Source organism: Hesperophylax consimilis, chromosome 1, assembly GCF_061612785.1.
Source record: "Hesperophylax consimilis isolate HC1 chromosome 1, BYU_Hcon_1.0, whole genome shotgun sequence".
Taxonomy (NCBI): Eukaryota; Metazoa; Arthropoda; class Insecta; order Trichoptera; family Limnephilidae; genus Hesperophylax; species Hesperophylax consimilis.
In genome coordinates this window covers 5,035,069-6,039,095 of record NC_142836.1, presented here as the reverse complement: position 1 = coordinate 6,039,095, position 1,004,027 = coordinate 5,035,069, and the positions used below count along the sequence as shown (strand labels likewise).

At 33.9% G+C, this 1,004,027-nt stretch overlaps 14 protein-coding genes and 12 non-coding genes across 43 annotated transcripts; 16 read left to right on the top strand and 10 right to left on the bottom strand.

Annotated features, from left to right (window-relative positions):
* Window positions 1-40,398: 40,398 nt before the first annotated feature.
* TRNAT-AGU (transfer RNA threonine (anticodon AGU)) lies at window positions 40,399-40,472 on the bottom strand. Its single transcript has one exon. It is a non-coding gene; the product is annotated as a tRNA-Thr (tRNA).
* A 28,229-nt stretch (window positions 40,473-68,701) lies between these two features.
* On the top strand, window positions 68,702-68,773 carry TRNAE-UUC (transfer RNA glutamic acid (anticodon UUC)). The gene has a single exon. It is a non-coding gene; the product is annotated as a tRNA-Glu (tRNA).
* A 17,429-nt stretch (window positions 68,774-86,202) lies between these two features.
* TRNAE-UUC (transfer RNA glutamic acid (anticodon UUC)) lies at window positions 86,203-86,274 on the bottom strand. Its single transcript has one exon. It is a non-coding gene; the product is annotated as a tRNA-Glu (tRNA).
* Window positions 86,275-86,584: 310 nt separating this feature from the next.
* On the bottom strand, window positions 86,585-86,658 carry TRNAT-AGU (transfer RNA threonine (anticodon AGU)). The gene has a single exon. It is a non-coding gene; the product is annotated as a tRNA-Thr (tRNA).
* Window positions 86,659-104,750: 18,092 nt separating this feature from the next.
* Window positions 104,751-732,531, top strand: RapGAP1 (Rap GTPase activating protein 1). Of its 4 annotated transcripts, XM_089641478.1 has the most exons (12): window positions 104,751-105,059; window positions 219,888-220,101; window positions 490,617-490,767; window positions 657,329-657,500; window positions 669,960-670,117; window positions 716,920-717,340; window positions 717,819-718,098; window positions 725,100-725,462; window positions 726,557-726,659; window positions 727,385-727,583; window positions 728,124-728,404; window positions 728,967-732,531. In XM_089641478.1, the coding sequence occupies exons 2-12, from the start codon at window positions 220,031-220,033 to the stop codon at window positions 729,099-729,101; spliced, it is 2,334 nt and encodes a 777-aa protein (XP_089497604.1). In that variant the 5' UTR covers window positions 104,751-105,059; window positions 219,888-220,030; the 3' UTR covers window positions 729,102-732,531. The 4 variants fall into 4 exon arrangements, with proteins under 4 accessions (XP_089497604.1, XP_089497656.1, XP_089497564.1 ...); XM_089641530.1 differs by lacking the exons at window positions 104,751-105,059; window positions 219,888-220,101 and adding an exon at window positions 431,153-431,408 and having other exon boundaries at window positions 728,139-728,404; XM_089641438.1 differs by lacking the exons at window positions 104,751-105,059; window positions 219,888-220,101 and adding an exon at window positions 431,153-431,408.
* On the top strand, window positions 119,529-119,601 carry TRNAK-CUU (transfer RNA lysine (anticodon CUU)). The gene has a single exon. It is a non-coding gene; the product is annotated as a tRNA-Lys (tRNA).
* Window positions 119,669-119,741, top strand: TRNAK-CUU (transfer RNA lysine (anticodon CUU)). The gene has a single exon. It is a non-coding gene; the product is annotated as a tRNA-Lys (tRNA).
* Window positions 119,809-119,882, top strand: TRNAK-CUU (transfer RNA lysine (anticodon CUU)). The gene has a single exon. It is a non-coding gene; the product is annotated as a tRNA-Lys (tRNA).
* Window positions 119,948-120,022, top strand: TRNAK-CUU (transfer RNA lysine (anticodon CUU)). The gene has a single exon. It is a non-coding gene; the product is annotated as a tRNA-Lys (tRNA).
* Window positions 120,088-120,160, top strand: TRNAK-CUU (transfer RNA lysine (anticodon CUU)). Its single transcript has one exon. It is a non-coding gene; the product is annotated as a tRNA-Lys (tRNA).
* Window positions 120,228-120,301, top strand: TRNAK-CUU (transfer RNA lysine (anticodon CUU)). Its single transcript has one exon. It is a non-coding gene; the product is annotated as a tRNA-Lys (tRNA).
* Window positions 120,367-120,439, top strand: TRNAK-CUU (transfer RNA lysine (anticodon CUU)). Its single transcript has one exon. It is a non-coding gene; the product is annotated as a tRNA-Lys (tRNA).
* Window positions 120,507-120,579, top strand: TRNAK-CUU (transfer RNA lysine (anticodon CUU)). Its single transcript has one exon. It is a non-coding gene; the product is annotated as a tRNA-Lys (tRNA).
* Window positions 732,532-740,850: 8,319 nt separating the features above from the next.
* Window positions 740,851-767,145, top strand: Tab2 (TAK1-associated binding protein 2). Of its 3 annotated transcripts, XM_089641210.1 has the most exons (6): window positions 740,851-740,997; window positions 741,213-742,619; window positions 749,330-749,542; window positions 756,903-757,058; window positions 766,881-766,928; window positions 767,017-767,128. In XM_089641210.1, exons 2-6 carry the CDS (start codon window positions 741,236-741,238, stop codon window positions 767,040-767,042), a joined length of 1,827 nt encoding a protein of 608 aa, XP_089497336.1. In that variant the 5' UTR covers window positions 740,851-740,997; window positions 741,213-741,235; the 3' UTR covers window positions 767,043-767,128. The 3 variants fall into 3 exon arrangements, with proteins under 3 accessions (XP_089497336.1, XP_089497470.1, XP_089497410.1); XM_089641344.1 differs by lacking the exon at window positions 766,881-766,928 and having other exon boundaries at window positions 767,017-767,145; XM_089641284.1 differs by lacking the exons at window positions 766,881-766,928; window positions 767,017-767,128 and adding an exon at window positions 763,548-764,783.
* Window positions 767,146-769,118: 1,973 nt separating this feature from the next.
* On the bottom strand, window positions 769,119-770,333 carry LOC149426174 (pre-mRNA-splicing factor Syf2). Its single transcript, XM_089635971.1, has one exon. The coding sequence runs from the start codon at window positions 770,132-770,134 to the stop codon at window positions 769,436-769,438; it is 699 nt and encodes a 232-aa protein (XP_089492097.1). The 5' UTR covers window positions 770,135-770,333; the 3' UTR covers window positions 769,119-769,435.
* Window positions 770,334-770,677: 344 nt separating this feature from the next.
* On the top strand, window positions 770,678-784,813 carry Prp6 (pre-mRNA processing factor 6). The gene is made up of 18 exons (XM_089635962.1): window positions 770,678-770,849; window positions 770,926-770,985; window positions 771,180-771,303; window positions 771,768-771,898; window positions 772,055-772,314; window positions 772,990-773,054; window positions 773,185-773,380; window positions 775,059-775,252; window positions 775,713-775,983; window positions 777,822-777,958; window positions 778,211-778,288; window positions 778,640-778,856; window positions 780,176-780,339; window positions 780,807-780,983; window positions 781,615-781,748; window positions 782,185-782,335; window positions 782,449-782,559; window positions 783,443-784,813. The coding sequence occupies exons 1-18, from the start codon at window positions 770,755-770,757 to the stop codon at window positions 783,665-783,667; spliced, it is 2,790 nt and encodes a 929-aa protein (XP_089492088.1). The 5' UTR covers window positions 770,678-770,754; the 3' UTR covers window positions 783,668-784,813.
* Window positions 784,814-785,585: 772 nt separating this feature from the next.
* On the top strand, window positions 785,586-810,017 carry LOC149426172 (brefeldin A-inhibited guanine nucleotide-exchange protein 3). The gene is made up of 23 exons (XM_089641085.1): window positions 785,586-785,884; window positions 785,971-786,104; window positions 786,914-787,033; window positions 789,075-789,249; window positions 790,247-790,376; window positions 790,470-790,649; window positions 790,763-790,858; window positions 791,326-791,556; window positions 791,687-791,914; window positions 792,168-792,223; window positions 794,490-794,791; window positions 797,671-797,838; window positions 798,237-798,420; window positions 798,563-798,683; window positions 799,916-800,111; window positions 800,199-800,340; window positions 801,130-801,376; window positions 802,074-802,170; window positions 802,293-802,460; window positions 802,622-802,843; window positions 804,556-804,729; window positions 804,850-807,501; window positions 808,507-810,017. The coding sequence occupies exons 1-23, from the start codon at window positions 785,800-785,802 to the stop codon at window positions 808,702-808,704; spliced, it is 6,306 nt and encodes a 2,101-aa protein (XP_089497211.1). The 5' UTR covers window positions 785,586-785,799; the 3' UTR covers window positions 808,705-810,017.
* A 153-nt stretch (window positions 810,018-810,170) lies between these two features.
* On the bottom strand, window positions 810,171-813,486 carry LOC149426171 (zinc finger protein 277). Its single transcript, XM_089635948.1, has 2 exons — window positions 813,147-813,486; window positions 810,171-813,064 (listed from the first exon to the last, which is right to left on the bottom strand). The coding sequence occupies exons 1-2, from the start codon at window positions 813,433-813,435 to the stop codon at window positions 811,986-811,988; spliced, it is 1,368 nt and encodes a 455-aa protein (XP_089492074.1). The 5' UTR covers window positions 813,436-813,486; the 3' UTR covers window positions 810,171-811,985.
* Window positions 813,487-818,066: 4,580 nt separating this feature from the next.
* LOC149426170 (uncharacterized) lies at window positions 818,067-820,018 on the bottom strand. Its single transcript, XM_089635937.1, has 2 exons — window positions 818,622-820,018; window positions 818,067-818,403 (listed from the first exon to the last, which is right to left on the bottom strand). Exons 1-2 carry the CDS (start codon window positions 819,851-819,853, stop codon window positions 818,184-818,186), a joined length of 1,452 nt encoding a protein of 483 aa, XP_089492063.1. The 5' UTR covers window positions 819,854-820,018; the 3' UTR covers window positions 818,067-818,183.
* Window positions 820,019-845,976: 25,958 nt separating this feature from the next.
* On the bottom strand, window positions 845,977-875,010 carry LOC149426169 (death-associated protein kinase dapk-1-like). Its single transcript, XM_089635925.1, has 19 exons — window positions 874,495-875,010; window positions 873,408-873,550; window positions 872,286-872,445; window positions 871,692-871,843; window positions 871,413-871,529; window positions 870,775-870,956; window positions 869,482-869,609; window positions 868,279-868,687; window positions 866,760-866,908; window positions 866,361-866,450; window positions 865,247-865,327; window positions 864,733-864,927; window positions 862,464-862,661; window positions 861,026-861,208; window positions 855,084-855,326; window positions 854,233-854,452; window positions 850,466-850,612; window positions 849,542-849,631; window positions 845,977-848,878 (listed from the first exon to the last, which is right to left on the bottom strand). Exons 1-19 carry the CDS (start codon window positions 874,522-874,524, stop codon window positions 848,664-848,666), a joined length of 3,132 nt encoding a protein of 1,043 aa, XP_089492051.1. The 5' UTR covers window positions 874,525-875,010; the 3' UTR covers window positions 845,977-848,663.
* A 3,727-nt stretch (window positions 875,011-878,737) lies between these two features.
* LOC149426168 (uncharacterized) lies at window positions 878,738-880,924 on the top strand. Its single transcript, XM_089640668.1, has 3 exons — window positions 878,738-879,040; window positions 879,567-879,707; window positions 880,317-880,924. The coding sequence occupies exons 1-3, from the start codon at window positions 878,919-878,921 to the stop codon at window positions 880,918-880,920; spliced, it is 867 nt and encodes a 288-aa protein (XP_089496794.1). The 5' UTR covers window positions 878,738-878,918; the 3' UTR covers window positions 880,921-880,924.
* Window positions 880,918-931,098, bottom strand: LOC149426167 (endoribonuclease rege-1-like). 3 transcript variants are annotated; one of them, XM_089639896.1, is made up of 4 exons: window positions 930,802-931,098; window positions 885,261-885,805; window positions 884,962-885,081; window positions 880,918-884,855 (listed from the first exon to the last, which is right to left on the bottom strand). In XM_089639896.1, the coding sequence occupies exons 1-4, from the start codon at window positions 930,823-930,825 to the stop codon at window positions 883,520-883,522; spliced, it is 2,025 nt and encodes a 674-aa protein (XP_089496022.1). In that variant the 5' UTR covers window positions 930,826-931,098; the 3' UTR covers window positions 880,918-883,519. The 3 variants fall into 3 exon arrangements, with proteins under 3 accessions (XP_089496022.1, XP_089496037.1, XP_089495970.1); XM_089639911.1 differs by lacking the exon at window positions 930,802-931,098 and adding an exon at window positions 887,637-888,121; XM_089639844.1 differs by lacking the exon at window positions 930,802-931,098 and adding an exon at window positions 886,936-887,609.
* Window positions 931,099-931,395: 297 nt separating this feature from the next.
* On the top strand, window positions 931,396-933,786 carry Lamtor3 (Late endosomal/lysosomal adaptor, MAPK and MTOR activator 3). The gene is made up of 3 exons (XM_089640768.1): window positions 931,396-931,601; window positions 931,798-931,990; window positions 933,649-933,786. The coding sequence occupies exons 1-3, from the start codon at window positions 931,558-931,560 to the stop codon at window positions 933,784-933,786; spliced, it is 375 nt and encodes a 124-aa protein (XP_089496894.1). The 5' UTR covers window positions 931,396-931,557.
* Window positions 933,787-933,880: 94 nt separating this feature from the next.
* Window positions 933,881-945,841, bottom strand: LOC149426165 (glyoxylate reductase/hydroxypyruvate reductase-like). Of its 10 annotated transcripts, none has more exons than XM_089639995.1 (8): window positions 945,690-945,841; window positions 938,243-938,485; window positions 938,007-938,155; window positions 937,589-937,778; window positions 935,949-936,112; window positions 935,692-935,856; window positions 934,994-935,119; window positions 933,881-934,021 (listed from the first exon to the last, which is right to left on the bottom strand). In XM_089639995.1, exons 2-8 carry the CDS (start codon window positions 938,311-938,313, stop codon window positions 933,903-933,905), a joined length of 984 nt encoding a protein of 327 aa, XP_089496121.1. In that variant the 5' UTR covers window positions 938,314-938,485; window positions 945,690-945,841; the 3' UTR covers window positions 933,881-933,902. The 10 variants fall into 10 exon arrangements, with proteins under 10 accessions (XP_089496121.1, XP_089496192.1, XP_089496332.1 ...); XM_089640066.1 differs by having other exon boundaries at window positions 938,243-938,455; window positions 945,690-945,840; XM_089640206.1 differs by having other exon boundaries at window positions 945,779-945,800.
* A 14,557-nt stretch (window positions 945,842-960,398) lies between these two features.
* On the top strand, window positions 960,399-965,826 carry LOC149426164 (cytochrome c-2). 2 transcript variants are annotated; one of them, XM_089640884.1, is made up of 4 exons: window positions 960,399-960,426; window positions 961,285-961,383; window positions 963,140-963,248; window positions 965,153-965,826. In XM_089640884.1, exons 2-4 carry the CDS (start codon window positions 961,312-961,314, stop codon window positions 965,296-965,298), a joined length of 327 nt encoding a protein of 108 aa, XP_089497010.1. In that variant the 5' UTR covers window positions 960,399-960,426; window positions 961,285-961,311; the 3' UTR covers window positions 965,299-965,826. The 2 variants fall into 2 exon arrangements, with proteins under 2 accessions (XP_089497010.1, XP_089497094.1); XM_089640968.1 differs by lacking the exon at window positions 960,399-960,426 and adding an exon at window positions 960,809-960,864.
* Window positions 965,827-967,953: 2,127 nt separating this feature from the next.
* Window positions 967,954-990,690, bottom strand: Polr1B (RNA polymerase I subunit Rpl135). The gene is made up of 18 exons (XM_089635912.1): window positions 990,551-990,690; window positions 990,141-990,473; window positions 988,931-989,170; window positions 987,201-987,373; window positions 985,405-985,654; window positions 985,036-985,191; window positions 983,981-984,150; window positions 983,682-983,890; window positions 982,193-982,389; window positions 977,389-977,542; window positions 975,956-976,046; window positions 973,431-973,626; window positions 971,773-971,987; window positions 970,549-970,687; window positions 970,105-970,311; window positions 969,814-970,017; window positions 968,968-969,132; window positions 967,954-968,209 (listed from the first exon to the last, which is right to left on the bottom strand). Exons 1-18 carry the CDS (start codon window positions 990,629-990,631, stop codon window positions 967,994-967,996), a joined length of 3,396 nt encoding a protein of 1,131 aa, XP_089492038.1. The 5' UTR covers window positions 990,632-990,690; the 3' UTR covers window positions 967,954-967,993.
* Window positions 990,691-1,004,027: the final 13,337 nt, after the last annotated feature.

Genomic DNA, 1,004,027 nt, shown 5'->3' with positions numbered 1-1,004,027 from the left:
GTCTGATTTTTTTAATGTTTTCAATAGTGTTATCATTCAAATTTATAAATACATTACAATTATAAACACGTTCTGCTGCATGATTATTAACAGGGGAGACAGCTGTTTCGTTTTCTAAAGGCATTATCAAACTGTAGCTAAGCCACTTAATAGATCATGTATTTATATTATTTCCATATACATAGGTACTTACAGTGAAAAACAAATTGCCTTTTTGATTTCCCTCTTGATTGAAATCAATAAAGGCATAGGTAATAAATAATGTGAGCAATTTATTTTTCGTTATAAGTAGGTACCTATTTATATGCAAATAATATGAATACGTCGTCTGCAAAATGGCTTCACCACAGTTTGATAATTTATTGCCACCACAGTTAAATAAACTGTTTTGAATATGTAAAATATAAAAATAAAATGGTTCGACGAATTAAACTTGAAACAACAAAACAAAATAAAATGATTCTTTCCAACCTTCCTCCCGTACTTTTCCCATCAATTCCCACTTCCCTCGGCACTACAATTTCCCCAATTATTTCCCCAACTCCACTCTGGACCCAACCTTTGGAAGAATGGGACTCAAATCTTATAAAAAAATCGACCAAAAGCCACGATAAGTCAGCCACTGGGACGCAGTGTAATGCGAAGAAATAAAAAGCCTTGTTGACATCAGAAGTATATCAGACTAGAAATTGCAACACGGAGATGTCGTCTCCCACCCGGCATGCCGCTTGAAGTCCCGAAAGCCCTTCTGGGCGGAAGGAGAGAGGCTCCTCCGATTACCTCTCACCCCAGAAGATAGGTGGAAACTTGAGTGGCAAACGGCCAACGTGGTAAAAGACCTCACCGAGAGACAGCTTGGGTTCTCTTAGCCTCGCAAAACCTGGTCCGCCATCAATAGGTTAAGGTGCTCCCATAGCCGCTGTGCCCACATGATGTACAGATGGGGCCAAGACGAAGTTTAATGCTAAATCACTATTTTGATTAATCTTTATAACGAATTGGTGTATATTATGAATACCAAAAAATATGATTTAGATAAATTGAAGGTTTTCCTATCGTTTCGCTTGAATATTAATTAATAATATTTATTATTTGTACGAATAGAGATATCCTCATGTGTAAACTGTATAGCTATGATTTTACTTTTACGTAAAATAAATAATATAATGAAATTTCCCAATGTGGGTTTGTTTTTAAACAAATCTACAGTTTCACTCAGAGATTGAGGATTTGCACACTTGACCTTCAAAGCGGGAGGAAGGTTACAGTCTACACGAGATTTCGAAAAATCACCATATCCCCCTTTCCCACCCAATTTTGGATGAAATTTTCTACAGTTTACATTTAAAATAAGAGGAAAATTACTGCCTATCTGATTGCAAAAACTCTCTGTGTAAAGTCCGGGCAACGCCGGGGACTTCAGCTAGTTGTGTATAAAAACATTCATGGGTGGTTCAAAATCCATCATCCGAATACTGCGTAATAATATTTGTTTTACATCAATATTATTATTGCCAGCCTTGCTAATATAATTGACGACTTATAAGAGTCTACTCAACAAACTAGAACCTAAATTAGCATCTCCATAATTATAATGACATGGCGTATGTATGTAGAGTACATTGTACACGTACACGGTTCTTGCAACGCATGGGGTAAAATGTTACATCGAAAACCATTCGGTTTGAATGTGACAATGTTCCTTCACGTATTTTTTTCCACGAGGTGCAATTACCACATTTAAATCTATAAACCCGGACAATAATGTATTTTTTTAAAGAAAGAAGGTAAGTCAAAGTATGTAAAATAAATATTCAAAAATCATCAACAGAAAACTTGAATATTTTCGTCAACGAGTTAAAAATAATCTATTTCCATCCGAAATAATGTGTTGTGTTGATGTGTCGTTTCTTGTCCTGTCCCCTCAATTTACATTGAATAGCTATGTTATATGTGTTATGTTATAGGTAGACAATTAGTACCGATGATATTATAGTGCTACAATGGTACAAACACCAACAGGGCCGGACCTGCAATATTTTTTAAATAAGCCAATACACTTGCCAACAGTGACATAAATAATAATGGTTTGCAAACTGACTATATTTTCTATACAACTTTCATTTACATTTTTTCGGTTCTGCTAATTTTGAGAAAGTTTTCACTGTCGTTTATAGAATTTCTTCCGGAAGGTTTATGTATTTAATACATGTATATTTTATTTAATGAAAGGAGAGAAAAGTCTAGCAACGCCGGGTGCACATCAGCTTGTAAATTAATAATACTTCTAGATATTTATTGTTATTTTGTTTAGTTGGTACAACTCCATTTATTTATATTTTTAATTTAAAGTAATTAATTAAAAAAATATTATTATAAAGTTCTATAAATTATTATAAGTTATATTATTGTGACAGCTGTTTCGGCATTCAAGGCCATTATCAAAATGCGGTTATGCCACATTCAGACGACCGCTGACTTCTCCAAGAAATAATTGTTTACGTCAGTGGAGATGCATTAACGCCAATTATTTTCAATCAAAGTTTATATTTTCCGTGTCAAAGATGTTTTTCCGCCATGTTGAATTTTGTTATTATGAAGTAACGTTTGCCGAAAGGTTCCGCTTCAATCGAAATACGGACAAATTGTTGAAATAACCCAAACTAAATACCTAATAAACTATTCTGTGCATGTTTTTCCATCTCCCACGACGTTATATAGTTTTTTCTTGTACCAATTAAGTAAATAAAAATGATTTTGGAATATTTAGTAGTACGTGGTGTCTGCAAACTTCAGGAGTCTTTTTATTTGTACGATGTTCAAAATGATATTTAAATATTTTCCGTAAAAACCGAATTACTTATAAAACCAATTGTGTGAGGCACTTAACATAAAAAAAATACAGTGTGTGGCAAGCCTACGCACGACGGAAGTGAAACTTTTAGTATTCTTCTCTCTCTCTTTTCATTTCATTCTCTCTTTTTTTTCTGTCTATTGACATATTTATAAGTAGCATGTCATAAAAAAAATAAAAGTTATAAAAATATGGGATTCAAACCCGGGTCCAGCATAACGAGTGTCGAACGCTCTGCCTCTAGACCGCGAGGAGGGGTATCTCGCGCGACGAGAACCGCGTATTCAACGTGTACTCCTCAATTGACTTGTCCCGCGCAAATTTTCGTTTTCAAACACGGCAAATGAATAATATCACATAACGTCTCGTTAACGCTTTATATGGGGTTGAATCGAAGATATATCGGCAGTGTGAAGTCATATCTGTCGTTTTTCAAAATATTTCCGTATATTTGTCCGTTTTGGAAAAGATCTATCGTGTTTTAACAGTCTCATACCCGTATGGAGTCTGAATTTAAAAAACATTTCTAAATTTTGAAAAACTCACTTACGGCTGTGTTTTTTAGTAAAAAAACTTGTCACGCACGTATGCGAGGGTAGTCGCGTTATCGGCCTTGATTAGTAATTTTAATGAACCGAAATAAAAATAATTAATCAAAATACCGAGCGACTCGCTCGATTTGTAAGCTATATTTCAACCAAAATATCATATAGTCAAAATATCTAAAAGTCGCAGCACGAGAGCATTTTATCACTTTTCCTCGTATTAAAAAAATCACAAAAAGAAAAAAAAATATAGTTAAAGCGGAGATCGAACCTCGGTTCTTCACGACGACAGTCGGGCGCTCTGCCTCTAGACCGCGAAGCTGAGTTTGGAGAGTGACCTAAACTAGGTATATAATATTAGCTAGGCTCCTATAGCGAAATGATCACGGTTTTTCGTGACGGCCATGAGTCGATTTTACCCCGGTCCTCGAAATTGCATGACGCGCGTAAAGAAGTTTCACTTCAAAAGTGTTGGTTTCCACCCCCCCTCTTTAATTTAGCTCAACATAATTGTTTTACAAAAACTTGAATACTATTTAAGTGAATAGCTATTCGTTACATACCCGGTTATTAATAATTTAATTATGGTTACTTCTAAAGATTCACTGTGTAGGTGCCAATAAAAAAAACTAGGAATCGAGGAAACATAATTTATACATTTTCTAGTACCCTTTAAAATAATCCGCCCGGTAACACTGCCCACCCGCACCGATGCTACGTTCGAGCCTGGCTGAGGCCGCGTTTGCCTTTCGTCGCAGGAACTCGCATAGAACACAAGAAGATATAGATAGACGAACAGAACAGCGGGCTGCCAATAATATTAATGATTGTGATAAGAGTGACTCACGCGCCCAACTTGGTGTCACACGGACACAACTTGCTAGTGTTGACAGAACCCGTGTCTAAGCGAGACATCCTTCGCTACCAATCATAATATCAATACATTATTATATTATTCGTGGTTCCGACCGGATCTCAATTTGTAATTCTAATTTTGCGCCGTTAGATTGGACTTACTGATTAGTTCTTACTAATTTCGATTGATATTTATGACATGTTCTTTTGAAGATCATGGGTCGTTTTTCGGTGTGCTTATTTAGTTTTGTTTTTAGATATTTGATTTTCGATTCGTTGAATTCGTAAATTTTTGCTTAGTAAATGTGAGAGTGTCTTCAGTGATCTAGGTGTTTTGATGTGTTTTTATAAATAAAATAATAATGAAATTGAAATAAACAAATAACGTAGATTGTTCGATGCGATCCTACTTGCCACTTGTACATTGTACATAAGAACTTTAATTTGTTAATAATTTGTTCGGAATTTCTTTAATATTGTAAACACAATTTGCAGAAAACAAAGTAGCTATCCGCGTCTGTCTTTTTGTTCTTCTAAACTATCCAATGGATTTGGACAGGATTTTCACTACCATTAAGAGAATTTCTTGAATTACATGCTATATTATATTTATAGAAAGTAGAGTTTTGTAAACAAGTCGTAAAAACATATTTTCGGGCGCTTACATTGCTAACGCGAGCTAAGCCTTATGAGATACATCAAAATAATTTACTACGGAATTGTATACCTTAAAAAGGTTCACAGAATAGTCAATTTTTTGTCAAGAATAATTCCCAACCGGCTACACGTCAGCTAGTATAAAGTAAAGCCGATATTCGCGTCTGTCTGTATGTGTGCTTAGCTCTTCTAAAGTACGAAACGGATTTTGATAAGGTTTTCACTATCATTTAGAAAATTTCTTCTGGAAGTTCTATGTATTACAATGTGTTGTATTTAAAATGGATGGCCACTAATAGTTTTTTTTTCACAATTGCAATTGACTGGAACCGTTCTGATTAGAAATAGTTTTCGAAACAATTTTGTTTTGCGTTAACAGTTTGTACTGACTTCACTCGAATTTCACCCGAACAAACGGAATAGAATATCGTGTCTTATATTGTAAGAGTAATTTTTATTGAATACCCACCTACTGTAAAGATCTTCAAACAGTTTCGTGGACCTGGAAATTCTAATCAGATAAGCTGTGGAATTTGCATGTCGCCAGAGCTCATAAATTCTCTTCTTCATAGTTTATATAAAAAAACTTAGGTATTTAATTATACTAGTATCCTGTAAAATATGGCGGCGCTTATTTATTCAAAACGTTTCTAGCGTTTACCAGAGAGAATTAACGGGAAATGGTGCCTTTCAAAATTGCCTAAATTTTCATTTCGTTACGAAAATAAATTTCTAAATAAAGTTACATACCCGAAAATGTGGGTGCCCGTATCATTATACACTAGTTAATGGATACTTTTAGAACAATTATTAATAGTTGTTCCAGTTAGCAGACGGAGCTTTATTCGGAAATAATATATCTACCTACTTAATTGAGTTATTTCTATAAATTACACTTTACAATTTGCAATTGATATATTACACTACACCTCTATACTCGGCGCAGTTTAACGTACTATTACTTTTTGTTGATGTTTTTATTCATTACATTTACAAACTGCGACAACTGTAATTTTGAGCCGGTTGTTTGTTCATTACTTTTACAAATTTTTGTACATGCTACCTCATTTGCTTATCAAAGCAGTCTATTTTCTTTTAAACGGAACTTTTTAACAAAAAATACGTCGATTAATCGTCGAATAATTATCTTCATCTTCCGAAGTTGGCTTTAATATTTTGTATGCCTGGTTTTATTTTTGTTTTAAATATATATTTCAAATATAAGTCCCACCCAAGTGTTGTGCATTCAATTCCACGGGTTGCTAAGCCCTCCATCACAACACAAGCAACACAAGCAACATTTTCCTCTTATTGTGGTGGTAGTAGGAGATTTTCAAATATTGTCAGATTATTCGTAACCCGGGAATGTTTGTCTATGTAAAAAAATGTATTTAATTTAATTAAATTGTATTAATTTTGTTGTACATTCAATTGAGTTTATTTAATTTGTTGTAAATCTAAATTAATTTGCAACAAATTAAATAAATTAAGTTTAATTGTATTAGAGTTCATTATATTGTATTTAATTCAATTAATTTGTTTTAAATTAAATCAAATTGTTTTAAATTAAATTAAATTGGTTTACATTAAAATAAATTGTTTAAAATTAAATTTAATTGTTTTAAAGTAAATTTAATTGTTTTAAATTAAATAGGTTAAAACTAAATTGAATTGATTTAAATTAAATTCAATTGTTTTAAATTAAATTCAATTGTTTGAAATTAAATTCAGTTGTTCGAAATTTAATTCAATTGTTTAAATTAAATTAAATTGTGTCAAGTTTAATTGGAATGTACAAGATTGTAAAAAAAATTGATCTTCATTCTATTTCAGGTAATTTTCTCTTACCCTTGAATGAAGGTTTTTAAATTTCTCAACTACTTATAGGGCAAAAAATTATTATAAGAATACTGTAAAACATTTCGACGGTAAGCCCTGGTGCTATGAAAGCTATATAATATTATGTTTTTCTAACAGATCAACCCAACTATTTTCTGCTAAAAATAATCCATATTATATTTTTACATACTTTAGTTTCCATATTTAAATCTAAAAACAACTAACAACCGTCACAAAACTAAGGTGAAACCAGAGAGTAAGAAATTGTGAATATAGGTAGGTACTTAATAAAGGCATAATAATAAGTTTATCAGTGCAATCGAACCAGTGTGCAGTTAGCGAAGACGCAAGCAAAAGTTAGCGAAGACCCTTCACGATGGACAGCAGCATCATATTCTGGCCAGGCGGCAGGGCGCGCAGTGTCAGTGTGGGTGCGGCCCCAGAGCTGACGGGGCGCTTCGAGCGGAAGGAATGTATTCCGTCCCCCAAGAGGCGCTCCTCCACGATGGACATTATTCAACGAAGGTAAAATCTTTAATTAAACTATCGGCAAAACAAACAGATACACAGTAGGATAATAAACAAATGGATAAAATAAAATTAATAAATAAAAATGATAATATAATAATAGCATGTATTCTTTTAATAATTTAAGGACCGCATTCCGAATTTCTATCGAATTATAATTATTTGAATTTGAAGATAATCTCTATACATTTGCCGAGGTGAAAACGTAATTGTGTGAAATTCGCGCGATAGAAAAAACACGAAGAGTAGGTAAGTTACTTACTAACATCAGGTTCTGTTATTTAACATGTTATAGGTATGATAATGTTCACAGTGTTTCTTTAACTGTTACTTGAGACAAGTCTTGACTTATTAAGTTTTTTCACATTACGCGCTTCATCTAACATTCGTAAGTGCATGTCTCCCTTTTGAACCATCTTCTTTTTCTTTTTGAACGCTTACTACCGGAGCCTTAAGTCATATGTATCCATTCAGTATCTAATTATTATAATAACTTATTGCCGAACACTCCTCTTTTTTTTCTCAGTATACTTTCAGTATATCCCTGGTGAAATACCACCATTCAGGGATGGTCCGATGCTCTATTACTTCAATGGTGAAAGGCAGAATAGAAACGCCGCTCGAAGTGACTTTAGCCGTTTTTGGTGATAAGATTGAATAGCCAGGCACTTGTCCACCTTTATCTTACCCATCTCCTACCCCTTCCCAGTCTTCCCACTACCTTCGGCTCAAAACATACCTCAATTGGGGATGCCATAATCTCACTGGCTCCAGACGGTTGGTCACATACATTCGTTTGTCGCTAGGGGCGCATTTGGTGATGAGTGATGAGGCATTTACACAACAAAGTATTTACATACTTTTCTTCGTTCCCCGACCGATTGGGAAAATTGGATGATAATATAATCCACCAACAACATTAAACTTCTTACGAAATCTCCAAAGAATGTAAGGTAATTTCATCTATCTACAGACATTAAGACGAGGGGTTGGGGTGGATGAGTCTCCCCTGACTGCCGGGGCACCCCGGCCACCCAGTCGCCAGTCTGTCGCCCTGTTCCACCCCACAGAGGAACTACGACCGCCCACCACCCCCAGCCCAACCTGTCTCCTCTATCGGCTAAATGTGGACTGTGGACAGTGGACGTATGCATTACTATGGAATGCTATTCTTGGGACAGATCTAGCTGATTGAATTCGCAGGCGAAAGCTGGCTTGTTGACAAATGAACATTAATTGATTTATCAAGGGATTGTTATCGAGCTGTCGTAATACTATTGTACATGATGGCGTAGTTTAGAGAGTACCTACATAATTTTTTTTCAAACACTACAATCATTATTATTACTACCAAGTATCGCCCGAGGATACATGCTTCTGTTTTCTCAGTATTTTCAAATTCATAGCTCACGTAGCGACCTGAAACTAATTTCGGTAAACTTTAAAATTCTGAAAAAAAATGTTCAAATTTCATGACGCCAGCTCAGCGTCCATGAATTATTGCTGTTTTAAAACAAAATAGCCACCCCGGGAACCATATATTGGATAATCAACACCTCTGCCATAGGTCATCCCAAGAGGTTCGTTACTTTTGGTCACTTAGTAGGGGTGCCCGGGTTAATGCCAATGTCTTGGCGGTGGATGCGTCTGCCCAACTACGCTTCGTCGAGATGAACCGGGTCGGGAGAGACTGGTTGAAGGAGACCCTTTTACCTCTCCAGCCGAATTCTCTGGACCCACCGTCTTGCACCACAGTGGGAGGGATGGATTCATTCCACCTTCACATACATTTTTTCTTCCCGTAACTTCCTTTCCTTAAAATGCCTGGTAAATTGTTCAATCTATATTACGATATGGTATTATTGGTTGGGGAGGAACATATAATAAAATTTTGAACCCACTTAAATAGTTGAAAGATTGGTAATCAAAGTAATTTTGAAAAAACCGTCCATATTTTCTACTGAAATTCTTTTTTTCAATTTTCAAAGTACCTACAGTAGACAAAATGTATCAAAAATATTCAATACTTCAAATTTACAAAGAAATACAGTCAAATACTCATAACTTGCAATTCAATACATCAGCAAGATGATTCCATTACATCAATCCAATGTGGAATGTGGAATACTCCACTGCCCAACATAAATACACAACCAGGGCAAAAAGCGAAAATATCCTGATTACTCCCAGTTTGAACACATCCTTTGGACAGAGAAATAATAAATTCCATGCTATAAAATTGTTCAATGCTCTACCAAATGAAACCAAAAAAATAAACGAAATGAGTATATTTAAAACAAAAATCAAAACATGGCTTAGAGATCAAAGTAATAATCAACTTACAAACATTATGAAGACAATGTAAAGACAATTCAAAACTAAATACAAAAATTTAAGAAAAACTACAGGCCGCCTCAGAACAGGAAACCCTAGTGAGGAGGACTGTGAAAAAAATACAAAAAATATACTTATATTATACTTTAAACCTACATAATGTACAAATTTTGCTATTGATATTAATAAAAAAAAAAAAAAAAAAAATCCCAAAATTTAACACTAAACTCATTAAAAATACCTATCTTTATCTAGGCATAATTTATTTTAATAACCTTCCGTTAAATTTAAAAAATATCGAAAATATTCAGGAATTTCACCTTAAATTAAAAAATTACCTTAAACTAGTCCAAAATACTTTCACAACTTACATCTAGAAGTAATATTGTTTAAATCTTGTGTTGTTTCTTAATAATTTATTTACCTTAATACTAACATATTTATATATATATATATATATATATATATATATATATATATATATAATTGAACTAGAATTCCCTCACCAAACACAAGAGCATTGTCTCTTTATGATGAGGAAAGGCTACTTTAATTTCTATTGTTTATATCCTGTTTACTTATATATGTAAAAAAATATTTTTTTCAAATATTAAATTGAAAAAAAAAAATGTTTTCTTAACCGCCGCACTTTAAATAGGCTCAGATTAAGGAAATTACACTTAGTTTCAACATAATTACTACAAGAAACAACTTTTTACGTAGGAAGAGATGGTAAAGATGAATTAAAATACGACGAATGAAATTATTCTCCTGTGTGGAGCCAACGTAAAAAAACACTCCGATAATTATATAAGAATTTATCTGGGTGTATTTTTTTATTATAAAGATTATGAAAATAACAATTTAAATTTTCTAACAGCGAACATAACGTTTTAGAAATGAAAAGCGTAAAGAGGAAAACGTCCAATTTGAAAATATTTTCGCGGCGGCAAAATGTCATGTTTATTCATACTTGCAGGGTTTGATTAAAATGATTTATACTTCGTAACTGGGGGTAAAGTTGCTGAAGTGTATATTGTGGTTACCCACTGCGGGAGTAATTGAACGCAAGAAGAGCACCTCTAAATAGATTATTATCTAAGCAAATGTTTTGTAAAATTTAGGTGGAGCTATTAAATTTACAAGCCAAAAATGTGTATATTCTTGGTATACCTTAAATTGTAAGTAATAGGCATTAAAATCGCTTGACAAAAGGAGTCTAGAAACGTTCCATTTCAAGCACAAAACTAGTTTTTATTTATTTTGTAAATAATTTTATAAGAAAGCAGAAAAGTTAATCAAGTGAAACTGTCACAGATAATCTTAACTATAATACTGTATTTTTTAAAGTTGTTTTCTTAACGAATTCATACATTTCGATTGAAAAAAAAATAAATTTTTTACTAGTTTACATTTATATTTTTTATTGAGTAATTTGTATTCTACTCAAGCGAAACGATAGGAAAACCTCCAATTTATCTAAAGCATATTTTTTGGTATTCATAATGTAAACCAATTCGTTATAAAAATAGTGATTTAGCATTAAGCTTCACATTAATCGCACTTTTAGTGAAGTTTTATCTAAGTTCACGCTGTACATAATTTATAAATTTTTTATTAATATTCAAATAATATTATCTATTTTCAAACATTAAATTAGTCTTACTGGGTACTTTGCCCGTGCTCCTATTTTACAAAAATCATCATTTTTACGGTAATGCAAAAAATAGGCAAATATTATAAGGCACGGTCGTATACAATGAAATGCTTATTATAATATTGTCTTTTTTGTTCTTTATTCCATCTAATTTTGTATCTGAAATAATTTTTTTGATCGAATGAAAGATTGTGGAATGCTTTTATTGCCTGGTATTTGTGGTGTCTAAAGCTTGTGTTTATCATCAGGTTTTTTTTGTACGCTTGTCTAACAGGTCTTTTAGCGATAGTTTGTGTTTGTTGAAATTTATTTTATTGGTCAAAATGTAGTTTAGTAGTGTATAGTACGTCAAATATATTGAATAAGCGAGACAAGAGTCCTTTCACATGCTCAGCAAATAACGGAGTTCAATAAATAAGAACCCACCCTCTGGGTATGATTGATTTTCAAGAACAATGTAACCCATCTCAACTGTATTTATCTTACGCCTTCTAGGTGAGGAATAACTTTGAAACATTGCCATTTAATTTAATTAACCTTTCGACGCTGAAATTACCTGATCCGAATGTCTAGTTGATTATATCGATCGAGTAGATAATTATTAAAGACATATTATTCCAACCTCTTGTAATTCTTGCCCTTAAAGTAACTTTGTCAATAAAGTTGGATTGCGGTACTGACGCCGTTCAGGGAAGGTAGACAAAGGTGGACGAGATTACAAACAAACCGTGCGATTTCAATTTGTAAGCCGATCCATGTTCAATCGCTTCTCGTTTCCGCCAGTACAGCGTACAGGACGTTTTCCAGGTAAATATAAATTAATCCCTTCGAATATCCACGGCTAACCACAATTCTGTTTCATCAATCTGAGGTTATCCGTTTTGATCAGAAATTTTGCTCGTTTTAGCGATAAACTTGTATTTTGGCGTTATGTAGGCTCTCGGTAAATTTAACCATTTTCCTGAAAGGAAAAATAATATTCTACTAGCGCAGTCCCGTGAAAAATAAGGCGATAATTATTATTTTTTCTAAATTTTCTGTTAAAATATTATATAATGGATAGGTGGGTAACTACTTTATCCCTCGTCTGAATCCTTCACACAACGAGTTAAAATGTTGAAAATTATACTATATTTCAAAGTAAATCCTAGTTCTAGAGTTCAATGAAAAACAGAAAATAATATTGTTTAAAAAATATACGCTATCTGCAAATTTAATTTTACTGCCTCTAAAACGTACAATTATTCACTACAGACAACATTTGAAGAGACCACGTTGCGTCAAAACATTAACCATAATTAAAAAAAATCAAATCTAGGCTACTACGAAATATATATATAAATAAATATTTTTTTTACTTCTTATATTATGTCAACAGTCATCTATACTAACATTCAATTACGCCTATTTGTTTCAGATCGCACTAATGGCACATTATTTATATACTTTTATAAAACTTCTTCTTTAAAACAAGCATTAGTAGCCTACATACCTTATTTTTATATCTGGTTTTAAATTTCCACTGATAATATATAACTGTAAAATTTTCTGATACTTTTTGTTTCCATTTAATTTATTATTTTCCTTTTCATAACTTAATTTTATATTATTAATATTTAAAGAAAATCTAAACCTTAATTATCTTAACGCCTAACTTATATGAACAATTTTTTAAAAGAGTTTTTTCTGAAAATTGCGAATATCGGAAGAAATGCCGTGGAACGCCCTTCAAATTGGGGAACGGTGTTTAGTCAATATAGCCACTTAAAAACCCATTACCCATTGGGAATATTTACTAAACTGTTTATCTACTAGCTACTCTCCCCTACTCAGTAACGTACGCGAATATTCGTCCGGGAAAAGGCGCTGGAGGGTTTTCGCTCCAGAATACTAAGTTCAAAAATAAAACACGGAAAATAAGCAAAATTTTATGAAAAATACTCCTCAATTTTCCTCGATAGAGCAGAAAAAGTCCCATAATAAAAAAAGTGAGATTGTAAAATAAGTTTTATATCTTTTTTTTTCGACTGATATCTTCGATTACATATCTGATGATGGACACTGTAACGCTGTCCGAAACGTTAGTTAAAGAAGATTCATTGATATTACGTATTAAATTAATTATTAAGGCAAGATATCCTGGGTTCGATGCCTAGTTGTGACTTTTATATTTTTATTTTTCTCTTTATTGATTTTCTTCTTCAATTAAATTAATTACTATTGTTTTTTCGTGGTTGTTGTTTTGTTGTTTTACGCACCTACCTATTGGTTTATGTTTACATTTTGCTGTACAGCGTTATTGGACGGTTGGTATTTATGCTTTGTTATTTCTTATGACGTTGTTTATGTTAACTCTCTGATGTGTAATTTAATAAAAAAAAACATTAACGAAAATTCAGTATAGTTAGCCCGTACGCTACTGCCGCAACTCCTAGTTTTAGCCCAGGCGTAGTTGATTTAATATTGCTATTTGGTTATGTCTAGTGCCAATTTGCATGGAATTACGCAGTATTACCTATGTCACCCACTTTATCACCGCTAATTTCCCAAGGTAAATAGATTACTCAGGTAATCGGGCGGCCCCATTCCTCCACCCTATCAGCCTGACGAAGGTTAAATGGAAAGGATTTCCTATGAATTAAACCAACAATATATTCTTTTAAAATTTCCTAAATGCCATAATTAATTTTCCTTAAGCTTAACACAATAAAGATCAACATCCATCACCGTCTTCTAAGAAACCCCGAAACTTTCCATATTTCTTTTAAAATAACCTACATAACTTTCTCCCAACTTGTGCAAATGTGTCGACTATATTGCCACTGTAGTGGCAAGATTTGTTGTATATTTAGGCATAACCGAGGGCGCGCATAAGGAGGAGGAGGTTTAGGGGGTTCAACCCTCCCCCCCATCGGTCTCAGTATTGCGTAGAAAAGAAAGGTAATATTACTCGTAGATTACATTCCTGGAAAACACAATACTATTATTTGCGCCATATCCTTCATCAATGTGATGTAAATAATAAGTTTTAGTAAGTATAGGTTCCAAAAACTTTCAAATAGATTTTATAACCCCCTCTTCTCTTCTGACCCCCCCATGGTCGAAGCCCCTATGTAAATGGTATAGTTACGTTACTGGCGATAACCCCCAGAACTTTACAGAACTTCTTGAATCTCTTGTTATAACTTGACTTCACTTGACTCAAAACAATACACTTGTTTTTTTGTTGGTTTTTGTTTTACATGTTTATTGTTTTTGTTTACATATTGTTATACGCCGTTATTTGATGGTCAGTATTTATTTTGTGTAATTTTTATGTTCGTCCGTCTGTTGTGTATATCATTCATTACCATAAATTGAATAAAATTAACAAAAAAATCTCGTAAAATTAGTAACATTTTATTGACATTCTTCTTTTTTCTGGTGCCATCCCCTAGCTGTGGTTACTATCTGAATAATTCATCCGATTACCCTCTTAACTTTGTAGGGTAAATTCTGTAACAACTCTGCAGAACTGCACTGGTACCAGGCACGTAGATTACGAAGCCATGAAGTAAGGCATATTCCATATAGCTATAAATATATCTTGGTATACATGATTTATTTCTTTATTGGTAACTAGAAATCTGTATCACCGTAAGATTTATTTATTTTGTTTTAATTGACTGGAGTTATACACATTTCACACAAAAAAATACATTTTAGAGTGTTGCATGAACCAGTGGATTACCACATAAGATTAAAATATTATAAAAAATAAAAATGAAGTGGAAATGATAGAAAAAGACAATTTAAAAAAAATAAAGTTTAAAAGTGTACAGGAGTAATGGGAAGTAGGTACTTTAACCAGTAATTCGTGACATTATTTGTAGTAAAAATTTAACATAAATTTTGGAATCCGGTGAATTTTTTTTTCAAAACAAAACAAAAAATATATTCTTACACATGTTGTCACAGGTCACTAAGCCTAATACCTAGCCATTAACCCCGATCCTTACTGTTTTAAGTTTAAAAAAAACATCATAAATGTCATCGGATTCCCAAATTACATTTACATGTTTTATTCCAAATAATGTCAGAAATCACTGGTTTAGGTAAGTTAAGTACGTCCCTTAACACCTTGTATAGATAGTTAGTGAAAAATTAAACTTTATATAAAAAGGTAATGAAAGCAAAATGATTAAAGAAAAACAAAATAAACTGAGAAAAACAACGTAACGGAAATGTGATGAATAACTGAAAATCTTAAAAACAGCAGGGTCTAGGGGTTCGTATTCAATGGTAAAGACAAAATCACAAATTCTAATTAAATTGTCGTTGGTTTTGAAATAAACTCGCAAATATATTAAATTTATTGATTTATCCACGCTATTCATTTTTAGTTAGTGATCAACAAAAAAGTTTTTTTTTCATAAGTTTTCTTAACCCATCAGGCCTCGGGCATAGTCACAAGATCTGAATGTTTCCGCTTTTTGATAAAATCCATATAAATGGAATGTTTCTGGATGTATCCGAAAATATAAAACAGTTTTTGAAAGCTGATTAAACACGCTTCCAAATTTTGTTATTAGAAATTAATATGTAATTTTTAAATATAATAAAATTTTAGTGAAAAAAAAATGTTTTAAAAATGGGTCACCTTACGTTTTTGTAACTAAATTACTGATAACAAAAAAAAATAAAAACACATACATTTTACTAGATGAATGTATTTTAAACTTTTACCTCAATGTTTTGGCGTTTCATGTAACAATAATTAATAAAAAATTACAGTTAATAAAATTGTTTTTCAAATTGCGGTCGGTAATTTTGGTTACATAGGGTGTACATTTTAATTATTCAAAGGTTAACTTTTAGATTTGAATAAAAAGCGTGATTTAACTTTGCTTAGATTTAGATTTGCGGATAACTCATCAAAATTACTATTCAACACAACTATAAAAAGTGTTATAAAGTTATGAAAAGTGTTGAAACAAAAACTAGGTTAAATAGTTACATATGTCACATCACTTTTAATGACTTTATATCACCTTTTAAAGGTGTGTTGAATTATCATTTTGAGGAGTTATCATGGAACCGTTTTCTCTATCTAACACCGCTTAGATTATGTTTCTCACATAGTAAGGCACACAAAATGAATTTTATGAGACCTGTTTGAGCTGTTTCCAAAAGCGAACAAATTAGGCTAAAATATTTTTTAAGACATTATTTTCAAATATGTGTGAGGAAATGATGTATGGGAATGGACAAATAATACAGTCAATAATATGTTTTTGCAAATAGCCCGGTTATCAACTTACCTTCAATGCACATTATTAAGAATTATCTGATAAAAAATAACACATAATAAAAGAATATAAAACACAAAATATTGCAACCAAATATTTAATGGTTCATGCTTTGTTTGTTCAAATAATATCGTTACGTTCGAAGAAAACCGAAATGGGATATTTTACGACAGTTTCTTTATCAGCATTCCTCTGATAACCTGCTCTACTTAAAGTTATTTTATAACTAATGGTTAAGAAACCAGTTAATATTGTTTAATCTTATCGTTCGAGATTAAAAGATCACCTTTAATGTCGTGGATGATTTAATCAAACTTTCGACTAATGATTTGACATACTAATATTCTCATAAACGACTGATATCTTCGTATGTATGAATGCGAGACCAATATAAAGGTTTGAATAAAATACAAAAAACGGAAATATGCAGTGGAATTTTTAAATCAACTTGAATGCAGTATGTAGAAATGAGATCCTGCCAATTTATTAGCTGGAATCAATCACTAATAATTATTATTAAAAGAACAACAAATATTATAAATATTACCTCCATATATAATAAACCGCTTTATTGCAGTAGTCAATCAATTTTAGAACTCCGTGCACTGGGATTGAATTATGAATAAAGGTAATTAAAAAATCAACTGGTTATTTACTATAATACGTCTATTTTCAATTTTCAACCTAGTTGAGCCATCTCTTGGTCTGGCTACCAGCCAATTTCAAAGTTTTTAAAAAAAATTTTTAACCTTCCTCACCAGATACTATAGTCCAGTGCTCCGCAACCGGTGTGCCGTGGCACACTGGTGTGCCGTGAGCCGGACACAGGTGTGCCGCGGTCAAATTCAATGTATTTGACACTTTACAATATTTCATTATGTATTTAATACACAATGACAAAATATTTTTCATAATATTGTCTATTTTTCATTGTCTGCAGATACTGTTAAAAGACGTATTCACAATATACTAGAAACACTGATTAGAAAACTGTTATTGGCTGAAAATTTTGCACTTCAGATCAACGAAACAACCGATATTAAAAATAAAGCACAGTTGATAGCTAGTGTAATTTTCGTTGACGAGGACTTTATTAAAGAACATTATTTATTTTGAAAGGAGGTTCCAGAGCGAACTACCGGTGAAGAATTTTTTCAAGTAATCGATGATTTCTTCAAAATATTTTTATTTATTTATTTATTTAATACATGTTACATTGTTTTGAAATTTACATAAAGTAGATATAATGAATCACCATACTAGGCGGCTGCCTGTTTCATGGTGACCAATTGAGTGTAATTACTTTGTATGAAATATGAAATCTAGTGTAAACATATGAAATTAGTAACTATAGATGAAGCTAAAATTTTGGAAAAATTGTAATAAAAAGTAGAAGATAGAAATTAGAAAGGAGAAAGAAGTAAATTAGCATTAGATTGTAAAAATGTGCATAATTATATATATAATTTTTAATATGTGTGCATGCAAGCACACATGTGTATATAGCAGCAGACATACCTATATACATATAACAACACATGTATACATACACCCATATGACGCATCCTCACGCATATAAACAATATATACACCTCTATCTGAGTACTTGGAATAGGCTACTAACACTATAACAATCACACATCAAAAAATCCCCGAGCGCTTTCCTGAAACTGTCGTATTTGGCTATTGATTTTATTTCTAACGTTAAATTATTGAATATTTTTGGAGCAAGAAAGTTAAATTGTCTTTGTGCCATTGAGGTTTTTATTGGGGGAATAGTATAATTGGATTTGTTGGAATATCTTGTATTATGGGTCGATTCACAAATATTTTTTTTCGTATGTTTGAATTTATAGTAGGAGGATATGTTTTTGACGTATAAGGATTTTATGTTGAGTACTTTGAAGTCGTTAAATAAGTCCTTCGTGGGGTGAATATAGTGTACTTTGTAAATAGTCCGCATTATCAATTTTTGAGCTTTAATTAATGGATCTAATATCGTGTTAGAGCATCCTCCCCAGACTACTATACCGTAAGATATAATTGATTGGCATAAAGAAAAGTATACCGTTTTTAGTGTATTTTTATTTAGAATATTTCGTAATGACCTGAAAATATATGCCAGTTTCCGTACACGGTTGTAACATTTATTACGTGATCTTCCCATCGTAGTTTATTGTCAATTATTACACCCAAATATTTAATGGAATCTACTCGTTCTAGTGGATTGCACAGACAACTAGAGTTATCTCTACAAGAATGTATTTTTAGTGTACGATTGATTGAAGGCTGACTCGGAATATTAAGACTAAACGTTATATATTTCGTTTTAGTTATGTTTAGGGTGAGTAGATTATCATCCAACCACTGTTTAATAATTTGCAATGTTAGATACGCTCTATGAAATGTTTCTTCCCATGTCTTACTTTTTAGTACTAGGGCAGTGTCATCGGCGAAAGTGATTATATTGCCATCAATAATAGATAGTTTACATAAGTCATTGATATAAATGAGAAAAAGTGTGGGACCGAGTACACTGCCCTGTGGCACACCAAAGTTGATGCTAGTTGAATGGGATGGTTTATGCGATGGTAGCTTAACACATTGCTTTCTGTCTGTGAGGTACGATTTGAACCAATCAAATGCCTTATTCTTTATTCCGATTTTTTTGAGCTTGGCTAGAAGGATTGGATGAGATACTGTATCAAATGCCTTAGCTAAATCCATAAATACTGCCAAACATTTATCACCTTTGTCTAAGGCTTGTGTTATATGTGATGTTAGTTCTAAAATAGCTGAATCTGTATTTAGTCCTTCTCTAAAGCCATACTGGTTTGACGAGAGTATGTTATATTTTGTAAGATGGTCGATAAGTCTTTTTTTTACTATTTTTTCAATAATTTTTGATAGTGATGATAATATAGAAATTGGTCTGTAGTTTGTTATGTCAGTAGGATTTCCGGACTTAAAAATTGGTTGAACTAGGGCAAGTTTGAGTTTGTTTGGGAATTCACCTTTAGTGAGACTGAGGTTAATGATATGTACTAATGGATGGATTATAAAGGGTTCAACTGTTTTTAGTATAGTTGAGGAAATTTTGTCATGATTGCACGAATGAGAGGGCTTTAATTGTCTAATAGTTTGAGAAATTTCATCGTAGTTGGTCGGGTTTAAGGTGAGTATATTATCTGTTTCACTGGCACATTGATTGATAATGTCGGCAAGGGCATTTTCATCGGTTGATGTCTTATTTAAAATCTTTGATGCTAGATTTTTACCGATATTGCAAAAGTATTCATTTATGTGATTGGTCACAGTGTCTGGATGGTCATTTAGGGAGGTGTCTTGGCCGTTGATGTTCAATTTATTGATTGGTTGTACTGGGTGATGAGTGTTAGATATTTCTTTGACGATATTCCAAATTTGTTTGTTATTATTACCGACTCTGGACAGTTTTTCTTTGTAGTAGTTTTCTTTTGTGGTTTTAATGATATTATTACATATATTTCTGTACTTTTTATAAAATATTTGGGCTTGGGCTGGATTATTGAGTAAGTTTTTGTGAAGCTTGTCCCGTTTTTTAATACAAAAAATTAGGCCATCTGTTATCCATGGTTTCAGTTTTTTATTTTTTGAATTATTCACATGGGATTCTTCAGTGACATCCTCAATATGTTGCAAGAGAGTTTCAGAGAAAGTATTAAAAGCAATGTCTACGTCTGTGGAGTTTAGAGTGGAGAGCCAATTTTCTAAAATAATTTTAGAAGTTAGTTTCTCGATATTAATGTGTTTCTTTTTTATATTACTACGTGACGTTTCGGTAGTGGGTTTATTATGCATAAAACCAATTGCTATTGAGAAATGGTCCGTTATGGTTGGTTGATATATAATTCCCTTTGCATTTTTTTTTTGATCGTAGAAATATGCGATCAATACATGAGTTACTAGTATCAGTTACTCTAGTAGGAGCATTAATATAAGAAATAAGCCCGTGTTGAGTCATGAGATTTTTATAGTCGAGTGTTTGTGATGCTTTTGGTTTAAGTAAATCTATGTTAATGTCACCGATCACCATTAGCTCTTCATTTAGTGTACAGTTAAATAAGGCCAAGTCTAAGGATTTAAGGAAGGATGAAATATTTTGGTGTGTAGCGTCGAGAAAAATCTAAATTAAATAATTAATAATAAACCACTCGACCTACTTAGTATCTACTCCCGAATTATGTACCTGCAGTCCAAACCGCAACGTAAACAACCTACGTACTACAAGACCTACTTGCCTACTCGCGACAATACTATCGCGCACTCAGTCTGGGATACTACGAGGACTCGCCAGAAGGTTCGAGTCTACGGCCTATGCATAATCGCCGCACTATCGAAGGTTCCCGAAACACGCAGTCTGTGCGAGTGCCTAGAATTTAGTTGCCATCCACCTACCTACTGCCGCCGTCGGCCGTGTAGTATAAATATGCCCGACGCAGCGAGTCAGTCAGTCAGTTAGTTATCTACCAGCCGTCAGTCTACGAGGCTCAACGAGTGATCAACCGCGCTCTTCTTACTAGCGCGAAGGACGTATACCCGGCTTCGCCCGTACCACCATGGACTCTATCGGGACATCATCTTAGCGCCTTGTCCAGATCGCCGTTCCTGGCAAGCGCTGCTCGAACTACAAGCGCCCTGGTTCCAGTGTCTCTGACCAGCGCTTCTTCCACGCTACCATGACCACCACGAGGACACGCTGCATCCTCACTGGTCACGCCGTTCCCGTTCAACCGCCTACAAGGTCCACCGCACCTTCGGCCGTCTCGTCAGCACTGGAGTGCCTGAAGACCTACGTTCTTCGCCAGTGCCTGACCTTCATCGAGTCCCGGTCACCAGCGCCCGGCGTCGACTCACTGACCCGCGCTTGACCTGCCATCATCAGCCAGCATCCGGTGTATTCTTCTGTCCTACATCATCTCCTCGTCACGGCAACTGACTCACCAATAAACACATGTGACCTTCACAACTTTCTTTCATTTCGTGCCCCACCTGATCCCCAGGGTTTTGCGCAGGAGCGCGTCTGGGTACTGAACGTAGGGTGACCCCTGGAATGACCGCGCAAGTCATCATTCCGCCGTCAGCGTTTGTAGCGTCGAGAAAAATCTAAATTAAATAATTAATAATAAACCGCTCGACCTACTTAGTATCTACTCCCGAATTATGTACCTGCAGTCCAAACCGCAACGTAAACAACTTACGTACTACAAGACCTACTTGTCTACTCGCGACAATACTATCGCGCACTCAGTCTGGGATACTACGAGAACTCGCCAGAAGGTTCGAGTCTACGGCCTATGCATAATCGCCGCTCTATCGAAGGTTCCCGAAACACGCAGTCTGTGCGAGTGCCTAGAATTTAGTTGCCATCCATCTACCTACTGCTACCGTCGGCCGTCTAGTATAAATAGGCCCGACGCAGCGAGCATATTATCAGTGTTCAGTAATTACTATCGTCAGCTGCACCTACCTGCGATTACTACGGCTTAGTAGCGCGCGCATTCATAGTATTTGTACATAACAAACGTGAAATATTGTGATTGTAAAATCAGCTGACAACTTATCAATAAACGTTATACCTGAGTGAGAGATCTTTTCATTTATACACCACGATAACTACAGGTGTTTAGGTGACCTGTATAGTGCAAGAATTGTGGTTTGGATGGTTTTTATTTTAAGGCAGTTGGCATTATCAATGAATAATTCAGAGATAATCGGGTCCATCTCAGATTTTACATAGACAATTACTCCATCTGACTGTGTCTTATTATTTTGTGTATTGAAAACTGTAAATCCTGTAATAATAATAATAATAATAATAATTGTTTATTCCAGAATGTGGGGAGGTTAGTGCAATCCCACACAATCCATAAAATATAACTACAATGTTATATACAGAGATACAATTAAGTACAAATAATTTAAAATGTAAGTTTGATAGAGCAAATAAAATATAAGAAAAAGTAAAAGGAACTATATAGAATGGAGAGTGTTAACATAAAACATTTAAATATCTTGTAAGCTTATCATCGGAGCGATAATTATGGGGGCCAATATTTTTCTCCAATGTTTTTCGATGCTCGATCCTGAGGTCTGGCGGGATTCGATGATGAGGATGTTTCTGGAGTTATTGATCCTTCCCCTCGTTCCGGCTACCCTGGATCTCATTAGGGCAGCAAAGCCGGGAACTCTTCCCTCCATGAACATCGAGGAGGCACTGCAGTGCCTTGGAAGTCCGAACATTATGCGGTAGGCATTATTGTATTGAATCCGAAGCCTTTCCATGGTTCGCTTTTTGAAATTGGCCCACAGCTCGCAAGTATACAAGGTAGTGCAGAAAGCTGAGAATAGCGTCCTTTTCACCTGCGGGCTGCAGAGTCGAAATCTTCTACTGAGCATGTTACTTTTTATGCTCAGTGCTCGCCTCTGCCTATCGATGTCGTCGTCATCCGTTAAGTTGTTGGTGATGATATGCCCTAAATATTTCGTTGTTTCTACTATTATGAGAGGTTCTCCATTTAAAAACGCTGGGGGAATCTTTTTTGGTCCTTCTCTGTATTTGACGACCAGCAGTGCTGTTTTTTTCGCGTTATATAACATGTTTGTTTCGAGTGCGTATTCTTCGCAGATCTTCAAGAGAATTCTTAGTCCCCTTATTGACGGTGCCATCAGCACCATATCGTCTGCGTAGCTCACGTTGTTGATGCATTCTCCTCCAATATGGCAGCCTACCCCAGCGTTATTTAACCTGTGAGTTAATTCATCCATATATATGTTGAACAGTACTGGGGACAAACAACCTCCTTGTCTGACCCCACTCTTTAAGAAAAAGGGTTCTGCGAAACCATCTTTCCATTTAACGAAGTTTTCTTGTTGACGGTGCCAAGTGTCGAGAATTCGTACTACTTTCCATGGTAGACCTCTTTCTTTTAGTTTGGTCCACAATAATGGATGGTAGACTCTGTCGAAGGCCTTACTAAGGTCCAGAAAGCATGCGTAAGTTGTTGTTTTTCTCTTCCTGTAGTATTCCAATGTCCGTTTTACGCAGAATATGGCTGAGTCCGTGGAGCATCCTGTTTTAAAACCCATCTGATTGTCTTTCGTTTTCGATTGGAGTCCGACTTGATCTAAGAGAACTCGTTCAAATATTTTGGCGGTGGCGGTGGCGATGGATATCGGTCTGTAATTTTCCTGTAAAGTTATGTCTGTCAGTTTAGATTTTACTATCGGTATTATGATTGTCTTTGTCATGTCTATGTGGTATTATGATTGTCTTTGTCATGTCATCAACCACTCTTTATGATATCGGTGAACAATGTTGCCAGTAGTTTCAGAATCGCTACCCCTGCATGTTTGACGTGTTCGGTACTTAAACCGTCATGTCCTGCTGATGTTCCGGATTTCATGTTTTTAATGGCGGTTTTCACCATGTTTGCAGTGACTATAGGGTCAATATCATCATAGGCATTCAAATGCGTTTCGTTTGAGGAGATGGTCGGCGTGGTAGTCACGAAATGTTTTTTGAAAATATTGGCGATTACTTCAGAATTCGTTTCTCCGTTTATGTTGCACGAGACTTTGGAACGCATGTTCAACATTTTATTAGATTTATTCCAAAATGATTTGAAGTCCCGATTGTCTAAGTCCGCTGCTATTTTATCCATCTGGAGTTGTGTCGAATTCCTTTGGCATTGTTTTAGAGCTGTTTTGAAAGCGGCACGCTTTGTCCTTCTATCCTCCGCTATGGGACCATTGTGCGGTCTCCCATTATCAATCCAGGTGAGCATTGCTTGTCTTGATTTTTCGTATTTGTCTGCAACAAATTCATTCCACCCACAGACTTGCTTATATTTTGGTGTAGTAGTATTTCTAAATATACAAGCGGCACTATATCGTAATGCTTGTACTATACATCCGTAGAGGTGTTTTATTTTGGCACGTTCAGGGTTGCCACCGTCCTCACGAAATGTATTTTTTGGTTTGATTTTAGCTAGATAAGTTTGCGAACATGAGTTATAAATTCCGATATCACGTCTATTTTTCGGATTCCATAATGCTGGATCCCTTAATGTAGATGAAAATACTTCCGATGTTACTATTCCATTCGTATTTAAAGTTAGTTCGAGGGGTCGGTGGTCAGTCCAATCAACATGGTAATGTATTTTCATCTCGATAATTTGTTTGTAAATATTTTTGTAACTAGACGGTGGTCTAACCACCTGGTAGTACTATGCGCGTCACTGACGTATGTGTAAGAATTCTCAGGTAAAATTTCGGTGTCGGCAAAAATGTATTCGAATTCTTGACAAAAAGATTTTAGCTCTATTCCAAAGAGTGAGTCGGGATTAGCGTTGAAGTCTCCGATAATAATTGAATTGATATAATCTTTGTCGTCAATGATCGTTTGTAAGGAGGCCAGGCAGTTGGTAAACTCCTCAAAGTTGTCAGTTAAGCAAGTCGGCATATAGATCGTGAAGATGGTTAAATTTTCAGTATTCAGACTCACCTCGATTCCGGCCATACGACAATTGTCCATCGGGATTGTGGTAACCCTTAAATTTTGCTTGTAAATTATTCCAACTCCGCCGTACGGCCTACCTAGCAGGGGACCGTTAGCTATATTGACGGCAGAGGTGCCCAAGCTATTGAAGTGAGGGTGAATATTTGACAAAAATTCAATCTCGGTTGGGAGTAGCCATGTTTCTTGGAGTAGTATAATGTCATATGATTCGCAGAGATCGTGAATAAATTTTTCGGAGCTACGGACCGATCTGCAATTAATCGAAATAATTCTTAATTTATCGGTTGTCATTTTGATCTTTGGTTGATGCACGCGATTCTATATATTTACGGAATACAATTCCTTCCGGCCATAGTTCTTCCACCAGGTATTTCGGTCCCTCAGTTGCTTTTACAGAAAGTTTAAAGGTGTTAAATGGCGTGGGACGGTAAGGCTTAATTTTTTCGATCTTAGTATTTTCGAAACCATTATCTACAAGGTAGGTCTTTACGTCGTCCTCGGTAGTTTCCAAGGTAAACCTTGAAATATAAATTGACGTAATTAAATCTGCCGACTTCAGTGTAGTTGAGGTTGCTTTTCCTCTCAAGTTGCGTTTGAGTTTTCTAGTTACTAATGTAAATCCTCTCTCATCTTCCGCAGGAGGCCGAGGCCGCGGGCCGTGGTCGCGCGATACCTGTTTATTATTTTGTTTTAAAGCATGTGCGAAGTTCATTCCCGGCTGCACTGGACTAATTGTAGTGTGTTCGTTCATTGTCTTTGTGTGTGTGGTTGACACTGCATTACTAGAACCAGTCGATAAGCAGGATGCGCCGCCCGTCGGTATTTGTTTACTATTTGGAAATCGTGGCTTACCCTCAGTTAAGTGGTTAATAATTACTTCCGAATTCCCAGTTAAGTCACTTTGTTTGTTTGTTTGGGACCTGAATATTTGCAATTTGCTCTCTTATTAGTGCCAGTTCTTGTTTTATGTCTTCATTTTTTGTGGTTGATGAATCTTTTAGTTCGGTTTTTATATGAGGTATTTCCGTTTTCAGTGCATTGAGTTCCTTAAGGAGTTTGGACACATCTATGCTGTCGAAGTTGATGGGAGGTAATTTATGCAATTGTTTAGCAGCGAATACTGGTAGCTTATCAGGATCGGTCTCCTTCAATGCTCTCAGGATGTCCTGGAGGTCTCAGCTGATTCTGCCATCTCCTTTCCGCAAAGTAAGTTTATCCGGAAGCTTTTCAAACAGGATAGTTTTCGCCTCCTTTATTTCCTCTTCGGAGTAAGTAGAGATGCATAATTGTGTAATTGCAATCTCATCCAGAGTGTCTGCCTTGTTTTGAATAAACGTAAGACACTCGTTTATAATTATATTACATGAGTTACACGACATAGCGATGCGATACGGTCTTCTGTCGCGACAATACTCAACTACTAATGTTTGTATCTAATCTACTAATGACAATACTAATGTTTTTGTGAGTGTAATTTGATTTGATCCAACATTCAGTTAAAATAATTATGTCAAAAATATTATTCAAATCGGCAAGTGTTACAAGTAGGTCATTATAGTTCTTATCAATGCTTCGAATGTTTGTTGAGAATATTTTTAATCGTTTATAGGGTTTTAGAATATTTATGCACTTTGAGGCATCATTGGTTTCAGTAGAAATCACGTTACCGTGGTTTTCTATTTGTAGATTAATATCAATCATTTCGTTTGACTAGTACCAGCTAATTGTATCACGAGCATGTATGAAGAGTATGGGTAAGTGTGATAAATAGATAAGAACAAGGTTAGTGAACAAATATGTAATTAGAACAGAGTTAGAGCATTTCCAGTAACTCAAGTTGTCAAGAACAACCGCAAATATTAATACTTGTGAGAAATATTCGTGTTAATAAAAGTGGTATTATTTGTTTATATGGTGAGAATATCGAAAAATAGGGTAAAACATTAGAATTTGTGACAGTAGTTATGTCAAAACTAGAGGAATCTGTTAAGGAAGGTATGAACACATTATTTTGGGTAAATACATTATTGATGGTGGTGTAAATCATATAAAAACATGTGAGTAGGACAATACGTATGGAATGATCTACTGTTTTCTTATAGAATATTAAAGAGGCTTTAGTTTTTACCAAAATTAATAAACTATGGTAAGAGTAATTACAAGATAGATTAGCAATTTTTGCAATAGTTATGCTGTTACAAGAAAGTACGAATATGTTAATTTGAATGGTTAATAAATGGAAAATAGTTGTATGGATCATACAAAAACATGCTAGGTGAAAAATATTTACAGAATGATCTATTTTTTTCTTAAATAATGTTAAAAAATAATGTGTTTGGATGATAAGAAGTAAAATATGGTAAAAATGTTAAACAACAATATTAGCAGTTATTACAAAAATTAGGTTCGTACAAGAGAAATCTACTAAAGAAGGTAAGAATACATTATTTTGAGTATTTAAATTGTTAAGAGTGATACGAGACAAATAAAAACTTGCAAGTAAAATAATATTTACGGAATGAACAAATTTTTGCTTAAAGGGTACTGAAAAAACTCAAGTTTCAAACAAAGGAGATAAAATATAGTAAGAATAGTAAGTAGCAAGATTAGCAATTATTACAATAATCGTTCTGTTACAAGATAAAAATACTAAAGACAGTAAGAAGGTCTCAGCAGTCTTGTCTCAGCAGAATACGCCCCGAAGCCGTCCAGGAGTGTTTATAATCGTTTTCTTTGGAAATTTTTTTTGTTTGCGAAAGTAGATATTTTCCTTTTTGTGTCAGGTGTTCGGACACATAAATACGTTTGGCTTCTTGTGACAGTCCTAGGTCCGCTGTGTTTAGTTTATTTGTGGTGGTCGCAGTGGATTTTTTATATGCTTTAATTTTAATTAGAAAATCATCACGTGATTTAATATTATTGAAAGACACTATTAATGATCTGGGATTCTTCTCGGACAGTTTCGATCCTAGCCTATATATTTTTGTAATTTCAGATTGTAAGGGTAGTGCGGTATCTCCATAGTTAATAATTTTTGATATTTTTTTAGTGTTTCAATATGATTTTCAGTGTTTGATTCTGGAATACCTCTTATATCGATATTGCATATTTGGTTAAGGTACTCCAGTCGGTCAATTTTGTCTTCTTGTTGGGATATGGTATTTTGTAGGATAGAATTATGCTTATTTAATTCCATCATATCAGTATTGACTGTTTTCTGTGATTTTTCAATATCAATTATGCGTTTTTTAAATTCATCGTGTTGTTCCGATATGAATTGTATGGATTTAATAATTTCTTGATTTTGTAAGATGATCGATTCATATTTTTGGGCATATGAGTCTAGTTTTTTTTCAACAAATTCCATTATAGCCGTTTTAAAATTGGATAGTTCATTAATAAATAATCCTGAAGTAAGAAGCCCATTGCCATCTGTGGTTGTAATTGATAAACTATCTGTGCCTTTTGGCTGGACGGGTGCAGTTTTTGGTGATTCACTCATCTGTTTACCTTGTTTGACGATAGATGGCTGTTCATCATTTAATAATAACATATCATTTTTTGTCGTCTGCTTCAGTTTATTTTTTGGATGTTGAATGCATTTTTTACACTTCCATTGTGTATTTCTTGCACTTCGACGGGAGGATTCCACAATTTCCGCACAGCCGAGATGATAATTGCTTTCACAGAGACAACAGCATACAAAGTCTGATGGGGTGTCAATATTTTTTTGACATATTATGCACTGAGTATTCATGTTGGATGTTGTTATAAGCGAAATCTACGTAAAAATGATTTTTAGATGATAACTTTCAATATAAGATGGTAATCACTTTAGTTGAAACTTGTTTACTTTATAACGGCAGAGTTTTTTTTTCCGAAAAGATTGACACTTGGTGACAGTTTTGTACTTGGGGTAAAAACAGTAAAAAACGCAACTCCGTGAGATAAGAATACACAGGTGTGATGCGCGATCCTCAATTTATTATAAATTAAAACTTTAAACTTAGTACACTATTTTTTGTTTGTTGATTTTGTATTTGTTTAATGTGGACATAGAGAGACGTCAACACTAGACTGGGTGGGTATGAAGTATATATAATATTAAATGGAGCAATTGCATTGCTGTTTGCACGGATGGCACTGCGGCAATGACGGGTAGTAAAAAGGGTTGTGTCTCTTGTGTAAAACAAAAAAATCCAACGTTACAATTTACACACTGCTGCATACATCGAGAAGCATTGATGGTCAAAAATTTACCGGAGGAACTTTTGAACACGATGAATGAATGCATTAAAATCGTAAACATAATTAAATCAAGAGCCCCAAACACGCGAATCTTTGGAATACTCTGTTCAGAAATGGGAGCCGAATATGAATCCTTATTGTTTTATACTGAAATTCGTCGGCTATCCCGAGGCAAAGTTTTGGCTAGATTGTTTGAGCTTCGTCACGAGGTGTGTGAGTTTCTTTTAAATCAAAATATGCCAACACTATATCAGCACCTCGATGATAATTACTGGATAGCCAAACTTGCACACATGGCTGATATATTCGAGCATTTGAATGAACTTTGGCAGAAAGAGTTGCAAAAAGGATGTTTGGAAATGTACCAAAGGCTCAACCATAGTACAATTGAAAACAAACAATTGACTGTGGATCTGACCCAACAACATTTAAGTATGCTTCAGCAGAAATTTGGTCAGTATTTTTATTCCATTAATACGGAACAATACGATTGGATTCGAAATCCTTTTGCAACTAATGCAATAAATTCTACGGAAGCACTGCCTCTGCAAATTCGAGGGGAATTTACAGATTTAAATAATGACATGACATTAAAACTTCACTTTTCCGAAGATCAGTTAGATGTTTTCTGGATTTACGTTAAAAAAGAATATCCTCACATTTCCGTCAAAGCATTCTTAACACTACTTCCATTTTCAACGACATATTTATGTGAGCAAAGTTTTTCAACGCTTGTATTAATTAAAAATGATAAGCGGTCTTGCTTAAAAGGTCTTGACCAAGAACTTCGGGTTGCGCTGTCAAAAATCGAGCCGATAAAACTTTTGTGTTCATTGAAACAAGCGCAGGTTAATTTAACAATTAATCGCTCATTAATTTATTATTATTTTATAATAATTATTAAGATTGCGTAAAAATAAATATGTTATATTTGGTTCCATGATAACTTAACACAGTGACAATTCAACACACCTTTAAAAAGTAATATAAAGTCATTAGAAACTATGAAAAAAAAAATTTAAACCTAACCTAATCTAACCTACTTAACCCAGTTATTAAAAATTTTCTTTCATCACTTTCCATGACTTTATATAACTTTTTAAAGATGTGATGAATTATCATTGTGATGATTAATCCGGTCACCGTTATATTTATATGTATGTATGTATACTTTTCAAATAAAAAACAAGAAATTATTGTAAAATTTGTGTATCAATTTAATATCTATATAGTTTAGCTTTTGGTGTGCCGCGGAATTCTAGGAAGAAATTTGGTGTGTCGTAAGGTGAGAAAAGGTTGCGGAGCACTGCTATAGTCAACACCGTAAATATATTTTTTATTTTTTTAATGATAAACTAATGTTTGCATTGTATGCATAAAACCTCGCCTTATAAACATTAGTTTATCTTAAAAAAATACATTTGAAAAGGTAAAATATTTCACCAAAAATGTAGATATAATATGTCTCGACGCCATCTAGTGGAAAATTTAGCACTAACAAAGCCTTTCCTACAAAAAATAAAGTTGGTTGTTTAAAGGTGAAAAAAATATAATAAGCAGTAATTGTTGATTGAGGTACTAGTACATATTGAATTATTTGGCGGGTTGGAAATTAGCCGAGTGATCCATAGCACCTGTCCGGACATCAGAAGGTACGGGTTCAATTCCCGTTGGTGGCATTTATTTTTACTAGAGAGATATTTTCAATTATTTGTTAACACCGTTAATATCTAAGCCAAATCCTAATACGAGAGTAGGTACCAACATTTAAAAAAAAATGTTTATCTAATTTCAGAAAAAATGCGTGTGTGTACATGAGTGCTACATCATGAGTGGTATTCAGTTTGATCGGATGTCGGGAAGTGGGTTGATTTCTACTGTCAAGATTCCAAAAAATTATTCCATAATAACAATATTTCCGCATTTCGTTATTGTATATTATCAAGGCAAATGCAGGTGCATGAAGAAGTGTTTCGATATGTTGGGAATTTAATTAAAGTTTATCAGGAACGGCATGCAATCCCGTTTATAACCGGATTACCAATTTGAAGAGATTTTTAATAAATGCCTACATAATTAAATTATGTAGAAACTTTTCTCAAGTTCAAGTTGAAAAATTACAATTTTACTATCCATGTGGCGTAGTTAATATTATTTCATTTCTTATTTTTCCTCTTTGACTCGTAAATATATTTTTATTCCCTCATAAGATTGCCTCCATTTCTGCACGGATCTCCATTTTATTGCCATGTAAATAAATAAACTGCCTTGCCATGTAAAAATAAATTATATGGCAAGAATTAATTAATGTGCCGTAATAATGTGCGATCAAATTTTCTCCGGTGCTATAAAAGGAGGATCGATTTTCCTATAAATAACATCCTTTATTTTCGCTAAATACCTAACCTAACCTAATTAATCCACGTGGTCATAAATAGTGATGGGATGGTAAACATCTTTTCTTTGATATAATTATATTTAGGTAATTTGGAACTTGGACTTTATTACGACGAAGGTACGTTGCAAGTCTTGGAGCAGAATTTACGCTTCTAAAGCCGGCCAAGTAATAGAAAAGACAAGGAGACACTGGTCCCACAACCACAAACGCAACGTATGTTATACATTTGAACAACTTGCAACCATAGAAATATATGAAAATTCTAAGAACATAAATGCTTTGGGAAAACACTTGTCAGACGCAACGCAATCCCATGCTCCTCCCCACATAACGCCAATCTGGTAAATATACCAAGTACCTAACTTAACTTACTTTGTTAAGGTATGTACTTCACGTAAGCTGTTGATTTTTGTCTTCCGACCCGGTGTTTATTAACCTTATCATGGTTACAAGACTTACAAGGCCAGCACCTTCATGTTCAGGTCCATGTTCATAATCTAATCATATTCAAGTTTAGGTTTAAGCACGACATGCCCGTCACGTCTTGGTCATGACAAGTCGTAATTTCTTGGAAAAGTTGAAACATGTCTGTAACTGTCAAATGTTACGTTTGAAAATATAGAAATATTCCTGTAAAAAGATATTTCCTTTTATAACAATGAATTTTTACGATTTTTAGTCAAAACATGAACCTACATTATTATTACACGATGTGACGACATACATTAAAAAATCCAAGTTGGTTACTCAAACCTTTCTGAATCGAATGGAATTTTATGTTGGTAAAGATTGCGGCATTTTTTAGGTAAAATCTGCAAAAACGTACTTATTGGTTTAAGCGTACTTAAAAATACTTGCCAAGTAAATAATATAGAATTTTGTGAAAGTACCAGAATTGCGTGGATAGTTAGCTACAATATACAGATGAATTGTGTGGGCTCGCAAAAACCTATTAGGTAGATTGGTTTATTTTTGTCTTTGTGAAGCTTTTCTGATTTCGTCGGCGTGTCGTCTGTTTTAATGTTGATCTAGGTTTGTTATCAGTGTAAAGGTTTTCTGGTTGCATCAGAAGTTGGCATATTTTGTGGATGTTCCATTGTTTTACGTATCTTTATGAAAGTTACTTTGAAACTGAGCATCTAGTTTTAGATTCTTCCGGTGGTCTTTTTATTTTTCTAAAGGTTTTTAGTGCATCCGATTTGGGTGTGTTTTATGGATGCTCCGATATGTATGTCTTCGTGAAGATTTCTTGGCTGCATCAAAGAGTGATCTGTGTTGTAGTTGTTCCTTTGTATCTTGTCTTTGAGAAGGCATCCTTTTTTATGTTTGTTACGGCGTGCGTCGTGTATTCAGTTTTGTTTTCCTTTTTCTGTTATATCCTAACGCCAATTAGGTGTGACATTATGAGAGTAATAATTTTATTGAAAAGTAGGTATATTTTTTTTAAACTCTGAGATAAACAACATACATGAAGAATCTGCAATTATTATGAATTTCCAACAATAGGTAAGTAATTTGTTAATGTCGACGTAGAAACTTTCACTACAAATTTGTTAATGGCAGATTTGTTAATTACAAATAAAATAATTCAATTTCAAAAAACTTTTCTCACTGCTAAAATAATTTTTTGAAATCCGCCAGAACGAAAGATTCGGCTTATTTGATTTGAAACGTTCGAAGTATGAAAATGTTCTTTGCGCTTTAATAATTCACATTCTTCCAAACTTTTCACTTTGTATTTTTACCTGCAAAAACCTTTTTCGTGTGAAAGGTCAATATGCAAATGAGATTTTGACACGAATCTCTGGAGCCGAGGAAGTGGTTTGAAAGGGTGGTAATGCGGTGAAGGTGGAACTGCGGAGTTAGAGGCATCAGGGGATGAGATAAGAATAGGGGTGAACGTGAAAGGGGCTTATAAATATAATACAGGTGGGTTTTATTAAATTCATTACTGCGAAAAAAGTATATAAGATACTATAATTTTCAGGAAAAATCCGCGCGAGTAAACGACAAAGAATATTTTGTTTTGGCCGTGTGACGTATTTGGCAAAATATTCGATAGAATCCTTATTTTTTCTCCATGACTGCAAAGATCGTGATTTATTGGAAATAAATTTTTAATTTGAGCTTTTGTTTCCAAGTAAATCGAGTTCAGAGATGGAATTTTTTATGTTAAATTTAAAATTTATTTTTTCATTTATGCATTTTAAAAATATATTGGAGTTCATGATACACACAATAAAAATAAATAAATAAAACATTTGTTAGGAGATGAAAATCAGCTGTTTAATATGCTTTAAAATGCGCCGAAACGTAGACCCAAAAAAAGAAAAAAATCGAATGCTCTGATCTAATAAATTAAATTTTTTCGAATGTCTGTTGATGACGATTCACCAGTTTTCCGTTTGTACGTCGAGTTTTCTAATCTGCTATTTCATAGATGGCGCTAAAAAGAATTCACAATGTGCTATTTAATAGATGACACTAAAAAGAATTCACAATTTGCTATTTCATAGATGGCGCTAAAAAGAATTCACAATTTGCTATTTCATAGATGGTGCTAAAAAGAATTCGTAATCTGTTACTTCATAGATGACGCTAAAAAGATTTCACAATTTGCTATTTCATAGATGGTGCTAAAAAGAATTCGTAATCTGTTACTTCATAGATGACGCTAAAAAGATTTCACAATTTGCTATTTCATAGATGGTGCTAAAAAGAATTCGTAATCTGTTACTTCATAGATGACGCTAAAAAGTATTCACAATTTGCTATTTCATAGATGGCGCTAAAAAGAATTCATAATTTTCTATTTCATAGTTGGCGCTAAGAAGAATTCATAATCTGCAATTTCATAGATGGCGCGAAAAATAATTCATTATCTGCAATTTCATAGATGGCGCTAAAAATAATTTATAATCTGCTATTTCATAGATGGCGCTAATTTAAGGGAAAACACTTTTTGTAAGATTTTATATATTTTAAATAAATAAATGTGTTTTTCTAATTGATATTGTTTCAGTTGAATAGTGTTTTTGTTTTTTCATTGTTGGTTCGTTTATTAGTGTGTTTCTTACGACGCATGCGAAACAACATAAGGTTCCTAATCATTTTTCTAATTGTCTTATTCGATAAACAAACATTTTCGATTGTCTGTACAGTATTTTTTACAAAAAAATATTTGTAAATTATTTATTTCATCTTTTAAATTGTATTGCTTTTGTTTAATTTTTATAGAGTTAATCTTGACTATAAGATAACCAACTCCTAAATATAAAAACGAAATTACGTAATTCTTGTCGTGTTGTGTTTTGTCTTGTTTATTTTCTCTACTTTTCTATCCCCTGTATTTGTAAGTATAATCTATTTTTTTTTTAATTTCTATTTTATTTCATTTTATTAACGCCTAGAAGGCTTTTACATATACATGTTATGGGTTTTGTTGTTCAGTAGCATTATAAAATATTTTAATTACATAGCATAATAAATTGAGTATGAACTTACATAACAATGTGTAGGGTTATTGTTATGGTGTTATTATTTTATAAACATAAGCAAGCAAAGTTTATTGTACAAAGTACGTCGGTTGAATATTTTACAGAACATAGGTTAAACTAATACATAAACTTGAGAAAAATATAACAGATATAGGTAGGTAGTTAAGTAGATACAATTCAAGTATATAGTTACGGTGTTATTGGAATTTGGACAATGAGTTCGATAAGTTTATATAAATATAGTGTAGTTACAAGAGTACAATAATGTAAGTAGGTAATACACACAAGACAAGTAAGTTTGTTATTATTATTATAAAGATAAACACTACAGTTTGTTGTAAACCATCTTTGTAATCATCAATCTTTATTTTGCCCGATTGGGAATTTTAAAAACAAAGCTTAGTTAATGAAACAATAAAATATGCGTTTGAAAAAAAATTATGAATCTGTTACAAACATTCTAGTATACTGTATTTTAGTTTGTATACTGATTGGTGATGATAAACATCAATTGAGCTATACTTATTACCGAGTATGTGAAGTCTTTGAATAGGTGAGTTTTGAAAATAATTGTTAGCAGATATGGGAACATTATATAGAGCGGTCTGTCGAGTGTCGCGCGTAGGTACACGGAGCGATATAAGACTCGTCAAATCAATGGCGTCCAGTCTGCCATTCGAAATTTTGAAAAGAGATACTAAGTCGCACACTGTGCGTCTCAATGATAAATCGGTTAAATTTAGTAAGTTCATGAGGAAAGTGTAATTAAGATATTCGTTTGGAATTCCTAATTTATAATTAATAAATCGCAGAAATTTATGTTGCACTCTTTCAATTTTTAATTGGTGAATCTTATAAAATGGAGACCAGATTGTTGAGTTATACTCTAGATTACTTCTAACTAAACCAGTGAATAGCAGTTTGAAGGAATTTATTAATTTAAAATCTTTCGCTGTCCTTAATATAAAACCCAAACATTTCATGGCCTTGTTGGTTATTTCGTTTATATGAGGAACAAATGTTAGTTGCCTGTCAAAAATAATACCAAGATCCTTAATATTCTCAACTCTTTTTAGGAAAATGTTGTTGATGCTATATTGATGCGTAAGTGGGATACCAATGTATCAGTGGATAAGTACCTTTTTATAAATTCCTTCCTTGGCTTTATTCTTATGTGTATTCATGTCTGTTTCCTTTTTAGTTTTTTCTTGTTTATTCTACTTGACCTCCCTTTATCTATTTTAGTACTGTTTTGTATGTGAAACTTATAATTTTGATTATTTTCCTATTTTCATACTGTTTCGTTTGTGAAAGTTATAATTTTGATACCAAAATACCAATGTAAAATTGTACCTGTGTAAGTTCCTCCCGTCCTACAATGAGTTTTGTAATTTGTCGGGATTGCTCTTGCAAGAAATATAAATAAAAAAGGTAAATTTGTGATTGTCGCTGTAATTCGTCTAAAAATATATAATTACATTTTAAAGAAAAATGACAATATTTGAGAGGCGAGAAGTAAATATTTTGACAAATCCTTTAATAGTAATTTTCTACATAAGCACAAGAAATAACTGTTATAAAATTACATTTCAGATTTACACAAACAAGGAAGGTTGGTTCTAAGATATAATAATATAATAAGCTGACAAACTACGTAAAACGTTGCCGCATAACATAAATAGTTTCACGAAAATAACAAGAGAAGTCCATCTAAAACCAACACAAAGATGTTACAACACACTCACAAATACTTGTTCTATATTCAAAAATGTAGATCGTTATATAACAAGAGAAGTCCATCTAAACCCAAAACAAAGATGTTACAACACACTCACAAATAATTGTTCTATATTCAAATATGTAGATCGTTAGCGAAATTGATAAAATCTATAAAATGTTTGGCGAAATTGACCATACATTTTCGAGAATTCTTTCTTAAACATGTGATTTCATTGACCTGTCCATAGAATAAAGAATAAAAACGGAAATGCTTACCATGTAGATTTGAATGCAAACCATTGTCGCCACTGACTTCGTACCTTTTGGTTCTAGCCCATGTAGCATGCGCTCTGTCTCTTACACTTACCTGACATCGTATATCGCCATCCCATTTGAATTCCATAATGATGGTGAATTACATTTCTGCTATGAAATGTAAGCAAAAACTGGTCATATTTTAGGATCTGGAATACGCTCACATGACATTTTGTATGTTCTTCTTTATTCTATAGTTTTAGCATACTTAGCACATATCTCTCTTACGCTTATTGACTTCGTATATCGCCATCCCATATAATCGAAGTGATAATTTCATAATTATGGTGTTAACGCCGAAGTTAACATTTGGCGTGAATTTATCTTGAGCGCCACCTGTTTTTTTTTTTGTTTGAGTAAGGGAAACAGGAAACCATTGATGGAATTTCAGGGTTTAAGTGGACAACGAGTGCTGGCATTCATAGGTTAGGTTATTGTAATAAGAAGATAAATTTATGAGTGTAAATTAGATAGATATAATTTAAAGATATGAGTCGCACAAAGTACAGAGAAGTGTTATACATCCTAATCTAGCTTTGGGCAAGAAGTTAATACGTTACTCGGGCATTTCAAGTCTTGAAGTTATTGCGAACTGCGCCTTCCAGGTACGATGTCATCTTGTCAAAATAATTATACCGCTCGGGCGAGCGATGGCTTCAAATGGATTCTCCTTGTGAATCCATTTCATCGGTAAGCAGGTAGCAATTATGAATATTATCTGAGGTTCCAGAATTAGCGGAGGGTAGGCAAATTTACATCTTACTTGAGGATTTGAAGTGTGGCTTTGTATTGCCAATCCATTGGTCTTATTAGAGTTATCCTCGCCGGGATATTTAGATTGCCATTTTAATCCATCTTCCTTTTGTATGTTGAAAATGGCGATCAGGCTGTGATCCGTCGTTTTTATGATTCCACGGTGCTCCAAGCCGTTGAACCAAAAGATAAAGAATGACCGCTTCCTTCCTTCCGATTCCAATCTTGCCACCTTGAAGAAAAGTGTTGCCAGGCGCATCCCACACAGTTCCTTTTATGTGGGGAAGGAGAAGTTCTTACTTTGTTACGATTATATACGTAACAATGGTGAAACCGAATGGTCAGACTTTTGGATCACGAAACACGCCCTCATCGCATTTTTCGTGATCCTATGGGTTTCTAGAGACCCACGAATATCTCTAAATTGGCGGTATCCGGTATCAGTTTTGTTTCATATCGGTACGGATCACACTTCTAGAGAGTTTCTGTTCGGTGGTTGGCGACCACAGAGCATAGCGAGACATTCGATTTTTCCTATAATTTATAACCTTCCTCACATTTTATTCCCCGATCGGTCGTAAAAGATAATTTAATAGGCATTACGCTGTACGCCTTAATTATTATGCTGCCGTCAAGTTGACTTGAGTTTTTCACTATTTAACTTGCTCAATTAATAACGATGTTTACGAAGGAAAATTCACCAGAGGGACAAGGGCTGCTAAAAGTGCTTGTGCTTGGTTTATCAATTTTACTACCGGGTTCTATCGACAAGAAATATTTACAATACAATCTTCTCATTCTGACACTCTTAACATTTGGAAAGATAATTACACATAAATGTCTAAAGGCTACTTAAATAGGAATTAAATACATTCACTTTTTCAGAAAAATCATTCAAGTTAGCCATTCTTCGTGTCACGTTGTGCTAGACCATCTGTTCTGCCGTATGGTATGGTATAAAAGTCATGGCGACGACTACTGCTACACTGCGCCTAATGCGTGCATACAATAAAATCAATATTGCGAAGCTGGAATTAAATTCAAACAAATTGATTTTTTTATAGTTATTAAATTGCGGCAGGTTTCAGAGTGGAAGATATTCTCAGTATCGCTCTGGTGAGAGACCGCCATTCAAAGTTGAAACGTTGCTTGAAATGGCTTTAGCCGTGTTTGATGACTAGACTTGAATAGCCAGGTACTTCTCCACCTGCCTCTTCTACATCTCATTCACCTACCCACTACCTTCAGTCTTACAACATACCCTAATTGGAACAATTGGGACTCTTGTGCGGTAGTCAGTAGTCACATAGTGTGTTTTTTGTATATACTAGCTGACTTGAACCCGGCGTTGCTCAAATTTTCTCTACTTTCTATAAATATAATATGCATTTATAATATATATAGGAACCTTCCAGAAAAAAGACAGTGAAAACCCTATCAAAATCCGTTTCATAGTTTAGAAGAACTAAGATCACAAACAGTCAGACGCTGACAGCGACTTTGTTTTTACTATTTACAGATTAGTGCAAGGAAGAATTGGATAGATGGATAATGAAAATGAAATCGTACCGAATAGTATAAATTTGGGTCGTGGTATTTGGTCGCTAGTAATAACAGCGGTTCCATGATACTCAACATAATGACAATTCAAAACACCTTTAAAAAGTTATATAAAGTCATTAAGCTGTTAAAGGCCAGAGCATAAAATTGCTAGTAAAAACCTAACGTTTTATTATCCCAAACGATGCTGATTTTGTTTTTCATACATTTTTCGAAGCATTAAGGTAAAAATAGCATCGCAAATTATTCTAATAAGGTGCATATTAGAATGCTCGTATGTTCTCCAGAGACCCATCGGTGTAGTGACGAAAAGCTAACATAAACCTATCAAATCTTTCATGACTTTATTTCACTTTTTAAAGGCGTGTTGAATTGTCATTTCATATTTTATCCCGTCAATAATCTAGCTTTAAAAAAACATATCTGCCAATTCTAGCTATCATATAATAATGATAATTAAGCTCTGTACAATTAAACCATAGAGCTTTAAATTATTTAAAAAAATAAAAATTCATGCACTTTGTCATGTTTCAGTGGAGGATTTTACAAAATATGTTGGTTTATTGAAAATGATTCTCATTAAATTTAGCATATATTTTAAATTGTGTATTAAAATAATCAAATTTATTTCTGAAATCCCCTAATATTTATACTAGTTCAAAACTGTGACTGTCAGTTAATAATAAAATGAAAAAAATATTTGACGACGTGATATCGTATGACGCAAGGCCCCGAGTTAATAATAAAATAAAATAAAAAAAATATTTGACGGCGTGATATCGTATGACGCAAGGCCCCGACGAGAGTCGAACTCGTGATCTCCTGTTTACTAGACAGGCGCTTTAACCAACTAAGCCACGGCGCCGGTGTTAGCGGTCACAACAAATCTAATCTAGTTTTCAAAAATACGACGTCGCGTCGCTAAAATAAAGTGAAATAAAGAAAAACGAATATTGATAATCTTTAGATCCGTTTGCAACGAAGGTTATCGAATGCCGCCATTGACTAAATACGACGCAATGAATGCCGCTAATTCTATTATAGATTTGTAGTGTTCGTCTGCGGTAATTCTCATTCATCCTTGTTTCGTTAAAAAATACTTGATTGCTAATGTTGTTGATAAGTTCAGAGTGTATGAAAATAGGGAATTCTCTTCACACCAAAAAAATCACTTATTATTAATTATTCACATGTAGAAACACTTCAGACACAAGATACATAGTTTTTATAATTTTCAAAAATCATTTATTAAAGTTATAATGACTTTAAAAACAGGCGCGAACGAAATATTTCAATGCAGCTAAAAACGCCCGGTGATTGATCAAGCGTTCAAGGGCGAACGATGACGTCACTGTTGACCGGCCTGAGTAGATCCTGCAAACCGATGGCGGCGGCGGCGGCAAAGGTGTGACGTAGCACTTGTGACGTAGCGGTCAAAATGGCGCATGACCGTTTTCAGAGCCGAAATAGCACGCAATTTTTAAAACAACTACAAAAAATTGAAAATGCATTTAAAAAAAAAGAAAAAAAAGAGGCACATAATAAAATAATTATCTTTATTGAAATAAATTATTTACACAATGCACGAGAATTCCCTATTATCATGTTTTTTTTTGTGCGAGGTGCCTTACTGAAAACATTATAATTATTTTATTTATTTCATATGTTTATGTGCTATTATTTAATAATAACACAGCATATAACATGACCTGACAAACATAAGAAATTAAAGAACTGCAAACTCATTACACCTGAACAAAATTTGTACAAAAACACACATCAGGAAGATAATTTATGAACAAGGATGGATTTGATGGAATACATGATTTAAATTAAATCCTCAGCACGGGATATCCCACTTAGAATATCATTTTATCTATTTGTTACAAAAAAATAAGATAATAAAACACTTATTTTAAGCAGTATGATAAGTTTTTCTAGTTACTTTAACTACTATTCCCTCCAAAATATATTTTTTTTTAATTCCACATTCCGTTTTATTTTATTTTAATATAATGTGTGTAAATGCTATTTATTCGATATTAGTTCCAAGCTAGGTATATTGTCTGCTCCAAAGAAACAAAGACTTAAGTTATGTGTTGAGAAATAATTATTCGTTATTAAAATAAATAAAATCAAACTGGCAGAGAACATTATAGATACTCATTTCTACTATTTTCACTGTTATTACAGATACTCATTTCTAATGTTTTCACTGTTAATATAGATACTCATTTCTAATGTTTTCACTGTTATTATAGATACTCATTTCTAATGTTTTCACTGTTAATATAGATACTCATTTCTAATGTTTTCACTGTTAATATAGATACTCATTTCTAATGTTTTCACTGTTATTATAGATACTCATTTTTACTGTTTTCACTGTTATTATAGATACTTATTTCTACTGTTTTCGCTGTTATTATAGATACTCATTTCTACTATTTTCACTGTTAATATATCATATTGTTTATAGTTTCTTTGATTTTTTTACATTATAGTACATATATACGGATTTTGGGGATTTTGGCAGATTTAGACCTATATTTTTAAAATTCTTATATTTTATGTAACATATTTTGTCAACTCTGATATTTTTTATGTAACCTGTATTTTGTTAACAATGATTTTTAAAAAAAAAATTTTATATGTAATCTGTATAACTAAAAAATAAAGATGTACATTATTATAGGTAAAAGCCCTATGGGCGTTTAAATAAATAATAAAAAAAAATATATATATTTAATTTCTTAAATTAATGAATTTAATTGGTTTATCATATATTCATTTAACAATTTATTTATTTATTTGTTAAGACATACACAGTACAATAAGATACAGTTAGATATTTTTAGTTATTACATAGTTGTAGTACCTATTACGTATGTCCATAAAATATCATTACGTAATTTCGCCTGAGAAGGAAGGAAGGAAGGAAGTGTGCGGATAGATAGTAATAAATGAATTGAAAACAAGAATTATGATAAGCTCACGAATGTAATTATTATATTATAAATAACTGTTTGATTCCAAAAGACAATAAAATAAAATATGTATGTATTTATAATTTTAACTGACATTACTTAACAACTTTCCGGCTCCCCTCTATTTATTTATTATTATTTATTGGATAATTTGTATAGCGCCGCTTTTATGAGATATCACCTCAGGGGCGCTTTACAGTTGATGCAGGTATTACAAAATATAAATATTACAAACATAAGTGAAATTAAGTTAAATGAAATGAAGTACATGAACAGGTGATGAAATTTAATTTCCGATTGACTCCCATTTTCGATTATTTGTTTTTTCGTTCTTCGTTCTATCCTTTTTTGTTATTTCATTGCCTTTTTTGGTTATCGTTTACAGTAGGTATTTCCTTCTCTCACATTACATTTTTTTTCTTCAGGTACTTATATATATTTTTTTTGCCCTCAGTACAATTTTTTTTAATCTATTTTTGAACTTCAATACATTTTCCCCGGTTTGAAATATGTTTCCAATAATAATGATATTATTATAATTGCTAATTATAATTCTGTAACCACTGGAGTGTGAGTAATTAGGTAACAATAAAAACATATATGCGTACTAAAATGATCACTATTTAGGCCATGTATTTATAGATGAAGCTATTACGTAGCAATAAAGCGCAGTTGGAATAAGATTCCCAAAATCTCACTTGAAAATTTATCGCTGTTATTATTATAATATTGTAAGTGTAGTTGTGTAAAAGAAATGGGGTTATTCGGAAAAACCGTGGCAGGGCGTCAGTTGTTTTCTTTTCGGGGGCAAGAAGGAAAACACATTTAGTCCATTTCCCCGAGGTATTGCTTGTAGGGTAAGCAACCATTATTAACTTACTTTCAACTTATATTATTATACAAAATTACATATTTCTGCTAATCGAAACACAACAATTATTGTTTGCCTCAAAACCGCTAGGGACACCTGGTGCTATATCTGTCACCAAATGATACGTCCTCACAAAACATGATCTATCTCTTTTTTATCATGGTCACATTTATGTAATGTTAACAGATTTAGTAAGATAGAACACAAAGCTCTGTTTTGTATTAAAAGTTTATCGTAGACGCTCCCCTATAATTTTAAATAATCCTGTAAAACCATAAAAAAACCGCCAAACGGTTCACCTCGTCGCTGTTTGTCAATTTCGAAATAATGGTTTTTATATAAAACGAAAAATTTATAATTTTAAACAGGTTTGTCTAAATTAAATGTGTTTTTTAGTTTTGTATAAAGACGTAATTATAGTTTACAAGAAAAAAATTATCGGTTTTATTTTCCATTAAATATTAATGGTGTTTGTGTTAAATTTTTTTGTTGCATTTGTTCGTTTGTGAAATCAAAATCTGGAAGTCTTTCATATGCCTACAAAAAGATTAGGTATTTCATTTTGAGATACTTTAAAAAACAACGAATCTATTTGAAATTGATTGTTATGTGGAAACACGTTAATATTTTGTATAGGCCTGAGGAATTAATAATAATACTTTGAAGAATAAATACTGAGATTTCAGCAGTCATGTTTTATTTTTATAAGTAGTTAGTATTTTTAAAGCAATTAGTAACTTTGTGGTGGAACATTATGTTTCCACCACTAATTGATAATTAGTTAGTATTTTCAAAGCAATTAGTTATTTTCTGGTTGAACATTATGTGTCCACTACTAATTGATAAGTAGTTAGTATTTTCACAGCAATTAGTTACTTTGTGGTGGAACATTATGTGTTCACCACTAATTTATAAGTAGTTAGTATTTCCAAAGAATGAGTTACTTTGTGGTGGAACATTATGTGTTCACCACTAATTTATAAGTAGTTAGTATTTCTAAATAATGAGTTACTTTGTGGTGGAACATTATGTGTCCACCACTAATTTATAAGTAGTTAGTATTTTCACAGCAATTAGTTACTTTGTGGTGGAACATTATGTGTCCACCACTAATTTATAAGTAGTTAGGATTTCCAAAGAATGAGTTACTTTGTGGTGGAACATTATGTGTTCACCACTAATTTATAAGTAGTTAGTATTTCCAAAGCAATTAGTTACTTTGTGGTGGAACATTATATGTTCACCACTAATTTATAAGTAGTTAGTATTTCCAAAGAATGAGTTACTTTGTGGTGGAACATTATGTGTCCACCACTAATTTATAAGTAGTTAGTATTTTCAAATATTGAGTTACTTTGTGGTGGAACATTAGGTGTTCACCACTAATTTATAAGTAGTTAGTATTTCCAAAGCAATTAGTTACTTTGTGGTGGAACATTATGTGTTATTTGGGGATCAATCACAAATTTTTTTGTTTTTTTTTTTCCTTAAAGGTTCTTGTGTTCTATAAAACTAGTATAGATAATTTACAATCGCTTTATATAATACACACTTTTAAATTCAAATTGATGTATTTAAATATAGGGAATGATCTTTTTAGTTGATTTATGTAATAATTATTAATTTGCTTGTTAAATTAATACAGTCCAGTCTAATATTTTCACTTCAGTTTTGATTACATTTCGAAATGTAGTAAATAGTCTCCGATATGTTAATTAAAACTTCTGAAAAAAATGCTCAAACGAGAAACTGATATAGAAGGTTAACTGCAAATCATCGGTAGTTTTAAAAAGTTATCCATCACCAGATAAACTTTAATGTGGCTTCCTTTATTACACTGTTACCATAGACGTTCAAATTAATAGATGAGCCAATCAGGGAAAAGCGGACAAACTAACTTGTGCGGGGCGCGGGAGGCGGTGTGATCGTCCTACTTTCGGTGATTTATAAAATAAATGCATCTGACAGTATATAGGAACTCGAATTGTAATATCACCATTCGATCGTCGAAAATAAAATCTACTGCCGAATTATTACTATTTTTTACAATAGTGCGCAAGTTGCTAAAAAACTTAACTGCACATTAAATCGGCTAAACAAAAGTTCAGGCATATTTTAAAAATTAATATTTTGTTACGCTATTTAGTTAGACACTTTTACAAATGTGTTACAATTTGTTTAAGGCGATGCACTACGTAGTAATTCAAAATCATGTGTTTTTGGTTTGAAAATTTGGTCGCAAAGAAATGTTTCAGATGCTTTAATTAAATAATGCGAGTAGAATATATCCTGGCCTTTGAAATAATCGAGTATTTTTACATAAGTCTTTTTATAAGCCCAGAAAAAAATAATGTATAAGGCCTATGAAAACTGTTTAAAGTTCAAAATATCATAGAATTAACTTTCAGGAACAGCGCTGCAAACATTTGCCTTACTTAGCGAACTCTACTTTTCTGCGCAGGGACTGGATATTTCAATGTCCGCTCTTCGGTGGTCAATGTACGACTAATGTCATAATTTATTCAAAACATTCTAGAAATCTCCTGGTGCCAAAAATGTGGTCATGTGGTTTGCCTCCAGCTCGTCAAAATAATACCCAGATTTCATGTTAGGGCAAGTCTATTAATTTGTATGTCTATTTTGTTCTTTGAGATCAGCAGCGATTGGTTAGTTAGAACAGGAAATTAAAAATATATTTATTTTTGAGAAGAAAAAAATAGCGGTGGAGGTAATAATAAATTTCTCCACTTTCTTATTTTTCTTACGCCCCATCTGTGAAATATCTGAAGTGTGATTTACAATGCTAGAAAAAATTTAATAGTTCCCACTTTCGGAATGAAATATCGCCTTGATGGTGCTTTAAGGAAGTAACTAAAGTCCTTTGAATAATAAAAATAATTGCCTTAAAATACTTTGCTCTAATTAATTGCTGATGGCGTAGATTAAACTAGGCTTTGTAAACTAAATGAACACTTGAATTTTTTTAAATTACAGGTGTCTCAAACTATCGTGTAAAAATATTGACTTTATGTCCGGGTTAAATCTTCCCCAGAGGAAAAACTAAACCCTTCCACACACTTTTCCACAAATGATCATCTAGTCAATCCAAATTATGCAAGTGCATTATATATGCATAATAAATACAAAATAATACAAGAACAACACGTCAAATCACCAGAGATTAAATTGGAAAATTATTCACCGACTCCAGATATTTTCATATCAGAGGGTTTGGCTCGGTAGAACTCCTAACTGGACCTATAAATCCTACTGATCCCGCAATATAAATATTTCAAAAAATCTTTCGTAATCCTACATGTATTTAAAATAACTGATTTTTGCATTTTTATATATAAATCCTTTGACAGATTTGAAATGATTTGAATGATTTGAATTTTGAACGAGAGAGCTAGGTATAATGCCAGTAGCCGAAATAACAAATGGTCATATTTTTATAGACTGAGAATGGCAAATTCTTTTAATCTCATTTCCCAAATCTGTATATTTTTTTATTTTTTCAGAAACAGATTACAATAATTTGGAATAACGACATCAATGATGTAAGTTTTTTTTTAAATGTTGTCATGTAAAACTATATTGGGTCTATTGTGACTAATCGTTCTGTCTGTTAGTATAGTTTTATCATAATATATTTTATAAAAATAAATTTGGTTTGTATTCATAATATGGTACTAATTTAATATTATTATCATTGCTGTCTCTATTTGGGAGGCCGGTATGAGTACCGCCGTCCCAGGAACCAATTATTCGATAGCCAACACCCCTGCTATAGGTCACCCCAAGTGGTTAGCAGGGGTGCTCGGGTTCATGGAATGAGATTTGTCTAGGTCTTGGCGGTGGAAGCGTTGTCCACCTGCTGCGTGGCGGGCCAAATCGGGAGATACTTTCGAGGATCCCACCACTTACCCGCCCCGGTATAGGTAACTTATGGTTACCCCTTCAGGGCACTAGCATGGACTCTAATTTTTTTTTCATGAACGACTCTACGACTCTAAATCGGGAGATACTGGTTGAGAGAGAGAGATGGATTCATACGTCCGTCATACTTTTTCCTTCCCAGACATTCCTCTTCTTTCTTTCCACAAAAAAATCCGCCATTTAGCATCCTCGAAGATGACATAGGCAAGGTTGGGTGAAGTTTTTTTCAGGACCTCCTGTGTGGAGCTATTGTAAAAAAAGAAGGATGAAAAATGGTAATAATAACTTGTAAAAATTAATGTGTCTTCTGACAACAAGGCAAATAAAAGTAAACATGGAATAGATTGCATATACCTTCCAACTTTTGTTTTTGTACGTGCATAATAGGTACCTGTGTTATATGCAAATAAATAAATAAGAATGAATGGATTTTTTTTAATAGAAATATACAGTTTTATTCCGAAATTAATGAAATTTCTTCACACTTGACCTTCAAAACAAGATGAAGGTCTTTGTCTACACGAGATTTCGAAAAACGACACACATCCCCTTTACCCATACCTTAAAGCAGGATTGTATACTTCTTGATGAAATTTCCACACTTGACGTTCAAAATAAATAAAAAAGTTTTTCTTTTAAATATTCAATATGTTTAATATTATTTTTCACGAGTAATAATAATTGAATGAATTAAGCAGAACTAGTTGAATAAACCGTTTTTTATAAATTGTATATATAAAAGAAAAAGGTAAAATTAAAATGGAGTTTTACAAAATAAACTTGATAAGAATAAACAGGGAAAAATTACTGTTTACGTCTAATTTTGAAAAACGCGGGACTTCAGGCAAGTACTAAATAAAATAAATCGTAGGTTACTAATTCTCTTCGTGTATTACTGTCCTCGTCCTAGTTCTAAGCGAATTGCGTGATACATTTTTAACTTAAACTAGACATTCATTGTTCGCACGAAATGAACTAATTTAAAAGTCAATTAATTGCTTACGAGGGCTCTTTGTTACGCCGATGCTAGACTTTTATTTATTTTTGTACCACTTTAAAAAACTGATACTATTTTGGTGCCATCATGAAATTTTCGAGAGGGTTGTTTAAAATAAAAAGAGGCTCGTGAAGGGACCCAATTTAGAAACGAGTTGAAAAGATATCCTTGAGACAGATTCTCGTGATATTTTTAAAATATAAAATAAATTTTTAGTTTAGTGTTTAAATGTGATTTAATGAACTAAACTAGTTTTCATACCCGGCTTCGCTCGTATTGCATTCACATATACGAGGGTGATCTGAAAAGTTTCCGACCTCAACGCAAAGATGGCGGTACTCGTCAATAAAAGTTCGTCTCGTATATCGCATCCATCAACACCTGACTACGGATGATGATTTTTGTTTATAATATCATCACTAGCTTAGTAGTTTTGCTGATCTGTTTGTGACAAGGGATCTTTTTTCCAGAACTTAGTTTATCAAAATTACTGGAGATCCGCAAAGAGTGCAAGTCTGATGTAGGCGTAAAGAGTAAGATTAATAAAGTGACGCTTAGATGGTTTGGGCTTGTAGAGCGAATGAGCGAGGGTGTAAGAAGAATATATGACGCAAATGCGAATGGTAGAAGTCGGGGACGCCCGAGGAAGACATGACAGGATCAAGTGAATCAGATATTTGAGTCGGGCCATGTCAAGAGTCAGAATAATAGAAGAGTATGTATCGACGTTGTATGAATGTGAATGAGGCAAGAAGTGTGTGCCAAGACCTAGTTGTTTGGCGGTCCGTCCTCTCTACCTACCCCTGGAAACGGTGAGTTGGTTAGTTAGTTAGTTTGTCTGATGCCGTGAAAATAATTGTATAATAAAAAAAACTAACTAAGGTTGACTGCGCGTCAGTCCTGCGTGAAATCTGGTAAAATAAAATTTTATTAAATTTAAGTATAGTTTTCAAAATTGGATTTGATGTGTGAAGAATTCAGACAAGCGATAAAGTGCCTACCAAAAATATAATATTTAAACAGGAAAATATTTTTTATATTTTTTTTTCAATTTATGTTTAAACAAATATAAAATGTCGTTAGTGAAGCAATTCAGTTACGTACAATAAAATATGTATATTTCTTAATATTCTCTTGTTAAAGCCTCGAAAAAGGACGTTAATAAATAAATAAGTAAATAAATAACTCGGTATAGGTACTATATTTCATATTCACCCGTGGCCTTGGTTTTATTACGATGTTAATTTTTGAATATCTTTGGTTTCTGTTGGTTTTTATGTACGTAACCATTATCAATATTTTCCCTTTAGTTATTTGTAAGGTTTTGTGAAATAATGTTAAAATAAATTAATTTTATTATATTCCCAGTTTCTTTAGTTCAATGTTAGTTTAGCGTATATTTTTGCTTAATTTGTTTGTCTTGGATGCTGTTGTTTGAGTTGTTATTGAAGTTTTATTTAATTTTTTGGATAGATTTTTTTGGGTATTTCATACTTTGGCATTTTTTCTTTGGGGGAAGGTTTTATTTAGGTTATTACTTAGTATATCTAAGTCTAATTCGAAGGGTTGTTATTTTTTGTTTGTCTAAGGCTTGGTATTTTTCCTTAGATTTGTTGTGTTTTTGTGGGTCATATTTCTCGTGGCTAGCATATTAAATATTATGTCGGACTATACTATGTCGTAAACAATATTTAGTCCGGATGATGTTAGGTAATGGACTATCAACTTTATTTTTCATAGATACTTAGTGTCTGGTAATGTCCCCCTGTTGTCGAGTGCTGCTGGTACCTACAAGACATATACAATATACACAGATGTTAGAAACTGTGGCTACCACAGTCGTGCATTTAATATAGTTAGCATGGTCCTCTAAACTGATTTCAAGTTCTCATAATTTAATATTTTTTTAAAACGACCACAACATTTGTCAAGTTTCGTATAATGTTCATAAAACTTGATACTAGAAAAACCTGTACAGGAATGTACTTGACAAATATGAACAAATGATTCCAAACATTATTTGGAGTTAAAAATATATATTTTTTCAAATTTAAACCAAAAAATTCTCTCACGTGTCGTCACTGGTCAATCAGCCAAGTAACCGCCCAACCCCCCTACATGTCCAATAACTACATTTTTTATGTTTTAGGTGATAAAAAGTAACCGGAGACTTAAATGTCTTTTACATTTTTACACCAATTAAGCCCTGGGAATGAAAAACAATCTGTATAAAAAAGGGGGCTCTATTTAATTATTTACAATGACGCGTAATTACACCAATTATTCGACCTACTCTGAGACCAGATGTTGTGTCTTCGCGTGTCATCTTGTGTATTATCCCCAAATTACATGATTTATTTTTATTCTGCTTACTACATTTAATTTTTTTATTTAATCAAATATAGTACAGTTTGTTAATGGCCTTGAACGCCGAAACAGCTGTCACAAGTAAAAATGAAAACTAAAATACTTGGTTCAATTTAAATATTAAAAAAATAATAATCTAACTAATCATTGTTCTAACTTAGCTAAACGCTCAGTTATTATCTTTCGCTATCCTGATTTTGCATGGCATCTCAGGAGTGCGCTTATTGTTATTCGCGTCGATTTCCATACAAAATCAGTACAAAGATAATAGAGCAAAAAATATTAATTTTCTTAATGGGTTTTAACCAAAGATATTAGAAGAACGAGATGTGCTATGAGCAGTTCGTACTGTGTGGAATTGTTTTGCCGAGTGTCGCCGGTTTTGTTCACCAATACTACTGCACACCTTCGCTTGCGCTAAGATATCCGCACTAATACATAGAACAGATTTCTGTGCGTACACGTCCCGATACCGTTCAAAGTACCCTAATTAGGTAGTACTCCGGCTACGGTCCGGCGGCCAACATAGCATATCTCGTTCTTCTAATATCTTTGGTTTTAACCCAAAATTGATACCTCTCTCTTAAATTGAGTTTTCTAGCCAATAATCCACCTGTCAGAACCAACCCCTTTGCGTTTCTCTCGCCTTCTCAAAACGGAGTTTAGTATAACAGCCACCCCTACAGACAGAAGGTTCCTGTTTTGCAAGAGTGGATTTCGTTAGTTCCTCGCTGGAACTCAATGATTTAGTTTAAACGCATTCAGGCGTATAAAAAGATTCGACGTCCCGACTTATTGACGTCGTAGTTGGCGATCATGCTTTCCACAAGATCGCTAGGCAATTTTTCTGCAGGCTAGATATATTTTAAGTAAACTGATACGTTTATGTCTTGATTATTGATGAACAAAACTCTATATTTAACAGAAATTGATAAGAGTTGTCAAGCCAGCAATGGCTTTAGTGACTTGGCTATAAAAAGATTACAGTTGTGTTTTGTGCCTGAATGGGCCTTAGTAATACGTTTAATTGAATTTCATTGCCCGGGTTGATATGGTGACGTTTGTCCACTTTTTGAATCTTGTTTAGGAGTTTTGTTATTAATTTGTGATAAATAAACTTCTAAAATATTGAATAATTAACCAAGATGTAAATATCTTGTATTCAGTTCACCCTGTCTGTAGCTAAACTCATCCATATAATTTTTAATATCCATAAATGCAAAAATTGCCTTCCTTATGTGCACATTCGCGTTTGCTTTCAAGCAAACTCAGGATGCGGAAAATTTAATCCCGTTGAAAGACTGCTTATGCGTGTGAGGTTTATTGACTGACCGTAGCAAAGTCCTGCTTCAACTCGACCGTTTAGCATTTCATCTGTCTGTAAAATTTACAAAGTTCGTATGAGCGTGGATCCTTCTACGTGCTGTCAAATCGGAAATTATCAATATTATGGTACCTACCTTCTTTTTACATTAGCTCCACACAGGAGGTCCTGAGGAAAATAATTTCCCTCAGGGACTATTTAATCTTTGGGGATGCTGTCTGGAGGATATTTTTAGGGAAAGGAAGGAGATGAAGTTCTGGGAAGGAAAAGGTATGAGGGGTGGGTAGGAATCTGTGGGTTAATGTGTCCCCAGGGCGACGGTACCCGTACCCGCCTGCCAAATTTGAACCCGCCTACCTACATTGAAAAACAATTAGAAAAATACATGGTTAACAATTAAATACTTAGGTATTTAGGTACTTACTTACAAATCTTATGATTTCAGAGGAAATTTTTATTTTGATTTATTAAATAAGAGAAAATCAGAAACATACTTTTTTGGACGCGAGTTCTACACTGTTGACATAACCACTGGTATAGATTTTGTAGTAACTACTTGATTCGTGTTATTTCCATGACCGTTCTCCATTGTCGAATGTCCACCGCTCATTATCACGTGTTTCCTACAAACAACATTTGCAGACAGCTTCCTGGCCTAATGAAAGCATCCTGCTCTGTCTCTCCGGAGGGGTCAGCCCCCAGCGTGACGTCACTACCGGAACAAATGGAAGCTGAATCCATTCTATAATAGCAATAGACTAGCGCAGATCCGTGAAAAATCAAGGGATAGTATTATTTAAATTTAGAAAAAGACAATTTAAATCATTTTCTGTAATAATAGCATATATTGGTAGCTACCTACTTTACAGCTTGTCCGATTTTTCAAATTTTGAAAATGGCACATAAATTTAGAGCGAATCCGAGTTAAAATTTTTATTGCGTTAGAGTTAGTTTGAAATTAGTATTTTACTAGCGCCGCCCCGTGAATACTCGCGGGATATTATAATTAATGTTTTGAAAAAAAAAAAAATCTATTAAAATATTACACCTATCATAGGTAGATACCTACTTTACCGCCTGTCTGAATTTTCACACAGTCAATTCCAATTTTTAAAATGACACGTAAATTCAAGGTAATTCCAATTTTCATAATTTATTGAACCTATTTATTCATTTTTTTAAAACATCCTTTCTCATATTTATTACATACAATGGCTTATTGATGATTATGGCCGTTTTGTAAATAAAAGTAAGAAAAAATATGACTCTTGAGCAAATCAAAGAAGTGGCAGACTTCAACCGAAGCTCATCCTTCGGCCTGTCCTGGAAAAAATATTTTTGTCATAGGAATGGGAACGACAAAATAAAACGGTGTAATTCGAAATCCGAAACTACAATTCTACAAATACGTCAAACTATCGAATGTTTCGAACATTATTCAACGTTGTTTCACAATATCCCATTCCATTCCGATTTCCTCCGGATTTTTTTTTTAATATTGTGATGCTATTTCATGCGTTATTTATTATTGGTTGTTATACTTTTAGCACCGAAGTACCTTTCCTCTAAAACATTTACGAATGATTTTTTTAACTCAACAATACTGTTTCTTGCAACAACTGCAGTTCATCTAATATCAAAAATGTTTTTTCAAAATTTAGAATTTACCCCAATTCCATGTTACTTGAGTGTCACATTTCCAAAAGAAAAACGGCTTCTACAAACTGTCTGAAATATTAAAATTCGGTAAAAGTCCTGAAATATTTCGAAACATTATTCGAATAAAAAATAATTTCTATGTGAGACAATTACGCACATCACTAATCAATTTATGAGAATATTTCAAACATGGAACATCTTTATAATAAAGCCGTTCCTGTTCTCCGAGAAGAGTGTCGAATAAATTAAAATTATTTAACACTAACATAAATTCCCACCGTTGCGTTGTAGTTACTTAGAAAATTACATTCTCCTGGCTTAAATCTGTAATTTATTTAAGCAGGGTCGCTCCTCCCCCACCTTCCCCATCGCAGTGTACAAAAGCTTTTAACTAAATAACAAATTATTTTAACAGTAGGAAATTATTTGCCGGAGTAACTTACTACTGATTTGAATAGACGGGACGAGGGAAAAAAATTACACATGTTGATGTTACTGTAAAAGTCCGAAAATTAGTAAAATTTACTACTTCGAGATGCTAGTTTTCGAATTATTTAGTTATGGCAGTCTACGAGTATTTACAATCGCAGGTGATTCTTTCCGAAGTTGAAGAAATTAATAAACATAGTAAACAAACATAAATATGAAAAAATCAACAAACATGAAGATGAAGAAATCCACAAACATAAAGATAAAGAAATCCACAAACATAGAGATGAAGAAATCAACAAACATGAAGATGAAGAAATCATGATGTAACACCAACACACCTACCGACAATCTGCTTTGTAACAGGAATCCCTAATAAGGGGGTCTGTGAATAAACTACATACTATGTATTTTAATAATATAAATAATAAAACGATTTAAATTAAAAAAAAGTTATAAGGTACCTACCTACTTATACAGATTTCTTTAAAGTTAGTATAAATAATAAGATGAAATTATAAAGCACGACAGAAAACACGTGCACTCGGTGTTCTATCTAAATTCTAAATGTTGATAAGGGATCAACCATTATGTGTATTGAGTATGTGCTTGCATTACGTGTTAACACTTTGTCTTTGTTCGCGTATGAAGGTCTCACGCACACATTAGGTAACGTAAATGGTTACAATACATTGATATATTTCGGTTGTGGGTCTGTCTGTAAGTGATTGTAACTCTGAAATAATATGATTTGTTTTGAATTTAAATGTCATTTTCAAAATCGGAACTGATTTTATCAAGAATTCAGACAAGCAATTAAGTACCTACATACCTGTAATACAATATTTTTTAGCAGAAGATTATTTATATTCTAAATTTGAAATGTGTATTTCTCTTGTTTAAATATTTTAGGGTTAATCTTGACAAGTAAAGCTAGATTTCTTGATTATGCAAGGGTCTGCGTTTTTAACATAACATGCAATAATGAACTCCAATGAAAACTATTATGAATTTAAAAAACAATTATATACTCATACATGTATATAAGTTTGTGTTATCTTAAAATAAAATTATATATATGTAAAAGTTTATAAATCGGCATTTAGAAACGAATAAGATATCAACACATTAAATCACACCGTTTGGTTGGTACGACTGAAACTGCTGATTCTGACCCATTCTGACACCACAACCATTGTACGTGAGTAATTTATCAGTGGTCTACAATGTCTTTTTCTTTCGTAGTAATGCAGGTTTTTAAACACTGGTAAATTGTCTATGAGGCGCGTTCATGGATTTGTTTTTGCACTATTATTAGTGACGAAATGCTAATATTTTACCTAGTGACTCCCATACAAAATACAACACCGGTTTAAAATGAAAGTAGACTAGTGACTGGTGACGTCCGTAGATTTGGTGCAATTTTGGGAGACCAGACAAATTAAAACTGGATTTCCTTTTTTTCAATCCTACAATAATTATAATATCACCCGCTATTTCACAGGTCTTCAAAAACAACGCTTTGTTTCAATCAGTTTCATTCAGTTCATAAAATAATAAAAAAAGTGGTTATGCGTTTTTATTTTAGAGTTTTCACAAACATTTCTATAAAAGCTATGGTTTACTAGTAAAACCGTAGGTTTACCGATTTTCGAGTTTTTACAGTAGTCTAATATATACTTAGAAATAGTTTTTTTTTAAAGCAAGGTAGGAAATTGAATTACGAGTATCGAGAGAATACGTAATAATTTGTCGGCGATCTTATCAAGCGCACTTGTGGTTGCACAGTGCGAAATATGGAAGTCGTTGTTACCGTGGCTCTGGTAAGTGTTTCTGTTTGTGTTGTTCGCTGTTGTTCGCTCCGTATAATGTCGAGAGTGCTGAAGCTATTGTTGTACCAAACAAAGAATATGGACTAAAAGTCAAAAGGCCGCAGAAAATGTTCAAAGGATCTCCGTGTGCTGATCGACGACCTAGGGCAGGGATGGCGTAGTAAATAAATTAATAGTTTTTTGGTACGCGAGTTATGTTCGTGGAACGAGATATTATGTTTTCGATGATGGCGAAGATCACGGTTATTATAATTCCAATTTTTAAAAAGGCAATTAAAATTATTTTCTGATAATGCAGGGATCACACGAGGACAGTACAATACTGTTATGCATATAATTATACCGCTTTCGAACTACGGTAGAATTGTTGTATTTTCCCATTTTTATGCCCTATTGACAGGACACTATTGTATTGTCTCGTGTATTGTCCTCGTGTGATCCCGGCATTAGTGTCTTTTTCAAAATTTCAAAAATGGAACTGTTGTCAAGAATGCAGACAAGCGATAAAGTACCTACCTATAATATAATATTTTAAGTGAAAATTATTTTAACTGCCATTTTCAAAATTGGAACTGATTCAATAATTCAGATATAATTTTTTAACTTTAAAACATTATCTGATCGAGAAAAAATATTGCAGCCGTAAATATTTTATGATAATATATGATATACGAGTATATTATGTTCCTTACGCAAACTTTCAGCTGCTCAAATTCTAAAATTATAATATCCCATGATTTTTCATAGTTCCGCGATAGTGCTCTTATATTCATATAAAACGTAAAATATGCAACTACTGTGCCTATTTACCTAAAATTTTAAATTGTTTTAAAAAAAAACATATTGTGGAAGATAATTTTTAACATAAATTCTTAACGAAATGTTTGGCATTGCTGACTTAGGGTCTGTGTTAGGGTTGAATGCAACGTTATTACATTATTATTGTTTTTTATTTATTAAAAACAATAATAATGTAATTAAAATAAATTAATTAACGCCATCTATGAACACGTAGAATCTAACGAGCGTCGCTTAACCTTAAGAATAAAGTACGATAGCACAAAAGAGAAGAACCGAAAAACCTACATCCATCTACAATTATTATGTAGATCTATGCTACATTGTTCAATTTATTTTTAAATTTGCATTTCAGGTTCGTGAAACTGAAATTTCCCCTTGACGTTGAATTATGTAATTGAGTTAATCCATTAATCATTTTTTTTTCTTAAAGAAAGTTCCTAACGTCATTAAATAAATAAGCATATCCAAGCATCCTGTGGGAATTTCCATTCAATAATTTGTACAAGAGGGCTTTTTTCTTAGCGTATTGCTAAGAAAAAGCCCTCTTGGAGGGCGTTACAAATCTTTCAAATTTTATCCTCATTAAGGCGGGGATAAAAACCAAGCGAGCTATAAATTTTCAGTTATATATTGTCTCCGTGGAATATTCAATTTTTTTTTTGAGTTTGGTGTTATGATTTAATACGCATTAAAGCGCGTTATTTATGAGTCAGTTCTGTGAACGTCCTATTCAAGTTCTGTTATTCTATAATTAAAGGCCAGTTACTTGAAAGAACTCAAATAATAAAATAAATTGAAAACAACTTTCACAGAACTTTAACTTGGAAATTTGAAGAATTGTTCAATTGAAACAACCCGTTCTTATTTTAAATATTAAAATTTTTATTCTTCTAAAAGTAAGATTGTGTGACACGAAATAGTAAAAAACGCAAAAAATCCTCTGCAAAGTAGCAGTTTATGGAGTTCCTCGAAGCACCTTATAAATATCGCTCTGCCTGCAATAATAACAACTGCGCTCCATAACACCGGCAACAAATAGTATTAAGTTTTTCCGGAACTCTCACTCGCCTTCGCAGACAACGGCACAGATGAAACAACAATATAATAGTGCTAGCGAAAATAATTACTTAGGGTGGGTTCTTTCACAGAATTTGAAAATATCATCAAATTTTAAAGTTAAAATTCAAGTTCTGTGAAAGCTCTATTCGAGTTCTACTATTATGTCAACATGAGCCGGTTGTTTCACAGAATTTTAATTTTCAAATTTGATGAATTGTTAATTCTGTGAAACACCCCGTTCTTAATTTTGCTTAAGCTTCTTAGAATTTTTTTCTGAATGTTAATGATGTTCCATTGGTACAAACGAAGCATCCCTTGCGAAGACATATTAATTTTTAACGCTGGACGAAATGAAAAATTAATAAAATAAAAACTTGGCCATTCGCTGAATAGCTGAGAAAAAGTTTTTACTTTTAAAAGTGATAAATTCTTTTCACTGGGGTAAGAAAAAAAACGTCAGAAATGGTTTGAAAAGCTTCATTAGACACTGGAAAGCTCCGTTAAAAGAGTCACACTTTGTGTGAAATCCACGAAGCTATGATTACTACTAACAGGATTCGTGGCTCCATGGCGAAACCCAACTTTTGTATTTGTTGGACTATTTAATAAGTACAGTTTTAACGCCCGGAGACATCATTAGACGCCATTCTGAGAAATGACAGAAATTATGTTAAAACAAGTATTAAATCAAAATGTTATTCTATTAATACGTATGCTTTGTTTTGATGGCTTCGTATAATTGAACGTTTTTATGAATTAGTATAAATTGTACGCCACTTTAAAGGGTGATATTTGCGTAAGGCTTTTGCGGTGGTTGCAACAAATTTTCAGAAAGGTTTGTTGGATGGTGAGGTTTGGGGGTGGGTAGCGAAGGCGGATAAAGGTGCGACAGGTGAATAGCGCCTGAGTAAGGACACTTCTTATGAGTAAAGTAATTTTGTGCGGTAATTATACGAGCAATAGTAGTTATCAAGATAATAAGATAGATCTGAAAAAAATTAACCTACAAATAGACCTTTGAAGCGCAAAGTCTACGATTTTAATTTATATAGTGTATATTCCAGGTCTAAAACAAACAATAAAATTCTTTTATTTCACGGCATATGGGTGATTTTGTACGCAGATAGAAATTGGAAGAAGGAAATTTTCCATTGTATCTGAAAAATTAAAGTTTTTTTCATTACGATTTTTTAAATGCTAATTTTATACGGCCGCTAAGTATATACAACAGCGGTCCATAAACTGATAGTAAGACAAGGTGGGTGAAAAAGTAGATAATAAGTATAACCCGAAAATAATTGGGCATTTACACCTGTATAAATACTCGTAAGTAATGAGAATGGTAGTGTAGCGTTCGATGTGTCAACACTGGAGACTTGCGTTGTGGGGAGGAGGTAGGCCAAGATCAAGAGCATGTTTCAGTGCTGGTTTTTTCTAGTGCATTCTGAAAATGATCCGTATCCAATGATTTCAAGTTTAAACTTTCAACGAAGGTGCATCAAATTTTGGCATGCTTCCCATTTCAAATGGAAAGCTACCAGTGTTGGATAATCGAACGCTACTATGCCATTCTCATGCCTTTATTAACATAGGTGTATGAACCTAAAATAAAACGACTTCAAAAGGATAAATTTCTTTGAGGTTGTCATTCAGTGGCGTCCAAGAGGAACTGAAAAATATGATAGGTTTAAATATTGAAGACAATATTAGTGATTTCTAAACGAAAATTTGAAACAGAAAAATCAGAAAAGGAAACGGTCACATCTGGGACTCGAACCCAGGACCCTTGTCTTTCCGGAACAGTGCTCTACCAACTGAGCTAATGGGACCCTATTCCCCTCGGTCACTTTTAACTGTATGTTCGAATAAGAACTACTAACATTTTCTTCATTTTTTCACCGCACATTTTTATTGGCAACTATCTTTATGTATGATCGCAAGATTCAACCCGAACTAAATGCAATCCAGACAGCGTCTTTTTAGATAAACCTATCTTATTTTTTATGTGCGACATCTGTTGACTTTTCTGCAAGTCTAGAATGAATATTTATTTTTCGGAATAACTTTATTGAGTAAAACCTCACTTGGTAGAGCACTCTACCGGAAAGACAAGGGTCCTGGGTTCGAGTCCCAGATGTGACCGTTTCCTTTTCTGATTTTTCTGTTTCAGATTTTCGTTTAGAAATCACTAATATTGTCTTCAATATTTAAATATTACAATTTGAAGTTTAACTCAATAAAGTTATTCCGAAAAATAAATATGATAGGTTTGTTTACCGAAAACAAGATGCGGTGGAAAGTAAGGAGATGAGAATCAGTAACGAAGTAAGCCAGCAACGAAGAGACAGAATTATTGACGACAGTAATCACATAGTCGCTGATAGTCTAGATAAAGACTGCAGTGAAAGTTTGCTGAACCTTGCACTAGGAACGCTGATGAAAAACAATTCACATACCATAACTTTTCATACGAAGGAATAACAGTGTCATTTTTATCGCACACTTTCACGTTTTGTTTCCTCAATAAAATATGTTGATAGCCGGCAATTCCAATATCACGGGATATAAGTCAACTAAAAAAGCTTTAATATTTAACAATTTCATTTAAGTCTTAGGATAATATAAAATTTTATAAAATATCGTTTTCTTGCACATATTAAATAACTGAAACCCATTCATGGAATTCGCACAACAGTTTTCCACGCCATAAAACGGAATTGCGTCAAATGAACTTCGATGTCATAAAATCGAAGCACGTAGAACCAGGATCCCGATTACTGGAAATTGCATTGGCATTTCTCATATCTCTTCGATCACAAAGTAACTGCCGTCATATAGTAATTTAATCTGCAAAATGCAATGCACAATTTTATAGCCTTAATGTATTGGATAAAATGCTACGTGCGCTATTTTGTATTTCACCGGCCTTTCTCGGCCTATCAAAATTTGACGCAAAACGAGCACTGACTCAAAACTGTATTCAAATGTGTAAAAAATGGCACATGATTTTGACTAAAACGGTGCCATCTAATAATAAATTTATTTATTTATATATTGTTTAAAAATTCAAATTAATATTTTACAAAAAGGCATATTATGGCGTGCGATCGCTCAAGACGTTTTGCAAACTTGGCATAATATGCCAAAAATCGCTCGAGTGGATATATACATGTGGATATTATGTCAAGTTTGCAAAACGTCCTGAGCGATCGCACATATACAGATATATATTTTTTAAGAAAGATGAACATTCCCAGGTTACGAATAACCTGACAATATTTGAAAATCTTCTGCTACACGGTATTGCTAATTTATTAAGAATCTCTTAAAATACTTGGTAATTTGGTTAAAAACTGGATTGTAGGCCTTAACGAATAAATTAACAGGTTTCTTGATAAACTTTTAGTAAATGACGAATGTATTATAACGATGTCGAACACGTATTCATGAAAATCATATTTTTTTCGCATTTCATCATTGTATATTATCAATTCAAATGCAGGAACATGAACACGTGTTCCGCTATATTAGGAATTTACTAAAAGTTTTTCAGGAAACGGCCTGCAAGCAATAATTTGAAGAGCTTCGCAATATTAAATTTTGAACCTTTGAACTCCACAGCAATCAAAAACAATTATATATTATAGGTAACTTAATGATGCCGTCTCAAGGGCTAATTATTTGACGGGAAGGCCCGAAAAAACTGTCCTATATACAATTAATTTCATTCTCTAATTTATTTTTCCCTATTGACTGCATATTTTTTTTATTTACTAATTGGTAGCAGCACAGTGCGTTGTACGGTTGTCGTGTGTACGAAAAGTACAAATTTTCTTATTATCATTTGTTTTCAACATATTCTGTAACGCACGTACAAAACATTTAAATCGTTTTACTAATACACTGAAATATTAATGTATTAGGCATGACAATAATTTTCCATAATTTATTATTGTTCGTGCTTCGCAGGCGTAATTCAGGCTATATTGTGCCAAGTTACAACTAACCCAATGATGTCTGAGACACGTAAGGAGTCGCGCAACAATTAGCAGACTTGTTTCGCAAAGTTCAATTCACCGGAAAGCTTTTAAAGTTAGTGTCTCTGAAACTAATTTATTAAATTGTGCTTTCTTAGACTCGGTTGTGGCACTTTGTGTACTGAGTGCTGTCATGTTCCCGGCCTAATCGTTTGTGTCTGTCTTTCTTGATTCTCTTCTGATTCACTTGCTACTTAGTTATAATATAAAATAAAACTATATTTTTCTATTTTAAAATACATCTATTGGAAATCAATCAGTTTTGTTTCTGACACACTCTCATAAAATTTTTCAAATCATTCGTTGTAGGCCTCTAGTCACTTTTTTAACAGGAAAACGAATAATTTTAAAATATTTTTAATAAAGTAACAATATTTCATATCACAAAGTTTTCTCCGTGTATGTATTAATTGATTATTGTAAATTATTTTACAACAATAGAAATTATTATTGTATCAATGGGCGCCCACTTCCGGTAGTGTGAAAATTTTCCCGCCAAAAGAGAAGCGAATCCAGTATGGAGGTCGGAAATCGCACCATCTGCGGCTTTTGTTTAATTTTGTGCTGGGCTAAACAAAACAACGCTTGGCAACCTTGAGGACGGAGAAAAAAGTTTTGTGACACACATCATATTGGTTGGTTTTATCAGTCTGAGTCATCTCTGAATGGAATTTTTGTCATACACGGAGAAAAATAAGTGTGAATGATGTATTAAATCCTGTTAAAAACCTGATTTGAAATCCATTTCCAAATAAAATATTAGTCCATTTAGATTACATCGGAATACGCATGTGCAGCGTCAAAATGCAAATGACAATATTAGATTTTTTATGAACACGTGTTCCGATATCCTAATAACATATTCGTGTTTACCAACAGTTCGTCAGAAAACTTGTCAACTCATTCGTTAAAGGTCTGCAGTTCCGTTTTTAACAGGAATAAGAATAATTTAACCAGATTTTTAATCAACTAGTAATATTTTATATCAGTACGTTTTCTCCGTGTATTTTTCATCACGTTTTCATAGTCGAGTTGGGGAGCCATTGCTGGGATAGGTTACCTCTAGGTGTCCCTATTTTCATAGTCGAGTTGGGAATCCATTGCTGGGATAAGGTTCCTCTAGGTGTCCCTACTTTCATAGTCGAGTTGGGAATCCATTGCTGGGATAAGGTTCCTCTAGGTGTCCCTACTTTCATAGTCGAATTGGGAATCCATTGCTGGGATAAGGTTCCTCTAGGTGTCCCTACTTTCATAGTCGAGTTGGGAATCCATTGCTGGGATAAGGTTCCTCTAGGTGTCCCTACTTTCATAGTCGAGTTGGGAATCCATTGCTCGGATAAGGTTCCTCTAGGTGTCCCTACTTTCATAGCCGAGTTGGGGATCTATCGCTGGGATAAGTTGCCTCTAGGTATCTCTATTTTGCGATACTTCAGTGGCTTCGGTCCGCGTAGGAATTTTTGTGTATTTTCATTTTATTTCTGTATTAAACTTCATATTTCCTACTTTGTTTGGGGCGACTATCACTACATACATAATTTATGTCAAGAATCATAAGAACACAATATCAAAATCTTCCCACTTTGTATTTTTCTAATTGTAATAGGATTTTTTGCCGAGAACCTACTCTCGAATAGTGAAGCTATTGTATCGACTGCGAACATGTAATTCGGAGAGGCGATTAAGTTCCTACCTATAGTAATATAGGTTCCATGATAACTCAACACAGTTACAATTCAATACACTTTTAAAAAGTGATATAAAGTCATTAGAAACGATGAAATTTTTTTTTAACCTAACCTAACGTAACCTAACCTAACCTAACCTACTTAACCCAGTTAATAAAGTTTTTGTTTCATCACTTTCCATGACTCTTTATAACTTTTTAAAGATGTTATGAATTATCATTGTGATGATTTATCCGGTCACCAGTAATATAATATAATTTTTGACAAAAAATATTTTCATATTCATTTTCAAAATTGGAACTGATTTATCAAGAATCCGTGATTTATAATTTATAACTATTACGTGATTTTTCACGGGTCTGTGCTAGTTTAAAAAAATAAATTATGGAAAAATTACATCCGATATCGTCTCCTTCCATTTCGATTATTTTTTCCTCGCATCACTGATCAATTGACTACACCTGCTTACTCGTTCGAGAATGGTATTCGAATGTACATACATATAAAGGCGCTCTAATAAGCTTTTGGGAGTCCTGTTTTCTAAGAATCCGGAAGATTATAAGATGATTATTAAGATAAATCCTCTTATAATCTTTTCCTTTGCCCTACTAATGGACTACCTACCAATTACCCTGTCAATTTATATTCTCCTTTATATCGCCAGAGCTAAGGCCTCCAAGGAACTAATTGTGTTTATTTCTAACTGATTGCAGGTGAGTGACGCGTTACATCATTAGTGGAGAAATATGGGAGCAGAGACCGGAGGCTGAAGGTAAGTGAGTAGGTACTTGTACGTAGTGATGTGCATAATAACTACTTTCCATAATCGAAACTATTAAATAATCGGATGATATTTCGATGAATAAGTGTTAATACTCGCATTAACACTTATTCTTCTTACTACTAATTGAATCTAATAAGTTGTCTTGATTACGCCCAAGGCTAGTTCTAGAAGACAAGTAGGTCCCTGGCGACACTATCCAGAACTTCATTTGGGTCTGGTAAGCCTGAAATATGGGGTAGAACTTTACGAGTTAATACGAATATAATATATTTACTTCGATGCAATTAATATCTACGAACACGTGAAAATAAACTAGATTAACGGCACCCTACACCAATAAAAAATACCTATGTGAATGAAAGTTAAAAAAATTGCAATAAAGACGTGAAACGGTGTTCGCGTTTGGTCCATTTGCTTAGGAATGACGAAAAAAATAATATTAAATTTATTGTGCTTACATATTCCCACCTTTGTCCTACTGTTTTCAGACGTAGACGGTGGAACTCTTTCGTGGTATCCAGATTGTATTACAAAAAAAGATTAATCGCTTTGCAATAATATGTTTGTTCTCATTATGAAACCATCGGATTACACCAGAAATACTCAACAGCCTTATAAATAAAATAAAAACACTTCCCTGGCGTTAAACGGTGTTTTCATTATACATTATATTAAGACTTTACGATTCGATTTGGTACCAATAAAAACAAAATTAAATCTGTTTTTTTTTTTTTTTTTAATTCGGAAACATCGGATTGCTAACATCTGACTACTCTATTATTTTTCCCACTAGATGAGGAGGGTGACAGTTTTTTTAATGTCTTCTGTAAATCTTAATAAATCGTGTTTTGTTCATAAAATTGTCCATGTACTACATACTATATTTGTATAATTCAAATATTTACAAATTATTTGGGTTATTTTTCGTGTAAATTTCATGAATGTGATGTTTTTTAAAACATAAATACATGTGTTTGTAAACACGTATTACATGAACTACTTTTTAAATTTTTATTGTACGAACGAATAAAAAGTGAAATGACAGCTTTCTTTCAAATTCCATAAATAAAAATACTACATTGTTTTTTCTCCAAAAATTCTTGACGTTTTGATTACAAACAAATTAAACCTTTTTTCATGTTTTAAATTAAAATATTGCTATTAATAAGTATTAAAATTTATTTAAAATATAAAAATCTATAAGGTCATTTTATATGGTTTGTAAAATGGTATTTTTGATTATATCTTCAAAAACTTTAAATCTTTAAATCATCTTGGAAAATTTCCGAAATTCGATGACAAATTATTATTATAAACAGTTTATACAACAGTTAAACCCTATCTTTGGCTGTATAAACAATGCATATCTTTCCATGAACTACTTTATGACTATTAAATATTTAAAGGTTTATGTTTATCGTTTCTATAAGTAAGGTTATTATTATTACGTACATGACTGTTTATCAACTGTATAAAATATTCACGACGTAGTGACGTTGTAGTGTTCATCCCGCCAGTGAACATTACCTTGCTATTGTGAATTCTAAAATTTTCCAGAGCCTACCGTTCTCGCAGGTAAATTACTTTCCCACCCACTGAACAGATAATACACACTAGAAATGACTTTCATGTAGATTAGAATTGGAACGAATGTCGTCAGTTTGGTTCTAGCCCATTTATTCTAGACATCGCGTATCGCCATCTCATTTGAATTTCATAAAGATCGTAAAACACAGTTTCGTATTTGAAATAAGGCTCGATTGGATAGGTTTTCGGATCACAAAACACGCCCACATCACATTTCTTGTGTCCATCTTTGTTCTGTATTGCCGCATTACCCAATAACTACATTCTGGTTACCTGATACCTAATAACACCCCGATCTATTAACAATTAACAGTATAAAGGACCTAATAATAATGTTTTGGGACATCTATGGACACTATTGTTTACAAATTTCAAAGACGATAATCAGGTAACGGTATACAAATAACCCATCACAATGTATCTATGTACGGGGTTCCATTTGATGGGATCTTATCTTCCTCTGCGTGGCCCGGCTTAATCCATCAGGACAAGGGTCTAAGGGAGGGGTGAATTATTCCACGGCACAGCCCTCACCCCCTACCACCCCCCTAGTTGCTCCCAGTCGCTCCCCGAAGGCAATTGAGTGATGAAAGCCTCCGCAAACTCCCCCCAGGCGTTGCTTAAGTCTTTAAGGGAAGGTTGGCAGAATGAAGCACCACTGAAACAAGACTTTCATCATGCTTAATTAAATTATATTATTATGGTTATTGATGGTAAACAATTAACATTGATATTGATTAGGTATGCGAGATTGATATTTTTCTTTTAAAATATTGACTGTAATTTTTCTTACTATCGCATACCCGTGAACAGTCCAGGGATATTATAATAAAGAAATTGAATGTAAAAATATCATAATAAAGAAATTGAACGTAAAAGCTTTAAAAAAATAATATAGATAATCAAATGCTGATTCTAAATAAATATTACTTTTAATATACATAAACACACTTAGAATTATAAAATCGTTATTAAACAATGATTAAGGCTCCGTAGTAAGCGTTCAAAAAGAAGAATAACATAGTTTTAAAGGGAGTATGAATATGTAAATGCTAATGTTAGATGGAGAGCGCACTTACATTAAAAAAAAGATAATAATTAAGGGAAAATTATGAATAAAACGTGACTCGTTTACAATACAGCAACAATCTCTTGACGTATTCCTATGTTGCCTTTAAAGATACACTGTGAATTATTTCATACCTATAACATATTAAATGACAGAAAAAAAAATTGTTTAAATAATTTTCGGAGATTGCTTTGCGATTTTTTTCTATGGAGGGAATTTCATATAATTACCGTTTCAACTTTACAAATGTATAGATATTATCTTTCAAAACAACGTATATTTTTAAGAGAATTTAAAAACTCAAGTGTTCAAGAGAAATAAATCGGTAGAAAATCGGACTTCTGTGGTTTACAAAATATTATTATATTGTGTTTTTTTAAATCTAAATTTAAATCTCTGATTTTATTTGTTTTCATACCGACCCGAGGGCGATTGACCGTAATGAGGTACGTATGACGTCACGCTAACCCTGTCAGATTTCGATCTTTTTGGCGAGCTTTAAAAAATACAAACGTAGAGAAAAGAAAACGACCAAAATTTGCAAAAAAAATACTTCTATTAAAGTCAGACTGTCTGGAATTGCTTATTGCTGGATTTGTGTTGATGAAAGTATTTGAAAAAAAAAATATATTTGCATCAGGATTTCAAAACATCATCAGACATTTACCTCTCGAATGATTACTATTAGTAAGTTTGAAAAATTACCATACCTATCAAAAATTTAAATAAATAAAGATTCAGATACAGGGTGCGGCAAAGCAGACATTGCAGTTTGGAGGGGCTATTAAAAAAATGGCGCAACTTACAGAAATGGGGTTTATTTTATTTTATTCGGTACATCATGCCGTCAAGTTCCGAAGATGACATCAGATAGATGATGGCCCCCAGCAGCAATACATTGATGAAGGCGATTTCTGAAGTTTAGCGGTAATTTCCTCCCGAATTCGATCCTAGAGTTCTTCCAATTCTTGGCCGATGTTTCCTTTAAAAAAATCTCAAATTACATCAGAATAGAGCGTACACGGAGAAAACTTATTGATAAAAAATATTGCAAATTTATAAAGAATCTTTTTTTTTTTTTTTTTTTTTATTTATTCACATTTAAACCCGCTAAACTACTTATGTAGTTTGTCAGCAGGGACATAGAGACAACATCTCTTCCAATTATTAGTAATCCAGTAAAAAACGGGCTAGCAGGCCTTTACCGAATGAATTAATAGGTTTCCTGATAAACTTTGGGTAAAATATCATTGTATTGTCACGATGTGGAAAAACGTGTTCATAAAAATCCCAACTTTTTCGCTTTTCGTCATTATAATTATCTAAATAAACGCAGCTGCATGAACACGTGTTCCGATATTATTACATTATGTGTATTTGAAGATGTTCTTGATAAATTAGCAAAACCCATTTTTCTCCGTTTACTATTAAAACATGTGATTAATTCGTGATGTTTACTTACCTCAATTGATTCTCCGCTGTACGTCTACGTTTTTGTAGTACGTGAAAAAGAAAATAATATTTTTTCTAATTTGTGTTTGTTTGACACATATAATATTTTCGGTCTTTATCGTCGTTTGATTATTTAATCAGCAATCATTATTTTTATTGCCGGTAATATCGTGTGAAGCGTTACAAATATAACATATTTCAATCTGCATACAATATCCCGTATGGTCTAGTGGCTAGGATAGCTGGCTTTCACCCAGCAGGCTCGGGTTCGATTCCCGGTACGGGAAAATCTACCATGGGTTTTTATTTTTTTAGATGTTAAAAACTTTAGTAAAAAACTCAAAATTGTGTGAATTTTTTAATGATAATATTTGTGATTTTTCCGTTTCGATTTATTTAAAAAAAAGATAACTAGTGCAAACTCGTGCAAAATAATTAGATATTATGTAAGTCAATCTAGTTAATTAGTAAATAACACTTTTTTTGAAAATGAAGAAAACGCAGACTCCTGAAAATCATGAAATCTGTCCTTACTATTCAAGATTATCCCTAGGCAGGTATTTAAGTACATACTTACGAATCTTATGAATAAAGAGGATATTTTGGTTTTGATTTTTTAATTAAGAGAAAATTAGAAACATACTTTTATGGACGCCAGGTCTATATACACTATTCTTAGAACTACTAGTTGTAAGACTTATCTTGCCTGTTTTAATGCGACTAATATTATGTATGGACTGAAGACTCAATGTATACGAGCTTATAGAGCTTCTCGTGCTCTACGTGACTGTTTAAACATATCGGATTAGCGATCGCCAACATATATGGAATCTACTCAATTGATACGTTAATTAGGTTTTCATACAAATTGTTGATACAACTTACTTCGTACTAAGATTTGACGGAACAATAATAATATAATTTATGTAGTTTTAATTAATTCTTCTTTGAGGTCCTATTCTGCCAAATCTCTCTCAGTACACGCAAACCAGAAGAAGTCTGAAAACTTTAACGCCTTGTCGAATATTCTTCAGTCTATTCTCAATAAGATCCGGGATCCGGATCCTTTTTTTATAGTATCTTACTGACATTCCGATGTTTTGGCTTAAATTGGCCACAAAATCGTTCTGAATCAAAAATGTTTATAACATGTAACTTTTTTTACAATATCCAAAGTACACACAATTATAACAATGTAAACAGTTAAATAAACAATTTAATATTTATTTATTTATTTTATTATAAGAACTTGTTGAACATTTATACATATTTGTGATAATTCATCCGCCATGCTAGGGATGTCCCTGTGTTATGGCGGGTGATGTTTACAGATTGGATTTATAAAATAAGTTAATTATCAGTTATAAAGTTATGGAAATTAGATTAAAATATAAGTTAATTAGATTATACAATTAAATTAAATAATAAGTAAGTAATAAAACTGTACAAATTAAATTAAATTAATAGTTATTAAATTATACAAATTTAATTGCATTACAAATATTAAAATCATGGTTTCTAAATGTATTTATAGTAATAAAAATAGTATTAAATATTAATAATAATTGATAATTAGTTGATAAAATTATAATATAATTTAATTTATGTACCAATTTTTATATATTGTGGTCTCCAATTGAACTTATCCATTTTGATATTAGTTTTTTAAATTTATGGGGTTGGGTTTCTTGGGGTTGGGTTTCATATTATTTATTTATTTATTTAATATCAACGGTATAAATATACCATAAACAATGATAACATGTCACAGTTAAATTCGTAGAAATATTTTTAAAAAAGAATTACAAATATATGTGGCATTTGAATGTGAAATGACATTAGAGAGTAAGTAAACAAGAGATACAAGTACATAAGTTTCTATAGTGCAAATAAGGTAGAATTATATTAAATTAATATTGATTGAAAAGATTTGATAGCATAGCCCTCTTGTACCTACCTTGCGTGCAGTTAAATAGATCTGCCACATCTGCGTATCTATTACTAACTTCATGCAACCTAGGTACAAGCGAGTGTTTGGAATACTCAGTCCTGATATTGTTGCATTTAAACAAAATTTTAGAACGAGTAGCTCTCGTGGGTATATGAAATTCAATGAGGTTAATTAAATCAGGACTGTCTATACTACCATTTACAATTTTGAACATAAATATTAAGTCGGATATAATTCTTCGATCTGAGAGTTTTAATAAATTTAGATTTTTCATCAAGTAATTATAATTTATATTTTCAATGGGAATACCGAGTTTAAAATTAATGTGTCTTAGGAATTTATGTTGAATTTTTTCGATTGAATCTGAATGTAATTTGTAGTGGGGGGACCAGATCGAGGAGTTATATTCGACTTGACTACGAACCAGGGATGTATACAAAATTTTTAATGTTGAAATATTCTTGAAACCTCTGGAATTTCGAAGAATGAAGCCTAGCATTTTCATTCCTTTATTATTAATATTATTTATATGCGATATAAAGTTTAATTTAGAGTCGAAAGTTATCCCCAGGTCATTAATTTCTTCAACAGAGGTAAGGATTGAGTTATTGAGTTTATATGAATGAATAATTGGTTGATTTATTCTGTAAAATTTAATTGAATAACACTTATTTATGTTCAGATGAAGTTTGTTAAGAGAACACCAATTAATTAACCTGTTCAAATTATTTTGTAGACAGATACAATCTTCAGCGCTTTTGATTATTTTAAATATTTTAAAATCATCTGCGAAAAGTAACGTATTAATATCTTCATCAAATATATTTACAATATCATTTATGAACAGTAAAAATAATATTGGGCCTAAATGAGACCCCTGTGGTACACCACTGGTAGCTATAAATTGATTGGAAATGAACAAATTGATTTTTACAAGTAAAACTCTATTAGTTAGATAGCTAGCAAACCATTCTAAAAGTTTTCCGTCAATACCGAGCTTACGTAGTTTGATCAGGAGAATTTTATGGCATACTTTGTCAAAGGCCTTGATAAAGTCCGTATATATGGAATCGACTTGAGTTCTGTTAGCTAATGCGTTTGATATATAGTTTTAATATAACGAGAGATTTGTCAGAGTTGTTCTACCTGACAAAAATCCGTGTTGATTCGGAACAATGAGATGGTTAATACATGGTGAAATTTTATGAAGTAATAGTTTTTCAAAAAGTTTAGGAATTACAGATAGCTTACATATTGGTCTATAGTTAGTAACATCACTTTTATTACCCTTTTTAAATATAGGAGTTAGATAACAACGTTTCCAAATATCAGGGAAGCACGCTGTGTCAAGGGATTGATTAAACGATAGAAAAATCTTCTCAGCCAGTGAAGTAATGCAATTTATCAGGATATTGGGATGTACATTATCAGGTCCAGCCTTTTTGTTTTTGTCTAAGGATTTGATTTTACTTATAACGTCGTTTATGTTGATGTGTATGGCAGGGATATGTATGCTCTCGTTAAGCGACGAAGGTGGTATATAATTGTCTGGGATATCTTCGTCATAGACGCTTTTAAAATAATCAGCAAAATAGTTAACTTTTACATTCATGTCAGTACTACTCTTTTCTTTGAAGTGAATTGAAAGGGGTAAACCTTGTTTGTTTTTTCTAAGAGAGTTAACGTGAGTGAAAAAGTTTTGTATATTAGAAGGTATAGAGTTTTCGATTCCATTTATATAATTGAAATATGAATTTCTTGATAGTTTTTTACATTGAGTTCTATAGTTGTGAAATATCTTGTAGTCGATAAGAGAGTTCGATTCTTTAAAGTTTTTGTGTGCAATTTTTTTACAGATATCTAGGTTAATTAGCTCGCCACTGAACCATTTTGGGAACTTCGCTTCCTTGAAGTGTGAAAGTGGTACAAAGCTTTCAATGGCCTTATTAATAATTTTGTAAAATAATTCAAGATTATAGTTAATAGTATTATTATGGTGAAGAAATGACCAGTCTTCATTTGCAAGATATTGATTCATGTTAGAATAGTCAGCTTTGGAGAAATTATAAGTTAGGTTAGGAAGAACAGTTGTGTCATCTGGTGAGTTATTAGTAGTGATGGTTATGATTAGGGCGGGGTGGTGGCAGTCTAGGGGGAGAAGCTCGTCAACTGATTTAGCAATATGGACTGAGGTATCACTGCAGAATACTAAATCCAGCAGCCGATTATTGGTATTGTAGACTTGATTGACTTGATGTAGAGAGAGTAAGTTCGTCATATCTATTATTTCGCGGGCATTTTCTGGTAGGCTTAAGTTGTTATAAGAGTCCTTATTCATCCAATCAATGCAAGGGGTATTATAGTCACCAAATAAAATTGTTCTGGCATTAGGGGATTTATTTTTAAAGGTTTCGAGGTCATCTATGTGGTTTCTGTAGACTGTGATATTGGATCCAGGAGGAATGTAGACACATCCCAGTAGAATTTTGCCTGATTTAGTTTTTAGTAAAACGAATACCTGTTCCACGTCCAGATGTTTACAAATTAATCGAGTAGATGGCAGTAATTTTGTAACGGATATAAGAACTCCTCCTCCTCTGGTTTTAGTACTAGTGGCTGGATTTCTGTCAAGGCGGTAGGTGTTGTAAGATGAAAATCCAAGTTCCTCGGTGTGAATATCAGGATCAAGCCAAGTATCGGTAAGAAGAAAAACTTCAATGTGTTGGAGTAGTGGAAGAGTAGTTTGTAGCTCTATGAGTTTGGTACGGCAGCTTCGGATATTTTGGCCGTATCCGATGATGTGTTTGAGTTTTTTGAAGTTGACCTTATTATTTTGGGCTTGTTATTCATATATTTTATTGTTAACCCAACTTCTCCTCCCTTTATCCGAGTTTCCAATTCTTGGCGGAGGTCCGACAAGAATTTTCGTTGGTTCGGTGTTTGGTCGGAAAAGATTTTAACAGTGGAGTTGGTCAGATAAAAGTTCTTTCTCCTGAGGATATTTATTGCTTCAGTGGAGTTCTTTAGAATAACCTTAACGGGCCTAGGTTTATCCGGCCTCACTGCTCCAAGGCGTAAAGTGTTGATAGAGTTAATTTCAATGTTACTATCAATCTTATTCAAGATATTTGTAATTTGTATTTTCTCATCTTGTATTTTTTCTATTTGGTTGAGCTTAGAGCTTTCAGGAATATTTATGATTATTAGATTATTTGCTCTTTTTTTCTTTCTTCGAGTTCGTCGGCTGCTTCACAAGTAGATACTAATGAGTTAGGTTTATTGGATAATGCTTTAAAAGCTGACAGCTCACCCTCGAGTGCTGCCATTTTGGCAGCCATTTGAGCAATGGTTCCGAGAATAGCATTTGTTTTTGGTACCATTTTTGCAATTTGATCTTTGTTTAATTTGCTTGTTGGGTCAATTATTAATTCAGTGAGGGCCTCAACCGCGTTTCTCGCCAGATTGATGAATCCTTGGAAATCCATTTTATTAACTTAATTTTTTTTTTTTTTTTTGAAAAATGGAGGATGGGTCAGCCTGTATTTAAGGTGGAGTGATTTGAAGTAGATACTAGGGACCCAGCCGCGCGGTAGTAGTTTGGGTGACAATAATACTTAATGTTTTGACTTTTAATTATATTGACAATGCTCACTCAGAAATGAATTTAGGAACCAGCAGGATTGCTCTCCGACTTCCTTAAACTTGCAGTCTCTCAATGACTCGTTAAATTGTTAGTTTCACTGTTTAAAAATACTGTAAAATATTAAATTGTGTTAAGCGTAAAATTGAGTGTGCTCTCCGTGTCACTATATAAGGTTAACTGAGTTTGATATTAGTTTTTAAATTTATGGGGTTGGGTTTCGGTTTTTAAGTTTTCAAGTTTTTAAGGTTAAATATTTTGGGAGCTAGGTACATGAAATGTCTTCGAGCTGACGTGGTATGTAGTGTAGGTACGTTGTAGTGTCGGTTGGTTATTGTTCTGGTGGTGTAATTGTGGTGTACGAGGGTTGAGATAATCAAAATAGTTAAAACAGGTATTTATAAAAATAAAAATGGCACAATTTAAATTCATCAAAACATATGAGACATTGAGATAATCAAAATAGTTAAAAAAGATGTATATACAAATTAAGATGGAATAATTTAAGTTCATCGACAAATAAGAGACATTGAGATAATCGAAAAAAATTAAAACAGATATTTATAAAAATAAAATGGAACAATTTGAATTCAACGAAAAATAAGAGACATTGAGATAATTGAAAAAATTAAAACAGGTATATATAAAAATATAATTCGTATAATTTAAATTCATCGAAGAATAAGAGACATTGAGATAAACAAAATAATTAAAGATGTGTATAAAAATAAAAATGGAACAATTTAAATTCATCGAAAAATAAGAGACACAATAATCAAAATAGTTAAAACAGATATCACGATTTAAAATAATAATACATAGGAAATGGCTGAAACAATTGTTATAATTATAGTTCATGCGACAGTTAAGAGAATTATAGAAGACTTTAGTTATTTGGAGAAGTAGAGTTATTAAAATTAATTGTATAATAATTACCAAGGGATGTAAGAAAATTAATAAATATACCACATTTAAGAGAATTAGCAAAATTAAAATTATTAAGAAAAGTGAAAAAAGTGCAAGAATAAAAATAATCACTAGGATAGACGGAATCAAGTGGTTTGAAATTAATTAGAATAGTTATATCCAATTTTTGAATAGCATTTGACACTTATTTTATTTTAACTTTTTGACACCAACAGTACATAAATCAAATGAGTTATTATAATAATTCATAAAGTCTTATAAGACAATTTTTTTTGTGACATATCTGTAAAGTGATTCTTCATATGTTGTGTCTGTATGTTGCTTCTGTGAAATGTTTTGTAAATGTTTTCTTCATACATTGTGTCTGCACATTGGTTTGGGTTGGTTATTTTTAATTTTGAATCTAATTTTTCTGTACAAAACTCTTTTTTTAATTTTTTTACTCTTCTATTTCAAAACTACCAATTGGCGATCCCTTAATGAGTTTAATAACTCATGGGAATACAACATCGTTTGTTGTATGTTTTAAAAAAATTATTAAGATAAGTTAAGTGAGGTAATTGATTTAAGTAAGATAATTTTATTTGATGATATGATAGGCTTAGGATTATCATGGTAATATAAGGAGTTAATTTAGTTTAACTATTTTATAATTTAAAACAATTGAATGTATCAATTGTTTTAAATTATAAAATAATTTCAACTAAATTAACTCCTTATTAACAGCAAGATGTAAAAAAATATTAAAATTCCAAAATCGTGGACGAAGTATATTCAAAATACCTACCCCTATCTAGTAATTTAAATTTAAAAGTTGTCGAAAACATTCAAAAGTTTACTAAAACTACTAAAAGGTTCTGTTAATATTTAAGTTCTGTGAAGCAACTGGCCTTTAATGATATCCATATTGCCCATCTTGATGCTCACCACTCTTCTAGACACAAGCGCCAGCTTCTATAGAAGAGGAACATTAAAAAAATCAAAAGCAGTGAAAACTAATTTTATGAATTATTTTAGTTAACATTATTGATTATACTCTGTAAATTGATTAATTATTTATTTAATAAAGTTTACCGATTAGTTAAAAAAAAGTTACAACTTGAATGAGACTTTCACAGAACTGTATTAAAATTATCGTTAAAATTTGTTAAATTGTTCAAATTCTGTGAAACACCCCATCCTAAGAGTTCAAATTTGTTATTATTTAAAAAAACCTTTTTTGTTTTCGGTAAATCTTGCATTTATCTCATATACATATTTTCGTGTAATCATTATCTACAATATTTTATTAATTTTATGACTTTAAAATTGAGCATGAAATCCTTCACCAAACACAAATGCCTTATCTCTTTATGGTGAGGAAAAGCTGTTATAATTTTTCTTTATCACCGTAACATGTAAAAATATTTCGCTAATTTTTTTGTAAAATAAAAACAAAATAAAAATATGGAAAGGATTGATCTGGATGGCTTATTTAAATATAATAACTAAGAATGTCATACTTATTATGTGATCATAATTGTATTCCCTCGTATTTCAATCAGCAGCATTCGATCGACTAGTTGTCTTCCAAACCGTTTTTTTTAACTGCCAAAGTTCTGAAACGGTTGTAAGAGTTTCGCAGATTTTGGGATAGCCGTTAAAAAAACGTGTTATTCATTGAGCTTAATGTCAAGAACTCCATTTCAATGTTAAGGCGAAGCTTAATGCTAAATCACTATTTTGATTAATCTTTATAACGAATCGGTGTACATTATGAAACCCCAAAAATATGCTTTAGTTAAATTGAAGGTTTTCCTATCGCTTTGCTTGAGCAGAATACAAATAAAAAATAAATTACTCAAAAAAAATATAAATGCAAACTACTAAAAATATATTTTTTCAATAGAAATGTATGAACGCATAGGGAAACCACTTTTTAAAAATACAGTTTTATAGCTAAGATTTTCTGTGACAGTTTCACTTGATTAACTTTTTTGCTTTCTTATAAAATTATTTACAAAATAAGTAAAAACCAGTTTTTTTGTTTGAAATCGAACGTTTCTAGACTCCGTTTATCAAGCGATTTTAATGTCTATTACGATATATGGTATACCAAGAATATACACATTTTTGGCTTGTAGCTTCCTCTTAAGTTTTTATTTTATGTATTATTCAACTAGCTGAAGCCCCGGTCATTGCACAGGCTTTGCAAAGAGTTTTTAAATATCAGTAGACAGACAAATACTCTTGTTTTCAAGATCAAGTCTGCAAAATTTCATAAACCTCGAAATAAAACTATAAATTTGTATAAATCCACTCACCCCGCCCGCCACAAACACACGGACTGCTCCCGTACCAATTTATTAAACTAAACCCCTTGTAATTCGTTGCTACAAAACGCACTTTTCTAATTTATTGCGTTATTTTGAAACAGTTTCAAATAACAGTTTATTTTGGGAAACCGAAACTAATTCGGGTATTTAAAAAAAATAACCGAAACGCCCATGCCTCGAATGCATTGATGTCTCACTGATTTCTAATGAAGACATCATTATAAACGGTAGAAATGAAACGTTCTTCATAACCACAAATGATAAAATAAATAAACATACTTGCGCACCTTTTACACGCAAGTTTATATAAACCCAACCAAAAAATCTTACGTAGTCGTGGCTAAATAACGGCTACAGGCAAACCGACAACTGATAAAATATAGCCTCGGTTTTGTTAGAGAGAAAACCTTGATAGGGGAACTACATTAACCTTTCAGTTCAACCTTTATCCAAATGTTTTATTTTAATTCTTTGAAGCGGAAATGTATGAAATCGATTAATAGACGAAAAATACTAATGTCTGTATATCCGCGTAGCTCATGTTCAATGAACTCAAATTTGCTTTGAATTTAAGTGTCACCATTTTCCAAATTGGAAATTATTGTATGAAGAATTCAGGCAAGCCATAAAGTACCAACCTATAATATAGTATTTACAGAAAATTGTTTTAATTTTAATTAACTTTAAGTTAGTAAATAGATAAATCTACGATAGTTAAGAGTTAATTTTTTTTTATTTCATTTTAATCTTATTCTTCGAATCTTGAACAACTGATTTTGGATAACTACACTTCATGTAAAAACAACAACAATGTTGAAAAATAAACTTGATTGATAATATTATATAAAGGTATATTAAACACGGTGTCCGGAAACTGGTTAATATACGATCTACGAATATTATGAAAGCACCCCTGAGGTGATATTTCACAAAAACAGCCCAGCGAAATTAGGCAAAAATCATATGACGATGACCGATAAATAACGATGACTGCGACTTAGAATCGTTATGAAAGGACTTTATTTGCGTACGACGTAAAATGTACTAGGTGTGACCTATTTACTCCATTATCTTGTGGTCAAACTCAGACCACTACAGCCGAAGTCGATACCATGACTTATTTAGAGTACCAAAAGGCAAAACCGACGTCCTGGCAAAGCATAGCATGACGAGGGGAGTGGTGCTGTTGAACGAACTAGCAAAGAATTTGGATGTAAATGACTGTTCTTTAAACGACCTAAAACAATTATTGAAGAGTCACTTACCCAAATGCTGATATGATGTAAAATTATACTGTTTGTAAAATTGTACTGTAACTGGAACGAATGTTCTGTTGTACAATAAAAAAAAAATTAAAAAAAATAAAAAAAATAAAAAAAAATAAAAAAAATAAAAAAAAATTAAAAAAATAAAAATAAAAATAAAAATAATAATAAATAACGTCAAAAACCACATGGCAGGTACCACTAAGAAATGAAATAACAAAATCCGAAATAAGTCTTCATTATACTCGTAAGTATATATCTACGATTTTTTCAATTTGAATGGTAATGGAATGAATCATACATAAGTCAACGATAGGGCCTGCTGGGCGCAATTGGAGGTGTCCGCTTCGGGAGCCGAATTGCCAAGACCAATGCGCTGATAACAAAATTCCTGACACATCGCACTTGAGATTATTTAGTATAAAAATGGCGCTACAGAAAAAAAACCATCCGAATATTATTTATCCCAATGAATCCTCTACCTAGGCGTCTACGGGTTTTGCTTAAGATACTGACCAGCAAGTTAAATCTCCAAGGGAAACATTCATTCGGCTAGTGATTCACGAGCGAAATAAGCCCGGTTTCTAATCTAATGTTTAGTAATAATGGTACACTATAATCTTAACCAACAGGTAGACAAATGAAAACATTAACTATTCACGTGCATAATAATTAATAGCTTGAGTTTTAATAAACGTAAACGATGCATAAGTAATACGATCATAATATATTAGATAAGATAGAATTTGCATTGGCGTAGCAATAGTTTGTACGACAACTGTAATACATTAAAAAAAAATAAAGAAAGAAAAACATTCCCGGGTTACGAATAACCTGACAATATTTTAAAATCTCTTACTACCACCACAGTAAGCTGAAACATTTGCTTGTCGTGCGGTAGTACTAACCAACCGAGGAATTGAACCCAACGCCAACATAGCCACTGGCCGGGCTAAGTAGATCGAAATATAATGTCCGGTGATTTTGATCTTTATCCACACATTTTTTTCTTCATTTGCAAGAGAGATCAAAAATCTTTTTAGATCCATTTATTTGATTTTCACGTTTGTTTTCGGTAATGAATGAAAGCAAATCTTGGAAGCGGGAATTAACCCACTTCCCGACATCCGATCAAGCTGAAACTCTGCAGATAGACTCGTTGTCGATGACAATGCGTTCTGTCAACGTTTGTGTGCAAACGTGGTATATACGCACTTCTATGAAATCAGATGACATTAAAGCCGTTTATACGCAATAGATGATGATCCTACCCAAAGATATTAGAAGAACGAGATATGCTATGTTGGCCGCCGGACCGTAGGCGGAGTACTACCTAATTAGGGTACTTTAAATACTATCGGGACGTGTACGCACAGAAATCTGTTCTATGTATTAGTGCGGATACCTTAGCGTAAGCGAAGGTGTGCAGTAGTATTGGTGAACAAAACCGGCGACACTGGGCAAAACAATTCCACACAGTATGAACTGCTCATAGCACATCTCGTTCTTCTAATATCTTTGATCCTACCCTACGGCGAGGTTGGTAGAGTAGTCAATTTCAGTACATGGGTAGGGAAGTTCAATCCTCAGTCAAACAATAAAAAAATATTTTGAAGTCATCAAAAAATAAATGTATTATAATAATTTTTTTATATATTGGAACATTATAGGACATCTAGGTTCTTAGAAAAGTAGTGCTCGGTCTGTTATGGTACGTATACATTTGCGAATTTAAACGTGAACCGAGCCACGAATTACGGGAAAGGAACGAAGCAACTGCGAGCGACGTTTCATGCCATTTGCGGTTGCTTCGTTCCTTTTCCTTAAGTTTTAGATCAGTTCGGCAGTTGGGCTTTCGTATGTATACGTAGCATAAAATATCAGAGAGAACATATGAAACGCATTCAAATTTAAATAGAAATACAGGGTGCGGCAAAACAGACAGTGTGAAAACGGTGCAATTTTGAAAGGCTATTAAAATTACAGAAATATGGTTAATTTTATACATTAAGTTCTGAAGATGACATTAGAAAGATGATATGATGTCACCTTGTCATATGACATCTTGACGGGTATAGCGACGATTCCCGATTTTCGAATTCGATCCTTGAGTTCTTTCAAGGTGTGAGGCCGATGCTTAAAACATTTTCTTTCAGGTAGCCCCCATAGGAATAAGTCGCAAATGCTCAAAGCAGGTGAGCGCGCGGGCTACACCACTTACCGCTCAGAGAGATGAGACGCGCTGGGAACATCTGTCGCAGTTAAGTCTTTGAAACTGGAGCAGTATGGGGCGTAGCATCGTCCTGTTGAAACCAGATGTCTCCAAAATCTGTTTCCGCCATTAGTTCTTCCAATTGAGGTTCAAAAGAATTTTCCAACATGGTAACATAACGTTGAGCGTCGACAGTCACGGTTCGTACATTCTCCTAAAAAGAATAAGTCTTAATCCCCCCAACATGATTGCCGGGTTCGCGAGTTTATAGCTATGCCACTGGTGCTGAGAGTTGTTGATGTGTATTTTTTTTATAATGATCCAGGATTATCGTTTAATTAATTTATTATGATTGGTGCGCCTCCGATGAAAAAAAATTATGTTGTATAAAAAGGGGAAATGATTTTGACATAGCAATAACGGATTACTTTGGAATCTTATCGTTTTGGCGTTTTATTGGGGCAATCAAAGGATTATTGAAGTGTTTTGAACTCTGAAATTCAAAGTGTTTTGAACGTCTGTGACCACACGATAACTATATTCTATAATTTTGTTAGGAGCCAGTAGTTAAAATTTATATAAGATATTAATATAATGTGGCACATTTTCAACAAAATGCTTCAAAGCATCTCTTTTTTAGAAATGTAGCCCCTTTATTAATCCCTCAGGCCTCTGGCACATTCTGTCAGAGGGTCAGAGTATTTCCGCTTTGTAATAAAATCCAAATAAATTGAATATTTCTGTACGTATCCGTAAACTAAAACCTATTTTTGAAAGGTGATGAAATACGATTTTCCAATGTAGTTATTAGAAATAAACATATTGTGTATTTTTGAAATATTCAAATTTTGAATTCAAACACAAAAAATACGTATTATTTTTAAGCATTAATTATTTAGAAAAAATAAATGCCGCCGGTGGGACTTGAACTTCTGATTAAAAAATCCCAATCAAACAAATCCATATTGAATTGGATCTGTACACTTGATAGATTTTGATTTTTATAAACTTGAAAAGTATTGAAATTTACGCGCTTTCGAAAACTGACACAGTCACCCGCACAAAGGTAAAATTCAAACTGATCTCTTCCCGTCAGTATCGCGATTAGGGCGAAACGCTTCGGGGTAATTATGCAACACTTAGGACGGGTTGTTTCGGAGAATCTGAACAATTCATCAAATTTCAACGTTCATTTTCAAGTACTGTGAAAGACTTTTTCAAGTTCTGTTTTTATTTCAGTTTTGTCAAGCAACTAGCCTACAATGATATAAAAACAGAACTTGAATAAGTCTTTCACAGAACCCGAAAATGAACGTTGAAATTTGATGAATTGTTCAAATTCTCCGAAACAACCCGTCCTTAATGAACTTCAAAACTAGCATACTTGCTTCATTGTAAAGAACATTTGATTTTCTGAATTTCAGCCAACGCGTTACATGAAGTCGCCCCAATGTGCGACGTAGCGCAATTGGTAGAGCATCTGACCGGCTATCCGAAGGCTGCTGGTTCAATTCCCGTCGGCGGCATGTATTCTTTCTCGGAATATTTTTTAAATTTATATAAGTGTTTCAAGCTAATAATTATTGCTTAAAAATACTGTTATCCTTTGTGTTATGCATAAAAAAACTTTGTCTTTCAATCATTACAAAGTAGTAAAAAACGGCTCACCTTAGGTATGTTTTTTCTATCTCAACTACAAATAACGAAAACAACACATATTTTATTAGACAAACGTTATTGTCATCTTCCTTTTTTGTCGTTTCATGTAAAAGTAATTAGTGAAAAATTCAAAAGTTTCATATTTTTTCTCAAATTGCAGTCAGAAATCTAGGTTTCATAGAGGTGTGTATTTTAATTGTTCTATGGTTAATTTTTAGATTTGAAAAAAAACCGTGGTGTTTTTTTTTCTTTCTAACGCCATTTAGATCATATTTCTCATGAGGGAGGCAACGATTTCTATGAGACCTTTACGAGCTGTTCCCAATAAATTTTCCAGAGTTTCTAACCAAATAAAAAGATTGTATTTATATACTTTATATTCGTACCTTTCGGGATAAGTTAATTATTTTCTACAAGTGCGTGGAGGTCTCGTGGGGCACATTTCCCCGAAAAGCTTCAAAGTTTGACGGTTCTTATATATAGGCGGGAAATTTAAATTTTAAGCCCCGTCTATGCGATATTCCCTTACGGACGCAATGATGGAAGGCCACATGAATTATTCAACGAGTAAACACTTCTCGTGACCTTTGCCCTTTGTGCCCTGTGCCCTGAGCCCTGTTCCCTGTACCCGGACCCGCAGTATATCAGCCTTACCTTTTTACTGCCATTTTAAACGGATACAATTAATTAAAAAGGCAAACACGCAAGATGATAATAACACCTGGTTCGCACAATCTGAAATCTTATGGTTTCACCGACTCTGACAAACAAAGACAGTTTTGATATTTTAAAATATTTACAACACCATAAAAAAGTTGTCAACTTTAATGTCTGAAGTAATACGTAGCTCGTAAACTAAAAAAATATAACTTTTTATGATCAAAGTTCATAACAAAATAAGCAACCTTGTAATCCAGTGGGTTTCCAAAAGCCCTTTGTATAAAAAAATCCGGTACCTACCTTGTTAAATATTATAAAAAGTCGTGCTTACAACATCGAGGTATACAGGGTGTATCGGCAAGTACCCGACAAACTTTAACCAGCTATTCCTCAGCACATTTGGAGTAAAAAATGTTATGGGCGCTTTGCTGTCCGGTAACATTTTTTTTCCATTAAAAACAAAAAAATAAATAAAAAATCCACACTCCGTCACTGTCATTTGCCTTGTTTCTCGTGTTCAACAGCTGTTATTAGCAAGTGTGTCAAAAAGTGTCCTCGCTCTTTCGTACAAACTAAATAATATTAGTTAAAAATGAGACGAATGGTGCCGTGCCATTTCGTTGTGATTGTAAAAGCGCGCCAACGTAGGTACGTACGTATATTATTCAACGAAACTCGAACACAATATTGCCAGACGGGTTTTCAAACTTTGACAAAGGATAAAACATTGGTGACATGTGGTGAAAATATGAATAGTAATTTTTTTATTAAAAAAAATGTTACCGGGCAGCAAAGTGCCCCTAACATTTTTTACTCCAAATGTGCTAATGAATAACTGGTTAAAGTTTGTCGGGTACGTGCCGAAACACCCTGTATAGATATTTAACACTGATATTGCAAGAATGTAGACTCTATTTATATATAACTCAATGGCTTACAATGTGTTTTGAATTATTTAAGAATTTATTATGAATTTTTTTTAAATGTAAATTAAATGCAAGTTGGACACACGGAGAAAACTTATTGATATAAAATATTGCTAATTTATTAAAAATCTATTCATTCAATTACTAGCAAACCCCAAATTTTAGTAAAAAAGGAATGTATTAAAAGTAATCATATTTTCGGAGACCGTCATTTGTCTACGTGCAGAAGCGTGTTTTTGGGTCCTATGGATCTTGAGCATTAAATTTCTATAAGCATTAAATGTGTGTATATATTATATTTCATTTTATGTACATATTTATATCTACTATATATGTTTTACAATAATGCCATTTATATGCATTTTACATAATATTATTATGATAAATTTTGACCCGGCTACACCGGGTACCCATGCGTCATGGATCTCCAATGTCGCAGTCGATGTTATTTTTTCTGTCATTTTTCGCAATGCTAATAAAAATAACGAGTTGTCTTTAAAACAGAACAAATTTTTGAATACCTAAATATTTACAAAAATATATTTTTTACATTAATCTCACACAGAAACCCTGAATGAAAATAATTTCTCTCAGGGCCTATGTAATATTTGGGGATGCTGTGTGGAGGGTCTGTTTAAGCAAAGGAAGGAGAGGAAATTGTATGGGAAGGAAAAGTTAGTATTGGTGGGTGGGAATCTACGGTCAATTTGTCCAGGAGTGACGGACATATGAATCCTCCCGCTGCGGTGCAAGACGATGGGTTGAGCGATACCAGCTGGATAGATCAGAGGGTCTCCCACAAGGTGACCTATGACAGCTGGTTATCCAATAAATGGTTCCAGGGGCGGTGGTACCCATACCCGCCTCCCAAATAGATAATAGGTAAATGATATACATATTATGTAGTTGGTCGATGACTAAAATAGTTCGCTTGAAGTTCAATCGCATATTGACGCAATTATATTTCTTTGGTGTTTTGGCAAAATTGTAGCTTATTTTCATGTATTCTTCGATGGACTTTGAATTAAAAAATGTTTTCCTGTTAACCTATGGCTAAATGTCAACGATAAAATATCAAAATAATATACTGTTAATTATATACAAATGGAAATAGCCATGTTGTATTTTATGTGATATAATCTATGTGATATTTTGCAAAGTACCTATGTATTATGTTCATAACCATTTCTATGGTTATGTTGGTTTCATGATAACTCTACCCAATGACAATTTAATATTTTGATGATTAACGTTAAACGCAACGCTCCTTGTATTCTACGTGTTCACAGATGGCGTTAGTTAATTAATTTTGTTTAAATACGCTTTTGCAAGGTATTGCTTTATAGTATTAAGACAAATTATTTGTTTGCGCCCTCATATACGCAATATGAATATGAATAAATAGTTTTGTCCATATAAAAACTCAATTCTATCGAGAAAGGCATACAAATACAATATTGGATTGAATCATCGGTAAAATATTGTATTTGTGTGCCTTTCTCGAAAACTATTGATTCATTCGGTCATAAATTACAGATTCTAAAGTAATTTTTGTAACATGCATCCTAACAGAATACTGAATAATAATAATAATAATAATGGCATTTATATGGCGTAGTTTATTGTCATTTCCCTTCAAGTGCGCTTTACTATAACAAACTTAAAACGGTAATTTAGTATTTGTGGTCATATTCTGAAAATTATTCTACTAAGTGGTCTTCATAAATTTACGTATTAAAAATGCAAACACTGACTCATAATAAATTTAGGTACATAATAATAATATAGAAAAAATAGCACACACTGATGTGATTTTCAAACATAAAATTTATCGTAAGTGTAATAATTACTTTAACCTATTTCTTTTGTTCAATAGATGTCGGTAAAGCAAATTAAAAATATATGTATATAAATAAATAATAAATTATTTTTCGGGATATAATATAATTAATAATAATAATAATTTATAAATGAATATTAATAATTTGTTAAATATTATATTTTTTATGCATGGGTTAATAAATATATGTATAAATAATAAGAGACAAAGTGCTCTTATTATTTTAATTTTCAAAGAAACAATATTTAGAAGTGTAAAATTGCTTTCAGAAGATTGGATAAAACATTTTTCTTTAGAAAACAAAAAAAACCATGGAGGATTTTCCCGTACCGGGAATCGAACCCGAGCCTGCTGGGTGAAAGCCAGCTATCCTAGCCACTAGACCATACGGGATATTGAGTAGAGAGTAGAAAATGTTATATTTATTATAAAGAGGTCGCTTTAAAAATTTATATATTAAAAAAAATCATATAAAAAATGTATTATGTATTTATTAACCATGTATATACAAATACGTTTTTATTGGTATAAACCACCACACAGTAATAAATGAACCAGATTATTATTTTGTGTTTAAATTTGATTTTCATGGGATGTTAAAAAAATATAGTAATTAATATTTTTTTAATAATATTGTTTTAAAGAATATTTCTAAAAAATAAAAAGAAAACAAAAAAAATACGGCGTGTTATCGTATGACACAAGGCCCCGACGAGAGTCGAACTCGTGATCTCCTGTTTACTAGACAGGCGCTTTAACCAACTAAGCCACGGCGCCGACGATGCCTGATGACGATATATTGTTATATATTTAAAAGTTATCTTATCCGAGTCTACGAAGTACGCGGTATTTGTATTTCCAACGGAAGTGTGTAAATAATCTGTTTATTCTCGTTTTACCAGAAGTTATTCAAACCAGAAAACTTCCGAAAACTTTCGCTAGGTGTAAAAAAGGCATAATATATGACGCAGTGATGAAGAAAAACATTTCGCTTGACATAGAGCTACAATAATGCATCAATGGACTGTTGTGCACTTTCATTGGATTTTATAATATACTTCCCAAAAGTTGCCAATTAGAAAATAACTTTTGTAGAACTTTTTAAAAGTAATAAAATTTTGAAATCATTCAAATCATACTTGATTTTGACATTATTTGGAGCACAGAATAGAAGAAACTCTTGTCACCGGTGACATTTTTGGTTGCTTTTTAAAAATAAAACATTAAAAAATAGTAGGTATTGGACTGTTAGAGTCGGCCTGGGTGGTCGGGCGGCTACTCGGCTGGGTAACAACAAATACAATTTTTTCATATGTTTTTCTAAAAAACAAACTAAAATGCACTAACCAAAAATGTCACCGAAAACCAAAATTACTTTAAATAATGTCAGAAATCACTGGTTGTAAGTCGGGTACGTCCCTAATACTCTATACATCTCTCTACGTGATTTTATAATTTGAAAATTTTGTTTACGAATATGTACTTATATTTTTTTACACAAAATAATATAGGTACCTACGTTCATAATATTCCATTGTCCTCCGGAATGGAGCGCGGCTACAAAATGACCACTGCCATCTGTGAACGGCAGTTGTTAACATACTTTTTCTTCACGCTAAATTTGAACAGTTTGATTTGAAATACCTAGTACATATTTTATTTATTATTTCAAATTAACACAAAATTACATTATTTATTAGGTATATCATCAAGATTCATCAGTACTATAAACCGATGAATTTAACCTAACTTTCATTTTTTTTTCAGCAAACATGAAATTATTTAGCTCACATTTTAACGTTTCCTTGAATGTATCACATATGCGGTGACCGGATAAATCATCATAAATCATCACAATGATAATTCATCACATCTTTAAAAGGTTATATAAAGTCATGGAAAGTGATGAAACAAAAACTTTATTAACTGGGTTAAGTAGGTTAGGTTAAAAAATATTTTTTTCATCGTTTCTAATGACTTAAATTATCCAATTAATTAATCCAAATTATATAAATTAATAATTTTTCTTTACTAATATTATATAAATACATAAAGTTTTTAGTTTTTTGATCGTGATTACACCTTTTTTTAGAAAACGCCCTTGCTAAAAAATCGAAATAATTTACAAACATAAAAAATGTATTTATATAATTTTTTAAGTAACTTTAATATACCATACCTAATATTTTAAAATGAATTCAATTGAAATAAATTAAAAACAATCGAACTTTTTCGACGGCAATATTATTTTACCATATTGTTTTTATCGTACTGTATTATAATTACCTACTATTTTTATTACATAACAGAAATTACAGGATAAAAATAAATAAATAATTACATTTAAGAAAGTAAAAACTAGTATAAGCTGAAAAAATTAAAAAAAGGAATACCTACGTAGAAAAATAAATGCTTTGGTCAAGTCACAATCTCATTTACTATTGCTGTTATGAAATGTATATGTAAGTGTATGTATTTGTGTATACATGTATGCATGTAGGTGCATACATGTACATTATTCTGTACTTATAGTTTTGTGTTCATCAATGTTGTGTTTGTCTGTAATTAGTGATAGTATCAACCAAGTTTAAATTGTGTAATTGAATTTCGAGAGCTTTGATATGAATCACTGTTGACAAACCTAAGAAGAAAAAAATAAAAAAATAATAATAATAATACTTCTCTTTTAATTCTTGTAACTTTTTTCTTATTATCTCAATATTTTTTTTGCAGCAACACCGATTGGTTAATTCACCGATTAATTGGCGAAGATGAGATGTAATCCAGTTATATAACTAACAACATGTACGCACTCTCACGCTACCTACTAACAGAGGATGCCTAGACATTGGGGGTTTAGAGTAATTTTTATAAAAAAGTAGCTTCCTTTATAAATAGAAATTTAGTGACTTCAGTGAAGGAGAAAACCATCTGTTTCCTTAGAACGCCTTGGAAAAGTGGTAGGCCACCTCCAATGTTTCATATTTTCATTAAGAATGTATTATTGGTATTTTGTTCAATAATTAATAAAACAATGATTTATACTAATGATGTACCGTATCTTTTCATTTTCCGTGTCTTCTTCTGTTTCATATTGTTATTGAAAATCCCTGATATTATTTTCAATAAGTTCATCCTAATTTAAACCTTTTGTAAACGTAACTGTATATTTATAGCTTTATTATTTACATTTTACGATTATGTTTTCAATAAGTAAAATATATCACCATTAATAAACAATTCACCCTATTATATACCTACATACCCTTCAACCATACGTAAACAAAAAAAAACATTAAATTTGCCTAGGTTGGGTTAGCCGTCATAACATTGCTAAACGCCGGTTGTGAAGTGACATTGTGACGTCAAAGTTGAAAATTAGCATCCGGTTGTCGAACTCGGCGCCTCTCTGGCTGCTGGCCAAAAAGCCTTCATCCCCCACTTCTCCAATCCTCCCCCACCCCTGTCACTACGCTGGGAGCATCAACCCCTAGATCCACCCATCCCAAGCGGCAAGCCACCCCTCTTAGGCTACTTCACAACCCTCTCGATGGTCTAGTGCCTGCCCTGAGAATTGGGTTAATTCGATGAGATCGATTTTGCAAAAATTGACAGGGTTAGAAAACCAGAATGGCTGAGCAGCGGTTAGCGGTGCCCTCCAAACTTTAAAGTGGTATTGTAGTCGAAATTAGAATTTTGCTGGCGAATCAAATTGACACGAAACGCTGGGAAGGAAATTCCGTCAATAAACCCCACGTTCAACCAAACCGCTTGCAATAATTAGTTGAAAGGGAATGATGTTAGACTGTCTTTTGGACAAGGATAAAGAGAGATAAAGCATCACATATCGACTGAAGAAAGGTAGAACCCTTTTAGCAACAAAATTATAAAGACGATTCGTGAAAGTTTATTTCACAATTCATTTGAAATACATTTCAATGATTTTTGCTCGTTTTGTCGCACTGGGAGTAATTGGCGTATCGAGACAAACGTATTTGTAAATAAATCATAGAATAAAGAATATTATCTATTCAGAGACATTACTTTATAGGTAAGTGGTAATATGTGTAAGTAGAGATAAAAAGAGAGATCGATTAGAAGTTAAGTTTTTAAATATTATTTTAAACAGTGGTTAAAATATATTCATTTTGTAATAATTTATAAATCGATATAAAAATTTCCATCCATTCAACGTCCATCTCTCGCACAGTACCCAATCTAATAATAGTCATTAACTAATGTGTTTTCCGATTTCCATAATAACGGATTTCCAACACTTTCCACTCTACTAAATTTAGTTTTCAAAGCCATTATTTTAATTATGTAACTAAGGCTATTATTGATAGGTACGTTTCACAGATGAAAAACATTGCTGATTGAAAAAAAAAACTAAAAACCAATATGCTTAGTGACGAACACTTTTGATTACAGTTTTCCAGATTTACTATTACAGAGTTTTACGGAAACCCGTTGGATGACAGCCCTGGCTCACGCCTCACGCAAAATAATATATTCCTACACGTGACCTGTCAGTTTTATGCGCGTTTAAATTTGTCAATACTAATACACTGATGAACCCGAATATTCAATATATTTTTGCCGAATGTGAACGTAAATAATATTAGGTATACTTAGAAAAATACTTTTGTGCACTTACAATAAATACTGCAAATAAATCGATAGCCCATTTTTCTTGGAATGTTATGGCTCGGAATTGTCTGAAATCTTCAAGCTTTGTAGTCGCCACGACTTTTTCAAGTACACACGGCAGAACAGACCTAGTTACTAGCAAAGTATAGCATGACAAGATGAAGGGTGCTATTGGATGAGATTTCTGAGACAGTAGATATACGACGGCATCCGTTGTCGAGCTGTAAGGCTCTCGGCTAGAAATCCAAAGTCGCAGGTTCAAATTCGATATTTTATTTTATGAATTTGTGCTATTTCACAATTTTTTAATTTAAAAATAATATTTGAATACTTGCGGTACGTTAGAGAGTGGAATATAGTCTTAGGAACGCCCTGGTTTAAGACCACTATTCAGAATCTAAACGTTGCTTGAAATAACTTTAGCCGTCTGTGATGACCAGATTTGAAAAGCTAGGTACTCCCCCACCATTAGCTTCCCCTCCCCACTACTTCCAGCCTCACAACATACCATCTGAGGATGCTATAGATTCTCACTGGCCCCAGACGGTTGGGACTCTTGTGTGGTATTACCATAAAAAAATGCTATATAATTAACCTAAAACTTTTTTTGGTAAACTTCTAAGATTGATGGCTACACACAATACGGTTTTTTTTTAAATAACTCTTTGATTCAACATATTTATGTACTATAAAAGCCAACTATTCACATCCGGGGGTACGGAAAATACTGCATTAAAAATAATACAATCATTTGAAATTAACTTTTGTATTGGAAAACCGCCATATTGATGTTTTACAATAATTTCCGTCCATATTCAAATTTTGGTATGTTGGTATTTCTGGAAAACAGGTTTTTAGTCAATTTTTAACTTAAAAATGAGTTAAAAAAATTGCTTAAAAACCTATTTTATATTAATACTAAATATCAGGAATATAAATATCGTCATGGCGCTCGTCCCATAAGAAACAAATTTTTCATTTTTTTCACTATTTCCACATCATTTTAAAATTTCCCAATTTAAAAAAAATAATTCTCCATAATTTTAAATGATGGCCTTGAAACATTGGAATTAAAAAATAAATAAATGTATGTACCTATATACAAAAATGCAGTATTTTCCACCACCCGGACGTAAACATTTGACTTTTATGGTAGTTAAGTTTAATCGAAGTGACATTTCAAAAAATTGCCCGTGGCCAGCAATTCTAAAGGATTACCTTTATTTATATAAACATCTTCTCAAATGCTAACATAAAATAAAATATTGCACTGTAAATTCCTAATAAATCTGTTGTAAAATGATATAAAAATTCTTTTACAACACTTTATAGGATTTTGATATATCGTATCGGCAGCTAAAGCGATTGCAAATTCGGAACAAACAATAAGCTGAAGTCTACAGATAAATGCAGATTTCGAAGTTCCTTGGCTCATAATACAAATTTAAAATACACGAAAATCAAGACTGGCATCATGTCCACCATTGGCAACAAATTCTCTTTTGGATGAAAAAAAACCTGTTAATTACATTATTAAAGTTATGTAAATAAGAATCGTCACATTATTAACTTTAATTACCGACTCTCATTAAATTATACATACTTTAGATCTGCGTCACCCTAATAAACATAAAATGACTCCTCAGCATTACCATATTAATCATTAAAATCTAAATAACTGTCATCAAACCCATTGGCTTTGTCATTTAAAACGTGCCAAGTATTATTTAGTGTTATAATTCCCGAATTAGAGAACCATCGCTGACACTGACCAGAAAATCTCTAGAAGTTTCATTTATATTTATTTACCGTATTGGAAAACTGATAACGATGTAAATTAACATTATTCCTTCAGGCCAATGAAATTGATTATTTGTTCCAGAAAGAATTTCGTTATCTGTATGATCAATTTCACTAAATGAAAATACCCTAATAATACCACCAAATTCTAACATTTTCCAAACATTCAGATGGCAACTTGCTAAACTATCGCCGCGCCTTGGTTTTCATTCAAATACTCTAAAGGATTTTATGTGAAATATATTCACTATTTTACGTTAATAAATTGTAGAAATTGATAGAAGTCGTAAAAAATGTAGTTAACGTATACCTAAAAAATATTTAAGCGATTATTAACTACTCTGTCTTTGATGGTTTTAACTATCCCGCAGCCAAGTGGTAGGTAGTACCCAAAAATTACAATCCTCTTTATATTAGCTTAAATACTAAATACATATCATTTTAGAATTTTACGTATTTCTGCGCAAATACATTAGTTACCATTAAGTATTGATTGAATAATTGGGATTTCTATAGTCTAAAAGTCCATAAGACAGAAAAATGCACGGGGTTGTCGGAAGACCCACTTGGTTACAGACGTTTTGTTTGGCATCTTGGATTATTATTTAATGTTCCTCTTCTATAGAAGCTGGCGCTTGTGTCTAGTAATACATATTTTTTTTCTTTAAAAAAAGACAAACATTCCCGGGTTACGAATAACCTGACAATATTTGAAAATCTCCTACTACCACCACAGTAAGCGGAAAATGTTGCTAGTGTTGTAATAGAGAACTTAGCCAGCCGAGGAATTGAACACACTTCGCCTGGGTGGAACCCAAACTCGATGTCAACTCAGCCACCCACCGGTCAAATCTTTTATTTATTTCAATATTCTATATTCATTAATTCAATTCAATTCCCACAATTGTAACTAACCTGTAAACGTTTTTGGCATAATGAAAAAAGTGTTCTTTTTTTTGTAATTATTACATACGAAAACTGCACACGGAACCTCCTTTTTGGGATATTTTTTTAATCAATATTGATCAAAATACAAATTAGAAGTCGCAAAACACTGTCACCAACTACTAAATAAATTCAATTTACCGTCGTTGAAATGAATGACAACGTCAATAAGCTAAACTAGCGCCTCTAATATAGGGTGCGGCAGAGAAGACGGACGGTTTTAAAAAAATCATAAAATCACAGACATAGGAATTAATAGACGAGAAGATAATGGCGAGGGGTAAAATCAACTGTTGAAGAACGAAGGGAGTAAGGCTGACTGTGATTCGTCAATAAATCAATCTGACAGTAAATAGGCATCTCGCATTATAATATCACCATTTAGTTCTTAAAAGTAAAATCTGCTTTTGAATGAATAGACATTTCTACATGGGAGCGCAAATTACTCGCCACGTTATGAACTAATTTGCGAAGTCCAAATTCGGCAAAGTAAGGCAGCTTCTATTTTCAGAGTCGTAGTTAGTTTCAGAGTATTTAGTTAAGACACTTTTACAAATGTCTCATAATTTACTTACCCCAGTAAACAACGATGAGCACACTTGAGAATCGCTACATTGTGATGTGATAGTATATGTTTCTAAAACTGATCCATATAATACGGTGTGAATAAGCTTAAAATATAGTAAAATAATGCTTACTTATGGAATGTAATACGAAAATTGGGTTTATTCTCTTTTTCACATCTATTTTTACAAGTTTTCATATCACAAGTCAACATTTTGCCGTGTAATTTCGTAAAATGAACCGATGATGCCTCGACCATAGTTCGCACAAGAATGATGACGTCACGTTTTCAAATTTCACTTGAGGCCATATGCGAGCCCAGCCGGATCAATGGAACCGGTATGGGGAGTGGGGATAATACGCTTTTAATCACTTAGGGCAGGTCTACTAATATTCATATGTCTATGCATAAAATAGTTAATTTTTACTCAAAAACAAATTTATTGATGGAATCAGGTTCGCGAGGAAATAACATTTGAGACAGTCAATTGTGGAAAATCACATCAGGCATGTGGTGGCCGAAATCGTTGATGCAGTGCTGGAGGCGTTCTTGGAAGTTCGCGTAGACTCTCTCCAATATCGCTCTATATCATCGGGGTGAAAGCGGAGATCCATATGCAAAATTCGCCTTACCGAACAATCACTGAGGCGAAGTGCAGCAGCATGCTTCTGGGCAGATCGAGTCGGACTGCGAAGTAAGGCTTGTCGAACGCGTTCAACATTTTCAGGAGTTCGACTCGGAGCTCCTCTTGGTCTTCTGTTCGCGCCCTTGAGGTGTTTTGTCTTCGCGGAGCTTCTCTTGGTCTTCTGTTCGCGCCCTTGAGGTGTTTTTGCACAAAAACGGCGCTATACAAGTCATCCAAGTATTATTATTATCAGTTCACCACGCCTGCGAAGTGATTCCACCCAACGAAGGATGGTGTTTCGAGAGGGAACAGCTCTATTCCGATGAATGTTGAAGTGGCGACGAAACTCACGCTGTACGACGATGACTGACTCATTATTTCGGACGAAACAATCATAGGCGAAAACGCGGTGCTCCACCGTCCACGGCTCCATGACGACAACTGGTAAAATAATGCTAGGAACTAACGAGTCAAGCGGCACCCCCCCCCCACCTCTCTCGTAGACGGAGGGGGAGAGTACTACCCATCTTAAAAACGACCGTCCTCTCTGCCGCACCCTGTATTAATAGTTTACTGGAATTGGACATATTATTAATTTTACAAGGCATTTTACTAAAAGTAAAAATTGAGCTTACTTAGGGCAAACAGACATGCCCGCAACGCACTTGCATCGGTTAATTATCTCTTCAGTGGTAGTCAGTGGTTTTCGAAGTAGGGTTCGCGAGATTTCAATAAATAAAAATATTTTATTTTATAAATTGAGGTTGCATGTGATTCAAATTTCTAATTACACTTGTCTGGTGACTATTAATTCCCAACTAGACATATAGTCTGTTCTAAGTTAAGTAAGGTAGAGTATAATTAATTTATGAAGGGAGTATATTTATAAAAAAGTAGTGGTTCAAGCGTACTACCTTGAGGTACACCAAAGTTATTCTCTATACAGACCGTTATTCACTAGCTGTGATCTAGCTGATATGAAACTCTTTAGCCAGTCATATTACAATATAGATTATATTTTTAACTTTATTGTTACAAGCAAACAATGGGTCCAATTTTCCAGAATAAGTAAGTCACAAACAGAAATTTAAAAAAATGTACCCAAGTAATTCAAATTAATGCGACGCGATGGGTGCACTTGTTTTTCTTGAATTAATTTATCGAACTTTGGCTCCGTTTTCGAGACACACTATGAGGTTGTCTTCCAATTTTAGTTTGTTTATGTGTTTAGTTTTTATCGCAAAAATGGACGAAAAGTGCGCTAGCGCAAAGTCTGATATTGATGAGAAGTGCACACCATTTAACATGTAAAATGGATGGGGGTCGCGCCTTTACAAAGTTTGAAAACTGCTGGCATAGAATATCACAAAGGTCGCGCTCTGATAGGTTGATTAAGAAGATTAGCCACCAGGCGCGCTGGGTCGGGGGGCGCAGCCCCTGATCTCTTTCAGGACCCGAACCCAAAGGGCTGATCCAGGATCCGGGGGGAGGCAGATGAAGACATAAACCCGTTTAAATCCCGGGACCGCATAATGACAGGGGCAGAGAGAAATTTCCACGGGATTCCGGGAACACTATACACCATTTAAATTGGCACAAACGTATGATTTGTTCTGACAGTTGCTAAGCGATTTTTGACGTAAATAATATTTAGTTACTTGCTAATCCGCACGCATTCTTTGTTTACCTGCCCTTGCAGATAAACAAATGGTGTACTTACATCATTGCTCTTTTGAGTCGGTATTATATACCTATATTGCATATTAGTCGGAAGTTCCTACTTCCATGTTCCTACATAACAGAATATTCAATGATTATTTGGAGTAGATACGTCTGTTTTGCACCAAATAACAAAATATTACGTCGAGGGTGCTTTGTTAACTAAAAAAAAAAACGTTTTTTTAATCAACCCGCAAAAAACTAGTTATTTAACTATAATAATCTTAGTTTTTTAACTATACTAATCTGTTTTAATATGTATTTTAAGACTTGAAATAAAAAAAAAATAGTTTGACTGAGTATTGTACCTTCCTACCCAGGAATCGGAGACGACATCTCTACCAATCACACCAAATGCCGATCGGGTGGGACCGATATTTATTTCGTATATTAACTACTGTAATGCCGTCCTATTTCAGAAAAATAGTATATTTCCGCGTGTGTGCGTGTGTAAGAAGTGGGATAATTTCCGATTCCAATATTTGCATTCATTCACTACCGAAAACAAAAGAAAAATTTATATATAGATGTCACTGAAGAAGAAGATAATACTAATAAATCTAAACAGAACAAGACACAGAAAAATAAAAAAAAGATAATGGTCACATTTAAGAATCGAACCTAGGTTACAATTTCATTAGAAACATTGTTTCCATTTAAAAAGATAGATTAAAAAAATATGTGGAAAATTTGTTGCAAGATGATATTGTTAATTCTGAATTTTAAATATGAGATCGACAAATATGACGTTTACTAGATAGGTCCCAATGGTCAAGTTGGTTAAGACGCCTGTCCCAGTAAGACGAGAGATCCTGGATTCGGTTCCTAGTTGTGACCTTTATTTTTTTTTCTTTTTTTTTACACTGTTTCGTGTTTCTTTTATATTTATTAGTATTATCTTCTTCTTCAATGATATATTACATTGATGGGTATAACCATCAGAATAAGTATCCAAGAAGATTTTTTTCCATAATAAAGTATCAAGTTCCTAACGTACCAAGCTGTCAACTTTTAACAATCTTTGTTAACACGCAGTCGCTTGTTAAATAATATGATTTGTTCTTTCATAAAGGGATAAATCCCTTGAACCTTTACACAGTATACACCGTTGCATTTAATTCGGAGTAACCTGCATCCAGAAAATTTGAAGACTTAAGTGTGATATCTTTGAATACTTCTCTCATTTTGTGAATACCGCAATTTCGATTGTGTGTCAAATAATGATGATCTGATATACACCCACATTGTTCATCACAATAAGGAAGTTGAGTGAAAAATATTTTGACTTGTAAAAAATATGTTCATGTAGATCAAAAAATATCGATTCTAAATATATAAATATATTTCTATATTATTATTCTTAGAATTAGTTAAACGTTCTTGAAAAAGCATTCAATAGCAATAGACTGTATACGCTCCACGATTGGTCGAAAGAATTCTGACGTCACATGTGTCGTGACTTGTACGTACAACGGATCACCTATGGTGCATCTCTTTCTATTACATGAGAGATGGTCGGTTTAGATGAGAGAGGTGTATAGGCCAAACGTTTATTTGGGTATGTCAAATATATGTACGTATTTGTTGTTATTATTACATGAAATGGATTTCTAAAGATACATATTCGTATAGTGCTTTATAATAATATGTTGTTTATTGCATAACTTAGAAGTTTTTATTATTATACATGTCACATAACATGTGATACAGTTCAGGCCGCCGGCCGCCCAGAAAAGTCTCACAGTGAACTGGGCTGCAAACCGTTATTTTACTTTTGGTCTTTACTTTTCTGCGCGGTGGTCCTGAATTCGCGCGGGGCACCTCAACAAATATCGACGGGAATACCGTACCGGGCGGGAAAAGCAAATATTCTAACTTAAAATATTAATTTAACTATGAAATTTTAATCAATTTTCTTTTTTTTAATAACATCAATTCTAATAGACGGTTAACATTGGTAAAAAAATTGCTGGAATTCCTTGTTGCAGAATTAAATTTTTTTCCATACAAAACGTGGTTTTCACAGTTCGAATGACGTCACACCCACACCCGCCTCTTACCGCTAGGATTCCGCTCGTTTTGGCGGGCTTGATAAAATTTAAAATTTGAGAATTAATTTAATTATGAAAACAAACTTAAAAAAAAAAATACCAGTATTTAAGTTTGAATGCGAACATTGATAAAAAAAATAAATAAATGGACTCAACTTCCTTATTGTAATGAGCAGTTTGGGTGTATAGCGGATATAAATGATAAAAAACAAATTGAATTATTTTGCAGGTACATTTCTTGGTGCGTTTAATGGATTAAAAAATAACCTTTCTTAAAATGATTGCCTATTTTCAGTGTCACATTAAAATACGACAGGCGAGGTTTTATATCTTTAAAAAATCTTAGATGAAACGTTTTAAGCATAATCCAACACGGTTCGAATACTCGAACGCACGCATTATAATGCTGTTCAAAATGTGAATAAAAGGAAATCCTGAGGGACTTTTTTTGGGTTCCCGGAATTCTAATATGATCTCTTAACCCTTCCGAACCATATGTGTATATTTGAAAATACATTGATTTAAGATTTTTTTCCTTCCTATCTGGAGCGAATATAAATTGGCGATTTTCTATTTTCAATGGCTGATATAACAGTAGATTTAAAAAAGCTTTAAATGACATTTTAAAAGTTCACAGCAGGTAAGAGCCGGACCCTGGGGAGGAAGATTCAATCCTCAGTCATAGCAAAAAAAAATCTGTTGATAAAATTTGATCATACTAAAAAAACTTTGCTTTTTACGGGATGATTGTAATCTTTTTTAGACCTGTAGGCCATGGACTGACAGGGTGACTATTGTATTGGATGCATCGACATATAAACCACTTCGTTCGTTGATGGTTGGAAGGCATAACACTGCAAAATGGAATAAGATATAAACAAGGAGGACTGAAGAAGGAAGACTTTACAGGAGACTGTAAAATCATTTAAAAATGAAGATTATCCAACTGATGACCTGGGGAGGATTGACGGAAGATGACTTTTGGAATCGTGACTGGTACAAGAGTAGTCCAGTGCAGAAGTCTGCAGGGTGATGATTGCTCCGATGTTAAGAGACAACACTAGAAGACGAAGAATTATATTATTTTTAAATTCGTGTACCAAAATAAAATAATCTACAGGGTTTTCCAAGAAGAGGTGTTATTTTGAATAGCCCGCTATTTCGGTAGATGTTACTTTTGAAGCTGTCATTTTTTGACATTTGACAAGCAGAAACTACACCATTAATAAAAATGGAACGATACACGCTTCGACAACGCATTGAAATTATTAAAATTCACTTGAGTGAATCAAATGCAAATCATCTTGAGTGATGAGGCACATTTCCACCTCGGTGGCTTCGTCAACAAGCAAAATTGTTGCATCTGGGGCTCGGAAAACCCAATAATTATTGTTGAAAAGTCTCTCTATCCTCAACGTGTGACTGTTTGGTGCGGTTTATGGTCCGGTGGAGTCATTGGACATTACTTTTTCGAAAACGAGGCTGGAGCGACAGTTACGGTGAATGGATTGCGCTATCGAGAGATGATTAATGATTTTTTATGGCCGGAATTGGATGGTATTGATCTGGACAACGTATACTTTCAACAAGACGGCGCTACGTGCCACAAAAGCAACGAGACCATTGATCTTTTACGATTGAATATCAAAATAACACCTCTTATTGGAAAACCCTGTACTTTTATTACTTCATCCATTGTACCGATAATTTCATTGAACTTCATTTGATCTTTTTCAAAAAATTCCACCTGCTATGTCAGTCTCGACAAAGTCCAGCATGGACCCATTTATAGAAGCTGTTTTAGTAATATTGGCTACATATATAGTATATTTTATCTTGCTTTTTCATAGCACTCGTTAAATGTTTGTCTCACGGGCTGGGGTTTGTCTGGGTCTTGGCGGCGGATGCGTCAGCCCAACTAATGCGTGTCAGGCTGGATCAGGAGACACTGGTTCAGAGAGAACCTTTGACTTCTCCAATAAGACTCTATCGACCCATCGTCCGCAGTGGGAGAAATGAATTCATACGTCCTTCACTCCTGGTCACACTGATCCCCAGGTACCTACGAGAAATTATTTTCTCCTAAGTGGAGCTAATGTATTAAAAAAAAACAGGAGACGGAAAGACAAAACATGTCTCTTTGTGTCGAGTTTTGTGTTGAGTTTTGTGAGTAAGTGAGTTACCAAGTTAAAACGCTAAAATCGGGAGTATTGATGCGTTAATTTAATAATACATCTCTAATAGTATTAAAAAAAAGTCGCTATCCGTGTCTGACTCTGTCTGCGTTCTTCCAAACTACGCTACAGATTATGATAGGGTTTTCACTATAATTTAAAGTTTTTCTTATATACATATTATATTTATAGAAAGTAGAGAAAAAATCGAGCAACAGCGGGTACATGTCAGCTAGTATATCTATCTATTTATCTATATAAATAAAAATGTTAATGCTCGTTTGTTCAAAATCTTAAATCTCCGAAAGTTCTTCACAGATTGCTTTGAAATTTTGACATACCATTGGATTCAAATACGCGTGTGTTTTTATATACCAATATTATATAGATGTCACATGAGACATCTATATACATCAGGATTTGTTTTAAAAACAAAGCCATCTGTTGGACGAAAAAGCAATACGCTGTTTCTCTGTCTACACACACGGCACCGACAGACTGAACCACGCGTGGCGGGGTACAGCTAGTTTTAAATATTTTATATTATGCACACAATATAGACAATTTATCTTTCAAGTGTAACTGAAGACACCTTTGTTTATTAATATGCTTTAGGTTACTATAGACACTGTTGCTATTGTGACTGCAGTAATTAAAATACAACATGCTTTTCCTTGTTGAACAGTTTTTTGTTCATAAATAAATAATACATTGGTGGAGTGCTCGTGAAAGCCATGACGATAAATTGATTTTGATAGATCTGCTATTTTGACGTCATAGGTGATAGATAGTACGAAGTGGGTGGTATAAATCCAATCGAAAATTAAATCCGAAATATTGTGACGTCATATGATTTTCTAACTATATCCACCATTGAAAAACTCTGAAAGTCTATGCAGTAAACTTTCAGAGTTTTTCATTGGTGTATAGTAAAATAAGTAGGCAACGAATGACAATTTTTCTGTATATATGTTACCTTATCTATGGTTTTTAGGACCAATTTGTTTCATACAAAAAGCCAGAAGTTATCGATCTAGTGAGTGGTTTATTTATGGTGCGACTTCCAACTTAAATTGGAAAAGAATCGTTCTGTTTATCAATAACCTACAAATTTTATACGTAAATACCTACATAAATACAATATTTACAAATATATGTACAATATCTGTGCTGATCGTTTTAAGGTCCAACATTGGTGTACCGGACATCAGGCGGATGGACATAATCATTAAAATAATTAAGGAAATGAATATTTGCTGTTATCATGCAATTAACGATGCCGAATCCTTTTTGAAGCTTATCACCGGACACGTATCATGTGTCAAATGGGATTTAACCGTAGTAATTAAAATTTAGTTATTTTTTTATTGGTTCCTTAATGCTCTCATGCATCCTGTTTAGAGATAAGAATATTTGATGTACATTAACACGTGTTCAATTCGAACTCAATAAATATGCAAACAACTGCCACAATCAGTCAGTTGTCCGACGACATTCGCAAGTTGTGTTTCTTTTCAAATCCTCACCTAAGGTACCCCCGAGAGGAAAACCGGCATTTACAGTCAATGTCACTGGCGTAGGTGTCCAGTACATTTATGGTCCTTCGAGCCGGATTTTCCTCAGATATCAAGAAACATGACACCGTCACTGCGCTCCTGGAAAGGCGCCGAAGCACCTGCTTCCAGGAGAGGATTAGTGCCGGCATCCGAAGACAGCGGCAACTCGCGCTCTACTCGGGAAATAGTTAGAGCACTACAAGAGGAAAATTGGCGCTTACAACGCCAATTAGAAGAAGTAAGAGTACTACAGGAGGAGAATTGGCGCTTACAACGCCAAATAGAAGAGGGTTGGCGCTTACAACGTCAACAAGAAGATGGGCGCCCACAGCGTCTACAAGAAGAGGAGACTGCACGGTATTTGGATGCACTGTTTGCAGATTTCCAGGGTGGCTGGAAGTCCATCCTCACAATATTGGCTGAGGATAACCTGCAGACTTTGTTCTCACCTCAGCAGATTACGCCAGATGGATCCACGGCTGTGATGGACATTCCACAGTTACCGTCATCTTCTGAGCAGATGCTTCATAAAAATGAAGAAAATGAAAATGCACAGGGTGCAACTCGCCAGGGTGGCTGGAAGTCCACCCTCACACTACTGCCTGAGGATATACCGGAGATACTGTTCTCGCCTCAGCATCCGTCAGAGGATTCAACGGCTGTGATAGAAAAGCCACAGCTACCGTTAACCTTTGTGCGGCATCTTCATAAAAATGAAGAATATATTGAAAAAACATTGTCGCTAAATAATGTTAGCGAAAAGAAACGACTCGCAAGGAAAGGGGTCGACAACCAGGCACATAATATGGCGCTGATGGAAAGTGAAATTAATTATGCTGCACTATCATCCGGAGGCGTATGGAGCCCCGGAAACACCATTCACGAGGACGATTCAAGATTTGTAAAAATAGTGAAATCTGTGAAAATTGTGACATCTTTGAAAATTGTGAAATTTATAAATCTGCCGAGTGATACTTATCAGCAAATTAATCCATGTGAAATCGGAACACTAGCGGCACAAGAAGTGTATCCACTAAAAATATTAATCGAACGACAGAATGGAGATGCCTTTGTTCCACAAGAAAAAAGTGAACAAACTGTTTATGTTAAGCCTATAACGGCGCCCGAAGACACAAGCCATGAAAAAATAAACAATAATAACATGATTGCGCACGCGGCAGTTGTGCCTACAATAAGTTTTGAAGAAGATGTTGAAGAAATCTTCCAAAATAAACAATGGAGAAAGTCAACTTGGTTCCTAGATACCGGACAAAGAATCGCCATTGCAGCGTAATTGAAATAAAGATTGGAATAAATAATAAGGAACCAGATAAGGTTCAGATAAACCCAATAAAAAGAGTCACATGAGAGACAGTAATAACAATAACACTGATTGACGAACTTGAACTACAAACGAAAGATTTGTTTATTATAAACAAATACCACACATGTAAACACTTGACATGTGGGTCACATAACCGAAGGCCGCCCGTTATTTAACAGGCGATTCGTTCATTCATTCTTCTGAAATATTTAGGACGATTACTCGATCATTTGATACCGTGAAGAAGATATGGATTTTTAATTGAAATTGAAGACAACATAGCAGTACCTCTCAACGACAGAAACTTCAACGAATATCTACACTTGGAAGATACCAACACACCTTCTGTGAAAACCTTAGTTCTTCAACCCCTTAAGAAGATACCTTGCTGTCCGAGAAGACTATTTGGTGAAAAATACTTTTTCACGTTGGGGGTGTACCGGACATCAGGCGGATGGACATAATCATTAAAATAATTAAGGAAATGAATATTTGCTGTTATCATGCAATTAACGATGCCGAATCCTTTTTGAAGCTTATCACCGGACACGTATCATGTGTCAAATGGGATTTAACCGTAGTAATTAAAATTTAGTTATTTTTTTATTGGTTCCTTAATGCTCTCATGCATCCTGTTTAGAGATAAGAATATTTGATGTACATTAACACGTGTTCAATTCGAACTCAATAAATATGCAAACAACTGCCACAATCAGTCAGTTGTCCGACGACATTCGCAAGTTGTGTTTCTTTGAAAATCCTTACCTAAGGTACCCCCGAGAGGAAAACCGGCATTTACAGTCAATGTCACTGGCGTAGGTGTCCAGTACAATTGGTAAAAAAACGTCAGTGGAGAAATACAACTCACCAAATATTTAATTTCTTCCACAAGTTGCGTTTTTGAAAACAAGACGAAGTTACAATTTATATTTATTTTTATTTCAGTCCTGTAGCACTAATCCTCCAATGTAGTATTATATATAAGTAGGTTAGAATGTTATTCTTAATAAAAAAAAGTAATACTTATCCGTGTGTATGTTTGTATGAATATTTCATCGCGATATTTAAACATCCTGCATCCCCCGGTTACGTTTTCCCGCCTCAAAATCGTGTTTCGTTTACGCGGCGTCGGAAAAATTGAAAAAGGAAATTGATATTCGCCGCGCATCTTTCGCTACCTCAAAATATACATACACCATACCCGACTAACCGTAGCTATCCCGAATAGTCCGTCCGCGGTACGTATCGCCATGTTTCGTATGGCCCGCTCGAATCGCTACGTTTTGTGGGTAGGCAATGTAGGTATATTATATTCTAGTCCGTTCGTATCTCCGGCAGTTCTGCCGCCGAGCGACAGGTCCCCCACGCGGCCGCCAGTCGAACTAAAGCCCCGAGCGCGGGAGCACGCGGCAAGATTCCAAATTGAAATTCAAATAATAATATTGTTCCGATTTCGAATATCTGTCAAACGTAGTATTTGCTGTCATTCGCTGTTGTAAAAGTTTATAATTAATCTTTTACGCTATTTGGGCGCAAAATTTCAGTGAATTTTAAAATAAGTGTTTAGAAATTTGTTTATGTATGAATAAAATAGATTCAATACATCATTATTATTGTATTTAATTTAAATCAACATTTTATGTGCGAATTAGAAACTTTTCGCATTTGTGACATATTTTTATTGTTTTGTGTTGTTTTATTTGTTATTTTTATGTGTAAGTGCTGCATTGTTGATTGATTTGTGAGTGAAGTTTGAAACACAACAGAAAGTAAGCAACACTATTTTATTACATGGTTATTTTACACCAATTTGTAAATTGATTTTGACTCCAGCGAAGAACAATGTGTATGTTTTTATGTCCATCGGTTACGTTCTACGCCTTTCTACAATAAATTACAGATTTTTTATTTTATTCTATTTTGTGTTTCCACTGACTAAATGTCAACAATTAAGTCCTATATTTTATATGGGTCATCTAGTTTATACGCCATATCGCTTGTACAGCATCTCTAAATTATATATATTTAAAAATCTCCTCATATTTCGGCAAATTTGAAATACTGATTCTTCTTAATAACAAAAGTATAACAAATTAGCGCAGACCTCAGAATTTTTGACACCTATCAAAAATTAAAACAAAAGAAATACACATTTAAAATACAAAATTATTAATTAATTAATGAAAATTAAAAAAAATTGTACCTTACAACTTTTCTGAAATGTTCCCAGAAACATTTCCAATTTTGAAAATCGAAGTAAATCCCAGTTTTAGATTTCATTGAACCGGAGTCACACAGAGACACACAACCGAATTTATTATTTAAAAAATAATAATTTCCCATTGGAGATATTACTTTTTGTATGGCTTAAAATGGTGGTAATTTTTATCTACAACTTCCGTTTTTAATGCTCATTTAAAAAAAATAACTTTTGGTTAAACTTAGTGACAATAATAAACCACTTTTTTCATCTACGATTATTGAAAATAGTGATATTTAATATTATTTTCGTAAATATTAATACACACTTCAAATCCTTTATATTTTACATAACATTGTGGAAGACAATTAAAGCGAGGTTCAGCAGGTAGGTACTGCCAACCTAAAAAATCACGACTACAAACGCAGGGTCCCTAGATCGATATTAGGCATTTAAGAAAATGTGAAAATAATTAATAATAGGGGTTTGTAAAAAATCAAACAAACCTCTAATTAGAATCACTCTCAAATTATGTAAATAAAAAAACACCGAGTGATATAAATACATTATACATCTCTAAATGGTATAAAATAAAGTCGCTATCCGGGTGTGTCTGTTTGTCCGCTGAGTTTATATAAACTACGCAACAAATTTTGATAGGGTTTCCACTATCATTTAGAGAATTTCTTCCGGAAGGTTTGTATATACAATCCATGCATATTATCACAGACATATGAATATATAGACTAGAAATTAAAGGTGAGGGGTAAAATCAACTGTTGAAGAACGAAGGGGGTAAAGCTGACTGTGATTCGTCAATAAATCAATCTGACAGTATATAGGCATCTCGCATTATAATATCACCATTTAGTTCTTAAAAGTAAAATCTGCTTTTGAATGAACAGACATTTTTACATGGGAGTGCAAATTACTCGCCACGTTATGAACAAATTTGCGAAGTCCAAATTCGGCAAAAAAAAATTTCTTCTATTTTCAGAGTCGAATATTTTGTTTACGTATTTAGTTAAGGCACTTTTATAAGTGTTCATAATTTACTTCCCAGTAACAACGATGCGCACACTTGAGAATCGCTACATTCGACCAATGTTGGCTCGATGTGATAGTATATGTTTCTACAACTGATTCATATTATACGACGTGAATAAGCTTAAAATGATGCTTACATATGGAATGTAATACGACAATTGGGTTTATTCTCTTTTTCACATATATTTTTACAAGTTTTCATATCACAAGCCACTATTTTGCCGTGTTATTTCATAAAATGCCTCGACCATAGCTCGACGCTAGTTCGAACAAGAATGATGACGTCACATTCTCAAGATTCACGGGAAGCCATACGCGAGCCCAGCCGGCTCCAAAGGAACCGGTATGGGGAGTGGGGAATAATACGCTTTTAATCACTTAGGGCAGGTCTACTAATATTCATATGTCTATGCATATTATATTATTATAGAAAGTAGAGAAAAATCTATGTTTTGTAATGAAGTCGTAAAAAATATTTTTTCGGAAGCTTACATTGCTAATGCTGGCTAAGCCTTATGAGATTCCTTAAAATAACGGTATTGTATATCTTAAAATTATTTACAGAAAAGTCCACGGCGGTATATGTCTATCTCCTAAGAATAACTCCGAGTAACGCCGGGTACACGTCAGCTAGTATTATTATAATCTCCAAATAGTATAAAACAAACTCGCTATCCGTGTCTGTGTGCGCTTAATTCTTCTAAACTACGCAGTGGATTTTGATAGGGTTTTTCACTATCATATAGAGAATTTCTTCCGAAACGTTTATATGTATATTTTACTCATCTTATTTTTATTGTAAATAGAGAAAAGTCGAGTAACGCCGGGTACACCTCAGCTAGTGAAATATAAATTTAAACAGCATCACAATGTCATGCCAAATATGAAGGATTTATATTTACAGTTTATTTTTATTTATTTTACCTGTGGTGTGCCAGGAAATTCCAAGCTCAATTTAATTCCAAAATCAAACGTCAAGTGTCCACTTAAATTTTTTTTGTGTCGCATTATAAGTATATGATAACAATTCTTCCAGATTTCGGTAGTTTATACAACTGTTGTTACTAATAATATTATTTTGTACAAGAAACCTGTAAATAAATAATGCTAAAAATAAAATTATTCATTATGACGTAAAAATTTTGACATCACTTTTCTTTGGTGAAATATTATAAAAATTACATCAAAATAATGTAGATAAAACTATCTTTCTGATGATACCTCAAATCTATTATTTCCACTATCAATTTATATAAAAAATAATGAAAGAAGACGCTTTGACACTAAAAACCCGGCACATATTTCGTTGGCATTCCACAGAAAAATTCTTTGTAAAAAATCTGAAAAGCTAGAAGTCATTCCGGTATTTGCTGCGTAAAGAACGAGAATAGCCCAAGCGATTGTGACCTTGTTCTTCATACAAATTCCTTATACATAAGGGTCAAAATAGCACATATATATATATATATATATTTTTTAATTCGTAGATAATGTAAGGCACTCACATATGCGGTAATAGGTATTAAATATCAATATTTTTAATAATCGTAAATGCAAGAAGTTGTTGTTTATTGTCATTAAGTTGAATCAAAGGTTTTTTTTTAAATCCGTATTACGAACGGTAGTTGAGTGAAATTTTAACAAAATGGGCTTTGAAAATAAATTCAGGTTTTAATTTCGAACCAAAATATTAACTTTGATTTGGGTCGAGATTCGTGGAATTCCTAATTTGTTAAGGCAAATAAAATTTATCGTTAAAAAATAAATCAAGACGAAATTATATTTTTATTGTTTCTTCCTTATTTTTTTATTGTTTTGTAACAAAATGATATATTTAAATGGTGTCAAAATCTTGAGGAAGCCTTTCAGTAGATTGAAATTAATTTATTTTATCTTGTTTATGTTTTATTGAAAAAAGTAATCATTATTTTTGCAATTTTCTCTAAAACATGATTAATACTCAAAATAATACGTACAACTCCCCTGTAATCAATACGGTAACATTATTGCTGCTGCAGCACTTGATAACATGATAACAATGATTCAATTGCAATGTTTATAACAACAGTCATTTTCCAACTATTTACATATTTTTAATACGATCGGTATCTTCCAAGAGGTAGGTTATTATTAAAATGTAACACTGTCGCTTTATGATGATAAAATTCAATAAAGATAAAATAAAAATACGTTAATATAAATCATAATATAATATATGATAGATAATTATTAATTCTATGATGATTCAATATCGTAGACTGAGAAGAGATGGGATGAGTACCAGAGCTATCACTCCAATTATTTTATAACCGGTTCGCTAGGCATTTTAGAGCTAAAAAGGTTTGATCTAACCAAAGGATTTTTACACCAGCACCCGTAGGCAAAATTCAATACTCCATTATCAAGAAAATTTGTAGCGAAAAACAGAGCTCCGTAGGTATTTAATTAATTGTATTCTATCTTTAAATAATTCAATGAAAAATTTCTTGACAGACAGAATGCTCATTCAAAAATTCGAACATTTTCTTGGTATTTTTTAATGAAAAAGTAATGTAAATAGGAACCTTTTTTTATTTAGAAAACGTGGGTGGGTACTTACTTACGAATCTCCATAATTATCTGTTGTATGATTATTTTTGATAATCTTCTATGACAGATATTTTTTTAATTCAATTTTTCGAATCAAATTAATTACTACAAAATATAACTGTTCGCGTCGCGTCGGGTACATGGTAAAAGGGGCATTATGATTCCATTCTTTGTTAATCAAAGTTTAAAAAAAATTATGCGTTTTGGCAGTTTTGCCATGTTTTTTTTCTTGTTATTTTTATTTCTTGTATTCGTGTCCCGTAAACCTAAAATTTTATATTATTTTTTAATGTTTAATGCACAAAAATTTTATGTATTTAAAAATATATGTTTAAATCATGACTTAAAGCTAGAAGTTTCCATGTCAAATGAGTGAATCGCCCAAGAATGAAGATTGTTTGTAGAGTCTTGACGTAAAACACGCTGAAACAATATTTTGATTTCGACATCACATTGGCTAATATTTCATGAACCCTTTCAACACCACACTTATTTCCACTTATAGACCATATTTTAAGCTTGATTATTTGAAAATATTTTGAACAATTATTTGAAATTTTTTGGTATTAAAATTTTTTTTTGCTCACTAATTTAGATTATTTTCTAATTTGATTTGTATTATTTTGAGGACCCAAAGGGATTTTTTTATTAGTACGAAAAAAACCTATCGCAAAACTTTAATTAAAAATTATATAATAATTTACCGAGTATATAAAAATAATAATAGATTCCAGTCCAAGCAAAACAGCCAAAACGGGATCTGTCATTTTATTTACAGTATTTGTTGCTGGAATAAAGGTTGCAACCATGCATAAAAAATAGACACCATGAGGAATATCCTTCACAAGCAATACGCAAAATACGGGGCAATTTGTTTGGCAAAATCAAGATATTTAATTTTTATGTTCACGTTTCTCAGAAGGAACTTTGGCATTGAAAGGGTTAATCTAGAATACCTGAAAAAGTATTAATTCCATTCAAATAAGGGACATTTTAGCATCGGTTTATCTTATTTGGTCGATGCGTTTTAGAGTAGGTACTTTCTTGTAACTAAATCAAATTTACAAAAACTGACGTAGGTATTTCTAGTATTAACCCTCAGAAATATTTTAACAAGAAGGGTAGGTACTTAACTGTACCTACACATATGATATCTTTTGTTTTGATTTGTCTAAATCTTTAAAGTTTTCTACCCCTTTAGGTACCAGCATAATTTAAGTTGACTTAGTTTGCCTTTCAAAGAATAAAACTTTTCATGTGTTTTCCTCAAGTTCTGGGTAACCTACATTACCAAGACCTAGAATTTATAACACTTATATATTTTGATAACTATTAAGGGCGTATATAAGGGAGGGTGGGGCTTAGGGGTTCAACCTTCTCCCCTCCATCGGCCTCAGTATTATGTAGGAAAATAAGTACTAGAAGATTGAATTCCTGAAAAATTGGACTGAAAACATAATAATAAGTTTTGGAAAGTAGTATAGGGGGTCGAACCCTCCACATGTGAATGCTATAGCTACGCCACTTACTAGAAGTGAATGAGTAAGTACCTACCTTAGACAAAGGGGAGCCATTTATGGTTTCGAGAAGTTGCGTAAAACTGTCAGGAATTATTAATTAACCCACGATGTCTAGGTAGGTACTCTCTATTTCTACGTTGATAGATTTTCAAAATAACGTGACCATTGTAGATAAAGGTCGGACTGAATGACGGCATTGGGTCGGTGTCTTGAATTTAAATATCAATTATTTTCTCTGTTAAAATTAATTGAATCTATCTGTAATTTTGCTATTTGTTTAGGACATTTAATTATTGGTTTATTACCTTTTTGAAGCAGTAACAGTCACTTTCAAGTGTTAAATATCGGTGACACCAACGCAGCTGGGTGTATCATTCAGCGGTATGCTTAAATTTAAGCCATCCCCGTGGTTTTACCTCCGCTAAGCATCGAACTGTCAGACTTACTAATAAACGTAGTTTGTCGCGAGTGAAAATTGTGATGCGCAGTAAAATGTTTAAAATCTTTGGTTTATACAATTCACGATGCTAAAGACAATTAATATATCGTACATTCACAGTAAGTGCAGTATCAAGTTTTATGTATAAATAAGGTAAATGAATAATGCTTCTTCTACTACTTCTTAAAATATTTATTTTAAATAATATCCCCATTACTAAGAATATATGATAACTAGGTACTACAAAAACCACTATTTTTATCGGGGAGATGGTAAAAGATACATTAACGTCCATTTGTTTCAATCAAAGTTTATAATTTTAGGTGTTAAAAGATTTTTTTCCTCCATGTTGGATTTCGTTAGTATGAAGTGAAGTTGGCCGAAAGTTCCGCCTTAAGCTTAATATACACAAATTATTTAAATAACCCAACTAAGAACCTGATAACATATTTTGTACATATTTTCCAAACTCCCTGTCGTAAGTAGTTGTTTCTTATACTAAGTAAGTTGAAACGAGCTGTTAATTTCAATAATCGATAAGCTGTCGGATTCCAGCAGCAATCCTAAAAGTCGTCATTTATTTCAGTAAATAGATATTTTAGGGATAACTACCATAATATGTACTCATTTCCCAGAAAACTAATGGAGGGAAATAATTATGCCAAGACAGTGGATATCTCTAATTTATCACTAATAAATACAAAATATTGTTACTGGTAAAAGTCTATTATATTATACTCGTATAAAAAGAAAGGAAAAAACTGTATAATTCTTACTATTCTTATGTAAAAGCCCCTAAAAAGGGAGTTAATAATAAATAAAATAATTTAGCAGAAAGAAAACATTACCAAAATATTTTGTGGAATGGAATTTAGTAATCCTTTCTAGTACCTTGCTCTGTTATGATTGATGATTGTAAAACAATTCGTGGCTTATACATACAGTTTGCGCAATTGAAAAAAAATTGAAAACTTTTCGATGTAAATTTTGGCGTTACCATTTCGATTAAGTTTAATTAATATTCTAAAATCGTGTTAATTAATTTCTATTTGCATATCAAAGTTACAAACAATCTAATTATTAGGTATACTAGTCCCAGAGAGAGGTCGTATATGACGTAATCTTTCTAGTATCTTCTGTCGTTTTCATTTTCATACAAGAACAAAACTGTGAGAATGAAGTGAATGAACGTCGATGACGTACGTACGACGTCTCTCTCGGACTTCCAGAGTATATGAACCATTTTTAAATGCTGTCACAATTAAGGAGAAATATTTAACGATTAGGTAATAATTATAATTTGATCAAAAATATTAGCGGAATCCAATAAATAATTTCATAGTGACAACTTTAGTGTTGTGCAATTATATTGGTCAGTTAAAATTTTTATCTGATTGTTAGTTTGTAGCAAGACGCAATAAAATTACATTTTTACTATCAATGTGAAATATGTAAACATACGACTTATACTATTGAATGTATTATAGATTTTAGTTATGTCAACGTAAATATATAAACATTAATGACAATGTAAATGTATAAAACATATGTAAACATACGACTTATACTATCTAATGTATTACAGATTTTATTAATGTAATGATATTTGTACGCAAACATAATTTGTTTACTCATTTGAAAATATATTTTTTTAGCTCTTGTCAGCCGAATGTTGGACATCTCCTTTTATTTCTTTCGCATTAGTCTGCTAACTCTTATTGTTATTATTTAAAAACTGGGACATTATTTCACGTTATTTTTTTAACTTACATTATCGGTTAAACGAGATGCAATGCTCTGATTATACGCATCGAGGCTTCCCCGTCTTCGACTTATTTCCGTGACTTCGGTTGAACCAATGATGTCAACCAACCTTCGCAGCCTCTGCTTCTTTTTTCCTAGATATTTCTTGGAGACTAACTGAATTTCTTCACTCTAGAATTGTCGATATATTTGTAGTTGGCATTCTGAGTAAATTCAACTGATGTTATTTTTTCATTTTTTAAATTTATTTTATAAATTAAAAAAAAATTACAATTTAGGTGATTACTAGACTTATGCCGGTATTATGGTAGTCGTACATGATTCATGTAAGAATAACAATAACGGAAAAATAAATTTTTATTGTAAAACAAAAAAAAATGCATATTATTGTAGTTTAATATTATAAATATTGTAAGCTACATAGACATACATGCGAAAGATACACAACAATTACCATTTATTGGATAATCAACACCTCTGCCATAGGTCACCCTAAGTGGTTCGCTACGTTTGGTGAATTAGCAGGAGTGTCCGGGATCATCAGGTGAGGTCTGTTCAGGATGCACCTGCCCACCACCTGTGTGGCGTGTCAGATGGGGAGAGGCTGGTTTGGGAAGATTCTTTGACCTCTCCAACTTGTCTCTTAACCCATTGCCTTGCGCCTCAGCGGGAGATATATATACAGGGTGTATCGGCACGTACCCGACAAACTTTAACCAGCTATTCCTTAGCATATTTGAAGTAAAAAATCTCATGTGCACTTTGCTGTCCGGTAACGTTTTTTTTAATAAAAAATTTACTATTCATAATTTCACCACATGTCACCACTGTTTTATCCTTTGTCAAAGTTTGAAAACCCATCTGGCAATATTTTATTCGAATTCCGTTGAATAATGTACGTGTGTACCTATATTGGCGCGCTTTTACAATCACAACGAAATGGCACGGCACCATTCGTCTCATTTTTAACTATTATTATTTAGTGTGTACGAAAGAGCGAAGACGCTTTTCGATATACTTGCTTATAACAGCTGTTGAACACGAAAAGCAATGCCAATGACAGTGATGTAGTGTGGAATTTTTTATTTTTTTATGTTTTTAATTGAAAAAAAAATGCTACCGGACAGCAAAGTGCCCATAACATTTTTTACTCCAAATGTGCTAAGGAATAGCTGGTTAAAGTTTGTCGGGTTAGTGCCGATACACCCTGTATATACGTCATTCCTGGACATACTGATCCCTAGATTCCTACCCACCTCTTTCCTTCCCAGAACTTATCTTATCCTTAAAAAGACCTCCCACAAAGCATACCTAAAGACGTCATAGGCCTCGAGGTAAATTATTTTCTTAAGGGCCTCCTGTTAATGTAAAAAATCTATAAAAGTGTATAAAAGATAAGGTTAGTTAGAATACAATAGTAATAATAGTAAGCTAAATGATGAAACGAATGCTCTTAGTGAAAATAGAATTATTCGAACCAGCTAAATGTATCCCTGGGAATTAATTACAAATAGTACCTACGAATCCAAGAGAATAGATAACAAAAGCTGGATTTAACCTATTCAATATATGTTAAGTATTCAGGAGTAAACGATCCAATTATAGAGAAGTAATTATGTTATAAGACGCAATCTAAATTTATCCTTTAGAAACACTGCCTATTTAGCATTATTGCCTAAACAGTCACGTTAAATTCTGTATTCGAGAAGCATAAGGATGGAACTCCATAACACGAAATTTTCAAGGGAGCCAAAAACATGTGTGTATTTAGCAAATCTCTCTTTATTTCCTCTCATATTTTAATTGATAATTGAAAAAATAACTATATTTTTTCAATTATCAAACAAAATTTTGGTGGAAATGAGAGATTAGCTAAAAACACATAGGTTTTCGGTATCTTGAACATTTCGTGTTTTGGAATTGCATCCTTATGCTTCTCGTGAACAGAATTTATCCTAGGTAAAAAGCAGATGTGTTCTAGTCACAGCGAGAGCTCGTAAGCATGTAATCGACAATCCTATCCTTCTTTTTCACACGTCTCTTTAGAAAACGAAAAAGATAGAAAATACAAGAATGATGACGTCGCGTACAATCTTTCGCTGGGACCAGTATAATAATATTGCCAGTTTACAATAAACAACGTGTGGACGTTGGCAAGTTAAAAATGGGTGTCAATAACATTTGTACCGTTTGTTTTCTGACCTGGCGCACATGCAAAGTGAAATGCCAATACCAAATATGCAGCACATCAAAGTAAAACGATCTTGATTGAAATGTAGACCAACTCGTTTGATTTACAAGTTTAAATTTAATTTGGTCAATTCACCATATTGACTACTTTCTAACAAACTCGCACGGGCTCTTTTTATCTCTCTGTTGCACATTATTACTGGGATATAATCATTCAATTTTTGTTTGTAATTGGAATGGTTTTGATTAGAATTTGAAACTGTATTATAATAGATTAACTTCTCGGGCTAATTTGTTTGGTTTTTGGAACAAATAGCAATTATCCGTAGAGTCAATTTGATCGCTTTTCGGAACAGCTCAGATGGTATCATAGAAATCGTTGTGTCTCCCTTACCGTGATACTTAGAAATATAAACTAAACGGTGTTAGAAAGAGAAAACACCAAGCTTTATATTCAAATAAAATAATTATGTATACCTCTATGAAACTAAATGTTCCGACCGCAATTTGAGAAAAATTTATGAAACTTTGTGATTTTTTTTTAATATATGTTTTTTTAGCAATTTTCTAGAACTTTTTCATGTTTGCTTTTAAATTCATATATTTCAAATATTATGTATTTATTTTAATTATAAAATTTGAAGGCGTATTCATCACCTTTCAAACACAGTTTTTATTTTTCGGGTACGTTCAAAAATTCACATGTATTTGAATTTTATTGTGAATCGGAAATACAAACAAATTCTTCGATTTACCGACAGTATCTTTTAGAAATAAAATGGTTAATATACGAGTATCAGAGGCTTGAAGGGTTAAAATAATAATTCTTTGCTTGTTGCAACAATTTTTGCCAGTGAGGTTATTTTTCAGACAGATAAGTTAAGTTGTTTTTGATGTAATAAAATAATGCGTTGTTGGGTAAGACTTGTTGGGATTTCGGGCACTGCAGGGTCGAGGGTCTGTTGTTAGAATCCATTAGCAGAACGATAAAAATGTAAATTCTCTTTAATATTAGCCACTAGCATACAAACGAGTGCGTTCCACAGATTGTGACAATTTTTGCTTTATAGATAGAGAAACAACAGCGCGTGTTGCTTATACGTCCAACAGATCGCGCTGTTTAAAAAAATCATTTTTTTACTGGTCACTAATGCAACACTTTTACAATAATGGTATTCGAATGCGACGTCGTGCTAAAATTTCAAGAACAACTTTCGGAGATTTATGATTTTCAACAAACTAACATTTACATTTTAATTTATATAGATAGATAAATAGTTTGATTTTAAATGGTTTAAAAAAATAAATGTTCAAAAAGGTTCTACAGTAAAAGAAAGTTATTTTTTTTACTTGGTCAATATTTACTTTGAACAAATTCAAGGTTATATTTTATACTATCAAATCAGCTTGTGTTTCGATTATTATATTGAATTTATCCAACAGAGACCTAAAGACTATTGTATTTTATTGCATTTGTCGAACGAAGACCTAAAGATGATTCTATTATATTGTTTTTATCCAACAGAGACCTAAAGACTATTATATTTTATTGCATTTGTCGAACGAAGACCTAAAGATGATTCTATTATATTGTATTTATTCAACAGAGACCTAAAGACTATTGTATTTTATTGCATTTGTCGAACGAAGACCTAAAGATGATTCTATTATATTGTATTTATCCAACAGAGACCTAAAGTTGATTCTATTATATTGTATTTACCCAACGGAGACCTAAAGATGGTTCTTTTATATTGTATTTATCCAACAGAGACCTAAAGATGATTCTATTATGTGGTATTTATCCAACAGAGAACTAAAGTTGATTCTGTTATATTGCATTTATCCAACAGAGACCCAAAGATGATTCTATTATATTGTATTTATCCAACAGAGACCCAGATATGATCCTTTTTAACTATTTCTATTTGAATTTCGATTTTGTTTTCTTGATTGAATAAATAAATAAATTAATTAATGAAAGGGAATCTCAAAAGTGGAAACTAACCCGATTCCCGACATCCGATCGAGCTAGAACTAGGCAGATAGACTCGTTGTCGATGACAATGCATTCTAAACACCTTTGGCGGCAATTACGCACATCCACGCGTACATATACGTATTTCGCTGAAATTCGATGACATTACATCAGTTATACGAAATAAATGTTCTACCCGTCCGGGATATGATGCAATTATTAGCGCGGTTGACTCCAGTCCGTGGGGAGGAAGGTTCAATCCTCAGTTAAACCATTTTTTTTATATTGTCCACCAACCGGCTCAAGAAATGGCATTTGAAAATAGATGTTTTATTGTAAAAAAACCTTGTTTTTACGGTTTGATTTTGAAAATTTTGCGTATTTTCAATCAACTTCCCTTTTTTCCAATTTTCCTAGAAACGCAATATGTTTTATAAAATTTTATGAACAAATCGTTTTAGTTGCAGGTATTAGAAATCAAACCCATAAATAAATTTATCAAAACTTTTGTAAAAATTAAAAATTTATTGCCATACAATATATATTGAAAATCATTTTTATACTGTTGTACCTTCAGGCTTTTCAAAAGGGTTTTCATTTTTTCTTCTAGAATTTTCTTTAAAGTTTTTATATAGTTTTTTACTTATTATTTCGTTGTATTTCACTAGCGTATTTAAATGAAAGACTTTTTGCCTAACATTAATAAATCATCTATTCTTCTGTGTCCGAAGGTAAAGTGCGCTAACTTCGGGAGGTGATTCTACATGACGGTAGAAGTAAAAAATATGAACAACTTTTTTCGAAATTCCAATGTTCGTTTTTCATAGAAGAATATTTATTATCACATACAAACAATTCAACTTTTTAATCTAAAAATTACGTTTTTTTTTCGAATTTCTAAAAGAGTTATTTTTCTTTTTTACTTCTGAAATCATGTAGAATCATCCCCAAATGTTGGCACATTTTACCTGCGGATACCCTCTTTAAAAATAATCGCCCTCGTTGTGATTTTACTCGAAAACGGCCCTAAACAAATTTTCTTATTATTATTAAATATATTTTTTATCAATGATCAATGGAGACGGACACATTGAACCGTATTTCCGAAAATGGAGTGGATGTGGAAGTATTATCGGGACTGATATGAAATCGGCGAAGTGTTGGCACCAAAGCGGACCACGTAAGATAGAATAATGCTTTCTCTTCCATAACCGAACAGTCACGCTACCACAGAGCGAGGAGAGCTGGGCAATTTACAACCAATATCTAAAGGTAAAATAAAGTAATGGATGTTGCCATGTTTCATAAGTTCACGGACATATCATAAGAATGCCATTTGAATTCTGATTGGAAAATCACCTCAAGGGCTCAAGTAAAACAACTTTGTTTTTTTACGTGTTGTTGTTATTATTTGTATTAATAATAATAATATTTTGATGATTTGCATAGCGCCATTTTTGTGTAAAATCACCTCAAGGGCGCTGTATAAATATATAATACATTTCTACAATGATCTATGTTATTACTAACTATATATCGAGATTATATACAGTACCATATTTACGATTACTAGGTCACTTAAGATTAACACTTAATTAACATAAACTTTTAAAATTTAGGACATAATTGGAAAATTGGATAAATTTGGACATTCTCTCAGGAATGGTATATTTAAATTAAGCGCATGGCAGCTTAAAAAGGTAAGTTTTTAGTTTAGACCTGAATTCTGTTGGACTTGTTATGATTCTTAGTTCCGGAGGGAGTTTATTCCGAGCCTCCGGCCCAGATGCTCCGAAAGCGCGATCACCAAACTTAGTATTTGGCTTTTGTTAATTAATTTAACAACTCACCAATGTTCGTCAAGAGTATTATTACAATTTATTTATCTCTTAATAATATATAAAAATTGATAATATGATAATACTATATTATAATAATTACGGTTCACAAGTTTATTTGAACTATAGAAACGAGGAGAGAGATACTGAGCTCGAAGGAAAGAAAAGTAAATATATGGAGAATTAGTAGTCATACATTTATATAAGCCGGTAGTCTCCGCTTGCATTATGTGGTTGGGTTCCATGATAACTCAACACAGTGAAAATTCAACAAACTTTTAAAAAGTGATATAAAGTCATTAGAAACGATGAAATTTTTTTAACCTAACCTAACCTACTTAACCCAGTTAATAAAGTTTTTTTTCATCACTTTCCATGACTTTATATATCTTTTTAAAGATGTGATGAACTATCATTGTGATGATTTATCCGGTCACCATTTCGTTGACTTCTGATTTTTTTTTGCAAAGCGATTATCCTAAAAAGGTAAGTACAACTGTTGGTAGGCAGAGAAGTTAATATATCCCAGGTACCATCTATAAGGTCTTAGAAATTGTTTTGACGATTTCTTCACCTCTATATAAATCCACAGAACTTTGGCAGTCAATAGTGTTAGATAATGCGTTTCCACGGAATCGAACCGCGTATAGAAATGTAATATATATTCAAGAATGCCCGGCTAGCTCAGTCGGTAGAGCATGAGACTCTTTATCTCAGGGTCGTGGGTTCGAGCCCCACGTTGGGTGCCAGTGTTAGATAATGCGTTTCCACGGAATCGAACCGCGTATAGAAATGTAATATATATTCAAGAATGCCAGGCTAGCTCAGTCGGTAGAGCATGAGACTCTTAATCTCAGGGTCGTGGGTTCGAGCCCCATGTTGGGCGCCAGTGTTAGATAATGCGTTTCCACGGAATCGAACCGCGTATAGAAATGTAATATATATTCAAGAATGCCCGGCTAGCTCAGTCGGTAGAGCATGAGACTCTTAATCTCAGGGTCGTGGGTTCGAGCCCCACGTTGGCGCCAGTGTTAGATAATGCGTTTCCACGGAATCGAACCGCGTATAGAAATGTAATATATATTCAAGAATGCCCGGCTAGCTCAGTCGGTAGAGCATGAGACTCTTTATCTCAGGGTCGTGGGTTCGAGCCCCACGTTGGTTGCCAGTGTTAGATAATGCGTTTCCACGGAATCGAACCGCGTATAGAAATGTAATATATATTCAAGAATGCCAGGCTAGCTCAGTCGGTAGAGCATGAGACTCTTAATCTCAGGGTCGTGGGTTCGAGCCCCATGTTGGGCGCCAGTGTTAGATAAGGCGTTTCCACGGAATCGAACCGCGTATAGAAATGTAATATATATTCAAGAATGCCCGGCTAGCTCAGTCGGTAGAGCATGAGACTCTTAATCTCAGGGTCGTGGGTTCGAGCCCCACGTTGGCGCCAGTGTTAGATAATGCGTTTCCACGGAATCGAACCGCGTATAGAAATGTAATATATATTCAAGAATGCCCGGCTAGCTCAGTCGGTAGAGCATGAGACTCTTAATCTCAGGGTCGTGGGTTCGAGCCCCACGTTGGGCGCCAGTGTTAGATAATGCGTTTCCACGGAATCGAACCGCGTATAGAAATGTAATATATATTCAAGAATGCCCGGCTAGCTCAGTCGGTAGAGCATGAGACTCTTAATCTCAGGGTCGTGGGTTCGAGCCCCACGTTGGGCGCCAGTGTTAGATAATGCGTTTCCACGGAATCGAACCGCGTATAGAAATGTAATATATATTCAAGAATACCTGGCTAGCTCAAGCAGGTACCGTGTTTTTAGTTCGTTTGAGTTAACGGCCCTCGCTATTAAATGTTTCTAGCTCGAATTAGAATATCGAACTCGCTGCACCAGCAGCTGGCATGTGCGTTCCATTCAACATCAACACGCACAGAGCAAAACATTTATTATTAATTAAAGATATTGTGATTATGAAAATTATGTTAAAATATATTTTAGAATGTAATGCAATATAACGATAGCTTGATTCATAGAGGAGGTTCTGAGTAACAACATTCAATATAACTTTTTATTTGGAACTTTTTTTGATACATACATAGATGAGATGTATTACTATGTGTACCATTGTACCCATACAAAGGTACACATAGTAATACATAAAGAGTGACAAAAGGCTTGGCCTTTGTTTCAGCCTGGTTTCGCAGTGCGGCCGGGCACTGTTATACTAAATTGTCTAGTTTGATTTGAGGTCACGGATTCAAAACAAATTTAATTTAATTTATATGAGTATATCATATTGTAACATTTTTTTATATATTGGTACATATAATGAATCTATACCTCGTTCCAAAGTGGAAGATACGTTCAGTATCATCCTGGTGAGAGACCATAATTCAGAATTGAAAGTTGCTTGAGAACGGCGTAGATATGTTTAGTGACTAGATCTGAATACTGAATAGCCAGGAACTTTCCAACCCCCTCTTCCCTGTCTCTAAATATGTGGACTACATACATTAGGAATGTAAATAAAATTTCTTTTGAAGACACTTCAATGAAATAAAATGTTATTGATTTCTTCTTAACAATTCCTTCTTACATGTTTTGGTTTTAGCTGAAACCAATTTTAATTTACTTCTTTTCGGTATTATGCACTTTTCTAAATACTCAGGATTTCAAATAGGCATGCAGCGATTATGTCGAGGATCAATTAATTCGGGTAGCATGCAAAAATTGTAAAAGCGTTTCAGCTGTTTAACCATATTAGTCTGCCAAAATTCGTCATCCCGTAAATTTTTCGATTTTTATTCCGAGTTCAATCCATACAACAAACATACAAATATCTTTTTTGTTCAATGAAATTGGCCCCGAACTTGCTAAAACCAGTCGTGAGATGTATTTACTAGCATTTCTCCATTTTTGTTAAGTTTCCAAAAGGTAATTTTTTTTTGATTATACTGCTTCATATATGAGCATGCTGCGAAAGGATATTTAATTTTAATCACGGTGTCTTCAGAAGAAATTCCATCTGGGGTCGCACCCATATACGGATACTCTTCATCTATGAAAAGACCACACTTTTCTATGGTAATGCTTCTTAGTCCTGCAAGCTCCTTCGGGACATTGTATTCATGTTTTTGTCCGTGTCGAATTGAAGGAATATTTGATAAGGATTGCTGATACAGTATATTTTTGACTAATGGAGCGCAACTGATATTTTGCCGCCGTTTGCACACTTTTCCAAACCACGATGCCGTAATCATATTGCGGCGCATCTCGATCCATTTTCCACTAGATGCTTGAAGTACTGTCGCCCTTTTAATTGCTTGCCTATCTTTGGCTATGGTAAAAAGCCTTTAAAAAAAATCATCTTTGGCTACATCATACGATGCTTGGTCCATATCAGGTTTTTCTGCATTGGAACCATAATGCTGATCTTTTGCTGGAGCGAGCTGCAGGGTTTTTCTTTTCTTTTTTTTACTTAATACTTGTTGATTATTTTTCTGCAATCTTTTTAAATCTAATTTCTCTATGAGTTTTCCGGGACTATTACCAGTTGCAAATTTATGCAAAGAATAGTGTGGACGATTGGTGTTGAACGCCACTACTGCTGCAGCGCACCTTCCACTATAGGACCGTTTTAGAAAATAGTTGATACGCTTTCCGCCAACAAATTTAGCCACATCATTATGATAACACTCCACATTTTTGCTGTCTACATCATGTATTAAACTTCGAGCATTAGATGCCAAAAGACAAACGTGCTGCATGATTCTGGACATTTTCAAGCTCGAAGTCATATTGGGTACGTAATTAGTGTCGCCAGTATCCCGTTTGCAAAAGTATGCCTGTTCCTTGCAAAGTGAGTGATCTCCAAATACATGTTTTGGACCATTCAATATATCCAAATAAAACTGTTTTATTTTTCCTCTTGACTACAATTCATAGCCTTCCGGTACGTTATTGAACAACGTACAGCCGTTGACACAATCTTCCTTAATGCTAAGGGAAACTTTGTATCTTCTGACAGTGATCTAAGTTTTTTGCAATAATTTCGAAGTAAGTGATTTCGGCATTCGATCTTTTCGACTGAAACATTTTTATACGATGTGTTTCTTTTATTTTATTGTAAGTGCTGGAATATTTTATATACTTTTATATTTTAAAAACATCAAATTGTTTATTACTTTATTTATTAGAAACCCGAAAAAAAGTTAACAATAAATTAATTCTTAATAATATCAAATTGTTTATTACCTAGAAACCCGAGAAAATGTTAAAAATATATTAATTCTTAATAATATCAAATTGTTTATTACCTAGAAACCCAAAAAAATGTTAACAATAAATTAATTCTTAATAATACCATTTGACACTACACAGCTTCGACGGAAACGCACAGATGAAACATAAAAAAGGCGACACACTATTATAGTCCCTACGCGCAACGCATAGAGTGGAATATTGTTGAAACGTCACACGGAAGTGTAATAATTACGCGGAATTCAGAACTTTGAAAAAAGATTGACACGACGGACCGTAGGAAGCGTGCATTCGCGGCCACCTCATAGAGCCGAATGAGTAGGAGAATTCTTAGATGTTCATTATATAGTATTTAACGAAAATAAATTGTTAGTAAAAACATATATCTCGACAGAAAAATGTATTTATGATAGCCTAGCGTGGCTACATTATCGATATTTTGACGATTAATAACTTAGATTGTCGTTTGAATCTGACAATTCACGATTCTCCATATAACGATTGAGATCGCTAGTAAGGAAGGCCCTTAAGAGAGATCAGACGCCTTCTAGAAGGGGACAAAACAAAGGGATTTCTGGAAATAAAACACTATTATTGTGGTGCTTTTAAATGCCTTCAATAAGACCTATATTACAGCACTGGAATCTACGCGTAGGAAAAGCTTAAATCTCTTGGTGGATGGTTAAAAGAATGAAAAAATTATGTTAAATTAATAAGAAGAAAGCAGAGGCAGAAATTAATAAAATAAAGCATGGAACGATACCGCAGGTAGTTTTGTAGACGTCCAGGGGGCAGGCAGTAGAAAAAATGAATCGAAATATACTAGTAATTAATTGACAAACACTGTTTAGCAAAGCAAGTCTCAAATTCAAAGCGGAGCACGTAACACCCTCTCGCAACCAGAGCTAAAATCCAAGCGAGCTCTACCCGCCTGGACTTAAGGGGACCCGCAGCTTCGCTCCGCCCCCCCCGGAAATGGTCACACCCACTTTACACGCAGCCACAGGGTGGCCATATGAAAGAATTTAAAAATACAAAGTACTTGATTTTAAGAAAATATTACGGGGTTGAATGTTTTAATTTTAAGAAAGTTCATTTCATAACAATAGCAAACATTGAAGGATAAGTAAAATTTGGTCATTGATTAGTATGATTACGTAGATGTAGAACATGACGCAGGTCCTGTTTTCCTTTTAAAATTTCAAAGGGATCTATGCGCCTTTAATATTTCTAATCGTTTTAAATTTTCCTCCGAGCATTCCTGTAAAACGCTAATTACAACCTTATTGTGTATTAAGTATTGATTTAGGTACTTTGTTTGATTGAAGTAATGTGATAATTTGTAAAAAATTTTATTTCAATAAAAATTAATCGCTTATTAGTATTCGGTTGGGTAAGTAAAATACAAGCATATATATGCTAAACCTTGTTAGAAGTTTGACCTAATTTGAGATTTTTACAGTTTAAGTATTATTTATTCGAGAAACATATTAATTTAACTAATATTATACTGAAATACCGGCTCTTAGATGATTATCGCGCGCACGGTATCACTTCTACGTACTTCACCACAATCTACACTTCCGCCTTGATGATGGATAATGTAACCCTCTCGAAAGTTGGCTAAAGATGGAAGAACACGGCGTGATGTCTCAATAATGTGTTACGAATATATAGAGCGCCTTCAATATTTGGACCGACTAAAACAAAAACGTTCGGAGTTGTTTAAAAAATAGCTTTCTCACCTGCTTTTCCCTTCTCTTAACTCTAATATTGATGTATAAACTGGCGAAGTCCCGTTTTAACTCATCCGTTTTGCATTTCTTCTATCTGTAAATTTGTTTGTGCGTGTCCTTTCCGTTTCAAGATAGTGGCCGTTTTATTGGTTCAATAATGATTATTTCTTCAAATGTGAAATGGTCGTAGACTTCATTAATCACATTTTTATAAATTCATACGGTACCTACCTGACTGAAGAAAGTTTGAAAAAAGAATTGTCGTTAAGATATTGACGTTTCTTTGAACAAATTTTATATTTCATTATTTGAAAATAAAAATGTTACATAAAATACTAGGTTTATAATTAAGTAGGTAAGTACCTATTTAAGTACCTACTTACAAATGTAATGATTTCGAAGGAAATTTTAGTTTTGATTTATTACATAAGCGAAAATTGTAAACTCACTTTTTTTTTAACGTGACGTCCACTGTTCACAAAACTATTAGTTTAAATGTTGTTGTGTCCGTTTTCCCCCTAGTGGTTAGCAGGCCCAGTCTCCCCTTTACAGCTCTGGGCACCCACTAGCGGCGCTGGCCACTGGCCCGTACAATATCCGCCATTCATGCACCGTTTATAGAAAAAAAGACCTCGATTAGTTGATTCGCATTATGACACCTGTTTCACGTAGCGCGAGACCAAGATGTCCGAGAAATTAAACACTGAGCACGTATTATTCTAAACAATCTATCTTAGGGCGTTCTTGAAACAACTCTCAAAATTGGCAGCACCATTTTGAATGGATTTTTCTGTAGTACATTTAGTAAATATCCAGAATCTGTATTTTTAAAACATTTCGTATCAGTTTAATTAAAATTTAGGAACAACTATTCTAGTCTCCGGAGAAAAAAATAACGCAGATAATTTAACGTATTTTGTTTACCCAATGTTTTGACGTATGATTGGGTTTTAGGCTAGTACTATTTTAATTTTATTTTTTAATCAAACCTAAACAAAAAAAATATTTTTTGTTAAATGAAGGAAAAAAAAACTCAACTTAAAACAATTTTTAATACATGTCACATCAAAAGTAATGATTAAAGAATAAAAAAGATGGTCGCCAAGTGAATTCAAAATACATTATTTTCCTTCTTCAGAGACTGATTTAGATGCTCGTCATTATAATTGAACTTGAAGTGTTTTTGAAGTATTTTTTTATGTAGCCAGCGATTCTAGATACATTTTTACCGCCGATTTTGTTATTTTTGCAGTCTGAAGCATGGAGTGAAGTTGTTTAAATTATTGTCACTTGCGTGTACCGTGATATAAATATATATATATTCTCACTTGCGTGTACCGTTGTATAAGTATATATTATCACTTGCGTGTAATTTTATATAAGTATATATTGTCACTTACGTGTAAAGTGATATAAGTATATATTATAACCTACGTGTACCGTGATATAAGTAGGTATATATTGTCACTTGCGTGTAACGTGATATATGTATAAATTCATCTATACTTTTACTTTCTTCAACATCGGTTAGAATTTTTTGGATTGCGATTGCATTCTTCTTATCTTTTTTCGTAAGTTTTTAAATTTTTAACATTCAATTGAAAAATAACTATTTCAGGTGACAAGTTATCCACATTTAAACATGGTATTTCCTCAGATATTTCTAGTTTTGCCGATTCTTGGAGGTTCTCGTCCATCCAAACCAAGGGGTTTTACTCTTTCAACCAAGGTCGCCACCTGATCTATTGGAATCTGAACGGTCAATTGTTAGTTGTGGATGTGCCTAGAATAATTCCACTTGAGTGTGGAGATTGTGGTGGTAATTTCGACTACCTTTGTCTTGCTCTTAACTCATTCATTAGTCTTTCCATCTCAAAAGGAGATACCTACACGGAAAAAATGAGTACGTCTTTTTAATCAAGATACTGTTAAAAATGTGACTGCATGAACATTTCCCTGTAAAATATTAGTCATTCAGAATATATCTGATCACGTGTTCACGTGTTCCGAATAAATATAATAGACGATAGATGTGAAGCTATTATTATTCTGAAGAACACGTGTTCCGACATCCTCATAACTCATAACATATTCGTGATTTAATGATAGTTTTTTATGAAATTTGTCAAATAATTTGTTATTGGCCTGCCGTCCCATTTTTAACAGGAAAACGAAAAATTTTACCAGATTTTTAATAAATAACAATATTTTATATCAGTGAGTTTTCTCTGTGTAGAACGGCTCAATTTGTGATGGCCATTTTTGTAACAACGGTAAAATATATTGAATGTCTATATGGTGGGCTGTACATTGCACGCATCGTTTAACCATTTCAAGCATTATTGAATAAGTATTTTGCTGCTATATTTTATTGTTTCATATTAGATTCCCTGATTTCTTATGGCTTTGAAGGTGAAATCACGCACTCCCACAGTTGGCGACATGGTTGAAATTCACGCCTAACACCGGCCGCCTGTTTTGACTCGTGGAAATAAAAACATCCCCAAAATGTTTTTTTTTTTTTTTTGTGAAATTTAAGCACAATAATATTAAAACGTTTTCCGACCATAATCAAAAGAACTTTATTTGCTACATTATACAATAAAACCTTATCCGAAATGGGTTTCGTAAGTAGGTGATTTTACTTAAAAATATTTTTTCGGCCTAATACTTTATTTTTTTGTATGCTTCAAAAAAGTCAAAGTGATTCGAAATTAAAGCAAATGCAAAGATATGTTCTACTCGCAGTATTTACGTGAGCATCTAAAATATTTGAATACTAAAAACACTCGATTTTGCATGATTCCCTTAACGAATGTGCTTGTGGCATTTGTTTCACCTGATAAAACACATTACAGGTGTTTTAAAGTTTCAAAGCGAAACATAACACAATAAAACAAAACTGTCAAAAATCGAATGTGTTTTAAATGCATTGTATTTACGTTTACGGTGAATAATAATCTACAGTTTATGCTTCGTTTTCTCTTTACTATAAAATCCTGATATTATTGGATTTAATACTGGTATTGCTACCTGTAAACATAAATATAGCCAATAAATAAACAAGCGAGAGATAAACTTGTTATTTTAGACAGGTAATAAATTTTTACTGTACATTCGAATTCCGTACCAATTGATGCCTTTTTATCAAATTTATGGCGGTATTGGAATTGTAGTGGAGAATGGGTATCAAGATCGGCCATTAATGCCAGATATGCCACGTGAACATTTGTTATTTTCAACATAGTATTTTAATTGGCTAGAAATAATATATGGTTTCATTCGATATTGTTCGACATAAAACAAAACATTCCAAAGCTTCCACAGATAACATTATTATGTAGGTACTCCTTCACTTCCTACCAACCAAACCCGGACAACGTGTTAACATAATACGCTACTTTCTACACGAGTTTACACGAGAAGGTATTTCAATAAGCAGACAAAAATCAATCTGCCTAATACGTAAAGAAGAATGTCCCGGTTTTATTCCGAGATTGATGACATTTTGCACACTTAACCTCCAAATTGGACGAAGGTCACAGGCTGCACGAGATTTCTAAAAAACCACCCCATCCACTTTTCCCACCCCTTAGAGCAGAATTTTGATTGGAATTCAGATGATGTAATAAAGTCAACAGCGTACAAAAAGTACAATGTAGGTATCACCGTATCTCTTGTAAAGCAACAACATTGTACAGTATATTTTCCACAATATCGTAAAAACCACAATTACCTTCCGTGACTTTAAAACTGCGTAAGCTTCGCAGCAAATTCTACGTGAAGTTGAACAAGTTTGTTCTAGATTTTGCATATATATTATGCTGATCCAGATGGACTGTGGTTGATTAATTAAACGAAATAACTGTCCCCCACTGTTGAATTTGGCAGCCACCTTTGTGTGTTAGTCAGTTTGATAGATTAGCTTATCTTAAAAGCACAGGCTTCAGGTAGGTATGCTGTTAGTTTTCTGCCGGTATTAGAATGGAAGATGATCCGAGTTTTTGAAACCTTCGGTACCGGTGCATAGTCGGGGAATACATGTACACGGTTGACATTTGAAAACAGATCGCTTCAACGACTCGTTCTTGAGTTCAACTGCTCGGCTATGGAACGATTGGCCGGCCTATGTATTTCATACTTCCTACAACATATATTTCTACAAGACCCATGTTCACTCCTTCCTCTTCTTTAAAAGATCCTCCACACAGAATCCCTAAATATGAGTCTGAACCCGAAAGAAATTATTTTCCTCAAGGCCTCCTCCCTGTGTGGAAGTTAATCTAAAAAAAGTCCAATCTAAGATCATACTTTGTTTATTTTTGTTTTTGTAGTAATTTGTAATCCTTTTTAAAACTCTTATGAAATAAGAGAGGTACAATAAGCCTCTTCGAATTGGTTCACAATGCTGTCACTCGCAGTTCACGGCTGTCAGGCCAAAATTGACAACCGTAAGAAATGTTTTCAATCCCCTTTACTTTAAATTCTTATTTTATTACTATTAAAATTATTTATTGAGAAGGCAGCATGCTGCTGATGTGCTCATATCAGATTTCACAATAAGTTTAACAAAAAATACACCAATAAATATTTGTATATATTTTTTTACATTTGATCCACATAGGAGGCTCTGAAGTAAAAAAAATCCCTCATGGTCTATGCTGTTTTTGGGGATGCTGTGTGGTGGGTATTTTTAGGTAAAGGAAGGAGAGAAAGTTCTGGGAAGAAAATGATATGAGGGGTGAATAGAAATCTCGGGGTCAATGTGTCCAGGAGAGACGGACGTATTAATCCATTTCTCCCAGTGTGGTGCAAGGCGATGGGTCGTGATTCCGGCTGGAGAGGTCAAAGGGTCTCCCTCAACCAGTCTCACCCAATACGGCCCGTCGCGCAGTTGATGGGTAAACGCATTTGCCGCCAATACCTAGACAAACCTCACCCCACGGACCCGACACCCCTGCTAAGTAACCAAATTCAGAATTCAAAAGTCCTTAATAATTGTTTCATTTAAAATAAAACAATAACGTAGTAAACACCACTTTTTTTTACTTAATGCCGACCGGATTTCAGTAGCTTCTTCAGGGCCATACAACACTTTTTTTAGCCAATAATAAATTTATTATCATCCAAACACATTCTTTCAACACAACTATTATTATTATTGGATAATAGTAAGTAAACAAATGTAATAAAAATTAAATATATGCTGTACAATGTGTTTATACTCGCCAATATACTAGGTTAGGTTTTTAGACTCATTTTTTAAAATAACTTTTAATAACCAAAGCGTTGCCATTTATTATCATGGAACCATTATTTTTTTAATATCTTTTAAAATTAATGTCATTATATTCATACTATCTCAGCTTTTCCATGTTAGTATACGCGTATATGCCTACACAATTTCCATTTTTGGAAAATTTTTTCACATTCCCCTTGAAAATATTTTAGAGGTAGATATAAAGTGAATATAAATTCTCAGATACGTATGTGACAAATTTGCATGAAATATTACGACGCACATGTGTGCGAAGTGCGAATGTACCAGATTGTACCTGCGACAAATATTCGTTGACATTTTAAAACTCTGAGAAAGTCTGGACGGATTGATTTATTCATATAAAAATGTTAAATCTTTCTCATGCGAAATGGTCTCTTTTTCGAGTTCTGACTGTAGACATGAATTCTTAAGCTATTTCTGTAGAATTTTGATAAAAGTATAACGCACCTTACAAAAAGATACTCCTTAATGGGATCAGAGTAGAATATTCTGTTGAATTTAAATAGAAAAGTTGTTTGAAATACTTACCCGGTAATCAGGCTCCCCAGTTTCGGCAGGTTGCGGATCCTATTAGAACTGCACTGAATAAATATACTTATTTTTTAAATTTCATAATATATACAGGATGTATCAGTTCGTGCCTGAAGGACTTTAACCAGCGATCCCTGGGCATATTTGGAGTAAAAATTAAGATTACATTTTGCTATCCGATGTATATCCGATGATATTTGTATTCGTCTGTAAGTTTCAGTTGAAATATGCTGTATCCAGTGGCAACGAATGTTTTTTATTACTGAAAAAACAAGTCATCCACGGAGAAAAAAAAGTATTACTAATTTATTGGTAATCCAGTTACAAACGTGATTGCAGTCCTTTAACGAATACGAGAGGTTTCCTGATGTTAGTTAGTTCCTTTTAGTACATTTCGAATACATTATCACGCTGTCGGAACAGTTCGTCAAAGTCGGTCAAGAATGCCCGCTACACTCATTGCCCGGCGGGATTGATAAGGTCCACAGGGCGAGGCCTAAAGCCCTAGTCTGTTCCCCTCTAATCCCCCATATACGAAAGAAGAAGACCATATATAATTCAATATTTAGAACCTTATAACTTCTAGTAAAATGTACTGTGAATGTCCAAATAAATAAAATTTAATAATTTGCATTGCGCCGTCGCGTCGTGTCGTTGTGAAAAATTACCTCAAGAGATGTTATATTTACAGTATATAGATATATGTATAAAATGCATTTATTATGTATATAATAAATGCATGTTATATTTACAGAAAGTAGAGAAAATTCGAGCAATGCCGGGTTACACGTCAGCTGGTTAAGAACGACCAAAAACTTTAATTCAGTACAACCCATAACTGTTAAACATGTCTCTAGTCAGAAGCTCTAGTCGTGTTTCTAATTCGAATACAACTCAGTAGTTTGGTCTCCCTCTTAAAAATCATTTTAATAACGTAGATAAATATAATTTTTTTAAAATTATATATCCCGCTGGAAATACTCTCAAAACTCATACATTAGAACACAGACAAAAATAAATTATTTAAAATACTCTAAATTAAACTGTTTCCAAGTCCTGCAACTTACAAACTTAAACATACCCACAAGAACAACAAGACACAATACTCTATTCCCCACAGTGTGCAGAAGCGCAACTACATTGCTAAATCTCCGATACAGAAGTTTCACACTATGGGAAATCAATACTTAAGTGATATTGATATGTTTTATGTTGACTTGGTGAATTTTTTGTATCATATTAAAAACCCTATTCTTGAACCTTTGGTTCTCAACCTTTTTGTTAACCTATCTGATCACTGTATCTTAATAATTAAAAAAAATTCTATCATGTGTGTATGTATTTTTTGCTTATGTCAAAATTATACCACTTATACCTATGTTAAAGGCCTACGGGCGTAAAATGAATAAAAAATAAGAACTAAATGTTTTCTACGGTTTACACATTGAAATAATTGTTTGAACCAATCCACTAACTTTTAACTACCTGTTTGACTTTCGTTATAAATTCACACCTCAAATTTGAATTTACTGTATTGACATTACGAGTGTCGAAAATGTACAGTAGCGGAAATGTTTTATTGCCTATTATGCGCTTTAATTCGTTGATATTTTACCCGTATGGGAGTATTCATATTGTATTATGACTTCAATAAATCGTAACCGTGCATTTTCGGACTGCGTGCATTTGCGAACGCCACATGTAAATAAAATTAAATACTGGGATGTGTGTTTGCCTATGAATTCTGTTTTCTATGGAATTACTCTATTACGATTCTACGAGCGTTTCACTTGTAATCGTGAATGCACTCACGTCGCCTTTAGTGGTGTTAGAAAATGATGGTACTGTCCGTCAAATAAGTGGTGGCTTCTGGAGTGTACTACAAAGGTATTCAATTCAATGAAAGTGTATAAAACCAGGGATTATTTCAATAATTTGCAGTGAAACAGTGGCGAGCTGTCGGCATTTTACAGTAGAACAATACTTACAAATACATTATAATTATGTAAGTGAGAACTGTTAGTGTTTGTCAGGAAAGATCGGTAATTTGTTGTGAAGTTGTGTATGTTAAGGTTAAATGTAACGTACGTTATAATCTTCACGTTCATAGATGGCGTTAATTTAATTATTTTATTTAAAACACTTTATGGAATTATTTGTTTGCGCTCGTACATACTCAATATAAAAATGAATAAATAGTTTTTTTCCGTAAAAAAACTCTAATATTTTAAGAAAGACATACAAATACAATGCTGTATCGGTGATTAAATCCAATTATTTTAAAGAATAACTTCCAATGTATTTTAATAAAATTATTAAATTAACGCCATCTACCAATGCTTAGATTATAATGTACGTATTTCAGAAAAAAATAAAACGCTCCTGTAAAAAATAGAAAAATCCCCATATTGTTGGTTCCATTTTTAAGATAGATATTAGGAATCCACAAGTTCTTAGGCCGACAGTATTTGGGCGGCGTAGAAGCTGCGCAACCACAGTAATATTATTTTATAGACCAGTCTCTTTCATTGCTCCCGATGCGCGATGCAGTTAGAAGGTAGCTCGGTATTTCCGACAGCGGGCCGGCATAAACTCATAAAGGAACTCTCACGAGAAAAGGGAATTTGTTCATATATTTTTTTATATCTGGAAATTCTCGGAAATTCAACGGATAAGGGACTGTTTCCGCGTTCATACGCTTTTTAATGTTTTCCCTCTTCTAATACGTGTTCCCGTTCTAATAATACAATACTGAATGGGCATTAATATTAATCGTAATCAAATGAACACTGTATAACTTCATAAGGGAATCTTATCTCATACTATACTATATTTTATGACTGTTCAGTTTAGGATTGTTGTAAACGGAAGTGGCGCCCTCTGTTATTTTCAAAAAGAACCGTTGAAGTTTTGCTAGTCTCATTAATTTGGTAAGTTGTTTCATATCTCCATTAAAGGATACCTTTCGAATTCGGCCTGTCGGTCGTTAATCGTATCAAATGCACAGGGTAACCCTACTTCCGCATGGAAACTGCGGCAGGAATATCGGCTGCCTTTGCTTCTGATTCAACCTCTTTTTATTCTGTCTCGCAAAGATACACCTGGTATTACTCTTTGTATTCGTATGACCATTTTTGTAACAAAGTTCTTAGCGGTAGTCCATGTTTCTATTCATAATGACATTAGCATGGGAAGATAATTTATCGGTGTTCATTTTACTTGAAGGGTTGGGGTTCGTTGAACAGGCTTGTCTCGGGGCAAGGAGATAACAAGAAGATTATGGCACATCTATGGAATAAGTTACCCATCGATGTAAAAATTTCCTTCACACACTTTGCTTTCACAACAACATTATTTCTTCTCCAATTGGATACAGTTAAATTATTTTTCGGTGTAAACGTTGTAACGTCATTCTGGAATAAATACATTATTATTTTTACTATTGCCTTCCAGCATTTCCCCGTCCTGCAGGTTTTTTTTATAAAAAAAGCCTTTTTGTTTCTCAACCTTATTACAAGTCTCAACCCAACCAGGCAACTTTTTATTTTATTTTTTTATTAGCGGTTGTAAGCATGTGAAGATATAAAATATGGGGTAGATAAGTATAAAAATGTTTGAAGAATAACAGTTTAAATTACAATAGTTGGTATACGATAGCTGAAAAAAATCGATGCTCTTATGAGTTTGAAATATACTCGTGTGTATTAGGGTTGATAATAAATTTCAGGTCAAGTAATAGGTATTATCAAGTTTTGCGTAGGAGTGTCTACGCTTACTGACCGCAATTGAAGAGCAAGGGAGGAGAACCCAAATTAAGACAACAGATCCGTAATGACTCCCACCACAAGTGTTTTCGTGTCTTGTGCACTTGCCAGCCAGTGATTGTTTTCTATGATTAGATTCTGTCGTGGACACGCTATTGAAGGAGGCATTATGGCTGTAATTTCTATGTTGGAATTGTTGTCATTTAGTTTCTATCTGGGCATGACGCGGTGTTTCTCAATTCAAAGGGGCGAACTAAGAAGATTGGAACATTATTTTGAGATCAATACTACGAGCAAGACCCATATATGTATTATTCAAAATGTTTTAAGATATTATGGCATATGGAATATAAATAACGGAATCGGTCCCGTATTATGACGTTCTTGTATTTTGGAAATTGTTATTACATCTTCAGCAGGTTATAAGAGTCGAATAATGAATGAATAACGAAATATCAAATTTATTACTAGAGAGAACCTCGTTTATAGTGGTATTTTAAACGATATGGTTTTTATATTCTATGAAGGCTTAATTTAAAATTTAATTAAAACTGATTTTTATTATGTCATTAATTGAAATTATTAATACCATTTATTAATGTGTTAATAATTTAATTTAATTAAAATTATATTCAACTTAAATTAATTTAATATGTATTAAGTTAATGACATTATAATTATCTAAAACCGTCCTGGTAGGGATCACCATTCAAAATAGAAAAGTTGCTTGACTCTACTTTATTTTGTAAACATGTAACTTCGTGATGTCATTTACGAATAAATTTAAATTACCGTTCAAACCCATTTTAAAACTTTTGTAAGTGGAAAGTGATTTAGATACACGATGTTTATCTTGGTAAAAAAAATTGTTTTGGCTATACAATCTTGTAATTGTTTAGGTAGACCTATTTTTATTTTATACCTGATTTTAAATTGAAGCTTTTTATAATAGCTGTAAAGAACTACTGTCATCTATGAGTCTTCTTCGGGTTTTGAACCCTGTCTGGGCTCGCTAAACTAACGATCTTTATAAACGCAAGTCCTCAGGAAAACCGCATACCTCCGTCATGACATGACGTGGGGACTAAGGAGCGCATTTTGAGCCGAAGGACTTAACAAAGAAGCAAACAAAAGATGAATAAGTTAGCAGACGAGATCGAGCGAAGGACACTGAGGAAGAAGGCACCGGGACAAAGGGCGAGAGAACAAAGCGTCGAGGAGGATTCTGTTTGTTAAGAAAATTAGACGAAAAGGAAGACAAATGCGAACTCCACTCCTTATGAAGTATTAATTCACGCGGAAAGCGTGAATTCTTGAATGTACTACTTTTTTGCATCCGCCTGTCGTGACGAGTTCATACAATGGTCATCTAATTATCTGGCAAGTTAAATTAATCACAAAAAAGAGATAAATCATTATTTTTTCAGTTACATGATTTATAAGTTAAATGATATTTCAAAGCTCTACAGCGCATGATGAAAATATTAAATATTGCCTGCTGAAAATACTAAGAGTAGACCTTAAAATTTCCGATAAGAAATCCGTTCATTGAACTTAATTAATTTTAATTAATCAATTAATTCTGTAGCCTGTTTTTCGTTAGTTCCCAAATAAAAAAATTATAATAAAATACTCGCAAACGTAAAGCTACGATTACAATGGAAAATTTCTATTTTTTTGGTAATTAGAATTGGAAGAAGGATATTTTATTAGATTATCATGAATAACCACCCTCCAAAGTTTAGCGGTATAAGTGTGTATATATACCGCTAAACTTTGGAGGGTGGTGTTATTCATGATAATGTAATAAAATATTGTTAGTTAGAATTGGAAGAAGGATATTTTATTAGATTATCATGAATAACCACCCTCCAAAGTTTAGCGGTATGAGTGTGTATATATACCGCTAAACTTTGGAGGGTGGTGTTATTCATGATAATGTAATAAAATATTGTTAGTTAGAATTGGAAGAAGGATATTTTATTAGATTATCATGAATAACCACCCTCCAAAGTTTAGCGGTATGAGTGTGTAAATATTGGTTAAATAACCTCACTGCTTTCGTGGTTCGTTTTTAAATAAGTATAAATAATATACACAACTGATATTATAAAAATAATGTTCGCGAAAACAGTAAGCAAAAAAATAGTCTTATACCTACCATCAAATCAAAGATAATCTTCCGTTTGTTTGGTGTAATCATTCATTCAAAATTCGAATCCCGTGTAATCATTCCAAAATGGCGAGACTGACAATTTAAAACGTTTCGTCATTCACGTATCAAGTCAGTATTCAAAGACAACGAGGAAGACAAGTTGTAGAACATCACGGTACATGCTTCTGCTGAAGTATTTTGTTTAACAAGTCGTGGTTTTGAATAACTCCCATTACAACATGTTCGGATGGCTCGATTAAATTATATGAAATTGGTATTGAATTGAAATAGAATGTTGTCCTGCTTTGTTGTCCTGCTCTCGTAGGAATAGGACTGCGTCTCGTAATCCTTATATTATAATATAGGGGTGTTTTTAAATACGTCTATTTGATTTTACGGCAATTAATTGATGCAAATCATGAAAACTGAAATTAACCCACTGAAGCTGAAACCCGTATAGACCCGTTTTCGATGACAATGGATATAACAGTGTGCAAGCTTTAATCCACTTAGCGCCGGTATTTCAGTACTACAATGAGTGAGAATCCATGTGGTTTTTGGCGTTTAGTTTTGGTGTAACCGTCAATCATGTATTGGATTGGTATATACGTTTTTCCATCGTGCTCATAGTATGTGAGTTTTGTGCTCAGTCTGCGGTATGTTTCCTTCTGATAAAATCAAATGATAAAGTCGCTGGTTCTTAAGGACATCTAGTGTCCTTTTAGTCATTGCGTACCCTCACTTTTATCCTATAATTGAACCGCGAAAAACATGTTTTGTTTAAGTACAAGGCGCGGAGACGCAGTTATCTTTACGTAAATTATACCGAGCTACGGTTAACTTTGACCGAGAACCTCTTCGAGTGTTAAGATTTCAAGAATCCAAGTTTTAGTTTGTTTGTCGCGTTTTTTCACATTAATTCTGAATTCTCAATGGCGATATAAACACTACAATATTTTAAGAAGTATTTTTTTGGGGATGTGGCAAAAGTTCGCCGTATCTAACGATGTCCTTTGCACGTAGTTTTTCAAGAAAAAAATTTGACAAAAGGAAACAAAACTTCATTTAAAAATAAGTGATGGGAATATTCGAAATATCCGTAATTTAATTAGATTTAGAATAAATTGATTTGACCTTTATTTTGAGCTTTAAAATTATACCACGTAATTTTTTTTTTGTTTAGCAAAAATAAGTACGAAAATTTAAAGTTAGAATTATTAATAGCGTTTTTAAAGCATTTCTATCTATTTTTTTCTATTATAAGCTCAACTTATACTCGAAGCAATTCGTTAATAATAAAATAAAATTCATTAATTTTATTTTTACACCACCAAATTCATATGTTTTATGCTCTTGGTTTCATAGACTTTGCTTTGGTCTGTACTAACTAGATAATACACAGAAATGCTTTACATGTGGTGAAGGCCTCCGTGATTGAGGGGTAAGATTCTCGACTAGCAGGCCGGAGGTCGCAGGTTCAAAACCCGACGAGCGTAAGTAAATTTCATTTGATTAATTAGTGTTATTTTCCAATGTATTCATTTTAAATAATGTATATTATATTTGTGGCACTTCCCAGTGTGGAAGATACTCTCAGTATCGCCCTGGTGTAAGACCACCATTCAGATTGAAACGTGGCTTTAAATAGCGTTGGCCGTTTTCCTTAACTGGATTTGAAAGGCCAGTTAGTTTTCCACCTTCCTCTTCCCCATTTCCCTTCCCACTATCTTCAGCCTCACAACAAACTTCAATTGGGGATGCCGTATTCTTACTGACTCATGGCGGTTGGAAGCAGTTGGGACTCGATATCACATATTTTATTTTATTTTAATTGAATAAATGGAAACCAACGTCACTACTGACTACGTACCTTTTGGTTCTAGTCCATTCACACTCGCTCTGTCTCTTACACTTGGCTGACATCGTATAACGTCATCCAATTGGATTGATGGATCTAATTAGATCGAAATTAAAATTTCGTAATAATGATATCAGTTCTACATACAATATGATTTTTTTATGCAAATAATGGTCAGAATTTTGGATCACGAAACACCCTCAAATCACAAGTGAATTCTAGTGTTTTTTTTTCAAAAAAAGACAAACATTCCCGGGTTACGAATAACCTAACAATATTTGAAAATCTCCTACTACAACTTGCTTGCGTTGTGATGGAGGACTTGACCAGCCTAAACATAAGTAAATAGTGTTGTAAAAACAAAATGTCCATGAGTTCTTACGTTTCTAATCTGAAACAAAAAAATGTGTTTGCTTTCTCTGAGAACATAATTAATTTAAATTGAATATGCCACCCAAGGCCGCACGCGAATTTTTCATGACAATATCAATGTTTTTTTGAAAAATTCAATGTTTTTTTGAAGTAGGTACTGCCACGCACGACGTCCCCTAATTTCCATACCGGTGTATCTGACATCGAGTACGTAAAAGTATTGCACGGTTCACGCTCCGGGCACGAGGCACGAATGCATTCACGCACGATCGGCACCGCCCGCCGCACGTCGCACGCACGAACGCGCACGCTTTGTTCTTACATCATTGCGCACGTTTCAAAGTAAGATTTACTCAGTTAATCTCAAGTGTTACATTAAAACAATTATTTCTGTTAAGTTAACCAAATCTTTTTTTACGGTTTGGTTATTTAATATATCGGTTGTTGACTAGTATTTCCTATTTTAAAAACGCTTCGGTTTTTGTTTTTACGCTTAGAAGCTAATTTTAAATTATCACAATTTACATCATAAGTGTTTCCTTTTTTCAATAGTGTCTACTATCATGTCTTTACTTTATTGCTGAGAGTTGGGCAGTGGTGCAGCGACATTATACCAGTCCCCTAAGAAAATATTTTAATCAGGCCTTCACTTACCGACGAATGTTCAAATTCAAATAAGAAGTTTTAGGAAACATAATTATAATCTATTAAGAGAAAACTCGTCGCAATTTGCTATTTTTCATATTTATTTCCTTATTTTGGTCGAGGGGCTTACTTGGTTGAGAGGTATGGCTCTCGACTATGAATTTGGAGGTCGTAACATCGAATCCAGGAGCGCAAGTAAATTTTATTTAATTGAATGGTAAATTTTATACGTTTATCCTGACGAAGAAAACGATTCTTTTCATTAAATAGTGGTCCATACAAATTTATTTATTACGCTTAAATTAAAACGACGCCACATGGTTGAATGTGCAATTAATGAAGAAGTAATTAAATTGTGTTGTTATCCACTTATTTCACACATTTTTATTTAAAGCAATATATATTTATTACAATAAATACTTAAAAAATTATAAATAATTTTTACCTGTTACACAGAATATTATACGAAAAATGATAATGGCTTTTCCTCACCGTAAAGAGACAAGGCTCTGGTGTTTGGTGTCATTTAGAATCGAAGCGATGCTTGAAATGGCATTAGCCATGTTTGGTGACCAAGCCTAAAGAGCCAGGTACTTCCTCACCTTCCACTTCACTTTCTCCCTCCTCCTTCCGCTTCCCATACCTATCGGTCTCGCAATTTACTCTAATTGTCGATGCCATAGATTCACTGGCTCCAATAGTTTCACTAACAGTGAACAGTTAGGACTTTTCTGTGGTATTCACATAAAAACAATATAAAATAAAGTATATGAGAATTTTAAAAATCTACACGTAAAAAACAACATTTTTTTACTACAATACAAATGACAGATTGAACCTTCCTACCCAGGAACTGGAGTAGGCAACTCTATCAACCGATTGGATAAGACCAACAATTATTGCGTATATTAACTGCTGGATGTTCGAGAAATACGTGTATGTGCGCGTGTGTGTGCGTGATTGCTTTGATTAGTTGATAGAATGTATTGTCATCGACAACAAGTCTATCTGGCAAGTTTCAGCTCGATAGAATGTCAGAATATGGGTTAATTTCCGATAGTTACATTCATTCACGAAAACAAAAGTGAAATTCGAATAGGCGCATTTAAAAAGAATTAAAAATATATCCTTTTGAGAGTTTGGTGACTTTATGGGCATTATCCGGATTAACTGATTCCCAAGCTGTCTGGCCGTTTGCTGCGCCACTTGTATTAGGTTTTATTTTACTTTTCTAGATTGGTAACGCAGTTCTGTTTAATTTTGTTTGATTTTATTTATTTGTTGTTTTTATTCATGAATAAAAACAACGGACAGCATGGTCAATGTTTTGCATTTAGATGGCTGTATTCGATCTGGTACAAAAAAAAATTACAGTTCGATCGTAATGCTATTTTCTGTTGAATTCCCAAAGCGAACTTTCGAACGTAGGAATTTCCATAGAAGGCTTCTACTCAATTGTATGTCCATACATTGTTGTAAATCACGGAGTGTAGAATATCCCCAGAGTAGCTAATAACGGCATGCCGCTGATGGCTCCGTTGTAACCTCTCTCTCTTTCTCATAAACACTACAGGTAACAAAAAGAGAGGTTACACAGAGTTCTCGGCGGCAGGACCGTAGGTATGAATTATGGTGAGGGGAATGTAGCAGGTGAGGGGGCGAGGTGAACGAATTCATCCAATAGTTTACTGGCAGTTTTTTTACTGCATACACTTTCAAAGAACCTTAGAATACAATGTCCCAAATTTTTTAAACATATTACCCAATATAATGTTAAAAATTTTGACTGAATAACTCGTCAAATGAAAATTGAATGCACTTTTAAAAAGTGATATAAAGTCGTAAAAAGTAACAACACTAGATTAAATAGATTGCGTTTAAATGAAGTTTTTTTCATCGTTTTATATCACTTTTTAAAGGTGTCTTAAATTGTCTTTGCGTTGAGTTATCGTGGAACTTTTTTTTTTGTAATTATCAGAAGGATGATTGATTTTTCACGTTGAAAAATTGTGAAAAAATTTTTTGTACCATATTTTTCGTCATATCATTCTATAAATATCTTAAATCTAGGCTTAAAATAGTCATAAAATTAAAAAATATATTTGTAACAACCCTTTGTCGAAATCCTTTCTGGTAGTTTAACGGCATTTAAAAAAGAAAAATAAATTGTTAGGCATAACCATTAAAAAAAAATTATAACTGACCATAGAAAAAATTTCACTTCTCAACAGTAGGAGAGCTGTCATTTTGAATGCATAACCATAGAAAATTAGTTAAGGAATAGTGCAGTACCGATCAGATATTTTATTTCATTCAGCTCTTTTTTTAAATATTTTACCTCTGCAAAAATACAAGTCGAAGTTAAGATTCGAAGTAATTCTGTCAACACTTATTTCATGATTAAAATCTACTTAATACAAGTTGGAAATATACGAAGAATAATGTTCATTAGTTAAAATCTATTAGTCTTATCATTTATTTTGTCTGCGTTGTCTAGACTGCATAAATTCATAACTATGTAATCACACTTTGTAAATATGATAAACTGTAATTACAAAAGTAGAGTTTAACTTGCTAATTTATCTTCGTTTTCTCACTTCGTAATATTCTAATAAGAAAACAGGTTTAGTAGCTTCTCTTTGTCAGAGATTTCCAAACTATTTTACATGGTATAATTTAAAAAAAATAATATTCTCTACGACAACCCGTCACTTTGGTTGGAGAAGATTTTAACTGATGAAAAATGACCTTTAAATGAAAAAACATTTCTTTAACCAAAATATCTTTCAGAGCCATCTGTGATGTACTTCCGTAGATAATTGTACGACGAAGTTCTAAGTTTATAAAGCTTCTGTTTATTTTAAAAGGTTCTAACAAAACTTTGAATCTTTTGCAATTGCCATTTTTTGTATCTGAAAGTTTATCGTTTTTATGAGGCGCAGTGTAGAACGTCAGTTTAGTTGGCTAGGGTTCTAACTTCGCTTACCATGTTCTGAGGTGTCAAAGCTCGCAGAGACGATTTATCGTAATCCGTTTAACATTTTCTCTTTTAAAGCAAAATATTGAATTAAATCGTGGCCCTATATTGAAATGTAGTTAAGTAGTAGAAATGTAACATATTATGCAATGAATTATTATTCCGTAGCCGGTTGTATATGGTTATGCTGTATGTATTATTATTGTATTATTATTGTATTATTACTGTATTATTATTATTATGGTTATGCTTAGTATATGGTTATGCTTAGTTATGCTTAGTTATGCTTAGTTATGCTGGTTATGGTTGCATGCTTAGGTTTTTCTAAAATGGTAAGTATACGTCCTATTGAAATAGTTTAATTTAAAATATGTTAAACCAAAATATTTTACACGAGATTCAATCTCAAATGAGAAATCGGTAAATAGATTATGAGAAATCGTCTTTGCAATCTTTGACACATCATTTATCAGAACAAGGTAAAGTGGTATTAGAACCCTGTTCAACTGTGGTGACGAAATGTAATCATTTTTGTAAAGTTCATATCAACAACACCAAACCTAAAATCTTCTAAGGCAATTACGTAGATCGTAATACTTTGGAGACTGCACTTTTTACTTTATAATCTCACCTACCTTATCCTCACATCATTTCATTCTTTAAACCGTGTTATAATGAACTGGTTTAAAAAAAGTTAAGGAATCAGTTTGGTACTTCACAAAATGCAGCCCGAGACATTTTGTAAATTAGATTTTGAAGGGAATTGAACCCGGTACCTAGGATAATAGACCGATGATCTAACCACTGTCCCACGCAGATAATAAATGACTATTGCTAATTTATTAAGAATCTCTTCAAATTATTGATAATGAATTATAAATGTATTAACAGGTTTCCTGATAAACTTTTAGTAAATTTCGAATATATTATCATGATGTCAGAACACGTGTATTTTTGCATTATAACGAAAATTCTTTGTATCATTATGAAATATTATCAAGGCAAATCGATAAAGCGTTCTTAAATTGTGGTTTTATTAATAAGACCTGTTATGTTAAAAATCAATTTCTCTCCCTGCCGCATGTCGAAAGTGAATCTATGCAATATTGACATAGACAATACAACTGGAAACTGATTTCAGAACTATCTTCTCGCCTGTGCTAAAAGCTACTGGAAATCAGTTTCTCTTGCTTTAAGAACCACTGATCTAAAGCGTTAGCAATTTAAGCGCATCCATCATTTAACCCATATAACGTTTTAGTACGTAGCTAGGATGTGTTCAATTTTCTCCTTCTTCTCGTACGGTACTTAGGTCGGGTGAAATCAAAGATATTAGAAGAACGAGATATGCTATGTTGGCCGCCGGACCGTAGCCAGAGTACTACCTAATTAGGGTACTTTGAATACTATCGGGACGTGTACGCACAGAAATCTGTTCTATGTATTAGTGCGGATACCTTAGCGTAAGCGAAGGTGTGCAGTAGTATTGGTGAACAAAACCGGCGACACTGGGCAAAACAATTCCACACAGTATGAACTGCTCATAGCACATCTCGTCCTTCTAATATCTTTGGGTGAAATAGTCAGGATTCCGGATCCGGGACGCTGCCCATCTATAAACCTGTCCGTAGTCGCGATATTACAAAAAAACCTGTCCTCTATATAAATAATAAAAAAAAAGAAAGACAAACATTCCCGGGTTAGGAATAATCTGACAATATTTGAAAACCTGCTACTACCACCACAGCAAGCGGCAAATATTGCTCGTGTTGTGATGAAGGACTTAGCCAGCCGAGGAATTGAACGCACAACGCCTGACCGGTGTGTGCGATAAATTAATGTGCTTAAACATAGTACCTCGGGAAACCAGTAGTACACAGAGAAAAATGAGTATTGCTAATTTACAAACAATCTCTTCAAACTATTGGTAATCCGGTCAAAAACCGGATTGCAGGCCTTTAACGATTGAAATAACAGATTTCCTGATAAAATTAAGCAATATACTAACACGTGATAACACATTCGCAACTTACCAAAAGTTTATTTAAGAGATTCTTAATAATTAAGCAATAATATTATTATATTTCTCCGTGTATGAAAAACAAAACGTCTCTTCCTAAAGGATAATGATATTTTATAGATATGGCCATAGATATCAATAATTGTTATACTAATAGTAATAATATAGTTATATACACCAATGTACAACATCAAAGCTTTTTGTACAGAGGATCAATGTAGACGCGATGAACATTGAGCACCATGGATCACAAATCAGATTCGAAGGGAACTCAATAAAGATAGCGAATAATATTACGAGTCATTTTTTTAATACGAATTCTGATCGACAAGGGCTACTTAATAGCGAAATTGGAAATGAACGCATTGGAAGGCGGAAGAGAACATTTTCGTGACGTTAAGTCACTGGTTATCATGAATCTCAGTTGTAAACCAGTTACATTTGTTATGCAATTAGCTGACGTGTACTCGGCTTTGCTGTGGGTCATCCTTCGTAGATAGATATATACCATCGCGGACTTTTCTGTAGGACTTTTTAAGGTATACAATTCCGTACTAGATTATGTTGATGTATCTCATAAGGTTTAGCCAGCGTTAACAATACAAGCGCCCCCGAGATTACAAAACATCGCCTTTTCTCTACTTTTTTGATGTTTTATGTAGATAAACTGAAGAAATTCTCTAAATAAAAGTGAAAACTCTATCCGTTACAAAATCCGTTACGTAGTTTAGAAGAACTAAGCGCACAAACAGACCGACACGGATACTATTTAGATATACAAATATTTTTACAGCGCCCTCGAGATGATTTATCACGAAAACAGCGCTACATAAATCAGCCAATTATTCTTATCAAGGGATGTGTTCAAGGTAAGCAAGAGCTGTTTCGGTTGGCCGAATACTTAAAATTACATGCTTGAAAGCCTCGGCCGTAGGCATCACCACGACTTATTCAAGATACCATACTGCAGAACCGATGTTCTAGTACAGCATAACATGAAAATGGGAGTAGTGCTGTTTAATGAATCTCTAAAACAGAAGATATATTAATATATTCATTAAATAACCATCAAACATTTTTGTATACCTACCTATTTTCCCAAATGGTAAGAATGTTAAAATAAGAAATCTTTGAATGTAAATGGACGATTAATCTGTCGTACAATAATTTAAATAATTTATTTATATAAATTTTGAAATGATGGCATGCTGATGCATTATTCTTTGAATAATAAGGTATTCTGCAAAGGAAGAACGCATATTTTTATTCGTATGTGTCATATTTCTTTCGCCTGAAAGAAAAATCTTCTCAATGTCCAATTTTCTTTCCATTATAATGGTGAGGTTATAGGTGGTTTTCAACTAACTTTTTTATTAAATTGGAATATTAGCAATACACCGTCTATCTATTAGATAAATCTAAGTCCCTTCCTAAGAATTTTCTCAAAATCTGCATGACCAAGAGGCTTAGCGAATTTCTGAAACGAAATTATGGATGGAACGAATGAAAATATGTGCCTATCGGTCCGCTTCCTAGTGGCCTTTTAATGTCAGCATTAACTGTACCTAGGAATTCAGTAGGAACTTGAGTATTCAGTCTGTACCTTCGCAGTTAGAATATGATTGACACTTTTCAGAATTTTATACATGAAAGAACGCAATAGGCATTACATGACAGTTTTCTGATCACAATAATATTTACTAGCACTGAACTTTCAAGAGCATTATCGAACTTTCCGGAACCTTCTAGACTCACCGACACACTCCGCCACTCAGTTTGGAACCTTATAGAACCTTCTTGAACTTTCTCCTTCCAGAACCTTCTAGAGAATTCGCGGCCTTCCCATAACAAAGCACATTTTCGTCACCCACTCCCACCCACGCTCAGCCACCCCCAAAAAACTCTTTTACTTTCGATGTGACACCAAGGGCTATCTACCGCCACAATCAGCGGTGGGTGGCAGTGGCTGGTTGTAAGGAAAATTAGGCTGGTAGGGAAACACGCGTTTCCTTTTATAATGTTTATTAGAAAAGATAAGAATCGATCCAACCATTTCCAGATATTTACCCGACAAAGTTAGAAGGAAGTACTCCAGTAAAAGTGTTTCTTCTCTCTTAATCTTCAAAAGAGACCTACAGTCTAAAGGAAAAGTTTTTGATGAGTGTGCATTTTTTACATTAACTCCACACAGGAGGCCCTGAGGAAAACAATTTCCCTCAAGGCCTGTGTCATCTTGGGGACGCTCTGTGGGTCTTTATGAGGAGAGAGAAGAGACCCATGTTGTAGGAGAGAGGAAACTCAGAGGCCCGAAAATCGTTTAAACGAGTCGTAGAAACGACCCGTTCTCTTGTAACTATTAAACTTGATCCCTTTTTAACTTTTTTTTTTTTTAATGTGTTTATTCAGTTTTTTTTATTTGTACATTATTTTCTCTTACAAAACTGATCAATCAGTTTAATTGTAAGAAATCTCTCACTTTTTCTATTTATTAGCTTATAACAATATATTTAATTTCAACTTGATATCTTGGTACCACAATATTAATTGTTTTTATGTTGGACGGAGGTAGAACGATCTAATTTTCGTTTTTATTTTTGAATGACATGTCTCATTTTTAATATCTTCTGGTAATGAGTTAAACAATTCCGGAATTTTATGTCTTTTTGTTCTATCTCCGTATACATTTTGCGATATTTTAATAATAAACATTTGTGCTTCTCTATGCCTAGTAGGGTAGTTATGGTTTACAGGTTTTTTGAATTCTGTATTCCAGAATTCATCTAGCGTTAGTTGGTAATCTATCCTACTATGTATAGAGAGCACATTACACAAAGAAAACATTTTTTTATAATCGCCTTCACATAATTGTATTTTTTTTTGCCTGATATCAATTTTAGGAAACGGATTTGTAATTGTTCTATTTTATTTAAGTACGTTTTATACGTTAATCCGTAACTATTTACTCCGTATCCTATAATTGATTCCGCTAATGCATTATATAGACAGTATAATATATTTTTATTGACAAAGTTTTTTAGGTGATAAAATTTCCCTAATATGGATCTTAATCTATTACATACATTTTCAATGTGATTTCACCAGTTAAAATTGACATCTATTGTAAGACCAAGGTATGTATATTGGTAAACTTTTTCTATGTTTGGGCATTTACATGGCAGAGATTGGTTTTTTGTGTGAAAACGATCAACTTAATCAGACAGATTGAGTCTTTGAAACATTAAATTCGACAAGGTTATTTTTACTCCTAGAGGAAACTCTCTTGAGACATACTTACACTGCAAAGATATAGGTGCAAAACATGAACACTTAATACTCAATGCAAACGCTATCCAAACATTGAAAGTATCGCAACTTAGAATGAGAGAATCATGCTAGGCAGTCTAGGCACTAGGCATCACGCGAATAGATCGGAAAGTATCAAATGAATAAGACAGAAAGTAGAATTGACCAAATTGTGTCAAAAAATTAGATGCAGCGGGCTGGACACATGGCTCCGAGGGTGGATACGTTTCCCTCACTAGCGGGCGGACAAGGGTTAAAAAAATAAATTGATCGAGCTAATAATTTGTAGGCAAAATTTTTGGAAGCAGACTTTGATTGTTCAAATCACGATACTGATTGAAAAGTACGTTACACATACCGTAACGAATATTCCACGTTATGTCAGCGGCTAGCCGTCAGAAGAGAGAGTTGTCATTATCATGTTTTGAGTTCTTCGACATTAAATACTTCTTAATTACGATGCGTAACGTAACCGCTATCAACACACCACACACTGTGTGAATCGCCAGATAAGAACACAGAGCACCCAACTAACAATTGGTTTTCTCGCGCGATTGACGAATATAAAACACATCTAAATAAATAAAAAATTCAATGAAATCGTTTTTTTACTTAGTTTATTTACTAGTAAAATTTCCTCTGAATTCATCAGATTTATAAGTAGGTAATTATTTTATGCAACATTTTTTTAAAATTTCAAACAAGGAACTACTCAAGTTTTTGTTCACTGCTGCGCTGACGGTCAGCAAGTTTATTTCCAATGCACTCTAAACGAAATCAACAGTCTCAAAACTCGTCACAGGACCATATTTAAGATTAGGTCCCCGGCTTTGACCGGGCTTTACGATTTTTCGAAATCAGACGTAGACAGCAATTCTCTTATTTTGAACGTCAAGTGTACACAATTCGATCAAGAAACGTCAGAATTCTGCTTTAAGGGGTGGGAGAAGGGGGAATTATGATTTTTAGAAATATCATGTAAACAGTCACTTTCCTCCTTGTTTGGAGGTCGAGTGTTCATCAATCTCGGTCAAGTTTAATCACTCTCGGAATGAAACTGTAGATTTGTATAAAAACAAAGTTACATCGCCCGCCACAGACACTCTTCTTTACATAAATATAGTTGCCCCGGCGTTACCCGGGCTTTACACAGAGTTTTTCGAAATCAGATGTAGACGGTGATCTTCTCAATGTTTTGAAACGTTATGAAGGTCAAGTGTGCAAAAATCTTGAAAAATTTTTCATAAATGTTGGAATAAAACTGTAAATTTGTATAAAAAAAAAAACAAAGCCACGCTGCCCGCTGCTAAACTCTTATTTACACAAATATATGCTAACCGAAGTCCCTGCCTTCCACAGACATAGGAATTAATAGACGAGAAGATAATGGCGAGGGGTAAAATCAACTGTTGAAGAACGAAGGGCGTAAGGCTGACTGTGATTCGTCAATAAATCAATCTGACAGTAAATAGGCATCTCGCATTATAATATCACCATTTACTTCTTAAAAGTAAAATCTGCTTTTGAATGAATAGACATTTTTACATGGGAGCGCAAATTATTCGCCACGTTATGAACAAATTTGCGAAGTCCAAATTCGGCAAAAAAATTCGGTTCTATTTTCAGAGTCGAATATTTCGTTTAAGTATTTAGTTAAGACACTTTTATAAATGTTCATAATTTACTTCCCAGCAACCAACCAGCTTTGTGTTTCGCGTCCAGACGTTTCTCGATGTGATAGTATATGTTTCTAAAACTGATCTATATTATACGATGTGAATATGCTTAAAATAAAGTAAAATAATGCTTATATATGGAATATAATACGACAATTGGGTTTATTCTCTTTTTCACATCTATTTTTACAAGTTTTCATAGTACAAGTCAACATTTTGCCGTGTTATTTCGTAAAATGAACCGACGATGCCTCGACCATAGTTCGCACAAGAATGATGACGTCACGTTTTCAAATTTCACTTGAGGCCATACGCGAGCCCAGCCGGCTCCAATGGAACCGGTATGGGGAGTGGGGATAATAAGCTTTTAATCACTTAGGGCAGGTCTACTAATATTCATATGTCTATGCTGCCTTCTATAGACACTACTATATATATATATATATATATATATATATATATATATATATATATATATATAAATATAAATATATATATATATATATATATATATTATATATATATATATTATAGTAGTCAGTCCCCGGACACCCTTATATATAATATATATATATATATATATATATATATAAGGGTGTCCGGGGGTAAAATGCATTAACTTCGGGAGGTGATTCTACATGATGGTAGAAGTAAAAAAGATAAATAAGTTACCCATACTAAAATATTTTCCATAGAAGACTATTTATTTTCCCATACAAACAATTCAACTTTTTTTACCTAAAAACAACCTTAAAACGTTGGAATTTCGAAAAAGTTATTTATCTTTTCTACTTTTAAAATCATGTAGAATCACCCCATGGAGTTTGTGCACTTTACCCTCGGATTCTCTGTATATAGATAGATAAACAATATTACTGACGCCAAACACTGTGCACAATAGGGCACGTATACATTTGCGAACCGAAACGCTAACCATACTACGAATTACGGGAAAGGAACGAATGGACTGCAAGCGGCGTTTCGCTCCATTTGCGGTTGCTTCGTTTCTTTCCCGTAAGTTGAGGTTTAGTTCTGCAGTTCGGCTCGCGTATGTATACGTAGTAATATAAAATCAAAGGAGCATATAGGTACACGAGTGCGAATACACGCAGACGAAAGCATGAATTCGCTTTATTGATTGGCACTTCTAAAACTAAACTTTCGTATAATTTCACGGTCTTTGTATTTGTTTAATTTTTTCTGGTTGGACTGGTTTCTCCCTACTATGGGTATTTTCAGACAGGTTTATTTTTAGCTTGAGCAATAATATGGTATAATCTGGGTCAGGGGTAGAATCATGACTTATTCTATATTATTATGAATAATTAGTAAGCCAGTCTTATGATTTTATTACGAGCAAATCGGGTTTTGTTTTTTATCAGTTGAAATAACTTAATAATATAATTAACAACAATTTATTTGTACTGTGCCGTTTTTTTTTTCAATATTTTTTTTTCATTATTTCATTAAAATCCCACTACGAATTTCAAAACCACAGTACCTACTGAAAAAATAATTCGTTATAATTAATCACCAAACAAGTACTTACCTTTACTGAAGATATACGATTGATAAATAATGAGCTCATTTAGTTTCATAACTTGAACACAGGGGATTTGTGCATTATTATTAATTATGGTATCAATAAATCTGTAATTTTAAAATTTATTTTTCAAATTGACACAAGTTTTCAATATATGTATAAATATATATATTTATGTGAATACCGCACAAGACTCTAAACGACTCCCAACCGTTTGGAGCCAGTGAAACTATTTAGAATGCATATCGTCACCTTAAAGCAATAGTGGGATATCTTCGAAAAATACACTTTTGAGATAAGTATGCAGTTCGATGTAAAATTTTGAGCTCTACATGATGCATTACTGGGATATTTTGTAAAAAAAAAATTGCCAGTGTTACAAGTAAAATCTCAGTATTGAAATGTTCGGTCACTCAGAGCAACACTGAGATATTGACGTGTCCCACTCTTGCTTTCAAAAGGTCGTTTAAAATACTGAAATAAATTTATTGTCTCACTGTAGCTCTATAGTTTTCAACAAGTTGGGTGATCTTGGAAGAAAAACATAAAGAAACTGAAGGTGAATACTGGTCAGGAGTATGTAGCAAAGTCAGGAAAGATACGCAGAGCAAAACAAATTAAGCCTGTACTGTGTACTAATTGTAAATACAAATGTTCTGAATCTGTTTTGGAAGTTGATCGATTAAAATATTTTAATATTTATGATTCCATGAATGCTAGCTAATAGTGGTTATTATTTTGAGAGAGATGGACATAACATACGTATGTGTAAGATTTTTTTATGGCAACCTTAGATATAAGCAATAATACCATAAGCACTGCATTAAAAAAGAAAACAGACAGCTTCCTGCAAAGGGATGATTTAGTTGATGGTGTTATGAATCACATCAACAGCTTTAGTAGAGTGGAATCGCACTATTGTCGTGCAGGATCAGCTTGGATCTCCAAATATCCAAAAGATGTACAATTTGTACAAATAGAAGTGTGTCTCGGTAGGTAATCTCTATGTTACACACTCTACATACAGGAAAATATTCAATACCAAATTCAATATATATATTTTTTTAAACCAAAAAAGAACCTTTGCGCATTTTGTGTATAATACAACTATAGTACTGCAAATGAGATATTAGAAAAAAATAATAATATTCTGAACACATTCAGAATGTAAAGCTATCTCGACAAGAAAAAGATAAAAACATTATCAAGACCATACTGATGATACTGTAGTTGCCATTTATGACTTTCAAGCTGTTATGTCGTTGCCAAATGGCAATATATCTATTTTTTATAAGAGCAAGTTAAACGTTATAACTTCTGTATTTACAATATCAAACACGACACGGCCATTGTTACATGCGGCATGAGGGTGTAGCTAAAAGATGCGCAGTTGAAATGTCTACCTGCGTGTACACATTTTTAAAAGACCTTTGACAAGGGAAACGGGAAGTGAACTTTTATTCTGATAACTGTGTGGCACAGAATAAAAACAATTTTATTTATTTTCTATGTACATGCATGCACTATGAACACTTGATATTCAAATCATTACCCATATATACCTAATTGTTGGGCACTCAGAGAACAAAGGAGACTCCATTCATTATTGAATAGACAGAGAAAAGGTCAGGGTTTTAAAAGAAGGCCTAATATTTATTCCAACGGAATTAGCGATGATCATAAAGTGTTCCAAGAAGAATGAACCTCGTTATAAGTTAACAGAAATGGAAACAACGGACTTCATTGACTGGAAGAAGGTATGTGAGAAGACTGGAAAAATGGATTGAAATTCTGGATGTTTATGGACAAAAATAAATGTATTTGGAATAAAGTTAAGATTTTACAGATCACTAAAGACGAACCGTCAGTTATCGAATACAAAAGCACCTACACCGAGGATCCATTTAATCAGAGTGTTAATGTGAGAGAGCGACTAAAGAATGTTCGGAATGAGAATAGCATAATTCTAGGACCAGCTTATACAGTTCCACCTACAATTCCACCGAATAAAAATCGTGATTTCTTATTTCTTTGCCAAAGTGGTGTTATACCAAAAAAACCTCATAATTTGTTTTGAATTAATTAATACTGCAAATACAGACTGCGATGTACAAGAAGAAAATAACGATGAAGGTTCATTGTAGGTTTCCAGGGAATCAACACATATTTGTTATATTTTTTTGTTCTTAAAGTTTTCTGTAAAAAAAATTACATACTTTTTATTCTAAAGGTTTTCTGTTATTATTGATACATACCTACTTTTTATTCTTGGTTTTCTGTTAATTTTGTTACATACTTTTATTCTTAAGGTTTTTCTGTTATTTTTGTTACATACATTATATCACGCTTCTCATAAATAAATTTATAAGCACAAATATATATTTTTTTCATTTTTATACCACCTTACTATCGTCAATTGTCGTGTTGACAAACTATAGGAGTGAGTGGGTGTGTACTGTTTAAAATGTATTTATGATTATAAACATCGTGGAAAAACATGCAGAAATAAGAATTATTAATTATTTTAAGCAATTATTAATTATTTTAAGCAATTATTAATTATTTTAAGCAATTATTAATTATTTTAAGCAATTATTAGCCTGAAACAGTCGTCCACATTGAAAAAATCTCGCGAGGAACAATTATTAATTCATTTATCCATCTAAACTCGTAATATTATTTTAATGCTACACTGAGATAATTTGAGATGATTACCAAACACTCCACGCAACAGTGAGATATTTCCAGATTTACGTATACTTTGTCAAAATTAGTATGAAAAAATTAATCATTTTTCTATTATTACAATTTTGTGTTGATGTTAAATAATTAACCTCTCTTATACCATATCATTAATCTGCAAGATTAGTTAATTTGATGCTGCTAGAGCTCACGCAAACCTAAAAGTCCTATTATCTCAGAACAGCATTTTTCAAGATATCCCACTGTTGCTTTAAGGTGACGATATATTTTCAATTTTTAGTCAAGGGTATGGAAAACTGGAAGCAGTCAATATGTTTTTGATTACAAGGATTTCTTATTTTTATTTCGTGAATAGTTAGATACCGCACAAGAGTTCCAACTAATCCCAAACCGTCTGGAGTCAGTGAGACTATGGCGTCCTCAATTGGGGTAGGTATGTTGTGAGTCTGAAGGTAGTGGGCAGGGGGAGAGGAAGTACCTCGATGTTCAGATCTGGGCATACCAAGCATTTTTTCGTTTCTGAAATAACTCGTTTTACTTGCGCACGCAGGAATTAGAATCCGTGACCTCCGGATTCGTAGCTGAGGATCTTAAATCTTAACCGCTCAACCACTGAAGTCGTCAAATGTAAGTTTTTCTAAATTTTTTCGTGTATAAACAGTTTGTGGAAGAACGTTTCATATGTAAAGACCTACCGGTATTTTTTTCCCCTTATTTCATCCGGGATCTCTAAGATCCGCATTAGCAAATCCCTACCTGCAATATCCTCCGTATCCTGCCTCACATACAATTCTCCTCCGAGATATCTAATGTACAGGTACCCCCGCTGTGCTGTGTATGATGTGCTGGGCTAATATGCATGTTCTGCCATGTGGTATGCGTATCAGATCGTGGTGCAACCCCTGGAAGTTGTTGTTTTAAATACGATAGATATCCCCGGAGCAATGTTGACGAATGTTGTAGGGCATGCAGAAGGGAAATGTAATGTCTTTTAAATAACGACTCTTAGATACCTTGTGTAAGTTAATTGTGGGAGACTTCAATGATATTATATACGGTTTGTCAAGATTACAAGGTTGTTTATTTACGATAAGAATTAAAAAACTACTGTTGTAGGACTTACATCCTTTTTTATTGAGACTCTCAAGTTATTCTGTCGAAAGCGGGTGCATAAGGAAGCCGCTTACCTACGGTCGGCTAGGTTCGGGAACTCGTCGGAACCATTCGGATTCTGGTGTGCGCGCGCATCGTCGCTCACCCTAGCGCTACCTAGTGTAGCGCTACACATTACAGGGAACAAAATGGATGGGAAGTACCTGACTATTCATATCTGGTCACTAAACACTTATGGCTATGCTGCGGTACCGAAAACATCTATCTTCCCGGGGAATGAACTAAGAGAACCTGATAACCACTTTACAGTCGCTCATTAACGTCCCCAACTATAAAATAACTTCTGTACTGAATTACACTAAACTTATACGAGAAATAATAAAAAGTCAAACCGACTCGAAACCACGAATAAAACCAATAATAATCCCAACCTTTTGGCGTCGGGCTGTAAACAAACATATCAGTTTATGGCTCGGTACGGGGTAGGTTTGGGGGAGGAGAAGTTACGTGGCCGCTCTACGATTTATAAGGGATGTTCTGAAGGAAAACCCCAGAAGAAAGTCTTCCAGAACTGCTCGCGGTGGATAAGGACGGTTAAGCCTCGTTCAGAAGTGGGTAAACTTTTCAGCGTTGATGATTTTTTAATGGTCGGAGTTAATCTCTTTTCTGTTTATGAAAATCAAGATCGGTTGTCATTTTTATTGTTAAAGAGGAAGGAAATAGTTATTATATATTTTTTTATAATATTATTATTAAATTTATAAAAAAACAGCAATTCATAAACAAATTCTGCTGTGTAAATATTATTACTACGCGAGACAGCTGTTTAATATTTAAATAGAATAATAATATTATTGATAATATAAAATAAAAACTAAATTAAAATGAGATTCTACAAATAAAACTTCATATTATGTATGTAACTTACATTTTGAGGACACAAATTTAACTTACAAATTTGTCAAATATTTTCGTTGGACAAGCTTTAGTAAGATATGTAGTTAGTTTTAGCTTCCATATTTCCTTGGATTTAAAGATGTCGCGGGTTAAAATCTCGGCGCGAGCAAATTATCTTTAAATGTCTTAGTAATTGAAAATCGCTAGAATTGCCTTTAGCTTTGTTTAATGTCCAGATGTAAATAGCTTGGTTTTTCACATTCTTTCCCGATCACGTTTACTTCAGCCTCCTCACAACGTTTACTCACAAATGTGGATTCCACAGTTCCACTATCACCTAAGTAGTTTGGGCTCCTGTACGGTAATACTATATGTTTTTAAAGTGCGGGGGATGTAGGAGGTTCCAGACTAGATACTCGCCCAATATAAGTGCTATTTTCCAATGAATAAATGAATCTTCTGAAAAACTGTAGATTGGTAAACAAATCAAATCTATGCCACCGTCGGCCCGCTACAGACACAAGTTCAATTAGAAGATCGCTAGCTGCATACGTCATCCACAACTAACTCCAATCGCTGCAGTTTAGCAATCACTTAGAAGCTTAATGCCAAATCACTATTTTCGATTAATCTTTATAACAAATTGGTGTACATTATGAATACCAAAAGATGCTTTAGATAAATTGAAGGTTTTCCTATCGCTTCCCTTGAGTAGAATACAAATAAAATTTTTAATTACTCAATAAAAAAATATAAATGTAAACTACCCAAAAACAAATTTTTTCAATAGAAATCTACGAACGCGTAAAAGAAACAACATAAAAAACAGTATGTAGCTAAGATTACGATCGCTCGTATCTGTGACAGTTTCCCCTGAATTCTCATGTAAAAAATATTTTTTGCTTTCTTATAAAATTATTTACAAAATAAATAAAAGCCACTTTTGTGCTTGAAATCGAGCGTTTCTAGACTCCGTGACGAAGCGATTTTAATGCCTATTACCTATTTTCGTGACAATATAAGGCATACCAAGAACGGTGACCGGATAAATAATTAAAATAATAATTCATCACATTTTTCAAAAGTTATATAAAGTCATGGAAAGTGATGAAACATTAACTTTATTAACTGGGTTAAGTAGGTTAGGTTAGGTTAGGTTAGGCTTAAATTTTTTTTTCATCGTTTCTAATGACTTTATATCACTTTTTAAAGGTGTGTTGAATTTTCGATGTGTTGATTTATCATGGAACCACCAAGAACATACACATTTTTTTATTGTAGTTCCTCTTAAACTGCTCTACAATACTTCAGCCAAATTTCACACATAAACAAAAAAAAAACAGAATGGCGTCGAAACACCCTTTGTCCGAATGAGGCTTTAGATGGTCTAGAATTGAAACGTTAAAAGGCAGAATGTTTAATGTATCTTGGCGCGAGTCTTCTTACACATAAAGACACACATTAAATCTATTTATAGATGAAGTATTTTTGTCGGGCCCCAAGTTCTTCCCGAAAACCTGGTATTTTACAAAACCGATATTTATTGCTACCAAAAAATCCCCGGAAAGACGTTATAACTAGCGATGCATATTCTGAAAATTGATGTCCGTAAAATGTAAAATGATATATTCTCTATACATCTGTTTATATGAAGCAAAGAAAAAACTCTGGAATGGTGAGCTCCGGCGTTATTAAATTTGCACTTTTTTCCCTCTCTGGAATATCCTGATCAATCCGATAATGTTTAGCCAAAATCAACGTTTTCATTTATGTCAATGTTTCCACAATGACCTATGGAGAAATATAATAAAAACTGTTAAAAATATTGTTTATTATTTATATTTTCAATTATTCAGAGAGCCTCCGTAGTCGTAGGGTAAGGTTCTCGACAAGCAAGCTGGAGGTCGCGAGTTCGAAATCCGCCCCGCGGAAGTAAAATTTATTTGATTATTTTGAGTTATTTCACAAATTACTCATTAAAATAATATACAGTATATATTCGGCACGTTCCAGAGTGGAAGATACTCTTAGTATCGCCCTGGTGTAAGACCACTATTCATAATTGAAACGTTGCTTGAAATGGCTTGTCAGAGTTTGGTAACCAGATCTCCCAGGTACTTCCCAATCTTCCTCTTCCCCATCTCCTTCCCCTTCTCACCACCTTCAGCCTCACAACGTACATTGAGGTTGCCATAGTCTAACTGGTTCCAGGCGGTTGGTAATATTGTGCGTTTTTACAATAAAATTGTAATTTTTTTTTTTTTAAATTCAGGAAAAAGTTTCAAAGTTTGGGCGAAACCAGGCGTCATAAAAGTAAAATGTTTATAAAATTGCCAATTTTTTTGATTCACCTTTAAATAAGGCAATGAGTAACTTCAATTAATGACTAAACAAAGGTTGCAGTGTGAGTACAATTGTGCAGAAATTACTTTTAGCACAAGCCGTGTTTGTGCAATATTATACCAATGAATGTACACACGTAATAAATATTTTTTTATATGAGAAAATAAATTCTCTCTTCTATGAGATGGTGGTATGACCTTATTTAGTTCGAAAAAATCTTGTCGCAAACATTGAACACAAAAAGTGTGAGAAATAGGAAAAGTTTGTGTAATTTATTTTTTGAACATCTGTTAGATCGTTAGCAGGGTTTATTATTATATTATAGCGTTGTAACGTGTCTTCAAAGGCTTATTTAATTATTCTTATTTTTAGCTACAAATAATCTTGTTATAAACGTAGAGTAGAAAAAATGTAATGAATGAGATAGGTCAGAAGTTAGTCATACAATTTATTTTTTGAATGAGATAGGTCAGAAGTTGGGCATACAATTGATGTAATGAATGAGATAGATCAGAAGTTGGGCATACAATTTATGTAAGGAATGAGATATGTGAGAAGTTGGGCTTTCAATTTATGTAAGGAATAGGTAGGTCAGAAGTTGGGCATACAATTGATGTAAGGAATAGGTAGGTCAGAAATTGGGCATACAATTTATGTATTGAATGAGAAAGGTCACAAGTCGGGCACACAATTTATGTATTGAATGAGAAAGGTCAGAAGTTGGGCATACAATTTATTGATATATAAGAAAAAAATCAGGAGTCTCGCAATAATTTCTCTTTAAAATGAGAGATTTTACTCGATATTAATCTGGTCCATGTAAGATGGGATTAATGAATATGCAGGAAATACATGATATGTTTGAACGCGCCATGCGGTTTACGGGTAATTTAACAAAATGAAAGTCTCGGCCGCAGCTTGTGCAAGAATTCTGCAAACGAATGCGTCCAAAGATTTGAAAGTGTATTGAATTTTTTCAAGGAAAGTTTTAGCAGATGAGATGAGATCATTGAGATCTGCACCAAAAACTACACAGCGATGGCTTGTAACAATCAACCTGCTACTGTTTACTATCATCTGTATTAACTAACCGGTAGATAATTAATACTTTTCCGCGGAAGTTTTGCAGAAAGTGGTGTTAGAATATTAATCGTTGGGTGTAGGTGTTTCGAGAAATCTTATCTGGTATTTTTTTCGCTTGTTGGCTGTTATCCTTCCTAAGGGTTGCCTAAATGGGTTTAAATCCTCGAAACAGCTGTCACACATCAAAATAGCTTGTGATGATTGGACCATCTGAAAAATTATTTATATTTTTATATTTTGGGCGCCTATATTAATGATAATTTTTTGCAAAATAAAAAACAAGAACAACAACACATCTGCCCTGATGATCAATGTAACAATACTAAGTGTCACAGTCAACACGTAAATTTTTGCTCCACACAAATTAATAATTATATTAAAATTAAGAGCTTAAAGTAGTGTTTTTCACCCACGAGTACTTTACCATAATCAAAAATTAACATTGTGTACCAACAGTTGCAGCTGCCTAACCGGTAATTCTTTATTATTAATTAAAATTTCAACTGTCACTGGATTCCATTAGACACACACATACAAAGCCGATTAGAAGGAAGAATACTAATACAATCAAAGTTTCGAAGAGTACAAGTGAAACGCCCACCCACTTCTCGCCATAGACAACGCATGAACAGGGTTGTCACTGCATCTTATATAAATTATTAATATACAAAATCCAATTGCAAGATGAGTACCACTGATGCACTATCATATATCAACAAGGCTAAGGAGGAAATTAGTGCTTTATATAGTAATATTACTGATCCGGCACTTAAACTAACTAAAGATCAGATGACTAAATTACTAAACAAACTTTCCAACCTCTCTGGCACCATGCTGGATGTTGGTGTCAAAGTTGGAATCCTCGAGGGACAGGTTAAGTCATATGAACACATGGTCTCCTCAAAATTGATAGAATCAACCTCACAACATGAATCTTCATATTTACCAAATTTAACAATGTGCGAAGCTGCTGACGAGCTCGAGGAGAGGAAAAAACGTTCGAAAAACATTATTATTTTCAACTTTCCTGAAAGCTTGGCCTGCTCTCAAATTGACAAAATTACAGATGACACGACAAAAATATCAAATACACTAACGGCCATAAACTCAACCATCACCAAGGCCAACATCACAACCTTTCGTCTGGGGATAAAAAAAACGGACAAACCCAGACCTCTAAAAGTGATGCTTGACAATCCCACCCAAGCCATTGATATTTTGCGAAAAAAAAATAGCATAACAGAGTACCCTGGCATTAAAATTTATTCCGACCAAACTCCAGCCCAAAGAAATTATCTCGCCAATTTACGATTAACCCTAGACCAAAGAACCCGAGACGGTGAAATAGGTCTCACAATCAAATATAAGAACAATAAACCTGTTATTGTAAATACAAAAAACTCCCCACGAAACTAACATTTTACTACCAAAATGTTAGAGGTTTGCGTACCAAGCTCAACACCCTAAGGTGTAATATTCCAACGATAAATAACGATGTGTACTGCCTAACAGAAACCTGGCTTCATGAAAATATATCTTCCCCTGAATTAGGCTTCACCAACTACGATGTTTACCGGCTGGATCGTGAAAATATTATTGGCGGCGGGGTTTTAATATCGATCAGAAAGATGTTCCATTCAAAACTATTAAAACTAAAAAATAAAAACATTGAACAAATAGCTATATTAGTGAAACTCAAAGCAACAAAAATAATAATTGTGTGTGTGTATATCCCCCCCCAAGTTAGTGCTGATGTGTATTGTAAACATTGTGATGAAATTGAATCTTTGAAATTGAAATATCCTGATGCAAAATTAATAATTTTTGGGGATTTTAATCTCCCAAATGTAAACTGGGTACAACCCACCGAGTCTTCAAATCCCATTTCTGCTAAAGCCCAATTAATCATTGATATCATCAACTTTCTCAACCTTAAACAATTAAATCATGTTAAAAATATAAATGACAGAATTCTTGACCTTGTCATATCAAACATAAATAATAGTAATGTCAGCGAATCGCGTGAATCAATAGTATCCATTGACTCTCATCATCCCCCTTTACAAGCGACCATTTATTTGGCACCCATTGAACTCCTTAGTCCCCAACCTCCCGTTCACGAACTAAACTACAAGAAAGACGATTATAATCAAGTGCGGTTATATCTTTCTTCGCTCAATTGGTCCCGCATTTTTATGTCTACAAACGTAGAAGAAGCAACAAATGTGTTCAACTCAAACCTTTATGATACTATTGAAAATTGCATACCAACTTCTATTGTAAAACGTAACGACTGTTACCCAAAATGGGTTAGTACTGAACTAAAAAAACTCATTCAATGTAAAAAAATTGCCCACATTAACTTTTTGACAATGTTTCCATCCCAATCTTGAAAAAAAAACTTCTAGGCCTTGGCCTTCCCCCCATGTTTGTTCAATCTATTATTAATCTATTTCTAGATAGAAAAATTTTCATTGAACTTCCAGATATTTTTCCTCAAAGTAGGTCTATTTGGAAGGGTTTACCACAGGGCGATGTATTGTCCCCCTTACTGTATAATATATACACATATGATATGCATGTCGCTATTCCCCCACAAGTAAAAGTTATTGAGTTCGCAGATGACATAGCTTTCTTCTTATCATCCAAAATCATCCCTCTCGCCGTCAAATATCTTAACGAAGCCATGAATGCCCTTTGCACATGGCTCACGTTAAATGGTCTTGAACTTTCAATCCAAAAGACTCAGTGTGTCACCTTCTCAAATCGCCATAAAAACCCCCCCGTTCAAATTTTATTTAAAAATTCTCCAATCCCCAACGCTTCTGAAGTAAAATTTTTGGGAGTAACATTTGATAGGAAACTTAAATGGTCTTCCCATATTAATAATTTAGTTACTAAATGCGAAAAAAATTTAAATATCATCAGATCATTATCTGGCGTTTGGTGGGGTGCTCACCCTACTTGCATTAAGTTGCTTTACAACGCACTTATTCGAAGCCATCTTGACTATGCCTGCCCACTTTTTAGTACTGCCTCAAAAAATGTACTTGATAAATTAGACAAAATTCAATCTAAATCTTTGCGAATTATAACTGGAGCGATGCAATCGTCACCCATCAATTCCCTTCAAGTAGAATGTTCTGATCCTCCTCTTTATTTAAGGCGTCAACTATTTGCTGACAAATTTGTTCTTAAATGTTTAAATTCTAAATGTCATCAGGTTATCCCCAGCGTCTCGTTGTTCATTCACTCAACTCATTCATCTACAATCAGAGCTTCAACTAAACCTCTTCCTGACATCTGTAAAAATTTTAAGTCTCTCTCAGAGCTTCACATTATCCAAAATGATCTACTTCCCTTATACAAATTAAAATATAGTCACATCACCCTATCCCCAACAATAATAGAAGGGATCGGAATCCTTAAAAGCCATTCCAATCTCCCGGCCCGAACTGTCAATAATATGTTCAATGACATTATTTCATCTAAATGGCCCAACTTTTCTCTTTTATTTACTGATGGATCCAAATCTCCCGACTCTCCTAACTGTGGTATAGGTATTAACGTTTACCACAATAATTCTAATGACAGAATATTTCATTCAATTTCAAATCAATTTTCAATATTTTCAGCCGAGTGCATTGCAATAATAGAATCTCTCAAATATATAATCAAAAATAATTTTGAACATTCCCTCGTTCTCTCTGACTCTCTCAGTTCCCTCCAAAAACTTAAATCCAGTCCTCTTCTTCATCCTGATGATCACTTTGTATGCCTTATTCGAGAGATGATAGCCTCCATTCAAAGCTCTGGTAAAACTGTAACTCTGATTTGGATTCCTGGACATGTTGGTATCATGGGTAATGATATTGCGGATGCCTTGGCAAAACAAGGAGCGTCCAACCCTGTTGTTACCCTCGTAAACCACATTCCCCTATCTGACATTTTTTCCATCATCAAAGATAGATCCCGCAATGTTTGGTCGGAGTATTGGCACATTGCTAGTCAATCCAAGGGAGCCTGCTATGCCTCAATACAAAGGACTATTCCATCAAAACCGTGGTTTCAGCAATTCCCTCATTTTTCAAAAAAAGAAATTTCTTCACTCATTCGAATGAGGATCGGACATTGTTCCGTTCCTTCCCATCTTTTTAAAATTCACGTTGTTGACTCCCCAGATTGTACATTCTGTGGTCTAGAAGTGGGAACTTTAGATCACATATTTTTTGGTTGTCCCTCTCTAAACAAATATCCTCTCTTCTATCAAGCCTTATCTAAAATTGCCTCCCCTCCATTCAACATCTCATCTCTTCTAAGTCTGAACTCGACTCCAATTTTCATTATAATTTTGAAATTTGCCAATTTAAATAAAATTAATATTTAAATTCACCTTTCATTTCTCAATAATTTTAAATGATGGCCAAGAACACCCTTGAAGGGTGAAAGCCAGAAATAATAAGAAAAAAAAAAAAAAAAAAAACTTTAAATCCGATAACTCCACTGACTGCTATAAAATTTTTTCTGTTTTACGAAATAAATGTAAAAGTCTATCTAAAAAATGCTATTCAGATTATATTACAGATGTAGAGCAGACTATCAAGTCAAATCCAAAACATTTTTGGAATTATGTGAATTCTCTTAAAGACAACAACGGCTGTCCTCGATCAATGTATTCAGGGCGAAAACATGCTGACAGTGATCAAGAAATAGTTGACCTCTTTGCTGATCATTTCTCAAGTGTTTATGAACAGAAAAATGATAATGTAACTATACCTGAATTTAAATACACCAATGTAACTGACATATCAACATGCCACATTTCTCTGGATGATGTTAATACAAAGATCAGATCTCTAGATTGTAAGAAGGGGTCAGGTTCTGACAAAATTCCACCGGTATTCATAAAGGAATGCGCTCAGTTTATAGCAGCTCCACTTCAACACATATTCAATCTGTCACTTCAAACTGGAATATATCCTGATCCTTGGAAACTTAATCACTTGACACCTGTATTTAAATCAGGTGATAAAAATTGTGTTTTAAATTATAGACCAATTTGCATACTGTCTACCACCCCGAAAATGTTTGAAAGTATTGTCTTAGATCAAATTGCTGTTAAGTTTAGGCATATTATTACTCCAGAACAGCATGGTTTTGTGACCGGTCGGTCTACCACAACCAATCTTCTATTGTATGAACACTATATCTGTGAAGCTTTCACGTCTCGTGCACAAGTAGATTCAATATATACTGACTTTTCAAAAGCCTTTGATAAGTTAAATATTAATATCCTTCTCGCGAAACTGCAAGCCCTTGGTATACATGGATCATTCCTAAAATGGTTGAATAGTTACCTCTGTAACCGCGAACTGATGGTAAAATTAAATAATAAAGTCTCATATAAATTTAAAGTAACATCTGGAGTTCCTCAAGGCTCTCATCTGGGCCCACTTCTCTTCGTACTGTTTATAAATGATTTATCTTTATGTTTCGAAAATGTCAAATTCATTCTATTTGCAGATGACCTAAAGCTTTTTAAGATTATAAAATGTTTAAATGATGCACTTATCCTTCAGCATAATATAGATAGACTTGCTAGCTGGTGTGAAATAAACAAATTATTCCTAAACGTAAAAAAGTGTTTCCACATGTGTTTTTACCGTTCACGGACTCCAATAACCATATCGTATTCAATTAACAATAATGAAATTGCATTAGTACCATTTATCAAAGACCTTGGTGTTATTTTTGACAGAAAACTTACCTTTGATCGTCACTGTGAAACAATTTCCAATAAGGCCATGCAAATTCTAGGTTTTGTAATGCGTAACACAAGGACTTTTCAAAACATTGAGTCAATTAAATTACTCTACTGCTCTCTTGTGAGATCGCACCTAGAATATGCATCTCCTGTATGGTCTCCGATTTATACCTGTAACTTACACCGCTTGGAGAAAGTACAAAGAAAATTTCTTCGATACGTTCAATTCAAATTGAGACAGCCTGTAATTGATATCTGCTATAATACATTAATGTCTGGTCTAAATCTACCACTTCTTTCTACCCGGCGAACTATTAATGACATTCTTATACTTTTTAAATTACTGAACAATCTCATAGACTGCCCTCAAATGTTAAGTGTTATAAATTTTCGTGTCCCTGTTAAATCAACTCGACTCCACCATCTTTTCCACAGTGACAATCATAGCACTAACTATTTGTATCATTCACCGTTGGCGCGTTTTCACCGCACTGCCAACACGTATACAGACCTTTTTGATATTTTCAAAACCTCACCGTCTTGCATCAAGGCAAAAATACTTGGTTATGAATGTAATTGATATGTTTGTGAAATGTTAAATGTCTGTTTGTACTGCATCATACTGACTGTTGTGTTCTTCTTTATGTGTAACATATATATGGTGTTCTATACATATACATTCCACATATATACATATATGTGAAATGTATATGTATAGCATCAATAAAAACTGCTTGTGGATGTATTATTTTAATGAAAAATGCTATTTCTAATTGTCAAGTCTCTGACAGCCCTGAACTGTGTACTTATAATCCCATGTTTCACATTACGGTAAAAGCCTTTTATGGCGTTTAATAAATAAATAAAAAAATAAATAAATAAGATGGACACTGCAATGCTGTCCGAAACATTGGCTAAAGAAGGAGTTAGCGCAACACGGCATAAAACCCCAAAAACAAATAACAAAAAAACAAGAACAACAGTTTAGTTCGAAAGTTGTCTTCAAAATAGAGTAGAAATATTCAAATCTGGATTTGTTTAAAAGAAGTCAATTGAAATAACTTTTAGAATCTCAAGGTCCATCCCGCAGTGCGGGTGTAGGTAGTACCCAAAAGTAGTATCCTCCTTATATTAGCTTAAATACACATCATTTTAGTATTTTACGCATTCCTGCGCAAATACATAAGTGACCAGTAATAATTGACTGAATAATTGGGATTTCTGTAGTTTACAAGCCCATAACACAAAAAAATCATGGGGTCGTCGGAAGACCCACTTATTTACAGACGTTTTGTTTGGCATCTTGGCCTGTTAAGAGTTAAGGAAAATTATCAAAACAGACAAGGAATGTAACAAATAATGAGTTAACTTTAGAAAAAAGTGGGTGTTTTTTCTTTATTATTAGTTTTTAGCACTTACATAGATTGCCATATTTACTTTCTTAATATATTAAAAAATTTCAAAATGATTATTAAACCATTAAGTAAGGGTCAATATCAAATACATTAATATTATAGGAGGAGTATTGTAGAACTCATTTGAAGAAAAAACAATGAAAAAAAAATAGAAATATCTTTTTTTTCTCTCTGAGAAATACTTGCACTTATTTTTATTTATTTGCCAACCTAATTCTATTGCCATCTATTTTCACCCAAAGTGATCCTTTTTCATGCAAATTCAATTGAATTTATCAAGGAAAACAAACGAGAGATTTACATATTTATCAGATTTATAAATACGAGAAACCTGATAGAATTTGTCCCGGGTTTTAAAATGTCTAAAGGCCTCTGTGGCTTGGAATGGCTGAAATAACACTCAGTTTTTTTATACAAAATAATTTGCAATTACTTTTAAATACTGATCTAATATTTCAAATTTGATTGGCGATTTTTTTTCATTAATTTATTTAATTAAGTCATACCTCACACGAAAACTTGCGGCTATAAAAAAATATAATAACTCCAGGGAAACCTTACTGCAACCCATTTGGGCGACGTTAAAAGTTGGTTTGATGAGGAAACTAAAGAAACCAGGATTAAATGGCAAAAAGTTTTCACAGAAACTTATTTAACGCCTTTTACCAGAACTTTTTTCTACTCCATTTGTTTTGACATACTCTGACATGTACCTAATAGGAGGAGGCCGCGGAACATGGTTTAACACTCATCAAAAATGAACCATCATTATTCTATTATATTTGTGTGATTTTTTTTCGTTCGTATTATATAGTATTTATTACTTTTTTTTATTATAGTCGCAAGTAGCAGAAATTCTGTCTTTTGACGCTGCTGCTAATACTTTTAAATAGTGAGCTCTGGTGTAATTACATCTGCACAGATTTTGATGACTGAAATTTTGAGATCAATTCAAATATTTCTAGTGAGGAACTTCATTTCCATCGAGAACTATAAAGCGTAGAAAAAACTAAGTGCCATATTATTATGAAGTTACTTATTTCTGAATACATTGTTTGGTAAGAAAAAATGTGTTGAAACTTGAAACGCGTAGAAAGTATTAAGTTTTAGTTTAGACATAAAATGATATTTCTGCTAGATTAGGTTCTGTCTCGTTCCATTCTAATCGTTTTTTTTATTTGTTTTCGAATCGCACAAATATATGTTTCCGACGTAGAAAAAAGTCATCAACCTCCCGGTCACTGGGCAATAAATACTTTGTACGCCAGTCCAATGAGGGATAGAAAGATGAAGTCGCAAGGTCCAGTACAAACATATTTTTATGGAGAACGTGTCTAGACTCACAATTCTAAAATAGATTGTATTAGCCACCGAGGTACTGGAGTTAGAGGAACCTGAGACATCAGAGGTGGGAGGTAGGGTCAAATTGAAAAAGCAAAATCTCGCGCGAATTTTTGATTAAATTATTACGTTTCCTCTCGGATTTGCGCCGAATTTTGAATGAAAAGAACACACCTAGAATTTATTTATTTTCCACGGAATTACCGCGGTAACTGGATTAACATGATTATGAAGCCTGATGAGATTTTAGATTCATGCGTAGGCGGGCTAAACACTTTACACGGATTTTGCGGGTAAATTAAATTAATTTTAAATTAAATAATTAATTACATTTTTACGATACTGAGAGCGTGTAGAAGACGGCTGTAGCTTAAAGCTTTACCTCGATTAAAATATCTACTTTAATTAAACGGCTCTAAAAAGACAGAAGCGAGTAAATAAGATTTACGAAATTTGTATGTAAAATATTTCTTGTCTTCTTAATTTTAGGTTAAATCTGTTTGTGTTTATTAAATACTTATTACTTTATATTTCCTTAGCTTAAAATCACTACATTGAAACCAAATGACTCTGGTTAACCTCCCAGAAGCTGGGCGAACTGTACAAATGTACACTGGAGGTTATCCACCGCTTACTTGCCCTGGTATAAGTAACAGATGGTTACTCCTTCAGAGTTCTCACAAGGACTCTAATTTTTTTTTGGTTAAACTAATCTACGTTTATTATAAAAATAATCTAGACCACCAATGTAACATAGTGGTTAGGCTGCAGGGTGCCTATAATATACACAAAAACACAATTAACAGTATTAAAATAAATATAATCAGGTAATCCGGCGTCGATCCGGGTCGATCTTTGTGTACGGACAAAACGATCGCCATGCACGTTCTCGATGGGACTGCCCGGAATGCCAGTGGACAGGTATAATACTCTCCGGTAAAATTTATAAATGTTTTTTATTGTTCTTCAAAGTACAGCCCCATTATACCGCAATTAAGCAGTTTGTCAACAGGATATTCATGTTCAATTGCAATATAACATATGGACATAATATCATTACTAATTAAAATACAACTTATATAATATTTGGCTAATTTATGTAGCGCCGTTTTCGTGAGAAATCACCTCAAGGGCGCTGATATATAATATTTATCACTAACCACTGCTATAATCAATAGTATTACTAATACAGAGTATCTCTGCTTAGTGGCCATGTTTTTTAAGCATAAATCTGAATCTCTTAGGTAATTCGCAATTTTTTATATTGCTTGGGGTAACATGTGGAATATTTTGGGCACATTGTATTCCAGGGTTCGCTGTAAATGTAGATTCATACAATGAAAACATGAATGTATATGATGTGTTTTCTTTTTCATTTTAATTCTTTTCTGTATAGATTTTAGCATTTATTTATTTTTATATACGCCTAAAAAGGCTTTTACATAGAAGTGATACATGATGCAGTGTACATAGGAGAATATCTGTATTATACAGGAGATACTGACAGTAAATAGATGTAATCCATTCTAAAGTAGGTATAAAATACACAATTGTAAAATTGTGATGACAAGTATATTGAGAAAATATTAAGAAATAATTAAAAAAAAGAAAACTAAACATGAAGCAATATTAGTAAAACGTAAGAGTAACATAAAGTAAAAAAGGAATTACAACAACACTACATATAAGGTAAAACATTAAAACTAATTTATTAAGTCAATAGTACCCCCATACTTGTTGCCCAGATCATGCATCCTATTGGTCAGTGAGTGTGTCTGAAAGTTGGTCGTGTATGTATTGCAGAAGAATATTATATTTTGTCTTGTATTCCTAGTCGGCACATGTAATTTAATAGTGGCAACGATGGCAGGACTATCAATTAGGTCGTTAATGACTCTGTGTAACACAACCAGGTCTGAAATAATTTTCCTCTTAGACAGTGTTATTAGATGCAATTGATTCATCAAACTGACATAATGAATGTAATCAGTGGGAATTCTGAGCTTAAAATTTACGTACTTAAGAAATTTGTGCTTAAGTATAGATGGCCTAGTCTTTAAGCAACTATTTCGTCCATTATTATTTTTAGGCTTATTTTATTTCAACTATACCTATACATATTTTAATACTGTTAAATGTACAAATGTACGTACAGATATACCGCAGATACTATAGCAGATAACTGCTGACCCTGTACAAAACGCGAGAGTGCCCCATTGCTGATTTTGACAGCTACCTCTGGTGAAAGCCCCAAAATACCTGAACAAACCCTTGATTCAGTGCAGGAACTGGCGGTCCATTTCATAGATTATCCTATCATGGATTGCAATCTTCCATGGCGCAGCACAGGCATCAGTTGGATATGCTGTTCTTATTCTACCGGTATTACAATAGAAAATACTCTGAGGAACTAGCGGCATTGATCCCTTCGGGATCGGGGCTTAGTTTGAAAACACGCCCAACATATGTAAACGGTTGACATTTGTCACATGAGAACGTGTCGTTTCTACGAACCGTTCTTGAGTTCAACAGCTCGACTGTAAAACGATTTGCCGGCCTCTTTGTTTCCTTCCTTCTACAACATGGGTCTCTTCAAGACCAACGTTCACTCCTTCCTCTACTCAAAAAGACCCTCCACATAGCTTCCCCAAAAAACTTATTTTTAAAAATCATTTTTGATTGACGAAAACGATTTTTTAAAATGACGAAAACAGTGAATAAAAAACACACTTTTTATCATGTACTATGGACTTTCCAGACATTTAAATAAGTTTTCCAGGAAAAAGTGTTGGATGTAAGGATTTCCTTATGAGTTTTGTTACCAAAATCCGCCTCGTTAACGAAGGTAGAAGATGCCTCGTTAAGAATAGTTGAGGCTATGAATTATAGTTACGGTTGTAACTTCAGTAGCAAGCAGAAGTTACAAGGGTAGTACCCGTTAAAGCTATAAAGCTTTAAAATTTAGAACCCTAAGCTCTTTCCATTCTCAGAAAAGGAGATATTAAATTTACAAAATTTCTGTTCAGTAATTCAGTGTTGCCAACGGATCTTGACCTAATATCGCCGTTTCTCATACATAAAGTAGCGTAAAGTAGCCGAATTTGCTGTTAGGTGGGACATGTTTAAAATTGATGTTTTTACGTGAAAATAAAAATTTCGTAAAAAAAAATAAACAAATTTCAAGAAAATATAAAATTTGTCCCCAGAAAAATAAATTTCATGGGGGGGGGGGCTAGAGAATTTCGGGACATGTTTAAAATTGATGTTTTTGAAGTAGCTTAATTGGCGACCAGTCGCCTTTTAGATTTTTTCGGCGCCGATTCTCGCTCTGAGTAGCCTAAATGGCGATATATCGCCCTTGTTGGGAAATCGAATACGGAAAACGTATGTATGCGGCCAGCCTTATACTATTGATTTTTGAAAAAAAAATTTGACAACCTCCATGGTAGACCGATAAGTTTTTTGACTAATAAATAGCTCAACTAAAATCACAGTTCAAGTTAAACATATTTATTTTGGTTACGTCCTCATAATGTGAACTTTAATTACCTTCTCATAAAGTGAAACTAAATCAAATATCCTTAAAAACAGAAGCTAATAAAAAAATGCGTTAAGAAAATGAAGATTATAATAGTAGCTCTCAGTCGAAATATGAAACAGTTAAAAATGACGTAAGTTGATATGGCCGAATTAGCTCAGTGTTCACAGCACTTTCCCGAAAAGGAACAGGTCTGAATCTTTTTCTGTTTCACGTTTTTCTTTTGTCTCTAATATTTGTTATCTTATAATAGCTGACGTGTACCTGTCGTTGCTGGGGGTTATATTTAGGAGATAAGTATTGTACTGTATATTTTCTCCATAAATAGTTAAGTAATAACATAGATCAGTATAAGTTTGTACAGCGCCCTTGAGGTGATTTTGCACAAAAACGGCGCTATACAAGTCATCCAATTATTATTATTATTTATTATTTATTATTTATTATTTATTATTTATTATTTATTATTTATTATTTATTATTTATTATTTATTATTTATTATTTATTATTTATTTTTTTATTATTTATTATTTATTATTTATTATTTATTATTTATTATTTATTATTTATTTTTTATTATTTATTATTTATTATTTATTATTTATTATTTATTATTTATTATTTATTATTTATTATTTATTATTTATTATTTATTATTTATTATTTATTATTTATTATTTATTATTTATTATTTATTATTTATTATTTATTATTTATTATTTATTATTTATTATTTATTATTTATTATTTATTATTTATTATTTATTATTTATTATTTATTATTTATAGACTTATATCATCACGGACATTTCTGTTGGAGTTTTCCAGATATACAATTCCTTTGGTCGGTGGCCGAGTTGACATCACGTTTGGGTCCCACCTAGGCGTAGTGTGTTCAATTCCTCGGCTGGCTAAGTCCTCCATCACAACACAAGCAACATTTTCAGCTTAATGTGGTGCTAGTAGGAGATTTTCAAATATTGTCAGGTTATTCGTAACCTGGGAATGTTTGTCTTTCTTTTTTAAAAAATAATAAAATAAATAAAATATATAATTTTTGTAAATCAACGTAAGCGCCGGAAAATATTTTTTTTACGACTTGTTTACAAAACATGGACATTTCTCTATTTTCTGTTGGTATACGTGTATTTTATATATAAACCTTTCAGAAGATTTTTTCTAAATGAAAGTAAAAACCCTATCAAAATCCGTTGGGTAGTTTAGAAGAACTAAGTTCACAGACAGACGCAGATAGCGACTTTGTTCTATAATATTTAGAGATGATTAAACCAACAAATTATAGTGGGTATACTCGTATTTGTGCCTCCTTACAGATTGAAACAGGTATATTGGAGGAATGATCACACTTGTGACAGATCACCATTCGGAATCTGAACGATGCTTGAAATGGCTTAGTTATGTTTAATAACCGTATTTAAATAGTTACAAACAGTCTTAACCTTTTCCTACACTATCTCTCTCCTCTCTGTAACTTTCTTCTGTCGCTCAATATCAAATGGGGATTGTAACCAGACAGTACGCTCTCTTTTGAACGGGACCATTTCGTTTTTCGGTACTCTATCCCGTTGTCCCCGAGTAGAGCCTCGGCACGCCAACATATCCAGTTTTCAGAAATGCGACATAAAATTAATGGTGGAATTAGTCCAAATCTTCAGAAACGATGATATCGATCATGCGAAATGTCGTAAAATTATTGAGTAAATTTTATGTCTGTCTGGCACCAATGCCGCCATATTGAGCAAGTTGTGAACGACGCTACGGTTGAAAGAACGCAACTGCATGTTCAGCAGTAATAGTTTAGCTAAATGCTAATTACTAAAGTGCATAATTTAAGAATTTCGCTTAAACAAAAAAATTGTTCTTCAAACAAAAAGTATAAACAAATATAACATCTCGACACGTGTATGCTAATTCGCATAGCTTTTTGAATAAACTTGGTGAATTATTATTTTTAAATAATCTTATACCTAAAAACCATCCCCCACCGGCAGTGTTCCGTTTTGGGTTAAAAAATAAATAAAAATAAAAATTCGGATACGTTTTTCCGAGACACTATCTAAGTTAAAAACCAATTCTTTGGAACTTTGTAATCATTCAAAAAGATAGCTGCTAAAATGGTAATAATTATTTGTAAAATAATATTGTTATTTCTGAATTTGTGATATGAGATCGACGAAAATGACGTATAATAATTGGGTTCTAATGGCTAAGTGGTTAGAGACGTTGTCTCGGCAAGACAGAGATCCTGGGTTCCATTACCTGTTGAGACTGTTACATTTTCTCTGTATCTTGTTCTGTTAAATGTTTCGTTTAGAGTTATTAGTATTTTCTTCAACGATAATAATTTGATTGGTTGTCTCGTTGTCTACCACTGCAACGCGACTGCGTAGTGCTGGTATTCCCGATCCGGCGATGATTTTAATTGCAGTGCAACGATTATGATTGAGACCCGAATGTTATTGTATTGTTAGATGGCTGGATGAATTAATGACAATGACCGTTACATCGGTGAAAGTTGGCGTATTCATTCATTCTATTGTTTGTGGCACACTTCATCATACCGTTGATGTACGACACCGGAAAAACACCAATAAATCTGTTTCGAATGCTGCGTTTTCAATGGAATGTACAAATACTACAATAGGTACTTACTAGTTTTATGTAGGTATATCAAGCGCGGATATAGATTAATTTTATACAACAATTGTTCAAAGTTTTATATACCGCCTGGTATATATTTCATTTACATTTATTTCGCTCAGAAAATGTTTTTGAATACCGCACAACATTCCCTTTATGATTGGTATAGTAGAAATCATAACATTCGGGTATGGGAACCGCCATCCCGGGAACCGTTTGTTGGATAATCAACACCTCTGCTATAGATTACCTTAAGTGGTTCGCTACCATAGAAGGGGTGCCCGGGTTCATGTGGTAAGGTTTGTCCTGGTCTGGGCAGTTTGTGCTTCTTGTCACCAGTTGCGTAGCTCGGATCAGGAGAGACCGGTTGAGGGATACCCTTTGACCTCTCCAGCTGAACTCTCTTCTGGCATCGCCTTGCACCGCAATGGGAGGGATGGATTCATATGCCCTTCACTCCTGGATACACTGTCCCTGATTCCTACCAACCCCTCATAATTTTTTCCTTCTCAGAACATCCCCTCCTTCCTTTCTTTAAAAATACCCTTTAGACACCATTAAATAATAGAACATAGACATCCAGGACCTCCTGCGTGGAGTAAATTAAAAAGAAAAACAATACAAGCCTATAATGAGAATGATGGGATGATGAATGACTGTTAAAATAATAATGATGTAGGTACTAAACCAAAGAATATAAAATTATGGGTGATAGCATAATTTTTATTTATAATAACCTACATAACAGCACCACTTTGAAAAGAGACGGATGCCCCTTTACCTACATATATCTTCTAGCCGCTTTTCTCGAGTCGCGAACGAATCCCCGCTGACTAGTTCTTCAGCGTCGAGCTTTAGAGTTGGCATCCCCTTTCGCTACTTCGGGAGGTAATCGGGGTGGAATTCGGCATTGAATAAGATCTAGTCTTCTTTTTATCCTAGATGATATTGCGACAAGCGTCAATATTTTATATAAGCGTAAGTATTTTATGCTTTAGTAGCGCACACGGAGAAAACTTACCGATATGAAATATTGCTAATTTACTCAAATATAAATTTTATTACTAATTAATTTTTAATTTTCTTATAAAATCATTTTTGTTGTTGTTGAGAGTTTTAATAAATGAAATAAAAACAATAATGATGGAGGAAAAATAGTAAAAACACATGTAAATCATGATATATTGAGTGTTTTTAACACAGTGCCCTTTGCTTACAAAGTCGTGTTCTCCAATTTTCGACCTGTTGGAATATCTGTCAAAAGTTCAAACAAAACATATGTCAAATGTAGAAGTATATTTTTTTAAACAATAAAAATTAAATATTTATATTTAGGCACGTCTGAACAATCAGTCCCTGTTTTGAAAATGAACCCGACAACAAAGGTCATTATGCAGGAATATATCACATCACGCATAACACGCTTATTATCACAGATATTAGAAATTTGTATGTTTGATGAGATTTATATAAAAATCTGTTCGTGTAAAATATTGTCCTTAGACGGGAAGAAAAAAACACCTCTGAGCACTGAAAGGTTGCTAGATAGGAATTTCATCATATTTAGTGATGTATGTTTAACAAAAAAAACCCTCAAAGACGGCAAAGAGCTTCCCATAAAAACACGTCAAAGTCTGTTAACGACCGACCTCCACTGTTTCTTGAGTTCCTTTTATATAACTTAATTTTGTTCGCGGAAGTTCATGAATATTATGCCAGAACAGAGAAAATGGGAAACTCAGTTCGTGTGTTGTGCACATATGAGTTGCCACCCATTTCCCTGCACCGTGGGTACTATGGGTAGCGTAATCCAAAAAATTATGTTAATTCAACAACGAACTTGGTCACGCGGCGGATTCTAATAATTCTACTCCAACTAGATGTGTGCCTTGTGAGAAAACAGGGCAGGAAAGATGAGCCTCCGGAAAAGTCATCAAACTCTGTGTGTGTAGTGTTTTATATATAGCAAAGAAAATATTACGTCCATTCAACTAACTTATATGACGGCATTTAAGAAATGGATTATGCCTGTAAGTTAATTGATTAGGTAGATGAGATGGAAACGCACGAATTTTAAGATAATGCTATTGATTAAAACATTTATTTAATTAGTTAGGGAAAGAGGTGTTGTTCGATTTTTGCTATCTCAGCAATCGAAATGATGTATAAAAACTTTTTGAATTGGCAATTTTTTTGCTCTTTGAAGAGGCATGACATTTTATTGTAGACTAACGGCCGTTGTTTCTAATCCTACTGATCAACTGTTGAACCGAAATTTTGGCTCAACATTCCTCAAATGCACAATTAAGCTCTTCCTAATGCAACTCTCCTATCAAGCTAGATGAACCAAACAACTGGATTAACCTCTGGCTCAGTAAAGGGTTAGTTGTTATGATGTTGTAAACACCATAATATTCATTTTTCCATTCTGCGTGAAGTTCTTGCTGCTTTTTGGTTTTTATTTTGTCCTAGTTTTATTTTAACAACGTCAACCATCGTCGTATTTGTATTAGTGCATTTTCGCGCTTTCGAAGCATTAGTAAAAGTAAAGCTAATGCTTTATTTTTAATGTATTTACATGCGTTTGTTAAAAATATATACTCGTAAATGTTGGTTTATGTATTAAGGTACTCAAAACAAACTATCTGTATTAATAATAAGTCAAATATTAACTCATCAATATTCATTTATCATTGAAAGATTTTACTTTGATGTCATTTTATTGTTTATGAAAGTGGGCGGGGCCACTTAAGATTATCATCGATAAAAATGTTTGGAAACAGGCGAATCGAGCGTTACTGAATAAATGGCTTGGCTGATTGGAGCCTCAGATTGATCGAGGTTGGAAACAACGGCCGTTAGTAATTGATAATAATTTCAAGCTAGTATGTTTCTATATCTGTTTGTGTTTGTACATAATAAGATAAAGCCTGTGGAAGTAACATTTGAACACCGCCCTTGAGGTGATTATTAACAAAAACGACCATTCACAAATTATACACTTATTAATATTTGTAGGCAAATAATGACACATATTATTTAGGCTAGAAAATGAAATTTATAACTTTTTTATGAAAAAGCTAGTTCACTTAAAAATAATATTTATTACTTCAAAATATTCCATCTATTTAGCTACTGGCCAATATATATTTACTATCTGTGTTTCCTCGCTCCTTCAACATGGGTCTCTTCAAGACACAGATTTGCAACTTTCTTTCCTCAAAAAGACCAATCATAAATATGACATAGGCCTTGAGAGAAATTAATTTCCTCAGGTCGTCCTGTGTGAAGTAAAAAAAAGTATTTTTAACTTTTTTTTCAGAAAGTAGATGCAAGAATACGTCAATCTCAAATCTTACATATTACCTATCTGATTTTTTGTAAGCAACCCAACTAATTTTATATTCCACTTCCCCATCTCATTTCCATCCCCACTACCTACAGCCTCAGAACATACCCCAATTGGGGATGCCATGGTCTCACCGACGGTTGGAGCAGTACTTTTGTGCGGTATTACGTAAAAAAATATATATTTAGTAAATATAATAGCATTTAACAAGAAATCATAGGAGAAATTATTGTTTACATTAGAATCTTTTTCCAAATAATCACAATTAAAAAAAATTTACCCTTACATTTTTAATTATTGTACAAATAACATGTGTCAATATTGATTGATTCTTTCTTAATCAAAGTAAATATAAGAAAAAACAGGAATTTATTTCACTACATACGAGACGTGTCGAACCAGTGTTTCAGATTGATTTCTTTGTGAAATAACAAGATTGCTAAGTAACGACTTCTATTGATTGATTGGCTGCCTGGTTATCTGATTGATTGGGGGAGGCATTGTGATACTATGCATGCACATTCCCGTAAAATTTCGATATTAGTCTTTGATTACATTCAAGCTATGGAAATCAAATGTTTTGACTAACTTTATGACTAAAGTGCTAATGAGACTGAATGTCGAAGGTTCATATAAAATACGAAATACGTAGATACTTCAAATTTATTAACATATCTATATAATATATTACTGAAATCGCTATTCACTCGAACGATTTTTGGCATATTATGGCAAATTTGCAAAACGTCTTGAACGATCATTTGCCATTGCATGCCGAATTTGGTGACCGGATAACTCATCAAAATGACAATTCAACACACCTATAAAAAGTGCTATAAATATATATATATATATATTTATAAAATATAATAGCAGTTTTGTTTCACCACTTTTCATTATAGGTGTGTTGAATTGTCATTTTGAGGAGTTATTATGGAACCGCCAAATGTATATAGAATCTAAATATACTGTGAAATATCTGTGAATACATTGGCTTTAAGCCGCAGTAAGCTGTTCATGTGTTTCTAAATTACTATTTTAATATAAAACCGAACAAAAGTCCCAACTGATCACAACCGTCTGGAGCCAGTTTGACTATGGCATCCCATAAAAGGGAATGTTGTGGGATTGAAGGTAATGGAGAGAGGGAGTAGATGGGAAGAGGAAGGTGGTGGATTATCTGGAAATTCAGATCTGGTCACCAAAGACGACTAAAGCCATTTAAAGCAACGGTTCAATTCTGAATGGTGGTCATACACCATTAACATTAAACGAATCGTGCTTAGTTAGTTCTGCTTGTGCTTAGCGCTAGATACTTGAATTTTGAAATTAAAATTATATGCCAGCTCAATTTAAGAAACTAAATGTTAGTGATATAATATGTACTTCTCGGTGAACAAAATGTTAGGTTCATTGCTATTTTCCATCGCTACCCACTAATATAAAATGAAGTGAACAAATGCATTATGAATTAAATCAATTAACGAATTAAATTAATCGATAAATTAAAGGAATCAATTAATTAAATGATTCAAAAATAAAATGTATTAATCAAATAAATGGATCAATGCATTAAATGAATCAATGAATTAAATGAATCAATGACTTAAATGAATCAATGAATTAAATGCATCAATGAATTAAATGATTCCATGAATTAAATGAATCAATGAATTAAATGAATCATTTAATTAAATTAATCAGATATTAAAATGAAAACAGCGACATATCATCAATTTACTAAAACATCTTCAATCAATAGTCATACCCACACTCAAAGATAAAATAATATTTCTTGTCGTTAAGTCACCCACAGAGATTAATGTTTTAAATTTATAATTGTAGGTTGCCATATAAATTATATACCTACCTATAAACGTTTTTGTAGCATCTTAGTAGGAGGTATACATTCATTTTGATTAAATATCAGTAGTTTAATATCTAATTAGGTATTCTATTCGTCCCCTATTTATTGTTCCTCACTTGACATTGAATTATTTTTTTAAATACATCTTTTTTTTCACGTTTGCCAAATAATTCGCCAAAAAGTCCCTAACTTTGTTTTCCACACCTTCCGGAAAAGACTCGAACACAAATAACTTATTTTTAGTTTTGCTTTATAAATAAATACCTAAAAGTACAACAATACCATGGTTTCTTATTGATTGCAACGAGAAATGTTATATTTATTTCTCACGGTATTACGATGAGTAGGTAGGTACTTAGTGTTAAAAAAAATACGCCAAAAGAAATATTAATTGCTTTCTTGGCATTTCAAATGTAAGTGATATAAATGTGACCGGATTTCCTGGACGATTTCTTTGGAATATATCTACCATCGTTTATAGTTCGAGACAATTAGCCCAAAAATGATTGTTAGTTAGATTAGGAGATGTTGTTACACCAGGTTTTCTAAAAAACTCAAATGAATGAAAATAAAATTGTACCTGATTTATCCAAGTTCGAGGGGTAAGGCTCTATCATGATATGTGATAATACATTATCATTATATGTGATAACGTATACGTGTTCTAACACGTGTTCCTACATCGTGATAATATATTTAATATTTCAGTTTCATACCAATGGCAGATAGAACCTTGTTGTTTGAAGGAAACGTGTTGTTGTACAGTAAAATAACATAGCGGAATGACGATGTGAACAGAATGTATAAACTATTATTATGAATAGCGATATCCACTTATTTGGATCACGTAATGAAACCTTGAACTTGTGAGGTGATTCGTCACCATTTCTCTGCTGCGGGGGCGGTATAGGAATCACCATTCCTCTACCGCCCCCGCAGTGTTTACAGCGAAATAGAGGTCAGCATTATTTGAGACAGAATCTGCATAGCAGTATTACCATAATGACTGTGGTAATGGGTATCATTCAACATCTAAACAGCATCATTTGTTAACCTGCATTCCACCTGGAATCTTAGAATTAAAACTTGTAGAGAATATATATTAGACATTTTAAGTGACCTTTCTCTTGTTTTTTTTTTAAATAAAAAACATACTTCTTTTTTATTTATCCCATTATTTTTACATTAGATACAAATATATATACATTTACAAAAATTACATACTAATAAAATATAATCTTAGTATTATTATATAAAAATTAGGTGTCACTGTGTTCGTACACGCTAATCTCCGAAACTGCATAACCGATTTCAATAAAATTTTGTAAATGTGTATGGCTAGTTCCAGCTTGAAATATTGGATAGTTTTGGACCCGATGGATATACAAAAAAAAAATTTTTTTTTCAACGAAATTTTTTTTTTCAGATTTTTATAAAAAAATACATAAAATCACAATTTTTAACTTCCCTACGTAGAAGGCGGTCTGTTGCAGGACAACGTCTTATATTATAAAATGCATTCCAAATAGTTTATTTACATTATGGTTTCTAATTTTAACATATAAAGGTTCAGCCTGCGTGTGTTATTAATGTCAGGAGTGTTTATAAATGTTTAAATAGTAGAAGAAGTCGGGAACGCCCGATGAATATTTAACGCAATATCTCTGCACTGTAATGAGATACGGAGTTGAATTAAAATCAATGTAATGTAGTTTTTTAACAATAACATTGTGGTATACAATAGTGAATGGTGAAAGAAGTCAGAGGCACCTGAGAAAGACATTAGCAATAGCGAAGCATTGCGGGAGATCAATAATAATAATAATAACATGGCATTTATATAACGCAGTTTAGTGTCATTTCACTTTAAGTGCGCTTCACTACTCGTATAATAAACTTAAAAAATGGTAATTCAGTATTAGTGGTTCTTAAAATTATTCCTACAGTGTGCCTTACCCAATACAGATCTAATATTATAACCACAGACATAGGAATTAATAGACGAGAAGATAATGGCGAGGGGTAAAATCAACTGTTGAAGAACGAAGGGGGTGAAGCTGACTGTGATTCGTCAATAAATCAATCTGACAGTAAATAGGCATCTCGCATTATAATATCACCATTTACTTCTTAAAAGTAAAATCTGCTTTTGAATGAATAGACATTTTTACATGGGAGCGCAAATTACTCGCCACGTTATGAACTAATTTGCGAAGTCCAAATTCGGCAAAGTAAATTTCTTCTGTTTGCAGAGTCGTAGTTAGTTTCAGAGTATTTAGTTAAGACACTTTTACAAATGTTTCATAATTTACTTACCCCAGTAAACAACGATGAGCACACTTGAGAATCGCTACATTGTGATGTGATAGTATATGTTTCTAAAACTGATCTATATAATACGGTGTGAATAAGCTTAAAATAAAGTAAAATAATGCTTATTTATGGAATGTAATACGACAATTGGGTTTATTCTCTTTTTCACATCTATTTTTACAAGTTTTCATATCACAAGTCAACATTTTGCCGTGTTATTTCGTAAAATGAACCGATGATGCCTCGACCATAGTTCGCACAAGAATGATGACGTCACGTTTTCAAATTTCACTTGAGGCCATACGCGAGCCCAGCCGGCTCCAATGGAACCGGTATGGGGAGTGGGGATAATACGCTTTTAATCACTTAGGGCAGGTCTACTAATATTCATATGTCTATGATTATAACACTAAATACACTGTTTATACAAAGTGATGACAAAACTTAGAATAACAATAATAGCAGGACAGGACAAAACAAGAATATTAAAACTAAAACATAATATAAAACAGGAGGCAGTTTGTGCTCAGAAATGAAAATTTTCTGAACAGACACTTTAAAAAAGTACAATAAGGAGACAACCGAAACCAAACAATTACCGGAAGTTTTAGAATATGGCTTATTATAAAATATTGAAAAGAAGTTAAAATTTATGAATGGTAAGATTTTTTAAATAATTTTGTTTTTAAAGCCCGTTTAAATTCAGTCAAATTCTGGAGATTAGTCAGAGCTGAGGGAAGTCTATTCTCCAGATAAGCGGGCCTGTTACACTAAAAGAACGATCATAGTAAACGGCTCGATTTGACCTAGAAAGTTCGATTAGACGATTACTAACATCTAGATCTGCTGACCTTAGAGTAAGCTGTCTATTGCTTAAGTTTTGTCGGATACATAGTTCCGATATATAGGCTGGCGCCATTCCTTGCAATGCTTTGAAGATCATTAACTAGTAATATATAAGCCAGACTGATTTTTAGAATATATAGAAACATTTCTTTCGAATTTCTACCGAAATTCGATATGCAGTCAATTAAATTGCAGAATCAACGAAAAGTGGTGAAAATTATGTGGGTGAAATAGTAAACTAACAATACTAATAATTATGTTTTAAAATATCAGGAAAATCTGAAAAAAAAAATTCTTAGATTTTCTTTCTAATTTAAAATAAATATATCAAAATATAAAAACATTAGTTTCGTTGATGTTGCGCGCAGAAGAGAAGACATTATTGAATAATGTCGGAAATCGAGAGACAGAGTCCCATTATTTTGACAGATTGCTACTGTGAGCAGAATACCGCACGCTTAGATTGGGCATTTCATTCCTAATACGGTTTGGTATTATGGCCCCCTCAACACGGTGGCAGGACGGTGAGAGAAGTGATCCGTACCTATCTTTATATTGTCAAGAACGCCCTCGTGTCTCGTTGATTGATTCATCAGTAGACAAATAGATACATATTACGATTGACTGATAGATCTCGTTCGCCTTTGATCATAAGAATCCAATGGCGCGGAAATAATTTATTGTCGTTTTAATCAGTTAGCTCTCTCGTGTCAACTTAATAGGTAGATAAATTCTTGATGCGAATCGTCTGTATTGCCAGTCGTATTCCGGAATAATACACGCTCAATCTATTAAAAATAATACCTTTATAAAAAATTATTCTTTCAAGTTTCTGGAGGCTTATATTTAAATGAAAGTCAGTTATAATATGCTATTTATTTGAGTATAATGACCCAAAAGATAAAGGGTTAACATAAAAAAATAATAAAGAAACAATATACAATAAATACCTACGTCCAATAACAGTGTATGTAGAGTATATGTAAGAATAAAGCAATAAGTAAAACAAAAACAACAACAACAAAAAGAGACTATAAAGTTTGTGTCAAGTGAAATGAAGTTCTGTCCGAAATCTTGCCAATAAAGCGGATGTTATAATAATAATAATAATTGGATAATTTGTAGAGCGCCGTTTTTGTGAAAAATCACCTCAAGGGCGCTGTACAATTTATTTCCTAGGATCTAAATTTGTTATTTAGACCAACTGTGCCAGCACGTGGTTCGTCGTTCAGGCATGTGTCTGCCGCCAATATAGCGCTGACATGTGTCTGCTGCCAATAAAGAGCGCCGACACAACATCCTCACATAGACAACAAACCTTGGCAGCACCGCTGTGACGCTCGACAAAGACAGAAGATGGAGACTCTGCTGCAAGAGTCCTAGGTAGCGAAGGAACTGTACCAGCTGCTGCAGGGAGAGAGACTACCCCGTCCACCAACTGTGCCAGCACGAGGCTCGTCATCCGCTCAGGCATGTGTCCGCCGCTAATATAGCGCTGACATGTGTCTGCTGCCAATAAAGAGCGCCGACACAACATCCTCACATAGATAACAGACCTTGGCAGCACCGCTGTGCAAAATCACCTCATCCTAGTCTACCCTAGTCTCTCCAGTCACCTCGCAGCCTTTCATGCCACCTAGTGCATCCTCTCGACCCTTTCAGACTCCTTCCTGGCTCCAATACCTAAATAAAATCCAGCAAAAAAAATAAAAAAAATAAAATTCTTTCTATTGTCGTGATCCGACGATTTCACACCTCTGTCTCAGACCCTTAGGGCTCGCTTATCGCGGGCTATCATAAGCAAAATCTTGAACCAAAGTCAAAGTGAAGTTTATGTGTGTCATCTGTAACAAAATACATAAACAAAAACAGAAAATAAAAACAAAAACTTTAAACAAAATATGGCTTATCTGTCCTCCAGGCAGACATCCTCGGTTGAAAAGGTCCCGTAAATCCCGACACCACTTGACACTTGAGTCAGGTATAAAATCTTCGACTGCACTGAGAATCTTTGTTCTAGGTTCACTTTCAAAATTTAATCGGTTTAAAATGCTATAATAATTGCAAATTCCGGCAAACGGTAGAAGTTACGCGCATTTCGTGAAATAAGAAGGTAAGCACTATATAAAACACGGATGCTGAACATTTTTCAGCGATCTCTTAACAAGGGAAACCTTCTGAAAGGATTAAACAAACTGGAGCGGTTAAAACACGTCCGCTCTTGTGAGATTGCGAAGTCGACATAATCGCCCAGAATATTGGGTGAAGGATAAGTTGATTCATGCGAAAGGAGTATGGAATGATTCGAGGTTTTTTTACTCTTGCGCAGAATTTCTTCGAAATCGGAATAAAACTGTTGATTTGTATTATTGCTGTTAAATCAGAAATTTTTTGGCTTATTTAGAAAAAATCTCTTTTTAAATTATGCTCTACTAACACTGAAGAATCAATTTAAAGACAAAAGAAAAAAACGCATTAAAAAAGTTACTAACTTTTTATATCCATCTAGAGTTTCTGTTAATTGTATATTTTCTGATGTCACTGTTTATAATTTACTGTATATGGTATATTTTATACCGTTGATATTAGAAAAAATAAATAATTGCACGCATATATTCTTATTATTATTTCAATGCGTACTTAGCACGGTTCATTTTACCATCCATAAGTACGCAGAGATGTTCGTTTAGTCCTCTTCTGACTCAAGCCACTCAAAAGTAATACCTTCGCATCTCAAAAGGGGTAGGCAGTAGATACCTCCTCACATGAGTGCTCTAAAATTAGCACAAATTTGTTTTAATATTCCTTTCATTGCATAACATTAGAATTTCCCGCTTGGGCGATCGGCTGAATTGTAAAGTGTGTATAGAGCACAGAATGTAAGGTGTACCTACTCGGTACAACCTTATTTACGACCCCTTTGATGTCGCAAACAAGCATGAAATAATATTTAAAGTTGGTAACGAGGGTATTCTCCACACGTGACCACTACGTCGGGAGACTAACGAAATCTGTCCTTCTGACTAAAGCCATTTCCAAAACAAGTAAACATGGACAAGAAAATAAAGATTTTTCACAGTTATCAACTAAATATTTATGTAAAGGGTGTCTCAGATTGTTTTTCGTTTGGGAAACTTCAAAAGAAAACACCATTATGGGTTTGAACTCGTATTAATTACTGTTAAATTACAGAGCAGTTTATACCGTAGAAAAACCACCATTCCCTTCTTCAGACTTATTTTGTCTTGAACTAACATTTTCATCTTGCATTGATTTTGTCTGTGATTCTTCGCATAAAAATATTGTTAAAAACATTCAAACTCTGCAGGTAATCTGATTTTGCATTTCTGGAGCTGAAAACGTGCGGATCTTGTGGAAATATCGATCGGAGCGAAAAAATCCCTTTTTTTTGGGATTGATGCATTGCTGTAAAAACCTGATAAAAAATAATTATCGATGGGGCTACATCTCAAGAAGTCCCAACTGCTCCCAACTATCTGCAGCCAGTGAGACTATGGCACCCCCAATTGGGGTATGTTATGAGGCTGAAGGTAGTGGGGAGGGGAATTCAGTAGAAAGAGGAAATGGGGGAGTCCCTGGCTCTGTTCACCAAAAAGCCATTTCAAGCAACCTTTCAATTATAAATGGTAGACTTACACCAGAACGATACTGAGAGCATCTTTCACTCTAGAATGAGGCGCAAATATACCATATAACATTTTAAATGAATAAATAACAAATAATATTAAAACACATACAAATCTTAAAATTAAAAAAATATATATCTGTCGATGGTTTAAAAATTTTCCATAAAGTTGACAAAATTTTCCGACACAAATGATTTCATAAAAAAAAGTAATTTAGTTTCAAAGATGAAAATTCGATAAAGTCACCCTGTTTTACGGTACACAATAAATGAAAAAAAACTCCCTTATAAAATTGTTTATGTAATCATGATTAAATTGCATTCCTTCCGTAAAGCACTCACGGGAGAGATGCATAATACGCGTGTTTGTACTCGTGCTGTGTATGCATGGCTCTGGTATTGCAGTTCCCTGAGGGCAATACTCATGATTCACCTTTTTCTCTTGTTTGCCCTTTCACTCTGAATTGTTGAATATTTGATGAAGTACTCGTTCAGTTCTATCTCTTGATGAAATACTCGTGCAGTTCTATGTGATGAAGTACTCGTGCAGTTCTATGTGATGAAGTACTCGACAGTTATATCTCTTCGAGGATGGTATACGACTTAAGATGATCATAATATAGTTTCACTTTTGTGAAAATTATGTGATTCAACACAAAAGCACGAGTACCTAGAGCCACTGGAATTATTACAACCCTGATTGGAGGAGTGTTGTGGCACACTTAAATGTTGAAAATTTTTTAAATATATTTTTTGTTTGCCATGCATTGGAGTGATTTGTCAATTTCCTTTCAGATTTTAATTTCAAATCACGCGATATTATAATTGTAGGATTCTTGAAGCTGAAAGTTTAGGTAAATAACACATTATAAAAACTAAAATAATTGCTGCAGAATGACCGAAAAAATATATTCACGAATTGACTTAATTTTAGGTAGGTTATTGCTTGCTTAAATTTTTGACATATCAGTTCCAATTTTGACAATAAAAATAATTTTAATTTATAATATTATACTTATTATAGTAGGTACTTTACCGCTTGTCCGAATTCTTGATAGTCATTTCCAATTTTGAAAATGACATCAATAATTAATAAGTAACGAATAATTCAAAACAAATTATTAGGATGTTTGATGGTATTTTTATTCGATTTAACGGGCTAATTATTTTCTTAACGTCTATTCTGCACAGTAGCCCAATTATCACCCAATTCTTTAATAGCAAGGATGCATGTTTTCACGGGTTGGTTGGGTTCACTATACTTCGCCTAACGCGTCCTGGTCACAGTTATGCACAATTTTATTTTTTATTTGGGATGTGGATTTGGGTACGTGCTCACCTGGTGCGTGGTGGACCGGATTCAGAGGGACTAGTTGAGGGAGACCCTTTGACCTCTCCAGCCGGACTATCTCGACCGTGAGAGGGCCGAATTCATACGTCCATCACTCCTGGACACATTTACCCCAGATTCCTTTCCACCCCTCATTCCTTTTTCCTTCCCAGAACTTCCTCTCCTTCCTTTCCCTAAAATAACTCTCCATACAGCATCCCCAAAGATGACATAAGCCCTGAGGGATTTTTTTTCCTCAAGGCCTCCTCTGTGGAGCTAATGTAAAAAATCTCTGAAAAGCTGTTTAAATAATAGCATTAAACTTTGCCCGGTTTAGATAGCTGATAGCAGTCGAGCGAGTTTTAACATTTTATATAGCAAGCTTTAATTAAAATTCATAAATTTAAGTTGGCCGAGTGATGAGAATACTTGAACAAAAGTGGTTTAAGAAAATTGCATGCATTTAAAAAATGTAACCACACTACATAATAAGCACCCTTGAGGTGATTTTGCACAATTTCGGCCCTATACAAACCATCCAAATATTAATTTTAATAAACCGACTGGGTGTGGAACTATGGCATTACTTTTGAGAAACAATTAAGGGGAATTTCGGAAAGTACCTGGAAAAAGTACCTGCATTGTTCTCTCAATGTCAACACTACATTATTTGTTTAAATTAGGAACTTTTGATTCCAAAACAGTCTATCAAAAAAGTGTTAGTGTGGGTGTTTACGACAGTGTATTTAAATGGTGAATTTTAATAGATTTTTTAAGCTTATTCGATCTCGTTTAAAAATTGAATAAAAAATTATTGAATACGATAAAGCCTTACCTTTAATTATTGTTTCTTGTGGAGACCACGTCGCATGTACCACCTCTTGAGTTCTTAGATTCTCACAATTTAATTAATTCAGTTTAATTCCATAATACAACAATCAATTTGATAAAGTGGCTGATTTTCAAAAGTAACGATTGATGAAAAGTGCAATCCTTTTTAAGCAACGACAATATTACAAAGTAGGTAGTATTTTATGATGTTTTCTTTCTTGGTAGGTAAGACTTTGAAGGAATGGGACTTTGGGATTTATAATACGTTCCAAAGCTGTATCAATATTGGTAGGTAAGACTTTGGTAAAATTTTGGTAGGTAAGACTTTGTAGGAATGGGGCCTTGGGATTTATAATACGTCCCAAAGCTGTATCAATATTGGTAGGTAAGACTTTGGTAAAATATTAATAGTAAAAACTTGGTAAGAAAGACTTTGGTAAAATATTGGTAGGTTAGACTTTGAAGGAATTGAATCTTGGGATTTATAGTACCTCCAAAAGCTGTATCAATATTAAACGTTGGGTATAATACCTACCTTTTTGTTTATACACACTTTTTAGAATTAATATCTCCTCTGCTGTTTCACCTGACTAGGTCACCAGAGACCTGTATTGTAAGGATGTAGCATATTTTATTTTTACCTTGCTGAAGATTATACAGAAGAAATGAAAACAAAATAAAAGTGTGTACATAAATATAAGGAACAAAAACACATAAAAGTATTTTTCTAATGAGATACCCATAAGTTAATTACAAGAAACGGTGCATTTTGATTTTTTCTGATATTTCTAAAAGACAAAATTAATCAAAAGTGATTAGGGTAAATTGCAAGCAGAACATAAATAACTAGGGAACATTTAAAAACAAAATATAAATATGTATCACTTCTTTCGAATGACGGTTTCTTTTTTTTGGTTTCCTTGCCTTCTTTGCATAATATATATCTTCTTTTCTAACTACCTATTACCTACAGATGAAAGTCCAGGGCGGCGTGGCTTTTTTTATACAAATCTATAGTTTTATTCCGAAATTGATTTTTTTTAACATTAGTTCCACACAGGAGGCCCTGAGGAAAAAATATTCCACAGGCCCTATGCCATCTTTGGGAATGCTGTGTGGAAAATATTTTTAGGGAAACGAAGGAAAGGATGTTTTGGGAAGAGAAAATGTGTGAGGGGCGCTTAGGAATCTGGGGATCAATGCGTCCAGGAAGGAGTGAGGGACGTTTGAATTCATCCCTCCCATTGCGGTCCAAGGCGATTGGTCGAGAGAGTCCTGCTGGAAATGGTAAAAAGATTTCCCTCAGCAAAATGCCGCCCACAACACAGTGGGAGGGCAAACGTATCCGCCGCCAAGACCTAGACAAACCTCACCCCACAAACCTGGACACCCCTGCTCACCAAACGTAGCAGACCACTTGGGTGACCTATGGCAGGGGTGTTGGTTATACAATAAATGGTTCCCGGGGCGGCGGTACCGATACCCACTTCCCAAATTTAGCATATTTGACCTTCTAAACAAGAGGAAAGTCTCTGCCCATACAAGATTTCTAAAAATCACCCAATCCCCTTTTCCCACCTCTTAAAGCAGAATTTTGATATTTTGACTAATGACATTTTGCACACTTGACGTTCAAAAAAAGGGGAAAATTACTGTCGACGAAAAACTCCGCTTAAGGCCCTGAACGTCAGGATTTATAATATATATAAATAATATTTTAATACCATTATCTTAAACTTTCCTTATAATAAGCATTCTCTTACTTAGAGCTGTTGACATCATTAGAAATCTAGTCATCGGAAGTATCTCGAGCATCAAACCGCCCACTGTTTAACATGTAAACTGTTAATAGTTAAACAGTAAGCGGTGGACATGTTTCAGCGCCTCGTCTGATTGATCTGCCCATCTCATTTTCCATTCGACAAACGATCATGAACGGTTAAGAGAGGCATTTTCTCTAACGCCAATCCTCGCTTATTAACACCTTTAAATGGAGTTCCGTGTTACTCGCTACGGGCTGCGGGTCATCATTTAATTATAATCACACACACTGCAACTCTGGCTCAGATGCTTCTGTGCATTTACTTGATTAAAATATTAATATTGATAGCTGTCCAGCATACTCTCGATGAATTATTGTATTTAGTATTAGATTCATGATGTACACATTGACGTATTACCACTTCTTTACCTCCACGCTCCCAACACTCTAACCTAACTACACGGAGAAAAATTACTGATAAAAAAGGCTAATTTATTAAGAATATCTTCAAATTAGTCGTAATTCGGTTATAAACGGGATTTCAGGCCCCTAACGAATTGGTAGGATTCCTGATAAACTTTTTGTAAAATACCAATGTATTTTCAGGATGTAGGATTACGTGTTCACAAAAATCCTTACATTTTCGTGTTTCGTCAAAATATATAATGAAGACAAACGCAAATGCATGAACAGGTGTTCTAATATTATTACGAATTTACTATAAATTTATCAGGAAATGGTCTACAATCCTATTTTTAACTGGATTAACAACAGTTTTTTAGAGATTCTTAATATACAGCAATTGTTCCTAACTAGTTCGAAAAACTTTCGATACTATCAAGTGTGTACAAATGCATTCAAACGTACACTCTGTTATAGAACTGTTAACATTGATTCTAACTGCATATTTTTATACACCTCGAGTTTTGAACATGCCAATGATTTTTGTTTTGTTTTGACCCAAATATTGACAGATAGATTTCCATATCCCTATCGTCATTCGTGTCGGGAACCAAATTTTTAAAGATTTTTTAAGATTTTTCTGCATTCCAGGTCAAATTAGCTTTCAATTTGCCGACACGTTCCATTCCATGTATATACTTCTTTGTGGAGAAACACACCTCACTTTCACGTGACTTCTTGAATCATTCATTAGCGAACTTAACCGTTGACAGGGGGATAAGCAAATATTCTTAATTAGATTGATTTTCACTAGCGTAAAATCCACCCCTAACTATTTTTTCAATGTAGATTTGAGATTTTCGGCGCCTAATATACTATCGTGATTAATTTTTGGTTTCTTATGCCTTGTTGCGCTTTTTTTTATTTAGCCAATGTTTCGGACAACGTTACAATGTCCTTTATCAGCGTAGATAATATAGATCGAGATAAAGTGTGTGTAGAAGTAATATCACGCGTTGCTGTCGTTCCATTTGGTGTGGTTTTCGGCGTTTAGTTTTGGTGTAGCCGTCTAATATTGAATACCAAGAACTATCAAAGCTTACACACCGTTCAATGTCGTCGCCATCGGCGACACGGTCAACACGGCATTACGTTTACGTCTAGGTATCCCCTATATTTTGAAATGATGCTTTACGTTATTTGAGATGATCTCTGACCTGAATTTTTGTAGCAAAGTTTATCACAACCTTACTATTTCACGTCTCCTACTCTTTCCCACTTATTTTAACCTACAACATTCCCCAATTTGGAGACGCCATAGTCCCAATAGCTTTGGGCAGTTTTTAGTATAATTTAACTCGTTTTTCACTGTGCGTGCTCTTTTGGACATGCAAGAAGGCAATTTAAATTATACCCTGTTCTCAAGCATGTAATTCCTTTCGACGTTAGGATATGTCCTGATATTTATAATTCCCTGCCATCTCGAGCCACGCACTTGTTATGAACGCATATTTCGAAAATAATTAATTGCCTTTTCTTTACTGACATAAAATATAGTTTTTGGTTCACTATACTAGATAGGTACTCATTATTTTTCTTTTTATCTATAAAAAAGATATTTATTTCTTAAAAAAATATAATAAAGCAATATAATTTTTTTTACTGTTAATTATTAATGTTTACTTTATGAACGTTTTAATTGCAATATTTTGAGAAATATTATCTAAATAGAAAAGCTCAAAAAATAATCTTATAGGAAGTTATCGAAGGGTATTTAGTGATAAACTACGCAACGGATTTTAATAAGGCTTTTACAATCATTTATAGAGTTTCTTCCAGAAGGTTTAACGACATATTATATTTATAGAAAATAGAGAAAAGTCGTGCAACGCCGGGTACCCGTCAGCTAGTTATTATTAAAAAAGATCGATCCTCAGAAATATGTCAAAATGTTAATTAATATAAATGTATAAGTTAATTATACATTTTGTTACTCATACTTTATATTAAGTTAGCACGTATTTAATGTTAAAGGAACTAAATTGGCTAACAGTGAAACAGATGCTAACCTTGAATGTGATGATATTTATACATTAAATAATAAATAAACCTTTTCCAAAATACTTATCAAACAAAATTATTTAAAATAAGGAAATTTACAGATATGAAATTAAACTAAAAAAGGTCAAAGTCAATACAAAAAAACTGTTTAAAATACAAAGAAGTGCAATATTATAACGCGCTGCCGGAAACTATAAAGTTTAACCAATTGATAGATTTAAGCTGGTTGTATAAGCCAATTGATAAATTCAAGTTGATTGTAGGAGCCAATGGACAGAGTCAATTGATAGCTGCAAGCTGGTTGTAGGAGCCAATTCATAGAGCCAATTGATAGATTCAAGCTAGTTGTAGGAACCAATTTATAGAGTCAATTGATTGATTCAAGCTAGTTGTAGGAACCAATTTATAGAGTCAATTGATTGATTCAAGCTGGATTGAATGAGCCATATTAATCAAAATAAAATGTAATAATAATAAGAATGTAATAATGTGTGTATGTAAGTTATAATAAATTGTACATTCGTGAACATGGATGTAAAAGTGACTAAAATAAAAGAAATAAGAACAAAAATAAAAATTTTCTGGTAAATGTCATTCGTGCAAAAGCTGGACTTTAATATAGCTTTTTTAGAGACTACAGCGTGGGTAGACTCTATTTACGCCAGAAAAGCTAATTTGAAAATAAATCTCTTCAGGGTAGAATACTATTCCAATCCACATCCATTTACAGTTTTCTAATTACATAAAAAAAACGTTTAAAAGAAGACGTTTTTCTGACACTACTGCAGTTTTTGTATGGTTTAACAGCTTAAAAGACAATTTTTTAACAAAATAAGTTTTTGTCTTGATTTTTATGGTAACACAAGAGTCCTAACCGCAGTAGTTAGTGGAATTTTGTCATCCTTTTGAACTCACTTGATTGAAGTGAAATCTTACTACTTATTGGATGTTATTATCCACATTTTCAGGGGACTGTTATCCTGTTATTATTTGTTTAAAAAACAAAGCCAGGCCAGCCGATCGCCCGCCAGGGACATACTTCTTTATGTATCGATTAAAATCATTTCAATCGGATTAAAAGTTATTTCTAACTTTCCACCTTTATGAAAGAAGTCACATTACATTCGAAATATTGGAAAGTGCCTCTCTGGACCAATTAACGTTTCTTTTTCAATATTTTTAGGAATTGAATCCTAAACCAACAATTCACTGAACAGATCTTTCCTCTAAAAATTTGCAACGAGGCTCATCAAAATACCATTCAGAATCATTATAAGGCGTGAAAATATAACGGAGTTGCTTAAAATTGTGTACCCCGCAGCGGAATGTACACAACAAACAACAAGGTATCTTGCTCCGTTAACCTCTTTTTGTTTAGAAGACTTGTTGGCTTTATACTTGACCTCAGAGTCGGTTTGGTTACAAAACGCCATTCCCGTTGCAAAACGACGCAAAGGTCAGAGGTCAATTCCCGCGTGGATACTGCTCTGTGCTCCGGGCCAGCTCTAATTCCGTAACACAAAGAAATCACTCAAATAATATATTGTGAAAATCTTTTTCTATGGTTCTTTCCTAGGAAATAATCCAGGATAATTGAATGTATAAAAATTAATGTAGTTCTACTATTCCCACAGACAGAAAATTCCTTTTCTCGTGTTTTGTGTTTGAGATAATATATGCAGGACGGCCTCTCGTGTGGTGGCATTTTTCTTATGTGCACGTGCCAAAAACTTCATATCACAAGTACATCCTGATTTTAAATTTCTAGGATCTTTTCATCGGTCTGCGAAGGATAGCTTATATTATATGGTATATTTTAAAGCTTTTGATGGTTCGGGAATAGTTTGCAATTTACTGTATTAATTAGGCTTGGAGGCATTTCAAACTCGAATCTGATTTAAAAAGGCAAGTTTTAAATTCATTCGTAATACTGGCTTGAATTAATTTCAATATGAGTTTTTTATAAAACTTTTTCAATTTCATTAAAAAGGTTTATTTCCTAAGGGAGCGGAATGTTCCCCTGGTACGGGGATATGATATTTAAATTCTAGATTTAGAAAAATATACAGGCGAACTATGGAAAAATGGTACCTACCTACTGTAAATGCAAGAATTCCATCTTCATAATTTGCATATTCCTTTTCTAATGGTTTTTTCCTAGCCATTTTTCGCATAGATATTGAATATTTTGTGGGTTTTTTTACGTTTTCCGAGAACATGATTCTCCCAGGAAAATAATTTCCCTTAGGGTCTATGTCATCTTTGGGAATGCAGTGTGAAGGGTTTTTTAAGGAAAGGAAGGAGAGGAATATCTGGGAAGGATAAAGGTACGAGGGGTTGGTAGGAATCTGGGCGGTCAGTGTCTGGCAGAGACGGGCGTTTGAATTCATCCCTTCCATTGAAGTGTGTCTGGGGTGACCAGCTGGACTTCTTTGCAAGGTAGTCTCTCCGATGGCATCCTGAACACATCTCCAAATCACTTCAACTGCTATGTACTGTAGGGTCGATGTAGTCAATCTTTTTTCGGAATCCTTAATCGAAATACGCAATCTCTCGTCGATAATATTTAATAAATCATTTGATTTATTTTGAACATACACCATTTTATAGGTGTACCTAATTTTCTTAAACTTCCTAATTATTAAATGTATTAGAGTTTTTGTCTTATTTGATATGTATAGAATATCTCAAAGTTACTATTACAGACCCAATTCAGTCTAGCCTTGTTCATAATATAATAATTTTCATAGATCTCTAAAAACTCGTTTGAAAGTATATCACATTACAAACTTAATATAATACACATATCCTGGACAAAATAGGTAATATTGAATTAAATGGTACAGCTCTAGAATGGATAATACCTACCTTTTCAAACGCTCTCAAGTGATACAAATCAATGGTGTAATTTTGTCGCAAGGTACAGTCCTGGGACCTTTACTGTTTATCATCTGTGTAAATAACATATTTATACAAAAACTAAACGGAAAAATAATACCTTATGCTGATGACAATGTGATAATAATTGAAGATACTGACGGGAATACTGTCTACCAAATACTGAGTGTAATACATTGAAAACCTGAGTAGTAAAGATTACTATGACCGACTATTATTCTATAAATAATATAAACTCGATGTCAGAATAACACAGCTATCAGTAGACGATTGACCAGGTCGTAATCAAGCTCCATAATTTAATCCGATTCATCAAAATATGGTCTACTTTTATATCATAAAGGCCAATCTAGTGCAACATCCATTAAATGGATTAATGTGTGCTTTACGCGGAGGTCTGTTCCAGAGGCAGCTTTTATAAGAAACAAAAGCTCTCCTAAACCACTTAAGAGTATCGCTGCATATTTAAGTGTAGCATTTGGTCGGTTGTTATAATACATTTAATAATGTTCTGCAAAGCTCTTAGCGGCGTGTAAATCCGGGATCTCGGATGCGAGTGCCAGGAGTACATGATATAGAAAGGGACTTGTTGAATACTTCTATGTTATATTTAATATTATATTATAAATAATACGCGTATGAACATGTGTTTGAACTATTTCAGAGTCATGTTAATACGTCTGGAAACATGACGTTGCAACCCTAATTTAAAAATAAGAAATATTTCACAGGAATATAAGAGTAACAAAACAAATATTATGTGAACTAGCCGTGTTCAAATACACATTTTTAGAAATTAGTGTACATTTTGGTTTGGGAGTGTAGAACGAATGAACGAAAAAAGGTATCTAAAGAGAACATATGACGCAAAATGTGAATGGTAAAAGAAGCCGGGGATGCCCAAGGAAGACATGGCATGATCAAGTGAAGCAGATACTTAAGTCGGCCATGTCATGAGTCAGAATAATAAAAGAGGAAGAATAAAATTCCAAGATACGACTAAATCTTTTTCTGTCTTTTCTGTTTCAAATTTTTCGTTTCAGAGTCGTTATTGATTGACTTCAACGAATAAATTATCGTGAATAAAATGGATGTGGTTCGCGTAAAACCGGCGAATATCCCAGCGTCCAGACATGTAAGCACGCCTGCATGTGGCAACATTATTTAGGTCATCCCAGAAGCCCTGCAGGGTCCCCCGCAGCTCGCAGCATCCAGCAACGAGCGGCTAGAGCGAGGAGTAGGGGGTAGCTAGTAGCTAGCAAGAACAGACCAGTCAATGCCCGCCTGATTTATACCACTCCACTACTCCAGCCGGCCGACCGCTCACAGGTCCCCTTGGAACAACAAGGGTCCATCTATCTGCATCAAAATTTTATTTTTTCATTCCTAAATCTAAAATATGTAAAAGTACGCAGATAATTATGCAACAAAGTTATATATAAACACTCTGTATTATTTATTTTTTAGGACAGCTAGATTTAATTTGCAAATTTAACGGGCGACTTAGTTGAACAAAGTCGCTGTTCAAGTCTGTCTGTTTCTGCGCTTAGTTCTACTAAACTATGCAACGGATTTTGACTAGGTTATCACCATCATTTAGAGATTTTCTTCCGGAAAGTTTATATGTATATATTATATTTATAGAGAGTAGAGAAAAGTCGAGCAACGCCGGTTAGACGTCAGGTAGTATGTAAATATTTTTGGCACAACAAAGTTTTATTTGGGTTTCACTTCGAGCTCATTCGCTTAAAACAACAAGAATTCACCATATTAATTTTGAAAAAAATAATATGGAGAACGCATTGGATTATCATTACGTTGAATCGGGTAGAAAATTTTAAAGAAAAAACATAGAAAGCCGTTGAGTTGACTTTAGCTGTTTGTCATAGAAATAACATAGAGGGTTATTGAACATAAAGATAATTCAATTAAAATATATTCTTCATACACACTTTCGTAAATAATGTCAAGTTTTAGTATTTTATATTAATACACGATGACGCTGTGCAAGTGCGTCCCATTGTTGAATTTGGTAGCCAACTCTTGTCTGGCGCCTCAAATACATGAAACACACTTGACTCTGCAGAAACGGGCAGTCCGTTTAATATATTCCCATATCTTAAGAAACGAATTGCAATTAAAATATAGTATATTATGCCATTTGTATATAACACTCTTACATTCATATATATTTTTTCTTATATTAGAAACTGCCGTATTATTGTAACATTATTCTTTCATCAATTTCATTGTTTCTAACTGACATATAATTATACAACTTACTAATGATATATTATATATATTCTGTAATTTTTTGATGAAATAAATAAATTTAAAAATAAAATTTAAAAAATCTTTGGATGCAACCAGATGCTGTCCTTGTTCTACCGTAGAACAAGGACAGTAGGGCGGAAGATGCCCTAGGAACTTGTATTATTGATCCGTTGTATTGTCGGTGCATAGTCGGGAAACACGCCAAATGCGCCCAACAAGTGCACTACACGGTCATTTGTCACATGAGAACGGGTCGCCTCTATGATTGAATGTGGAATGATTTGCCGGCTTCTGTGTTTCTTTACAACATGGTTGTCTTCAAAACCCATGTTCACTCCTTTCTATCACCAAAAAGACCCTCAACACGGCACATCCCCAAAGAGGGAAATTATTTTCCTCAGGGTGGAGTTAATTAATTAAAAAATAATTTAATTGGCAGATAGAACCCAACTATTATAAGGGAACGTTCTCAAGTCACGGCTCGAGGGATCACACACAGACCCCATTATTATCACGTGATCACTACTTCCAATCGTCGTCTTTCAGCCGGGCAAGGCGGCTCGCGAAGCCCTTCAGGAGAAGTGAGCTCGATTCGAATTGGTATACTTATACTGTAGATTTTTTTTATGTGAACACCATACAAGGGTCCAGCTTTGGCACAGGAGGCGGAAGGAAAATAATCGGATAAGTAGTGCTACATGCAAGCATTCTAAATTCCAGTGGAAAATCAATAGAAATGGTAATAAAGTTAACGTCGTAATTAAGCGTTTTAGTTGCATATTTGTTAAAATTAATATACGCGTAATTTTTCGTTTACAGTTGACATCATGTTGATTTTGATACATTTTATCCGAATGACAGTGGACAATGCTGCTAACCGTACACAGCATCTATCAATATGGCATCAATTTTAACGACAAAATCAAAACATTAATTAAAAAATTTAAATTTAAATGCATGTTTTCCATCTCCCCCGAGGTAAATAGTTGTTTCTTCTAGTAATTATGTTGAAAAGAGGTGATGTTTCAATAATTTAAAGACCCTGCCCACTGCATCGTACCATACCATGACCGTAACCGTATTGATACATGCACAAAATATTCTTTCTATGAGTGAATATGAAACAACGCCCACTAGACCGTTCCGTCACCGAACAACACCGTAGCGTGCCATGACAGGACCGTCAACAAATCCACGGCAAGAATATTTTGCCGGTGGCGATACGCTTCGTGCATATCTAAGTACTTACGGTACATACGGGCATAGAACACTGTCGATCCGTTGCAGTGGGCATAGTAATGCGTGTCGTGTTTCTTTTCGTGCCTGATACATTCATACCACGGTCATGGTATGCTCCGGTTATGTGGGCAGACTCATTTATGCATATTGGACGGGTTGTATGACAGAAATTGAACAATTCACCAAATTTCAAAGTTAATTTACAAGTTCTGTGAAAGTTCTATTCAAGTTCTGTTACCATTTCAGTTATGTGAAACAACTAGCCAATAATTATATAATAACAAAACTCGATTAGAACCTTTACAAAACCTGAAAATTAACTTTAAAATTTTATGAATTGTTCAAATTCTGTGAAAAACCGTCTCCTAAGAGTGAGGCGGATCAGTAAAATTTTACGCTCATCAGAATGATTCTGTGAGCATCTTTCACTCTAGGACGAAGCTAAAATAAATTATATTTATAAATTATTATATTTTAAATTATATTATTATATTATATTTTTAAAGTTGAATTTTTGCGGTAATAAATGTCTAAAACCTGTCTGATTTTTATTGGTATGATTTTTTGTTGACGCTTTCTTGAACAGTCTGTCATGGAAATTAATTAGAGTAATGTTTGTTATTTACCATTTTTATTTAAAATGCAGTTTTTTTAGCAACGCGTCATCGTCTCTGCATGTTAATTAAAACTGATGAAAAAGCGTGTAAGTCACGTCCATCATCAAACTCAAAGCCATTAAAATTGAATGAAACCAAATTAATAACCCCTATGATTGTCAGTAAAGATATTTATATTAAGTCGGTTTGGGCGTCATTTTTAAATACATCTATTTGAATTTCGATTTTGTTTTCGTGAATGAATGACTGCATATCTTGGAAGTGGAAATTAACCCATTTTCCAACATCCGACCGAGTTGAAAATCGACATTACACAAAGCTTCTAAAATATTTAATATCTGTAGTTATATTCGGTATTCTTTTTATTAATAAATAACTACGAAATTTGGCTGAAGCGGTTTTTAATAATACATCCAAAAACAATGAATAGACGTAGAAAATACAACAAAATGATTTACGAAAGGAAGGTTCGAGAATGTTCCGAAGCGCGTCACGTAGGCAAAATAATTCGATCTCGATGTCGCGGTTGCTGGTACTGTACTGACCATTTCGTTCACGTTGTCGCTTATCTAGATGGAAAATGAAATATTCTCGAACATTAAAGTTGCTACAGAAACAAATATTAAAAAAAAATAAAAGAAAACCCAAGAAGCTTGTTTGGAAACTTCTAGAATAACGTTCGAGTCAAGTAGTGGCGTACCACTACATATCCGTAAATTATTTGTTTATTTATATATTATGTTTATTTATATATTATATTTATTTATATTATATTTATTTATTGTTTATTAAATTATTTGTACTGCAAACAATGAAATATATTATAGTAATTTGTTTTTGGGGTGTTATTCCGTGTTGCGCTACCTGCTTCTTTAGCCAACGTTTCGGAAATCATTGCAGTGTCCATCATCAGGGCAGATTTTTTTATTTTTTTATTTTCTAGATTCTTATATTCCATGAAGTGGTGAATCATTTAAATTTACTGAATTTAAAGTTAATGTTCTTTATACAAATAGAACGGCGTCATATGCGCCTCACAATTTTTACCTCATATGGGTTTATTTAAATGTTACCTGGCTTTTATAGACTTAGAGGCCTTGTATTTTCTCGGTAGGGAAAAAATTTGTTACCTAAAAACCCTACTTAAATTGCATGTATTGTCATCCAGCATCAGCACCAGCGCCGACCTACAGCGGCCATATACTACATACGTGTCTGTTTGTGTTGTGTTGGGAATGGGAAGGGGAAATTTTGGCTGCGATCAGGGCAGATATGTAATCTGAGTTTGACGTGGAATGTGTGTTTATCTATGAAGATGCGAGACCGTGTTGCCAGCTCAGAATGAAATATATATTTAAAATTTTAGTGAGTACTACTGCTACGCTAGCTTGGGCAGTGTTGTAGAAAGTTGACTATATAAGTAAATATCACGCTATACAGCTACACGCTATAAATGATGGTAAAAGTAAAAAAAGATAAATAACTTTTTTATAAATTCCACTGTTTTTTTTTCTTATACAAAAATATATTTCCACATAAGAATATTATTTTTTCATACAAACAATTCAATATTTATTTGAAAAGTACTTAAATGCGTAAGAATGTCGAAAAAAATTAGTTTTTTTTTAGAAATAATAATTAAATTATATAATAAAATTATGGATGAAATGTATTTTTGTGTTTTTTTTTGTTAACAAAAACATAGATAATCAACAGGAATTGGGTTAGGTCGGCTGAGTTATCAGTTTCGTCATGGATTTTTTTTTCAAATTTTGAAGTAAAAACATCAACAAAGTCACTGGAGACTAAAATTTCATTTACATTTTTTTCTCATATAATGTCAGGAATCACTGAAGTCAAAAACGTCCCTTAACACCCTGTACAAAACTTTTCCTTACAATTTTAGTATAACGTCAAAATTTTCATCATATACTGCTGTTGTTTTTAACATGAAATCATGAATTCTTGTAAATTATTAAAATCAAATAATTTGTATATTAGCTTGCTCTAACCCTTTTTAGATGTAGTTACTCGTATATTAAAACTAGTGTATTATAACTTTAAAAAAATAATGGATGATTATTTTTGGTCAAACATAATACTTTAATATCAGCGCCGTTGGTGGGTTTCCATTACTTACTTTTGTTTAGTCTTTTACATTTACATATTATAGTTTTTATACGTGTTTAAAAAAAGGACTCACCTTTGTTAAAATTATGGAAAAAAATAAAAAGTTAAAAAGCATAAAAATAGTGAAAGACCTTCTTTTGAAATGAGCAATTTTTACAAAACAAAATAATTATTAGTGACGCTTTATAGATGATACCACACAAAGTTATAACAAAATTTATTATATGACGTACTCAAAAATTTTTTTTGAGCGAGTTGTTGTTTTCTGTACGTCATAATATAATATAATGTGGATCCATCTATTCATAACTTAACTACTTGTTAGTTTGAACAGCAACACCGTTGTCTTCAGGATACAAGAGCTTAGGAGATGAGCTCAGGTGCTAGTGTTTGGTTTACTCCTTATTTGGTTTAGGTAGACACTAGGTACAAGGATCAAGGCAGGTGGCTGTCGGGAGTCGGGACCCGTGAGATGTTTCCTAATGTGCTGCATGCGCAAGTGGAAACGTCTCTCCCAATAGACTCTGGCGTAAATAACGTTTTACATTCTCGAACAGGTGGATTCAATATGGACTCAGGTAGATTGATTTGTTATTTATTTATTTATTTATTTATTTATTTGGAAAAGTTGACAGCAAATCTGTAATTATATAATGATACAATAATAATATTAATAATTATGCCAATTATGAACTTTCCACTGATGAATAGTTAATGGTGTTACAATGGTGTACAATGGCATAGAGATGTTCTCTTAAATTAATTTCTTGTTTAGTTAGGAAATATTAAAAATATTAAAATAAAGGAGGGTGGGGGGGAGGAGGGGGAAATATAGGATAAGGATTAAGAGGCAAAGGACGGGAATATATAGGAATTGAACTAGTTTGAGTTTTGTTGATTATTGAGTTTTTGTTTTATGTCGCGTAAAGTCGAGTTAAATATGTCAATATGGTTATAATTTAAGTTAAAAAAGTGTGTGAATCTGTAGATAAATGAGTTTTGTTTGGAATTTGTCTTACAATGAGGGAGATTAAAAGTAAGCGACTGTCTGCTGTTGCGATTGGGAACATGGAATAATAGGCGTTGAAGAAGATCAGGACTATCGATTAAATTGTGTGTAATTTTGAATAACATTACCAAATCTGCTACATTTCTTCGGAAAGTTAACGTCTGTATATTGAAGAACTTTGCAGAGTCTTCATTACTGATATGAGATCGAAAAGAGCGGAAATTAAGGTACCTTAAAAATCTATTTTGAACACTTTCAATTCTATTTTTATGTATTGCATAGCCTGGGTTCCACACTTGTGATGCGTATTCAAGGATACTACGAGCGTATGAGAAATACAGTGTTTTGAAAGTAGCAATGTCTGTGAATTGTTTACAGGAACGGATTATGAAACCCAGCATAGAAGATGCGTTAGTGACTACGTGGTCAATATGTTTATTGAAATTCAGTTTACTATCAAGTATAACCCCAAGGTCCTTAATTTCTGATTTGGTAGATAAAGGTTGATGATTAATTGAGTATTCGTGTATAAATATGTTTTTGTTTCTAGTAAAGCGTACGATGAAGCATTTGGATATATTTAATTCCAGACAATGGGCATTAACATACGCGTTTAAACGTTGTAAATCCTTTTGCAGCTTGTGACAGTCTTCGATTGATTTTATAGGTGAGAAGATTTTCATGTCATCTGCATATAGGATGGTCTGCGAGTGTAAAAAGCAGTGACCAATATCATTGATATAGATATTAAATAGTAACGGTCCTAACAGGCTGCCTTGAGGAACTCCCGATGTTACAGCAACAGAGTCGGATTTAAATCCAGCAACCACTACTATTTGACTACGGTTGGAGATATAAGAAGAGAGCCAACGATAAAGATTGCCGTGAATACCAATCTTTAAAAGCTTGTTCAACAAGGTTGAATGATCGACCTTGTCAAACGCCTTACTATAGTCGGTATAGACAGTGTCCACTTGTATTCTGTTATCCAAATTATCCTGCAGGTACTCTGTGAAGGTTAAAAGATTTGTGGTTGTAGATTTACCACTAATGAAACCGTGTTGGGTCGTATTCAGGCTGGGCTTAAGAGCAGAATATAGTTGGTCAAAGACTATTTTTTCAAAAATTTTGTTAAATATACAAAGTTTGGAGATTGGCCTGTAGTTTTTAACGTCTGTTTTTTTGCCATTTTTGAAAATAGGAGACACATAAGCAGATTTCCATATAACAGGGACAGTGCAATCGGTTAGGGAACGATTGAAAATTAAAGAAAGGGGTAAGGCTAGATTGTGTGCACATTGTTTGATAAAGATTGAAGGTATTTCGTCAGGACCGGCACCTTTGCGAATATCAATTTCCTTAAGGTATTTTAAGACGATTTCTCGTGTCACCTCAATATTGCTTATATTGGATGTATGGTTCCCGACGTCAGTTGGATCAAGGGTAAGTGGATCGGAGGGTTTACTGAAAACTGAACTGAAATATTTTGAAAATAAATTTGCAATTTCCGTTCCATTATTGGCTTTCAGCTCTCCAAAATACATACATTTTGGGACACCTTGGGATGCGTTAGAAGATTTGACGTGGCTCCAGAAGTTTTTAGGGTTTGAGGAAATATTGTTTTCAATATTACTCAAGAAACGGGCTTTGCTTTTCCGACATAAGTCTTTGTGCCGTTTACGAAGCAGGGAAAATGCGTCATAGTCAGCCTGGTTCTTGTGTTTTTTATATTTGCTAAAGTATTTTGATTTTTCCTTAGTTACCTTAATAAGGGCAGCACTGTACCAAGGAGGATATTTCGAGTTCCACGAAAGTTTATGAGGAATATGAAGATTTATGAGGTATTTCAAAAACGTATAGAAACCGTCAAGCGCTGGTTCTATTTGAGAGGTAGAAAAAATGGAAGCCCAGTCAGCTTGTTCAAGGGCGAAATTAATTGAATCGTAGTCTCCACGATTATATAGAAAAACTTTTCTTTTCGCATTTGTCAATGAAGGAGTTTCCTGAAATGGCACACTAATGGATAGAGCTTTATGATGTTCATCTTCGGGAACTAGCGGGTCGTCATTAGATTCGACGGAGATTAGTAGATTTGACAGAATCAGATCTAGGATATGGCCGCTTGAGTTTAGTTCACCGTTATATTGAGAGAGGTTCAGAAAATGCATACAGTCTACGAAGTAATTACTAACGTGAGTAGAGTAATTACTAGCTGCATAGTGAGCAGATGGCGTAGTTTGGATCCATGAAATTTCAGGAAGATTAAAGTCACCTAAGATAATAAAAGAATCATTGGGGTTATTTGATACTACGTCTGATAACATGTTCAGGAAATTTTCGATTAAATATTGATGTTGAGTCCCTCCGGGGATGTACACGCAACATATATGGACCAAACTGTGAGGTGTAGTATTGGTGCGAATGGTGACCCAAATGTCTTCAGCACAAGAAGTCCATTCTGGTCTGGCGACGCTGATCAGCTCCTGTTTAATAGCTATCACTACACCACCGCCAAGACGCTGACCGGTGGAAGCGTAATCGCGGTCTCAACGATATACATAGTATCGAGGATCGAAAAGTTCTTCGTCTCTGATACCTTTGGTGAGCCATGATTCTGTGAGGGCAATTAAATCGTAATCGTTTGAAAAGGTATTTTGAAGGATCGTCGTAGTCTTGGTACGAAGACCTCTACAGTTCTGGTGATATATTGCTAAAGACATGGGGAGTATTCGAATAAATATTAGTGAGTAGGCGGTAAGTTATACATATAAATGATAACTTCAATAAGTGAGTTCGGTTATAGTGGTCATGCAGTTTTACAAAGTAAGTACATCTAACACAATAATTTCTTGGTATGGGTGCATAAAGTAGTTTAAAATAATAATGGTATAAAAATCTTGTAATACGCATCTCTGGTTATCCAATCTTGGGAGAAATTATTCGTGCGGATGGTTTGTGGCGCAACTTAACACGGCTTGTCACGTAGGAAGTAGGTTCAATAAATCTCTGCCATTCATTTAATTAGTGTGAACATAACATTAAAGAATTAAATGGCATATTCTATAGAAATCTAATGACTCAGTTTCCTTTTTTTTAATTTTACGACAAAGAATATAAGATTACATTACTAGACAAAAAGCTGCGCTGCTATTTACAATGCATCTATCTGATTTTTAAAGCGGAAAAAATGTCGAACCTTTGAACTCTGGGTTCACGCAATCGCACAATTTTAAATTAGAAATAAGTCAACGAAACTATTTTCTCATTGAAGACAATATTAGCGATTTTCAGACGAAAATTTAAAACAACATTCAGAGAAAGATTACCTTAGCCTTCTCGGTTCTCTGATCTAACCACTGAGCTAATTCGACCCTATTCTCTTCGGTCATAAGTAATAGTATTATACTTCGACTAGTAACTATTAACATTATCTTCAATAAATTTGATGTATTTATCAAAGACACTATCTAGATTGCATTTTTTCGGGAATAATCAATCACACATAAAGAAAGCAGCCAATAAAAATATTCTTTAAGAATATGAAGACAATGTTGGTAATTTTTAGTCGAACTATGGTACAGTTAAATATGACTGAAGAAAACAGGCTCGAAGTAGCTCAGTGGTTAGGGCAGAGCCCCGGCAAGGTTTTAGTCATTAAGTTATTCTAAAAAGAAACTATTTTCCATGACACAATTTTCAGAGCAATAACGCGCAACAATCCGTCATTTTCAATGATTTTTTAAAACTTCAATTTTTTACAGTTCAATATATTGATCTATTAATTTATTTAACTGTCAAAAATTACGACAAGACGCCATGTTTTTTGATTGTTTAAAGGATATTGAAAGGATGTTGAAACATATGAAACAAGTGGGAATTTATAAAAATAATAATCTGATTTCTGCTTTAAATATTTATGTTGATGAGGAAGATGCGGAAGTGCCCGATTACGTGGGAAGCGAAAGCTGAAATTTTTTACTAGACTAACCAGAGAAAAGTTCTTTCTATTAATGATAGCCGGAGGAAAGTTCTTTCTAGTAATGCTAGCTAGAGGAAAGTTCTTTCTAGTAATGCTAGCTAGAGGAACGTTCTTTCTAGTAATGCTAGCTAGAGGAAAGTTCTTTCTATGAATGCTAGTCAGAAGAAAGTTATTTCCCGCTGAACAACGTAAAGATACATAAACTAAATATTTAGATATTGCTTTTAATGTTGGAGAGAAATTAACGTGAAAGCTTTCAACATATAAAAATGCCTAAAAACGCCATCTGCCTAATCTCGACCTTTTCAAACACAACTCCACTTAATTAGCTCATTAAAATTTACGTAGCTGAAGTAAAAAAAATAGGTATGACCCGGTTGGGTGTCACAATGGTTTCATATAAAATGGCGAAGCGACCGTGTCTCTTAATGATTCATGTATTAGTTAGCAACAACATGTGTTATCAACACTCAGATATTAGTTATTACCAAAGATATTAGAAGTACGAGATATGCTATGTTGGCCGCCGGACCGTAGGCGAAGTACTACCTAATTAGGGTACTTTGAACGGTATCGGGACGTGTACGCACAGAAATCTGTTCTATGTATTAGTGCGGATACCTTAGCGTAAGCGAAGGTGTGCAGTAGTATTGGTGAACAAAACCGGCGACACTGGGCAAAACAATTCCACACAGTATAAACTACTCATAGCACATCTCGTTCTTCTAATATCTTTGGTTATTACCGTACGTTTTATGCCCATCGTCGCCCAGCAGGCAAATAAACCCTTTCCATTAAAATGCAAATTTTTCGTCTGCACTTGCAGTTTGTTTGTGGCTGGATTTTTTTTTTAAAGTCGTTGGGCGAAGGATTTACTAAAGATCTAGTCAATGTTTTCTTTGTTCAATAGTGAGCTTTTACTTATTGGTAGATACCTACTCTTTATTTTCTTATCCATATAACGTTTATTCACAATGAAGATCAGCATTATTTAACTTGTCTTAATGTCAAGTAAAAAATCAGTCATTTTAAGGCTCACTTTACACCTCTTTGAAATATGTCAAAAAAATCCAATTTTTATTGTCACACTTTTTTAAAATATACTGTTTTTTTAGAATATTTATGGTTTTCCTTACTCCCATCTTGCGGGCAAACGAAACGCACTGCTAATAACTGGAAATACTTAAACAAATCGGCAGACATGACTGCAAATTGCAGCCGCACGATTATCACGTCCATAATTAGGCGACAAATGGTGGACAATGGATCCAAAATGGCCACCGAATGGACAATAGAATTAGCTGATGCATTTTGTCACGCTTGTTTCTCTGTTTGTTCTTCCAAGGTTTAGGTCACTGGGATTTTAGGCCAATACAATAAACCTATTTACTATTTACATTATAATATATTCTTTATCTGGACGTTAAAACATTTGTTCCGTTAATAATGTCCTGTGAATGCACTTACAATTTTGAATGAAATAAAGCTGGCTGCTTAGTGTCTGTTTCTTACTTATTAATTTTACCGCTAAAGTTTAGTGGTCGAACGTTGGGATGAATTTTACTGTGGTACTACTGTTTTATGATTCCATATTTTGGCTGCCACAAACCCCATTGAAAGCTTCTATTTCTGTCGAATAACGGTGTGACATTCTACAAGCTTCTTTATTTGCACCCATTGTTTGATAGGTACTCGTAAATAAATTCCTGCCAATAGTCAATTTTTGTGCGATTCAACTTGAAAATTACCTATTATTATTGATAATGTATATATGTTAACGGAAATGTATGCAATCCGTCATTGTATTCATTTCCTAGGAAATGTATGTAGTTGCCAAAATCGCCCGGAAATGTGTGAAATAAATTGTATTAGACACATTTCCTAAATAGCAATCGGAAATGTAAAACATTAAAGATATCAATGGGTACGCGGGGTTAGCGGGGCAAGGGGAGGGTATTGCTTCGTCTGATCAGGATATCGCGCTCGTGTCGCGTAAACAGTCAGTGCGTACGCACGTCCAACCTAACCTAACCTAACCTAACCTAACTTAACCTAACCTAACCCAACCCAACCCAAAAGTTTTTTACTTTAATATTGTGACATTTATAATTACTTAAATAACAGACTGATTATTTACTAAATGAAAGTTTAACTTTATACGAATATAACAAATAAAACAACCTGTTTTATTACAGAAAGCATTATTTTTATACATTTCCTAATAGGATATTGCAATTATATATAATTCCTAGGAAATATATACATTTCCCAGGATATGTATGTATTAAATAATTTTTAAAACAATATTTTATACATTTCCTAAATAGCTTCGGAATTGAACACATTTCCTAGGAGTTGTATACAATTCCTAGGAGTTGTATACAATTCCTAAATATCATACATTTCCGGTAACATATACATTATCAATTCAGGAGGCGGGTATGGGTATCGCCGCTCGGGAATAATTTATTGGATAATCAACACCTCTGACAAGGCCACCCCAAGTGGATCGTTACGTTTGATGACTTAGCAGGGGTGCTCGGGTTCTTCGGGTGAAGTTGTTCAAGATGCGCCTGCTCACGAGCTGCGTGGCGTGCCAGATCGGAAGAGGCTGATTTGGGGAAACCCTTTGACCTCTCCAACTGGTTTCTCGACCCACACTGATCCTAACCACCCCTCATACCTTTTACCTTCCCAGAAATTCCACTCCTTCCTTTCCCTAAAAATACCCTCCACACAGCATCCCCAAAGATGACATAGGCCCTGAGGCAAATTATTTTCTTCAGAGCCTCCTGAGTAGGGTAAATGGTAAAAAAACATATGTCTAACAAATACTAAATCTGTTTCTTTGTCATATAATTTACCATCTTAGTTGTTGCGTTAACAATTCCTCTAAAATTTATGTGTACACAAATCTGCTTATAAAGGACACCGAGTCTCAAAAACTGCAGCGTTCATAATCAAATGGAAAATCATTATAAATATTAAGAAAAAAAATTATTGCGAAATAACTTATTGAGAAAACCTCAAATAGAAATATTTCATCCTTGAAGATAATATTAACAACTCTCAAACAAAAAATGTTTACGCGCATCTGATGCGACTGAATTTGGTTTTTCTGTTCGCATAAGTTTAATAAAACCGGTAACCTCCTAAATCATACACGTAAACCATAACATTACAAAGGCAATTGATACATTAATTAATACCATTTAACCAAGCGTAATTAACAAAAATTTACATACCTTTCTAGTTGAAAGTATAAACCCCTAATATAAAATAAGGCTAAGGCACCAGTTAATAGTACATATACCTATTTTTTCATTATTATTTTAATACTATGGTTATCATACAACTTATCAAAATGTTAATACTCATCCTAATTTGACTGTCCTAAAACGGGAATCCTCCTAGTTGGGCAGTCAAAACATTTCTTAAATAATGTATATAAATGTATAATCTTTTACTAAATAAAAAAAATAAATAATAATAACAAACACAACATTTTATGATTAGAACTTGCCCAACGCTATCCATACAAAACACATAATATCTGTAGTGTGATTGAATACAGTCCTGCTGAAGCATCTTCAATCTACATCTTTCATAAACTTGTTATTATTATAATCGACCACTTAAATAACATATAAATACTAAAGCGCATAGAGCACGGTGGTATATAAACCGAACACGGGTGATTACATCAAGCTGGGTATTATTCAATGGCGTAACATGTGCAAAGACCCTGGACCGCAGGGCGACAGCAATATCAATTCGTTTTTATGGTCTGAAAGCCGAAAACATCGATTTTGTTCAAATAATAAAGTTGAGTGAAAAATATTATGGCTTAAAAAATAAACGCTCATTCTGAATATCTAAGTTATATTATATTTCATTTTGTGCAGAATTAATAAATCGTCATTTAAAAACGATTAAAACCGTAAGAGACTGGTCGTGTAATTGGTCGGCGGGTTTTGACAGTACTTACACCGCTTAAAAATGATTAAAATGCGATGATTTCATACTGACCCGAGTGGATCTACCTTACTGTTAACCGACAAACCCGAGGTATGTATGACGTCATACGAACCCCGTCATATTTCGATCGTTTTGGCGAGCTTTGAAAGCATTTAATCTTTTTTTAACTTTGTGATAAAAAGTACTGGTATTTGAGTTAGAAGTTGAACATTCACTTTTTTTAAATTGACTGGAATCCCTTATTCCTCTTTTAAATTCCGCATGAAAAAACTGAGTTAAGTTATTCACTACAATCATATTTAATTTGATTTTTAGATAACACTATTTAAATACGGTTTTAGGTAAGCACATCCATTCCCTACGAGAATAACAACATCCTAAGCGATCGCCTATATGGATTTCGACTAAACCGGTCGTGTTTATCTGCTCGGTTATGTTACGCATTTTTGGGGGCGGTAATTAAAACGTTCTGGAGAAACTCAAACCGTCGGGTTGGATATCTCCAAAGCCCTTGAGAGGGTCTGCCACCAGGCGCTTGACGGTAAGTTACCATTGTATGGGATCCATCTAACCCTGCATAGTTGGATTGCGGACTTTCAAACCGTAGTTGGCGGCTGTTCTTCCTCTCCGCACCAAATGAACGCGGGGGTGCCAAAAGGATCTTCGTTGTCACCGACACTGTTTTTGTTGCACACCAGATCAGGTTGAATGTGCATCAACCAATTCATGGCTACGCTGACGACGGCACCGTTCACTAGGTTTTCTTTTTGACAAGCGCCCTTCCACTTATGACGTCTGAACCGCTCGAGAAGTTTTGAGACAGAAAGTTGATCACCACCTCGAGAAGGTTCATTTCGGGGGTAAGGCGAACCTGCTCGGCTTGGCGTCTCTTGCGTGTCTGATTTCAGTAAAGAGGGAGATCAATGACTTTCTGGTGCAAATTGATGGAAGCACCCTCCTCAATAAATACTCCATTGAGATGATTGGAGTAACTATGCTAGGATGCTGGATCCATAGGAGCCTGAATAAATCTTACTTCCGAAAAACTGGTCGTCTTGCATAGGGCTAGCAGATTCTTCAATAGAGAACAGCTATTAACCCTGCACAAATCTCAAGTAGTCCAACAATTGAATTTGGAAGCCACGTCTAGGCCGGAACCCCACAATACTTGATAAACTTACTTGACTCTGTGCAAAGGAGGGCGGTTCATCTGACTGATAATCCGTTGTCAAAAAACCGATTGCCATATCTGATGCACAGACGCAGTGTGGGCATGCTGAGTCTGTTATATAGTTATTTTAATAAGGCCTACTCTAAGGAGCTAGCAGCATTGATCCCCGATGCACCAGTGCACGAGCGTGAAACTTGACGGACATGAGCAGACTTCCGTTTACAGTTAATGTTAGCTTCATGAGAACGGGTCGTTTCTTCGACTCGTTTTTACTCGAACAAGCTACAGACATCTGTTTTTTCTCCTTCGTATAATCCGGGCCTCTTCAAGACTCGCATTAATAAATCCCTTCCTAGCGCCTACCTTAAACGCTGTCCAACCGGAAGGTGACATAGTTCCCCTGTTGCACAGATAGGGCCGCTAATGTGCGTGTGTGAAAAAATTAAAATTAAAAAATGACTATTACACAATTAAAATATTTTTTTGGTTTTATGTTCCGATGAACAACATCCCTTTGGGACATTCGCGGCTGCCCCGACGCGAGGCTATTTTGGTCGCCTATGGTCGCTACGCCACTGATCAACTCGGCTTCACCGGGAACCGGAATAATCAATGCGGATTTTTGATCCATTCAGTCGACTATCTTTTTTTGAACATAAAATAAAATAAATACGTATTGTTTGGTTTGACTCGGGATGAAAACTTCCTCCATTGGAACTGGAGTCAACCGCTCTAACAATTGAGCCAAATCCTGATTGGGTAGGAATGATATTAAATTCGTTTATTTACTGCTGTAATTTCATAGAAATTCGTATATTTTTATCCGCATGATTGCCACCAAAATTAATAGAATGCATTGTCAACGACAACGACTCTATCTGCCGAGTTTCAGCTCGATCAGATGTCGGAAAGTGGGTTAATTTCCACTTCCAAGATTTGCATTCTTTCATTCACGAAAACAAAATTGCATTTCTATATTGTTGTTTTAAAAAATTCGCGTTTTCCTGACGGTAAATTTCTCAACTTAATTGAATCGTGATGGAAATGCCAGTGGGAGATAAAAAATAGTTACGTTCACTTAAATAAATTCCGGATGGAAAAATGTTTGTAAATTTCAGTGTTACAAAGTGTATAATGCAGCTGCGAACTTTACAGAAACAGATTTTCTGCTTCATTTACCTCTGGGCTCTATGATACCGGCTTTGGAAAATAAATGGTAGTTCACAGGATAACTTTTCCAAGGATGCCTTCAAGGAACACTTTAACGAGTATTTATTTCCTCCTTGAAAAGAAGTCATTTCTATTTCTTGTCTCTTTTTTCGTGTTTGTTGATTTTACACTTCGGTGACACATGCCCTGATTTGTTCCTCGCGCATGGAACTCATTATTTTTTTAATAAATTAATAACCATGTTTGTAGTACATTAACACTATTGTTTGAGCACAGTGGTATATATTACGTGAACCATTGTGGCCGTGTGGCGTGCTTACGCATTGGCCCGCGGGTTCAGGTTCGGGCTCCGCTGAGCAGTTTGATGTCTTGTCCCGGGTTAAAGACCGACCATAGTTTGTGTAATGCCCCACAATCACTCATTATATTGTTACATGTATACACGACGGTGACGTAATAGGGTAAGCGGCGTTTCAAATATATTTACTTTGTCACTGAACTCTTGCAGAAAAAAAAATCACCCGGGCATTATGATAAGAAATGAGGATGATAAATACATTATTGTATTAATTCCTTATTTGCAGGACAGAAATAGGTTCATAATACGATACGCGAAGATATGTATTTTTTCTGGTTTATGCAGCGATCACCCTATTACATTACAATACTGTTTTGTCCCAGCTCCGGACACACTGTTCTAGTGTTAACAGTAGTTTGGAGGACAGTACAATGAACCAAGACACTGTCCCAGAGATAGACGGGCATCTCCGCAGGACAGTGGAAACGCGTTTTGACTAAGTTTTGAGATGCTGCGTACTCAGGATTCAATTTCCCAAGATTTGCAGGTCTACCGCTCTGGCGCCACTATTAGTGTCTCACAAGTATGTTCAATCCATAGCTTCAAGATATATTTTATAAAACATGGTAATTTGTAAAATTTTCAAATATTTTCATATCTATAGGATCCCCATTTTCCTTCAAACCTCAGCAATCCATATCCCACAAACATAATAATAATAATAATTCTTTATTCCAGGATGTGGGGAGGTGAGTGCAATCCCACACATCCCATGATAACTGTTTCTGTTAGGTACCTATTCCAATTTCGTCATCTCGACCCATACAATCAATATTCTATAGCTCAAGGAAATCGAAAATTCCTGTAACAATAAAATACTTTTTCCTTATTCTTGTAACCTAATTTTCTTGTTAGTCTAGCTTATCCAGCTAATCCATAGCTTCTAGTTATATTATGAAAACTCTTTCTGTTATTTCAATTCTATCTCAACCTATGTACAAATGGAACTATGATTGCTCTTAGGTTTAGCTTATAGAAAGCAAAATATAACTAGATTTTTCTCTATGACATTATTCAATATCGAAAATAATTACAAATAATTACAAAATGGAGCTCATTTTGTAATTTCCCTTGTTTCTCTGAGTTTTTACTTATCCGTGGATTTTAGATTTTATGCTTCTAGAATTTCGGTCTGTGGATTTTGATTGTCATGCATACGAATCCGCCTAGTCAGTGTGTTGTGTTACACTCTTATTTATGTATCAATAAATAATTACAAATACGGTTTAAAAGCACAAACAAGTGTTAGATTGCATGGCGTATTAAACAAACTGAAACTTTATCTAAATTCGAATCAGATTCATGAAAGCGCTATAGCCCCCTTTTTGGAATTCCACCATGCCTCGAGAGAGGGTTCGTTTTTAATAATTCAAAGGCTCGTAGCAATATGGACTTAATAGAGCTTATTTTTCCGATACTGGAATACGTAAGCATTAAAGTAAGTGATTGAATGTTAGTTGAAACCTTTTACAGTAAGTCGAAGCAGCCCTATAGAGTGATATTTTCATATCCGGGAAAGTACATTTGTAGCTGGAAGGTAGATTAAAAAAGGAGAGATACGAGTATATAATAAAAAAGATCTAAAAGGAAGCATTTGCTCGAGTCAGAGCTATAGTAGAACGCTTTGCGGCTGCGCAGGTACTAAAACTGCAATTAAGGGGTTGGGTAAAGAATTATTACATTGTAAGGTCGAAAAGCTCAATAAATAACATTTATTTCACGACTGCCTGTAAATTACGATCGCCATGAAAGAGTGGTAAGATTCTAAAAGTTTAATTATTAATACGTTTTGTAAATTTTACAAACACATATGAAAAAATTGCGCTTCGTTCCAGAGTTGGAAGATACTTTCAATGTTGTCATTCAGTATCGAAATGTGTTGCATTATTTTAATAATATTATATTTAGTAAACTAGCTGAAGCACCCAGCGTTGCTCTATTTTTACCATATTTTGCTGTAAAGGGGTGGGAAAAGGGGATGGTGGTAATTTTTTGAAATCTTATGTGGACAGTGACCTATTTTTAAGGTCAAGTGTGCAAAATTTCATCATTTCGAAATAAAAACTATGTATATATAAGGTGATTAGAGATGTACGTAAGAGACAATTAAATTTCTACGCATACGCTGAACTCGATGGACAGTATTCTTCAATACTACATTTAAATGTTAAAGAAGCTAAAAGGTAAGTTTTTAGATTCTCACGGCCAAAAGCATTTTTGTTGTTTGTTTTTGGGGTGTTATGCCGTGTTGCGCTAACTCCTTCTTTAGCCGACGTTTCGGACAGCGTTGCAGTGTCCATCATCAGGGCAGATCCGGTAGATCCGAAGATGTGTCGGATGAAACGTCGGCTAAAGAAGGAGTTAGCGCAACACGGCATAACACCCCAAAAACAAACAACAAAAAAAGAAGCTAAAAGTCTTTTTTTTGTTGGTTGTGTCTTAATGTTGTTGAGTGCTAATGTTAATAAAATTTTATGGCTAAATATTTTTTTTTTAAATGCCTCAGTCATACTTGATTATTATTAGCTGTGGTAAATCTGCAAATAATTTTATTCGAGGGTGTGTAAATTATTTATCAAAACATCAACTTTGGTATTTGCATAAGCTATTACAGTGAAATTCCGAGAAGGAAATTACTTTCTAAGTTTTCCAATTATTCACCGAAACCGCAGATATTATTTGTTTTAATTCTGAAACATTGTAATTTGAAGAATTTGAGATGAATTGCCTTTAGAATTGAACCATCCATTTGGCGAAAGCTTTCAGATTTGTTTCTTTGATTTATATTCCAGGTAATATTACTTCCCTTTCAATTGTGTTGATACGCAACGAACGTTGTGATTACCTGTTTTGATACAAATATTAACTTGTGACTTTGAAAATTTAACTTTGTTCTGTTTGATATTTTGAAAAGTTACTTATTATTATTTCTGAGGTTAGTACTAAAATGTGCTACTAAATAATCAATTTCATTTCGGGTGAACGTGAACCAATACAACAAAATACATCGTTATTAGGAATTCGATTCCTTGAAGACTTCCAATCCACAGCTTCCGAAAAATGTTCATGGACATCAGACTGAGGTTTATAGATGAGCTATATAAAGCTATTTTTTTGTGAAATTCAATTAACTATGTAATTACAACACACCTTTAAAAAGTGACATAGAGTCACTAAAAGTGATGCAACAAAAACTAGGTTTAATAGTTACCTATGTAACCTATTTAAACTAGTTTTTGCTTCATCACTTTTCATAACTTTATATCACGTTTCGAAGCTGTGTTGAATTGTCATTTTGATGACATACCCGGTCATCGATTTTATCTATGAGAAAACTTAAATCTCTTCACATCATTCGTATTCCTATCAAAAACGGGTCTGCAGGCCTTTAGCGAATGAATTGATAGGTTTCCTAATAAAAGATCAGTAAAACACGAATGTGTTATGGCGATGTCGGAAAACGTGTTCATAAAAATTCTAATATTTTCGCATTTCGTCATTATGAATTAACCAGGACAAACGCAGGTGCATGAACACGTGTTCGGATATATCATGAATGTACTAAAAGTTTATGAGGAAACGAATTTAACAGGATTTTCATAAATCAGCAATACTCATTTTTCTCCGTGTAGATTATAAATTGTTGTTATTGTTTGTACTATGATGTAAGTTACAAACTTGAAAGGTGACAAGGTAAAGACGCGGAACACAGCAGTCATACACTTTTATTGCACATTCACTATTATGATGTCTCATTCATACTCGGTTGTCTCTTTCATACAGTTAGAGTAATAAATTAGACACACGTTCCATTGACCATTACACACACTTGTAAAATAATTCTTACCTACCTACCCTAGAAAAAATTAACCTTATAATATTAGTTTTTGTTCTATCTTATTTATTTTTCGTAGTCTCAATAAAAGATTACAGCTGTACCTACACTAATAAATTAAATAGATTACAATCTTAAAACTGCCTTATTTTTTCAACGAATATTAAAAATATAAAGTTATTTAAATATGTATAATAATATTCAAATTCCTATGTTCAGACGAAAGCGTTATTTCTTGGAACAGCCAAAAGGAGATTCTTTGTTTGATATAAACAATGGCGCATTGTCGTCAACATTGGTAAGACTGATAAAGTATACACGATCCATCATATTGAATGGTCAATACCGTCAATATTGAATTGAAAATTTCATATTTTCTTACTATGTAAAAGAGCCGCACGCATAGACATATGAATATTAGTAGACCTGCCCTAAGTGATTAAAAGCGTATTATCCCCACTCCCCATACCGGTTCCATTGGAGCCGGCTGTGCTCGCGTATGGCCTCAAGTGAAATTTGAAAACGTGACGTCATCATTCTTGTGCGAACTATGGTCGAGGCATCATCGGTCCATTTTACGAAATAACACGGCAAAATGTTGACTTGTACTATGAAAACTTGTAAAAATAGATTTGAAAAAGAGAATAAACCCAATTGTCGTATTACATTCCATATATAAGCATTATTTTACTTTATTTTAAGCATATTCACATCGTATAATATAGATCAGTTTTAGAAACATATACTATCACATCGAGAAACGTCTGGACGCGAAACACAAAGCTGGTTGGTTGCTGGGAAGTAAATTATGAACATTTATAAAAGTGTCTTAACTAAATACTTAAACGAAATATTCGACTCTGAAAATAGAACCGAATTTTTTTGCCGAATTTGGACTTCGCAAATTTGTTCATAACGTGGCGAGTAATTTGCGCTCCCATGTAAAAATGTCTATTCATTCAAAAGCAGATTTTACTTTTAAGAAGTAAATGGTGATATTATAATGCGAGATGCCTATTTACTGTCAGATTGATTTATTGACGAATCACAGTCAGCCTTACTCCCTTCGTTCTTCAACAGTTGATTTTACCCCTCGCCATTATCTTCTCGTCTATTAATTCTTATGTCTGTGGCCGCACGAGTCCAACATGACAATTCTAGCGAACTCGTGTAATATGCCTGATGTTTTCATCAAATAATATTATGTGGGTCACTCTGAGATGGGTAATTTAATATCATATTACTAGCTGACGTGTACCCGGCGTTGGTGGGGGTTATTCTTATATAATAGGACATAGACATATACCAATGCGAACTTTTCTGTAGTCTGTAGATGTATTTCGTAAGGTTTAGCTAGCCTTAGCAATTAAGCGCCCGAAAATATATTTTTTCAACTTGATTACAAAACATCGACTTTTCTCTCACTTTGTATATTTATAATATGTATGTATTATATACATAAACCTTCCGGAAGAAATTCTCTAAATGATAAGGAAAATCCTATCAAAATCCGTTGCATAGTTTAGAAGAACTAAGCGCACAAACAGACATACTATTTAAAAATTAGCTTCAGTTGACAAAGTCGGTATGATAATCATAATGCACAAGCTATATGTTTGGCTTAACAGGACCTTAAAGTATCACTATGTTTCTAAATTTAAAAAAGGATCTTGAAATCGAAAAAAATGAGCATTTTAACAATAATAATAATGTTTTTAAAAATGATTTTTTTTTACTTAGGTCAACCCTTCCTAAGAGTTTTCAGGAAGAATAGACAAGGTTTAAATCAATTTTTATTATTTTTCATTTTGTATTTGAAAGGAAATGTACACTTCACACTGTTCACAGTTCACATTAATGTTGTATGAATTTTCTTCGAATTTGTCCATGAAAACCAATAGACACAAAGCTAAACTTGTTTGAAAAGAATATCACCTACTTACATAATTAAATCTTCATAAATACTGATTTCGGTTAAGCGTATTTTCTGCGTAACTCGCTTCAAAAACTACTTGCACTTAATTTTTCATTAAACTTTTATTAATAGTCAATTACAATTAGCGAGCTTCGTGTATTTCTTGATTTAAAAATTTTCTCTTCATCTCTTCACACACTTACTTACTATATAGTATTATTATGTACTCTCATACCTACACATTTTTCATCCCAGATTTGCTTTGAATTTAAGGGTCATTTTCAAAATTGAAGAATTCAGACAAGTGATAAAGTATATCCCTATTATATATATATATATTTTTTTATAGTTAATACCTCACAAGAGTCCCAACTGCTCCCGTCTGGAGCCAGTGAGACTATGGCATCCCCAATTGGGGGATGTTGTGAGGCTGAAGGTAAGTGGGGAAGGGAAAGAGGAAGGTGGGGAAGTACCTGGCTATTCAGATCTAGTCACTAAACACGGCTAAAGCCATTTGGAGCAACGTTTCAATTATGAATGGTGGTCTTACACCAGGGCGATACTGGTAGTATCTTCCACTCTGGAAGATACTACCAGTATCGCCCTACAACAGAAAATTATTTAATTGTCATTTTCAAAATTGATTTTTTACGTTTCTGCGCTAGTTCATTCGTAAGATCGGAGCATTCAGAATTAATTTAATTGACGTGTTTCGTAGAAAATTAACAATTTAATATTTTTTACTTTTTAAAATTTGCTTACAAAGTGCTTTCATTATAAAAAGCTGCGATCGGTTGGAATAATATAATAATAACCAATGTTAATAATAACATAAGTATTTTAGAAGTAAGTTTTAAGTGCACTTATTTTCGATTATCCACGCTTTGGCAGCAAAATTATGGAATCAACAAACACCCGCTTGGAATAAAATTAGTGTTGGTTTTTTGCCCATACGCTTATGGGCAAATTCTTTCGTGTGTTGTTCTTCGCTTGAGTCAAACAATCAAATAATCTTTCACAGTCTCCGATTATTGTTTTAATCTATAGCTCAATCTCGTTTGCCCGCAGGTTCTACAGATATCTGAACTTTGTCAGTTCACAACTTCGCGTCTTCAGTCTGTACAGAACAGAAAAATGTGAAGTCAGTGTTGTGTTGTTTTTTTTTATAGAAGTTTATTTAAAAGTTTTATCACCTCAAAGCAGAGCTTACAATGCTTAAGATTCAGATGCTGGAGCAGCTAGTCATGAATGAGAATCAGGAAGGGGAAGCAGATGATGAAGGGTAAGTTGAAACAACTTTTCAACACTTTCAACCGATTAATTTAACCGATTAAGGGCCAATCACAATCGGACCAAATCATATGTAATTTTGGTAAATTTACTGAATGTAGGGACACGGTAATTACGCACTTTTAATGAAAAAAAAACACTTTTTGTCAGTTAGATTGTTTATTGTTTCTTTACATTGTATCTTTTTACATTAGAATTTTTAACCTCTCTAGGACAAGCCTGTCTTGATGTTAATAATTTTACTAAATACTAAAAATAACACAAAGATTATATATTTAGAGAACAATATTGTTAAATTAACGTTTCTACGAATCAGGTACCTACATGGTACTTATTTGATTGCAAAAAAAATAATAAAATATTATTTTTTTTAAAGAGAAGAAAAAAAAAATTACATTGTAAAAGGAAAAGGATGAGAAAATATACATTTACGATATATTATGCCATAATTTAAAAGAATGAATAGAAAGAATAAGTTTTAAAGTTTCCAGAAATGTAATATATTGCATCTTAATGGTTTTTTTGTAAATGTCTTTTCTTCACGCTATGCTTTGACATATTAACTTTTAAAACGTTTTTTTTTATTAGTTTTAATTAATATAATTTTTTTTATTAAAACAAAACTAACAACATAATAAATAATTTTAGAATCATAGGTTTATATCTTGGTTTAAATAAGAGAAAAAAATCCAACCTTAAAACTTTGACATTAATAACAATGGACGTCATTCGATTTTATTTTTTTAACTAGATACCATAAAATACATTATTTCCTTTTCCAGAAAACCGAAATAGTTACTTCTCTTTATCATCGAACTACTCAAGTGTTTTAAAAATAAAATATGCGTAATAAGTGTACCCCCCTTTGATGTATATTTACCGTAATTTAAATGGTAACAAAAGCTCCTGGCAGATTCGTAGTTTATCTAGATTTAGAGTGGAAAACATTTAAGATTTTCTGATAAATTTATTTTCTCTTACATCGAGCAAACTCTATTGAAAATGCTGGTGAATTGTAAATCACTAATCTTTTCCATTATGTTAATAACGCACAAGAGTCCCAACTGCTCCCATCGAACATGTATTATACTGAGCATCCGCTTAGTTTTTGAATTTACAAACGGTGTCCGGAAACTAGTCCTATAGGCGGAGAAACTGGTGAATCTACATCACACCTGGAGTCGATTATTTAATGTTAATGTAAGGATTTTGAGCTATCGTTTTCGATTAAATCGAGTCTTATGATTTAGGTTATTTTTTGGGTTAAACTTGAAAAAAAAACCTTTAAACTATTTATTAGCTTTCTTTAAAAATGCGTCGAAGCGTGACTCAGCTCCAAAAGTTTTTTTAACCCTTTAGTTGCCGAAAAAAAAATTAAAAAACTTCTTTGAGTTCTCTATATGATGTAGTTTCCCGCTTATGCCACTGGTTTCCGGACACCATGTGCTGTGTTTAACTTTCTAATTCAAATGTCTTTTTCGATATATTGTACTGTAAATGTATGAAATTTAAATGTATTCCAGTTAAAAGCGGGACTGCAGGCGTTTATCGAAAGAATTGTCAAATTTCCTAAAATACTATCAGTGAAACACGATTGTGTTATGAGGATGTCGAAACACGTGTTCTTAAAAATTATAATATTTACGCATGTCGTCGTTATACTTATTAGGATAACCGCATCTGTAAGAACATGTGTTCCGATAAATTATAATTTTTACTGATATTTTGTTGGGGAATGACGTGCCATCACATTTTAAACAGGATTTTAATAAGCTGTAGGTATCTGCTCATTTTTTTGTATGTCTTAACGTACGTAATTTAATTGATAGAAAGCTACACAAATACCTTTGTAAAACTAATTAAATTAGGTTTTCCTTAAACAATCATAAATAAATCAATGTTTTTCATCAGGGAGCCGCCACGAAGTTGGATAACGTACATGAATGACGTGTATATTCTGCCATTTAGGTAGATATAAAATTTTGTAATCAATAATATTACACAGGTGGTGGTAAATACGTTCTCTTCTTACGAATATTTTCTATTTTCCTTCAATGGTGTGGGTTATATTACAGATTGATGTGACTGTTTATTCGTGATCCTACTATAGTTGCTAGATTTTAAAAATTATTTCTGAATTTTCATCTTTAAACTTGAAAATCAGGAAAAGAGTGTTGATGCTCTGGCGATGCTGGGTAGTAATATGAATAGTTGATATCGTGAACTATGAAACAATCACTTCTCGCCAGTGGTATTAACTATACAACTTTTCAACAGTAGAATCAACAATTTTTGAATAAAATAAATCTGTGTTCCGAAATTTCAAACACGCATACCGATTTTTTCCGTTGAAAATTAGCCTAAATTTCTCGGTAAAATGAAATCCATCACAAACACGAAGAGTCAGATTGGGCCGATAGCAAACTGTCTGTAAAGGTCATATAACTTTTCCAATCTGAGACATGGCTAATAGATAGAGCTCCGTCACTTCTCGGAAGGCTTCAGTTTGCTTTGCACGCCTTTACCTTCAGTTGTTCACGTGAGGCAAGTTCACACGGTTCAAATACCTGCCATTTTTCAAGTCGCTACTATAAATACCCCCACAAGGGAAGCTTTAACGCGCTTCTCAGTTTCAGGTTTATTACCGTGATTTATGGATAACGATTTGCTTCTGTAAAAAAGATTAAACTCTTCCTAAAAAGTTGGTGATGAATTATTGAGATAAACTGAGGAATAAAAGTTAGCGGAAGTAATGTAGGTATTCGAACTTCTAATATTTAGGTACCTACCGTGCCCAAAAAGCCGCATACAAAATAATAATAATAATAATTGGATGACTTGTATAGCACCGTTTTTGTGCAAAATCACCTCAAGGGCGCTGTACAAATTTATAATACATTTCTACAGTGATCTATGTTATTACTAACTATTTATGGAGATAATATACAGTACAATACTTACCTGGTAGGTCACTTGAGATTAACACTTAAAAAAATTAACTAATTGTATATTAGCGAAATTTAGATACAGGATTTAGGACATAATTGGAAAATTGAATATAACTGGACTTTCTCTCAGGAATGGTATTGTACTTTATTTAAAAATTGCTATTTTACTTAGTTTAAACGAGGTTTAACGAAAATATAGCAAAAGTTGGTTTTCATAATTTTTTATGTTGCGGGTTGTGAAATAGTAAACATTTTATGGGGTGATGTGCAGGAAATCCAAATTTGTTCCAAAGTGAAAAACGAAAATATCGAATACCACAATTATCCAGGTAATACGGGTTATTTTCAAAATAAAAAATTCAGTTTTCAACTTTAATATTTATTTATGATCGAAATTCATCTCTTCAGAAAGCCAAACTTTTTGAAGGGATGAGTTTCGAGTTTCGTTTTGAATGTATTTTATCCGTCTTAGTTCACGTGGTAGTCTATTTCAAACTTTAGGGTCGATAGCGTCTTCTCCGAATCTGGACTTCGTTTTGGTTCCTTTATCCTTTGTGATAGCTGACGAAGTTGCTGATTTAATGGTTGTCGTTATAAATCAGTGTTTAGGAATGCATACTTTAGATAAGTAAGACGAAGCCATTCCGTTATTTGCTTTGAAGAGCATCCAGAAAAGCTTTAAGGGTACACGTATCATACTTTTACCCTTAAACTGCCTCCCTAAGCACGAGTTATACTCAATTAGGAAGGTATTAATTACATTAACAGCTTAGAACTTGTTATTTTTTTGCATTGCTTATATGTCTTGCATTTTCGTTTTATAGCATTTTTTTCTTTTTATATAAACTAATCGTTGAATTTTTAACTAGGTGTCTAAAATGTACCGTTTTTCATCTTCTTTTAGTCACTATACACTTTATTAATTCTTCTCCAATAATATTAATCTAAATTTAACATTTCCTAAATCTGTCAATACCATGGCAATTAAATATTTTACTGTACATTCCTGTCACTTCCCTTGAACAGGTCACACCTAGTGAGGAAGGTAATGTAAAGCATACAATTAAATTATATGGATAATTATTACTTATGGTAACTTCTAAAAATAATGTTTATCTCTTTTTTTGTATGAAAATGTAAGAATTATATTTCAATAATAATAATAATAATTTTATTCCAGAATGTGGAGAGGTTAGTGCAATCCCACACGTCCCATATAGATATAGGTACATTTTTTGTATAATAGATATAATAAATTAACAAATGAGGACAACTATGCAGGGTGTGTGTGGTCTTGAGTGCACTTGGGCCCGGCGCTCACTCAGGAAGACGCGCTTGGTGCTGGTAGGCTGCGGTCACCAACGTTTTGGCGGAGGCCATTAGCCGCATCCTGGCTCCAGTGACCCGGTGTCTCATCAGGCCGGCATATCCATTCAGTCCTAGTTCCGTGAACATGGTCGACGTGCTGCTGTATCTTCGGTATCCAAATATTATTCTACAGGCGTCATTATATTGAATTCGGAGTCGTTCCATCGAGCAAGTTCGGTAGAGACACCATTTCTCACACGTATACAGGCCAGTACAATAAACGACTACAACTCAATAAACACCGATTTATCGGCATTGAAAAAAAAAGTTACTATCTACACGTTCATAGTTGGCGCTAATTTAATTATTTCACTTAAATACACTTTTTTGAAAGTTATGCTTTAATTTTTTATCTAGTCAAATTCAATTTCTTTTTAATCCAAAATTCTGCTGCATCCAGTACAAATGTCATTTGTTTGCGCCCGTACGTACTCAATATGAATAGACAGTTTGTCCGTTTACAAACTCAATTCTTTCAAGAAAGGCATATAAATTCAATATTGTGTCGGTGATTCAATCAAATAGTGTATTTGTATGCCTTTCTTGAAATAATTGGGTTTTTATAGGGACAAAACTTCATATTCATATTGCGTATATACGGGCGCAAACAAATAATTCGTCCTAATATTTTAAAGCATAACTTTTCAGAAACGTGTATTTAAGTGAAATAATTAAATTAGCGCCATCTACGAAAGAGCAGATTATGAATTCCTGAATTATTTCAGACTTAAGAGTAAATTTAAGCCAACTGGTCCCCTGGCTTCAAGCAACAACGCCTACCAAAGTACAGCTGGGGGATTTCTTGTAAAGTATAACAAAAACTATACAAATAAAAAATCATCCTGGTACATTACCAACTACTTTTTCCTTATGGGAATTGAAAAAAGTTTTGAAATAGAAGTAAGATTAAGGACGGGTTGTTTCGGAGAATTTGAACGTTCATATTACATCAAATTTCAAAGTTCATTTTCAAGTTCTGTGAAAGATTTTTTAAAGTTCTGTTTTTATTTACAGAGTGGAAGATACTACCAGTATCGCCCTGGTGTAAGACCACCATTCAGAATTGAAACGTTGCTCCAAATGGCTTTAGCCGTGTTTAGTGACTAGATCTGAATAGCCAGGTACTTCTCCACCTTCCTCTTTCCCTTCCCCACTTACCTTTAGCCTCATAACATCCCCCAATTGGGGATGCCATAGTCTCACTGGCTCCAGACGGGAGCAGTTGGGACTCTTGTGAGGTATTCACTATAAAAAAAAAAAATTTCAGTTCTGGCAAGCAACTAGCCTATAATGATATAATAACAGAACTTGAATAGGACTTTCACAGAACCCGAAAATGAACGTTGAAATTTGATGAATTGTTCAAATTCTCCGAAACAACCCCTCCTAAGTATGTAAATGAAATTATCGGATCAAAACCGAGCGCATATTAGTTTTAGATGATTTATCTTTGGACCTTTATCATTCAGCGTCCTTGAGGTGATTTCTCACGAAAGGGTGCTATATAAATTAGCTAAATATTATTCAACCATATTCAATGCCTACTGGAGGGGTCCCACCTCTTTCCCTACGACGGGATGTGGAAACTGATTATTTACCTCCTTCGTCGTACAACTAATATCGTAGACTCTAATTTTTTAATAAAACGAAGCGAATCCATACACTCCATTGTACCTGCATACAGCGTATGTTAGTACTTAGTATGTTAGTATAGATATGTACACTTAATTACCAATATCAGTACATAAATAAATAAAACAATTAACTCTTTACTGGCCAAGATGCCAAAAAAACGTCTGTAACCAAGTGGGTCTTCCGACAACCCCATGCATTTTTCTGTCTTATAGGCTTTTAAACTATAGAAATCCCAAATATTCAGTCAATTATTAATGGTAACTTATGTATTTGCGCAGAAATAAGTAAAATACTAAAATGATTCGTAAAGTATTTAAGCTAATATAAGGAGGATAGTAATTTTGGGTACTACTCACTCCCCCACTTGTCTGCGGGATAGTTAAGAAGATAGCTGGGGCAGTTTCCCTCCCTAAAACAGGGTAGCGAAAAATCAAACGCTTTCCCCACCGAGAGTTTTATGGAGAAATCTGAATTGAAGAAGAGGAGAGAAATGCCAAACTCAAATTCAAAGCTCAATTGAATAGGATACATATACAAAATAAATAATATTATTTGTAATTCTCAAGATTGATGTACGTGCTTACTGTTTGACGTGCATGATTGTATTATTTTAATTCACGGCAAAAATGCAAAAACGACATGAATGAATCTCACGAACAAAGGATTCAATTATGATGCTACATAAATATTGTATTAAAATGGTTTTGCTTACTGAGTAAATACCACCAATACACATTAGTTTTTGTTAGCAAGTAGACGCTCACAACTCCCAATATTCCTTTGTGAACAATCACTCCTAATATATCTCAATAGAAATCATAACAAAAGGCATTTTGTATGGCTTGAAATATATTATAATAATTAATTGACAACATGATTCAATCTGACCTCTCTGGGAAAAAAATGAATCTACTTGAGATTTATGTAAGATAAATACAATCAAATTCTCTTGAAATGTTATTTTGGCTCGAGGGTCAATGTAGCCTGCATAATTTTTGAACGAGGATTGAAATGACTAAGGACATCTCTCAACTAAATTAATTAAGGCCCGTCGAAAAATCGACTGTTTATTGAAGGTGTAGTTTCTGTCCGTTACTTTCCGTCATCTTTGGTCAGTTAACGATATTTGCGAGCACGGTCAGAATATGATTCCGACAGTCGGTATACAAAAGCCACTGCTTTTGGGGCGGCCTCTAATGTATCGGCTTTTTGTTCGTTATGAAAAATAACTTATTTATGAATGGAGGTGAACTAACGAAGCTCTTAGAATTGAAGAAAATCATATACACGATTCATAAACTTAATAATTTCATCTAAGACGCGATTAATCGATTTCGTTCCAGCTTGGTGAAAAAAAAGTTTTAGTTATGACTAAAGACTTCATTAACTAATTAATTTCTTTTTAGTGTCAAAAAGTACATGTGGACTGCCAATTTATATTAGAGTTATTATTTCAATTGGAAATTGACGATTTATTAGTATTTTTAAATTTTACGTGGCCATTTGACGTTTAGAAATGTCAATTAATAGACAGATGCGCCAGTGTTGCCAGCGTAGGTATATAGATTTCTTATTTATTGCATTATCAATATCGGTCTGGCTATCAACAGCGCGACCGTGCTCGGGAAATCGGTATAAAATCATCGGTAGTTACGCCTCGATCCGATAGTGTAAAGTTATCGATTTCACTGTGCTCGAGATGTCTTATTAATAGTTCAGTGCAGTTTCCCCATAATAAATTAAGAAGAGGCCTCTTCTGGTCATGTGGGGTATCTTAAAGTGCTTCGTCACATAGATACACGAAGTAATACACCGTTTTGTCGTTGGTGAAGCCAGAGTGTGGAGAGCTGATACGCTTTAGAACTGGTCCATTGAACCGATCAAACAATGTGTACAAAATCACTGAGCTTCGAGTGCCTCTTGAACATTTCTTTAGTATTTTTATCTTAACCATCTCTGAGACCTGTTGTTTAACAACGTCACTTTCAAGACTTCAATTCACCGCAACTCTTTGAAAACGAAACGTGACATTTTTAATTTTGGGGAATTTGCGATTCGTGCATTTTATCTGTGATGTACGCATTATGCGGTTGCTTTCTATTACAAAAACATAAAAATCAGATAATGTCATTTACAAAAACTGATTTTTTAATAACAATAATTTGATAATTTCTATAGCGCTGTTTTTGTGAAAAATCACCTCAAGGGCGCTGAAAGTAATTACAAAAAAAAAATTAATAACGGGGAGGCGGGTATAGATACCATCGCACGGGAACCATTTCATGGATATCCAACACCTCTGCTATAGGTCAAGCCAAGTGATTCGCTACGTTTAGTGACTTAGCAGGGTTCATCATGGGGTGAGGATTGTCTACGTCTTGGCGGCGGGTGCATCTGCCCACCTAATCTGTGGCGGGCCGGATTTAGAGAGACTGGTTGTGGAGATCTTTTTACCTATCCAGCAGGACTCTGTCGACCCATCGCCTTGTACCACAGTGAGAGGGATGAGTTCAAAGTCCGTCATTCCTGGACACACTGAAACTCAGACTCCTGCCCACCCCTCATACCTGTTTCCTTCCCAGATCTTCCCCTCCTCCTTTCCTTAAAAAAACCTCCACACGGCATCCCCCAAGATGACTTATTAAATTAAATCAAATTATTTTACTCAGGGCTGCGTGGATCTATTTTTTTTAAAAGATGAAAATCTGTGGTTTTTCAAAACCTGTGTGAAATTGCCTTCATGTAGTTGTTGTCTCTATTTTGACAACAAAAGTTACATTTTTAGTAATTAAACAACTACTTCAAAAAGATTATAATAGTTTCTCAGATTTCTATGTATTGTGTGCATCTTAGTCTACCTCCTAAATTTTAAAGTAGATAAATATAGTAACTTTAAATACAGAACTCACTTGTAAGACTATGGTTGCTCCACATTTAGATTTCTGCTCTACGATATTCTATTTGGCCTATCAAGGAAACATTAACTATATAGAAAATATTTAAAACTGAGCACGAGATGTAAGAGTATACTAAATATAGGCAAATATAAAAAAAATAATCAAATGAGAGAAGAGCTATAAAAAATTGGATTCGAATTAAAAAGAGATTGCTGTACTCGTATAATGTGTTAATTTTTATGCACAAACATTATGAAATTATGAAAAAAAGTATTAAATAAAAATATATATAATTATGAAACCAGTAATAAAAAAAACAGAGTCACAGAAAGAAATAAAAAAATTATGATGAAATGCCTGAAAGTCTGAAGAAAGAATGTATTTTAAAATAGTTGTTAAACTTACTGCTAAAATATAATTTTATAAATAACGAAATGTAACCATGTATGTATTACTTTACACACAAACATGTTAAGTAAACTAGCTCAATAAACAATATATATATATATTAGAGATACCGCTAGGTTGAAATATATGTGAACTGTTAATTTTTTGGTCTCCTTAGTTTGATGAACTTTGCAAATATATCCCTACCTCTACAGCTCTTGTAAAGAATCTCAAAAAATAATAAACGGAAATTCATCCCCTCCTCACCAGTGAACTGTACATTGATTATCATATACATCAGTAATAATTGCACTAATATAATATTGTTAATATTCCATGATATTTTTTTAGTTCCTTACTGTACGAAATAGTTTTACTCTCAATGGGTTGAATTTAAACAGTATTTAACTCTCAATGTTGAGTGTCCTATCAATGACCTATTTGCAGACTTTGTGCATAATTGGTAAACCTTAAAATTGTACTTCTTACCAGTATTTCTTACCTTCTAAGTCACAATATTTCTAAAATTAAGAATTTCATCAGCAGAATTTATCTACAAAAATAACATTGAAATTTAACAATTATTGGGGGTCATCACAGAAAATTATGTATATTTTTTAATTACCCTGTTATTTATTTGCATTTTTTTACTTCACTCATTTAATTTTTGTAGAACCTTGCTGTTTTGTTATAAATAAGTTTTTTTCTTCCATGTTTGTATTCTCACTCTTATTTCTATTCTATAATTTGTACGGTTACGGGTATCCTTTTTCTGTTCCATGTAATGTAACTGTCATTTGTCATAGTTCTCATGAGCCATGCCGACGCGACGGGGTTTGTACCGGTCACAAAATGCTTACGAGTTACGTTGGAACGAGTTGTTAGGTAAAACTGTGTCATTTTCAGTATTACAAGATGATGTATTATCATAAAAACTAATAAAAAATACCGAAGCTGCTGACAAAAATGCACTGTAATTTGTATAAATTGCTCCAGATTGATGAACGCCACAGAAACTCGAGATTATACAAATATAATATTATATTAGGTGACAAGGATTCTGTTGCGGGCATCTGTTCACCAGACGATGAGATGAAATAAAATCTCCCGCAAAGATGATGATGTGCTCACAACTCTTAGTTTGTCGTCTCGGTGTATTTATTTCCAACGATGATACAATAAATAATCATCTCATCATAATGGAAGTGACGAATATTCAAAAGAGCAAAGATCATTTTTTTTGTCTTCTTTATTGTCATTGAGTGAATAACATTGAATATATATCTAATTAAATGCATTATCTTTTATTATCGATATGTTGATATATACTTGATGTGAGCTGACTGATGCAAAGCGGTTTTGAAGGCAAAATACCCAACCAAACTACTTTAAAAAATATATATATAGGAAATATCTAGTACGGATGAGAGCTATTTTATTTATTTGTGCTTTAAATTGTAAAATAAAGGCCATTCAAGAATTCAAGATTTCATGATTTTAGAGCTAACTTTGGTAATTTTTTGTAACTTAATAATTATTAAAAAAAATAATCTTGACTAATTTTTTTTTGTCAAAAGTTTAATTTTTACACAACAGATAATTGGGTCGTTTTTAATTTAAATTTATGTCCATAAAATATATATTTTTTAATTTGATTTATTTAATATTTCGTCATATTTACAAAGCAGGTGGGGCGAAATAATATTTTTTTTATAATTATCAATAACTCACAATTGCCTAAGTTACCAATAAAAAAGCATGAAAAATTAAACTATTGAATGACCTGTATTTTATAATTTAAAATAAAATTACATAAGATATACGTAATAGATATTTTCTATCCCTCATTATTTAAAAAAAAATATGTATTTTGGCCTCAAACCCAAAAATAAGTTTTGTGTGAAAAATACCGAAAATTTGAAAAATACTACATAAAATAAATTAATTAAAATGAACATTAAAATTGTTTAAATGGGTCAGGTTACGCCAGCTTTTACGAAATCGGTTAGAACCATAGACATATGAATATTAGTAGACCTGCCCTAAGTGATTAAAAGCGTATTATCCCCACTCCCCATACCGGTTCCATTGGAGCCGGCTGTGCTCGCGTATGGCCTCAAGTGAAATTTGAAAACGTGACGTCATCATTCTTGTGCGAACTATGGTCGAGGCATCATCGGTTCATTTTACGAAATAACACGGCAAAATGTTGACTTGTACTATGAAAACTTGTAAAAATAGATTTGAAAAAGAGAATTAACCCAATTGTCGTATTACATTCCATATATAAGCATTATTTTACTTTATTTTAAGCATATTCACATCGTATAATATAGATCAGTTTAAGAAACATATACTATCACATCGAGAAACGTCTGGACGCGAAACACAAAGCTGGTTGGTTGCTGGGAAGTAAATTATGAACATTTATAAAAGTGTCTTAACTAAATACTTAAACGAAATATTCGACTCTGAAAATAGAACCAAATTTTTTTGCCGAATTTGGACTTCGCAAATTTGTTCATAACGTGGCGAGTAATTTGCGCTCCCATGTAAAAATGTCTATTCATTCAAAAGCAGATTTTACTTTTAAGAAGTAAATGGTGATATTATAATGCGAGATGCCTATTTACTGTCAGATTGATTTATTGACGAATCACAGTCAGCCTTACTCCCTTCGTTCTTCAACAGTTGATTTTACCCCTCGCCATTATCTTCTCGTGTATTAATTCCTATGTCTGTGGTTAGAACTTAATTTTCCATCGGTATTACAGTTTTTAGTTTCTTCTTATAATATATTTTGAAGTGGACCGAACCATTAGATTATGTAGTACTATTTGAACTGTTTCGATTCTGATGTAGCATAACCGTAAGACACAATAATCGTAATTTAATTGGTGATTCTCTGTACCATCCATTTAAATAATCGGCACTACAACCCTTTGAAATCCGGACTGCCTATACTCTAGATAATGCATTCACTCGTGCCGGTCTTATTTGTATTTAAGATAGCTAATGATTTTCTGTATGTATTTATTTGACTACATTTCTTTAAAAAATCGAATGATTTTTATGTTCTTAGTTAACCACACGGGCCCCGTAGTGCTATATGTATCACCAAATGAAACCTTCTCATAAAACTCCTTTTCTATTATGGATAGACATATATCACGTAAATACAGGGTTTTCCAATAAGAGATGTTATTTTGATATTCAATCGTAAAAGATCAATGGTTTCGTTGCTTGTGTGGCACGTAGCGCAGTTTTGTTGAAAGTAAACTTTGTCCAGATCAATACCATCCAATTCCGGCCATAAAAAATCATTAATCAACTCTCGATAGCGCAATCCATTCACCGTAACTGTTGCTCCAGCCTAATTATCGAAAAAGTGAGGTCCAATGACTCCGCCAGACCATAAACCGCACCAAACAGTCACACGTTGAGGATAGAGAGCCTTTCAACAATATCTCTTGGGTTTTCCGAGCCCCAGATGTGACAATTTTGCTTGTTGACGAGCCACCGAGGTGGAAATGGGCCTCATCACTCAAGATGATTTGCATTTGATTCACTCAAGTGAATTTTAATAATTTCAATGCGTCGTTGAAGCGTGTATCGTTCCATTTTTATTAATGACGTAGTTTTTACTTGTCAAATATCATAAAATGACAGCTTCAAAAGTATCATCTACCGAAATAGAGAGAGAATACCAAGCTTTATTTTTGTATTCAAAACTTTACCACAGACGCTCCCGTGTAATTTAAAATAATTATATAAAACGGAAAACCTCCGATAAGTTCACCCAGTCAAGGTTCGTCAATTTTTTTAGATTCGTTAAAAGTTAAGTGACGATATCTTTTAATTTAATATAAGTTGAAAAATGTTATCATGAAAAAAAACCAATGGTAAGCAATTTAAAAAACTTTAGCTATGTTTGCGTTCAAAATTTTAATATTTTAACTTCATGTGTCCGTTCGTAATATAAAAATCTTTCATCTGCTTTCAAGAACCGTATTTCATGTTGGCATACGTTCAAAAACAGCGAATCTATTTGAAATTGAATATCAATATAATAAAGCGGGAATATTTGATGTCATAATATTTTTTCTTCGAGGCTCGATGGGTAAAATAATTATCTTATCGCAAGCCTAATATTATGGTTCTCTACGAGTATTTAACATATTTTAAAAATGATTCCCAAATCATCGCTCGAGGCACAGCGCGCAGAGGGTAAATTTTCAAAGCAAGGATCAACAAGTGCTACATCTCCACGGTTACAGCATCATCCGGTATGAAAAATAAATTATTTTAAAGCCATAAAAGGGGTTAATAAATAAATAAACTATAAGTGCGTGCAAAAAATAAGGTTTAGGATTACAAATGTGAAATGCAAAAAAATAATTTATTTTAAAATGTTTCTATGAACAGAGGCGGCTTATGACCGAAATTACCAACAGTGCACTGCAAATTAATGAATGTGGTACTGCAATTCATTCTCTCCACTAGGTTACATGTGTAAAAGAATTAATAAATAATGTAATCAGAGTTCGTAAAATCACCTCGATAGACACGCAATTCATTGCTGAAAATCTCCCGAAACTGTTTAAATTAACTGCGCACAAGTGCCAATGTGAGAATGTAATAAAAAAACTAATAACGATAACATTATAATTTAGTATTGATGAAATCCAGACGCATTGGATTACGCACGACCAAAGTGGTGCAAAACTCAGTTGCCTTCAAGGCGCTTCGCGCCTGTGTCGATAGTGCACGGGAGTTTTATATCTACACTCATAGACATATGAATATTAGTAGACCTGCCCTAAGTGATTAAAAGCGTATTATCCCCACTCCCCATACCGGTTCCATTGGAGCCGGCTGTGCTCGCGTATGGCCATGACATAGTGAAATTTGAAAACGTGACGTCATCATTCTTGTGCGAACTATGCTCGAGGCATCATCGGTTCATTTTACGAAATAACACGGGAAAATGTTGACTTGTACTATGAAAACTTGTAAAAATAGATGTGAAAAAGAGAATAAACCCAATTGTCATATTACAATCTATATATAAGCATTATTTTACTTTATTTTAAGCATATTGAGAAACGTCTGGACGCGAAACACAAAGCTGGTTGGTTGCTGGGAAGTAAATTATGAACATTTATAAAAGTGTCTTAACTAAATACTTAAACGAAATATTCGACTCTGAAAATAGAACCGAATTTTTTTGCCGAATTTGGACTTCGCAAATTTGTTCATAACGTGGCGAGTAATTTGCGCTCCCATGTAAAAATGTCTATTCATTCAAAAGCAGATTTTACTTTTAAGAAGTAAATGGTGATATTATAATGCGAGATGCCTATTTACTGTCAGATTGATTTATTGACGAATCACAGTCAGCCTTACTCCCTTCGTTCTTCAACAGTTGATTTTACCCCTCGCCATTATCTTCTCGTCTATTAATTCCTATGTCTGTGTGCACAACGAAATATGTACGACCCGTTTGCGATGGCGCGGGACTATTGTACTCATGCTTTGTACTAGAAGATAGCTCAAATAATATCCTGGCGGGTATTATGATTGGAGCTTACTTTCGTATATCGATGACTGGTGTACAGATGTCGTTGTAAGTTACGTGAAGACTGAAGTGAATTTGTGCAATGCACAAATACACATACCAAGGAACCGCCTCTGATTATGTTTATTATATTTAAATTTATTTTTCAAGTCACATCTTAATTTCATTAAGCCGTAGAACATTGACAAATTGAAAAAATATAAGACAAGATGCCAAAAGATTGTTGAATCTCATGCGAAACTGGTTAGTACCTACTTAGTTATTATATGTGCGCATTATAATTCTGCACCTATACATTGTACCTACATTCAAATATTACTTCATAAGATTATGTAATTTTATTTTAATTTCTTTTGAACGAGTTTTTTGATGTTATTTTATAGCTGAGTATACCATAGATATATCCGTCGTAACCTTTCACTCTTTCTCACAAACGACGCAAGTATCAGAATGAGAGGTTACGAGGGAGCTCTCAGTGGCAAGACCATAAGAGCATTTATCTCCATTGAGTCGAGAGCGAGGCTGATTGCGAGCTATTTCTCCTCTAATAGCACCATTAACATTGAACAGAGTGTTCCACATATCTGATCGTTAGTTTGGTACTGCAGGTAATTCCTTTTAAATTATCCCTTTGTTTGAGGGATTGCGACACGCGAAATTGAGGTAAAGTGACTTACCTTTACCAAATTACAATGTACAATACTTTCGGAATAATTCGAGTGCGGTAAAGAGGCCATTGTTTTCTTACAAAGTCGTTTATCAGAAGTTAACGGCCATTTTTAATCGACCTACAATTATTGCAAGATTTATTTAATACAAAGTTTTTTCTTGCAATTTTGCCACTTTGTTACCGGTTCATTTTTAATAGTTAACACTCCAGGTAAGAAGTAAAGACAATTTTTCTAACCCGTCGGGTCAAGGCAATAATATGATATAACTTGTGGATCCGGCAATGCTTCGCTATTGCTAATATCTTTATCGGACGTCTCAATCTTCTTCCACCATTCACTAATGTATACCACAATGTTACTGTTAAAATACTACATTACATCGACTTTTAATTCGACTCGGTATCTCATTCCGGTGCAGAGATATTGTGATAAGTATTCCTCGGGCGTTCCCGACACTTTCTACGATTTAAACCACTCTCTAAGCACTCCTGGCACTAATAAGAACAAACTTTAAAATTTTCAGCGATATCTGTGGACTACTTTTCAAGTTTTGCGAGCACAAACAGTTAGTTACATAATCTGTTAGATTATAGATTTATTTTTAAATAACGTGTTATTATATTGCAAACTTTTAAATGTAAAGAGAAAGCTTGGTCTCTCTTGCTTAATCTGTTTATATCATACAGGGTGTATCGGCACGTACCCGACAAACTTTAACCAGCTATTCCTTAGCACATTTGGAGTAAAAAATGTTATGGGCACTTTGCTGTCCGGTAACATTTTTTTCAAATAAAAAAAATATTATTCATTTTTTCACCACATGTCACCAATGTTTTATCCTTTGTCAATGTTTGAAAACCAATCTGGCAATATTTTGTTCGAGTTTCGTTGACTAATGTACGTACGTACCTACGTTGGCCCTCTTTTGCAATCACAACGAAATGGCACGGCACCATTCGTCTCATTTTTAACTATTATTATTTAGTGTGTACAAAAGAGCGAGGACACTTTTTGACACACTTGCTAATAACAGCTGTTGAACACGAGATTCAATGCAAATGACAATGACGGAGTGTGGATTTTTTATTTATTTTTTGTTTTTAATGGAAAAAAAATGTTACCGGACAGCAAAGCGCTCATAACATTTTTTACTCCAAATGTGCTGAGGAATAGCTGGTTAAAGTTTGTCGGGTACTTGCCGATACACCCTGTATATCTAACAATAATACAAATAAGATTTTTATGTTGACCTGATGCATGTTAGTTTGTGACAGATATAGCAAAATTTGCACAAATACAGCACTAAGTGGCCCGAGTGCTTTTAAAAAGTTTATTACACATTATGCATAATTATATGAAAACTTTTATTCCAATATTATACAACACAATTTCTTAAACATTTGCTTTAAGATAACTGATTTATTTTCATACTCTACTCTTAAATATTATCGCCGTAGTGAAAACCTGCTATTCAAAATAGAAACGTTTCTTGAGATGGCTTAAACTGTGTTTAGTGACCAGATCTGAACAGCCCCACGCCCTTCCGCATCTCAACATACCCCGATTTATTGGGGACACCGTAGTCCCACTGGCCCCGTAGTTGGGACTATTGTGGGAAATTTATTAAAAAAAATAATTATGGACTGTATTCGGTTGTTTATTATATTAGTTCTAGTCTAATAATATGTTGGTAATAATACCAAGAGGCGTGTGGATATAAAATAATTTTTAAAATGATTTCTTTTCATTTAACGTAGTACAGATCTTTTACTCATCGAATGTATCCTTATAGTACGTTACTCAATTTTTCGTTTTTTTGTTGTTTTCCGTTAGATATCGTATATAATGGAATTCATTCGGATACGTCCCTTTTCCGCATTGTATTTTCTTATCTTGAAAATGATTCCTTTCTAATGAACGAAGAATAGATGCGATACCCTTTTTATGGTACAAAGGCTATTTTTGCATTAAATAGAAGTTTTATGGTAGAAAAATAAGTCATAAAAATGTTAGAATTAGTCGAATAAAGGGATATTTTTATAGCTGAAATTGTGTGAAATTGGAAAATTTGCCCTTTTACGAGTAGATTTTGTCTTTTGTTTCTATAACTCGTCCATTATTGACATTTTAACTATGTTTTTAATTTTAGTGTTTTGTTTTACGTCATGATTACTTTATCATCTTTTGTTCATTGTCTCATGATAAAAAGAATTTTACGAGATGAAAATAGTTAAATAGGAATACATAACATAACCTTGAGAAGATATAGCGCCATTGTAATTTTACACATTTACGGCGCTATACAAAAATAAAACATAAAATTAAATAATCAAGAGGAAAATTAATTTGGTCAAGTCAAACAATTATTAAAATATGGATTATGGACACGGGAAGGAAGAATATAGATAATATGTTGCAACCTAACAAAGATTAACTTTATGTTATGTTTTTCTTCTGTATGTTTTCCACTATACATTTTTCTTGCATTATTTAAATTTTTTTCTTCAATTATTTCGCTTTATAATTTACCTCTTGTATGTATTTAACGTACAGAAATATTTTAGAAAATAACGTACTAAACAAACTTTATAAATTTACAATTTATAATTAAAATAAATTACCATGTACAATTGTACAATATGACCTTAGAACGGGGTACCCCAGTAAGGTCATATTTTTTTCAACAAATATAAAGAAATTATTGAAGTAAAATAAAAAATAAATTAAAAAAACCCTTTTCCTCTCTGGATGTTGACACTAGTGCAAATATTTTTTAATGTAATAAGGATCAACGACTCTTATGTACCCACTTTTGCTTTTTTGATAAGATACTTCAGGAATTAGGTCCCTTAAAATCCTTAAAATTGCTTAGTTTGAACGCCATAAACACGTTCAGTACAAAAATTTGACAATTTCTTTTTAAAAAAGCAAACCGTACAGACGTAAAATATTTTCTTCTTGTACTGTTACAATTATGCCAATTTTATTTAATTCTCAGTGTCCATTTCGTTCAGTTTTGGTGGGGACGTTTCCTCTTAAGGAATTCCAGACCCACAGGGAAAAATGAGTATTGTTGATTTATTAAAGAAATATTTGTAATCCGGTTAAAAACGGGACTGCAGGCCGCTTTCTGGTAAACTCTTAGTAAATTGGTATAAAATCGGAACACGTATATTCATGCCCCTGCGTTTGTTTTAATAATATATAATGACGAAACGCGAAAATGTTGGAATTTTTATCGACACTCGTTACGACATTGTGACAATTCTTTGGTATTTTACTAATAGTTTATCAGGAAACCTATCAATTCATTCATTAATAGCCCGCAATCCCGATTTTAGCCGGATAACGAATAATTTGAAGAGACAGTAAGTTTTTTACGTGCAGTACAAACTACGCTATTTTCATGACAGCTGAGCTTAGTTCTAGAGTTTTTGCGGCTTCAGATTTTCGGCTTTTAAATTAGGAATAAGAGAGTTAGCTGAAACCATTTTTTTTACAGTTATGAATTACATTTTACATGGATTTGTTGAAACAGTTACTGTCCGATTACTTAATAAGTCTTCCATGTTTCCTTAAGTTTTTTAAATGGTGACGCTGAATATATGTCGTAATTCTGGAATGAAACGTTTCATATTGCTAAGAAAATGTTCGCCTCTCCGACATAAAAGTAATGTCTCATGTTTTATAGCTTGGAGCCTCGTCAAAGGAAGCACTGAGCGCAACCTGTGGCGGGGGTGGGGTGTGCTTTTATTTCTTTATTTCCCGGCAACTCCTACAACGGTGTTTTATTGCAACTGTGCCAATTTATAAATGTTCATTTAGTTTAACGCTGTAGATGCCAAAAAACAACTTGTTCGACTATTTGCTTAGCTAGTAAAGGTTTCTTTACAGGCTGAAGTATATTAACTGAACACTAAACCTTATTGTATAGATGTAAATTATCGCGTTGTTAATAATTAATCCCTTTAGTAAAGAGTAACACAACTGTAGGTGACTCTGTAAATAGGGTGACGTTGTCTTACTCCGCCTTTATCTTTGGCCTTCGTTCTTTGAAATATGTATTTGAACTTAATCTTAATCCCTTTGCAGCATTGTTATTTAGAATTGCTCAAAAATGTTGCAAATAAATTATAGGTATAAGTTATAAGGAGCCAAAGGGACTATCCCCAATCAAAGGTATTTAGTTAAGCCGAAAGTAGCAGGAAGATGAAGGAGATGGGAAGAGGAAGGTGTGAAAATAGGTACCTGGCTATTTTTAATCTGAAAACCAAATACGGCTACATTACGTCTGGTATTGGTAGTCTTAAACCAGAGCGGTCTTTCACTTGGGAACATGCCGCAAATCTACGTATTATTTTTAATGAATAAGTTGTGAAATAAAACAAATTAATCAAATAAAATTACTTGCGCACGCCGGGATTTGAACCCGCAACCTCTGGATTGCTAGTCGAGAGCCTTACCCTCAGACCACGGAGTCCTTCAACTGCTTCAATCGGATGTTTGCCTTTTTAAATTTCCCATCAAAGAAAGCGCTAGGCCGACAGTACATCTTAAAGTATACTTGACAAGTTACATAGTATACTTGAAGTAGAATTACGGCCCCTAGGCATAAAGCTCGACTGCACTTTAATTTAATAATAAAAGTCCAAGAGGAACACTTTTTTATTCTTTCCCACAACCCATCACGGTGGCCTCAGGGATTTTCTTCGCCGCTGAACTACAGTTGGGCTAATATTCATGTTATTTTTTTTATGACAACTTCAGCTTTTGGATTAATGACATTGTTCTCCAGACGGTAGTGTAGAAAACTAGCGGAATCTCTATGTTCATTCCTCCCTAATCTTCGTGTATTGAAAAATAGCGAGGATTCAGAGGATCGTAGGACTAGTCTTTACAATAATGTGTAAGATTCGAGGCGTTGACAGCAGGTGCTGTTTCTAGGTCCGCGTGAGGGTTGCATAGAGTTGCCATACATGGCTTGTGTACGGGACGGGAGAAGGGTGTACACAAATTAAAAAACCACACGCAAACCGTCGCCCCGGTCGCCCGTCACCCCTCACCCCGGCCTCCTATCTACTCGCTTATAGTCAGCACAGCTGCGGAAATAGGTTCGTTAGTAAAGATTTACTATTGTGCAGGTTTAAATGGGGACATTATAGGTTTTGCCGGGACCTTTCATGTTTCGTCGAGACTTCGGAACGTCGGGACGGATGGCAACCTTAAGGTTATGTGACTTTTAAACGAGCAAAAAATAAAATCCTACCATTGTAATGTTTAGACCTTCAAGGGAAACGACACGGAGAAAAATCATCCTGTTAAAATAGTGACAGCTTGCAAAGTTCCTGATATAATATTAGTCGTTCAGAATATATCGAAAACACTTGTTATTTTTAGAATTGGTATCATGACGGTATGCTTCAATATAAGTACGTCAGTATCAATATCAGTATTTAAACTCTTATTAAATTCTTCTCCACAGTCGGATCAGACGTAGCAAATAGTATGTTAGATAAAAACGGAAAGACAGAATATAACCTTGCAAATAATATATCGATTGAAAATCTTTGTTATGATCCATTTAATCTTACTCCTACCACAGAACAAAAAATCACTGAAATTATTTCATCACTCAAAAACACACATTCAACTGGAATCGACCATTTATCCACTAAATTCTGTATGTTTTCCACTATACATTTTTCTTGCATTATTTAAATTTTTTTCTTCAATTATTTCGCTTTATAATTTACCTCTTGTATGTATTTAACGTACAGAAATATTTTAGAAAATAACGTACTAAACAAACTTTATAAATTTACAATTTATAATTAAAATAAATTACCATGTACAATTGTACAATATGACCTTAGAACGGGGTACCCCAGTAAGGTCATATTTTTTTCAACAAATATAAAGAAATTATTGAAGTAAAATAAAAAATAAATTAAAAAAACCCTTTTCCTCTCTGGATGTTGACACTAGTGCAAATATTTTTTAATGTAATAAGGATCAACGACTCTTATGTACCCACTTTTGCTTTTTTGATAAGATACTTCAGGAATTAGGTCCCTTAAAATCCTTAAAATTGCTTAGTTTGAACGCCATAAACACGTTCAGTACAAAAATTTGACAATTTCTTTTTAAAAAAGCAAACCGTACAGACGTAAAATATTTTCTTCTTGTACTGTTACAATTATGCCAATTTTATTTAATTCTCAGTGTCCATTTCGTTCAGTTTTGGTGGGGACGTTTCCTCTTAAGGAATTCCAGACCCACAGGGAAAAATGAGTATTGTTGATTTATTAAAGAAATATTTGTAATCCGGTTAAAAACGGGACTGCAGGCCGCTTTCTGGTAAACTCTTAGTAAATTGGTATAAAATCGGAACACGTATATTCATGCCCCTGCGTTTGTTTTAATAATATATAATGACGAAACGCGAAAATGTTGGAATTTTTATCGACACTCGTTACGACATTGTGACAATTCTTTGGTATTTTACTAATAGTTTATCAGGAAACCTATCAATTCATTCATTAATAGCCCGCAATCCCGATTTTAGCCGGATAACGAATAATTTGAAGAGACAGTAAGTTTTTTACGTGCAGTACAAACTACGCTATTTTCATGACAGCTGAGCTTAGTTCTAGAGTTTTTGCGGCTTCAGATTTTCGGCTTTTAAATTAGGAATAAGAGAGTTAGCTGAAACCATTTTTTTTACAGTTATGAATTACATTTTACATGGATTTGTTGAAACAGTTACTGTCCGATTACTTAATAAGTCTTCCATGTTTCCTTAAGTTTTTTAAATGGTGACGCTGAATATATGTCGTAATTCTGGAATGAAACGTTTCATATTGCTAAGAAAATGTTCGCCTCTCCGACATAAAAGTAATGTCTCATGTTTTATAGCTTGGAGCCTCGTCAAAGGAAGCACTGAGCGCAACCTGTGGCGGGGGTGGGGTGTGCTTTTATTTCTTTATTTCCCGGCAACTCCTACAACGGTGTTTTATTGCAACTGTGCCAATTTATAAATGTTCATTTAGTTTAACGCTGTAGATGCCAAAAAACAACTTGTTCGACTATTTGCTTAGCTAGTAAAGGTTTCTTTACAGGCTGAAGTATATTAACTGAACACTAAACCTTATTGTATAGATGTAAATTATCGCGTTGTTAATAATTAATCCCTTTAGTAAAGAGTAACACAACTGTAGGTGACTCTGTAAATAGGGTGACGTTGTCTTACTCCGCCTTTATCTTTGGCCTTCGTTCTTTGAAATATGTATTTGAACTTAATCTTAATCCCTTTGCAGCATTGTTATTTAGAATTGCTCAAAAATGTTGCAAATAAATTATAGGTATAAGTTATAAGGAGCCAAAGGGACTATCCCCAATCAAAGGTATTTAGTTAAGCCGAAAGTAGCAGGAAGATGAAGGAGATGGGAAGAGGAAGGTGTGAAAATAGGTACCTGGCTATTTTTAATCTGAAAACCAAATACGGCTACATTACGTCTGGTATTGGTAGTCTTAAACCAGAGCGGTCTTTCACTTGGGAACATGCCGCAAATCTACGTATTATTTTTAATGAATAAGTTGTGAAATAAAACAAATTAATCAAATAAAATTACTTGCGCACGCCGGGATTTGAACCCGCAACCTCTGGATTGCTAGTCGAGAGCCTTACCCTCAGACCACGGAGTCCTTCAACTGCTTCAATCGGATGTTTGCCTTTTTAAATTTCCCATCAAAGAAAGCGCTAGGCCGACAGTACATCTTAAAGTATACTTGACAAGTTACATAGTATACTTGAAGTAGAATTACGGCCCCTAGGCATAAAGCTCGACTGCACTTTAATTTAATAATAAAAGTCCAAGAGGAACACTTTTTTATTCTTTCCCACAACCCATCACGGTGGCCTCAGGGATTTTCTTCGCCGCTGAACTACAGTTGGGCTAATATTCATGTTATTTTTTTTATGACAACTTCAGCTTTTGGATTAATGACATTGTTCTCCAGACGGTAGTGTAGAAAACTAGCGGAATCTCTATGTTCATTCCTCCCTAATCTTCGTGTATTGAAAAATAGCGAGGATTCAGAGGATCGTAGGACTAGTCTTTACAATAATGTGTAAGATTCGAGGCGTTGACAGCAGGTGCTGTTTCTAGGTCCGCGTGAGGGTTGCATAGAGTTGCCATACATGGCTTGTGTACGGGACGGGAGAAGGGTGTACACAAATTAAAAAACCACACGCAAACCGTCGCCCCGGTCGCCCGTCACCCCTCACCCCGGCCTCCTATCTACTCGCTTATAGTCAGCACAGCTGCGGAAATAGGTTCGTTAGTAAAGATTTACTATTGTGCAGGTTTAAATGGGGACATTATAGGTTTTGCCGGGACCTTTCATGTTTCGTCGAGACTTCGGAACGTCGGGACGGATGGCAACCTTAAGGTTATGTGACTTTTAAACGAGCAAAAAATAAAATCCTACCATTGTAATGTTTAGACCTTCAAGGGAAACGACACGGAGAAAAATCATCCTGTTAAAATAGTGACAGCTTGCAAAGTTCCTGATATAATATTAGTCGTTCAGAATATATCGAAAACACTTGTTATTTTTAGAATTGGTATCATGACGGTATGCTTCAATATAAGTACGTCAGTATCAATATCAGTATTTAAACTCTTATTAAATTCTTCTCCACAGTCGGATCAGACGTAGCAAATAGTATGTTAGATAAAAACGGAAAGACAGAATATAACCTTGCAAATAATATATCGATTGAAAATCTTTGTTATGATCCATTTAATCTTACTCCTACCACAGAACAAAAAATCACTGAAATTATTTCATCACTCAAAAACACACATTCAACTGGAATCGACCATTTATCCACTAAATTGATCAAACACCTCAAACCAATCATCACAAAGCCCCTTGAACATGTAATAAACCTAAGCTTTCAAACTGGCCTCTTCCCAAATTCTTTAAAACACTCAAAAATTATTCCTATCTATAAATCAGGGGACAGATCATAAGTGAAAAACTATAGACCAATATCCTTGCTGAGTCCGATATCAAAAATAATTGAAAAAAACGGTAAAACGAAGACTATACAAATTTCTTGAAGACAATAACATTCTTTCAGGAAATCAATATGGCTTCCGCAAAGGTCGTAGTGCCGCAGATGCAATTGCAAATTTTACAAAAGTAGTGTCTGATAACCTTGATAGAGGCCGCAAGCCCCTTTCTGTTTTCTTGGATCTAGCCAAAGCCTTTGATACTGTCTCTCACCGCATACTTTTGAAGAAACTCCTTCAGATAGGAATAAAAGGTACTCCCCTTAAATGGTTTGAGAACTATTTAACAAATAGATCGCAATCGTCTCTTATAAATTCTGCTAAAGAATATAGAAGTACAAGTTTACCAATCACGTACGGTGTCCCTCAAGGCAGTGTATTAGGCCCACTTCTCTTTCTAATATATATAAACACTTTATGTAACTTGGAAATTGATGGAACTATAATTTCTTTTGCTGATGATACGGTAATCATCTTTGAATCTGATAATTAGAACTCAACTATGGAAAAAGCAAATAAGGGCCTAAATAAAGTAAAACATTGGTTAGACGACAACCTTCTGACTCTTAATATTGACAAAACAAAATACTTGCTTTTCTCCATACGCAGAGTCACTACTCCTCAAAACTGTCCTAATCTTATCATTCACTCTCATGTCCACAAAACTATATTACCCCTACGCCTCTCCTCGATAATTGCTCATGCACCAACCTAAAAAAATCCGACCAAATTAAATATCTAGGGGTTTTTATAGATGATCAACTACGTTGGGAGGATCATGTCAATCTCACAACAAAAAGACTCCGCAAATTGTGCTATATATTTCTCTCTCTCAGATCAATCCTGAACCTTCAAACAATGAGATGCATATATTTTGCACTTTTCCAATCAATAGCTACATACGGTATCGTGGGATGGGGAGGCTGTGCAGCTTCAATTATTAATCCCATGATCTTAATTCAAAAACTGCTACTAAGGATTATATTAAAATGTCACCCATCTAACCCTTCAGACCCACTTTTAAAAAAATTCGCAATCCTAGACATTAAACAATTATACATTAAGACAATTCTTATACACATAAGGAAAAATGATTTAAAACTCAAAACTTAACACAATATTTGCACCCGCTACTCATCACACCAAAAATGTAAAATTCTTCCAACAAAAACAGCCTTCGCCCAGCGACAGTTCTCTTATATAGCGCCTAAAATGTTCAACTTACTGAGTATTGATATTAAGACATCGAAAACTGATGATCTTTATGCCATTAGTGTACAGAACTGGTTATTTGCTCAAGGAAGGAAATATTATAAAGAATGCCTTACAACTTAATAGTGTTCTTATTTTTCGATTAAAAATTTTATTTTTTTTAAAACACAAATAACATTGTTTACATCACTTTATTTCGATACAAAATCTCAACATGTTTCAAGAACCAAGTTCACTTCATCTGGAGCACAAGTATACTGATGAAGTGAAGCTCCTGATGAAGTGAACTTGGTTCATGAAACATGTTGAGATTTTGTATCGAAATAAAGTGATGTAAACAATGTTATTTGTGTTTTAATAAAAAATAAATAATGCCATCACAAAGTGAAAAGCAGTTAGAAGAAGTTTTCTTCGAAAAATCAAAAATTTTATCTCTAAATTTACTTTCAACAAAAACTTTATATTACGCTCGCGCTGATGCGATTATTTTTATTTTTATTTCTATTATCCCTAGCATTATCTATTATTTTTATTTGTATCTTATTTTTATTTTTATCTTTATGTTTACAAGATTCACCTACTCCAATTCCTTTCCTGTATGTGATCATGTACATAATATTATATATTCAGTATTGGTTATTTATGAAGGGAAAGAACTATTTTAAAGAATACCTGACATCATTAAATAAGTTCATTTGCTTAATTATTCTTTTTTTTTCATTTCAATTCTGTTTAAATTTCTTTTTAAAATAATTATTTAATTTATCTGTATTTTCATCGCTTTCTTATTTTCAGTTAAACCTATTTAACCTATACCTATTTTACAACTGAATTAATCATGTATTACATTTATATAATTATACACAAATTTCGACTACCATAATACGGACATGTGTCTAGTGTGGTAGTCGAAAAGCATGTAAAAAAACCTGTATCCAAATATATTTTTATGAAAAAGAAAAATATATATATATCAGTATTTGTATGTCCACATGTTCCGCCGTCAAAAACATTCGCTTTTGACTGATACTTTGTAACGAACTCGTTCTGTTCATTCTTTTAGGCCCGCAGTCCCATTTTTAGGAGAAAAACGAATAATTTGACCAGATTTTTAGTAAATTAACCGTAAGTTTTCTCAGTGTAGGGTATTGAATCATTATTTTTGATACTTCAGCTTACAAGAGAGATATTAGGAAAGGAACCCGCTTTATCCTCAATATTGTTCCGGGAACTAGTAGTCACTGCCCAGTCCAATAATGAAAAACTGATTTTTTTAGTAAGTTTTCTTATTTTTGGGTAATTTATTAGGTAATTTACATGTGTATATGAGAGAAATTAGGACCTGTCAGCACCTTGCAAGTTATAAGGTGCTAAATTGCAAAAACAGGAAATAATAACGAACGAGATAGATAATATCTCTGACACTTTTTGCCTATACACACGCAACAATGACGTTTCTTTTTATTCGCGTATTTACTCGAGTAACGTAAATTGGAAAGCGTAAGGCATGCGGATGCGAGTACACGTAGTATAGGTAAACGGAAAATTCAATCTTATTCCACGTTGTGCGTCTTTACAGCCAACGAATTTGCTAGTACGCTTTATAAAGGACAAAGGAAAGGTAAATTAGGGATCGGTTAGTGTTCGAATGAAGCAAAGGCCGGCCGGCATAGTCCAGTGGTAACGCATTGGACTGCCATTCCGAAGGTCGCGGGTTCGAACCCGGCGTGCGCAAATAAATTTTATTTGATTAATTTGTGTTATTTCACAATTAATTAATTAAAATAATGTATAGTATATTTGCGGCATGTTCCAGAGTGGAAGATACTACCAGTATCGCCCTGGTGTAAGACCACCATTCAGAATTGAAACGTTGCTCCAAATGGCTTTAGCCGTGTTTAGTGACTAGATCTGAATAGCCAGGTACTTCCCCACCTTCCTCTTTCCCTTCCCCACTTACCTTCAGCCTCACAACATCCCCCAATTGGGGATGCCATAGTCTCACTGGCTCCAGACGGGAGCAGTTGGGACTCTTGTGAGGTATTCACTATAAAAAATAAAAAAAGGCACCTTTTTGTGATGCCATAAATGAAATAACATTTCTTTCAAAATCTTCAAACTAGCATAGATCTACGCTCTCCAGTTCCATGACTGATTGGTTACAGGTGGAAACCAATCATCCAACGGCCTAGGTTCGGGAAAAAAAAAGTAATCGCTCCCAAATTAATTAGACGGGCTGACAACATAGTTACTGCTCGCTTCAGATTGCTGACAATCGGCAAGAATCGGTTATTTTGGATTTTGTGCTTAAAGCTATGCACCTCACGATTTGTGGGTAGATGGTGAAAAATTTAGGTATTTAGGCTTGGGTATCGATACATTCTTGAATCTGTTCATAGAAGGTCTAAGATTTAAAAAAAAACACTGTACAAAGCAACCTCTATTCGCAAAATAGCTGCGGGGAAGCGCACTTCTCAAGTGCTTTTCTTTATGAAACGTTTTTCAAGATTTACTCATTAATAACAATGTTTTATCAAACTTATCAAAGCAAAAAATAAAAGGTTTTCTTGACATCTAAATTAAGTGCCAATTATCAGGACTTGAGATCCTTATTCAAACTTGCTTCGTTGAAATGTTTAGCGATGAAAGTTGGAGAAAAAGTAGTCAATTTGGGAGGGAGGTATAGGTACCGCCGCCCCAGGAACCATTCATTAGACAACCAACACCTCTGCCGTAGGTCACCTCAAGTGGTTGGCTACGATTAGGGAGCAGGAGTGCCCAGGTTCATGGGGTGAGGTTTGTCCAGATCTTGGTGGCGGATGAAACGCGTGGCGGGCCAGATCGGCAGAGACCGGATGAGGTTGTCCAACCCACTCTCATACTGGTTTCATTTCCAGTTCTTCATATCTTTCTTTTGCGTAAAAATACCTTCCACACAGCATCCCCAAAGATGACGCAGGTTATGAGAGAAATCATTTTCTCCTAGGGGCCTCTTGTGCGAATTTGACATTAAAAGTACGACATAAATAATACTGCATTATTTGAAGTCAGTGATTGTTCAGACTTCAATCTGTTTTCCGTTTATCGGTACTACAGTCTTTCTTGGAGGAATTTTATCTGCTGGTCTCCAATTAAACAGGGTATTGCACGAACAGCAATTTGCTATCTTCGTTGCCTGCCAATCCTATTTAAGTTGTGCCATCCTCGGCCAGACATTATCAAACGGAATACTTAACCAAGAACTGAGAAAACAGCCATAAATCTTTTTGATAGATTACGAAATAATACAAAACTATTCTGCCGCTTATTCTAGTTCTATGAAACTAGAGATATATGTTGTAATTACATTAATGGTGCGCTTGATTCCGTACTCAGTCTATGTAATAACACTAAACATAATACCTAATATTACCTAACGTAGTTATTGCACAACTCCACAACGTGAACGCACCACATATTAAACGTGAATTCTATTGTCACTCATGTGTCAGTGTAACTAATGACCTCAAGAAATGTGCGCGACTAGTTGACCTCTATTTATTTTAAATCTAAGGGTTAGCCCTTCCATAGAAGTTGTTAAAAGTAAAAGTTTACACATCAATGAACTGCGACACATATTGGACAAAGAGAAATTAAAAACTGTCTATTTTGCCTTAGTCCAATTTCGACATAGTATGCTGGGGATCATGTCTAAAGTCCAATGTTGAACCACTAAATATTACTCAAAAATTGATCCTTAAAGTAATGTACAAAAAAAATCTGTTATCCATCCAACCTAGTTTATAATGAATGTAATGTTATGTGTATTAAACAGCTATATATCACTCAAATACTTTGTCGATTTTTTATCAATATTAAATTTGCTGAAAGAACACAACAAATGCAGACAACTAGAATTAGCTCTACATTGAACTTTGTGGCTGTACATAATAAAACTTTTTTGGTCAAAGAAATTATTTATATCAGGCACCACTTATGTTTAATATTCTTCCAAATCATATTAAGTCTACCAATTCCTTAGTTAAATTTAAAAATTTAATTAAGATTTTTGTATTGACAGACAATTGTCTTAATATTTTTTCAACCTTGTCCTTTCTTAAATAATAAGATTTTATATAAGTCCCATTTACTAAAAACTGAATGTCACCCCATCTGTCTTTAGTATCTAATTTGCTTCTTCTTTTGAATAATGATTAATGATTAGTTATGGTTCAAATATTGTTACAATATACTGTCAAATTACCCATCTGGTAACACATCTAATACTTATTTTTTCTTTAATTTTGAAATATTTTGTGTTTGTATGTAGAGTTACTTTATGTTTGTGATTACTCTTATGTTTGTGATTACTCTTATGTTTGCTTCACTATAATGTAAATTGTTAACCTCGATACAGGCTCAGTGCTAGTGAGGTTGATTTTTATGAGAAAAAAAGTGTTTTATGTATAGTGAGATGCAATAAATAAATTTATGTAAGTAATCTAGTTAGTTGAAAAATCACGAAATCTGACTTTACTTGTCAAGATTAACCCTAAGAAAATTTAAACAAAACAAATACCAATTTCAAATAAAAAATTAAATTTAATGATAAAAGATATCATTTATAGGTAGGTAATTTTTCGTTTTATCTGAATTTTTGACACATCCGTTCAAAATTTAAAAATAACTATAAAATTCTAGACAAATCCGAGTTCACTCAACCCCAGTTACAATCACTCAAAGTCATACCCACAACCGCAATTATTATGTTTTCTGATTAGCAACGCGACCCGTGAAAATTCCCGCGATATTATAATTCCAATTTTGAGAAGGACGATTGTGATTGTGAAAATAATTGTGTTCAAATATATTATACAGGGTGTAAATGGGGTAAAGTGAGCTAACTTCGGAAGGTGATCCTACATGATGGTAGAAGTAAAAAAGGAAAAAAAATCCCATAAAAACAAACAACCAACTTTTTTACATAAAAACTACCATAAAACATGGAACTTCGAATAAAAGTTATTTATATTAATTACTTCGAAAATAAAGTAGAATGACCCCCCGAAATTAGCACACTTTACTACTGGACACCCTGTATTACGGATAGGTGCCTAACGTATAGCTTATGTGAATTTTTCACATAGTCAGTTCCAAATTTTAAAATGACACTTAAATTCAAAGCAAATGCGAGCTCTAGAGTTCATTGAACCAGAGTTACAGACAGACCCTCAACCCACATTAGTATATTTCATTTGTAATGCTTTACTCCGATTTTAAGTATTTGTACATTATATCTGCTTCGGTTTTCAAAAATTCTTTGACTGGTCAAGAAAACATTAACAAAATATTTTTTTTAATTAAATTTATATTTAAATGGAAGTTAATACCTCCAATAACGTACAATTTTCTGCTAATTTATGTATGTTAGTGTTTCTAATAACAATAATGTTCTATTTGATATTTTGGGCCTAACTGATAAACTACAGAAAAATATCCTAAAAACACGGAATAATGTATGTAATATTTTGTAGCATCCATATTTAGGAGCTTAACGACAAAATGTGGATACCAGACAACATCACAATAGTAGGTCACCAGCAATAAAATCACTTCTCACAGTTTAGGAGCAGGTGTCTGAAGGTCGTGCTAAATGTCACAATTATTCTTATCTATACAAATACGGCCTTTTTAGATCGTTATTAAGACTGGCTTTTCATTTACAAAATAATAGCGATCCTTTGAGTCGAATTTACCATTAAAGAACTAACTAGTCACCACGCCGTTTCTCTGCGGAGGTAGGAAGAGAGGACTGACCGCCGAACAACTGGGTCTCGTCACACACTCCTTGCCTCGTTTAAATTCATACATAGTCTCATACAAACTATTCTGTTATTCCAACTCTTTACGTGGTTCACATGATCGTTCCACGTCTCCCTCGGCCGTCACAGACCTCTAAGACTTAGCTTAAAGACTTTTAAACGTATTCAATGACTGTAAAAATGACACATTTTCATTTGCACATTTTAAACAAAGAAGTTGAATGTTGACCTTATGTGTGTAAAGATGATTATCATTCGAAGATAAAATGCATTCCTTTGTCAACCATAAACCAGCATTCTTGCTTTATTTAATACAGAATTTGACATATGTATTTATTTCAAAATAAAACAAAGGGAAAAGCAATGGTGCTCAAAAAAGTTGTTTTTCCCACAACACCACGAGACAAATGCATAATTTATTTATTTTTTTCCGCAAGAAAAGTAAATGCAGCAGTGACCTTACTCGAAGATATCTTAAATAATAATTGATATTCGAAGGTATCTAAGATATATGAACTGTTCATTGTACAGTCTACTGTCTTAAGAATTTAAAAACTACAAAAATAAACTACCCTTGATTCCGATATCCCTATCTTAGATTCCATTACCCCACAAACAGTATGTCACGCTATACAGGTCTGGAGTCTAGATTCTAGAGGACGACAGAATGAATGTGTCAAGTAACTAATTAGCTCGGCTATCTGACTGAGCGTAACGGCTGCAACACACGATATCCCCGTAAGCTTGCTACAGACTGCAATGCGTGAAAATGTTTAATGCAGGCTTTATTTGCAACAAATTATTATTGCACCCATTGCAATAAAACGAGGAATTCTTGCAGTAATATCCCCGTGTCATGTTTTACCCGAGCAATAATTATTGTAACAAGAACGAAATCAATCACTGATTCTCCTAATGTAATATGAGAATCGATATATCAGCATGTATTTTTCACTCCATTGGTACCGATACCAATAGAAGTATCTTTTTTTTGTGTTAGATTATGAGCCTTCTAGTATCAGGTTTTATTCCCGTAAATTGGAAATATAAATAATAAAGTGTTGATATTTGGTTGTTCTTTCAATACCGTCCAACAGATGAGAGCGTGTAGATCTAAATTATTGTTATTCAGTTTATATAGTTTTAAGATATTTACATAGGTGGCGGTAGTTACGCCACATGACAGAGACAACATGTCGGCTGTACCCGAATTCTTACGAGTAAAGCCGATGCCCAGTTTGAGTTCCTTCCCTCGTTAGAATAACTCAGGAGACTTGGAGAACGGACGTATGTCCTGCTAGATATTCATTGTCATTATCTTACGATAATAAAGTAACTCGTAATCTTTGACGGACAAAAGTATTTGTTTATTATTGACAACTACCGATCTTAAAGTATATTCCATGTTAAGAAGGCAATTAAAAATATATCAGTGCATTATACATTTTTCTTCATAGATGCCATAGCCATCTTTAATAAGAAATAGTATTCACAAAAACTCTCAGTTATTTGGTTGATTAAACCAATTGTTTAAAAATCTATTCAAAAATTGCGTATTTTAGCCCCATTACGGTTTTTGTCATACTTAGAGGTGGCTATAAAAAGTGCGTGATTTAGTTATGGACCAATCAACAATACTACACTCTGCTATACATCCAGTGTTAACTAATATACATATTATTTGGAATAAAAAAAGAATTTTAATAATCTTTGCACTATATTACTTACGAAATAGATATAATTGCTACCCTCGTTTGTAGAAAAACTCCTTTGCTTGTAAAAAATAGGTACCGAACGTTTTACTTTCATTTGAATGGGAACTAAAACAAATTATATCGGAATAAATTTTTAACTAATTCAATGCTTGAATAAATTTGCGACAAAGCTACTCGTACTTAATTTAAGGCTTTAGTAAATTTTCACGTCGTTCTTTTCAAGACAAAATATTTTTTCAACGATTTCTTTCGATAATACTTTGGAATGCGAGCGCTTGTTCCAATGGTAAACCAGTCATTGTGCTCCTAACACAGCCAACTCTGCCATAAATGGCATCAAATGTTTCTTATCTGCCGACCAGCTATAATTTTTAAACATCTATGTGTTGTCGATCGACCACTTTTTGCTTCTCGATATTGACATTGATTGATTTGTGCGGAACGCGACAAGTGAAATAGAACTTGTTAAAAATTTACAAGATTACGCACGATCGGTAGACTCGTAATAGTAAGCAAAAAATACATTCAGTTAACCCGTTTTTATACTAAAGTATTATGACATAACTTTACTAGCAATTATGATTTTTTTTATCTTTGCTGTCTATGGTAGGCCGTTTTGAAAGTAGTTTATTCATTTTTTATTCAAATTATCACATGCTTATGCTTTTAGAGGTACACATATTATTCATAATATTCGTTCATCAATATCTGCATAACTTAAATGATTGTGACAATGGGGAACTAACCTGTCTAACCACCGGAAATATCAGGTTGGGGTCTTGCTATATTTAGCAAGTCAATAATTTTTTAATAATAAAAAATAATGAAAAAAATAAATTAAACATGTATATTCTTATTAAGTGCGTTTGATTCAATGTAATGAATTAGTTGGGTGATGTATCGTAATGGGTTAATTCCAAATAAAGCTAATTGAATAGAATATGTTGTTATATTATTGTTAAAAAGTGGTTTATGTAAGTGAGCTTTGACTGTTGTATTAACTGAATTATTATGTATCTGGGTGGTACATAGAACCTTGGTGTGGTTTCATGTGTGTTGGAAAAATGTCCTATAAAAAGCGTCTCCTTTGTAATTTGTTTTCCAGTGGCATAACTTCTTTTGATTTGTGCTTTCGTTTTCAAGTAAAAGTAAACAGAGTTAAATGATTTTTTTTAATTTTTAAAAAATCTTTCACTTTTCGAGATTGCTCACATGGATACTGGCACTCCAATTCCTAGTGAAGTTTTTGTATAAAAAAAAGCCATAATTTCTTTTAAATTTTTACTCCAAATAATGTCAGGAATCACTGGTTAAAGTAACCTCTCTTAGCCAGCCCCTTAACACCCTGTATATTATACAGTAGGTAGTCTTCTCTGTAACATGTATAACGGTTTTATGGAGACTGAAAAATATAATTATTATTTTTCAAATCTGCATTGTTATTTATCACAAAACTACAATTTGATTTTCTCTTGAATTCGTCGTATGCAACATGTAACATATGCTACATAAACAATAAAGCACAATTGCTCTTTGAACACGGCACATAACCTGTGTCCCTGTGTGATTGCTTGCTTGGCTTACTTCGCGCGAAGCGGAACTTTGAACGATTTCCTCAAACCAAGGCGTCAGCTCCGCTGAAAGGCTCCATCAAAAACACTCACATACGTCTGATACACAAGTCATTATTTCCTAAGTGAAAAGTGTCGAGTTTGCTGGAAATTTCCCCTATACCTACGCCTTAATGGCCAAACTTTCGTACCTTGCGAAGGTGAGAAGGTTGAATCTAGAAAGTTGCATAGTGTTCCGTTACAGCAGGTGGCTACTGGCAACAGCCAAGTGTAACCTTTGATGTCTTTGTCAAACTTCAATCGATAACCAAATGCTTTTTGTTTGCTGCTTCGAGAGCGATTTCACTAGACACTTTCTTTTACGACGATGTTTATGATAAAATTTCCTTCTATCGATCTGCCAAAGTGTTTAAATTTTATAGTGATTCCTTAATTACAAATCCGATCAAGACGAGCAGCGGCCACACAGAGTTAAATGAGTATTGATAATATACTAAAAAATGTCTTCAAATTATTGTTAATCCGGTTAAAATTTAATTTGGTTTAATTGCTTTAGTGAAAAAATTAGTAGGTTTCCTGATTACGACGTCGGAATACGTGTTCATATAAATGGTAACATTTTCGCATTTCATCAATATATATTATCAAGATAAACGCAAGTGCATGAACATGTATTCCTAAATATCAGGAATTTACCAAAAGTTTATCAAGAAGTGGCCCGCAGTCGCGTTTTTAACAGGATTACCAAAAATTTTAAGATATTCTTAATAAATTAGCAACACTCACCTTTCTCCGTGTTGTTGGAGATGTCGAAATTCAAAATTATTCGAAGATAGGCAAATTCTGAAAACACTACACCTGAGAAATTGGTAAGACTATTAAGTTCCAAATTAAGATGAAAATAACCATATCCGTGGCTTCACATGTAAAATAATTAGTAATTGTAAGGTACCCACCCGTCCCAAAAGCGCGTTTGATGCCCCACTAATTAAAATCTTTTTTTAACTCTCTTGGTTGAAAAACATATTATTTTTATAATTACGAAGATTTACTCACTAATATTATCAAAGTCGATTAAATTTATTTAAAAAAAAACATTGGATCTCTCTTGAAAGATTCCCAGTTCAACTTTCCAAATTCAATAAAAACATTAGATTAGCAAATTTAGAATCGTGTGAAAACAGCTGAATAAAAAGCACAAAACATTTTCAGCTGCCATCAGAAAGAAAATTCGAAAAGGGCAATTTGATTATTTTCCAGGGGAGTATTTTATCCGCTACAAATCTTAAACGGGAATCTATTCGGGAAAAAGTAAAATGTTCTTTTAGGCGTCGGATTTTTTTTTTGCTTCGAGCTATCAAGTGATAGTTTTACCTTTTCATCATAGATTTTCGAGTATACTTCTCAAGAGACAGATAGCTATTGATCCATAAATGGTTTTAGAATTCTAAGTATTGTTTTAGAAGAAGGTTATTTATTATTAAGTACCTCTGAAGAAAGAGCAAATTATTTAATCCTTTTTAACGTGAATCGTTCCTCATTATTTCTTATTTATTCCAATACAAAATTAAGTTAGTTTTACCTTTTGCCTAGCAGAAAAGGCAAAGGTATTGTGGATGGAATTCTTGTTAAAATAATAGATTCGTTGCAAAAGAACAAGGATATTGCGAAAAATCCCTGCTTTATTGTAATGAAGGCAAGTATTATAACAAAAATAACAGCGAAAGTTGCGCAGTCCTAAAATACTCTTCTACTGAATGAGGCTTCAAATGTTTATCAGAATCGTTTCCTCTTACCTTTTTACTGTCTGAAAATAACTCACTTAAAACACGCTAAAAAGATTTTTAAAGAATATATATTTTTGCACGCTCCAAAAGATACTATCTGTTTCTGAGTAAAATTCGCAACATTTATTTTCTAGACAGAAATCAATTTCTGTAGCAATAGAAATAATCTCATTGAATCTTTCGCAGAATTCTTTTCCTCTTCAGATATCGAAGACAACTCATTATGAACCATTTGATGAAGAACGATTCATGGATAAGGGCGAGATAATTTGATTAGAGATGCCCTGCCCCCGAATCCAGGGATAGGAGAGGCCTCTGGGAACTGGCAAAGGGTGGGTGAGGTTAGGAATACGAAGAATCGGACATGGATCACCAATTTCTGTGAGAATAAGGTGTAATTTGGCCAGACCTCTGGGACGTGTGTCGCAGTTTGGGCCTTGTTAGTGAAATAGTTTGTAAATTATTATAAGCAATAATTAGTTGCCTGTAATATCAATACAAATTGAAAATATCTCCCGAGTAAAAATAAATGCCGCCGATGGGAATTGAACCCTCGACCCACGTCGGTTTATTTCCAACCCGCCAAATAATTCAATATATACTAGTACCTCAATCAACAATTACTGCTTATTATATTTTTTCCACCTGTAAACAACCAACTTTATTTTTGTAGGAAAGGCTTTTTTAGTATTAAATTTCCAACTAGATGGCGTCGAGACATATTATATCTACATTTGTTGGTATTTTACCAATTTTTTTTAGCTTTATGATATTATTATTTGAATATCACTTTTGCACACTTTTGAGTAAAGATTTGGGATATCCTTTATGGCAAAAAGTGAAACAATTGAAATTTAAAACAAATCTAATCCAATAAATGTACCTGTATAGTGTGAACTTAGATTAAAGTTTGTGTGTTTTTATTTATTGTACATTTGATATAGAAAATTATAGGTTACAATAGTAGGCCAAATTATATAATATACCTATATGGATAATGGATACATGCACAGTGATATATCATAATAATATACAAGTACAATGTACGTTGAGGATAAGCTGCAATACATTATGAACTGGTCAACATTAGTTTTTTTTTAAATACGCCCGTTACAAGAAACTAATCATGTTTATAATCATTTAAACATAAACCGATTATATGGATTGAGATTTTCAGGGCCAAAAGAGTTATAGTGATTAATTTTTGGGGTATTATGCCGTGTTGCGCTACTTACTTATTTAGCCAACGTTTCGGCGAATATTACAGTGTCTATCATCAAAGCATGTGTATAGTATATCATTTGTCCTGATGGTGGACTCTGTAATGTTGTCCGAAACGTTAGCTTAATAAGGAGGTAGAGCAACACAGCGTAATACCCTAAAAACAAATTACTGTAATGATCGAATATATTTGACATTTTATTGTTTTCATTAATTTGTTTTGGTGTCGGTGTCTACAGCCTCTCTGGTAATAATTGAAAATTAATGTATGTAAATATAATAAATCATTATCTGTTGGGTTCAAATCCAGGCGTGCTCAAGTATAAATCTATTTGATAAACTTGTGTTATTTCACAATTTACAATGTACTTGAGGCACGATGAAGAGCGCCGCCCTGGTGAAAGACCACCATTCGAAATCGAAACGTTTCTTGAAAAGGCTTTGTTTGGTGAACAGATCTAAATAGCCAAGTACTTCTCCACATTCCTCTTCCCCGTCTCTTCCACTCCCCTTTACATTCAACCTTAGAACATACCCCAATTGGGGATGCCACAGTCTCCCTAGCTCTAGATGGTTGAGAGCAGTTGGTCCCTTGTGCGTTACCGATTCATTAAAATAACGAATCTTTCAAAATTTTAATGTCACTACTGCTCGGTAATCAAGAAACAAACTAACCAGACAAAACTAATTTCTTCAATGACACCAAAAAAACTCAAGACCTCATTTCTCTAGACTGACATTTTTTAATTTACACATCCATTCAAAAAAATGTTACATACTGGTTGACACTTGACGTTAACATTTCTTTCAGAGGTCGAAGAAAACTCGGAATAGCCCCTGCAGATGTACGTGGCGAGGGTCTGTACCCTCTGTCCTTTGCAGTGAAAGGGTAGTTCCCCTTTCAACATAGTTTTTGTTCAACAAGTCGGAAAATTGTACGTGATCTCATATCGCGAACTTTCCACGAAAATTTCGCAAATACCATCGTCGCACATATGGACGGCCAAAGTAAATTACGGGGCCAAAATAGGTAAAGCATTGTCTTCATAAATAATCATAAATACCTTTGGAACGTTCTATATAAACCAGTTTAAATTGTACAGCAAGAATTTATTTTGTGGACGCAACCCAATGTCTATTTCGCGCGGCCAATATTGCTAAATTGCGCCTGAATCATTATTAGCTATTTTCCCTAATCTAAAATCAGAAAGTTTTCTACATGGATATTGAAGCATCCGTTATGCACTTTAAGATGCAATTATTTTTATCATTACAGTTTTAACGTGATATAATGTATGTTTTATGAAACACTATTTTTGTTATATTATAATATTAATTTAGCTGGAGTTTTAAAAAAAGTTCCACCGATATCCATGACATTTTCTTAAACGAAAAAACATCTTATAAGTTATATACAAAAAACATCTTATAAGTTATTTAAAAAACATCATATAAGTTTTATAAAAAAACATCTTATAAGTTATATAAAAAACATCTTATAATATTTATTTGGCTAATTTATATAGCGCCGTTTTCGTGATAAATCACCTCAAGGGCGCTGTCTTATAATCTTATAAGTTATATAAAAAACATCTTATAAGTTATATAAAAGACATCTCATAAGTTATATAACAAAACATCTTATAAGTTATATAAAAAACGTTAAATGTATGTCCCCCTTTGTTAAATAGAGCGCATTCTTTTCAGGTATTGGCGACTCTATATATATAATATATATATATATATATATATATATATATATATATATATATAATGTTAAAAAGTGAACAGTTCTACGAGTTATCGTCACTTTACAGTTCAACCATAATTATACAGAAATAATTTTATATGAAATATTTAAGCAAAAAAAGCAACTGACCCCAACTAACCCTAATAAGGTATTTTTCTGATATATTTTCTTAGGTACTCTCTTCACAAGCATTTCATATCAGAATATTAAATTGAAAACATTTTTGACGTCGTAAATTAATAATTCGTCCTTGTGTGCGTCGATTAAATACGTTTCAAGGCCCAAACCATCGATACAGAGTATATGAGATTGTTTAACGGTTTGAAAAATGACCATTTAAATTAAAAATTCTAATTTTAAATAGAAAACAAGGTAATAATCGGAAAGAGGTTTTTAAAACCTTTTTCACGAAATGCAACAAATATATATTTTTGTATACTCAGACTAATCAGACGTGATATGTAAAGTTAGATTCTTGCCGGTAAATAAAGATAACGTAAGCTGGAGGTGCGTAAATGGAAAGGAACAAATTAAATCTTTATGTTCTGGTCCCGGCGTTGTTTGGGCTTTACGCAGTGTTTTTCGAAATCAGATGTATACAGTTATTTTTCCTCTTTTTTTGAACGTCAAGTCTGCAAAATTTGATAAAGAAGTATAAAAAAATCTGCAATAAGGGGCGCGAAAACGGTATGGAGTGATTTTTTTCGAAATCTTATATAGACGATCTTCCTCTTGTTTTGAAGGTCTAGTGTGTGAAATTTCATGAAAGGTGGAAGAAAACTGTAGATTTATACAAAATTCTCATCGCCAGCCCACATTGACACTCTTCTTTGTTATATATATCAGGTATGTATATTGGAATAATAAACATTACTCTTTGAACAACAAAAAAATTGATTCACTAGCTTTTCCGCGCAATCTCATTATTTATTTCGAAGTAGGGGAGGTCTCACATATTTAAAAAATATGTGTTGATGAGTAAAAGTAAAAAAAAAAAACGTATGGTCTAGAATTTAATTTATTTAAATTTCAGTAAATATCTGGTGGCTCATCTAGTAATAAGATTCCAATGGACACCTTTTCAGTTTAACTTACATACGTATGTGAATACCCTATCACTTTGAAAAGTTTTGAGCGAATTTCGGAATTAAATAAGTTTAAGATGTTTGAATCAATAAGAAATGTTAGGAAGAATTCGTGTGTAATATAAAATACATACAACTTCAAATTTAGAAATAGAAATTTAGCTAAAGCCTCGATAAATAATGTGCTTTTATGCACGATTCTTATTAGACCTGAAATGATTTCTGTTATCTTGTATGAACTTAATAATTATTGTGATACAAAGTGTAAAATACTACATTATCTGTAATATAAGATTTGTCACTTCGGTCGTTACTAATTAATACACGAAAATTTGGTTTACTTTTCTTTTGGAATAACTTAATGAGTAATAATAATACCTCAAATGGTAATCTTTAATTATTTAAGATAATATTAGCAATCTTGAAACGAAAATTTGAAACCGATAAATTGGAAAAATATACGGTCGCATCTAAGACTTGAAGCTGGTCTCAGTTGTTAGAGCAGCTCCCCGGAAAGGCGATGGTCTTGGGTTCAAGTTTTAGATGCGACCGTATTTTTATCTGAATTTTCTGTTTCAAAACTTAGTTTACTACTCCGATTAATAATAATAACCATTAATAATCTCAAAATAAGATTTCTTCCATCTGCCGTTCGCGCATGCGCTCGACTGCCTCTCATCCCTCTTCCACATATCAGATGTGGTCACTGATGCTTCGGGCTGCTCGTGAAACTTGATCACTTTGTCGCATCAGCAATTGGGAAAATTTCCTCAGTTTCTCCTGCCTACCACTTTCGAAGCAACCATAAGTTTCTTCTGGCTCAAGTTTAAGGGTTTTGCGAGAGATGTGTACAAAATATCTTTGGATTAGTTGTTGGTAGTGTTAAAACCAGTTTTGGATATATACAATATTTTTTTGTATAATAGATTAGTTTTGATGGAGTTAAGACTTCATTTATAGTTTGCCATCTGAATAAATATGATTTTTCGTGATACACCCACCAGTTTTATAAAGCACTGACTACCAAGACACCCCTTGAAAGACTAAAATTCCGAGTTTCACAAATCTTGCACTGTCACTACGCTAACAACTGCTTTCAGTCACCGACCACAAGTCGCTTGTGATACCCTATCGAACATCGTACGATGGGGGATTTGTATTTGCTTGCAATTTTCTGACTAGGCGTTCTGTTTATCTTGTTAATTATTCAATTATCTTAACAATGGTTCTTCATAAATTATGCAGTCATTTAGAGTACATCTCAATCCGTCACTTATCCACGCTTCGGAGAATTAGCATCGACGTTTGTGACGCAATGAACCGCGCCACCATCGAGCGGAACGTTTGAAGTAACTGCTATGGTTGTTGGCTGTTGAGGCGGTCAACGGTTCTTTCGTTTGCTGCAATTATTCATAAATCCGCGGAGGAAAATCAATTCTTGCTTCTCACACGCGTTACCAGTTTTCACTGGTCACGGTGTGGTAACTTGCAATGGATGATGCTAGTTTTCAAGATTTCGGAAAAGGCCATATGATTTCAATAAAGCTATAAACGTCTCTTTTCTTAATATTAAAAAAAGTATTTTGGTTTCAGTATATAATATACACAAACCATTTTTCAGAAAACACATTAAACGTAGTGATCAAAAACAAAGCAAAAGCGTGCAAGTGGAAAACTCACAATACAAGACAAAACAAATCCCTAGAGTGGCATTACAAACAACAACGTAGACATGTTATAATATCTTCAGCTTCTAATAATAGTTTGACTAGTCCATAGTTAGTAATAATATAGATAATTGTAGAAATGTATCATATATTTGTACAGCGCCGTTGAGGTGATATTGCACAAAAACGGCGTTACACAAATAATCTAATTTTTTTTTTAAGTTTCTTTTTTCATTGAATTGTTTGTTATTATTATTATTATAACATTTCCCGTAGATTCCGATGGCAGCATGTTACATTAGCGCCTCCTAGCGGCATGAGAGGCGAGCTTTAGTTTACTCTCATACATTTCAACGAAGTTTATGCGTGATTGTGAAAATAGTGTTATGAATCTTCTTTTTAACATCCTGCCACCAGTTAATATTAACTCGGACATGTTAATGTAAACGTAACTGCTAGTTTGCATCCAAATCCGTTACCGTTTAAACCACAATAATTACATGAGGTACTTTGAAAAGAAAAAATAATTCTAGTCCGAAGTGAAATACCGCCATCATTATAAGATGCTCGCTTACCACTGTAACACGTGTACATTATTATTATTATTATAGTATAAGTAACGGATGACCTAGTGAAGATGGCTTATGTCCACACCCAGCGCAAATTAAATATTAAACCAGTTTTATTGTTGACATCCATTAGCACAAAACACGGTCACATTACAAAATAAACATTATCATGTCATAACCAAATAAATTTAATGTGGAATTAACTAATTAAAAGATACACATAGCTTTTACCCAATTAATTTATTACCAGTTGAACCACCCGGTATGAGTTAAAATATACACATGATGTAATAAACAACCTCTCTCCATGGCTATAAATATATTGTTTTGTAAATTTTTCGTTTTATATAATCTTTTGTTTTGTATAAATTTTTTAATTCATATTCATTTCTCACAAATTTAATTTCCTTATTCCATATTATGCTGTCTCAGTAGAGGTAAAGTCACAAGGAGGAAATCCATAATTGGTTTTATTTTACTATATAATACTTATGTACAAACTGATTAAATGTAAACTGTCGATTTCCCGAAAATGAATAAATAAATACATAACATCTAAAAAAAATCCATTTGGGGTAATGGACCTATTTTTGTTGTTGTTGATATTTACTTACAGTGTATTCTTATATTGATTTTACTTCCATTCGAATTTTCAACCCATTTTACAAAAATCTCCTCACCAGATTGATTTTCCTATTCTTTGAGAGTGTATTTATGGATTCAACATTTTACGTCAAAGGTTTTACTTTTTTAATTAATATACTTTTCCATGTGTTCTCGTCCCTTCCTATTTATGATTTTCAAAATTACATTTCGTGTGTACGTCCTACCCTTTTCAGGATGTTTAAATTCTGGGTATTTCATGTACCTGGTAAATCATGTTTATCTGTAGAATTTTTTATTTATTGATAATAAGGTTCTCATCTTTCGCCGGTTTGAAGTCACTAGATGTTTTACACTAACCCCAGAAAGGAGGCCTTAGTGAAAATAATTTCCATCAGAGCCTATACTATATTTTGGGATGATTTGTGGAGGGTTTTTTTTTAAGGAAAGGTAGTTCTGAAAATGTAAAAGGTATGATAGTTGGGTAGGAATAAATCCCTCTCACTGCGGCGCAAGGCGAAGGATCGAGAGACTAGTTGGAAGGGTCAAACGTTCTCCACGAACCAGCCTTTCCCGATCTGGCACGCCACGCAGCTGGTGGGCAGGCGCACCCGGACACCCCTGCTAAATCTTCAAACGTAGCGAACCATTTATAATAGAGGTGTCTGTTATCCAATAAATGGTATCCGGGGCGGCGGTACCCAAACCCGTCTCTCAAATCGAGATGTTGGTATTGTTGTACATTATAATGTGCTCTGTGGAACGAGCGTCATCACTTCGGCTCGTGCACACTCGTTGGACACTGCGAACGCGTGTCCAGTAGAGGTGGGTCCTACGGTGGATCGTACTTTTCCTTACTGGGTACAATGAGTACAGGTACAAAGAAATACCAGGTAAAAATACCGGTGACAAAATACTCAAAAGTATGTAATACCGACCTGAGCATTGATTTAGAATTAAGTAATTTCTAAACTGCACTCACATAAATTCTGCCCACATATTCCCCACAAATTTTCTACGTAAGCGTTCGTATTTTATTCTAAATTTTTGTAAAACATAATTCCCACAAATATTTCAAGTCCATGGGAGGGGGTTGTTACAGAAATTCAGTGAAAAAATTTCCCCTCAAACAAAAATTCATATTTGATTCCCCACCATCATTTTTCCAAATCCATGGGGGGGTAGCTAGGGGTGCTCGGGTTCACGGGGAGAGGTTTGTCCAGGTCTGCATAACAGCTGCATTGTGTGCCGGATCGGGAGAGGAAGGTTATGGTATATCCTTCGACCTCTCCAGTTGGACTCTCTCAACCCATCACCTTGCACCACAGTGGGAGGAATGGATTTATAGTCCGTCACTCACGGACATACTAACCCTTTGACACCTACCCATCCCTCATACCTTTTTCCTTCCCAGAACTTCCTCTCCTTCCTTTCCTCAAAAATACCTTTCACACAACATCCCTAAAAATGACATAGGCTGACATATGACTGTGAAGCTAATGTAAAACAATAATATCAGACAATATTCCTCTTGTAATTTTGATTTCCCTCAAAATGTCTATTTGTCAAAGCTATTTTTTCTTTGCTTTGGTTTATTATGCAGTGAAAACCATTCAAATATTAAAGAATGTATATTAATTACGAAATTACGTTTCACAATACTGTTACAAAGTAGACTTCATTATGGCATGTTACAATATAGAATAGTTAATGACTTAACTTGTTTATATACAATCAATGACAGCCCTGAAATACTATATTTGATTTCTTTCCACTTACCCCGAAAACCAACATCGAGGCAATATCTACCGTTTTATTGTGACAACTCCAACCAGTGGCGGTTTTCTCTAAAGTGCGTTTGTGCGGCGAACCCCCATTAAAAAGATGAGAAAATAAAACAAACTTGTTTTATAATAATATAAGCACATTATAGATAGCACGCTATTAAAATTTCGCCTTCAAAACCCGCGCCACCGAAAAATACGATACATATTCCAAATTTTGTGCGAGTTGAAATCCGCGCCAAACTCTTCATACAAAAGAATTTTAGCCGGTACAGATCCCTATGACGGTGACATATACAAAATTTGGTCTTTCTTTGCAAAAGTAAGACAAATTGTGTGCGCCGAACACGCGTTATGTTATCACGTGACCTCCGAACATTGACGAATGTAACCGAAGAAACCCGAGAACTTCGCGGTCGACGTTTGACCTTTAGGGAAGCAAGTGTTATTTTTTATGTTATATTATGGTATTTAACTTTGTAGTCATTTTTGTACATATTTTTGTTTTCTTGTTTCTGCATTTCTCCAACCGTTTGCTTATGGCATTTGCAAATCTACTACCTATTGAAGTAGACTTAGTAAATTTATTTCGTGCCACCTTTATTTGTTTTTTTTAATGTTTTAAATATCTATTATATGTATATTCTACGAAATTATTCTTCTCGAAAAAACAATAATAATTAGCAACATACATTGAGTGCTATAAAAACATTAAACAATTTAATTCCTATAAAACTTTTCTCATTATCTAATATTTGTGTCTAGTGAAGTGATTTAAAAACAATAATATGTAGGTACCCCTCCCACTAACTTTATTTAAGTTGTGTGACTGCTGCCGTATTCGACTATTTGACGAAGGACAACAGTAAGTAAATTTTAATTAGATATGTTTATCTTCTCTTGAATTTCTGAACCCCCTGTTAAAAAGACCACGAACCGCCACTGACTCCAACACGGAATCACAATTGTATACTCCCGTTCGCCATGGACAGAATTTGGGTAGTGAATATAAGTATGTTGTTGATATATTTAATGTATTTAAAGCAGACCAACAAATCTAATTCAACAAACTGCCTAGCTCTGCTTCGACTATTCATTTAGTTATTTTTTTATATTGCATGGTTGAGTACAGGGTTTTCCAATAAGAGGTGTTATTTTGATATTCAATCGTAAAAGATCGATGGTTTCGTTGCTTGTGTGGCACGTAGCGCCGTCTTGTTGAAAGTAAACGTTGTCCAAATCAATACCATCCACTTTCGGCCATAAAAAATCATTAATCATCTCTCGATAGCACAATCCATTCACCGTAACTGTTGCTCCAGCCTCATTTTCGAAAAAGTAAGGTCCAATGACTCCGCGGACCATAAACCGCACCAAACAGTCACACGTTGAAGATAAAGAGGCTTTTTAATAATAACTCTTGGGTTTTCCGAGCCCCAGATGCGACAATTTTGCTTGTTGACGAAGCCACCGAGGTGGAAATGGGCCTCATCACTCAAGATGATTTGCATTTGATTCACTCAAGTGAATTTTAATAATTTCAATGCCTTGTTGAAGCGTGTATCATTCCATTTTTATTAATGGCGTAGTTTCTACTTGTCAAATGTCAAAAAATGATAGCTTCAAAAGTAACATCTACCGAAATAGCGGGCTATTCAAAATAACACCTCTTATTCGAAAACTTTGTATTTTGTTTTTGTTTTTGTGATGCTTATTTAGATGTTCTTTTTGTTAAAAAAATAATAAATATGTCAAACCCCAGCTGGGTGTGACCATTGCAATTTACAATGTCATGACTAATAACAAAATAAAGAAATTTAAAAAACCATTGAACTATATCAATATCATTGCAAGTTCAGTATTATGGCAATTTAAATTAGTTTTTAAGTCTTCTCTAGTCCAATTCTTAGATTGTTGCATAATTCAGAAACCGGGAATAAAGATTAATATTTGGAAGTTACATATTTTAAAATGACTGTTTTCAAGTACCTATCATAAATTATAAAAGAATAAAGTTTTCAAAAAATTCGAACAAAATCTTTAGCGTTGCTCCCATTTGTTTATGGCGGTTTTGTATTCTCTGGTACTTCTGTCGTAAATAACTGACTTTTAGCTTTTAAAAGTTTTGAGTTTAAGCACCCCATCAGAGAATAACTCTTAACGCATTACATTATAAAGAGTATTTCAAATCCTTCTTTCTTCTCTCCGTGTAGCCGTAGTCATTCAAAATGTTAATGAATATTTTTGTATTTATTTAAAGTAATCACGTTGTGCACTTTTTACTCAATTTCTATTTTATTTTCTACACGGAATATTTTTTAACGCCTTTAAAAGCTAACGATATTTGCAATAAAGGGTAGTCCGTCAGTGACTTGAGCAAAATTTAACAACCTACTGAAGGCGAAACAGGTCTTATTATTTTTAAACTAAAACATTATTATGTTGAAAATCAAAAGTCAACCACGATTATTAAGAAACAGAAAATTTATCAAAAAGTGGTTTCCATTTTTTTTAAAGTACTTTTTTCGCATGAAAAAATGGATCCTCGTAAGTTACAAAAGAAGGGAAGAGAAAAAGCTCGCATACCACTCCGTCGTACTTACAATCACGAGTAAAATAAACCAATAACGTTACAAAGGGCCACTAAATTACATAAAACTCATAGATAAATACCTACACGATATCGTTTTTTAAGTCTCGATTTGTAACTTTGAATAGAATAATTCTTTCGCTTCGTTTTTACAAGATAATGTTCGTATTGCCGTTGTGATAAACGCTATTTGGAATGGCTTTTTTATGTTTCATAACTATATCAGTTTAACTTTCATTTTCGATAAATCGGCGTTTATTGAAATTTTATTTCAACCCTTTTAGACCGTGTGTACATTTGGATATATATATTACAGACATTTTTCCTCACTATCTGGAGCGAATAAAAATTGACAGTTTTTTTTATTCAATTGCTTGTATAACTGGCGCGGTACACTATTTAAAAAAATACACTATTTAAAAAAAACAATACGAATATACACATTACTAACGTGTTTGAATCAGCTCCTGCTAAAATATTAAAAAAATAACGAATTTAAATAGATCCTGATCATAAGTAATACGTTACTCTAGTGCTAATTTAGTAACAGTGCAGTGAAAGTAGTGCATCACTCCACATACGTGTTGTGTCAACTCAAAACCTAAGTTTATTAAAAATAATCCGCCATTACCGCTATTAGGTACCTAATTCCACCGAGCGCGACTTACTACTCTAGTGTGACTGTGTGCGTGTCCGTACTAGCCGCTCAGCGCAAGTACTCACTCCTTCCCGCCGATACAAGTCTGGGCAGCTAAACCTATCTCGCCAGCTACTTTATCATGGACTCCTGCGATACATATGCATTCATCACATTAGCAAACAATATTATACGTGATTTAAATACGACCATCATGGATCCCACTAATAAATTTACTAAAGAACAAATGGGTAAATTAACGCCTCAACTCTCAGTGCTACTAGGCAATATTAGTTTGGTTTCCACAAAAGTTGGTTTTCTTGAAGGTGAATTGAATGCCTACAGGAACATTTCACCTAATCATTCCAAAAATTTATCAACTACCAACATCGAAACGGAACAACTAACAGGAATTTGCGAAACTTTGAATGAAATGGACGAGAGAAAATCGCGATCTAAAAATGTAATAATGTTCAATGTTCCTGAAAGCTCGGGTAATTCTCAAACTGCAACAATGAGTGAAGATCTGAATAATGTCAAGAATATTCTTAACAATGTTGATAATGTAGATACCTCGCTAATTAAGGTGTATCGATTGGGTAAGAAGGACACTAATAAAACACGCCCCATCAAGGTCGAACTGTCCGATAAATATCAAGCCAGAACTGTTCTACAGAAAAAAGGAATACCGTATGGAAATGTAATTATCAAGACCAAGAACGACTTAACAATGCTTCAACGGCAAGAAGTACAAAACTTGTGGAAGGAGCTGGAAGATCGAAAAAGCAAGGGAGAAAATAATTTAATTATCAAATATATCAACAATAGACCCAAAATTATAATAAATATACCAAAAAACTTATAACCGCGCCACGTTACATCTTCTACCAGAACGTCAGGGGACTTCGGACTAAACTCAGTGACTTTAGAACTAATGCACCCACCATCACACAGGACATCATCTTACTCTCTGAGACCTGGCTGGAACCATCGATATACTCAGCGGAGCTCGGTCTACCTAACCACAGTATCTACCGAGTTGACCGAAATCGGAACACCAGCTCCAAATCAAGAGGAGGAGGCGTCCTGATAGCAGTAAATAAAAAAATTTCATCGAAATTATTAAAAAACAAAAACAATGATGTTGAGCAAATTTTTGTAATGTTAAACGATAAATCCAAAAAAACTATCATCGGATGTGTATATATTCCACCAAATTCTAATATAATAATGTATAAAAATCACTGTGAAGATGTCGAGCTACTCAAATCTAACCACCCTAATCACAATATTATAATTTGCGGTGATTATAACCTACCTAATTGTAAATTTAATGATTTGGATTACTTACCATTAACGGCGTGCGAGAGAGAAATCTTAGACATGTCGAACTATTTAGGTCTATTTCAATGTAACAATGTGCTGAATTGTAGTAATCGGACACTTGATTTAATTTTTTCTACTGATGAGGGTATAAAAGTCTATGAGTCAGCCGAATCCTTTGACCCAATTGATAGTCACCACCCTCCACTTACAATACTAGTACCTATTACAATAGAGTGTGACCCTCTAATTAAAAATTGTAGTCGTAATTTCATTAATGCTAATTACCAGGACATTAATCATGCACTTAACAAAGTAAATTGGTCTGTTCTCAAGGAAGGTGATCTCAACTATAGCGTAGAACTATTTTACTCTCAACTGAATAGTATCATTTCCGACACAATTCCTCTAATTCATCATAAAGTACGAAAGTATCCGATATGGTTCAGCAAAGAATTAATTCAGTTAATTGTTATTAAAAAAGAAACACATAAAAAATATAAAGAACACAGAACAATTCCCAACTATACGGCATTCAACAATATTAGAAGAGATTGCAAAAAAATGACAAAAAGATGTTATAAAAATTACATTAATTCGGTTGAGAACACGATACTTCATGATGTAAAATACTTTTGGAAATACACAAAATCAATGAAAAACAATGATGCTGGTATTTCTGGTAATATACGTTACAGACAAAATAGCTCCAGTAAAATTTATGTAATTGTTAACATGTTTGCTGATTACTTTAAGGACGTGTATGAACCTGATATTCCAGATGACTTAATTCCTTACTTCAATTCGGATATAAATTTACACTTATCGCAAATACACATTGATATTGAAGACATTATAGTCTGTATTAAATCACTTGAACCCAAAACGAGCTCGGGACCTGATAAGATTCCTTCCATCTTACTTAAGAATTGTGTCCAAAGTTTATCTGTTCCGCTTAATATACTGTTCAACAAGTCACTCTCCACAGGACACTTTCCACAAATATGGAAACTTAGCTACCTAACTCCTGTATTTAAAAGTGGTGATAAATCCTTTGTTGAAAATTATCGGCCTATCTGTATTCAATCGTCTATACCTAAACTTTTTGAGAAATTGATTCTTAAGAAAATCAGCTTCTTTGTAAACTCTTGTATCGCAACTTGTCAACACGGCTTTATCTCCGGCAGATCAACTTTGACTAACCTAACATTATATGAAAATTTTATTTCCAATGCACTTGCCAACAAACAACAAGTTGATTCTATATATACCGACTTCAGTAAGGCGTTTGATAAGGTCTGTCATAAAATCCTCATTAATAAACTTTTGAAACTCGGCATTAATGGAAACCTTTTATCTTGGTTTAAGAGTTACCTACTTAGGCGTCAGTTAACTGTCTGTATTAATGATCACTTATCCTACATGTTCGAAGCTACCAGTGGCGTACCCCAGGGTTCGCATCTTGGTCCTTTACTTTTTAATTTATTCATTAACGACGTAACAAACATATTCACCCGTGTTCTCATTCTAATGTTCGCTGATGATATGAAGATATATAGAATTATTGACAATATCGAGGACTGTCTAACACTTCAATCTAATATTAATAGCTTTTACGATTGGTGTCTTAAAAACAAATTAACTCTTAATGTAAAAAAATGTCAACTTATGAGATTCCACAGAAAAAAAACCCATTTTTGTTCACCTACTTTCTCAATAATCACACCTTATTATCTGTGGATGAAATAAGAGACCTTGGTATAACATTTGACACTAAATTAACATTCATTAAACACATTAATAATATAACCAGTAAAGCAATGCAAATGTTAGGATTTGTCTTACGGATTTCAAAGGATTTAAAAAATTTAAAAACTGTCAAATTACTTTACACTTCACTTGTTAGAAGCCAACTAGAATTTAACACCACCATTTGGAGTCCTTACTACAGTGTACATGAGAATTCCCTTGAGCGAGTCCAACATAAATTTTTACGTTATATTAATTTTAAATTGGGAATATTCGTCGAAAACATTAATTACCCCTCTCTGTTACAATTATTGGGACTCGATACATTAAAAGAAAGAAGAATTTGTTTTGACCTATTTTATTTATTTAAAATCGTTACCAACCTGTTGAACTCCCCTGAACTTCTTTCGTTAATATGTTTCCATGTACCTAGTCGATCAGTTCGTTTCAAATTACCCTATCATTGCAACAATACAGGATCTAACGCTGAACTCAATTCCATAATAAATCGCCTACATGTACTTGGTAATAAATATGTTTTGGATGAATCTATAAACATTACTAGCTTAACCTCATACAAACACTATTTAATTAAAACTGTATGTCAGCGCTTCTCAGATTGATTATAATCAAATATAGTTTTAAAGTATTAATTTATCCGGGATTTATTGTATATGAATTGTTTATATATTTATATATATATATAAATATATAAACAATTGTTGTATTGTATTTATAATAACTATTTCTATTGTTCTCTTTTATGTATTTTATATTTATATTTTTTTTATCTATGTATATTCTGTATTAATATGTAAAACAAATGTTATTTTTTTGTAAAAGCCGCTATAATCGGCGTTAATAAATAATAAATAAATAAATAAATAGGTAATAGCTCATGTAGTGTCCATTTACATATTTTGAAAAATGATTTTTGAGTTTAATCTCAAGGGAATTTTTTCTCCCAAGTTTTCGTGATGTTAGTGCTAAAGATGTTTGGTAAAGTTGTCGAATTCCGCTTCATGCAAAGGCTCTTTAAAAAAAATCACCTGGTTTCATCTTAAATATCTAATTGAGACAACTATTTAAGTCGGGGGTTCAAGTAAAATATGCACAAAGAGTATTTAAGGTTGTAAGTTAGTTTTTTTTTTTAATTTATGCATATTTTTTAACCTTCAAACATAACTTTGTTAAAAAAAATGAAACTTTAATGCATCTTTCATCATCTCCCCCAAATTAAATAGGTTTTTTTTGTAGTAATTAAGTTGAAACCAAAGTCCTATTTATACATGTATTTTGAGTATTAAGCGTGAAGCGGAATTCGACTTTTTTGGGTATTTTTCAATGCTAAAATTTTTATGTTTTTTTTTTCAATTGAATAAAAGGTAATTTTTTTGTTATACAGTGTAGGATTTTTCATTTTATGTGAAACACGCCTTCTGAGACCTAATTTTCATTAAAATATAGTAGAAAAAAAACACAATTTTTTTCCACATAATCCTAACAATTGTCGCCAAGGATCAAATATGTTGTAGCACTGACAGATTTATTTCAGGTCTGAAGGCGTTAGCGTTGGCACTAGGTGTACCCTGTACTGATGTATTTACATTTCATTATATTATTTCATTAGATTGTATTATTATATTTTTTTAACTTCTATATTTGCTACCCTAGCTTGGGCCTTGTTGTGGCAAGTAGTCTACGACTTCATTTTTAGAACGATAAAAACAAAAATTAGCGCCATCTGTTTGACGTACGAACAACACGCGCTATTGTTTGCTCTATCTGCACAGACAGACTAACCCATAGAACGCGTGGTGGGGTACAGGTAGTTATTAATATAGGAATAATGTTGAATAAATAAACAAAATACAGGTAAACAAAATAAAGACCAAATAGGTCAAATTTTAAAAGCGTTTTACTATATCTAGTGATTTTAAATAATTAATTGAACGGTTAAATATCTAATTAATTTTAATAAAATAATTTTTTATAAAAATACTGATTTTACAAAATTAAAAGGAAACAATAAAGAATAAATTAAATTTACGCTGTGTGATAATTAATTATTTTAACATATTTTCAATGATGATCTCTAGTTTTTGTATTAGAATAAGTCTGTACACACCTTGGAATTAGAGATGGTAAAAACCATTAAAATTTTAGTAGGTGCCATAAAACTACTCATATGTTATATTATTTACTGTGGTTACATAAGGTTGTAGGTCATCGAGATAGCACATGGAGCAAACTACCCGAGGCTGTTTTATTTAATTTCCTATCCTTTGTACGAATGAAATCCCTGTCTAGAATTGATACAATATACAGAATACACAAGAAGTGCCTCTGAGGTATCAGAATAAAATATCTAGCAAAGTAAAATAGCACTGTGGAAAGTTTCATTGCGTACGTAATGAACTTTTGCTATCTTACGAAAGACTCATCTAGTATTCTCTAATTCAATTCGGCTCACTAAATAAATAACACATTCGTTTTACAGTGGGAATGTTTTCCGCTACCGGAAATTTATTCAGGGGTTCGGATTTAATGAGATTTTCCTAAGGGTAAATACATTCTTTGTATTTTAGCAGCTAGTGGTAACTATTCTATTTTCCCATTTCTCTGGGTTTTTGTGATATTTCGTTTTCAAGTAGCTTAAAGCTTGCAACCTTTTCAAATCTCTTTAGAATCATTAATTCTGAATGACACCGTCACATTACCAGTGATCTGCAGTGTCCGCTATTCCGGAAAAAAATATAGCCTTTTTTGACAACCATCTTTTGGGTGGAGAAATAAACCTATTTTAATGGTTACCCGGGCACAGAGTTTTTTTAAATCATATGAAAATAGTGATGTTCCTCTTGTTTGGAAGGTCAAGTGTGCAAAATTTCATAAACCTCAGAATAAAACTGTAGATTTGTATAAAAATCAAATACACGACGCTTGTCGCAGACAGTCTCCTTCATATAAATAGAGTATTTATATTAAAACGAAAGCAATATACCTAAGACGTTCCAACTTTACGTGTATATTCAGTTCAAAGAGACGTTGCTAGAATAAAATATCATTTTTTTTAATAATCTAATTTCCTTAAAATTTGCTCACGCGGAAAGCATTAAAAAGAAGCTGAGGTTGAAAGAAAATAATTTCGTATTTCAAGTCCAGAACCGCGTAGTTTTTTAAAACTTCCAGATGAGAGAATTTATCCTTTATCAATTGGAATTTCGCATTTCAGTCCAATGCAATGTTTCAATTTATTTTTTCCTACATTAATACATGTACCTACATGGGAATTGACTTTTTTTAAAGTTCACTTTAGTTAGTACCTATATACCTACCTATAGCACATTATTTAGTATTGTGGATTGCCACAACGCCAACGTCATGTATCTTTTATCAGGAGATTTTTCAATGTGGATGAGTGTTTCAGGATAATAATTATTGCTTATAAAATAATTGTTACCCTTTGTGCTATGCATAAAAAATCTTGTCTTAAACATTAGTTTAGGGGCCGTTCAAGTATTATGTAAGCACCATAGGGGGGCAGGGGGGTCTTTGATTTGCTTATTTTTGATGACATGGGGGGGGTTGGGGGGGTCGAGATAGTGATTACCTCAGCACTGCTCAGTGCTCAGCAGTAGTTTTTTTTTTTTTTAAACATTGGAAACCTTGAAAATCGAATGCATATTCGGGGATTCCCACAAATAATTAATACGTTTTACTCGCTTAAACAAAATACATTATCAGGAAAATGCATATAGGTACCAATTTTTACGTAAGCATGGGTGGGGGGGGGGTAAGAGCTTTGCTTACTTTTGGTGACAAGGGGAAAGAGGGGGTTAATAATTGTAATAAATCTGCCTACGGAATACTTGAACGGCCCCTTACCAAAAAAATTATGATTAATAAATATTTATTAATTGTCGATTTTAGCTAGTACCTAATTAATGTTTGCGCCGACTGATAGCAGCCGAGTCAAAATGAATGCGGCTATAGTCTAAAAATTTAAATATATTCCTTTGACTGTTACTGAATTTGGCTTTTGTGTGTTATTAGATCTGTTCAAATACGGATACTGCGGAACTGAAGTTAAAGGATACATTCCATTGTTCTTTTTGAACAATAAATATTTATGTTAATAATTAATTAAACTATTTATAAATAAACATAGTTTATTTGTTTAACCGCCATCACCAATGTTATATATATATCAATATACTAATAGCAATTTTGGTCGATTTTAGGCTTCTGAAAAAAATTGATTGGAAACACAAGATAATATTAATTACAATGAAATCCCTTTGAATTCCTTTCCTATAATTGTGTCGGTTATTGATAACTATAGTTATTTAGGACTTACATGATATTTAATGTTTTCTAATTATAGTGGCTTTAAACGCAGCATCTGTTTAATCTATTTATGGAAAGCCACCATGTTACTAAGCCACCTGCTTTTTAGAAAAGATATATTCAGCCCTAAAGCTTTGAATAAACTCCCACCTCAACTAAGGTGTATAAAAAACTCGACAGAATTCAGATGGAAAAATTTTAACTCGAAGTAAGAATATCTCTTGTTTCATAGAAGGTTCATAATAAATCCCATGTAAAATGTGTTCTAAATCAAAACAAATATTTATTTATAAATTAATTAAATATGTAGAGTCTTAACTCTTCAGGCCTCAGTCCGATTCTGTCAGAATTAATTCCAAATATATGGAATATTTATGAACGTATCTGAAAACTGTAAACTGTTTTTGAAAGGTGACTTATTTTTATAGACTTACTTAGTATTATAAACTTTAATGTCATTAATCATTAATAAAAAACATATTGCGGTCGGAATCTTTGGTTTCACAAAGGTGCAAATTTAAATTCTAATGTGGTTAATTACATGTAAAGCGTGATGATTATTCTTTTTAAACATTGTTTAGATCATATTTCTCACTGCAACACTAAGGAGATACAATGATTTCTGTGAGACCATATGAGTTGTCCCCAAAAGCGAACAAATTAACCTAAAGGGTTAAGTTATTTCTGCTTCCACCCATAACATTTTCTCCGTGCTTAAAAGTTCTAATTAAGGCGATGCACTACGTCATGTAATATTTCAAATTGAGCCGCTATCAATAACAACCCTTACGTAGATGGCGATAAGGTTTAAATTCCCGCTTAACACCATCGTCCTGTTTTGATTTATGCAAGAAAAAAACATGGCCAAAAAGTGACTTTTATTTTATTTTGTTTATTGTTTAGGCATAATTATTTAATTTTTTTTCGATCATTTTATAAATAACTTAATTTGCCATATTATACAATAAAATCTAAACCGAAAATGGGTTCGTAAGTAGCAGATTTTGAACTTTAAAGCAGTTTTCATAGGCCTTATGCATTATTTTTTTCTGGGCTTATCAAATGACTTATCTAAAAATACTCGTTTATTTCAAAGGCCAATATGTATTCTACTCGCAGTATTTAATTAAAGCATCTGAAACATTTCTAGGCGACCAAAATTTCAAACCAAAAACACATGACTTTGCATTACTACGTATGGCATCGACTTAAGGACACTTTTTCAGCCTTCTAGTTATACATAATATGCACAGATCAAAATATTTCTTACGTCTTGTTTTCTAAAATGTAGATCATCTTTAAAGTGTTAATACTAGTAATTTAATTCATCAAGTTTTGTGTCACAAATTTGAATTCTTTCCACAGTTAATATACATATATAAAGAGCATATGTATACATTTTTTTTTCAAAGTTTAATATTATAAAATTAAACAATATTTTTTACGGAGTGTTCGAAATGTTTGCGAATTAAAAGGCATCGTTAGACTTTAGGTCGGGTGATGCGGAGAGCAATGTTTGCGATCTAATCATTGGGTGACGAATCCAATTATTCCCGTCGGACGCAAACATTGAGTTCCTTAATTATTTATTTCCTGTATGGTTGCTGTGGCTGCTGTTTTTTTAGGTTAGTTCAGAGGCAGAGCGACACACTTCCAGGTTCGTAGGCAAGCAATAATATCTACATTGTACAACAGATCGAACACTCGTTTGTCTAGCAAATAATTATTTTTTCGTTCTTCGGAGTCTAGTTAATTGTAAAAAGAATGTTGGTAACTATTAGAACAAAATTATCCCAGATTTCAGTCAACCATAATAGTACCTCCAAACCTTGACAGAACATCTCTCAGAAACATACAGCATATAACGGGTTTTCCAAGAAGAGGTGTTATTTTGAATAGCCCGCTATTTCGGTAGATGTTACTTTTGAGGCTGTCATTTTTTAATATTTGATAAGTAGAAACTACGCCATTAATAAAAATGGAACGATACACGCTTCAACAACGCATTGAAGTTATTAAAATTCACTTGAGTGAATCAAATGCAAATCATCTTGAGTGATGAGGCCCATTTCCACCTCAGTGGCTTTGTCAAAAAACAAAATTGTCGCATCTGGGGCTCGGAAAACCCAAGAGTTATTGTTGAAAAGCCTCTCTATTCTCAACGTGTGACTGTTTGGTGTGTTAATGGTCCGGCGGAGTCATTGGGCCTTACTTTTTCGAAAATGAGGCTGGAGCAACAGTTACGGTGAATGGATTGCGCTATCGAGAGAAGATTAATGATTTTTTATGGCCGGAATTGGATGGTATTGATCTGGACAACGTTTGATTTCAACAAGAAGGCGCTACGTGCCACACAAGCAACAAAACCATTGATATTTTATGATTAAATATAAAATAACACCTCTTATTGGAAAACTCTGAACAATGCTGCCGTCAATAATGGAATCATAGTGTCGTCCCTCAAGGAGGATACTTTTATATTTTAGACGATATAATATCACTTTATCCAAAAAATACGATTGTTTGAGAACATTTGATTGTTGATGCCCTTTGTCACGTCTTCTTTGTATGTACCAAAAGTAATTCAATGACTGTTGCATTTTTTGTTTAGTTCGCCGACTAAAAAATATTGTTACGGAAGTGAGTTTTCAATTCCATGTAAAAATTGCATTCAATTTATATTTTCATTGTAATGTTCAACCTGCGCTTGATGCCAAGGCGTTATCTAACTGTTGGGTGTGAAATTCCTGCAGAACGTACACAAAACATTCAATCATGCGAGAGAGTGCAGGTTCCAGGGTGCACCGGCTTACCGCTTGCCACTGGCCTGCAGAGTATTGAATTACTGTGCAAATTCGATCAGAGGTGCAAGTTGGAAGGTGGAATTGAGAAATTATTGGGATTTCTGAAATTTACTTCCTTTTAGGTAAAGGGCGCTCGATACCAAATCACAAAATTTACACATTTTCCAAAAAGTGCAAAAAAATTACAAATTAAGACCTGAGCCATTATAATATCAATACCTACATTATTATGTTCGTCAGCATAATACTTAGGACGGGTTGTTTCAGAAAATTTGAACAATTCATCAAATTTCACAGTTAATTTTCAAGGAATTGGAAAGTTCTATTATTATTTCAGTTATTTAAAGCAACTGGCCCATGTTGATATAATAACAGAACTTCAATAGGACTTTCACAGAACTTGGAAATTAACTTTGAAATTTTATGAATTGTTCAAATTCTCTGAAACAACCCCTCTATTAGGACGAGTTACTTTCAAGGATTTGAACATTTCATCAAATTTTAAAGTTTATTTTCATGTTCTGTTCAGAACTTGAATAGAATGTTTATAGAACTTGAAAATTAACTTTAAAATTTGATGAATTGTTCAAATTTTGTGTATAATCACTGCTATACATCATCTATAAATGTATAACAGCTCAAATAAATGTGTCTACGCTTGGCTATGTTGTTAAAGTGTTACCGGTGACCGGATAAATCATCACAATGATAATTCATCACATCTTTAAAAAGTTAAACAAAGTCATGGAAAGTGATGAAACAAAAACTTTATTAACTGGGTTAAGTAGGTTAGATTAAAAAAAAAATTCATCGTTCCTAATGACTTTATATCACTTTTTAAAAGTGTGTTGAATTGTCACTGTGTTAAGTTATCATGGAACCATTGTATTAAAAAAAAGGATCAATCTCGTATAGATACTGTCTACTCCTCCTAGTGAGAAAGAATAGCAAAAACCTTTGTTTTGTGGAAGAAATAGAAAATGTTTATTCACATATTTTCGTTCGCTCTCGCACTAAAACTAATTTAAAGGAGTTTTTTAAAGTGTTTGCAAACAAGTACCGAACCTGTCAAACGACTGTTGAGCTATCTACAATACTCTCATTTCGTGACCAAATATTGACCGATTCCGAGTATTTCCTTCCACAATGGGGAAGCTTGAATATTTTATATATGGCATTATTCCGATGACTTTTCTGTGCCACCAGCCATTAGCAGAATACAGTTGTGACTGAATCTTGCTTCGATGCTTTTAAATTAATAATAAATTGGCTTTCGGAGATAATTGAATATCGATTTTGCTTCTTCTCGGGTAGGGAATGTAAATTGTATTTGATTAATGTGTTACTTAACAATTTATTAATTAAAAACAATATATAGTATACTTGCGGCACGTTCCAGAGTGGAAGATACTCTCAGTATCGCCCTGGTGTAAGACCACCATTCAGAATTGAACGCTGCTTGAAATGGCTTTAGCCGTGTTTGTTTACCAGTTCTGAATAGCCAGTTACTCCTTCACCTTCTTCTTCCCCATCTCCGTCCCCTCTTCATTACCTACAGCCTCACAGCATACCCCAATTGGGGATCCTATAGTCACACCGGCTCCAGACGGTTGGGACTATTGTGCGGTATTTACTTATAAAGGGTCATCATTTCTCCTAAATTTCATTTTTGGCTACTAAAACTAAAATAGATTAACTGTACTTTGTGCATAAATTGCCAACACCAGTGAAGGATGAACACAAATTTGAATACAGATTTCGTTAGTTCATTTTATGAAATTTATTTTGGTGTAACTCGGTAAACAGCATAATCTCGATGTAAATAATGCAAATGCACCTGCCGTTTTGGCAGATCCAAATCATAAATTCGGACTTGTTTATATTCGTTTTACGCTAAAGGGCATTTTAAAACAACATTTAAATAAATAAAAACATCTTGCACATTGTTTTTAGATTCTCACGGAAAAAACCTTTTTGTTGTTTGTTTTTGGGGTGTTATGCCGTGTTGCGCTAACACATCTATCACACATATATATCACACTTCTTCGGATCTACCGGATCTGCCCTGATGATGGACACTGCAACGCTGTCCGAAACGTCGGCTAAAGAAGGAGTTAGCGCAACACGGCATAACACCCCAAAAACAAACAACAAAAATCTTGCACATTATTGAAATCCCTTCAAACTTAAAACACAAAATATAACAATGAGATTGAACACTCGATGCAAGCGATCATAATCGTCATAATTATTTCATCAAAAATAGTAATTTCTGTAGTGTCTGTTATTGTAATTCTTGATTCAATAAACTCGGATTTGTTTTTCAAAATTCGAAAACTCTTTGAAGAATTCATAAAAAACGATAAAGTACACATGTGATACAATATTTTAACATACAATTATTTTCTTTGTAATTTTCAAAATTGGAACTTCTGTTTCAAGAATTCAGACAAGCAATAAAGTATCTACCTATAATATAATTTTTTTAACGATAAATTTTTTTTTGTATTCTTTTTTTTGAAATTCATATTTATTTTGTTTAATTTTCTTAGGATTAATCTTGACAAGTTTAGTAATTTCAGATTTTGTGATTTTTCAAGAAAATAAATTGTCAATCCTATCATTTTTATAATATGTGACAAAACTTGTTGTGCATCGAAGGTTTCGAACAAATGCCGTCGATTTGTCCTCGCGATAAATTATCAGGCCTTTTTATTAATATGATTATAATCGATTACAAATTTAGGAATAAAATAAATCACTACAATTTTTTTTGTCTTTACTTACCTTAGAAATAATAAAAAGAACATAATATTTTACATTATTTTCGAGTCCACAGTATAATTATTATTCTAATTCTCAAATAAGTTCCTTTTATCTTTCGTGGCGATGAAAATAAAGTGTTTCAAAATATGGATATTGGTAATATTTTTAACTGTTTAATAACCCAGTTAATTAATAATTTAAATTAGTGTTCCGTGCTCCGGATTTATGTAGGCAATGAAATGTGTGTTTATAGGCCAAAAGAAATCACAGTAATACATTTATTGCAATTCGATACAGAAGTAACGGTGGAATATTGTAAGAAATCTGTTTGCAATCGGATTTGATGAGATGTTTGACGATTAGAGGCGATCGGTAAATACTCGGCGCTAGATACTTTACTTGGATGTATGCGTACTAGTGATGGTCATAAATAAGACATTTATTTCGAAATGTTAAATTATTTTATTTCTCGAAACATTAAAGATTTGTTCTAATATTTACTTATTTATTCACACCTTGAAGGCTTTTACATGTACACATTGTTAAAGGTAAGTTGTTCAGGAGTAGATTATAAGTGTATAAACTGAGTATAATCGAAAAAAGCAGTTATATAGTTATCATGGAGATAACTTATATTAATACAAGTTATCATATTACTTGAGTCGGGCCATTTCAAGAGTCAGAATAATAGAAGAGTATGTATGAATGTGAATGAGGCAAGAGCTGTGTGCCAAGACCGAGTTGTTTGGCGGTCTGTCCTCTCTGCCTACCCCTGCTTGGAAATGGCATGATGGTTTGTTAATCAGTTAGTTACATATCGTAGAGAGTTTTATTGTACAAAGGAGTTCAATAATTGTATACAATAACAAGAGTACGAAATAAGTACTTAAGGTACTATGAAAGTAGTTGCAGAGCAATGTGTATATATTTTGTTGATAATTATAAAAATAAAAATGAACAGTTTGTATTTAGCAAACCTTTAGTACGCCAGATTGGGTGTTTTACAGAATACGTTTTTTTGCTTTGTAGTTTTAAAACGTAGACCCTCGTTAATGGTGAAAAACGATTTAAAAAATCCACGCTTGTGCTGTACGAAAAAAAAATTGGAGTTGTCGCTTTCGTGGTCATTCAAATGTCATTTTTTTATCGTAAAATCGTTTGTTTGCAAAATGTTTCGAAATAACATATTGATTTAAAAAATATATATATATAATGCCCATCACTAATGCGTACCGTAGTTTGAGGTGAATTTGACGCCTGCCTATATAAATAAGCCGACTATAAGTCGACCCAATCATTCGTAATCATATTTCAGATTAAATTTATGTCGTCGGATCCACCGTTCGGTCGTATTTTGAATTATTATTTTCCACATCAATCTGTTTAAAAATCAACCTAAAAAATCTTTCAAATCAATCAGTGATTTTACTTGAGCTTAATAATTTAAATTTAAGCAAGTCGGTTAGGTAGTTATAATATAAGTCCAATTTAAAATTAAATTTTAAATTGAACTCAATGAGGGGACTTCCTTGTTTATTCATTGAGTATCCTTTATTTTTTTAATATTCATTCACAAACCCAAAAAAATAGAACAGTTATATTTTCTGAAAAAAAGTCTAATTATTTTCAAAAATTTCAAGTTTTTCGTCACCTTTTATTCACACTTCGGGTATTTGCTTGATATCCAAAGATATCACACTTCGGGTATTTGCTAGGTATTCAAAGATATTACACTTCGGGTATTTGCTTGATATCCGAAGATATCACACTTCGGGTATTTGCTTGATATCCGAAGATATCACACTTTGGGTATTTGCTTGATATCCATAGATTTCATACTTTGGGTATTTGCTTGATATCCAAAGATATCAGACTTTGGGTATTTGCTTGATATCCAAAGATATCATACTTTGGGTATTTGCTTGATATCCATAGATATCACACTTCGGGTATTTGCTTGATATCCAAAGATATCACACTTCGGGTATTTGCTAGGTATTCAAAGATATTACACTTCGGGTATTCGCTTGATATCCAAAGATATCACACTTCGGGTATTTGCTTGATATCCAAAGATATCACACTTCAGGTATTTGCTTTATTTGATAGGTATTCAAAGATATTACACTTCGGGTATTCGCTTGATATCCAAAGATATCACACTTCGGGTATTTGCTTGATATCCAAAGATATCACACTTTGGGTATTTGCTTGATATCCATAGATATCACACTTCGGGTATTTGCTTGATATCCAAAGATATCACACTTCAGGTATTTGCTTTATATCCAAAGATATCATACTTTGGGTATTTGCTTGATATCCAAAGATATCATACTTTGGGTATTTGCTTGATATCCATAGATATCACACTTCTGGTATTTGCTTGATATCCAAAGATATCACACTTCAGGTATTTGCTTTATATCCAAAGATATCATACTTTGGGTATTTGCTTGATATCCAAAGATATCATACTTTGGGTATTTGCTTGATGTCCATAGATATCACACTTCGGGTATTTGCTTGATATCCGAAGATATCACACTTCAGGTATTTGCTTTATATCCAAAGATATCATACTTTGAGTATTTGCTTGATATCCAAAGATATCATACTTTTGTATTTGCTTGATATCCATAGATATCACACTCCGGGTATTCGCGTGATATCCATAGATTTCACACTTTGGGTATTTGCTTGATATCAAAAGATATCATACTTTGGGTATTTGCTTGATATCCAAAGATATCATACTTTGGGTATTTGCTTGATGTCCATAGATATCACACTTCGGGTATTTGCTTGATATCCGAAGATATCACACTTCAGGTATTTGCTTTATATCCAAAGATATCATACTTTGAGTATTTGCTTGATATCCAAAGATATCATACTTTTGTATTTGCTTGATATCCATAGATATCACACTCCGGGTATTCGCGTGATATCCATAGATTTCACACTTTGGGTATTTGCTTGATATCAAAAGATATCATACTTTGGGTATTTGCTTGATATCCATAGATATCACACTTCGGGTATTTGCTTGATATCCAAAGATATCATACCTTGGGTATTTGCTTGATATCCAAAGATATCACACTTTGGGTATTTGCTTTATATCCAAAGATATCATACTTTGGGTATTTGCTCGATATCCAAAGATATCATACTTTGGGTATTTGCTTGATATCCAAAGATATCACACTTCAGGTATTTGCTTGATATCCAAAGATATCATACTTTGGGTATTTGCTTGATATCCAAAGATATCATACTTTGGGTATTTGCTTGATATCCAAAGATATCACACTTTGGGTTGGGATGCGTAAAAAATGATATAATAAGAATCTACCACTCAAAATGGTGGTTTGAACATCGATTTATGGAAACTAAACAGATAACACTTTTACATTCAATAATAATTAACAAATTAATATAAAAAATTTGACTGTACATGGTTGATGCCCGATTGACATTTAAAATTGACTTTTTGTAAAGGAATTTTTAATTTTGTAGGAATCCTTTACCTGGGAATGATATTGGTTTATTTTGAAGTCTTGTTGGTTTCTTTAACATTCCATATAACTACAGTTTATAGATGCCACATATTTCACCGCACTGCAATATTGAACTTGAGATGTAATTTGCACGGCGAAATGACCTTTTCATGAGATTAATGAACCAAGCAAGTGGAATATTCACATAACTGTTTCAATATTAAACAATATTTATTATGTGTTTTATAATGTCCTAGAGAGCAACATCGATTTAATGTAAACATGATTTTCTGTCTATCGCATTTAAAAATACGTAACACGGCAATTTTTAGTGTATTTACTACAAAGAATATATACATATTCATAACTTCACAACCATATTTTGATTAGTTAGACTTTACTACTATCTTTCTTCATTTGCATCTATCTCCAACGTCGTAAAATTTTGTAGTCAAAGGAAATGGGAAGGGGGGTAGGTGTTAGCTAAAGTCTAGCAGTTTGTATCTGAATATTTGAATCTTGTAACAAAGAAATATTTTATACAATATAATGCTACAGACGGTTCATATTTGAGAAAACTTCACTAATAACACTTGCGAAAATCCTTGTCTGAAAACCTTTGCTTGATTGTGTTTTCTTTCGTGGCTTTTGATTTGATTCGTGGCGGTATAATTAATTACAAAATTCTCAAAATACAAAAAAGGCAACATTGGTTTTGATTGGAATTCGAATTTTGAATGGAAAGTGTGGAATTCAATAATTCCACACGAGAATTAGGCTGGGTGGATTAGGATTGATTGCATACATTTTGGATTTGTAATTTGTTTCATAGAAGTTCTGTAGAATTACAGGCTTCAATTTACTTTTATGGTTCCTATTAATAATTAAGTTTGTCATATATGATTTAAGATTTTCACGGCCAAAAGTATTTTTGTTATTTGTTTTTGGGGTGTTATGACGTGTTGCGATAACTCCTTCTTTAGCCAACGTTTCTGACAGCATTGCAGTGTCCATCATCAGGGAACACATCAGCCCTGATGATGGAAACTGCAATGCTGTCCGAAACTTTGGCTAAAGAAGGAGTTAGCGTAACACGGCATAACACCCCAAAAACAAATAACAAAAAAAAGTGTGTTATAGATTATTTGGTTTAAAATTTACGAATAAATTACACACAAAGTGCATCGAAACTAACATGCATATTGCTATGAACATTAGACAAAATAATCTATGACAAACTTAATCTTCTGGCATCTATAAACTTAAATGTAATGATTGCGAAGCGTTTTACATTGGTAAAACTTCAAGAAATGTTCAAACCCTGGTAGTTGAGCACAACATAGGTTTTTCTGAATTTGCAACACATTTAATAGATAAAGATCACTCATTTAATAAGCCTTCAGGTATAGATGTATTACATAGAAACGGGATAGGTCTACGCCTTAACAATTTAGAAGCACTTGAAATAAAAAAAATCCCTTAAAGTCAATAAAATCAATTTATTAAATAAACAATTAGATTTAACAAACAGCCCCATTTTAAATATATTTCCTTTCCCTGCACATATGTTTACCCCCTCTCTCTTACCTAAGTCTTCCACCCCCACCAAAGTTGATGTTCTCTCTCCCTCTTCCAGCTTAACTATAAGTACCCATACACCTCTGTAATTAATTTAATATGTTTTTATTGACCCTAATGAAGGTTGAACTGAAACCGGTTGGTTAGAAATATATACAATAAAGTGGTATTCAAACAAAGTTATTTTATTTTAATTATTATAAATCTGTATACCCACAAAATGTTTGATACAGGTGAAAAAATAAATATATTAATGATAGAATTAAAATTTTAAAAATAAAAGTCTTAAATTAATGTGTATCTCATAATCATACCGACCTATAATGGGTATGTCTGCTTTCGTATTATATATTTTTATCAGTATGCTTCCTTCGAGTAACTTGTACAATTAGTGCGACAATAAACAAATTAAATAGTTTACACACATTCTGTTATTATTCCCTTCCAGCGTTTTAGGGTCACACATATATGACCAGGCGTCTATATTTTTTAAAAGTATTTAAAAAAATTTCATACGGACATACGTAATTTTGTTGACGTTAAAAAGAGAAATAATAATTCTTTCCAGTTTGCCTCAAATATTTATACTGAATGCCATTAACAAAATCCTAAAAATAGCCAAAATGAATAATTCATATTGTGCGTCGCTACCTTAACAGTCGGCTTAACTTTATTATTTCTTATTTTTTATTATATGAACAAGATAAAAGGAAGTAACAGTTTTAACAAACAAAAATAATGTGTTTGTAATTTGATATTATTTTTTTTTATTATTTGGAAATAGTGAAGTTTATTTTAAATACGTACATCGCAAAGATAATTTTATCTAGTATTTTTTCCGGAAAATTAAAAAAAATTAGATGTATATAGCGCATTTCAAATACACAGAAAACATTGCAAACCGAACAAAAGTGTTGGAAGCACTGAAGAGTTAAGATAACTCACTAAATATCTACCAGACGTACCACACTAAAGTATTAGAAACTGGAACCAGCCCACGATAAATTGGCGCAGTTGAGATCACTACAGTAAGTATTGAAAACTATGGTATCCTATTGTATCTCTATGTGTATCCTGCAATTATTACAGCTTTGTTTCGCCGCAATTTCTAGTTCAAAGCAATAATTTTTAGCTTTCAAAGTTATTTCTATCATATGGTTTGTAGCTTTGAATTATCCTTATGAGAAATTATATCATCAGATATGAGCGCATCAGCAGAAAGCTGCCTAGTATTAATAAATAAGAAAAAGTATCATACTAATTATATATAAATGAAATACTTAGTTAATACCACTTTTAATCAATTAAGTTTCAAAGCCAATGGCTTCTTCGTCAGGATAGTGAAAAGCAACCTACTAATTAATTTACTGATTAAAAGCGGTCTAAACAAAGTATTTCATTTATATTTAATCAAATTGACGCCACAAAATAAATAGAAAAGTAAATTTTACAACTATTGAAGAAGAAATATCATATTTGACCGGTTGGTGACTGAGTTGACATAGCGTTTGGGTCCCACCCAGGCGTAGTGTGTTCAATTCCTCGGCTGGCTAAGTCCTCCATCACAACACAAGCAACATTTTCAGCTTACTGTGGTGGTAGTAGGAGATTTTCAAATATTGCCAGGTTATTCGTAACCCGGGAATGTTTGTCTTTCTTTTTAAAATTAAATATCAAAATAAAATTATATTGTTACATTTTTTATTGCTCAACAAGACAAATGAGTGCTTAAATTAATAATGTAATGAACTATGAGGGATTAAAAATATATAATGACGGATTAAAGGTAATAAGATTACCGGCGCGTATGTTCCTACCTTAAGTATATATAGAAACACGGTTATACCATTATCCTTCAGGTTAATTTTGATCGCTTTTGGGAATAACTCGTATGGTCTCACAGAAATCTTTGTGTCTTCCTTACTTTTATGATTTAAACGGTATTTTTTTTTTATTTTTTTTTTTTTTTATTTATTTCATTCAATATTAGGAAGTTGGGTATTAGGAAGAGAAAACACCACGCTTTATATTTAAATCTAGAAATTAAACACAGAATAATTAAAATTTGCACCTTTATGAAAGCAAATGTACCGACCGCAATTTGTAAAAAAACTTATTATTAATTATATTTGACATGACGTTGCATTAGAATACGCACGAGTATTATATAGTTGTCACCTGTGATAGGTTATAACTTGTTTTTTTGATAAACAGTGTCATTCGTGGGATAAACCTGCTTTTTTAAAAACAGCGCCATCTATTGGACAAACATGCTTTTCACACGCGCTAACAAGCGCTATTGTTACTCTATCTACACAGACAGACTGAGCCACAGAAACGCGTGGCGGGGTACACCTATAGACGCCGAGCAATGAAGAAATTGTATTTGGGTTCAGAGTTCATCCGATTTTCGTCAGTCAATTATCCCTTGGGATGAGGTGCTTCCAGCGCAGGTATTTTGGTGAGGAGGTGGTGTTGGGGAGGTTCTCTTGGGTTGGGAGGGTTTTGATCGATTATTCGGGATTACCATCTCGTCTTTGAGAGCCGAATTGCCATCGGGGAATTCCAGAAGTTAGTAAGTCATGCGATCCTGGCTTGCCTGGATTAAATTTTGAAGGTAGATTACTATACTAGGTATCATAGTTATTGTATTAAAAAATTTCTCACAGGGCTGGTTAAAATATATCTTCGACAAATAATTGCTTTTACTATCAGAATCACATTCTGGTTCATTACCAGTGTGTGAATCTAATGATGTCTTAGTTGACTGAGCTTTTTTCCCAAACAGACAGTTTTTATAGATTGTTCAGTTACTCTGATAGAAGCGTTGCCACCCATAACATATTGTGTTGCCTGAAAGTTGTTACTGACGCATATATCAGACGAGTATGATTTGATGTAGCATTGATTATTTCATAAAGTTGTTGGTCCTATATTTGTGAATTATGAATACCTAGTGTAATAAATAACGCTTTCCTGAAAATAGAAATAGCGTAGACCCTTGAAAAATCATGAAATCTGACTTTATTTGCCAAGATTAATTCTAAAAAAATTAAGCGAAACAAGTACACAATTCAAATACACAATATTCAAAAGCAAATATGTGTAAAATAAATTTTCCAATTTGGGAGGTATTTTTGAGAGCCTTTGCCCTCTCCAGCAGGCCCCTCTCGACCCATTGTCTTGCACTGTAGCGAAAGGGAAGCATACATACGTCCGTCACTCCTGGACATACTGACCCCTAGATTATTACCCACCCTTCATACGCTTTTCCTTCCCAGAACTTCCTCGCTTTCCTTTTCTTAAAAAGACCCTCCAAAAAGCATCCCCAAAAATGACATAGGCCTTGAGGCAAGATTATTTTCCTCTGAGTCTCCGGTATGGGGTTAATGTGAAATACAAAATAAAATAAAAAATCTGATTAAAAATATGATTTATGGTGATCTATTTTCTGAATTCTTGACACATCACTTTTAATATTGTTTTATAAGTAGATACTAATGACGCATTTTCAAAAAATCCCAGTTTATTGATCCGTAGTTACAATCGCAGACCGACCCACAAGCGAAATAAGCATTTTGATGATGATGGTGATTTATTCAAATTCAGGAATAGTTTTTATGTCCGGATCGGCATATTCTCTAACTTGGTTTATTTTCAAAGTCATTTCAACAATAATTAATCGCTGTCATTGTCTATTATTTGTTCCCTTCCGCAAATAACAACTACAACAACTTAATGCATCATTATGACAGCCACAGATAATCTCTATTCCATAAGTAAGCTTTTAGAGGTACATAAATCGATGCTAGCTAGAATTCTTTTCATAATATCTTTTAGATACAAAAACTAGATTTATTATTTTATGGAATATTGACAGTATATTTGCACGTTCTTGTTATAAGACAGAATGTAGTCTACCAATTTTCACCTTATTTAAAAAAAACATTACTGTGAAAGCGCAGTTTTTAGTCCGCGATTATAGTTCATTTATGTTTTTTGACTTCAGAAGTCTGTTTTTTTTGCCATAAAGAGCATCGTCTTTGTTGCCATGGCGATTAAGAGCCCAGAAAAGTCGTCTAGATATTTTGGTTCCATGATAACTGACAATTCAACACACCTTTAAAAAGTGACATAAAGTCATTAGAAACGATGAAAAAAAATTTAAACCTAGCCTAACCTAACCTACTTAACCCAGTTAATAAAGTTTTTGTTTCATCACTTTCCTTGAATTTATATAACTTTTTAAAGATGTGATGAATTATCATTTTGATGATTTATCCAGTCAGCACAATTTATATAGTTATTTTAATATCAAAAGTTTATGTTACAAGAATAAAAAAGAGAGAAGTAGATCAAACAAACAAGAGAAAAATAACCAAGGGGGGATATACATATAAGAAACTATTTTTTATAAACTTATAGGTAAAAATAAATTATGGATAGTTACAAATACAGGGAAAAGAAAAGGAGATAAAAAAAGATACAAGGCAAAACCAAACACGAGAAGAAAAAATATTTTTCAATAATTCATGTAATGTATTCCTAAATGTCTTAATAATCAATATTGTATTCACACAAACTCTATTAGTCGATAAAACACCTGCTTCAACACATCACTTTGAACTTTTTATTGTGATGATATTGAACTTCATATTGTTCTCGACAGCTAATGCACTGCATGGCTTACCTAGCTCATATGCTAATATCAAGGATATTAAAATCACAAAGTACTGTACTGATTTGAATTCTTTTCTCCTTTACCTAAAAAATGTATTATATTATTATGTCCACGTACCACCCAATTTCCAAGTTCTCGTTGAACCTTAAATTAAAAGCACACGTAGGTACGCTGCTCCCCCTGAAGTAGTTCCTAAATTCTCAACAGGTGGCGGTCCAATCGAAATGGCTCCTCGAGTGTGGTAATCCCCTCGGATTGCTCCGAAAAATACATAATAGGGCCTGAATAAAATTCCTGAATACAATAATACATTCCACTAAGGCCCGGGCTGGATTTTTCCCAAGCGGGCCGATTGTTTCGGCGTACCTCAGCAAATTTTCGCGGTGGAAAACGAAAGGCATTCGGATGGAATTCCAATGTGTATGATATGAGAAAATAATGACATGACTGGTCTAAATTGTGGAATTCTTGTGTTTGGACCGGGAGAGTTATGGTGTGAATCTGTTATCGGGACAGGATGGTAAAAACAAATAACGGTTTAATCATGAGCTTTTATAGTCTGTTGGCACGAACTGCTTTGTGACGTTTCTTTGGAAAAATTCTGCAATTCCTTATTTGAAAAACAAAATGGTAAATTAAATATATGGTCTATAAACTGGTGGTTATTAAAAGTACTTACCTACAAACCTTTTAATTTCAGAGGAAATTTTTGTTTTCATTTATTTACTAAGAAAAAATAAGAATCATTATTTTTTGGACGCGAGGTCTTTAAAAAAGGTCTTAACTTTTCACAGAACTACTAGTACAAAATAATCTAATGCTCATAAACGTATTAAATATGTCCCTTAGTACGCACGTAAATAAGACCTCCCACTTCAACACCTATTAACTCAACCATAAATTCGTAAAATTAAGTTAATTTTACCCCTAGGAAGGATTGTACCGAAACCGGTCCGTGTTAATATATAAAATTATAGTGGTTTAAATACAGTAAAACTCTTTCATTTAAATAAAAAATATGTTATTCATATCCATTGATGTATAGTCCGATCAACGCCGACCCTGTTCATATACAAATGGCTTGATTTGTATATGCCCCCGTTCTGGTTTTTGACTGACGTGTGATAGGTTAAGAATAAGATATGCGAATATTCCCCTCACTCCTTTACGTCAGAATAAATCTCTTACTCTCTTTTTCTGATGGTTTGTTAATAGCTTGAGATTTGATTTGTGATTTATTTCCAGAAAAATAAACGGCCGAAAGGATTTCTCTTCCACATTTCGTAGATTACAAACGTTGAATTGCCTTGTACTATTATTATGCGAATAAAAAATGGAATGCATGCTTAGGTACTATTGCTTAGAATACACCAATAACATTATAATTAAATTTATACGGGAGATATATAACAAAATAAAGATGTTTATTAAAAAAATATTATTTAGTTTTTAATTTCTCACGTGTATGGATTCAGTAATATGTGGCAACTATCTAAATAAATGTAATATTAATATTAATGAAGGACAAAATACCAAATGTAAAATCAATGTCCAGAGTTTTTACAGAATGTGTATCTGAAGTGACAAGCCAGATGACTACGATTTTATGTATCTGTTTGTAAATAATAAAATTAGATAGTGCCTAGGAACTTATCATAAATTGTACAGCGTCCTTGGAGTGATTTTTCACAAAAACGGCGCTTTACAAATTATCCAATTATTACTCTTATTATTATTACGTATAATCTTCACTTAGAACGGGTTATTTCAAAGAATTTTAACAATTCATCAAATTTCTAAGTTGATTTTCACGATCTGTGAAGGTTCTATCCAAGTCTTGTTCTCGATTAAATTCTTGCTCTCGATTGTTCTCGAAAAGTGCTCGATTATTTTAAAGCCCAAGATGTGTTCTACCCTCAGTATTTAATTGAAGCATCTATAATATTTCTAAGCTATTAATTTTTCTAACCAAAAACACGTGATTTTGCATTACTTTGCATTGCAATTTTTTTATGCAGTCACGTAGTTAAAATATGCACTACTAAAGTGTTAAATTAGTACAGCTTTATACTTACATAGAGGCTTATTAAGAATATCAGCTAACATAGCATACGAGTTACCATAGGTGTGTAATCTATTTATAACGGGATATTGTAGCCGGAAACCGTCGTATAATTGTTGCAATAACACTAACTAAGAAACATTGATCTAATGTGAGGAACATGAACGTGAATCAACAATAATATACATATATCAGGTTAATCCAACTAACAATTTACAATTTTATATAAAAATATAAGATTAGAATTTATTCTTCTGTCACATAACTTGAACAATTTCAATGACTGTAATAAAAAAATTATAATCTCTTAATTCTAAAGAAATTCAAAGTCTAAAACTCAAATTTTATAAATACTTTCAGCTTCTCAAATCCTACAACTATAATATCAATGATTTTTTTACGGGTTCGCGATAGTTACGATGGGTTGTTTCACAGAATTTGAACAATCTATCAAATTTCAACGTTCATTTTCTGGTTCTGTGAAAGTCCTATTCAAGTTCTGTTATTATATACTTATAAGCCAGTTACTTGAAAGAACTGAAATAATAACAGAACTTAAGTCTTATCTTTTCAAGTTCTGTTATTATTTCAGTTCTGTCAAGTAACTGGCTTATAATGATATAACAACAGAACTTGAAAAGATCTTTTACAGAACTTGAAATATAACTTTGAAATTTGGAGAATTGTTCAAATTCTCTGAAACAACCCGTCCTTAGTGAAATAAAATTTGAGTGTGATAATATCTATGAATGTGAGCTACCAACTGAAAACCGCACCCCTATGTAAGATACGAATGTTTCTTCGTACCCTCACACATTTACGAGTATGTGTAGAACTATATATTATGGTAAGTACGAGCGGATTTCAAAGTTTGCACGTTCGGAACTTATAAGTTTGAAACTTCTCTCCACCAGATTACCTTGCCAGATAAGAAGCTTACGGAAAAGTAGATTACTGTAATCGATAGATGAAACTTACTCGACTATTTTAAACTTAAAAATTATGTCAATAAATTATTAAAACTTCATCTAGAAATTATGTCAGAACGTATTACATTGTAATGAGTTTGTGTAAAGATTTGGGTCGTGGGTCAAAGGTTAGTAAAGTAGAGGCGAGATTAGATTAGATAAAAAAAATGGGTACAGGCTCCCATATTTATTTATTATAGTGTCCATCCATAAGGGTTTTTCATACTTTATTATGATTTAATAATATTATGATTTTAGTGTAACAGGAGTAAATTTAGCAAATCAAATTAATTGTTGAACCAATGAGTTGTATAGAATAGTAAAATTATGGTTAAGGCGATGCACTACGTCGTGTAATATTTTAAATTGAGCCGCTCTCAATAACAACCCTTACGTAGATGGCGATAAGGTTTAAATTCCCGCTTAACACCATCCGCCTGTTTTGATTTATGCAAGAAAAAAACATGGCCAAAAAGTGTCTTTTATTTTATTTTGTGGATGTGGAGGCATAAATATTTTTTTTTTATAAATAACTTAAGTTGCCACATTATACAATAAAATCATAAATGAACTTTAAAGCATTTTTGATAAGCCTTATACATTATTTTTTTCTGGGCTTATAAAAAGGCTTATCTAAAAAATACTCGATTATTTCAAAGGCGGAAATGTACTCTACTTGCACGCAGTATTTAATTAAAGCATCTGAAACATTTTTAGGCGGCCAAATTTTCCAACCAAAAACACATGATTTTGCATTACTACGTATGGCATTGCCTTAAGTTAGTAATTTTTTAAGAGTTATAGCCTTCTTGTGTATCCACATTGCGTGCAGTTGAACACATCTATTATTTCTGCGAAGTATTGCCAACTACATTTAATTTAGGTACAAGTGAGTTTCTAAATGACTGACTCCTAATATTACTTTACTATTTTCTTTTTAAGTATATATTTTTTTAATTTGCAACAAAAAAAAAAAAATTTCGGAACGATTAGAGGTGGTATATGGAAGGTAAACAGAAAGTAAATAGGGCTGTCTATAAAACAATTTTTTTTCTGAATTTTTACGGAGTTTTCATAATTTTAATTCTTTCCTCCAGTAATTGTAATTAATTTATGGTTTCAATATGTGTACAGAGTTTATAGAAATTATGTCTTGTAATATATGTTTGTCTACGTACAATTTTTGGTATACTTTGGGAAGCACATTTTCAGTCGAAACATGGCTAGTCCCAGCATGAGCTCGTACGGACGTCATCGACGTTCATTCTCTTCTTTCCCACGTTTGAATACGAAAAAGACACCTATATCAGTTTGTGTATGTAGTATATTTGATAAAATTCCGGAGTTGACCAATGAAGGACTACCCTCGCCTAGTTTCAGATTTCAGATTGCGTATCGAATTATATTGTTGAAGAAAGTACGGAATAGTTGTCGAGGTCGAACAACAACATTGACCATTCCCGAGAACTGACTCAAAGTTACGACACAGTGCTTGGTAGTTGTGAAGAATGTACATCGATACTCGAACATTGAAAACACATTAATCCTCAAAAGATCTCAAATTCAATAAAAATTGTTTTAGAAGAACACTCAACCATGTTGCTAAACTTTTATTTCCTCCTGTAACCTTTAATCCTAATACCTTCGATACCAGTTTGTTACGGCAACAACAGTTAGGTTTATATATTGTCCTGAATGATTTTGTGCTCCTTGGGAGAATGGTAATTAATATTGACTTTATGCATACTTTCAGCTCTCATTATCGTCCTGGAGATCGATAAAGCCCTGTGTCAATACTATATTGACTAAATTCGTCATCTATGGTCAGTTAGCAATATTTGCGAGCACGATCAACGGTTGCCAAGAAATATTCCGAATGACGATAAACAAATTTTAGCGTGGCCTCCGTTGCATCAGATAAGCATCGGTTACTTGTTAATATACACATATTTTTTTAACAATGTCGTTCGTTACGCAAATTTACTGGTTTATTAACGAATCGAGTTGGACTAACGAGGCTCTTAGAATTGAAAAAAATCGTATACGCGACAAGTTGAATCCGTTCAGGCCAATGTTGTTAATAAAGACCTCATTAACTAATGAACTCCCTTTTGTATGCATATTTAAGTTAGTATTTCAATTCACCATTACCAATATTAATATTTTAAACTGTATGGCGTTTGACGTTACGGGGTGTCAATTCATAGATAATGCCTCCAGTGCATGTCGATTATTGATTTATTTGCTGTATCAATATCGGTCTGTCTATTAATGGCGCGACCGTGCTCGGAAAATTGCTCGGTAGTTACACCTATAGATCCGGTATTGTAAAGTTATTGATTTCACTGTGCAGATGAAAGACCACTACGCAGAATAAAAACAAAACGTGAATTATATAGTGCCCCTTAGTAACCATATCTAAATAATCAGGTACCTCACATCTTCCTTGCCTTATCTTTCTATTCTCCTTTCCTTTTAATTTCTTGCCTCACAGCATTCCTCAAATGGGAAATGTTTTAACTCGACTGGCAAAGGGCAGTTTGAATTTCTTGTGCTCTAATTCGAATAAAAAATAAAGTTCTGTTTATTTTGTTTGTGAAAACTGTTGGCAATTATTAAGTGGCAAACTATAATAAACATGGTAGGAAAATGTGAAAAATAATAACGATAATAATAGCGAAGAAAATAATTAAATAGTATTTCGACGTAAGGTAAGAACTTTTTTTTTAATCCTTGCGGTAAATATATGTGTATGAAAATAAAAGGCAATAAGATTTGAAATCGCTGAATAGAAAATATGCACCAGAATTGCCTTTCATATTGTTTATTGTTTTTTTTTTACATGGTATCTGTTTACATTTCAATTTTTAACATCACTAGTGCACTACTAGCCTGTATTAATAATTTTATAAAGTAATAAAAAGAACACAAAAATAATATATAGTAAGATTGTTCTTAACAATATTGTTATTGTTACATTAATGTTTCTTATTATCTATTCTTAATAATGTGTACTTACTAAGCTCAAGGAAGCCAATTCATTATAATGTAGTAATCGTGTAAGGTGACCACGTGTTGATATTTGATTGGAAATAACATACTATTTATTTAAAAAAAAGGACAAGGATGAAGAAAAAATATATGCACAATATATTATGCCATTAATAAAGGAAAAAGATAAAAAATATATAGTTTTGAATAGAAACGAATGTCGCCTCTGACTTAGTACCTTTTGGTTCCAGCTCATTGAGCACTCTCTCCCTCTCTTTCTCTTACACTTGCGTGACATCGTATATATCGCCGTCTCACTTTATCGAAATGAATGTTCTAATTATAAAATTACAGAATTTATTTATTTATTTCTTTTTATATACCTTTACATATGAATAGTTAATAAAAATACGATAATTCGATATGTATTAGATATACAGTTTTTTTTTATACATAACTGAAAATAGCAAAATTTAGCAGAAAAATCCAGCTTTTTTCTCTATTTGCACGGAGAAAAGTGAGTATTGCTGATTTATTAAAATCCTGTTAAAAAGGTGACAGCAGGCTATTTCCTACTAAACTATTAGTACTTTCATAATATATCGGAACACGTGTTCATGCAGCTGCGTTGATCCTGTTATTATATAATGATGAAATATGAAAATATTAGAATTTGTATGATCACGTGTTCTGACATCACCATTACATATTCGTGTATTACTGATAGTTTATCAAGGCCTGCAGTCCCGTTTTTAACAGGAATACGAATAATTTAAAAATATTTCAAATATCAATTAGCAAAATTTTATATGAGTAACTTTTCTCAATGTGTTACGTGATAAATTGAATATGTCCACTGGCTAGGCATAATTATTACCTTGAAAGAATTAATAATTATTAATTACTGAATTTAAACAAAGAATGGTCACAATTTTAAATCACAAAACACGCCCACATCGCATTTCTTGTGTTTTTCTTATATGTTTGAAACGATGTTAGGTTAGAATCGAGATTACCTTAGGTACTGTTGATATTCTGTTTAACTAAATGACGGTTCATTTTGCAAAGGTCATGAGGCATAAGATATAAGGTCAGATGCTCTTCCGAATGCTTTTCGATGAGATACGCATCTTTCATTAAACAGCCGCCGGCTTAGGGGAGATTATAAATAGCTTGATCAATTCCTTGGTGTTTTATGCTATTGACTTGTTTTGTCGGAAACAGTTGATTTATTTAATTTTATTACATTAAGAATCATTTATACAGCATCTATAAGATTTCTTCAGTTATTTGATCATCTTTCTGGTAAAGCAGTAAAATTTTCGGCTCTTGATTCAGAATTCAATAAATACGCATGTTACCCAAGTACCTGTCCCTGTCTGACAGTGCGGAGTACCTACATTCAGTGACCAATTCATTTATACATGACCAGTCTGTTAAGACACCGGTACAGTGAAGATGTTCCTACAGTGCGTTTAATTCGAGTCTATTACGGAAGCTTGTGCAGTGATGACCAAGCAGTATCCCACAAGTCCTTAATATAGATCGAAAAGACCAAGGGTAAGTCAGAATCCTTTCCAATTCTAACTGTCAACCACAGCTACCCCAATATTTGCATCAAATTTAGATTACAGTCCACGATAAAAGCACTGACTGATTCGCATTTTCAAAACATTTCATAGTTTTCAGAAGTTAAAGACGTGTTTAACAGAAAACGATCAGTCCGCCTGAAAGTTTTCTGCTGACCAGAGAAATAAATAAGTTTAAACATAACGTAAACGCAAAAAAAAAATCAAACAAATTAAATTGGTTGTTTTTAGTACTATGTACAAACAAATGTCTTCAAAAGCAGTCGGCTGTTTTCTGAAAGCCGGAGAAGTTGTGTGTATTTCCGCTTCTCAGTAAAGTACAACTAATTGCGATATTTAAAGACATATCTCAAAACTAAAAACTGTTTTTCAAAAGATGATCAAATATGCTTTCAAATTTTATTATTAAAAATAAATATATAATTTTGCAATATTAAAGTTTTGAAATCAAACATAAAAAAGTTAAAAAATGGGTCACCTTAAGTTTTTTCGCTTAAGCACTGAACCAATATTACTGATCAACAAAATAAAAATATATCATTAGGCAAATTATTGAAAACTTTACTGCCACCTCAATTTTTGTCGTTTCATATAAGAATAATTCATTGAAAATTCACAAAGTTTCTTAAATTTTCTCAAATTGCGGTCGAAACCTTTGGTTTTATAGAGGTATATTTTAATTCTTACCTGGTTAACTTATATGTTTGAAAATAAAGCTTGGTGTTTTCTCTTTCTAACACGGTTTAGTTCATATTTCTAAGTGCGACGGTAAGGGAGACAATGATTTCCGTGAGACCATATGAGCTGTTGCGAAAAGCGAACAAATTGACCATACGGATAATAGCTGTTTATTCCTAAAACCGAACAAATTAGCCTGAGGAGTAAAGCAGAACGTAGTAAAAACGGTTACATGTTAAATCAACACATCGACAATTCAACACACATTTAAAAGTCAGTAGAAACGATGAAAAAAATAATTTTAAACCTAACCTAACCTAGGTAAGTTTTTAGATTCTCACGGCCAAAAGCATTTTTGTTGTTTGTTTTTGGGGTGCTCACATATTCGGATCTACCGGATCTGCCCTGATGATGGACACTGCAACGCTGTCCGAAACGTCGGCTAAAGAAGGAGTTAGCGCAACACGGCATAACACCCCAAAAACAAACAACAAAAATAACCTAACCTAACCTACTTAACCTAATTAATAAAGTTTGAGCACAATCAGTTTTTTTTGTTCTTCAGTTTGTAGACTGGCTGCTTTTTGTTGAGCGACGCTCAATAATTTATCCACAGGTGGGAGAATTTTAAATCTTCAGCACCTTACATGAATACTTCTTTATAAACGATTGGACTTAGCTCCCCTCATAGTGCGAACAATACAAATACACAGAATGTATAATTTTATCGCCAGTCGTCATTTCTGGTGTCTCAATTAGGTATCAATGCATAATACGTATACTTGCATATTAATGTAGCGGTGTGATTGTGTTCAATGCATTCCCAAATAACTGAACAAAGTATTGGTAGTTTAATATGTTGACGTGGGCACATTATAATCAGTTAATCGTGACCAAACTTAGACTTAGGTCCACATGTTATGAATGTAAATCAGGCTAAAATGCTAGTAAATACTTAACTTCCTGTAGCATTTTATCAGTGTTATTTGTTTCAGTTTATAAGATTCTTTGAAAACTGGAGCTATCACAGATTATACAGTATAATATATTTTCTAATTTTGGGTTAGGGGAATGAGACGCCAGGCGAAGATTTGTAAAAAGTTGCATCCGACGGTCAACAAACATTTTATTGCTATCTAAAATATATTTACTCTTCGTAATTCCAATCCTCTATTATTTAAAAACTGCTTATAAATTATATTATATTAACAAGTAATTAATAATTTGTATTATAATATTTTAAAATATTTTTTTGTTGGCAAATTAGACAGTTCTAGTAAATGTAATAATATCAATAAATATTATTAGTAATGCATTCTTTAATCATTTCTATAGCGAAGTTTTCTTGAAAAAATCACCTCAAGGGCGCTCTGCAATTTAATTAAATCATTTAGCCCTTACCCTATGATTTAGACTTATAATTTCGATTTATTACTAGTACCTAGTATTATAATGGAGGATAAAATTACAGATGTAAATCAGTCAATATGCATATTGACTTAAGTGTCATCTGAGTGCAAAATCGTATCTTCTCCATGCTTTTAAACTTTCTAATAAGAGTGTGTTTATCTATATGGACCTGCCAGGAAAATCTGTCAAAATTTTAAACGAAACAAATGCCCGTTTAAAATAAATACCTACTTTATCGCTTGTCTGAACAATCAGTTCAAATTATTAAAATGATACTCGAATTCAAAACAAATTTTAGTTAATTCTATTTTATTTTTCGTTTAGAACCTCTTCTATATCTATCTTTTCTATTTTTTTATCTCTTTTTACCGTCAAAGTACTCCAAGCCAAGAGTCGATTCCATTCTTTTTATTTGTCAGGTGCCATGCCCAATGGAGATATGACTTTGAGTTTATATATCTATGTAAAAATTTTACACGAGACAATGCCCTTAAATAAAGCCAGAATCTTAACGACGTAAGTAAAGAAGCCGTGCACAAAAATTAGCGACGCGCGGCCCTGGTGTATTGGACAAATCTGCGGTTGAATATTCCCTATCAAATCTCTAAAAATAAAGTGGGAGTCTTATCGACGTAAGTGATGAAGTTGTGTAAAAACAATATCCGTTAGTGCGGCCCGGCTCAATGGATGGACCTACGGTCGACTTTGCCCTAACAGGCCTGGAAAATCAATCTTTCCCGGGGGATTATTTTAATTATTTCTGATGAACATGTTGCTAAATTCTGAAACGTTTCTAAAGGGGTCCTTCGAGAAGTTACTAATTCTTCGTCTAAAAAAATAAAATCTGGTGCTTACCGCTAATTTCATAGTAGATAAACGTTTTATAAAATTTTCATTTAAAAACCGTTTTACACAAAATATTTTAATAGTAAGGACAAGTTTTTATTGATCTTAAATATAAATAACTTCCATCCGTAGGGATTCCTCTAGAAACATTTGAGACTTTAGTAATACGTTCATCAGAAATAATTAAAATTTGAACGTCGATCAAACCCACGTTATTAGTCTCATGTCGCCTTAATGTAGTACCATTTCTTTCGTCTGTGGTGATAATAATTGTTTGAATGTCTTGTATTTGCTTTCGCTAGATACACGAGCGTTTGAGAATGTATTTGCTAATCTCTGCCAGAATCTCTGCTTGCAAGGCAAACTGGCAAAGCAATTGTCACAGTGTTGAGTTATCGTTATCGTTGAGATCCCTTGAAATATAAAGTCAAACTGACTGAATCTATTATATGATGCGAAAATCATAGATACTTACTTTGACTGTTTTCAATGTTCTTATAAAATTCTCTAGTTTATTTTTTTCATTCGTTAATGTTTGTATTATTGTATGTACAATTGCTTACGTGACTAAATAATTAATGGAACTTAATTGTTTATCAAATGATATAATAAAAAACAAAAAAATATATAGTGAAACAAAAATTATTATCTGGCATTCTTATTTTGAGATATTATTTCTACTTTACAAAAGACAACCAGCTCTTTGCCGTTGTGATATTATATATACTGCATTTATAATTATTATGAAGTGAACTGTCCAAAGAAGCGGAGCTAGCAGTCCACAATGGAGTGCTGGTCCTTGGTGTACCAAGGTGTACTGGTACCTTGATGTACGGAAGTGTGATATGGATCTGGTAGAGAAAGGATGAAAGTAGACTGAATGCTGTAGAAATGAGATCCACGAGGCGTAAGTGTGGTTAAACCGTGTATGATCGTGTGAGTAATGTGGAGATCCGCAAAGAGTGCAAGGCTGATGTAAGTGTAATGAGTAAGATCAAGAAAGGAATGCTTAGATGGTTTGGGAATGTAGAGCGAATGACCGAAGAAAGGAGTGTAAGGAGAATATACGATGCAAATGTGAATGGTAGCAGAAGTCGGGGACGCCCGAGGAAGACATGGTACGACCAAGTGAATCAGATACTTGAGTCGGGCCATGTCAAGAGTCAGAATAATAGAAGAGTATGTATGAGACGTTGTATGAATGTGAATGAGGCAAGGAGTGTGTGCCAAGACCGAGTTCTTTGGCGGTCCGTCCTCTCTGCCTACCCCTGCGGAGAAACGGCGTGATGGTTAGTTAGTTATGAAGGGAACTGACGTGAAAGAGAAATAGCACAACTCTGCGCTATGCAAACGTTATATTATTATTTAATATTGTGATAGATTTCGGGTCAAGTCGCTTATCATGAATAAATGAACCGAAAATTGAAAGTTCAAAGCTCCCATCCACGGAAAATAACTCCAGTTCCACAGCATCCCACCATTCGATAGAAACGAACTACACAAATTACCATTTTATTGTTTTTAGGAAACTATCTGTAAATATCACATGTCTTCTATTGATTCAAAGTTAGTTATCTTTATTCAAAGATTTACTGGCCATCTTTTATCCGAGATATATAGGTCACGAAATCTGTAATGTCCAGTACCTGGAAAACGAGGTGACTCGATCGGGTGGGGGAGTGAGCGGTAAAACTTTCGACTAGCAAGCCGAAGGTCGCGGGTTCGAATCCCGGCGTGCGTAAGTAAATTTTATTTGATTCGTTTTGTTTTATATCACAATTTATTAATTAAAAAATAATACATAGGATACTTGCGGCACGTTCTAGAGTGGAAGGTACTCTCAGTATCGCCCTGGTGTAAGACAGCCATTTAGAATTGAAACGTTGCTTGAAATAGTTTAGCCGTGATAACTCCCTCACCTCCCTCTTCCCCATCTCCTTCCCCTCCCCACAACTTCCAGCCTCACAACATACCCCGATTGAGGATGCCATAGTCTCACTGACTCCAGACGATTGGGAGCAGTTGGTAGTCTTGTGCGGTATTCATATAAATAAGATTACATCATATAAAAAGATTAGATAAAAACTTTGTCGAAAACACTGTCAGAACGTTGAAAATCCCTATTATCATACCTTACCAGACTATTTGTCAATTTTAGATTGATTATCAATTAATAATATCAATATCCCCCATCGCTCGATGAATATAATAGCCCATACTGATAAAATTATGCAATTTACGTATATTTCGGGGAGATGGAAGTATGTAATTAATCATGTAAACGCCATATTTGACATTTGTTACTGCTAGCGCCTCGGTGTCTAAAAAGGTGTCTAATATATTCTGCGGCTTACCAAGGCAAAAGCGGCCGATACAGCCCGCTTAAATATGATCGAGGATCTAAGCAATTAATTCGAAACATTCGATTATTTCGCTAACTACATAATTATTGTATTTATCCATTCCAATAAATTTAAATTAAAACCATTATTGTATCGAATTTAAGTCTATTATGCCCATCGCTATTTGGTGTAAGTTCGTAATAGGATGGATCAAAATAGTGGGGCGGGTTGGAGAGGGTTGGGGCAACTCCCTAGGGATGTGACGAATCCGTAAGGATGGGGCAACTCTGTAGGGATGGGGTGGCTCCGTGGGGTGAGTTGTCTCCGTGGGTTAGTTTAAGTCTACGAGGTAAACAGCGCCGGGCTGGCTGGCGTTTGTTAGGGAACTATGGAACTGTGAGCCGTAGAGCCGGTGCAGCTTCGTACGATCTGTTTTACAAACTTTGCGCAATACTTACTCGTCCCTGTGTGCATTACCATTAATTCCCGATATTACTTCCACAAGAACTAAAGTGCAGTTTGGGAGGAGATTTTTAAAATTACTACTCTACTTGAATGAATTATATTAAATTGTTAACTTCGAATTTACTCATGAAAACAAAGGTAATAATGTTAATGTTTTTTTTTTACTTTTCTGATTTGGAAATACGTTTTTTTTAAATGTACTGTAGTTATCAAACATATGGAAGTTTCTGGGTAAAATTATACACATTCCATGAACTTTTAATTTTCTTAATTGGAACTATGGGAAAAATTCAGAAAAGTGATAATGTAGGTACCTACCTACTAAAATTTTTTTATGAATTAATTGATAATTCTATACTTAAAATGTGGCAAATTGACATCTTTCTAATTGATAATTCTATATTTGAATGTGATAAATTGACATCGATCTAATTGATAATTCTTTATTTGAAATGTGACAAATAGACACTCTCTAATTTGTCAACAAAGAGTTTCATCGTATTATAAAGAAAATTATCAATATTTGTTTGTGAAAGGCAGTGATCTTAAGACAAATATTTTATAAATGTTGTCAGCTTCACAAATCCCACAATTATAATATCCCGTGATTTTTCACGGCTCTGACAAAATGTCACTTTTCAGGAGAGCTAAAATAATGAATTATTTTCGTATTAGATCTAATGTGTATATTTAAAGATATAGGTATATTATATGAAATTCAGTTTTGTCATAATAATATTCTTATAAATAAAATAAACGATACTAGCGCCATTGTCGGTTAGTTGTCATTTTTTGTAAGGATAGATTGATCTGTTTGGTCGATTGTGTTATTTCCACTGGCGAACAGTTTCCTAGTAGAATCTACAGATGTCACTAATATATATATATATATGTTTATTTAATATTGATTACAATATCACCATTACACCATCATTTTAATTAGTGATAAATTATTATGAGAAAAATAATTTAACTTTATAAAATGCGATATAAATAATAAATCAATTATATACCCTCATTCCGTCTTGATAAATCAATTTTATGAATTTTTTGGTTTATTTATTCAAGATGTAATTAAAACCAAATTTAAATTATTACTAAAAAATTATTTTTTCTAAATTGATGAAGATTAAATGTACATATTAAATTAAAAAAATCTTCTTATTTATTATATAAAACTACAGTTCAACCAGGGTATAAAATTTAAATTTTTGTATTCAAATACGATTGAACAATATTCCAGATTCCAGTGACCAAAGCTTTCGCTATTGGCCGCAAGATGTCCATAAATTGATTATTCTGAATTATTATTGGCTTTGAATTTTCCATAAACCCAATTTCAAGCGTATAAACGAAGGCCTCCGCCGGGGAGATTGATGTTGAAGGGTTGTCCTCGCCCACAAAACTTCCATAATTTATTTTCCCTACCCTGGTTTTCCCCCCGTTTTTCTTTCCTTTACCTTGCGGAGTCCTTCTTCCGCACTCTTCAAACCGCTTTTCAGGGAAAAAAGGATTTTTTCATCGGGAAAGTTTTATTTTACCAGCCGTGGGATTAGGCCAGGCAAAACGTATAAATTCGATGCATACTTATTAATTTTCAGAAATTTAAACTTTTAATTAGTTCTCGTAATACAAATGTACTTCCTCGTATTTTCCTGGTCTCGGCTGTGTTGGGTGCAGTGTTCTCAGAAAACTGTATTTAATTTTTACTAAAAAATCTCTTTTTTATTTAATTCAAACATATTGTTTATTTACCTAGATTGTACATGATTGTCACATACGCTAGGAGTCAAAGATTAATTTGTATATCGGATAAGTTAGTCGAGATTCCTACATATTGCGAGTATTTATTTATTATAATTTTGACAGCTTTTCGAGAGGATGGTGAAAACTTTAAATTTTTAAAATATAAGAGTATGAAATTTCAGCAAAATAAAATTTCGATATTATCAAGGGTAGATTATTATTAATTGTACAGTGGAAAACTTAAAAATAAATGTACAATATTAAATTAAATTGTAAACAATTTCAACACGATATAATGTGGACTTTTTTTAGCAGTATTATCTAAACGCGACGCTCGCTATAATCTACGTGTGCATAGATGGCAATAATTAATTTATTTTATTAAAATACGCCTTTTGGATGGTACTGTTTTACAATAGACAAATTATTTGTTTGCGCTCGTACATACGCAAAATAAATATGTATAAATAGTTTCGTCCGTAAAAAAACTCAATTCTTTCACGAAAGGCATACAAATACTATATTGGATTGAATCATCGGTACAATTATTTTTTTTTGGTACAATATTTTTTTACATTTCAGAGTTATCCAGTAATCTTGGCCTTACCCGTGCTGAGGCCTTCATTTTATGATATAAAAATATTATCTACATAATACACTTAAAAAGAAAATAATACATTTAAAATATAATATTGTGTATTTGTGTATTGTACAATATTGTATTTCTAGGCCTTTCTCGAAAGAATCGTGTTTTTAAACGAACAAAACTATTTATTCATATTCATATTGCGTATATACGGGCGCAAACAAAAAAATTATCTTAATATTGTAAAGCAATACCTTGCAAAAAGCGTATTTTCATAAAATAAATTGATTAACGCCATCTATGAATACGTAGATTATAATGAGCGTCGATTTTAACCTTTAGAGTACATTCAAATTAGATTATGGCCTCGTATTATTATTAATTTGTTTTATGAGTGGCGTATGAGCTTCATTGGTGACGCCGTAAAACTTTCTGATTATCTTTGTATTTTTTGCCAACCATGGAATATTTCCCTGCTGATGTATTCAAAATTTGATTTCTTTGCAAGAAATTGATCAAGTTACCAAAAATATTACCGAGTTTATAATATTCACATAATCTAAACCGTGAAAGATTGAATAAAATGGCCATTTTTCATTAGCAACGTTTTTTTGTTTAAAAACTTTAAATCAGATTTCAACTATTTTATGTAAATTCTAAATACAAATAAACGTTTTTAGGGTTTTATTTAAAACGATGCTCAATTTTGAAGTATTAATTTTTTTGTTTTTCTTCAAAATTTGCCCCTAGCTGACAATAAAAGCTGTAACATATATAGGTTAACGGAAACCCATCGTGTTAAGTACATACACGGAGAAAAACAAGTATAGCTGATTTATAAAAAATCTCTTTAAATAATTGGTAATCTTGTAAAAAACGGGACTGTAGACTGCTTCCTGCTATATTCGTAATAACATTATTTTACTAAAGGTTTATCAGGATACCTACCAATTCATTCATTGATGTGTGATTCGTGTGAAATTTGAAGAGATTGTTAATAAATTAGCAATATTTTTTATCAGCAAGTTTTCTGTGTATTATTCAAACACTTTCCCCGTAAAGTTGCACTCTAATCCGGATTTGTTTTTTCTTGCCAATATAAATAGTATTTTTTATCTGCTGACTTTTTCCATATTTTAATGTGCTTTCTTTTCCAATTTTCCAGGTAAGTTCACCTGCTTTCTTTGAAGATCTATCCTTGACCCGGAATCCGACGACCAACCCACAAGGTACTTGGATATTGCAGAAGCCTTCATTCAAGCTTAGTAAGATATTTTACTATTTAGCCCTAGAAAACGTACAAGCATTTGCCATTATAATATAATTTAGGATTTTTATGAACACGTGTTTTACTAAAAGTTAATCAGGAAAACTATCAATTCATTCATTCATTAAGGGCCTGCAATCCCGTTTCTAACCGGATTTTGAATAGATTTGCCAGCCGCTGTGTTTCTTCTCTTAAAATCTACAACATGGGTCTCTGCGAGATTCATGTTCACTACTTCCTCTTCTCAAAAATGTGCTCCACACAGCATCCCCAAAGATGACATACGGCCCAACGGAAATTGTTTCGTGGAGTTAATGTAAAATATTTTTTTAAATCCTAAATTATTTTCAGAGCCTATTTTAAATTGAGAGCTTCGAAAAGCGTTCAAGATTTGCGAGGCTTCTTTTCTTATCCATTCTGAAATATATGTGGTTATTAGTTAAAACGTTATTAAAAAATAATGTAACAAAACGTTAGTTCGATAAAACACATGACATTTAATACTAATTATAACTTTTGCGACCCACACCGCAGAATAAAAGATAAAGTGAATTTTAAAAACTCCTATAACTTTGAAGTGGTCGAAGAGTTTGCCTACCTGGGCTCCATCATAACGCAGGACAACGAAGACCCAGTAGAAGTAAGAAAGCGCATCACAGCCGCTAACAACACTTACTTCGCGTTGCTGCCAGTGTTCAAATCCCGAAACGTCCATAGGAAAACCAAAATAACCCTGTACAAAACAATTATTAGAACGGTCTTGGCCTATGGATGTGAGGCGGGAACACTGACAGCAAAGTCTGCGGAACGGCTGGACACCTTCGAAAGAAAGGTACTTCGAAGAATCTTAGGAGCGGTGCGAGAGGGAGAGGCATGGAGAATCCGCCACAATAAGGAGCTATATGACATCTACCAAGCTCCCAGACTCTCTACTCATTTACGGCTCCAAAGACTAAGATGGGCCGGACATGTGCACCGAATGCCAAGCACACGTGTACCAAAGAAGGTTTTAACAGGACACCCGGGAGGCAAACGAAAGGCGGGCAGACCTAGGCTGAGATGGGAGGACGATGTCAGGAAAGATGCCAGAGGACTACTCCATGTTGCAGATTGGAAGACGACGGCCGAGGACAGAGGGCGGTGGAGGCTCATGTTAAAGGAGGCCAAGGCTCGAAATGGGCTGTAGCGCCATTGAAGAAGAAGAAGAATAACTTTTGCGACCAATAGACCACGTTAAAACTGATCAAACTATCAAATTGGCATGAATCAATATTTGTGTGTGGTTTAAGCTTGAATGACGAACGGATCAACTAAAGCAATCGTATTAACTTAAACCACTCGGGTGTAGACAAAAAAATATCGTACCATCAAATATTCCCTTATGACGTTCAATTTCAATCACGGTCAACTATACCAAAATGAAATAGTATTTTTGTAAACAGATGAAAAATTTTTGAGATTTTAATATTATAAACGGATACAATGATTTTTTTTAAATATATATATTTTTTAATTTTTAACGCTTACGTAGGTATCTACCGTTGTTGTTTTTAAATACACCATTTGAATTTCGTTTTGTTTTCGTGAATAAATTAATGCAAATTTTGGAAGTGAAATTAACCCATTTCTTGACTTCCAATCGAGCTAAGATTCGACAGATAGACTCATTGTCGATGACAATGCATTCTATCAACTTTTGGTGGCGATCACGTATGCACACGCGGACATATACGCATTTATCTGATAACGGATGACATTGCCGATGTTAATTTACGAAATAAATGTCGACCTTACCCAATTGGGATTTGGCTCAGTAGTTAGCGCGGTTGACTCCAGTCCCTGGGGAGGAAGGTTCAATCCTCAGTCAATCAATTTTTTTAAATATATGTTTTCATTGATCTATTAATACTAGTTGTTTTTAAATCGCTTAGGTACATATCGTACATTTTTTCTTGTAAAAATACATTTGGTTAGACCAAGGCTGCCCAACCTTTTTAGCAGTTGGGCGAAATTGACGATTTTGAATCACTGGCGGGCCACTGAATACCTGACGGTTCCTATTTCCATGGGGGGGGGGGGTTGTTAGAGAATTTCTATAAAACAAAATTCCCCACAAAAAAGAAATTCTAAATGAGTGCTCCCCACAAAATATTTGAAATCCATGGGGGGGGGGTTGTTACGGAACTTCGCAGAAAAAAAATTCCGCACACCCGAACATCATATGTGATACCCCACAGCAATTTTTCGAATTCCATGGGGGGGGGTGGCTACAGGATTCCATTTCGACGCAAAAAATATTATGGCGAAAACCGGTGTATTTTTGTTTCAAAAGTAAGCCTAAATAGCGATAAATCGCCGTCGGCAACACTGGTGACCACGCGCAGGCCCGCGACACTTTTTCAAATTGGCGGATTGGCGGGATTTTTGAAAATGTTTACGCGGGCCACTTGTAATTCGTTCGCGGGCCACATTGTGGCCCGCGGGCCTGGGGTTGGGCAGCCTTGGGTTAGACAAACGTAATATAAAGGTTGTTGTCACTTCAAATGAAAAACTCAAATCATATCGTAAAGCTGAAACCACTGGGCTGGAGCTCCACAATCATTGACTAAAAATACATCAATGCCCACAATACTTGATAAACCTACTTGATTCTGTGCAAACGAGGGAGGTCCATATGATTGACAAACGGTTGTTAACAGACCGATTTCCATCTCGTTGGCATGCTGAGTCAGTTCTATAGGTATTTTAATGGAGCCTGTTCTAAGAAGTTAGCAGCACTGATCCCCGATGTCTTTACAATCTACAGTCAGGTGCGCTCTTGTGACGTGTCACATAAAAAGGGTAATAGTCCTTATTGATTGAAATACGGCTTACGTCTACTGAAGTACGGAAGAAAAGAGTCCAACTTATAACTTGTAATATTTGAATGAATATCTTTGGGTTGATTTGCAGTTTAGTCACCTTACCGTTAATCGTCGTTTAGATCATATGACTAACCATGACATTAAGGGTGACAACGATTTCAGATTTCTGATTTCTGTTTTCTGACCATACGAGCCTGAGGGATTAATTATTTTGTAACCGAAATGTATATTTTGGTAGCTCGTGCAGTTTTGGTATTAAAGCATTAATTTGCGATTTGAACGGAATATTAATAAGAATGCTGACCTTTGATGGGCAACGTTATATTTCCACCTGCCATTTCTCTGAACAGCAGGTAGTTACAACTTATTAAGCATTTTTACATTCTACAAACACTCCGGAAAAGAAAACCGGATAGTGAAACTTTCGTAGTATGGGGTTGCTACCTGTCTGAATACATGTTAATTAATTATGAAGTGCACCTGAAATGCGCTGTGAAAACCGGTTTTTGTTTTGAATGATAAAGAATTTTAATTGTTTTCATTAATCGTAGATAATCAACAGTTGTGTTTGTACCTGCAATGTTCTTCTTTGTGTGAGAGCAAGTGATTGATCTCAATTATTCGCATAGTTCCAATTACAATATTTATTTTTAATATAACGATACAAGAGTGATATATCTGCAGAGCCGCAAACGGCTGGTCCATTCTGCAGTTAGAAAGCTTTTGCGCAATGATGCCATACCGCAATAATGAAAAAGGAGATACGAATAATTCTCCACAATTTTTTGAAATCCATTGCGGGGTGGGTGCTTAGCGAATTTCATTCAGAGAGAATTCCCCTCATCTTTGAAAATGTCTATAATTTGAAAATTTCGGTTTATTTTCTGTGGATACCTATGAATTAAATTCGGTAGATTTTTAATAATTTCGGTGGATTTATCAAAATTACGGTAGTTTTTCAAGAATTTCGGTAAATTTTCAAAAATTTCGGTTTATTTTCACAAATTTCGATAGACTTTGTACGAATATCGGTAGATTGAGGATTTTTGTCAAAATCGGTAGATCTATCTAGGTACGGCATTGCTGCTTGAGTGGACGCTGGCCTAGCGTTCTGAGGCACCCGGTAGGATTCGTCTATCTCCGTAAAACGAACTGGCACCATCTACCGGAATGCACTAAAACTACACTAAATATTGTATATTTATAATTAAGGTGTTTAGTAATGAATTATGATACATATAGTCAGTGTAATTAAGCGATTCAAACTCTCTAGGGGTGATATTTTACACACCAGTTTGTATTCCTCTAAATCACAACAACATTTATTGTTCATTTCTTGACTATCTCTTAATTATTAGTGCTAAAGAAGATTTGACCACGTAGACGCTAATTAAATAACGCTTTGAATAATCTAAACTCAATGTCAGTCACTTATCCCTTGATAACTATATTTTTTGTGAAAAAAACAATAACACGTGCTAATTTTATTTAATTCATTTTATAAGTCAAACCAAAACACTAAGGACGGAAGTTCTCTTATTATACCATTATAGGCTAGTTGCTTGACAGAACTAAAATAAAAACAGAACATGAAAAAATCTTTCACGGAACTTGAAAATGAACATTGAAATTTGATGAATTGATCAGTTCTGTCAAGCAACTAGCCTATAATGATATAATAACAGAACTTCAATAGAACTTTCACAGAACCCGAAAATTAACGTTGAAATTTGATAAATTATTCAAATTCTCCGAAACAACCCGTCCTAAGAAATAAGGGATATGAAAAAAAGTTATTGGTGGGTGGTTATGTGGGTAAAAACATTAAGGATGGAGTTGTTTCATAGAATTTGAATAATTCGTCATTTCAAAGTTCATTTTCAAGTTCTGTGAAGGTTTTATTCAAGTTCTGTTACTATTTCATATTTTGTTAAAAAAAACTGGCCAATTATGATATAATAACAAAACATGAATATAATCTTCACAGAACTGGAAAATCATCTTTAAAATATGGTAAATTGTTAAAAAAAACTTAATATTTTAAATATCTTCAGAGGTATGCGCACTGTAAATGTATGACAGTCTGAACTTATTATTAAATTCCAGACAAATTTTAGAGAACCACGGACCTATAAATTATAATCGCCCTTTTTATTTGTTAATGCCATTAATAATATGATGAGGTGGCTGATGATTGCGTGGAGGTTCCTAATTTACATCATGCCCACGTAAATTTTTATTTTTCTTGTGCAACGTTTACAAGCCATCGATACTTGCCCAGCACCGGATCAACCATAAAAAATCTTAAAGGCACAAATTTGTGAAATCTTTATTTTTGTTTATTTTTGCCATTTACTAACATAAAGCATAAATTATTTTTTTAATAATAAACTGATGTTTATAAGAAAATGTTTTTTATGCATAGCACAAAGGATAACAAATTATTATAAGCAATAATTAGTCGCCTGAAATATCCATACAAATTGAAAATAACTCCCGAGAAAAAATTTATCCGCCACGGGAATTGAACCCGCACCTTCTGATGCCCAGTCAGGTGCTCTGGACCACTGAGCTACGTCGGCTTATTCCCAACACGCCAAATAATTTAATATGTACTAGAACTTCGATAGACAGTTAATGCTTATTATTTTTTTTTCGGGAGATATTTTCAATTTGTATGGATATTTCAGACGACTAATTATTGATTATAATAATTTGATAAAGCATAAAATTATTACGTTTATTATAAGTTTATCTAATATCGTTCGCATAGTGTACGAGGGATGTGAATACACACAGCAGACCCCGATGAAAACTATTTCTCTCAGGGCCTGACATCTTTTGGGATGCCGTGTGGGGGTCTTTTTTAATGAAAGGAATGAGTGGAAGTTCTGGGAAGGTAAAATGTATGAGGGTTGGGTCGGAATCTGGGGATCAGTGTTTCCAGGAGTGATGGACATTTGAATATATCCCTCCACCAGAGACCAGTTGTAGAGGTCAAAGGATCTCCCCAAATTGAAAATGAATTCATTGACTAGGTTTTTAATAAATTAACAATACTCGTATTTCATATCAATAAGTTTTCTTCGTCTACGTTACTAATACGATTTTAGATTTTCACGGCCAAAAGAAAAATAACTGTCATTTATATAAAAATTATTAGTTCTGCGTCCATGGCAAAAAATACCAGTTTTATAAAAAAAAACGTAATACTGGGAGTGGGCATCAGGAAATTCGCCCCTATTTAGTCAAAACACAGAATTAGTTCCGCAAACGGATAAATTGCACATATTTCGCGTGTTTCGAGACTCTTAAATATCTCGAAACAGACCCTACAAAGGCCCAGCCCCGGGTCTGCAACGCCTGCCATCATCACGCCAATGGTTGTGTACAATATTTTTTCAGGTACCTACGTATAATCAAAACGCAGAAATAATCAATATTGATTAAAATCCTACTGTTATTAAAAATAAATAAAATTGATTGAGATATTAAAGACGTGGGAGTATTTTTATAACTCCATTCTAAAATTATAATTTCTGGTTTGAAAGGCTCAAAAATGATTGCACTCATTTAATTTACATATCTAATGTATTATCCGGAGTTTCGTTTACTTTTTAGTCAATTAAAATTACGTTACGTAATTAATGCATTAAAAAATTTAAGTGCAATGAATGCATTGAAAGTTTTTGATTTGATTGCTGTGTTGATTATAAATGTCTTTGAATATTTTAATGTGTATCTTTATGATAAAGGGTTACTCTTCATTTTAGATAATATGAAAGGATTTCAGTTAACGTTTTTGAGGGTAGGTAAAAGCTACAAAGCACAACCGAGATGCAGAATTTCTAAATAAATGGATATTTTTTAAACGCAAACTAACATAATATACTCATGAATATGATACTCTGTACACGGTGTCGGGAAACACGTAGTTCAAGCGTAAAACTGGTGAATCTCATTTGGAGTCGATTTTGTGGTATAACTTTTTGATTTGAGCTTTGGTTTTTGAGTAAATCGATTCCAAAGTTGGAATTTTGGAAAAAAATCGGTCTCTGGGGGGGTTAATATCAGCTGTTTGATGTCTTAAAATGCGTCTAAGCTTAGACCCGCCACCAAAAGTATTTTTAACCCTTCAAGAGTTGCTGAAAAAAAATTAAAGAATTTATTTTTTTAAATCGTTAAACCCAAATACCATTTTTTATAGATTCAACAGTTACAGGACACAGAGTAAAATATATTTTTTTCGGGATCGTCTGAATATCTAAATAGCTTTTTATTTATTTTTTGGACAATTTGTATAGCGCCGCTTTTGTGAGATATCACCTCAGGGGCGCTTTACAGTTGATGCAGATATTACAAAAAATATAAATATTTCAAAAGCAAAGTGAAGTTAAGTTAAGTAAAATGAAGTACAGGTGACACGAAGATAGAAGATGGAGACACTTACTTGCCATATAATTATTTTTTATATACATTAACCCTACAAAGGAGGCCCTGAGGAAAATAATTTCCTTTCTTTTAATAAGTCTTTTTTAAGGAAAGGAAACAGAGGAAGTTCTGGAGAGGTAAAAGATATGACGGTTTGGTAGGAATCTAGGAATCAGTGTATCCAAAAGTGAAGGACATGTAAATGTATCCCTCCCACTGCGACCAGTGGAAGAGGTCAAAGGGTTTCCCTAAACCAGCCTCTCTCGATCTGGCACACCACGCAGCTGGTAGGAAGACGCATCGAACATACCTGACCCGATGAATCCGGGCTCCCCAGTCAAATCATTTGATGTGACCTAAGGCGGAGGCGTTGGTTATCCAATAAATAGTTCCCCGACTCCCAACTTGCAAAATTCAAGTTCTCGATATTGGGAGTGAAATTGTTAATAAGATGTTCGATTTAGATATCCCTAAGCGCCATGCGAATAAAAATGAAATATTTCTATGTGTTAGATTCCTTGGCAAGTAGCCTTTTTATTTTGAAACTATGTGCACATTACTAAATCAAAGTTGTACGAGAATTTTCCCGGTGGATTTATGTCATACCCTTTTTTAATTTCTCTCACATCTGTTCCATTCCTCTTTGAGATACTAACAAATACATATACGGAACCCTCGTCTGTTAGTCTAAGCGTGAGTGGTAGTTTTTTTGTTTCACGTGATTCTAAAGTACAATGTGTTAAGAAGTAAATATTTATCATAATAATTTTCCCAGTGAAACATTGGTGGTAGTTATTGCGTTTCAATTTACAAGATTACACTTCTGATGAAAATACTGTTGTGCATAAGTTTTTTTTTAATCAATATTGTGTGGTTGTGAATCATGACCACAATTTATTAACGATTTTCCTTTGAAGATAAAGCGCTTTTGAATGTATACAATGTGAAATGTCACGATGTCGAATGAATTGCCTTTCTACAAGGATTTGATTTAATTTAGAAATACGCATTAATTGAGTTTTAAATATAGGTTCTTAAGTGAAGCTATACCCAGATAGTGATAAAAACATACTAGATAAACAATATAGGTAGTTAAAATGTTTCTATTACTAATTTATTATGAATCTCTTCAAATTATTGGTAATCCGGTTAAAAACTTAATTGCAGGCCTATTAACAGGTTTCCAGATATTTTTTTAGTAAGCTGAAAAGATATTACCACGATGTCGGAATATGTGCTCGAATCCCGTGTTTAAACACGTGTGCCGACATAGTTATAGTATACTCTCAGTTTACTAAAAGTTTATCTGGAAACATGTTCATTCATTCATAAAAGGCTTCCAATCCCGTTTTTAACCGTATATTCAATAATTTTAAGATATTCTTAATTAATTAGCAATGCTCATTTTATCCAGCATTATTTTTTTTCAAAATTTCGTAAGAAACAAGCACCTTTTTTTTTCAATATACGCGATCGATTGATATTTGTTTTTGCCTGTCGTATTTGTCGTAAAACCTTCAATTTATCTAAAGCATATTTTTTGGTAAAACAATTACACCAATGTACACCAATTCGTTATAAATAATAATCAAAATAGTGATTTGCCATTAAGCTTTACCATTCAAGTTCACAACCCACCACGAATAATGATTTGAAATATTGTGGTGCTAGACTAATGTTAACTACCCTGTATTCGAGGACCTTATATAAAGAAACACTCACACTGAAATTGGTTTTCTTCGTGTTCATTCATAATAAATGACGTGTAATAGGAAAGCCTTATCCTTACATTTGAAGGGTGTATTTAGGATAGTTAAAGGTGCCGACTACATCCGTTTGATAGACACGATCCTTCCGTTTCCCTAAAACACCAGTAATGTACCGCGAAATCCCCCAAAGAAATAAACATTCTGATCAAATATTTATTTTCGATCTTGCCGAAAATGCGAAAACATGAACAAATTGGGAATTCACATGACTTTACTTCTTACGTTTTTATTCAGAACTAAAATGATTAGTTCCGTACAGCGGCATCATAGGGAGATCCATGTCGAAATAATCGATGTAATTGAATAAATTAATATTAATCTTTCCAAAACAAAATATTCAAATATATATATATATTTTTTTGTTTAATCCATAGAACTGCATTTTTTTAAGTAATATAAATCAAATTTAATAATATTATTATTAAGTTCGGCGAGTATTTTGATTTTTATTATTGTTACAGCTGTTTCGGCTTTCAATGCCATTTTCAACTAATGATATGATTCTATGTTACCCCCTTGCAATTTAAATGTTATGATGTCTAAAATTATTTATTACCTGTTAAACCAATTTAATGATAAAATAATTATGACGATAGATTTCTTATTCTATGGGGTATTTTGAATTCTGTGTTCCACACATTAATTTAATCTTAATTTTTTTAATAATTACGTGATTGTTATTAACTTATTTAAATGTGTTATATTTTTTAGGTTTTGCGAACATACTTTTATGTGGGAATAAATAATTTTCCTTACTTTATTAATTAATGTTATACTAGGATCATTGGTTCATACATATAGAAAGAAAGGACCTTAGATTAAATTTACTTGAACAATTGGAAATCAATAAACGAGTTTTTATTATTTTGATTAACTTACGTTATTAATAATATATTATGCACTTTGTCAATCCAGACATAGCATACGGTATGATTGCTTGGGGAGGAGCAACAAACTCGGCTATCGGTCACATGGAAATCATACATAACACTATCTAAAAGGTTATACTTAAAAAACATAGAATGACTGACACAGACCAAATATTCAACATATTTGATGTACTAGATATACTCGTACACCAAATACAAGTAAAAAATACTACTAAAGTACAAACCTTTTGACCAAAAAACCCAATTTCAACTACCACAAACTAATATCAATATTTTGTTTAGATGAACGTACATACAAAACATAAAAACTCCGTCGATAAGCACAAGCTTTGGACAAAGACATCACAAATACCATGCAATAAAAGCATTCAACCATCTTACATTCAATACAAAAAATGAGTAATTAATTTAGAAGAATGATCATGAATAAGATAAGAATAAAAAATATACATATTATACACAACTGTACCAATAATTACGTATAGGTATATATATTGCTTAATTTTTATTAATGCCTTTACTATTTTAATTAAATTACTCTATTTTACTTTAATTCTTATTATTTCATTACGTTTTTTTAAGTTAATTTAATTTAAATACAGTCCATTTTATTGACATACATATTTTTTATCTTATAAAATTGTACAATGGGGGCCTCAGTACCAGCAAAACCTCCTTGTTCTATGTTTAGGTATATTCTAAAATGTTAAGTACACGTCCGTTCTAAAATGTTAAGTGCGTTAAATACTTTCCTTTAAAATATGTCAAACTAAAATACTTACACAAGATTCAACCTGAAAATCAGAAATCGGTTAATGAGAAATCGTCTTTGCAAACTTTGACACGTCGTATCTCAGAACAAGGTAGAGTGAAGTTAGAACCCTATCCAACCGAGATAACGATACATTATATAATTATATTATTAATAATTATACACATTTAAATTACACCTTTTATTATCTATAAATACACCTTTTCGGCATCATAATCACGGCGCTAAATCCCAGAGTGGGTAGTTGACCTCCTTCCCAAATGCTCATTGGCTCCGGTCTCTCTCCATTTGCCTCCAGGTGGTGATTTTTGCACTGTATTCGTTATATAGGTTATTTTAAAAACGGCGCTATAAAAATTATCCAAATATTATTATTATTGCCTCCAGTCGTCAGGCCTTCCCTTCCTGCCTTAGTTAGTCCTGGGTCGATCATCAAATACCAGTTTTTAACCCGATCATTTTCACCCATTCATTTTAACCGGATCACAAAACACCTTTGATCAATCGGGTTACTTTAAAAAAAAATCGATAGTTTTGTTAGGTAAGCTCTAGGCTCTACTTAGCGTATCAATTAAAAATATAAATATTTTTTAAAGTTATTTAATGCTTTAATTATAACAAAACATACAAACAGACATGTAAATACAGATGCAGTTTTGTCACCCTTTTTTAATAGGTAACCGTTCTCTAGTAGGTATTTTTTTAGTTTAACCAGAATTATTCCACGAAAGGACGAAAGACGAAACCATTGTCACATTTATATAAATACATCGTGCAGAATTACAAAAACATATATATATATATTAGGGTGTCCCAAAAAAAATAAAGTTGTTATTTTTGAACGCATACCCTCTAATTTTGTTTTAATAATGACAAAACACTTATAAAGAGCTTGTAGTAACTTGCTATTTTGTTAGTAAACGAAAATCACTCGTTCAGGCAAGATGTTGTTAGATTTACGCACTTCTAAAAAGAGTATATTTTAATAGGAGTCGCAAAACACCAAATATCGGGTTCTAAACTGCCATCTAATGGACAAGTTCTTGAAGTTTTGTTCTACAATATCCGGAAAGTGAATTTAACTGTCAATATATACCAAATATAGCCATAAATTGGTATTAAAAGCTGTGTTTGAAGTAAAAATCAGTCAAGTGACTACAAGCCCTGACATACCACTCTTCAAAAAATTTCGAGATAACTGTAAAAATGTTGATCCCGATAAAATTCAGTGCTACAGAGAAAATCTCACATTGTACCTAACCGCTTCCGAAATCGATGATTTGCTTGACTTTTACCGTACTGCACTGACAACAAAAATACTTGGAGATGACTATTGAGAGTTTTTAGAGCTCTGTTTGATAGTTTGAGGAGGAGATACAGCGAGAAAATTTAAGATTCGGCCTCCAGGTGCTCGATGGATGGCAAAGGCGCTTTATTCCTTGAAAATATCATTAATTTGTGCGCAATTTAAATTTACCGGTAAAGATAAGGCGGCACTTTTAGACGTTTGCACAGGCAATAATGTGTATGAACAGTCATAGTAACATCCTATGTCAAGCCATGGTTACAATGTATTATAGCAGTTAAAGCACCTTACCAGGACTTGTGCTTTTTGAAATCGATGAAGGCTTAAGAAAAAATTGATGAAAACATCTCAATGATAGCTTTATCACTGTTCAGTAAGCAGTTATGGTATTTGACCGATGAAGGATCTATTTTATCGCTGTTTGACGACGCTGTGGATCAAACAACTAAAATAAAAATGCTCGAAATATCAAAAAAAAAATTTATCAACCCATGACAAACGTTACATCCCATCGAAGGAAGATCTTGATGGAAAATTGTATGGTAAGTTTATTAAGTAGTTTAAATTATGTTTTGTATTGAGGTTTTTGTTCATATCATAATTTAGTGACTTTTGTTTCAGAGAAAAATATTTACGACTTCATTTCAGTCAACAGCAAGTATTGGTTTGATCGTCTGAAAACAGTTTTCTTAACGAATTCCCTACGATGTCGTCAAATAATGCTTCGTATCAAGAAGTCAGAAAGAAGGTGTCGCCGCTGAGGGTAGTGAATGATACAGCTGAAAGAACTGTTAAGTTAATGTAAGATTTTCATGGCTGCATCTCACGGTCGAAGAGGAACAGAAATATTTTTTGTTACGATGCGTTCAGGAACACCGGAAGATTTATCCTGACTGTAAAAAACAAATTATGAAGAAAAAATTTAATCAATAAACCATTTATAAATATAAAATACTACATAATTGAACATTTGTGCATTTTTAAATTTTATTTATCCGACAAAAATGAATGTTGAAAATCCTTCCATATTAACTCTGTACCATATGTTTGGCATCAAGTCGGCACGGGTTGCCGGTGTTTAATCAAAATAATATTTATTATATGAGTTATTGGGATCAAATGGAATAAAATAAGAGGGTATGCATATTTAAATTCATGAAAAAAAAATTCTTCCTTATGTCCTGGGACACCCTAATATATATATATATAGTATAAACTAACTTGATTGATGATTGAATGATTTTAACACAACAAGGCTACACCAAATTTTCGTTTGAGTTTTCAGTCGAGTTGGTAAATTAATATTGTTACGAAAAGTTTGTGTGTGCTTTTATATTTCAAGCTTATTTCAGTTTGGGCGAGAAATACAAAACTACTAGCTACAAAGGGTAGAAAAAAATACAATATACGAGATAAACTGGAAAAAATGAGTGCGGTTAGTTTTCAATTTGCGCTAACGTAATTGAAAATAAAGCAATCTCGCACGATACAAAATATAAAGAACAACCATTTACTCTCATTTCACGTCTACTTCTCTGCTAAGGAATAAATAGACTTCCTCGGAAAGTTCACCCAATTCGATCGTGTGAAGTAGTTATTGACTGTGCGAAGTGAAGTCCTGTTTTTAGTCTACCGTTTTACATTTCACCTGTCTGTAAATTTGTTTGTATGTTCCGTTTACATTTAAAGATGGTGGCCGTTTTAGTATTTTTATTTGTACTTTCTTATTCGCATTTTTTAAATATTATTCACGAAGAAAAAATAGTGTTGCTAATTTATTAAGAATCTCTTCAAATTATTGGTTATCCCGGATAAAATCGGGATTTCAATTAAAGGCCTATTAATTTTTCGCAGAGCAAAAACCGATTTCTTTCCGTGTGGTACCTATCTGCCTGAAGAATGTTGTCAAAAAGCTTGAAAAAAGGATTATCATTCAAATAGTGATGTTTCAGTTTTAGAATTTTTTTTTTTTTTTAAATTTGGTTTTAATTAAGTAGGTAGGCATTTAAGTAGGTACCTACTTACAAATCGTGTGATTTTAGAGAATATTTTGATTTTGATTTATTAAATAAGAGAAAAACAGTAACATAAATGTTTGGACGCGAGGTCTAATATTCACAGAACTATTATATTTCAAATATACTACTATATTCAACTATATTATTATCTATACTATATTCAACGAACTTCGAAGTAAAACTGTCATTATAAAGTACTGGACACGGTTAATTTAGCAAGGTCTTGAATTTCAAGGAAGAACCATTATTATTGTACAAAACTGCCTATAAACACCCCTTCCTCACATTTCGTAAGGGCTATTTTAATCGGTAGGGTTATTTTGCTGTAAAACCGTTTGAAAAAAAAATATTGCTAGCTTCATTTTAGAATTTAATCGTGTCCGATGAAATATAAATAAATAATAACACAGTCTTCTCACTGCTTTCTTTTCTTCATTTGTTTCGACAATTTTGAACCCCTGAAAATATAATTTTACCAGTTTATATTCAGAAATAATATATTCTAGGTTCCTGTAGGGCTTTAAAAGTCAGCCTGAAATAAACATTTGACATTCTGCCAACGAATTGTCAATCGAATATTTCGAAGCATTTCTCGAAATCCGCTCAATTTACTGCCAAATCTTTTTCTATTCGTGACAGGCTCGTTAGTTCTGTACAGAATATTTGACATTTAGGGAAAATATTTTAACGATTGGTTGACGTTTTACATTGGCCAAACGTTTTCTGAATATTTTAAACAGATTATGTGGTCCTATTTTACACTAGATTCATCTATTATTTCTTGTCTTAAAAATGCAATTACTGAATTTAACATACCTACTTTAGCTAGTATTTCAAGCCAATTTAAAAAATATGTTTTTGCATATGTTTAAAATCTATCACTCTGATGTTCGCAACAGAGTCAAATAAATACGTGAAACTAAGATTTTAAGTCAATAAGTTAATCGTAATATTGAAATGGGAATGCACCATGAATTAACAGTTTTATAAAAGAAATAACTATTCGTTATATGTTATATTTTACATTTGTTAGAAGTCAACTTGAGTATAATTCTCCAGTCTGGAACCCACATTACAATATTCATTTAGAAGTTTTTGAAATAATATACGATAAATTATTACGTTTTCTAAGTTTTAAAATGGGTTTCCAGCAATTTTTTCGAACTAAAACTCTGTTTTAAATTAAATGAATATGCTTAAGTTGTCGGACAAAAGGATTTTTTCTGACTTAGTATTTCGACATAAAATTCTAAATTATGCATTTGATAGTTCAGAATTTCTTGCATTGATAAGCTTTCGGGTTCCACTACGTAATACTAAAAGTCAGGGTCTATTTCAATGCAAAAATTCTACGACTAACTATTTATTCTTCATTGCCCAGAATTTTAATGGGGGAAATAATTATAACAAGTCAGTGGACATCTTTGATTTATCACTCAACAAAACACTCAACAAGACTGTTACAGAGGCAGTTTAGTTATGTATAATAAATATGTACTATATTAATATTAATTTTTTGATGTTCATAAATGAATAAATAAATAATTCTCAAATGGTAGAAAGTCGAAGCACGCTGTGAGATCCTCTGTAAAATAGTGATATTCGTTCTGTCCGACTGCAGTCGGAGTATTTCAGAGGACAGATGACCATATTCTATAACATTATTACCATCACCCTAAGAAAATAATTGGGTTTGTAGTAGTTGAACATAATTCATATTAAGGATCATTACACATTGTATTACGCCCAAGTTCTCGTTAAAATGTGAGACATTATAAGAAGTTCCAGATGTACGCATTTCCTGTCTTACCATCAAAGAAGTTTATTTCTTATTAATTTCAAACATTAGCAAAGTTCCCCTCCGTGAACTGGGGAGCAATAAAGGACATCCTTCTGTTCCCCATATTGCCCCAGAAGCTAATCAACTTTATTATGCTCTTGGTGATTTATCATGTATTATATTTATCGTCTTGGAAATTTTTTCAAGGATCGCGAGTTTTTTTAATTTATTCGACAGATGTAGCGTGGATTGTTTAATAACACTGTTATTTACGTTTATTTTTATAGCTGTTAATATTGTGAATTGGTCGATTGTTCAATGAAGCATTGGGCAATTGCTGGAACATAAACATCGACACACTTTTGGCACGGTAGAGCGCGTTAGGGGTAAGAAATGTTATATTTTCTTATGTCACAATTGATCGCCATTGTTGTGGCTTTATTTTTCAAGGCGCTTCTATTGTGTTTGTAGAAATGAAACAAAAATGTCGAAATAATGTATAAGAACCTTTGACGGCGTAAATGGTCAAGGGGTAGGCTCTCGACTAGAAAGCCGGAGGTTGCGGGTTCAAATCCCATCGTGGGCAAGTAAATTTTATTTGGTTAATTTGTGTTGTTTCACGATTTATTCATTAAAATAATATATCTAGTATATTTACGGAACTTTACAGAGTGGAAGACACTCTCAGTATGGTCTTGTGTAAGACACCGTTCAGAATTATAACTTTGCTTGACATGATATTGACCAGACCTGAATAGCCAGGTACATCCCCACCTCCTCTTTCCCATTGCTACCTCCTCACTACCTCCATCCTCACAACGTACCCCGATTGGGTATGCCACTATATCACTGGCTCCAGATATTTGGGATCCATTGGGAATCTTGTGCGGTTTCACATTATTTTTTTTTAAAATTATTCGAAGATTGCTTGTCTAGAAATGGTTTTAGCCTTATTTTGTGACCAGATCTGAATACTCAAGTAATTGGGCAAGTGGAGACCTTCCTCTTCCCCGTCTCCATCCCTTCTCCACAACCTTCCACCTCACCCCACTTGGGGGTGCCATAGTATCCCCACTGTCCTCGGCCATTAAATATGCCACAATTTGTGCGGTATTCACATAAAAATATAACAAATATGTTATGACCTCTACCTCTAATGCAACCTGACCATATCAGCATAGAGTTGATTGCCTTCAAGAACTTTAAACACCTACAAGTAGCGATTTGAGATTTTCACTCTTCCAAAAGTATTGTAGTGATTAGTATGGAATTGTTCCTGAAGTCCTGGGAAGACTCAATAAACACAAAGCACGCATAATTACAGTGGCGATTGAATTTCGTAAAAATCCCATTAATATAAATGAAGGCGATGGGGCTAATCTCAATAGTTCATGGCATCCGGTAATTGACGACAATACCAAAACTAAACACAGAAAACCATTTTAAATTATACTGTAATACCAGCTCTTAGAGGATTGGAGTTGACAACACGGTATCACAGACACCACAATCTTTACACATCTGCCCTGAACACTGTAATGCTTTCCGAAACGTTGGATGAAGAAGGAGGTAGAGCAACACGGCATAATACCCCAACAATAAATCACTATAAACCTACAAGTTCTTAACACTGACATTGCTGGACCCAGACCAAATGATCTTTTCAGCCGGAGATTTTGTACTAAGAACAAAAAAAATTAATTTGCATTTTTATTTACGTAAAAGGTTTTATTTTATAATCCCACAATTTTCCGTACAAATAAAAAGTCTGAAAATTAATTACTGTTTCAGGAAGAAGATTATCTACTTAAAAAGTTATTTTCATTCTACCGTGTTTTTGTTTTGAAAAAGAGTTGAGATCAGAAAATTCATCACACGCCTGGACCTATATTATCAAATGTTACAATAATCAGTTTATTATATTATGGAATTACGGTTAGAACATTGTCTCCTAACCGGTTGTCTTATGTTCGAATCCCGAATGTATTTAAAAAAAATATTTATACACGATATGAGTGAACCTAATAATAATGTATGTAAAATTTGTAAACAAATAAATAAGAACTTTGATTTCCTTTCAACTGTAGATGTGACACCGGTGTCCTCCATACTAAAATAAAAGGTTTTTTTAAAGCGATTTTATAACTTATGTAAAAAATAACTGTATGAAGAATAAGGTCAGAATCGCTTGCGCTAAATATTGCAATAGAATATACTTTTTATTTGATAAATGCAGCTTATCTGATGGCTTCTGAATAAATTATGTAATATTTTTCGGCGTGTAATTTTTTCTTAAGGTCACGGAGGCTCCACAGTAGGGTGGTTACAAGGAATAAGGTGAAAAAAATATTTTCGTCCTAATGCCGGCCTGACCCCCCTAATATTTGCCATTTGTCTAGAAAATAAGATTTGAAAAGTTTTAGCTCAATTGAATAATGTTAACCCGTGCCTCATCGAGATGAAATATGAAAAAACGATTTTTTGCAAAAAAAAAACTTAATTTAATCACTTTTGATCTAATTTTGTTTCCTTTGAACATTATACATTATTAAACAGTAAAATAAACAACATCATATTTAATAAAATAATATAATATATAATAAAACATAAAACAAACATTTTTTTCAACTTTATTAATGTTTTTAGGAATTGCAAGTCAATGGTTATTATCTGGTTTATAGTTATATGAAAGTGTGCGGGAGAGGTCAGAGGGCTTTAGTTTTACGTTTGCTTTTCAAACAGTGAACAAGTGAACATCCTGAACATTATTGAACAACGTTCTTCTAGTGAGTTTTTTCTTGTGAGGTTTGTGGGACTATGTCTTCTACAGCATTAACGAGCCATGCTCGTGCAGGTTCGAGTTCAAGGCAGAAAGAAATGGTGTATTTAATTGGCCACATGTCTCATCAAATCACTGGCAGTAAATTACCATCTAATTGTCAAGTTTTACGCAGCTTATTTTATAATATACGGCAAGTGAAATTGAACACCAGAGAAGCTACAGGACTTACAATACAGGAAGTTGTAATTTTTTGGGAGAAAGCTAAGATACCAACGTAGCGGTTTTGATTAGTTGTGGGGATGAAGAACAGTTGATAGGAGTTCCTCAGCTTGAAAATGGTACGGGAATTACTCAGGCAAAAGCTGTATTTTCAGCAGTTTAATAGTGGGGGGCAGTTGAGAAAATCCAGGCAATGTGTTTTGATACCACTGCGGTAAATATTGGTCGCTTCAATGGAACCTGCGTTTTGTGATTACAAAGAATTAATTCAACTTTCGTTGTGTTAGGACGTACTAACCCAAAAGATACTTTTTTCAAGGTTCCTGGAGCCATTCTTCACGCTAGATGGATGGCAAAGGACATTTATTTTATCAAAATATATCTTTTCAGGGATCAATTTACATTAACAAATTAAAAAAAAAAAGCTTTCACTGACATTTGTTTATTTTTAATAAACATTTATGTAAAAGCGTGGTTTAACGCCCCCAAACCCACATTGGCCCCGAACCAAGACCTACAATTTTTAAAATCTCTTGTAAAATATAGAGAAATCGATAAAGAACTTGTAGACAAGGCACTGTCTAAAATGATAAATCATCTGTGGTACCTCAATTCTGAGCAAGTCGCATTTTCTTTCTTCGATTAAAATTTAGAAAAAAGTGTCAAAACAAGCATGGCTGTAAAAAGTCTACAATTAATTCCAACTGAAGAACAAACATGTGATAGGGATGTGAAAGCAAAACTCAGTCTCCATCAAGTGGATAATTTATTGGACAAATATATCGATTTTTTTGTTTCTCATCAAACTCTAAATTTTTTCAAAAGATTTGGTGTGAAAATGCACATTATTTAAAAGCAAAAAAATAGTGAACGGTTTCAAGGTTGTCAATGACACAGCTGAAAGAGGGGTAAAATTAATCCAAGACTTCAATTCCTGTTTGACAAAAGACGAAGAACAACGACAGTTTCTGTTACAAGTTGTATCGGAATGTCGAAAAATTTTTCCTGACTCTTCAAAAGCCACGTTATCTAAGCCATTACCACCTTAATCTGATAATTAATTGTAAATGTAAATAATAATAATAACTTCTTTCTTTCATAATGCTTTCTTTTGTATATTTTAAATAATAAAACTGTGAACATTATTTCTTCTTGTTTTTTATACCTTTTTGCATTTCTTTTCTCGTAAATCCATCATTTTCAATTTGGATTGTGCTATATTTACTTTGAAAACAGTTTTAACTACACCCTTTTTTATGTACCAATTGAGAAAATAAATAAAGCAAAATCTGGACAGCACATGTAATTAAATCTTGCATTATTGTTAAGGATTTCATATTAAAAAAATTTTTTATAGAAAGTTAAACTTCAACCTTGATGAGGCACGGGTTAACCTTATCCAATTGAGCTGAAACTTCACCACTCTCATTTTTTAGCCAATTGGCAACTTTTAGGGGGGTCAAAAATTCCAACATTGATTTTTTGTAACCACCCTACTCCACAGTCAACAAATTGATCACTTATAGCGAGTTCAGACATTTAAATTTTAGTTGATCAACTCGACACTTGAAAGAATATTGACAAGAATTGTGAATCTTCTTTCAACAAAGTTGGTCAAATTTTTAGTTAGAAATCTTGTCGTTCAATAAAAGTTGATCAACAAAAATTGAAACGTCTGAACTGCTATAACACACGTAATAAATAAAATTAAAGTTAAACCATTCGTTGATGTATTCCTTTAAATGCATACTATTCATTGATGCGTGTCGAATACGCTTTAGTATTTAAACACCAATCACTGGTGCGTTTATAATCCCTCGGACTGGTAGAAGATATCGCATGACAGATGTTGTGTGTCGGTGACAAAATGGTATTAGGCCGCCTGAGCAATCATCGGTATCATCACTATTCTAGTCGCTGATTTATAAGTCGGTGTGATTGTACGCATGTAAATAAACATGTAAATACCGTGGTTTCTATATCACGCAAATCGTGGTTCATTGATGCGAAATAGATCCTGACCTCTGTTACCTGCCACGGATGGTTGAGCAACTGGATAACTCGTAATAGTTGGATCACGCTCTTTTGTTATTGGTAAATTGGCGGCCGTGTCTGACGCAATTATTACAGCACACTACAACGGTGTTTACTTTTTGTTTGGAAGAACTATAGTTTATGCAAAACTTATTGTCTACTCGGGCGATTTTTGTCATATTATGGCAAGTTTACAAAAACGTTTTGAGTGATCGCTTGGTGAAATCTAATTGTGGATTCATTGGCTTTAAACCGCAGCGAGCAGTTCAAATATTTCCATGGTAAAATTTTAAGAAATTATATACAACCAATCGTACGAGTGTTAGGGAATATTCAAAATTCAAAATAAATTTTATCGGTTAGTAGCTGAGTTTCAAGTGGTCTTTTTTTAAAACTTTACTCAAAACAGGCCTTGAGGAAAACAATTCCCCTCGGAACGTATGTCATCTTTGGGGATACTGTGTAGAAGGTCTTTTTGAGGAGAGAAAGGAGTGAACACCTGTGCCGAAGGGATCAATTTTCCAATAAAATACCGGAATAGAACATGAGTCTGTTTCCCACCCAGGCTTCGTGAGTTCGATTTCCCTGCTAATTAAGTCCTCCATCATCGCTCAAGAAACACGAGTTTTCAATTCAGTCAGGTCAATCGTAACCCGGGAATTTTTGTCTTTTTTTAAACCTTTCATCCATTTCTCGATAACAAGGTATTATGGGACTGCCACAAATAATTATTATATATTTATTTGTAATAAATTTATTTTTAACTGTTAATTTTCGTTTGGAGAGAAAGAGATTAAATCATTTTTACTTTCATTACAATAGAGCATATTTAGATGGATATATGAGATGGATAATTTTCTCTCGAGGCCATTTGTTCTAATAAAGAAATAAAATTAATAAATAAAGCCTAAGTGATTCATACAAAATTATTATACATGATAATAATAACAACATTATTTTACAATATTTGCTTGCATATTAGTTGTGACAAAAATACATCTAATTAAGAGATTGCATATATACACAACCAACGCACTCCACATATTACAACTCTTAGTAGCTTAGGGGTCTTTTACTATCAAGCTTTAATACCTGGAACGGAAGGGTAAACAAAGCAACGTCGATGGAGTTTCGTCTTTTCATTTCACACAACATTGACCGCGCGTGTTGAATGGCGTTTTCCACTCGTTCTGTTAAAGTTTACACCAAAATTTGAACTAGCTACAAACTTTCAGCAAAAGACGCATCGGTGTGGAAAAACCCAAGCTTCTGTATTCTAACTAAAATGCGTTATATCTTCGTTGCAATACATAAAATCATGGATATATAATCATTCATGGATTAATGACGGTTAGTCAGCTAAAATGGATATACGTTGGTCCTTTGTCTCCTTAGGTACTTTGAAAAAAAGAGTAATTTTTTTTTTGTGTATTCACTTTCAATATATCTTCTAAAAATATAAAGAAAATGTCCCGGTGTGGGTGTGTTTTTTAAACAAATCTACAGTATTCTTCTGAGATTGATGAAATTTTGCACACTTGATACTTCAAAACGGGAAGAAGGTCCCTCTCTGCAAACCCCCACCCTCCTTTGCACCAAAACAGAATTTTGATACTTCTTGATGAAATTTTGCACACTTGACCTTAAAATAAGAGGAAAATAATGACTTTCTACAGCTGATTTCTAAAAACACAATTTGAAGGCCAGGCAACTTCAGTTAGTAAGAACTTAAAGGAGAACAATCAATCATTTAGATTGAATAAAAAATATTTTTAGGTGGCGTCAAATTTTTTTTATAATTCCAATGGTATTGGAATGTACCTATGAATGAATTCGAATGAACCAAGAAGCCGTTATACACATTAACGATTTAAAAATAAAAAATTTAAAAACATTTTTTTCGACAAGTATTAAGACTTTTAGAGCCGGGTCTGTGCTTCGGCGCATCTTAAAATACAGCTGAAATTAACACCCACAACTTCTGGCATTTTTTGAAAATTTGGGTTAAAGATACCAATTTCTGACTCGATTTGCTTGAAAACGAAAAATCAAATTAAAAATAAACTTGTACCATCAAACTCGACAAAAATCACCAGTTTTCCACTTGCACTACCAGTTTTCAAACACAATGCATAAAAGACATTACAAGAGGCTATTTGTTTTTTTGTATTTGTAATTTGCTTTATGGTTTGACATTGTGTCTGACTTTGTACGATAACACTAATTTTGCTTTGCGGTTTTCATTTTTCTACGAAATGTCTAAATATTATTCCTCCAATTTCTTAACGTGCTATGAATTATATACCTAAACAACAATTTCAAATCGACACATTTATCGTTCGTAGACAATGTGAAGGTATTTTTTTAAACATAGCATTTTATTTTTGACGTAACAGCTGCAAATAAAGGTATAGGTTGATCCAATTATTTCCAGTTGCATTTTTAGCAAGTACAAGACAACATAAAAAGAAACATTTCTGTTTTGAATCAATCTCAAATTTGACCACTCCTTTGCACGCTTTTCGTTAAAATAATGTATTTTCTGCATCTGTCCCTTGCCCATTCGTACATTTAATTCAATCAGTCCCGGATGTACATTTGTGCAATTATTTAAACTTGTTACAAGCATTCTTGTTTCTTTACAAACAGTTTCAGCCACTCCAGGTGATAATATTACTGTGTCCACAAACATCCGTACCCTACATTATATTGTGTCCTTTCAATTATAGCCATACTCAATAAATATTTGAAGGGTAGCTGACCTATGATGCCCTTTTCTAAAAATGCATCGGATAATTATTATAGTGCGCCCTTAAATGCGACTATAATAATAGGTTCGATTCTCAAAAGACAGCGAGCCGTTAAGTGACCAATGCGTCTTGGATGATATGGTTAAAAATTCTTTCAACACTCGACATATGTTTTAAACTATCCAACTTATTGATGTATAAAGGCCCAACACATACACAGTATAATAAAACACAACTGCGATAATACGATATAATATGATATCGTGCTTTCTTCATGATTGAATGAACGAAGGCAAGTCTTTAAAGCGAAGTTTAACGTGAAATCACTTCTATCGATTAATCTTTACTACGAATCGGCTTACATTATAAATACCAAAAATATGCTTTAGATAAATTGAAGCTTATCCTATCGTTTGGCTTGAGAAGAATTATAATAAAATTGTTAATTGTTAAATTGTTACTAAAAATGTAACAAGAAACAATAAAAAAATAGAATTTTATGGCTCAGATTATCTGTGACAATTTCCCTTAAGTAACTTTTTTCTTTCTTATAAAATTATTCACAAAATCAATAAAATCCATTTTTTCACTAAACGAACCTTTTTGGACTCAGTTTTCCAAGCAATTTTGATGTTTATAAACTGTATTTGTGGTGATGTAAGGCACACTAAGAATATACACATGCTTAACGGCACTGCAAGGAAATGATCAATTCATTGTGCAAACGATTTATTGTGTTTTTTGAAACAGTTCTCCCTTTTGATGTCTAATACTGCAATTATTATCACAATCGAGCTGACGTTTGAAGTGCGTGAGCTTAAATTTCTGCACTTATTAAAAAGAGAACATTTTTGGTAGTTCGTTTTTCATGTTACTTTGAAATATTTGCTCCCTTTTCTTTTAAGCATTTATTTTCATTGATGTCAGGATGATTTATTGCACCGATCCAGGTAATAATGGGTGTCGGCCCCCCGGGGATATTACCGGTAATCCGTTAAACTGCGCCACCTCCAACCCTCGCGAGTTTGTTCCACTTCCGTCACACAGAGTGGTTACATGGGTACTGGGTAGGTACTGCATGGTATTTTGGCCCTGTCGCGCTAAATATGGTAGCTGGTACCATAATAAGAACATACCTGGTCCTTCTCGTCATACCGGTTCACGGTACAATGAGATACCCTTCAAATATAGGCTGATTGAAAAAGAATTATACCTACCTTTCAATCAATTATTTTAATCAGTTAAATAAATTTTCTTGCTTTTATCTTGAATCTAATATATAGTGGTTTCTTTATTGGTATATTTGAGAAAGACAAATTAATGCATCAAAAGAGACATGAAATTCATTGAAATTTGTAATTAATTAATTTATTTATTTATTGGACGATTTGTATAGCTCTGCTTTTGTAAGATATCATCACAGGGGTGCTTTAAAATTGATGCAGGTATTACAAAACATATAAATATTACAAAATAGAAGATGGAGACTCTGCATAAAGAATCCTAGGTGATAAAGAAACTGGACCAGCTGCTGCAGCGAGAGAGTCCACCGCGTCCACGAACAGTGGCAGCACAAGGTTCCATCCGTCCAGATATGTGTCTGATGCTAATAAAGCGCTGACACAATATCCTCACATAGATAAGAGACCTTCGCAGCACCGCTGCGACCTTCTTATGTATTATCCTTTTTGACCGTGTTCATTTCACCCACCCGAACCTAGCAATTCTTCAAGCAATTCTCTAGAATTATACAAGAAAATAATCAAATATAAGTTTTACTTTAAGTCGCTGTCAGTACACGACCCCACTGAGAGGCAGCAGCCTGGATTCTCATGCCTCGTAAACTCTTTTCCGCCATCAATAGTATACGGTTTTCCCACAGCCGCTATACCCACATGATGCAGAGGTGGGGTCTTAAAGAGTCGACGATGTGTGAATGTGGTGCGGTGTAGACCACCTAACATGTGGTCAGAGAATTCCCGCTGTATTCATTCCCCGGCGGGATTGATGAGGTCCTCAGGACAACGCCTGAGGCCCTACACTGGCTTACTGATCTAGATGGTCCACTCTCGAAAGAAGAAGTTATCAGTGTTGCAATCCAGTGCTTTGTTATCCCACACACTTACACAGCTTGTAACGTTGACCCCCGATAAATATAAAGGACAACTTATTATAAATATTGTAAAAAAAATACTGTATAAATATACTCATGTACTTAAATAATAATTTTGTACTTACTATGAAAAATAGTTATCCATCTATCTATAGGTTCCGTGCTAACTCAACACACTTTTAAAAAGTGATATAAAGTCATTAAAAACCCGATTTTTTTTTTAACCTAACCTAACCTACTTAACCCTGTTAATAAAGTTTTTGTTTCATCACTTTCCATGACTTTATATAACTTTTTAAAGATGTGATGAATTATCATTGTGATGATTTATCCGGTCACCCTCTCTATAATATCTACTAATATTATGTAAGTATCGATATTCTTTCTATGTAGATGTAAATAAGAGTTTCTGTGGCGAACAGTCACTTGGACAGGCGGGTAGAAAGGCAGATGGGCGAGCGGCGTGGCTTGATTTTATACAAATCTACAGTTTTATTACTATAATAATGAAATTTTGCACACTTGACATTCAAAACAAGAGGAAGGTCACTGTCAGTGTGAAATGTCTAAAAAAACACCCCCATCTCCTTTTCCCACCCCCTTAAAGCAGAATTTTTATGTTTCATAAATTTTATAAATCTGATTTCGAAAAATTCTGCATAAAGCCCGGGCAAGGCCGGGAACGTTAGCTTGTAAAATATATAATTTTTTTTTTAACTTTTATGAAACATGATGTTTTCAATCGAAGAAAGTGTTTGAATTTCTCATAACAATTAAAAGCTTTTTCGTGTATCCCTGTAGATGAACGTATTACCGATATGTAGTTATATGTATATATCTATTATATCGGGCACGTTCTCGGGCACCATAAAACCTAGTGACTCGTACGAGAATAATGGGGCTCGGATTGTCACCGCCACCCCACTGTCCCGCTGCAGGCCCGGAGCCAGAACGGGGACAATACAATCCGCTGATTAAAGTGGGCCTACCTGTGTCACACTTGCGACACATCAATGAACATCAAAAAAATTGTGAAGTAATTAGTGGATGATTCAATTTGGTACAAAAAAGTGTAAAGCACGGAAGAGTCGCATTGCCTCTAGGCAACTCACTTTGGCAATGCTGTGAGGCGGAAGTAAATGAGAGATTTGAAAGAAATAAAGGAAGAGGACTGTTTGGTTTTCTGATTGGGTTTAGATTTACTAACTCTATAAAGCTATGTCAAGCTTTTTCGATTCTGAATTCTGAATAGTGTTCTGGCATCAATGTGAAACAAGTACAAATAACTAAATGCAACATTTATTTATTTATTTTGAATTTCAAGCCAAGTTGGACTTTTATATGTTTATTTTTTTGCACAAAGAACATCTAAATTAGCATAACCTCACAAAACCAAAATACTCTACCATGCAAGTTCGAAAGTTAGTTAATTAGGAATAGTACGATAAATAAACGAAATAAGTCGAGAAGTGCCAGACATTTTGTTTAATAGATTTGTTGTATTGCTTGCCTATATAAATTCTACTAAAAATGTTTCTATTTTTATTTTTTTATTTTTTTATTTATAGAATACATGATAATACAATAATACATTTTCTTACATGTGATACATTAAATCACCACACTAGGCGACTGCCTGTCTCGTGGCGACCAATGGTATATAGTTAGTATGTGAGGTCTAGTGTTAACATATGAATTAAATATTTATACATGTTTAAAGTATGAAAGATTATATTAGAATGAATTATAATGGAAATAGAAAATATAAAAATGTTAAAGTAGAAAGCAGAAGACAAAAAAAGGAAAATAAAAAGAATAAAGAAGAAATAAAAATAAAAGAAAAACAAAAAAATAAAAAATTTAGAAGTCTAAGACATGCTATTATGCAGGAAAAGATCAAATACATAACTCTCTTTTCTGGTTGTGTAAGTGTACATGCATGTATGAGCGCGTAAATACGCGTGTACACGCATACATCCACACACACACTTATTCATATTTATAGATGCATACATATTCATACAAAGATATACAAATATATACAAATATATATGTATACATACATACATACACATATATATATGTATGCATACATACATACACACATATACACATGCCTACTTGTACATAGTTGTTTATTCCCTATATCACTCATTTTTTATGACAAAAATTGTTTTCTTATTTTTTTGTATGGTGATAATATTGAGCAATACAATATGAAATAAGACATTTTTTAAGGTTATTATGATAGAAGCAGAGGAATCTAGTTCGGAGTGTAAGAATTTATATTGAGTACACATATAATTATTATTGCTATGACTCATATAAAAAGTTGCCAGGAAAGTAGTGATAATTAGATTATATACTTGATTCTCAAAAGATATTAAAAGACTTGAGATTGGAATAAGGATGGTAGTAATTGTGTGTGTTTCAGAATGGTTTAGCTGTAAGATAAGATATTTAATACATATTTTAGTTGTTTTTATGATAGAGCTAGGAGAGCAATAATTAGAATAGTTAGTATATTGATGGAAATAGTTAAAGTAAAATTTAGTAGTTGAAGCGTCAAATATGTCAACAGCATCCTTATAATCATCACCCCAATTCTGTATACGACGAAAGGGAGTATACAATTGTGATTCCGTACTGGAGTTGTCGCCGTAACACGGTAGATATTGCCTCGATGTTAGTTTGCGAGGTATATGGAAAAAATTACAAACGATAAACAAGTTTAGTTTTAGTTAATTCTACATTCGGATAATTTTAATATATTTAGTTGACACAGTAGGTAATCACAATTGACACATTCCCTTATAATACCTATTCTGAAGTTAATATCTTAAGAACGTATTTTGAATTATTTCTATCGCGATTGCATGAATAGCATAATTTGGTTCCCACTTTGTTGAGTTTTATAATTTGTTCAATGTGAAATACTAGTTTCATTATATTTTGCAATTATTCTCCTTAGAGTTTTCGAGAGTTTTCTGGCACATTATGGCAAGTTTGCAAAAACGTTTTGAGCGATCGCTTCTCTAGTATTATAATTTGCCAAATTTATAGAACCTAAAAATATAGGATAGAGGGTGAAATCTATGTGGCTAATCTATTCATTGGCTTTAAACTGTAGTAAGTAGTTTCATATGTTTCCATATTAATATTTTATAGAATAAAGTAAATAATATGGTAAATGTACATGTATACAACCAATCGCTCTAGTGGATAAAAACCCGAATATTTAAAATAATGTTTGTAATAATATTTTAGTTATATATATATATATTTTTTTAATTTTTTTTTAATTATATTTATTCAAGAAAGTTTTTTACAATGTGTGATATACATATATATTTCACTAGTAATAAGATAAAATATATTATGATATGATTAATATTTATTATTTTTCAATGTTCTCCCATAATAAACAATTGCTTGTTTGTATGGGATGAGGTATTATTTGTTTAGTTTCTTAGATTATTATCATTTATTTATTAGGATTAAATAAATATTAAATATATATATTAGATTTATTAAATATATATATTAGATTTATTAAATATATATATATATTAGATTTATTAAATATATATATTAGGATTGTTCAATTTGGGAGGCGGGTATAGGTACCGCCGCCCCGGGTACCATTTGTAGGATAACCAACACCTCTGCCATGGGTCACCTTAAGTGGTTCGCTATGTTTGGTGACTTAGCAGGGTGTCCGGGTTCATTGGGTGAGGTTTTTCTAGGTCTTGGCGGCGGATGAATTTGCCCATCTATTGGGTGGCGAGCCGGATCGGGAGAAACTGGTTGAGGGCGACGTTTTAACCTCTTCAACCGTACTCTCTCGAACCATCATTTTGCACCGCAGTGGGAGGAATGGATCAATACGTCCGTCACTCCTGGACACTTGTGGCCCAGATTACTACCCACCTCTATTATCTTTTTCCTTCCCAGAACTTCTTCTCCTTCCTTTCCCTAAAACGACCCCCACACAGCATCCCCAAAGATGACATAGGCCCTGGGGGAAATTATTTTCCTCAGGGCCACCTCTGTGGAACTAATTGAAAAACATAAAAAATCATTAATTACACATAGAAATTAATGAAAACAATATATAACTACAACTATACCCGGCCTTGAAGAAGAAATGAGTAATACACAATAAATGTATACACAAATATATATAATATTTATTTTTCGGAATAACTTTATTGAGTAAAACCTCAAATTGTAATATTTAAATATTGAAGACAATATTAATGATTTCTAAACGAAAATCTGAAACAGAAAAATCAGAAAAGGAAACGGTCACATCTGGGACTCGAACCCAGGACCCTTGTCTTTCCGGGACAGTGCTCTACCGACTGAGCTAATGGGACCCTATTCCCCTCGGTCACTTTTAACTGTATCATACTTCGAATAAGAACCACTAACATTGTCTTCATTTTTTCACCGCACATTTTTATTGGCAACTATCTTTTTATGTATGATCGCAAGATTCAACCCGAACTAAATGCAATCTAGACAGCGTCTTTTTAGATAAACCTATCTTATTTTTTAATGTGCGACATCTGTTGACTTTTCTGCAAGTCTAGAATGAATATTTATTTTTCGGAATAACTTTATTGAGTAAAACCTCAAATTGTAATATTTATTCTTATTCGAAGTATGATACAGTTAAAAGTGACCGAGGGGAATAGGGTCCCATTAGCTCAGTCGGTAGAGCACTGTCCCGGAAAGACAAGGGTCCTGGGTTCGAGTCCCAGATGTGACCGTTTCCTTTTCTGATTTCTCTGTTTCAGATTTTCGTTTAGAAATCATTGATAATATTTAAATATATATAAACTTCTAAAAGGTTAAAATACCCATTGTTTAAAATAAAATCACAACATGAGTAGTTTCTTGATTATAAAATGATTGTCCCGATTCCACCCTGTCTTCCAATCGTATTTATCATTACTACAATGGGATCCAAAGCTTACTTGTCTAAAGAGAATTCGGTATCTTTATCGTGATGATAATTAGTTAGTTTTACCAATTTCAGGCGAGACCAGATGAATTTCACAGAGAATGACAATGGATAAATTTACCATCAAGAAATAAGCTTTAGACATACAAAAACAGATTTCCGAATAGTTATTTTTTTATTTCGCCTTAAAAAACTGCTTTTATTTATGCTGATAAAAAAAAATCTGTTTTGTACCCAAAGCAGTAAACTGAATTTAAACAATGTTAAAACCTTTTGGTGTCCAGCTTTGGACATAGATCTTCCTCAAATGTGTCCAGTTTTTTCGATTCCTTGCGATTCTCATCCGTTTAGGTCATCAGCCCTTATATTCTGTGGGTGACCTCTATTTCTCTTTCCCGATCGGAATAATAAGCGATACTTACTTATTTAAAATTAACTCAGCATTCATTTTCGGCATTTAAAGACTGAAATAACAATGGACGAATGAAATAGTAGATTTGTACAATCTAGTACCCTTAATTTTAACCCTATTTTATGGCCATATTATTTTTATAACAATTCGACAAATTCCGCTGATTTTACAATGAAAATCAATTGAATAACAAAAAAAATCATCATAAATTTTCTAGCAATAACCTAATAAAAGTGCTCCGCAAGGCCAGGATTTGGGCCTTCTAGTAATATTATTTATAAGCATCCAGTTATCACCGTCATTCCGTTTTATGGCGATCATCAAATAAATAATCGCCGCCATAAAGAGAATTCGTCAGGAAAGATCTATAATCAAAAGGTTTAACAGATGCTCTATGGTTATAAAGTTTACTTTATTTGATAGCATAGAAAAAATGTGGAGCTTTTATGACAGACATTTCATCAACGTGCAAAGGGCGAAAGTCCACAGAAGAATATTGATAATATATTTAATCGTTTTTTTTTGCTCGATTGTTTGAGTGTTTTCTAGAAGGGTGTCGCTGGAGTTGCTTTATTTCACGTGACAATGAGTTCGGTTTAGATTTTTTTCGGACGCCTTTGTGAAACTATATTATTGGGTGTGAATTATTGACATTTTTATATATTCTGCTCGATATGTGGAGCGGGTAAATTAAAGGGATCGATTTTGTGCAACTATTTATTATTGGGAAGGTATTGGGGTTATTGGGGGATAAACGTTGTGACAGATTTGAGAGGGGACATACTCTTGTTAAATGTGTTTCTTATACATGACTGGCGTTTGATCAAACTTCAGGATATATTGCTTTTTATGACACACTTCACCCGTCACTATAACTAAAATGTTCAATGAAAAAATGATCCAGAATATGACCTTGTCAAAAATTTTTAACAGCGTAATAATTTGAAGAAGCGCAAAATATTACCAACTCCATTTTTTTAAATTTTTTATTAAATCAAATATAATAATGTTATTAATTATTCCCCACTTTTCAGTATGTTTACAAAACCCAAACAATTTAATACATTTAAATAAGCTAATAGCAATCACGTATTAAACAATTAATAAACCATTACCATTTAATGTGGGGAAATCAAAGCACGCCACAGAATAGAGAATCTTTTGTCACAATTAACTTATCACTAAATCAGTTTATCTAGTAATAAATCATTTTAGATATCATAAAATGGAAGTTGGGCGGGGATAAATAGAATCATATTAATAAGTCATCTCAACTTGGCCTAAGACAATTTGAAAATGGTGATGAACGCCGAAACAGCTGTCACAATAATAAAAAACTAAAATACTTAACTTAACTTATGTAGCACAACTTTAAAATAACATAATTAAATTTTATTTACGTTAAATTAAAGAATGTGTATATACAGTACTTTGGAGTTTACAATTATCTTTATTACATGTATCTTGGTAGAAATTTTCTTCACCTCGGCTGGTAATTAAGTGTAGTTTGGTAAGTTATTTTAATCGTAGGTAAGATATCACGACAAAGAAAGCAAAGAAAAAATTATTTAATCCTACAAAAAATCTCTTGCATTTCATGGCATGCAAGGTTCATATTGCATTTTCAATTCCGCAAAATTAATCTGACAAATCATAATTACAAGCCTTGCGTTAAAAAAGTGCAATGAATAAATTAAATAAATTTATCATCTGTCATTAAAATGTCGCGATAAATCATAAATTATGCTAATTTAATTCGTCTTAGTCAGTAATTCCTAGTTTAAAAAACTCATCGGCAGTATCCTTAGTAGTAATTACTGAGAATAGAAAAAATATCCAATAACTCTTAAAATTGTCAATGTGATAATAAAAACATGTTTTAACAGGTTCGTTAAAAAGTGCAGCTGCGCCCCGGGCTGGCATTATCACCGCCCGTGCACTCCGTTTTTCCTAATTATTTATTTGCCATTAAACCATTAATATTTTCCCATTAAAATTGCAAAACAGCCATAGCTAAATGTACGCAACGCTTTAATGTCACAGTAAAAAGCATAATATCAGCATATTTGTGTAATTACTGCCTTGCGTGTTATCTTTATGTAGTTCAATTACTAAAATATCAGAAGTTTAAACATCAAAACACAATAAAGCTTACAGTATTACCGATATCCACACACTGAAGAAGAAGTGATTTCGAAAACGTGCAGGCAGGAAGCACATGTTTTCAATTAAAGAGTTTAAAAATTAAGGAGTTTGGATAGATAGTAACCATGTAATGGAAAAATGCTGTGACAAATTATTAATGATTAGAATTAAAGAGAGGCTTTCATCTGCACGTTTAAGGACTACAAGGATGACAACAACTATATCTCAAGATGTTGGAAATATAAATTATTGAAGAGGGTTATACTAATACTCGTAGTAGGTAAGTTATACGTGGTTTCCGGAAACCAGTGATACAAGAGAGAAACTGGTAAATCTACATCACATGTAGAATTTATTTTGTAGTACAACTTTTTCGATTTAAGCTTTTCTTTTTCGAGTAAATGAAGTCCGAAGTTGGAATTTTTTAAGTCGAATTTGAAAAAAATCGATCGTTTCGAGGTTAATAGCAGCTGTTGAATGTCTTTTGAAATGCGTCGAAGCGTAGACCCCAGTGTTGCCAACTCAACTACTTGCTAAATGCTAAAATGATGGGAAAAATATGCCAGAAATATGCTAAATTCCTTTAAAAAATTCCAAAAAAAAGGTAACATAAATTTAATTTGGAAATAAAATCAGTGAAATAATATATCAATATCTTCATCTTCTTCTTCTTCATTAACAGCAGCTGATGTGGAAGGCTGAGAGACGGAGTCGTAACTTTCTTTGGTCCCAATGCAGCGTAGTACTTCGTCAGGAACAGTGTAAGAATAACAGCACTTTCCTGCTCTCTTTAGGCCAAATCTCACGTACAAAATGGCATTCAGGGTTCTCACCGCCAAACGATTTCGGAGTTTTGTTTTGACCAGACTCATTTGGCTAAATACACGTTCAATGTCCGCATTTGAATGCGGCAATGGTAAAATAGACATTGCAAACTGACATAAATCACCGAAGGGGTTATTATTAGCTGCATCTTTATATTGCATGACTTCATTCCAAAACTCTACAGTGGAAGTCAAGGATTCCCATTTAATGTGAACTATGTTTCTCCCTTGATACACCAGTTTTTCAATCGATATCATTTTTGTTAGTTAAAAGATTGGTTTTTATTATTTTCTTGTTTCTGTAAAAATAAGTCAAATAAATATGCTATATGCTAAAAGCATAATAGTTATGCTAAACATGGAGTAATTATGCCAAATTTAGCATATAATATGCTAACTTGGCAACACTGGTAGACCCGGCTCCAAAAGTTGTCTTTTTTTAACTTTGGTGTTACCGAAAAAATACATCTTATGGGTTCTCTGTAATGTTGATTTACCAGTTACCCGCTAGTTTTCGGACTCCGTGTATACTATATAAGTAGTTAATCCCCACTAGAGTATGTAAATTGTCTGCAACCTGCAACTGTGTAATACAGAACAAGTGGAATTATGAGCGATAGGTCGCGTGCCTCCGCCATAAATATGTAAGTAGTTATGAAGTTTGAATAAATTCACTTCAAGGCAATTTATTAGATCACCCGATTGAAAGGGGTGTTTTCAGGGTCGTGCAAATCGCATATTATTTTTAATTTTGGTGTATTTATTGAAATAATTACTAGAATTGTTTTAGTATTTTTTTGTAAAGCTGTATGTGTGTACACATATACAACGCGAAATGGTGACGGAATCATTTACTCCAAAACATTTGTTGGGTCCACAGAAGTCCAGGATCCGCTGCTTATTGTGACTAGCGGAAATGGGACAGCAAGTTTATATGTTAACTGTGTTAGAATATTTTTATTATTTGTTTTTGGGGTGTTATGCCGTGTTGCGCTAACTTCTTCTTTAGCCAACGTTTCGGACAGCATTGCAGTGTCCATCATCAGGACAGATGTGTTATTTGAGGTTGTGGTGAAATGTGAGCTTATATATGAGGTTGTGATACCGTGTTGCCAGCTCCAACCCTCTGAGCTAACATTAACGTATCATTTTTTTTTATTTAAAGTGGTTTTCTTTCTCTCAATTGTGAAATAACTTTTAAGCCCAAACGAAACACGCTGTATTTAAGTTATGCATCTGTGCGAGTTTTGTTTTAAAGTTCTGAACAAAAAGCTTTAAACATTTTTGTGCAAAGGTAAGTATTTATGTGTCTGTAATTTCATTCTCAATTAAAGTTTTACTACCATGATGTCGTTATTTCTTTGTACCAGAATCTCACTCTCGAAGACGTCTCCATAACCTCCTTTACTATATAGCGAGCCGCACAAACTTGTTCATGAAACTCACCCGTGGAGAGAGCCACGTACTTCCTAAATGTAAATTTTTGATTTAAGTAATATGGACCCTTCTAGAACCTTTCTAGAATCTCAGAATCAATTCATCTATTGGCGGTGTAATCCCGTAAAATGTCAGAGAGGGCAGAGAGTTATACTTTGTTTTAATTCGCCATAATATCACAAGGGACAGCTGACCCCTGGCCCTGTATCCGATAAAGATGAACCGCAGAAACTACTTGAACTTTTATAACATGAAGACACGTATTTCTATATTTGCAAGAATCACTCATTGGGCCTGCCACACCCTTTGCCAACTACATATTTATGGCTTATTTCAGTTTAATAACTTTTCTTGAATAATTTTAAGACCGCTCTTAGGGTTTATTTATTTTTATTGAAATAAATCTACACACAGGTACTTATCTACATTGGGGATCTATTCATTATTAGTTTTGTAAAGAAAAACCCAGCTATGTTTAAAACCTTTTTATTTTTAGAATGATTATTAATTGATATAAACTTAATTACTTTGTTCTGAAAACCGTTAATGATAGTCCATAAAAAAATATCTAACAATCACTAGAACTAGTTTGGTGATTCCTCGTAATATGATCGTACATCGCTGGTTCTACGTCTCACTGTCATCAAGGTTGTCATCAGAACATTGTGGACTGAATTCCACAATTTCTACCACTACTTTTACTAGCGACTGCTGCATTCTGTCCCCCTTTAGCTTAATATAATATCGACCCTCGTGATTTTGTTAATTAAACTGATACGAATATCCGTAAAATTGTCGGACGTGGAGCGATCAGGTGATAAAAATAATTTTATTAGAAATATTGCGATAACTTCAGTCCCCGCGGCACGCGCTTCCGACGGGCGCAGACGCTCTTCGTGTATTATCCTTGAATGCCGATAATAATATTGGGTTAATTTGTATAGCGCTGTTTCTGTGAAGAAACTTGCCTCGTGCCATCCCCCAATACAGGTTTTTATGATAATTTAAAGGTGTTATGCCTTTTATTGTTATAATTAAATGCGGTAACGACTTATTGCGACTCGAGTTGGAATATCGATAATTTTAAAATGCCGTTAAATTGGGTTGAATGCAACGAATATTTCCGTAATTGATGGAATTTTTTTATTTAATTAATTTTAATTTTTCCTCCGAAATCATAACATTATTTGTAAATAAGCACATAAAATCCCACCTACTTAATTTAAAAACCATTTTTTATTTAAAAATTTCAAATAAAAAATTATGCATTTTGTCCAAATAATTATCACTCAATCTCAATGAAAATACTTTTTTCACACCTTCTTCAGGCAGTTACCATAATATTGAATAATTGCAAAACAGAAAATCCAAATAAACACGACGATTTCGCACTTGAAAAAATAATATTTATTGAACCATGAAAACGGCTGTCATCTTGAAACGGAAACGGAACGTACAAATAAATTTACGAACACATGAAATTCAAAACGCTCGACTTAAAACAGGACTTCATTACGCTCAGTCAAATAGCACTATCATCTTGAGCTATGAAGCTATAAAAAAACCCAATTTAACAGTCAAGCTAAGACAAGACGTCATTTTGATTGTTAAATATTTTTAATCCATATCACGGTGAGGCCGGTTAACTAGTGAATCTAGAAAATAGGATGAAAATGTCATCTACCCTCCCGGGTTTCTGAATTATGTCTGCTTCGGAGACAGATAAAGATGAATTATTGCCGTTATCGATAACGGTGATCGGCGACTCTATCAATGGAGATACCTGGAAGTACCCTAACATAACGTACCCATTAGGACCGGGGTCGGCAACATAAAATCTGCGTGCTAGTCCCGGATTACTGCACTGGACTAAATTTACCGACCGGCAACACCCAAATGAAATATACTTTTCAATACGTCGTATAATTTCGTCTGACGACAAAAGCAATAATATCCCGATTTAAAAAACAGCCTAATGCAGCAATGCTGTTTAATAATGAACATTTATTTTCTGCAACCGAACACTATTTTTTTTAATTAATAATTCCAATATTTTTTTACAAAAGTCGAAAAGAATGTAACTTTACTAGGGTACCCCGATCTAACGTCACACTATACATGGTTTTGTGTTTGAATTATCAGTTAGTTTTTTTTGTAAGTTTTAACGAACGTGTGCTGAATACCAGTGTTGCTGTCCTTAGCTATCTCTGCATAGAATAAAATAGATAACTAGAAGTGTCTTCCATCTAAATTTGAATGGATAGAAATGTTCCGCTATTTTAAAAAACCTTGGTTCTATACTATTTAACATGCGGTCTGTCTGTCTCACTTGCCTGAAATTGTATATCGTCATCCCATTTCAATTTCGTTATCATTTTAAATGCATAAACGGCTATAATGCCTTTTTATAAATAAACATATAATAGAGTACAAAAGTAAGAAAAAATCACGGTGAAACACAGCTTTCTATGGAAATATAGGTTCCGTTTATGCCTATAAAATTGGACCACGAAACACAGCGACAAGGCACTGCTTGTGTAATTCTTCATTCTATGTTCTGGCTATCTCTATTGGACATGTTTCATTGTTTCTTTCACATTTACATATACACCCATCAAGCATTTTTCTGGTATTTTTTTTATTGAATATAAACATTGTCAGAGGAAAAAATAATTATCTTTGTGACTCTTCTACTCGATTTAATAACTACCACCATGTCTTTTGATGTCCACATTCATTCAGACACAAAAGATTTCTACTCCTTTTGATGTTGAAGTGGACTTTGTTCCAGAAAATGTTAAAATGGATCTCATTGAACTGCAATGCATACATCTATTATGATCAAAGTTTCAAACACCGGGCGGGCGGTTTGATTAGATTTTTACAACAAATCTACAGTTTTATTCAGATATTAATCAAATTTGCAAACTTGACCTTCAAAACAAGATGGAGGTTACCGTCTACTTGAAGTTTCCGAAACCCGGACAACGCTAAAATCTTCATCTATCTATCTATTTATCTGATGGGGAGTATCGGTTGCGGACGGGCGGGCGGCCGATTAGGGTATAGTGATGAAAATTATTTTTTTTCATCGTTTGTAATGATTTTATATCACTTTTTAAAAGTGTGTTGAATTGTCACTGTGCTGAGTTATCATGGAACCCATATTTACATACATGTGTCTTAGTGATTGAATTACCTGTCGATTTATCGTATTTTCAACTCAAGTGATTGAAAAGATATAGAATTTTTTTTTCAACACAGTCGTTAAATCTTCGCGTCATGTGTTTTTAATTTTGAAATATTATGTTGTCTGTGTAAAACGATTTATCAAACTAATTAAAGGACGAATCTAGATTATTCCTCTCGATATAATAGTATACAGTGAACGTATTTCACTAACGTAACGAGTTCTTTGTGGTAAGTGCATTAAATATAGTAATTTAGTGCATTCAATTTTGACAGTTCACGAACCCAAATTCTATAACATATTTTTTCATTCAAAACTTTCGAACAGCTGTTAACAATTAAAATTAAGTCGTCTAATATATATTTGTATCTTTGACTTTTAAGTAGGTCACAGACAATATACAGAAGTAGAGAATATTAAATGTTGACCATAATGTACCATATACGGCAATTTTAAACGTTCAAAGTTTATAAAATTTACGATTTTTTTAAATATTTTTTTTTTAAACCTTAAATGTAGAATAAACAGTAAAATATATGTGAACCACTCGAGTGGTTAAGTAATCCTTTACTGAGGCTTAATGTGTTCAACATTGTTCGCTCAGTTGAGATTGGTGAAACAGCGCATAGCCGTTGTTTTTCTTAAGCAGTATAAGCGTTGCTTAAGTTTGAACATATAGTTTTGTAACCCAATGCAACCTTAATTTAAGTTTATTAAATTATTAATATACCTACTACCTACGTATATAAATATGTCTTTGGCGCAAAAACTATGAAAACAATGACTAAAAACTATGCCCCTGGAATACGAGACGAGAAAGGTTGCTTACCCCTATGCTAAGCGGCTCACAAACAATGGAAGCCAATAACGCTTAATACTCGCAGCTATAGTTGCAATAATAAACAATGCACCGTCCTACGCCAGACACCAGATGGAGATAGGACTTACTTACTTCAACATGAACGAAACTGTGATGTAATGCGACCTGACGCGAGCTGCAGCGGTCTATGTGCCATTTGGTCACGACGCTGCTGACATCTTTGGCCCGATCAGATAACACGCCAATTTGGACAATCGGCAACTTATAAGTAGGTACTTATATCAATTTGAATCTGATAGGAGCATATCGGATTTTGATCGATTTAGCAGTCATTGATTGCAATCAAATGGTCAATTTCTTAAACAGATTCTACTTAATAGGTACTTACTTCATTAAGATGGAAGATGTCTGCTAATGCAATAGCACGATAAAATGGTGTTTAGAAATAGTCGTAATTTAAAAATAGTTATTGAATACGTATATTATATTTATTTGCACCACTATATATCGTTTAAGGGTCTTTGCATCTGAAACTATTTTCAGACGCAACCGCAACTTCGTCAGGGCAGTATAACAACCAATAATTTAAAAAGCTAAATAATAATTAAACCAATTTTTATTTTTTTTATTTTTTATTATATTTATTTATTATATAAGTACATTTTTGTTTATTTGTTACAATATATGATCAAATATTTAAAGACTCCTCTTCCATAGAAGCATTAGCTTGTGGCTGGAAGAGGAGTGTACATTTTTTTATTACAATAAGTAAGTAATTAAAAATAAAATTATTTTAAACTTATTTGAAGTGAGTTATTCTTAAGATTAATTCAATTGGAAACATTTTTATTTTTTGTAAGTTTGTCTTTAAAATATTTTTTCACAGTGTTTATTATTTGGATGTTATCATTAATGTTTCTCATTTCTTCAGGTAGTCGATTGAAAAAAACTCTTGCTCGGTAAGTGTAATAATTTTGTGCAAAGGAAGTGTTTAATTTTGGGCATGGAAAAATATATTTAAGTCGAGTACGGTTTTCAGTTAGAAATTGATACTTGTCTTTTTCTTTTATGATTTGAATTAATGCATTTTTAGTATAAAGATCTTTAAATGAAGGCACTTGAAATTCTTCGAATAATCGATCCGTTGGGTAATCGGAAGGTTTTCGTAATATTATTTTAATTATTAACCTTTGTATCACTTCTATTGGAGTAAGGTTAGTTTTGTATGTGGATCCCCAACTAATGATACCATATTGTAGAGTTGATTGGACCAAGGCATAATATATTAAATATAGGTTTTTTAAAGACAAAAAATTTCTGATTCTTAAAAATACATATATCAGTTTTCTGATTTTTTTTACAATTTGACATATTTGTTCCTTCCAATTCAAATTTTTATCGATAATTACTCCTAGATATTTGATTGTGTTTGTTTTTTTTAGTATTGTGCAGTTTTGGAGACAGTAATTTTTATTATGTATTTTGGAATTGTCATGAATGATAATGTTAAAATTTTTAGGGATGTCTTTTGCGTGTATTGCAAATGGAATTACATATGTTTTATCGCTATTTAGTGATAGCAAATGAATGTCGAAGAAATTCTTAAGAGTATTTATGTCTTCAGTGGCTTTAAGTATTACGTTTTCCCAAGTTTTTTCGCTTATTATTAGAATCTTTAATTAATTACAATCTTTACATTCTTTCATTTTTTTTTCAAGTTTTCGGGACGTACGAACTGAACTAACAGTGCAAATCAATTGATGTAATTTTGTGATTCAATTAAGGTAGCTTATTTATTTAAATAAAATGGCACATGTGTCATTAACATACTATTAAGTTAAAAATAATAATAAAAATATAAATAAATTATAATAACTAAAAAGTTATTGTATAAGTACAAATAGTAAGAATAAAAATATTATTAATAACCAGCTGTACCCCGTCACGCGTTGCTGTTAGCCTTCTGTGCAGAAAGAGAAACAGTAGCGCTTTTTGCTTTTACGTCCAACAGAGGGTTTAACACAAAGTGGCCTCATACACACAAATACTTCATTTATGAAAACAGCACAATTACATGACCACCACACAAGACAACATAATAAATTATACACAAATTCAGCAAAGACAGAGTGTGGTAAAAGAAACATAGGCCATGAGGGGTGTACACATATATAATCTCCTTCCTGATAGCCTGACAACTGTAAATAGAATAAATATGTTTAAGAAAAAACTGTTTGCCCTCAAGATCAATGAGATAATTATTAATATATATATATTATTTTTTCATTCAATGTACACTTAAGTTAACAAAGCGAAATATGTATTTCTTTTAATTTAATAAATAACTAAAAAAAACACTGTTTTACAAACAAAAGTTTTTACTCGTCACAGGTGACATCTACAAAATATACAAAAAAGGGATATAAATAAACAGGCGTATTCGAACGCAACGTTGAATCGTAATTTCAAAGCAATCGGTGAAGAACTTTTCGGAGATTTAAGATTCTGAACAAACGAAGATTGATATTTCTATTTATATAGGAATATAGGTGATAGTAAATATTACCTAATAAAAATATAATGTGACAATAATAATACCTAATAGAATTATTTGCCGATGATGCCCAACTGTACAAACCCATAAACAACATTTATGAACCAATCGGCGTCTTATTAAAAAAATCTTTTTTTTACTAATTATGTAAAAAATTATTATGTAACGAATAATAAATGAGAAACGTAAATTAATCTCAATAAACAAAGTTGCCAGCTTAGAGTCTTCGAGTTGTTCCAATCGATACAAACTAATTCTGCATAGAAAGCTCCCAACACAGTTAAGTGCAGTAAGGTTGCTGGCTTAAAACTGGCTGGATTGATATTTACTGCATAATAATAATTGGATGACTTGTATAGCGCCGTTTCTGTGCAAAATCACCTCAAGGGCGCTGTACAAACTTATAATACATTTCTACAGTGATCTATGTTATTACTTCTATTTATGGAGATAATATACAGTACAATACTTACCTGGTAGGTCACTTGAGATTAACACTTAATTAACATTATCTAATTGTTTATTAGCGAAATTTAGATACAGGATTAAGGACATAATTGGAAAATTGAATATAACTGGACTTTCTCTTAGGAATGGTATATTTAAATTAAGGGTACGACAGCTTAAAAAGGTAAGTTTTTAGTTTTGACCTGAATTCTGTTGGACTTGTTATGGATCTTAGTTCCGGAGGGAGTTTATTCCAAGCCTTCGGCCCAGATACTCCGAAAGCGCGATCACCAAACTTAGTATTTGGCTTGCGCATATGTTTTATCAGTCTGCCTACAGCTGATGATGTTGCTGATCTAAGAGTTGACTTCCTCAGACCAGTGTTTTCCGGGACGCGTAGTTCAGAGATGTAGGGTGGGGCCATTTTATTGATGGATTTAAACACCATCCAGCACAGTTTGTACTGGATTCTTTCAGGGCACTTGAGCCAGTGAAGGTTAACCCATTAATTATGAATTATGTATTCCCTGTGCACTCTCTGAGCTCACATACATTACGACTATTAATTATTAATATTATCGATGTTAGTACACACGCTTCACTGGAAACATCAGGTACCTTTTAAATGTAAGTCCCAACGGCTTCCAACCGTATGGAGCCAATGAGACTAAGGCATTCCCAATTCCCAATAAGGGGTATGTTTTGAGGCTGAAGTTAATGGGAGGGGGTGGAGATGGGGGGAGAGGGACTTGGAAAGTATTTGGTTATTCATATCTAGTCACCGAACATGGCTAAAGCCATTTCAAGCAACCTTTCAATTCAGAATTGTAATCTTACACTAGTGTAATACTGGGAGTATCTTCCACTAGCGAAAGTACCGCAAATACAATATTCGGATGGTGTCGATAATCACCTTATCGAATTATATAATTTTATTTAAGCACCTTTCTACTATGGCAATATTAGAATATTAGAACTAATTTTCCTTAATTACATTCCTGTACATCTTTAACTAAATCCGTATTCTGCAGTTCTAAAAGTTCTTCCCTAATTTTGTAAAGGGTGGCGATTCTTTCCGTTGAGTTTATTTGTTTACTGATAATTTACCGATCGTCATTTTAAAACTATTTTCTGCACTTTCTAGTAATACAACACCCAAATCTGGTTGCGATCAATAAAACATCGTGTGAAAAATTCATATACCTTATATAAAAAAAAAATATTTTTTTCACATTGACTGTCATATGAAAATTCATTGCAGAAAACCTAAATAAGTATGTTAATGATAATTAAAAAAAGAATACCATTGACCGGATGAACTTTTGTCGATCGTGAAATTATTTCAAATTATACTAGAGCGTCTATAGTAAGCTTTTAAACGTAAAGAGAAATCTTGGTTATCTCTATTTCTAAATCTTTTTACAGTATTGTATATTTGACCATAATATAAAACGATATAGAAAGAGTTTTATTAGAACTTGTCATTTGGTGGCAGATACTATAAGTATTTCTACGTGCCCGGAGAGTTTTTAAATACGCTTGATATTATGTAATATATTCATAAAGTTCCTTGAAGTTTCTGTTAGCCAGGACTTTACATGGTCCGTTTTCTAATATCCTCATTTTCCTGTGTATACAATGTCCAACTCTGACAACCCTCCAAATTCCGATTATTCAGTCCAGTGCAACGCGAGTCCTGTCATCCGCCCACTCCACCCCCAGCCCTCCACAGATAACGAGGGGATGGGAGAGGGATGTAAAAATAGCGGTTATATCCTTCTATGTTACATGTTTACGTCTAGAGATGGAAGCGTCTTTGTCAATAAACACAGAGTTCTGATGCCACGGAATATGCCTGATGCAAAAGTCTCAAAGGATGGAAAGAAAAACTCACCGCAAAAAATGTTTTTCTAATTTTAACAACACAAAATTTTATGTCTGAGAGAAATTGGAAGCATTTTTGGATATAAATATAATGAGTGATAGCCGTGGCGGTATATTTTTTAAATTTATTTTATTTAGGAAACAAACAATATTTTATATATTTAGCATAAACAGCAATTATTTTCAATATTAGACCAATAATGTTCCATTAATTCTAGTCGTTGATTCAATATTTGAACCTATACAATATATTTATAAATGACAAAGAAATATAAATAATAAACATTTTAAGGAATTACAAAATGTTATAAAAACAATTAAAGACAATGAATAGTAATACAGTTTTCGCATAATTATAATAAATATAACAATAAAATAAAATAAGATGACATAATTATTTCACAACATAAAAAATCAAGTTAACAGTTTAGTAAGTTGCGTTTTATATGTTTTCAAGTTACACTTGAAAATGTCTACATCTCTGGAGGCATTGTGAGTTTTACAGATACGTCCTATTAAAGAGTTTTTAATAGGACGTATTATTAAAGAGCGCATCAGTGTGGTGTTCTAAATAAGTCGTTCGATCTGGTGTTGTGTTCAGGGTATCATAAATAAATTCAATCTGTAAAGTTCACCAGCCATAACACGGATACTTAATACACACAAACACTACTACCTTCCTATCCGGAAACCCGTCCTCAGGAATTGAGAGGTGTTGCGATGGGTTGTTTCAGGGAATTTGAACAATTCTTCAAATTTTCAAGCTTATTTTTTAGTTCTGAGAAATATTTTTTCAAGTTCTGTTATTCTGTATTTTTTAAATTCTGTCAGAATTTAAATACTAACAATACATACTAACTAATGACAGAATTTGAATAGGACTTTCACAGAACCCGAAAATGAACGTTTAAATTTAATGAATTGTTCAAATTATGTGAACCAAGAACCAACCCATTCAAACACTTCTCAACTACTAACGCAGTACTAACTTGTGGTTTTATTTCGATTCAACTACTATAAATTATTGTATGAATACAAAAAAAAGGTTTTGTATGTCTGTTTTATTATGTTATGTTGTACTTATTTATACTACGCCTTTAATATTATATCGTAAAGGTCCCGTTTATTATAGACGAATGGTCTCTCTCACCCATCAATATTATACCAAGCAAAATACGACATTCTTCTTGATGGCGTGTACATACGAGCTCTGCCTAGGACTACTATATAGTTGTGTAGTACCTTTATGTGATGTTTAAAAGTAAAAGTAGTATTTTCTAGACTGTAAGTTGTGTACTACAGGTATATTTTTAAAAATAAGATGATTTAAATGTGAAATGTCATCCATTTGATTCTAACATTTGAAATAGAAAACAACCTAAAGCAAACGAATACAAGACATAGCACAAATATTAGACCTCTCCACCGATTCCCGATAATAAATAATATTGCGTCCCAAAGCTCAGAATGAAAGTTTTGTGTGCTCAGTGATATTATGGTATGGTGGGGGGCATTATAGATTTACATGTCGCGTGGATTTGGGATTGGATTTATTTAAGGGTTTTGGAGCTTATGTAACTTCCGTTATATCGGAGTAATAGAATGTTTATTCAAACCTTCTACTTACCTAACTTGTTGATTATGCGAATATTAAACTAGTTAGGTAGGCACTCTTGACCAGTGATTGGGGTCTAGCGTAATAACGGATCGATCCTACACTTTTAAAGCTACAAGCGGCGTGCCCCAGGGCTCACATCTAGGACCCATTATTTTTAAAATATTTATAAATGACGTCACAAATGTATTTAAACGTGTCTTTATTTTGATTTTCGCAGATGATTTGAAAATTTACCGAATTATTGACAATATTAATGACTGCTTATTATTACAATCAAATCTCATCAGCTTTTCTGATTGGTGTATCCTAAATAAATTAACCCTTTATGTAAAAAAGTGTCAAGTCATGAGATTTTATTGGAAGAAGAACCCATTGATTTTTACACACTGTATGAACAATCAAGTCTTAGTATCTGTACCCGAAATAAAAGACCTGGGGATAATATTTGACACCGAATTAACATTTATCTCCCACATTAACAATATAACCACTAAAGCGATGCAAATATTGAGTTTCACATTAAGAACTCCAAAAGATTTCAAAAATTTAAAAATATTGTATTCATCCATTGTCAGAAGCTATTTAGAATTCAACTCAACCATTTGGAATCCATTTTACAATTTTCATGAAAAATCTATCGAGCGAATCCAACATAAATTTTTACGAAACATAAATTATAGATCAGGAATTCCTATAGAAAACATTAACTACACCTCACTGTTGAAAGTCATGGGCCTTGCCACATTAAAAGATAGAAGAATATGTTCTGATCTATTTTTTCTTTATAAAATTGTTAATAACATGTTTGACTCCCCTGAACTCCTTAGGCTGATTGAATTTCACGTGCCTAGTAGAACGGTTCGTCAGAAGTTACCTTACCATTGTAACATTGCAGGTACCAAAGCAAAAATAAATTCAGTAATGAACCGACTGCACAGTGCAGGGAATAAATATCACATGAACACCAACGGTACTGAATGTCCATCAGCCTTTAAAAACATTGTTATTAAATCTGTATGTCTATATTGATGGCTTTGTAATGTTTATAAATTTTGATTGTATCCAAATTTATATAAATGTGCATCATATAGTTTACTCTGTTTGTTGCTTTAAGTTAATACATATTTCTATATTTGGTACATATTTTATTGTTTATCTCTCTTACTCTCTGATAATATTAAATGTATTTTTAATTGTATCATATGTAAAAGCCCTAATTGGGCGTGTACACATAAACAAACAAATAGATAGGCGTAACTGCCGATGATCTTATACCGATTTCCAAAGCACGTTCGCACTATTGATATCCATACCGATGTTGATAACGCAATAAATCAGAGTTCTACATAAGTTGGCAACATTAGCGTATTTCTCTATGAAATGACATTCCTAAAAGTCAGACGTCTAAGTAAAAGTTAAAAATACTTATAAATTAACTATGTCGAATTTAAGTCGAAGCAGTCCGCATGTACCTTTTGTCAGTGAAAAGGGAGTTAGTTAGTTTATGAGATCTTTTGTTATGATCAACAACTTTTGTTTCTCCAATTTAGAACGGAATCAAGGCGTCGTATAGGATTTCTTTCAATTCTAAGAGCTTAGTTAGTTCACCTCCATTTATTAAAAAGCCATTAATTTTTAAAAGGGAACATCTTGGTCAGTGAGCCAGCCTAGAACCTCATAAATCCCGCAGGGTGATGAATGCAGCGGGCATTATTTGACCAAATGTTCGGTAGTCTGCACCGTACCGCATTCACACATTAAGCAAGTTAACTGATCCTGACTGATATCTCATCCGTCTTATCAAAATGTTACTAATCAGGAGGAAATTGTGTTATTATTTGGAGAAATTAATTAAGATATATTGTAACGGCATTGCATAAATTATTCGAATACCATTGTAACCTCTGTTTTATATACGTCCACAATCTGTTTCTTTAAGTGTTGCCAATTAAAACTCTAAAATTTAACACGTTTCTTACCCTCGCAGATAAGTAGATACGGCGAACCATCCACTATCGCAATTTAGTCACTGGCAATTGGCAATAAATTAGCTAGGTATGGCAACCCGACTCCGAGCGCGCGCCCTTTCCCTGACTGGCTGCAGAGTGCGCAAAAAACCCCGTCTGTCCGTCACCCGGTTTGGCACGCTCGCCGACAGTTGTCAAGTACCCATAGATAAAGGATGGTCTGGGCAACAGTTGATATAGCGATGGTGAACCATTGGTTGTTTATACGTTACGATTAAAAGGGTTGCTCACTTCACTAAAGTTTATTTGAAAAAAAAAAAAAGTCTTATAACTTTTTGACAATTCTTTGATCGTTGTTGCTCTTAATTCTGGTTAGGTTTACTTGAAAATATTAGAAATATTATCCAATTATTATTATCTAATAATAAGAGTTTAAAAGGTTCAAATTGGCACATTGTTTGACTGGAAACTCTATGACTATTTCAGCCCGCAACGTCTTTCTATCAAAAGCTATGAAGATTTAAAATATCCAAGTAATTCTCAAACAATAAGATTTTAGTAATTTACAAATTGTCCTTCTTCTTAAATGTTGTAATTTTCTCACATTTTCTTAAACAATTGTAGTTATCACACAATGTTCATTCGTTTTTCACTGTGTGACATTTAAAAAAAATAAACGTGCCTGATAATATTAGATTAAATTACAGGCAAAAAGTTTTCCATCCCTGTTTTAGCTGCTAGAAAAGTAATTATAAAAAGAAACAGTATTTTTAGCGTGTTACTCTGAAAGGCTTTCAGAAAAGGTCCTTGGTTTGTTCCCGCTTTTTGGACGTAAACCTGCCCTTCCCTGTTTGGTCAATATTACAGGGACAAAGGTTCTTAATTTGAAGTTGGACCTTGGCATTGATGACACGCGTTTAGAGTGTTGCCATATGCAGGATGTTTCTGCACGTACCCGAAGGATTTTAACCGGCGCTTCCGGGGCGTATTTGTAGTTAAAGACTTAGGGCGGCTTGCACCATAAGTTAAATTTGGTTTAAATATCATTTTAAACACATTATTTGATTTAAGTCGACTTGGCGTCTTGCACCACAAAATTTAATTGGTTAAATGCGTTTAAAGAACTGTCAAAGTTAAATACCCAAAATGGGCTGTTTAACCGAGTTAAACGTGTTTATCTCTACTCACAAAGCAGTGATGTCATTTTTTTAGTTTATCCCTTCGATTTCTGATTGTGGTTAAAATCTATCTCATGTTAATTTGTATTCACAATGAACATTTGGGATTTGTTTTCTCACGATAATGGAGAAATTATAAAATTATGGAAATTATAAATAAATTATACTTATATATATAAGTAGACCGTTTATAGTCAGAGAAGTAAACACAAGAACAAATTTATTTGAAACACTCAGTGCCAAGAAGTTTCAAAGAAGATTTCGTCTCAGTAAAGAAACGACATCATTATTAGTGCAAGAAATTGAACCTCAGTTAAAATTCAACACCAATAAAAACATCAGCGAGGTGCTCGTAACTTGGAGCTAACACTTCTTATCGAGGAGTACTTTGCAAGGTTGTAAACTTCTAATCATACCTACAGCATTCTTATAATACTTTAAAACAATATAATATGTAAAAGAAATAAAAAACAAAATTACTCGGATAATTGTTTTATTTTTAATTCCAACAGAAGCTCTTTTTGTCTTATTTCATCTTAGTCTATTTGTTTTAACTTTTTCTTCATAAAATAAATGAACACATTATTAAACCACACACACAATCACAAAATATTTTGACACTTCAAGTAAAATGAAACATCGTAGCTGTTTTATTTACGCGTTAATGGCGGTAACCACGCGGTAACTGTTTTACCGACGCGTTAATGACGTTTAACTAAAATCGCCACCCAACTGCGTGGGCAGGACACAACTAAACGCATTTAAGTTAAATGTATTTAAGGTCTTAAATTCGTTTAGTTAAATAAAATTTAAGATTAAATTTGCGATAGTTGGTGCAAGCCGCCCTTAAAGATGTCATTTTGACGTCCAATGATTTTTTTTTTTAAACTATTTTTACATCCCACGGCTTCACGTGATCCGTCGCGACGTGTGGCAGTGTAAACGGCAGCGACGCGTTTGTTATTGATTGAAATAAATATCATCGGACAGCAAAGACATCTACATTTTTTACTCCAAATATCCTCAGGAATCGTTGGTTAAAATCCTTAATTTAAAAAAATTTTGAATTTGTCAATTTTTTTTTTCATTTTGTATTGGTGCGTATTATTGGAGAAAGTTCATTTCAAATTAAAACTCTTACGATTATAATGTGTCACATTGTTGTTATTTACATCGAGGAATAAATTGTTATTTTTAACCCTTCCTTTGCAGGTGCTGTCAACACATATTTTAATATCTCTTTAAATAGTCTAAACACTGAGTTCATTTTTTAGGTTTCCATCAGCAATACATTTATGTATGAACGCAAAAGAAAAAATGTTTTGTCGAACAATCAGGAAAAAAATCGTTAACTAAACGTATGCCTGCGTGCGTTGATAACTTGCCGAGTGGTGAGGTATTGAGCGAGAGGGGTAGGGTTTCGCTCACCCAGCCATGATCTAGTAGTCGTAGTAGCCGGCGGTCAAGATGACAAAATTGTAACCTATAAACATTCTAACCTAAAATTCTACCTATAAACACGGTGTACATATTAAGCGACGCGTAAGGTCAGAACAGTGAAAAATTGACTTATTATCATGAAGTTTGTTTGGTTGAAACGGTCTTAAACCAGGCTCAAGGCCGGCTTTACCACACCAGCGTTTAACTGGGGTGTAAGAATCTAATTAGTTAGACGGAGTGTGTGCCTATACAGTGTACACAGCACCGGAGCCCGAGGGATTTTCTGGCAACGTAAGAAATAATAATATCAAAGAGAAATTGATTTATTGCATTTATTTAATGTTGGGGTAATTGTGCACTTGGAAGTAATGAGTTTAGGTAATATATTAATTTTTTAATTTTCGGGAAATCGACAGTTTACATTTATTTCAGTTGGTACATAAGTATTATGTAGCCAAAAAAAAACCAATTATGGATTTCCTCCTTGTGACTTTACCTTTACTGAGACAGCATAATAAGGAATAAGTAAATTTAATTTGTAAGAAAGGAATATGAATTCAAAAATTTATACAAAACAAAAGATTATGTAAAATGAAAAATTTACCAAACAAAACATTTAGCAATACATTTATAGCCATGGAGAGAGGTTGTTGATATAAATCAAATCATAATGGAAAGATAAACAATAGAGACATAACATTATTCACAAACCATCACAGAAATATTCTTTCGTGTACCTCTTGTATTTGGTAAGTTCGCAACTTAAAATATCTACCTTGGATAATACTCTATTGTAATTATCGCACAGTCTGTTAAGGCAAGAATTCTACTTAGTGTTCGTTTTCCAATGATACACTCTGAATAGGACAGAAGAGCGTTGAACGCGCAGATATATTACAGTTGCAATATAAATGTAATAAGTGAAAAATAAAAGACTAAACATATATTCATAATTGGTAGATAGATTTTATTACTAACCCAGTCACATCATTTCTTCATAGGGGTTTGAAGATCGGACGGACGGAAAGCCACACCACACTATTCTGGAAGACGCTTTTTGCGTTATCCACTATTATAAATAATCATTCAAACTTGCTGATCCACAAAATTTGTGTTGTAATATAGGCTTTAATATTAGAATTATCACATCCCGGTAAAGTTGATTTTATGTAATTATTATTATTTTTCGTTTTCTAAAGCATACTCAATAAAATATTAATATGAAAATTAACCAAATGTTGTCCAGAGTCTTTATATGTTATAGGTTCGGATATAGAGCGAGTGAAACATTTATAAATAAGCAAGTTATTCCATTACAGAATGACAACAGTTACATAACAATAAACGGATCACTATTCCGCGGTTCTCATTCCTGATTTTTTTTAAACTGCACCTTTCACAGTACTAGGTGCAGATGTTATCATTTCAAAATATTTTACTTTCAACGAATTCAAACAATGCTAAGAGTTAAAATTGAAAACGCATTAACATAAACACAATAAATCATTTCCGCACAGTGACACAGACGTCAGGATTTTGATTAATTCACTTTTGAAAATTTTCATACGCTCCAGTAATTCTTGTCACCGTTTTACAGCGACCTCCAACCTCTAGCGGGAGTTCCGTTGGACAGTTTATTCGGCAGTGTGACAAACACCCGAAGCAAGCCCTTAAAACATGCAACAATGGCTTTGAAAATAAATGACGCGAACTGAAAAATAATAAACTGGAATCGAACTGAAGGCGTTTGATTTACATGACAGACAGGCGTAACTCAACGGGTGCATTTAGGGGTGGTAGGCTTGTCAAGGGGTTGGGGGATGATCCATCAGCTACTTTTTTAAACAGAATCACAAAAAAACACTGTTACCAAGTAGCATTGTTGAAGTAATAATCTAATTATTGTATCCCTCTGATTTTCTTGCCGGAATGCTGGGGATAGAACGTCTAGACGTTAGGAGAAATATTACAATGGTGTTAGTGGCGCACAATCTGCTAAATGGGCACATTTGCAATCCAGATATTCTGGAACGAATTTCTTTTTATGTCCCTGATAATTTCATCAGAGCTAGACAGCACAGATTATTTATTTTTCCAAGGGGCAGGACCAACCTACCAATGATCATGCCTTTGGGGAGAATAACTACTTTGTTAAATCACATTTTTTCTCTGATTGACATTTTCAATTTGAACCAAAGAGAATTTAAGGCGGCAATAAGCATACTATTTAACAAATCTGGTTAATCAGATAGTATTGATGTACTTACCCATGCAAATAAATGTATGTACTTTCTTATTATAAACTGTAATTTATAAACTGTTATTTGTGAAATGTAAATGGATTATACTGTTTTTCACAATAAATCAATAAAATAAAAAATAAAATAAAAAATAAAAATAAAATAATTATATGCAGCTATAACTGACGAACAGTGAGCTCCGGTGTAGTGAAATTAGCATTTTTTTGTATGGACTTTCAAGATCTACCCAACTACCCATTTCATCTGGCGATTTCCGTGGTAAGCTTTTAAATATATTTCTATTCATAAAGAAAAAAATAGTGATGAAAAATACTGACAAAAATCAATATGTTTCAAATTTTTTTCAAGGGTTTTTAAGGATAAAGGCGACGTACGTTATAATCTACGTTTTCGTAGATGGCGTTAATTTAATTATTTTATGAAAATAAACTTTTTCCAAACTACGCTAATATTATGATGACTTATTTATTTAAAAATAGTTATGTTCGTATACAAACTCAACTCTTTCAGGTGATTTTGCACAAAAACGGCGCTATACAAATCGTCCAAATATTATTATTATTAAAGGCTAGAATAACAATATTGGATTGAATTGCCGATTTAATGTATGTAATGTATGTATGCCTTTCTTGAAAAGATTTCGTTTTCATATGGCTTTAAATAGATAAATTAAAGCGTTAATCCTTAATTTTTATTAAAACCCCATATTATCGAATAAAAACCAAAGAATTGCAACATATTTATAAAAATCTGTGGAAAAAAAACTAAACCAATCAGTCCATTAATTGTATTACTTTCGTTTATCTCCAAGCTTGAACTGTTTTGGACAGTTACACGAGTATAGCAACAAAAAAAGTGTCGTCTTTTTCATACAACAAAAATGGCTGATGCTCCTTTTAACAACGACAAAGTTAACTCGCATAATGAACCGTCAAAGACAAAATGGTCCAATTGTCAAAAATGCAACCAATGTTTTTTTACACAAAAAAATGACACCTAGAATATGGGGTGGCCCCGTTTTGCCGGCGCATCCGCGTGCAATGGAACAATAAACAAAAGGGCACACAACAATGCGGAAAAAATCAGAACATGACACTTTCTGTATTGTCAGTCTATCAAGGGCACTCTCGAAAAAGCATGTAAAAATCGTTTAATGCATTCACAATAGGGAAAAGGCGGACCCACTCGACGCAAAGGGTTGAACAGAAAGTTAGGACTATAAAAATTAATAGTAGGTACTCTTTAAGTACGTGGTTTCCTTGCAACAACTTCAAATAGATACGAAACTGTAGCAAAGTGTTTCGGTATCTTCAAAATCTCACAATCTTCCTCTTTCCCTTCTCATTCCCCCTTCCACTTTCCACCCCCTTCACCCTCATAACATAACATAATTGGGAATAGCATAGTCCCACTGACTACGGCAGTTGGGACTCTTTTGCCGTATTCGTATAAAATAATAATTTTTCATCTCATTTTTAACCTCTTAAAACAATTTTTTTGTTCTTCTTGATGACATTTTGCACACCTGACGTACAAAATTAGAGGAAAATTACATCGAATTTGTGAAGCACCGTGTTGGAAAAAAAATAATTATTTGTTTTATTCCTTGTGTACTATTTTTCCACTTTGCACTTCATTTTATTTTTATATTTTTTTGCACATTTATATGTTATTTGTCTTTAAAAAAAGTAAAAGCCCAGCTGGTCGTAAAAAATACAATAATTTAAAACAATCTATAAAGTAAGAAATTAATTGTCAAATATCAAAAAAACTTTCCCTGTCCGACTGGAAAATTCCTGTTTTAAGACAGTCAAGTTGACAACATTAGTAATTAATATTAGAATATTGCTGAAAACAAATATATGAAAAATTTACACCGATTTTACATTAAATTTGGGCTTTGTCAGGTCCTAGTTTTGTAATGTTGATCATTAAGATTTTGGGACTTGAAATACGGTATTCATTATTTATTTATTACAAAATGAAAGGGCTATAATTCTTGAAGCCGTGGCTATATAAAAAATATAACTCATTACCATTGTACCATCTTGAAGATTCTTCAGCCAAATTGTTCTTAGTTTACTAGCGCTTTTATTTTAACTTAAACTTATATTATCTTAACTGAGCCATTAGAGATTACCATCAGAGCTACCTAAAAAAAGTGCTTTGGAAATAAACACTTTCTGCACAGCTATTACACAACCAATTACTCGACGGCCGTAAAAGATTTCCGGTCAGTAAATTCAATTCAATAAAACGGAATGGAAGTCTCGACATAAAATTTTATATTTAATTATTATTTATATTTAGTGTCTACGCATGTATTATAAAAGCCGTCAGTAGAAAGCTTTATAAATCTATGACTTGTCCACTGGACAGGGCATTAGAATTGAAATGATTAAGATGCTGACCGACCAACAAAGAGGCTTTGTAAAATTAAGCTCACAAAATGGAGTATTGGAAACCCTAAACTTAGTTGGTTGGACATATTATTCTCTTTTCTCCGTTTAATTTCTGGCGTTTAGTTTTGGCCACATATACCTTCCTAACATGTTAACAGTTTTGTCGATTCTTTGGGGTAGTCAGTTCATTTAATCCGTGGGCAGCAATTACTTACGTTTCCCAACAAGGGAACTATTTGATGTTTGGTTGATTATGTTGGGTTTTCAGCAATCATCTTTTTTTATTGTTTTTTTTTTAATCAAATATTTAATCAATTTACAGAGTATAATCATTAATGTTAACTAAAATAATTCATAAAATTAGTTTTAACTGCTTTTGATTTTTAATGTTCCTCTTCTATAGAAGTTGGCGCTTGTGTCTAGAAGAGTGGTGACCATCAAGATGAAGAATATTTAGTGTTTGTAATAATGAATATTAAAATTTATAATTAATTAAAAATTAAGTTTCACAATTTTGGTATTTTTACATTGAACTTCTCTTTAATTGCTTTTAGTAGGTGTTTATCGTTTTCTATTGTTCTAATATTTTCCCTAAATATATGTAATGATGTTGAGCAAAAGTGGTGTTACATTTTTGTGTTGGAAATATATGTTTTTGACGAGTACGACTTTCAATTAAAAAGTTGTGATTTTGTTTTTCTTTTATTATTATATTATTATATTTTTTTGGACAAGATGGTTAAATTTTAAATTTTTTTTAAATTAGGTGTGTTGGGTAATCTCTTGGTTTTTTCAATATTATTTTTATAATTAGATGTTGTACAATTTCAACAGGGAGTAGATTTGATATCTATATATATTTAACGCACAATATTTGAGTCACACTTTTGATTCATCCCTATAAATGCACCTCTGTTTCTCTACCAGAGTCGAATTTGAATATTCATATAATGAAAAAATGTGGAGTTGGTTAACAATACAATATGACATTTAATAAATAGATTTAAAATGTAAAGCAATGGAAACAAGCAGGGGCGTTAGCGCTCATTATTTAGTGGGGTATTTTTTCATACAACCCCGCAATGTGCGAAAGGTTGTGGATGTTTTTAAAAACAAACCTCCTCTGGGTAGTGTTGCAGGCGGTCAGTTGTCATATTTGAATGTGATGTGTTGCTGATTGATGATAGGGATTATCTGTAAAGAATTAATTAATTGTCGTTATTTTGAATTACCCGTAAATAATGCAATATTATTTTATTTTATTTTTCACGTTTTTATATTTTAGTAGCGCAGACCCGTGAAAAATCATGGGAAAATATTTGTTTTAATATAATAATATTTCGTAGTTATATGCCTTTTTGAGCAATAAATAATAATAATAAATTTATTTCACATAAAAATCATACAATAAAACATGCGGAAACTTTCACTAGCTAACTAGGAATGGATCCTGTTTTAGGCCAGTCAAATTGACAAATTTAGTTCATATCATAATTTAGCACTTAATATAAAACAAAAACGGTAAAGTAAATAACAGCCAGATAGTAGTAATAAAATGACAGATCACCACAGGAGTTGTAAGGTAGAAAAAATGGGAAGGGTAGTTTATAAGTTTATAATATAGTTGGGTGATTAGAAAATAATCGATAGCATTGATAAATAAAGTATAGATTAATACAGAATAGACAATTGTGTTCAGAGGTGATAAATATGTGTTTTTGTTTTGTATTGACTTTAAAAAATTATGTATCAGTGTTTTGACAATAATGTACATATATATTTTTTATAATGAGATTATCTATTGATCAACATATCTTCACTTTTTACCCTCCCTAAATCAAGGAGCCAGTCGTTGACCAATTTGCGCAAAACATAAGAAGATATTAAATAATTTAGGTCCCAAGTACGAGAATTGCCGTTGCCCAAGGGACGTCGTGGTTTTTATTGGGACTATTGGATTATTCCTTGAAAGTCGGGTGTCGTGAAGGTGGTCGATGGAAGGGAAGTGCTGACGTTGTTTTTGTGCAAGTAATATAATCTTTCTAATATACAGTTGTCTAACATCGAGAATTTTTATTTCCGTGAATAATGCATCACTGGGGTACCTGAATGGTTTTTTGAGGATTCTTAGGAGTGATTTCTGTTCTTTAACCAGGGAGTCTAATATTGTTTCGGCACAGCCACCCCAACCTAGGAATGCATATTCGAGTAAAGAATTACACATGGAATAGTATATTGATTTCATATCTTTTACAGAGAGAATATTTCTGATGGTCATAAAAAGGTGGGTAAGTTTTCTGACTTTTGAGGCATTTGAGTTAATGTGTTCTTCCCATCTCAGATATTTGTCTATGTGTGTATAATAATAACCAAATGTAAAGATCCAATCATATTTCTGTGCTCTTGGCATTTTGCTCTTGTCGGCGGGTTCACGTTTAGAAGTTCATTTTATTTTATAAAATACCTAGCGCAACCCTTATGTTATAAATAATAAATTTGAAAAAGACAATAAAAAATAGGTAGGTACTTTTCGCTTGTCTGATTTTATTCAAAAGAACAGATCCAATTTTTGAAAATGGCAGTTACAATCAAAGCAAATCCGAGGTCTAGAGATCATTCAACCCGAGTTACAGACACGTAAACAAAATTGTATTTTTCATAGTGTTTTTAAAAAAATTTCATACTTTCCCCAATAACATATTTTAATAATGTCGTTTTCTTTGCTTTCAGGTAAGGGCTGGTTATTTGTCTCTCTCACGATGTTCACCAAGACGAAGGTCAGTATTTGACATTATAAATAATAATGAGGTCAGTATTTGAAAATATAAATATTATTATTATTATGAATTTCTTCTAAATTACGAGTGCATTATGCGTAATTTTTATAACATATGTATATTGAAAACATTTGTATCACCAAATCTGCTAAAAAAATATTGATTTCCCCAAATGAATTAAATATTATAAATTATGCTTTCCGTGAAAAAAAATGATAATTTATTATATTAACAAAAAAACATAAAATTGCATTAATTTAATTAACATTTTTACCAATCACTGACAAAATGCCTAGTAGAGTCCTAGGAAATTCCAAAGTACGAGTAGGTACCAATGGTACCTACACAATACAACGCATCTCGTTATAGGTCTTCAAAATATGTTTTATGTAAATGATTGCTGTGAGAAACCGGTTAGTTTTTTCGGTTGCAGTATTCCCTTTATTATTTCGGGCCTCCAGTGCACTTTGATTGATCGACAAGCGTGAATATTCCCGGAGAATAATATGAATTAATACAAATTTATTCAGAAATAATCACCCCTCCCGGCGACTCCTGTAAGATTTCGTGGTTTGATCATTTTTCACGTATTGTTAGTTTTGGTCCTTTGGGAGATGAGTTATCTCTCGATTGGTTATGATGACGTCATGGATGATGAGATATTATGGGGATTGACGGGGACAAAGGGAATTAATCAATGTTCCTTTTATTCGTCCTTTATTTGACGAAGTACTGAACAAGGTGTTGAAAATCCTTTATCAGATTTGGTTATGATAATGCTAGATTCAGCGTGTATGATGAAACGGTATAATATTTCAATCAAATCGATAAGCGGATTATCAACGCTTTAAAAATGATTTTATTAGCAGGTACCTACGTACGTTCAAATGATAGGATAAGCAATTCTTTGCGATGCTATTCCCAAGTAAATGTTATATTTCTACGGACGAACGTTAGAACAGTTCTCGATTGCACACATAATTAAAAATTAAAATTATTTGTTATTTGCTACTAGACCGTACGATTTAACTAATTTTTAATTTGGTCGTCAACCCGACATATATAACTACAGCAGTTTAACAGGACCTTGTTGTAAAGTTTAACATTTGAAAAAAGAAATACATTATTAAAACAAATGCTTTTATTAAAAATGATGTTCTTACGTACATGTCTTCAATTTCTAAGCACATTATATAGGACGTATTTAATATTGTATTATTATTTTATTATGATATCATAGTAGATACCCGGAATGCTGTAAATATTAATATCATTCATTAAATTTCATAGCTGCAATAAAGAAAATTAGTATATAGGCAGTCTGAAAACTAGTGGTACAATCGGGGAACTGGGCAATCTACATTACATAGAAAACCCGAACAAATATAGTTCTTAATTTTTTTAACTTTCTTCCATTTTTCAACAACTAAATGGTTAAAAAAACTTTCGGATTTTAATAATGAAAATTATTTTCTTTAATGCGTCGTCATTTACGGATTATTAACTAGTACCTAATACGTAATTGGTACAGACACAAGTTCATAGACAGGAAAGTGAATCAATTGTGCTTTAATTATTTCAACATCTCCTTTCTTTCTAGACTAGGTAGGGTACCAACCTTAAAAATAATTGACACATTTTAATTAGGTCAGCTAAATGTTCATAAACAAAGAGTTCCTACCCACTTTGTAATCTGATGTGAAACGGTATAAATATTTTATAATATCTAATAATTCACATCAATGCATGCGAATAACAACTGCATCCCTTGCGCTCACAGAAACCCCTCGCGTCAAGTGAGCGCTTTCAATGGGGCACCCCAGCGGGCCCCCTTGTGTTCTATGGAAGTACCTACCCATTCCCTGCTTAACCGTGACTTTAGTCGCGTAACAATACCTGCGCTTAGAGCACCTATTAATTAAGCGATTACGCCACTGAACACAATCTCTCTCTCAGGAGTATCTGAAACAAATAAATCAGCCAGGTAGAATTAACTAGACAGGTGCTTTGACATCACGGCTTAGTTTTTTTTTTAAATATGTAAAACGCCTGAAATTCAAGACGTCATTTTCAAAGAAGACGTAAAATATTAAATCATCTTAAGCATTCTATATAGAAACACATAAATATAGACCAATAAAAAATCTGCTTTTCTTTATTTTTCGTGTGCACACTGTTTCACTTGATTTCTATATTTTTAATAACTTACGTAATGTTTTGAAATTAAGTACAACTATTACGACTTAAAAAAAAATTATGACCGGCCCTTTTGGTGTAATATCATTTATAACTGTTCTAATAAATTACCTACCTGCACAGACAAACTGAGCCACTGCAACGCTTGGCGGGGTACAGCTATATATTAATCACCAATTATTTCCCTGCCTACAATCAAAGCGTTTGATTCACTCTTTATTATTATGCGTGTCTTTCTGAAATCTTCCGAGAATTCGTGGTCCTTCCAAAAAATCTGATTCCCCGATCTGTCTCATGTGAGCATTTTTGTTACCTGAATGCCCAATCTAGAGCAATATTTATCAATGCAATCGACAATAGATTTATATAGTTGACAGTAACATGAGTAATGATGATAAAGTGATGTATAATTTAACGGTTTTGTTTTATAAAACTCTGACAAATGTAAATATCTGATTGTTTTACTGACAAAATAACTTTTGAAAAGAAACACTTGTAAAGAACTAAGATTATTGAAACACACAGGTTATAATTTTATAATGAATGGTTGTCGTGCGTGCATAACGGGGAGTTACTAAGAATTAATAATAATGAAAGCTCTCATATGTTCTAGCAAACTTTAAACGGTAATAAATAATTACTGTGATTAATTATTCTATGGCATCGCTAAGACGATAATGCACGTTGCAAAATACAAGTATGTCCACGTCTATAGGGAGTCTCATTTTTAATTTAAACGTTACAATTACTATTTTAAATGGTACAATTTCGGTAATACAATAGTAACCTCTTAGTTACTATTATAGATTTCTTTAATTATTTGTTGATTTAAATAACTTTAAAAAATTCAGATGAGTTATGTTTTTTTCCCAAGGAAAATAATTTCCCCTCATTAGCCTTTTTCATCTTTGGGGATGCAGAGTGGTGGGTATTTTTACATAAAAATAGTAACATTAGTAATTAGTAATAATTGTGACATTACTTTGAAATAACAATTATTGTATCACTGATTTTAACTAACTATTTATATTCATTTCACGCGAATTTACTTCAAAATTATGTGTAGATATGTTTTAAAGCTAAGACAAAGAAATAATTTTAGTTTTAATATTTGGATGATTTTTATAGTGCCGTTTTTGTGCAAAATCACCTCATTGTTCATTTTGATTTATTTACAGGTCTTCTAAACAAAAAAAAACAAATACAAGATTGTCATATTTTTTTAATAAATAAACATTTTCGCTGTTTAATCGACACCCTGGACACCCGGTACATACATTAGAATTGTTTTCTAAAAAAAGACCTGATAATAAGTATAAATACATTTATACCTTTGTATTAAACCGTTAATCATTTTAATTTGATATTGTGGTAGGTACAGTAAAAATATTTAAAAAAAAACTTATGATTTATTATGTAAGATTGATTGTGCAACACATTTACAAAAAGTATTATAAAAATGATTTTTTACACAACCGGGTGTGTTGTTCATTGTTATGCCTATTCAAATAATACACTGCCTAGCAAAAACCACATTATTTTTTACGTAACTAAAAGCATAGACGTAAGTTGTAAGAAGCTTAATGGATAAGATAAATGTATAAAGGGACACAGGAAAGTCCTAGGCGTAGACCAATTTGCCATAGACATGCGATTGTTCAAGAAAGTAGATTTAGACAGGGATATTTGAGTAAAAATAGAAGACGTAAGAATGTGAATGAAGCATATAGTGTGTACTAGGTCAGAGTTGAGTAGAATTACCTCTGACTTCAATAATATGATTACCCTAAAAATTCTTTACTGTGCGTTGGTTCGCCCCAATCTTGAATATGCCTGCGTTATTTGGTCTCCATTCTAACTCTCACATTAATCATATCGAATCCGTACATCATTTGGAGGTCAGTACTAGAAACAGGCGAATTACTAATATGATTAACTTGAAGTAAAATTAAACCTTTCTTATGATTGACTCACCTGCTTTGTTGCAACCTATCCTTTATAATACCCCTTCCTAGACTCGAATAATGATTTGCTTTACCTCAATCAACAAATTATGGATACCAATCACCAATGTCCAAAATGGCCAGACTTGTCAACTCAAGTCAGGGCCTTGAATTTTTTGTGCAAGTCTTAATGATTATTGGCAGTCATTAAGCAAGTAATCCTAGAATCGATGTTGCAGAGAAGCACGCACTCCATAAAAACCTTGTTTCTTTCTTAATTTGAGATCATCGTTTTTTGTGCCTTAGTTTTGTCAAAGCTGTAATTTTGTTTTTAATCCTTTATTGTATCATTTCTCCTTGTAATATTAACTTCGTGTAATACGTAATGTGTGGTAATTTTACAGTAATTAACCCGTTAATAAATAAAAGTCTAAACCCTACAGTAAATGACGTGATGATTAGATAGATTGAGTTGATTTTCCTAAAAATATATCATAAGTTTTTTTGGTATTCATGTCATTAAATTATGCATTTTTACCCGCTTTAAAAACAGGGATGATAAATTTATTATTCACAGACTTCACAACATTCAACTTTAAACATTATTTATTTAAGTCGACAATCCGATATGTTCGTTTATTAGCATGTGAACCGTTCGCGCTTCACCAGACCGACAATGAGAATTTACTCACAAACGACGAATTCAATTTCTGATGATGCATACTAAATCGAAATTCGCCGCTTCGGTTGCTTTGAGGTTTCGGTTATGCCTAAATTGCTAACAAACCCCAAACTGTAGGTACTTGGTATACTGTATACCACGCGATGTTACTTTCATAGACATCCGAGAGGTAATTCAATTGAGAAAAGGATATTTTTAAGTTTTATGAAATGTAAATTTAAAAACAAGTTGAAAACAATTTGCACTCTAGAGAGGCTATTTTTAATTAAAATTACCTACGTTTTTTTTTTAAATTTTTACAGATAACTAGACAGAAAATAATTATATTAAAATTGGTGACCGGGTATCTATCTCATCAAAATGACAGTTCAACACACCTACAAAAAGTGTTATAAAGTCCTGAAAAGTGATGAAACAAAGACCAGGTTAAATAGGTTACATAGGTAACTAAATAGGTTAAATAACCTAGTGTTTGTTTCTTAACTTTTAGTGATTCTATATCACTTTTTAACGGTGTGTTTAGTTGTCATTTTGATGAATAACATGGAACCAATAAAACCATATTTTGCATTTTAAAAGTTTATTTGTTGTCAAAGGTTGATCAGTATTGTCCTTAATATATGTGAGGTAACATAACACAGTAATATATCGCAAGCAGGAATTATAGGACGCTTATGTTATTAGGTACTAGGTTCCTATTTCAAGGAAATAAATCATAATTAAATTAATTATATCACCGTTGCTGTTATGCTATAGTCATTAGAGGTCACAAGACGTAGTTATTATGGCGGTGAAGAAACATTCATGGTAAGTTTAGTACGAACATTTGGTGTACAGTTCGTGGTCTTAGCATTAAGGTGAAATAAACGTACACTGCTAACAGCAAGAATTTCTAAAATTTGGCAGCAGTACTTCGTGCTCTTTGAACTTTGATAGTCATTTGTATAAAACGACATTAAACTAGGCAAAGCTATTTGGGTTAAGAAACTGACAAACAAATTAACATACATAAATAGAAGCTCGGTTTTGTAAGGAACTAGATGAATAATTCTTTGTAGGCTAATTTGAATTTTTATTGATACTGTAATATAGTTCATTTTCAAACATTATAATATATGATAATGTGGACCTCACTAGGAGGTATTGAGGCCCCCGAAATAAGATCCCTGAGGCGTATGTGTGGTAAAACCATGTATGATCGTGTGAGAAATGTGGAGATCTGCAAAGAGTGCAAGGCTGATGTAAGCGTAATGAGTAAGATTAAGAAAGGAACGCTTAGATGGTTTGGGCATGTAGAGCGAATGGGCGAAGAAAGGAGTGTAAGGAGGATATAAAATGCGAATGGTAGCAGAAGTCGGGGACGCCCGAGGAATACATGGCACGATCAAGTGAATCAGATACTCGAGTTCAGGGCCATGTCAAGAGTCAGAATAATAGAAGAGTTTGTATGAAACGATGTATGAATGTGAACTAGGCAAGAAGTGTGTGCCAAGACCGAGTTGTTTTGCGGTCCGTCCTCTCTGCCTACCCCTGAGAGGAAACGGCGTGATGGTTAGTTAGTTAGTTAGTAATTAAAAGATAATATGAAATAATAAATTCAAATAAAATAAAATAAAACTGAGACGAAATAAAATAAAATACAACACTAAAGGCGGTAATGAATGAAAAATAAATGAAAAAATCGGCAAATATTATGAGATACGGCTGTACATAATGAAGTGTGTATTGTAATGGTGTTATAGTTGTTGTGGTGCATTACGTATATTCGTTAAAAACATGTGATATTGCCTTTTTGATCTTTGATCCATTTTGTTTCTGAAATGTTTTTGTTTCCCTCATTTTTTGTATCGAGTGATAGATTGTTGAAAACTTTTTTGCCTGGTATTTGTGGTTTCCTTGTCCAAAGCTTGTGTTTATTGTCGGAGTTTTTATGTTTTTTTTGTACGCTTGTCTAACTGATCTATTAATGATAATTTATGTTTCTTGAAATTTGTTTTTTTTTGTCACTAATGTCGTTTAGTGGTGTTTTATGTATATTTTGCGTACATCTATTAGGGGACACCCAGGCAAAGCGGATGTGTTAAGGGAGATATTAAATAAAACACACAATGTTTGCATATCATCAAACTTTATAAAGTGTAATGTTTGTCTACAAAAGTAAAATAAATGAAAAGATAATATTAGAATTATAAAAATAATGTCAATTTAAAAAACTCTTCGTAGGTATTGTTCACTCTGCCCGGGTACCCGGGCAAAGTGAACTTGGGCTCCGGGCAAAGAGAATTATTAATCACAATCGTAGTAGAAGTAAGAACCATATCCACTAAATGAGGTGCATGATTCGTGAGCCCAACTTTTACACTGGCTGCATTGAATCCAATCCTCTGTTAGTGGTTCAACATAATTTTTGTCACAATTAAGGCAAATCTTTTTTTTCAAACTTTTAGTCCGCTGGTAGATGGGCCAAGTTTTTTTTTCTTTATTATTTCATTTTTTCGAATGTTGGCTTCATTTTTGTCTTTTTGTATGTTTTTTATGGGATATTTATTACGCAATTGCACATCATCAATCAAAAAATTCATTCAGTCGGGCCAAGCGAATGGTCCGTCCGCTTTGCCCTATTCGCTTTGCCCAAGGCAGTCAAATAACATTTTGTTAAAAAATACAATGTGGTTTCTATATTTCTTAGTTAAAGTTTAGATAGGAAACAAGTAAATATTGGATGAAATAAACTAATCTTCACATTAAATTTAACTAAATAATAATAATCACAAATACCTTACCTTCGTTTATCGTATGAAAATTCTAAAAAAACGATTTTTATCAAAAGAAGCGTGCGTTCTTGCCAAACGAAAAATATTCACTGTCATGGCGTCGGTAGTGATGCGGTACACCGATTGTGAGAGTATTAGCGCGTTGTAGTGGTAAATTTCGGAAATATTCAATTCATCCGCTTTACCTGGTACATTCGCTTTGCCTGGGTCTCCCCTACATCATGTTGAATATTTTTTGTCAGTGTCCGTCATTGTTATTCTATCATATTTCTTTAAAATACCTGCATTTTATGTGTTACATTTATGTGAAATGTGTTGGTTTTGACAACGCTTTGGCCCTATTTTATAAGATATATTTGAAGTCATCACGGTTAGCAAGCTGCTCACATTAAATATAATATATTATAACGGTGTGAATATCCAATAAACGAATGTTCTATAACCACTGTTATTAGTTCAAATGACATTATTTTGGTTTGAAATAATGGCATAATCATTATTTACTTGTCAAAATAGTGACATTATCGACTGTGGGAACGTGAAATATAGTAATTTAATGTTCAACAGGTTAGCACTGTGCCCAAATTGCTCGGCGTATCGAGCAGTCCGTGCTATATGGGCTTATTAAAAGTCCATCAATGAATCGGTATAACGGAATAATTTAGGCAAGGTGTCGCGGGTTACGGTTGAAGGGGTTAACCAATGTCCTATTTCCTGATAAATATTAGAATATCATGCTACCTACCATGCAGCCATCAACGGTATTCAATTATAAAAGATTCCATATTTTTCATCGAAATTGCGTTGTAAATTTCGGATTAGATATATCCGAATTATCCACCGAAGTCCTTTATGAATAAGGTTTATTTAATTTGGATTTACGTTTGTTATTTATCGCAGAATTTCTTAATTTTTTAGCACGATATTGTGAGAAAGAAATCGACCATCGTTAATAATGTGCATTGTTATTAGTTTATTTACTTCCGTATTAATCTACATGAATTTTATTTATTTATTGCATCTCACTATACATAAAACACTTTTTTTTCACATAAAAATCAACCTCACTAGGACTAAGCTTGTATCGAGGTTAACAATTTACATATGAGTGAAGCAAACATAAGAGTATCACAAACATAACGTAATTTTACATAAAAACACAAAATATTTCAAAATTAAAGAAAAAATGAGTATTAGATGTGTTACCAGATGGGTAATTTGACAGTATATTGTAACAATATTTGAACCATAACTAATCATTATTCAATAGAAAAAGCAAAGTAGATAATAAAGACAGATAGGGTGACATTCAGTTTTTAGTAAATGGGACTTATATAAAATCTTATTATTTAAGAAAGGACAAGGATGAAAAAATATTAAGACAATCGTCTGTCAATACATAAACCTTAATTAACTTTTTAAATTTGACTAAGGAATTTGTAGTTAATATGATTTGGAAGAATATTAAACATAAGTGGTGCCTGATATAAATAATTTCTTTGACCAAAAGAAGTTTTAGTATGTACCGCCACAAAGTTCAATGTAGAGCTAATTCAAGTTTTACGCATTTGTTGTGTTCTTTCAGCAAATTTAATATTGATAAAAAATCGACAAAGTATTTCAGTGATATATAGCTGTTTTATGCACATAACATTACATTCCTTATAAAGTAGGTTGGATGGATAACAGATTTTTTTTTGAACATTACTTTAAGAATTGAACCACCGATTTAAATTAATCGAACTTCCGATTGAAATGAATAGATCGCCCCGTGCTCGTTTCAAGCGATTTGCACTGAATAGATTATTTTTTATTCTATGTGAATAGGCCACACAATGTTGATTTTCATCGTCATCGACATAGCAAATATGTATACAATACTACATTCTGGGATGAAGAGAAATCATTTTTAAAATCAACCGTAATACACTAACGGCTATACTAATAAACAACCATTAATTTATGGTAAACGGCGGTTTTTCAGTTGTGTAAAATTTAAAACACGTTTTTTTGTAACTTCCAAATTTGGTTCAAAGATATATCTTTCTACGAATAAGTGAATTATTTGATTTATATTAGAACATCAAACCTCACTCATTAGTCGAACATTACTCGAACATTTATAACCTTAAGCCGATTATAAAAGTGCAATTATCTCTTTTCAATCTGAACTTTATAAGTCATCTTAATAAATTACGCTTTAAATCAGTATTTATGATTACACAGCAAACTTTTAAAGTTATCTTAACTTTTTCTCTTTTATTTTCTCCAGCCAACAGTAGTTTATTAGTTTCGCCTCGGTGACCTGTCTATAGAAAGTTATAATTGGACCAAGTAAAAGGACGAGGTAATATTTACAGGATCATAAATTGACTTGATGGAACTATTAACAAGGCTCTAAGAGCTTTCGAACATTTCCCGTATGATTTATTTTATCAACATATTTACATATTTATTTTTTATATAATATATATATACATTAATGTGTGTGTATATATATGACAAGTACACTGCAATATCTACTTCAATAACTTCAGATAAAGTAATGTACCTACTACAAGTTTTGTTTTTCATATCATAATATTTAATAATTATTTTCTCACAATAAACACTTAGGACGGGTTGTTTCGGAGAATTTGAACAATTCATCAAATTTCGACGTTCATTTTCGGGTTCTGTGAAAGTCCTATTCAAGTTCTGTTATTATTAAATTATAGGCTAGTTGCTTGACAGAACTGAAATAATAACAGAACTTGAAAAAATCTTACACAGAACTTGAAAATTAACTTTGAAATTTGAAGAATTGTTCAAATTCTCCGAAACAACCCGTCCTTAACTTGACCTTTATATCGTCTGTAGCGGGTGACGTGGATTTGATTATTATAAAAATCTACAGTTTTATTCCGAGATTGATGAAATTTTGCACACTTGACCTTCCAAATGAGAGGAAGGTCACTATTTACATGAGATTTAGAAAAACCACCCTCATCCTATTTTCCCACCCCTCAAAATAGAGTTTTGAATTTAATTTAAATTAGAGAATATATAATGACGAAAAGCAAAATATTTTAATTTTTATGAACACGTGTTCTGATATCGCCATAACACATTCATGTTTTACTGATAGTTTATTAGGAAACCTGTCTATTCATTCGTTATAGGCCTGCAGTTCCGTTTTTAACCAGAATACGAACAATTTGAAGAGATTCTTAATGAGGTTTATTTTTTATCAGTAATTTTTCTTCGTGCAAGCCGGGTTTAGAACCCGAACTCAGTGTCCAGAGACAGTCAAGGATCTACTTCCACGGAGGTAAACACATAGAATGTTATGCATGAAATTTAAGTCTATTCTTTCGTTACAGGCCTGCAGTCCCGTTTTTAATCAGAATACGAACAAGTTGAAGAGATTCTTGATAAGTCAATTTTTTATCAGGAAGACTTCTTCGTGCACTCCGGGTTTAGAACTCGAACTCAGGGTCCAGAGACAGAGCCAGGGATCTTATTCCACGGAATTAACCAGATAGAATGTAATGCATGAAATTTAATTTTGGTATTGTGATTGTCAAACACACCAAGCGGCCATCTTGGCCAGCGTTAAATTACGCCCAAATCCACCATGGCCAAAAAAATCGAATGGTTGATGAAACAAGGTGCTTATTAAAGTGTTAACCACCTTTCATCGATAATTTAGAGCTTCATCACTCTAGTTAGACTATCCGGTGATTAAAAAGTTCATACAAATTACATGAACTGTTCACTTAGTTACCTAGATGCAAGTTTAGATACAGGACGTCGAAAATCAAAACAGAGGATTTCCGGACAAAAAATATATAGCATTATTTTATTATTAACTTATTCATATTACCGACGGAATGTCATTTTTTGTCGTTTGGTATTGGTTTTTTTAATATTAGCACTGCTTCTTCGTATATCGGTCAACCGAAGTGGGCAGTTTTTGCCGTACTTGTTGAGTGGAGGCATCAACAACAAAAAATGATTTGATTCACAGTGCATGTTTTTATTTGTACTCTTCTCAGGTTGAAATTTATTTATTGTTTAACGCCTTATTTAGATTATGTACATATAATTGAATAGTTACCAAATAAAGAGGTAGAAGATAGATTGCGAAAAAACTTTAAATCAAATGTAAGGGTAAGTATACATTTGCGAACCGAAACCCGAACCGTACCACGAATTACGGGAAAGGAACGAAGCAACTGTTAGCGGCGTTTCTCGCCATTTACGATTGCTTCGTTTCTTTCCCATAAGTTGAAGTTCAGTTCGGAAGTTCGGCTCGCGGATGTATACGTAGCATATTACCTCGGTAATTTCCTGTGTACTAAAAAAATATTGAAAATTGTTGGTGCCACAATTTTAGTGCTTTTCAATAATTTAAATAATTCTTTTGTGTTTTTTTCCTATTTAACTATAGGTTAATCCTCACAAATATTATTATTTTCCAAATTCGTAGAAAGCATATGAGATTTATTGTAGATTTTTTTTATCGTACGTCAGTTTTATCACCCATTTATAGTTTTTAGATTTTATCATAAAAAATGTAATATTTTTTAAGGTTGTTTAAAGACCAATTACGTACTAGTGGAAGATAATCTCGGTATCGCCCTGATGTAAGATCGCATTTCAGTATTGAAACCTCGCTTTAAATGGATTTAGCCTATTTGGTGACCAAATCTGAATAGCCAGGCACTTCCCCACTTTCCTCTTCCCGTCTCCTCTCTCTCCCCATCACTTTCAGCCTCACAACACACCTCAATAGGGGATGCAAAAGACTTATTGGTTCTGGATGGTTAGGAGCAGCTTTTGTGCAGTATTCACATAAGAAAAAAGAAAAAAATCTACTAATTTAGAAATTTAGAAATTTTATTGAATTCCTCTTGTAGAACTCCTCTTGTAGAAGATCCATTTTACCATTTGGTATCTTTAACAGGTTCCTGGCTTCGACTATGTATGGCCTAGACATTTGACGTTTGAGATTTGTAGTAATATTATTAGCCAAAACTGACTATCAGTAGAGAACCCTACCCACTGTATTACCCACTCCCGCAAACCACCTCTTTCTTGACATTGAGATTCAATGTTTTAAGCACGTTTTATTTATAAAAGTACGTTGAGCTATTTTAAAAATAATCGTTGTCTTTTTTATATAATTGAATTACAGGAGCACGTTACTTGTTCAAGGCTTATAATTATTTTATTAGAACAATTAAATCAGATTTCGTTCTGGTTTGTTGCGACGGGCGGCTCGTGGCTTGTGGCGTGACTTATGCCAGGAGAAGGAAGTGGTCCGACACAACACAGGAAGTGGCGACACAGTCCGTTGACAAACCGCTTACATCTTACATTATACCATCTAGACATATCATTACTGTTGGTGTACCCCTGATAGATCCTTGATAACTTCTCTCTCTTTTTCATAAACGAAGCTTGAAATAGAAAAGGAGGTTATAGCTATGGTCTCAGTAGCAGGAGCTTGTAGTTCAGAGATGGGGAACTAAGTGCGTCAAAGAATTTTTTTTTTTTTTTTTTTTTTTTTATTTTTTTTTTTTTTTATTTATAATAAATTTTTAAAGATACAGGTATATGCAGTCCCACAAAGCTGTCACACATGACGGCTTGTCTGTAGGTTCTACAAATAATATATATAAAACATTTTTAATTTTTAATACATGTATGAGTATTTTAATATTCTAAAATGTTTGGAATAAACACGCTTTTTGCACGCAGACAATGCAAGACACTGGTATACTACAGGGTTTTCCAATAAGAGGTGTTATTTTGAATAGCCCGCTATTTCGGTAGATGTTACTTTTGAGGCTGTCATTTTTTGACATTTGACAAGTAGAAACTACGCCATTAATAAAAATGGAACGATACACGCTTCAACAACGCATTTAAATTATTAAAATTCACTTGAGTGAATCAAATGCAAATCATCTTGAGTGATGAGGCCCATTTCCACCTCGGTGGCTTCGTCAACAAGCAAAATTTCTGCATCTGGGGCTCGGAAAACCCAAGAGTTATTGTTGAAAAGCCTCTCTATCCTCAACGTGTGACTGTTTGGTGCGGTTTATGGTCCGGTGGAGTCATTGGACCTTAATTTTTCGAAAATGAGGCTGGAGCAACAGGTACGGTGAATGGATTGCGCTATCGAGAGATGATTAATGATTTTTTATGGCTGATATTGTATGGTATTGATTTGGACAACGTTTACTTTCAACAAGATGGCGCTACGTGCCACACAAGCAACGAAACCATTGATCTATTACGATTGAATATCAAAATAACACCTCTTATTGGAAAACCCTATATAATAATAATAATAATATTTGTCTAATTTATATAGCGCCGTTTTCGTGAAAAATCACCGCTGGAAAATTGGCGCTGTACAAATATATCTATTAAATAACGAATACTAGAAGTACTGACTTAAAACTAGTGACTAACATCCAAGACTTATATCTAGTGACTTACGACTAAGGCCTATAACTACTATCTTAATGACGGTTCCATGCTAACTCAACACAGTGACTATTCAACACACTTTTAAAAAAGGAATATAAAGTCATTAAAAACGATGAATTTTTTTTAACCTAACCTAACCTACTTAACCCAGTTAATAAAGTTTTTATTTCATCACTTTCCATAACTTTTTAAAGATGTGATGAATTATCATTGTGATGATTTATCCGGTCACTCTTATTGAAATATGTATTTACAAATGTAGAAACATACGAGTAAAACTAACATTAACATAAATATTATGTACCTACTCACAGGTTCACATACATAGTTTGCTCTGCAAGTGGCCAAAAGAGGTAACAGAGAAGCCATGTTTTTGTTCTTGATTCGGCTGTCCAAATACTTAATAATTCGAAATCAGTCAAAGTAAGAAGTTACTGCTACCAACCGACTGGAGGCAATGAGACTATGTCATCCCCAAATTGGGCATGTTGTGAGGATGAAGGTAGCGGGGAGGGGAAGGAAATAAGGAAGAGGAAGGTGGGGAAGTACTCGGCTATTCAGATCTGGTCACTAAAACCGACCAAACCATTTCAAACAACGTTTCAATTCTGAATGGTGGTCTTACACCAGGGCGATACTGAGAGTATCTTCCACTATGGAACGTGCCGAAAATATACTATATATTATTTTAAAAGAGTTATTTGTGAAATATAATAAAATTTATTTGCGCACGCCGGGATTTGAACCCGCGACCTCCCGCTTGCTGGTCGAGAGCTTTACCCCTCGACCACGGAGGCCGTCAAAAATACATAAAATTCACGTAGTAGTAGATGAATAAAGGTCGGCGACAAAGCTATTTTCAAATAATTATTACAATTCAATCTTAGTCCGTGGTTCGCCAAAAATTGTTTGCGTGACACACAATACGTCACAGGCAAGGTTCACCATCCCTACTCTAGTCTATGGTCGTCCAATGGATAGGCGAAGTGGTTCTTCTAGACAAGACAAGGAATCCCGACACTATTATTTGTGCCATCGTCTTTTGTTAAGGTCGGATGCGCCGGGAAGAAAGTGCTACCCAATTATATTTTATCGCGAGCGATCTTATAAAAAATAATTTCAAATTTACATAGCGGTAGGTAACATACTTACTTATTCCCTTCACTTAGAAGAAGTCATTTAATTTTACTCCGTATGTATATTTATTGCAATTCATTCAAAGATTTCTAAAATAATCGTTTTAGGTCACTAAGATTTCCAAATTTAATTATTGTTAAAAAATCTTTTTTTTTTTTTACTAATAATTTATTTATTTTAATTTTATTTAAAATATTACGTATGGTAACAATGGTGACATGTATGTTCTAAAGTAAACATATAAGATAGTATAATAAAAATAAAAATTTAGCAATTAAAGTTACAAACTACAGATTGTAATTGTTCCACTGGAAATACTTAGTGTCTTATGCCTCTAGTATACGTTGACCCAAAGCATTGAGCAATGCCGTGCGATGGTCCGACGTGTACAACTGTACAGGACCACTTGGTACAGTATATTGGCTGTTGCACGCGTTGGCCGCCAACGTTGTTTTCGTACACTTTTTTAATGTTTTTTTTTTAAATTTATTTTTTTAAATACTTCCACTTATCGTCAACTGTCCCTCAGCCGGGTAACCGCCCAACCACTGACATCGACCCTAGCTGTCCTACTGATTTTCTATGTTTTAAGTCGAAGAAACAAAAAACACATCAAAAATGTTCCACTGGAAATACTTCAGTGTCTTATGCCCCTAGTATACGTTGACCCAAAGCATTGGGCAATGCTGTGCGATAGTCCGACGTGTACAGGACCACTTGGTACAGTATATTGACTGTTGCACGCGTTGGCCGCCAACGTTGTTTTCGACACAAACCAAAGGATCTTGGCGCAAACCCGCCAACAGCGATCACACGTTGAGGGTTGGCGCCAACATTGGCCAAATACATTGGGGCTTTAGCAGCTTACTTTAATTTAAGGATAATGCGGTCTCAGTAGAAATATAATTTTGTAAATTTATGAGATTATCACACTACGATAATTATTAATTATTACAAGTAATTGCGTTGCGATTACGAAATATATACGTAAGTAAAAGTTTATAGGTGGGCAAAAGATGATAATAATATTAAATGTTAATTATCTTTATAAAATTTATGGTGATGTGACCATTAAGTACGTACTGCCCTAAAAATCTTTTATTTTTTAATTGGCGACAAATAATAATTATTATTTTTTGGATTGAAGTTCCCAAAATACCCGGTCCTGCAGCTTTTCTTCTTTTTAATTACTTCCGAAGTGAGAATCAAAAGATACGAAATTAATTAACAGATAAGGGCGAGTTCTAAATCTACGTAAGGCTCCGGTGAACTATTGTTGGAGCCTTTGTTCTTCATGAATGAAATACGGGACCCTTATAACATACAACCCGTTGACATCCTGTGAGGATAACTGACTCAACTTTTAATTGCATAGTTAAATTATAGCATATTTTTCGTTACTTGCACTAACCCAAAACACTTTATGTGATCTTGATTTACAGTTAGAACGAATTATCATTTTATTTTGTATTTTCGCCCACAATAATTGAGTAATTATTATCACATTTTCAGTACTAAGTGTGACGAATTAAAATCAAATTTTCATTCGTTCATCTGTAGAAAGTGTCTAAAGTGCTTTGCAATAATACCGTTGTAATTTTTTTAACTAACCGTTTAAGATATCAAATAAATTATACGGCTGCAAAACAGTTAAACTAGCGTTTTCATCACTATTATTGATTTGCAGTTTGTTTACCTGATTCTTAAAATCAACCGATATAAAATATGAATGCATCTAGGCTAATTGTGTTTTAGAATAAAATGATTCATCACAAATATGCTGCTTTACAAAATATTATTTTGTTATGTAACCGGAATTTTGCGAAACTACCTTAAGCTTGCTTGAAATAGCTTAAAGGTACCTTTGAACAATCGAGCGTTTTTCGGCATACTATGGAAAGTTTACAAAAACGTTTTGAGCGACCGCTTGTCAAAATGTGTAAAATTTATAGAACTTAAAAATATGTGAAATCTAGTTGAATTCATTTGTTTTAAACCGCCCTAAGAAGCTCGTATGTTTCCATTATCATATTGTAAGGTATGAAATTAATATGGTAAATGTATGTACAGGATGTTAAGGCGATGCCATACGTAGTAATGCAAAATCATCTGTTTTTGGTTTGAAAATTTGGTCGTCTAGAAATGTTTCAGATGCTTTAATTACATACTGCGAGTAGAATACATCTTGGCCTTTGAAATAATCGAGTATGTAAGTCTTTTTATAAGCCCAGAAAAAAATAGTGTAAAGGGCTATGAAAACTGCTTTAAAGTTAAAAATCTCCTTCTTACGAACCCATTTTCGGTCATGATTTTATTTTATAATGTGGAAAATTAAGTTATTTATAAAATGATCGAAAAAAAAATTTATATTTATGCCTGAAAATCCACAAAATAAAATAAAAGGCAATTTTTGGCCATGTTTTTTTCTTGCATAAATCAAAACAGGCGGATTGTGTTAAGCGGGAATTTAAACCTTTTCACCATCTAAGGGTTGTTATTGATAGCGGGTCAATTTAAAATAATACACGACGTAGTACATCGCCTTAAGGGACATACTAAACTTACTTTAACCGGTGATTCCTGACATTATTTTTCTCTTATGACTTTTTAAAGTTTGTTTTTTTTAAATACTTCCACTTATCATCAACTGTCACTCAGCCGGGTAACCGCCCAACCACTGACATCGACCCTCGGTGTCCTACTGATTGTCTATGTTTTAAGTCGAAGAAACAAACACAAAACATCAAAAATTTCACCGGAGACCAAAATTTCATTTACATTTCTTACTCCAAATAATGTCGGGAATCACTGGTTAAAGTAAGTCAAGTACGTCCCCTAAGACCCTGTAAATACAACCAATCGCTCATATTATGTAGATTACACAAGCAAAAACTTGTATATTTGAATGGTTAAATATATCGCGAGCTGAGAAATGGTTAAATTTGTTGAATAAGCTGTTAAAATTACCTGAAGATCTAATTTTAGAAAATATATTTTATATACAACTAGTTCTGAAATAAAGTTTTCAACTCTATTATTTTTTTATGGAAATTACGACTTTCTACTAAGACGAGTTTTCAAATAAAAAATCAACTCGATTATTTCTATTTACTGAAATAAATTTATTTAACTATGATTACTAACATTGAACAACAACAATTTAAGAGTGCCTACTTATAACAAACAGAGAATCTCGGAGTAACTGGCCTACACTCTTTGCATTAATTTCGTGAGAACAAAAATTCCCAAGTGTTTCGGCCAGGTACTCGCTCTCCTCTCTAACAACTCGATGATGTACAGTCAATAACTCGGAGTATGCGTTGAACGGATTAATCTATGCATCTCTGCACCATCTATACAACTTATTCATAAGTTTTCGTTCCGTTCTCATAGTGAAGCGTTTCACAGCTTCGCGGACAATGGGCTATTTTTGGGGTTCCTTAGGAACTGGGTCGGGCAAGTTACTAATCCTGTTACAAAGGAATTCGTTTTGACCCCTAGAATGCGCAATGTGCATTGATTCCTCTCTCTCTGCAGACTTTCTTCTTGTGTGTGTGTCATTATCGGGGCATTAACCTTTATTATGGCCGAGCGGGCAAGTTCACCCCTTCTAGCCGGGGTCGCATCTAATAAACTAACAGTCGAACTATGTAACTAACGAAGCTACCGCAGGGCTCATTTCATCGGACTAGTAATTTGGTTCAAAAATAACATTTTACAGGCCCCTAGGTTTTTTTATAAATTCTGTTCGTCCGAAAAGTAAGAAACATTTAAATAAAAAAAAATATTTGAGTATATTTTAAGGAACTATCGTTCTAAAATGTTTGGTTTCATTTAAGTTCTAGAAATTGTCAGATGTATTTTTTCAATTATTTGTCGTCAACTAAATTGACATATTATTTGTATAGCAACGTTAGTCAATTTGAATAAAAATTATCATAAATAAAAAGCATTTTCTAAATTATTCATGGTTTTTGTGGAAAAAAAAATTGTAAAATTAACAATTTAAATCAATTATAATTAAACGTTACTTGTGATGAAAAAAAGTTTTCAAGAATGTTGTACATTATAATATATAATATGTGACCAGCAAAGGTAACCACATACATAATTGAATGCGGTACTTTAGTGTCTTGATGTTGTAATAGTCCAACCGACAACCCTAACATAGAGAAATAGGGGAGTCAATGGTGTAGCTTTAGCTAGCTCTAGGGCGCTGTTGAGAGTTGAGACTGCTAACTCTCACTTTACATTATTCCATTCTTCTCTTTGTGCGGCCAATTGACCAAGGAAAGATGTTAATTTGTCGCATTAAGGAACGCTCCTAGATTCGGATGAATGAATTAGGGTTTCTACGATATTTTTAACTAGATGATCTAAAGATGCTGGGGTCCAACGAACAATGGTTGTTTTGGAACGGACACCTGAATGGACAATGGACCTTTTTAACTATTCTTCTTTGTGTGAGTTGTGTATTTGTATTGTTAAGCTTTCCTATGATGATAAATCATGAGTTTTAATTATGATATTATAATCCTGGCAGAGTTTGACCCTTTGTGGTGTTGATAGTTAAACAAACGAAGGTCTTTAACGATTAAATGGTGTAACCAATTTGAATCTGGTATTATTTTTGCTGTATTTTCTCACGGTCTTCTTGTGGAATAAAGGATTTTTAATTATACAATGATGTGACTTTACAATTCAACATTATTTTTCTGTTACTCTTTTCTGAACAGATTCTGGAACAGAAAACGATTAGTTAATTAAAAGAGGAATAATCTCCCCTTATCTCCAAAAACTTTATTCGTGTTCACCATAATCACTTCGTGGTTTGACATTAGTGGTTTGAAACAAAGTTTTTGTTTCATTCAAACAATATTCAATTTCCTTTATCCGAACAAAGTGTGTTCCTATTACGGTTTTTCTACCTAGCTTATAGACATATAATATGTACATCAAATTGTTTTTTATGACAAGATTTAAAACAATTCTCCGTTGAACCTAATTTTCGTTGTCGGAACTTTTGAAATTATCAAGCAAGACGGTCTTTCACTCCAACATATTCAGGATAACAAAAAATCCCAGAAATGTCCAATCACGTTTCATGTTTCTCATTACAGAGCATCGCATAAGCGGACTCCATAAATATAAATTCATAGAACCTGACGCCCGATCAAAGTAAACATTAAATGCATCTTAGTCTATAAAACTGAATGCAGTTTTATCTTTGATCTTAGACTTGTTCATCTCACGCTTCTGTAACCGGTACAGGGTTAGTGGCTCAGTGTGAGAATCCAGAGTCTTCCATCTCCCATTCCGGTCTCGGAATAATAAGTAAGTACCTAGCCATAAAGCAAACCTGTTGCCTGATTTTATTTGACCCAATAATCGCGTACAATGGATGACACCGGCTAAACACAGCTCCTTTATTCGTCTCACTTCATTCCGCTTTGTGTGTCCCCTTTGTGTCAGCTTGGTTACCTGATGATGATGACCGCTCCGAGCTACGCAACCTGATTTTGGAGGTTTGCACTTGCGCACTGTGAGAGACTGCAACTTGCAACTCGAATGACAGGAATGCAGCTAACGAAAGTGCAAAGGAATGTATGAAGAATATTCAAGTTAACTTCTGAACGATACACACCAGATCAATCTTTAAACCTTCAGGCCTCTGGCATATTGACCGTTATAATTCTCAAATATGCTGTCAGAAAGTCGGAGAGCTTGTGTATTTAATAAAATCCAAATAAATGGGTTATTTCTGAACGTATCCGAAACTAAAAACTGTTAAAGATGACAAAATACGCTTTCCAATTTTATTATTAGAAAAAAACACATAATTTTAAATCAAATATATAAAAGATTTAAAAAATGGCCCATCTTACGTTTTTTCGTCTAAATACTGAAATAAAATTACTGATAATGAAAAAACATACTTTACTGTATGAATATATTATTGCCACCTGACTTTTGTGTCGTTCCCTATAAAAATAATTAATAAGAAATTCACAGAGTTTCATAAATTTGCGGTCGGAACCTTTGGTTGCATAGAAGTGTTCATTTTAATTCGTCTCTGTTTAACTTTTAGATTTGAATACAAAGCTTTACATTTTTTCTCTCTAACAGCGTTAAGATCATGTTTCTTACCATGAAAGTAAGGGAGAAACAATTTTTTTTATATGAGATCAAATGAGCTGTTCTGAAAAGCGAACAAATTGACTCTACGGGTAGTAGCTGTTTGTTCGCAAAACCGGACAAATTAGCCTTAGGGGTTAAAAGGCAGAAGCGAATCAATAACCTTCTATTTGTGCTAAAATAACGATTGCTAATAAATTAGAGGTATATGAGAATACAAATACCTATTGAAGAGATTCTTTGTCGTCAAGTTAAAATCGTTTTGTCTATTATGTCCAATTCCTGACTACGTATAAAAGAGAAAAGGAATTGAAAGACAGAGAAACCTCATGTTTTCTCTCTCATTAATCTGATCATCTTAATAGTAGCAATATATTTAAAAAAATGCTATCACAATATTATTTTCGTAATAAACTTGAATAAGGTATATTTAAAACTAAAATTAAAATGAGGATGTTGTTTTTCGTTTTCTGAAAAAGTTTCTAAAACTTTACCAAGTATTTCTTATTATTTAGTAACTAGTAGTTAGTACAAGCGAGAACCTAGTGAATCTACATCACATACAGAACCCTTTTTTTACTTTTGTATTTTTTTTAAGGATTAAAATATTTTTTTTTAAATTGTGACCGGGGTACGCTTCGACTTATTTAAAAAAACAATTGATATTAACCCCTAACGACCGAATTTTCAAATTTGAGATAATAGTTCCAAAATCGTGCCTCACTCAAAAATTATAGCTAAAATCAAAAAAGTTATTCCACAAAATCTACTCCGAATATGATATAAATTTACAAATTAACGTGAATATTTTGATGAACAGAACTTGAATATAACCTTCACGGAATTTGAAAATCAACAACAGAATTCGAACAAATTATGAAATTTGATGATTTGTTCAAATTCTCTGAAACAACCATCCTAACATTTGTACTAATGAATGGACTTATTTTTGTTTCCAGAATGATTGATTAATCAGTTGCATAACTAACAAGAATCCTGACTCGACCTATGCATTTACTTTCGTGACCCGCTGAGTCTATTTTAAACCGCATTGTTATCAAATGCATTTTCGAATGAAAGAACTCTGGGTTTTGTTTGCAATAACAACTGTCGATCACGGAAACAAATAATAATAGAAACACACGATAAATGCTTAAATCTATTCTAATACATATACTATCGATTACAATACATTTATAAGTAACTATTCGGATGAAATTTATAGATATTAGTTTTTTTTAACCCCTCTGGCTAATTTGTTCGGTTTTGCGAACAAACAACTATTATCCGTAGAGTCAATTTGTTAGCTTTTGGGAACATCTCATTATGATATCATAGAAATCGTTTTGTCTCCCTTAATGTCATAGTGAAAAATATAATCTAAACGGTGCTAGAAAGGGAATACCCTACACTTTATATTCAAATCTGGAAGTTAACTCTAGCAGATTTAACGTGCACTTCTAAACAATCAAAGTTTTCGGCTGCAATTCTCTTTCGGCTGCCGGCCTCTGTGTTTCCTCCCTCCTACAACATGGGTCTTGAAGAGACCCATGTTCACTCCTTCCTCTCTGCAAAAATACCTTCCACACAGCATCCCCAGAGATGACATTGGCCCTAAGGGAAATTATTTGTAAGTGGAGTAAGCAAATAATGTTTAAAAGAAATGAGAAAATTTATGAAAATTTGTGACTTTTTTATAAATTATTTTTATCTAAAACTATAATTAAAATGGAGATGATAGGAATGTTTATGAATTATTTATCTAATAAAAAGTGTATTTTTTTCGTTATTCGTAATTGTAAATCAGTGTTTAGACGAAAAAATGAAACGTGAGCCATTTTTAAAACTTTTTTCATATTTGCATTAAAAATATTAAGATTTCAAAATTATATAATTTTTCCAATAATGATTGTCGAAAAGAGTTTCGAGTTTTCGGATACGTTTAGAAATATTCAATTTATTTGAATTTCATTGCGCAGCGAAAATTCCCACGAATTTTCCGACCTTCTAACAGTGTCTTTAAGAACTATAATAGTCAATATGCCAGAGGCCTAAGGTGTTAATAGACTGTATATACACTTTATTTAAAGCTGAAGCTAAACATTTTCAGACATTTCCTTCTTCAGGGCAGATAGATATACTAAGCTATTATATTTTAACAATTTTTTTTATGGGTAAGGCCTACACAAATAAAAATCCTAGAAAGACGATCTTATCGCAAGATAAATAAAAATATTACTTTGACCAATAACTTCTCTCTAATCACTTAATTGTAACTTCAATGAAATAGCTTCACAATCATCTCTAGAATGTCTAAATACTTAAAACCACAAGGTATTTCACAAGAGCTACATAATAAATCAACAGTGGTGTCTTCTACTACTAAAATAACCTTAAGTAATCTTCACACGTCCATAAATAAAATGTGCGTTAACGATTTAATTATCTGATAATATCTAAATTATTGATGTCGGGTTACTGGTTTTGTAATAGTATAAAAATAAAGCTTTAAAGTACAAGATAAAAATCATCTTCTAAATTCCTACAAATAACAACCCAAAACACGTACATAGAACGGAGAACTAAGCAGCATTAAATTCAATAATACATTTTTAATGCAATTATTGCAACCGCTATGCAGTTCATGTTTACAAATCATTGTAGATGTAAACTAATCTAACAATACCTTTTTTTTAAATCTCATTAAAATGAAAATCTCGTAGGCATTTTGATGAAAGCTCTCAATAAAGCACGTTTGGAAAGGGTTCTGCCTTAAATGGTTTGCTATTTTATCATGTTGACCTATGTTAGGGGAAAGATTGTGCATTGGCTTATGCAATATATCCCGTAGAGATTGACCTATAAAGTTGCGTTCTCTTGCAGGATGTGCTTGATGCAAATTAAATGGACCTTCCTTTATGGGTTACAGCAGGGTCCTTTGTTGGGTCCTTCTTGCATGCAACCTGTTCTGGCAATCTTAATAACTTTGTTGGCAGATCGAAGGATTATTTTCCCACAGATTGCATGAACAGATGTATTTCGATGTATTAAACTGTTGAGGTGGACGCTGCGTAAATATAGGGTACTTGTGCGTGTAGTCTGTTGTTTACATCACGTAGTAGGTAATTTAAATTACAATAAGTGATCTTTAGTTGTTATTAAAGATTTATTGCAAAATATCAATAACAGAAGCGAAAACGCGATAAACCAAGACACAGAAGGTCAGGTTCGAATAAATTTAGCTCAGAAAGTAATAATCTTCGCAAGATTTTATCAGATTATTTATAATTTTTTTTTAATATAGTAACATAGCAGAATTTATCTTAAAATAATCCTGTCTCAATGATCAAGTGTAATTATTCAAGTACAGTTTTTTTAATAAAGCTAATTAACTAACTAACAAACCATCACAACGTTTCCTGGCAGGGGTAGGCAGAGATAACGGACCGCATACATCGTCTCATACATACTCTTCTATTATTCTGACTCTTGACATGACCCGATTCAAGTATCTGATTCAATGGATCGTGCCATGTATTTCTCGGGCGTCCCCGACTTCTGCTACCATTCCTAAATTAAGAAAGCTTAGTGTATCTAAAATAGTAACGCAGTTGGAAAAAATAAAAATCGGATTACCTAATGTTTTTTGCCAGGAGTCTCAATAATGAAAAGAGAAATATTTTTTTACTTTCTTTTCTTGATTTTTAACAAAATTTATAAATACTTGAAAAATATCTGCTCTATGGTACATAAATTCAAAAGTTAATTGATTTAACAAGGTTGTGATCAAAGGGAAATATCAAGCATACCTACTAATTTCGGTTGTGGGTCTGTCTGTGAATGATTGTATCTCGGGTTCAATGAACTTGGACTTTACGTGTCGATTTCAGAATTGAAACTGATTGTGTCAAGAATTCAGGCAAACGTCAAAGTACCTACCCACTATATAATTTTTAAACATATTTTTTAAAAATTATATGTGATCATCTTATTTTGATCATTCATCAGCAACTATTGTCTTGTTCTGATATGTTCTTTACATTAACTTTCTTCTTCGCAAATCCTAAAATTATAACATCCCGTGATTTTTTACGTGTCTGCGCTAGTTAGCATTTATTTATCATTCTTTAACACTGTTAGCAGTTATTAACCCCTACGATTTTACCCCTCTTGGTTGAAATATCTCTAAAAAAATCTACCTGTTTTACCCTTCTCAGATCCTTTTATAGAAATCATCACAATATCATTATCATTGACGCGCTCTAGCGAATGCTATGGAATACCAAAATCACTGGTAAATAAATTAATAAAATATCTAAATATTAATATTACAATTTGAGGTTTTACTCAATAAAGTTATTCCGAAAAATAAATAATAAAATATCGCTATATTATATTATACTTTAAACTTTATGCTGTATTCTTTATACCTTTTACTTTTTAACTTTATATTTATGTTAATGGCACATGTTGTGCCGTTTGTGTTGAAATAAATAAATAAAATAGAATACAAAGCTCAATGTCTATATATTTGTTGCTGCTTTGTCGAACAGCTGTGCTTTAAAATGTGGTAAACCATAAACCACATCCAATATTTATCAAACGACATAAATATTTTTATAAGAGAATATGATAAAGTAATTATGGTGAATATTTGTATCTCATTGTTTTGTCGTCAGTAATCAAGCATTTTTTTAAATGAAAAACCGCACAACAATTGCCATAGTCTCACTGCTAGCCATACTATAGCCAATTGGGGCATAAAGTGATGCTGGAGGTAGTGAGCAGGCAAGGAAACGGGAAAAAGGAAGGTGGAGAAGAACCTGGCTATTCAAATCTGATCACCGAACACGTCCAAAGTCTTCTCAAGCAATTTTTCAATTCTGAATGGTTGTCTTACACCAGAACGATACTGAGATTATCTTTCACTCGGAAATATATGTAAACATCGAGATATCCGATTCGAAATACATTTTTTATATTTAAAAATTACTGTACCTATTTACTATTTCGATTCTAAAACAGTAATAAGATCTATAGTGATTTATTTTTGGGGTATAATTCCGTGTTGCGCTAATTCTCATTTTTAGCCAACGTTTCGGATGGCATTACAGTGTCCATAAAGAAGAAGAAAACAAGACATAATACCTCAAAAATTAATCATCCTAGTACTTTTGGCCGTGAAAATTTCAAATCAGAACCAAGAATAAATTTACTCATTTTTGACACTTACTACGAGCATATTACCACTTTAAACTATGATTTTAAGGCGATGCACTACGTCGTGTAATATTTTAAATTGAGCTGCTATCAATAACAACCCTTACGTAGATGGCGATAAGGTTTAAATTCCCGCTTAACACCATCCGCCGGTTTTGATTTATGCAAGAAAAAAACATGGCCAAAAAGTGCCTTTTATTTTATTTTGTGGATGTTCAGGCATAAATATTTAATTTTTTTTCGATCTATTTATAAATAAATTAATTTTCCAAATTATACAATAAAATCATAACCGAAAATGGGTTCGTAAGTAGAAGATTTTGAACTTTAAATAGTTTTCATAGGACTTACACATTATTTTTTTCTGGGCTTATAAAAAGACTTATCTAAAAATACTCGATTATTTCAAAGGCCAAGATGTATTCTACTCGCAGTATTTAATTAAAGCATATGAAACATTTCTGACCAAATTTTCAAACCAAAAACACATGATTTTGCATTACTAAGTATGGCATCGCCTTAACACGGTTAAAGATAGCTAGTACCTATAAAATTATTACAGCTATCATAACTAACAAACCCATAATATATAAACAAAGTATTTTAAATGCAAGATAATGAACGGATGATGTTTATTACGTGGGCTATTTGAATAATGTCACTAATCGATTTCAGATTTAAATTCTAACACCAAAATGTATGTTTTTCTTGCATATTTGCCAATGAACTTTAATCTTTATGGACTGTGAACAAAGCAATTTTTAACGCAGCATTTCAGTAAAATACAAATTAAAGCTCTATTGTAAATAATTTAATATATTATCTAGGAGAAGGGTTGCCACTTTACAGTTCTGGATCGTCTTAGAAATAATTTTGACTTGTTGTTCTCTTGTTATCAAGTTAGTGATTTGCCACAATTCACTGTTTACCTTCGAAAGTATACAACGTTTTACAACACCTATTCCTAATTTTGACGTCAAATTTAATAAAAGACACCCAACAACTGTATAATAAGAAATCAACCCATAAATACAAAAAAAATTAAAAGTTTTTTTACTAGAATACATCTATTTTCATCAATAGATGTATTTTTAATGTATTTAAAAATACTTTTTTTTGGTTTAACTGCGGATTGAACCTTCCTCTCCAGGGACTAGATGCAACAACGCTAACACCTAATCCAAATCCTAATTGTATAGTACCTACCGACATTAATGTCCTATATTAACTGCTGTAAATTAAAAAAAAGTATTTCATACAATTTCAGAAAATACATGTGCGTGTATGAGTGTCACCAAATGCACGTTAATAAAATGCATTGTCATCGACAGCGATTCTGTCTGCCGAGTTTCAGCTCGATCATGGGTTAATTTCAACTTCATTAATTCATTCGATTAATAAAAAAAATCGGAATTAAAGTTAATACTTTATAAAAATAAATAAAAAAAATAAATAAAAATTAAATACTTCATAAAAATAAAAAAATAAATCCTGACAGTCTAATTTGCCTAAGAAGTATTACTCTGAAGTTTACACAACTCTCATTGATAGACGTGAAATTAATTAGACCCCAATACACTATTGTTAGAACTTACCCGCCAAGAATTTGACAACCTCTCAAATCGTAATTTTGTTTCTTCTTTTTTTGGCAACCCTATCCAGAAGGTATATAATACAATACAAATGTATTTGTGTGTCTGTATTTTTAATACGTACCTACCTATAATATGTGTATATGTTACAAATTAAAAGTATTTTTGATTGTATGTATTGTGAGATACTAATGTATTTTATTATGTCCCATGTTTCAATCTGTGGGTATAAGTTCAAGCCTTTGTGCCCCCGCCTTTATTTACGGTGTTTTATTGATCTAACATGGGTCTATCGAATATATCCCATTGATATATTTCATCCGACCCATCGCCAAGGGTTACTCGAGTTTATCTGCCTTATGAAAATAGATTTGAAATATTGAACGCCGATGCTGAGCGGAGTTTGTAGGTACTTGGTAGGTAACCCTACCCAATGTTTATTTCATAGACTTTTTTTATATTTTTTCTCCGACAGTCTGTTTTCTTTGATGATTAGAATTTTAAAAATACCGTCAACCAATTTTTAACGATAGAATAATTTTCTGGTTTTACTGTACTTTTTTATTATTGTTATCTGTGCATTGTACAGAAAATTGATTCGCCTTTTGATGCTTTACGCACTTAGTACTAACAATATTTTATTATATTTCATAAATAGGTAGATAGGGATGTATTTAATATAATTTTGCCTTGTTATTTGGGTTTTTGGCTTGTCCTTTCGATTGTCTTATTTACAATAAATTATCTTAAATCCTTTCGATCCATTGCAGGTAGTATGACCGGTCATTGGCTGAGATGGCATCGCGTCTGTTTTCCACCCAGACATCATGAGTTCAATAACTCGGCTGGTAAAGTCCTGCATCATGACACAAGCAACATATTCCGCTTAATGTAATGGTATAAGGAGATTTTCAAATATTGTCAGGTTATTCGTAACCCGAGAGTGATGGATTTCTTTAAGGCGATGCCATACGTAGTAATGCAAAATCATGTGTTTTTGGTTTGATAATTTGGTCGCCTAGAAATGTTTCAGATACTTTAATTAAATACTGCGAGTAGTATACATCTTGGCCTTTAAAAAAATCGAGTACTTTTTAGTCTTTTTATAAGCCCAGAAAAAAATAATGTATAAGTAACTGCTTTAAAGTTCAAAATCTCCTACTTAAGAACCCATTTTCGGTTACGATTTTATTGTATAATGTGGCAAATTAAGTTATCTATAAAATGATCGCAAAAAAAATTAAATATTTATGCCTGAACATCCACAAAATAAAAATAAAGGCACTTTTTGGCCATGTTTTTTCTTGCATAAATCAAAACAGGCGGATCGTGTTAAGCGGGAATTTAAACCTTATCGCCATCTACGTAAGGGTTGTTATTGATAGGGCTCATTGGAGGGGACCCACCCTTTCCCGACGGCTGTGTGAGGAAACTGATTGTTTAAGCTCCTTAGCCGCACACGTCAGGACTCTAATTTTTTTGTAAAAAGAAGCTAAATTTACTTGATAGGGCTCAATTTAAAATATTACACGACGTAGTGCATCGCCTTAAGAAAATGTATTAGATTGATTTAAATCATTTTCGAGAAATCGATTTCAAAGCCGAGAAATTATAATATAGGGTTTTGAATCCAAACTCAAAGTGGTCATCGTCACATATAAAGAAAAAGAAGAAAATGTTTTGTTTGAATTGTTGCATACCCATTTAAAGGGGGTTAGAGATTCTGAAGAAAATGAGGAGGAGGAAATAGATGATACACATAGATTTAGCCATTACAAGTTGGGTTTCGATTCTGATTCATATTTGAATATGTATTGGTTAGCCTGTCTGAAGAAAAGAAAAGCATATCTGGTTAATTGCAGGTTTTCTAACGCTTTCTGAGTTGTATAAAACGAGAAAGCAAAGTGGAAACGAATGAAACAGAACACAATGGATGGTAGATAAAAGAGAAAATAGTGGGAGGTGTTTAAGATGAATAATTATCCCGGTATAGATTCCAGAGACAGGAATCCAAAAAATGAAGACCTATTCAAGGGGAGTATAAATCAAGCGCTAATTGAGTGCGCTCCTGCTGCAAGGGAATCAGATTAGAATAGATATCATTACGAATCCATAATAAGAAATATACTGGCAATTGAAAATTCTGCATAATTATTGCTCTCCCAGTACTCGAATACTCGCACAGGCGCGTGAGAAAGAAAATTATGATTGATGATCTGGATTTAATTTTCATTAATTAATTTGCAGTGGTTAATTACCCTGATTTACTTAATTGAGACAAATCACGGAATAGCTGGAGAAATATTTTATATTGAATCTTTTCAAATAATTGACGATTTTTCAAAGTTTAGATTTATTAAGAAATTCGAATTTCTTGTCTACGGTTTTTGTTAAGGTGCTCTACGACATACCTACATAATATTTTTTGATAATTTTTGTTCACATTTGTTTTACATATTACTTATTATATATTTTTTTAATAATTACTTTGTTTATAAACACGAAATTGTATTTATTTAATTTTCTATAACCGACCGATTTCGCTTAGTCCAAGTATTTTCAGGGTATAATATTAAACTGTTCAATAAAAACAAATTATTTTTGGGGTATTATGCCTCGTTTCGTTATTTCCTTCTTAAGCCAATGTTTCGGACAGCATTACAGCACCATCAGGGCTAATATGATGAATGATACTGTAATTTTATTCAAAACGTTGGTTAAAGAATACCCAAAAATTAATCACTATAATAATTTTATCTTTGAAAATCTCAAAACATAACCATATTAATGTTTGTAGTATTTATTACTTTAAATATGCTTTTTGTTTAGTGATTGAAAAATAAAACACCATCAAAATATTGGATATCAATATTGTACCTTCGACACGATTAGGGTGCTTTCTATTAACAAAGGCCGATACGGTCCCCGCTGGCATTCAAATTATTCAAACCATATCAACTCGAAACAACTCTGAACAAAATTGGAGTTAGAACAAGTTTTCAGTTGCTCGCCGTTCGACAGAGGCGACGGTCGTGCGCGCGCAGTTTGTTCCTATCACCCTCCCTCCTCTCGTCCACACACACGCGTCGTAAAGAATATTATACACGAACAACCCCCATACGAAATTCAAAATTCACCCTGTTCCGAATTTGAAAGTTTCAAAGTGATATAGAAAATGAAAATGACGTTTTAAAGTTCCAAATTCAAAAACTTTTCGTGATTCGAAGTGTCAATCAAAATAATTAAAATTAAAAAAAACTGAATGCGACATTGAGGTTTTAATTTTGTCCTAAAAAAAAGTGATTTAGCAATTTTAAAAACAAAACACGATTTTCATTGAAGTTTGATTGTGCAATTTTTTAAACAAAAGTGACAATTGGAAGTTATAATATTGAAAAGTGACATTCTGGATATTTTGTATTCGCTTACAACGTCATTTGACTGGTAAACAAATACACAGTTATTTATTTAAATATTTTATTTTAAATGTTTTATTTTAAACGAGAACCATTATTTGGGTAAATATTTTTGGACAATGCATTTAACTTGTACCACATCAGATGCAATTTTTCGAATTCCCCTTTTTTTGACAGTTGTATGGCAATGTTATTTTGGAAGTCGGGTTTGAAATTGATATCTTTCATTTCAAATAGGAATCAATAATGGAGTCAAAATGATATCGTATTATTTGCATTGAGGGTTCGGAATGTACGTTGATTCATTGATTATCAGTTGTATCAGATAGACTTCTGCCTATTGATATATATATATTAAAATATACAATTTATTATCTTTTTTATCATTTATTCTTTCACCAACACCGAGCTGTCACAAAAATATTTATCGAAAAGATAAAAAAAAATGGCTTATATTGTTTTACTCGTGGAAGTTACAAATGGTGATTGTTTAGACCAGATCATGACCCGTGCAACTGTCAGTGTTTAAAAAAATATATTAATATATTATTATCGCTTTTGTTGGTTATCAATTATCACTATTCCACAGCAATATTGCGCACATGACCAAATGACCGTATTTATTTAGAATGGTTATTATACAATGAATGAATCATACATCATAGGTAGAAGAGATTGGGAGTATCTATTTTTTTTTACGAATTCAATATGATAAAATAAACGCTATGTTGAAGCAATCATCACACCAATATAGTAATTCATTTTAAAATGTTTTAATAATGTTTTTTAAATTAATTACTTTTTAAGCTTCACTACATATTAAAACGATTTGGATTATAACTGGTTTAATTTTAATTTTTTTTTTAAGAAATTAAAAAAAAAAAGTTGTTTAAAATGGCTTTAGCTGTCTACACTATGTACAGTGACTAAATCTGAGTTCCAGATACTTCTCTTGACCCCGATCCCCCCTCCCCCATTCTCCGGGCTTTCATAATATGGCTACCGAATGAAATAAATTGTCAGCGAATAATATACGTGGGTGTAATTTATGATGATTTCCTGGAATATTCATGATATTCAATGATTTGAACCTTTTAATCTTTCAAAGGTTTTCCTTATTCATTGATGTACATTCTCCATGTTTACCCTATTATTGTACAACACGCACAAGGTATATTTTTTTCGAAGAATAATTCTTCTAAAATAGGTTTTTATTTTGCGATGACATAATTAATGAATTACCTACTTTGTTCACGTCACCTTATTAAATACAAAATCTACATGTTTCAAGGTTATCTTCATCATGATGAGAAGTATACTAAAGTTATAGATTACTATTGGGAGAGGGGTTAGAGAACTTGGGGTGCAAAGCCAAATCCATAGACGAATTTATAAAGTGGAGGAGTAACATGGCTAAGTGGGAAAATGATTACGTATTTTTGTGATATCATATTAAGTATGTTTGTAACAGAACCGCGGGGGTTCAATATCAAACTAAAAAAATATATACAGATTCCTGTTCTGTATTTTAATAAGACATTATTTGATTTGAATTATTTTGGTTAAGTTATCGATGGAGCAAATTGTTCAATAAGTAATATGGTACACGGATACAGTAACACAATCAAGAAAATAAATATTCCATGAAATCCCTATGCGATAAACCTCCGTCCTCGTAAATCTCTCCATTGCACTGCACCTAGGACTCTTAGAATACACTACAATAGTGATTTAATTGCGCATAAGTCCAAGGCCCATAAAGCACTCGGCAATGTTCAGGTGTGTAGTGTGTAGGGAGCAGTAAATTAATAAAACACTGGTAATATTATGTCACCTATTGTGAGCTGCATACAAGTGTTAAGTAGTATCGTAGGCATGCGAGTTATGACTTAACCCTTCACCCCCTGGGAACGTTGTTTATGACTAATTATGTATCCATACTTTTACAGGAATTACTTTTGAAGGTTATACCGTCAATGTAAAATTTAATCATTGAAGAAGAAGATAATACTAATAAATCTAAACGATACATGAAACAGAACAAGACCCAGAAAATAAAAATAAAATAATACAAAAACGACGTAAAAAAAATCAGGACCTGATAAGACAGAGATCCTGGATTCGATTCCCAACTGCGACTGTTACATGTATAAAATTTTCTAATCTGTTTTATGTTTTGTTATGTAATGATTAAATATGTACGCGACTAAATGTGTATAATATCAGTTAGATAATTTTTATTATGTCATTTATTGTGGAGAACCACTTTAAAATTGCCGTTTAAAATGACCTACTGAACACATCAAAAGTTTAAATTGCAAAAAAGTGATAATATCTTTGTTATTTTGTCAAAATTTTGGGCTGATGTATTTTGCCCAAAGTGCTCTTCAATGTGAAGTTTAATTTTGTCTAATTTTGCTTTAAAACTTAAGCACATTTTACTGACTCTTGCTTAAAGTGTCATTTTGCTTAATTGTCCTTTTGATCGTAGAACTTTTACCATTAATTTAAAGTGGTAGTGGATTTTAACAAAAGTGGTTTTTGCGCAGAGTGTCAAGTGAGTAAAGTTAGTCAGTAGTTATATATCTTATCTAATACCACATTTCGTGAAACACTTGTCTTTTGTTAAATTCGTATTATAAAAGAACAAACAAGATCAATGTTTTTCAACTTGTCTCGGAACGCGTTGAACAGCGATGGTCAGTTCCGATAAAACAATGCTTATGAATGAATAATCCCGTTGTAAGTTTTATTTTTTGATTGAACATGTATTGTTTCGTTGGTTCTTAGAGCCGTTGCATTGATTTGAAACGCAATCAATTCCTAAAGGTGACCCCTAATGTTCCTGATATCCGGCAATTTATTTGCAGCTCACCTTTTTGAATACGAAATCGCTCCTCTGTCCATTGAATACATTATCTTTCAACAGAATGTTATTAGTATTACACTACCAAAAATCACGCAAGCTTTGGCACGAGTAATTCCGAATTGATAAATCAGTCTATTCACAAGATAAAAGGGGATATTTTTGTTAAATGTTTTTCCTATTTATTGAATAACCAACTCATCAACCATAGGTCACCCCAAGTGGTTCGCTACGTTTGGTGACTTAGCAGGGGTGTCCGGGTTCATCGAGAGAGGTTTTTCCGAGTATTGGCGACGAATGCATCTGCCCACCAGCTGTGTGGCAGGCTGGATCGGTAGGAACTGGTTGTGGGAGACCTCTCCAGCAGGAACATTCTTCTTGGAACATCGCCTTGCACTACAGTGGGAGGGATGGATTCATAAGTCCATCACTCCTGCTACACTAAACTCCAGATTCCTACCCACCCCTCGTATCTTTTACGCAGCATCCCCAAAAATGACATAGCTCTAAGGGGGATTATTTTCCTTAAGTGTTGAGTTAATGTAAAAAAAGACAACAGTTTGCTGTGTTTTAACGATTAAAATCAGTGTTTATCAGAGCACCTTCATTTGAAATATCAGTAAAACATACACAAAGATTCGACCTGTTTTAACGATTGCAATCTGTGCAGAGTCAACAGTTGTGTATTGTTTCACACCGTGGTTCACTTTTTCAAGTGCCTACTTCCGTTCCGTTCCGCTCGGATCCGCGACCTGCGTCCGCAGAGGGTTTGTGCGGCTGTCTTGCCTTAGCGCGGGCAATCTCAGGCACCGTGAACTGCTTCCCGCGCGTGCTCGGAGGGGCGCGGGCGTCCCCTGATTAATGTCCCAGCGAGCACTCAATACGGCAAGCACTCGATATAGCAAGCACTCAGTATAGCAAGCATTCCGAGAAGCAAGCAGCGCGAAATAATTGAAATCGTAATACCTACCTAAGCCTGAGGAAATCCATTCCGCGTGTGATCGGCACCTGTCTTCGGCGGGCACCTTCGCGCATTCAAACTGGAACCTTTTAAAAAATACATATTTATGAAGGTGTCGTCGGCCTAACTTCAACCTGCTAACCAGACAGTAGCCACTTATTTAGTTTCATGCTCGTAAAAAGCGGTTACTTTGTGGCTTGCCATATTAAGTTAAAATGGAACAAATACTTTTTTACAGTCACGAATGTTATCTTTATAGACTTGGGTTTGCTGCCCAACTTCGTTCGAGCTTTATCCAAAACTTATTTTATGGCGGTTAAATGGATAGTTTTTCCAAAATTTCATAGATAATGTTTGGAAATGTAATTGCTAGCTAAAATCAATATAGAAAAAGATGTACTTATTGCATGACGCCAAATCTTAACTTTCTACAGTTTTTACTTCTTCAGACTCGTATGAGATTAATAATCATCGATGTATTTTATACATGGTTGATAGCAATAAATAACCTGTCGACGAAGATATTTCTTGTTTAGAGCTGTAGTTAGTATACAGGGTGTATCAGCACGCACCCGAAAGACTTTCTAACCAACTATTCCTGAGCATACATGGAATTTAAAATGTAAATGTCATTTTGTTGTCCGATGATATTTATTTTTTCAATTAAAAGCTAAAAAATATATTTTTCCATCATGCAACGCCACTAGATACAACAGTACATCATACGCGCTTTGTCTCTTTCCTGCAGTACCATAATGAAGAGACAGAGCGCATATCACGTGATCCGTTGCGACGTGTGGTAGTGTGATCAGTGGCGGCGTGTGGTACGAAAATATTTTTTTGTTTGGAATAAAATACAATAGACAGTGAGAAGACCTCTACATTTTTAAAATAAACATCGTCAGGAATTAGTAAAAGTCTCTCCGGTACGTGCTGATACACTCTGTATAGAGTAATAAGTACACAGTGTTTGTTGCTGTCAGAACACTAGTAGGTACCTACTGTATTGTACCGCAGTGTCACATTATTATTTCAGTTAAATTTGTAAAAAAAACTTTTAATTTGCAATGAAATACAAAGATTGTTATATTATGGTTTGTTGGATTTACCACTATTATTATGTTATGTTCTGGGATAATTACAATGGACTCCGAGATAGTTTATTGGTAACTGCACACAGAGAATACGGACGCGTGTTTATTACTTGCGAGCCGGGATGTGAGAGAGAACGATCAATCTACTACATGATATTTTATACTCTTATAATATCTCTGTCTCGCTTTACACTGACGGAATCAAACACCTGCCTATTGTTATTGTCCCACAAAAATAATCAATTAATTACCCTATTTTTTCTTGGTTCTACAACAATTTCGAATGATCCGATTCACTCGGAACATTCCGCACTCTGTGTGCCTAATTTTAAGTGCGTATAAGTGAATTTCTCTCCTGACATCTGAACTCGTGCTTTTTTTCCATCTGACATTTGAACTGTTAGGAATTATTTCAATTGAATCATATCTTATCACAATAATCTTATCATGGTTTCAACACCGCATCTAATTCCCGTTAGAAATAGATGTTTTCTTTCTCAGTAAACACTCAAATACTATTATTTCGAACTGTACAATGTACATTCTCCGATTTTCTGATACTGAATAATTCCTCAATGAAGAAGTTGCAACTCTATACTTAGAATAAGCCTACTTTTCTGTTGTAGGTTAAAACCAGTGACACAATATCTGACAATGGTCTTTCGTCTTTTCTGATTGGTTTGGTTTTCCTTTTGTGTCGAATTCGATGGCCATCGCTTTGTTCGGAGATCAAAATTACCGTGTAAGAATTTCTAATCAAAATTCGAACCAGTTTTAACTGTAAAGGCTGCAAAACACCATGTTATAATATATCTGGTCCGCGATCTTGACCTAGGGTAAACATTCCACAGTAGGGTGGATCGCCATTGTATGGAATTTTTTTTTTTTAATAAATTAGTTTTCGCGGGGTGCGGAATAGATGCTCTAGGTACATACAATTAAGCATACAAAATATCAATTTAAAATTTTGATAGCAAGTACTGCCCCAAAGCAGTTGAATTATTTAAAATCTGGTAAAAAATTGTCCCTTTATAAAACAGTTTTGTGTCAATATTAATACTTTAATTTTTAATTTTACATTTCATAATGAATAAAAATTGCCGCGCCTTATTTAATAATATTAAAAAAATGTGATAATATTTATTTTCCCGCGGAAATTTGACAAATTGCCGAGTCCACTTTCTCGCGCCTTGCTCGCGCACCGCGCATCTTTAGATCAACCGTCCATATCTCGCAGTACAGTTTCAAGTTTTACTAACGTTGATCTTCCAACTGACCAACATTACTTTGCTTCATCTACTCATTTTTCTTATGTTATAAATCCAACAGACAGTGGACTATCTGTTGTATCCAGAACATTGGATCGATACAGTATTTCTGATCAAGCAGGTGCTGCCATCGTCTGCGCTACATTGCAAGATATTGGATTAGTGACAACAGATAATCTAACAAACGTGATCGATCGTAATAAGATTCGAAGTGCTCGTGCCAAAACTAGGACTACACTTACTGCCATCAACCAGCCCCATTTTGATTTGTGCATTTGCATATCGTTTGACGGTCAAAGGATAAAACATTAATCATGGAAGATGGACGCAGAAAAGTTGTGATAGAAGAACATATCAGTCTTTTGAAAGAACCTAGCTCACAATACATTGGCCACATGGGCGTTAAGTTCGGCGATGCTAAAACAATAGCTCACAAATTGTTTGCATATTTTGTGGCAAAATCCATTGATTTAGCGTGCATCGTGGCTATCGGATGTGACGGAACAGCAGTTAATAATGGAACTAAGTCTGGCATTATTCGACTTGTTGAAGGAAAACTCCATCGTCCACTTCAGTGGTTGGTCTGTCAGTTACATGCTAATGAATTAAGTTTGAGACACCTTTTCGAATACCTTGATGGAACGACAACAGGTCCTAGAAGCTTTAGCGGCCAACTAGGAAAGTTAAGAACTGTGAACATCTTCCTGTGATAGAATTTCAAGCAATAGAATGCAACTTACCTATGAACCTTACTTATGAAATTACAAAATCCCGTGACGACCTTAGCACAGACCAGCTTTATTTATTGGAAATGTGCCAAGCAATAGCCGAAGGACAATGTAATCAAAACTTAACGAAAAGAAACCCGGGTAAAATCTGTCATTCACGTTGGTTCAACAGCCAATACTATTCTCCGACTTTTCACATCAACCAAGAATCCGACAGAAACCAGGTGATATTGACTGAATTTATGCTAAGAGTGTATGCTCCGATGTGGTTTAAAATAAAAACACAGCCTTTAAGACAACCAAGAGCAGACTTCAACCGGCGAGACACCTCCACGAAACCATAAAATTGTCTCGTTACCTTCCAGAGCATTTGAAAAAGGTGGTAGATCCCGTAATTCAACGCAACGGGTATTTTGACCAATCGAAAATATACTTATTAGTATGTTAAACGACGAACGAAGACAGATTAGATAGTTGGCTCTCAGACGGATTCTAAGTATCCGAGAACGTTGGGGTTCTCTCCAATAAGAGTATTTAAGCTACCTACTTTTAATTTCAACACAGAAGACTATATTGACTTGATCTACTGGGAAAAAACATCAGAAGCATCTCTTACAAAACTGATATCTAGCGAGACAATAATTGATGCCATTGCAGACCACGAAATTATCGAATCCAACATTTTGTGTAAGTTCCGATTGATGCCCTGTCACACGCAAGCCACGGAAAGATGCATCAAAGTGGTAACGGCATCATGTTCTGCTGTTTGCGGCCCTGAAAGACGTGAAGGGTGTATACAAAATAAACTAGAATCTTGTCGTATAATGCCAGTATTGAATTCGAAGAAGGACTATAAAATACAATAACTTTTATGATTTTTTACTATATTTTTAAACAGTGTTTGTGATTTTTTTGTACAGCAATGGTACTTTTATTGTTTTTTGATTGGTAGATAATATTATTAGTAAATGAAAAGTTATTTTTTTATATTTTAACTACTTTTATTGAACAAAGATTAAACCCTTCTTTTTCTAGTTTCATTTTTTTAAATTTGAATCGACTTGGGGCAGTACTTGCACTCGAAATATCTTAATGCTGTCATAATGACTTTTAAAGGTATCCAGATAGAGCATCCATTCCACACCCCGCTGCTAAGAAAAACATAAAAACAAAAAATCGATCCACCCTATTCCACAGGCACTGGACGAAATTTGAGGCGAGTCTCAACTTATATCAGAGCAAAGCAAAGGGGGGATAACTAGGGCACTGAACCTGTGCGCTATATGGGAAAGGTGATAAAGGGGCACTTTTTGTTCTTTTGAATTAGACATTAAACTGAAAAGAAATACTTCTGAGCACTTGATTGAGTTGAGATGGGAGGGGCGTATTCTATTTATATATCATTATTGACCATTACGTTTTTAGAATAGGTAGAATGTATGCATTTTACAGTATAAAATGAGTGTTGTTATTGTTGCCTACGGCAGTTGTAAGTGTCACTATAAAAGTTGCCGGAAACCTCCTATCAATATAATGGGTCATCACCTCGTCCCGGTTCTGACATAGTCCGATATCAAAGTCTATTTGACGATGTTCGAAAGGTTCTCTTTGATCTTGCATCGTTCTTTCCAGTGATTCACAGGTCATTATGTATTCCAGATGAGGAAATAATTGGAAATTCGTCAGCTCGGTCACTTGGTGGGAATGTCACACTGAATACATTATGACTTCACTTTTTTAACGTTTCAAAGTTTAAGACCGCTTATTTATTGTATGATTGATTGTACGTTAAAGTTATAGAAATACCGGGGCTTTAAATGGCGGTTAACTTATAATCTTGCGTTGAAAAAACGGCCTTAAGAATTTGTCAATTAGTGTTGTCATTTTATAACTTGCGTTTAACTGAACATTGACCTAAGTTTTTTTTATAAAGTTTTAAGATGTTCGGTAGCTCTGATCTGATTACATTACAATTTCCACGACGATTCGTTTTACCTCGGGAAATTGCATTTGACGTTGTTCGTTTTTCTTATTACCTTTCCTTCTCAATTCACGGCAGGATGTCATATATAGGTAGATTCTAAACTTTTGAACGACATTTTTCGTTTTATTTAAAAATAACACGATTTCCATTCGCTTTCCTAACAGCGGTAGCTTTTGGATTGGCAATTGACTGATTCGAGAATCGCTATCTTGAAATTGTAAATTGAATGCCGATTTGTTCCAGAAAGAGTATACAACAAAGCTCAAAGGTCTCAAAGTTGCGGTTTGTTCAACGTGAGAGGTCGTCGGGTCCACGATGCACACTATTATTTTATATCCACAAGTAGGTGCTTACTTACAATAACATTTTTTTAAATTAGCCAATACTCGCATTGAAATCTTTTGTACGTTAAATTACTTTTTTACATAATTTTTGTTTTGATGATACAATCAATGTATATTTTCACACCATGTTGATTAGTTTAGTTCCACTTTGTTAAACATTATAAACAGATTTCATTTTTATTTATCTGACCTCGAAAAATACACAGAAATCTCACATATGTTCAGAATGGTACACTTCTCTTGTTTATTTTTTTATATATTTTTAATCTTAGTAAAATAGAATTTGATGATATTATTAACAGCGAAAATATAAATATAATCAATATTTATATTTCAAATATTAGCAATAGTAAAATTGTCATGTATTGCAATTTAACATAATAGTTATACTCATTGCACAAAATATCAACAATCAATGTAACGAGATCTTTTGTTACCTAATGAATAACATTGTAAATATATAAATGTCCATTTTGATTATTTAGAAAATATCAAAAAATAATTAGCATCATTTGTACATCATTGCGAGAGTAACGACTGTACGCAATCATTTATTGTTATCATGTTTTTATTCACTTAAGGCGACACAATATTCCAATAACTCACATTTTAACTACTTCTGATGAATTTAAGTTATTTACAGGACCTTACCATTAAAATATTTTATGTAAAACGGATTGAAAATTATTTTATTAAACTTTTGTCAACTATAAAATTAGCGGTAAGCACCAGATTTTATTTTTATAGACGAGGAATAAATAACTTCCTAATGGATCCCTCTAGAAACATTTGAAATGTTAGTAGTACGTTCATCAGAAATAATTAAAATAGACCCCATGAAAAGATCTATTTCCTAGGCTTGCTAGGGCAAAGTCAATCGTAGGTCCGTCCATTACGCCGGGCCGCGCGCCGATTATTCTTTTTACACGACTTCATCACTTATGTCGTTAACATTCCCACTTTATTTTAGAGATTTGATATGGCGAATTCAACTGCAGGTCTATGCAATACATCATGTCGCACGTCGCATATTTTTGTGCACAGCTGCTACACTTACGTCGTATTGTCTCGTCTTAAATTCAACATACCCACATTCCGAATTCATGTGAAATACCTGAAGTATTAACCAATGCTTTTAAGATTGATTATTTTTCACGATTATGTTTTTGGTAAAAGATTTATTACAAAAAAATGGAGCGGCTGAACAAATCTTACAAAAAATTGTAAAAGATACTTATGATAACAATTTCTAATATTTTTTATGAAAACACTTTTTATCTTACAAAGTTAGAAAGGCTAAACCAAAAGTTTCAAAACAAAAAACATAGAAAAAACTCAGTTTTAATATATGCACTTTTTTATTTATTTTTTCTGTTTCTTTTTGAGTTTGTTCATAAAAACGACTCTTAGTTCGAAAATAGAAATCCTTTATTATTCGGTATTCTTCTATGTAAATGTAGTTGGAACTATCGGCCTGTCAGCGTAGGAGTAGGAAGAATATAGAGAACGCCACACGACTTATCCTTCGAAGTAATATATTATTTTGTACCATCAATATGCATAGAAGTTCTGTCACACGATCCTCGATTATTTCCAGATCTCGATATAGGATTATAATTTTAGCTCGTAATTTAATTCTTGAATATTATTAAAACTCTGCCCGACTGTATGTATTGACTTGGATAAAATATTTTAATTTTATTCACGTAAAAAAGCGAATATTATATAAGTTTTATGAAAAAAGTTCGCGGAATTTTTTCAATATCTTCTTCATAAAAATCCAATGTCCACCCACCTACAAAACTCCCATTTTTATTTCTTTCAATTAAAATACATCAACACGTGCGAACCATTTTTTATGTATCAAGCTCTATAAACTTTTCATACAATTTTCTTTGTTATTCGTGGAAATCAGTGTATTTGTGATTCGAGGGGGAGCATTTAAAAAAATACTAAGATTCCATTATGACACGCTATCTAAATCTAGCGGGTATGGGAATGTGATACAGGAAATGAATTTAAATTTACCCATTTTCAAATTGGTTTATTTTTTCCCATTTACACCAAATTTCAAATCGGTAGTAGATCTCGGTAGTCGAATTAAATATCAAATCAAGTCTTGGATACTTCGATGTTTAAAGTCCATCATTCCGAATTACATCTGGCCTTAATGACTGCACTGATTGGATTCTGAGTTGTGAGTTTAGTTTATATCATTGTGATTACTTGAATTTACATACTGAGTTCGTAATTACACGACGAGTGTTTCGTTCACACTCCCGCGGGTCATAGAATAGATAAAAAATATTTTTAAAAAAACATGCAGTATCTTGGACGATGCTCGTGTTGCTTGGAGAATCTCATTTTTATAATCTTGTGTCTTCAAATTGCTCCACGTTTTCAATTTTTTAATAACGTACAGCGTACCGTACTTTCAAAAGTATCAATATAAAATGCAATGGTATAATGATTTAAGATCTCGCAATCCGAATTCCTACCGAATTTCAAATACTGAATATAATTCCCCTGAACACTAAGTTTTAAGAACATATGTTATTTTTAAGACAATCTCTATACATTTTTCGAGCTGAAAAAGTTATTATATGAAATTCCCTTTATAGATAAAAATTGCAAAGCACGTTATGTAACATTTTATATATAGGTATGAAAAAAATCAGTGTTTCTTTAAAGCTACTTTTATGAGATTTTGCTCTATTTTAAAAATAACTGCAGTATCTAGCAACACTGAACAGGCGGTTCGGAACTGCTCGGGAAGGCCGAGCCCTTCCGAACCGCTAGCTTGGTTGTAAATAGCATTTATCCTAATAAATCTGTAAAAGAACCATCAGAGTTTCAATCATCTAACGAGCCTAGAGCTTCAATATAAAGTTTAGTAAACACCAGAAACACTACAATAACATAATTAATAAATATTTGTAAAATTTATAAAAACTAAATACATTCAAACGTTAAAAAATAAATAATAATAGTCAATTTTATTGGAATAACTTTTCATGGCTATACCCATCAATGTAATATATCATTGAAGAAGAAGACAATATAAATAAAACTAAACGAAACTCGAAATAGAACAAGACAAAGAAAAATAAAAAGGTAACGATCTTAACTGGAAAAATTTGCTTAAGATAATGCTGTTAATTTTGAATTTGAAATATGAGATCGACAAAAATGGCGTAAAATAATTAGGTCCAAAAGGCCGAGTAGTTAGAAGCGTTGTCTCGGTAAGACAGAGATCCTGGGTTTGATTCACAGTTGAGACCGTTACCATTTTTTTTTATTTGTCTTGTTCTGTTTCGTGTTTCGTTTAGATTTATCAGTATTATCTTCTTCTTCGGTGATTAATTGTAATCGTGTTTTTCATATGAACGTGCTCCCTCTAACATTCGTATTTAAGTATCTCAATTTGAAACCATTTTCTTCTTCTTTGTGACCGCTTACTACGGAGTTTTAAGGATGTGATATGTGGTAATCACGTGGATAATAAATATTCGTTAGTAGACCACATTCAGAGATGTGCTTTATTTCAAATAAATCCATTTCAAATGGAAATGCAAAATGCAAAATGGGTATTTTCCATTTTGCATTTTAAATGCTTTTCTGAAAACCATTTTGCATTTTGCATTTTAAATGCTTTTTTCAATGCATTTTCCATTTTAAATGCTTGTTTGCAACATTCTTCCTACTATCTCCACTCATCTTTTTTTCATAAGACCCAAATATCAGTCGGTCCTCAACCTCGCTATGAGAGATAATTTACATTTGTCAAGTTGCTCCCTGGTAGGAGCCCTGGCAATTGAGTGATACCATTACAAAAAATACTGATTCAAATACTGAACATGGGGCCATGATGCTGTAATATTAAATGTTAGATAGCAGTTTCTATGTTTTTACGTTGGCAACATTAGTCCCGCGCAAATTTTTTTGTTGTTTCATAATCTGTAGTCGTGGTGTGGATTTACCATCATGTAATATGTTTGTTCTACATTGATGTCCATTATTAAATGACAAAATTGTTTAAAAATTCTATAATTATTTTAATTGTTTGACCTGAGAAACCATTTTGCATTTTCAATGCATTTTGAAAATAGGTGTTTTGCATTTTGCATTTGAAATGCTTTTCTAAAAACCATTTTGCATTTTGCATTTTCAAATGGAAAAGTTCTGACCCATTTCCATTTTGCATTTCAAATGGTTTTGGGTACCCATTTTGCACATCTCTGACCACATTGCAAAGTGTTAATGTCTCAGAACATCTCTAAGCTAGTTTAGGTAAGATATTATGTTGTTCATTAGCATAATGATGATAGTTGTGCCGGCTGACCGCACGTTGCGTACATTTACAGGTATTCCGCACGCTTTAGAGTATATGTTCCGGTAGACCGCACGTTATACTAACAGCGAAATAACAATAACTACGAATTAGCAAAGTACAAATTATTTTATTTCCACAGTTCCGAAACCCTCCAAAGTCTTGGAGAGTTCGAGTTTTACCTCGCATAGTTTTGCATCGTGTAATTTCAAAATTGATTATGTAAAGAATTCGGACAAGCGATATAGTAAAATTAGAATACACTACTACGTGATTTTCCACGGGTGTGCGCTAGTTAATAATAATTACCATGTAATTATTTACAATCTGCTTTCTCTAACCTGTTTCTGCTCTCAGTAACCTGTCGATAAGGGTGAAATAACAAATAACAACGATATTTCACGAGTCATTATACAATAATGAGCAGAAGAATTACAGTAATACAATCATGACAATTATTAAAGAAAAAATCAGCCCCCTAAGAACATTGTTTTTTTTACTCTATTTAATACATTACAAAATATTACATTTTTTTTAAAATGGCTTTTAAAATTAAAAAAAAATGGTTGACTGGTTGTTTCCAAGATTTACATTCATTTATTACCGAAAACAGTGAAATTCAAATACGTGTATTTAAAAAGGGTCAATATTGGAAATTTCCAGTTGAACTTTGGATTCGTTTCTAGAAACATAATATTATTAATTTCTGGTATCAAAAGATTTTATAAAGGTAATATTTTATTTCGATTAATCATGTTCAAAAAGGAGTATTAATCACTATCATTTTTTTTTTGTATTTTTAATAAATATGAAAAGAAAAATTCTTAAACAGTTTGACTTTGTCCTCTATTGATTTATTTTATTTTGATTTTATTATTATTTCCAGGCAGTAAATTGACCTTTAATAGTTTCACTACGTCATCGTTGGAGTAGAAATCCGGCGTTTCTCTCACTGACGCTCCTTCCTCTATGCGTCAAGGACACAACTGATTACGTTTATTAATTCAATTACTTTGCAATATTAATTGTTGTTTTACAGGCCGCTTAACGTAATTGCATTTATTTGCCGTAAATAAGAGCCAATTAGAGTGAGCAAATAATGAACGTAGTTATTTTTAATTCATTAATCAAACGTTAAATTCCTTTCGTTTAGTTGAAATTCACATTTTACAAAGTTTTTAAATTCATCAAAGTTAACACTTATAAATTTGGCTTATTACATCCTTATTACTTACAGTATATACTATTACACTTACAAAACTTACTGATATAAAATTATGCAATTTTTAAAAATCGGTTAAAATTATTCGCATTCCATATGCAATTGACAGGTTTCCTATAAAAACTGTCGGTAAAATACAAAATATATGTTATTAGGATATCGCAAAACGTGGTCATAAAAATTGTAATATTGTCGCATTTCGAAAGGTGCACCTGCTTGAACACGTGCTCCCATATATTCTGAATGGACTAATATTTTACTAGGAAATGGATTACAATCACGTTTTTAACATTAGTTTAATAAATTAGCTATACTCAATTTTCTCCGTTTACAATAATAGTGCAAATTGACGACAGAAAAACTGGAATTTGCTACACCTATAAGTAAATGATTATCTTTTTGCTATCAATTACATAAATAACAAGATTCGTGATTGTAAATAATCTTTTGTTATTATAAGCTAAATCCAAGTACCTTTTGTTATGTATTGACAAAATAATCTTTTCACGACGAAATAATCTTTTGTAGATTTGTTTGTCTCTTGTACAATTTTGTCCATTCCATTACAACTCAGCACAATGGCAATTCATCACACCTTTAAAAAGTGATACTAAGTCAATAAAAGCGATGAAAAAAAACTAACAAATAAACCTTACTTACGTAACCGATTTAATCTAGTTTTTGTTTCATCACTTTTCATGACTTTATATCACTTTTTAAAGGTGTGTTAAATTGTCATTTTGATAACTTATCAATTTTGTCATTGTAGGTGATTAGACACTTTGCCCCTTTCTCAATTGATGTGCAATTAATTACTTGCGCAAATCAACCACAGGATATTTGTGCGTTTATTCGTTTTACGTCATTCCTCATTACGGTAAATTAATGAGTTGTTTTCTGTGTGTTGCGTTCAGCTTAACTCATAACAATGATCGCAACTTTGAGCAGATTCATGAATACAGAATAATTGGTGCAAGCTGCTAAACCTCAGTTGGATTGCATTGAGATTAAATACGTCATTTTCTATTGATGTTTTTTTAATACGATGGTACAGTAGGAGACGCCGCAGGAAGATATTACACCATCAAATGCATCAGATTTATGAGCTGTATGTTAAGAATCGAGAAAGTTTTTGTGAATGAAACGAGGATTTTGTATCAAGACAGAGTTGTGTTTCATGCTCTCTGCTCACCCCTGCTTGACAAGCCGTTAGTTATTTAGTTGATATGTGACGTGCTTTTGAAGTGTGTATCCGTTGGCAAAAAACATATTGTAGATGAAAAATGTTTATATTTAATGTAGTTGTCATTGAAGACAATATTAACTACTCTCAAACGAAAATTGGACACAGAAAAATTAGAAAAAGATTATGTCGCATCTAGGAATTGAACCCAGGACTTGCCGGAGCTTTGTTAGTACTGTCTTCGATGATTAGAGTTTATTTTAAATTATTCGGAAAAAAAATTCTTCCTGAACTTGTAGAAAAGTCAATAGATGTCGCACATTAAAAATAAAAATGGATATATTTATCCAATACACTATACATATAGATTGCATTTAGTTCGGGAAGAATCTTGCATGAACAGATAATGATAGCAGCAAATAAAAATATGCGTTAAGAAAATGAATATGGTGTTGGTAGTTCTTATTCGAAGTATGATACAGTTAAATATGACCGACAGGAATAGATTCAATGATTTAATATTACAAATTAAGGTTTTACTCATTAATTGATTCCAAAAATAAGATTAATAGATCGTTTGACGTCTCGCCTTTCTTGTGTATTTTTCTGGTAAACTGTCTTTCTTCGTGTCTCTGTTGGCTGCGATACTAAATGTCCCCAGCGGGTTTGTGTTTATACCTATCGCTAAAAGAGAAAACTCCGGAAGAAACGGTTCTGTGATCTGTATTTCGTGCGTATCAAAACGGTTAGATTTCCTAGTCTTATTCACATCTAGATTGTCCGATTGGAATTATTAACCGACCTGGCATTGGTACAGAAAACACTAGGTGAATGATTCACCAGTGCGAATAAAATCGGATCAAGTAATCGGCTCATCGATTTGTTCTCCGCTCCGATGCATCATAATATTTTGATAAAACAAAAGATAATATTTAGAGCAACTGTTTTGAGAATTTACTCCGTTATCGTAAATTATGAAACCATTGTGAAGACATGATATTATTTACGTAAATCATAACCAAAAATGTTGCGAAAGTCGGAATAAATTTAACTACTAATTCTCGGTTCGGTGTTATTTTACTAACTAAGAAAACAACATGTTCACATTTCAAGCAGGCGAAAGTAGATCCCGTTTTAAAAATGGATTATATCTTTAAAAATAATGTAATATTCGATTTTTTTTTTGCATGGTGGTCACTATCCCCAAGTCTAAAAGTACTTTCTGTAGGTCAGTTTTGAGCCATTTAGTAATGTTTTATGTGTAAAAATGTATGTATTTTATTACATTAAAAAAAAATTGGGTTTTCACTTTCGCAGAAGTCATTACAAAAATAATAACGATTTCCGTATCTCCAGTGCCATAGTGTGAGATTTATTACCCATTCTACAGGTTTAGTATAGTTTCCTTTTGATTAAAATATTCTTCCACAAAAGAGACGAGCAGATAAGAAAATGGCAGACTTGTATCACATTGTTTATACATTTACATATTTATAGTTGGGACTCTGACAAAATGATTGGTTTGTAATATTTATATAGAATTTATCGGACAGCAACGCTTTTACAGCCATTCAAGTAGGACCGGCGTACAAGGTAGAACTACCCTTCCCGCCGGATTGGTGTCATTTTCGATGTGGTAAAGTCCAATCTTGTTTATTGTATAACAGCGATCAAGATATTCCTAGTGTGGTGATACTAGTTCCTACCATTGAGATACGTAGCTCAGATAGCCCCACCATGAGTCACGAGCGAGACAAATCGATTGGTTCAAACAATGCCTATCACCGTTAAAGCCCCGGCGAGCTGATGGACGTAATTGCCAGCGATGCTTTTTGTTATTCCGAGCCCTAAATCAGGCTGGCAGATTCATTCAACGATACGAACCGGTGACAATAATAATAATAAAGTGTCACTCGTATGCCGAAACCAATTTTCCTTAGTACAAAGCTCGTCCGGAAAACGTGGGATCGGGATTTTTATGTGGCAAGAGACAAGAATAGTTCTTTAAAAATTTATAAATTCTTACCTACACGTGTAACATTTTTAAAATATTTCAAATTGGGAACTATGTTCATAATTTGACCAATAAACGTCACTATTTCAATGAGAATTCTTTTTTCAAAAGTTTTAGCCAGTTAGGTAGATACTATAATGTTGAAAAAAATGCGAATAAGAAAGTCCAAATAAACACGACGATTTCACGTTTAAAAAATAATATTTTCTGAACCCTTAAAACAGCGGATGACGTACAAACAAATTTACAGACATACAAAACGCAAAACATGCGAGTTAAAACAGGACTTAGCTACCTACGCTCAGTCACTAAACCTAAATTTGTAAATCGCACATCAAATTCTTTTTAGTTTTAATTACTTATTTGACATTAAAATGTGAATATTTGTCCATATTCTTTGAAACACTTAAATAAATAGATTTGTTATCCCTGTGTTAGAGATTGATCTAATGTAATGTCTGTTTTAAATGTTCCCAGTAGTAAAAAAACGTATGTTTTAAGCGTTCTTCTTTCTCTGGAAAATACATTTCAATAACCTCTGCGTTAAACGACTCTATTTAACCCATTAAAAATTAACTTCAAACGTTTACATGTTGCCAACTAATTGCCAACCACCATCAAAATACCTGGACATAGCGGTATCCAGCACTTCATTATATTCACTATGCTAGCTTCGTTATCTAAGTCCATAAGACTAAATCTTAGATTTTTTTATTTTTTATTATTTGAATATAGATCATAGTTACATTAATACATACATTTTTTTGTAAAATATAATATTTAGGTACATAATTGCTCATGTATACCTTATCAGAAAAGAGGAGCTCTTGTGCCTGATAAGGGAGCCACGATTCTTACTTCAGTGATTCAATGTTATGTGTAAAATATAAATATAATATATCCATATATTTTTTTAATATAAGTTTTTTTTGAAAAAAAGTTTGATTTTATTGATTTGTTCTTGTTGGTTCATGATAGTTATTAATAGCATTCTATCAAACCATTAGTTTTGATCACCGATAAGAAGGCTTCATCTTCTTATAATATACTTGACATGGGCATTGTTTTCGCGAATTCAGTAAAAATTTAACTAATTCAATAACAATGAACATCATGTTCACAAATCCATTTTGGGTAAACGCCTTTAAGAGGATATACATAACAAGCGCCATAACAATAAAACACGTGTATTTTGAAAACATTATTGTTTCTTAAATATCTGCCCATTAAATTGTACTTCGTTAATAACCTAAGCAGAACAATGATATATTATCGAGTCATCGCAGCACCATCAATTAAAATGTATTGATCATTAGTTTATGCCGCTCAATTGACGAATTAGTCATATTAAACATTACAAATGTGCAATGATCGTATCTCTTGCACAGCGGGCAAATCGACATGGCAGACCCATGAACGGAAACCAATCTGTAATGTGCCATACAAAATTCATTGTCATAAAAAAATTATCGCCAAAGCATTCAGTTTTGCTTTAATTTTTATTGCTTGAATTGACTGTATAATTTAATATCTGGCACAAGTTTGTCATAATGAAATCTCCAATGAAGAGGCGTATTTTATCTACTACCGATTCACATAATTTGCATCATTTGTTTGTTGTACAAATCAACGTCAAACGAATGGAGAAATTAGATAAACTTATTTAGAGTTTTGTTTTTAGTTTCGCTCAACCGGTGAATTTTCCTGACTCTTTTGCATGGTTTACTGAGTTTGCTCGGTTCAAATTGCGCGAAGACCGCAGCGCGCTGTATTATAATATAATATTGTATTAAAGTTTAAGGAGATAAATGAGGATCGCAACGGAGCTGCCTATTCCACTGGCAGAATTGTAAGTAACAGAGATTAATTAATGTTTTTGATGAGTTGACGTTTCACCACGAACTCTTTCTTCGTGATTCTCTAGAAAAGGGAATTACAAAGGGTTCGGAGGCGGCCGCGTGATGCCACCATTAACAGGAGTTCAGGGCTAATATTATTATTTGTTCTTTTCACTGCCGCGCTAAACTTGTAAACTCTAAACCCCGAACGAATAAAATAACCCATTAATCGTTGCCTTTGATTTTCTTATTACATAATTAATTTCTTAATTAACAACTTCTGCTTTTGTGATAATTCCTCCAAAGGGTAAAACAACAAGCAGAATTTAAAAAAAACGCTCCTAAAATTTTGTACTTTTTTATCCTACGTGTAATTTGCTTTATCTGAAAGTTGGAACTGCTGCTTTGTGATAGTACCTGCAAAGGGTCAAAAGACTAGCAAAACTAAAAAATACGTTACTACATTGTTAACTCTTTTATCCTATGTATAATTTGCTTCAATTGAATGTTGGAACTGCTGCTAATTGTGCTAATACCTCCACAGGGTCAAAAAACCAGCAGAACTAAAATACGCGCTTCTAAATTTTTTACATTTTAATCCTATATATAATTTGCTTTATCTCAAAGTTTTAACTTTTCAGTATTTGTCTTAATTTTTATGCTTAACAGTTCTTTAACAAAATTTCAAAATCACAATTTTCTTGTTCTTTTTTGTCTTCATCTTTCTTTTAAAGTTGTATCAACCTACAGACAGTTTAAAGCGATTATAAATTACAAACTAAACAAATTTTTAAAATATTATTTTTTTAAAGGCTTATTAATTTTCTTTCTTTACTAAGCTCTCTTTTTACACCCGATTTGACATTTCATAATAACGAAGTGACGTGATTAGTTTTGGAATATCTGAAGCTCTAAGTCTCTGTAAACATAGTGTCACGCACGACACGTCCCAATCGTTTTATACATTTGACAGAAAGGAGCAACTTCCTGTTCCTAATCCGTATTTTTCAAAACAGTTTTGGTGGTGTGCCTCAGGGTCTGTCACCGAACACACGTTTTGTTGATTTTATAGTAGTATATTTTATTACTAGGTTATGATATCAACAACCTTTAAATAGCATGTAGTGGTATTGAGGATGTTCACATAAAATTACTATAGAAGGAATTCATGAAATGTGTTATCAAATTACAAACCCATATTTTCATGAGTAGATAAAGTTTATGTAACAAAATTAAAGTTATCAGTAAATTAACGCCACAGTTTTTTTTAAGTGATATTATTATAAATATACATTACCATTATATTCTGAGATTTATAATAATTATTCAATGATAAAGGCAGATTCAAAAGACATTTATCCACTCTAAACAACAGCTTCTATTCCATTAAAGAATAAGCATCGGAACAGTAATTTTATTACTTTTATTGCCACGAAGTCAAGCCCTGACGAAAACAGTAAAAATGTTGACTAAAAGATCCTTCTCCGGCTTAAATTTGACATCCTAGACCACAGATAAATTCAACAGTATTGCCAAGTTCGGAAAATTCTAACTAAATCCAGACGAAAGCCCACCTTTAACCTGCCTTAACTCCCAGAGTTTTTCTGATCCTTGTAGATTTGCAGTGCTACACATTTAGCCAGCATTGGTTCTCTTCCTCCTGGTCACGAGCCCATTACTATAGGATTCCCTGGTATCCTGGCTTCCCGGTATTGATTTGTTCCTCACGCATTCGAGAGTGCTTGTAATGAATTTATCGCCAGTTTCGTCGTGCACCACGTTCTTGTTACCACCGCCACCTACCTGTCGCTGTTCTCTGCTTTCCTAATACAGGTAACCTTTAACACCCCGCAATGGGCACAATTCCGGCCGTGCTACTTGCTCGCTTTAAAATTACATTTAAAAATACTGAAAATAATTGTTTCGATACGAAGTGGTCAGTGGACATGGCTGTAACAGGATTGGCTTGGTAGTACATAGTACCTATTCATGTTATTCGCTTATAATGTGCCGCATACACCTGCTTGGGCCTGTTTATCTGGGCATATTAATTTAACGATGACTCTTAACTTCAATAACAAGGTAGGTTTTAACGTATCTTTTGGGTACTTAAGGTACGGGCCGCCATTTAAAAGTTAGAAATTTAAACGGTCAATCAATTATTATACCAACTTATTTCTATGACGAGAAGTCAGTTAGTAGTCAATTATAGTCATTTTAAGAAAGTACTAAAACAAGAACCAAAATTCTACAAGTTAAACGACACTAACAAAACATTTGTCGTCTTTTAATATAACTGGAGATACAATATTTTTTTTTAAATATTTTTTATTCAAAACAAACAACTTCTTTTACCAATAATCTGAGAGTATTTCAATTCTCTCTATTTCCATCATTATAAGGGGAAAATGATGCTTGTTGAATGGTGGAGAACTAAGATTGGCTTGAAACCGCAACGCTTCATTGGTAAACCAACGCTTATGATACACTCAAACTTATGATTTTTCGTGCCCTTGGAACAACATGATTCCGTCTTATATTTTGGCAAAAATTGACTTTTTGTATCAAAATTCTTGCGTTTTATTATCTTTAAAACCCTATCTAAAATAGATCCAAGTTCTATGTAAGTTCGCAAATGCAACAAAATAATAATCCTACATTTATTCTTAGAACAATAATGGTTCATTTGCAATGTACCAGCAAGTTAGTTCTATCTACCATAGATAAAATATCTTTAGAGCTACATGCTTTCATTTGCGTTGTACTTAGTTGCTTATGCCCTTGGAGCATCAACGTATCATCTGCCATTTGCGTGAAACGAAACAATAAAAAAACTTTGCTTTGTGGCTAAGAGTTTAGCTGAAAGCAAGTTTATCCAAAGGCTCTTTATAGAGAAAAGATTTGGGTGTATTAGGAAAGGTTCTGTTATGTTAGGTCAGATCAACATCGTCCCCGTCATGAGCCATTATCTGGTTTCTTAAATTGATAATTGATGGGTAATCACTTATCCTGCTGGTTCCAAGATGACCTTGAACTTAAGCCTTCCAGGTCTCTCTTGGGTGCAACTGAATGATGACACTTACCCATGTCATCAATAATTGGTTAAATTACAAATGTTTTTGCGCGTACCTAATTAATACGTCTTTTTTATCACTTTCTTGCGTGGAATATAAATAAACATAATTGCTCGGGTTCCGAAAGCCATAACTAACAGCACAATAAGATGCAATTTCCCCGTATTTTCCCATAAAACACTGAAGTTATTTTACGGCGGAGGCTATAAAAGTAATAAAGAAGAATTGTGATTTAAAGTAGGTACCCTCCAGCCGCGGGTATCGCGAGCCAGATTCCCAGTGACGACGTTGCGTTGGTAGCTAGTACAGGGAAAACGTGTAATATACCATACGTTCATAGATAGTACGTTATTGTATTTATCATATTGTGTAGGGAAGAAAGTTAATTGTTTTGGTATTTAAAGCGCGGGAAAGTTTTCACTGTGAATTGCATTGAAAACTCATTTTCATAGAAATCGAAAGTTATAAATTGGGTCAAGAAAATGATGACAACTTGTTTATCTTTGATCTTCTGCACAATTTAGATTTATTTTGATTGTTTTGATCCACTTATGGGCTCAATAACTCTGGACGATGTACCAGCTTTCGTATTTGCTCCGTCCTACTAGATGTGTCTCTTTAACGTCTAGATTCATATTTTTTGTCTCTTATGCTGCGTATAACAAGACACATCGAACAGCATACCCGGATTTATATTACCAACCCCATAGGTATGTTGAAAAAAATCGTTAATCAGTTTTTTCCGCATCTGCATTTTTTGTAATTCAATCCGCAATAATTTATGTGTTGTTTAGTGTTTGAAACAGTCTATTGTTCCTTAAATGTGCATTCTCTTCAGCGCAGGCACTACATCGGCAATAAAAGAGCCTTTGATTTAGAATACAATGCACCCTCGGGTCTGAATGGCGATCGTAAAACATTACATTTATTACAAAAATAAAAATATTCAACACCCGTAAATAATAATATGCGTTCCATATTTCCCTGTTTATGAATTATAAAGTTTGGTGTACTGTTAATTCTCTTCTTAATTTGCAATGATCGGCAGATTTCAATAATTACGAGTAGGTTTATTATTGTGACATATTTACAATGCATGTCCATTCTGTACGAGGCTCTACGTTATTCTGTTGACTGGGGGTACTTCTACTGAGCTGCTCGCCTGAAGATCGGCTAGCATCAGCTTTACTGCTAACCATTCGGGTATGGCCGACATGTTGTCTCTGTCATCTGGCTTTACTGCTGCCACCTACGGAGAAATCTTAATGTTACATAAACTAAATATCAATAACTTAAATCTATACACTCTAACGAAATCTGTTGTGTTGTTTTGAAACTACAACTCTTTATCGACACTACATCAACTTTTAAATATCAGGTTTGTTTCAAATATTTACCATGATATTTTAAAGATGGTCTAAAGGTGTAGATTTATCTGATAACATTTAATTTTATTCGCATTATATTGCATTTATTGTAGAGATTCTACCTGGAAATGAGTTTTCATGGGAAATACAACAAAAAATCGGATATTTTTCCTAGTTTGTTTGGCATTTTTTTAAAATATCATTTTAAATTATCGCAGAAAGCAAACACTGTTTGGCTTAACAATATACAAATAAAAAAGTTCTTTGTTTAAAACCACGTTATTTATTTTGTCCACGTCGGCCGGATTCGGTTGATCTCAAGCTTCATCGGGAGAATTCTATTTCCCCGATATCCCTCGGAAGAAGAGTTAAAAAACAATCGTTACCCGGAAATTTCTTATTTGGGTCTTTTTGCGGATTTTCAGGTATGTGGCTACCCTGGTATACCTACATTATTTTGTACGCCGGGAAGATAACTAGATTTGGCATAATATCGTTGAATGCAACTGCATTTAAATGTATTAATTATTACATAGCCTTAGGGTAAGCGCAGTTTATTTCAAATGCATTTAAGCCTCGAATAGCACCTCATGCGGCTAAATGAAGTTATTTTCATATTTATTTTTTATTTTTCAAATTCAGCCGGGGTTCACACGCGGTAGTGGGTCATTATATTCACTTTTAATCGAGAATTTATTGGGTTTTAGTAGCTTTTCACTATATAAGCTATTTCATACGTGGTCTTATTTCCGTTTCACAAAAAGGTTTTGAATTGGACACATGTCATAAACATCGCATTACGGCCTTTTTTGCTTTGTTGCGTTTCTAGGTTAGGACTGTCACACGGTTTTCATTCCAAAATAATGCAAAATTCATGTTTCGCTTTTTTATATATGCCACATACAAAGTAATTTAAGTACTCTTACTCTTTTACTTACAATGTTTCTACTATGAAACGAAATTGTATAGTTTTCTCTTCTTCTCTAAGTTCAGGGTTTTCCAATAAGAGGTGTTATTTTGAATAGCCCGCTATTTCGGTAGATGTTACTTTTGAAGCTGTTATTTTTTGACATTTGATAAGTAGAAACTACGCCATTAATAAAGATGGAACGATAAACGCTTCAACAACACTTTGAAATTACTAAAATTCACTTGAGGGAATCAAATGCAAATCATCTTGAGTGATGAGGCCCATTTCCACCTCGGTGGCTTCGTCAACAAGCAAAATTGTCGCATCTGACGCTCGGAAAACCCAAGAGTTATTGTTAAAAAGCCTCTTTATTCTCAACGTCTGACTGTTTGGTGCGGTTTATGGTCCGGCGGAGTCGTTGAGGCTGGAGCAACAGTTACGGTGAATGGATTGCGCTATCGAGAGTTGATTAATGATTTTTTATGTTCGGAATTGGATGGTATTGATCTGGACAACGTTTACTTTCAACGAGACGGCGCTACGTGCCACACAAGCAACGAAACCATTGATATTTTACGATTGAATATCAAAATAACACCTCTTATTGGAAAACCCTGTATTATAAAACAAAGTCCCTATCCGCGTCTGTCTGTTTGTGCGCATAGTTCTTCTAAACTACGCAACTGCTTTTAATAGGGTTTTCACTATCATTTAGAGAATTTCTTCCGGATGGTTTATATGTATGATACGTGGATATTATATTTATAGAAAGTAGAGAAACGTCAATGTTTTGTAACCAAGTCGTAAAAAGAGTATTTTCGGGTGTTAACGCTGGCTAAATCTTATGAGATACATCAAAATAAAGTACTACGGAATTGTATATTTTAAAAAGGCCTACAGAAAACTCTGCGGTGGTATATGTTTATCTCCTAAGAATAATCCCCAGTAACGCCGTGTACACGCCAGTAGTTGTAACATAAAAGGAATAGTCAATAATTGTACACTACAGGATAAAATGAATTCTTCCAGTAAATTATTATCTATCCGTGTGATAAACTTATTTGCCATTACCAAGTCGGTATTGTACATTTCCATGGAATTCCAATATCTTGTAATAATAATTTTAAACACCATCTCAAATATGTTAACTGGAAGGTAACAGATTGTAAATATCTGCTTATCTATGTTTTTTGCACGGTAAGAATATTTGTAAAAGACACCGTGAATATTATTATCGAGGGAGAATTGCAGAAGGATACAAAAAATATTTTTAAAAAAAGCAACAAAAAACTTATATACATTTTTCTCATGTTATAACGTAACATCGTCATATTTTATTAATTACGTGCTAGAACAAATTCCTGATATCTGGTGATGGTTTTCAAATTCAGGTGCATTTCGTTAACTCACAAAGAATTTTAGTAGCCATATATCTCCCTACCCATTTGTATTGTAAAGTTTAATTTGTTGTTTTTCTTTTATTTATTCAATAATATTAATGTTAAATTTACAAAAGACTGAAAACAAGCTTTCCTGTGTAATTATTATAACGCGTGACAGGAGTTTTACTCTCTGAGGGCACCAAATATCAACGCACCAAGGTGCGTTGATATTTGGTAATCAAGGTCATTTTTGCCAAAATAAGGTGGTGTCTATTGTCTTGTTTATCTTATCTAAAGTTGTGTTTTTTCAAGGTTTGACATTAGTTTTAGCTGTATGGATTCTACTGGCTGTATTCTGTCTGTGCAGATAGAGAAACAATAGCGCGTGTTGCTTTTACGTCCAACAGATGTCGCTGTTTAAAAAAAACATTTCTTCAAATTTTGCAAATTCAATTTGTGGCACCATTTTATTAATGAAATAAATTAAAACACTTTGTTTTTACCACGATAATCTTTATTTAAAAAAAAATCGACATGTTTCGAGAACGATGTTCTCTTCATCAGGACATAAATTGTACTAAAACTAATTATCAAGTATAGAAAAAGGCGTGGGTAGAAATGAAAGTAAGGGGGGGAGAGAGGTGGAAAGAGGAGGAGCTTAGAAGATCAAAGACAAAACATTTAAAATGGAAATATGTTTAGGATAGGGTTATTCACAAAATTAATTTGATGATAATAAAATTGATCAAATCAAAATGATAATAATTAAATTAATTTTGTGAATAACCCTATCCCAACCATATTTCCATTGTAATTTTTGGTCTTTGATCTTCTAAGCTCCTCCTCTTTCCACCTCTCTTCCCCCCCAATCGAGAACATCGTTCTCGAAACATGTCGATTTAAAAAAAATAAAGATTATCGTGGTAAAAACAAAGTGTTTTAATTTATTTCATTAAAAAAAACCTGTTTTGAATCTAAATAATATAGGTATTCGAATGCAAAGTTGTGTCAAAATTTTGTGTCAAAATTGTGTCAAAGTTGTGTCAAAGTTGTGTCAAAGTTGTGTCCAAATTTTGTGTCAAAGTTGTGTCAAAGTTGTGTCAAAATTTCAAAGCATTCGGTGAAAAACTTCCGGAGAATTGAGATTTCGAATAAGTTATTATATAGATGTCACCTGTGACAGGTAAAAACAGGTGTTTTTTTTAAAGCACAGCCATCCCTTGAACGCAAAAGCAACACGCTCTATTGTTTCTCTATCTGCACAGACCGACTGAGCCGCAGCAACGCGTGGTAGGGGTACAGCTACTAATGTATAAAATTTTACAAGTTCCTCGTGTCATCAAAACTAAACTTGTCCTCTGTAAAGGCACCTTATAATTTCTTTTTTGTTTCTATTTTGGGTGATACGTTTAGTAATTGAAATACCTTTTGCAGTTTTAGTGATCATTAGAAATTTCAACTGGAGGTTATGTTCACGAAGAAGTTTAAAAGAGTTAATTATCCACGAGGAGAAGATTTATATTTTGTTTTACGAGGAACATCCTGGAGTGTCTTCGAGTACTGAGGTTCCACTACATCCTTCATGCCCACTGAGCCTTTTATTACTTTATAAGGATTATTAGAATGTTTATGTTGATACGACGGTATCGACTGCCTCCGTGGTCGAGGTGTAAGGCCCTCGTCTAACAATCTGGATGTCGCGGGCTCAAATCCTGGCGCGCGCATGGAAATTTTATTTGATTAATTCGTTTTGTTTCTCAAATTAGTCTTTAATTTATATAAAGTATATTTGCGGCACGTTCCAAAGTAGAAGATACTCTCAGTATCGCCCTGGTGTAAAACCACTATTCAGAATTGAAATGTTGCTTGAAATGGCTTTGGCCGTATTTGGTGACCAGATCTGAATAGCCAGGTACTTCCCCACCATCCTCTTTTCCCCATCTCCTTCCCCTCATCACTACCTTAAGCCTCACGGTTGGGACTCTTGCGGTTTCACATCAAAAATGGGAAAAAAAAATATTTTCGATTATAAATATTACATTCCGGTCTCGTTGGTGACTATTTGACATGTTTAGTAAGCTGAAGTGTTGAATGTAATTTTACAGTAAAATTCTCATTGTAACTGAAAGCTTTCAAATATCTCAAAATAAACTTATGATGAACTTTGTAAAGGAGACGGTTATTATTAATTAATTATTCAAAGATTTAAACGAGTAGGTACGATATTAAGGAATATTCAATAATATTTCGATAGATCATCAAACTGTTCCTAATTCAAGATTTGAACATTTTGCCTTTGACTTCAAGAAAAAGATGCTCCTAGGGGTACCATCAAATTTTGTTTATTATTTACATTGCACCGATTACACTTATAAGTTTGTAGATCTTATAAATTTGTAGAACAGACTTTACTTAAATAACTCAAAACGTTAAATAGTCGAATTTCCTCGAATAAAAAAACCTGTTATCTTTAATCACAGCATCATTAACAATCGACAACTCTTGAGACATTAATACAAATTGAAGACTTTGGCATCATTTTTCAATCAAACCTTTAATTTGTTAACCACACAACGGAAATCTCTAACAAGGGCTTAAAAATGTTGGGATTTATATCTTGATTAACTAGAAATTTCAACAATATCATGTGTGTTTTGTTACACATTACAATATTCATGTACAAGCTGTTGCAATAATACATTACAATAAAAATACAAATTTGCTATTGACCACTTTAATTTTATTTACACTCAAAGGTTTCGGAAGAACCCTTTCTTCATCAGGAGAATATTAAAAACTAATCTACGATAGAAAATATTGACAAAATTACACAAAAAAAAATTGGTGTTTGAGGGAGAGGTGAACAGAGTGGAAGGGGTAATTACGGGATTTCCAGGAAAACAGGGCGGTTAACTGGAAATATATCTAGAATAGCACTAAGAGGTACATTAATTTGGTTATTCATTATACTAGAGTTATTATTTAGGGATTTTCTGATTTCAAATGCTTCTAAATTATCTAATCAATTTTTTAACTACTCGCATTAGATACTTTACTATTTCCTAGTGTAAAATAGCGATCTATTGAGAGGCTTGCGAGCCGAAGCGTAGAATTAAAGCAATCACATAATTTTGTAGTTCTCTCCGGCCTCAGGCGTTTTGGGTCGATAATTGCATTTTGCATTCCGCCCCACGATGTCCCGGTTAAGCTACCCGGGAAGCAGAATTACACGGACCAACCGTTCTCCATTTCCCCGTGCACTTAACAAGCAATGCGTAGGTACTGTTTATGATAATTCAGACAGCCGCTGCATGTTGTATTGCATGGAAGAGTATAGATCCGAAACCGCTAACTATGAGGCGGAGTCCTTTAAATTATATTATACCACACAATAGACCTAATTTCCTGGAGTCAGTGGAACTATAGCTTTCTATCTTGGAGAATTTTTGCTGTTGAAGGAATTGCGGAGGGCAACCTGACCATTCAAACCTTTTCATTTTCATCATGTGAATACCGCACAAGATTCCCAACTTCTCCCAACCTTCTGGAGCCGGTGAGACTATAGCTTTACCAATAGAGGTATGTTGTTAAGCTGGTAGTGTGGGGAATTACCTGGATATTCAGATCTAGTCAACAAATACGGCTAAAACCATTTCAAGCCACGTTTCAATTGTGAGGTGGTCTTACACCAGTGCAATATTGAGAGTATCATCCAGTCTGGAACGTGCCGTACCTATATATATACTACGACATTACTTTCAATGAATTAATTGTGAAATAACACAAATTAATAAATAATCATTTAATTGCGCACGCTGGGATTTAAACCCGTGATTTCCGGATTGCTAGTCGAGAGCCTAATTATCCCTCCACCACGGAGGCCCAAAATGTGCCTAAATATGGTCACTATAACATGCCTAAAGTTAATTACCGCAATGTTTCGATTCTGAATTGTTGCCTCCCTCCAGAACGATTCTGGTACCTATCTTGCACTGTTTATTTCCTACAATAATTATTTAGCCATAATGATTTGAACCCGCGACCTCTGGGTACAAACCCAATGATGATCCATTGAGGTTATGTGGCTTTCATTGAGCGGCAATGTTAAAAATTTTCTTTACCATCCATAAACTTACTATTTTGAATGGTTACTGAACGTTACATTAGTTGAACCATTTGCACTCGTAAGACCATCACGAGGAGAATACAAACCCGACCCACAACTTGCAAGTCTGTGGTGCTACGCCAATGCACACTGTTCATTCAAATGCATTTACTTGAATTGGCGACGATATCGATAGCTGAAGATACCTACTTATACATGATGATTAAATTATATGAATAAAAATATGCTAGTGACTGAATGCTGTAGAAATGAGATCTTTAAGAAGTACTTGTAGTAAAACCATGTATGATCGAGTGAGAAATGTGGAGATCAGCAAAGAATGCAAGGCTGACGTAAACTGTAGGCAGAAAGGCCTGTGCTCTGATGTGGGCAACTAGGCGAATCTGCGGCAGAACGTGGGGTCTCAAACCTAAAATGATGCAATGGCTTTACACAGCCGTTGTAAAACCAAGGATCATGCACGCAGCCCTGGTCTGGTGGAGGAGAACAACACTGAAAACAGTGATGGTCACACTCAATCACATACAGGGACTTGCATGCAGAAGCATCACAGGAGCCATGAGAACCACTCCAATACTAGCCATGGGAGTGCTGCTGAACCTACCCCCACTAAACATAGAAATAGAGGGGGCGGCGATGGCGGCAGCCTACAGGTTACATTGCAATGGCCAATGGAGAGGAGAGTTGCCCAGAAACAGTCACACGGAGATAGGAATAAGACTGAGGGCAATTAGTCCGACGGCTGGGATGAAGCAGGACGGCAAGCAAGCCGAATACTTCTTCGGACAGCTGTTTAAAGTAACGTACCCCACAAGGGAGGAATGGGACTCGGTCCCAGGTCCAAACTCCAAACAGGAACTAATCTGGTTCACAGATGGGTCCAAGATGGAGGAAGGAACAGGGGCCGGGGTCTGTCTACAGGGATCTAAGAGGGAACTCAGTATACCTCTAGGAATGCACTGCACTGTGTTTCAAGCTGAGATGAAAGCCATCTTAGCCTGCGCACAGGAGAATATGAGTATCGGGTACAGAAATAAGAACATAAATATATGTTCAGATAGCCAGGCGGCCTTAATGGCACTGGAAAGTAACCGATGCGACTCCAGACTGGTGATGGAATGCAGGACTATCCTTATAGAACTGGCGACCATCAATAAAGTAACCCTGCTCTGGGTACCAGGACATAAGGGTATTGAGGGCAACGAGCGGGCTGACGAACTAGCAAGGAAAGGGGCAAAAGCACCACTTGCGGGATCCGAGCCGGCCGTAGGAGTAGCAGCTTGCCACACCAAACTACATATCAAGAGGTGGGTCAAATCCCAACACTGGAAGGAATGGAAGAAGGCACCCGGAATGAGGCAATCTAAAGTACTCATAAACGGACCGGACCCTAACCGAACCAGGCAACTACTCGATATGGACAGAAACTCACTGAGGGAACTGGTAGGACTATTAACGGGACACTGCCATCTCAGGAGACACATGCAACTGTTGGGAGTGGAAAACACCAACATCTGTAGGAAATGTGAAGAGGAGGAAGAGACTCCAATTCACCTATGGTGCCAATGTCCCGCTCTGCTGGGAATAAGGCTCAGATACCTGGGAAGACACAGTGTGGAACCAGAAGACATCGCCACATATCCAATGACAGCCCTGGTGAACTTCATTAAAGGGACCGGGTTACTGGCAAGGGAATGAGGTAAAATGGGAGATAGTACAATGGGCCTATGGCCTAAGTGCTCGCGGGGAACTTAAGTAAACCGCCTCCGACTTAAAAAAAAAAAAAAAAAAAAAAAGGCTGACGTAAGTATAATAAATAAGAATTGGACGCTCATATAGAGCGAACGAGCGAAGAAAATTGTGAAGGAAAATATATGAAACAAGTCAGGGACGCGCGAAGAAGACGTTGCATGATCAAGTTAACCAGATACTTGAGTCGGGACATGTCAATAGTCGGAATAATAGTAGAGTATATATATGAGTCGATGTGTAATGTGAATGAGGCAATGAGTGCGTGCCAAAACCGAGTCGTTTGGTGGTCCGTTCTCTCTGCCTACCCCTGCGGAGAAAAGGCGTGATGGTTAGTTGGTTAAAATAAGCAACTACTTGGCTCTGATCACGTCTAAATTCTGGGTCAGGTAGGTCTGGTTTAGATAATTTGAGCTAAACCTTTAAAAACCTTGTGCAAAATAAGATTAAAGCTAGGAGAGTAAAATATTTATTGTAAGACGCAGGTGACAGTGTATTAAAACTAGTTTTCTGATATACAAAGGTAGTAGCGTATGTTTCCAAGAATTCATTCAATAATGAATGACAAGCTTTCTCAGAATCAATGCAATAGTGTTATCAATAATGGTTCTCGTTTAAAATTGCGTGAAGCAATATAATTAGATTTATATTTTTTTCTGCTTTTTAGGTTAAATATAAAATAATAAAAAAAAACTATAAAAGTGAAATAATATATTATAACATCAAATTTAGAAATGATTTGTGTATTTATCATATATTTGTGTGCGTCATATGCTCGCATGTGTCAACATTGATATGAAGAAGTCAGGGAAAAGTCTCTGGAAAGAAGTGTTCTGCTCAAGAGTATCGGAAGTGCCACACCGCCCATCTTCGAGATAGTGCAAGATGAAATACTTCTCGTCTGGAGGAGGCGGCAAGGAGACTTACACACTTCTCACTGCAAGAAAACGTTACATGAAGAAATTGCTGTATGTATAACATTATTTTTATGTAAATCTAACACCTAATTTACTGTCGCCATGTTCATATCGAAAGTGCATAATCTGCCTGGAGATGACCATAGAAAACACACCAATGATACGAAAAGTTATTATGTCGTGTTGCGATTCCTCCATTAGCCAACGTTTCGGACATCATTAAAGTGTCCATCAAGGCAGATGTGATGGACACTACAGTGTTACAGAGTTACAACGTTAACGTTACAGCGTCCGAAGCGTTGGCTATTGAAGGAGGATCAGGGCAGATGTGATGAACACTTTACACGCGGTATAATAACCGAAAAAATAATCACGATAATACTTTTGGCTTTGAAAATTTCAAATTATAATAATCTCAAATCGTTAAATATCCCTCCAAGAATATATTTAAAACGAATCTGACATACTTTTTGATATTGTGTTTTGAAAAATATAGGATTCTTAAATTGCTACATTTCTGTTTGTTTAAACGCTAACGGCTTTTAGTAGGTACAGAAGCAATACATATCGTAACATAGCTTAGCTTCCGCAGGTAGAGTAAATTATTATAAAACAGAAATAATTCTTAAATTCCTTCACCAAACTCCTGAACCGAACATCCTTCTCTTAATTCTCGCATTTCTGTTTATCTTTCTGAGAATCATTCTAATGCTCCATGAACACAGAATCATAGATATATATTTTATTCACAGGAAGTATCGCATGTTAATTTTTATTGGCCATTTTTGGCTAAAATTATTCTTACTGAAACCTGTTCTTGTGGCAGTGTTGATTCGAATCAGATTTTTACACAGCCTTAATGGCTGGCGACTGTAATTATTTATGTAAATCCAGCCTATTTTATTCGATAATATGCATGACACATGACCGATTCTCGATAAACCATCGACGGGTGATGGGTAGCTATTGAATGTGGCAAATGATAAACTTAAAATAATTTTATCAATGAATAAAATTATCATTATCATCGATACTTATCAAAATATTTGGAAAATTAACGTGGCGACAACATTATAAGCGTATCTTTCATATTGTCCAAACGCCAGCCTTTTTAGTACCTTTCAGGAAGAACAGAATGTTGAAATGACACCTTATTTTTATTATTTGTAAATTTTAAGTTTAATGTTATCTTAAATTAATTCAGCAATCTTATCTTAATTTGTGGTATCCTTTAACACGCTAATTTTAAAAAAGTATTTAAGATTATTTCAAAACTTGTAAAATATATTCTTTTAATACTTTCATATTTTTTCTTGTCTTACTTACTTCTTGTTATTTATGACCATTGAAAACAGGTAGTTTTTATTTGTTTATTAATTCCTGGCTCAAGTCCCGTTGTCTCCTTCAAACCAGTGAACAATTATTAATGGGAATTTAATTAAACTTATTTAGATAGTTTTATATTTGATACGCTCAGTTAATAAATTTAACAAATCATTCCAAGTAATTATTCCTGCCCATAGGATGTTGGAGATATTTGAAAAATGTACATTTCAAATCTTCCTCTAATAGAACCGGCTATGTCTGGGCGCAACTGTTTGGGTACTGGAGTTTAATTTTGCAATTTATTTTTTTTTCAATACCATTCTTTTTTTAGTGAAGTTCCCCAATGCTTATCTTGATCTAGAATAGATGGGGATTATGTCATAAATTCTTTAATTCAACTCAGAACAAATAGCTGCATTTGTAAAAAAATATAATTTCCTGGTGTTACTTCGCTAATGATTTATGATGTTCGCGGCTAATAGTGTTGCGTTGGTTGCTTTTTTAGGCTATTGAGTCATGTTGTGGTCTGACTTAAGATGTTCACAACCAATTAATAGTCTTATGCTGGTAATTTTTTGGAGTAAGTATCGAGTCGTATTATAGATTTGAATTTTCGCTAATACAACACATTTAATTTTCGCTACCGTTCTTACATTGGTTATTGTTTGGTGTAATCGAGGTATAGTATGTATATGTTCACGATCAATTGAATTGTGTTAGGAGCGTATTGTCCAGTTATAGTTTAAGATTAAGAGGAAGCTACAAACCAAAAATGTGTATATTCTTGGTATACCTTATATCGTAGGTAATAGGCATTAAAATCGCTTGACAAACGGAGTCTAGAAACGTTCGATTTCAACCAAAAAACTAGTTTTTGCTTATTTTGTAAATAATTTTATAAGAAAGCAAAAAAGTTAATCAAGTGAAACTGTCACAGATAATTTTAGCTATAAATCTGTATTTTTTAAAGTTGTTTCCTTTATGCGTTCATACATATCTATTAAAAATATATATTTTTTAGTAGTTTGCATTTATATTTTTTATTGAGTAATTTATTTTTTTATTTGTATTCTACTCAAGCGAAGCGATAGGAAAAGCTTCAATTTAAATAAAGCATATTTTTTGGTTTTCATAATGTACACTGTTTCAATTCGTTATAAAGATTAATCAAAATAGTGATTTGGCATTAAGCTTCGCCTTAACAGTGAATATGATATTGTTTTCTTTGGGACATTAACTAATATCTAAGCAAATAATTGTTTCTTTAGCGTTTTATCGCACTTGAGTGACAAATGAACGCCGACGGTTACAATAATAGTAATAATAGAGTGTTAGACGGAGTCACATTACTTGATCCGTCTGCCGTGTAACTGCTAAGTGTCGATGGATGGCAATAGAGAATGTGGATAATGAAGCGGTATAATGGCCCGTAATCATTTCCTAATGTTCAATAACCAACGGCGGAATGATGTGAGAATTGGGACATATCGAGTGTGTGTAAAGTTGACATTAATATTGGTTATTTCAGGAACTGTAATACATACACCAATGCTTTGATATACTCCATGTACCGAATTAAATTGGATTTTCAGAACTTAGTCTTCTAAAAACATCAAGGACAGATGTGGGCGCCTGCTGATTATTATTATTGTACGACAGATTATTCATCTAATTACAGTACAACCTTTTCATTCTGACACTCTTGGAAGATAATTATATAAAAAAGTCTTAATACAATTTAAAAAGCAATTAAATACATCCACTGTTTCAGAAATTTCATTCAACAACACCTTTCCTTGTGTCATGCTATGCCGTGCTAGAACATCGGTTCTGTCATGTGGTATCTTAAACAAGTCGTGGCGACGATTACCGCTGAAGTTTTCAGGCACGTATAAGCCGTAGCATTCCATGATTAATGGGCTATCAATAGAGTAAGGACGGGTGGTTTTACAGAATTTGAACAATTCATCAAATTTCAAAGTTGATTTTAAAGTTCTGTGAAGGTTCTATTCAAGTTCATTAATCATTTCAGTTTTGATTAAAAATTGGCCAGTAATTATATAACAACAGAACTTGAAAATCAACTTTTAAATTTGATGCGTTATTCAAATTCTGCGAAACAATCCGTATTGCAAGATTTGCATAACGCCCGGCTTCCAGACTAAATCCATTTGTTGCTTCAACAAGTCTACATGGTACATGAACCTCGGATAAGTTCCATGCGTCCGCATATAGACGTTCCTGAAAATTTTCTGGATTGTTGTATTGCTCGTATAAATTTATTTTACCATTCACTTTACACTTTGCATTCTACGCACCGAGATAGGTCCACGTTCAAATTGTATGTTAAAAGCCATCATATGAATGACACCGACAAGTTACTTTCAGATCCCTTCGGCAGAAGAAAGACTAACTTGTGGAACTGTGGTAGCTATCCTACATGCCGCACCAAGCTTTTTCATACAACATATCGTAAGAGAAAAGACAAGTATCTTTATTTACTTGGTAACTATTCGTAGGTAGAACCACAGACAGTAGGCAACGCCAGCTGTTGTTTTTTCACGGATTCATGTTATGAATTGATAGAAGGCGTTCCAGCGGAATGCAAAATACTTCCTGAGTCACTTTACCACTTCGTGACCGGAGAGCTTTAAATTTGTTGATAATTGCGCGCCTCACAATGTTAATCTGTGAGTTTTGTCCGCAAACGCACGAGCCATTATTTTTCTATAATGTACTGTCACGTAAATTGCCATAATCACTGCTTTAACGTCTGTGACTTGGGATTTATTGAGGGTATTCTTTAACCATTTACTCGGGAATATTTTTTTATTTTATTTTATTTGGTACATTATTTTGTTACAATTTATGTTTTCCAGTAATGTAGGCCTCACTGGGTGGCTAGCCCGTGCTGAGGCCTTCATTTTATAATATGAAAATCTTATCTACATATTACATTTAAAGAGAAGATAGTAAATTTGAAAAGAAAATAATAAATTTAAAATTAAAAATAAAAATACATAATAATACATTTAAAATTAAAAAAATAATACAATGAAAATAATCTTGTGTGTTTGTGAGTGATGTGTGTTTATGTTGGTTTTGTGTGTTACGTGTAGGTTTTATTTTTATTTTATGCTATGACATTTTGGTAATATTGTCTTTTTTGTTGTTTAATCCATTTTGTAATTTTGTGTGTGAATTTATTTTTATTTTCCTCAATTTTAATTTCAATTTTTAGACTGTTGAAAGCTTTTATAGCATGGTATTGGTAGTGTCTTTGTCCAAATGTTGAATTTACTGTTGGAGTTTTAATGTTTTCTTTGTACGCTTGTCTAACTGGTCTGTTAGTGTTATTTTGTGTATGTTGAAATTTATTTTTTTTGTTAAAAATGTAGTTTAGTAGTGTTTTAACGTATAATTGGCGTATATCTAGTACGTCACAGCTGTTGAATATTTGGTCTGTATCGGTCAGTCTATGTTTTTTTAGTATTACCTTTAAGATCGTTTTCTGTGCGGTTTCTATGTAATTGATAGCCGAGTTTGTTGCTCCTCCCCAAGCAATAATTCCATATTCTATTATTGATTGGCAGAGTGCAAAATATATTGTTTTCAATTGTTTTATTTTATATATGTTTCTTATGTTAAGGAAAATGTGGATTGTTTTGAGAAGTTTATTTGTGATATGTTTGATGTGAGGTATCCATCTAAGGTTATGGTCAATTACGATTCCTAGATACTTTATTTGTTCTGTTTTTTCTAGAGGAGGGCAATCGCAGATGTTGGTGTTTAAACATTCGTGTATTTTTATGGTGTTTGTATTGTTTTTTGGCTGTCCCGTGCTATTTATACTGTATGTTGTGAATTTTGTCTTTGATATGTTAAGTGTAAGTATGTTTGAGTCTAGCCATGTTTTCACTTGCGAGATTCCCAAATTCGCTATGTTATATACATTATTCCAATCCTTAGATTTGAAAAGTAAAACTGTGTCATCAGCATAGCTAACTATTTCACCGTCTATTTTCATGCAATTAACATGGCCCACACGTTTAACAAATAATGTTAACCATTAACTTTTGTTTCGTATGTACGGAATACACATTTCTGTCCGATTTCCATTTAAGATACGAAAGAATCATTTAACTTGTGTAAAAAGGTAGGTACCAACAGATTTGACGTAACTTATATCAATTAACCTTTTCAAAACTTAACGCGTTTCATTTTACGAGTCGATTTCGACGTGCCCTACGTAGAGTCTAGTAATCTGATACTTGATTTAAATGTTTTTCGTAATTACGTAAGTCCTAATGTTTGAACTGTCAAGATAAGATACGTTCACACGGAGAGAAATAGAATTTTGCCCTCACAATAAATTAATATACCTTATTATTAAAAATTCAAATTAAGAATGTTTTATCGATTCTCTTTTATTATCATGACTATTCAAAGAATTTTCGTTGTAAAGCAAAAATATTCGGATTTTCTTGATAATATATTCGTAATTTATTAGAAGTTTATCAGGAAATCTATTAATTCATTCGTAAAGCCTGCAATCTCGTTTTTTACCGGAATTACCAATAATTTGAAGATTATTAATAAATTAATAATAATCACTTTTCTCCTTGCATTAAATGTAAATTGCCTTGTTTTTATACAAAATATTACTAGTATTCTTTATTCTCGTTCTCTCATTTAAAAATACATGCACAAACGTACACAGTGCACACCTACTGGAATATCTACTAATAAACATTGACTGAACGTTTGAACGTATTTCTCAATTGCATTACCTAATGTCTTGCAAAAAGATTTTTATAGCATTTTTTTAATTAAACGAAATTATTCGTCTTCCAGATACTATATGTTTTTATGTGAAACCGCACAAGAGTCCCAAATTCTCCCAACCGTCTAGAGCCAGTTGGACTATGGCATTCCCAATCGGGGTATGTTGGGAGGCTAAAGGTAGTGGTGAGGAGAAGGTGGGAATGTACCTGGCTATTCAGATCTGGTCACCAAACACAGCCAAAGCCATTTCAAGCAACGTTTCAATTCTGAATGGTGGTCTTACACCAGGGCGATTCTGAGAATATCTTCCACCTTGGAACGTGCAGCAATTAAACCTTAAATTATTAAACGAGTAAATTGTGAAATAACACAAAATTAATCAAATAAAATTTACTTGCATACGCCGGAATTTGAACTCCGGCTTGCTAGTCAAGAGCCTTACCACGGAGATATGAGAAATTATTGTCATTTCGAGCTTTCGATTAAATTTTTTTCATATTTTATCGAGATCGAATAAGGTTTCCTCCTATATTCTATGATATAGGGTTTCCTCCTATATTCTATGATATATGGTTTCCACCTATATTTTATGATATAGGGTTTCCACCTATATTCTGTGATATATGGTTTCCACCAATATTCTACGATATTGGGCTTCCACCTATATTGTATGATATATGGTTTCCACATTGATGAATATTCATAAACTTATTTTATAAATTCAAAGCCGAAGAAACGGAAAAGAACATGGTGTTACTGAGCTCTACGTGAACAAACTTCCGATTTTTCCCGACGTTATTGATTAGCTTTCAACTCGTGATTCAATAATTATTTGGTGGTGAAAATTCGCAAAATTTGTCAACCTTATCCTACGTATCATATTTCCCGCTAGGAGCTTTCTCGTTCCACGTGTGGAACTTAAAACATCAAAGGAGGTCCTTATTTTTATAAAATTGAAACCTCTTAGCTTCTTCACTCGTACTACGTACAAAAAACCTTCTCGCTTTTGTGTCCTATAAATAATTTTCTCAGAAATCTGTATCGTGTGTGCGCTGTCTGTGATTTTCAAACCCCATTATGAGGAACAGTGCATAAATATGAATACATTCATCGAGATGTAAATGTTACATTAGATGCCAATTATTAATGTAATGAACTCTTCGATTTATATTATGTACAACAAAAGACACTATCTTAATGACAGTGTACTCAATTTTATTAACAGTGGTAAACTAATCCGAAATAAAACACATTTAGATCCATCAATACCCTAGTCTTAATTTATGCATTTGAAGGGACGAAAATAGGTACCTGACAAATTTACACAGCTTTTTCTGACATAATACAATGTAAATAAAAAGAAAATTTGCGGTGAAATTTTGTTAGATTTTTTTAAAATTTTTCCATTTCGTTACTGGTCACTCGGCCGTGTACGCCTTAACCCTAACTGTTCAATACCTTATGTTTTTAGGTGATAAAAATAATGTAACCAAAGACTAATATATTATCTACAGTTGTTCTCCAAATAAACACATGAATTATTGGTTAAAGGGCCTACGTAAGTCAGGTACGTCTCTTTCAACAGGTATAAAGAAACATAGTTTAAATTTTTTTAGTGACGCTCGCAAAAGCTCCTTGTTTGAGTGCATTCCAACAAACTACGTATATCTCCAACCGGAGGCGGGTAGCGAGGTTTGAAAAAGTATGAAGTTTGTCAAACAATTAATTTTATTAATAATTTTCAATATTCTTCCACACGGCTTAAGTTTGCAAATTAATTTAAGTGGATTATTATACATATTATTGCACCAGACATCGATATTAATCTTTTAAGGCGATGCACTACGTCGTGTAATATTTTGAATCGAGCCGCTATCAATTACGTAGATGGCGATAAGGCTTAAATTCCCGCATCACACCATCCACCTGTTTTGATTTATGCAAGAAAAAAACATGGCCAAAAAGTGCCTTTTATTTTATTTTGTGGATGTTCAGGCATAAATATTTAAATGTTTTTTGATCATTTTATAAATAACTTAATTTTCCACATTATACAATAAATTCATAACCGAAAATGGGTTCGTAAGTAGGAGATTTTGAACTTTAAAGCAGTTTTCATAGGCTTATACATTATTTTTTTCTGGGCTTATAAAAAAACTTATCTAAAACATACTCGATTATTTCAAAGGCCAAGATGTATTCTACTCGCAGTATTTAATTAAAGCATCTGAAACATTTCTAGCCGACCAAATTTTCAAACCAAAAACGCATGATTTTAAATTACTACGTAGTGCATCGCCATAAATCGACTTCTGAGCTTACCGGCTCAGGAATAAAAGTGGAATGTATATTGTAAACCTTGCATAGTTCTGCGTATCATATTCTATGGAAATGAAACCGATCAAAAAACGGTTAGTATTCTTTTAACGCGACATTAAACGTCTGCTTAAGCTCTCATAGGAATGCACCCACAATCCACTGTCTATAAATATGTCTAGTTTCAAGGAGAAGAGCATACTCTACCTTAATTATTATAAAATACGTATAACATTATGATCGACTAAGTGTTTTGATACTGCTTGTTGGGTTTTAGTATTCGCGTGCACAATGGCGCAAGTCATGGAACAAGTTGACATTCTGGTCTGAATGGGTACTCGGAGGAATGAAAGAGATCCTGAAGGATGTAAATGGTGCATCTAGAATACCTTGAATTGTTATGGTTCCATTTCGTGCGGAAATAACAAGGTCTTGCGTGGGAAGTATGAAGACGTCGAACACACGTGATGGTGTAACTATTTCCGATGAAAAATGCACACGAGTATATGCGAGTAATGCCTTACAAGCTATGATTATACATTTACTCGACTAATAATTCTGATGAGATGATTTAAAAGGGTAAGTCAAAGCGGAATCTCGTCAATTTATCTTGTAAAGTTGTTCGTAAGAATGTGTTTTGCGTTTGATACACAACTTCTGGAACGCAATGTTTATAGTTAAATTCTCGCTTGGCATTTCTTTGATCGTGCAATGAACATTGTGAGTTAATCAATTTTAAATGAGAGCATAAATTGTTAATAATATGCCATTTGCTAGTGCGACTCATGTATTGATCTTCAATCCCGTGCAAAAAGGTCACTTTATTTTGATTAATATGTTATACTTATATCAAAATACTAGATCCTTTCTAACCCGAATATGAGAGTACAAAAGATTCAAGATTCAGATTGGTGGTAAAAAAAACACTCGACTTCTTTTTTGGCCATTGACAGAGTCTAAAAAGGTCCCTATTGTTGCAATGTGAACAATCGCAGACAGTTTTTAGTTGCATCATTGTCTCGAAAATGCCTCCGGGATGTTTATTTTCAATCCCCGTCTGAAAGCGGCTTATCACTAGTAAAAAAAACTTCATGGTATTCGATTTTACCACAATACACGACTAATCATTTTTATACGATGGCAGCTATTTTTTGTTAAACCAGCTGAAGACCATTATGAATTGTGTTCCATAAAACTCAACAATCAACACCACGACCCAGACTAACAATATAAATGTGTCAATAGGAAAAAACCTAACTGTAATACGTTTGTAAATCGTCGGTTAAGAGTGACAAGTGTCTAACTAAAATTTTTTACGCTATCCTTTGTGTTCTTAACAATATTCTTTATCATGGATCCTTCTTTTTTAACGATAAAGGACATTGTAAAGAACGCTTGACTGTTAGCATATTTGACAAAAACTCTAGCTGTTCTTAACCTACTATATAGTGGTTATATTTATTTTAAAAAAATTAACTATGTTTGGAATGAAGATTATTGCCACAATTTCATTTTTTTAATTTTTTATCTAACAATCCACACGTCACAATTTTAGAATGACAGTAAAATTGTTTTCTTCTCACATTACTTCGCCATGATTTATTGACTAGTTCTAAAGGTAGAGTATTTATGACTAGTCTTTGTTCGGCAGCTGAGCGACAAACTTGGAGCAGAACAGGTATTCTGAATTGTAATATTGTCATTATTCTTGTAATGTGCATCGTAGGAGAGTCGGCACATAATAAAATGCCAATAAGTTACAACAGTCGTCCACGTGAATAAAGACATCATTTTTTTAACCCCTGTAAACTGTCATGCCTCACTTTCCCCTCCCAATTAACCCTTCTCTGTAGAAACTGTGTTTATAACTTATAACCTTTGTTTGTTTTAGGATAATTTTTTTAAACCTAATTGCATTGCCTTTCTTCCCACATATTCGATTGTGTTACTAACGTACCTGTTCTGATTCGTATGAGGAAAATCATCTATAAATTAATACAAAATATGGACATAGGTTTTTAACGTTTCTCAGAAGATGATTTAGGTATAAACTTTACGAATGATGTGCATAGATAACGAGAGAAGCTATCTAAAAAGTTGAATATCTTTTTCTTTTTAAAATGCAAGAAGTGCCTTCCTTTTCTAGAGAACACGGTAAAAAGGTATTCATAAATAACTACTTTTTCCTCCCTAGAGCACCATTTTTGAACGAATACATTTGGATATCTAACATGGGTATAAAAAAAATAAGCAATCAAAGCAAAATCTGATGCATCGAATATCATATGGATATCAAGTAAACTTACATTTTCGTGGTGTTATCGTATTAAATTCTGCATGGATAAACTGAGAAATGATCAACAAATATTTACCGTGCTGACTAAAGATTATATGGTTTTAAAATTCCATCAAATAAGTTATGGGTAAATATCCAGATACGATAGATATCCTTAATACGCACTATTTATTTTTAAATAGCACTAATTACATTTTCAGTTTAATTACAATGAAAAACATCTATTTCAGTTTCCGGATAAGCAAAGTAATGTATTTATTTAGCTAGGACTGAATGCGGTTGGCGCTAACTTTTGTTAATTGTCCAAAGAAGTTTAGCTAGCAGTCCACAATGGAGTGCTGGTACCTTCCCTGATGTATGGCAGTGAAGCGTGAAATGGCAGGGCAAAGACGAAAGTAGACTAAATAATGAGATTAATGAGATCCCCGAGGCGCATGTGTGGTAAAACCATGTATGGTATTGTGAAAAATGTGGATATTAGCAAGGAATTCAAGGCTGACTTACTGATATAATAATATTTTACTAAAAATCTGGTCAAATTATTTATTTTCCTGTTAAAAATGGTGCTGGAGGCCTATAACGAATGATGTGAAAAATTTCATTACAAACTATAAGTAAAACACGTATATTTTATGAAGAACACGTATTCTGCAAAATATGCATGTGCGTGAACACGTGTTTATGTATATTATTTAATTGGGAAATGATCACGCAGTCACATTTTTAACAGTAGGTATCTTGATAAAAAAAGCCCTACTCATTTTTCTCCGTGTACAACAAGAATGTAAATAGTAGAGGAAGTCAGTTAGTTAGTTGAGTATGTCCATAATATCTGGATATTTACCAAGTTTTGTCCTGCAAAATTAAAAGATAATTTCGTATAATAATTGCTCTCTTAGTTTGCTGTCATAAACTAAGAGCAATTAAACATTAAAACTATTAAATCTAATGTGGGTAATCATTAACTGTCTCTCTACAAATATTAGGTAACTGTAATTTCACTTTTCACACTCAATGCTTCCATCACTTCCATATTGTGTTATGTGGACCCACTTAAAATGATTTTTATTTAGGTTTTGGTGTTGCAGTTTCTTCATGAACGTCTAATCAATCATTTCTCGTAATATTTTTTGTTGCTTTCTATATTCACATATGAAATATGTTGTAAAATGTATAAATTCATTGCACAATATGAATTATTACAGTTTCCTAATTGAAACTGTTCCACATAATAGTTTGTGTGTGAACTGGAAAAGTTTACTAACTTGTTGACAGTAAGTTGCTCTTATATATTCGTAAATTAAGTGGTACGTACGACATAATAATACATCACTTTCATCTTACTTCTTACCACACACTTACAAAGTATTTCTAAATAGATTTATTCCGTTTCATTTTCAATCGCTTTTATATTCTTTTGTAGAATTCTCTTCCATTTTTTTTCCTTCTTTATTTGCCTAATTTTTTTCACAAAAAAACTTCCCGTCTGAATTAATTCTTTAAAACTAGCTACGGGTTCTTTCAGGAGCTACGTTTTCTATCCAGAATTAATGAGTCTTGTAACGTTACAGTTTTTTTAATCATCAATCTTCTCCTGGAGATTCACGTTTATAAAAGTGAAGATAAAAGTTGACTGTGCCAACTTTCATTTAAAGTGTTAAGCTGGGTCTGCTGAGAGCAAAATGTTTTGTTTTTTCAAAAAAATTTCATAAATAATTATTTCCATCGGCCACGGAAAGCAAATTTTTTTCAATAGATGTTTAAAAAATAACCCAATTTGTGTGCAAGAGACCCGCCTATAATCAGATTTGATTCTCGGATACTTGAGTTTTTTAAATTTCCCCTGAAATGCCATCTATTACTCAGAATCCAAATCAGAAATTGCCAAGAATTTAGTCTCAAATCATTTGATCAAAATTAGACGTTTTGATTTAAAAAGCTTCCGTGGGAAAGTCTGAAGTTCGTCGTGGGAATAAAGAAGTAATTTTACAAATTAAGACATTTTAGACTAATTATTATGTAAGTTTTTGATATTGTTTTAGTACCAAAACATGTACGCGACCTAATATATACTTGATTTGACGTTTCCATGTAATTAACTTATTTTAGCATAACGGATAGTTTATTTTGTTGATTGAGATAACAAGACAAAAAAAACTTCAAAACGCACTTCTGAAAATATAATCTTTTGACGTTATTATTTTGAGACGTAAAAATTAGGCAAGGGCATTCTTGTAGATTGTATCGTTTTCCAGCAAATTAAATCACAGTCCACCAAATAATGAGCCTCGAGTTGCTCAATTACCTACGTAAAATAAGACGCAATTACGGTGTTAGAATTTAAAACGAGGATGTTATTTATACGTGACCATGTACGGTGGGTTCGTCAGATGGAAAAATGGCAGTTTTATGAAGTTTCTAAAAGATATGACAGCAAACTCTTATGTAACTGTTCTTTATCCCACAATTATTTACCTCACGTACTTACCTGCCATATCTAATCATTCATTGACGAGGAATATTATTATTCTCATGTTTCGAAATCTCACGATGACTTATTGGAAAATTACCTACGTACCTACTCGTTTGTGTATAATCTACAATATACGTTTTATAAATAGTGAACGCCGACTCAACTTCTTTCACTGTTTTTACAGTATTCTTTGAAGGAAAAGGCTAGAAGAGCCTAGAAGAGTCGATAAGATGCACGAATAAGTGAGAGGAAGCCAGAAGAAGCAAGAAAAACAGAAAAAAGCAAGAAAAGTTAAGAAGAGCCAAGAAGAAACAAGAAGAAGCAAGAGAGAGGGGAGAAGAGTCAAGTAAAACCGTGAAGAGCCAAAAAGAGCCTAGATGAGCAATGAAGAGGCGAAAAGATCCAAGAAAAAATAATATGAACCAAAAAGAGATAAGAAGAGACAAGGTGAGCAAAGAAAAACAAGAGAGGGTGAGAAGATACAAGAAGAGTCGAGGCGAGCCAAGAAGAGCCAAGAAGAACCATGAAAAAAAAGAAGAGCCAAAAAGAGGCAAGAAGGAGGAAGATATAAGAGGATAAAAAACAACATCATTCAATTCCTTTATTCCTGTCCATCCTAAATACCAATATTGGCTTATTAAGTTGTCATGCATACCGGTCGATTGAACTCCAACATCCTTCCTCTCCTCAGAGAACGTGTTCTAAGTACTAACAAATCACTGCCCCTGATGTACCAGTCTTACCGGGACATGAGTTCTCTTAGCTCTACATTCGTAACATATCGTATCCTTTTTACTGTAGTTTTTGAAGATTCATTTTTTTCATAAAGTCTGTGACAAAAAAATTTGTGATCGATGAAATACTATTTTTAATATGTTTATCAGTTGTTAGTCGGCAAATCAAAATAAATAGCGTTGTTCAATAAAAAAATACCAACAAAAAACAGGTTTGGATAAGAACTTTAAATGGTCGCGAAGACAGTTGGAAGGCTGCTAAAGTTAAGAAATATGATTATCTTTTTTAGTCGCTGGATTTAAGTTTTTTTCGTCATTTGTTTGCAGAGCTTTCCAACGCGCAACGAAGTTCGTGAAATTTTAAATTCAAATCAAGTTTTACGAGTATTTGCTCGGCGCCTTCCTTTCGCCCCTTTATTACTCCTCCTATTGTAACCACTTCCTTTCCTTCTATTTTCGTAAGATTAACGAAATAGACACAGTTTGATGGATTTTCGTGATATTGTCGGGTTTGATACTTTCTAAAGGGCACCCATTGCAAACAGGATAAATTGTGTTTCATTTAGAAGAAACCACAGCATAGTTTAAACACTACTTTCTAAAGGGCACCCATTGCAAACAGGATAAATTGTATTTCATTTAGAAGAAACCACAGCATAGCTTAAACACTACTTTCTAAAGGTCACCCATTCCAAACAAGATAAATTGTATTTCATTTAGAAGAAACCACAGCATAGCTTAAACACTACTTTCTAAAGGTCACCCATTCCAAACAAGATAAATTGTATTTCATTTAGAAGAAACCACAGCATAGCTTAAACACTACTTTCTAAAGGTCACCCATTCGAAACAGGATAAATTGTATTTCTTTTAGAAGAATTCACAGCATAGCTTAAATACTGAACACATCTACCAAAATGCCCATGAGAATCTTAAATCATACCTCTATTAAAACAAAATAAAATAAACCTTCGTGAAACGTTTAAAGGGGTTTAAAGAGATGATGGACTTTATCACAAGAATTTACTCCAAAAATATGTAAATTCGACGATAACTTCCAGTAACCCGCCCAATTAGTTTTCATTAATTTCTATATTTTGAATGATTTAAAATGTGTACCGTGTATACAGGGTAGACGTTTTAAACCGCGCATAAACAATGTTCAACCTGTACTTTGATGATGAAATATGAATTCATTACACAACGGTATGTGGTTTACAAACGATGTAAACTCCATTTTCCTCAAAAAACATTTTTCAAAGAACTGTCGGTTATTTTTAGTTCCGACATTCAGTGTATTATATAACAACTGATTTGGATTTAATTCAAAATAAACGGAATATTTCTGAACGTTTCCGAAAATTAAAAACTGTTTTTGGTGATGAAATACGCTTTCAAATTTAATTATTATAAATAAACACATGTTCTAATTTTGAATGCAAATATATATTTTTTAAATGATTCATTCACCTTACGTTTCTTCTAACTAAAATTACCGATGGGAAAAAAAAACACATGCATTTAATTAATAAAAAATCATATTTTTATTTTAATTGCCATAGGTACCTTTGGTATTAAACAGCGGCACATTTTAATTGTTACCTGGTTAAATTTTTGATTTGAATATAAAGCGTGGTGTTTTGTCTTTCTAACACCGTTTAGGTCATATTTCTCGCCATGGCAGTAAGTGAGACAAAACGATTTCCATGAGACCGTATGAGCTGTTGCCAAAAATTAATAAATTATCCTGAGTGGTAAAATACATCGAAAAGGCATCACGGGCACAATGGGTCCTTGCCTGCTTGGTCGCATTTATAAAAAACGCCCACTTTGTATTATCCAGTTATTATTTCTTAATAACCATATTATTCACAACTACAAAATATTGGCAGCAGCAATTGTCCGTGAAATGAACAATTCCTTTGCAAGATCGCCATGCTCTAATTTTGCATAATTTCCAGCCTAACAATGGTAGACTTACAGCTAATAAGAATCGAATTGCCTACCCACTTCAAACTATATTCATGGATCTTTTGATATGTCTGAACCTTGGTATTGTCTAGTAGTTTTCATGAACAATTGAGTTACCTTCATAAATTAATCATTTTTGACACGTTCACAATACTGCCAAACTATATTTTAAATAGCGTGACTGAAAAATGGTATTTATTTTAACAAAAAATATGGTGAATTTTTTTGTTTGACGTTCTTTGCAGTGGTAAGACATTTGATGTGTTTGTGGGAGCCCCGTATCGCGTGTGTAACACTTCGCCTTGGGGAGATCTGTGGACTGCCTCCCGTTCAACGTGTTTCAGCTCCGGACCGTTTCACAGGTGCTCATTTTATCTCCGATCGACCATTAAAACATACCCTAGGGGTCAAAAACTGTTATCTTCGAAAATTCCGAGCGATCAGATCAAGACTACGATACAATTCAAACTTCGTGATAAAAATTCCACTTTCATTTTTATCATACCGGCAAATCAATCTGAAACAAATCTATACTAATTATTACATCATAATATTATAATATCTTAAAGTTTGACCCGCTTGTATGTCCCGCTGAAAAACCGCTAGGTTAAAGGATAAAATATCTTTTAAGGAAAATTCGTTCATTGTCATCAGCTATTTGCATTGATGTATTATACTAGATTAGCCCTGTCTAGTTAAATTCATTTTAAAAATAACGCCACGTAGCGTATGTCACAAATATGGAGATGAACTTAACAACCCAACTCTGTTTAAACTCATTGTACAAGCATTCAAACTCGTAAGCGAAACCACGGAGAATTTGTTGTCAGAGGTGTTGTAATATGAACATAATTCAAATTTAAATATTTGGAACTCGGTTATTTTTGTGATTGAAAAAATGAACATGCCCAGCATATCTGAGAAGCAAAATAGACCAACAAAAGGTAAAACGCAATGCACAGTGCCCATTTCGCATTGCGTCATAATGCGTGGGCCTTTTCATAAATGTGCATGTGAACCAAACCAAAATTGTGTTGGGGTTATTTTTAAATGAATATGCCGTGTCTAGTCTTTAGTCTATGGCTATTTGGTTTTACACCCAGCTGGGCTTCTACATGAATGTAAACAAACAAACTTGTTGCCCAGATCATGCTTTCTGTTGGCGCGTGAGTGTGTCTGATTATTGGTTGTGTATGTATTGCAGAAAAATGTTAAATTTCGTATTGTGTTCCTAGTCGGTAAATGAAATTTAAGAGTGGTGACGATGGCAGGGCTGTCAAATAAGTTGTAATACAACCAGGTCTGACATAATTCTCTTGTCAGATAGCGTTATTAGATGCAATCGATTCATCAAACTTACACAATTAATGCACTCAATTGGAATTTTGAGATAAAAATGTATGAACCTATCTAAGAAATTTTTGCTGAACTCGTTCTATATTGTTAGAGTGAACTTTACACAAAAGGACCAAATAGATGAATTATGTTCCACTTGACTTCTAACATCCCTCATTCATAAGGAAGAATAGGTAACGATATCATGAAGTTTCCATTGGAAACATAAACTTAATTAACTTAGACTATTAATTAGATTAATTAGTTTAATTAGAATATTCATTTCAGATGTCGAAAATTTTAAATGTTAAATGCCTTTGCTGAAAAGACTATCTATATCATCATGCGCGAAGCATCTATTATAACATGTCTGTGCCACCTGGCAGATGTAAATAACTCAATAAAAATATCGATATAACATGGACCAACAGTCAACACGCGGGCGAGGCCGGGTACAAACGCTGGTTGTTTGTTTGTGATAAATCACATGTGACCTAATAAATAAATCTTAATATAATAAACTACCGTTACATAAAATTTTAAACATCTGTTTTATTTGTAATTTAAGCTTAATGAAGTTGTTGGCACCAATTTCGCGACAGGCCCGTTTTGCGTAACATTATTAGCTTTTGATATAAAGATGTCATAAGGATTGCAAATTTGCCCCATTAATGTAATCAATTATAGTTGCTGAAGGATAAATTAACAACTTACCTACGGGCTGAGATATCTACACTAGATATCTTGCTAATTGCTTGACATTATATTTATTCGTTTAATCTTTGAGATAACCTAACAATAGTTATACATTTTTGTAAATAAAATTGTACTTAGGCAGGTATAGAATATCATCCAAAAGAATATTTAAAAAAAAAGTAATTATTTTGTGCCATCTTTTCTGTTTCATCTTTTATAACTAACAAGTTTTTTTCAGATTTCCTTCATTTTTTACGTGTAAAAATGAACTTTTTCCGGAAAGCTTTATCGAAAGTTTTTTTTCAATTTTTCAAGTGAAAACTTTTGATCTGGAAAGTTGGAAATTCGGAATAAAATTCACGGTACCCAATCCTTTTGTATATTCGCAGCAAAGCAGAACTTTAAGGTTAAGATTGATTAATAATGTAATACCACAGGAAGCTCAATGTTTTTGGTTATAACTTGTTCTATATGACTTTATGAACCGTACTACGAGTATGTCTGTGGATTTGATCTATTTTAAAGCTGAACTTTAAAATATCTTTATAGTTTTGGTAAACAACATTAATCAATTGAAAGGGAGAAAAAGAAAAGAGAGAAAGAGAGAAAGAGAGGAAGAGAGAAAGATGGAATGAGAGAAAGAGGGAAAGAGAGAAAGAGAGGAAGTGTGAAACGAAAGAAAGAAGGAATGAGAGAAAGAGGTAAAAAGGGAATGAGAGAAAGAGAGAAAGACGGAAATAGAGAAAGAGAGAAAGATAGAAAGAAAGAAAGAAAGAAAGAAAGAAAGAGGTAAAGATAGAAAGAGAGAAAGATGGAAAGAGAGAAAGAGAGAAAAGGATTAAAAGAGGAAAAGAGAAAGAGAGAAAGATTAAAAATTGACGGAGAAAAGTACATAAAACAAAATTAAAAGAGGAAGAAGAGAATAACAGATAAGAGAAAATGAGAGAATAGGTGAAGAAATGCATTCAAGAGAGTGAATATTGTACGCGCAATATGACATTGCAAACGTTCACATTTTCAATATCTTTTAGCGAGAGGCTAAACGTTGCGTGACGCTTATCAAATGGTTTAATAATAAGTCTCACAAGTCGGTTGCGAAGATTTTGTCATTATCTCTAAAAGGCCTGTCCCGCCTGGCCTCTGGCTGGAAGACTGACGACCCGTGGGAATGGCGGCTAACACAGACAGGGAGCGGATAGGGATTATTAAGATAACACACAGAATTAACAATCGTAAACCATACTTTTTAATTATACACTTACTTTTTAAAACCTGTGAAAGATCACGGGAATCACCCATTCACTAGACTTGAAGTTACGATTTTAACCCTCCTTATCAACCCGAGCTATTATCCTTAGTTAAATTATTTAAAAAAAAACAATATTTTTATGCATTGCCCTCACCCGTCCTTTAGATAGACTTTGCATACGCTCTTTGGACGTTACTATATTCAATATTTTAGTGTCACTGCAGGTAACCATGCACTAGGCTGATTTTACTCTTCTAGGCAGGAACTACCAACGTCGTGATTTTGTAATTCGCCTTGCATGTTTAGATTGTTCTGTACAGTGCCGACAAGTTTATAATTAAAACACCAGGTATTATCTAAAATTGCATGTTTTCATACATATCAAGACCTTGACTTACTTTTTAAATAGATACCAAAACAACATTTTTCGGTGAGTGAAATGAAATTCGGTGAATTGATTGTTTTAATGTGAAACCGGATAAGAGCCCCAACTGCTCCCAACCGTTTAGAGCCAGTGAGACTATGGCATCCACAATTGGGGTATGTTGTGAGGCTGAATGTAAAGGGGAGGGAAAGGAGATGGGGAAAAGGAAGGTGGGAACTATTCAGATCTGGTCACCAAACACGTCCAAAGCAATTTCGTATTTGATATTTTTATACGCGGATAAAAAACACAGAGAAAAATGATTATTGCTAATTTATCAAAAGTTTATCAGGAAACCTTTAAATTTATTCGTTAATCTCCCAATCCCGTTTTAAACCGGATTACCAATAATTTGAGGTGAATTTTAATAAATTAGTAATGCTCAATTTTCTCCGTGTTATTACATTTATGGTTCGGTTTATTAGAATATAGAATTAAACATACGGTATCATTCATAAATCTTTTTTGTTTGTTTTTCTAAGCCCAATTATAACCGATTGTAATCTATGCTAATTTTATAAGCTTTCGTGTTAGGTTAACTCAAATAATTGAAACAAAGATCTTATTACGGTTCCTAATTAATCTACATAATGATTTTTTTACTTATCTAAATGGAACAATTTTCCCACAAGTCCGGTTAGTTTGTTTATCAGTTTCTCGCATTGCAATCACCCCCTCTGCCATTGGCGCAAAAAGCTGAATAATGATAAACAAAATTTTTATAATTACGGAGTATATATTATGATGGAATGGATTCATTATAATTATGACAGCGTTCATTTTAAACCTTTTTAACTCTATTAACTCTGAGATGTATTGTATGGACGTCAGAAGGAGAACATCTGTGCCATTCCAGACGCTTAATTACGAAACAAATGAAACATACAATTCTCCAATTAACCGTGCTCTTCGTACATACAATAAATTTTGTCTAAACTCTAACATCGATTTTTTCTGATTCACTGCCCAAATTTAAAAGGAGCACCATTTCAATGATATAAACTGTTCAATGTGGATACGTGTACACACACACTCTCACACACATACATATACACACCTACACACTAGACACGTCACCCGGTAATTACTAAATATGTATGCTAAGGTCCCACTTTCTTTTTTTTCTTTCGTTCACACAATCACAAGCTTTTCTTAATAGGAAGCTACAAGCCAAAAATGTGTATATTATTGGTATACCTTATACTGTAGGTAATAGGCATTAAAATCGCTTGACAAACGGAGTCCGGAAACGTTCGATTTCAAGCACAAAACTGGTTTTTATTTATTTCGTGAATAATTTTATAAGAAAGAAAAAAAGTTAGTCAAGTGAAACTGTCACAGATAATCTTAGCTATAATACTGTATTTTTTAAAGTTGTTTCTTTTATGCGTTCATATATATCTATTAAAAAAAAAATTGGTAGTTTACATTTATATTTTTTATTGAGTAATTTATTTTTTTATTTATATTCTACTCAAGCGAAACGATAAAAAAACCTTCAATTTATCTAAAGTATATTTTTTGGTATTCATAATGTACACCAATTCATTATAAAGATTAATCAAAATAGTGATTTGGTATTAAGCTTCGCCTCAAGTAAGTAAAAAGGACTAGCACTTACTATATTGGTGGGCATCTAGTCACACAACTAATTACAGAAGAAGCGGTTTCTTCTGTAATTAGTTGGGTGACTATTTTCTATCTACTTGGAAGCCTTTTATAATTATCTGAATAACTTTATGTGAAACCTCTTGACATCCATCTTTGAAAACCAATTCCCTAACCAAACCATTCCTTCCTCAAATGTGTTGTAGGAATTTTATTCTGTTCGAGCTACTTGAAGTGCAACGCGTAATTTCTACATAACAACCTTTCCCGTTTTCCGATCCATTTGGATAAATCGCTTCTAATCTTTAGAAAAATATAATCGCTTCATTAACGCATCTTTAGCAGTAAGCATTATTCGGATAAACACGTCCGCGATATTGGTGACCCCGACGTGATAAATCTCTTTGTAAAGTTTGTGTGTTGAATAAATCTAATCGTTAGAAAAATATAATCGCTTCATTTAAAACGCATCCTTGTCAGTCAGCATTATTTGTCTAAACACGTCCGCGATATTAAAATAAAGTTCCTATAGTGGTATACTGATAAAAGTCAACAAGTGAAAACGTGCTATTTTCCTCCTATTATCTCGAGAAAATGAAACAAATTCAAAATAATGAAGATGTTTCATTTAACAAAATTGCCTACGCAAATTTCACCACAATCTGTCCAGTTATTTAAATTAATGTTTTCCTCGTTTGGTCATCTTATTATCGTTTCAAATGGGTACACTCCACGACCAGCAAAGATTCATCGACCGCTTCCGTTGAATGCTGAATCAAACATAAAATATTAACCGATCAGCAACGTAAGCAGATATACACGATAAAATAACGATAGCAGTCAAGTACAATAAGCGTGTTTACACGTCAACGCGTGTCTCTCCATAGAAATCGTTCTTACTCCGTTATTATTTTAGTTACATCCCTCAAACAAAAACTAAAAGGTCGATTATAGATCAAGCTACACATCACTACCAAGTTGTCTATGGAAATACAAAACAGGAATCTGCTGACAGTCGCATAATTGACACAACATTTTTACCCGCGCAAAATGTCTGCCGGTAGCGCCGCGCGCTTCACATATTAAATTTTTATAAAATATTTTTATATGAAATGATAAAAAAATGAGGTGATAAAAGTATTTATTACACATATATACAATAGAATAAATATTTTTGTTTACATAATCTGTGATTTTAGTACCATTTTCACCTAAAAACATGACGTGAGTCATTTTTAACCTATTTTTAATGTTTGCGTTCTAAATTTTAATATTTAAAAATGCTAATATTTATTTGTAATATAATAATTTGAAAGCTTATTTTGTAACTTTTCTAAAACAGTTTTTACTATTCGGCTACGTTCAGAAATGTTTCATTTATAGAGCTTTAATTGTGAAGCGGTAATAACAAAAAGTTTTCGTAAAATGTCATTTCGTTAAAGACAGTTAAAGTGCTTACATGGCGATTTTCGGAGGGGTTAAGTGCGTACGCCTCCTTATTGCGGCTTCAATCTACGAGCCTTTAAAAAGGCAGTGATAGGTTTACGACCATTTTGCCGTAGAACTTAACCCGCAAATCCTTGCTTTATGATTTAATATTACTTTTCCACTGGTTTGATATTAGTTTCAAGTTATTAATGTTTCTTCAGGAGTAATAATTTTTTTATTATTTAGAAACGTAATGAACATAGATCAACTACTCAAGCTTAGGAACAAACTCATTAACTGTGGAATATTATTTTTGGTATTTAGTTGAGATCTTATTTACAAGCCTTTGATCTAGGTTTTAATAAACAATCCATCGGTTTTTACATTACAAATATTTCAAGATTACATCGAGCTACGGAGCTTTACAATATCAGTATACTTGTTAAAAATAAGTGAAAACATGTATTGAAGTTGTTTATTATTTGTTGTTACATTACCCACGTACCGTACAGGCGGTGCCTTTATGGATTCCGATAACTTACTCTTTTTATATACATTAATACTATGTAATTTTTTATTCAGAAATTGTGTAGGTAGGTACCTATATAACTTAAGTGTAACAAATAATTGGGGAAAAAATAAAGGAAAGAAAAAAAAGGAGTTAAAACTTGGGCGAGAACGTAGATTGAAACTAATATCAATCACTATCTGAAGTCCCCGGGGTCGCCCGGGTTTTACGCAGAGTTTTTAAAAATCGGATGTAGACAGTAATTTCCTCTTATTTTGAAGTATCAAAATTTTACCAAGGAGTATCAAAATTCTGCTATATGGGATGGGATTAGGGGATGAGGGATGGGGTAGTTCTTTGAAATCTTATGTGCAAAATTTCATCAATCTTGGAATAAAAACGTAGTTTTGTATAAAACAAAGCCACACCGCCCGTTTTCCACATACACTACTGTTTATTTACGTATATAGTTATATTGTTTATACTATTTGGGAGGCGGGTACGGGTACCGCCGCCCAGGGAACCATTTATTGGATAACCAACACTTCTGCCATAGGTCACCCCGAGTGAGTCGCTACGTTTGGTGATTTAGCAGGGGTGCCAGGGTTCATCGGGTGAGGTTAGTCCGTGTCATGGCAACTGATGCGTCTGCCCACCAACTTCAGGCCGGATCGAGAGAGACCGGTTGAGGGGTCCTTATGACCTCTCCAGCAGGACTCTCAGAACATTGCCTCGCACCGCAGTGGGAGGGATGCATTCATACATCCGACAATCCTGGTCACACTGACCCCCAGATTCCTACCCGACCTACATACCCTTTACCTTCCAGAACTTCCTCCCCTTTCTTTCCTATAAATATCCTCAGCACAGCATCCCCAAAGATTATATAGGGTAATTATTTTACTCAGGGTCTCCTGTGTTGAGCAAATTTAAAACAAAAAACTTACTTATTTATTCTCTCAGTTACATGTAAGTACGTGTCTTTGTTACTTACCGAGGTAATTTAGTAATCAACCAATTTATATTTTTTTTCTTTTGCTCTGTACATTATGGTCATCTTCATCATAATTTAGTCAAGGTCGGTAGTCATTTTATAACCGTTAGATTTTTTTGTAGAAATTGTATTTTTCAAGTTGAGATTAGCCGACTAAATCAACGGACAGTGTGTAACGATCCGTAAATTAACTTTTGGAAAGGTTAATTCGCTTCATCAGAAATACGAAAGCACTACCGTAAATGACCCACAAAGAATGGAAGTATTCGATAAATTTCCAGTTATGATGTTGAGTTCATCAAGTTTAATAAAGTTAGTGCGGTCAAACGATAATATAAATCTGTAGTGTACCTAAGTCTCTCTGTCTTTGTGTACCATTGCCAATAATATAAAAAAAGATTTTATGTTCTAAAAAATTCTCTGCTTCCAACAGTAAAGCAATTTTTTTTTAAATCGGTTTTGTGTTTAATTTAATTTAAAACAATATTAGTTTTTTTATGTCACACCACAAATTAATTGTTTTCTGCAAAAAACCTTATTTTAATAATTTTATATTAAATCAAGGAATTTTTTCCTAACTATTGAGCTTGCGCGATTATTACGAGTACACGGAGAAAAAATTTCGCTGCTAGGGCCCTTTGCCCTTTGGTGGCCTTTTTCGTAAAATTTGTCTCTTTGGACATTAACAATTATTCTCTTTGAAAATTATAGATGGCAGCATTTCAGTTTGTAGCTAGCATGAGGAGTATGTGCAAAACTGTTCTTGGTAACGCCTCACACGGCAGCTACGGGAAGCATGTACGGCAGACATTAGGGTAATACTACCAGAAGATTCGTGTCTATTTTTAATATTTTTGTTAAATACGCTGATTAAATATTAAGGTTTTCCGTTGCTAACATGCTAATAGACCTAATTTTAAATTCGAGAAAATACTCCAAAAAAGCCCGTAGCCAATTTTCTCTAGCTTGTCAATGTGTTTTACGTAAATAAAATATAACAATTCCTACATACTTGCACTCTTTCATGTTAGGCCATAAATTTAAATATTAACAGCATGAGCTGCCGTGATTTTGATGGCTTTAACTGTAATTTGATCTACCCATATTATAACACCGACCTCGAACCAAAACCCTGGCGTTTAAAATTGATAAATAATTCTTGTTTAAAGAATTTGTGTATGTTTATAGCAGGTAAGCATTAAAATGTTGTTACTTTCTTGTTTCACTTTGTCATTTTCCGCAGCTTATTTTTGTATATCTACTCATCAATGAAATATTATCACTAAACATCAATGACAGGATGCAAAAATTCAGGGCGTTCCGCAAGGGCGGGAGGCAGGGCCACTCTTAAAAACATAATCTATATATAATCTATAAAAAAATATTTCCTTGTTTGACCGGTACGCGTTCCTATATCTACCATTCATCCATTTTCCCTGAAAATGTCAAAGTTTGTTCTTATTAGTGCCAGGGGTGTTTAGAGAGTGGTATGAATGGTATAAGAAGTCGGGGACGATCGAGGAAGACATAACGAATAATCTCTGCACTAAAATGAGATACGAGTCGAATTAAAGTCGACGTAATGTAGTAACAATGTGGATATCATGATACTGCATGAAATGAATGGTGGAAAAAGTCGGGGATGCCCGAAAACGGAAATCATTTTTGGTAAAATGAGACATAAGTCATGAACGAAGAAAGAAGTGTAAGGAGAATGTATGAGTTGGAAGTGAATGGTTGAAGAGGTCGAAGACGCCTGATGAAGACAAGGCACGATCAAATTAAACAAATACTTTTTACAATACAATCATATTATTTCCACCTTAAAAATGCATCCAGTTATCAGGCACTCTAGAATTGACAACTTTAAACCATTTATAAGTTTCCAAGCAACGCCGGGTACACGTCAGCTAGTTATATATACTAGTAAGCCTGCAGGACAGGAGAGTCTGGAGACCTATGCACAGATGATTGAATGAAGTAAATTAACTTCACATTAAAAAAAAAATCATTTCCGATATCATTTTACAGGTGCTATCTCCAGTGAAATCTAAGCACAAACGACACGACTACAGTGTCGAAAACATAGTGATGGAATAGAAGCGTTATTTAATACACCTTACGAATTATTAATGATACGGCGTCTACGAAATCAAAAACCGACCAATTTGGTTGATACTCAATAGACGAACACCCACATTAAGATTTCAACTGATTTATCGCTCAAATCATAAAATGGCGGATTTGTATTTCCTATAATCTTACGCCGCTTTGATAAATATTTTTCCAAATTCACGAAACAAGATTTACGTTATAATTTTTTCTTTATACGTCAGTCGAAATTACATTCGTTAATGTATTATTACTGATGTATTATGTATCATTTCGATGACATGCTACCTGTATTTCGATGACATGACCAAGATTATCATATATTACGTTCGCATTTGAATAATTGTTTGACTTTAAAAAATTAAATAGGTGTATTTGAAGACACGATCGAGATCATTGGGTGCGGAGGCGAGAACTACTGTACGAAGTACCAAATACTTCAAAATTTTATTTTACATATCATTATAGAGAATTAATTATAGCTATCTTCTTTCCAATAAATTAGAATGAAGGATAAGTCAGTCGTGGGCGCTTTAAATGATCTATTCAAAAGCGTAATCTAAAACCCAGACAATTTATCGAAGAAAAATCATCACAGGGTATTATAGAAATAAAATAGTTCGATACTCTTCTGTTATCTTGTTAATTTAATCGAAATAATAATTTCAAGACTCTTGATGTAAAAAGAATATAGGCGATCATATGTTTGATCTACCTAAATCATACACCTAGAAAAGTGATCCTGTTAAAAAAGTGACAGCATGCCAACTTTCTGATAAAATATTAGTCATTCAGAATATATCGAGAACACGTGTTCTTTTATATCATATTTTATATCTATATCATGACAGAAAGCGACAATATCAGAATATGTATGAACACGTGTTCCGCTGTTCTCATAAAATATTCGCTTTTGACTGATACTTTGTTAGGAAGTCTTTCAATTCATTTTTTATACGCCTACAGTCCATTCATAATAAAAAAATTGACCAGCTTTTTAATAAATTAACGGTATTTCATATCAATAAGTTTTATTTACAAATTATTAGTAATCCGGTTAAAAAAAAATGGTTAATTCCTAATATATCGCAGCACGTGTTCATGCACCTGCATTTACCTTGATAATTTATAATGACGAAAGGCGAAAATATTAGAATTTTCATTAACAGAGTTCCGACATCGTGATAATACATATATGTCATTTACTAAAAGTTTAACAGGAAACCTGTTTATTTATTCGTTAGGACCTACAATCCCATTTTTAACAGGAATTCAAATAATTTGGAGAGATTATTTTTTCTTGTGTATTATTTCAAAATAATTCATTTAGAAAAAAATCTTTGTATATTTCAAAATTATATTATGTTAATTGACACAATTCATTCGGAATTTCGAAGAACACCACTCCACTATCAAGTTTTGCACAATATTATATTCAATATTCTATACGCGTAATTTTTTTTGCATACACGGTTTCAAATTTCGAACACGCCAAATTAATCATTGCCAGTCGACTGAATAATTTACACTCGGAGTGAACGCAACAAAAAGGATTTTTGTGTAGGGAGTTATGGTGCCTACCCAGTTAAATTTTGCAAAATCATTTCGTAGTTGCATTTGAGACCCGAACAGACAAAAATTATTGTCGTCTTCTGTATTTTGTTTGTGCGGCGTTGCGTGGTAGAATTCCATAAATCACCAATGTGTGCCTATTTCTGTTGTAACTGCATTTCATAGTCGTGATGTGTTAATTCGAGCTAATAATTACTATTGCCTGTTGCATTTTATTAAATAGTGTTTTTTTTTAACTTTACAAATTTATCAATATAATTATGTATTAACTCTTAATTATCTCTCTATGCGAAGTAGCACCAATTACCGACTCGGCCCTTGACACGTGTTCTTCCGCAGCGGTACAAGTGGATGATTTCTTTATCTAGCCGAATTCGAACTTGATTTTGAGAACATCTCACTATCTCTGCAATTGCGAAAATTCCAGGCGGTGCGTGGAGAAAAATGAATATTGCTAATTTATTGAGAATCTTTTAAAATTATTGGTAATCCGATTAAAAACAGGATAACAGGTCGTTTCCTGGTAAACTTTTAGTAAAGTCCTAATGTATCGGAACACGTGATCACGAACATGCATTTGACTTGATAATATGCTTATAATGAAGAAATGCGAAAATATTATGGTTTTTATGAGAACACGAGTTCCGACATCATAATAATGGTGACCGGATAACTCATCAAAATGACTATTCAACACACCTATAAAAAGTGTTATAAAGTTATGAAAAGTAATAATAATGTAACCTATTTAACTTAGTTTTTGTTTCATCGCTTTTAATGATTTTATATCACCTTTTAAAGGTGTGTTGAATTGTCATTTTGAGGAGTTATCATCGAACCCATAATATTTTTTTCATATTTTACTGAATGTTTAACAGTAAACCTATTAAATCATTATTTACAGGCCTGCAATTCCGTTTTTAACAGACTACCAATAATTTGAAGAGATTCTTAATAAATTAGCAATATTTCCCCTGTCTGTGCACTGCACAGGCAGGGACACTCTTGTGAGGTGTCACATTAAAAAAAAAAATTTAAAAAAATACTCATTTTTCTCCGTGCGTTCACACGAACATTTTTGTTTGATTATTTTCTCTCATCTTACCACGCTAAATATTATGTTTTAACCACCGTTCACCCTTTAAATAACATAATTTCCTCTCTTATCTTAACATTTCCATTATTAACATCCAAAATCTCGGTAACGCGTTATCCTTACCCGAATGAATCGACGCGTGAAATTAAGCCCGGCCTAAAAAGCAAAATCTCAGTAAGCATCAAAGCAGATGGGCACATTAATAATTATTACTGCTTAACCTTTTGAGCTGCCACTTGTGAAATGTGCATTAAAAAAACCCCCTCCATAATAAATAATTAAAAATTATTTGCCTAATAAACTGAAGGGTCCTATATGGCTTACATTGCATAAACACCCTTCGGTCAACAGACAGCACGCGCCGTACAAATACAGGAAACCGGTTAAACAAAATTATGAATTATGTTTCTTTTTTGTGAATTAACAGTGTCCATCCCGGATAATGAAAACCTCCCTGACGAAGCCCATTGTCACCCTTATAACGCATATTTCATATTTTGTATACTTTGCACCGTGTCATGTTTCCTTTTAATTATTTTTCATATTTATAAAACGTAAGCTAGGTGAATTGTCGGTAGAGCCATTTATTAAAATTACAACTGTATTCATCAAAATTTTTCGAAGGATTTCATTATTATTATTTAATCTCGCGCTATTTTCTACCAACCGGGCAAGGATTTTCTAAAAAAGGTATCCTATGTTTTATATTATTAAATCTGCTAGTAGTAACCTACCTAACAATATTTTTCTAAAGATTTCATTCGAAATTGATCAACAATATTTTATTTATACTACAGTTATAGACTGAATGCTGTAGAAATGAAATCCTTGAGGCGAATATGTGGTAAAACCAAATATGATCGTGTGAGAAATATGGAGATTCGCAAAGAGTGTTAGGCGTAAGCGTAATGAGTAAAATCAAGAAAGGGACGCTTAGATGATTTGGGCATGTAGAGCGAATGAGCGAAGAAATGAGTTGAAGGAGAATATATGACGCAAGAGTGAATAGTAGAAGAAGGCGGGGATACCCACAGAAGACATGGCACGATCTAGTGAATCAGATATTTGAGTCGGGCCATGTCAAGAGCCAGAATAATAGAATAGTATGTATCAGATATGAATGTGAATGAGGCAAGGAGCATATGCCAAGACCAAGTTGTTTGACGGTCCGTCCTCTCTGCCTACCTCTTCGGGAAATGGCGTGATGGTTAGTTAGTTAGTTAGTTACAAAAGTTTTTTCTTCTGCATGAATTTTTTTTTGGTTCACTAAAATGTCGCGAATAGAACATCCTTTGATCCTTTGAAGTTTCCAATCAAAACATCAAAATGTATTTATTGATTTATTTCAATCGTGGTCGTACGTCCCGAAGCACCTATTATATCAGACAACAAAACTACATAAACATCATCATCTACCTTTTATTTAAGGCTAGGTAGCTAGGTGTGATTTAACTAAGAACAATTTAATTTGTGATAATATATATGTATCAACATCTTTTCTGTTTTTTGGTAAAATTATACTAGCGGCGAAAACAAACTTAATTTTTTAATCAATTCTTGGGGCCGATTGTTTCACATAACTTGAACGATTCGTAAAATTTCGGAGATAATATTCAAGTCTTGTTATTATTATTATTAAAGTCCTGGGAAAACTACTGGCCCAAAATGAAAAATAACAGGACTTAACTGGAAAATATTTAGTGATAAAATTTTATGAATTGTTTAAGTTTCCATCCCATTGATATATCAATTAATTGGTCAATGACTGGACCTAATTTTGTTTAAATACTATAAGTAGCTCAATTTGAAAACTACCTTTAAATGCACATAATAAAAAAATAACAGCCATAAAATTCAAGTGTAATGGTTTTTATCAGATTTTAATTTATTATCTGTACACAAAGGTAAGTATGTACGCGTTTTTTTTTTCCTGTATGCTCCATTTGAATATTTTGATAATAGCAGATAATTTGAATACGGAATGCTGGGTGCGTAATCGAGGGGGACTCTCGGCCCTTTATGATTTTGAATTATATCAAATTAAACGTTGCACTTAGGTCCTCGTAGAAGATTTATGTTCCTGATAATGCTGCATTTAACAGCTTCAAGCTGCTTTCATTGTTTAAGAGAAAATATTTTTCTGGCCAGTAAATAGCTGCAGTGAAATCAAACGGACAATCTATTCAAACTAATATTTTTAAATTAAGAAAGGGCTAAAATTGGTGACGGAAATTTAAATATTTTTTAGAGTTGATAGAAAAATTTAGTTGAACGCAGCGTGAAGCCTTGGCGTGGGTCAGATGGTTTTCAGATTGATTTATTTATTAATGTTACTTATGGCAGCTGTAATCATTTTTATAGCCATCAAGCCTAGAAGGAACGGTAACATGGCCCCCCTTGCAGAGCAGGGCTCATATTGTATGAAATAAATTAAATTGTTTTCGGTGCGTTTTTTAGAATTTTAAATAATTCTGACGAATTCGTAACGATAATATGTATATATATTAGACCAATACCTACGGATGTAAGTGATTTATATTTAAGATTAATAAAACAGTACCTTACCATTAAAATATTTTATGTTCAAACGGTTTTAAAATTTTATAAAACTTTTTCAATTTTTTCGTTTTTTTCGATTTTACTTTTCTAAACGTTGAATTATTAACTTCCTGGGATATTCCTATAGAAACATCTGAGATTTTTGTAATATGTTTATCAGAAATAATTAAAACAAACCCCATAGAAAGATGAGGATTCTAGGCCTGCTAGGGTAAATTCGACCCTAGGTCCGCTCATTACGCCGGGCCGCGCGCCGAATATTTTTTGACACGACTTCATCACTTACGTCATTAAGATTCCCACATTATTTTAGAGATTTGCTGGGGCAGATTCAATTCATTCTGTCCAATACCCCAGGCCTGCGCGTCGCATGTTTTTGAACATGGCTTCTTCACATGGGTATCGTCCCGTCTTAAACGAAGAACTGAGTTTTATCATTTATTATCTGTTTGTCATAGATAACAAGGATTATATCAAAGATTATGATTCTCCGTAGGACTACCTGTATCGTAATGTCATCTGAAATCATAATGTTATATTAACCGATTACCTCATCCATTACCGTATTGTTTACTGTTTGTAGTTATAATGCTGGTTGAATATCAAGCACTCCCTATCATCGGTTCTATTGATGTAACCTCAATCAAATTTAAAATGTTCCGAATTATGCCCACAACCAATATCGTCAGTCATGCTCTGACTAATGCCCACAAACGTCGAGGATACCGCAGCGAGTGACCAAAATTTATGCTAATCTAGTATTATCGTATCTGTTGTTGCTCGTGTGACTGCTGACATTGTCTTCCTCACGAGAACGGTGTTTGTCGTAAAGCTGGAAGTCGATTGTGAGAATACAAAATAATATCGAAACATTTACCACATCTTACATGAGAGCAAGCATCAAAAAAAAAGTCTAATTTTATAGTTAAATGATTCGTCATGTTCAGTTCAGGTTTATCATAAATGGATAGCGATTCTTTTGAGTTTAAAATACTATTAGTTAGTTCTGGTTGTACCTCAGGAGAAACATGAACTTGTTAGGAGTGGAAATCCTAGAGTTGAAAAGAAGAAGAAGAAACTCCAGCAGCAATATCTAATGTCCATTGTTATATTTGACTAGCTGAAGTATTACCGGAGTTGCTAGGGTTACGAATGGTTCGGAGTAAAGTTTTGAGGTTGTGAAATCTAGTGTACCTCAAAACTGGGTGCATTTTTAAAGTGGAAATAATATTACTGTATTGTAATAATTTGTTTCACTTGATCGTGCCACGTCTTTCTCGGGCGTCCTCGACTTCTACCGTTCATTTCCAAGTCATACATTATTCTTACACCTCTTTCATTTATGTCTTCCTCATGCAGTGAAATCCACATTATTACCATCAAAATATTACATCAATCGACTTTAATTCTACTGCGAATCTCATTCCAGTGCAGGGATAGTGATTTAAGTCCTCCACGGGCGTCCCCGTTATTTTACAACTTTAAAAAAAACCACATTATATCGACTTTTATTCGTTTCCGTATCTCATTCTACTGCAGAGATAATGCGTTGTCTTGCTCAGGCGTCTCTGACTTCTAATACCATCCAAATTATTTTCTAAACACTCCTGGCACAAATAAGAACAAACTTTGAAATTTTCAGCCACATTTTCATAGTTCTATCTTCAAAACTGCCAATATCTGGTATAATTCACCTACCTACTGTGATATAAGAATAATTATGAATGATTAAAACCGTTAATATCATTCTTACCGGATTATTCCCCTTTATCACTTCTCAGTGAATCAAAATTAATGTTGGTACAGTGCGCGTACCTTTACACTGTAGTGTCAGATCTGGGCGTGAAACATAATGCAATATCGCACAGGTATAACGTTACAGAACCACGGAAAGATTCTGTGTGGATAAGAAGGTATCAATTATTGAAGGTCTCTACGAATAGAGCGGAAACGCCGCAGATATTGATCTATGCATTACGAATAATAATTATGTTGATTTGGTACTTTATATTTCGACCCCAAGATTCTATGAGAATCCAAATTGTCATAACAAAGCGGTAAATTTGTCTAATAATATTCAATAGAAAGATTTTATTTGTAAGGAATATTTTATATAAATCTTAAAACTTGTCCACAAAAGAACTCTTTTTGACGCGATGCAGTTTTTGCCGCTGAGCGATTTCGCGTTGTGGTTTTTTCTACACGGAAAAAAATTAGTATCGCTAATTTATTAAGAATTAAACGGCAGGGTGTTTTCTTATAAACTTTTAGTAAATTCTTAATAATATAGGAACGCGTGTTGATGCACGTGCGTTTTCTAGTATTGATAATGTATAATGACGAAATGCGAAAATGTTGACATTCTGAAAATACATTGGTATTTTATTAAAAGTTTATCTGGAAACCTATCAATTCATTCGTTAAAGGTCTGCTATCCCATTTTTAACTGGATTACGAATAATTTGAAGAGATTCTTAATAAATTAGCACTACTCACGTTTCTCCGTGTGCCCAGCGGTTTTGCATTGATTTTTTTCCAGACGGTCATAATAATGCAATTAATATATTTTTTAAAACGTTTACATTGTTTAATTCATACATTGTTAGAATGTGTGTGAGCACTTCCATTGATGTGATTAACAAAGTGCATTAAAGGATACTGATGGAGTTAAATGCAGATATAATCTGGGCATCGTTTTAGCTGAACAAGTGCGTCATCAGCACATTGCAAGCGCATTACATACATCAGTTTGAGTGACAGCCGAGCTGCAGGGAGCAATGTGAGATGTCCAATGATTTTTTATAGTTAAAAATAAACAGGAAATGGAAAAACATTTTTTTATTAGGTAAGAGCATCAACTCATCGGGTGTTTTTTTTAATTTTATTTTTTTTATAGTGAATACCTCACAAGAGTCCCAACTGCTCCCGTCTGGAGCCAGTGAGACTATGGCATCCCCAATTGGGGGATGTTGTGAGGCTGAAGGTAAGTGGGGAAAGGAAAGAGGAAGGTGGGGAAGTACCTGGCTATTCAGATCTAGTCACTAAACACGGCTAAAGCCATTTGGAGCACCGTTTCAATTCTGAATGGTGGTCTTACACCATGGCGATACTGGTAGTATTTTCCACTCTGGAACGTGCCGCAAATATACTATATATTATTTTAATTAATCAATTGTGAAATAATACAAATTAATCAAATAAAATTTATTTGCGCACGCCGGGTTCGAACCCGCGACCTTCGGAATGGCAGTCCAATGCGTTACCACTGGACTATGCCGGCCGTCAAATACATGCACGGCCGTTAATACACAGTGCCTTTTAATACACGATATATCGATAGCTGTGCCCTTTATGGCACAAAATGATGAGGACTAATAAAAATAATTTTACCTCCTTTTGTATTAAGGTTATTTAAGAAAACAAACAAGTTTTCTATTTTCATTTAAAATTTTACCATAGAAGCTTTGTATAATTCTATAATCTGACATCCGGTCAATCTTGCCAATTATTTAAATGCATAGTTAATGATAGAGTGGCAAGCACAAAAACCTTTTTTAAAACTAAATATGCTTTTTAGTTTCGCATAAAATGGTTAGTAAAGTTAACGAGAAAAAAACTAACGGTAAACGATTTTAAAAACTCTGTTTGCGTATATTTTTTTCATCTCGTAGATACTTTTGTAATGTTTAAATCGGAAAGAGTGTTTTATCTGCTTTGCAAATCAATATTTCATTTTATAAAATGTTCAAAGTCAGCGAATCTATTGGAAATAGAATGCCAACCGGTAATATGACGTCTCAAAATATCCGAAAGGTTAAAAGGTTCTTGGAATGGCGAATTAATTGGCGTTGTCTTCGACATTAGATATCAGTTCAATAGGTTTTGTTTTCAGTCGATCAGTAGGACTGGTAGGACTAAGGATTTCATCAGTTCAAATCCAAGTGATGAAATCCTCATCCATTGTGGTAATTTGTATCCTTTCATTCCAACTGATGGACTGATCACTTTGCAATGTCGAATGGTATGTGGGTCGCTTTATAATCGCTTCAGTTCCCTCGTGCGAACCACCATTCATAGGATTTGCGTTCATTCACTAAATTAACAATGAATGCAACAAAAGTGAAGCATATCAGGGATATTCAAACAAACTATATTATAAATATTGGCACAAAATGCACAAAAATACCAACCGCTCCCAAAAGTCCGTAGCCAGTGAAACTGTAGCATCCCCACATTATATATATAATATCACAATTATATGGATTTTCTCATATTCGTTGCTATGTGGTGTTTCTCACCCGAAATTCCAATGATTTGGTTATTACCAGTAGGTATAAAAATAGTGCCACGTGGGATTAAAAGTTTTTATATCTCAATTAGTCTTTTTACCATACACACAGAGAAAACTTACTGATGTAAAATTGTGTAATTTGGTAAAAATATTCGTTATAGTTTTCCTGTTAAAAACGGGACTGCAGGCCTTTTAAACTAATGAATTGACATAATTCGTAACAAAGTATCAGTTAAAAGCGAAGGTTTTATGAGGACGACGGAACACGTGTTCATACAAAGACTGATATTGTCGCATTCTTTTACGATATTTATTGGAAAAAGAATACGTGTTCTCGATATGCTCTGAATGACTAATATTTTATCAGGAAATTGGCGTGCTATCACTTTTTTTAACAGCATCATTTTTCTCCTTGCAGCTATTAGATTTTCCAGTCTTTCAAATAATTATGTAAGGAAACTACGTAGGTAATGTAATAAGATTTCAATAAATTATGTGAGGTAACTAGTATGTAGATAGTGTAATAAGATTTCAATAAATTCTTATATTTTACTAATTATTTCACTTACTTTTTCCGATAAATTATTAAATCTTTAACAACCTCTGGTCAAGGCAGAAAGCGCACATCCGCTGGCGCATGCGCCCCTTACGTATGGATTTGTATCTGGTTACATGTGCAATGTGCAGCAAGAATTCACTCATGTGCAACAGACATAACCACACAACACACTTGTTCATAGTCCTCAGTCCTCAGCGACAGTCCTTGCAGCTCGCATTAATGCGGGGAAATATTCCAGTTGAGAACCATACCAATATTATATGTTAAAGCACTAACTTGTACAATTATATCTCCCATGAAATGGAAGGGGAAAATAACATGCATGTTTCTTTACGTCAATTATAGATTGGTTAATAAATTCCATTTTTTGTATTATTGAAAAATCACAGGATAATTTGAATCTGAAGTCTTGATTCTTGAAAAATCAGTTCCATTTTTTTAAATAGGAAAACCTTATATTATCAATAAAGTACCTACGTACTTTATTGCTTGTCACATTAATAATAAGTAAATTTTTGAACCAGATTTCACGCAGAATTAACTAACCCGCAGCCCAGACAACGGATATTAGTCTATGAATATAACTCTGTTTTTATGTTCTGAACTGATCCGAGAGTTTTCAAAATAAGTTACATATACTTTAAAAAATTACTTAAATTAAAACCATGAAACACTCAAAATTTTTCTGCCTTTTCTATGATTTTAAATGTGGTTTTTTAAACGTACATTTTATAAAAATTACCACTTATAATGTTATTTGGGGCTGAAATTCATCTATTATATTATTGGCTTATGTCTGTCGTACGTACTTGCTCCGTGTTAACTACAAACGGAAGTGCTGCCACCTCTAATATTCAAAGAGCACCATTGAAGCTTTTCATGCAATTTTATCTACCCACGGTATCGGGTTTTTACTGTTATTATTATTAGTATGAAAATGCAATAAAGCCAACATTTTTCTAAAATAATAAAATAAGTTATCCCGTTGTAGCTATGCACATGCGGCAAATGTCAAGAATAGTGCGCAGAAAAGTTATTTTTCAAGTTGATTTTGTTAATAAATAATATGAGAGATTCATCTCCTTGCGCGAAAAGTGGCCGTGGGAGAACAAATCATCGTATCTCTTCCACGTACAAAGAAGAGGTCAGAGTACACGAAATAAATATAAAATTCCCGCTCTCCTACACGAAATCCTCTTCCAAGAATTCCCCTCGTTATTCTCGGAAAAAACTGTGAGAAGCCGTATTTTTTCTACAGCTACTTATTCTCAAGCTTGTTGCTTGTTGATTTACGCGATACAGTCCTGAGGTGGATATGGTGATTTATAAATTCTCACTTATTTGAATGCTTACGTTAGATTATGATAAAAGACCCGTCAGAGGTGTCTCACCAATTACGATGATCCATTGTATTATAATCGTTTTTCCTTTTTATTTGTTTGCAATAGTATTTATTCACACTTAAATTATTGTGTTTAGTGGAGATTATCATTCAGATTGAGATTGATTGCGTTTGTGTGTGGGATTTAATGCTAATGCGTTTGGCGTAAGGGTTTATACAATATCACTGAGATATTTAACAAGTTGCATAATTAAATTTTGAATGCTGGTAAAATAAAAGCTTTTTTATATCAATCATCTCCTACTGCTAGCCGCTATAGAGCTTATAGCATTAGAGATTTTCAAAGTTATATTTTATGCATTTTGATATTGGAATTTACTTTTTTATAAAAATAATAAACTGTTTTTTTTTAATTATAACATTATTGAATATATAAAAGAAAAACTTAAAACTAATCGATGATGTTCATAATGAATCGCTTGAATACAAAATGACCGAGATAGTCTAAGTATCCAGTCAAGCGAGTTAGGAAACAGTGTGATAACGTTGTCGATTTTCTCGACGTCCAAATCGACTTATTACTATCGATTAATTTCGAACATCATTAATTGATTGATCAAATGTTTCGGTAATGGAATGAGGCTAAACAAACCAGTTAAACGACAACAATCGTGGATTACATTCCATGCACGCTGCATGCTTTTGTGTTGATTCATTAAAAGTTATTTAAGCTTGCATGGTCTTATTAGTCTGCAAGCCGATTTGTGAGTCTCCTAAGAGTTACCACTAAATCCTCTCCGTCCTCTTTGACATCTGGTTTAACCCTTTGGAAGACCGGATAGAGGATACCATTGTATACATATTTTGAATACAGTTTTAAAGCAAAGAAAGCAGTAATTTTTTCTTCTATTTTGCCCCTTTTTTGAAAACGATGTGGTAAATAATCTCCTACAATTCGGTTACGACCTGTACATATTAATGGTATTGATAAAGATAGCAAGTACCTACTTTTAAAAGTTATTAAAAATACATTGCTTTTACAAAGAGATACTAAAAAGTTAAACAAATTACTCAATAAATGAAAGTATTTATCGATTTTTCGGACATTCTGGACAAATTTCCTTCAAAACACATAATTCTTGTTTTGATTCTAAATAATATCTATGATCTGTGGCTGCACATTTTTCATTTGTGTTAAGAATACTGCTTCAGAATGTTTGCAAATAATGAAAATGTAATAATGTGGTGGTTATTCTTCCACAGCTTTCCAAGGGGTTAAAGTCTAGTGACTTGAAGTTTCAAAGGATTTCGTAGTCTTTTCACCAATGACTCGCTTCCATCAAGATCTTGGATAATACGCTCAATGGTTTGAGCAAAAATAATAGTAGAAATACCTTCCCACGCGGAATCATATATTTGTCAGTCGCCCACTCCCCAAATTGATCAGGAGGTTGGTATTAGGTAGTAGAGCAGTAGTACTCTAAACTCTAAGCAAATAACCAGATTTGCCAAGAGTGTTGCTCCGCGTCGTAAATCCATTCAGTCTGCTCACTGTTCGCCTCAGCTCACGTAGGTACCGTACATTAATCTCGTTTCTTTACATTTGATTTACTTGTACATGACGTGGCACTCATGTTTAGAGTAAATTGAATCGGTCTTGCGGGAACCTGTTTAGTCTGACTGAATTCTTGATACATTATTTCGTTTATGCTAAATCGATCTCTGTTATGTCGTAGGAAATCAAGCAATCATATTGTTTACTGTCAATATTGATAAAAGGCCTAAAATATATTCGTCAATTGACTGGAAAACAATTCAATTTCGCTTATTTACGTAGTTGCACGAGTTTACAATAGAAATCATTAAAATTATTTATTATTGTTAGATTCATACCACTTAGATTTAGCTAATAGGCCTATTTATCAAAACTACTTATATTATTGTGTTTTAAACATTCGCGATGTTCTTTTAAGGATCTCCGAAGAAAATTGCACTACGATAGCATTCTAACGCGAAGGAGCCAAGGTCATCAGTCAATAGCTCTAAAGGTCACTGGCCACTTTCCTACGTGTTGCCTCCCTTTTCTAGCTCCAAAAATTACTAATTGAATAACCTCTCTCCATGAAAAAAAAAGATTGTGTGAATCTTGAAACATTACTATTAACTAAATGACGTGAAGAATAAATTCATGTTTTTTTTATTGCCACCGCTGCAGCCGAATAATGAATGTCTTAATATAGTTATGCATAATGCATTACCTTTTTTAATCAAGGCTGCCAATTAATCTCGCCGATACAAATCTAGTGGATAATAGCGCGATTGTTCGGTAAACACTCACTCGCCGATGGCCGGGCAATTATTCATATTGGCCGGTCCACAGGTCTGCGCACGAAGGACCAGGGAAGCAGGAGACAGGAGAAGGAGGGGCACCTCTGGACTATTGTAACGAGAGCCGGAAGGTCGGGAGTGCAATGGTAACAAAGACATCGTGAGAACAGTCGACAGCGAGTGAGGTCGGTCCGCGGGGACTAGGAAATGTACGTGGGTTACCGATTCACGTTAGTTGGCTCAAAAAGGTCACGGGTGGCAGGCAAATTTGTCTCAAGTTTTTTTTGTCTGATGTTACTCCTTACCGTTCTAACCAACAGCTGGGTTTATACATTTTCGTGTTTGTACTTTGCATTAACTAGCGATTTGTTTGAATGTGTTTTTTGCAAGAAATTATTCAATGTGACGTTTCTCTCACGATTGTTCATATACATGGCGGAAATTTTCGCATAAATATACCAGTCGTTAAAATAATCTAATTGCGTTCACCGTTTAGGGATAATTTCTGTAATATCAGCAATAATTTTCTCTCGTGAAAGCCCGTAAAACGCCCCTTAGGCAATATAATACATCACGACGACAGTGGTAGAGAATTAGTTGTTAATTATGACTGTCCTTTGACCTATCTACAACAAATTTTAAGAAAGTACGCTTCAGAACCCATAGCAAAATACGGTGACCTCTCTTGGCAACCAAATGACCAATGTGTTTATATTAAAATCCAAAATAAACTAATCCCCAAACAACTTCCCTCTGTCTGTGCTGAAGTTAAACACATCGTTACAATAAGTTAGGGCCTGTGCTAAACAATATCTTTCTATTTTAGATATTTTTTTAAACCATGTAAATTTTGCTAGAATTTCTGGAAACGGTTTAAACTTCGTAACTTTCTGAATCCCGGGCAATTACGATAAAATAAATAACACAATTATGACTTACAATACGTGCTTTGTGCGACTACTTCTGAAGGACCGTGGAAACAATGTACCTACCTGATAGTAATATGATTTTAGTTACCTACTAGTATGTAACCTATTTAACCTAGTTTTTGTTTCATCACTTTTCATGACTTTATTTTATTTTTTGGAGGTGTGTTGAATTGTCATTTTGATGACATACCCGGTCACCGATTTTGCATTAGGGCATGTCTACCTCTTCTGACGTCAGTGACCTACCTACTCGCTTTTGATTGATTTGCAGTTTTTGACTACCCAACAATTTGAAGTTTACCTTGCTACCTGTGAGCTGTGTGATGCCCCTATCCGGCAGTAATTTGTATTAATTTATCGATTCATTGAGAGATAAAGATGTTTTCACTTTTAATGTAATCACTCCGGCTGCTGCGGGGCCGAAATTTAGCATCTGATGCAATAATAAATCTTTACCTTTGCCGAGTTGAATAATTGGTCAACGAAATGACATCATTTGACCGTAGCGGGCTTGTTTTTTTACTTTGAATCTCTACCAAAGGTTAGCGCAAGGTTCATGAGATCGTGGGACGCTCATATTAGAAATAATGATTTATCTGGAACCTTTCCGATTCGGCTGTAAAAGGTTACTTCAAAATATCATTACGGAATTAAATGAATCGAATTGTATTGATTTGAAATAGATCGTGGCTTATGATTTTCATCCGATCGAATTAAATCTATTCGTAATGCAGGACGAAGGCCTTATCGTGATTATGTGAAATGATTGTTTGAAATATTTGCGAATTTTTCTATGTTTTCGTGCTACGATCCAGTGGATGCAATTTGCGAAATAACGGCGGTTACCGTTCGTCTACGTCCTACGACCCTGAAATCGAGTCCCGTAGTTGCTGGTTCTCAAAAATATCAGAATAGACCTGACACACGTTACTGGCTTAATTCATATTCATACATTTTGATTCATTTTATCGTCTTTTTGAGAGTTTGTGTTTTGGATATTAGGCAACATTACAACAAAAACATAGTAGCATACCTCGTCAAATATAGAAGCATACCTCGTCAAACACAGAACTGTATTTCACTTTGTCCAAACTAGATACAATTCGGCCCCTTAGAGTCAAAAAAACGTAACTCAATTTTTTATCGATTCTGAGTTACGGATGGTAAAATGAATTACTATTTTATATTTAAAAGATGTTCACAAGCACAAAATACCATCCTTTAACTAAATGAATTACTAAACTAAACAATACACTTCCTCTGGCCATTAGAACACAAATTACGCTGATCATATTGATTGGGTTTTTATTTTTAAATACATCTCTTTAAATTTCAGATTTGTCTTATGAATTCAAATCTTGGAAGCGGTAATTAACTCACTTCCCGACATCCAATAGAGCTGAAACTCGGCAAATAGACTCGTTGTCGATGATAGTGAATTCTATCAACTTTTGTTGTCAATCACATACACAAATCTGGCGAGCTCAGTAGCACGGTTGACTCCATTCTCTAGGAAGGGATTTTCAATCCTCTGCCAAATCACACAATTTTAAAATATATGTATTTTAGTAAGAAAACATGTGTTTTACGGTAATATTGTGTTGTAAACTGCGCCTGCTCTCAAAACAGGATTTCCTAGTGAGACCGGCACTATCTGAATAAAAAATAAAATTATAAAACAACATATCTTGAAAAGGATCTTCTAAAAAATTAACATGATATGAAACTCTTACAAAATGTACACATCCATTGATATCATCATATTTTAATGTTGGATGAATCATTCGCACTATTTACATCAATCCGTAACATTAGACAAGTCCTTACAAATTCATCGCTTACAATGCTCACCCCAAGTGAAATGAAATGAATGCGAGAGTTATTAAATCGTTTTTATACGAATAATTTATTCAAGTGTTACTGACGATGATTTCTTTTTGCTTTCCGCGCGTTAAAGGTAAAAAAGAAATACGCATCCTGTCAAGTGTGGAACTTGTTGGCGTGGCACTTTATTCCCATGAAATACAAATGTTTTTTTATTCATATCTCTCTCTTTATATTATTACGATATCTTTATTTGCTTTCTTCGTTTTAGTAACAGACGCAGCCGAGTGGAGGACGTTTAAAAAGGATCGGGTTATTGATGTTGTAAAAATGTAATGTGATAAAATCCTGTAACTTAGTGTGATAGAAACACGATATCGAACTATAAAACTTGACTCCTTGGTATTATTTATGGTTTTATATCCCCTTCATTTGTGTAAGCTTTTTTAACGCTAATAAAAAATAAAATTAATAATACAACACGTCTTAAATGTGCATGGGCATGGTAAATACACTTTGGCGTAATGACCTAAAAAACCGGTAGTTTACAAAAATCATCACATTTTTTCACACAAAATAACTGTTCCTTTTTAATAATAATGAAAATATACCCGGTATGACAAAAAATTAACGTGTCTTATAAATTTAGAGGTTGAGTAGTTTTGATCCTTGGCTACGAATCAGGATCGCAGGTCCGCGATCAACCGGCCTGCGTAGTAAAATTTTATTTGATTACGTAATTTTTATTAACTCTAAATAGTATAAAACAAATACACTATCAGCGTCTGTCTGTTTGTGCGCTTAGTTCTTCTAAACTATGCACCGGTGTTTGATAGCGTTTTCTCTATCACTTGAGAATTTCTTCCGGAAGGTTTAAATATATAATACATGGATATTATATTTATTGAACGTAGAGAAAAGTCTAGCAACTCAGGGTACACATCAGCTAGTTTAATATATTCCTGCAAGTAAATTTGAGACACGTTTCAGAGTGGTAGATGATTTCAGTATCGCCCTTGTAAAATACCACAATTTCACAATCGAAACGTTGCTTTCAATGGCTTTAGTCGTGTTTGGTGACAAGACCGAACAGCCAGGTACTTTCCCACCCGCCTCTTCCCCATCTCCTTCCGCTTACCACTACCTACAGCCTCGCAACACACTGGAATTGGGGATATCATGATATCATTGGCTCCAAACGGTTGAAAGCAGTTAGGACTCTTCTGCAGTACTCGCATAAAAAAATTATTAATTTTAATGTTTAGATAACTGACATTTTTCAGTAACACTAATAAATTTGATAGCCTCTTCTGGTCTGTCTGAGATAAATTTAATAAATAAATAAACACGAGTGATGCTGATAAAGAGAATAAAGAGACAAGCAGACAACACCGATGGCATATTATAAAGGCCTGACAGTTGAAAACGGTTGCCGAATCCGGTGTCACATCCGGATTTTTATCTAAAAAAATACACACTGTAACTTTATAATAACTCCTTAACCCCTTTACGTCTATAAATCCGAGAGGCTGTGATTTAAATATTATATTATAACTAAATGAATACCAAATTAAATAATTGTGGCTTCGGATGTTAAGGTGTGGCCTTTTCGTTAAGTAATTTGAATGTTATTAAAATTTGTTACATTGTCATTTCTATGAGATGTTTTTTGCTAATTAAAAAAGGTTCGTTTATGTCACTCGACACTCTAACTATTTTTTTACTTTTTTCGTTACGAATGCTTTGTATTTCTAGGCGTGTCCATAAATTACTTTTATGTAGCTAAATTATGTAACCACTGTTAAGAACAATAAAAACCTATTGCAACAATTACTGTTAGTATTCTTTGATACGCAATTATAAATTTAAAAAAAATTAATAATGTAATAAAATGAATAAAAAACGATATTTACGTATTTGCAGATGTCTCGGAATAACAATCCCTAAAAAGGTTCTGATTTGCGGGACAAAATGTCAATGCTGACAGAATACACAATATCATCTAAATATGAGCAAAGAATTAATAGAAATAACTTTTAAAGTGTTTATACTTCCATAGGTAGATTTTTAAATAAGTAGATTGCGCTAATAATGGTTGATTAAACTTTGTTTAACCTGCACTTGTGTGTGGTTCGTTTTATAATGCACTCTTAAATCGTTAAATAAACCTTGTTAGTCCTTACAGTAGGACATAAATGATTATTGATTTATTCATGTCAATAAATTTTCATAATTATTATCAATACCCCTATAGTCTGCGGTCTACCCAATGTTGACAAGAAACTAGTAAAAACGATCTGAATTAATAATAATACTGATAAGACAACGCATTGCAACGATATTTATAGCGTCGAATTGGCCAATTAAAATACTTTGTATGCACTGAACGTACAATTCCAAGATGGGAGATCTGTACCGATTTGGAAGGAAACTGAAGTCGTCGACTAACATCACACCCACAGCACACTTTCATCTGTTTATCTCTTCAGTGTTAAGGCTCCATAGTAAGCGTTCAAAAAGAAGAAGAAGATGGTTTGAAAGGGAGACATGTAAATACGAATGTTAGAGGGAGCGCGCTAATATTAAAAAAACTATTATAATTAAAACGCGTAAGCGAAAATATTTAATAAAGCACGACTTATTTAAATTAGAGCAACAATCTCTCGACAAATGTTTAAAGTTGCATTTAAAAAAACACTATGATTTTTTTTCTTTCCTATAACATGTTAAATAACAGAATAACTAATATTTATTGTTTCTGTGTTTAATTAGTAAAACTCATTTTTTTTTAAATTAATAAATATCAAATTTAATAATATAATTATTAAGTTCTGCAAGTATATTTTGATTTTTGATATTGTTACAGCTGTTTCGGCTTACAATGCCATTTTTAAAATGTGGTTATAATCACGTTTAGACGACTTATTTTTTATTCTATTCTATCCTCTCCCAATTTAAAATGATTTATTACCGATTAAACCAATTTAATGATAAAATAATTATGACATTAATTTGGGCTTTCTCAACCAGATTCAAAGAACATATTTTAATTAAATTTAAAAAAAAAATACTTGCTTACAATAATTTTCGGAGCAAACTTAAAGTGTCAGCTACACTACTCGCTTCGACGCTTCGACGAAGTCCTCGACGAAGTTAGCCGAAGTTCGAAGTGCGTGCCCACACACTCGTGCAACTTCGCGAGTAACGCTTCGAGTCCTTTGACTCGGGCGCATTTACCGACAACAATCGGAAGTCGGGCGAAGCGAAGCGAAGTTGCCCGAAGCGAAGTGAAGTTCGTGCCCACACTATCGTATTCGGTCAACTTCGATCAACTTCGCGAGTAGTGTAGCTGGAAAAGCCCAGCTACACTACTCGCGAAGTTTCGGGCAACTTCGCTTCGCTTCGCCCGACTTCCGATTGTTGTCGGTAAATGCGCCCGAGTCAAAGGACTCGAAGCGTTACTCGCGAATTTGCACGAGTGTGTGGGCACGCACTTCGAACTTCGGCTAACTTCGTCGAGGACTTCGTCGAAGCGTCGAAGCGAGTAGTGTAGCTGACACTTAACGATTTTTTTTTCTATCGAGGGAATTTTAAATAATTACCGTTTCGGCTATGCAAAATTTAAAGTTATTATTTTTAAAAAACACCTTTTTTGAGAGCATAAAACTTAAAGTGTTATAAATCCATAGAATTACTGAATGCAGGGCTATGAAAATTCTTCGCCTTGAAAATTTTTATTACAGATCATAAAAAAGTTATTATTAAAAATGTCTACATATAATGTTTTCATCACTGTCAACCAGTCCATTGCTGTATGGAAGTTTTCCCTGATGGATCTCATTGCAGTGACGTTATAAATATTAATTAAACTTCTTCATTCTTTCGCTCGCAATTATATATTTAATAAGGTGCATCTAACCAGGCGTGCGGGTAGTTGCATTGTTCCAATCCGTTACGTTGATATGAAAGCAAACATTAATCACATTTTTTTTATTTATCATTCTAATTTAAATATTTACACGTCTGCTAACCAGATTATGCACACAATTAAAGAATTCAAGGCTTTCTGCCGCTTTAATTTCATACTTGTTGTTCTGGATTTGCTAAGGCCATTGCGCTAATTCATTTTATAATGCCTGCAAAATTATTTAAAAATATATTTGAAATTTCTAGCAGAAAAACATTTTCAACTACCTGCCACAATTACCCGGTTAAAACCATGATAAGGTTGATAGCAGTTTTCTGACTTATGAACAACTTAGCAAATGCTTGTTATGTCCTACATTTTGCATAGTTTTCCGACCTATAACAGTCAAGTGGTCAATGTGAAGTAAATGTTTTGGATTGTATTAGCTACTCAAGTATCGACATTCACAATCGAAAACTTGCTGGAAATGGCATTGCCGTGAGATATGATTTGAGATTTTCACGGCCAAAAGTATGATCATGATAATTATTTGGGGTACTAAGTCGTAATTCGCTTTTTTGGTCAGCTTTATAGTGCCCATCATTAGAGAAGATGTCCATATTCAGGGCAATGCATCATCTGCCCTAGTCTAACTCCTTTAGCCAACGTTTCGGACAGCGTTGCAGTGTCAGGGTCAGATGTCTGTCATGACTCTAACGCTGTAAGAAACGTTGCCTAAAGAAGGAGGAATTGCAAAACGGCATAGTACCCTCAAAATTGACGATGATAATGTCAATAGCGGGTTTTGGTCATCAAAACTGGATAGCCCTTTTCCAACCTTCTTCCCCATGTCCTTATCCTTCCTACGTCCCTACTCCTCCCATCCTCTTAACATACCCGATGTGTAGATGCTATAGTCCCACTGGCTCTACGGTATCCACCTAGATAGTATAAATTTCTGAAATGGATATTTATGTGAGTACCTACCGCATACAAGTCACAACTGCTCCTAATCGTCTTGACCATGTGAGACCATGGCATGGCATTGTTATATGTATGAGGATAAAGGTAGTGAGGAGGGGAAGGAGACTGGAAATAGGAAGGTGTGGAAGTATCTCAGATCTGGTCACCAAACACGGCAAAAGCCATTTGAAGCAATGTTGGGATTCTGAATGGAGGTCCAGGGCCATAGTGAAGGTATGAAAATATCAACCACTCTGAAACGTGCCGCAAATGTACAACATATTATTTTCGATTAATAAAATGTGAAATAACACAAATTAGTCAAATAAAATATACTTGTGCACGACGGGATTTGAACCCCGGACCTTTACCAATAGTTAATAATGTCTATCGGAACGCATATTCGTGTTTATTCAATTATTTTTGCCACAACAGCATATATGGCGCGTTAGACGCGATACTTTGTGGTGCAAAACAATGCGGAGATTTAAAAAGAACAGATGTAATATTTGCTCGAAGCCGCCCAGTGTTTTGTTACGTAATAAATCCGAGACTTAGCTGCCTTCGATGTTTGTTTTGAGTCAACCCTAAAATAATATGACGTCACAATACCAACGTGAAATTACTGTAACAGACCCCACATTCCCGTACCGCTTGTCTAGGAAATCAATTTGCATACAATTTCGTGGTGATTATTTGGTTTTTAACATCCACAATGTTATCCGCAAGTTATTGTGTAAAGTTGGGATTATGCGGGGAACGTTACTGTGGTTACATTATGAAATTGCGTCCTAAACAAACAAAATAATAAAAACAATTATTGTATGCCTGTATACATACGTACATTGTAAGGGCTATCTACCTTGACCTTATATCGGCTTCTAAGGGTCCCGAACATTGGTCCCATACAAAATAAACTCTTTTTATAATTACTTTTTAGGCGGGTACAATTCGGCATTGTTACTTATTTACTCTTGTAATTCTATCCGAAATGGAGTCGTGCGTAAATTTGTGGTCTGAATTATTTTCTAATTTCGAACTAAGACACTTTTGTGTAAATATACACGGGATACATTGATGTATTTAGTCTATGACGGGATAGTATAGTTGTAAGTTTTGTGAAGCTGACATTTAAAGTAAAGATTTAATATAAAAAAATATTCACGAAAAAAATTTTACTGCTACAACTCTAATAACATTTTTCGTGAAGGTTTTTTCTTGATCGGTTAAGTTCATTATTAATTTCTTATCTGAATTCTTTACACATCTGATGTGAAAATGACAATTAAAATAATTTTCTCTTACACTATTATATTATAGGTAGGTACTTTATCACTTGTCTGAATTTAAGACACAATATGTTCCAATTTCAAAAATTAGTTTTTTATTTCTTGCTAGAGCAATCCCGATGAGTTGCAAGACTAATTTTAGGGCGGGATGAACTTATAATACATAATTTTACATTGGTATTTTGACACTTAAATTATAATTTTCATATACATTTAAAAAATAAAAAAGGGAGGTTAAGTAGGACAATCAAGAAAAAACAGGTATGTATATTATACACATAAGCATAAAGTCAAGGTAGGAATTTACAAAAAGTTATTTATCCACTAATACATTTTAAAAATGACATTTGAATTCAAATCAAATCTGAGTTATTTCAACCAGTATTATTATCATTCACATACAGACTCACAACCGAAATTAGTATGTTTGATGAGATAAATGATTCAACCTTATATGGAGGTCTCTGTGGTCATAATTATTTTGAAATTTCGCATTTAGTTACCTTTGTGTCAACATTTATAATAATTGTTCTCATTTACAAGTGTGGGTACCAATTTTAGTCAGCTTTATGTAAACATTTATAATTATTTTTCTTTGGTTTGTAGGATGGGCACCAAGGATGGAGGTCATTGTGGTTTTGATCCTTGTGACTAACGTTTGTTGAAACCACATCGTTTGGTGACGTATTTAGATCCGCTTTCTAGAATAATTAAGATGTGACCTCAACGCAGTGATGCATCGATTGTTTCTTTTGAGAGTACGATTATTCCGCCATTTGAGCAACGTCAATTACGCTTATTAATAAATAATTGTGCATTGAATCAACAATTTGATTTAAAAGTAAATACGAAATACCTACTTACCCACCATAAGACAACCTTTTTAATAGTATCTAGTCTTTTTGGACAAAATCAGATGCTTATAATAAGTGGGTACCATAAAATGCAAATTTATTTAAACCTTCAGGACTCATATTATAGGCATTATTCTCAGGACTCATATTATTTTCGGCATATTATAATATGATGTCAGAAAGTCGGAGAATTTGTGTGTATTTACGGTTTTTAATAAAATCCAAATAAATTTTATATTTCTCAACGATTGCGAAAACTATAAACAATTTTTGAAAAATGGTAAAATACGTTTTCAAGTTTTATTATTTAAAATAAACTCAATTGTTTTAAAAATGGTTCACCTCACTTTTTCGTCTAAAATCTGAACTAAAATTACTGATAATGTAAAAATATATATAACAGACAAATAATCATAAAAAACATTACTGCCACCTCACTTTGTTGTCGTTTCATATAAAAATTATTAATACAAATTTTTTAAATTTCACAAATATTTCTCAAATCGCTGTCCGAATCTTTAGTTTCATGAAGGTGTACATTTGAATTATTCTGTGGTTAACTTCTATCTATCTATTTATATTTATTTTATATATAAATAAAAATGTAAATGTTCGTTTGTTCAAAATATTAAATCTCAGAAAATTGTTCACCGATTGCTTTGAAATTTCGAAACAACGTTGCATTCGAATACGCGTATGTTTATTTGCCTAAATTTTATAGATGTCACCATTTAAATACATGTTCTTTTTTGAAAAACAGCACCATCTGTTGGATGCAACACCAAATTGTTTCTTACATTATTCTTCGTATTGTGACAGACTGAGCCACAGCAACGAGTTTCGCGATACATTTAAATATAAAGCTTGGTATTTTCTCTTTCTGAAACCGTTTAGTTTATATTTCTAACTATGACGGTAAGGGAAGCACAACGATTTCTAAGATACCATATGAGCTGTTCCGAAACGCGAACAAATTGACTCTACGGGTAATAACTGTTTGTTCCCAAAACCGAACAAATCAGTCTGAGGAGTTAATGTTATTTCTAGTTCAGTTATGTAACAAGTGCATTAAGTAGGTACCGCATTGTGTTCTGCGTTTTGCATCCAGATAATATGTCCATACTGTTTCATTACTTGATCCAGGAAGTTTTCGTTCATCTCAAGATAACTGACATTTGCTGTCCGTGCTCGCTATCAGCCGTCAATAATTATGTTGAGATGATTGATAGCCTGCGAGCGGTTAATTATTTAACTCTCTAATATTTCAGACGTTCATTGTGTTAACAAACCTTTGTTTTGCAACACCACTTTCTACGTGGGTTTCGGATCTCGGCGGAAAAACTACGTGTTATTTATTGTTCGTGCCGTCATAATGCGCATCTCATTTCTGGGTCAGTGGGAGAAACAATTGGTTTAGCTCGTTTATATAATGCAGCATCCCTATAAGGTGTTGCTAACGAGCATACATTTCTTTATCAGGAACAGATCTATTGAAAACGTGCTGTTTATTACCAGTATCATCCTTCTGAATGGGTGTCTGAGAATGCTAAAGTTTCAATGAAATCAGAAGTGAATTTAAAATTTGGGTCGCTTGGTTTTGACACATTATTGACCAATAATGATGTTTCAACATCGCCATTTCTAAACTGTGCAATAAGTAGCAAAAAATAACAAATTTGACAGTAATTCAACTGGAATAAATCTGAACGTTGCGCTTTTTCATCAAATAATTTGTCCATTCGGCTCCGGTTCGAAAATTACTAATTACAAAATAAATATAAAAATAAGTACACTACCTAAATCAAAAAACACTAAATCTAGTGTGGTTTGAGGTTCCATTTTTATTTTTTTTTATTTTTTTATTTATTTATTGAATAAATAGTTAATACATATCAACAAACAAGTCCTGCTAAGCCAATTGAATTGGCTTGTCAACAGGTGCTTAAAGTTTAGTTTCATATACATTTTATAAGGTATAATTTACATCTTATATCTACAGAATCAACAATTTTTTCATACAATTTTTCATACATATTAGAGTAAATATTTTTTTTCCGATAGCCAATTTTTCACCATATATTTAACCTTATTCATAGATTTACATTGCTTTATAGCGTCAGGTAATAAATTAAATATCTTCGGTATGTTGTATTCAAACGTTCTCTGTCCGTATTTATTATTAAATTTTGGAACTATTAACCCGTCATTGCGCGTGAATCTAGTACTGTATTTTATTATCATGATAACTCAACACAGTGACAATCCAACACACTTTTAAAAAGTGATATAAAGTCATTAGAAATGATGAAAAAAATAAAATTAAACCTAAACTAACCTAACCTACTTAACACAGTTAATAAAGTTTTTGGTTCATCACATTCCATGACTTTATATAACTTTTAAAGATGTGATGAATTATCATTGTGATGATTTATCCGGTCACCGTGGTTGGAACCTTGACTGGTGACCGGATAACTCATCAACATGATAATTTATCACATCTTTAAAAAGTTATATAAAGTCATGGAAAGTGATGAAACAAAAACTCTATTGACTGGGTTAATAAGGTTAGGTTGGGTTAGGTTAGGTTAGGTTAGGTTTAATTTTTTTTTCATCGTTTCTATTGACTTTATATCACTTTTTAAAAGTGTGTTGAATTGTCACTGTGTCGAGTTATCATGGAACCGGTTTGAATATATTATTATGTATTTATGGCACCTGGTGTTAGGTTGGAAATAGTACGACGCGTGCATCGGTAGCTTTCGGTAATATGTAGGTGAATGAATGAAGAGCTGTAGTGCCACGCGATGCTTACGAGGACCATTGGTCCACCTCGTAAGTCCTACGCTTTAAGGCTTGCTTTATGCGCGCAATGAATTGCTTAGGTATTGTCGTTATGTCAAATATACATAAATCAACGTAAGTCGAAACCTATTATCTGGATAATTGCGTTCCTGTTTTAATGTGAATACCACACAAGGATCCAACTTCCAGGTACCAGGGATGACACCCACTAGGTAACGTTGTGGCATTATAAGAAGGAAGATGTGAAGTGCAAAGAGAAAGCACGAAGAGACGGTTTGACGATATCTGGATATTTTAATCTTTTTTCAGGACGTACCTAAAGCATTTCCAGAATTTTTCGTGATTGTTTTGAATGGATTTGGAATAAAATAATGCAATTATTTTGATTTCTGTTCGCAAGTTTAAAATATTAAACAGCAAAAGCTTTAGAGTCGGTAAATATTCCAGTGGTCATCCTTTTATTTTGTATTCTTTTATCCATTTATACTTTAAACTGATAAAGTCCAATTGATTTCAATTGACTGGGTCACCCATGTTTTGAAAAACATTGGAGTAGCTATCGACCCCTGTATTTCTAATTCAATTTTGTGTTCCTATGAAATTGAAAAGATTTAATTGAGCGAAGTAATGGCCGAATGTAATCGTCTGCATGAAAATATGTGGATAGACGAGTGATTCTTGTGTTTAACAACTTCATATAAAAGATAAAAGCTTTCATAACGGTTTCCGTATATTTTACATTTCTATTTCGGTACAAGTAAAGCGTCGTTCACGTAAGTAGTCTTTCAACGCAGTGACATTTTCGCTATTGTGATTTTGTAAATTTTGTTGGAAATCTGACAGGAGTTCAATTCAAGCAGTTTTTTACCTAGGGGGAGATACTAAAACACTCTAGATGTTCAAGTGAGCCGTATACTGAGTATGCCACAAAGGACTGCCATGATTAAAACTACATTTTGATCATAATATTACTGTGTTTGAAGTAAACAAGTACGGAATTAGCTATGATAAACCTTCCATTGGTAATGCTAGCATAAGTGTAAACGTCGAGCGTTTATCTTAAATGACTGAGTGTTAGCGCGACAAAAGTCTCTCACCGAACATTTTACTCTTTTGCGAATGGGGCTTAAAGCTTTCATATCGAAATCGCTAGATTTGCCAGTCATTAATGATTTTTAAGATCACAAATGAAACGGTATCATTAAACGCACATGATTTCTTGTATCCAATCCACTCGCTGTTTCTCTTCTGGAAGTCATCCATTATTAAAATGTTCTTAATGCGTGCTCTCATCAAAAATTAATCATTCGTTTGATTCGATTTATAAATGTAATTCAGGTCGCAGACTAGATTTGTTTGTATTTACTTGATATTAATTAAAGTAAAAGTGGAGTACTAAGTGCAATTAAGCGTTGTAGGCATTACATTATGAATAAAAATGGAACGATTCGAATCAGAGCAGCGAATGATTAATGATTTGAAAGGCTTTTCAACAGATTATGGACAATGATTATGAATTATCGATTCAGTCAGTTAAAGGTGGGTCATTGCTAAAATAAACACGTGTGTAAAAATTTGTTTTTGTTGATTTGACGCCGAAACACGTGTTCATACTAATATTGATATTGACGTACAGATACATATTGACGCATTCCGTCGTGATATTTACTAGGAAAAGAACACGTGTTCTCGATATATTTTGAATGACTAATATTTTATCAGGAAATTGGCATGCTATCACTTTTTTCACAGGATCACCTTTCTCCGTGTAACTTATATTGAATCGAAAACTCCAGTTAGCTATTGGTGGGCCTGAAACGAATGAGTACCATGTTTTAGTTAATTCATGCCTTATTAATTATTATTGAAACGACTAACTATGGATCTTTGAAATCGAATTCAGATTCAATGAACACAACTCGAATTCTAACTTCATTTTAACAATATCCAGGTTGTAACGTCGATATTCAATAATAATTCAAAATCTCAATAAATCACGTGAATTATGTAGGTACGTTTGCTCATTACTGACTCTGCATGCGGCATAATGATTTGGAAAATCGAGCTTTCAACAATACTGTTCATTAGCGTACACGTAGCAACGCATTCAAAATTCAAAATTCAAAGCTCTGTTGCCGAAATTGTTCATGAATTTCAATTTTAAGTCACTTTATTGAAATCATTTTCAAAAATACAAAATTCGGTTCGATTGCCAATCAGAAGCTGCTGGTTCAATTCCCGTCGGCGGCATGTATTTTTTCTGTTTTAGGCTAATAAGTATCGCTTAAAAATAGTATATTTTAATTGGTTATATATTTTTTATCTTTTATTATTTCGCATAAATTTCACATTACAATGATTAATTTTCATCATCTCGACCACCATACCAAACTCAGGTATCGTACATAGGCTATTTTACTTGATATTCTTGATATTTATTGATTTTAAATTAATATTTTACTATTTTTTTCGTAATTTAACAAATACATCAGTCCCGAAACTTAAAATGTCCGACTCGTACGTACGCATAAGGAAATCATTTAATTGATTTCATATTCACTGACGCGAATATTAATCATTCCTTTCTCAAAATTAATACAACCCCGTTGCATATTTGAATTTAGAATACAGGGTGTATCGGCACGTACCCGACAAACTTTAACCAGCTATTCCTTAGCACATTTGGAGTAAAAAATGTTTTGGGCACTTTGCTGTCCGGTAAAATTTTTTTTAAATAAAAAAATTATTATTCATACTTTCACCACATGTCACCAATGTTTTATCCTTTGTCAAAGTTTGAAAACCCGTCTGGCAATATTTTGTTCGAGTTTCGTTGAATAATGTACGTACGTACCTACGTTGGCGCGCTTTTACAATCACAACGAAATGGCATGTCACCCTTCGTTTCATTTTTAACTATTATTATTATGTATACGAAAGAGCGAGAACACTTTTTGACACACTTGCTAATAACAGCTGTTAAACACGAAAAACAATTCAAATGACAGTGACGGAGTGTGGATTTTTTATTTATATTTTGTTTTTAATGGAAAAAAAGTGTTACCGGACAGCAAAGTGCCCATAAAATTTTTTACTCCAAATGTGCTAAGGAATAGCTGGTTAAAGTTTGTCGGGTACGTGCCGATACACCCTGTATAGTTGTGGGCCAGCGCCCAGTGCGCACGCGCGTGCATTGTCTGGCCTTCATCTATTCTCCGAGTGCGGTTTTATTGTGCAGCTATAATGCACAGAAGTGTTGTTTGCTGGTTTTTATAAAGTCGTATATTTTATATTCTCCATTCACAATGAATGCTTAGGAATCGAGTTGATTAGAGGTATTGTTAGCGCGGACGCACTTCGGTCCCGTAATGACCGAACACAAAAATATATTTATTAAAATAATGTTAGGGATGTAGAACATTTCTTTTATAATACAATGCAATTATTTGCGAAATTGTATGGTATAATCGAATTTGATCATGCTCGGTGACGTATTATTATTGTATTATATCTATTGTAATTCGCCAATTATGTTTTGCAAATGCGATTTTTGTGAGGGTGGTTTTATTAATGCCATGGTTCGGATTTATCAAACAAAAAATCGCACATTATAATCCCATTATGTTTAGCAATGTAATTATCACCCGGTTAGTTCAAATATAGTACTTCGTAGTTGGTACTCACTCAAGCTATTAAAACATATATAAAAAGTAAGAAGCGAATAATCCAGATGTACAAAATTCTTTAAAAGACGATGGTAGAAATATTGTTAAATACATCTATTTAGATTGCCATTTTGTTTTCGCAAATGAATTAATGCAAATCTTGAAAGTGGAAATTAACCCGAACTCCGACACCCGATCGAGCTGAAACTCGGCAGATACACTCGTTTTTGATGACAATGCATTCTATCAATTTTTGGTGGCAATCAAGCATACACATGTCGACATATATGCATTTTTCTGAAATTGGGTGACATTACAGCAGTCGGGATTTAGCACAGTTGTTAGCGCGGTTGACTCCAGTCTCTGGAGAGGAAGGTTCAATCCTCAGTTAAACAAAAAATAATGTATGTATGCATACAAAAATAAATAAATACATTTATTAATAAAAATGGATGTACCTATTATATGAAAAGATATTCCCTCTTATGTAACATGTAATACATTTTAGGAGATATCATTTGGCTTACTCCTGTGTATTTAGCAATGGACGACTGAAAAGGTATTTTTTACAGCATATATCTATGCAGATGATCTCTGTAGTATAAAATAGTTTGTAACCCCTACAATGACCAAAACTCATCACAAATCAAGGGTCATCCGTCACAGTGTGACTGACGGTGATTATAGCTATACAATCTCGTGGGTTCACCGCACAAAACTGGTTTGTGATAATGCGTCATAATTAAAAGGGAATTAAACCACGCGAAGGACCGGTTTCCATTGCACCAGATGCACTGCAGAATGGGTGCCCACCCAATCCCAGATACTAGATAAAGTATATTGCTTTCGCATTGTACACTTTATTGTACATTGACCATTTCTCTAGCTTGGTGCAAGATCAATTGTTCAACAGTGCATGTGACGTCACGCACATATGTCACTTTCATATCGCGAGTCCTGTCACGTGACCGCAGTTTCAGCCATGTAGTGCTGGGCGTAAACATTGTTAAATGATCGATTTTTCATTATCTATATTAATCGAATTCGATTTCGATTCTAATAAAAATCGATTAAACTTAATCCAAAATATTGTCTCAAAACAAATCTGACACCATGATGATGAGGAATTAGAACACGATTATAATAATGCAATATGGACCACTCCGGTATACTATCGTTTTATAAGTCAGAGTGACAGGATGTGGTTCTGATACAAAGGCAATCATATAGATAAGTAAGCTTAGACACCATAGAGTTATTACGGTAATACCAACGTAATAATGTCAACAAGTACTTAAACAATAATTACAGTACAAACAAAATCGAAATATACACGTGACGAGAAGCACAAATTTTGTTATCAATGTTTTTTTACTTCAAAAATGGATAAAAAGATTTAACGGTTTGACAGAGGCTTCGAAAACATATCTTACGCAAGAAACGATGGCTAGCAAAAGATCTTTTATTAAAAAAAATGATTTGATGTGATAATTTTTAAAAATAGGTAGGTACCTATTTTATTGTTTCGATCGGATATTTTGAGTGTCGATATTTTATGATTACCCCCATCACTAGCCTCGTTGCACGTTACGTCATCGCAACCGGAACGAAAATATGGTCGAAATATTCTTGCACGAGATGCAAAACGGCATTTTGAGTAGTCATTTAAAATGAACGTAGGAGCCTCCGCTGACTTTGATGGATCTGCGGTATCTACTTTCAATGGTACGTTTTAAGCAGGAGTTAACTGATCGCAGTTTTTTGCTGGTGGCGTGATAACGACTCAATTAATCATTTTTATGCCTTGTTAATTGCATTATTGTACCAGTTTATTGTTGTGTTGTGATTAATATTGCTAGTTTTGATGAAAGAATTGAACTGACGACGTCAGAGCGTACTGTTTGTATTATGATTTAGTAGTTTTGTAGGATGAACCTACCCTTATTATTATTTAAATTTCAATATTTTAAACAAAGACATATAACTTGATTATCTCAAGAATTTGACTTAGTAAGTTGATGGCTCTGAATGATGATTTTGAAACACTTATTCAATAATACTAACCATTCTTTTACGTTTTGCGCCTCTTTCTTTCGACGTCCGTTACCGTAATCATTGTAAGAATATGTTGACAGTTCTCACATAATATTAGAGTTACCTTTTGATAAGATTTTCACTAAAGCGGAGAACATCCAAGTATGATGGTGCACAAACCTTTTTTGTTTTTATGCACCCCATATATGTTAATGAACGCCGATAAAGGTAATCACGCAGAGTAGATGTTATTTGATGATGAGACCTTGTACGAATATTAGTAATACTTCAAATTAATCCAAGGAATTTTCAGTTCTTTTTTAGGAACACCAGCTCAAATTCATTCAAAGACAAACTGAAATGTTCTAATTCCATATTACTCTACATATATTGTGACTAAAATATCTAGATTTTAGTATTTCAAAAGCTTATAATCCCACTACCCAGCTGCTTTCTTGGATAGGTACCTGGGAATCCTCTGTTTCAATAATTCAAATTTGCTACCAATTTATGTATCATTTTTTAAATTGAAACTGATTGTGAAGAATTCACTTAAACGATAACCTACAAATTATTATAAGCAATAATTAGTCGCCTGAAATATCCATACAAATTGAAAATATCTCCCGAGTAAAAATAAATGCCGCTGACGGGAATTGAACTTGCACCTTCTGGTGTCCGGTCAGGTGCTCTGGACCACTGAGCTACGTCGGCTTATTCCCAACACGCCAAATAATTCAATATGTACTTGTATTTCAATGAACAATTACTGCTTATTATGATAATTTTTTATCCTTTGTGCTATGCATAAAAAATAGTTTATCTTTAAAAAAATGATAAACTGCAATGTAATTAATGTATTGAACAAAAAATTATTTTAATTTTATTTTTCAAAATTGGTTCTGATTTGTCAAGAATTCATACTATCACGTTTTTTTTTTTACGGAACTAATTATCTCTAATGTATTGTGTTTTGTAATTTTGCAGACGTCAGCACATGACGGCGGCGTGGGGTGGCGGCGGAGGCCCCACGGCCACGGAACGGCGCGCGCCCCATGAGCTGTTCGAGTTGTTGGAGCGCGTGCAGTGCTCCCGACTGGATGACCAGCGCTGCGTGCTGCCACCCTATTTCTCTCAGGTAAATGATTCCTCGATGATTCGTCAAAGATTCATTAATGATCCCCTATGGTGCCTTCTCCAATGCAACCCATTTAACTAACTTTAAATGTACACCGTAAACTTCAGAAAGTACTGTATTTAGATGAGGGATCTGAAATAAAATTTTGATTTTCTTTGCTTGTTACTATTTTATAGGAGAGAAGAAGTGAAAAATCCAGTCGGCGAGGCTTTTTATAATTTAACCAAGTAACACACATTTACAAGCTAATTGTAAACAATTGATAAAGCAAAACATCTGTTTTATCTGTTAGCCCTAGTTTTACCTCTGACCGCTAGGTGCTAGGCAGGAGCCTGTAAAGTAACTGGTACATTTTTAACACCATGTTAAAATGGATAGATTTTTTCCGTTGAATTGAAAGAATATGTAGCGTAAGTCCGTGTACATGCAAATAAATTGATATTGCTGATTTATTGAAATCCAGTTAAGAACGGGATAGCAGCCTGTTTCCTAATTAAATATTATTACTTTTCGAATATTTCAGAACACGTGTTCATCCATGCCTGTTAATATATAATGACGAAGTGCGAAAATATAATGATTTTTATGAACATTCGTTCCTTTTTTACTAAAAGTTTAACAAGAATCAATTGATTCATTTAGGGCCTGTAGTCCCAGTTTTAACAGGATAACGTTTAATTTTAAGAGATTTTTTAAAATCAATTAGCAATATTTTATGTCAGTAAGTTTTCTCCGTGTAGCGTCGAATTTTTCTCCAAATCGTCCAATTAACGTAAGTATTTACGTTTGATTGCAAATCATAAATAACCTTCTGAATTCTGAACACATACTCAAATGGAAGAACATACGAGTAAGTAGGTAGGTACCTCCATAGTTATCATAAAGCAGCGTTGATTCTCTTTCCCATTATTTCACCAAAACGTAGGAGTTGATACATAACATACAGATATTTTAATTATCGCGGACCACTTAAAACTATTTAAATCCTCCATAATTTATATAATTTCATTGTAACTGACATGATAACGTCATTAAATAATCGTGTATGAGGTGTTTTGACGAGAATAATAGATAATATATTTAAAATTGTGTGCAAATGTCATCACTTCATCATATTATTATATCATGAAGGTGGCTATTGTTAAATAACAGCAAAATGCCAAACAGCGTATTAGAGGAAACTTGATATTATTGGTGTGGGCTACAATAGATAAATGGAGGGACTCCTTTGTATGGAAATGTGTTGAAAAACTTAACCATCATTTAAGTAACTTGTTTTACATATTGCATAATTTTGTTCTTTCTTCATTTATTGTCTTTATAGTTTGGGCTTCCTAGTAAGTGTTCATAAAGAAGAAAAAGATGGTTTGAAAGGGTTGTGTAAATTCGAATGTAAGAGGGAGCGCACAAATATTAAAAAAAGGTTGTAATTCTGCGGAAATTGTTAAAATAATTAATTAAACACAACTCGTTTAAAATGAAGTAAGAATCTCTCGACAAATGTCTCGACAAGTAGCATTTAAAGATAAACCGATGTTTTCTTCATACCTATGGCATGTTAAATAATAGTACAAAATGTGTTTTACTTTGCGTTTTTTTTCTATCGTGGGAATTTATTGTGAATAAAAACTGTGAAAAAAAAAATCATGGGAAATATTTTATATTTTGGTACAAATTCAGAATGCGGTCCTTAATTTGTGCTTCTTATTTTGTTTGCGTAATATCCTACTGGAATTTTAATTAAATTGATAATATCTTTATTTTATTGTTATATTGCCAACGCTTTGATCACACTCTAGCAACCATCCTACGACGCTGAAATCAATTAGTTTATAGGTTTCGGAAGCCTCAAAAACTCTGTATGGCTCTGTTTGAAATTTGCAATTTTCTACCTAGATGGATAACCTGCCTGTAAATTAGTAATAAATGATAAAACATTATGACAATATGCTATGGGAGTCGAATATACAAGGTATCCGGAAACTCGTAGTGCAAACGGTAAACTGATGAATCTACATAACGTTTGGAGTCGATTTTCTGGTATAGCTTTTTAATTTGAGCTTTCGAGTAAATCGAGACTGATATTGCAATTTTTAGGTCGAGTTTTTTTTAAATTGTTGCCATGGGGTTAATATAAGTTGTTTAATGTATTTTAAACACTTCGAAGTTTAGACACACCCGGCTTTACAATTTTTTTACTAATTTTACCACTTTGGAAAATTTTAAAATCTTTTTTTTCTCTCAATGTTGTGCTGTATAGATGTCAGGATTGTCATGAATGTCAGGATTGTCATGGTTCTAAAAAGCTCTAAAAAATTATCGTTATCATTTGAAGAGCTTTATTCAAAAAAATTTCAATCACATCGTCAAATATTTTTATATTGGTAATTTAGGAATTAGGAATGTTGTCAATACGGTAGGTATATTTCTGAAGCCTTAGGCCTTAGGTTACTACTGCTATTGACAGAAGTTTGAACCTACGATTACCATTTAAACAACCATAAAGCTTTATTGACACCGTATCCTTATCGTGGCCACCACAAAGCTTGCTCTTTGATTAGTAAATTACGTCCAACATCAAAATTAACTGCAGTTGTTTAGGCCTTTTCGATTGAATCAAACTTCTGTGAAGGTATTAATATTCTAATGGAACGCCAAATATTACAATAATGTGATCCGTTAATTTTTACCGCTTCCTAAAAAAATTCAAAGGCATGTTATCGAACTCCATCTGTGAACAGAAGTCAACAATAAAATGATGGTGGTTCAATTAAAAAATATCAGAAACATATACGACTTTTTTTAAATCCACTTTTTATGTAAATGTTTTACGACCATCGATATAACACGCGCTAGACGGGCACTCCACTTCTATAAAAGTTCGTAAGTAATAGAATGAAAGAAGTAATCTAATTATTTCTTCTTTGTATTGAATTTTTATTTTTTTATTACTTTGATAGAGCAATCAAGCCACGAATTATGGGAAAGGAACGAAGCAACTGCAAGTGGCATTTCGCGCCATTTGTAGTTGCTTTGTTCCTTTCCCATAAGTTGAGGTTCAGTTCAGCAGTTCGGCTCGCGTAGGTATGTATACGTAGCATTAGGATGGGAGGAACTTGCAGAAGTGTTAGGTAAGAGATTGTATTGATTACCACTCATTGTAATTAAGTATAATAATTGCATGATTTATTCAGTGGCAATACTTTCTCAGAAATATTAGATGTGTTGAACTGCACGGAATTTAGTTACAAGAAAGCTATAATAACAAACCTTATTAATAAATATTAATGTTAGCTTTTATTATTATTTTGCATGTTCTATTATATAATTTCTTTTAAATTTTATTTCTTTGATAATGTTCCACTAAATAATTGTATTTATAATAATTATAAATTATATATATACATATATATCACAAACAATATACATAAAAAAGAACAAACAGGGAAATACAGGGAAAATAAAAGCCGAGAAAAAAGTAAACAAGACAAGACTAATTACACATGTTTTTTAATATTAAGTAGGTAGGTACTCTAATTTAATGTTACCAGAAACCTAACATTTGTTTGAAGGAAATTACTACGACATGTACATAATTATTTAATTAGACAAAAATATACAGTTCGTACATATAGTGGAAATCTTATAACGTGCCTTTTTTCTCTTTTATGGTGTATAATAAAAGTTAGTACTGTACTGTCTTGAAATGTTCTTGATGATGAATAAAAAAGAAAAAAACAATTTCATATTCAATGATGACTAAAGATTTACTTATCCTAAATTCATTGCTGTTTTTTTTATAACAACGACGTAATGAACATTCACATTGCGGCAGAGTGTTGTGTCAATTTCCTTTGAAATACAAATTAAATAGATACTTGATTAAATTGGATACATACAGGTTCTGTCAACGCTGGACGAGTTAATTCGTGATGCTTTAAATTTAATCAAATATATAATATCACTGTCATCGTTGAATACCAATCTAGCATGTATTTTAACAGTGACCCGGCCATAATTGCGCTACATAGCAAGCATTCCATTTCAATGCCTCTGGTCTTCTTGAAGTTGTTTCTGTAACATGTAATTATTAAATTGTCAAACAAATCGGCCACTGCCCGGTTCCTGGATAACCTTGTTTTATACAATAAAGACTGTTAACCCATTAATGCCCACAACTATTTTTGACTCTAATTTGAATGAAACTTTGGGAACTTGCTCACTATTTTTATACAAGCTAAGTAATTTCTGGAATTTTCTTTTTTTAGATCGGTTCCTTAAATAATCAATGGGTCGTAAACGACCCAGTGGGCATATTAAGTATACAATTCATTTTTTTAAATCTTTATTACAATGTGAAACATATGTTACAATATCAATTCCTTACATTACAATAATTATTAATTAAGTAATTATTACTTCTTATTCATATAGGTTTTAAATCTAACTTGAAATTATTTACTTTTGATGAAAAAGCACAAAACATTTATCGTGAAGAGCAACAGTGCATTTTATGCAGACCTTCGTAGTCTTGCTTGCACAAACTGCGCATCTTCTTCGAGCCTGCTTGGTAATAATAAGATGTGCTGCTTTGTGTGTTCTGACAGCAACGGGCACACTAAATGCACCGCTCACCGGCCGAGATGGTCCCGAAGCGGCAGGTCGAACACCATCTGATAATATTATTACTCCAGCGTCTGGACGGTGTAGGCCCTGTGATTGGTCAAATTCAAATTGTGTTTAAATAAGACTTTAAAGATTAAGACACGATTTCATACTGAAATAGAATCGCCACATGTAATACGATATTTCTTAAAAAATATCGTTTCTGCTCATACAATTTTTGGATAATATCGAAGAAAATATGTCTTAGAAAGTTCATAATCCATTGGATTAATTAGATTACAGTGAAAATTATCCACAATTACGTGATTACGTTTGACGTTTGACGAAAAAAGAACGCGTTAATTCAATATGGCCGATACCCGATACGCATCGTGGCTATAGGTGGCCGACAGAGCGCCCCTCTGGCGGTGAAGAAACGAATCAAATGACTGGCGCGTATATTTAAATATGCAAAATTATTTGAACATCAAGCGTTTAATAATAAGATTTCTTCTGGAAGTTTAGTTCAACTTTGCAATGGCATTTTTCATTATTATTTATAATTTTTTTTTGCTTATTAATTACATCTGATTTTATATTGACATGTTTTCTAATTTCTAAAATTTCTAAATTATTTATTTGCGATGCTTTAATCCTGAGTGAAGTATTTTAAGACCTGAATTTTTATCGAAAGTGTGATTCAAAAGATGATTTGCAAACTCATATTCACTATTTCCATTTAGAACCCTGAGATGTTTTTTAGTTCTGACTTCAAAGTTTCTATTGGTTCTACCTTTGTAAAATAAATTACAATCCAGCCCAATTGAGTTTATAAACTCCTGATTTTTTTGTTTGATTTTCGCAATCTTTATTATTAAGAATATATTTATTCATTCTGTTATTAGTGTAAAACGCCGGTTGAATAGTACCAGGAATGTTTATATATATATAATTTTAGAAGTGTCGTTATCCACAAACAGAATTCTACGCCATTGTTTATTTATATCTTAAGAACTAGGGTAAAAATACCGTTTGAAGATAATATGTTTAATTATTTTATTTAGTATTTCAACTATCAATTTATTAGAATAACCGTTATTAAATTTTATTCGTCTTATGAATATATTGTTTTATGGTTATATGCAAAAAAAAAATTCAGGTCTTAAAATACTTCACACAGGATATAAAGCATCACAAATAAATAATTTCGAAATTTTAGAAATAAGAGAACATGTTTATAAAAGTAGATGTAATTAACAAGAATTTTTTTTTATAAACTCTCTTTTAAATATTTTCCCACTTAACTGGTCTTTCATATTGTAATTCCTAATTCTTATAAACCCAGCCTACTCTTACCCCTCCCCCCTCCTTCCACTTCTTTTTTCCAATTGTAATCTATATTTAATTTTTGACTTCGGTGTATACTTCGTTCATGAAACATGTATTGGTTGTATATAATAAAGTGAAGTTAAAACAGTTATTTGTTTTTTAATAAAATAAAGTTTAATCGGATAACATTATTTTATCTATTTCCATTGTATATCAATGCATACGTACATAATAAAATGTAAACATTATATTTATTTATTAATTGGACAATTTGCATGGCGCCGCTTTTGTGAGATATCACCTCAGGGGCGCTATATTGTAATAATCTACCTTTATATATAGATTTTTACTCTCCTGATGAAGGTGTATATATAATCTAACTTTAAACTTTATTAGATACAGTAACAGTTTTAGGTAAAGAATTACCACCAGTTGGAGTAAAATTCACACCTTTTAATTAAACCGACTGCTAATCACATTGCACAATTACCCTCCTTTTATCCATAAACACGGGTACAATTAATCAATATGTAATAATGTATTATTTCAGTCAACTTTGTTGTAACTATCTTTAATTGTTGTGACAAACTATACGATATTGATTCAACTTATAGACATTGACGGTTGTAACACATATTTAAGCACTGCAAGTCTCCTATGAGCAAATTATATTAGGTACCATAACAGTTAATATCAGTTGTAGACATGTAGTCAATAATAGTGTTTCATTTGAAATAATCCATCACAAATACGTAAAATTTCATTTATTCAAACAACTGTCATTCTTATTATGCCTAAATTGAGCATGTTATTATTCATTAACTCCTTCCTGTTCCGTGTTTTAACAATATATACTCACCCTCTCTCTGTGAATGACCTAATATCTATCTATTAAATGTAAATGTTGTTAGTATCACTTAAACTAAGCGCAGCCCAACCAAGTGTCGCCCGCAGGGCCTAGCAGCAAAAACCCGCGGAGCGGGTTTTTAACTGCTAGTACTTCATGATTAGGCATCGTGCGACTGCTCGCCGAAAACCCAAATTGTCCAGTTTTTGACCACACGCCCTTGAATGCAGCCAAGGATTGTTCATACAGACATCGAAAAGCCACATGATAATTGGCATGTACCATTTCTTACCACGCATCCCAATGCGGTACTTCGCGACGCTGTTATCCATTTGGTCTACTCCTCCCATGAATCTCCCATGAATACATGGAAAAAATGTGCGGTTGAAGCACTTCAACTTTCTTCTTCTCTTTTGCGCTGTAACGCAGTGCTTTTTTCAGTGGATGAACACCCGTCTAGTTGGACATGACCGTCACAACAGCGTTATCCTTCCACTTGCAAGCTATTATATTGTTGACTTTGTCAAGTTTATAATCATAGGTGCCCCTTTCGGCTTTCTTCATGTCTGTAGATTCAGTAAGTGGACATCTTTCGGTTCTATTGTCTCTCACGGTACCAATACCAAAGAAACAGATTTCACCCAGCTTTGTAATAAGTTTAGCTGATGTGAAAAAATTATCAAAATATAGTGAAAAATTTGAATTTTTAATGAATTTTTCAATGTATTTGCAAAATTTAGAACCACAGATTCCCCAAGACCCATCTCTGGAACCCTCAAGCCATCACGCCCTTGATATAAATCAACTTGGAGGCAATACCCAAGTCTATGGGCCAAAACCCATCCTTTGAATCCAAAACGGATTGGTTTCCCACGGATAAATTGTTTGCATCCGTGACGCCCAAAGTACGGAATCATAGACTCGTCTATGGATACCTCCGCCTCGATAGGAGCATATTTCAGAAAATTATCGTTCAGTTCATTCAGCAATGGCCTTATTTTGCCGAATTTGTCACCTTCCGGTAATTGATTATTATCCGCAACGTGCAAATATCGAAAGATCTCTTCGAAGCGATTGCGGCGCATTGCACCCGAAACTAAAACGTTGTGCACGTCGTCTTGTGACTCCCAGAACATTCTTCGGCGTGGGAGCGGCACATATCCGCTTACAAAAAGAATGCCCATAAATGTGTACATGTCATCAACAGATAACTAAAAGGATGGTGAATTCTTAGAAACTGCATAATTGACGGAATGTTTTACAATATTGGTAACAACATTTGTATCCATGAAGAATTCAAAAAAATCGGCTGGGTGACTGTCTTAATTCAGTAGGCTGTTGACAAGTTGCTCAGGCTCTAACCTGCCGTTATTGCGGTTTTGCGGGAAATCTCCATCTACCCATTTCCGTTGATCAGGTTGAGCACCTCCCTTCGCCACTCGTTTTCTTCCACCATGAATAACGGTGAACGTTTTTGTCCCATTATTATCAGTTGATACACTGTTGGTAACAGTCGCGACAGCTAGAGGTGGTATTACACTTTCATTATCATTCGATACGCCACCATCATCTAAGACTATTTCTGCCTCAGCCATTAGTTGTTTCCGGCTTAGTCGGTTCGGATAATCACAGTCGTCTTCATCTCCCGAATCTCCGTCAGTTTCTGGCCCATCATCGTCGGGCGGAGTGAGGTATACATCAAAGGAGTTTGCTTGGATGTCATCTAAGGTGTCTAGCTCCTCCAATATCTCCAGTGCCGTGAGAGTCCTTCTTGACCTATTCGGAATACATATATTAGTTAGTGACTCATAAAGAAGACAAAATAATAAACAGTGAAAAGTTAGGTTATGGATGAAAAGAACACATATATGCCTACTGGGTCGTTTTCGACCCAGATGATTTTTGACCATGTATAAATAAAATCCTAGCAAAGATTGAAGACTTTCAATTATTCTGAATTGTATGTACATATTATGTGAGTGATTTAAAAATGCAAAACGCTTCATTATCATATATACAGTAATTAGTACTTACATGTTTATCTTAGGATGACAACTCGCAAAACTGACAGCAGTCAACGGTAGTTAGAAACTTTCACTTGGTGACCACAGATGTCACTGCAGTATCAAATTTGTTATTGCTTTTGCAGAAGTACCAACCAAGAAATAATTTAAGAGGATAACAAAAAAAATTGAATAAATAATAAAAAGTAGAGAGCAGCTGAAAGTGGTAGGGTCGTTTTCGACCCTGTGGGGATTAATGGGTTAATGCTAGAAGTGCCTATGTCAGTTTTTGGTAATTTGATTTAGGTACCAGAAAATGCTATAAAAAATCTTTTTTTTTAACTTTGAAACTAAATTGTATACTAAATTGATTAAATTTTGACCTTTATAATGTAAAATTCAATATATTATTTTTGTGTTTAAAATCAGCGAAATTAGAAAATTTAGAATTAAGTCTAAGTACCTACCTTCCTACTCAACTACTCGTATATCCCACGGTACAATTTCACTGAACACTTACCGCATTTCAAATTTCACATTTGGAACGTTATGAATAAGAAATTCGAACACCGTTGAAAGCAATCAACTATGATAATGGCGCCAAATCGTTCAGGTGTTCGAAATTTAAATAATATCCATCTAAAAATGCACGTGTAATAAAACCCACGCACACATTCAACTCATCTCCCAACACTAATGCACGATGACGGAATAATTGAGACTTACATTTTGTACGATTCAATATAAAATTTTGGATACGGAAGCTTTTTTAGTAGTAATAAACTTCACGATAGCTCGTAAATTTAACCAATCATTGCTGAACGTGCTGCAAGATATTGATGTTTCGTAATAATCGTAAACAATCAAATATTTATGATTTTCGATAAAACATGTCCCCAACTGCTAACATCCCAAACGATGCCGAATGAAAATATAATACTGGTTATTTTTACATTCAGAAAACAATAAGATTTTTATTTGGAAAGACACTGTGCAGATGCGATGTTGTATATATAATTTAAAAATGGATTACTGACTGCCCCGACAGAATTCAATTGAAAGTTCCTACGCGGCACATGTGTTAATTCAATCATCTTATAAGACTGTGTTCAAAATATCATAAAAACATTATTTTTTATGTAGATATCTTCAATTGTGATTTAGGTGATTCTACGGGATGGAAGAAGTAAAAAAAGTTTTATTAATTTAAAATGTCGTTGTTTTTTTCAATACAAAAATATTTTTCCATGGAAGAATATTATTTTTTCTATACAAACAATACAACCTTTTTACGTAAAATGTTGGAATTTCCACTACATGACTTTTTTCGAATTTCATACATTTTGACATATTTTTTAGGTAAAAAAAGTTATTTTTTTGTATGGAAAAATAAATATTCTTCTATGGAAAAATATTTAAGTATGACAAAAAAAGTTGGAATCGGACACCCTGTATAATATCTACTATATACTATATGGTTTAGTTCTTAAATATATAATGTGTTAGTATAACGATGAAATCTATTGTAAATTGCACATGTATAGACCAACCATTTCTAAACATATTGTAAACTTGATTTACCCTAAAATAAAATAATTAAAAACTTAACTCTTACAATGTTTTTTTGCGTCAACTGTTTGAAAGGTTAAAAGTCTCGCGAAATTATGTAATTTTTTTGGACATAAATTAATCATTCAAAATGAAAACTTATATGGAAGTTCTGCAAAATAATACATAAAAGCCGTCAATATAAGATAATGAGATATAAAAAGTCCCGGCTCGTTAGTGTTATAAGAAGTTATATTGTTGTTTCAGGAATTTTGCTCATAAATTACTCAGGATTATCAGTAGCTTGTTTTGAAACGTTTTTGCCATGTATTTGGATGCATAAACACTTCTGCAGCGCTAAATCCAATGTTAAAACAGGTGAAAAAAAACATCAGTTTATTTAACAATATCGATAATTTATTATTATAGCTTTGTATGTTAAAGGTGATACTCATCGACGTGCAATACTTACTCAGGCCTGAGATGAAGCATACAACTACATCGTTAAACTAGTGTACAATCTACTTAATTCAGGTTATCGAGACATGGCAGAAAAAGATTTTTTTTTTTTTTTTTTTTTAAAAGAAAGACAAACATTCCCAGGTTACGAATAACCCAACAATGTTTGAAAATCTCCTACTACCACCACTAACTATTAACTGATAACTCCATTAATCTTAAGTTCAGCGATTAGGGAGTTGGCAGTGCCTGGTACATATTTTTTTTGATATCTCCTTTCAAAATTGATTTTTCGTACATATTTTGCATAATTGAAAGTTATCGATCAAAGGTCAAAGTTCTTGGACAATCAATCAACCTATAAAAATGACTTGCGTTTTTAATAAATTATGGTCCGAACTGTATAATAAGTCAGTTATTATTTCGTAATGTTAATCCTATTCAGTGTTTGTTTTTTGCGTCTTAATATGTCTATGTTATGTGCTTACTACAAATATTTATATAAAATTTATCTACCTATGAAGGTAGGTCAATTCTTTCTTATCTCTTTCTCATTGAATGTTGGTTAAGTAAGGTCACTTCTTTTGTGGTTAGTGATAAAGATAAATCAATTTTATCAGAGTCGGTTGAATGCTCAATGTCAGGAATGCACTATTCATACAAATAGATTATTTAAGATAACCTCTGTGGTTTGGAGAATTTTTTTCCCATAACCACACATGTTAAGTTCATACCTTTATCATCAAACATAAAACTCACTTCGTCAATTTGATTCTTCGAACCAGAATTTCAAATGTATCATTGTCATCAAATGACAAGTCAGTGCCATTTTTTTTTTATTTTGACATTCTAAAGGTCCCCGTTAAATGCCGATTCTAGGTGCGTTTCTGCTTTCTATCAAATTGTAATAAGCTGACAAGCCTAAAACCCTTTAATTATTAGGAGACCAAATTTGTTCCCAAACATCATACGAATTTGGGTTCCTGATATTTAAAGGGTTAACAACGTGATAGTTGCCCTCTTCTGTTGATCACAATTTGTTCAAAAGCTGAAAAGTACTTAGAATCGGCAAACCTTACAACGTGATAGTTGCCCTCTTCTGTTGATCACAATTTGTTCAAATGCTGAAAAGTACTTAGAATCGGCAAACCTTTTAACTGTCAAAAAAAAAAACAAAATATCGCTGAATGGAAAATTTGATGACAATGTTACACTTGAATTTCTGCGAAAAGCTTAGCCTATTCTACCGGTCGGTTTTCATTTAATATTGTCATTTGTTTTTAATAGTTTTCTTCGAGATTTATTGACTGATCGTAGCGAAGTCCTGTTTGAACTCGACCGTTTTATATTTCGTCTGTCTGTAAATTTGTTTTAGTTTTTGTGGCCGTGTTGAATAGTACATTTTTTATTCCGCCAAACTTCGCATGAGCGTTACGAGCTATCAAATGTAGTCATAATTACGCGAGGTCCACCTTCACAGAACTGCTAGTTATTAATTTACCAACCATCGTCGAACAGCTTCGTCCAACCACCAAATTATATTCACGCATTACAATAATCATTATATTTGAGATCTTCTACATCTGAACATTTGCTCATTTGCCTGTTAAACATGCGTAAAAAATGTGGGCAAACCGTAATAGAAGCCGTTCCAATTGTCCTTCATGAGAGTATCAAAGTACGCAGAAAATTTAATACATAGAATATTCGCTACACATGCTTGACAACAATAGATAGAGGGCGTCTCATTAATCCGATACGTTTTGCAAATCTTCCATTCTAATGGAGAATTTATAATAACTGACTGGCTCGTTACTCATTACGCGGGATCTATTTATTGATACAAGCTTTGAAGCTTTGTTGTTATCCACGCATGATTGCATCGCTCTAAATCTTACAATATGGAATATCAAAGATTTACAATAACATGTGGGCAAAGGAACTTCATTTACTTAACACATTCACGGACACAACTTCTATTAACACCGTGTTAGAGGAGATGTGACGTTCAATAGACGTTCTATTGACACCGTTTTAGAGGAGATGTGACATGACCCAACGTCTATTGACGCCATTTTAGAGAATATGTTATGTGACACAACTGCTATTGAAACCATTTTAGTGAATATGTGATGTAACACAAAGTCTATTGACGTCATTTTAGAGGAGGTGTGATATGACACAACATCATTTAACGCCATTATAGAGAATATATGATATTGTGGAGAATCACTTATCAACCTTTTAAGTTAATTTTTAGATGTGTAATCCCTAATCGCAGAGACCTGAACGGCGTAAAGATAACCATAGATCATTCCGATTCTAATAGCCGTTCTGAATAGTCCTGTCATACGTTTGTCATTCTCCACATTAAAGCCTTTCGAGTTTAATCTAAAATTGTAATCTGTTAAAATAAAATTATCCTTCTGAAATATAATCGTATTTATTGGAGTCAAAATATACATGGACGGTGACGTTATTTGCAGCACAGGTAAGCATTAAATACACGACATCACGTCGGGGTCACCATTTATGGAAGGTTATGATGTCTGCAAATAACGTCACCGTCCATGTATATTTTGACTCCAATAAATACGATTATATTTCAGAAGGATAATTTTATTTTAACAGATTACAATTTTAGATTAAACTCGAAAGGCTTTAATGTGGAGAATGACAAACGTATGACAGGACTATTCAGAACGGCTATTAGAATCGGAATGATCTATGGTTATCTTTACGCCGTTCAGGTCTCTGCGATTAGGGATTACACATCTAAAAATTAACTTAAAAGGTTGATAAGTGATTCTCCACAATATGATACAACGTCTATTGACAGAGTTTTAGATGTGATATGACACAACGTGCATAATATACCTACGTCTATTAGTCAGGGACGCTACACGACACAGCGGACAGGGAAGTCATGTTTGCATTGTCCTGTCGTTTTGTGTCATAACGCGAACACTTCTATACTTGATAGATTGTGTCAAACCCAAGCTTTACATTTTTTATTATTGATTTTCATCGACTTCTTAGAACACATGTGCCAACGTGTCGTATCACGAACCTCTGTTTTCCGGAATTTTCCGGCAAGTGTCCGTCAATGAGGCGAGACAATGAGATTGCACTACCCCAACCAGAAGTACCTACTCCTGCCCCTGTGTGACCTGTTCGCCGGGACCATGTATTTTTAGACATAAGAACTCCTGATTTGAGAATGAGAAGGGGATTAGGTTTTAATCACCCGAGATCGCAGCAACCAAATGTCAATATTGGAATGCAGTATTATAGAGATGAACGTTGTTGATGATAACTGTACTTAACCTAACTGGACCTAACCTAGTCGTAGTTTTTTTAAGAGTCCTGTTTCTGACGAATTTATTGTCTTTTAGTCCTTTCCATTCATGATATACGCACATTCTGCTGGTCCTCAGATTTCTTTATAGTCCCTTGCTGTTTCCTTCCATTCTCCTTATGGGCCTAATGCTTTAAAGCAGTACCTTCTAATATCACTTACGTAAGTCTCTCTACCCAGCTTGTACCTACTGATTTACTCACCGAGAGATATTAATTTAAACAAGAATTCCACACTTATCTACGAGAATCAGCTCTTATCTTTTTTTAGGAATTCCATACTTAAATTATTACTGAACGCGCAATATGCGCACACGCTATTGTATATCGTATTATTATTACAACCAGTTCGCGCAGTCTAATTTGCCTGAACGGTGCAAACTTGATAATGGCCATTCGCGGCAAACCAATAACATTAATTGGCCCGTGGCAGCTAATTTCACGTCAGACTTTGTTCACAGTGTTATATTATTGTTCAGCCTTGCCGTGTTTAATATTCACGCTATTAATTACATTAAAAAATTCTCTAATGCATTATGCATAACAGACACTTATTTTTATTTCATACGTGAACGTAATCTGAAATCTAGGGGTCAGTTTATAATGTAAGTGGGTAAGTATCTTAAGAATATCTTAACTTGTAGTTGGTTGTACCATAAAAACACCATTATTATATTTTGAATGTAAAAAAATAAATACTGGTTAGCCGCCTACAGTGAGCATCGTAAAGTATATTATCGCGAAGCTAGAGAAGGTTCAGAATTTTGCACGAATTTTGGAGCTTTGTTATCCTGTATAAAATATGGTTTAGCTGCAACTGCTGTTGTAGTCCGCCTAAATTAAATGTTAAATTTGTTGTCTCGATCAAGTTACGCGTCAGTTTATTTAATTTAATATTCATATGAAAATGCACTTCACTTTATACATACAAAGAGAGCCTTGCACAAGTACAGGTTTTACTTTTAAAACAATTAGGTATCTTATTTGGTTCATTTTTTCTAAATAAATTGATAATTTGTGCTTCTCAAGTCCAGGTGTCACATAAAAAAACTCATGAAAAATTTCTTTCTAATTTTATAAAAATTTATTATCAAATGAAGGCATACGATTAAAAAAGAGCAAAAATTTATTATCAAATGAAAATATTCTTAAGTTTTATTATATTTTCCATCTAAATAAGCATTTTTCATAATAAAAATTATTACTGCAAATAAATACAGAACTATTACTTCGAAAAATTATTATATTTGGCATAGAATTTTTGGACATGATTTTTCACAGTTAAAATAAATATACTTACAAGTGACGAAACGACAAGCTAGAATGATATTGAGATATGTTAAATTTCTTGCCAAGCGAATAACATATATTTTAATAACTAGGAGCATTTTTTACGGTTTAAAATGCGATAAAATCTAGGCAAGTTCGGTGAGCTACTAGCAAATCCACGGTGGATGTATTGGCACACTAGGGGTTAAGTAGTAGGTACGGAAATAACAAATTAAAATGTTAGTTCATTTAAAAGTCTCATTAACATGCATTTATTAAAGCTTTTGATGTAGGTACATACTATAAATATTGATTATTCTATTTTATTGGAATAATCAATACAATGAATTGTAGGTTATATCCATCAATGTAATAGATCTTTGAAGAAGAAGATAATACTAATAATCCTCTTATAAATAAAAATCAAATATGTTTATCCGAGACACTATCTAGGTTACAAACCAATTATTTAGAACTTTTTAATCATTAAAAATCATAGCTGCCAAAAATATGGGACAAATTGCTTGCATGATAATATTGTTAATTCTGAATTTGAATTATGAGTTCGACACAAACGACTCAATAGGTCCCAATAGTCCAGTGGTTAAAGACGTTGTCCCGGTAAGGCAGAGATCCTGGGTTCTTTTCCCAATTGAAACCATTATATTTTTATTTTTCTGTATCTTGTTCTGTATCACGTTTCGTTTACATTTATTAATATTTTCTTCTTCTTAGTTTTTATAATTTACGATGTTGATTAAACTGTTAGTCGATGATTTAAATTTCCAAGTCATTGTTCAGTTAACTGTGGCCTTTCTGCCACTCATTTAAGATCTGAAATTGTTTTAGCAACACCTTTCATTAGACGTTATTTCATATTGCGATATAATTAGTTTTACATTTCCTGTAATAGTGACTTTATGGGTTGGATAATTTTAATAAGTCGAGTTATGAACAAATATAGTACAAACATTGCTTACAGGAATGCGGTAAGATAATGTTAGGTAGGTACCTATTTATGTGTAAATATAATTCTGCGATAAAAAAGGACCAACAAGTCCAATAATGAAACACTTTATAGTAAGATTTGTCAATATTGTGTTTGTACAATTTAATGGAATGTACAAATTAATCAATTGATTGATTTGTTTGATTTGCTGTTTATTCGAATTCGATACGAATCACACGTCGCCTTATTTAGCAATTTGGTTTTAAGTCGTAACGAAAATTATTAAGAATAACGCAGACCCGTGAAAAATTACGGTATAGTCTGAATTTTTTGACGAATAAGTTTCAATTTTTAAAATACCTACATTGAAGTTAAGCAGGACACACGCACAACCGAAATCCAAATTAGAGTGATTAACATTACAGTGATGTCCTGTTTTAAGCATTACATTGTTATAATTATTGCTTTTGGTAGTGTGTTGAAAACACCCCCATCCTTTTAAATGACTTCAATGAATCGATTTGTTTTCAACTTGTTTGTGAATATTTATATTTATTTGTTACCTGGTTTTCACCTACGAAATTAAGAAATAAACAAATAGAAAGAGGATCTTGCTTGGTAGTGGTATACTATATCAAAGGTACCCTCGATACTATCGGTGAGCACAAACACATTCAAAGGTGCGCTCTTTGAAATGATTTGCCTGTAAGTACTTGTTCTCACAATATCATTACGGCCTACTTACGTAATGGATATCGACGCATAATAAAGAAAATGTAATGTATTTAATTGTAGGCTACATCAGCCAGTGGGAGAGGGGCGGTTCCCTCATTGATTGATGTCACTCGCCTTATAGTCCCAAAGTACTCGGTTCGGGTCCGTAATCAGGCAATTTGCATTAAACACAGATCTAGAGTTAATTGCATTTTTCACAGAAACGCTTAATGATTCAATTAAATCCAAAATTTTATTTTTTCTGCTTGTATTCTGTTGGCTCAACTAATTTTCTAAATAAATAATAACACCGGACAGATTATTACATCAATAAAAATTAGAGCTAATGTTTAATTGAACAAGCCAATAACAATTATCATTTTTATTATGTATATTCAATGGCGTAGCAAATGTCTTAGCTCTCTGGGTTGTTGCCAAGAACATTCTAGTGCTCAACATATAAGTAGGTGCAAATTAATCGATCTGAAAAAACTACGACAACACTCAACCCTTTTGACATGTATAGAACTTGGTTATACTGTACGGAGAAAAAATATTGCTAATTTATTGAGAATTTCTTCAAATTATTCGTTATCCGATTAAAAAACACGAAACAATGAATTGATAGGTTTCCTGATAAACTTTTAGTAAAATACCAATGAATAGTCACGATGTCGGAACACGCGTTCATTCAAATCATTTTCGCATTTCGTCATTATATATTATTAAGACAAACGCAGGTGCATGAACACGTGTTACAAATTTACTAAAAGTTTATAAGGAAGCGGCGTCCCGTTTTTAACCGGATTACCTATTTTTTAAATACATCATTAATACTTATATTTCTCCGTGCGCGTTTTTTAATTGGCGTAGTAAAGCTTGAATTTCTGAAAGTCCTTCCACTAAATAGTGAAGATTTAGATAAATATCATTATTTTCAAAGCGATTCGAAGAAATTTAAAGTTTGACTGTGAATACGTGAAAAAATCATTAACCTGAAGGGATAAGGTCGCAACGCCACTGATCATTTATAATCATCCTACGTCCAAGTTGTGTGGGTTTGAAGCATCTTCCAAACTTTAAAAGACTATTTTACCTTCTGCAAGTGTCGCTTTGAAATCTGATCTGAGAAGTGCATCTATAAAAATGTTTACCCTTTTCTAGCATCGACCAAAGCTTGATTTTAATGTTAGTTAAATGTAAATCCTATTCCTACAATTAGTTGCGTAGGATCGTAGGCTAATCAACTAAATCTGGCTTATTGACTGTTCATTTCAAAATGCAAATATGTATTTCCTTTTAATTAGTTAATATTATCTACGCAGCCTTCTAATCCTAATCAATATTTTGTCATTAACCGTAAAATTTATAGTTTATATCATCCATTGACATTGCATAAACTATGTAGGTTTGTTTAATGAAACGTTAATTCACAAATAAACAAATGCTGACAATATGTTTAGTGGAAACTAGACTTCAGCTTCAAACTAACAGCTTCATTACTGGACCTCTAGGAGTGAAATAATGTGGTGATATATGGATATACATATTTTCCGTTCACAACCAAACCAAACCAAAATCCAACCAAATTTGAATTAACCGTGAAAACTTTCTTTGGCATTTGATACTCCTATCCATTTACGTTTACCAAGATATCGCCTATACTCGTTAATGAGTAGCGTCATAATCTGAACATAAATGAATGAAAGGTTTCATCCTTGAAGTAATAATAATTAAATAATTTATACTGTACCATTTTTTATGCAAAAATCACCTCAAGGTAGCATCCCATTATGCACCCCCCTGAAGGGTTCTAAATTATGTTTGTCTCCCCCCGATCCCCCCCCGGAAACGGCGAATAATTTAGTTGCCTCCGGGGGCGACAAATAAATTGGTGTCTTCCTTCCGAAGACGAAATTCGAAACAATCCAACTAACTTTCGAAGGGTCCCATTTTTTGAAAGATTTTTCGATTTCTGGTCGGTTAATAAAATAAAATGCTCCATTGAAATGCTTGGAGTAAGTTATCTCAGAGCAGCTCAAGAATCATGGCTCCTTCTGAGTCAATTTTGCATCCAAGATACTGGGCGTCTTGTATAGGGCTAGCAGTATTGACCATCTGCTAACCCGGTACAAATCTCAAGTACGTCCAACAATTGCATTTGGGAGCCACCTCTGGACTGGATCCTCAAATATCCGATAAACTTTCTTGATTTAAAAATTAGGGCTGTTCGTCTGATCAATCCTTTGTTAACAGGTAATCCACCCTTAACGCGCACACCCAATGTTGGCTGTCCTACAGGTATTTTAACGGATTCATCTCTTCAAGATCTGCATTAATAAATCCTTTCTACAGCCCCTCAACCTGCACTAACTAATCACTTTCTAACCCGCCTTACAACGCCACCCAACAGGGTGGCGATATAGAGTCGCTGTTTTAGCTAGGTAGAGTATAACCATTCTAGTTTTCTTCTATCTATGGTATATCACATTACCAGATTGACAATAATTATTATGGCGTGTCATGTTCTGAATGTTAATCTCGCCTACTAGTTGCCGCCGCTGTACCGCGGATGTTGTGGGAGCTGCGCCTGATCATGAATAATATTGAAAGGAACAAACCTCTCGATGTTTTCTTCTGTCAAACATTTCCCAAGTACCTTCGTCACTTGTCGGTCGTGTCCGTGTTAAAGACGGTTGTACCTCGCGTTGACAGATATCAATTTACTATTCAAATCTTGATGGATGAATACGGACTTCGATGGAAAACCATTTTTCAAATAATGCCATTCAATTGATACTTATACACTTTTACTAGAGATCGTTAATGGGATGCATATCAATGTACTTATGTAAGCCCCGCATTCCGAATATCTACAGATTTATAACATATTCCAATTGAACACATTTTTAAGTTCCTAAAAACATTCATGTTATTTTTAAAGATAATGTCTATACATTTGGAGAGCCGTAACGGTAATTATATGAAATTCAATCGATTATTAAAAACACGTTTAGTGCTGTTATTTGATATGTTGTACATATGAAAAAATTCACAGTGCATCTTTAAGAGCAAATTAGACATTTGTTGAGAGATTTTTGCTCTATTTTAAACTAGTCGTGTTTTATTAAATATTTTCACTTAATTACATTCGTATTTACATATCTCCCTTTCAAACCATCTTCTTCTTCTTTTTGAATGCTTACCTCGGAGCCTTAAGATATATTATAAAATTAAAAGAGGATAAAAGTAAATCTCTATGAGTTTCTGGACGACCGTTCTAAATCATTTATATGTATTTGTCTTGGCATTGTAGTAAACACTTTTTTTAATATACATATCTACGTACTTACAAATTTTTTGAGGGTTGCTTTTTAATGATCATGCATGACAGAAAACAAATGCTTTTAGCGTTTTTCCCAAGAGTTCCCAAGAGTACCTATACCTGTCTTACTTAGTACTTGTCTAGTACTATGGTTCAATGAGTTTTATAACTCGGGTTTGTTTTGAATTTAAGTGTCATTTGTGAGTGGATGATACTCTCAGTATCACCCTTGTGAAAGATCACCATTGATTGCAATAAATTGTTTTAGCCGTGTTTGGTGACCAGATTTGAATAGCCAGGTACTCCCTTACCTTCCTCTTCACCTCTCCACTACCTTCAGCCTCACAAAATACCCCAATTGGGGAAGCCATAGACTCAATGGCTCCAGACGGTTGAGAGCAGTTGGGACTCTTGTGCGGTTTCATATTTAAAAAAATTAAAACTGAAAAATTTTGATAAGCGATAAAGTAGTCAATTACTTTAATTTGTCTTTTAAAATCGGAATTATAATACACCGTGATTTTTCATAAAAATAATAGCATAGATAACTTATTTCTCGTTCAATATTCTAATGCTTATAATTTGGTAATATTAATTAATAATTTTTTTTATCGTGGGTACTATTTATAATGTCTCATAAATCTTTCACTCTGGACATTTTTATTATATTATTCCATTATTATTTAGATTTTATCGAAATTCCTCCGTGCAATATCAGTTAATGCTACTTTGTATTAATTCCAGGAATATGAATTCCGTTGTATGATAAGACGTTGTATGATTATTTGTTGGTCATTTCTGTAATTCCTTAATGAAGCGATATGCCGCCATACTGTCCGCTATCAGCTATCCGCAGCTTAGCTGAATACTATCGTATAGTCGCGATAAAGGCTGCGAACCGCGGACCTACTGCTTGCTACTTGTTTATTAGAGGCTTATCTTAATAAAGCACCCGGTGCCGTGATTTCATTCCTTGGCAGGAGTCGGCAAACAACGGTACGCGAGCCACTGCTAAATTAATTTTATGTATGAGATTTACTATGATTTTCCAATAGCAATTAGATACACAACTTCTTACCATATATAGATTAAAACAAGAAATTAAAAATATATATTAATAAACATTATTTATACGCGTGGATTTTTGGAGTTACTAACCGGTTTCGCCCAAGCTTCAAAACTTTTAAATATTAGTTTTATTATTGAACAATTGAAAAAATTACGTGGGAAGTCGAAAATGGTAAGTTTACTGAGAAACTACAGACATAAAAAATCGATAGTTTTGGCTGCTTCAGAAACCAACCGAAATCTGCATCACAGACACTATTAATATGCTAAAATTTAGAATAGCTTTTTTGTTCAAAGGTAGGTAATATTTGTACTATGTACATATTAACAAAGTAATTTACGTGACGGAGCACAATTATATGTATGATTAACTAACTAACAATCACACCGTTTCACCGCAGTGGTAGGGAGAGGACATTACGCTTACATCAGCCTTGCAATCGCCGCATTTCGATTAAACGATATGTTAACATACACGCACATCTCAGAGAACTCATTTCTTCAGCACTCGGTCTACTTTCTTCCTTGTTCTGCCAGTTCCATGCCTCACTGCCAGCAGTGTAGGTGCAAGACTGCATTTGTAAAAAAAATATCATGTACATAATCTCGTCCTTTGATGATGTGTGCAAAAGTGAAATATATTATTTTCATATTTTCCAAAAAAATATATACAATAATTGTAATGATCTTCCTTTATTGTGTGTGTAAGGGATCGACTTCATTATTATTGATATCAATTTCGCACGTAGTTCCGTTGATTTGAACTTATTTATTTATTATAACGATACAATAGTGAAATTACTCGGGCACTACGATCTCCCAACCTATTCAACCTATGACATTAAAATCTACTGAGCGCTGTCGGGCAGTCAAGTGGCCATTCGCCCAGCGTTCGGAAGCATTCGGGTATCTCCGTAATGGACGCCATCTTGCGAAATGTCCGAATACTACAATAATGTAACGTGACTGTCAGTTCCACACCAAAGAGTGTGTACCTATATTAAGTTCCGTGTTCCACACCCATCCATATCTCACTGCCATTCATCATGGTAGGATTGTGGACAGTTATCGCTTTATTTGTATTATAATTTGCTTCTCAAATTCAGAACAGATTTTTTTTTATGAAAAGTTTTTATATCCCTTTTTCTAAGACAACTTCATAAGAAGCAATTAAACCTCCCTGGCTACAGATGGTATCTGCTGAACCGACGATTGATTATACCATTAATGCCCATACTTTCCGCTTGAGAAAGTGAAAACGTCATATTATTTTCTTTATCTCAAACAAATAATCATATAGTATATGAATGTGTAAGAATTTCGTGAGAATACACTATCCTGTGGAAGGAATATTAGGTTGCTTTGTGGTTACTAACCCAGGAAATTAATACGCAGATTTAATATCCGTCTGTTAGTTGAAATAAAACGTAGGGAATCTATTCCAGTCGAAATTAGTGATTTGTTGGTTCTCTCTCGTTCTCTCTACATAATGTCATAAAAAATACTGATTTCGGTTGTGGGTCTGTCCGTGTAACTCTGGTTCAATGAACTCAGATTTGCCCTGAATTTAAGTTTCATTTTAAAATTGGAACTGATTATGTCAAAGATATTAGAAGAATGAGATATGCTATGTTGGCCGCCGGACCGTAGCCGGAGTACTACCTAATTAGGGTACTTTGAACGGTATCGGGACGTGTACGCACAGAAATCTGTTCTATGTATTAGTGCGGATACCTTAGCGTAAGCGAAGGTGTGCAGTAGTATTGGTGAACAAAACCGGCGACACTCGGCAAAACAATTCCACTCAGTACGAACTGCTCATAGCACATCTCGTTCTTCTAATATCTTTGGATTATGTTAAGAATTCAGACAAGCGATAACGTTCCTACCGGACCCGCGAAAAATATTTTAACTGTCGTTTTCAAAATTTGAACTGAATAGTCGAGAATTCAGACTATCCCGCGATTTTTCGCGGGTTTGTGTTAACATTATATATTCTTCTTATTTCATACCGTAGTTATTTTCCGACCGTGATTTTAACATTTTTTTTATTCTTGATCAAATGAAAATATTGAAAAAAAAAATTATTCGTATTATTTTGTGTTAAATGGGTTTTTTAAAGTTCTAGAGTACACGATGGTATGAAAATAATGTGAAAATTTCATAGCGGCAGAGCTCACCGTTCGGGAGATTTTGCTACTTCAGCAAACAAATTTTCTACTAGCTGCTTTTGTCGTGACATTTTCTGCTTTATACAAAAAAAACTGTGAAAAAATCACCTGTATTACAGCATTTTTGTTTAGTGATCTTTCAATCCTTGACATTGGTGATTTTTTTACCATCGCCAAGGTGATTTGCGTCTTCAACCACTGTCTAATATTTGCATTAAATTTCTATACAATTCATTAAAAATAATATATATTTGCTATGAATTTCAATGGCTTTGTTACAACATTTAATTAGAGATGTTTATTTTCACGCTGCTTCTCAGTAAATTTAAACAAAAGTCCACCAAAGGTATTGCACCAATAAAGCAAAAAGAACAGTCCCGGTAATAAACTATGTTACTCCGTATAATAGTTTTCTTAATAATTGAGAGGTGGTCTCGCCGGGTTTTATTCTGATAAATGGGATGGCTGTTGGTTACAGTGTTCTGGTACCTACTGTGACTTCATGAAGTGTATACTTCTATGTGTACGTACCTAGTAAACACTTGTTCTTCTTCGTTAAGTTTTAGTACTTCTCCGATTTGTTTCAGTACTTCGCTGTTGATAATTAGTACCTACTTCCTCGTTGAGAATTAGCACTTCTCCGTGAATTATCAGTAATTGGCTGTTAAGTATTAGTCCTTCTCCGCTAAGTATTGAAAGTTATCAGTTAAGTATTAAAACTTATAACTCATTAGCATGAACTAACGCAGACCCGTCAAAAATTACGGGATGTTGTAATTATAACATTTTTGAAGCTGAAAGTTTATGTAAAGGAGAATTGCCGCAGAATGACCAAGAAAAAATAATATTCTCAACAACTACATATTTAATAACAATGTTTTAAGTGATTTTTTTTATTGATCAGTAATGTAACAATAAATTATGTATGAATTCTTGCACATGAGTTACAATTTTGAAAATATTATATTATATGCAGGTCGGTAGGTACTTTATCGCTTGCCTGAATTCTTGACACAATCTGTTTCAATTTTGAAAATGACCCTTAAATTCATTTCTTTTTACATTACAAATCCTCAGGGTCCGTGTCATCTTTGGGGATACTGTGTGGAGGGTCTTTTTAGGGAAAGGAAGGATGGGAAGTTCTGGGAAGGAAAATTTAATAGGGGTGGGTAAGAATCTGGATGCTTAATGCCAAATCACTATTTTGATTCATCTTTATAACGAATCGGTGTACGTTATGAATACCAAAAAATATGCTTTAGATAAATTGAATGTTTTCCTATCGTTTCGCTTGAGTAGAATACAAATAAAAAAATAAATTACTCAATAAAAATATAAATGTAAACTACTAAAAAATATTTTTTTCAATAGAAATGTATGAACGCATAAAGAAAACAACTTTTGAAAAATACGGTATTATAGCTAAGATCATCTGTAACAGTTTCACTTGATAAACTTTTTTGCTTTCTTATAAAATTATTTACAAAATAAATAAAAAACAGTTTTGTGCTTGAAATCGAACGTTTCTAGACTCCGTTTGTCAAGCGATTTTAATGCCTACTACCTACGATATACCAAGAATACACACCTTTTTGGCTTGTAGCTTCCTCTTAATGTGTCCTATAGTGACAGACATGTGAATCCATCCCTCCCAAGGCGGTGCAAGGTGATGGGTTGAGAGAGGCCGACTGCAGAGATACAATATTACAGACAGACTCACTATCGAATTAGTACTTTTGATAATGATAATAATTGTAACTAGCGGCACTAAGCACCTGCGGGCGGCACTAAGTTGGGCTTCGCCCAGTTTAAGTGATACTAACAACAGTTACATTTAATAGGTAGATATTAGGGCATTCACAGAGAGACTGTGAGTATATATTGTTAAAACAAGGAACAGGAAGGAGTTAATGCGTAATAAAATGTTCAATTTAGGCATGATAAAAATGACAGTTGTTTGGGTGAAACTTTGCCTCTCCCGAATAATTGCCTAAATGGCTAAAGGTAAATTAATAATTACCTTAATTATTATATAAATATATATACATGGCAAAATGATTGTTCTATTATGTATATAAGAACATCTCAGATTAGACATTTTTTGTCTAATTTTACAATCAACGAAGCGTTTCTAGTTTCCGATTGTGTTTCATGTTTTTTTATTGAGTTGGCAGTGCCTACATTTCCTACAAACAAAAGCGTATTATGCGCAAACTTCATATCGTTTTCTGTCAAAATGGTGCGAAATTATTATTTACGTGAATAATATTAAATATCAATATTTTAAAAAATCGTAAATGCAAAGAGTTGTTGTTTATTGTCATTAAATGCGTATTAAAACGGTAGTTTTACGTAAATAATTACCGTTGCTTGAATATATGAAATTGTACGTATTTGTATATCGCTCTTATGCGCTCTGTCAGCCAATAGGGAACTACTCCAGATTTGAATTCGACCAATCAGAGGGCCGAAACCGTCCAGACGCTAGCGTAATAATACTATCAGATAGTATTTTTGTACTTCTACGTTAAGTATTCAACTTTATTATTTGAGAATTATAGTACTTAGTACCCATGTATTAGTTTCATTACTTATTTTATTCGTTACGTATTAGTACCTCATAAGCCTAGATATCTCATCGAGTGCAAGTCTGACTTATTCAGGATATGAGCTGAGGCCGAACGAAAGTCATTACGGCATCTACTTTAACATCGCTTGGGTGAATGTTATAACTTTAAAATGATACTGCAAAAAACCATTCTGCCTTTGCGTGAGTGCTTTAATTTTATGAGCAACTTTAAATACTATTATTCGTCCGATTTGCTCCATCAGTTTCCTCTATACGTTTTGATAATAATATTTGACTAAATTATATAGCGCCGTTTTCGTGAAAAATCACCTTATGGGCGATATATTGATGAACTGTTTTCTTTGTTTCAGGTATGTGAACAATTAACAATATGAAATATAATTGTCTGCTCATCTACATTGCAGTAAGTACCGGTGCCTTCCACTCTTTACTTAACCTTTATTACAATTGTCTGCTCATCTACATTGCAGTAAGTACCAGTGCCTACCACTCTTTACTTAACATTTAATACAATTGTCTGCTCATCTACATTGCAGTAAGTACCAGTGCCTACCATTCTTTACTTAACATTTAATACAATTGTCTGCTCATCTACATTGCAGTAAGTACCAGTGCCTACCACTCTTTACTTAACCTTTATTACAATTGTCTGCTCATCTACATTGCAGTAAGTACCAGTGCCTACCACTCTTTACTTAACCTTAAATACAATTGTATGCTAATCTACCTTGCAGCAAGTACCAGTGCGTACCACTGTAACCTTTAATTTTAAAATGTTAAATGTTTACATCTGTCAGTTTGGTCATGCCTTGCACCTGTCTTTAAACGTTACGGTAACACTTGACATTAAGACAACACAACTGTAATATCAACGTTCTTTCTGAGGAGTAAAATAAAATAAGAACCATTAAGGTTCACATTAAATGACGTAGATTTTTCAATTCCTTTCTTTCAGGCTCTACTGTCAAAAAGCCAAAAAGCCAAAACCATTAAAATCTCGCGATAATCCTGACAAGGAAATTGCTATTTAAATGTTTTCCTTGAAGATTCGAGAGTATTCGTGAAAAAATCTGTTCCGAAAAATGGAGTGGAAATTTCATTACCACTCAAAGAGAAATCTTAATTTTTTAAATAATTTCATAGGCATATGTACATACAGATAATTATTCATCTAGGAAATTAATAAGACTTGGGATTACAAGGCGTTCACCGAGGTGGAATCATTTACAAAACACACTGATTATTTCCGTAAAACGAACTAATAACTGGGTATAAACTTCTGACTCTCTTATTGTTCAAATTTTAATTCGTGATTATACGGATAACAATTAATTAAGGTTATGTAATAAATTGTGCCCATTTAAAATCATCCCTACCAAGGAAGCAGTTCGCTTTGCAATCTCTCCCGTTTATAACTCTCACGGGCGTAATTTCACGTCTGTTTAACGAGAATTTTATATTTGTTGGTAAATAACGCATAAATAAACCTTTCGTCATACCCCAGGGGATTGCCAACAGTAGATTGGTAACTTCATATCTTGTTGGTTCATTAAATCTTTACGATTAAACGCGGCAAAAGGATGCCGACGCTAATTATAAATGTTGGGAACATCTAATATACTTGGACATCGTAATATTAGCAGTGGATAGGCACCTAATTGGATGTTCAATTCCAAATCCGGACATTTTCTGCATTTTGCTGTCAAAATTGTATGTTTCGACGTTAAACGCTCCGGAATTCATTATTATCTACATAAGGCTTTTAAAACCCAATGATATCATAGAAAGGTATATAATCACTACGTAATATATTCAATATTGTGATGTAAGTATTTTGCCGAATGATCAAAACATAATGCGATCCGTTTTCCATTTCATAAATCCCAGCTAAAGCGCTGCAGTTATCGAATTTAATTTCAATTTCCTTTTAGTTTATGTGGGCAGTGGGTTAATAATAAGGCTTTAGTTTCTTAGTATTCCAATGAAGAAGAAAATCATAAAAAATGTTATCCTTTACATTACATCTCAAACGAACGATCAAATAAGACCAAATTGTAAAATTTCTTACAATTATTATTGCTTTCTTTTTGCGAACTTCCACTCGACTCTCGTGTACATGTAAATAAGGCGATTTATCGAAGCATACAACGTTTGTCTTCTTCTACACAGACTGTTTTCCTACGGATTGGATACATCCTATAATGATGAACTAATGCGCCTTGCAAAAATAACGATGCTCGCTTTACTTCAATAATGACATTCTTTTGATGTATTTCTTACAGCGTGCAGCCTCCTTGATCACGACCGTACTGTGACGTCTGTGACCATAAGAAGATCAGCTTCGGACTTTTTACTGAGCTTTAATTAACCATAAGACGTGGGATATTGTCATCTCCACGCTTTGGTATACCAATTAGATGGCGTTCGACTTTACTAGTCTGGCATAGTTAAACGAATAAAAACTTACGTAACATAAAAATACAAGTTATGCAAAACAATATTGGGGTTTATTGATTAAATCTCCATTTTAACTCCCGGATATTTGGTCAATAAATCTTAGAAGGATATAAACACGTTGAATAAAAAAATGTCGAAAGAAATGTCAGCGTCCCAATAAAATGAATAGGTAGGTACTGTCGGCCGCTTTTGAAAGCTTGGTTATATATAAATATATACAACAAATTCGCTTTCTAATGTTCATTCGATCGCAATAAATCAGGTCTAAACTGGTCCATAAATAATGGTAAATCATGCAGCTAGTTCGCGTATTAGTATATTAGCAAATAGGATCATTAGTGTTTTATGTGCTCTGCGGCCGCATATATCATCTCATCGTGATTTGCAATACCGGCAAAGGACCACGCCAAAAAATATTCACCTCCTGAATGCGAGTAAGCGGGAAGCGAATGCAAACTGCATAATGCCATGGTCCATTGTCTCCGATATGTTATATTCCCCTTATGTTATATCTGTTGTAATCCGGCCACAATAATAATAATACAATGATAATTCGACACGCCCAGGGTTGGTAGAATGTAATGCGTACATTTATTCATCTCAATTAATGATACAAAACTCAGGGTCTTCCAATTCGCTATTCGGAAAATTGTTAATATTTATTATTCAACATTATACTTTTTACCGAGGAAATAAAAATAAATCTCATACAATAACAGCAGCACTTACATTATTTTACAAGATAACACTTTTCAGATACATTCATCGGTTGTATTATGTACATTATTTATCTTTATTATTACTTCCTAGTTTACTGTAGCGGTGTTTCTATAATATATTATATATAAGCACTGTGCAATGCTTCGTAAAAAGCATTATTTATGCTAGATAAATTCGTATCATGGACGAATTTCACGTTCACAGAGCATTGAGATATGAATATTATTTCCAAACAACAAAGATTTTCTTTCATAACTTTCTAAGAATATCGTATTTCTTAATACAAAAGCCTTTTTATATTTTACAACTTATTCAATAAAGTATTTCATCTCATACTCTTTTTATTTCAATTTATATTGAATAAATAGTTTTTCCCTTTCAGTGACATAGGATTTCACCTAGTTTCATATGGAATACGCAATCTCTCATGCAGATCTATTCATCGGTCCATCAATAAGTAATCGGCTCCCTTAGCGCCCTTTGTCGATAGGCCAGACCCTAATTCACAAACTATTGCGGTGAAGCCGATGAAGCAATCATCGCCCTATCGATCCATAATCAACCATCTGCCCATCATAACTCGTGCCGCAAAAGAACTCGGAGCGAAAAAAAATTGCAATACAAACAATGACCAACCCGGATCGCAGAAAGGAGAGTAGGCATTGCACTAGCAATAATTCAGAGTAGCAATAATTCCGGATAGGACCGGGTACTTACTGCGGACAATGGGGAGAACCGCTATCAAAAACGTATTAGCAATTTACGCACGGCGATCCTTCTCGTCTCCTGGTGAGCGGATCTGTAAAAAAAATGGCAGCATCTGCCGGAATATGTCTTTTTTATCTCTCATTTCGCTCGTGGACCGGGTGATTGATCTATCTACAAAACGTTGTTGTCGCGATAACGTCGATACACCTATCGATTATATCGATTGATCGATTTTATCAGAAATGTCGATTCATAATCCCCCTTGATGCGTTCTCGTCTGGAGCTAGCAATGCGCATTCTGAATAGTCTCCATTCATTCGTGGTTATTTTGATCAATTTTAGCATGCACCGCTGCACGTTTGAGCGAAATATTATCACTCGTTTTTTTATAGTGAAATAATATTAACTTGCAATTAATTGCGCCTACAATACAAAGCAATGATTATTATATTCAAACAAAATTCAATAAATTGTTAAAACGCTGTTATAATATTGTGTTTCGACTTGATTTCTAAAATATTTTTACCCTTTGTTTAAATTCGTGTTTTGAAGTTCGTTTTGATTTCTAAATTCCTATTTAGTTATGTGCTAAGCAACTAGCAGTGATTAAAGAACAAAAAAGACAATATTACCAAAATTTCATAGCATAAAATAAAATAAAAATAAAACCTACACGTAACACACAAAACCAATATAAACACCCATCACTCACAAACACACAAGATTATTTTCAATGTAAGTACTATTTTTTAATTTGAAATATATTATTATGTTTTAAATGTATAATTTTTCTCTTTAAATGTATTATGTAGATTATATTTTCATATTATAAAATGAAGGCCTCAGCACGGGCAAGCCACCCAATGAGGCCTACATTACTGGAAAACTTGAATAGTGAAAAATATTGTACCTAATAAAATAAAATATGTATTTTTTGATAAATTATTTAAAAAAACAGTAGTCCGTTTATGCCTCTAAAGTAATGTGATATCTACATTTAAGAGAAGTCAATTTGCTTGTAATTTAATATTTCTTCGATATCCAAAATTTACGCTCTGCGAACATCTTAGAATGAAATAATATTTATATTTTCATATTTTTACGGTAGTAAAAATGTTAATTATTTCACGGTTAATGTATGTTATTTTTGTCTTAAAATTACAAAATATTATGTTGTTACAGTACCTACATAAAATCGATTGATTCCAGATATTCATCCATTGCAATTCATATGGAACCTTTTCAAAGCCTGTTTATAGATAATAACAGACTATTAAAACTTTGGGTGACAGATACAGTTTAGTAGTGTTTAAACGTAACACGTAATAGTTAAAAATATTAACTATAACTTATATGGCATTGTTTTCGTTATACTGGACAACGTCGATAACATCCGTCGTAACAGCCATTGTTTTCTACGACATTTTTTTTATTTTTTTTATAGTGAATACCTCACAAGAGTCCCAACTGCTCCCGTCTGGAGCCAGTGAGACTATGGCATCCCCAATTGGGGGATGTTGTGAGGCTGAAGGTAAGTGGGGAAGGGAAAGAGGAAGGTGGGGAAGTGGGGAAGTACCTGGTTATTCATAATGATGAATAATTACATAATGACGTAGCCACTTGGAACCGTTTTGGACTTAAGGTTTTAGATCGTTTTTCAATTTGATAATTATGAAACCATATAAATATTTATAAAAAATTGGTACGATTATCAGAATTACAAAAATAAACTTTGCTTTCCGTATTTTGAACGGTACCTATGCATAGTTTGTGAAAATATCCCATTGCATTTAATACTGGTATTTTACGCGAAAGTCTATCTTTTTACGATCTCATTACTAGTTTATCGGAGTAGATGGAGTTGGTAGATAGATAAATCTGAGTGGTGCCGTAACGAAAGTTTTTTTCTCAACTGCTAATTATTGCAATAATAAAAGCGATACTAAACCTGGATCAGGATTCAGACAATATAACAGCTTTATTGCCAGCGAGATATTAAACCAAAATCAATGCTGTGAATGAAGGAAGTCTCATTAAAGACCAGTATAAATCATTATTAATAAGTTTAACGTAAATCTTAGATATATTTATTAATAGCTTTACAAAGCAAACATCTCCTATTTGAGTAGAGATCTTATTGTATGAAGCATTTAAAACGCACGCCCGTGATGTAATTTGAACATATTTTTGTCTCGGGAATTTCTTGTTCAACACGACTATGCAATCGTCAACTCATTCTCATCATGAGCTATAAAATATTCATTCAACTGTCAAATTTTAAGGTCATTTTGTTCAAAAGATAACATTATATTACATACTTTTGCGTATCAAGTGATTTTTATATCTCGAATCAAGACAGTTCAACATTCCGACTTTTTCATATTACAGCCCAAATATTAGTAATGGACTCCGTAGATAGGAATTTATTTATTTATTTATTTATTTATTAAACGCCATAAAAGGCTTTTACAGTAATGTGAAACATGGGATTATAAGTACACAGTTCAGGGCTGTAAGAGACTTGACAATTAGAAATAGCATTTTTCATTAAAATAATACATCCACAAGCAGTTTTTATTGATGCTATACATATACATTTCACATATATGTATATATGTGGAATGTATATGTATAGAACACCATATATATGTTACACATAAAGAAGAACACAACAGTCAGTATGATGCAGTACAAACAGACATTTAACATTTCACAAACATATCAATTACATTCATAACCAAGTATTTTTGCCTATGATAACTACAGTTATAATTTCATTTATACTGTTGCGCAAAGCGCATGATTCTCTAAGGAAATTTTCGTGATATCAAAGAGCTAACGAAATCTTTGACATAGAAAATCACAACACAAGATTGGCATACCGAGTTCCAACTTCCAACATCGACGACCGGACACCAGTTGAACCCCAAACTCTTGATAATAATACATAATCAGATTTTGAACCTTTATAACGTGAAGTTTAGTGAAGTCTCCTAGTTTTTTTTCCTTGATCGGAACATAAAACGCAATTTTTTTTGCATCTTGTCTCGTTTTTTACAGCAAATTATATTTCAAAGCACCATAACAGCCCACGACGGAATGACAACGTTACAAATTGCATGACGCCACAGCTTAACGTTAAAAAAATCACTATTTTAATAAAGTGGGGCTAATCTAACGATGTCTATACCGTTGGCGATGTTTGGATGATTGTAGAATACAGCATCGTCACTCCCCGCTGATGAATAATGGACGATCCATCTTCTCTGCCGATCCACTCGGTCCATTGTCCGACCAATCTATCGTCGGATCGGGCACTTCAGATCATTTGTTTTGTTATGACTTATGACTTCTTTCGCCGTCTCGTTAGGAGTACTACCGTGATCGTCTACCCAGATAGGCCCGGTATATCAGTCGGTTTGTATCCTCGCTATATGCCACATTCCTCACTCAAATTTAAGCGGGCTAAATCGGCCGCTTAAACATTGGTAAGCCCCAGAATAGTTCCTAGTTTAGACGGAGATGCGCTAGCAGTAAAACGTGTCAAATGTGACGTTTACGTGATTAATTACGTACTTGCACATCACCGAAATATAGGTAAATTGCATATTTTATTAGTATGGATTATTATTCGTCAAGCGATGAGGGATGTCGATATTATTAATTGGTAATCTAAAATAGGCAAATACTCTTAAGTAAATTATTACAAGAGTATTTTCCTATTTTACTAGTCAGAACAGTGTTTTCAGCGGTTTGTTCGTCATAATTCATTGCCTAATAAAATAATTTGTTCATCAATAGTTCATTGACTCCAGCAAAACAAATATGATAATATTCCAAATTCAATCAGCACCATGCTGATTGAAGTGGGGATCTTTATAAAGAAATCAACTCCTAAATTAATGCCGCATAAAACATTAGACATTTTGAAAGCTCTCGATCTGCCGATGACAGTAGATATACCACTTACGTAGAGAGTAATTTCGTTTGACATAGAAAATTAAAGCACATTTCTCTATTAAAATCATAGACAATATGTGTAATATTACTGATATCAAGGCTTCCGACTTATACACGTATGTTTCAAGCCGCGCTAAGCTCGACATTCCAACCGAGCCGAGCTTTAAATCAACCGATATACCGGCCCATAGTCTTCTTTCTTCCACTTGGCGGGGAGATATTTTAATTGCCAACTGGATATAGGTACTTATAGATAGATCGTAGATTATCCTTCGATAACATACGCACAAGCAAACATCAAAGGATAAATTAAAGATGAGCAATTAATTCAAAAAGAAATATTCAATGTCATTCGTGAGATTAACATTCCATTTCAATGCACGACATTTTACCTTGGACCTAGGTCTGCCGTGTAATTACAAAATTACTTTTTTTTTAAACCATTGGTTTCTTCGTCAGGATAATGTAAAAATAATAATAATGTAATATAAATCCTCTTATGGACTATATTTATTGATTATTCACCCTTCATCATTTAAGCTGGTTACGACATCAACGACACCTATGATTAACTAGAGTGACTTAACGCATTTAGATTTGGAAGCTCTGGATGGTTTGAAACTCGGCTAGAAGCTTCTAAAAAGCTTCGCTATTAAATCAATAGAGTTGAACATGTTAGTCGGTTTTTGAACCGGTAAAATATTTCAAACACAACTTACTATTATAATCAATAGGTGGCTCAGCGGGGTTGTTTGTATTGTATTGTTTGCGTTATATTTTGGTGTTATTGGTTTCTGTCGCTAGATGTCAATATAATAATATTTTTAGAAAAGCGCGAGTCCTGTTTTTATTAATTTGTCACTACTATTTATTTGATTTATGAGAAAAATGTCTGCATACAGCGTTTCTATTTTTTTTTTTGTACTAACAGTTACGAAAAATTTTCCAGTGTTTTTTTATTAGTTATTGATTTTGAACCCTGAGGGCCCGTTCCCACTTCCGTTTTCAAATCGGAGGCGGGTCCCGTTTTCAAAACGGACGGCCAATGGCCCTGTTCACACTACCGTTTTAAAAACGGACCATACTCTACGAAAAAAAATAATTGTCGATTCACCAAAAACATGTTATTTGCTCATTATTCAGTAATGGTGCGCAATGGACGACGATGAAGCTCTTGTTGTCATGTGGTACTTATTAAATAGAAGGAAAAAAGTGAAAAGAAAATTTTGAGTACACCCAATCATAGCCGAATGATTTTCTGTAGGAATTTTCCAAGTGTTAATTGGTGAGTTAAGAAGTGATGAACTAAAGTTCTTTAATTATTTTAGAATAATAATGAATGGATTATTTATATAGCGCCGTTTTCACCATGAAAAATCACCTCAAGGGCGCTTAATGGCTTAAGAGAATGTCTATCACTTCCTTTAACCATCTACTGGAATGAGTTTCAGAGAGCTTAACATATCAAAATACAAAATTGAGAAAGTGCATTTGTCCTGAAGAAAGGCTATCGATATTTTAAAGTAAGAAAACAATAAACACTCAAATATTTTTTATTATGTGTTTATTTAACTAATACGCTCTTCCGTGCATCTCATTAAAGCTTTAAAATTTAAAAAAAAGTAAACTTAAATAAAATAACATAAAAATTTTGATGTACAAAAGTTGTGTACACCAAGTGTTTTGTTTTTATTTAGTTAAAGATAAAATATTACCATACTCTTTCTTCGACCAGTGGTATTAAATTTTCGGGATTTATTTCCTTATCCATTATTGTAGTTTTGATTTATTTACTTAACAAAATAACCAAATACAAGCACGCAGTGTGCCTGCTTCCTTGCGACAGGGAGCGGGCGGGGAGGGGTCGGGGTTTGGCGGGGACTCTGCCGGAACGACTGGACGGCAAGTGTGAACAGCTCCATACAACACTATGAGCGAGCGTGTGCCGACACGATTTGAAAACGGACGCGCTGCGTAGGCGAGCCATCCGACAAAAAATGTCGGATCCGTTTTCAAATCGTGTCGGACAAGTGTGAACAGCTCCATACATCCACTACAGCCACTAGGGCATCCGATTTTAAAACGGGACCCGCCCCCGATTTGAAAACGGAAGTGGGAACGGGCCCTAAGACGATTAGGTGGCCTGGAAACGGTGTGTTGCTTATTTTAATTGATTTAGTAACTGAATACTAATTAAAATAACAATATCAACCAACAAGAAGGTAGTCAGTAATTTCTAGGCGTGCCGTAACTCATTAAGCCCCAATTAAACATAAATAATAAAAACATATTGATGAATATGTAACATGATCACTCGTGGGTTGGCGTTATATAACCTAGATCTCTGAACCCTGACACAAATCATAAGTCTTGCGGTTGCAGTGTAACTTGTAATTATTAGGTAGATACTTATTGTAAACCACCATTGTTATGATTTTTCTAGAAAAATAATACACTATGAACGCCCGAGTGATCATTATGCTGCTAGGTTCTGTACTTTTAATACCTGCGTCTGCCTCAGCGGGATCAAATGTCAAAGACATGCAAAAAATCTATTGTATGATTTGCTGAATTGTTGAAATATATTACCTAACCTTATGAAGTTAAATCAAATTGTGAAGCTTAGATAACACAAGAATTCAACAGTTCTTACTCAGGTGTCACCTACCAAAAACCTCGAAGATTACACCTAGTAAATTCTTTTAATGCCAACTTATTATTATTTTTTTTTTTTTTTTTTATTTATTATTTTAATATACATCATATGGGTTACATTAATACATACATATTTTGCAAAATATAATATTAAGGTTCATATATGGTCATGTATACCTTATCAGAAAAGAGGAGCTCTTGTGCCTGATAAGGGAGCCACGATTCTTACTTAGATTCATAATTCATAGTGAGATATAATAATAATAATATAATAATATATATTATAATAATAATATATATATATATTTTTATTTTTGTTTAATATAAGTTTTTTTGGAAAAAAAGTTTGATTTTATTTATTTGTTCTTGTTGGTTCGTAATACAGCGCAATTCGGAAGGGAGATTATTGTAGTTTTTTATGGCTTGGTAAATATAATGGTTTTGCATTTGAGTTGTTTTAAAGATTGGCGTAATAAATTGATTTCCATTTCTCATGAGTTTATAAAATTCTTGATATTCTGTGTTATTTTTTTCTTTACACATTTTTATAATGGAAGTTTGCTTAAATATATCATCAATATTTGGTACTGGAAACAATTTAAAAAGCAATTTTGTTGGGAAAATAGAGTTTTTTTTAAGTATTACTTTTATAATAATTTTTTGCGAGACTTTTACTGAGTTTAGGTTGTTTTTATAAGATCCTCCCCAACCTATGATTCCGTAAATAAGCAGGGAGTGGACAAGAGCATAATATACATTTTTTAGTATTTTCACATTTAAAATATTTCTTAACCTAACAAATATATATATACATTTCCTTATTCTCTTTACTAACTCCCTAATATGGCTTTTCCATTTCAGATTTTCATCGATGATCACACCAAGATATTTGATTTCAGAAGAAGAGTTGATTACAGTACACATAGGATTAAGTAGTTGACAGTTGATATTGTCACAATTTTCATCATGGATTATGATATTTACATCGTGTTTAGGTATTTTTTGTAGTGAAAATAATACATATGTTGTTTTTTTAGCATTAAGTGTGAGTAGGTTATTATCAAACCATGATTTTAAGATATTAATACATTCATTTGCAAGTTTGTTAACTAGTTCCCATGTTTGACCTTTTATTAATAAAACAGTATCATCAGCATAAGAGATTAATTCACCTTTGATTTTCTGTTGGAAAATGTCATTTACATACATTAAAAATAGTAATGGTCCGAGGACCGTGCCTTGAGGAATGCCAAATGTACTTGTTAGTGGTGTACTAAAAGTTTGGTTTAATTTTACAATTTGAGGTCTCTCTGTTAAGTAGCTTTCTATCCATTTAAGGGCTAAGTGGTCAATGCCATTTTGTTTTAATTTTAATATAAGTTTTTCATGGGAAATGCTGTCAAATGCTTTCTTTAAGTCAATAAAAATTCCTATACATTTATTTGATTTGTCCAGGGTACTCTGAATACTAGATGAAATTTTTGCAATGGCATCTTGGGTACTTTTTCCCTCTGTGAAACCGAATTGATTTTCATTTATAATTTTGTTTTTATTTAAGAATGCAGTTAGTCTTTTTTTAGCAATTTTTTCAAAAATTTTCGATATATTAGATAAGAGTGAAATGGGTCTATAATTAGAAATGTCCTCCGGGCTACCGGACTTAAATATTGGAGAGATTATGGTTTTCTTATACGTGCTCGGGAAAACTCCTGTCTTAAAGCTATTGTTTATAATATGAGAGATTGGTGTAGAAACATAATTTTTAATGATTTTTAGTGTTTTTACGGTGAGACCGTCAAATCCCGGAGCAGAACCACCTCGCATTTTTGATATAATTTGTACAATTTCAGACGGATTGGTTGGTTCGAAGAGTTCAAGTTTAGTTTCTATATTCGGAATATTTTCAATATACATATTATTTATTTTTTTCACGGTAATTTTTTCTGCTAGACTCTTTCCTATATTTGCAAAGAAATCATTAAAAGCGTTTGCTCCTTTTTTAGGTTCTTCAATACAGTTAATTATGTTATTGTTTTGTATTACACTCTTAATAGTATTACTTTTGGTTTTTTGTTTATTTTCCATGATTTCATTGATTATATTCCAAACTTTCTTACTGTCATTTTCAGAATCATCAAGTTTGTTTTTATAATAAATTTCTTTCGTGTTTTTTATGAGCGTGGTTAATTTATTTTTGTATTCTCTAAAATGAACATTTAATTTAATGTCTAGTGGTTTTTTTTTTGTTTCTTTATAAAGCCATTCTTTGTGTCTTATGGACACAACAAGCCCATGTGTTATCCACGGTTTGATTTTACGAAATTTTGCTGTATTTCCTTTTGGAATAATTTGTTTTGAATCATTTATAAAGTTTGTTAATCTATTTTCAAATATTTTACAGCACTCGTTGACGTTTTCACTTCGGAGAATATCTAACCATAATTCCGATGACAATTTATTTTTCAAAGATTCGATATTAACAATAGATATTTCTTTCTTATTAGCAGTTTGTCCGCAATGTTGGTTTATCGCCTGAGGTATTATTGAATTGTAATGTAGCAAAGTCATGTAATGGTCGGTAATTGAGGTTTTTATAATTCCCGAGCTTAAATTATTTATATCCTTGATAAATTGTCATCGTTGGCATTTAATTCGATGGATGACAATATCAACTTTACGTATTCATAAAAAACATTTATGTTCTTTGTGGCTTGCCATAATTACAATATAAACACATAAATTTGTTTATAGTCATGATAACATTGTTTTCGCTTACATATTAATCTTACAACAATCGTAAAGTAAAACCATATTTGCCAGATTTCCGAAACGTAGTAATGTATCCAATGAGACTGTCATTTCAAATACACTTTTAGTAAAAATGTCCTCATGCAAAATATAAATAAATAATCGGCGTCTATACTTTCTGTTGAACCCTTTAGAGTCGTTCCGCCTTTCATATAATTTATGAATTTATTTAATATCAACGGTATAGATATATCATTGACGATATTTCCACATTACAGTTAAAATAACAATTAAATGTGGTATTAAACCTCACCCCATGAACCCGGCACCCCTGCTAAGTAACCAAACGTAACGATCCATATTCCCATATGGAGACTTATGGCAGAGATGTACGACATTATTATTTCTAAGGTAATCTTTCTAGTGTTCCTTTCATAGACATATGAATATTAGTAGACCTGCCCTAAGTGATTAAAAGCGTATTATCCCCACTCCCCATACCGGTTCCATTGGAGCCGGCTGTGCTCGCGTATGGCCTCAAGTGAAATTTGAAAACGTGACGTCATCATTCTTGTGCGAACTATGGTCGAGGCATCATCGGTTCATTTTACGAAATAACACGGCAAAATGTTGACTTGTACTATGAAAACTTGTAAAAATAGATGTGAAAAAGAGAATAAACCCAATTGTCGTATTACATTCCATATATAAGCATTATTTTACTTTATTTTAAGCATATTCACATCGTATAATATAGATCAGTTTTAGAAACATATACTATCACATCGAGAAACGTCTGGACGCGAAACACAAAGCTGGTTGGTTGCTGGGAAGTAAATTATGAACATTTATAAAAGTGTCTTAACTAAATACTTAAACGAAATATTCGACTCTGAAAATAGAACCGAATTTTTTTGCCGAATTTGGACTTCGCAAATTTGTTCATAACGTGGCGAGTAATTTGCGCTCCCATGTAAAAATGTCTATTCATTCAAAAGCAGATTTTACTTTTAAGAAGTAAATGGTGATATTATAATGCGAGATGCCTATTTACTGTCAGATTGATTTATTGACGAATCACAGTCAGCCTTACGCCCTTCGTTCTTCAACAGTTGATTTTACCCCTCGCCATTATCTTCTCGTCTAATAATTCCTATGTCTGTGGTTCCTTTAATTGACTGAGTGCAGTGAAGTTCTGTTTTGACACTTTGCATTCTGTATGTAATTTGTTTGTTTGTTACGTGTCCGGTCGATCCTGTCAAAAGGTAGCCGTGTTTGATAGTACATTTTTATTCCGTCAGAGCGCATGAGCGTTACGACTGTTGTGAACTGTCAAGTTGGAGTAGGTAGTCAACAATAGTAGTACAAGTAAAAGCCCCAATGGGGCGTGAATAATTAAATAAGTATATTACGCGAATTGTGCTGTTCACAGAACTGCTAAACGTAAAGAAACCTTTTACGCTTTGGTCTATGAGGTGATACTTTTCTCCAGCCACCTTGATAACAATGAATGGTGTGTTCATCCGAATTTACACCAAACTAATCTCACGAAGTTAGCTTACAGATAAATTAGTTTAATTAGTTGCATACATTGTTTGGTCATGTTTCTGTCTTTCTTAATTTGTTTGTGATACAAATCTCAACTTTCACTTGTTAATCTGGTTACTTAGGAGTGTATTAGTATATTATTCTACGAGTGACCTTAAATAATATCATTTTTCATAATGATCTGTCAAACGAACAAAAGGTTAATTTATACACAATGCAGATTAATCTCAGATTTACATCCATAATTAGCGATGGTATCAGCTTAATGTGTTATATGATTATGATCGACAAAAAACATGGTTTGTACATATATCTGTGGTAGTGACATACTTTCTTATACAAATCAACATTTATAATGTTTACTTATGACTTCTTGCCAATTTTAATCCATACCAAATGTCATTCATCCACATCCTACGTTATTTTCTGCTGTTATTTTAATTATGCCTGTGACAGACCACGCTATATTTTCTTAACCTGGCCTATTTCAGAGTATCGCTCGCCATATATTCCCATTGGTAGTCTATGGCTAGCGTTATGCTAAAATAGACCAAGCCATCCATTTAGTATTTTCGTCCAATTGTGTATCACTGGGTTTCCAACAAAAAAATCACTGTCTGGTCAAATTTTATCATAAAATTATCCTTGATGAATTTTATTTATTTATTAAGCACTATTAGATATATAGTATATACACCATTCCTGAGAGAATGTCCAGTTATATCCAATTTTTCAATTATTTCTTAAATTCTGTATCTAAATTTCGCTAATAAACAATTAGTTAATGTTAATTAAGTGTTAATCTCAAGTGACCTACCAGGTAAGTATTGTAAATAAAAATAATAATAATTGGATGACTTGTATAGCGCCTTTTTTGTGCAAAATCACCTCAAGGGCGCTGTACAAACTTATAATACATTTCTACAGTGATCTATGTTATAACTTAACTATTTATGGAGAAAATATACAGTACAACTGTATTGTACTGTATATTATCTTCATATATAGTTAGTAATAACATAGATCATTGTAGAAATGTATTATAAATTTGTACAGCGCCCTTGAGGTGATTTTGCACAAAAACGGCGATAGCGATTTGTATAGACAAATCATCCAATTATTATTATTATTTTATTCAAAGTCCTCCTAGGGATTCCTGTTCCGAGAACTGTAGGTTGTTGGGTCGGAGATAATTAATCTTTTTTACGATTTCCTCATCTTCGTGTTTGTTGATTTCCTCATCTTCAAGGGGCTGTATTTAAATTGCTATATTGCATGTTGTTTGTGTGGTAATAAATGAACTAGTCAACAATCATCATCTAGATCAGTGCTCCGCAACCGGTGTGCCGTGGCACACTGGTGTGCCGTGAGCCGGTCACAGGTGTGCCGCGGTCAAATTCAATGTATTTGACATTTTACAATATTTCATTTTGTATTTAATACACAATGACAAAATATTTTTCATAATATTGTCTATTTTTCATTGTCTGCAGATACTGTTAAAAGACGTATTCACAATATATTAGAAACACTGATTAGAAAACTATTATTGGCTGAAAAATTTGCGCTTCAGATCAACGAAACAACCGATATTAAAAATAAAGCACAGTTGATAGCTATTGTACTTTTCGTTGACGAGGACTTTATTAAAGAACATTATTTATTTTGTAAGTAGGTTTCAGAGTGAAATACCGGTGAAGAATTTTTTCAAGTAACCGATGATTTCAAGTAACCGATGATTTGAGCAATTGCATTGCTGTTTGCACAAGTGGCGCTGCAGCAATGACGGGTAATAAAAAGGGTTTTGTCTCTTGTGTAAAACAAAAAAATCCAACGTTACAATTTACACACTGCTGCATACACCGAGAAGCATTGATGGTCAAAAATTTACCGGAGGAACTTTTGAACACGATGAATGAATGCATTAAAATCGTAAAAACAATTAAATCAAGAGCCCTAAACTCGCGAATCTTTGAAATACTCTGTGCAGAAATGGGAGCCAAATATGAATCCTTATTGTTTTATACTGAAATTCGTTGGCTATCCCGAGGCAAAGTTTTGGCTAGATTGTTTGAGCTTCGTCACGAGGTGTGTGAGTTTCTTTTAAATCAAAATATGCCCAAACTATATCAGCACCTCGATGACAATTACTGGATAGCCAAACTTGCATACATACATGGCTGATATATTCGAGCATTTGAATGAACTTTATAACGAACTTCGGCAGAAAGAGTTAGTACCAAAGTTAGCCCAAAGGATCAAGGTTAGTACAATTGAAAACTGTGGATCTGGCCCAATGCTTCATCAGAAATTTGGTCAATATTTTCATTCCATTAATACGGAATAATACGATTGGATTCGAAATCCTTTTGCAACCAATGCAATAAATTCTACGGAAGCACTGCCTCTGCAAATTTGAGTGGAATTTACCGATTTAAATAATGACATCACATTAAAACTTCACTTCTCCGAAGATCAATTAGATGTTTTCTGGATTTACGTTAAAAAAGAATATCCTCACATTTCCGCCAAAGCATTCTTAACACTACTTCCATTTTCAACGACGTATTTATGTGAGCAAAGTTTTTCAACGCTTGTATTAATTAAAAATGATAAGCGGTCATGCTTCAAAGGTCTTGACCAAGAACTTCGGGTTGCGCTGTCGCAAAACTTTTGTGTTCATTGAAACAAGCGCAGGTTAATTTAACAATTAATCGCTCATTAATTTATTATTATTTTATAATAATTGTTAAGATTGCGTAAAAATAAATATGTTATATTTATATGTATGTATGTATACTTTACAAATAAAAAACAAGAAATTATTGTAAAATTTGTGTATCAATTTAATATCTATATATTTTAGCTATTGGTGTGCCGCGGAATTCTAGGAAGAAATTTGGTGTGTCGTAGGTGAGAAAAGGTTGCGGAGCACTGATCTAGATCACCAACTGCGACCTAAGAATGAGCTACTTTTTTATGTGCATTTATTTATCTTTTATCACAAATATTCCAACACCAACTGATGACACTTTGCAAATAATGCTTGAGGTCAAAAAGTTACCAATATTTTTATAAGAAAAAGCTCTTCTCTTCCTAATACGAATGAACAGGACGCAATAAGGCCATTTTTTAAATATCTTCAGATGGTGACAGACAGTATATAATGCACAGACGAAATGGAGGCATGCTGGGTCTGTTTCACAGGTATTTCAATAGAGCCTGCTTGAAGAGGCTAGCAGCATTGATCCCTTGTGCACTAACGATGGACACGAGTGGTTATCATGTAGCCAACATCGCAGCTGATCTTGTCCTAATGAGAACGGGTCGTTTCATCAACTCAGTCGGCTCGCATGTGGAACGAGCTACCGGCATCTAATCTTCCTCCTTCATACAATCTAAATCCCTTCCTACAGCCCCTACTTTAACACGCCTTACAAAGCTGCCCAACCGGGTGGCGATATAGTTCCCCTACTGTACAAACCCACGGACTGGGGCGCTTTCGTTAGTTAGTTGTAACATTAATAGGAAGCTACAAGCCAAAAATCTGTATATTCTTGGTATACCTTAGAGTGTAGGTAATAGGCATTAAAATCCCTTGACAAACGGAGTCTAGAATCGTTCGATTTCAAGCACAAAACTGTTTTTTATTTATTTTGTAAATAATTTTAAAAGAAAGCAAAAAGTTAATCAATTGAAACTGTCACAGATAATCTTGGCTATAATACTATTTTTTTCAAGTTGTTTCCTTTACGCGTTCATACATTTCTATTGAAAAAAATAGTAGTTTACGTTTATATTTTTTATTAAGTAATTTATTTTTTTATTTGTATTCTACTCAAGCGAAACGATAGGAAAACCTTCAATTTATCTAAATCAAATTTTTTAGTATTCATAATGTACACCAATTCGTTATAAAGATTTATCAAAATAGTGGTTAGAAGTAAGCTTCGCCTTAAAAAAATATATTTTGTCTCTGTTTTTTTTCCTCGCGTGCCGGAAGAACACCAGTGTTGTCAGGTCGCCGGCTATTGTTTTTTATTTGACGGCAAGCAACACTGCGTAAGTATTCGTATAATTCCACCCAATCTCGCGGTCATCTTCATTACACCGTGTGAAAGATCCCATGGCCGTAATAAAAGGGTGGACTTAATCTATGGGAGAAATTTCTCGGCCCGTGGTCGATTGTCAATGCTACATAAAATACCTACCTACGGACTTCACGAGACTTGTAATCAACTCCACTGTCCGCATCGTTAAATTTACCACAATACCTGAATCGGGGAATGATTTTGAAATAATTTTATCTACCTGTGGAAACTCCTTTATTCCGTGCGTATTTGTAAACGGAGAAAAATGACTGATATTGAATATTGTTTTTTTTTTTAAATCTTCAAATTATTTGTAATCCGGTTAAAAACGGGATTGCGGGCCCTTAGTAAATGAATTAATAGGTTTCCTAATAAACTTTTTGCAAAATACGAATAAATTATCACGATGTCGGAAAACGCGTTCATAAAAATCATAATATTTCTGCATTTTGTCAGCAGTTGTGTGAACGCGTGTTCCGATATGTTTATTTAGGAATTTACTAAAAGTTTATCAGAAAACCCGTTTGTAACCGGATTATCAATAATTTGAAGAGATTTTTAATAAATTAGCAATACTCATTGTCTCCGTGTATGCGTGAATTTAGATCGTGTTCATTCCTTTTTTTGTTTATATTTTGTCTTATAAATTTGATGCTTTTTAAATAAATATAGCCTTTCGCTTTTGTTTGCTTGTTTTAGTTTGTTTCATCTAAAGTCATTTCTTAGTATGTAGTTTAACATAATAAGATGTTTTCTAAATTTATATAGTACCCATTTTATTTAGAAAATAATTACCCTATATAATTGTATATTGGACGAGTAATTAGGTGTACCTACCTACTTATCATTATGATTTTGTAAGTAATAGGGACCCCGGCGCCGAACCGAACCTAAATTCAGATATACATAAATACATTTTTAACTTTGTGTGCGTTGCAAGAAGTTTATAAAAGGTAACTAATTAAATTTTATTTTCATATTTGTTTACACGCCTTTTTCTCACCATTAGACATCTCCATTGTTGCGAGCATAAATTATGCGAAGTCGGTTATTTCGAAATGAACCCATTCGAAATATTTTTATTGCTCCAAATTCCTCCATCACTGCGGACTAATAACCTGGCACCTTCCATTCTTCACTCATATCTAAGATAGTCAGTATAGGCCCTAGACCTAGAGTTATGCAACGCAGAACAACTGAAATATCTCATAACTCACGGCTCATTTAAACAATGTGTCTCATTATGATGAACTAATTTCGAAAGAATGGGCGGTTGAAGAAATATATCTGAGATGAAATGTTGCCTACTTCTGCGTATTAATGACATGTGGAAATAGTTTTCCAGAGCCTCTACGCGTGAATTAGATTGCTTTTTGATGGAAAACTTTTATTTGATTTTGTTGGCATGAAAGCAGCATCAGGATTATGCCTTCGTGCGACTTCTTGGATTCTATTCAGCGTGTCATCATTAAATGGCATTCTTCATAATCGATACCCTAAGTTTCGAACCTGATTGATTCTTGATATGAAGATCTGTGGAGGCAGAGTACCGGGAAGTCGGATTGGATGAACAAGTACCTCAATGAACAGGCTGGTGCGTGCTGCAGATGACAGGAAGGATTCCAGATTGCTAGTTGCCAGAGTTAGGCAGTTCTTGAAGGGAGAAACCAATATTTTCACTACCCACACCATTACAATACTTACCTTTACCTTCTGTAAACATATATTAATGTAATGCATGTGTGTTTAGGAGAGTCAGTCACCTTTGATAATATCCTTTGGAGTCTTCGCAGTTGATAAGAATCGTACAGTACACCACTCCCCATTCCGAAACCATCGTACTTGTTATCGCCGTGTTTACTGGCGGAACGTAAAAGCTTTGGGGAAGGAATGCATTAGAGTCGATAACTTTATCTACATAACAGCTTACAACTATCAACGGTCGAGAACTCTTCACGGAATGATGACTTTATGAGGGTTCTTATTGTCTGTGTAGTATTAAATAATAACAGAACAACGCTGCTGTTTCATGCGTTATCGTCAAATTAATACGTTCCCCTGTTTCTTATCTACTTTAATGGGTAAATATTTATGCTGTCATGTAACGATCAAAATAATGTCCTTGCAGTTTTATCACGACGATGAAACAAAATTAAGGTAAGGTAATTCATTACAATCTAGATAAGAGTAAAAAATAAATAGAAAGTTCGTGATATTGTAGTACCAGCCGTATCTTTCAACTGACAATCCAACTTTGCATATTTCAGTTGCCGAATTAGCAAGTTCGATGATTGAGCTCAATGCATAATTTGTTCGCATTTCATGCACTTGGAACCAGAGCAAATCTTCGTACAGTTGAAACTAAAAAATATATTTTTTAAATGATTTATTTATTATATACCTAAATCAAATCCTAACCAAAGATAATAGAATATAAGTTTCTAACAATGAAGGTATTCTGTATTAGGTAGGTACTACAAACGTTTATAAAGGCTTTTTACACAAAACAATATAATATGATAATCTAATTTCGGCATGTGCCGTTGATGGGTAGATTTAAGGAAGGTAGCTTCTCTCCGATGATAAATAAAAATCCTTGATTTTTACCCATTATTTTTACATTGGCAAAAATCTTTTTTTGTATATACAGGGTTTTCCAATAAGAGGTGTTATTTTGATTTTCAATCGTAAAAGATCAATGGTTTCGTTGCTTGTGTGGCACGTAGCACCGTCTTGTTGAAAGTAAACGCTGTCCAGATCAATAACATCCAATTCCGGCTATAAAAAATCATTAATCATCTCTCGATAGCGCAATCCATTCACCGTAACTGTTGCTCCAGCCTCATTTTCGAAAAAGTAAGGTCCAATGACTCCGCCGGACCATAAACTGCACCAAACAGTCACACGTTGAGGATAGAGTGGCTTTTTAACAATAACTCTTGGGTTTTACGAGCCCCAGATGCGACAATTTTGCTTGTCGATGAAGCCACCGAGGTGGAAATGGGCCTCATCACTCAAGATGATTTGCATTTGATTCACTCAAGTGAATTTTAATAATTTAAATGCGTTGTTGAAGCGTGTATCGTTCCATTTTTATTAATGGCGTAGTTTCTACTTGTCAAATGTCAAAAAATGACACCTTCAAAAGTAACATCTTCCGAAATAGCGGGCTATTCAAAATAACACCCCTTATTGGAAAACCCTGTACATAAATACTAGGAAATAATAATCGCTGCTTGTGTGTGGGTATCCAAATTTAAGTATGTAATAGGATTAATTATTATGTCTTCTCACCCATTTTCTCTATTTTTCTTCCTGTCTGTTGTGAACATAAGCCTGTTAGAATTATATTATCGTCCTTGGTTGGCATGTTTAAAATGCCTTTGATAATAGGAAGGTACCACTTATTTGTTTGTTAATTTAGCTGGCTGGTAGATGGGCGAACTACATCAATTAGTAGAATAACAATATCCCGGTCAGTAAAGGTTCTTCTCGGGAATCGGTAGATGAATATTATATAATGATTAAATGCATTTGATGTTGTAAATTACCTCCAGAAACCATTAATAACCTCATTAATCCCCGGGCATTCGCTCTTAATCAGAGATTGCGCCGGGTGACTGGGGAAGGATCCAAGATAAAGCTGGCACGTTACAGGTACAAGGCATAAGGTAGGCACTGTAGGCAGTAAGTTGGCAGTAGGCACTGAGGTCCCGGTTCCCCTTGTATTGTTCCCGCGTACGGTTCCCGCCACGCTCCGTCCGGCACCCGCCACTTCCGCCTCCCACTTCCTGTGCATAATGTAAGGGAATCCCCCCAAGCGTTAAATGTATACCTTACCACTCTACCTTATATTCTATACTCACCGTCCTTAATTCTATCATTAGAGAAGGTGACCATGACTACACAACGAAATGGGACCCATTACACTGTAAATATTCCCACTACCAATAGATTTTCTGGTGTCCATTTAATTTATATCTACCTACCTACGGATTTATAGGAAACTTCATCAATCCCGTATTATATACAGTGCTATTGTCGAAAATAGCGATTGCTCAAAATGGCTTGCGTGAAAGTCCAGGTCCGGCCCAGAGCCAAACGGCGCCTGCCGCTAGTAAAAACCTCTAGGGCACTGTATTATATATTAGGCATTACAGCGCCCTTGAGGTGATTTAGCACAAAAACGGCGCTATAAAAATCATCCAAATATTATTATTATTATTATTATCAGCGTCTCAGCTCGTTGGTGTCTTTGCAAGTCATTGCAGTCACAGTACACAGGGCCGGGCCTATCTGAGTCACGGAAAGAGTATAAAAGAAAAAATTCACTAAGGAAGATTTTTTAATGAACGAAGAACATGATAGAATGACCGTTATATAATATATATTTAACACCCTTATTCAAAGGTATAAAACTACACCCGAAGCGACAAAGGATAATGCATTTAACAGATCGATGAAATCTTTTCATGTGTTTATTTATCGTAAAATTTGGGAACAAAGCGTTACTAACGTATTGGACCCGCTTTATTGGAATGCACTACAAAACTAATCAAATATCGCATCCAAATAAGTCTCAAATAATTTATTGACAGGCGGCCAGATGTGACATTGAAATGTAATATTTCTTTCAAATTAGTGTTAATATAATGCTTCCCTTGAATTAATTGTTGAATAACAGAATTAGATTAAATAAACCGCGCCAAGAATAAATGAAGAACCTTCACCCCAATAACGCTTGCGATAGCAGAACAGGTGACCGTTGCAACCTTTTTACCCCCTGGAACTTCTGCAACCCGCGGCCACCAAATTACATTACTCTTGAATTAAAATTACTTTGAAACAAAAGTAATGCAATGTTGTTTTTTCTGACGATGAATCGATCTAATTATAATTATTCATCCATCGTTAATATTTTTTAATAAGATTATATGGCACCTTTTGCTTACGTTCACAGTTTGCATTAAATTGCAACTCCGTGCACGTTTAACATAGAAACCCGGAAGCAGGAAAAAAAATTGAAATATATCGCTCATTTAGTATTGTATTGATTCAGTTTAAAACCAACACAGTTACCAACACACATCAATCATTGACATTGCGTTTTCTTGGTTTCAATGACTACTAATTCACATTAATAAGCAATTAATACCGATCTGACATTGTCCTAATTATTATTGCTTTGTTGTTTATCAAATATAATTAATACACTTGAGACGGTACTTGTACTTCCTGGAGTTGGGCCACTAATTGGACAGGTACCTACCTTCCTATATATCTATTATTAGAATTAAATGCTAAAAATTAAAAATAATAATAAATTTGTTTATGAAATATACCCGGAACAAGATAAGTGTCGATTTATTACGGAGGTTCGGTTTATTTCACACCTGTGATTCCTGCCGTTAAAGGGGAAATATTGAACGCAGCTGTTTAATATTCCGAAATAATTAATAATAACTAATGTAGGGCAGTCTATGATGCCCACAAATATATTTTTTTGTAATTTTTGGAATAACTTAATGAGTAAAACCCCAAATTGTAATAATTAATTATTACAATTTGAAACAGAAAAATCAGAAAAAGATGCGGTAGCCACTGGGCCTTGAACCCAGGACCTTCGCCTTGCCGGGGCGCTGCTCTATCAAGAAAAAATTCATTCTCCTGGGTTCAAGTCCCAGATGCGACCGTATCTTTTTCTGATGTTTCACTTTCAAATTTTCATTTAAAATTCGCTAATATTATCTTCTATTTAATGGGTTGTTTCAAAGAATTTAAACAATTCATCAAATTTCAAAGTTGATGTTCTGTGATGGTTCTACTCAAGTTTTGTTATTATAATTAAACAGAAATTGAAAATTTGGATTATTCAAATTCTATGAAATAACCCGTCCTTAAAATAAGGACTTTGTAACTGATTCTGAATGCTTCTAAAAATGATTTTTATCATTTAAATACGTATATACTCGTATATAGAACATAACATCTGGCAGTCTTTGATTAAAGTAGGAAGACACATTTCAACGCAAGTTTTTTTTTCTAGAAACTCTTCTCTTAACCAAGAGTCCCAACTGCTTCCAACCGTCTACCAACCGGAGCTAGTGAGACTATTGCTTTCCCAATTTTGGTGTACGTTTTAAAGCTGAAGATAGTGGGGAGGATTCGTAGATAAGGATCGTAACCACTCGAATACGGAGGCCATCAGACCAACATTATAATATATATATATATATATATTTTTGTGTTTACTCTGTCAGATGAAGTGTCTTCAATGAATGATACATATATTATCATATATGTACTTATTTCTCTTCCGATAAATTATTGAAATTTTCTCTCGGCTGACATTTGACGTGACAAACAACATAATATATTACAGTAATTGTTGATTGAAGTACTAGTACATATTGAATTATTTAGCGTGTTGGAAATAAGTCGACGTAGCTCAGTGGCCCAGAGCACCTGACCGGATATCAGAAGGTGCGGGTTCAGTTCCCGTCGGCGGCATTTATTTTTACTCGGGAGATATTTTCAATTTGTAAGGATATTTCAGGCGACTAATTATTGCCTGTGATGATAATTTCTTATCCTTTGTGCTATGCATAAGAAACATTGTCCTATAAACATTTGTTTATCATTTAAAACAAAATAATAAATAACGAACATGGGAAAACACAGCCAGAAGGTGGATGAACTTACTGTGTGGTGAAAATTTCCCTAATATTACCAAGAAACATGTTTAGTATGAAAAGTTTGCGTGTTGCCGCTCAGAAGGGCTTGTTAGGGAGCGTTTAAATTTCCCCAAGGAGCTAAATCCCTTCCCTTTGAGATCAGGAGGACAAGAAACACGAGGAGAAATTCTTCTCACTGTATTAGAAATAACCGTCTTTGAAATACGTGATGCCGTGAAATTCGGGAATTTATATCTTGAACTAACCTTCTAAGGGTGTTGCTTTGATGAACCTGATACTTGAAAAGATAGGCTAGGCAAACTTTTACATTTCTACACTCTTATTAGATACCTACACACAGCCTTAAAAGAAAGAGAAGTAAATAAATGGGTCGCCATTTAAATATTGCGATGGCGAGAAAAAACATTTATTATCAAATTATTTGATCATCGTGTTATGTCGGCAGTGAAAAACTGTTCTCATTACGTGGGTGGGTTATGCAATTTATTTATTAAAGCAGAGACGGTTGAGGGTTAGTTCCTGTGATAGTCCCGTTGTGCTCTCTTCCATTTCACAATACTCCCCTAACAATAAACCGGTCCCTTTGGTAAAGTTTACCAGGGTTGTCATTGGATATTTTGCTATGCATTCTGATTCCATAATGTGTCTTTCCAGGTATCTGAACCTTGTGTTTATCAGGGCAGGTCTTTGAACGGAGAAAAATGATCCTGTTGAAAAAGTGACAGCATGCCAACTTCCCGATAAAATATTGGCCATTCAGAATATATCGAGAACACGGGTTCTTTTCCTATTAGATATCATGATGGAATGCGACAGTATCAGTTTCAATATTTGTATGAACACGTGTTCCGCCCTCCTCATAAAACATTGGCTTTTGACTGATACTTTTCTATGAACTCTTTCAATTCATTCGTTATAGGCCTGCAGTCCCATTTTTAATAGAAAAACGAATAATTTGACCAGAATTTTAATAAATTTACAGTTTTTTATATCAGTATGTTTTTCCCGTGTGGCACCATAGGTGAATTGGAGTCTCGTATTCTCTTCATCCAGAGGTGGTAGTGTCCCATTACTAGTCCTACCAGTTCCCTCAGAGAGTTTCTCTCCATATTGCGTAGTTGCCTGGTTCGTCTGGGGTCTGGTCCGTTTATGGTTAGGTTAGGTTAGGTTAGGTTAGGGGAGGGGTAGACATAATTAGCCGATTAATATTGTTCTACTTGCTGACCACAAGTCTGCTCAACTGAAAATTTTTTTCGAGAAATCATTTTCAATACTGACCATTAAATGATAGCCTAAAAGAAATGCGACAACACCGTGAACCTCCGATACCCAGCGATTGTGTTATGAAATTTACGGGTAACAAATAATGCCGTAGAATTTTATCTGAAAGTTCAACGCTCAGAAAGAAATGAAATATAAACTTGGTATAACAATGAACTACTTGCAATGTGCAAAAAATGCTGAAACATTGAAATCGTGTGGCCATATCGATCTCCATAGCGTGTAACGGGCAGCACGGAGTATGAAATAGAGGTAATGGACTTTATATTATGGGATTGATTTTCCTTACGAATTACCCAAGGTGCCCTAATACTGCGCCGTGAACTTTTAGCGTTTCCGAGACAGTATGGATTTTATACAAAATTACTAAACGTCGAATGAAACATCGTTGGACGTACACGCAGTTAGGTTATTTGGCCATAATCCGTAAGGTCCCATAGAAACAACCCAATGTATACGTACGTATTTATATGTAATGTTTATGTATGATAGATAATATAACTAAGTGACACAAGAGCGATAAAATCTTTACAAAACTAACACAAATCACAAGGTGGCACAAAATGACTAAGTAAATCAACAATTTATTTGCAATTCGTTCACCATTCCTATGGGAAAAGCTTATTAGTTTTTAGCTAAATACTTAGGAACGTTATATTAGAGAATTGAATGTCAACGTAATATTAGAGAATTTTGTATAAATCACAGTTGAATTACTTACAACTTTGAACGTCAAACAAATTTACTTAAAAAAGGTAATACATAATTGTATTTTCTTCCGAAACATTTCGCGCGGTTACACTCTATACAAAATGCAATTACAAAGTCACTTGACAGGAACTGTGCACGCAACACTGACTGTTCATTTTTACTCCATGATTTTATAATTTTTTTATTTGTATCTTACCGCATTACGACAATTGAAAAATGCCATAGATTCAGATAGCATTTCTCCTCGTTTGTGGTCTGCAGTGTGATGAAGTTTCTGGCATTGTGGTTTACGGATGACATAAGAAGAAAAATGAATAGTTCAAAGCGTAATATAACAATTCCTACCAAAAAAGGCGACAATAGACAAAATGGCACGATGATGCAACGACATGCTTCATGGTCGACGACTATGAACAATATCAAAACCAATTGGAAATCGGACGATGTTTAGAATTAATCAGGCCGGCCCTATGCGTCCGCTATTGGAGCGGTCCGCTCCGGGCGCCAAACCGTCGAGGCGTTGACAGTCCTTACAAAAGATATTAGAAGTACGAGATATGCTATGTTGGCCGCCAGACTGTAGGCGGACTACTACCTAATTAGGGTACTTTGAATACTATCGGGACGTGTACGCACAGAAATCTGTTCTATGTATTAGTGCGGATACCTTAGCGTAAGCGAAGGTGTGCAATAGTATTGGTGAACAAAACCGGCGACACTGGGCAAAACAATTCCACACAGTATGAACAGCTTATAGCACATCTCGTTCTTCTAATATCTTTGGTCCTTACACATCGCCCTTGAGATTATTTTTCATAAAAAACGGCGCTACACAAAAATACAAATCATCCAATATTAATAATTACAGTGATCAACTACCAAGGCGTCTACAGGTTTTGACAAGAGGCGTCAAAATTTTATACTCGCCTGGCGCCGTTTGGCTCAGGACCGGACCTTTGTAGAAAATCCGAGAAAATGAAACAATTAAATTAACTAATTTTGCAAGCATACAATATCATTAAAACATACTAGGCTATTCATCTTGTAAGTAGGGACTTACTAGCTACACAATTACGACGAGGTACCTGACTAGCAGACGCTTAATTTGTATTCGAATTAACATATTTTTGCAATCCCTCCACAATTCTTTGCTTAGATTTTTTGATCGATCTAAACTAATATAAACGCATCGATTGCCATTAAGGAATTAATTCCGCATAAAGCGTGGATTAGTGTGGGACAATATCGGCCAACACGGCTAACAAACAAACTAATCGTCCAGTATCTAGGTTACCTTAGGTCAGTTCACTGGCCTAGTGCGTGAGACCACCGCTGTACCTGCGTGGCGCTAGTCGCTTTCATCTACCTGTGCTAGCTGCTGTTGCATGTTTAAAAGCATGCATGAATTTGACTGCCTTTTGCTGGATACATACTAAAATTCATATCAGAACGTTCGGTTTAGAATTTTGTTAGAATTACTACTACTTGTAGATATCTTTTTCAATGTTTCGAAAGATTCAGATTTATTATCTAAATATGTGTCTATCTTTCACCGTTAACTATCTAACCAATTTTGCCATTTCCTTTTGGTTGTGTGGGAGGATGGAACGTCCTCGCATATGATCCTATTTTTCATTCAAACGAATCAATAGATTGATGCAAACGTCTTTTTCTGTTATTCCGACTCCTTTTATGCCTCGACTCACGTGTTTGATTTTCCTTATCATGCCTTATCTGTTTTTTTTTTGTTTCTTCTATCATCCACTTGCTGGTCATAGTTTTAACCACTCCACTTTTCGTTTGTCCACTATGCATGAACACGTGTTCCGATATATTGTTAATGTAAATGTTAACTAAGAAACGGCCTGCATTCCCGTTTTAATAGGAGTTTCTTAAATCAGCAATACTTATTTTTCTCCGTGTAATCAGTGTAATCATTGGGTATAAGTTGACAGTCCACCGCGGCATTGCCAGTTACCACACTCATCCATTTACATTTGGTTGGTCTTGTGTTATGGCTTACGGTCAACTGTCAACTTGTATGGACAGAAACAATGCAATAGATTCGCTGTCATCGTCTAATTAGTCTGTTTGGAGGGCGATACGTCTTTCGTGGGTTGTGTAACGAATAACTACATAATGCTTGAGTGTTATGTAATAACTTGAATAACAGACCGATTAGATTTAGAATAAGTTTATAATGTAACATTATAGGCTGTCCACGTGTAGTTGATTAGGAAGGTTCATACTTATAATATTATGAAGAAGGGTTTAATTTATTATTTATAACTCCTGATTTATAAATAGACTACTCAGTAGGTGATAGATTCAGTTGGAATGTTATGACTAACAATGCTCTTGGGGTGATTTTTCGCAAAAGCAATGTTTTGTAAATTATTAATTTATTGTTTCAACTAGTGCAGATCCGTTAAAATCATGGGGTATTACAATTGTAGGATTTGATAATTTTAAATTAGCTAAAAAGCACAAACCTTTGAAAATTCCCGAAATTCGAGCTTAGTGGTCAAGATTAATCATAAGAAATTTAAACGAAAGAAAAAACTACATTCACTTCAGTTAAAATTTTGAAATGACAGTTAAAATAATTTTCTGTTAAAATTTGAAAATGACATTTAAATTCAAAACAAATCCGGGTTCGTTGAGCCAGAGATACGTACCCAAAACTGCAATTAATACGTTTTATGATACTTAGGAAGTTTTAATCATAAACCTCTATGTTTTAAACTCAGCTTTCCGCGTTGAAATTGCCAGGACATCAGAGTCAAAGTCATCGAAGACATTGAAGTCGTAAATTATACTGCACAGCAAAAGAACATTCACAAATTGCATTGGAATCTGGTGATTGGATGATGTGGATTGGATGACATCAATCTCACAAGATGGGGAGAAGTTGGGAGCATGGACCACCGGCATTGGCGGTTTATTTCCGTCCAACACATCTCACTCTGTGTGGCTCCAACTTGAGATGTTAGATAAAACATTGGCGACAGAACGGTCCAGAACCCGAGAGATAATTTATTATCTTTGACATGGGCGCAGCTGGATGGGGGTCGGACTGACCTCCGCCCATTGAATAGAAACATATGGGAAAAAGGAGCCGCCCTCGAGCGCTGGCGGCACCATGGCCGGCCCCAAATAATCTCGCAAATCCTGCCTTGTGTGTAGAAAAGGTCGAAACTAATTTATGACCCCAAAGAAACGCTTTTATCAATTTAATGGGTGTCCTATTTCGTCAAGGGGTCTAACTTTTCAACATAAACATAACATACAAAATTTGCAACGCTATCTATAAATCAAATCTAAGAGGAACGGCTGGGCGACTTTGTCAAACAATACTTATCTTTGGATTTGAGAACATAGGTAATACCCAAACAAACTGAATAATTTTATTTTGTCACATGGTATAGCAACCATAATACCTGATACGGATGTGTGCTATTTTATTTATTTATGTTTTAAATTATAAAATATGTTTAATTAAAATTTAAATCATCAGTCATTTTATTTAAAAGTTCTTGTATTATTTGCAAAAATAATATTGTCTAACCTACTATGAATATAATGAAATAAAAACTTTTAAGTACAATTTTCTTTAAAACATCGTCAAAAAATGGTTTATTTTTGAGTCGCAATTTTAATATAAGTTTGCGTTTCAACATTTCTGAATCGTTCGTTTGGTAATTTTATTTTTTAAATTCCTTATTATTTCATTTCATCAACTTTTTATTTCTTAATGCACAAATAATTGCCAAAGTTGCCACAAAATCATGAAAAAGCTAATTTTTGTTCTGTATTTCACAATAAATAAAATAGCTCACATCCATAATAATAACATTTGGCTAATTTATATAGCACCGTTTACGTGAAAAATCACCTCGATGGCGCTGTACAAATATATTTATTGATTCATAAATACAGATCGCTTATAACTAGGATTCAAAATAACTAGTGACTTACATCTAAAGTCTTATTTCTAGTGACTTACGACTAAGGCCTTAACTACTGTCTTAATGACTTCTTAAATTTAAAAATAGATGTACCTATGATTACCATATAAAAAAACAGTTGTTTGATTATTTTTAAATTGATTTTTCCTAAAATCCAAAATTAGGTTTTGTTTTAAATTATATTTTTATCGGTAAAACCAGCCATAAAATATTGTTGTATTTTTGACAACACAATTTTGTTCATAAAAATTATGTGCGTAGGCAGTCTTCGACAATTGAGTAGATGCTTTTGTATTCCGATCGAGTCTGTCAACAGATATTCTGTTTTGAGTTAAAGATTTTAACTGATAAAATACATTTATGGAAGGATTATAACAACGCGTTCTAGAATTATATCCCAAATAAGGCTCACAATTGAAGAATTATACAATAGCTGTCACACCGTGTTATTACGGGTAATGGAGCAGGTACCTCTAATTTACATGGAGTCGACAATAATGGACTTATTTAATGTTAGTGTATGAGGTGACTCTGAAGTCCTAACAATTCAAATGGATTTTTAATGCTCTCCTTAACCGATGTTGTGTGTTGTACTTTGGAATTTTTCAAAGGTGTGACAAAACCGAAGATAACTCGACAATGAAAACAAGATGTCGTTTATCATTCGTAATCTATCAGTTCCGGCACCGCGATCTTTATTAATACAGGCCATGCTATAGAAAATGCAGAGACCTTTTTGGAATTCAGTATGGCCTGTATAAATAAAGATGGCGGTGGTTCTGATGGTTTACAAAAGCTTAGTTCGAATTTTTATTTATAAAATATTTTTAGCTTTGGAACATTAACATGTTGACAACATACATGGGTACCTGCATTTAAAAATAAATACACAATAATAATTCGATTGCAACCTAATAACCAATGTATTCTTCATTAAACCTATTTTTTTTAAATCAGTACAGTGCGCCAATAAACTGAATATATATTTAGAAGGTTAAAAATATAAACACACGTAAAAACACATTATTCCAGTTGTATTGCTAGGAGAAAGAAACTGAAAAAGACGATTAATAACTATTATAATGACGAAAAATCAAATCAAATAAAAGTAGAAGAAAAAAGAGTATTTGAGATTTGTTTAATTTTACATTAACCCCACATCAATTAAATGACAGAGACCCCCGAGAGCATAATTTCTCTCAAGGCCTATGTAATTTAATTTTGATAAATAGTTAGGTATATTTGTATAAACATATTTTGTTGTATTACATAGGTTGATTGTAAATAATACCTTCAATATTTTATTACTTCCGATGTAGTAATTTTTTAAACACTTGGGTTAGATGAGGTAAGTACATTATCATTTCCAATAAGTATGGGTGATGATTTTTGATTTCTGTTTGCACTTCATTGGAATTTTGGAATGAATGTACCCAAAATGTCTTTTTGTTTGCAAATCGTATGGGGTTGAATTACATGTTTCCGTATAAATCGATGGTCGGTGATAAATTTTATGTGTTTGTTATACGTCAGTGGATGGATTTGTCTTGGATAAAGATTTATATTGAAGCGTTTTACGGGCGTTTTTATCAATGCAAAGTGTAAGTACATAGATTATATTTTATGCCTCCAGGGGTTAACACAGAGAAAACCTACTGATATAAAATATTACTAATTTTATTAAGAATATTAAAATTATTGAATACAAAAACGGGATTGCAGGACTTGATAATCGTTTAGTACATTCCTAATATATCGGAACACGTGTTCATGCACCTGCATTTCTCTTGACGAAACGCGAAAATATATTATTATTTTTATGAACACGTGTTCCAACATCGTGATAATTCATTCGTATTTTACTAAAAGTTTATTAGTAAACCTATCAATTCATTCGTTAAGTGCCTGCAATCCCGATTTCAACAGGATTACGAATAATTTGAAGAGATCCTTTATAAATAAGCAATATTCATTTTTCTCCGTTTACCTACGAAGAAAGCAAAACTTCGGGGGAAAAGGACGGGTTGTTTCACGGAATTTGAACAATTCATCAAATTTCAAAGTTGATTTAAAAGTTCTGTGAAGGTTCTATTCAAGTTCTGTTATTGTATCATAATTGCCCAGTTGCTCCACAAAACTGAAATCACAAATCAACTTTGAAATTTGACGAATTGTTAAAATTCTGTAAACAACCTATCCTTAATGTTTCATATTCAATAAGCCAGTAAGAATTATTTTTAGTTTATTAAGACATTCATTCCATGCACAGGGAACGGATTCATGAATAATATTCTAACTATCAAATATGCTAATTTAGTATTTAACACGTCCCACATTATCCAATATTGCCCACAGGTCATTCATTATTATATAAGTATTAATTTATTTACCAAATGATCTTATAAGATCATTTAAACAAATAATGCTAATCAAGTGTCCCACAAGGCTTGAATCAATAATCAGGATCCATTTACAGATGCTAAGTAATTAATTAGATATTATTTACTTAATGCCCGAAGCATAATGTGACATAAGAGCTTTGAAATTTGACGAGACTTAGTTGGTGTGTGAATTAGACATGGGCAGATTCATTCACAATAATGAATCAATTCAGTCTTATTCACCTGGTCAAGTGAACTAATTCATTAAATTCATTCATTTAATTCCTTGATTCGACATTTCATTTTGGTTTTGTACCTAGATTGCTCACATTTAGGAAACTTAAAGAAAGCAATAATGAACCATTTTTTCACATTCACATAAATGTGTTCGTTTTGAAAAAAACAATTTAAATAAATACACAAAAAATATCAAATATTGTATTTATTTTGTACATTGCAGAAGTACATTTATAACTTTACTTAGAAAACCTGTATTTGTAAGCTTTACACTTTATAGCACAGAGTTCTTAAAGCGAGGAAAGCTTTGGAGTAACTTTAGTAAAAAAAGATATGTCGTTCCACAAAATAAACATTTTACAAACTTTTTAATAAATATGTTATTTTACAAACAAAAATAAAAAGTAATTTTTACAAGTCACTAATAAAATCGTTGAAATGGGTGCCGCAAAGGACACGGAAGGCGCAGGGCGCTGGAACTGGACAGGAATAGTTAGATGTTTATTTTTTAACTGCCATTTCTAAATTGTGGAGCAATGCATCCCTCCATTGAGAAAACTCCACTCCACTCCACTTCAGAAAAGTAACACCATAGTCCGATCCTTTTTCTGGAAGACATCTTGGCTACTCAATATGTTGCTTTTTCCTATAAAAAAACGAAGGTAAAACATCATTAAACGATACCAAAAATAAAAAGTCCCACGAGATTTTTCTTTTTTTGCATAGAAAATTTTTGCTGGCAAACTGAATCCCAGAATAAAAATTATTATTATCTTTCTTCGTAAAACTATCTATATATTTACTACAAAAGGTAGGTACGTTAAGATAACCTTTAAATAAAAATATATTATTTTAGGGGCAATGATATACGTTCTTAAAGCAATTATAAGAACTATATTATTATTATCCCACTTTTGTATATCCGACCCGTTCACCTGGAATAAGCTTCAACCACATATATATTATATTTATTTATTTTAATGTTTGCAGGTACTTACCTCAATGGTAATTTTAAATCCATGCGCCAAATAAAACTGATTGAAAGTCTGAAATTGAGTGGCATACAATTCATTACAAAAATACAGAAATCAAAACAAATTACTTGTTATCATCACCCACAATTCGACAGTCAACTGATCTCGTTTTACTTCTACAAGTAGGCAGGTACATAAAAAAACATACTTATAAGAACAATAACGTAAACATCGTTTTGTTTCTAAGCGTATTGCATTATTTTCGCATGTGGAAAGGAGAAGAATACAGGAGATACTTTCGCTTTTTTATTAGAATTCAGATTCCGAAGTAGAAAGTTTTCACCTGACTAGGTACTAAATCGAAGGTTTAGCCACGCGGGAACTAACGACGAACCGATTGACGGCTGACATAGTGCAATGAATTAGGAACTTCTGACTAGTAAGTGCGGTGCGGACAGACGGTGCGGACGGACCTGTAACTAGTAAGGAAAGGGACTCTATAACGAATAGGGAATTGGGAACTCTGTCTCGAGTGTCACTGTCTCTGTCCTGTTTCACTTATTCCCTGAGATTGAGCGCTTGTCCGGACAGACTCGGTACATGGGACATAGGATTTGTGTCACGACGCGTGACGTCACAACTGAAAACGGAATAAATTCATTAATTCCTTGACTGGGGACTCGATGAAAAGAGTCTTTTGGATTACGGCGCGGGACGCGGGATACTAGATACGCGATTTAGTGCGACAGGGCACAGTACATATAAACTCCGCCATAGTACCGTAATAATATTTAATTAGATTTCTATGAAACACTATAATATTTAAATCATTTAAAGTGCACATCATTATTAATTATTACCTTATTATCATTAAATAATTTGATTGTAAAATGTTAAGAAAAAAATGCCAACGATAAGGAATTAAGATTCAATTCCTTTTGAAAATGAGAATAAGATCGATTGTGTTACAAGATTGAATTAATTCATGGAATTAATTCAATCAATTTTGCCCACCTCTAGTGTGAATTATTCAAGTCAGAACCCTGATCGATTAGTTCCACTGGGATCCAATCTATTCAACACTTGACACGTCAGACACAACCATAACTCAACAATCGGTTTTATTTGCCAGCGACAAGAGAATCTATTGAAAAAAAGTGACTCTCGTACGAGTACCGTTCATGGTACATTACAGTGCGAAATTATTTCATTGTTATGCAAGAGACTTTGAGCTTCATTGATCTCGATGATAATATCTAAGTAAATTATTGTTAGATAAGAAAAATAGTTTCTGTTCACCGGGAAAAACGCAGTAGAGATGGTGCGATGGTAACATAGGAATGATCTGGTCAACTAGTCTAAAGTAGTAATAGAAGAAGTCAAAATTGTCTTCTTCTTTAATAATAATAATACTTGGGTGATTTGAATAGCGCCGTTTTTGTGCGAAATCACCTCAAGGGCGCTGTAAAAATATATAGTATATTTCTACGTGGTCTATGTTATTACTAACTATACATGGAGATAATATACAGTACCATATTTACCTGGTAGGCCACTTAAGATTAACATTAACTAATTATTTATTAGCGAAATTTAGATACAGGATTTAGGACATAATTGGAAAATTGGATATAATTGGACTTTCTCTCGGGAATGGTATGTTTAATTTAAGGGTAGGTACAGCTTAAAAAGTAAAGTTTTTTGTTTAGACCTGAATTCTGTTGGACTTGTTATGGATCTTAGTTCCGGAGGGAGTTTATTCCAAGCCATCGGCCCAGATGCTCCGAAAGCGCGATCACCAAACTTATTTATTTATTTATTGGACAATTTGTATAGCGCCGCTTTTGTGAGATATCACCTCAGGGGCGCTTTACAGTTGATGCAGGTATTACAAAAATATAAATATTACAAAAATAAACTGAATTTAATTTAAGTAAAATGAAGTACAGAAACAGGTGACACGAAGACAGAAGATGGAGACTTAGTATTTGGCTTGCGCTTAGGTTTCGTCAGTCTGCCTACAGCTGATGATGTTGCTGATCTAAGAATTGACTGCCTCAGACCAGTGTTTTGCGGGGTGCATAGTTCAGAGATGCAGGGTGGGTCCATTTCATTGATGGATTTAAACACCATCCAGCACAATTTATACTGGATTCTTTCAGGGCACTTGAGCCAGTGAAGGTTACGAAGGTGTTCTGAAATGTGGGAATATTTAGAAACCCCGGTTATGAGCCGTGCTGCTACATTAAACACTGATTGAAGTTTGCCAATTTGTTATTTTTGAATTTAGTCTTGCTCTACCCATTTGCTAAATATAGGGTACATCCAGGTAGGCCTCCTTCCAATGTTTCCTGGTTTGTGCTATTTTAGCCCTCCATAATATATTTATATTTTATTTCATAAATCCACTCTGCCTCTGTCTTCCTGTTGGCTTATCCCTTCGGTTCTCATTTTTTTAAAGTGTTAAGTTGATTCATGATCTGTTCATTCATTTTTCAGTTCTGCCAATACAGAAGTCAATATAGTTATTGTATTAATAAAAATACAAATTTTAAAATATGGACTAAAAGTGTCGAATGAAAATGGTATTCTAAAAATATCAATACTTTCTTCGTTTGACGTACCTAGTTACAGTCTAGTTTGGCTATGTTGTGTTGGTTATGTCGTTATTTTTTATTAGTAGATAACCATCATTATTGGTTAACAATAATTGTTGTCTACCAATTATTGAAAGTGTCGAAACATCATTGCGGCCAATTTGATCAAAGTAGAAAGCCACTGACTGGGCACATGTCACCTCCAAAAGAAGTTGAACACACAATGACATCACTGGCAACAACTGGCAAACTGAACACTCGACAACCGACAACAAAAGACGACGGAATGCTTAAAGAATTGAACAAAATGTCTGCTTGTACGAGTATGAATATTGTTAGGAATTGCGTGGCTGTTGTACACGTGACCCAGTTTGGGTTTTACTATTTTAAACAGATAACAGATTTCGTTTAAACTAACCAAGTTTGGTAACACGTCTAATTTTAATTTATTCGTAATAGTACGAAAATTACAAGGTCACTTTTGTGTTTCTGTCGAAGTTTTGTTAATTAATTTATTTGTTGAAAATAAATAGATTATTAGTTATTATCTAATGTTAATAATAATAATAATAATATTTGGCTAATTTATATAGCGCCGTTTTCGTGAGAAATCACCTCAAGGGCGCTGTACAAATATATTTCTTAAATATTTAATACTAGAACTACTGACTTATCTCTAAGACTTATATCTAGTGACTTACGACTAAGGCCTATAACTACTATCTTAACGACATATACACGAGTATTTACATATTTGGCAACTTAAAACTAAAATTAAAATTAACAATTTAATCTTACTAACGCCAGAAGAAGAAGGAAGTTCTATTATATTAGGGTGGATTTATTGTTAGCTTTTTTTTTTTTTTTTTTTATTTATTTAATATTTGCATGTTTTACAATAAATATACAATTTATACATATTATACAGTGTTATAAAGGTGAATAATAATAGCTTTTCCTCACCATAAAGAGACGAGGCTCTTGTGTTTGGTGAGTGAATCCTAGCTCAATTATATGGAATCATGTAAGTAAGTAAATAATATTTTTTCAAAACCAAAGGGATAAGTAAGAAATAGGCAAGATTTATCAATAATACAGTTTCAAGATTTGAAGGAAATAATAATAAGAATAAGATATGGACTTTTATAGTAGTTTTAGGTAATTTTTTAATTTTATTTTAAATTCCTGAATATCTTCAATATTTTTTAGATATAATGGAAGGATGTTAAAATATGTTATACCTAGATAGAGATAGGTATTTTGTGTGTGCTTTTTATTGAGTTTTGGGATTTTGATAGTTTTTTGATATCTTGCTGATGAATTGAATTGTAAGTTATTTAACTGTATTTCTTTATAAATTTGTAGAATTGAATATTTTTTATATATATTGTCTATTGTGGGTACGTTGAATATTGAAAAGAGAATCTCGGTAGAAAATTTGGATGGTTTTTTCAATATTACTTTAATTATCAATCTTTGAACTATTTTAAGTGGATTTAATATATTGTTATAAGTTCCTCCCCAGCCAATAATACCATATTGTAATATAGATTGTACAATTGCATAGTACACTGTTTTTAGGTTTTCTAGTCTAAGAATATTTCTAAGTCTTATAAATATATAAATACATTTTCTAATTCTTTTGACAAGTTCACAAATTTGTTTTTTCCATTTAAAATGTTGATCTATATATATACCAAGATATTTAATTTCAGAAGTTAGACTAAGTATAGAACATTCTTGATTGCAATTAGTTCTGTTACATTTAAGTTGATGTATTATAATTTTTAATTCTGGTATTAATTTAAATTTGTTGATAGAGAATGGGATACATTTTGTTTTTTCAGTATTTAATGAGAGGAGGTTTTTATCGAACCAATTTTTCAGTATATTAATATCAGTATTTGCTAAGTTATTAACATTATTCCAATCAGTACCTTCAATTATTATGACAGTGTCATCAGCATAAGATATTATTTTTCCATTTAATCTTTGATTGAAAATGTCATTTACATAAATGATAAACAGTAACGGTCCCAGGACTGTACCTTGAGGTATGCCGAAGTGACTTGTTTTTTGTTGACTAAGTACATCGTTGATTTTTACGACTTGAGGGCGTTTGAAAAGGTAGCTTTTTATCCATTCTATAGCTGTACCACTTAATCCAATATTTCTTAATTTACTTATAAGTTTGTCGTGTGATATGCTATCAAAAGCTTTTTTTAGATCTATGAAAATTCCAATGCATTTTAATGATTTATCTAATGAATTATGAACAAGACTAGTTAATTTTGCAATTGCATCCTGAGTGCTTCTACCTTCCATAAAACCGAACTGATTTTCATTAATTAATTTATTACATTTTACAAATTGGTTTATCCTTTTTTTAACTATCTTTTCAAAAAATTTTGCTATGTTCGATATTACTGATATGGGTCGGTAATTGCTAACTTCTTCTGGGTTACCAGATTTAAATATTGGAGTAATGGTAGTTTGTTTGTAGATTGATGGAAATACTCCGCTTTGGAAACTTACATTTATTATGTGTTTTAACGGTTTAGAAATTTGATTTTTAATATTTTTTAAAATATTAACTGTTATTCCATCAAAACCCGGGGCAGAACCTCCTTGCATATCGTTTATAATTGATATTATTTCGTTCTCTGTGGTGACTTGGAATGTTGCTATATTATTGTCAGTATCAATACTACAGTCTGGAAATGTTATATTTGGGTCAGTATGAATGAGATTGGCAAGATTTTCCCCTACGTTCGCAAAGAAGGTGTTAAATATGTTTGCAGCTTTTGAGGGATTTTCTTTACAACATGTTTTCATGTTGTCATGAAATATAGTGGCGATGTCGTTATTCTTGTTTTTTTTCTTGTCAATTATTTCATTTATAACTGTCCACACTCTTTTACTATCATTTTCAGCCTGATTCAACTTTTGTTTATAATACTTTTGTTTTGTATTTTTTATAATATATGAAAGTTTGTTTTTATATGCTTTAAAATGATTTAGTAAATTTTTATTATTTGGTTGTTGAGTAGTTAATTTGTAAAGAGCTTGCTTATGTCGTACAGATACTACTAAACCATGAGTAATCCATGGTTTTATAGGTTTCAAGTTCGACACTTTGGATTTGGTTATTATATTATTATTTGTCGAGTCATTTATCCATTTAGATATTTTTTCTTCAAACATTTTACAACATATATTGACATCATTACATTGTAATAATTTATTCCAATTTTCTGATTCTAATTGGTGTTTTAATGTATCCATATTAAGTACTTTTTTTGAGTAATTATTTTGTTTAAATAATGGCAAAGTTGGATTGGTTAATTTATAGTTAAAAATACATGAATAATGATCAGTGATAGTTGTATGAATGACAGCTGATTTTATATTTTGGATATCAGGAATATTTGTAAAAATGTGATCTAAGCATGAGGGGCGTTGACCTTTAACATTTCTAGTATAAGAATTTATGCACGATAAATAATTGAGTTCTGCTAACATATTTAGATATGTGTCTTTATCTTTACTAGAATAGTCGTTTGCAATATTTAAATTCATATCTCCAACGATAATAGTATTTTTATTTCTAAAATTTAACAGAATATTTTTTAATTCATCTATAAATTGAGGTATTATCGATGTATGCGTACGATAAATAGCAATAATGTTATAATATTTATTTACGTCTTTAAATTCTATATTTAATATGTTAACATTACTAACATTAATTATTTCTTTAATATTGAGAACATTATACTGGTTAGAAATAAATAATCCGATACCTGAGTTTTTGTTTATTTTGTTTATTGTCGCATGGTATGTGTAGCCTGGAATAGCGTAATTGATTTCGCCTGCAGAGTGTGTCTCTGTTAACACAATCAGGCCCGGGAAAAAATTTAATTCTTTTAATGTTATAACTAATTCATCCATGTTTCGTTCTAAACTTCTAATATTTACATGAAATAGGGTAAATCCTTTCTCAGAGCAAATTAAGTTAAAATCTTTCATAGATTGACATAAATTTTCTTCAATATACATTTTTTTATCTAATGCGTTACATAAAAAATCATTCATTTTTAAGTTTTAGATTAGAGTTTAAAGAAATTAAATTTACCGTATTATTCATAGTCGATGCGCTCCCTAGCTAGTTGAAGCATTTTTTGCCGATAGAGACATTTCATGCTATCAACTCTGTGTTCTGTAGAATAATTCACAGTAAATCTTTTGTTTTGAACACAGCAATTGTTGCATGTTGGAGGTTGTTCTTTATTTTCACATTTAGACAGAATGTGCTCCTTTGTGCAATGAGGGCAAATGGGGGGCTGCGTCCTGGCGAGACATCTTTGCGCTGTGTGGCCGAACTTAAGGCAGTGGTAGCATTGAGTAAGCGGGTTACAGTCTTCTATGTATTGTATACTCTTTGGAATTTGATGTTTATTTTGTTTTTTTCTAGTAGCGTTTTTCTTAACTTACCGGTTGTTTCAATAATGTAGTTAGTGGTGTCGTTTTCTTTTCCTTCATTGTATTTGTTTTTTAGTTCCTTGATAAGCTTGATGTTGTTTTTGTCTTCCAGGGTTAATCCTTCATTTTGTTGTACAATCCCATCTATAATTTCCTCTTCAGTCAATTGGCATTGCAGCCTTTTCAACATTAAACACGGTTTCTTTTTTTTAATTTCTTCGGCCAATATTTCTTTTCCAATTACCTTATTAATTTCTTCGGTTGACTTTTCTGCATCTTCTTTTTTTTGACACGAGATCAGTAATTTTTGCTCTCCGATTTTTTTTACTCCATTCACTCCAACTTTTATTTTAGTTAAATTAATGTTTTTTTGAATTTTTATTTTTATATCTTCGGCCTTCAAGGTGTTTTTAGATGTAATTATGATGGCGTGCTTCTGTTCTGGAATGTGTGCACCTGTATTCACGAAGTTTTTATTGTCACCTAATACATTTGCATATGTCCTTTTGTTATTATTATGAATTTCTTCTAGTTTCTGTGCGTAGTGATGATTGTTTTTAATATTTGTTTCTTGTAATTCTATAATCTTTTTTTGTAGGTTTATTAGTTCATATTGAATTTTTTCTTCCAGTGATATAATGTTCTGTTCCAGTGTTAATTTTATTTTTGAGTCCTTCACTGAAGTGATCTTGTTTATTAAATCTTTAATGTTTTTAATAATTTCTTGAGTTTCCATTTTGGATGGAATGTATCGCCCAGGTGGGCGAGTTATTAATGTAAACTATATTACTTGATTTACTTGTCACAAAATTACGCGACTGTACTCCTTCGATGTGGAGCGAGTAATGAATGAATTTTCTTGTTTTTGTGTCCATCTGCAGATTTTTTTCTCAACTAAAGGCTAGGTTTGTATTATTTTTTTATAGGTGAAGTTCTTGTACTAAATATTGAAAAAAAAAATCAAGACTAATTTCAATTCTTCAAGAGGATTCTTTTTTCACGTTTTTCTTTAATTCTTTTCCTAATATTTAAGGGTTGTGATTTATGATATGTCGCTTCGATGAGGCGCTTTGAGCTCGCTTACTGGTAATCTAGAGAACGGTTGAAAATGAATTTGCCAGAAGAAAATTCCGCACAGAAAAATATTTGCAAATTTGATGGCCAGAGCTCACCACCGATCGTGAGTTTTTGCTAGGTACCTTATTTATGTTGCCAAACTGATTTTCTGCTTTATAGTTGAGATTATTGCTGATAATAATATTAATTTATTTGATAGTACAGTGGTCTCACAACATGATGGCAATATTTTCACAACATCATTCATTATCGCAGTATGAAATATTACCATTTATTTTTCGATATGAAAATTGACTAGGTAAAATATTTAAATTGCATGTTAATGGTAACTCTCAAATTATTTCTGACCATAACTTTAAGAGCTTCTCAGTTCTCAGCCGCTTTTCACCAAACTCCGAATAGCGGTTTGGGGTACGGATGCTGCAAAATGAAGATGGTATTCGCTGCTTAGATTGCTGAGTGCTTACGCTGCGCACATATAACTCTTGGCACAATGAAAGAGAAAAGTGTGTCAACGCTAAGTGGCCCACGAAAGGTCTGTTGTACATACTGCTCAGTGCTCAGTGGGTCGGTTTTACTCCCCAGAGTCTGTAAAATCAGGTGAAAGAAACATAGACGATGCGTTCTTAAAATCGTTGACGAATCTGAAGTTATAAAAAACCAACTGCTCCGATATGCGATAAAACGATATGCTGTAAGGCTGAAGGGAGTAGGGAAGGGAAGGAAATAAGGAAGAAGTAGGAGGGGAAGTACCTGACTATTCAAATCTGGTCAACAAACACAGACCAAGCCATTTCGAGCATTGTTTAAATTCTAAATGGTGGTATTTCCCCAGAGCGAATCTGAGGGTATCTTCCATTATGGAACGAGCTATTTTATAATTAAACGGATATTTCAAAGCTCCATAGATCATGATTGAAAAAAGGCTTAACAATAACCTTAAATTTAAAGATATTGTAATAAAAACGTCACCAGTTTGATAGTCTTTCAGATTCCAGATTAACAGATGTTTTTCTAAATATTGGGTTTTCCAATAAGAGGTGTTATTTTATTATGCATAGCATAAATTAAATTATTATTTATTTTATATACATAAACACACACTGGCCACAAACTACACATCACTTCTTATTACTTATCACTTTCTTATGACTTATTTTATTTTATTATGTATATAAATTAAAAATGACAGCTTCAAAAGTAACATCTACCGAAATAGCGGGCTATTCAAAATAACACCTCTTATTGTAAAACCCTATAGTTTTTTTTAAACAATCTGTGTGAACTGCATCTGCCAATCAACAGGTATGATTTTATTGCATTTGGTGTTAATTTAGTGGTTTTGTTTTGGTTTTTAGAACATTATTATAACTCACAGCTTTATAATTTTGTGCCACTTCTACAGTTATATGATGCAATAATTTCTGAGCCTGAGCGGAGATCGTCCAAGAGTTACAAGTTAAAATGGTTGTAACGTTTTGCGGCACCGGCGCGGAGCAACGGACTGTAGTGTATATACAGTTAAACCCAAATTATGCGTGGACAATACGCACTAATGATAATGAATAATGACGGAAACAACTAAACAGCCATTTCATAGTAAAGTTAATAAATTATTCTTAATTCTGTTGATTTAATCGTCAGTTTGTACTCGATTGTATGGCCTTTTATTAAAAGTAAGTTTTGTTGTTGATAATATTTCTATCGACTGCAGCAAGGTCATTGCAATTATTATTGCCCAGCAGCATAAATATGTTATGTACGTTGCGACAATCGAAAAGCAATATCGATTATTTTATTGTAGATAATAAATTATTATTAGAAAGTAGAAATTTATTAGTTAGGTAGCAATTTACCTGTAGTGTTTTTAGCTATGCATACATAAATCATATTATTATTCGTGTAAGAACACATGAAATGATAATATTGATTCGGAACAGTCAACATATCAGGTATATTCGTAATTTAATAAAATATTAAAATAAAAAAATTATACCGCTTGCAATTGCTTCGTTCCTTTCCCGTAATTCGTGGCTCGGCTCGCGTTTCGGTTAGCAAATGTTCCTGTTAATTCATTCGTAAAAACTGCAATACCGTTTTTAACCCAAATAACAAATATAATGCAAAGAATTATTGATAAATACGCAATACATTTTTCTCGTATTATTACTATTTTTTAATCATTGATTTATGGAACGAGCTACCGGCTCTGTTTATCGTCCTTTCGTATAATCCCTTCCTACAGCCCCTACCTTCACCCACCTCATATCGATGCCCAACCGGGTGGCGATATAGTTCCCCCGTCTGCTTTACACTTGTGAGGTGTCACTTAAAAAAAATGACAAGTAGGGGGAGGGGAGATGGGGAAGAGCAAGATTAGAGTTTACTGGCTATCCAAATCTGGTCACGAAACGTAGTAATAAATATGTATGTTAGTCGGAAATCTCTAGTTTAAACCGTAGTTGTAAGTCATTCGGTCATAAAAATATGTATAGTTTTAAGTTACTAGTTAAAAGTGTTAGTTGTAAATCACTAGACATTAATCTTATTTATAATCCACTAATTATAAGTCACTAGCTATTAAACTTAGTTATAAGCGACAAGTAATAAGTTATAACTCTAAGTCATAGGAATGCGTTAAATGTATAAACTAAGTCGTTGCGCCCTTGAGGTGATTTTCTCACGAAAACGGCGCTATACAAATAATCCAATCATTATTATTATTAAAGCCTATATCGGCATATTATGTAATGTTTAGATTCTGAACGGTTTTCTCTCGCTTGAGTGATACTGAGAGTATTAATAGTTGGTTGTCATAGAGCTAGTATAATATCCTTTCACTTTTCCTATAACTATATTAAATAAAGTAAAAATTAATATGTTTTTAAAAATTTATACTTCTTTTATTATTAGAGTAGGTCGGGCCATGTCAGGAGTCAGAATAACAGAAGGGTATGTATCGATGAATGTAAATGAAGCAGGGAGTATGTGCTAAGACGGTGTTGTTTGGTGGATATATATGGAAAAACGGCGTGATGGTTAGTTATTTGAACTGAAATTTCAGGAATGCGTCTGGATTTAGTTTGGCAATGTTTTATCTCTTACCAAATAGCCCTTATCAATGAAAAGTTCTTTGACCTACACTCGGAGAGTATACTTCTGCGTTTGTCTGAATTCTGTATCCGCCTCCTCTCGCGTTGTTGTATTGAAATAATATTGGAATATGCACACCTGATTCTCCACGTAAAAATAATGAACGGCTGAACGTCTCCGTCTCATTCTTACCGCCTGTGTTTATAAGCATGAAAGCGAGACGCACGTAGCGGCGATGTTCCAAAGAGCCCGGCGTACGGCAAATTTCAGCTAAAAGTATGCATCGGCCACATTACGTTTTCGAACCGGAGCGCGGATGGTTGTATGAAGTCGCTACGGAACTGTAAAACCGGTCGGCGCGTGTTCTAAATTCAAAAAAGTTTGTGACAGAACTGCACGTTCAAATAAAATAAAAGATTATATTTACAAAAAGGGGTGAATTTTATTAATTCTATTTTCAAACAGAGCTTACAGTGATTTTTATTCGAGTGATTATAAGTTTGTTGTTATTCGTTGTTTGTGTTTTTGATTCGCGTGTGATTTTTGTCTCGGACAAGAAATAAACAAATCGTTTCGTGTGTGAATACAAACGCAAAATGCCTTAATGGGACACAATCGTTTGAAAACTACCTACTAAATTAAATTCTGATCGAACCTAGTGGACTGTTGCCGGTGAATTTCTGTTGCTCGTTCGCCGCTCAATTTGTTCGCGGTATATTTCGGTCTGCAAGTCAAAGACCTCAATGAATGTGGAGTATCCTCTGTGTCCACAGGACCAAGTATTGTGACAGTAAAATGAAATTGTGCTAGTTTTAAATAATAAACCATAAAAAAATTGATGTTTTTAAAAGTTAAGGCCCTAACAAGTCGAGTTGTTCGTTTGTATCTCGTGTGGGAGTTATACTGCACTTTATACGCAGCCCGTGTTCTTCTGCCCACGACTGCATTTGGTCAATAAATCTTACAACACTGCACCTCGTAGTTATTTAGATCTCACGTTAAATTGACAAATAATGAGAGCGTAACAACGTTACCTGCAAATCAAAGGATTAGTGCTGACACAAAACAATCATAAGATGATCATAACCTTGAATTAATTAATCTTTTGATAGTAATAGTAATAATATTGACCGCTTATATCAGAGCACGAGAGCAAAGCTGTTGTTTTAATTTAATTTAAATCAACGTGCGCGAAAATTTTAAATTGAGTGCGCTCGGTCAATGCACGTTCCGGTTTAAAAAACGAGCAGCCGTTCGGAAAAATTACAGATTCAGTGCCGTATGATAGAAAGCAGTGGCGTAATTTTAAAATTATCGGGTCAAATGTTTCAGCTGTGAAGTTGGTTGAGTGAGAAGTCATACAAACAAATATAATCGGCGCTACAGCCCCTGTTTACCCCCATAGCAGGTTGAGTGAGAAGTCATTCAAAGATACGACAATTGCGGTACAACCTTTGAGGGTCTTCAGCCAGTTGATGTGTCAGCTGTGAGCTGGTGTTTTTGGTTGAGTGTGGTTGAGTGAGAAGTCAAGATTCCGCTAATCAAGCAGAAGAGCGTGGACCGGACTGGAAGCATCTTTGGCAAGAAGTCGTCGGTCAGCGGGGGGGATGTCAGCTGCCGGGCGGTAGTTGTGAAAGGGGTGGGGGTGTTGGGGCTGGAGGTGGGGGGCGCGGGGGGGCGCGGCTGGGTGCGCCAAGCCGTCATGGGCGTGCTGCGCTGGAGGGACCTGCCGGGGGTCAGGACAAGTCTGGATAACTCTAAAGAGGTAAACCAAAGCCACTTACTTACCAAGAACCTCATTTACTATTGTGTGATGACACCCGAGACGATTATATAAAGATAATTATAAATAACTAAAACTACTTAGGATTCCCATTCAAGAAATGCGGATTTCCCCAGGGAAATCGCAAATAATAACAATGTCGCCAAAAACCACATAGCCCACTTTTGTTTAACCAGCAATTTTTACAAAGACGAAGATAACCCTAATCAATAATCATACTCAGATTAGACACTAAACCATTGATGATTCATAATTTCATCACAATCGGATTAGTATTATCTCATTGCAAATTCCGTAAAATTTCTTAAAAAAGAAGGACCGTAATGACAACGGTACTAAAACTATCATTAACGTTATCTTTCTCAGCGCACCTTCAAATACATTTAAAAACATTGAAATACCGTTGAAATAGACCCATCTTTCCTAATTGTCTGGGTGTGACGAGAGTGATTAAGCAATCGGTTATTTAACTCACATTAATATTACCTTCATGCCCTATGCCTATGGGTTACATTCTCTGTCTGCACATTTAATTATTATCGATTGCCATTACAATTTCGTTTTATCTGAATATGTGAATACCTCACAAGAGTCCCGACTGCAGTGACACTATGGCAACCCCAATTGGGGTATGTTGTAAGGCTGGATGGTACTATTACACTGTTTAGTTAATACTTCTTCTTTGCTAATACTTTTTTATACTAAATAACCGGTTTTACGTCTATTCTCCGAATCACCAACAATCCTATTTACAATATGACAAATTAGGTAATCAAATATCTTAACTAAGGCTTCCCAGGGATTACATTGGGCACAACGTATTAACCATTCCAATCCTGGTTTATGTTTATTGTCGTAAGCCTTTTACAGTTGCTGTCCCTAATTTAAGTTAATCCGATTATTTGCGGCTTTCCACTATCAAAACTTGGCATTATTTACTAACTAAATCAAAATTATTGATCAATATTAATTGCATATTAAGAATTTTTCATAGATTCCTGATATTGGCCATTGGTTATAATTTCCAATAGAAAAATTTAGCAATTTTCGGAATTATTTGAATCCCATAAATAGTAGTTGTTGGTTTTAAAACTTTTTGTTGTTATGTCAAACCCTTGGTTGAGGTCGTGCAAAATTTTTGTGAAACGGCGTGATAGTTTTTTAGTTTAATTAGTTGAAATGGACGCACTTGACGAGTTCATCGATAATTTTTTTTGCTAAATGTTTCAGATACAATTGTGTTCACCTTTGAATTCAACCATTTCTGTACCTTTTCAAGACCCCGTTTTTATTATATACCTGTAGGCTACGGGTATATCTAAATGCATAATAGTCAACTACGTATTTGGTATTATTGAGTGACGATGCATCGATTAGAGAAATTATTAAATTTCTCAGGTTCGTTTGTAAGTTTACGTGCTTCATACCATGTTAGCAAAAGTGCTCATAAATCTGAGATCTTTCGGTTCGTCTGCTAATCGTTTTAAGACGATGCCATACGTAGTAATGCAAAATCATGTGTTTTTGGTTTTAAAATTTGGTCGCCTAAAAATGTTTCAGATGCTTTAATTAAATACTGCGAGTAGAATACATCTTGACCTTTGAAATAATCGAGTATTTTTATAAGCCCAGAAAAAAATAATGTATAGGCCTATGAAAACTGCTTTAAAGTTCAAAATCTCCTACTAACGAACCCATTTTCGGTTATGATTTTATTTTATAATGTGGCAAATTAAGTTATTTATAAATTGATCGAAAAAAATTGAATATTTATGCCTGAACATCCACAAAATAAAATAAAAGGCACTTTTTGGCCATGTTTTTTTTTCTTGCATAAATCAAAACAGGCGGATGGTGTTAAGCGGGAATTTTAACCTTATCGCCATCTACGTAAGGGTTGTTATTGATAGCGGCTCAATTTAAAATATTATAAGACGTAGTGCATCGCCTTTAGGTAGTAGGTAGGTACCTTTTTCTGCATCATAGCTACTATTATAAGTAAATATTGTTTTTTTTTTATTGGTTGTCAAATTACGAAGATTTACCAGTTTTAAAACAGTTATTTCAATTTTACATCGTTTTACATTATTTACAAGTATTGTAGGAAGGGATTTATTAATGCGGGTTTTGAAAATCAGATGCCAGTAGCTCGTTCCACATACGAGCCGTCTTAAACATAAATTAGTCGAAGAAGCGACCCGTTCTCACGAAGCCAACAACAACTATGAACGAATATTCACGCACGTGCACCGGTGTACCGGGGATCAATGCTGCTAGCTCCTTAGAGCAGGCATCATCAAAATACTCATATAACAGACTCAGCGTGCCCACATTGCGTATGTGCATTATGTATGGCAATCGGTCTGTATGTCAATGGATTGTCAATTAGAGGGACCGCCCTCCTTTGCACAGATCAAGTAGGTTTATCAAGTATTGTGGGGCTCCAGCCTAGAGGTGGCTTTTTTGACGATGTTGTGTGTACTTTAGATTTGTAGAGGGTTAGTAACTGGACACTATCGAAGAATCTGCTACCCCTGTACAAGACGTCCATTTTCTTGGAAGTCATATTTACCTAGCCACAACTTCTGCAGGTAGCGAATACAATATTCCTGAATAAGTTTTTATTTTACCAAAACGATTTTCAATTTCATCCAGAAAACTATATCTGCTCTTGGAACGCCATATTTAAATACGAATCACGAATTTATTTTCTTGGAAGCATTATAAAACCGATAAAATTGTTATAAAATATAGAATTGCTCACCGCGGCAGAAAATCAAAGTTCGTTCGTGTACCTAGTACCTACGCCAGGTAACGGTTTAATAGTTTAAAATCAGATTGCGAAAACAGCGTCTTTGGACAAGCAAATGTTAGGATATGTTAGATTTAAGAATTATCCGAACAGAACCAACCCTTGTTCTACCTTTCTTGAAAATCCGTTGTGACTCACGTCTTAGGAGTATGAACTGTCACATTAACTTTCTAAACAATCACCGAAATATTTGATTTCAAAAGAATTGTACTCTTCCGCCAGTCACATGTGTCAGTTTATTTAGATTAATTCGAAACGACGTCAAAATCTTTCTTTCACTGTGAAGTCTGGCAAAGAAGTTGATTTGTCGTAAAATATAATCTTTGAAGGGGTGGTTCGGAGAAGGTCCCCAGCACGCAAAAAATGGGATAAACACAAAATATATATCAATTATTATAAAGCTTATTTTAGTCAAAATGGATTATAACGAGCTAAATATAAACTTACTAAATACTAACAACAGCTGTTTATTTTCTACTTTATGTGGATACTGCTTAAAACTGCTCCCAACCGGCTGGAGGCAGTGAGACTATGGCATCCCCAATTGGTGTATTTTATTAGGCTGAAGGTAGTGGGGAGGGGAAGGAGATGGGGTAGAGGAAGGTCTGGGAGTACCTGGCTATTCAGATCTGGTCACCAAACACGGCTAAAGCCTTTTCAAGCAACGTTTCAATTCTAAAATGCGGTCTTACACCAGGGCGATACTGATAGTATCTTCCGCTCTTTAAGTAAACTATATATTATTTTAAATGAATAAATTGTAAAATAACAGAAATTCGTCAAATAAAATTTACCTTCGCACGCCGGGATTTGAACCCGCGACCTTCGGATTGCTCGACAAGAGTCTTTCCCCTCGACTACGGAGGCAGTAAAAATTATTGTTGAAGAGTGCGCACTGCGCATGGATATAAAATGAAAAAAAAAATTCTGGGTTTTAGAAATTCCATAGTAAAAAATTGTGTAAGTTTTGTGTTGTGTAATTGGCACGCTGCATTTGTTTAGGGGTTTCCCAGTTTTACACGGCACGATGTCGCTGTCATGCCTTGAAGTGTTAAAATATGTTGGGAATTTCCTGGCATTTTTCACTTTAATTACTTCAGTAAGAAGTCCGCCGTACCTAAATCCCGTGCCAAGAAAAAAAACTATTCAAAAAGCATCCCCGGCGCAACGGGACTAAATGCAGAACACTTCCATTCAGGCATGTTTGCCGCTCTCAGTCGGGACGTTCCCGCATCATTCTTGCTCGTGTTACAGAAACTCTTCCAGATTTCTGCATTCCTGGTACATTGGCTCCCAGCGGACCACGTGGGCGACACTGACAAGTGACATAACTCCAGATTTATGTCAAACGCTTTCTCTGGGCTCTAATAATAATAATAATAATAATAATATTTGGCTAATTTATATAGCGCCGTTTTCGTGAGAAATCACCTCAAGGGCGCTGTACAAATATATTTCTTAAATAGTTAATACTAGAACTACTGACTTATCTCTAAGACTTATATCTAGTGACTTACGACTAAGGCCTATAACTACTATCTTAACGACATATATACGAGTATTTACATATTTAGCAACTTACAACTAAAATTAATATTAACAATCTAATCTTACTAACGCCAGAAGAAGAAGGAAGTTCCATTATATTAGGGTGTTTTATGGTTAGCTGGATATATATGTTAAATGAATGAAATTAGTGAATAAAATCAATCTTCAATCTTAAACGCATTTAGATGATTCATCTGCCAACAATTAAACCGATTGACTTGTTATGTTCCCTAATTTCAATGTTCTCTAATTTCAATTTTACAGATTTTTCATCATTACAAAAGAACCGATTGGCCAACATTTATTTCGGTATGTCAGTGCGGTTGCCGGTGTCAGGTTTACAGAAGAACATACTGATAATGCAATATTAATGAGAAATTATTAACAATCAAGTTTGTTTTCTGGTTTAAATGACTCGCAGATTTTATCAAGTAATAAATTTCAGTTAAAATAAATAATATCTAATCCTGTGATATTTGTGACCTATGATATTTATTATGATAACGATTTATTGAAATCCGGTTAAAAACGCGATGGCAATGCATTTCTTAGTAAAATATTAGTCCATTCTGAGTATCCGAATAGTACAATATTATAATTTTTATGAAAACGTGTTCTGCCGCTACTGATATTTTTTTAGGAAATCTGTCAATTCATTCCTTAAAGGCCTGCAGTCCCGTTTTAACAGGAATACGAGTAATTTGACAAGATTTTTAATACATTTGCAATATTTTATATCAGTATGTTTCTCCGTGTGTATAACGAAAAAATGACATAATGATGTCATCGACATAGTTGGTCGATGCATATGTTTGTACGAAATCTATGATATTATCGGATGTTGCCTTACTAGCCTTATTTCTTAGATTTATGGTGGTATTTTAACTCCTTTTGATTCAAACTAATATAATATCATTTCTCGTTAGAATGGCCAAGTCTCTTCTTCCACAATAGTACCCCATCACATTTACTGGAATTTCAATGATTTAAATTTTAATGTTTTAATCCGTGTTGGAATAAATCTATAAATATTATGTTTAAAACAAAAATGAAAACAGCAGAACACAAACATCAAACCAGAAGTAAGGGAAGGAATGACCTTTCCGTTCCAACAAGCAACAGAGCGGCTTATCAAAAAATATTCTCATATCTCGGTCCTAAAATATATATAACAAAATCCCCTCTCAGCTGAAACTGTGTGAATTGTCATCCTTCGGTCCAAGGGTGACAAAATGGTTGTTGGATCTAGGCAATGACTGATTCCGAAATGATACTAAAAAATGTAATTTGAAATCACGAACGCCTCTACGTATCTTTTTTATGTATCTTTTTATGTATCTTCGTTTTAATATACTTATTTTAGCTAGTCTTAAATCCTGTATTCGTCTAGGATAACTTAAAACCTGTAAATTTGACTGTCTTGAAACGGGAATCCTTCCTAGTTGGACAGTCAAAATCATAAAATGTAATCAATATTATAAAAAAATAAAAAAAAAACAATCCGCTTGGAATTGAACAGTTTAAAATTATAATAAAAATGTATTACATTATATAAGTTCTCCGATAAGGCCTAGGTATTAGGTATATCAAACATCGAATAGGTATATCGAAAAATGTACAGGTTTAGTCAGAAGGCTCACCAAAGTAGCAGGTAACGCTAGCGGTAATACCAAGTCGAAGTATCGCGTATGGAACTGGCGTGTATAGTCGAAGCTAGTTGCAGTACAGTTCTAGTTATTTCATATTCTCGCTAAGCCGCGCCTATAAGCTACGGCAGTCCTGCCACCAAGAGCTCCGTTATCGCCTCTCCTTCTGGTACATGCGTCGTTTGTGGGAAAGAGGGAGAGTTTGCGACGGAGCTATCAGCACTGTGTCTATACAGGGCTGCATGAATAATATCCATCATTTGTATTGGCGCCGCGCCAATCTCCTGAATCTGCTGCAGCCCGGGTCGGGCCGCGGTGCATCGACGTACTATTAATCTGATTTAGTACAAACTGAGAAACTCTCAAAGAAAACTAGCCATTATTATGTAAGAGAACACACAACTACTATTGATTCCTTGTTTCAAAATCGTGTTACCAGTTCATAACTTTAATCAATTTAATGCTTTTTTTTATATTTTGATCTAAAGTTAATTCCGCGACTCAGGTGGTAGTTCTTAGAACAGTAGACCTCGCCTTCAAAAAATTACGTTCCTAATTCTCTCTTACATAATGAATCAAAACAAAAAAAATCCTCTAAAATCATAAAATTTTTAAGTAGACATTTAAACACCTAACCTACTTAATTATAATCCATAAATATTATACCTACGTAAGATTTCAACAATAATTGAGGAATTACACGATTTGGCCAAAGAAATGTCACCATCTCAAAGACAATTAATTCTCTTTCAAACTAGGTAGGTACCATAATTTTGATTATTCCGATTTTGTCAGTTCTTAGTAGGAACCATGGTCATGCGAACTCTGGGAGGATAAAAACTTTTCACCTAACTAACTAACCATCACGCCGTTTCTCCGCAGGGGTAGGCAGAGATGACGGACCGCTTAACAACTCGGGCTTGGTACACACTTCTTGCCTCATTCACGTTCATACATCGTCTCATACATACTCTTCTATCATTCTGACTCTTAACATTGCCCTACTCAAGTATCAGGTACAAGATTTCATTTGTATATAGATGAAATGCCAAATGATCGAGTTAAAAGAGGATAAAAAGCTGAAACTCACCTAGAATCGGCATTTGACGGGAATTGTCAAAAAACAAAATGGCGTTGAGTGGCCATTTTGAATAGAATTGTTGCGTGAATTTCTGCGACACAACTGGGCATTAATTTCAGTAACCATATATTTACATATTTATAATGCGCGTATGCATTTGATGACGTGCGCAAGGCCCGAAAACCCCGGACCTCCTAGAGTGGCAATGGGTCATTGCGGTTAAACAAATAAAGCCAATAAATTATTTACCTCATTCCGGTTTTTGATACGTAGGATGTTGTCTGACAATTTGCATCTCTTCTCGGCTAATTTCATCTTAATTAATGCTTTGCATTGCAATTATCAATTCTTGTTGTTTTTAATGATTGGCCTCGATAATATTCTAGATATCGCTTGTTTTGTTTTTGCATTGCGTACCTTCTCTTGGGACCGAAACGAATCAATTCTTGCCAACTCTTGTTTACCTTCGTGACTACAACTCTGCATGCATATTGACACGTGTGACTTTATTACATATTGTGTGATAATAGTATTTATTCATTCCTCAGCAATAATGAATATTCTGAAATCGTAATGAATTGCAGCAATGAGCTTTCCTGAAATGAACCCGCATTTAAATAAATATCTCATCAGTATTTTCCTGTTACTTTCAATTCTTTATCAATGCAATTGATTTTTCACGTTGAATAGCATTCTTTGATGCAATGCTTTGATCATTTTTCTATGGGAAATTAAAATTTATGTTTACCAACTTGATTGGATTGGTAATTACAATTTTATATCCCAGGATATTCAGAATATGTTGTAGGTGCAAGAATGATTTTATATTTAACCCTCAGGCCTCTGCTTATTGACCGTTTATTTCCCAAAGATGCTATCAGAGAGTCGGAGGATTTGTTTTCTCTTTCTAACACCGTTAAGTTCCTTTCTAACTGTGACGTTAAGGGAGATATGATTTCTATGAGTCCATACGAACCGTTCCGAAAAGCGAACAAATTGAGTCTACGGGTATTATCTGTTTGTTCCCACAACCGAACAACTTAGCCTGAACAGTTACAATTCTGAAATTGTAAATAAAGCTATATCATTTACGTATATTGGAAAAATATAATAACGAAAGCGTTAATTTGGCGAGCGCGTTAGGTTCAGTGGCAATAAACATGTTTTATGGAGGTGCTCCTCGATTTTAATTCAGAGAAGATGCGAATCCCACCTGCAATGTCCTGTTTACACCTTCGCAGAAAGTGAAGGTTATTGCTTTCTGGATTCCCTTCTCCTACCTCCCTCTACCCTGTTCTTCCCCTCCCCTGTACCTGGCCGGGTTCGACTTATCCCACAATCTGCTCGGGCCAGGTGCTGCGGCCGTCACGTTCTTGGCATTGACCTTTGGGACCTCTGAATGGATATAAAACAAAGTTTGTGAAAGTAGCAAAACAACTACTGTCGTCAGTGCCATATATCGTATTATCGGCAAATTCCGATGCTACATTCGGCTTCGAAATATATACCGCCCCTTGCCCTTCGAGATTAAGATATTGATGTATTGGAGCCTTCAGCAATACATTAATACAACACAAATGTATTATATTTTGCCCAGGAAGTATATTTAAAATCTATAAGATACGAAAACAGCAAATAATGTTAAATTTATAATAATATACTGGTAATTTAAGTAAATATTTAATCCATACTAAACAATTCAGGCAGTCTCGCTAATATAATAATCTCTAGAAATGAAGTGGCTAAGGCATGTCAAGTTTTACTAATGTATTCGTTTGTTTATGAAAACGATTTATTCTTTGTCAATATACGTCGTTATTCATTTAAAACATTTGGTCTACTGAAAAAAGCATACATTTCTGATGTTCCGAATTGATATTTAATTAAATTAGAGAACCGCAAATTGTAAGGACTAGAAATCATATTGGCTTGAAGATTCCAAATCATATTGGCTTGCAGATTCAAAATCATATTGGCTTGCAGATTCCAAATCATATTGGCTTGCATATTCCAAATCATATTGGCTTGCAAATTCCAAATCATATTGGCTTGCAGATTCCAAATCATATTGGCTTTCAGATTCCAAATCATATTGGCTTGCAGGTTCCAAAACATAAGTAATATAAAGCCATTTCTCACCCTTTCCTCTCATACGCGACTGTAAGTTTTTTGATGTGGTTTATTTGAGATATAGATTTATGGCCGCGTTACAGAATTTCGCTATTAATCACTCGGTTGACAGGCCAATAAAAACATCGAGTCCTTATCTTCGCTTTACAGAGAAGTGCTGAGTTGGTTTTCTGTTTTCCTAATGTTTACAAAAAGGCAATTTTTCATTTATCATCTTACTTGGTCCAATCACTTCAAGCTCTGATGGAAGCAATTTACAAAAAAATCTGAAATGTTAGACTTTTTACGAATCACGTTTCAGAGTCAAGTAAAACAAACAATGTACTGTAATATTTTCCCGTTCGTAATTAATTGTGACTGATTAAATAAATGTACCGGTATGTTTAAGCTAGTAAGATATGTTAACACCGTAAACCATAAAACTCTTGCATACAATCAATCGATCACTCTCCCATAATTTAATACAATGATAAACTGGTGTTTTTCGCACGTTTTCTTTACCCCTTTGTTCCTTCACTTGTCACAATTTTGCAACAATGGTAGTCAGGTGTAATTTGTTTTGTTTTCACAACTGATCTTCAATTCTACGCGTATCTCCTAGTCGTTTGTTCTGTTCTGCTTCGTTTTGCGTATGTCATTGTTTTCGAGTTTTGTAAGCCGGAGAAGTGAAGAAGCCCTCGTCAATCGAATACAGCACATCGATTAATTAGTGAAATCTGGCGGAGAGAGAACAATTGAAATATAAAAACTTATCTGATCCACGGTGCAGCTTTCACAATGCAGACATTTGCATAAATTTACAAGTTTTAATAGGTTTCGCGCTGGGTTTTGGGCTCCCATTCGTATCACATCGTTTCGTTGCACTAAAACAGACTTGCAGTTTTGTTACCGTATTAAGCACAGTGATTCATTTTTCGCCTGTCAATTTAATTTTCATTATTTTTTATACATTTACTCCATACATAATTTCGCTCGGGCATATGTCATCTTTGGGGATGCTGTGTGGAGGGTCTTTTTGAGGAAAGAAAGGAGTGAACGTGGGTGGTCTTAAATAGACCCTTGTTACAGGAAGAAGGCAACACACGGGCCGGAAAATAGTTTCACAGCCGAGCAGTTGAAATCAAGAACGTGTCGTAGAAACTACCCGTTTCACGTGAAAAATGTCAAATACACGAAAAAAATTTATTAAGAATCTTTTCAAATTATTGGTAATCAAGTTTAAAAACGGGATTGCTTATTTTATATCAGTAAGTTCTCCGTGCATAATGAAACAATAACAGAACTTGAATTGTAAATTTCAAATTGATGTATTGTTCAAATTCTGTGAAACAATGCGTCCTAAGTATGTGGCAATATAAAAGTTTTCTAATTGTGTTTTCTCGATTGTAATGCACAATCCCTAATTTATTATTTATTTTTTTGTCGAATTGACTCTTAGAATCATTTGTTAGTAATATAATCACAAACATAGCCTCCGATACGCGAGGTCTCCCAAAAGGAAACATATCTCTTAATAATGTTCCTCGCACCAGTGCGCATAAATTAGTCTCTGCATTCTCTATTGGTCTTGGCTCTGCAATATTCAACATCATTTATCAATAAGCGTTACCGTAATGTGAACCCAACATTATTACCAGGGTAGCAAGGAAATGCACTAATGCTATAAACTTTCAAAGTAACAATCAGTGCATTAGTAGCAACGTGCAAACGGTTTCCTCAGACGTGTAATATTTCTGTAGATAACCGATTAATTTCTATGAACTGTTAATATTTTTGTTCGCGCCTAACTGTTTGACGCGATGAAATTTCTTATTCGTATTATAATACGGTAATCAAAATTCTATAATTTAATATTCATCTTATGAGAAAGCATGCCTTAAACGTTTTATTACACTGCCATACATCGTTCGTGATTGAATTCATTCCATACAGTTGAGTGACTCTTGTTGATGTATTTATCATCAGGTAATCTTTTTCCTCTTTGTAGTAAAGTTATATCCATAACTCTATAAATGTTACAATTTAGGCAGATTCGATTCTTATGGGACTTGCTCAATCACATGCGAATAGAAAAACGCCGATATCCTATCGAAATCAGCAAAAATATGTATGTATTTTCTTTTCCGTTTATCGTTTTCAGTCTTTTACCTCTGTGGAAGTCATATCTTTTCGACAATGGGATCTATACTAAGAAGATATCTTCTACTTTCTGGTCTCAAGAGACTTTGAAATATTCTCTAGCTGCTGTATTCTATACAAGATATAATTTACAATTTTATTCCTTTCGTGTCACTGAAAAATAATATAGCTAGTATTATGGTTGGAAGTATACTCTCAAATATAAACTAAGATATATACAGGGTTTTCCAATAAGAGGTATTATTTTGAATAGCCCGCTATTTCGGTAGATGTTACTTTTGAAGCTGTCATTTTTTGACATTTGACAAGTAGAAACTACGCCATTAATAAAAATGTAACGATACACGCTTCAACAACGCATTGAAATTATTAAAATTCACTTGAGTGAATCAAATGCAAATCATCTTGAGTGATGAGGCCCATTTCCACCTCGGTGGCTTCGTCAGCAAGCAAAATTGTCGCATCTGGGGCTCGGAAAACTTAAGAATTATTGTTGAAAAGCCTCTCTATTCTCAACGTGTGACTGTTTGGTGCGGTTTATAGTCCGGCGGAGTCATTGGACCTTAATTTTTCGAAAATGAGGCTGGAGCAACAGTTACGGTGAATGGATTGCGCTATCGAGAGATGATTAATGATTTTTTACGGCCGTAATTGGATGGAATTGATCTGGACAACGTTTACTTTCAACAAAACGGCGTTACGTGCCACACAAGCGACGAAACCATTGATATTTTACGATTGAATATTAAAATAACACCTCTTATTGGAAAACCCTGTATCTCGCGACACTAGACGTTATTTTAGAAATAAATTCGCTTTCTAACATCGTTTAAATTACATTTCACTTAACACTTGTCGTAGGTGCCGAAATTAAAACTATTTTGGGAATTCCGGGCCGAATGGCTATAGCCGGTTTTATGCGGATGTTTCGAATGCACTTAGAACGTCAAGCGTGTTTAATGATACCTCTTCGATGATTGACAAAAATAGTGTCTACTGCAGTTTAGTTTACACGAGAGTAAAGAAACAAATCGACACTTACTAAACAATTGTATTAATGTAATGTGGACATAACCACATAAAGTTTCTTACCTAAATTATTATAAGCAATTATTAGTCGCCTGAAATATCAATACAAATTGAAAATATCTCCCGAGTAAAAATAAATGCCGTCAACGGGAATTGAACCCGCACCGTTAGATGTCCGGTCAGGTGCACTGAGCTACGTCGGCTTATTTCCAACAAGCCAAATAATTGAATAATATGTACTAGTACTTGAATCAAAAATTACTGCTTATTATATTTTTTCTTTATTTTTATAGGAAAGGCTTTGTTAGTGCTAAATTTCCCACTAGATGGCGTAGAGACATATTATATCTACATTTGTTGGTGAAATATTTTGACTTGTCAAGGTTTTATGCATAGCACAAAGGATAATAAATTATTATAAAACCTCGTGTTATAAACATTAGTTTATCATTGTAAAAAAAATGATTTTCATATCTAATTTAACATGATTAATCGATTACTTGGAAGCATTGGATATAAGAAAATTCCAAAATGATGTTGCGAATATCATAATCAATATCCAATTTTAATGAAAGTAAACTCCTTATTTATGTGTTCCCGGTACACCTTGCACATAATATTACAAGGATTTTCATAAATATGGAATCAGAACTTTTCAGAATTTTTCCTCACTAGATTATGTAAAAATTAAACCCCGTGCATATTCATTTATGAACACACTCTGATGAGGATGGTAATTGGACCACGCATTACTATTCCACGGTTTTCTATAATCATTTGGTTCCACTGGACACACACATTATAATTTTAAATTTAAAGCTCGTGTTTTGATGCACAATGTGGGTAATATCAATATTTATAAGACGTCATAACAACATTAACAACGTCTAGCTTGTTTTAAGTTTTAATAATTTAAATTCTCTAAAGGGTTAAAACTAACTAACTATTTGTTTTTAATAAATTATGAGGTTTTCGTGGTTAATTTTTGGGATATTATGCCATGTTTCGCTTCCTCCTTCTTTAGCCAACGTTTCGGACAGCGAATGCGGGCGTCGGATCTAAGCTTAATAGTTCTTGGTATCCGGTATTACACGGCTACATCAAAACAAAATGCAGAAAACAACATTAAGAGGATTTAAACATGCGACGCGCTATCATTTATACTTACTTAAACAAACAATTCACCACAATCTGCCCTGATGATGGACACTGTATCGCTTTCCGAAACGTTGGCCGAAGAAGGAGGAAGTGCAACACGGTATAATTATCCAAAAATAAAAATAAATACTTTTGGGCCATGAAATCTAAAATCGTATCTTATTGTGAGGTTGTATATATAATAGAAAATAAGGATCTCTTATCTGACTTTAGTTAATCTTAGTGATAGACGACTCCATAAAAACAGTTGTCCTTCAACTTAGCCCTTTTTATGTGAAACCACTCAAGAGTTCCAACTGCTCCCAGCCTGTTGGAGCCAGTGAGAGTATGGAATCCCAATGATATGGAAGCCATTGAGACGATATTCCCCAAAAATGGCGCTATTCAATTATATATTAATTGTGGTGAAGAAGATACAAAAGAGGATACCTATTTGATTAGAGTAGAACCATACTAATTAGGATTGATTCCGGATTAAACTATTAAATTCAAATTACGGTAACTCTGCCTATTTTTTTTTATGATCTCTCACGGTATTTTATAAGTCTCTAATATGTGTGTTTTTTATAAAAACCTCGAGTTTCTGGATTAATTACAAATTTGTTAAGTTAATTTATTCCCGGCACGCCATCGCCAGCACAGAACCTTTTCAACTGGAGACACTTTGTGTAAATTTACGAAGAAAATCTAATTATACCACTGAATATGTATGTTTCGGAGGAACTTATTGGAAGAAAATGTTAATACTTCTCTACAGCTCTGGACTATATCTCCACTATTTCCTCTATCCAGCCTTCTTGCCTTTAGATAGAGTTAATTCAATGCTTCAATTACAGTAATCTATTTTACCATGACGACTAAAATCTTTTGTGATCTTCAAACGCGACGAACAAAGGCCACATATAATTGATTGTATTTCATGTTCTTTTTTTCTATTTACCTCTAACATAAACGTAATGTGTGGGACGGACTTAATTTTCCATACAATACAAAAGGTAATAATGCCCGTAGGAGAGAATGTCTACACAATGCCCAGTCCATTAACGGTTTGGACCAAAACAATACCTTTATTTATTCAAGAACACCTCATGAAAAGGCGACTGAGTCTATGTACCGCATACTTTGAAAGGAGCCCATATAATTTGGTCATTTTGGTGAATGAGGTGGCGTGGTTGACAAAGTTAATATAGTAGCGGATAGAGGGTTTAGGGTTTAATAATTATGCTAACTACCTTATTTGCAATGATAGGTACGCCTCTCGATTCCTACGCAGGTTTATTTAAACAGCCTATGAGGTAGGCAAGTAGGGTAGGATCGATCGATTCTTCAACTTTGTCATATTATAATCCGGCATATATAATTTCAGTAAGAATGAAGAACTTATGGAAATAAAGATATTACGATGCGTCATTTTTCAGTGGGTGTTTCCTCTTGCTGATTCTGGTGCAAGCAGGTTTATTTCAACGACTTAAATTTTATATCTTCGAAAAAGAATGAGAGTTTTAATATTTTTTTGGCCTTGCCTTGTATTTTTCAAAACTTGAACTTTCCGTTCTTCATCAGCTTTTGATACCTCGAAACCTTGAACAAGAAGCATATACGATAATAACAAGAGTTGATATACGACGGAATCATAAAATGTATAAAGTTAGTGTTGCCAGAAGTAAATCTATAAAATTCTTAAATAATAATGATAAAATTGGAGTTAGAGACGGCAGCTCTGGCAACTGGCAACCCTACTGAATATCTCCCGCAGTGAAGACAAATCAAGAACGGTTATTCGTACAATCTCCGTGAATATATCTCGGTGGAACCCCTGGGAAATTCCCCGTTTGCCTTCAAATACATCATTTATTTGAGTCGCTGAAATTTTCAATGTTTGAGAGGATAGCACGCACATGTTCACTAACATCGTTATATATCATTACAAATCCCGATGTCGAAAATTGACAATCACACACAAATGCTTCAATTTAAAGTGATTCATAAAAATGTGCTCAAAAAATCATATTTTCATCGAAATTTGACAGTCGAGTAGTGATGCTCCAATTTGAAAAGCTCTCGAGGGACCAACGAAAAACATCGTCAAAAAACACTGTCTCTGCAAAATAAATTACTCGATGAGCGTCATCGAATGCAGATCAATTCATGTCCGTACGTCAATATTATTCTTTTGAATGTGGGTTTTTATTTTTAACTGTGTGCACAATTAGTGTTTTATATAATAATTTTAATGAAAAACTAATTTGTTTCTACATTTACTAGGCGTATGGAGATTATAGATATTTTTAGGTTTGTTAAAACCTGATGGAGTCATTAATCTACTTTCATGGCAGCATCAGAACCCACTTTAGGTGAAAACTTTTTACTTCGTAGCTAATGTTAATTAATTCAAGTGAAAACATGGCTAGACTCAAACATACTTACACTTAACATATCAAAGACAAAATTCACAACATACAGTATAAATAGCACGGGACAGCCAAAAACAACACAAACAACATAAAAATACACGAATGTTTAAACACCAACATCTGCGATTGCCCTCCTCTAGAAAAAACAGAACAAATAAAGTATCTAGGAATCGTAATTGACCATAACCTTAGATGGATACCTCACATCAACAAATCACAAATAAACTTCTCAAAACAATACATATTTTCCTAAACATAAGAAACGTATATAAAATAAAACAGTTGAAAACAATATATTTTGCACTTTGCCAATCAATAATAGAATATGGAATTATTGCTTGGGGAGGAGCAACAAACTCGGCTATCAATTACATAGAAACCGCACAGAAAACGATCTTAAAGGTAATACTAAAAAAACATAGACTGACTGATACAGACCAAATATTCAACAGCTGTGACGTACTAGATATACGCCAATTATACATTAAAACACTACTAAACTACATTTTTGACAAAAAAAAATAAATTTCAACATACACAAAATAACACTAACAGACCAGTTAGACAAGCGTACAAAGAAAACTTAAAAACTCCTACAGTAAATTCAAGCTTTGGACAAAGACACTACCAATACCATTCAATAAAAGCTTTCAACAGTTTAAAACTTGAAATTAAAATTGAGGAAAATAAAAATAAATTCACACAAAAAATTACAAAATGGATTAAAGAACAAAAAAGACAATATTACCAAAATTTCATAGCATAAAATAAAAATAAAACCTACACGTAACACACAAAACCAATATAAACACACATCACTCACAAACACACAAGATTATTTTCAATGTACTATTTTTTTTTTAATTTTAAATATATTATTATGTATTTTTAATTTTAAATGTATAATTTTTCTCATTAAATGCATTATGTAGTTTATATTTTCATATTATAAAATGAAGGCCTCAGCACGGGCAAGCCACCCAGTGAGGCCTACATTACTGGAAAACTTGAATTGTAAAAAATATTGTACCTAATAAAAAAAAATAAAAATAAAATGTTCTCTCAAAACAAGAATATAGTTTCTAATGTTCCCTGAAAAGTTTGATGTATAGTGCCACATGGAGAAACTGAGTCTTTCTCCAAATGCACATACCCGAACGTGATCCGGGAGTCTGGCAACAGAATTATTTTGCGCTCTGGTGGGGAACATTCGGAGTGGTATATTTCTACGTTATTGCATTGCTAATATTCTCCAGATTCCAATAGACCCCGAAAAGTGTGCTGCCTATCGCCTAGTTAAGAATTGGAGCTTCTCTCCCACATCTAAACTCCTATCCTAAGTATTTACAATTAGAATGGATAAAGAACAATAATCGAAGGAATGTTTACACTGTAATAACATCATAGGTTGTGCCCTCTTAAAATAATGTATTCAAATATTCCCCGAAGAGTGTGGTGCCTATCGCCACTTGGAGAAGTGAATTCTTTCTCCCATATCCCCAACGCGGTCCGGGTTCAGTCTCGCCACGGGATTATAATTGAACATTCGCCCAATTGGTCCCGCGGCTAACCGGATTAATGCCGGCGCGACTTATTGCATGCGATTTTAAAATCGAAATAAATTTTTACTCTACCAGACACCTCCTCCTCGGGTATTTATTTTCTATCATTATTGTTATGGTGGTGTTTTTCTTCGCTTTTACATTCATTTGAAGTCCGGTTTCCCTTCTCCACTCGAAAATGCAAGGCAGTCGACTCTTGTTAAGTAAATGTCACTAGTTATTTCTAGACTTATCGCGTAATTAAATAATGACGTTTCTTTAAGTTATGGTTTAATTATCCTGATACCACGTTATATACCTCAAGATACACCACTTGAGGCTCTGATTTATAATAAAATTCTAGTTCAAATCATTTCGTAGACCAATAAAAAGCTTAAAAACTTATTAATGGCCATCTTCACTAATTAAAACAGATCAAAAAATGCTAAGTTAATGTTAAAAAAAATCCTTTTCCTGGAAGAAACTTGGCCGATGTCACTTTGTCTATTCTTTTGTGGTTTTTGTGGTTTAACCACGAAAATGTATAGCTTTCGGCGTACTGTTCAGTGAAAATTTTTACTCTGCTGCGTTGTTTAAACCTGGTGGTTCATTTGAATAACAGAGCGGTCGCTTAGGATGGTTGTTTCAGAGAATTTGAACAATTCATCAAATTTTATATACTTGAATAGAACCTTCACAGAACTTGAAAATCAACTTTTAAATTTGAACAATTCTTCAAATTTCAAAGATATTTTTTAAGTTCTGTGAAGATTTTTTTCAAGTTCTGTTATTATTTCAGTTCTGTCAAGCTACTAGCCTGTAATGATATGATAACAGAACCTGAATAGGACTTTCACAGAACCCGAAAATGAACGTTTAAATTTGATGAATTGTTCAAATTCTGTGAAACAACCCATCCATAGTGATTTGTTCAAATTGTCTGTAAGAATAAACCATTATTCAAGATTGCGTTTTTGTCCCCCCTTTTCGTGAAACGCTTCAAACTTTGAATAAGGAATTTAAAATTAAAAACAAAGGTATTTATTTTTTGTGCTCGACAAAGTTTGTCAAACTCGCCACGGAATTTTTTCTACGTTGAATCAAATTGTGCGAGGCGTTAGACTTTTGTCTCCGTGGAGCTATTTCCTACTTCATAATCACGCGCACCAATTAGTTTGTCGGGGAACGAGAAAAAGAAAAGTAATCTAAACTTGCATTGTCGGTATTAAAACGCAGGCTCCAAGTTGTTCTTTGTGATTTAACGTCCTGGCTTTTTGAAATGTATTTTTTTTAACGTTTGGCTACATCTATTTGATGACCCCGTAGTGTACTGGTAAGATTCTTGGCTCTGAGCCAAGAAATTTTCGGTTCTAAACATTTTTATAAATATTTTTTGTATTTTAAAAATCTTTCTAGAGTAATCGATTCTCAATCAGTAAGGCATTTAGAATCTGTACTTTGCTTTAAACGGCTTTAGCTATTTTTGGAAATACGACAAAAATATCCAGATCGTGTGCTTTTATCAGCCCTTGTACTATTATTTCCCATCCCCTATCTTCTTTCGCCTCACAACTATCCCCACTAACTTGTTAGCCCTAAAGACCTGACAATTCATTAATATTTCTCTAATATTGGTCATGTTAATGTCATCAACTAAACTAGTTTTAATTACCAATAAGTATCTGTATTTCTTTATTATTGTTAACATTTGCTTAAAGTTCTCTTTAGAATTTCTTATTTCTCTGAAGGTATTTTGAAGACTTAAATTTTCATATAATTTGTTTAAACTGCATTCTAAACCGATTGTTAGATGAAATCTATGGATAAAATTACTGCGTCTTTGTTTTTGAAGAGTACAATATTATTTTTGAGGAAGATTTATTATAAATTCTTCATAAGCCATAATAAATGAAAAATAAAAATTTTCAGAACTCTCGTAATATTTAAAGCATGTAGCAATTTAAAATAATACCCATGATCATAAATTTAATTGAAATATGTTTAGAGAAGCCGGAATGTGGGACATTAAGAGTTTAAGAACGAATAAACAACAAAAATATGTGTGGGAATATAGTATTCGTAATCTCAGTTTGTGTCGCTAAAGATGGTATCTTTTTTACTATTTCGTAATGATCGCATTGTTAAGTGTAGCAATATGAATAGTTGACATCAGCCGTTTAGACTCATAGTTGCTGTTGCGACATACCTTTTAGTTCTTTCACAACAAAGATGCATGTGATCTGAATATAAAGTCAGCCGCTCTACTATCTTCAACAACATATTATCTGAGGCTGTTACGTACTTAGATACTCAAGATAGTAAGTAAGTACCAGATGTAGAAACTTATCTAGTCGGTAGACCTGGGCCTCGATTCTCGACGAAGTCATTCCACTCGATCAACGCATGGAATGACTTTTGACAGTATGTACCTTCGACGAGACTCAAGAATAAGAACGTCGAACAATGTATTACTTTAGACGGCGATTGCGAGCGGCCTAGATTGGAGAATCGATACTCAGATTCTTATCTGGTACCTACATCTGGTCTGATATTAATAAACCAATCTTTACGGATTACGAGGGTAACGAATGCTTATCTACGTAAGCTTATGCATAAATATTTCCGTTATTCCAGTCCATAACGTATTAACATAAACCACACTTGGGGAACTATAGTGGCGTAGCAAGGGATTTTATGATGCCTTTCTTCATTCATTTTTGACAGTTCCCACATCTCTAAATCCTTACACAACATAACAGTTTGCGACATCCAATATTTACACAGCTGTTTATTTTACAAAAAGCGTCTTTTAATCCGTGTAAAGAGTTATGGTACCTAACTTAACAATCTATATTTGTAAAGTCTCTTATCCTAAACACTTATAAACTTGTTCTTTACAAATTAGATAAGTATTATTATAACATTAATTTATTTTCCTCCCGACAATCCTTTTCTCAACCTGTCGTCATAGCATTACGACGTTATAAACAAACTCAACCGAACCTTATGTATGAATTCTTATTACTATTCTGCAGCAGGCGACATTTGATTCCTATATTGATTTGCTGACATTTTGTTTGCCCAACTGCCCAACCCATTTATTTATTTATTTATTGCATCTCACTATCCATAAAACACTTTTTTTTTCGCATAAAAATCAACCTCACTAGGACTGAGCCTGTATCGAGGTTAACAATTTACACTATAGTGAAGCAAACATAAGAGTAATCACAAACATAAATTAATTCTACATACAAACACAAAATATTTCAAAATTAAAGAAAAAAATAAGTATTTACACTGCACATCTTTATGTATTTTATATTTTTAATGAAAGTTTATGCTGTCGATATTTTTTCGTGTCTGCACCAAGATTGAAAATATTGAGTACCTATGTGTAGAAATAATTGAAGCGCATGTTCATGTTTACAAAACAGACTAGAGTGTGTTCCAGGAATATCCTCGAATCTTGCCAATAGAAACAAACAAAATGAGGTTTCTCGCAAACCATCTGCCGTAGAAGCTACTTCACCACAATACAATATACCGTTCTTCTCATGATATGCTCTCCTGATCCAAAATAATGTCGAAGCAACAACAAATCGGCCGTTATTCACAATGGTAATTATTGTCCAAAAACACGAACCTTTTCACGCTTCACAACCACTGAGTTAATATAAACATAATTGCAGTTAAATTTAGGAAAAAAATTGGAATGAAAAAATTCTCCCTCTCCTTTACTCATCCATCATTTTGAAGGCCCTTGACATATACCTACGCAATTAAGGGCTGTGTTAAACGTCTCAGTTTTATTTTGTTTTACTCTACGGGTTTTACGACCTACTGAGGAATACGGAAACTAATTATATCCTCTCCCATAATATGATACTAATAATAGTATTTAAACTAGCGCAGACCAATGTAAAATCACGTGTACGGTCGGAATTATTTACAAATCTGTTCCAATTTTGAAAGTGACATAAAATGATTTTCTGTTAAAAATATTAATATTAATAGGTAAGTACTTGCTGCTTACCGCTTTTATGAATATTTCTTTGCACAATCAGTTTCAATTTTGAAAATGTCGAAATTAATTTGAGATTATTGAACCAGAGTTTTGCAGAATGCACAAGCAGCCGAAATTAGTAGATGGCACAGTTAGAACCCTTGCTTTTAAATTCAATTGTATTTAAAATATATACAATTTTTTTTGTTTGTTCCACAAGTTTGCACCTTTCGTTCAGTATGCATGTGACATCAGCGGTTATTTATGTATTTATTTATTGGACAATTTGTATAGCGCCGCTTTTGTGAGTTATCACCTCGGGGGCGCTTTACAGTTGATGCAGGTATTACAAAAAATATAAATATTTCAAAAATAAAGTGAAGTTAAGTTAAGTAGAATGAAGTACAGGAACAGGTGACACGAAGATAGAAGATGAAGTCTCTGCAGCAAGAATCCTAGATGGTGAGGAAACTGGTCCAGCTGCTTCAGCGAAAGAGTCCACCGCGTCCACCAACAGTGCCAGCACGAGGATCGTCATCCGTCCAAGTATGTGTCTGCTGCTAAAAAAGCGCTGACACAATATCCTCTCCCAGATACCAGACCTTGGCAGCACCGCTGTGACGTTCGACGAAGAATCTCCAAACTAACTAATAATATCTGTAATTTAACTATAATGTAAACATTGTTGTCATTTACTAGGCAAGTTATTTTTTATTATAATTCTGTTTAAAAGCTTAAGACTCTCTCCTTCTAGTAAAACACTTTGTATGCAATCATCAATCACGACTACACAAAAAACATTACAAATTTACAAATATTGCCCGACCCACATCCACTTTTTTTCTCAGCAAGTTCCGTAAAATCCACCATTAATCTTGCTCTGGCCGGCCTAGCCATGAGAAAATTGCTTTTAATATTGAAATCGGGTATCGAGCCAGTTCTATACAACGGGATATTATTATTTCGTTGCAAATCTCTTTGATCCAATGTTTACGGAACAAGTCTGATGGGTTGTGTTCGCGTTGCTACGAAGCATATGGTCAACGGAATATCTTTGCCATTGTAAATTATGTTTCTTTCATGCATTTTAAAGCAATTTTTCTGATTTTGGGGTTTATTGTACGTCATTTGGCGTTTACAAGCCTTGTACGTATGTTCGGAAAGGAAACTGATGCGTCACAGTGGAGTGATGTACCGGTTTTTTTTTGAAAACCAACTTTGTGTTCTGATGTCATTATAATATACTAGCGCTGAACTACCGCGACTATTTGTGAAGCTGAAAGTATTTATTTAAAAAAAAATTGCTTCAGTATCATCGCCTTTCAAAAGACGAGCAGAAAATTATACCTCCCAATGAATAAAATTACATCTGTCAAAAATTTTATCAAAAATTTTACGTAAAATATATAACGTTTTTTTGTAAAATAGAAATTTATTAATTATTTAAAAATCAAACAATTTTGGTACGTACATCGCTTGTCTGAATCGTTCCCACAATCAATCACAATATTTTGAAAATCAAATCAAATCGCAGTTCTAAAATTCACTGAACACACACAATTATACACAGATACACACACCTCTAAAATTATTTTTATTTACAATATTAATTACACGTACTTTACGATTAATTATTTAATTAATTGGTGACTGCTATATTTGAATTTTATTGGTTTATTTCGTGTGTCAGTTTTTGTTTGATTGATTGTATGAAATTATATGTATTCAGTAATTTTGTGGCTTATCTGTCAATGGGTGTCAAGTGTAGACGCTTTTGATACAATTACAAAACCTCCTGGCTAAACTGTCTTTAAGTTTTGAAATTCATTGCCAAGCAACCGTATTGGTTATTGATTTTTAGTAATAATATGTTCATCATTTCAACAGTTTAAAAATACCAACAGCAAAGAAATTTCTGGAAATTAAAATAAAGACGTAATGATAATTAATAATTCAACGAATTACTTATTCTATGCCTTGGAAATGTTTCCTCTCTTCGACGGGCCTACAAATTAAAATTAGTTAATCTATGATGAGAATCTGGTAGGTAAATTATCCTTGGTTTTTAGACTGTTTATTGTTCATACGTTATGATTTTGTCTGTGGCGGTAAGAAACTATCGTTTTAACTGGAACCATTTATTTTTAAAGAGTTCGTTAGAGCCACCACATGAATAACAAATTTGTTCCACTCTCTGTTAAATGACCGTGAAATTTATTCTTTTTATTTTTAAATCTCATCGTATACTTGCTCACCCTCAAGTCCTCCTACTCGCAAACTTTGTCTCATCCAATTCCACCAAAAAGATGAAAACCCAACCCCACTAAGGAACACAGTCCTATCAAAAGGGTGATCATTTCAACATTATAATTAATATCTTTTATCCCTTTTGCGAAGTGGTTGTATTTTAGCTGAAAGCTTATTTTAATTTGAAGCCCGACGAACATGTCGTATGAAAACTCATTAAATGGGGTCGGCAGTGTGTGAAATCGTATGGGCACATATACTGCATAGGCGCTAGTATAGATTGCATCCCCTGCCGGTATTCCATCACTGAGATTTTTTCAGATCAGCTCGATATGATGATCATGTTTTACACTTGAATTCACTTTGAAATTTCGAGGAGAAAATCTATTAATCTTCTAGACATATATCTACATTCTAGCCATCCATAATCTTGAAAAAGATTGAAGCTTTTAAAATATTTGTTTGGTATGTTAACTAATTTTAAATTTCTTTGTTTCAGGTAATACATCTTTTCCACATGACGGTCAAAATAAAACCCAATATAGATAATATTGGAGACTGTTGGGTGGGTGTTGTGAGTTTTCTAGAACGAAAAAAGGTTGGTGTTTTTATTACCTAAACATGTATTTAAACCTCTTCGTAATAATATATTATTATTTTAACTTTAAATCCTTTTTACACCGGACTGCAAAAATTATGAGTAGGTAGGTAAACGGAGAAAAATGATCCTGTTAAAAGAAGTCATTCAGAATATATCGAGAACACGTGTTATTTTCCTAATAAATATCACGACGTAATGCGACAATATCAGTATTTTAATGAACACGTGTTCCGCCGTCCTCATAAAACATTAGTTTTTAATTGACACTTTGGTAGGAACTCTGACAATTGAACGAATAAATTGTGTAATATAATATAGCACGTCGGTTGCGCAGTTTAGTGATATTTCACCTTAAGTGCATTTTATTCTAAACCTATAAATACTGCACATAAATCTTTACGAGTATAAAATATCAAACCATAAATTTGTGATACGGAAATTGAGAAAATCAGAAAAATGCAGACTTTCAGACTGCAATATTTCATCAATAGTTTATACATATTTCTTCTCCAAAAATGCTTTGTATACGCCAAGTTTGACATGAAAAATAGTACATAATATAATGAATTATGACAGATGTAATACGAATTTCGTACTGTTTCCGATAATTTTTTGTGTTTGTTTGATAATGAAATTAAATATTCCGTTATCATTTGCTATCGGAACTAATTAGTTGTCAGTTTTAATCAATTCACAAATGGAGTCATCCCGACCTTGCTAATGAGCTGTTATTGGGAAAGGCAATATTTGACCAAAGCCACCTTTTACAAAGATAATTATTATGGTTGGCTCTAAAAATAATCCACTGTCTATCAGACTTATTTAGGTCACAGTTTCTATTGTTCGTTTATTTTAAATAGCTGTGTCCTCATTTTCAAAAAGTGTAATTATTGGTAATCACATAATTTTAATCCATCGATTTTTGTTATTTTCTTCATAAAAAGCATTGTCCTTCATATAATTCACCAATAAATTTGAGAGATCATGTAAATGTAATGTTATGATCGGTGTCATATGTACATTTACCATATTATTTGATTTGAAGAGATCGTGTAAATGTAATGTTATGATTGGTGTCATATGTACATTTACCATATTATTTGATTTGAAGAGATCGTGTGAATGTAATGTTACGATTGGTGTTATATATATATATATACATTTAATCAAACAGCTATTTAGTGAATATTTCCTATTACTACCTTACAAATAAGTATCTTCATCTGTTATAATAATATATTTCTGATTTAAGGAAAATAAATAACTAATTAATCGACAAGTTTCGAAACCAATGGTTTCTTCAAAAACAAACCATTGGTTTCAAAACATGTAGATTATTTTAATTAAAGTGGTATGTACAAAATTACTTACTTTCAAATTGAGGCCACAAAGTGAATTTGCGATTATTGAAGAATTAAATATTTCGAGAATAATTCCAAATTATTTGTTTTTTTCAAACCCAACGACCCATTCAGAAATAGTGTTGACAAAATTATTTTCCACGGTATGACAGTGAATCGTCCTCGTTACAACAGCCAACAAGTATATGAAGATTAGCCTGAACTAAAATATCCTTATGTAACTGCTATTTATAACCGTGAACTCACTATTGCCGTGATCGTTATAACCAAGTTCGACTGTATATATACTTTGTTAGAAATCAAAAAGCGTGTAGTTTCAGAATTCGGTAAATTATTCACCAGGCATCGCTGGGTATGTTGCAAAAAATTTCAGTATTGTCTATTTTTTTTGTTACTGGGTCTGACCTAAAGATTCAGTCCATTTTCCAAGTCTTTTGCTTGTTTTTAACTCTCTGTTTTGTGCACAGCAACAAAAATTCAAGTTGCTTACGGAGTTATTTATGAAGTTCATGAACATTTTGTAAAACAAGAGTTGGACGGGAGTTTAGGAGTTTGTTGTGCGTGGGCATCTGGTATTTTGCTAATGTAATGGGAGGACCCAAATCCCTACGTGCCCTGCCTTGAAAATCCCCAAGGGCTTGGGTTCATTGATGTACAAATCATCAGATGAGCCCTTCACTAGTAGACAATCTACAATTTAATTTGACACCCCACCCATTTTCTACATTTACAAGTAGATTTATTGTTTTGGAACATTTACAGAGTACCTACATGTTAACATGATTGTATTTATAAAATTAGCATTGGAAAGTACGTTAAGTGTTAACAATCCAGTTAATAATGTTCACAGGCTGCACGTATTATACTTGGGGAGGGTTTTATCGAAATTTACGACTTACGAATTAAAAATACTTACGTAAAAATCTTTGGAATGATTCAGTATTATACCTGTCTAGCGAGAGCTTCATTGTAACCTCTCATTCTTTACCATGAAAAACAAATGTATTTGAAATCCCAAGTAATCTGTAAAACTACAGTTTATTTGTCGATGGTTTATAATATAGCCGATCAGTCAGTTTTACGATATATATATTTTAGAAAATTAAAAAAAAACCTTTTCATTTCAAGACAGGATTTTTATTTTTTCAGGGGCCAATGTTACACTAGAAAATATTTTTTACTTAAACTTTCTAAAAATATCAAACTCTACATAGGCCTGTTGAAATTCTTCCTGACCAACGTTCGCGTCTGAAGATGACACATAGTTTTTCGTTGTTTTCATTTTTTTATTCATAAGAAAAGTTGTCGATTATCAAATTATTTACTTCGGTTATGCTCTTCACAGAATTCATTGTTGTGGCATTTTTTAGAAGAACCAAGAGGCCAATCTTCTGAGCTGCATTACAATGCTGCAGACATATTACAGACTCCCGCAAAGCCTCTTTTACACGGCCTTTGTCCCTCGTTTCACTTATCTCTGCCTCTCCTCCTGCTATCTCCCTCCGTTGCCTTTTCATTACACTACCTCCTGCTCCTTTGAATGGGCGGAAGACATTTTCTTTCCGTCTGCAGGACACTCGTTCGTCCATTGATAATGGCTGTTTACTTTTGCAAATGCATTTCTCCAGAGACTGTTTGATGTCTGGACGGGTGTATTGTAAAAAACCGCGCAAGCAACGATGAATATTAAAACATTAGTGCAGTGCACGTATTACAAACTGCCTACTAAACTTAAAAGATGTCCTCAAATTATGATACATCGATTTTAAAAGCGTACTTCTCGAATACTCATTTTTGTCATATATTTATTTATATATCCGATATCAATGAAATCGTAAGCAAACACAATGCACAATAATAAGCTGCATGTTGCAAGTATCTGCAAATAAACCCCGTCGAGTATATGCGTTGCACAAGTATCGAAATGCACACACTGTATCTTTATAGCTTTGCCCCTTGCTTTACAAACAATGAGTGCAATATTACCTACAGTTGCTTGTGCATGCTTTATTGCTTATTGTTCTAGTATAGTGCTTGTGGATTGATGCTTTCTCTTTTCACTACTTGGCAAAGTAACGACAGTAATTATTAAAGAAATTATTAAACAAAGCGAGTGCGGTATAAAACTTGTAAAAATATTTATTATGTTTTTGATTTTTCATGAGGAAATAAACGAAGAAAACCTAATTTTTTGTAATAAAAACGGTATTGTTGTATTCCACGATGCTAGTAAAATTAGACAAAAAAGGAAAACAGTCGCATTTATGTGGCATTTAAATTATATATGTGCAGATATACTTTTACGAAATATTCTTTAATCGACAATCAACATTTTTTCTGATTGTTAGTTCTGCTGTGATTTACGGTTTTTACAAGTTATAAATATATTAAGATTATAAAATTACATGTTTTATCCTCCGATGTCTTTGCATCAGGTTTCGTAATTATCTCCTCAACTTTTCACAATGAAAAACTTCGTGTACGTGTACACTGTACCTCGTACAATACTCGACCAAGCAGTAAGCAATCAGCGTACCTACCTGGTGCATTGAAATGCATCGCATTTGTGCAATAATTCCAAGTGTGGGTAGAAACATCAAAGGAGTGTAAACCTTTCAGGCTCAAATAATGCACTTGCGAGGTAGGCTGTGGTGTGCAGTGTGCATGTGGAGTGCTCCACAGGACCTGCCTGCCTTTCCTATGCTAAATATTATGCACTTGCGATGTGTGCATTTAGGAAACGGCCTGTAATATTATTATGTTTGGAAATGACGCCAACGGGGCACTTCGGTTCTCCTTTACGCCTTAATTAAAGTAATTAAATATAATAATATATAATGAGTTTTAAATAAATTATTCACGGCACTGCCGGTAATTTACATTTGTAGCGCCGAGCAATACAATTTCTTAAATACTTTTAAACTTGGTAGATAGAGATCTAAATTTAATATTTAGAAATAATATCTTCTTGGGTTGTGGTATTTCTCCATCCATGGATTGAATTCAATTTGTCGAATTAACGGTTATCAATTAATATGATAGATTTTGAAAAAACTCCCGATAACGATACTAGAGTCACCGTGCTGTCACCGCTAAAATACCCTCTTTTTCATTGCCTATTTTTTTTAAACTTCTGCGTTCCTCATCCCTTGATTCCTACTTCCATAATTTCTTCTTGAAAAGTTTCCAAAATATTGGTACCCTCAGTTGTACTTTAACTTTTAACTTTTCAGCTCTTGCAGGATAGTTGCTTTTGTGCGTGGATCCATCCATCCAATGTTGAAATATCTTTAACAGAACATAACAAAAGCATACATAATTATTTTTCCTTCTTAAAACATACTTATCTATATTCCTAGAAATAATTTTTACTCGGTGAATGTATAGCGGACAAGACAAATAATTCATATCTGTGTATAGACACATGCGATAGAGCAGTTAATAAAACCAACATTTTTAAATATAACCCAATTCATTAGGTTTTGACCTATAGACATCTAAAAATATTATTATTTTTAAAACAAAGAATTTTATTTTTATAAATAATTCTAATACATATTAGTTATCTCGTGTCTGAACGTACCGACTGCCTGCATATTTACTTTAAATAACTTTAATTTCATTACACATCTCTTTATTTATTACAAACAGCTGGTGGGAGCAAAAACTCTGTGTTTCCTTCATACTACAGCATGGGCCTCTTCAAGACCCATGTTCACTCCTTCCTCTCCTCAAAAAGACCCTCCCACACAGAATCCCCAAAGATGACATGGGCCTCCTGCGTGGAGTTAATGTAAAAAAATTATAAAACATTAAAAAAAAGTCGATAAAAAAAATTACAACAATAAAACAGTGAAACTGGTCTAAAACACTGTTATATCTTAAGAGCATCAACTAATATACAACCATGTTATGCTGTGTAAATTTTACAACACGTTTATTAGTAAGGGGGTAAGAGTTCATTTACATTCAAAATCAATCTCTTATTTTATAAATAATCTACACGTCATTCTCTATTATGGTAAAAATTCTCTGTAGGCTGCCGGTTCTTGTATCTAAGAATTGAAATGGTTCAATTCAACTTCAAATAAATTAAGCGTATGTGCATCGTTCTGAGAATCGGTTATGTTAAATTGCCTCATTGAATATTATTAACGTACCAAGAATAATACAACGATAACTCTGACATGAAATCTATATCATGTTCGGTACCTATGTGTAAATCTGAAATGAAGTCCATATCATGTTAACAGTACCTATGTATAAATCTGTCATGAAATCCATATCATGTTAACTGTAGGTACTTACTGCAGAATGCTTCGCAATTGAACAAGCTTTGAGCCAAATCCAGCTTTTCAATATTCGACGAGCCTTACTGTGCACTGACTCACTAAGCGCAGTGTTGAAAATTTCCTCAAATATCCATAAACCAGAAGACTATATTATTTATAATATCAGAAACACCCTTAAATCTTTAAATGAATTAAATTTCGAGACAATATTGGTTTGGGTCCCTGGCCATTTGGGAATTGAGGGTAACGAGAAAGCCGATTCTCTAGCTAAACTTGGAACAATTTCTGGCTCTAATCCTTTAGATTTTAGAATTCCTATCTCTGACGTCATCCCGATTCTTGAATCCAATATGATTCGCTCCTGGGAAGAAAATTGGTCTAATACGAAAACCCGAACTGGTACTTTTTATGCTGGAATACAAAATCATATACCAAGTAAACCTTGGTTCCACGGCAGGAAAAAATCCAAAAGATTTATTTCCTGTATCTCGAGAATGAGAATTGGTCATTGCTCCATTGCATCCCATTTGTTTAAAATCCGGGTCCTAGATAGTCCACTCTGCCAGTGCGGCATGGAAAATGAGACTCTTGATCATGTTTTCTTTAATTGTAGAAATCATTCATCTTTCAGGGGCATTTATCGTTTACTTGTGAGAATCACCCACCAATCTCCCCTTAGTATTCCTTATTTACTTTCTCTTAACAATTCTCGCATTTTCTCAGTTCTATACAAGTTCATAGACTTGAATGACTTCAATATTTGAGATTTCCTATTCCCGTATAGATTTCCCATAAAATTATAACCATCTCCCCTAACTTTAACGGCACATGGCACTCTTTTTAGGGTGAGTTGCCTAATACAAAAAAAAAAAAAAAAACTGTAGGTACCTATGTATTGAAACCGATGAGTAAAAAAATCCCCTACTGAAAATATTTTTGTTTGCTACTTTTATTTTATGTCGGCGTCATGTTGCAATAATGGTTTGTTGGAAAACCGTACAGAGCAGGTTTTATACGAGGCTCACCGCCCTGTGATTTTGTGAAAAATCTCCCAGAGCGACAGGACAAAAAGGATGCATTATTTAGCACGCTACAATGTGACAAGGGTACATTACCTCCACTAGGAAAGAGCTCAGATTCACCCCTGTTAAACTAAAATGCAAAATTAAGGCACTTAGTAAAAATGATAAAGCCTTAAAATGCTTACATAACGATTTTATATAACTTTTTGGTTCTTTGCATTTTTTGGGCGAAATTCTCTGAATGAAAAGGGTGTCAGCGTTTGGTAGGGTTTTTCGTGAACACATACTAGTGATGTGTCCTTTTAGTCAAGTGGTATTTGGTGGCAGAAATTTGTTGATAGTTTAACATTCAATATGGCAGTTGTTGGAACAGGCAGGTTTATTCTCAGTGACGTCACGATAATGAATGCAAAGGTGCGACGCGAAAGGACTAGCAAACCGTGTTCAGTGATAAATTACTATAATAAATATTTAATACGTCTATTGTGAGCAAGAAAAAACGCCTGTAATTTGTATTTTTTTTTAATAATGTCAAGAATTTCAGGGTTCCTGAATTTACTCTTCGTTTTTGTAAATGTTTAGAAGTTCCGTCATTGCTGATGATTGTGACCCTGAAACCGACCGCCCTGATTAATAATAACACACTAATTTATACAGCACAATACGTATGAAACATCATCACCTCCAGGTGGTTTTAAAAAATAACTGTCTGTTAATTGATACTTTTCTTGTATTTTTTTCTTCATTCATTCAAAATTCACATAAGGAATTTACAACCACCACCAACCTAGGGACATAACTATATTATTGTGGTCGTTTCTGCTTCTACAAAAGCCTTCCGGCTTCCAACTTTGCCTTCTGCCTCAAATACGAGTATACCTTATCAGTTTTGCCGATTCTTGATCCAAACGAACCGGTAATTGTGGATAATTTTTACTGTAATGTAATTAATCCAATGGATTATGAACTTTCTAAAACATATTTTCTTCGATATTATCCAAAAATTATATGAGCAGAAACGATGTTTTTGAAGAAATCTCGTATTACATGAAGCGATCCTATTTCAGTAAGAAAACGGGTCTTAATTTTAAAGTCTTATTTTTTTGGATCCGGTAGCCTGAAAACCGAAATGAACCTTGCGGTTGGTTAAAATTGAGGGGCAGAGTGGTCGAATTTTGCCTGCAGACCCCCTATGCGGGATTTACCCGAAACATACGATTTGAATTCGACCAATCAGAGGGCCTAGATCGTCCAGACGCTAGCGTAATATAAATAACCGACAGTTCTGTACACGATCTTGTCGATTATTTCAAATATTAATATATTCAATTTGGGAGGTGGGTTTGTGTACCGCCGCCCCGGGAACCATTTATTGGATAACCAACGCCTCTGCCGTAGGTCACCCCGATGGTTCGCTACGTTTGGTGATTTAGCAGGGGTGCCCGGGTTCATCGGTTAAGGTGTTTTCAGGATTCACCTGCGATCGAGATAGGCTGCTTTGGGGAGACCCTCCAACTGGTATTTCGACCCATTGCCTTGCGCCGCAGTGGGAGGGATATATTTATATGTCCGTCACTCCTGGACACACTGATCCCTAGATTCATACCCAACACTCATCTCTTTTACCTACCAAGAACTTCCTTTCCTTAAAAAGAACCTCCACACAGCATCACGAATGAAATTCATCCCTCCATCCATCCACATCCCTGAGGGAAATTATTCTTCTCAGGGCCTCCTGTGTGAGGTTAGTGTAAAAAAAGATAGTTAACTACTCGCTAACATAAACAACAAAAATATACATTTCTTTCCAGAAGGCACCAAACTTGTTTTATTTATTTTAGAATACAGCACAGTGAATTTTCGAATAGCTTAGTACAAACACTGACGTATTTAGCAATTCGCTTCTTGCCAACAAAGCTTGTTTAACGTGAAGAGTTTAGTGTCTGAGGACTGAGGGTCTCTCGTTATTTCAGTCACATCCTATTAGAGGAGTGCAAACCACGACTCGAAAAGGCGCCTAGGAACTGCCTGATGGCTGATGACGCGACTCTTTATATTGTTTCCCTATGTGCAAATATAGTATTATTATGCAGTCTATTGTCTGGTTCATGGGGGGTAAAAACAACATATAACCCTTACACGTATAAAGTACAATCCCAGTGGTTTTGTTTTTGTGCAGTTGTAGTGGTTTGTTTACAAGCTTACCAAGATGAAATTGTGTAGATATTATGTTAATATTCGACAAAAGCGAGTTATTTGAAATTGAATACCAGAGCGTTTAAAAATATACAGAACAATTTAGTGACTTTTATTTATTTCATTCCGAAAGTTTAACCTTTTAAAACACTATATACTTTTATTACTTAAATGGTTAATCTATTCTGGGGTATTCTCATTACTTGACATTGCCAAAGAACTTACTAGAAAATCTTCTTCTCTTTCTTCCCTTTGACCTTATAACGTACGATCTCTATCACGTCTCCCAAGATCATCCTTATTTAACAGGCTTTATTATCAATCGCTATTTTAAATCGTAATAATTGTGTTGTTTGTTTTTGGGGTGTTATGCCGTGTTAAGACACATCTTCGGATCTACCGGATCTGCCCTGATGATGGACACTGCAACGCTGTCCGAAACGTCGGTTAAAGAAGGAGTTAGCACAACACGGCATAACACCCCAAAAACAAACAACAAAAATGCTTTTGGCCGTGAAAATCTAAAAACTTACCGTAATAATTGTGGAATGTTTTGTACACAAATGTTCCTGTAACCACCTCCGCTCCTGATATCAGGATAAATCTAACAGCATGTTATTGTAAATATTTTTTAATTTATCAGAAAGAAAGGCTTTTCCGATATTCAGGAAAACTGTACAAATAACACGATTCAAATAACTTCAAATTCCGTTATGTGCTTTTAGGCCAATTTATTTGTTATAACATAACCTATTTATTGGTTATTGAATACAATGAATTGTTTTATTTTCTTTTGAAAAGCGCTGTTGATTTCCCCGCAGAGTTCGCAGAGCATGCAGTAAACGCCGAATAAATTATATACACAACACAACACACGGCACGATGTATAAATGATGTCGTTATTCGGCCAGAAATTGGATTAAACAAACCGCATGGATTCTGTGTGTGGACTGGTGGCGTATCAATTTCAGTACAATTATTATCTTTTAATTTGCTTTTGGCGTTTCACATGTCAAATGAATAATATGTTTGGAAATAACAAATAGTATACAGATTCAAAATGGTAACCACATTGTCAGTTTGTAGCTAATCACAAATTTGTTTTAATGATTTCTGTAAAATATAATACAGTGTTTTCCAATAAGAGATGTTATTTTGAATAGCCCGCTATTGGACTTACTTTTTCGAAAATGAGGCTGGAGCAACAGTTACGGTGAATGGATTGCGCTATCGAGAGATGATTAATGATTTTTTATGGCCGGAATTGGATGGTATTCATCTGGACAACGTTTACTTTCAACAAGACGGCGCTACGTGCCACACAAGCAACGAAACCATTGATCTTTTACGATTGAATATCAAAATAACACCTCTTATTGGAAAACCCTGTATAGTTTTTTTTAATGTTGTAGGTTTATAATAATAGCATACTATCATTGCCTTAAAGTCACATTTGGAAGGTCTGAAAAATATCATTCCAACTTATTTTGCGAGATGCCTGCTACCTTCTGAGCCAATGTCAAATGTACATTACTATGACGCCATTGCTACCTTCTGAGTCAATGTCAAATGTACATTACTATGACGCCATTGCTACCTTCTGAGCCAATGTCAAATGTACATTACTATAACGCCATTGCTACCTTCTGAGCCAAATGTCAAATGTATATTACTATAACGCCATTGCTACCTTCTGAGCCAAATGTCAAATTTATATTACTATGACACCATTGCTACCTTCTGAGCCCAATGTCAAATGTATATTACTATGACGCCATGGAGGCCTTCAATATGTAAATTTTAAAATTAGTTAGATTTACATAGTATTATAACGAATCCAATATGAAACCATAACAAATATATAATATTTGACGTGATGTGAACTTGGATTGTTGTAAGTGATTGCAAATTCAATATATAATGTACAGATTTTTTTTTCATTTAATAAATATAATTTTGGTTACCTGTAAAAATTAGCAACTGGTTATTTATGCTCGTAAAAAATCACTCAATTTATATTATATAATATTTATATATTTTAATTTGTAGGTAGTTAGTTATCTAGCTTCTTTATTCTAATATTTTAAAAAAATATGTAATGTAACCTGAATTAATTGTACGCTAAATAATCAGACTCGATGTGGAATTCCATAATATATATGTATATACAGAAGAAATTTTGTGTGATATACTGATATGTATAGGTATCCAATACTTACAAATCAACCGATTGTCCGATGAAATATCCACAGACCATGGAGTGAATCGATTGTCTGCTATACTGTATTAGCCGAAATGTTTTTCAAATTAGTCACAGATAATCTATAATTAAATCAGCAAAATTAATATACTGGCAACATAATTGTGGGAAAAATATTACGTTATCCCTTTATATTAAAATTATGTAAGAAGTAATGCATTTTTAATTTAGTTTTAGCCTGTTGTTCTTCTTCGTTGAGGAAACGCTGGGAGGTTTTGCATGGTGTCATCAAACTGGAGCCAGTGTGACCACTGTAATAATCAAAGATATTAGAAGAACGAGATGTGCTATGAGCAGTTCATACTGTGTGGAATTGTTTTGCCCAGTGTCGCCGGTTTTGTTCACCAATACTACTGCACACCTTCGCTTACGCTAAGGTATCCGCACTAATACATAGAACAGATTTCTGTGCGTACACGTCCCGATAGCATTCAAAGTACCCTAATTAGGTAGTACTCCGCCTACGGTCCGGCGGCCAACATAGCATATCTCGTTCTTCTAATATCTTTGGTAATAATCATCTATTGCGGACTCTCTTTATAAAGTCACAAGCTTCCTTGTTTTGTACTACGCACACTTTACGACAGTATTTTTGATTAAATTGTGCTTAATTATAAATAACGAATGTCCACTGCAGTCTGCAGAAACCCATTTTCGTACAATACATTACCAGGACCGCAGAAAGTTCAAAGCTCACAAAAGTGCAGATAATGAGTTTTCTAATCAAGCCGCTCTTTACGGAAAAGTTCCCCGAACAGTGTTTTCCCAACTCCAAGTTACATCAATATTGAAGTAGAAATCAGACCCGGCATAAAGTCTAATTTAAAGGGCACTTATTCGACTGTTCTAACTTCTAGAACAAAAAGCTTGCGGTTAGCATCTCAAATGGATAAAGGAAGCAAACTTGGCTTAACTATTACTGCATAATGCATTTTGCTTGTTTTCTCTTATATATATATATACACTAATTTATTGTAAGCTACGAAAGCGCAACTTTGTGATATTTAAACTCGTCTCTCGTATTTTGTAATTACTGACTTTAATTAGCATCTTAATTCGTATCTTGTCCATGTTTAAAATAGCTCCAACAAAACAGTTGTAATATATAACTAATTTTGTCTTTTCGCTAAGTACACGCTCGTCATGTTTTGCTCAAATTCTGAACTCGTATCATTTTCTCACCTTAACATCAATTCTTTTGTTCTCTCTGATTTCTGGGTACATTTTATGTAACGTTTATTTTATTTCGACAAACCTAACAATAAAATACTTACATGCAATGTGTAAGCGATGAATAAATACGATTCGCACAAACTGTCAGAGATAAAATTAAATATTTTGTTTTTTAAATAAATTTAAATATTTTTAAATAAATTTAAATATTTTGTTTCAGAACAAAAGTCTACTCATTCAAGTTTCTTCTTTGCAGACTTTCTTCTTCCTCGTGTCCTTCCCCTTCCCACTACCTTCAACCTCACACACGGAGAAAACGTAGTGAAATAAAATATTGCTAATTTATTAAGAATCTCTTCAAAGTATTCGTAATCTGGTTAAAAATGGGATTGCCGGCCCTTAACGAATGAATTGATAGGTTTCCTAAAAAACTTTCAGTAAAATACGAATGTGTTATCACGATTTCATCATTGTGTATTATCAAGGCAAACGCTTTTGCATGAACACGTGTTATCAGGAAACGGTCTCACTGGTTCCAGACGCCTGAGATGAGTTATTCACTATTCAAATATTTTTTTAAAATTTTTTATATTCATGTATTTAGTTTCGGCAGCTAGTTCTACTACACTTAGGACGGGTTGTTTCGGAGAATTTGAACAATTCATCAAATTTCAACGTTCATTTTCAAGTTCTGTGAAAGATTTTTTAAAGTTCTGTTTTTATTTCAGTTTTGTCAAGCACCTAGCCTATGATGATATAGTAACAGATCCTGAATAGGACTTTCACAGAACCCGGAAATGAACGTTGAAATTTGATGAATTGTTCAAATTCTCCGAAACAACCCGTCCATTATGTCGGCGGTTATCAATTTACGAACAATCAATGGTAAACTAGGCATCTGACCATAGGAAACTAACCGATCTCAAACGCCAGGTGATGCTGAAGTGCCTGCATATGTAGGCCATTAAACATATCGTTAATCTCAGAAACTCCGCGTAGAAGTTGCCCCTTAAAATGTACATCTGCCACAGCCCGAGTTTATCTCTGCACCGTAAAAAACGGAAGCGTGTTTTTCGTGTTCGTAAATACCTAGATGATTGATCATTAATCAGATTACTGGGCACTTGAAATAAATATCTCACACATATTCGATCCACCAAATCAGCGCTAGATCAGGCAAGCAGCGAGTCCTCGAACCGACCGAAATAATAATTATTTTTACTATATTTATAAATAATATTCCAAATGATGCATTTGATAGTCTAAGATAAGCTTTCGGATTCCACTTCGTAATGCTAGAAGTCGGGATTTATTTCAGTGCAGAAATTCTGGTACTAACTACCATATGTATTCCTCATTGCCCAGAATACTTATGAAGTGAAATAATTATACCGAGTCAGTGGAAATCTTTAATGTATCAATTAACAAATACAAAAGATTGTTATTGAGACAGTTATGTATAAAAATATGTACTTTATTAAAATATAATTTTTACTATTCATATGTAAAAGCCCCTTAAAAGGGTTTTAATAATATAATAAAATATTTATTTTTAAATGTAAGTCTCTAACGTTAAGTCATATATGCAAATCAGTAGTTATAGGCCTTAGTCGTAAGTTACTAAATATAAGTCTTAGAAGTAAATCAGTAGTTATGAACCTTAGTCACAAATCACTAGAAATAAGTCTTAGATATAAGTCACTAATTATTCTGAATCCTAGTAGTAAGCCAGCTGTATTTATTATTAAATGAATATATTTGTACAGCGCCACACGGTGCTATATAAATTAGCCAAATATTATTTTTATTAACCCTTTCAGCCCCAGTGTTAATTCAAATTAACATGAACTTTGTGAATTTTTTTACCGTAACTGTAGCGATTTAGAAAAGCCATGTTTTCGTTTTCTTATAGTTTGTAGTCTTTTCTGTGGCGTCTATTTTTTCCGCTCCGTTGAAATCCTTATTCCCGCCACAACAACGATCAATATTTTGACATCTGCTGATTGTGAGTTTCATCGAATTTCTGCGGTCATTGATTACTTAATTTAAGGTGAGATATCAATATTTTCTACTCGAATTACAAATATTTTCACTCATAAAGATGTGTTCTATAATAATAACATCAGTTCAATTCACTGATCACAGTCATTTCCCAGAATATTGTAAATGAATCTCAATGTTCATTCAAATTAACACTGGTAGTGAGGGACATGTTTTCGACTAGTATGGCGAATTTTTAAAGATTTATTATCCTAGATTATTTCTTTATTTATGAATGAATTTTAGTTAAAATGTTATTTGTTTGTACCTTAGTGATTATCACTACATTGTCAATGTGCATTTTTGACATAAAGCAGTTATTTGTATTACTTTTGTGTTATGTTTATTTTACGTTACTATGTAAAAAATACCCTCTGACGCCCAATGTTAATCCAAATTAACATAGAAAAATTTCTAAAAAAAAAAAAAAATTAAATGCCAAAAATTTTCAAATAATTTTCTGAGGTATTATCAAGCATTACATATTTTATATGTGTGGAAACAATAATGCGGGTGTGAAAGGGTTAACAATTAATTAATACTAATATATAATTGATAATATATAGCCGTTTTCGTAGGAAAATCACCACAAGGGCGCTTCGTAAATCAATCTATTTAACCTATAACTTATCACTTGAACTTTATGATCATTAACTTCCGCAAAGATTTATAACAAGTGGCTTACAGCTAATGTTTATAACTAGTGACTTATAACAACTACATATAGCTATCAACTAAGTACTAGTACTTATAATTAGTAACTTACGTTATTATGACTTATATCTAGTGATAGAAATAGATTTGTTTATTATCGGAACACCGTGAGATGATTTGATGATAATTAAAGACTTTTGAAAATAGTGGGTGGCTATAATGAAATAATATATATTATTACTTTGAAAATCTCTGTTAGTCTCTGTTCGACGACATTAAATAATCAATCATTGTGAATTGTGACGCTGCACAGTGTTTCGTTTCATACAAGCTAGACGGAAAAAACTTTTTTATAATTTTAAAGTGTTTGGAACCCTCTTGTTAATCTGAATATATAAAAAAATTGGGTTGAAACTGATTAATTTAATTTGTTTCTTAAAAAAAAATAATCGGAATTTTTTTTTTAAATAATTAATACAATATTAATACCGTATTTGAGGTTTTTAAAGAAAAAAAATTTAACAGTAAAAAAAATGTGTATTTTGAGAATAATAAATAGGTAAAAGCACAGTCAGAAAATATAATACAAATCACGAAACAATTGCGAAAGTATAAATAAATGATAAAAAATAGCTATAAAATAATCAAAACAATCATTATTACTAATCTAGGAAAACAATTTTAGTCATATTTAGCAACAGAACTTAATAAAACAGGCATTAGTTGCAGAAAGTACAGTCAGAAAATAAAATAATAATATCATAAGTTATAAACGAAAAATTAGTGCTACCTGAGTCATTTGCGGCGAGAGAAATTAACTGCACATAAACATCTTTAATTTTTTTAAGACAGTGTACAGAACCAATAGATTTGTGAGAAAGTGCTTAAAAATAATGCTTATTGAAATTAAATGCTATCTGAGTTATGTTCAGAGGAGTCATCAGAGGAGACATCAGATCGCAAACATTGTGTTCTTGACTCGGAATTGGGTGGAACAAGTAAATTTAACACTTCAGAAGGAAGTGAGCTCGATTTTTTTTCTTGGAACCTCTCTAAATCTTGTACAGTCTTTATTTCGCGCCTCTTGCGCCTCTTCTGACAGCTGCCCAATAGGTACAATGCACGAACTAATCACATCAAATTAATGGTATAATAGTTTATGAACAGTTGGTGGCATGGTATATCAATCATATAGGTTAAGATATAACTCCTTAGTGTCATGCACATACTGTTCAAAATGTTCGATTTTAATGCTATACCCAGAAGCTATTGCACGCAAAATTATGCAAAACCTCTTGATGAGCCCCGCATCTACACCCGTTATCTCGGCACTCTTTTCGTGCTCTCGAAAAAATCGCCTTGCCGTGTTACCTCATTTGTGTTGCCAAACCCAGGTTTTGGTTTATCTACAATTAATCCGATTTCACTTTTAAACCGTTTCTGTAATTATTTTTTTCTAGTACTTAAAATTAGTTTATTTGCATCTCCTCTGACTTGCCAGCATTTGAGTTGTATTCGGTAAGCGATATGCAAAAAACATTCAAAAGTTTTTATCCAGGCATGCAATGTAGATAAGCTGAAGGAATAAAATTCTTGTCGTGGAACTCTATTGATAACCGTAGTATTCATTTCACTGGGTTTGGCACCACAAATATAACACGAAATAGTCAACTTGTTTCCAGTTATAACATTGAAAATTTTGCCATCTACCATAGTGAATAACATTTTAAATTTTACATTAAAATCTACACCTTCAATGTTAATTCTAAAATTTATCAAATCCGAGAGGCTGCGATCCACTTTTTGGTTATATTCAAAGATATTTACTGTACTTGGCTTTTCAAATTTTTTTCACTGCTTGCACTAAGATTTTGACGTTCAAATTTACTTAAAATATGATTATATATTCCCTGAAACCTTTCTTTCTTGGGTAAACTTCTCCACGTCTCGAACAATTCCAGCCTGGAAATCTGGTATGTGGTTCCTGGGAAATGACAAAATATGATTGGTGAGCATTAATGAGCAAAAATATCGAAACTGATTTGAATAGAAAATTGATTGCTCAATCTACAAAAAAAAAAATCACGGAACCTTATTGATACTTTATCCGAAATAAATTCTCGAGAAGTTAGAAATTAAATATTTTTAAACCACAAAAAAATACACAAGTTAAGAATTATTTAAAAAAAAAAACTGTAATGTTTTATATTAAAATTTTACAATAATAACATACTACATACCTTCCAAAGTAGCCTTCATTTTTTTTAGAACCAAAACAAAATACTTTAAACACATAAACAACCTTACAGCTCGCGCGACAAGATGCGAATAAAAGCAACTGATAATTCATTAATTAATTTACCTTACTTTGGGGCTCTGGTATGAGTCAACCCGTGCATTAATTACCCCAATTACAAAAGCATTTGTCTCACTAACTACCTGTTAATACCCACACGACGTCATTTTTCAAGAATTCCAAAGTGAGTTTTTTCCGTCTAGCTATATGAAACGGAACACCGTGCGCTGTGGCGTTGTTTTTACGACAGCGCAATAAAATAAGAACTATAAAAACACTATAAAAGTCATCAAGACTTTGCTAGTCGCAGACGATAATGTTTGACGAACAGAAGACAGGAGTTTTAAACATTAAATTTGTGGTTAAACTTCATTAATTGTTCTTATAATATTTTAAATTTTTTTACTACCCGTTTATTTGATGACAGTGTGGAAACCTAATCGTATTTCTGCGTATTAATTTTATGTATTCCGCCTGTAACTTAATTATGTAAACTTTTGATTTTTATTCTATTGTATTATATTGCTAGCTGTACCCCTCCACGCGTTGCTGTGGCTCAGTGTGTCTGTGCAGATAGAGACTCAGGTTTTTTACTTGTCACAGGTGACATCAATATGGGTATATAAAAACACAGGCGTATTCGAATGCTGAGGCCCCCATTTTAAAATTTCGTAAGATACCATACATGTATATAATTAAAATGGAATTTATTGAAATTAAAATAAATAAAAAAGTAATATAGGCAAATTGCTTTTAATTATGAGATACGCTTGTGTAATAATATGTGTGCCTAATATGAATACATTTTATTCTTTTAATATGGCTAATTTGTTTCTTTTATAATAATTATATGAATTAATTATTTATGAACATCAAAATTATAATTATAATTATTTTAACGAAAATTGTCATTTTTGATAAATTGAAGAAAATATTTTATAAATACTTTGTTTCCAAATCCTTCATTTATAATATATTTCAACTTTGTAATTTTTCACGGTTCTGCGCTAGTATATTTAAAAAATTTAGAAATGATCGATGAATTGCGATGTCTTCAGTCGAAACGTAGACGAGACCGGAAAATCATTCGTCTTAAAAGATGCAGAATTCCAAATGAAAACTTTGTCTTGTTCACACTTTTACGTAATATTATTCATATAGGGTAAGAAAAGATCGTATAAAAGAGCTCCCATAAAGAAGACTAGGAATCTATGAATGTATTCATTGCGCTGTCTTTATGGATTTGACTAGAGGGGAGCGTTTGCAATAAAATACGAAAGCAATGTGAGTTATGTGAATTTAAAAGAACTCCCTTTGCATTCCATGATGCGGTTCTAATGCAGGCATGTTCGGAGCGAAAGAGTTTTATTTTAATTTCTGTTGAAAATAGTCTGTGTTCGCTAGTTTCGTGGAAAGCGCATCCATACTTTCAAATAAGTAGCTAGGTATCAACTATTTGATAATATTATTAATATTAATGTAATTTGGAATATTGGATTTAGATAGAGCTCAGAATAAGTAGCTACGCATAAACTATTTGATAATGTAATTTGGAATATTGGCATTAGATCGAGCTTAGAATAAGTAGCTACGTATTGACTATTTGATATTTTAATTTGGAATATTGGCTTTAGATAGAGCTCAGAATAAGTAGCTACGCATAAACTATTTGATAGTGTAATTTGGAATATTGGCATTAGATCGAGCTTAGAATAAGTAGCTACGTATTAACTATTTGATATTTTAATTTGGAATATTGGCTTTAGATGGATCTCAGATAGCTACGTATTAACTATTTGATATTTTAATTTGGAATATTGGCTTTAGATCGAGCTCTGAATATCGACATTTCCTTCCACGGAAAACCAAAGGTCAAATTTCACAAGTTTAAGCCATGTTAGTTGAATCCAACTGTGTAGAAAATTACCAGAATTTGTTCGTTGCTACTGTCAGTGGGTATATTAATTTATCAAGTACTAGCTGACATGTGCGTTGCTCGGAGACTTTTTTCTACTTTCTATAAATATAATATTCACGTATTATATATATAAACATTCCGGAAGGAATTCTCTAAATGATAGTGAACACCACATCAAAATCCGTTGCGTAGTTTAGAAGAACTAAGCTAAGAATAACTAACAGACAGACGCAGATAACGACTAAGTTTTATACTATTTAAAGATGTGAACTCACACGTAGAAGTTAACAGATTGATAAAATTGCATTATGTACAAATGCTTTCACATATTATCTAAGATATTCAAGCAGCACTATAGATATCTAGGTACTATGGGTAGTGTTCAGTTGATGTCGGTTTTCTTCAAGTCCAGAATACATTATTTAGCTTATGAATTCCAGTGACGTATACACGTATTCGGTATTCAATGTACATTGCGGTATTGTTTACAATATAATACATTATATAAACAGTAGTGGTTAACCTCAACTGAAAACTGACTGAAACTGACTCAACTGAGAAAGTGCTTAAAAATAATGCTTATTGAAATTAAATGCTATCTGAGTTATGTTCAGAGGAGTCATCAGAGGAGACATCAGATCGCAAACATTGTGTTCTTGACTCGGAATTGGGTGGAACAAGTAAATTTAACACTTCAGAAGGAAGTGAGCTCGATTTTTTTTCTTGGAACCTCTCTAAATCTTGTACAGTCTTTATTTCGCGCCTCTTGCGCCTCTTCTGACAGCTGCCCAATAGGTACAATGCACGAACTAATCACATCAAATTAATGGTATAATAGTTTATGAACAGTTGGTGGCATGGTATATCAATCATATAGGTTAAGATATAACTCCTTAGTGTCATGCACATACTGTTCAAAATGTTCGATTTTAATGCTATACCCAGAAGCTATTGCACGCAAAATTATGCAAAACCTCTTGATGAGCCCCGCATCTACACCCGTTATCTCGGCACTCTTTTCGTGCTCTCGAAAAAATCGCCTTGCCGTGTTACCTCATTTGTGTTGCCAAACCCAGGTTTTGGTTTATCTACAATTAATCCGATTTCACTTTTAAACCGTTTCTGTAATTATTTTTTTCTAGTACTTAAAATTAGTTTATTTGCATCTCCTCTGACTTGCCAGCATTTGAGTTGTATTCGGTAAGCGATATGCAAAAAACATTCAAAAGTTTTTATCCAGGCATGCAATGTAGATAAGCTGAAGGAATAAAATTCTTGTCGTGGAACTCTATTGATAACCGTAGTATTCATTTCACTGGGTTTGGCACCACAAATATAACACGAAATAGTCAACTTGTTTCCAGTTATAACATTGAAAATTTTGCCATCTACCATAGTGAATAACATTTTAAATTTTACATTAAAATCTACACCTTCAATGTTAATTCTAAAATTTATCAAATCCGAGAGGCTGCGATCCACTTTTTGGTTATATTCAAAGATATTTACTGTACTTGGCTTTTCAAATTTTTTTCACTGCTTGCACTAAGATTTTGACGTTCAAATTTACTTAAAATATGATTATATATTCCCTGAAACCTTTCTTTCTTGGGTAAACTTCTCCACGTCTCGAACAATTCCAGCCTGGAAATCTGGTATGTGGTTCCTGGGAAATGACAAAATATGATTGGTGAGCATTAATGAGCAAAAATATCGAAACTGATTTGAATAGAAAATTGATTGCTCAATCTACAAAAAAAAAAATCACGGAACCTTATTGATACTTTATCCGAAATAAATTCTCGAGAAGTTAGAAATTAAATATTTTTAAACCACAAAAAAATACACAAGTTAAGAATTATTTTAAAAAAAAAACTGTAATGTTTTATATTAAAATTTTACAATAATAACATACTACATACCTTCCAAAGTAGCCTTCATTTTTTTTAGAACCAAAACAAAATACTTTAAACACATAAACAACCTTACAGCTCGCGCGACAAGATGCGAATAAAAGCAACTGATAATTCATTAATTAATTTACCTTACTTTGGGGCTCTGGTATGAGTCAACCCGTGCATTAATTACCCCAATTACAAAAGCATTTGTCTCACTAACTACCTGTTAATACCCACACGACGTCATTTTTCAAGAATTCCAAAGTGAGTTTTTTCCGTCTAGCTATATGAAACGGAACACCGTGCGCTGTGGCGTTGTTTTTACGACAGCGCAATAAAATAAGAACTATAAAAACACTATAAAAGTCATCAAGACTTTGCTAGTCGCAGACGATAATGTTTGACGAACAGAAGACAGGAGTTTTAAACATTAAATTTGTGGTTAAACTTCATTAATTGTTCTTATAATATTTTAAATTTTTTTACTACCCGTTTATTTGATGACAGTGTGGAAACCTAATCGTATTTCTGCGTATTAATTTTATGTATTCCGCCTGTAACTTAATTATGTAAACTTTTGATTTTTATTCTATTGTATTATATTGCTAGCTGTACCCCTCCACGCGTTGCTGTGGCTCAGTGTGTCTGTGCAGATAGAGACTCAGGTTTTTTACTTGTCACAGGTGACATCAATATGGGTATATAAAAACACAGGCGTATTCGAATGCAACGTTTTGTTTAAGCAATCGGTGAAAAACTTTCGTAGATATAAGATTTTTAACAAAACGAACATGAACATTTTTATTTATATATATAAATTTTAAAAAATATCTTTAAAAATCCCATGAATTCGGATTTGTTTTGAAATTAATGTGAAATCTTCAGACAAGAGATAAAATAGGTACCTACCTGAAATATAATATTTGAAAAGAAAATTATTTTAATTCTTTATTTGAAAAGTTTATTTCTTTTGTTTAAATTTCTTAGTATTAATCTTGGAAAGTAAAGTCAGATTTCTTGATGTTTCAAGGTCTGCCCTTTTTTCCATTTTCAAGAAAGCCTTATTATTTTTCCAACTAGATATACTTCATCTCTATTTTTTTTTACATTAGCAGTATTTTTTTAAAACACTATTTAGTAATGTGTGCCTCACTGGGTGCTTACCCATGCTGAGGCCCCCATTTTAAAATTTCGTAAGATACCATACATGTATATAATTAAAATGGAATTTATTGAAATTAAAATAAATAAAAAAGTAATATAGGCAAATTGCTTTTAATTATGAGATACGCTTGTGTAATAATATGTGTGCCTAATATGAATACATTTTATTCTTTTAATATGGCTAATTTGTTTCTTTTATAATAATTATATGAATTAATTATTTATGAACATCAAAATTATAATTATAATTATTTTAACGAAAATTGTCATTTTTGATAAATTGAAGAAAATATTTTATAAATACTTTGTTTCCAAATCCTTCATTTATAATATATTTCAACTTTGTAATTTTTCACGGTTCTGCGCTAGTATATTTAAAAAATTTAGAAATGATCGATGAATTGCGATGTCTTCAGTCGAAACGTAGACGAGACCGGAAAATCATTCGTCTTAAAAGATGCAGAATTCCAAATGAAAACTTTGTCTTGTTCACACTTTTACGTAATATTATTCATATAGGGTAAGAAAAGATCGTATAAAAGAGCTCCCATAAAGAAGACTAGGAATCTATGAATGTATTCATTGCGCTGTCTTTATGGATTTGACTAGAGGGGAGCGTTTGCAATAAAATACGAAAGCAATGTGAGTTATGTGAATTTAAAAGAACTCCCTTTGCATTCCATGATGCGGTTCTAATGCAGGCATGTTCGGAGCGAAAGAGTTTTATTTTAATTTCTGTTGAAAATAGTCTGTGTTCGCTAGTTTCGTGGAAAGCGCATCCATACTTTCAAATAAGTAGCTAGGTATCAACTATTTGATAATATTATTAATATTAATGTAATTTGGAATATTGGATTTAGATAGAGCTCAGAATAAGTAGCTACGCATAAACTATTTGATAATGTAATTTGGAATATTGGCATTAGATCGAGCTTAGAATAAGTAGCTACGTATTGACTATTTGATATTTTAATTTGGAATATTGGCTTTAGATAGAGCTCAGAATAAGTAGCTACGCATAAACTATTTGATAGTGTAATTTGGAATATTGGCATTAGATCGAGCTTAGAATAAGTAGCTACGTATTAACTATTTGATATTTTAATTTGGAATATTGGCTTTAGATGGATCTCAGATAGCTACGTATTAACTATTTGATATTTTAATTTGGAATATTGGCTTTAGATCGAGCTCTGAATATCGACATTTCCTTCCACGGAAAACCAAAGGTCAAATTTCACAAGTTTAAGCCATGTTAGTTGAATCCAACTGTGTAGAAAATTACCAGAATTTGTTCGTTGCTACTGTCAGTGGGTATATTAATTTATCAAGTACTAGCTGACATGTGCGTTGCTCGGAGACTTTTTTCTACTTTCTATAAATATAATATTCACGTATTATATATATAAACATTCCGGAAGGAATTCTCTAAATGATAGTGAACACCACATCAAAATCCGTTGCGTAGTTTAGAAGAACTAAGCTAAGAATAACTAACAGACAGACGCAGATAACGACTAAGTTTTATACTATTTAAAGATGTGAACTCACACGTAGAAGTTAACAGATTGATAAAATTGCATTATGTACAAATGCTTTCACATATTATCTAAGATATTCAAGCAGCACTATAGATATCTAGGTACTATGGGTAGTGTTCAGTTGATGTCGGTTTTCTTCAAGTCCAGAATACATTATTTAGCTTATGAATTCCAGTGACGTATACACGTATTCGGTATTCAATGTACATTGCGGTATTGTTTACAATATAATACATTATATAAACAGTAGTGGTTAACCTCAACTGAAAACCATGATCCTCTTAAAACCCCTCTCGTTCCCTCTTTACTCTGTGGCCAGGACTATTTTTGTATTTCACTTGACGAATTTAAGGAAATTAATATATTTGGTTTGTGGCAGGGGATTCATAAACTTTTTTAGTTATAAACAAAAAATCAAATTGAAACTTAACTTGGATCTAAAAAGCTCTGAGTATGTATCTATAAAATACTAATTTCGGTTGTGTCTGTAACTTCGGTTCTATAAACTAGATATAACTCGAATTTGTTTTGAATTTAAGTTTCATTATAAAATAGATTTGATTTTGTCAAGAATTTAGACAAGCGATAAAGGGCAACCAGATAACTATTCAATACACCCTTAAAAAGTGATATAAAGTCATGAAAAGTGATGAAACAAAATCTATGTTAAATAGTTTGCGTAGGTTAGGCTTATAGGTTAGTTTTTTTGGTTTCATGATAACTCATCACAGTGACAATTCAACACACTTTTAAAAAGTGATATAAAGTCACTATGAACGATGAAATTTTTTAACCTAACCTAACCTAACCTACTTAACCCAGTTAAGAAAGTTTTTGTTTTATCACTTTCCATGACTTTATATAACTTTTTGAAGATGTGATGAATTATCATTGTGATGATTTATCCGGTCACCGTTTTTTTCATAGTTTCTTTTTAAATGAGTATTGATTTGTCACTATGTTGAGTTATCATGGAACCGCTATGTATTATTTAAAAAAATATATTTTCAAAATTTGAATTGATGTGTCAATAATTCAAATTATCCCGTAATTTTTCACTGGTTTTGCTAGTAATTATTAATAATAAGTTCATCCAAACACCTCTTTCGTTTTACGATACCTAGTCAATTAAATGGGAATTAATTTATTTTCGGTGTCAGAAAACCTAAAATTGAAGAGTGAATAAATCTTAACTACCCAGGCACTCGATGAAATTAAGGTCATGCAATTCTTCTAGAAAAGAACTCCGGAAAAACGGCACAGTTATTTACAATGGCTAAACCGTTCTTGCTTCCGTCATAAACATTGTTTTCTATAAACGTGGCAATTTTATATGTAAAACAGTGGCTTATAATAAAATGCTCGAGTGCTTTACTCCCCACCACCACCCTCGCGCTGGGCGTCAGCGGGGACGGGGGCCGCCCGCCCCCATATCCATAATATATTTGAACTGGATGTACGATATCCGTATATTACATTGAAACACCGAACTCCCTCTTAACTCTTATGCGGGTCTTTCTTTTCGGAGTTGAAGAAAAATATACGAGTTAGAATTTTTTAGACCCTCACTTACCCGGTTTTCGAGAGCGAGTCTATTTTAAAACTCGGAATAAATTCATAAACGAATGATTTTTTTAAACGGAACTGCGTAAATGAATGTCGGCTTTTAAGGATACTTTTTTTTCTTATGTTCTTTCGTTCTGCGCGCTTGCCCGAAAACAGCTTTTAGAAAAACCTAAATGCTGTTGTACTAAGGTTTCATTCGAAGTAGGTAATTCAAGACGATGTTTAGTCGTGTCTAGGTTGCTTTTACTTTTCGTGAATATACTACGAGTATGATTCATAATAACCTAAGCAGCTTATATTATTCACACATACATAGTACTCTTTTTTCCTAATTGCGTTTTGTCTTATTTTTCGACATATGAACATTTTAAAGCTGCATAGGTCACGACGAATATATGGCGTCAAAACAGAGTTTTTAATGAAACACTTTTAAATTTGCGATACGAATCACTGATTTATTTTATTTTATTTACAGTGTACGCAACAGACAGAGGATCAAATAAAAGAAAAATCATATACTTCATACCTACTGTCCAATAACTGTGTGTAACAATACATATGTAAGAATTACGGAAAACAAAAAACAAGATAAAGTAAAATTTGGGTCTAGTACAAGTTAATGCGAACAAGAGATTCGAGAAATTTTGTAAAGTTCTGTAAAGTAAAAAGGAGGTTGGGATTGGGAGAATGTTAAGTTGGTTCTTTGGAAAGGAATATGAAAAGTTTCGGGTTTCTTAGTAGTCGGTGATTGATATTGACGTTGATTGTGAAACGGTTTTGTATAAATATGCATGCATTTAAAGATGTTTAAATTCATGACAAAAATACTTCCGAACCAACAGGAAGTACACACATGTCGTACCATTAAATTATTTCGTCTGGAAGTTTTCAAAAGCTTAGACTGATAGCTTTCTCTCCATATTCCAGGCTGAGGAGTCTGGAATATGATGAGAAAGCCACAGCATCTAGAATTTTTCTCTGCGATCCGCCCGAAGGGAATCAAAGCTCGTCTCATACTCATTCTGCCGCTCTAGTGAAGCGAAGAATTACTGAAACCTCAAAACAACTTCAGTATTGAGATTTATACAACTTGCAGACGACGTTAAACTCCCAAATACGATAATAAAGATGTTATTCAATCAACAAATTAAAACTTTACTTGTTAAAAATTACATATCAAGAATAAAATTCGTAATATATGTATGTATAAATCACGGATTTCATATTGAAGAAAATACATTTTCACAATTTTTTTATCGCGTGTGGAGTTTTTCATACAAGGTATAATGACATTCTCCGAGAGACGAAGCCACACAAAACTCATTTTATTGAAGCAAAAAATTATTGGATATTTTTGGTTTTTTATTACACATAAGTACCTACCTACCTAATTAATGTGATCACATTATATCAGGCCGTTTTAAAAGGTGCACTATCAACCAATAGCCATTTTTGAAGGGCTACAGTAACCTTCTAGCTAAAAGAATTGGCGTTTGGGCAATTTTTTAGATTACCTACAGCTAACATCATTAGAATGCGTTATATGCACAAAGAACAAAATTTATTTTAAAATGTAATGTTGATCATTTCGACTGTGGTTTGTTAAAAATGTATAAAAGAAAGATAAACATCCCGGATAACGAAAAACCTCTCAATATTTGAAAAACTCCTAGTAGGGTACCTACCATCAATTAGAGCAAAAGATGTTGCTTGAACCCACGATGTCTGGGTAGGAAACCGACGCATTTGTCAACTCAACCATTAACAGTTCTAAATTATTTCTGTTATGCCGTTGTCCATGATAGCTAATCGAAAATTGACCCAACTCTGATACGATCCGAGAATCGACGGTTAACGGGGGCTAACATTTGAAATGTAACTCGAAAAAGTCAAAATCGTGTTAATCGTTGGTTTGTAACAATTTACTACGCTTCTAAGTTTGCTTGCCAAAAAGTATTGAATAACACTTTGACCAAACCTTGGCAGTATTTAAAAAAATATATATCCATGATGTCCGTAAACTCTTAGTAAAAGCGGGAAACTGGTAAATCTACATTAAATTTGAAGTCGATTTTGAAAAAATACTTTTCCGATTAGAGCTTTTGTTATCGAGTAAATCGAGACCGAAGACGGAAGTTTTTAGTTCAAATTTTAAAAACATCAGTTATGGGGTTTCAATATCTTTAAGGCGTCGACTTGGCTCCAAAATTTAAAATCAAAATGCTCGATCGAAAAAAAAAGTTTTTCTTGTGTTGTCTATGTGAAGTAGATTCACTAGTTTTAGTACTTGGAGTTTCATCGTGTGTAAAGTGCTGTTTTATTTGCTGAAATGTCTAGGCGTCAATTTTTAACATTCGTGCAAAAGGTGTGCGTAGTTGGGAAATATTTATTTTTGCTATTCATCTGCGTTCCATATATTGCGGATGGTTGGCAGTGAGAGCTGTCATTTTCTGGTGCGGGTATCATCAAACGCGGAGGTTTACCTTCCTCGGCGGCTTAGAATAAATTACAGGGGAATAAATGCGGGTATTGAATACGAGCCATCACCAATTCATCCTCCTAGCTTTGTCTTCAACGCCCATTGGAAACGATCGCGCGGCATTGGCGGTAGAGAGCTAGAGTTGACTTTACGAGACCTTGATTTATAAATTTCTCAGATCATTCCCGCCACCATAACTTTATTTTTTATTTATTGACTTAGTTTATAAATAGCACTATAGATACCAAAGATACCATTCTCTCTCCATTCAAGCTTAGCTAGTTGATTATGCAAGTACCTACAATTTGGTTAGTTTTTAGATTCTCACGGCCAAAAGCATTTTTGTTGTTTGTTTTTGGGGTGTTATGCCGTGTTGCGCTAACTCCTTCTTTAGCCGACGTTTCGGACAGCGGATCTACCGGATCTGCCCTGATGATGGACACTGCAACGCTGTCCGAAACGTCGGCTAAAGAAGGAGTTAGCGCAACACGGCATAACACCCCAAAAACAAACAACAAAAATACCTACAATATATTTTTACAGCTTACTTCCGAGTCTCGTAACCAAACGTAGGTAATATTTTACTCCTTGTCGTGAGTACATAAGTACTACTTCAATTATTCATTACGCATCAATTATGATTTTTATTATCAAAGGTATGACATAATACACTAAACCTATACACACATACCTATTCAATCGCAATAATATTTTATTTATTACGGATTTGGTAAAAACCATTCAAAGTTGTTTGTCAATTTATTTGAAAACATAGCTGAGTAGCAGAGATGCGCAAAATGGGTACCCAAAACCATTTGAAATGCAAAATGGAAATGGGTCAGAACTTTTCCATTTGAAAATATAAAATGCTTTTTAGAAAAGCATTTCTAATGCAAAATGCAAAATACCTATTTTCAAAATGCATTGAAAATGCAAAATGGTTTCTCAGGTCAAGCATTTAAAATAATTATAGAATTTTTAAACTATTTTGTCATTTAATAATGGATATCAGTGTAGAACAAACATATTACATGATGGTAAATCCCAGATACACAGAACACCACGACTACAGATTATGAAACCACAAAAAAATTGCGCGGGACTAATGTTGCCAACGTATAAACATAGAAACTGCTATCTAACATTTAATATTACAGCGTCATGGCCATGTTCAGTATTTTTTGTAATGGTATCACTCAATTGCCAGGGATCCTACCAGGGAGCAACTTGACAAATGTAAATTATCTCTCATAGCGAGGTTGAGGACTGACTGATATTTGGGGCTTATGAAAAAAAGATGAGTGGAGATAGTAGGAAGAATGTTGCAAAAAAGCATTTAAAATGGAAAATGCATTGAAAAAAGCATTTAAAATGCAAAATGCAAAATGTTTTTTAGAAAATCATTTAAAATGCAAAATGGAAAATACCCATTTGGAATTTTGCATTTCCATTTGAAATGCGCATATAAATACAAACACATACAAATTATTAAGATAAGCCCCGCATTCCGAATTTCTATCGATTTACAATATATTTCTCTTGAACGCAAGTTTTAAAGTTCCAAAAAAATATATGTTGTTTTTGAAGATAATATCAATACATTTATAGAGCCGAAACGGTAATTATATGAAATTCCCTGGATAGAAAAAAATCGGAAAGTATGAAAGAATTATTCAAATTTTGTTCGGCTATTTAAAATGTTATTGGTCTGAAAAAAATCACAGTGTATCTTTAAATGTAACTTGCAAAGCATTTGTCGTGAGATATTTTCTCTATTTTAAACGAGTCGGGTTTTATAAAATATTTACACAATATTTTGGCTTGATTATTATCGTTTTTTTTTTAATATTAGCGCGCTCCCTCTAACATTCTTATTTACATATCTCCCTTTCAAACCATCTCACTCTTCCAAACTCACATGTACTACAAAAATATAAATGTACTAAGACACAATGTGATTTTTTTATTCACGTTTTTGAACGAAGTGACTAATTTATAATTTTTTTTTTGTTTTGTTATTTGTTTTTGGGGTATTATGCCGTGTTGCGCTAACTCCTTCTTTAGCCAACGTTTCGGACAGCATTGCAGTGTCCATCATCAGGGCAGATGTGTTAGCGCAACACGGCATAATACCCCAAAAACAAATAACAAAAATACTTTTGGCCGTGAAAATCTTAAATCAATTTATAAAATTATTTATTAATATTTCCATTAGTAATTTGTAATAATTGGTTATAACGTATCCCCTTTTCACATAAACGTTGCTAATAATGATTGGATTATTTGTATAGCTCTATTTTCGTGGGACAATAATCTCAAGGGCGCAAAAATGCTCACATCGGAAAAAGGATCTACAACGTAGCTCTCAGTGGTAGGACCGTATTATTGTTTTTCTTCGCATTCGTTACGTAAAGCGTCCTTGAAGCGATATTTCGAAAACGACACTATGCAAATTCGCCATTTATTTATACAAATTGCACACTCTAATAGAATTGAATTGCTTCCAACTCTCCGCATAACATTTCCATTCCTCTTTTATTTATATTTGTATAGTATAAAGTAAGAACTGCGGCGTCAGGGCGCGGCCTATTTACTATATTGGCTGACCATTTGTAGTCATTGATTACCGGCATAAATCCCAATCGCCACTCACACATGGTACTCAATACACGATAGTCACACGTCACTCCAATATCTTATGTCTTAATGACATCATTAGATTAACTTGTCACACACTATATCCGCCCTTCTCACTCAGTACTTAAAATAAGTCACTTTTATGCAGGTATTTAAAAATATTACTAAACCTTAACTATTCCCTTGAATACGCTTAAAAATATATAATTTGTAGAAAATTACCTTACGAGAAGAAGTGAGGTTTTTAGACGTCAAAGGTCGTAATATTCCAAGCAAGACAGAGATCCTAGGTTCGATTCCCAGTTGAGACCGTTACCTTTTTTATTTTCTGTGTCTTGTTCTGTTTCATGTTTCGTTTAGATTTATTAGTAATATCTTCTTCTTCAATGATATTTTATACTGTTTTCGAATCCAGCGTTTAAAATTGCGCGTATTTGTTTTTCTTAAATCATCACTCATCTGGTTAACGTAGCGATACACGTAATGATTAAGCCGTAAGTTATTATACGAAGTGATCTTCTGTTTCGACTTCATTGCGCATGCAGCATCATTGCAGATTGCATATTTCTCGTCAGCAGTATTTCATCAGCAGCCAGAGTCATTCTTCGCATCCATTTCACAAATTGCACATTGCCTCAGGTCTCCGTATACGGCCATTATTCAACGTCTTGGATATCATTCTTCCTTCTTCTGTTCCATTGTTCCGTTTCCTTTATCAACTACTCTCCACTCTAGTTACTAGATATTGGTTACCCGCTTCTTGTTCTAGGATATATCTTTATTCCCCAGTGTTATTAAGTTAGAAATGCACGAAGAACACCCTGGTATTCAAATATTGGAAATATTAATTTTCTTCATTCGAAATTAAGTTTAAACGAATGCTTTCTATTCAATTGATTTTTTGTTTGAACATCTGTGTTTTTTTACATTCGTTTTTTATTTAAATTTTGACATTTTTATATAAAATGTGTGAATCTATTTAAACAATACCATCATATAACACTCAAGTAGGGAAACTTTATTTAATTAATAATTTCCAAAAATTTACTCGGAAATTAATAAGGGCTTTGGTAATAAGAATAAAAGCAATTTATAGAAAGATTTTAACTAAAAACACCTACATAGAAATAATATAAATAGATCGTCTGTAAGTGGCTTCACCACAATTTGGTATTGACTTTGGAAGGCTAAAAAGATGTCACGCGTATATAATTGCGTCTTTTTACCCGTAACGTTCCTTCACGTAACTTGTGCAATTAGTGCGACAAAAACAGTAATTAGTGTACTTACACTCTATTGTTACTATTAGTCTACCTATCATTATAATACTCAAAGTCATCCACCCTCTAAATGTAATGTGTAGTCTTTTTTCTTGTTAACTTATTTAATCTTATAATTTTTCCTTTATTTCCATGTTGTACAATGACTGTCAATAACTTGTAATTTATGTAAATGGCACTTGTGTCGTTAATCTCTTAATATTATGAAATAAAGTCTGTTTGTGCGCTTAGTTCTTCTAAACTACGGAACGGAATTTGATAGGGTTTTCATTATCATTTAGAAAATTTCTTCCGGAAGGTTTAAATATATAATAGGTGCATATTATATTTATTGAAATTAGAGAAAAGTCCATGTTTTATAATCAAGTCGTAAAAATATTTTTTCGGGCACTACATTGTTAATGCTGGCTAAACCTTACCGTGTTTGATAATTTTTGGAATGCTGGTTTAGAAAGTACAAGTATTTTGTGAGTTTCGTAAGGGACAAATAAAATATGTCCCCTAACAAAAATGGTACCTATCTTTCCTAGTATCCCATGGGCTGAAAGAAGATTATTATTTGCGTCTAGACGTGGAGACAGTGACTAGGCTAATTTTACAAACAGACCCCACCGGGAGAAAGGGGTTTCATTTCTTTCGATTGCCTTAATTGCAAAGCGTATTTTTACACTCTAATATTTATGTCGAGGAAAAGAGGACAGATTTGCCCGCGATAAAGTGTGAAAATATATTTAGCTGTATTGTAGCATTGGGGTGCACTCAAGTTTGCACTTTTTCATTCACTCGTCAGTGTGAATAATGCATTATTTTAAAACTTTCACTATTTATTAGTTGGTAAAGTAAACACTTCAGTATATACTTCAATCATTACACGTTACCATGTTATTTTTACCAAATGTTTGAACTCGGATTGTGACCAACACGTAATTAATTCATCAATTAAAACGCCAATTTCATTTTGGTTCTACCTTCTCTGTGTGTGTGTCACGGATTTGCTTTGAATTGGAACTGATTGTGTGAATAATTCAGCCAGCGATAAAGTACCTACCTATATTAACAAAAAAATACTAGAAAATTATTTTAATTCTAAATTTTAAACGTGTATTTCTTTTGTTTAAATTTCTTAGAGTTAATCAGATTGTTCAAGGGTCTACGCTTTTTGGATAACATGCAATAATTATAAATCATACCATTATAATATCCCGTAATTTTTCACGGGTGTGCACTAGTACCTAATAAAGTTCTTTGTAGGTAATCTTACTAAAGGGAAATAATTCATTTCTCAATTTCTTTTGAGATACGATTAAAATTTTAGTTCGACAACAAAACAACCTAACCTAGTTTGGCAATATGATTTGTCATAATACCTTTAACATCCAATAACATCAATATTATTTACTCAATTTCTTACCTTTTCCTTTCAAAAATACTTGAGATAGTAATTCAATTTCTTCATTGAAAGTATTTTCTGTGATATTCAAATATTGTATTATTTGAGTTAGGCAACTTTTTACTTCGTATTCTAATATAATTCCAATTATATCGAACGTAATATTATATACTCGTGTGTGTATGTCGAGGTCGAGCTTTGTCAGTCTTTCCGTAATAAATAATATTCAGAGGTACTTGAGAATTTATTCTTTTTATACAGTCAAATGTTATTGTATGGAAATTTTAGTAAATATAATGCTGTTAAATAAATAATAACATCGTGGAGTATACACTTCACAAAGCTTCGATAAAAACATGCCTTTCAGAAGCTGGCATGTTTTTTATTTGTTATTCAAAAGTTGGTTCTTTTGACAACTTTGAAAATTTATTAAACATTTTTACGCGATGCAATGGTTCTACTCAAAGACAATGGGACTAGATTTTGTGAGACTGAAGGAAGTTGTGAAAGAATATACGTCTGGGCCTGGCTTTAATATTTTTCAATTTAATCCCATTCATTCATTTAATCCATATATTCATTTTATAATGTAATAATCTAAACACTATTTTATTTTAAATTTCGTTAGATATTGTCTCAGTGACGAATATAAAGTATTTTTGTTCTTTGTTTTTCATTTGGTGTTAATCATGCTTTACTCATTTTTATGGGTCTAAATAATAAAACAGTTTTCAAATCATCTTTAGTATTTTGATTCAATCCTGAAATGAACGTAATATCGGGGAAGTCATTTGCAATTATTAGTGTAACGGCACATAATCAGAAAATACAGTAGAAATAAGTAGTAAAAACCTTCCAAGCAGTGGTCGTGGGTGTATGGGATACTTTCTCCTCGGCCTCCATAATCTGCAATATGGCTCACAGGTGAGGCCGTAAAGCACTAAAGACTGCAGTCATAATTCACACTCCAACTCGTGACTTAGTTTTTCATTGTTTGACAACACGTCTTCACATGTTTTTCAAATGGCACTAAAAAACTATAGAGATCAAAACCAGGGTATTTATAGTCTGTGAATCGAAAAAAAAGACATGACAAAAACTTTCACCTAATTATACATATTTTTGTGGTCTTTGAAAATCTGGCGTCGATAAAACTGAGACGAATACGCTGGGCAAGATGCGTATCAAGATTAAATTAAATATCCGACCGTCAAAGACATCTAATCTAAATAATAAGCCAGTAGGATCAGGGACATCAAAACATAGGCATAAAGCGACCACCGCGTCCTTGGAACTGGAGTGATTCCTTTTCTTAGAAACTGCCAGGACTCTCCAAGAATTGTTAGGCAGAATTAATAATAAATAATAATAATAATAATTGGATGACTTGTATAGCGCCGTTTTTGTGCAAAATCACCTCAAGGGCGCTGTACAAACTTATAATACATTTCTACAGTGATCTATGTTATTACTTAACTATTTATGGAGAAAATATACAGTACAATACTTACCTGGTAGGTCACTTGAGATTAACACTTAATTAACATTATCTAATTGTTTATTGGCGAAATTTAGATACAGGATTTAGGACTTAATTGAAAAATTGAATATAACTGGACTTTCTTTTAGGAATGGTATATTTAATTTAAGGGTACGACAGCTTAAAAAGGCAAGTTTGTTAATTGATGATATATCTATGATATCTAGCCCTTTCGATTATTTATCGAATTTGATTATAAGTTATTAGATCCAATCTTTGCAAAGTATCTGCTTTGTAACAAAGAATAAACTTGAACTGAAAAACACTTATTTCGAGCACACCTTTTAACCCTGGCAACAACACAAAATATCTCGGTTCTCATAAAGATCCGCTTCGGATCGACAAAAAATGCACAATGAAATTATAGGCTATATTCTTACATTGCTAAACATAAACCTTGAGAAGGATAACGTTTTGCCATGGATATTTTTGAGATACTATACAAGGTAAGTTTAGCTTGATTTTCATTGTCAGCATCAGTCACGATTTCCATCCGCGGTGCCTTAATATGACTACTAAAAAGCCTTAAAATAGACGAGGAATCTTTAAGCGATCAGCGATAATGAAATCATGAATTCCAGTTTCCAATAAAGCTTTTAAACTATTTCAATGACTGAACTCAATGATATTACCACAATATCGTGGCCATTATTACTTATTATATTTTTTGAAATATTTGCATAAACAAATATTTTATAGTATTAATATGCCATCTGCTTACGTATTTACTGAACAGTAAAAAGGTTGAAGAAAGTTCATTTTTCTACTTATATCTTAATTCAGCTATATAAGTAAAACAAGTACCTTTTAGCTTACAAAGATTTTACTTCCAGTTACTACTAAATTTATATCGTATTCTTATTCCCAAAGACCCCTTAGGCATTCAAGATGCTCCATTGTAAGGACCTATTTAGGACGTTAAATATTACGTTCATCGTAGATTTTCTCTGTTCGATTCCCCATCTTCAGTGCCTCTTGATCTCTCCGTTGTTGGCTGTAGACGTAGACTATGTAGGCTGTGTATGGCTGTGTATAGCTGTGTACTGCGTAGGGCGTTCCTTGAACAGGAAATCCATTATCAGAATGGTTGCAGTATTGTCATCGAGTACTGCAAAGCCTGTGAAGATCTAGGGCCAATTTTCGCCACCTCTGGCCTTTGTACGCCGAACAAAGAATCACGCCAGGGGTACTTTTTTTTGAAGGCGTTACCTGATTGAAGTAAATAAAATTTTGCTGGGACCAAGTTATTTACGATTCAGTAATTTATTAGTAAACACAATATCCCAGTCTTCTTATATAATTATATGGGAATCTCTCACATGCTGACAGCAACTTTCCGGCCGAATTAACACCTCTATCCTGTCACGATGGTTATTTCTAATTATCTCTTGATATATCGTTTGATTTCCAAGAATTTAAAAAATAATCTGCCTAGAAACAATTACTTACCGCATAAATGTAAGTATACAACATTTATGCGGTAAAAAATGTGTATTGTATACTGCTCTCTTTGAACACATACTTTTGTGGTTTTTCCTAAGAAAACCGTTTACAATACAATCTTTTGTTTATTCTATTAAATGAAATAATTCAATCTTTAGTGTTTTTACCAATATCTGAATCTTTAAACATCTTTTAATGTATGAGGAATCTCTTCAAATTATTGGTAATCCGGTTGAAAATCTGACTGTAGACCGCACCCTGATAAACTTTTAGTAAATTCGTAACAATACCGGAACACGTATTGTTACGAATTTACTAAACCAGCGCTTGTCTTAAGATATAATGACAAAATGCACGTGTTCCGACATCGTGACAATACATATTTATATTTTGCTAAAAGTTTATCAGGAAACCTTGCCATCCCGTTTTTAGCCAGATAACCAATAATTTGAAAAGATTCCTTAATAAGATATCAGTAAGTTTTCTCCGTGCGGTGTGAACAATGACTTAATTAAACCTGTAATTGAGTACTGAAATATTTATTGCACGTAATTTAACAATAGTTTTTACCTTTTATTACGTGTGTAGTGAGTGCAGCCTTAGATTTTCTCATGTATCATTTGACAATGGAGTCCACATCCACAATCACTTCTTCTCCACTCCCAATTCTTAGGCCTGATCCTGAAAAATCTAATAAACTGAAACAAGGGAAAGTAAAATCACACCCTCCTGTGATAAAGTAACGATAATATCCGTTTATATCGCAACAACACCGGTATTGATTCAACATTTTTGTAACGTGTCTCCGTAATCGCTGTATTGCTGTGAAGGGAGCTGTAATAAATATAGCCTTGAAGAACCCATTGTGTCGCCCGTTATTTGATTTTTTACAACTAATTGGCCGGTATTATTACATGTTCAAAGGTTTCTATGTTCTAATATTTATAACCTACTTTGGTTTTTTTCGTCATAAAATCGTTCTTTCTGAACTTTATGCTTCAGAAATCAAACGATGTTATTAATATGGCTTCCTCGAATCGACTTCTGTAACTATAATATTTGTTGTTTTATTTTTTCTGCTGACTTTTACAAATGTTGTAAAATAATAACACAACAAACAACACGGAAATGTTGTTACTTTTGTATTGTTTCCGATTGTGATTATTTTCTCGCGTGATTTACTGAAGTTACAGAAATAATTATAGGAGCTTTTCCCATATCATATCAAAAGGAATCGTGCTCAGCCGTTGAAAATAACTTTAAAAATAGAGCGTTTGTTGTTCCATTTAATTTCTTATTCCATGATTACGATCATTCCAACCAATGCCATTGGTGTAATTATGCTCAATTTAAATCCGAGTTGACTGTCCACTAAAATCGTAAAATTACGTCACTGAGCCGAAAAATCTGACAATTGAATTGTCCGAGCTAATGCGAAAGAACATGAAGGTAAGTACCTATATTATAGCAGTCATTAAAGTTTCAAGGCTTTATGAACAGTTTTTTTTTTGTTTTTTGTCATTGACCTTTTTAAGTACCTATCATAATAATCATCAGACGATGTCTATGCGGCGCTGATGAAGTTAAAGGATTACAGTTCTTGTTTCTATTATTCTTGATTTGCATTGCCACGGGTCACCTTATTTATCTCATCCACTCAGGAGGCCTTGAGCCTTCTTGGTTCCTTTTGGCCGTCACGGAATTTTGGTCCATCCTCCGAACAATGTGCGATGCTCGTTACTAGTTGTTGTTGTTTAATGATATAATTAATTTTTGTTCGCTTCCTTATTCCGTCGTTTATTTTCCGATATCTATGGGTGATGCTTCTCTTGGTCATACACCAATCTATACCATTTTGCCATTCTTTCAGTTTTTCAGTAAATTACTGAAAATTTTTAAGAACACACATACATAAAGGCTTTACAATAGATTATTAAACATAATACCTTTGTATACATATATGTATAGTAGATATTATGTATATATACATATTTGTAGTGAATTAGTTTACAGACTTATCTTGGAGACTAGAATTTCTAGCTAGGCTACTCCAGTGGTGCGTGGTACCCTTTGAAAGCTTAATGCATCTTAATGAAAAGAATGCAAAACACTATCCAGATTCTTAATTAATGCTATCATAATATTAAAAATTCTACAGGATAAAGATTTATACTCTCTTCGCTTCTTTAGAAAGCTTTTGTCTTCATTGATTTAGACAGAGGGGAACAAAGTCCGTTGGATTTACATATTAATTACGTAATTTTATCACACGGGAAAAAACACCAGACCATGAAAAGTGCGATAAATTGTATAAAAAACTAGATACTTATCGTCTTCTTTACTTGTCGTGTTTGAGTTGTGAGTGCGTGCTCAGGACGTTATGTATTTTAGTATCAGGTATAAATATAATGAGCATTTTAAAAGAATTGAAGTTGTTGAAAAAAAAACATTCTCGTAATGATTGTTTGGAACTAGAAGCATGTGTCACGTAGCCATGACTATATTAAGTAAACCGACTTCAAAGGCAAACAATTTATTTGGAAGATAACGTAAAATGATAATACATACAAAATTCGAGCATATTACGTCAACATCAAGTATGTACGCATACTTTTTATCAAATAGTGTCATTACTATTATTAATGATTCGTCCACATTGAGACATTACCTATTCAGATTTTTATGAAACTAGTTGATGTGGAAAAAAATACTTAAATAACATAGCTAGGCAACTTCAATAAAATCATATTTCATATTTTTGTTCTTCGGAAAATAACTTTCATCCCTTTCAACAATTCTAATTTTTTATGTTCAATGAAGCAGAAAAAAATGATAGAAGTAATATTTTTGACAGAAAGTTCACAGACTGCTACTAAAATTGGTGCAAACTAATGAATTTACGTTCCAACGCTCAGACAAAGGAGATTTTATAGAATAGTTATAAATTTTTGCTTGATTTCGTTTTAAATTATTTTTATTGCTGTATCGAGATTTATAAATGTTGTATTATTTAATTACATGGCGAGTCTCCTTAACCCAAAATGTCAATCTCAGAAACTGGACAGTGGACAGCGTGGGTAATTTTCAATTGTCTTAATTACGGAAGTTCTACAAATATACGTTGTCCGTTGCCTATTCCGTGACTGGTTTACACCGATTTGGACCTTGTTAGAATTATTTAAAATTGAATGGAATCATTTATTAACTGTCCCGTTCTATTTATGGATAAGTTAGATTAAAGTAGTTGCCTATCTATTACCCCATATTGGGATTTCTTAAATCAACCATGTTTAAAATCTTCTCGAAATGTTCACTGTCGTTTTTATCTGTGGATTTTTTTTACTTATTCTATTTTATTTTATTTATTATCATTATTCAGATTTAATTTAATACTTACTAACTCTTATTAATCTACTGTATTTACTTATTCTATATTTATACCCTTTTGTACATTGTGCACGGACAAAACTTACTGATATAAAATATTGCTAATTTATTGAAAATTTTATCAAATTATTCGTATTCTTGTTAAAAATTGGACTGCAGGCCTGCGAAAAAAATGTTGAATAATTTGTATGGTGCCGTTCTTTGTGAAAAATCACCTCAAGAACGAATGAATTGACAGATTTCTTAACAATCAGTAAAACGCGAATGTGTTATGAGGAAAGCGGAACATGTGTTCGTAAAAATTATAATATTGTCGAATTTGGTCATTATATTTATCAGGTAAAAACACCTACACGTGTTCCTATATTATATTATATTATATAATTAATGTTATTATAATTAAGCTATTAACTACAAATTGTGGAATGTAATTGGCTATATATGTAAACTTTTTTTCACAATAAAAATAAAAATAAAGTAAAATAAAATATTCTGAATGCACTTATATTTTATCGGGAAATTGATTTGCAATCACGTTTTTAACAGGATTTAAATAAATCAGCCATTCTCATTTTTTCCGTGTGCTGTTTTATTCAACAATTTGTGTTCTGGCGTCTTAAGGTTTACATTACGTATCCATTTTATATTAATATAAATTTCTGCATGCACCATTATATTAATATTAATATTTATTCACATATCTGTAAACTATGTAGGTTGTTTGACGGTTTGTATTACCTCTATTCCACCATCATTACCGTATTTATAAAATGAATGTAATATACCAGGGGTGGCCAAACTTTTGATCTTATGAAATGAATGTTTGACCGGTCAGTGGTTGAGTGGGCATAGCGCTTGGGTCTCACCCGAGCGTCGCGTGTTCGATTCCTCGGCTGGCTAAGTCCTCCATCACAACACAAGCAACATTTTCGGCTTTCTGTGGTGGTAGTAGGAGATTTTCAAACATTGTTGGGTTATTCGTAACCCGGGAATGTTTGTCTTTCTTTTAAAAAAAAAAAAAAAAAAAAAAAGTAATATACCAGGGGTGGCCAAACTTTTGACATTATGAAATGAATGTAATATACCAGGGGTGGCCAAACTTTTGACCTTATGAAATGAATGTAATATACCAGGGGTGGCCAAACTTTTGACATTATGAAATAAATGTAATATACCAGGGGTGGCCAAACTTTTGACCTTATGAAATGAATGTAATATACCACGGGTGGCCAAACTTTTGACCTTATGAAATGAATGTAATATACCAGGGGTGGCCAAACTTTTGACCTGTTCGGTCTATTTGCGTTAAAAATTATTTCTTGCGGTCGACTGCAAGGTAGAGTTTAAAAGTGACAAAATAAATCTATTTTGTGATAAATTTGTAAGAATTTATTAATGCAATGTAACGAATAATTTTTTTTCATTCAGCTTTACGTTTTAGGGTGGATTTTTGACACTGCATATTCTCCACAAGCTTATCATATTGGGGAGTGTACGAAGTAACTGCGATTCGCAAACACGAAGTTAAGTAGGCATCTGTTATGCGGGAACGATGTATGGTTTTTATTGCATTCATCGTCGAAAATGTTGATTCGCAAAGATAGGTTGAACCGAAAAACGACGTCAAATACCTTTAAAGCAAACTTTCTTACGCATGGAAACTTTTCTTTGCAAATCAGTTTCCATAAATCTGTACTACCATCTGGTATTTTAGCCAGGGCATCTGCTCTGGCTTTCGAAAATATGTCGCTTCTCATTTTAATTATTTCTTCTTCGACCACAACAGATTCAGTATCGGTTAAGTTACCGATTTTAAAGGGTTAAGCTGTCAATATTAATATTTTCATTAAATGAGAATACCATGAAACTTAGTACTTCTTCGAGAGCGGCAAAATCCGCAAACCTTCTTTCAAACTCCAGGTGCAAATTTTCCAACTGTTCAGCGACCGAAGCATGTGAGTAGGTTCCTTATTCAGTCCTTCGCGCGAATACATCTCAAAATAATGTTATTTTGTCATATTTTCCTATTCACTTTATTTTACTCTCGCGGGCTACCTAAATCAGCTTCGCGGTCGACCGGTAGACCGCGGTCGACCTGTTGGCCATCCCTGTAATATACGCTAGGCTTAGGTTATTAGTAAAGCGTAATTTGGGCGAAGAACCGGTAAATTATCCTATGAAAGCTAAATGTGGTTTGTAAATTTGTTTAAAATTATTAATTGTGATTGTTTTACGTTCTGAGTTAGCACTACTTCCTGACCCGTTTAATTCGTTTCTTCTTCCCCTCTCTCACTCATTTCAGCTTCGCAACATCCCCTCGAATACACGGAGAAAACTTACTGATACAAAATATGGTTAATTTATTAAAATCTGGTGAAATTATTCGTATTCCTGTTGAAAACGAGACTGCAGGCCTTTCGAATGAATTGACAGATTTCCTAACAAAATATCAATAAAACACGAATGCGTTATAAGTATCGGAACACACATTCATAAAAAATATTATATTGTTGCATTTCGTAATTATCTTTATCAGCTGCACGAACACGTGTTCCGATATATTCTGAATGGACTAATATTTTATAACGAAATGGCCTGCCATCAAGTTTTTAACAGGATTTCAATAAATCAGCCATACTCATTTTTCTCCGAGTAGAAGTGTCAAATTCAATCCCACAAACAAAACTAAGAGTATTCAGTTACAACTTGTTACCAAAAAATATTACAACTCATTTTTCTTAATGACAGGTTTTATCGCTTTGTAATAATCCGCAGTATACCTACATCTTGTGTTTATGCTTTATTTGGTAGAAAACTTCAATAACAAAAGCAGTATTATTACTTCTTTTGTGGGAGTTGTCTGACGGCTTCCATACAAAATTATAACATCTCGGTTAGCAAATCCACATCGTGTTTCGCTTCCGCGTCGGATTTTTCTTTACATTTTATAGCATTCAGCCGCCTTTATTCGGGCCGGTCCTTTGTAAACCCCCCAACAAATAATGTGAGACTATTCTGTGTATAATTAAAACGGCCACTTCTTTCCTAGCACGGTCGGATGGGCAAACACAAACGGAATAGCCTGAATACGTTTATGGCGTGTAATGGCGGCTTCAGTTTTACGAGACGTGTTGTCTTGCTGTAATTATTCGTGCAGCCGATTTTTTCCAGTAATAATGGCACTGATGCAGCCATCGGAATAGATATTATCAGTGATTTTTTTAAACTATACAATATGCAAAAAAAAATTCTAATGTTGAACGTGATGGATATACGGTAGCCGCTGTGAGTATTATACTCATGTTGAACATGAAGGATATACGGTACTCGCTGTGAGTATTATATTCATGTTGAACATGAAGGATATACGGTACTCGCTGTGAGTATTATACTCATGTTGAACATGAAGGATATACGGTACTCGCTGTGAGTATTATACTCATGTTGAACATGTAGGATAAATTGATAGATCCGTCTGAGTGAAGACCTCAATTTATCTACATAGATCCTAGTAAGGCTCTTGATTTCGAACCTGAAGGTCTCGGTTTTAAATGCCGAAGTGCGAAATTAAATTTTATTTTAATCATTTATGTTGTTTCACAATTAATTCATCGAAAATAATGTTCATAGGTCCGCGGATGCCGCCCGACCCTTTTTCGGCGTTAAGTGAAGAGTACCTGTACTTTTATATTATCAATAAAAAATCTTATTAAATTAGCTCAAAGAAACAGAATGAGGAAGCAAACAAAATTAAACGTCTCTATGTCATATTTGCGGCACGTTGCAGAGTGGAAGATACTCTCAAATTGCCCTGGTGAAAGACCATCCTTCAGAATTCAAATGTAGCTTGAAATGGCATTAGCCGTGTTTAGTAAACAGATCTGAATAGCCACGCACTTTCCCACCTTCCTCTTATCCATCTCCTTCCCCTCCACACAACCTTCAACCTCACAATATATGCCATAGTCTCACTGACATTGAAACTCATTCTATTTTCCTCCATTCTTTGTTTTTAACCAGGGTCTACCATTGTAGTTTTTCTTTTCTAGTGGCCTTTTATCTTCTAGTCTCCGTTTATAAAGGATATACACACTTTATATTTTCCTGGCTTCTTGGCATTCTCACTCTCATTTGAGTTGTGCCATTATTTTGGCAATGTCCGCGATGTGGGATGGTTTCATTAATTATTTTTTAATCTCCAGGAAATGGTTCGCCGCGGCAAAGCCGTTAAAGTTTTTAGTTGCACTAGCTGTTATTGCATGTTTGACCTGCACTTAATTATAATGGGTTGGTCGTAAGGTTTGCAATTATTTCAGTTAAAACACGTGAACTTAGAGCAACATAACACGCAGTAAAAAAATGTATCATTGATTATAACCATTTTCCGGAAAACGCTCACGAATTTTATCAATTCTCGTGTCACCCGTGTGATAGATATCTACATATAATTGCTTTATAAAAGATTCACAAAATACTATAGATTTTTTTAAATTACTGAATCTTGTAAGAATTCAGACAAGCAATTTAATTTTTTTTTAAAATACAAAAGCAAATTTGAGTTTATTGAACGTGAATAATTGTCATTTCAAGATTTGACTGCCCTGACGCTATAAATTTGCTGTGCTTACATTTATCCCCGAAGCATGCTAGATGAAATATATTATTTCATAAAAATAACTTCGTGTTCAATTTTGCTATGGATTGAACACATGGGTAATGAACTAATAGATGTAGCTGATATTTTCGATTTAAATGTTGACAGATTCAAATCTAAGTGACTTCAGCACTTGTTATTTAAAGTAAATAACGAGTAAACACAAGTTATGCATACGCTTAAGTATTCACAACGTATTTTAAATCTTTTTTTAAATTTATTATTGCCCATATAAATTACGAGAATTCTTCAAAATTGGGAAAATAATATCTTGATTTTTTTAAGTTAATAATAAAATAAAAAATATTTAATATCTTAATCTTTTTATCCTGACGAAGGGAGGATTCTTCTGTAGTAAGTATTTATTTTAGTTAAGGTAATGAGGTCATGGCGTATTTTCACACAAGTCTAGCAAATTTTTTTAAGCATATAAAAAAACAGTAACCCTCGTTACCAGCATTAAATTTCCAAGCATTACTTTAGTTACGTATGTTTTGTTTTCGTACAAAACCTTTTATTTTAAGTTGCACGGCCTACTTTTTGTTCTAATCCAAAAGTATCAAAACGTGCAGGGTTCTGAAAGGCTAAATGTAAAACCACAAAGTCCTGAATATCCATATTTCCAGCAGTCGGGGGATATGGTTCGAGCCCATTCTGTGTTTATGTAACCCGAGCCACGCGAGCTTTGCCTCTCTTCAACAACAATGAAACGCATTTTGGTTACAAAATCGAGTCAACCTATTTATGTAACCGCTCCAAAAGTTTGTCTTCTGTTACACAAATAGCAACTCTTGCCAAGAAATCAAATAGAAAGCTGAAATTCATGTAACTGTGTCTGTCTGCCGAGGAGTTATAATGATTGATTTGTAGTATTATTTATATATTTGGAGAGAAGATGGTGTACGAGGGGAATTAACGTTTTTTTTCACCCTTAGAGTTCGTTTCATTCAAGGCGTGCTTTTTACACTGACTTTTAGAGTTTTATTAGCCCTCGACTAATTCCTCGCATGACTTCAATGCCTTTTCGTTGTGCCTCGTCATATTCAAATGAGTTTTTCCACTTACATAAGAGTGTACCTCTTTTGCACGCATCCGCAGAATAGTTTCGAGCAGCTATCAGCAGGTGCGATATTAGTTTCATCTAATTTAATCGAAAGCATCGTATCCTAATTTTTGGAGTTTTTTTTTCTTAAGAGCATACAATTTATTTTTTATTTTTTTATATTTACTCCATATAGGAGGCCCTGAAGAAAATAATTTCCCTCAGGGCCTATGTCATCTTTGGGGATGCTGTGTGGAGGGTCTTGTTGTGGAGAGGAAGGAGTGAACATGGGTCTTGAAGAGTCCCATGTTGTAGGAGGGAGGAAACACAGAGGCCGGCAGTTCGTTCCACAGCCGAGCTGTTGAACTTAAGAACGAATCGTAGAAGCGACCCGTTCTCATGTGACAAGTGTCAACTGTGTACAAATGTTGGGCGCGCGTTTGGCGTGTATCCCGACTACGCACCGGTGCCGAAGGGATCAATGACGCTAGTTCCTCAGAGCATTTTCCATTGTAATACCGATAGAACAAGGACAGCATACCTACCTGACGCCTGTGCTCTAAAGATTGCAGTCCGTTTGTTAAGATTGGGGAATCTATCAAACGGACCACCCGTTTCTGCACAGAGTCAAGGGTTTGATAATGATAACCAATAATCAAATGATAACCCCTTTAATCACATCTACTGTGGAACTAGTCTATTCATAACCGCAAATCATCACTAAAATGAATTAATAGATGTCTACTATATTCTATCGATTTAGCGTGTTATTCAGTAAAAATAAAGCAATACATTATCATGATCATTAGTAATAATAAATTAATAACCATATTTGGACCGGTTCGAACTGATGGTTTTTATTCCATTATTTGTACTCATATCACTGAAAGGGCGATATAAAAGATGCCATCTAATATTGTTTCACCTGAGCCCGCGCACTAATAGCTATTCTTGAATTTCGTTTGAAGTGGAACCGTCCGTGTGTGTTTAGTTCGTATATGAAACTACGTCTAATACGTAGGAAAGGTATTTCTGAAAGGGTACCGGTGTTTTTTATTTAGTTTTTAAGGCGTAGGTATTGGGTTCGCGCTAATGGAGGCAGCGGGCAGAACCATGTGGTACGCCGGTATGCGGCAAGTGTCGCGTGTCGAACCTATTTTATGATTAGATGCCGGCGCCCAACTATATCCACCTGTCGTCGTACTATTGTATTGCCTATTATGCTAATTCAAAGATTGTGTTACGTAATTTTGTTGTTCTGACCCAAATTTCAACCCACCTTTAATAGCAAGTAAGATAGCTAACGTTCATAACAATAGGTTTAACGTATATCTTAGGGTCGAGGGACTCAAACAGAACAACTTAGGAAGCTTTATTTAAATTAATTTTAATAGTAGGTACTCAATAGCCTTTTAAAACTTCTATTACTTTTAATTTTATTTTTTACTTTTTCTCCACCAGTCCACTTAAAAGTACCTAAACCATGACGTTTTATGGATGTAAATCTTTTCCTAAGTAGGTACCTAAGATATACCGCAACTTTGTGATGTATTGGTTTCCGTTAAATGAAAGCCAATTCATCAGGGTCTAATCTATATCTAAGTGCCAAACGTAATAAGTGATCTCACAAAAGTGGGGACATAGAAATTATCTCAATTTTATTACCGCTAATGGTCTAATCCTATTGATTTAATTCACATTTTATTTTTTATCAACATGCTTTCACTGTTAATTTTGAATGGCTTTAAATGTTATAAACACATATTCCTTATAAAATTGGTGCTATACTTTAGAAAGAAAATAGGTGACATTCAATGATTTGCAACAAATAATTCAAAGTAGGCAATTCTAGGAAACTTATGGAAAGGCTTTTAGATTTAGAGATTTAAAATAACGTATTGGTACATTTGATTCGTCCTGTTTGACAATATCACCAAAAACTTTTAAATTAATTGATCACGTCTGTAACAGGAGATTATTTTGGAGTCGCACCTGCCTTAGAACATCAAACATAATTTGGTAGGGAATAGTTCTAAAGACACGAGTAATCCTATGTTCATCCCTTTCATTCAAGCGGCATCACGTTCAGTTGGAAAGAGTTGAATACCTTCTTTCTTGTCTTAATTCACATAATTTTGCCAAAGTCATGAGGCGACAAGTCGTCTAGGAAGAGCCGAAACCAAAATAAATACATTTTATATTGCTTGCGGTTTTTTTTAAGAGTTACTACTTATGAGATCTACTACAAATTTTTCACATAATATTATCTTTGGCAAGTTGTTCGGCAAAGAAATAGATGTTTTCGTTCAACTTTTGTAAGACGAGTTAAACTTCAATATAAAATTATGTATTATATTTGTGTAGCATGGTGTAACTTCCATAATAACGAGCGTATGTACACATAGCTTCAAAAGATTTTGTTAATTTTGATGTACGAGTATTAATTTCACGATTGAACGAGTACCTAATTGAATTGAGAATAATCTAATTTAGATTGAACTCATCAAATTTCAAAGCTCATTTTCAAGTTCTGTAAAGGTTCTATTCAAGTTCTGTTCTTATATCGTTATTGGTCAGTTGTTTTACGAAATTTAAATAACAAAATAACTTGAATAGAACCTTCACAGAACTTGAAATGAGCTTTGAAATTTGATGAATTGTTCAAATTCTGAACTCCAATTTTAACAATTCATCAAATTTCAAAGCTGATTTTCAAGTTCTGTGATGATTCTATTCAAGTTCTGTTATTATTTAAGTTTTGTGAAACAACTGACCAATAATGATATAATAACAAAGCTTTAATAGAACCTGAAATGTATGTTAGCCAATCACGTATGTACAATAAGAATCATAGAGGTTACTCTTATTTTACCTTCCTATATGAATATTCCCTCTGCAACATTGACGCTTTCAAATTTGGATAAAATTGCTTACTTCTCTTAGCAATTGTCAAATGGAACTAATGTAACTCTTTTCGTTTGTTTCAGGTCAGTGTCACCTTGGAAACGGTCATTAATCATTATTAACCTGTTGGGTAAGTGATTGGATAACGTTCCTTCGTGTTTGTGGAAGTAAAGCAGCTTGGTAATGATTCTGTTTTTTCATTAGTTATTCTAATGAACGTATAAGAGAAGCTTCAATTTTACCTGGTACCCTCCCGCTTTTCAAGTATTAACTATCAGATTATTATTCTCATTGTTTGGCCTTCGTCATTCGGTTTTGTGGGTAGGCAGTAGGCACCTGCCTAATATAGATCAAGAGCCGGCAGATGGCGTTCAGACAGGAAGTCACCAGTAGCAAACAGTTCTGCCGGCGGAAACAACAGACGCCGCCGGGTTTTGATAAGGGGGAGGGTTGGCGGGAATTCAACCCCTAATTTAAAACCAGATATCTTGTTCGACACGTGATTAAGTAGCATTTAAAACACGAGAATTGAGAGCACTCGCGGGAAACTTGTCACGAATTTGTATCTCACTCTTGAAAATCTGTTTACTATCTAAATAACATCTACATTGATGATTAACCGTCTGTTTTTATATCAAATAGGTTTTTGGTTTTGCGATTAACAGCACTGAAGACTTTAAAATTAATTTAATTAGTAAGAATTTGGTTAAAAAAATTACTATCAATTAAATAAAAAATTGCATGAATCTCAATTATGGTACTTAGTTATCAAACGTACTTAATTCTATTGTGTGTGATGTGCGTTTTTCCTTTTTTAAATTTAAATTTGCTTTGAATTTAAGTGTCATTTTGAAAATTTGAACTGCTTGTTTTAAGAATAATTCAGACAAGCTGTGAAGTAGTTACCTACCCCACCTACAATAATATCTTAACAGAAAAAAATTTCTTTTTCAACATTCAATATACAAATCAACAAAATATTATTATTATTGCAATTCTACAAGAGTCTGCCACAGATAAAGCTTAGGTATAAGCCACAAAGGTTTCATTATATTATTGGTTCATACAAAATCATTGTTTTATTTCCAATTTCAAAGATAGCTCTTTGCAACCAAACATATAACATTTACGATTGTTTGTTACTCAGGGTTATACCCGCTGCAGCGTGTTATAATTGCTAACGAGTTGTTTCACAGAATTTGAACAATTCATCAAATTGCATTGATGATTTTCAAATTCTGTGAAGAGTCTATTCAAGATCTGTTATTTTATCATTATTGGCCCGTTGTTGTAGAAAACTGAAATAATAGCAGAACTTGAAGAGAACTACCGAGCACTAAAGAGTGTCTACTGAGACATGTCAGCATCCCGTGAAATTGTTTATACTACATCCCATTGGATTTGAATATTTCAAGAGTTGACTGAGAGTTGAGACTGCGAATAAATATCAGTTTTACCTATCAGTGAGTATAGTTGCGTTCACAGGAAAGCTTGAATTAAATCTGGGCGAGATACATATATACATCTCTTCCGTGAAAGGTAACAAAGCCTCCGTCGCGGAAGACGTAACAATGTAAGTGCAATAAAACGGAGGAAAACGTAGAAGAAAAAATAAAAGCAACCAAGCGGAGACGTTTGAAAGAGCGTAATCTTTTGCGGATAAATGAACCCGACCCGCTGTCCGTCCGTTGAACTGCTCATGTGCGAAGATGACCTTAGATTCCTAGTGAATTAGATAAAAGGTGTTCACAATGCTAGTTATCGCTGCTTTGTGTTGGAATGATACAATAAAACCTTTGTTTCTGAACTTTGAACGTGCTTTCAATGAGGGTAGATTGCGAGGAAAAATCATCGAACGATGGCCATATTTTTTTAATTTTTAAGTTCTAGATCGTCTTTATCTATTTCATGATTCACAGTTTTCCCGCAGGGTAAGGCGGAGAGGACGGACCGCCAAAAACTCGGTCTTGTCACACACTTCTTGCCAAGTATTGTCTACGTAGTTTTATTAGATTATTAATCAAATTAAAATAATAAGCTTTGTTTAAACCACCATTGACTACAGATTATTATTTTAGATTTTTACAAAGCTATTGAAGTATGAAATATGTGTTTTTTCTGTCAAGTTACTCGTATTAACTATATAAGTTGTTTTTATAAAGTCTGCTATCAATTAAAACAAAGTTTAAAATGATTTTACCTAATCTTACCAACTTTAATTACATTCAATTCAACGTGTCTCGTGAGCTTCATTAAACTGTTCAATTATTTAATCAGTAATTTTGTAACAGCATATAAAACCAATTCGCCTTCAGGAAAAGTTTTAAACTCCTCTTTCTCGTTGGTGATAAGCATCATCTAAGGAAAAGCCTTATTTTCAATCTGAAATTTTCTTCTCCGTGAGAAATTTTTTCGTGAAATAAAAGGAAAGATTTCCCGGAACAATTGGGGAGGAGAAATTATTCATTCATTTTCTTTATCATTCCTCGGTCTTTTGAGCGATTTGAGCTAATAAATGTAAATTGATAAGGAAATTACCAGCCAAATTTCATAGACAACTCGAAATAATAGAGCTTTGGTAAATATCTTTCAATATTATTATTAACCTCGAACAAATTCGATTCAGTCTAATAAATTTGTGTAGGCGGTAAACCTGAAATATTCTAAATCCACAAAAAGTTCGTTTCTTCAATCTTTTACCCCTAAGTATCCGTGAGTTCTCGAGATTTGGGATCACTCCTACCCACGGAGGAAGGAAGATCTCTTCCTTCCTCCGTGCTCCTACCCAAAGATAATTTAATATAATGTCCTTCCCAATCTGACAAAGATAATATAATATAAGGTCCTACCCAATCTGACAAAGATAATAGAAAATAAGGTCCTACCCAATCTGACAAAGATAATAGAAAATAAGGTCCTACCAAATCTGAAAAAGATAATAGAATATAAGGTCCTACCCAATCTGACAAAGATAATAGAATATAAAGTCCTACCCGATCCGACAAAGACAATAGAATATAAGGTCCTACCCAATCTGACAAAGATAATAGAATATAAGGTCCTACCCAATCTAACAATCTATATAGTTATACGCATGATTAGTAACTTAAAATTTATATTGTAATTTTGGTACTCCTTTCTCATGGAGGTATTGGTCTGCCTAATGACTATACCCTATTACCAAATCCTAACAACCGCGTCGATGTCGGTACATACAACACTATTAGGTGTAACCAGATTCTTAATTGTTATCTTTATGTGTGTATTTATGTAAGCCAGTCCGACAGGAAAATTTTATTTCAAATTATCACCACGTTAATAATTTCGCGTCGCTTGTCTGAAGATATTGAAATTCACGCCCTAATAAACACAAACACTTGCTTTTAGCCAGCAGCACTCCCCGCGGGCATATTCCACACAGTTCTACATAAAGCCAGCTTCACGTAGGAAATAATCAAACACACGAATTAACGACGTTTTCCTGAGTATGGTGTACCGGAATAAATTCTTAATAGAGACGAAACAAGGAAAATGACGCATTTCGTTGTGCCAGGGAAACCGTAATCTTAGAACGAGGTAACCCCAGTATGGTCACATTTAAAAAAAAATTATAATATACAAAAAAAATTGTTATAATGTTAATTTATGCGATGATCCTCAAATGCATAACATTTAAAAAATATATATGTTACTATCTATATCTTCTATGCAAAACCCCAACACAAAACTTTTATAATAATTTGAATAAAATAACATTGTTTTTAATACCACTTTATTATATATGGTTTCAATATATAAAACCAACCGGTTTCGGTTCACCCTGAACCTTCATCAAGGTTATATAAAAACATATTCAAAACTTTTATTTTCGATTTACACCTCCATTTTATGTTTGTAGCAATGTGTAAATTTTCATCTACTGCGTTTTAAAATTTTCTTCTACTGCGTTTTAAATTTTCATTTACTGTGTTTTAAATTGTAACTCCGTTTAAAATTTTAAAATTTTTTCTGTTTGTCTTACAATTTCGAACCTTTTCACAATAAATAATTCAAAAGACCTCATTAAAACATACGTTGAAAGTCAGTGAAGTTTTTCAGGTAACTTACAAACCATAATAAACCTGGTTATTTTGCTTTGCAAAGTGCCCTTATAGTGAAATTTCACAAGTAATATCCAAATATTCTTATCGGTAAAATATAATATTCGATCATACGTGGATAAACTACATTCTTGTGAGAAGTAAACATTAAATATTACGTAAAAATACCTGGTTTTAATTTTCACAATGCATTAGTCGATTCAAAACACCTGGGCAATCTGTAATCTGCTGTTTGTTGAACCAATATTCTGTTAATAATGGAGTCGTTGTTCGCTCGTGTAAAACTCGGAGCATTGTCCCTATATGAACTGAATCGTATCGCGCTGTTACTCTGATTTAAATTAAATTAATAAACATTGCCAAAATAGAGCATTATTTTATTTTATTCATTTAATATGAAAAATCCACATCGCGGTAATGAACTACCGTGGTTGGAGGCTGTATTCAGAATGTCCACTCAAATTAGTAATGCTTTGCAATTGCCTGAGACATTAAGATAATTCTGACAGAGTATGAGGAACACTCATTAGTTCATTAGTAACGGTATTCAATACAATGTAATGTAATGACGATTTGTAGGAAAGGTATTATAAAATGTCAAAGGTAACATCAACTCAAGTCTAAGTCGGAACTATTCACTGGAGTCAAATACGTAGCATGTATGTTTTCTTTGTTTGTTTATTATTGTGAAATGTTCTCTGTGGAACATGAGCCTATGTATAAAGTTATTTCGTTATTTGTTTTTTTATCCCTTTATCAACATAATGAAGCTAAGTTCACAAGGAAACTTTTTGGCGTAGGTGTCCGTAGACCATTTGGTTTTCATCGAGCATGATCGGTTTGATTGTTTCAATAAACACACAATAACGATGAATTCTGGTGTCATAAAAATTACACAGCATGGAGTCTGTCTGGAATTTTTGGTTGAATGCAAATATTTCAGCTCGCAAAATCATCCATCAACAGATATATAATATATCTACTAGTGGACACCACAATGCTTCCTCGGGCGTTTCCGACTTCTTCCACCATTCACTTCCACATACCACAATGTTTCTGTTAGTAAAACTACATTACATCGATTTTAATTCGACTACGCCACTTTCTAATACTCCTGGCACTAATAAGAAAAAACTTTAACATTATCATCGAAATAGGTGGACTACTTTTTGAGTTTTGCGAGTACAAACATACGCCGGCTGATTTTTTATACATATACATGTGTATAGAAAACAAATAAAAAATATATGCATAGTTGTTTGTTTAATATTTTTCAGTCGAATCTGAGCAAAGCCGGGTATTAAAACAAGTTTATCAAAATACCGAAATACAGACTAGATTACCCATGAATTAATAAAAACAAAATGTTAATTCTAGCATGCATATTAATAAGTTTCGAATAATGAATCATACTACAAGAAGTCCGTTTAACTTTTCGCTTGACCGATATGTCTTAAAATCATTAACAATACAAGGCCTTTCCAAATACATACATCATCATTATTACAGCTACCATTAGTTTTTTTTCTACTAATCGTCTCATGATTCTACTACCATCGCAAACTTAAAAAACCCACGACCTTCACATTTAAATAATTCTAAAATTTGTTTTGTTAAGCAAACTCATTTTTACTTATGATTTTGTTATAATAATTTGTGAATAATGACTCACATTGTGTAAAGTCGGCTTTGTTGTGCTTTCCCAATACATGCTCACTATCCAGATGTAATTAGTTTTTTTGTGAAATATTAATTTCTAGGGTGGGGCATACCTCTCTTTCAACGTGTTTTGTTGTAAAATGGAACAGTTATTTTTAATTACCTGTAGGTTCGTTTAAAACGTATTTTATAAATTTACACAGCTTTGTTTGATTATGTTATCTAATCGTACGTCAACTTTCAATTAAAAGTTTCATCGAACAAAACATTCGGCCTTCAAATTTGGTTGTGATAAAAAATAGCTATCTGTACCTACACTTGGACTAAATTAAAGCTTTCATACATAAATTGCTATCTGTACCTACACTTGGACTAAATTAAAGCTTTCATAAATAAATAGCTATCTGTACCTACACTTGGACTAAATTAAAGCTTTCATAAATAAATAGCTATCTGTACCTACACTTGGACTAAATTAAAGCTTTCATACATAAATGTATTATACGGCATAATGTATCTACTAATTTACTAATTATTTAAATTTATAATTACGTTAAAAAAAGCCCAAGTGGTTCGCTACATTTGGTGACTTAGCAGGGGTTCCCGGGTTCATGCGGTAAAGTTTTTCCGGATCTTGGCAGGTCTGAGAGATACCTTTTGACCTCTTCAGCAGGACTCTCCGAACATCGCATTGCACCGGACATACCTACCCCCAGATGCCTACCCACCCCTCATGCCTTTTTTCCTTCCCAGAACGTCCTCTCCTTCCTTCAATAAAAAGATCCTTCACAGAGCATCCCCAAAGATAAGATGAGGCCCTGAGGGGAATAATTTTCCATAGGGCCTCCTGGGTGGAGCTATTGTTTATTCATTTGTTCGTTGATTTAAATCCTTCTGGAATCAGATGTAAGTAGATCATAATAAGTAAATAAGAACCACCAATGGGGGACGGACCTAAATAAAAAATAAGTGGTATCTACCAAGTGCTGAATAAAATGTTCACATTTCCTTCGTCTGTCAGTTTGGACATACACATGACCGTTGGTAGATGCTCTCATACGGTTCGATTTTTCTAACAATGAAAATACATCTTGTAATATATTAGTACAGCTTGTAACATTCCTCGTATGAAATAAATGTATCGCTTTTACGAAACATTCGCAGTAAACACAACATATATTATGTAAATAATATAATAATAATAATTATTAACAACTTTGTTTTTCGGGTTTCATTTCGAATAAACATAATTTTAGTTAATGAATTTGGTATTTTAAAATGACAGAAAAAAACCTTTTAAAACTCAAATTTTTAAAATAAATATTATTCTTATCAAAGTTGAAAATACGAAAATGGTTGGTTACCTACCGTGCTATTAGATAGATAAGAACTCATTAATTTTTTTAAGTAAACATTTTGTGTTTTTGTCCACTTTAAGTAATTGCCGGTGGCTGGTAACAAAGAAGAGTCATTATCTTGTCAAAAGAGTTCAACAGACCGCGACACAAAGTTCTTGTATTTCCTTAAAATTTGGTCAGGTTACCTGGCTTTTGTTTGCTAAATATCAAGCAAAGGTGGAAGAGCACATCCGCCGACACGAAAGACAGAGACTTGCCGGGAGTCGAACGAACCGTGAACCCGCAGGTGGACGCATTGTTGTGGGCAGCCAATCAGAGCTCTCTAACAAGCGTAGCTGGGGCAGTACTGGCAATACTGGTAGGATACTGAGAGCACTGGACGGCGTTAAAACTATTTTTGCGTTTCATTCAAATCGTAAAAGGAATCGACAGCTGTTGCAAAGTAACAGAAAGTTAGTCTGAAAGCTCCAGGAAACAAGTAGCCCTTGGCAGCTGAAAGTTTATCTTTTTACAAAACAAGATATTCATTTATGATAAGCGATTCAGAAATGCTGCAGTTTTACAAGAAGACGAAACAGATGTCGCGTCAAAATGAACATATCGACTGTGCACGGAGAAAAATGAATATTGCTAATTTATTAAGAATCTCTTAAAATTATTGGTAATCCTGTTAAAAAATTAAAACTTTTAGTAAATTCCTAATGTATCTGAACACGTGTTAATGCACCTGCATTTGCCTTGATAATATACAATGACGAAATGCGAAAATATTAGGATTTTTATGAACACGTGTTCCGACATCGTGATGAAACCTTCGTATTTTACTAAAAGTTTATCAGAAAACCTATCAATTCAATCGTTAAGGGCCTGCAATCCGGACCTTTTTAACTGGATTACGGAATAATTTGAAGAGATTGTTAATACTTGTTTTTCTCCGTGTGCACACTTGTGTATCGATTTAATTCGAAAAATACCGACAACAGACAACACATTATAAGCTTCTGACAGTAGATTATGGCGCTGATTCCGTTATCATCAAAAGCTTTTTTCATTGTGTTGTTTGCGTTTGATTGTTTATCACATGATTTCCCCTAATGTTACTTAACCGACCAATAATTCGACACCCTTTTATATTGTGGCAGAAATTGCCGACCCCGTGCGTATGGTACAAAATAAATAATAAAGCATCAATCAAAAGTGAAGTCAATCGAGCATGAATTCCTAAACCCTTTTTTGTTCGCATATTCCCGGCGGCGGCTTGCCGAATGGGCAATTTGGACTAAGCCATTCTGGAGAACCTGAAAAACATCCCCAATCCTCAACATTATACATACGTACATACAGGACACAAGCTCATATTGCCAGTAGCTCTGCCTGTTGGTGTCGGCTGTGTGGGCCTTATATTAACATAACGTAGGTGTCACCTCTAGCGGCTCAGTGGCCCATGGGTGACTGTATGTATGTTGCTAACCAGGCACATTATGGGGCGGTCTGATTGCTCACCCTCCCTGGAATTCTAAACATCGGGTAACCATAAAAAGTCTGCTTACTTCTATTTCATCATTTTTTTGAAAGAAAAGATGGTTAAGTTTGATAAACAAAACTCGATAAGTACGCGTTCGATATTCAGTTTATTTTATTAAAATACACAGTCGAAAGCGATTACAGAATGTTAAATGGTTTCCCGTGAGCGAGCTATTTCCTTTTTCGTTTAGATTTTGTTGAATTTATGAGTCAGACTCGTATTAACGACTCACCGTTCCCCGTTGCCCACATATTTCAACCCCCTTTGAACGAAGTCTCACCACATGAATTAGCCCAACCCAGGTCGCTCTGTAAATACACGAACTTGCGAAATATTTCTCATTATAAAGGAGGGCAATTGCTCCGCGGATATTCCCTAAATTCTTTTATATTTTTCCCAAGGTGAATAAATTGAAATTGATAGCACCTTTTACCGTTGAAAAATAACTTTTTCGAGCAAATGTTTTATCATATTTTTTTGTGATGATCCTGTAAAAAGGTTAGCCATATTTTTTAGTGATTTGTCACGTCAGTGGACGTTCAGTGTCTCTGGAAAGCGGTAGTCGCCGATCCGACAGGTGCTCTTTTCCTCCCGGTAGGAAATTGAACCAACTCCGCACCGCTGTGAAGTAGGGAGAAAGCTGCTTGTGAAGTTGGTCGGAAAGAAAATTGTTCATTCATTAACCCCAGCCGGTGTCAGGTCTAAATTTAATCGCGGGTATTGATTCAAGTAGTATTATCGGGAATTGGACAGAGGGTGGACGCCTCTAGGTGCAGAATACACTTTAGTAAACAGTAAAACCGAAACTGTTTTTGAAAGCGTTCGAAAAGCTTTTCTGTGTTTCAACCCTCTAAACTTTTTACTAAGTTCATCAGTTTTATTCACGGAACATTTAATATCGGTTCTTGTGGAAGTTGTGTATTGATAATGTGCATTGATTCAAAATAAACTGTTCAAAGTACTTTGATGAAGATGCATGAGTGTCGACGCTACTTCAGGAGTCAATCTTTGGTTGAAAACTCAACATGGGTAAGAGAATCTACCACAATTTAATAAATATCGCAAAGTTATTTTCGCGTCAGTGATATATATGTGAAACGCTTTTATCTAGTAAAACGATTTTCGTAATCGCAGGTCTTTTGTGAAAAACTCGAATTGTTGTAAACTTCTCTAATCGCCGTTGAACTCGAAGAAACGACGATCTTTTATTAGACTTTGTTCGAGTTCTAAAATTAAATTTACGGGTATCACGTGGGCGCGCGGCGTGCAATGGTGTTTTGTTTATTTTACTGTTTTCGTGACTTAGTTTCTTTACAGTACTCAAGTTTTGGATTTGTCTATCGTTTTGGGAGACCACATTTACTAGAAACATTTTTTGTCATTACGAGTTAAATATCACTTCGAAATCGATACTAGAAATGTAGTCTTTTGACAAATACAACATAGAAATCGATGCTAGAGGTGAGTTTGTGATAAACATAACCCAGAAATCGATGCTAGAGGTGAGTTTGTGATAAACATAACTCAGAAATCGATTCTTAAGGTGAGTTTGTGATAAACATAACCCAGAAATCGATGCTAGATGTGGGTTTGTGATAAATATCCATACGTCTATGATAAAAAGGTGAGTTTGCGATATATATATATATATATACTACTCAAAAATCTGTAGGTACTAAACATATCATTTTAGGTTAAAGATCTCTCAAAACGCATATACCTACAACAAATATAACATAATCGTCAGTTATTGAAAGATTTTACAGTCATAAAAAAGAAGAGAACACATCGTTAAGAATGTATTAGAACCAATTAAACTATATTATGGCAAAAGTTTGCAAAACGTCTTGAGCAATCGCTTGCCATAATATACCAAGTGTATATAGAACCTAAAATATGGGATAAACGGTGAAATGTAGATAAATTCATTGGCTTTAAACCATAGTAAGTAGTTTATATGTTCTTTGTTAATATTTTGAGAAATTATATTAATTAAATCGAATGGCCAAATCAAAAATCGAACACCATCGCTCGAGTGGAGAAAGTTAACTGTAATCGTTAATCCTTTTACAAAACTTAATAATAATAATGTTTGGATTATTTATATAGCGCCGTTTTCGTGAGAAAATCACCTCAAGGGCGCTTAACAACTTAATTTATGCATTGATCACTTAGACTTAATTACTTTTGGTTTATAACTAAGTTTCATAGATAGAGAGAGACTTATAACTAAGACTAATGTCGAGTGATTTACAACTAAGACTTTTAACTAATAACTTAAGCTAATCAATTTTAAAGAAAACTGAATATCGGGTAGCCAGATGTCTACTAATTACTTTTTATCTTCGTTACTACGAAGTTAATTCGTTACTACTTATCTTCGTTACTACGAAATTACTTCGTTACTACTTATCTTCGTTACTACGAAGTAACTTCGTTACAACTTATCTTCGTTACTACGAAGATGAAAAGTTGCAAGCATCTTTACTGTCAGTTTTACAACAGTGAATAAAAAGTACAGTTGGTTTTAATGGTTATGTATTCACTTTTAGAATGTCATTCGTCTCAAGACACGTGTAACTTTATTAGTTCCACTGGTAACTGGTAATCACCTCAGATATGGCTAACGTTATGTGTGGAACTCGCTATTCCCGCTAACGTCTTAGGGAAACTGAAAGATTTTGTCTGAAAGGGTGACAGTTTTATGCACTCATTTAAATCTATTAAAAAAATTCTTCAACAGGCTTACAGCCATTATCTCGGTAATGGTATTATTTTTTGGAAAACACCAACGCAACATCAACATCTCTGATTAAATTGCTTTTCTTCGTATGTTCCTTTAAAAAAAGAAATATTCAAGCCTAAACCATTTATTTTTATTTATAAATGCGTTATAAATTCATGGTGGAATTCCATTTTGATTACTTTTTATACTAAACACCTTTATTACTTTTTTCCACGTGCTTATGTTAAATAAAGTTAAATAAGTGAAAAAATATAAAGGTTGTAATTTTATTTTTATTATATAATATTAGGTAAGGCATAGTCATAAATTAAAACTTATCGGCTTCAAGTAGTAAAAAAAATATCGCCTTTAACATTATGTAATGGGTGTGTTTACTGTGACTATTATGAAAACAATAATAATTATTACTATATTGGATCATTTGTACAGCGCCGTTTTTGTGAAGTCACCTCAAGGGCGCTGTACAAATATATGTATACTATATTTCAACAACGTTCCATCTTATTACTAATTACAGACTATTATTTTTTTAATGATAGAACTAATGTTTATAAGACAAGGTTTTATGCATTGCATAAAGGATGTTAATAATTATTAAAGAATAATAATAATAATATTTTGATGATTTGTATAGCGCCGTTTTTGTGCAAAATCACCTCAAGGGCGCTGTCTTATAAACATTAGTTTATCATAAAAAAATAATAAAAGCAAAGCCTTTCCTACAAAAATAAAGTTGGTTGTTTACAGGTGAAAAAATATAATAAGCAGTAATTTTTTGATTGAGGTACTAGTACATATTGAATTATTTGGCGGGTTGGAAATTAGCCGACATAACTCAGTGGTTCAGAGCACCTGACCGGACATCAGAAGGTAGGGATTCAATTCCCGTTGGCGGCATTTATTTTTACTCGGGAGGTATTTTCAATTTGTATTGATATTTCAGGCGACTAATTATTTGTTAACTACAGACTATACTAGACTAGACTTGATCAACTTTGCATCCTCCGGTTCGTATCACTAATACAAAACTACATGTACAATGCATTTGACCAAAGAATGCTGCGTTAGAATGTACATACTTACCTTGGAGGTTGGTTCTTGCGACGGTTCTTGTTCGTGGACAGCGTGCAGTACCTTTTCCCCATACAATTGCGGATAGATGAAGAAGGAAAGATGTCGAAAAGAGCTTATCGGAAACAAAGGCGGCGCCGCGACGTCGTGAGACTGTTCGCTAAATACACGAGACGTCGGCCTAATGAAAGAGGCGGATAGATTTATTGTTTCCAGTCCTGGCACTGTAGTAATGTCTTCCGGACTAGAAGTAAACCTGCGAGTACCTTCTTTCGGCTTATGGCGGTCATAAAGTTACTCTTATATTGCCAGCCCAATGGTGACATGAAAAATGGTTCGTTCGTTTTTTCATTTAGCGATATTGCAGGCTCCGAGGTCATTAATCATTAAGTACAAAACTAATTATACCTAATGCATCTGCACGATAATTTTCGTGTTGAAATTCTCTTTTCCCAGCCGCAAAATGAATACAACTTTTAGGTTTCTATTTTCATAAGACATAATTTCAGAAAAATTAAGAGAAGCGATAAAGTACCTACTTATAGTATAATAACTTCATAAATAGGATTTTTTTGTCAAGAATCAAGAATTCAGGCTGTCCTGTGATTTAGTACAATAATAATTTCCGTTGAAATTTTTTTTGTATTAAACGGAGAAAAACGAATATTGCTGATTTAAAAAAAAATCTCTTAAAATTATTGGTAATACGGTTAAAAACGAGACTGGAGGTCGCTTCCTTATACATTTTAGTAAATTCGTAATAATATCGGAACACGTGTTCATGCACCTGCGTTTGTCCGAATTACTAATAATGAAATGAATGAATGAATGGAATGCGCAAATATTAAGATTTTTATGAACACGTGTTCCGACATCGTGACAATTCGTTGGTATTTTGCTAAAAGTTTATCAGGAAACCTATCGATTCATTCGTTAAGGGCCGGCAATCTTAACCGTACAACCATCGTACAACGAATAATTTGAAAAGATTTTTAATAAATTAGAAAAAAAAATTATCAGTAAATTATCTCAGTGCAATTTCACGACTGCAATAAATTTATTTAAATTCTTTTGACGCATAAAATGTATTTAATGAGCAATTTTATTAGAAATGTAATTAATAACTGACGGCCGGCATAGTCCAGTGGTAACGCATTAGACTGCCATTCCGAAGGTCGCGGGTTCGAACCCGGCGTGCGCAAATAAATTTTATTTGATTAATTTGTGTTATTTCACAATTAATTAATTAAAATAATATATAGTATATTTGCGGCACGTTCCAGATCGGAAGATACTACCAGTATCGCCCTGGTGTAAGACCACCATTCAGAATTGAAACGTTGCTCCAAATGGCTTTAGCCGTGTTTAGTGACTAGATCTGAATAGCCAGGTACTTCCCCACCTTCCTCTTTCCCTTCCCCACTTACCTTCAGCCTCACAACATCCCCCAATTGGGGATGCCATAGTCTCACTGGCTCCAGACGGGAGCAGTTGGGACTCTTGTGAGGTATTCACTATAAAAAAAAAAATTAAAAAAAATTAAATGGTGATTAAAGTACTCAAAAATATTATTAAGTTATTCAAAATTCTTTTTTTGAAACCCAGATTACCTTAATACATTGTACATGCACGTTGATGTAAAGTTTTTTCGGCAACAATTTGGCCTGATTCGAATTAACGCTGTGGTTGTTCTTTGGTGTAAAGAGCGCTTTCATCCCCTTTGATAGAATCAGCAGATGACCTTTAGCGATACCCACCTGGTTCAAGTTCCCTGTTCGGTGGCTCGAAATTTTATCCATCAATCACCTGGCCGGGCCATTCATCAGATCCCGATACCTTCGAGAATTTTTTGCTTGAGTAAAGTTCGGTCTTTTGAAATTGGGAAAGATTTCCGAAAGTGATTTCCAAAACCAAAATCTTTTCATCTTAAGAAAATCAGAGTGGATTTTGTATTGATCAAGGTGGTGCTTTATCTCTAGATAATTATCGTGCCGCTAGGCATTCGCCATAACTTTCCCAATAATAAAAATTACAGGAAGTACAAAAAGTACATGTACAAGGGTTCCATGATAACTCAACAGAATGACAATTCAACACACCTTTACAATGTTATCAAAAGCGATGGAAAGAACTAACACGTAAACCTTAACTATTTAACCTGGTTTTTGTTTCATCACTTTTCATGACTTTATGTAAATTTTTAAATGTATTTTGTGTGGGTTTGTTTTTTAAAAAAATCTACAGTTTTATTCCGAAACTGATGGAATTTTGCACACTTGACCTTCAATACAGGATGAAGGTCACTCTTTTCAAGAGATTTCCAAACATTACCCCACCTCTTTTTCCCATACCTTAATTTTTTTACACTTTACGAAGTATTTTTGATTTGACATTCAAAAAGGAGAATTACTGTTTACATATTATTTCGAATAATCGTGTGCAAATACAATAACTAAGGGCTAGTTAACTATAAACTAAAGCAGAAAATATGTTCTTCTGAAGCAATAAAAACTCAGGTGAAATTTACACAGTTTTTCTGGCTGGATGTTTTTGGTTAACCCAACTGTTTTCACGGCATTAGTGAATGTATAATTATTTTTTACTCTCCCCGAGAAAGGCACTGTTGTATCGGAAATTAATTTGCTTTTAACTAAAATTAAGTATTGGGTAAAATAATTAGTTCAGTTTATCGATTCTATAAAGCGCATTTTTATCTATTTAATTTTGGAATATTATCTTTAAAATGAAACACTCAAGCCATACTTCTACTAAATCAAATGATGGACGCTTACTACCCGAGCGGCTACCGACGCAGCCGCCCGCCGCCACCGTCGCGACGCCCGCTGTATCACCGACATCCCCTGATACGGTTACTCATAGCGCGGCGTGTAAGACGTCGGAAAATTTTCCCACGAGAACCGAACCCGAGGCAAGAAAATAAATGAGTGGGTTGGATAAATATTAAAATGATTTATCAAATAAAGGAGGTCGGAGATGTGACCTGTTTATTTTCCTTTGCCAGCTGGGCCCTTATCTACAGTAATGGAATTTATAAAAAGATAATAACATTTACTAATATTTCAATATATTTTAATGACAAATTATCAACTTATAATCTCAGGATCTTAGAACTGATTCAAGTAATGTTTATTACATCGCGTTCAAAATCTGACTATTAAAGAGCCATAAAAAAGGTTTTGATTTTTAATAGTAGTCCTTTATTACAACTCCACACCGGAAAATAATTTCCCTCAGGGCCTCTTCCATCTTTGGGGATGCTTTGTGGAGGTGTTTTTAAGGAGAAAATCAACATGGGTCTTGAAAAGACCTTGTCTTGAACAACTTGGGAATGTTGTATGAGGGAGGAAACACAGAGGACGGCAAATTGGTCTACTGCCGAGCTATGGAACTATTTGCAACTCAACGCGTCTTAGAAGCGCCCTGTTCTCATCTAACAAATATTTCAACCGTGTACATATTATATTAAAAGTGCGTTTGGCGTGTTTCTCGATTATGCACCGGTGCCAAAGGGATCAATGGCCTCGATACAGGCTTAGCCCTAGTGAGGTTGATTTTTATGAGAAAAACATGATTTATGTATAATGAGATACAATAAATTAATTATGCTAGTTCCTCGGAGCATCTTCCATTGTAATGCCGGCAGAACCAATATAGCATACCTACCTGATGCCTGTGCTCTAAACAGTGCAATATGTTTATAGAGAGAGGGGATTCTATCAAACGGACCGCCCATTTCTGCCCAGAGTCAAGGGTTTTTTTTTCAGGTATTTTGGGCTCCAGACCAGAAGTGGCTGCCAAATACAACAGTGGGGCGCACTTTCGATTTGTTCAGGACCATTTGCTGTGTACTATCTGCAGTATCTGCGGGCCCTTTACAGCACGCCCAGCTTCTGAGAGGCTAACTTGGCTTCGATGGAGCCAGTCGGCTTGGGGTTGATTGGCGTGTTGGGGAGATTGCTTCCCTTGAATGAGACTAGATTGTCATTTCTAATACAAGGGTGATAATTTGTTATTTGTAATTTACTTGATTGTTACATTCTATTACATTACAAACCAACCATTCTACATATTTAAATTTATATTTTGGAAATATTTATAAATTTGCACTTTTTCGGCTTTGAAGCTGCGTTCTCTGAAAACGAACCTTAGTTCTATAACACATGGCTCATCCTGTATTTGGGTTCGTGGATGATATTAATAATTGCTATTATTCTATCGTAACCGCATTACGGTTCAGTGAAATTTACAACTAAACCGCGCGACCAAAACCATGACATCAAATTAATTTGTATATTAAATAATATGACGTTAACAATAATAGCGTCATAATCATATTGCATTTTAGCATTTTAACAGAGTTGTAAATTTAACAAACTATTCAATTTCTAGCTTTAAAAGCATGCATTTAAAATTATTTAGCTTTTTTCCTCTAAAATTAAAATGATATTTTTTATGTGAAACAGCACAAGAGTCCCAACCAGTAGCGACTCGTGACTTTTGGGAGTACTAGAGTGCTAATATTACAAAATATTTTTAGTGATCGTTGGTAAGAAAAAGACCTCTATATGTTATGTTTTATACTCCTATTCGAAATTATTGGCAACGGGAAATTTTTGTGTGATATCACATAAAAACATTCTTCCCAAAACTGAATTTTGACTTCAAATGATTTCGAATGCTTTTTTTATCACTTCGATCCAAACGAAAGCTCCCTTTAGCCGCGTACAGCGCCCCCATTTGCATTTTGGAAAACCCTGTGGCGTTTAATAGGTCGGAAAATAAATTCCCCCCCCCCCTCTTAATGTACCGGGGTAGAATCTAGTGGTATGGAATTTATAGATGGATTCCTTCATCATTTCTGATTTTCAACTGAAATAAAATCCTAGAATAAAGTGCAAATGGTTCGGCGCCATTAGGAAGATTACTTTCATCGACATGGATAATTTGCAATTTTGGCTTTTTTGCATCTGGCAATACGTTTCCTCATTTTGTATAGGTAGGTACTACATAATGTGAATTAAAATTTGTATTTTTTTTTTGATAAACATAATTTTATTTTCTTTAGTTCTAGAATTTTTTTTTATTGTCAATTCGATAAATACAAAAACCAAATCAACCGGTTAAATATCGCGGCAAAGTGAATTTAAATTTAATTGGTTGGGACCTACTTGATCAAACATTTTATGGATTACTTTATATATTTGCTTTATTTTTTACAAAACAATCAGTTGGCGGTTTGAAATTATAATATTATCTATCTATAATATTAAGTATGAAAAAGTGTTTGTGTTTTTAAACAAATCTACAGTTTTATTCCGAGAGTATGAAATTTAGAAAAACTACCCCCATTGCTTTCTCCCATACCTGAAAACAGAATTTTGATACTTCTTGATGGTATTTTGTACACTTTTGTGTACGAAATAATAGGAAAATTACTTTCTACATTTCTAGATTTATAAAACTTGTGTAAAGCCCGGGCAAGACCGGATACTTTAGTTAGTATGCGATAAAACAAATACTTTTTGGTTTCGCAACGCACAAAAACCTAATTACTTTGTATAAACCATTATTATAAATGATAATAATAATATTTACATGGTTTGTATAGCTTCGTTTTATGCAAAATCACCTCAAGGGCACTGTACATATATATATAATACATTTCTGCAATGATCTATGCTATTACTAACCATATACTAGTCAAATTATTATCAATTTATGTCAGATTGTCAAATTATAACAGATTGCATCCACCGGTTCGTCGATCACTAATACAAAGCAATATGTAAAGTGCATTTGATTGATGAACGTGATGCTAGAACGTACTTGAATATATGTTATTATTCTAATTTATTTATATTAGGCAGATAATATACAGTATCATAGATATATTTGTCGTGATCACTTCAAATATATCACTTAAACCTTAAGCTTATATGATAATATATTATATTATATATATGATTATGGCAAAGTAATACAATGTTTAGTTTTATATACACACAATAACTTAACTGTATATTCTTAAATGAATTATTTAACTGTGCGTTTTCACTTGCAAATTTTCAGAAGCAGTTTCCTTGGTTTGTTCAAATATTTATAGCATAATTACAGAAACCAAGAATAACCACAGAAGCTCTGTAATGATTTTGTATAAGGCTAACGGTCAAAGTTCTGCTGTTTGGTCTCAAATTAAGATCAACATAATAACTCAGTACACTACTCCGCCAGACAGACTTTATCCCGGCGACCAGTCATTACTCGTTAAGTTCCGGTCCAGTGGAAGTTGTGACTAATCAAGTCGCGTTTACCAATCCATTGCTTACTGTACCTAGTACCTACCCGATCTTTTATGCGTTAATATAATAAAACGGATACATCCCACTTACTGTAATCTCCAGCACGTGTTACCGTGACTATGGGTGTGTGAATGGCGAATGGACTATTTCAGAAGCCAGATTACCCGCTGGAATACTGTCCTATATAGCTTGGGCCATTGTTAGGTTACTTATAATTTAAATGCAAAGCAGAGGATTATTTTGCTCTTAAAATTTATGAATGCGTACTGTATAGATATATAAGTTCATATTGTTGTTAAATTCATCACAGGATCAAGAAGGATTTGCAACATAAAATTTATGAGATGGTTTTATTAATATCATTGTATTTATTAATATTTTATTTCATCGTTTGCATGTATTGTGTTTTGTTAACCACCACACGACACGTTGGAAGAAAACTTTAAATTATTATTTGTACAGTTAATATTTGCTTCTGTCTCCTCTGTAGGGAGCTCAGTTGAGCCGGGCCATGTCAAGGGTCAGAATGTATGAATGTAACGATGTATGAATGTAACGATGTATGAATGTAACGATGTATGAATGTAACGATTTATGAATGTAACGATGTATGAATGTAACGATGTATGAATGTAACGATGTATGAATGTAACGATGTATGAATGTGAATGACGGTCCTCTCTGAATCGGCGTGATGGTTAATTCGTTAGTTGACCCGCATTTCAAGAAGTCCTATCGGAGCGCGTACACACTACACAGCCACAGCAAGTTGGGTGTTCTACCCTGAGAAATAGAAAAATAAATTATTATGGCGCTTAACTAAGTCCTCCTATATTTTGATGGTAGATATATATGTACAAAAATTTTACGTGTGTATGTGTGTTCGTTTTCAGCCATCATCGCGGCGCTCCGCTGGAGCCGAGGAACGCGTGGGCGGGTGCGGCGGCAGCCCCTCTCCGGGCGGGCCGCCCTGCTCGCCGCCTTCGCCGCCCTCGCTGCGCCGCGCGCGCCTGCCGCCCTGCCACGCCAGCCGCCGCCTGCTCGAGGAGACTCTCTCCCTCACAGGTATCATATTATATTATGTTGAAACGTTGAATGATTTACCCCTTTAAGCTTATACACTCCTGTGAATCCGACCAGTAATCACGAAAAATTGCAATTAAACAAAATTATTGTGCTTGATATATCAAAATAAAGATAAATTGATATCTTAGACCAAGAGGAGAGAGAAATACTAGATTAACATAACTGATAATCCTGGCGTGTATAAGTAAGTGTAATGAGTAAGATTAAGAAAGGGAACCTTAGATAGTTTGTGCATGTAGAGCGAAGGAAGGAAGAAAGTAGTCTAAGGAAACTATTTGACCCGAGTTTTAATGGTAGAAGAAGTAAGTAGAAGTAGTCAGAATAATATATCAGAAGAGTATATATGGATGAGTTGTTTGGCGGTCCATCCTGTCTGCCGACTACTGCCAGTAAATTCAATGGTTAGTTAGTTAGTTAGTTAGTTAGATAATCCTGGGGGAGATTAATGGAAGACAGCATATTGCATGGAGAAATGCACATCGAAACTTTTATTACTGGTAACTACATTATCCGAGTTGTTTACTTTATGCAGAGTAACGCCTTTGCTTGTCCTGATGATAGCCAATCTTTGATTGGTGATATGAAGGAGGACTGTTCAAAAGTATTTTGAATTATAATATGTAAGCTTCTCTGATTCCATCAGTTTTTTAGGGAAATAGCCACCATTTCGAAGTACAAAAACCAGCATTAAACAGTTTATCTCTATCTCAAATAAAATCTAAATAAATACAGAAGGAAAATATAAATAACACTGGCATTTTTACAAACTTCTGTCAAGTTAATATTTTCGTTTAAAACTTTGATATTAACTCTAAAACTTTTATTTATAAAATACACTTCTGGCGAGGATTTATGTTTCCTTCGAAAGAATCTCGCGCCCCAAATCAGAAGTTTGCGTAACCCGCAAACCTTGCCCTTGTACTATTTCTGATCTATCGAGTGTTTTAAGTAAAACTATCTTCACACCGTTATTAAATCTCCCGTTAAAGTTTTATAATCAGAACTGATGGTCTGTTACATGCATGTTGAACTTATATCAAATATCATAAAAAATGTAATTCGTTCGAAGGTTAACTACTGTTTCATGATATGCTACAATTTTCAAAGCATTATTGGATATTATCGGGCATTATCTTTCGTAGCCCAGTTTAGACAATCACTTAGTAAATAAAGGCAGCATCATTATTCATTGCAGACTAAATTTAATGGTCCTTCTTTAATGGATCATTTAATGGTTTGAGGTTTACGCACTAAAGTCCGGACCATCCGTCAAAAAGAAACCTAGACATGCTAGACAAACTTATCAAATATTTTTTTTCATTTTTCTATTTTATTAAATAAATCAAATATTGTTCTCACGCTCCGTATATTTCCTTTTTCGTTCGTTCGCCTCGGGATTTCAATATATTACGGCAAATGGTAAATACTAAAGTAGATACCTTCTCGGATGTTTCAAAGGAAGATCCGGCGCTTAAATAAAAATATTTTTTCTTTTTTGTTTGTAGATAAAAGTGATTTACGCCCTGTTCGTCGAAAGTTCATATCCTCACGGACCTGTTGACAACAAATCTCGGTTTCCTTTCTTAGCGCTTCACATTTAGTTATTCCCTCTTTCTTTATCCTTTATCCGACAGATGCGATAAATTTCTTCGGAAACATAAATCTATCGAGAATTCACAAACCAGAACGGAAACGTATGTATGTTATTAAATAAAAATCATTCCTTACGTCTACATAGTTTGGCCTGGCGTGTACCAATATATTTCAATATTAATTTTGACTACTCTAATTATTCTTGCACGAATTTCGCATAATATTTCCTGTGTATTTATAATTAATGGAAACTCAGTATTTTTTATGATCCCCGTTGATGTTTAACCCTTAACTGCATAGTGTAACACATCTGATATAATTAGCTTTTTTTATTTTTTTTTTCATTTTGACATCTGTTGGTGGGTTTTGGCATTACAGTATTGTTTTTACATTATTTCTGCATAATAATGTTGTCGAAAAATTACAATAGATTACACACAATAATTTGAAATTTTGATTTTAAACTTGAGAGTTGGAGGTTACAGATTGTGTGCATTTTGATGTCCAGTATTATATCAAAATATAGTGTTTTTTCGACGTGTTGGATCGTAATTATATTATTTCACAAATAATAAGGTACGTTTATGTGTTTTAAATATAAATTTTATGTGTATTATGTATTTTGACAGTCTAAATTTGACAAAACGTTATTATATCATATATGTAACACTATGCACTGAGACCATATTTTGACATTTGTATTTAGTCATTACTAATTATAGCATGACGTAGTTTCAAAATGGCAAAGAGGGGTTTATCCGAAAAGGAGTTGGACGAAATAATTAATCGCTTATCTGACAGTGACGATGGAATGGATTTCACGGATGATGACAGTATAGCTGATGAAAATTATTGCGCCGTAGAAAATTACGATTCAGGTGATCAAAGTGAACCTGAAGATATCCACTTGGGAGATGGAGACGTTGAGAATCATCTACAAAATAATGTTGACGGTGATAATGTACATAATGTTTTATCTAGTGGCCAAACTTATATTACAACGACAACGCCCGTTTCGTCTACTTCAAAAGTTTTGAAATCGTCAATTTTGTGGAGAAAAAAAACCTGCAGCTTGAAGACTCCGACATGGAATTTACAGGAAACAGGCAATTGCCCTTGGATTTGATGGAATTGGAAACCCCATTCGATTTTTTAAAATATTTTTTTACATATGCTATTATCAATAAAATACTAGAACAGTCAAATCTCTACGCTCTGCAAAAAGATGTTTCAAGACCTGCAAATATTACTACGACTGATTTGCATAGATTTATCGGAATATGTATTTATTCCTCTTTGATGCGTGGACTAAATATTCGGTCCCACTGGTCCAGTGATTTGTATTTTGAACAAATAGCATCAACAATGACTGTCAACCGATTTGATAAAATACGTCAATTTATCCATTTCAAGGACAAAACACTTACCGAGAGAAAATCCAGCTCATAATCGTCTTTTTAAAATCAGACCTCTACTCACGGACTTAAATCAAAGATTTGCATCAATTCCAATTGAAAAATATATTTGCGTTGATGAACAAATGTGTTCAACTAAAGCAAGAAGTTATATGAAACGGTACATGCCCATGAAACCCCACAAATGGGGTTCTAAACTTTTTGTATTGAGTGGCGTATCTGGTTACGCTTATAATTTTGAATTTTATTCTGGACAAGAGAATTGCTTGCCAAGACTTGAAAGTGAACCAGACTTGGGAGCCTGTGGAAATATTATTGTGCATCTATCTGCAATGGTCTGACGTACTGCCACTGCCAAAAGTATAAAGTCCCTCTATTTTTTAATAAGAACAAAAACTGTTTTACGGCATTTCATTTAAATTAATACTTTCCCCTGTTTTTATTTGTCTTCATTTTATAAGTCATTAATAAGTTCGCTTTATTCACTGATTATTATTTTTGTAACATTAGGTAAGAGCATTTTTTAAGACATGGATGCATAGTGTTTCACATATGATATAATAACGTTTTTCTCAAAATAAACAGAATTTATGGATAAATATTTTTTTAATTATTTTTCCCTATTTTTAATTTATAAAAAGAATGCAAAAATATATATTTTTTTTAAATAAAAAAAGTCATGCATTTAAGGGTTAAAGTGTCGTTCCAAATATAAAAATACTCCTAAAAATCGCCCACGCAAAATCATTAATCATTCATAGTAAAAGTTTATAAATTGAATTATTAAATTAAATTGATTCATGTCACATCAAAAAGATGACATGACAGCCATTGAGTTGAGATCAGTCGGTGGTCACAATTTTTTTTTTATCTGCTATGTAGATTAAATTCGGTCCATTCATCTTCTTGACAGGGCTACTAGTCTATATTAATTGAATGCTCAAGCTCAATTGAGTGGAGTACTCGTAAAATTCTCATTAACCAAGTTTTAAAAACTGATTAAAATTTGAAGGCTAAAGGAAACAAGTTCTTTTAAAAATCGCAGCTTAATATTAAACTTTCTACGGTTAATTGCCTAAGCTACTCTCTTTCACTATTGGTATTGCTTGCAGCGTTACAAAAACATGCGAAACTCAAGATCAGATTATTTCAAGCGAATACGATACTCCCACAGAATCGAAGGTATCCGTTGCATCTAACTGCATCGCCCTTTCACCTCTTCTGACTTCTGCTTCCCTCGCCTCTTTCTCTCGTCTAGCAAGATTGTTTCTTAATTGTACACCTTACTCTGCTATAAATGAATAGATAGAACAAACCATTTAACAAAGTAACGCTATTTTGTCTGTTCATTCGTGTTTATTAAATAATTATAAACCTGTACAAAAACTAATAATTAGCACATTACTTGTGTTAAACCTATGTTTGTGCATTCACAAAACTTGAGTTAGATATAATAAGCTATATACTCGTAGATTTCATAAAATAAAATATTGTGTACCTACTCTTTGTTATTATTATTAGTTTCAAAACTGTGCTCAATATAATTCTAGGTCAAGTTATTCAGTAAGGTAGCAACTATATTTATTCCGTGCTATCACTAAACATTTATTGCTCTTGAAATAATGTTTTCAATAAGATGTACACAAAACAGAAGTCAACGGTAATGGCTACAGTATTTGGACCAAAACTGGTAAATAACTAAAGAACCTCTTTAAGTTTGAGCACTAGAATTCTCAGTAAACACAATCATTTTGTATATTAAAGTTGCTTTGATTCAAGATAATGAGAGCTTGAATTGTTTTAAGAGAAAATCTCTCGACTTGAACGAGTTTTCAGAAATTATGAAACTCTACAAAAGCCGTTATATATAATAAAAAATGCTCGTTCTTCCATAATTTATTTTCTATGGTTTCTAGGCCAAAGCTGGTGGTAAATTAACTCGTCGAAGGATATTAACCTCAGTGAACAGACTACGAACGGCGCAGCGATTATTACAAGTTTTATAATAGTGCATATCTCTACGTAACTATCTCAGACTTTGAACTGGATTTGAAGATATTTAAATTAAGGCGATGCACTACGTCGTATAATATTTTAAATTGAGTCGCTATCAATAACAAACCTTACGTAGATGGCGATAAGGTTTAAATTCCCGCTTAATACCATCCGCCTGTTTTGATTTATGCAAGAAAAAAACACGGCCAAAAAGTGCCTTTTATTTTATTTTGTGGATGTTCAGGCATAAATATTTAATTTTTTTCGATCATTTTATAAATAACTTAATTTGCCACATTATACAATAAAATCATAACCGAAAATGGGAGAGGTAAGTAGGGGATTTTGAACTTTAAAGCAGTTTTGATAGGCCTTATACATTATTTTATTCTGGGCTTATAAAAAGACTTACCTAAAAAGACTCGATCATTTCAAAGGCCAAGATGTATTCTGCTCGCAGTATTGAATTAAAGCATCTGAAACATTTCTAGGCGACCAAATTTTCAAACCGAAAACACATAATTTTGCATTACTACGTATGGCATCGCCTTAAAGTATTTCATTCGAATGAAACACCTCTAAAGTTTTGGGTGGTATAATTTATTAGTTTTATACTTTAAGCTCACTGAAGGGGTGCAGCCTTTGGTTTCATTTTCACTCACTCAAGTCACTTCACTTATCAGTGCAAGCTCCATAACTTATTATTTAAACATAATTGAGAATTGAAAATGGCGCTGCGCTTACCGAGAAATTTCAGACAGCAAAAGAAATGCCAATTTCAAGAGGCTAACGATGACAGCTCCGTTGTTTTTGCTGCGTCATAGAAACAGATTTTCTAATTTACTTAAGCTTATTTATTCATTAATAAAATGGTTCATTACAATAGAATCCTCCGTTGCTCATCTCACTGGGAAATTTCTGTATCGAAATGAGCAACTTTACATTTATATTTAATCACATAACTTATAATAATTTTTTTTTAATGATAAACTAATGTTTATAAGACAAGGTTTTTATGCATAGGACAAAGGATAACAAATTATTATAAGGCGAGTAATTAATGCATATAATAATTTGTTATCACGTAAGTTAAGGTATTGATATCAAAATATATTATCAATTTAGCTCAGGAGTCAGTTTTCAGTGGGTACATACATAATATTGTTTTAACATTAAAACAGTTAGTCTTACCGGCGTATTACGTCGTTGGAAAAGCATGACGCTTTTCATAACGACGCTTCCAATCCCGGCGTCCGGGGAAGCGACGCCAACGCCTCTCTACCGGAAACGGATAGCGTTGAGAGGATGTTTTTAATTCTTAGTATGAATAAAATAAACCCTGCTCCAGTTAAGATTTTCGTAAACAAATAATATACTCCTTTAGTTTACTACCACGCCACGAAAACAATCGCTTTCTAGGAAAAAAAATAATACACCACAGGTTTTTTCAAACAAAAAGTTTAAAAATTGCAATTTGAGTCTAGCCTTACTTTTATAAGTTATTTTATTTATTTTTTTATTTTAAAAAACGTTACAGGGATATAAAAAATTCAAGGTAAGTAGATATGAACAGTAATAGAAAAAATTTACAAACGCAAATAAATAAAACTGTCTTTGGTTTACCCCTACATATTACATATAACATATAAGTTCTTATGAAACCATTTTTATATGAGTACAAGGAGAACAATGAGTTTTGCTAATGTATTAAGAATTTCTTCAATATATTCGTAATTCGGTTAAAAACGGGATTGCAGGCACTTAACAACTGAATTGATAGATATGATATATTAAATACTAATGTATTATCACGATTTCCGAACACGTGTTCATAAAAATCCTAGCATTTTCGAATTTTGTCATTATATATTACTTATCAAGATAAACGCAGGTGCATAAACACGTGTTCCGATATGTTACGAATTTACTAAAATTTTATTAGGAAACGGCCTCCAATCCCGTTTTTCACCGGTTTACCAATAATTTTAGGATATTATTTCTTAATAAATTAGCAATATCCATTTTCTATATGTATGTATATAATTATGGTATAATATAATTTATGGTATTAATATCTATTATTAGGTTGAATTTATTAAAGTGTTTGGGTTCGTTCATTGTGTATTAACTTGAAGATTGCAGAACTCCCCAATCGCATTTAGCTCGCGGGGTTTTTTCATGCCAAAAGCAATTATTTTCCTTTTTCAGCAAACTGGCATGCTTGGAATTGTGATTACCTAATCTTGCTTCTAAATTCCTCGAGGTGAATGAACCTGGTATTGAATTATCGATTAAACTCTTTCGGGTAACTTGGGTTTCCTCTTGGGAGAGTGGCTAACTTTAGGAAGCGGAATTCACATTAAAGACTTGAAATTCTCTGCCGCATTACAATTCTTACCAAGAAAATTGTAATAAATAAGTGGATTAATGTACATAAAGTACTATAATGTATGTTCTTGGAGCAGAAATTGAGCATTTATTTGATCTTTTATTGAAATATAACATTATTTATACACATTAAGATAAGACTTGGGTAACTGCTGCGCTGGTTATATTCTTAATGCTTATATATATTTTTAATTTTGGTTTAGTAATAAGGCAAAATCTACGAGATTTATTGTTAATGATACCATTACTGGAACTAAAATGAACTCAGTATTACTTAATCTATAGTAACATCTAAATCTGTGTTCATTGGAGTATTAACTTTAGGAGCAATTTATTCACCTGGTGATGTTCCGGCTATCCACTCGCAGTTTGCGTTGCTTTACTATAAACAGCCTAAGTTCATAAAACTGTTGAGAATGCAGCATCACGATGAGGAAGTGTTTGTAAAAACATGTAAATCCTTTTCATTAAGCGTCCCATGCTTGATCATGTATGTGTGGGGTATTTTCACTAACTATGAATAACATTAAAAATGTGTGGAAGATTTAAAGTTTATTTTTATGATTTTGATAATGATACTGACAATGTGCAACTTTTATAACTAAAAAGATTTTTAAAGATCTGAAACCGCACATTTTGAAATGGTTTCAACTGGCTACAACGTCATTATGACATCGAAAACGCCAATTCTGGTAAGATGACAGTCACCGATGTCGCACGGCTTTTGACGCCGCTGAATTCACTAATAAAAACGAACATGTCGTTTTGGCGGCAAATCTAAAATGGCACATTTTAATTTGCTAATGAAAATGTATTCCTCAATATAAAATTAAAATAATTATTTCCAGAATAAAAAACAAACAGTGAAAATACCCTATTGTGGGGTATGTTGTGAAGCTTAAGGTAGTGGGGAGGGGAGGGATATGGGGAATGGCAAGATGGGGAAGAGTGCCTGACTGTTTAGATAAATTCAAAGTTAAAACCGTTTCAATTCTGATCGGTGGTGGTTCACCAGGGTGATGTTAAGTATCTTCCACACTGAAAATCTTTATAACCGCCTTTCATTATTATACATCTCCTCAGACTTTCATACACAATGATATCATAAGTCATACATAGTTTTACACCTTACAGCACCTAAGAAGTCTCTTTTCTAGTATATTTAGTCTTCTTTTCACTGCGCCTCTGTTAGTTCTACAAACATATTATCATATAATATTCATAAAAACCACTTCATCTGCTTTACCGATAACTTGATTTGCATGTTTTTTTGTTAATTTTGTTGCGTATTAATAATTGAATATTCTTAAGAAAATATTAAAGGTTAAACAACTGGTTAGCAATATAATGATTTTTACACAGAATAAACAGTAGTTTTATCGTTAATATATCACCCCTCTACAGTTCTTTCATCCCCCATAATACCCTGGTTCGGTATGCTCCATGAATATTCCCGTCAGCTCCCGACTGCGCTTGTAATTTACATGAGGGGTGGTGGTGGTAGGGGGGTTGGTTGCAACACCCATAGTCGCCCGGGTGCAGCGGGCACACCGGGTAATGGGTGGATTGGTAGCCACCTCTCACCGACTCCTAACCGCAGACTGTAAACAAGAACCTGCCCGCAATTCATTCTTTCACCTGGAGCCGTGTGAACGTCGCTTTACACTTTACTAATGACAAGCGTTGCATACTGAATGGTAAATCACACCTCTACCTGAAAATAACGCTAAAACATTACACAGGTTGGTCAGATAAGCAATCGAAGGTGTTTTCAGGTTGATATTAATATATTTTTGATTAAACTATTATTAAAAATGCTAGTTTACCGACTCGTGTAAATATCAACCAAATGAAAACATTTTTTAAAGTTAATCTCTGGAACTATACTTAATCCACCTTTGTTGAAAGACGTTAACTTATATGTGCCTATCAAGTATACTTTTGGGAGATCCCATGCACTTTCTTATGCTCCGGAAGCGAGTACTTCTGTCTATCATAGCCAATCAACATAGCGACTTAACTACTTAACGATTCTGCATTGACCATCGACATTTACAACAGACAGTTTAGCCAACTATATTTTCACGTATGTCGCAAGAGAATAAAACTGCCCCAAGACAGTCATGTTTTTTTATACTAACATGTACCTCAAATTTGTAATGTTCTCCGTAATATATTGGTATATAACCGTTTTATGGAGAACATTAATAAATAAGAGTACAAAATTCGTTAATCCCGGAATCTGTAGATTACACGCCTCCGGCCACAGACACTGTTCTTTATAAAACAGATTTAATATTCAACGCAGAGAGTTACGTTAAAATATTCAAGAATAACAACTGTCACGTAACAAATTTTCTTATATGTATTAACAGCAAAGTATAAGCAAAGCGTACCTAATGCGTATTATGAAGGTTTATCCGTCAACCTCAAACGAAAAGCTCTCTAAACTGACAACTGGAATACGTGAAACATCGCAAGGCAGCATATTGTTTCAGAGCTTTCATGAAAGCATTGCCCGGAGCTTGAAAAAGTTTCTGCTCGTTTCCGGCGGACGCCAGCAGCACTAGCGCCGCGACGATTTGTCAGAGTTGCCGTCGGTATAAAATGGCATTATTGCGTTTGCTCTAAGCTATATACAATATTCTTTATGTATTATTTAGGCGCAGAAGCCTGCCTATTACACATTGCGTCGACGAATGTCGTCAAAAGGTACAAAATTACGAACACACAAGAATTCACAAGTTTGTAGCCTTACAACCAAAGTTGCAAAACATGGACAAAGGTGTATTTGTATAATTCTATTCCAAAGGTTTTGCACGTAGTTATGATTTATTGTAAGTTACTCACTGATGTCAGTTGAACAAATTGGCGCAATTGTTCAACTGACATCAGTGAACAATTGAGTTCGCATCAGTCTTACCTCGTCGTCACGTCACGAAGCGAAGTGAAAATTGTACAAGAACAACCGTTTTTTACGTCTATTGGACAACAATGATTTTTGAACGATTCATTAGCAGTGTCACGATCAAACTGCCGATTTCACCAACTAAAAATTTAACAGCATGAAGCGTCTAACTCATCCGTAAGGACAACAATAGCTACTCGTACATGACATGACTCATGATCATAAAAGGTATATAAAATTCCTATATTGATCGTTTGAATAAATTCATAATTTGAGCCCACGTGAGCCTAGAACTCGCTAATAACTCCTCCTCACAAAATGCACAAACAACATTGTAGTGTCGTGCATTGTGAGGTGTCAAGAATCAGTTGGAAAATACCCGAGGTAGAGTCGTGACAAGCCTTTGTCAATTGTGGCTAATTAACACTTCCACAACGTAAGAACGTAGCAAAAGTGACTGATGTCAGCTCCCCAGTTGGCTTACATTTCGCACAAACTTTGTCACTTCACTCATTTCATATTTTGCATTAAAGTTGAGTGGGTTTTGTGTCAAACTTATATTTTCAAAGCTGTACGAAATATTCATTATTCAGTGTGATTTTCGCGTTAACATAATTTCGTTGGCTTGCGTTCTGGAAACTGTAAATTCAAGTGAGTTTTTTAAAATGCTGCTTATTCTAGTAGGTACTGGCGATACTTCAAAATGTTTATTTAATAACTCCACCTGTGCATGATGTAAATAGTGCTGATTTTCTTTTCTGGGAAAGTTTCTGTAATACTAATTAAATGTTAGAGTAACTGTAAACTTTACTATTTAACAACAGTTGATAATTTAATGTGGTTAACATAAAACTAACTAACTAACTAACCATCACGCCGTTTCCCCGCAGGGGTAGGCAGAGAGGACGGACCGCCAAACAACTCGGTCTTGGCACACACTCCTTGCCTCATTCACATTCATACATCGTCTCATACATACTCTTCTATTATTCTGACTCTTGACATGGCCCGACTCGAGTATCTGATTCACTTGATCGTGCCATGTCTTCCTCGGGCGTCCCCGACTTCTGCTACCATTCACATTTGCATCATATATCCTCCTTACACTCCTATCTTCGCTCATTCGCTCTACATGCCCAAACCATCTAAGCGTCCCTTTCTTAATCTTACTCATTACGCTTACATCAGCCTTGCACTCTTTGCGGATCTCCACATTCCTCACACGATCAAACATGGTTTTACCACACATACGCCTCAGGGATCTCATTTCAACAGCATTTAATCTACTTTCATCCTTTCTTTGCCAGTTCCATGCCTCACTTCCATACATCAAGGTAGGTACCAGCACTCCGTTGTGGACTGCTAACTTCGCTTCTTTGGACAATTTTTTGTTAGCGCCTACGGCGTTTAGTCCTCCATTAACGGAATTACCTGCATTCACCCTTCTTTCAATATCTCTGTCAGCCTTCCCATCTCTCGTAAACATACTTCCTAAATACACAAACTCATCCACCTGCTCCAAGTATTCCCCATTCACAATTATATTGCACACTGTTTTCGTACTCTCTCTTTCAAACACCATTACTTTAGACTTACTTACATTCATCATTAACTCATTCTTCATGCATACTTCGTTCATCCTAGACACGAGAGACTGTAGATCATCTATATTATTAGCAATCAGCACCGCATCATCAGCATACAACAGGCAACATACTTTCAAATTATTCAAATTCGCGCCCAATCCCACCTCTTTCAATTCTTGCATACAATTATCCATGTATAGATTGAATAACCACGGTGACATTACGCAGCCTTGTTTAACACCTTTTGTGATATCAAACCACCCCGTAAAACCACTGTTTTTTTTGTTAAAATCTTTTTGCGCTTCTAAAAAGAACAACGTACAAATTAAGTGCGCCGGGAAAAGTTTCAAGTTGTACTACATAAGATAAAACTACAAAAAAAATAAAAAATATATGTTTTATTTCTCTAGCAGTAAAGAAAGCTTGTCTCCGAGTACTAAAAACTATTTAATAGATTATTGTAAAGATACATAGCAATTTGATCATAGGTACTATTTTTGAAAAAAAAGTGTTTATTGAGACAATATAATAATAATTATTTTATTTTGTTCAGGACCATACCCGATGATAGTCCTGCCGGTGGCGGGGGGCTACTGGGCTGATGGGGCTGAGCACGAGGGAGCCCCCGCCCTGCCCCCTCGCGCCCAGTGGAGGGCCAAGTTCGAGACTGATGATACGGCCAAGTGCTATCGGAGATTCTTCGTCGGAAGAGTGAGTACAATATTATTACAAACTAACCTAACCTAACTTTATTTAACCTAACCCAACCCATCTCATTTCATCCTTTATATTATTAGTTTAACCCCAAGTTCTCGATTGTTCCATATTACAGGTACTTGTGTATTTGCTCCAACCCGTATTCAACTTGAGAACTGTAACCGTGTAACAAATCTACCACAATGGATCCGAGTTTAAACTCCAACCCATATTTCTAAGGTACATATGTCATACATTGAGCAGAAGTTATGGTTAATCTTCACAGTTCATTTAATGATACTTTAAAGTTCTAAAGCACTAAGTCTGAATAAAACTTAAATGTAAATGCGCGGAAGCCTGCAATCACATGGAAAACATACTAACTAAACGTAAAAAATGTTATTTTTTTCAGTTTGTCGGGCTAAAAACATAAATATGAAAAAATGTTTTTACATAAGGTAAATGCATCTGAATTATTGACTCCAGGACATTTCGTGTGACATAATGGGAGCTAACTTAGGACGGGTTGTTTCGGAGAATTTGAAAAATTCATCAAATTTTAACGTTCATTTTCGGGTTCTGTGAAAGTCCAATTCAAGTTCTGTTATCATATCATTATAGGCTAGTTGCTTGACAAAACTGAAATAAAAACAGAACTTGAAAAAATCTTTCACAGTACTTGAAAATGAACGTTGAAATTTGATGAATTGTTCAAATTCTCCGAAACAACCCGTCCTTGGGTTTTGAGTCATCTTATTGATTTATCTGCAAACCGAAATGTAATTTATGAAGCGATACGCTATTTTAGTTTATTTATCGCTTTGAATTTTGTTGAGTTTTTTATTCATCTTTCAAAGTTCGCGCTTCAGTTTATTTTAAGGTTAAGGGTCTGATACTTTGATAGCAAACTCTACGAACTTTGTTTCTGGACTTGACTGGGCACAAATTGAGTGAAGTTTCAAACTTGAATTAGTAACCGTATGTACTTTGCGAGGTGAATTTTTTTGAAAATATTAAAATAACTCCACGTTGAGCTTTTGTTTTGTGACGCACACAACGCTTGAAATCATATTTGCAAATTATTCTTTAATCGTGTTCTTTTTTTCTTCACCCATCCGACAGCCTAAAACAATCTCGCATTTTTATAAGAGTCTTCAAATGAACATCAACCCACACTTTTATGTGTTCACAACAATACCATTACAGGCATGTCCCAACATATACAGTCAACAACATTGCTGTGTTTCATGAATTCCTGATCTCGTCTTATTTTTTTAATCTATTGTTTCCGCCATATTCAAATTCGACCTTCATCCGATATTTTGACAAATGTAATTTTTATTCCCGGCGAACATTATCGTTAGAGGCTCCGTGCTACGGCGCACGTGTCGGTGGGGAGATTAGCGCAAGGCGAGGGACTCACCTTTATGCGTGTTTGCTTAAGCTAAATCAAATCTTTATGATTGGCGGAATTCAAACAATTTATGTAGATCTTTTTGGCACCTGGATTCATATAACCTGCGGAGATTATTCAAATTGTTTGATTTACTTGAAAATTATTGAAAAGGCACAAATTTCGATTTGTGTGGAAATCGTTTATTTGCTTCATTACTTTCTCTCTGGCAAAGAAAAACATCCTGAAAACATGAAAAGTCCTGAACCATTATCAGCTCATCGTGGGATCAAAAATATAGTAAAACAACCGCGTTAGTAGTATCTAGATGTTATAAACGTGGATTATTCACGTCCGCTTTTTCGCAGACGATATTTGCTAAAATTCCGAGAGCGATGCTTGGTTTGAAGCGATCCGAAGCCATATATACTTTATTATCCACAACTTTGGCGAAAATATTTATAATGTATGTGTATTTTCTTCAGGTGGAAATATCACGTGCTTTAGTTCTCTTAAATATATTATCGTATTAAGATATTTAATTATTTGGTATTTATTTATTCAAATCTTACCTCAACCGATAAAGCCTCATCCTGGTAGTCCCCCAATATGCAATATTTCTTCACGAGATTAGTTAGACTCCTAACAAACTAAAAATCACACCATACATGGTTTTAAAAAATTGGGATATCATTTCATTCATTCTACTTTACTCCTTTCCCCATGCCACTATCATACTGATGTACTGGTTGGTATGAAAGCTCTATTATGGACTGCTAGTCTCATCTCCTATAACGCCTCTTTTTTATTTGCGACTGCTGCATTCAGTTCTCTATCATTTCAATTCTCGGCATTCGCAGTTCTTATCAGTCTTCTTTTCTCTCGCCAACATACTTTACAACAACTCATCCACTAGCTTCAAGTATTACTTCTTATAAGTTGCAATATTTGACGTAAATAAATAAAGGAATTTCATCCTGTTTTCTTCTATCCATTCCTTCCAGTTATTTCCTCCAGGGTTATGAATAATGGCATTGCGAGATACTCCATACTCCACGAGTCGCCCTAGTCTAGAATTTACTGCCGCTGTACTCTGGAAACTTGCAGCTTGAAGTATGAACACCACCAAACTAAAAACTTCGTACTTCCTACACTCGTGTTCCCCGCCCGCCATAAATGATGCAGAAGTTTTAAAAACTACTCTGGGGGTTTATTATTAATTATTTACGACTTTAGTTTAAACAATAGATATACAATAACAGGAGAAGCTTATACTAATGCGGATCCACGCTATGTATCCGCTTTGTAGAATGTTGCTTGGCGCCTCAGGTCATATTTCATAATATTATTATTTGTATAAATTGAACGGATACATTGTCGAAACATTATTTTCAATTTACCATGAACAGAACGTTGTTTTATGTTCTGTGTGCCGAGGCTTAATTTTTCTTTTGTTTTGTGAACCGTTTGCTCATTAATATTCGTTTGAGAAATTACATTTTACATTACGAAACAATAAAATACTAGAAGAGATGAATGCGACAGCCCGAGCATCTCATGTAATCTCAAGTAAATCTGAATTATATTCTGCGCCAAAAATAATTGTTACTTTGCTAAAACCTCTCCTTAAATATTAATACAATTCCGAAATAAAACATGAATATATTTCACACATCCCGAGAAGACCCCAGAGACATTTCCGTCTAGTATTTAGCCAATGTCCTTTCTGAATACGTAATGTTTGAGATTTCCTGTTATGTACTTTCATTTTTTTTGTTTCTTGGTTATGGCAATGGTTTGCAATGAAGTGCCGTTAGGCTTTAATACTATTTTGCAACGGAAACCTCCATTACATTTACCACTCCTTGGACGCCTTGGAGTTTTTACGAAATTATGTTCAGAAATCATATTCGTGAGACAACACCGTACCACCATCTCTTACTGAGGTGAGCAGGCACGTGTTCCATTTATACGGACTTATTTATTCGCAGCGAGAAAACTTAATCATACTCACCGGTGCCTAGTTGTAAATCATTCATATTTTGATTACTGTGATTAATATTATAGGATGGGGAAGAATATAATGAATACAGCCACAATTCTTTTGATTTGCCCTATGGTTTAATATGCTACGGTCTACGAGCTTTCGGCTTGGTCGCAATAATTGAAATCTGGATAAAATAAGGTTATAAGGTCGCGTCCTTAATAAAATTTTTATATAAATAAATAGAATAACCAAATCGAGCGGGCTTCCTTCCTCAGTCCCGAGGATGAACCACTATTTAGGCTTTTGGAATTGTACGTGACCGCTGAGGCGAATTTCTTTCTGGGAAATTTATCGCCGAACAAATAGACGAAAGACTACTCTACATGACTGAACTTCAAGCAATAACCAACGCTTTTAGTTTAACTACTTATTCAAGGAATATATAACATAGATTACTTCTGGGGCTTGGATTTGCGTTATTTAATAGCAAATATTTGAAAATGGGTAGCTATTCTTTTCACGTTGTCTAGACAAGATTAAGTCATTGGATTATAAGATTATGTAATGGGATTCACAATTGTTCATTATTTTAACAGTGTTTAATAATGTAAATTGAAATTCGTAAAAGCCGTCGATCTTTTAACATCAATCATAAGAACCAGTCTTACACTTCTCTTTTTAAATTGCAAATCAAATCTATAACTACCGAGTCAAAAACTAATTCATCGACCACTAAGTTAACTACAACGATTATTATTAACCTATATTGATTCACTTTCATGTTCTTACCATTAGATCAAGGTTACCTATAGTATGTAATACTGTGACAATTATCCTACGGTTTCAGGCTACAATTCTGTTAAAAATATATTACACATCAATGTTAACTCTTGTGCTATGTTAGCTGATGTTTTCAATATGCCTCTATTGAAGTATAAAGCTGTAATAATTAAACATTTTAGTGGTGCATATGTTAACGAGGTCATTGCATAACAGGTTGTTTGTTTTTGTTTCTACTTAATTTTCTTCAGTAACTTTGAACTAATGTACATTATTTTGTCTTGTTTACTTATAATTTTTAATTTATTTATTAGCTATATATTACACTATGACAGTCAATAACAGTCATGTACGTAAATGGCACTCGTGCCGTTTATTCTAGACAACTTAATAAATTTGGCTAAAAAACAGAATGCAAATTCTATAGTGGAAAACTACGATAAATAGCTTTTAAGAAGAGCAAAAGAGAGTCTTGTGAACTTAGATATGTGTATAATTCACATATTAAAGATAGTGTGAGGATGAATTATATATTTTGCTCGTAGCAGAAATCGGTTTGATACACGCATTAAGTTAATTACATTCTCAGTTATGATATTGATACAATCTGATATACCGCTGAAAATTTCCAGTCAGTTCTTCCACTTTAGAATGATTATACTTGCTTTAAATTCACAGTGGATGTTTGAAACCGATGCATAATGTATAATAAAAAGTTTCTTATGTGTTATCTAAACACTAAACCAGTCTGCGCTGTACACGTGATTCACATGCCACATGTTAGAAAGTAAATGAAGCATTAACCAGATGATTCGCGAAAGTTCGGATGCTGCTCTTTAACAGATTTGTTTGGACAAGTGGTTAAAAGGAGAAAGTATGAAATCACTTATTGTTGCCGTACACTTTACACCTAATATGCATGCTGTGAAAGGGAAGCTGTTCGTATTCATCTTCGTCTGTATGCAAAAACTAATGTCACATTCATCATACCGTATGCAAATCGAATCAAGTTACAAGAATCATAATTGCATTCGAAAGCATTTAAATTTCTTATGGAAAGCCAGTAATCTTCTTCTTAAGTACAATGTAGTAGCGTGGAAAATGACGGGATATTATAATTATTTTGTGATTTCTGAAGCTGAAAGTTTATGTAAAGAACTTATCGGAACAAGGACAATTGTATTGTTGCAGAATGATCAAGAAAAAATATTGTCGAAAATGTACTAATTGGTTGTGCTTTACCGATTGTCTGAATCATAAAATATAAGTTCCAATTTTAAAAATGACAATTAATTAACATTTATTTTACATATTATATTATTAATAAACTGATTTTATCCACAGGGGGGAAGTACCTGGCTATTCAGACCTGGTCAACAAATACGACTAAAGCCATTTAAAGAAACTTTTGAATTCTTAATGATGGTACTGATATTATCTGTCACTTTAATTGAAATGAGTCGGTTAATATTTTGCAGAACAAAAGGACCGTATACAAACACTTGTGTTAATTTTCACAAGAAATCTCAATGCGAAAAACAAGCACGATGTTTTCAAACACTTTTAAATTAGAACCGAATGACCCAAAGAAGATTTCTGTGAATTAAAAGAGTGATTATTCAATCCGTGACGATTCAAAATTTTGTTAATTAAAAGCAACTTTAATTAGTGAGTTCACCCGAGTTAAACACACTTTTTCTTATTTAACAGATGAACAATATTGAACAAACAAATCATAATATATGTAGCATCGTACCGTATAAACTCACCGTTCGAGAGGTTTTGCAACTTCGTATACAAAAGTAGGTACTAATTTCGTTTATGTGTCTATCCTGCAAGCATGTCTACAAATCTTATGCGATACCCGAGTTCGCATATAAAATATAATCAATGAACTATATTTTTATCATTAAATCAATCTCAAGTACAGCTTGTCACTAAAGCTCGAAGCTAATTATATGCTAAGTCCTCGGTTTTGTTTCGCGGTGCAGTAATAATTATACCCATGTATCGCAGATTTGAAAGTGATACGAACGTTTATGGCGAGTAAACTGCATGGCCATATTGAGAAGAGATTGTGTCTGAAAAAGCAGTGGATAGATCTTCGTCGACTAAGAGGGTCATGGCTGGCCTCATAGATACAGTTACGATTTATTCATGGTTGCTTTAATTTTCGTGATGTATTCTTAATTAATTCACTTTCAACCTCAGTAGTTATCTCATTTCATGTTTGAATAACATCCATTACAGTAATTTCTGTCTTTTACAAATTGAATAAACATACAAAAAGCGTGGTATTTTTCTCCTGCAAAATACGTACACGTACGTTTTCTGTATACAGCAGTAAAGGTTAGAAGGCAATCATTTGTGAAATTGAAATAAAAAATTATTTATTGATGCTATTGTATAATAATTAACAAAGTGTTTGGCTGCTCTCATTGTATATTGGCTGTTATCTTATGATAAGGTGTGATTGCAAGATTCTTCTTAGTTCGGTAACAATCTTGTAATCAGCCAATAAAAATGAAGATGATGCTGGCAGTACTTAGTCGAAGTATGGCACAGTTAAATATGACCGAAGGGGACAGGGTCGGATTAGCTCAGTGGTAGGGCAAAGCCCCGGCAAGGGTGAGATCCTGGGTTCATTTCTTAGATGCGACCGAATCGTTTTCTGATCTAATTTTCATTTGAGAGTCGCTAATACTGTTTTCAATGATATATTTATTTATTATTTTATCACACTTCGTAGAATTAAATTAAAATTTATATCTATGAGTTAATATTTAGGCCATAAGTACTTTAATTACACATTGTAAAGTGAACAGAGCCCACGGTGATAGATTGACTTTCGGCTCCAAGGATTCTTCTTTTAGGAAGGGAAAAAAATGCAAAAGGGCAAATATTTTTGAAAACTGCTAACTGATAAATCGCGTACTCTTCGCTTCTGGATAGCAATAAATGCAATATTACTATGAACTTATTTTAAACAATTTTTTATGTAGTGATGACAACAAATATTTTGAAGTAATCACGATCAACTGCAGCGTTCATTCTGGTCATCGAAATATCATTTTTTCCAGTTCCTCAGCGCATGCCTTGACGATTACCAATCCAATTAGAAGTTTTTTACTTAAACTTTCGTTTCATAATATTTTGAGGAAAACTTTATTTTCATTTCAGATTTCTTGCTTGATAATATAAATTAATGTTTTTTTCTGATTCACCGTTTGACAATCCAACTGTCCGAAAACGTAAAACCTGCGTATTTAAATCTTCCAAAAAATTCTTAGTAGTACCTAGATACTAGCGAAAAGCCTGCCATGTTGGCCGGCACGTAAGTTAATCGATTATTTCAGGTAAAGGTCTGAAGTCTGAACTCGTAAATTTTCGTCATAGGTCGGATTTTATCAGAGCTTTAGTTGGGGAACGAAGCGTGAAGATCGTTAAACTGTGTCATTACTACACGAAGGAAATGTCCACTAATTAATTAAACAGGGAAGCCGTTACTTCTCTCACAATCATGTATTTCTAAAGGCTAGGGGTTGGTCAATCGGACAAGGTTAAATACGTAGGGGATGTTTACTCGGCAATCATTTTTACGATAGACCCTCGATTTCAGTTTTATAACACGTCGTATATTTGTGACCTCCCTCTGAACTCGGAATGAAGGGTCAATGGTTTTCAAATCCGTTAAAAAAATTGATTGAAATATTGTTTATTTGATAAAAATCTGGTAAAATTATTCGGTATCCTGTTAAAAATGGGACTGATTGTTTTGTCAAATTTCATAACAGACTATCATAAAGGACGAATATGTTATGAGGAAGTCGGAACACATGTTCTCCAAAATAATAATAGTTTCGTATCCTATCTTTTTTGTTTTATTGAGTTTTGTGTTTCAATGTACATTTGTTACTTTTTTTAGTTTTTTTGTTATTTGTTAGTTTTTAAAGATTGATAGTTAATGACACGGTTGTGTCGAAACCGGTGGCAAAGTAAACGAAATTTAAGTAACAAATGTACATTGAAAAATAAAATTCAATAAAACAAAAATGTGTAGAAATTGTTACATAGTTAAGAAATGAAATACAAAAAATACAAGAAATACAAAAAATCTTATCTTATCCACTATATTTATTCTGATAAGGGCACCTGCTTGAACACGTGTTCAAAATAAATATATTTTGAATGACTAATATTTTACTGGGAAATTATCATACAGTCACATATTTACCAGCATTTTGGTAAAAAAGCCGTACTCATTTTTATCTGTGTCAAATTGGACTGTCGTTAAATTATCTATGAATGTTGAGTTGAATGAAGTCATTTTAGGTACGAGTATTAATACGGCAAGTGTTTTCTCTAAACTAATTAATTAAAACGCACCCTTTTAATAATAAATATGCAGTTCAAATGCGTTTACATATTGTTTGGATGTATGGCATGTGTTTTTAAAATGCTCACTAGGACCGATAAAATGTCTTCATGCAGATAAGATTGATGGTAAACAAGGTGGAGGAATATTCCCAACTTTATGGTTTCGGTAATGTACATAACTTGTTCACGGAGACAAATCGATTTTTGCCCTAACAATAAATTAACGGCTTTATTAATCAATTTAACAATGTTTTATCGGATGACCGGATAAATCATCAAAATGATAATTCTTCACATCTTTAAAAAGTTATATAAAGTCATGGAAAGTGATGAAACAAAAACTTTATTAACTGGGTTAAGTAGGTTATGTTAGGTTAGGTTTAAATTTATTTTTTTTCATTATTCCTAATGACTTTATATCACTTTTTAAAAGTGTGTTGAATTGTCACTGTGTTGAGTTATCATGGAACCGTTTTATCAATTTACCGTGATAATATAGCATGACGATATAAATAATTTTGTAATGCAAAAATATTTGGATATTCATGAACACGTCTTCCGACATCATGATAATGCGTACTTTCCTAAAAGTTTATCTGGAAACCTGTTAATTCATTTGTAATGCCTGCAATCCCTTTAACTGGATTTACCATTAATTTGAAGAGATTTTTTAATAAATTAGCAGTAGTATTGCTGAATTTTTCAGGGCTGCAGTTTGTAAGGGGAACAGTTCATTGATGATAGAAAAATTTCGAAAAGAGAGGGAACTAAAAATATATGATAGTCTTATTAGAAGGTTACGTGTATGAAAATACGAATAATCTGTAAAATGTGGGAATTTTTAAATACATAACGTAAGTTACCCGTAACAATGCCACAATGCATAAGGTTCCAGATTGAAAGTAGTACCCAACCGATTTCATCTTGTATTGTAACAAATTCAACATCCTTGGCCCACCGATACCTTTGTGGCAAGCTTATCGGCGGGCATTCTTTGAAAACACGAAAACATTCTTTTGTCAGCGGAAAATACGTGAGAAAACCGTGCCCCCGGGCCGTGTTACTTCGGGGGAAAGATTTTCGACCAGTGATAAAGATTCCGGCCGTGTCCGTACAAAAAGTATACCTATACATCATGCTTTTTTTGTGACCTTAGCAGACATTCAAAAAATTGCGTTTAAAAAAGGTTAACTCATTTCAGCTAACTTGTTTGAATAATTAATTCACGATTGCGTGTACCGATTAAAAGAATAATAAAAAACCTCATGGAACAGAGACACGAATAAATGATTTGCTTTGAATTATATTAGCAACATTCTAATTGCCACGTTTATAGGCTATTTGCCATTGAGCTATTCTCAACGCATTTCGCTTTGACAAATTACACGGAGCAATATTATCGTTAAAATTTAATTATTTTCGTCGAACAAACGATCTTATTGCGTGCGCTATGCGGCTTTGGCAGTGTATTGTTTAGATGAATTAAATGTTAAGGTCATGGCTGATTTATTGATGACTTAGCCTCCTCCTGAGAAGGTATCTCCTGGAGATCGATATTATTTGTAATTTGGTCCTTGACACGGGGTCTCATAAATCGCTCTCACTTAATTGACCTTAAAATTATTTAATATTAACACCATTTTAAGGCGATGCCATACGTAGTACTGCAAAATCATGTTTTTGGTTTGAAAATCTGGTCGCCTAGAAATGTTTCAGATGCTTTAATTAAATACTGCGAGTAGAATACATCTTGGCCTTTGAAATAATGGAGTATTTTTAGATAAGTCTTTTTATAAGCCCAGAAAAAAAAAATGTATAAGGCCTAAGAAAACTGCTTTAAAGTTCAAAATATCCTACTTACGAACCCATTTTCGGTTATGATTTTATTGTATAATGTGGCATTTTAAGTTATTTATAAAATGATAGAAAAAAAAAATTTATGCCTTAACATCCACAAAATAAAAGAAAAGGCACTTTTTGGCCATGTTTTTTTCTTGCATAAATCAAAACAGGCGGATGGTGTTAAGCGGGAATTTAAACCTTATCGCCATGTACGTAAGGGTTGTTATTGATAGCGGCTCAATTTAAAATATTACACGACGTAGTGCATCGCCCTAAGCAAGATATTTCATGCAGACCGATTTATGTATTTTTTTAAATCTGGATATCAAAAAAAATATCAGGCCGATGTTAGCATAATAAACTAGCTAAAAAAGGAACGCTTATGTGATTTAACCCTTAGTGTGCCAGCTACAATGTCGAGCTGCCCTTCATTTTTCGGCTGACACTATTTCTGTAATAGCTTACTTATTTTTTGGAAAATAATGTTTTTGTAAATTTTTCCGTCTTACCAGATAATGTGTTTATATAGTTTTAAAAATCTTGAATATCTATCCTAAGTAATTTATTTAGTATAATGACTTATATTCAGCGAAATATACTTTTTCTTTTTAATGTTTAAAAAAATTTAATATAATGAAGAAATATGAAAATATTTACGAGTTTTATTTTCCAGCTAAATCAGTGTTATTCACAATAAAAGTAAGTCTTGCGAGGCTTTCCGAGAATAAAGTACTACGACTTTTACAAGTGAAAAAATATGAAATTTTCGACGCGCTTTTTTCAAAAATAAAATAAAAACAATGTTTGCAAGTGACTGAACTACAAGCTGAAATAGTATTAAGATGTATTATTTCCTTGTCAAGCAAATAAATTTTATTTTAGCATGCTAGAAGCATTTTTAATGTTCAAAATATCGTAAAATCGATGCAGTTATGGTGAGTTTCTAGGAAATAGAAAGAGAATGGAGTCAGGAGAATATACAACATGCATCTGAATAAAAGAAGCAAGAGTAGATAAGTGTGAATATGGATAAAACAGGAGTGTGTGTACAAAAAAAATAACTAACAATGAAAATTGCTTATTTATCAACTTAAAATTCAAATTATTCGTAATCCGGTTAAAAACGGGATCGCAGGCTCTTAACGAATGAATTGATCGGTTTCCTAATAAACTTTTAGTAAAACACAATAAATATATTATCACGATGTCGGAACACGTGTTCATAAAAATCCCTATATTTCCGCATTTCGTCATTGTATATTATCAAAGCAAATGCAAGTGCATGAAGAAATGTTCCTATATTTTTACGAATTTAATAAAAGTTTATCAGGAAGAGGCCTGCAGTCCCGTTTTTAACCAGATTATCAATAATTTTTAATAAATTCGCAATACGTATTTTTTCCAATGGAGAGAGTGCCACTTGTATTCCAGTCAGTAACAGTAAAATATTAGTGGAGTTGTTAAACCCTCCTAATCATTTTTAGTTTGTTTCGTTGCATTATACTTACGACTTTTAAATTCCGGCTACACTTGCATGTCAGTTTTATTTAATTTACGAACACAGGTAATTCACCTGTTATCTTCATCACAACACGCTATTAGTGAGAATTGTCCATGTTCCGAGAAATCGTCCAGAATACCAACAAAAGTACCTACTCAGTAATCTCAAATCTACGTAGGCTTTTTACAACCGAATATACGCTCATTTTCCTCCGTCAAACATCGTGCTAAAATACGTATGATGGAAGACACCATTAAAATAATAAAATACTGTTCTATTTCTATGTAGCGTGTGTCTAGCAAGAGTTCCCATGGCACATTGCTTACAGGAAAACAATGGTGTGTTAGATATTAAATTTTAGTACGCGTGGGTTGTTAGAATGTTGCCAACATACCTATTGTACGATCATCTCAATGTAACTCTATTGCGGTTGTAAAACGTTTTGTTTTCTTAATCTGTAACTGTATAAAAATTGGCTCAGTTGACTCCAGTCCTAGGGGAGAAAAGTTCAATCCTCAGTCAAACAAAAAAATATGCATATTTTTAAATGGTTCTATTTTTTATTGTTTTAAAAAAACATTGTTTTTTATGGGATGATCTTTTTAAGTCAATCTTTAAAAAAAATTTAAAAGAAAGACAAACATTCCCGGTTTACGAATAACCTGACAGTATTCGAAAATCTCCTACTACCGCCACAGTAAGCGGAAAATGTTACTGTCGTGATGGAGGACTTAGCCAGCCGATGATTTGAACACACTACGCCTGGGTGGGACCCAAACCCGATGCCAACTCAGCCACCGACCAGACAATTAATTGACTTAAAATTATTTTTTCTTTATAAACCTCGGCAAAATTAATTAAGTTAACTAAAATCAACACCCTGTTTACAAGTATTACGTTTCTAATCCACTTCATAACAAAACACCCGAAAGTTTCATGTTACTTACTCTAATAAGCTCAATTTCAAAATCTTTTCCTGTATACTGTCAGTCACTCGACGAAAACGTGCTTCTTGGATTTATTATTATATTTATAAATACAATGTCCATAGATTCTTCGTTGATAGCTCTACCCACGCCAGATTCAATCTAGTTCCACGCCAATGATTAATATCACGCCGAAACGGAGTTCATCATACAATTTTAATTGTTCTTTCATAGCAAAATAATTACTCTTCGTCGCTTGTCCGAGGCAGCATTCAGTTTATATCCTGCCACTGAGAGCTCGGCTGTAAGTTATCTTTCTGTTATATCTGTCGTTTGTGCAAAAAGGGAAGAGGTTACAGCTTAGCCATCATCGCTTTCGACTGTGTGATTAATCGGGGGTAAGGGATAGACCAAGGGTAAGGATATAATCGCTGAGAGCTCCGTTGTAAGCTCACTTTCTGTTAAATACATGGTTTACGAGAAAGAGGGAGATGTTATACATATAAATAAAGGAGCTACATCATAGCTACATAGATCTATCAGCGGCATGCCTAAAACCCACAGTCCACATTCGGATAGAGGGATGGGATGGAGCATTCCTAAATGTGCGTGCGAATTAGGCGTCACAGTAAACGTGTTTGTTTTCGGATTGTAGCTAGCATGATTTACTGACTATGATTCAGGTCATGACCGCCATTGTGGATCGAACAGCCGAAATAGGGGCAAAATAACACACCTGCTTGGCTCACTCCTGATCCTATCGCGTGTTATTATTCCACTTTTGACGAAATTTCATATCGGAAACAATGTGATGTTTTAGCCATAATTCAATCACGAGTTTTGCGTTAAAATCTAATCAAATTGTATCTTTATAAAGAATAAAAGGATGTTAAATTTTAAATAAGAAGCACGGGATGGTCCAGGGCGTCAAGTCTGTCAATTAATGAAACTAATCTTCTCTCGGACGCCTATCTCAGACTCTATGGCGCCGAACGGACTCATATTTTGGAATTTTATGGCCGAAATTGGATGGTATTGATCTGGACAACCTTTCATTTGCAATCCACGCTGAAGGAAAATGCAGTACATTGTAATATATTTTCTGAAAATAACGAACATAATAACACATTCTGAATCGATTCGAGCTTACTTATTTCGAGGTCTAAAAAATCGTAAATCGTCGAATGTATTTCTTAAAAAGGCCTACAGAAAAGTAATATTTTTCAGTGTCTTTCGACGATTTACGATTCCGACATAGAATAGTTTCTTCTTATGTAGTTGAAATGATTCGTAAAGTCCAAGAAGTCCGTGATAATAAAGCCTTTTTTATGGATCATCATTAATTTATTATCCATTTTAGTAATTAGTGAACGAAAATAAATAATTTATAAATTTTTCAATGTCAAATCGAGTTTGGGTGTTAAATTTGTTTAACGTGAGTTCCACACAAGAGTCCCAAATGTCTCCAACCGTCTGGAGCCAGTGAGACTATGGTATCCCCAATTGAGGAATCTGCTAGGCTGAAGGTAGTGGGGATAGGAAGATGGGAAAGATGAAGGTGGGGAGTAGCCTAGCTATTCAGATCCGGTCATCAAACACGGCTAAAGCCATTTCAAGCAACGTTTAGATTTTAAATTGTGGTTTTTCATAAGGGCGATATTGAAAGTGTATACCACTCTGGAAGTGAACCACGAAATATACAAAATACGATACATGTAAGCCTTACGTTTATTGAAATATTTTTATGATGTAAAACTACCATAGCATACTTAATAAATTCTACAAATAGAAATCGATTATTCATCTTCGTTTTGTTTTCTAAGCCTCCGCACTATCTCCATAAAAAATATTTGCAAACGCCTTCGTGTATTTTTTGCAGCATTTCTTTCAAGTTTGTCATATAATCAATTGCGTCGTATTCGTGAGATATTCTCTCACACCTGCAAAGGGAGTCGCCCGGCCCACGCGACATCCGGTACAAACAAAAACCACTTGCAAAACTCTTCACCCCTACTTGATACTCCATACTTATGCGTTAAGACCAGGTACAGTATTGTTTGAGGGTAAATGTGACAGGTGCGACAGAGCTGCTGTTCGCTAAACCAGACGCTCGTATAACCACGAGCCGCGAGACTTAAATTAAAATCACCTATGCGCTGGATACGATGTTGAGAATGATTTTGTAATTATTTCGTAGGCTCGCGCCTGTCTGTGTATAATGTGACGTCTGTTGTACATTGTACACCTCTCGAGATCACGTCGAGTTCAGACGATGAGTACCTACCTTCCTCCACTCAGTTGCGGTTAACAATGTTACCACCGGCAAGTACCTACTAGAAAGTTCACGCTTTCGTATGATGCGAACAAGTTTTAGCACATTTATCAGATTTATACAAAGTTCTTATTATATAAAATACTTTATTTATATTATTTTTATTTTTCATGATACCAAACTGACTATAAAACTGTTTATCCCCCGCCTGGTGAACGATATGAGGGTAAATATAGACATGGAAAAAAGTAGAGGAAGGATAGGTTGAAAGAGTTTCCATTCTGAGTGTTGGTTTTTCACCAGGACGACCCTGAGAATGTTCTAGTTTGGAACCAGGTTTAAATATAGTTAGAAAATATTTGATATCCTGTGAAATAAACCAAACAAATGTTTTATTTATAATTTATATAAAAAAAATACTTTGTTTAAATTTCATTGAGTTCTACTAATGTAACTAGTACTACTAGTTCCCGGCGTTCCGGGCTTTACGCAGAGTTTCTCAGAGAGATTTAGAACAAGTGCAAATTTCATCAAGTATCAAAACTCTGTTTTAAGAGGTGAGAAAAGAGATGGAGGTGGTTTTTGGAAATCTCGTGTAGACAATGACCTTACTCTTGTTTTGAAGGTAAATGATCAACTTTTTTCAATCTTGGAAAAAACTTTAGTTTTGCATTAAAAAAGTCACGCCGCCCGCCAAACACTCTTATTTATATACATCGATTATAATAATATACAAAACCAACCGGTTTCGATTCAACCTGGAGCTTTACAAAGACATAAAAAATGAAAACAGACTTAAAGTAAATTGGGAAATATAGAAGAAAGAGAGATAATATCAGCTTTGGCGGGAGTAAGTAAGGTAGAGAGAGGGGTAAGAATGGGTGTATATATTTGCCATTACCATATTTCCCAGTCGCGACCTTTGTTCGCAGCTTCAAGGAAATTATTGCTCTGCCACGGAGGTCATCATACAGCTCGTGAAATATTGCATAATAAAGCAAAATTCAATGTGTTGAAATAAATGTATTATTATTAATATTATTTAATCCCAACGGCATTCCCGTACCCAAGCTAAACCTTATAAATATTAAAAATAAGAGGGAGCGTCTCACACGCCTTATAAAACACGAACTGCAGTCGACAGCCTCTCTGGTACAAACACCGAGATGACATGAAAATTCTTCAAACGTGTTCCATTGTCTCGCTGACTTGTGAGGCGCCTTGCTTTTACAGAGCTAGATACAAATGGCTCCAAATTGTTTCACGGATAACTTGTCAGAAACATTACGCAACAAAAACACAATAAATTGTTTTCATAAAATGGTACCGTGGCTTGTAGGATATGTCTGCTTCTTAAAAAACTGTTATAACGACAACCTTTTCCCATGTTTATATATTCATGAATTAAATCTGTGAAAATGCTGAAGGCGATAAATAACATTCGCTTTTATGCAAAAATCACTACGTAAGTATATTTCTTTAACATAACATGATGTATATTGTATATTGGACAAATTCCTATACTTTATAATTATTTTTGACACACATTGGCTATGACTAGCATAACAAAATATGACTAAATGAGCTAAGCCAAATACTTCCCTAAAAATCTATGCTTTTGGTTGTTTAAGGCGTCCGTGGCTATTCCTTACCGATAGTATAGTAGTTTGTTACACACAGTTTTTTCGATCTGGCCGAATGCCAGTTTAGGGTTTTAGATGATTTTAAAATCAATAAATTATTATTAATGAAAACATTAAAATGACACATTTAGTACGATGATCTGAATCAAATAAGCTTTAAATCTTCCACACATTTTTAAGAGGAAGCTACAAGTCAAAAATGTGTATATTCTTGGTATACTTTATATTGTAGGTAATATGCATTAAAATCGCTTGACAAATGGAGTCTAGAAATGTTCCATTTCAAGCACAAAACAGATAATCTTAGCCAAAATACTGTATTTTTTAAAGTTGTTTCCTTTACGCGTTCATACATTTTTATTGAAAAAAAATTTTTTTTAGTAGTTTAAATTTATATTTTTTATTGAGTAATTTATTTTTTTATTTGTATTCTACTCAAGCGAAACGATAGGAAAACCTCCAATTTATCTTAAGCATATTTTTTGGTATTCATAATGTACACCAATTCGTTTTAAAGATGCATCGAAATAGTAATTTGGCATTAAGCTTCGCCTTGACGGTATTCTAAGATGAAAATACCAAATTTGAATATGGAAGAGTCTCTATATATTCCAAAACAGTTATTTTGGTATGTAGTTAACTAACTTTAATAATTACTTAACTTGCTAACTAGAGGCGTTATAACTACATCATCAGAATAGAACAATTGACTATTAATTTTCACATTCTACTAAAAGTATAAATACGCTGGCAATTATTCAAATTTGATCCGGAAATACATAAAATACCAACGGTATTACCGTGGTATTTTTTGGCATCGACGGTTTACGGTTTACAGGAACTGTTCCAAAATCCCATTGAATTACAATAATTTACATATAAAATTATCCAACAATACCGACTGCGCGAAAAATAAAATCATAATGGTGTTAACATTCCAATTCATTTGGTTTTATCATGATAACAATTCAGAATATGTGGTTTCATTATATTCTTCAATAAATGCCCACATCAATTGTAAAATCCACCAACACATATTTTTGTACACAACAAATTAAAAATCGTATAATTTCAGATGAATACTGCCGTAATATTTTAATTGGTGTAGAAATAATCAAGTCAACAATTCACATCAGTTATATTGAAATGCTCGTAATAAATAGCCGGCTGATTTTTAATTATAATTTATATTTTCTCCATCGCGTTTAACGAAGATAAGTTACGAGCGCAAATGTCACATACCATGGGAGATATCAGAGTTTACTAAAATTTTGTCACAGATTATTTTAATTTAAAAATTCTCTGCTTGTCCGTAAACAGACTGACAAATTATTTTATTAAAATGATCATCATTACCATGATGTTAACTCCATGTTAAAGTTGGGTGATGGAGCAATTCCTTTATGTCATCTGCTGTACATTAATATCGGGCAAGGATTCCACTTCTTCGCATAATCACTCAGTCCACTTCCTGAACTCCTGGTGTATTTCTTAAATAAATCTTCCCCTACATCAAATCAAAGAAACTTATGAATAATTAGTAATTTCCAACCTTCCTCACCCCATTATATAAAACTAGGGAACATTAAGTCAGAAAATAATGTTTTCTTCAAAACAGAAAAAGTCAACCAACTTGTCAAGATTAAACCAAGGTTTACAATTTTTAACATAGAATTAAAATAATTTTCAGGAAAAAAAATATAATTGAGGTAATTTTTAAACGTGACATTTAAATTCAAAACAAGTCCAAGTTCATTGAAGATCCATAATTACACCACAGACAGGGCCACAAATGAAAATATGATAATTGATTATTGATTATGATTTAAAATTGTAAATATCAACTCTTAGGTAGGTACTCTGAACTGACGAGCATCGTTTAAGAGTATTTTTATTCCTGAGTAAGTAGTAAAGTAGTTAGGTACCTAGTTATACCAACAATTAATTCATGACACTATTAACAGTCAGGAATTATTAATTACATCACTAATGGGCCGGTCGACTCGCGTAGGGCTTTCCGCCCTCCTGTGTGCCTGGTGCCCACAGAATGTAGATACATATAATCCGTGTGAATCTTCCCATACCCACGCTGTCTTTCGTGTTGCACATCCATAAGGTAGAACCTTTCAATACCACACTCAACTTCTGCTGCCCTGGTATTTATCATTTTTTCTCTGCAACTAACTTACTAGGAATCAGATCAATGAGAGAACTTACCTAGAAGTTGTACTAAGTTTTGTCCCCGCCTTTATTTGTGACTGTAAAAACTATTTTTCAAAGCCCCACAGCTCATTAAAATAGTTGCGTTGACGTTGCATTACCGCCGCCCCGGGAACCATTTATTGGATAACCAATACCCCTGCCATAGGTCACCCCACATGGTTTGCTACGTTTGGTGACTTAGCAGGGGTGCCTGGAATAGTGAGGTGAGGTTTTTCTGGATCTTGACGGCAGATGCGTTTGTCCACCCACTGCGTGGTGGGCCGGATCGGGAGACGCTGATTGAGGGAACCATCGCCTTGCACCGCAGTGGGAGGGATGGTTCATATGTCCGTCACTCCCCCCTCACCCCTCATACATGTTTCCTTCCCGAAACTTCCTATCATTCCTTTCCCTAAAAAGTTCATGAGGACCGAGGGACTCAGAACCTCCTGTGGGAGCTCATGATAAATAAAGGCTATCCTAATTTAATGACGCCAGAGCTCATCGGTTTACAGTTGTTAATATTTCGTACCAACAAAATTTACTTTATTTTCGGTTATGTGTATGTGATAGTAACTCTGGTTCAATGAATTATGAACTGATGTGTCTAGTTTATGTAGCGCAGTTTTGTGGTAGGTACAGATTATTTTATTTTTAATAGATCAGATTAAAAGCAAGTATTGAATTATTACTAGGCAAGGACTGAATGGATTAATTAATTTTATGAAAGTTTGAATTATTCAGGTCATTAAGAGTCTGATGTTATTCTGTAGACAAAGATCAACATGGTTAAAAAAAGCCTGGTTAGGAGGGAAGTTCGGCCATGAATAAAGTAAGTAAGTACTGTAATCACGCTAAAGCCCAATTTCTCATTGTTCCGTCAGACTTTGGCGGTTATCTCATAAAATGCCCGCAAACATTGGTTCTTGTTTACTTTGTGAAGGTTTATTTTTCTTTCAAAGGTAGTAAGTAGGTACTTGACGTTAATAAGGTAAAATAAATTAACTGACACGCCAAGTACCTACGTCCCTTGAAAACGAACATCACATGCCGCATATTGTTTTTCACATAATAAACTTTGTTGATACTTTAAAGCTCTTTAGTTATGTGCTTCCTACGCTATAAAAACGTTAATGTTGTTTCGTAAATCCTTATGTAGCGTGTAATGTGAAATTTCACATAAACTTCTGCAAGTCACAAACATTTTTCGTAGACATTTGTCCGTGTTGAAGCAGCAATAACTCTCGAACGGTAAGCTCTGATGTCGTGAAATTTATACAGATTTTCTGCAATTTCGAGACTATCGCAATATTTTTAGCACGCAACGTCAATTCCATCATGAGCTATGTAATATCGTTTTAAGGTGATGCAATGCGAAATAACGCAAATAGTGTGTTTTAGTTTAAACATTTGATATCTTAGAAATATTATAGATACTGCGAGTAGAACACATTTTGACCTTAAGTTTACACTGTCATTTTTTGGTGAGTTTTAAAAAAAGCCTAGAAAAAAATTAAGAATCGGACCTGTAAAAAATGCTTTTAAGTGTAAAATCTCCTACTTACGAACCCTTTTACGGATTTGATTTTATTGTTCAATGTAGGATATTAAGTTCTTCATAATATGATCGAAAAACTATTTTTATATTTATGCCTGAGATTCACGAAATTAAATAAAACGTTCATTTTGGTGGCCTTCTTTTTATAAATCGAAACTAGCGACCATTTTCGATTTTGTTCGAATTTTACGATTGGATCCTCTTTTAAAAATTTTACGAGACGCCATTTTGTTTGCTCCATGTTTTTTAATTGTCAGGGAACAACTACTAGTGGACAATAAATATATGAAATTAAAACAATACACGTTTTCATCGTCTCGCCAGTAGCCGTTCCTCGGACTTTTATCTCATGTTCATAAATTGCTGCATTCTTCCATTCTTTCCACTGTCATTTTTCTTGCTTGAACTTGTGGCCTCGTTTTATCCAGTTCCATATTTTTTTTATGTCTCGAAAGCAATGCGAATTGTCAACGCTATAAATTGTCTTGTTTAATGTCTCGTGAATTTACAGATTTGTTACCTGCTTCAGATTTCAGTCATACAAAGTATTATAGAGATTGACGTCTTGCCCAGTATTATGAATTCAAATGTATTTCTTACTTTCATATATTAAATTATATGCAATTAACCCATGATTATTTACTGCCACTATTATTTGAATAATCTCATATTTAAAGTCAAATTATTTATACATTTCCGCACTATGCTCCGGCTTTTATAGCAAATATGTGAAATACATAATAATCAAATGACTCCGAATAGTATACAGTTACCGCCCGACTCCATCCGTTTCAATCCACCAAATATACCTAAGCGGATAAGTTATGTAAATTAAATGTCTATTTATTTAATTCAGTGTGTACACTCATTGTTTATACGTTGTTAAACTACCACGTAGAGTCATTCACGACACGTGAATACGTTCCTAAATTGATCTGACGATTTATTAGATATTTAGATCAGCGTTTGTTCCCATAATGTTACAATAACGAGTCATTTCATAATGAAAACTTTACCTGCTAAATGAAAGTTAATCAACAATAAGTATCTCTATCCTCGCGCTTTACATTGACATATTTTGACACTAATTTATAACTTGTAAGACCTGTCAAAATAAGCAGCTGATTAATTGTGAGGTGAATGCACGTTAGAAGATGCTTTTAGAGACTTTTAACACTGCCGAAAATTTGAGTGAAGTACACAAATTTCCATCAATTCAATATGTCACGTATTGTAGATACATGTAAGCTGTGTCAACGTTCCCCGTAGCAAAATGGTACATTGGCTTTAGAATATTTAATAGGGTTATTTCACCGTGACCCCAATAGCACGAAAACGCGCAAATTTCACAATACAATACGTTAATTGGAAACACGATCGCTCACGGGAAGGGTGTCGTGTTAAATAATGGTCATATTTCCGGCTCCGGCCTCACATCCGATTTGAGGTCACTTGTTAAGCGACACCGGCGCTGACCTCGGCGGTGACGTCACGTTCACAACAGCCTCCGTAAATGCCTACTTATTCTGCACCATCAAACTCATATCTGTTATTAATATGGATACACTTGGACGGTTCTGCTGGATAGGACGTCTGTCGTGCAGCAACATTGTAAGAGAGCTGATCACCGAAGAGTTCTTAATGTGAGACTTAAATATTGGTAGCTGGACACCATCATGCGGATTTTATGTCCATAGCGAACTGGAGGGAGACATTAGATGGGCATTTAAGAAGACGTTTCCACTGGTTGTATTAATCATAATAATATTTGGATGATTTGTATAGCGCCGTTTTTGTGCAAAATCACCTCAAGGGCGCTGTGCAAATATATAATACATTTCTACAATGATCTATGTTATCATTAACTATATATGGAGATTATATAAAGTACAATGCTTACCTGGTAGGTCACTTGAGATTAACATTAACCATTTTTTTATTAGCGAAATTTATATACAGGATTTAGGACATAATTGGATATAACTGGACTTTCTCTCGGGAATGGTATATTTAATTTAAGGGTATGCAGCTTAAAAAGGTAAGTTTTTACTTTAGACCTGAATTCTGTTGGACTTGTTATGGATCTTAGTTCTGGTGGGAGTTTATTCCAAGCCTTCGGCCCAGATACTCCGAAAGCGCGATCACCAAACTTAGTATTTGGCTTGCGCTTAGGTTCCATCAGTCTGCCTACAGCTGCTGATGTGGCTGATGTTGCTGATGCTGCTGATGTTGCTGATCTTGTAACGTTGATGGTGATAAAGGGGATGATATGATATACGGACAATGAATGTGCAATGAATGTGTTCAGTGTAACTTATTTAAATAAACTGACTTAGTTTCATTTTTTGTTCAGATGGTGTAAAGTTTTACGGTACACTCTGCCCATAATTCCTTGCAGTTTTTTGGTGCTCTCTCTTTTCAAACAATTTGTTTAGGTCTTAATTTGGTAGGCGTAAAATTAAAAAGTAGATACTATTTACAGATATTTATATCCAACCTTTTAACAGTTTTATTTGATAGTTTAATAAAATTGTAGTGAATCTTGTATTTTCACATGGGTCATTATTTTTTATTAACTTTGCAATAAATCCTCCTGCCTCTATAAGGGATGAAGTTAGCATCGTTAAGTCGACTTGTCGCCAATAAATTGGTTTCCAAGGTAAACTGACCTTCTTTTATGTTCCTGAACTGAGAACTGCAAGCCGCTAAAACCAGTTGCAACTTTTATTATCATCTCTATAATATATTTTGAGAATGGTCTCTTTGTGCAACTATTGACCAAACCTTGCATTCGAATAACGTACTGAAATTCCATGTTTGGTCTTGCAGATGAACTGGAGCACAACGAGAATTTAGCTCAGTAGGTAGAAAATCCATACATAATACAAAACTACTATTAAATCACAAGGTAATTGACACTTCTTTTCTTCACGGAGGTCTCGTTTTATCAACTCGACATCAAATCAACAACTAAACGAGTTTTCGCCGTGCAATTCCTTCTCAAGCTGAGATCACGTATGAAGATTTTTGGGGCAGTGGAATAACGTTCGCCAAATAAGAAATTTCTCGTTGAAAGAACGGTATTATTATTTCTGACGACTAGTTATATGGACACGTTTTAAATGTATAAACAATTAGATATGATTTGAGTTTTACACGGCCAAAAGTTTTATATTGATTTTTTTATTTATTTATTTGTGTAGTATGCCGTGTTATGACGTCATAATACCTACAACCTTTGGTATAATACCTTTGGTTTTTAAACAATTAGTTTAAAAACCAAATTTGAAGTACATAATTTATGCGTTGTAATCAAATCCGCTACAGGAATTTTCTGGCATTGTCTTAAAGCTTTTCTTAATTCCTGAATGTCCACTGGGCAAAAAATCTTCATTTCTAACAAATTGTTATTTTATCTCCAACTTCATAAATCTCTTTATCGGACTTTTACCTTCAAATCCTAAAAAAATGTGCACATATCCGGTTTCTTTATTCAATAGATTTTCCCGCATCAACGCAATTTATCGGGCGTTCAGAATGGGTTGCATCCCCTCTAAACTTATTCCTTGTCGAAAGATTTGGTTCTTTAATATTTAAAATTTGATAAAATAATTTAAATTGAATGAAATTTGAAAGTGATTTATTTTCACTGTTCAATAAAGCTTAATAACGCTCTTTAAAAATTAGTCGATTGTCCCAATTGATAAATATTATGTACATTTTAAGATGTTTTGGGACTGATTGGGCTTATTGGTGAGTCATTTTATTTGACTTCTCTGAATGATTTCTTATTTTTATTCTGTGCAATGCTATTTCATCTGCTACATTATGTTTGAAAAGAAAAATCTCTAAACGATTAATTTTTCACGGATTTTAAATAATAATCTCCCTTTTCTAACATTATATAAGTAATAATCCAGAATTATTATTCATGCTGGTTCCAACCACCTTTTGTCACAAAAAAAATCTCGTTGAAAACCTTTTGACGAGTTTAAAAAATACGACGAACGGGCGGACACCCTTTTGTCTGTCTAAAAATGTTTGAGTTTCTACAACAATACCGAAAATTTATTTTATAAACGTCAGTTTATAATTTCGTATTGTATAGTGTACCAACATCTTGAACGTTTGGGACTTTGGACGTGGATATTATTAAACGTTATCCGTCAGGTACTAATTTGGTGTTTACATAATATTTATGTTGTGTTTAACTAACCCACTAAAGCGTTATTAAAATCCTCAAATCACCACAATGAAGAAAACTGAATCGTTGTGCTTAATTGAAAACGCACAAACTGTTTCAATTGAAACATTAATTATTTTTCTTCATCTACTCTAGCGTCCTGCTTTGTCTCATTTAAGCTCGCTCGCTCAAATGTGTTCAGTTTTACCAATTGATGGTTTTAACCATCCGAAGCCCATCTAAAACAATTAAAGAAGAACATCAACGGGCATTTTTACTAGTAAACATTTCTTAAATCAAGTTCCTTTAGGCTCATGAACAAAATACGACCTTTGAACGAATCTTTTCAGATTAGATTATTAGAATTACTAACGAGTGTATGCAGAACTACATATTACTTCAGTTCTGCATGTGTATATTTCATCTAAGCTTCTACAGAATTTATATGAAAGAAAAGTTATAAATATTATAATGTTACTATTATATTATACAATAAAACCATAACCGAAAATGGGTTCGTAAGTTGGAAATTGTGAACTTTGAAGCAGTTTTCATAGGTCTTATAAATTTTTTTTCTGTATTTGTAAAAAGACTCATGTCAAAATACTCAAATTTTTAAAAAACTTATTTCAAAGGCCAAAATGTATCATACTCGCGGTATTTATTTAATGCATCTGAAACATTTCTAGGCGACCAAATTTTCAAACCAAAAACACATGATTTTGCATTACTACGTAGTGCATCGCCTTAAACAATTTTCTGTTATGTTAAATAAAAATATTACTTCTGAGTGTGGCCAATTTAAGGTACCTACTCGACACACTAGGCATAAAGGTCTATTTCAACGTCAGAATTCACAAACAAATTATGTAGCAAACTCGCCAATTCCTCGCCTTCACAATTTAGCAAATTAATATACCAATGATATCGACATTTTAATGTAACAAATTCAGTATTCAAAATATACTTTATGTCAAGATATTATTTCTGATTATTTCAGTTTATAATGATTTTTTTAACTAATTGTAAACCAATGTAATGTAAGAAATTATTTTTTGCAACCTTTGTTTATAACCCTTATATACAAAATTGTAAACATTTCAATGTACCAAATATGAAAGCCCCATAGGCGTATAAAAAGTAAATAAATACATGTACTTTATCGCTCGTCTGAATTCTTGACACAATCGGTTCGAATTTTGAAAACGACACTTAAATTCAAAGCAAATCCTAGTCCAGTTCGTTGAATCACACAATTGAGTTACACATATAAGACAGACCTACAACCAAAATTATTATTTTTGCTGATATCTAACAAAAGAATCAGATATGAAATTGTTTTCAAACACTGAAACCGTAAATGTCACTGACCATAATGATATTTTCACTGTTTATCAACTTTTACAGTAAATATTTTGAGAGTCTTACGTCTTCTTTCAACCGCTTCACAAATTTAATTTCAACCGAGGTAATAATATTTTTAATTCTTTGGAAGAGTTTATGAAAATTCATCAAAGACATTGTGACACACTAACGGTGCTGACATTGATAAATGTTTGCTTAGGCGTCAGTTTTGTACACAAATGTAGGTACAGAATTATATATTAGATTTTTGGAATATTTCTCAATAGATATTGCATTAATGTATCATTTAGCTCGAAGGATAGATATTGCCAATGGCTAATGTACCGTTTACCCGACTCTTGTTGAAATTTTTTAAAGATTTCTCTCAATAATTGTAAAGTGAACATATATGAAAAATACTTGTGTGGTAGCACAAGAGTCCCAACTGTTCCCAACCGTGACAGCCCAAATTTGGGTATGTTGTCAGACTGAAGATAGTGGGGAGGGGAAGATCTGGTCACCAAACACAGCTAAAGCCATTTCAAACAACTTTTCATTTCTGAATGGTGGTCTTTCATTAGGGCGATACTACAAGTATTTTTTACTCAGGAACGTGCCGTAACTATACTATATATTATTTTAAATAAATAAATTGTGAAATAACGAAAAATCATCAAAAAAATATTACTTGCGTACGCCGGGATTTGAACGTGACTTTCGGGTTGCTAGTTGAGAGTCTTACCACTCGACCACGGAGGGCGTAGACTCTATTCCATAGCTGACTTTGATATAGATTTTAACTAACTAACCATCACGCCGTTTCCCCCCAGGGGTAGACAGAGAGGACGGACCGCCACACAACTCGGTCTTGGCACACACTCCTTGCCTCATTCACATTCATACATCGTCTCATACATACTCTTCTATTGTTCTGACTCTTGACATGGCCCGACTCAAGTATCTGATTCACTTGGTCGTGCCATGTCTTCCTCGGGCATCCCCGACTTCTGCTACCATTCGCATTTGCATCATATATTCTCCTTACACTCCTTTCTTCGCTCATTCGCTCTACATGCCCAAACCATCTAAGCGTCCCTTTCTTGATCTTACTCATTACGCTTACATCAGCCTTGCACTCTTTGCGGATTTCCACATTCCTCACACGATCATACATGGTTTTACCACACATACGCCTCAGGGATCTCATTTCAACAGCATTCAATCTACTTTCATCCTTTCTTTGCCAGTTCCATGCCTCACTTCCATACATCAGGGTAGGTACCAGCACTCCACTGTGGACTGCTAACTTCTTTGGACAATTTTCAGATTTTAAATATAAATATTATTTTATTATTAGTTTCATTACAAATTCTTTACTTTTTAGAAATACAGCATCGATTGAATTCCTTTTTGCTGTAATTAGTAATTATAATTACATTAGTAACTTCGAGACTTGTTTTTTTGCCAAACAATGTACATTCGATCTGAAAGCACGGTACCAACAATTATTAGCAATAACTGTGTCAGATTTGCTTCTGTGTTCAGAATGATCGCTAATTGATTTCAACTCTTGCGCTTAATGCAGCTCGGTCAATCAATGATTATCTCCTCAAATTATAATTACACACTGCAAATAATGGCGTGTTTACTTGAATGACGTACAGTAACTTATAATTTGAACAATTGTGTCACATCTGACGGGTCGACTATAACTTAACTTATTCCCATGGTCTATCTTCAAGCGCAATAATTTTCGTGAATATGTTTATTCAGACACGCTGTGTTTTATTGTTAATTACGATTTTTGACGGAATTTCCGCGAGGAGTGAATTTGCTCTCCGTTATTTCATTCGTACCTAGGAGCAATTTAACTGGATGTACCTACTTATTAATCTACCTTTTATTTTTCTGTGTCTTGTTCTGTTTCATGTTTCGTTAAGATTTATTAGTATTATCTTCTTATACAATGACAATGTTTATATTTGAAAAATCTTAATATTTATATATGAAAATGCAATGCTTGTAGAAAATATTAAAATTTTAACGCCTTTTTGACGATACAGCGTCTAAGACAAGAAGATTTTATGGTGATTTCTTTATACTAAAACTTAACAGAGTACAATAAACGTTCTTTGTTTACGCCAATCGTTTCGTAGACGTAATGTTTCTATTAGAGCTTTCTGCTCATTTATATATTATTACTTCTAAGAACTTGCATACTTTCTACATAGTAAAATGTAGCAGGAAATTGTTTGCTATTAAATTAACCCATCTACGGTTAGTAAACTTCCTAATAAACGAGTACCCACACTTCATTAAAAAGCATTATTTTATACTATAGTTCCTCGTCTAAGTGCCCAGTAATAGTTTTGCATTTTCTACTGGTTGGTTGTGACTTTCTTCCCACCGGTTTGTAGTAGTCTGGCCATAGTTTGCGCGGGAAACTTTCCAGTGCCGTTATGAATGTGAATCTTCCCTCACAACCATTCTAATCGGTTTACAGTTGGGATTTGTCACCTGGAGTGTGACCGTTTACGGGATTAACGTTTTTCATTCCCATCCCGACGTCACCGCACCGAGCCGTTAAAAACATTTGCAGGCTTTTAAAAACACGATTTATCACGGAAATTCGGAACCAAACGTTTAGTATGAAATTTCAAGAGTTCTTTATGGTTTTTATCATCGTATTATTTTTACACAGTTATAGGTAGAAATAAGATATATAGCCTAAAACGTTTAATAAGTTTCCGTGTCTGTTTTAGACGCTTCCATGACTAAAACAAAACAGTTTAAAATCGAACACTTTTGAAAACTGACATAGTGAAAAAAAACTAATTTGAGCTAACCATAGACATATTTATATGTCTATGGTTAGCTCAGACATATTCATATGTCTATGGAGCTAACCTAGTTAATCTAGTTCATTTGCAAAAGTGTTCTGTTTTTTCCACTGTTATGTTTGGTCCGGTTTACAAAGCAATATTGTTCACAAATAATTGTTTACGTTATTTTTAAATCGCAATCATTGAAGGCCTTTCGATTATCGTATTCGTGATTGATGTATAAGTCATTAATTTATATGATGGGTCCCTTTGATGGTCCACTCGCTTCAATGCGATTTTGAAATGAACGAACTTTATAACGTTTTCATTCCTTTTAATTTATTCCCTGTGAATGGAATGAAACGAAGCCTCAGATTCAATAGGTCCACATATATATATTAATAGATCGCTATCGAATTTAAATGGGAAAATAATGATCTTCTTTAAAACGTATTCGATCAAATAAATTCGTACAATTGAAAATGTAAGAACGTTTTAAAATAATATGTACTAATAAATTTATTCTATCTTAGGTACCTACTTACTGTCTTATTATAGACTTATAATTGCTTCATCCACACTTATCGTCAACATGCGTATTAATAAAAATAAATTAAAGAAACATCGCGTAAGGATCCCGGTCGGCTGGCACCAGATGACATCCCCATGTGGGGTAGGTTGTGAGGCAGACGGTAGCGGGGAGGTGAAGGAGATGGCGAAGAGGAAGGTGGGGAAGTTCCTGGTTATTCGAAAATGTTCACCAAACACGGCTAAAGATATTTCGAGCAACGTTTTAATTCTAAATGGTAGTCTTTCAAAAAAATACTTGCGACCTCCGGATTGCTAGTCGAGAGCTTTATCCCTCGACGTGACCCTACTCAATTTTTTTATTTAGTGATCGTGTCATGTCTTCCAGGGGCGTCCCCTCTTCATTCCACTTTGCGTCGTACACTCCGTTTTTCATTCATCCCCCGTACGTGCCCAAACCATCTAAGCGTCCCTTTCTTGATATATTATTATTTACGCTTACTCCGGCCTTGCATTGTTTCCAATTCTCTATCTACACATTGTTGTACTGTACATACGCAACAAGAAACAATTTTTTATTGTATTCAGTATAATTTCGTCATGTTTTCTTGATAATACCGTGCTTGTAAAAATCTTTGTAAAATATGACAAGTAATGTATTATCGTTATTTCTCTTTCAAACAAACAGTAAAATAAATATCCCATAAAAAAACTTTAAAAAAAATTAAGTAAATCAACGGACAAACTGTATAAGAAATAAGGGATAAAATTTACAGGAACAATGTTCATTAGATATAAATAAAAGAATAAATTATCCAAATAAACAAACAATCAAAGAATAAAAAAATAATCCATTCTCTTGTCCTTGGTATTTTCAAGAACCCGAATCAACATAATTCCTTAAAATAATTCAGGGGTTTACCAAACACCTTTTAATTCAATTTCATAACCTGTTAATAACGAATGGCTATTAAATGGGGAAAATTTAAGGTTAAGTGCCTCACAAAATTGATTAGTAAATTAGTTTTACCGAAAATAATGAAAAATCACATCATACAAATAAAAATCAGGTGGGGTAAATTAATAATAATAATAATAATAATTGGATGACTTGTATAGCGCCGTTTTTGTGCAAAATCACCTCAAGGGCGCTGTACAAACTTATAATACATTTCTACAGTGATCTATGTTATAACTTAACTATTTATGGAGATAATATACAGTACAATACTTACCTGGTAGGTCACTTGAGATTAACACTTAATTAACATTATCTAATTGTTTATTAGCGAAATTTAGATACAGGATTTAGGACATAATTGGAAAATTGAATATAACTGGACTTTCTCTTAGGAATGGTATATTTAATTTAAGGGTACGACAGCTTAAAAAGGTAAGTTTTTAGTTTAGACCTGAATTCTATTGGAATTGTTATGGATCTTACTTCCGGAGGGAGTTTATTCCAAGCCTTCGGCCCAGATACTCCGAAAGCGCGATCACCAAACGTATTTGGCTTGCGCTTAGGTTCTATCAGTCTGCCTACAGCTGATGATGTTGCTGATCTAAGAGTTGACTGCCTCAGACCAGTGTTTTCCGGGACGCATAGTTCAGAGATGTAATGTGGTATATCCAAAATAAACTTGTAACCAGAAACAGCTGTCACAATAAATAAACCTAAAATACCCGCAGAATGATTGATTAGTTTTAAATTTATAAAAAAATAAACGAATTTAAACACGAAAACAACACTTTTTGCAGTGACGTCAGATTTTGTCATTTTTATATAGGTACCATAAATATTTGATTACACGTGTTTGTGTTACTGTAGGAGTCAACCTATTCTGTATTTCATTTCGTAACAAACTACCCCCGGACCGGATGCGGCTCTTATTAGGTTTAACGTATAGGGCGGCTTCTCGGCTCTCTTGTTCCTTTGTTCTTATCCCTCGATACTCCCTTCCCACGCTCACACTCACCGATACACGTTTACATCTTACCCACTGAATAGATAATAGCAACTAGAAATGCCTTTAAGATTAGAATGGAAACCAATGTCGCCACTGATTTAATACATTTTGGTTATAGCCTTTTTAGCAAGCGCTCTGTCTCTCTTACACTTGACATGACATGGTATTTATTTAGGAAAAAACACAGATACATACATTTTTAATTAACAAGACAATAATTGGAGAATTCGCTTGCATCCTAACTATTACTCGCGGATTAACTTAAACAGCAAATAAATAAAAATTAACAAATATTTTTACGTGTAAACATATAGGAAAAAAATATGTAAGAAAATTACACATAAAAAAATGAGAGAAGTGCACAAAGTTTATAGATAAAAGTTTACAAATAATCTTTAGAAAATTTTAAGAGGTAAAAAAAGTCTGAACTAGAATTATAGCTTTTTTTAAAGCACATGAAAAATATAAACGAAGTATAGCTAACTTGTTGTGTTTTGTATTTTTTTAATAGGAAAACATCCTTGAATTTTCTACCAAAAGTACTGATTTTAAAAGGTTTTGATTTTGATTAAACAATTGGCACATTCTTCTGATTGAAGCGCTGACACCAGCATTTGTGTGCGACCGGTTAATATGGAATAAGTCGTTAAGTCTAGTTGTTCTACGTGATATTTTAAATTTTATCAGTTTGAATAAGTCAGGACAGTCGATAACAAGAAAAACAATTCTGCATTGAAAATTTAAGGCCCGATTGACCAGGCCTTTTGATAACAATAAAAAAATAAGATTCAATGTACGATTAAATACCCGAAACAAAACACCCTGAAAAATTCCTACAGTGTCTTTTTCATGATTTTCTTAATTAATTTCTTCAATACGTTTCGAAATCACCGCTTATTTAATAATTCAAATATTCGAAATAATGTATCAAAACATAACAGGAGATCGTTTAATGTCTAATAAGGGAAGCGGTAAAACATCTTTCGGTTGTTAAAAATTAACAACAACATATGACATTAGTTTATCGGTGCATTTCAAATTTAAAATGAAGTGAAGCAGATTGAACTCCATATTTCCTGTGCGTTAGTGCCTACCTACCTGTAGTAAAGGATATGGGGATAGCACTACGTCTCACCTGTCGTGTGTTTAGACAGGAAAACGTATTTCGATATGCTTAATTCTGCTTACTTACCAACAACTGCGCATTACGGTAAGAATATTATTTAAAGGTATTTCCTTTCAAATGGGGTTACCAGCTGACACTGTTCGCGGTAACCGATATCGTCTTCCTACCGCCATCCACTTGCTGCTGTCCTGATAAAAATACAGGGGTTAAAATTACGTCAATTATGTAGCAACATTATAAAATAAATATAAATGCATTTATTTTTTTCTAATCGTGTGACTTTAAGGACGGGTTGTTTCGGAGAACTTGAACAATTCTTCAAGTTTCAAAGTTAATTTTCAAGTTCTGTGAAAGATATTTTTAAGTTCTGTTTTTATTTCAGTTCTGTCAAGCAACTAGCCTATAATGATATAATAACAAAATTTGAATAGGACTTTCACAGAACCCGTAAATGAACGTTGAAATTTGATGAATTGTTCAAATTTTCCGAAACAACCCGTCCTAAGTAAGAACCTACCTCAACTCACCTATTGTGTTTCGAATTTATAAATCGATACAAGTGAGGCTAGAATCGTTTGATTACTTAGTGTGATATCCGGAGATCATGAAACTAAAACGATTTGATAACGTAAGACATTAACCGATTTATTATGCCATTTTGCGTTAGAGATTTGGTATTTCACCTAGGATTGTTTATTGCCAAATACTGTAAAATAGTTATAGTATCTCAAACTTCTGACATTTCCCAGACATTCTGACGACAGTATGCTACACTAACGCCTCTTAGTGGTACGAGCTGTGAGGCTTGATTTACTTTCATACATTTTAATGGATTTTATGCATCATTATGCAATTCTACACTAGCGCCTCTAGCGGTCAGATTTGCCAGCCAATAGAAGTAAATAGGTACTGCCAATATGTTACTGGAGATAAACGTATTGTTAATATTCTACGGTATTTTCCAACTGCCTTGTAATAAAACATATTTTCTTACTAAAGCAAGTCTACTGATTGCCAATTGATTTTGAAAATATGTAATACAAACGTTAACATTTGAACACCCCGTTACTTATGTAATAAGAGATTTTACAGTTTCCTATGAATGCAAAATGGTATTACGAATTGTACCACAACATTTTCACAAGCAATTTGCAACGCCGCGAATCAACATAAGCAGGCATTAAAATCTGGTAATGTAACAAATTTCCTACCAAATATCACGTCTGATTGTAATGATTACATACTAGCCGTGCAATTCGTTTTTTGTGCATATGAATTTCCCACGATACTCACGCAATTAATTTATCTTCGATCACAAGATGTTTCACCGAGATAACGTGCATAGAGAATTGATCATCCAATGTAAATAAAGCTGATGAAATTTTTTTGATAGTTAACTTCAACATTCACCAGCGAGAAATAAATTTGTATAAATACAGTATACTTTAAACCACCAAATTTTATTCCTTAAAATGTTTTCTGAGGTAGGTTAATAATTAATTATAATTCATTGTAGAAATGTACTACATATTTGTACAGCGACCTTGAGGTGATTTTGCACAAAAACGGCACCACACAAATCATCAAAATTTTACTATTTTTATTAAAAACACCCAAATAAACACCATTTATTCTGAATGGGCCAATTTTATTGGGGAATGGGTTGCAATCGCGTTTTTAACAGGATTTCAATAAATCAGCCAACTCATTTTTCTCCGTGCATCATAATATCATAAACAAGGATATTATACTGTGAATCTCACTCTTGTAGTGAGCATAAAAAAGATATAGTTAGAGGAAGTGCTTAAATTATACGTCTTTTGCTGTAACATGGATATAACCTGCTCCCGGTCGGAATCATCTCCATTGTGGGACTCTTCACACGCAAGAAGCAAAGGCAAATCCACCGCCAGGATGTCCCAGTTGAGAAGTAGTCAATTGAAAGAGGATGCCGATCCTGCTATGGCTTTACGTAATGAGATCTGACTGCATTATGCACCGTGACCGGAAATCCAGTTTCTTGCGCTCATTTCCACCTCATCTTCTAAACCTGAATCTCGTACTGTACCTTTCTACTATGGGAAAACATCAATTCATTACCTATACCCAAGGAAGCCTCCATTCAAATATTTACACTCGATAAGGATACCATTTCCGCTCGAAAAGTTCTTAGCAATTATGAAGTAATACCTACGATAAGGCTCTGAAGTGTTTTTTGTTCGATAGAATTTATTGCCTTGAATGAGTTTAGAATGCTGGTCAGGTGTGTAGCGTCTGCGATCTAAAAGCATTCATTTTGCTATTACTGTTTTGTTCAGAAAGCCGCGCCCGTTTTTATTATTATAAAACATGTTTTCTCAATCGCACGAAAGGAAGTCTATAAAATATATTTTAGCTGTCATCTATCTGCATTTAGCGCTGCTCTCATTGACCGGGTCGGAGTAAATACACAGCAAGAAACAAGAGTCACGTTCTTGCTCTATTTCGTACACAATTTCATGAATTTCGAAATGCAAATAAGGTTACCCGAGGCGCATACAGATACGTGGAGATCTTATCCATACTCTCATATTTCTCCCATTCATTTTAGGGAGTTGTTTGATTCGCATGGAATACGATAGAAGCATAATTTTACCGAGATGTTTTGGGTTTAAGCAGGTATCCTTCCTTATCTTACAAAGGTCTAATCATTACCATTATGTTTTATTATGTTACGTTTTACCTTTATAGCCTAACATGATAGTACAAGTTTAATAGATGTTCGTCACGCTAAGTGATGTAGCGGATTTCATGCATTTAGATACGTTCATGAATGTCATCAATCACAATACAATGATGTGATTCAGTTATTCAGGAAACTTAAGTTGATATTCGGTCAAGTCATGGTCTTAATTCTGTTAATATTTAACGACTAAAGTTTACCTGTATCAAAGTAGGTACTTACGTGTATCTGGATGTCAACTCGCGTCATTCTCGCGTTAATTAGCGAAGTCCAGCGAGAAGGAACTTAAGGTTTTCCCGTTGATACAATGTTGCAATGGAAGTTGGTTGGAGCTGCACTGTACGAATATGCGGTATTTCAAGCAATCGATTCGGACACTTTGGCACAGTTTGTTATCCGTAATTGGCTCTGCGGTAGAACTTCGTCTCTTGCGACTGGACACACGCCATTTGCGCAACTTCTTGCCGAGGGCGTTTACCGCAATTCCAAGCAGTATTTACATTTGTTTTGAGACATATAACTCATAATATCACACTCAATAATAAATAATAATCCACTCGACTCAAAGAAACCACAAAAGAAATGTATTTTTTCTTCAAAGGAAAACATTTCCTTCTCAATGCCATTAAGTTCATTTCATATATTTTAGTGGTGCTTTTATACCATGTCAGCAACCATAAATCTCTATTTTTGATAGCTTTGAAGGCAATTTCTTATTTTATCACATGTCTTTGATATTTCATGATGTTTCTCGCCAATCGCTGAAATGAGTCTTCACCACCTGTTGTTCCGAAGAGTTTAGTTACAACTTCAAATATTTCGGGCACAGTCTTTTGAGATTCCAATTTATTTAAATGACCAGTTAGTTCTTTACGAATTTGTTAAACCTACGGTTGTAAATTTAAATAAATATCTCGACACGACGCGACGGTCTGAAGACTGTGAGATCTTTCGGCGGCAGAAAAATTAGTTTTGCTTCCATTCACCTAGTTACCCTGCCTGCATAAATAAACCACTCACTAGATCGATAAATAACCATAGATATGCCAATATGTAGACAATACAATTCTCATTCGGAGCCTACTTATTATACTATGTGCAAAAATGTGACGTCATAATATTCACGGTTCGATCGGAATTATACCCCCTGCCTGCCTATAAATCTACTAACCAGTCGTACCATAGATAAAACGATAGAAGAATTTTAAACTTTGATTTAAATCTTTTGGCGTTCCTGCCTATATATAGCTCTAAATTTCCAAGAAACTTTATTTCGTGTTTCGAATGTTGTTGTCACGATAACGCTGGAAAATTCTGGCTCACTCGGTTTATGATTGTCGATTGTCATAAACGACATTTATTATTGCTTGTTCGGAAGTTTTTTTCCGATTTTCAACGCTCAAAAGAAGATAAAAAATGTTAGTAATGTTGGTATTTGTCGGCATTTCGGCTATAAAATCAAATGTACTATTTTACGATGTACGTACGACAGTCAAATCATATATGAGTGTACAGGAATTCAAATATTGGAGCGATTTATCGTTATTGGCTTTACGACGTTTTTTAGACCATAAAATATATTATCCTTTGCCATGTATTTGTCTCATGAGTGAGTACCAGGAATTTTGATAATGCGTTCAGTGACTTAAGTTGTGACGTTCCTAGCTGAAACTAATTGCATTTTCCTATCAACGGAAAAAAATTAGCCATGTTAATTTCATGATGGCAGAGCTCACCGTTCGATGGTTTCTCTGCTTTAAAGTTAAGATTTCCAGCACAACAAATCAAAGGTATTTTTTTCTATTGCATCTACTTTTATAAAAATATTTAATCATTTTGTCGAATTCCGCTTGATGCTTACTAAGAAAAAAATTAAATAGCTCTAAGTTTCAAATTAATTACTTCAAGAAATAACTATTTATGTTGGGGGAGTTGGTAAAAGGTGCTAAAGTTAATTTTTTTCTCAATCAAAATTAAGTTTGAAGGATAGGAAAGATGAATAAGTAAGTACAAAAACCCAAACTAACAACCTAAAAACCCACTTTGTGCAAGTTTACTTAAACCCCCTACTTATTTAAGGCGAAATGAGGCTCTAATAAAGGGGTTTGCTCGAAATACAGAATCTTTCAATTAAAATATTTTATTTAAAACGGTTAGAAAGTGCTTTAAATCAGTTTGAAAATTTTATAAACCGTTTTTTTAGCTATAAAATTAGTGGTAAGCACCAGATTTAATTTTTCTAGACTATGAATTGGTCACTTCCCGAGGAATCCCTCTAGAAACATTTGAGATTTTAGTAATACGTAATCATAAATAATTAAAATAAACCCTACGGAAAGACCGATTTTCTAGGCCTGCTAGGGCAAAGTCGACCGTAGGTCCCTCCATTACGCCCGGCCACGCGCCGAATATTGTTTTTACACGACTTCATCACTTATGTCGTTAAGATTTACATTATTTTAGAAATTTGCTAGGGAAAATTCAACCGCAGGTCTGTCCAATACACCAGGGCTGCGCGTCGCATATTTTTGTGTACGGCTGCTTTACTTACGTCGTTAAGATTCTGGCTTTATTTTAGGTCTCGTCTTAAGTTTAAATAAAGTGTTTTTTTAAGAGCCTTTGCATGCAGCGAAATTCAACAAGTGTACCAAATATTTAAGTATAGGCAATGCCAGTTTGTTTTTTATCTTCTTCAATATTACTAGTTATCTATATCTTTCCCGATCTCCTTCGTCTCGGACTTGTCACTGTTCGCCTCACTTGCTCGTCTCTCACAATTACCGTATTTACCCATTCAGGCAATAATGGCATTATTTTCCGTACTTTATATTTCTACCTTTGAAGTGTACAGTTACAACATTACGCCGTATTGTTTCGTTAGATTTCAGTAGTTGATCCGCTCGACACACAGACCGCCTGTCTGTTGGCAGTTCGACTATATTTTTGACATGTTTTCACAACCGGAAACAGTCGATCGCTGCTGAACCCGTTCCCGCCAGGAAGTTGCCACCGGCATTTTCTTTGACAAATAATGCGCCAAATATTTGCATGTTCCACATTTAAATAATCGAGTGTTGCAACGCGCCATTGTTCACGAAGGCCTAGATAATACAAGACGGTGTTTGTCGGAAAGGAACAACTTCGAAACAAAATTGCGTTTACTTGGACTGTGGGAAAGAAAAACATTATTCAAACTATATTTAAATAGAGTACCCACCCAAGCCACCTCGTAGAAGTACTTTCGATCTAACCAGTTTTCAAGCAGATTGGTTCCTACTTTATTTTTCTTTCATTCTGTATTGCTTGACCTATGCAACTTAAAATTCGAACATGAAACAGCGCGCAAAAAAAACCATAGATAAAAATAAAGAAAGATAGAAAATTAAAAAAAACTAACAGACTGATATCACGATACGATGCTAAGTAGGTACTTTTCTGCTTCTTTTACCCTGTTATATTATGATATAAAATTTCAATATTCTCTAGCAGCGCAATAAATTTCCTTGGGGCTTTGAGTTAAGCGGTAAGCTCTGCGCAACTCCGGTTGCTTTTTTAAAAAGCTTTCTTAGTTTCCCGGTTGCCACAGCTATCCTCCAGACCTACCCCAAAGCAATTCCCCTCCCTCCTTACCGGCTCGTCTTTCATTCTGGAGAACTGAAACCCCCAACTTTCGGGCGGTATTTAATTTTTTATTAGCTCCCATTCACATTTCGCGATAGAACGACGGAAATCATTACTTCAACCTGAATACTTGATCGCGTGCGTTACAAAAGATAAGGCTTTCGGTTCGATAGGTGTCGTGTTTATTCTGAAAACTTGTAGTGGTACTTTTTGGGATATTTCTTTGATATTTTCCTTTGCAATTTTCTATTCGCATGACGCGTCGCGGTCGTTTAGATTTTGATAAAATTGGAAGGACGGCAAAAGGTTATTATGTTAATCAAAAATAGATTGATATAATGAAACACATGTTTCTAGAGATTATATTTAAAACATTGTAATTATTGAATGTTGAACAGCACACTGTTTGACATAGCAGAGATAAAAAAAAACATTACCAATGCTATCCGAAGAATAAAGATGTTTGGCTAAGCGAAATATAAGTGTACATACCGTACATACGAGATACAGCATACAGCTACACCTAATTGTTATAATTAAGTCGATTGGAGCCATGTGCATAACTGTGACTTTATATCGATATATCGTGCCATACTTAGATAATTGACGCCATATTTAGCCTCTAAAACCGAAAAAAATCCAAAGAACATTTTTAAGCTAGCTCGAGTGAAATGAGATATATTTGTGTTTGTTGCTTTGAGAACCAGGGTGGGACTTGTTTTTGTGGCGCCAATTTTAATTTCTGCCTTCACCCCCCCCCCCATCTCTTATCCCACTCTGCCAGTTCCCCACCGGATCGGTAACTCCTGTAATCTGCAGCATCACTTATTTTCTCGCCAAGGAAAACCTCCCTTGATTACAAAAAGCCTCACAGAGGACATGCAATGTACTAGATGCACCCTTCGAGAGCCTAGAGTTCACCCAGTTAACTTCAATCCTTTTAAATATTGAAGACAATATTAGTGATTTCTAAACGAAAATCTGAAACAGAAAAATCAGAAAAGGAAACGGTCACATCTAGATGTGACCGTTTCCTTTTCTGATTTTTCTGTTTCAGATTTTCGTTTAGAAATCACTAATATTGTCTTCAATATTTAAATATTACAATTTGAGGTTTTACTCAATAAAGTTATTCCGAAAAATAAAATAAAAAATTCAATCCTTTTCCCTGCGTAACTTATCCATTCCTTATATTACTTGAATGGATAAGTTACGTACCTGCGGTAAAGCCCACATCTTTGCAACTTCTACCAATGTTTTTTTATATACCTGAATAAATGCAACTGAACAAATACATCATTAACGTCGTAAGTTAAGTGAGTTGTAAACCACATTTCCAGATTAGGTAATCGTTATGACATAATTGTTTCCATCCCAAAGGTATATCTGGTGTATTGTTTATGAATGCTCGCAGTTCCATGGAATTCCATTTGGGCGCCATTAACATTTCACTTGGAAGTTATGTACTATAAAACTATATAATTAAGGCTCTGCCTAACTGCCTCCCAACGCAAGAAAAAGGTTATCAGCATTCCCTTTTAGATAATTCCGTACCAAAAAGTTCTTATCTTTGTGAAATATTGCGAAAACATTCTTGTGGGCTTACTGTTTATGTATGTAATATACGTTCCTTCCATAAATTGATTACGTGCCATTCAATTATGAATCAGAAGTAGTTTGTAGTTTTCTTTGAAATTTCTAGCACTGGAACACGGAAAATATTTCTATAATGGAAACCACTCAACATCGTTCATATATCTTGATACAGACGCGAAATAAATTGAAAAGTTTCTCTGGGAGAAAGGGGGCGATGGAAAGTGCGCCCCTTGTACATTAATACGTCTTTACGACACATGCCTCATATACTTTTCAGTTAAGTGGAAAGAGATGTCTAACTTGCCTGAAAGAAAATTACACTCTACAATCTACAATACAACTTTACCCGCGGTGGAAATACTGGAAACGATTTTGTCTCTAGTTTCAGTCATATACAATGCGATTGCTTGTTACTAACTTCTGAGCAGTAGATTTATATATTCTACTACTTCTTCGTGAGCTTTCTGTCGTTTAGCTCTAAACATAAGCCTCCAACGAGTGTCACCACTTTTTTTGATTCTTGGCGGATCTTCCATCAGAATCAGAACTCTAATTTCTTATAAATATTTTAAAATTCCCCCGACTCTCTTGGCCAGTTATCATGGAAACGTTCAATAAGAAATATATTTCCGCTTACATTGCGCCGGCGATATGTCAAATGGCTCCGCCTTCCAATAATTCTGAATAGGCAAAAGACGTACGCTTTAGTTTACCTATTGTGTGGATTTTTCCCGTACGGGCGCATTGAATACACGAAGAATAGTAAATAGCAATCCCGTATTCTGGTGCTATGTGCATTCAACGTTCGAACAGCATAAGCAATAAACAGAATGATGTTGAAATCAATCGAACACTAACCATTTCGATTACGATAGGCGATTAGTTTTATAAATTGAAAATATTGACACGATTTAGTTTTACAACATTATTCCTTGGTTGGTTTTGAATAATGTTTCAAGTGCGATTTTTCAGTTATGGTAAATGAGGTTGATAAAATTTTCATTATTTATTTAAGTTTCTTTATTTTCACCACTATCATTGTTGATAAAATCTTTCCAAACATCACTTAACGTTTCAAATAAATTATTATTAGCTAGCCACTCTTAAAGTACATCGAAAATGATCGTATACCGCTGTGGTATAAAGTATATGTATATGGTCACATTTAAACTAAATTTTTGAACCATTTAAATTTTGGGGATTGCAACATTACGCCTTAAATATTGTCTTTTCTTGTGATTACACCTCAACATGCGCATCACCAATTATCATCAGTGTGCATCACCTATTGAAAAATATTGTGATCACTTTCTGTTGACGCAACTATACGCATCTCCTTCTAACATACGTTCCTACATTCCAACACGCAACCTTTAAGCCAATTCAATTACCTGTCCCTGTCTGACAGTGTGGAGTACCTACATCGGTGCTATTTGCAATAATTTAATCACACATGATCAGTCTGTTAAGAAAACCTGTGCATTGTACACGTTTTCAAGTTTTCCCTCTGAGCGTTTAATTCTAGTTATTACGAAGCTTGAGCAGTGATGACCAAGCAGTATCCCTCAAGTCCATAATATCGATCGAAAAGACCGAGGGTAAGTCAAAATCCTTTCTAACAGCTAACCCAATACTTGTGTCAAATATTGATTACAGTCCACAATAACATCAAAAACTGATTCGCATACAATATTGCGACTACACTTTAATTAGAAAAATTTTCAACGAATTTTGCAACGAATATTTTTAATGAAATCTTTTGATATCATACTAGAAACAAAACGATTTGTACTATGGGAAACCAATAAATTTCAATCTGCTAACGAACAGGTAGTGCAGTAGGAAACTAACGGACAAACATTCATTGTATTACAATCATAAATATTTCGCAAGGTCCAAACTCTCAATGTTTAGTTTAGGTACTGAACAGTAAAAAATAGAAAACATTTTCTTACTGTATCAAAGGCAATCTTATCACGGATATACTTTAAAATGTTTTAGTCTATGAAGTCTATTATTGCAATACGTATCGTATTGTTTAATGGACCCCATTCAGAGGAACCAAATAAATTTTAAAAAAGAACAGATTCCGGTTACTTATTGGACTATTTTTAATCATTGTTTAAAGTTAGACTGGCGTTACGTTTTACACGCTTGTTTTAAATCAAGTCTTGCGCAACTATAATATACCCCATACTTCACAATGACAAGAAACGAAAACAAATTAGACAAAAAGTCATTCCGGTCCTTGACAATTATTCTAAACAATTTGTGTATTGTAGCGATGGGCATACAAAATCGAGACATCCGTTTCTAAAATAATTCAAAGATAAACGGCTGACTTTAAGACTAATTGAAATAAAAAAAATCTACATTGTATGCATTCACATTTTGATAATTCCTTTCAGTAAATCTACTAACGCAGATCCGTGAAAAATCGCGGGACATTATAATTTTAGGATTTATAACAATTGTATGTTACCAAAAACTGAAAAGCGCAGACCGGCGCGGAAACCTTGAAAAATAACGACATCTGACTTTACTTGTCAAGATTAACCATAAGAAATTTAAACAAAAAAAACATTTCAAATGTAGAATTAAAATGATAGTCTGATAAAAAAACATTGTACAGGGTTTTCCAATAAGAGGTGTTATTTTGAATAGCCCGCTATTTCGGTAGATGTTACTTTTGAAGCTGTCATTTTTTGACGTTTGACAAGTAGAAACTACGCCATTAATAAAAATGGAACCATACACGCTTCAACAACTCATTGAAATTATTAAAATTCACTTAAGTGAATCAAATGCAAATCATTTTGAGTGATGAGGCCCATTTCCACCTCGGTGGCTTCGTCAACAATCAAAATTGTCGCATCTGGGGCTCGGAAAACCCAAGAGTTATTGTTAAAAAGCCTCTCTATCCTCAACGTGTGACTCTTTGGTGCGAAAATGAGGCTGGAACAACAGTTTTGGCAACGTGAATGGATTGCGCTATCGAGAGATAATTAATAATTTTTTACTGCCGGAATTTAATGGTATTGATCTGGATAGTAAACACTTTCAACGAAACGGCGCTACGTGCTACATAAGCAACGAAACAATTGATCTTTTACGATTGAATATCAAAATAACACCTCTTATTGGAAAACCCTGTATTACTGTAGGTAGGTACTTTATTGCTTCTTAATTCTTCACACATCAGTTTCAATTTTGAAAATGACAGTAAAAATAATTTCTTGTAAGAATATTATATTATGAATAGGTATTTTATCGCTTGTCTGAATTCTGAGTTCCAATTTTGAAAATGACACTTAGATTATAAACAGTCCGAGTTCGTTGAACCAGAGTTATAAATCACTCACAGATTTCCACAAATTAGTATTATAAATTAGTATTTTTTCTGACTGATTCGATTGTTTTGAAAATGTTAGATGCCTACTATGCTTACCTTTTACCTATGTACGCGTACCTTCTGAGTAGTAAATAAAGTATTACTTTACGTTCCCTTTGATAAATAAATCGTAAATCGCTACTTAAATTTTATAGTCGAATTTGGCATTTGGGCTCTCGAGTAAGTCTCCTCACATCTTAGAGAGCGGGCAGTGAGCGGCTTGTCAGAGTCCGTATTCCTTATCAGTCAGAAATCATGGCACCGATGTACTGTTCCCTGTATAGATATTTTATCTTCAAAGCGACGGCGTGAGCTTGAGCAACTAACAGTCTGCTAGTGATGTGATGTCTAGGGAAATTTCCCTAGATCTAGGGGATGAAAATTTTTTAAGGAAAAAAGAAATTAGCACAAATGTAGGGAAATTTTGAACTCGGGTAAAAATTTCTTTTACATATGTCAATATTACTATGATTGCTAATAAACATGATTGTATTTTAATTTTTAACACTGGCACCACAAAATATACGATAATAATAATATTTAATCATTTAATTTGGTATAGGTACTTAGTGTCTACCTACTTTCAACTTTCAACGTATATATTGTACAGCGTACATAATGCGACAGCATATTTTTAGGATTCCCAGTAACCTTAAATAATGTTGATGTAAATTAAGCAATGTTTTTCATTATGTTTCGAGGAAATATATGATGTACCAATAAAATAAAATCATTAACGGGAGTTAATAATTGGAGAATAATGCAATTAAAGTTATAGCTATTTCGTGTGGCGGAATAGTAAATAATTACCTATTTTTTGTATCCTAACTTTTATTTACGTGTCTGTATGAAATGTACGTATTGTGTGTTTGAATTATTTTAATTTTATTGATAAAATAACATAGCAATGAACATTACATATCAAACATGTAATGGCAAAAACCAAAACTCAGCGTAATACAGCAAATTATGAGACGTCTCCAAGTGCGAGACTCTGGCTCTGAATGTTAACCCGAATATTTGGTGCGGTTGTACCATTTGCACAAAGTGTGTAAAACTCTTTTTAATAGGGGGTTTGATCTCTACCAAGGTACCTAACTACACCCTTGGAGGGCCATGTTATACCCTACACATCGTTTTAAAGTTCTATTTAAATTTAGTTATTTTTTATGTCACGTAATTCATCGTAACTATTACGATGATGTACGTGACATTTATTGCTCCGCGTCGCATTGCTCAAAAAGGTCGCCTAAATGCTAAACTTTTGTTGCGTAAAAGGCGTTCAATAAAGCCTAATCTTTATTCCATATTATAATTGATTAGAACCTTACGAACATTCAGCCGCTCTGTATCTACAATGGGTACCTAATCGTTTCCTTTACTTTGACCTCCGTCCGTGATCTCGAATAATAATTAGGTTCTCTTGAAATCATTTCCGTTCTTCCGTTAAATTCGTGATCTCGATTAATACGTGCGATAATAATCTAAAAAGTTCACGTAATCTGATTTGGTAGACTTGTGCCTACTGTTCCAACTCATTTTATTACTGATTATTTACCTTTAACGCTTAATTTCGCCATAAAACGAAATAATTATTCGTAGTTTCACGATTTATGGTGTTTTATATTATCGGTGAGTAGTAATTTCCATTAGAATTCTGTAAAATACAAACACACCCTTTGTTGTTAGTCGAAAAGACCGAATGAACTGAAAAGCATTGAAATAAATTACACATTACATTTTTCCCATTACGTTAAGAGCTAGCTTGAAATTGGTGAAGTGATTATGGACACCTTTTGCATCAGCACATCTCCCGTGTAAATAAATATGCAAATCCTTTTTTTAATAATGTAAGAGTTGGGGGGCGTCGGGCGGCCCTAGAGAGCTTTCCGCGCATCCCACTTCCACTGCGTCGGAAATTGCTGTTTTTAATCTGACAAAGTGTTTAATTGCCATTGTTCCACTTGTACAGATTTAATTTGCGGTGTTGGCTCACTTCAATACACGCATTAATTCATAATGGATTGCGTAGGAGAAGTGTGAGCATTAGAGAATATAAATTACTCCTTTTTGCGTTTGTCTGCTCTAAGATTGGAGCGAAGTGTTAATATAAATAAGGAAGGTACCTTTTATATTTAAAAAGATCAAACGAACAAAAACATCAATTATTGAAGAAATACGGCGGGTCCGATAGTTGTTGCAGATGTAGCTGCCAGGATAGCAGAAGGTCCCGAGTTCAAATAATCATGATCGGGAATCAATAAAACTTTGTGTTTTGTTTTTCTTACGATTTGATGTTTTGAACTCCAACACTAGTCTAATAATTAAAAAGATATCTAATATAATGCAAATTAGTTTTCAAACATGTTATTTAAGTTTAATTATCCTCAGTTCGCCCTCCATCGCTATTACGAATTAATCTAACCGTATTAATTAAACGAAACTGTCGCCGACTGCAAATATAAATCAAACGACGAGATGCATGGCAGTTATAACCGAGGAGTTACGATCTATTAAAGAACACATTTGAAGCATGACGCAACATTTCCTAGGAATGATTTGCATTCCCTTCTCGATTCCACTCCCGAGAAGCGACTTAATTTTCCTGAGTACCAGCGCCATCTCAATATTCAGTCCTGTCAGTATACATTATAACCAGTGTCGATTTATTATTGCATTGGGAATTCTCCGATCGAGTCGAGTTTAAATCAATTTTTCCGTGAACCTCCATTTGTCGAGCATTGCACATGCTTCCCACACGTAAAATATGACTTATTCCTTTGCCGAGGATACTCAGGGAGCTTTTAGTTTCCAGAATAAATAATATTCGTTGGAATTCGCCGACAAATAAAACTTCAAATATGTTTAATAACATTTATCACATTTCATTATTTCTCCTCGACACGCGTCCATGGAAAGGGCTACAAAATTCATTCTTCTTCTTGTGATGCATTCTCATACCGGAGATTGACTATCATCTCTTCATTATCTGAAGTATGTATTTAGTTAGTAATATATTGTTTTATTTGTCTCCAGGAACACTCGGATCTGGTGGGTCACGACGATGCCCTCGGCCCCGTGGTGCTGTCCATCAAGGCGGAGAACGTGGCGAGCCAGGAGCACACGCGCATCCTGCTACGTCTCCGTACCGGCACCATGCACGAGCTCATCCCCTCCGCCTGCATCGGCCACGCGCCCTCGCCTGCCAAGATGGCGCGCATCCTCAACGAGCGCCTGACCGTGGACAACTTCACGCCCGTCCTCTGTCCAAAGGCCTCCTCGCTGATCGCCAGCTACGATGAGCACGTGCTGGTCACCAACTTCAAGTTTGGTGTCATGTATCAGAGGTTCGGCCAGACGACGGAAGAGGAGCTCTTCTGTAATGCGGGCACCTCGCCGGCATTTGAAGAGTTCCTGGATGTGCTGGGACAAAGGATACAACTTAAAGACCACAAAGGTACGTGTTTTAGGCTTTGCTAGATCAACTTATATATTTTTTCAATATTTCGCTTATCGCTTATGATCAATTATACTCATAGCATAGACTCTATCAAAAGACTACTTCACATTTCTAGGTAAGGATGCTCCTACTAAAACATTTTACAAACTCTTCTTATAGATGCTTCCTTAAAATTTATCTTCGATTAACTTCTTCAAATCAAGTCTCCGAAAACAAATTTCTTTGAAATACTTCTTCAAAACTTATTAAAATCACCTATTAACTATTTACCGCCTTAACCCGCCTCACAAATTTAACACGCCAATCGGGTGGCGATATAGTTCCCCTCTCTTCACACTGTACAGACAGGGGCGCTCTTGTGGGGTGTCACATAAAAAATAACTCTTCAAAGGACTACTTCAAAAGACTTCATCAAAATATTTTATCAAGGGTCTTCGTCAAAAGACTAATTATGGTTGTTTTTCGGCTTGTGAAGGATACCGCGGCGGGCTGGACATCCACAACGGGCACACGGGCGACCAGGCCATCTACGAGGTGTTCAAAGACCGTGAGATCATGTTCCACGTGTCCACTATGCTGCCATACACCGAAGGAGACCCGCAGCAGCTGCAGAGGAAAAGGCACATCGGCAATGACATCGTGGCGCTGGTCTTCCAGGAGGACAACACTCCTTTCTCCCCTGACATGATCGCCTCGCACTTCCTGCACGCGTTCATTGTGGTGCAGCCTATTGATCCCAACACCTCCAACACCAGGTAGGATTCAAAACATCGTAATTTTCATACCCTTTTCCTAGACTTACTTTGACTAGATGCCTCCGTGCATCCTTGTCGTTGTCCTCGGTTCATTTTTGTAATAGTTAGGTATGGTTCAAAACATCTTCATTTTCATCCCTTTTTCCTTTCTGGATCAATTTTATCAAACAGCCTCCGAACGTTTCTTGCAGTCTCTTAGTTAAAAACATGTATTTATATCAGCTATGAAGCAGAAATACCTCAATAAAAGCTCTCAAATGGTGTGCTATGGCGTAAATTAAAATGGCACCTCTTTTCGCAAACAATTCTGTCTGTAATAAAATAAATAAATAAATATTGGACAATTTTTATAGCGCCGCTTTTGTGAGTTATCACCTCAGGGGCGCTTGTCAATGCAATAATTTTTTACAAGGTCCCAATGTCCATTCCATCACGAGCTATGGATCGTTGAAGTTTACTTTACATATTTTTTTTAATTTTAAACTAGAAAAAAGTTTAATAAGAATAATAATTTATTACTCGTTTAATAAAAAAAACTAATGCGGACGTCTGAATTCTCCACAAATCAGTTCCAATTTTTAAAACGGTAAAATTAAACGGTTGGTAGTTTATCGCTTGTCTGAATTCTCCAAAACACTTCCAATTTTTAAATGACGCTTAATTTAAAGCATATGTTCTAGAGTTCATTGAACCGGAGTTACAGACAGATAGATGGAATCACAGCCGAAGTTGGTATTTTTAAAATATTGATCGCATACAATACCATTTTGAAATTAAAATCAGGAAACTACAGAGCAGCGAGTCTTCGATAAAGATAATTAAATATGTTCGTGGAACCTTCTCCATTAATAATTATAAATTCTGTAGGTAGGTACTATTTATATTTCAAGGATGTTAATTTTGTCGTCACTGCACGTTGGCGTTTCCTTAATTGATATTTTCATAACAGATGATACATTTTTTCTTTCTTGATTTTACATATATTATTGTGATATTTATATGTTGACAAAAACACGGATTAAGATGATAAATCGGTGTCAACTTTCATATTATTCTAATACGAACAAGTACTTCCTCCATATTCTATCTTTTTTACAAGACATTACCGATCGTTTTAGTGATTTCTTATTTAAGATTAATTATAATGATAAAAAGCATTACTTTCTCTGTCGTAATAAACAAAAAAATAAACACAAATTTCATATACATTTCCACGGGTGCTTCTTCAGCAGTAAATAGATAATACACACTAGAAATGCGTTCCGTGAAGTTTTGAATTTATACCAATGTCGACCACTGACTTAGGACTCTTTTTTTTTCACAGAATTTGAACAATTCATCAAATTTCAAAGTCGATTAACAAGTTATGTGAAGGTTCCATTCAAGTTCTGTTATTATTTCAGTTTTTTGAAGCCCCTGGCCAGTAATTTTATAATAATAGAACCTTCACAGAACTTGAAAATAAACCTTGATATTCGATAAATAGTTCAAATTTCGTAAAACAACCCGTCCTTAGTATCTTTTAGTTATTGGTTCTAGTCCATTTAGTACGCGCTTTGTCTATCTTACACTCGCCCGACTTCGTATATCGCCATCTCATTTGATCGAAATGAAAATTTCATAATGATGATGAATAGTACTGTGTACTGTGTGTTCTATATTTGAAATTTAAGCAAAGAATGATCAGACTTTTGGATCACGAAATACATCGCATTGCATGTGTTCTTCTTTGTTCTATTTTTTTTCATATATGATTTCTCTTTTTTTTCCATTTTAGTTTTTTTTGTGATTTCTTCTTAGTAAACAGAGTAAAATTACGATGTTTATTAATTTAAATGTTTTTTATGAATTTCTTTAAAAATAATCTTATAAATCCATCAATAAAAATTGTAATTGAATGCGTTATCAGAAAATTAAATTTCTTCTGAAATTTTTAGAGTTAAAAATAATGTATAATATCCTTTTGCTTGTATTACGTTGTTGAAAGTGAATGTTTCAATTTAATTAATGATATTCTGCTTATTGACTTCCCCTTGATGATGCAAGCCTTAAGCGAAAACAATGCAATACAGAAGTGTATGTAGTAACCTTTGACGTGAGATCAGTGATTAAGAAACAACTGTTGATGACGCCATCTCTGATTCACGGACCGACAACCTCCGACCAAATCACGACTGCTTCAGAAATAATTATTATTCAGCTGATTGTGTTCCTCCTGCAAACTACTACAAGAAAACATTTTGTAATAATGTTCAAGATTTTGGTGGAAGGGATTTGTTTTTGACAGGATTAGTGGCGGGAAAACGGTCTTGGAGGGAAAATTAGTAATGAAAAAGTAGGGTTAGGGTAATATTGAAAGATCGACTGTTGTAGAAAAAATGTAATTTAAGGAGAGTAAACAAAATACAAAAATGTCAAACGACTGCACACAAATCTGAATATGTTAAAAAACAAAATACATTAGATACAAAACAAGCCAACATCAGTAAAATCATAAGTTTTAACAAATCTTTGAGATGTAACCATGCAGAGATGCAGGTAAATTGAAGAATAATTGTATTAAAATAATAAAAATTTTACAATCTTGCGGAATTCACCTTTCTTTTAACTATTGAAAGCTGTCCTCGCACGGAGAAAATGAGTATTGCTGATATTATAAAATCTTGTTAAAAACTTGATGGCAGGGCATGTCCTAATAAAGTATTAGTATATTCAGATTATTTTGGAACATGTTTTCATGCAGCTGCGCTTATCCCTGATAAATATAATGAATAATGACGAAATGCGAAAATATTAGAATATTTATGAACACTTGTTCCCACATCCTCATAACACATTTGTGTTTTACAAATTATTTTTTTTAAGGCCTGCAGTCCCGTTTTTCACAGGAATACGAATAATTTGACCAGATTCTTAATAAATTATTAATATTGTATATCAGCAAGTTTTCTCCGTGCGTCAGGCAACATTTCAACAATAAGTTTATTACTATTAGTGAAAAAAGGGCAATTATTTATAATTGCGATTTTCCAATAATGTCTTCACAACATATTTATGTGCGATTCAAATAGATTGTATGTGATAACTTCTGTGTTCCAAGATGCACTTCTTGGAATATGTGAATAGATAATTATTATAAAATAACGATCTTTTCTCTAGTTGTTGCCTATTTTGATTAATGGCAATAACAAATATAAATTGTATGCCCGTCTTCAGATACGCCGTGTTTCAAAATTATTGTTGATCAAATTTATTAGAGATGTCGCAAATAAATGCAACATCATCTTCGCCAAAAGACGGAGATACCCAACGAATCTGCTTCGTTTTCCAATCGGATTATTAATAATAAAATGGGGGAATGTCAGCGTTATTTTTTGTTTAAGATTTACTGGTGAAATCATTTCTTCTGGGCCGTATCCAAAATAAACGACCGCGGTAACCTGATTCCGAATATTGATAATAAAATTATTATTCCGCTTACGTTACAAATCCGTACTAGGTATATAAATCCGGACTATAAGTAGGTATTTCATATTGTTATGTATTTACTTTTATTGTTATGATTTTGCGGTTATTTTTAATAAGTAATAATACCACATTTGACATTTTTGTATTTTGCTTATTCTCCTTTAATTAAATGTTTTCTCTGTTATCACTACTAATTTTCCCTCCAATACTATTTTCCCGCCACTTATCCTGTCAAAAAACAAATCCTTTTTTTTTGTTTAGTACCAACATCAACATACATAGAACAAATGCATAATATGCATCAATCTAAGAAAGTACCTGCCCCAATTTTCATTATAATTATTTTGGCAATAGAAATAGAAATCTGTTTGGTCGTGCTTGATTTTTACACAACAGTCTCAGTAGTAATAGTATCTATTAATAATGCATAGCTCGCGCAAAGTTTACAAACATCAAGAGAGACGATGACACCTTCTCAATGGTTTACAACCGGTTTTGAGATCTCATCATGCCCATTAGTCAATAGTAGCTCATTACAAAGTGATTCCTCTCAGCTCTCAGCCGAAGAGACCTGTTACACCATCTTAGTCATATTGACCGGTATATGGGTCACTTTATACCGTTTCCATACAAATTCATATTGCGGAAAGCATTGTGAACACTGATTAAAAAATAAACATACAATATCTTATCTAATAAGCTTAGCACACTCGTATTACTAGAACGAATAAGACCAGTTTTTGTAGCATTTTAAATAAATTCAACCAGCCAACAACTAAAGATTTTACAAATCAAAGTCTGTTGTTTAGTTTCTAGTTCATAGTTTCTGGCCTCCGGGGTTTTGATATCGGTTGTTATAAACTGATTACGATTTAAAAATAAATGCTCTTGTTCAAGGAGGTGGAGTAAAACTTTTTACTCTACAGATTTGTTCAATATAATCTTGTGAAATCGGTTCAGTGAATGTCTGGATAACTTTCAATATAATAGTTGTTGCATCGTCGTGCACATTAGCAACAGTTTAGTATTCCGCATCAAGGACACATCAAATCAGATAAGGTGTTGAGGCGATAATAATACTTCTAAAGTCATGTCCATTCAGTCATGAACATAAATAAACCAATTTTTGAGGTATGCATTTTCGATTTGCTGAAATATGCTTTAGGTACTTAGAGATATTACTTGAGTTAGTAGTACAATGTTCACCTGTTCATTTTTATACACCATCCAACCAATAATTTTTTTTTTTGGAAGCATACACGAAGAAAAATTACTAATAAAATATATTGCTAATTTATTAAGAATTTCTTCAAATTATTCGTAATCCGGTTAAAAATAGGATTGCAGGCCTTAACGAATGGATTGAAAGGTTTCCCAATAAACTTTTAGTAAAAAACGAACGTATTATCATGATGTCTGAAAATGTGTTCATAAAAATCATAATATTTCCGCATTTCGTCATTGTATATTCTCAAGGCAAATAATGCAGGTGCATAAATACGTCTTCCTATATTTTAGAAATTTGCTATAAGTTTATTAGAAAACGGCCTGCAACCCCGTTTTTAACCGGATTACCAATGATTTGAAGAGATTTTTAATAAAATAGCAATACTCATTTTTCTCCGTGTTATTAGATTATTTTGATTTATTTGTCAAAATTTGTTACTGCAGCTAAAACCTTTGTTTCTTACGTCCGTCTGACAATGTCTACAAGTGAGTGATTTATTTATAGTGTACAATAAAAGTGATCAAATTCCAATATAAGCCACCTGCAGGGCCTAGCGGCAAATATCCATGGGTTTAAAACGGATATAACTGAATATGACAAATTGGCTTTGGTAACTACGAGCCTTGTTTTCAAATGCGTCGCGATAAAGTTTGTTATTATTATACCTGATTATTAAATAAAACAGAGATTGAAATAAAATTTAATAACGACGATAACAATGTGTTATTGCATTGCATGTAGGTAACTTATTGACTTATATATTGGTATAGTTGCAAGGTTGCCACTCCCGTAAAATATTATGTTTTGCCTTAAAGAAAAAAATGCACCAAGTTCAATATGTTATAATGTTGGTATTGTTTGCAGTACAGTACCTACCCATTACCTATTGACTGAACCTAGTTCGTACTTTGTACACATTCCATGTTAAGTGTCGCTGCTAACAGTATTTTCTACTAACAGCAAAGCTAGAGGTTGTTGTCTGATGTCATTCCACAGTTAGTTTTCCCACGGCCAGTTTTCTACAATTTCTGGATTAATCACGATGTCTTACAGGTTTATTTCCTCGGCTTGTCTATTTCAACATTTATCTCAACCAAATCTAGAAAACGCCTAAATTTAAATAGAACTAGAACTAAAATGTTTTTTTTAGTACTACGTGCATTAAAATTCTTTGGCTAAAAATCTGGGAAGTAAAACTTCCATTTACGATGTTTGTCAACTTTTTTATAGGGAAAGTACAACGTCCTTGCCGTATGTAATCGTGGAGTTTTTTTTCTCAAGTTACAGTAAAATATTGTCATTTTTTTTTAAGTAACGTAATGGAAGTCTCGTAAATAAATGTACGCCCCATACGTCGCGGTCGTGGCCTGTGTCGGAAAACAATAATATTATGCCATTATGCGGTAGTAGGTACTGTAGGTAGGTACTTATATGATATAATGTATGTTATTTTTAAGATGATTGCGGTTGTACGCGTTGTGTACGTAGGTACCCAAGCCTGTAATTTGTTTTGTCATTGAAGCCGCTTTCACACATTGACATGATGTAGTTTCTATTTACATTTGATATTTCGGTAGGTACTGAGTCACGATCTGACCTCATAAACCGCAAAGTATACCCATTGCATAGGGCAAACCAGCCAACCAGCCGTATTATGTGACTCACGGTATAAATTAACCTTTCGCAAAGAGAAGGCAACCAAACTTTTATAATATAAACCAGATATGAAAATATAGATTATACTTTTACGACTTTTACAGAAATAAAGCAATTCATTTAATCAGATAATGTTTTGAAAGTTGTGTAAAACATCACGATCTTCTTTTAATGTCGTAAAGAACGGCAGTTATCTTTTAATTTTATAGAAAAAAAAACAAGCAAAAAAACCTTTATTAACCTTGTCAGAAAAAGCAACAGCTCACGAAACATAATAGTATGATTTTTTGTTGGCTCAATGTTAGACCAGTTGTTTCGCAGAAATTCACGTGTGACAAAGTTATCAAATGGCCATTCAGTGTTTTTTTGACGATTGAAAGGTTCCCGTTAAACGCCGATTCTAAGTGACTTTCAGCTTTCTTTCAAACGGTAATAAGCTGACAAGCTTAACAACTATGTCATTGTCCCCTTTTGCTGATCACGATTTCTTCAAAAGCTGAAACGAACTTAGCATCGATATTTAACGGGAACCTTTCAAAAGTCCTTACGGGGGAAAAAACAAAAGGACGCTGAATGTCCATTTGATGACCATGTTACCTTTGAATGTGAAACAACCCATCCTCAATGTTTTTCACTTCTTTCTCTTCAGGTATCGGGTGACAGTGACCGCCAGAGATGACGTTCCCTTCTTCGGTCCAACACTCCCCACTCCCGCTGTCTTCAACAAGGGCAGTGAATTCAAAGAGTTCCTTCTGACGAAGCTGATCAACGCCGAGAACGCCTGCTACAAGGCCGAGAAGTTCGCCCGCCTGGAACAGAGGACCAGAGCCTCCCTGCTGCAGAGCCTGGCCGAGGAGCTGAAGGAGAAAACGAAGGAGTTCCTCGGGGCCGGGATGGTGACGGGGATCACGACTGAGGGAGCAGCCTCTCCTGGACCCGAAGGGGTCAAGACGGAAGGAGCTGGAGCAAGGTTTATTGACACCGTGAAGAAAGCAATCATCTCTAAAGTCAGGTAGGTCGATACTATAGTTAAAACATTACAGCAGGGGCTTCCAATTTATTTCGGATCGCGACCCCATTTCAGAAAAGCTAAGTGACCGCGACCCCGACAGGGGATGCTGGGAATTTCTTCTTGTGCTGTGAATTCTGAAATTTATAACCTGCCCAATTTATTCCTATGTTTAATGATGTTTATAGGTATGAACACATCGAAAATAGATTTTTGATTATGATTGAATTTTTAGGTTTTTAACAAGCATCGAAATTCGCGGTTGAATTGTCGCTAATGCCAACATTATGTCATTCTCAACCGTTTTAAATTACAGAAATACTTGCGTAGAAGTAAACGGTAGTAGAACTAGAAGGGCATGGTAATTTTTCGATATTGCATATATATAGCGACCCAGAATTGAGGTATTTTGATAATGTTTCAACAAATATGTTACCGGTTACGAGCTAAGCAACCGTTCCGCAGATTCAAGAATCTAATTTTCGAAAATAGCAGGTTATATCTGGTTAAATTGAGATGTTATTCAAACTTCTATAAAAAATTACATCATTACTAAAAATATTTTGTATTGTTTTGACCCCACAGAAAACCCATTAGTTGGGAACCTATGAGAGTTAGAGCGATCATTTTTATGATACCCACCCTTATTTTACCCCTTTGCCTTTCATACATTCATGTAGTTAAGTAGCTACTACAGTTCCTAGATAGTGGTATAATTAGTTTCATTGATAAGTGCTTTAAAAAACTGATGTCCAAAAAACATTTAAATATAAGTAGGGACAGATTGAGGTAAAAATGTTTTTTTCTTATTTTTAATGATTCCCCTTGTAATTTTGTTCACCCCTTTGCATGCAGTTAGGTACCTACTTACTACAGTTCGTACGTAGTTGTAAATTCGTTTTATGGTTAGGTACTTAACGTAAACGAATGGCAAAAAAAGATGTTCAATTTAAAATAGCGAGAGATAAATTTATAAAAAGGTATTCCAACTTTGTTCCAACCCAACTTATTTATCATTAATTTACCGTGCCATCATTAATAATACAAAAATGTTGTAAGAATTGAATTATTCTAATTATATTCCTCTTTGTTTACAGATCTCAGAGTGTGGATACCAATTTGTCTGGCGAAAACAGACATGGCACACTCACAAGCAAAAAATCCAAAGAACCCAGCATTCAGGAAACACCCACTCCTAATGTAAGTGTTAATCTTTTAATACCCATGACGCTTGTTCCTTCCTACTTCAACTACTGTTCCTCGCGATTACAAGTTTACCACAATACAATTTATTACGTTTTATCTTGTTAGTCACTGTACTGATGTCATAGACAAGATGTAGGTTTTTTCTTTAAACCTCTCGTCAAAATGTTAATTCATTCCTTCAACAAAACAATATATTTTTAAATTTATAGATGCTGTAGAGATCTTGAATCCAAGAATACAATATTACTAGTGCAGACCCGTGAAAAATTACGGGATAGTCTCAATTCTTGACAAATCAGCTCATATTTTAAAATAACAATTAAAATAATTTTCTGTTAAAAATATTATATTATCGGTACCTACTTAGGTACTTTATCGCTTGTCTGAATTCTTTCAAAATTGGAACTGATTTAAATTAAAAAAGCAAATCTGAGTTAATTGAACCAGAGTTGCACGGACAGTTACACAACCGGAATTAATATTTTTATTATTTTTTGGTACCTATCTATTCCCAACTTTTTTAGTAAACTATCCTGATTTACAAAAAAAAAAAAAAATTTCACACTACTGTCTTAAATTTATAGGTTAATCCATCTATTTTCACCTCATTAAATCATTTTCATCATGAGCTATTGAACTTTGAAACATCAGTTTATCTGAAAAAAAAAATTATAAAGATGTTATAAAATTTGATGTTAATTTTTGTTGTATTTTTACAGAGTGGACGATCAAAATCGAGCCTCGGCAGCGGATCATTCAGTAATGGCACGTCGGGGGGCCTGAAGTGTAAATCAGTGTCGGGGGGCAGCAGCCCCGAGTTGGGGGGAGGGGCAGTACGCCCCTCGGCCCCCGCCCCCCCACCCCTCTCCGAGGCCAGCGATGACTCCAGCCTCAACAGCATAGATCTTGAACCTATGAGTGAGTTTCATTTATTTCGTACTACATTCCACCATCATCACAGCGCCCTTGAGGTGATTTCTCACAAAAACGGCGCTATATAAATTAGCCAAATATTAAATATTATTACTTATGGTTGTAATTATTCTTAAAAAGAACTAATGCTAAAAATACCAAAGTCAATCATTACTAGTGTTAGTTAAGACTATGTTTGTACTCACATGCATAAATATATATATGTATTACTTTATAGCCATACTATTTGTGATAAAACAGTCAATGTTTACATTGTTAAGAACTTTTTCTATCTGGACTTTGATATTTTAAGCCACAGAATTAAATTTACATAGGTATTTCATCATTCCATATTTAGTTAGAATATACAGATCCTCACACTTATCTATGTAGAAGAAAGAGTCGCTACTGTGCTTAGATATTTTGGATACAAGAAGTCGTTTGTTCTTTGGCTCCTCTCTTGGTCACCTGCGCAGATAACCCTGTAGAATTGTATTAGCAACAAGATAAGTCAGTAGAGCGAGAAATCCATAATTCAATGCGAAGTTGTCCAAATTCTAGGTGGAGGAGTGTACGTAGACTCGGACACAGGTTTGGAGTCCATGTCCTCGGCGGAGGCCACCACCAAGGCCTGCTCGCTGTGCGCCGAGAGCCCCTCCGCCACGCTCAGCGGGTCCGCCTCCGACTCCCTGCCCACCTTCACCACGCACGCCGAGTCGGGGGCGTTAGCCTGCTCCCCGCACCTGTGCGCTCAGCAGGCCGAGGCACTGCGCCAGGAGGTGGCCCGCCTCAAGTGTGATAAGCTGGACCTGTTGAGGCAGAATGTGGTATGTAAAACTACTCATGAGTAAATACATACTTTATCACAATCTAAATCTGAGTTTTGGCAGTGGATACTTCAGCAGTGCATCTTTTTAAAGCACAATCCATCGTCAGAATCAGAATTGTCCATAGTTATAAGGCCCACCGCCCCCTGATTTTGGGTAATACAAGTGAAATGTAATAACAATGAAATTGTTGCAAAATATTTGAGAACTGATATTTTTATAGCTGAAAAACAACTGTCTTGAAAATCAATCAGTTGTAATAATCATTTTGTATGTTTTCTTGTAAAAATATTGTTGAAAATACATGATTGGTTGTTTTAAAGTCAAGCGGAAAAATGTTTTAAAATAATTTGGCTAGCAACTTTTATTCAGCACCTTTATATTGCCCCCGCCACCCTCTTACATCCCCGGCAATGGTCCCTGTAAGTAAATCCCAGGGATGATATATCACCCTTTGGCCACATTCTTATTTTATCTAAATCTATCTGTCTCTTCTCTCTTTCATTTGCATTCGAAAATGTGTGATTTATTTTAATAATTGTGATGTTTTTGTTCATTGCAGACATGCCAACGAGACATCAAGAATCTCCGAGAGAGAGAACTGACTCTCCAGGGGGAACTGTCGGCTTCTTCTAAAGAAATCAACAGGTTACGAGATCTCCTCAAGGAGTACACCGGCTGCGAAGACACCGCATGAGGCATCGCCCGACATCTTAACTGGTGGAACAAATAAATCATGAACACTATGTGACTTGTGAATTTTAAAGAAATCATGCATTTGGTTATCTGAGACATTTATTTTGTGAAGAATCTACATATGACTAGAGTATTGGTTGCAATCTACTCTATATCATGGATATTCTTCACTGAAAAGAAAGCATCAAGTTTTATTGAAAATGCAATTATCGAATGATTCTGAACAATTTACCTTAACAGGTATAGTATTTGTGCATTTAAAGGAACTAGTAATGATGGGTAATGTTACCATTTTCCCATATTGTCATCAGTGAACATTGTATATATTATTATGTTACATGCTTATTTATTTTGGTTTAAATATTAATTAGTATTAAGTATTATTAGTATTTTAAATAAATCATCTTTCCTGTTTTATATTAGATTTATTTTATGATCCATATTAAAGCATTATTTTGTTAGATAATGCAGCTTTAATTTACCTTACTTTGTGTTGGTTGGTGTAAAGAAATAGATTCTATAATTTTATCTACAAATCAAAGGACATAAACTAATAAGTTACATTGTTATTTTGAAAAATATCTGCATTGTTCAACTATTACTCCTTCATCACAATCATCTATCAATCAGTCGTTGAAGTCTATTTGGCCTATTCATAGGAGATTATCCCAGACATAATAATATCTTTAATTTTTCAAGGTGTTTACCGAATATTCTTGAAATTTGATATAACTTTGTCAAAATCTCGGTGTGGACAACTTTGGCACTTTGAAAAGCACTCAAAACGTCTATTTTAATATATGTTAAATGTTATGAACTATTCAAATGCAAGATAGTAGGTATTTATCACAGTAGATTGTGAACATGCTGTTTAGATTAAATTATTAGTACCTACCTATCTGGATGTTTGCTTAATAAATTGCTGCCATCTTTGATTATTTCACTTTGTTTTGATTTGTCTTAGGACTAGCTTATGTGTATTATTGAAAGTAATGTGTGTAGATTTAAACCAGTAATGAGAAGTTACAATGCATTTAATGGGTCGCACAATAAGAAAACTTCTGGAATAGGTAATTCTAAAATAAGTAGATATTAGCCTGTGACAGTGACAGTACAGTGACAGTACAGTGACAGTGACCGCCCAAATACGATCATCTTATGATCCTTTGAATACTGTAGGTAAAACAATAAAATGCTGTAAATATTTATACATAAAAAGTTTTTAAAGATTTTAAGTAAATCTACTATTCTTATACACAATATATTTACTGTTAATAAATATTTCTACAAACTAAGAATATAATATTACCATCAAAAGTAAGAAATTATAAATGTTAGCATGCCATTCAAATATATAGATAAAAAAAATAACACTTGGTTGAATTATTCCAAAGGTTTCTGTATCTTCTAAGAAACACTTAAATTATGGTTGTTGCACAAAACATGCACCCATTACTCGAAACTAGATAAACATATTAAATAAACCTTGTACCATGAAAAAATGTCATGCCAGTTCACTTGGTCTTCTGAACATAAAACATGATTTTGCCATAAAATGAAAAGACGATATCAGGAAAAATTAACTCTGATTATATTAATGTTGTTATTACGCCTTAACCAAATCAGAGGTTTTGATGTCAATTCATAATTTGATAAATGACTTATGATTCTAGTATTATAATATAAAATGTATACATTAAATTATTTGTTAGATGAAATAATTCTATAAGAAAACTAATTGTCTGACTTCATACATCTGTTTAAACTCTTTATTCATATACATAGGTACTGTAATTATTATCTATCTAGACCTGCCTTTAATATTCTGTGAACTAAAATATAAATATATTACGTAGTTATGCTCTTAAAATATATATTATATATTTATTCATATCTAAATAAAAGAAGCCACTGTTTCAATCATGGTTAAATGATTTTTAAACAATACGAAATGTTATGTTTTACAAACTCATTAGTGCAAATGTAAAATATCACTTTTTAAATCATAAGAAAATCGATAGATTATTTTTTGACCCACTAAATGTTTGAATAGCACAATCATCTACAGCATTTTACAACATTTGTGTGGATTTCAATTAATGTCATATTAAAGTCCAGTTCTTCATCCTCACACTAACGACAACAAATCACCTACATATTCAAATCTTTTATGCTTCTCTTGAATGAAAACACACGAGCTTAATAAAATCTAAGTATGTATTATATATATATATTATTACTGAATCTACTTGAACCTATTGTAAACCTGTATTGTATGTTAGTACTGCAGATATTGTCAGACCTTTCTCTAACCTTCTTTCATAACATGTGTGGACATCTTGGATTTGTGGCTACTGGTGATTTTTCCCAAGGTCGATTGTATACATGCATGTGTATAATATAATGGTAATGTTGTGTCTTCCTGTATTTCTCTGTCTCCCTCTAGACTGACAAGGTTTTAAAAATTATTATTATTATTTGATCTACCACAAACCTAATAGTGTAATTTAAAAAAGCAATCCCACTTTATCAATTTTGAGGACTAAATTAACCACCTTGCTCATTGAAATCCAACGCAGACTTCAACTTGTCTGTTTAAATTCATGTAAATTAATTTGTGGCCTAATTAATTTTGGTTTCAATCTCAATAAAAACTTCTCACTATCGAGAACATGCTGATCCTCGAGATATTTCAACAATAACTCTCCAACAGAACTTCTCAACTTTCGATAAGAGGACATGGTTCTGTGGGAGAGTTATTGTTGAAGTAAGTCTCCAACAAAACCACGTCTTCTTAACTCTTCTAATAAGTTATTTGTTTAAGCTGTAAATTATTTCAACAAAAACTCTCGAACAGAACTTCTCAACTTTCGATAAGAAGACATGGTTCTGTTGGAGGGTTATTGTTGAAGTAACTCTCCAACAAAAGCATGTCTTCTCAACTCTTCTAAAAAGTTATTGTTTAAGCTGTAAATTATTTCAACAATAACTCTCCAACAGAACCATGTCTTCTCAACTTTCGATAAGTTATTTGTTTAAGCTGTAAAATATTTTTAGTATTTTTATATATTTATATATTATATTAGCGCTTAATAACGACATCTTGATCAGTATGACTTTGTATAATATCTTAATAATTTATATTAGATTTCACATAAGTACTATGCATTTTAGTTTTCAGTGTAATTTAAGATAATATGGTTAATTTTTCCAAGTTTATTTAGTATGTTTAAATATCAGCCAAATCTATTTATTGTTTTAATTGAAACTTAGTTTATTTAAGAAACTTTCGCGGTCTCTGTTTTAATTGTAGTACGGATGTTTACTTGATATGTTTTTAATTAATAAGAATCAACAAATATGATACCAAAGTTAACATTCCCCAAAATCTTATTGATTTGTATTCATAATATTACCCATTTCTTAGTTATTTGTGCTAAGAATAAATTAATATCTATGTAACATAAAGAAAATACAACTGCAATTTTCTGATTAGAGTGACACTAATATTATTATAATTGAAAATAGATATTATTGTTTAACCAAAAATGAGTAATTGTCAAACAATTGTTAGATTGTATGTTATCAATATAAAATAAATCTATATTATACAAAAAATAATAATGTTTATGTTTTCATTTATCATCTTATACATACAACGTGTCCCAAAATTCGACGCCAACCTTTCAAGGAGTAATATCATAAGGGCCAGCTCGTGACTAATCAGAATATCTCGTATAATATGACCTCGGTAAAAAATCTAGGTTCGAAGGTGTAAATTTAGGGAAAATCTACAACTTTGGTCACTTCTGTTAATGCCACAACTACAAATTTTCATATTTTACAATCTGTATCCTGTAATCCTGAATAATGCTGCTATTGATCACAATCCAAAAATAAAGTAGATGAGCTTTACGTAGGGAAAACAAAATATTTTTGTCATAAATTAATAGAAAAAAATATTTCATTTTGACTTTATACTGTAAAAAAATGTACCACCCTGACCTGGAGGGCATGTTATGGCAAAAAACAGCTCGTTTTATTCTGTTTTTAAAATGGTATAAGTTTCACTATAAAAAATAGATACATTTTTTTATTTTACTCACAAAGGAGACTCAATTTGAAATAATTATTCTATCCAAGAAATGTTTTGTTACAATGTGCTAGAGTTCGATAGATAGTGACATCGTTTGACATAAACTGCATAGCTCTTTAGTCTGTTTTTATTTTATAGCATTTAAAATAGTTAATGTAGCAATATACAGATGGTGTCATGAGATACAAAATCTGAGAAATGATTTTCTATGGATTTAGTTTGTCCAGTGATGGTATGTCTGGGGAGATCAGGTATGGAGGCCAGAGGACACTGTCTATGTACTAATGGTCGAGAAGATATAAAAGAAATTTTTACGATACCTTTACATGAGAGAGTTTGATTATTACCCATGGCTGTTTCCAACAGCATTTAACACGGGAATGCTGGGTGTATGCAGTCTTAGTTCCAGAAGGGATGTTGCATTACTCCTGATGGCGTATAAGCTTCTAAACGGTTTAGTCTCAATACCAGACATTTTGGCTAAAATAGGATTCTATGTCCCGGATAATTTTGCGCGAGGCCGCCAACACAGGCTTTTGATTCTTCCTAGGTGCAGAACGAACTTACCAATGGTGATGCCCTTGGGAAGAATCACTAGGTTAATTAACTGCCTCGCAGGAAATATGGATATTTTCCACATGTCCTACAACGTATACGTGAAATATTATTATTCAAGACTTAGCATTGTAAACCTACATTTGATACTTTTTTTTTGTCCCACTTGTAAATGTATTTGTTATTCACTTTTTTGTAATTTTTAATTACCGATATTGCAAAGTTCTGGTTTATACTGTTTTTGCAAATAAATAAATTTTGTTCGGTGGCCATCTGTGAATGATGTGTTAAAGGTTGATGTGTGGAAACATAGTTTGACTGGAATGGTTTGGGTTTATGAAATGTTATATGTTGGTAAGGTGATTTCCAATGTTTTCATAAACTAATGTTGTCATCTGGTTATGGCCCGGTAGCCGGATATACCAAATTTAGGAATGGTATCGCTAGGCTTATCTTATCAGGGTATCTAGCATGGTCGATCGTTAAATATTTTATCGATAATGTCGGTAACTTGTCATCATTCCCAAGCATGACTGCAGTTCGCCGACGAACAAACAATAAATAGTTCACAACGACTAAATATTCTTAATTTATTCAACTTTGTCTATAAGTTAGAGATCTGGAGTCATGCTCGGGAGTGATAACAAGTTATCGACATCATCGATAAATCCTTTAATGATCGACCGTGCTAGATACCAAGGGCTCTTAACAGAGAGTAACTGGATATTTACATCTATCAAGTTGTCCTCTAAGAGGAGCCGTGGCAAGTTAAATTTAAGCCTAGTGAAAAAATACTGAAATTCCGGCTTTATCTTTATTGATTATCGTAATTTTTCTTTGCTTCTTTTACATTTAGTTTTTGTGTACCAACAGTTTTTTTTATCACGATAAGGTATCCATATTAGACAGTCAAAAGTTGTTTTGTAGGAAGAATTAACTATTATTTTAACAGAATCCTACGGCCTCCGTGGTCGAGCGGTAAGGCTCTTTACCAGCAAGCTGGAGGTCGTGGGTTCGAATCCCGGCATGTGTAAATTTTATTTGATAATTTTGTGTTATTTCACAATTTACTCATTAAAAATAATAAAAATACTTTATGTAAATAATATATATGCGGCACGTTACAGAGTGGAAGATACTCTCAGTATCGCCTTGGTGTAAGACCAACATTCAGAATTGAAACGATTCTTGAAATGGCTTTGGCCGTGTTTAGTGACCAGATCTGAATAGCTAGGTACTCCCTCCACCTTCTTCTTCCCCATCTCCTTCCCCTCTTCACAACCTTCAGCATCACAACATACCCCGATTGGGGATGCCATAGTTTCACCGTCTCCAAACGGTTAGGAGCAGTTGCGACTTTTGTGCAGTTTTACATAAAAAATTAGGAAATAAAATATTATTTATACAAAAAAATTTACCAAGTAGGAATATAATAAAAGTCCCACGGCAACTTGGGGGACAAAATTTAAATGGGCCCACAGTTGGTATATTCAATAGCTTTTCATTTGGACGCTAGATGCCACTGGAACCCTCTATTACTGTACGAATCCGCACGAATATTTAAAGCTAAATTAATAATCGGGTAGTTTGATAAATCCATTTTTAATTTAATAATATTGCAGCATATTTTTGGGAGGTGATTGACCAAATGACCTCCATAGAAGAGCCGCCACTTATGGTAACCCAGGACAGTGGCAATTCAACCCACTTTTGAAAAGTGATCTAAAGTCAAATTATGAAAAAAAAAAAAAAAAAAACAGTTTGTAAAATTTTTTGAATCGAGCTGAAGAAATGCGAGCTACCCAACCAGCTTCAGTAAATCAATTAATTTGACTGGTTAACAGATCCAGCCTGATTTATCGTAAGTGAGTATCAATCATGTCACTTGCCACCACTTACTACTAATATGGATCCTTTACTTTGATTGCGAAATATTTTTTTACGATTAAAAATTAATTCAAAATTGAAATAGTCTAGAATAGAAAGAGACCTCAAGAAATGAAACTCCTACGTCGAAATTTCATGTTATTTACAAATTTATCATATTAATTTACATCAGAGGTCTCCAATCTTTTTTGTCCCGTAGACTGAGAATGACTGATTTAGAGCATGTTGAAGACTGAAGAGGAACGTAAACTTTCATTTTATTATGATTTGCAAGAATTGGCTCCCCAAAATTTTGACTGCCTTGCGCGCCCAATCTAAATATTACAATAATATATATATACATATTTTGAATACATACCAATATTATAATAATATATTGGTAGGTAAGTACTTTTGAAATATAACGTTTTATTTTAGTTTTAGTCCTACTTACTACCACAGCGTTCTTGAGATGATTTTAAAGAAAACGGCACCATTTAAATTGTCCAATTTTTATTACTACAACTACCTACTACTAATAAAACACGCCCCATCAAGGTCGAACTGTCCGATAAATATCAAGCCAGAACTGTTCTACAGAAAAAAGGAATACCGTATGGAAATATAATTATCAAGACCAAGAACGACCTAACAATACTTCAACGGCAAGAAGTACAAAACTTGTGGAAGGAGCTGGAGGATCGAAAAAGCAAGGGAGAAAATAATTTAATTATTAAATATATCAACAATAGACCTAAAATTATAACCAATATACCAAAAAACTTATAACCGCGCCACGTTACGTCTTCTACCAGAACGTCAGGGGACTTCGGACTAAACTCAGCGACTTTAGAACTAATGCACCCACCATCACACAGGACATCATCATACTCTCTGAGACCTGGCTGGAACCATCGATATACTCAGCGGAGCTCGGTCTACCTAACCACAGTAGGTATCTACCGAGTTGACAGAAATCGGAACACCAGTTCCAAATCAAAAGGAGGAGGCGTCCTGATACCTAGCAGTAAATAAATAAAAATTCATCGAAATTATTAAAAAACAAAAACAATGATGTTGAGCAAATTTTTGTAATGTTAAATGATAAATCCAAAAAAACTATCATATTATATATTCCACCAAATTTCAATATAATAATGTATAAAAATCACTGTGAAGATGTCGAGCTACTCAAATCTAACCACCCTAATCACAATATTATAATTTGCGGTGATTATAACCTACCTAATTGTAAATTTAATGATTTCGATTACTTACCATTAACGGCGTGCGAGAGAGAAATCTTAGACATGTCGAACTATTTAGGTATATTTCAATGTAACAATGTGCCTAATTGCAGTAATCGGATACTTGATTTAATTTTTTCTACTGATGAGGATATAAAAGTCTATGAGTCAGACGAATCCTTTGACCCAATTGATCACCACCCTCAACTTACAATACTAGTACCTAATACAATAGAGTGTGACCCCCTAATTAAAAATTGTAGTCGTAATTTCATTAATGCTAATTACCAGGACATTAATCATGCACTTGACAAAGTAAATTGGTCTGTTCTCAAGGAAGGTGATCTCAACTATAGCATAGAACTATTTTACTCTCAACTGAATAGTATCATTTCCGACACAATTCCTCTAATTCATCATAAAGTACAAAGTATCCGATATGGTTCAGCAAAGAATTAATTCAGTTATTAAAAAAGAAAAACATAAAAAATATAAAGAACACAGAACCATTCCCAACTATATGGCATTCAACAATATTAGAAGAGATTGCAAAAAAAATGACCAAAGATGTTATAAAAATTACATTAATTCGGTTGAGAACACGATACTTCATAATGTAAAATACTTTTGGAAATACACAAAATCAATGAAAAACAATGATGCTGGTATTTCTGCTAATATACGTTACAGACAAAACAGCTCCAGAAAAATTTATGAAATTGTTAACATGTTTGCTGATTACTTTAAGGACGTGTATGAACCTGATATTCCAGATGATTTAATTCCGTACTTCAATTCGGATATAAATTTACACTTATCGCAAATACACATTGATATTGAAGACATTATAGTCTGTATTAAATCACTTGAACCCAAAACAAGCTCGGGACCTGATAAGATTCCTTCCATCTTACTTAAGAATTGTGTCCAAAGTTTATCTGTTCCGCTTAATATACTGTTTAACAAGTCACTCTCCACAGGACACTTTCCACAAATATGGAAACTGCTACCTAACTCCTGTATTTAAAAGTGGTGATAAATCCTTTGTTGAAAATTATCGGCCTATCTGTATTCAATCGTCTATACCAGTGGTCGGCAAACTTATTGGCCAAAGAGCCAAATATGTTTATTACAAAGTTAAAAAAAAAATTATGAGAGCCAAATCTGTTTTTTAATTTACTAAACCTTTATTATAATTTTAGACCTTCATTAAATTACGGGAACACTGAAAAAAACTTGATTTCACAATTAATAATAATTTATTCGTTGATAAACAATAATATGAAAGTAAGGTATCCATAAATTTAAATACTGACAATGACTGACAAACACTTAGGACGGGTTGTTTCGGAGAATTTGAACAATTCTTCAAATTTCAAAGTTAATTTTCAGGTTCTGTGAAAGATTTTTTCAAGTTATGTTTTTATTTCAGTTCTGTCAAGCAACTACCCTATACTGATATAATAACAGAACTTAAATAGGGCTTTCACAGAACCCGGAAATCAACATTGAAATTTGATGAATTGTTCAAATCCTCCGAAACAACTCGTCCTTAATGCGAACAATGTCATTGCATCTCCTTGGAAATTTTCAGTAAGTCAGGTTTGTATGTTGTTGTTTTTAATTTTAGACATGATTCCAGGTTGTCATCAATAAGACGACTTTTCAGTTTACTCTTGATAAAGTTCATGCTTGAAAGAGATTGTTCGCATGAATATGTAGAACCAAAAAGCGAAAGAAAAGCAAACGCGAGTTTTTTCAGCTAATCATGAGATTGATTCCAGACGTTGAAAATGATCATGTCTTCCTTCTCCGGGTCTTTCAACGCAGACCACTTGTGTTATGAACTAAGATCACATTTGTTTTTCTCCAATATTTCAAAACCAATACAAAGACGTTGAAATTTAGAGCTCAATATTTCCTTGTTTTTTAAATTCTACAATTGTATTTCAAAGTTACCAATGTCAATGTCAATATCAAAAGGAAAAAATGTCAACTCAGTTATCGTAGCATTAAGAGGATTTTTGACGAATGCTAAGGTCGCTCTGCTGTTTTTAACTCCTGAAACCTGCTGATACCTGCTGGCCGTGGATATTTGTGCCAGAGCCGCACTCAAGGAGCCAAAGAGCCGCATGCGGCTCCGGAGCCGCACTTTGCCGACCACTGGTCTATACCTAAACTTTTTGAGAAATTGATTCTTAAGAAAATCTGCTTCTTTGTAAACTCTTGTATCGCAACTTGTCAACACGGCTTTATCTCTGGCAGATCAACTTTGACTAACCTAACATTATATGAAAATTTCATTTCTAATGCACTTGCCAACAAACAACAAGTTGATTCTATATATTCCGATTTCAGTAAGGCGTTTGATAAGGTCTGCCATAAAATCCTCATTAATAAACTTTTTTAACTCGGCTTTAATGGAAACCTTTTATCTTGGTTAAGAGTTACTTTCGTAGGCTTCAGTTAACTGTCTGCATAAATATACCACTCTCCTGTCTGTATTAATGATCACTTATCCTACATGTTCGAAGCTACCAGTGGCGTACCCCAGGGTTCGCATCTTGGTCCTTTACTTTTTAATTTAATCATTAACGACGTAACAAACATATTCACCCGTGTTCTCATTTTAATGTTCGCTGATGATATGAAGATATATAGAATTATTGACAATATCGAGGACTGTCGAACACTTCAATCTAATATTAATAGCTTTTACGATTGGTGTCATAAATAAACCACTCTCATTGGTGTCTTAAAAACAAATTAACTCTTAATGTAAAAAAAATGTCAACTTATGAGATTCCACAGAAAAAAACCCATTGTTGTTCACCTACTTTCTCAATAATCACACTTTATTATCTGTTGATGAAATAAGACACCTTGGTATAACCTTTGACACTAAATTAACATTCATTAAACATATTAATAATATAACCAGTAAAGCAATGTAAATGTTAGGATTTGTCTTACGGATTTCAAAGGATTTAAAAAATTTAAAAACTGTCAAATTACTTTACACCTCACTTGTTAGAAGCCAACTAGCATAAATAAACCACTCTCCCAACTAGAATTTAACACCACCATTTGGAGTCCTTACTACAGTGTACATGAGAATTCCCTTGAGCGAGTCCAATATAAATTTTTGAGTTATATTAATTTTAAATTGGGAATATTCATCGAAAACATTAATTACCCCTCTCTGTTACAATTATTGGGACTCGATACATTAAAAGAAAGAAGAATTTGTTCAGACCTATTTTATTTATTTAAAATCGTTACCAACCTGTTGAACTCCCCTGAACTTTTTTCGTTAATATGTTTCCATGTACCTAGTCGATCAGTTCGTTTCAAATTACCCTATCATTGCAACAATACAGGATCTAACGCTGAACTCAATTCCATAATGAATCGCCTGCATGTACTTGGAAATAAATATGTTTTGGATGAACCTATAAACATTGCTAGTTTAACCTCATACAAACACTACTAACTTAATTAAAACTGTCTGTCAGCGCTTTTCAGATTGACTATAATCAAATACAGTTTTAAAGTATTAATTTCTTAACACTTATTACATAATATTCGGGATTTATAATATGTTGTATTGTATTTATAATAACCTACTCATTGTACTTTTTTATGTTGATACTACTATTTCTATTGTTCCCTTTTATGTATTTTATATTTATATATATTTTTATCTATGTATATTCTATATTCATATGTAAAACAATTGTTATTCTTTTGTAAAAGCCGCTATAATCAGCGTTAACAAATAAAAATATATCGTCCATAATCAAGAATGATTAAATCTATTTCTTATTTTGTATTATAGTTATCGGATCAAATGGAGACAGCAAATCCCCCTGCAAATATATGTTTTAGTACAACCTGCCCCGTTTTATTCAAGTACCTATCTTCTAACGAAAATGAGTACTTAACTTGACAGCTATTTGATTTTGATCATAAAAAAAGTTCGTAAATATGGCGGAGGTTGGTTGACATATATGCGAATTTATTTTTGGTTTTACAAAACATATTTATTGACTCTAGTGACATGCTGTGATGTTAATATATTCTGTTTAAACTTATTCCATTTGAATAAAATTAAAACTTTTCGACTAAATTTGGTATGTATGTTTGTGTAAAAATGTTTTCGATATTGTTATAATATGTGTTAATGTATTAAAAATATCACATATTTCGCCCTTATAAACACACAGAGTGCCTGGCTATACCTCTTAAAAGCTGTATGTGTTAATTACCTGCGAATTAAGCCCCTCTTAGAGTGCAGGCGCTTTAGTGACAGTTTGAGCAATAAGTTGATTTATTTTTGTTTGTGTAGGTCCAAAGCGAGGATGGGCGGCCATGTCTGCACCCTCCGGAGGCGCATCAAGTGCCCCCCAATGCGCCTGTACTAATATATCTATTATGCAACTTTTCCACGAACTAAAACAACAATATCCTGGTGTACCCGACCATGTTGTATCTAGTACCATCTCTTCGCACTGCCACGATAGATCAGCATGCCAATCACGTCTGGAATGTGAAGCCAAGAACTATATATCTCACTTGTATCCGTCTTCATCTCTGTCCGCTTCTAAAAAAGAGGGAAAAGACTTTCTACTACCTCAGCAATGTCCCAACCAACTGCTGATAACTAAACAATCCGATAAACCTCAAATAATCCTAGTCTCCAGTGTATGTCCCCAAAAAGGTGTTAGCAGTTTTACTGAGAAGCTAGATGAAAATGACAATCAAAACATAACAAGAGACAAACATAAGGAATGTGATGAAGGTAATCCTACAGTTCCAAGTTGTCCGCCATCACAAGTCGATTCTACGGGTGATAGTCATGTAAGTAATACGGAGCCAGTTTATGTAGATAGTGATCAGGAATCCCATACCGCCCATTCTGTTCCCAGTGTTGAGAGAAATACCAACAAGTGCCTCGATAAAGACGAAAACTCCAACAACTGCACCGCTTGCATTTCTGATAACAAATGTTACAAAATATTGAAAAGTAACAAAGTCACAAGTGACCTTAACAAGAGATTCAAAGACCAAAATAGTAAGAATGTTCCTGGAAGTGCCTCTCCCACTACTGATGGGAAGAACGACCCTCCAGTAGAGGCTAGTACCAAGTTAAAAAGGCCCACTACGTTAGAGTTCTCATCTGACCCGCACTTCAGTGGCTTCGAGACAAGGCCCCCGAGTGGGAGTAGTTCTCAAGTGGCACAGGCCGAACCGGCTGATGAAAGCAAAAAGCATTCAATAAATGAAAAGTCTGATGAGCCCCCGGGTAACAACGAGCCCCCAAAGCAATACAGGTTCTGCGATAAGTCTTCAGAGACCCACAATAAGGAAGAATACGGGTCTCATCAAGATACATACCCATTGAATGTTTCTGTGAATCTTAATTGCCGTATGGATGTTCTTCCTCATGGGAATAGACAGCAACAAAGTCAGTTTTCTGAGCCCTGGAGGGGGAACTATTCTAGTCCAGGCAACTTCACCTCAGTTAACCTGACTGTTTGTACTCCGACATCATCTGGACACGGTTCTATAGACAACAGAAACCTCCAGTTCCAGGGGGACCCTAGACAGAGAGGCTTTGAGGGCCGCGTGCAGATCACAGTGAGCCCCGCCTCCTCGCAGCCCCCCTACAGGATCCCGCATCCCTCACAGGGGCGACAGTTTTACTCTCCACTTCCACAAATGATGCCGGAGACACCGCCTACTTCTCCCATAGGTAACAAACTCATTTTTATTTCTTGTCTAGTAAATAATGTTAAGTATGTTTCTTTATTTGTGATTATGGTTCACCTAACTAGGTATACTAGATAACTGTGACAGTTATATTAAGCTAGTATTAAATAAATGTGGTTAGCTGGAAGAAATGGGGTCTACCCATAAGCTACACCTTTTGTAATTTTTATTTTACAATAAATAATTTTTGATTTGAAAAAAAAAAAAAAAAAAAAATTAAGGAGTATTTCTATTATACGCACATACAAGTTTCTAAAATATTGTTCGCTTACAAGTTTGTGTTTAATTACAGACTAAAGTTAAATTTACTAACTTTGTGTTACTATAGACATATCACTTTAATTAAATAATTTTATGTTTCTGTGTGCATAATAATATAGATTTTATAAACTTTGTATATTGTGGAGAGACAATATATGTATTAGTTACATAGTTATTGATTATTATGTGCATCTGGGAATATTCTCCGACCTAATTCTAAATTCAGGATTTGTTTTACTGAATGAGGTTTTCTTTTGAAAATAAATTATATTTAAAGAGTCAATAATGACAGTAAAATTAGTTTTTCTATATCTCCAAAAATGTTGAAGTTATGAGCTTTCGAAGTGAACTTGGGTAAAACAAATACAAATGTGTCGTCTGAGGCCACACAAGACACAATTCGCAATTGGAATGGCAGTACATACTGCAGTGCACACTCTTATCGGCCGGGTCCAAATATCAACATTTTGACAGCTTATTTAGGTACTATTCCCTATTTTCACAAAATTCTAAAAGTTAACACTCTCTATTTTTTTTTTTGCAAAAGTATTTTCACAATTTATTCTTTTAAAATACATAAAATTTTACATGGTGAATGGCATAAAAACAAAATAGTGAAAAATGTTTTTTTTAGAATTTCTGCACCAATGAATTAATATGATACATTTGTAAATAACAAGAAATTTCGTTGTAGGAGAAGATTTCTCCATTCAGATGAAAATTCCCACAGTATTCCCCGTTTTGGAAATATTACTTAAAAACCAATTCCCGGGAATTTACCCATCACTATACATAATATTTAAAAATGTAGTGTTTCAATATCTAGTGGTGTGCTCAATGAAACATGTTATGTAAAATAAGACTTCTTTTTAGGCATCAGTTTCATATTTAATTAACCGATTGATTAAAAATCATTCTGCTGTGAGATTAGTGACCAGGGAAGACAATTCTGCATCCTACAATATGCTAAATCCAGCTGTTGTAACAACATATGATTATCTTGAGAACTCTTCATTCATTGTACAGACCGCACAGCTAGGAACAAGTGAAAATGTGACTCAGTTTTCCATTCAAATTGCAGCACCTCCAGAAGGACGAATCAACAAAATATTTCGTCCCAGAAATCGGATAAAAAATAGAGGAAATAGATGATCGTATTATGGGTTTTTTCAAATGGGATTATCAGTCTTTCAGAATAAATTATTGTTGAAGAAAAAGGATTTCATAATTCTTTCTTTCTGAAATTGGCATGTTCTTACCAACCAGAAATTTCTAATAATTTTCTGCGGGCCCTGTATGTAATGTGCAAACATGAAATGAAAGCGGAATTGTTGAGACGTTAAAACCATCTGTATTACAACAGATACATATATGGACTTCATCTAAAAATGACTCGTATATGGCTGTTACGGGGCATTATATAAACACAGAATTTGTATTGATGTCTGTTTTTCTGGAATGTGTGATTTAGCAGGAATATGCCACACGGCAGTTAATTTAGCCATGGACCTGTAAAGGGGTTACAGACGAGTGGAGTTTTAACAGAAAAAGTTTTACTGGCCGTATCTGATAATGCAACGTCATTGAATATGTGATCAGTAGAGTGCGTTAGCTAAGACGGCATTAAATGAGTAGCTTGTAATGTACATCATCAGAACTCCTTTGGGGTCGCCCCATGACACACCACAGACTCCTTTATGTGTGTTACGTGGCGTTACATACATTTTAAGACAATTTAACATGCGTGGCTGACACAGACACAAGATACACTCACACCTAATCTGTCTGTGTAACGCACTCTAAAATCAGTGGAAATAATATCCATTTTAACCAAAGTGAAAACGGCAGTACCATTTTTCAAAAAAAGTTATATGGCATGGGAAAAATATTTAAAATGTCAAAACCAAACCAAATGTTGCACTCAACATTTTACATGTTAAAAAGATTTATAGAATTGAAGGATGAAAATCAATAGCTTCTTATCTAACTTAATTGAGAACACAATGGAGTTGAATGAGAGCTACAAGTGGGAAATAGATTTTAAAATAAGATTATATTTAAAAAAAGACATCTTAATATTGAATTCTTTCTGGCAAAAAATAGGGCTTGCTTCGTTAATTTTTGTGATACCGTGTTTGTGTCGGTGTTGAAAGTCGAATTCCGTGGTGTGCAGGATTCAGCGGCAGAAGCCAGGAAATCCCAAAAATAATCTTCCTTCGATAGAGAGCCTTGTCATCAGCTCTTTGCATGTGAAATGTCAGTTCGGATGCAGAATGAGCAGATGTCATCCGATTTCCAATATGCAAGGATAAAGTCTCATGTTTTAAAACAATGATGAAATTAGCAAACGTATTCGTCGGTTCTCAGCCAAGGTGCCCCTACTACTCTGGACTGTTGAACAAAGAATCACCTGTTACTCCGTTTCGAACTGACAGCTTTAGTGGTGGGTTCGCAGGTTTCGACAAATCCAGGGTTGTCAATCTGGCCAATCGACGGTAAATCCACCAATGCCGGAAGTGCCATACACCGAAACCATGGATATTATACATGTAAAAGGATCCACACACCTTGTCACAAGTCCTTTGTGGAGGAAAACGTCCATTGGGCACAGATTGCTACTTGATGATAAATCTACCTCTTTAGATTGGTCGAAGAAACACCAAAGCACATACCCTAACCTGTGCAAAATTGCTGTATCAAAACTAAATGCACTTGTTGTGAGCGTCCCTTATGAAATTTTTTTTTCTAAAGCCGGCTATACAGTAGAGCCTCGATAATCTGTACCAGGGCTAATACGAAAGTCGCTGTAATCCGAACTGCCTAACGACCCCTCTCTCGTCTTAACGAGGCCGCTAATGCTATGTTTTTCTGTAATTCTTGGGCCCTGTGCACGCTACTCTTTGCTGCATATGCTTCACGTGGTGTTTTAGGTTGTAAACATGGTTCCTTTGCCAAAACGAAAACATAAAACTTTAACCATAATGCAAAAGTGTGCCATTTTGGATAGTTTGAAAGATGGAGTGTCTGTAATTCGCTTTCTCATATCTTTGATGGGCGGACATAAGAGTATAACTGCAAAAGTGTAACTTTTCAGGAGAGCAAAAAAAAAATTATTATGAACCCAATTATCTCAGGTATTTTAAGTTAGTTTAATAGGCACAAAGTTGTTTATTTATGTTTTGAGTACTGGTGTAACTATACTGTTAATACCATTGATGCCGGCATACACAAGACACATTTTCTCATATAAATCGTTAAATGGTCAAAAATGCAGTTATACTGTTATGTCCGCCCATCAAAGATATATTATATGGTGTTGGAAAATGTGATGCAGTAGTTCACTAAATACAATTTTTCTTAGCAAATATCTGTTTCATTTAATTTTTCTATCTAACATGCTATAATCCGAACGCCCGAACGGATGTTTTTCATTAGTTCAGATTATCAAGGCTCAACTATATTTTGTTGAATGATAATTGTTGAAGGACACTATTAGACTGCAGAAACTTGCAACAACTGTTAATCCTGAAACCGTTGTTACAAAAATATAATTTTTTTTTTTTTTTTCAATTGGATCGGTTTCAACATGTTTCTATACTATCAAAATTTTGTTTAGAAGGTGGTTTTCTTATGAAATTGAGCCAAAGTAGGCATGCAGTAAACTGTATTATGCAGTAAATTATATAAAATATGTATCATGTAAAAACCCGGCATCAGGGCGTTTAAATTAATAAATAAAATAAATAAATAGTCTAATGTTCCCAACCAGGCGTTATGAGTTCATTTCCTCGGCTGGCTAAGTCCTCCATCACGACACAAGTAACATTTTCCACTTACTGTGATGGTAGTAGAAGATTTTCAAATATTGTCGTGTTATTCGTAACCCGGGAATCTCTCTTTCGGGAGTCTTTCTTTAAAAAAAAAATTACCGTATTGTTTAAAATTTTATAATGTGTCTACTAGGTAGTTAGGTAAGTAAGAACTACTGAAAAATACTAGAAAACAGGTATTTTTTACATACTTGTACTAGTTGTTCTTAGTGTCAAGATGAGCTAGTATGACTCACCTCTATAACTAACTGAGTACCCCGTTTTTTAAACATCTATAAAAACGTATTTTGCTATCACAAAACTTGTCTGTTTTTTTATTTCCTGTATATTTTGCATTGATAATAAGTGCTGCCTGTTTATCACTTTGTGTGTGTGCATATTTATTTTATGATTATTGACCAAAGTTGACAAATTCCTAGTAAAGCTTCATTCGGGAAAGTATATTGTTAGTGCGTTGTAATTTTTAACATCCTTATAGCATATGGTATCTAACAGTGTGCACACGGGATTTGTGAGCGGCTTTGCTAGCCTCTAACGATTGTTATTATTCAAATTGTGTGCAGCTTTGATTAACGGATTCATTTTCATTTGGAAGAAAACAAATAATATGGATTTTGTTCACCTTGCCATTCCAACTCTTTCTCCGAAAGCCCATGGTAAAAAACGTAAGCCTTGTGTTATAATAATTATAATATTTGGATGGTTTGTAGCGCCATTTTTGTGAAAAATCACCTTAAGGCTCAGGTTATGTTAGCACTAATCAACAAGCATTGTTGTAGAAAAAGGGAATATCCGTGTCTTATAGAGTATCGTGGTTAACATTTCCAAAAGACCATTCAAATTATTATTGTTGTTTTTAGAGATCCAAATTCTCACTGTTCACATCTGCGAGTTTAATTTAAAACATCATTCATTTCATATACATTATGCGTCAACCCTTAAAATATTCCATTAAAGAATGAGGTTATCTATGCAATTACAATTTTTAACAAGTATGTCCCTTTACCACTAGAGGTTAGTTATAGCTACCCAAATTTGAATTAAAATTAATTTATTTTGAAATTTCCGCTGTCAATTAATTTTATATTCGCTAGCTTGATTTAAACTTCTATCAAATACCAAAATATGTATCTCTTGGAATATTCAAGATAACGTTCTGTAAACGGTGAAATATAGATGGAATCGTTGGCTTTAAACCAAAGTAAGCTGATTAAATTAAATAAAGCACGGCCTAATCCCGAACCAAACCCATGGAAATATCTATTGCTCAAGGCATTTTAAAAAAAATATGCTTTCGCTCGAGTGGTTAAATGATGAATTTCTCCATTCTGAATTCTTGATTGAAATTATGAGATTGATTATTATGTTGAATTATTATTGGAAATTTAAGTTTATAAGACTAGTACAAAAGCCCGATGCGTAAATACTCTGCTTGCAATAGACGTTTTGAGTTTGTATTCAACAACGGACACCAAATAACACCAGTTTATACTAAAGTTGTGCTAAGTGAATTGTACTAAGAATATAACTTTTCCCTTTATTAATTTATTTACTTATTTAGAATCAACGTCACAAGTGCCATTTACATACAGGATAGTTAATTGACAGTCATAGTACAAATAATAATCTAATATATATATATTATAAAAGTAAGTGTACAGTGTGCGTGCTGCTAAAACTCAGAAACGAGTCCCGGTACAATCAAGGGAGTTATATGGTGTGGTAGCCCTCTATCCCCCATCCATGAATAAGGTTCCCGTTTTTACCTGAAGGGCGTGCTTTTGAAGATATAATGGCTGGAAATTTCGCACTCTAGAAATTTCTAGAACAGTCTAGAACATTCAAGAGTATTCGCGAGCATTCCATAACATTCCAGTCCATCCTGGGATGTTGTGGAATGTTCGAGAACATTGTTAATATAAACGAAAATTCAGCTTGATTGTCTCTGTGCTCGCAAAACTTGAAAAGTAGTCGACTGACATCGGTGAAAATTTAAAAGTTTTTTTTTATTAGTTCCAAGAGTGTTTAGAGATGTCTAAATAGTAGAAGAAGTTGGGGATGCCCGAGGAATACTTAAAGCAATATCTCTGCACCGTAATGAGATACAGAGTCAAATTAAAGTTGATGTAATGTAGTTTTTTAACAGTAACATTGTGGTATACAGTAGTGAATGGTGGAAGAAGTCAGAGGCGCCCGAGAAAGACATTAGCAATAGCGAAACATTGCGTGGATCTAGAAAGCCCATACAAACTATAAGATTGATTACATAAGTAAAAGAAAAAAGTAAAAATAATAAACGGTACAAAGTGAATGAAATTAATGAAAAACAAAAACAATCAATCTTTTACGCAGCGGCGTTGTTAAAATATGCACTGTTAAAGTTTTTAATACGTACAACTTTATACTTCAATAGAGGCATATTAAAGACATCAGTCACATTAACAAAACAGTTATTAAAGGCTCGTAATTTATTTATTACTGAATTGTGGCCTGAAACCGTAGTACAATTATCACATAATACATACTATGGAACAAGGAACATGAAAGTGAATTAACATCAATATATCAGGGCTAATGAGACATATGAAACATTTTTGTCCAGATGCCCTGGTTCGGCGGCAGAAGGCGCGCCTGGCCCGGCTGCAGCGCGCCCTGCTGGCAGAGCGGGGGCGCCTAGCGAGCATGCAGCGCGAGGTCAGCGTGCTCAGCGCGCCGCTTCCCGCGCCCCCCGCTCGCCTGCGCCCTGCTGTGCTGCGCCTGCGACACCTGTGCCAGAGGCTCACCCGTCAGCTGGATCGGGCCACTTCTACGCACGGTATGTAGTTTGGTTCCATATCAAACCAGAACACTCAAGAAAAGATCAAACAAACCTAAACTAACCTAACCTATTATTTTATCATGTTCTGTTTCATCCAGTAAAAATGATACATTCACGGTATTCTGTGTTGAATGGTAATATTCTTATCAAATTCTTATCACTAATGGTGTGAGATGGTACAATATATTATTGTCCAAAAATAAAATTAGTGTAACCGAAACTGTGAATTATGAACAATTCAAAAAGTTAATTAAGTCCTTCAAATTGGATAATGATATATTGTACCCCTAATTTTCTTACACTTACTCAATCTGTAAAATATATATATATATATATATATATATATATATATATATATATATATATATTGTCCTCTTCCCGTATTATGTTGATCCAGTAAGAAGTTGTTAGACTAAGTTGATCCACCTTTAACACCATTTAACAACTTGGCTATTATGGAATACATCTGAATGAATTGACAACAGTGGTACAATAATTATCAATGTTGCCAGTTTGCCAGAAAAACCATTTGATATACTGTTAATAAAATTTTCAAAATTTGTATGGAAATCGGATGCATAATTTATGTTGATCTACCCAAATTGGCATACTTATGTTGATCTCATATATATTGATCTATTCCCGTAGTATGTTGATCCAGGTAAGAAGTTATTAGACAAAGTTGATCTGTGTCCCTATATATGGTTTTACTAAATGAACCAATCAAGGGGCAATCGGTGGACTGTTCATCACAAGGTTTTATGTGATTCCGTAATCTTTTGTGATATTGAACTCAAAGTATTAGTCTCTAGAGTCGAATATCGCATGAAATGACTGTGAAATAGTACCGTTTCAAATCAAAATGACGTGTGTTGCTTGAATTGTTTATAAGAAATGTATGCGTATTTAGATCGAAACGAAAATTTCGCAAAAACAAATCCATAAAAAAATCATAACTTAGCAGGGGTACACGGGTTCATAGGGTGAGGTTTGTCTAGGTCCTGGCGGCGGATGCGTTTTCCCATCTACTGCGTGGCGGGCCGGATCGAAATAAACTGGTTGAGGGATACCTTTCGACCACAAAAATCCAAAATGGCGGCAAAAGGAATAATGTTATTTAGGAAATTTTGAACCTGTATCTTTTACCATCTCTCCTGATTACGCTTCGTGACTTAGTAGGGGAGGCCGGGTTCTTGGTTATAATGGGTAATTAATGGATGATTGGACGCAGTTGGAGCTAACTAAAAACTGTCCAAAGAAGCGAAGCTAGCAGTCCACAATGGAGTGCTGGTACCTACCCTAATATATGGAAATGAGGCATGGAATTGGCAGAAGAAGGCTGAAAGTAGACAGAATACTGTAGAAATGAGATCCCTGAGGCATATGTGCGGTAAAATCATGTATGACGAAATGTGCGTATGCTGTATCTATTCTACAGGTATTTTAGAGCCGACTTACGGTAAAACGAGTCGGAGAAACGACCCGTTCATATATAGATAACATCAACTTTACTGTGAACCTGTGTTCCGCTCGTGTCCGTCGGGTATCAAGCAGGTGCACGGTATTATATGGAGGAAAAAACACACACACGAGCGGACTTACGCAAAAACGAGTTGGAAAAACGACCCGTTCTCATAAAGACAACATCAACTTTATTGTGAACGTGCGTTCCGCTCGTGACCGTCGAGTATCACGCACGTGCACCGGGGATCAATGCTTCTAGCTCCTTTTAACAGTCTCTAATAAAATACCTGTAGAATAGATTTCGTCATACATGATTTTACCGCACATATGCCTCAGGGATCTCATTTCTACAGTATTCAGTGTACTTTCAGCCTTCTTCTGCCAGTTCCATGCCTCACTTCCATATATTAGGGTAGGTACCAGCACTCCATTGTGGAGTTTCGCTTCTTTGGACAGTTTTTTGCTATCTCCAACCGCGTTCAATCATCCATTGATTACCCATTTTAAATAATTACCCATTATAATCAAGAACCCGGCCACCCCTACTAAGTCACGAAGCGTAATCAGGAGAGGTGGTAAGAAGTTCAAAATATACCATATAACATTATTCCTTTTAATTAAAAATTAATAAAATACTTCGTTTTAACCACTTTTATTGTTTAATTACCAACATGTTTCATGAGCAACGCTCACTTCTTCAGGGTTTTTGATAAAAAAACCCTGAAGAAGTGAGCGTTGCTCATGAAACATGTTGGTAATTAAACAATAAAAGTGGTTAAAACGAAGTATTTTATTAATTTTTAATTAAAATGGTGCCACAAAATAAGTTTGCTGAGTTAGAAGAAATTATTCCTTTTGCCGCCATTTTAGATTTTTATGGCCAAAAGGTATCCCTCAACCAGTCTCTTTCGATCCGGCAAGTCCACAATGGAGTGCTGGTACCTACCCTAATATGTGGAAGTGAGCATGAAACTGGCAGAAGAAGGCTGAAAGTAGACTGAATACTGTAGAAATGACATCCCTGAGGCATATGTGCGGTAAAATCATGTATGACGAAATGTGCGTATGCTGTGTCTATTCTAGGGGTATTTTATTAGAGCCTGTTTATATATGAACGGGTCGTTTCTCCAACTCGTTTTATCGTAAGTCGGCTCGCATGTGGAACGAGCTATCGGCATCTGTTTTTCCTCCTCCATATAATCCGGGCCTCTTTAAGACCCGCATTAATAAATTCATTCCTACAGACCCTACCTTAACCCGCCCCATAACACTGCCCAACTGGGTGGCGACATAGTTTCTCTGTATTTAACGTGTAAAGACAGGGGCGCTCTAGTGAGATGTGTCACATAAAAAAGTCATACCTCCGAATTTGAATATGGAGACATACAAAATGATCTATATTATAAGTTATAACCAATGAATTCACACAATTTTTATCGATTATCACTTTTTATTAGGATTTTAAAAAAATCGTAAACTTTATGATCACATAACTCTTGAAAAGAAAGTCCCAATGATTGGCATAAATCATTCAAATCGAATAAACATTATTTTTTTAATATTAATATTCTGTTTAAATTATTGTCACATCTTACCGGAAATCGTTATATTTTAAAGTTCTCTAAATAAAATTAAATCTTCTTATTTAAAAGAATTATCTCACATTTAATATTATTTAAACAATATGACCGGAAGTCGGCATCTTTGAGTGAAATATACTAAAAAAACACCACAAGGTGGTTACAAATGCAATTATATTTAATCAATTTTTTCGATTTTATTTTATGTGAAGAATTTTTCACAGAGGCCCAATGAATATTAATGAAATACAATAAAATCACTTGCTTCATCGGTAGAGGAGACCAAAGCCAATTGAACCAATTTGACTTTAACATTTTCTACGTCTTGCATATAAAGTTTACGAAAAAAATACTTATAATCAACGTCAGACAATTTAACTGCCCACCAAATTCGTATATGATTTTTTTTCAATCTCATATAAATTAAGCTATATTCTCATAAACCAATTGAGTGAAATGCTGCAATGACCCCGACCCCGGGGTTAGTATTAGTTTAATTTAGTTAGGATTAGTTTAAACTTACTCTTCAAAATTTCAATTATTTTTAACGTAATACACTATATATCCTCAAGAAAATCTGTTTAATCACGAACCGTAACTACTTGATGTAATAAAAAAAGAAAAACAAATATATGTTAATATCATAGTTTGCTTTAATCTCGATAAAAACAGAAGAAGAAAAAGTTTTTTTTTATGAATGAGATAAAACTTTACCCCAAACAACGTGTAAATATATTAATTAAAATCAAAATATAAACTTCACATTAGGAAAGAGGACAACGAACAAATAATTACATTGACTAAGTGTTACGGACGGACATGCACTTGAGCAAGACTTGGGAGCTGTACTCACAGAAACTTAAAAAAAACTTGGGTTTATTTGTAGTACGGGGTCAATTATTATTATTATTATTATGTAATGAGCAGGCAGCATTCTGCTGATGCGCTCATATCTGATTTTACAACAAGTTTGACAGTGATTGAGTTGTACTGGTATAATTATCCCCCGAAAACATTAAAACGGAAACAATATAAACTACTTTTTTAAAAGAAAGACATACATTCCCGGGTTTCGAATAACCTGGCAATATTTGAAAATCTCCTACTACCACCACAGTCAGCTGAAAATGTTGCTTGTGTTGTGATGGAGGACTTAGCCAGCCCAGGAATTGAACACACTACGCCGCGCCTGGGTGGGACCCAAACGCGATGTCAACTCGGCCACCGACCGGTCTAAAATATGACAGAGATCGCTCCAGTGGATAAGTAATAAAACGTAGTTTATAGGCAGTTTATAAAAAAAAAAATTGTCTAAAGAAACAGATACATTTTTAAAACAGTAATAAATAAAGTACATTCTGGAATCGTTAATAAGTCGTTTTGAAATATTTAGCCGTGTTAAGTAATCAATAGTATCCGGAAACGCGGTGGCAAAACGTGGAATTCCATAGCCGTTTTTAATTTATTAAAAATATTTATAAAATCAAAGACAAAACAATTAAATGTATTCTAATCAGGGTGTCGTTATAACAAAAGAACGCCGGCATGGATATATCCATATTATTACTCTAAGATATATCCCGGCCAAGGACGCAACGCAGCTGCATTATCTTAACAACGAAGTTAGGTCTGATCAAATTCACAATAAAGTATTATTTTTTAACGAAATTAGTTTTAATACAGAGAATATCCAAATAAACCTTTTTTGTGTATAAAAACATATCGGCTTCTTTGTCTGGATGTGGTGTGATTTGATTTGTATTTTTTTATGAAACATTATTATGAAGCATCGAAGAATTATCAATATTTAAATAAAAAAATATTGAAGTGTTTTACGCTCTCCTCTAGCTGGTATTAGTATAACATGCACGTGTTCGGTTCTAGACAAACTGAAAAAAAATCAGCTTCTCATTGGGTGGTCATGTAAAATGAATGTTATTCATTGATGTATTAATGTCTTAATATTAGTCTACAATAATAATATTGCTATTGTTACAATAATATTGAAATTTTGCCATTTTGCCGTGCTAAAAACACTTTATTCAACTTCTCGAAATTAGCTGTAGATTTGTAGTTTTGAATACCACACCAGAGTCCCAACTGCTCCCGTCTGGAGCCAGTGAGACTATGGCATCCTCAATTGGGGTTGTTGTGAGACTGAAGATATTGTGAACCTCGAAGGAGATGAGGAAGTTGGGAGAGTACTTGGCTCTTCAGATCTGGTTGCCAAACGCTAATTGTAAAATAGTACAAATTAATTTTAGTAAAATTTATTTGAGCCCGCGACCTTCGGATTGCTAGTCGATAGCCTTACCCCTCGATAACGGAGGCCGTCATTTAGGAACGTTTTAAATTATGTTTTACATTTGAAAGTAGACGTTTATTACAATTTGGGAGGAGGGTATGTGCACCGCCGCCCCGGGAACCATTTATTGGATAACCTACACTTCTGCCATAGGTCTCCCCAAGTTGTTGGATATGTTTGGTGACTTATCAGGTGTGCCCGAGTTTATGGGGTGAGGTATGTGAGGGGCTTGGCGGCGGATGCGCCTGCCTAATAACTGCGTGGTGGGCCGGATCGATTAGTCCTCTTTCAACGCATCGCCTTGCAACGCAGTAGGAGAGTTGGATTCTTATGTATATCACTCAATCACACTGAACCCCAGATTACTACCCACCCATCATACCTATTTACTTCCCAGAACCCACTCTCCTTCCTTTCCTTCAAAATTCCCCCAACACAGCATTCACAAAGATGACATAGGCCCTGAGGGTTACGATTTTCCTCAGGGCCTCCTGAGTGGATATGTTGTAAAAAATATAAGAAATAAACAACAATCTCGCTAAACGTTGACGGTGACCTATGGTAGGGGTGTTGGTTATCTAATAAATGGTTCCCGGGGCGGCGGTACACATAATTGTAATAGTTCTCGAGGGCTCTGATGTACAGACATTATGGCTCCTGTTGATTGACGAACATATACTAAAACATCGTTGGTTGGAATCGTAGCTTGAAATGACTTTAGCCATGTTTAGTAATAAACAAATTAGAATAGATTTTTTAGCAATCATAATTTAAAATTTGTAAAATTTAATTCTCACCAATCTAATCGCCGCAATTTTAATAGGCACATATTATGGATATTACGCTTTGTTTCAACTTAATCATTACAAAAAACTTACGTCGGGAGAGATGGTAAAAGATACATTAAAATAAAATTTTATTCAATCAAAGTTCAAAATTTCTCTTATAAAATGACCCAGACAAACCTCACCCTATGAACCCGAGCACCCCTGCTAAGTCACGAAACGTAGTAAATGATGTATTAAATTTACAATTTTTGTTTAATCAAGTTCAAAAGATTTTTTTAGCATGGATTTGACGTTTGCGAAAGTTCCATTTCAATATAAATACTCGTGAGGCAGTCTATCCTCTGTAAGTATAAAGTCATTTTCATAGAATATGGATGTACTAACAGGATCTAAAAAGTACGACAACGCGCGCGAAATTGGCGGTTAAGTTACAACGCATGCAAGCCGTCAAGTTTGTCAGAAATATATAGATCAACAAAATAAATCGTGTAAAATGTATATGCGACCGAAAAATGGGCGTGGCTTACAGCTAAATCTCGATGACACAAGTTGATCTGTAGGGATTTACATATGTATGCCAGCTTGGGTAATGGATCAACATATCCGGGGTGGATCAACAAATGCAAACGGATCAACAAATACCTGGCGTACCGTCGCGCGAGATCAACATAGTACGAGAGGGGATAAATATATATATATATATATTAATTTGATTGTCTTAAAAAAAAACTATTTTTCAAAATTTTTCTTGATATATTGTACCCTTAATTTCCTCACACTTACTTAATCTGTAAAAAGATGTATTATTTTAATTATCTTTAAAAACACAATTTTCTAATTTGTGTACCTATGTTAATATTATGTTTGTATTTATTTCAAAAGTTTTTGATAATTGTTTAAAAAATCATTAGAACTAAATGTAAAGACTCCTCCCATAAACACGAGCTCCTGGACCTCAACTTATGGACAAATAGAATAATAACGAAAAAATTATATATATAAGTCTGCATATTGTTATCATTTATAATGTTAAATAATAAATAATAAATTTCTTAATAAAAGAACTGTAAGGCTGGAAATATTAATAAAAATGACTTTTAATTGTAGACGACATCGGCGCGGTACCAGCCTATGTTTCATTTGAAATATTTTTCATTACCACACTTCATTTTAAAATTAATTTAATAAGTTGCAGTCTCTAAATATTTTAAATTCCCCAGACGGTGAGTTCTACGACAACATCTACACGGGCCAGCGGGTGAGCCAGCCTGTTCCCGAGGAGTCGGGCGGCTCCTGGCAGTGCCACATCTGCACCTTCAGCAACCACGGCCTTCTCAACAAGTGTGAAGAGTGCGACATGCCGCGCATCATACTAGGTAGGCCCCCCTCCGCCCCCCTCGCCCACTCCGTCTCCCAGGGCCTGCTCAGTGTGCTGCCCTTGGTGCAGAGCCCCACTAACACGACCGAGGACTGTTCAATTGAGAGCCTCATCCTCTCCATGGACCATCAGATTATCAATCCCGACGCTAAAGTGCATGCAACCAGCTCTACTAGTAACACCGGTTCCTTTATGATTGGTTCATAATTGTGAAACTTCCATTATTGGGAAACTTTCATTCTTGTGAAATTTTCATTCTTTTGGAACCCACATTCCTGTGAGACTTTCAGTTTGGTGAAACTTTCATACTTGTGAAACTTTCATTCTTGTGAAATTTTCATTCTTCTGGAACTTTCCTTCCTGTTTGAAACTTTCTTTTTTGTGAAACATCCAGATTTTCTGTAACACTTAATTACTTTTGGCATTTTTTTCATTTTGAATAAACCTTAAATGTAAGTGAAACCTTCATTGCTGTGAAATTTATTGAAATTGACGCTTTTTGTCTAACATTTTAAAATCTAAGCCTGCTGTTGTTTGTTTTTAGTTTTATTGTTGTTTTAATAAACATAAACAAATAATTATATAATACGCTACTCACAGAACATAGCAAATAATATAAATGTTATCAAATCCCCTGTAGCATTTCATTGCGTTCATATCCTATTATTTTGTAGACAATATTGATTTTTGTTGTGACACTGTTGTAATAATGACTTGCTAATAATAACACCTCTAGGCCTATTTGTGTTCTGTGGTGTATCAAATCAAGAGCACTTTAATTTAAATAATAATTATATAACATGTTTTGTTTTGACTTTTATCAATTAAATCTCTTTAGATCTTGATATTTATATGGTTATACTGGGTGCCTAAAAATGTGATATGTTCAATTGATAAATGAATTACAATCACTTTCTTTGTGACTTTGATTGGAATTGATATATTGAAAATATATTTTTAAAATTGGATTATGAATTCACATTATGTACGTATTCGTACTTACTGTATTTGGTTACTTTCGTTTGAGCATTCCACTAAGATTGCATATCTTAATATCTTATGACTTTAAAAATATTTTTTGTCATAGTCATCTAATTAAGTTAGTACTTAATACATAATACATAAAAAAGTATAAATATCAGGAATTTTGTAAAGACTAGCTTATTTGAGTGACTTTGTTGTTGTCTTAAAAGTGTTTGTTAACTTTGCATGTAATGTATTCCCAAATCCGCGGTCTTATTGGGGGCTGAGTTAGAACTGTAACAACTCGAAATTTAAATTTGAAGTAGAATTTATTAAATATACAATACAATCACAGGGCCTACCTAATATGCATACATTAAATGGTAATAACGTCTTTTCTAGCCACTCGTGTAATATCAGGAATACCAACATAAGAAAACGTCATCGACAGAAATTGTTGTAAATGGCTGTCATCCCATACAACGAAAGTGAATTTTTATTTTACATAAATTGAAATTAGAATGAAGTATTTTCCATTTTCCCAAATATAAATATGGAATAAACGGTGAAATATAAATGGATTCAAATCTAAGACTGAACGCCCAGCAATCTCTATCACTCCAACTAACTGCTCTATCAAACTGTGTCTCCACAGGGATAGACAATACGTGCATGAATTATAAGTGAAATCCTTAGCTTACAAAAATACAAATATTATTTACAAAATAAATCAACCCAATAAAACATAGCTTAACACAACAATGTAAACAAACATTTTTTGGCTATATGTTGTAAATATTATGGCTGAATGTTGGCTAGTTGGATTGTCTTTCATTAGGGTAGTCATCTGCCTTTATTATATTAAAAGATAATACACACTAAAAATTAACAGCTTAGTGAATGTTAGTGAAAAACTTGTGTGTATTATAGGTAACCGGACAAATCAGAACACTTTAAATAAGTGAGATGTATAAGGTCAAAAGTGATGAAATAAAACAAGACTGAAAACCTAGTTTTTTGTTCATTACTATCTTCATGAATTTATATCACTTTTCTAAAGTGTTCTGATTTGTCACATAACCGTATTATCTAATAATATAAAATGTTTTCATTACATATAACCTACGCTTTGCGAACCTCCTTAACAGCTGTACTTAGTTAGGCTAAGGATTTAGTTTGAGTGGATCGCTTCCTTAGTTTGTGGTAAGAAGTTTTTCAAATATATAATTTAATTATTGAAGACAATATTAGCGATTCTTAAACGAAAATTTGAAACAGAAAAAGATCGGTTGCATCTAGAATTTGAACTCAGGACCCTTGCCTTGCCGGGGCGCCGCTTTACCAACTGAGCTAATGGGACCTTATCTCCTTTATATTTAACTGTATCATTCTTTGAATAAGAACTACCAACATTATCTTCAGGTGAGAAACCGCACATCTTTATTGGCTGCTATCTTTATCTATGCTATTATGCTTTATGTATCTGCTATTTTTTAAATACATAGATTTTTTGACATTATACAGTTAGATTTTTACCGAAACTCATTCTTTGTAAATTTAGGTTTGTTACAGTTTTAAATTGGTCATCGTCTGAAATAATATATCAGAATCCATTGCATCACATTCACTTATATTTCGAATATAGGTTGAAGAAGATTTGGTTGTACAGAATAGTATAAGATTTATTGATATTCTACTGCATAATATTCATACATATCTCATTTGTTCTAGTAGATTTTATAAATCGTAACTTGAAATTATGCTTAATTCTTAATTTTGTACTTCATCACAATTGTTACATTTATTATTCTGTTATAGTTTGTTTATTATTGTTACATCCTTCTTAATTTTTTTTTTTCAATTATTATTATTTAAGCATAGGAACATTATACCTACGGTAATTCCTCTTCATCAAAGTTTAGTTATTTCAAGTACTGCACGTACATAATCAAACTAGAAATGAATATTAAAAATTGGGTTTGGTGCAATGTCAGTGAGAATTTAATAATGATAACATTTTGTTAAACCTTTTAAAATTGCAATTAAGTTTTCACAATGTTTAGGTAAGTTAATGTGTTGAAAAGATTTTTGTTCTTTCTTTTAAAGGTTTTTTCACACTTCACTTTTTCACTTCTCTTTTTAACTCAAGAAATCTGATCTAACAGTTCCACTTCTGTTTCATCCTCTGAGATGACTTGTTTGCACTTTTGTATTCTATTTATACAGGGTGTCCGGAAACTCGTAGTACAAGCGGGAAACTGGTGAATCTACATCACATTTGGAGTCGATTTTGTAGTATTTTTTTTTTTTGATTTGAGCTTTCGTTATCGAGTAAATCGAGTTAGAAGTTGATTTTTTTTTTTTTTTTTTAAACAAATTCTTATAAATTATTACTGAAGATCAAAGTACCCAACTAATTAAAACTATTTGAAAGTAAAACAAATGAAGAAACTCGGATTTAAAGCATTATTTTGAAATCACCCTTCATTTAATCTGGTGTAATCATAAAATATTTCTGCTCTGCAGGGTTAAAACATCTGTTGTTCAACCCTAAACACCAGAAAAAAGTTTAACCCTAAAATAGCCGAAAAATATTTTTTTTGGTTTTTTTTTTTTTTTTGTGAAAATGCTCAAATCAAAAAACTTTATGTTTATTTGGGTTCCCCATGTGGTGTAGATTCTCCAGTTTCCCGCTTGTACTACGAGTTTCCGGACACCGTGTACCTATACACGGTATTCGGAAACTCATAGTACAAGCAGAAAACTAATGAATCTACATCACATATGGAATCGATTTTGTTGTATGTATAACTTATTTTGATTTGTGCTTTCGTTTTTGGTTAAATCGAGTCCGAAGTTGGAATTTTTTAGTTCAAATTTGATAACATCAGTCCCAAGGGGGTTAATTACAGCTGTTTAATGTATTTTAAAATGCGTCGAAGTGTAGACCCGGCTCCAAAAGTTTTTTTTAACCCTTTAATGTATCGAAAAGGTTAGATCTAGAGCAGAGGTTCCCAAACTTTTTTGCCCCGTAGACCACTTGCCAAATATTTTTATTTCCGTAGACCCCCTGCCTGCCCAATATTGAATTTTCCTAAAACTATTAACGTCCCATGTGATAATAATTAATTTTTTTTGTAACAATATTCCCTTCGCTTTCCTGCCCAACAACCGGGTGGCGGTATAGTTGCTCTGTCTTTACACTGTGCAGACAGGGGCACCCTTGTGAGGTATTACACCAAATGAAAATGAAGCAGGAAAAGCAACGGGAATTTCTATCTGTAGCTAGCCCTACAGAACTGTCCCTTAAGTTCTTTGCCAGTGATTATTCCGGTCAGTTCTTCTTGTCACATGATATTCGATTCTTCAACGTTGCATTTCCATGTCAAAATGTCCTCAAACTTAGTTTTGAAGTTTGTGTGAAGTGCATTTAAATGTTGAACGTCATTATTACCCTGGACGTTTTTCAAAAACAATTTGGGTAACCAGGCAAATTCGCGGCTTCCAATGTGCAATGTTTTGCTTGAATATATTAATTCTGACGAGAAAAGAAACTTAGACTCTATTTATATACCTCAATTAACAACTTTATGAAATATAAAAATACAAATATCAATAAGTAATTTCTCAGTCTGTTATATTTGTGTTAGGTGTATTGTGTCATTTACGGAACTCCTAAATGTTGATTTGAGGTAAATGGGGGTCCGCTCGTATGTACCCCCATTTGAATCTCGTGGACCCCCAAATTTTTTTCTCGTTGACATAGACCCCCAGCATGCCGATATCGACCCTTGGGGGTCTATATAGACCACTTTGGGAACCTCTGATCTAGAGGAAAAAAAAGTTTTCTTGGGTTTTTTATGTTACGTAGATTCACCAGTTTCCGATTTGTATTACTAGTTTCCGAACACCATGTATAATAACAATAGCTGAAACCGTAGGTAAAAAAAATACAACAGATAATGAGGGATTATTGTATTTAGTGATAAAATAAAATTCTATAAATTATTTTTGATAGTATTGGATTTAGATATTTTTATTGAACATTGGGATTTATAAAGACAGCATATTTTTTTCGTTATGCTCTACGGAGAGTAAAATATTTTTAATTACATTTACAGAAATAAATTGTATACTATTATTATATACATTTCATATTATGAAAATACATCACTTTTAAATATTATTAATATTAAGTCCTGGTGATCTACCATCGCAATAAAATAATTCACAAAATATAATGAAAAAATTATTCTCTTTAGCAATAAATATAATATTATAACAATACATTACTTATCTTATAGTTAATTAGGCGAGTGCGGTATCTTTAAAGGTTGAGATTTTTAAAATATGCATATTTCAATAATACGCTTACGTTTGTAGTTTTATAACATTTTTCATATTTATCCGAAGGATAAAAATGTTTCAAATAGACATCACAATATTTATTCTAAAAAAATTCTTATGGCCTGATAAAAACAGAGCTAAAAAGTGTACTTGTAGCGGAAAACTTAGCGAAGGATTACTCAACTTCATTTTTTGACTGAGCGTTCATGTAATTTCTATTGACCATAAAATAATTTAGTCATAGTAAAACTCCTTATTACGTAGTTAATATGTAATTATAGTAATTGTATGTATGTGAAAAATTTCGATTTGTTTTAAAATTTTATTAATATGTCGATCCTGGAGGAGGATTCTCATTCGTTATCCTTAACTAGGGACATGTCCTTAGTGCACCTTACCCCCTCATTTTGCCTTTGATATAGACAGGAGCGAGTGAGATATCTATTTTTTTTTAAATATACATACATCTATCTCATCAGCCTTGGATTGTGCCAAGCCTGAAATAAGGAGGATGGGTATATTGGAAGCATGTCCCTGTCTAGGGATGGAGAACGGAAATCCGCCTGAAGGTCAATAAATATTTTTTTATATTGATGGACACAACAAAGAGGGTTAGATGTTAAATTAAAAAAAAAATTATAATGGGAATTAGAAGATGATGAATGGGTTGGAAAAATTGGTTTTTTTTTATGAAAGATCAATATTTAGATGTTTTATTAGAAATTAATATTATTGACATGCTTTCAGGCAGTAGAAAAATAATATATTATTGTAGAAAGCAATCACTTTGTGGTTTGACATATTTAATAAAATACTTTTTGTTTTAAAACCATAAGTTTTTATTAATTTTTAGAACCGACCGATTTCGCTTTACTCAAGCATCTTCAGGGTATAAATTATTACTGTAGTAGTTATTTACTGTAGTAATAATTTGTACCCTGAAAATGCTTGAGTAAAGCGAAACCGGTCGGTTCTAAAAATTATTAAAAACTCGTGGTTTTAAAACAAAAAGTATTTTATTAGAAAAATAATACATACATTTTCATTAATTCCGGGTTCTTCTTAATCTTTTAATTTGAATTGTTTGAAATAATTAAGAATTTACGATTGGACTGAGTTTGAGTTTCGATTGTCTAGGTTGGTATGAATGGTGCATAATTTTTTTTCGTTTTTCCAGGGGTTGTCAACCTTTCGCCCGGTCATCGCCGGGCTGGGAACAGCTAGTACTTTTTTAAATCTATACAAAATGTCAACATTTAAAGCTGCAAAACTACAGTGGCAGTTCTATAGTACAGTTCAACTGAAAATGGTTGAATAGAATTAAAATAAATAAATAATAAATAGTGATATCTCCTTAAATAATATTTTAGAAAATAATACCTAAACTCTGAAAATATTGGATCCTATGATTGAAATAATGTAGGAATTAGACACTTACTGCCTTTTGCCATTTTGGAAAAAAATATCTTAAAATAATTATGACGTAATGCATATCCTTTTGATTGTTAATCCTAGTATCTTTTTCAATGAAATCCTTAATATTGAACAAAGTACCTAATGCTGTGTATTTTATAAATATAATACATTTTAAATCGTTGAGCAATATTTTTATAAAGATGTTACGCATTCAATAATAATTATTAACCTAACAAAAATATTGATAATAAAACAAAAAAAAAAACATTATTAAATAATATATATTATATCTAGTCTATGGTCAAGAACTGATTGTATAAAATGATGAAGTGGCCTTTTTCTCTACGAAAGCTTTGTCATCTCAATAACTTTAAAAGTAAGTACTTAATGGAAATAAATTTTCATCGTAGATAAATTAAGCATCGCAATACATACCGCATAATTATATCAAATATATTTGAAACACCCCGAGTTAGTTTCTCCATCTATTTTTGGAATAAATTATATATTTTATAAGTTGACAAAATTGTTAATAACTCTGCCGTGATAATCATTACAAGACTACTAACACTTAAAGACTATTACAACATTAAACCCAGACACAACCCCAAAGAATTATTATGTTTATATATATTTTTGGAATGTTTATATACAAAATCACAGGTTACTATTTTATAAAATAATTGTACATAAATGTGATTGTTATTAATTATTATTAAATAAAAACGATTTCTATCCTAACAAAGTGTTTATTCTATCCAACTAATGCCGAAAGCTGAGTTCACATTAAAGCGTTTCAATTGGGTGCAGAAACTTTTTAGAACCAATGACGACCATTAAAAAGGTTGCCAGTGTTACCATTAACCAACAGTAAAAATCGCCCATAAGAGAATATTTGAAAACGCTAATGTGAATGCGGCTTATAATCTGAATTTTTTGTTTGTGGCCTTGTGTGCAAAAATTGTGAAATATTAATTAATTTAAAATTACAGTACTTACCACTAACTTAATGGAGTATCTACAGATGTTGCCATTACTAAAGTAAGTATAAATTTGAGAGTAAGTACCTACTTATAAAACAAGAGTCTACTTGTTTTTACCTATAAAGTAAGTACCTGCTTATTTTGAATGAACCTTCCTCATTTAATTACCCACTAAAATAGGTATTTTTATTAAATATGTACCTTTTTTACCCATAGAAATGTTAGCATGAGTAATAATTGTTTCATGTTAATTGCTTTATAAAACTAGCACATTTTGAAGTTTTCAATAACTAAACATAATCAGCCTTACTAATAAACCTTTTTCATCTCAATAACTTGAAAATGTAAGTACATAATGGAAATACAATCAGTTAGTTTCTCCATCAACTTTTGTAATAAATTATATATTTTGTAAATAATTTGACAAAATAGTGAATAACCCCGTCCTAATAATTACCGATATTAGGATATTATATTACTACCACTTACAAGACTATTACAACATTAAACAAGAAACAATCCCTGTAAATTTTATACAATTGATAAACAACCGTGTATGTAAAAATGTTACTAATAGAAACTGACATTTAACAGCCATAAAATGATTCATGAAAAGGTATACATTATTTATACAGCCAAAGAGGGTTCTTTATCTGTTGGTAAATAGTAACGTTTTTCAAGACGGGAATCTCATGCATCAGTCTGCCAAAATGTGACATTGCCAGCTCTTTCGGAGCACAGTTAAAGACATTTTTTATTAGTAAGAAATCAAAACAGAGTTTGTAGTCTTATTCAGTGTCTAACAAAAACACCGTATAACGGTTGGGGGGTGTTTTTTACCAGTAAGGCGGAAATATGTAATGCTATTCATGAAAGGCACTTTAATTTTTTAACAAAAGTGAAAATATTTACTGAAATAATAACAATTAACATAGAAACATGTATTTTTTTAAAATCAATAAACATAAATTTCATTTACTGGCTGTGAAACTGAAAAAAATACTACCGTTCAAAGGGTACATTAATATTACATTAATTTATGTCATTAGTACGAGTGCAGAAGAACTCCGATGTACAGACTACTATTTAAAACCCGGCATGCTCATTTTCACAACACCACATATAAAAAACATTTTTGTACTATCCAAAATGACTGGTATTGGAAGAGATGCAATAAAAATGAATTGATTCTCCCCAAACGGTTCCATGATAACTCCTCAAAATAACAATTCAACGCACCTATAAAAAGTGTTATAAAGTTATGAAACAAAAACTAGGTTAAATAGTTACATATGTAACCTATTAACTTTATAGGTGTGTTGAATTGTTATTTTGAGGACTTATCCGGTCACTGTTAATTATCAAATTGAATCGGTGATTCGAATCAGAGTCCATTATGCAAAAAAACACAGATTACAATAAAAATATGTATATTATGAAACTTGTAGAAAAGGGTAATAGTTTAGCCAAGTTGGGAGAAGGGTACGGGTACCGCCGCCCCGGTAACTATTAATTGAATAGCCAACACCCCTGTTGTAAGTCACCCTAAGTGGTTTGGCGACTTGGCAGGGTTGTCCGGGTTCATGGGGTGAGGTTTGTCCAGCCCTTGTGGCGGATGCCTCTGCCCACCAGGTCGGTTGAGGGAAACCGAACTCTTTCGACACATCGCCTTGCACTACAGTGGAAGGGATGGATTCATTCATTCGTCACTCATGGACAGATTGACCCCATTGATGTATTATATTTAAAACCCAACGCTCTAACCAAAACTACCGAATTCGGTCTACGCGTAGTTTATCGTGTTCTAATAGTTGAACAAGTTTCAACGAGATATTAGTATGCTGTAGCGTCTCTAATTGTAGCTCTATGATTGACCCCCAGACTTTTCAGAACTTCCTCTCCTTAAAAATACCATCCACAAAGCATCCCCAAAGATGAAATAAGCCCTTAGGAAAATTATTTTCATCAGGGCCTTCTGTGTGGAATTAATATAAAAAATTTCAGTAAATACCTTTTTTTGCATAAATGGCGCCTCAAATCACTGTCTTTATTCTTTGTACTCAAACATTTGACTAATTTCTGTAATTAACAATCATTTAAACATCTTTCAGTACATGCAGACGAAGAAATAAGAGTTCAGTTAATACCTGGGCGCAATAGTAAGAGCATTTATTAGTTGTTGTTATTTAGATTATTAGGATTATGGAGAAGGATCGCCTGATTTCATTTGTTATTGTTTTGTTGCAGAAGTCATGCGGTCATGGATATTATGAGGTGGAACAAAGAATATTCATAATGTAACTGCATTATATTAAGAAATTATTATTGTGAGATTTTGTATAATAATTGGTTTCTTACTTGAATATTACCATGTACATAAATACATTTTTGAAATACAACATATTTTGATAAAATAGTGTTTCATTTGAAAATGATTAAAATCGTTTTTTTTTTTCCTTTAACTCTAATGTTAAATGGAGAAATAAAATATAAATTTTTTTCATTAAAAACAAAGAGAGTACGAAAACAGTGTGCAATATAGTTGTGAATGAGGAATACTTAGAGCAGGTGGATGAGTTTGTGTATTTAGGAAGTATGTTTACGAGAGATGGGAAGGCTGACAGAGATATTGAAAGAAGGGTAAATGCAGGTAATTCCGTTAATGGAGGACTGAATGCAGTTGGCGCTAACAAAAAATTGTCCAAAGAAGCGAAGTTAGCAGTCCACAACGGAGTGCTGGTACCTACCTTGATGTATGGAAGTGAGGCATGGAACTGGCAAAAAAGGATGAAAGTAGATTGAATGCTGTTGAAATGACATCCCTGAGGCGTATGTGTGGTAAAACCATGTTTGATCGTGTGAGGAATGTGGAGATCCGCAAAGAGTGTAAGGCTGATGTAAGCGTAATGAGTAAGATTAAGAAAGGGACGCTTAGATGGTTTGGGCTGTTTGGGCATGTAGAGCGAAGATAGGAGTCTAAGGAGGATATATGATGCAAATGTGAATGGTAGCACAAGTCGGGGATGCCCGAGGAAGACATGGCACGATCAAGTGAATCAGATACTCGAGTCGGGCCATGTCAAGAGTCAGAATAATAGAAGAGTATGTATGAAACGATGTATGAATGTAAATGAGGCAAGAAGTGTGTGCCAAGACCGAGTTGTTTGGCGGTCCGTCCTCTCTGCCTAGAGAAAATGTATGTTAAAACATTTTGTACATATGAAGCAGATACTTTGTGATATGACATTATAATTTAAAATAAAACAATAACTTAGCAAACACCACTTTTATTTCTTATACTTATTGCTGACCGGGTTTTGCTACAACCGTAGCTTCGTCAGGGCTATATAATACTGTATTACAATTTTATAATCTATAATCTACCAGTAACTTGTGTTATCAATATATTAAGCTCGTATGGGTTGCAAGAAGTCGGGCTGAGTTTCAGTGGAAGAGGTTGTTGGAGTAGGTAGGGGTTGGAAAGATAGTGGTCTTTGTCAATAGGAAACAACCTACATAAGTAGCAACCAACTGCTAACTCCTCGTTATAACCAGCAGTTCAGTGGCCCACTGCTTTCCCGCTTTGTTATAAGTAACAATTGGTTACTCCTTTAAGACGCGCTACAAGGACTATTAAATTTTTTAATTAAACAAAGCTACTGTTATGTAAAAACGACTCTAGACACTCAAGTGTCAGCTTGCATAGAAGGAATTAGTAACATGTGTATGTGGACGATGGATTAGTATTTATACATAAGTGAACAATAATGAAACTTCAGCAGAAAACGAGTAATAACTTTGAACAAAATCACATTAGTAGTTGGAATAATATTATGGTGCAAAAACATAATCATCAATATTCTATAAATTTAAAAGGAAACATAACGATGATCAAAATTCGCCTGTGTTGGAGCTATACGAGGATTTAACCATCCCCTTAAGGGATGTTATAACCAGCAGTGTGAGAGCCAGTCGACCAGCATGGATTGGTTGTGTATGTTAATAGGGGGGACACAGCCATTAAGAGAATACATGATGCCTAGCCATCTCGTAACAGGACTTTTGGCAGACCAAATAGTGCTACATGGATGTGTTTGCCAACCTGGAGACACTGGAAGCCAAAATGAATGGATCATCAACAGTGGAATAATATAATCTTCAAGGAGGCTAGAGCTCTACAAGAGGTGTATGGCCATCGGAAGTGACGTAAGTATAATATTGTTAAATTTCATCTTCGGAATGCATCAAAGTAAGTCACCCTGAAATATACTTCAAATACATAGTCAAAATGAGAAACTATTTATGTATATTCGGTTGCCAATGTATATCACAGGTGATTGGTTATAGTTACAAAGTAAAATATCTTTCTGGAATTAAATTTTATTTTCATATTACAAAATAATGATTCAGTAATACATTATTAATTAGTGTGCGTTTTAATGATATATAAATAAAATACACTTATTTTGATTTGGCGTGTGTGGAAATGTAGAAATCATTTTTAAAAAACATTTCTCAAACAAGTCTCACATTATAACAGCGAATCTGTTAACCTTCACTTTTTTTTTATTCACCCAAGGTTTAAAATTCTCAGTAGTTATCTACTTTATTATAGACAAAATAATAATAATTAATTAAATAAATTTTCAATACAGTTTTGTATAATTTAAATAGCTGTTCCTCTTTCCAGATTTTGCTTGATCTCAATGGTGTGCTCTCCGTAAAATCTTTCCAGTTTCTTGTTGAACTTGGCATTTCTTTCATTGATGTAATCAATATCCGAATCATCATTGTGTGTCCTCCTTCTGGAATACTTCTGCCTCCTCGAGATCTGTTGCTCAACGTCCTCCACCATTTTGTCAACAGCATCCTTCCTGTCCTTATGTGTTCCTTGCAGAATAACATTTGGTCCACCGTAGAAAGCATCTCCGTGTTTTTGTTTTTCTCTTTCATACTGCTCAAAGTTAGGTGTGCCCATATTTTTGACCAAACGATTGTATTGTCTTATAGTGGCTTGTTCATAGGTTGAAAATCCTTCATCCGGGTTCTTCTTTTTCTTTTTTCGTTCCAATCGTTCTGCATCTAATGCCGATACTTCAAGCAACTTTGTCTGATCGTAGTTTACTCCCATTGATTTAGCTTCGTCCCTCGCTTTCTGGTCCATCAGTAACCATTCAGCTTGTCGTTTTAGGGCTTCGTGATTGGAAGGCAATTTGTTTCGTGCGTCTTCAGCCACAACTTCTTGGTGATTGTGATTGCGGGCTTCGCTTCTCGCGGAGTGTAAGGTTTTCAATCGTTGCATTCGTTCTGCTTGTTTCTCGGCAAATGTTTTAGCCGAAGAAGTCTCAGGCTGGACATCACTCATTTTTTAAATTCAAAAATAGTTATTATCCGAATAAACAGTACACGAGCGGTTCAGTTTTAATCACAGTTTGTGGAATTTGACACACTCTAAATCAGTTACTTCAAACAATTAGAGGAAGAACCAGGAATAATATATATGGGTTACAAGTTATAATACGACGTAAACACCAAAGTGAAATGGAAATGAGTCAAAATTTGACACAATGCTTTCCAAAGATAAATAAAACCATAGATATAATTAGAAAAAAGACACATATTATTATAGAAGGTGAAACACATGCTGAACTGGAATATAATAATTATTTTTTTAATACTGAATGAGATAAATTTTATATTATATTTTAAAAAAATATGTTTTATTCGATAAGTATGACATATTTTTTTAGAGATTTTTCACTAATATGTTGGACAAATTTGTAATGTTTTTTTCCTTAGAATTGTAGCTTTGTCGTGAATTGATAACTTTATTTGAACCAAAGATAATATGTAGTTATTTTTTGTACGAAATTGACGAAATCCAACGTCAAACTTTGCGTGTCTATTATTATATTCGATATGACATTTAGCATTTTGAGGTTTCGATGAATGTTTTGATGAATTTGAACAAGTAATACTATAATAATGGCCGTTCCTCCACAAGCATTTGTTAACCGTAACAAAAAGCATTTCCTCGGAATTCCGGCACCGCTTGGATATGTTGCCGGAGTCGGAAGAGGGTAAAGATTTTCAAAAGTCAACATCTTATAAAATAAGTTCTTCAAGATTATATTTGTGTTTATTTACTTGTTTCAGTGCTACTGGATTCACAACTCGATCTGATATAGGACCTGCGCGAGATGCCAATGATGTTTCGTGAGTATTTATTGTTATTTTTCTGGCTTACTTCCTGGACGATACAACATGTGGTGAAGTTGTTTTCGTGCTACTTTTTGTTGAATCTTGAAAGTAGTTAGGCAAAATTTTAACTAAGTGTGTACCGAAATTGAATTAAAGTAACTTTTCTGACGTTAGCATTATATTTACTGAACAATTATCCATATTTCCAGTGACGACAGGCATGCTCCCCCTCCAATAAAGCGCAAAAAAAATGAGGACGAAGACGATGATGAAGATTTGAATGATTCCAATTACGATGAGTTTTCTGGCTACAGTGGATCTCTATTTTCCAAGGTAATTTTGTTATTATTTCCTCTAAACTTTCATGTCCGATAATTACATTTATTATTCACTGTATTGTGCAATCAAAATTTTTCAGTATTAACTGTAATAGGGACACATTTAGCCAGGACCACCGAGAGCGGGGTTCTGTGGGGGATAAATCATCAGGCTTATTAAGGGGCCCCGAAGCGCGAGCAATCGTAGTACCTACCATTGATAAAGCGCCTTTGATATGATTTTCTTAATAAAAACGGTGATATGCAAATCTTCCAATTATTATCTTTCAGGCCCATTGGTAGATATAAAGCTAATTAAAATAATGCTGTTGTCATAAGCAAAAAGGCAGCTAGCAATTTCAAAAGTCACATTCTGATATACGTATAAGTACAATTATAATAAAAAGTATCCGACCTTTGCAATTTCCCACCCTCTTTGTTTTTGACAGCAGAATATTGTTAATAATGTAAACTTTTTAGGATCCATACGACAAAGATGATGCGGAAGCTGATGCCATATACGAGGCAATTGACAAGCGCATGGATGAAAAGCGCAAAGAATACAGAGAAAAACGTCTCAAGGAAGATTTGGAAAGATATCGTCAGGAGAGGTATTGTAGAATTCTTTACTGATAAACCCACAAATAAATTAGTCAAAATAATTTTATGAAATTCTTATTTTCATAATGAAAAGATTTCGGAAGATTGTAGAAAAATGTCTTTTATAAATAAAAGGTTTCTTAAGTGAATCCCACTTCATATTACAGACCAAAGATTCAGCAGCAGTTCTCTGACCTGAAGCGAGAGTTGGTGACTGTTTCTGAGGACGAGTGGGCCTCCATCCCAGAAGTGGGTGATGCGAGGAACCGGAAGCAGCGCAACCCTCGCGCCGAGAAGTTCACCCCGCTGCCCGACAGCGTGCTGTCCAGGAATCTGGGCGGGGACTCCTCGGGGTCCATCGATCCCGGGTCGGGGCTGGCTTCCATGTCTCCCGGCGTTTTAACTCCGGGCATGCTTACTCCTACAGGTTCGAATTATGTTATTGAGCATAAATAAAACTCCACTATTCTTATAATTTGTCCCCCCCCCCCTGACCAAAACCATGTTTTTCCTTATGTTAAAGTTGTTCAACAAAACTTTTGTTTTTTGCAATTTATAAATAGAACACATTCAACATTTGAACTTTGAGAAAACTCAATACATAAGGAAGTACCTACCCCATTAACCTGTTAACCTGGCGGGACGTATAATACGTCAAACGTAAACAGTATCGGGTACGGGTAGGACGTATAAATACGTTCTTGAAATATATGTTGCGCCCTGGAACGAGCGGGACGTATATTTCCGAACATATCACACGGAAATTGAGTTTTTAATTTTTACATATTTTAATTTTTTAAACTCAATATTTCTCTTTTATCTGTGTGCTTTTATTTATTGTTCTGTAATTATAACCTTTTTTATATATTTTTGTAATCTTTATAATTGTTTGTAAATATTCTATTTTTTCACTTTTTTTGATGCATAAATAAAAAAAAATAAAATTAACGTCCACTGGGCGTGACGTATTGATACGTCCTAGTGAAGGAGTTCGCCCCCGTTATATGCTGCGTTATTAAAAACTGAACTCCCCGGTTAACAGGTTAACACCTTCCCAATTTATATTTACCTTCAGGTCATTGTGCAATTTTTTTCTTTTTAGGAGATATGGATCTTCGTAAACTAGGGCAAGCCAGAAACACATTGATGAATGTAAAATTATCACAGGTAACAAATAACACTAATATTAATAATTTTTTTAAATTGGGTACACAATACAACCATGTTATCTACATTTCTTGTATATAATGTGTTGGCATTTTGTTTCATTAAAAATGAGGCTATTTTTATTTGTCAGGTGTCGGACTCGGTGACCGGTCAGACAGTAGTAGATCCCAAGGGCTACCTGACAGACCTGCAGTCCATGATACCGACGTATGGAGGGGACATTAACGACATCAAGAAAGCCCGACTTCTGCTGAAGAGTGTGAGGGAGACTAACCCCAACCACCCGCCAGCTTGGATTGCCAGTGCTAGGTTAGAAGAAGTAACAGGTATGATCACTGCCAGATTCAAAAATAAATCTCGGGATTATACAGGGTGTCCGGGGGCCAAGTGGACTAACTTCGGGAGATGATTCCATGTGACACAAGCTCAGCATAATATTTACTTGGCCTATTGTTTCCGTACGGTTTCAACGGATACGGGCCAATCACAATGTTGCCACCTCAATCTCGGTAATCGCTAGTTCACAGCGAATATATTGGGTAAGTTTGTACCTCACATTAAGGATTTTTAGTAGGTATGTCTTTTTGTATGGGAAAAAAAAGTTTGAATTTCAGAAAAAGTTTTTCATCTTTTTTTACTCCTACCATCACGTAGAATCACCTCCCAAAGTTAGTGCACTTTATCCCCAGATACCCTGTATTATAATACAGTACTATCGCATTAATACGCCACCCCAAAACTGGGCAAGTGTCCAATGAGTGAAAGAGGCAGATTATAGTGAATGCGTACAAACTATGCTCCAAATGAAAACAGGCATTTTGTGAAAACAAACACTGCTATCGTTCTTTTGTAAAATTTCCATTTTTATCGTTTAATGTTAACCCCTCCGACTTTTCGCGAACTTGAAGCTAAGATGTCTTTACCGAAATGTCAATTTCACGAAAACGTTGTGTTATTACCGCCTCACAATCAAAGCTCTATAAATGAAACATTACTGAACGGAGCCGAATAGTAAAAACTGTTTTAGAAAGGTTACAAAATAGGCTTTCAAATTGTTGTATCATAAATAAATATTAACATTTGTAAATATTTAAATTTAGAATGGAAACATGAAAAAATTGTAAAAATGACTCACCTGTAATGTTTTATGTAAAAACGATACTAAAATCACGGATAATGTAAAAAAAAAACACTTATTTCATCGTACAAATGTACAATAAACAATTCTGTCACTTCACTTTTTGACCATTTCATACAAAATATATTTTTAAAAAAATAATTAAACTTGCGAGGCGGGTCGGCACGTCAAACGGCTTTCTTGGCGTCGTTTTACGATTTGGCGGGTAAAATTTGCTTCCACTGAGTAGGTCTTTTTACGGGTTTCTATGGATAACTTTGAATAGAGATGTGAAGCTTCATTCAATACGAATATTCTACTTTTTGTTTTAGGGATGTCACTAGAAGAATAACGGAGTTATGACGATTTTTGTGGAAACACACGCGTTGACGTGTAAACACGCTTATTGTACTTGACTGCTATCGTTATTTTATCGTGTATATCTGCTTACGTTGCTGACCGGTTAAGGTGTCAAGTTTACTCTTGTGAGGAAGACTCCAAACATATCCAAATCCAAACAATAAACGTGGCAGATTGAAACACACAGAAAAACGTGCTACAGTTGCTAGAATACATAGAAGTTCAACAGAATTGTCCTAAAACAACTATAATGAACCCGGTGACTGGTAAAACGGTCAGCTCTAGCAAGTTAGACTGCCGTGTAGTAACTGAGTATAAGAGTTAGATAACCCACGTCGGTGTACAAAGCTTTGCACTCGAGTCTAGGCACACAGCGTACTACAGAATTTGACCTAACATACTGGCCAATTATAGAGCCTGATTTTTCAATTTTTCAACTAGTCAAAATAATGGCGGATTATAATAGTTGTATGTTAATCGCGAAGCGGATTACTAAGAAAGTACTTTATTCTATTTGTTGTTTCCAGGAAAGGTCCAGTCGGCCCGCAATCTCATAATGAAGGGCTGCGAAGTGAATCCAAGCAGCGAAGAGCTGTGGTTGGAGGCGGCGCGCCTGCAGCCGCGGGATACAGCGCGCGCCGTCATCGCGCAGGCCGCCCGTCACGCGCCCACCAGTGTCAGGATATGGATCAAGGCGGCGGACCTGGAAGTGGAGACCAAGGTACGCAGTGTGATGTTATGTAGTTAGTGTGTTAGTCAGTGTAAAATATATGGTTTGTTCAGTAGTTCTTCCTTTGGCCGCTTTGCAGGTTGAAGTGGTCAAGCTGTGCAGCTGCAAATTTTTAGCATTCTGAATTTTGAACAAACTGTTATCATTTGTATTGTAGGTGTTACGTTACGTTCTTTGGAGATATACAAGAAAATTATATTTATAAAATATTGTTTAGTTATTGTCGTAGTTAGAGAAGCATTGTTACAATGTTTTTTTTTTTATTTCATGCAATAAAGTTTGTGAAATAATTAATAAATTTTTAGTATAATCCCGCCTGCCATGCTAGGTATGCCCCTGTGTTATGGCGGGTGAAGTTTACAAATTGAATTATTTAAATTATAATAATAATATTACACAATACAGTTTAATTTTGTTAAATTATCTGAACCAAATATTGTTTCTTTTCCAGGCAAAACGAAGAGTATACCGCAAAGCTCTCGAGCACATACCAAACTCGGTGCGTTTGTGGAAGGCGGCTGTAGAGCTGGAGAACCCTGAAGATGCCAAGATCCTGCTGTCCAGGGCTGTGGAGTGCTGTCCCACCAGTGTGGAACTGTGGCTGGCGTTGGCAAGGCTGGAGACGTACGAAAATGCGAGGAAAGTGCTGAACAAAGCCAGAGAAAACATCCCCACAGATAGGCAGATCTGGGTCACTGCTGCTAAATTGGAAGAAGCCAACGGTAATAATCTTCATCTTATTTTAAATTATATATATTTAAAAAAAAAAATCCATTAATTTCAAATTTTATTGGAAAATTTTGGAAAAATTGACAAAAATATTGAATTTCACTCTTGTGCTCTCATTGTACATACTCTGTGTGAGATTACATACAACTACTAGTAGTTCTGTGAACAGTAGACCTTGCCTCCCAAAAAGTATGTTTCTAATCTTTTTCTTATTTTAAATCAGCAGTAAACACAAAGATTTCACATTAAAAAAGTACCTTTATGAACCAAAATGATATTATTTATTTATTTTTTATTATTTATTATATAAGTACATTTTTGTTTATTTGTTACAATATAATATGATCAAATATTTCACCCTCTTCCATAGAAGCATTAGCTTGTGGCTGGAAGAGGAGTGTACATTGTTTTATTACAATAAGTAAGTAATTAAAAATAAAATGATTTTAAACTTATTTGAAGTGAGTTATTCTTAAGATTAATTCAATTGTAAACATTTTTTTTTTTGTAAGTTTATCTTTAAAAAAATTTTTCACAGTGTTTATTATTTGGATGTTATCATTAATGTTTCTAATTTCTTCAGGTAGTCGATTGAAAAAAATTCTTGCCCGGTAAGTGTAATAATTTTGTGCAAAGGAAGTGTTTAATTTTGGGATGGAAAAATATATTTAAGTCGAGTACGGTTTTCAGTTAGAAATTGATACTTGTCTTTTTCTTTTATGATTTGAATTAATGCATTTTTAGTATAAAGATCTTTAAATGAAGGCACTTGAAATTCTTCGAATAATCGATCCGTTGGGTAATCGGAAGGTTTTCGTAATATTATTTTAATTATTAACCTTTGTACCACTTCTATTGGAGTAAGGTTAGTTTTGTATGTGGATCCCCAACTAATGATACCATATTGTAGAGTTGATTGGACCAAGGCATAATATATTAAATATAGGTTTTTTAAAGACAAAAAATTTCTAATTCTTAAAAATACATATATCAGTTTTCTGATTTTTTTTACAATTTGACATATTTGTTCCTTCCAATTCAAATTTTTATCGATAATTACTCCTAGATATTTGATTGTGTTTTTTAGTATTGTGCAGTTTTGGAGACAGTAATTTTTATTATGTATTTTGGAATTGTCATGAATAATAATGTTAAAATTTTTAGGGATGTCTTTTGTGTGTATTGAAAATGGAATTACATATTATGTTTTATCGCTATTTAGTGATAGCAAATTAATGTCGAAGAAATTCTTAAGAGTATTTATGTCTTCAGTGGCTTTAAGTATTACGTTTTCCCAAGTTTTTTCGCTTATTATTAGAACTGTGTCGTCGGCATACAAAGTAATTTGGCCATGTAGTGGTTGAAAGAAAATGTCGTTAACATATATGGTGAAAAGAATTGGTCCAAGCACTGTACCTTGCGGGATTCCAAAGTCAGAATGTTCTTTATCGCTATTAACATTATTTATTTTTACGACTTGTGGTCGATTTTTTAAATTGTACCATCTTATCATCTTATCTCATCCATTTAAATGTTTTTGTAAATTGTACCATCTTACCGGATAATGTATTTATATATTTTTTTTATAAAAATGGTATATAGTTTTACCTTAACTATTTTCTCTAGAAGAGCCACTTATTCAGAGAAATGATTTGATTGTGCCCATCGGCTACTGCGCCGCCTGGCAGGTTAAATCCCCTACCATTTTGAAACTGGAATGTAACAAACAAATTTACAGAATTTCCAAACGGTTGAGTTAAAAAAAAAACATCGCTGCGCTCAGTCAAAAATAATTTTCCCTCTAATGAATTTTGATTTGATATTTTTTCAGAAAATAGCAATATGGTTGAGAAAATTATAGACCGCGCCATCAGTTCACTAAGTTCTAATGGAGTAGAAATCAACAGAGAACACTGGTTCAAAGAAGCCATGGAAGCAGAGAAGTCTGGAGCAACGCAAACTTGTCAGGTTTGTTCTTTTTACATTTATATTATTTTCTTTCAAAGTTCTTATCCTAGAAGGGAACAAGACACATTTCTCAAGTAGCTGACAAATTTTCAGTATGAATATAACCCATGATTTTAAGTGTTTCTATATCTCATAAAGTAATTAACAGAATCTAATAAGAATTCTCATCGCAATTCTCTTTTTTTAAAAATTGGTTATTGCCCTTATGTACCTAATATTTTGTGTAATCAGTAATAATCACCTATGTTTCAGGTTATAGTCCGTTCAATCATAGGACACGGAGTAGAAACTGAGGATCAAAAGCACACCTGGATGGAAGATGCCGATCATGTGGGTTTCATTTACAATTTCAAATCTATATACTATTTCAAGTCTACTTTCAATTTAAAATCTACTTGCAATTATTTCATGTCTACTTACAATTTCAAGTCTGTTTACAATATCAAGTCTACTTACAATTGCAAGTCTGTTTACAATATCAAGTCTACTTACAATTTCTAGTCTGTTTACAATATCAAGTCTACTTACAATTTCAAATCTGTTTGCAATATCAAGTCTACTTACAATTGCAAATCTGTTTACAATATCAAGTCTAATTAATATTTTTGATGACATTTAATATTTGCATTCAATCACCTTGTTCATAGATTGGTCTTAATATTGTGTGGTTTTGTCTGGCAGTGCACAACCCAGGGTGCAGTGGAATGTGCGCGTGCAGTGTACGGCCACGCCCTGAGCGTGTTCCCGTCTAAGAAGTCCATCTGGCTACGGGCAGCGCACCTGGAGCGCTCCCACGGCTCGCGCGCCTCGCTGGAGGCCCTGCTGCAGCGCGCCGTGGCACATTGCCCAAAGTCCGAAGTGCTCTGGCTCATGGGGGCCAAATCCAAGTGGATGGCGGGTCAGTCAATACTTTACTCTTTATTACTAACTAATTGACCCTTCAAATTATACCGTTTCTTAAAAAATCGACAGACCGGAAAGGGTTTTGATTGAGGTGGTATCTTTCTTCCTCTACTCATTTCGGCACGTAGTCATTGGTTGAGGATGCCTTGCCAAGTATCTCAGAGAGTAACATTTCATCTGCTCTATAAAGTTATTATTCACAAGTTTCAGTTGAGCATTTTTTTTTTCAACTATAAACTTCCACAACGTGTCATTGTTGCTATTTATATAAATATACTATAAACCGTAAAGGTCGATTGTATTCTTGTTTGGAGAGAAGAAAGGATTTACTTATTTTTAAACTTAAAACAACTTGGTTACTGTTAAACATATTCAGCGTAGCAGAATGCTGCCTGCTCATTAAATACATAGATAAAATAATAATGAAAACAACAATATTCAAAATACAGTTCTCGCACACTAATCCGCCGCCCCAAAAACCAGGCATGTGAACAATTAGTGAATGCGGTAGATTACAATCCATACATACAAAACTTGCTAAAAATGAAAACAGGTATTTTGTAAAACAGTACAACAGACTCAGCATTCCCACTTTGCGTCTGTGGATTAGAGATGGCAATCGGTCTGTTAACAACGGATTGTCAATCAGACAGACTGCCCTCATTTGCACAGAATCAAGTAGGTTTATCAAGTATTGTGGGGCTCCAGCCCAGAGGTGACTTCCAGATTCATTTATTGGGAGTAGTTGAGATTTGTATAGAAATCTGTTAGCCCTCTAAAAGACGTCCAGTTTCTTGGAAGCCTGGGCTGAAGCTCTTTACTCGGGCTTCTATGGAGCCTCGGTACTCGAGCTGGTCTGATATACTCCAAGCATTCAATGGTTTAAAGTTGTCACGCTTGCCAGAAGACTCCATTTTGTAAACTAATTTAAACAAAAAACGTGGCAGAATGAATCAAACAGAAACACTTGTGACAGTTGCTAGAATACACACACGACTAAACGAAATGCCCTAAAACAATAATAATTAACCCTTGTGACAGGTAAATGGTCAGCGAGAGCAAACTAGATGGCGATATAGTAATTGAGTGTGTAAGAGTAAGATAACCCAACCCGTCGGTGTACAAAGCTCGGCGCTCGAGTCTAAGTACATGGCGGACTATTGGGTTTGATATTCAAATGCCGGCTAATTATAGAGCTTGATTTTGTGCTTTAAAACAATTAATCAAGTTGTTGGAAAATCGAGCGGCGGATTACTGAGATACTGTACGTATATAAATAGAGCGAAAAGTTATTGTAAAATATTCTTTTTTCAGGTGATGTCCCTGCAGCACGAGGAATATTGTCTCTGGCTTTCCAGGCCAACCCCAACTCTGAGGAGATCTGGTTGGCCGCTGTGAAGCTGGAGAGTGAGAACCAGGAGTACGACAGGGCCCGGAGACTTCTCGCTAAGGCTAGGGCCTCCGCACCTACTCCTAGGGTAACACAATGTTAATCCTTTTATTTGTTTTTGTGAAGTGTAAAGTATTACATGGCCGCTGCAAATGTCGCTATCATCAGAAATGCCATGGGTGGTAGGTAAATAGCACTGACATCAGAAAAGGTAACATGAAAAGGCTAACATGAAATCCGGGTATCGTAATAAGCCACAACTTTTGTTTACCCGATTTAGGATTTGTAGTTAAGTTTTTTGCGTAGCCATTAATTTGCAAGCGGTTGTAAAATGAACTAGTAATTCGTAAGCAGATTTTATTTTCATGCACTAAATGGTGATATTGCAATGCGAGGTTCCTGTATACTGTCAGATTCCTTTATTGAAAAATCACTCTCCCTGTTCCGCGTTACTTGGTTTGTTCCCCTTGCCCTTTTGGCAGCTCTGTCCATTCCTTACTCAATTGGTAAATAGCTACTACATCATTTATATTTATGTTTTTATTTCTGTTTTAGGTTATGATGAAATCTGCTAAACTGGAATGGGCTTTGAACAACTTGGACGTGGCACTGGAACTACTTGGAGAAGCCATTAAAGTTTACCCCGACTTCCCTAAACTGGTTATGATGAAGGGTCAAATAGAGGAACAGTTGGGACAGCTAGACAGTGCACACAGTTCTTACAATTTAGGGGTAATTAATCTAACTCTTATTGTATCATTTTTTTTTAACCCAAGCACTCAGTGCCGCTATAGGGGTGGCATGCATCTTTTGCCGTATTACGCAAGAAAATAAAGTCTTATTTCTTAATGTTTTTAATATAAATATTTTTTTTACTTTTCCTTAATTTAACCAGAATCATATTAGTACAATTAAATTGTAATAAGTTGCGGAATTCTATTTTACCAAGACAAATAAAATTTTAAAAACTTTTTTATTTTATATAAATTATATTTCAATTCAAATTAATCATTTTCTTAAAAAATTCTTTGAGTTGGCGGTACGCGCATACCAAAAAACTTTCGAGTGCAAAGGGTTAAATACAAATACTGAACAAAATCCCAACTACTCCCAACCGTGTCTGGAGCCAATTGGGGTATTTTGTGAGGTAGAAGGTTGTGGAAAAGGGATGGAGATGGTGAGGAAGGTGGGGTATTCAGACCTGATCACCAAACACTACTAAAGCATTTCGAGCAACTTTTAAATTCTGAATATACATCTTATATATACTGATAGTATCTTCCACTCTGGATTCTCAAATAATTCTTGATTCAGGATGAATAATGATATTTTTGAGGTTAATTTGATTTTTCTTTTTCAACAGCTAAAACAAAATCCAAACTCAGTGCCTCTCTGGACACTTCTATCTGCCTTAGAAGAAAAGCGTGGCTTTATTACCAAAACCAGATCAATTCTGGAAAAGGCTAGGTTGAAAAATCCCAAAATTGCTGAAATTTGGTAAGAAAAAAATCAGCAATATTTTTAAGAACGAAATCCTAAAGGACCTAATGAAATGTGATGGGCGTCCGATTTTTATTTTCAAATGTCTTGTACGTGCAATTATTTTTTCCATTTATCACAGTATAGATGATAGATATTTTTTGTTTTTTTATACTTTTCATAACATAGTATGTATAAAGCCGCATTCTCATCTGCGAGCTGAAACTGTGACCTTTGCAGACACAATAACCCTCTGGTGTGTATGTGATGTCCACGCCACTATAACCATAAACCATTGATTTGTTGCAAAAACCGACAGCCAGTCGGTTCGCCACTTGCCATGTACACACTATGATTTTGGTAACGGTAATGGTTACGGTACACGGCTTAACCTTTTGTACTATTATATAGAAAATTATATTATTATGCATTTATAAGTCGTAATATTTTATAGGTTGGAAGCTGTACGAGTTGAGATACGAGGCAAGCATTTAGAAATAGCCAACACATTGATGGCCAGAGCTCTCCAGGACTGTCCCAACTCCGGCCTGCTCTGGGCTGAAGCCATATTCCTTGAAGCCAGACCACAGAGAAAAACTAAAAGTGTGAGTGTTCAATTGCTTTGAGAACTGTCAACCCTTTTTAAATTGAGTATTTTTTTGTAAAAAATAATTCAATCTGTTTAATAATTACAGCATTTAATTGGTGTCTTCCATAGGTTGATGCCCTGAAAAAGTGTGAACACGATGCCCATGTACTGCTAGCCGTTTCTAAACTCTTCTGGTGTGAGAGGAAACACCAGAAATGCAGAGATTGGTTTAATAGAACAGTAAGTTATAAATATATTATGATGTTTAAGGGCATTTTTGCCAAAGTTTGTACATGCTTTTATGAAATCCATTCCATTACTTTTGCCTTCCACTTATATAATCTCGGAGTGGAAGTAACGTTATCACACATTTTACAATGCCGAAATTTTTATGAGGTTTATCACTGGACACGTTTCATGTGTCAAATGGGATTTAATCCTAGTGATAGAAATTTGCAAATTGTGTTTCATTGAAAATCCTAAAGAGGAAGCCAGAATTTACAGTCAATGTCACTGGCGTAGGTGTCCAGTACAACTACGAAGAAAAAAAAAGTCAAAATTGTGGGATATGACAGACACAATGTACAAATTTTAGCTAAAATATGTACAGTGTAATAAATAATCTCTATTCAAATTAATACATGTATGAATGAGTTATTATTTTTTTTTTTTAAGCTGATCTTTATTGACTGAAAATTTTACTTTTTTTTTTTTTTTAGACAATGTATAGATAGTCCCATGAAGCTGCCACATGGCTGCTTGTCTGCAGGTTGGGTTCAAAATTAACAATTTGTACGTATGTACAAAATGCATACAAAGGAAATCAGTGGCAGAGCCACAGTTTGATAATGCTTTCAAGGAGTAAAATTGCTACCACAAATAATGTTCTTCCCTATCAGCCTCCCGTCATCGGACCTTCCCATCCTGCTCTAATCCTCTTCTGCATGTCTTCCTTGGTTTGCCTCTGGGTTATTTCCGCTGGGACAAGATTTTCGGTGTTTGGTCACCCGACATTTTATTACCTATTTTGTTTAGCAAACATTTTTCTGTACCATATTAAGATGTTTGATTTTGGTGACTGTATTTTTGATGTTTTATTAATTGAGGTTTTTTTTACCACCAGGTAAAAATAGACCCCGACTTCGGCGATGCGTGGGCGTGCTTCTACAAGTTTGAGGTTATGCACGGTACGGACGCCCAACAGGAGGACGTGAAAAGTCGCTGCAAAGCGGCTGAGCCTCACCACGGGGAGCAATGGTGCCGGGTGTCCAAGAACATTGTCAACTGGTGCCTCAACACCGAACAAGTTCTTTTGCTGGTCGCTAAGGACCTACCCGTTCCTACCTAGAATGTGTTCATATATGTATGCAAAATGTAGATTTAATTTAAAAATAAATATCTTTTTACCATTTTGTCAATACATAACTTAAAAGTTATTATTCAAGCTACACATTGAAAATAAATAGAGTGAATTTCTCTTATGAGGTCTTTTGAAGGACTGTAAAATAAATTTCTTATGTGGGAAAACCATAGATAATAGAAAGGAGGCAGATGGGCCATGAACCATTATTAGTATGAAACTGCGTGTGTAAAAGTGTCGCCCCACCTTTTTTCTATCTGCACATTAAACGCACAACTTTCATTGACTCCGCCATCTTTATAGTCGGTGCAGTTTGGTCATAGCTTGGGTACACTTGGCACGGTTCCACGCCTCGTTCCCATTGTCTTCGGGAAAACCTTGCAATAATAAATAAAATATATTATGTGTGTTTCAAATAAGTTATTTTTATTTTAGTTTTCAAGGGACCGAATAAACAATGTATGTGTAAATTTTTAAACATAATATTTTTCTTGAATGTAGATTATCTTGTATGTAATAAGAAGTTTTTCTTATTGTTTTTGATTTATTTTTCTATAAAAACCCAATAAAATATACACTCTTGTGTAATTCCTCCAACTGACAGGACATAAAAGTAATGCAGGCTCAATGAATGTCTTGACGTAAAAGAACTTTAAAGAAAGTTAGATTCTTATCAACTAGTGAATATTTATGTACGTATACCAAATTAATTTACTTTAACCTAACCAAGTATCATCATGATTTTAATTTCATTACCTAGCGTCGCAGTATCCACTCGTATTTATAGAACCTAAAAATATGGAATAAAAATGGTGAATTATTGGCTTTAAACTGCAGTTCATATGTTTCAATATTAATATTTTTAGCTGCTCGAGTGGGTATTCTTTTTTACTTACACAAAGTAATCAATTTTCATTAATTATGTTTTTGCAACAACCATTAGGCTGACTACCACAAAATTATGACAGTCCGCAACCATCTCCTAGTCGAATGCGAAACACGCTAGGCCGAATACAATATTATGGTTTATGAAACATTTCGTACAAATGAAAATAATTAAATATTTTTTTCTAATTAATAATAATTAGGTCTGATGTTAATAAATTGAAATGAAAATAAATAATTTATATGGTACCTACATGTGTTTTTTTTAAAACTATTATTTGTTATTTTTTCACCTCCAAGGTGGTTTCATAAAAAATATGGTGACCTATAAAAAGTACTAAGTGATGAAACAAAAAATAGGTGACATATGTAACTATTTAATCTAGTTTTTGTTTCATAACTTTATAGCACTTTTTATAGGTGTGTTGAATTGTCATTTTGAGAAGTTGTCATGGAAATAAAAAATATTATACATAAGAACCAGGGTGGCAGAGTTGAGGGGAAGGATCAACAACTCCAGAAATGTCCTTATCATTGAATCCCGTATGACTCCATGATCGAGCATCGAGGAGCGTTGGAGAAAGATGTTGGCCCCCCATAATGTTTTTTTTTTTCCTTTATGTCATTGTTTTATTTTTATTCTTATTTATAAATATGTTCTCACAAATCCCTGTATGTTGTAACTACGTACTTATACTCTCTATGGAATGTGTGGAATTGCACTTACCTCCCCACATTCTGGAATAAAGAAATTATTATTATTAATGTATACCTAAACCAGTTTTAAAATTAAAATAAAAAAAGATTTTTGTGCAACATTTTCTGATTTAAAAATTACAAGTAGACCTGACAAATTAATAAAGAGGGGTTGAATCAAATGACTAATACAAAATTCCAACATTGCCACATAATGAAAGTATTGATTTTATGGGGGCTGCACCCAATTGGTTTGTTCTGAGCATGCCCAGTACAGAATCTACAGGTAACATACATAAATGACATTTCTGTTTAAGTTGTGAAAATTTGTGACTCAAACAACATATGGGACCTTTAAAATGTTATAGTTCAGTGAGATATCTTTCCTTAAAGTGAAAAGTTTATTTTCAAAATGTGAATTAGGTTGTGGCATTTTGTTATGCTTTTGTAGTTCGTGTTTTTCTTAGTTACTGTCGTGAAAATCTGCATTAGACATTATAAAATTATTAATAAAAAAAGTAAATACAAATTACTGAAAGATGGAAGAGTTACTTTTGGATATTATGAAGGAGTCCAATGGCCCCAAGGGAGCAAATTTACGGAAATCTTGTCAACAGGCTTATGGTATGAGAAAACTTCATAATTTTCCATTTGATATAATGTTTAATTTTCGTGATAAAGTAGAGGATTTTCTTAACAATACATTTCAGATTTGCTAAGCGTACAGCAAGGCACCACCAGAGACCCTTCCTATGAATTGAGAAGAGTGTGTTTCATACCTTTGCAAGTGGCCCTGGAGACAAAACGTCCCAAACTTGTAACACTCGCTCTGAACGGATTCCATGTGAGACACTTAATGAATTTAATCTTCTATATTTTAATCTTCGAACACAAACATCAAACCAGAAGTAAGGGAAAAAATGACCATTCCGTTCCAACAAGCAACAGAGCGGCTTATCAAAAAATATTTTCATATCTCTGTCCTAAAATATATAACAAAATTCCCTCACATCTGAAACTGTGTGAATTGTCATCCTTCGGTCCAAATAAACAAAATGGTTATTAGATCTAGTAAGAAATGATTCCAAAATATTACTAAAAAATGTAATCTGATAATTATTTATCACAAACGCTTTTTATGCATCTTCACTTTTACTTATTTTCAATATTCTTAGATCCTGTATTCCTCTAGGATAATTTGAAACCTGTTAATTTGACTGTCCTAAAACGGGAAACCTTCCTAGTTGGACAGTCTAAAGCTTCCTTGCATTAAATGTAATGAATATTATAAGAAATAAATAAATAAAAAGGTAAATGTTCCTTTGTTAAAATCTACAAAAGTTCTTCACCGATTGCTTTGAAATATTAACACAACGTTGCATTCGAATACGCTTGTGTTTTTATATATCTATATCACGTAGATGTCACCTGTGACAGGTAAAAACATGCTTTTTTAAAAAACAGCACCATCTGTTAGACGTAAAAGCAACATGCGGTATTGTTTCTCTATCTGCACAGACAGTCTGAGCCACATCAACGCGTTGTGGGGTACAGCCAGTTTAAAATAAATAAATACTGTAAGCTTCAAATCACAGTCGTATAATTTGATTTATTTTCATTACTTTTTCTATAATCTTTTCAATATTATTTTAGAAAATTCTCCGAGATGACAGATTCCACAGAGGGAATGAACCTGAAGATGATTCATTATGGCTTCCTTCCCAGTTGCTCTGCGCTACTTCCTCAATGGCCTATCATCCACAAGAAACTCAGGTAATCATTTTAATCTTACTGAACAATATTACTCAGTAATTTTATATTGACTGAAAAGAAACGCAAAAATAGTCCAAAAAGTGAATTCTAAAAAAAACTAACTAACTAACTAACCATCACGCCGTTTCCCCGCAGGGGTAGGCAGAGAGGACGGACCGCCAAACAACTCGGTCTTGGCACACACTCCTTGCCTCATTCACATTCATACATCGTCTCATACATACTCTTCTATTGTTCTGACTCTTGACATGGCCCGATTCAAGTATCTGATTCACTTGGTCATGCCATGTCTTCCTCGGGCGTCCATATGTAACATACCAATATGTCTATAAAAAGTGCAGTTTGAAAACCAATTAATACATTTTCAAACGTTTTACTTAAAATTCCTGTATGTAATTCATACAGAACTAAAATGTTTACAGTCTAAGAACTTTTTTCACTGGAAACTGTATACAGGGTGTCCGGTGGTAAAGTGCAGTAACTTCGGGAGGTGATTCTACGTGATCGTAGGAGTAAAAAAGATAAATAACTTTTTCTGAAATTCCAACTTTTAGATGTACTTTTAAGCTAATAACGAAAAATTTCTCCGACGTGCCTAGACGGCATTATTTTTTTCGTCGTTGCCAAATCTACATCCCGCGCCCCCTCGGTAACTAATCCCCGCTACCCCCGGCACCCGAATTCAGTCGGTCAGCTGGTAAACTGTCCCCCGCACCCCCTCCTGCACCCCCCGCTATTAGTAAATCGTGCTTTGAATGTAATGTGTCACAAAATTTGACGGGCGGAGTAAACAACTTTGAAAATTTAATTTATCTAAGAATTTTTGAATTCGTTCACTAGATTTATTGTTTGTTCTCTGCGAACTTTTCATTTGGTTTGAATTTTTGACAGATGTGAAGAGAACCCCGTACAATTTAGATGTCGGTACGTGTTTTAGAGGTATAATGGTTATGGTGCTGATTTTATCAAAATCAAATTTTATAATATTCTTATTATTATTATAATTTACAAGTACAAGTATATTACATTGGATTTATTAATATAGACGTTGTACATTATAATGATTTATGATCAATAAGATGGATCAAGGAAAAAAATATTTATGAGATGTAATATTTTTGGTATGCCTCGTTATTCTGCTGTGTCATTCGTGTGGAAAACGTTCTTTTTTTTAAAAATGATTTTCGGCTATGTAATCATTGTTTTTTCTCACCTATAAAATTATGTCCCGTCTTTCCGGTTTATAAAAAAAGGTCTGATTTTTCGGATTGAAATTTTCAAAAAATCCCCAGGGTTTCAAAAATACGATTAAAAAAATAATAATAATACAGAATGTCTTAGAATATTTTCCTTAACCGGAAAAAAAAATTAAAAAATATGATGCAAGTGGCCTATTAGTAAAAAGCGATGAAATTAGTTAAGTGTTCAATGAGTTATTAATATTTTTTATAGTAAAAAGTGTAACGTGATTTTAGTGAAGTTCTCTTTTTGAATTTGGTAAAATATCAAAACATACGGCGAACTCTGTGTTGTTATTGTTTACAATTCACATGCGGTTTCCATGGATACGCGCCACTCACAAATATGCAACGTTGCCACGTTCACACTTGCGAATTTATCGGGTAAGTTTGCACCTACACTATGGCTTTTTAGCAGGTATGTCTTTTTGTATGAAAAATAAAAAATTGGAATTTCGTAAAAAGTTATTTATCTTTTTTACTCCTACGATCATGTAGAATCCCCCCACGAAGTTACTGCACTATACCCCCGGACACCCTGTATATTTTCCTAACTACCCTTGTAGATTTTACAGATAAATCATTTGTAGTATTTCTGGCATTAGCACACTACAAAGAGTGTATTTTTAAGTGCTGCTCCCTAGTATAATTTGCGAAAAAAAGCACTCCAAACCTTGCATTACTTTGATATAGATTTTCCTTCACCAATTTCCAACATGGACCCTAAAAATATTACCTTACAGTTATAATTCTCACAGGAATGCTTTACCCAAATTAATAACTCTCATCTTATTTTCTCCCAGGTCCATATCCTGCGTGTGCTGTTAGCGTTAGGACTCCGCAGTGGGGGGGCCCTCAACGGGCGGCTGGTGCTGTGGCTGGCGGGGCGCTGCGCTGAGGCTGCGGTCTCAGCCCCTGTGGCCGCCCCCGCCAGGGCAGCTGCGGCTATGACCATAAGGGCATTCTGTCTGTCACTGGGTAATTTATCATACTAAAGCATGAGAAGAAATTTTTACTTTTCCTTGATTGAAAAGGGTTTTTTTATATACAATTTATTTTTTGCAAAAGCCCTATGGCTGTGAATACAAAAATAAATACATACAAGACCAGTGTTTTGCACAAACCTTTCGTTCGCAAAGTGGTCCACATGTGACCCCCAGAAATCGATTTCGGCTTACTGGGGTTCTATGTCAGTGAGAAAAAAAATTGGGGGTCTGCGAGATTCAAATGGGGGTACCCACCAGCTGACCCCCATTTACATCAAGTCATAATCAACATTCTTGAATTCCGTAAATGACATAATACGCCTAAAACAGATAACACAGTTATTGGAATACTAATAATAGACATAGACATTACGTATTTAATATTTTGTAAAATTGTTTATTGAGATAGAAATATAAACAGGGTCTACATTCCTTTTCTTGACAGAATTAATATATTGAAGCAAAACATTGCACATTGGAAGGCGCGAAATTTCCTAGTTCCCCAACTTGTTGTTGACAAACTTCCAGGGTAATGACATTTTGGTCTACGTTAAACATTTAAATGTACTTCACACAAACTTCAAAACTAGGTTTGAGGATGTTTTGACTCTAGAAATGGAACGTTGAAGAATCTAATATCATATGACAAAAATAACTGATCGGAATAAGCACTAACGAAGAACTTAAGGGGCAGTTTTAATGCTTCGAAAAATGTATGAAAACTAAATCATCATTTGGGCTAAAACGTTAGATTCCACAAATATTTTTCTGTTCTTTGCTCTGGCCTTCAACAGGATAATAGGTTTAGGAAAATTCAATATTGGCAGGCAGTTGAATTCAATATTGGCAAGTGGTCTACGGGGTTTAATTTTGGAAACCTCTGCTCTAAATTATAACATCTGTATTGTAGAAATTTTAGCCGTGCTTATCTTGTCGATCACTGTTAGTTTTGTCACATGAATCTAACTTATATCTTTTATTTATAACAGATGAAGAATGCCAAGAACTTTTGAACGAGGGATCTCCTCTCGTTAAAAGCAAAGTATCAGCAGTGGCCTGCTTTAGCGAGATTATCCCAGTCATGCAGTATCTATGCAGCAGATTATGTGAAACTCAAATGTAAGTATTCATACTACCTACATACGGCAGAAATCATTACTAACATATTTGAAACACGGGATATTTATTAATTTTATGTAAATTTTATTTCAGGACCACCAAGTCCAATGTGACGGCCATATTTTACTTAGAATGCCTTCTAACCTTAGTCACGAGTCTACCTGAGATAGTGAACAGTAACACACACTTTACAAATTTCCTGTGGCAGAAATTTTGCCCTGCGCTTATATCATTCCTGGGAACACCACGAGTTGACAAAAATATCAAATCAAGGTAAAAATATTATGGTACTTACATGTTTTGCTCCCTGCAATTTGAGAGCTATCTCAAAAAACCCAATTCCTATTTCTGTTGCATTTCTTGAAACGAAAATCATATCTTTCCAGGGATGAAGGTCACGGCGTAGATGATTCAGGGAGAGGATCTGGTTCCCTTGCAAGTGCTCCCAGCTTTAATAGCCAACAAGCTAAGACAGTTTACAGGTAAAACAATACATAGTATAATGCCGTGTTCTAACATTTCACATCATTTGCACTTATTATAACTTTAATGTATACTCGTTTACCTTCTGTAAAAGTGTGTCTTTTATTTTTTTACAAACATTTAAAAATCACATTTGTATTCAGATTACGAATATAAATACCATAAATAAACCAATCACTTCTTATAAATACTGATAAATACCCTTTTTTATTAATTTGTTATCGCCTTTTGTAGTTTAAAATTAATTTTATAAATGGAATGATTTTCAATTAAAAAAAAACCATAGATATCCCCTTTTCTATTTCTACATGCATGTAATGTAAGTAGGTACCTACTTGAACATGTTCCTTCCTGGCATGTTTATTCAGAACAGCATATTGTGAAGATCTCCTGTATCATTGTAAAATAATATTATGTATTCTTATTTTTTACTGTGTCATCATTATCATATTTATTTCTATTCCAGCATTGCCGGCCAGTTACTGAGGCTTGTAGGTTGCGTGGGCTCCATGCGCCCTGTGCTGGAGGCCCTGTACCACCGCATGCTGCTGTACCCCCCAGTGTCCCACAGGGCGGAGGCCCTAGCCAGCACCAAGGACATTCTGGGGGACCCCAAGAAGCTATGCTACCTTCTCATACTGAGGCAGTCTAATAATATCTCAGACCAGCACAGCGATGATATGGCACTGGTCAGATTGTAAGTAACAATTAAAAATATGTAATAAAATCATATTTCTGAGTATGTATAGGTATACTGAATTATTTTTTGCCCTTGGGATGTTTTGTTACCTGATGTAAATTTTGCAATTAAAAATATTACTTTTCAGAATAATGGATGCAATTGAAGAATGTGCTGTGAGCAATAATTCTCACGTGTTACTGGTGAGCCTGGAGTGCATTGTAAGCTTATTGGGAGCTCTGGAGGAATTGTGCGAAGGAAAGTACCTTCCACCAAACGCCACAGAAATAAATAACAAGTGGCAGAAGCTCGAAGACTCTGATTACAGGGGCCCTCTCACTTATCAAAGCTTGGCAAGGTTGCCTAGCCCATACAGGTTACTAATTTACATTGTTTCGGTTTATATAATTATCCATATGTACATTGTCTGTAAATTATAAAATTTGTCCTAATTTAGTGATGGCCTGCACGCGTTTGTTAATTGTATGTGTATTATAATTAGTTAACAAAAATTATGCTTTAAATGGGCATTTTTACTTTTTCAACAATTTTGGTTGATGCCCGTTATTCATCTTTCGATGAATTTTTATCTTTCTTTTAATATTACAATTTAACATTTTATTTTTCAGGGATCTGGTAGCAGAAATGCAGAATAAACTTGAAGCCGATGGAACAGATTCTTCAGGTAAAACATAAAAACCATGGGCTATTATAATTCCAATTTTGAAAAAGACAATTAATGTAATTTTTTATTCAAATATTTTATATTATAGATAGATACCTACTTTATTGCGTGTCTGAATTATTCTCCACACAGTCAGTTAAATTCAAAGAAAATTTGAGTTCATTGAACATGAATAATTTTAATTTCACACATGAATATTTCACCCACCAACAACCTAAACTAGTTTGTTTGATTATTAATTCTCATAATTTAATTTTTATTTATTTATTTAAAAAATAATAAAAGATTTCAAATTATAACAGAATGCAATTTTTTTTCCTAATTATTCTCCTACTCCATAAGGTGAGCTCCAGGAGCTTGTGTTTATGGGATTAATAAGTATATATCAAAATAAAATAATTCTTAAAAGCCGATGTGTAAATAATAATAATAATGATTGGATTATTTGTATAGTGCTGTTTTCGTGAGAAAATCACCTCAAGGGCGCTTAACAACATAGTTCATACATTTAATGTATTCCTATGACTTAGACTTATATCTTATTACTTGTGGCTTATAACTAAATTTAATAGCTAGTGACTTATAACTAGTGGTTTATAACTAAGATTAATGTCTAGTGATTTACAACTAACACTTTTAACTAGTAACTTAAAACCATAAATATATATGACTGAGTGGGTATATGCAAAATACCTCTATAATTTGACTTAATAAATAACTACAAACGTAATTGAAAATACAAATTAATGTAATTCAACATTCAAATTAACTACAAACATAATTAATTAATTAATTAATCTTTATTAATTAATCTTTATTTTCATTATTTCAACAAGTTCATTTTCATAATTTCTACTTTATTTTCATTATTTTAACAAGTAAAGTAACCTATTTATTTGCTGATTGTGTTCATTTTATCTCATTAATATCAACAGTTTAAAATACGGTTGATGTACACTTGAGCAATCTACTGAACTGGGAACCAGTAAAAGTGTCACCTATTATACACATACATTGCATGTAAAAAAAAAATACTTAGATTAACAAGTTATCAAATATTACATTTATATAATTATATAAACCTATGTATATAAATTTCGACTACCATAATACGGGCGTTTGTCTAGTGTGGTAGTCGAAAAGCATGTAAAAACTGTACACATTAATATTTCATGAATAAAGAAAAAAAAAAAAAAAAAAAATTCAATGTACACAATTTCAGAGAATTAGTATAATAACAACATAGATCACTGTAGAAATGTATTATAAGTTTGTACAGCGCCCTTGAGGTGATTTTGCACAAAAACGGCGCTATACAAGTCATCCAATTATTATTATTAATAATAGCCTCAGTTATTATATTAGGTTAGGTTATTTAGTGTAAATTGTATTTGAGGTGAACCTTTACAAAAATTATCCTTGTATATTCTATAGCAGTGGTTCTTAACCTGGGTTCGATCGAACCCCAGGGGTTCGGTGAGTTAGTCTCGGGGGTTCGGTGGAGGTCAAGACCCCCGAATTATATTTGATGATTTCATTGAAATTCAGCAGAGCCAGGTTCAACAGCAACTCTTCATAACAACATCATTCTTAACGTGTTGGTGTCAACAAATGGAAACATACCCTTTTATTGCTAAGAAAGCTCTGGAGATTTTTATACCGTTTGTTACAACATATCTTTGCAAGCAATCCTTTTCGAAGATGCTGGATATAAAAACGAAGAAAAGAAATTGACTGTGTTGTGAAAATGACATGAGAGTGGCACTTGCCAAAGTAAAGCCGCGAATTTCTGAATTGGTATCTGAAAGACAACAGCAGAAGTCACACTGATTTAAAGTAAATAATAATTAATATGTTTCATGTTTTGATTTAACCATTAAAATTTAATGTTTTTTTTCTTTTTGTACACCTATATATAAATAAATACCATGTTTTGAATGTTTCAAATTAGGAAGGGTTCGGTGAATGCGCATATGAAACTGGTGGGGTTCGATACCTCCAAAAAGGTTAAGAACCACTGTTCTATAGTAATATTTGTTTGTTAATTTCTGCCAATACATGTGACCAATTTATTGACCTGACATTTAATTGTGTATTGTTGTAGAATTTTTTTTTTTAATTTGTGTAAATGGTGATTTTAAATTCACACTTTTAATTTTAAAATGAGTAGCTCTTTTAATAAAATCCTAATAAACTGACTAAGCTTTGACAAATAAACCTGTGATGACAACCATTTAATTTAATTATGTGTATATTTTCCTTGTAGATACATCAGGTCCAGAAGAGAATGGCTCCGCATCCGACGGAGAAATGGACTCTGATGCGGACAGTGTGTTCCTTCCCTCCCGCCAGCACTCCACTTATCGCCGGGAGAGTACCGACAACATCTCGGCAGCCCGCGACCACGAGACGCCCTTCATGAAGTCCATTCCCTCCACCCTCAACTTGGGCCGCTGCAATATCACGGACTATAACGTGGACGTGGAGAGGCAGAATGCTAAGCAGTTTGTAAAAACCCTACAAAATGTGATGGTGCCCAAACTCCTCTCATTTAGGACATGTGTAGAGGTAACTCCAGTTCTATGTGTTCCTTTAGTTACTGCTTAAAAATAAAAGATTTATAGTCTTGGTAGTGTAGATAATGTTTTGGCTACCAGGGTTCTTGGATGATCGATTGATAAATCCCCCATTCAATATATTGAGGATATCCGTCTTTTTGAACAATGTTGTTCGTTATGCAAAATAACTAGCTTATTAATGAATGGAAGTGAACTAATGAAGCTTTTAGAATTGAAAGAATTCATATATACGATCAATAGACTTAATTAATTCATCTAAGACGTGATCAATCGATTATGTTCCAGCTTGGAGAAACCAAAGTTATCAGTTATGTTATGACTGAAGATCTCATTAACTAATTAACTCCCTTTTTAGTGTCAAAAGTACATGCTGACTGTAAAAGTACATGCTGACTGACTATTAAAGTTAATATTTCAATTAGACATTGTCAATTTATTAGTTTAATTTTTACGTGGCCGTTTGACATTATGGAACGTGAACCCATAAATAGATCCGCCAATATGTATTGCCTTGTACTTTGTGTCAATGTCGTTTCGGCTATCGACAGCACAACCGTGCTAGGGATATCGGTATAAGTTAAGCCTATTGAACAATATTGTGAAGTTATCAATTTGATCGCACTAGACCCCTAGAGCAAAAAAGTTAGTTTCTCTGTTGGCCGTCTGCACCATTTAATAATTTTTTAAATGTTCCCACTAATAGTACAGTAAAACTCGCTTAAGAAGTTCCCACTTAAGAAGTTTTCACGCTTAAGAAGTTTTGATTTTTGGTCCCTTGAAAATTCCATACAAAAAACACGATTTTTTCCCACATAAGAAGTTTTAGAGCTAAAACTGCTTCCCGCTTAAGAGGTTTTAGAAATCCGGCGGTAAAATCAACACAAACAAAATATTGTGTCGCAAAATATCTAAAATGAACCTTTTTCCAAGTCATAAATTGAAAGATGTTGACTGAAACCCATACCTAGTACCTGAGACCATAAAACCCTTTGTCGGCCGCCGGGCCGTAAGCCGTAACCTGCCGTAACCAATAAATAAACCAAATACCCCGTCTCCTAATCCCCTAACTAGGTAAAATAGCAATGGAACGAATAAACAATGCGGAATTATGTAACAAATATGCAAGCGTCTTTAAGGCCGAAATAACATGAAAGATTATATTAAACTCAACCTTAATGACAACGTGGGCTAGATCTACATTTGCATACATTTGACGCCTCCTTCAATAATCTTCTCTTTGATAATGAACATAGAGATCGATAGAGATGTTTCGTAATATTATTGTATAAAATTTTTATTCCATCGAATTTGTAAAACACGAAAAACTTTTGATAATCTATCGGATCACGGTTAATACGGAATATTTCACCTTTAAATACATAACAACATGATTATTTGGCGGGGGAGATGGTAAAATATGCATTATAATTACGTTTTTTTCATTCAAACATCAAAAATTGCCGTGCATCATGTTTCATCTGACATTTGTCGTAAATTAAGTTTGAAGGTTAGGAAATACATATGCATAAATTTAAAATGTAGATTGAAACGAAACTTCGCAAATGATTTTTCTAGTTTTTGGATGCGTTCACAGATTATACATAATTCCAGCGTCAAACAGCTTGTATGATATAACTTTCTGATTCAAGCATCAAGCCATTTATTTATGTGCGAAATCGTAGCTATTCAATGTCTGCTAGTTAGGTAGGACCATAAATGAACCTACAGGTACATAATATTGAGCTGCGCATATTATTTTCATAAGGAATTTCTAGAAAAGGATTAAAATATCTTTAAAAATATACGATAGTCGACTGTGCCTGGCGAAAATACATCATAACAATAGTCTCTCAAATCTCAAATGCCATTGGAGCAAGCAGCAAGCGTGCAAAAAAGTTAAAGTCCGCCAACTAATAAGCAGTTTGCCGCGTAGACTTTGTGAGATTTTTCTGTGCAGTGCCATGGCAGGGTTGCAGTACGCAAACGGTTCTGAGGCAAAGAACCCGCTATCATTAGTTTGCGGTTAACAAAATTACTTGCGGTGTCCTTTTATCAAACCGCTTGGTAAAATTAACCACAACAAGTCTTTCTTTCTCCCTCAGTTCATATAGTAAACGAAAGCGTAAAAAAGAGACGGCGTATATCCACAGCTCTGTCTTCAACTGTCAAGTTAAGAGTGAGTAATCACTAACAAGTAAATATGTATAATCCATTGCCTTTACACCAATTTAAAATAAGATCAACAGTATGAACCTTTTGGAATGCTGCAACTTTTACTATCCGAATTCGAGTGGCTTTTTCGAGGGATGTACTTTAACAGTTTTAAAATTGTGTTTACTTTGTCCATGGGATGGTTTTGTTTTGATTTGTAATGTTTAGACAAAATTTTACAACAAAAGAATTCAATAATAGAGTTAAGCAATCTACTATGGATAAATACTTCGAAAAAAAAAAAAATTTATATGTAGGTATGTAAATAAACTTTTTATAATCAACTATGTTCTACCATTTTTCATTTATTTCACTTTCCCACCTTTTTCTAAATACATAATACTAATTACCATGATAACTAGAAGATGTATATATATATATATTTTTTTTTTGACCGCTTGGATCATATGAGCTTGTTTTCACGACAATTTAACGTAGGTAGACATAGGAATGACGTATGCCCCGGACTCGAGTTATTAAATGGCTAAAATTGAATCCCACTTAAGAAGTTTTCCCACTTAAGAAGTTTTTTTTCCCCGGTCCCTTGGAAAACTTCTTAAGAGAGTTTCACTGTACATATTAAGTTGATAAAAAATGTTTTCGACAAATTACATAATAATTATAGTATTGTTTAAAATATTTGCAAATTTAATGTAGGTGGATGAGTCAATGCAGGACTTTGCCTCAAAGTGTTGCCAATTTAACGCAGCGAGGTCGCCCTCCACTTCCACCATCATGAATGCAGATGGAATATACCTCGCCACTTACTCCACACTGCTGCTTAATCTGAAGCTTATTTATTCTGGATATTACAAAGGAAGCACTGTAAGCATTTTACCTAATGACAACACTATTATTTTATTTTATTTATTAATCTAATACCCCCTCTTCCTAAACAAGTTAAGGTAACTTTTCAGTCACCAACCACCCTCTTTTATCTATTCGTAAAATACACTAGGGTAGGTACTTTCTTGTGAGATTTTCATTCTTATTAAAATATGTTCCAATTTTAAAGTGTATAAAACAAAAGTATTGCAATTGGTTTTGATTGGTGAATTATGGCGGGAAAACATAATTTCTCCCGCATAAAAAAATTACTTATGATAGGTAGGATTTTTAAGTAATTCCCTGCTTATTATAATACGTAATGAGAACTAATGAGTAATGAAAAATTAAAGTTGAAATAAGCTTAACCAATAAGAACATTTAATTTGCTTCCACAGACAGCAGTGCCTCTATCCGAAGATGATTTTGTTGAAGAAGTTCATGGAAGTGGAGTGCTGGTGTACCTGTCTTCAACGTGGCTTTGTGAAGTCTATCAACAGGTCCTCACAACATCTATCTTGGAGATTGGAGGTTATCAGCCATCCATTCAGGAACACAATGCATTGGTTAATCTTCTTATTGGTAAGAAAGACTTTAAAATATTCCTTAAAATGCATTTCAACTCAACTGTAATCTTTTGTTTGACCTTTGAATATTGTATGAAATTTCAGAATTACTTAACGTTGTGTATATTATTAAATTGGTCATTTGATGTTGTTTCTAGACTTTGGAGGCCTCGGAACTAGCCAAGTAATGTGTGATTGGCAAAGATTGAAAGAAGTTTCGACACCAAGTGGCAACATTGGATCTGCTGAAAAAACTGCTGCACTGAAATTAGCCAGACGGTAATAATTTATTAATAAAAATTAATCCGTGGTTTGTGCGTTTAGCCGTCTGAAAAATATCTACTGTAACATCGCTAATGTAGCAGTCTGGAAAAAATTATTATAAATATTTATTGACAACGCAAGTTACGTGCATAAAATCAATCAATTTAGTATAGAAACAACTGGTAAAAATGGAGAAACTAAAAAGATCCGATTTTATCGAAATTAGTACGATTTACTATTTCAAGTAAATAATAAATAAAAAAAATCCTTGATAATTAGAAACATTATAAGGATTTCATAGATACTAAATAACATAATATTTTGTACTTACATTTCAATATTTTCGTAAACACAGGAACTCGCAATGCATTGAATAATACATGGAATGAATATTTTTTTCTAAAATCCTGGTGGAAATCATTGGCCAATAAGAATGCTCCATTTAACAGGCCATTTCAACTAATCATAATTTAGAATGAAATTCCTGTTCCAACCAATCAGAGCCGGCTCTATGCAGGCGCAATTGGAGCAGTCCACTCCGGGGGCCTAATTGTTAAAGTGCCAGGGTGCTGATAATACCTAACAGTCCTAACACACCACCCATGAGATTATTTTCACATAAACGGCGCTACTATTGATTACAGTGATGACCTATCAGGCGTCTACTGGTTTTGATAAGGGGCATCAAACTTTTACTCGCGCCAGGCACCGTTTGGCTTAGGGTCGCACTGCAACCAATCAATGAAATCTAAAAGAACTGACCTAGGACTCGAATTTATAAATAATATAAAACAATGTCGCTATCCGCATCTGTCTGTGTGTGCGCTTAGTTCTTCTAAACTACACAGTGAATTTTGATAGGTTTTTTTATTTCTTCCAGAAGATTTATATATAATACATTCATATTATATTTATAGAAAGTTACATTCCTAACGCTGGCTAAACCTTGTGAGATACATCAAAATAACATACTACGGAATTGTATATCTTTAAAAGGCCTACAGAAAAGTCTGTGATGGTATATGTCTATCTTGTAAGGATAACCCCCCAGCAACACCCGGCACACGCCAGTTAGTTTGAGCATACATATTTTAATGTCTCATATTCGAGTTACACTAAAACCAAAATGTTATTTACGGAAACAAGCTGGACAAAATATTTTTTCTCCTGGGGTGACTTCACGGGAAACTATATACTTACTAGGTACAGCGTATTCCTTTCTAATTTCAAATTAAATTTATTTTTAGGGTTTTAACATGCATGTGGGACTCCATGGTGACTCTGCTGAGCGCTCCTCTGATTGGACGCTACTCCAACTCTGTTGTGAATCTGACGACCAGAGTTAAACTGCACAAACTCTTGCCAAGGAAATCTAGGTTCACATTGAAGAAAGACAAAGTTCGGGAAGAATTGGTTTCTCTATCGCTTGAAGGGTTGCATAAGGTAAATCACACTTACAAGATATTTTATTAAAACAATCTGCCAATGCTTTGTTCAATTACATGATGCTGAATGATGAATTGATTTCAGGCCGCAAGGATAAGTAACATCTTGAGTCTGCAGAACCGATGCAGCAGTTTGCTGGCTCTCCTTTCTGATTCCGCTTGCTCAGAATCTCCTTCTGCCAAAATCGTCTCTTCTCACGCACTGTCCCTGGATGTTTTAATATCTGGTAAATAATTAAACTATTTATTTAATATAGCAGAACAATTCAAAATTAATTGATCCCTGGTCTTTGCCCTAAAATATCTATTCATTGATTCGTACTAGACTTATGTAACAATAACACCATTGGGCTGCCTTTACGCGCGTAAGTTTTTTTCCCTAAGTCACCTATGTAAGTAACTTATGGCATCTGTTACTGTAATTTATAGTAAGTTACATAGTCGTAAGAAGCGTAAGTTTGTGACAAGTCTAATCGCATCCGCACAAACTTCTCACAGCTTATGAAATCAGTTTGATAAGTTTAGACACTTTCCGTAAAAAACTAGTATTTTTATTATATGAACTAAAATCTGTTTAGGATAAGTGAATAAGTACTACATAGATGGTGTATATTATCTCCTGAAAACAAATAATACTAGATAAAATTCTAATAAGCACTAGGTAACGAAAACTAATATAAATGGAAAGAAAATTTTTTGTTTCCAAAACAAAGAGATATAATTTTTTTTTAGGTGTAGAAAAGGTTTCTGAAAATGAGCCTTCTTCTTTTTAACTATCATTCCAATCCTTTCTAATCTCAATTTTTCAGTTTACAACCTGCTATGCTCGAATTCGAAGTCGGTTGCTGTCATCTGGCTGTCATTCGGATAAAATTAAAGAACTCCTTTCAATTCTGCCATTAACGGAAAAAAAGCATGTGGAGAATAAATAATTTTAAAGGCTTATTGAATTATAATATTATGATTGTGTGCTTATATGAATAATTTTCCATTAATTTATAATAAAAATATTTCAGGTGGCCTAGAATTGGGATCCCGCTCTGTAGACTGCTGGCGACACATCTTCACGGCGTGCCAGTATGTGTCCCGCCTGGAGCACACCCTATTTGGGCAACAGTGCAACACCACCACCCCTCTCATCACCTTGCAGACGGGCCGCAACAAGACCGTCTCCTTCACACACAACTCCCACTCCAACTTCCTCAGCGAGAAGCTGCACCAGAGTTTCAATTTCAATCAGGGACAAGGAGATGATGAAACATGGTATATAATAATAACATAAACTTAATAAGAAGAAATAACAAATATTTCCCTTAACACTTTTAGAACTTGGATTCATCGTGAAGATTTCCACAAGCTGCTTTCATTTCTCTTATTATTTTGCCCATTGGTTGATTGGTTCATCATTCATTGTCATTTTCGGGTGCATTCAATCATTTAAAAAAAAAAAATTTTTTTCGAAAAAAGCTCTAAGATCGTACCCAATTTTTTTTTTTTTTTCGATCCCTCTCATTTAATAACGTAAAATAAAGATTATTGCGTACATTTAAAATAAAATGTATGAAAAAAAACCAAAGCGCACAACACACGCCGCTAGGAGAAGCTAGTTTAGCATTTTGCCATCAGAATGTATGTGGAAATGTCAAAAGTTGGAGGTATTAATAATATTATAGTTTAATTGCTAACAGTATTCATTCGAAAGGTAAATTTGTGATGTCTCTGAGGCAAATGCTTTTCTGTAAAAATTCTACAGTTATGATATCCTGTGATTTTCACAGATCTGCGCTAGTCATCAATAAAACCCTTGAATTTGTGAGTACACTCACTTTATTATTCCAATTTCAAGACCTCTCATTAAACGCTGTCGACTCTAATGCCCCCTATCATTTGTATCTCTTTCTCACATTAGTTACTTAAAAAAATGTATATTAAAAACAATAATACCCATTTTCTTTTCCAGTGTTGACATCTACAGTTTCCTGCAATCTAACATTGATAGTGTTGCGACAAACAAGAAGATGTCTGTTGCGGCTATTATTCAAAAGTTAAATAAAGATGTAAGTTTAAAATGAATACATTTTTAAATGGTTTCCATTATATCTTCTGAATCTTTATGTATCTATCTTTAATGATTTCCATCCTGTATCTTATCTTTAATATTTTTTTTACATTTTGCCAGACAAATAGGAATAATCCATCTGGCTTCATATGCGGCACTGATGCAGCTAAAGTCTGTTGCGCTCTATCGCAGCAAGTTGACGCATTGTTCGGTGATGCGGCAAGCAAACTGAACTTGCCAGCTCTTTGTGGCTTCTTGCAGCAGCTGTGTTTGGCATCCGAGAGACAGGTATCTAAAAAAATATTTGTTTGGTTTTGTATACAAAAATGTAAATATGTATCTCTACTTTCTCTGCGGTATCAAATTTACAAGTTGAATTGTTTGATAGTATTCTCATTCTTTATGAAATTAATGTCTAAAATATTCTAATGAAATTCTCTCTCGTACAGTTGAGCAGTGAAACCTCCCAGTCCGAGCAGAACGCCAGCCGCTGGTGGAAAGGTATGCTGGGCCGGGAGGGCAAGGGAGGCTCCGGGGGACAGGCGGGGGGCGGCAGCGGAGGAGGGCTGCTAGCGCGCGTGGGCGACGTCACACTGCAGTGCCTGCGGGCCCCGCGCCCCCTGGCCCACCACATGGCAGTCTGGACTATTGTGGGGCCACATTACATGAAGGTAAATAACTACCAAATTGTGATAATACGAGAACAAAAGATTTATGTGCAGTAGAGATTTTTTTAGTTCATGGGATTTTAGCACAATATACAGAACTTGTATGATTATTATTTGAAATAAAAGAAATGTATAATCCAAACAAGGCAAATTTCTCCATTTGTTTTTAGATTGATAAATAGTGTAAAAATAAAACCGATTTATAATCCACTTCTTTCAGTTGGCAACTTTTTTTCCTAGGGTAAATGTTGTGTTTTAGACCAGCGGTTCCCAATTTTATTCAGCTATGGAACCCTAAGGACGAGTTGTTTCCCAGAATTTGAACAATTCATCAAATTTCAAAGTCGATTGACAAGTGCTTTGAAGGTTCTATTCAAGTTCTGTTATTATTTCAGTTTTGTTAATACCCTGGTCAATAATGATATAATAATAGAACTTGAATAGACAGAACCTTCACAGAACTTGAAAACTAACTTTGAAATTATAAAAATAAAATAAGTAAAAAATTTCTAAGATATCTTTATATGAGAACGCATGGTGAATGAATACCCACGATTTATGCATCACATAGATTTGCTCTCCGAAACGCACTACGAAAGTCTCCAATCTAGGAGAAATAGGACCCTTCAAGTAACAGCTTTTAAAATCATGAACTATTACATTGACAGCCCATACCTCTTGGAATGCTATAAATTGTTTGTACCGAACAACTACCGTCAGGGTCGACGCCATGAATTGCTCTGTATTCTTCACGGAAGAACGGACGTTATGGCCCAGCATAGCATGACAAGAGGTATGGTGCTGCTAAATGATACCTCTAGGTCTCTTCACATTTTCAACATTAGCCTTAAAGATTTCAAAAGTCATTTTAGGCAAGAACTCTAAAATATCAGTTATTGTAAAATGTTTCATTTAAAGCTTTGTATATTTCATGTGTATTGTAATACAATTGAATCAATCTGTAATGAACAAAAAAAAAAAATTAAATTAAGTTTGATGTCCGACAGTTGAATTCGCAGATCTGGAACGGCATCCTGTCTAATTACGGAACTTGTTTTTGGTATAAGCGTAAGGTGAAAAGCCAGTTTCGCATCGGTAAGTCGAGACAAAGGCAAGCAGAGTCAGATTGCCTGGTTTCTGCAACACGCCCACGCCCTAACTCTCGGAATACCTAATTTCTAATTTGGGAGGCAGGCCCCGGGAACTATTGGATATAACTCTACCATGGGTCACCCCAAGTGGTTCTTTACATTTGGTGACTAAGCAGGGGTGCCCGGGTTCATGGGGTGAGGTTTGTACGGGTCCTGGCGGCGGTTGCGCCTATCCTCCTCCTACTGTGTGGCGGGCCGGATCGGGAGGGACTGGTTGAGGGAGAACTTTTGGACCTATTCAGCAGGACTCTTGGAACATCACCTTGCACCGCAGTGGGAGGGATGGATTCATACGTCCTTCACTCCTGAACACACTCACACCTAGATTCCTACCCACCCCTCATGCCTTTTCTTTCCCAGAACTCCCTCTCCTTCCTTTCCTAAAAAGACCCCTCACACAGTATCCCCAAAGATGACATAGGACCTGAGGGGAATTATTTCCCTCAGGGCATCCTGTGTGGAACTAATGTTAAAAAAAGACCTGTGACCGTTCCACGGAAGCCTATGGTGTTTTAGATCATTCTACATATTATATTATTTAATTTGAAACATTCTTTGGTCTAGGCGGCTTGCAGCAAAGATCGGCGTATTTCAAAGAAGGCTATCCAGTGCCTCCATGATGCTATAACACTGCTCCTGAACGAACAGACTGAACTGCCGCACTTCCATTTCAACGAGGCTCTGCTCAAACCATTTGAGAACCTTCTGTGTCTGGAGTTGTGTGACAGTGATGTCCAGGTAAATACAATATACATATCCCCAAATACAAATCTTTTTTCTTGTCAGCAATTCTAATCAACAGACAACTTTGTTTTTACATTATTCCTCATAATGTATTACATTTCTTTTTACTTTCAGGAGCAAATAATATCCTGCATTTGTCAGTTTGTTGAGGCTAACCAAACTGAAATAAGATCGGGCTGGAGGCCTCTATTCGGTACACTGCGGGCCGCACACAACTACAATCAATACTCCGCAGTCCTGGAGATATTCAGAGTGTTCTTGAATACTGACAACACTCTAGTGTTTGCAAATGCCGCAGTTGACTGCGTCTTGTGTCTACTGAGCTACATAAGAGGCTCCAACATTGACGCTAACAACATCCACAAAGAAACTAGCAGTCCGCTTAGATCTCCAGATGGCACCTCCAAAACTGTGTTCAACTTATCACAAAGATTTATTCAAAAGAATGACCCAGAAATATACAACGCTAATTATCAATGTCAACTGACCGTTGAAATATGCAAGGAATCTCTGGGATACATTGAGAGTTGCGCTGAAATTTTGGGAATGATGTACAGCATGCCAAAGTGTCCCACGTTCAACACGGCGCACCGGGTAAATGCTGACATGCCATTGCAAGTTGTGGATGCGCTCTTCCCTAAAACGGCGCTACACGTGAAGCAGTTTACCAACTTGCCCGATGTAGCTGATTGTAATATTATTTCGTATAGAATCCTTTCCACGGCATTACCGAGTTCAAAATCAACAATGTCTTCACTGGTGAAATTTGATCGACCGAGCGGTATCCTCAAGGTGTGGCATCTTCTGATAGAAGGGTTAGTGTCTGCGTCCATTTCTTGTCCTCGGCAATTCCAAATGGCCTCATTGGAAACATTATTTAAGATTTTCCAAGACATGATGGTAATTCCTGGACCATTGTTTGGCCTTCATTGCATCAATCACCTGCTATTGCCCTCCATGCAAACGTGGATCAGACAAGTTAGTAGAAACGGCACAGAATGGGATTCTTTTGCTCCCAACTTCAAACAATGCTGCGGAATGGCGACAGATCTTATTGTTAAATATTTGAGCCATTTGCAACACGAAGACCAAGATTCCAATCTTTCAAATAAATACAGCCATTCTAATCAAAATTCTCCAGACACTAGCGAAGAAGAATCTGAAAAATGCCACGAAACTTCTGAAATTAAAGCTGTTACATTTGCATTGAAGCAACTGCTCTTAATTTTAGTTGAATGTGTTTCGCAGCCCCATGAAATAATAGCGAGGTTAGGAGCATCTTGTATCCGACACATTATTCTGACTTCAGGATATTTACTGACGCAGCAGCAATGGGAGATAACCTGTACAAGTTTGCACCGAGCCTGCAATGCTAGCTTGGCCCCTCTCCAACAGCTGACTTTGGCGTTTGAAGAAAACTCTAATAGCTTTTATGGAGACGTAGCTATAGTGAAGGTAGCGGCCCGAAGTGATAGTTCTATAAATGACAATGTGAGATTGCACTCCATGGCGCAGCAAGTGTTCCTGTATGACTATAGTAAAGAGCACTCACTAAACATGAAGACTCCTCAGAACTACAGCAGACAACACAATCAAGCATTGCTTATCAAGAACCTTGTTTTAACGGACGACAGAAGCTACATCTTCCTCTTATATCCACAAGATGCCACCGCGGCCACTAACCCCGAGCCATACACTATTAGGATACCTCATAAGAGTCTTGTTATAGGATTGCTGGCGCATCAAATATTGATCCAGATTATTGCAACAATACTATTACAAAAGATAACCAACATTATGCCGCTGAACCATATCTTATTGGACACCTTTAAATCTAGCGGCTTGATACTTAACAATCGATATGCCCTGAATTATAAAAATATTGACATATTATTGAAATGTCTGGACATGTCATACAGGAGGGCGATCAATTTTGATTTGAGGCCCGGATTAAAATTTCTGGTTCAAAAGGTCTCGAATTTAGACAGCGCCGCAAATCTTTACAAACATACCACAGCTTCTTGGATTATCAAAATGATAGCACTGACTGAACTCCATCTGCAAGGACTATCTAAGAAGAGGGTTTACCTTGAGGAGTTGCAGGATATGATGGATAGCGGTAACCTACCACCAAACACTATCGATAACAAATTCATAAACAGGTCATTCGATTTAAAAAATACTTGGGACATGCTCTGTGATCTATACATCAATGCTATAGAAATCGACTGTGTTACTGCAGATCTAGCAAACAGCGAAATATCTGATACTATTCACGAGATCAATTCTAATTCCATAGAAAATGACGATTTATCAGATATAGACCAGCCAGATAAACCAAACAGGTGTTTCATGAATAGTAAGTCTGCGTCCTACGAATCTGTGACCGGCATAACAGACAAATCATCTGAAAGTGCACCGAAACCATTCATCTTCAGTGATTTTAGAGATCAGCCTGTATGTACAGATTATGATAGCGATGATGACAAGCACAACGATCTTTCAAGACTTCGGTCGGACAGCATAGCCGAATCGGAGAAAAGTTCAGCTGATTACTATAAAGCCAATGGCATACATGGACCTAACCAAGAAGTAGAAGATGGCTCAGGAAACGATGTAGGACTGAAGAAAGAGTTTCAGTACACCATGAACAAATTATCGACAAATGCAAATACTCAACTCAATAACATCCACGGTGAACCTCTACTACCAGCTCAACCGGTTCCTCCTGAAATTGAACAGGAAAGAATACACAGCATTACCAAGGTAAAACATTATTTCATATCATATCATATGATGGGTTTGCACATTTAAAATACGAATCTATCTCAACTTCTGAATCATTTTCTTACCGTTTGGGTCGGGGATACAACGCATCGACGCAGCACCTTCAGGAATCCCTGTCCTGCCGACCTGACCTCCGTCCATTTGTGTTTCTCTACATACAATCAATGTTATTTAATACTAACCACAATGAAAAATATACTTGCCCGAAAATGCCTGAAGGCCCATCACCCGAGTATGGATAAAATAGGTAATGAGCGCCCTTGAGGCGCTACACGAGGGCGCTGGTGATTTTTTACAAAAATTGCACTACACGGAAACTTTTACTTTGAATGGGTGTAGATTTGATCCTACCCATCAATATCATATTACAAAACAATAAATATTTGCTAAGGGCCTTATAAACATGCTTTAAATTTAATACAACCGGTTACAACCATGAATGTATCGTAAATGATTGTTTATCAGTTGTCTAAAATTTAAAACGTTATTAGTAAGGGGGGATAGTATTTAAATTACCTATCAAATCCTTCCATCATTTTTATCACACCATAACTAAATGACAATTCTTTTAAATAAACCAAAAAATATAGCTCAACGTAGTGATTGAATTCTTCATAGTGACAGTGATTGCCCACTTTAGTGATTCAATAAAAAATGTTAATAAAACAATGTGAAGATGGTACACACTTATTTATTTTGTTTTATTATCAATAATAATCGGTAAAATATGATAATTTAAGAAGTATTTACTTTATTAAACTTCAACACGCTTCACAAAATCTGATTTCACTGCCGATGTGGCAGTTTGTCGATTCACATTGAACTAATAGACGTCAGTGAAATATTTACACACGTTAGTGAGATAAGGATAATCAAAGTGAGAGTGGGCAATCATAGTCTTGTTTACCCTAATTATTAATTTAATAAATAATCGTTTTTAATCTACTTTCCATTGTTTAATTACTATGTTTATTATTTATTCAGGACGCAGAGGCGAAGAGAATCGCACTGGCCAACATATTGGCTGCTTATTTGGAGCTCATTTTATCCTTCCCGATGGACCAATTTGAATTAACCGCACCGATGCTCGACTACGGGTATTCCAGATTGTTGAAATGTACATCAGATCCCTTGTTGCTGCAAAGAATTGAGGCTTTCTCTAATAAAAGGGACACAGTTTGATTTAATAACCATCACAAGTTAAATAAATAGACCATCATAGGAGTATGAAAATATTAAAATACTATTTATTTCCTAACTTGACCAAGTTATGACAATATCATGATTGGGTCCGAACAGAATTTTGGCCTATAAGCTTATACAAACATTTTTGATTATAAGATTTAATTCCTGTAAATATATTGAATATTAAAGCTCTTTGCACAAGTTTTCATTTTTTAAATGATCTGTACTGAAAAATATCAATGAACCGGACAGTTCAGTCGATGGAGTAGATAGGATTAAAACACCAGTTTCTGATGTTACATGCGGGATACCATGACCTAATGTTATATCGATGTTAGGCTTAGCTCATCGAATAACTCTGTATTCGCATTCGCTTTGTTATCAGGCCTGATGATGAATCAAGCAAGATTTTTTGTCTGGCAATTCATTTTAAGATACAAAATGTTCAATGCATTGCTTACTTAAAGTAAATTATTAATCAAATCTTGTTTCTGAATGACGCATAGTAATAATAAATTGATCCATTTGTTCGATGCAATCTTATTTTTCGCAAGATATTCAAGCTAGTTCATTTTGGTTTCCTAGAATAGGTATACTATTATGTATTGCATGTACATTTATCTGCACTTGAAGTGCCATTTAATGTTTTAATATCATGATTAAATCATATTTAAACATACCATGTAAATCATCTCTCGTCCATTGTTATGTTGGTGTCCATTGTTACAGTATTAAATTATAAGGATAAAGAATTCTTTGTGCTTTTGCAGAAACTATCTATCAAACCAACTCTTCTAAATGTATTTGAATTAATTAATAAATGGCAACTCAAACTTCTGTTATTTTATTATATTAAATCTCCTTGAAAAAATAATTTTCAAGCTAAATTGATTGGATTTTGTACAATAGAAATGAAATAACATAAATGTTTAAAAAATATATACAGGGTGTCCGGAAACTCGTAGTACAAGCGGGAAACTGGTGAATCTACATCACATTTGGAGTCGATTTTGTAGTATATTTTTTTTTTATTTGAGCTTTCGTTATCGAGTAAATCGAGTTTGAAGTTGATTTTTTTTATTTATTTATTTTTTTTTTTAATCAAATTCTTATAAATTATTACTGAAGATCAAAGTACCCAACTAATTAAAACTATTTGAAAGTAAAACAAATGAAGAAACTCGGATTTGAAGCATTATTTTGAAATCACCCTTCATTTAACCCGGTGTAATCATAAAATATTTCTGCTCTGTAGGGTTAAAACATCTGTTATTCAACCCTAAACACCAGAAAAAATTTTAACCCTAAAATAGCCGAAAAATATTTTTTTTTGGTTTTTTTTTTTTTTTGAAAATGCTCAAATCAAAAAATTTTATGTTTTTTTGGGTTCCCCATGTGGTGTAGATTCTCCAGTTTCCCACTTGTACTACGAGTTTCCGGACACCGTGTATAATAAAGGAAGACAGGTAAAAAATAATTACATACTACATTGCATTATGTATGTATTGCATGTCAAGAGTCAGAATAATAGAAGAGTGTGTATGAGACGATGTATGAATGTGAATGAGGCAAGGAGTGTGTGCCAAGACCGAGTTATTTGGCGGTCCGGCCTCTCAGCCTACCCCTGCGAAGAATGTGATGGTTAGTTAGTTATGTATTGCTTGATGGTAAAATTCCCAACTACGCTTACTTCTTAGAACACTTCATGCGGGGGAAAACATGGGTCCCATTCGAGAAAATGGATTTTGTTTTAAAGAGCTGTATCTTTAAAAATAATACGTATACATTCAAACTTGGTTATTACGAGCACGAGGGGACCGACTAAATTTGCTTTTTATAGCCATTACTCGTTATATCCAAAATAGGTTTTTTAAAAGTCGTATGTACCTACCTACCCGCCTCTACTATAAATATATTCGAAATGTACAGTATATTTTCAAAATACAAGTAGGTATGTATTACTTATTAAAAAATAAATTAGAAGATTTTAAACATTTCGCTTTCATGCTTCTCAATTTTCTCCTCAAAACAATCAATGCATTATAACTGTCATCACGATTCCAGGCTTCCAAGAATAATATCACTAAATAGTCTATCTTATTATCACTAGCTTGTGCATATTGTACCGCTTGTAAAATTTCACTTGTCATAAATAACTAACTTGCGGGATTGTTATGCTTTTCCGCTGCAAAATTTTACTTGTTACAAACCAGTGATGCCAACCCGCGGACCAATTCTTGCAGCTCGCATGTTAATTTCATTCCCACTTGGCTGTAGAGAAAAATCAAAATGTTTGGGGTAATTCTTGAAAACCCTGGCTGAGAACATTTTTTTATAGAGTTTTGGTTAATTTATGTCCTAAATGGAACCAAATTTGAAGAACTGGTTTGCATAACACGAAAATCAAAAAATCTTGAATTTCGCTGTCAACGAAAACAAAAAAATCTACTTCTAGACTGCGGCCTGCTTGAAAAATAGGCAAAGCGGCCCCTCTGCTGAAAAATTTGTGCATCACTGTCATAAATTTACCCCGTGCAGGGATGTAGGTACACGTAACTAGGTATCTTCATAAACATATTTATTGGTTTTTAAAACAAAATTGACGACGAGTTGTAATACAAAAGAAGACGTAAAAAGGGAACAAATTTGAAAAGCTCAAATTTCGCATTACTTTCACAGATTTTATGACAATTTTACATAGTGCCTGATGAATAGCAATGTTTCACATAACTGACAATCTTACACAAGTAGTGCCATAAAAATATGAATCCGTTCCTAACGGGACAGGAAATTCCCGCCAGCCGCTATTGTATGTGCGCCGGGCAGCTAACCGCAGCACTATGCCGCCCCTTCGTTTGTTACTACTTACTTCGAGAATAATTCCCATCTGTTCTTTTTTCAGATCCCAACCCCATTCATGTATTCAGAAATAGTGTTGAAAAAATTATTTGCACGATATATCAGTGAATCGACCTCGTTATAACACTCAATAATTTTATGAAGACAAGCTTGAACTAAAATATTATTTTGTAATCGCTCCCTATGGCCATGAACTCGCTATTGCCGTGATCGTTATAGCAAGTTTGACTGTATTTTAATTAAATTTTTTACATAGTTCTCACCACACCCCAAACAAAAAATGATTGTTTGAAATTAAAGCCTACTTTTGTAAAACGACTTCATAAACTGAAGTTATTTAAATCATTTTGAAGTAAGCGGAGTATAGAATTGGTTGAATATTTCAAGGAATGGATCATAATGTAATATTAGGTATGTAACTAATCTCGTAGACAAGACAAGGCTACTTCTTCTGAAATGTTGGGAGGTTCAACGGCATCTGATTCCACCTTCGCTGGCAAATGGCTCTCATCCCCAGAATCTTCATTATCTTCTAGACAAAATAACAAGCCGTCATCCTCGTAAGTGGGGAAATAGAATTCCGGTTGGTTCCACAGCTTTGAATCGTCCAATTTCAAATGTATGTCTTTGGTCATGTGTGCCAAGAGATCTTCTGAATTTGGGAATGCAGAATCACAAGAAATGCATCGCAAGAGATGCACTTGACGCCTAATGTAGTTCACAATTTTAACTTTTTCATAAAAGTTCAACTTTTTGGTTATTGCGTTAAAATCAAAGTAGTGTTTTTCACGAATATGAGAAACGATTTCATCGTACTTGCTTTCAGAGTGTTTACAAAACAAGCAAATGATGGATATGGTGTCCTTTTCTTCCCAATCCGACCAATCTTTGTCATCTTCTGAGCTAGATTCCTTTTGACTTCTTTTGGATTTGACGCTGTTCACACTGCTGGAGGACCTGTGCGGTTTAGGAGCTCCGCAAGCCTTGAGGTAAGACTGCCAGTTTTTACCCATTTCTAAATAGTTACTCACAAAAAATCTGTCATATTCTTTATTGCTTGGGTTGATTCTTTTATGGACCTTCTTACGCATGTGTTCTTTTAGAATATTTCTGTCTTTGAATACCTTTTCACAATACACGCATATGCAGTTATCTAATTTGTTTGAAAGCATTTCTATCAAATCTCCGATGAACACTAGATTTTCTTTTTTGGCAATGTGGAAGTTGTGCTTTTCAAATAGATGACTTAAGAAGTTAGCTCGAGATTCTTTCACCACAGTTCTACAGAACAGACACTCCCTCTCATAGTGAGTATCGTCTCTCTCTAGTTTTTGGTGTGCAAGAACCTTTTCCAGTCTTTCTTGCTGCAAATCTCTCCTGAGTTGATTATCCATAGGAACTACGTCACTCAGCAAATAATACTTCTCATTTTTAGATTCTTTTCCATCGGGGGTTTTGTCTAAAAGCATAGTTGAACAGTATTCAGCTAGTTCCACACCTAAACATAACAAAAAAATGATTAACGCGGGTTTCACCTTAAAATAATCCAAAATAATGTTTAGTTCGATTTATTAATTAACCTTTGAATTTCTGTTTCCAAAATCGTATATATTCTGTCAGAATAGCAACTTGATCCACATCAGAAATTACTACACGATGTTCCATGTAAAGATGGGTCAACATTTTTTGTTGTTCCTCTGGCAGCGTGAAGTTTTCTTTACACAACATACATTCACAAGGCTGAACTCCGTATAACAACTGTTCGATCGATAGAACTTCACATTTTTCCTTCGCATTTTCCCTAAATGTCAGTGGTCCAATTATGTTAGATGGTCTACTTATTTCTTCCATTATAACTAAACGTCCCATCCGAAACCCAAAAATAAATCAGACGGCGAAAGAACAAAATTTTTTGGTTATGTGATATGTCACATAGACGTCAGATTGGTATATCGGTATGGCAACATTTTGTTAAGTAGGCACTGCAATGATTTGGTTACTAGCAACATTATACTATTATTATTCGGAATCAGGTTTATTCATTATTTATGTTCGGAATAGTGTGGTTTAGGTATATTTATGGTGGTTTATTTATGTTCGGAATCATTCAGAATGAGAGTGGTTTATTTATGTTCAGAATCAAGTGAGTGGTTTATTTATGATCGTATAATTTATACCACAATAGGGCATTATCATAGTATGGTAGTGTGAGTGGTTTATTTATGATGGCAGTTGAGAAAATCATCTAAGTTGTAATCTTTTAAATTTTATAAAATAAAAATCATGGTCTGAAATGGAATCAATGACAAAATCTGCACATAGTTACATTGGTCGAACAATCTAAATTTTACCTGCTGTTTAAAGCCGTTTTCGTAGGCTCAATTGAGCTGAACGAACTGAAATTTTAGAAAGGCACTAAGAATTATGATCCGAAATGAAATAAAAAAACTAAATCTGGATAAAGTAGCATTTACTCTTAATACGATTTAAAAAAATAAAACCTTTTGATTGCATTAGTGAAATTTTTAATTTTAACATTCTAATTGTTAATTACGAATAACTTGACAATATTTGAAAATCTCCTACTACCATCATCAAAATGTTGCTGAGGACTTAGCCAGCGGAGAAATTGAACACACTATAATAATAATAATAATAATGATAATAAGGATAATTTTTAGAGCGCCGTTTTTGTGAAAAATCACCTCAAGGGCGCTGTACAATTTATTTCCTAGGATCTACATTTGTTATTTAGAAAAGATACCGAAACATACTTACCTGGCAAGTCACTTCCGACAAACACACTTATATTAAAAAGCTATATTAAAACTATGCCTGACCCAGACGCGATCCCAACTCAGCCACTGACCGGTACAAAAAATTAATGATCCCATTACGCAACTTTTTATAGAATTTTTTAGATTTCGTTTTACCAATTTTTAATAACCTTAAGAAAGCGACCCAGGCTGAATATTTTAGAATTCATGTCTTGGGATTTTATACAATTGTTTTTTAGAGCAATTACTTCCTCAATGTTTCTTTTGAGGATGTAGATTTCAAATCCTGAAAAAATTTTCAGATATAAATGACATGTATTACAGGGCATTAGTTTTAAGTGCTCTATTAGACACTGATGAATTATTAAAAAATGAACCAACTCATTTATTCATAGTCAGGTGTTTAGATTTTTATCTTGAAACATGCAAAAAAAAAAGTTGGACATTTCCCCTTCAAATAATGTATTGTCTATTGCAGGGCTTCCCAAACTTTTTTCAACTGTGACGCCCTTGGGAAGTTGCCATATTTCTGCGACCCCCCCCCCCCCCCCCTCAAGCCCCCCGCCGCTCATTTGTACCAAGCGTAGTATTTTGAAGCCCCCCCCCCCCTGAACGGGTCACGTAGTATGGGTACGTTATCTAATAACAATTTGTCAGAAAACTCCAAATAGTATCTAAATTTTTTATTAGAAAATAAAGAACACAACATAAAAACAAAAATGGAAGCAAACAAAAAAGATAAAAAAGCCATTTTTTTCTTTGGTATTAATGAGAAGGATGTGCTTGCTTTTCTGAGCATAGTTTCTCAAAACGAGGTTGAAGTTTCGAAATCGCCACTCTCGCCTCTGCCTCTAAATTTATTTTTGATCTGTACTTATTCTTAATTACTGCAACTGCAGAGAAATCTGTCTCACACAAGTATGATGTCGCAAACGGTAATAAAACCCTTAACCCTGCAGTGCTGATGGAACGATATTCTTGATAAACTGAGCTCCAAAATTCAAGTAGCTTATCCTTATTATATTGCAGCTTAAGGCTGGAGTCACAGGACAATTCTATTAACTGTTCTTCTTCTGCTGTCGAAAGTGTTGATGGTGAGGTCGACTGGAAAGGGTTTCTAACCCAGTCATATTGCTCCAGATTTAGCGTCTCCCACTCGCACACTTCAGAGCGACCGAGTCCCGCGCCACTTCAGTCGCAGAAAAGTAAAGACCGATAGGTTTACAGCGCAGTTCACTGTGAGACTTTTCTGCATGGCGGCCTGAAGTGGCGCGGGACTCAGTCGCTCCGAAGTGTGCGTGTGGAAGACGCTATAAAGATTGCCTCGCGACGCCCCTGGGATGATCCCGCGGCGCCCCGGGGCGTCACTTCCTAACTGTGAGTCGAGACGCCCCGGGGCGCCGCGGGATCATCCCAGGGGCGTCGCGACTCACAGTTAGGGAAGCCCTGGTCTATTGTTTCAATATGATGGAATGGACACTACTTGGAATGTTGATTTCCAGAACTTAAGTGAAATATCGGATCATACTGGGTTCAAAATTTCTTTACTCTTTTATCAGGCTGTTATTTTTATACTTTCCAGCATATTCCTTTAGGTGTAGTATAATATATGTATACCTATATAAATATTTTTTTTTCTTTAACATATTCAATAATACTGTTATTCCATTTATATATCAACAGTTTATTTATAAACAAGTTCTGCTATGTAATTATTATTATGTGTGACAGCTGTTTCGCCCTCTGAAGGCATTATCAAACAGTTTGATAATGCCTTCACTAATTAATTCTATTTGTCATCTGAGAGAGAGAAACGGAACAGCAGGGAAAAAGCCAGGATAGGATAATAATATTTTTCATCATTGGCCTCGTTCCAAAACTCAAAACGAACTTTACAGTTGGTATCTAGTTATAAATAAAGCTGCTGGAGTAATATGGTCAATAAGGACATAAAAGTATTTTTAGTTTTTGGTATTAAAAATTAATACATATCATGGAAAAACTCATAAAAAGTTATTGTTTTCTAGACAACAACATTACCTGACTTCATAAAAATAGGCAGAATAAATGCTTATATTATACCTCTTTCCCAAGATTTAAGATTCAAGAGTTTCTGCAATCTATTAATGCTGATGATATTTAAATATCTTGTTATATTTTTTCATCAAAGCACTCCTAATAAATTCTTACCAACATACGTAAATAATATGTATAATTACGCAGTCTTATACTTGTTGTTTAGCTGATGACTAGTTTCATACTGGTTTCAAGTGTTTTTTCCTTTTTCTCTTTCTCTCCTTTCTTATATTATTTGCATAAGTAATTTTTTTTTGTAAAAGATTTTTAGATAACATCTAAACATATGTTTTGATAACATAAACATAATTTTTTAATGTTTTGATAACATAAACATTAAAAAAAACTCTTGTTGTCACTGTATCACTATAAAATATATTTCATTGAAAAGCCCATCAAGGCGTTTATAAATAATTTATTTTTAAGCAATAATTATTAGCCTGAAACTACTATATAAATTGAAAAAATCTTCTCAGAAAAAATACATTAAGATTTTTTTCAATTTATGTAGGTGTTTCAGGCAAATTTTTTTTATTTTTTTTTATAGTGAATACCTCACAAGAGTCCCAACTGCTCCCGTCTGGAGCCAGTGAGACTATGGCATCCCCAATTGGGGGATGTTGTGAGGCTGAAGGTAAGTGGGGAAGGGAAAGAGGAAGGTGGGGAAGTACCTGGCTATTCAGATCTAGTCACTAAACACGGCTAAAGCCATTTGGAGCAACGATTCAATTCTGAATGGTGGTCTTACACCAGGGCGATACTGGTAGTATCTTCCACTCTGGAACGTGCCGCAAATATACTATATATTATTTTAATTTTAATTAATTAATTGTGAAATAACACCAATTAATCAAATAAAATTTATTTGCGCACGCCGGGTTCGAACCCGCGACCTTAATAATTATTGCTCAAAAATAATATGTTATCCTTTGTGCTATGAATAAAAAACATCGTCTCTGAAACATTAGTTTATCATTAAAAATAATAATAAATAAATAAATTACTGCAGGGTGTTCGGGGGTAATGTGCGCTAACTTCGGGAGGTGATTCTAGATGATGGTAAAAAAGATAAATAACTTTTTTCGAAATTCCAATGTTTATTTTCTCATAAAAAAAATATTTTTCTGTAGAAGAATATTTATTTTATGTAGAATCACCCCCTGAAGTTAGCGAACATTACCCACGAATACCCTGCACTATAAGATATAGTAGAGGGTGTGAAATTTCCAAACCAAACACTTAGGACGGGTTGTTTCGGAAAATTTGAACAATTCATCAAATTTCAACGTTCATTTTCGGGTTCTGTGAAAGATTTATTCAAGTTCTGTTTTTATATCATTGTAGGCTAGTTGCTTGACAAAACTGAAATAAAAACAGAACTTGAAAAAGTCTTTGACAGAACTTGAAAATGAACGTTGAAATTTGATGAATTGTTCAGATTCTCCGAAACAACCCGTCCTTAAAAATTTCAGTGCGTTCAAGGCTGAAATGGATCATATAGCAGAACGCTCCAGTGGTTATAGTATAACAGAAAAAAATATAATAATGAAAGTAAACAAAAAACTTGTTCAAAAAAGGGTGTTCAAAGTGTCTAAAATATACCCATCTAGGGAGATGTATTATGTGTCATTAAAATAAAACAATCACTGATTTGTTTCAATAAATATATATTATTAATACGAATATTGAAATCCTAGTCTATTGTTTTAAACGCATGTATAAATAGAAATGATAAAAAAGATATAAAAGTGTTAAAGTTATTTATTACATTTGTGGAGATAAAATTAGATTTGTATTGGTGCTCTCCATAATGGCTGTTAGTAGTACAATATCATCCGGTGTAATGGCCCATCCATTCAGCTGGCCAAGGCTTCGAAGTTTCGGGCAATATTCCATTAGTAGCTCCACGGATTCTTGAGTCAGAAGCGGGGCATTCGGAAACCATATTCCTTCAAGATGGTCAAATTTATTATGATGCAGCATTCTGAAGAAGAAAAAAGTTTATCTGACAAAACTGTCAACTAAATCTTTTGCCTAAATCTTGAGGGACTAGTATTTTATCGTAGAACAGGGATGTAAATTGTTGCCATTGCTCAAATTAAGTAATTCTAAATGGAAGTACCTTCACAAAAAGTACACAACATTGATTGATATTGAAAACTATAATAATAATTTGGTATTAATTTAAACTTGTTTACAAACCTTGCCATGTCAACATCATTAAGTTTTATTTCATCTCCTATGATCATTTTCCTCAGATTTGGAGCGCATGTCATCAAATACTTGAATGTTGATGTCCTGATATTGCAGTGCAGAATTTCTACATCTTCCAGCCTACTGAATGGGATTTCCTCCTCGTGGGTCAATGTTTCCATTTTAAAAAGTTCTATAGACATGAGGTTGCTGCACTTGTCAGCAACGTGGGTTAGGTTGAGAGGACCGGTGGCTTGGGACAGCATCATAGAATTAATTCTACTCCCACACCTTTCTATTAGTTGGTGAAATTCGTGGCAGGGGAATTTATTTAATTTCAGCCGTTGAAGATTCTCCAGCTTTTCTATCATTGAAATAACACCAAGATCCGGCTTTTGAAAGTAGATTGTCTCCAATAAAGGACATACCTTTACAATGCTCCTTGCTGTTTCTTTACTTGTATTTGTGTCATGGATGTATTGTAATTTTGATTGAATGTTATCGGGGTATTTCTTGGATTGCACTATGTGATGGATGGATTTGCCAACGAAAGAATAACTTCCAAGGTTCACCAAGTTAGGTAAATTAGCAATGAGCAATGCAACGTCTGTATGACACACATTTTCTTCTCCATACATTCCAATGTTTACAACAGTCAATGTCTCTCTTATTGACGGACAACCTCGACAGAGAGCGTCGATTCCAATCTCCGTTATATCGGTTTCTCCCGATACGTCGAGCATTTTCAAGTTCTCACTGAACTCACCGATAAATTTAAGGGTTTCATCATTTGCAATGCACGGTATATTGAGGACATTTAAGTGCTGCAATGATTTAATCAAATCATAAAACATGTGTAGCTGTTCATCTTTGATCCAAATACCCTTTAAATTGAGTGCAGTCAGATTGGTTCCTTGATCGATGACTGTGGCTATAATTCTTTCGTAGAAGCCTTCGGGGAAAATACCAGTTGCTAACATCTTGACATTGTCTTGTAGTAGCAGCTTCAATGCGAAATATCTCGCTGTCGGTTCTAAAAACTCTGAATTCATTATCAGGTTTAGCAGGTCTTGGTAAATATCACCTGTTACACCGAGATTTTCAAAGTAAGATTTTAATACGACGAACGTTAAAGCTACATCATCATCCGTTTCCAAAGCAGCTAAAACATCCACTAGTTGTTTAGCAACTATGGACATGGGTATTTGGTTTAATAGCGGCACTTCACACTTGGGAGACATTTTCACACTTGTAAAGAAACAAAGCTTAATACGGTTTCAAACTATTTCACTTTATGATTATTACTCTCTTCCAATCACACGTGGGGACACGAAAACAACTAATTCTTAAGGAAATAACATAGCAAGTGAAATTTGATGCATTATGACCTAGAAAGTATACATAACCCACCTCCTAAAATAATCTATATTTAAAGTTGGACTGGCGCCAGAATCTTGACAAGTAAATATGGTGTTACTTGTGGGATAAAATTAAATCCAGGCAATCAGGTGGATAAACGTTGATTGTAACACTATTTCTGTTTCTACTAAATAACAATAGATGATTTAAAATTATAAAACATGTCATCTACTTCTACTTCTACATCTACTTATATGATTTGAAATTATAAAAAATATTACAGTTTGCTTCCAGTCTACAAAAATATCCAAGTAACTTTTGTTTGCAAGTAGAGATATTGTGTGTAGATATAAATTTTTATTCTTGCAATTTAATCTTTTGGCATTCTCTGTAATAATAATAATGATTGAATTATTTGTATATCGCCGTTTTCGTGAGAAAATTACCTCAAGGGTAACCTGTAGCTTTAGAACAGTGATGACTGTGATGAGCAACATGCGGCCTGGACCAAGTAAAATATATCAAAAAATCTGCAGTAAAAAATATTAAACAGTTTCTGTTCCCAAATTATTATAAGCAATAATTACTCGCCCAAATTATCCATTCAAATTGAAAATATCTCCCGAGAAAAAATAAATGCCACCAATGGGAATTGAACCCAAACCTTGTGATTTCCGGTCAGGTGCTCTGAACCACTAAGCTACGTAGGCTTATTCCCAACCCGCCAAATAATTCAAAGTGTACTAATATTTCAATCAACAATTATTGCTTATTATATTTTTTCACCTGTAAACAACCAACTTTATTTTTGTAGGAATTATTATAATTATTGTTAGTTTCGAATTTCCCACTAGATGGCATCGAAACATATGTATTATATCTACATTTGTTGGTGAAATTTTTTGACAATGATAAACAACTTAATAAACAACTCAATATTAATAATTTTTAATAAATAAAAAGAATTTGGCATTCTCAGACTATAAAAATATTACCATTCGTTATTTCGGCTACTGGCATTATACCTAGCTCTCTCATTAAAAATTTAGGCGTATTAGATCTATCAAAAAATTTATATATAAAGATGCAAAAGTCGGTCATTTTGAATACATGTAGGATAACGAAAGATTTTTTAAATATTTATGTTGAGGGATCAGTAGGATTTATAGGCCCTGTTAGAAGTTCTACCGAGCCGAACCCTCTGATATGAAAATATCTGGAGTCGGTGAATTTTTTTTTCCCATTTGATCTCTGGTGAATTGACGTGTTGTTGTTCTTGTATTGTTTTGTATTTATTTTACTTATATAATGCACTTGCATAGTGTTGATTGACTAGCTGATCATTTGTGGAAAAGTGAGTGGAAGGGTTTAGTTTTTCCTATGGGGAAGATTTAACCCGGACAACAAAATCGGAAGCAAAAAAAAAAAAAAAAATACAAGGTTTTTTTTATGTATGGCACAAAGGATAAAAAATGAGCACAAATAACAAATAAGCAATAACTACTCGCCCGAAATATCATATTCTCATGATATCAATGAGATAATTGGTTTGACCTCGGAAGATTTTTCGCCTGTGGTGTATTATTTTTGCGTTCAGTGATTATTTTATTTATAAAATTACCATTTTACAAAATATAAATAGGTTTGCGACACCACCGACTGCAAAATTAAATAGGTCAATCTGTATGTACTCTCCTGTACCTGCGTCACCCGCATAAATTAAATAGGTCAATCTGTATATACTCTACCGTACCTGCGTCACCCGCGTAAATTAAATAGGTCAATCTGTATTGACTCTACCGTACCTGCGTCACCCGCATAAATTAAATAGGTCAATCTGTATTGACTCTACCGTACCTGCGTCACCCGCATAAATTAAATAGGTCAATCTGTATATACTCTACCGTACCTGCGTCACCCGCGTAAATTAAATAGGTTTATCTGTATTGACTCTACCGTACCTGCGTCACCCGCATAAATTAAGTAGGTCAATCTGTATTGACTCTACCGTACCTGCGTCACCCGCATAAATTAAATAGGTCAATCTGTATATACTCTACCGTACCTGCGTCACCCGCGTAAATTAAATAGGTCAATCTGTATTGACTCTACCGTACCTGCGTCACCCGCATAAATTAAATAGGTCAATCTGTATGTACTCTCCTGTACCTGCGTCACCCGCATAAATTAAATAGGTCAATCTGTATTGACTCTACCGTACCTGCGTCACCCGCATAAATTAAATAGGTCAATCTGTATTGACTCTACCGTACCTGCGTCACCCGCATAAATTAAATAGGTCAATCTGTATTGACTCTACCGTACCTGCGTCACCCGCATAAATTAAATAGGTCAATCTGTATATACTCTACCGTACCTGCGTCACCCGCGTAAATTAAATAGGTTTATCTGTATTGACTCTACCGTACCTGCGTCACCCGCATAAATTAAGTAGGTCAATCTGTATTGACTCTACCGTACCTGCGTCACCCGCATAAATTAAATAGGTCAATCTGTATATACTCTACCGTACCTGCGTCACCCGCGTAAATTAAATAGGTCAATCTGTATTGACTCTACCGTACCTGCGTCACCCGCATAAATTAAATAGGTCAATCTGTATGTACTCTCCTGTACCTGCGTCACCCGCATAAATTAAATAGGTCAATCTGTATTGACTCTACCGTACCTGCGTCACCCGCATAAATTAAATAGGTCAATCTGTATTGACTCTACCGTACCTGCGTCACCCGCATAAATTGGCCCTCCGGTTAAAAAGGTTGCTCATACTGCTTTAGAACATCACTTTATAATGCTTGTATTTTTGATTCTGACAATTCGTAGTGGAATTCCATTATAATGATATATTGAATCACTTTTAAACTTTTTTCTGCTTATTTTTTTTTTTACCGTTACCGGTTTCAACTAATTATAGCCATCTTCAGACTGGTCCATATAAACAGTATAATAATATGGTGATGTTTCAATATACCATCACTTTGTAGTTGGATAAGCTTGGTTTTCCAGTGGCTACTTGTTTGTTTATATACTTTTCACCAAAATAATATAAAAGATATACTACAATTCAAGCCTGTTTCCATAGAACACTACAATGGTAGGAAGATAAATAGAAATGATATAAATATTAAAATCTTTATTTAAAATGGAGGGTAACATTGGCATACATAAAAAATAAGTGCACTGTTCCAGAACCAGATAATTTAAGGACAGTTAAAAATCAACAAACAGATTTGTATATTTCTATTTAATAATTTATGGCTTGCTTTACATACCTAGTCAAGCATAAATGAGGTATAAATACCATTTTTAACAATAACAGCAAAATAAATTTATAACTTATTAATTTCATTTGTTCTACTCAAGAATAAAATAAATAATAACTCTGCTAACCTATTATTATTTACAAAATAGTATCTTATATAAAGTTTTTTTCTACCGATTTTCTGAGTACCTAATTTCCAGTTTTTAATGAAAAATATACTTAAATTCAGTATGTACTATTTAGTAAGTACCAAATTACGTCACCAGAGTTACTAAGTTAAGTAGAAGCAGAGTAGTTTTATCTTGTTATCAGGTATATTTTAGAGCTTGATAAAAAGCAAAACGGTTTAATTCAGGATCAGAAACTTTAATCAAAGGATAGCTTTTAATTTAGTTAAAATAGAACAGTTTTGTTCTTCGATAGAAAAAAATTACAACACAATTAAATTCTTTAGCTAACTACATTTTGACGACATATGACAAATTGATTTTGGACAGCGACAGTCAATTCTGTTTTTATAAACAAAATGTAATGGAAATATTCATTCTTATTAGAATTCTTCCATTTTTCAATACGTAGGCACTGAAATTTTTTTACATAGTTTTCCGTGTTAAAAAAACTTTTTTAAGTCTATTATATAAAATAAGTCTTTTATTCTCAAGGAAATAGTAAAAATAGTTTTGCCAAAGACAGTTAAAAATAGTTTTGTCAAAGACAGTTAAAAATAATTAAGTAATTAAAATAGTTTTCTCAAAGACGATTAAAAATAAGTAACAAAATAGGTTTGTCGAAGACAATTGGTAAAATAATCAATAAAAAAATGATGTAGATTTGGTGACAGCAGTCACCTGTAGTCTGACAGAAGTCTGACTGCTAGCAGCAGTCTGGGAATTATGGGGAGTGATTTTCCTGGTCGGCTTCAGTTTCTTTTAGCTTCTTATTCTTATTTTTCTCCATCCTCATGCGGTACATCTTGTTCTCGTCAGAGCACTTTGTGGTTATTATATTCCTGTTAGAAAAGAAGAACCAAATTAGTCTTTTTTAAATATCGTTTTTAAAGTTCATTGGAACCACCAATTCAGGGGCGTAGCCAGCTTCCATTAGAGGGGGGAACGGGGGCAGCTTAATTTTTTTATAGAGCTTAAAGGGAAGGAACAATGAAGTAGTCAGAATTAGAAATATGTAAATACAGGCATGTATCTGGCGTTGGTCTGGGTTATGATAGTGCTATCTACACAGCTGTAATTTGGAGATATATATAATTTAAAAATATTCTAAATATCTCCATTATAATTTTGAATTGTGTGTATGAAAATATTCTTTTACATTTGGATAGGTCATATAAAAATTAAATGTATAATTTTTTTATTGTTCTCCGGGTTGATTATTATGTAATAATCTTTTTTAAATCTATTTATTTAATGTCTTTAATTTTTGGCAGAAATAAAATTTTCTGTTTTTTTTTAATTGAATGAATTAATTTAATTGAATTTGGTAATTTTTTAATTATTTGCAAGCTTATTTGCATGAGCGCCCGGAAGTGGTTAAGATAGATTAGATCCTGTTTTAGCGTGCCTATTTTGCTGCAACACTATTAAATTTATATTAGTGATTTAAAATAATTTTTTTTTTTTTTCTTTTTAAAAGAAAGACAAACATTCCCGGGTTACGAATAACCCAACAATGTTTGAAAATCTCCTACTACCACCACAGAAAGCCGAAAATGTTGCTTGTGTTGTGATGGAGGACTTAGCCAGCCGAGGAATCGAACACGCGACGCTCGGGTGAGACCCAAGCGCTATGCCCACTCAACCACTGACCGGTCATATATTTCTAAATATCATGTTCACGTGGTATGTATTTACATAATATATTTCTAAATATCATGTTCACGTGGTATGTATTTACATAATATATTTCTAAATATCATGTTCACGTGGTATGTATTTACATAATATATTTCTAAATATCATGTTCACGTGGTATGTATTTACATAATATATTTCTAAATATCATGTTCACGTGGTATGTATTTACATAATATATTTATAATTATCATGTTCACGTGGAATGTATGCACATAATATAATAAGGAGCGATAGGAATTTTTATTCTTACCTGACTAAATTTTCTTGCACACTGCACATCTGGGAGACAGTCATGATAATATCGGAAATCTTCTTGGAATCCAGTTTCATCTTGGCCGGCTTGTCGCTGAAAGCCGGGGAGGACTTTCCAGTCAGAGAGTGAGTTGCCAATGTTCTGTAATATCACAATAGACAATTTATTAGCTGGGTACATACTTATATTTTATTAAATGTCTAAAAATAAAAAGAAAAGCTTAAACAGGCTTATAAATAAAAGTGATACATAAAATCGTTAGTATACACTGTACATAGGAGAATATCTGTGTTATATGCATAGGAAATAATAATAATGCAGGGAAATGTAATTATAAAGTAGGGTTAAAATATAGCTGAAGCAATATAACTGAGATTACACGTACAATGAGAATATAATGATATATAATAAACGACAAATAAAATAAATAAATACTCATATAATATAAGAGATATACATATATACATGTAATAGTTAAAATAAATAGATTGTCCGGGGTTTTGTTTTGGACATCGATAAGAGCAAAACAAATGAAAGAAATAATGTTGAAAAGGAAAAGCAATTTGTACAAACAGCTTAACTACATGAAGTGACGTGTTTTCTTCAGGTACATTTTTAATTTTTGTTATTTGTTTTTGGGGTGTTATGCCGTGTTGCGCTAACTCCTTCTTTAGCCAACGTTTCGGACAGCATTACAGTGTCCATCATCAGAGCAGATGTGTTATTTTGGATTATTTACATTTTTAACGGTATTTTTATTTCAAATTAATGTGAATTTCACTTATGTAGCAATCATGTAATTTTTATATTGACGAATGAAAATCATATTTCTACTTAACCCAATCCAAAGTTATTTTTATTGAAACTGAATTAAATTATGTCATGATTTTATTAATGTAGTCAATGTAGCCAAAATGGAATACTTTTAGTATTTATTTAGTACAAATTTATTTATGAAAAAACAAAAGAATTCTAAGATGGCAATCCATTCTAGTATTTGTGTAAAAATAAATATTTTGTCGAAAGGCAAAAAATTATTGCGGCCTGAAGGGAAGGTTTTCAAAGATAGCGGCCCTAAATTGTGGCCGCTCGGAGGGAATGTGTTAATAACAAAATCATACCTTCTTGGGAAAACGGACATCAATAGCTTCCTAGTGGCGAAAGAATAGGAATTCCATTTGATTTGATTGTAGGTGTGGCGGGGGATCAGAGTCTTGCCGCTGCCGATGGGAATCATATCGGAGGCTGCAGTGTCTCCCTGAACAGGAGGGCTGGGGGGGCGTTGCTGGTTCGGTGCCATAGCGGGGGAGTAATTAGCAAAGGGAGTCCCGGGCCTCTTGCCAGCTGATGAACTCCGTCTGTCCTCGTATCTGTTGGCATCCCTAAGGATACTGCCGTTGTGACAGTTTGACATATTCATTGACTGCATGCTTTGATCAATTTCCATACTTTGGAAAGGATCATGCTCCTCTTCTGTGCTACTGGTCTTTTGGTAACCCCTGTTTAGTAGGGCATTGATGGTCCTTTGCATGGATTCCATTTTGGCACCGTACTGTTCAATGATATTGTGCAAATGCCCAATTTCAGTATTCAGTTGATTTTGGTTGTCATAGAGCACGGATATATTGGCAGAGTCGGAGGTCGACATGCTGGTTTGAGTTTGCTGGTCAAAGGTCATGGGTGGGATCACAATGTCGATTTTCCTTATTTGAGATATTTCAGGTTTCCTCGGCTGCGGTGTGTCAATAATCCTGAGTTGTCCATTCGACTTGTTGTGCACTTGCTCTTCCGTGTAAATTTTTGGTTCGGCCAAATGCAACACTTGTGGGCTCAAATTCATATTTTGGTTACCAGTGTAACCCACGGAATGTCTTTGTATTTTAATACTGCTGCTAATGGAAGTTCTCATATCTTTGATTTGTGAAAGTATGTGTGGCGGGTGTTTTTCAATTTTTTGGGTGAGTTTTTTAGCGAGTGCCTTCTTGTCGTGAAGTTTTTTGGCTTTGCTCATGATGTGACTACCCTTGAATATTGCGTTTTTTTTGGAGATGTTTGCAATCTGCAAAAAAAGAAAATTGTATTAATTACTAGGGTGTTTGGATTATTATAACAAATAAAAAATAGTTTACAAACAAAATATTTGCTAGAATTGGGATATTTTTTTAATTTTTATAATTTAGAAACAAAACGACACAGACTTGGTTTTAACAAATGGATTTTCACCTCAAAATAAAGTTTAGGTCTCCACAGGGGTAGGTAGAGAGGATGGACGGCCAAAACAACTCTGTCTTAGCACACACTCCTTGCTTCAATCACATTCATGCATCATCTCATACCTAACCTTCTGTTATTCTGACTCTTGACATTACCCGACTCAAGTAATCTTACAACTAGTTAGTTTATCTATTACAGTAGTTATGTCACTATGGAAATCATATATTAGAGAATAAACAAGCGGAATTAAAATAATGTGGCATTGTGCAACTTACCGTTGTTTCTGAGTCACAGTCAGACGAACTGGGATTCCAGTCTGAGCCACTCTGAACAAAGTCTCCATCCGAGTCCACAGCATGCTGAGGAGGGTGTGTGGGGAGTGGCGGGGAAACAGAAACCTTCATCTATTCAAATAAATACAAATTTAATTTACTAAGGAGAAAATTGTAAGGATTTCTTCAAGCTATCTTCATAGTAGAACTGAGAGATTTGACTTCTAGCCAATTAACTTTACAATGTTTACACATATTTATATTTATTGGTCAACTTTTTATAGGGCAGTTTAGTGATTCGATCAACTTATGAGTGCATTGGTTATTGTAATGCTTATGATAGGCTTTCTAAAAATGCTGTATTTTTAATAATTATTATAATTCGCTCTGTCCTGACACTGCAAAGCATACGACACGTGACCTAAAGGTGCAAAATATTAATATCAAATAAGTCACAACTGATTTGGTTCGCCTTTTTTACTGCAATTTTTTGGGTTGTTTGGGAACTGCTAGGAGTGCGGTGTGTGGACAGGTCTATTGATTAAAAAAAAATTATTACTAAAAATTTCTAAAATCAAAAGGTTTATCTTTTCTGCGCAAGTTAGGCAAAAATTATATGTAGTATTTTATCCCAGACAATTTTTGAAAAAAAATTTACACTTACAGTTTCTTTAGGGGCCGATTTCCTTCTTGCCAAGCCTATTTGCTGAACAGCATCTTGAAGGTGCTTTATCTCCATCTCCAGAAACTCCTTGTCAGCTGAGAAAAGCAATGCAAATAGTTAATTAGAACAGTAGGTATGTACAAGGATATACTAAGAATTCAGTTCAAGATGAATTATTTGTTTTCTATCGTACACACGCAATATGAATATGGATAAATAGTTTAGTCTGTATACAAACTCAATTCTTTCAAGAAAGGCATTCAAATACAATATTGTATCCAATCTTAATATTTGAAGGCATAACTTGCACAAAGTGTTTTTTGCTAAAATAATTTAATTAGCGCCATCTATGAAAGAGAAGATTATGAATTATTTTAAGACAGCGAAGTAGCAGGCAGCTACCTACTTATTTATTTTGATAATAACTAGGCAGTAACTCATAACCTCCAGCCTGGCAGGCTTCCGCGGTCGAGAGGTTAGATTTCGACTTTTCGATGGAGTTCACAGGTTCAAATCCCAGCGTACATAAGTAAATTTAATTTTATTTGTGTTGTTTCATAATTAATTAATTTAAAAATAATACAGTTTATTTGCGGCACATTCCAAAATGGAAGATACTCTCAGAATCGCCCCGGTGAATGCCCACAATTCATAATTGAAACGTTGCTTGAAATGGCTTTAGCCGTGTTTGGTAATCAGATCTTCAGAGCCAGGTACTTTCCCACCTTCCTCTCACCCATCTCCTTTCCCTCCTCACTACCTTCAACCTCACAAAATACCCCAATTGTGGATGCCTAGTCTCACTGGGAGCAGTTGGGACCCTTGTGCAGTATTCACACAAAAACTGAAAAGAATCATTAATAATTTGGACTATAATTATTTTCATGGGGTTTCACCTTCAAAATAATATCGTTTTTTTTATAAATTTAATCATGGCATTTTTGAACAAAAGTACAAATTAATAGTAGTTGAATTGATGTGGTCAATAATAATAATAAAAATAATAGATTCTAGTAAGAAAGTTAATTACTGTACATTAATATTTACAGAAAAATTGGCAGATTTATCGAATTAATCGAATCAATCTACTATTCCCTATCCGAATCCAATAAGCTTTTGGATTATAACACCTGCTACAAGGAATGAAGTTTAGAAATCGAGATTAAAAAATCATTTTATGCAAAGGATGTACAATGGTTTCTATGGGTCTGTTAAGAACTTTAAAAAATGTACGAATAAATTATCCTCAATTTTTTTACATCTGGGTAACCCTAAATGCGAGGAAAGGCTTTCTACTGAGTACAATATTGTCGGAACACATCTAAAAAAATCATATTTTACTTTTTTAATGTGTTCAGTTGGGAAAACAATTTTATTTAAGTAGGTACCTTAACTCTTATGGACGTACCGATGGCTCTGTGGCGATGTTTTGTGGAATCGGGCCACTAACAAATACTTATGTAAATGGCGATAATGTTTAAATTCCCAGCCGCATTTTTTTTATATAACCAAGAAGAAACATCGCCAAAAAGTGTGTTTTATTTTATTTTGCAAAGTTCAGACACAAATATTTAAATATTCTGCTATTTTTTTCATTGTCTAAAGAACTTCATTTATAACATTATAAAATAAAATAAGCGAAAAGAGATTCCTAAGTAGGAGAACTTATCAGTTTTTTTGTAGACTGACTTTTGGAGACTTGTCAAATAATACTCTTATTTTTTCAAAGGCCAAGATATGTTCTACACGCAGTATTTAAAAAATATTTCTAAGCGATCAAATTTTCAAACCATGACATGATTTAGCGTTACTTCGAAGAAGTAAAATTCTCAGGTATAAATATTTACATTACTACGAGGTAGGTTACTAACTATAATTTAATATCTACAATGTCGAGTGTTTAGAGTAGGTATAATTAAAATAAAACAAAGATAAAAACAATTATTTTATAAATTACACTACTTACCGAGACGAACGAATTTACCGTTTCTAATCACGTACGCCATGAGTAAGTACTTGTTAAATTACACTTTATGTATTGAGTAAAAGATAATTATTTTAGGTATTTTCTATTGCGATACCTATCCGTCCAACGCGGCGCGTTTGTCATTCGCTATTATTGTTGTAAGAATACAGTTATAATTAATTATAATTTTAGTTTATCAACTCTGTGTTGAATGACACTTGAAAGCTAATCGAAAAGATTTAACACCCTTTCAACAGAGTTGATCAAGTTTTTAGTTAAGCGACGAATGTTAAAAGCCCGTCTACTTTTGTTGTTCAAGTATATCATCGTTCTGTTTTCCCGCCGAATCGAAACGTGTGAACATATATGTTTCAAGTGGCTTGCGACTTGTAGTTCCCTGCGCTCAATTAGAAATTAGACGTTCCTAGTGAGTGGTTTATTTATGCAACTAGTACCTTCCATCATGGCATATGAAAAAATGTATTAAGTGGTCGGATGATATGATGTTTATGATTTATGGATCTATACCAAAGCCATCCCTGTCTTTGGGATCAGAAGCAAGAAGTTTACAAAAATAGGAATTCCCGTGATACTGCAATTAATAATACTATTTTTGAAATGTTACTGTAACTTAGTAGTTATTATTATTAAATAGCACGTCTGAATATTTCAAAAGATAATTCCTTCATAACAAATTTTAGGTCATCAACTATTGCAACGAACACTTCTTTTACAAACAATGATACCGTATTTCTTGGAACTATGTACATATAAGCCAGACTTGAAAAAGAATCCCCTGTTGCCAGGTATCAGCGTAATTTGTAACTTAGTTTTTGCCAGGACAGCCGCGCATAGCTGTGTCTTGTTTTTGAATTTTTCTTATACATCAGTAGGTACATCAAATTTTTCTTCCGAAATTCGTAAATAATTGCGATAGCCTTCGGTACCTTCGAACGATATCTCTCTCAATATAGTGTTAGAAGAACCCAATTCGTTTCTCCTAATAATCCATTTTCTGGCACACATACGAGGTTTTTTTGCGGTTTTTCATATTCTCAAGTTCGTTCCGTAAAAGGTCCGAAATTATAGGGACGCACGCAGCGATAACGTCACTTGACGCCATCTTGAAAGGATATCTTGTTCAATTTTTGTCGTTCGACTAAAATCGCTGTCTGATCGGGGCATAATTGATTATAGAATATCATATTACTAGGTAAGTACCTATACCTAGTTTATAAAAGTGATTACAAACGCGTTTATGGATTTTAGCTATTACCTAATTATTAGGAGAATTAAAGAGTGAACCTGGATTATGGAATGATAATCTATTAAAGTAAAGAGGAAACGCAAAAACCGGTAGGTCGTTCCGTAAAGCTGATCTGTACTAGAAAAACGACCCGTTCTCGTACGAAACTGCCAACCCGGAACGAATTGTGAACACGCAATCATTCCTATCTGCGAAAAACATCGACGACGAAGGTTTTTTGTAGGACAACACATTAAAATACCAGTAAAACAAATATAATTATTTTCGTAGTAGTGGCTCCAAATAATACTAATGCACGACAACATCAAAATTATAGTGCAGATATTTAATTTAACTCTATTGCTCTATTATTAATTATTTTCCGTTTGGGTTTATATTTTTAAATTAAACGTAATCGGTCAATTTGGGAGGCGGGTATGGGTTGGATTGGAACTCTTTATTGGATAACCAACACATCTGCCATAGGTCACTCCAAGTGGTTCGCAAAGTTTGGTGACTTAGCAGGGGTGCCCGGGTTCATGGAATGAGGTTTGTCCGGGTAGTTAATTTGGGTGATTAATTAATTAATTATTTTAGTTATTTTTTGCTGGTAGTTAATTTGGGTGACCGGGTATCTTATCAAAATGACAGTATCAAAAACTTATCAACACACCTACAAAAAGTGATATAAAGTCATGAAAATTGATGAAACAAAAAACTACGTTAAATAGGTTACGTAGGTAACTATTTAACCTAGTTTTTGTTTCATCACTTTAGGTGTGTTTAATTGTCATTTTGATGAAATATCGTGGAACCGTTGGTTTGGTGGCATTAAAATAATAAACTTGGCAAGCACACGTGTGCTGTCCAACCTTTAAACCTACCCTTAGAAAAATGTCGTTTGCTGGAAAATGTACATATATTTTTTACTTCATCCAGAAAAATATTCGTAAATACACTATTCCGGCAACGTGTGGCCTTCTTTACTAACAAAACATCTGTGCTGTTCGTTAGCCTCATAGGTAGGTAACTACCAACATTTATTTTTTTAAGTAATTTTACAGCCAATATAAGAGGCACAATGCAATCAAGTTTCACGAAATATTAAATTAGAAAGTTTTAAAACAATGGGATGAGATTTTATGATTAGAACTTGGGACTATCCGATGTTGAAATAATAGTTCAACTGAATTTCAAAGGAGAAACCCAAAATTCCCTTTCGGGCCCGCATTTTTTGCACACAAACTACCCTTAGCTAAAAGGCCTATTGTTATTATAATGCATGATTTATGTTAGGGACCTTCGCCTGGGATTGGGAAGTGGGAGCCTCTCTCTACCGCGCCACTCCATTGGACGGTCGAATTGCAATATTTTTTTGGGGAAAGATCGCAACTGCATTTCTATTATTTACTAAAGCGCATTCTCGTGGCTTGATGGATAGTCGGTTACACTGATTTTCAAAATGTGGTTAATTTGGTGAAATTTGACTGTTCTATTTGATGTTATGAGTAGTCGTCCTAATAATTAATGATATCCACCAACCTGTGTACACTACATATATATTTAATTGGTCATTTTAAATATTTTATTGTTAGTTGCATATTTAGGGTAATAAAGACGAAGAAATACCTTGTATAGGTCGGTAAATTTAAAGTTATAAATGTTGTCTTGAGGTAAGTAAATACTTAATAAAACCGCGGAGAAATTAAAATACTTAACGGCTAAGTTGCAGTTTGAAAATGGCATTGAAAACTGAAACAGCTGTAACAATAACAAAAACCAAAAAATACTTGCAGAACTTAATAATTATATTATTTTTTTTTAAACTTAACGGCTGAAGGTTGGGCTGGCAAAATTTGGAGTTTTTAATCTATCTTCACAAAAACTCGAATTAGGTTTATCACATCAATGTAATAATACTAGAATAGGTACTCACCAGAAACAATCACAATGCACGCCTGTCGCACCCCCCCGTTGTATTTAATGTTGACGAGTTTCCCAGTGTGGAAATCCTCAAAGCGGAGATCATCAACAAGTTCTTCGCTGCTAACTAGGTGATACCCACTGTGTGTGTTCTTGGTGGACTTCCACTCCACAATCAGCCACATCTTCCTGAAGTCGTTTCCTATTGGAACGAGGTAACTCATCGCGCGCCAAAATCTGATCAATCTACAATCACAAACGGAAATAAATCGCGAAGGAATCTAACTTGATATAACTGGTTAACTGACTCTATGAGAGGTGTTGCCTGACTGACTGGAGTTCAGGTATTGATATGAATTTCTCCACTGCTCATTACCGCCCCTAGGGCTCAACCCCCGCCCTCCCTACGGCACCTTTCTTCCTAGAAAAGCATTAAGGCTGTAAAAACCCGGCACAATTCGTTACGAGCGCCCATGAAGTACCGTAATGCTCAGCGGAGTACAAGGGACGCGGGTAAATACAATAATTCTTGCCTAGTTACTTGCAAGGGTGCACTAAAAACTACCTGGTATTGCTTTGATTTACTAAAAGGTCTATGTAGCATCTGCACACGACTCCAGTCAAAGGAAAGGTTTTTTGTAATGTTTTGAAAGCGTAGAGACACTGAAAGAACACGAAACGTGATACATGTTGCTATCTTTAAAAGAAATACGTATTGGATTCGTTAAATTATATAAAATATTCTCATAGTGATCTGCTTTGATATCCGAAGCTATTTTCTCAAATAAATAATAATAATAAAAAAACCAAACTGATATTCTACTTGGGTATTTTTAATATGTATTTATCAATCGTCACTGAATTCACATGTCAGATAACACCATCTTTAAATTGTAAGGCAAAGCGGCATTCAATAAGTTAATTTATTATTGGTAATTTAAATTTAAACTAAGCAGGTATACACTACACACCTACTGCCAAGTAGATTTACAGGTAACATTTTAAACAAATACGAAATAGGTAACGCTACAAAGTAGTTAGGTTAGGTTACCTACTTAATTACGTAATATGTATAAGTCACTAGCTATCAATGTAAGTTATAAGCCACTAATAAATAAAGTTATAAGTCAAAGTGATAGGATATAGTTTGAATGTATAAAGTAAGTTGTTTCGCCCTTGAAGTGATTTTCTAACGAAAACGGCGCTATGGAAATTATCCAAACATTAATATTATTATTACACGTGAACGATACAGATTAGTGAGGTACAAACCGCAGACAATCATTTAAAATCGATATCACGCTAGGAATTTATGTACATATACAATAACTAGGACTTTTATTGTTTTTTGTGAGTACCACACAGCGCGTAAGAGTTCTATAGCATACTCAATTGGGGTACCTATGTTGTGAAACTGAAGGAAGTACCTGGCTATTCAGATCTGGTCACCGAATACGGCTAGCCTAGGCGACGTTTTAATTCTTTATGGTGATCTTTACTGGAATTTACCCAAGGCCGGTCCTGAGCCAAACGGAGCTGGCGCTGCGCTGAGGGCATTCTATTAGGTGTTATGTATTATCAGTGCCTTGACTAGATGGCGCCCGAAGCGGACTGCTCTAATTACGCCTGCACTGGACCGGCCCTGTATCTACCACTCTGGAACATATCATATTAAATAAAGTTGCTTGTTTTCAGGTGAAAAAATGTAACAAGCAGTAATTGTTGAATGAAACACTAGTATGTATTGAATTATTTCGCGGATAAGAGATAAGCCGCCATAGCTCAGTGGTCAGAGCTGTCGACCGGAAATCGAAGGGACACGGGTTCGAGTCCCGTTGGCGTCATGTATCTTTTATCAGGAGATTTTTCAATGTGGATGAGTGTTTCAGGCGAATAATTATTGCTTGTAAAATAATTGTTACTCTGGAACATGTTGCAAATATGATATAAATATATTATTTTAAATGAACGAATTATAAAATAATCACTCATCCACGGAGGCCGTCACTCTAGTGGTCCATTGTTTTTAATTGAATATTTTAGTTAATGTAGTGTGATATTTTTTATTAACAATCTAAGATTTTTAATAAAAATTAACACGTACAACGTACACGTTGAAAAAAAAACATTCAGCGGTAACAATTCAATTTGGGAGGCCATTATGGGTACCTTCGCCCCGGAAATCATATATTGGATAACCAACACCTCTGCCATAGGTCTCCCTATGTGGTTTGCTACGTTTGTTGACTTAGCAGGGGTGCCCGGGTTCATGGGGTGAGGATCGGGAGACCTTTTGACCTCTCCATCAGGTCTCTCTCGAAACATCGCCTTGGACCGCGCAGAGGGAGGGATAGATTCATACGTCCGTCCTAAAACGTCCTCTCCTTCCTTTCTTGAAAATACCCTCCACACAGTAACCCCAAAGATGACATATACCCTGAGAGTAATGATTTTCCTCAGGCCCTCCTGTGTGGGAAAAATGTAAAAAAACCTCCATGTAAAAAAAAACAAAACGGCGTAGAAATTAATTTGTCTCTAGTAAAATTTCAGGTTTATTTTTTTCTGTACACAATTATTTTTCAACAATGATGAATAGTGACAATATAGACGGTGTTTTTTTTTTAATAATAATAAAAATGATTTATTGTCTTCTTTTCTTAGTAACATATAGAGATAATGATATCCTCACTGGGATCTCCCGTACTTTTAAAGAACGTTCAAGTATTAAGTTGACGTTTGAAAGGGTGACCGCCGCGCCCGCCGTTAATGAAATATTCAGCAAGGTAAAATAATTATTTTTATAACTTAAAAATACGTTTTTTTTTGCTTTAGACGAGACAATACCCTAAAATAAAGTGGGAATCTTAACGACATAAAAACAATAGTCGGTGCCTGACCCGGCGTAATAGACGGACTTACGGTCGAATTTGCCCTAGCAGACCTAGAAAATTGATCTTTCCGTGGTTTTTATTTGAATTATTTCTGATGAACGTATTACTAAAATCTCAGATGTTTCTAGAGGGATCCCTCGGGAAGTTACTAATCCTCCGTCCAGAAAATAAAATCAGGTGCTTACCGCTAATTTTATACTTGAAAAACGTTTTATAAAATTTTCAAACCGTTTTACACAAAATATTTTAATGGCAAGGTATTGTTTTTTTTAATATTACATATAAATAACTTACATCCGTAGGTATCGCTCTTAAAAATATATTTATAATATCGTTAAAAATTGGTCGAAATTGATTAAAATGTGACCCTCATGCAAACCCCCGTCATTGGGGTCCAATGTGGTTTCGAAGCACAAACTCGCCTCCATCTAGTTCAACTAATAAATTTGCTTTCACACAAACGAAGTATTAAATTCCGTATGTCTATACTTAAACTTTTAGGCGCACAGTTTACACCCGCGCTACGCAAGCGGAACGTCATTTGCGGTTGCTTCCTTCCTTTTCTGTAATTCATGGCTCGGCTCGCATTTCGGTTCGCACAGGATCATCCCACAATATTTAAAAAAAAGATGTATGTACGTATTTCATTATTATTGATTTAATGCACACAATTACCTGTGAAGTCGGGGCGCCGCACCGCTACTGTAGATAGACTTTGTGGCTATCTGTGCAAAAAAATTGCTAACCGAGTGCAAGATAAGTTTGTAAATCTGTAATTATAATGGGTAATATTGTGCCTCTGTCTGTAACTCGATTAATGAACTCTTAAACTTTTGCTTCGAATTTAAGTTTCGTTTCCAAAATTGGAAGTGTTTGTTTGGTTTAGGCAAGCGATTTGTCGGGAATTCACACGGCATAATATAGAATACATTACAAATACACTGAATAAATTAACTTAGATGTTTTGTCATTGGAATTTTAGACTATTGATGTGATTATATTTAGATGAGACATGAAGCGAAAAGAATGGTTCCACTTTTTTACCTTCAATTAACTATCCCGTGATTTTTCAGGGGTCTGCGCTAGAAGATAAGTAAATTCGCATGGGTGAGGTAGGTGCCTACCTACGTATGTAAATTTATAATGTTGTTTTGTATGAGTGATAGGCAGGTACTTTACCCTCAATATCTCCTTGTTTTCGGTCTCTTTAATTTTGGAGCCACCTCTTGGCTGGATCTCCCAAATACTTGCTTAACCTTCTTGATTCTGTCCAACGGAGGCAGTTCATCTGATTAACAATCTGATTGCCACCTCTATTACACAGACGCAAGGTCCAAAAAATCTACAGATATTTCAATAGGGACTGTTCTTGTGAGTGGTCTATCAAAGCGATCAATGCAAACAAAAAATAGTTAAATAGACGTAATAATTTAATTGATTGTGAATCCTGCGAGTATTTTGACCGCCTGTACAATAAGATAATTTATGTTATTCTACATTCATTCTACAGATATATCGATAAGTTTGTAGATCCTTACTTCAAGTTTGTACTATAATCTACACACACAGCAGTGCAGTGTTCAAATATCATAATCGAAGCTTAATGCCAAATCACTATTTTGATTATTCTTTATAACGAATTGGTGTACATTATGAATACCAAAAATATGCTTTAGGTAAATTGTAGGTTTTCCTATCGCTTCGCTTGAGTAGAATACAAATAAAAACTTAAATTACTCAATAAAAAATATAAATGCAAACTACCAAAAAATATATTTTTCCAATAGAAATGTATGAACGCGTAAAGAAAGCAACTTTTAAAAAATAACTTTTAAGATTATCTGTGACAGTTTCATTTGATTTACTTTTTTGGTTTCTTATAAAATTATTTACAAAATAAATAAAAAAAAACAGTTTTTCGACTCCTTTTGTCAAGCGATTTTAATGCCTATTACCTACGATATAAGGTATATCAAGAATATACACATTGTTGGCTTCCTCTTAAGTCGCACTTATTCAACTGTTCTGCAGAATATAACTCCATAGTTAACCCTTCAGTACTTTCATCACATTTGTTTAAAATGCGCTATATTCATCTTATTCTTTAATTTTCCGTCAAAACAAATACTGTATGCACTTATAATAAACATTGCTATTTCCAAATAATAAAATTTTAATATCAAATATAAAAAATGTTGTCAAAAACGCTAACCACATTTTTACTTAATATTTTACTACAATCATAGATAAATTGAGAGAACTCGCTATTTCGAAAACACATTCGCTTTGTTTGGGGATTTTTTAAGAAAACTGCACCTTCAATTTTATCTCCTTCGTAAAATAAAAATAATTTTTTTTAAAGATAAATCTTTTTTTGCGTGATATATGAATTATGAATTTTGGCCATTTCTAGGATGTTATTAATGGATTGCAGTATAAATGTTTGATTCAAACTAGAAAGAATTGTAATTTCTCTTCCTAACGTCAAAAATCGTGTATTTTTGCGTGAGAGAAAAAAGATTAAATGTACTTATAAAACATGAACGCATAAATGAGATATTGATGCGTAAATTTTGGATAGGATATATAAAAAAAAGAGCTTGGCCTCTAAGCTCTTGTGCTCCTGGTAGATTTTCCATAATTATTCATAGATTAGAATTTTAATAATAATTTTCATTTTGGTTACCTAGTACAGGAACTGCCTATTTTTATTGTACTTTTCTTTTTATTACATTTCTTGTGCTTATATCCAATATCCAATTACATTATTTGGCCTAATATGTTACTTATAAATTTTCTGTCTCAAATATACAATAATAAATAAAAATTTAATAAATAAATTTTGCTCACATATATTTGGAATTAATTATTTACATCTACCTCATAAATAACAATTAATTTATACGTTATATTTATTGCTCAAAGCTCGAAGCTCAATTCTTAAAATTCATAATAGCCCAAAGTTCAATTCTCAAGGCTGAAAACTCTATTGTTAAAGCTCAAAGCGAGTTACTGGGCAGAGTCTAAATAAATTTACACTATAAAAACTGTTAGTCACCAAGATGTTCATGTAGAACAATCCGTATATATATAAAATTGATTGTTTGTTTGTTTGTTTGTGCCATATAGACTTAAAAACTACTGGACCGATTTCGCTGAAAATTGCAAAGATTTTTCTTATTATTACCAGTTGCCTTTGAGTGTTAGAGAGTGGTATCAATGGTAGAACATGTCGGGGACGCACGGGGAAGACTTCACATTATCTCAGCACTGGATGCAGGGGAAAATACTTATTTTGTATCATTAATATGTGTGTCCCTTCAAACTATGAAAATTTCATAGTTTGTTGTTATTAGTGTCAGGAGCAAAGATATTAGAAGAACGAGATGTGCTATGAGCAGTTCGTACTGAGTGGAATTGTTTTGCCGAGTGTCGTCGGTTTTGTTCACCAATACTACTGCACACCTTCGCTTGCGCTAAGGTATCCGCACGAATACATAGAACAGATTTCTGCGCGTACACGTCCCGATACCGTTCAAAGCACCCTAATTAGGTAGTACTCCGGCTACGGTCCGGCGGCCAACATAGCATATCTCGTTCTTCTATCATATCTTTGGTCAGGAGTGTTTAGAAAGGTTCAATGGTAGAAGAAATCGGGGACGCCCAAGGAAGGCTAAAAACATAATGTCTGTTCAGGAGTTGAATTTAAGCCGATTTTGTGGTTTTTTAAGCAGTAACAGTAGTGAACGGTATAAAAAGTCGGGGACGCCCGAGGATGGCGCGAAACAAAAAAATTATAAAAAGGTAACTTTTTCAATTCTTTAGAATAATATTATATCCTCTTAAAATAGACCCAGTTTTTAGATACACTAGAATTCACAACCTCAAAACTTTACTCCAAACCATTCATAATCCCGAGCAACGCCGGGTCACGTCACTTTATACTGTAAACAGTTTCGCAAACTTCATAATCCCTTGTCCTAATGGGCGGTAATGCCTGGTATACCGTTGGAATATATTTATTGCTTTGCTAATGACCTTCCTACATCGTTATTTTAAAATTTCCAGGAATTTGGCGTTTATTAATCATTATTTTATTATTTGTGAAGGAACGCACCGACCTGCTTCTTGTGAAAATTATAAATAGCTAAATAATAACATTATTATTGCATTGGGGGTAGGTACTCTGTATTGAAGAATTACTGAGAATTTTACGGCTGTTTATTAATATAATGTATTATGTAAAAATAATTTATTTTATTATACTCATTATAATAGACGAATATGTCTACTAATGTAATGGGTATTTTCAAAATCTTTAGTGTAATCATGTAATTTTTATTTTTAATTTTTTTATTCAATCAAAATGAAATCATGTTCCAACATTTGAATTTGAAAAATATTAAATAGCATTACGAAAATGAGGAGTTTCTTTTGCTGTGTAAAGTTTTCCACTTTGTTTTGATATGTGTTCAAAACAAAATAAGAGTTTGTTTTAACAAATCGATTATTATAAAAAAGCAGCCCAAAGTAGTCTTTTCAATATAATACTTTTTAGGCGTTTAGTTCAACAATAGCTACTGAAATATGAATTAATATTATGTAATTTTCCTAGTTTGTTAGTTCATCTTTTGGTCGTCTGCAAATGTGAGAGGGTGGTACTAAGGGTAACTATGTTTTTAGATTATTTTTAATAATTTATGAATATTTCATAATCTTCAAAACAGGGCCGGCCCTGGCCCTAAGCCAAGCGACGCCTGGCGCGAGTACACATTTGGCGGCCCTTGTCAAAAGTAGTTGACGCCGAGGTAGGTAGGATCACATTGAAAATAATAATTCTTAAGGCGATGCACTACGTCGCGTAATATTTTAAATTGAGCCGCTATCAATAAGAACCCTTACGTAGATGGCGATAAGGTTTAAATTCCCGCTTAACACCATCCGCCTGTTTTGATTTATGGAAGAAAAAAACATGGGCCTTTTATTTTATTTTGTGGATGTTCAGGCATAAATATTTAATTTTTTTTCGATCATTTTATAAATACCTTAATTTGCCATATTATAAAATAAAATCATAACCGAAAATGGGTTCGTAAATAGGAGATTTTGAACTTTAAAGCAGTTTTCATAGGCCTTTACATTATTTTTTTCTGGGCTTATAAAAAGACTTATCCAAAAAATACTCGATTATTTCAAGGGCCAAGATGTATTCTACTCGCAGTATTTAATTAAAGCATCTGAAACATTTCTAGGCGACCAAATTTTCAAACCAAAAACACGTGATTTTACATTACTATCGCCTTAAAGCAATAATTTTGGATGATATGTATTTTTGTGAAACGCCGTTTTTATGGAAAATAATCTCAAGGACGATGTGGACTGTTGGGACTGTTAGGTGTTAGATATTATCAGAACCTCGTGCTGGCACTGTTGACGATTGGGACTGTTATTTCTGATAATTTTGGTTGATATGTATTTTTGTGAAGCCCCGTTTTTATGGAAAATAATCTCAAGGGCGATGTGGACTGTTGGGACTGTTAGGTGTTAGATATTATCAGAACCTCGTGCTGGCACTGTTGGTGGACGCGGGAGACTCTCGCTGCAGCAGCTGGTCCAGTTTCTTCACCACCTAGGATTCTTGCTGAAGAGTCTCACCTATTCCTGTTCTTCATTTTACTTAACTTAACTTCACTTTATTTTTGTAATATTTATATTTTGTGTAATACATGCATCAACTGTAAAGCGCCCCTGAGGTGATAACTCACAAAAGCGGCGCTATACAAATAGTCCAATATTATTATTGGTAATTCGGCGCCCGGAGCGGACTGCTCCAAAGTCAGCCCTGCTTCAAACATAACTTTGAGAAAAAATGGAACTTTAATGCATCTTTTACCATCTCCCCTACATAAATTGTCATTTCTTATAGTAATTAAGTTGAAACCAAGTTACATTTACACTTTTTTGTAGGTTCATCAAATATGTATTTTTTACTCTTGTTTTTGACTCCCTTATGTTGTCATAATTAGATTTTATAATCGGAATCGGTTATCGTTCAGATAATTCATTATTTTTTTATTTAACATAAAATATGACAAGGTGTCAGAGGTAAACTGCACTAACTTCGGGAGGTGATTTCTACAAGATGGGTAAAATTAAAATATTAATAACTTTTTCCGAAATCCCATTGTTTTTTACCTTACAAAAAAATTGTTCCATAGAAGAATTTCTTTTCCATACAAACGATTCAACTTTTTTTCCGCGAAAATTGCTAAAAACTACCTTAACTTTTTAACCACTAAACAAATATACATAAGCAGTTGCCCACGCGGCACATTTTTTGTTTATCCATTTTTTTTCGAATGTTATTTTCAGATCGACCATTTTAGGTAAACAAAATCATAATCTGGATTATTAACTTGCGAAAAATCTTCCTCCAACATCGAAGTATCAATAAACATTCACTTGAGATAAACTGAAATTAAGATAATGCCATAATTGTGTTAATATGAACATACGTAGTGATTTCAACCGAAACAAAGAATCTCTCACATAGCCACGTCTAGCGACGTAACATATAGGCAGAGATGTGCAAAATGGGTACCCAAAACCATTTGAAATGCAAAATGGAAATGGGTCAAAACTTTTCCATTTGAAAATGCAAAATGCAAAATGGTTTTTAGAAAAGCATTTCAAATGCAAAATGCAAAATACCTATTTTCAAAATGCATTGAAAATGCAAAATGGTTTCTCAGGTCAAACAATTAAAATAATTATAGAATTTTTAAACAATTTCGTCATTAATGGACATCAATGTAGAACAAACATATTACATGATGGTAAATCCAAAAACACCACGACTACAGATTATGAAACCACAAAAAATTTGCGCGGGACTAATGTTGCCAACGTAAAAACATAGAAACTGCCATCTAACATTATTAGTAAATTATCTTTCATAGCGAGGTTAAGGACCGACTGATATTTGGGGATTATGAAAAAAAGATGAGTGGAGATAGTAGGAAGAATGTTGCAAAAAAGCATTTAAAATGGAAAATGCATTGAGAAAAGCATTTAAAATGCAAAATGGTTTTTAGAAAAGCATTTAAAATGCAAAATGGAAAATACCCATTTTGCATTTTGCATTTCCATTTGAAATGGATTTATTTGAAATAAAGCACATCTCTGCATATAGGTACCTACTTACTTGTACGAGTCCTTAGGAGGGCTACAGCGCCGACGCTCTGGTTTTAGTTTATATTTCTTTTTTCACTGACTTCACTTAGTTTTGCTTTAGTTGACATTATATTGACGTTTATGCTGTGAAATTATTTTATATTAACTGCGATAAATTTGTAATAATATGAAGGTACACTCACGACAATAGCAAAAAATATGTACAAAAGTACACTTCAATTTAAAAAAAGTTTTAGTAGGTAGTTTTTTTTTTCGTTGTAAATACGGAAACATGGGTAAACACATTACACTCTGAGCACATATATCTTGATTATTTTTTACTTTAGTTTTCAGTTTGGAGTTGGTACATACATGACTCAGCCGACATGATCATATGAATTTCACGCTTATCTTACCATTTTAAAGCTATCAGTGGTCCACGGTGTTGTCTCTATTCCTCCCTTTTTTAATTTTTCGAAACTTGGCATGGCCTTTCTTTGCGCACAGTTCCACAAGCATTAGTTTTCTTGCTATGAAGAAAATAAAATAGTTTTGGGCTGCTATACCAGCTGTCAATCTAAAGATTATGCCCTTTTCCTAAATAATTTTCGATTTTCGAATCAATGTCGTTACGACAGCCCCCGAAACGCCAAGGCACTGATTGTCTGTTATGTCCGTACCTTCAACAAAGTAAATAATAAAGTCTAAAACAAAACCAGTCTTACAATCGCACATAACAAACATTTTTATTACGAAACGGTGACATTTAGAAAATAAATATTGTTTAAAAGCTAATCTACCCTTTAAAAAAATCATGCTTTCGTCAATGCAAAAGTTTTCTTCAGGTACCAATGTCTTTTTGAAGATTTTTCTGGTGTGATCAACTAACATTTTAATTTTATGTAATTTGTCACCAGGGATTTGTGTTCTAGAATCACAGAAGTCTAACATTTTGTTTAAATCTCGCACCGATTCCTTGGTATGGTTTTCCCAAATATGTTATTAGACATCAAGGGATCGGTAGACCAATGCTCTTCTATCGTCAGATGACGATTTCTGGTCATTAACATTGTTAAAGCAAAGTAAATATACATTTCTTTAACCGATGTCACCACCCATCTGTTGAGGCGAGAATGTTCGGATGGTGGTCCCTTTTCGAGAACAGCCAGATAAAATTTGTTGGTCTCTTCAACAATTTTCTCCACCATCTCATTATTTAAAAAATACTCAAAATATTCAACTTCTTCTGAATTATCTGAAAGTAATGTAGACGGGTTAACTCCAGACAAGAAGTCATCAAATTCATAAACAATTGGTATAAAAGGTCCTGTACTCCAATTGTTAACTATTTCTTCAGGAATAACATTTGATGCCTGTTCTGATGAAGTAGGTAGTGGGGTGAGATGGCAAAGTCAAAGGTTCAGCAGAAGAAGTTGATGGCTGAACTGACGGCATTGAGGTATCACTTTTATATTGCCCATCAATAACAATATGTGTCGTCATCGTTTATTTCAAAATCACTATCCGCATCTAACATTGTTTCATATATTTCAATATCAGATAGGCAACGTTTCGACATTTTGAGGGTTGTTAAAAAAAGTTTTTTAAATTCACACGTAACAGGAACGTAATACAAAACACAAACACATAACAAGATATTTTTAAAATCGAATTAGTCACTTTTTAAATAATTACGTACACAACAAAATAAAATAGATTTCAAAGTTGATATCGACGCTCATTTGTGCGCATGTTTCAAAACTGTGACCGACGGCAATCACCGGGCTCTCGGTTTTATTAATTTTATAAGATAAAAAATGAAGTAGTAGATAAAGATTCTCAGAGATATCGCAACACAAATGAATATTCTTATTTTTTAAATAAATTTCGAACGAATACGGTATACCTGTGCTTGGAAAACGAAGTCGAAACTTGAAAATGACTAAAATCAGCCACTGCGTGGTGCGAACGATTTGAAGAAATGACTAAAGTCAGCCGCCGCAGGGAAATAGTTAAATCATTGTAATTTCAAAAAACTTGTGTCTCATATAACTTCTATCATGTAGGCTCAATCGAAGTTACTGCACTTTACCCCCGGACACCTTGTATTATATTTATAGAGTTGAAATATGTATAAGTACTCAGCCGAATATTTGTATTTCGAGGTAATATGATTATCGTGAAGGTGTACCAAAATAATCAGGCAAAATGTATTGAAAATAATTTATTTCCATTTTTTAAATAATGATAAAATAAACACATTTTATGTTACATCACAGATAAATTATGCACATATTAAAAATAATTGATAAAAGCTATGTTACTTGTACTTTGAAAATGGGGTATTTTCCTGTCTCGAAAAAAAATTCGATAGTGAAAGTATTTTATATTATTTTTTATTAATTTAAACTGTGCAATTATCGCGCCGGGCAGCCGTCTTACCAGCCAGTGGCGTTTTCTATGTTATAATGATGTTGTAGCCAGTTGGAACCGTTTCGGAATGTGCGGTTTTAGATCGTTTTTAAAATCAGTAATTATTAACGGAAATATTAAAATCTTCATGTTGTTTAGTACAATTATCAGTAACGGTATACATAGTTTGTGAAAATACCCCATTATGTGGTTATTTCGATACAAAATAATTCTGACTATTTTTATCACTAACGAGAAGTACTAACTGTAAGAAATGCAATGAAAATTGGATAAAATATTTTTTGTGTTAGTTTTATAAATATGTATAATATTATATAATTAAGAAATAAAATGCTACATCCAAGTTTAAGAAATGTCATTGAAAATAGAATTTAAAATAAAATACATAATAAATATATTTATCATAATATGGACGATTTTTAAAATTTTTTATTTTAGAGATTTATTTCTCTATTAATTGCCATTTTTGGCATAAATATTCTAAAAGTCGTTGTGAATTATGTATTATTATAAAAATAGTTTTGTGCAGCACGATAGTCATAAAATCACTAATATATCACGAAAATGCATGCATTCTATGTTCATTCTTCTCCTTTACTTCGAACTCCAACGAAAATGATAGGACAGCTAAATTAGAAACAATCTGTTACAATAAATTGATCGTAGGTGTTCTTTCCTTTTGAATATAAAACTAATAGTTACTTCCGGTAACCGACGTTCTGATCGTAATTAAAAAGATTGTATGTAACAAGATCGTAATTATCATTTGATCGTAAGCGCATTTGGTTGTAATTTACCATTTGATTGTAAATTTCTATTTGATCGTAAACTGTACATTATCACAAAAAAATAAATGATTACATGTAAATTATATCGAATCTTTTTACTTTAACATAGTATAGACACTATTAGGCTGAGGCCAAACGAGCATAATTTTGTGAGTTGTGAGTTGCATTATTTACGCTACATTCGGTTTCATGTAAAGAAAAAATAAATTGGATTACGATCATTTTGTACATGATCATTTATACATGATCATTTTGTACATGATCATTTTGTTTACGATCATTTTATCTTTAACTGTCACTTCCCTGGTTTCTCCCAAGTCTCTAATACTTATTTTTCTTACAGAACAATTTAAAAAGGTGTAACCAGCATAACCGCATTTTTTTACAGTAAAATAAATGTTTCAAAGCTTCTTCGCTCATGATAGACATGCTCATATCATAATATAAACGTAAATGCTTTATTTCTAATATTGAATATATGTTAACGAGGAAAATACTTTTACCAAAACATCCTAAGAAAATTTTATGGTGGCAAGGCAGAAGGCAGCACATCTACATCCACATTGTTTTCCTTTCGTAAATGGGCAGTCTTTCAACTTTCGGCCCCTCATCAATATTACTTTCATTCAAGATTCGTTTTGATTAATAATTGTCACCTTTGCTTCAACATTTAATAAAGTCATCGCAATGATAAACACAAGTGCTAATTTAGAGGTTGGTTTTGACGCTAATTAAAATGAAATAGAATTTACAGTTTATCTATAGTTTACAATAATTCAAGAATCATTAAATTATATTTAAAATCTAACTAGGATTAAAATTTCAGCATAATGCAATGTCACAGGGAGAAAAGTTTCAGAAAAAAAAATTACAATAAATCTACCTAGTATTACATATTTAACTAAGTTTAATTGAAGAATGTACATGGTAAAGCACTCTAGTACTAAATCTAATAATATTTTATGCGTAGATTGTTTTAATAATATAAATATTCTTTGATTTCAAGGCTTTAAAAGTGAATTCTATGATTTCACAGTGAATGTATCAATAAATAATGTATCTATGAATGTACTTAATAAAGAATTCCTTTGACAGCAGGTGAACAATCTAGCGTGTTTGTCTAAACGTAAATCTAATGTTTAAAATTCTTCAGCCAGGTACTTTTAGCACATTAACAGTATTATTTATATTTGAGCATGGGAACATATTTGTATAAAAATAAATAATCTCCAAATATTTTTGAATAAAGAATGAAATTGGCAATATTTTAACAAACACAAATGTTTTTATAGCAAGTCTAAACTAATATTTTAATAATACGTACATTACGATTACAAAATTTTATTTATTTGGAAGTGTGTATTATTATTTATAACGATTTATTTTACGATAAACTCTAAACATTTAATATTGTTAAAATTTTAATACAATAACGTTAATATGTGTAAATGTATTCTTACCTCATCATTTGCTGCTGGAACAGCTGTTACGGAAAAGAGATGGAGATAACTACATAAATATATTATGTGTAGCATTTTGTACGTAAATATTTCAAGTATTGCCTCTTTTGTTTCAAGCACGATAAATTTAATATAAATATGTTGAGTTTGGCGACATTGCTTAGCAGATTTAACAGTATAATAAATATTTATAAATTTATTAATAATTGATGCGGAATGCTTATAGAATGTTTTTCTTAAATATTGGAGGTCTCACGATTAGACGTCCGTATGTATTCTAGAACCGAGGACAGTGTTGGTGCTGGCGTTGCTTTCTTTAGACAGATCGCAAGTGTCCACATTCTCGTCATCAGATTTGGAGGATATGGAGTCCAGGTCTCGGTAGTTGGTAACTCGGTACAGCGGAGCGAGGCTCAGAATTAGTTCTTTGGCATCGCAGCGTCCGAGCTCTTCAAGTTTTGCAAGAAGTGTACCTTGAATATGAATACAAATTGAATATCTACACAGAAAACATCAAATAAAAATTATTGTTAATTATCAAATCAACACTAGATTGGGTGTTTCTTTAATGTATCAGCCGATGAATACCAGAATATCTTTTGGACAGCGCCCATGAGGTGATTTTGCACAAAAACGGCGGTATACAAGTCATCCTTATAATTATTAAAGGAATTTTTCTTATAAAGCTCTGTTGCTTTATAATATGCTCAGTAAAAATATAAAAACTATAGGTTCGTTAAATCTATTCAAGAAAATGGTCCAAAATTCCATATTAGCTGAGAGTGGTGATATTGGATTACCCATATCGTAGCTTCTGTTAAAAATCACCTTAGAAACCCCATATTCGATACAATTCATCTATGTATATATTTTGTTCTTTACTTATTTTATTAAATATAATTGTAAAGCTGCTCATCTCGACACAGAAATTCCCTATTTAGATGAGCAGTGGAGAAAAAAATAAATATTGTTCTGAGATAACGGCATTTAAACATTTCAGTCCTTTGTTGTAAACAAACCCATAGATATAATTTTGAATTGACACACATACAGAAATATAATAAACTTTAATAAAGTGATTTGACAACGATAAAATGACCATAAACGATCATTAAGAGTAAAGGTTGTGGACTCACCGATGTTACAATTAACGGTCATTAATAGATTTTGTGTATGCCAGGATTCTGTTTCGGTGTCAAATGCAGCTATTGAATCTTGACTCACACCTGAAATAATTAATTTAATATTACTCTTTCTGTACTAAGTAGTGTAAATAACGATTTCAAAAGTTTTTCAAATAATATTTGAACCTAACAACACTCATTCACAAAATTTTCATATGACACTCATTCACACCCATCTACTCATAACAACCAGAATGGCCCATTTGTTTTATGCTCAATGGGCATGTTTTATAACAATAAATATTATTATTATTTATAGAGTGGAGACGGTTTATATGTAGTTCCCGTGAGCACTTAGGCCATAGGCCCATTGTGTTATCTCCCATTTTACCTCATTCCTTTAACAGTCACCCGGTCCCTTTTATAAAGTTCACCAGGGTTGTCATTGGATACGTGGCTGGCTATGTTGTCTGGTTCAAAAATTTATCTTCCCAGGTCTCATCTCTCCTCTTCAATCCCCTTTGGTTCCCTAAAGGCCCCACAAGGGAAGAGAGCCTCATCTCTCCTCTTCATTCCCCTTTGGTTCTTTGTTCTCTCCTCTCCTCTCCTCTTTGATTCCCTAAAGGTCCCACGAGGGAAGAGGGTCTCATTTTTACTCTTCACTCCTCCTTGGTTCCCCGAAGGCCCCACGGGGGAAGAGTCTACTCCACATTGGTTCCCTCAATAAATATAATATGTATACCAAATGAATAAATTCATGTGGTTGTATCTTTGTATTTACATTTAAAAATTATTGCACAACACAAAGCAAAGGAGTTGAAGCAGAGGAGTTGACATTGGTGGGATTAGAGATAGAGAATGCTGAAGGTTAGATTAGTTCTAATACGAAGAAATAAAGTATGGTATTACATAAGTACATAATAGATTGAGAGTTACCTAAGGAAACGGCCAACATGCACCAGTGTGCACCGAGATGGTGTGGGGGATCGAGCAGGGCAGATAATCGGGACAGTAAAGAGGGGTTCATGTTCCTCACACTTATCTCCAGACACCATTCCAGCATCTCACTTATAGCGGGGCTATCTGCAAACAAAACAATTTCTACTAAAAATCTGTTACACAAATATTTATTTACATACTCAAAAAATCACAGTAAAATTTTAAAAATATGTATATATTTAAAGAAATATAAATCGTTTCCTCGTTACGATTTTTAAAACTTCTGTTACTGAGCAATAAATGTTTATAATACATAATAACCATCCCCAAATGCCCAATCATATTTCCGTTATCATGGTATTTTGTCTATGTCAGCAAATGTCGGAAAATGACACAATTCAAAGCAAACTACAGTTCATTGAACCGAAGTTACACACTTATAGTTGCAGAGTCACAACCGAAATTAGTATTTTTAATTGGCCACTCGAGCGATAGCTACCCAAATTTGGATAGGTGAGTTATGTGAATTGTAAATTCAATGATTTTTTAAAATTTGTTTATAAAACCTAAAATATGGCATTTTTGTTTTCAATGAGTTTTATTATTCCAATGTATATTTGTTACGTATAAATTTTATGAATTAGCCACCGGTTTCGACACGTCCGTGTCATTAACTAGCTATTTTAAAACTAAATTTTTAAGTGCAGAAATATGGGAGGGAGGAGTCAACATAACGGAGAACATTGTCAATAGAGGTGATTTGCAAGGTGCTATTATTTTATTAACTATATTAATGCTTGAATTAATTTTTTTGTTAATTTCTAATGTTTCTAATGCGCACAAATTAAAATATTTATTAATGTTAGAATGTTTAAACTTAGTTTTATCCCGGTTGAAGCTATGGCCTGTCTCTATCAAATGATTAGCGAAATCGGAGAAATTATTTTTTTTTAAACATAGTTCGTGTTCTCTGATTCTACTTTTGAAATTTCTAGTAGTCATACCTACGTACCGTGCGTCACATTCATTACACTCTAAAGTGTATATCCTATTGTTATCTAATTTATTTGAAACATCCTTGTTATTAATTAAGTTTTTTATTTTAGAATTAGTGTAAAAAGCTGTCGAAATATTAACTGGTAACATGCGGGATATTTTTAAGGATAAGTCGCCTGTATAAAGAAGTTTTTTATATATTAGATTTTTACCAGATTGATTGTTATTATCTCCACTATAAATGTACTTTTTAGTAAATATTTTGGTTTGTTTCTTATTAACTAATCGGTTAATTATGTCAGGTTTATATCCGTTGTTTAGAGCTATTTGTTTTGTAATGTTAATTTCATTATTGAAATTCTCAGTATTTACAGGGACATTAATGGCTCGATGTATCATTGAGTTGAAGGAGGCGAGTTTATGGGACAAAGGATGAAGTGAAATAGAAGGTATAACACAGTCAGTGTTTGTAGGTTTTCTATAGATGTTAAAAACACACTTATTATTATCTAAACTGATGTTTAAGTCTAAAAAATTTAAATTGTTATTATCGTTATGTTCCAGTGTAAATTTTATATTTTGGTGAATGTTATTAATAAAAGTGAGAAAATTGTCTAATTGTCTGTTTCTACCTGTCCAAATTACAAAAATTTCAACAACATCTGTTATTTATTATTTACAATATTGTATTTTTTGTAAATCTCTCATGCCACGGGTACAGAACCCTTAGTTTTTAAAAATATTTTTTATTATTATTATAATTTTAAGTGAAAATCTGTTATTGGATTTTATCTTTATTATTTAGTTTATTCTTATATATGTAAATGATCTGTTGATTTTCCCAAAAAAAAAAAAATAACAAAAAACATATCTATACCAAACAAATACATTAGCTAAAAGGTAAAGTCCACATTCGAATAGTTTGTTTTCAAAGGAATCCATAAATATTTCAGCAAACAAAGGAGAAGCGGGATTTCCCATTGGGAGACCATTATGCTGTTTATATAATTTATCATTAAAGGTGAAGTAGTTTTGATTCATACAAATTTCTAAGAAAGTGGAAATTTCCTTCACAATGGTTCGATCTAAATGGGAATTATTTAAAATGTTTACAATTAGGTTTTTACATTCATTAGTGGGAATGCTTGGGAAAATATTAACAACGTCAAAGGACACTAATTTACTGTTGCTAGGTATGTCTAAGTATTTGATTTTATTTATTAACTCCAAACTGTTTTTAATTGAGCAATGTGATCTGAATAAATTATTAGATTTGAATAAAGATACAAATTTAGAATATATATTATAGTTGGGGCTAGAATATGCAGGAAAAACAGGTCTAATGAGAATATTTGGTTTGTGAATTTTCGCTAAACCATATAGTTTAGGAGGCTGTGGATTAGTTAATACTAGATGATTATATTTAGGTTCACCACCATAGTAAAGGGCAGCTTTTGATTGTCTTCTTGAAATTTCTTTGTAGGGTCTTTTGGAAGAGTTGAAAAGTTATCACTTTTTAAAAAATCTTCTACTTTATTAACGTAGTCTATTTTGTTCAAAATCACTAGGTATGGTATTTCCTTTGTCAGCTTTGGTTAGAGTTAAAGTATTTTCTTTATGGTTTTTTTGATGTTGTTTAAGGTTTGTTTTTCAGTATTTTTGGAGGAATTATTGTTTTATTTTTAAGGCGTTTTTGGATGAGTTCAGAAGATTTATGTTTGATGGAATCTGGCCATTTGAAGAGGGCTTGATCCGTGTCAGCAGCAAGTATTTCAAAGTTATGAACTTTGTCATCTTGAATGTTATAGTTAAGTCCTTTGGATAATAAACACGTTTCTTTGACGGATAGTTCATGATCAGACAGATTAATTATTCTTTCATTAAATGTATGATTAGAAAAACTAATTTTATTAGGCAGGGGGTTCAAACATCCATCTAGTTTTTTGGAGGCGAGAATAAGGTTTTTTAGTTTCTTTTGTAAGGTAATTTTCTTTTTGAAAGCAACTTCACTAGCACAATTTCTTACTTTGTCATTGAACAAATCCCATTCTACAGGGTGTAAAGTGTTCACAAGTTCAGTATGTAAAACTTTTAACAAGGTTTGTATGTTGTCTCTGATAAATACAAAATTAAAAAAATATATAAATACAAAAAATTCTAAAATATGGGTTAAACAATAGAATCTATGTGGATTTGTTGGCCTTAAACCATAGTAAACAATGCTCATAAGAACAGTAAGAACGAGTAATAATGTAGTAAATTTTGAAAATTAATATTGATTTATGAGATATGAGAGATCCTTCTTGTATCTACATTACATACATCAGCCACCTCTGCATATGGACTCCTCCTATGTGTCTTCAAAATCCTTATTGTTGAGGAGAGCAGTTTAAAGTTTATTTTGATCACACTGCTTAGAGGAGTTACTATAAAACAGTGTGAAAAAATCTGTTTACATATTTTTATAATTTTTTTTTGTTAACTCCCACATAAAATTTGTACAGTTTCCAAACTAGACACATTGAAAACTCTAAATTACCATTTTGTGGGTTACGATAGTTTACATAGGAGTCGATACGTATTACTAACTGCATGCAAACTAGATACACGAGAGTATCTAAATAACAGATATCATTGATACATTTGATGGAGTAGTAAATCAGGGTTGTCTGTAATATCTAATTTAACACAACAGACCAAAGGAATGATAGAATTGAAGTGGAACAATTTTCTCATCCCATTACTCTGCCAAGAAAAATTCAACTTACCAAAGCAGATTAGACTCTGCAAGGATTCCTTTTTGTTGGTATTAGGGTTTGTCAGGACTAAGGAGCTTATGGCAGAAGTCTCTTCATTTTGTCCCTCCAGCATTTTGGTAACAATATGACTTCCCGTCCAGCAGTACGGCTCTTCACAGTGAGTTCGCAGCTGGTGGGTTGACATCACCGAGCATTCTAGATTCAGCCCTGGAGCTGTCCGACTCATGGCCTGAAACAAAAAGTATATATTATTAGTCATTTAATTGGATTGCAGGCCTTGCTCAGGAGATGGATAGTCAATGGACCAATCTCATCTCATTAAGTAGTATAAAACTATCCTAAAATCTTCGATTATATATCTGGCCTGATGATGGACACTGTAATGCTATCCGAAACTTTGGCTAAAGGAAGAGGTAGTGCAACATGGCATAATAATTGTTTTTAAATTGTCAGAAATACATAGCAGTTCAAAGCACCGAAACGAGAAGCGATTAGAGAGGCCTCGTCCATCAGTGGATAGATTAACTGATATAAAAATGGTCTTATTAAACGAAGTGGGTATGGAAATGTTAAGATGGTAACTATACAAAATCCGGATTTTCAAAACCAGTGAGAAATTGACACTTACGGCTTGTCATTCTTTTTTCGCAGGCAGCTCAATGGGAAAATAATCAATAAACAAACTATTTGTTAAATCCATACATTTAGCAACGTGACCAACTGCAAAGGTAATGAATGTTATTTTAAAATGATTCGTTCCTGTTAATCAGAATAGATTTATTGGAACTTGTAAAGATTATTTGATAGTAAAAAAAATAAAAGATAAATATTGTTGGTACTTAATGAAAATATCGTCTAACCTGATGAATACAGTGAAGAACCTTCTCCAGGTGCAGGAAGCAGATGTGGGCTGAACCCGGAGACCCCCGGACCCGGAGATCAAGGAACTCACTGCCCGGGGAGCCGTCCAGGGTCAACAGACACTCCGTGTTCAGCCAGCTGATCTTGGAGCCGTGCCACCACTGGTACAGGTCGCAGTCATTGCCCCAATCTCCGATGCTGTCGCAGACTCTTAAAGATTCAATGTCGTCACGTAGTTGCACCTTCAAAACAAGTCAATTATTATTTCTCATTTATGTACTATGTATTGCAAAATTACCCTGCTAAAGCTTAATATGAATTAATAGAGTGAGATAACGGGCGTGGTTTCACTGAACTAGGTCCAGTACAGTAGCGAACCGTTAGAATTTTTAATGGCTATCCTTTTCATAAACGGTGCTACATTTTTTGTTCAATTAGTGTGAATTCCATTGGCCTCAAATTTTCATCATATCACTGGCCACATCCCAACTTAGTTGGCATTATTTATATGGCCCCAATCAACATTAAAATAACTTTCGTTTGTTTTAACCATTCGTACAGCCTTCAGACCCTAATGATCCAATATAAATATGTGGTTTTGAAACTCACCTTATTTCATAATATGCAAGGACTGTCCAAGAATTAGGGACCTTTATTATGTGTGTCGTTGCTTATCCAGAATATATAATGTGAGATATCGCGCTTATTTCTCGCCAGCGCCGTCGCATCTGCTGCCGTAATCTTGAATTTCCCGCCTTTCTTTTTGTAACACCCTTCAGTTGTCTATTGTCACCTTAGCAGTTGGCGTCCTGAGACGCCATCTTGATTCAATTTTGGCGTTTTTTCACCCACGCCGGTCGTGTAATTTTCGTTTGGGATTGTTTTAACGAAAAGAATATCTGTTGCTACCCGCAAATTGTCGTAATTTTTTATGAAAATTAGTGCTAAGTGATAGTGCGAACATTTTTGACAGTTATTAGCGTCTTCATTTTGTGCACGGGGTTAAAATGGCCTCAGACAAGGATCATGTAGAAGATGACGTAACCTCTAAACGACGCGATCGAAAGAGGCGACGCCGTTCAATATCAACAAGTTCGTCGAGCTCGCAATCTAGCGGTTCGGCGTCGCAAAATAGTAGGCGACGCAGGCGCACGAAGAGACGTAAGCGGAATGACAGACATCTGCTCAAAAGATTAGCATGTCAAGTCAAGACCCTGCAAGATTTTGTCATGGACAGGTCAACGCAGGAAGCCACTGTCAGCACGCCAAGTATAGTGGCACCCTCGCATGCATCTGGGAGCGTTTGCTCGTTGTCGCCTGAAAGGCAGTATCAGATGCCCGGTCCCTCTACTGTTCTGAAGGAGTCTGCAGCGCCAAAACCTTCTGCAACACATCTGGGTTTGGTGGAGAATCTCCAACGCTTCAACTCGAGCGAGTGGGCCAATGTCCGCTACGCATCCGCTTTAAAGGAATATGTAGCTGATTCAGGCTTCAAGGAGCTGGAGGTGAACTGCGAGGTGCTGGCATTTGACTCCGCCTCACCAATATTTCCGGCTATGGAAAAGATGCTGGCTGCGGTAACGCATGCCTCATTGAAGCAGAGAGAGTGCCTTCAACAGGCTCTCCAAAAACTCATTAAATGGGGAAGCAGTTCAGAAAGTTCTCTGTCAGGCGAGGCTTTAGAGGAACAACTGGACAGCCTGTTAGGAGAGGACTCCGAGTTTATAAAATGCTCTGACGATATCTTGCAGATAACCTGCGGAAAGCGAGCTGAAATCATTCAGCACAGAAGGGATAAGATTTTGAGCAGCTGTAAGACTGGAGTGGAACGGAAGCTATTCAGCAGAATTCCTCCTTCTTCCACTCATCTTTTTGGGGAAGAAGCACTTTCCGCACAGTTGCAGAAACTGGGTGGTATAACAAAGTGCTTTAGTCCAGTGCGCCTACCTCAGGGTAGCCACTCGGCGCACAACCGCCCTTCAACATCTAAGGAGGTTGTTGCCTTTCCCCCCAAGCAGACATCAAAGGAAAAGATGGCATTTCCCTCGTTTCCCCGGCGGGCAGACCACGGGCGAGACCCCCAGTATTCCTCCCGAGCGAGGGGTAGGGGTAGGGAACAGAAGCGTGGCGCGAGGGGGCAGACCTCTCGTGGCCGCTTCAACAGATGACTATCAACCATTTCGGGCCGGTCAACTACAGGATTATTGGATAGAATGGCGGACCCTAGATGCCCCAGAGACCATCTTACGTATGATAAGGGGATACCGCATACCATTCATCCGAAAGCCCTTGTTGATAAGTCCAAGCCAAGCTCTCGCAAGGAGATTCAAAACAAAAGTAACCCCGGAAATGACACTCGAAATAAGAAAGATGATGAGAGATGGTACATTGGAAAGAGCTGGCGACAATGCCTCCTTCCTATCAACACTTTTTCTGGTTCAAAAGAGCGACGGCTCAAGAAGACCAATCTTCAATTTAAAAGCTCTCAATTTAGATGTAGCTTGGAAAAAGTTTTCTCTGATATCTCACCACAAGGTCCCACACTTTCTTCAAGCCAACGATTGGATGACAAAAATAGACCTCTCACAGGCCTACTTCCACATACCGGTCGCAAAAGCTCACCGTTGCTTTCTGAGATTGTATTACGGAGGCCTTCACTTACAGATGACATGCCTGCCTCAAGGCCTGAGCAGTGCACCACAGGCCTTTGCAGCCATCACAAATTGGATTGCAGAAATCCTGCGGAGACGGGGTATCAGGATCATTGTGTACCTAGACGACTTTCTCCTGGCTCATCAGACCAGAGAGGTCCTCCTCAGTCAAACACGAGAAGCTCTTCAATTATTGGAGCGGTTAGGTTGGTTGGTAAATTTCCAAAAGTGTGTCCGTCAGCCAGCACAGTCAGTGGAATATCTAGGAATTGTTTGGAACCCCCATCTGAATCAGAAGACCTTAACCGAATACAGACGACAAGGTCTTTGGAACTCACTTCAGAGCCTCGTGACAAAGGGAAGATGGACTCTGAAAGAAGCTAAGAGTATTTTAGGAAAGTTGAATTTTGCTACCTTTGTGGTCCCCAGAGGTCGACTCCATACTCGACTGATACAATTACAGTTGCAGTTAATGCTGAAGCTGACCCCTCAGCAGAAATCTCCGATAAAGAAGGAAGTCTTGTCGGAAATGAAATGGTGGATGAACAACTTAGATCATGTTTCAACTCTTCATGTTCCCAGCCCAACACATTTTCTGACCACAGATGCGGCGGATCACGGCTGGGGAGCCCTGATCGACGATGTACCTCTGTCGGGTTGTTGGACAGACAGTCAGAGGGGGGGACATTGCAACATGAAGGAGATGACAGCAATCTTAAATGCCTTAACATCTCTGACTCAGAATTTGAGAAGTTCTTCGTTACTCATTCAATCAGACAACAGGACAGTTGTAGCCTACTTGAGGAACGAGGGAGGCACCAAGTCAATGGGTCTCCTTCATCTGACATTTCAGATTCTCGCGCTTTTGGACAAGCACAGAATCTCTTTACAAGTGCAGTATTTGCCGGGACGCTACAATGGCCTCGCGGATCATCTATCCCGAGGGATGACGTTACCAGAATGGCACATCCTACCCCCAGCGGTAGGAGCTGTCTTTCACAAGTGGGGCAGTCCAGTAGTGGATCTATTCGCTTCTTCGAGGGCTCACGTCGTGGATCAGTATGTCTCGATAGATCCCCACGACAAGAGAGCGATGTTTCACAATGCGTTCAGCAGGAGTTGGCATTTCCCCTTGGCATGGATCTTTCCTCCCCCCTGCTTAATGCTACGAGTGCTGGCACACCTGAACAAGTCGTCAGGGGTGTATATGGTTGTAGCCCCAGATTGGCCAAAAGTGTTTTGGTTACCAGACCTAAAGAAAAGAGCCCTAGACCAACCTCACATAATACCCATGTTGGTCGACAACTTGATAGACTTATCGACAGGACTTCATCCTCAACAGGTCCAGAAGCTCCAACTAAAGGTGTGGAAGATTGGGGGTGGAGTGAAGCATTGAACGATTGGTCACAGCAAGAGAAAGCTCTATTGAATGCGGGTTGGCGCAAATCTACGCTTTCAACTTATCACATGGCATGGAAGAGCTGGAAGGAATGGTGCTCCATTAACAATACCTGTCCTAATACCCCTTCGGGATCTCAGCTGGCACGGTTTTTAGCATACCTAAGAGTGAAAAAAGGCTTGGCTCCCAGTACCATAGCGCTTCACAAGTCTGCAGTGTCGGTTTTGTGTGACCCCAATGGCGATTTGAGGACTAGTAATCATCCCTTGGTCAAGCGAGTGATGAGAGGTATAAGGAATTCTGTAAATGAGAAGCCTAGAGCATTTACTTGGGATCCAGGACTCTTGGTGTCTTGGCTTTGTAAAAATCCTCCAAAGGACCTGACTCTTTTCGAAGCATCTCGTAGATGTGCTGTTATTTTACTACTGGCGTCAGGAAGACGAGTACATGATCTGACCTTGCTACATACATCTCCTGATAATCTTGTTGACAATGATGATCACATTATATTATGGCCAATTTTTGGTTCTAAGACGGACACCTCTACACATAGACAGTCTGGTTGGAAGCTTTGCAAAGCAGAGGATCGTAATATAGATCCTATATTTTGGTTGAGAAAACTTATGTTCTTGAGTGAGAACAGGAGACATGAAGCTGGTGTTGAATGTCTGTTTATTTCCACACTGGGGCCTGCAAGACCAGCCTCAAGAACTGTTATTGGTGGATGGATTAAAACTATTTTGAAGGACGCTGGGATTGATGCCTCCCCTGGGAGTTTGAGATCAGCAGTAGCCTCAAGGAGTTGGCTGGAAGACTGCCCTATAGATACCATTTTGGAAAGAGGAAACTGGCGTTCAGAAAACACTTTCAAGAAATATTATAAAAAGCAAATCAGAGTTCTCAATGTTGAGGTGCTGAATCCCCCCATTCACTCTCAGTCTTTGACTAAGTTATTTCAAGCAATACAGTAATAGTCACAATTTTGGCTTTAGAATTGTCACCAAGCGATAACAAACACTTCTCACATTATATATTCTGGATAAGCAACGACACACATAATGATGGAGTTTTACCTACCATTAAAACTCTTATTATGTTGTCTTGCTTATCCAGAATATACTTAAGCTCTGCTTGGTGAGTCCAAATTGAATCAAGATGGCGTCTCAGGACGCCAACTGCTAAGGTGACAATAGACAACTGAAGGGTATTACAAAAAGAAAGGCGGGAAATTCAAGATTACGGCAGCAGATGCGACGGCGCTGGCGAGAAATAAGCGCGATATCTCACATTATATATTCTGGATAAGCAAGACAACATAATAAGAGTTTTAATGGTAGGTAAAACTCCATCATTATTTTAAAAAATCAGTTAAATGTTATTTTACAAAAAAAGTACCTACAGTAAAATCTCGATCGATCGCTCCTGGAATGATCATTTTTCCGCATTTATCGATTTTTCTTCCAATCCCAAATTTATGTCATGTAAAACTTCCGCGACTTCTGATCGACGCACTTCCTGAGCTCTGGCAGTTGGTCCTAGATTCCCTTGTCGTAAAACTTCGTCGCCGCTGTCCTCAAAAATGTTCTAACCCCTTCATCCATATCCTTGTCGGTCTCAAAGCTTTTTCTGGCCAAATACTGCTTTAAGTACTGAGCAAGATGATAGAGGACATCACATCCTGAAAAACGCTTCGAGACCGTCGAGGACGTAGAGGAAGAGATGAGAACATTTTTGAAGACGGCGGTGGAGTTGTACAAAAGAATCAAGGATCTAGTGCCATGGTTCACAAAGTGCATCGATCGTAACGGGTACTATATAATAAAATAGTGGGAAAAATACTATTTTCTTGATTCTTTAAATAACAAAGGTCTCGGATAACCTTCATATGTACCTGGATGTGAGGAAAAATGCAAGCGAGAAGATGAGTGAAGCCCCTTGCTTGACTCAACTTGAGTCCTCCATAGCAGGAATCTGAAGATTGGTAACGCGGATCGTCAGAATCCCACAAGCCTTCCAATGTTTCCACAAAGTTGAAGCAGGGGAACTCGTATTCTATTTCATCTTCAACCTCGCACTAAAAATAAAATTACGAAAAAATATAATGGTATAATAAAGTGTTCAATATCTACAGCCTATGTATAGAGATGGCAAAATTTAGCATTAATTTTCAGATTTTTTAGCATTAACAATTGGAAATTTAGCGTTTTATAGCATTTTGAGGCATAATTTAGCGTTTTGTAGCAAAATAGAAAAAAATGTATTTCCTGAATGTTTTTAGCGCATATTTTCAGTATTTTTGGTAAAATATATGTTTAACCTTCATTTGCAAGTATTTCCATGTGAAAGATTATAAATAATTAATTTTAATATTAAATTAATAAGGAAGGAAACTCTAAGTACGGGTCGAACACAAACACAACAATTGCAGATTGCGATTAACATCAATAGGCGTAATTTATTTCGCACAAATTGTGTAATGTCAAAAAGCAATTTTAGCCTAAAGTACAAAAATATTAAATATTTACACATAAAATAGTAACAAAATTATAAAAATTCGTAGGAAAGGCTTCCAAAAATGAAATAAAGTAGGCATAATACTTTTCCCTGCACATTCACATGAAACTACCTTCCTTATGCATTTTTCTCAATTCTTCTTTAGTTGTACTGGACTAAATATTACTGTATCAGCTTCTCCAATTTGTATGGTTCTTTGACTTCTGAAATACGCTATATTCTCGGAAAGCGTTTAAATTCAGCGTACAGTATAAAATAAAAATATTAAATATTTACACATAAAATAGTAACAAAATTGTAAAAAGAGGTAGGACAGGCTTCCAAAAATGAAATAAAGTAGGCATATTTGAAATACAGGTAAATACAAAAAACAATGGAAATGGCACTTTACTGATTGAATGATAGCATTGCGCACGTTTCAATAGTGGGCTCCTTCATTCTCGTACGCCTGTCAGTCAGTACTAAATTGTTGTTGTATTTTCGGGAAATTCGCGCCTATTTCGCTAAATAGAATAATTTCGCTGAAATACGGCCAACATCACGTTTTTCGCGTTAATTCGCGAAATAGAAATCACTGGAAACACTTTCAAATGCCTTGAAACGCAAAGAAAACTTATAAATGCCCTATTTTCGAACCATAAATATTTTTTCACGTTTTTAGTTAAAACGAAATTTTGCCATCTCTACCCATGTATACTATTAGAACTATTATGTTTGTTCATCTGTTCACGTGACACATTATCTCAAATCAAAGTAATATTTTCTCGATTAAAGCTCAATACTCCTGTTACACCTCTATGGGTAACATTACTAACCATAGTGCAAATTCGCATTTCCTGCAACAGGCCCAGCAGCTGTGAGGCATCGCAATAGCCAAAGTGAGCCTGGAAGTCATGCGCCGTGTACACCCCCAGGGCACGAGCACCCCGCAGCCCTCCACGCCCCAGCAGGGCCCCCAGCACCCCGCACAGCCAGCCGCAGCAGAGCACCACCACTTCGCCTATATTCAGAATCTGAAAATTTAAAATATTATTTAAATTTTTAGTGATATTAAGTCAAAGGCACAGAGTAATGAATATATAGAGCTGCTCTTACGGGTGAGAGGAATAAACGAAAATGAGTGGGGTGGGGAGTGACAGTGGCGGCTCGAGCACATTTTCGGTGGTGGGGACCGTCATTTTTTATGTGTAGATACTGACATTTCATTGCCAGAAAATGGGAGTACGAGATCCAATATAAATATATACACGAATAGGTTTTTTACTGCAACAAAAACACTAGCACATAACCAAGATTTTTTAGAAAACCACTCTGGATTAAAATTTAACTTTTTACGAGTTTTAACAACATGAAACTCGATTACAATGTCTCTAGGTTGGTGAGCACCTAGGCGTTTCACTTCTACTTTTTCGTCAAATGTTAACGTACTGAATTTATTTTTCAGTAAAAAGTCGACTTCATTCATTTTTTCGAATAATTTCTAACAAAAATTATTATTAGATAAGAAGATAAGTCACGCACCTAACCAGAAACACCAAATATTCATAAATATTACGTTTAATAAAAAATAACACAAGTTAATCATAGATACTTCAGTTTAAAGCGCTTTTACCACGAGAACGGCGCTATAGAAATAAGAAATGATCCGATCAATCGATTATATCAATACTATTATTTTACTTAAACGTCACAAACGATTATAACACGACTAACGCATATTCTGACCCGTGCATAACTGACCTAACTGACCTACCTCAATAATTAGAACTAAAACAAACCATCACAAGGGGATTTTCAAGTCTGTCCCCTGAGGTTTCGTTAGAAGATTCAAATACGCATGCGCAAATTCATAACATTTCATACAAGAGCATTCTGTCCAAGTAGAATAATCACTTTAGTGGGAATAAATCCCTGGGGTTGTCCCCCAACTGCGCAGAACGTTCTGCGCATAACTAGACGCTGGCTAGTTCGGGCTCGTCGGTCCCGTTGGTATTAGTAATTAGTATGCTGCAAGGAACGGAGGAGGCTAGTCGCACGTTCGTCGGAAGAAACTTTTCAAATTTCGAGCTTAAAAATTACCCTAATGAATTTTTAGTTGAAATATCTGCAACTGTTAATTACTTTCATGTAAAGAATGCATTCATTATTTTTTGCGAACTGAAAGAATTGTAATTTTTTTCTTGGTAGATTTCTGGAATATCTGTAGTGGGGACTGTCCCCACGGTCCCCTTGTGAAGAACCGCCACTGGGGAGTGACCATAGGTGTGTCCTTTTCAGTGATTTGCAAATAACAAATCCAACAGTCTGCAGGCAACTCGCATTGTAATACTAGTGTTTAAGTCTTTGAAAATGGAATCTGCTTTCGAAAATGACGTCCTTTTTACAATGGTGCATGGTTAACATTTATCTGTCCCTAGCCGTATCTACAAATCCCAGATTGTGTGATCAAAAGCTTGGCTTGTTTACAAGTTCAACACTCTTACAATTGTTTTATAATTTACTCACCACAGTAAACGATCACATTATCAGTGAACGGGGTTTGCGTCGCTATACATTCAGTTTTCATATTATGATTGTAACTAAAACTGTTCATAATAAACTGAATAAGCTTTAAATGCAGTAAAATAACTCCAACCTATGGAGATGCGATATTTGTGATTAACACTTCTATTATTACACCTTTTGAATGCACAGGAAACCATAATTGTGCGTTATTCGCTTAAATGCTCCGATGAGCGCTATATGTCGGTTAACGTACAAATGATTACATCATTTATTCAAGTAATGTGTGAACACCGCTGGTGCCAAATAGGTTGTCACGCGGCTTGCCTCCAGCTGTCGAAATAGTATGCAGATTTATGCTTTCGGAGAGGTCTACTTATTCTGACGTCAATTGATATTTCAAGGGATATTTTTTACAAACCATTAAAATTAAATTGCCGACTTTTACCACAGCCGCTCAATATATTTTTCTTTATTTTAAAACATTGCTTTCATAAGCATTCAATATACAAATAACATTTAAAAAATATAATTTTGTTGATCTATAATTTAAGTTTACTGTAGGTACATAGGTTAACATACTTCTCCCAAAACGTGAAGGTGGTGGATAACATCAATAATATGATCATCGCTCGCCAGTAAGTTGACGTGGCATCGGACATTATCCATGAACGTGCGGCGCTCCATTACGGGGAAGGATTCCATGGACTTGCGGACACTAGCAACCCAAGAGAGCGTGGATTCCAAAAATCCATTCCAATTTCCCAATGCAACCTGTAAATATATTTAACTAAGATTATGCAACCTGGCAAAAAAATTATACTAAAATAATGTTATTTAATGAAATGAATAGTTACTTCTGCATTATCTAAAATCATTTCGAAAACTTAGGTTAGGTTGGGTTAGGTCATTACAGAAATATTCTGGTTTTTGTAAATCTAATGGCTTATCTGCCTTGTTAAATAGCGTTCTTGAGAACGGTTTTAAAATGATTCCAGGTAACCAACGAAAATAATAGATTTCTTCAAGCAAGCTTTGGAATAATGGGTGAACATGATTGTTTTGAAGTGCAATTGTATTATTTTCAACTTAACTGCAGGCGAATGGGAGATCCGTGGATCAAATCATATTCACTTCCAAATACCGTGGTTCGCTGCTTCCCAACTAAATCAGTGCCCTGCACAACATAAAGAAATGGTGCATCGCAAATGAAAATAAACATTATTTAATTATTAAACAAACATTGCAAACACAGATTTTCTCAGAAATTATTGAAACATTGCAGAAGCATTTTTGTTAATTGTGTGGTTTTTTTATAATATTCAATAAGCTTGATTTTAAAACATTTAGCAAAGGCAAATCAATTGATAGCTTAAAATCAATTTTATAATGAATGGAAACATCGAGATGAATACAACTTATAAATTATAATAACATTTTTTTTGTACTGTCCATTTTTGAAGTAACAATAACAAGAAAAAACAATTTTCACACATAGAATGAATATTTCTACTTTTATACTGATTGCATATTGATAGGAATTGGAAAAGTTATATTCCTGATATGAACAAATATTACTTTTTAACATGTCGAATCAAGTGGTGCCATTTTTGGTACGATAATCAATGGCCATTGAGTCATGTCGTGTCATATATGGCACCAAATTACATATCCTCGTAAAACTCTTTCCATATTCTTTCCTGCTATGGTAACACATTTGATATGAACAGTTTTAGAAAGAGATCACCAAACTTTCTCTTTGCATTTAAAAGTTTATATACATTCAAAAATTTTAAATTGAATGTCAAGCGGAAATATTCCCAAGCAAACCTCTAATCTGATAGATTTTGGAACTAGCATGATATTATACTGTCTATCCTCGATGGGTTAAGAGAGGTTAGCATTAGCTACTGGACTAGATGCAAATTGAAATATCTGTCATTCTACACGCAAAAACAAATTAAACTTTCTGAATATGTATAACTAGAATCTCAAATTTACACAGTGATACATAATAGTTACAGCATTATATTCTATTGTATACATGGCTCACAAGGAGCTCAAAATTTTTTGTGTTTTATAATGTTGAAATTGAACAGTTTTCTATAAACTTAGCACTTTTGATCCCTAATTGACCATTGAAGCATGTTAAACATATTTTAAACTGGTGTCAATTACAAAACTAAAACTAAGATAAATCACTAACTAACCTGTGTTATAGATCGTTTAACCGAAGCTAAATACGCTTTAAAGCTCCTCAGTCCTACCGACGTGGAAGCGTTACAGTCCAAAGCTAGAACCTGGAATACGGAAATCTAAAATAACAAAAGACTACAACAAAATACATACTACTTTAATTATTCCAAAATATATGTTACAAATACTTTAGAACGGGTCTGAGTACTAATAATGGAGAGTGGTTTTTACTATGTACTCGTAAATTTAACTAGAAACCACTTAAAATCATTATGATCAAATACATTTCAATTCCTCACTACATTTAACATGAATTATCAAATCTAGATTTTTTAAACCAACAAAGTTCTAATAGCAAGGTTTCTAAGAATCCACTATAATGATTTATGAATAAAATAATAGACTTATACAACCTGGGGATGAATCTTAAAGAAAGAACTGAATTTTTGTTGGACTTCTTCCAACAAATTATCTCCCGCAGGATAAACAAACTCTCCCTGGGCAGTTTTGTGCGCCCGTAAATCTGCATGGCTGCCAATCAATATAACGTTTCCCAGACCACCTGAAAAATGTGTATATAACTAAATCATTAACCATTAATTCAAAGACGTTCGACACATTCACTAGTGCAAAAAAATCATTTGACGTTTTTATTAAATACATCTATGTATTTGAATTTCAATTTTGTGTTCTTGACTGAATGAATGAAATAAGTGAAATCTTGGAAGTGGAAATCAACCCACTTCCCGACATCTGATCGAGCTGAAACTCGACAGGTAGACTGGTTATCTATGACAATGCATTCAGTCAACTTTTGATGGCACTCATGCACACACACGTGCGCACACTCATTTTTCTGAAATTGGATGACATTATATTTGATAAATAAGAATTTACAGCAGTTAACATACAAAATAAATGTCAGTACTATCCAATTAAAATTTGGCTTAGGTGTTAGCGTTGTTAACTCCAGTCCTTGGGGAGGAAGGTTCAGTTTTCAGTCAAATAAAAATAAAAATAAATTGTTGATTTCTGAAATTCTTTATTTTATATAATACGGGCCCCTTTTTGAATCACCTCTCTGTTGAATTAACGAAAATAAGTTCAGTTGTTCAGTAAATGTATTGAAGTGCGCGCACAGTCTACGGACTGAAAAATTTACTTATGTAATTGATGTAGGTACACGATGAGGCAAAATCTGTACCTGTATGTCTGATAAAGTTTGATAAAAATATCACTACAGGAGTAGAAAATTAAAAGTTGGAAAATTAAATGCTAAATCACAGCTAGCACAGCAGCTCTGGACTCCAGTTCCTTTGTATCCTGTCTGCATCACCGATAACAGAGAAAGCCAGATAACCTACGCCCTTCTGCCACGGGGATACGCAAGTATCAGTTTCCATTTCCAAACATAACTTTTTTTTAATGAAATTTTCTAATGAATACAAATGGATAAAAAAATATATGGCGAAGCTTAATGCTAAATCACTATTATGATTAATCTTTATAACGAATTGGTGTACATTATGAATACCAAAAAATATGCTTTAGATAAATTGAAAGTTTTCCTATTGTTTCGCTCGAGTAGAATTCAAATAAAAGAATAAATTACTCAATAAAAAATATAAATGTAAACTTCTAAAAAAAAATTTTTTTCAATAGAAATGTATGAACGCGTAAAGGAAACAACTTTTAAAAAATACAGTATTATAGCTAAGATTATCTGTGACAGTTTCACTTGATTAACTTTTTGCTTTCTTAAAAAAATATTAACTTTATTGAAATCGAACGTTTCTAGACTCCGTTTGTCAAGCGATTTTAATATTTTAATTTTTAAGCGGTAATAGTACCTACAATATAAGGTATACCAAGAATATACACATTTTTGGCTTGTAGCTTCCTCTTAAACAAAATCTAAGTTGTTTTACTAACCTGGTGAAGCGCAAGGAGACTGCCTTGAAATAATAAAATTCAGCCAAAACGCGCATTGTTGAATCTGAATATAGTACGGCTTCTCCAAGTTGAACATGATAACATAGACGGCAAGCTGCGAATATTTGCTCGCGTTGCCATTGATGGGAGAGCCGATATTCTTGTAACACAGATTGTCAATGCTCGTCTCAATTTGGGACTTCCCGATGTTGGTGATGACGTGATCGCTGGCAGCCGTGTACTTAGCGAGCTCGTTGGAGTTGAAGTTCCTCCTCTTGACGGAATAGGGGACTGCTGTGGCAGGTTGGGGTATGGACACATCGCTTAGGAAATGATGATAGATTTGGAAATACGCTTCTTGACCGGAGAAATCCCACACAGTTATATCACCCACATTATTCAAATCCATCTGCAACCAATGAAAATAATTTATTAAACATGTATTATTTAAAAAACATTTATTTGAATTTCACTTTCGATTTCGGTGTTGAATGAATGCAAATCTTGGAAGCGGAATTAACCAACTTCCCGACATCCGATCTAGCTAAAATTTGGTAGTCAGATTCGTTGTTGATGACAATGAATTCTGTCAACTTTTGGTGGCAATCGAGTACACACACTCGGATGTAACGTCTTTCTCTGAAATCGGATGACATTACAGCAGTTAATATACGGGAACATACAAGGGAAGCGCAGCATTCAAAATATTGTATTGTAATGAATGGTGACCAGATAACTCTTCAAAATGACAATTCAACACGCCTCTAAAAATTGGTATAAAGTTATGAAAAGTGATGAAACAAAAAACCAGGTTAAACAGGTTGCAAATGTAACTATTTAACCTAGTTTTTGTTTCATCACTTTTAATACCTTTATAGCACTTTTTAAAGGTGTGTTGAATTATCATTTTGAGGAGTTATCATGGAACCGTAATGAATGTATGTCTAAATGTATGATGTTTAGAATGATCGAAAAAAAATTAAATATTTACCAAAATATCCACTAAATAAAATAAAAGGCACTTTTTGGCCATGTTTTTTTCATGCATAAATCTAAACAGGCGGATGGTGTTAAGCGGGAATTTAAACCATATCGCCATCTACGTAAGGGTTGTTATTGATAGCGGCTCAATTTAAAATATTACACGACGTAGTGCATCGTCTTAACCCCACCCAGGATAGTTGGATGGAGAATGTTATTTACCTGGTGAACTTGAATACCCTTAGTTGGGGTATAATTAGGAGTGGAGCAGGAATCAAAGCTCAAGGAATTGTGTCTCGGAGTGACATCCATCTCTATTTGCGACGAATGACAGGGTGATGAAGGTCGGGCTGAAAAAATTAAATACAAATTAAAATTAAATTCTGTAACATAATCTTCAAGACATTTATCTCATTAAACCACCTTCCACACAGTATCCCTAAAGATGAAACAGACCCTCAGAACCTCCAGTCGTAGAGCTATACAATTACAAGAGGCGCTATTGCGTACTAATATCTCGTTGAAGCATATTCCACTAATAGCATGTGAGAAGAGGTACGCGTGGACTGAATTCGGACAGTTAAATAATGATTGGATCATTTCTACTTCCCAGTTTTCCTGAGAAAATCACCTCATGGGCCTAAAAAGGGTAGCAGTTTCCGGTCATCCGTCGTTAGAGAGTAAAATTGGAAGTCAAAAGTGGAACCAATTTTTTCGCTTCTTATCTCATCTAAATATAATATATAAAAAGTATTGAATATAAAAGAACACAAGAAATAAGATGTGGTCGTATCTCATGATCCAAAAGGCAGACTTTCTTTGCTTAAATTTAAAATATAGAACTGCGCTTCATCATCATTGTGAAATTCAATGGGCTAGAACCAAAAAGCGTCAAGTCAGTAATGAAGTTAAAACGGGTTATTTTCTTATTGTTGGCATGTTATAAATTAATTGTATACCTTAGACACTTGAGCGATGGCGTATTCACAAAATATTTCCAGTTTTGGAAATATCCTGTGCTCATTCAAAAATCATACCTTCGAATATCAACACGGAAACATACAAACTGCTTATTCTGGTTTAAAGCCAATTAATTCACCTATGTTCCACAGTTTATCCCATATTTTTTGGTTTTATTAAAAATATATTAAAGAATATTACAATAAATTGGCAAAAACCGTCTGCCTAAATTAAGGCAGCCAGTCCTAGAATGATGAAACCTAAATTTCGGTAACCATCATTCAACTGGTTATTATATAACCTTTAAAAATAAAAATGAATATAAAACTTATACGCCATTGTACATGTGAAAGATTCATATGCAATATCTATGTAAACAATACTGAGATGGATTTTTTTAGATACAATTATTTGTTCTAGGTACACCAATCTTGTATCATCACATAGTATCTGAAATAATATATTATGTTTATTATGCCAAATATTTTTTGTAATTTTCTTTTATGTGGTTTGTATACTGTTTTAGCAAAAAACAAATTAAATAATTCTACGTACATCTGGTGGTGAGTGAAGTCGACCTCCTGAGAAGCGCGTGCAGGAGTCCAGCGTTGAGGGAGGAGGATAAAGAGGTCTTTCCGCTGCCACTGTGTCCGAGCAGGCGCACCTGCAGCCGGATTAGGGGGCGCGTTCCACTGGACAGCTGGCTGCGAAGGGCATTTGCGCTCCAACCTCCCACCCTACAACCAAATACAAAAATAAATATTCAACTGTCATGCTTGGTGAGGTTGTTAATATTATCAAAATTTAAATATTTTAAAATTACTATGGATATAAAAATATATGTTATCTTGGTTGTAGGAAAAATTGGTTTTGCTAGATTCATGCTGATCTGTGGATGAAGCTGTATAAACCCCTGGAAAACCGTTTAAGCACAGTGACAAGAATAGAAGCCAACAAACTGATTGTGCTTTGATTCCATTGGCCCCTCGGAAAGGGTCTGGTGTTCCAAAGGTTAGGTTAGGTTATAGTTTTGAAGAATTAAAAAAAAAATAACAGCAAAAATTGTTGTAAGATCTTTGTTAGAAGTCGGTCCCCATAAAAATTAGGGTAAAAGTGTAGTTCTCAACTATAAAATGGTTGAAAATCCGTGGTTATTCTTATATTGGTGAATATCAGTAAATAATAATGTATACCTCAACTTATCTAGAAGTTCCGCTATATTATTATGGCCATATTTCAAAGCTGTTATGTCCGCTCGGATCCCATCTCCATTTCGTTGGTCAATTTTGCACCCATAAAAGCACAGCAGTCTGGAAAAAAAGAATTCATGTGATGCTTAATCGCTCGTGCGCTGACGCATCCACACGTATATGGCGGCACAATAAAAATAAACAACTATCTGATCTTATTTATTTAAATGTGCAGAGAAAGAGCAAATATGCGAGGAATGGTAATGGGAGACAAAGACCTACCTGACAATCTGAATGAATCCATTTCTGGCAGCAATGTGGAGGGGATATTGCCCTCTCAAGTTGTGTCCCTGCCCACAGCCCATAGCGCACAGGCAGCGCACCACATCATACAGGCCGGCACCACAGGCCAAGTGTAAACAACTGTTTCCCCTCTACAAGCAATACTCATTACGAGATTACACACAGGAGAGGGAAATTATAAACAGGAAAGAGAGAACAAAAATAACTTTATTTTTGTTTAAAATAACCTACTTTCGCCCTCAAAAAGTCGACAATTTGTTTTGTAGCATCATTTTTCGTGATTTATTAATACACTTAGGACGGGTTGTTTCGGAGAATTTGAACAATTCATCAAATTACAACGTTCGTTTTCGGGTTCTGTGAAAGTCCTATTCAAGTTCTGTTATTATATCATTACAGGCTAGTTGCTTGACAGAACTGAAATAAAAACAGAACTTGAAAAAATCTTTCACAGAACTTGAAAATGAACATTGAAATTTGATGAATTGTTCAAACTCTCCGAAAACACCAGTCCTTAGACTTGTTTAGTTATAATCGGGAGTAATAATAATGGAGTTCTATTCATGCTCTTACCAAATCTTTAACATCGCAGTCAGCTCCATGGTGAATTAGAAGCATGGAGACATCAGAATGACCTCCCGCCAATGCGGCTATTAGCGGAGGCTCGGGAATACCATTGTCCACATTAACTCCATAGTCAATCAAGTATTTCACAGCCTCCAACTGACCAGCTCTGAAAATATTATAGATAAATCTATTAAAATCAAGAAACAAGACAAAGAAGTTTGATGTAGTTCTTTTGAACACTTTACACATAAAAAATAATGTTTAGCCACTGAATCGTGTGTTCACTTTAATAATGTATCTTTCAACATCTTTACTTAGCGTTTCCCACAAATTAAAATTACAGAAATTTGTATTTTTATAAATACAGGTATATTTTTTGTAAGTATTCAACAAATTGTATAAGCTATTTGGCATTTTATATTATAGGTACTACTTTTTTTTACATTAGCTCCACACAGGAGGCCCTGAGGAAAATAATATCTCTCAGGGCCTACGTCACCTTCGAGGATGCTGTGTGGAGGGTCTTTTAGGGAAGGAAGGAGGAAGTTCTGAGAAGGATAAAGGGGGTGGATATGAATCTGGGGGTCAGTGTGTCAAGGAGTGACGGATGAATGAATCCATCCCTCTCACTGCGGTGTAAGGCGATGTTCTGAAAGAGAGGGGCAAAAGGTCTACCTGCCACACAATTTGTGGTAGATGCATCCGCCACCAAGACCCCAACAAACCTCACCACGTGAACCCGAGCACCCCTGATAATTCACCAAATGTAGTAAACCACTTGAGGTGACCTATGACAAAGGTGTTGATTATAAATGGTTCCCGAGACGGCAGTACCCATACCCGCCTAACAAATTAAAATTTCTAAGTACTTCATTTTTCCTTACTAAAAATTGAATGGATTTTTGAATGCACATAAAAAACAACCCTAGTTTTAATTCCAGAAAAGGACATTCAGCTGATAGCTAAGTGATGCAAACAATTCCTCTATCTTATAAAATACACACTCATAAGGAATTATTTCAATGTTTATTTTATTTTATCAATTGAAACGGAAAGAGAAGTTACTAGGGAGCTCTCAGTGACAGGACCGAGATGGGCTTTAATACTGAAGCGAGAGTTTGTACCGACCTGGAGGCAGCATAGAGGGCGGCAGCCTGGTGCGAGAGGGGCGGGGTGTTGTGCGAGGATGGTGCGAGCAGCTGCCGCAGCACCGTAGCCTGCCCGCCACGCGCCGCTACCACCAGCGCCGCTTCCCCAGACATCTCTTCCAACTAAACCATACGTGCAAAAAATTGGAAGTGCAAAACATCAATAGATGCAGAAAATGCGAAGAAGATGAAGAGACTTCACCTATGGCGCCAATGTTCCACCTTAATGGGAACAAGACTCAGCTTCCTGGGAAGACACATTTTGAAACCAGACAGACACGAATATCCAATGACAACCGGTGAACCTTATCAAAGAGACCGAATTAATGTCAAATGAATGAGGTAAAATGGGAGATAGCACACAATGGGCTCATGGCCTGATGCTCACGGGAACTATGTATAATGTCTCCGCTTTATTATTATTAATAATAATAACAAAAATACTAATTACTAACGCTTATCAGACCAGTGATTAGCTAGTGTTAAAAAGGTTTTAGAAAATTTTGAATCATAAGCTTTACCAATATTGTTTAAAGTAATTATCTCTTAGCCAAGTACTCCATCATTGTACAAGCAACATTTTCCGCATATAATGATGGTAAATTAAAATAGTGATAGGCTATTCGTAGCCAGGGAATTGACGTATTGCCGAGGAGACATAGCAATAATTGGGGAAAACTGACCACCAAAAGGGCCGTCTTTATAACAAACCCACATGACGAAGAAGTAATATTGGGAGGTTAAGGCATCATTTTATTTTTTCTGTTAACTTTATAAATAAAATAACAAAACTACTAATTAACAGATTCATTAATTTCTTAATTTATGAACAGATCAAAAAATATTATCCATAGTTGCTAGTACAAATAAATAAAATAATTAAGTTTGGTGAATGACTTAAATGTTTTCAACATTACAATAAAATAAAATAATTTTTTTATTTAAAAAGTTTTCTATACAATATTGGGAAAGTTCAAAGATCCCATAGATTTTTTTAACTGTTGTAGACTTTTCAATGGAAAAATTATTATTTTCATTTAATAAGAAAAACATAGGTTGTTACTCACATTATTATTTTCTCGGTTCAAATCTTCCATGTGTTTTCCCCTACTTATTATTTTGTTCACATAGCTATTAAAAGTAATAATGTCTCACATTTCGCATCAAATAAATTGATCAACTGTCATTCACTTCATATTTTTGTTGCGAATAAAATTAGTAATTGACGTTGTGCAATGCTCAATCTGTCGAGGAACGATTAAACCATTAAGTTTGGGGTTCGAAATCAAACGGTCAAGAGGTGTTATACATTTTTTCGCTTTAATTTTCATCAGTCAGAACCGCGTTCAATCACATTTACTCCCATTATCACCACAGAGCTACCGCGCAAACTCAAACCTCCCGCCACCCCCGAAACGGTTCACCTTGAAAATTACACCACGATGGTAGCCCGGATAGCCCCGATTTTATCTTCATATATCTTATTTTCATTTAAAAGCTTTAACATATATTATTAAATTCACAAAAGTGATATAGTTGAGTCAAATCAAAGCTTCCTAGAAGTTGCTGATCAAATAAGTAGGTTTTTCGTAAAAAAATATTCAATAATAATAACAAAAACACGAAAACGTAGTAGGCACTTTGTAAATGTCGCAGGTTCCGGGCAATTTCCACGGGGGTTGGGGGACATATTTTTTTACCAGCAACATTGATAAGAAACGAGCGGCTGTAGACACAAAACGTCGCTGAATTGTGAAACCTCCAATACGAAATAAAACAGAATAGTTTCAAAGCAGAACACGATACTATAATATGTCGGGTTAGGTTAGTTTAGATTAGTTTAGGAAGGAAGATTTTCTTTTCACTTTTTTGTCAAGGAACCTAATTAACTAAAAAAAATACCTACCTAACCTATGACCGGTTAACTGATCCACCCCATTAGTTTATCGCGTTGTTCGTACAGCACTCGGTTTATGCAGAGGCGGATTTGCAGTCTTGGCCGCCCTAGGCCCCAGAGCATGTAGCCGCCCCTTTTTCAGTACCCATCATATTGACCAGGAGTATCCAAACTTTTCAGTAAGTTCCTAGGGTCAAAACCGTTTTAATTTTCCTGCCATTATCATTCATGGTTCATGGGGTGAGATTTGTCCAGGTCTTGGCGGCGGATACGTCTGCCTACCTGCTGCGTGGCGGGCCGGATCGAGAGAGACTGGGTGAGGGAGGCCTTTTGACCTTTCCAGCCGGACTATCTTGACCCATCGCTTTGCACCGCAGTTGGAGGGATGTATTCATACGTATGTCACTCCTGGACACACTAATCCCCAGATTCCTACCCACCCCTCATACATTTTCCTTTTCAGAGCTTCCTATACTTCCCTTCCTTAAAAAGACCCTCCACACAGCATCACCTAAGATGACATAGGTCGTGAGGGAAAATATTTTCCTCAAAGCCTCCTGCGTGGAATTAATGTAAAAAAATACGCTTGCTAAATTCGCTAGTTCAATTACTGTATAATTGTCGATTGTCGTAGGCCGGATTGATGACATTGGCGGGCCGTTGTTTGGAGACCCCTGATATAGACTATAGACTACATAATGAATTTACTTTATTGACAACTTTTATCGAAATCGATTCAGAAATTTAGTTAACTATAATAGCTGCTAGTTTGTAATACTTTCTAAGGTTTCAAGGATTTGAATAAAACATTTCAAACAGTTTTAGGTTTAATTTATTTAACTAGTTTCAGGTTTATTCTCATACAATAATATATAAGTGTTTCACAGTTAGGACAATTAGGGTTGCCAGATACGGGCTGGATAAAAAGTTATTATTAAGTCTCCAAACAAATAAAAGAAATCAGCACCTCTTTTAAATAAAAATCAACTTAAGGTACATATTCGAATATAATAACTAAACTTAAAATATAAATTAAAACGTTGGTAAAAAAAATTTCTCGCTGCAATTGCTGTACGCACACTGGCATACTGACCACTGCCGGCACTGACTGCTGTCGCCTGTCGCGAGCGGGTGCGTATTTCCAATCCTTACGCGGGTTTGTTCCTCTGGAACGATTTCGGTCGAAAAATGGACAACGGACCACTTTTATTTTTCTACGATTGATTTCGGTCAAAAAATGGACCACATTTCCTTTCATTCGTAAAACATTTATTGTAATTATTTAAAACATTTTCTTGGCCGCCCCTAATATCTGGCCGCCCTAGGCCCGGGCCTACATAGGCCTAAGGGCAAATCCGCCTCTGGGTTTATGTCTATTTTGTACCGACCCATGGGCGTATCATCGACTGCATAACCGTACAACCACTCCGTAAATAACCCATTAATCATTATTTATTAAAAGTGATATTTACAATTGAGCAAAAACGTAAAAACCTTGGACTTATAAGCCCTGAGATAAATTTGAAGCCGCGGGGTGAGGGGGAAGACGTATGAACAATGTATTTACCTACTTATTTTTTGTTAACAAATCCCATTCCCTGTCTCATTAAATACCTATAAAAAATCATAAGCGGTTTACAATAATACCACTTTGTACGGTGCACCTGGGATCAATGCTTCTAGTTCCTCTTAGTGCAGGCTTCATTAAAATACCTGTAGAACAGACTCACCATCTGTGCATTAGAGATGGCAATCGTTCTGTTACAATTGATTGTCAATCAGACGGACCATCATATTGTTTCATAGTGCTTTCACCCAAATGAAGTATTGAAATCCGTAAGTATAAACGGCGCACAGTTTACACCCGCGCTATACTAGCTGGTTCCCTACAGAGCATCGGACCACCCCTATTGTTATTTATTACACTTTATTATTATCACTCATCACTATTGTTATTGTGTTGTACCAAAGTTTAAAAACTCAGCCATTTTCGCACTCGATTAAATTTTTCCTGGTAATTGAATGTCCGATCCGAGTTTATTAGTTCATGACTTAAAAATAGCCTTACCTACTGTAAATAATAAAAGGAAAAATAAATTACTTCGTTGATTGTTAGCCTATGGTAGTCGTATAACATAATGTTCAGATTTACTGACCTCTACCAAAGCGATGCCTGTATTTGGGATCTAAAACAAGCACTATTTCAAAATAAAAGAGCTAATAATATAATATTATTTTCGAAATGGGACATAAAAATAAAAATAAAATAATCAGAACCATGTACTGTACATAACAGGGATTTAAAATTAGTATTTCCAGAGCAGAAGATACTTTAAAGACGGGTTGTTTCACAGAATTTGAACAATTCATCATATTTCGCAGTTAATTTGCAAGTTCTGTGAAAGTCCTATTCAAGTTTTGTTATTATATCTTTATAGGCCAGTTGATTCACAGAACTTGAATAGAACGATCACATAAAAAATTAACTTTGAAATTGGACACAAATGTTTAAATTCCGTGAAGCAACCCGTCTTTGTAAGACCACCATTCAGAATTGAAACTTTGGTTGAAATGGCTTTGGCCGTGTTTGGTGAAAAGATCTGAATAGTCGGGTACAACCCCAACTTCCTCCTCCCCGTCTCCTTCCCCTCCCCCCTACCATCAGCCTCACAACATACCCCAATTTAGGATGTCATAAATTAATCGCGAGATATTAATCATAAATTAATATCTCGCTGCAGACGGTTGGGAGTAGTTGAGGCTCTTGTGCGGTTTCACATAAAAAAGTAATGAAATTAAAAAAGAGTGGAGACTTGAAAATGAAACTCTCAGTGTCAGATATCTGAATGTTATTTCTAATATAGTTTTTTTTTATAAAGTTTTTACAAGGGCAAAGTTGTCGAATTCTGCTGCACGCTAAATTTAATAAAATAAAACTTGGTTTCAACTTAATTACCTACTACAAGAAACAACTATTTATTTCTGAGGAGATAGTAAAGATGCATTAAGTATTTTTTTTCAATTGCGTTCTGGGTTAATGTGCATGTATTTCCATCTACCCAGACTTATAGTATTGTTTCCAGTAGTAATTAAGTTGAAATCCGTTAATTAAGTTCTGCAAAACGTCAGAAATTACAGAGACGAACGCACGAAAATTTCAGCGCCATCTTAATTATCAATTTCGGTTCAAGTTAAACTGAAACGTCTGAACGAAATGTTTTTCAATTTTACTCGTTCAACTAAAATCGCACCGTCTGAATCGCCAACAGTTATATTCAATTTTAGCCCCCTAGCGAAACATTTATCGCGGATCATTGGAATGCCTTTTTTTGCTATTAGTGTAACGATTTTGTCTTTCTAGTTAGACGTGACTCTATCAAAATATAAATGTCAGATTTTCACCATAGAAAATAGTGTGTTTTGGAATTTTGCCGTGTGAGATGTATAATCGTGTAAAATATAGGTTTTGCATTATTGCATATTGCAATTTATGATATTGCATGTGAATGTGAGCTGGCAGTGAGCCACAGTGAGCTGTAAACTGTCATTTTTAGTTGCCTTCGTCTTATTTTCCAAAACCAATTAAATATTATAATGACTCTCACACCGGTAGTACCCATTTTTTCAAAGAAGCAGCAAAATAAATCTCTTTCTGCTAAAAAGAAACCTCAGAAAACCGTTCGTAATATTTTAGCTTCAAAGAATTCTTCTTTCTGGTAAATACCAAACATTTCTTCCTTCTATAAACTGTTCCGTATGTTTACAAAACATAAACTCACTAAAGCTGTGAATCGTGCACTACCTAAAACTAAGTTTAAATGTTGACTTTATCAAAGTTTTATTTAGCAATATGAAAATGCAGGATTCTTTTTTCAGCTAATAAGAATATATGGTAATCTTTTAGGATCGCTGGCCACGCTTATTTATATATACGAATATTTTTTTTGGAATAACACTCGATTCAACTGTATTACTAAACAAGCCATTTAAACTATTTACGTCCCAGGGAATGGAAAATTACTGCATTGAAGTTCCATTTTTTGTCAATTGAAGATGCAAAATCTCATGTGGTTTGACAGTCCGGCCATGCTTTTTTGACATATTCTTGAGTGTGGCCAGCGATTTTAAAAGTTTACCTAAAATTTTACCTTGAGAAAAAATAAAACTCACTTTCTTAGTCCTACAATATCTGCAAGCTCTGAGACAATTTGGGTTTAATTATGATTCTTTGTTTGTTTTCAGGCCCATCTTAGAAGACAGCTCTCTTTTAGTTACAGAATTACAATTTCTTAAGTTCAAGAAGTCCATTAAAAATAAGGATGTCTCAAAATCCATAGACCCGTCGGCTATGGAAGTTGATGTCGAAGATGGAAACGAAATTAGGTAAATAACTACCCGCCATTGCTCGGGGACTTATAAATGGTTTGGGGTAAAGTTTTGCGGTTGTGAGGCCTTTGATATACAATTTAGTAGTACATAATTTTGATGTATCTTATGAGGTTTAGCCAGCGTTAGCAATGTAAGCACCCGAAAATATTTTTTTTATGACTTCATTACAAAATATCGACTTTTCTCTTCTTTCTATAAATATATACATTTTTATTATATTTATATATATATTTCATATTAATAAAAATAGATATATATATATATATATATATACAAAACTTACGGAAGAAATTCTCTAAATCATAGTCAAAATCTTACCAAAATACATTGCGTGGTTTAGAAGAACTAAGTGCTCGAAACGACAGTCCCGGACAGGGATTTTGTTTTATACTATTTAGAGATAATATAGTTTTATATTACGAGTAGCTGCATACATTGCAGGTTTGACAATTTATACAAAGAATTAAGTATGACAACTGTTTAGCTTATAGTTTGTTAGCTTAAAAATATAACATTATGGACTGGCTTCCTGCTTATTTGAAACATCCATCAGTTAACAACTTGATAGACATTGGTTAAATAAAAACATGTTTTATCTTCTAGGAATTTAATACTTTTTGGAGTAAATGAAGTTGACAGGTGTTTGAAGAAAAATACGTGCTCGGCTGTGTTATTCGATGCTGATGTCCCTCGAATTCTGGTTCAACACCTCCTCCACATGGCTTCCTCGCAGCAAGTCCCCATCTCCGGTGTCGGCGGCCTCACCAGCATTATCCGAAATATTTTTGGGTTCAAGAGTAGTACTATTTGCTTTAAAACAGAACCAAGTAATAGATTTTCTAAAATTGTAGATTTAATCAAAATATTTAGTCTCGCGGATTGTTCACCTACAACTAGCAAACATGAACCAATCGAAATTACCTTGTTTGACCAAGTAAAAGATATTACTCCTTCCAAAGCAAGTAAAACCAATGCAGGGGTAATATACCTGTATAGGAATTCCAAAAAGGAGAGAGCTTTTGTTCCACTACCTATAGAAAAAGCGTTAATCGAAACTCCGGTTTGCGAACGAAAAAATATTGCTAATTTCATCAAAATAGAAGGGTCAAAGAATGTTTTAAAGAAAAATAATGCAAAATTCAAACCTTTGCTAGTCAACAAAGTCCAAAACAATGTCAACAGGCCAAAAAAGAAAAACGCAAAGTAAAAGTTTTAGAATTTATTTGTTTAATTTAAGATACACAAGACAGTCAACATTAACAGTTAATCACCACACGCCGAAGACGTAAATCTCGCTGAAAGAAATGTGAATTTTTAGCTGCAAAAATAAAACATTTGACTTTGAAGTTCACTTTTCTTCAGTTGAATTACTTGGTTATACTAAAACTCTGTATCACATGTTCATAAAATATTACAATAAAACAATATTCAACACCATTCCATTAATTTACTTCCGAGGTTTCTGCAAAATACAGATGAACTGAATTCCATTTCAGGATTATAAAATTTCTAAATAGATTATTTACAATAAAATAAGTAATGTTTTGCATACAATTAAACTGATGCCCAATTAGATGGGCAAGCATCCATAGAGGGAACCTAGCGGGGTGACCTTACAATTTGAATGTTTCAAACGGGGGGTTATTGTATGATAATGAAAGATGTTAATAGACCCACAGAAACTTAGTCCACCCATTTTATAGAAATTCGTATAATTTATAAGTTTTAGATATAAAATATCTTACCGATAACTTGCATGGCAACTTCCTATTACAGCATCACATTTAACTTTTACATAAATTAAATAATGATTATGTTTGTATTCAAATTTGACTGTGTTTGCAAGAGTACAATATAACAATTTGCACACCACACTTAGGGAATGTGATAGAATACAAATAAAAATTTAGTACACAGTACCAAAATAACTTTTGTATATAATACATTTCATTAGACAAGTCATGTCACACCTCATTCAATACAAGTTTAACATTTTCTGTCAGCTTCAATGTGAAGTTAACAATCAGCACAGAGCTCTGAGCGTCTAACAATACTCTAGACAGGATTCTAGGGCAAAGAGCACTTTGTCAATGCACCGGTTAATATAAGTTTATAGTGAAGAAATTCTACAATAGATAAATGCTCGTCTCGCCTAAAATGCCTTTGTGCAAAGACACTTTCCTACATTAAATAACTCAACAGTAATAGAGGTTTCTTTGATAATTTCCAGACATAAATCAGAAAACATTAACTTTTTCAAATAATTTGTAAATAAAGCAAACTGTTGTTCTTTCTTGTGTGGTTGCACCCAGAATCACAAATATTTAGTTTAATATACCAGAAATTCATTCTATCTAAATTACATTTATTAGCAATTTTCTACAATACCAATAAATTTAAAATACTATTAATGACGGCAATGTCAAGACTTACAGATCGATCCCATCAGAAAATAACAGTAACCTTCAAAATTAGCTGAATTGAAATTTATTATTATAATTTAATTAATTAATTAATATAACACCTCGGTGCACCGCTCAATAGCTGTACAATAAGGAATAAGACTAAACTGATCTTAAATACTGTGGCCAAAGCCATACACTGAAGTCCCAAAGAACTTTATGGAAAAGAATCTCAACAAATGAAAGTTTACAAAACTAATACTCATTGCTATGCGGCAAATTCTCAAACATGTCCACTTGGGTAAGTGAACTCCCTATATCTTATCTTATGTGCACTGAAATATGAAATACCAGAAAAGGCACTGTAAAGCCTCATTCAGAAAAGGAGTCTTTTGACACAATGCAATTGTTACCATCCCATTATTTGCAGCTATTTTGTCTAGATGGACTACCAAAGGCTGAAGTTACCTGCAGAATATGCAATTAACTTAACCTTTGACAACTGTCATTAAAATTGATATTTAAAAATTATTATGTTTGAAAGGATAAAATATGTAATTTGATCAGGCACTTTAACCTCTCAGACAAAGGCATTTGTATGCTATGTGTTCCTTTGAGAACTGTCAAAACGCGGAAATTTTTGTGTTATTCACGACTTTTGCTAAAAGCATCATAACTCACGTCTTGGGAAACGTAGCTTCATTCTAAAAAATGTTTTGGAAAGATTATGAAATTCACTATCGCATTGTTTTGTTATACGTAAATATTTGCGTTTCTAAATATACATTTTCTGAAAACGTCAAAAATATGTAAAAATCGCTGACCATTATTTCAAAGCTGTGAAAAATGTACTTTTTTCTGAGTATCATAAAGAAATAACACTTTATATATTGAAGAAATATAATTAAAAACTATTGGTCACCTCAAAATATTAACCGTCCAAACTAAAATATTTTTAATAAATTATTTAAAAACGCAATAAATTACGAACGAACAAGCTGACAGATTCAATCGACTCAGATAATGCACCTCAAGATTCCATAGATATTTTTGAATGCAGACGCGTAGCGTTATTCATTATCGATACTCTGTTTTTTAAATCATGGCAATCCGTATACTAGTGATGGAAATAAATCGATTTTTGTAAAATCTCGCGCGCTTACGTGAAAAGACGTACTAATGTCTTGACCGCTATTATCATATTTACGTCTTTTGACGTTCTAATGTTCCGAGTGGTTAAGTAACCCAATAAAAACGTAAATGTAACCTATTACTCACTTCTGAATGAGGCATATAATTGTAAAATACTACTTACGTCAATCAAATAACTTGAGTCTACAAAAATGCCGAATATATATATAAGTAATAATAACTGGCCCTTAAAAAGTATTTCAAAGCAGAAAGTTACTTTTGGTTTATAATAGCGGCGCAAATGTTTTGAGGGTTAATCTCATCAGGGTAGAGAGCCATGGCCTTCTGCACTTTGTCCTCGGGGAACAGGCTGGCCAGGTGGTAGTGGATGTGAGTGCGGGCTTCGTGGTGTGTGCTGTGCTGAGGGTGCTGTTGCGGAGGGACCTGCTGGGGCGGGGGAGGCTGCTGGGGTGCCGGAGTGCCCCAAGGCCAGGAGGGACACGCCGCGGGGGCGGAGGCGATACGCCCCACCGACTGGTGCCCGCTCCACATGCCCTGTTGTTGTTGCTGCTGCTGCTGCTGCTGCGTCCCGCACCCCGGGTTGATGTGGTTACAGCCGTGCATGCGGTACAGCCTGGGATCGTAGGCCGGATTGAGGGTAAGCTGACGATGAAGTTTCCTGTGCATGTTGCCAGCTTCGGGGGCTTCTTGGCCTTCCATGTATCTGTTCCACGAGGAGGACTCTCGAGACATTAGACCAGACATCCCACTGCCCCAAGCGCCTGGTTGGGGATAACCCATTCCTTGGTTTCCCAGTGGAGAAGAAAATCCCAGATTGATATCTTTCATACCCGAGGAGATGTTTTCTATACTGTGGCTCTTGGGAGGAACTTCCATTTTGCGGTTCATGGAATGATAGTCAGGTGAGATGGCCTGGTGGTATTCTTGCTGAGCTCGGTTGAAGTGGGAAATGACGGAGGCGTGGTGGAGGGAGTCGGGAGGCGGCAGGGCGGGGGCGGCGGAGCGGGTGCGACTGAGGGGCATCTTGCGAGGGACGGCCCCGTGACTGTCGTAGGACAAAGGTAAGCTGTTTGTCTTCAAGTCATTCCTTGGACTCATTTCTCTCAGACTCCCCTTGGCTGGAATATGTTTCTGAGCATGTTCTGACAAGCATTCTGTAACGGATTTGTGAGGCATGTTACCACGCTCTGGATGATTATATTTACATTTGTTCCCGTAGGTGCATTTTTTACCGTAGGGGCAAGTTGAAAGGGATTCGCTACGCTTCGCCATTTTCAGGAAGTTTTCTAGTTTTGGTCCAGATCTACCCATGGGATCATCGGGAGGCATGAAACGGTCGTTGACGAAGGAAAACATTAGTATTCTTTCTTCTACGACTTTTCGGTAATCAGAATTTTCCTGGGCTAAATCTCTATAATTATCATTAGACACCACAATGCCATCGACTTCAAAGGCCAATTTAAGAATATATCTATCGTCGTAGCAGACCATCCTCTTCCCTCCCACATGGCGACTGGGTGTAAATACCAACATTCTTTCCCTCTCCAGTTCATCCAAAATTTCTCTGTCCGTGATAGGGTTGTCGGGTCTGCAAAAAAATAAAGATAATTAGTAAAAATATCAAATGCTTTATTGTTATAATATTACTAGCAAATCGATATTGACCACATAGATAAACAAGGTGAATAAATTACCTGCTTGCTTCTTTTCTCCATTTGGGCACAAACACTGTTATTTCTTTATGTCCTCTGCCTTTAAACCAATCTACACAGATCTTGATCCCCCGGCACGAGAATACTTCTTTATTTCCATGGCTGAAAATAATAACTAGGATTAATACAGGTCATTATTGCTCCATAAAACAATTCAGGGAAATAAATCTTATAGCGTGAGGAAGTACTGCGAACGGTACTGCAATGTAAGACCCATAGTGTAAATGTCCCATTAGGCGGCACGCTATAGGAGCACTCAATAGTATTCACTGTTGTATTACCTCATAGCCACGTTGCTTCCATCGATGACAATCGGCCTCAGGTGTGACGTGGTGTGAGTAGTGGTATCGTTACAGCAGTTAACAGACGTCTCGGGAACTCTAGAAGTTTGAGCCCCCAGTTTAATAAGTTCAGCTAGCAGTTCATTATTACTGGGACTGGGTCCAAGCTTCTGTAACGCAGACTGAACAAGTTTCTCTGTGTAGCCGAGTTTCACGGCGAATTCTACTCTGGTCGCATAACCTGGGAGTTTCTTATTCTGAGCTTCGTCTGTGTTGCATTGATTATCTGTGTTTATGTATTCTGCAAATTCTGCACCTAGTGTATCGCTGACAGTTCTGGAGACATCATGGTGCGTGGAGGAAAGTCCTGCGGAAGAGTTTCTGGAGATATTCTGGTGAGTGTGGCCGGTGCTGGCCGTGTGGGAGATGTCGGCAGTGTCGTCTGTTTCAAAGTCTGAATCGTAGCTCGAGTCCTCATTCGTCTCCAGGGCCATTTCACCACTTGCTTTCTCACGGGTAGATTCGCCCAATGGGTCAACATTACTCTGCAACAAGACAAAAATATATTCTAATTTATAAAATGACTAAAACACACAGGTTGGATTTCATTATATTGACGTGCCCCACATAAAGCGATCTGCAAAACTGTTAATAAATAATTATTGTAAAGTAACATTTAATATATTTACGAAGTATTATCTTTTACTAGTTCTAAGAAAAAAGAAATACCCAATTTTAGGTTAATCTCAAAAACTCAGAAAATAAGTAGATTACCAAATGGGCAATTAGTACATTACATTACAATTAGCACATCCAAAAACGTAAAATTTAATGCCATCAAATTCCATTAAAAATAAAATATACAATGTACATGCGATACCGGTAGCAGACTAGCAGACCTGACACAGATACAGTAATAAAGTCAAATACGGAAAAATAAAATTCTACTCAAAATAATTTGTCACACTAGAATCTTATCAGAATCCGGGTCAATCCACGGTTTTCTTTTGATTGAAAAAACTGGAGAAAGCCTCTTTTAAATTTTAAACATGATTTGATCTGTATATGAATAGAAACGTTGAAAAAAATTCATACATCAACTGTTGAAAACTGAGATGAAATATTATGGAGAAGTTACTAACAATAACTCAATTTTGGAGAAAATCTGTAAAAATGTGTAAGATTTTCATAATATTACAACAAATTTTAATTTTAATAGAAAGTCGAGTGCAGCTTACTCTCAATATCCCACAATACCTTCTATCGTGTTTAGAGAGCGTAAATTATTAAACTTCAAAACAGCTGCTGTCAACATTTAACACTTTTGAGTTACCAACAGTTATTGAACTATTAATGTGATATTTCGCGGAGTATACGACGTCGGCGTTTTGTAGAAAGGGTGAATCAGCCATTTTTACGAGAATAAGTTTGGGAAAATATAATTAAACGGATGATTCAATACAATTCGTATGTTTGGTTATACGGCGTGTAATAAGCTAAGACTCGTATGTGAAGATGTCATTTTATTATTACATTGTTAGTAGATCACAATACACAACTCTCAGAGTAACTAAGTAAGTTTAAAAGCACAAAACACTAATAATGTTATGTTGCAGTTTAAACGAAAATAAAATAAATAAACAGTTGTATTTTTAGATATTTTTTTAGTATTTACCCAAGTTTTTTGCCATTCGTCGGCACCGTAGAAGAACGACATTGTATGGACGTGAAATTTGCGTAAAAACCAGTTAAACGTCACACACTGAACAAACGTCACTAAACGCAACGAGAGAGTTACGTGGAAAAGAAAACTTATGGCGCAACGAGTAGGAGTAGGTGTGTGCACAAGATTCGCAAAGCACAATATTACGGCACTCACAATATAATATATATTATATTCGTCTATCACAGGTACGTGTGAACCGTAAACTGAGGACGGAGTTGGGAAATCAGACGTAAAAACACTTCCGTCCGCTTTCCAAAACTTCTGCACTAATCTTCCAGCGTTGAACGAGGGGGTTTTCCCACCCGAAACTTGCTCGCCGTTTGTATTCCGCAGCGAACTATTCACTCTATACTCTGTACCACAATCCGCGAGATGTTCACTGGCCACTGGTCACTGGTCACTGTTCATCCACCGATAGTATTCTACAACAAACAGTCCACACGGCGCGTCAGCACTAGTCGTTCTGTCGAACACAATAATATTATTATCGAAGGTAGAGCTCGAAACGCGCGCGCTAACTTCTCGTTTCCAATTGTTCGCAGAGCGGCGCAATCGGCGCGATGATAAGGATACTGTGGAGGGATCGTACGATGCATCCGTGCGAAAGGTCAATCGCCTTACGTCAAACTGATTTCACGTGCCGACCTTACCTGGTTGTTCCCAATGACAAACATAGGTCCGGTTCGGCTCGCGGGCCTGCGTTACTGGCTGCTGCCGTACTGGCGCTGTGCTGCCATCTCTGCTGGACGGTCGGAGCGCGTATGCTGTACCTGTACTTGTACAGCTACAGCTGTATGCAGGCGTCGGGCAGAGGGGCCGCGGGCCCGCGCCCCCCGCACTAGGTCCGGGTCCGCGCGCGCACCGCTCCTCACACCGCGCCCGCACTCCGCACAGAGCGGCAAGCGGCACACCTCACACCTGCCAGGTGCTCTGACAGCCAGCCAGGGTCCAGACTCCTTATCTCCCAGCTGACTCGGTCGACACAAAGAAAGGATGGGCGATGGGCACTTGACGGCGTGAGCGAAGGAATCCTGCCTCTGCGCTAATTAGCTAAATACCGAGTGACAATCAATCAATCGAGCCTTTATCACGCGATACGGGACATCATCAGGCATCACCGTGATTGTCGTGTAATGCGGTGCATACATTTCCTCCTATGCTCTGTCCTCGAGGTGTCCAACGTTCAAATCTATTTTTTCACGATCCGACACAGAAATATATTCACCGACCCCTTTGAGGTCGTGACCCACAGAATAGATTACTGGCCTCTCGCCTGCATGACGTCAAACAGTCCGCTATAAACGCGGATCAGCGACTGCGACTGGCTTTTGTCATACATTATTATAACGACTTTTGGACGGACCTTCGGTTCAACATCAGAAACTTATGTTAATAATACTACTTGTGTTATTCCGAACATCTCAACCAGTTCCCCAAATGGCAGTTTTCACAGGCCCGTTAGACGTTAGAGGATCTAACCGAGAGAATATTCTTTGAGATTAGCTAATTTCCAGTCTGGGAACAATAATAATTATTACGATGCTAGCAAGGTCAGCCTGCTTGGAGCGGTTGGTTCAGCCTAGCGTTTGGTAGAGGATATCGCGATAGAGGAATCGTTCAACGAATATCGTACGAAAACCAAAACATCGAGTTGGCCAGAGTCGCTAGAGTTAGACGTTGCCTTCAGGCCCGGATGTCGCAATGACCATCATTTATATTATTATTATTATTTTATGGACTCCTAATAATGATGGCGAGTGATTATCACTGGGTGTTATTAATCTAGCAAGCACCATGTTCACAAGTGGTATACCTACATGTCCTACATTCATTATTTTCGGCACAAGGAACCGACCTAGACTATTACTGGATTCCACGCAATTCTCAACCATACGCGATGCTACGATTACGATTATTGAATCACATTTTACCCAGAAAAACGATAACAAAAAATGGTACCATTCAATTACGATAAAACTATAATAGACGAAGTAGAATACAGTGTTCTTTGTTTAATTATACATTACACCAAAGTCACATCTGTTTCAAGATAATTTTTGGTTGGTGACAACTTCTAAATTCACTCGAGAATACCTAAATGTATTCATGTGACGCAGCGCATGTACACTGTACAGATGTACTCGTAGAAAAGACAATTCTACGAATTGCTAACGGTCGGATTTGGAATGAAGGATTCCCTGTCTACAATGTCAGTTAGCTTCTTCGGAAAAACTTCTGGCTACAATCAAGAGGAAGAAATGCATATCTAGGCCACATTCTCAGAAATGATAAGTTATCTAAGCTCATCCAACTACGGAAAGAAATGTTGAGGCAAAACGTACAACCGGCAGATGAAAATTTTGGTGGGTGAGGAAGTCGAGGAATTAGACCCGGAAGAATGCTTCAACTCTCTTTCGTGCAGCAGCACCAGAGAACGGTGATATTTTTAAAATGGTCTTCGTCGACCTTCGCTAAGAGACGCAACCACGATAAGAATATATTCATCAAAATGATATAATGTATAATCATCACGCGTACAGAGCAATGTTCGGACTCCCATATCACTCGCAGATGTCTGCAGAGGAAAGGGTGCATAGGTTCATTGCTTTGATGCCCCACAGAGTAGCCAGAGCGTGTCGGCACTCTCGTCCAGGCTGTACTCTAGTGGCACAGCTAGCCCCCACATCATAAATGGAGAGTTACCCTCAGACCACAGTAATACAAATGCTAAATGTACACAATACGCAATTTCCATTTTCGTATTACTATTTTATATGTCGTCATAATATTCTACATTTGCCATTTCTTTCTTTTTATGTTAATCTTATATTGCATTATTTTTCGTTAATGGACAGAGCAATGCACACGAGCCACACACTGTTCTGTTGCGCTGAATTCTATAAACATATTTATATAAAGACGATTGTCCGTGGCGGGGGGAGGCGTTTGTTTGTTTTTTTACAAATCTACTTGTATTCGGAGATTGATAAATTTTGCACGCTTGACCTTCAAAACAAGAGGAAGGTCACTGTCTAAATGATATTTCTAAAAATCACCCCATCCCCTTTTGCCACCACTCAAAGCAGAATGTTGATACTTCTGGTGAAATTTTGCACACTTGACGTTCAAAATAAGAGTAAAATTGCTGTCTACATCTCTGATTTCGAAAAAACTGTGTAAAGCCCGGGCAACGCCGGGGATAGTAAAAAAAACAATAGAATACAAATCAGACATAATAATCGTTCAGATAATCGGTAATTAGGATGCGATTTTAATCGTAATCGTTGCAACACTACTAGGAATGAAATTAGAATCACCCGAATAAGATGTTTCACCTTGAGTAGAGAATACTATTTCAGGTTTTATTTTATCAATTGATTATTGTTTATGGTAATAGTTTACACGGCTCGATACTTACCACCTGCTAGCATCTAAGGACGTTTGGAAGAGCATAATATATTGGTATAACAAGTAAACCAGTTATTATCTCACAAGGATGTATATTGTGTACTATTCAGATAAATTACTATCGCTGATTATTTATGTCATAAGTCAACTGATTAAAAACTGTCTGGAAAGAATAAACATATATTGAAGATTGATAATGTTATTAGAATAAATCATTTAAAAATAATTCATTAGTGCATTGAAGTGTAAATATTAAAACAAAAAAAATCAGAAAAAATGGTACGTACGCATTTATTAAAATTTATCATTTACCAGGAATTTGAACCGTAAGGCCAATATAGCACATAAACCGTTTGAAATTATAATGCAAATATTAAATTTTACATTCGCTACATATTAAATCTAGTGACATACTTATTATTATTTTTAAATACATGGTTTTCCAATAATAGGTGTTATTTTGATATTCAATCGAAAAAGATCAATGGTTTCGTTGCTTGTGTGGCACGTAGCGCCGTCTTGTTGAAAGTAAACGTTGTCCAGATCAATACCATCCAATTCCGGCCATAAATAAATCATTAATCATCTCTCGTTAGCGCAATCCATTCACCGTAACTTTTGCTCCAGCCTCATTTTCGAAAAAGTAAGGTCCAATGACTCCGCCGGACCATAAACCGCACCAAACAGTCACACGTTGAGGATAGAGAGGCTTTTCAACAATAACTCTTGGGTTTTCCGAGCCCCAGATGCGACAATTTTGCTTGTTGACGAAGCCACCGAGGTGGAAATGGGCCTCATCACTCAAGATGATTTGCATTTGATTCACTCAAGTGAATTTTAATAATTTCAATGCGTTGTTGAAGCCTGTATTGTTCCATTTTTATTAATGGCGTAGTTTCTACTTATAAAATGTCAAAAAATGACAGCTTCAAAAGTATCATCTACCGAAATAGCGGGCTATTCAAAATGACACATCTTATTGGAAAACCTTGTATATCAATTTTAATTTCGATTTTGTTTTCCTGATTGACATCAGTATGAAAGAAGTAGAATCTTGGAAGCGGAAATTAACCTACTTCCCGACGGTCCGATTGAGCTGAAACTCGACAGATAGACTCGTTGTCGATGACAATGTTTATCAACTTTTGGTGTCAATGACGAACACACACGTGTTCGGAAAACGGATGAATGTCGGTCCTACACGATCGGCACCTGACAAGATCGGTAGCGCGGTTGACACCGGTCCCTGGGAAGGAAGGTTTAATCATCAGTCAAACCAAAAAAAAAGTTTTAAAAGAGATTGTAAAATAGATTTATTACGTAAAAAAACATTGTTTTTTATGGGTTGTTTTTCTAAACAATTATAACGTGTAAATCCTCCCGCTGGTCAGCAAGGTAACTGATGGACGATCAATAACAAATGCCATTAATAATATTATCAACACTAGATGTAACTAATTTTTTTCTGAATGATAGAATATTTGCCCCACTTTAACGATTTTATTATGGAAAAAAAGTTGGAATTTCGAAAAAAGTAACCTATCCTTTTTACTTCTACCATCATATAGAATCGCCTCCAGAAGTTAGTGCAATTAACCCCCCGGACCCCCAGTATTTTCGTGGCTTGGCCTATTTCAGCATATAGCGTAATGTGTCGCCTATCTGATGTTGTTGACGTTTATTCCACGGTGACCGGATACCTCATCAAAATGAAAATTCAATACACCTTTAAAAAGTGATGAAAAAACTCAGCTAAATAAATAAATTACGTAGGTAACTATTTAACCTAGTTTTTGATTCGCCACTACATGACTTTATGTCACTTTTTTAAGGTGTATCGAATTGTGATTTTGATGAGTTATCATGGAGCTGTTAGGAAGGCCTAGTTTATCAGGTGTTTATACAGGTAAATAGTAAAAACCCTGCTAAATGCAAAATTATGGAATACGCATGTTGTCGTGTCCTCGGAATGAAGTTATAAACATGTGGAATATGGTTCCATGATTTTTGTTTTTAGCAGGTTTTTTTTATTATTTACCTGTACACACATAAACTAGGCCTCTCTAACTGGCGCGTACATACATAACACCAAACGCTTTTTTGTGGATCGAGATTTAAATTTATGAAAACATTTACAGACTGCGCAAAAAAACGTCTGCCAAAGCAAGAAGATTACTGTTTATATTTATATACGTACATAATAATGATATTGTATAGTACTTAACGTGGATTGATAACACGCCGATCCACTTCTTACGGAATTAGTTGGTCGGATTTCGGACGAGGCCTCTGTCAGACCGATCCGGACGAGGTAAAGTAGCGCGAGAGATAGGCAAATCTGCCACACGCTAGAAAGGGAAGATTATAAAGCGGTTGTCGATTTGAAATGATTGTGAGATTGTAAGGTTTTGTTGCGAGGTGCCCGTCAGGTGATGGTGAAGTTTTGAACAGGATGTCCCAGCGTCACCGCCTACTGGGCCACTTACCCCCTCTCTGTGTTCCCGTGAATGTATATGCGCGGACCGGATCTTCAACATGCTTTCCTTCTACGTCTGGCGATGGCGGTGTTTTCTCGCCAAAGTCCTCACCACTCACCGCAGCCCCACAGGCGCATGCACGGTAGTAACAGTGGCGTACACAGACTTTTTAATCAGGGTATTGATTAATTTACCATCTTACGATCTACAGAACTGGCAAGTTTTCACTTAGAATGGCTAAGCTGCAGGCTTTAGCCGTGTTGTTGGTTAGCTGCTTCACTTATGGCTTATTTTATTTTATTTTATTAACTATGAATAACAATAAAAATGTGTGGAAAATTTAAAGTTTATTTTTCGGATTCTGATCATTCCACAACAAATGTGTCATTTTAATATTTTGATTCATAATTATTGATTTAAAAAACGATCTAAAACCGCACATTCAGAAATGGTTCCATCTGGCTACAACTTTATTGTGACATAAAAACGCCACTGGCTGGTAAGACTTCTATCACCAACGTTGCCCGGCGTGACGTCAGCGCCGCTTTGTTCACAAACAACAACATTTGGCGGAAAATCGAAAATGGCATCGCAATGTCAATATCAATTTTTATCGTATTTTTTTTTCTACGAGATAAAAACAGTGAAATTACCTTAAAAATCTAAAAAATCCTTTTTTCTACCGAAGTCCATGAAGGCCAAGAAAAAAAGTTTTATATTTTTATTTCGTTACTAAAATTGAATTATTTATCAGAGGTACCAACAGATGGCACTATACATATAGCACCTAGATTAATTTCTGATTAGTACCGAAAGGCACGACCTTTTTCGACACTAACGCAAGCGAGTCTTCTCTTGAATGCGCATGCGCACACATCAACATTTTTTAATAGAATACCGTCAACATTTGAATAAATAATTTGGGTCATTTTAGTAAATGGAACTTCACGCGTATTTTTGAAAGTGTAAATTGATTTCCTGAAGTAATTTGAATATTATTTATTTACTATGTGAGTAAGGTATGGTACCAGTAGGCAGTGCTTACGTGCCTATATGTAATGCACGCCTCTGTATGGTGTAGTAGCTCTAGTATGGCGGAGCACATGCGGAGATCGAAGCAAATATGAATGTTGATATGATGGTCCCTAACTACAAAAACCTAACTTAATATTTTCAAAAGTTCATGTTCGACCAGCTCATTGGAGAGCTGCTGCTGCTGTTCACCAAGTATTTCGTTGGCCAAGAAGCGATGCCGAGAAGTATAAATCTTGAAAGTCGATTGTCTTTCTGCAACTGGTAAATTTTTTTGCAGAAGTGAAAGTTAAAAAATAAAAGTTTTGATTTTTTTGAGCTTGTTATTGTGCCAATGATAGGATGTCCTGGTAAATAAAATAATTGTAGGGAAAAAAGATAAATCTCACGACAAACAGAAAAGCAAAAAGCTTATTTACCCAATAGAAAGATATGAAGATAATATTGAAAATAATTTTGAATAAATTGCATATTTTAAGAAAGAGGGTCAATTTTATTATAGGAATGGAAATATCACACATAAGTAGAGAATATAGCATTAGAAAATAATAATATAGCATGTATAGAAAATCGGCCACCATAACACGGCAGGGTGGCCACAAAAAACGGATTTCAAAATTCCCTGATAATTCCAGGTTTTCCAGGGCAGTTTCTATATTTTTCCCTGATATGTTTTATTTGGTATAAAGGACATATCGTTCAAAATTTTATTTTTGAAACACGATTTTCATCTACGCCAGAAAATTAGAACAGATACATAAATAAAAGGAATTCCGTCATCTAAAGCATTTATTATTTCTTTGCACCACAATGATCTATTCAAAACAAAATACACTTATTACAATTTTTTTTTTTATTTTTTTTTTATTTATTGTTTTTATTTTAGTAATTTGTACATTTAAGTTTACAAATGACTAATTAATTATTACATACAAATATACTATGTTTTTTTTCTTGTTAGATGTGGCTCCTACACAACATCTTGAACTTTTCAATTGGGGCAGACTTAAGGTTTTCCGGCAGCGCGTTATAGTATTTCATCCCTTTATATAATATACTATTCTGGGTATTCGCTTTGTCCTTCTTTGGTAGTCTAATTTGATTGTACGTCCTAGTTTTATGTTTGTGTATGTCCTTGTTGTATACAATTTTATTCGAAAAATATTTGGGTAGCAGGTTGTTTACAATTTTGTGTAAAAATATCATCGTGTTCAAGGTCAACATCTGTTTCACCGTTAGCCAATTTAGTTCGTTTAACATTTTATTTACTTTTGAATACCTATTTCGTCTGAGTATTATTCTCATTGCCCTATTTTGGAGAATTTGAAATTTATTTTGCTCTCGGTCGTTACACAGGAAAAGGATAGTTAAGTGGTAATTAAAATGTGGAGCAATAATGGAGTTATAAATGGTGATTGCAGTTTTTTCGACAGTTTTTGGCGAATTCTTCCCAAAAAAGATATTTTTTTACCAATTTTCTTTTGTGTATATTCCGCATTTATGATATTTCGCCTGAAGACAATTTGTGTACAAATGAAAAGACCAGACAAAAATAGACAAATAAACAAAAGTAAGTACAGTAGAACCCCGATAATTCGAAAAAACGCGTAATTCGAAATTTTCGCCAAAAAAATTTTTCATACAAATTTTTTTTTAATTCGAAATTCGTTAATTCGTAATTCGAAATTTATTTTTCTCCGCGCACGAAAATTTGTTCGTGAAATTCGAAAAAATTTGATTTTTGCGAAAATAAATCATAATATTTCGTAAATCTGAATCTAAAAGTCAGCCGTGGCGGTAAAACGCCGAAAAATGTATTTTTACGTGGTTATACATCATCCTAATTAGTATTATTATTGTGTAAATCTGAATCGATTTACACTGGAATGTTGTATTTTTTCAAATTTATTTCGAATATCCGAGTTTGAAGGGCGGAGAAAATACGTTTTACGCGGATATATGTCGTAGTTTTACGAGTTTACACCAAATATAGTATTTAAAGGGTCGGCCGCGACGAAACTCGGCCGCGAAATTTCGATTTACGCGTAAATGTATCGTATATTTACGAATTTATTTCGAATATTTGAATTTAAATGGCCCGCTGCGACGAAATCGGCCTCGAAATCTCGATTTACGCGTAAATAGTTCGTATTTTTACGAATTTATTTCGAATATCTGAAATTTTAAGGGCCCGCCGCGACGGAAATCGGACGCGAAATTTCAATTTACGCGGAAATATATCGTATTTTTACCAACTTTACTTCGAATATCCGAGTTAAAAAATACGGCGTGACGGAAAGTTGGCCGAAAAATTTCGATTCACGCCGAAATATGACATATTTTTACGAATTTACTTCAAATATCTGAACTTAAAAGGCCGGCCGCGACGAAAAACTGCCGATAAAATTCGATTTACGCGGAAATATTTCATATTTTTACGAATTTACATGAAATATCTTAATTTAAAGGGTCGGCCGCGACGGAAATCGGCCGCGCATTCTTGATTTACACGGAAATATATCGTATTTTTGAGAATTTTTTTCGAATCTGAATTTTAAGAGCTGGCCGCGACGGAATACGGCCGCGAATTCTCGTTTAACGCGGAAATATATCGTATTTTTACGAATTTAAATTCAGATATTTGAAATAATGTGCCGGCTGCGACGGAAAATTACCGCGAAATCTCGATTTACGCGGAAATATATCGTATTTTTACGAATATCTCAATTTAAAGGGTAGGCCGCGACCGAAATCGGCCGCGCATTCTCGATTTACACGGAAATATATCGTATTTTTGCGAATTTTTTTCGAATCTGAATTTTAAGAGCTGGCCGCGACGGAATACGGCCGCGAATTCTCGTTTAACGCGGAAATATATCGTATTTTTACGAATTTAAATTCAGATATTTGAAATAATGTGCCGGCTACGACGGAAAATTACCGCGAAATCTCGATTTACGCGGAAATATATCGTATTTTTACGAATATCTCAATTTAAAGGGTAGGCCGCGACCGAAATCGGCAGCGAAATCTCGATTTACGCGTAAATATATAGCATTTTTACGAATTTATTGCGAATATCTGAATTTAAAGGGCCCGCCGCTACGGTAATCGGCCGCGAAAATAAAGAAATAATTGGTATTAATACGAATTTACAACTAAAATACCACCCGGATTTGAAGAGGCGGCCGAGAAAATCGATTTTCGGCCTATTTTTTTTTTCATAAAAATTCGAATTACGTGGGAATTCCTTAATTCGAAATTTGATTTTTGATGTCCCGTGGATTTCGAATTAACAAGGTTCTACTGTATTGATACTTTGTAAAAATGTTGATAATGATGATCTTTAAATTTTATTACGACCGTACTGGGTGTCCGACCCTTTTGACACTTTGTTGTAACTTTGCTAGCTTTTTCTTTACAGATTTCGCACCTACATAATAGGGTAAAAATCAAGGCGGGTGGTTTACGACATGATTGTGTTGCAAGGGCTATTTACGAAAATAATAATAAAAAATACCTACTTATTTAGTTTGTCTTTGTAGGCATATCTTTTGTTACACAGGCCGCAAGTAAAAGTAATAAAACACAACTTTGGGACTTCACAAATCGTAAATAACGAATTTCGTTTTATTGTTGGAATTCCCTGATATTTTAAGAATATTTTAAAATTCCCTGACATTTCCCTGATAATTCCCGGTTCGGTAAAATTCCCTGATAATTCCCGGTTTTCCCGGTTTTCCAGGTCTGTGGCCACCCTGCACGGGCATGTGCCTAGCATGGCGGTCGAAAAATCCTCAATGCATGTAACAAACAATTCAATGAATAAAGAAACTTTAAAAAGAGAATTACCATAGGTACAAGGCATTTTTTTACAATACTAATTTTGCGCTTATTTCTGAAAGGACCAGATTTTCGATATAACTTTGTTTGCAATCCCGCCTCAAAATTGGGTTATCTTCCAAATTCTAAATATGAGTATAATTAGAAGCAAGCCACAAAATTAACACCACGAAAATGATGTGGTAGTTGGCCAAAGCGGTAATGCGATTTTGGTACATGTAGTATAAACTGATAAGCGAAGCCAATGAACCATTTCCGAGAATACTGGTAATATATATTTTTTTATTAATTATATCTAAGAATAGTATTAGATATCATGATAAAACGATATAAAAAACCAGTATTAAACGAGAGATTTTTCTATTTTTTTATTATTTGTGGCCCGGGAGAGTAATTCGAAAATACACAGATAAAGGTATCCACAGTTTAAATTATGGTAGTAGTCAAATCTAGGGAATTCCAGGGAAATTTATGCTTTCTCACAGGTAATAAAATGACATCACGTGGTATCTATGTAATAAAAATAATAATATATGACCGAATCATAATATGCAAAAAACATGATACAAATATCAATAGGCAGAATGTTAAGCCAGTAGTAAATTTAGGTTTATAAATAAATATCGTAAAGAGAAAACAGCACGAGGAGATCATCCGTTTAATAATGATTTATTTTTAGCTCCAAAAGCGTTATCAACAGGATGATTTACCACTGTGTGTGTATACTTAGTACTTACGTGTGGAGGCACTACCGGTTTACTTACAAGCTGCACGCAAAAAAACGTGACAAACTAGTAAACTTCTTAATTCTCAATGAGAGAACGCGAGACGCGAGAAGCCGGCCATCATCTCCATCTGCAGTTGGGGAACGTTCAACTGTTACGCCAGAAGATAATATAATTTTTTAGAAAGTTCTTTTACACGACTTGCCCACAAATGGATCGCCGATTCATGGAATCGGAGATATTCACGTTCCACGAAGAACTAGGCAATATAATCTGATGTATGAAGTTTAACATTTCCAGGTAGGGAAATATTCATCATTACACGAAGAATCCGGCAATATAATCTGTTTTCTGAAGTTTAATACTGAGGGTACTGATAACATAATATATTAGTGATATTATAGCACATTTTTAAATGGAAGTTAATGAATGCAGTGCCCAATAAATAAAATAAAAATCAAACCAAGTTTTTTTTAACTATAATTTATCTATTTTTATTAAAAGATGTATTTTTTTAATGACGCCTCAGTGGGTAAGGCTCTCTACTAGCAATCCGGAAGTCACGGGATGAAATCCCGGCGTCCGCAAGAATATTTTATTTTATTCATTTGTGTCATTATTTCACAATTTAATCATCTCTAGATAGTATAAAATAAAGTCGCTATCCGAGTTTGTCTGTTTGAACGCTTAGTTCTCCTAACCAATGCAACGGATTTTAATAGGGTTTTCACTATCATAGAGAGATTTTTTCCGGAAGGTTTATATGTATAATATACATGTATATTTTATTTATAGAAAGTTGAGAAAAGTCGCGATGTTTTGTAATCAAGTAGTGAAAAAAATATTTTCGGGCGCTTACATTGCGAACGCTGGCTAAACCTTATGAGATACATCAAAATAATGTACCACGGAATTGTATTTCTTAAAAAGGCCTACAGAAAAGTCCGCGATAGTATATGTTTATCTCTTAAGGATAACCCCCAGCAACGCCGGGTTGACTTTAGCTGGTTTAAAATAGTATATGGTGTATTTGTGGCACGTTCCAGAGTGGAAGAGGCTCTCAGTATCGCCCTGGTCAAAGATCACCATTTAGAATTTAAACTTTGCTTGAAATGGCTTTAGCCGAATTCGGTAACCAGATCTGAATAGCCAGGTACTTCCCCACCTTCCTCTTCCCCATAACTTCAGCCTCAAAACATGCCCCCATTAGTGAATGCCATTTTCTCTCTGACTCCAGAAGGTTGGGAGCAGTTGGGACTCTGCCAACTTTGCCAAATCCGGAATGGAATAGACCGAGATTTATTTTGTATATTAACTGCTGTAATGTTTTTTTTTCTACTGTCTATAAATATAATATGCATGTATTACATACTCATTAGTCCTTTATTACGTACTAGCTGATGCGTACCCGACGTTGTTCGACTTTTCTCTACTGTCTATAAATATAATATGCATGTATTACATACTCATTAGTCCTTTATTACGTACTAGCTGATGCGTACCCGACGTTGTTCGACTTTTCTCTACTGTCTATAAATATAATATGCATGTATTACATACTCATTAGTCCTTTATTACGTACTAGCTGATGCGTACCCGACGTTGTTCGACTTTTCTCTACTGTCTATAAATATAATATGCATGTATTACATACTCATTAGTCCTTTATTACGTACTAGCTGATGCGTACCCGACGTTGTTCGACTTTTCTCTACTGTCTATAAATATAATATGCATGTATTACATACTCATTAGTCCTTTATTACGTACTAGCTGATGCGTACCCGACGTTGTTCGACTTTTCTCTACTGTCTATAAATATAATATGCATGTATTACATACTCATTAGTCCTTTATTACGTACTAGCTGATGCGTACCCGACGTTGTTCGACTTTTCTCTACTGTCTATAAATATAATATGCATGTATTACATACTCATTAGTCCTTTATTACGTACTAGCTGATGCGTACCCGACGTTGTTCGACTTTTCTCTACTGTCTATAAATATAATATGCATGTATTACATACTCATTAGTCCTTTATTACGTACTAGCTGATGCGTACCCGACGTTGTTCGACTTTTCTCTACTGTCTATAAATATAATATGCATGTATTACATACTCATTAGTCCTTTATTACGTACTAGCTGATGCGTACCCGACGTTGTTCGACTTTTCTCTACTGTCTATAAATATAATATGCATGTATTACATATTCATTAGTCCTTTATTACGTACTAGCTGATGCGTACCCGACGTTGTTCGACTTTTTTCTACTGTTTATAAATATAATATGCATGTATTACATACTCATTAGTCCTTTATTACGTACTAGCTGATGCGTACCCGACGTTGTTCGACTTTTCTCTACTGTCTATAAATATAATATGCATGTATTACATACATAAATACTTTTTAAAGGTGTGTTGAATTTTCATTTTGATGAAATATCATGAAATCCAATTAGCAGATGTATTTTAAAGGGTTACCGGATAAATCATCACAATGATAATTCATCACATCTTTAAAAAGTTGTCATGGAAAGTGATGAAACAAAAACTTTATTAACTGGGTTAAGTAGGTTAGGTTAGGTTAGGTTAAAATTTTATTTCATAGTTTCTAATGACTTTCTATCACTTTTTAAAATTGTGTTGAATTGTCACTGTGTTGAGTTATCATGGAACCATTTTAAGTTATTGGTGTTTTTTTCAATAGTTTAAATCGTAATATTTGTATGATTTGTATAGCGCCGTTTTTTGTGAAAAAATCACCGCAAGGACGCTGTACAAATATATTATGTATAAGTGGCTATAAATAGTATTAATTAGTGTTCAAAATTTACATACATTTCACTGACGTCAGAAGAGCTGTGACACGAGTATACATATATTCAAATAATAACAAAACACGCAATACTTACCGATTAACCTTTTCGAACCGCGTGTATATTTGAAAATACATAGATTTGAGAATTTTATCCTCCCTATTTAGTGTGAATATAAATTGGCGGTTTTCGATCTTCAAACCGAACTAAATAACATTTAATTCAGTCTGGTTTAGGTATATTATTTTTAGGCAATGAAAACCTCAAAACAATGTCGTCAGCAAAGTTGCAACCGCAGTACTTACTCATTGGTTAAAAAAATAGATTTACGCATTTCATGAGAGTTTACTCAGAAAAATTAGTAATGTCAAGTATAAATGTTTCCCGGAAATCTATTTATAAATGTTTGGTGCGGATAATAACTACGATGTTTTAAGTTTTTCACTCCGATAAAGAAATATCGTTAAAATCTACTTGCCCCATCGATATATATATATTTGGTCGATGACGTGCCCCATTAGACTTAAAGTCATAAGATTTTACAGTAGGTACCTAATCAATGTTCAAATTAATGGTAGATTCATCCTGATTGTCCCATAAAGTACCTATACTTATTTATTAAATGTAAATTTAGCTTCCCCCGTTTCTATTCGAGTAATTAGTATGTACAAACTAAATAAAGACCGGTCGGTGGCCGAGTTGACATCGCGTTTGGGTCCCACCCAGGCGTAGTGTGTTCAATTCCTCGGCTGGCTAAGTCCTCCATCACAACACAAGCAACATTTTCAGCTTACTGTGGTGGTAGTAGGAGATTTTCAAATATTGTCAGGTTATTCGTAACCCGGGAATGTTTCTTTTTCTTTTAAAAAAAAAAAAAATATATATATATATATATATTTATATATATATATATATTTGTGAATTCTATTGAGGTTGAAATCCTTCAAAGTTTAAACCGATTACTCAAAAACTATAATGTAAAACGACATTTTATTTGATATTTTAAAAATTACGATGGTCGCTAATATCTAATGTAATAATACGTATACATTTGCGAGCTTAAACGGGAACCGAACCACGGTTGCGGTTGCATCGTTCCTTTCCCATATGTTGAGGTTCAGTTCGGCAGTTCGGCTCGCGTATGTATAAGCAGCATAACGTCTGACCATTCGGTGCAATTATAGCATGCATAATAATTAATAACTATCGGCACATTAATAATGATCAACTTCACGGCCATCTTAGTGAATCGAGGACAATAATAATAATACGGCCAGCCTCGCCTCTCGCCGGCAAGTAGGCACCGATAACTGGCGAGTTCGTCTACGTCTAAAAGCCCAGCTACACTACTCGCGAAGTTGATCGAAGTTGACCTAATACGATAGTGTGGGCACGAACTTCGCTTCGCTTCGGGCATCTTCGCTTCGCTTGGCCCGACTTCCGATTGTTGTCGGTAAATGCGCCCGAGTCAAAGGACTCGAAGTTCGAACACGAAGTGTCTGCCCACACTACTCGGTTCCGGGTTCACTTCAGTTCGCTTCGAGACGTCGTGTTTGGTGGTTGTGCGTGCGCAGAGTCATAGTGACTATACGTAATAAAATATGGCTTCTACACTGTGGTCACAGGACCTAATTTTTTTGTTCCTAGAAACACTCCAATCCGAGGCGGTTATTTGGGACCCAATTGAAAGGGACCATAAAGATAACTAACTAACCATCACGCCGTTTCCCCGCAGGGGTAGGCAGAGAGGACGGACCGCCAAACAACTCGGTCTTGGCACACACTCCTTGCCTCATTCACATTCATACATCGTCTCATACATACTCTTCTATTATTCTGACTCTTGACATGGCCCGACTCGAGTATCTGATTCACTTGATCGTGCCATGTCTTCCTCGGGCGTCCCCGACTTCTGCTACCATTCACATTTGCATCATATATCCTCCTTTTTTATATTTTTTTTATAGTGAATACCTCACAAGAGTCCCAACTGCTCCCGTCTGGAGCCAGTGAGACTATGGCATCCCCAATTGGGGGATGTTGTGAGGCTGAAGGTAAGTGGGGAAGGGAAAGAGGAAGGTGGGGAAGTACCTGGCTATTCAGATCTAGTCACTAAACACGGCTAAAGCCATTTGGAGCAACGTTTCAATTCTGAATGGTGGTCTTACACCAGGGCGATACTGGTAGTATCTTCCACTCTGGAACGTGCCGCAAATATACTATATATTATTTTAATTAATTAATTGTGAAATAACACAAATTAATCAAATAAAATTTATTTGCGCACGCCGGGTTCGAACCCGCGACCTTCGGAATGGTAGTCCAATGCGTTACCACTGGACTATGCCGGCCGTCACACTCCTATCTTCGCTCATTCGCTCTACATGCCCAAACCATCTAAGCGTCCCTTTCTTAATCTTACTCATTACGCTTACATCAGCCTTGCACTCTTTGCGGATCTCCACATTCCTCACACGATCAAACATGGTTTTACCACACATACGCCCTTGAGGTGATTTTTCACAAAAACGGCGCTTTACAAATTATCCAATTATTATTATTATTATTATTATACGCCTCAGGGATCTCATTTCAACAGCATTTAATCTAATTTCATCCTTTATTTGCCACTTGAACGTCCATGTTGCCTAGTGCACGGACTCCGAGAGACTGAGCTACTCGCGAAGTTGCACGAGTGTGTGGGCACGCACTTCGGACTTCGGCTAACTTCGTCGAGGACTTCGTCGAAGCGCCGAAGCGAGTAGTGTAGCGGCCGCTTAAGAACTAGGAACTCCGGCAGTATCCAATTTCCGTGTGGTCCAAATTTTAGAGATTGATAAATAATGTGACGATTGTCTCGGAGACGAGAGCGAGCCGGAAGCGAGTCGGCTAGAGTAAGTACTTGAAATACGGGCTAACCTAGAAAGTGGGCGTTCGCTGTTTCATCACCGCGCTGAGCGGCTCTCCAAGAGACGAGACGGGAGACGGGCCCACGCGAGTACGTCCGTTCATTGTCGTTTTTATTCTCATTCAGTCTTTTTGGAATATGCTTGCTACTGCTACTATCACCTTCGCGGTAAGGTATAGTGACTTACCTACTGCAGTCATATTCAATATTATTCGGAATCAATTATATTCTGTTTTTTGGCACAAATTTTCAGTAACATTTAATCATATTCAGCTGTACATGGAGAAAACTTACTGATATGAAATACTGGTCATTTATTGAAAATCTGGTCAAATTATTCGTTTTCCGTGTTAACAATGGAACTGCTGGCCTATAACGAATGAATTGAAAGAGTTAGTAACAAAGTATCAGTCAAAAGCAAATGTTTTATGCGGATGGCGGAACACGTGTTCATACAAATACTGATATTGATACTGACATACTTATACTGTACCACGACGTCATGATATATATTCGTAAAAGAGCACGTGTTCTCGATATATTCTGAATAACTAATATTTCATCAGGAACTTAGCATACTGTCACTTTTTTAACATGATTATTTTTCTCAGTGTACGCGCAAACAGGTATAACCTTCTTATTTAGTAATATTCAATCATATATTATGCAACCTTCGTATACAGTTACACAGCCATGTTCGCAATCGAGAACAGTCCTCATATTTAGTCGCTTCTAATTAAGTTCAAAAACAGAAACAGCCTTTGCTTTCAACCTAACCTAACCCAACCCAAACGGGTTGCGACATAAATCCCTGCTTTAAAACTGTACAGTCAGAAGCGCTCCTGTGAGGTGTCATATAAAAAAGTCATATTCTATTATATTCAACTATATGCCGCGATATTGACAATCAAATGCAGTCTTTATACTCAGTCATGTTTAATTATGTTAACAAACATAATATACAGCCTTTGTATTCAGTCACATTCAATCATATTTACAAATATAAACATAATATACGGCCTTTGTATTCAGTCACATTCAATTATATTTGCAAACATACATTTAATATACGTCCTTTGTATTCAGTCACATTCAATCATATTTACAAACATAAATATAATATACGTCCTTTGTATTCAGTCACACTCAATCATATTTACAAATATAAACATAATATACGGCCTTTGTATTCAGTCACATTCAATTATATTTGCAAACATACATATAATATACGTCCTTTGTATCCAGTCACATCCAATCATATTTACAAACACAATAATAGATAGATACACTCGATTGCGGAATTACTCAGCTAAAATAGGTTATAAAGGACACAGTTAAAAGAAATAGTAAAAGATGACAGATTAAGTAGCATGGAAATCTACTCTAAAAAATTTGAATCTTAGCGACATTTTTTTTTAATTTCCATAAAATATTATTGTGCGTCTTCTCAGACGAAACTTCAAGGAAGCATTTCTAGCAATTGCACGTCGTCACCGGTCTTTAACCTCAGCAGGCATCGGTCTTCCAGGAGTATCACAACAGATCACTTCACGCCATCAATACAATACACTAATGAAGACAGCCAGAGTAATTATATTACTTGTGGACGAAAAATTGTAGAATATTTCTCAGAAAAATCGATGTCTCGTCTCCTATTCAAATTTCCACAAAGACAGACATTGATAATTTAATGTGACCATTAAATAGGACGGGATGTTTCACAGAATTTGAACAATTCATCAAATTTCAAAGGTAATTGTCAAGTTAATTAATTAATTACAATATATTAAAATAACTTAAAGTTTATACAATAAACGTTGAGATTGTACATTTTTTAAATTCTTTTATTCAGACAGCATTCTTGCAAAAGTATTTATTAATTGTGAAAAATGAAACACAGAAACAATTGTAGTATATGTATAATACCTATAACATATCTTTAAAACGATCAAAATTGCTAATGGATGGCAATTGTTTTGGTACCACGAGTCTCGTTTCTACGAAGCTTTTAAAGATATTTCTTGGAAAGAAGTTTGAAAAATATACATTGGTATAATGAATAATAATATGATGTTTAACGCTGAGACCTATATATATACCATGTACCACAGTCACGCGATAGATTTAAGACCATGACTATAATAAAAACATCAGTGGAGTGTCGTGATTTTTCTACAAATTTCTCAGTATTTTTGAGAGTAAAAATCAGACGCTGAGAATAAAATATTGTTTCCAAATACACATTTTTAATGTTTTTAATGTAATGCATTAAAAAATCCCACGTAACTGATTCATTTAAAGACTTCTAGGAATAGTAATAAAAAACTAGTGAAAATTGACGTTGAAATACATTTGAGCCCTTGCGCGGAATAATGTTGTAACCAAGAAAACCATCAATGTTGAGTTATTGATGGAATAATGTTGTAACCAAGGAAACTATCTATGTTGAGTTATTGATGGAATAATGTTGTAACCAAGAAAACCATCAATGTTGAGTTATTGATGGAATAATGTTGTAACCAAGGAAACTATCTATGTTGAGTTATTGATGGAATAATGTTGTAACCAAGAAAACCATCAATGTTGAGTTATTGATGGAATAATGTTGTAACCAAGAAAACCATCAATATTGAGTTATTGATGGAATAATGTATATTTTATACATCTTTTAAGGTGGGGACAATGGTAATGAAAAAAAAAATAGACTTGTGGCAACATTTTAAAAATATTGGTCTGTGGAAGAATGTTGTAAACGATCTGTTTTAAACTGGAAAGACATCAAATCCAAGAAGTTTAAGGATGTAGGAAAGTAGTATTTGTCTTAACCACTTTTCATTTTGTTTATTGTATTTTAAATATAAAATGTAATGAAACATAACTGGTTTCGTTTTTTTCATTTACATCAAAACTAGAATATTGTTGGATATCAATGAAAAAATAAATTAAATTTTTTTGTTAATATTCCGGGCAAGGGCTTAGTTGGTTTTCCGGAAATTAAAACATACAAACATTGTAAAAATTCATGAGGTAGATTGGAACTGACAGTTTCTTGTCCACAGAGTATAGAATATTATTATGTTTTGTAAAGATACAACACGTATTAGAAGAGCCCTGTGTTTTTAAAAACGAGCTTTTTTGTAGTAGAACCATTCTTACTTTGACGATTACGTTTTTACAACAATAATCGTAGTCGTTCCATTATTGATTTATTTCTTAGATCGTAACACAATGACAAATTGTTTTATTCTTGAAAACAATCGATAGAATACAATGGACACAAAAATATTAATATTTTTACTTATAAAAGGTCTTAACCTTTTTCCCCTCCAAGGAAAAGTCAGATTGGCAACAACCACACATAGCTTTATTTGCATAATAATAAGGTAGGTACTGCAAGAATTTATTTTGAGTAAAGAATATGGGATTCTCATCCTTAGGGAATTTATTATGATTGTTTACGAAAAACGACATCAATGAATTTGACCCCGAGAAAGATTTTTTCAAAAATTGTATAGATAATCGTGTAGAAAATAGCGATTACGATACAAAATCCGAAAGATTTAGCCTCTGGTTAATTTTTTTATTGATACACAAATAATCTGCCATCAATGACAGTACAATTTAGGATTTTTGGTCAGCGTTAGTGTCCATCTTCCGAATCGTTGGCTAAAGAACGAATAATAATACTTTAATTTTTCGAAGAAAACTTCTTCTAACCAGTGGCGGTTCGTGGTTTTTTTAACAGGGGGTTCAGAAATTCAAGAGAAGATAAACATATCTAATTAAAATTTACTTACTGTTGTCCTACGTCAAATAGTCGAATACGGCAGCAGTCACACAACTTAAATAAAGTTAGTGGGAGGGGTACCTACATATTATTGTTTTTAAATCACTTTACCTAGACACAATTATTAGATAATGAGAAAAGTTTTATAGGAATTAAATTGTTTAATGTTTTTATAGCACTCAATGTAGGTACGTTGCTAATTATTATTGTTTTTTAGAGAAGAATAATTTCGTAGAATACATAATAGATATTTTAAAACATCAAAAAAACAAATAAAGGTGGCACGAAATAAATTTAAAAATAGGTAGTAGATTTACAAATGCCATAAGCAAACGGTTGGAGAAATGCAGAAACAAGAAAACAAAAATATGTACAAAAATGACTACAAAGTTAAATACCATAATATAACATAAAAAAATAACACTTAACTTGCATCCCTATGGTTCAAAGGTTAAACGTCGGCCGCGAAGTTCTCGGGTTTCTTCGGTTACATTCGTCAATGTTCGGAGGTCACGTGATATCACAACGCGTGTTCGGTTCGGCGCACACAATTTGTCTTATTTTTGCAAAGAAAGACCAAATTTTGTATATATCACCGTCATAGGGTCTGTACCGGCTAAGATTATTTTGTATGGAGAGTTTGGCGCGGATTTTAACTCGCACAAATTTGGAATAGGCATCGTATTTTTCGGTGGCGCGGGTTTTGAAGGCGAAATTTTAATAGCGTGCTATCTATAATGTGCTTATATTATTATAAAACAAGGATGTTTTATTTTCTCATATTTTTAATGGGGGTTCGCCGCACAAACGCACTTTAGAGAAAACCGCCACTGCTTCTAACTGCTTTTCACTTTGTGATGGCATTATTTATTTTTTTATTAAAACACAAATAACATTGTTTACATCACTTTATTTCGATACAAAATCTCAACATGTTTCATGAACCAAGTTCACTTCATCAGGAGCACAAGTATACTAAAGTTATAATTAAAATTAGGTCTAGAAAGAAGAGGTAGAAGGAGCGGGGAGGGGTAAGAGTGGGGGAGGGTTATTCAAAGTAGGAATTAAAATGTCATTAGACGGGAAAACCTGCTACACAATCTTATTGTAAAAATATGGACCGCCGAAAGAGTACCAGAAGAGTGGCAAACTAGTATAATATGCCCCATACATAAAAAGGGAGACAAATTGAAATGTGAAAATCACAGAGGAATATCGCTACTTTGTACAGCGTATAAAATCTTCACAACGATTTTGAAAGAAAGACTAGAACGTCATTCAGAGAACTTGCTGGGAGAGTATCAGGCAGGTTTTAGGAGGGGGAGATCCACCACTGATCAACTCTTTACTACTCGACAAATCCTGACAAAATGCTGGGAATTCGATATAGACATATATCAACTATTTGTTGACTTCAAACAGGCATATGACAGTATAGATAGGGAGAAAATATATGAAATACTCCTAAATTTTGGTATACCGCCCAAAATAGTCAAGCTTGTAAAAGCAACGATGGTTGGTTCACGATGTCGAGTAAGGATAGGAGGTGAAACAACGGAGGATTTTAACGTCTCCCAGGGGCTGAAACAAGGTGATGGCTTAGCTCCCACTCTTTTCAATATTGTTCTGGAGCACGTCGTGAGGAAGACAATGATTGCTACCGACTCAAACATTTGCTACAAAAGCAATCAAATAGTTGGATATGCAGACGACCTTAACATTGTCGGAAGATCCTTACAGGCTGTAAGAGAGGTGTTTGACCCTTTGGAGACTGCAGCAAGAGAGGTGGGCTTGCAAATCAACGAGAACAAAACTAAAATCATGATGCAAACCAGAACCCCACACCGCAGAATAAAAGATAAAGTGAATTTTAAAAACTCCTATAACTTTGAAGTGGTCGAAGAGTTTGCCTACCTGGGCTCCATCATAACGCAGGACAACGAAGACCCAGTAGAAGTAAGAAAGCGCATCACAGCCGCTAACAACACTTACTTCGCGTTGCTGCCAGTGTTCAAATCCCGAAACGTCCATAGGAAAACCAAAATAACCCTGTACAAAACAATTATTAGAACGGTCTTGGCCTATGGATGTGAGGCGGGAACAATGACAGCAAAGTCTGCGGAACGGCTGGACACCTTCGAAAGAAAGGTACTTCGAAGAATCTTAGGAGCGGTGCGAGAGGGAGAGGCATGGAGAATCCGCCACAATAAGGAGCTATATGACATCTACCAAGCTCCCAGACTCTCTACTCATTTACGGCTCCAAAGACTAAGATGGGCCGGACATGTGCACCGAATGCCAAGCACACGTGTACCAAAGAAGGTTTTAACAGGACACCCGGGAGGCAAACGAAAGGCGGGCAGACCTAGGCTGAGATGGGAGGACGATGTCAGGAAAGATGCCAGAGGACTACTCCATGTTGCAGATTGGAAGACGACGGCCGAGGACAGAGGGCGGTGGAGGCTCATGTTAAAGGAGGCCAAGGCTCGAAATGGGCTGTAGCGCCATTGAAGAAGAAGAAGAAGACGGGAAAGACCGGGTAATTGGGAAAATATTTAAAATGGGGTTTATAAAAATTTTTTGTTTATTAATAATATCTGCTTTCATATTCACGTGTTTTCTTATTTCTAGGATTTCAAAATTATTGATTTGAGATACCTTGTAACCAGAATGTAGTATTTTAAAACCTGAATTAATATCGAAAGTATGGTCGTTATTTAATAAATGATCCGCAAATTCTGATTCACAGTTTCCCTTTAAAGCCCTAAGATGTTCTTTAATTCTGATCTCAAAGTTTCTATTAGTTTTTCCTATATAAAAGGAATTACAATCATTACAGTTGAGTTTATAAACACCTGATTTTTAGTTTGACTATCAATATCTTTATTATTAAGAATATATTTTTTTAATTTGTTATTCGTATAGAACGCCGGTTGAATAGTGAAGGGAATGTTTTTATTTATAATTTTGGAAGTATCATTATCTACAAATAGAATTCTACGCCATTGTTTGTTTGTATCTTTATAAATAGGATAAATATAAAGTTTAAAGAATTTATGTTTAATTTTTTTATTTAGTATTTCATCTATCAATTTATTAGGATAGCCGTTATTAGATGCTATTTGTTTTATGATATTTAATTCTGAGATATAATTAGGATCCGACAAAGGAATAGAAATTAATCTATTAAGCATAGAATGGAAAGCTGCGACTTTTTGAGAAAAGGGATGATTTGATGAATTATGAATGACAATATCAGTGTACGTATCTTTACGGAAAATATTAAAATCTATTTTATTACCTATTATTGTTAAATTTAAATCTAAGAAATTTAAACTCTTATCTATACCTATTTCTAATGTAAATTGAATATTTTTGTGTATTTTATTTAAAAAGTTTAAAAACATGTTCAATTGTCTTTCTGTTCCTAACCAAATGCAAAAAATGTCGTTCGTGTTCGTGTTCCTAATCGGGAAAAGAATATAATTTCTAATACTGACATAAAAATTGCTAAGAATATTTCTAAAATGGTGAGGGAAAAAAATCTGGTTGTTACGAAGGCAGATAAAGGTAACCGTGTTATCATCATGGATAAAGTTGACTATATTAACAAGACAATGGATTTTCTACAAGGGGACAATTTTGAAATAATTCTAAATAACCCTATTAATAAGTGTCAAGAAATGGTGAAAGAAGCGGTTAAACGTTGTAAAAGTGATATCTTTGTAAACATGAAAAATAACAAAAATTTGATTTTAATTAACCCAAAAATTCCTAAACTTTATAGCCTATTAAAAATACATAAACTGAACAAACCTATTAGGCCAGTAGTCTCTAATTGTAATGCCCCAACTTTTAAATTAGCGTCAGCTATCAATACTGTAATTAATAATGCTAATATATTTCAACCAACATACACAGTTAAAAATTCGTTAGAATTAGTTAATTATCTAAAGGATTTGGAAATTCCTAATCATGCTATGTTGGTTTCTTTTGACGTAGTAAATTTATTCCCTAGTATTCCAATAGAAGAAAGTAAAACCATCATCAATAATTTGTTAAATTCATCTAACTTACAGAAAGACCTTATCCATGACCTCATTTTATTTTTCGAAGTTATTTTTAAACAAAATTATTTTCAATTTAACAATACAATTTTTAAACAAAAGGATGGCTTGGCCATGGGGAACAGTACGAGTCCTTTGATTGCAGACATTTTTATTAATAATTTAGAAAATAAGATTTTTAATAGCGGTGCCTTGTTACTTAAAAATTTATATTGTTGGAAGAGATATGTGGACGACATTTTTTGCATTTGGTTAGGAACAGAAAGACAATTGAACATGTTTTTAAACTTTTTAAATAAAATACACAAAAATATTCAATTTACATTAGAAATAGGTATAGATAAGAGTTTAAATTTCTTAGATTTAAATTTAACAATAATAGGTAATAAAATAGATTTTAATATTTTCCGTAAAGATACGTACACTGATATTGTCATTCATAATTCATCAAATCATCCCTTTTCTCAAAAAGTCGCAGCTTTCCATTCTATGCTTAATAGATTAATTTCTATTCCTTTGTCGGATCCTAATTATATCTCAGAATTAAATATCATAAAACAAATAGCATCTAATAACGGCTATCCTAATAAATTGATAGATGAAATACTAAATAAAAAAATTAAACATAAATTCTTTAAACTTTATATTTATCCTATTTATAAAGATACAAACAAACAATGGCGTAGAATTCTATTTGTAGATAATGATACTTCCAAAATTATAAATAAAAACATTCCCTTCACTATTCAACCGGCGTTTTATACGAATAACAAATTAAAAAAATATATTCTTAATAATAAAGATATTGATAGTCAAACTAAAAAATCAGGTGTTTATAAACTCAACTGTAATGATTGTAATTCCTTTTATATAGGAAAAACTAATAGAAACTTTGAGATCAGAATTAAAGAACATCTTAGGGCTTTAAAGGGAAACTGTGAATCAGAATTTGCGGATCATTTATTAAATAACGACCATACTTTCGATATTAATTCAGGTTTTAAAATACTACATTCTGGTTACAAGGTATCTCAAATCAATAATTTTGAAATCCTAGAAATAAGAAAACACGTGAATATGAAAGCAGATATTATTAATAAACAAAAAAATTTTATAAACCCCATTTTAAATATTTTCCCAATTACCCGGTCTTTCCCGTCTAATGACATTTTAATTCCTACTTTGAATAACCCTCCCCCACTCTTACCCCTCCCCGCTCCTTCTACCTCTTCTTTCTAGACCTAATTTTAATTATAACTTTAGTATACTTGTGCTCCTGATGAAGTGAACTTGGTTCATGAAACATGTTGAGATTTTGTATCGAAATAAAGTGATGTAAACAATGTTATTTGTGTTTTAATAAAAAAATAATACTTTACCCTAAAACATGCGAACGCCTCAACAGAGGTTCTCACAGTGACGTGTTCCCAAAACACTACTAATAATGTGTAACTAACCAAAACCAACCTAAGATATTCTATCTCACTGATGTGTACCATTTTAATTGCATCACTGACGCAAATACATACTTGAAATGAATAAATTCTTGAAATTTACTGTTGGGAACTATCGTGGGCGGTAATGTTAAAAATGTAAACAAATTCACAACTTGGAGCTTTTCGTGATTGAACAATATGGTTATAAATGACGTAATCAATTGGTCGGTGTATACGAAATAAATTAGAAGAATGTCTATTATTCAAAGCACCTACTACAGTGTTGTGCTATTATTTACAGGTTGAATACAAAAAAAAAACATACTGCATTTTGGTTGGGATACTAGGTTGCCCGAAATGCACGTCACTCAAAACAAAACGTTTTCAATGTATTAGGTACTAGCGCAGACCCGTGCGAAAGCACGGGTTATTCTAATTCCATTTTTGACAAAGACAAAGATCAAAATAATTTTCTGTTGAAATATTATATTAAATGTAGTTACTTTATCATTTTTTTCTGAATTTGTTCAAATAAACAGTACAACTCTTGAAAACTACAAAATAAATTTAAATTAATAAGAATAAGTAAAAAGAAAGAGGAGGCAGGAAGGGGATGAAAGGCGGATAAAGAAAGAGAGAAAAATAGTGTAATGGGAAGATTGACAAGAAGCAAAGGGAAAAATAAAACTGAAGGAAGGCAAGAATGTTTACTCAATGATTAATTCATCTCTACACCCCTGTCAAGCCTACATTCCTATATTGGATCAGATTAAAACCTCGGAGATGTGTTCCATTTCCTCAAAATACAGCACCCCCTGATGTACCATGTACCGTAACTGATACAAACGTATCTTACGTGATACAAACGTATCGTGCGTGATACAAACGTATCATACGCGTACAAACGTATCGTACGCGAAACAAACGTATCGTAAGTGATACAAACATATTGTATTACAAAAAGCATTAAAATGTTAACTGCTAATGTTACTTAGTGCAGTTTAGCGAGAGACTGAAGCGTAGCGGACACCGGCAAAATTAAATTTAAAGGGGTCAGTTGTTTCTGGGGCACCCGGTACAATCCCGCTAAATAAGAGAAAAATATGTGCCTCGGATGCAAATTCAAGGTAATCCGATAAAATATGTGGGTTACATCCGCTTGGTATAAGGTTGGAATTAACGAGCCAGTCAACACTGCGAAAGTTGCACTTATGTTCTGGTTTTTAAGATATTAGGTATACCTATACAACATACCGTGTTAACAACATGATGTTGTACTAGGGCTATTATTATTTAGAAGTTGTGAAAGGTTGTTCACTACACCCACGAGGCAGTTGTTGGGCTGTCGGGTTGTTGCCATAGGCGTATCTCTCGTTCCAATATCCGCCTTCCCGGACACGAAAATAACTCAAATCACTTCAAAGTAACTCATTCTGGAAGACTTTGATTAGGCTTTGTTACAACTGTATACAATACACGGCACGAATATTCGCTGTGAGGGATGTATGACCTCTTTAATGTCTTCATTGATCTTTTACATTGATCAGTACAACATTTAATTGAATAATAATACTAAAAAGTATCAATTTCAATTGATATTACCTATGTATATTTTTTTAAATAAAATTATCTTCTTTCTTTATTATCTATTTTTGTCTAGTGTCATCGATAGTAATATGTACCTATAACCGTTATCCAGGACATTGTTTTCGACCACACCATTTTCACCACCTTCACCTTGTTGAAAAGATGAATAGAACAAAGATAATAAAAAAATATTTTGGTATTGTTTTCTTGGTTGATTGAATGAAGTGGAATCTTGGAAGTAAAAATTAACCCACTTTCCGACAGCCGATTGAGCTGAAACTCGACAGATAGACTTGTATTCAATGACAATTTATTCTATCAACTTTTGATGGTATTCATGCACACCTACGTGCGCACACTCATTTTTCTGAAATCGGATGACATTATATTTAATAACCAAAAAATTACAGTAGTTAACATACGAAATAAATGTCGGAACCATCCAATTAGAACTTGGCTTGGGTGTTAGCGTTGTGAACTCCAGTCCCTGGGGAGGATGGTTCAATCCTCAACCAAACCAAGATTAATAAAAAAATAGGTAAAAAAAACTTGTTTTTTGCGGGTTGATTTAAAAATATATCATTTATTTGATATTTATTATAAATTACACTATTAAAATTAAAAATACAGATATAACTGTGGTATCCGCGTCGATTAATGACAAAAAATAATTAAAAACTTTAGCGTAAAAGTGGAAACAATTCTATACATAAACTTAAGACATCAAAATTTGAGTGTTGGGCAACCAAACGCTTTGTATAAACTAGACTGATCGATATGTGGTATTTTTAGGTAATCAATCTTGTATAATATCCTTTATCAAAGACTGCTAGTGATGGGCTCAATCGCATCCGGTTTCGAAATATTTTTGCCAATTGCAAGATATGGACGACATCGATTTTATTGAAGAAAGAATATGAAAGCAAACAAAATATTTACTTGGAGGACAACGCAAAATTGTCATAAAAAACTACGCTTCTTCTTCAACGCGCGTGCATTTGCCTTGATAATATATCATGACCAAAAGCGAAAATATTCGGATTTTTTATGAACACATGTTCCGATATCGTGATAATATATACGTAAATTACTAAAAGTTTACCAGGAAACCTGTAAATTCATTCGTTAAGGCCTGCAATCCCATTTTAACCGGATTACCAACAATTTGAAGGCATTTTTAAAAATAAATTAGCAATACTTATTTTACTATAATAGAACTGTTTTCATTTTTTTCTGTTAATTCATTCGTCCCGCAATCCTGTTTTAGCCGGATTACCAATAATTTGAAGAGATTCGTAATAAATTATCAATATTCATTTTCTTCGTGTATCTATGCTTGTCACAATTTGTTCAAAATGGAACATACAAATGGCTTAAATTCAAACGCAGCTAACCGACGATTTGATGGACATGAAATATGACGAAAGTTCGAACCACTTCAAGCGGCTAATTAGTTCGGTTTAACGAACCAACAGCCAGTATTTCTAAGCTTTTTTTGAACAGCTCATATGGTCTCATGGAAATCTTGTATATCCCTTACTTTCATGGTGAAAAATAAGATCTAAACGGTTTTAGAATGAAAAAAACACGATATTTAAATATAAATAAATAAACCACATAATAATTATAAAGTAGGTACACCTATATGAAATCATAGGTTCCGACCGTAATTTGAGATAAATTTATGAAACTTGGTGAGTTTTTTTAATTATTTTTGTACAAAACGATAAAATAAGTGAAGTGACAATAATTTTTATAATACATTAGACTGTTAAATTTTTTTTTCTTTATCATTTATTTTCGTTCAGTTTTTATATAAAAAAACGTAAGGTGTGCCATTTTTAAAACTTTTTATGTTTGCATTAAAAATTTTAATATGTCAAAAATAATACAATCAACACAAAAATAGTTTTCAGTTTATGAATATTTTCAGAAATGTTCGAACATAACAGAAAATTTAAATAGGTAATTATTTGGAAATTGAAGTTATCACGAATTTTCCCATCCCTATACCGAGCTAGCGCGCACACAGTAGGTACTCCTCGGACGGTATCGAATAACGATTAAATTCGCAATCTAAAAAAACACGTAGTAACAGGATATCGCTAACAAAGAAGAAGAACCGATTCGAGCATCGCAGAAACAAAAAGGCAGAGATTAAAAAAACGCAGATATAACAAGCGGACCGAGCAGCTCACGACCTATGCATTGACATTAAAAATATGTGAAAGTGTAACCTTCGTGTGTCGGATCCTTCTATGGCGGATACAAAAATTCTAGTCTCTACAAAAAGTGTACCGATATCGTTAACCCCTAGCGTACGAGCAAACTGACATGCGTTTTTTTTCATTTTATTTAATCGATTCGTGTAAGAACGCACGTAACGTTAAACGTGACCCGTACAAATTTTAATTCGAAGTTTCTGTTAACTACATATTATTAAACAATTGAACCAGATTTCAAGCAGGACTAAAGCACAGACAATCGAAATTATTATTTTTGATATAATTTCGATTTCGAGTACGTAACATTCTAAATTACATAATTCTTATATAATCTTCAAGAAAAACATTCGGATTTTCATTTCCACGTATTCCAACATCGTGATAATATATATTCATAAATTACTAAAAGTTTATCAGGAAACCTGTAAATTCATTCGTTAAGGCCTGCAATCCCATTTTAACCGGATTACCAACAATTTGAAGGGATTTTTAAAATAAATTAATAAAAGCAATACTTATTTTTCCGTGCCTAACCCGTAAAAATATTTATTTTACTATAATACATCTGTTTTTATTAATACTTGTATTTAAAAAAAAAAGGTTTGGCCGAGGATTGAACCTTCGTCCCCACGGACTGACTAAAATGAGTGAACCGTAACATTACTAAATCCTAATTGGATGACTGCTAACTGTTAACTGTTTTAAATTTTTTTAACGTCATCCAATTTCACATAAATTCGTGAACGACTACCGACAACAAGTATACGTGCCGAGTTTCAGCTCGATCGGATATCGGGAAGTAGGTAAGCTTCTATTTGATTAATTCATTTATTCATTCAAAAAAACCAAATCGATATTCTCAAGAATTTTAAAAATAAACATTTGTACTAAAAATATTTATATATATGAAGCAACTATTCTGACATCAACGATAACAACTATTATAAAAACATTTTGAACAACAAATAAAATAAATTGATTGAAGGTGTGCTGACAAAAATGTTATTATCGTAATGACTGTACAATTTAGTATTGTTGTAAACGGAAGTGGTGCCCTCTGTTATTTTTTAAACGAACCGTTGACGTTTTCAAACCGCGGCAGCCGGTTTTTATCTGCTAGTAATAATTATGGTCGAAGTTAAATGATTAAATGCTCACAGAAACCCATCCTCTTAATCTTCAAGGGATTATAATCATACGATAGTCGGGATTAAGATAACAATAAGAGTTCTATGATGTACAGGCATAATACATCAATGTGTACAGGTCTACAAATTTACGTATTTTGTACCTACCGTATGCATTTATTATTAAGTTAATTAAGTAGGTCAGCGGCCTGAGCTCAGGAGAGCTAATGATAAATATTTAAGGTTAAGATGACACATGAGATGATAGAAATTAATGTGCGTGTGTGAAATAGTTGAAATATACCTTATCATATTGCGGATCGAAAAGCAATCCATAATAGAACACGGATGTTATCTTAAAACTTTCAAAGCTTAAACTCTCGCAAGGCGGATGTAATGATTACAGAGAGGTTTTCAGAGTCAACCAACGGATATTGGGTAGATAGCAAATGAATCGAGGAATGAGCTGTAATAATTATTCGTTTGTCGACCTCAATGGTAAAGCGGTGAGGTTGTTGGCTTCGGACCCAGAGGGCGCGAGTTCACAACCTGCCGCAACTATCATTATTATGGTAACCGGACAACTCAACACACCTTTGAAAAGTGATACTAAGTCATGAAAGGTGATGAAAAAAAACAAGGTTAAATAGGTTACGTAGGTTAGATTCACAGGTTAGTTTTTTTCATGGCTTTTAATGAATTTTATTATTCACATAGAAATCAAATTAAATAGTACTATATTAGCACCTCTGAATAGACCACATACTTCATCACGGCTTTACCTAACCTAACATCATACCTGAAATAAGGTTGCCATAGACCTACTACCTCCGGGCAGTTGGAACTATGTATATCGGTGTGACAAAAAAATTAACAATTTTTCGTTCGAAACGGGTTAAAATAATTATAATGCATACTCGTCTGAGATTTAACAATGACCTGTGAATGAAAATTCAATAAAAAGGCACTAATGAATAATATGGTTTGTTTACAATGTACCTCTCTATATAGGTACTGATTATGCACACATTGTATACACAGGTGGGTGGAGGGTACCTAATTAAATTTGCAAATAAAACAAATTACTCTGCGGCTTGAACTTATCGTGGCGAGTTATTTCTGTGGAACAGGATTTCCTGGTAGAGTTATGAGTTGTGGGTATTGAGTATTGGGGAAAGTAGACGTAGGGAGAAGAATTGATTGAGTTGCGACCTGGAAGAACCCAAATTAAATCTGCAAATAAAACAAATTAGGCTTGAACTTATAATGGTGGCTTGATTTTGAGTACCTATGTAGAACAGTTAGTGTTGGGGAAAGGACAATTGCGAGTAACAATCATTATTGAGTGATATGCGACCTGGAAAGATACCTAAAAAGTCTTCAAATAAAACAAATTAGGCTCTAATGGTGACTTAATTTTGTAGACAAGGATTTCTTAGTACCTACGTGGACAGTAGGTGTTGAGACCTGCCAGCGACCTGGAAGACACCTACTTCGATTCTCAATTAAAACAAATTATTTTGTGGCTTGAACTTATTGTTGAGAGTTATTTCTGCGAACCAGGATTTCCTGTTACGTACCTTGAATTGTAGATGTTGAGTGTTGGGTTTGGGAAAGGAGGCCTATGAGCAAGAGTTTGTGGAGTGAGTAGCGACCTGTCAGCCGGAATTCCCGAATGTTGACCCATCGGTCTGGCCTGTAGAGTCTATACTGCTTGCTTGCAATCTGTAGGTCGGTCGGCGACCTGCTTTGTACAGGATACGAGGCGGGTCGCAGCCGATATCCACCAAACTATCTATTGTGGCTAACACTACTTACAGCCAGTCATTCCTTGGCCATCCGGGTTGTACAGCCCGCTTCATAACTGACCGAACACTAGGTCGAGCTAAAAAACCTTTCTTTATACTTATTTTTTTTATAATACAGGTATAAATGGATATCAAAAATCGTGGGATTGGTTTCACTTATAACCGTGTTAAATTGTAAAGCAATAATACTAGCTATTTAGCCGATCATTCCAAATATTTTGTAAAACAATGAATTTTTTAATAACACAAAAAAACATTAAAAATATTCAATCTGCTTATTATATTATACGGTGACCGGATAAATCATCACAATGATAATTCATCACATCTTTAAAAAGTTATATAAAGTCATGGAAAGTGATGAAACAAGTAGGTTAGGTTAATTTTTTTATCGTTTCTAATGACTTTATATCACTTTTTAAAGGTGTGTTGAATTGTCACTGTGTTGAGTTATCATGGAACCATATTATACACCCGATTCCAGTATTTTTTCATGAAATGTGTGAAAATAATATATGAATGTAATATTAAATAATTAAATTATTTACTTTGTTGGTGTTGTGAAGAACACGTTACTTAATAATAAATTACAGTATGTATAAGCAATCAAACAAATAATTGAAACACACAAAATGAATTACAAAAAAAAAATTATAAATAAATTATTAGTTTCACCTCATACGTGCATTGGTGCAGACATTAATAAAATTTAGCTTCTTATAATTAAACCCCAATTTTTAGAGAACTAAATTCCACTACAGTTAGGTTATTTGCCCCACCCTACCGAACACCCACTAACTTTTCATGAATAAATCAGTTAATACAATAGTACTTTTTCACATACAAGATTTTACTATTGCGATCGTTTCGCTAATAACTTTGTACAACCATATATAGATAGGCAATCCCATGACGTACTTATACATCACGATTCTTACGATTTTATCTATAACCACTAAGCAGTCAGGCGGTTCACAAGAGGCTCTGAGAGCTCGAAAGCTCTCGCTCATCAGAACTGAGAACACCGGAATCCTCGAATCCCAGCTCTAGAGACCTTCACCCCGGATCTCGATGATTTCGACCTCTCGCATCCATAAAGCACTCTGTATATATTTTTTTAATATTATTTCCAAATGTTAAAGGTATCTGATAGATACGAGATGCGCGCAATTTACCATTCTGCTGTCGGGACATTCGATTAAACATTGATTTGTTATTATACAATACCCACACTCACGAGTCTCGAGCAAAAAAATGGAAATTAAACGAGAACATCTTCTATCCAATGTGAATCAACGTGGAGTTTTTTTTTTGTATCTCGTTTTTAGCAATCTGCATTGAAGATTGATGGTCATTCAATAATTGTTAAACCATATTAGCTACATGGCTACCCACTCTGACGGACAGACGATCCATTTTTAATAAAATATAAATAATAAATTACACCCGACAAAAACATTGAGCTGGCAAATCCACATAATATATTATTCAAGGAGGTTAGCAAATAATAATGTAGAGCGAATAGAAATTGGATGTTCTAAAAAGACGACTCCACGTATTGAACCAGTTGCTTGCTTCATAATACAAAATATTTGCATGACAGACGATGCTCATCGCTCGATGCACAGTAGCGCGCAATTTTCCAAAATAAAAATATTGATTTTTTTTATGTGAACCGCATATGAGTCCCAATTGTTACGAAGCGTTTGGAGTCAGTGAGACTATGGCTTCCCCATTCGGATGTTGTGAGGCTGAAGGAAGTGTTAATATTTCTATGTTTGATACCTACAGACAATTCGATTAATGATCAATCATTATAATGATTTACTAAAACAATTTAAAATATCTAACTACCTTTTTTGTTTGTATTTTGTTTTAAATATATTAATATATATTTTTTTAAAAGCAATAATTATTCGCCTGAAACACTCATCCACATTAAAAAATATCCTGATAAAAGATACATGACGCCAACGGGACTCGAACCCGTGTCCCTTCGATTTCCGGTCGACAGCTCTGACCACTGAGCTATGGCGGCTTATCTCTTACCCGCGAAATGATTCAATATATACTAGTGTTTCATTCAACAATTACTGCTTGTTACATTTTTTCCCTTTGTTACCCTTTGTGCTATGCATAAAAAAACCTTGTCTTAAAACATTAGTTTACCAAAATAATAATTAATAATTTATTTATTTTAAAGTGATTAAAGTTTTTAAATTGTTTTACTAAATCATTAAGGTAAGTATTTTTGCTGGTAGATCGAGCAAACAAATTCCACCGCCTCATTTGATATCGCCTATTTTTTAATCATTAAAATAGAAAGGTAATTTTTAAATTACATCTTTTTTACTTCCGGGATAGTGGTCAAAATTTTTGTATCGAACCATCGGCCAAGATTATAATATATCGATGATCAAAATAATTCAATTTATGCATTATAATGAATTTTGAACTTGTTGAAATGTTTCGATAACTAATTAATTCGAACAATCTATCATTTCGAAATGGATAGATCGATTATGCCCATCACTCGGTCGCTTGCACAATCCGCACGGTAATCGAGCACTTCGGCAATATACTAATAATATGCAGCGATAGGTGATTGGTGATTTGATTACTGTAGCTTGGTGACTTTCATCGAGCCGGATCTGATCGTGGTGGCCTGCATGCTCTGCATGCGCCGCGGCCGCTCTCATCGACTCCGACTCCGCCTAATGTGTGAACTTGGTACATGCACTCTGTGTACATAAATATAATATGTAGATATCCCACTAACCTTCATAATTATTATACATATTTTAAAGCGGTTTCTTCTGGTCCGGGTAACACGATTTTGAAATTTGGAAGCAGCGGAGTGATGAAATCATTAAACTTAAATGAAATACATTTCCAAAATTCCTGATATAAATAAATTACCATCTTTATGTCCATCGCTTTAGGTCTTCGAAAAAAGGAAATTGCTACATAAAACAAATACTTAGTGTTAATTTCATTTGAGATTATATTGATATATTAAATTCAAATTAAAAAATATATTTATTGCACAAAAATACATAGAGTACAAAGTATGGCTTATAGGTTACATTATATTTCTTCCAGATTATTATTATTATGAATGTAACCTTTGGATTCTGAACAATCAAAAATATTTTCAATAAAAGCAAACAAATCAAATCCTTCAATAAATCCAACTTTGTGATTTCTTCGGCGGAGTTAAGGAGGACAAGGTTCAGGGAGGTAAAGAGATAATAATCTGAAGGTGCTAGGTCAGGGGAATGCGCGGGGTGGTTCAGGACATACCATTTAAACGAGGCAAGCAGTTCCTTCGTGGCGTTGGTCGTGTGTGGTCTGGCATTGTCGTGCAGCAGGCTGACTCCCTTTGTCAGCATGCCTCTCCTCTTGTTTTGAATCGCCATCCTCAATTTTTTTAGTTGATGGTCTCCCCTTGAGGCAGATATACAATCAAAATTATGCCTTGACAGTCCTTAAACACGGATGCCATGATTTTCTTGGCTAAAATTGTGGTTTTGAACTTTTTGACGGAGGGTGAAGAGGTGAGAACCGTTTTTAAACTCGCGATACCACTTGTACACACTCGTACAATTCATAGTTTTATCACCATATGCAGTTTTAACCTCATTATAAACCTCAAACGGAGGTTTTTCCTTCCAAACGAGATAACGGATGACGCTGCGTATTTCGCATTTGGCGGGAGATTGGATTGACATTTTTCACGAAACGTGTTGTCGCGGCGACACTTCTCAACATACTGACCTTGAACAGGTCTTGTTGCGGAGGGGAAGAGTCAGGCTACACGTAAGTGTAGTCAACATGTCGAAAATAAAATTCATTCGGTCGTGAGAGCCTCAGTACACTTACTTTCTGGATACGCCTCGTAACACTAATTAATCAAATAAAATTCACTTGCGCACGCCGGGATTAGGACCCGCGACCTTCGGCTTGCTAGTCGAGAGCCTTACCCCTCGACCACGGAGGCCGTATTGTAAATCGCAACAGATTGGTATAAAATTATTTTTGCCGACATATTCGAAAAATATATTGTGACAGGTATTTTCTTACAAGATTTCAATTTCCATTTTATTTCCTTAAATATTGAGTGTACTAAAAAAGCAGAACAGATTATTGAAGGAAAAACAATTAACTGACTGTAGGCTAGAATATGAGTGTACCGGACGTAAAAATTATAATGTCTATTTTGAGGACAATTAAGAGCATTCCTGAAAATATTAATATCACCAGAAGAAAAAAAAATCTGAGCAATTAAACTGTAATGGCAAAAGGAAATAATTAATTTATCAACGATAAAATATGATATACATAAAACGAATCGCATAATAAAGAAAAACGAAAAACATGAAATACGATAAACGCTGTAAGGATGACCCAAAATGTTCACAGCGCGGAAAATTTCCATGTGACAAATTTAATATTATAACACAATCTTTAAAATATTATGTAGGTAGTTCTTTAATCATCGGTGTAAAACTTTGCACGGCATGTAAGTGAATAATTTATTAATGAGGTGATGATATCCTCCTACCGTCTCAACAACTTCTCCATAAGGCCTTATGATATTTCACATTTAGGTCACCGTCTCTTGTACCAAACATAATAATTATTATTTTGTGGCTTGTCATTATTTGACATCGATACGCCCTTCGGTTGCAGAGTGCAGTGAGCAAATATTATTGTTTAAGGATTTACGAGTTTAATTTTCAATGATTCCTGCGAATCTTGACTCATATTATCACGAGCTAAGGAGGTGTGGAGTAACGATGAGCACAATCGAGATAACAGTGGAAACTTTTCTTTTGTGGAATTAATCGATAGGTTTTGTGGCTTGTCATTATTTGACAATGATACGCCCTTCGATTGCAGAGTGCAGTGAGCAAATATTACAGATTAAGGATTTACGAATTTAATTTTCAATGATTCCTGCGAATCTTGACTCATATTATCACGAGCTAAGGAGGTGTGGACTAGCGATGAGCACAGTCCAGATAAGAATGGAAAATTTTCTTTTGTTGAAATAATCGATAAGTATCTGTGTCTTTTACGACATTCCAAATATGTCTGTCGCATCTGAGCGCATCAACACAATTTTATAGAAAAATATTAACTGTTGAAAAAATATCAAGGTCTGTTATTGCTATGATGGAGTTATTAGAACTAACCTAGACAAAAACAGCTTAACAAATTACAGGGCCGCAATTAATGTTTCATAAATACAATCGGGATGGTAAAAAATACATCGTGCTAAAATACTCCTTTTCTGATAGCAGTCATTGCGCAAATCTGAGTGTTACAATATAGTTACTACATTTGAATTAGACTTCGCGCCTAAGACATAAACGGATATGTGGTGTGTTGACTCAGCACAAAAATATATATTTTTGTCATTCAGAGAATCACAAAAACAAAATTCTAAGGAAAACTAGAAGTCACGAAAAGAAATTATATTTCTGATAAATGATAATAAATTAAACACTTATATATTTCTCTTTCGGATAAGAGTGTATCCGTTGACAACTAGTTGTGCTTAAAACTTTCTATGATAATATGGTATCTTTCTCCAAAATTTTCTAAACAAAGAAACTAAAATTATTAGTTCGCCTGACTTGTAATCCATTGTTAACAGATCGTTTGCCGTCTCTAGTTCAAAGTTATTTTAATGGATCTTGCTCGGCAGACGCAGTTGGTGAGAAATTCAACGGAGAAAAAACCCGTCCGAAGTAATTCTATGAGAGAAGTTGTTATTACTACTTATAATTTCGTAAAACTGTGAAATATTTCTCCTCTGCAACAATATAACCATGTGATATCGACGACATCCGTGGTCGAGGTGTCAGTTCTCGACTAGCAAGATGGAGGTCGCGGGTTTCAAATCCCGGCGTGGGCAAGAAAATTTTATTTGAATAATTTGTGTTATTCCAGAAATTACAAATTAAAAATAATATATAGTATATTTGCGGCACGATCCAGAATGAAAGATACTCTCAGTATCGCCCTGGTGTAAGAACACCATTCAGAATTGAAACCTTGCTTGAATGGCTTCGGCCGTGTTTGGTGACTAGATCTGAACAGCCAGGTACTACCCACCTTCCTCTTCCCCTCCCCACTACCTTCAGCCTCACAACTTACCCCGATTGTGGATGCCAAAGTATCACTGGCTCCAGACGGTTGGGACATGTGCGGTTTCACACATTAACAAAAAGTACAGTATTTGCGTGTGACACCGCACAAGATTTCTAAATGCCCGGAGCCAGTGGGACTGAACAACCCAAATTTGAGGAAAGTTGCGAGGTTGAATGTTGTGGGCAAGGGAAAGAGACAGATACAATTAGAAAGTACCTGGATATTCAGATCTAGTCGCTAAACTTACCAAAAATCATTTTAACCAACATTTCAATTCTGAATGAATTTCTCTCACCAGGACTATACTGAGTATCTGCCGCCCTGAAAATAAACATAATAATATTATAATTGACTTAACTCCTCAGGCTAATTCTTTCAGTTTTGGGAACAAACACCTTTTAATCGCAAAGTCAATTTGTTCGCTTTTCGGAACAGCTCGTATGGTCTCATAGAAATCGTTGTGTCTCCCTTATCGGCATAGTTAGAAATATGAACTAAACGATGTTGGAAAGAGAAAACACCAAGCTTTATATTCAAATATAGAAGTTAAGCACAGAATAATTAAAATGCACACCTTCATAAAAACAAAAGGTTCCGTCCACGATTTGAGAAAAATATAAGAAATTTTGTGATTTTTTTATTAATTATTTTTATATCAAACGACAAATATGTGAGTTGGCAGTAATTTTTATAATACATCTGTCTATTAAAATATGTATTTTTTCGTTTTCAGTAATATTAATTTAGTGTTTAGACGAAAAAACGTAAAGTGAGCTATTTTTAAAACTTTTTTTACGTTTGATTTCAAAAATTTAATACCTTATTTAAAATTTGAAAGCGTTTATAACTTTCAAAAACAGTTTTTAGTTTTCTGAAATATACCATTTATTCGGATTTTATTGATAAGCGAAAATACACACAAATTCACCTACTATTAGACGGCATCTTTAAGAAACGTAACAGTCAATATGCCTGAAGGGTTAAATTAAATACACGAATGAACTCATACGTTTTTATTTGTCCTCGCTGGGTTTGAACAGGCGACCTTCGGGTCCAGTCAGTCCAATGCCAAGGAACTGACCGTTCTGCCGTAGAGCTACGGTTTTTCCCAATAATCAAACCGCCTCCCATCCACTTATCCGAGAACCGCACATGTTCAAATCTCCATATTCACCATAATAAGTGCACGAGCGATATCCATAAAGGAAAAAATAGATCATTAATCAATCAGACCTGTTATATTGATTTCAAAGGTTCGTTTTTCTGAGTACGACGCCAAAAATTCGCAGTATTGGGATTTCCAGAAGAGGTTGGGTGCGATCGACTGCCGTGACGTACATAATAAACTCTATAGCCTTGAGATGAATGTTCCTAGGAAATTCTACAAATCGAAGCGAATCCAAAAACTGGCTGAACTTTCTATGTAAAGCCAATTCTTCGGTATTGGAATTCACAATTATTCGATACAGACGTTCGCAAGACGCGGCCCGCAGCCCACTTATTTCTATAATACATATAATATGTCAATTTGAGAGGCGGGTATAGGTATCGCCGCCCCGGGAACCATTCATTTGATAACCAACACCCCTGCCATAGGTCACCCGAAATGGTTCGCTACGTTTGGTGACTTGGCAGGGTTCATGGGGTGAGGATTGTCTACGTCTTGGCGGCGGATGCGTCTGCCCACCTGCTGTGTGGCAGGTCTTTTTAGAGATCTTTTTATTTCTACAGCAGGACTCTCTCGATCCATCGCCTTGCATCGCAATGGGAAGGATGAATTCAAACGTCCATCACTTCTGAAAACACTGGCCCGCAGATTCCTGCCCACCTCTCATACCTTTCCTTAAAAATACCTTCCACATAGCATCCCGATAAGGAAAATAACGACATAGCATATCTACCAGACTGCAGGACTAACTTGCCAGTGGTCCGTGCCTGTGGGGAGAGCAATCTTGCTGTTGAACAGAATCAATTCGGATATCAACATTTTTAGCATCAATGAAGCTGCCTTTAAAAGGCAAACTCTATTATTACTAGTATAGTTGATATACCCACTATTTATATTAATGTAAGAATTTTTGACCAAATGTATTTTAAAAACGCAATAAAATTAACAATTTTGTAATTTAAAAAAAAATGAAAACACTGAATTGAATTGAATTCCCAAAGATTACATAGGCACTGAGGAAAACATAATTTCCTGAGGGCCTCCTGAGTGAAGCTACTGTAAAAAAAGTAACAGATCTAAGTATAAGTAAGGGTGTTATCATGCCGAAACGTCGGTCTGACCATTAACACTAGCCTACGGCTAAAGATTCATCTAGTTTTTTTAATTGAAATAAATCATTTAAAACTAAACATGTACACATATACTTGTAAATAATAAATCGACGTGGAATTTTATTTTGCGATGAAACGGTTGTGATTTTGATGCATCGTTGATAGTAATCGCCGATATCTGTTCGATTATTTTTATGATTATCCAAAAAGCGCTTTTACTTTATCTACCTAGGAAATATTTTTCAAACAAGACTTTACAAATTCACAAAAATGCTTTATTATTAGAAAAATCACGCCATTTAGATTGATTACTTTATTGATTACAACAAATATTTTATGACATTTTTCCTATTCATAATTTCTTCTTATTATATTTTACCTAATTTTTCAAATAATGGATATATAAGCATCAATCAGTAATTTAAAAAAAAGTTTAATATTTACCTAACAGCCGCACTTTTGTAAACACAGATTATGGAAATTACACTTCGTTTCAACTTAATTACTACAAGACAACATTATTTTTCTCTTATTCCGCTTCACTCTTAATACGCAATATTTCACTTTCAAATAAATGGATTTAGCTTTATTAATTCAAAACATGATTTATTATGTCGGGGGAGACGGAAAAATACGCACTTTTAATTTTAATTTCGTTTATTAAGTCACTTACGCGATATGTCAATTAGTATGCTGCGGCGACTATGTTCATATCAAGAGTTGGATTATATTCAAAGTATCGTATTAGAATTAAATCACAGACCAGTCTATACAAACCTAGCGTAGCCCACAAACTACCTACTTGAAAACTGGGATATAACTCTAAAGGGGACGCGAGCAGGCGTTATTAAAGGTTCCCCAACATTTATAGTAACTTTTAGTAATAATATAACTAAATTCAAGTATTAATTCAAAGTAAACATTCCATATTTACCGTGAAGCGGAATTCGTAACCTTTACCCTTTTAGTAATTGTTGAAACGAAGTGTAATTTCCAAAATCTGTGCCTAAGTGTGGCGGTTAGGTAAATAATTACAAAAAATTGTACGTAGGTACCTACCTACTTGTAAAAGTATGAACTGTTACAATTATACTTTTACACCTCCTGAATTCGTATTTGGTATGAAATACAATTCTAGTAAGGACTGTTGATCACAAAATATTAATTAAAAAGAATTGAACAATTTCACCGGATTGGATAACAATCATTAAACCTTGTTTAGAGCAATCGCTGGCAATGCAAAATAATAATAATTCTAGCATGATTGATTTTCAGGCAAGTACTTGAAGCCTACAGCATCCGGGTTCGGATTTGGAACAGTCGTATGGATATGGATATACCTAGTTAGGAAAGTAGGGCCTTGTCTTAAATATATCGTAAGTAGCGCGACCTTATTTCTCCCTGTATGTTATTAATTTACAGCTATATATTTAAAATAAATACTTAATAAACAAGTGCCTACCGATCAATACAAGTATTGACATTGGCGAAAATTATTTATTATTCACAAGACGATACGAATACGTAGGATAGACGTCGGTGTGTACATGTGTACATTAAAAATAAGACCTTATATTATGTTCTAATGTGTTCGTATGCACCTCCTGGCCGTAGTAAGGGGGAGACCTGTTGATTTTTAGGTGGAGGAAATAGAAAAGTTATCGTTAGCATGTTTTTCATGGTAGGTACCTAAGCATAACACTTCCAATGCTAAATGCGATAGATAAAAAAAGCAAATCAGAATATTATATTATTAAACATAATAAATAACATAAAGGTGACGTAACGTATTCTGATTCTTGGCCAGCAAGGTGCAAAACGGGAAACAAAATGTCATAATAAAAAAATAAGAAATGTAAGAATGAAAACTCACAAATAACGTAAAATAATATTGGTTAGCCTGTGGCAGATTGAAGTAGATAGTGCCAAAACAAGGTTATATTCTCACAGTTGACGTAGTTTGGTTTCAATGAACAAAACAAATGACGTGCTATGAACAATATTCCAGCGATCTTTACGTCCGGGTCCAAAAGTGGCCCCATAACAACGTAGGTAACGCATTCACCCACTTCATTCATATTATTATTTTCAGATACAGTTTGATATCAAATTCCTACCTGGTTGGTATTCACCGATTCCATTTATATTTGTTTAAAAAACAATACACATTCCACAAGGAAATAACAATTTACACAGTTTAAAAGTAGTCATCGATCACCATGTTCACATAAAATTTAATATCACCAAGCTAAGTGGACTGTCTTGAAATATTTACGGCAAACAATGTCTTTACTGAAGCGGATAACTTTTAAGCGCTTTGATTTATTTTTAATTATTATTTTGATGTATCTACGAATGTCGACACCCTGTGAGAAAATAAGATTTTCCGAACAACCATAGAATTCACATTGACATGCATTGACATCACAAGTGCATAGAAAAATATAGAGTATTTATTTTTATGACCATTAAGTCAATTCTAACAAGAAAACGAAAGTTTTTCCCTCGAGTCTCTTTTCCGCAGTTTTATTATATGTGTTTTATTTTATTCAATGTCAATTTATAATCAGGTATTATATATTATCATAAAAAGTTTCAATTACACATCAATATTTTTTGCGGTCACAAACACACCTGACTCAATTCAAGTAGTCTTGTCGGTAGTCACTAAATTTTACCATTGTAGTTTTTCTACCATAGATAATAATATAATGTGTCATATTTTGATATTCTTATCGAACTTGTCAAACCATTGTCAAAGTTTGTTTTCGATAAAAGTGGTGTAGTGTTTCGTTCTCTTCTAATTAAAATCTATATCGTCGCCTTCTCAAGACTTGAATTTTTAACCTTACCATTGAAATCAATAAACTTTCATGGCGGAAGAACTGAGAAAATACCTTAACCAGCTACTCGACAAGTATGTAGTAATGATTTTTTTTGCATAAATTGCTTATCTTTACAATTTTTTTAAAATTTTGGTATGTGACCAACCATGAATTTGGAATAATCTTATTTGAGCAGCATTGGCACTGAAAAAGTCTTCGGAAAACGTAATGGCTGAACAGACCCGTGAACATTTTGGGCATTGTATCACAAATATTGATTTTTTGCAGGGTTAATGGATTGCATTGCATTCTTATAACTGATAGAGATGGTGTTCCTCTGGTGAGAGTAGCAACCGATAGGGCCCCTGCCCTCGCCCTGAGGCCGAACTTCATCTCCACATTCGGGATGGCCACAGACCAGGGCAGCAAACTTGGTCTGGGGAGGAACAAGTCTGTGATATGCATGTACTCCAATTACCAGGTAAATTCCACTATGATTCCTTGTACCAGCGCCTTAGAAAGTTCACAGTATTTTATGTAAGCTTTTGCTGAATTATTAATGTAATTTCCAATATTACCATTTCTTCATTTTTACTATTTTAGTGTTATCACCTGTAATCATCATTTCAATATGTTTTATACCTACTTTAATTTAAATGAGTTCAACATTTATCAAGCCCTGACCACATATTAAAACTAAATGTTGTACATAATCGAAATGTGATTCGAAAATCAATAAAATGATTAATCATTCAATACAATATTAGCGACAAATAATAAAAAGGTTTGGTCGCATCTAGGAATTGAACCCAGGACCTCGGCCTCGCCCGGGTTTTGCTCTACCGCTGAGCTATCTTATCCTTATTCGACCCTATCCCCTTCGGACATATATTTTTTCATTTTTTATCGTACTTCGATAATAATAATAATAATAACATGGAATTTATATAGTGCAGTTTAGTGTCATTTCACTTCAAGTGCGCTTAACTACTCGTATAACAAACTTAAAAAAAAGGTAATTCAGTATTAATGGTTCTTAAAATTATTCCTACAGTGTGCCTTACCCAATACAGATCTAATATTATAACACTAAATACACTGTTTATACAAAGTGATGATAAAACTTAGAATAACAATAACAGTAGGACAGGACAAAACACGAATATTAAAACTAAAACATAACATAACATAAACATTCGACTAAGAACTACTAACATTATCTTAATTTTCTTGACACTTATTTTTACTGGCTGCTATCTTTATGTACGATCGCAAGATTCTTCCCAAACTAAATTCAATCTAGATAGTGTCTTGGATAAATATATCCATATTTTTATGTGCGACATCTATTGACTTTTCTACAAGTCTAGGATGAATATTTTTTATTTTTTGGAATTACTTAACCCATCGGCAAACCTGCCGCCAAGATTGGGGGCTGCACTTTTTTCGTATCGTCATATTGCCCGCCCCATTGGGCGACTTAAACTTTTCCCACATAATTAGATAGTACACAATAAAATTATAATTAAACCGGTCAGTGGTTGAGTGGGCATAGCGCTTGGGTCTCACCCGAGCGTCGTGTGTTCGATTCCTCGGCTGGCTAAGTCCTCCATCACAACACAAGCAACATTTTCGGCTTTCTGTGGTGGTAGTAGGAGATTTTCAAACATTGTTGGGTTATTCGTAACCTGGGAATGTTTGTCTTTCTTTTTAAAAAATTAAAAAAATATAAAAGCATAAAGTGTTTAATTTGTTGAAATATGGGGTGCAATACTGCACAGTAATCCTTCTAAAGTATGCACAGATGTCAAAAATAAAAATTAGTTGCCGATGGTTAGATGAGTATAACCTCAAATTTTAATATTTTATTATTACAATTTAAAGTTTTACTCATTAAGTTATGCCAAAAAATAAAATAATTGTCAACATCCCCCCTGACGATAGCTCAAATAATTGTTTCAAAAATTTTTGGAATGTCATTCTATTACTAATTAGTTGAATTATATATTTTAGGAAATTGATTTCTCTATAATTATTCTCATTAGTTTTAAGTAAATGAGATGGTCTCGAAAAAATATTAATAATTTAAAGAGTTGTACAAAATTATGTTTACAGGAAAAAAATGATGTTTGGTTTCAGGTCATTCAAATAAACAAATTGCCTTTGGTGCTGACATTTATTGGGAGTGATAACTGCAACACCGGACACATCATGTCCTTAGAAGAACATATAGATCCATTATTAAATGATCTGAAATTGGCCGTCACCGAGTCATGAATATATACTTTTTAATTGTTAATTATTACAAAATCATAATTAAACATAAATAATGTTGTCATTAAAAGATATCATTACATATATTATTTGGCATAAGCGGAAATCTTCGCCGGGAGTTATGTCACCGGGTTAATGATTTTTTCTCCGCCCAATCCTAGGATTGCGTTGAGCGTCGCAAGCTTGGCCATTTCGTTTCTGGTGTCTACTGTTGCGCTTCCTATGTGCGGCAGCAAAACTGAAAAGAGCACAAAATTAAACTACAATTTGAGGTTTATAATTAAATACCAAATGTATACATTGCTAAATGTTAAACTATGACGTGTAATTATGTTAAAATAAGAAAAATATTATGATATTAATTTAATATATCTAATAAAATTGCTTAAATGATTAAACAAAGGAGTTAATTTCATTTGTCTTCTATAATGTTCAATGTTTACTTTGAAGACCGTTTGTAAGGCTAGCTTTAGACTTGTAAGTTTTTTCGTAAATTTACGACTTCTAGCCAATGGGCATATTGCATTTTGAAAATCCAATATGCCCATTGGCTAGAAGTCGTAAATTTACGAAAAAACTTGCAAGTCTAAAGCTAGCCTAACATAAAATTTACTATATTTTATTTAATTTTTTATTTTATTTTTTTTTTTTTTTTTAAATATTGTTTTTATTTCATAAAATTTACTATTATGTGTAGCAATTAAAATGATGGCATAACAAAAACCACGTTGTGCGCCAATGTAGCGTAAAATTTAAAGATATTAAAGTGTAAAGAATAAGGAACAGCTGTTCATCAGTGTAGCCAGTCATAAGGCATCTCGTACACTTCAAATATTAAAAATAACGGGGTAATAAGATATTCCTACGACAAGCCAGTAAAAAAATATTTCAAACTAAACACAAAACAATAATCAACATGAGTTTACAGCCAAATTATTAATTTTTGAGAGATGTATTGGAAGTCAATCTGTAAATATTTGAGCACTTGGTGTAGAAAAATGCTCTTCTCAGGATATGGACAGAATGTTTACTGTGCAAAATTCTATTGTTAATTTTTTCAACACGGCTTTCAGCGGTTCAGTGTCTCAGGGAGTTGTGAAGTGGAGAAGAAAAGTCTACACCAGGAACGGTAAGAGTAAGTAACGAAAGCAGTGAAACAATTGTTGAATTGATTTAATTATCTACGTTGAAAAGTTGAGTAAGAACTTACAGCAGTTAGGCAGAGCAACAAGAGGATTGTCTTTGGGCAAAGGTTCCGGTGTGGTAACATCTAATCCTGCAGCCCAGATCTTCTTAGTTGTCAATGCATCGATTAACGCCTCCTGATCAATAACTCCTGGAAAACATAACCGTGTTTATAATGTGTATTTAAAATGTGGTGAATTAACAGCTTTAATTTTTATTTTATTGTGATGAAAATATATTACATTTAAATAGTTATGGACTGTAAAAATAGTTTTTCGATATTTTCAAAAATGACAAAAGTTATGAGCTTTCAAAGTAAATAACGGTAAAATGTATGCAAATTGCTCCGCGAAGTCACACACAGTACAATTCAAATGGAAGTGCTGCAGTACCGTCAATTGCTTTTTGGCTGGCCACAAAAATCAACATTTTGATGGCTTATGTACTTGATACTATTTGGTATTTTCCAAAAATTCTAAAATATCTGTCCTATATTGCTCTAAGTATAAATTTGTTATTGAATATGATAAATTTTTTTTAAATATGGACTTTTGTAGAAGACAACTTCATCCAAAAAAATTGTGGGTGTAGAATATGAATTAATCAGTTGATATACTTTTCTGAAGTAGCCTAGTTAGCGAAGAGCGAGTTCGATAAGGAAAAACCATAATAAAATAGTACTTTATACAAGTGTAATATTATGCATTAAGTTGATTATCGTACCTCCTCGGCTAACATTGACAAGTATAGCAGTGTTCTTCATTTTACCAAATGCAGCGGCATTTATCATTTTTGTAGTGCTTTCATTCAACAGACAGCTAATGACTATGAAATCGCTCTGCCTCAGTAATTCCTCAAAGGATACAAACATGGCTCCTAGTGCAAGCCCTGTAAAGAGAAAACAATAATTTATATTTATATATAATTTATTATTAATGCCATTCCTGATTTTTCAAAGGTAATAATATAATGTATCATACCTTCTGCTTTCTCCCTGTTTCCGCAGTAAAGGATGCTTTCTACCCCAAATCCTTTAAGCCTTTTGGCAACTGTCTGTCCAATGCCACCTAATCCAACAATTCCTATTGTGCTGCCTTTTAAATCCCGACCCAACTGTTTCTGGGGTCCGACTTTCCAATTGCCTCTAAAATTATAATTAACGTATGATTATGCAACCTTTGCAGAAGTTGTTTAAATTTCAATTCTAATACAATGGAATTCCACCACGAATTAACAGTCCAAAAACTAGACTCATTATGAGTATGCATTAAACTTTCGAAATATGAAAACTACAATTTGGTTAAAACCAGCACATTATATGTGGTAATATTACTTCACCAATCCGCCACCCCAAAAACCAGGCAAGTGTACAATTAGTGAAAGCGACGGATTATAGTGTATTCATAAATTAAAAAGGTAACAATTAAAACAGATACAGTACACAGAGTAGATACAGTAGATAGAATACAATTTATGTCCTGATGAAGAGAACATAGTTCTTGAAACATGTTGATTTTTAACCCTTTCAGTACCCATGTCCATGATCGTGGACATCGACTTTCATCTTTAGTTATTACGCTATTTGCTAGGTTTTGATCATTACAACAACTTGTCCATGATCATGGACATTAGTAGAGCAGTGTGGTGCTGCCATCATACGGAGTTTCAAGAACTAAAATGATAAACAAGCCATGGAGAAAACAGACCATCCCTTGCCTGGTAAGACACACTACAATATAATTAGTTTTCTTTATTATTTGTAGCAACTAATTTATCCGAGCATTTTTTTTCATGGAAATTAAATGTTTACGATGGTTCTTAAATGTTTAGTTACGAAGTTCTGTTGAGTTATATGATTACAAGTTACGTTTGAAAAGCGATGTCCATATTCATGGACAAATGCATTTGACGGTTGCGAAGAAATATGGTCAGGGGACCATTGTAACCATTTGTCCATGAACATGGACACTCTGTACAACAATAAACATAACAATTATCAAAAAAGTTTTCAAACAAAATATTTTTGAAATTATTTCATTAGTCTAGACACCAATTTTCAATTTTTTATGACTTACAAGGTTCAATATACAAAAGTACCATAATAAAATTTTATACCTTTGTAACCATTTGTCCATGAACATGGACACTCTGTACAACAATAAACATAACAATTATCAAAAAAGTTTTCAAACAAAATATTTTTGAAATTATTTCATTAGTCTAGACACCAATTTTCAATTTTTTATGATTTGTGCCTGAAATTCAGTACTGAAAGGGTTAAAATATAAAGATTATCGTGGTGAAAACAAAGTGTTATAATTTATTTAATTAATAAAATGGTGCCACAAAGTGAATTTGCAAACTTTGAAGAAGATATCTATCTATCTCCTCCATCGATCTTTCTTCAAATTTCTATTTTTTTGTTTAAAGTTAAGGTGTCATGTTTATGTATGCAGGAAAACTCCATTTTGTAAATATTGTTAAATAAAAAATTTGGCAGAACGAAACAAACAGAAACACATACGACAGTTGCTTGTCATAATAGTTTCAGTTCTCAGGGCTCGATAAGTAAATCAGACCAAAGGCAAACTGGTAATATATTTGTTGTGATAATAATTACGTTTTGCAATCCTCAATGCCTTCGGGGACCCTCCTTGAAGCTCCGAGAATAAGGAGAATAGCCACATCGGCCACAGCGTCATTGAGAACATCCGGTGTGTTGCTGAGAAGGATTCCGCGAGACAGCAACTCTTTCTTATCAATATGGTCCACTCCAGCCGACATTGCGGCTACAATCTTCAATTGACTGCCTGCAAATACCGCTTTCAATTAAGCAAAGCTTCCATTATGAAAGCAACATACAACCATATTGATCAGTACCAAAGATAAGCATCTAAAATGGCGAGCAGAAAAATTGAATCATACTTATGGGCATACAAGTGACATAACAAGCACTCAAATTATTTCTTTCCAGAGATGGTATAAAATGATAAATTTTTTTAATAATAAACATAATAATTATATTTGAAAGAATATACCTGCTTTGTTTATCAAATCTTTAGTAAGCGCTAACCGTGAACACCAAATGATTCCATCAACACCCGTAATAAGTTGTTCTATTTCCACTTTGTAATCATCCATGGTATCAGCGTCGAAGCCATTGTATTTCGGTTGGATAATTTGAATTCTGCAAATAATCCGTGATTAATGTTTACCTTAACACAAATTGTTTAAATTATATTACCATATTTATATTATTCAAAACCAAACTCACTTGTTACGTAACAGTTCCAAGCCGGCTTCGGGAAATTCCGAAGAACTCACAAGAAGTTTGAGCAATGCCATGTTTATTTGAGTGATGGAACAGGTTGCTAACGTACGAAGGATTGTGTTGGATACCAATTTATTTATCAAGTGAAAGGAATATATACCAAGCACTCGTTCTTATCTCGCATCACAAGCGATAAGATATGGTTGTGTAATGATTCTACAAATAAAACCGCATAATGTTTGTATTCTGAAAATCAATACAGCTCATAATAATGTTTGTATTCTGAAAATCTATACAGCTCATAATATTATATATGTGTTGTTATCTTTTAAAAATCACATTAAAATGGATTAGTTGACTTCCAGAAATAATTAACTTCTTTTGTATGGTTCTGCCCAAGAGTTCATCTATCCGAAGCCAAGAGAACTATAGCATCCCCATTTGAGGAAGGTGGAGAGGCTGGTTGCTGTAGGCTGGCTTTGGATCTGGTCAATAAACACAGCATAACCCTTTGAATGCCGAGAATTCAGCGGCACCATGCAGTATATTATAAATAATCGAGTATACTCGTATCGGCAATCTGTGCTAAAAATCTTTTCTGGAAGCCATACTAAACATTTATTCGTATACTACAATATCACCTGATTTTAGTTTTTTAGAGAAAATTCCAGAGAAGAAAATATGTCCTGTTTTAAAATTTATGGTACAAAATTTATTGAAAAATAACTAAATATAGTGACATAAAATACATTTTATATAGCATGAGACATTGGAAATAAAAGTTATGGAATTTTGTTATAGTATACATTATATTGACTAGGATTAATAGAATAATTAAAAGTTGGCAACTTTAATAAGTGTGAAAAAATGAACTTTGTTATCAAATAATAAAACATTTAGGACGGGTTGTTTCGGAGAATTCGAACAAGTCATCAAATTTCAACTTTCATTTTCGGGTTCTGTGAGAGTCCTATTCAAGTTCTGTTATTATTTCAGTTATGTCAAGCAACTAGCCTATAATGATATAATCAGAGATGTGCAAAATGGGTACCCAAAACCATTTGAAATGCAAAATGGAAATGGGTCAAAACTTTTCCATTTGAAAATGCAAAATGCAAAATGGTTTTTAGAAAAGCATTTCAAATGCAAAATGCAAAATACCTATTTTCAAAATGCATTGAAAATGCAAAATGGTTTCTCAGGTCAAACAATTAAAATAATTATAGAATTTTTAAACAATTTTGTCATTTAATAATGGACATCAATGTAGAACAAACATATTACATGATGGTAAATCCAAAAACACCACGACTACAGATTATGAAACCACAAAAAATTTGCGCGGGACTAATATTGCCAACGTAAAAACATAGAAACTGCTATCTAACATTTAATATTACAGCGTCATGGCCCCATGTTAAGTATTTGAATCAATATTTTTTTGTAATGGTATCACTCAATTGCCAGGGCTCCTACCAGGGAGCAACTTGACAAATGTAAATTATCTCTCATAGCGAGGTTGAGGACCGACTGATATTTGGGGCTTATGAAAAAAAAGATTAGTGGAGATAGTAGGAAGAATGTTGTAAAAAAGCATTTAAAATGGAAAATGCATTGAGAAAAGCATTTAAAATGCAAAATGCAAAATGGTTTTTAGAAAAGCATTTAAAATGCAAAATGCAAAATACCCATTTTGCATTTCCATTTGAAATGGATTTATTTGAAATAAAGCACATCTCTGGATATAATAACAGAACTTGAATAGGACTTTCACAGAACCCGAAAAAGAACGTTGAAATTTGATGAATTGTTCAAATTCTCCGAAACAACCCGTCCTTAATTTAATAAAAATATCTTATTAACTTCAATAAAAAATCTATCTCACATCTTTATAAAAAAAATTCCGACTAGTTCATAAGATTTTTTGTTGAAATTAATATTTGTAAAGGTTATAAGAGTTTTGTATAGAACATTATTAGAAATTTGATATTTGTTTTGAATAAAGTAAAATTAAAATATTTAAAAATTGAAATATTGTTACTAGTTACCAAACTTTGATTATTCTATTCCTTATTCATGGTTCCAGATTATTTTGTTAACAATACAAATACTACGACCACACTACTCGTAGTTGGCACCCCATTGAAAGTTAGTACCAAGTGTGAGTATACTCACACTTGGCATTCAAAGGGTTAGGCTATTCTAATAAACATTTCGATTCTGATTGCTTGTGTCTCACCAGGGCGATACATACTGAGAATATCTTAACTCTGCCGTGAGCCGATAATTTATTGTAAATCACTCAGTAGAAAAGTATGAATCACAAAAAAATAACTTTATCTTTCTTTGTAAGCCTGGATTTAAAACCATTCCAAGAAAAGCTTAATTCTAATGAAAAGAAAGTGAACTCTGATCGGAATTAATAACAAGCCTACACATTACTCCACGTTATTCAAAAAGTATATGTATATTTTATGTACATATATACATACACATTAGTTTGTTATAATAAAATCTTATTTGTTATGGTTAAATTAAAGGAGATAAGACATTCACTATCAGAACTTGACAATATGTATAAAGATCTTCTGATAAGAAGTCATTGCATTATTTTACACGGCCCACTGGAAGTGGTGCACATTCATGGTAAATTTTCGTAAAAATAATTTTTCTAATTCTAATTTTTTATATTGGATTATTATGTTTCTATAAAATATAAAAATGTTGAATTGTTGGATGATTATGTTTGTACATAATTACATTCATTTATGTAAAAATAACCCTAAGTATCCAATTGAAAAGATGGTAAGAACCTTACGTACATTGGTAACATTTTATCTACAAAGCATTATTAGGAGGTTAAGGAATCTAAGTGAAGGTTTAATTTTATTTATGGTAAATATTTACCTAACCGCTGCAATTTTAATAGGCATAGATTGTAGAAATTACACTTCATTTCAACTTAATTACTGCTAGAAACATTTAACTACCTTTGGAGAGATGGTAAAAAATGGATTAAAGTCCCATTTTTAATCAAAGTTCAAAATTTCCCATATAAAATTATGACTTTCCTGTTTTTTTTTAGTATATATAGTGACATTTTTTAAAGTACTTTTCAATCGAAATAAGTATAAATTATTTAATTAACCCAAAATAAGAATTATACACTATATTTAGGGAGATTTAGGGAGGGTAAAAAGTGAAGATATGTTGATCAATAGAAAATCTCAATATAAAAAATATATATGTACATTATTGCCATAACACTCATACATCATTTTTCCATAAAATACAAAAACACATATTTATCACCTCTGAACACAATGGTCTATTCTATATTATTTATCAATGCCATCGATTATTTTCTAATCACCCAACTATATTATAAACTTATGCACTACCTTTCCCATTTTTTTCTACCTTACTACTCCTGCGGTGATCTGTCTTTTTATTACTACTGTCTGGCTGTTATTTACTTAACCGGTTTTGGGAATAAATTCGGTTTAGGGGAGTCACTCGAATAAGCGAAATTGAACTTGATTTAGACTAATTTAGGGCTGGGGAATCCGAATATAGGTGGGGGTTGGCACTATTAACTGAGTTATAGGGTCTTGAAGTTTCGTACGTGACACTTTGAAAACATGTTTTATATATTATTTCAACTATGAATTAAAAACAATCAAATTAACACTATTTTATACTTTTGACATTTCAGCAGTGCCAACCAAAAAATAAAAAGTGTTGCCATATAATAATAATATCAATGCATGGAAAATTCTGAAAATTAAATATCATTTGCCAGATTTGTAGTTTATTATTTAAAATCTTGTAAATATTTAATTTATATACATATATATATATATATAACCTAACCTGTGATTTTCTATAACAAAAAAATGACCCTTTAATAACGCCCACTCGCGTCCCCTTTAGAGTTTTATCCCAGTTTTCAAGTAGTTTGTGGGCTACGCTAGGTTTGTATAGACTAGTTTGTGATTTAATTCTAATACCTTTTTTCCATGTTATTTCCTGTTACAAAAAATTGCCTCTTTAATAACGCCCGCTCGCGTCCCCTTTAGAGTTATATCCCACTTTTCAAGTAGTTTGTGGGCTACGCTAGGTTTGTATAGACTGGTTTGTGATTTAATTCTAATACCTTTTTTCCCATGTTCTTCTGCCTACTCTAACCCGAACTAAAAACCTAACCTATTTTGTAAAAAAATATTATTATTATATGGCAACACTTTTCTTTTTTTGGTTGGCACTACTGAAATTTCAAAAGTATTAAATAGTTATTAATTTGATTTTCTTAATTCAGTAAAAACACAAGATAACAGCAGAAAAACATACCTTATAAATCGGAAAAACCTTCTTCGTCCGTTGTGTCCTTATCAGACTCGCACGTCTCGAAGTGTTCCTGTGGAATACGCGGGTCATACAAGAGTCCAGCTAAACGGTAAAACTCCAAAGTAGGGTCCTTCCCGCGTTCTTTGCAAGTTTTTAAAAACATATATCGAGCTAGATTACCAGGTACATGAGCTTTGATTCTACCAGATGACGGCATGGAAGATTTGGCTGTTCGCCAAGAGGACTCAATGGCATTTGTGTGGGCTCCAGAATCAGGGTCCTTGAAATTTTCAGAATGATTCACCGTCTGGTGCGTGTGGCCTAAGTCCGACAGACAGTCATATGCCTTCCAACAGTCACTGATAATCAGTGTACCCTTTTCAATCCACATCTCGATTATGGGCACCAAAGTTTCAGAGCTCCGAGACTCGACGGCTACCATAAACACGCGGCCGGAGCGACGTTCGTAGCCGCCGAAGACCCATTGTCCTTCAACATAATGGCCACGATCATACTGTCTCTTACCAAACTTGGATTCGTCAATTTCAACGACCTTACCCGGGCCGCCGATCTTTTCTAAGCGACCAAAGTGAGCATCGTGTACAACTTCCCGGCAGAAAGAGGCCCAATCAACCAACGCTTCTTGCGCCAATTCCAACTGTAAGCCAGAAAGCCGTAACGACGCACCTTGCTCACAAAAATTGACGAATCCAAGAATTTTCCATATAGGCAAATGAGAACGAGCAAAGAACGTACCGGTTCGAAACACTACTCTTTTGTTGCACCGCTCAGCCTTCTTCTTGCCCCGCGCTAACTTGCTATTACAAGCCCATCGGAACCCATCGGAACTAAAAAAAACCTTTCTTTAACACACTTCATAAACAATCGAATATCCGCAGACACAAAAATTCAAAACAATCAAAAATCCCGATCTTCTTCCAACCTCAACTTCATCGCTTGCCCACAATCTGGACAATTATAAGTACCATCTGCAGGAATTAGGCCCCACTCGACTAACTTAGCCAACATTTCGCTTTTGTCGTCACAAATCTTCAAAATTTTGAATAAATTCATGGTTATTTATACTTTGTATTAAAAATATATCTTGGAATTCAATGGTGTCGTCACACAAAACAATACAAAAAAAATATTGTGCCAGAAACAATAGAAAGCTTTTTTTTACCTCGATTACTAATTAAAAATAAATTGCTAATAAAATTACCTAGCCAGATATTAAGAATGGATACAGTACTTACCTATTGACAAATTCAGTTCATGAACAAAATTACGTAAATAATTAAGTAAATTAAATATGTAACCTTACCTAACTTTGTTTTAATGATAATTAAAAAAATAATAATAATTAATAAAATATATTTTAATTTAAATATATACCATATACTATATTAAAATCAAAGTATTTAAAATAATTTATTTTTTTTGGTAAAATTTCATTTTAATGTAAAAAAACTTTCCTAAAAATCTTGTTGAAATGTTATTAAATTTTCAGAATGTTAACATAATTTTTTTTTTTATTTGGGTAATGTTTTTTGTTTTACATTAAAATTAAATTTTTTAAGTTAAATAAAAAGTAAAAAAACTTGCCTACAAATCTGGTAATTGATATTTAATTTTAAGAATTTTCCATGCATTCAATTAATAACATTGATATTATTATTGTATGGCAACACTTTTTATTTTTTGGTTGGCACTGCTGAAATGTCAAAAATATAAAATAGTTGTTAATTTGATTCTTTTTAATTCATAGTTGATATGGTTTAAAAGTTGATATGGTATAAACATGGTTTCTATGTATCGCATACGAAATTTCAAGACCCTATAACTCAGTTAATAGTGCCGACCCCCACCTAATACAGATTCGGATTCCCCAGCCCTAAATTAGTCTAAATCAAGTTCAATTTCGGTTATTCGAGTGACTCCCCTAAACTGAATTTTACCCCGGTTTTGTTTTATATTAAGTGCTAAATTATGATATGAACTAAATTTGTCAATTTGATTGGCCTAAAACAGGATCCATTCCTAGTTGGCTAGTCAAAGTTTCCGCATGTTTTATTGTATGATTTTTATGTGAAATAAATTTATTATTATTGTGCAAGTATCTTTTTTAAATATTTACCCCACACAGGAGGCCCCGATGAAAATAATTTCCCTCTGGGGGTCTCTAAAAAACCAGCCAGTCCCAAAATGGTGGGCTGGGCGCATAATAAACACACCTCCCCGATGACCCCGAGCACCCCTGCTAAGTCACCAAATGTAGCAGACCACTTGGGGTGACCTGTGGCAGAGGTGTTGATTATCCAATAAATGGTTCCCGGGGTGGCAGTACCCAAACCCGCCTCCCAAATTGCAAAATAGTTGTTTCTTGTTGTAATTGTTGAAATGAGGTGTAATTCTAGAATTTGTGCCTAAAAGTGCGACAGTTAGGTAAATAATTAACATCAGTACAAGAAACAGCTATTTACACCCAACCAACAAATTCTTTGTGGGAAATAAGTCGCAGTTAACTATTCTAAAATACTATTTTAAAATAATAAAAATGCTTACAAACTTACAATGCATATATGTATAATATAATGTACTTAACTTTGGTAATTATTTTCCTAACCGCCGCACTTTTAGGCACGGATTATGGAATTTACACTTTGTTTGAACAATTACTAAAAGAAACAACTATTTACTTGCACAAAATATGTTCTCAGATTGGGTTAATTAAGTCATTTATGCGTATTTGGATTGAAACGAAACTATCGCAATGTCTTTTTTACACTGCAACGCTGTCCGAAACGTCGGCTAAAGAAGGAGTTAGCGCAACACGGCATAACACCCCAAAAACAAACAACAAAAATGCTTTTGGCCGTGAGAATCTAAAAACTTACCTATCGCAATGTCACTTCATAAAAAAATAAAGTCCTAAATGGCGCCAAAGGGATCGTTTTATAAGGTGTATTTTAAAATTTTATTGAATAAAAATGTAATTATAATGCATCTTTTACCATCTACCCCGACGTAAATAATTACCGGTAATTAAGTTGAAACGAAGTGTAATTTCCATAATATGTGCGGCGGTTAGTGAAATATTTACCTGATATTTTATCACACTAAATAAATACGCGAGCAAATAACTATAATAAATAAGAGAAAAGAAAGTGTATATTTATAATCCAAATTTACGATTATTTTCTTATTGCAACTCATCTGTCTGCTGTCAGTGGCTGTCAGACATAAAAGACATAAATAAACCAACAGATTTAAAAATTGTTATCTTTTCCCGGCCACCATATTTTAATTTTAAAAACCAATAGAGTGCGAGAGCACATTTCGGATTGCAAGTCAGGATCGCAATCGGTATTATGACGTCACATACCCCCAAAAAGTATTTTTATTTAATCTTTATTTTGGCTTTCAACCATTAGGGGTGAACTTCGCCATACAATTAACATTTTTTTCTTACAAACAAATATACAACAAATGACATAATATAAATATTCAGATGATTATAGATCATAAATAGTATAACACAAGGTTACATAGATAGATCTTACATAAACTTAACATAAACAAAACATAACCATAATATAAACATAAACATAACACAAACATAACATAAACATAACATAAACATAACACAAACATAACATCAACATAACATAAACATAACATAAACATAACATAAACATAACATAAACATAACATAAACATAACATAAACATAACATAAACATAACATAAACATAACATAAACATAACATAAACATAACACAAACATAACATACATAACATAAACATAACATACATAACATTAACATAACATAACATAAACATAACATAAACATAACATAACATAAACATAACATAACATAAACATAACATAAACATAACATAAACATAACATAAACATAACATAACATAAACATAAACATAACATAAACATAACATAAACATAAACATAACATAAACATAACATAAACATAACATAAACATAACATAAACATAACATAAACATAACATAAACATAACATAAACATAACATAAACATAACATAAACATAACATAAACATAACATAAACATAACATAAACATAACATAAACATAACATAAACATAACATAAACATAACATAAACATAACATAAACATAACATACATAACATACATAACATAAACATAACATAAACATAACATAAAGACAAATGACATAATATAAATATTCAGATGATTATAGATCATAAATAGTATAACACAAGGTTACATAGATAGATCTTACATAAACTTAACATAAACAAAACATAACCATAATATAAACATAAACATAACACAAACATAACATAAACATAACATAAACATAACACAAACATAACATCAACATAACATAAACATAACATAAACATAACATAAACATAACATAAACATAACATAAACATAACATAAACATAACATAAACATAACATAAACATAACATACATAACATAAACATAACATACATAACATTAACATAACATAACATAAACATAACATAAACATAACATAACATAAACATAACATAACATAAACATAACATAAACATAAACATAACATAAACATAACATAAAAATAACATAAACATAAACATAACATAAACATAAACATAACATAAACATAACATAAACATAACATAAACATAACATAAACATAACATAAACATAACATAAACATAACATAAACATAACATAAACATAACATAAACATAACATAAACATAACATAAACATAACATAAACATAACATAAACATAACATAAACATAACACAAACATAACATACATAACATAAACATAACATACATAACATTAACATAACATAACATAAACATAACATAAACATAACATAACATAAACATAACATAACATAAACATAACATAAACATAAACATAACATAAACATAACATAAACATAACATAACATAAACATAAACATAACATAAACATAACATAAACATAAACATAACATAAACATAACATAAACATAACATAAACATAACATAAACATAACATAAACATAACATAAACATAACATAAACATAACATAAACATAACATAAACATAACATAAACATAACATAAACATAACATAAACATAACATAAACATAACATAAACATAACATAAACATAACATAAACATAACATAAACATAACATAAACATAACATACATAACATACATAACATAAACATAACATAAACATAACATAAAGACAAATGACATAATATAAATATTCAGATGATTATAGATCATAAATAGTATAACACAAGGTTACATAGATAGATCTTACATAAACTTAACATAAACAAAACATAACCATAATATAAACATAAACATAACACAAACATAACATAAACATAACATAAACATAACACAAACATAACATCAACATAACATAAACATAACATAAACATAACATAAACATAACATAAACATAACATAAACATAACATAAACATAACATAAACATAACATAAACATAACATAAACATAACATAAACATAACATACATAACATAAACATAACATACATAACATTAACATAACATAACATAAACATAACATAAACATAACATAACATAAACATAACATAACATAAACATAACATAAACATAACATAAACATAACATAAAAATAACATAAACATAAACATAACATAAACATAAACATAACATAAACATAACATAAACATAACATAAACATAACATAAACATAACATAAACATAACATAAACATAACATAAACATAACATAAACATAACATAAACATAACATAAACATAACAATAACATAACATAACATAACATAAACATAACATAAACATAACATAAACATAACATAAACATAACATAAACATAACATACATAACATAAACATAACATAAACATAACATAAACATAACATAACATAACATAAACATAACATAACATAACATAACATAACATAACATAACATAACATAACATAACATAACATAACATAACATAACATAACATAACATAACATAACATAACATAACATATCATAACATATCATAACATAACATAACATAACATAACATATACATAACATAAATGTAAAAACATGAGTGCATGAGGGATGAGGGCATTTTATAGAAGTTTTAAAGAAGCTGGGTGGGATCCCCACTACACTCCGGCTAGAAATCTAAGGGAATTGATGTTGCCTTCACATTTTGTAACAACGTGATTTATATGAGATTTCAAAGTAAGCTTGGAGTCCAAAAACATTCCAAGGAACTTAACTTCCTTAGAGATAGGGATGACTTCATCGCCAAATCTCACCCAAATATCCGGGAGCTTTTGTCGACAAGTAAAAATGACAACTTTGCTTTTGGAAAGGGAAAGTTCAAGACCATTACTATTTAACCACGCCAAGAAATTTCTAAGAGCTTTGTTAATTGCTGCGATGATGCGATGTAAAGATTTGCGGATATTTTGTAAAAAGTTAAGTCATCTGCACGTTGGTATGTTGCACATAAAATGAATATATTTTGCCAGATCGTATGTGTAAATATTATACAGGATCGGGCTTTTATACAGGATATTTTTATACAAGACAGACCGTTGCGGGAGTCCTTTGAATATTTGTCTTATGTGGGGAGAGGATTGGTATCCATCTACAAAAACAGTTCTCTCGGAGAGCAAATTGATAATGAATTGGACCAATTTAGGAGGAATGCCAATCGCTAGTAACGTTTCTTATAGAATGGGTATATTTACATTGTAGTATGCTCCACAGATGTCTAAAAATACTGCAATACAAAATTCGTTATTAGATAGTGTAAAATAAAACAGGCACTTCGTCAAGATTAGGTACATAAGGGGGAGCTATTTTGTGAAGAAAGTCAGAAATTCAAATACCTGAATAAATTGTGAGATGATTTCGGCAGTTTTTTTTCTAACGGAATGTACGTTTAGCAACAGCTTGGGCATTCTTGGCTTTCAAGAAATTTTCCACTGTCATTTGTTGGCAGTATGTCTTATTGGCCACTTTCCCCTCGTTCAGCACTCGAAGGCATTCTTCATCCCACCAGGAGGGAGGGCGAGTTTTTTTGTCTACAGACGATGATTTGGGAATAGACTTGTCAGCAGATTTTAGAATGGAATCAGACCAAGATTTGTAAGAGGAGGTGCAGTTATCTGAAGGGGTAGGCGGGGAGAGCGGTCAGTCAGCTTTTTTGTGATAAATTTTGGATTTCTTAAAGAGGTTAGTTAGTATTTAACCGTTTCATAAAAAGTAACTGAGCAATAAAATGGTGATTATTTGGTACTAAAATATTTGTTGTTTGCTGCGATTGCCTAAAACATATTCTTGATGATATTCCAGCAGCAAAATATTTTCACTGACATTACATTATTTAAGATTAGGTGGAGATTATTACAAGTCAGGTAATCATTGTTAATCTGTAGAGGAAAGATTTATAACAACCATACTTTTTTAATATTTGTATATTGGTGCGCATGAAAAACAAATAAACACATTATATTAATGTATCTACGACAGAATTTTTGATAAATAATAATTATTATGGACTTGCAGTTTTTCAGTCTGGAATTGCGGCTTCACTGCATTCAAAGCTTGAAAGATTCATTACTTCTCGCACTAACCTTGTTCCCAGAGATTTCATCGTATGAGGAATGAAACTCGCTCTGTCGAATAATATTTAATTTTAATAACGTTGCTTCCTAAACAGCAAACATACATGCAGATATGCAATAATCCCTAACTGTACCAGTTTGTTATAATGATTATAAGATTATTAACTAATATGTACACATCCGTCTTCTCCCTAAAGACACGCGGGGCACGAGCCCAGGGGCCCTCGGCCTGAAGGGGCCTCGGAACTCACAGTACTATGGGAACATTAATTTGTGTTTTTGTTGTTTTCCTATATTATATTTAGATTCGAACTTTGACAGTTGAAGAACTCTCTTGTCTTTTTTCCGTTCGAATACGAAAAAATCTAATTTTATTGCCTTTTGTAGGAACTATATTTTTTGTCCTCTTTGAGTGCCTTTATTGCTGACCAAGTCCAGTAAGTGTTATTTTATATTAATTTACATTCCTTTTTGCCCCAATGGCCTTTGCCATGGGGAAGAAACCACCAGATCCCGTCCCCCCTGATCCTGACCCTGTTAATTTTGAAAATGACATTGCTAGCGAGGTTGAAATAATGATTTTTTTTATTTTTTTTTTTATAGTGAATACCTCACAAGAGTCCCAACTGCTCCCGTCTGGAGCCAGTGAGACTATGGCATCCCCAATTGGGGGATGTTGTGAGGCTGAAGGTAAGTGGGGAAGGGAAAGAGGAAGGTGGGGAAGTACCTGGCTATTCAGATCTAGTCACTTAACACGGCAAAAGCCATTTGGAGCAACGTTTCAATTCTGAATGGTGGTCTTACACCAGGGCGATACTGGTAGTATCTTCCACTCTGACTGATTCCTCTGCTCCCAAAAAAAGAAAAGTTAGCGTACTTCCGAAAAAGGAATCTTCTCAGGTTACAGTTCCTGTAGAGACTGTCGCTCCTCCACTCGCTTCACTGTACCCGACTTTAGCAAAAGCCCCCTTCATCGTGTATGTGCAAAACAACACACAAGGCCACTCACTGCATCTCCTTGATTTCGGTAAATTTGTAGGAAAAAAACCACTTGGCATTTCCCCAGGTGGTATCAGATCGGAGGGAAGATTCGGCATTTGTGTAGAGTTCACAACTGCACTCAATGCCAATAAATTAATAAATTCAATTGACTACCTCTCTGCCAAAAAATACAAGGCTTACATCCCTTCATTTAATGTCTCCCGCATGGGTCTAGTGAAAGGTATCCCCACAGACCTATCCGAGGAAGAACTCATCACGGAACTTATTATCCCAGCATCTTTGGGGAAAGTTTTAAAGACTAGGCGGCTGAATTATAAAGATAGGGTTTCCGATTGGAAACCCTCCCAAACTGTAGTTCTTACATTTGAAGGCCAATCTCTTCCCTCTCATGCTTACCTTTTCCACAACTCTCTCCCAGTGGAAATTTATTCATACCCGACAATTCAGTGCTTTAACTGTTGTCGGTTTGGCCATTCCAAGCAATCATGTCGTTCTTCTCCTCGCTGTTTTAAATGTGCAGAAAGTCATTTAGCAAAGCAATGCCCCTCCCCTTCCAATCCCCCTACTTGCATCAACTGCTCAGGCTCTCACACAGCCATAAATCCATCCTGCCCCGAACTTTCACGCCAAAAAAACATTAAAAGTTATATGGCTTCCAATAGCGTATCATACTTCAACGCTTCTAAAATAATAGCTCCCTCTTAAAAATCTTTTGCTGAAGTCACCTCTCAACCCCAGTTATCTCAAAACATTATTCCTCCAAACTCGTCATACAGGAAGACTGTAATGACAAAATCTGCTTCTCATCCTCTTAAATCCCCCGGATATGATCATCTTGGCCATAACTCCCAGCTCTTGTTCCCAAATGGTAACATCAGCTCCCCATTTCCGCAAAATACCGTCTTTCCTAACAGCAATACTTTGAACTGCAATTCCTTTATCCCTGGTTCAAATGGCAATTCTTTAAACAACATCATTTCTAATGACAATTCTAATATTATTCAAACTCTCATCATGTTACTTATCTCTATAATTAATAACAATAATTCCCTACCATCCAACGCTGCCTCTTTACTCTCCTCCTTAAATTCTCTTGTTTCCAATGGCTGCCCTGACAGCAGGGATTCTTCAGTGGAATAGTAGAAGCGCCTTCTCCAATAAGGCTGACCTCATCCACCTTCTACAATTATACACAATTTCTATTGCTGCCATCTCTGAGACTTGGTTTAAACCGTCTCAGCTCTTCAAAAAAAGCCGACTGGTGCCATTTTAGAGAATCTGTCCAGGGTCACACCCTTTCCCTGCCTACCCCTTCTTCAGATAACTGCACCTCTTCTTACAAATCTTGGTCTGATTCCATTCTAAAATCTGCAGACAAGTCTATTCCCAAATCATCCCCTGTAGGCACGAAGGCTCACCCTCCCCCTGGTGGGATGAAGAATGCCTTCGAGTGCAGAAGGAGAGGAAAGCGGCCAATAAGACATACTGCCAACAGATGACAATGGAAAATTTCTTGAAAGCCAAGAATGTCCAAGCTGTTGCTAAACGTACATTCCGTTTTTTTTAAAAAAAACAGCTGCGTAATTTCTGCACTAATATATCCCCTGCTACTCCGGCGGGGAAGGTTTGGTCCATGATTCGCAGGTTTAGGTGTTCCTTTTCCCTGCCGAAGTCATCTCACAATTCTGGTATTTGGATTTCTGACTTTCTTAACAAAATTGCTCCCCCTTATGTACCTAATCTTGACGAAATGCCTGTTGTATCTTACTCCCCAAATTCTTCTTCTTGGTTAGATGCTCCATTTTTCATAGACGAGTTAAAAAGAGCCACGGAAGAACTAAAAGACTCAGCTCCGGGCAATGACGAAATCTTGAACATATTCATCCGCCACACTGATGACGATTTCCTTTCCTACTTTCTCTCTCTCATAAATATCTTCCTGGACTCGACATTTGCAAAAGTACCAAAGATCCAAGTCTAGGCTCAAGTTACAGACCGATTGCTCTCTCTTCAACACTTGTAACACCAAAGTAGCTGAAAGAATGATTAAGAATAGATTAGACTGGTTTGTAGAGAAAAACCATATTCTTCCCCCTTCCCAGTTTGGATTTAGAAAGGGTAAAAGTACCCTTGACAACCTTTCCTCTCTTGTTTCAGATGTCAAATTAGCGTTATTTAAAAACGAATATTGTATTGCAGTACTTTTAGACATCTGTGGAGCATACGACAATGTAAATATACCCATTCTTAAAGAAAAGTTACTAGCGATTGGCATTCCTCCTAAATTGGTTCAATTCATTATAAATTTGCTCTCCGAGAGAACTATTTTTGTAGATGGATCCGAATCCTCTCCCCACATAAGAAAAATATTCAAAGGACTCCCGCAAGGGTCTGTCTTAAGCCAGATACTGTATAATATTTACACATACGATCTGGAAAATCTATTCATTTCATGTGCAACATACTCCAATATGCTGACGACTTAACGTTTTACAAAATATCCGCCAATCTTTTCATCGCAGAATCAGCAATTAACAACGCTCTTAGAAAACTCTTGGCGTAGTTAAATAGTAATGGTCTTGAACATTCCCCTGCCAAAAGCAAAGTTGTCATCTTCACTTGTCGACGAAAGCTTCCGAATATTCAGGTAAGATTTGGCGATGAAGTGATCCTTATCTCGTAGGAAGTTAAGTTCCTTGGAATGTTTTTGGACTCCAAGCTTACTTGGAACTCTCATATAAATCACGTTGTTACAAAATGAAAAAGCAAAATCAATCAATCAGTCTGATGGATACCCTGCTGCAATGTCCTTCGAAGGGCGCAAATCTAACGATGCCCAGGAAATTTGTGATATGTTCTCTGAATTCTTTAAGTCAACATTTGAACCTTCCTCTATCAATGACCCAATTATTAACATTGACCAACTCGAGGAAGTTCAGGACTCTGGACTTGCGCACATTCACACAATTAAACTAACGGAAAAAGAAGTGCAATCGAGTTTAAAATCGATAGACATAAACAAGGGTGCGGGTCACGATGGAATACCGGCGTTTTTCCTTAGATCTGCTGCGTCGTCACTGTGTGTGCCGCTTACCATAATATTTAATAAATGCCTGAGTGATGGGGTTTTCCCTGATAGGTGGAAGTTGGCCTATATTATACCGGTCCACAAGGGTGACTCGCGTCAAAGAGTGGAAAACTATAGGCCAATATCCATTCTCTCGGCGATCCCTAAACTATTGGAAAGACTTGTCCATGACAATATATATCCCCAGCTTGCTGCCAAAATTACTGAACAACAACACGGGTTTGTAAAAGGCAAATCTACCACGAGTAATTTACTTATTTACTCAAATTTCTTATTTACTAGCATGGATCGAGGCCACCAGGTAGATGCAATATATTGCGATTTCAAAAAAGCTTTCGACAAGGTTGACCACCTTATTCTTATTAAAAAAATTATGTACAACGGAATTAGAGGAAATTTATTACGTTGGTTTATCTCATATTTAACAAAAAGACAACAAGCCGTATCATTACGAGGACAGACTTCTACATGGGAACCAGTTACTTCTGGCGTGCCACAGGGGTCAATCCTGGGTCCGCTGTTGTTTATTCTTTTTATTAACACTGTTACTAAATGTTTCATGCATTGTTTATATCTTTTGTACGCTGACGACATAAAAATATTTGCCATTGTTCGAAATTTAAACGATTGTCTTCTCATACAAAGCGACTTAGTAAGGTTCGAAACGTTTTGCAATGAAAACAAAATTTACCTAAGTTACAATAAATGTAAACAAATAAGTTTTACTAAAAATCACAACGCTATCAAACACAATTATTGTATTGGTAATTATTTACTCGAGCGCGTTTACTGTATAAGAGATCTAGGCGTACTTTTTGATGCCAAACTCCACTTCGATGCGCACATAGATAATATTGTGAATAAAGCTTACAGCATGCTAGGATTTGTCATCAGAAACAGCCGTGAATTTCGAAAACCTGAAACATATCTTCTTCTTTACCACACTCTGGTCCGTTCTCAACTTGAATACTGCACCTCCATATGGAATCCACTTTACGATATCTATAAAGAAAATATTGAAAATATTCAAAAGAAATTTCTGTGATGCCTCAATTACAGAATGAGCGCACCCAAACGTGGGTACATAAATATGCTCTCGAGTTATAACGTCTCCACTCTATCTAACCGGCGAACATACCTTGATCTCATGATTCTGTATAAAATCTGTAACAACGTTATTGACTGTCCCGACTTACTGAAATTGATAAACTTCAAAGTACCACCCAGAGTAACAAGGCTTAACGACTTATTCCACATTAGCAGGACGCGTACAAATGCTGGTGTCAGGGATCCAATCAGAAGAATGTGCGAATCACTTAATCAGAATCAAAACCTCAAGGACTCTGACTTATTTTTTGATACACGCACTACTTTTAGTAGAAAAATTCCTACAAAGTTCAAAGTAAACAACTTAGACATACTTCGTTTAAATATATTTATATATTTTTTACTTTCTGTTTAACATTGTTTATCTATTTATATATATATTTTTTTTTGTTTTACCCTCTAAATTTTTTCAAAAATAATTTGTAAATTCTTAAAAGGATATTGCGCATTTCTTTCATATCTCTATTTGTAAAATAATATTCTTATGTATATATTTTTCCCCTATTTATAAGTGAAAATATTTGTAAATGTTTTCTGCTGTTTAAGTTAATTCGTGAGAAATAGTTTGGATGCAGGTGAATTCTCTAGTTGATGTTTCGTATATATTTTTGTCAATTGATATCTGTATCTGTTTTTTCTCCTTAATAAAAAAAAAAAAAAAAATCCCCTTAGATTTCTAGCAGGAGTGTGGTGGGGATCCCACCCAGCTTCTTTAAAACTTCTATACAATGCCCTCATCCGAAGCCATCTCGATTACGGATCTTGTCTGTTTGATCCAATGTCCACTTCAAATTCTCTTAAATTAGATAAAATTCAGTCGAAATCATTTCGCCTTGTCTTAGGAGCCATGAAATCTTCTCCAATCAACGCAATGCAAGTGGAATGTTGCGAACCTCCCTTACATATAAGAAGGCAATGCCTAGCAGAAAAATATGTTCAATAACATCCCATCCGTTGATTCCTATACTCAATCCTTAAAGTATGAGGTTAATTCAAATCACTTTTGGAAAAATCATACCCCTCCCCTTTTTTATGATTGCTACAACTCTTTCCTGGATTTATCTCAATGAATCTCTTCCCTTATACTCATGCCCCTATGAAAGCCTTACTTTCTATTCGAAGGTCCATCAATTTATCGGAGTAAGTAAAAAAAACATTAAAAACTCAACTCAATTAAATAATGCAGAATTTAACACAATTATTGAAAACAACTGGCCAAATTACATAAAAATTTTCACAGATGGTTCCAAACTCAGTCAGGACTCCCATTGCGGGGCCAGTGTCTATGTTCCTCATAGAAACATAGACACTGGCGACAGTGTTTCCCACACAAACTTCATAAAGAATGCTTCATTTTCTCTGCCGAATGCATAGCTATCATAGAAGCTCTAAGCGCATCCCCACTCAATCCTAGTAGCGACTCTCTAATCTGCTCGATCAGGGACCTACTGCATTCCATGTCACTGGTTCATGCATCAGTGGTCCTAGCCTGGATACCGGGACACCTCGGTATTACTGGAAATGACATGGCTGATTATATTGCTAAGGAAGCCACTGCCTATGGTTCGTTAAGTGATATCCCTTTTCCGGTTAGAGACCATTTCCCTATTCTAAAAACTCAGTACCAACTCCAATGGTCTTCTGAATGGAAAAAATCTTCTCTGATTGAAGGTCACCAGTACTCATTAATTCAACCTTCTATTCCTGTTCAGCCCTGGTTTCACAAATACACTACCACACCTAAAAAAATATATATCATAGTCAGTTCGCCGTACTGTGATTGTGGGTAAGAGGCTACTCTGGACCATAATTTTTTTGAGTGTCATATCAATGACCAATTTCCAAACTTCATTCATGAATTGGTAAAACTTGATATTAAATTGCCTACCAGTATACCCTGCCTTCTTAGTCTAAACACCATTTGTTGGCAAAATTTATTTATTTAAAAATGGCCTTAATATCTGACCATAATAATAAATATAAACCAAATTTCTTTCACTTTCATTTGTATTCATTTGTTCAGGTTCCTATTTTTACTAATCCCAACTCTGCACATTTTGACTGAGTTAAAACACTATTCTTTATGCATTTGTATATTTTTCTTGATTCTTTTGTATTTGTTTATATTTATTTTATAGTACTGTTTAAAAAATAATGCTTCTAATTTTGGACAAATCTTTTCTTTTAAATAATAAAAAATGTCAAGTACTATTGTGCACAGGTTCTTATTTTTATAATTTTGTAATTACCTATTATTAGTTAAGTTATGTTAATGTTATACTTACGTTATGTTTATGTTATGTTATGTTTATGGTAGGTTTATGTTTATTATGTGTATGTTATGTTATGTTCATGGTATGTTTGTGTTATGTTTTTCTTTATGTTTTATAATCACATTTGTTTACTCTCATATGCTGTGTTTGTTTATAAGATTGCCAATTTCATAGTTCTGTTTAAAAAAACACTACTAATTTTAGAAAAATCTTTGGTTAAATAACGAAAAGCGCCCACTTATATTTTACACAGGTTTCTATTTTTATAATTTTGTGATAACCTACTGTTACCAGCTCTGTACCGTTTATGTTAAGTATGTTATGTAATGTTTATTATATGTTATATTTGGTTTATTTATGTTACGTTATATTAATTGTGTATGGCCAAGATCACCACCAATGGGTGAAAGCCAAAATAAAGAATAATACAATATATTACATTTAGGATTTCAAAAGGACCCCAAAACTCAATGCAAAAAATTATCTCACACTACAATTTTATTTCACCGTAATAGTAAAAAAATATTTTATTGTTAGTAGTTTCAGAAAACACAAGTATTTTGTCAATTTTTATCTCCACTGCACGTGTATAAAATAAAAATCTGTAATAAAATTATATTGTGTTATTTATGCATCGTTATATAAATATTTAATATTTCGCTTCAATAATGACCCTTATTGGAGTTGCTGACGCTAACGACCTCCTGGCGGGAACTATCGGAACTAAATCCCACGTGCGCGCGCATTTCTCCCGATTACGTATTTCCTCTAGAGATGGGCGAAGCGGCTCAGTTGAGGGAGCCGGTTCACTGGGTCCCGTTCACCTGAAAGATCCGCTTCAGTGAACCGGCTCGATTGAACCCCCCCCCCTCCCCCCTCCATAAATAAAATAAAAACAAAGTTCTTCGCGATAAAAGAATACATACGTGTAGTCGTCGATATTATACAATGGTACAGATATTGAAATCGACATGTGTTCTACACTCTACAGTGTCCTAAGATGTTTAAGATTCGCTAGTGAAATTTATTTTAATTGTACATTGTGACCGAAATCAAATTGGATCGTTTATTATACAATGTGCTATTTTTATGTTTTGGTGAAATTAAAAGTATTTATTATTTTTTTTTGGTAAACTAATATTTAAGACAAGATTTTTTATGCATAGCACAAAGGGTAACAATTATTTTATAAGCAATAATTATTAGCCTGAAACACTAGTATATATTGAATTATTTCACGGATAAGAGATGTGTCATGTATCTTTTATCAGGAGATTTTTCAATGTGGATGAGTGTTTTAGGCTAATAATTATTGCTTATAAAATAAAAGTATTTAAACATGAAACCATGAGATTTCATTTTTCTTTTATAAAAGTTGCACTTAAAATATTTTTAGGGTTTTATGATGTTTCATAACAGGTTGCGTCTGACAAAGCTCCCTCCGGAAGAATGAGCTGAAAAGATAAATGCTTTAAAGGTCATTTCTCAGGACTGCGCTTCGTCAGATGGGACCTTGCTATCGTGAGGAAACATTCCGACATTTTTGCTTCTTTGGGAATATTATATATTTCGAAGACAAAATTTTGCCCAGAAAAATCGATCAATATATCGTATATTTATGATTACATTCAAAGGGGATTCCCAATTTTATTGGAATACCCTTTTATTAGAATGAAAAAATGAAATCGAGAAATCTTTTGTTTTGTTAGGTTTTTGGTACAAAACGTCAAACTTCAATCGTACGGTAATCGTTGAATCACGTTTCTTATCGCTTTTTAGTTTTTTTTTACCCGGAAAACATAATTACGAACTTTTTAATAGCTTTAATTTAAATTTACCATGATTTCCACAAGAAAAAAGAGTGAAATTTGGAATCATTTTTCTGCGGCCACAAAAATTGTCAGATGTGTTATTTTTAAATTAAAATCTATAATCTATATCAATAATATTGAAAAAATTTCTTCAAATTAAGTTTAAAAAAATCAATTGGTGAATGGAATCAAAATATAGAACAATGAAAATAAACTTAAATCTATTTTAAATTAATTCTGTCCCAAATAAGTGCAATAATAATATAAAAATTGTGTTGTGAAACAAAATACTTCGGTGTGAGAATGATAGCTAAACGTCGTTCATGTAAGTACTCAATGCCAACATTACTTTTTTACGATTATTTCGATATCAATGATTAACTGAAAATAAACCATGAACATAATATAACTCTTCCTTGTTCCTGTTATAATAAACTAAATAAGTGCCGACACAACAACTAAAATGTTATGCAAGCGGGAATACCAGTATTATTATGTCATATATATGATCAATCCGGTCAGTACGTCAGTAGTGACCCGCGAGCCGTGAGATCCGTTGAACGATGTATGCGGATCTTCGTTCGCGAACGGGTGAGTCGGCTCTTCGGGTCTGGCGGGTCACCTGCTCACCGGCTCACCGTTCGCGAACGACTGAAGCGGGTCACCGGGTCACCGGCTCACCGGCTCACCGGCTCTTCGTTCGCGAACGAGTGAAGCGGATCACCGGGTCACCGGGTCACCGGCTCACCGTTCCCGAACGGGTGAGTCACTACCGATCCGCGAACGAGTGAGCGGATGATTTGGGAACCGGATCTTACGGATCGGTGTAAAGATCCGGTTCACTGAGCCGACTCGTTCGCGAACGACTCACTTCTAATTTCCTCAGTCATCCAGATTTTTCGTGGCCGCAAGGTGAGTTGTAAACCCTGCTCTTCTTAAAATAATTTCATCATACAATCTGTACTCAATAACTATTTTTCAAACTGTTTTAGATATCCTCAGTGATTTAATTCAAGTATGTTACCACGTAGAATATTTTTAAGTTGAATTTTACCATACAGTATTTTGTCTTGACAACTCATTTCGTCATTGACGCTTGTCACTTTATATTTGAATTTGATGTAATTTTTAACGAAATTAATTGTTCCTCGTGACTGTTTTGTGGGTTTCGTATTTTGGAACCTTTTTGAAATGTGTTATGTAAGGTTTGTCCCGTGGTCTAGTGACACATTTCGTAGTTTGATCTCGAGGCCTTCTGGCATGCTAACAAGGTTCACTTACATAAGTCTTTTCGCGCCTTGTTCTGAGAGTTTCATGTTCATTTCAATATCATCTGGAACTACTGACAAAGTAATGTAAATTTTATTGTCGTTTTAATTATTTGTATTCGTATTTCATCATTCAATTTAATTTACTACTAGTTTGGATTAAAAAAAAATGTTGGCTAGATATTTAAGTTACTCAAATTCCGAAAATATATTTGTTAGTGGTCTTAATATAATATTTTTTTCCCTTTTGGTATTGATTTGCAAAAATATCAGCTAAATAATATCATTCATTGCAATGTTTCTTTCACCTTCAGATGTCCATTGACATTGTTCCCTTGTAAAAATCATATAATTGAGTAGGTGCTTACCTATATTGATGTAAGTCATCCAGTTTACAATTTATTTTATTTTATAATATTTCATCACTATCTACCTTTTAACTTTTCCTTTAGATTGTCAAATTATCCATTAATTCCTCATTACATTGTGACTTTTTGTTTAGATTTATTTCAACCAATAACTTATCAAAATGGGCGTACCTGCTGGAGATGTCGAGAATGGAAAGAAGCTGTTTGTGCAGAGATGCGCTACATGCCACACCGTAAGTGATTCATATTTTACACATTAATCAATAAACAGAAGTTGTCTGCAATACAGTCACCATACACGCAATACTACTGCAATAATTAATGTATCCACAAGTTGAATCTATGTATATGTTGGCCATAATAAATAAAATTTCATAGTGTAAAAAGATTACTCATTACACATATATAAAATCAATAAATTTTAATCTAACATAAACTCTCCTAACCTAGTTTCATCACCGTTTTCGAATATTGGCAGCTCTTAGTTATGTAATATAATCGCTTTTCATTTGTGCCTTCAAGAACAACAATGTCAAATCGCTTACACACTTTCAGCTGGTAAAAACTAACCAACATCTTAATCAAAATATTTGTAGAATTTTTTTTATCTCTTAATCTTGTATTTACTTTCTAAAAGATCTAATGCTAAGAAAAAACACATGGTGATGTGTATTCTTGTACTATAGATCGCTTATTAAAATGATTTCATTCTTTTTTATTTTCACGAATAGTCAAAAAGAGCTATATGTTGATTGTAGTACATGACTGATTCCTCTATTAAAAATTTACTTTCATCTTTGAACAGTCTTTTAACGAGTTATAATAATGTAATCTATTTTAATAAGTGTCCTTCAGACATTTCTGCTTTATCTTATCTTTATTTATTAACCCCTTTTGCTTTTACAGTAATTGATCAATCATGTGATACGATACTCGGGAATTAGCCATTATGTTTCACAATCAGAAAGATAAAACATTCATCAATTTGGTTACCCTTATGTAAAATTAACTAAGCTAACTAAATCGAAAAAAATAAAACAATATAGCAGAAAACAATATACATTTTTTAAAAATTAACTATCTCTACAAATTGTTATAAAAAATTAAAAACTACAAAGTTTTGTGGCTTGGATGCTTTTTGTTAACTTCAATTGTATGTTTATTCATGACATTGTAATATCACAAAAACATTTATGGCTGTAGTAAATGTTTTGTAATGAAGCACGTCTTAAAGAAAATAGAAAAAGTGCAAAAGAGGTTTATGCGTTACCTGTATATGAGGGAATATACATACTATCCATCCTCGTTCTTAACAGGAATGCTTGATTTTATCGCCCTAGGAGCCCACAGAAATATATTTTGAAGTATAATTTTTTGAAGTTAATCTACGGAACTATATTTAATTCACCTATGTTGAACGAAGTTAATTTATATGTGCTTAACAAGTATACTCGTGGAAGCTCGCATGCACATTTTTATGCTCCGAAAGCTAGGACTTGACAGAAAACGCGCCACTCAACAGAGTGACTCAACTGCTTAACAATTCTGCATTGATTATCGACATTATTCAGCAACTATATTTTGATGCATGTCACAAAATGGTAAAACTACCCCACATGACCTTCAAATGTACCTCAAATTTATAATCGTCTCCGTGATACATTGATGCATAACCGGTTTACGTAGAACATGAAAATTAAAGAAATAAATAATTCAAAAATTATACTACCAACCATGTAAAAGCCCTCTGGGCGTTAAATAAATAAAAAAAATTCAGGAATTGTGATATACAGAAACTCAGAATTTAGTAAAATAAAATTTTACTTCTTAAATAGAACCATGGATCCAGATTATGTTGACACACTAACATAAAGTCTATTAATCATGCTCGTAGGTAGTTGTTGATACATCAGTATTGCATTTGAAATTAATCCAAATATTAATTCCTTGGGATTTATTTACTAATGATTAGTTTACTAATTATTTTAGGTTGAAGCCGGAGGCAAGCACAAGGTAGGCCCCAACCTGAACGGCCTCATCGGCCGCAAGACCGGCCAGGCCCCTGGATTCACATACACAGATGCCAACAAAGCCAAAGGTATGTCATCTTACCACTACATTCATATTCCTTATTCACTTTTGGCCTGGCCTTAGAGAAAAAGAACCGCAGTTTGTTTGGTGATTTGTTCCCTACAGTAATCTGGCTTGATTCTTCCCTGGGAATTACATTGCGAAATAAAGCATAGATTAGTAACACTGTTCTATACTGTCATAATTATTATGGCTCCAAAATAAAACTATTTTAATGCGAGTAATGCCCATTTTTTTTCACAGTTTCTTGCCAAATAATCTATCAGTTACAGTGGTTTTAATTTTAATAAAATGTTTAACCTCTCAGAAAAGGACTTTTATTTACTTTGTGTTCCTTTGCGAACTGTCAAAACGCGAAAATTTTTGTGTTATTCACGAGTTTTGTTAAAAGCTTCATAACTCACGTTTTGGGAAACGTAGCCTCATTCTAAAAAATGTTTTGGAAAGATTATGAAATTCACTATCGTATTGTTTTGTTATACGTAAATATTTGCGTTTCTAAATAAACATTTTCTGAAAACGTCAAAAATATGTAAAAATCGCTGACCATTATTTCAAAGCTGTGAAAAATGTACTATTTTCTGAGTATCATAAAGAAATAACACTTTATATATTGAAGAAATATAATTAAAAACTATTAGTCACCTCAAAATATTAACCGTCCAAACTAAAATATTTTTAATAAATTATTTAAAAACGCAATAAATTATGAACGAACAAGATGACAAGTCCAATCGACTTAGATAATGCACCTCGAAATTCCATAGATATTCTTGAATGCAGACGCGTAGCGTTATTCATTATCGATACTCTGTTTTTTAAATCATGGCAATCCGTATACTAGTGATGGAAATAAATCGATTTTTGTAAAATCTCGCGCGTTTACGTGAAAAGACGTACTAATGTCTTGACCGCTATTATCATATTTACGTCTTTTGACGTTCTAATGTTCCGAGTGGTTAAACAATGTTTTGAATCTTTGGTTAATTAGATTTGGAGGTACAAGTTCACATCAGTCGGAAATACTGTGGGGAGTAGAAAATCATGTTATGAGGGGGAACAAATGTTTGAAAAGTTGATTGCGTATGTAAAAGGGTGTGGCTTCGGAACCCCAGAGGAACTAATTATGTAAGGAAATCGATAAAAAAAGCAATCACTATGTTTGACCAATTTCAAATGCTTATTATGTATTTGTGATAATTGTTTTCCATTGTTTTCACAGTTCTGCGATAAAATAATTTTCATTTAAATAAATTATACCTCATTTATACAAATTTTAGCAATATGTATTACTCTTTGTTACATAATTTATTGTCCTTTGCTGATGATTAAGATAAATATGTACATTTGTTATAAACTGGGAACATTTTCCTGATAAAATTAATAAATATTCCATGTGTCAACACTGCATTTCTATATTCATGGCTAACCTTGATTTTATTTTTTGGCAATGACTTCTGGTAATAAAATTAACATCTATAAACAAGATGCTAAGTATCCGACCTCTAAGTTCTTTATCTGCTGTAGTATCTGTATTTAACACATGGTTTTCATTATCAAAAACTTCTTCTGATAAGACAGAAGATAAGGAATTTAATGAACTTTGAAATGCACTTTTTCATAATACAATGTCAAATATGATCCTGTTTCATATCAGCGAGGCAATAATTCATTGAAGGTTCATGTTGTCTGAATGTAGAAAAATACTATTAAATGAGTTTGTACATCTTGCAGAAAGTTGTGCAGACTTTTCTAAATCTGTAAATACAGCACATAAGTTGACATGTTGTTGACCTTGTTCCAAATGCTATTCTCGACTTGTGACATTTGTATGTGTTGAGCTGTTGAGTCATACACAATACTATAAAGTTGTTGGGTTTTTACTACAGCTTGGTTTTTCACATATTCCAGGAATCACATGGAATGACGATACTCTCTTTATCTACCTGGAGAATCCCAAGAAGTACATCCCTGGCACCAAGATGGTGTTCGCTGGACTCAAGAAGCCCCAGGACCGTGCTGATCTCATTGCCTACCTTAAGGACGCCACCAAGTGAACCAACAAAACGTAGAAAACAATTATTCACCTAATTAAATAATACATACATATTAATTTATAATATGTAAAAAAAAAACAACCCAACAACACATTTTTTCTTTTAGATAATTATTAATTTATCAGTGACAATTAAATTATTATATTCTTTCCAATAATGTTGACGATTTTTTCGCCATTTAGTATTTTACCTCGATTGTATCATATTATTTATATTATGTATAACTATTTTTAGAGCATTACGTTTGTAGAGTATTTTAAGTAAATTAATAATATGTTGGTCTATAAGCGTTCAAGTTATTATGAGACAACAATAGATGTTTAATTGGAGAAATACCTACAATGATGAAATCACTTTTTAAATTATTAAGGCCACGAAGGAACTCCTAGAATTTTGAAATTGTTTTTGTGAAATGTAAATCTAATTGAAAGCACAAACAAGGAAATTCATAGTAAAAACTCAAATCAAATTATCTAAATTTTATTGGACTGCTGCCGAGTGTTAACTTAATAAAAATGTGAACAAGGATTTATGGCATTTTATTTAACCCTTTATCCCATATTACCTTCCTTAACTAATCTGTATTAGCATACACTAAGGACAGGGTCATTCCAATAGTGAGTCAAAGAGTTGTGACATTATTTAGTCTGTCTTTTCATTCAAATAAAATATTTTAAACATATTTCAAAATAAAATGCTGTTCTTGAAAGAATGTAAATTTTATTTCGATTAATTTGTGTTGTTTCACAATTTATTAATCTAAAAAAATAATATACTGTATATTCGCAGCACATTCCGGAGTGAAAGATACTTTCAGTATTGCCCTGGTGTAAGACCACCATTTAGAATTAAACATTGCTTGACATGGCTTTGGTGGTGTTCGGTGACCAGTTCTGAATAGCCAGGTCTTTCTCCACCTACCCCTCTCCACTACCTTCAGCCTCACAACATACCCCAATTGGGGATGCCATAGTCTCACTGGCTCCAGATGGTTGGGAGCATTTGAGAATATATTTAAAAAATATATGTACAAAAGTTATTGTCACTTCACTTTTTTTTGTTAATTATAAAGTTTTTTATTTAAAAATTTGCAAAACTTGACAAATACTTTTCAAATGCTAAATGTTTCATGAAATTATCTAAAATTTCAATTTCGGGAGTGTTCATGGTAAATTTTTGAATGCAAACTGAAAGCGCAGTATTCTCTCTTTCTAACACTGATTGTATTTCTCACCACAATACAAAATGAGATAGCATAACTTTTATGAGACCGGGATACAGGCTGGGATATATATCTTAAAAAGACCAAGCATATTTTTGTTGTTTGTTTTTGGGGTGTTATGCCGTGTTGCGCTAACTCCTTCTTTAGCCGACGTTTCGGACATCGTTGCAGTGTCCATCATCAGGGCAGATCCGGTAGATCCGAAGATGTGTAATTGTTGGTTATCGAGTTTGTGCTTATTTACTTGGAAGCGATACCGTGCCGCCAGCTTCAATCCACTACGAGCGTGTAGGTATTACAGTACAAGGGAACTGCAATTTATTTATATGATACATATTTTGCATTAATTTCCGTTGCATCGCCATAAGTTGCAGAGAAAAAAATTGAAATGCTCAGATTGATTTTTTGAAGTGAAACTTCTTTACGCGCGTCATGCAATTTCGAGGACCGGAGTAAAACCGACTCATGACCGAAACGAAAATGCGGGTACCCCCACCACCGATTAAAGTTCATTTGATCTAGTCAAAGTTTTGAAGTAACATATAAATGCTTCTTAGCTCATCCCGACAACTGGCGTTGGTGGTGTAATGGTCAGCATAGTTGCCTTCCAAGCAGTTGATCCGAGTTCGATTCTCGGCCATCGCACATTATTTTTTTGTTTTTAACGCCTTTTTCATTCAATATCTTATTTTTTAGTAGGTCAGAACATTTTTTAAAAGAAAATAATATTGCAAAATAATAAAAACACTTATCTCACTGTGATAAAACATTACTCCGCTAGAGCGCGCTTTGCGTTATTGTGTTGGATTAAAATTATTATCTAATCCGTATATTATGATAATTGTATTACATTTATTTAATTAATTTATTTATTTTGATAATATGTAATAATTTACAGAAAAAAAAATTAAAACTATCTCCCTCTGATAAAATATCCGTTCGCTAGAGCGCACTACGCGATCTTGTGTGGGATTCTATTTCTGTACATTGTACATTATTTTTAAAAATATATTATATTTTGGGTGTGATGTAGGTAACATTATAAAACATAACAAGCTCTCATATTTTCAGAACCTACATAATATAATCAATTTATGCGGCTTTGCTTACAGTTGGTGCTCAGCGTGGTTGGCTTTCAATCAGTTAAGCGAGGTTCGATTCTCGGCTGTGGCATTTTTGAAGTGAAACCTTGTTGAGGTGGGGGAGCCGCTCACGAACGTTCTCTCTCTTCTCTTCTTTCCTCTCTCTCAGACACCAGCGAACTGCGCCACGCCAAGCATCAGCTGAAACTAGAAGTTTCACTTCTGTCTTGCGTAGGCTTGACACACCCACTTTTTTTTGGGTTCTCTGTGTGGTGCAAATTTATCAATTTCCCTCTTGTACCATTAGTTTCCGTACACCATGTAGGTATTAAAAAGAGAAAAAAGTTGCATGTTTAATTTTTTTTAATTATCAAAATACATAATTTGTACATCAAACCGTCTGCTTCTTAAAATCCATTCTGACATTAATATTAACGGCGGCGAGCTGAGTAACGAAGAATTTATAGATGTATGGAATTTCCATTTCGGCTATTTTGCTCTTCTTCATGCATAGTCTGCAGGTGTCTCTCATCTCGGGCTGGGGGCCATGTTTGTAGATGATGGTCATTGGTCCGAGGAGCGTACCACATTCCATACAAACCAAACACTAAAACAAAACATACATTATTTGATTAGCACACCGGTTGTTAAGTTGTGTTGGCTTTGAACCCAGATTCCATTCATTGAGATCCATTGCATAATTTATGTCTCTCGGTAGAACGCAACACTGATTGACATTACTATTTATAGTTTTATTTACATGTCAAGCAATACAATGGTCTATAACATTTTAAAAGATTAAAGTTTTTTCATCCATTTCATACAAGTCTTACAGCAATAATCATTGTTAAAGGAAATGCTTGATAAAAGGAACCTTTTTAATGGTTGTGTTTTTTGTGAAAAATCACTCAAAGGTCACTTTTATACAGGTTGTATCAAAACATACCACAAGACGTTAATCTACATGTCATTTTGCTGTCTGATTACATCACATGCCACAACTGTTCACATTGCCACATGTAGTAACAGATAATGTGATACACGCTCTATCTCATCTGTATGGTGCTGCCGGGACGAGACAGAGCGTTGGGCTAGCTTGTACCCAGTGGCGACGTGTGATGGAAAAATATAATTTTTGATTTTAATTGAAAAAAATGTCACCAGACAGCAAAATGACATCTACTTTTTGACTCCAAATATGCTCAGGAATCTCTAGTTAAAGTATGACAGGTACATAATTATGTTTTTTTCCATACCAAAAATTCTACTTCTTTTTACTCTTCCGATGAAGTAGTGGCTGTGTCTCTTTGGAAAGTATTTTTTTACTGTGACAACCTTTTGAATAGTTATAAAATAATGACATACTCTAGTTTTATCGGAGCCGTGGAATAGGCGGTCCTGCAGCATGAAGGAGGCACCATGAGAGATCAGACTATCTCGCTCCATCTCCCCGAACCTCACGCCGCCTCCCCTCCTCCTTCCCTTGAGGGGCTGGCGAGTGAGGGCATCTATGGGGCCAGTTGAACGCACCTAAAACATGTATTCATATTATTGTGTTCTTATCCTAAAATTCTACTCTCAATTCATATTTTTCACTTTTATGTATGTACCTACATAAATATATTATGTGGGTCCCATGACAAATCAGAACACTTTTGAAAAGTGATGAAACATATTAACCTAGGTAAAACTAATTAACCCCGCATCAGAGGGGAGTAATACAACTCCCCAAACGAGAGTTATAACTAAGTTGCTTCTTATGTGACATCTTAATATATAAAAAACATATTAACCTAGGTAAAACCTATTAAACCAGCATCAGACGGGGGTAATACAACCCCCCAAACGAGAGTTATACAGGTTCAGGTATGTAAAGGTTAAACAAGTTAAGGATATGTTCATATAAAAGTGATTCAATTTGTCACTGCTCTGATTTGTCCGGCTACTGTACATGCATTATGAAATGTAAAGTAAAATAAAATAAAGCAAAAATGATCTATAGCAATTCGTTCATTGAATTACGTATGGCTGGTGTCAAGTAGGGTCTGATATTTCAAATGGTAAATAATGAATAACTACAATTTACCAATGCTACAAATCCATTCAATAAAACGGGACTCAAGTTCACTAGTGGAAATGTTACGTTGCTAGAATACACATACAATATAATACAGCTACTCTATGAATTTAGCTATGAAAAATTGCCTTTACCTGCCACTTGTCGGAGACCATATGTCTCAGCCTCTGATAGTGAACAACTCCAAAGAAAATATCGGCTGTCATTTCTCTACCATCCGTTCCGCTGTACATTCGCTCAGTGCCGTAGTAATTATATCCCCCGGCTTCTAGCAGACGGCCGAAGTAATCAATGGCCGTGTCTTCCTCGTTGAATTTGAAAGGTGTCGCATCGTGAACCTAAAAAGATACAAAATTGTTAGATCAACGCAATACCAAAATCAGGTATTTTAAAAAGAGACCAAAATAAAAAACATTGATTCTTACCAGTCCATGGCATGCGGCGGATTTTCCCGCCATAGTTTCTATCATCATGGCGATTGTCATTCGAGAGGGGAAGCCGTGAGGGTTGAACACAATATCGGGAATGAGGCCAGACTCCGTGAAGGGCAGGTCTTCTGCCGGCCACTTCTGCGAACAGATTCCCTTCTGGCCAGCCCTCGAGGCAAACTTGTCACCAACTGAAGGGTTTCTCTGCAAATTTAGAAGGTGAAATAGACAGAAAACTAACAAGGTAAGAAATACCAATATCGGTAGTTAGCTCAAATCATCTAACATCTGAAGAAAATATTCAAGGAATCATGAAAAGATTCAAGGAAATTCAGAGAAGTTTTTCTATCTCCAGTTGAGGAGCTGTCCTTTTCTGCACAGCGTATGAATATTATGTTTGAATGACTTTTGATTTAATTTATGTGCATTATGTGTACTTACAGGTATTCTAACTGTGATGCAGATTTTCTTAGGAACATTGGGCCTGAAGCTCCCGCAGATTCTGACATTGTCTACGTAAGACTCTTCCTTGTTATGATATTTGGTGACATGGTACTTTCCTTCTTGCACATCGTAGGCGCTGTAGCAGAATTATTATTTTTTACTGTCTTATTGATATCATATAATAAATATGACATGTACAAATTATTAAATAGGCATAATTCTCAATTTTTTTCTGTAAGTATGTGGACATAGTCTATAACATAGAATAATGAATAATACAAGAAGTGCCCTGTGGGCGTGTTTCGTGATGCAATGCCTAATTGAGGCTTAAATTTCCAAAACAGAACTGTGTTTGGGATGGAGATCTACGATGTCAGGTGAGTGTAAGTGAAAACACGGCGCTGGGCTATTGGACTAAATGGAATATTTGTTTCCATTCAAATTTGTATGGGAGGCACTTCTGGTGTTATTCTTTATTCTGTGGTGTATATCAATGAACTATCCAAACAGACGATGAGTTATTTAAGAATTATATAGATACCAGCTGTCACAAATCATTTATTAACCTGTTAACCGAGCGGGACGTATAAATACGTCAAACGTAAACAGTATCGGGTGCGGGTAGGACATATGAATACGTCCTTGGAATATATTTGCGCCCTGGAACGGGCGGGACTTATATTTCCGAGCATATCACACGGAAATTGAGTTTTGAATTTTTACATATTTTAATTTTTTAAACTCAATGGTTCTATTTTATTTGTGTGCTTTTGTTTATTGTTCTGTAATTGTTACCTTTTTTATATTTTTTGTAATCTTTATAATTATTTTACAAACTTATAATTTATTTATAATTTTTTAATTCGGTGTTTCCATTTTTATAATGCATTAATAAAAAAAATTATAATTTAAAATTACGTCCTCCGGGCGTGACGTACTGACACGTCCTAGTGAAAGAGTTCGAGCCCGTTATATGCTGCGTAATTCAAAACGGAACTCCCCGGTTAACAGGTTAATAATTAAAAAAAAGTTATATGTAATAAATTTAATTTGTAATGTTATTTATACAAAAAAATTACCATAGTAATACCATTCTCACTTCTCCAATTATCAGAATATGTACATAATTTATTTTTAATCTGAGGACAACTTAGTCAGGAGCCAGTATAAAAGCTATTTGCGTACCAATTAATGTTAAATATATTTAAAAAATAACCTCACCAATAAAAGGGATCTTCGTGGTTGAGTTTAGCCCCGATAAACGGCAAACCATCAACGTCTAGTTTATCCACCAATTTGTCTGAAGTGGGATCGCGACTGAAGTAGGACCCGGCGGACGGCAGCTCAATGAACTCTGATTTGTAGATTGAACCGTGAGCGAAACCCCTCTCGTGAGCTGATTTGTTTATGATCATAGCATCCTCCATGTCGTAACCCTACAATTAATTGCCAACCAATGATTTCACTGTTAATTTTGCATCAAAAGGATTTGCCAAAGACATTTAAAACATTTGGATATATACAATAATAAGTAGAAATAGAATAAGTGACATATAATAGGGTGACTTTTAACCTTTCCCTTACTGTGCTAAAAAAATACACGCGTTACGGTGCTGTGTAGTCAATACACATCTCAAAATAAGCGATTTAATATCGGAAAAATATGAATATTCATAGCTAATCGATTATGTTTATTATATTTTATATCAAAAGTGATAATAATTGTAATTTAATTGCTGAAAACATGAAAAAACCATCGGCAGATGCTAAAGAAACGTGCGAGGGGTCCACATCTAACGACGGTTCGCGGCCAACTGGCTAGCGGCGCGCCTGGCACCAACACAGCTGTGCGGTCGTAGGTATCGATGGTCTAAATCATAAACTACAACTGCAGAAGTGTGGATGTCTCATGTTCCCGCATAGCGAATTAAAGCGGGACATCAATAGCGTGTCATTTCCTCGCACACTCTTCGCGTATTTAGTATCACACGGTTGATTGCATTGGTGTATTTGTTCCCGGTTTTTAACAAAAAACTCTGATTTTTAATTGAATTTGAAAACTATGTAATATATTATTTTTTGATTCAGTGCATAAATGTATAGCGGAGGAATACCTAAAATCTGAACCCAGAATTTATTATATTTATAGAGTTATTAAAGTTATTAGAAGCGATGTGTAGTAAATACACACCACAGATGAGGAAAGGTTAAATCAGGGGGTGAATTTGATCATAGCGGACGTCTGCATAATTCTCGCCACCACTCAGAAATTACTCGCTTCTTTTTAAGATAGGCGACACATTACGCTATACGCATCATGGCTTGGCCTATTTAAGCATATTGTTCGCCATACACTACCAATGGAAATGTAACCAACTGTCACAAGCATTACAATTTTTTTTCTGACCCTTCGAAATGAAGTGTCAAATTTGTTGGTTTCTAGTCATATTCAAACATATTGATGGTTGAATTATGATGTTGCTTTTAAGTATTTTCTGAAAAAAATCCCGCTGAAAAATGATGAATTGATATATACAAGCGTGTAGGAATCCATTGTTACCTGCATTCATAGTTTATTTCAATAGGTCTCTATAAAAACGATAGACAGAGGTTTCACACTCAAAGTAAAAATAATAATACTTTGCTAACTTCAAGGTTGCTTTACAAAGTTACAAAATTACTAATTGACATTTACAACGCTGGCATTTTCAACACAATCTATCTCGTCCTACGCACATAAATATGAGTTTTAGTGAATCTTCATGGATTTCATAATATGCGACATTCGCCTACAGGGATAACCACGCATGGATGACATATAATATTAAAAAAACGTATAAAAATATTAGACTATTTTACATATTATGATTGATATTTACGGTATAAGAAATAACAGCGACGATAGCGTTGGTTCCCATTGGGAAGTCGTCCAGGCCGATGTTGTCGTAGTGCACCGGCCGGAATAGCGGGGTCCCCGGGGTCTGCAGCCGGTACAGCTTGGTCTCCGCCTGCAGGTTCCACGTGTGCACAGGGGTGCCCATTGTCTGCTTTCCCATTTGGCATTGGTACATGTTACTAGAATATATAAACAAAACTTCTTCACTAATAATATATTTAAAAAAAAAAAAAAAAAACATTTTCAGGTACAATATTTGTATTTTTATCAATCCTAGTAGTCTAGCACAATAAACAGTTTTGAGCCGCTACTGTATATTAGTACATAGTTACTTTCCAGTATTGTCCGAATTATAATACTGTTTTTAGTTATAAAATGGAGAGATTTATTAATATCTTTTTGACCCCTATGAAACTGAAAAAGTTTTGTAAATAGTTAAAATTAGATATGAAATAATAGAAAGTATTCTACAAAATTAGCTTTTTCACATTGGAATTTTCTTGGACAGTAAATAAATGTACAGTAGAACCCCGTTAATTCGAACCCCGATAATTCGAAAAAACGCGTAATTCGAAATTTTCGCCAAAAAAATTTCCGCAGAAAAATTTTTTCATACAAAATTTTTTTTAATTCAAAATTCGTTAATTCGTAATTCGAAATTTATTTTTGTCCGCGCACGAAAATTTGTTTGTGTAATTCGAAAAAATTTGATTTTTGCGAAAATAAATCATAATATTTCGTAAATCTGAATCTAAAAGTCAGCCGTGGCGGTAAAACGCCGAAAAATGTATTTTTACATGGTTATACATCGTCCTAATAAGTATTATTATTTTGTAAATCTGAATCGATTTACACTGGAATGTCGTACTTTTTCAAATTTATTTCGAATATCTGTGAGTTTGAAGGGCCGAGAAAATACGTTTTACGCGAATATATGTCGTAGTTTTACGAGTTTACACCAAATATCTGAATTTAAAGGGTCGGCCGCGACGAAACTCAGCCGCGAAATTTCGATTTACGCGTAAATGTATCGTTTATTTACGAATTTATTTCGAATATTTGAATTTAAATGGCCCGCTGCGACGGAAATCGGCCGCGAAATCTCGATTTACGCGTAGATATATCGTATTTTTACGAATTTATTTCGAATATCTGAATTTTAAAGGGCCCGCCGCCACGGAAATCGGACGCGAAATTTCAATTTACGCGGAAATATATCGTATTTTTATTAACTTTACTTCGAATATCCGAGTTAAAAAATACGGCGCGACGGAAATCGGCCGAAAAATTTCGATTCACGCCGAAATATGACATATTTTTACGAATTTACTTCAAATATCTGAACTTAAGGCCGGCCGCGACGAAAAACTGCCGATAAAATTCGATTTACGCGGAAATATATTATATTTTTACGAATTTACATCAAATATCTGAATTTAAAGGGTCGGCCGCGACGGAAATCGGCCGCGCATTCTCGCTTTACACGGAAATATATCGTATTTTTGCGAATTTATTTCGAATATCTGAATTTAAAGAGCCGGCCGCGACGGAATACGGCCGCGAATTCTCGTTTTACGCGGAAATATATCGTATTTTTACGAATTTAAATTCAGATATTTGAAATAAAGGGCCGGCCGCAACGGAAAATTACCGCGAAATCTCGATTTACGCGGAAATATATCGTATTTTTACGAATATCTCAATTTAAAGGGTAGGCCGCGACCGAAATCGGCAGCGAACTCTCGATTTACGCGTAAATATATAGCATTTTTACGAATTTATTGCGAATATTTGAATTTAAAGGGCCTTCCGCTACGGTAATCGGCCGCGAAAATAAAGAAATAATTGGTATTAATACGAATTTACAACTAAAATACCACCCGGATTTGAAGAGGCGGCCGAGAAAATCGATTTTCGGCGTTTTTTTTTTTTTCATAATATTTCGAATTACCTATGTGGGAATTCGTTAATTCGAAATTTGATTTTTGATGTCCCGTGGATTTCGAATTAACGAGGTTATACTGTATTAAAAACTTTTAAAATCCAGCTCTATACACTACACATTGCAGTGCACCTCAAGGTAGTCATAATTTCACAGGACTGCAAATGTAGCCAGCTGCACAGTAGGGGTTAAGATATGCAAAACAATTTTTTTTTTATATCTTGCAATGATGAAGATCGCGTCAATGAGGAGATAATCTTTTCAGATCTCTCCTTACTGACGTAAGATATGTTAAAATCGGAAGAGATTTGGTTCAGGAGCAATATACTTCTCCCCACTGGGAGAACCATTGGCAGGTTGGTCCTACATTATCGAAGATACACTAATCTACGATGACGCTGTCTCAAATAGCCATTGGGCATACAGAGACTATATTTGAATGGAAATGTTGTAATCGAAAGGTCAACGTGAATTGAAAATAGTTGGTTAAACTTAGAAATTAAAAAACTGTGCAAATTACAAGATTGCTGTTTTAAAAGATATTGGAGTGTTTTGTTTATGCTTACCGAGGAGACTGGTTGCAATCAGGCATAGGAATTAGTTGAGCGAGATTACTTAGAAAAGATGTTTTGGAAAGCTCCATATGCGTTGTGATTCCTGAAAATAATACAGAATAAATCACATACATATGAATACACTGACAGGGTCACATTCAGGGTAAGCTAAAATATACAGAACACTTTTAACCCTAATTTTTAATAACTTATTTGTTTTTAGAAAAATAAGGTTTTCGTAAATTTTAACATTGTACCAGATAGTGTGTTTATATATTGATAAAACTGTATATCGTCTACCATAGGTAGTTTCTCCAGAATAGCTTACATATCCTTATTTTACTGCCATATCCACATGGATACGTCAGCTTTTATATGTCTATCCTATATAGTTTCCTCAGGATAACTGATTTTTAAGAGATATGTTTTTTCTCTCTAATGTTATAAAGAATATTATAGAGGGTGTAACAGCACATACCCGAAGGATTTTAGCCAGTGATTCTTCATCATATTTGAAGTAAAAAATGTAGATGTCATTTTGCTGTCAGACGACATTTTATTTCATTAAACGCAATTTTTTTTTCATCACACGTTGCAACTGAGTAGTTGGGTTCAACCTAGCAGGTCACGTGATACGCACTCCTTCTCGTTCCAGCAGCATGTTAAGAGAGGAGAGGGAAAGCGTATGACACGATCCTGTCGCAATGCGTAAACAGTGAGAACAGTGGCGACGTGTGATAGAAATGTATTTTATACTTATTAACTGAAAAAAAAAAAATCAGACAACAATACAAACAAAATGACACATAATTTTTACCACAAATATGCTCAGGAATCGTTGGTTGAAACACTACCGTTTCGTGCTGTTAAACCCTGTATAATAAAGACGTGCAAAAATATTCTTAAAAATTATTATATTTTTCACCTAGTTAAGCGTTCTTCACAATAAAGAGGCTAATTAAACTTAGCACTCTGACTTTTAAAAAGAAACATTATTATATTTGACACAGAATTTTGCAAAGCGTTTTTCACAAATAAAAGAAACACATTTGCAAGTGACGAAATTATATACCAGAATAATGTTAAGAAACACTATTTTGTTGTCAAGCTAATTGTATGATAGGAGCATTTTTTATGGTTCAAATACCATAAAAGAGTGGTGAGCTACAAGCAAATCCACGGTGGAGGTCTTGGCACGCGGGTTAAAAACTTGAATTAATATAGATTTTGGGTGCTGAAGTTTTATCAACGCACAAGTCAAGCTACTCATAAATCATCCTGAAATGCCTTTCAATGAGTATTTTTATTATTCAGTATCATGGAAAATCTCCATCTCTCTGAATGCGTGAAATCGCAAAAAGAACTCATTGCGAAAATTTTCTGAAGTGGCTCAAATAATACTCGTAAATAATTTATGCAAGGATATAAATACACAGGTAATTTACCTTTATAAATTTCCTTTGCAGTGATTGCAATGTCCATGTAAACTTGTTCAAAGGTGCCGATGAGTTCAATTTTATCCATGGCCAGATTTACTACCGGTCTCATCATCCTAGCGGCTCCGGTGAAGAGGAATAATCCCGGGTATTGGGCAGAAACCTGTAAACGTGGGTATTTGAACATTAAACTATGAATTCGTTAAAGATTCGGAAAATAATTACCTACTCTACAATTTTGACATTATAATATATTCAAAATTACATATTTTTTTTTTTTTTTTTTTTTTTTTTTTTTTTTTAAGTCGGAGGCGGTTTACTTAAGTTCCCCGCGAGCACTTAGGCCATAGGCCCATTGTACTATCTCCCATTTTACCTCATTCCCTTGCCAGTAACCCGGTCCCTTTAATGAAGTTCACCAGGGCTGTCATTGGATATGTGGCGATGTCTTCTGGTTCCACACTGTGTCTTCCCAGGTATCTGAGCCTTATTCCCAGCAGAGCGGGACATTGGCACCATAGGTGAATTGGAGTCTCTTCCTCCTCTTCACATTTCCTACAGATGTTGGTGTTTTCCACTCCCAACAGTTGCATGTGTCTCCTGAGATGGCAGTGTCCCGTTAATAGTCCTACCAGTTCCCTCAGTGAGTTTCTGTCCATATCGAGTAGTTGCCTGGTTCGGTTAGGGTCCGGTCCGTTTATGAGTACTTTAGATTGCCTCATTCCGGGTGCCTTCTTCCATTCCTTCCAGTGTTGGGATTTGACCCACCTCTTGATATGTAGTTTGGTGTGGCAAGCTGCTACTCCTACGGCCGGCTCGGATCCCGCAAGTGGTGCTTTCGCCCCTTTCCTTGCTAGTTCGTCAGCCCGCTCGTTGCCCTCAATACCTTTATGTCCTGGTACCCAGAGCAGGGTTACTTTATTGATGGTCGCCAGTTCTATAAGGATAGTCCTGCATTCCATCACCAGTCTGGAGTCGCATCGGTTACTTTCCAGTGCCATTAAGGCCGCCTGGCTATCTGAACATATATTTATGTTCTTATTTCTGTACCCGATACTCATATTCTCCTGTGCGCAGGCTAAGATGGCTTTCATCTCAGCTTGAAACACAGTGCAGTGCATTCCTAGAGGTATACTGAGTTCCCTCTTAGATCCCTGTAGACAGACCCCGGCCCCTGTTCCTTCCTCCATCTTGGACCCATCTGTGAACCAGATTAGTTCCTGTTTGGAGTTTGGACCTGGGACCGAGTCCCATTCCTCCCTTGTGGGGTACGTCACTTTAAACAGCTGTCCGAAGAAGTATTCGGCTTGCTTGCCGTCCTGCTTCATCCCAGCCGTCGGACTAATTGCCCTCAGTCTTATTCCTATCTCCGTGTGACTGTTTCTGGGCAACTCTCCTCTCCATTGGCCATTGCAATGTAACCTGTAGGCTGCCGCCATCGCCGCCCCCTCTATTTCTATGTTTAGTGGGGGTAGGTTCAGCAGCACTCCCATGGCTAGTATTGGAGTGGTTCTCATGGCTCCTGTGATGCTTCTGCATGCAAGTCCCTGTATGTGATTGAGTGTGACCATCACTGTTTTCAGTGTTGTTCTCCTCCACCAGACCAGGGCTGCGTGCATGATCCTTGGTTTTACAACGGCTGTGTAAAGCCATTGCATCATTTTAGGTTTGAGACCCCACGTTCTGCCGCAGATTCGCCTAGTTGCCCACATCAGAGCACAGGCCTTTCTGCCTACAGTTTCCACCTGGTTTTTCCAGCTCAGTTTGGCATCTATGATGACTCCGAGGTACTTAACCGTGTCAGAGGGTTCTAATTCCTTTCCATAGAAGGTTGGATTGCTCCATCCTTCTAGTTTCCTTTTACGCGTAAAGATTACTAGTTCTGTCTTGTCTGGGTTGACTGACAGTCCTGTTTCTTCACACCATTCTTCCACTGTTGCCAGTGTTGACTGTATAAGGCCTCGGGTTGTGTCTGCATCCCAACACCTTATTATGGTTGCAATGTCATCCGCATACCCTTGCGTATATAGGCCCCTGTTGTTGAGTTTCCGGATGAGGTTGTCCACCACCAGGCTCCACAGCAAGGGTGATAAGACCCCTCCCTGTGGACACCCTCGTGTCACCAGCACTTTGATGCTTACCTCACCCCTTGTCACCGTAAGTATCCGGCCTGAGAGCATGTTCCTCAGCCACCTTCTGGTGGTTTTGTCGAGTCCATGTCTTTCTGCCGCTTCATCAATGGATTTAATAGTGGTGCAGTTAAATGCTCCCTCTATATCCAGGAATAGCCCTACCGCCAGTTCCCCAGTCGCTTGTGCCTGCTCCAGTTTGTACACCAACCTGTGCAGTGCCGCGTCGACTGACTTACCTGCTTGGTAAGCAAATTGTAACTCGTGGAGGGGCTTCTCTTTCAGTGCCCCGTCCCTTATGTGCCTGTCCATTAGCCTCTCCATTGTCTTCAAAAGAAATGAGGTGAGGCTAATTGGGCGGAATGCACCTGGTTGGTCGTAGTCAGCTCTCCCCGGTTTGGGTATGAACACTACCCTTGTCTTCCGCCATGGTATGGGGATGTATCCGAGGGCACAGCATGCCCTCAGGATCTTCGTCACCGGAAGTAGGATTGTATCTAGGCCCCTCTGTAGAAGTGCCGGAAAGATTCCATCCTCTCCTGCGCTTTTAAAAGGGTCAAACCCTCTGATTGCCCATTTAACTCTGGAGGGAGTAACTATTTTAGCCGCAGTGTCCCAGTCCTTACCTTCCCGTGTAACTCGGGCTGGTGGTGGACCGGTGTCATCTGCTTCTAACTTTTTGTAGCCGGGAAAATTACAAATATACTTATAAATAAATAAATGTCATTATGAGGAAGTCTTTTTTATTTTGTCTCGCCGACCAATAATACTTTTTAAAACTGTAATTACCCATATTTAGCATGATTATTCTTTGTGTAAACTAAATAACGCATCCATATCTTAACTAAAAATGATTGTTTTGTGGTGATGTTCATATAAACAAATTGAAATATTACCGAGTAGATAAATTATTACTTAATATACGACTAGCTCAGCCATACCGACTGGTACTTATATCTGTTTGCGTTTGAATATTTATATCACATTATTTGATCCATGCGCCGATATTACAAGCGTTTTTCAAATATTGCTCTTTTTTTACTTCAAGAATAAAGATGAAATTTTGTTCCCTCATAACGTAAGAATGATCATATATTAATAAATATTAATCGATTTAAAATTCAGTTTTCTCAACATTACTGTAGTAAAAATGTTATATTTAAATTAAAACACATGACAAAAGATGCGACCCAACACACACTGGTTGCAGATCTCAAAAAAGAAATTATATTTTAGGTTTAACAGCTCTAATGCGTATTTAAATTAAACATTTATTTTTATTCCAGTGAAATGGATTGTCAAATAAAATTCCTAAAAATACAGCCTAAAATGAAATTGCGTATTGCGCGCCGAACAAGACCGTTTGAACAGAATCGGCAAATTTGAAACGAGCTGAAGGGGAAAAACCTGTCTCGGACGCTTGAAATCCTTACCCAAGATAAACAAATAAATTTATTGAATATATTTCTAGAGTGCTAAGTATGTGGAATTTTAACAAATTTATTTCGGGGTGACCGGATAACTCATCAAAATGATAATTATAACATAATAATGACTCAATATAATTATGACTCAAACCTATAAATAACTTAAGACGGCTCAGGTGGGAGAGGCAAGTGCGATGATTTAACTTTAGATACTTCCCACCGGCTGAGGGTTAAACCCATATAACCTATTTATATAAAAGAGAGTATATGACGGGCGGTTGCGTGATGGATTCCAGGCGAGCGGCGTGGATTTGATTTTTACACAAATCTACAATTTTATTTAAGGATTGAGGAAAGTTTGCACACTGAAAAAAACAAAAGGAAACTGTCAGAATTAGTTTTTAAAAAAACTCTGCGTAAAGCCCGGGCAACGCTGGAGACTTCATCTTGTAATATAATAACTTTGGTTTCTAGGTTATGCTTGATTTATTATCTAATCTAAAAGTGGGTCTCCTGCGCAAAAATGTTTTATTTTTTTAAGCATTTACACAAAACACCCTTGGGAGAATGTTTTCCATCGGCCACAGAAAGCAAAAACATTGTGGCTACACCGCAATATTTCAAAAAAACAAACCTTTTGTGCGCAGGAGACCCGCCTTTATAAATACAGGGTTTTCCAATAAGAGGTGTCATTTTGATATTCAATCGTAAAAGATCAATGGTTTCGTTGCTTGTGTGGCACGTAGCGCCGTCTTGTTGAAAGTAAACGTTGTCCAGATCAATACCATCCAATTCCGGCCATAAAAAATCATTAATCATCTCTCGATAGCGCAATCCATTCACCGTAACTGTTGCTCCAGCCTCATTTTCGAAAAAGTAAGGTCCAATGACTCCGCCAGACCATAAACTGCACCAAAAAGTCATACGTTGAGGATAGAGAGGCTTTTTAACAATAACTCTTGGGTTTTCCGAGCCCCAGATGCGACAATTTTGCTTGTTGACGAAGCCACCGAGGTGGAAATGGGCCTCATCACTCAAGATGATTTGCAATTGATTCACTCATGTGAATTTTAATAATTTCAATGCGTGGTTGAAGCGTGTATTGTTCCATTTTTATTAATGGCGTAGTTTCTACTTGTCAAATGTCAAAAAATTACAGCTTCAAAAGTAACATATACTGAAATAATGGGCTATTCAAAATAACACCTCTTATTGGAAAACCCTGTATATGAAAATCTACTCCAGTGTAAAACATACCACTTTTTTAGGGACCAACACAATTTCCAGTGTATTTGGTATGTCTTCGCCGGATATTTTGTACTGCCTTAGTTTGTCTCTAGCTTTGTTTGCTATGCTCAATGGAAGATGGCCGATGAGTCTGCCATCAAGCATAACTGGATATTCATAACCTGCGGGCTCCATGGAATCCACAGATGAGCCGAGAGGGATCATTCCTGAAAACACAATCATAAAAAGATGAAGTGTTATTAATAATATGAACACAAAACTTTACCATCGCCATCTCTCTCGATCTCCTTTGCCTTCCTCTAGTTCATCGCACAAAGAAAGCAGGACGGAAGGAAGTCTCCCGGAGAGCATGTAGAACAAACAAGCCAATTCTATAAGAGCTGAAGATAATTTCACTAATATTTCAGATAATCTCAAAAGAATCCTTAAATATTTGTGACTTCGTAAGGAAAAAACAAGAGGTATTGAATGGACAGACCAGGAGAGATTAACAGAGTGATCCCGTGTGTGAAGCAAAATAAAAATAAAAAAACTTCACCAATTCAGTTAACCTGTTCAGTGCCAATCACTCTCATGGGTGGACCAATCATATGTAATTTTAATGGTAACAAAAGCTCCTGGCAGCGAATGTGATAATTTAACCCTTAGTGGGCCAATAAAATGCCGAGCGGCTGACAGTATTTTCTTAGTTAGTTTTGTAGCAAAATGATGTATTAGTAAATTGTACCGTCGTTTTATCCTATGAAGTTTCCCCAGGATAGAGGATAGTGAATAGAGCACAGAGGATAGAGAATAAGAGGATAGAGAATAGAGGATAGCCACTAATATTCAGATAATTATTATGTTTTCTTAAATAATGTTATAAACAATAATAAGGAATTGCAAAAATTAACATTCTTGAGTTTTATTATATTTTCCAGCTAAAATTTTTTATCAACTGTTACTTTTGAAAATGAAAAATTATGACAAGGAATTTGCGACGCTCTTTTTCAGAGATAAAAAATCAATGTTTGCAAGTGACGAAACGGTAAGCTAAAATAATACATATTAAAATACATAATTTTCTTGCCAAGCGAATAAAATTCATTTTAGTATGCTGAGAGGCATTCTGGAGAATCAACCCACAATTCTGCAGAACATGACTTAATTCATCAAATTTGTTTTGTCAGCAGAGTGGCTTTATGTTTGTTGGATAAGTTTTAAATAAGGCCAAAGTGCTTTGGTATTTAAAAAAAATAATTCACTTAAGCTTTATTGATAAATACTAGATAAACAATAAAAACGGTGCAAATACAATCAATACTAATATCTCAATATTAATATCTCCGAAAGAAACTACAATTGCACAAACTTCATCCAAACAGTTGCATTTTACAATATTGTTTAAAATAAGTGTAATCTTGTTGATTAATTTGAAGTAAAGCATTTCTGAAATGACCGCGCCAATCTTTTTAACATCATTTTGCATATTAGAATAAAATAATATATGGATAATTACCTAAGCTGGCCAAGATGTGCGGTATATTTTTGACCTTATGGGGACTGGGCGAGGGCGTGACCTGGCACTGCATGGTGAGGTGGTTGAGCAGGCCACAGGGGGCTCCGTCAGGGGTGTGCACCGGGCAGATAAAGCCCCACGCATCGGGCAGCAACTGACGCCCCTCCGTGGTGCGCATCTCCAGGAAGAAGGAGCCGCGGTGGACAGACCTTTTGATACAACAATAAACTTATTAAGAAATGTGGTAAGATAAAATTATAAATGATAAATAATATTAAAAAGAGTAATTTTGGCCTTACTTGAAATGGGACATATATCGCATCCGATTAATGTTCTCCGGAACAATGGTGAGACCCTTGTCCTGCATCAGGCCCAGTCCGGAGTAACTCCTTACGTTCCCTGTAGCCAGGAATGCCACCATTGTATTCTCCAGACCTCCGGAAAACTTCACAGCTCGTAACACATCTTTCTGGAAACATTAAATAATTTTCAGTTTGCTTCAATACATTCAAAGACTGACAACATTATTGTCACAAAATACTGTATGAAACACCGCTAAAAAAATTGTTTTTTGTGGAATCAAAACATTTCTGTTATCTGCGAGTGGAACTTTGTACTTATCTAGAGCTACGATGGGTAATGATGGGCACAATCAATATCTAGGATAGAAACATTGAACTTATCTAGAGCTACGATCCGTAATAATGGTCATAATCAATATCTGGGATAGAAACATTGAACTTATCTAGAGCTACGATGGGCACAATCAATATCTGGGATAGAAACATTGAACTTATCTAGAGCTACGATGGGTAATGATGGGCACAATCAATGTCTGGGATAGAAACATTGAACTTATCTAGAGCTACGATGGGTAGTGGGCACAATCAATATCTGGGATAGAAACTTTGAACTTATCTAGAGCTACGATCCGTAATAATGGGCACGATGAAGGTTTCCATTTTAACACAATCAATTAAAAATCCCTTAAAAATGAATTTAATTAATTTTAGCTAATTTTTTAAAAAATTTAAAAAAAATTAGCTGCTCAAAAAATCATTATTATTATAAATAGTGAAGTGTAATGTTTGATTCATAATTAGGGGTATTTCACCATCCTCTTGATAACTTATCCTTAGGATAACATATTTCCATTTATAAACTAATAATTACTCGCAAAAGGCAGAAAACTCGGCTAACTTATCTGATACACAGCAACTATTCGTAGGTTCAAGTACCGAATAGTTAACACCGATTTTATAAATCTAAAATATAAATTATCCTAGAGATAAGCTATTGAGAGGATGGTGAAATACCACCTTATTCAAATAAAACAGAAAAATCTTTTGCTAACCTGATTGATTTCATAATTTGGGGTATTGCGAGCCTTTTTCAAAATGTTGAATTTTATTGATGAAAGGAAGGTTTGCAGCTTTTCTTTGATAATTTGCAAATAGAGGTGTCCTCCAAGCATTAATTCCTGCATCATAACCGCATCAGTTCCTTCCACCTAGAAATGAAGAAATGTCAAATAAATCCATTTTTCGAAGAAGCGCAATAATTCCTCTCAAGGGTAATAGTCATTGACTAGCAGATAAAAACCCACTGCCGCGGTTTGAAAACTTTAATGGTTCTTTTTTAAAATAACAGAGGGCACCACTTCCGTTTACAACAATCCTAAACTGTACAGTGATTAAGATAATAAAACTATCGGATTACTGACCTTACATTTGTCTTGTACAAAATCAAACAGTTTACGGCTCATAAATGACAAGAGGTGAAATTTATCTTCATGATTAGTTAGGTGAATGAGAATACACCGATTCAGTATGAAATCTGCAATTTCAACATCTGTGGACCACGTTGGCAACTCGCCAATTCGAGTTCTGAACATCTTCCCTAAATATTCCTTGCACTGGAGACTGGTGTGAAGGTTTTCTTCGTGCAGTTCCCGGAGCATCTTTTGGATACAGCTGAAACAGAAAAGCAGATGTGAATCAACGCCTGAATTGAGTGGAAATGAAGAAATTGGAAGCCTGCTGTCCAATTTCAAGAACAAGTAATTAGATGTCGCGCATTAGAGGTGCGCGCGCCCCTGAGGTGATATCTCACAAAAGCGGCGCTATACAAATTGTCCAATATTATTATTATTATTAAAATAAAAATGGGTATATTTATTCAAGAAACTATCTAGATTGCATGTAGGTCGGGAAGAATCTTGGAAACATACATAAAGATAGCAGCCAATAAACGTCGACAGCAATCCATCACCGCATAAATCATATTTGGCCACTTTTCAGTCATAATCAATACCTGCAAGTGGTATTTTGTACTTATCTAGAGCTAGGATGGGTAACGGTGGGCACAAAGATATTAGAAGAACGAGATATGCTATGTTGGCCGCCGGACCGTAGGCGGAGTACTACCTAATTAGGGTACTTTGAACGGTATCGGGACGTGTACGCACAGAAATCTGTTCTATGTATTAGTGCGGATACCTTAGCGTAAGCGAAGGTGTGCAGTAGTATTGGTGAACAAAACCGGCGACACTCGGCAAAAGAATTCCACACAGTATGAACTGCTCATAGCACATCTCGTTCTTCTAATATCTTTGTACGATACAGTTAAATATGACCTAAGGGGACAGGATCGAATTAGCTCAGTGGTAGTGCAAAGCTCCAGCAAGGCTGAGGGCCTGGGTTCATTTCCTAGTAATAATAATATTTGGCTAATTTATATAGCGCCGTTTTTGCGAAAAATTACCTCAAGGGCTAGACGTGACCGAATCTTTTTCTGATTTTTCTGTTTCAAATTTTCGTTTGACTACTTTTTTCTGTGACAATTTAAGAAATTATAGGGCTCACACATCTATAAATCGACAGCATAATTTTGGTAATAGGTTTGGGAATGTTGTAGACATGCTTAAAGATTTCGTATTAGTGACAAAACAAAATCTTCATAATCACATAGTATTCTGAAAAGCACGACTTTAAAACAGATTATTATTTTTTTTTTTAATGCAATATTTTATAATTTACACTACTTAATTTGATTTGTTAATCATATTAATATCTCATTATAAAGTAGTGAGTTTTTTAAAATTATTTCACATGTGCTTAACTCATATGTAAATCAATTCTATGTACTTGCTATACCATTTTTACAATGTACAACAAATAGTTAACACAACTTACATTTATTTCATGTAAAAACCCAACTGGCCGTAAATAAATTAATAAACAATTGACATCATTAGTTTTAGTTATGCCCCCTTCTTCCATTGTTCGTCTTTTAAACTGTTCTTGTTACCCTGCGATTTAAATGATTTTAATTTACAAGTTCACTATAAATTGGCTCAGACATAGTTGGAGTAAGCAACTCCAGAGGCTGTGTGAGGATGTTGGGCCTGCAATGAGCGTAAGCCGCTAAAGTGGTATAGGACAGAAACATCTGGAAGCGATGGTCCACAACAAGGGGAAGACGATGATGAGGACTGTAAAAAGGAGTCTTCATTCTCACCTGGCATAATAAAGGTCCCCCTTCATTCCTCTAATCAGCTGTTGGTATAAAAACTCATCTGAATAGTTTCCCAAACACTTCATGATGAGCAGCAAGGGGGCATAGAACAACATCTTGGTGTAACTGAACATGAATTTCACTGTTCCGTTTAAGACAAAATGGAGAGTGTTATTCTGAAAATACAATTAAAAAGAATGTTAATATATAATTTAATAATTTATTTATTTTGAATTAACGGCACAAGTTTACGGCATAAGTAAACAATAAAAAAGAATATACAAAAAACCTGTTATGCAGTGACCTCGTTAAAAAAAATTACTGCTAAAATGTTTAATTGCAATAGAGGCATATTAAAAACATCAGCTAACATAGCATACAAGTTACCAATGGTGTGTAATCTATTTATCACAGAATTTTAGCCTGAAACCGTAGTTACAATAATACATACTAGTGGTAGGAACATGAAAGTGAATCAATATATCAGGGGTACCCAACTGATTATTTACCATAATATTATATATTATTATACAGACATGTTGACAACAGCCCAAGAATAGCAGTAGGTTAACTTTGATCAATTTTCAACATTGAAACTTAATAACTTTTTAAAAATTATTTGTTGGAAATTTTTTTATGTAATATTTATAGCACATGTTTAAACTATCGAAATATACACGAAAAAAGTGTATTTGTTTGGAGTAAAAAAAAGAAGCATGGAGATCTAAAAAGGCTATAATTTATATTGTTTTATATCTTGTTAATATCCTGTATTTATCTATGTTAAAATTTTTTATTTTTTTTTTCATATATTAAAAAAAAAAAAAAAAGATCAAAGTAGGAGTGGGATGAATTTAATGTACCATTTTTTATAAGCTTATTATAACGATAAACTGATAAAAAATTTTGTAATAAAAAATGCGAGTTCGAATAATATTCAAGTGGTTATATTATATTTCGATAGATAGTCGGCGCTAACAAAAAATTGTCCAAAGAAGCGAAGTTAGCAGTCCACAACGGAGTGCTGGTACCTACCTTGATGTATGGAAGTGAGGCATGGAACTGGCAAAGAAAGGATGAAAGTAGATTAAATGCTGTTGAAATGAGATCCCTGAGGCGTATGTGTGGTAAAACCATGTTTGATCGTGTGAGGAATGTGGAGATCCGCAAAGAGTGCAAGGCTGATGTAAGCGTAATGAGTAAGATTAAGAAAGGGACGCTTAGATGGTTTGGGCATGTAGAGCGAATATAGGAGTGTAAGGAGGATATATGATGCAAATGTGAATGGTAGCAGAAGTCGGGGACGCCAATCAAGTGAATCAGACACTCGAGTCGGGCCATGTCAAGAGTCAGAATAATAGAAGAGTATGTATGAGACGATGTATGAATGTGAATGAGGCAAGAAGTGTGTGCCAAGACCGAGTTGTTTGGCGGTCCGTCCTCTCTGCCTACCCCTGCGGGGAAACGGCGTGATGGTTAGTTAGTTAGTTAGTTACTGATATATTTCATAATATAAATAACGTGAAACTATTAAAATTATCGAGGAATTTATAAAATAAAGTTACTTTTTTCTGTCTGAAGATTTCTATAAAAAAAAAGATATTTCCAATTTGGAGAATTTAGTGAGGACGAAGGGAGTGGGGAGGGAAACGAGATAGGAGAGGATGTATCAAGGATCTGTTCTGTCCTTAAAAGAGATTTAAAGGAGTAATAAAATACAGATGGTTCCTTACAGTGGCAGTCTGATCAGGAGTGACAGTCCTGATAAGAACGCCCATCTCTGAGAAGAGGGTGCCCCTGGACTTCCACGTGGGTCTCCTGATGGCCACAGGATAGTTCCTCCTCATCATCACCAGCATCCTCAGGAGTCGCTCATGCCCCTTCACCAGGAAGTAGCCACCCCATTCCTCCTCGTGCTCCTTGGCCGCCACCAGATCTGCTGGCTCCATGTTATTTAGGTGGCACAGTTTGGACTGGAAGTGAAGACACACAATAATAAAACATTAGGTTGGATTACTGAAAACAAGATGATTACCAGTCATACTTGTGTAGTTTGTAAATCCATTGATTAACATGACGATTTTTGCCAGCTAGCACAAACATTGTATATAGTTTAGTAATAAAGAAATTCGTTTATATCTTTTTAGATCGAAAGATGAGTCAGGTTGATGATTTTAACCCAATATCTAGTTCCAACCATCTTTAATTACAATATCAACTAATAAACAATTGGTAATCATAATTACGACCTAAAACAGTTACAAGAAATCTATTGTATTTGAATTGTGTACAGAAACAATGTAACCAGAGTTGTAAATATTTAATCGAAATATCGCTTGAAAAGGCTGGCCGTGGTTGGTGGCCAGATCTGAATAGCTAGGTACATTCCTATCTCCTTCCTCTCCCCAAACTCTACAGCCTCACAACACACCTCTGGTCTGGATCCCCAAAATACTTGATTAAAAACCTTTGGCTTTGTGTTTGATAGATTCCCATATCTTAACAAAGGGATTGCAATCTTTAACGCACAGGCGTCAGGTAGGAATGCTGACCTTGTTCTACCAGTATTACAATTGAAGATGCTCCGAGGAACTAGTGTCATTGATCCTTTCGGCACCGGTGCACAATCGGGAAACATGCCAAACTTGCGCCCAACATTTAAACATAGTTGACATTTGTCACATATGAGAATGGGTGGTTTCTATAACTCGTTCAACAGCTCAGTTGTGGAACGATTTGCCGGCCTCTGTGTTTTCTATCTCCTACATGTTCACTGCCTCCTCTCCTCAAAAATACCCCCACAAACCATTCCCAAAGATGACATAGGCCCTGAGGGAATTAATGTTAAGAAAATGGGGATACCTAGTAACAGACACTGGTTAGCAGTTGACACTCGTTGTGTGATAAATTCATTATAGTATCTACAATTAAAAATAAACTTACTCGTAGCATAATGGGCACTTCACCCATTTCTTTATCGATGGGAGGCATTTCAATTCCATTAACGCTCCAGTTAATTTTCACATCAAATTTGCCTTTGTATGTGGAGCCTCTCTGCCTACATTCCGTGGGTAAAATGGTCTGATTCTTAATACCTATAGCCCCAATAGGCGCCGCAGGGCTCGTAAAAGAAAAACCCTGGATGCTAAAGGACACTCTCTTGGTATTTGGTAATTCAAAAGAAATAGGCAAGAGATCCTTCACGGCCATATCAAGACCTCCTTCAAGCAAAAAATTAAACGATTCTGTATGTGGTTCTCCCAGGCATTGTAGAAGCTGAAATAATAAAGCCAGGTTAAATGTGTCATAACCTTACTTTTAATGAATTCAAATTAATTATGAAAGAAACTGACTGGGTTGGTCTTTGAAGCGGGTTTTCCATAGTTTGGGTCCGTCAACCCGGAGAGTGACGGCGTTTCTTTCATAACAACCATTTTTTAAACTTTTATTTCGGTTTATTTTGACATAATGTCACATGTGAACTGACTTTTTCGTATTTTTATAGATAAATGTCAGAAAAGATAATAGAAACCTTGCTTACGAAAGGCTAGAATATTCCTTTACAAATGTAACTGTCGCGTGATTGGTTGAGACAAGTCATAGACGAAGTTTTTTACAGATTGGCATTGAAAAAATACGCGGTAAAATTATTGAAATTCGATTTTGTTTTATTTTCAAAACCATTATTATTATTGTCATTACAATAATAAATTATTGTGTTAAAGTACTAGTGCAGACCCGTGAAAATTAAAAAAAAATGAGTAAAAAATTTAAACAAAAGAATTACACATTTCAACTATACATAATTAAAATAATTATCTGGAAAAAATATGGGTAGCTACTTTATCGCTTATTTGAATTCTTGACACAATCAGTTTTAATTTTGAAAATAACACCTAACCCAAATCCAAAAAGTTGGACGTTAATATATATATTTTTTCAGATAACAATTAACCATTTTTTTTTAATATTGCAATAGCTTCAAAAATCAACGGTCTTCCTGAATATTAGGCTAGAGGAGTTATTTTTTCCCATCAGTGCACTCTAAGCAGTACCATAAATAATTATTTGTACCAAGCAGTATTATTAAAGATGGCGGCATGTTTGCGCACGGTGACGCCAATTTCTAACCCATTGGTTAGAAATTTATTTTTATTATCGATGTAATAAATGGAATGATTTAAAATCATCAAATTTTGAAAAATCAAAAAAAACAATACTTTGACATTGAACTAAAAAAGTGGGTGTGTCAAGCCTACGCAAGACAGAAGTGAAACTTCTAGTATTCCTCTCTCTCTATTTTCATTTCATCATCTCTATTTTCTCTCTTAGGTTAGTTTGAAAATTAGAGGTTAAATAATTCAACGACGAAGCATGGATTTGCTTTTTCTAATATTTTCTTATAGATGAATGACGTTCGATTAATGTATAGTTCCAAAAATTTTCAATTTATTCACAAGTATACAATATTACATAAATAACAATATTACAATTAAAAATTACAAAGAAATTACAATGACAATTTACCAATCATGTGCCATTTTCATTGTCAATTTCATGAATATCATTTCCTAATGTCGTGATAATTGGGTTATGGTAACTAAAGTGCGAGATATATACATGAGCACTTAAATCCTTAATGAATCGTGCAAAAACTGCATCGATTGTTGTCCCGTGTCGGGAGAGAACGTTCGTGAGCGGCTCCCCCACCTCAACAAGCGCATATGGTGAGAGAGGGACAGTGAACGGTGAGCGGTGGTGGGGGTACCCGCATTTTCGTGTCGATCCTGACTCGGTTTTACTCCGTCCCAGAAAATTCATTACGCGCCTAAAGAAGTTTCACTTCAATAAATGATGAGGATAGTTTTGTAAATAATGAGGAAGAGTATGAAGAGCCTTCTACGTCTCAATTTTTTAAAAAGGAAAAGCAAATTATAAAACGGAAGTAAAAATATTTTACAGACCGATGGACATCTCCAATTACTAATGTTATGACTAAATCCGTATGTGCACCAAAATTATCATTATTCACAGATGAACTTGTAGAAAACACACGAACTCATATAAATATTTATGCCAGCCAAAAGAACATAACCTAAATATGACAGTTGAAGAATTGTATGTTGTGTTGGTGGTAGTCAGGTCTGATTATTCCAAGTACACAATAAAATAACATATTGGTTACGAGACAAAAAGATACACCCATGGATCCACGTCTCTTCAGGGAGAAAAATACCTTGGCCTAAAACTAACAGTAGGTTTGATGGTCTCAACTTGGACTCAACCTTGTCACAACCACGCACTGGCCTACCTATACCCAATGACACCATGAGATATGTTCGTACAATCCAGGAAAGGCTACATATACGAGTATTTGAAGTCAATGCCAAATTGGACTCTACCCGAATGTTTTGTGCAACATCGCACATAACATATTTTCACTGTAAATTTTCTACTATGTACGTAGAAATTGTTGGTTCCAATTTTAAAATAATAAAAAATTCCACATAAGAATATTTTATTTTATACAAAGAACTAAAATCAGAACACGATTCAAAAACCAAAAAATCAGCAAAATAAACAATGAGGACACGTTGTTTCAAATAATTTGAACAATTCATCACATTTCAAAACTGAAATTAAGGTTTTTTGAAAGTTCTATTTAAGTTCTGTCATTATTTCATCATGCACCGGGTGATTGACAGCACATAATAACAAAACTTGAATAGAACAATCACAGAATTTGAATTTTAACAATGATATTTGTTGAATTGTTCAAATTCTGTGAAACAACCTGTCCTTGTAATTGTTTGTACGAACATAAATTCTATGCATCGCGTCCAATTTTTGAACGGGATTTAGTTTCCGAACCGTAAATTTTTTGTTTGTTTCAAAATATGTTTTTGTGGTGTCAAATCATAAAGAATAAGGAGAAAAATGTAAAAAATATGTTTCGTGTAACATTACGCAGTAATGGGTTAAATTCAAAACCAACCCGAGTTCATTGAACCAGAGTTACAATCACGCACAGACAGACCCACAACCGAAATCAGTATATTTGATGATGATAACTATACCTACCTTTAGGCCAACGGATATTCGCTTAATTATTGGAGAATGCCTCTTGTTGGATTTCGAAATCATGATAATATTCATTTGTTTTTATTCTTGATTCAATAACTACACTAGATGCTAACCTGTGCTGAAGCCCCTCCGCCCTGAGGCCCCCATTATTATTGATGATTTTTATTATTGCAATGTTATTTATCCACAGTAGGTAGGAACCTACCTCCCTGACCAACACGTGAGTGGTTTATTTATGACCAACACTAATTTTGAAGACCTGAACAGAAGGGTAGCGAAAATATAGTTCCATATTGTTATCGTGGAGAAGAAAGAAAAACACATTGTTTTTGAACGCTTGTTGGGAAACACAGCGGTGCGGAAAATCTTCAATACTAGATAGACAGGCTTGACGGTGGCAGGGCCGGCCCTGAGCCAAACGGCACATGGTGCTATTATGTATTATCAGCGCCTTGGTTCCTTGGCGTCTTGGCAAGTCGGCGCCCGGAGCGGTCTGTTCCAATTGCACCTGCACAGGACCGGCCCTGCACCTTAAAGGGTCGGAAAAGTATTTTCTCTGAAGAGAGGTTTTGCGTCAACAGTGATGGAAGATGGAACTGACATTCGTGAGCCCCTTGTCATTGGCAGATCGCTGGAACCGAATACAAAAATTTTACCCGTAAAATATTACGCAAACAAAAATGGCATTGATGCTTTGTTTTTAAGGACTTTCACGCAGAAATGGGCGTAAAACGATGAAATATTTTAATCATGGAAGACGATATTAGCGATTCTCAAACAAAAATTTGAATCTTAAAAATCAGGAAAAATACCAATTTCAGTTCCAAATTTTCGTCTGAAAATCGCTATATTTTCTTCAATGATTTGATGTCTTACAATGTGATGTTTTACTCGGTAAGTTAAGTTATTAAAAATTATAATTATTTTATTGTTTGTAGACAACGCTCACAAAGTGATACAAAATATGTATCAACTATAAATGTTGCTTTTTGTTCAGGTCCTTTCAAAAACGATAGAGGTTTCACCGTATTATTAAATAATTTCCCAAAATACATGAATAAATAAATAAATATTATAAAGGTACTTATTTTATTTATAAAAAAAGTAAATTGGAGACTTCCATTTTCTATCCATTCGGTATAGATCACACTATACTAGATCACTTAGAGATTATCTGTTTAGGAATGTATGTGGTATTCAAGAAATATCAAATTTGCTGTAAATTCAACCAAAAAAACCAGCAACAACTACTAAGTATATTACCTACTTTTAATGAAAAAGTGATAAAATTCCAGAACAGAACACCATAACGGCCGCAAAAGATGTTGGACACATTGCCGGGAGAACAATGTAGTTTTATGGTTTAATGGAGTTTTCAAACGACATGGTTTATTGTCTGTACAACACTAGTGCCACAAGTAGTTCTAATGACAAAACAATATCTGTTATTTGTTACAATGCACCCGTGTTGGGAACACTGACGTTATGGACAATCTAAAGCCAGTAGAAGGAATGGTAACTTTTGACATTGTTACCAAATAAGTTTGAGAACTTTTATTCCAATAAACCCGAAACTCGCCAGACAACAACATTATTAGTCATTACCACAATGAATCGTCTCAGTATCTCTAGTAAAAGGTACTATAAAACACGGCTACCATCTTCACAAGATTTTAAAAATATTTTTATTTATTTATTTATCTATCAATATAAAGTTTTTTACTTGTATTTATCGACATCTGTCTCACTAGGGTACACCTGTGTCGAGACAGACGTATTCAGATACTTAAAGAATATTTACATGCATGACTAAATCAAAATCAAAATACAAATTACAAAGTTGTATACATTTTAAACTATGGAGTCAATAGATAGATAATAGAAAGAGTAGGTACAGGTACGACAATATTGTAAATATGTATGTAATATAAATGCATTTAGTTGGAGGACGTAGTTACAAAGGGGTTTTTATAAAATTATTGATTCTAATATTTTATTTTGTATTTGAATTGTTGTTATTGTTTACGTGTAATTTGGTTTACAGATATTTGCGATAGCGGGACGCCCAATACTTTTTAACCATTTCTTTATTTCATGTTTGAATTAGGTTATTGACTCTGTTTGTCTAATCTCTGATTGACTGGACAGGATCACAAAAACAAATTTACAGACAGACGAAATGTAAAGTGGTCAAGTCAAAATAGAACTTTGCTAAGCTCAGTGAATTAACGACAGTAAAATATTTTTTTTCGATATCTCCAAAAACGACGAAGTTATGAGCTTTCGGAGTGAACACTGGTAAAATTAATGTACGCAATAGTGCCCGTGAAGTGACACGAACTACAATTAATTTCATAATTCAAATGGCAGTGTGGTTGCAGGTGATGTTATGTTTACGGAAATTTCCCTAGATCTAGGGGAGATAATTTTTTTTAAGTGAAAATTGAAAAGTCACATAAATTTAGGGAAATACTAAAAGGTGGACCATTAAAAAAATCTGAGGAGATTTCAAATATTATAGAGAAATTTGGAAATACTCTGGGGAAATTCTTTAGCACCCCCCTCCCCCCCAGAATATGAAAATATTCAAGGGAAATTTTATCAGAAATTATCTGGCCACCCCCCGCCCCCAGGATGCAAAAATATGGTGGAGAATTCTTCCCAGAATTTCTCTAGCCGAAACTAAATACCCCATACAAACTCTTTCTTAAATCTAGGAAAATTTCATGGTGAAATCTAGGGGTATACAAAATTTTGCCGTGACGTCTCACGCTTTAGACCGGCCGCAAAAATCAACATTTCGACAGTTTATATCTTCAGTACCATTCGGAATTTTCTAAACAGTTCTATTTTCAGCATGCCCTAATTAATATACATAAATACATTTGTAAAAAAATGTAATTTTGCTATAGGAGACGAGACCTCATTGAACGGACTCAATGTTTCCCCACAGAGTTCTTAATAATATATCTACGGGTTGTTTTTGTCAGTAAACAGTTTTTCGGTCTGATTAAATTAAATTATCGACTTGGTCTTAAAAATTAATCGGGCCCAAGTGTATTACTTTCTGACTTATTCAGTAGTTAACAGGGTTGAGAAAGAGCCAAGTATTATTTAAGTAGATTCAAAGCAACCCTTGAGGATTGCTAATGGATTGGAAGTAGATGGCTTTCATTCTCAAGGGATGAATGTCATATTTTTTTATGCCAATCTTGTTTTTCACGCACTCTTTTAATTTTAGTATTTTTATTTCATTCAGTATAGCCCCAGGAATTTAAGCACTTCTTAAAATTAATCAATAGTTTTTTTTAATTACTTTCAGATGCTGAGCCGCGACTAGGCAAAAAATCACTTTATCTGTAAATATTCATTGGGAATTGCCCGATCCTTTTAATTGTTTAAGTGTTCACAAAGCCATAGTGCTATTAAGAGCGAGATTAAAAATTCAATTACTTTATTTTTATTTTATTTGGAAAAACCAACAGTTATAATAATTACAAGGTATGGTGTAGTAAGTGTTAGTTATTTAACCAATAATAGGTTTTCACTTAGGTATTTTAATTATTTAGTGAATATATATATATATATATATATAATATTTATGTAAGAAAAAAAGTTACATTAGCCTATAGGGATGGGATGGGGAAGGGAGGGGTATGGGATGGATCTAGTCTGTGTAATGTGTAGCATGTACGTGTACGTGTATGTATTAATAAAAAATAAAAATGATAATATAATTATTTATTGATTTTAGGTTTGAAATTGTGGGGTGCTGAGTTAAATAAGTCTAATTCACTGTATGAAGTGTTAAAATTGTATGAAGCACGGTGAAAAAAAGCATTTTGTTTTGAGTTCGTGTTACATTGAGGGATGTTTAATGTGTGATTTTGTCTGGTTTGTCTGATGGGTACTCTTAATTGAATTCTTTCTAGTAATTCCGGGCAATCTATCACAGAGGTGGCAATTTTTTGTAAAAATAGTACGTCTGCGGAGTTTCTACGACTTTCCAATGACGAAATCCTGAAAAACGCTGCTGACTCCTCGTGACTCAGATGAGGACGATAGGCCCGAAAATCAAGGTATCGTAGAAAACGATATTGCACTTTCTCAATCCTTTCTATGTGTGACTTATACATGGGATTCCAGACTTGAGAGGCGTACTCCAAAGAACTGCGTACATACGCAAAGTACAGCATTTTTATGGTATTTACTCTTTAAAAACTTTTTTTAACCGTTAATACATTATCTCATTACAGCATTATTATTATCTACAATAAAGTATAGCAGGTGATAGCGTTGTTTAAAGATAAAACAACATAATACTGGTACCGTAACTTTACGCGATTGTCCACTTTCACTTTAATTATAGTATCATCACTATAACTGTGTAAATATATCTCCGAAATCTTATTAAAAGAAGTATCTATTAGTTCAATGTGAAAGGATACGGGATTCAAGACAAGAGTTCAGGATACATTGTTTATGTTAACAGGTTTAGAAGAGTTCAGGAGCGATTTCTCAAATTTCCGTATACAACTCTTACGACGAAATCGAGAAACGTTTTCAAATCACGAAACTACTCAACAGGAGGCTTGTCGCTGGTCAGATGCTCCTTTACAAAATTATTAACTCAAAAGTTGACTGCCCGGAGTTGGTAAACAAAATAAATTTCCACGCACCGCTTCGATATAGCAGACAGAAACCCCTTTTATATATTGACAAATGTAACACCAACTTCAATCAAAATGAATTTATGAATAGAACCTGCAAATGGTACAACAAAAAATTGCAAATATAGACACATATGCTGACATATTCACTGTTAGTTACTATGGTTACTGAAGTTCATTGTATCACATTTTAGGTATGAATAACAAAAATCGTGATCATTAAATTAATTAACATTACATTATTTTTTTTACTAATTTACTATTTATTTTTATTTTACTTGTGCGGCAACACTCCCTCATCCCTTTCCTCCATCCCGCCCCAATACCAAAACCTGTTTCCCACTCTATCCTGTATAACTGTAACTGTAATTCTATTAATTTCTGATATTTGTTGATGCGCTGCCTTCAATCTATCGGTAAGGTATTTATATTTTTTTGTATTCAGATAGCTGATTACATTTCCTAAAATAAAGTCCGCGATAGGTGCAATCTAAAATATTTGGAACTGGGTTATTTTTGTGATTGAAAAAATGAACTTGCCCAGCATAGCTGACAAGCAAAATAGCTTAACTCTAGACCAACAAAAGGTAAAACGCAATGCACAGTTGCAATTTCGCATTGCGACACAATGCGTGCGCCTTTTCATAAATGTGCACGTGAACCAAAACAAAATTGAGTTGGTGTTATTTTTCAATGGTTACGGCTAGTCTAGTTGTATTTAGTCAATGAAAAACATACAATATTTCCATCAACTAACTTTCAATATCGACATCTTCAATTGCGAATTTACTAAATATAAAATGACCTTAAAAGAGTATTTCACTGATGTTTCTTGAATTGATGTTTCTGATGTTTATGTTTCTAGTATTTATATATTTATAATCCTGTTATGGTATAATTTATATGCACAACATTGTCTTCTTATGGTTATGGTTATGATATGATTTATATGCACAATATTGTTTGTATTCTTATGGTTACCAATGTATCGATAATCCTTTATTTTATATAAATTTTAGTTTTTTTTTTTTTTTTTTTTTTTTTTTCCCCTTTATTTTTGTTGTATTATTTTGTTCTATTATTTTATACAATTCTTTTATTTTATATAATTATAACTTCACATTTCTCATAAATTTAATTATTTCTTCTAATGCTGTCTTACGTAAAGTCACAAGGAGGAAATCCGTAATTGGTTTTATTTTGGCTATTTCACTTATGTACAATCTGTAAAAATATAAACTGTTGATTTCCCAAAAAATGAATAAATAAATAAATAAATAAATAAATAACAAAACAAAATAAATATGTTTGGACCATATTCATGTCGTAACGTTGACAATTTTTATCGAATCACTAAATGGGGCATCACTGTCAATCCACTGTAAAGAAGTGGGCAGTCACCGTACATCTAGCTATATTTTTTGTTCATTTACAAGAAAAAGTCATGTAGTAATGGTGCAATATAATCGATGGACGATGGAAAGAATTAGATAAGATACATGCAGCTTTTATTAATTTTTTTATATTGTGGGTAGAATCAAACCTACACCCATTTAAACTCAAAATTTCTAAAAGCGGGCAAACATTACCTGTTTTTACCCTAATTGTGGTTGGTTCAGCACAATCAGCTTGCAGCCAAACTCCCAACATAATTAACTCATCCGAACAAAGGATTAGTTATATCGAGGGGAATAATACCCCTGCTAATGTGAGATATCCATTATGCTATAGTATGAATTCATGGCACAGTTCACATCGTTCATATGAATACAGGATACAGGACTAGTAAAGGAAATACTATTAAATATGTCAAGTGACAAAGTTCAACCACATTTTAATATTTTTATTTTATTAGAGAGAAAGGGATAACAAGTAATGTACCGATTTTAAACATTCGACAAGTTTTTCATGAGGAATAATACGTATTTTTTTTTATCTTTTTGTTAATTTTATTGCAACATATTATATTGATTTATTCCAAAAGTTATAGTGTGTTCTTTTTATTATTTGAAAACATAGCTTCATTTTTGTCCTTAGCAGATGCATTCTGCGTAAATACTGTGTCAACTCTGATAACGATGCCTATCTACTATACACGACTGAAGAAATCCGATAGTTTGGAATTTAAAAGTCGCCAAGCCAATTTCAACCATCATATTTATTTGGAAATACACAGTGATATTATTATACCCGTAAACATGGTTGAAGAGCTGAGAAAATATGAACAGTTCTGAAACCAGAAATCAGGTTGTTGGGTTTTGAAATGAGAATAGATATGGTTGGTTCCTATCGGGATGTTATTTATTCAGTTCCTACCTTTTCCCTAACCGTTACTACTATCAGTTGGAACTGTTTGAAAAATGGAACAAAGCGCTTACGCTCATGCGATTCGGGCGCTTTTGTTTTGACCAATAATAAGAAAAAATATTATCTATTCGCTTTTGAAGGGAAATATGGGAAATATCGTTTACCGTTCATTTGTTGTTTGATTGCAATTACCCCGAGGGATCGCGGTGTTAATTATTGTTTTGCTTTCATTAAAACTACAACCAAATAAAGAAAGTGATTGTTTTGTGTGCTCGAACTAAAACAAACTTGCAACTGATTTTATTTGAAAAAAATGCTACAGTGGGTACCATTTTTTCTTCTCATACATTGTTTTGTACCCTGCAAATACGTTTACTAATTCTATCAAACCAAATTATCCAAGACGTGTGAATTTCACGTTACACCATTACACTGCAAACATTAAACTCACTACATATATTATCATTCCACACTAGCGCGATTTCACCGAACTGCCAAAACATATATGTTTCCCTTTCGATATATTTAAAACCTCTCCGTCCTACATCAAAGCAATAATAATTAGTTGTGAATATTTTTTTATTTTTTATTTTATAATATAACTGATATGTTTATGTATTACGTTTGAAAAATATAACTGATATCTGTTATGTTTGTAAAATAAAAAGTAATTATTGTACTGATACGAGTACCTATGTATTATTGGTGTGTACTGATATGTTATTTCTGTATGATGTTTGTAAATTTTCGAATGTTTGTAAATTTTTGTTTGTAAAAGCCTTACTGGCGGTAAATAAACAAACTGTCTGGTCCAATTCGATATAAGCACCCTATTCGATAAAGACTCCATTGAAATGCTTGGAGTTAGTATGTCAGACCTGCTCAAGTATCGGGACTCTATAGAAGCCCGAGTAAATCTGCTTTCAAGAAACTGGGTGTCTTGTACAGGGCTAGCAGTACCAGTAATAGTAACCAGCTGCTAACTCTATACAAATCTCAAGTACGCCCAACAATTGCATTTGGGAGTCACCTCTAGGCTGGAGCCCCACAAAACTTGATTTTGTACAAAGCAGGGCGGTCTGTCTGATTGACAATTCATTGTTAACAGACCGGTTGCCATCTCTATTGCACAGACGCAATATGGGTCAGTGATTACTGAGTCTGTTCTACAGGTATTTTAATGGAGCTAGCAGTATAGAGCTAGTAACTCGACACACGAGCCCGTTCACAGTTGATGTTGGTTTCAAGAGAACAGGTCGCTTCTTTGACTCGTTTTTGTGTAAGATGGCTCGTATGTGGAACGAGCTACCGGCATCTGTTTTTCCTTCTTCATATATTCCGGGCCACTTCAAGACCAGCATTAATAAAGCCCTTCCCACAGATCCTAACTAAACACGTCTCACAACGCTGCTATAGCTCCCCTGCCACACAGTACAGACAGGGGCGTTCTTGTGAGGCGTCAAATAATATAAAATAATTTTAAAAAGTACCTGCAAGAAATAATCCATCAAAAGAAAATTGAAAAACACTTGTTTTCATTATTATAAAACTCTATTAAAAAAATGCTCTGCTCAAATTTAAAGGAAAAAAATTACTACCTTTTGACCAAAACACCTACACTGCAAGGACAAAGCCTCAATACTACTTAACATTCCTAAATTAAATACAACATTAGCCAGAAAAACAATGGAATATAAATTTCGTGCTACAAAAATGCTTTAAAATGCGCCTAAGAGGAAAATTTTAAAACATCAAATATGGCCAAGTAAACACGAAGATGAGGAAATCATGAAGTAACATCAACATGAAAATGAGGTCTAAAGAAAACACAAAGATTAGGAAATCATTCAGAGTTGAAACGTTGCTTGAAATGTCTTTGGTGACCAGATCTGAATAGCCAGCTACGTTCCCACCTTCCTCTTACTTATCTCCTTCCCCTACCCACTATCATCAGCCTCACAACATAGCCCAATTGGTGATGCTATAGTCTCACTGGCTTCTGACGGTTGGGAGCAGTTGTGCGGTTTCACATTTAAAAAACCTACAGTCCGTTTCTTAACTGGAATTCCTAGTGAGGAGGACTGCGAATAATATACATACTATTAAGCTATAGTATAGGGTTTTCTAATAAGAGGTGTTATTTTATAATGTATATATTTTAATTTGTTATTTATTTTATATACATAAACCACACTTGCCACAAACTACAAATCACTTCTTATCACTTTCTTATCACTTCTTTTATTTTATTATGTATATAAATTAAAAATGACAGCTTCAAAAGTAACATCTACCGAAATAGCGGGCTATTCAAAATAACACCTCTTATTGGAAAACCCTATATTTTAAAATTCGTTCATAAATAAATAAGAAAATTAATTAAACCTATTATTTTTTGAATAGGCTTTTTTGTAGGACCACACAACAATTTTGGATTTGTTTAAAAATTTGAGCGTTAAAGTGTGTGCCAAATAAACGTTGTAGGTGTGTTTTTCTTCATGTGTAGTTTCGTCCATGTAATTTCATCGATATATAATTCTGGCAGTGTACTATTGGTACCTGAAATTCACGTTTGTGTAAATTCGTTTTCATCCTTTGTAGAAGACTTTTCGCCGTCGGAGAAACTTGCAAAGTTTCTAGTATTTCCTTTCATCTGAGATTTTATGCATTTGCCTGCAGTCTCCTCGCATGCATCATTGTTTGATAAGAATGTGTGACGGAATGCAATTTTAAAGTTTTGCCGATATTCCACATGTGGAGGTAGAAATTGTATGATGCAGGTAGAGGCGGTCGCCGTGGGGCCACTAGGATATGAATGCGCCAGTTTTGTTCCCTTTGTTCGCTTAACGCAGAGTTTCTCATACTTTTATGGCTTACTTCTCCCTGTTTAAGGTTGACAAAACATTGGAACGTAAGGTTAATTAAAAATATATTAACGTCATTGTTTAAAGAGTTTTAAGACCTGCCGTTTTGAACTGAATTGCCTGCTGATCACAAAAAAAAGAGTATAAAAAAATCCCTTTTGAACGGTTTTCTTTCGGTGTGTCGGATACATTTAAGGCCGAGTGTAGACCTGTCAAAATCAACTATTTTCGACACACAAGAACTCTGTTGTTCATTTCCAAAACAATATTTTTTCTAACTAGAATTTATTGTAAAAACGTTTGCCTGAAAACAGTAAGATGGCGGTAATGTAAATCTTCGTTATCATCGTTATAAAAGTTATGAATTTCAGTTACCAGATGGCACTATTTTTTGTATTATTACGCATTGTAAAAAATATACCTACATTCCTCTTCCTAGCATCCCATGTTTATATATGACGGCCGGCATAGTCCAGTGGTAACGCATTGGACTGCCATTCCGAAGGTCGCGGGTTCGAACCCGGCGTGCGCAAATAAATTTTATTTGATTAATTTGTGTTATTTCACAATTAATTAATTAAAATAATATATATAGTATATAATAATATATAGTATATTTGCGGCACGTTCCAGAGTGGAAGATACTACCAGTATCGCCCTGGTGTAAGACCACCATTCAGAATTGAAACGTTGCTCCAAATGGCTTTAGCCGTGTTTAGTGACTAGATCTGAATAGCCAGGTACTTCCCCACCTTCCTCTTTCCCTTCCCCGCTTACCTTCAGCCTCACAACATCCCCCAATTGTGGATGCCATAGTCTCACTGGCTCCAGACGGGAGCAGTTGGGACTCTTGTGAGGTATTCACTATAAAAAAAATGTTTGTATTGACATAAAAAAGATAGTGC

Coding starts and splice junctions, on each gene's coding strand:
- LOC149426171 (XM_089635948.1), bottom strand. CDS start 813,435: ATGGGACGTTTAGTTATAATGGAAGAAATAAGTAGACCATCTAACATA. Junction 813,065..813,146: donor TTGGAAACAGAAATTCAAAG/GTTAATTAATAA, acceptor TGTTATGTTTAG/GTGTGGAACTAGCTGAATAC.
- LOC149426165 (XM_089639995.1), bottom strand. CDS start 938,313: ATGGCATTGCTCAAACTTCTTGTGAGTTCTTCGGAATTTCCCGAAGCC. Junction 937,779..938,006: donor AGATTTGATAAACAAAGCAG/GTATATTCTTTC, acceptor CGGTATTTGCAG/GCAGTCAATTGAAGATTGTA. Junction 934,022..934,993: donor TGTTGCTCTGCCTAACTGCT/GTAAGTTCTTAC, acceptor TGCTCTTTTCAG/TTTTGCTGCCGCACATAGGA.
- LOC149426174 (XM_089635971.1), bottom strand. CDS start 770,134: ATGAGTGATGTCCAGCCTGAGACTTCTTCGGCTAAAACATTTGCCGAG.
- Tab2 (XM_089641210.1), top strand. CDS start 741,236: ATGTCTGCACCCTCCGGAGGCGCATCAAGTGCCCCCCAATGCGCCTGT. Junction 742,620..749,329: donor ACCGCCTACTTCTCCCATAG/GTAACAAACTCA, acceptor ATTTTTGTCCAG/ATGCCCTGGTTCGGCGGCAG. Junction 757,059..766,880: donor CATGCCGCGCATCATACTAG/GTAGGCCCCCCT, acceptor AACATCTTTCAG/TACATGCAGACGAAGAAATA.
- LOC149426170 (XM_089635937.1), bottom strand. CDS start 819,853: ATGTCTCCCAAGTGTGAAGTGCCGCTATTAAACCAAATACCCATGTCC. Junction 818,404..818,621: donor AATGATGTTGACATGGCAAG/GTTTGTAAACAA, acceptor TTTCTTCTTCAG/AATGCTGCATCATAATAAAT.
- RapGAP1 (XM_089641438.1), top strand. CDS start 431,326: ATGAAATACTTCTCGTCTGGAGGAGGCGGCAAGGAGACTTACACACTT. Junction 490,768..657,328: donor TGCCACCCTATTTCTCTCAG/GTAAATGATTCC, acceptor GTTCGTTTTCAG/CCATCATCGCGGCGCTCCGC. Junction 726,660..727,384: donor AGGAAACACCCACTCCTAAT/GTAAGTGTTAAT, acceptor GTATTTTTACAG/AGTGGACGATCAAAATCGAG.
- LOC149426167 (XM_089639844.1), bottom strand. CDS start 886,977: ATGTCGTTCTTCTACGGTGCCGACGAATGGCAAAAAACTTGG. Junction 885,082..885,260: donor GGAAGCAACGTGGCTATGAG/GTAATACAACAG, acceptor TATTATTTTCAG/CCATGGAAATAAAGAAGTAT. Junction 884,856..884,961: donor TGGAGAAAAGAAGCAAGCAG/GTAATTTATTCA, acceptor ATTTTTTTGCAG/ACCCGACAACCCTATCACGG.
- Lamtor3 (XM_089640768.1), top strand. CDS start 931,558: ATGGCGGAAGAACTGAGAAAATACCTTAACCAGCTACTCGACAA. Junction 931,602..931,797: donor CTTAACCAGCTACTCGACAA/GTATGTAGTAAT, acceptor GATTTTTTGCAG/GGTTAATGGATTGCATTGCA. Junction 931,991..933,648: donor GCATGTACTCCAATTACCAG/GTAAATTCCACT, acceptor GTTTGGTTTCAG/GTCATTCAAATAAACAAATT.
- LOC149426172 (XM_089641085.1), top strand. CDS start 785,800: ATGGAAGAGTTACTTTTGGATATTATGAAGGAGTCCAATGGCCCCAAG. Junction 800,112..800,198: donor CGCTTGAAGGGTTGCATAAG/GTAAATCACACT, acceptor AATTGATTTCAG/GCCGCAAGGATAAGTAACAT. Junction 800,341..801,129: donor CCTGGATGTTTTAATATCTG/GTAAATAATTAA, acceptor AAAATATTTCAG/GTGGCCTAGAATTGGGATCC.
- LOC149426164 (XM_089640884.1), top strand. CDS start 961,312: ATGGGCGTACCTGCTGGAGATGTCGAGAATGGAAAGAAGCTGTTTGTG. Junction 961,384..963,139: donor GATGCGCTACATGCCACACC/GTAAGTGATTCA, acceptor TAATTATTTTAG/GTTGAAGCCGGAGGCAAGCA. Junction 963,249..965,152: donor AGATGCCAACAAAGCCAAAG/GTATGTCATCTT, acceptor CACATATTCCAG/GAATCACATGGAATGACGAT.
- Prp6 (XM_089635962.1), top strand. CDS start 770,755: ATGGCCGTTCCTCCACAAGCATTTGTTAACCGTAACAAAAAGCATTTC. Junction 771,899..772,054: donor GAAAGATATCGTCAGGAGAG/GTATTGTAGAAT, acceptor TTCATATTACAG/ACCAAAGATTCAGCAGCAGT. Junction 780,340..780,806: donor CCTCCGCACCTACTCCTAGG/GTAACACAATGT, acceptor TTTCTGTTTTAG/GTTATGATGAAATCTGCTAA.
- LOC149426169 (XM_089635925.1), bottom strand. CDS start 874,524: ATGGAAGATTTGAACCGAGAAAATAATAAT. Junction 870,957..871,412: donor GAACTTCTAGATAAGTTGAG/GTATACATTATT, acceptor ATTTGGTTGTAG/GGTGGGAGGTTGGAGCGCAA. Junction 865,328..866,360: donor TTAAACGATCTATAACACAG/GTTAGTTAGTGA, acceptor TATGTTGTGCAG/GGCACTGATTTAGTTGGGAA.
- LOC149426168 (XM_089640668.1), top strand. CDS start 878,919: ATGACTCTCACACCGGTAGTACCCATTTTTTCAAAGAAGCAGCAAAAT. Junction 879,041..879,566: donor TCAAAGAATTCTTCTTTCTG/GTAAATACCAAA, acceptor GTTTGTTTTCAG/GCCCATCTTAGAAGACAGCT. Junction 879,708..880,316: donor GAAGATGGAAACGAAATTAG/GTAAATAACTAC, acceptor TTTATCTTCTAG/GAATTTAATACTTTTTGGAG.
- Polr1B (XM_089635912.1), bottom strand. CDS start 990,631: ATGGTTGTTATGAAAGAAACGCCGTCACTCTCCGGGTTGACGGACCCA. Junction 971,988..973,430: donor TCGCTGTTATTTCTTATACC/GTAAATATCAAT, acceptor AATTAATTGTAG/GGTTACGACATGGAGGATGC. Junction 970,688..971,772: donor CACGAAGATCCCTTTTATTG/GTGAGGTTATTT, acceptor ATTCTGCTACAG/CGCCTACGATGTGCAAGAAG.